Genomic DNA, 1,148,328 nt, shown 5'->3' with positions numbered 1-1,148,328 from the left:
CAATGACTATGTGGGGAAGTGTCATTGATCTTAGTAAAATAGCATTGTGAATAATGAAAACATGTGTGACAGAGTTTGATGAATCCAGAAAAATTACCGGGAAATTTTCACACACACTGGTAGACACAGTAACATGGAAACCAAACCAAAACAAAAACAAAACCCAAAACACATGTGACAACTGAAATGTTTGTTTTTTTGTAAAATCTGTGTCAAAGATGTGTTGATTCATTTAAACTCTACAAAACCTTTTGAGTCAGTCTTAGTGTTGTTGTATTAGCCTGCAGAAGGTGTTTTTTCTACAGTAAATAAAATACTTCAATACAAATTTGTGGTACTTTTCTTTAATATTTACACTTGATGCCACTTAATACTTTTACTCACAGAGAAATATTGTACATTTTATGACATTAATTTGTCTCTCATAGTTACTAACTACTTTACAAATTAAACATTTACTCAAAACTTCAAAACATATGATGGGCTTTTAAAATATGTTGCATTGTTATAAATTAAACCACCAAACAGTATATATATTAGTTAAAATTAGCTCCACTTCAACCAACTAAAATAATGTCACTTAAATTAGTGCATCTGTAATAATGATAATCAAATAATATAATATACAATACTATAACACTTTATACTAACTACTCTACTTAGAGCAATCCAGTTTAACTTTGTTTGAACTGCATCAACTGAGGCAACAAATGTAAGTTATAGGATAATAATGCAAAATGCTGAGATGTAGTTTAACAGTAACACCAAGAGAGTCAGCGAACAGACACAGTGTCAGTTGCACAACAATGTCTTTTTAAAGTTTGCCAACATTAGCCACCATAATTGGTCATAGCAGACCGAGTGAGGCAGGAGCAGAAAAACCCCTGAGTGTATTGAATTAGGCAAGAGTGCATTTTACTGTTTGCTTTTTTTTTCTTTCATAAATTAAACTTGAATTTATCAGAGGAAGAATGTGTTATTTGTTCTTTCAAAAGTCAGTCTTGCTTCAAGTAACAAGGAGAAACTTCTATATTGTTGCAGCGGTAATATCAACAGGAGGAATAAGATGTTGATAAAGACCTGCACCATCTTTATCTATGGTGGGACTCCTGTTAATGCCTTGCATAATAGCAGGCAGAATCTGTTACCTCGCCTAGCTGTTTTCCACTGTTTCCAGTTGTTATGCTAAGATAATGGACTGCTGGTGGTAGCTTTGCATTCATTGGACATGAGAGAGGTATTGATCTTCTCATATCTTTGTAAGAAAGCAAATCATTTCCCAAAAAGTTGAACTATTCCTTTATGTAAAAGTCAAGTCAAGTCAAATTTATTTGTATAGCCCAATATCACAAATCACAAACATCCTCTATGCCTAGACTATCGATTATTCGGAAAAACTCCCTCAAAAATCCCTTTAGTGGAGAAAAAATGGAAGAAATAAATCAGAATACTTCTTCCACCAGCGAATGCAAACCAAAATGGGCTGCTCTCACCCTGCACAAACAACATATCTAATGAGGTATATTTAATATCCTACAGTACCCAGCATTGACATTTATTCAAGTGTATATATACAAGTGTAAGTGGCACACTGTGAAGTTACGTACTTGAGACCCGCTGTAGCTTTGACCAAGTGCTAAATTCTGGTTTGGTCCCAACACAGGGTGTAACTGAGCACTTCACAGTTTTCTGTCTAAATGCAGTCACAAGATACAGATCTCTGATGGATAAAACCCACCCAAGCATGCAAACAGTTCCACTGGCAACTCTTAATTCACAGTCACACAGTTTGGCCCCTCGAGTCTTCAGGCCTGCTGGTTGGAGGTGTCAATGTTCTTATCTCTATCTTCGTACTTATTTTTAATAGGCTACAACTAATTTTAAGGAAGCACAGTCAGTCTCCTGGTTAGCAAGTGGTTCTGTTATAGCTTTTAACTCACAGTAACACTTCAAAACACAGAGATTTTGTAATTAAATGGCTCAGTTCTTTACTGTAGTCTGCCCTATCAACTTTTAGTATGAATCACTGAAGTCATACTAATTTCTCAACACTGGATACATTTTTTTTGTTATAATACATATTTTTTTTGCTGACATTTTCTTTCTCCCAGACATGTGGCGTCCCCCCTCGATTAAGTTTCAGAAGATTCTCAGCTCAGGGTCACAAGATCGTGCCCACACAGCTTTGCAGAGGGGAATGACACGCATGACCACTGACTGTGGAAAACAGGATACAGGGTACGTCGCAACAGGAAGTGTTGCACTCCTCCTCTGCAGAACATCAGTTTGACCAGAATGACTGCAGGTTTTTGATGTCCACACTCTGTAACTCCTGTGGCAGTATTCAAATTTCGTAATCATCTTCGCTCACCATTTCTTCTGAGATAGTTGAGTAACTCAGTTGAAAAAAAAAAAAAACGTTTTTGCCAAAAAGAAAAGAAAAGAAAAATCCCCCAGGCAGTTAATTGTGTACCGTATAAAACATTTAATCATGTGAGACATCATACTTTGTACTTACTAGGTTTGTAGGCTTTTAGGAAAAATGGAGTTACAATCCCATAAATAACTGAAACAAACACAAGTACATACACTTCTTCTTAATTTGTGCTTTTTAACTCCACATAAAACATATTTCAGTGTGTAACATGAAAAAATCCAAGTATTTATATTGAAAACTGCAGAAGATATAACATTTATGAATGCATTTTAATTAAACAGTAGTACATGTTTGTATGTTTCTTTCTATCTATGCTGAAATTCTGATGATAAGCAAGAGGCAATACAGTCCAGCCAAACTCAATTCAGTTTTATCAAGAGAATTAAAAAAATATTTGAAGAAACAAATTCGACATTATGTTCATATGATATGTGCAAAGTAGCATATTAGTAATAAACTAAACTACTTTAATCTAGTGTGAATTCTTAGCAAAAATTAAAACAGGAGCAAACTGACAAAAAACTCAATTCTGGAGATAATAAAATGTCATTAATTATTAAGGAAATACTGCAGGTTAAATACTTTTAAAGTGATTTATCAGCTCATAAAGACAACATTGAGCATGTTCAATACACAAAGTAATACTAAAACATCCTCTCATATCAGCGTGCTTGTATAAGGAAAGTCAGGAAACGCCCACAGTCTCACTCAAAGAACAAATCTGCCCCAGTCTTACCGTTGCTCCTCTGTACAACATCCAGTGATGAGGTGAAAAGGTGTCCACACGGGAGTTGTTGAACTACTGGAAGCAAATTGCCAAAGGTGGTTGAAAAATGCAGGCTTTCTATATATCTCTGAATTAGCAGGGGAACTAAAAACTTCCTTAATTCTACCAATTTAGGTTGGTACCATAAGGCTTCTTCTTCTTCTTCTCCTTCTTCTTCTTCTCCTTCTTCTTCTTCCTTATTAAAACAAGAAGGTGACCAACTCTTCCTACAAAAACAAGTTTTGTGTATGCACTTTGAAACCTTTCATGGTGATGAGTTCAATTGCTCCAGTCACATCTTGACAGCTTGATTTTAATGGTTATAAAGCCAACAGACTCTGTTAGACTTAAGTGCTGAGCTTTTTTTTTTTTGCCAAATATTAATGATCAACATAGACACAATGAGGGTGACCTCTGTGTGTCAACACTGCACGTCCACCACAAAGCTTTTTTAAAAGCACCGTTTTTCCTTTTCCTTGCATTTTCACATTTTCAGTAAAGGGGACAAGCTATTACATGTTCCTGACAGTGCTTGAAATACATTTACAGTTCAAGATGATACAGATCACATGTAAGCATACTAAAATTTTTGACTAATATACTCTTTGAATGCATTTGTTTCTCTGTGTCAGCTAAAACAAATAGATACTTCCCCTTTATCTCAATAATATAAAAAAGTACTGAGAGCTCACTATATTTTTGCAACCATATTTTAAAAATCCTGTATCCTGTGTATGTGTAACTTCCTGAAGATTGTTGTGTATAAGTACATTGAGAGTCACTAGAAAGAGTTTATGTATGTGTCAACATACTTGGCCAGTAAAGCTGATTCTCTTTCAGATTTTGAAAAAGCAGAAAATCTTTAAGCATGTAGTTAAGGAACTGTTACTGCGATAGGACTCAAGCACTTGGGTGTGACCAACATTATTTTCAATAATTTTGTGACCTGATTGCAGAAAAACTAGTCCATGCATTTGTTACTTCTAGGCTGGATTATTGCAATTCCTTATTATCAGGCTATCCTAACAAGTCTTTAAAGACTCTCAGCTGGTCCAGAATGCAGCTGCACGTGTACTGACTAAAACTAGAAAAAGAGATCACATTTCTCCCATTTTAGCTTCGCTACATTGGCTTCCTGTAAAATCTAGAATAGAATTTAAAATCCTTCTCCTAATTTACAAAGCCCTTAATGGTCAGGCACCATCATATCTTGAAGAGCTCATAGTACCGTATTATCCCACTAGAACACTGCACTCCCAGAATGCAGGCTTACTGGTGGTTCCTACAGTCTTAAAAAGTAGAATGGGAGGCAGAGCCTTCAGCTATCAGGCTCCTCTCCTGTGGAACCATCTTCCAGATTCGGTCCGGGGTGCAGACACCCTCTCTATGTTTAAGAGTAGGCTTAACACTTTCCTTTTTGATAAAGCTTATAGTTAGGGCCGAGCAGGCTCACCTTGGATCAGCCCTAAGTTATGCTGCTATAGGCCTAAACTGCTGGGGGACTTCCCATGATGCACTGAGCTCCTCTCTCCTCCTCCTCCTCTCCATCTGTATGCATTCATGTAACATCAATGCATGTCACTAACTTTGCTTCTTCCCCGGAGTTTTTTTGTGCTTTCTCATCTCGCAGGAAACCCTGGGTTCTGGGCTGAGCCTTCGCGGTCCTTCACAGTCCTGTTGGCATCCTTACCTGGCTGTTGCTGCTGCTGTTGTCATTGTTGTTATGATTGTTGTTATTCTGCCCCCCCCCCCCTACCCGTTAAAGGGGAGTTTTTCCTTACCGCTGTCGCCAAGTGCTTGCTCATGGGGGAATTGTTGGGTCTCTGTAAATTAAAGAGTACGGTCTTGACCTGCTCTATGTGAAAAGTGCCCTGAGATGACTTTTGTTGTGATTTGGCGCTATATGAATAAAAATTGATTTATTGATTGATTGATTGATGAGTGTCAGCACAGCGGAGGCACCTCTGTGGCATATAGAGCAAGAATAAATTACAAGCACTCAAATCAGCTAATTCTTCATTTGTTCTCACTGAGTGAATGAGAGGAGCTCATCTGAAAAACAGAGCAACCGCTACCATTGTGCTTTTGTGATAGATGAAGAGCATCCACACTTATGCAAAAAGAAAAAAGCATCTCTCATGTCCAGGAGGTTATGAAATTCATTTTTTGTTGAAATCACTGTTTCAGTCAAAAGTTGATGAGTCTAAACTTTTGACTGATGCTGTATGTTTCTGACAATATTGAAATATTTCCTCACATATAATAGATTACAGAAATATAAAAACTAGCTTTTTACACCACGTGTGGTACATGTTGTTTGCTAAAGTGATCATTGAATTAGGAACTGGAATTAAGAACTGAAGTGCAACAAAAGGTGATTATGTGATTAGCTGTATATATGTATCTTGGCCTGCAAACAAAATGCAAAGCACATAAATGGATGCAAATTTAATTCAGTAAAAAAACAAACAAACGAACAGAATGACATGTGTCACATGATTTATTTTAGCATATATTGATGCTGTTGCAGTGCCTATTACAGTGTGCGCCACAAATTACCAGCAGGCTGTAGAAATTGTCACTTTGACATGCAATGCAATTTTGCACTGCCTGCTCTGAGCCTTTAACAGGCGTAACATCATCACTGAGCCTGACAAGCAATGCAGCAGGCATCAACAAGATTATATTAACCTAAAAAAATGGTGCCCAGCCTAGGAGTTGGCTCCAAAATGCATTTCCGTTTCACATACAATTCTCTTAAAAACTCTCTGCAAAAACAAGAGATCATTACAGAGAACATTTCAGTTCTGTGGGTGGACAGTCCACACAGAAGGTCTATGTTTCCTGGCTGACAGTCACCAGAGGTTTCAGTGGCCGTCATCTGTTTCACAATGACATGGAACGGTCGCTTGACATGCATGCAAGGGGACATCCAGCCCTCTCACTTCTTATTCCTGATTCCTCATTTTCTCTGGACTCCACAAGATCAACCATCAGACTAGGCTGTGGGTATTATTAGACAAGGGTGAATCACAAGGCACATGGACTTGCGCACACACACATGCACACACACACGCACACACACACACACACACTGCAGAAAGATAATTTTCCTATTTTTTCTTACACGCCACATTAGAGTACAGCTACTGTATGCAGTAAGACCTAATCTGTTGTCTCAATTTGTTAAATAACATTTGATTTGAACTTTTTGTCTTTTTAATATCTTCATTCCCAAACTACACACATACAAACACGCACATTTACCCAAAAACAACCATATAAGGCCTTGGGCCCCTATCCCCACCAAACAACCAAGTTCCTCTTTCTTTATGTATTGCTCAAGTCAGACAAAGATGACTCAGTGCGGATATTAATCATGTTTTTTTGTTATCTTCACATCTCACTCTAGTCCGAGTGTCAGAGCCGCAGTTAGCCAGTCTATTTTTAAAAATCTGAGAACTTAAAGACTGATGTAAAAAACAACATCCCCAAAGTACTCGGCGTTAGTTTTACTCTGACACTTTTACTCTGAGAGTGTTTCTAACAGTTTTAAACTGTTAATCACACTTTTGTACTTTTTAGCCATTTTATGTTATCCATCATTATTATGGTGGTAAGTATATCTGAAAATGTAGACCAATTTTAACCATTCAAATACTGTTTAAACATACGGGGCTTTTTTTTTTTTTTAAAGGGCCAACTTCAACTGAGGATGAACTGATGTTATTACAAAATGTTCTTTGTTTGTGAGTTGCAGCATCAGCTTAACACATTTCAAGATAATACTGAGACAGAGGATATGTTAAATCTAATCGCTGTGATGATATGATGTTTTTTTTATTCTGGGCCGTTTGATGCAAATGTCATACACCACACATACACCACCTGGTGGTCAGGCGGTCTCTTATGAATACTTTTTGCACAGTTGGAGTGTTGGAAGCTCTGCTAGAGGTGAGATGATAGGGATGCTTATCATCTAGGGACCCAACCATGGGGGGTCCTAGTGTAGCATCAGTTATTTGTTTGCTACCTTCCTATCAATGATGTGGTTTACCTTGATATTTTCCTGCTCACATGACTACTTATTGTCCTGTGTCAAAAACAACACAACCTGGGTTTCTGGTATCAAGTAAGGCAGCACTCTTTACTGTAACATATTCTCTTTTCAATGTCATTTTTTATTGTTTTGATGCAGTTTTTGCTTTAGCTTTGATTTTAATGTAAGACATGTGAGGAATATAACATGTACCTACAATATTTTGGTTCTAATCATTTTTTAGCTGAGGTTCTGGAGCAAACAGTGCAAAATCCTCTCTCTATTTGCTGTCTCCCAAGCCTTGTTTAACAGCAGTGGTGTATGTTGTCCCTCATCCACCCCCCCAACCTTCATTCTGAATGAAGTCTGCCCAACTAAACAGAATGCAAACATCCAAAGAGTCTGCACTTGTCCCCTAAATCTTTTCTTCACACTCTTTTTCAATTATTTTATCTATTTTACTCTCAGTGCAGCCTGTGATTACGCATTTCTGAATGATTCTGTTCCAAGACATATTGGACAGCAGTGTAATCCAATTGTGCCATTGAGAAATAATTGATGGTAGACCTTTCTATTCACTGACAGATATGTATTTGTTATGAATCTGGAGGTTATTTTTTTCTATTTGTTAGTAGTTTGCTCTTGTGACTTATGTAGGTTCATGTTTTTTTCTAGTTATGGTATGTCAGCAGTGCTCTCAGTTCAAGATGATTTAACATGGACACAGTAAAGTATATCAAATTGTTACAGCCACGGCTGTAATCCTGCATTTCCCAGTGTTTTCCTGTGTTTTCCCCCTCCCCTCTTTTTACCCTGTCTGTCTCTGTGTCTGTGTGGCGTGGGCATGGCACTCCTTCCCTGGTTCTCCTGACTCCTGGCTGATTACACACAACTGTCTACCATCAGGCTCATCATCCTGCAGTATATCTACTCTGGCTTTTCACCCATTCATCGCCAGATTTTTGTTCAACCCTCTGTGGTAGTACTCAGGCCAAACTGTGTCTACTCCTAGTGACTTTTTCCCTTGTGCATTGTTCCATTTTTGTTAATCCTGTTTTCCCTGTGCTCCAGGACCACTATTCACCTGCCACTTCTTCTGCTCCACCGACCTACCTATCTGCCGTTCAGCCTGCTCACGCCAGCCACACTCTGCCATTACTCTCATCTTCTCCCCACCAGCCACTGGACATTCCTCCCCGTCATCCATCCTCATCCCCTTCCCCTTTTGCAATAAACTGTCATCTTTTCATCCACCACTGTTGTTTGTGTCCTGCTTTTGTGTTCCCACCAGTGTTCGTAACACACAAAAAAATGAATCTTACTTAAAGCAGATATTATCTTTATATTTATGTTAACAATGCACCACTTGATGACACTGGACTCTGATGCTCCCCTTGGCTTTACAGAGCTGTGCAGCAAGTTTCAGCTAAACATCTCTCTGACTTTAATGTTTTGGTTCACTCTCACTGTGTTGTTTTCAGCCTCAGCAGGCAGCTGTTTTCAGTGAGAAAGCTCAAAAAATCAACTGTATACTACCTGCTCAGCATCAAACTGCAAACAGACACAGTTAGTGACTCACTGGTGGACATAGTGGACCATTTAGCAACTAAAGAGGCAGATATTTCCCTCAGGAGTTAGTAAAGAACAAGAACAGAGCTAAAAGAGAGTGAATATTGAACGTAAATTTGCTGAATGAGTAAATAAGCAACTGTTTGCCAACAAAGTCACCATATCAGCTTAAAAGTTGATGATAAGTCAATTTTGTGATCACAACTTTTTTGGCAGCCCCATGAGTGGCCAAAAAATCAATTATTGGAGGAGGAACCCAAATGAATTTTAAGGATCATTGATAAAAGGGTTGGCACCCTGGTTTTGGCAATGCGTTACAACCACATCCACTTTTAATGGTCTGTTGAATAGACTGGCTTTGTGATCCAATGTCATGAAATTCAAACTGCTCAAAAGAAAACCTGGTGGTCTGATAAATTAGAAATTCAAGGGAAAAAAAGTGGACCTGCTTATATGATTGTTCAACTTAGTTAAAATTGTGAATTTGAAGTGTTGTGAATCTTGGAGCAGCTCAACAGTGAAAAAGGCAATTTTCAAAGCAAACATTTTGTCTTGTCATAGTAGGATAAGCATAGGTGATAATAATAACATTAACAATGGCTCACTTCTATTCAAGTGTCCCAGTAAGCCAATGATGATAGTGTGACAGTGAGCCAGCATGCACAGTACCAGGACCCTGAAACTGAAGCAGCAACTGTGCTAATGTGACATGTCAATATATCTTCCATAAAAAAGGGCCTACTCAAGATAGGATTTCATTTGTACCAAAGGAAACTGTTGTGCCAAAGGTAAAAAATAATTCAAAGCAAAAAAGTACATAAAAGTACATTGCTGTTGTCCCACAAGCAGGCTAATTGTCCCTGTACCTGTTAGTAGGTTATAAATTATAGGAAATGGGAAAAATGTGTAGTGAAAGGTGCATCTATGTTACAATCTGACAATATCATGTCATATTCATCACTGTTACTTTATTACAAATGTTTACTGTACGAGCATAGAAATGTGGAAATATGGTGAATCTGATCTGAGTTTGTGTGTTAAATCTACCTAAATGTGCACATTAACTACTTTAAATGATAGCTTTAAAATAACAGTCAGGTGCCCATGTGAACACTGAAAGAGGTTTTCCTCGCTGTAATCATTCCTTCTGTTCATATTGGCTATTAAAATGCCTCAGTGATGGGGGCCATAATCCACAGTAAGTCCACACAGTCATTTTGTGCAAAAATGCATTTAAAAGTTTATCTGAAGCTTTTATGAGGCTTCAGCAGTCTGAGTTAGTCATATCAAGTGGATATCAAGTGGACATTCTTTTTAGCATCATATTCCTTTTAAATTTCCCCGGACAGTGTTTTGCTGTTGAGCTGCGATGGAAGTGTAGTAACAAAAAGAAGGAACTTTGGCACTAAAAAGACTGCGATGTTCAAAGACATCTACTTGATTTGACTAATTTGGATGACTGAAGTTTCATATGAGCTTCAAATACACTTTTAAATACTTTTTTTGCACAGAAGGAGGCTTGTGGAAATTGTCCCCCATCACTTACATTATAAGTGCATTATGAAGGGATCTTCACTACTGCTACTACTTCACTACTACTGCTACTAACAATAATAATACATTTTATTGAAACAGTACTTTTCAAAACAAAGTTACAAAGTGCTTTACATGGTTAAAAAAAATTAATTTCTGCAATTAAGCAGTAAAATCAGACAATTGAAATAAAACAGAATAAAATACCCCTAGTATAAGACTAGAAATAATAAAATAATAATAAAACAACAGTAGTAATAAAATAGATAAGACATGTTGGAAATAAAACTATGGTAACAATTAAATAAAAGCCTTTCTAGAAAGGTCAATTTTGAGAAGTGATTTAAACAATGTCACTGTTTCTGCAAGCCTCAAATCTTCAGGCAGTGAGCTCCAGAGCTGAGGGGCCTTGACTGCAAAAGTCTGGTCACCTTTAGTCTTGAGCCGTGACTTAGGAACAGCCAGAAGGACCCTGCCTCCTCTAAAACCCAGGCTGCGCTGTGGGTTGTAGAGGAGTAATAACTCAGTAATATTACTGGGCTTGCTTTTCAAATGTGAGCTCACTGTCAAACCTTACACCCCGGTTTCTGGCTGCAGGTTTGACATTTGTAGACAGGGAGCTAAGATGTTTCTGTAACATCTGTTTAGACTTTAGAGGACCAAAAATGATTATTTTATTTTGTTTTCATTTAGCTGGAGAAAGTTTTGGGACATCCAGCACTTTATTTCTGACAGACAATATAATAAATGATGAAAATTGCCCTCTTCACTGGTCTTTAATGGGACATAAATTTGCATATTATCAACATAACAATGGCACTGAATATTGTATTCGTGAATTATATGTCCCAGAGGCTGTATATACGCACAGAACAGGAGGGGGCCAAGGATAGAGCCTTGGGGAACACCACATATCAGAGGGCCACCGAGAAAGAGGCATCACCAATCATTACTGAGAAAGTTCTGTTTGCTAAGTAGGAAGAAGGAATGAAAAAAAAAAAAACTATTTCAATATTCATTCAGGCAGCTGACTATTACTTTAAGTATTCCCTTTAAGCTTTGATGCCACGATTTCCAAAGACAGGCCTTATTGTCCACAATAATTATATTACCACCTCTTTTGTGGAGAAATGTGGTGAATCCTTTCTGTGAGTTTCTGTGTTAAATCTATCTAAATGTGCACTTCTGTTATAAGTTTGACTGTCTCCACTACACTATTTTGTTGAAATAAAACTTTTTTAAAAAAACATACTGGAGGTCTTTCATTGATGTGGAAACTATTTCTGACTCCTTAGCCCCCCCCCCCCCACCCCCCCGAAGTAACTAACTGAACTCTTTAGTGGGGCGGGATCCATGTCCTGACTCTCCTCTGCTGTTTACAGTTTTTTTTCCTCCAGGATCCTGATACGTGGCTGTTTGGGAAAGCCGTGGTGGTGACCGACAGCTAGCGGGTCTCAGCCTTCAGCCGCTGCCTGGGAGCCTGGAAACACTCAGCGGCGCAAGCCTGCCTTCATCTAGCCGGCCTGGATGGCAGGGACACACTGGTGCAAAGACTGCCGAAATCACAAGGTATTTAAACATAAAACGTCCCGTTCACGATGTAGTTTGATGTTAGCATTTTGCTGAGGTTTTCCGGCCCGCACCGGTAGCACTAACTTACTCCAGCGGGCGTTAGTTTTGGTGTTAAAGGCGTTAAGAGTTAGTGACTGCGTTTGTCTGAGCTAACCTCTTTAGCCAGCTGAGAGCGTCTACTCTGAGTACATTTGCCCGGCTAACGTTAGCTTGCTAACTTTTATTCACAGACATTAGAGTTCATTGTGTCGGCTTCAAAAATAATATTTCCTCTGTAACGTTAATTTGCCGCATTGTTAGTCAGTTTAACACTGCGGAAGCTTTGATTTTCTGTTTGTTTTACATCCCAGCGCAACTGTTGTGAGTCAACTGGGACTTTTATCTCAACGGCTCTGCCCTGCTAACTCTCAGGGAGGAAAATTATTAACTGTAGCACCCAAAACAAATAGGTCCTGTTAAAAGATGTTGCAACCTTTGTGCAGAAGATGAGTAACCAGTTGCAGTAATGTTAATGGTCTAACTTTTCACTAACCCTCCCGAAGAGGCCACATATCCACAAGCAACAGACTGCCAAATGGAAACAAACACTGCAGTCTGGTGTTTCTGGAGTTTTCTGTCTCTGGCACAAAACTTAACTTATGTCTGCAGCTGTGCTGGCTAAGTACAATATGCAGCTGGTTAGACTTCTGGTCAGACTAATTTCCATGTCCAGAAAGTGGCCTACTCTGTGATTTAGACACACTTACTGCAGCTCACAGACAGATAAATCAGCCAGGTCCAATATAAGTATTGCAGATATACAAGGATTATCATAAAAGATGGTAATCTGTAATCAGTAATCTGAAAGATATGTATGTGGTCATTTAAAAACAGAGTCTCCATCACTTGGTCAAAAAGCACTGATAAGTTTATTTTTCAGCTGTAAAGTTGGGCTGCAACAAACAATTATTATCATTAATTTGCTCAATTTTGTCTGTGTTTAACCCTCTAACACCTACATAGACAAAGAAGCACCTTCAACATAGTTTCATATTTTTGCCAATTCTGAGCTTATTCTTTCAGTGAGTATCAAGTGTTATAGATTATGTGAATCAGGGGAAACTGCTCTTTCTTGGTGGTGCAGTATAATTAAATTTAAGGTCCAGTAATTTAAACAAACATCCAAACCGTGAATGTTGTGATCCACTAACTGCTAATATATATATATATATATATATATAAAATCTGGCAGTAAAGTGTTACACTGTAGCCTGTACTTTACATTAATAAATGCTGCAGCTTCTCAAAACAAAGAAGAGTTTTGTCTATTGTTTCCTCAACTGCTGGATATGTTTGGATTTTACACTGTTAGTCAGACAAAACAAACTTGATGTCACCTTGGGCTTTAGGAAACTGTGACAGGCATTTCTCACAATTTTCTGACATTTAACAAACCAATTAACAGACATGATTTGTTGATGATGAGAATAATCTTTAATTGCGGCCCTAATTTAATGCATATTTTAATTTTGAATACATGCAAAGTTGCTGCAGAGGCACGTTTGTCTGACATTGTGCTCTTCTTACAGCTTTACTGGTTGCACGTGCTTTCTGGACCGTGGGACGGATGAAAGGTGGAAGCTGTAAGAGGCCCAGCTGGGCTGTAGTTACTCAGTTTATCACAGTTACCCTGCTGATGCTGACCTCCAGGGGAGCATCAAGCAGCCAGAAGATGACACAAACATCTATGGCTCATGCTACGGCCACAGCTGCAGGACCAGGCCCCATCCTGACAGATGACCTCCCAGGCCTCCAGGCAGTAGCAGACTTCTTAGCCAGCGAACAAGCTCATGTTTGGCTCTTATCTCTGGTGGGCTCAGTTGTTGTAGGCCTCAGTGGGATTTTCCCCCTGCTTGTCATTCCCATTGAAGCAGGAGCAGCCCTCAAAACAGAAGGTAAGAGATGGTAATGTGTGACCTAATTATGCCTGTGAATCACAATACAAGTCTTATCACAATGTTTTGCTCTGAATAAAAATATACTGACAACCATCAATGATGCATCATGATATCTGAGTAACTTTCCAAACAGGAGGAATCAGTCATATTCTGTGTCCATGTACTAAGCTTTCACAGCTGCTATGAAACCAAGGTTCACAGTCATAGTAATACTAAGACTATTTTTAATGTCAGCATTAAAAAAAGGCTTTGTATTTTTAACGCATTCACATCCACACAAATGCTAAAGGTCAAATATAAACTAACAAAAGTCTGCAGTATGAAAAGAAGACGACTTAAGAGTTCAAATATGCGTAGTGAAAGAGGGAAATATCTCTGCGTCATTAGCCCAACAGAATGTATCATGTTCCATCATGTTCTTGGTTCATATGTACTATGCATTGCAGGGACTGCAGTCAGGGTGACATCTATCATTCTCACACTTTCACAATTATATACCTGAAAACACCCTCCTGATAACCAGCCCCAGACCCAGCTGCACTGTCTACTTAAGTTTTATATGGTGTACAACCTTCAGGATCCCATGAAATGGACATTTGATCTTCCTGGAAACCTGCTGCTTCCTTTAGCGGTGACCGCATGCTGGCCACGTGCACTCCATTGCATGTTTGTGCATTAAACACACGGAGAAACACATGCAGTGGAATGCACGTGTGTTGTTCTGCTCTTTGAGGGGCTTGATCAGGTGTTGACATTTCCACTTGTGGGATGAATGAGGTCACCAGGATACAAAGCAGTGATGTGACAGAGGTTTAGTGTTGGAGGAATAAATGGAAACAAAAGCAAAACTCCTGTGCAATCTGATCCAAAGCCCACCCATGAATTCTAGCTTAATTAAGGTTATTTTTTATTTATTAGTCTTCAACTATTTTTGTCACATATTGTGTTTACAACCTAGTGCAACACAATGAATGCCTTCCAGAAGATACTGTCTGAAAATATGCACCACTATCCCCATATTTTAACAATTAGCGTGTCACACCCCTCTCTATAATGGCAGACTTAGAAAGTGGCTGTTCAGAACAGCTATAAACACTTGTGCCAGACGACACGTTGTACAAACTTATTCTCCTACAGCGTAACCTGGCCTTAGGAGTCTACAGTCACGCTAGTGGCCCTGTGAGGCTCAAAATGCTAACAGCTGATGTTTAGCTAGTATGTCCAAAAGTAAACACAAATTACAACTAATTGGAATTACATTAGTTTTATCTGGATATCGTGGATATCTGTTCCAATTTCATGGCAAACCATCCAGTAGTAGTTGTATTTTAGGTTGGAACAAAGTGGTGGACTGACAGACAGACATTGCCATCGACAAAGAGCAACACCATTAGTGTGGCTACAACAGACACTGTAGCAGACATTAATGTGCACTAATCATTATTACAAAATATTTGTACTGGGCATCTCCTGTTTTAACTGTCTATGTAATAGCAGTTGTAATTTGCAAGTTTAAGTAATCACTGCAGCATCATATATCTTACTTTAACATTTAAAATAAATCTGGTAATGTCATATTCATCTTATTACTGACACTATCATGCTTCAATAAGCAAGCCTCAGTTAGGTCAGCCTGAGGCCTCTTCAGCGGCCCCACCCATAGGAACGTGGCATTCCAGATGTATTTCAGGCCGTGGGCTTTCAAGTGTAGTCCCGACAGAAGGTTAGTCATTACCAAGGGAACTCTTAAAAGAATAAAAACATTTAGTGGAACACATCAGTAATCATGTGTATTAATAGACTGAGTCAGAGACACTTTAGTGCATTTGTGTGTGTCCTGTTTTATTGGTTAAGAAATGATAAATTAATCAGTAGAAAAGGTGTCATTTAAACAAAAAAGTGAAAGGCACTGAAGAGCTGTAAATGCTTGTTTGAGGTTGTGATCTGAAGCCAAAACGAAAGACGATCACATGAAATTACTCTACAGATCTCCATTAATCATACTATACAGTAATTGCTACTTTTCTTCACTCTTTCTTTGTGTTTCCTCAGCTGGATGCCAGAAACTGAAGAAGCTTTTGAGCTTTGCTATTGGTGGTCTCCTTGGCGATGTATTCCTTCACCTCCTTCCTGAGGCGTGGGCGCTCTCTGGCTCTTTAGGTCGGTCTCCTTTCCATCAGTGACATCACCTTTTTGAATTTGAAGTATTTATTATGTATTTTGACCCTTTCTTCCCTCTCAAACATATATGACAGTAGGATAGTTCTAGTACAAAGTGTCATGTCAAACTCATAAACCTCAGGGGCAGAATTTGTTCATATATGATATGATTTTGAAATAAATTACTTAATTAATTACTTGAAATGTCAATATTCTTTTTTCATATTATTTGTACTCATGTAACATACAGCAGGTGAGAAGGAAGTAGTAATACAGTGGTTTTTCTCAGCAATTTTTGTTTGCTAGTTATGAGAAACAGTATTGTTTTGTTTACCACTAAAATAGTGGTCTAATGCTGCAGCTCAGCTGTCACTTACTTATTTGCTCACCCACTCTTCTCTCTGTTCCCCCTCTAGCTGGTAAACACAACCACTACAAGACCCAGGGCCTGTGGGTAATAACTGGCCTGCTGGCCTTCCTTCTCCTGGAGAAGATGTTCCCAGACCAAGACAGCCACGAGGATCCGCCTTCACATTCAGACATGAATTCTAACTCTGCCGTAAGTATTTCAGCAATTGTATAAATAGTATGTTTTTTAGAGGAACATCCTCACTGGGGTCTGCTGGAGTGCACACAAACATGTTAACACAAGTCTTCACATATTTTTGTTTTCATGGTTTGTGCTTGGTCTACATATTTCTGTCAGTGGTATCAGTGTTTTGGTGACTGTAGCATTGGATGACTGACAACTGGCCTATCTGTGATCTCTTCATACAAAGAAGAGTTTAAAGGAGTAGTCTGTCATTTTGGGAAATGCGTGTTTTTGCTTTCTTGCCAAGAATTAGATGAGAAGATCGATACCACTTCTCATGTCTTGTTGTCTCCAGGAAGTTATTGTGCCCAGCCAAGAAATAGTCTGATATATATCCCCTGTAAAAGCACAATGTGTAGTTTTCGCACTTAAGTTTTTGTACAGACTGAATAAACAAGATATAACTTTTTAATTGGTGTGCTTTAGAGGTGGTTGTAGGCGGATTTTGTTACCTTTGAACACAGCCAGGCTAGCTGTTTCCCACTGCTTCAAGTCTTTATGCTAAGCTAAGCTAACATGCTGCTGGCTCTCTACATATTTATCATATACACATATGAATGGTATCGATTTTAAGTTTGTTTCTAAAAAGTCAAACTGTTCCGTTAATATCACCTCAGTATAAATGACTGTGAAATGGATGTTGATGAATGAGCAACCCAAACCTTATGACATATTGTGTCTCTACTGTGTACTGGGTTGAAACAGCTGTTCATGTTTATAATTTAATTAGCGTGCTAACTGGTATGAAAATGTGATGCTTGTCTTAATCAGCATTAAAGTTTGTTGTTTAGAAATAATAGAACATGAACTATGATTCTGCAAGATGGACAAACACAACCATTTAACACATCGCTTCTTTGTAGGCATGAATGGCTGGTCGGAGTATGTTTGGAAAGACTGTTTCATCCTCCTTCCTGTCTTTATAGTGCCAGTGAGGGAGGAGATTGGAATCCATGGCTCAGCTCCTCCACTGGTGTCTATTTATAGTGCCGGGGTGAAGCAGCTGCTTTAGCCATTTCAGTGTCCACTGGAGAACACTCGGCTTATAGACAGAGGCAACAAAAGACAGGGACAGAGTGTGACAGAGTGTGCTTGTGTGAGAGAGAAAGGTTATCCTTTAAAATACTGCGTTTAGACTTATTTTATCAAAAGATTCAAATACTGTAGACAGCTGAACATCTTTGTGTTTTTGCAATGACAACTTTGCTCCCATCTGTTTTACAGCAGGAGGAGATTGATAGCCCTGAAAATTCATCACACTTTATTACTTCCTCATACTACAATCATAGACGTGGAGCAAACATTTCCGCACCACATCCAGCGGACAGCAGGCTATTTCCCTCTAGCTTAATTTGACTATCAGTCTAAATGGCAACGTAAGTGGTTTCTGAATGAAGGAACAGGGAAGTTGGCTGTTCTCGGAAAAAGGAGGCTACTCTGAAATGAATAGATCTCTTCTTGTGTATTTAACATATTTAAAATATGAAGATGTGGAACACTAGCGCTGGAATTTATGGGTTTGTATGGTATGTCTGTAAGAAAGGCAAAAGTACACATGACTGATTATTACTGCATGTGTAAGAAATGAGAAAAATAATTAAAGTTTTTACAGTATTACCCTGAACATTTGTTCTGCTGCCATTAGATGAAAATGAGCCTTTTGCAGGCTACCATTAACTTACTGGTTTTAGTTACACTGATGTTGTCAGTGGCCAGAGTGGGCAATATGTCTCCTTAGGGGAGACAAGTTAATGGCATATTACTTTGAGATGCACTGATTGATCGACCACCCATCGAAAACAGGCAGTTTTCTGCCCATTGGCCACGACCGGTGACCGGCCCCGATCAGTCTTACATATCCGACTTTTTGCTGGTTAAATTTACACACGTGTCGCACATAGCCGCATTATGGTTTGCATTGCGCACAGAGTGGCACAGACAGTAAGGTCACAACCACACACACACACACATGCTAAAACTAAATGATATGAACAGCAGCAGAGACCTGCCATTGACTGGTAACGTTACAGCACTTCAGCTGCAGTTTTTAACTTGTTTAAAACATTAATTTACCCGTTTTATTTACTGGCAACATGTCGCACACCGTCATCACGAACACCAAGAGGCAGGGCTCAGACAGCGGCCTGAACACAGGCTACACCCGCACCATCCTGGGTCTGGTCAAGATGGGACAGATGGTGAGTCTGTCCAGCCCAAAATAGCCTATATATAACATGGAGTTTACACGCCGGGACGTGTTCAGCTGTTTACAGTTTACCTGAAACCAAGTGATTTTACCTTTTAAGGTAAGGTAAAATTAAAAGTCTTACATTAATCTTTTATTGAAAATCAACTGAGGTGTGACTCTGCTGTTAGTACTGCTGCTGTTTTTGTTATATTATTATATTATTATTATATTTAATTTAACTTCCTTCTCATTATCTGACACACTGACATGAATCTTACTATGTGTTTCAATCTGTAGGAAAAATATAAAGTAGTAAATTTGAATTATACAACTGAAATATTATTAATTTAGATATGATGACCAAATAAAAGTTCATCATGTTGTTAGAAAACCAAATACTGTGTTCATGTTTTATATTTTATATGAACAATGTTTTATTTTGAACATACAATTGAATTTTCCATTAAACAATTACAGTAAACAAGTTCTAGAAAGAAAGAAAATCACAATCGGCAGGTCAATTGGTGCATCTCTAATATTGCTGAGTGTGGACACTGATGAGTGATGGGAACATATAGATTAAATATGAAAACTTTAACAAACATTTTAACTTTAACAAAATATGTTAAAAAATTTTTTTTTAAAAAAGGGTGCTCAAGGGGACAACATGTTCATTGTCATCTTTTTTCTTCCTTTTATATCTACAGAAACAGTCTGATTCAGTTTTCAGTGGAAAAGCAGTGGTATCACTCAGAAATGGACACCATGCTGAGTCATGGAAATCCTCCAAGCAACAGAGTCTGCCGGAAAGATCAGAGAAAATTAAGGTATGCAACAAGTTTAAAAAAAAAACAATAGAGACACTGCTGGGGGTAAATTCTTGGTATGGGTTGATTACGTAAGAGAGTTATTTTTGAATTTCGGATCTTCCAAATTGAGTCATATCATTAGTTATAAATAGACAAAATAGTGTGACTGGCTCTCCCTCATCTCAGTGACACCTTATAGACATACTATAGATAATCAAAACAGAGCCAACCAGGAAACTGACAGTGGACTAAATAATATGTAACTTACCAGAAAACCTAAAGGAAGTGTTTATAGCTGCTCTGAATAGCCACACTTGAAGGCGGGGTGAAAAGTTGGCCGTCATAGAGATGGGAAAGACACGTTATCGTTAAAATATGGGGATAACAGCACACACTTTCTGATGGTCTCTCCTGGAAGGCAGTACTAAGTTGTACACACAAGTGTCAGGAATTTGATGGAGGAGGGCCTTCGGCCATCAGACAAGCACTTCTGTTAGGTCCATTTAAGTAGAACATCTGTTTTTCTTTGTAACAATGGAGAAAAGAGAGAAGGGAATGAATCACAACATGACTCAGGGATCAACAAAAATGTTCAGTTTGAAAACAACAACAACTAAAAAACAAAGATCAAACTTAATGCATCACTGAAAAGTGTCTCGAAAGTCTGAAAAATAGTTGATCAAAAATCACAAAAGAAAAAGAAAAGGTCAAGGAGATAAATAACATCTAATTAACAAAATACTCAGTCGAGATTAAAGTCTTGCAAGTTGTCATTCATGTCATTACAACTTTTGGATGAATACACGCAGGCAATTAACATTTTAGACCCCTGTTGACCTTAAGTTTCTTACTTCTGACTAATCAAAGGTAACACGAATAACAATGGCATTATGTTTCATGTGTCACAGACGAGTGGGTACCTAAACCTGCTGGCCAACTGTATCGACAACTTCACCCATGGACTGGCAGTAGCAGGGAGTTTCTTGGTCAGCAAGAAGGTAAGGAGCTGTAATAAAGTCAAGACTACAAATAATTTCCCTTTACAATGTCTATATTTGTTTGTCATTGCTGTATGTGTACATTGCATTAAGCTACAGTCAGCACTTGAATTAGAAGCCAATACATTTCACAGTGAAAATGAAACTGTAAACAAAACTACTGAGAAGAAAAAATGTTTTCAAACTGCGATAGCATAATGCTGATTTAGGGTTTCACTTTTCAACGGTGTGCAAGGTTCATGCTGAATACATGTACATTTCTAACCGCACTGGTTCAACAAATGACTCATACATGAAAATATGAATGCATTAACACGTAGGCCGTCATCATGCATATTTATACATGAACTCCAGGTTTTTATAGAATGTAATTGCAGGTTAAATGGCTCTTTTTGGCTGTGGACCAAATTGGCAAACAATCATGAACTGATGATCTTTCAAGTATAGTACATAAACTGACACTAGGCTGTCCATCAACATGTAGGATAATTATGTGAAATACGGTGCTTTAAATAGACGTTATTGTCATCAATGATGACCCCTTAATTATTACTCACTCTGACCAGCAACCAAGAATCATTTATAATCACAAAGAAATCTAATAGTTTAGTGAAATAAAGATTTAAAGCCCTTCTATATTCCAGATGTTAGTTAGGGGAAACTCGAAATCTTGCCCCAAAGAAAATGATTAACAAGGAGGCAACATCGGACTGAATATGAGAATGCTATGAATACTTATGGCTCAAATTTGGTTGCTCGCACATAAAGGTTGAATATTAAGCTGCAAAATGGCCAAAGAGGAACACTATTCCTGTTGTGAGTACAGTGTTTGGCAGCATATACACACCCACTGACAGAGCAATAGACTTGTTGTATCAGTATGGCCACAGTCTTAAAAGACCACTCAGTGGGCTTTCATACAGGATACAACAAACTTTTACAGTTTCAGTTTCTTGTCATGTTGTATTATGTTACGGGCTTGTTAAAAAAAGCTGCACTTTAAACTGCAGTAACAGGGATTTATATCGCTTCAGTAGATTACTGTATATTGTAGCTGTGGGAAGGAGAGAGTCCAGCTGGAGAGACATAAGGCTAGCAGCATGAACTATGGATCAACGTGCCAGAGAGGAAGTTAACTAGATGTCTCAAACATACACATACAAGACATCTGACCAGTGTTTTCTGTTTACTCTAATGCGCATGAATCACATTGTGAATTTGCCACAACCAAATGCTGTATGAAAATAATTCTGTATCAAGGCAGTGTTGATTACACACGAACAAGTTCACAGTTTTTAATTCAGAATGGATAATTTACATACTTTATTCTTAAATTGAGACGGTCATTGCTAGTACCAAATTAGCTTTATGTGGCTTAGAAGCTCATTCGTTTAAAATTCACCTTCAGATGTGGATTTTTGTTCCTGCCCACCTTACTGATTTGATGACACTGATATTGTGATTACATGAGCTTTTTACATGCTTGTTGGAAAAAACGGTAATTTCATTATTTATTCATCAGGCTACATTATACCCTTGTCTTTAATTCCCAAATTTTTGTGCACATTTCACATTAACTATAAATCTTCTGTGGCTAAAAAACTTTTTTTTTTTTACAATTTAAACTTTTGTTAAACAAACAATGAAATGATAATGTAATTTTAATTTACAGTCTCACCATGTCCTTCATGTGTAACAATGTCAACTTTTTAGAGGTCTACACATCTCTTTAAAGCTTTTTTGTTTTTTACTTTCTTTTACATCTTCCTCCTTTGCACTTGTACTGAAAGCTGAGCATGTTGAGCTCAGCACTTACTGTAGTGCTCCCGAGCCCCTAATAAGGATGAGTGCTCTCCTTTACCGAGTAAGACAGAACTGTATTAATGAGACTTTGCTTGCAGGTTGGGTTCCTCACCACCTTTGCCATCCTGCTCCATGAAATCCCGCATGAGGTGAGATTAAATTGTACAGTATAATGTTTAAAGTCGTGGTTTACTTTAAGATGTTATGTTTGTCTTAGCTAAAAGTTGGAGGGAATCATCAGATTGCTACAGTGCATGTAAACAGGCAACATGTTTAGCCATTCCTATGATGTGAGAACTGTCTTTCCCCTGCAGGTGGGAGACTTCGCTATTCTCCTGCGGGCTGGCTTTGACCGGTGGAGTGCTGCTCGCATGCAGCTGTACACGGCGCTGGTTGGGGTCTTAGGAGCCTGCTTTGCTCTGTGCGCTCAGTCACCAAAAGGCACAGGTAAGTTTGGACCAGTTCTCTATAGGATTTATGAATACATCATTGAGACTTTTTTAGAGCTGCCAGAATCAATTGTAAGTCTTTTCCTTCTGTTTTTAGAAAATGCTACTGCCTGGATACTGCCTTTCACCTCTGGAGGCTTTCTCTACATAGCCTTGGTGAATGTGGTGCCTGACCTGCTAGAGGAGTCCAGTTTAAGGTATGCTGAATGTTTTTTCAAAGAGTCAAACATGGTATATCTTTTGTCTGAAATGCGTAATGAGTTCAGTGGTGTGAAAAAGGGGCAGATGGCATATTTCTTGAATTTCCATTTGTTCTTTACAGGCACTCCCTACTGCAGATCCTGCTCATTTTCTGCGGCGTGGCTGTCATGGCTCTCTTGTCTGCCATCGTTGACTGAACACAGATGAAACCCCCTCTCGCCTTACCAAACGAACAACACTACAATCCAGCACGGGAGAGAAATCCTGTTCTCCACCAGCCTCTTAATATCTGGTACCTCTCATTCATAAAAACTGAGAGATTACACCTCCTTGATATTGTCATCGTCATTATGTCACACTAAAACAAAAATCTGACAAAAGAATGGCACCTTATGGATGGATGACTGAAAGGAAGACCTTTCTGACAGGACATTTGTGCGGACACTTTAAAATGTGCCAGACCTACAATAAATACTAAGGGAATTAAGAGGGTTTGTACCGATATCTGTTACCAAATTGTCTTATATTGTTGATCAGACAATCACGTTGTTTTGCACATACATGTACATAGACCTGATGCACCGGTTCAACAGAACAGGTATGATTGGATCTCTACATGACCACCTCCTTAAAAATGTATTCAACCATTAATTGTATGTATTTTTGCTGTTTTGCATCTTCTGTTTCTATTGTAGCTGCTGCATATTTATTGAAAATGAGACAAGCAACATACAGTTTTGTCAGATGTGCTTCATCACCACTCCATCATTTTGTCTCGTTAAGAACTAAGTGCCAAGAATTCAGGATAGTCTGTTTATGCTTCGTGTCTGCTCTACACCAAAGTACTCTTCTTCTGTTTGTGCCTCCCACATACCACACAGTTGCAGTAATAATTGCACCTTTTTGAGCACAAGTTGGTGCTCATTAGAAAAAGCTGTTTTGAACTGAAAAAAATACGACAATGTTAAGATATTTTAAGAAAAAGATGGTTACTGTTTGTTACTGTTATATTTTGACTTGTACTTGGTCCCAACAATTTTGTGAGTTGGACTGGTTATCAACTAGTTCCATAATATGTTCATCATCGATTGATCTGTCAGTTTTCTCAATTAATTGATTAGTTGTTTGGTCTTCAATAAGTCAGAAAATGGTGAAAAATGACAATCACTGTTTATTTTGTCCCGACCAACAATCCACAACCCAAAGATATTCAGTTTACTGTCAGAAACAGACAGAAAACATTTACGTCAGAAGTTGGAACCAGAGAATCTTTGCATTTTTGCTTTAAAAAAATGACTGAAATGATGAATTAATTATCTAAACAGTTGGCGGTTATTTTTTTTTTGTTAATCATTGCAGCTTTAATAACAATTCTTTCAACGTTAACCATGCAGGATTATCCATATCATTATGTTGTTTCCTCCACTGAAGAAATAAACACTAAATTTCAGACGTGTTGTTTTGTTTTCAACTTAATGACTCTGAAAAAAGGTCACAATACCATTAAAAACCACACATACTAGAAGACAATTAGGGACCCAGCTATTACAGTGATCTCAGTGGGATTAGGATATCCTGATATTGATTAGTAGACCTGTAGGTAAAGTGCTGATGCAGCCCGGTGTGTTGAATTGACCTCGCTGCACAAAAACCTTCCCCACCACAAGCATGGTTTTGCTGCAAAGATCCTATGCCTAAAATGTCATATGGGAGCAGAGAGAAAGAGAAGGGGAAGGGGGGGGGGGGTTTGATCGTGTGTTCATACTTGTCCAATTTCAACACAGTCTGTTTGGCAAGCTTCTGTTGCCATAACGACTCCTCCACGGGTTGCCTTCCTTAGTCATCAGCCTGTGAGCAGCCTATTGTCTGTTGGAGCCTTCCTCAGTCACAGCACAGAAGGACAACAAACAACCACGATGTACACTATAGTGCAAGAACATGAGGGACAAATCATTAAATGATAACCAACTATTGACTATCAACTAATATGAATGGGTTGAAATATGAATTCAAATATAACCTGTTACTGAGGATGAGAATGCCCCTGAAAGTGGTAAATATTATAGTTCAACTTCTGTTAACAACACAACACACAATTAAAAGTTTTAACAGTGGCCATTTTTAGAGTGTCACCACTGGATTACTGCTCACAAAATCCTGAAACTGTCAATCTGCTGTTTTGTGATTTAATATAAGTGTAACATTATAGCAACAATTCCCTTTACCAGAACTGTAAAGGTTTCCTAGATTACCCAAGTTTCATAGACATCTGATAATCTGTTATATACTATAATTTGATCCAGCATGGATTGTTTATCTTTTACAGTGTCTTGGTCTTATTTAAGTATACGGATCCATTCAACAAAAGGAATTCATGTTAGAAGTCATCGTCATTGAAAGCAGCCAGCCTTTTTCACAGAAGACATTTTGACGTGTAGAAAAGCACAGGTGTAAATAATGAACTTAATGATGGCTGAATTCCTTTGAGCTGCTTCAGTCTCAGGCTTCTGGTATTGTGCTGTGTGTTGTCAGGTAACTGTCATACAGTCATGACTTCCTGGGACACTTGAATAGAGCAGAGCCATTGTTAATGTTATTAGTAAGTAACACCTGTGCTTTTCAAAATGTGAGAAGGTCCTGTTCAAATTGGCTTTATTGACATGATCATAATTAAGTGCAGTATTGTCAAAGAAGGTTGTACAAGGGTTACAGTATAAAGATAATCATTCAGAATCCAGGAAAAAGTACACATTACAACACTATACAACATACAACAGCATTACTATAGCCTACTACATTATTATGTAGAATACTACATAATCTAATCCTCTCTACATAGTTGTGGTATACTGTACACTACAGTACTGTATAATGAAAGAAAACAAGTAATTGCAAACATAAACATTTGTTCATGCATTCATTTGACCTTTATTTATACAGGGTGGACAATAATCACTGGGGCGCAGGACAATAAAAGCAAATACTATGAATGAAAACTTACAAAACTGCAAATTAAATATAATAAGATGCTGTTCACCAAGCTCTATGTGAATTTGTATATACTGTATATATGATATAGTTTAACAACTGAATGTAATGGACCTAAAGTCCATATGTTTATATGGTGACCTATGAATTAGGAGGAAATCTGCATGAGTCATTATTCATTTAATTTCTAAAACTACATTTGATATTCAAACAAGGTTTTAAACATGTAAGGATGGACACATATGGGACACAGATACTTAACAGCCTAAACTAGCATCCAGTTAATTGTCTGAGTATTATAACACACATTAAAATAATAATAATCAGTAGCTTAATATTGAGAAACTCATAATTTATAGCAACCACTTTGTTTTGCTGTTGTTCAAGAACTAATTTGCAAACTAGGAAAATTAATGATTATTGCTTTTTTAAAGATTAATAAAATTCTCCTTGTATTGCACCTGTATTTTCACATGTTCCCCAAAGCAAAAAATGTGGCCGTTCAAGCATCACAAATGACCACTCCCCCCCCCATAACAGAGCACATTCCTGTCTGCTCCCCCATCCCGCAACAACAACCTGGAGGAGAGAGAGTGCTACTACACCCCTTCCCCTGCCTCCTCACAGCGTTGGTCGCCATCCATCCCCTCTCCTCCTCCTGTAGCTACCATAACAGATGGTGGGAACAACATTGCATCCACCGGGTACCATAACAATAGACCGCAGCATCCAGTCCAGACAACACTGGCCTTGCATCATCATGCTCCCCGTGCAGGACCGCGTGAGGCTGTGAGTGCCGTCGTGATTTATTTCACGCGGTACCACCACCGCGGCCACGGAGGAACCTTCTTGCGACTGTTTGGGCTCTCCATCAAGCGGGGAAGATGGCCGCTATGAAAATATTAACCAGCACAGGGCTCTTCTTGGCTTTCTGTGCGCTGGGGCTGCTCGCTATGGCGATTTGCACCGACTACTGGTACGAGACCGACGCGAGGAGACACAGAGAGAGGTGTAAAAACTATGCCAACAAGAGAAACGACCCGGGTTACATCTACATTTCAAACCACAACCTCCCCCTCCAGATGCCTCCAAAGAGCGCGGAGAGGAAAGGTGACGGCCCAGATGCTGGTGCTCTCATCAGGGGGAAGCGGCACTTTCTGGCCGCGGTGTCTGCTATGGAGTCCCATTGCAGTCGGCAGTTTAACTCCACCATCTCCGGGCTTTGGAGGAAGTGTCACCGGGAAGGATTCGACCTGGAAACCGAGGACCTTATTTACAAAGGTGAGCAGCCTGCTTTTTTTTTTTTTTTTTTTTTTTTTCTTGTGAGCACCAGGCCGTGATGCTCAGCGATGAGCTCACACCTAGCCTGACACAAACACAGGATGATCCCGAGGCCCAGGCTCTCCTCTCACACTCAAATGTGTCTCTTTTATAAATCTAAAGCTATAAAACTAGACAAGGATGTCTTTTTTTCAGAAGCATATGGCTCCTCTCTTTATTTGTGAATTTCGCTGTCCATGGTGCTGAGTGAGCCTCCTCTTCCTCCTTCTGAGATAATGGCCGGTCTCAGTTGCTCCTTGTGTTTTCTGAATCCCGTTTACCGTCATGTAGAAGAGTAAACAAGCTCTCCTAAAAGGTTAATTGCACAGCATGTCATTAAATGGGGATTGGATATAGTGCAGCAGGAGGTGAATTGTTGATAAATATGGTTTGAATTTATTTTTGGGCCACAACAGAGAAACACAATATACAGCCCTCTTCACTGAACAGCAGGAGAGGCCATAGTTCAGGGCCATCCAGGATACACCTGGTCCAGAGAGAGGTCCAGAAACTAAGAAGATGCATAAAAAGAGGAGCCTTGCTGTGTAGAAAACAAGGATTTCACTTATTGTTGTCGTAATTAAAGCCGTCACAGTGGAGGTAGATGAACCTCGATTCAAATTACACCTTAAAACAGCCCAAATGAAACATTATGGATAGTTTTCTTTTCCAAACATTGACTCCGGATACCATGTTGTCCCTAAAACCCATCTTCTTCCAAGCATACACAACTTAACCAACCTAGAAACAACGATCAATGCTGCTCTATGTTCAGGTTAACAATTGAATTGTCTCAGTATATCTGCAAATGACTATTTAAAAGATTTTTTTTTTAATTTAGCGGCTCTATAGTGCTCTGAGAGAATCTACATTTCACAGCGTACAGTTTTGAATTTCAAAAATCATTATAGAGTACCAGAGTACAGATATTATGCACACACACAATGTACAGGTACATGACAAAACAGCTCTGTAGTATTAATTTATAGTACTGCACTGCTCAGTCCTACAGGAGTGGATCTATAGCATGAACACATCACTCCAATGCAATACCTCTGCAATATGTATATATACTACTTTTATGAAGCTCGTTATTTTACTGTTTGTATTTCAGAAAGGTGTTGACTCAGTCCTGTTCTTGAACTGGTTTGCATACTAGTTCGTACACACAGTCTCAGCAAAAAATAGATAAATAAAAAATATATATATAAAATAGCTTTTTGAAGCGTATCTTTTGTGTGCGGTTGTATCATATATATATTGTACATCATGTTTCATGTGTTCATGTTATTGTGTCCGTAGCTGGTAGGCTATGTGGTGTTAAACTGCCAAACAATTAATCTGGTCACATGAATACAATATGTTAAAGGACGGGATTTTTTTTAAGTCTGTCCTAAAATAACAGTCAGATGCCCAAATAAACATTGACACATGGTTTTCTTGCTTTAATCATTCCTCCTGTTCATACTGGCCATTAAGAGATCCCTTTATAATGCACTTTCAATTTAGGTGATGGGGGACAAAATCCACAAGCTTTCTTCTGCACAAAAATGTATTTAAAAGTTTATTTGAAGCTAATATGCCATCTTCAGCTGTCCAAATTAGTCAAATCAATTCATTATCTTTCAAAGTTACTGTCTGTTTGGTGCCAAATGTCCCTTTTTGTTACAATCCTTTGAACACTGTCCATCGAGACACAAAGAGGGATTTTTTTTTTTTAATTAAAGACTGTAACTGTGAAAGATATCCACTATTTGACTAACTCAGACTGCTGAGGCCTCATGTTATCTTTAGATAAATGTGTAAATACATTTTTACTCAGAACGAGGACTGTGCATTTTGTCCCCCATCACTTACATTGTAAGTGCATTATGAAAGGATATTCTAATGGTCAGTATGAACAGGAGGAATGATTACAGCAAGAAAAACCTGTTTCAATGTTCATTTGGGCACCCGACTGTTGTTTTAAGACAGACTTGAAAAACTGTGAACCTATCCTATAATAGTGCTTGATACTAGTAGCTCCAGCACCTTATTCATCATGCTGAGCTCCATGCAGCAACAACGTAGGTGAAGATTTGAATTTCACTCGATTAAAGATACGATGGTAACCATTCACTATTAGTTGTAGTCGCCTTGGAAATGCACATGCAATGTAGTTGACACTTGATTTTAGTCAATTAACTCGGTCTTGTCTGATTCTTAAGCTCATATTTGTAGATTTTAGGTATAAATATACAGTATATAAATGTGTAGTGCCAATATTGACACTGACATCTGTGCAGAGATCAACCATAATGGCCACTGAAAAAATGGCATAATTTGCGCCCAATCTTTCCTCTCTCATTGCCACACTCACTACATTGAAGACTATTTTGCACAAGTAAAATGACATGAACTGATACACATGTCGAAGTGATATGACGTTCAAATCACATATAACTGCACCTAAATGAACATGAAAATAGCTCTGAAAAGGCTAATTTCAGAGCTATAATGGCACATGCACACTGATAGCTACTCAAGCAAGTTACTTGTGATTATGCTCTTCAGTTTGAAAGCAGGATGACCAAGATTTAACACATAAAGAGAGATCAGATGTCAACAGCAAGTCAGAAATGTGAGGCATTCCTTATTTAAACTCAAAGTGCACTTAAATGTGCAGCATTCAATTGATGCAATTTACAAAACTGTGTTCAGAATCAGACAGTTTGAAAGATAAAAGCTGCAAAATGTTTAATAATTGAACGCTTCTTAACACGAAACGTGATGTGTTGTAAATTATTTTCTCATGTGCTCTAATTTGTGAAGTTTGATGGTGCACAAGGTGTCTGATGTCTGTCTAATCATGATTAGAGTCTTGATGATCACAGTGTTGTGACAGCAACGCTGTAAGCAAAATAACATTTTTCTGTGTTAAACTGAATCTGCTGGTGTGGACTCATACACACTGACAGTTAAACTGACACATAGTTTTTATTACATGATAAATGATGACTCCACATACAGCAAATTGTCACTGTCAATGAGTGTTGTTTTGTTACATTATGCAGGTTTGTACTTAAACCCTGTCAATTTAACACTTAAAATTTTGCCTTCAGGTTGTCACTTGTAGTTGTTAAAACACAATTTCGTATTGATTTCGAAAGCTGATTCTCTCCTGGAATTAAATGTTCTCAACATGAGATGGAAAGTTATTTCTGGTGGGAAACTGCATTCAAGACAGATGTGATCCAGTTGGTAGTCCAAGTAAGAGCGCTGATTTTTTAAAGACATGATATAAAGTTAGCTGTAAGTGGTGCTATACTTTGTTTCCATAAGAAACAGTTTTGAGTGCACTGGTGCTGCGTTGAAACTTGGTTTTTGGCTTTGCTGTACTTTTGCTGTTCCATTTGGAAAACATTGAATATTTGAACTAAAAGAATCACCCTGACGTAAAAACATCTGTCTTCATTCAATAGTAGCCTTGGGAGTCATTAACAAAGAACCTGGAGATCAAAGTTTAGGAGATCACAAACCTGACCTCTGAAGGAACGCGCTTTAAAATCAGAGATTAACAGAAGTAAAAGCTTTGACAAACATTATGAGAGATTTATCTAACGACTGAAAGAAAGAGAGATATAACCTATTGTAACATACGCAAAGTATAGTAGAGATCACACCATTTTTCCCTTAAATGTGAAATTACAAAACAAATAAGGTGCAGGGACACTGATAAAAAGTATTAAACCTTTTTCCATAGACTAGGAGCTGGACCTCATACTTGTGCCCCAAAAACCATTTAATTCTGTGTGTGTGCAGCTAATTTGGTCTGCAGTTTACTGTGCTGACCATCCAGTAAATATGAAGACATTTTTACTTTAAATGAGAACAATTAAGGCTCTTTATGTAGCCTTTGTTGGAATAATCCATATTCCATATTGTTTCCTAATCCTCCCATAATAAGAATGAAGAGAGGGTTGGAACATGAGGTTAATAAGGCTAACTGAGAAAATTAAAACTCAGCGAGGGTATAGAACAAATATGAAGGTTTTCTACTGTGTGTGCATGTGTGTGTGTTATTTCATAATTCCACGAGTGTGTTAAAGGTTCAGAATGAGATTTTGACTTAATATTCTCTTCTTGAATTAAGGATATTTGTGCTCCAGTTATGACTGTTCGCATTTTTTTCCCAGGGATAATTCAAAGATGTACCCCAGTCAAGTATCACTACTCTTCGTCCATCCTCCCACGAAATTTACCCATCAACATCACAAAGACCATACGACAGGATGAGTGGCACGCACTCCGTAAGTCTGAATGTGTTTTTCTGTGGAGTTGTTGAACTTGTTGGTTCAGTCAGCTGATTATTTTGTTCTTTGTATCTTTTCTGTTCATCCACATTTATTTTTCTGCTTTCTGCTTCTTCTGTGTCCAATTAACTTTCTTTTTGAGTGATGAAAAAGAAAAAATAAGAAAAAGATGAAAATCCATCCTCTACCAGCTGATAATGGCTTATGCTTAATTCTAAGTCTTCTTGTCCAATAGCTATTTTAAAGCTGTACCTCTTTAGACAACAAGGAGTTTAATTTGACTCAGAGACGTGTGAAATTTGGTGTGCCTCAAGGCATGATTTTGGGTCCTTTCTTATTCTCTTTGTACATTTATTCTAAGTTACATTATTCACAGACACAGCGCTGAAGCTATTTGTCCATCTTGTTTTCACCATTTCATAAAATACCTGAATTGGTTTATTTTTTAGTAGAACTAGTGAAATAAATTCACGCCTTTCTCATCCCGTGCTGTTATTTCCTCCCATCCTCTATAAATCAGGAGTCTTTCTCTCATCCACAGCTGCAGCAGCTTTAACTTATCAAACTAGCACAATTGTGATGCTAACCTCTTTTCACTGTTTACCTGTTCATTGTTTGTAAGATTATACTTTTTATTTTTTTAGGCACAGCTGGGTTTTGCTGTGGAACAGATCAATAACCTTCTAAGCCCTTCTCTCCCACATTTAGACTCATGATCAGAGGTTATCAGGTCATCACTATTAGTGAGCCATTGCCTTTCAAATGGCTTATCAAGGGGACATTAGGCTGCAAAGATCTGCTTCTTCTTTTAAATCTCTACTTTAAACATAGGGATAGGCTTTTATGTCTCACTTGAGGGTGCAGGAGTCGTCTGACCTTGGATATCGTCAGTAGTGGTTTTCTGTATGATGTACTGTTACTTTTATCTTATCGCTTCTAGGTGTGTTGTTTTATGTTCAGTAGAGATGTGCCTGATTCGTTTCATTTTTACATTGGATATTGTTGTGAGTCTGCCGTGCTATGTTCTGTCTTGAAACAAGCTATACCAAACCATTAAGTGTTAATATGAGATACACTCCTCAAGCACTTTATTAGGAACACCTGTGAAATCTGATTCAATCCAATACAACAGCTCTGCCATAAATTCTACATTTTAGAAGCTGATACGTTATCAGTTTTTGCTGACATTGTCAGAAAGGTGATAATTATACTTTATGTTTATTATTGAGGTCGTAGTGGGTGGTGGTGGTGTACTGGTGTACATTATATTGAAAAGTGTTCCTAATATTTTGCCCCCCTCATGCATGTTAATGGAGTGGACAAAATATTAGGAACACAGTTCTAACTCTATACTTATTACTGCTGTCATTATCATCCAGTACATCCTGCTTAGCAGTAGAACGGTGGGACAATTGATGCTCGACCGTCGTTAGTTTAGTTTGAGGGATACAACTTGTCAATTCCAGCTTTACTGCACTGCTGGATTAATTCCTTTATTGTCATTATATATTATTGTAAGTAAAATGAGGACAACAGTTAAAATGTCCTCTTAGTTCCTTTTAGCAACCATTGTAACTGTTGGGACTTCTACATTTGGAAATGAGGGTTCTCCCTCTATGCGTTTTCAAAGGTTTTAAATAAATAAAATGATTTGTTCACGGTATTAACCTTTCAGACTAATTACCAGTTTAAAAGATAACTGTCAGTTTCTCTGTTCAGTACCTGAAAGTTAACTTTTCACCTGTGCTTGCAGATCTAAGAAGAATGACGGCTGGCTTTGTGGGCATGGCCGTGTCCATCATTCTTTTTGGCTGGATCATTGGAGTGCTGGGATGCTGCCAGCAGCATGACCTCATGCAATATGTAGCTGGGCTACTCTTTCTCATGGGAGGTACTGTGAGAGCACATATGCCCACATCCACACGCAAGCATGCATACAAAATCCAATTTATGCAATTTCTGTTTTTAGTTGGTGACAGCTGAGAGCATTTTGGGGTTAAGATGAGACAGTAGATCAATGCCCTGCAGTAACATGATTCTTGTCCTGCAGTAAGATGCACATTACATGTAGGAACTGAATAATCACTATTTGTCTCTTCTGCTCACACAGGAACATGCTGCATCATTTCCCTGTGCACATGTGTGGCAGGAATCAACTTCGAGTTATCCCGCTACCCCCGCTACATGTACGGCCTCCCTGAGGACATTAGCCATGGCTATGGCTGGTCCATGTTTTGTGCCTGGGGGGGCCTCGGTCTCACATTGCTGGCTGGCTTCCTCTGCACCTTGGCCCCCTCCCTGAGCACGCCTGCTCGCACAACAACCCACAAGCCGAGGCAAGAGAATGGAACCGTGTGACAGGACCGAGGCGCCGTAGCGACTGACCCACGGAGCGCACAAATCACACCCTTCCAACCTTGATGTTTGACTCTGAAACAGTTTTTTGTCTGATCACCATCTCACACCACCCTCAACATCGCCATCTCCCCCTCAGTGTTCAGTGTGCCTGAGTTGTGACAGAGGGAGCATAGTAACGACAAACTTCACACACCTATTCTCGAAACCCCCAAGGGAACTCCAGGGACACTAAGAGTAACACCTAACGTACGACTGGGGCATCGCTCTCATAGCACAAAAAGACTTTCTTTTTTTTTTTTTTGTTGTTCTGATTTTTGACATGCTGACTTTATGGCGATCTAAAGGTGACTGTTTTCTCTGAGGAGAATTTGTCTTAAAATGGTGCTCTCTTAAATGCATTTGCCACATACAGTACACTCCCGCAGGCACAAACAAGCACACATACACACACACACACACACACCAGCTTTTCCACACATGCTCACTTACTCTGGATGAATCATAAGAGAAATCCTCCAAAAGGAACAACCACACAAACATCAGGCCAGAGCATCCTGTCAGCATTCCTCTTTCAGTCGAGTGATGTGTGCTGTGTTATTGTTCGTAAAGAAAAAAAAAATCTGGCGTTGACTGCCCGTTGCTTATCTTTAGTGTAGCACACTTACTGATATCAAACATTAGCCCTGGGGTAGACGTCTGCAGTCTCTGCAGAGCACACGATGGATCTAGCAGCGTGGTCAGTACGATAAAATACACAGAACTTAATTTGCATTGAAGAGCAAATCGTTTGATGCTTCTTTAAAGATTCTATATGTACAAAATGCATCTCTATGTAGATCCAAATCATTGTTTGTGTAAAGTAGATTTTGAATAAGAATGTTTGTTTTCTGTTTGTTTAGAGGTAATGATGGTTGACTGTATGGAGACATGTGCAAAGTTAAGCTCTGCCGCTTCACACATTGAAGAAAAAAGTGTTAAAGAATGGTTCTTAGAGCATGAATCCATTATTGGATTCAGCAACATGAAGGTATTTTGTGGTACCAAGTGAAAAGAAGAACTGAGAAGTAAAAGAAAGCATTAAATCACGGTAACTGCTGAGCTGTGACTTAATGCTGCTGTGCTGTTACTGCTCTGTCAGACCCAGTTGTTTGCTGACAACTGAATCATAACCTGACAAGAGCAACACAAGAAACCAAACTGCGGTGAATTGTTTACCCTTAATACTGGTCAGCCTTTTGTGTAATACTCTGAATACAAGCAAGTGAAGCAGTTTTAGGGGGACAAATGCAATATTTTCAGTGATCCCACTTAAAATGAAAGCACAAGCTGCATTCTGAATCCTTATCTGCACTAATTACACTAACATAAGAACATCACGCAATGGTCGAGGGCCGTGTCATCCTGTCTTGACTCAAATCTGACTCAGTAACGGCTGAAACAATAAAACAAGCAGCCACGGGAAATCATTTATGTCATAACAGTTTTTTTTGTACATGGGGGATTGGACAGCACATTCAGTTAAGGCTCATGGCATGATCCATGACTTTTATTAGCAATCAGCATGTAATACAACACTTACAGGGGCTATCATGACAACTTGGAAAAATACATTTACAAATTTCAGTACACAATGATGTGCCATTACACTGAGTCATCAGATGGTACTAATGGCAGGATATTCCATTACTCCATACTTCTGCAACTCAATTGTTGGATTGAAAATACCTCCTAATTTAATGTTGAAAAAAAAGCACAAATAATCATTTAGAAAAGCCCTTGAATGCAGCATTGTACACTAAAAGCTGTGTTCCAAATACACACGATATTGCGTTTTTTAATTTTGGTGCATTAACACCGGAAAATTACAAAATTAAGTACACTTAAAATCACAAGTATGCATACTAAAATGGCTTGGTTTTTAAGTGTTAATGGACACTAATGTTTTGTTTTTTTTTAAATATGTGGACATAGTTAGATTCATTTTTGAAAACAACAAAACAAAAATAAAGTAACACATTCTTGTAAAAAAAACAAACATTTTTGATTAAAATTGAAAGTGTTTCAAATTACCAGTTCAACTTGAATCATGTGTTTTTAGCACAGATCAGTAAAATCCACCAGTTTTTGTGTACTAACTTACAAAATACACTCCATAGTTTGTAGGATGGGGGCACAGTAACAGGTTTTGAAAACAGAACAGAGCAGGTTAGTTTGTTGAGTGAAAGGGGGGAAACAGTTCTCCTGGTGCCACTCTCGGATGATGACGACTCACAGCAGTTAGTTTTCTGTTGTTTTTTTTCCCCTCCGTCATCAAACCAAATTCATTTTCAATTGTCATATTTTCAAATTCACTACAAGTTCATGATTCAAAAATATTACAGCCATGTGTAATGAGGTTTTTATAACGTCGATTGCTGGAGATGAGTCATGAGAGATGTTATCAGCTATGTCAATTAACTTTCTTAGAAAAAAAGTGTTATAATGTGTGTTGACAACACTGTGTGTGATGTTCAGTCCTTTCACCGTCACCATTGACCTCCTCATGAGGCAAACACTTAACAGAAGACGAGGAAATTAACTGAGGCATGGTTGAAAACTGCATCTTCAGTGTCTTGTTCAATCTTTGCACTTTGCTGGGTCTCTTAAAAGTCTGTGAACCTGAAGTCTATACAGGTGGAGTTATACATTGTATGTTTGCAAGGCCACATATGGGAGCAAAAATGACTTGAGCATGTAATAAGCACCCTGTTGTGTCTTTTACAAACAGTTTGGGTTTATATCATGGTGTGTGTTAAGGGTCAGTCGGTAACAAGGACATGAATGAAAATACAATTATCATAGAAATAAAACAAGTTTATATCTATGTTCATTACACTGACTGTTGAGTCAGTGTATTTTCTGATGTCCTTACAACTCACAGAATGCAATACTGTTTGGTGTTTTGGTTATATAAAGTTCACACCCAAACGGATGCTCAGTAATACAAGTGTTACTGTAAGCGTTAAAGTGTATGTATAAGTACATGGTGCAAGTATAATGTGTTGTTAGGACTGAAGCACAATTGCACACAATTAACTTTTTTGTGTATTCTTGGTGGGAAAATTGGACTTTTCCAGTACTGGTGTGCAACTACTGCACATATGCAGGACTCTGTCAAAAAGTAAAGTAGTAATTTATTTGCAGCCCTAGATCTCAAATAGTAGTTACATTACAATGTCTGGATATTAAAACAAAGATTTTGTTATGATTGGGTCGAGGTTCAATACAAAAGAGTAGCACACAGTAGCAAGATTTTAAAAAAAGAATAATACTGTATTAGTGAAAGGATGGAGTCAGCACAGTGTAACGATGTATTTAAAATTGTTGTAAAATCTCTCTCAAATGGCAACTTCCTGTGTTTCATGAGGAACTTAGCAATGTACTCTGTGCAATGAGAGATGCCCTGTGAAAATGCCACCATTTAAAGTGGCACTTGTTTCAGTAGCACAGCTATTATTTTCTACAAGTCATTTATACTGGTTCAATCCACTGCAGAAGTTGTGTGGGGACTAAAAAGACATTACAGTCTTGCATGATCTCATTACAGTTAGTTTCTTTCAATATTAAAACTTGTGTCCATTTTTAATTAATTTATTTTACTGAAATAAAATATGTAATTACTAGTTTTGACTTTCAGTGTTTGCATTTTTTTCCCCAGAATTCACAAGTTTCCTCTTGGACATTTCTCTCTCTCCACTAATGTTCCTTTTTTTAAAGCTTGAAAATTTTAATCTGTGACTCTCCTTACCTGGCTGATGAAGCAAATGTGTGTGTTTTTGTACCTGTGGGGATGAGGTAGTTTGTGGACTGCATATGTCCAGTCCAAGATGAATATTTACAAGACTTGAGAATTATGATTATAACAGCAGTGTGAGGAGCACCCTCCTCCAGAGAGGCTTGGAGGCGAGGCTTGGCCTTTTGTCACTTAGGACATGGTGCCATCTAGAGGGAAGATTTGATGTTATGTGTCTTTGCCTTTTTAGGACTGAGGTGATAAACGTGCTGCTACAAGCCTATAATGTACAAGTGAATAAGGAACAGGAAATACAAGTGGTTTTTGCATCTATCATGTATTACAGAATAAAATATAAATGACAAATTATGATGTAAACAAAATATTAGACGCTGTAATTTAAGATAGATTTGCTCTCAAACAGTTTGTTGAAACAATAAACTTTATTTTAAACAGAAATCCAAACAGATTTTATCCAGTAAAATAAAGAAACATTACTGCATACATGTAAAATCTTTAAAACAGCACTACTCAGTTTGCCACTATAAGACTTGATCATTCAAAATACAAAAGCTCAAACATGCAAATTCAAACTACTGTGATACATAAACACATAGACCTATCTTTACTAACACTACTATAAGAGGACAAATGAAATAGTATAATTTAACTCAAAAGACATGATTGTGTACTACACAAAACTGTAATCTATAGCTTCACTGACAGGTTGTTGTATGATTCGTTCAGGCAGCAGGCAGGTAATATCCAAGTCATATCTCAGCTTTTAAATAAAAAAAAATCTGATTTGCTCTTAAACTTGAGATAAAATGGATTTGAAGTACATGTTAAATCAGTGACCTTGTATAGTTTAGTTTAATTGAGTGAGTGTTCACTGCTGCTGCCCAGAGCCAGAAACAAAAGTGAGTCTACTTCTTGCCACGGTAATGGGCGCCGACCACCATGTAGCTGTCAGGTGAGATGTTCAAACTGGGCGGCTTCGCTTTGTCTCGACAGACCCTGACCTCAGACCTGCCAACTGGTCCTCTGCAGGGGTCATGTTTCTGCAGGTAACTTATGAAGGTCTCCCAGCCTCCACCTACGCGAACCATCACGTGACGCTCATTCAGCATCTGCACAAGGTGACATGAAAAAGTCGAGTAGGGAATGCTGGAAAATAAAGTGTGCATACATTTTCTGGCTGACTTATTGCCAGGATGTTTATGAATTCTCAATTATATGAAAAGCAGTGCTGAGGAGAGCAACCCCCCTCCCCTTCCACACACACACACACACACACACACACACACACACACACACACCAATCTAATATGTACAAGCTTCTCCTGCATGTGTAGCTCTGGCTATGAAAGGCAAATGATCTCTCGGATAGCTTTGTCAAAATCTCATTAAACCAAATGAAACAACACCTCGTGGCACCAGCTGAGCACACACCGAGGACTAATCCACACATGAGCATGCGTGCGCACACACACGTAGTGACGCACAAAGGCACACCCACACGCATCCACACACAAACCACCTAATAAGCACTATTTTAAATTAAATAACAACTGTATATCCAGTCTATCTGACAACAGTAAAGTAGAGGTCAGTTGTATCTGAATCAACACATCCTTCACAGACAGCCGTCCTTACAGCTGAAAACCAACTGCTGCCATGGCAACTACTGCCACAATATAAAGCCAGAAAAAAAAAAAAAAATGAAAGGAGAGATTGAGATGAGTTCAGTGCAGAACCGCAACTCCCAGTAGACATTAACATTCCCAGGAGGCCTTGCAAAGCCATTCATTGTCCTGTCAGCACTGGCCCACCCCCCTCTTGCCTTATCGCCAATAAACCCTTCATTAAGGAGCCATTAAGAATGTGATAAAACAAGCAGATCTGCTCCTCTTATGTAGGGAGATGTGTGTCACAGGTATGAGATGAAAAATCAATGGCACATGCACGCACAGACACACACAGACACACACACACACACACACACACACACACACACACACACACACAGGGCAGGCGACACAAGCAGCCATGGTAGAAAGCCCAGACGTGGTCTGTCTCAGCTGTCAGCCTGCAGATTAAAATGTTGAGGTTGACAGAGGTCAAGTCTGACATCCTAAATAAACCATTTTCCTGTCAGATGTAGAGTGAATGTAACTTTGACGGGTCTTCATTCTCAAAAATTCAGTCATTATCCTAACTGTGCTTTCCAAGGAAATTAATATGTTATGACATAATCTACATGTAATTCAACAGGATTTTTTTTTTCAATATTTACTGTCCCCTTTTTCTCTTTTTTATACAAGTTAGCACAAATGTTGTAAGTATTAACTGTAATGTTTAAATTAAATTGCTTAATTCTGTTAATCTGTCACTTGCGTGTTATCTAGATTTATATATGTGTTGGTTTGCTTGACCATTAATGTTTCTTGTTCTCAAGTCTCTGTTTTTATATTTGATATCATTTAACCATGACTGAATTCACTATCCACTATTTTAAACATAAGAGCAATTTTAAAGTAGAAACATGTAGGTCCAACTCAGATATCATACTGATCATTTAGTAAAAAAACCGACTTGCATCTTCCTGGACTGTGATATTCTACACAAGCTCCCTTTTTCAGACAGACTGCTTTATTTCTGTCTCTACAACCAGCCCCTCCCCCCCTACAGGTCTCCATACAAAGTGTGCTACGTCTGCATCCCATAAACCACCGTCTGGATTCCCCTGTGTCCTCCCTGGCAGCTCCATTGATTCCCTCTCTCCTTTCCTACTGAAAGATGCATGAGTGTACCCAGGGACGAGGAGTCATTTAAACAGCCACCAGTAGGAGTCAGGCTTTAGCCATTTCCGCTGCTTTTGATTTTTTTTTTTTTTTTTTAAGTACAGTGAGCTTTTCTAAAATATACAGTAAAGAAACAAACCCAGCAGCATTACAGGATATAGTATATGACCTGATGTAGGCACATGCGCTGTATACGCTACATCATGTTCTCTTTGATCCCTTCACATCACTTTATTAGTCTGTGGAAAAACATGCAATTTCTGAACGTTACAGTAAATATTCTGTTTTTAAAACCTTTTTCTTGCCTGTTTTTTTGTGTGGAGTTTTTTATTACTGAATTAAAGGTATAAGGATAAAGATAGATGAAGCCGTATGTTGTACAGATTCTAAAGACCTTTAAGCCAAATTCTTGATTTTGGGCTATATATATAAAATTGACTTGATTTATTTTAAAGGATGAGGATCAAGATTTTTAGTAGCTGTGTGGCAGGGATGATAATTCAGTTTGTTAGTCCACCACTTTGGTCCAGACTGAAATATCTCAACTCTTGGATGAATTTCCACTCTTTCCTTATGCACCAACGTTCAGGTTCCCCATGTGATTTACCCCGATTACTTTGGTGATCCCCTGAGTTTTCCTCCAGTGCCACCATGAGGTTATTAGCAAATGTTAGCATGCTAAAACGCTAAACTAAGATGGCGAACATAGTAGAAACACTTGCTAAACATGCTGATGTAAGCATTTAGCCCAAAGCGCCACTTTGTGTAAGTACATCCTCAAAGAGCAGCTAGCATGGCTGTACTCTTCGTGTCGTTCATTAATACTTTACAGAGGTTTCAGCCTAATGATTAAAATCACATCCGCCCTCTCGAACATCAGCTGATTAACAAATGATTGAAAGTTAGTAACAGTCACTTCTGTGTAGTATTGTTGCTACCTCCCCAGTAAGGTCAGAGGTCAGAGTCACCTACGTCAAAGACCTTTGAGCTTCTATGGAATCAATGTCTTGCTCAAGGACACTTGAGTTGGGAGGATGATGAAGAGTTTTTCTGCCAAAATGCTCAACTGAATGCGTGGAAAAAAAAGTCACCATCCTCATTTTGGTGATTTTGCTCAGCTACAAATGGAGCTCAAAAGCAAGATGTCTTCTTTTTATTTTTTAGGCTTATCTTTTATGTAGATAACATGATAAACAAAGAATAGCTGTGGCCTGATATTGTGAGGTGTCTGAATATCTTTCCTCCCAATGACACAGTCAGACAGTGTCCCTGCTACAAAGCTGAAGGAGAGCCTAATTGAGAAGAAAGAAGAAAGAGAAGAAAGAAAAGCCTTCCTCTATTTTAACACCAAAGAATGGCGGAGCACTTCAGGGCCACCGTGATTGAATAGTCTCCAGAGGGAATAGAGAGGGGGGGGTAGAAAGTTTACACGTGAGGAGAGGCAGTCATGCTCAGCCGCTCATTAACAAGCTGTCTGATTAAACCCCTCGCTAATGACTGTCTCGGTAATCAATAGTATCTGCTCTTTAAAAAGGTCTGCACGCATTGAATGGCGTACTCTCCTAGGAGCAGCACGGGGGTTATCATGGTATATGGTAATTGAGGTTTATGGCGTGTTTCCCTCCACACGTGCAGGCAGCTGTGAGCTTCAAGGTAATGGATGGAGTCAGGGTCGATGGGCTGCAGCGCTCTATTCACACAGACAAGGTGTTTGCGTTGTCAGCGGCTGGGAGAAAAGGAAAGGGAGCAGTGCAAGTAGTGTCTACAAACTAGTAATTACGGCTGAAAACTGACAGATGTACACGGTTACGGCATCATTTTTGCAAGGCTGCACAGAGAAAGTGAGCACAAAGGGTCAACAGTAGATATACTTTAGGAAAATACATCCTTGAAATATTGAAATATAAAATCTTTTCCTCTACATTTAATTTGCTTAATATTATGTATTCTGTGGACTCTGCCATTAAGCAATAACTCACTCTGGTTATCGCATCTTTATTGCTTCAGTTTTGTTTGATGTGGTGTTCAGAAATGTGCTCCCGTGTTGCTGGCAGGTCTGCTGCGGAAAAACAGGTGTTCTCTGACTTGAAGGGGGAGTGAAAACTATGTTGTCTGTCAGCCAGTCAAAATGTAGCTGTAACTCTGTTGTGAGGAAACTGACACTGACAGCATTGATTACCAGTTGAGAGAGTGTTAGGTCAATGGGGTTTTCAATAAGATTAACAAAGCATTAAATGGGTTTTAACAAGTGACCAATTAGCCACCGAAGCTGTGATACACCTCTGTGTTTAATGTAGGAAGTTGCAAACTGTGAGATCATATTCACTCAATCTGTGTCAAGATGATTTCACAGAGAGCATTTCAGCTCCAAAAGTGAGTCTTTTCCTAATACTACAGTGTTGAAAGATATATTATTTTCAGTTTTACAGCATGTTTTTATAGATTTATACAATAAATCTTACACACTGTAACTGAAATAAATGTATTCCGGCTTAATACTGAGTGAATTATACTGTATGTGGACTAAACATACATTGAAGCCATTACATTTTTTTATGGATACAGACAGACACTGCAGTAAATCCCTCCGCTTAAATGCATAACCCTCCCCACCTGGATGGACATGGACTCCCGAGTGGGCTGCCATTTGAACTGCGCACCATGGCCATATCTTTGCAAAATCAACCTGAAAGAGACGTGTTTGTTTTTCCTTCAGGTCTGAACTCTTTGCTGAAGGTCTGTGTACTGAATAAAATCATTGTCAACTCGGTCTTATCCTGACCATTGGTTGCCAAGCAACCCTGCCTCCCAGAAGGCCGTTCCTCGAGCCTTTGTACGGAGGTATACGGGTGGTGCACGACTCAGGGAAGCTGAAAGGCTCCAACGTCTCCATCCCAAATGATTGAAAATCAGTCGCTCTGACGTACTGTACTTGTTGCTGACTCAATTGTTGATTATAAACCTGAAGGCTTCATATCATGTGTTATAGCATCTTCTGTATACGATGCATCCTCATTGGGTGAACCATAAGATCTGGTTTATAATCCAGTATCCAGTTATAATTGCACACATTAGTTCTACATTAATTTTACTTTTAATTACTGTAGCTTTAATTTACTCATTTTTCTACCTTTTTGAAACTGGTGGAAGAGGTGGGAACTAACTCTGTCTTCTTAGAAATTATGTTCATATACTACCAATTTATTTTGCAAAATGTCTTTTTTATGGGAAACATAATTGCTGCCTGATTTATGTTCGCCTGTGATGATTTTTCCAGTGTAGACGGCACTATATTTTCATGGTTTCAGCTGAATGTTAATACAGTAAACTTGTCCTGTCTCATGCCTCAAGTCCACAGTGAAAGAGACTTTAATACTGAACCAAGACCACAATCATTCCTTAACCTTAACTAAGTGCTTTGAGTGCCTAAAAAGAACCATAAACAAGTTAATCATGCTTTAGTTGCTACGAGCGGAAATTGTAGGAAAATTAAATTAGATACGCTGTCAGTGAACAATTTGCAAATACATTCAGTATATTTTGCTTGGCAGATACATTAATACACAATGTTTCCTTATTATGTTGCTGTTGCATATTACATAAATGTAATTTATAGGAGACGAGTTAAGCTAGAACATACATTACTCACCCGTATATACAGAACTTTATCACCGACACGGTAACAGCCTTTAGGCTGCTTTTCGACGGGGAACCTGGTGGGACAGCTGCAAGGTGGATTTTCAATAATGTTTCTCACCTGAAACAGGTTAGACAGAGAGAGGGAGTACAAACATACAGTATACACCTTTAACACTGGAAAACTTAACTATGATTAATTTCACTGGAGATAAAGTACGTACAATATCATCCAAAATGCTGTTGGTGCCTGTGCTCTTTCGTCTTGTGGATTTGCTGGAGTGACGGGTCAGAGCTGCAGGTTGAGAGGGGGTGGGAGGTGTAGCTTTGGGAGTGTGGTTGGTTAATGTGGTGGAGGAGACTTTGGGAGTGGAAGGTGCTGACAGTGGAGTTGATGCAGATGTGTTAGTGGTGCAGGATGAAGAAAACAAAGGTGTTTGTGTTGACGTTGTGGTTGTGCAGGAGTTAGAGGCTGAGAGGGAGGGCTGGGGAGGGGATAAACATGTAGGCACTGGGTTTGTTGTGGCTGATGGAAGATCAGAGGCGAGGGAGGCAGTAAGGGGTTCAGACAGACAGGTTGTGCTTGGAGTGAGGGGTGCTGGTGGAGGAGGAGGAGGAGGAGGAGGAGGAGTTGGAGGAGGAGAGGGGGCTGGAGGCAGGAATGATTGTGATGGTGAACACAGCGATGGAAGAGCAAAAAAAGAGAGGGGTAGGGGGGATGATGGAGATATGCACCCTGCCTCCTCCCTTTCTATTTCTCTCTCCAACTTCACTAGCCCTGGAGGCTCCACTCCATACCTGAGAGAGGGACGGGTATGATAAAAATATATCAGCAATTGTAGTACGATATTGATTCTCAACCAGGGGTTCTGCAGTTACCAGGGGGTATGTTGATTGTGAAGTACCTCAAGGTGAAAACAAGGTGAAAACTAGCTAGTTAGTTAGCAAACGAGCAGGGAAATCAAAACAATTAGCATTGGCTAAAAGTACTGAATACCTTAGCTTGGTTCAAATAGTTTGCTAAAAGAAAAATGAAATAACAGTTAAATAGTTAGCTAATAATAATGGATAAACAGTTTTGAAATAGTAAGCTAAAAGTAATGAATAAATGGTTGAAATAGTTAGCTAAAAATAATGGTAATGGTAAATAATAAACAGTTTTGAAACAGTTGCTAGAAAAGTAAAATCCAAAGTTAACTAAAAATTGTGAATAAACAGTTGAAATAGTTAGAAAAGTAATTAATGGATAAACAGTTGAAATAATAAGTAATGGATAAATAGTCAAATCATCGAGCTGCCTCTTCAGGTGTTAGTGGCATGTAAATTTGGCCAAACCAACATTGGCAGTTCAATTGAATGAACATTTTTTAACAATATGAACTTTTATACAATTAACAGCATTAAACAACATCAAGTTTAAAATGTATTCAAATGAACACATTTGGAACATGGGTGGTGTCAGTGAAGGGGAACTTGAGTTCATCTGTAGGGGCCGTGGGGCTACGTAATAGAAAACAATCACTGAACCACTGGAGTAGAAAACTGCTGCTTAACTGTTCTGTATTGGGCTAAATGTTTAAGCATGTTGCATTTCTGGCCATTAAGTGGTTTGTCTTAATCAGCAGATGAAAGACACTTTCTTTAACATGATGATTGCATTGTAAAATGTCAACCCTCTGAGAAAAGTGCAGCAGTTTTCTTCTCAAGGTGAGTCAGCTTTGATTTATTTTTGAGAACCTGCCTTGGGTGGGACAGATCTTTTCTAGTTACCTGGCTGCAATCCGCCCCAGGTCCATCAGGCAAAGGCACACCTCCCGAGGCTGCTTGTGGAGGACTTCATACAGCACATGTATAAAGCACAAACAGAGAGGGGTGGAGGGATAGAAAATAAAAAGTCACTCTCTGAAAGGAAAGATATTTCCGGAGATAAAACTCCCATCTGTGTCAAAAGAAAACACGAGCTGCAGTCTGAACAGAGAGGGATTATTTCAGTAGGTACTCCGTCTCTATTGTGCATCTCTATCTTTGAAGAGGAGCTGGAATTCCTGTGGGCTTTGGATGTGAAGCTGAGGGCATGAGGGCATGAAAGCTTCTTCTCCTGCCTCCAGTCCACTATCTATACATTAAAAAGGGGGCCCTGTGCACTCTGTTTGGACCAGAAACGTCCTGGTTAGTTCATTTGTGAAGATGTGGGTTGGTTAAGCATGCATAAAAGTATGTAAAACTACAATATGTGGCACACAAACTTGAGCAAGAGAGAGCGTAGCTTAAAGACAAACAACATAAAAAGTAATAATCAGATGATGTCACTATCACTAATGGGTGTTTTATCCTCATTCACCTGTATTTGATATCCATCATTACATCATGGCTGCAGCAAGAAAAGGAAACAGGAGAAAAGAGAATAAACATATGTACCTTCATGTCACTGAGGCAGTAAAGTGAAGCCTGTCAAAGCACAGCAACTTTACTCTCCACGTCACTCAATTAGTCAAGTGAAGTAGGTTAGACTGCCTGCGGGGGGGGGGGGGGACTTATTGTTGGTGAGGATTAACCTGCACATTATCACTCTCACGCATCTGCTGCCATGCATAGACATGCCCAAGTGAGAAGATGTTCATAGAGAGGTGTATTACAGATGTTACAGAACCAAGGTAGCATGTTAACTGCAAGCTGTCTTCTCAGGCACACAGAACATCATGCGTACAACAGGTATCAATGAGAAATGATACAAGGAGTCTGACTCAGCACGATCATTAATAATCGAATCGAATAATCATTTTAGTAATTACTTAAGGAAAAATGCCAAGAATTTGCTGGTTGCAGCTTCTCAGATGTGATAATTTGATACTTTTATGTGTCATACATGATCATAAACTGAATATCTTTGGATCAGATAAAACAAGACATCATCTTGGGCTTTAAGAAATTATAATAGGCCTTTTTTTTTTACTGTTTTCTGACATTTTATTGACAAAATAATTAATTGAGAAAAAAATCCACAGATTAATCAATAATGAAAATAACTGTTTGTTGCAGCCCTAATTCTGATTGTTATTGAGTTATTAGAGTTTTGGAGGTATGACAGCATGCAAATCACCAGTTTCAGTATTTGATTTTGAAGTAAAGTGAACTATATAAACACCACATATTTGACACTAATTACCAGCCCCAAGCATTAATAATGAATGTTGTTATTTTTATATATTAGATTATTTTGTATGTATAAGAAATGATGCATAATCAATTATTTTTGAGAAATAAGCCCAACAATGTGAGATTTCATATTATGCTTTATCACGTCTACTTAGACTTTGCCAGAGGGTCAGAAGTGAAAAACAAGAGGAGATGAAGAGGATAATTTGTCACTAACAGTGCTGGAGTAGTTGAATGGGATGATTATAGAGGAAATATAAGAGAAATAATGTTCTCACACAACAAATAAACACAATACAGTTCTTGCTATTTGATTTCTATGTTTAAGATTTTAATTTAATTAATAACAAACCACATGTGTGTGTCATTATTGACTTCTGGCCTTTATTCGTAAGATAACACTCTTTAACGGTGCAGTCTCCGGTCTAAACTCACCCAAATCCTCTGACTCAAAAAGGTAAGCCTCATCAACGCCAATCTTTCGACACCAGTAGAGAAAGTTGGCAGTGTTGTCTCTGGCGAAAAATGATCCAGAAGTTGCATCAGCTCGCCACTGGATCACTCTTCTTATGAAGGGCTGTACTCATATTCAACACACACACACACATACACACAAACACATATACAAACAGACACACAGAAGGAAGAGGAAACATCTCTTATTTCGATTAATGCTGGTTCACGTGGTAAAAACAGTCAACCTGTGTGTGATAAACAGTGTTTGAATATGAATACAGTGGTGGATACACGACATTTTCTCCTTCTCGTCCCTTTTGCCAATTTCTCTGTGTGTACAGAGGACAAATCAGGTTCTTGTCAAAACATAACCTACGGTAACAGGGTGAGGCTCAGTTCTATGAAACATACAAGTTACTGCCAGTGCCGACCACAGACCTGACCTGGTTTTGTGATCTAATCCTCCTTCAGGTTCTGTGGGTTTTATTACATTTTATGTGAGCATATTTCTATCAGGCATTTATCCTGCAGTTCACAGATTCTCGAGAACCGGGCCAAACCAAAAATCTGTTGAGACGCAACTTACATTATCATCAGATCCTATGTGCAGCTTAATTTCAACTCATCTGCCTTATTATGGCTTCTACAGGTTTAAAGAGTCAGTACACAGCAGAATAAAAGTGCAGATTAATTTGGTATGTTGGTAAAATGTGTTTGAATTCATTAGTTCACTGTTCTTGTTGTTTTTTTGTTGAATGGAAATGAGTGTGTGGTTGTGTGTTACTGCAGTTGCGTGCATGTGTTTGTGTCGCAGCACCTTGCCGTTGTTGACGTGGATCATCTTCTCCTGGAGCAGCTGTGCCAGCTGGCAGAGGAGAACGCCGTTATCCAACCTCTCCATCAGACTATCAGCTGTGAGGTCCTCACCTGAGAATGACACACAGGTACTCTAAATTATATACAGCAAGTTATCTGTATAACTTAAGGTTTGCACTTTTAGCAGATCTTATCAGACAAATTCCCAAAGGAGTAGATCAGTTTGAAGATAATTTCATCCTGATGTTGCAATATTTTCCTGTAGATCAGGTTGGTTTTGTCGCTGAAGAAAAAGAAAGAAGAAGAAGAAAGGTTCTCATAAGGCAATGAAATCTCTGAATATAGTAATAGATAATAAAGAGGAAAAATATGGTGAAAATGGAAAAGAGCTTTTGATTATCAGAAGTCTCATCATCACAACACTGGAACTACAGATTGAGGTTTAAAGGTTTTTTTTAATACTCCAGTTCACCCGGACTTTTCCTGTATTAATTTTTAAACCAATTATCAGCTGCTTTTTAACTCTCTGAACTCCAGAGAGTTAAAGGTTTATTCAGGTTTATTAAATTGCTCCTAACACATCCAAATTGGTACTAACTTGATCCCTTTTCTCCAAACCTATCACACCCCCCAGCCCACAAGCTGTTTTGACTTTTTTTTTTTGGTAGTAAAAACTTGAAACAGTCAGAAACTCATCATGTTGGAGTCTTGTCACTTTCAAGACTCCCTTCAACAGGTTGTGGCATGTGCAGAGCCTTTATGTTTTCCCTCACAATGCAGTAAAGTGGGAAGAAACATCCCCTTCCTCTAGCACAGGACCCTTCATGGAGAGGTATTTCAAGGATTTGGGATAATAAGTAGGTTAATGTGTCTCTGGGTTTAATGTGAATGCAGCTGTTTCACCTATTTTTTAAAACAAAAGGCCCAGTTCATGTGTTCAAAGTGTCATGTGTTACACTTAAACTTAGAATTCACATTCTTTCTGATAATTTTGAGGCACAAATTCAAAACACAATAGTGGGTGTTTTGTGAAAGTAAAGAAGTGATTCCAGTTTTCAGTTTTAGTTTTTGAGTTATAGGACGACTGTCTCACCCAAGAGGGTGTTGAGCCAGAAAGCCAGGTCTTCTTTCATGGGCAGCAGGCTGGCGTCATGGCGGTAGGGAAGCCACTGGTTGTACTCCTGAGGACTGGTGAGGCCTGGACCAGAGTGTCTGTACTTTTGGCCAAGAACACAATTCATCCCCAACCCTGTCAGGGGACTTTCAACACTGATGTTCATCACTTCCACTTCAGTGTTCATACTTCAGCTCCGGTTGTCTTTGAAGGACCCTGTTGCAACAAAAAATAGAAATATTTCTTTAGTTCGTTTTAGATAGATCATGCTCTTGTCACGATTTGGTTTTGACATTTTTGCATTTGTCTCTAAGTCCAGGAGATTTTAAGGTAGTGGAGATGCCAGCTATAGTTATCTAGGTTTTCCATGCTTGTGTAATTTGTTTTATATTGTTTTATATATGTAATCTTAATGTAATATATTTGTTATGTATGATCTTTACTTGTTTTTAAGCACATTGAGTTTACGTTTGCCATATGAAATGTGCTATATAAATAAATTTGACATGACAACATTAAGACATAGAACATACAAAATTGAAACAACAAATGTTCTTTATATGTAAATATTGGAGTGCTCTCCACCAACAGTGTCAACATATACAGGTGGGAGCAAGGAAAAATAATAGAAATTGAAATAAACAAAAATGAAATAAAGCAACAAAAAAAATACAAATTTGTCTTTTAATTCGCAGTTACATTGGGAGGGATAGGCTTTTTGTACTGTAGAAATGCAATGTAATGAGTTACTGGTTGGAAAAAAAAGGGCTGATCACCTTAGGCAAAAAATTAGGCAATAAATAATTAAAACATAATGGTTTTGGGAGTACAGTGCAAAGGGTTCCTTGGAGTGAAACCAGAACCGTCCTGCACACATACAAAAACAACAATACATGTTGAAACCAATTTTACACACAGAGGCTTCCATGCATAGACCTCACAACCGAGAAATACACACAATCATTAATCAAAGAGATTAAACTGACTGACTGCGGGCTGAGGTTTAATAAGGTGTACAGCTACAACCCTGAGCCAGTCTCCTGGTTCTGCTGCATGGCTCATTTGTCCTGTTCTCAGAGCAGTCTCCATCATAAAGCTCAGCCCCATGCAGAGACATGCTCTGACTGCCAGTAATACTCACTGCCAATCAGCTGGAATTAAGACAACAACACATGCACTGGGTCAGTGGGTCTACTCATATACAGCAGACAGGTTTGTGCTAGATGACCGTCTTTAAAGTTTCAGTGAAGTAAAAACACAATCATCAGAGACTTTATCTTGAGCAGAATAATAAGGTGGAAGCACACCTGGAGGGCAGATGTTTGAGACCCAGACAGGCAGCATCACATCTGGCTTTTTGAGCTTCTTTATAGTGTTTACCACCTGCGTTTTTGCCTTAAAGTACCTATAGATTGGTGGTGCAGAGCATCATTACAAGTTCAAGTGCAGTTTGTCGTAAAGTTGTCTTACATCAGCAAAAAGTTGATGACAAAGTAACACAGTAAGTAGGGCAAATGGGAGCAAACAGCAGTGAATTCTGTACACACAGTACGTGCATGTAGTACAGGTATGCAAGCTCAAATGAATGACACACAGGGATAAATGTGAGGATGTTGTGGACATATGGTCAGGAGTGAACGTGGTGAAAAGGGTCTTTTGTGAACACATCATGCAGACTCGGGACAGACGAAGTATATGGGAAGGGGTCTGCCTGCCAAGTTTGAGGCCGGTTTACAGGTTGACCAGCAGGGCATGAGAGCCTCTGTCTCTAACAAAACATCCAGGTGCAATATTCACACCTCTGCTACAGGATGGCTCTGCTGGGAAGAGAAGGCAAAGGTCACCCACTGGCCTAGCTCTAAGACACTAGCAGCCTTTATACTCCTGCAGAGCTGAGGGTCCATGTCTGTAAACACGCCACACACACACACACACACACACACACACACACACTCACAGGCCCGTGCATGTATCCGTGTTTCTATTCCACCTCATTTAGTTTGCACAACCTTTAATATTTCTAAGTAAGATGTGCTTTGGTGGTATTTTACAGCCTTTAATTGTGTTCTCAATAAAAGCGATCATCTTCACAGTCTAACTATCTGTTAGGGGGAAACAGTTACAATTACACACCAGCCGAAGCTGAAAGCTGAAAAATGTGCACAAAATGAGGGATCTGAGCTGAAGCAGTGGCTTAAATTCCTGAACATGTACTGCGTGTAAGATGAAAGAGTGATTTGCATGTGATTTGTATGTGGTTTTTTGTATGGCTAATAATGATTTCTCCAGAGAATGAAAGCCTGTGTCCTATAAATAACTGGCTCCACAACTAGTTAAAAAACTACTGCTTCCTTATATGACAAACAAGTTTGTCATGTTTACTTTAGAAAATGAGTCTAACCACATTTGTCTCTGAAATAATCATGACTTTGGTCAGAAACCTGTGTTCCACAAACACATTTCAGTAAGTCTGCTGTTACTGTAACCTGTAGGCTTTTCACCCTTGTGTATTCTGTTTTTGTCTTCAAAGTATGTTCAGCATCCATTCTCTGTGTCAACTGTTTGAATAAACCATTCAGAAAATATCAAGATTAATAACTTCAAGCTTTCTACATCAGCTTTGAGTCACTGATCTGTCTCAGGTGTCTGTTGTAGGATCGTAACAGCTTAAAGGATGTAATGTAAAACTAGTGAATGAATAACAGGTAATGAATGGATATAACTGGTGTAGGTGAGATATAGGTTTCAGCTATAGCTGTGCTCTCAGCCCATGGCTTTCCTTTAGCTGCTCCCAGTCTAAATAAACCTCATATCAACACAGGATGGAAAGGTCTATCGCCTGCTGCTGTTTATGCACCCTGAAAAGTAAAGAGTCGCCGTCCAGCTTTAGTAAAACACAATAATATAAAAGTTTGGCACTGAGATTTTTTTTTTTTTAATCTTCCATTGACTGTTTTAGGGTAAAAATCAAATAAACACTGAGCACCTCAAAGCAGGCTATTCAGTGAGTGAGTTCAGACACTAAAGATATCGATATACAGAGCACCTTACTGAAAAACTCACTTTAAAAACTTACAAACACATATTTTCATCTTTTATGGTTGTGATGTAACATTTAGCAGGCAAAACACACATTATTGACTGCTAGATCCCAATATAAAATACATAAACTGACCAACTTCAAGCTGATCAGATTTTGGATATTTTAAACGTCTAAGTTTGAATTCTTAAATGACTTTTTCCCTCCTGTCATAAATACAAAGATAATAACGTTTAATATTCATAACAAAAAAAAGTGTATTTACGATTACTGACCTACTTTCAAACACTATACATAATGAAAAGACTGTTGTAGAAACACTGAAGTAATCAATATTACAATCGGAGATACAATTTCATGATAGCTTTCAGTGTTGTTGTTTTTTCCATCATCATCGTCGTCGTCCACATATAGCAACAATATCAACTTTTATTGTAAAAATGTATCATGCAGTGCTGCATAATGTAAATTACAGGTACTTACAAATAGTAACTTCAGCTAGATTCTGCAGAAGTTTCTCTTTTACTCACAGTGTCTTTACTCCCGTCTTTACTTTCCTCTCATTCATTCACACACAGTCACGGCCAGATGTTGAACGCGCCTCCGGTTCCTCACATGTAAATGCACAACAGTGTAACAGAGGGAGTTAAAACAAACTCTCCTGTACACGCCTGCAACAGTGGGGTGTCATCTTACACGAAGTACTGAAGATGACAGATTGAAAAAAAAAAAAAGAAAAGAAGAAACAATCATAATCCCAGCGGTTTGTTCACACGTTTCACGCACGTGTGCACAAAGTTTTGGTAGAAAACTTTATTAACTTTACATATTCTGAGCAAACTTGCCAATAAAACCCTCACAGTCATCCCAAGTTTAAGTTTGCTTCCCTTTGCCGTGACTGCTGATGTCATCAGCTAACCGGATGTAGCATAAATTTGGTTTCCTAGCAACTCAATTCCAATGAAAAGGACGATAGGAACCACAGTGACGTCATACTTGATGAAATGTTAGCACATATCATAAATCTGGTCATTACACTAGTCTATCTTCACTACAGTGGCGTGTGTGGGTAAAAATGAGGTTTAGAATGAGATTTCAATTCTTTGTTAGACCTTTTTTTAATTATTATTGACACTCATAGATCTAAATGGGTATGACTGGATCACAAAGGTTCTTAATGTAGGGATTAAAATGCATTAAAGTGCATATTGAGCACATTGTTTAGGAAAATTGTTAGTTAGTGGCATCTAGCAGAACAGACTTGGCAGAAATGGAATATAATATTATATATATATTATATATAATATAATATTCTGGTATGTTTTAATTAATGTATAATCACCTGAAAATAAGAATCCCTGTGTTTTCCTTTATATCTACATAAGGAGCGGGTCCTTCCATAGAGGCCACCATGTTGGACCACCATGTTTTTACAGTAGCCCAGAATGGACAAACCAAACACTGGCTCTAGAGAGGGCCTTTTGCGTGTCATGGTCACCTCAAGTTCTCCTACAAGCTTGAAAAGAGAGGAGGAGGGGGAGGTGTATTCAGTTTGTTGCAATCTGCAACCTCACCACTAGATGCCACTAAATTCTACACATGGCGCTGCAACATGGCGGCCTCCATGGAAGAGGACCTGCTCCCTATGTAGATATAAAGGGCTCATTCTAAACAAAAACACGATGATTCTTATTTTCAGGAGATTATACACTAATTAAAACATATAGTATAATATTTATACTTACTAGCTATGCTAAGTAATTAATATCTTTAATTAAATGTACCAGTACTGCACAGTTAGGCTAGTTTCCTATGTGGAGCAGCTGATATCCTGCTTCATGCATATACATACATACTACTGCCTGGAATTACTGTATGTTAGTTTTCATTCAACTGAGTAAAGAAGTTTAGCTTCACTCTGTGCTCTGTGATAGGAACTCTCTAGTGGTAAATAATGTACAAATTATCCAGACAAAGTAATGAGACTGTTTTTGCTGCTGTCCAGCTCCATTTCCTATCTGCTTACCTGTTTAACTACTAATACTAACTAATTTTTTTTCATCAAACTACAACACTTTCACAGGCAGCATTTACTCCAAACACAAAAATAAAGACGTAAACACTTTCAGAACCGCCTTGTTACATCAGATTGAGATGAAATTAGTGTTTATCTGTATTTACATCTCTCCTGCTCGTTTTTGCTCATTAATATTTTGATATGGTGTGACTGTTAATTACACTTTCTACAAATTATTTTGTAAAGCAGCTTCAGGGCCTCAATCAATCAGGTAGGCAGCCACAAGCTAACCCCAATATGCTTACCTCCTCTTTGTGTGTGTGTGTGTGTGTGTGTGTGTGTGTGTAGTCTCAGGTGTGGCTGCTGGTTCATTTGCAGCCCCTCCCCAGGGGACAAGTCCCTCATGTCACTACATCTATCAGACACTCCCCTCTTCCTCCCTAAGTACACCTCCTCACTGCCCTCCTACTCATTTGCACTGGTTAGCATTCACCTGACTGTGTGATTTGTTGCGCTGGAGAAGCTTCTGAGACAATAAGCGCCAAACTGAGTCTAAACTGAGTGTGAATCACATCCTGTTTGTGTTATAGAGGCAATGTGCCTTTGAGCAGGTATGCTATAGTGGACATGCTGATGACGTTTTAAAGACCTGTTAAACCAATTTAACGGTGACTCAGAAGCTCCCACAGAGTTAATAAAAGTTCCTCAGCCTCTGGAACACAGTCTGGATTATAAAAGGAAGCCAGACAACCCAGGTACACATGTTTATTTCTTTTCTTTTCACAGGGCCTAACTTAAAGGATAAGGTCAGTGTTATTCCAGATTTTTATTATTGTGAACAAACTGCATGAAAAGATCAAAACCAACAAGGAATTGATCCTTCTCTCATGGCCACAGAGCTCCACTGTTGTCGAAAAAGTATTAAAAACACATCAAATAAGCCACAATGGTGCCCTAGGTGCCATGTTTCTTCATCATCATGAAAATGGAGACTGTGGTTTATTTTGAGTCAATGTCCTGCAGCAGTAAATTTTTGCTAAAACACCACACCCATCACTGAAAATAATCCTCCACAAATGCCCTTTTTGCATTTCTTTTTTCCAGTTTCACTAACGTTTGATAAAAGCTGCAATGTGCAGTTGTTGTTGGAGAGTATTTAGCCTTTTTTTAAAAAAAAAAATAACCTTAATATTTCTAATTCATTTTTAAAGCTTTACATTGTCAATAGAAGCAAATAAGATGTCAAGAGCTACAGATTGGGATTATGATGTCAGGAAGTAAGGAGACTAATTGCTTGTTGGTTTTGGTCTTTTTATAAGATTTTTTGACAATAATCAAAAATATATAAAATAGCACCAGCCTCATTCTTTAAGGATCCAAATACAGACTCTGGGTGGTGTGTTTTTAAGCCCTATATGTTGCTCAACACAGTATATTAAGACCATTGTTGATATTTCTTAAAGCTCCACCCTTCTTGTTTAATACATGATGAAATGAGTTCTTCTATTTTAACAGGAAGTCTGGCAGTGAGAAAATGATTAAATTAAAACAATGTCTCAGCTACATGATGTGGATCAGCACACACATGACAGATGGCATCGCAGGTTGCCAAGACAACTGAACCCTAATCCGCCTCTTTCTTGTCCCCACTGCAGTGGTGGTGGTGGTGGGGGGATCGATAATGCAGCACGAGGCACCATGTGCTGTGTACCACTCAAATTGGTCCCCTGGGTTAAGAGGACCCGAGGCCCATCAGATGGGGACACACTTATTAGAGACTCACAAGTGTTTTATCATTCTGTCAGATTAAAGCAGATCTCATTTTGAGGTGGAATGAGCTGCGTTCAAGTAATTGAATATTTTTTTTGTGTGTGTGTGCTGCTCTTAGCCAGACATGTGCATGTATCCATTATCTGTGCAGCTTTTGAGTACTTAATAGAAAATTTCATCTTTTAAAACTGAACTCAAAGCACATGTTAATTTTTACACAGTACATTAACATTTTATTATGTTGTATTTTACATGGCAGTTGGAGAGATTACAGCTTTTATAATTTTATAAACCTGTCATGCAAACAAGGGGCGTGGAGTTTAAAAGACATGCGTAGTTACCAGGCAGGGAAGATGTTATAAAAAGATCAGTTGCGTTATGGGAAGTCTAGGATCTTTCTGGAGCTAGACTCATAACAGGGACTAAACTTCAGGATGTCTTGGAATTTGTTGCATCATGTTTCACCATTTCTTGTTTAATTTGTCTCTCATGAGTCCCCCAACTTTATGGAAATGATAACCATGTTTACATTTAGCCTGATAATCAGACAGAATTTTTTTTGGTCTCTCTTAATTTGTTCTATTTGTTTATATATCACCTCTATTTGAAACATTGAACAAATCAAAAAAATGTAAGCAGCGACGTTTGGAACCTGGTTATTTTTACATGGCACAAGGGAAATTTAAAATGCAACACCCTAAAATGTCCTGAAACCATGTTGACTTTAAAATGACATATATGAACATTAAGATTGTTGTTGTTATTCATTTGTAAATACCTCCCACAAATAAAACTCCTTCAGGAGTCCTTGTCTTCAATAAAATGCTTTTTTTTTACCTCATCATAATCCAATAAAATGTGGTTTAAAAGTTCCTTGAAATGTCTCTCTGTGCACATATGTATATAGACAATATGTGCTATCCTCATTATATTAGACCTATGTATTATGAGGACATACTTCACTCTGCCTTTTTCCATCTCAGGAAGGAATTTAACTGCATCAAGTTATGCATCATCCTAATTACCGCTGATTATTCCAGCAAAGTATTAAACCTGCTGTCAGTGGGTGTGCAGCCGTGAGGTGTTCATATAAATGACTAATAAATAACATGTCAGCCAGTCCTGCAGATGACAAATGAATGCTGGTTAGCTCGACTCAGGCTGGCAGGTCAGGGGGTCAGTAGCTGCAGGGTAGACCTTTACTTTAATTAAACTACCTGTCACGTCTAAATGTGGAGCCAGACCGGAGTCAGAGCCAGTGAAATTACTGTACTTTACCTCTCAGTCTACAGCCAGGAGAAGTGCAAAAAGAAGTGCGGATTATAATGTTTTGTACTGTACATTTCAGCACATTTCCCTACATGCAAAACAAACCATCATACATTACCCTGTTACAGCAGAATTGTTTCTAGCAATGGAGTGTTAACACATGGCCACCAGAGGGCAGCATAGCTACTCAATCACAAACCCTTGATGCTAGACTAAAAAGGAAAAGGGGGGAGCCATCTTTACTTTTAACGGAGTGGGTGCAGCCATTGTGTGATGATTTCATGAATCTGCCTTTAAGTAAAAAAACAACAACAAAAAAACACAAAGAAAGAAAGCCACCACAACACTGTGCAGATGCTACACTTCCTCCTAAAACTGATTGGCGGTGTAATGGGCAGATCTTTTAAGGGAACCAGAAGGGAATGCATGCATTTAAAGGTGCATTTCAGCACCTGTATGCCTATGCAGCTCCATGGTTACCCAACAAAAGCTTAATGCACTTCAAAGACCTTCAGTCAGACGTGGAGAGGGTTTGGGCTTCACAGGCGGCTGCCTCGCTGTCATTTGTCTCTCTGTCACTGTGATTCCAATCACTGGGATTTTAACAAGATTACTGGGAGCGAGTGGAAGCAATGGAGTACCAGTGTAATATAATTATCAAGTGATGGAGTGCCTGAAACGGCTGTATTATCACCGGCCAGTCGCTTAACCCCTGTCAACACGTGAAGGATCACACCCTCACTCCCTGTGTGATGATGAACAAAGGTTTATAAGATTTAACGAGCACAATGGTGGGTCACTGTTTTAATTTGACATAATTTGCACATGCAAGACAATAGAAGGGTGAATGTCTGCCTTTCTTGTTTCTTTATCTTTATCACATAATTATTAGTAGGCAAAAAATAAATATGAATGTGCTTCACTGTGAAAAAAGCAAAGTAAAAGCACTGTAGAAAAGCAAAGAGCTTAAACCTTGAGTCCACATGCGCACACACTCCACACGCTCACTCTTTCAGCCTCGACCTCATGGTCCCAGAGTGTCTCCTGACAACCACATTTCTCTCTTTTGCCACTTCCTTTTTACACAAGTATCCCAGTCTCCATAGCAACTCATCTCAGTTTTAGAAATATGGACAAAAGACACAGGGGGGAAAAAAAGGAAAATAGGCAAGGACATACACAAATAATACATGAAGCCTAGACGCAAATTAATCAATAAATGCACACACTCCCACACACACGCACTCAGATGTGCACAAGCAGAAATACATGGGCACAGACACACACACACACAAGAACATGTGCTTCCAAATATCACTACCACACCTTTACCTACAGTTGAGAAAGCAAACTGGGGAAACAGTAATAGTGTTCTTGATTCACAAATGTAATTCCTCTGAGATATTGCCAAATGATCGGTGTCATTTCCTTGATTTTATTTTCCCCATCCACAGAGGGATCTAATATCAACATCATACAGATGCCTGCTTGTCATAATGACATCACTCAGCCTGGGAACGCCTTGACAAAATGACTCGGCTCCTGTATTACCTTTCTAAAAAAGAAGCTGTGTGACGTCAATGGCTTGACACGTCTCATTGTTAATTCTTGTAAATGTGTCCAGGTTGAGTTCCTTATGAATGACAAAATGTCTCATACTTACTATCACCAAGCCATTTCTTTATTCTTTATTCCCCTAATGTTCTGTGGTGAGGTGTGGTGCCACAAACAGAATTTTGGGAGCCAAATCTGTGATCACATGTAAAACTATAAACCTCTTGGTTTCTTCCTTTTACATTCTTATTTTTGCTCTTTATCTGAGCAAAAGCAAGGACTTTGGGTTGAATTGCAAAGGATATTTGAGCTTGACTGACTTGTTGAAACCCCTGAAACAAAGAGTCGTGTGTGTTAGGGCAGAGAGAAGGGTGTGTTAGTGGTCTAAAATGTTAAAATGTCGGACTCTCAGTTAGAGCAGGAGGCAGAGAGACTGACAGATGGACAGCGAGAGCGAGGGAATGAACAAAAACTCTTGCCCCTCTGCGGAGCGGTGGATTGACAGATTTACTGTGTGTGTCCACATTTTTCGTGTAGCAGCGGTCAGGGCAGTGTGAAGGGAACACAACTGAAATCAGCTTGTTTGTTTAGTCAGGAGTGAAGGCGAAGAGAAGAGCCAGCCTGAAAATAAGCTTTGTTTGATTCGTTGATCATGGCAGCTCACTCTCCGTAGAGCCAAAGCCTGCCAGAGTTTGAGTGTATATAAGTGAGCATGTGTGTTTCAGAGGTTAAAAGGTGCTAATGTCAGCCCAGTTCTTGTGTGCTTGTACGTGCGTATAAAAAGTTTGGAAATATGGACAGTGTCCGATCTGTGTGTGACTCATCCGATATATCATTCAGATGCATCTCTGCAGTGTCTGAGTCACCATGCAGCAGTGACAGACTGAGGGGAGAGCATGAGGGAGGGAGAGGGAGCGAAAGGAGGGGAGCAGATAACAAAGGAAGCTGATATGATGAAAGAAAGATCATGATATTATCTTATCCTTTATTCATTTGACTCTTTTCTGCAGCCTTCACTTAACTCACTTCAGTCTGTCAGAGACATTATCTTGTCGTGAGATTGATTAAGTGTCAATGAAGTGTTTGCAGGAGGTAAAGCCTTTTCAACAATTTCAACAGATTTGACGTAAAATATAAAATATGTTACTTTAAAATTGAGTAGATATCATTCCGTATATCTGATGGTAAAAGGTGTGGTCATACAGCAGGTGTTTCAGTTTTTCTTTAACAGAGGTGTCAGAATATTTCTCATCTTTTAAAGAAAATGAGATAAGGTGATGGAGAGCATTATTGAACAGGTTTTGGAGATTTTTACAGGGGTTGTAACTCCAATAATGTGGGGGAAAAAAGAGAACTACTTTATAAGTTAAAATCAATCACTCAATAAAATACAAGTCATATTTAACCAGTCTTGATGTAAAACTAATGAAAGTTGCAGCCTGAGCTCTCTGTTTTCATGTGAAATATCAAGCTGCTATATTTTTCCAATATCTTTCCAAAGCACATGTCAGAGGCAATGTCTCTCGTGTGTGTTTTTTATCCTATTTGTTTATTGTCCATGCCTTTTTCTCCCACACACTCGTCCCAAGGTGTCTGCTCTCACAGGCTCGACCCTTAAAGGCACCGTGCATTAATATTTCATCACCACAATAACACAAAACAAAATCCATTAGCTGAATACAAATGTGTAACGTTGAGTTCTTGTTAAGAAAAATGGCTGCAGGAAGTCAGTAATGAAGAGAAAAGAATGACTGCTTGGATCCTGATTTTTTTTTTTTTCAGTCGTGAGGAGTGATTGTGTGGTTTTGGATGGGATGTAATTGCCTGCAATTGCAAAGCAATTTCTAACCCTAATGGGTAAATTGCAGGGTTTAAAACAGACTTGGTGTTGTGCCATTCATACCAGCAATTACAGCAATTGGTTTAAGATGAGCTTACAAAAGGCTTGTTTTTTAGATTAAGATTGTCTAACACATGTTTTTATCTGGGTCGTGGTTATTCAACACAAGTGACATTTGTAGAAAATGGATTCATGGTGGTCAGCCCTTGCTGTGAGGAGTGTGTGCTGAGCAAACACAGAACAAAAGGGCAGACAGTGATAGTGTCGTCCTTGTGTTATCCCTCCGCTTTGAGACCTCTCTATCGGATGTGTCACATCAGTGTAGCTGATGAAATCAGATGGACACGTATTGGTGGCAGCATGAAATCAATACAGGATTAAAGGAAGTGTGTGTCATAGTGGTGCACCTCAACATGAGTCTTTGTACATTTTTATTTTATTTTATGAATTTAAAAAACTAGTAGCAGCAGCATTATTATAAACATGATAATTGCTGCTGCCTCTTTTTAAAATACACATATAATATATATAGCGTTGCTCCTAAGTTGGGTTTATTATTTTATGTTTCCTCCAGTCCCATTAGACATGAAAGCCCTCCCCCCCATCTCTCACTTTTTAATGAGATTTGGAGTGTGTTTGTCACCCCACTGTGAAGCCATCAGTGACAGGCACGAGGACAAAAGGAGGCCTAATGCTTGGGTTTTAGGAAATACCCCCCTCCTAACCAGACACACACACGCACGCACACACACACACACACATGCACCCCTAGCTCCCATCTGGTGTTAGGGCATTAAGAGGCAAGCCTGAAAAAGGAGCACACACACATGATGTTCATACACAGACACACACACTTCAATCCAGGTGCCTTAGCTGCATTAATTGAAAGAAAATGCCTCCTTCCCTTCCTCTCCATGTTCCTGAAGTTCTTATCTTCTATTTGACGTCTACTGTACTTGAACTGCAAAACTGTGCTCTTTGGTTTTTGTCACCATCTAAATGTTTAAACTGCCAAAGCAGAACAGAGAGCAGGAAATCTTGAGGTGCAGAAGAGGAAAATAAAGCAACAAGTAAATCCAAAATAAACCCCAAAATATTCAAAAGTAACAATAATTTCAGGTTTCAGGTTATCACAGTATTTTTAGACTTTGTGTGAAAAACAGATGAAAATCGGGAAGGCCTCATTACCAGATTTGTTCCCTCCAGACATGAAATGTATGTTTTGCTCTGAATAATGGAGGAACTTGTGAAAGAAGCAGCAGTATCCTTGAAGTATATTAGAACAAACGTGTGCTCGTGATTCATCTCCTTGAATGGAAAAACTGTTTTCTCTCTTTCATATTCTCTCTCTGTTTCTTCTTGGAATAGCTTCAGTTTGAAATTGATCCAGTACTGAGGGCATAACAAAGAGAAGATGAACAAGGTGATGAAAAGAGAAAGAACATTATGTCTGTCTGCATGTGCGCACACATATCTGCAGACGCCTCAGCTGCATGCACATAATCTTGCATCATAATGTTGTCTTCTGCCTTTCGTAAAAAGATTTGGTTATATCAGATTAAGATGATATTGGTATTCTGTATTGACAACTAATATCTCTTCTGCTCTTTCTTGCTCATTAATATTTTGATTATATTTGGCTGCAAGGATGGAGTAGCTGTTAATTACACTTCCTACAACGGATAATGTTTTTTTTTTTTTTTTGGAAAGCAGCTTCAGGGCCTCAATCAATCAGGTAGGCAGCCACAAACTAACCCCAATATGCTTATCTCCTCTGTGTGTGCGTGTGCGCGTGCGTGTGCGCGTGCGTGTGCGCGTGTGTGTGTGATCTTGAAGGAGGCCTGATGAAGGAGAGTTTCTGACTTACTAATATTAGAGTGCCTCACCCCAGAGGCTCCCCCTTGACAAGCCAATGACGCACTTCCTGACAAGGTGGTAGGAAGCTGCGTATGTGGAGAGGAGAAGGAGGTGTTGAGAGGGGGGATGGAGTGGGGGTGAGGGGGGGGCGGCTAAATATATACCAGCTGTGGTGATAGTGCTGAAGGCTGGCGTGTGCATCCAATCATGCTTCCTGACTCCTGCAGGAGGAGGATCCTGCTGCTGTTTTCCGAGCCAATCGGTGTTAATCCCGAGTGTGTTGTGGGGGGATTGCTACCCAGCATTCGTGTAGAAGTGTGATGTATAGAACAGGATTGTTTAAGGTCTTGAATACCATGATGCCCTGCTGTAGTTTATCTGCATTCTGCATATCTGTGTGCAGCGTTCACCTTAATGAACACGCCCCTGGTCATGTTACGCAGTGATACTTCATTGAGCACCATGGACAGCTCACGTGTGGATGTATGTGACTATAGAAACTATTTTTCAACCCCAAAACAAAGATATTTCTCTGATTGCAGTTATATTTAATAAAGCAAGTCCTAAAAATACTAATAAGTAATTCAGAAAATGTAATAAATCATAAGGAAAAAGGGGAGAGTAATTCAGAATGTTTTGTTTGTTTGTGATACCTGAAAGATAATATTTTCATTCATTCATTCATACGTTCCGACCCTAAATGATCTTTAAGCTTGGGTTTGAGTTGATATCCTCTCTGAAGATATACTTTCTTATCACCCTGTGAATCCCTCAGAGGTGCTGGAGGCACTATGTGCAAATCAGGAGCTTATTTATGAGCCACATTGGATCTCAGGGGGCACAACACGAGCACAGCCCCCGAATCATTAAAGAGTGATTTTGGCATCCACTTCCTCTCCTCACAAACACCCCCCCCCTCTGCTCCCTTGATGCTCAGGCAGCACCTGCCCCCCACCCACATTTGAACAGCCATTTAAGATGCTGAACATATGCGCACGCATTCCCCCAATTTAGCATCCATGCTGTCAGACACACACACGCCCACATGCTATATTTGTATATGTGATGCAAATGAAAACATTAAAAGTCAAGGGAACATTTAAAGAGCTGCTGGATGACGTCTTTCTACACAAAGACTTGCATCAGTACACAGGCAGCAAGGCTGCTCTTACCTTAAATTTTTTTAAATCTTTTATTAGGAGCTCAGTGTGGGGAGGAGGTGGTAAGTTTTGTGTAATAAGCGGATTGACGGTCACAGAAGGGTTATGGGTCACCTCCCTCACTTGCACCGGGACAGGATGACAGTTCTGGCTGGTTGACTGTGAGAAAATACCATTTAGGGCAGCTGGTGACACGTTTATTGAGCCTGTCAAATTAACAAAAGCAATGAGCTGAGCCGGGACAAGAGTCACAATAACACACACACACAAAACACACATACACACAAACACATACACATACACATACACAGAGCATGTTTTTAATATCACCTGATCCAGAAGTTGTGCATCAATCAAACCCTGATCTCTGTGTCACCTTGGGCTTTTTAAAACTCCTGGGTTGTTTGATGCCAATGTCATAGGACGGAGAATGCACTAATACTGCTCCACACAGAGCAGGAGTCCAAACAAAATAAATGATGTCTGCATACATATTAACATTAAATCAAAAAGAGATGAGCAGATGCATAGGTTTAAAAGCAATAAATTAGCATATTGCTGGAGTATGACAAGTATGACATTAATCATTATCTTGTGCATTTCTACAGCTGTGTTTGAATTTAAAGTCCTCCTCTATTCAAAAAAATGTTCACTTGGATGTTTGACCCTCACTGTGCAGAGTGACGTACATCTGTGCACAGTTTCACACTAGAAGACTCAAGTTTTTAAACTCATCTGTTGAAAGGGGAAAGTTTCTTCAGAGTTTAAGATGCGTACGTATGAGGTGTTTTTTTCTGGCATCACGACTAGTCTGGAGCCAATTGCAGTTCAATATGCAACTTACACAAGTGTGACGTGGAAACTTTAAGCCTTGAAGAATGAACTTTTCACTGAAGCAGGAGACATCTTAAGCTCCATCCTAAATGAAAAGTACATGCATATTCATTGATTCTGAATTTTTCAATGAAAGAAAAGGAGTAGATGTAATATTTAGGATTTTTAACAAGATAAAACATAAAAGACATATCAGACACAAATTATTATTCCAAGAAAAGTATTTTTATAAATCTTAAAACATGTCTCGGGGTGATTTTTAATATTTCCAGTCAAAAGATCCTGGCCTACATGAAACAACACAAAATATACAGGCTTTAATTTCACAAGAATTAGAGACCAACTTCAAAATCATTTTCTGGAATAAAGGCATTTTGCTGGTTCATATTTATCAGCACTTATATCAAAAATATATAACTGAAAGGGTCTAAAAGTTCCCACAGTTTTTTGAACAAAGAACAAGATTAGACTCATTGTTGTTGGAATTTCGTTATAGTTTAAAGTTATCCATCACTGTGCCATTGCATTTCTTTCATAATAGACAGTAGATGTTTTTCTTTTAGTAGATCATTAAGCACAGTGAGTCATTGAACAACTTCAGCCTTTAGAAGGTTTTTTATCTTAATTATACTTGATGATGATGATAAGAAAGAAACGGGTGTATTGTTTTGTTTAGTTGTATCTCCCCTGATGATCATCTGTGAGAATAGTGTTGAAGCTTTGTTGATGGAGGTGGGGGTCAGCTCCTAAATCGAAATAACACCTCCAAATAGCTCAATAAGTGCTCCTCCTCCCTCTCATCTCCATTAAGAGGTTAGAACAGTCAATAGGTCCAGCCAAACACTGGGGAATGACCCTATTGATTTCACCGACAGGGAAGGAGGGCAGCCATTAACTGTGCACTTCCTGTGGCCTTGGTGGAGTGGTGAAAACTCTTAGCTTAAAACCCCACTGTAATGGTTTTATCCACTGATCTCGTGGGTTTTCTTTTTTTTCAGAAATCTTAATCTAGTTTAATTTCTTCAAGAGCAAACCATTAATGCCTGGCTCACAAAATTCATATTTTTCTGTATTGACAAGTAAGTAGAGGGAAATATTCTGCAAAAAATATATAGTGTATACGGTATGGAGTATTTGCTGAAATTACCCAGCAAGCTCTGTGACTGACCAATCTCATTAAACAAATAAGACCTAACATGGTGCATGCTTTGGCAATCATGCCTCATAATAGCATTGTTACATCCTGCACATGAGCAGCATATTAAATGTATTTTTACCACACAAAACAGAATAGCAATATCCATCTGAACTACCTCAATCATGTCATACAGAAAACCAAATGAGAAACGGTGTATTCATGTGAAAGTGAATGTTACAGTTTCAAGCAGGGTGGTTGAATTTCAACTGCAAATCAGCTGCTGCATTTAGGATGTGTGCTCATCAGCTTTTAGGTTATATTGCTGGTTCAGAGCTCCTTCATGCAATCAAGGTGAGATTTTTTTTTTTTTTTTCATAAAGACATTTACCCTGGATTGTATCATACAGCCTTCCTCAGCAGAGGGAGTTAGTTGTAATGGAACTGCAGATGTTCAAGTTTAAAGTTTCTGTACATTTTACAGACTTAAAGAATCAAATTTCATTCTCCAATTTGTAGCAAACATGAACGGAGAAAAACTAAATTCGAACATCTATAACTGATTAAATTCTATCTGCTGAGGAAGATTGTGTGTCACAATCAAAAGCTTCAGAACAGCTGCTAATGGACTTTCTGGGAAAACTATTTTATCCACATTTAAAGGGGCCAAAGCCCATAAAGAAACCATTACTCTATATACAATAGGGGTGTTTTCTTGTCAGCCTGAGAGATTCAAGACCTAATCAAATCCAATTTTGCAAGCATTTTTTTTTCAATATTTCAATACAATAAATACACAGTACAGTAAATGACTCAGTGCATATTAACTACACAGAGCAGCAGTGGTATTGTGAAATTATTCTCCTTTTTGGTCAATACAAACTCTCAGGACACAGATTTGTTTACTTTTTTTATCAAAAAAGGATAGAGAGTATTTCATTTTGACATCAACAAACCTCTCAATTTACACAGCAACAGAAGCCATAGAATCACACTGTAACTTCAGAGGCACAAAAACAGGAAACTTTTTACTACTTCAGGTTGCACATTTGTCATTTTTGAAAAATGTAGAATCGCCTGTTTAGATTTCATCCTTTATGTCAATGAATATTGTTGCAACAATGAAATCAGGATGTACAGGGGAAGGAGGAAGGAGGAGGTACATTTGGTTAGATAGGGAAAAGGGGGGTCCAGCCACTTGATGAAGAACATTTTTAAAACTAAAAACTGAGAACAGAGAGAGAGAAAGAGAGATAGATAGATAGAGAGAGAGACAGAGAGAGAGAGAGAGAGAGGAGGGGGGGGGGACAACAGCACACAGTTCATGAAGACAACATTTAAACAAAAACAGAGACATGAAGAAGAAGAGCGTCCGATTTTAACGGAGCTCAGTTTATCATTCTCATCTGGTGAGCAGCCCCGTCACAAACTCCTTGCATTTTCTTATTGTCAAAGACGTTTGTGTTGGACTCTATTACTATATTTTTATACATATATTTCTGTTTTTTTCTTTACAAGTATTAGTGTTTATTTTCTACATTTGTTATCACAAAAAAACACGACTTTTGAACAGATGCATAAAAAACAGTTACATAATGACTGTTCATGATGATTCATGATGTTTGACATTTGACCAGAACTGTTACTATGGATTTATTGCTTTGTACACTGAGTAATGTTTGGTGCTACCTGCACACTTGGGGGGTAGAGGGGGTCCAGACTGGAACCTCACTGCTGATGGGCTGTACTACCTTAAAAAAATCATCTGACTTCCAGCTAAAACCCAGCTCTGCTCTTCAGCTTTGGTTAATTGTGCAAAGAAATTGAAGCATCAGTAACAGTTTCTGAGACAAAGACAAATAAGCGTGAAAGAAATCTAAAAGGAACAATTAAAAAAAAAAAGACATACTACAAATTTCATTTTGTTCCATGCATAAATACACATCCACACACATCTATATTGTGAAGTGCTGACGTACGATCTCCACAGACAAGTGAAAAATGAAACAAACTTGGCCCCCTTCAGACCTTGTCAGTGTAAGTGCAGAATGAGGACGAAACTGATTCTAGAGGCAGACTATTTTGTACTCAGGAGCCTGAAAAACTTTTCATTGCCAGATTCTCATAGGTATATACATTATAGTTCATTTAATCATCATCTCACTTCCATTCTGAAATGAAAATGGACAAATGGCAGTTTGTCCAAATTGCACATGTCTGTGATTGCCTCTCCTACTGTATCTTCTCTAGAACTATACATAGAAATCTTCCATTTTGGTGAACTTTACGCCAAGTATTGATATCTGTAAACATTCAAATACTTCTCTTCTACCATGTCATGTGACATTTTAAATTCATCTTCATATAGTTTGAACATGTGAACTAGAAATTACTCCCTTATACCTTTGCCCATATTTTTATATACCACTATTTTATATATTCTGTATGTTTTTCTCTCATAAAACATCATTAGGTGTGCTGCTCTAATATATTAAGACTCTGATACTCTCTTGGTCTAACAACATTTAATCTGTAAACTCTTATAGATCTTTACTTTGTGCACCTGTAGTTATCTCTGTCATATATGTTTTATCTGAGACAAATCTTTCAACAAATGCTTTTAGTGGCTTGACAGTAATCATGAAAATGGCTTTACTCCTGCACTACACTGCTGAGATGTGTTGGGCTACAAATGCTAAAATCATACTCTCAGCTGCAGAGGTACCGTGTTACAAAATGACATGTAGCAAACATTTTTAAGACATTTTTTTTTAACCTTTTATACAGTCATCACTATGCCACTCGTCAAATCTCTACACCAAGTCACCTACATGTTAAGGACTTAGATTTACACACACAGAAGCCAGTGATAAGAAAAAAAAAAACAATCATATTGTGCATTTAAAGGACACACTACTCTGAGTGCATTCAGGAGAGATACAGTACAATCTATATCAACAGAGTGTCTAGTTTCTGTTCACAATGCTGTGCAGTGACATGTTTATACACTGTAATGGCTGGCTTGTCGGACGTTGTACTGTAACAAGAACCAGTTAATTTGATAAATAAGGGGTTGGTTCTGATGGGCTGCTTCTCTGTAACCATCAAGGCTTCAGTGTAGTCAGGAAGCCTCGGCTGATGGGATGAAAATGTTTACGTTTACACACGATTGCACTCCAAATAAATATATCTATCATCAATATGCATAATAATACATTTACAGACTGCCAATTTGATATGTGTTACACCTCTATTAATCAAATATCTTTTAGTGATTTTTATATATTTTAGTAATTTTTACATTAAGTTGATACTTTTTTAAATTTTTTAGAATTTGTGCAAACAATACAACGATGGATTGTAGCTCTTTTTCTTGTTTCTCATTTGTTGATATTTTTTATGACTAAACTGATGCATACTCAAGAAATGTTTGGTCTAAGAGTATCCCTCATCCTGCCTGTATCCATAGCCTCCTCCCTGTGCTTCTTCCTGGACATACTCCTCCGTCTTCTCCCAGCCGGCAGCCCAGCCGCCATTCACCTGCGTGGTGGCGCCGTACGACTTGCCATAATTTTGAGTGATGTCGCCTGTCTCTTCTGCCAGCTCGTCCTCGTCAATGAAGCCGCACTTCTCCTCGCTGGTCAGTTCGGGGTCGGCCCACGGCTGTTTTTCTCCTGATGCAAAGAGGCCGTAGAACACCACACCCCCGTAATGCACCATGGAGGCAATTAGGAACACATACTGCCACTCCTCTCGAGTCTGAGGAGGAAGGATGAGGAAAGAAAGTGTTGTTTCTAAACCCTTAACAAGCATCAGTCTGCCAGTCAGTCAGTCATTAGAAACCTCTGCTGTGCAGCCAAACATTGCTCAAATCCATAAAAACTTAATTTTAAAATTCTAGTAGAGATCCCAAAGTTTCCAAAGATGCATCAAGCTGACTTTTGGGGAAATATGTATAAAATGATGCTCAAGATGTCAAGGATATTTTCAAGGAGTCTTGAATTTGAATGAATAGGCTGATAAGGAATATATGTGATACTATCAGACAGTGTGAGATGAGGTGATTTAAAAAACATGAAAGTCACAGGAGAAACAAAAACTCTAACACAACTATACATCAGTGGCTACAGGAATTTTTGAATAGTAAATACTTCTATATACTTACTGTACAACATTTAGTATCACTTAATCTGTCACTTTAACAACCTTTTATAATCTGCCATGAGTATTAGTAATACATCATTTTCAGATATTATTAAACCTTCCGTGTCTGTTTTTTAAGCTATAAATGTATTACTGTGTCAGTTATATTCAACATAGGTGTGGCCATTACTTGAACAGACAAAAGTGCAGCTGAGACAAAAAAATGTTTTGATTGATCAATTTGCTTTATATTTCCTATATATGAAATGAAAGTGTTTTATTTACTGCCATATTTGGTGTCTGATGGGAAAAGCCCTTACCTTGTTTTTTGTCATAGCACCAACAATCAGTGGACACACCATCCCAGACAGGGTACCCACACCGTTGGAGATGCCCATGAGGATACTGGCATAGCGAGGAGCAATATCCAAGTGATTGACATTGAAGCCTGATAAAGCAAAAAAAAAAAAAAGTTTAAAAAATGAAAATATAGCTGACATATTTTCATCTTTGTGAGTTTTGGTAACCAGATTCAAATGGAGGGAAATACTGTGACAATATGTATCAAAAGAAACAGAAAAAGGACACAGTTGTAGATGAAAGCTGCACAAATGGTGACCATCTTGTTGCAGATATAGGCAGTCCGCAACTCGCCACACATCCTCCCCCACCCTGACTGGCTGAATGAGTAAGTGTCCTCGCTGGCTGCTGTGCGGTGCCTGCCTGGCAAATCCCCCCGAGACAGCTAGTACTGAATTATTAAACACTCCAGGAGAAGGCTCAAGAACAACAGGCAAGAATCTGATTTTGCACTCATGCAGTCACAGACCTCTGCATCCCCTGTAACTAAGCATTAACATGAAAGGATCTGTTGATTGAATGGCTGAAGAAGGCTTACAGGTTCATTTGCCATTTCGTGTAAAAGTTCAAAAAATAAAATCTCATATCCCTCTGATGAAGTTTGTAGCTACACAGCCATTATAATTGATTAAATGCAATACTGGTGTTATCTGGATGGATATTGGAAGTTGTTGTAAATGTAAATTCACAGAAAATAAAAGCATTAAAGTGCCAGCAGTACAAAATTTAATAGAAATCTACATCATCTGCAATATCATATTATCAGATGAAACTGGGATGTTCATCAAAATTGTGTTTAATTTCAAATACATTGCAACCATGTTTTACGATTCCCTCCCTTATAGCAGCCTGCCAAAGAGTCTGGACAGAAAATACAGACTGTTTTACTATCCAGTCTTGGATGATCAGAGGATGGCATGCAAACAAAGCAATCTATTTTTTTTAGGGTATAATGTTTTCTATTTCCTTATGCTGTATCAATCTGAACCAGAATCCAAACCAAACAACACAAAACAATCTAGGTTCTCCACAAACTTTGCAATTTTGTGACTGGAAAAAAAGGAACTGAAAAACAATTTTGATGAATACCCAAGAGGCAGAGGTTAAATATTATAGACCAATATTACCAGTGGAGGTAAAGGCTGCTATCAACTACTACATTAAAGTAAAACTTTGACATTTTGGAAAATTCGCCTGTTCACTTTCTTGCAGAGAGTTAGATGAGAAGATTGATACGCTAAATATGAAGCTACAGACTGCTAGCTAGTCTAGTTAAGTTAGCCTAGCGTAGCATAAAGACTGGAAGCAGGGAGAAACAGCTAACCTGGCTCTGTCCAAAGGTCAAAAGGTGCTGGACTATAAATTTTGCTGCTATCTGCCAAGAACTAGTCTGGCATGTAACTGCATGTTAAAATCACAACTGGATGTTTTTTGTTTTTGTTTTTTTTACCTTCAGACAGAAGGTCTTGTTTCCAGTGATTTATGCTAAGCTAAGCTAACTATCTCTTGGCTCTAGCTTCATATTTACTGGACAGATTTGAGAGTGGTATCAACCTTCTCATCTAAAGCCTGTCAAAATGTCAAACTATTTAAAGGACCAGTGTGTAGGATTTAGCAACATCTAGTGGTGAGGTTGCAGATTGCAACCCACTGAATACCCCTCCCCCTCACCCTCCCCTTCCTTGTAGGAGAAGCTACTTTGGCTGCAAAACTCATGAAAAGTGTGAAAGCCCTTCTCTAGAGACAGTGTTTGGTTTGTCCATTTTGGGCTTCTGTAGAAACATGGCAGTGCAACACGGCAGGCTCTGTGGAGGACCCGCTCCCTATGTAGATATAAGTCTAAGATAACGAAAACACAACGATTCTTATTTTCAGGTGATTATACGCTAATGAAAACATATATTATATTCCATTTCTGCCAAGTCTGTTGAATTAGATGCCACTAAATTCTACACACTGTACCTTTAACTATACTTTTGAATGTCATTGCTTGCTTTCCTTACAAATTACTAACTACTAAAAAAAACTACTGGTTTTGTGAAAGATGTTCTACACATTCACATCCTTATTCACTTCAAATGTGATTTATCCTTCTCTTAAACACCAAATCCATTAACCCTTCTGTAGTGAAAACTATAGTAAACCACACAATTAAATCCAACTAGATTTCAACTACAGAATATAATACGCTAAATTGCATATAAACTATATTTATGGTTGAGAGACTATAAAATATGTTTTACTTCTACTAACCTGATATAGCAAATCCACTGAAGCCCACTGCCAGCACCAGGAAGGATATTGCCACCCCTTTGCTGTGGGAATATCCTACCACCAGCAGCAATGTGGCCTCCATGCCAAATCCTAACAGAGACAGACAGCAGGTCACACATACACACACACACACACAGAAATACACAAAGCCCACGGGCTGTTGGCCATCACAGTGCCAATTGAATTAAGCATGATACACGGTCTGCACTCAATTACATAAGTGACAGATATGAAATCAATGCACAGTCAACATTAGTGAGGCAACTTGTGTACAAGTATTGAACAGATAGATTTTTACAAAAATACAAATGCAACTATCTCGACTTTAGCCCGTCTGGTCACCATGTGGCGAAGACCAGCTAAAAAAATAAACAATATGGATCTAACACCGTGACCGCAACACCCTGCTGCTGTGCAGAGAGAGGTGTGGAAAATTATATTTCATCCTCAGCTCAGACTTCTCACCTCCACAGTTCATGATTTTCCTGACATTGGTAGTTGACAGGATGTTCTTGCTGCGCAGGTAGTCGGCCAGTTGGCCGCCGATGGGCACAATAATGGTCATCACCAAATGGGGCAGGGCAGACACTATGCCGACCTAAAGCCACATACAGGAAACCAACCAAATCAGGTGTAATTGCAATATATTTTCTATTAGACTTCAAATATTGCTAGTTTAATGATGTCTTTTGTTTTATTTTCTCTGCTTTTAAAGGAGTTAAAACACTATCAAACAGAAAAGTTGCCATTTGATGTATTCACTGGTTTTCTTATCCTGCTGTTGGCAACACATCTGATGGTTTCTATCAATGTCAAATAATTTGTGACATCAAAACCTTTTTCATCATGCCTTGTTACGTAATGTATCAGTTCATGAGAAATACCCACAGGCCAACAGTTGAACCGCCATTGATTTTGCTAGCGATTCAGTCCAAGAGCAAAATGTCACATGCCCGAAAACCTCTAGCAACCATAGTTGTGTGTTTGAGTGGGTTTTTTTCCATTGCATTTGAACACATTGTTTATGAACCACATAACTGTTGATGTAGACCCACCTTACTTATCTCAAAGCCAAACACTTCCTCAAAGTATGCAGGCTGGCTGATGAGCAGCAGGTAAAACGTCCAGCTCCTGCAGAAGTTGGCCACGATGATTGCATAGACAGGCATTGAGGTGAAGAACTTCCTCCAGGGGGTCTTGAATTTCTAATAATAATAATAATCACAATACATTTATTTTTTATAGCGGAGTATGATAAAAGTATGAAGTGATGGAGATTTGAATGGAAGTGACCTTTTCTCAGATCACAATATCTAATTTAATGGCTTTATGTTTTGGCTTTAAATGGTTGATGAAACTGTAGCTTGGTATCCTTTATAACTCAGGGGATTTAAAAACAAAGAGTACTGGGTGAAGTAAATTATATTTGTTGGCTAGTTGTTACTTTTTCCCCTCACCTCAGTAGGACCCATTAGCATGGCACTCTCTCCAATACTCTCCTCAATGTAGCAGCGCTCCTCATCAGTGATGGTCGGATGTTCAGCAGGGCTCTCGTAAGACACTAAGATCCAGAACATGTACCATAATATGCCGAAGCACCCTGCATATCACAGACAGATAGAAGTCGCGATTTTAAATAATTGCAGATGTGCTGCATCAATTCTGACCTCAGCAGTATGCACACAGTATGTGTTTGGCAGCCTGATCTTTCCAAAATGCCTGAGAGAATAAAACCCAGACAGGAAGGCTAACTGCATCCAGTCCAGAGAAAAAGATGGGGGGTTATTTATTGACACACCAAAACATCAGGGGGAGGAAATCAATACGCAGTCTGCCGGGATAAATCCATTTGACTTTCACTGGACTCTCTGACAGTCAAACTCTTAAGCTTCAAAACACTTAACCAAAACATATTTCAAGACATTTATACTCCTTTATAATCATGTCAACACAGAATTATTCTCTTGGGTATACTAAACAATACACATACTTATCACATGCAAACCCTCATCAATCAATCTTACCGTAGACGTAGAAGACTGAGGACCAGCCTGAATACTGAACCAGGATCCCAGCCAGAGGCATCGCAATCACAGCACCAGCATAAGAGCCTGAGAAACAGAGACAAAGCAGTTGAAGGGAAACATGTTGTTGACCTCAGGCATCTTAAATAAATCTATAAAAGCCAATCGCATGAAAAATAAATATTTACCACAGAAAGAGATGGTGGCCAGACGACTCCTTTCCAGCGGAGGAGCCCACTTACTCCAGATGCCATGACAAGCTGGGTAGGTGACTCCCTAAACATCACAGAGCATCAGTCTGTATTAATTTATGTTAAAGAGATATGAGTTAAGGGATAGGTTCACAATTTTTCAAGTCTGTCCTAAAACAATAGTCAAATGCCCAAATGAACATAGTCACGTTTTTCTTGCTGTAATAATTCCTCCTGTTCATACTGAACATTAGAAGATCCCTTCATAATGTACTTTCAATGTAAGTGATGGAGGACAAAATCCACAAGCCTCTTTCTGTGCAAAAATGTATTTGAAAATTTCCATTACAATCCCTGTTTTTGTTACGACCCTTCCGCTGCAGCTGAACAGGAAAACATTGTCTGTCAAGACACAAAGAGCGATTTTTTTTACTAAAAAGACTGACTGTGGAGGATATCCACTTTATTTGACTAACTCAGATGACTGGAGCCTCATATTATCTTCAGGTAACCTTTCAAATACATTTTTGCCCAAATGAGGAGTGTGGAGTTTGTCCATTACTTACATTGTAAGCACATTTAGAGAAGATCTTCTAATGGTCAGTGTGAACAGGAGGAACGATCACAGTAAGCAAAACCTGTTCATTGTTCATTTGGTCACCTGAATGTTGTTAGACTTGAAAAATTGTGAACCTATACTTTAAACTGGGAATGTTCTTCCTGATAGACACGGTGTGTTTGGGAAGTGTATCATGAACATGGTCAATGCTCCACGTCAGCCATTTGTGGCGTCCTAGGAGCCATTACAGGGATTGATTCCCTGAAGCACAATGCTTCGAATCCAACCTTCTAATGTTTAAACATAAAAATATATATTGCAGTTTTGTACAATTAATTTATTATAGGTCCTGTACATGCATTACTTTGCACCCGATTTTGATGGATCCAACACTGTATTGTGTCAGTGAATAATAGCTCAAAAACCCAATAGCAAATATAAATATAAACATTTTACTGTATGCATTTTTGTCATGCAATATAGAGTGGAGTACAATGCTTTTAGTCACCACAAGTGAAATTTACCCAAATGCTCTACTACCTTGCAAGTTGTATTACTGGGTGACTTTGAGCTTTTGAGGATATACAAACACTCTACAAGGGAATGTCCTTTTAGTCATGAACCAACAGATATCTGAGATAATAACTAACAAATATTAACATTTTCACCTGTGTAATTAACATGAACAAATTGCACAGTGCCATGAGCAAAGAGGACCTGATGAGCTGTTCATGGAGCAAAGCAGCCCTGCAGCTATTAAATGTTCATCAGCCACTAATTTGAACAAACTGTGCAGACGCAAAACACAATCTGTATCGACTTTCTTAGGAGAGCGGTGCTTTGCCTATATGCTCTTGTGGGGGATGAAATATTGAGAGTATAATATTAGATTAATTTCATTTATTCTCCTCAAAATGTATAAAAACTATCATTAAACCTTCATTAAAGATCTGATGCTAGCCTACTGATTAACCATCATGGCCTCACCCACCTCCTAAAAAACAATCTTCTAATTAGACACACGATGCCCACCAACAACTTTACCTTCACATTTGATTATTTCTGTAATATGTGCATACAGTGTATAATGTGTTTATGCAATAAAACTACTAGCGTCAGACTTCTGTAGCCTATTCTTCACCATAACAACAGATCATCAGCATATCAACTACAATATACATTTGACAGATATTTGTGTGTCATGTTTCACTACAAAGCCAGAGGATTAATGTGCTTTTGCATATCAACATTACCCTTTTCATGTATCTGTATACCAGCACTTTGCTGTTGTGTATCCTGGAGACAAAGTGTGACAGGAAAAGCTGGACTATCCCACAAACACTCAACTGTAGTGGACTGGATCAATACAGCCCGTCTCAGATTTCCACAGGATGAATATCCAATGCATGTTATAGTCTTTCCTTTGCTTTCTCATTGTGTAAAGATTGTAGGAAGTCCCTTTGTATTTATAGTCTACAGTATAGTGTTGTTATTCATAGCTATTAAGCACTAGCTCACCTTTATGGTCTATTAATGGTAAGAATACTTCAAATACTTTACATGTATTCATGAATACATTAAATTTATCACACACTAAATTTATTAGAGAGGACAAAGACTCAAAAAAATGTTGTAATACACCTTAAAATGTTAAAATTTTCTCTTCCACAGGATGCTTTTGGGTGTTGATGTGGGGGGAATCTCTACTCTTACCTCCACCAGTCCTTGTAATATCCTGACAAAAATGACACACCCATAATGGACTCGGGCAGCCGAAGGAATGAACATGTTGAGAGTCGATGTTAGGACAATGGCTGCACCAAACACCCTGAAAATAATAGAAATGTATTTGAAATATAACATTTTATATAGAGCAACTCCCATCATAATTATTTAATGTCAACTTAACGTATGACATTTTTTTTTTGCTTTGTGCCATAGTGAGTAGAAACAGTGCCTTGAAATATTACATTAGAATATTAATTATTAAATACTAAATATACCTTTCCCTTTTTTAAAACATTATTGTAGGCCTAATAAGTGGTTTTTAAAACACTTTACAGTAAAAACATCCATGAAACATATTCGATTTGTTGTTTACTTTAAAAGGCCTTTCAAAGTCGCGTTTTTGTTTACTGTTTCCTTTAGATTGAACGCAAATCTGCCGTCACACTTGAATTATCTGTGCAGTTTAATCATCATTGCACATATGTTCGTATTTCGTGTCCTCCTCGGTTCTGATTGGCCCAGAGCCAGTGACGTCGGGGAAATTAATATTTCACGCAGCAACGCCCCGTCACCATTCACATATCTGTCGCTTAGCAACCATTTGCTCTAACTGGTTTTCATGAAATACGTTTTTCATGAATAATAAACATATTTCATTTTAATTTGACATTGAAATCGATGCAAATAGTTACGAATTGTATTGATTTTTTTTACATTACAATATTTTACAATAACTTTCATTAACACGCCTCGCCATTGTTTATTATTAGCTTCAGCCTGGTAAACTGGATAAGGTTTCGTCTTTGTTCTTGTTGTTAAAATTGGAATAAACGAAGAACGTTATATTTAGCGGTTTTTGTTTTTTTGTTGTTGTTTTTTTTCTTAATCGTGCGGGCGCAGCTGATCTAGTTGAAGAAACCATCCATAAACACGGAGCTATTTCCCATTTCTGTCACGTCCTCCCGCCCCTCTCATCTGCACGCGGGGGGCACGCCCTAATCCGGTTGAGACTACTGTTGGGCACGAGACCAATTGATTCGATTACATCCTCGTGTCAATCAACAGCACGAGGACGGACAAACATGTTTTTTTTTTTTTGTTTTTTTTTTTGCAGTAGGTTGGCCTGGACTTGATATAAACTGTCTATAGCGAGTAAATCCATGCTGCAATAGAGCCTTTTTAAAAAAAAAAAAAAAAATATAGGCCCCAATAATTATTTTGCTATTTTAAATTTAGAAAACGTTTACTGTCATTGCGAAATCAAGACTGAGGCCTGTAAACCATTTTGCCTCCATACATGTTCATTTTTGCTACTAAAATGATTAACAAAGCAATTTATGTCCACACACATCCTACAACATTTTATCCCCAAAATGTGCGCCATCATATTCATATTGAAGCAGGCTATATGTAATATAACGTAATGATAATGTGTGTCGCTTTGGCAATGCTCGTGTGAATAAAAGCCTTTTGGCGACAAGACAGGGTCTGGTCTCCATGCCCCGAGAGAGCGACAGATTAGACCCGGCTCCCCCCAGGGAGCTCATTAACAGGTGGCAGAAAGCCCTGACACCGGGAGCTGCAGGCCTGCCAGCCCGGCGCCCTGCCTGCAGCTCTGCATCACTTCAGAGCAGCTGATCAGCCATAAACCGCCTGCTGCTGCCTTTATGCACTGATATATACTCACACTATAACTGTGTATTGTTCGTTCAGTTCATAATTCAGACAATCATGACGCCATTTTTTTTCATTTCTGGCCTTGGCGTTGTTTTGGGTTTTTTTTAATATTGTTAACTAAATTTATTGGGATGTCTGTGTTCGTTTTCGATCCCTATCTATTTCATAAATGTCGAAGAAATGAAACAATAAAGGAGGAGAGAAGGGGGGAGGGAGGGGAGATCAGGCCAACTGTTCAGTTTAATGAACAAAAATCATAAAAATCACATTGCTTCCTCCGCCAAATGAATGTGTCTGCGCTGTATTTATGGTAATTCATGGGGAGTGCCGCCTACCTGTTTGCTGCCAGTCTGGAGGATATGTATCCTCCCGGGATTTGCGTCACAATGTAGCCCCAGAAAAAAGATCCGTGAATCATTCCCACCGTCTCTGGATCCCAGTTGAACTTGGCTTTCTAATGGGGAAAATAAAACCAATAAAAACGAGCAAACACAGACGCTGAATATTAATAAATGACCTCTGCTGGAGGCTAGACATTTCTTTCTCTTTCTCTTCAATATCATTGAAGAAATTAACGAAAAAATATGTACTTTTCTGAGTAGAAGGATTTAAACGTGACGGCCTGATTAGTATTATTGAAAGGCCTGAAACGTTTTAATTCGATCCAGTCCAACATTGATCTGTTCACCAACATCATGGACATGATCTGTCAGAGGTTTTTTTTCAACCAACGTGAAGCTGTGCAGGCAAGACGATTAGATGACGAATATTTGGCCTAAATGCAAAAAATCACATATACACATTCATTTTACCTAAATATATATAGGCTGTGAATTCGCATATAGATAGATCACTTTAAAATGTATGTCTCTTTTAATTTAGCACATACTGGACCTTCATGCAAATATTGCTGTCAAGGAAATGTTGATTTTAGAATAAAGTCAATTACTTACATTTCTACACGTTTAAAACTATACACGCAGGATACAGAGATGCATTTGACTTTCAGTCTTTTTTTTAAATTACATGATGTATTATCCAAAAAATACTACATAGGTTATTTGACATTATAATATATGACGAATTCTCTTGTGCATTAACAATTTGGGCATGATTTAAAATATTACAGGCCTATTAAAGGGTTTCTTACTCACAAATATCAGCTTAAACGTTGCGAAAGCTCATCAGCATGATTATTGGGGATCATCAAGATTTCTAAAATGATTATAAGGCCTAATAAGGAAGTAGGCCTTTACACATGCTTGTTCTTTTTTTTTTCTTGATAAAATAAGGATCAGGTGTCTCATGTCTCGAGCCATGCTTTACGTCGTTTTTTACGTCAGGAGGTGCTCTCGTGCTGTTGCCACACCTCTTTGATGATGATCTTCCCGTTCTGGTGGATGGTGCTGTTATTGACCATGCCCACTATGGCCACGCCCAGGTTACACCGGATACCGAAGGAGATGCAGAAGCCCAGGCCGCTCATGATGGCGATGATGTAGCGGCGCGGCAGACCGAAGCAGTTGCAGTCGCACAGCGGGGGTTTCTTCTCCGCGGCCTCCCGGGGACGCCCATCCTCCGTCAGCTCGATCACCTCCCCGGTTTTCTGTTTCCTCTCTACCACCCTGCAACAGCCAGGTGAGCACAACACTGTCTAGCAAACAGTCCCCCAACCAAGTGACATCACATGAGATAACGCCCCCCCCAAAACCGAATAATTTCTCCCAATGGAAAATATTTCTATGGAGGCCTTTTTCATTTTTATGTCATTAATATTCTATTTGAAATGGATGCTATGGAGCTCGTGTGGTTTGTAGTATCTGGGATTTCTTGCATCATTTCAGTGAAGAAAACACAAGTAACTCCTGCAGAATCACCACATGCAGCAGCACAAGTGGTGAGGCCTCTATACTGTATTTTCTTACTGATTTTCACACTGTGAGCATCACATCTATGAGATTCAAGTCAAGATGACTCAAACAGACATAAACAACGAATTAAACCCAAATATGTGCACCTGTATGTGCGCTGAAGAAAACAATTTAATAAAATAAAACAACACACTTCTCATGTAGAGCTTGAAAAAAAGGCGAATATGTCCCGGTACCGCATTGCAGCAGCCCGCTCACTTTCACACTCATTAGCATTCACGGGACCGAGCAGCAGCTCCAGCCTCCAGACACACGTCTGTGGGCATTCCTCAAAGTCTTTTTTTCCTTTTTTGTCCCCCCTCAGGAACCTCACATTTACTCACCATGCGTCGTTTGTCCCAATTCAGGACATAAAATGATAAAAATCGAAACATCTAAATCCCTGTGTCTGCAAATGATGAATACAAAACAACAGGGCTGATTGATTATGGTGGAAAAAGAATCGAATAAAATGCAAACTAGTGAATGAATTGCAGTGAAATCAAAGGCCTCTGGAGATATAAATCCACTGCGTTTTTATAGAAAGACTCATTGTAACCAAACTTCTTCTGATCATAAGGCCTTTTGAAATTTGTATTTCATCTGCAGAGTTGAAGGAATTTATTACTTTGTGAAACAGTTCTCCCACAAACGCTTGAAATACATTAACGATAATTCACAAGTGAATTATCTAAACATAGCTTCAAATTTTTAGTTATTCAGTTGCAGATACAGAAACTAGCAAGATCATGTCTACAGAAGAGAAAAATCCATGTATGGTATCATATAGGCAAACAGATGGATTGTAATTATTATGAGGCACGGCTTATCATTGGATGTGCGTCACTAGTTTTCAAGATAATATGGGAGACACTAAATTTTTTTTTGAATGAAACACAAAAAATACGCGCGTGGCCTTCACGTCCTGTAGTGTACAATCCGTCTGCTAATGAGATTCAGGCATACAGGCCCTGCATCACGCTCGCATCCAGTGGCATTTAGGTTCTTCCAAAGAAACCCCTGCCAATACCATCACACATACACACACACACACACGCACACACACACACACACACACACACACACACACACACACACACACACACACACACACACACACACGATTGCATAATTTTCCTCTCACTTCTAGAGGCGTGACTATAAAGATCCCTGTAAGTTGTAGAACAGTTTTTGGTGGCCTTGTAGACACAAACACACACACACACACACACACACACACACACACACACACACACACACACACACACACACACACACACACACAGCATCCAAATAATCACACTGTAACATCAAGAAATTACCAGACGCCAATCACGCTGGTAAAAATGTCACGTCCTTACCTGTACATATGACCCAGGGTCTTCCCCGCAAATTCCTTCACCCCCGCCGCGGCTCTCGTCTTCACTGACTCCATATCCAGTTTCTATGTATAGGCCTGTTTTCTTAATATTATTTTACTGCTTAATCGATCGTCATGTTACGGCGCAGGACAGCCGACTGCAGCGGCTACGAGGAAAACAACAAAACCAAGTTGTGGTAAATGTGAGTCCAGAGAGGCGGCGATCCGACAGACGCGTCTGGGTTTTTCACAATGAAAGCGCGATTACACCTTCATGCAAAGGGGACTCAGACGAGCTGTGCGCCTCCATCCACCACCAACTCATCTCCTGCCTGGCGTACAGTAGCCACGCACAGTGCCATCACGACGAAAAAAGGAAAAGGAGTGAAATTGATAGCCCGGCGTCGTAGAGCGATATGGATCTGTCTCCGCAACAACAACAACAAAAGAGAGAGAGGGAGAGAGAGAAAGAGAGAGAGAGAGAGCGGACGGAAAAATAAAAAAAAGACTTAAGTTTAGAGAGCAGAGGTGGGTGTTTGGAGTTGCTTCAATAAATCAAAGAGGAGTGAGGCTGTATCGTGTCTCCTGTGGTGAGCGCAGGTTCATCTGACGTCGTGTTCAGCACCGAGGTCAGCGACAGCAGCTCCGCGTCCAACATCTGGCCAGCTGCTCAGCGCGAATGAAGGCCACAGTCAAAATATAACATGCTGATGTATTTACACGAATCTGTTTCTGTTTATTTCATAAGGTGTTAAGGGGAAGAGGAGGTTTTTACTCAAGATCAATTCGCATTATTTAATTTTAAAAGGATGTGAGGGTATAATGCAATTAAAATCAAGGCGATATGTATTTTATTTGTCGTTTTTATACTTAAATAAATAATTAAAAACAAGGATAGTAACCCCATATATGAAAGCTGCAGCTCTCCCGAGGGCGGTGCTATGGAAACCAAATGAGCAGGAGTGGATTTTCCCTCCAACAAGCTCCTCCACGTAGGAATCCATCAATAATTTAAGCGTCTCCCATATTTTCATCCCTCTCGACAACCATATCTTCCCACAGAAGCGTGCACACATTTTTGGAAGTCCTTTTGAATATTTTATGAGGTTTCAAGGATATATCATCCGATAACTGTCCTTCTGCAGACCAAATTTAGACAAATAATAATAGGCTAGTAAAACACATAATAATAATGATACTACTACTACTAATAATAATAATAATAATAATAATAATACTGATGATAATAATAATAAGAATAATAAGAATAATAAGAAGAATATACTACTAAGATATAGATCTTAGATGTGCGATTTGCTGACAAAAGAGATGGGAGTAAAGATCAGTGTCTTTACTGTCATTTGTGGGTATTGGACACCACCTGGTGGTCACACAAGGCATTGCACTTCTCTCAAAATGGACAACTTCAAAATGTAAATAAAAGCCTTAAACATAGTTATTTCTTCATTTATTGTAAATATTATCAGCTTTACTGCATTTATGTACAACGGCCTACAATGCAATCAGAATGTGACTGACAACATATTTACATAACAGCAATGCATGCACAGACAAAACAGGCTATTTTGCAATAACTAGCAGCACCAGCAGCAACACATGATATGAAATTTGTTTTTGAATTCAGATAGGAAACTTCGTCATTACAAAATCATACAAAAACAAGTAAACACAGACTTTTAAGGCATTTGTTTGTTTTGGAAATATATCGTGCACTTTTGCAGCAGGGTCACGCAACTGCTGATGCTCAACAAACACCTGAAGATGTTAATCCTGAGATTGGAGTAAGTCAGGCTTACTTTTTGACTGTCAAATCAGAATGGCGGAGATCTGGAGTAACAAGTGCATCATTTCAGAACAATGTTTCAATATAAACAACTACCAAATCAATGTTAGACTTTAGAAGATTAGAAAAACATCTCACTCTATCTGATAAATGCCTAAACTGCTGTAAAAAAAAAAACATATTTAATAATAATAATTACGTAATAATTACAGCTGTCTCTCACATAAAGTGTTGCAGATGGAGTGTTTTTACTTGTCTGGTCCCCTGATAAAGTAGCAATTTATACCATAAACCATACTTTACGAACTGTCCTAACACGGTTTGATGGTTATTAATATGAGGTGATGTAGTCAGAAATCAGGTACTGAAAGGAAACTTAAAAGAAAAATGTAACAAAGTGGATAATGAAACAGCTCTAAACACAAATGCTTCAAGCCACAAACCAGCCACAGATCAAAAAAATAATTTCACTACAACCCATTTAAATATATAACGTATTCTGACTGTCTACAGTAACATGTAGTAACCAGATAGAGAGTATGAACTGGTTGCTAGAAGTGATTAGGTAGTTTTTTTCTTTTTATTTTTACTGAAATTCTCATTCACATGTATTCCAACCAGGACAAGAATTCTTCTGCTTTCTTACTGCAAACACTTCACATCAAGATTATAATTGCATCTGCCTAAAATATATGGAGACATGAATAATGTAAAATCTGAAAACAATAATCCAGGCCATTTATTATCCACGTGTATATACTACGAGGAGTAAAACTCTCACACACAACGCATAAAACAGAAGATCTGTCTTGAGATCTTCCAGCGTCTTCTTCACGTAGTCTCTTCTGATGGTAGAAGTGTTATAATTGGTCCCGCAGCTAGTTGGAAATACATTTGGAAGATGGGACGTGAGCCCGCAGCTGCCGTCTCACTATAAATTAATGTTGCAGCCCTTAAATGAGGGTGGAATGTGTCGAAATAATGCCACACTTTTGATTGTTACAGTATCGCTGCAGTATGAGGGAGGTACTTTGTTTTAAACACAGTTTTTGACAGCTTTTCCCCGAAACATCATACACTCACATAACAAAACTGACAATCTTATAGCGCAGCTTAAGATCAGTGGAACTAAACATTATGTAGCTACTTTTAAATGATAGTGAAGCTGTTTGAGGAATACGCACCACTCGTTTTGAATATCCTCTTATATAAATGTGTTTCACATTTTCTTATATTTAACAATATTTAAGTCTGAGTGTCTTCTACTCTTCATTCATAGTTAATTGACAGACAATGATATGATTCACAACTGACGTACAGTGTAGCTTCTTGTTTGAGCAATTCAGTCCTTCATCCTGTATTCTCATTAGAAGAATCACATGCAGGCAATTAAGTTAATGATATCATTATCAACTCTTCTTAAAGGGTAATTACACTAAATGTCACACGTTCAACACCACAACTTCTAAGTCTATCAGCACATACATACACAGTTTTTTTTTAGTTATGAGATATGGAGAGAGTGAGAGAAGGCAATACATGGGGAGTGTTAGTACAAGCTGCACATACAATCTTTTTCATCCCAGAACCTTCCAACAATTTGCTATGGCACAGAAGAGCTTCATCCATTTAAGAAGCTGATTTGAAAACAAATTGAAATGCTGATTTTTTTTCTCTAATGCCTCTGTACAGATCCTAATATAGGAGTACACCTTGTCAGAAGATAATGTCCATTCAAAAATAAAAAAAATAATAGCGTTTTAAATCTCAGAGACAGAGGCCCTTGCATACGGATGTTCTCAGCGGGGGTAAAACTCCCACAAATGTCCGTTCTGGGCTTGGTTAGTTGGCAGTGTGCAGCAAGGGCTACAGGCACTCAGACAACACTTCATGTTTGTCTGGCGTGGAGGAAATCTCTGATTGTGGCTCCGTGATGAAGCTGGCACTCAGCTGGAGTTTGAGCCTCTCCACTTCGTAGTTATGCAGGTACTCTTGAATCAGGTAGCGTTCCCGCTTAATGCGTGCCTTCACATCCGACGGGACGTCCGGGATCAACCACGCCACAAAGAACTTCACCACAAAGACCACATGCTGGAGAGGGGGTGGGAACATGATTGTTGTTAAAGTAATTTGGAAAAATAAATTCTAAGTATTTATACTTTGAGGGAGGATTGGAGAAAAAGGTCTTACTTCCATGATAATAATGAAGGCCATTTTGGCTGCCAGGATGTGCCAGAACTGCATAGTGTGGTTGTACGCCTTCTCGTGGCCAGGAGGGTAACGGTAGTCACGGTATCTGTACCAAACAGCAAGGAGAGAGGCATCATACAAAGAGTAATATACAAATTGTGCTTTTTACAGCAATTATTAAACAAAAAATATCCACTAAGATGATACATTGCACCCTTCTGGATAACATACTGGCATATAAAACATTTACAATAGACCTCAAAACTCTTCAAATTATAAAATATTCTACCACCAGATGCATGACAAGCTCTTTCTCTTAATACCTGCAGGTGGTGGTCGAATTATCAAGCCAGTTGTCACGTTCCTCCGGCATGCTGTCGTTATGTATCTGTGAGATGTTGTATATTGACAGGCTGTTGTTCACATAGCCCGTCATGGAGGACTTATTATTGTAGGCATACAGGTAGACCAAACGGGGAATCATGTCTGAGGTGAACGCCATGATGAACGCCTGAGGTCAAAGAGAGCACAAGAGGCTGTTGTTGAAATGTTTGCCCATGAAGTAACATTGCTAGAAAAAATGTTATGTTTCATACATGAACATACAGAAATGATTCAGTAAAAAAAAACTCCCTTAATGTCATATAAAGATTATTTTTACACAAAACTCACATTGGTGACAACAGACAAAATTGCCACTGCATTGAGGATTTCTTGCCACGCTCCGATGTTTCGGGCCTTAGACGCCACCGGTCGTCTGAACTGGGTGGTGAACTTCCAGGCGTCGACCCTGATCTCCAGGATGTTGTTGAACAAAGCCAGGAGGGGAGCCAAGGGGAAAGAGGCCACAAACAGAGTGATGAAGCCAAACTGGATCACTGAAATGACAGGGAGAGCAGCCAGAAAGAGTTATCAAAAAGAAAACCAAAGAGTGGAAAACAAATGAGATAGGGATAAATAAGATTGATTAGTCTTCATATATCTCTATAGAACTCTTCATCTTGCTCTCCTGTCTAGATATGAACTTTATTTGAAAACAAGGACAGTGAAGTATCTCACCCATCTCCAGGTACTCATAGAACAAGCCGAGCTGGCTGAAGTTCAGCAGGACGTGGTCCTGCTCACAGCGGCTGTAATGGTTATCAGGATTGTGTCGTCCCTTTCTGCTACTCCACAAGTTACGCAACAGCCTATCAAGAAGCCCATGACAAAGAACCAGATAAATAAACTGCAGACACTGGGATTTGCACAATGCCAGCAAGACATTTCCAGAGAGAGATGAAAGTGAAATGATCAGCACAGCTACTGCACAATTAGTAGCTGCAGTACTCTGTTCTGATTAGTGAAATCAGGCAAATAGACATTGAGAATGAAAATAAAACTCTATGTACTGTATGTTTATATTATCTGTGGAAACAGTTTTAGGTTCTGTGCACAAATTGTTATCTTGTGGACGAGGTATTATCCAACGAGAACAAATTACTTAAAAGTGGGCATAAAAGTTTGGGACAGCACTTCTAATTCAATAAAATAGCTCTCAATAATTTTGTTGTCACTGATTGTTTTATTCAGCAAAAGGGAATCAACAATAGACTAATTAATACACACAAACCATGAGTTTTTTACTTGTGATATAATTTGATGATTTTGACAAGTACTGTCTTCTGTATTGCTGGTGTCATATGTGAGATGAACCCTCGGGATTCCATTTGACTAAAAATATTTTCTTCTCATATACTTTGAAGTATTTTCATGGCATCTAAACCTATAAATCTTCCCGAGTCCAGGGAACGGATTGTGGATGAAGTCAATGACACTGTCTAAATCTGCAAAGAAAGTCTGTTGGCTAAACAAGTTCTTAAAACTTGTGGCAAATGTTTTCCACTAGAAACATTCCTGTTTTTTTGTGGCATTATATGACATTCTTAAGTGAAAATAAAACTCACTATTTAAAAGTGACTGTGCATGTGGGTAAGCTCAGTGTTGTTTCCACAAAGTGATAAATGGATAACAACCATTTCTTCATGCACAATGATTGAAAAAAAAATCTCTGTACATCTATGATGTAAAATTGTTGCCTTGTTGTGGCTCATAACTAATTTCACACAGAGTAAATGAGTGAGGGGAATCATTGAGAAGTGAAAGACTGGGTAGAGAACAAAGATTTGAGGGACTCACGGCAGCAGGGCTTCTTGAATGTTCCCCCATAGTTGTTTTCCTGCCATGACGATCACCAACTGAGTGGTCAGCTCAATCAGACAGCCTCCGGGATCACACTAAGAAAGCAAGACATTTTTAGTTTCTATCCAACATATTTTATTTTAATGCACTTCCAGGTGACAGTCCTGAGATGATAAAGTAAGGAACACACACCTGCCCTTTTCTATGGAGATGTTAACTTGAAGAAAAACATCTCAGTCCAGTACACAACATAACTTAAATCAATAATAAATATCAAAAGAAGAGTAAGTAAGGTCAAATAAAAAGAAAACTCACCTCCTCATTCCTCAGTTTTTTCCACTTTTTAAACATGTATGAGTATTCACCAGGATAACCCACAAATTTGCCTTTAAAGAAGGCCACATAGAAGCAAGAGGAGTAGTAGTTGACAAACTGGAACAGAAACATCTTCATGGTCAGCCTGTTCTCATACTCCAGGTGGGTCTTAGGGATTTCTGCAGGGAGCAAATGGATGGAGATGAGTAGATCAGGGTGGTGTGAAAAGACAAAAGGATGAAAAAGACTAATTTTCTACCTCTGTACTGTACTAGATAAAATCTCTTTACCCATGTCAGTGATCCAAATGGCCACCCTCTCGTAAAAGAAGTTGAGGATCATGATGATGACAAAGTTGATGCAGGAAGCAGTGACAGAAGTTGCCAGCTGTGGAGTGATGAATCTTCCCACCAACTGGATCTTCCTCATGGGGTCTTTAATGATACTCGCAAAGGCAGCGTACACGGCCAGCCTGTACGCTATGACCCCGATAATACAGGCCACTATCAGAGAGATCTGTGGGGAGCACACACACATATATTGTTGGCAGTATGTGACTAGGCATGGAAAATGACCCACTATGATTTATTGTTAACAGCACACACACACAACTGAGGTGAATATTCAGTTACCCAGAGGAGGACAGTGGCTGAGGAGAGGCAGTAGCGAGCGCACTTGCTGCTGACGGGGAGATATGGCTCCATTTCCTAAAAGATTATGCACTATTATTATCATATCAACATATCAAAATAGTTTTAAAATGATTAACCATGCTTGTATTTGCAAATCACGGAGTACATGACATTTGATATGTTCATTCCCATGTTTGAAAGAAAGTTTCTGGAGCACCTTTGTGATCTTGTTGAGCCTCCTGTTAGTGCATCTGATCTCAAACTCAGGCCGGATTTGAAGCTGCTGCTGTTCCTCTTCAAAGTCCACCAAGTCCCACTCGTACTCCAGCCGGGCTTGACGCCGCTTCCAGAACTCCAAAAACAGAGTTACTGCCAAGAAGATTTGACGAAACAAAACATAAAAATCGTAAAATCTTTGTTTTGGGAGTCGTCTCTAGCAAATAGATGATTGTTGTATGATGACAAATGTTTATGCTGTGCATGTCTTTGTGTATTTCTCTACACATTCCTTTTTCGGAGAGGCCTTTCTTACTTTTTGAGTGCCTTTGTTGGGTTTTTAGATCGGAGCTATTTGTTTGGGGAGTGATGCTTTCAATAAAAAACAGGCTCAAAGCATATTTCCAGCTAATTTATAGGAACATATTAAAGGTATTTTGGTTATGTCTTCTTGGCTGGCTGCTGTGTATGACTCCAGCCTTTAGGTGCTCTAGTCTGCAGTGTCCTGGAAAAGCTATGTGACCACTTAGTGTAACATAATTGGTGCTTGCAAGGTGATCTGGGCTTAAGCAGTATGGATGCAGGTTGATGGTTCGGTGTGAAAAGACTTTAACTGTGAGAATCTGTTTTATAAGAGGGGGGTGCATTAGATCTCCTACATGGGTTAAACACAGTAAGAGCAGCACTGATGGAGACTTACCCCAAATCCCCATAAATATGGCAAAGAATACTGTTCCTTCATTATCAAACAGATGGGATTGCTGGAAGAGAGAATATGGAACAGGTTAAGTAACATAGAGGAGCAGAAGAAGAGACACGCTGAGCATGAACAGGGTGACATACTGCTGACTCTGCAGGATACATTTTACTGCAGACATTAAATGACTCATTTCACACACTTGTGTATAATTTAAATGTGTCATATATACATGTAGGTTATCTGTGGTTTTAAATTTGAGTGTTAAGTTTTACCCAGGAGGAGAGACATGTAGAGTTGAGCTTCCAGAAAGGACACTTCTTATCACAAAGTGGACACATCACGATAGTGCCTCCAATGTCAGCATCACAAATTTCTTTGCTAAAAGGAGAATAAAAGAGAATGAAAATCAATACGAATAAATGCAATGAAAGGTAAACATTTTCTGAAGTAAATACAAAGCAGTATTACTTGAAAATGGATTGTTAGCATCCAGTCTGAGGGATAGCAGTAATTCACTCTTCAATCAGTAAATGATTTGTAGTAGGGAAAAGAAAACCAATTCCCACCAATCATACTGTATGGCCAAAAGTAAGTGGACATGTCCGCAAACTTTTGTCTAGGGCTCTTTTTCATGGTTTTGGTATAAAAAATTATTAGTTGGAAAAAACCCCAGAGATTTTAAGAATTAAGTAATAAAAAAAAGTTTAATTCTTGTGGAAAAACGTTGTAATATTTTGAGAAAAAAGTTAAAATAGGTTGAACTGAGTGTAAAATATGTTATTTTTGTAGATTGATTGGATTACATGTGCATGTTTTAGCATTTCCTGACAGTCCATATGCTAGTGTAGCCTACAGTTATTTAAAGTTGTAAAAACATGTGTTTTTACTGCAGTGTTCCTTTCCTTGCTGTGTCAGCTCAGTTCCCCTTTGCTTATAGAAGCCTCTGCTCTGTTTGGGACTGTCTCTCTACTCCAGGAAGCTCATTGAAAAGCAAAGTCAAGTGGCTGTGTGCTGCACTTTATCAGAGGTAGGGGAAGTTTGTGTGGACAATAATCCACACAGAGTTGGGATTTATGCTTCAGAAAGGTTTTCAAACTGTTTCTGTTCTGAGAAGAGGTTTGTCCATATATTTTTGGCCATATGGTTATCAGCTCCCCTAACCTTGAGATGTTGTCGTCATAACTGAGTACTCCATATGTGAAACATATAAGACCCATGACGGCTGCAAAGAACAGCATCTCTGTGTAGAATCCCAGCCAGGCAAAGTAGATCCCGATCTTCTCCCCATAATACTTCCTGCAAGCAAAGAATTGTTTTAACAGCCTGTCTAATTCAGGTTTCAAAATCAGAATCCAAAGTGAACATATTTCAGTGATCGATGGAAAATCTTACATGAAAAAACAAAGGTGTTGCTTGTTTACCTAATGAGGTTAAGAGGCTGCTCTTTGTAAAAGCAGAGAAACCTGGCCCAGTGCTCGTACAGGTTGTAGCGCTCACTCTCACATTCAGCATTTCTTGCCCGTTTCCAGTAACGACACTGAGAGGAAAAGAGACAAAGCAACATCAGCTGATGAGGAAAACATCTCTGGAAATTTAAGAAAGAATGAATAAGCACATTTCCCAAAATGTCAAACAATCCTTTAAACCTTTCTTAATATTAACAACTTTATAACAGTTTCAACACAATTCCCTTTAACTGAAAAGGAAAACACTGAGTTTTTGTAATGTAATGTTTTTATATAGCAGCAAATAGACTTGAATAGGGGATATATTCTCATATCAAGGTCATGCTAATTAAAATATTGTGGCTCTGGAACTGTAAAATACACAAATTATGCAAATGTACTTTACAAAAAAGTAATTGTGTCCTGCTCTCGAAGTTTAATCGGCCAGTTTTACTACTAACACTTTTACCACAGTCAAAATAGTAATAGTAAAAGTAGACATGATAGGAAAATGTGCCAGGTCATAAAAAGAAGCAATCATTTTACTGTAAGTAACTGCTCCGTTCAGTGTTTTAAAATTATCATGTGTTGAAATGTTAGTAACATTTTAACATTGTGTATGGTCCAGACATTACTGTAGTTCTAACTACTTAAAATGGAATTGGGTCGCTTATATCCTGTTAGATTTGCATAAAAAATTATCTGCAAAGTTCAAATAAAAGTACTGTAATACAGTAAACAGTCACTTACCTCTGTAGTGAGGCAGAATTTAAAAAGTCTCACAAAGTGTAAGTGCTTATTAATGTGCCAGTATGTTAAAGTACTTCAGTAAATGTAATTTGTATGTCAAATCTCTGTATATTCATTTAATTTTTTCTTGCATGTATCTTACATCGTGAAGTGGGAAGGCTGCTGTGTAGGTCCCGTTGCTGAGTAATCGTTTGATTCCTGTCTTGTCTTTGTCTTTCCGGCCCTCTTTGTAGTACGGACAACGAGCCAGGATGTAGTACACCTAACAAAAGAGATTTAACGAGGGATTAAGAGATTTGGATTCCATTGTTCTTTTTAGCTAAATGCATTTATATTTTACTTTCATGTTACACAAGCTGTTTCCAAAAATAATAAAAAATATAAACCCCCACAAAGAATTGTGAGAGTTAAACTGGATTTACTAGACTAGATAAACACTAAAACCAAAAACTCAACACATATTTACAGTGTAACATAATTAAAATTCTCCTTTTAGAGAGAATTACACTTTAAGAAACACTCACAATTCTGTTTCTTGTGGAAGGTGGGAAAAATGTGTCCTTGTCATTGATAAGGAAGAAGTCCGTCTTGGTCTTGTCAAAAGCGTGGGTGAAGTAGTCCGGCTGGGGGTGCATGATATGCTCTGGCAGGCGGAAAGGATGTGAGAGCCACTCCAGTGGGACGTCCTTAACATTGGGGATATCGCTCGCCTTGAAGGGAACCTTGATCTTCAAGACATCTGCATAGGTGGCCAGAACATCCCACGGAGCATGGATCTTCAAGAAGTATGTCTTTTGGTCTTTGGAGGCCTGATTCCAGTATAGATGAGAGAAAGAAAAAGAAAATATTGTAAGCTTCAACTATTGGTGAAGAATTTCTGCACATTTTCTTTTAAATACTTCAGATTAGCAGTATAATGTGTTTTGTGTTGAGCCATCCCTTTAAGATTTTTTTTCTACAGCATGTTGTGCCTCAGTGTACAATCCACTAGGTGGTGCAAGTACTCTGTGGTTGGATTCCTTACTGATTTGTCATCTGTCTCGAGCTCCAGTCCAGCTTTCTCAAGATTGGCCTCAAACTCCCTCCTCCTTTCCTGTGGACAAATACAAACCACAAGCATGAGAGCCACACAAACTCACACCAGTCTCAGCAAGTTTTCAGCTTTGCCCTTCTGTGTCCGAGAAATTTAACATGGTCTTGGTCTGAGGTTTTTCTGAAAACACTCACTGATTTTATCTGTTTGTTTGTTTGTCAGTTGGTGTCTCAAAACTCCCATGAATGTATTTTCCCAAAGAGAGATCAAGGAGCAAAGAACAGAGACTAGTTTAACAGGAAGCATGATTCAAATTCATAACACAGTCAACAATCTATCTCTAGTCTATATAACAATGTTTTTGTCATGCCCCAAAACATCCATCCCAGCACTATTACGCTTAATTGGTACTTTTGGAAGCTTTTGAGGTTATAGATAAACTGGGAGAAGAGCAAACTGATGCCCATAACAGACAAATCAGACGTTTTCTATGCACCACCTTTTAAGTCTGCAAGGGACCAATTCAAAACTTTAGGTATAATTGCTACATGAGAGCATTGGAAACTTTTGAGAAGTAACTGGAAATGCAAGATGCAACAGTTAAAACAGAACAGTGAATTTTGGAATACATCACCCATTTCTATAGTCGGTCGTATTAATGCAAAGAAGATGTTTGCTCAATGCATCCTTGTGTCTATTCTCCCTTACTATTTTAAGAAGTTGGACTCTACCATATCATCTTTTATTTGGAACAACAAAAAGGCCAGAATATCAAAAAAACATCTATGTAATATGTACAGCAAAGGGAGCCTTTGGTTTATCACAATTTAAATGATACCACTGGGCAGCCAATCTGAATGTAGTAACATTTTGGTGTGGTTTCCTGCCAGCAGACCAAAACCACAAGAACAGACCCTCATGGTTTCAGACTGAACTGGTTACAAGCGGTCACACTTACGTCCCTGCACTACTTAATAATCCAGTTAGGGCAAATATACCAACCTATATAAGTAATCCAATTATGCTCTACTCCTTAAAAGGATGGAGACAAATTCAATCTTTCCTTAACATGCCTAAGACATAGACAGTCCAGTTTGTCACAACCATGCCTTTCCTTCTGACTGAGTAGACCAAGTCTTTTCTATCTGGAAAGAGAGTCACAATAAAGGACTTGTATGTTGAAACTTTGTGTTTTTCCAACAATTACAACAGACTCAGGATCTACTATCAGCACATTTCTACAGTTAATTCTTTTTATTATTTTATTTTATTTATTTATTTTCGACTCATGTACCACATTATGAACATTGGTCCAAACATAACATACTGGATAGCATCCCTCGTCATGTACCCGGCACAAAGGGATCAGTCTCTTTCTTGTATGACACTTTACTCGTGTAGTGGTGTCCTACAACAAACTGAAAAATGATTGGGAACAAGAACTTGATGCTGAAATCTCTGAAAAAGTGTGGGAGGCAGTTCTTGGCAATATTCAGCATAGTACTTTAGATGCCAGACATACCTTAGTACAATTCATAGTTCCCAGATTCCATTATTAAAACTCCAGGCTTCATGCCATATAACCCAACACCTCTCCTATATGTGATACGTGTAAACAAGAGACCAGAACGCTTACTCATCAGTTCTGGTCCTGCCCAAAGTTAAATACCTTTTGGACTCTTATATTTGACTATACTGTATATCCAAGGCCTTTAATAAAACTATCGCACCAGATCCCCTACTTACTATCTTTGCTACAGTGGTAGTTAATCCTTCCGTTAATAAATATAAGGGCCAAGAACTTATGTACACTGTTGGCCAAACTCTTTATCTTACAACATCAGAAGTGAGAGGTTAGTTCTCTATTCCAGCAGTGGCTTAGGGATCTGAGGAATGAGCTTCACATGGAGACATTTCGCTATAAGTTTACTAACAGAGATAAATGGACGGCTACCTATGATAAGGCTCTCGATTAGAGTGGCACCCTATGCACTTGAAAGCATAAAATATAAGATTTTATTATTTAATCCAATGTATATTTAAACACATTATCCCACATGCTGGTGTCTTTATTTATTTATTTTTTTCTTTTTCCTTTCCTTTCCATCATTAGTATCATTATCATTATTATTATTATTATTATTCATTATTTATTTATTCATTTTTTTCTTATTCATTGTATTTTTTGCTCTGATTGTTATCTTCTCTGTCCTTATTTCATATTATTATTACTAATTTATTATTTAATGTTTTCCAATGTTATTTGGGATGTTATTTAATGTTACATCCATTCTTGAAAACAGTAGATAGCAGGTGGTGAAGACTTAACACAATTTATTTACAAAACCTTTTCCATTTTCTGCTCTGCTTCATTTTTTCATATGGAACCAGTGTCATCTTGTGATGAACTTTTACCTTATTGAGCTCCAAGACAATGGAGGGAAGGGATGGGTGGGAGGGATGTTTGTTGAAGAAAAGAAAAATAGAAGGAAAATATTGCTTAAATTACAAGATGACTTGCATCTGACCTTCAATAAAATAAAATTAAAAAACAAAACAGAGGGCATGAGGTGGGTGTGATTATGGGTGTAGCTTAAAAACAACTTAAAAACAAATTCTGTTACTACTTCCAAATGGATTTAAGGGACACTTCCTGTGCCTATCAACAGACACAGGGGGAGACAAAACCCTCCATTACTGACCCAGTTAAACCCACCACAGGGAGGACATTCATGTTTTAGATATAACCTTGTTAAATTTTAAGACATTTGGTACAGTGGTAGAAACATCGCCTACATCAGTCATTCAAGACTTTTACTAACACAGTCTCTGTGCTGTGACCTTTTCAGAGCTCAGATTAATGCTGGTGTGGCAATAACATGCTTAAAAGTAGGTCATATTTGAGGTAAACATATTTGCAATAAAGGTTGAAGAGAAGTAGTTAGCCTTGGAAGCAATTGTGAAATAGTAAAATCTGTGCAATTCGACAACAAATTCAATTATAGTGATTACAAAACAGAAAACTATGAGATTCCATAAACAAGAGTCAGACCAAAGATTTTTGAATTCATAGAAGTATAGACTAGATACACTGTGACTCATGCCAGGAAGAAAATATCACCAGTGAAAGAAGAAAATTAAGTCCACATAGGATATACAATGCAGTAAGTATCAAGTAAACACACACATAGAGTCCACAAGAGTAAATGTAAAAAGAGTAACGGTATGTTCACACAGAACGCAAAGTATAATTTTTCTCATGGCGGGAACACATCCAAAGGAGAGAGCCAGGGAGCACGTTGGTGCGGCAGCTGATGATTTCTGGAGAAACCACTACACCAGTCACACCGGATTCTGCTCTAATCCAGAGCCGTTTACCGGTGGGAGGAGTTTCTTTTTTAAACTTTTGGGATTAAAAAATTGATTTAACTTCACTTTCACTTCTCAATCTAACTTTTCACACTTTCACAAGATTCACACACACCCCTCAGCTGTTGTCATCAATAATATACATATATTAAATGCTGGTGAGTTTATATAATTTTAAATTTACATAGTGTGTAGCTATCTATGTGTAAAAATATGTTGCTGCTGTATTTATGCCTTTAGATGACGTTATTTTGAGTGTGGATGGAGTAGCTTATGTTTTCAAAGCATAGCTCTGATTGATCTGAACTCTCACTCAGAAAACAAGCATTTTAAAACTTGTTTGCTTGTCGTCTTGTGGACAGACCTTTCAAAGTATGAATACAGATTTTTTACAAATCTGCATCATGATGTAGTTATTTCGGCATCCTTTTGATTCGTTTATTGCAATTTAATTACAGCGAAATCTAAGTTTATTTTGGGTTCATACTGCTTTAAGGTCTGTAGTTGTCATCTGGGAAGTGCAGTAAATCAACAGATTTTTGAGGGAAATTTGTGAGACATTAATGCAGTTTATCACAGCAAAATGAACAGAGAGGAGTTGATAATGTATCTCTCAGTGTTTACAGATAAGTGTCAATATGACTGTTGTTAGCAGGAGGACTGAGCCTCAGTAACATCACCACACCGGCTCCCGTTGTCCCGGTGGGGACTAGTCGGTTCCTGCCATTGCTCACTTGCTGTTTGGGGCATATAAATATAAATGATTCCAAACTTGCGCGAGTAATGCAAGGTGAAAATTCACATTGCATTTGGTGTGAACATAAAACCCCACAGGAATTCAAACAATCACAAAAAAGATACAATAATGAATAGAGGACACAGAATAAACAGATTTATGCCCAATTTTAGGTACAATCATGAAAATGTGGGCATCTCCTGACATCCTGTGAAACAAGCTAGTGATGGTAAGAGGAAACCATTAACTCTTGCTTAAAATCCAAATGAATTCAAATATATTGACAGCTGAGAGTACAAGAAGAAGTGATACAACTGGCTCACTTTTGTGTAACGATGCCTCCTCCCTCCAACAGTTACCATCAATCCTACTGGCATGTGACTGACAATCACATGATTCATACTTCATACAGCTATGGTACATGTATATATCTGTCAAATATGGTGTGTATTCATGTATCCACCTCATGTTACCACAATTATCTGTCGGTAAACATCTTTTTCTTGAAACTATTACAATGAAACACACAACAAAATATATTAAAATCTGTTAATTTCATTAATTGTTTCAAGTCTTGTGTCAGTGGAAAATCTGTTACTGTCATCTCACTTCCTCTTTGTGGTGCCATGTATTCCTGTCATGAACATAAATTGTGTAATAAAGTCAACAGCGTCACAGTTAGTCACTGGCCGCAATGTAAAATGCTGAGTAGTCAACTAACAGCAACTTGAGACTTTTCTGTTACACTTACCTGTTTCTTTTCTCCATCCTTGTCATCCACGTAAGACAACACAAAGTCGATCCTCCTCACCCCGTCCTTGAAGAACACCGTGTCTTTGTTTGGTTGTAGCTTGTCCATCTATGTGAGAAACAACAAGTGGAAAACAACATTTTTTAGATTTCTAACGGAGTGGAAGAAACCTAAAGAAAAGAGCACACAATACTTTGACAACATACTGAGAAAATGTAATGAAACTGTCAGAATCCTAAAGACAGAAATGAAGGGCACAGACTTTAAAATTGATAAATATACAGTATTAGATTCATAGAGAGACAAATCATACATGTAATTTAAATTACTGTGGTGGCTTCTGATTCTAGGCATTAAACGATTCACTTGTCAGCATAAGCTAGTATCGAAAAGTGTTTTGAGAGAATGTTTAGTTTGGAGACAAGAATAGCAGAGAGAAGCCATGATTACTGTATAGAAAACCCACATAAAACAGGGGAGTCATGGACACAGTGCAGTTACAGCCTATCATTACACTAAACTTAGCTGTTGGTGGAGGACAAACATATAGTAGTCTACATGTTTTCTATAAACTTTTGTATATCAATCATTGTCTATTTCCTGACTTTAAATTCTTTGACATAGATTCTTTTTCATTATTGTGCAAATGTTTTTTTTTAATTGTAACTCTGAACATTTATTAGGTTTTAGAATATTAGGTTATTCTGCATGAAAAAAAAAACTCCTCCTGCTCCTCATGCTCTATATCGAAGACCTTCATATCTTAGTCTCTACTATCAGAAACAGCACTCTTGCTGGTAATAATCACATGAAAATGTATAATATGATCTACAATATGTAAGATAACCAGTGTCTATTATATAGAGTGTACAGTATGCCTGTATTTGTACATGATTGATAATCGATTAATAATTATTTTTTAAGCAAATATGCCAAAATGTATACTGGTTTCAGCTGCTCAAATGTGAGGATTTAAGGCTTTTCTTTTCAATTCCTTATAGTAAATAGATTATTTTGGGGTTTTGGACTGTTGGTAAGACATTTAAAAACTTTCATTATTTTTGAACATTTTATACGCAAAATGATTAATTGACAAAATAGTCAGCAGATTAATCGATAATGACAATAATCTTTTGTTGCAGCTTTATTTTTGAGTGATGATCTGTCATTTTTATGAAGCCCTTCTTGTTATGTTTGATAGTTTAGAGAACCACGCCCAGCTTCTTTATCAGACCCTCACATCCACTAACTGACCGTCTTGGGTGTGAACGCTGCTTGATATGTTATGTAAGCATGTTCTGACTTAATGAGAACATTAAAAATAGATTAGCACTGATATTAATGAGCTGAATCCTAGAGTCATATATCACAGAAACATAATATAATCAGCGTTATGAATTAAGATGGATAAAGCCATCTACTTCATGGCCTTTATCTGAATCACTGCAAATCCAACAGACTGTTAACAGGCTCCTGTCTGAACAGCGACAGTTTATTTCTGTCTCGCTGTTAGAGAAATGAGAGGAGCTCTTTGAGATGCAGAGGTCTTGTGACTAATCAGCGTGAGTGGTGAGTCAGCAAAAAGGTCATGATAGCCTGTAAAAACAAACAAACGTAAACACTGACACAAACAATCTGCTGGACAAAAAGAAAAACACAAAATCATATACAGGACAACTGATTTTGGTTTGTGACCAATCAATCAAAATAAAAACTGTTATGTTGTGACGATGTAAGAATTAGTTTAAATCCCCACAAATACATTTGAACTTACTTCTGTATGTCCAGGCAGTGTTGATCTGTCTGATAATGAACTGACGCCATTTCCACTGTTTTCATCTGCAAATGAAATAAGTAGAAAAAATGACAACTTATGCACTGAAAGGAAAATAGAAAATACATTGATGATATGTATTCAGGTAGAATACACAGCATGATAGAAAGTTGAACTTTGTGTAAAATAAATATGATACAATTAGCCTTAACAACAACATTCACATGTCAAAATGTTACCTTTAACTAACTTAAGAATTAGTGCAATTCTTCAGTTGAAAGATAGTTATTACACAACAATAACGACTAAAACTAAGATTATAATGTAACTATGACTGTTACTAGATCTAGTAGATGGTCTAACAACTTAAAGACTTTGGCTTTATGTTAGTGATTTTGAATCACAAGTGTTCACTGTAATGTTATATCTTTTTGCCCTGACATTTATCGTGCATTATGTCTTTAAACGTCTTTGAATGTTCATTTTTGGGGAGGATTTCCATATTTGAATGGTTTAACTCATGAATGTCTTGTTTATAGCTCTGCCTGCAGATTGAAGGCATGTCGATGGGTAATGCAGCCAAGATTTTAACTCAATCACTGGATGGCTGCGAAACCAGAATCATCTTAACTCAAACTTTGTAAACGTTTACAATGTTGCTAACTTCACGGATAGGGAAGAATGCTGATTTTCCTGTCTGATCCATTTTCCTATTTGCATGCACCCACACCCAAAGGGGGGAGAACTATACAAACTATAAGGTTCCAAACATAATATAACTGTTAGAATTTCAAATGAACTTATTAAAAACATTTTAGGAAAATGTTAATGCTAGCACGATGGGTAGAAATCACATTATTAAACCCTCAGCTATGTGAAGTAGGTGTTTTTATCTTGAGTTAAGCTGCTTTACTGCTCTCACTGATATCCAGTAATTTAGCTGAACTAGACTAATCTCACTGTTCATATGCATACAGGATATGCACCATGAAAGATAATAATATTTTAAGTACAGCCAAACCCAAACTTTCCCTTTAAGGATATTCAGCCGGCTAATAACTGTTATGGCCGCCCATCCATCCCAGACAAACTCAATTTGACAAGGGCCCAGTAGAAATTCTCCAGTCTCCTGGCAACATCAAATACTTGCCATGTTGTAAGCCCTAATATGAGCTAAAAGAGAGATGAGAAACACAAAGGCAGCACACACACAGACACTCCTCTCCGTCTCTAATGCAACGACACACAACATTCCAGCAGTGCTGCTCTCTCCCTGCGTGGCAGGCTCTGGCAGAGGGAATGTGCTCATGTAGCATTGCTCTGCTTGCTGCCTGGCACTCTTTTATTCCTGAATGGTGGGAAAACAGCACTTCCTGTGGGGGGAGGCTGGAACGTGTATGAAGACATCAGTGAGGGGGAGGGGCCACGGGGGGCTTGGGTCTCTACGGTACCAGAAGTCCTACCTCCCCTGGATGAATTCAGCACACAAAGGACAATCTCCAGCCTCCTCCAGCTTCACACAGGCAGCCATCCCTGATTAGACACAATGATCTGACTGACAGCAGTATCAGCCAATTAGAGAAGGACTGTAGTGCCTGCACGTGTAAGGTCTCTGATAGGCTGGGAGACTCACCACAGAGGAATGGAAATGTGTTATATCAGTTAGAGCGTAGGCTTCCAAAAGGTCTACAAAGAACAAATTACAGAGTGGTTTTTCCATCAGGCTACTGGGAAGTACTGTTGACTGTCCGGCTAAAGTTTTTCTTTTTTTCTTGGCAGTCTTTTTTTTTGTCTCTTTCCTTTTGGGTCTCACTTTTTTGGTCTCACTCCAAATGTGCACAGACTTATCAGAGCCAGGGTTGAGCAAATAGAGGCAAAGGGCCAGTTGTGTGTGATATCTACTTCCACAGAGAGGCAAATAACTGAAGAAAGGGGTCAAAACATAGTTTAGCCTGCCCTCTGTTCTGTAGAACTGAGCAGTTATGGCAGACTACAGCACAGATAAAAAACCTGGTGTAGAGCAACTCTCTTGTGCATATTAACTGGAACAAATGGGCATCAGTGTTCATTCACTTAAGTACTGTACATTCAAAATACATAATTATTCATTCATGCAAAATTACCTTGGCAATTATCTTGGTTTTTGAAAACCAAATATAACTCATTTGAAAGTAAAGCACATACGCTGTGATCTTTAAAGCACCTCTCAGCCAAGCAACACAGTTACACTTCAGATACTCTATTTACAGTAGATGAGATATTCTCCTGTGTACACGTCGATTGGCAGAATGCCAACTTACAGATAAAATATGTCAGGAAGCTCCCATGGGCTCTAAATTAAAGTAACACTTTTAACCACTGTCTAGGAGGAACTAGTGTCCCAAATGGTCAGCCACAACTGAGCACTGCTGCCTGACAGTGACAGAAATCTATAAGCTAGAGGCTGAAAGAGATATTCCTCTCTTACATGTCTTACTCTGGGGTATAGACATGTCTAACGCCTTGCTATGGGGGAATCCTTGTGACAGTGAGAGAGAACCAACTAGCACAAATGTCCTGAAAAATAAAACTCCCAAACTGGGCCCCAAAGTGTGGTAACAACTTGTGGAGTTTACATCCCAACTAGCAAATGGTCTGCTTTTCTAGTCTACCCACCATTCAAAGCGCTTTACAACAGATGCCAAAACTTGTCCATTCGCATATAGACGGCAGAGGCTGGCAGCATTGCTGGAGGTTGGCACCTTGCATGGCAGCCTGGCAGCATTGCTTTACAATGTTTCTAATGCTCACTCACCCATTGACACACACATACACACACCAATGGCAGAGCTATCGGGAGCAATTCAGTATCTTCAACATGTGGACTGGAGGAGCTGGGGATCAAACCACCAACCTTCTGATTAGTAGACAACATGCTCTACCTCCTGAGCCACAGCCACCCCTAGTAAGAGCCTTGAGACCAGAACTGGAGTAGACCTGTCCAATAACATCCACAAGGCCTTTGTTTGGTAAAAAAACTGTCCCTGTCAGGCTTTGCCAAGGACACCATTAACTGGTCCGCATTCCTAAATGGTCTAATTCTATCCAGACTCACACTTCCTACATCTGTTGCTCTGTGGAACAGAATAGTAAAAGTTTTAAAGAATTTAAAGATTAATGTGTAAATATGAGGCGATTACCTTAACTCAGTAATTTAGTATTACACTTCTGTAAAGTTAGGGAGTCATGAGACAAAAAAAACTGTAGCCATGACATGAGCTGCTTAGAAATCTTGATTTTTCCCTACTATGGGTCAAACTCCAAAAACACTGGATTTCATCTTCGTTAGACCCTCCCTGCCTGGTAAACATGTCTTCTAAACCACATGCCCCCAATTTGTAACACAAGCTTTTGTTAAAAATTTGTAGCCTTCAACTCAAAGCTGAAATAACTATAACTGAATAACTGAAATAACTGGTGATATCATTTGGGTTATATTTCAGATTTTGTAAAGCATTATGCAAATTTTTTCACAGGCTAAGTCAACTGATATCGATGTGTATGATCAATGGAATTTCCTTTTAAAGAAAATCAGAAACAGGATTGCAGCCACTTTCAGATTATCTGAGGTAGACAGTGAATATTATTCTTTCCAAAGTGGTCAGTGCCAAGAACAAGGCTGCACACAAAAGACAGCAACTTGAGGTTCAAGGGAATGGCTGGTAAGAACCTGGCATACCCAAGGGCCTAGGTAATAGCCATGCCTCTTTCATAATATAATCATCATCTTGTCTAAAACAGACAAGACAATTCTGGCCCAACATATTCCTTTGAAAATCCACCTGTCAGGTAGACATTTTGTAGCAGAGTACACCTTGATAGAAAAAGCCTTAATTTGTCAAACAAGTTCCTTAAAAATACAAGCAAATCCCACTTATCGAGCAGTGGAAAAGCATTTACCACACTCAAAACTGGATTAGGATGCCCAGGGATATCCCCACAGCTCTCAAGTTAAACCAGTCACAGGTCAGACCCACAGAGAAATATCTGACCAGGAGCCTGAGATGCCAGCTTCTCCTCCACTCGCCAGCATTGCATTGAAGGCCAGGGAGGAGTGATCAGAATTTGGTTCAGATGATTTTCCCTCCCTCTGAACAGCTGCAGGTATCAGCAGAGGAAACCTGCAGTACAGGACTATGGTATATCACAATAGGAGGCCGCTTGTGTATAAGTTCCCAGAGGAATGTACTTGTCATGCAGAGAGAAACAACATCAGAGACAGCTCTCTCTCTCTCTATCCCTCTCTTGATACAAACAGATCCACTATTCCCAAGCCAAATCATACTAAAGGTAAATTCACCACAACCTGATGAAGTTTCTATTGCCCATGACGTGATTGTGTAACTGGCAGGTGGCAATATCCCCCACTCGACACACACACCCACACAAACACAAAATATGATGAGTATTTTTCAATACCATGTAGTTATGATAACCTTGGCTATTTAAAACACTAAATACTGTTGTGGAAATATTGAGCGATGGTTAGCACCTCAGTGGAGAAAGTGCACATGAACTTTTGATGTCTTAATGCTGAGAATGTTTATTGAAACACTTGGCCAAGCGGAGAACTGAAACAGTACACATCAAGATGTTCTGCATAAGATGCTGTCTCTTCCCATTCTGCCCTCTGAAGGTCTGACTCTTAGTCTTTAACCCCAACAGATCAGCCTACAATATGAAAAATTAGTCTAATTGGTTCACTAGTTTCTAAACAAGGTACTGCACTTTACCTGTGTCAGTTCAGGTCACGTTGCATGGAACTTCGGGTCACTGTCAACACATTCTGGTTTGAATGTCTGATTATGCCATGGAATCTCCGCATTCACCTATCTGTGTTGTCTAGCAAGGCCCCCTCCAACCTTGGTAACCACAGCAATGCCAAATCACCCTCTGTCAGAGAGGCTTTCACTTCCCCAAACAACACAGACAGTTACTCCGAGTCTCAAGGAGAGGAGAGAATCTCTCCTTCTACTTATGAATTATAGTGTGACCTCAAGGCCCAGGCATGACCCAATGTAACCCAATTTGTAACCCCTAAAGATAAAATCTTCCATAACAAATACTACTATGCTAAAAGATCATGCACTCCAATTGTGCACATGTATGAATGACACTAGGAGTGGGCTGATATGGATAAAATATTCTGTAAGAGTATATGTAACTTTATGTTGTGGCATGACACAACAAGGGATATTAAAGAGATCACCATGTAAACAATAAAGCAAATTATCTGATGGTTGACACAGTATACATTGCCCACCTCTAACTGACATGTTACCATGTGCACATGCCTGACTACAGTATATGTGTGCATGCATCAGTGCAGATCTGACACTTCAGCCACAAAATACAGCGCACTACTACTATCAGCAGCCAGGCTCTGCAGATACAATCAGAGACTGAGATGAATGCTGAAAGACAGACAAACACACATTTGGGTCTGATTAGCACACTGACCAGAAAGCAGTGAGGAATTAGCAGCCAAAACAGAAACAGCCGTTTGGCACAATGAGAGATCACGTAGATGACATAAGAGAAAAGTAGGACACTGATGAGAAGACGGACAGACAGGCATCACATAAAGCCTCTGATCTGCCCATACCATACCTGAGTGCAGGTTTATCCTGAATGCAGTCAACACTGCAAGACCATCTTTAAAGGACAGACAGATAGACACAAGTTAGAAGGTAGTCTTAAACTGTACGCAAGGAGAAGAAAGCGTGCCTTCTTTTTAAGTGTTAATATATCAATACCAGACTCTGTGCCCAGGGTCTACTTAGCCAATCGAACAAATGCAGAGAAAAATAAATAACTGAAATGTTCAGCAAAGCATTTTATCACTTCTGGCAATCAGACCAGGACTTTCGTCTGCAGCAGAGCATCTGAACAAACAGTACTAAAAAGCTAGAATTGATAAAGTGAGTAGTTCACATTTGATTCAATAACTAACCAAATTGTTTTTTTTACTATGACTCAAGCAGGCCCTGTGGGTGTTTTTTACAGCACCTACTGTCTGAAAAAAAACACCAATAACAGCTCTTGTGTAGCTCTTTCACAAAGCCGTCAGCGCACTCAAACTGTCCCACTTATGCCACTCAAACAGATCCACCTTTATTTTTAAATTTAGATAGGAGTTCTTCGAATTATTGTTACGTCGTACGCTTTAACAAATGTAGACTGACACAACTCTGGGTTATGATAAAATAAACCTTTTCTTAAGGTAAATGATGTAGACGTGGCACAGATTGCCCTACAACTTCCCTCTAGACAGGAGGCATTCATGACAGATGGCTGACTTGTGTGTACCTGAATGATGTGATAAAAGTTAGTACTAAATGTAATGGGTCCCACTCAAAGTCAGTCATACACTGAACTAGACAAGCTGGGAGGCCGCCTCCTGCACATTAGGAAAATGTGGCAGGCACTCATATTTGAAATGTTAAAGCATTACATGGAAATATTGACTCTTATACCACACATTGGTGAGAAATAAGAGTCTTTATGGCTTTGCAGGCTTGGTGCATGTAACAATGCAACCACAACATCCTGACCTCGAATGGAGCCTAGGTCTTCTATCTCTCTGCCCACATTTCCTGTCAAACCTGCTTGCAAGCTTTCTATGAAAGTAAAATTCATACATTACAGCAGTGAAGTATGACTTTTTTAAATTAAAGCCCTCGAGGAAAAAATTAGGCACATAACATGTACAAAAGTGTACAATCTTGTATGGTAAGAGTTAAAAACATAACTTGTATTGAGTCTCGGAGTTCATTCTTGACCTCTGAAGTCTCTTGACTTCAAAGTCTGTTTGGTAGCTGTTCTGGATCTTTTGATCATATCCCATGATCTTCATCAGCAGATGGAGTTTGGCCAATTGATATTGTGGATGTTCAAATTTAATTTTTTTCCCCTAAGCACTTTAAGTCTATATTGTCTTGAGAGAACCTTAGTATATGGCTGCAGATTTCCTATATTTTTCTTCTGTGGGAACCACATTATGCATTGTAAATAATAACAAATAGAGAAAACCTTTGATAAAGTAATAAAAATGTAAAAACAAATGTAAAGTAACAAAAACATAGGAGTTGTACTTTTGTGTTTGCATTGGGGCCAAATTGTCATTGGGAATACAAATTGCTATTCTTATCATCAGGATATTGCAGGCCCGAGAGGGAAGTTTCCTTGACAATCCCCGGAAGGCTTGAACAGTGCAAAGATACCACAAACTCTTATGCAAAAGGTCATGTCCAGGGTGAAGCGGAGGGTGTATAATCATCATAAAACACAACATAACACACTTAAATACCCTGTTTGATATCTTTGATAGTCTGTTAAGGAAGGCATGTTTGAGAAAAGAGTTGTTTCCACGAAATACTGGTCTACACAAATTAGGACAGAAATAAGCTTTCTTGCATTCATTTGTTGATAGGCAACCTTTGGCCTGGTTGACTGGTTTTGATATGATTCATCTGAGATGACAGATATAAAAATATGCTTGTTTTGTCTTCTCAGTTGCCTTGTTATCAGATTGGGAAACTTGTACAAAGAGGTAATGCACCGTGACAAATATACTGTAGTCCCTCAGGCACCGTTATTCTATAAACAGCTCACATACATAAAACATAATTGAATGGCTTTTGAGAAAGTTTGTTTTCCACTCATCCAAGTGTTTCATATCCATGTACTGAAAGAGCAGACAAATAGGCTGAAGCAAAAAGGGAGCATATAGAGGCCATGCTCTAAACTTGGATCATTTTATTTCTAAAACTTGCTCTAGCAACATAAAAAGACATCCCAAACAATTCTACTGTAGTACGTTGCAAGAAAACCTCCGTTGAGATGCTTCATATGTCTTGTTTAGTATCGAGCCTCCATCAAAGGGGTAATACAATTACAAGGCCCGTTTCCATAGCAACTCTTTGGCTCTGCTTCATCTCTGACTGGAAGATGACTTCATCAGCTACGCTGCTGATAGCAGAGATCACCTTAAATGGAAGTTTATCCTTATGTGTAATTACTATCAAGGACACTTAAAGGGGGAGACATTTCATGTGTCATAATTAGTCGCGACCAAGTACCGGCTGAGTTTTTGCATACAGCAAATGTTTTTGTTTTAGAAAACGTGCCATGTGCCACACTGTATGTAATGTAACAGTGCATCTGGTGTTCATCCGATGGTAGGAAGTTGGTCATGTCAGTTAAGTCTATAAACAGTATTTGGGCAGCTGTGAACAAGGTCATACACTCCGAACACAAACATAATAAGGTGAGGACAGAGCTCTTCCTCTCCTTTCACGTGTGGCTGAAGGTCTGCCCTGATAAAAGCTGTAACAAAGCCACAGAACAAACAGTCTATTAACCTACAGCTCATCCTAGACAAAAAGGCTTGTGTCTTTCTTAACAAGAAACACTGGTTAGCACAGTAAAATGGGAAGAATTACAATGTTCAAATTGGTATTTCATTATGTTCAGTCAACACACTTTGTATCAACATGACTGCTGGGAAAGGAATTCTTTTTATTTTTAATTTCCCTTGATAATCTCTCAGTAATGCAGTGTTATCAGCACAGGTTCCATTGAAAAGTTATGTGTTATAACTGAGCTACATGTTGTTTGCTATTATAACATGCACTGTAAATACGTATTTTAATAGCAGTTTAGCTGACACATCTCTATAATCAAGGACTTTAAAAAAAAACTATATGCTGTGCTGCATTTCTAGATTGGTAAGTAAAAAGCAGCCTAAAACTAAATAAATAAGATCCTTTCAGGACATTCATGATATACAATACACTACTTGGTGGCTGTATGTACATCAAATGAAGCCATTGAAATAAGCCATAAAAATAACTAGAAGCGCAGTGACTGCTACGTCTATTGCTTACAGAGTACTAACATGCATTTCATATTACATTATAATGAAAAGAGATATTTAGACTAATTGTCTATTAAAACCAGTGTTTCTGAATAAACAAGACTAAAATGCAACATTTAGTCTGTCTTTCTTTGAGCCAGCTTCATTAAAATGCAGTACTGCTCTTATCACAAGGCACCAGACTTTTTCAAATTTCCTTTTCCAATCATCTTAAGTTCTGACAAGCAGGGGTCAAACAATATGGTAGATCAATACACACCATGCACTTACTGTATCTTAGAGTCAGTAGTTTTGAAAATGATAGAAAAGTTTGAGTCTACCTTAGTAAGGAGTTGAAAATGTAAACAGAGGGTATGTGACATGGTGAAGATGAGGCATTTTGGGCCCTCAGATAAGTGAGACATGGATTATGTAAAAGAAGATACAACTATGAGGACAACAACAGTCTGAAAGCCTATCTGTTAACCTCCTGATGGATTCTGGTGACCACCATTTGAAACCACAAACTAAAAGTCAATGAAACCTGACTATCTCTGAGGAGTCCATTCCATTAGATATGGACACACATACTAAGCTTGACAGATAGCAGAAAGGAGAAAACATACAGGCACTTATTTGTTTACCTCACTTACATGTTTCACTTATGACCATTTCTTTCTTGTGTCATTGAAAAACATGGAGATGAAGATGCTTCTCGAGCTGGGATATTATTCTACAGTATCTACTGTGGTTTCACAGTTTTGACCTCTAACAGGAATGACTTTAATTTACCTAAATCCTATAAATCCGTCCGAAACACATCTGTTTGTGGAGTACCTGCCAGTGTGACCTCACTCACCCCACCGTCACAAGATTTAAGAGGCTTTCAGGAAAGTTCCCATGACATAAAGCAAGAGACTAAATAATCTCACAAACACACACATACAGTTAGCACACCAAAACACCCAGTATGTCAGGTTTTGATGTGTTCGCCTCCTTGCTTGTCACAGGATTGCTGCTAACGTGCTGTAACGTTACACTCCTTTTACACAGCCAGAATGAACTCTTCTGGCTGCATAAAAGTCATTTCTTAAATGGTGGGTTTATCCTGCCGTTATGCCATCCACTACAATCCTGACCTATGACAGAGATGACTATAATTAATCCAAATCCTTCCCAAATTTCCCCCCATTCTTCTCGCGCGTGACGTCATAACGCGCAGCCTCATTGGTGCTGAACAGCTGTCAAATTGACACCAAACTTTTAAAAAACAGTAAATAACACCTTTTTGTGGACAGTTATTTAATTAGGCTGTGGGTAACTAGTGATATGTATAGAGCAACTCAAATTTCTTTGCTCTATAATAACATTGTGACATTTCAATATCAGGATTGGTCTGCTGAATTGAGTCTACATTGACCTTATAATATGTATTTAATCGTTTATGACTTGCTATGATAGTTATTTACAGGCTCTAATTTAAATGTGAGGATATACTGTTTTTCTTAAGGATGGTCATTTCATGCAGTGGGCTACTTTTGCTACAGAGAACTACTGTACCTCCCCACGACTCCCAGCTCCTGTTTCAGGTTAATGAGTACATATTAATTAAAATACCTCCAGTCTGTGATTCCGTCGCGTTCTGCAGCTCGATCAAAGTTTCATCCTTCGCCTTTCCCGTTATTCGTCTCATAGCGGCCGACGGTGTTATTATAATAGCTTCACCTTCTCAAAAAAAAGTGGAGACCGCAGTGAGGATGCCACTCGGGTCGATGAAGACTCCACCATGTAAACTAATCACTCACCAAAACCAATGAGTCAGAGTCTGATCAATGGATGTAAAAAGCATCATATTTTCATTATAAGCGACCTTCACTGAGGCTGTACCCTGCGGAGATCCCTGGTGCTACCCGAGAAGACCAGATCACACATCACACATAAAGGGGAGTGGCAGGGATTTTTTCCGTCGGCATAATGGTGTGTGTGTGTGTGTGTGTGTGTGTGTGTGTGTGTGTGTGTGTGTGTGTGTGTGTGTGTGTGTGTGTGGATGGATATGGGGATTTTTAAACCCATTAAACTTGGAAGGAAAGCCTCGTGAGTCATGTTGATGTAGTGAGTCAGTTGGTAAAAATGCCAGCAGGACACATTCACACACTACTCACACTGAAGTGGAGCAGGTTACCTGTATCATCTTAGAAGGAAAAAAACAAAAAAGAAAAACATGAGGAGCAGACAGTAAGACTAAAAGATGCGGACATCTTGTGGCCATTTCCCATATTGCACACAGGCCTATTGTAACACAAATGTTTTTTCGTGTTTTGTGGCCTTTGCGTGACAAGAAAGTAAAATATTTATAATTGCAAAATTTCTCATAAAGACTATTTAGCATCCATTAAGGTAATGGTCTAGTTTTAGGCTGCTTTTACAACAATTCATTGTAATACATAGTTGGTAGTGGTGGCCACAAAGACTATATGGCAATCCAACACAACCGCACCACAAACTGCAGCTTCAAAGTGGATCAATAAGCTCTAATTATGGCAAAGTTTGTGCATTGGATTGTATAACACTCATCAAACACCTGTGCAATCTAATGCAATCCAATACAACAGCTCTGCCATATGTTCTACTTTAATGAAGCTTATACATTTTCAGTTTTTGTTGACATTGTCAGACAGGTGATAGTTCTACTTTATGATTATTATTGAGGTCGTAATGGATTGTCATGGTGTACTGGAGTGCATTATATTGCCCCTCATGTATATTAATGGGGTGGACAAACTATTAGGAACACTTTTCAGTATAATGCACTCCAGTACATCACCACCCACTATGACCTAAATAATAGACATAAACTAGAATTTATGGCAGAGCTGTTGTACTGGAGTGCATTAGTTTGCACAGGTGTTCCTAATACATTAAAGTGCTTTGTGAGTGTATATTGCTAGTGTTCATCTTATCCCCTGCACACTACACTGCAGTTAAACACTTCAGATTATATTTTGTTCACAACAACTCAGAAGATCCTTTTAAAAAACACCATTATCATCAGCATTAACATAATCTCCCCCAGAACAGCTTTGGGATTGCACTGACCAGCTCAACAACTCAGAAACCACACTGTGCCAATTACCAGGGGTTAATGGGATGGCTGGCCTTTCTGGTTTCAAATACCTCATTCAGCAGATTAAACAAATACCAATGATGGCCTTAATTGGTGTACACACCGTCTTCAACCAAAATCACTGGGGCTGTTTTCAGCTGTTTTTAGAGCTGAAGCTCTCTTTATGACTTAATGGACGCCACAGATCCCAAACTCAGCAGGTGACCATTACTGCAAAAAACACGTAAAACCCCCTTATTGCTTTCTGGTCTCACTGTCAGGGATAGAAGAAGTACTCAGATCTTTTACTTAAGTAAAAACATTGTAAGGATACTCCATTACAAGTAAAAGTCCTTCAAAATCCTACTTACTTAAAAGCACATAAGTATTAATAGCAACATTTACTTTAAGTTTTAAAAGTAAAAGTACTTCGTATGCAGAAAGATGGCCACTGAGTGTTAGTATATATCATAATATGACATTAGATTAAGTTGCATAAGTTGAGATAGTTTTATCTGTTATTTAAATGTGGTGTAGCAAAAAAGTACACATTTCTCCCTGAAAGTAGTGAATTAGAAAGTAACAAAAAAAAGGAAATACTCAAGTTCAGTACAAAATGCCTCAAAATTGTACTTAAGTATTGTGACACTGTTCAGCACTGGCTGTTCTCTATCTAAGCATTTTTCTCCTCAATACCCCTTTTTACTGTACTTAGTTTAGCTCAAATATTTTGTTGCTTGCTTCTGAAACCTTGATGTGTGAATTCTGTCCTTTTGCATCACCACCATTCTGGTCCAATAGTTTGACCCAGAGTGAGATATCTTGATAATAACTGAATTATGTATGGCTAAGATTTATTTTTAACAGACATTCATTGCCTGGAGGATGAATGACTTTGGTGATCCCATCACTTTTCACCAAGCATCACACAGTTTGATCTTTTCTAACATTTCATTTCATCTGCAACTTGGATGCTGTCTCTTTCCGTTCTGCCCCCTGAGGGTCTGACCCTTAGTCTTTAACCTAAGCAGATCAGTCTACAATATGAAAAATTAGTCTAATTGGTTCACTAGTTTCTAAACAAGGAACTGCATTTTACCTGTGTCAGTTCAGGTCACATTTCATGGACCTTCAGGTCACTGTCAGCACATTCTGGTTTGAATGTCTGATTGTGTCAATAGAATCTACACATTCACCTATCTGTGTTGTCTAGGAAAGCCTCCTCCGACTTTGGTGACCATGGCAATAATGATTTACCTTTATCAGAGAGGTTTCTGCTTTCCCCAAAACATCACAGACAGCTGGAGTCTCAAGGAGAGGAGAGAATGTCTCCTTCCTGCATAAGATTTACAGTGTGACCTCAAGGCCCAGGCTTGACCCAATGTAATCCAATTTGTAACCCCTAAAGATGGAAAATTCCATAACAATTTTAAAAGTAATAAGCGTCCCGCTAGCCTTAAAGGAAAATTTTGGTTTATTTGAACCTGATGTATTTCCCATAAATGTATCCATTGTGGCTCTATGTGTCACGCTAATTTTGCTCTCTCCAACTCTGTTATAGAGATTTAGGGTAAAGCCACAAAAAGATGTGTATCCCACAAGTGGCAACCTCTGGGGCTGAAAAATGAAGCCAATGTGGAGGTGCCAAAAACTGCAGTTCCTTGAATAGCCACTTGAGGCTGGCTCCAAAATCAAGTCAATTCCCATTGACCCCATGTTAAAACCAACTTTACAGCAGAAGTAAACATGTTTACAGCCTGGTACAAAAAACGGTTTTGGTCTCTATAGCTAATTTTCCTGTGCATGACAATTGTACAGGGGGGTGAATTTTTATATAACTCACCCGTTTAAGTTTTATTAAGGCTTAAAGTTATGCATAATCAAGGGTGTGGCTGCTTTGAGTGATGGGTGGGTGCTGGCACAGGCAAGTCACCACCATGGCAACAATGTTGGTTAGGTAACGTTACCATTGCATAACCCCGGATTCATGGAGTATAGGCGTAGCTGTAGCCGTCGCTGTTTCAATGTGTTTTCAGTTCATGAAAGTTAATTGTAACATTTTGGTCGCCTAAATGTTCAGCGTTTGGTTGTACTAAAAGACTCTCTAAGGAGTCGGATGTTCAGTTTTTTAAGTACATACATTTTGTTCTAATGGTGTTAAGCCTGTTTTTGCTAGCGGAAATTTGCATTAGCATTAGCCATAGACTGTAAATGCGCCATGCTGATCAAGCTAGCAGCTAGCATTAGGGTCAGCTCCACCCTCTCGTCCAAATATGGTCACTTCTGGCTCCAAAAATCCATGATGGCCATAGTCAAAATGCAAACTGGAGCAAGAGGGTCTATCTGCAAAGTCTTAGTATATACATGACACACCCACTTTACTACATGACACACCCACATGGTTAGATTTAGGCATGAGCAGTGAAATGGTTAGGGTTAGAGGTAGGGTTAGGGGTCAGGGGAGTGTGTCGTGTAGCGTATTGTTACTGTGACAACAACAGGGGGTGTGTGTTGTATAGTAAAGTGGGTGTTTCATGTAGTAAAGTGGGTGTGTCATGTAGGTCTGCAAGACAGCACATAGACCCTTCTCTACTCAAGGCGTTAAGGAGTCCAGACCATTATTTTTTACAGTCTATGGTATCACACAAAATGATGATCATCGGAGCAAGCTGCTGAGACTGCTACATCTGTCCACATAAAGTGAATTTGGTTTTTACATGAATCGCCTCAATTTTTTTTTTCTGAGTCTCAACGAAAGTTAATACAGAAACTAGCTGCCTGTAGCAGCCATTATGGCCAACTGCAGCTGCAGCTGGAGAGAGCAAAATTAGCATGACACATAGAGCCACTAATGGCCATCTTTATGGGAAATACATCAGGTTCAAATAAACCGGAATTTTCCTTGACGCTAGCTGTCCTAGCATTAACATAACAGGCTATACGTTCGTAGTATAGACAGTCTATTGTTTGTAGCGGTTATTGTTACCGCTAGCAGTAGCGTTAACTGTATTGGGAATATAGCGTAATTAGCTTGTGTTGTACAGAATGCAAAGCCATTTGAGTCAAATTTTTGAATTTGGGTTTATAAATAAAACTTAACTCACACATGTTGAAATTTAACTACCATGCTAAACGTTAATGTACATGCTAACCGATGATGTATACCAGTATACTTCATTAGAAGAGCATATGGTCAAAGTTAGCGTTTGACAACTCCTATAATCCTTCACACATCACCCACAAAGTCCCACCACTTTCTTTTTTAACTATTGAATTGATCATGTTTATTATGACAAAAGTAGAGGGATAAAGGTGTGCTGTCAATGTAGTTTTCTATTTGTGATCTGTGCTATAAAACAGGTGCATTAAATTCCAACTGAAATTGGACAAAACTGAAAAAAAAAACACATTTAATCATCCCTCTTTGCAGTCAAAAATAATGCCAAGTGTTTTGTTAATAGTTTTGTAGTGTTTGTATGCCATTTAATCTGCTGCAGCTGAGCAGCTAATTAGCTATCTAGTTAATTAGCATTCCAGCTATAATTATTAATTGATTTGCTGTATCGAAATAAGGACTCCATCTACATAAGCGGATGATAGAAAGATATTTCATCGAAAAAATATAAATTTCTCCCTTTTGGTTTCGGATTCTTTCCTCAAAAGGAAAACACAGGACAAGTGATTTACAGAGCAGATATTTATGTTGTAGTAGACAAAAAAGGCAGTTTCATTCAAGTTGGACTTCATAGGAAATAAGAGCACATCCTATAGGATAAGGTACCTTTATATTAACACTATTTAAAGTCTAAAGTATCTCATATATCGAACTGTACAGTATATGAACAAGTATATAAGTACAGATAATAAAAGATACAAGATATAAAACAAATCAATTAAAACAGGTTAAAAACAGAAGTTAAGTGGTTTGTGATCAGAGATTTAAATTGGCCATGGGTTACTAAAGTATTAATTCTTAAGGGTGCTTTGTAAGGAGTTCCAGGTGGTTGGGGCATAAAAACAAAAAGCAGATCTTCCAAGCTCAGTACATACATTTGCAGTGGACTTGCAGTGAAAGCCAGTCATCAGATGTAGTATGATATGGTCCAGAGGACCAGTCGAGCATAGATGTGATCTAAGGTGGCAGCTTCCCAATAAGGGCCTTGTAGATAAACAAATACATATGCCTATCACGTCTCTCAATCAGAAATGACCACCCAGTTTTTTTTGTACAGGATGCAATGATGAGTGTTATAAATAAATAAATTTAAATAAATAAGAGCAGAATGATAAACAGCATCCAAGGGCTTTAGAGTAGAGGCAGAGGCATGCCTATAAATCACAACACCATAATCCATGACAAAGAGAAAAACAGTGTCAGCAATCTTTTTCCTTCAAAACATTGGGAAGTTAGTTATACTTCTATATCAAAAAACAAATGTTTGTCATAATTTGTTAACAAGATTGTTTATATGAAATTTTAATGTGAATTTGTCAATTTCTCAATAATGGTTGCTTGTACAGTGGAAATATGAAAGTTTTTGTTATTGTTAACTCAATTCAACTTAACTTCAACTTAATTTTATGTGCATTCAATACAAGTTTAAGATCATTAAGTGCAAAGGAATGTTGCAGGGTTTTTTTTTAGCTGATCAGAGTCTGCAATACAATAAAATATTATATCATCCATATATAAACGTTCATCGCTGTTAGTTAAAGATGCAAAATATTATTAATATGAATTGTAAAAAGAACTGGAGAGAGAACCTTGTGGAACACTCTTAGTTACTGGTAAAAACTTGGAATTAATAGTTCCCAAGTTCACTGACTGCTGCCGATCAGACAGACATCTAAATTGCTATTACTAGATTTTACCACTTTCCAAAATTTGCAGGGTTTGAATCACTCTCAGAACTCATGAGTTATCTGTCTGACAATGATTTAGCCTCTGGGGGCAACGGGGGTTCCGGTGTAGCCAGCGGATATCTGGGCCAAGACTTCCTCTTCCATGCACCAGTCATTGTTTACAGTCTCATTAGCAACTTGAGATGGTACAGATGACATTTTGGCTGATCTCTATAAACAGATATATGCATATGAATGCAGATGCATTTTTAAAAAGATAACCAAAGCCCAATCAAATGTGATTGGTTAATACAACTCGGACTACCAACGGAAACCAAAATGCATCCGGTGCTAAAATCTTACAGATTCTGCATTCATATTCAGATATCTGTTTATACAGATAAGGTTTGAATAAGATAAGTTCAAATAATAATCAGATTTTGCCTTTCTCACAAGGGACGTGCATTTACTTCTAATCTTTCTAAAGAGACCCAATGGGATGCCTCTTTAGTGCGTCTAGTAAGGGACCAAGCTTTGTTTCTTGCCATGAATAAGGTTGATAGTTCAAGGGAAAACCATGGACTAGATCTGTTTTTCACTCTAATCTTTTTAAAAAGTGCGTGCTTATTTACAACAGACAGGAACGTTTTCTGACAAATTCTAAAGCTAATTCAACATCAGGAATTCCAGATGTAAGATGAATGTTGCTATCCTAGAGGTCATTTAGAAAAGCTTCTTAGATATCTCTTAACTATGATTCGTGATAAAGTTCTCTTCAAGTGTGTGTTCCTAATACATGCAACAGGACACTATTCACTAATTCCTAAATCGAAAACACCACTTACAATGATTTGGCCACTCCTGTTAGAAATATTGAATCAATTAGAGCAGATCTTAGAGGGTTCTTCAGATTAGGCCTGGTGGGTTCCTTGATCAATTGAGATAAAATGAGGCTAGAAGAAACCTCCTTTAAATAGTCAGAAGCAACAGTCAACCAATCAATGTAAAAATCTCCCAGAACTCTCATTTCTCAGTTGGTATACTGAGAGAGTAACTCTGCCTGATAATCAATAGACCTAGTATCAGCTGAAGGACGTCTATAAATCCCAATTACAACAATGGAATTGTTAGACCCACTATTGTCTTTAGGGCAATGAATTCAAAATATTTGGGCACAGTAACAGCATGTAGATTACCATGCCCCTACCAATTCTGTCAATTCTAAAAACATTGTAATCAACTAAGGCTACCTCAGAATCACTAATGCTATTTTAAGCCATGTTTCCGAAAGAGCCAAAATATCTGGATCTGCTTGAGAGACTAATAGATGTAAGTAATCAAGTTTCTGATGCTGTAGTAGACTTCTGATTTTCCACTGAATCAGTCCTAAGCCTTTTCTGGTCTTAAACTTATATGGATTATTTAGACTGAATGGAGTAGACTCGGGTAGGAATGTCAGAGAAGGAGCAGAATTACAGGGAATAACAACAGAACTGGAGCTCGGCAAGGCAGCAGGCACAGTATCTGGTATATAAAGGGGATAGGGAGACAAGATAGTGATTTGATAGACTGTTTACAGATGTAGGTAGTTGTCAGGCCAGCGATGCCATAGAATTAATCAAATTAGTCTGAAGTCAGTTGCTTTACCCCCAGTCCATTTGGGTGAATACCATCCTCAAAGTCAGACTGAAGTTTGATTGATTGTCTAGACTTTACATCATTAGCTCCAACGTGCACAATAACAGTGAAGACAGAGGGATAAAGACCAAGAATAGCAGGAACCTGTTCAATGACATCAGATACTTTAAATCCAGAGAAACAGTATGCAACGCCACAAGGAAGTTTGACAGACTTGACGATGGAATCACTGATCACAAGAATCTCAGACCATTAAGACATCCCCCATTGTAGATGGCGAAGTTGCTAGGATGATTAACATGAACTGTCACTGCATTAGCAGCGGTAGCAGTCCCTCACTGCCTACAGGAGAAGGTAATAAGGCAGAAACAGGCTGGTGCAAGAGAGCGCCACTGAGGTGTTGTGTGGGGCTTAGGGACACTTTGTCCAAAGGTGGGGGGTTAAGTGCCTGTCCCACTGGACGAAGGAGTGGAGATAGGACATTTCCTCATTGATGATGTGGTCACATTACTAGCTGCAAGAGGAGGAAATGAGCTGTCTGCAAGTTCAGCCAGTGGAGCTAAATAGTTTCTCAGGGGGAGTTCATTCTTGAGGTCAAAAAAGGGGATAGAGAGCTTCTTTCCCTTTACCATTGAAGACCAGATTGTAAGGCTTTGAGAAGATCAAGGACCATCATCCTGTCTCACTAGTTGCTCAGTTGAGTCAGTTTGGATGTCAGTTAATTTGGAGCACAGCTGAGCCTGATGTTGCAGGAATTCATCAATCAGAGTTTCTATTGATTGCAACTCACTTATGATATGGAGAAGCTCAGTGGCTGACACCATTATGCTGATTGTAGTGTTTGTCTTTGGTGTTGCATAAACAAAAACTTGCACGCTGGCCAATAGGTCCAATAAGAGTCTGAGTACATCACAGATGTGAATGGCTGCAACTAACATTATTTTCATTATGATTATTTCCAGATTTGATTATTTTGCTGATTATTTTAGCAATTAGTCATTTGATCTATGAAATAGTGACAAATGTACCTCACAGTTTTCTAAGTGACACTTATAGAGACAAGCCATGACATCATTAATGTTATTAACACCTGTCCTTTTCCTACTATGACAACTCAAAATGTGTCAGTGCCAATCAGCATTTAATTAAAGTGTCAATACATATAGGCCTACTTCCATATTGTTATTGTTATGATCCTTATTAATCTCTCATCCTAAAGTCCCCCTCCTCTCAGAAATGTGTTTTTGCGCAGAGTATGACACTGAAAGTCTGTTTTCAAACTCATCTGCTGAAGTGGGAAAGTTCCTGTGCTCACTTTCAGTCTGAATATAAGATGTGTATATAGTACCAGTATGAGATTGGTCCATTATGCAACTTATGCAAATGTGATGTTGAAACGTGAAGCCTCCAGTGCACAAACACTGAGAATGGATTTTCCACCACGTATTTAGGAGACATTTTGTGTATAGCAGTTAACTTTTGAAATGAACAATATTGCATACTGATATTCATAGATTCTGATCTGACAGAAGGGGTAGATGTAATTTTATTAATATTTGACAAGGTCATTGAACCTTTTTGGGGGAGGAAACCACATCAAACCCACATTATTATTCAAAGCAGAGTATTTTTGTATGTTTGTTTTATATTCAAACATGTCTGTAGGGGTCTTTAAAACAGTTACACATTAAAACCAATAGATTCTTTATTGTTTGGAAAATGTTAGAGTAAAGGTACTCCAAAAAAGCAAAGAGGCATATATGCAGTTTCAAGTTTTTGATTTTACTTTCAAATCATCATCCGGATTAAGTAGAGTTGTCAGGAAATAACAGCTAATGAACACCAGGTGTGTCACTTGATTGCAGCAATTAGGCAGATGATGTCACAGGCCTAGACTGTATTTCTTTTTCCCAGCAGACATTTTGACTTGTCATAGTAGGGGAAGCACAGCTGTTAACACTAATGAGAGCTCTGTCTGTTCTATTCAGATGGCCCAGTACAACATGACAGTATGACAGTTAGTCAGCATGCATATTACAAAGACCCTGAAATTGAAGCAGCTAAATGGAATTCAACCATTATTATTAATATTAAAGTTTACACCTGTGTGTTTCCTACTGGGACATGAAAAGGGATTATTGACATTTTTCTGTGCTTTTCTGTGGTACTCATAAAAGAGATGATTTGATAGTTGATATGCAGTTTGCACAAACCATTTACTCCTTTGATTTTATATACAGTATGTGCAACCAATGACTTAAGATTGATCTGAGTTTACTAGAGACCACACATATTGAGGCATGATTGTAATTAGAGCTTAAAAAATTTGTCGATTATCTAACTAGTCATTTAACAAAAAACAATATGCAGATATTTTGATAATCGATAAATTGTTGCAGCCATTTTTCAAGCAAAAATAGAGAAAAATGGTGATCATTCTCTGTATTACATCATTATAAAAGGAATACTGTATCTTTAGGGTTTGGATTATTGGTTAGACAAAACAAGACCTCTGAAGATGTCACCTTGGGATGGACCTTTTCTTTTACTATTTTCTAATAAATAAAAATACATTTGAAAAAAATAAAAAAAATGGGTATATTAATCGATAAAGAGAATCATTATTAGTAGCAGCTCAAATTCTAATAGCCTAATGATTTTGTTGACTTAGTCTGATTATGAAACAAAATTTTTAGTATTATTATAGCTGTCTTGTATAGATTTTATAACATAGCACATATAGCTATATGTGAAAGTATCAAGGTGTGTTGTCAGTCAACTACCAGTTCTCTATTTTTCATGTGTGTACATCCCATAGGTGCATCCATTAGGATGTTAGATTATACAACCATTTATCTCATGAGGGACATTTTGGTACCTGCAGCCAATGAAGGTTTTAGATCCAAGTTACATGTTTGTGCCACTAGGGGGAGCTCGACGACAGCTAAAGAACCTCTGCTTTGTTGTAATTGAGTGTTAGAGGTGTTTATTTATCATATCAGGTTCACTTGTATTGAACCATTAGCTTTAAATAAAAGAATCCACTGTAGAGAATTACAAATTGTTTTCGTTATTGTTCTCAGTTTTGACGTGCTTTTAAAACATTTACACACACAGCTGCCATGTGTTCATGACAAAATGTTTCAGCTTATGGAAGCTGTGCAGTTGTTTTAAATGTTTTTTTTGTCACCATATGTTTTGTTTACATAGCTATATGCAAAAAAGGAATGTCAGATGATATTTTTCGGTTTAGACACCACATATGTTGATGAATTGGGTCGTAATCAGCTAATTAGCCGATTTACGGTGAGAAAAATCGTTATTGTTATTATTACATCATAATTCAGTTGTTATTATATAATTATTCATTATTATCATGGATGTTATTACTATCATTATTATTATTAATAGTAGTAATAGTAGGCCAGTAGTATTACTAGCCTGTATCTGTATCTTTAGTGCCAGCAGTAGGTGTTTTATTGATATGCAGAAATCCTGCGGCTTTTGCAGGTTTCTCATGCGTTGTGAGCAAAGCATTCAGCAGTCGGCTCTTTTGTTTCGAGAGCAGATTCAGCGTGTGTGTGTGTGTGTGTGTGTGTGTGTGTGAGAGAGAGAGAGAGAGAGAGAGAGAGAGAGAGAGAGAGAGAGAGAGAGAGAGAGAGAGAGAGAGAGAGAGAGAGAGAGGCTGTCTTTGGGATTCAGCAGAGTGAATGAGGAGGAGAGAGAGAGCGGGATGCTGACAGATTCCTGATAGATGGTTAAAATGGCGAAAGCTTGTTCGACCCCAGCGAGCCACCAAACTGTAGCACTGTAGGTCGGAATATGTAGTAGCTGAAGCTGGATATATCTGTGTGCTTGTTTTTTTTAAAACCCCCTCCCGTCTATTCACCTCACGTTGTTTTCTGCGAGTGCTGGAATATTTTTGAAGTGTTTAAATGGCATCCACAAGGCGCCGCCGCCTTGTTCCGTGCTTTTTGGGAATACTCCTAAATGCTTTAATCGGTAAGTGGCATTATCTTAATAACAATGCTGCAGGGTGTGATATCTTTCTAACAGTCTGCTGCTGTCTGGAACCTGCATGGTGCATGCTGCAAGCAGCGATAAGTGCGCTACTGACCAGTAACCCTGAACTTGGCCCCTCTCCGGTGTCCGTTAGTATTTCGGCAGTAAATGCCAGTTTAGAGACCAGTAGAGGAGCCTTGACCACTGCGGAATTTACACCTCTAGGTTATCGGGTTGCAGCCCATATTATAGTGTGTTAAAAGTTCTGTTTCCATCTGCGGAACCGGAGAGCAGTAACAGTATTCGTGTCCTTGCTCCAGCACCTGACATGCACGACTCGTTCAAATGGATTGGAGTCTTTTTGGATGTCCCGGCACCACCGTAATATTGCACGGCAGCCACGTGCAGCGTAGTCAACAAAGTTTCTGGGTTGTTTTCATAGGAAGACGATTAAAAGACTTCAAAGAAGGCTCTACTGAACGATGTCCAGTTTGTGCGCTGAGAAAGTCTCATTTTTTTCAGTTACAGTCGCTGCGTGTTTGTCTTGTCTGTTTTCAGAGTGGTCTGGTTTGCCTCATGACTGCCTTTTAATCAGGTGTCTCAGTAGCACTGCAGAATTAGAAACACAATTCCCATGTTATTGTTCATCACAAGATCTCGATATAACAAATTGAGCTCTTGGAGGAGTGGAAGGATTTAACACTTTTATACCCTGTAACTGAATATCTCTTTCAAACCTGCTATTTAGCTTTTATGAGGGCTGCACCTAACACTTTAGTTAATCTGCTGATTATTTTCTCAATGAATCATTTAATCTTTAGAAAATTATTTTGCTTCGCTATCATAGAAGACTAACAAAACCATCACATCCTATGACCTGACTCATCAAGCAAACTTTTTCAAATAGTGGATGGAGTGTGACTTCATATCAGAGGACTTCTATACTAGAGAGTTCTGCACCGGTCAGTCGTTACAGCACCTCGCCCTGAGGCTGGGTGAGATGACAGTGGTTATTGCTCTGAGAATAGATTAAAAGACTGTGGTTATTGCCTGCTGGGGAGAATATTTGTACAGATTAAATGTCAAGACTGTCCCTCTCCTCCTTTTCAGATTTCCTTTTTCGCCCCTTTGTCCACTGTGATAGACAGTTTCTCTCTCTATGTGAGGCCCCTTAATTCGAAGGCAGGAGAGAGTATTGAGTATTTGCAAAGCATACCACACAGGGACCCACAGAGGCCCCCACTGGAATCATAAAGGCTCGTACACAGTGGTTCATAACATTTTCAGTCGGAGGATTGGGAACAAAAACTTCACAAACATGGCTCTGTGATGGATGTAATTCCAATCTACCCGTCGCATTAAAGAAATGAAGCTCTTTCAAGTGCACGTCTACCTCCGAGATTAGATTCGGTTTAGATACTTTTTATGACATTTTAAGCAGACTTGATAAGAGTAAAAGAAGCAATAAGAAGAAGATCAGCATTATATCTGTTATGGACTGAAGAGCTTAAACCCTGAGGCAAAATGCATTAAATCATTGAGAAGATCCCATGATAATAATAAAATGTGTGTTCATCATTTACTTTGAATGGTTTGATTGAGTTGTGTCATCAACACTATTAAGTCAAAGCATACAAGTGACAAACATTGAGGGCCTTCACTTAACTTCATCAACATGTATTATCATGCTTACTGAGACACATCTAAAGATTATATGTTTTAATCCAAAACAGCAGCATGTGTTTGGTTTATCACAGTAAGACAGAAAGATACTACAGTTGAATACATGTTTGAAGGAAGATTGTACACCGACAACTAAATGGCAAAGTTGACACAGGTGAATTATGCAACAGCTGCCCTACATGTATACTATCGAGCCAACACATGGGGTATTTCTCAGCATCCTTGTGCTGCATATTACTACTGTATTACTGTGTGTAATCGTCACTGAGTTGTGAATAGCCAAATATTTGAAACTACATGCTTATGAGTATTAAGGTGGCTTGAACAGAAAAAATATTGATTAATAATTTATCAAGAAGAAGCCTATAGGAGGGAATGCAAATATCAATGTTGAATGTATAGTCTTCCCTCTGGAAATAGAGTAAAGATTGCTTTTTAGCGAGGCACTGTAGGCTATATAAAAAAGAAATTGAGCTGTTCTGTGGACACTTACCTCAATAGCTCAGTTATACTAGAAACTCCATTTGATTCAAAGTGAAATATACTGTATGACTTTTTCCGAGCGTGGTGGAAGACCCTTTTAACAGAGCTTTCTATTCACAGTTCAGTGCAGTTTATGGAGGGTAAATCCACAATCCTTGTCCAGTGTATAAAACGGGACTCTGCATTCCAATCAAACCTAACATGATGCTACAGCAAATGTGAATGGTTATCTAAAAATGTGTTGTTTTTTTGTATGGTGAGCAAGACTGTATAGTCAATGAGCTGCAACAGTCGGATGCTGAGAGAGCAAGGAGAGAACTAATTTAGCTATAAAATTAGTCTAAATCTATGACTCATATCTTTTGTAAATGCAGGACATTATTTTCTGAGGGCTATCATATGTTTTGATGCCTGGCAGTTGTGTTTGTAACCCATTATATCCTCATGCTGATGCCTGTAAGAAGCCTGTGGTGTGTCCTGAGCTCACATAGCTCTGTCAGTGGTGCTCGTGTCTGCTAACTACATCTGTCTGTCAGTAGCTGGTGTGTGATCCTCACTTAACTGTTGCAGCAGTAAACCTTTGTGCCAGCCAGCCACACGTATCTGTCAATAGTAAGCCAGCGCATGAGCCACACTTAGCCAGCACTTGTCTCTGGTCTCAGACCGCTAATCCTACATGCCAGTGTCTCTTCCCTCTGCATGGAGAGAACATTAGGATGATGTACGTACGTGTGGGTCCCCTCATCTAACCATGGAAATCCATGCATGTATAGTTTCATGTCTGTGAACATGTGTTTCTGTGGATAGGCATGTACTTGCCACCGGTTTCCACAGCTGTGCTCTCTCCTCCATCTGCACACCCTCTGGATGCTCAGCGTTCACAGATGACCTTAACCTAAGCCGCACAAAGTGCAACATCCGGCTATCCCCTGCTTCTTTTGTCCTCTTATCTCCTTTGTCTCACTGGATCTGTCTTACAATTCAGTGTTGTGTTCAAAATGATTTTCACTGACCTTTTTCCACATTGTTGTTTGTAACCTTCTCCTCACCCTGAGCTCAGGATTGCATTAGCCAGTCACTTTAGCAACATGCTTTATTCATTAGGAAAGCCAAAGCCCAATAACTTTCTCATTGTTTTAGCTAATGGATGAAATTCTGATTAATTGTCATCATGAGAAAGTATATACATCAATAAAACTGTTTAATCAACTTCAAATCAATGACATCCTAACACATTGAACACTGGACTGTTATTATCCTGTTTGCTGCAAGGCTTGATAACATTGACCTGGGTCATGTGACAGCTTTGAAAGCTGAAAATAGGAAGCCCTCAATACATTTCAGTCAATGTACACCCCCTTTTTTCAAAGAAAGATTGAATATAAAACACTTTCATATGTTTTACAGTCTTGAATTTGTCTAGAAGCATTTTGTACAGTATGTAATAACTTGCTTCGCTTTGAGAATTATCTTTGTTTTGATCAAAACATGAAGTGTGACTGACTGGCTGTGTGGCTGCAGGCTCTTAATATGCTGATATTTTTCTCTGCTGGCTGCTTCCTGTGTGAAAACATGTGATCTTTGTTGGACCAAAAAAGAGATGGAGCTCTGTGGTCAGCATCATTTTGGAGAGCAGCAGCCCAGGCAGTGGGATCACCGTCTGCCAGCTAAGGGTTAAATATTTCTCCACTAGCACCCCCTTGTTTTTCACAAGTGGTAGCACTGATGTCTCTCTGGTCCCATGGCCATTTTACTTACCGTGCTTGTTGAGTGAAAAAAGGGGAGGGGGCCACATAAAGAAAGGATACAGAGCACGAAGAGAGGAAGAGGAAATGTTTCTTTGCATTATACTCCATATGTGATCTTCACGGAGGAGTGTGTCAATGAATTCCTTGTCTGCACCTAAGGGGAAGTATTTCTCGGTTGGAATTTGAGGGATGAAGCCGGAGGTTCTCTGTTTTGACCCTTGTGCTTTGCCCCCCCATCCCCCCCTCCACTGCCCTCCCCTAGCCCCCCTCCCACCAGATTCCAGGGCCTGGGGCAGAGACTGGTAGTGCTTAGTCCATCAGCAGCTGAAACATGATACCAAGATAGCCAGCTAAGCTCCTCTTTTATAGTACCAAGTCAGGTTAGGCTGTTTACATCCTTTCTTTATTGTTCTCCCGCTCCCCCCTCTTTACCCCCAGAAACCACAAATACAGAAAAATCTGATCTCCCCAGACCATAATAAAGTGGAAAAACATCACCCCCGACAAATTAACTGATGTGGACCGTTTAGTCACAGAGTATTGTTTTGTGCTGATGGGTGAAAAAGAAAACATTGCGATCACAGTAAAAAAAAGTTGCTGCCACTGGTTAGGTGGTGCAGCACGTACAAGGTCGCTCATGTGTGTGTGTATAGTACAAGAGTGCACATGCTCTGAGTGCATTCAGTCTATAGACTATGAATTCCCTCGTGACTGTAGCCTGGAGGTAGCTCAGTCAAGGCTTTTTATTCATGAGCTGTAAGGCCCGGTGAGCTGCTATCAGTGATATGATACAAGGAGCATTCTTCCTGTTTGTATAGGTGTGAGGGTTGATATGATAATAATCATTCTGTTGCGGTCCCTCATGAGCCTTTATAAAAAACAAGTAGATATGGAAATGGAATGAATGCATGACTTAACACAGCTTCGCTAACTAATCAGAAATTATCAAGATAAATAAAACCTCTGTTTTCAGTTACAATATCTGATAATAAAAATAAGAAATAAACAGTATAAAGTTGTTTAAACATCACAGATTTGCCTACTTGGCATCTCCTCGAACTGATTATTTCTCAATTAATTGATTAGTTGTGTGGTCCCCAAAATGTCAGCAAATTGTGAAAAATGTTCCCGGAGCTAACGGTTACTCTTCAAAATGTTCCAAACCCAAAGATGATCTGTTTATTATCACAGAGGAGCATGAAAACCAGTCATGTCTCTGCTTTTATAGACTATGTAAAAGTGCAATAGTGGCTGTCACTGTTTGCTGTGTCCTCCTGTATGGACTTATTTAATGAAAAAGAAGCATAACTTTGTGTTTAAAAGAAATGCTAAACTAAAGTGCTAAAAAGATTAGATTAGATACCTTGAGATGTCTCAGGAGAGCAGGGTAACACATAGTATGTAGATGTATTGTAAGACATTATTTTCACATATATATAGCTACCATCTTAACTCAGTGTCCACTTACCAGTACTACCTTTACTTGAGCTTTAATGTATGAGATGAAAAAGCTAGTAAATGGACCTTAAGTTAAGATTTCTTTTGTCAAACTACTGTTTACAAGGTCAAGAATGAAATTTCAAACTCAACTATATAGTTATCTTTTCTTTGCATGTGTCCCTCCAGGTGTGACGTGCGAAGCGGAGCTCTCCTTCACCCTGGAGCCCAGTGACATCATCGCGGTACAGAAGCAGCCCCTCATGCTCCACTGCCAGGTGGACGGCATTCCCCCAATTACAACACAGTGGAGGCATAACGGCCTGCTTTTAACTCAGGACCAGCATCATACCACTTTCATCAATGGCTCGCTCCTGATCGCTTACTTCCTGAAGACCAAATCTGACGGCTCATCTGACGAGGGGGACTATGAGTGTGTGGCCCAGAATTCTTTTGGGCTGGTGGTGAGCCGTAAGGCCCGCGTTCAGGCAGCCAGTAAGTTCTCTCTCTTCTTTTGTCTTTGAGTTATGCATTTTGAGGGCTGTAGTAAGTTGTGTAAAGGTTTGATACATTTAGTGTGTTTACATGCAGTCACTCCACACCCAATTAAGGAAATAGTCCTGCTTGGTTTGACTTCCATTCAGGTTTTCAGTCTCCGCATGTCAGTCACCAGATACAACTAACATGGTGGCATGCACTCTGGAAGCTGGTTGGCTGATTATTTTGTTTTTAATTGTAATATTTAGGCTTTATCATCTTAAATTACTTTATCTAGAGATACCAACTAAATATTTTAGTCCCTTGTGTCAGAATAAGACATCCTGATAAAACAATGCAACTATGACACAGGCATGAACTGCAACCTCGACCTCTTAAATTAGATTAATTTGTGATCTGCTGTCCCTACAAGTGTAAACAATGTAATTAAAATATCCTCTTAATCACATTTCAGTCCAATCTCAGTCTTTTGGGTATTGCTGTGCATGTAAATGTACTTAATATCCCTGACAGTGGAGTCATTTGAATATTTTAATATCATTCTTTGAGTGTAATGAACTTTCTGATGCTCATCTACAGTGCTGCTTAGAAATTCAAGCCTTTGAGTTTAGCATTAACAAGTGCTCATGCTGAGAGTATCCAAGCTGCTTTGTAAGAGTGCAATAAGCTCGAAGCAACTCAGCTGCCCACTTACTGGTGAAGGCATCAAGATCTTTTTTTTTTCTCTGGCTTGACCACCAAATCTCTTATTTGAAGTCATTCTAGTTCAACATTAAGCTTTTAGCATTGTTGCCACGGTTAATTTACAACACGCTTATCATATCATAGCGAGGCAATCTGACTCCTTCCTCCTCCGTCTCTCTATCACTATCTCTGCTTTTCTTTCTCATCTCTCACACACATACTGTGCACGTCTCAACGTACTTTAATTAAATGCAGAGTCAAGGATGAGCACATTCTTCTGTACACACGCTGAGATGTTGAAGCAGCGGCTTTAGTGACACTGTACTGTTCCACGCTGCTGAGTTAAGACTTTTTGAATGCTCTGTTTTATATGTGCTGTAACACAGAGATGGACAAAGACCTGCAGAAGCCTGTTGATTCTCGGGCTGTGTGTAGACAGCATACTGCTGTGCTGTTGTGGCCAATACAGCTTTTCCACTCAGTGGGATAGGGAGGTTAGCATGGACGTCTCACTGGCCAAAGCGAAAAGTCACTTCAGCTCAGTGGCTGGCGCTGTCAAACACATGCAACTTTTTAAGGCCTCCCGAAAGGGCTTTTCTCTCAAAGGTCAGCTTGCAGATGCCATTTCAGCACATTTTTTAAAGCTTCTTTCTCCGGGAAAGTAATCAATACGGCTCCCTACTTTTATTAACCTGAATTATTTTGACATAGTAGTGAGAAAGCATGAAGAAAATGAAAATCTATAGATATATGAGCACAGGAGGCATCACCTGAACAAGGCGCCGAGAGCACAATAGAATTATCCTGATGATTTGTACTGCAGCAGTTTCAGGATATTATTTATAGCTGCAATATCGGGTAGGATTGTCACGTTACTCGCTTGAAGTTTTGGCGTTTGTATTCTATTGAAACCTGCAATGAAAAATTCCTAATCACAGTGAGAATCAGTTTATTTGCCAGGTAGATCAACATGTGCTCTGTGGTGTATTTGGAAGTTGGTGCAGACACAGCAATGTAATAAAGTTTTTGTAAACAATTCAACTATATACTAGCCTCAAAGTTAGCTTATTCATGTCTCTCTCCAATACTGTTAGGAAACTAACAGCTAAGTATGTTATGGTCTGAATAAAATTAACTTATTGAATATATTAAAAAAAGTAAATTTTTCAAATTTACATAAATTTTGGATGTGAAATTCATTTTTTTTTTCAATTCAGGGGTTCAATATGTGCATGGAAAATGAAGGATTATGCAATCAAAGAGCAATGTGATGTCTTTCATCTGTTTATACAGAATTCAAAGTGAATGTGGAATGTGATGTGAATCCAGATTTAATCTCTGCTGTGAGTGAACTTGACCTGGAACACGCAGCTATTTGAGCCATAGCTGGAGTTCAACATCAGTCATGGTCATGTTTCAGCCGGGCTTTGCTCTCCTGCAGACCTTTTCCACCTTTTCTTCCTAACTTGTATTGATTAGGAAAGGACCAAAAGATTACTCAAAGTCACATTCTGACCCCTGATCTCTGACCTTTTGGGCTGTGTTAAGCAGTCTTTTTGAGGGGTCTTGAATGAGCAGAGGCTCTGCTATAATGATACTCCCTCCCTCCTTAATGGAGTCTTGCTTCTATAAAGGCAGCAAGAAGCCATCGCTGTGAAAATAATCCTCCAGAGACCCTTCAAAGGAACTCGCAATATACGAATTTGTGGCGATAAAATGTCCCCGTATTACCCATCATTTGCCACTAATAGCTTCTGCAATTTTGAAGAATTGCTATAAAACAGTGTGCATTCCCCATTTTTCTTACAATGTATAAAAAATGTCTAAGGCTTTTAGAAATCAGATTAATGGGACTTTTGTTGCACCTTTAGATGCATTGGTTGACTTCCAGTCTGACCAAAGGATCTTATATTTTTTATGTTGTGTCACATAAGAAAAATCACAGATTTTTGCTCTTCAGAAGTGGGCATAGTGTCCTTTGTACTTACAGTGCTGCTATTAGGTTTTCTTGATGGATGGCACTGGAAATGCTCTGGGTTAATTTTGTACTCTTTTGAACTCTTTGCTTGCTGTCCCGTTTCTTGCACCTCTCAAGCTCCAGTTTCTTGCAGCCTCCTCCTGTCCAGTACAGAAGTGTTCCCCTGTTGATCAAGCTTCGATTTGTTAGACTTGTCTGCTAGGAGCTTAATCTTTAAGGTGAACTATAACCCAGAGAGAGGGGTTTGAACAACCACTGGTCCATTTCAGAGTTCTGGACTGGATATAAGTTATTCAGGATAAGGTATTTCGTTTATTAAGAGAATCGGCCCACATGTATGAGTAAGTGTTTTCCTTACAAAGATCAGTGACTAGTGTTTGTTTCTTTTTCTGTTCCAAGTGTTTGTTAATGTTGTTGCTCTCTTTGTGTTTTTGAGGTAATTTGCTGTGTTATGGTCCCTCTTACAACGGAGCTCTGACTTGTACCACTGTGATGCAATGGCTGGTGTGATTACTGAAGCTTCTTTATAGCCCTCCCAGTGGATAAAGCCTCCATCTTACCCTCCACACTACCACCCTCCATAAATTTCACTTTTTATTTGCTTGACAACCATTTGTGTGAGCTCACTGTCGGGGGCCAGTGTAGGACGGACTCCCTGTTGGCCCTCTAAATCGGCGGTCGGTCCAGGAAACACTTTTTTTCTCCTAAATGTTATCTCTTTGATGGTCAGTTTCTTTCTCTGCCCCTCTCGCTCTTTCCTCAATTTCTCTAGGACCTCCTCATTAGCTTAGGTTCAGGAAGCTTTTCATCATTTGGATGAATGACAAGCCTGGTACAGTGGACCCGGCCAGGGCTCCTGCCCCTCCCCCACAGCACGCCCACGTCACCAGGCAACACACCACAAAAGCCCTCTGTTACAAAATAGCTTTTAGGATCAATTGAAATGACTTGCTTTTGTCTGTTTGTCTGGAATTAATTGGAAAGAGTTGAAGCTTTGTTAGGAAATAATTTATTTTTTTCCCCCAGTCCCATTCATATAGGACGACTGCAATTGACCTCAGGGAGCACTGGAAAAGATTTGCAAACACAATATGAAGTGTGCTGCTGAGAAAAGGCAAATTCAGTGCAAACATGAGGAGAGTGAAAACACAAATAGTAGAAAATACAATAAATCCAAGTATAAATATCATGTGTATTATTTACTTAATAGACTGCGTCATGATATATAAAGAGCCCCGGCTGCTTGATGATCATTTCCACCTTGTTAAATTCTAAAATCGTCATGGTGAATTGTGCTGCCGTTATAATAGTAGGCTTCTGAATGAGACCTTAATGAAAAAGAAGAACCCAGGGGGCTGTAAAGGATGAGATAGGAGAAGACAGAGGATGCCTGTAAAAGTGTCTCAGTTTATACCCATGCTCATTTGTGTGAATTTAACTCCCATTCAGGGCTGTAAATGTAAATAAGTGTTAAGCAGGCAGAAAGAGGGTCCAGTAGAAACTACATGTGGCAGAAGATGAGAAGTTGCAACGTGCTACTTTGGAAAGCTGTGTGGATGGACTGCCACCAGCAGCTACTCAGACTCACACTGCGGTTAGTGAGAGTGATTTATGGGGAGCTCATGTTAGTTTACGTGAGAGTGTTTGTACGTGTGCGTGCGCGTGTGTTTGAAGGGTGGACGGTGGCTCTCCATCACCCTCCGACCTTCCTGTCCCCACCCCTTTCATGGCCTCCTGCCTGGGTGAATGCTGAAGCGCCATCCCTACATCTCCTTGTGGCTCCCTTTGTCTGCGAGCCAAACCCCGCCCTCGATCTGTCCCCCTCCTAGCCCTGCTCTTCTCTGCTCGCTTGCCACGAAGCAAGTCATCTCTCTGTCATATAGAGTAGCCAACATAAGCTTGTTTTGACATTTAAGCACAAAGCCTCTTAGTGTTTTCTTTTACTCCTTGCAAAATCAAGATTACCTATGTGCGAAAAATCTATTACACGTCTGACATTCAAGCGTTACTTACTTCATCATCTGTTCAGGAAAAGTCATATTATAGAGTATAGTCATTGCTGTATTCCCCCTGCTGATATTATTCCTCTCATTGATATTCCTGTCTTGAAAATATCACATAGTAGTAGTGCATACGGACATGACCTATGACTGCCCTGTCGCTTCCTTTGCGCAGGTATGTGGGCTGATGTTAAACCAGAGTGTTCCCTCCTGCTGTGTGGTCAGCGCCCCTCCATCTGTCCGCTACTGTGTTAGAAGGATTGAGGAAGAAAAGAGCTTTTTTTCCCTTTTTCTGTACTGATGAGGCGGGCTGAGGGGATGAGAGCTCTGACCTCTTCTGTGTAATTACAAAAGAGGCCGGTTTATTACAGTACACCTGCGGACTAAATAATCTGATCTCATTGCCTGACTGCGCACGCTCTGTTTGAGTTTATTCAGAATTGGCAACAGTGAAAATGAGATTTCATGACTTATTTTAGAATATCAATCAGCTTTTAAGAGCTGGTTTGTGAGAGTTAACTACTGATCTCATTGTCTCTCCCTACTGTGTTATATGAATATATATGTAAATATGCTGTTTGTCCTCTATGGGATGTATTTTTGTCATCGAATTGAATAAACAGCAAAACTGAATGCACCTGACGAAGAACATGAACGCATATTTGCATTGACAGATGCTTAAACTTCAACTCTCATTTAAGGATGAGGCACTGTGAATCTCTATTATTTCTGAAGATAACACATCATTGACCTTGAAGCAGTAGGAAATCACCAAGGGATCCCATTCTGCTCATAGCATGCCTTATTGTCTTAGTTTACTGTATGTCTTCATATGGTGGGGAACAATAAGATGCAGTATAAAATTTGGTTTCAGTGAGCTTTCCAATCCAATTAAGATTGCTTAATTATTTTCTAATCAATATATGCATTCATTATCATTCTCTGTTTATCATTTATCACAGTATTGATAATGCTGCATGCTTGGAGACAAAAAGGGCGTTCGCCCTAACTTGCTTTGCTGAATTATATCAATTGCATTGCCTTTATCTCCAAATGTCAAGAACAAACAGCGAAATACAGCAAAATCAAGAACACAATGGCTGCTAGTGTTCTTACATCTTGAGTTTTGCTGTCAGGACTTCAGCCATGCACACAGCGCAGACATGTGTGGAAAGCTTTAACAGTCTTCTGTTAGAGGGGAGCTGCTTCATAATATGAGGGACGAGCTACTGTGTGGGGCAGAACAGGCACCCTTTCACTCTAAAAATATCTGCCTGTGTAAACATCACTTGGCAAATCAAGCTACTAAACAGGGAAAGGAAGAGTGGTGAACCAGCTGGGTGATGAAAATATTGAACTGCCTGGAACAAGCATTTCGCTTATTCCTTCAGGCCCTTTGTCCTCATGTTCGACATGGTTTTAATCCTATTTATGTCTTTCTTAGAGTGATAAAAATAATGGCATCGTGTTATATGTTTGTTTATATAGAAATTTAAAAAACTAACTGATTTATTGCCAAAGTGATTTTTACACAAGGGGAAAACATAATGTAGGAACACAGATACACACATGTACATTATGTTCTAAATGCATACACATACAAAACTTTCACACAAGTTAGAGTATATAAGATAAGATAAAGGGCTACATTTACGTGTAAACAAAGTACAGATTAATTTTACATATATTAAATCAACAGAAACAACATACAGATACAGATGCAAAATAAGAAAAGAAAAAACATATATAATAACAGATTGAGCTGACATTTTTCAGGCAAACTGTTCCACAGTCTAGGTGCTGAAAACAACAACAACAACAAAAAAAACTTGTCCCCTGCCCTTTTTAGATGGGACTTGGGGATACAGCAGTTAACGTGCCATGCTTGGAGGCTCTAAGGGACCTAGTGGTGCTGAATAGTACATCAATCAGTGAAGTAAGTTGGTGCTAGACAGTTCTGGGCTTTATATTCAAATATTACAATTTGTGTCGGTAACACATAGGAGTCAATTCAGAAAAGTGAGGAATAAATTATTATGGTGGTCTTTTTACATCAAGTAGAGGCATTCGGTCTAGGGAATTCCGAAATTGATTGGAAAATTACTAGCACATGAACATCTTTCTCCAGCTCAGATGAGGCACTTAGCTATACTGTAATTCTATGTTGGAAAGAGCTAGACTTGACAACTGAAATGATCGATCCAACAATAAATGTCCTAAAGACATTTACCAGCACGGTCAGCTCAGTTTGGTTGCTGGATTTTGTTGGGACATATATTTGATCTCCATAGTGGAGAATACCTATGAGTAGAAGGAACAGTAAGGGACCCAGAATTAAACCCTGGGGGGCTTCTTATGCATAATTACAGGGATTGGTAATAAAATATCTATCCGTCTTACATGATGAAGTGGAAACCATTTAAATCAGTGCAGGAGGCATCATACTAATTTACTGAATGGTCAAGGAAAATAAAATGATAATTTGTGCTGAAGGCTGGGTGGAGGTCAGTTCTGGTTTGAAATGAAAATAACTGGTTAAAATTATGTTGTTTGAAATATTTAAAAATGATCGACAAAATGAATGCTCCATTTGTGTAACCACAAATCTTTACTTTTTACCTAATATTTAATACTATCTTGGGAAGTTCAACTTCTTATTTCAAATGAAAACAATTACTGAACAGTGTTTGTGTTTGTGCTCATGTTTGTGTTTTTCCCCAGTTTCATTCAACATTCCCTCTACTCCTGACTTGCTTCTCTGAAAGTCTGGTGCAATATAAAAGCACATATTTAACACATATTGTTATGCATCTTTTTTTCCCCGGCAATACAAACTATTTTTAAAAATGTGTAGAGAGAGGAAGGAAAATGAGACACTAACACATCAGGTGTAACTCATCACTCCTTCAGGCTTCAACATACTGCCTAGCAGCCATTTTTTAGAGTAGAGTTTTATGAACAAACATTTTATTCTTCATTTTAATTAGAGCTGCAACAAATTTATTGATTTATCAATCAACAGAAAATTAATCAGCAAATATTTTGATTATCAATTAATTGTCTTAACTGGCTTCTCAAATGTGAGAATTTCATTTCTTTGACATGTATGAGCATCAGTAAACGGAGCATCTTTATTTTTTGGACAAAACAAGACATTTTTGAATAAATCTCCTTGAGCTGTGGGAAATTTGCTGTTATAGTTACACTATTTTCTGACATTTGCAGGTTAATCGATAATAAAAATATTTGTTAGTTGCAGCTCTAATTTTAAGGATGATTTTCATGTATAGCTGACACCAAAACAACTAAAATATATGAGCAAACTCTGACCTTGTCACAGAATGGTTCCTCTGCCAACTCTTCCAGCAGCTGCTCTCATCAGCTGTGTACACCATAGCTGATCATCAAGATAACGCCCATCCAGATAATATCTTCTTATTTCAGTGTCATAGAGTGCAGTGTTTATTTTGGATTACATTCCACACGGACGACCTTTAATATTTTCCAGAAAGTGAATGTCTTACAGAAGTATTCACCGGTTCCATTCTTACAATGCTAACAACTCTGGCAAATCTGTTTTTTGACAGATCATTTTAAAGGAATGTAAACTTAGCCTTGACCATTTGGGATCAGTTTAGGTCTTAGTTGAAATTCAAGTTCAGTGTTGGGAGTGTGTGTGTGTGTGTGTGTGCCAGTGTCTGTCAAAGCATGTGTCTGTGATCTGTGCTTGTGTGTTGGGCAAAGTGGGACATTGTTAATGAAGTCTGTGTTGGTCTCCGGATGTCTCTGGACCACCCTAGGTATTCTCAAACAAACAAATGAAAAGGGGGCCTAAAATTCCTTTTGCCTGCTTTTAAGGCTCATGGGAGGAATTCTTCAGTAATAGAGGTGAAAGGTGAAAGGAGAGAGAGCAGAGGCCAGGCCATAGGTTGGATGGGGCGGACCAGTCTCCAAAAGCTGGAGTCTGGCTTTACAATCTACACACAGCACTCTTAAATTAACCTACTTGGATTCAGACAAATCCAGTATGAGTGTTTTTTTTTTTTTGCCTGTCCTAAGTGTGTGTTAGTGTGTTGTCATGCCAGCATGTGGTAGTCTTACCATCATATATAGTTCCTAGGGCCTCTTAGAAGATTTCCGTGTGTGTATTTGAGTTTTAAGCCTTAAGAATGAGGACATTTTTACACATTGACTTTTTGTTTGGTTCTCACTTCTTTGAATTCATATTTTTGTGTTTTTTTAACCTTCCTTTAGCATTAAGATGAGAATTTGGATGAGGTTTAGGTTAAGTTTAGGCAACAAGGAATCAATTCAGTCAGCAGACAGTCCTCTTAAGGATGGTAGCACAAGAATGTGTGTGTAATGTGTGTATGTTGGTGTTCCTGTGATTCCAGGCTTCACCAGCGGCTTGGCTAGCTCCCGCTACTGCCCCGTCACCGCGCTTCACTACACTTAACAGAGCCTTTATGGCCAGATTGTGCAGTTAAAAGCCTTTACAGGGTCTGCACCATCCACCAATAAAAACACCAAAACTCCCTCTTCCTGTCTTCTCCTTTGGCAGACATTTTGTTTTGCATGTGTGAAAATGTGTAATAAGGACAAAGACAGACAGGAGGTGGAGTCAGGGGTGGTTAGTAGTTAGTAGTGGTACTTGTAGTAGTGATAATAATAAACATAATAGTGCTATTTTATAACATTATCCCCCCACAGTTGTTCACACACAGGGGCCCTCAGTCCAGTTTTCCATTTTGTTTAAGCAGGGATCAGGAAATCTTTCTCTGGCGGCCAATAAGCAGAAGAGTTGGAGACAAAGGCCAGTCAGTGATGGGCAGGCAGCAGCTCTCCTTTGGGCCTCAGCCACCTCTCCCCTCTCAACCCTGTGTGTATGTGTGTGTTTGTGTGTGTTGGGTACCTCTCCGAGCGGAGCAGCACCTATTGTTAGTTGTGAAATGCAGGGCAGTGGAGTGGCTGGGAACAGGCAGAGGCTGTGGAGATGTGCAGCCTCTGGTGGCTCTGCTTTGTGCTGGTGGCCTGAGCGTTTGTTCTCCTGACCGACTCAGCTAGCTGTGGCTGAGGCCCCCTTTTGTCACTGCTGACTCTGGGTGGGTGTGTTTCCCCGTGCAACCGCCCTCCCCCTTCTTCTCTCTCTGTTTCAGCATTGACTTAGAAATAGAGGGGTCAGAGGTCACGGGGGGCTGGACGATGGAGTAGGGGGGGGTTTATCTGGGAAACGGTGACCTTTTTGTGTGCACTAGGGCAGAATACCCCTCCCCTTTTTTTATTCTCCTCCCATTACGTTACCCTCCTCCAACGCTCTGCCTCCTGCTCATTCCCCAGTGGGGACCCATCCCCCTGTCTGATGGCCCCAGGGCAGTGGCAGTGACCTTGGCTTTGGCAGTGAAATAAGGTGGCCCAAACCTGCCACGGCATCACAGCTCTAACCCTGCCCCTTCCCCAAACAGGCAACGCAGCAACCTGGACGAACATGAGCCAAATAAGCACATTTCCGCTCACTCAGAAAGGATATTTATTTATCTCTGTCATGGGTTTTCCATTCCTCCAGGCAGGCTTAACAGTTAGTCCCTGTGAATAAAAGTCAGTTGTAACAATGTAGTTCTTCACCTCTAATACTAATGTTGTTTTCAGGCATATTTCATACAATACATGACTAGGTGATTGATTGATGTTGGACTTAGCTGTAGGAAATGCATGGCAATATTTCATTTTTGTCAGACAATTATAATGACTAGGTTCTGCGTTGAAGCTTTTATTAGACAAGCAATGACTGGACCCAGTGACTGCACACTTTGCACACTATCATAGATCTAAAGAAAAAAACAAGTAATTCTTAGAAATATCTTTGGATAGCTATCAATATACAAGATTTAAATAAGGCAGATTAAGAAAGGCTTATTTTTCTCCTTTGATAAAGGCTTACTGGTATTTGTGTTCAGGGAATAATGAGGGAGGGTGAGTATGATACTGTGAGAGATTGTGAGAGGAAATTATTGAATGGTTCTAGCTTCTATATGCATCCATTGAAACAGCTTATGTCAAAACAGATACAATGCATCAGTGTGCCTTCATTTTGTCTGGGATTTGTTGTTTATTTTCACAAAGGTACTTTAAAAAAAAAAAAGCTAATAAAAATTGGTCTCAAATAAAAAAGTATGTAATAAATAAAAAGGCACAGTTTCTCAATTCAGTGCACTCATATCTCACGGTCATGGTATGATCACAAGCTTCTGGTAGCTAGTAGCAAACTTCAGATATATATTAGTGTGTAATTGACATTACAGAGTCAACTCAGAGAGTTTTTCTTGCTTCAGGACTCTTCTCTACTCTACTCTATGCTACTTCTACAATATGTTTCAGGATTAACCATTTTCCTGTAATCACCACCTAAAGTTACATCGGCTTGCTTCAAATGCACAATCCATTATTCATAAAAAAAAGTTGACCCAGTGTCCCATTGTTTGACGCATCTTTTAATACACAAATAACATCAGACAAACAAAGTCTGATGTTTTTTGATGTTGGTGAAGGTTTGATTCCTCCAGTAATGTTGTAAATATTGGGGTGAAACAGACATATTTAATCTATATCTTCTTCACAATCAAATTCTGAAATACAGGATTTTCTGTAACAGCATGAACTCACTGAGATCAATATTTAAATCAATTAAATCAGAACAATGTTTGCTCTCTTTCCTCCGTAGTTGTCACATGGGGATGGAGTACCTGAAGTGTTTGGGGTTAAAAGCCTTTCAGGCTCCAGTGTGTGTGGAGTCGGCCACCGGGGATAAAATGAATTCCACAGGAACCAATTAGAAGAGGTTGCTGTTGGCAGAGGATGAAAGATTTCTGGGTTGGCCAGTTTCCTCCCGACAACCTGTTTGCAATGTCTGTAGATTTGTTAGCATGTATCACTTTTTAGGAGTGTGATGATGAGCAAAATTCACAGCTGAAGAGGAAGAGAAAGTGGCTTAAATTTCCACTGTTATTAGAATTCATTGTAACTCTCAGTGTTATAAATGAAGAATATTTGAGACCTCAGAATAAAAAGGTGGTAATTTCGAGTGATATCTCAGCGGGAAATATAACGAACAGAAGAAGCAGTAATTTATAATATAAGAGGAGCAACCAGATGTTCAGCAAGATAGATCATGAGGAAAACCTGCATTGAGATATGTGTATTGATTTGAAAGCATTAGATTTATAACATACAGTTACACCTCTAATCACTTTGTTTACCACATATGCCAAGACTTTGTTGTGACAGTAGAGTTAATTACACTGTACAAACCATTTAATCATGATGTAGAGGTGTAGGTGACCTAGTAGCTTTCATTTGAGTGATGAGATTAGAGCGGGCAGGCCACAGCAAAATAAGCTGCCATCAGTAAACCAGACAGGGGTAGATGAAAGTGGAGAGAGGTGGGGAGTAAAATAGATGGAGCATGTGTCGATGGTCTCAAATGATCTCTGGGCCCCTCTGGCTCTGGAGGCTGGACCTTGAACCAGGAAGGAACATTCCATTCCGATGCTGTGCCGTGACCTCCCGACCTCGGCAGCTTTGTTTCAAGGGCAGCTTTCGACAGGCAGCAAGATGCAAAGCAACAGCGGCGGGCTTGCTTAGCTTGAAGAAGCACGCCTCTGCCGTTAGAACATGCCGGAAAACTGCTCCCCTGACCCCACACTCGTAATTCATCACTGTAACATACACATTACTTACGCTTATCATCAAATAAATGCACTGACGTGGACATGTGCATGCTGTGGCACAGGCTCTTGGTCAGTGACTGTACATACCTGCTTCTAGTAAAAAACATCAACTAATGTGCATTCTTTCAACACATAGACATGTTACTGAGGCCCCGTCGCTCTCTGTGAACACACCCTTGAAACATTTAATTAAATTCCCACCGCAAGTGGTGTACAAGCAATCATAAGAGACTCTTTAACTGGCCTTCTCTCTGTAGCTGCTCAGAGGATGAAATGTGTTTATTTGATAATCATATAAAGAATTTGTATCATCTGTCCAACTGCCGCCTTTAATCATATTTATGAATGTGTCTCCATTTTCTTTTATAGAAGTGGTTTCATGTCGTGTGTTAGTAAGTCGTATGGAGGATCATTTCATTGCCTCAGCTTGAAAAGATGAAACATGATGCGAGTAGTGTAATGGCCCTCTCCATTTGCCAGCATAGGCATTATTTGTGAGTGGGGAGACAGTTTTAGAGGGTTAGCTGGCTGATGGCAGGTTGGAAGAGCCAGTGATATGTGCTCATGTCTGACAGCTTATGATAGTGCTCCTCCCATCCACTGCAGTGAACAGACAAGACGAGAGCATGGCTGTCAGAGAGCCACCACTACAGGCTGTGTGTTTGTTCTTTGTGTCAACCTCTGTGTTGAGGACTTTTTTTTTTTTTTTACATCATATCTAAAAATAGAGCAAAGAACTATTGATACTGTATGTGAGTAAAGGACTGCTTCAATGGTTGGCTTTCAGTTACTGTAGGCATACACTTATGCAACATATCACAATGTTTTATAGTAAACATTATAATTTAGTGTCCAAAGGGAAAAAAAAACAACTAATACACTCTTCTTTAAATGTTAAAAAGAAGAATAGGAGATGAGTTCAAACAAGCTCACTTAATCGAAAAATAAATGCAAAAAATGCTCAGAGCCACAACAAGACAGTTTACTGTAGCTTTAATTGATAATCCTGAATAATTGACACGGCAGAGTCACTACAAAGACAAACCTTATATTTTATTCCATTGTTTATAAGCTCTAGCCTTGGGATTTTTTTCCCATAGAAAAAAAAATAACCCTTCCTCTCAATTTATGTAAATCCAGAGCTGCTCTTTGTTTACTCAAATCCTGAAAATGGTATTTCATTATCTGATGGAACAGATACAGCATCGTAACAACTGCAGTATCTGCACAGTCTTTGTGTGCACATACACTATAGGTAGGCAGAGACAAAGGGCTTTCATTTTTCACCCACTGTCTTGTAACACTAAGTGGTTATGACAGGGCCTGCACTTGCCTTTCCTCTATCCTGTTCTGCTCCTCTTCCTCTGTGGTTATTTTTCCTCACGCATCGGTGTGAACTACACTCACAGTGCAGTGGGCGTGGCGGAGAGTCGCACATGTGCGTACAAAGGAGCTGGGGGCTACTGACTGCATATTAACATGAATTCATCGGGATTAGCCAATTTTGAGAGGAGCGGGGGGCTGGGTCCCTCGGATCAGCAAGGGGCAGTAATATCCCCGGTGACCGCAGTCAGCTGGCAACCAGAATGGAGGGAAGGAGGGAGGGAAAAGACAGTGAAAAGAAGAAAATAGGAGGCAGATTGAGATATGAGTGTCCGTATCTTGACATCACAAGACGAGGCGATGGCAGTTCTCCATACATTAATGGCTGTTGCTCTCGTTGTCATTATCTTAAATCCTCCATGCTCTGAAAGGGGTGCTGTTACTGTACGGTAGCTGCTGTGGAATTATCCTGTATTCATTCCACTTCCTTTCTCTTTGCATTTAAGTTGATATTTGTCAACGCAACTAATTTTTTCCTCTGTGTGTGTAGTTCCTAAAGTCATGCATGGAGTGGTTGACAGAAGTGACTTCCACCTATCTTGTTGGTCATGATTGATGTTACAGCACGTTCTCCAGGTAATTGAGCTCATATTTACAGAATAGAGCATCTGGTGCTTTTGCTACTTCCTGTCATAATCCTCCATTTAGCCCAGTATGAGCCAAGGCCCAGTCTTCCCCTCAACAAGAGGGAGATGATTTACCAAAACAAACATTTTCATTGTGAGGCATTATTATATTTTTTTAAGGGTCTGTCTCATTCTTTCCTCAACAGTCCACTCTCTCTGTCTTAGACACAATCACCAGCTCCTCCTTTGCTATGTTGTAGTCCCGTTGCCCCCCACGAACGCATCTCTGCTTGCCACACATGTGATGGCACTGTGTTGCCCGGGATTGTGATTAATGGCCGCAATTCAGCCTGAAAAATTCCCTTGAGTGGGTGCCAGTTGGCTTACGCAGAGAAGAAACTCATTACTGCTGTCAGTTGAGCTGACGGAGCAGGGAGGGGTGTGAGTGATTGTACGTGTATCTGTGTGTGTGTGTGTGTGTGTGTGTGTGTGTTTGTGTGTGTGTGTGTGTGCGCGCGTGTGTGTGCGTGTGTGTGTGTGTGCGTGCAAGAAAGAAAAAGAGAAACTCATTTTTGTGCATGTCTGTAAGTGCATGCATGTCTGTCCACCTTTGCCATATATAAGCGATCATGCGTTAATAAGTGCACGCATGTGTTCTAAGCTGAGTGTAAAAGTGACAATGTGTCCCACGGCTCGTATCCAAGTAACATGGACAGTTTCTCAGAAATGAATGAACCTGATTCTGTCAGCACCATGTACACACAAACACTCCAACTTAAGCTTTTTAATGGATAACCTGTGTGCACCATGCCGCTTTATGACCACCATCATTCTCCTCTACAGTGTGTTAGAACGTATGGATTCTTGTTTGTCTGTTTCTACACATTCCCATCCTCCATTCACAGATAAAACCCTCTTATCTGTGGTAAGGTAAATATGGCAGGTGGTGTAGATATTATTTCCACGTATTACTCCTATGTTAGAGCCTATACTTGTTAAAGCAATGGAAAGGTTTCCATTTAAAAAAAAAAAACATAATTGCCTGTCCATTCTTATTAAAGGTTATGAGCTAGTGACAATGGGAAAGGAAGGCAAGAAAGAGGGAAAAAGAGAAAGCAGTCAAATATGAGAGCAGGCTTGCATAAAATGGATAAGCAAATAAATGTGCTATTCACTGAGAGATCGCTATCTACATTCACTGACACCACAAACGCTGCCAAAATGAAGCTTTGAGGACATACATTGCTCATATGGAAATTAGCTCCATATGTGGCTCAGGCTTTTGCTTTGCTGCTTAGTTTAAGAGAGACTGGAGCTGGGCTGGTTGATAAATCTAATTATTTTGTCTAATTCATGCTCAATGCATGTTATATCTGAATTGTGGAATCACAATTGTATGTTATAAAGTGGCAAATATATTATCTTGCTCTCCATCAACAAACAAACAAACGATATGTCCTGTTTTTTTTAGGTCACATCAGAATGAAGCATTCAGAAAATTATATACAGTATAAAAATTATATATACACACATATATGTATATTGTATAAAAATATATATGATATTTTGAAAGGTGGAGGGAGCTTTGGACTAGGGCAGCAAATAACGATTATTTTCATTTAATTGTTTGTCTATAAAATGTCATAAGTACATGAAAAATGAGCTCATGGTGAGGTCTTCAAATGTCTTGTTTTGCCTAATCAACAGTTACCATCATGTATGACAAAGAAAAGCTTCAAATCCTCACATTTGAGAAACTGCAACCAGTAAATTTTTCCTTTAAAAGACGACTATCTAAATAGTTGTAGATCAATCGACTAATCGTTAAAGCTCTACTTTGGATTGCAGCGTTGGTATTATATTTGTTAGATATAGCTAACTTTAGCTGCATAAATTAGCTATCTAATGGTTGATGATGCAGCATACAGTAGGAAACAGCTCATCAGGACCTCATTTGCTAGCATTTGTCAGACATCCAGTGGTACTCTCATTGTGCTTTTTTATGGTAGTTGTTTGTTGTTTGTTTATACAGGAATTAAGTAAATAAAACTGAATTCAATGCTTTGAGGAACTAGTTTGAGTGATGAGGCACCACCTCATCTGAGTCAGCTTGTCTTTTGTGGAGGCGTGGATACTTGTACATTGTAAAATGGCATATTGTTGGGTAGTTATAGTAACCATAGTTACAATGTTAAATATACCATGAGCGACTTAACAAGTGGTAAGAATTAAATCTGTGAGTCAAATCTCCCACGCAGAACATTAAAAAAACATACAAACAAAGGGGATTGTATTTTTCTACTGCTGCCACAAATCTTACTAAAGATACATATTTTGCTGATTTACGTTTGACTTGTGTTAAGAAAACTGAAAGAAAATCAGTTAACATTGTGTACCATCAGTAATTTTTTTTAAAAAAGAGGGGCCATATTGTCCAACCCTAGACTGGAGATGTTAATTAAATGGGCAACTGAGGATTTGAGACTCGCAGTTGTCATTCTGTTGATGGATTTGTTGATGAGAATTTTTGACAGGATTGCATTTTTGGAAACTGTGATGTGAGGATTTGGAAAGCAGCAGGGACGCTGATAAATGGCCAGTGGGAACCACGCAGCTGAGACACAGTAGACTTCCCTACCAAGGAGCTTGTCTTGTGTGTGTGTGTGTGTGTGTGTGTGTGTGTGTGTGTGGGATGGAGTGAAGAAGGGGTGAGATTTACACAGCCGTTGCAGCCATTTGGGGAGCCCAGTTTTCAGGGTGCTATGAGATGCAGTGGAGCGCATGGGCCTACCCCGCCCTGCTTCTTTCAGATGTCCCGTGGGAGTGCCAGATGTGGGGTCATCTATCTACCCGTGGTTCAGACCAGCCCCCCCCCCCCCCACCCACCCTCCCCCAAAGTCACTGTCAGATGTATACTCAACATTACATGCTACACCCTCAGAAAAGAACACACACACAAACACACACACATGTATCAACATAGGGATCTATTTTCGTTTCCAAAAAATATTCCGACTTATGTTCCTTCTATTGTGTCAAACTCAAGAAACAGAGAGATCCATCCTGGCTTCCTCAGAATGGCCTTCCAACCCAACAGTTGTCCTCTAATGAGGGGGAAGTAATGAGTGTTGGACTGAGGAGAATTGTGATGCCAAATGTCCATCCAGGTTGTTATTCAGAGTCACTGCTGTCTGCGGGCCTCACTTATTTCTGGCTTCACAAAACAAGAGGCGGAGAAGAGCCAAAGAAGAATTTCATGGCATTTCCATTTGAATATAAATGTTATTTTTACCCCAGATGTCTCTAAACGTTTAAAAATATTTCAAGTTCTCCAACAGCAAGACACGACAAGAGAGGGATAAAGCCAGTTGTAGGCTTTCGCTTTTGTGCAGAGAGCGTACAGTGAATGAGCTGAATGAAAGGTGGCACATAATTCATGTGGATATGAGCTCGTATATACTGGTAGGAGAGGCATCTCATTTGAATTCTAAAGCAGGCAGTTGCATGCTGAGGTATTGGCGATATTAATTAGATATGTGGCCTCTGGGCTAGTAGAGAATGGCATTGTGAAGGCAGAGCCTCTTTCCTAGCAACAATTAGGTGTGGAAAAGAAGAGTGTCAACATCTTTTTTAAGATATATAGTATTATTCTTCACATTAAATGCTTGGAGAATGATGGTCGTGGGGGGAAAAAACATTTCTCTCGGCCTTGTCTTCTTGTCATGGTCATACTGTTGTCCTAAGAATTGTGTGAGTGTGAGTGTAAAGAGTGCATGTGCTAATAAAGTAGGTGAATTTCTTCCTCTACCACTAAATGAATGTGAGCAAAGACCCTTAAGGAAAGCTTATTGCTCCTATAAATGCTCAAGAGGAAAGAATTTCATTAACTTAAGAGATTTTTTTTATCCACTATCTGTCAAGTTAAAGAGAAGAGAAAACGCAGGAATTCAGCAGTCTGTAGAGAGCCCAAATCCTGACCCACTTCCAGGTTAGACTTTGTTGTAGCAGCTTTCAATTCTCTTTATATACTGTGGTATTTTTCCATTGTAGGTTTCCTTTATCATTCTGTCTAAAAGGCCAAAATATGTTTTCTTTTCAAATTCTGATATCGACTACTGTGCCGGGCAATAAATTGTGAGCCTTTTAAATAAAACTACTGTTATTTTGTTACCATTTAACAGCTACAGCTCCCATGAGTCTTAACCTACTGCTATTAAAACTCATCTGAGGTTAGAAAAGGTACTCAAATTTTAGATTTAGTTTCAGCTTTTCAGACAGAAATCCTCTATGAAAAAAATACATTGTCTGGCTGAGGCTAGAACAGTAATTAGCTTTTAAAAAAAAGGGACGGGACAGCTCAGTGAAGCTGCAATGTCCTTAATAAGGTGGTAATTTGGCAGAGGGGCAAACTAAGTAGGGGGCAAGTTAAGAGGAGATCAAATTCTTTCAAGTAGAGGATTCCAGGCTTCAGTAATGGGAGAGTATGCTCATTCACTGAGCCGTCTGTGTCCTCAAATCCTCTTTTATCTCCCTCTCTCTCTCTTTTCTACTTTTTATCAGAGTAGAAGCAGAATTGCATCCCAAGTGTACAAGCAGGAACCAGAAATGGAAAACTATCAGGATACAGCTTGTTTTAACTGAGACATTGTTGTCTTAAACCTAATAAGTTACATTTAGGTGATAACTATAAAGCATCTGATGATAAAAAAAACACAACTCAAGAAACACCTCACACCTATCTTCTGTCCTCTTCTTCTACTGGCCACTGTGGTCAGGATGAAGCAAGCGCCCCAACAAGACCTGGACTCTATGTATTTGTTAGTGTAGCGATGCCTCTGGGTATGAGACGCCAACTGGTGTTGAGTTTGGACGTGTATGCGTAAAAAAAAGCTTGGGCTCACTTGCATGTTTAAGAGGAAGATGTGTGTTCTGGAGTAAACTAGATTATGTGATGGACAGTGTGGAAAATCCGCCATCAGAGGAAATCTAGATGAGGTCTATAGAGAGCAGAAAAGATGTCCTTTTGAGTCCATTTGAGCCCTTTTGAGCCATCTCTCTGATTATCATGAGAGAATGTTTGAAGTTGTTTAATGAGTATGCAGTTTTACGCCCAGTTAGTCCTTAAATGATACAAAAGGCCCGCTCTTTTTTGTTCTCACACATCAAATCCCCCCTTTGTTGCTTGTGCGTCTCTGCTTGCACAAACACTTATAAATTTTTTTTAATCCAAAAAAAAAAGGACACAATATCTACAAGGTTGACACCGACAATGAGAAACACTGGCACTTAATTCAAATCAAAAGCTACTGGTTTGTCTGTTATTTTAGCCCTCCTTTTCTCTTTCGTCCTCCCCCAGCTCTCACTCTCTCGTTGCTTGTCTCTAATCTTACCCAAGCCGTGACTGGGAATCATTTAAATAATCCCTTAATTTTCAGCATCTGTTGTGCTTTAATGGGTCTCTCTTTAATTAGGGTCTGCATGCTGAAGTGAATGTAGGAGGCTTAGTGCGGAGATTTGGGGCCACTGGGACAGGGCAGGAGTGCAGGGGCTTGGAGTGCCAGAGAGGGAGGAGCCGAGGCCGGAGGGACGATGGGGTGTGGTGTGTGATGGAGGTACAAACACAGTGCAGGGCACCAGTGGAGGCCCAGTCTGTGTCCCGGGGGTGGATAGGTTAGGCAGGGTGGGGGGAAAACAACTAGACAGTGAGCAATGTGCCTTTCCCATCACATTCTCTTTACGCATCAAAAACGCTTTTATCTTCTTACCTTAATTACTTTGCTACTAATTGCTGATGCAAGGCAAGTGATAGCCAACTTTGTATTCACATTGTGATATAATTGACACTGTCTAATTATGTTGTTAAAGTGTTTGTTCAGCTTTGGCCATCTTGGCAGGCAGTATCATATTTGTTTGGCAAAGACTATAATGAATATAGACAAACCTATAATGTTTTTGACCCACCAAAGGGTTTACAGTAGCAGTATTATGTGATATAGTAATGCTATTATGTGATAGAATACTGCTATATGTACTTTATGCTGACAAAATCAAACAAGAAATATTGCAAGAAAGACTCAAAATACTGCATGATCCAGAAATAAAGTTGCACCTAATTTTTTTTTTCATTATCAGTTATTTTCTTAATTAATCAGTTAATTAACTTGATTAACCAGTTGGTCCATAAAATGCCAGAAAATAGTAAAACAAAAAGCTCATCACAGTTTTCCAAAGTCCAAGTTGACTGTTCAAATTAATAGTTTCGTCCAGCTCAAAACTGCATTCATTGTAAATAATTAGTTTGATAATAAGCAACTTAGAAAAACAGCAAATATTCACGTTTGAGAAGCTGGTACCAGTGAATTTTTAGCATTTTTGCTTAAAAAAAATGACTTAAACAATTACTCAGTTATCATAATAGTTACTGATTCATTTTATACCGATCGACTAGTCGGCTATTCAACTAATTATTTCAGCTATAATCCAGTACAACATAATGGTAAACTACAGCCCCCAAAAATGGTATAATTCTGATTCAGCTCCTCTCTAACACAATGTCAGCAAGTTGTAACCTTTACAGAGGGAGTTGGCAAAACAATTTCAAATTAAGGTCCACTGACTTGCTAGTTCTGGAGCTTTCAACTGTATCGCACCGTCATCATAAGCAGATTGCGTTTGCTAAATTATCATAGAACTGTAGATGGTCAAAACTGCCTTGATTCTGAGGACTTCTCATCTTTACCTCCTTTATAAGGGAGTATCTATTATGGGACATGTTAATATCCAGGGTTTTGTTTTTGTTTTTTTGTTTTGTTTTGTTTTTTAGTGACTCAGTGTGTCTTTCATTAACGTCTTTGATTAAATGAAGAAGAAATGTTTGAAATATTTGAAAGCATTTTTGTGAGTGATAACTATTGTGGCATTGCTGCTCCCCTCCATCTCCTACAAAGAGCCTTAATAGCAGCCATCAATCTTACTATATTTAACTTAGTGCACACGAGCTCCACGGTATTGATCAACACAACAGACTAAGGACAGTCACACCGCTGGAAAGCCTCCTGCAAACAAGCTTGCAATACGAACAGAAAAGGCAATTAAATTCCACTCAAAACAATTTTGTAATGTGAGGGAGGAAATTCACTCAAGTAAGAGAACCTGTCATGTTCAACCGTGAGTATTTGAAATCAAACGCATGAGCATCACCAAAGACAAGTAAAGCAACGCCTGGAAAAACTAAGTTGGTAATTGAAGTGGACATAATGTTTGTGTTCTTTCGTTGATGATCCACCTGTTCTGATATGCCATTTGCTGCAACAAAGAAAGCTCATGTATTGGTGTTTGATTGCTTTGTATGACTCAGACTCTTCTCGTCCTTGGATGAATCCTACTGACTTTGGTGACTATTTTTCTCTAGCACAACCAGGAGGTTCACATTGGTGATGTTTAGTAAAAATTTCTCAACAACTATTGTTGAGAATTGCCATGACATTTGGTATACATATTCATGTCATGTGAAAGCAAAGAACAGCCTCACAGAGTAGCTAGCATGGCTGTAGACTCGTTCTCACTTTTATAGAAGCTTGCGGCGTAGCTATATTTAACTCTGAACAAGCAATCAAAGTAGACAATAAAGAGAGCAACACTCACATGAAGTCATCTGCCATTGTTGTTATTGTGGTTGTGTTTCTTCTTCTTCCTCTTCTAATGAAAACAATGAAAAACTGCACTATTGCCACCATCTGTTTTGTCACCGATATGACAGCGTTTCTACAAAGCTTCCCTGTTGCTACACACACACTACAACACCAAGCCAGTGTTTTCAGATTTCCACACACTAGAGGCTGTTTTGGAAAAGCTCCATTTTTGGGGGAGAAAAATGCTGTTTTAGTCTGGACGGAGGGCTAAAACAGAGAGAAGTTTCACTAAAATGGCCAATCCATGCTAACAACATGTGTTAGCAAAGTTTGCACTGGACCACAACATGAGCCTGTTGGTAACACTGATAAACAATGATTAAAAAGTGAAGCTAGAACTGCAATAAAAAATAAGCAAGAAAATATGCTTGTCAGGTCTTGCTGTATGAACCGTATTACAGGTGAATCGGCTAGAGAGCTTTTAAGATGAACGATCAATAGAGATGTTCCCAGAGCCCCACTGTCCTCATGTACATCTGTGCATCTGCCACCTGAGCCTAAGTGGCAGCTGTGCGGCTCAGCTGATGCTTCTGCTCATGCAGGTACTGACACAGGACGGTATTGATGTGCCAAAGCATTAAAGGAGGGGAATGAGTGTGTGTCAGAGGAAGATAGAGTACAGCCCACGCATGTGCAGCCTTTCCTTTTGTAGGTGATAAGCATCACGCACCACCAACCAGAAGACTGGTCACAGGAGTGCCCAGGCTTGGTCACAGGGTAAGGGTGGGGGGGGTGGGGGCTGGTGGGGCAGGGAGCCAATAAAATATCACATCTGCATTAAAATGCCATCTCTAGAGTCCCGGCGCAGAGCCTGCTATTTCAGGGATGCCTATTTAAAGGCTGTTGAAGTGTGGGCTCTCCACGCTGGAATAACGCTGTACACCATCTCCATTATTTATGGGCCTCATCTCTATTTTACTGGTTTACCGAGGTGGGGGTGGGGTGGGTACAGCAGTCATCACCGCTGCTTGAACAACATGTGCTTAATGATGTCACAGGCTTGAGAGGACTCCTTGGGGGGTGGGGCGAGGGGTGAGATGAAGAGCCAAGCAAACGGTTGAAATGTACGGTGGGAAGGTGGCTCGAGGCGAGAGGAAACATGAGGGAGGGTGATGACATTATAACATGGGGGTTCACTGAAGCTTTACGCCAAGCTGCAGGTTTGAATGGTGCTGTAGGTTGTCCGTCCCTCTGCTGGCATCATTACCTCTGTCATATCAATGAATCATCCCCAGCGTAGGAAGAAAACATCCACATGTGACCAGAGGTCTGTAAAAAAAACATGGAAAAGTCTCATCAGATTTGGGGTTTGCTGTAGGCATCGTGACAGAAGACAGCACAGTGTGGGCTTTTAATTATCCTGTTGATTATTCTCTAAGTATTTGTGTGTGTGTGTGTGTGTGTGTGTTTAACTGAGCAATAAAGAAATGGATCATTACTTTGGGGCCATTAGGCAAAAAAATAATCCAGCGAGAGGGTCATTCAAGTAATCACCATTTTATCTACATTTCTTCATTACATAGATTTGAGTTGCTCATATGAAAAAAAGAAAGTCCACTCGCTTAAATTTCTGTTGCTCATGAGCAATAGTGTGGAGTTGAACGACAGGCGAATTCATCAATATCGACTACCCTTTTAGCTTGTCATTGGCCCTCAAATCCAATAATCGGTAATATCTGCACTTGCATTCATATTTCATCCTTTGTGTGTCTTTGTGAAATTCCAGGACATGTGAAATTTTAACAGTTTTTACTTTTTTTTTTCTGCTGGTTCAGGCTCTTTTTGGAACCATTTGTTAAAAGAAGGGTTGTGCCACTCACTCATTGGTTTTTATTTGATGACCAGAGTTTTGACAAGACTTGATTTATAGCTTAGCTACTCATCTCAATCACCACACTTCACATTTCCTGTCCCTGACCTTCCCTCATATAACCCCTTCGCTCATTCCTCTTTTGTGGTTGTCACCGAGGAACTGTCAAACATATGTTCGAGCAGTGATCTCCTCCCTGCGCACTTGTGTACGGAGTTCTTTTTAGTATGCACCCCAACCATTCTCTCCCTTATTGCAGTAATTAGACCTGTTCCATTTAATTCAGCAGCGTCATGCTGTTAGTGGACAGTCTTTAATCATGTGTGAATGTCTGTCAACACTTAGCAAAGGAAGGGTGAATAACAATAGATGAACAGGTCTGTTGGGGCTGGGCGTTGGGATGAGCAAGAGTGCCTTGTTGCCTCTTGTGTGTAAGTCTTCTGCTACAACATCAAGGGGGATCGATATATTTGTGTGTTTCTGTTGAAGCAGTTCTTTACATGTGTATGTACAGTATATGCATGTATGTGCTTTTTCTAGGATTTATTGCTTTAGATTGACTATGCAATCTCTCTAGCAATAAAAAGCACACACACCTACAAACGTCTGTGTTCCTTTACATTCAGTGCTGACGCTTAAGAAATTTCTCTGGGTTTATCTGTGTATGTAACCCTATTGTGATTTTTCCAATTGTGTCTGTTTCTACATGTGCGTCGATAGTAGCAGGGGTGTGGGCCTCTTAGAGAAGTCATGTTTTATGCATGAGGGCCAAGGGTGGGGCCCGTTAGGGGGGTTGTGTCGGCGGACACACACACAACAGCCAGATCAGTGGACACCATAGCTACTTGGCAGAGATGCACAAGAAAGCTCCTATAGGCACTGGTCCTCCTTTTCCTTTGTTCTTCAGCATTCATGTGCAATTTTGTTGTTTTTTTTCTCCATGTCCTCAGCGTTCCTTTCACAGCTATATACATGGACCATACAAACAACAGTGTGCATGTGTGTGCATGTTTGCGTGTATCTTAATTTGAGACAGCAAGCTGCTTTGATCACATCAGTCACTCTGAGCTCCTTTCTGTGGATTGTGTTTCTGAAGGATTTCTAGCTTTTTCACTATACCCAACCTTTCTGCATCAGCAGTGGCAGTGCCTTCACAATTGCAAATTTAGGGGGTGGCATGGAGTGGCCACAGCCACCATTGAAATCTCATTGGCCACCCCTGTGGCCACCCCAGATCTGATAGGTCGTTGGTCAAGTTCATCAACATAATAGGGCAAGACAAATGCTGGTCAATCAATGATGACAGCTGATCAGCTGATATAGGACCATTTCCAGTATGACTAGTAGTGGTATGACTGAGGCCGTGAAAGCACGTCTCTAGTCAGCAGACTTCTGACCAAGAGTCAGAAAAAAGCAGGTCTTGAAATCGAAAGTACATTCTTGTCATCAGGACTCAGGACTGTGGTCACAGTGACCGCAAGCTGAGCTAATGCCATGATGATATGAATAACATTCCTGACAACTGTGTTAAATATGTTTTGCACAGGTAAGAAAAGTATAATGGGGTTGTTCTGGTGACAAAATAGAGTAAACTCCTGTGTTGTGGACATTGGTTTGGGTTGCATACAATCTGAATTTGAATGTACATGTGGGACCGGGATATGTGTATGTGCTGGAAGCATTAGTAAATTGCGCTAGCAATTATCATTAGCAATTAGCATATGTAATTCACAGCCTAATGTGTGTTAATAGATAGCATTAACAACCATTTGGACACAACAAAGCCTGTGAAATGTTTAGTTTATGTACACCCACCACAGTTCAGTTTTGTTTAGTAGCATTTTACTGTGTCATATAGATAATGTTATTTGTGTTAAGAGTGAGTAAGAGTGAGATTATTGCTAGAATACAGGCAGTTAACCAGCCAAGTTAAACCTGTGGGCCTGTACAGATGTACACAAGAAAGCTTGGTTTATTGTATTTCCCAACCATAATTGGACTGACAACAGTAGGTCAATCAGTAAACATGGTTAAAGGTGTAATGTGATGTTTTCAGTTAGTTAAACTGAGTAAGAGACATCTATGGAACATAAGACATAATGTTGTGGGTGGTCAGCATGGCAGCTTTATTTTAATGCCATATTATAAAATGTAAAAACAACAACCTAGCCTTGAGTACAAACATCGATTATGATTTATCTGCACATAGGCTGAAGCAATGCAATGCACTGAACATCTATATATACACATTTTGATCACCTACCATTCAGTAAGGTTCGCTATGCCATGGCTACCCCAGTCAAAATGTCCTGGATACGCCACTGTGCCTTCAGGGCGTTAAGTCAATGCTACTGTACTGTACACTCTGCCAGTCTCTGCCCCCAGGCTCTGCATCACAGCAGGCCGCGAGATAAAGTATTGCTGATTACTTTTGGCAACACTCGCTCCAGAAAAGAAGTGATAACCCAGAAAAATGTTCTCCTGGGCCAATATTCTGTCGACTCTTTGAAATATACAAGAATGTGATAATTCTGACAAGTTTGCAATGATATCCAGCGTTTATAAATTTAGTAAATTGAAATGAAAGAGAAGAACTTCCCCGTTATGTTTTATAAATGAATTTGGGAAAGGAAAGCAGCTATATTAAGAATATGTAATGAGCTGTACATGTGCTTTAACAGTGGTTAAGCTATAAAATATTACTAATGTTCACTGTCATGTTGAATCCGTCTATGCTCAGCAGTGAGGCTAGTCTAAAACACTTTATGGCTAGAAGTGTCGTGGGTCTCAGATGGAAAAAAATGCAGTTAGGCCCTTGAGACCAGCACTTAGGCTGAATTACCCCAGTAAGAAGTACAGCTGTTTAAGTGTGGCCTTAAATTAAGGAGGCAAACTAAAAAATATGAGCCAGAGAAATTTGTCAGGCTGAGTAACAGTCAGACTTGATGCAGTGTTTTTTTTTAAACCTTGAAAGTAATAGGAACAGTGAATGTGCTATCTCTTCTCACAGAAAACTCATAGTGTAGGAAGAGTGAACTGTCACAATACTGGAAGAATACTAAATGAACATGTTTAAATTTTCATCAGAGCTCCATACATCCATTCAGAGATCTAAGGTCAAGTCGTGTTGGAGAATGCCACACTTCTCATTAAGCTCTGAAATGGAATAATCACAGCATCAGACCACTGATGTAGCCACATTGGTCTAAAGTGCCGCTACTCTATATGAAGTATCTCTCTCTCTTTCTCCCTCTCAATCTTTTGTCCATTAGCAAGAATGTTTGCACATGGTGGTTTGATTTCATTTAAAGATGCTTTAAATTGCACCATGTCTCTATTTTGAGCCTTCACAACAGTGTAAAATGGTGATGAAAATAAGACTCACTATCTGCAGCACACAATAAAGACAAACATGCGGCCTAGGAGCAATAATATGCACAAGCACACACTTAAAGGTATACTGTGCAGAATTTGTCGGTTAGTGTTTGTAATCACAGCATTCAAAGTTGGCCCCTCCTCCCCAGCTCAACCAGCGAGAGTAAGAGAGAGAGAAGCGGTGGTCGAGCTAGTTAGAGAGTGAATGAAGAGAGCAAGCTGCGTTGACAAAGCCGCAAATCAGATAAATAAAATGTTATTTTATCATTTTTTCATGGAGGTTACTTTCTAAAGCACAAATAAATACACCCACACGACCGCACAACCTTGCGGGAAGGTGCCGCATTTTGTGTGAATGCAGAGCTTCATCCTGTCCGCTGTGGCCTCTCTGCTGTGCGTGTGTGCAGCTCAGTCCTGCCCTCGGTCAAGCAGACACACAGACCTGCAGCTCTTTATATGTGACACAGAGACAGAGAGCAGATTGGTGCAGAGGAGAGAGACAGAGACAGCAATGTAACGGGATTGCTACACTACACACCCTGCACGCTGTTATTGGCTGGGAGCTACACACCCACTGCCCAAAGGTCGACGCCCAGAAGCGTCCCAAACTCAGCAACATAATAACAAAATACAGGCAGAGGCAGAGTCTCTGTAGATAAATACACTGCAACACACTTCTAGTGGGTCAGAAGTGATGATTGAGAGGGATTATTTTTGTGATTAGGGATTAGAGATTTTTTTTTTTTTTAAAGGAAAATCCTGCATAGTATACTTTTAACATTAGAAACAAGGGGAACAAAATATATCAGCACAAGGACAAACAGACAACAGCCACGCATGTTACCGGCATAAATAAGCTTTCTAGGTAGTGCTGCTTACCACTTCCTTGTCCTGTAAGTAATGAATTAATGCAGGCTGCAGGTTTGGAAGAGCAGGAGGTTATGAAATAATAAGGGGTCCATCCCTGTTGTTATGCTAAAAGTGTTCAGATAAGTCCTCCCTCATCCAAGTTAATTATGGTTGACATTTAAATGAGTACACTTGTGTTGAAGAAGGAGGGAGAACTGTGGAAGAAGAGGGCCTCTCTCTAATTGAGTTTGTCGCTGGCTCCACCTTCGATGCCGCCTTTGTTCTGTGGGGAGTAGATATGTGAAGTGCAGCTGAATGAGGCTCTCTGTATGGATATTGATACTGGTTTTGCTGTATGATGATATGTGTTTGTGTGTGTCTGTGTTGTCTTTGTCAGTGTTAGCATGCATTTTTAAAAACGTGCCTGACCTACGTACTAAATCTTAACATATGGCAGGAAATCCATATGCCTGCCCTCTACTTTACATATGTATGTAGAGATCACCTTCAGCAACTGATGGCTGTGGTTCATATACAACTACTGCACTGTACATGTGTTCAGTCTTCACTTGAGCACAGGAATGGCATATATGCTACTATAACTTTATTTGTGGTAACATTTTTAGGAACTTTTTTTTAACAAAGTTACTGAGCTAACTCGGAAATGATTGTAGGACATGGAGCTACGCTTGCACAGTGATTAGATCAAGACTACATTAATCAGATATTCATATTCAAAGAGAAGAAGTTATAGTTATCTTTATAAGAAATATACTGAATTTATCTTTTTCAGTTGCCTTCGGTCACCATGTAAAGTTCCAAAATGAAAAAAAAGCCCTTAAAATGTTATGGCTTTAAAATCTCTGCTACTCCAGTCCTATAACCAGTGGTGTGCAAGGTAGATTACTGCACTGGGCACTAAATATGTCAATAGTGAAAACTGGCATATTGCACCACTACTCAAGTGTCTCTAACAACATGTGTGTGGACTTTGATTGAAAAGAAAATCATTGTCGTTTTCATTGTAAAAATTCTTTTCAAGGATAGCACAGCAGCTCACAACTTAACTGTTGGATGTGTAAAGGTTAGTCAAGGTATTACAGTACTTTAGTCTTTGGTACCAGTTTAATTTTAGTCTGTAGAGAGTTTGTTCAATCCAAACCTGTAGGTACACCAGCTATACAGTATATCCTACTTATATACAGGTTATTTCAAAAAATATCCAGAGAAGTATAATCAAATTTTCTTTAAAACAATAACTTTAGAGCTAGCGGTGTTGTTCCTTCTCATTTTTATCACCCTGTTTTAACTCGTTTATCTGTTGAGTGCTGTGGTGACTAAAGATAGCAGTACACGCTATAGCTTTGAGTCGTAAGACACTGATTGTGCCCTAAATACAATTCTACATTGATCTTTTGTCAGCCAGTCAGTATTCACACCCTGTAAATCATCCCTTATCTTTCTCCTTATGTGTTAATGAAGGCGTGCATGTGACATTGGCACGTCACACCGTGTTGTTGTGAAACTACTTTGCTTTAACTCTGCCAACATAATGATTAGAAGCTAAAGAACAACACAGACTTATCTAGAGTCTCCATACTTTGCTCGATCCATAAAGGCGTCGTTGACCATGTCAAGTGTTTATGAAATCAGAGAGTATATGAAGATATACAGTATATCTTACAGAAATAATTTCCTGGAAGGAAGCAGCCAGGCTTGTTCAATATGTTGCTCTGTAACGCTGTTGTGATTTTATGACCTAATATCTCGCTCTCCCTCCCTCCACAGCCATGGCAGACTTCCATGTACAACCAGAGTCAGTGCATGCTGAAGAGTCTGGTATAGCCAGATTCCAGTGCCAGATCCATGGTCTGCCGGAGCCTGTTATCAGCTGGGAAAAAGACGGCCGTCCCGTGGACACCAAGGACGAGAGGTTGGATTATACACAACATGGCCTGACACTCATTAGAGATGGCAGCTCTTTATAGGTCATTTACAAGGCCTCACATTATTTGTTTCCTTCTTGCCTTACAGTATATCTTATTTTTCTCTTGTAGGTACACTCTCCTGCCCACAGGTGTTCTGCAGATTACAGGAGTGCGTGAGGAGGACAGTGGAAAGTTCTGCTGTGTGGCCCATAACAGTGCAGGAGTGAAACACAGCACTGAGGCACTCCTCACTGTTTCAGGTTGTTATATTTCATTATGAGCAGTCATTCTTTTTTGTCATGTGGAAAGCATGTTCAAATACCCTCACTGTAGATTAACTTAGCTCTAAATCTGTGCTATGTACTGGTCTTTTGTTCTCTCCATCACTGCTCCAATACAACCAAGACATTCTCTCCTGTTTATCTACACAGCATATTCCCAAGATTTTCCCAAACCTATTGTTCCTCTACCTGATCTAAGAGATACAGTATATTGAGCCAATGCACTCTAGAGAAATCCAATTAAAGGACGCCATCCATCAAACTCATTCCCATCCTATGCTCTCTCTCCCTCTTTTTTTCCAGGCTCCCAGTCATCTGTTTACAAAGAGCCTGTGATCCTTGTCGGTCCAGAAAACCTCACGCTCACAGTTCACCAAACCGCCATCTTGGAGTGCGTTGCTACCGGATACCCTCGGCCCATCGTGTCTTGGAGCAGACTTGGTAGGTTCCTGCTGCCTATGTGTAGTTTGAATTTTTCATTTCGTGCACATGTGTGGAAGAGAAATTATATGTCACAGAGCCCGAGTACAGTCCCATTGTGCACTTGTGCATGTGAAATCTTAGTGTTTTGTGAGGGTCGAATGTGCATTTCATCCGTGTGTTTGTATGTTCTTAGCCGCACAGCTCTGATCTGTTCTGCATTGTGTAATGTACATACATGTGTGCACAGAATACATTTACAATAGTAGAAAATCTATTGTGTAAACATGAGGCAATGGGATTCAACATTAGGCCTTAGGGATAAACATTATGTTCAACTCTGTGTTGATAAATGCATGCTTCATGTCCTCATGAAGTTGAACCTCCTTCGAAGCACTGTAGAGCCTCTGAGTAATTGCTATGAGGTGCTGAGACAGATACGATTAGTTTTCCCCTCCTTCCATGTGTATTTTTTTTCTTGACTATCACTCAAAGTCTGTCGTGACCAATTTTTCAATCTGGTATCTGTTTTCTTTACCTATTATCCAGTCTGATTTGCTGTTCCAAATGTAAATTGCTGCCCCTCCCAAGCAGTCGGGCATAATCAGATTGAGAGTATTGCCTTACACAATGTCGCTAGAATGAAATGCTAACACGATGGGATTTGTATGTATTAGATTACGGCAGGGAGGCTGGGATAAGCTGCATAATGAATCTGATAGTTTCACATCAGTCACTCCTTAATGCCAGAGTTTGTTTGCTACTATTCATTGAACAGCACCGCAGCCTGCGAGCTTGTGCTCTTTCTTTTCTGACACTAAGTTAATTAGTGCCTGACAGAGAGAAAGTGATGGAGAGTGCAAGAGAGAGAGAGAAATATAGAAGAAAAAGGGCAAGAAAAGAACAAAACTGCTTTTGTTGAGACAAAAGCTCACTGAACTGTTACTTCTCAGTCCAATAGCAATAAAACACATCATAATGACAGACGCAGAGCAAAAGCACTTGGCAGGCAGAGTGATTCATTTCATCTCAATAATTTGTCATGATTAATTACAAATATTGTCCTTTTCATACTCTATCACCACCAGACTACATCGTGTCTGAAAGAAGCTGCAAGATTTCTCACAATGACTGCCGAGCTCACATCATTGTCAGTTCACTGGCTGTTGAGTTTTGAATTGATTTTAATATTCTTCTGATTACTTGTATTGGATTTAGTGGCTGGTTTGTTAATAGTTCACTGCTGCTGAAAAGCTCTGAGGAAGCTTAGGTCTTCAGATTTTGATTATTTCTGGTTCTTGCTATCTTTAAAAAGCTATGCGTTTGCTGTGATGATTGTTTTTGCCGTGTAAGATCAATGAATTTAGCTGATTAAAGGGCATCTGAAAACTCATTTTTCATCATTTTTCATCAAACATCAGTTTTACACAAATTATATTGCTTGTCCTCTTTGTAGTTCATTAGTTTGATTTGATTGCCTGTCTCATTTTTAATCCCTTTATTTCTATATGTTTTTATAGTTTCATATTGCCTGCTTTTGTATAATTTTGACACATAGTTATTCGCAGAACGATTAGCTTACAAACTGTAATTTATTTTATATCTCTGCCTCTCTGTTTGAAAGGTGCCACATTATAAATTTGCCTTGTCTTAACTTCTTTGTATTAAAGACATGAAAGTACACCTAAGAATACACTGCTGACTCCTGACCATATGGTTTGTATCTCTGGCTGGAGTTCCTGCCTCTGCATGTGTCCAGCATGGTGCCCATCTCCTGCCGCCTGGCCTTTTAACACATCAAATCTGGACCTTACAGGCTGCAGATGGAAGCCATAGATCGGATTAAAATGCCCCCTTGGCCCCACAGCTAATATCAGAGGCAGACTGGAGTCATTGTTGAGTTCGAGACTACAGATAGGGAGCACAGGAAAGTGTGAGCTTATCATGTAAGTACAGCAAGAGAAGAGAGGAGGGAGCTATGAATTGTGTTAGGAGATAGGAGATTAGAAGTTGCAGTTAGTGTTTCTGATCCCCCAGTGATGGCTGCAACATCTCCTGTGTAACTGTTTTTAAAAGCAATGTTCTGCCTGGCTTTGTTGTTACAAAGGCATGTAAGACAAGGTTCCTGCTCAAGTGTGAACGTTTTAATTATCTGAACATCCATCAGAGAAGCTGCACTTACATTACATGATGATTCTTTCGCGTGTACTCTGTAGGATGTCACTCTGACAACCATAAAAATATCTATTGCTTCTGATATACTGTAGATGAGTAATTATAACACGAACGCCACTCACAATACAAAACCACAAACTCAGTGACCTTCTCTTCCTTTTTCTTGTGACTGTTGTACTGGCAGCTTCACAAGACATTACAATTCAAAGAATCAAACACTTCACTGTGAAAGCTGCATCCTTGACCTCCAGGAGGACCAAAAATAGTGCTGCCTCTGTCAACTTGTGACTGTAAACATGCTAGACTGCACATGTGCACACCTGGTCTTTTTTGCTGCCCCTGCATATTTTCGCTCCCATTCCTCTCAACTGACCTCTCTCTTTCTCTTTTTTTTTTTTTTTCTCTGGGTAGACGGCCGTCCCATCGGTGTGGAGGGAATCCAGGTACTCGGCACGGGGAACCTCATGATCTCAGATGTTGGTGTGCAGCACTCAGGAGTCTATGTGTGTGCTGCTAATAAACCCGGGACCCGTGTTCGTAGGACCGCTCAGGGACGTCTTGTAGTCCAAGGTGAGTTCTGTATGAAAGGAATGTTCCATTTTTAAAAGTCTTAAAGTTTTCTCAGTATATGTGTCATTTATGAAATAAATATAGTCAGTTGATAAGGAAAAGCTCTGAATTCAACTGCCATGACACGATACCTGCACTGGCTTCCCAACACCTACAGTTACATTTGTTTGAGAGCATAACCGAGCTGGAGGCACCACTTCCTGATATTGAAACAGGGTTTTACCACTGCGTTACCCGTGTACCTCCTGTGGGTGGACTTTAATTTAAATCACTAACTCTCAAATAGTGAGTGCTGCAAATCTGTTAGACTTAAAGGTTTTTGCATATTTTTGAACCACATGACTTTTTTGCATTACTGCCAACCAAAGCATAACATTACATTTTAGAATAAATTTTCTACCTCCCAAGCACCAATTTGAAGGTTATTTTCTAGTGCACTTCTTGTACTAGGTTGATATTAAAAAGCTTTTCCCTCTTCCTGCTGCAAGACCATAAAAATATGTTTGTTATTTTAATAATAATTGCATTAAGCTTTGCTATGAACCACAATCAAAGTAGAAGATAAAGAGTCATTGATCTTAACAGAGGTAAAGACAAACAGATCATAAATCTAACTAACCAATCACAGAGATAGGGTGAAGAAAGAAGGGATTGGGCTCAAGTTTTGAGAGGGTTTTGAGTTGACATGAACTATATAATCGTAGATTAGATTTTTTTTTTCTTTTTTGAAACATAAATGTAGACAAGTCTTTGAATGTACTGTATGCTTCAAAGATAGATCAGTGGAGAAGATAAGCTGAAGGTTTGTATTAATTTTCTTTAAATACGGGGAGCTAATATTGTTAGAAGATTTAAAAGTGTGAGGATTGTTTTTTTTCTCAAGTTTCTTGTTAAAAAGGCTAGACCATGATTCCTTGTGTGTCTTTGTGTAAGTACTGTGAACCCAAACAGAATATCTTTGCCTCAAAAACTTTCATTCTGTCTTTCATGTCCAAAGCTATTTTAAATCAAATTCTTCCACAGCTTGATAAATTTTACTACAGGTGAACATTTTTCACACTTGTTTCCATCATCTTTATAATTGATGTTTGAGACTGAACATTTGAATTCAGTCGTTCAGTCTCATAGACAAGGAATACACAAACAAGATCAATAAAATGTAGTCTGCTGAGGATCTAATCCAAAAACAATTCTCAGATCAATAATCTGCATAATTTCGTGCAAATATAAAGCCCAAATCTATATTATTTATTTGTAAAAATGTATTTTTTCCAAAGCCAAGTAGTTGCTCTTGAGATAAAACTTGACTGACTCTGTTTAGTGGGAAATGTTGCTGGCTTTGTGGCCTGTTTATGATCAAAGAGGAAATATCCTCAACCATCTTCTCTTAGATCATAAACATGCAACAAGGCCGACTTTACTTATATGTATAGAGACTCTCACTGTCAAAACAAAACACTTGACTCAGTTATACACTATACAGCTTTTATAAAGACCAGTGACTCTTAAATATAAGAGATTGTAATAATATAGATGACATCAACTAAAATACCCGCAGTAAATTGTTCACCGTGCTTTTGAAAATGGTTGCCAGTAATGTTGAGTGAATTTGAGCCAGAACCGTGAAAGTGCTTGATGTTAAGTCAGAGAGACAGATGGTCTTGACCATTAGGATGAGGCCAGGTGTGGGTGGCCGCACGCATTAATTGTCACCAAACAGGAAACATCCAACATTTGCCTCACTCACATATTGATCAGATGGACCACACTTTGCTTTAGCCCATAGCAGTATTGATCCTGATCAATATTTCATTTTATCTGCCTGTCAACAAGTACCATACCCCAGCGGGAAGAAAGAAGCAAAGCCATGGATGTTAGTTCTGTGTCAGTGTTTTGTTATTGATATGTAGAAACAAAGGTGTTGACTCTCAAATAAATGTATGTGCGGCCTCTTTAATTATAAGGGAAAAATAATTTTACTGCATGTCCGTGAAGAATTGGTTTATAGTAAATAAGCCACTTGACACCTCTGTGAATATGAGAGGGTGTCAATGTTAATTCAGAAAAGGAGTACAGCGGTCAGGAACTCCAACATCAAATTAATGCAGACGAGTCAACTTATGAAACCATCACACATCAAACAAATGCGCTGATACAGTAAATCAATTATGTTCATTTCGGTTCCTTTGGGGCACAAAAAGAGAGACAAGAGAAACAAAGAAGGAGGGAGGAGTCGAAGTGTTAAAGCCAAAAGGGAAAACCAAGAGCAAGAAGGATGGATGGTGCTGGTGATCTAACCCACACCCATCCAGGTGCAAATCGATATCTACGCGAGCTCCTTCTGACCTTCACCTTTAAGACAGCCCGCAAAGACTACGCAGAGAGAGAAAGAAAGAGAGAATGAAGCGGGAAAAGAGGGAGAGATAAATGAAAGGACCATCACACACTGTCAGCAGTCTCCATTCAAGTGCCTAAGGGCCCCCTTAGCTTTTCCAATGAGAGAATGGAAATGCTTACATTGAAAAAGTGGCAGACAACATTTTCTCTATTAGGGTGGGAACATAAGGGAGGACAGAAGAGTGGGAAAAACAATGGGAACAGAAGGAAAATATTAAACAGGACAAAGACAAAGTATAGGAAAAACTGAGCAACAGATTGGCAATATTTTATATTTTTTTATTTCATCAAATCCTTTGAAAAGACAAAAACCAAAATAAAATTTAGGAGGTAAAATTTATTTATATTGGCATTTTTGCCTTTATTTATGGTTCAAAACTGTAGAGAGACATGAAATGACAAAGATCCATGGCTGGAAGTGAACTGCAAGTTATGTAATTTAACCAGTAGGCTACCACGGCACCCTGCTTTAGTTTGGTTGGAGTCAATCCCACATACACCATGAGGTTTTCGGATGTATAGAAGTTCGAGCGCTGTGGCCAAAGCTTGTTTTGCTATATTTTCAAAAATTACATTGTAGCACTACAATTTACCAGACATTCATTGTATCATTTGACATGTTTCAGAATTGATATTGTACAGTCTGACACAGATTTGGACGAAGATGACACGCAGTGAATTTGTTGTTATCACACAGTCTATAGGCGCCTTTACACACATTGTGTGCTTTGATCTATTCATGGTATTTGTTCCATGAATAGATCAGTAAGTGTAGAATAACCGCTTTATACTTTAAACATAGTATGACATAAAGGAATGTTTTGGCTTCCTTGTTAACAAAAGTAAAAACTGTACTGGTTTCTCTATGTGCTTTAACATACTGGAGAATTAAATGTTTATTTCCAAACAGCATTTGTGTTAAAGCAGCAGTTTTACAGCTCCAGTTGCTCAGTCTCATCATGTAACGATAAGCTAAATGATGGAGACTGATGGAAAACAGGACAGTGGAGCTTTTTTTTTCTAACAGGCAATAAGTTATGCTTAGTATTCCAGCTTTCTACCCTCCAGTGACGACTCTGAGACATTATAATTACCATAATATTTTTTCTGAGTTAACATGAGCATAAATAATTCAGGTTATCAAATCACCGATAACCGCTGGGACAATAATGAGTACAGAGGAGATGATACAATACCTCTCTGTCCGTTAGCTCAAATAAAAGCCCCAATGCAGAAATGAAACTCCAGCGGATGTAACTGTAATTACTTATTGTAATTTAAAGTATCTGTAAAATACATGCCCTGCTAAGAGAACCGTTTTAATATGATTAAGTTATTACCACTAATTGACTGTAGCCACTAGCCTGTAGCATGGAATGAGACATGATATGATGAAACTATAAACTGAAGTTTATTTTCATGTGTTTTAAAGCACATAGCTCAAGTTGTGCTGTTGTTGATGCAGTATCTTGCTCTCTTACTTCCACTTTTCTGCTCTCTCTCTCTCTCTCTCTCTCTCTCTCTATTTCCCTACAGCTGTATTGATCTGGCATCTCTTATAATCCTGCTAATAGACCCTGAATTATAGATTAGCAACAGTATTTTTCCCATAATACAGTACATTGCTTCTTTATGATAAATGAGAAGTAGGTGCCTGAATACATCGTAATCTCATATTTTTACTTGTTTTCATTCTTGCTAGTTCTCTCCGTCTCCTTATCAATCTTATATTGTCTCCTTATTCCAGCTTTGCACCTTTCCTCAAGTCTTTTTTTAGTTTTGTTTCTGGAAATAGTCCACCTTACCTGACTCTCCGTTTACCACCTCTTTCAGCTCCTGCAGAGTTTATTCAACCCCCACAGTCCATTGCTCGGCCTGTCGGCACCACCGCCATCTTCACCTGCCAAGCCCAGGGCGAACCTGAGCCCCAGCTCACCTGGCTGAAGAACGGGCAGATACTGGAACCCGGGGGACACGTCAAACTCAGGAACAACAACAAGTAAGGGAAAAAAATCTTGCCTTGTGCTCTTGTGTTTTAAATTTATTCATACAAACAGGAATACCCACAGGTTCGTTGGGCTGAGGTAAAAATAACAAAGCAAAACAAGAGCCCTTTACGTTGTTTTTTTTTTGGCTTGTGTTTTGTAGTGCTTGAATTTGATGCACCAGCAAAGTTTATTGCAGTATATACTACATATACTGCATGTATACATGTCATGTATCATTATCATGTGCACATATCACAGAGACTTGCTACTAGGAGAGATTTTGAAACCACTTTCTAATAAGTCAATCTTTATGAACGGGTTGTAAGTCTTGATTAGTGGCTCTATTAAAACTTAATAGAACAGATATTAGCCATTAACAAGAACATTTTTGGGTTGTGAAGAATCCCTGTGACTGATGTTTCTCCCTCAGCAAGTAGAACATTTAGCTTTAGCTCAAATTGACCATTTACCCTCTGAAAGAACCTGCGGAGAATCTTGATAAAAATCAATTTCTTAACAGTTTATTAACATGTATAATTGTACAGTTGATGGCTTACGAGAAAATGTGAAAACCACAAGTATTTATTAATGCATTAGCAACATTTATGACTTCAAAATAACCAAATAGAAAGGATAAACACAACCTGGCAACTCAGAAGGTGTTAATGAATTAATGCTATACGAAGCATTTGTAAACTGTTAATGAAGCCATTTGTTACAACTTTCATAAAGGGTGACTGTGATGTTCTTATTTTTAATCTGAAAATAGCTCAGGGCCATTATGTAAGTCATCACATAATGCAAATTGTCATTGGTACAGCTTAGCTCTCTCCCAACTATCAGTGCTCTCCTTTCAAAGTCGGACCCGGCTCACAGAAGTAATACGGATGTCAGTATTAATCACTATTGGCTTGATCTAATCATTGGCATCATCGTAATGTTCAATTTCCCTGCTTTTCTGTTGCTTCTAGCGCTGCAGCTGCTGGAATTAGTGCTTGCCAAGACATGAGCCTCAATTTATTTGTGCCTTTGTATGTGAGGAGTGTATTGACTGGAAGTTGGATGCTTTCCCATGGCAGTCCCCAGGAATGTCATGAGGAGGAGGACCCAGCTACCAGCTCTGTTACTTACCATTCTCAGCACCTAGCGCTGTAAAAGCTGCATGTTGCAGCGGCTGTTTTATTGAGTTACTCTATGTAGCATCTCGGAAACATCCCAAAGATAATTTAGAGGATTAATTGCACATTGGTTATGCTTCCCTGCTCTGGGTTTTATTATTACTTAAGGGAATTAACTCTGTTGTAATAATCTTGATTGAAGTTCATGGGAAAGTTGATAAATTGAGCTGAATAACATCTCATAAAGGCTGAGCATGAACAGAATAATGGCTTACAACATATCATGGCCAAGTCTCTTGTTCTATTGTTTTCCTGCCCATGGTTTCAAGGCATTACTGGAAAAGAATAAAACATAAGTGTCCAGCCTGCTGTTAATACTGCTGGGTGTATGACCGTAAACCGCTACACTCTGTCCATCCAGCAAATGGGTTCTTGAGTAAATTCTGTTATGCATTACTGCACACGTAAAGTTCAATTTTTCCAGTTGACCCTGGCAGCCAACCAGCCGTGCATGTTGTTATTATTCATAAAAGAGAAATATGAAGTGAACACATTAAATATGCACCAGAAAAATCGATACTTGCCCTCCGATGCAGTGAGTGAAGGGAGCAGACACCTCCATCGCTCACACAGACTGCTCCGCTCACACTTGCTTCCACCAGTCTATATTAGTCAGAGAGATGGAGTGAGGCACTAACAAAGGAGGAAAGAAGAGAGGGAGGAAACAAATGAGAGGCCAGACTTGGATGTTAATAAAAAAATAATAAAAAATGAGAGAAAAATGAACGGGGTGGTCAAAAGAGAAATGATGAGTCGGCAGGAAGAACAAATGAGGAGAGAGAGAAAAAGACAGAGCGGGAGTCAGAGCATCACATCGTTTCCACTTGCCACCATTAGTGTATGACCTGCTGTAATATGGATCTCATGCATCACAAACCCTGCTCTGTGATTGGTTAAGGAGGCAGGCCTCAGCTTGAGATCTACCATTAGCTAATTAGCTCATAAAGTCAGCTAGTTGACCAGGAAATGCAGTCAGCCATTTAGAGAACAGAGCAGCTTGATGTGCATCTTAAGGATTTGCACTGTGTAGCTGAACTGTGAGGAAGGTAGATGGAAGACATTAAAATCAGATTCATTATCACAGTGTCTGGTTAAGTATCTTAGAGTACTATGGATGTAAAAAGCTCTTACTTACAACTAAGGCTGCAGCTAACAATCATTTTCCATCATTAATTACCTGATGATTATTTTCTTGATTAATCAGTTCGTTTTTTGGTCTATAAAACATCAAAAATTTGTAAAAACTTTACATCATAAGTTCCCAAAGTTGATTCATTTAGATTGCCAACAATCCAAATATATAATAATAATATATTCAGTTTACTATCATAGAAGACAAAGAAAAAAAAACAGCAAATAATCATGTTTGTAAAGCTAGAACCAGTAAACTTTTTTGCTTAATTTTTTTGCTTAAAAATAACAAAAAGCACTTGTTGCCAATACTTTATATCTTGATTGACTAATTGTTTCAGTTCTATTCGCAACATTTTTTTCCAATTCAGGAAGTGTGAAGTTCAAATATGTCACAGAAGTCATAGGGAGGACATAGGTTGGTTGTTGGTTGCAAACATCATACAAGACTTTGAGACCAGAGACCAAGATTCACATCCTGCGTCCCTCGTGTTGTTAAGTTTAGACTATGAAAACAATGGGTTAAGGAAAGATCATGGTTTTGGTTAAATATTGAAAAAAGTAAACAGTGACTTGAAGCACAAAGCAGGGAACATTGATGTTTTCAATGATTTACCAAAACTCTGGTCTTTCCATAAGCTTAACCAAGTGTTCTCAGTTGCTTGAACATAAAACATCACGTCTTTTGTTAAGCTTATGCACCTGATAACATTTTGGGATGTTCATAAACTGCTTGGATTCACTCAAGATCATGTTCAATTGCCTCAATTGGATATTGTAAAAACAAATGAAATATTTCAACTTCATTTTTTGCTGCATGTTCGTATCAACATTTTGTGTGGCCAGTGGACAGTTATGTTCAATATAAAAAGGAGGGTGATATATCATTCTGTTAATAAAAAAAACATAATCCAGGTGGCATAACTGTATGTTTCCTACAAAATGGATTTTAATGTAATTTTTTGGAAACAAAGTTGGAAAATTCATAGAGAGATGAGTTTTACCGAAAGTTTAGAAGGCCTTTAACCTCAGCTATGTGGCGTATATGTTTTCATTCTGTAGTGGAGATCCTGAATAGATGGAAAATTATATGGCACAGGGTATTTTACCTTCTGAAACAAGCCAAAACAAAAGGAATATGCAAATTATATTCAACTGCTCCAGGCAGTACAATGCTTCTATTCTCATATCTCTATATATATATACAGATATACATACTCTATCTGATAGGAGAAGCTTGGATCTACAGTGAATGTAACATACCTAGCAGATAGATTTTAATTAATGTGTGCGCTGGGTATGAGTGTGTGTGTGTTTGTGTAAAAATGTACACACACAGAGGTTTCTCCCCTCAGCCATCTCTCATGACGCTGACCTTCAACAGCAAATCGGACAAGGGAAGGAAGGGGAATCGATTGTACATTTCATTCACACACACGCATGCACACACATTAATCAAAAAGCAAGTGAGCCTGTATGTGCACAAATAGCCCCATGGTGCATTCCATCATTCACTTTGTGCGCACACATAATCAAACATAAAAATTCACAAACATGTTGCCCTTTACACTTTATCCACACACGCACTTAACACACAAAGAGAAGACAAAGCTATGCGAAATGCTGTATGTGATGTGATGATGTGAGATCTGACGACCTGATTGGCTGCTTGTGTAAAAAGACGTGGCCCTCTGAGGGTGAAGCTCTCACCGTCACATCTCAACAAATCTTGATACACACACCTGCAGTGCTTGTGCACGCGCTCAGACACAAACACGCACACATTGCGAGGATTATTGTTGCCCTATTCATTATCAGTGTTTTCTGACCAGGCTCCTGTAAAACGTGTATCGGGGCTATTTGAAGCCTCTGTTAGAGCTGCTGCTAATTATGTCTAAGGACCAGCCTCACTCTTTAGTCTCTAAAGCTGGCATGTTTAACCATCCAACACATACAAGCTGTGATCTCACATCAGAAAGTGTAATAATGCTGAGGTTGAAAGCCAGAATGTCTTGTCGTAAATCTCCCTGGTGAGAACATCCCCTGAGCATTTTTCCTATTCGCTCTCTTTCTGCTTAACAAAAATTATAAAAACAGTTTGAAAAACGTATGATCCTTTTATATTTGTGTGTAAAGAGTTATAGGATAAAGAAAGGAACAGGGCTAAAGTGTGTGCTAGTGCCGTGGTGTGTTTTATAATTAATGGCCAACATCTGAAGGAACAGGCTACCACACAAACCTGGACATTTCGTTGCAGAATCCTTTCAAAGGGTCTTTTTTTCTTTTCTTCTTCCCCCCCACCCCCCCACTTTCTTTCACCAAGACCTGCCTTTCTTGTTTGCAGCCCCTCTCTGTGCCCCACATCCCCCTTCCTGCCCCCATTACAGAGAGCTGGGGCCTGGGCATTGGCCTTGAACTCTGACCCCGCCTGTAATCAGTCATATCCCTGGGCCCTTCCCTCCTCTCAGGCCAAAGACAGCTCATCGCTCCTCCCCTCCCCCTTCCCCACCTCTTCCTCCTGTTCTCTCTTTGTCCCCATGTTTTTTTCCCCCTTTCCCTCTCGTTGGATCCAGAATGGCCACGCTGGCTTTTGATGGGGTGCTGCTCAGAGACAACGGAGAGTAAACACAGCCTCCGCAGCTCAACAACAGGCCCAAGGCCCCACTGTCAGCCACTCCCCTGGCCCATAGCCTTATCCATCAATCTGTGAAATGACCTTGAACTGATGAGTAAATGATGGTGTCAACCTGTCAGGACAGGACAGCTTGGCTTTGGACCTCATGTTAGACAAGCAAACAGCTCGAATTCAGGTCATATACCTCCCGAATCCCCAAATCTCTTCTTCTTTCTCATTCACTGGTTCCATCCATCTGGTTTCCTCACATATTGTATGGCTCTTTGGTGGCCCTGCTTCACTGTTGCATGTTGATGTAGATTGATCTACTCTAAAACTAGAGACCAAGCTATTTCATCAGAATAACTCTAAGTGATTAAACAAAAATTAAATAGTGGTCCATTGAACAGGGTGTCAGTTGGTAATCTTTGTAACAGAGAATTAAAATGAAAATAAAATGAAAAAAAAGTTTCTAAAGATAAAGAACTTCATAAATACAATTCCCTACTTTGTTAAGTACTTTCTTAAATAAAACTTGCAAATTCCATGATTAAATGTATATTTTGTTCTTCTCAGTCTTTGATTGATTCAATTCAGTTGTGATTCAATTTAAACCCAATTCCTCTAAACATCCACCATCCGGTCTGTTTTTCCTGAGTATCCAGGAACAGAGAGGAATGTGGTTTACATTCACAGCCACAGCAACAGTAACACCTACTTCAAACACAGGCACACCAACACTCCTTGACTGCCAAATTATCTCTAGGAAGTGTCAAAAAACACCACAGTTAACACCAAAGATAGTGCCAAGATCAAACCAAAACTGAGAATCTTGCCGACAACAACACTTAAAATGCAGCACCCTCCTGTGATTATTTACAACAAAAAAAGAAAATCGTATTCAGTTCATGAATACAAGCCAACTGGGAAGAGATACATTTAAAATTATAAACCAAATGGCTGCAATTACACAAAGAAGTCGGTATCTTTTAGGATTCTTTGTCTCTTGCTCTTTCATATATTCTGATACTCTGAATTGCTGAAACCACTAAAGAGTTTTTGCCAGGAGGTGTGGAATTTCATAAGCTACAGGTCGACAGGATCAGTCTATGTGTATGTGGCTGAATATGTAGAAATGATGCATGCAATGATGCATGAGCATCATTTCTGAAAGTCGCCCCTCGGGGACAAATAAAGTGTTTTGAATTTGAATGAATGTACAGTAAATATGTGTGCGTTCATGCACGTGAGTGTGCATACATACAGTTGGACACCACTGTACCTACTGAAACAAGCAATGTCTTGTGAAATTTCTCCTGAATTCCCTTCACACACTCCAAGGGGCCCATCCAGGTTTGGTGGCATCGGGTAGTGTGTCCCTGGGGGCCTCTTTGCTGCGTCCGTGGCGTCTGGTCAGGCTGCTTGTCTGCAAACACTCCATCCATCGCTGATATGAAAGGCTGTCAGAAATGTGATGGTTGAGTAGCAAGCTGAGGGTTGGCGACTGCTGCCACCTCAGAGGTCAAAGGTGAGATTGGCTCAGAGCGGGTGACCTACAGAGGGCCTCTTTGACCTGATAATTATCCAGATTGAATCCACCTGGCAGACCGGAGAGAATAATGACTCTTCCACCTTTGCAGCCTATTCTGACCCAGATTAGAGACGTACAGTAATTGTATCCCACCACATCAATTTTAAAAAAGAAATGGAATAATTCACTCCTCCATCCTGCCCGCTGACCCAGAAGAGCTCTCCCCTGTCCTTACAAATCCATCCTTACAAACCACGGCAAGGTGGGTGCGAGGTCAGCGCTGTCTGTTGAGCTGAAATGCCACTTTCTGCATGTCCCATTTCACAGGTCCAGAAGGTGCAAGTGACAGACCACATATACAGCACAAGTCTGACATGCTTCTCTTTCAATACAGTGCGTGCTTTTCCTCACAGAATCATGCTGGCAAAAAAAATGATTTAATACACCAAGGGTCCAACCTGTCTGTCAAAGAAAGATGACAATCTGACAGACAGGTGCTTACAAACTCCAAGTGACAGATTATAGCAGGATGCTGCAGGATATGTTGAACTCCCGCGGCATTCAATTCCAGTGTTTCAACTTAAAGCACAGCATGAGAACCAGAGGCCAGGAGGGTTTCGTCCCTCCATTTGAAAAATGTTTCTGATCTCTTAAAATGCCATAACCAAGGGCTTCACCATTTTGAAGCAGGGAAAATGGACAGCTACAACTAAAGCCTCTCTATAATCCCAGGGTATTCATTATGTGTGTGTTCTCACTTTTCTCCTGCACATATTAACTTAAATACAGTAGAAATGGCCTTGGAATGAAGAAATGTTTTACACCACAGGGCCTCATTTCCATAGTATGTTAAATGTTTTATTTTTCCTTTTGCCTCAGGACAAACACAATGAGAAGAGAGCATGTATTCTAGTCTAATAACACCTACTCAAAATGCACACACACATACACACACAGTGCAGAAGACAGACCAGGTAGGAGGGGTGAAGAAAGAGAACCAAAGATAGACAGATGGGGACAAAGAGCAGAGAGTGGTGGAGGTACACCGGAGAGGAGCAATGGCTGGAAAAAGGAGAAGTCAAAGCATTGAGATAAAGGATTTTCTTTGTGTAGGAGGTTGCATGTGTGTGTGTGTGTGTGTGTGTGTGTGTGTGTGTGTGTGCATATATGTGTGTGAGAGATGAAAGGTTTTACTGATGTAGGCAAATTACATTTTTTGAAACACTGAAATAGATTTATCCACTGCGACGGGAGTTCCAGTAGAAGACAAATCAGTTTGAAAGTATGTGCTGTGCATGAGTGAAGATCCTCCACACACAATACTGCTGCTGTCTCTCACTCAAAACCCACACACACACACACACACATTCACTAGCAAGGACCACACCATCAATGAGATGCGTTTGGATGATTTATTGAGGAAAACAATTAATGTGCATAGTTCTTCCAGTTGCTGACTGTGTTGTGGGGAAGCTTACAGGGAATCTCCTGCAGCACCCGGGCAACAGCGGACCCCCTCAGGACCCTACGAATAAGAGGAAGAATCATGAAGAAACAGGAAGAGAGAAATAGGGTGGGAGGGAGGGGCGCAGAACACGAGAGCGGAAGAAGCGGAGAGGGTTAGGTGGTATTTATGGGAATGCCGGAAGTGGCGTAATTGAGGTGTGGTCCTGCTCCTGAAAGTTTGCTGAATAGCCTCAATACACACAGTTGAACACAGTATGCTGTGCTGTTCACACACTTAACATGTTTCTCATTCATTGTCTTTGCTATTTGCATTTATTTAAGTGCTAATATTGTATTATTAGTACATTAGTATTAAGTACTGTCTCTTGAAACATGATTTTTTTTCACAGAATTGTTTATTCAAGACAAATCTACCAGTACAAGCCATTTCTGCTTACAGATTTTCCTGTATTTTACATATTGTCACAACAAGCCTCCTAAACATTTCAACTACCAAATTAGGTGCATAATGCATTCGAAGTTCGAGTTTCTGTCCTATAATTGGTTGCCAGTTTTTTAATAGGTGTGGCCTATTTGACATAAACTACCATTAATCTTGAATGCAATTAAAGTACAAGTCAACTAAGAGCTATTCTATAAGGTGAGATGGCATTTCTGCTTCAGGTGGTCCTACAGCACCGTGCTATATTTGGATGGTGGGTGGTCATGGTGCAAAGGTGAAGGTGTAGTGTTATTAGTAAAAGCCAGTTTAAAGTGTGGAAAGATGAATATAACTATGAAACAATGATATAACACTGACACAATAAGTACTTCTCCTAAATGTTTTCATTAGTGGCACTGACACTTCTACTGTTTCTACTTGTTAGCACATTCTCTGTAAATTGCAGCGCTTTGGAAATCTCATATAAAATGCAAATTTTCAGGCTGCAATGCTATACAATCAACTGTTATGTTCCATCATGTTGGCGTCAGAGAAACTAAACTATTTGCGTATTTCCTCTCCTTTACACCCTCTTTTTCCTGTCCTTCTTCACCCCCTTCCTTGTTCCACCTCCTCTTCTCTCACAGCACACTGACGATATATAGCATCAGCCAGGACGACGAGGCTATCTACCAGTGTATCGCAGAGAACAGCGCCGGCTCCACACAGGCCAGTGCACGCCTCACGGTGCTCTGGGCTGACGGCCTGCCTGGTGTGCCTGTCCACGTGCAGGCTGAGGCGCTCTCACCCACCACCATCCAGGTGTCCTGGAGGGAGCCCGAGCAGAACACTCAGGACATCATCGGTTATGTGCTCCACATCCGCAGGACCTCAGGTTAGGACGCACTGATGATTCAGATGTTATGCATATTCATTGCTAACATGTTCTCAATGAATAGAGACTGATTCAATACGCTGCATGGATTTCATGTCACATAAAATGGGATGAGGAGAGGTGGAAGCCAGACATTGAAAATTCAAATATGCAGCAGATGTTAAATCAGAAATCTGTAACTTTCTGCATATATAAACTACAATAGATGATGGAGCACCTGCATAAATACAATATCTATACACTATTGATAACAATAACTGGCAGTGATGATCATCATTTATAGTTTCAGAATATAGAAACTACAAAAACTATGTTGTTCATTGTGTTTGCCATTGCATTTACAATGTAGGCATTTGGCAGATGCTTTTTCCAGAGTACAATAAGTGCTTTCAGATTCCACAGGAACAATAGCTGGATGTCAACACTGGAAATGCATCTTTCCCAACAAACAACTAAAAGCATGTTCAGTGCTTCAATACAAGTGTAGCACTCAACATAATAAAAATAATTTCAGATTTTTTGCTTTGAGGTCCATATGTGTAGACAATATTGGCACAATGCTCCCTCTGCATGCTTTTTTACGTTCATGCAGTATGTTAGTTCATGGCTTAAGGCAACTGTGAGTGTGTCTGAGTGTGTGCATGCGTGCACAAAAGTGTGTGTGTGTATGTGTGTGTTAGTAAGAGCTTCCTTGCGCCAGCTGCTGATCTCCTCAGTAGTTCAATTGGTTGGGTAATTAAGGGCCCCGGGGGCCAACCAATAGGGTCTGCTGTGATTACACTTCCAAGATGGCGTGGCCCAATGGGTTGAGGGCTGGCGGTGGTTATGGTTGGATGTCTCTGGATTAAGAGCAATAAAATGCTATAACACATCCTTTGTAACTCCCCTTTTTAACGCCTCCATCTCCTCACTCCACCCCTGCAATTCACCTGACCATTGTCATTGAGGCTCCTAGGGCTAAACTAGATTATCTATTACCTAACAGAATTGCCCTGATAAAACCAGTGAAATGGGCAATAACCATAAAATGATGATAGAAACAGATTTTATTTATCGTTTCCTCTCTTGTTCTTATTTTCCACCACTTCAATGCCTTTTCCACCTCTTATCCCTGATGTCTTTTTTTTTTTATTCATGTCTGTTCCATTTCTGTCTCTCATTTCTTTCCACTCTCACTTCATCTTCCTCTTACTTCCTCTTCACCTTCACCTCACTGTATTCCACTTTCTCCCTCAGACCCAGCAGAGATGGAGTATGAGGAGGCTGTCAGTAAGTTGACACTGCAGCAAAACATCAGAGATCTGGAGCCTTCCACCAGTTACACCTTCTACGTCAAGGCCTACACATCCCACGGGGCCAGCAAACCATCAGCCAGTGTTACCGAGAGCACTCATGGGGAGGGTGAGAGCTGGAAGCAGAACACACACAAAACATCTATTATAGATAGCAGTGGTTAACGTGTGGAAATTTGCGAGAGAGATGCACATTTTGGGTGGTTGCTTTTTTGAGTTTTTATATATTGCAGAGCATCCTTAAATTAATATGCTTTCATTGCTTTAATGAAATAAAGCGTATTTTGGAGCGTACATTTTGATTAGATTAAGTCTAACTTGTTTTCTCTTTTAACAAGTTAACTTTAGCACCTCATAACACCTAAACAAAATCTTGATAACAAGAGTTTTGTCAATTATGAGACAAAAATTACAAACTTTCCAAATTTTATTGGGTAACATTTAAAATTCTTGTTTCCTTTATATGTTTTTGCTCCTGAAATGTAATAATTCCCACTTTCAAGAAGCTACTTCTATTTTCATGTTGTCAAACCAGCTTTTTTTGACGGTCTGTATTGTGTTGCAGTGCCAGCGCCTCCTTCCCTCTACACCAAGGTGGTGAACAGTAGCGTTGTGCAAGCAATGTGGGAGGCTTCCTCTAAGATGGGTCAACACCAAGGCTTCAGACTGTATTACAGAAGAGCCCACACACCACAGTTCACCGGTCCCATCATCCTACCTCGCAACATCACCCAGTACAACATCACTCAGCTTGGTGAGACGAGTCGTTTTCAAAGACTGACAGACTGTTTTTTTTAATTGTTTTAATCTTCACTGTTATCTTCATTGAAGAAACCAGATTTGAGTCTGTGCTTCACTCATTATCTGAATATTTCTTTCTGTCTTTTCTTTTGTTCAGATTCCTCACTGGTCTATGAAATAAAACTACTTGCATACAACCAACACGGAGATGGCAACGCCACCATGCGATTTGTTTCACTTCGGGAGGCGGTGGAGAAATCTGGTGATTACCCGACACAGCCACACACTGCTGCACATCGCCCCAGTGCATCAAAGTTTAATGGTTCTCACTGGGTCAGAAATGTCATCTGTTGTCAAAGTCAAGCTGACCATTCATGTGACTCATACACTCTGTCACAGGCATACACACAAACTTTGTTTCTTGTTTGTGCGTACCTCAGCAGATCTGTTTGATGTGTGCTGTATCTCCACAGTGTTGGACATCCCATGTGACTGTGTGAAAGACGAACAGAGCAAAACATCCACTACAGGCATCATTATCGGCATACACATCGGAGTCACCTGCATCGTCTTCTGTGTGCTCTTCCTCGTCTTCAGTTACCGGGGCAGGTGTGTATAGACGTGATCTGAACTTACCGATAATCGTTGTTGGGGTTAGTGTCGGTCGGTCGTGTATGTAGCTGACAAGTGTTTTCTGCGTGTGTGTTCCTGTGTCCTGTAATCTTCAGGTTAATGATGTGTAAGACGGTTCAGGCCACCCCCGAGGCAGGGCACAGCGCGGTGCTAGAATCCTCTACCTCTTCCCAGGGGGTCTCCGGGCTGAACGGGGCCGCCAGGAGAGAGATGGAGGTCAACGGCAGTGCAGCGGGGAAGAAAGTGGTCGACAGCAACGAGCTCGAGAGACTTTTCACTCAACCCAACACACAAGATACATGCATGGTGAGTCCTGATAGTAAGAACGCTGGAACAGCATTTTCAATCATTTCACCATTAACTGGGGCACCTTTTCACATAAACACAATATGAATGAACATATTTTAAAAGAAACTTCAGTTCATTAAAACGTCGGGTTTATTTTCATAGATCTGGCCTTCAGTTCTATGGACATTGTATTCACCAAAGAAATTACTGAAGTCATTGAACACATCAAGCATGTGTGGGAAGATAGTTGTACAGGTTGAGAACAAACCTGCAGGTTAATTAGGTTTATGTGGAAGAGAAAACGAAGGCCAACAGTAAAACAGCTTTGACTTTTTCATAGTTTTCCTATGCAATAAGGGGTTGTTAGCCACATCACGGGTGTGCTCCCTTTCACTTCTGCCTCTTTACAACCTGCATGATCACTTGATTGTTCATGTTTCATGCCCCGGTTTACATGTTTTTAGCAATGTCACCATGTTGTGAGATTTCAGAAATTACTTTGGTGAGTGTTATTATGTGTAAGTGTTATTATAGCCAGTAGAATCAATGGCTGGAGCTACAATTATTAAGCAATTAAGCAATTCAACACTGTGAATGAGAGGCTGACAGCTGTGTTTTGCACTAGAATGCAAATATCAGGATGTAAGATGTCATATATTGAAAGAAATCCTTATCACTTTTTCAGCAAAAAGACAAAGGTAGATGTCTTACTTCTTTTTTTCCACTTCTCTTTTTTTTTTCCTTCTCAAAACAAACATTTGACAAACAGCTTTGTGTCTCTGTGGTAAACAATGAGCCCACCTTCTCTCAGTCACAACCTGCTGACACCAAATGACAAATCAAAGCAACATTGAAACTGAAATTTTTCAGTAAAGCAAAACAATAAAAAGGTAAATCTTCTCAACAAAGCAACACAGCTTAATTTTTTCTATGTTTGACCAAAAAGGTGTAGACTGATGCTACACTTTCTGCGAAATCTATTTTGATGTAAACCAATGCAAGGAATAAGCAGAAGCCACAATCGCACTGAAATTGTCATTTAAGTTGAAAAAAAGCAACTTGACTATGAATGAATTAACTGTATTTTATTCTCTTGTTTGCATATGTTTTCAGTCTGACAGATCTCTTGTCTCCTACGCGCTGAATGACACCCAGCTGTCTACAATACCGTTGGACGAGTTCACCATGGAGCGGGATATTGAGACGCAGTTCCAGGAGCCTCCGGCAGCAGGAGCGGGTCGGCAGGACCAAGGCTAATCAATGTATGAAGGCCAATTCACACGGCACTGTCTGCAGTGTCCACTTAGACTCTTCTCTCACTCAGGTTGACAAGTGTTTCCTTTCAAAGTAGTTTTTCCTTTTGTGCAAAGATTTTTTTATTGGTAAGTTAAGAGGTTCTAGAGGATCTAGGACTGTATATTGGAGTGTTTTTGGCCTGGGGCTTTGGAGAGCTCTCTTCAGTTGGACGGCTGTTTTCAGCCAGGCAGGCCAGTTAAGTGTTCTTTACTTTCACCATTTGGTCTTTTGTTAAGTTTCTGGTGTTGGGCAGCACACAGAATAGAGGCCCCAGAATGTCCTTGTTATACAATGATGATTTTATTTTTAAGTTTATAAATATATATATACATATATATCTTTATCACCTATATGTCAAAGTGGTTATAAGTTATTGGTCTTATCTCTACTTTTCTGTGGATGTCAAAGACTCCTGCTGCCTGCTCTCACCTACCAATGATTCCACCTTCTCGCTCACAGAAGACCTCAGCCTTCTTCCAGGGATTCGATATATTCTGTCTCAGGACTTTGTTTCAGTGATATCAACATTTTTTTATGAGTTCTCGGCCTTCATACAGGCACTAGACTTGGCTGTGTGAACCTTACGATTCAACAAAAACCTACCTCAGCCGGAATGAATGTGTTGCGGGAAGCTTTTAGGGACTTTTAACTTCCCATGTGTTCACAATTACTTTACATGCGGAGGAACTGATTGGTCAGAGAATTACAAGATCAGGTGCCGCACTACCTCAGATGTCAAGAATCGTCTCTCTCCTCCTGCTTGTCGAAGCAAAATGAGAAAAAAAAAAACAAAAAAAAACGAGTATCCAACATAAAGCACTTCCAAATGCTGACGTTAATGTTCTACCTCAAGATAACAATGTTAATGTTGTCGCTGTTGTTGTTGTTGTTTGTCTGTTTATTGCATAATGAAAAAACCCTCTTTTCCCCCCTCTGTGAAATCCTGGCTTCCCTCTGTTGATGAATATGATGTTTGTAGATACAATGTCAGTACCTCATGCAAGTTGACAGACTGATAACACTGTTGTATGGATTACAGTATGTTAGGGATATGTATGAATTATGCTGTTCCATTGTAAGCTCTTTTTATTTAGATTTTATGTCACTTACAAGATTATAATACTTTTTTTTCAAGCATAGTTGCTTCAGTTGAACGTAAACACCATTAGAGATACACTGCATCGCTAATGACATTGTCCAGACTATTTACCGCTAAATGACATGTGATACATAATGTTCAAATGGACATACATCATATATGTATCTACAATTACTGCTATGATTGAATTATGTGTGCGTTTGTATTTGTGAGTGTTTGTATGTGTCAAATATGTTTTATTGAGTGAGTGAGTATTTTCATTTAAGTGATGTATGTAAAAAAAAGAAGAAGAAAAAGCACAAAACTGTCCTGAAAACATCATTCCACTATTGTTGGTGTAATAACTTAAGGAAATAGTTTGACATTTTGGGAAGTTGCTTTTTCAGTCTCCTGCTGAGAGTTAGATGAGAAGGTTGATACCACTCTCATGTATAGAGCTGGATGTAGGAGGTTATTAGTTTAGCTTAGCATAAGCTCTCACCTCTAAAGCTCACTAATTAACATGTTATATCTGGTTTGTGCAATTTGTACAAAAGACAATAATTACTTAGTGTTTGTAAAGTGAGTAACATACTGTAACTACCTCTTGACTAGAAGTAGTCTGGTCTCGTCATCACCGTGAGGCTCCCAGGTAACGAGTGTAGACGTGCTTGGCATCAAATAGTTACATGTCATTTTTACATTTCTGCTTGTGTACAATCAAGGTATAATTTATTAATTAGTGAGCTTTATTTTAGAGGTCTTTTATTTTCATACAAATTTCCTGTAATTTGCAGGTATTTAACAGTTAATTTCAAGGGCATTTGCAGAAAGGGAGGTGCAATTTGGTGCAAATTATAAGAAAAGTTAAGTTGGTTTAGTTAGTAAGTATGCACTCATTATATTTGGGTTCATAGTTGTTAAATCCTTAATAAATTAGACTCTTAATTATTTAAACAACAGAAAATGCTTAGTTTGTACTGGTATTGGCATTTTAGATTCTTTCTTAAAAAAAATTAACATTTACACAGCGACTACTTTTAAGAAATTATTTTTTAAAAATTCAGGAAATTAATAGGAAAGTAAGAGATCCATAAAATAAAGTGTTACTGAAATTGTTTATAGCATTTTTAAGAATGTGCATATATATTGTTTGACACACAAACTATACACAGACAGTATTTTCTGTCTGTTAAAGAATTAATAAGATTTTTTACAAATTAACAACTACATATGAAACTACAACTGAACTGACTTAACTTGTTTTCCATTTTTCTTATAATTTGTACCAAATTGCACCACCCTTTCTGTAAGAAAAATGTACCGTTAAATACCTGCAAATTCCCAGGAAATCAGTATAAAAATACTGTGATCTTTGGAAATGCTGGTAGGCGTATTTTTGAACTTAGGACAGAGGCAGCCAAACTGCTTCTCATTGCTTCCAGTCTTTTTGCTAAGCTAAGCTAAGCTAATCACCTCATGCCTCCAGCACCGTACTCAGACACAAGTAAGGTGTTAATCGTCTTGTCTAACTCTCCGGAAAAGAAGTGAACAAGCCCAAAATTCTGAATTTTTCCTCTAATCTAAATTAGCAGCAGTGTATCTCTAATCTCATTCGGGATATTTGATCCTGCAGTGCTCTTAGTTTTCACATCTCATTTACTTGCCTCCTTTTATAACAAAGGAGTGGCCTTTTACACTTCTGGTGCCCAGGAGACATGACAGTTGCTGATCATGCTTGTCTATCATTACTCACTTCCCAAAACCACCGCTGCTGCTCAGCCTTCTCCCTCCTGTCAACACTGACCAGTAAAGGTGCTTCAGGAACACCATGTTTATAGTAACGCTGGATGCTGACAACCACAGGCGGAGAGCTGGTTGAGGAGGATAGAAGGTCGTCGGTTAAACGATCGCAGGGCTTCTCTATCCGGCTCTCTGCACTGTGGTGTCACATATTGTACAGGACTTGCTCTGATGCATTATGGTTACCTACCTCAACACTGTTTTTGGCCTTTCTCTCAGGTCTTAATGAAGGAAACATACAGAGTACAAATAAGAGAATTACACACACATATAAATGTAAATATATTATAATTGTCGACATGCTGGACAAGAGACAAAAAAAAGTAGACAGAAAGGGACACACACAAATGGAGGGAGAACTTTTTAGGACTTTTATCATGGGCACTAACGATTAAAACGGTTCAAGTTCATGCTTAGTGTCTAGTGGATGTGAATGTGTAACTTTGTTTATCATCAGATTTTTTTTGTTCTTCCATATCACAAGCTGTTAACTTTATTTTTTTTTGTCACTGGTGTTTGACTGTATATCCGCTGTGGAAAGTTTACCTGTGAATAAAGTAAACTGAGAAAAGTTAAAGTGGGTGGCACTTACAACTCCAGCACACACGAAATTCAAAACGATTGGTTTATTGATTCACCTTTTTGACTCGTATTTTAGTAAGGCCACGTTCTCAGCATTAAGTTCGGTTCAGTTCAGTTCAATAAGTTCATTCTGAGCAATGGATTGGGAAAAACGGTTCACATCAGCCTCCTAGGTCAATTTGTCAGAGATATCAGAAATTTCTGACCTCTATGATACATCCCAGTTGGTGAAAAGAGGCAAAAAAGCCACAAAAAACCCATTAGCAGCCATCGCTGGCAGTCATATCTAAATAAAATTCAATATTAAGAATAATACGATTAATTCAGCCAATTTAAAAGGAGCTATACAGTTTTTTGTATCTGGTTTCACTTAATAAACTGCTACAAATTTATAACACACAAAAAAAACAAAAATGTGAACACACCCAGTTTTTCCCATTCTACTGACTTTTGTGTGAATGCAGCATAAGTTCCAAAGAATAGTAAATATTTCTTTCAAAATGTATATTTCACTTATTGTGTCTCTATTTCAGTACCATATCTTCTGAACCTCCACAACATTCCACGTGAGAGTTGTACGTGTCCCCACAGCAGAGAATCACCTGCTGTGTTATCGTGTTATGCAAACCTGCACACACAAGTCTCCATTTTAGTGATCATCTTAGGCTTTTTGAATTCATTTCTTTATGCTTGTTGTTTGTCTGCAGATTTTCCACTTGCATCCATTTCTTGTATTTAATTGTACACAATTAGTGTTAATATCATGTTACAAGTGTTGGAAAAAAAACAATAATGGCCAAAATAGCAGAACACATGCCCAACCTTAAATGTCTCCTGCTTGTATATTTATTAACTAACTAACTATGTGATATTTTCTCTCCAAGGCTGCTCCAGCCTTAATTAGTGTTTTTACTTGTGTTGAGGGTAATTTCACTGGAGAAACAAGTGGTGTGCTTTTCTTTCTTCCTTCCCTTCCTTGCTCTGTCCCTCGATGTAACCTCGGGTTAATCTCCTGCTGCAGGATATTGCCCACATCTCACCCGTGGATGTGACAGGTTTTAGTGCCATGCTGTTTAACCTGATTCATTGGCAATGTGGTGCAGTGACGATCATGTTTACGTGATTAGACTTCGATAGGTCAGGTTGTGGTATTGCTGTATATTAGAACTTGTGTGATGTAATGGGGCCTCAAAGCTGTTCTCGCAGACTGACTGGTGCTGTAACTCCCATCAGCTGAAGGGACAACATGATTCCTTCGCTGATATAGTTAGTGGGAAAAAAGGGGGCCTTTGTCTTATATATTTTGCAGCCTTGGGAAGTGCTGTATCACCAAACCCTACTCCTGTGTGCTCAGGGACTCTCAGATCCTCATGTTATATGTGTGTATCACAGGTCACACTTGGTTTTCTGTACTTAACATGATTTTCCTCTTTAAATTCTGCTCTGTGTCCAGTCCAGATGGTTTTGCTGTAAGGAATGCCTTTGTTGTTGTTAATTTAAGTAAATAAGAGAAAGTGTTGGCAGGATAATGATCGTTTATTTGTTTCATTTGGCCAGTCTGCTAGAAACACAAAGGGAAACTTTTCTCGGAAAATAGTTCAGCTGCCTCCTTGACGTGCCAAACAAAGATGTTGGCTCACACATTAACATTAGGTCAGAACATCCGTTAAAAAATAATCTGTAGCGACTTCAGGGAAATCATCATTAGAATTTTTTTCAATTCTCAGTGAAGGAGTTACTGTTTAACTTTTTGAATCCTCCACACGTTTTCCTTTTGATTATAAACTCTGCCTGGATTACCGTAGAAGTCATCAATATGCTTTTCACAAAATTTGAAAAGCTTTTGTACCTGGGCTAGTAGCCTTATTTAGTCCTATATTTCTGGCATGTGATTTCTCAGTATGCAGTCTAGAGCTGAAATAATTGGTCAATTAATTGATTAGTCGCTTGATAGAAAATCAGTCAAAAACTATTTTGAGAAATGATTCATCTTTAAAGTAATTTTTCAAAACATTAACTAGTTGAAGCTTCTAAATTTTGAGAATTTGTTGCTTTTCTTTATTATATGTGATAATAAGCATATTATATTACTGAATATTGGTTTGGAGCCATAAAAAAGTTGATTTATATAGTTTGTTTGGGCTTTAGAATTATTTTTTTTCCACATTTTTTAAAGCAAAAGATTAACAGTTTCATCTGGAAAATGATTGGCAGATTAATCAATAATTTAAGTAATTTGTACTTCTCCCAAAACACTCAGGTTTTCATAATGAAGGCGTCCCGGACTAAACTGGACTGGACTGGGCATGTGCAGGGTTTGTTTTACATTGAATATGATACCAATATATCATTCTAACTGTGCAGTTCTTTGCCTTATTATGCATAAACTGAACATAGATCACATGATCAAGTCAGAACAACAAGATTAGGCTTAGACTGTATAATGTCTGCTATGAGTGTAATTAAAACGCTGTAACTCAATGCTTGATCTCAAAGGCGAGGGAATTTGGGGAATATTCTGACTATGTTCTCTTTGAAAGTCCAAAAAGCCTGATGCAACAAGCCTCTGTTTGATATATCCTTTAAATTATGGGGTATTGATCATTGTGGCACCAAATGACCATCCGATATGATTGTGAATTGATTACATTTCCGATGCATTTATCTCTATGGTGTTCTGCTCTGAGACCCCGATGACTGTACGTATCAAATAATGCTGAGTTTAAAGATTTTTCCAAGTAATTTATACTCTTGTCAAATGGTGATTTAATGTAACTGTACTTTAATGTTTGAGATCAGTATTATATTTTATATACCTCTGTCAAGAAAGCAGGTTGAGCCCAATGTATTTAAAAGTAGAAGGCAGAGAGAAACCTACAGTAGATCTGCATGAGAAACAAGAAGCTAATGTGTTATTTTTTGCTGAAATTAATCATTATTGGACTTGTGATGTTAACACTGTGATATTTAGCCAAATAATGGCAAAAATAATGTTGTGATCTCAATATAGTGCAAATTGATGGTCCCGTCTCACATTGTCGGTCAATGTGTATTGATGGTGTGTATTGATGAAAATAGGCTGAGGCGACCTTGTGGTTGACAAATGTGAATCTGTCTTGCCCTCGCTGATGCCTGATGATCACCTCATCCTCATCCTGTTCCCACCAGTCATCCTCGCATGAGTGACTCGGGGTGAGGTCCTGTCAGTCCCGTTACCCTTAAAGTGACAAGTTGTCTTCATTTTCCTTCATGAACCATCTTTGCTTGAGGAGAATGTCTGTTTTGTATTGATGTTGTCAACACAATCTGACACCGTTCAGTCATCCTTTATTTGGCCAATGAAATAAGAGGAACTCCTGACTGGGATCTGCTCTGCAGGTGTGATTGACTCCCACACCTGTCCTGTGAAGTTAGCATCAAACATGGAAGTCAATAACACTTTCTCTTTGCAAAAACATTGTAGTTTAAGCCTGCTTACGTGACATGCATTGTAAAATCTTTATGTGTGGAGCATCTCATAACAGACTAGTTTTACTTGTATTTGACTTATTATATTTGGTTCAGTCCTGCGGGGAAATAATGTCAATATATTGTTACCATATCAAACCATGTGGGCGTAAGAATATTTGACCTGCTCTTGCTCAATGTTGTTGGTTTGCATCTGGACTTGTGTACTCATACGCAGAAAATATAATAACTGATATAAGTTTTAATCGTTAAAGCTAAAGTTTGTTTTTATTAGCCATGCATGTTTTTATTCCACAAATCATTATCACCTCCAGCAGAAATGTCAGATTTGTAGGAAACTGGATTTAAAGCCTGTGAAAACTTATTTTAAATATTTGTGATTAAATAAGCAACAATCACATTTTAAACTTAGGGGGGAAAACCATCCTTGGTTATTTATTATTGTTTAAATATCAAAAACTAATGATCTGCTTCTGATCTCTAGTTTACAGTAACAAAACAACCCATAAACTGTCATCACATTTTGATTCAGTTTGATTTGATTGTTTCTAAATCCTGATTGGTGCATTAAATTGCGTGACATCACTTTTTTCTTACTGATCTCACTTCAAACCAATGAGGAGAGAAAAAACAGAAACACAAATACAGACATCTGTTGTGTGAAATAACCAAAATGGCTCTAACTTTTGGCATTACATTTTATGTTCATGGAGGACCCCGCCACTCACAGTAATCAATCACTGATTGAGGAACTATCTGTCTTCAGGGCCTTTAAACTGTCAAATCTGATATGTGGAAATACAAACAAGGTGTGAAATGCATCACAATGTGTTTGCTGGCTCTATTTTTGGCTGGACCGCAACGGGCCAGCCCTATAAACATGAAAGTCTGTGACTGACTGACGGACTGACTGACTTGACCTAGTCCTGTTTAACTTTTTTGGCATTGTCAGAGGACTTTACCCAGGGAAATCAGACTGCTCCATACAGATAACACACACAACAATAAATTACTTGAAAACATTAGAGATACTGGCTGTAGGTCCTGATAAGTTTGAAGACTATAAATGAGCCTGAACAATAATCCTATAATGCACACAGGACATAACCTCAAGCACAACTGGTCCTGATGAATTTGCAGAAAATAAAAAAATGAGCATTGAATTATTGGCTATAAAACACTTTCATTAACTTATTTTCTCTTCTTGGTCCGTTGGTTATCACATTGTTTAGATAACAAATTAATTTCTGTCTAAATTTGCAATTCATAGTCTGAAGTGTTGCGGAAAATCTGACCACAGCAAAGAGCAAGAGTAGAAAAAGATGGTCTGCCACTTTATTCTCACTACATCCTCATTGAAACTGCTTGTAAAGGTGCTACAGGTCATTTAAAAACTGGTAAAATATCTATTTAATCTATGCAGTTTTGTTTTTGTTTGTTTTTGTTATCGCTGCAGGGTTCAAATGTGGTGCCAACCTGAAACCAAAAACCATATACATTTCCAGTTGTTTAAAGTATTTGTTGAATGTTACAAAAGACGCCTCACTTGTAAAGTAACCTGTATTTCATATATTGATCGACCATTTGGAAGGAACAAAGGGAGCACAAATCTTTAGATTCAGCCCATGATCACACATCTGTTTGTCTGTCTGTGTGTTTTCCCGCCTTTCTGTCTTATATGTCTCACTGCCTCTGTCTGCTTTTTACTGTTTCTTCCACAGTCCAATTCAGGTCAATATGAGATGATTTAATAGACGTTCTCAGAGCATTGTCAGGGATCACTACTGTATGTCTCCCCAAATGTGTTTCTACACTCTCTGTAGACCCAAGATGTCGCAATTATAAATCTGTATACATATCCACATATACTGTATGTACTGTATGTGTGTATGTATATGTGTAAAAATCAAAATAGACCATTTTTAGTGGTTTGTATTTGTTTTAGGGTTCATTGTGCAACACTGATTGAAGAAAAAACAATAACAGTGATAATAAACTAGCTCTAGTAATAATAAATCCAGAGACTGTCTTTATTGTGTGTGTGTGTATGTGTGTGTGTGTGTGTGTGTGTGTGTGTGTGTGTGTGCACGCGCCTGTAGCTCAGCTCTGTGGAGAAAGAATCGTAATTTACAGCAAAGATATGTGTTTTCCTCCCCGCTTCCTCTGGTCCGCTGAGATGCAGCAGATCAATCTGATGCCAGCTTCTCTTCTCCCTCCCCACGTTACCGTCCTGTTCTCCTGTTCAGCACATTAGCTCATGACCTGCTGGCCAGACAAAGAGTATTGAGCACGAGGTCCAGAGCTCCAGGTCGATGAAGGTTAGTGCCGGACTTAATCACGGTGAATCCCAATGCATGATTGGACTTCAAGACAAAGGCAGAGTCCAGTATGGATCAGCCTCTTCTTTCTCTGTCTCTCTGTCTGGATTCCTCTCTCTATTTTTGGGGTGAGGTACTAAAGGATAATTCCAGTTTATTAGTTACTGTAGGTCTTTATTTGGAGTTTTGGCCATCATTCCTATCGGGAATAACATCAAACTCACCAGAGGTCATACTGTATGTTTTAAACAAACCCTCAGGTCAGCCAAACTTATTTGGAAGAGAAAATGAAGACGGACGAAACAATCGCACCAAATGGTCCATTTAGTAGCAGTTCAGGAGCTTTTGATTCCTCAGCAGATGAAGCTTGCCCAGTTGTCATGGAAATGTAGAGGTTCAAATGTCAATTTTTCTGAGCATTTCTTGCACATTTTTTTGTCTATATTCACTTCGAAATTGAGATTGAAAACTCTCGACTTTGGTTAAATTACTGTCCAAACCAGAGGCGTCGTGCCCACTTCAACAAATATTTGAGATTGGATGGCTTTAGTGTTAAATTCTATTTTCAGAATATGTGTTTTTAATTAGCCCTAATAATACAGTATATAAACAAAAAATGTTTTTCTTTTCAACAAGCTAACTGTTAGCTTGTCCTTTGCTACCATTAGCAGCTAAAATATTGTTTTTGTCAAAACAAATGTGCAACGCTGAAATGTGTCCTACAAACAGGATTGACATTTTAAAAAAGTTGTGCTTGTGAACTTCATGCTTCACTTTTTTTTCTTACAACTTAATGTTAAATAATCAAGCTAGTTAACCAGCTAATGTTTAAACCCTTTTTGCCAACATTTTCTTGTTCAATACAGTTGTAGATACTTACTGATAATATGGTGGTTTGATCATAAACACAGAAGTCAAAGCAGATTATTAGGGGAGAACCAGTTTAAAAGTAAAATTTTCTCTGAGCCCTTACAAGCACGTTCAGCATGCAACACTTACCAGAACCAAGAAAAACAAACAAAGCAGTTTGCTTAGGTTTGTCACAAAAAGACGTCAAGAGGAGCAGGTGGAAGATAATTCGGCTGAAGTTCAGCCATCATTCTCACCCAGACACCTACTCCTGCATCAGTTTCTCCTCAATGAGTGCCAAGTAGTAACAACACGTATATGGCTGCTAATTCAGCCGTTTCCCCAACACCAAGCCCCGTTTTCTCCTGATGTAATCATCAAAAGTAAGCTAATTTACAATATCGCACTGTAGTAACCTATTGCCTATTTCAATATTATTGTTTATTGGGTATAATTTGTGTTGGTGGATTTTATGCTGATGTTGCTGCGTCTGCCATCTGTGTGTGTGTGTGTGCATGCATGCATGTGTGTGGTTTATGTGGCCGCTGTGCCAGGCTATGTTCAAGTGTCATTTTTAATGTTACTGAGCATGTTGGTGCTGGTGTACCTCTATCCATACACTTGATTAATGATGCTGTTGCGTCTGTCAGATGTGTGTGTGTATAAATATGTGGCTGCTGTGCCAGGCTATGTGATGCTGATAATGTTAGTCTTGGTGCCTGTAACATTTCCTCTGATGATGTATAAGGCCTGTATGATTAAACCGTGGTGCATTCAGGCAAGTATAGGTGTAATGGCCTATTTTGGTTAATGTTAGCGTTTCAGAACCTATAAAATATGATTGGTTTTGGATGGACTAGGCCCACCTGGTTGTCTCTGTGCCCACCCACACTGTGATTTCTGCCTACATTACTGGCTTACAAGGATCTCCATTCCAGGTCCGCCAGCCGCTAGGTGGCTTGTTTCAGCCATTCGGCCCGCCTCTTTGCCCATTTTTGATTGGCTGGGAGTTAGGCAAAGTCCCATTCTGCCAAGATGGCGACGGCTGGAGCGGCTCACTTTGAGCTTGAAAACTATATTTTTATACAGTCTGTGCTTCAAACACACATTTATAACATATACTAATAACTGAAAATCCTCCTCCACCTCCCGTAGCTACCAACAATAAAACCTTCTGTAGGCAACTGGGTGTATTTACTCTTTATTTTATTTAATAAAATTAATAATAAATGTAATATCTGAATTAAATTCCGAAGATCCAAAATACATTTAACATCAATTCATTTAAATCATGTTGGCTTGTCAGAACTTTTTTCTCTTCTTTGTCGACTATTTACATAAAACATGAGCAAACAGTTGATGTTACACTTGGTTTTACCTCCTTGTTCTCCTTTTCCTTCAACTTGTTCCTCACATTGATTCATTTCACAGTTTATATTCTCTCACTCAAAACCACACGACGGCACATATTCAGTGGGCCGTACAGCGTGGATGCAAAGCTAGAAACTTTTTCTTATTGGACTGAATGGACACCATTTTTAGTCCAGTATCCAGCTCTTATAATACAGAAAATAACGTTTTATTTCTCTCATTCACTGGCTTTGTTCTCTCTACCACTGCTCCCTCCCCTCACTTGACCTGCTCTCTCTCTCTCTCCCTCCTGCTTGTGCTCTCAGTTCACTTGCATTCTCTCTCTCTTTTTCTCTTGTCTTTTTAAAAATGATTCAGGAAACCAACAGCAAAGCCCAACTTTACTTTTAACATTATCAAACAAAGAGAAATGTCCTCTCCTCATCCTAAACTGTACACCCATGACTCTGATTGCCAGTCACTGGCCAATCAACTCACCCAGCATAAACTTTTACTGGCCCCAGGCCATCGGGCCATCAGTTATGTCAGTATCTGTTAAGGTTTGCTCTCCTCTTCTTACAGCCGCTGTAGCCGCTGCGCAACATTGACCATGTGTGTATATGCACACACACTGTAGATGTGCAAATATGTGAATTTGTGTGATGAGAGGTTTGTATTATGTGCAAGGATCTAGTGGCAGACGGAGGCTGTGTTAATTACAACGAGTTTCTTTATTTGTGGATTTATTGGAGAGACAACAGCCAAGTTGTTTTCCACAAGCACAACAGCTCCTTTTTCTATGTTTCACACACACACACACACACACACACACACACACACACACACACACACACAGGCCAGACTGGCCATGTAAAGCAGTGAAACTCTATCCCCGGCTAGACCACCTCAACTGGGCCCCGGCTCCTCCTGACCCCGCAGCATTTAAAGCGAGTTGAGAAAGGGGACCTCAGTTTCCCAGAGAGAGCCCAGAGGAGGAGAAAGGGGGGTGCAGCTGTCTTCTGGCTTCTCACACCGCACGCCTTTTAGCGGCTCAAAGGGAGCAGCCAAGAGAGAGGGAGGCCAGAGGTCAAACCAGCCAACTTTCATACCCGCCTACCTCTGATGTTCGCTATTTTTTTCCCTATTTTTTCCCTCTTCTTTTTTTTACTGTTTCCAGATTTCCCAGCCGTAACACACTTCCCAGGTGACATCCCTCCTCTCACATCGCAAATAATCAAAACCGTCTTGTCAGCTCCTGTTTCTTTTTTACACTGTGTGTGTGTGTAAGTGTGTGTGTGAGTCTCAGGGTGGATTAAAGGGATCCTAAGTTGTGTGCACAATCTTAAATGGTGGAAGAAGTATTCAGACCCTGACAATGTAAAAAAATACTCCCTTACAAACAAATGCTCTGCATTCAAATGTAAGTAAAAGTATTATCAGTACTCACTGAATCTAGTGGCATCTAGTTATTTTATCTGTTGCCTGATTTTTATAACTTTATACACTGCTGTTGTGGTGAGGTTTCCATTGCAAAAGTTTCCAAACTCAATCGGACTGAACTTGGTCAAATAAAAAGTGAGTAAATTTAATGTGATTTGTTGTCTGCACTTGCTCAGCAACTGTTATTCAGTGTACTTCCACTTGTATTACTATATAATAGTTTTACTATACAATACTATTACTACATAACAATTTTCATTATTACATGCGCATACTAGACGTGATGTGGAAGGTAAAAGCCTGTTACATTTCATGTAATATGGAAACAATATTCGATCATGAGGTCAGTACCTGGTGGGATGACGTCATTGACTGTCTTCTTTAGTCTACTTTATTAAAACAAAATGAAAAGATGAATCCTGTCAGTCCACAGTTGTTTGGCTGCTCTGTAAAGTCGCTCTTCCTCTGTTGCATTTCTGACATTACATTTTCCATTTTGTTATTTGGCAGACGCTTTTATCTAAAGTGACAGGGAGGCTACTCAGGACTTGTTTGCTGCCCCCACAGGTTCCTGCATACATATTAAATAGCTGTTTTAAAGTGCTCATTATGCTCAGATGACCCCTTTCAGTATTTTAGGATGATTACTGATTCATACAGTAAGCAGCTTTTTAATCTGGTAGCTGATCAATTTGGGGCTAAATTTAACAACATTATATACTGGATAGTGTAAATTATCAGATGATTTACCTGGTGAGTCACAGCAGGGTTAGCTGTCCACAAGTTGAAGTGTCCTTGAGCCAGACACTGAACACTAATGGCTCCCGGTGGTCAGGTCAATGTTTTCCATCAGTGCTTATTTTAACGTAGTCCATGTTTTATAAGGTGATAACACATTTTGAATGTAAAATCTGCAAATAACTTGCGTAACTCTTGCTTATTGTTCATTACGCCCACACTGTGACTCTGTGTGTCAGCCTCTCCAGTTGAAAAAGACAATATGATTTCTGCCACCTCTCCCTTCCCTGTGCTGTAGCCTGTGGCTCCAGTCTAAGATGGAGTGTCATGTGGTGGAGGGTGACTGATGGAGAATGTGGGCATTAACATGCTGAGGCCACAGGAGACGTGGCACTGAAAGCATTAATGGAGTGACTGTTTCTGAGAAAAGGAGGGCTGATGTGATTGCAATGTGTGCCGGGGGAATCGTTCTGCGGGAGTCGACCATGCAGGCTGTATAGCTGCCCTTATAACACATTTATATGTATTTGAGAGATAAATCGGGTGGCCTTTTCAGTGGCACTGAGCGTAGGGCTCACATACAGAGATATGCAGTCATCATCTATAACACAACCCCCCACCCTGTCCCTCAAGTTTCTCTTCATTTATCACTCACATGCATGCACACCCTCAGTGAGTGAGCGACTACTCACCGGTTAACACATACAACGCACCCAAGCACCCTCAAGAAAGAAAAAGGGGGGAGGAGGGTAGAGTGTGGAGGAGGGGGAGTGGCAGGGATATTGCATCCCCTGTGCGCACCGCGTCAGTGATGTGTGGAGCATGACAAAGAAAGGAGGGAGGGTGGGACAAAGCAAGCAAGGGAAGGAGATGTGGGATGGCTTCAAGGCTGGCAAGAAGATCGAAGGATGCTGGAGGTGGCAACGGATGGCAGCAGGTGTAAACCAAAGAGTAAAACCAAAAATGGAGGGAAAGATGGTATAAATCATCCCAGACAAATTACAAAATTAAATGCCTTTGGTGGTATCTAACCATGCAGGTAAGTAATAGTGGTAGGTTTTATTCGTCAGGGTTTTGAGAGATTCATCTGACTTTTCTGTTGAGGTGATTGGAATTTTGTTTGCAGCGCTCACAGCATCGATCTCCCTGCCATCACTTTTAACGTTAAAACACCATAAATTGTGGGTTATTCCCTTAAGGATGTAGAATTGCAAACTTATGGAAAGTGTGAAAGAAAGGGTTCAAAAAGGCCATGCGAGAGCCCTCAAGCACACGCTGGTTTCACAGCCTTGAACACTCAGTTTTGATAGAAAGTGGGTGCAGTGAATCAGTTCACAGTGAGGTCTGTGAATCCAATATAACAGTTTCTGGAAATACACATTGCTGTTGATTGTTTTGCCATGCTAACAGCACAGCTCAAGGGACAGCAATGTCCATTGTTTTTTAGTGAAATATTTTGATATACTATTGGATGGATTGCCACAAAATTTGGTTTATGTTCCCCTCAGGATAAGCTAGTAACTTTAGTGAGCCCTTAACTTGTCATTTAGTGTCATCATCAGGTCCAATAACCAAATACCAGGAAATGAGTAACATTCCCACACTGTCAGCTTTATGTTTAGTGTAAATGCTAGCACGCTAAAGTAAGATGGTGAACATGCTAAATGTTGTACCTACTAAACATCAGTATGTTAGCATTGTCATTGTGAGCATAATAGCATGCTGAGGTTTGCATCTGGCTAAAGCATGGACTCTCTCAATGCTTTGGGCACCACAAACACAGTTAAATTCACCTCTGTATCTCAACACAATAATCCAATAGTCCAATAAGGATGCATTACATGATATTTTAATACAAAAATATGAACAGTATTCCTATATTAATAGGAGATGTGACACCTTCATTGTGCAATCTAGTCCTTAAACCTGAGCATAAAAGGGTGCAATGGCCAGGCGGAGACACCGGTATGGGTATGCTGAATGCGTTCTTCACTTCATTCATTTCTGTAAACGTCTGATTTTACATTTATTCTGCGGGAAGCTTGAGATCACAACTTAAACTGGTTCAGTTTTGTGGTTCTTACCTCTGTGTTTTTGGAATAGTGTTGTTCAAAACAGGCATGTTTGATGTCATAGTGGCATTTCATTGCAAACAAAGCACAATGGTCTTGTTCTTCCCTCAGGCAAAATGAACACAGTTTCTCAGTCCAGTAATCCTTCATTGCATATTTTTCACATCATCATTTTTTTGTATCAGCTAGTTTTGAACAAGCCATTTTACTTTTAGACCCAGAGCTCCAACAAACTTGCTAACTGTGGCGGCTAGTCAACTGAATGATGACAGCTGAGGTGAGATGATATCGATGTCACTCTAAAGTTGTCTGGGTCAGGTTACGGTTTAAATTGTTATTCATGATCCAGATTGATTATGCACTAGAGGTACTGAAAATTAAACAACATGGAATTTTTTGTTGTTTAGATGAACTAACCTGAGAAAAAAGAGAAACCAGAGTTTTACACTCACTTTCTGACAATACTGCACACATAGTTTAATTGGCCATTTCCATCACTTCTTTCTCACTCAGTCTTTCCTCTTCTCTGCTTCTTCTTCTTCTCCTGGTCCACACTTTATCATGCTGCCTGTTGCCTCAGGCCTGTCCCTCTCCATTACCCCCAGCCCTCACCTATCTCTAATCCATACTCAGGAAGAAAACCATTGGGGGATTGTGGTCTGCAAACAGGGCTTTGTTCCATCACTTGCATCTGGCCTTGAGGAAGAGTTGTTTCATAGCCAATGACATGAAAAAAAGATGGTATTCATTGTCTCTTTGACTGACTCAAACATTTTACGTATTGATTTTTCAGGGTTTAATCACGTTTCTGTGTGCCAAGGTCGGCTTACTGTTTCATTGGCCTGAACAGAGTACAGTTGTTGCAGGCAGAGGAGAAACAGCAAGTGCAGCAATATATTCTTCTCCATCAATAAAGGAAATGTGGAGGAGTAAACCCTGCCTGATGTCACCCAGCACCCCCACCCCATCCTATCCTGTCTTTCTTTCCCTTTGTCTCCCCTCCACTCTCTATCTGTTTAATCACACAGAGCCATATGGACGCACAGCGTGTTGTATTAATTAGACCCCAGGGCGTGGCCACACATGGGGGACTGGAGTGACTCTTACAGTTGCTATGCTGGTAGTAGGATAGGTGAGGTGAGGACGGGAAACTGTTTTTCTTCCACTAGAAGGGTTTAGTGCTGTTAAGAGAGAGACCTGTTTTTTTTAAAGAGCAACAGATTAACTGTGTTCGCACAAACTGTGGCTACTGAGTGAAAAACGGCTGGCAGGGCATCAGAGCAGGAAGTCCAGAGTCACACAAGGGAGGAATGAAACTAATGTTAAACCAACTGTAAAATAACTAAAGAGCAGCAGATTTAGATGAAACTCAAGTTGACAAACTGATTGTTTTGATTATGGGTTGATTATTTCGTCAAAGTTAATTAAATTGAATCCAGATCAGTTTGTTTTTATTATATTGTTGGATGTTTGCCCACTAAGATAATCATATCACCCTCAACTAATCAAATTAATCAATAATTATAATTTTATTATTGTGATGTTTAATGTATGCATGGTTCCTCACGCTACAAGACCTGTAACTTTTCATTGATTGTGAGCAAATTTTATTTTGATTTTCCTGGTTTTGGACTTCTGTCTCATCAAGATAGCCAGAGTTACAAAATCTGGTCAGATTGCCGTTCTCTGTAAAATATTAGTGGTTGAGTATACTCAGTTATTTGTAACACTTAATTTCACAGGACCATAGTTACGTGACAATTTCCCACAAAGTAACTGATATGTAAATGTAATACTGTATCTTAGAAACATTCCTGCAAAGAAATGTGTAATTTGTTAAGATTTCCTGGGAAAATCGAGATTTGTTCAATTAGTAACCTTTCAATTAATTCCACTTAACTGGTCTTGTAAACTTCTTTTATGCAGTGCACAGCAGGGCAGTTGAACATGAAAAAATGCAAAATTAGTCTTTTTGTGCAGTTGTAAAATACAATCGAACATACAATTCAACAAATGTTTTCCAGCCGACTTTCTTCATTCTTTCAAAGAAATTCAACTGAAATCAAATCAAATAATTTGTTTATAAACTCTATCATCTCTATTGTCACTTTATCATTGTCTAATTCTTTCATAAAAACTCAAATAAATGAGTTACCATGTGTACTTAAACTGTCTCTATTTCTATTTGCTGCTCTCTCCAGGAAACCCCTAGAAATTTATTAAGAAATTAGGGGACCTGAAAAACAAAGACAAAGTGTCATTTGAAATTTATCGACAGTGCCAATATGACACCCGGTTTCAGTTCAGACACCAAAACAAAATGATCAGCCTTGTTCAAGTATCTAGTTTGCTTAATGATGGAGTGCTGTTGTCAAAGTGTAACACTGAAGAGGAGGAATTCCATTTATCATTAACATCCACATTTAGCAAAGTTGGTAAAAAGGTCAGTGAAAAGCCCAGAGAGCACAGCGAGGTTTTATTCTCCACACCCGATTTACAGCTGTACCTGAACCGCCTTTATTGCTTAATGAATCGGACCGCCTTTCTTTCTTGGATAACCATGACCTAGATGACTGAGAATCTTCAGACATACTTAATGAATGTTCTTCCAAGTACATCAAGTACTCTTCTGTAAAGCTGAAACAAATAAACACCTTGGACATTTCTGCTTCTGAAGTGTTTCTTCTTCTTTTTAAAGAAAGAGAGTTCAATTTATTATGTACATAAAAGTGTACTCTGCAGATTATATAAGCCTGGCTGCCTGAGCCTTGGAAGGGTTAAGGAGTGCACTCACCGGGAAATAAATCAGACGTGGGTTGCTGTGAGTGCTTGTGTATGTGTGAAACAGAGAAAGAGATGGTTAAAGAGAAACAGAAAGAGAGTGTTTGTGTTCTTTTAAGCCTCATCCCTCATCAGACTACTGCAGAAGGAATAAAAGTTTACATATCCATGTATGCATTTATTCAAAAAAGAGAGAAAGAAAGAACGAAAGAAAGAAAGAAAGAAAGAAAAAGAAAGAGAAAGAAAGAAAGATGGCAGCAGTGTCTGGTTAGCTAGTCCGGTCTAAAGAAGCTGACCCTTCTTGTGTGGATTGACCTTCTATATTTGCCCGAGCTCTTAAGTGTTTTGAATTCCTAAGACTCACACATCCCTCCCACTGAGGGACCGCAGACCTGGGTGGGCATCAGGTCCAGTTGCTTGGTTGGCGAGGTAGGCTGCTTGAACTAAGGGGCCAACTGAGGGAGCAGGGGGGCCTAAACGGGGAGCTGGTGGGGGTGAAGGCGACTTAAGGGGTCGTGGGGAAAGGGGCAGATACGGGTCAGTGTTTGCCCAGCTGTCTCCTGGGCAGTTGAAAAGGAAGTAACTGGATGGAGATGGTTGGGTCCATGGAGATGGATGGCTCATGTGTTTTTCAAGAATTGTGTCTTTATCATGACCAAAACACTTTGCATTGATTCCTTGTGTGCTTCAAGCTGCTTTAATCCATATTTTTATATGAACAATGGCTCATAGTGACAAACCCACAGAGAATTAACGTGCAACTCAGCAGTTCCCCTCAACTCTACGAAGAATTATAGCGTCTTTCATGTCGTTGTTTTGGTTTTACTGTTTTGATTCAGTCTCACAGCTCTCATCGGTGTCGTTTCCACATGCAGCAGGCAGCAGTTTTCAGTGAAAAAGCTCTAAAAATCCACTGTAGGCTACCTGCCCAGAACCCAACAGCAGTTAGCGACCAGCTGGTGAATATAATGGAGCATTTAGATGAGCTTAAGAGCTTCCCTCAGGTGTTGATGGAGAGCAAAATAGAGCTAAAAGGAGCATGAATGTGGTCCCACTTAACAAAAAGTGGCCACGAAAAGACTGAATGAATGCTAATGTTGCTGCTGCTTGATGCGTAAATAGGCAACTGTTTGCTTACACATTCACTGTACCAGCTTAGGTTATTAATAGTCTGTTGGACTGCCCCCAAGTGGTAAAAAATCAATGAATACAGGTTTAAGTTGAACTCTATTGATTTATTTACATTTTCTGTTGAAGTTGCAGGTCATGCACTTTTGTAGCAAGAGATTCAGTGTCTGGATGTGTATCAACCACTGTGGGCTGTTTTTTTTCTGTTTGAATACACTGTAGATTGTGGTAGTGTAATTTGAGGAAGCCAGTGGTTGCTTATTGCTTGTCTAATATGTGATATTGTTCTTCCTCCAAAACATCTGCGGTCACTATAATCCTGTCAAATTCACCCTCCATTTTCTCCGGCCCTCTCTCCCCTCTCAGGAGACCTGGGAGATTTCTCTTCCACAGCTTTATCTGTTTTATCAAATCCTGTGAAATAAGCCTGCAACATGCAGAAGGCCTTTCATTAGGTTTGTTAAATTTGTTTGGTTTGTATATCACATTTAAAATTGAAATTTGGTCTGTATTTAAGAGGCAAGGGGCAAACAGTGGACATGGACTCCATTAACAACTTTGAATATTTCCACATTTATCGGATATGTATTGAAGTAAAGTGCGGCTTTAGAAACATGATTTTTTATTCCTCTTGGGTGAAGTATTTCCACATTTATCTAATAAATATTGAAGTAAAGAGCAGCTTTAGAAACATCATTTTTATTCCTCAATGCTCAGCCTTGAGAGAGACAAAAGGCAAACAAGGAATTTTTCATGTATACAAGGTTCTTAATTGAAGCTTTAGGACAGCAAACATACCGATATGAAGCTGCTGAGCTTGTTTTATTGACAACAGAAACATATAAAAATGAGGACTGGCCTGAGGGTCCACTTTAATCCCATGGTTGTACTCTAAGATTGGATCATGTGGAATGATTGCATTGCTCTCAAATTGCATCATCACCCGCAGGATGAAGGATAGTCGGCCTAATGGATAGACCCACTTCTTCGCTGAAACACAGGACCCATTTCCAAGTATCATGTGATAAAGAGAAGAGACAGGTTAGGGTTGAGGGATGGGTGGATGGGTCACAGGTGGAAGTCACCACTGATTTGTCTTATCAAATCTTGTTGACTTCAGGGGGCTGGTGTGGAGAAGAGGTGAAGGTCAGGGTGGCTGCTGCTACCACAAACTCCCTCACTGTCCACCGTCCATCCCCCAACACCACCACATGTTCCTCTGGTCAATGTCCTTCTTTGCCATCGACAGCTCACTCAATAACCATTACTCTCAACTGGACATGAAGTGGGTGTACCCCACTGGGCCGCTAATCGCACAATCAATAAGTGACCATAAAATACCAGTGAGCTCACCAGAGGGATCTATTAGTATAAAACGTGTAACACTAACTGAATCATAGCACATAATGATATTAAGGGGGCAGCGACTACAAGAATAAAGCACAATATTAGTGGCTTTTACACTGTTATCTCTTTTGTACAAAACTGATCAAATTTTTAATTCTATTTTTGCTTAAAAATCATATTTCTGTTTGATTCTGGCTGCATCTTACTATGAATTGTTGCACCTTTGTCCCATCACTGCAGCCATTACAGGGACTCTTTACAATAGCCTTTCCTTTGTTGTCTCAACCTATAGGCACAATGCTATTGGTCTGCATGCTTGGTAATGTATGGATGATGAAACACACCCTCTCTCTCTCTCTCTCTCTCTCTCTCTCTCTCTCTCTCTCTCTCTCTCTCTCTCTCTCTCTCTCCCTCTCTCTGACACACACACATACACACATACAATGTGGAAACACCAAAAATTCATTGCACAGGAAAGAAAGGCATTGCCCCCTGATGGTCAGATGTAGTCACTGCAGCAAGAGTTCACCTCAAATTTACCCCACTATAGAGAAATGAATTTGGTATAAATAATCTTTTTAAAAAAATTACACTTTAAGCATATCACTTATTTTATATTTACAACAACAGCTATAAGTCCTCATAAACTTTACGATTTCTTCCATCTTTATTTGGCAGTTTGGTGTCATCGTGCAGAATGGGATCATCCCTCTGTGCAATCTAGACATGTGATCCTTCAGGTGGGGTGTGTTTGTGTGTGCATGTGTAGATGTGTGTGTGTGTGTGTGTGTGTGTGTGTGAGTACGTTTTTATATGTGTATTGAACCCCAGAGGAAGGGAGCATCCAGGTCGTTGGGCGGTGATTGACTGTCTTGCTGAGTATTGCTGACGAGGGTGCAGTTTCTTTACTATGTCAATACAAACAGACCTGTATCTCAAAGACTAGATGGGCAGGACCAACATACACACACACACACACACACACGGTCCAATTGCAACAACCATAAACCCTCGCAGGGCAATCAGTCATCCCATGCTGCATATTGCTGTATACAGTAAACCAAGTAGCAAAAAGGCTGTCAGAGAGACACACACTTTCTCTTCTCAGTAGCTACATATGTCTTTGTCACAACATTTAATACCCTCCAGCTTCCTCTTCTGCTTGCAGTTTACAGCATCTCACCCAGGGTTTGGAGGGATCAGTTTGGACGCATGTGTCAAGAAGCTCTTGCATCCAATCAATATCTGAGGATTTGTCAACACTCCCCTGAGAAGCTGGTCGGCGTCCCCCTGCCCCCCTTCTGCATCCGCTGACTTAACCCCCCTACCTGTAACCTGTAGACGCTTCTTCAGAGCTACACGATAAACTGACCCTGTTGTTATTGATTTGGTGCTTTGGCTAGTTATGTGGTTTAGAGCAATACTGTAACATTGACCTGGTGTTTTACAGAACACCTCATGGTGTAGTGGCTAACATTTCAGCATCATTAATAGATTTGAACTGATCATTTATCATCCTTTTATGTGATCCCAAATGCATTTGATGTGAATTTAGCAGCTGATGATGTTTTAGATTTCATCCAGATGTGAAGCGAGGAGGACTAAGAAGAATATAACACAATCAAAAAAACTTGAAAAAGATGTTTTGGGGTTTTTTTTGGTTGTTTATTGAACATGTTCCATCTAACAGTGTAATATATTTAATGCTTTATAGTTTATCTGCCCTTAAGAGCAGTGTTTCATATTCCGAGACTGATGAGTTATGTAATAGAAATTGATTTTATTTATTTAGAGTTTATTTCTTTGTTAAATTCTGGTTATAAGTAATTTGATCAATCTATCTAATGACTGAAGCCCTTAATATCAACATTTGCCTTGTTGTTTCTGACCAAGTAGCTTTAAGGTTGGTAAAAATCATCTTATTCCACACTGCTGTCTGACAGGTTCATGTTCCAGCTCTCTATTGAAACTTTACAATGTTTTACACTGAAAATATTCAAACCCAAGATCCAAGATTTTTATGGCTGCTCAAATTGAAATACTCTAGATGTCTTTTCCCCAAAGTCAGCTTGAAATATTTGGTATCTTTGCAAACTTTGGTAATTTATGAGAGTGTTTGAACAATGTTTGGAACTTCCATGAAGTTGGGGGACAGATTTAAAAAATAATGTTGACTTTTAGTTCCTAATATGAGTCAAAAAACACCAGATCCTACATTTCCTGTACTGAAATTCAACAGTGCCAAGTGGCAACTACCTTGGCTGGAGGCCGAAGCCAGTGCCGAAATACCTTAAAGTGCAATGCCACCGAGGGTCTCTCTAGAAATACAAAGTCAATAATTTTTTTCAATGAGTCATTATGGTCTCAAACGTTAAATTCAAGTCCTCCTATAAGTGTGCTGGTGGTCATTTTGGAAATTATTGCTCTGTTAATAAGATTTGAAGACTTAAAGTAGCTTAAATGTCTGTCCTGTGGGTATTGATTGACAGCTGTGATTGACAGTTCACTCACCTGCTGCTTTGTCTGGCTGAGTCGGACTATTGTCACAATATTTCAGTAAGTTTAAATTTTCTTGATTATAATACCTGCCCTGTTAGCACAATTTAGCTATAGTAGCTAATGTTAGCCCAAGTGTGCACCGCTCAGTGTTCCCAGTAAGCTAATGTTTGCTTCGGTCCGAGGTAGTGGGGCATGTTTCCAGAGCGTGAAAAGCAACACCCTGCACTTCTTATCTGGAAGGCCCTGGCTTGAAACGGAAAAGATGGTGCCAACCATAAGCAGTAACCCTAATTACATCATCAGGGTTATATTTTCAGACTTTGGAAAGCTCCTTCAGAGATATGGACGACATTATATGAGTGTTTTCACAGGCTGAGTAGTCCTTATGACTAATAAGCTGAACTTGATCTGTAAAATAGGTGAAATGTCCCATTAAGGGGTTTTACACAACCTAAAAATGGAAAGCTGCTTTAATCTTATAGCTGAAAAAGTCAAGGGGAAATCATTCTTTAATGAAATGTTAAACATTACTTAGAACACACCTATAATATTCATACATTTTTAAATGAATGTTTGTGGCTGGAACTTACATACAGCCAACAAGCCAAAATCATTGTCTTAGGCAAGCTGTCTGTGATATATAATATATCTGAAAGCAGTAATTTGCAGCCACTTCACATGAATATTTGTCTGTTCACTTGTTTTTATTTAACAATACATGAGGCAGAATACCTGGCACTCTTACAGTTCAGAACAGAAGCAGGATATACACATGATATACCAGATTTTTTGTTTTACTGGTGGTTGTCATCGTCTCTACTTTGTCCACTCTGGATGATCTGCTGCCTTTTTCCGCTGTCTGTCCCTGAGAGACCGTCCCCTCCTGCATCTCCTGTGTCTCTCACTGTGGGGGATGTTAAGGTCAGTGAGTGTGACAGTAACAAGAGGCCACAAACACACACTTATCAGTTTGGCAACACAATCACACGAGACACTTTCTCATTTTGTCTGTTGAACAGAAAAAGTCAGCTACGGTGAGTAATTAATTGACGGCGTATTCAAACATTTATGCACACAGTACATGTCCAAGTGTCTGTCGTGTGTGTGTGTTTGAAGGGGTGTGATGTGCGCATTCAAAAAAGTAGAGTGAATTTCAATAATGAGCATATGAATATGTTGAGTTGTGCAAGAGAAAGCAATTGTCCCTCCCTTCACATCAGTTATTATCACATTGAAGGTCCTCCACCTTTATTCAATTATCATAACTATCTCATATAATTTACATACACACATACACACATACATATACACACACACATACGCACATATCCTGAATAATTCATTATGCATAACATTGGCAGCATTACTTGTATGGAGATGGAAAATAGAAATTCAAAGCTTCCTCTGCTGATTCTACTTGTTAATTCTCTGTGCGCATAATTGCATATGCTTCTGCAACAAAGAACAAAGAGCTGCTCACATCCACATTCAAATGCCCAAAGCAATGTCTTCTTCTACCAAAAATGTTGAATGGATAAAGTATCTTTTGAGTACAAATAATGGGATAGCAAATCTGTACAGGTAATTATTGTGTTCTCATTTAGTACTATATTCAAATAAGAATGTTTCTGGAGAACTGAACGTCCACTTGCTGAAATCTCACACTCACTTTCACTTTCTTCGACCTCATCACCTCAATGTTTGTTCTCCCTCATGATGCTCCTCCTCGTTTTCTACTGCTTCTTGTTTCGCCATCCTTTTCTCTCCTCATCATCAAATGCAATTATGGAAATATGAAGACAAATTGGGGGGGGGGGGGGCTGCAGCATACAGTTGCATGTAACAGTCACATGCACTGGAGAGATGGGTTTGTTGTCCACTGGTTTGGATCACATCGCTTTTCCTTGGGGCTGAGCACAGTTGGATACGTACAATATCACAGTCTTCCTGCCTCCCAGCTTTAATATGAGAAATATGTTGATGTTTACCACCCCTGTAGTGTTTTTCAAATTTGCATTTCAATAGCGGAGGTGCCACACGTAGTTTGGGGGGGAGGTAATGCCTGTCAAGCACATGGCAATAACAGAAAAACGGAGTCTTCCTCTCCTGGTTTTCTGAATAGAGACACTTAACTGCCAGAGTGGATTCAGCAGTTGGAGACACATCCAGGGATTGTCTGCCGCTGCTCAGCATGTATGAGCATTCATAATTACAAATTCTTCAATTAGTCATTAATGCTTCACGGTCGGGCTGAGCATTGATTTGAATATGCCTGAGGAATGTGTGTGTCTGCGGGTGTGTGTCTTGCTTCACTGTCTTCTTTCAGGTGCTGGGATCTCTGCCACAATTCCTCCATCCTCAATGCCTCCATTACTGACAGTGAGGAATATATGCAAACCTGTCTCCTAGAAATGTATATATTTTTAGATACTATATTTGTTTTTCCATATTTTAAGAGAATTTTTAAGGGATGTTGTTAGGTGTAGACAACAAAAACACTTTGAAGACCATGATTTAAAAGGGATGTAAATAAACTATGTTTATATTCTGGAGCTCAACTGGAATATGTTTGCATGATTTACAGTTTAAGAAATTCCTTATTTATCTTATACTGGCTCTTTATGCAACCCCTCATTTCAGCCTCTGTCTGAAAAAGGCTGTTGTAATTTCTGTCTCTTTAAGCCCAAACATTTACTCAAAATGTCAACCTCAGAAACAAAGGTTACAGAATATATGGCTGTTTTTGGGCATGCACAAACAATCAATCATGAGGAGGAAGTAGAAGTAACTTGCTGCTCTGGTAGCCGAGTGGTTACTGTGTATGCCACATAACCGCAACGTCCCTAACTCAACCTCGACCAGCAACCCCCGTTGCACGTCATGCCCCCTCCCCTCCCTTGCCCACCGCACATCTGTCCACCATCAGCCATCCATCAAATGCAAAAAATGCCCAAAAATATATAAAAACAAAACAAAAAAATTGCAAACTAAGTTTCAAAGAAGCCCTGGGTTTTGACTTTCAGGGAGCATTTTCACATACATTCACCTCAAGTTTTGGAGCTTTGACCATGTTTAACATCGATATCCGATATCATAACAGTATAAAAATAACAGAAAATCACAAGAGGAATAATATGCCCCCTTTAAATGTTAATAGAGTAAACTTGTCCTGTCTCATTCTTCAAGTCACTGCTGAGTTTTTAAATATTTAACCAAGAAGCAAATTGATCATGCTTCAGTTGTTTCAAACAAATACTGTATTGCAAGAGCAGATAATGAAGGAAAACAAAAGAAATATGCTGTCAACTATGCAAATACATTCAGTTTAAATATTTTGAGACTTGACAGATACATTCTTTAATACGACAGAGTCTAAAGTCACGCTAGCATCCGTGTGAGGCTGTAGTTGCGTTGAGCTAAATGCTAACATCAGCATGCTAACATGATGAGAATGTCATTAGTTTTACAAGGATTTGGTCATAAAACAAAGTATTCAACAAATTTAATGTAATAATGGTGTAGCTGAAAAGCTAAGGGATCAGCAAATTTATTACAACTAATACGATACGATTCATCCTTGATTTTCTGGGGGCCATGAATGTCTGTATCCAATAGTTGTTGAGATATTTCAGTCTGGACCAAAGTGATGAACCAACAGACCCTCACTCGAGCCATGCCACAAGCATAAATAAAAAACATCATTCGGGTGGCATGACGTTTTTCTACACGTGTATTTGCTGTAAATTTGCAGTATATTAAAGTAATTTCTAGGAAACAGTGTTACCATGCAAGGCCTCTAAATGTAGCCTTTAGTTGTGCAGTTGTTCATTCTCACACGGTCACAACTGTAATTGAAAAGGATAAGTGCTTGCATTTACTTTGAAGGAGCAGAGGGAGGCGGGGCAGTCAGGTTATTATTGTCTGTCGAAGGTCTACTGAAGGTCAAAGCACGGCTGAGCAACAGATCTGTTCTGCCTCTTCCTCACCCTCCCTCCATCTCTCCCCTCCCCCACCTCAGAGTTAATGTCATTCAGTCTTGCATCCCTGCCGACGGACTAGCTGTCCCCTCCTGACTTCCATCAAATGGCCAGGCTGCTGCCTATGAACAGGACACCGCTCGGATCAATTCACCTTCTGCCCTTCATCTGAACCACTCAGGCACTAATCAAAGAAGAGGAGGAGTCTTATCATCAAGCACTGCAAAGACTCTGGCGTATTTTACGAGATGTAAGCCCCACCAGTGCCATTTATCAAATAAAAGCATTGGAGAATTTAATTTGACTTCTCAGAATATGAAACACAAATATTGCAGCCTGTTTTAATGAGGTGTCAGGGATATTCTTCAATGTATGCTGCTTTAATGGTGCACCTGAGACCAATTACACTGTCACTGTCACAACCCATCATTCACTCATAATTTTTCAGTCGCATCAAATTCACTCTTACTCTCTGAGGATCTCCATAAAAACGGCTATCAGTGTCAATTTACAGTCTCATTCTTTTTAAAACAAGATTTTCTAAGCTATAAAAATGATGAAACTTTTATTCTGGATCCCCATATTACTGTAAATAGGTCTCAATGTGTGTGTACACTGTGAAAAAAGTCTTTATTCCTGGTGGTACTTGGTTTCTTCAAGGCCAACAGAGGTCATTTTATTAGTCTCTAAGGTAATAAAGGAGGATCTTACAAACTGTGGCCTATGACAATTGGAAATCCATCATGATTAATTGATCAGTACGGTCCAGGGAACATAACCTTGTCGTAGAATCAATTGGCCCAGACCTGAGGAGGACAGAAATTGACCAAACTCATTTTGGCGCCCCGATTGCTGAGTTGCAATACTGTCTTAAAATCAATTAGAAAAATTAAAAGTCAAGCAAACAAAGGTAAATGAGTCATACAGATTAATTATGCTCTCAATTTCCATAACTGTGTGTAATGGCAGGTCAGTCAGGATCCTCGTTAGGTAATCATGGTGCTTGGAGGCGTGACACATGCACCTGTGATGATTGACAGATTTATCTGTCTACAGCTGGAAGGAATAGTTTTCAAATGTTCTTCCTGAGAGGAGGATCCATCTGAGGTGCCCTGCTGATGGATGGACAGACAGCCTGAAAAACTGGGGCAAACAGATTGGAGGGGAGATGAAAGGAAAGGAAAAGAAAGACAAGAAAAGAGAAGGAAAGGGGATCATTTGCATTTCTCACTTGTTTCACAGTAATAGATTGGCAGAGGGTGTCTGAGGTCAGTGTGTATATGGTTTGCTGGTATATTGGTATGCATAAAAGAAGAATATATGTCCAGGATGTTACCTGACCATCAGCTGGACGTCTTCTCTGGGTCTTCCAGCAACATTGAAATAAAAGAGGAAAATAAAAAGGAAAATAAAAGAAATATGATATCAATTATGCAAATGCATTCAGTTTAAATATTTTGAGTCTTGACACACACGTTCTTTAAAGTCTACCACCATGTTAGTGGCTTTGTGAGGCTGTATTTGGGCACAGCTGTGGTTTGAGCTGAATGCTAATATCAGCATGCTAACATGATTATAATGACAACGCTAACACATTAATGTTTATCTGTCATAATGTTTGCTATGTCCATCATCTTAGTTTAGCATATTTGCATGATAACAGAAGCTGAGGCTGCTCAGAATGACATTAGTTTAAGTGCAAGTATTCAACAAATTTAATGGAAAGTTATTACAATTCATCCTGTCAAATTTCATGTCATCCAATAGTTGATGAGACATGTCACTCAAAACCACAAAGGAATCATAGGGAATCATAAAAATCAAGATAAGCCTGATAATAATGTCAATAAACATTTTTTTCTGTATTAAACCAAGACCACGATCCTTTCCTAACCTTTTCCTTCATTAAAGACCTTTTCTCCTTGGTCTTTAATGAAGTCCTGGCTGACATCTCTGATAGATCATTCATGTTATTATTTTCAGAAGACAGCAGGTTGTATGAGATTGTTTGTGTTGGATGTGTTTATTTCACAGTCACTGTCCTGTCTTTATCGTGTTTTCCGGGTTTTTAGTTTTCTGTTGGCTCTGTGTTTCCCTCCTATGTTTCTGTGCTTGCTTTTCCCTCCTCTTCTCATCCACACACCTGCTCTGTATCAGCCTCATTAGTCTTGCCCTGCTCCCAATGTTTCCTCATCAGCTCCTTGCCTTGTTCTCAGTTTGGTCACCTGTTCCCCATTCCCTCATTAGTTCAATTTGTATCTAAGTCCTGGTTTTCAGTTCAGTTTGCTCAGTTTTTTTTCTGTGTTGTTCAGTTTTGTGTTTGACCTGCCAGCTTTGTTTTTGCCTTCACAAGCTTAAAATAAACAAGTTAATCTTCAGCCTTGCTCTGCCTAATGTCTCCTGCATTTGAGTCCAGCTGCTCCGCTCCATTTAACACAATCGTATGTTCATTATCAACACTTTTGCAACTTGCCAAATACGTTTAACTGTATGAGAGAAAAAAATGTGGGAAACTGGCAAGGTTTTTAGTTTAATAATGACTGTGGACACAGTTGTTACAGATGGTTTGTTCCAGAGAGCAGGACCAATAACTAAAAGTGTCCTTATTCTAGGTATATGAGCAATGGGGCCACTTGACACCTCAAATATCATTACTACTGATAAAAAATTCTTATTTTAAGTATGAATGAACTAGCATAAAAAGATAGAAAAATCCATCTTATGGTAGATAATGTTTTGGGCAATAAAATAGATAAGATCATGTCTTTTTTAGTACATGTACTATTTTCTTCTCTGCTGCTGTTGTGCAAATTCACAATTGCTCATCTCATTCACAGATCACAGTTATCACCTTGTTAGAATTATTGTAAGATTCATTTACCATTAAAACTGTCTTGTATTTTAACATGCATGTGAAAAAGTGATTAAAAGAGAATAAAGAAGTGCTTAATGTTGTCAAATCATTTGGTGGTTTTATCCTGAAGCAGCCTAATAACTGTATTCACCTCCTGAATTATGACACTCTCTCCTCCATGAGAGTGAGGTGCAGTTTTACTGTAATGACAAAAAGTATCAGTAATGATATAGTTCTTTCTGGTACTGAACTGAAACCACATTTTATAGTATTGACCAGCTCTGATCCAGATGTTCACCTTTTATCGTCTTTTGTCTTTTAGCGCAAATGGTTTTTAGTTCCCTATTGATCTCCTTTTCCTTTCCTTTATCATATTCCTGCGGGCATCATTGTATTTTACTTTCTTTTAAAAATACATTGATTATTTATATGTGCCTTTGTTGCGTGTTTTGTGTTAAGCACTTTGTAAACAGTGTTTTTATGCCTCCACGCCGGCAATAGCCGCGACCAGAAGCATTGTATTTTCATGTTGTTCATCTGTCCTATTCTCGTGAACGCGATGTCTCAGGAAGGAATTTCTTCAAATTTGGCACAAACATCCACTTGGACTCAAGGATGAACTGCTTAGAATTTGGTGGTCAAAGGTCAAGGTCACTGTGACCTCACATCCGTCCCATTCTCATGAACGTGATATCTCAAGAACGCCTGGAGGGAATTTTATTACATCTGGCAAAAACGTCCACTTGGACTCAAGGATGAACTAGAATTAGAATTTGGTGGTCAAAGGTCAAAAGTCACTGTGACTTCACGAAACACATTTTTGGCCATAACTCAAGAATTCATATGCTTATTATGACAAAGTTTCACACAAATGTCTACTAGGATAAAATGATGAAATGATTACATTTTATATCCAAAAAGTCAAACATCAACTTCACTGTTACATTATAATGTTCTGCAAAAACACTTTTCTGGCCATTATTCAACGCCATAACTCCGTACATTTGGTTGGATACTGAATTGGTGACACTAATCTTGGGTGCCCTCCATGAAACTGTGGTGATTTTATAGATCATCTGTGCTGCCAGTTTGAAGATGTGTGTGAAGCATCTTTGTTTTAGAATTTGTAGCTTCTTTGCAGCAACATCCATATCTGAAGCTTTGTCTACTGTCATGGCTACAACTTTGTGTTTTAATCAGCTTTATTGGCCAAGCATGTGAACAAATGCCAGGAAAATACAATTAATACCTTTTATTCAATTCCTTTAAAGTCTTCATCACAAATATTATATGAGTCTGGACAGACATGGATGTAAACTGCAACTTAAGTAGTTGCTGGAGGCATACAAATGCAAGTCGGTATTTCTAGTTTAAAAAGTGCTATATAAATTAAATTAAATTATTATTATTTTATTATTTTATTTTATTTAAGTACTGTCTTTATATGTTTGTCCGTGCGTGTATGCGTGAGGCTGTTGCGTTTTGAACGAGTCTTCCTATTGTTTGTTTGGGTAATCCAGTGAAGAGAGTGTTACAGTTGTATAACCTGGTTGAGATGAATGCATGAACCAGTTTCTCAGAGATATAAATCCTCCAGCCATTTTTCAGCCAATTCAACCAGCTAGATCTAATTTAATTCCTAACTTGTTGATTTAGCAAAATTTAAATAAACTGTGAAGGCACAGTATGAGCACAGTATAAATTCAGCGTTGGCCATCAAGGCGCATAAATATAACTCTAAACAATGAATAATTAATAAGCCTACTGAAACATTCATGCAGCATTTGCTTTTGTTTTTCTTTGTACAAAAAGCTTTCTTGCCCATGTCAGACAGGGATTGGAGAGCCTTTGACATCTATTGAGCGCCATTTGGTCAAAAAGACAAATTTATCTGATGAAGTGAGAATCTGCTGCGGTGAAAAGAGAGTGCAGAAGGAAAAAAAAAAAGAGAGAGAGAGGTTAAAGGGCAGCAGCAACGTGAAGAGGTGAACACAGGGGAAAAGAAGCCTCTATGAAGGAGTTAAAAGTGGAGAGAATGGAGGTCAGAGAGGTGAGAGTAACTGAGAATTTGAGGCTGTGGTTGGCTGAGGCCGATGTCTGTGCTGCATCCAGGTCAGACTTGTGACTGCAGGGCACTCAATCAGTCCTTATAGTGGCTGGCCGATCCACAGGCACAAGGACAAAATGAAAAGCTTTGAAAGTAATCTCCAAGATAATAGACTCCTGCTCTATCCAGAGGTGGATCAATGGATCAATGTTGGACCGGGCAGGCCAGGAGAGAGACATTTTCCTTCTTCATCTCCGAGAGATGGGGCCACTTGCTCGTCCATTATCGAGACTAGCACAGGGCAGTGCAGTCCAAGGGCTTCAATCTCTGTCTCTATGATATTACTGCCAGTCTGTACTTCACCCTTTCTCTCTACTCCACGCTGCCTCTCTCTGTCGCACAGCAAGGATAGATGGAAAGTGTATAAAAGAGGGTCACCCACTCTCTTAAGAGAGTTCATTATCTTACACACTGAGGGAGGAAGAGGCACAGAGAGGTGTTCACTGGGACTCCCGGGGGATCCCATCCACGATGGGGAATTTCTCCAAGCTCTAAATAGGGGCAGAAGGGATGCTGGTCCAAAAAATGCAGGTCAAGAGTGTCAGACACAAAACACAACACTGCATTCATGGCAGGCAGACACCTTCACAATGCCAAAGAGGAAGGAGAAGTGTACTTTATTGTACCAGCAACTGTTCCAATGTTATGGAAATGTACGATTAAAAAAGGTGAATTGTCGGTTTTGTGTCGCCAGTGGTGCAGCTTTGTGGTTCAGCTCCTGACACACACTTAAACTAAGCAGGAGCAAAGTTGTGTGTGTGTGTGTATGTGTGTGTGTGTGTGTGTGTGTGTGTGTGTGTGTGTGTGTGTGTGTGTGTGTGTGTGTGTGTGTGATGAGTGTTGCAGCATGCGTATCTGCTAGGAAATGTGTGTCAGTGAATGTGTCAGTGAATGTGTACAGACGGCTGTTTGTCCCCTATCGGTATGCTGCCAATTGTCAGACTGGAAGCTGCTCTTTCAAATCAGCAACAAAAGGCTCTTTCCCAAATGTTCACTCTCTCTGCAGATACACTGCTTTGCCTCTTGAATGAAGCAAAGCCAGTAGCGCAAAGACAAAGCGTGAATAAACGGGGAAACACAAAAAGGATTTATCAACTCATGTAAGCAGAACTATCTCAAGAGGTGTGAAGAAAGAGTGAGAAACAGAGAAAGAGAGGAGGGAGGGCGGGGTGAGCGGAAAGAAAGAGCGCCACTGTAAGTAGAGAAGGGAAACGTTCCCATAGCTGCTGTGTATTTTCTCTGTCGTTATTTCTTCCCACCCGGCTTGGAGAGGAGTTCTGGCTGCATCCCGTGTGGTCGCTGCTACAGTGTGACCCAGTCCAGATGGTCTTCTCTTTCTCCTCTGTGTCTGCAACACACTGCTGGGACTGTGACAGACGCACGGCATAGCTAACGGCCCACAGGGAGGATAGAAAGACAGACAGGAGGTGTTTCAAACCAATGATACAAGCAAGCAGAAACAAACACATTTACAGATGGCTGATATGTTAAATATATATATATATAAATGAGTGGAAAAACATAACGAATGAAGATGCTTCCATACAGGGCACAAGGGTTACTTGAGTGGTTTGATGAAAATTATGTGAATCATAAACTATTCCCCTCCAGAGTCACCAGAACTCCAGTTTTATGGGAGATTATGACCAACATGTTGTACTGCACTCTGCACCACCACCATCAAAACATCAAATGAGGGAATATATTTTGGAAGAATGGTGTTTCATCCCTCCAGTTGAGTTACAGAGACGTGTAAGATCTAATATAGAAGCACTGACTTGACTTAATTCCCTTTCTAGACATGCTTTGCCGTTACATACTGGAGACTGTCTGCCTCGTCTCGTTCCCTAGGAATCCCTATAGGTAATATGTGCACACTGGACAATTCTGCACTGGGCAATTTACATCCAATGCCAGCGTTCAGTGCAGTGATCGAGGTAGGATGGGTGTGTTGTGGCATGTTTGACTTTTATGGAAGAGACTGGAGTTTGCATCATCGGCCTTTGACGTTTTCAATCAACTTTTGTGTATTTATTTATCTTATACTGTATATAAGCATAATCTTTCCCTATCTGTAATTAAATAATGTTGTCATTTAACATAATCCAGGGTTTTGCAGAATTGTCCAATATCAATGTCCTTGTCTGGCAAGAGGGTTGCATCTACTCATGATCTGTGTTTGAACAGCAGAACAGCAGAGTCTTCTTTTTTCCCCCATCTTTCCATCTCTCTGTCTTTGCTGCATATTATCTAATAAAGCAGAAAATCAACCTAAAAATAGCTTTATACTGAGCCTGGATGATAAAGTTGTTCATCAGTGAAATGCAACACAGAAAAAAGATAAAAGATAAATGTTGGGGTTGTATTATTGCTGTGGAAGATCTAAAAATATTAAATGTATCCACAACTGTGATCAGCAAAAAGCACTTTCTTTCAAAAGATCCTGGCGAAACAGTACATCACTCACTAACATTGTCTTTTGCAGGCATGTAAACTCAGATGTGCAGGCCTGTAAATTCAAATGTAATTTGTGTGAAACATGTTGACATCAAAATGTTACAGAAGTGAAGAACTAAGCAAGGTGTTTGGGGCAGTTTGGGACATGTGTTTTTACCTTGCTCGATGCAAATCTTAAGGCATGCTTTGTTTTGTAACTCCAAACTACATCACACTGTATAAATAAGGAAAAATCAATCAATAGGAGAAGATCTATGAAACCCTAAAATGAGCAATCATACAGATTAGTGACAACGTTAAGAAGAACCAGTTGTATGAATGAGTGGAGAAATGTGACGAATGCAGCTGCTTCTAGGAGGTGTTACTGAATGGTTTGATGATTAAGAAAATTATTTCCATCCTTCCAGTAGAGGTGCCTTGAAGCTGTTAGTGGCTTGTGGTGGCCCAACATTTCACTTGGACACTTAGTGTTGGTTTTTCCTTGAATTTCTCACCTATCTTACAGTATATACAGAAAAACACCAACAGTTCTGCCATCTACCATACTACTACTATGGACCTGTCTGTTGTTTGAACAATGCCACCAACAGATCTTGTCAGGTCTGAAATAATCAAACTGACACAGCGAGCTTCATCATTATAGCCTCTGACCGACTGACCGTGAATCGCTGTCTGCCAGCTGCTACTCTCCTCTCACACCTCACAGCTACACCAGTGCATCCATCCAGTCTATCTAACCTCTGAACACCTCGGCCCTCCTGCAGCCCAGCTCCTGCCCTGCAAGTCCCTGCTCATCTATTATCACTAACAGACAGGCACCACACTTCACTACGCAGCCGGTAACAAGCTCCCAACAACATATGGGATCTCCTCAGTTCCTCATTCACCTCTGGGGTCTGACGTCACCTTTACCAGCCATGTCTCACCATGGATATACCTCCCATTTCACCAAACAGATTTTTTTCCATTTCATTTCTCAGCTGTGCTTCACTCTCCATTCAGTGTGCTGTCTTGACTTTTCCATGTCTTCTCTCAGTTGAAATAACCCTGGTATATACCGAGGTTTCACAATTCACACTTAAATTTTACTTCTAATATTGTAATCTGACATTAAAATAGGAATTCCACAAGGTTCTGTCTTTGGCCCACTTCTCTTCAGTTCATATAAAACTCATGTCATGGAGCAGATTTTCAGATGTATGTGGACAATACTGTATGTATAGTAGAACTGTTCAATCCGTTTCTTTCCAGCTGTCGCATCTCTTACAGTCCATAGCTGCATAGTTTGAAAACTCCTGTCTATCACTCAACATAAAGAAATCTGTGTGAGTTGCTATTCTTCCTGGGCTTAGCTCTCATCAGAAGTTAATGAGCTAAATTTGCAGGTTAATGAACAATGGATTTGATGGATCACCATTGCCATATTCTTAATAAACTAAATATATATGGTATATATATAATAAATATGTTGGGTTTTGATCGTCTCATTACATTTGCATTAAATACACCTAAATATCAGTGATGTGGCAATATCTTTCAGGGTTTCTGGCTCAATAACTTGGGGTGCGTATATGGCAAACCATAAGGTGCCCTTTTGTAAATTCTCTCATAGAAAGACGACTTCCTCTTTTTGGTAGGATCAATGTGTGCACTCAAAATCTTAAAATGGATAATGTCAGGTACCATTTCAAACTCAAGTTGAAACACAAGGTACTGAAACTGACTTATAGGCTATGAATGGTCAGGTATGTGTGGCTATTTTACTTGTCCCTATAAAAATAAACATTAAATAGTAAGAATATGGATGTTCTATCAATATTACCAAAAATGTTACTTTAAAAATCTTTCATTGGACATAAAGTCTCACTTCTTAGCCCGAGGACTGTGTCCACACATACATTTCTAAAATCCTGTTGACTCTGACAACTGTACTGTACATACATGTTGGCATGTGGTTTGCACATTGTGCTGCTCCTCCTCCTCTGTGTTGAAACATCGCAGGGTAAGACTGCAGAAAAGACCTCATACCATCAAGGTAAAAGAGAAGACAATAAAGAAAAACAAATCTGCCGCATAAGCTTTAATTGGGTAATTAGGAAAAGCGGGGTGAGACATTTAGTGTCCCTGCTGGGAGGAGAATTGCCCATTACCCGGTGATTTTCTCGAGCATGACTATTACTTATGGTATGTAAAGGCTCTATGCTACAGTGACCAGTTAATTACCTCCATTACTCAGGACTGGGTGGCAAGTTCACACCTGGAGAAACACACACATGCATGCACATACGTGCACAAGAATATACAACCACATGTTTGCATTCACACGTATGCACACGCAAACATGCATGGGTAAACAGTCTACATGTGTTTACACTTGGAAGTGGATCGTTTCTTATTTCCCAGAGCTGCACAGACTGATTATTGTAGCCATTTTAGAAGAGAATGATTGATTCCATTAGATGACAAAGAAAACCCATTTTGTTGAATGTTTAAAGAAACAAAGACATTTCTTCCATTGAAAACATTTCCACTCATAGGTTATGCCAGTTTTGACCTTTAAAGTCTTCTGTGCTAACCTTTAAAAGCCATCATGGTTTAATGTGAATCTGGTCTCTTAACAGAACAGCTGGCTGGTTGTGTGCACTCACTCAGTGCAACCTTTTGTTTTCACCAAACCTCCATATTTGAGCTCTGCTGGGAGTGAAATGATTTTTTTCCTTGACTGATGGATCTCTTATAAACTCCCATTAGTCATACAGTAGGTGTTGTTGTGATGGTGTTGAAATCCACTGCCAAACAGTGACACCCACTGGAGAAGCACAAGAGCTCAAGAGCTGCCAGTTTGGAATTACAGTATTTTGGCTGCAATTCCACCTGAAAAAATTTACATGTTGCAGAAAAATTATTCATTTCTCATGGGAAAAAAAGACATTGCTGGAAGGACTTGGCTATTCAAGCTAGAGGAGAAGACAATAAGGAAAAACAAATCCTCTTTGCATTGACTTTCAGTTGATTTTAGAAATGGATTTTAAGATTTTACTCATTATTCTTAAAGCACTTCAGGATCTGGCTCCAGCATACATTTGGGAGCTTTTGTACACATATGTACCTGCACTCAGTCTCAGATCTTTCAACAAAACTCTGCTGGCAGTTCCCCCGATCTAGATTTATGACTAAAGGAGACTGTGCATTTGCTGTCAGTGCCCCCAAACTCGGAAACACTCTTCCTGTTGAAATTTGGCTTGCCACCTCAGTAACTTCCTTTACATCTCTACTAAAAACTAATTTTATAAACTTACTTTTCTACATTAATGTACCAATGCTGTATTATTGTTATTGTTGTTTTTTTTTTTGAAAAGGTTATTATTATGATTATTATTTTTTTTTTTATTATTATTTTTATTGTTAGTATTATTACTGCACAAAATGTCAGTTGTTGTCAACTTCACTCTTTCTAAATGAAATGCTTTTAATCAAAAAGCTTCATGTTCAGTTGAAGTACAACATTTTAGTTCAGGCCTCCATCAGGGCAAACAGAAGCATAAGTGAGGAAATGCTTCATATACATTTCTAAAAAATGATTCTATTGATGATTAGACCATTGATTATCAGGCTATCATATGAATTACTGTCCCATTATCCGTCCTTATATAATATCAGAATCATCTTGTGATCCACCTTCTATTTAAACTGTGGTGATTTCCTTTGGTGCATTTCATTAGAAATCAAAATGAAATCCTCCACAGCAAATACATCTCAAGCGTTACAACACAATCAAATGTAGATTTTTCATTTAAATTTATTTATAAGGAAAACACATTAATTAACATTTCTGTAAATGTGCCAGAGTAATTTTCAACTGCTGTCCTTTGGCCAAATGTTCTGAAACCAATGAAGTCATGGTTAAAAATTATAGACAGAAGAGAAAAAGATGCCATAAAGACAATAGCAACAAAATTAACAGCACAACAATACAGCAACAATATCCACTATAAGCAAGTAAAAGCAACAAAACACAACCAAGAAATACTGATTATAACCATATTTGTGACTCATGCAGACACACAGAGCAACAATAAGCAATCAATAAAATATCGATGCATTTCTTTACCTAGAGGGTCGCGGGGGAACTGGAGCCAATCTCAGCTGACATTAGGCGAGAGGCAGGGTGCACGCTGGACAGGTTGCCTGTCAATCTCAGGGTTAACATACAGTGTAGAGACAGACAACCATTCACACTCACATTCACACCTACAGGCAATTTAGAGTAACCAATTAACCTCACCTTTTGGTCTGTGGGAGGAAGCTGGAGTACCCTGAGAGAGCCCATGTAGGCGCGGGGAGAACGTGCACTGCAACTCCACACAGAAAGGCTGCAGCAGGCTGGTGGGTTGGAAACCAGAACCCATTGGCTATGTTGCTGTGAGCAAACATTGTGGACCACTGCACCACCATGCTACCCTTGTAAATGAAATATGATAATCAGAATGTAAATCTTAATAAAATGTTAAAAATATCCAGTTACAAGTTAGTGAAAAGGTAATATCATACATCTCACACATAAGCCACGCAGAGCTCTAAGACACAACTATAAAGGATCATACCACATTCTTAATGAAGTAGTAATTAAACAACAGCTGAAAATGAAGTGTTTGTTGAGTTCACGTGTAGATAATGTATCAATATTATGTATCTAAAATGCTGCTCTTCTTAAAAGCACCCAGATCTCCACCTTGTACACTCTCTTAACTGTAAAAGAGGTCAACACCACACAGATTCACAACCAGTGAATGTCAGTAACTGACAATGGAAACAATTAATCATGTTGGACTAAAATGTGATTAATCATTTCAGTTTTTTTTTTTTTGGAGAATGCAGATCAAAACCAGGTCACCACTAGAGAGCAGCAGTGCCACTTTGCAACCTTGATGGAGTTCCAGCTTTGACAGAACATGGAAACATGTTAGAACAGTGACATTAAAACTTTGCAGTTCACATACACAACTTTGCTGTAGATTACGGAAGACAGAGGGAGGGAGAAACACAGCAAGACCACAACAATATGGTTATGACTTTCAGTTGATCTGCAAAAGACCTGTATAAACACAAGTACACAAAGTGATTAACAGTGTCAACATAAATGAATTCAATTCCCTTTGGTAGTGAATATTTTAAGTGTTGATTCTTCTTAACAATTTTGCCAAAGTTGCTTGAGTTTGAGAAAAAAAAAAACTGGCATATGCATGTGTGTGTTTGCAGGATGATTTGGGTTTGATAGCTTTCCCAGCCTCAAGGTTTCCTGCAAGCAGAGTAGAAATGGCTGCAAAGGAAACATTCAGTGTTTGGCTTTGCTCAGACCTGGACTTTTGAATGTGTTATGGACTGTTCAAATTATAAGCCATGTGATGTGGATGAATTCATAACTGAGAATTAATCAACATATTCTTCTACAGCTGTGCACTGCACACAGATCAATCTTCATTACATGATTATCTAAACATTAGTGACTTGTTTTAATATTCTTTTAAACATTAAAAACATGTAATAAATTTGCCATATTTTGTTTATATAATGAATGAACTTCTTGGAAATTTTAGATAAAAAACGCATTCTGTAAATAAAATAAATGACTGAATGGACAAAATGACTAAAAGATGACTGCATGTTTTAGGTTCTTTGTTTGGCTCAGTGATTTGGCCGAGGAGGAGCTACTTTTTGTCAAAGAGTAAGAAAAAAGACTAAGTCCACATCCTTTCATGTAAAGTTTTAAAACTTCCTCCTACATGCCAAAATACAACCAATAGTATTAAATTTTCATCAAATCAAGTATGTGCAGACTTCAGTAAAAATATAAACCATTAAATTTGGACTTAAAACTTTATCCCACATGATGAACATCTGGGAAACTTGCTGTTTGTCTGATATAGCCTGTACTTCCATGAAATCGTAAATGATAACACTTAGTGTGTAACTCCAGACAGATCAACTATTGTCAGACAATTTCTTTTTTTTTTTTTTTGCCTGAATTTGAAAAACACACATGGTCCCCATCCAGTAGCCAAAACTGCTGCTCAGATTGCTAACAGATGTTGATCCAAAGAGGACATTACAATAGACTTTATCACTGTGGCCTGATGTTTTACATTGGAGATTAGCACTGTGCTACAGTACAGTATGTAACACTTAGATAATCTTTAATGTGTGCTCACGCACGTCAGCATGCCAAGATCATAGCCTACAATTTCCCAAAAGACTAATATAAAGCAGGTTTCACACGGGGATTACCAGCAGAAAATTGTGTGACATAATTGCTTTATCAGAGCAAAATATGTCCTGGCCTCCACAGATGAAAGTCAAGCACCATATGTAACTATTACCAAGTCTAAAACTTCTCAAGCTACTTTTGGGAACTCGAGCACCCAGTATTCAGTTCTTGTTTTTGTTATGAGAGTGAATAATCACTGTCTAATGGGGAATATCAGTTTTCCAGTTTTCCGCTGCGACTGTGGCCGCCTTGATAAGTAGTGAGTCTGATGAGGGAAGGAACTGAAGGAGCTCCTAGACAGTGATGTCATACCTTTAAGAAAACCATGCACTGGAGGTGATTGCACAATCTCTTTCCCACTGAGGTCACTGGGAGTTTTGCGTGGCACTGGCAACTTATTCGTCTTTTGGTTGGGAATAATACTTTTGTAATGCCTTCCATAATTTACAGTTATTTTTCAGTGATTGAAGTCCAATATTTATAGAAATTGAAGACAGATGCTGTATATGATTGTTTGATTTTTCTCATACAGTAGACTGCTGCCATTTGAGATCTCACTATAGAAGATGTTGCAACATGCTTCTTTTACATCACAAATGTGTTACTGGTTGTAATCTGACTTGTAAAGACTTTAAAGAAGATGTTTACATGAATAATGTACGATCTGATCTGATTGGTGCTTTAAGCAATACATATTAAGGACCTCATGGGTTGCTGCTGAAACCTCCCACCAGAATCTGCAGTCTGACATTAGCACTTCATGAGCATTTTGACATGCTGGTGATGAGCATTTTTAATTGGCATAAGTAGTCAAAGTACACTGAAGAAGCAATACTTGATTTCAGGAATGGTTCACACAGGATTTGGGTACTTGTTCTGCTCTGGCTCAGACTTCCTCTGTCCTCTGTTGTTCTTGGCTGGAAAACAAACTGTTTTACAGCCAGCAACAGTTTTCCTCATTATGCAATGTTGAAATCCTGTCCAGTATAATTATTGTTCTTTCATACCATGATGATGAACTCTGTGACTGCTGTGTTCCTTTTCTTCTCTCTCGCTAATGTTTTAAGTGATACTGCTGGACGAGTGGCTCATGCAGTATAAATACAACAGTTACTGTATGTCATGTCAGAAGACAGTTTTCCAAAATACAATGTTGGACAGTGCCAGTGGCTTCCCTGTCAGGGAAACTTGTAAAAATAGAAGCAAATCTACAAGATTTCACTTCAAAATGAGGTGCAACGTTTGAGTTATAGATGTAGCAAGGTTCAAATGGCCACAAGTGCAATTTTGAATTCACATCAGTGTTGATTGTCCGTGTCTTTATGGTGACAGGTACAATATACACAGTGTACACTTCAGTGGCTTTCAGCTTGCTTGACAAACTGCAATTTGCTGCCTTTCATATTGAAATGGTGCGGAAAACCAAAATGCGAGACTTGAAAGTTGCAAGGCATATATGATATGGCCTTGGAATAAAAAGCATCTAGTTGACAATGACTAATGTTATTACTGTCAACAAACAAGACAAAATTAAATCTCATCCACTTTGGAAGAGATTTGTTTTTCCCATCATTGATTTTCCTGCATATCACATCACATATCACAATGGGATGCGGCCAAATAAGAGTTTCTTGCAGAGAAGCACAAAAAGAAGAAAGGTATTGTATTTCACCAGCAATGATTCAGTGTTTATATCATATACATATCAAAAAAGAAATGTCAATATAGACAGCAAACAGAGAGACCCAGGGATGAAAATAAAGCTGCACACTGTGAATCAGATTTTCATTATTTTTCTCAAAGGTTTCACAGTTATTAGACATTATCCTGTCCCTCTTGTCTGGATCTCAAAAGAGCCTCCTACCCATGTGTGACTCATATGATTGGGGAATAGGTTAACTCTCTCCTCTACTGTTTAGCTATAGCTGAATCATGCCAGATTCAAACAGCCTTAAACTCATGAAAACCCGTGATTTTTTTGTGTGTTTCTTCCAGCTTCCCAGAGTTTCCTGTCTTTTATCTATCTTGGGACAGGAAGCATGTAAAAAGGATTATCTTCACATAGATGTTCTCCTCCATGATCTGGATCAAAGTCTGTAATTCTTCCTATTATTATTCCATATGAATTTAATCCATTATAAAGAAAATAAATCTAGTGTCCTTGATCTGCTAGAACATTTGTCTTTGTTCATGACAGAGATTTGAGGTGTTGCATGGAGAATTACAAAGTAATTGTGAAGAATAACGAGTGGAGGACTGAGGACATCTTCATAAACGGGTCACAAATATACATTTTAATTTTTTAAAAAGGGCTAAATAATTTCCTGAATGAGTTAGGCACTGTAGTTTTCAGCAAATGTTTCTCAAACATGAGTAAATAGTGCTTCTGTTGGGAACTATTTTCAGTTATGGATTAATACAGATCTGGTCCTAATGAGCATTTATGGCAGCAGGACAGAGTATGAGGGATTGACTCAAAAAAAGAAAAACAAAAAAAATTTAACTGTGCCCAGGTTTATTGTAACAAAGGAACATATTCAGTGCAAATTCATTGATGTGTTTTTGGAAAACAATGGAAGGCACAGTTCTAAGATATTTTCAGCTTTGGCTACACAGCCAATACTTATTAGCAGGAATAATTCAACAGCCTTTTCATTGGATTTCATGATAATAAGAAAAATATAGAATATCCCCAGCCTTATCCTTCAAGTGATAAACATTTTGAAACACTGCTAGGACACATAAATAAGTCTATTATCTAGCTACATGCTAACATCGCCATCCCATTACCAGGTAATATTTACCAGGCGCATCATCTTGGTTTAGCATGTTAGCATGCTAAAATTTGCTAATTAGCACTAAACACAAAGTACAGCAGAAGCTCAATGGGAATGTCTTGAGTTTTGCAGGTATTTATAAGCTTAAGTACTGGACAGTTTTGAGCAGATGGTAGTGCTAGATGTAAAGTCAGAGGATCACCAAAGTTTGTATAATTTATCCTGAGTGGGACATGAATTTGTGTACCAGTTTTCATGGCAATCCATCAAACAGTTGTTGAGACATTTCACTCAAAAATGTCAACCTCATGAATAGAGAGCTAGAAAGAAAGTCTTGATGACCAAAGACTATGAGATACATTGTCTGGTAATCATGAATGTTTTTACCCAAACCGTGTGATAGATGTTTAGATCATTTTGATCTGTTGGTGGAGCTAAAGCAAAAGTCAGAGAATCTCCAAAGTCAGCAAGATTCCTCCTTTGAGGGCCGTGAATGTCTGTACAGGGCAGTTGTTGTCAAGATATTTCAGTCTGGACCAAAGTGACAGACCGACTGATCATCAGGCAGACAGTGCCATCCCTAGAGCTGCTGGCATGGCTGAAAATAGACACGTCATGGCCTGTCCTGTCTTGTCAGACTCTGTCATTCCCCACCTGTCCAGCAGTAGTCCTCAGTTGGTTCTCATCATTCCCCAGCTACCTGATCCTCACCTCTCACACACCTGCTGCTCATTCCCCCTCAATCAACCGCTCAGTATAACCCTAACCCACAAACTGCAGTCCTCTGCGTCTTGTTTTCCTACTTAGTCATTCTTTGGATTTGTTTACCTCTGCCAACTGCTTGCCTGTTGCTGACCTGTGCCTTGAATCATGATCAAGTAACCCTCATTTTAATCCTACCTGCTCTGTTGCTGAGTCTTGCTTTTGAGTCCAAACATTACTTACCAAGAACATTACAATGTGAGAACAGACAAAGGAATAAAGCAAGCAGCAACAGCATCACTGAGCTACTGACTAATGTTATTTGCAGAGTGAGTGGCTGTGGGTAAAAAGTAGAATATGTGAAACCCGTTCAACAGATCAGTTTTCATCTGATAGATTTAAAAAAGGTATTAAATGTGTTGAAATCAGATTTACTGAACTAACACCGAGATTAGTTTTGCAGACATACCAAGCTAAAGACTTTTTTAAATAAAGATTACACCTGAGTAAATTCAGGGCTACAGTAATGTAAGGCCAGTGGGTTTTTAGAGAGAATATTCAATTTTATTCTAAGTAAAATGTTCTCCTCCCGCAGGCAGACCTTTAGTAGTGGGGTCTCCAGAGGTCTCCAACCCACAGTCCAGGAGGAAAATGGACGACCTCGCAGAGAACATATCATCCATCTTCCAGGTCAGCCCCACATGTTTCTAATCTAGCCCTTAATTCTGCATGTCTTCATGCTTTACTGAGCTGGAGCCGACCAGAAAACATGAAGGAGGTGCCATAACCTTTACATGTGCTCTCCATAATGTGTCAGCAGAAAAACACATGTCTTCTTCCTCTGCTTGTATCCAGGTTAACATGTCTTTACAGCCGTGTAAATGGAAATAGGTTTGCACTCTGGTCATGTGTGGTAATGAGAATGAGTCGGTGATACATCAAGCAGATGTTCAGTTGTTTTGTGCACTAAGAATGATTAAGTTGATTGTTGGAGATGTATGCAGATAAGCAGTGTTATTGTGGGTTTTGCACAAATGCCAAATCAGTTATGTGATTGTTTTCCATGTGTGAGGTAAAGTTGTTTTCCTCTAACATAAGTGTGTCATTAGTGGGGTCTCAAGCCATAAAGACTATAATTTCTTTTACTCATGTTTATGAGGATGATGCAGTGATACAGTACTGTGCAAAAGGTTTAGATGTTTAGATTCTTAAATTCAAATTTATTCTGCAGCATGACAATGACCCCAAACATTCAACCAGAGACATAAAGAACTATCTTCAGAGACAACAGGAACAAGGAGTCCTGCAACAGATTATATGGCCCCCACAGAGCCCTGATCTCAGCATCATTGAGTCAGTCTGGGATTACATGAAGAGACAGTAGAACTGAGACGACATAAATCCACAGAAGAAATGTGGCAAGTTCTCCGAAAGGCTTGGAACAACCTACCTGCCAAGTACCTTGAAAAACTGTATGCAGGTGTACCAGGGAGAGCTGGTGCTGTTTGAAAGGCAAAGCGTGCTCACACCAGATATTGGTTTCGTTTAAGTTTCTGCTGTTTACTGGACTCTGTATGAAGTTAATTGATAAATAAAAAGTATTCATGGTATTATTTTTGAAAGCATCCTCACTTTACTTTTAGTGCCTAAAACTTTTGCACAGTACTGTATGTTACACAGTTTATAATGTCCTTATTTTTGAGTTTAGATGGGAACTATGTGACTTTGCACATTATATTGCTGTGGGTAATTGTTTAGCCTTGCACAGTGATACGCTGTAAGTGAGAGGAGATTTAAATTATGTATACATTAGTTATCCAACTTAAAGTGGACAATGTTTCCCTGAAGAAATAGTCCCTGTTCTTTTGCTCATGATGTGAAATTAGTTGTAATATACATATACAGTTAAAGGTTAAAGTACCAGGTGAAAAAAAAAAAATATATATATATATATATATATATAATGTTTTTGTAGAAGGCTTGCACTGACATGCCTGACAATAAATTTTAAGTCTTACAGCTCTAAGGTGAACATGTTGATGATTTATCATAACCTTTTTTTTACCATAACTTTACTTTAAAATACAGTGTTTGAGCTGAAACGCTTTAATCATCAGATGTCAAAGAATAGTCTGTCAACGTTTAGTCTGTCTGTGCTCTGTGTTTTATCTACTCATACTTCAAATAAGCACCTATCTCCCAGACACAAAGTGCCCCATCTTTAATCTCCAATCACATTTCCTCCATCGAGAAAAACATGACGTTTTTCATTTTATTGCCTTTTGACTGTGAGTAATGCAGCCTGGTATAATAATATGTTTAAATCACAACCAAACTCATTTGGTAGGCTATATTCTGAAACTGTTAAGTGTTACTTTGATCCAGAGCACACCCTATAAGTCTGACACTAAGACTATATGAAAACACAAAAGGTGTTGTCAATTGAAAATGTAGTCAAAAGATAGGTTCACATTTTCAAGTCTTTCTTAAAATAATGTACTCATGTGGCTTCATGTACACTATACTGAACAAGTTTTTGGTCACTGTGATAATTCACCTTCTCCATTCTGGCAGCATTCATACAGTAGCATGACTCCACTGCAAGAAATGGACAACAGTATCCTCAGTCCAATGTGTTTTATTAGCTGAGGCTAATATGAGGCTTCAGTAAGTAGTAAGGCAAGAGAAGTTTATTTGTATAGCACCTTTCAGCAACAAGGCAATCCAAAGTGCTTTATATAAAACATAAGACATAAAACAAGAAACACGAGATGTTATAAAATGACACATTCAAATAGAATTTAAAAGATTTAAATAAAATTGAAAATAAAAATAAGCTAAAGTAGAATAAGACAAAACAGTAAAATAAAAATTATACAGTGCAGCAAGGGTGCAGTGTGAAATATGAAACAGAAGTCTTAAGTTTTGATTTAAAAGAACTGAGCGTCAAGTTTTCTGGGAGTTTGTTCCAGATGTTTGGCGCATCAAAACTGAATGCTGCTTCTCCAAGATGGAAAAATCAAGCCATTATCTTACAAACTTACAGTCTCTGTAGTGCTAAATTCCCTCTTAGTATTTACTTGCTGAGCTGTGGTGGAGGAACAGGTACACAAAGAGGGAATTTAATACCCAAAAGGCAATATTTGGAAGAGAACAACTTAATTTGTTGCCTCTGATTAGCTTCTGCAGAATCTGGATTTTATCACTCATCTCTTATACTTGGATCTCTCCAAGAGAACAGTCTGTATGGACAGGAGGAACAGTTAGAGCAACAAATAACTCTCATAGGGGCACGTGAGTATTGTTTTAAAACACATTTGGTGAAATGTGAATCTATCCTTTAACCTGTAAAACTATGGAAAGAGCACAAACAGTATCTCAGTGTATTTGTGACTGCTGGTTAAACAGAGAAGCCTGTTGTAGCCCAAACAGAGACTCAGAGCTTCATGAAATGTTTCTCCAGAGCAGACCAGGACAGTGAGGAGACACAGGTTAAGCAGACAGTGCTGGGGGTTGTGTTAGTGCCTTTTAATGACTCTACCAGTGAAAGTATGCAGAGCGGCTTCTGCTACTGTCATTAGGGGCCCACCATCGCACAGAGGGAAAGAGTCCACTCTACTTCCTTTAGGTCTGTTCAGAAAAAAAAAAAAGTGATTCAGATTCGAGGAAATTGCCAGGACATTTAGAAGTCAGCACATTTGACTTTTGGGCAAGGGGGCCATCTTTCAGTGTACAACAATTACATCTCTAGTGAAAACCACTATTACCAGGAGAGGTTTTCTCATCGAGAGTGAAATTGGTTTGGATCACAGGGAGCCCCCGTGAGAAAGCTCTTGAGCTTCACAGCCCAACATTGGCAGATTGTTAAGATTAGACTGAGATAGATTTTAAACCTGGTACCTCAAGTTTTGATATTGAGCAGAAATACTGTTAAAGCGACAAGATGTAACTTTTACTGAGCAGCCGCCAATGTGGCCAAAATCTATGGAAATAATGATAAATGCTAAAACACAAGCTAGTACAACAGTAGCACAAGTAGCGAGGGGTAATTGAGTCAGTGATGTCAATTACATAATAATATCTAAAGTCTGTTAACATAAGCACCACATGCTAGTGGACACACCAGACCATGTAAGGCTGTAGAAGCAGAACCTCTGAGTGTATAAAATTGAGCAAAGGTATGTTTTATTGCTTATATAATTAACTTCCCATTTGTAAGAAGAGGAATATATTTGTTCACTTTAATCTTCAGTTGAATGACTATAAATTCCTCTGCATGTTGAGACAGTTATACAACCCTTGAGTTATTTTTAAAACCTGTATCACATCTTCAACAATATCTGATTACTGAGCTAAAAAAAAATGATTAGCTGTATCTTATGTAAAGTAAAAACTAATGTTTGTTTGCTTGCACCGTGCATTTCAATTATGAGTAATTGCCTGTCGGTGTGGCTAGTGGGATTGACGAAATTAACTAAAACTCTAAAACATTTGCACTTATCTTGGCAAACTGTCCCTTTGAAGGATCTCGCTCCAGCAGACATGAGCTGGAATAATTATATCTCAAGGTGACTGTGGAGTTTGTAGTGCAGCATTGTTTGTTCAGTTCTAACTGTTTCTGGCTTTAGAGCCCCTCTTCAGGTTTGACTCCAGCCTGGTAATTAATGGTGTGTCAGGATGTTGCTGTTGTTTTTGTTTTTGGTCTGAGCTTATATAACACTGGTGTGGAGCTGCTAGTAAGAACCTGCATATTTATTATCATGAAATAACACAGCCCGCCTCCCCTGTTATTGTGATTGACAGGTAGTCTCAACATGTGATTAAACACTGGTTTGACAACTACAGATGTTTTAGGAATTTATACTTTGTCAAAGGGATTATTCTTAATGCACAGTGTTGTGTTACAGTATATTTTAAAACATTTACTATATGTATTCTGAACTCTTTGGCAACTCATTTCAGTCGTCTACTTTCTCTAAATTGGTAACTGTGTTGCAAACATGCAGAAAAAAGTTTTGAACTGTCCCATTGAGGAAGAAAAAATGCCAGTGGTGAAAAAAGTATTCATATCATTAACTTAAGTAAAACTAGCAATACTACAGGATGAAACACATCCCATTTTAAGTTTTTAAATCAAAATTAAAAGTGTTTTCAGCAAAACTGAAAGTATCAAAAGTAAGAGTACTCTTTTATGCAGCAGAATGGCCCTTGTCAGTGTTTATATAGTATATGTACATATATATATATTACCTCATTGGATTTGTGTTTCATTAACATGTAAGCAACATTTCAGATGGACAGGTAGAGTTTATATAACCTGCGAAGTAACTACAACAGTATTTCACCCTGAAATGTAGTGGTGTAGAGGCATTTAAAGTCTGTCTTAAAGCAATAGTCAGATGCCCAAATGAACATTGAAAAAGGTTTTGTTTGCTGTAATCATTTCTCCTGTTCATACTGACCATTAGATCCTCTACAAATGTGCTTATAATCTAAGTGATGGGGGACAAAATTAGTCAAATAAGTGGATATCTTCCACAATTAGTCCTTTTAGTAAAAATCTTTGTGTCTTGACAGATATTATTTTCCTGCTCAGCTGCAGCAGAAGGATCATAACAAAATGAGGGACTTTGGCACTAAAAAGACTCATTTGGACGGTTGAAGCTTCATTTTAGCTTCAAATAAACATTTTTTTCACATAAGGAGGACTGGATTTTGTTCCTCATCTTTTATACTGAATTATGCATTATGAAGGGATCATCTAGTGGCCAGTATGAACAGGAGAAATGATTGCAGCAAGAAAAACATGTGTCAATGTTCATTTGGCTATTGTTTTAGGACAGACTTGAGAAATTGTCAACTTGTCCTTGTACAATACTTGAACAAATGCGCTTAGTAACTTTCCACCTCTGCAAAACACTGCTGTAGATTAATGTGCGAAACCGAACAGACCAATTAAACTAATTAAAGTTTTTATTTTACACTGCTGATGAATCACGTTGCCAGAGGTTGATTAAATACCAGCCTGATGACAGACAACCTAACACTGACGTAAAAGTTTACCAAAAAAGAAAACTAATAAAAATCAAAATAACTTTCATAAAAAGTCTGTTTGATGTAATTCCACTGACTTTGCATGATGGTGATTTACCTGTCTGGAATCCAGTTATAGACTGGCAGAACATGGACTCTGTCTTCTGCTGTTGCCTGGAGACCAAACTTTGCGTGTTTGTGTCCATTTTCTCACTTCCTTCACTTTCCTATCCTCACATCATTACCCACCACCTCTGTCCTCCTTGTTTGTAAAGTCCTTTGAAGACCTACAAAGTGCCATAAAGTTGTCCTCACTAACCTGCTTGTAAATGTTAGAAAAATACGCCGCTGTAGAGAGCTACTGTCCTCTCTGACTGGAAGATGTGATGTGACATTAAAAGTCTGACATCTTTGCAGTGTAGGCCAGTGAATAAATGTTACATAAATATATACAATTTTACCAAAAATAAGGAATTTCAAAAGCATTTAACTTTAAGTTGAATATGGATATGTTTGGAAAATGGTAAACACACACAAACATGTTGTTTTGTTTGAATTTTGATGACAATACCAAAGCCAGCCTTACTTACTTGACTACATTAATGAAGACATTTGCCCTCTAAATACTTTCATAATGTATACCATTGCAGCATAAGCTTCAATCTGTATGTATTGTTTACATTTATATCCCTAATCCCACACCGACAGAGACTTTGTGGACCGTGACTTTGGTCCTTTGTTAGCTACCTCCTAATTTCACCACACTGACACTCATTTCCTTACACCAAACCAAACCACCTGTGCTGAGGAAAAGCAGTAATTGGTAAAAGGTGAAGTTAAGTTGTGCTTGAGGGACAGGACTGTTTTTCTTCAGACCTTGTTTATTCCAAGATGTTTTCTCTGAAGAGCAGCCTGTACTGTTGCCCTGTGCTAAGCTGTTTGTACAAATTACAAGCTCAGTTTATTTTATGTATCCAGTGATTGACCTCAATTCAAACTTTTCTGACACCAGTCATTAGTTCCTTCACCTGGCCTGGGAAGGGAAGTGAGCGCAGCCTGGAAACACTGAGATGCAGGCTGGTTTTATTCTTCCCCTGCTGTGTGTGTGTTTTTTTGCCTTGTAATTGACACGATGACATCAGCTAATTGAACGTTGTGTGGAAAAACAACAAATACTGACGACTTCATATGATCTTTAACAGACATGACTGACATAAGTGTATTTTTGAATCTGCTCGACATCCTCTTTTCCGACACTGCCTCTCTTTGTCTGGATTATAGTGGTGGGTAGACAAAATAATGTAGACACACTGGGGAAACCACTTAAGGATATGCTACTTGATTTTTGTGCCCAATAGTGTGCTCAAAGCTCAAAACATCTTCCCAACAAACTGTTTTTCAAAACATATTTGCAAACTATAATATGCAGTGACCAGGGAGGAAATCTGGGGATTTAAGGGAAGTATTGATGGTCATCAAGCAGTGTACTTTTGTACTGTGAAGAAACTAAATCACAAACATAGGACAGACATATAGTACAGTATACCTGGGTTTAACATTCTTCTAATCAAATGTAATACAGTATGATCTTTCTTTGTAGCAACTGTGATAAATAAAGTTAAAGTTTCACTCCATATTTGAAGGCTTATTAAGACCTACTTTACCTGATGGCAGATACTGTAACATTGACTTTATGCTCCTAAAATTTAAACTTTACTTGACACTATATATATTTTTAGAATCCTCCATTTTTTAAATACATTTAAGTAAACTGTTAAAGAAAAACTCATTTGGTTTGACTTTATATCAGACCATCTGTCTCAAAATTACAGCTGAAACACCACAGGGGAAATCCACTGGCTAACTGTGAACATTCACATACTGACACTGAGTGAGGTTTTTTGGATTTGTGTTCTTGGTGGTGTAAACGAGTGTCATGTATCTCCTACGGGATTTCAAATGTTAAAATCAAACTTCCAGACAAACATTAATGGTCTGTTAATGTTGCATAACAAAATGTAGATGCTTTGGGACACGTAAAATAAAAAAAACAGGAGCAGAATGTTGTTAGTTTTTTTTTTTAAACTCAGGATGCTCAAATCAACTTCAGATTTGCTCAGTTGTTATGGAGCATGTCCTCACATTTTCTTGTTTTCTGCTTTTTAATTAATTGCAAGATCTTGTCTCTTCAGATTGTCTAAACCAGAAGTTATGATTAGATGCCACAATTGTCAGAATCCCTAATAATTACAAATTATCTGACATTACAACAGAACAAATTAATCAAGGATTTAATGTACACTATCTCCTGTTTTAGAAACTTTAACATGTGCTTTAAAATGTGCATTAAAACAGAGGAGCATACCAAAGCCAGTGAAGAGTATCAAAATCACAGACTAGATCTATTTTTTTTAATCAGCATGTACACTCCACATGCAAAGTCATGCAACACAAAGTACAGGCCCTGAGACCAGAGGAGAGGATAAATGCCCAGTTTGACTCAATCAGCATTGATCTTGGGCATAGGGGTTGATTTATTAACACAAGCATTTGTTACTAAGACCCCCTGACTGTCCCTCATTCATATGTAGCACTATCTAATAACCATTGGGTGTCATGGCTGTACAATGAAGGTGATAAATTATAAGGATAATAGTGTAATCAAAAGACACTGTGGCACACTGCCGACAGAGGAGGGAGGGGTGCTTGGACTCAGAACGGTATAAAAGAGACAGTGAAGGAGTATGTTGAACCAGAGTAAAGAGCAGAGGAGGAGGAGAGAAATGTGAGACAGGAAGAAACAGAAGGAAACAAGAGAAAGAAAGAGTGACAGAGACACTGAGAGAAGGACTTTCCAATTAAGAAAATCTGCAGACCCAAGATAGTCCACTCAACAAGGAGGTAAGAAAAAAACAGATTATTTGTTTGTGGTTTAAGTTTAAAATAATTTACAGTAAATGGACAGTTGATTTAAAATTTGGAGCCTGTAATTTGAATAATATTGTCACTTGCAATTTGAAACATAATCCATATAAAATTAGTCTTTACTTCAGCTTACTGTTAACATGCATTTCTGATAATATCTTTTTTAAAATTGTAATTAAAGCCTTTTGATGCACTGAACCTGTTATTTTATCAACATCATTTCTGCCTTTCCAATTTAGCACAAATGTAATGCATTAGTCTGTTGTGCACAATTTTACTTGTATTTTTAAACTTTAAGTGTACAAATGCAAACCTTGTGTGTGGGGGTGGGGTGGGGTGGGGTGTTTGGATTGTGTAGCCCAGTGTTTCGTCAGTGGATGCAGAAATGTTTGAGAGTTCCCCTGACAAATGATGATGGCTAACACAGATGTGTAATCTGAGTGGGGGCTCAGTCCAGCCATGTTTTTTTTTTTCTCCACCCTAAAACCTCCTATCCTTAAAGAAACATTCTTGCTCTAGATGTAAACTATTGTTTTTTAATTAACTTTTACTATGATACAGGTGTTTGTTTGTTTTTTTGTTTTTGTTTTGTTTTTTACAAATAACTGTCTAACTGGATAATATGTGATGATGAAGAGTTACATCAATTTGTTGAAATTTTGGTTCAAAATAATGAGAGTTTGTGTTGTACTTAAAGATTATTTACATGTAACATTGACTGACTTTTATTAACATGGAACATTGTTTCCTGTTATTTCCCATTTCTTCATCTTTACACCAGTCCTCTTCGGAGTTCCTGGGGTCAAACGCACATTACCAGAGGTGAAAGTTCAGGGGTCAGCTATAACGGCAGAGTGTGAGAATGTCAGCAAGGCTTCTCCTTCTCATCCTGGGAATCACCGCAGCCACTGTTGTTACAGCTCAAGGTGGGTCTCTCACAAAGATGTTGAGACTTGTTTCCTCACGTGTTATTAGCACATATGCATTGAAAAGCACTGAACCCTCCCCACACTCTTTTTTAAAAAGGCACAGTAAGATACCTGAGGACACAGTTTTGCGTTGATTTGATAAAAGTGAATAGTGGAAGGCAGGCTGACAAAACAGAGCAATTTACACTCCACACTGGATTCCCAGCATTAAATCTGTAAAGTCAAAGGAAAATTGAATTTTAAAGTGTGATTGGCTTTTGCTACAAACATTGACATGTAGCTGACAGTTTGTACTTACAGTATCTAGGGATTAATACATAGAAATATTAATTCAAACCAGCCACTTTTCTAAAACACTACCCCACAAGTTTTGACCAGTACTGACCATGATCAATAGCGCTAAAACTGTTTAACCATTATGTCGCAAATACACAGAGAGACTGTGTTGAACTACTACAACTATATTGCACTTAACAGATTTTACACTCACAAATATGTAAAGATTTCATCCTAAAATGACTCGCTTGCGCTTCTAGAAAAAAAAGACTAAATGTTTTTCAAAACTATAAGAATTTGAGAAGAGACAACTAAAGTAAGGTGTCTGATATTATGGTAGTGCACCCCGAGGTACAAAAATAATACAATCATGCATTGATTTGTCTCTTACAGGATCATGGAGGAGAGACAACAAAGATTCTAGCCCTGCTGTGTTCCATATTGATGGTAAATTCTGTACAATATATTGTATTTATAGTATTAACTGTGTATCAAATATATTGTAAAGTCATAACTGTATAAGGCCTTTTTGGGTGGTTTGAGTCACATTCCACATTAACTATCAGCTGCTATTCTCTCCATCCTCTCTTGTACTCTCTCTAGACAACTATGAGTGGACCACATGGTTCAATGTTGATCACCCCGGAGGGCGTGGAGACTATGAGCAGCTGGAAGCTATTCGCTTCTACTACCGTTCTCGAGTGTGTGAGACTCCCCGGGCAGTGGAAGCCAGAACCACTGAATGGGTCCCAGCCCGTGAAACTGGAGAGAAGGTCCATGCAGATCCCACTGTGGGCTTCTGGTGCCTCAATGAAGAGCAGGGTCCTGACCGTAACTGCTCCAACTATGCAGTCCGCTTCCTTTGTCCCAAAGGTTTGGTCTCATATCATTCTTCCAGCTATTTTCTCTTAACATGCAAATAAGATCTCTAATGAATCTCTTTCCAGCTCAATAGTTTGAACGTCACTTATTCTCTATTTTCTATCAGATAACAGTGTAAACCCCCAGGATAATTGGGGTCTGTGGTCAGACTGGAGCCCATGCCCCGCCCTCTGTGGTCAAGTAGGGGTCCAAATTCGCTCCAGAAACTGCAAATCTCGTTTGATGTCTTGCAGCGGGCCTAAAATAGAAGGGAAAGCATGCAATGGACCTGAGTGCCCGATAACAGGTGAGCTGGCATTGGTTTAGTCATACAGACCCTTCCATTTTTTATTTGGCCATGCTAATGGCATGGCTATAGAGGTGGCCAGGTCCGCTGGTTGGTTGGTCTACCACTTCAGATGGATTTCTATGAAATTTTTTCCAGAAAAGATGAATCTTGGTAAATTTGGTGATCCCCTGACTTTTATCTCAACATCTATTGAACAGATTGGCACAAAATTCGGTCTATGTCCATCTTTTCCTTTAACGTCACCATGAGGTTGACATTAGAGGTTTTTAGTGAAACATTTCAACAACTCTTGGATGGATGAAATTTGGTACACAAATTCGTGTCCCCTCTGGATACATTGAAATGACTTTGGTGACCTCCTGACTTTTCATCTAGTGACATCAGTGGGTCAAAATTTCAACTTGCACTTTCACTTACATCACTCTTGTTATTTTGTCAGGCCCTGACTTAGACTGATATTGGAAATATTCCTGAAAAGGAATGGCTGAACTGTAAAGAAATAACATCACTCAATAGCATTGTGGTTGTTCTATTCTACTTTTTAGATTGCTCCCTGCAGTGTGTGATGGGGAGGGTGAACGCTGAATGTGATGCATGCAAGTGTGAAGAACACACCCTGCTGGGGTCTGTCCGTGGTGCTGGTGGTCTCACTGCTGAAGGGGCTACAATCCTTCGCTCTGGCAAACTCATAACCCTCACTGACCACAACGGACATTTTCGCATCCCCGGTGTCTGCCCTGATGGCAACACCACCCTGACAGTCAGCCTGCAGGGCCACGCCACCCTCAGTGTTGTTGTGCCCCACAGCACTGAGCGTACCTCAGTTCTCAGTGTCCAGCTGAAAAGAGCAGGTACAGACATCTGTAACATAAATTGGATTAGAGATTGATTATTTGTTTTATACCTAAACATTTAATTTTTTTCACATTTTATTTTACAATTTCCAGAGAAGCTTCATGTGTTGAGCAACCCTGAGAGCAAGGCAAGAAGGGAAGGACAAATTGCTGCCTTCTGCTGCAAGGTGGCAGGAATACCACAGCCAGACAAGTACCAATGGTAGGACTTGTTAAATTTTGAAATTATGCATGTTTTCAAAGGTTTTCAATAATATAGTGTATTTCATGCCCTTGCTTCTGCTGTCTGCCTTTTCTTCTGTGTGAACCAACAGGTTTCATAACAACAGTCTCCTGGAGAAGCAGTCTGAGAGCACTTTGGTCCTAAAAGATCTGCATCCTCAGCAGGCTGGGGAATACTACTGCAGAGCAAGTGGTCCATCTGGGGCAATTAAGACCAAACCAGCTACTCTCAAAGTTATAGGTGTGTTCTCAATAAATTGGTAATAATATAATACAATAAATACATAGAAATGTGAAAAACACATGTGTGGACATTAAATACAGTAATATGATCAAACTAAATCAACATGTTGATTTCTAAATCTTGTACACAGGTAAAGATGAACATTCATGTAACCCCAAGCCTGACTCCCACCTCATCCGCCTTCCACATGACTGCTACCAAAACAGCACAAACTCGTTCTACTATGATGTGGGCAAGTGCCCCACAGGTACATGTACTGGGCAGCAGGACAATGGCATAAGGTGCAAAGACAAAGTGGCTTATTGCTGTGGTGTGGCAAAGATGGAGGAGAGACAGTTAACATGCCAGGGCTACCAACTGCCCACCATGGTGGTGACTGAGTGTGGCTGCCAGAAATGTGTGGACACCAAGGCTATTGTGCATGGTAGGGCCATTGCTGCTGACAACGGTGAACCAATGAGGTTCGGCCATATCTTTATGAATGGAATCAGAATCAGCCGCACAGGCTACAAAGGTACCTTTTCCATACAGGTTCCTCCTGAAACAGACAGGTTAGTCCTGACTTTTGTGGACAACATGCAGAAATTTGTCAACACCACAAAGGTACTTCCATTTAACACCAAAGGAGGGGCTGTTTACCATGAGATCAAACTTCTCAGAAAAAAAGCTCCTGTGACCATTAGTTCCACAGAAACCAACACTCTGGAGCTTGGAGAAGTAGAGGGCCAAGAGCCAATGGTTCAAATCCAGATTCCTCCCCATTCCTTCTACAAGGAGAATGGAGAAGTCTTCATGGGTAATGTAAATGCTAGTGTAACTTTTCTTGACCCCAGAGATGTCTCCACAGCTGCTGCAGCCCAAAGTGATCTCAACTTTATAGGGAATGAAGGAGATACCCTGCCACTGAGAACCTACGGGATGTTCTCAGTTGACTTCAGGGGAGAGGAAACCAATGAGCCCCTGAATGCTGGTGAAGTGAAAGTGTTCCTGGACTCTGCCCAGGTGACGATGCCCGAGCACCTCAGTACTATGAAGCTGTGGTCCCTGAACCCTGATACTGGCCTGTGGGAGGAGGAGGGAAGTCTGCAGGTGGAGAAGAAAAGAAGAGGCAAAAGGGAAGAGAGAACCTTTCTGATTGGTAACATGGAGATCAGAGAGAGGCGTCTGTTCAACCTGGACGTCCCAGAAAACCGCAGGTGTTACGTAAAAGTGAGGGCCTTCCGCAGTGAACGCTTCATGCCCAGTGAGCAGGTGGAGGGAGTTGTAGTGAGTCTCATAAACATGGAGCCCACAGCTGGCTACTCCTCTAACCCACGTGCCTGGGGCCGCTTTGACAGTGTTGTCACCGGTCCCAATGGTGCCTGCCTTCCTGCCTTCTGTGATGAACAAAAAGCTGATGCCTATTCTGCATATGTCATGGCCAACCTTGGAGGAGAGGAATTGGAGGCTGTCCCTTCTGCTCCCAAATTCAATCCCAACCTCATTGGAGTGCCTCAGCCCTACCTGGATAAGCTTAACTACAGACGGACTGACCATGAAGACCCCAGAGTGAAGAAGACAGCATTCAGCATCAATGTGGCAAAACCAAGTCAAAACGCAGCCGAGGAAAGCAACGGACCAGTCTATGCATTTGAGAATTTGAAAGAATGTGAGGAGGCACCATTCAGCGCAGCACACTTCCGCTTCTCAAGAGTAGAAGGGGATCGCTACGATTACAACACAGTGCCGTTCAATGAAGATGATCCAATGAGCTGGACAGAGGACTACTTGAGTTGGTGGCCCAAGCCCATGGAATACAGAGCCTGCTACATAAAAGTCAAAATCAACAGCCCACACGAGATCAATGTGAGATCCCGCAACATGGGTGGCACCCACCCCAAGACAGTGGGCCAGCTGTATGGCCTCCGAGACACTCGAAGTATTCGTGACATGGACCAGGCAACACTGTCTGCTGTGTGTCTGGAGTTCAAGTGCAGCGGGATGCTGTATGATCAGGACCGCGTGGATCGTACTCTGGTGAAGGTGATTCCACAAGGTAGCTGTAAGAGAGATCAAGTAAACCCAATACTTCAAGAGTATCTTGTCAACCACTTGCCCCTTGCTGTTAATAACGACACCAACGAGTTCACCATGCTAGCACCTCTTGACCCTCTGGGCCATAACTACGGAATCTATACCGTGACAGACCAGGATCCCCGCACAGCCAAAGAGATTGCACTTGGACGCTGCTTTGATGGAACCTCTGATGGTACTTCTCGTGTCATGAAGAGCAACGAGGGCGTAGCACTGGTGTTCACTTGTGGAGATCGTGAGGTGACACGCCAGAATGTCTTCCAGACCCTGCAGAGTTCTCAAGGTCAGACAGTGACAAGTGTGGTGAGAGGAGAAGGCAGGCAGAACCGACGCCGGCAGAGGGCCAATGCTCTCCGGAGTAGTCGTAGACGCAGCACCAGAGATCCTACAGGAAGACGCACACAGTCCAGAAGCTAAACAAGACAATACTTAAAGGTCAGGGCCCCACATGGAGACCAAATCAATAATGAAAGAAGTGGATAACGTTAACCTTGTTTTGATGCAAACCTTTTACATTGACTTTTTACAAATTAAGTAAATCTGTAATTACACAAAACTAGGCCTATTTCTTGCAGCTTCTTCCCAAGAATTGTTTGCATTGTTTTCCCTTACATTTTAACTGTACTGTGGTGAATATTTACTTGAAACTGTAAATAGAGTATTTATTACACATACCTTAAAAATCAGTAATCGTTGAATTTGGGTGCTGTGTTATTCGACTGTTTCTTTCATTTATGTTGTAAACAAGAACAGAAACACAATTAATCCTTTTGACCAGTGATTTATTAAATTAGATGCTTATAAAACACTGCAAATGCTGTATCTTCCACATTGTATGTATCCAATTGTCCATGTAACATTGAAACTGGTCAACTGCTAGAAAAAAAAGGAGAAATACGCCCCTTTCAAATAACTGTAGCCCATATGAAGACATGGTGGGGTGAAGCCCAGAAGCCCCCGCTCCTCATCACACTTGATACAAGCCTGCAGAAGCAATGATTAGGAGACCAGTACTAGCAAGTTAACCCACTTGCCTGATCCATACTTTTTCTGCATTAGTAGAAATCAAATTAGTAAATTACATTTTTGTCATGCACAAAAAATACCTATAAGCACTCTTTGCTCCAAATTTTCAAGGATATTCCAGAGATGTATTAAGAGAATGGCTGTAATGTTTTAAAGTCACATTTATTACACTTGTCTATCCCTTTTATCTTACAGTGAATGTCATGTGCTCTCTGTAAAATTATAACTACTACTTACATGTTGTCAGTCTCAAATAACCCACAATGCAACCTTTCCAGAGATAAAGATGAATAATGTACTGAATAATTGTTCTGCATTTGGCAACCAAAGTTATAGATACTATATACTTTCCTGTAAGAGAATAATCCACAGGTAAGTGAGACCTATAATATATACATGACATTCTGGTTTAAGAATTTGCATAGAACCATGTGTTTCTATGTCACTACACTTATAACTGCAATACTATATCTGCCATTTTGACAGGAGCAACATTTAATGAAAAAATGAGCCCTGCAAAAACTCAGACAACTGCAGTTAAAGTGTATTTTCCCTTGAAGCTGGGTCACCCAACAGATATACTACATGATTATGTGTGTGTGTGAGTCGAGGCTGAATGAGACAGAGAAAAGGCAATTCCATATGTATTAACATAAGAGTTGGTGAGACTGGATGCTCCCTGGTATAGTCCCTCTGGTCATTGAAGCAAAATGAAGGGGGCAACACATAGTTCAGATTTTCCAGGATGGCACTGGACAGCATGAGAAGGTACAGCTGCATTTCTCAGGGTTGGGAGGGGGAGAGGACAGTGGTGATGGAGCCAGTGTCACATGAAGTCCTCATAGTCTTGGGCGTATCCACCATCAAACTCTGCATAGTCAAGGTCATCTCTCAGCTGTGCTTTCAAACCGCCACCAGGTACGACACCTTTCTTCTTTTTCTTTCCTTTGTTTTGCTGTTAAAGAAAATAAATTAAAATGATATATAATAAACTGGTATGTTACATATTACGCTTGAATTAAATACCTGACTGTTGATTCTAACTCACTATAGAAACCACATGACTAAGTAAGACTGGGCATATTACAGTTGGCTTCTACTATGAGCCCAATTTGGGTGACTGGGCTAGGTGAACAGCACCCCCTACTGAATATAAATGACAGATCAGAATTAATATCTGAGAAAATACAGTACACACATAAAGTCACTTACTTTTTCTTGTTTCTGTTTTTCACTAAGTAGGACTGACAGGGAATTACTGACTTTCTTCAAGTCATCTACTTCCACTGTAAGAGAGACAAGCAAAATTGTTACAGGTCTAATCTGCTTTGATTAAAATTTACAGTAATAATACAGTGAGCATGAGTGACAATCAATATTGTTCAGTTAAAATGACAGTAAGGAAAATGCTGCGCTTACATGAAATACAGAGCTCCCGAAACAATGAATCCAAGAAACTCGAATAATGCACAGATTTTTCAAACTGGGTTATCTTTTCTTTCAGCAATTTTTCAAACTCTGTGAAGTCTTCTTTGGAAGATGGACACATGCCATCAATCCCAGTGACACTGTTTGAAGTGCTGCTGACACCTGAAAACAGAACAAGAAAAGAGGTTTCATTATGTCCACGACTGGGCTCAAAAGTGTAGATCTGGGTTGAATTTTGGAGATGCTGAAATGACCATGTACATTAATTACTGTTTGCCCATTCCCCTTCAAAACAAAGTGTTCTGATGCAACAGCAGCCATCATGAGATATTAGTAATTCCTCAAAAAGTTAAAAATTGTAGCAACCCTGAGAATTTCTCTGAGTATAAAGTCATTAAAAAACCCTATAATTTATAGTGTGAAATACACTGTTAACTGTGTTTAATGATTCTGGGAAGTTTGACACACATAAGAAACAAATGATCATTTTATTAATAACTGCTTTGTTTAGGCATGTTTAAAAAAAAGGCAATACTGCACACCGTACTTTAATCTCTCTCATTGATTCTTCTGCTTTTAGTGACAACTCGTACCTCTAATGAAACCATACATTCAAGGGACAGACTAAACAGTAGGGCTGCCAACGTTGGAAAAAAAAAAAAAAAGACATTCAATTATTCCTTCTAAACACATATGTCTAAATACATAGGCATATACATAAATACATAATCTCATTTAGGATACTCCTTGACAGCCCTACTGAACAGTAGCTCTGTGCATACCTTCAGAGTCTACGTACATGACGCAGCCAATTGTGCCTATATGAGTGAGTTAAGCTTCAAATTAATTAAGCCTTGCAGTACTTTGCATCTATGAACAACAAGGTACATGTCGAAATGTAAAAGAAACCAATGGAGGAACTGGGCACACATTTTATCAGTCCAGGCACCAATTTAACACAAATATTCATCAATACACACGTACTGTTTCATTTATGCAATGCAAATGAACTAACAACATTCAGTATTACGGAAGACTACTATATTTTTTACATATAAGGACGTAGGAAGAGTTTCAAAATAGTAGGTTTTTGGAGGGGGATCTCTCTCTTACCAAAAGCATCTTTTGCTAACTCCAAGTCGGCATCTTCCTGTAGCTTCTTCACTCTTAACTTCTCTGCGAGTTGTTCTTCTTGAGTAAGCTCTGCTCGCTGAATAAACAGATTTCACAAAGTGAAAATGAGAAACCATCATTAGCGATGAAAGAAGGGACAATAGTTTTGTGCTCTATACTGTCAACTGTGAAAGCCATGTGGGTAAAAACTCACGCTATTCTCCAACTCCTGTTGTTTTTTCTTTAAACGGTTTTCCTTCTCTTTAATCTTCTCCATCAACTTTTTCTTATCAGAAACCTTTTTCTCTGAAAATTAAAATGATGGAATAATAAAAAGGTGAATTTGGGAAAAAAGCAAAGGGCTTTGCAAATGATTAACAATTAATTACATAGTTATGAAACTGCCAGTTGCTCACCTGTTTTTTTCACTTCTACTTTTTTCGTGTCCTCTTCTTCCTCATCATCCCAGTTATCCTGTGCAGATAAAAAGTGGGACAGTTAACATATTATTAATTAATGAGCAGCCGTCACTAACAAACTGGGAGCCACTAATCAAATGAAATATGTCAGTTGTTATATCAGTCAAATGAGTCAGTTGTCAAGAATTGAGTGACACTTTGTTTTATGTTAGGCTTTATAAAAAGTGCTGTATTCATTTCATCATTACTCAAACTTGTATCAATCAGATAAACGGTAAACGATACGAACGATAAAATTACAAACATTTAGAATTTTACAAGCACAGCCAAATTTACACACGAAGTGCCCTCATCATCCCACTACTTCAGTAACAAATCTGTCCTGATATAAAATGAGACATCCTAATTATGATGATCCCAAGTTAATCCGAACTAATAAACACATTGATATTAAAGTTGGGTGATTTTCACTTAAAATCATATTGTGATGATATGATCTTTTCAGGTCTATCACTTTACAAATTTCTGTTATCAAATGAATGATTCTCATAATGCATAACAGGGTAACATAGTTAATTAATTTGAAGATCAAACTGATTATTTTAGATGTATTTTTTCATACATCTTTTATATCATAATATCTATTATTATTGGAAGTTTTTTACATTGACATTGTGATAATGATTTCTACCATACTGTCCAGCACTACTTGAGATTGCCATGCAACTGAATACAATAACAAACAACACATATCCTTTCCCACACTTCTCCAATTATCTCCAAGATACAATACTTTACAACCTGTACATGAAATTACCAACTCAGCTTTAAACACAGAAACACACAATAACACTTACACAATAAGCTTTTACAAGCATGTTGTTATATTTGAGCATAGTATTATTACACCAATATTTCAATCCAAACCAGATTACAAAATGGATTTATTTCAGTCAGTAATTAATTGCAGTTAGCCACACTGTTTACCCAGTTTAGTGAATAAGGCCACTGTTTGTACTTAGGAGGACATTAAATCATCAGTTTCTTTTTAGTTTGGGCACCATATGTCACAAAAAAAATGGAACAATTGAAAAGGCCTCTAACCAGCACTTTCTCTAGGTCAATTATCTGAGGTTTCTGGACAGAAACCATGACATTCAGGTAATAACAACCTGTATTGTCGCTTCAACTGAACACCAGTTTCCTAATACACGCCTGTTGGACATTCGGAAAGTTCTAGGCCTAGTTCTTGATAGAGTTGAGTCATCAACCCAGAGGATGATTTCATCTGGTTGTGGCTAAAGTTGGTTAGCAAGCTAACGCCGCCTGCCTCATGTTTAACGCAACTCAAACTGAGGGAATTCAGACATGACACATAAAGCTAATCTCCTATAATCGTTGAACGCAACCAAGTCTGGGCAACGATGGACTAACCGTCTACATTATCCAAGCACTCCAACCCACTCAAGTTAACGACGCCACCGTCGAGGTTACCTAACATTAAAGCTCATTTTCAGCGAGCTAGCGATCTTGCTAGCTGAGTGGCCCAGCAAGAGGTTAGCTTCGAGCTACGTTATCTAATTTTAGCCCGGCTATCAACGAATTAAACCGCGAACTGCCAACTTTCAAATAATAACAGACACCAACATCGTCCAGAAATTAAGTCTAACCCACAACCCCCAACTGGCACACCGACTAACGATACGATCCGGTAGTTCTAGACCGAGTACTAGCTAAATATGAGTTACTAAAGGCTTCATGAAGGAGCCACATGAGTTAGCCGACAGCTAGCGGAGGTTAACGCCGGGATTGACAGGCGAAGCATAGCACCGCAGCCGGGGCCACAACGCTTCCACCGAACGTTAGCTAGTAACGGCTCTAACGGCTCTTCTCATAAACACACCGAAGAAGCGTTTGTCACGTTAATGTACCTTAACATCTTCTTCTTCGTCTTCGCCTTCCCATTTGTCCATCACTACCGCCTTTTTAATCGGCTCCTCCGGCTCGAAGTTGTCAGCGTCTGTAAAAAATAAAAATAAAAAAAAGACAACATAAAACTGTGTTAGTCCAATCCACTTATAACGGGCGAGTTTGACAATAACGGAGTGATAAACTTGTAGAAAAAAGACTGTGACAAGCGGATGATGTAAAGGTGGCTATCCTTCCCAAGTTAGTTTCCTCACCCCAGTCCGCCATGTTGGCTGTGTTGGTTGTGTTTGACAGGCTCGCTGTGAAGTCCGTGCTGCAGCCCGTTGGCCACGTTTTTTTAATTAGTTACTTTTTTCAAAAAAAAAAACTTTATTTACACAATGGAATTTACAACAAGTTTACTATTCCAATAACATTAACAAGGAAATGCATACTTGAGGTAGTGCACAGATCATAAGATATATAAAGATAAAGAAATAAAAAATTAAAAGCAAACAAACAAGATAAAATTAAAGAAATTACAAATCAAATTAATTACATAAGGCTCTAGTTTTCACAGTTTTAGAGGATTTTAAGTCGAACATGAAGACAGTAAAGTTGGTCTTGTTGGCCCCATTCAGTTTGACTGACTTACTTGGACTGCTTCAAAGCAACATGACACTGATCCATGCAGCCATGGGTGTCTTTATTTAATTAAATAGTAAACAGAAGGAGGTGCTTGATATGGTGTGTGTTGGGTGTAATATGACAACCCACAGGACTGAGTTTTTTTTTTTGTTGCACCTTAATCAGTGTCATTTTTCAACACTTAATGCACTATATCTCAATACAAATTGTCCCAACTACAACATATTACACTTCATCCTAACTGGCCTTTACAGTATAGTTGGTGGATAATGCAACAAATAGGGCTGCAACCAATAATTCCTTTCATAATTGATCTGATGCCTTTTATTTTGATCAATTAATCAGTCAATCATTTGGCCCATATAACATCAGAAAAGAGAATTTCCTTTAACCCAAAGTGTCATCAATTGTTTTGTTTTGTCCGACGAACAGTCCAAAACCCCAAAATATTCACTTTACTACAAAGAAGCAAATTTTCACATTTCAGAGGCTTAAACAAGAATGTTTGAATTTTTTCCTTGAAAAATGATGATTAATCAATTATTAAAATAGTTGACAATAAATTTACTATACTACTAATTGTTGCAGTTCTAGCATCATCTCACTATAGCTTTCTTTTCTTGTTGGGAGATGTATGTCCACACAGATTATCATAAATGAACATTATACACAAACTCTTACTGCACATGTGAGATATTGAGTATTGTGAAAAAATATTTTTTGAACAATTCCACTGAGTGTGTATGAGTGCAAAATTAAACAAAAACCAAAATTGAGTCAGAGGCAGAGTGGTTCAGTTTAATAACTTACGTCTATATTTATCACACCAGAATGTGTGCACAACAATACAAAACTCACAGCAACAATAGACTGAAAGTTGACCAATAGTAGTATTATCAGTTCTTGTTGACCTTTATGTACCTTAATCTTATCTAATTAAGAAAACTCGGGATAAATATATAAATGTAGCAAACATTACAGCTCTTACACTCTTGTCATTTCACAAAAAATATATATATTGGTAATATTTAAGTGTTTGGGTTGCTTTTCCGGGTATGGCGTAACATCCCTTAGAAGACTACACTGGGACAGTTGTGGTTCATACAGGTTTCTCAAGATTAAAAAAAATATACATACATATATATATATATATGCCAACAGCAATGAAAATAATTCTGTGGGAGGTTATATCGTGAAAATGTATTGCTTTTCTCTTTTTTAAGTTAAAAACTATTCCTTTGGTTCCCTCAGTGCTGAATGTTGATATGTTAAGTTGCACAAAATAAATAATAATCTCATTAAATACAGTATATAGAAATACTGAAGTGATGCTTATTACAATCAGACATGGTATTGCACAGATAAATGAGATAATCTTGGTTATGTGGATGAGGAGGGAAGAGTTCTCTCCAGATCCAGCAGGGGTGAGTGGGGTCATGTGCCAGGGCAGATCAGGTCAGGGTAGCGCGGGATGATCAGCAGTATCAGCAGTCCCACTATCAGACACAGAGGACTGTGGCTCAGCGCCAGCCCCAGTGACTTCCCTACAAGAACACAGTGAAACCAATACAAATGTAGAATCATGCAAAATATGATCCCTGATTGTTATACATTTTTATATATCATAACAAAAATCACTGTAAAACAGATTTCAGTATTTCATTACACTTTCTGGAATGGTGCGGATGACACTGAAGTGATATTCCAGGTTTTAGAGCTGTTATGACTATGGAATAACAAAACAAATGGAAGAATACTCATCTCAAGTGATCCTGTTTCTGTTTCTTTTTATATAATTTAGCATGTTGAATCCCAAGGAAGCATTTCAGCATAAATATAAGAAGTTCACAATCACTCTCAAAGTGAGCATTGTCCGTAGTTCATGGACTGCTGTGAAATAAACCTCTTACAAACTCTATGACTCCACAAACTCACTCTCTGAAAAAGATACATGTAATTTTGAAATAGGTGAATTAAAGTACATTTAAGAGCCATGCACTGTGTCCCAATTCCACACTACGTACTACTCTAACAAGGATTTAGAGCAAAACCAAAGATTATTTTCATTTTCGATTAATATATTACTTGTTTGGTCTATAAAATGAAAATGGAAATGGTCAGAAAATGGTGAAACATGTCAATTCCTGTTTTCCAAAGTCCTAGATGACATCCTCAAATGTCTTGTTTTGTCCTGACCAACAGTCCAAAACCTAAAGATATTCGGTTTACTGTCATAGAGGACTAAAGAAACCAGAAAATATTCACATTTGAGAAGCTGGAATCAGAGAATTTGGAATTTGACTCCAAATGATTAATCAATGAATTTAGTAGTTGACAACTAATCTATTAATCGATTATTCACTCTTATGTGTGCATTATCCATATGGGCCACTGTATGAAACCCCTGAAATGCACCAATTTTCACCAGGATTGTCTCACTTTTTTTTACAAGCAAAAACATTTGACATTGGAATAGTTTTATCTGAAAATTCTATACATATGGGACTGAAGTATAATCAAATCATACTAAATTATCTTATTTTCTGAAGGTGCTCCATGGACGCTATTGTCCTGTAATGCAATGCACAAAGGAAAAATTAAGACAAATTGCAGATGATGGGTGGACAGCTCCGTGGTGATTTCAGACAAGAAAAACAAAATGTAAAAGCATTACATCTTTGGAAAAACATGTTGCTTTCTCTTTGTTATGTTTAATTTGGCAGCAGTGATGTGACTTCTGTCGCTGCATGCCTTGTGTCATTTCCTTTTAGTGCAAATATAAAGTGCTTTATTTCTTGTACACTACGTATTATGAATATTAATTTATAAAATACTGTATAGTATCAGTATGGAATTGGGACACAACTTTGGTTAGAGCTTTGAGAGATGTATGTTAACATTTACCAGATACACAAAATCATAAGAATAATTTACAGTTTATGAATTTGTGTTACATGAAGTATGCTTCTGAAAATGTTTAGTGGACGATAAAGTTTCATGGTTGTTTCATTCAATGTTTTACCTCTGAAGTCTACAGGCCGGTCCTCCCAGGGCGTCAGCACCATAGCCAGAGCCGTCTTCTGGACATCTGACAGAGCTGACAGCTGCTCACCAGTTACTGCAGCAGCCTGCTCATAGGAGAACATGCTGATCTGTTGCTGGCGAAACACCGCCTTCAAGTGTCACAACAGACAGAAACAGAGGAACAGAGAGATGGGAAAAGAGAAGACCAGATAAGTCGTTGTCAATATGAGTACACTAACATGATCACAGATCAAGATATTTTGGACTCCAGAGGAAGAACTTAATAAATAGAGGTCTTAATAAATAGTTAATCTTAAATCATAACAGCTAATTCTGTGAACATTGTTTTCATGTTGTCATTCATTGTCAACTTACAGCAAATCTTTTAGGTGATATCATTGAAATAGCCACAGGTGTGATTCCTTCAATTTGCTCTTTCACCAAGGAGGACATGGCCATGTCTGAAATGCCAGCTGTAAAGGGTGCAAAATGTTTCAAAGAGTGAAGTCGCACAAAGGTCCACTGAGTCCAGCCATAATAGACTGACACAATACATGTAGAGGGTGTCAATAAAACAAACAATAAAAATAAGATGGCTTTAATTTAAGGTTGATCTGATTTTCATGTAGAAATGTAGTTTTCTACATGATCATGTAGAAAACTGTTGATAGTACAGTATCGTAATAGCAACAGAATGAAAATATAAGTTTCTTCATTGGTGATTCAGCTTTAAAAAGTATACAGATGTAGTGAATGCACCATACCTGCCAGAACTCCGATCTCAATAAAGACATCAGTTCCCCATGAGCTCATGAGTCCAAAAGCAAGGCTGTGGGTCAGTAGCCCAACAAGTGCCAGCAGCTGCTCCTCTGAGCAGGACAACCTCAGCTGACCCAGCCAGAGCACCGCCTTACTGCAGCCACCAGGGGGAGACACAGTACGTCAACAAGGGGAAGAGGAGAAAGGAGGGGAAACTAACAATACTGTGATTGAACCACTGTAAAGGTGTCTGTTATTGGTGTTATTTGCTCACCTAAACTCTACAGCATTGAAAGTGTTCATCTCTGTGGTTTTAGCTCCGCACACGATGTATCCCATTGCAACCAGTGTGCTGGAGTCAAGCTGGCTCGGACTCTGCTTGGTGGAGTTTAACACAGCAGTAAACAGTGCAGCCAGCTAGGATGAAAACAAGAGTTATGATCCAGACATAACCTTTGGACATATATTAAAACTTTGCAGTGGTGGGTGCATTAGTTTGCATTCCACAGTGTTTTGTGAAGTACATCAGTGGTACTTGTCTAATATAAAGTTAGAAATTATTTTTCTTCTACTTGGATTCACATCAGCAGTGTACTTAATGGAGAGAGTAAGTATCCTGACATTTGGTATATTCAGTGAAGGTAATAAAAACAAATAGAACTTCATTGAGTAACTGACATATTTAGCATTATCTGCTTTCAAATACAGATATGAGAATGTGGGACAAATATAATTGTGTTGTATTATACGTAAACCTATACTGTCCGACAAAGGAAAAGAGCAGCAATCACCAAAGTGGTGATGTTAAAAAAAAAAAGTTTGAAGTTTTGAGGCTAGCCAACCAAACTGTAATAGACAGATAACTTATAACAGGTAAGAGATAATACCCAACAAGTTATATGTTCCACAACTGGATTACGCTAAGGCAACGAACAACCTGACGTGACTAGTGGAACTAAAAATTTGTCAAGCTTGATCCTAATTATATCATGGCCACATACCAACAAACTGCCATATGTTGTAAAATTACAAATATCAATCCTTCATTTACTTACATAACACATTTTTGATCTCATTTCTTGTCTATATCAAAGAGGCTTGGAATGAAATTCTGTAGTTGGCACTAAGCAACTATTCATCTTTTTTTGTTAATTGGTTACACAAACAGCACAAACTCACTGTCTCTGTACTTGATTGGACTTTAATATTGACAAATACTGAGTTTTTCGGCCTAGCAAGGCCGTAAAGTAAATGTACCCAATATGTTTACTACTGTTAACAAAGCAGCTACCTGTCTGTTGCTCCAGGCACTGACAGCACCCATAGAAGCAATGCTCCTCCTGTCAGTCAAACGTAGGGTAGTCAGCTCCTCTACTGACAGCTCCACCGCTAGTCCACCCAGCTGGGAGATCACAGACTGGGAGTAGGAGGACACGGGGCCATACGTCTTCATACACACACATCATTCCAAAGGAGCCCAGTAAAGAAAGAGCAGACAAACAGTATTACCACCTGGGCTGAAGAGGGGAAGCTGCCATGAACAGTAGGGACTTAATGTTAATGCTGAATGGACTTAAATGCACAATATGTAATTTCAGCCGCTAGGGATCTCTCAATCAAAACATGGTAATAACACCTAAATTTATCATAAAAATGTGGCTTAAAACTAAATAAAAGTCAAATTATAACAGTTTCTGTGGAACAACCACAACGCCGATGTACTATCTTGTATGTGTGTAAGTTACTCTTCGGTAGATGCCATTGTAGCGGAGTGTGTGTGTTTACTCTTTGGTACAGGAGATATGACGCCATTGACAGGCGACCAAATGAAACGGTCCGTTACTTTGATTAAATTACAGATTTCTCTGGGTTTGAAAATTGTTGGAAACATTTGGGATAAATATATAACATAGGTCTAGTTGTTTTTAGACATTTTAATGTGGAATAATTACATATTATACCTTTAAATAGCCACATAATAATCTCACCTCTTTGACTTTTTTGACGACCTGGCTGCGTTGGTATGATGCAAGGAATGGGTCTTGACCTATCAACTCCAGACAGTTGGAGAAGGCCGATGAAGACATGCTTGTCAGACTTTTCGAGGTCCAGGCAGAGGGAGCTGTTGTATGCAGAATCTCACAGGTAGGAACCATAGGGGTCGCTGGCAAAAGACAGACAGACGCATTCAGTATATCTGATCAGGAGATACTGTTGACATGTATCATATAGTTATATCTAAAGCATATATGACAACAACAGGTTTCATTATTAGATACATTTTTGATCAAATTTTGTTACCTTTTGTGTTACTTGCATATACTTGACTTAACAAAAAGAGATTTAATTTTTCAGAAACAATCATTCTAACTTGATTGCCATACATTCAAGAGTACCATCAGGATTCTATCAAAGATTTAAGAACCAAAGTGATGCTCACGTGACAGAGGTTTTATTTTGAGGAAGCCGAGGAAGTACTGAAGAACAAACTGCTGCTTTTCAAAAAAACGCCTCCTCTCGTTCTTGTCTAAACAGTGGATCCCAACATCCCCATGTTCCCACTGACGCTGGCTCATGAACAGCTTTTCTATTCGCCCGACAGTCATCAATTCCTGTGGGAACACACACACACACACACACACACACACACACACACACACTGATGGTTTACGAGAAAAATAGGAATGTCACCACCTGATCCTGACACCTCCTGGAGATGTGACACCTGAGGGATTTATTTACAGTCTAACCTACCATGGTCTCAGTTAACAATCCCAACACCTCACTATGGATTTCTGGAAATGGAATAAATCTGTACAAGCATTGTGTTTTAATTCTTTACAACAATCAACAACAATCAGTCTATAAATCATTTAAGTTGATTGACAGAAAACTAATGTGCAATTATTTTGATAATTGACTGATCAAAAACGACAAATAATATGATAGTTCCAGACTTGCAAATGTGAAAACTTGCTACTTTTCTTGATTGTAAATTGAATATTTGTGATTTTGGACCATTGGTCAGACAAAACAAAACATTTGATGAGGTCACCTCGGGCTCTAGGATATTGTGATAGGCACTTTTCACCATTTTCCAATATTTTATAGACCAGACGATAATAGATTAATCAAGAAAATAGACTGTATTGTGCAGGTTACTGATAATGGAAGTAATCTTTAGTTTTAAGGTTTTTTCTTCTCAATCTGTCTTATCTCAGGGGCAATTAAGATGTGACACTGAATGAATGAAAATACAGCAGTAAACTCACCGGGGAAATCTTCTGCAGCCTTTCCTCGGGCAGGAAAAAGAGAAATCTGTCCACCTGACTGAGCGTAGTCTGGTTCCAGCTCTGCACTGGGCTGTGAGGAAACAGAACACTTCATCATCTTAACACCATAAGCCTTGTGGTGTGAACAGCTGCTATATCTGTTCGCAAAGAGCTTTGTCATATGTGTCCTCTCAATCATTCAGATCCCCAATCATTCAGATAATTTTCATGTTTTCACCTCAACTGAAAACTTACACAACAGGTTGAGGAAATCTGCCACACACACACTTTTAAAATCCAACTGGATAAACTCTTAAAATGCACACACACAATTACAATTACTGATTTCTTGCATTTTCCTCCCAATGGTTAAAACTTTGCATTTGAGGTAATCACATTACCCGAAGGCAGCAGGTTCTTGCAGGATTGAAGCCACTATGTCCATCTTGCTGCTGCTGTAGCACAGCCCCCGGAGGAAATCCAGATTGTCAGTGAAGAAGCTGCGGTCCAGTTGGACGAATACCTCGTCCACCACAAACGTGGCCATGATGCCCAGTGAACGGAACTCCTCTTCAGTGAACACCCCTGTGTACATGCCCTGCAGAACAAGAGTGCAACAATCACTGCTGACCACACATCAAATACACAAAACAACTAAAACTCTGCACTACTGAACACCTTCTACTGACCATCCTCTGCACCATTTTGTCCACCAGGAGCTCCTGTTTTGTTCTTGACAGCACGATAAATTGATGAAGGTCCTTAATAATTATCTTCCTTAGAGTGTCCATCATATCTGTAGAGAACTTTTTAATGGTGCTCACCCTGCACACACAAAATAAGGGTTAGGGTGTATGTCTTTAAGTGAGTATGTCTTTAAATCTCTACTAATAAACTGTTGTTTCAGCTTTTATGAATATAAAGTGTGGCTCTTCTAGGTTGATGGTTGATACTGTCAAGTGGACAATGAATTAATCAACCAAATCAAGCCAATTTTTGATGTTTTATCTCGATAAGGAGAGAGCAGCCACTAACCTTCAATGTTATTATTATTTATTATTATTATCTATTTTATTATTCTTCATTATCTTCTATTTATAGTGAGATCACTATTTCTCTGTCTCTCATGTTAACATATTTATTGTGCATTGATTAATTACAACTTCAGACTTACGGCATGGACAGGGCAATCTCAGCTCCAAGATCTTCAAGCAGCTGAGAGAAGAACTCAAACTGATACAGCTCATCGATCACACACTTTTTCTGCCCCGAGTAGAAACAAATACACATGAAAATGCATTTTATATCACATGAACAGGAACAACACGTCTGCCCTTGTTGCCCTACAGTACAATCAGATCAATCAAACAAACAGTATGTCTACCAGTGAGGTGTGCAGAGGACTGGGCTGCTGCCTGAGAAACGCCAGGATTCTTCTCACTGACAAAGGCAAAGGATCAGCTCTGAAACGCTCCTGTAAGGCCTTACAGCTCACACCCTGACCCACTGTTCCCAGACTCCTGATTACATAAAGAGAGAAAAGTCTTAAGATGCACATAGCCTCACATATACATTAAAGCTGCAGAGTACTAACGACTACTAAAGACAGAAAAGTTGGGTATAGACTAGGATTGTACACAAAAAAACACTGTGTTTACACAGTTATCTAACAAATAGGTACACACAAACAAATTGGACTTACAGGAAATCTTGCTTGATAAGATTTGGTTTAGTACCAAGCACCTCTTTGAATATTGCTTTAGCCTGGGGAAGAAATGGAAAAAGAAGTTGTGTTATATAGTTTACAGGTTTATGCAGCCTCCAGGCAGCTTCTGTTCCGTGATCAGAGACAATGGCAATCTGATAAGGAGACACTTTTTGTCTGCAGCATTTGTATTCACACGCAAGTCCATTCACAGTATCGGTGATGATGTCTTTGCTTTTACTTCTCATCTTAATAATTTAGTAACTAATCAAGATGCTGTCATACACACCTTTGTCATTACAAACAGAGGAAGCATATTTAATTAGAGGAAGCTTGAGGAGATGATAACATGGTGTCACCGGCTCTGTATTCAAATAGGCAGGAGTTTGTGAACTGACTAACAACTTGATCGCATATTCTATCATCAGGTGAAACATTTGTATAAATTTCATTTCATTTTTATTCCAGTTTATCTGTATATTGCACTATTTGGTGCTTTTTTTCCTTTTCTTTTGCTTTGATTAATAAACTTTAAAAATTTGACCATTACTTGGGCTTCCTGTACATGGAGGCCCAAGCCCAAATGTACAATCATGTACATTTTTCAGATTTTTCTCCAACCACTACTACTGAGCTTTCTTTTCTTCCTTGTTAAATACTTAATACTTGATATTTGATCAAACAAAGCAACTTGACAAATGAAAAACTCTCTATTGCTGACCTGTTTACCACTCTGCATATGCAGCCTGTGATGGGGACTGTGATGGGCTGGCATTGCATTTTTTTTAAAAGTAACGAGCACTCAAAGTTGACAAGCACAGCTGTTTCGATGTGTGCTGATGGAAGATGGGCTGTGTGATACCTGCTGTGTGTTCCAGGGTTTTGTGGATGCAGTGGTGATGTTGTTCACAAGCTGATGAGTCCTGGGCAGGATACTGAGCAGCGGTGTGCAATAGAGCAGAGGCTCTACATCATCCAACCAGCCAACCACTTCTGGAAAGCCCTGGTAGGGACAAAGTTCAAATATCAGGGGGGGCCATCCTGGTAGTCTACAGTTTTAAGAATCTGACGTATTTGCAACCCCTCCATTTGTCCGGCTGATGACATTTGTTGCATGTCATTCCCCCTCTTTCTCTCACAGTCTGTCTCTACTGTATCTTTTTCTATGAGACAAAAAATGTCCCCAAAAGTATTAAGATATCACAAGGAACAGATGTCACAGGTGCTGTCCACCAATTAATCATTTACATAACACTGAGTGAACTTTAATGAAAGCTTAGAGAATAATTCCAAATCCATCATGAGTAATAAGATATTGTGTCCTTAATATTATTACTCTTTTTTCAATGCTGCATTTTATTCTAAATTTATTATGACTCTAAATGCATGTGTGTCCCCACTATTATTGCGAATGTGTGTGTTGTACCCATAGTTTGGCGGAGATAGCGTTTGCTTGTGGTGGGCTGAAGCCTGGTGTGTGTTGAGCCATGGCAGGCAGGGATGACAGCAGCTTGTCAGAGGTCAGTGTCAACAAAGCCTCCGTCTTTACTCCCACAACGAGGGAGCCGAGCTCCTCCAGTCGGCCTGGAGTGCTCAGCTGGGCAGAGGGGAAGAATGTGTGGAGGTCAGGGCACACAAAAACAGTAGAGAGCAAACTCTACGCTAAATGTGGTTACAAAAACACTTACTGTGTTACTTGAAGACAGCTTGTCTACGATTATGGAGGCCTGAAAAAGATACAGAATGACAGCAAATGAGTAAAAACGCTGGTAAATAACATTTCAAATAGTAATTTAACTGGTACTTGACTGGTATGCCAATATATGCTGTATCTACTTGTTTATAATGGGTGAAATATTCAAATCCAAAATGTTTTTTTATATCTTCACCATTACATTAAATGACAAATTCTAAATGATAATTTAGGTTTTGGTTTAAATCTGCTTGTCCACACAACATTTTTGTCATTATGGACCTGCCAAAAAGGTCTGTGGGCTTAAAGAGGTTAGTCCTTAGTCTCTTTAAGACATATGTGTGCAAGACAACAGCTGTGAGACTGAGAGAAAAAGTGAGAGGCTCAAGGGTCAGTGTACTGAAGACTGGCTGCCTGTCAGCTGTTCCTCAGGCCTACAAACCCCACCAGCTGCCAAGAAACCCAACCATGTAAAACCAATAAAGACTTGTGCAGTGAAAGGGATTGACTGCACCCATGTATACCTGATACCTGACAACTATTTCATATGTAAGAATCGGTTCACTAGTAAGAAAGGTTGAGCACACTCCCCTACCTGTTCAGGACTGAAAGGCACAGAGTCAAGAGCAGGAAGGACAGCAGGTAGCTGTGATGAGGTGAGACGCTGCAGGAAAGTCACACCCAGCGAGGGCAGGAGATGGGCGAGCTCTGCCAGTCGGTCAGGGCTGAGTGAGGTTGGGACACTTAACTCTGTGCTATTGAGTAACACACTGGAAGTCTGGATATAAACATCAGAACAAGCAAAGAGACAGCATGGATAATATAAATACTTCTTAAATACAGTTGTTAAATGAAAACACATTAAAAAACAACAACAAAGAAACCACGTATTAACTTTGCTGTTCCTACCAGGTGGCTTGGCAGGCTGCGTCCCTCGCGTGTGCAGTTCATGACAAATTCCTGGATGACTCTGAAGGCCTTAGTGCCTTTGTATACCAGGAGGTCCTTTGAGTCTGCCAGGCACGAGAGATTACCCAGCCTAAAATTACAAACACTGATTCAACATCACACACCTGGGAGCAGATGAGAGATTTGCTGACGAAATGCTAAATATAGGCCTACATTTCAGAAATTCTCACTAAATTAACCCCTTAATATGAGCAAGCAGTAGCCTTAATGATGAGCCAGTCATTGCAAACTAATGCAGCCAAATGTTTCAAATTCTAGTGTAGACCCAAAAATATGAAAAAATACCAAATCTGAAAAGACAGACAGTGTGAAAGAAGATGATTTTAACAACCTTAAAGCTACTACATAGGGGCATTGTTTTAATGTTGAGTAACTGTACTGTCTCTAAGTACAAATTACTGTATATTTCATTCTAAAAAATGTGACTTCATTATCTGGGTCATAAGACTTATCTTTTTTAAATGGCCAATGAATGAAAGTCACAGACAAAGGTCACTGACAATTTAAAACAAACTTGATTTTAATGCCAACCCTTTTTTTTAACATTTTCACCACCCATTTCTTGGAGACACCTTTTGTGCATTGCACCTGGATAATTTCTAAAACTTAAAAATAAAAGATTATTGTCTGATCTCCTAAAACATACATTTCATGTAGTTTTACAAGTTTTACATAGTGCTAGTGTCTTGCAGGTGAAACAGTGGGTGGGAAAGATTAAAAGCAGGTAAGTCACTCTATTTAAATGAAGGATATTTCATTATGGAAGTGAGATACAAGCAATCTGTTTACATATCAAAATATGACTTTACTTCTACACTACCAAGAATGAGATTGATCTTAAAAATCCAGCAAAATCAAACTAAATAGCAATATGCTTTGCCACATGTAGAGTTAATACAGAAAGGTTGGGAGTTGCCTATATAAAGTGTTTCCTGACCTGGTGAAATCCTGAGCTGTCAGGTTTCTGTAGGTGCCGATGAGGCTCTGTGCTATGAATTCCTGCTTTAGGGGGCTCAGAGTGTTTCTTTGCAATACATCCAGTCCGTCTAATAGCTGGGGATTGACATGATGACAAAAATATAGTTAGAACGTTTTTTTAATCCAAATACATATGTATAATATAATCATGGCAAATATTAGGTCACAGACAAATAATTCAGCAGTCTTTTCACCTTAAAAAATCATTAACTTACTCCTAAAACCTTCTTCTATATTCATGTTTGAGCCCTGAAAGGTCAGTTCATGTGTTTCTATCTTTATTTATTCAACATTAGCTACAAGCATATGACACATATTGGTGGTGACCGAGAAAGATCTTTTGACCAGTATGTGACAGGTAGCACTGCTGGGCCCCGGGGCCAATCGAACTGACAGAGTACTGGCTTCTCTGGTTTCGCAGCCAGGTGTCAGAGCTCAGAGGGCTGTTACCTGAGCAGGTGAGAGGTGTTGGAAGTTGTGGAAGGGCAGGTAAGTGATCAGGTTTCCAGTGTCCCTGATGAGTGACTGATGACCTCTGGTGATTTTGGAGGGGGGCAAAACTTTGCTGTACCACAAGCCAAATGCTCGCCTCCGATCCAGTGACATGGACCCCAAGTATCTGTTAATAGTCTCCCTCCTAGAAAAAATACAATTACAGAATTTTTTAAACTTGTGTGTGATATACTGGCACGGTTGCTTTGTAACAGTTTTATAGAATATTTGCAAAATATTGTCTGCAGCCTGCTTTGAAAGATTGTATTAAACAGTTTAAACCTAGAGGAACGTTGAGCAAACTATTTACATATACCATTGTAAGCCAAATTAAATCTTTAAAAGGAATAGCTTATTTTTTTGAGTAAATACTTTTATTTGCTTTCATGCCTAGATTTAGATGAGAAAATTAACACAACTCTCATGTCTCTCCATAAAATATGAAGCATCAGCCAGGAGATGGTTAGCTTAACTTAGCATAAAAACTGGAAGCAGAGGGAAACAGGGTTTGTCCAAAGGTAAAATCACACACAGCACCTCTAAAGCTCACAAATTAACATGTTATATTTAGTTTGTTTAATCCAGACAGAAAACATACTGTAAAAATTATAGTACATTACAGTAATACGAGGAGCTATGCACTGTTTCCATTCTTTGTTTTAAGCTAAGCTAACAGTCCCCCAGCAGCAGCCTCATACTGAACAGACAAGTATAAGGTATGGTATCAATATTCTCATCTAACACTCACCAAGAAAGCAAATAAGCGTATTTTGCTTATACTCCTTAAAGTCGGATGTATAAAATTGTATATCAACAAGCTGATGTAGTGTAGCATTGTTTTGTAGCATAAAACTCAAGAGACAAAAACAACAGACCCATTTGTTTCCACTTTTAGGTTTGTGTACCATATCAGTAACATTATTTTGCACTTTTTGTTTCCATTTTAGATATTATTGTACAATCTTACTTGCCGGGCTTTGATACAGTTGACTTTGATACAATGAGATTTGTTTGTGCTTTTATCATTAGTTGTATGTGCATGAACCTTAAGGGACAATTAAGTTTAAATTGATTTGTGCTCAGTCATTAACAGCTGGTAAAGACCAAAACATGACTGTGGACTGAGACTGAGTCAGATTGTTTTGCTATTCTGCTCGATATTTAATGATTAATTCCCGTTGAATCAACAGCAAATACCTACACACAAATTATAATGCCCTTTCTAGACTGAAATCTGGTCACAAACTAGTATCTTTTACCTTCTATGTTTAATGCATGTTCCTGGCACATTGGGGTGCAATGACACATCACTTCTCACTGAAGCCTAACACCAGGGTTGTGATCAGAGGGAAGCATACTACTTTATATAGGAAAGTGACATTGCATAATTGTGCACCATTGAAATAAATCATGCTGTTCACTTCATACTCTTGGCAGAGGTAACACAAAGATACTCAGTTCCCACCTTGTTTGGCATATGAAAATAATACTAAAGTAGGATCCCTTTAAATAGTCCAAGTAATCGTTCAACATTTTGGGAAATGTGCTTATTGTCTTTGTTTTGTTAGATGAGAAGATTACGGAGCCTCCAAAGTCCAAAAGATAACAACAAACTTATGCGGGTAAGTTATTATCGTGTATCACAACATAATCTTGTGTGGACAAGATTTTTAAAAAAATCATCTTTCAGGACTTGAGGGGCTCTGTGGAAGCTCAATACTACTCTCATCTCTCATATCTGTCTGTTAAATACAAGGCTACAGTCAGCAGCTGGTTTGCTTAGCTTAGCATAGAGGCTGGAAAACAACAAGCCTGGCCAAAACAGAGCTAATACAATGCACTTACCAACACCTCTAAAGCTCACTAATGCTGCTGTGTGACTGTTTGTGTTATGATAAATCCTGGTGATAGAAATAAGTGACATAATACTCAGTAGTAATGACCCCACGGCTGCTTAAGATTAGTTGACACGTAACATCACCAGCACTTACACATTGGCGTTGTTTTGCAGTGAAGGCAAAGCATGGATGTCAGCTGGACTGGCTGCAGCCAGCAGGGGAGCCAGCTCAGGAAAGAGACTTCCATCCTTCACCAGGTGGGTCTGGAACAGCACTGACACCATGGTGGACAGGTAATTATCTGGCAACTGGCAAACACAAGCAAATACCAGTTGTGTGTCAGCAAGAATGGGATACTGCATACTGTATAATTAACAAAGGCTAAAAAGATGGCATCATTGTGAAACAGAGAACTGAGAATTCCAGGAATAAACAGGAAAAGAGAGCTAATTGTGGCTAGTGGAGGCTTCACATGTATGGTGATCTGCTTATTCACCTGCAGTGTATCTTTGTTTCTGCTATAATACTGAAGGATCAGTCTGACAGTGGTGATGTGAGCCGCACTGAGCACCGACCTCAGGCTGCTCAGTGGTATACTGAAGTACTCCTAGAAACACAAATAACACAAACATACATAAGGAAATAAGCCCAAAACAAGCATGAAACACACACACATAAATGATGCATGATGGATGGAAAAACTTCACATCAGCATTTAAACTGTGGAAAGCGCAGGTATCACCTTAATGATGAAGAATTCATCACTGGTCACATCTCTGGCTGTCTGCATCAAGCTGGTTAGTACTCTCTACAGAGGAGAAACACACACACACACACACACAGTCAGTGGAGGGATTAATGGCAACAACCATAATCCCGGAGTCTGTTTTGACACAATACTGTAATACTGTAATTGTCAAATCAAGTGTGAGCCAGTAGAGATTACACGCAGCTGAAGAGATTCATTATGTCGATATCAGTGACAGGAGTGTAACTATACACCACCTGTAGGCTGGCTGTATACCTGAGGTCAACCGTTACACAATGACACTAATGGTAACTGATATGGATGAATAATTAGATAAAGCAAGTGAATTGTTCAACATAGAAACTGATTAAGCCTATCTGAATAAAAGATGAGGTACATTTTCTATTCAACCTACTCTGATTAATCTACAGAATACATTTCCAAAAAAAAAGTGTCAAAACAGACTTTATTAGTTCTCATTTACCAACAGATTCCTGTTCTTTCTCGCAGTATAAGTAGTAAAAACATAATGTAGCAAGTGGAGAATACATTTACTCAACTGCTATGTTTATATGCAAATTTGAGTTACTTGTATTTACTTGAATATTTCCATTTAATGCTACTTTATACTTCTACTCCACTACAAGTTAGAAAGAAATATTGTACTTTTTACTCCGCTAGATTTATTTGACAGCTTGAGTTCCTCGACCACTGATAGCAAGATACTCTTCTTTTCAAACAGTGACTGCACAATTAAATTTCCTACCCCAAAGCACTGCAGCAACACCCTCTTTTTGTCAAGGTCGTTCTCCTGCTCAAGATAGCGAGCCACAGACGAGAGCACGCTAAGTCTTATGTTCTCAGTGACATGCAGTGAGGTGTTCTGGACCTCCTCCAAGGCCAGCAGGATCACCACAGTAGTGCTGACCCCCTGCTCCATCATAGTAACCACAGGTGGAGTCAACAGATCCCCCACCCTGGACCTCAGACTCTCCACCCAGCAGCGCACCATCATCTGCAGGACCATATTCTGACTGGCCCCAGGCTGGCACACTGAGGTAAAGTCAGCAGAGCAGGTCCAGTTGAACTGCCTCACCAGTTTTTTGGCCAGGCAAACATTATGCTCTGCAGTGGTGTTGTTAGTGCTGGTGTAGTTGGTGTAGGTGGCACACATAGTGCTCACCCACTTGCTAGACAGCTCACGGGCCAGCAAAAAGAGGAGACCGGGATTGGGGCAGATAGATGATACAAATTTGGTCTGATCATGCTCCCAGCAGAGAGTCAGGAGTGCTGCGTCTGGAAGGGATACGCTCCAGCTGGAGTACTGGCACTGCTCTGCAGGATTGAATCCCATCACGCCTCCTCCTTGTCCGCCACCTCCACCAGGAGATGTCCCCGGTTTAGAATAGTTGGCACAGTGCTGTATTAACCAGGTGTTGTCCTGATTGGCCAACAGGTTCTGGAGGACTGTTTCATTGGAGCAGACTTTTGAGGTGAAGTTAAGTGGGTCAATCTCAGCGCAGAGAGCTAGCTCAGTCATGTCCACAATGATGGGACGGGTCCAATCGGAGTACTTGCACACCTGAAATACAGATTACATGAGTACAAGATCAGAATACGATTTCTGTGTTATTGAGTTGTTGTATGATAACATTCGCTATTCTTTTTTGTTCATACAAGTTGATTGGATACATGTGATCCAGGTAAAATACTCACCTGTCGTAACACCTCTATTTCCTCAATTTCCTTCAGGTCTGCGCAAACTGATTTCACCCATTTGTTCTGAGGGTCTTGTAACAGCTTCTCAAACACAGACGCCTTGCAGCAGACATTCTTCTGAAAAGCAAGCTTATCGTACTGCCAACACAGGCCGACCACTGAATCGTCCACCTGCCGTTCTCCCCACGTGTGGTAGTCACACCAGTCTGCAATGCTGAAGGGCTTGGGCGCCTCAGTGGGTGGAGAAGTCAAAGAGGTGTTGCAGTGACTCCCAAGCCAGGAATTTTCCTTCTTGCTTAGCAGGCTATTTAGAAAAGTTTTGTTGGAGCAAACCTCTCTTGTAAAACCTCTGGGATCACGGAGGATGCACTTTGACAAAACATCAGTGGTAATCTGCATCACATCATGCCACTCAGAGTAGCGACAAGAATCTAGCATAAGTGAATCCAGGCCAGGGATTGGTGGTGGAGACACCAGATTTGAGCAGTTAGGCATGAACCGCATATTTTCAGGGTTTGACAATAAAAGCATGAAGAATCTATTATGCTCACAGATGAGTGTCGTCAGCCTGGGACCATCCAGGTTCATGCAGAACTCCAGTAAAGATGGGTCCACTGGGACTGAGGGCTTGTCAATCCACTCCTCATAGACACAGAACTGACTCACCATGTACTCGGGGTCCGCTGAAGCGTTTGCACAGTATCCATACAGCCAGGTGTTCATCTGGTCTGAAAGTAGCTTCCTCATCAACAAAGCATTGTGACACACCTGCTTCACAAACGGCTCACGTTCGTTATCACTGCACAGTGACACAAGGACAGCATCCACCACCTCGTCTTGTAACCAGTTCTTGTAGTTGCAGGCGAGCTGTTTGAGGTTGGAAGCTTCTCTGGCTATTCGGTGAGGTGCGGATCGAGGGAGGGGGAGAGTCTGTGAGGGAGAAGTGACGGCAGGGGAAGGCTTTGTGTCCCCTACGCTGCAGTCTGATGACCTGCTGACAAGTGGAGACACCAGTGCTTGAATAACATAACACATGTTGCTCCACACCTGCTCCATCTGCATAGCACTGAGGGAGCTAAGCGCCTGGCAAAGGGTGAGTACAGATGTGGAGGATCCCTCTCTTGAACCCGCAAGGATTTCAGCGCACAGCGTGTCATTGAGCCCGGCCAGATTGCGGCGATCGCACTTGAGCAGCATATAGTGGCTGTTATCAGTGTCTGCCTCTTGGACACTGCGTTGGAAGGGGGCGCTGGGAGAACTCTGGCACTCTGGCCCTGGATATGTGCACAGAGACTGTTCTGAAGCCAGGAAGGTTTCCAGAAGGATGTCAATGATTGAGTTACCGAAGGACCAGCTTACATTGTGTTTTATTCCCCTAAACAAAACAGGTATTGAATAATTATAACAGATTCAATCAATGACACCATAATATTTACAAAAATGCATGCAGGTTTAGTGAGAGCTAGTCTGGCTAATAAGTGTTTTACTGCTTGGAGACATGGAAGATGTTAATTAAAGGTGCCCTGTGGAGTTTTCTTGTAAACAAACAAAAGTTCTGTTTAAATTAATAGTTTCTCACCAAAACACATTGTGTGAATCCTTGAGGTCTTAAAACATCTTGAATGTGTTTCCTTCCTTATAAAAAACTTATATTTAAATCCTACATTCTTTACATACATATTTGCTAGCTAGCAGTCATCTTCTTTACTGCCTTTGTCTACATATTGCAACTCTTCTTTGTGCGTTACCACCAATCAGTGGAATGGTGTGAGCTGGTAGGAATATGTACTGCGTCGTGCACATGGACACTACGAACAAAATGGGGATCCACTCACAAAAACATTGCTCCATAGCGCTACTAGTGCAAAAAACTCCACAGGGTACATTTAAAGGATAAGTTCACAATTTTTTATGTCTGTCTTAAAACAGTGAGGTGCCCAAATGAACACTGAACCAGGTTTTTCTTTCGTAATCATTCCTCTCGTTCATACTGACCATTAGAAGATCCAATCCAAATGTGCTTACAGTGTGAGTTATGAAGGACAAAATCCACAGTCCTCGTTTTGAGCAAAAAATGTATTTAAAAGTTTATCTGAAGATAATATGAGGCTTCAGCTGTCTGAGTTAGTCAAATAAAGATATCTACCACAGTTACAGCTTTTTAAGTAAAAAAAAAAGTGTGTTTTCCTGTTCAGCTACAGTGGAAGGATTGTAACAAGGGTGAAGCTTCATATTAGCCTCAAGTAAACTTCTGCACAGAAGGAAGGCTATAGTCATTGTCCCCTTTTACTTACAGTATCAGTCAAAATTTTAGACACTTTCTCATTCAAGTCTAAACATTTGACTGGTACTGTACATTGTGAGTGCATTATGAAGTGATGTCTTAATGTCTGGTATGAATGGGAGGAATGATTACATCAAGAAAAACAAGTCAATATTGACACCTGACTATTGTTTGAGGACAGATGTGAAAAATTGTGAACCTATCCTTTAACATGGAAAAATGACTTACCACATTATGAGTTGCTTGAGATCTCCTGCAGAATGAGCAGGGAAAAAAATTCATTAGCACAAAGAATTTGTACAGTAATGAACTTTAGATTATATAATGTATAAAATTTCATGGCATTGCTCAAATGATTATACTGATGAAAAACAATCACCTTGCTCACAGGTCTCTTTTCCTTTTAAAGATGGGATCCTGATTCCAAACTGTAAGGCTATTTTGATGTAGTCCATCGGTACTTGGAGAACTGTTGCCATGAATGCTGAGACATATTTCACAGCATTATCCACCACGTCACTCAGAGCAGTCATCAATTTCCCAGAAAGAGGGAGACTCGACAGTATTTTTAAAAACATCTGCTGAAAACCATTTAATGTTGCTGCCGTTGATTCCCCCATCCTGAGGTAGGCCCTCAGGAAACTGTTTGACTTTCCATCTGCGCCATCATCCTGCGTCGTGCATGTCTGGGATCTCAGAGATGACATGAGCATCAGTAGTGGTTTACCCAACTCCAGAGACACTGTCTTTGTTAGCTCTGCCTCCAGTCCACAGTCCTGTCTCCCAGATAAAATACAAACTAACATTTTGGGAAGGTCATCAAAGAATCTCTCTCTCATCAGTGGTTGGAAGACACCATACAAGTTACCCAGAACACCAAAATATGCATTTAAGTCAACACTCTCTACTGTGAAAGAGCTGCTAAGGGTGCGTGTATTTTCATTTTCACTGGACAAGGAGTGAATTTGATTAATAACTGTGTGGATGTCTTCTTTCAATTTGGTGATGCCATCGGGATTCTGGTCAGTCTCTCTTTGTATTAATTTGGGCTGCGAACACACTTGCTTGACATCACAGATGATCCCTGTGCAAAAAAGAAAGGAAACATTCATTTCTGTTGATCCACATTGACATTAGTCATCTCTATCAACTCTTTGCTATTGTGAAAATTGAGACGTCAGAATTAATTACAATTAATATCAAGGCTTGTGTGCTATTTATTTTCATTTTAAACTTAATTTAAACAGTAAGTCCCATTGAGATTGGAAATCTCTTTTGTATGTAGAAATATTTTTGTCCATTTGTTCACAAGCTTAGCAAAACATGACCCAATTAAGTGACAGATATCGATTTAGATTAGTTTGTAAGTCTTAAAACTGGTACTCATTACTCATGATCAAATTAATAAAGCTTTAATAGCAACCCAGTTTAAATATTGATCACGATACTGCCATCTTGATGGAATAGTTTTGTTTTGCTAGTTTTTTGGACAAAGCATGCTAGTTGTTTATTTCATTCAGACTAAATCAGAATTTGTAGCTACGTACCAAAGAGGATGCACATCATGCAAGCAGCTGGAGTCGACCACATTGTCAGTGTCCTCATTAGACAATCCAAATATTTAAAAAAAAAAAAAAAAATCCACTTAATTTTAACCTGTTGATGTAGAGTAGATGTTCAGCTGAGGCAGTGGAATCGGATTAAGAAAACGGACGTTCATGCTTGTTAAGTGTAGAGTCAAGTCTTATACAGAAAACGCATTCAACAAGCTGATCATGAACTCATCTCTCTTACACGCCACTGTGCGCACAGAGGCTGCAGGCTCCTCACCTCCGCCTCCACCTGCAACTCTACACCTGCTCTAAAAGCAGCCTAATTAAGGACACCGGTAAAGGGGGGAAAACTAGGTGCGAAATGAGGGCTGTGAAACGCAGAAGGGATTTCGACAACAAGCACGGCCGTCGGTGCTGAATTATTAATGAGGTGTAGTTGATTAACTCCTCCAGTCTGAAACATGAGTCCTGCAAGAGGAGAGCAAGACACCAGACTGACTGCTGAAGGATTTACATGACATCTGATGAAAATACTCTGGTACAAGACTCTTTATAAACCCTGACACAGCCTGATGTTGCTGTAAATGCTTTATTAAAACGGGGAAAGGCTTCATTCACGCGTTTAGGGGGTGTAATGTAGAATATCACAAGTATTAACCATTATAACTTCTAAGAAACAATGATCTTTGATGAACAATTTAATTGGTATTGAATTTATGATTGGATTTACTCCTAAATGCACATTAATAACGTGTTTGATTAGAGCTATTTTAATGTGTTAACGTTTTTTTTAAGTGGTTTGTTTATTGTTTTATGGGAGAAAAACAATTAGATTTAGAAAATAACATGTACACCCAAACTGAAAGATGAAGGCCCCTTTAAAGAACAAATTCAGTTGTAGCTTTAGTGTTTTTCTCCATTAAAACAACAGAGAAACGCCATTAAAATACAATTCAATAATTGTACTAAAATGCAATCAAAAAGGAAACTTAAAATGATGAATAGGAAATTTAATTACAGGCTATTTTTGTTTGATAGAAAGTTGAGATAATGTGTCCACAGGGGAAGAGATTTAAATGAGTAGCACTTGGTGTTTTACTACAACTGCCTGAATGGATGAAAACCTGTTACTCCGACTCTTTTTTCCATCCCACAGTGTTACCATAAATCATATTTTCTGTGTGCTCACTTGATTAAACTCACTAATTATGCTAGATAAAAGCACAAAACTGAAGTTCTTAAAAATAGATTTCGACACAGGACCTGCTTCCAGCAAGGCCACAAAATTAGGTGATAACAGGATCAACCTTTAAGGTCCCCATCAGTGGGGAATAAACAATGCAGTGGTGTATATTCCTATACAAATGTAATTACCACAAACTGACCCAGGGACTAAGAGCTCCAGGGGCCCTGGGCAGTTTGTGGTAATTATTGTTCAAAATACAAGAAACTAAAACTACATTGAAAACCGTTCAACAAACACTCACTACTTAGGTCTATTACAAACTGTGTCTCTGTAATCCAAAAAGTCAAAGATGGGTGCTCAGATTCAGTGCCACATCTATATCATTGCTTATATTCTATCAAACCATCGCATTGGCTCTTTGAAACAAGCATCAGCCACTACTGCAGACCACTCTTATTTCCTAAAATGAATTGTCAAGTCCCACGTCTTCAGCATCATCTCAGACAGTCAGGTGAAATAAAAACAAAGGGCATGCAAGAGGTTTTTAACTTTAAAACTTTGTTTCAGAAATTCAATGTAACTGTATATACACTTTACAATATCATATAGCCAGATGGCTAACAAAAGATGTCTTAAAACATTTTTTAAATACATCTTCAGCACAAGTAACAATTCTTGCAAGTAAAATGGCTTAACGGATATTGAAAAAAAAAAAAAAAAAAAATCATTAACACAATTGCTATTTTCTGCAGAAAAAGTGCCATGATTAAAATTTAATTCTGGACTTTCCCACAAAAGCAAGCTGTATTCTCTACATGCTAAGTTTAACAGTTCAGTGACATTGCGCTAAACTAAACATACAGATATTTGTAAGAAAAAAAAAAAACAAAAAACAAAAAACACTCCATCTGATGTAAAGTTAAATCTTCATTAATACATTTAAAAAGTAGATATGACATGCCTTTTGAAATCAAAAATACAAAAGATTTTCCTTACTTTAAGGATTTTTTTTTTTTTTTTTTTTTTTTTTTTTTAAACATGAAGCTGCATGTATTGTACAACACTCAAGTGTACAATAAACTGGTAATGCACATAAAAATGAGCTGGATGAAAAGTATCAAACGCCTCTCACCGATCCTTCAGAAACAAGCCACGACTGATAACTATACAGAATCACACAGCCCGCTGAGGAGATGAGAACACCTGGGCTACATGGGGCTGGCAGTCAACACACTTCCACGTGAGGCTTGCATACTAAAAGATGGCAGTAAGGATGGCGAGAGGTCGTGGGGACAGGGAGGGGGGCTACCATGGTGGGACCTCAAGATGGGTTTCCTCTTCCATGCGCACAGTTCGTGCCTCCTCTTCAGAATTTAAACAGCAGATTGACCAGAAGAAGCTCCGATCCCTCTTTGTCTATTTTTTTCTAGTTGTTGAGGAGAGAACGCAACAACAAGGAATTCAGAAAGACACTTAAGACTTCACCCCATGTACAATTTACATTCATAGTCTGGACATGTGCACTCATAACGTTACGTCAAGAGTAAACACCATTGTGCCCTGTAACAATTTTACTTGAATACAAACTAATTCTAAATTTCTGGAGAGCTACTAACTTCTGTTGAAAAAGGCAAAGAAAGGCAGGCGTCTAAATAGAGCCTGCGTTAAGTAAGCAGCAGGGATTGTTTGGGCAGGGCAGAGCAGGATTCACCTGGCAAATTTACTCACAGGGGATGCAACTCAATGGAATTACAGTACACAACACATACTGCACACAAGAAAACGGGAGGCGCGAGGGGGTGGGGCGGTCTCCAGGTTTCAGTATCTGCAGAACTTTGAGGTCTGATTGTCTCTTTCCATCTAACCATTTAGGGGTGACAGCGCAGAAAGAACGCCATGGGGGCGGGGGTGGGGGGGGGAGAATCGTATGGCACTGTACAGGCAACCCAGACAGACCCAAATACTCACATTTGCTGAAACATAAAAAGCACTTTGATTCAAACTCAACAAGAACTAAAAAAGAAAAAAAAAAAAAAAAGTTCAACTACGCATGCCAAATTGTCAGGAGACTCAAGTGAACTCTCCCGGTTGACTCGCCTTGCTGAAGCTCTGCAGTGGAGTAGTTGAGCTTCGTCGTTAGGCTTGTAAAAACACCACATTTACATTTCTGCCTTCTGTTGGTCTCACTATTGAATAAATTAAGATGAAACAACAGAGTAAAATGTCAGTTTGGCTCGAGTGTCCAGGCTGAAATAGGGCAGAGACACATTCATATAGTTACCATTCTTACACACCACACTTTAAAGCAGTGGTTCTCAAAGTGGGGGTCCTTGAGGGTCTTCCAGGGGGGTCCCCAGCAAAAGAGGAATAATTTGTTTCCACTATAATTCCATAAAACATAATGACAGAGTGTGTGACTGTTTTGGTCATGGATTTCATACACTTTCTGTAATAAAACATCAAAAAGCAAAAATCTTTGTTAAATCTTAATTTGTGTCAGTTTAGGGGTCCTTGACATGAAAAAGTTTGAGAACCACTGCTTTAAACTGTGCTAAACATGAAAGAAAAACTAAAAAAAAAGCTTAAAAGTACAAAGCAAACAGTATGAAACAGACAGGTAGAGGGGCAGTCAGTGAGGCTGACTGTTAAAAACAGTATGTTGCTGGTGCCAGATATGGCTGGTACAGGGTCTGGCCATAGATTTCTACCATGAGTAGATTTCATGACACACTGCCAGAGATGTGCTACATTAGTCATAATGTTATTGATAAGAGACATCGAATGACACATTACAACCCAAAGAAACAGAGCTCTGATTTAGCCAGAATACTTGATTAGGAGTAAGAGACAATACTGATTATAGACAAATGACAAATCAAATACTATTATTAAAAGAAAGGTTAACATTGACACATACCACTTCAAAAATGAATGCCCTCAAACCTTTACAATATGTCAGATTTACAGATAAGATTCTTAATCCTAACATTTAATTAAGGAGCCATATTGTGTCCACAGTGAAGCCAACAAATTGATTTCAACCTCTATTTGTTAGAACAAGAACAAACTATACTTAACGTCCTGGATTAATTCCATTCGATTTGACTGAGCAGTGGACTGTTTCCATTAATATGCACCACCCTAAAAAGGCTTAGGATAAAACTTACATGACCCCTTTTAAAAATACCATATCTTACAAACAGAGGTAAAACATTTTGCTATCGCTATCTTTTAAAAAAACAAAACAAAACAATGAAACACCAGTTTTACCAGAAAAAAAAAAACTGCAACCAACAACAGAAACTTGACACAGCTACAGAGGAATGCATATGATTTTAAAGGCTACAGATTGAAAGTTTGCCAAAGACCAAATCAGTGAGTGTGTGTGTGTGTGTGTGTGTGTGTTTGTGTGTGTGGCTAAGAGTAAACATACACACATGCACAGATTGATTTACAGGCCAGTCATTCCTGCTGAAATTGGTCTGCAGCCACAGAGTGTCGTTATTCGTCAGTGTCAACAGTGTGAGCACCAGGGGTTGTTTTGGGTTCAGGGACTCAGTCGGGTTGGAGTTCCTCTTTACCAGGTGGCATTTTCATACCCACTAAGCCAGCACCAAGACTGCGTAATTTAGTGTGGAGACCATATCCGGCTCCACAGCTGGAGAGTCAGTCAAAAAGAGGAGTCTATCTGGGCTTGTTCATAGTGTGTAATTTCATCTATACATGTGGATATTTAGAAAATTTCACCCAGATCTTTAAAAATGTTTTTCTTTTGAAGTTTTTTTTTTTAAAAAGCAATGGTGGGTTTAAAAACAAAAAAAGGGGGGGGGGGAGAAGGCTAAAATTTTAACAGTAATGGCAATGTTGTAGTTTGTAATCCAAAGAGGGGCTTTTTACACGCATGTTGTGTTCAGTCTTTTCACGTTGTCCCGTTCTGAGAGACTTAGTCCAGTTCAATCAGGGGGCAACAGGTCATGAAGCCGGAACCTCTCCCGAACATGCGGCCGCACATCCTCGTTCTGAAGAGTTCAGCAGGCAGGAGAATCATGACAGAAAAAGGAGATTAAAGACCACATTAGATTAGATTTACTGAAATGATAAAACAAGAATAACTCTGATGTTATAATAACCATTACAACAGCTACATAAGTCATTATCCTACAGGACATCTTACCATCTCAACCAGCTTCTCCAGGAAGGGCACCAACTTCAGCAGCTCATTGTCATTCTTGTCCATGAACCAGCTCTCGATGGGAATCCCATTGGACAACTGTCAGGGCAAAAAAAAAAAAAGTTAGTTAAACATACAGAGATATAACTCATGAGTCCTCATGTGCCTTGTCAGTGTAACATGAAGACTGAAACAAAAAAATTCAACTTAAGATAATGAGTAAGGCCACGATCTAGTCATTCACTTGAGTACAGAGGAGCAGGTGAAAATATGGAGAAAAAGATTCATTCTGGGGGTTTTACCAGTGGAGCCAAACAGCTCAGTCAGTCACAATCAGGTTGGGATGTGTGAGGAAAAACACCAGGCTCAAGTTAGTTTGATAATCACCAGTTGGACACTGGTTTTACCCACTAGAATCTGCATTAAGCTGAAGATAGTTTAACGTTGGGAATGACCAGCTGGACTTGTAAGAGAGGCTCCATGTTGTTTGTATCAATGACTGATCAGAGAAGAGATACTTCGTAATCTAATCCTGAATACAACATCAACAAACTAATTTTCTAGAAACATGTTTTTCTTTGACTGGCTGGCTATCAACAAGCATCAGTAATTGTTATATTTTGTTGAGGTGTTCACCTGATATGCAAAGGCTTGTGGTGAATTGTCGATGATGATGGTCTTTGACAGATCTCTGCCTAAAATATTGAGATCCTTGATGTAGTTTCCCTGGACACAGACACAATGCTCACGAAACAACCTGTGTCTACAGTTACAGTGGGGAATGAAAGGAAAGAGGGGGGAGGGAAAAAAAAAAATCAATCATGACAAGGTCAGAGCAATCAATAATTCAGAAAAACCACAACACTGACACCTTGACAGCAGCGCATGCCAACAACGGTGCTGCACACAGCTTTCTGAACTCTTTTCATTCAGGCTTGTATTTATATTGTGCGTTTATAACCAACAAATACAAGATACAACGTACCTCACTAGCTGCTTCTTGGGGTCTAAGATGTTGAGCAGTTTGTCCGCATACACCTTTTTAGAGGCTGTGAAAAGGATGATCTAGGAAAGAGAGGAAACAGAGGTCAGCATCTTCATATGTAATGTAATTAGGATTTATAACAAGAGCAGACAGATGATATTTACCTCATAGATTTGAGACATACGTTCCAGAAACTCTCTAAAGAAGGGCCTCAAACGCACATACACCTGTAGATAACAGACCAACAGTAAGCAAACACAATCAACACGACAAGGTTTACTGACGAATGGTAAGCTAATATAATGACATACATCGACTATTATTTAGGTATGCTTAATGGATTGGACAATCCGACTGCATGATAAACTTTGGAAGTAATCCTTTCATATGTCAGTGACAAACTACCTGAGGGGCTCCAACCTGAGATCAACATTTTATATAAATACGACTTTAGCCCCCTCTAGTGACATCATGAAAAACAGAGCCAAAAAAAAAAAATTTGCTGTCGGGCAACATTTACCTGGTAAATGACATCCTGAAAGAGGACGGGGAAGGTAAGTGCTGCGTCCTCCAGCTCATTTAAACTGCAGTGAACCAACGTTTCATCCTAATGAACACAACAGAGAAAATATCAGCAAACCCTAAAATGAAAATCACGGGTTTCCAATCATCAAAAACATCTAGTTATATCCTGTAACTGACCAGGTCTAGGACCAGAGAGAATTCAGGCGTGCTGCGTGTCTTCAACGGCAAGGCTGGCTTACGAGTGAGCTGCTCCTCCGTCAGTGGAGGGACGTGCTTGATGAAGAAATACCTAAAAAAATCAATACATCACACATGCTTTGAGTTAATCCAATCACCAGTTTAAACCACAATACTCTAAACAAACTGAAACACTGAGATGATGGTTGGCTTAAAGCAGACTGTGCTACTCAGTCACATCATCAATCTGTACAGCACATGACACCATCAGACAAATCACTGTTTATAAAAACAATCTGGAGGATTTCTTAGCTCATACTGTATGAGAGTATACAAAACCTTTTCACTAAAATTTTTTATCTACCATATTTTTTTCTCAATAATATAGTTTTTTATAGAGCGAATGTACTGACGTAAGTGGTATAAACACAACAATGAACACACAGAAAACAACAAAGAATAGCAATAATGTTGGTTTAAATCGCCTGTACCAGGAAATAGTTATGTGGCAGGTAAATCTAAACCAACAAGCAATGATTCAGCAGAAATTTAATTTAACTGCTATGTATGAGGCACATGACTGTACAATGTATGAGTCATTGCTGATGCAAGAAACACCGTTAATCTACTCAGCATTATTGTAACTGCTGTTATTTACCAATGGTTTTGTCAAACTGAAAAACATCAGCATACAAGTTAAAATGTCTGTTCTGCTGCTAGCTTGTAGTTTGGGTTGTCAGGTTAGTTTTGACTTGTTGGTTGAATCAAATGTCTCACCTTGGTAGAAATAATGCCCTCAATTGCAGAAAGTAAACACAACTTTAACCTTTCGCTCATCACACACATTTGGTTTGGAAATTCTGTTGAATGGGGTTAGTCAGAGGTGTACAGCACTTGAGTGCTTACTCACGGGTCAAAGACTTCCCAGTCTTCCTCATAGGATGCCTCTGGTGGCACTGCGGTGGGAGGAGAGTCCACATATGCCATATCTGGACTGGAGCCTGGAGCTGGGACCATAAAAAAAAAAAAAAAAGCAATGTGTTACTAAAATCAGAATGAGAGACTGGAACACAACATAGCAAGATGTTAAACTCAAAACATTTCATAATCATGTTTCTTTAATTCCACCATCTACCTGTGAGGGGTGGAAGGTCAGGATCAGCGTCCAGCTCTCCCTCCTCTGCTGTGGGGGACACATCGGGGATGTGTGGAGGTCGCAGAGGTGGCAGCTGGGATACACTAGAGTAGAAGTTAGTGGTGGTACACAGTTCCTGTGTGGATGTGGCTGTGCTGGTGGGCGTCTCCACAGTTTGCTCCATTTCCAGCTGCTTGACTATCTCCTCAGCCTCCAACGCCTGGTCTGGGGAGTCTGAGCCAGAAGAAGCTGAGCAGGAAAACAAACACCATAAAAAGAGGCAATAGAGATTTTTAATGTCCAGACATAACTGAGACAGAAGACACCACCATGATCATAATTTCTGTCAAACTTTGGTCCACAACAATTGGTCGACCAGACTTGCAGTCAGATTTAACTAATATGAAAAGACATGTATCGAGAACAGAGAACATGAGATTTTTATTCTATGTTGTTGATGTTTAAACCGCTCTGTCAATGATCATCTGAAAGTGAGATAAAGTGGGTGAATGCATGAAAGAAAAAGACAAAACATATTTTAACCACTAGTGGTATTAAGGGATGCCAATAGTTTTTGATTAATTTGCTCACTGTTCTGTTTTCACAGACCAACTACTTGTATGCCAAACCCTTTGAACTAGAAGTAAAGTGTTCAACATGACAAAAAAAAAAAACTTGAGCTTAAATCGACTGCAGGCTTTCACCAACACAGATTACATCATTCATCTTTCGCACGATCTCTGCGTGCCATATTTTACTTGGTATATGTTTGAACTGGGTTTCTGTTTATGACACCAGCCATGATTCAAACAGGCTTCCTCAGGGTCTGCTTACCATTTTTAGCTGGTGAGAAGAAGTTGAAAACAGGGGAGAAGATGGTCCCAAGAAGGGTGGTCCTGGGAGGGCTGGTGGCCACCTCGACAGCTGTCGTCTCCTCCAGGCTGCCGTTGGGCTTCTCCTTACTCCTGTCATGATTGGTTGCCTCTGCAGGAGGAGAATTAACAAGTTGATGAGAGTTGAGAGATAGTGGAAAATAGGGACTAGGGAGTGGTCCTTTTCATTGTGTCACTTACCTCCATTGACAGAGCCTCTCCTGCCATCCCTGCTGATAGTCCTGCGGGGGGTGTTGGTATTCGGGGTTGTGGAGGTGATCAGGTTGTTGTCCACATCACAGTGGAGGCGTGTCTTCTTGGCTGGGCTCTCCTGCTGCACCTTAAGGAGAAGAGACATCATATAGCAAACAGGTATGATTAATGAATAAGAGGGTGAAACAGACCTCTAAAAACACAGATGAAAGCTGATAATCATGAGAGCATGTGGTCAATATCAATGGATGTAGATCACACTTTTTAATACGTCCACCATCAGTTAAGCTAGAACTTTGTTGTACGAAATATAGGTCCCAATTCTCCCAACGTGGCAGCTGCAACGACCCACGTTCACAAACCAATATGGATACAAACATACAATGCAACATTGTAAGCTCCATTTTTAAACAAAGTATAAAAAACACAAGAAACAACAGTGCAAGTGCTATGACCAAAGTTAGTTTTGTATTTCTGCATTTTCATAACATGAGTTGCACAGATGGATGATGTTATTTTCTCCCCATGTATGATTCAGTTCACCAGACATTCATCACACAATGTGTCATGTCTCAAAACTGATATTGTACAATATGACACAGACTGTGACAAATATTTTATTACACTCCTATCACGTGATGTAGCAGTAAACCGGCAAGATTGCTATGATCCCACTGGGCCAAAAGGCACAGCCACATCTTTTTCAGCATTTTGGGCCACCACAGATACCCTGAATCAGTATGCTGCAAATCTTAAATTAAGGATTAATGAGGAAACACCAGCAGAACCACGGAATGACATAGGTAAAAACATCAAATCATAGTAAGTAAAAACATCAAAAAAGCCTGTATGTCTTTATGAGTGGAAAAGTGTCTTATAGCCGAGTTGACTTTTCTACTCGTTACTACCTCCTGTCCCTGTACACCGACTCTGTGAGCCAGCAGCTAAAATTAGAACAGAGTACGAGTTCTCAGACAAGTTGCTGCATTCCACCAGACATTTCAAGGGAAACATGACACTCTGCACCAAGAAACACTGTATTTAACTCAAGAGACCTGGACAACACTGTGCTAAATAAAGTTTTACAACAGAGAAGTGCCAAAAAGTGCAGGTAACACTGTTAAACCATACACAATTACTTTAATGCTCCTCAAAGTGGCCCAATACTCCTCTTTTGCAGTGAACTCATGTGACCACAGAGGTAGTTACCTTAACGGCATTTCCTCTGATGAACTTCTTGATCGTTGAGAACAGGCCCCTCCCTCCGCTGGTAGGTGTGTCCTCTTCTACTTCTGAATGCCTCCGCTTGGTCCGGGATGGGCGAGTTGCCAGACTGGGGTTCGGCTGCTGAGACGCCTTACGCATTCTCAGCCTCATTGTTTTAGCAGTCACATGTAAGGCTGTTTAAAAAAAAAAGAGAAGAAAAAAAATCATACATAAGATGAAATGACAGATAGAGGAAAAGAGATGAAATTCACAGAACTGTACACAGTCAAGAGACAAATTTAAGCAGATACTCAATTGTCAAGGTAGACAAACAGGTTATTTCAACAATCCCAACTGCTTCAACATTTAAAATGTGTAAGGGCTGTGGGGTGTATCTATGTGTAGTGGGGTAGTGCATTTTCCTGCCAACATCTGGATGTATTCAAGATCCCATTTCACTTACATCACAGTGCATCACGGCAGCCACAGCTGGCTTTAGTTCTATTGGTACAGTAGAAAAAAAAACACATTACCCAAAATCTTACTCTTTATGCTTTAGTCTGAACTAGAAAAAACAGTAACTGACTAAAACAGTACATTTTAAAACATGACTTAAAACTTATCTGAAGGAAAACACATTCCTCATTCTCTAGAAGTGAGGGATTCAATTGGCCAACATTGTCCTCGACTGTGCACAAGGAAAAGTAAAAACTATTCACAGCGAACACAAATTGTCAGTCGAGCATGCCAGCCCCTTGCGCTTACGTAACAGCAGCTGGCTGAAAATGTGTCTGGACATATCCACAACCTGTCAGAAACCTTAAACACACACTAGCACTCTCTCAATGCATTCTGAACATCTCACATACTGTAAATGCTCTTCACTACATCTGCTTTACATTTACACAAGGGGTGTATCCAAGAACACAGCAGAGGTGTGCATGCTCTTGCTCGATCACGCGCACAAAAACACAAACAGGCACTTTAACAGTGCCGGAGCACAGTGCAACATGAAGTACCAGGCAGGAGCAGCAGCAGGACAAGCTTCAAACCTGTTACTGCTCGGATTATAAAATAAAAATTGTTTATCGTAAGGCTCAAACAAAAAAGGGAGTTTAAACACCACAGAACAACAAATAAATCAACATATCTAGAGCTTTAGAAGGATACAAGGATACAGATTTTTATAGTGCCAAACATTGGCCCTGAATTTAAAATGCTCCACTGAAAAACTTTTAACTAAATTAGGACATCTGTGAAGACAAATTTTATTATTTAGTTTTAATTTCATACTATTTTTTACTTGCAACACTGAGCTGAAAATGATAGATTTCAGGATTCTCATATCATTTAAAAAAATACAAACAGCACATGTGTAAAAAAACACAAGTTAAAAAGCTAAAATGTCTACCAACAACTTCTTTATACAGTATTTAGTATTTTTCAAAATGCCTTTTAAAAGCGTTTCTTCTTAAGCCAATATTGGAAATGTCGTCTGAGAGAATAGACAGAATACAAAAAACCCTGGAGTAAATACAGATTGATGAAGCTTGCAGTGTGAAGTGTTGAGCAACAACCAACCAACATCCCACAGATTGTCCTTAGATCAGTACTGCTGATGGTCAACATGTGACCACTGCAAATGTCTGTCTTTGCAAATGAATCATTAGTGTGTGTTTGCTAAATGTCTTGATGACACATTCCCCTTGTCACATTACATTATTTTTACAACTAATGCACTAACAGTTCAAGCAGCGACTATTTGGCATTTATGTGCCTATATAACTTACTGTCAGACCACTAATAAAACTGACACATGATGCTAACATTGATACTGACTCACTACTGTATGTAATTGCCACTGTACTTATGATTAAATATAGTCTCTCATATAAAGGGCATTTTAGAGATGTTGCCAAATTAGAGGCAGAATGCCAAATTAGTCTCTTTCATGAACATCTCAGGTGAAGAGTTTGTTTATATCAAGCAACAGAAACCTGAAAAGTAGCAACAACAAAACAGATTGACCTTGAAGATGTGTCAGAGTCCTATTAGACCACTCGGTTATGAACTGAGCCAGTCAATAATAAAACAAAACTAAACGGTCAATTTACAGTATATAATTTCTACTGTCATCACTTGCTAACTAGCAAATCAACAGCAGCTCAGGACAAAATGTTGCGTGCATGATTTTTTCTTGTATTATGTTATTCTAATTCATTAGTTGCAACGTTTTTTCCAAGTTGTCCATGACGATGAGGCTGCACACTATAAATTCTTAAACATGATGTTTAAAGAGTTCGGTTGTATTGTTAGGGGAAATATGACTGAAACTGCACTTATTATTTTTACTTAACTGTTATTGCTACTTTTGTAATCATCTCTCATTTCCTGAACTTATCTATGTGTTAGTATGTGAAGCACAACACGTTTTCCTGCTGTTGCTACATAAGAATCCAAACAGAAATGTCTTATTAATTTACTGTAGGATCAAAGCTTCCCAGAAGGCTTACATGAAAGTGACAATATAGCCGCAAAACATGCACCTTTCATCTCCCACAAACCGAGGCTCATACACAGCTAGGTACGAGCAAGTGAGCGGGAAATAAGAACATGCATGCCACAGACTGTCTGAGCGAACTAGTGAGGCCCTGCAGACTGCTCGTCCTCTCTGCAAAATGTAAGCTGAAGCTAAGGGTAGCTAAGTTATCTGGCGTATGAAGTGACCACAAAATGTAGCTAAATTATATTTGAAAACCCCAGATAATTTAGACACATGACACACCTGGTGCAATTACCCCAATCATACCCAAACGTTTGTAAAAAGGTGAACAAATTAATCACGGCTGCCAAGCTCTGCGGCTAATCGAGCAGCTAGCTAACCTAAACGAACTACAAGGGCTCGTATGTTACGTGCCAAGATAACTCTGGATAAATTAACTTTCTTTTAAACATTGTCAGATTTCAAAAGATATACCAATAGGTAACGTTGCGGTGTTACAGGTCGGTTTTCAAGTTGAGAGTTTTCGATTCAACAAGGCGAGTCCAAACAGGCTAACTTATAGTTAGCAAGCCAGTGCGGCACCGTAAATTGACCGAAATAGTGTTAAAATGACTGGTTAACTAAAGTAAGGGGCATTAGCGTTAGTTAGTTAGCTAGGTTAACTATCTGGCGATCTGGCGTGCTGTTTACTTTGACTGTCTCTTCGAAATATCAACACGATTAAGGTTCGTGGTTGTTGTTGGGCAGCGGAGCTCGTCAAACATCGGTAATCAAAACAGCTAATGCTAACACAGTAACGCTTATCAAAATCGTCTGTCAAGCCAGTTAACGCGATCTTCAGCTAACAATCCTTGATTGGACTTGGTTCATTAATTGTTGACACGTCTGGCTCAACGTCCACTGATACGATATTAATGCTAAATGGGAAAAACACAGTTAGCTAGTAGAAAGCCAGCTTGGACGACGAGTTAGCCGCACAGCAAGCTAAAAGCCTTAAAACTATTGTGTATTAAGATGTGAGCAGTTACACGTAGCTACTGTGGCTAGGATTTGTCCTGAATTATTGGGTAATGTTGATTAAAAGCAGCTTAAAATTAGCATACAGTCAAACTGACCAGGAATTAGCCGAGTCCCTGGAAGGCCGTGTTTAGCTGCCTTTAACGTTAGCTATGTAGCATAGCTTAGCACAGTTAGCGTTAACACAACCTAGCCGTCTTGAAAAACTGCTCCGGGCTAACAGATGTGCACAGGCAGGGAAGGAAAATATTTATCCTGTCGCTAGCCAACATTACATAAACCGCAAGCCAAAGACAAATACACGGACAAGGCTGGTTAATGTAACAAACTTACTTTACAGTGATCCGCAGTATCTGGAGATAACGACTCAAGACCGATTAACCATCACAACAGCGGCAGTGGTTGTTTTCGTGATCCGATGCGAGTTTTTCTATCTACTCAAGAGCCGTGGAAATGACACACCGTTGTGTTACAGGCGCCATTTCCCGCCTCTGCTCAGTCTCTCCGAGGCAGATACCCGTATGGGACACAGACACACCCCCTTACCTCTCAAAAACACCAGCCTGTCTGCAGCGAAGACTACCGCTTGGCTTTTTTTCCCTCCACACAGTCTTGATCAAGGTAGATCAACCAGAAAGACAGGCAGTCCTCTTTTTAAAACAAGTGGTAAATGACTGAATATACACAGGTGTCAGTATTTTGAGGAATGAATTGTCGACAATTGGTCTGACATTAGTTTCTTGCTGCATACATTCAACAGATGTTTGAATTGCATTACTGAACATAACAGGACATGATCACAATTATCAAAAGACATTTGGTATTAGACATCTACCAATCTTTACAATTAAACGACTGTATCACCTGAGGAATTCACTTATAATTCTTAAATCAAATAAAAATTCTCCATCTGCATTGACTCTAAAGCACTATCACAGTTGACAAATGACATGAAGCATCACCTTTAATAAAATTAAATTACATTCAATGTGCCTTTCCATGAGAAATAAATTTTTCCTGGCCGCACAAATAGAACGGATTCATGTTAACGGATTTCCCTAAAGGTGAGGAATTAGGTTTCCTCAGTACAAATAGCAACAGTTCAACTACATTATGTACAAGATACCTCATTAATGGAAGCATGTGTACAGTATGTCAGTTCCATATGTGCTTGGTTAGTCTTTGCACATTGTGGAGGATACTAACATTGCTCTAAGTATTGCTTAAGCATCAGTATTTTGCTCAGTTTGATTATTAATAATAACAAAAAAAGTCTCAAATGCATGCAATGGCATCATTTAGAAAACAGAACGAGGAGCACTTCTGAGTGTCTGTCACAAAGAAAAGAAATTGATTTAATGACCCATAAGCAAAAGTCCTTGGCATTTGTAATGCATTTCCACTCCTGTAAACAAAAACAAAAAAAAAAGTCATCCAGGTAAGAGTCCCATAATTATGTTAGAGAGGCAGAATGCCAAATTAGTCTTTGATATACATCTCAGGTGAAGAGTTTGTTTATATCAGGCAACAGAAATCTGAAAAGAAAAGGAGCAAAAACAAAAACAGATTGATGTTGAAGTTCAGATGAGTCAACGGGGTCCTATTAGACCACTCAGTTATGAACTGAGCCAGTCAATCATCCAATAACAAAACTAAACAGTCAATGTACAGTATATCATCTCAACTGTCATAACTTAGAACCATTAGCAAATCAACAGCAGCTCAGGACAATGCCATGATTTTTTCTTGTGTTGTTATGTTATTCTAATTCATTAGTTGCAATGTCTGTTTTTCAAAGTAGTCCATGACATTGAGGATGCACCCTATAAATTCTTAAACATGTTGATGTTCAAAGAGCTTGGTTGTAGAGGACGGTCTGAATATTTTAATGAGATGCAGCTGTACGAGTTCCCATTCAGAGAATGTCAATGGCTTGATGTCTTTTCCCATAATCCACAGCCCGATCTCCCTGCATGTCTCGATCATCATCATCTGGAAAAAAAAGAGAGCAAAAGAAATTAGAGATTAAGTATTGGATGAGACCTAATGGAGTGCTGTGACCATTCTTCATTGTCACATAGGATAACTGATAGTTTACATATTAATTATCTCAACTATGCCCTAGCCAGCAGTCCAAACACAATAGTAGCTTAGTTCCAATCTGCTACAGTGTCCATCCATTAAAAATGACCACATACAGTGTAGTCAAAAAGTATTTACTGTATGTTTTTCTTTCTTTTTTGGAGGAGGGTTATACTCCAGAACACTGGATCTGAAATGAAACAATGACTCCAGGTTTTAATACTGACTTGCATTTATCTAGCATAATATTATTATCCCTGTTGGTCATCATAATGACAAGGACACCCTTGAGTCCAATCCACTGTATACAAACTGAACAATTTAACATACTGTAGATGTTATAAATGAAAATGAGAAATCACAGCCGTGCTCTAATCATAGGGCTGACATGACTGAAATTATCTTTTTCAGATGAACTAAAACAAAAATAGTGCTTTTCAAAGGCTGTATTGTAGCACTCAAATCAATTATTAAAATGTTAATATAATAGGTAATCAGACAATCAAAAATTCATGACATCAAACAATAATAAAGAAAAAAAATGGGCATGCATTTCAATATTTCAAGGAGAACACAGACACATTCACAAACACAGTGAGCTATATTTATCTACTGGTCTAGATGTGGGTCAGATGTTTGGTAGGCACAGACAGGTGGTATAGCTAAAAAGAAGCACAGGCAGGAGAGAAAATACAAGATGGCAACTGAATAACACTCACAGAACCGTAAGTTCCTCGGTCAGGTTCTCTCTATATGTGAGAGAATAGGATGCTAAAATCGCAACTGTGCCTATACGGTGAGAAAATGCTCATCCTGAACTGCATACATAGCAGTCCTGCTTTGACCCTGGAAGTATTTTGTCATAATTATTACATATCTATAGTTTATGATGGATTCAAGGACCAAACTCATGGTACTGTGAGCTACTCTAACTGTATGAACTGCTGGGACAAATGCAGGGGAGGCGGCAGCACGACAGGGGTGGAGGGAAGGAGCAAGGGAGGAATGGTGGATACACATCTGGACAGGCAGTCCAGTCCCCCGGCCTGGCTCACCTTGAACGTCTTCCTCCCCACCATCACCATCCTCTTCCTCATTGTAGGCCAGCTCGGCCTGCTTGTCGGCCTCATACTCACCCACGTTCCCATCATCCCCATTGTAGTCCGCTAGCTTAGAGCCGTGTTGCGGATCTACTGGGGACTCGTTCTCATCAAAGAACCGGCCTGCAGGAGGCAGAGAAGGGCCTCATCAGGAAGGGAGGGAAGCGGAGGCAGTTGTAGGAAGACAGGGAGGAATGGATGAAATACTACATAATGAATGCATGAAGGAATAAGTGATCGCATGAGGAGGATGTCAAGAGAGAAGGCAGATGAAGTGAAGTGATACACGGTGGCTGATGTTAATTAGACAAGTGATCTTAAGAGCAACACAATGTCTAGAGTAAGTTTTTGTGTTGTCTCACATGGGTTTGATGGAACAGATACACTCCAACTTTTATCTATACATCTGTCAACACGCGTCAAGTTTTATGTGTGTAGCTACACTGATTGTGTGTTGGGCTCTGAGCGCTGGGCAAAACGCAGGTGACCTACAATCAATACTGTGCCTGAACGCATCATGTGTAGACACCGACGGAGGATGGAAGCTGCTGCTCTGATAGTGGGCTGCTTTCGCTACGTAGGCTGTGTATATCCTGTGTAAAGCAAATTCAATCATGGATTTGGACACATACCGTCAAGTGGAAACAAATGGGGTGCCCTTGTAATGAGGGACTGTTAAAAGTATTGAAAGCACTGAGAGCTAACTGAGTTACTGGTTTAATCATCTGTACAATCAAATCAATCGATCCAATACAATAGTCCTGCTGTAAATCCTATCTTGTGTTTATTAAACTCAATGGTTATTTAATGGTAATTTAAGACTGTAGACCGAGGTGGTGGTTTACTAAACTGCATTATTTTCAAAAATGTTCCATTTAATCCACCTTCAATTACATATGTGGGGGGGGGACAGAATATTATCTTCATCTTCCTTTGTGTTCCAGTAATGTGGCTAAATTTTTATTAAGATACAGAAGCGCTGTTTGGTGGAAATAAAACTTAGACATTGTACATCACTGATCAATTTTATTTTAGAAAAAAGTCTTAAAAAACATTGGTGTCTCCTTTTTTTATTTTTGTAGTAGCCTTTCCATCTCTCATTGTTTTAATTTAATGTAATTCTGTTTATCTTATCTTGAGTTGTTAGGAGAGGTCATTGAGAGCTTTTAGCTTCTTACCTCTCCTGCTCAAGCATTTGCTTACTTTAAATTCATGTATGGCTGAGGGTACTTAGATAAAAATGTGTTTTTATAAATATCATATGTTATATGTCTTTGTGTTTATTTGAAATCTTTTATAAAACTTGAATGTTTTTAATGTGCAAACAATAAATGAACAACACAAACTAGAGATGTTCCGATTGAAACAGTTGGGAACACAATTTGGCAATATTCAAAATTATATGATCAGTGTTTTCTTAATGTGTTTATCAGTAAAAAACTGATCAAATTATGTACATTGTATAAATAAATTTGACGTAAACAGTGTTTCTACAGTCTGATCAATCATGGCTGCCCATGGCAGCTGATCTTGCCCCGTGCAAATGTTCAATGGCACTAGTGTCTAGTGAGCACTGGACACTGCAAAACATGAGACATCTGTTAGGTGTCGGGTGTTAATTTGCCATAATTAGATGTTAGTATAAAGAGATCAGAGACAGAAGATAAAAGGAAAAACAAACTGAAGATGTGAACTGAATACAGTCAGTTTTAAGCAGCAGAGCTGCAGACGGTGAGATGGATATGTAAGCGAGACGGAGGAGCAGAACATTTGAAAACAGGAGGAGGGAGAGAAGGCAGCAGAGCAGAGCAGAAGCCAGGCAGCAGGAAAGGATCATCTGGGAACCAGGTGTGTGTCATATGTCTCCTCTCCTCTGCAACTGAGCCCTCTCTCTACTCCCTGACAGCACTCCTACCCATATTCAGACATGACTTACATTTAAACAAAGTCTAATGGAAATGTGTGATGTAGAAGTAGGGGTGTAAGAGGTTAGCAATGGGCAAAATCCATCCAGATGGTGTCACACCAAATTGTATTTAACTCTCTGCATTGACAGACATCACGGAGAGCTGAGAGGCAGCAGCTAATTACAAAGGCAGAGCTAACAAGAAAAGCTGTGATTATACTTATTTATCAGTTTTCACGTGAAACGTTATTTTTCCCTACCACCTCAAAATCAAACATCTCATAAAAAATACCCCTCACCCCACAATCTCCTTTGCAAATTGCAGAATTCCCTTTTTCAGAGTTTCATGGAGGTACTCACTTTGGCGGTGGTGCACTGGCTCTGCTGGTACTTGGTCTTTGGCGTGGTGAGGCTGGATGGGGTTGGGTACCTGGGCAGGGTTGGGTGGCAGAGGAATCCCCTTCAAGTGTTCACCACCACCCTTGACATTATCAGGAGCTGACAATGAGAAAGAGATTCAGGTGCTATTGTATGTATGGCCAAAATCAAATAAACTGGTGTTCTTTGTTTTACCCCAGTAAAGTGGCAAAATTTGCAAACTACCTTCCCACCTGCGAGGACAAAACCTCCTGAACTACAACATGGGTTACAGACAAATTAATGCATGATGTTACACAAGACTGGGAAAACTCATTCAAAATGAAGAAACTGCCAGAGAAGTCCTGTACCAAGATACCAAATCTCTCTAGTAGTCTTTACTAATTATTAAGTGATAGAAACATAATTTAAAGCATTAGATTAGTATAGATACTGTGTCAATGAAAACTGGGTGTCAATTATCACATATCTATGGCTCAAAAGATAAAACTATTGTAATTAATAGCGATTATATGGATGTGGTGCACTGCATACTGTACCTCGAAGTTGTTTTTGTTGTTCTCCCAGCTCATCTGCCTTGATACCTGCCTTGTTGTCTTCTTCAAAGACTATCGGTTTGTCTGCCTGTTTGATGACGCCCGGAGGTGCAACCAATGCTGCTCGGCCCTCCACTCTGTCCTGCTGGAGCCTGGGCTGGTCCAGAGACAGGCCCTGGCCCCCAGGACCATCAGCTGCCCCGACTCCAGGTCCAGCACCAGCGCCCACAACCACATCATTGGCATCATCGTGCTTCTGAGTGATGGCTGGTTTCTTCAAGGCTATGGATAAACAGAGTGGCGAAGTAAGAAAGCTTAGAAAGTAAGACAACTTTGGTGGATGCACACTGAAAAAAGATTTATTTTTAAACATTACATTTAGTGACATAAAAGGGAATAGCATTCCCTGATCCTGCTTTGCAGAGTAGAAGGTGACTGTGAGTCACATTAATGGTCCAGTAAATTATTTTTCTCCAGCTTTGGTTTTAACTTCACAGTTTTTAAATCATCAACTCTTGTGTTTGTAACGGCTGCATTTAATTTTCTCACCCTTGCTTGATCCTAGCCCCCTTAACAAGTCGCAGTTTCAAAATCATAAGGCTGTGATCCAGCAAATGTGTATGCATAAATATTTAAAGTCTAGCTGGTGTATACACTGGCACTGGGATCCATCTTTCTTATTGATTTCCTTGACCTTAATCGGCCCCTACTGCCTTACAAATGAGTCCAACTGTCACTGCAACTGTATTGTATAATTTACCCCCACACAGTAACTCACTGGGTTTGCCAAACAAAAAAAGCGCTCTTGAAATTGCAAGTTACTTACCAAATTGCACATCATCGATTTTTCCCACCTCACTGTCTTCAATACCAGGCATGCCAGCATCACTGCCAGGCTTACCCATCTCTTCTGTAACAGAGCAGAAGGAATGTGATTTAGGTAGGGCATAGGCTGACATTAAAAGAGTTTGATGAGTTTCCAGTTACATAAACAGGAAACAAATACACAGGAAACAAACTAATGAGATTTATATGAGCATTTTGTGCATTTTCTACTACTAGGACAGCACATAATCACATACTACATACAGGGTGCAGTTCATAGTTCATAGCAATATAAGGAAGACCAGTCAAGATAGTATATACCTCGGTCAACATGGTCACAGCCACTATACCTTTTAAATCTGGACTGTCATGCCGGCGAGTGGCCACTGTATGGCGCTCTCCAACCAAATCCACACCAGGAGCTCCGTCTGCATGTCTTCCTGTCGCTACACCCTTTTGTCCGTCCATTACACTCTGATGAATGATCAAAAGCAAATCAGAAAGAGGAGCATTTGGAGAATGGAGAAACACAGTCGGTTTAATGATCAGGGAAGCTTAAACAGGACTAAAGACGTAGCAGGGATTTAATTGAGTTTAGATGACACCACCCATTCATCTGTACTAAAATGTGCTAATTATATGCAATGTGTAGCAGAGGGGAGGGGGAAATTAGGCACAACTTTTCACCATTTACTAAGGAGTCAAGAGAATGAGCACTAAGATTTAAATTAATACTAACCCGTCTTAGCTTTGAGGCTTCTTCCTCCAGAGTCTTCTTTGTTTCTTCATACTCTTCTTTCAATTGTGCCATCTGACGTCCACACTGTAAACTGGATAATACACATTACAGTGTCAGTGTCACCCACCTTTTCTAGGATTTTTTTCATCATACTACAAAGTAGATTCCTATAAACCAAGATTTATTTTTGATCCTCAAAATATGACAAGGAAATAGGAAAATAAAAATGACCAATGACCTAATATCACCTTTTATCAGTTTATAGTGGATGATTAATTGAAAAATTAATCACTGTTGTAATAATGGATGATTAGAAAAGCATTACTTCACATTTCGAGAAGTGATTTAAACATTATGAAACAGTTCCTCGGGGTGGGGAAAACTCTAAAGGCAGTCATTAACACTGAAAGGTTAATGAGGAGTTTACATACCTTTCATACTCCAGCTTTCTCTCCAAGGTAGTGCTATTTTTCTTCACCTCTCTTAGCTGCTCTTCCTGTTTCATGAACTCCTGCTTCAGATCCTTTAACTGCTCTGTTTACAGCACCACACACACACAACACACACACACAAACAAAATATTCAAAAGTCACCTCAGGAAGTTCAATAATGTCAAATCTACTGATGAGGTTTTTGTTCATGTGTTTGATAGTCAGACATGGCTGAAGTCCTACCTTTCAGCCTCTGGATTTCTGTCATTTGGGCTGTGACATCATTCTGCAGCTTCATCTGTACAAGAGAGAAAAAGCAGGTTCAGTGATCCTATCAGCTGAGGGACAGCTACATACATTTTGTCTGTGTTCTAAAGAAAAAAAAACAGTTTACTAAGCCTTCAATAACTAAACTGTGCAACAGGTTCTGTAATTAGTAGAAAATGCCACCATTAACAACAGGGAAACCGAGGGGAGCAGGTTTGTCCTGTTTTTCAGTTTAGCAAGGCTTCACAGCACACACAGATGACATTCAATGTGAAATTGTATTATTTACTTTAGGATTTGTATTGGAGGCTGAAAACATTGAGTATATTACTAAACTTAATTGAACAAATTCCTTTGTTTAGCTTAATTGTGAGTGACCAGGAAAATATAACCCACGTACACTTTAATGCCATCTAAAAGTCCTGTATTAAACTGTACAGTTGTGAAACTTATAACTACCTGCAACACATATTGACACCTGCGGTGAAGTTATTAATTGAAACTGTTGGCTGCCCTTTATTTTAAGAATGAATAAAACTCAGTTATATGCATGAACTCTTAAAGGGAGGGAGGAAGGAAGAAGGCAAGATAAGGAGGGAGGAAGAGGGAAGGGAGATCTGGATCCTGGACTTGTGATATCCCAAATATATTGTCATCAAGGACTCTGGAAAAATGTAATGGGCATTTTTTACTATTTACTGACATTTTATAGACCAACCAATTAATCAAGAAAATGGTCTGCAGATTAATCGATACTGAAAATAATCGTTACTTGCAGCCCTAGTTTGTTTCATCCTTTACAAAAAACAGAAGCTGTGGTTATCTTCAGTAATGTCCATTAATAATGCAACAGTGAAGAAGTGAATTATGCCGCACAAGTGGTTTTGAGAGATTTCTATGTATATACTTCAATTTCTTTATAATTGCTTGTGTTCTTGAATGAGATATAACTGAGTGATGCAGAAGGCAGTGAGGAAAGTACGGGAAGGAAATACTGCATCAGTGTCAGTTGTTGTCAAGACTAAAGCTTCCTCCTGTTACACCCACATAGGTGATTAAAAGCTTCCCCCTATAGCCTGCTGAAATTGGCTGTGTAGACGACAACACAGACAGACTGTTTACAGACTGTATGCAAACCGATAAGCTTGCATGATTCACTCTTTTGCCTAATGTGTACAAGCCTACGTACAGTATGTAACAAAACTGAGTCTAACCCTGGACAGTATCACTAAAATGTTAAGTAATTACAAATCCTGTCCATTTAATAAAATTTTATTTGTTTTCAGACAAAACCCAAGAAGAATTAAGCCAATGCACTTGGAAAACAGAATGACTGACTAATTAAACTATAATGAAAAGTCCATATTTAAGAACGAACTGCAGCAAAAGTCAGCACACCATTCATTAGTGAGACTCCATCCTTGTATTTTTTAATATTTTGTATGCCTGCCTTAATTTTTGATGACAGATTCGATCCTCCTGGGCATGGATGATACCAGTCTTGCCCAAATCTGTGGAAAGATTTTCTGCCATTCTTCACAGATGATTCTTTTCAGCTGCTCTTTGCAGGGTTTTGTTACTATACCTTTCTCTTCAAAATACTATAAGGTATTCTGTTGGATTCAGGTCAGGGGACATACTTGGGCAGGTCACAGTTTTCACTTTTTTCTTCTTTGGAAACTCTTAAGTGATTATTGCAGTATGTTTGGGATCATTGTCATGTTGGAAAATTCCTCTCTTTCCAATCTTCTTGAGACTGGTAGTCATCTTTTTATTCAGTATTTGGGTATACAAACTTGCATTCATAGTGCCATCTATGAATATCTCCCCTACACCTTTTGCACTCATGCAGCCCCATATCAACACATTCCCACCTTCATGTTTCATGGTGGCCACTATGCAGTCACTGTGGTAGTCCTGGCCAGGTACACACCAAACATGCTGGACCCCATCTGATCCAAACTAATTTATTTTGGTTTCATCTGACCAATGAATGTGCTGCCAGTATTCATCAGACTTCTTTTCATGTTATTTGGCTAAGTTCAATCTTGCAGTTTCGTGCCCTTTTGTGAGCAACGGTTCTCTTCTTGGACTTTGTCTGTAGAGGTTGACTTCATGCAGTGTCCTTTGCACTGAGCAGTCACTGGAATACCAGTTTCCAAAGATAATCCTTGTGCTTAGTCAAAGCACTTGCCCGTCTGTTTTTCAATGCAAGGTTGCATGGATAGTGAATTGTGTGTGCTGTCATTTTTCAAGGATAGTCACTGCACCTTGTTATTGGTAGTACTTCATGTACCTCCGAACCACTACTGCAACTGTGTTTTGGCTTTTGTTGAGTAGCCTACTGATGATCTTGTACCCTCTCCCATCTTAATGAAGTCTCACAATCTGGTTTCTTACTTGTTCAGTCAATGTGGAGCCATGTTGCATTGGACACAACCCAGGCCAAAATTGAGAAATTTGTGGTGTTCACAGGTTCTTTTATAACCTTTTGATGCATCGAGGTTGTACTTTGAGGCCTGTATTTTCAATTTAGTCTATCTAACCTGTTTTTAATTATAAATAAGATCAAATACCCTACAATTCACCCTAAAAATACTACAATTATTTTAAGATGATAAAATTTTGAATCATTTAACATTTTAGTAATATTGCACAGGGGTGTACCCAGTTTTTGTTAAATACTTTATGTGTGCGTCAAAGCCATTTAGGTTTTAACTGTCACTGCATTACAGGCCTCTTCTCAGTGTATATAGCACACGTCTTTGTTGAAACAGGGTTGGGCTGTTGACAGAGGAAAGGAGTGGAACCACTGCTGTTCAACACCAATCTTTATCTAGATTACGGAAACAGGGAGCCGGATATACCAAGAAACCAGGAAGTTTAGGCGCCTCTTTAGTCCACACTTCACCATTTTATTTGCCTCAACAAAAAGACAAAATCTAAGCTCTGGCTAATTTTTTAAATTTCTTACACAAACACTGTTTTCTTACAGTTTACCTACCAAGAGGAATTTTAGTGTCAAAAAATGAATATACATTTGGAATATAAATCATAAAATGGTAAGTAAAATATGTCAGTTTGTAGAAGATTAGACCAGATTAGTGCCAGTATAATGGGCAACTAAGCAGAAGGCAAACTGTTGGTGGGCCTTTGCTTTATTTTGATTTTATTTGGCCAGAGAAAAATGCAACTGGGCTCACTAACACTGAGCAAAGTTTCAGAATGAGGAATAATTTAAAAAGTTGTCCTGACAGTCTGACAGGTAACGAACGGTTGTTGATTTATCCATCTTTTTAAAAAAAATAAAAAATTAAATAAAAAAATTAAATAAAAAAAATAAAAAAATAATATATATATATATATATATATATATATATATATATATATAAAACACGGGTTCCAGTTTTTACATAGCATTTGGCTTGTTTTAATTTTAAACCTTGTTTGTCAAGTGTGTATGCACTTCCCTCGTAAAAGTCTGCATTGCACTCATTCAACTGCATGTCATCATATCTGGAGGTGGCCCATTACAAGCAGTGTTATCTCACTGGTCACATAGTAGTAAACTCCAATGAAGAAGCAATGAGGAAGTGTGTTCTGTAGTGGTAAAGGCCAACTTTACTCCAAATAAACTTAAGTGTACAAATCATTAATGATCAACAAGTAGTGATATGTTTTTCTCTTAAGGGTCTAATGTTTTCTCACAAAAAGGCAGACTATGATCTTGGAAGTCAAGCAGAAAGGCATCTCCTGGCCAAAATAATAAGATATCATGTCTCATGTGTCCCAAATACCGGTAATAATACTGAGTCATTTTGTCTCATGTGTTCCAGTTTAATTTCCCAGTGGAAGAGTAGCTCACATGGTTTCATAACAACTCAGCAGTGGTTTGACTAGGACACTAAACCGCACATAGTATAACCATAGGTTAAACAAATGTATGCATGTCTATGCGAAATAAGCGACGCAGACTGGATGCAAATTACAGGAAACCTCCCCCTCATCTGTTGTCTAAACGTCTCCTGGGGCAGCTGGACACACACCAATGTTCAGAGGGTTTACGTGACACAAAAGACACCAAACTGCTGGCTGTGCCCCTGAGCAAGACAAGAAGTGGGAACAGCCTTGTGGAGCACATTTAGGGGCCACTGATGGTGAACACAATAAGCCCTGCAAACGTCTAAAAATGTGCTGATAATATGCTATATCAACAGAGTATATGCAAATTTGCTTTTTGGTTTGGAAATGTGACCATATTCCTTGTTTAGCCTATTAAATAAAGGGACATGAGTGGCAGTATTGTAGTCACATGTGGACTTAAAACCAGGAAAGCAGCAAATTGTCACATTTGAGAAGCTGGAACCAGAGAACGTTTGTTAGTTTTGTTTGATGTTGACAATAACAATGTTTTCATAATTGCTCAATAAATTACCTGAACAATGAATCAACTTACCAAAATTGTTGCAGATTAGTGTTCTGCCAATCAATTCAATCAATCGACTAATCATTTCAGCTGTACCTAGAGTCAGAATGAATGTAGACTTGCTCTGCTAATCTCAGAGTTTAGAAAAGAAGATCAACCACATCGACCTTATGGAAGGCTTGGGGTATAAATCATAGGGCAACCCATAACGTAAAAAGATAATGTCATCCTCACTTTTACCTGACCTCAGCCCTGTTGACTGGTCTAAAACACATTATTAGTGGCTTGTAGGCATCTTCAGAAGCAGCGTGGTGACAGCAGTGATAACTCAAAATACCTAACCTGTCAAGAAACACCATTACACATTTTTCTTCAAAACCTTAAGGGATATCAAAACTCTTGAGAGAGCCATGAGCTGTGATTTTCTAGAAGAATAGTACAGTGGTAGAGAAGAACTCAAGTGATGGATGAAACCCTGAACAAGGTGGAGCTGCAAGCGTTATCTGCCACTTTGACCACTTAATTGACACCATTCTCCTCTTCACAATTAGTTTTTTACCACGCTAAAGGTAAAACATCCATCTCCTTCTAACAGGAGCTACAAACATTGTTCATGTTAGACTAAACGCTCCATCTAATGTACAGTAGAACAATATTGTAGCGATATCATGATGCAGGACTATGCTGTGGGATGATTTAGGATATTGCAATACTGTAATGGGATGGAAATGTGTTTTCTCCTGGTTTAGAAGGCTGCATTAAAGTTAAGTGATCTAAAGTTATCTAAACTTACATGAGTAGCTCAAAGGAATGAAGACACACTGCCTCTTCCTGCTTGGCCATCATACCCCTCATTACTTTCTCACAGAACAGGGCACAAACCATTAGATTAAATATTGTATGATAACATTAACAGCCACCATCCAAAATATAGACACAGCTTTAATAAAAAAAAGATACTCATCCCTCTGTGAAAACTTTGCCAGTACAGTACAAAAAAATGATATGAAACTAAACTCCACTGAGCCCAGGTAGGGATCTTTTTTTTTTTTTTACAGTACCTTTTCATCTGTGCACTTTTTGATGAGCGCCTCTCGGGCCTGCAGCTTGCCCTCCAGCACGCTGTAGTCTCCATCCTTCTGGTCTATCTGCTTCCTGTGAGTGTCCACCTGCACCATCAGCTCAGAGTTCCGCTTCTCCAGCCGGCTCCGTGCAGCGTCCGTGCGCTTCACCTGCGTCTGCACCTCCGCCAGCTCATCCAGCAAGCGGCCGTGCTTGTTGGACACTGTCCAGTAGTTGAAAGACAGTATGGCGATGATCACCATCAAGAAGATGAGGATGAAGGACGGGAGGCGGCCTCCCCGTCGGTTTGCACCAAACCCAACCATTTCACACACAAAAAAAGAAAAAAAAAATACAACGTTACTTCAGGTTGTTACTGCAACCTACTGATGTCCCGGCGTAAAACACATCCGTCTACGTGACATGTCGTGTATATGCGGCAAGCGCTCAGAAATGCAAACACCAGCACAGACAGAGAGAGTCATGAATGTTCAAGACTTGTCACATTTCTTCCGATCTTTACTCTCCTTCCTCCTTCCGCACACTGGGCATCTTCTCTGCAATTCGTCCAATGTCAGTAGATGAAATACGCCCGCAGGGACGTGGCCTAGCTCAGCTGGCAACGTTAAACACAGCAGACGAGACTAGACGTGGACAGCTACACAGCACCGTGGCAGTGAGGAGAGCGAATACAAACGATATAGCTCGCTATACATTAGCCTACAGCTAGTTCTTTTTCATGGTTGTCTATGAGCTTCCGTAGGACTGAATATACCGGCGTTTGGAGCTCTTTTAATTACAAAATTACCGTCAAACCAGCACCAATGATGATTTTCGGTTCCGAGCTGACGTTAACGTTAGCTCCTATTGAGCGTTAACGCTGTCCAGCTATTAGCCACTTTCACACTAGCTAGCAACGGTAAAAGCGAGGAGACAGTCAGACGAAAAAAAAAGTATCTTCTTTTCTTTCGGAGGACGGATTTAACCCCTGTGATAAAACAAAATAAACCCTGACAAACACTGACAACACAGGCTTTGTGTCAGACTCTGTGAATCGGAGCCTTCCCAATCTGATGGCTGCGCTGTGTGAAACTAGCCGCAACAGACTACACCGGTTTCCGCTCTCTGCTTAAAATAAAAGTCCAAATTGAGCGATTAGCAGCAAAAAGGAAACGTGGGGTTGTTTCTTCTTATAGCACAGCCTCTAACTCTGTTTGACGCCTAGAAGTCACTTTGTATGCCGGTGTAAGATCTGAGGAGGTTCATTTTTGTGTCATCAGCGGGCACACAATGAATTTAATAAACCTGTATGACAACATAAAGACTCAGATAGGGGAGAGCGGGGTTGGTTGTCACCAAGCCCCCAAGAACAGCGCCAGGCTTTGAAGTCAATTTGACATAATGGTCAAACTGTGTAATTACAAAGTCACATGATGCTGTTGGGCCCAAAAAGACTTTTCCCCATAGACTTAGATCGTGAAAAAAACGTCTGTAAATCAGTTGATACATTTTTTTGAGTGTCACAACCCCTGAAAAATGACTGGTTTCAACTATCAGAATTTGATCCATTTGGCGCAATCACATTTTGAAAGTCAGGAAAAGAGCTACATGATTGAATTGTTTTATCCCAATTCAGATTAGCCGGATGGCTAAACTGAAAGTTAGCAATCTCGGTCAGCGGAAGTCTCTAGTGAGCATGCTCCATGGTCGCATTGGGCCCATAGAATGTGACCACTCACCATGAAATGAAAATTTTTATATTAATTTTAAGATTGCCTCCATTTTTTATTAATTCCCCATTAAAATAACATGGGGAAAACCAACCCCATACTGTGTGACTACCAACCCCACAATGGGGATGGTTGTCACAAGTGCACAAAACATATTTGACCGTCAACATCTTTTGAACAGAATAAGGAGAGTAAGGTCACTCCATTCCTACTTGACACTTTAGGCTTCCATCATACATTGAAAGGGAATCTATAAAAGGTATAGTTTTTGAGGGATTCAAGTGAGAGTCAAGTGTGACTACCAACCCCGTTCTCCCCTATCAGGATAGTACACAAGAACCGGAACCACATGGCTGACTGGAAGAAAACTTTACAGTTATAATGAAATAAGGGTCCAGCTTCAATAATATATTCATACTTTGCATATAAGCTGGTGTTGTGTGTCAGTCTTAATACAAACCCTGCAAATTCATTGCTAAGACATTAATATAATTAATTCAAACCTGGTTCACATACCCTCTTTTAAGTTACCCCTGACTTTTGATCAGTGCCTGGAAAAATTATGTTTGTTAAATCAAACACAAATTCCCTCATGTTATTCAATGAGAAAAGAACGCAGCTTTTAGGGCTTGTTAGCCAATTCTAAATCTGTCTCTCTTTTTTTACACTCATGTGATCTCTTGCCATTTACTTAAAGATTACTTTCAGTCTGATTTCTGAATGCTTTTTTTGTTTTTTTTCCTGAACCACATACCAAGTTATTACCATTGGCAATGGTTATTACCAACACCCCTCTCCATATTACTGTCCATGTCAGAAGCCTAGAGGTATTCTGTACATTGACTAACCGGAAAGCTAAGGTTATGAATACCTATCCTAGATATGCACCAAGACATTCAGGTAGGACTAGCTGAATTCTTTCCACGTTTGTAAGTTGCCTTAAAACTTACCTGTGAATGAAATGTTGTCAAACCTCTATTAAAGTTCACAAATTGTTACAATTGACATTTAGCTTAAGATAATCCACCTAATATGATTCACCGTGCTTTTGTAACTGTGATCCAGTTGCAGAATGAATTGCCAGTGCATCAAAATCATGATGACCTATGACAAACACAGGAAAACAGCACTGTCACTGGGAAAGTGGACACTCACCAATACTGACTAAAATACATTTTACAGTATGTTTAATTAAACAACACTACCCACTACAACATCACCATTATATTTTCATTATATTGTCTGTTATTTTGTCCACCCCTGGTTGAGGTGACCAGATGTTCACAGTGCTGTTGCCTACAGATTCATATACATGATGCAGAACATTAATTGAAATAACAACACAAACCACAAGATACAAAGTCATATTTTATTGTAACACTGATAAGAATTGTAACACAATGAGGTAAGTTAAAATGTCTGCGATGTTCTTGAACCAGCGGCACCACAAAATATTCACCACCCTATCAGTAACAGTTCCACAAAGTCTGCAAACAATGGCTGGTAATGCCCAGTCGGTTCAGTTCACAGTTTAATACAAACATATTTCTCCCTGTTTCTTATAAGGACAAGAAGAATACTGATAACACAATCTCCTTCGTCTTTGAGTCACAGATCCCAACTTACCAGCTGTGTATTTGTTTCTTTTTTAAGAGATGAAACTCAGTAGAAAAGATCCCCTGAGGGAGAAACATTCTTTTGTTTTTCTGATGAGAAAGAAGCCACTACAGACACTGGCAGGCTCAGTCTGAGTTTGCTACCATTTCTGCTGATGACTTGGCACGGTCTCACAGGGCACTAGGAGATACAGTATGAGATCATTTCAGTTTACCTGTGCTGCAGTGACACTGTGCAAATAAGTGATCTCACAATGCCGGGAAGAGTTATTACTTGCTGTACAGACATGCTGCGCAGCACAGCACAGCGTGGCTGCAACACCAGCACCCTGATATGCCCTCATAGTTTAGACCCGAGTCCTTGTTCGGAGAGCGGTCAGAGAATCGTTTCTCTGTACTCAAGGCTTTGTTCAGAGGAGGGGGAGTCCAGCGGGTTGGTAGAGCTGCTGGTTGTTTGTGGGAGGTGTTTTGGACGGCGCATGGAAGGGGACGGGGATGAACTCAAAGCACCGCAGCTCTGGAGGTGAAGATCCTCATGGCCACGCTTCCTGGGACTGCCTATGATACGCTGGGTCATCATCTGTGCAGCATAAAATAGAAACACATAAGAGAGACACTTATTGTCACCTGATTTTTTCCACATAATTATCATAAAAGCCATTAGGAAATGAGTGTGATAAAAGTGAGCTGAAATTCACTGCTTGGGTCATTATAATTCCCCAACAAGGGTCAGCAATATTGATGTGCAAAACTCAAATTTAATTTTGTTGCATTTTACAATTTTACAATAAAGGATTAAATCATCCTTTATTGTAGGATGATTTAATTCTAAATAACAGGAAATATCCGTGACAATCAATCCATATTACATAAAGATGATAGTAAACAATGTTATGTTTTTCACTGCTACCGCAGTTTTGGTGCTGTTGTCATAAAGACAAAACTACAAGACCGTCCTGTTAATTTATTTTCCATAAATGTAACTATGAATTTTCTACACATCGTCAAGCGCATCTCACCACTCCCCTAACCACTTCAATTCACCTACTACTGGAGCAGGTTTGAGGTGTTAACATCTATAGTATCTGATCAAATAACTGTGTAACATGCATTAACATGCAAACTGTATGTGTGTTAACATGCTCATGCAGGCATGTCAAAGCACAGCTGAGCCTGAGTTCAGCTTTTATAAAAGCACAGTCAAGTCTGACAATGTAGGCATACCATGTTTGTTTTGGTAACAACATGGTTTTTACTCTGTTAAGGATCTGTGTGTAATGAGAAGTTTCACAGGGCCTACCATGCTATTGATGCTCACCAATAACCATTAAAACCAGCTTTAGGCATACAAACTGCTAATTTGCATCATGCTATTAACTGTCTAATTCGGTTACCTGATCTATGACATTGGCACTAAAGATGGCCTCCTCCATGTGTTTCTCATCGGACTTGATGACACACTTGATGTTGTTGACAACCTGCTGGACTTCAGGAGGTAGACTGCAGCTTGAGTGCTCCAGGAACTTGGCCACCAATATTTTGGTGTCTTTGTACATTTTAAGGTCAGCCAGGGAATGCGGCCGCTCATGGGAAGAGTGTGTGTGCAGAGCTCGGGGTTTAAGGTGGATATCAACTTTTCTGCCCTCCTTTTGCTGCTTCCTGACACATATGTGGCTGGGTTTAGCTCCAACTCCTTCTGTTGAAACATCTGTTGACTCTGAAAATAAAACAGAATAAATTGTTTCAACACATTTAATCACATACTTCACTAAAATCAAGGCTAATGCCAGTGAAGTTAGTGCTTTAGGCAATGTGAAATTACTGTTTTCTGTCACCAGTGTAACATATTCTCAGTGTCAGCTTTGTCGCAGCTTACTTTCAATGCCACACTTGATGCAGATGTATGTACATGAGATAACATTGCAAACATTTGGTTCAGTAAATGTTGACAAATTAGGTTGTTATGCTGCAAGATTTATGGTTTGTTCTTCAGGTATATCTTTTTTTATATGTTCAGCAGCAGACATGCAAATTGTGGATGTGTAATTTGAACACCATCATATGAATTAGTAGTAGTAGTAGCAGTGGTACCTTGCTCTGGTGATGTATGAGCTGAATCTTCAGTAGCAGGGTTGTTTGCGGAGGCGCAGCCACAATTTTCTCCTGTAGAGGGAGACAAGAGACTTAGACAAGAAAGCCACCTTAAAGACTAATACCAAATGCACTATTATTAGTTAGAAATTGAAAGGTGGATCACTCTGGTAAAAGGCATATTTAAGATTTTTTTGTTGTATAAATCTTAAAGCACTTACTTCCTGACGTAGAAGAGCAGGAGATAGGGTCACTGGTGGAGCGAACAATGCGTGCCAGTTTGCGGTACCTCCTGGCTGCACGGAACACCCGAGGCCTCTCTGAGGGCAAATAGCCACTTTGAGCTGAGGTAGAGGGGGGTTGTGATGCAGATGAGGGTGACCAGACGCTGAAGCACAGCCTGGGGCCTCGTAGCCTGCTAGGAGGGGATGGAGAAGGAGAAGGAGCCATAGGGCTGATGGCTGAAGTTCCACCAGAGGAGGCCACAGAGGTGGGGGAGCAAGGCTGAGGTGGTGGGGGGATAGTGACAGGGAGAGTCAGCTTCCGGCTCATCATTCGTGCTTTAATGAGGGAGTGCGTTGGTGCTTTAGGTGGCTCCTCTGGCAACTGTTTGGCTGATGCAAGCTCATCAGATATGTGCATGGCACCCCTGAGTTCCTCACACCCGTGTGTGTTGTCTGTAGAATCCTCCTGGTCCAGATTACTATAGTTCTCTGAGGACCAGTCTGGAGAGCGTTCAAGAGACTCCTGGGTGTGTGAGGACTCACTGTATCCAGTGTCACTTGGGCGAGCGTCACTGTTAGGGAGGCCAAGATGGCGGCGTGAGGCGTCACGTGTACAAAGTTCCAGGCTGGTGCAGCTTCCATCAGTGGGCGCAGTGTGGAGTGTACCATAGGGAGAGGAGTCAGAGCCCTGGACCTCTAAGGAACACAAGTCCTCTGAGGAGCAAGTCTGGTCCTGATCAGCCACTTCTGACACCATGAGGGACGCACTGTCCACTGAGGCTGTAAATATGGAATAAATGTCATCAGCATGACTGCTAGAAGACATCTAACCATCCTCTGCAATGTTAAAAACAGATTTTACCTTGAGTACTAATTCCTGCAGTGGTGTTTCTATCACATAGACTGGACTCAGTGGCCTGCTGCTCTATGCTCATGGTGACCTGTAAAGAGTAACTTATTAGGGGACACACTGCAGATAGGGCAAGTAACAGCATAGTTTTATCAGTTCTCACATTATATTTTGTATGCGTTGCTTAAAGTAACAGTTGTGTGGCACCTAACCTTCAATACCACAGTTTGGTCAATAGGGGGCTCTATAAGACCACAACACACAAACAGAAATGGACAGGTGTACTAGTGGTGAAAGCCACTAACACATCTGGAGGTGAATTAGATCAGTGATTTTCAAGGTATATGACATTCATATTACTTGGTTTGTCAAATCACGCATTGTCTTTAGACTGAAATTGTCAGCCGGGTTTCTTCACATATCTGCCTTCAAACAGTTCTCTCACGCAATCAATCGATCACTGCCTGCTTCCATTAGTTATTTACAGCAACCAGCACAATCTATTTCAGGACTTTTTGAAGGACACTGTTCATAATGGATGTCAAGAAACCGCAGAGTTGATGTGTGTAATAGAAATGAGAGATTAAAAGGCTAAGGTGTTAAACGATGTTAAGAATATAATACAAGATAAAAGGATTTGCTCGCACACAAGACTTATTTTTAGCTGTGAACACTGAGTTGCAGTGAGGCTCGCTCTCTCTCTCTGCAGCCAGAAAAAAAGTTCAGTTCAACATGACTGTCAAGGGAGATTGCCTGAGAAAGCAGCGAGTCTGAAACAGCAGATATACTCAGATTAAATTGGTAGAGATTTTTGACCTACAGACCTGTCAGGCAACATCTCAACATGCAGACACAAGCTGAACCCAGCAGCAATACCATTTTGACACTTGAGTAAAAAAAATACCAGCCATTTAGAGGAGAAAACCTGACAAATTTCTTAGCTTGGCCAAATTCACTTTTGTATTCAGACCTGTGGTCTATAATATTGTATTATTCACAATTAAGACTTTAAAGCAACTCAGGCTTAACCTTGAAATACCCTTGTTTTTGAAGACTATCTCATTAAAATTGACAAGATATGAAATTTTAACCAAAGGAATATATTTTAATGCAATTGATTTATAGGTACCTGCCTATAAAACTATGTAAAAGAAAGTGTTTTGTGAAAAGATACAGTTTAAAGAATATTTAATCTAAAAGAAATTAGCAGGTTTATACTGCTATTGCACATATGTAAAAAAGTATGGAAGTATACTTAAGACTGAAGAAGGTAACTCACCTTCATAATGAAGAAATTAATGTGAACCCTATGCTCAATGACCACACAGAAGGCTTTTGTAGACGTTTTAAGGACAGGGATGGATTTTTTTTTCTCACCTGGCTTGCAGGGGTCTGCCCCACCACAGACTCATATGGAGGGGGCAGGTCAGTTGGGTACAGAGTCCCTGGGCTGTTAATGGGCACCCCATAGATGGCACTGAAGGGAGAATGGGGGAAGTCCAGATGCAGGCCTCTGTTATGGATATTACAGCAAGAGTTTCAACCAAACATTTAAAAAAATATACAGAAAATGACAGAGAATAGAGAATATACTGGGCCAGTGACACAATGACATAAAGACCAGTGTTTTAAGGGCTGGCATTGCAAGTCTGAGTTCAACTGACAGTATATCTTCTGTTAAAACATTAAGAGAGAAAGTATGAAAAATAGGCTTATTTCCCACATTCATCCCATCATTGTATAACATTCTATATGCACCACTGTTTCATATGGTGCCAATTAAGAAAGAGCAGCCCTGCGCACTGTCATATCTTTTAATTACAACCCCATTCTCCTCTAAAGTGGCAGAGCATGAAATACAACCTGAGAGTTTCCACTAATCATCCGAGGCATGATGATGTCATGACACATCCCTGGCCCCGGGCGGGGACACTATAAATGCTTCCTCTGCCTTGTTTATATTTATGGCATAACTGGCAAACAGATGTGGCTTCCTGCCAAATGGCTACATCAGCAGCACTCTCTCTGGCAAGACTGAGAAAATGGAGGGAGTGATGAGGGAGGGGTCAACAGATCTTTCACTACAGCTGAGAATCGTGGATGTCACATCTGCTTTATGGAGGGAAAAGCTCTGTGACCATGGATGATAATACCACATATGATGATCACAGTTAGATTGTTCTATCTAAACAGACACATGCCACTGCAGCTTAATATGATGGGTTTAGATTTAAATTTGGGTGCAAATATCTGGCAACACAATATTTATTTCATGGGAGATTCTTTAGGTTTACTGCAGTCTACCTCAAAGCAGTTTTGAACCTGACAAAGTTCCACTGTTGACAATAACTGAGCAAGAAGAAATAAGAGACCTCATCCTCTTAGCTACCACACAAACTAACAAACTAAATGGTTTGTTTCTTTTCTTTGGTGTGAGTCCTCTCAGGGGTTTTGTGCCTCCAAACATTCCTCCAGTGCTTGACCTATCAGTGTTATAATCCCCTTTTTAATGACACACATATCCTAATATCTGGTTCGTGTCAGGTGTCTATGGAGGGGCATGTAGGGGATTGCATGGAAGGACCATAGGTTACAAAAGAATCCTTAAGAATCTTAATAATCTTAAATATATTTGTGCTATTGCAAAAAATCTAGAAATAAATTACCTCCATGTCATTCCTATCAATTTCATAGATGAATACAATTCCAGGAGAGAGCCAGGTACAGTATCCTCAAATCTACCTGCACCAACCACCAAGAATTCTAGCTTTAGTTACATTTTGCAGAAATGTTAATAGGTCTCTCTAGCAATGCTCCTTTATATTTTTCAACAGGTTTACTAAAAAATCAAAACCTAGAAACAAGGCCTAATATGTTTTAAAGAAAAACACGCCTTTGTACCCAGTTTGAAATGCTGCCCTCTGCGAAATACTTTATAATGACTTTGGTGCCTGTAGTTTTTGTGTCACTTGCTGCAATAAATACAATGATTTCTCTGGATTGCACCCTGCACTTTCAATATACAGTGGCTGATCATATGGTAGTTATCTGGCCATGCACATAGATTTGATGTCAAAAATGATTTATGGGATGCCATTAATGTGTTAATTTCCACCATGGTGGACAATAAAGTTGACTTGTATTGTTTTGTATTGTGTTCTAGTGAGTGTGGACTGGGGTCTGGCTAGCCAGCAGACAAATGTGTATAATTTCAATGTCTGGTCACCATAGAATTATTAATGTCTCGTATATTCCTTGAATATCCAAATGCCCCAGCCAGGTGATACTTCTGTATTAGAGTTTGGCGAACACTGAGCACTTGGTATTAAATGCTTCTCACCTCTGTCCATCCATTGAGGGGGTGCAGGTGTATTCTGGCGGGTAGTATGGCGGTGGAGGAATAGGAGGAATGAACTCATCAAAGTCCAGTGTTTGGTGGAGGATGGTTCCATGGGGTGTCATACAGTCGGCATTTAGGGCTCGTGCTCTGTGTGGCATAAACTGAAACACATCATAAACAGAGACATCATCAGGCCCTTATTACTCAAGCTGCTGAGTCCTTATTCATTATTTTAAACCAAAAATGTACCCAGCAAAAATGACTGAGCGAATGTGATCCTCTTACAGCACCTCCCTCCTGTTATTAAAGCCCAGTTGTTGTTTCACTGAAAAAGCTCCACCGCAGCACCTAAGGGTCAAGTGTTTTGCTCAGAGGAACCTCAACAGCAGCTTTTCCTCACTCAGACATTTCTAAGTAGGACAACTTTCCTGTCACAGCCAGCCTGCTCTTCTAATCTCAAGGCTGCCACTGCTGCTATTGACTTGGCTAAATTTACGGAGCTAAATAAAAGGTTAACACCTCTTGTGGTAAATGGGAAATGAGGCCACTCTTGGAAACTTGGCGAGACCACTGGAGATAAGACAGAGCTCTTTTGTCCTTTACTTTTCTGTGAATCAATAGTTAGATTCCACCATTCTCAGCCACTTTAATTTATAGAGGTTTTCCTAGTTGTGCATGCCTGCTTTGGTGTTTGCTTTTGCAAATACAGTAATTTACAGTTATGCAGTGTCTTCATGGCATATCTAATGATATATGCATTTGTAACATAAAACAAGTGCCCCCAATTAATCAACAATAAGTCATTAAATAATCCACAAATACATTTGTACAGATTCTCACAGTAAGGATGCTCTGAGAATAAGCTTTGATCATCTGAAAGTGAAAACCTTATCTCAAGGTGAAAATGATTTTCCATTCACATTTTTAATTGGTATATAATTCAAACTGTTCAAACTGCCTGTGATAATTTAACGTCTGCCCTCTTATCTTTGTTTGTCTCTTCTTTAATTGGAATTGATATAATTCTTATTACAATCTAATTTCTACAGTCCTGTCTCAGGGATCAGAAAAGTGTTCATCTAATTTTCCCTGTTTAAAAAATAACAGAGCATAAGAAAATTAATATTGGGTTTATATATTTATTTCACAATAGTGATCAGATATCATCATGTGTTATAGTGGATGTTAATATATCCAGTTGAGTCAGACATCACAGATTTTACAAAGTCAAACACAAAATCCAAACAAGTCTGATTTGCACCTACAGCTTTTTTTTATTGAGTAATGACTTATGTTGCAAGGAGATTAAATTAATGTAGTGTTTGAGTTCTGCTAAATGTCTGTTATTAGATATAATATTCAACCTGTTATCAAATTAAGCCTTAAATTCAGCCCAGAGCACCAGTTCTAATATCCAGACTCATTGTAGCATTTTAGCACACAATTTACAGCATAGTTCATAAAACAGGTAAACAGCTCTTGCATTAAATATAACTGCAACGCTTGACATCATGTTGGTAGTGTCGCTCTATCTTTCCACGTTGATCCATTGAGAAACAAATAACTATTGTTGCTGTGAAAAACAAAGGGAACTTGGTCATGTTAATTTCCCTCATGGCTAAAAGCATTTAGCTGTTGCTAATAGTTTCATTGTTCCACATAAAATGACAAAAGAGGGTCATCCTGAGGATCAAAATCCAGTGAGATGTTGAGCTGTTTTCTTCAAATCACACGTATTTTTCAGATGCAGGAGGACAAAGAGAGAGGTCTTGTGGCAATTGACTTTGACTGTGTGTGTTTACACTAATTTGTATTTACCAAGCTGGATGATTCAACCAAAAAAACATTACTTTCCACTATCTTGGAAATGGACAATAGATGGCACATCCCTCCTGAGCCGCATGTGTTTACCTAACCTGATGATAGTGATCTTCAGACTAAAAAATATATACATTTTTAACCACAGGGTGGTCACTAAAAAAAAAAAAGTCAGCCATTGTTCTTGTCTGCTCTTCCATCACACTCACCATCTGCAGCACATCAGTTGAGACCATCTGCATACAGCACATGGCAGTGGCTAGAGCACACACAATGGTGGAGATGACGTTAAGAGCGCATACGCTGAACAGCAGCTCCTAAAGGAGAGGGGGGAGAGGGGGAGACTATTAGAGGAACGGGGACAAAAGAGGGGGAAGAAGATGGGTAAAATAAGGGAAGTAAAGCAGGAAAGAAGGTGGCAAGAGAGGATAAGAGAGGAACAAAAGGTGATAACACAAAAAGGAGTGAAGGTGACACAAACAGCGTTGACGTCATCAGTAAGGTAACCAAGTTTAGAAAAACACAGCAGGGTGGCATTGCAGAGAGTATGACACTTCTACAGATATCTGCTTTAGCACAGCAAGACAGCTACACAGCACTAATAAGAAGCTCATCTGCATTGTTAGCATATCATAAAAAATACGTACATATAAAAATAGTCAGTTATAGGGGGTAAAAAGCCCATAAACATCCAAGGTTAAGCACGAGCACATACATCATCACTCTCTGGCAATGCAGCTAACAGCAAGGGGACAAACCAGTACTGAATCTGTCAGCAAAATGAATGTGCATACTGGTGAAATACTAGCCCAGAAAAGTGAATCAGAGAAAAGACTTATGACTGCAGCCCTTTTATGTTGCTGTATCTGCTATTCTTCTAAAAGATAGAAAATCATCTCTAAGTGGCTTCATTTTTAAACCATATCGAGTTTGTATGCTCTGACAAATGAACCTATAATAACTGTACCATACAACTTAATTTCCTGGAGAACAGCACAGGAACAGTAATGCCACCTGCCTGGAAATTGGCTCTAGGAATAGCAACAGTAGCAGCTTCAAAATGAGCAAAACTACAGTATGATTAATACAAGTGCAATAAAAAGGTCTGGGTGGTCTGTCTTCTCAGATATTTGAATACCCATTACACAATATGTGCAGTTCTTTTCTATCATGTTCACAGGGTTTATCTGTCACAATTAAGCTACATGGTCACTCTGATAATACTGTTATCACAATTATTATTATCATCACAGTGTAAGACTGTGAAAGGTAGAAATGAGTAGGACAGAAGAAGATAGGAATAAGAAATTGAATGTGTGGCAGAGAGATTGACTTTGAGATGTTTTAAGTTAAATGCCTCGCAGCAAAACAAGAAGAAATAAAACAGGTGAATTCTACTGTGCATGAAAAATTAAAACAGTACTGAATAGAGCAGCTGCATTAAACACAACACTATGAATATAACAATATCATTACTCAGTGTCATGTTTTAAAGACAAGAACATGTACCCATGAACAGACTTCCAGCACTGGAATTTAAAAAAATGGATTACATGTTTTTCTGTGGACATTGGCCCATAAATGAAGCTCCCTAGTCACCACACAAACTGTTTTCCAGCCTGCTGCACAGATTTTTCACCAGATACATAACACATGATTATCTGTGACATTAAAAAAACACTTGTGTTAGGCTTTTGATAATCTGCAGAGAGAACAGTTGTCTCCTCCACTGAGTTGCTTACTGCCGAGGTGCAGGTGCCTTGACTTTTTAAGGAAGGTTCAGGTTAGATGCTTTTAGCAGATCCCATGGCTCACTTGAAGTAAGTGATGTAAAATGGATGAAGTTGGCGACTGAGATGTTCAGAGCTGCCAGCCTTGCAACATGTTTGATATCCAGTAACTAGTTGCCAAAGATCAAGTCTGTGTCAACTGGAAGTAAAGCAGAAATCATACCAGTTGGAATCAGTGAAGCGTAAGTTGTGTAGCGTATAAAATACATCCAATACGTATTTACCTTGGAAGCTAACAGTTTTGGGACATGTTTTATGTTGGAGGAAAGTCTGGAGGAATTGTGGACAGAGTCACAAGTCAAGTCAATTTGACATTTCAAATATAGATGGTCACAGCCAGTCACTAATAGAAAGGAGACTGTGACTGCAGTTCAGCAAGATGATACCGAGTTTATGTGGTTATAAAGTTTTAATGTTTGTCATTTTTGTTAGCTTGTTTAGCCCTTTGGACCTTGCAGAGTCCTTCTTAATCAGTTCTTCACATAGCTGTTGTTTCTCAAATCGTATGGTTATTCACTGAACACAAACTACACACAGAACTCCTCTCGCTGACTCCCTAAAGTACCATGAGATCAGAGCAGCAAAGGACAGCACCCTGTTTTCAACAAGCCAACATTTGTTGATAGCTGCAGCACAGGTAATTCCCTGATAGCCTCAGTACAGGTAATTCACTGACCTCTTCCCACTTTGGCATCCCCAAGCAGCTTCTTACAGCATCTGACAGAAAACCCAGGTCTTCCCTTAGGAAGCTCTATAGCAGTTTCAGGGAGGTCAGTCCAGTCTGTTGGCAAAGCCCTTCAGAGATTTTCAAACCTCCAATGACAGGAAGTAGCAGATGTTGTAGCTCTGTGTTGCCACTTCTCATAAAGCACCGAATGCACCAACTTCACAGCAAAGGTAAAGCTTCAGACCTCAGGCCTGCAGACCATAAACAGTTTTGTCGTAGCATATGCAAATGTTATCATCTGTTTTTGCTGCCCGGTGCTGGAAAGCTTCTGCTCTGCTGTCTACAGGTGAATCACACTCTGTCTACCTCAGATGGACAGGTGAAGGACACGAACTCAGCCAGTGGTGCCCAAAGTGTTTTTCTTCTGGATTTCTGCTTAAAAGCCATCAAGGAAGGCTAATACTCCCTCAAAAGTTGAGACCCATCCCTTTAAACTCAGGTAAAGCTCAATCAGGCTTAGACACACAAGCCAATCTCAGAAACTTGTGCCAACAAAGACCAACTGATGGATCTCCTCACATCAACTATGTCTTCTGTTAAAAATTACCTTTGAACTAGCTGTAAGACTACGGCTGACGACATGCTGACATGCATGTATGTTTTGTGCCTGATCGAGAAGAGATATAGTAATAAGTAAGTAGTGTGCCTTTGCAAAAAGACGAGGAAAATATACTAGCTGAACATTTAAATACCATCATTGTGAATCTGATTACATATTGTCATATGCTGTGAATACAAATTGAGAATATGTCTAAGAATATACCCGTATTGCGCAGTAATTGGCCAGAACTTCTCTCTCAAACTCTCTTTTTCCATTAGTTACATAACTATTTCTGGCACTTTTCTTGTGAGCAACCAAGTACAGCGCTATCAATGCCCTAAAGGAAAGAATGTCTGAAAATGTTCCCTGTTATTCCCATATTTAAACAATTATCATGTCTCCCCCCTCTCTATGATGGCCAGCTTTTCACTCTGCCTTCAAGTGTGGCCATTTGGAACGAACTACTTATTTTCTAGCATAACCCAGCCCTTGCTGATTCAGCTTACTCAACTGGCAGAGCAGCTGCTGATAAGGGACAACCAGAGAAAACGGTGCCAAACACACTACAAAAACTACAGGCAGCTGTCGAACACACTTGACTCAACGGTACCTAACAGTCAATTGACACGTTGGGCCCTGAGACCAGCCTCTTGCAGCCAAAACAAAGTCTATAGCAAGGCAGTTATTAAGGGGTTTGTCCAATGTGCATCCTTGCAGGGAGTGATCAAAGCCTAGATGCTAAACATCAACTCTGTACATAGTCTGTATTCACGTAATAAATCCTGAAAATATGCATGCAGACATGGAGGTAACTGTCAATCATTCATTGTGTTGAACAGCTTTGACTGAGCTCTCTCTTACCTGAGATAAAGCTGAGATTAGTCAAACTAACCTGTATGCAACAGTGTCCTTCTTACTGGCTACATTTGAGCTTACTTTTGTTAAGCTAATGCATTTCTGTGATTTCCCTTGTGACCTCAATGTACATAATGACATAATAAATCCTGCCAGGCAAAGAAATGCAACAAATTGAGAAATTGTTTAACATGCCTGCTCACCAGATATTTAACCTCTAGAAGATAACTTGCCCCCAGCCAATCAGGTTAGTGAATTACACAGCAAGGTTACACATCCACCCCTGTTGCAGGAATTACAAATTATCTTAATACTCCCTCCCACTGATGATTTACAGCCTCGGGCAGAGTAACAAAAAGAAAAACGGGATGGAAATCAAATATGTCTGCAAAGAGTGAATGACACATATCAGTGGTGATGTGGATAGTGCAGATTGCTTCTATAAAAACCAAACTTCTACATGTAGAAGAGATGCTGCTGAGAGATGAGTGCATTAAGAACTACAGGTGATCTACTACTTAATCTCCCTGCTGTTGTAATTCAGTACTCCCAATATACTGTGTATTTCAGTACCAGAGGAACTATACTGTATGTCAGCTGCATCATGAGTTCATTAGGACCAGCGACAGTCTAGCCATCTGAAATGGCCGAGGACTCTGGGGAACAGGGTTTGACAGCTTCCTCTTAGACATAACTCAACACATCTGACTAATTTGGCACTTCATAAAGGTTTATTGCACCAATTCCCATATCTCTTTTAATGAGTTATGATCACAATGACAAATGTGCTTGATCTTTCCTCTTTTCATAAGCATGCTTCATCCTACGAAGTCTTTTATTTGGTTATCAATGTTTTATAATCAACCAGGGAAATAAAAATGAATGGATATGATTGTCGTTATCCAATAAAGGCACAGTAGCACATACTGTATATCATTCCTGTAGACACCCGCAGTCAAGATAATCTACCAAGATCATGCGCTCGCAAAGTACAGCCAACCCAGGCTAGATACACACTGCATACTAAGAGGTCTGCCTCTTGGGGAAAGACAAATGCTGTTGCCATTCTCCACTTCCTGCCCAATCAATCTGAGACTGAACATTTACATTGTTTTGCATTTTACATCATTTGACTGTTCCCACATGGAATATGTTACACAACGAGGGAGGAAACTTGGAGACATTTCACTGATGATTTTAACAATTAAAATACAATTATTTATGCAAAACTATAGTGACAGTTATTCAAGTGATTGCTATCATGTTAAAGCTCTATTTTTAGATTCAAGTCTAGACCACAAAAAATTAATAAGTATGTAAGTAAATAAATAGATACACAAACCCATTTATTGATTTCTGAAGTTGTATCTCAGTCTGGCCACACAAATGTATTTCAAACGGTCACTCGCAACAGTGACATCACAGAGTGTGGTTAAAGCAAGTCATGACAGCAGTGTGAAACATGGCTGCATAAATAAACATCTACCATTCATGATGGGTGTAATAGAGAACTTTGAACATCCACAATGAGGAAACCAAGAGGATATATCTCCATTGCTTTCTTTAAACTGGAAAAAACACACCACCAGTTAATGTAAATATGGTACTCCACCACAGCTACCGGTGCAGACAGGATAGATCCCTGAATACAAATACAACGTGATCAGTTGCAAATAACAGTATTAACAGTCAATTCTGAAAACTATTTGAGGAATTTATCCAATTTACCTGCAGTCTGAACAAAATCTAACTTATTTAGAATGTTTTTCCTATGTGAAAACACAAAAACTCAGAGCAGCGACATTTTACAAATACACTCTCACTCCCACCCACCTTGAGACGGAGGCGTATGGTATTGCAGTCCCTCAGAGGATTCAGTTTCAGTGTCTCTCCCAGGTTGTTGCAACTCGAACTCTGTTTCTGTAGCTCGCAGCATACACACACTCCATCGCTGTCAAACTTGAGCTGGGGGGGAAGAGGGGAGAACACACATCCACACTCATGCATGCACGCCACATACACAATAACAAACACACACACATGCATACACACACACAAACACACACACAAGGACACATGCACAGATCAGACCCGGGCTTGGTGTTCTGATGTATTTTATCTGTAAAAGTATTGTGGTGGAGGATATATTTACTTCTGGAAGTAGAGCCAATGTGTAGTAAGAAAAACATATTAGATAAAGAATATAATATATATTGTGACATATTGTTATTGAGAAAGACGGTTGCACATGATCAAAAGTGTACAACAAAAGAGAGGCTATGAGATATGAGGAGCTACCCAGGGAGGGATGGAGGTAGAGTATACCTCTGCTATGTGTCCCAGATTGAAAGAAAGCAGGACATGAACCCAACAAGTATGGGTTAATTACATTGGGGAGAGGAGATGAGGAATGTTAATATTTCAGTCACGACTGGGGGAGGGTCTCTGAGGATCCACATAAAGCAGTGAAGTTGGTCTACTCGGCTGGTCCCACGTGCATAAGGAGGAGCATTGCCTCTTATGTGGAAGTGGTGAGGTTAGTGGGTTGGGTGCTGGTTGAATCACAAGGGGCTTCTTCAGTCATGAAAACGATAGGAACCCCTGGCACTATAAATTCGGCTTAAAAAATTAGCTTAGCATCTCATTATGAAAACATGAAGACTGAGTATTCTGTGTCCAACTATTCCTGATCACCAGCTGCAAGGAGGAAGACTTAATAAACTTATTTTGAAGTGTGCTGCATCCTGCTCTTTTTCCCATGTTGAAAACACCAGAGCATCTGTCTGGTATCAACCACTTGTATAAAAAACAAAACACTAAAGTGGAACTCTAATGATTTCATGTATAAATGAGAAGTACTACTCAAGCTGTTAAAACAGTTGTGTAATGTCGTCTGTGGCACTAAAGGAGCTTTATCGTGTTTGAAAAATAACTCTATTGATGTCATCAGGGTTATCTCCGCTTTGGCTTGGAGACTGAAAATTTGTAACAGAAAGCCTGTGTTTCAAATTGGGGGCATGAAGTACATACACATTTACAAGGGAAGGGATTGTTTAAAATCCAACTGAAACTACATTTAATCATCCCTCTTTGAAGTCAAAAACAATGTCAACATGTTTTTCAAATGTATTGTTTATAGTTTTGTATTATTAGAATGAAGAAAAATATCAGAAATGTTCCTTTTTCTCTCAGTAGCTTGTTTGATTGACATTAGCTGGTAGGCTACCAGTGTTACAACGAATCGGACTATGGATGTATAAAGAGAACTGGATACAGCATCGAAGGCGGGGCCCCATTCATTTTTATGAAAGTTACTCAGGGGCGCATGAAGCCAAAAAAGTTTGACTTCTTCTGCATAGCTTCCGCATTTATGGGGCCCATAGAGCAAGCTCACTAGTGACTTCCGCCAGCCAAACCAGCTACTTTTAGCCCTCTGGCTAACTTCAATGGGGAAAAAACAAATCAATTATGTGGCTCTTCTAGACTTTCCAAATATTATCAGACCGAATGGATCAAATTCTGACAGTGAAATGAATCGTTTTGCAGGGGTTGTGACACTCAAAAAAATGTATCTGTTGATTTAAAGACATCTTTTTCAAAATGTAAGTCTATGGGAAAAAGTATATTTGGGCCCATTTGTTTGGTTGCTTGATCAACAAGCTAAGGTGCAGGACAAGACATGTTCATGTTTGTAAGTTAGATAAGAAGGAGAATTTAGCAGGAAAGCTAGTGTGGGTTGTTGTTCTGAGATAAGACAAAGTTGAGACAAAATTCATTGTAAACTGAGCCTCAAAATACTTGCTGGTACCACCGACCACTATTCAAAGACTGAAAAGCTGCTTAGTGGTACAATGTGAGGGTTAGGGTTTGGTACAACTTTATGTAAATGTTTTGCACAGGAACAACCTAGCAATAACCAATAGCACGGAAGCACATAGTTGTTTTCTACTCCACTCAAGTACTTGGAAATACTTTAAAGTTAAGTCTGTGGTGTGATCAAACACTGAATTTAGGATCTCTTGGCCTCTGCTGCTTTAATTTTGAACTCTTAAAATCTTTTGAGTCGCACAACTTTATGGAAGTGCAACACAAAGTTGCTGGAGTAGTCTTTTAAAGTTGTTTATCTGTACTTAAGCTATCTTTAATTTTGGCTAGGCTGGATGTGATAAGGTATTAGTCACAAACAGACAAACAGTTTGTTTCATGTTTGGTGCTGACTCAATTCTACAGCATGTCCAGAACAGAAGTGTTACTTGTCAGCCTGCCACATGCTGACATTCATGTTTTTAAATATGGACGTGTTGTCACATGCAGACAACAATAAACACATGCATATTACTCATAGTAGACAGAGTAGTCAGTGTTGCAGCAATATAATAACTACATTGAGAGGACATTCTGTGTTATTCTACTGATATAAGTATAAAACTAAATAAATAGGCACATTTTCATGAATTTTTTCACTGCCATGGAGTTAGTGGCCCAATCAAATGTCCACAGTAAGCAGTCCAGAAACTTTCTAGATAATGGCCATCTGCATAATTTCTTCCACTAACAGGCAGATTTGAACTCAATACTTTGATTGCCAGATTAAATGACTTGTTAAGATGGCCGTCTTCTTGTTTTTGAGGAAGGGTTAAGGTCCATGTGGTCTCACCAGCTGACAGTCCTCCAGTGAGTTGACCAGCTGAGCATTCTGGCAGGAGAGGATGGAGCCCGCCAGGTTGAGCATCACACAAACTGCTGACAGCAGCATGAAGAATGTGATCTGTGAGAGAGAAAGAGGTAAGAGAGAGAAATGGAGAAAAAAAAGAGATAAACATAATGTCAAAGTGTTGTTTGAATCACTAACACTGATTCAACGCTTACATCTTTCTGGTACTGTGTTTCAAAGATGCTGTGTTACCAGAGACACAGCCCACTTTGCTAATCAGTTGTCACTCACAATGATTTTCAACAGATCACCAAAGAGGAATTTCGCACTGATGTCAAGAGAAATCAATAACCTGTTTCAGTCTACTGGAGTCTGAATGCAAGAGGAATCATAACCACAGAAAAGCTTTTTACCCAATGACATAAAAAAAAAAACATAAAAACATTTTTAAAAAATCGACCCACAGTGAACTTTTTCTGTATTTCTCAATATCTGAACAGTTCTGCAGCAGCTAATGTCTTTCAGTCAGTATAAAACAGACACACACAGTCTCAGCAGAGCTAATATTTCTCCATACTTCAAATTGATAGAGCTGGCAGTTTAGCTCTCTGGTGTGGTCTAATGTACTTTGACTCCAAACATTCCCTTGGCCCCTCTTTATCTCAAGGTGAAAGGCTTCTTTTTATTTCTTAGCTGACAGCCCCGTGGATATAAATCCCGTTAGCAGAAATATGGCTTTCATTTCTGATACTTAAAATTACAGGTCAGGCGTAACAGAAAGAGTTTTAAAATGGACAGCAGACAACCAGCCTTCACTGTCCAGTAAATTGGAAACCAGGCACCAGTGTTGTGTATCAGAACTGACTTGGTCCTCTACAACTCTTGCTTTTATGGAAACACGACTGCAGCACAGATATTTCAGATTTCACAAGCTCATAATTGACCGATTTAATTAAAAACTACACTAACAGATGTTTTTCAAAGTTAACCTTTACAAAAACAGGAACAGGGTTGGTGGAGGACATAAAGAGCACTACAGCAGGAGGAGTTTGAGGGATATAAAGGTTGTTGAGAGCACACATACACAGATGGAGAGGAGGAGAGAGTGGCAAGGGGGCGGAGTAGGGAAGGAACCGGAGGTGGCATGTAATAAACAGATGGAGCGATAAGTTTAAGTGCTTTTCACCGTGGCAGAAAATTGAAAGATTGAGAGGCTGATGGAGCGAGCTTGAGGAGCGTCTGTTTGGATGGCAAATAAGAAAATTTGAAAAACAGAAGATTTAAAGAAAATGCAGGAAAGAAGGACAAAAAGGAATGAGACAATCATTAATAGAAAGTGACAGAGACATGCAGAAGTGGAGACAGACTGAACAAGATTCTGTAGTCCCATGGTACATTGGTGGTGATGATGTGTAGATCTCATCAATTAGCATTTAATCTGAATGTGATATCAGCTGTCTGGTTCCCTGGTTAGAATGCAATCAAGCTTCCAGAAACAGCACTATAGGCTGTGCTGTGATCTGGTGGAGTGGCCACAGTTGAAATTGCTGGTTATGACTCACTTTGGCCCAGAAAGACCTTTTTTTTATCATATACAACCATAATAAAATGTACTGAGCCTAAGCAGTAAGGACCAATATATAGTTAAAAAGGCACTGAAAACCAGATCAACATATTCATTACTATCAGCGTTTTCTTTGCAGTCGTTCGGCACAGCTGCTGGAGAAACACTGATGTACTCCTGTAATATGGGTGCAAAAATGCGACAAAGGAAAAGAGAGTGTGCTGTCCACACACTGATATTTGCGAGCTCCCAAGCTTTTATTGAAATGTTTCAACCTGCAAGGTGTTCAGCAAGCAAACTTTCATGTGAACAAGGAACAAGCTTTATATAGAGACAAAAAATGATATATGATTTGTTTCTGGTTCACAGAATGTTTGCCAAGAAGAAGACCTTGCAAGTCAAAATGCTGCAATAAAAAATGTTCAGTCTGCGGACAGCCTCTCCTTCTCTTTTGCTGCTGCTTTTTGTCCTGCATCTGTACCCAACTAGGGTTGCATGTGCACACTATCCACCTTTTTTGCAAAAATGCAACAGCTTGAAGACCTTTTAAGAATATGCAGCCAGTGAGCAATCTTCCAATCACAATCTCAACAAAAGATGTGCCCATTTAAATTTCTAAGAAGTGTTCTTCTTCATTATGTATTGGCGTTATGTATTTCAGCTGCTGAGAACAGGTCATGGACAGGACATCATTGAGATTTGTGAAAATCAGAAGGCATGAAATGTCACTAATGCAAGGCTGAATATTCTTCAAAACATGTTTTTACTGCAGACAATGATTTATTTCTTACTGAGTGCACTTCACGATGAAAATCAGTTTGGTATTGCAGAAGAAGAATACCATTGGTTCCATACTATTCAGAGAGAGACGTTCATGGGAATGAGATGCATCTGATTACTAAGTGATAGTCAACATTTTCAGAATGCTCATCTGCAGGATGTTAACAACAAGCAGAAAGCATCTTCATTAGTTCACATGAGTGCAGGATCATTTAACTTGAATGATGCTATGACAACACCCATCATGGTAAGGATATTGTAATGCACAAACTAGTGACAGTTAAAGTTCCTTCCCCAACACAAAGACCATAGGTTGTATTTTAATGACACCTCTCCAGGTTTGCCTTGTTCCCAGTTGAGGCAGTTCGATATACGATGCTCTGTCTCAAACAATAACCAGCTGCAATTCTGACAGGGGGAGAAAACAATCGCTCTAAATGAAAGCTCTGATGACTGCTGGAGTGCGCTGCCATTATATCATGCTGCTGCAAAAGGATATTTAACTTTTTTGTTGTGTGCATTTGCATAACTCTTATAGAAATCTGTGTCAGATCTTACAATTACTGTACCCTTTACCATAACCTACAGCTACAATAAAAAGCACACAACCATGAAACCACAAAGCTGATGCTCCAACCTTATTTGTTCTGAATCACTACTCAGCTAGGACACATCGACCAAAATATGTTTTTATACAATAATGGTTAAAGTCCCATAATGAATCCTTTTGATATCCAAACAAACAGTCCTCTCCAGGCCTGTGTGTCCAGAGTGTCGCCTGTGTGTCACCTGCGCTTTCTGTCTGCTGAGCGGATTGTCATGCCTGGCCCCACACCGATGCCTTTTCATTACCATGTAGGATCACATAGCACGATTCAGCAGTGAGTCATTAATTACTGCTGCGCTGCCCTCTCCATGTCAGAGAGAAAAGCACACACACACACACACACACTCACAAAAAAGCCATGCACATGCCACTCGGTCCTTTTGGTAGATTTACGCTGCATGTCATCATCACATCGTTTAGCACTCTCTGCAGAGGACAATACACCACAATACAATCACCATTCATCTCCATGATGCACACTCATAGATTACAATTTAAGACCCGAGGTTCAGGTGTATCATTGTTACTCTCCATAACTGTCACTGAGGTGAAAATCATTTGGCTTTAGCTTTGCCATTTCCTATCCCTCATCCGACTGCAGCATTTCTTCAATCTGCACTGAACAATAATGATTTTGTGTTTTGGATTGGTCATATGTGTAAATAAATCAAAATGGTGGCACAAAACTTGTAAGAGTTATGGCCTTGTGTGCAGATATTAGGGGTGTGCCCGAATACAAATACGTTATTGTACAAAGCACAAAGAGTGAGTTTTATACGAATATTTGTTCCATATAAATATCTAAAAAATGATTTGTTGGGGGTATTCCCCAGAGATAAAGCTCAGCTACTGACACAAGTAAAGTGCTCCCAAGGGACTCTCCATAACCTGTTGTTCCCCTTCTCCTTTCCACAAAGTGAGGTTGTAAAAAATAGGCATTGATGAAAAGTGTAAAACAATAATTGCCTTTGAAGTTCCTCCCTACACATTACACGATGTGCTGTCTCTGTGTTACGGGTGTATAAATAGGTAGAGGTCTGTCTGCATTGAAGCGATGAGTAAAGTTTTAGCTCAGTAATCAGCACAGTCATCTATGATCTGGGAGACTCCAGTTCAAGACCCAATGTGGGGTCCTCCTTCGTAAGGTAGTTTATTCATGAACACTTATTGTAACACTTTAATTTTCTAAAATTAAAAGTGTCATACAAACAAAAACAGGATTTTTAAGCCTCTTTCCACTTTTATTCGAATACAAATACAGATACAAATCATTTTGCTGCCTCAACAAATACAGATACAAATACTGAGATCTCTGCACATTCCTAGCAGATATACAGTGGTTTGGAGGGCTGCATCTATCAAGAAATAATAGTGTGGAGTGTGGATTTAAAATAAAAAAAGACAATGTCAATTCAATGTCAATTTACATAAACTGTAAGCATTTACAGCTCACAGCCAATTAATGTGTCTAAACAAACAGATCACAGGTCTCAGGCAAAAATAGATGCTTTCCCGTAATTCAAACACATCTGCATCTTTATTTACAAAAGCTAACCCCATCTGTCAGCGCTGTCACCAAAAAAAACAAAAAAAACCAAGCTCATTCATCACCTCTGTTTATTTGAAGAGTCGTAGATAAGATAAGAATCTCAGAAGGGAGACTGGACTGACACAAACAGTAATATGCTACCATTGTTTCAGTATAAGCCAATTAATAAAAAATACAAAGAAATTTAATAGAAATAAGAGCAGAGGAAACTGGGAGGACATATATCATCGACTGACATCTTCAGCAGTATTTTAAGCAACGTATAAGTATTTTATTACTTGCACAGAAGTGTTGTGAAGATGTATCGTAAGTTATAACAAGACTTATATACATTTCACTTATATCTACATTTAGAATATGCAGACTAGACGATGTGCATTACTAGCTTTACAAGTTATCAAATACTTCAGCCGGAGGCATCATATCTGAAGCAAAAGTGACAATGTGCAAGATGTGAGAAATGTCTGCTTTTACTGTTACAAAGATAATATGGATGAAAGCACCTAGTGTAGTGTATGTGCAGAAACAAGTGCCCGAGACATTTATTCATGCACTGAAATGCAAATGCACAAAAAAGTATGAGCACACACATGACAGAGATGGGCAGATAACATTTGCATATATTGTTTCTTGTGGAATTATTACACAATCATTTTCAAACTCTTATTGAAATACGGATGTGCAAAAATAACCATGTGCATAATAACATTTGTTATGACACAGACTTGTGATATGGTCTATATGCTTCTTATTTTGTGTTCACTAGAAGCAAGATGCTTCCACGTCCAACGTTCCCTGCGAACCTGGTTTCAGGCAGCTAATGTTAGTATAGCTAAATAACTACAGTACCAGGTAGGAACAAAGTCTGCTCATCACTTGCCTTATAGGACCACATTTCAACAGCAGTAGAGCTTGTTAAAGTCGTTTAACAATGAGACATGGACTCATTGAGTGTGAGGTCCCAAGTAGTAAACACTGACTCCACAACATAAATGAAAAGTTCAAATAAGCATCATAAAAAAGACAAAATAACCTATAGCTGGGTTTTAACCCCTTTTGAAAGTGTCTCATTGCAAAATAACTAAAGATTGGGCAGTTTTTCATCCGCTGGGAATTTTAAAAAGGAGAAAAAACAATTTAGCATCCTCTGACTGCAGCACAAATTAGTATTTAGTCTGCAGCAGCACTGCGACAAGACTATTTATTTTCAATTATCCCTGAGCCACGAGAGACGCAAGCAATGTTGTTATGTTTTTGCTGCTGCTCAGCATATCACACACACTCTGATTTGGTCCCCCTCTGATACTATATATCAATCCTCAGGCCCCTGCAGAGCTAAAAACATCTGTATCCAAGACACTTCGAAGACAACAAAGGATCATAGTCGAAGAGGAACCAATGATATTAAGTATTACAATATGGATATACTGAAGCTTCCAAATCTGTTACATGCTCGGGATACTAAAAATGTTAAAATACATACAACTTGAGGGTTAAGCAACAATCAACAAAGAAAACAATGGGTTTCTCCTGGTGGCTGTCCTTTTGCCTTTACAAACACACAAGAGAAAGCAAATCCAGGGCTGCAACAGCTGTTTGTCATTGGTTCCCACTGATAACTGAGTTAACTTTCTACCTTTCCGCCTTGCTACCTCCCCCCGCTGAGTGCCGTGGTGTATATTTATGTACCCGTGAGTGTGTGTATGTGTGTGTGTGTGTGAGAGAGAGAGAGAGAGTGTGTTCAGACCTCATCATCAGGATCACTTGTGATAGGAGTTTGAGTGACCCTGAGTTCAGTGCTGGTCCAAATAAACAGAGAAGGTGTTGATACTAACTCTCGGCAGCAGAACCCAGGGGACATCACACTAAACCAGACGTATAACGACTTCCACAGAGCCCTTAATCCTGCTGGGGAATAGCTTCATCTCAGGAGCATACATTGCTTTAAAACCTAATTTATGTCCTGATATGTGTTCAGGGATACCTGGACACACAGGGTGCATCCCAAGTCTCTTAAATTGCATCCACGTTTCCCTCACTTGCGTCTTAGTCCCTCCCACCGTGGATACGAGGAAATTTGTTTTAAGAGACATGAGACATCCTCTCCTCTGAAGCGTCATGTGAAGCAACATCCGTTTCTGATGACGGGAGTTTGTGTCTGTACACATGTGCGCTGTGCTAATACTAATAAAGGTGCACAGTTATCACCGCTAGAGCAGCTGTTTCCTCTCTGCAGCCTGTTACCTGTTTAACAAACACCTAAATAAAAACCTGCATTCTGCATTTATACTGTGTCCTGCTCAGACGCACAGGAAACATTTCTACTTGCAGAATGCGTTTACTATTTATTGATTATTTGCATCTGTATTTTTTGATAACCCTGATAGTGAATTCGTCATTCAATAACCCAGAATATGATCAGGGTGTCTTCTGAACACTGGAAAATATGTATTTGGCTAAATGTTTCAGGACAAATTATGTAACTCATATCAAACCCGACACTCAGGAATTTTCAGCCTCACATGTGACTGAATGGAAATGACGATAAATGATGTAAAATATGAATGTGTTTAATTGTTATTATGGATAAAATTAAAGTCAGGAAGAGTCTATCTGTCAGCAAGAAACAGTTTAATGGAGGAAATAACATCATGAAAAAAAAAAAATCTTTCTTATAAATGAAGAAAGTTGTTTATGGTTCTTTTGTTGATCAGACCGACAATTAGTAGATTTTTAACTATATGATGAATCAGAAAATAAATAAAACATAAAACTTGGGAATGATACACTTAAATTTAATCTGTAATCTGTCTCCACTTCGATATGAAACTGCAGTGATGTATCAGATCAGTCTGATCAGCTGCAGCGTCCGATCAATAACTGATATCCAATAAGGGGGCGTGTTGGCCGGTAAAAGACTTACATGAAGGCCACTCTCGTGTTTCCTCGCTCCTCACTCCTCAGAGCAGAATAGGAGACTTGGGATGCCTGTCAAAATGGTGCATCAGGAACAACTTCCGGTTCAGGCGAGGAGTGAGGAGACATAAATTAAGAGACTTGAGATGTACCCACATTCTACATTTTCTACATTTGAGGGAACCACCCTAAACCTACAAAAACACTGACGGGAAGATTAAATTCACGAGGAGGTTGCATTTTGGGAGCATCTTGCTTCCTTAAGTTGATATATTTTCCCTTAAACAGGACACTGGGTTTATGGAGGGCATGATAAAGTCATGTTTTCATAATAGGTTGTAAAAAGGAACATAATGGCATCACACAGGCAGTATTAAGATGTGATGTTTTGTTGTAGACTTTTGTCAGACATAAGATACAATAAGACTTAATCATAGAGACCATAGCATTAAATTAGCACTAAAGTTGTTTTTGATTTTCCTGCTGGCTATATCTAATTGCTGTAGTCAGATAAGAACACCAGATGTGTTTTGGGAATTTTTTTTCTGTTGACCGGGAGAGAAAAAAAAAAAAAACAACACCTCTTGACTTGACTGCAGGCTTTGATGTGCAGTCATGTTGACAGCATGTCAGACTGCATCTCCACAGGATATGATGGATTAGTTCCTGTGGTTAGAGACATCATGTGGAAGTTGCAGTCCAACACCTTTTATTGGCAGATGAGACCTGAAACATGGGCATCGAGAGTACTAAACTACAACGTACATGTATTCTTAAATTTAACCTTTTGGCTTTTTAATCATGTTTATTTAGACTCCAATCTCCAAACACCCACATGAGATAAATAGGTAATCAGACAGGCAGTACAAGGGCGTGTAAGGGAAACAAGCTGTAAAGAGGCAGAGGGGTTCATTTCTGTGCCAGTGCTCACACGTATTGATTAAATCAGACCATGAAAGACAGTATTCACCCCAAGGGTCAGTAGCTGATTAACCTCCACTTCTCAACATTTTAATCAACCACTGACCTCTAAAGAGCTAAAACAAGGAGGCTCTGACTTCTCCGCTCCCCCCTGGGCTCTTGGTGGGGGGCTGCTGTATGAGACGGGCCTGTAATGAACCTGGTTCCAGCAGACAGTCACACCAGACAGGACTACAGCAGGAACTTTGTAAAAGATGCTGCTTGCTGTTGTAAACACACTGTTAGAACTTGCTTAAAAGGGAGAAAATAGGGATGACGGAAAATGCTAGGCACTAAAAATCACAGGGTTAAAATTTTACCCACTTTGGGTCAATGTAGCACCAACACAATACTGGCTTAATATTACCCAGAAAACCACTCAAGATAATGGGTTGTTTTGACCAAGTTTTAGTGCTATTTTGTATTTACTGTTGGTATATTTACCCAAACTAAAGCTTGTTATAATCTACTCTACTCTTTTTAAATTTACATGTCACAGTTTGTTATTGATTGTTAATAACTTGTGTATCTTTTTAATGTCATATGCACATCATTTTGTACAAGAAATGAAGTATTGCATTCGTTCATGCAGGACACAAAAGTCTTACGCCCTTGTTGTAATCAGCTGACATCCTGCTGATTGAATCAGTGTTTCAAATCAGTCACACACCAATTACAGCCATTCTCTCGACAAGGCGGTCCATTTAAATATGACTCCTTCCTACACTGATCCCTGAACACCAGTGCTGCCACACAACATTGCTGCTGGCAAAGCTTTGCCTCCACCACCCCAGCCTCCACCTATGTGGTTATGGTTCTTAACATGGCACAAAGTAGTCTGGAATTCAAATCTTGCTCGGGCCCGCTCTTGTATCCCCAGGGGGGGTTTCTACATTGCGCTCCCTGGTTTAGCTTAGAATGCTGCTTGTCTTATCCAGGGAGCATCTTAGAGCAGAGACATCAGTGCCAAACTAAATTGCATTTCCATTTGTTGCAATAAATGGTTTAATCTAAGACGAGAGTGTTCCTGACTGAAACAATACATTTTTGACAGTTTTTAGCTAGAGCTTGTTGTTTGTAACAGTGGGTCAAATAACAGATTGCTACTGGGTAATTTTAACCCAGTGATTTAGTGTGTAGCAAGAAGATCAATTTAGTTAAGTTTGTTAAAGATATGTGGCATTAATTACTGAATTTAAGAGGTGTTGTTAGGCCTTTTTTCAGAGCCAGGCTTGCTGTCTTTATGCTAAAATAGGCTAAAAACATCCAAGCTCCAACTCCATACTCAACACACACACACACACACACACATGCGAAGATTTATTTCAATCTTCTCATCTCACTCTCTGAAATAAAGCACTTTCTTGCCAAGAGTTAGATGAGAAGACTGATACCACTCTCAGACATGAGAGTGGTATCAGTCTTCTCATCTAACACGCAACAAGAAAGCAAATAAGCGTATTTCCCAAAATGTCAAACTGTTCTTTTTAAAAAAATTGATCACAATGATGCACTGGACTCAAGGCAAATATTTTTCCATTGATTTTCTTGTGTCTTTTCCTGTTTGTATATAGCAGAATATATATTTTCACGTTTCAAGGGGTAAAGCCAAATAAACAGAGCCAACAAAAATGATTCTGACTAGTCTTTGATCTTTTAGTTTTGTCTGGTAGCACTCAGAATGACAGGAAGAGAGCAACATGACCTGAGCTGTAACTATTTGCTGAAACACCTCTGCTGCTGCCGCTGCCTGGATCATGCTGCTCTCGCTCCTTTGAGCCATCAGATAAGGAGGTCTATCTAATTTATATTTTAATTAATATGGAGCCGCACTTCCTGCTTCTCAGGGCCTTAGGGGAGGACATCATTCATCAGGCATTATCTCGAGCTGAGAGGTTCCTGTTCACCCAGCCAACCGTGCTCTTTCACTCCCTGCCCTGGCTTCCTCTCACACTCTGTTCTTCCCTTTGTCCGATCCCTACCTGTCACTTCCTGTCATTTTACACATAATACGAGCATGTGGAAGATAGAAATAGGGAAACAAAGATGGTTACTGTCTGTGTGCACCTTTATATGCTGAAAGAAACAATGTGATAAAAATGGGAGGGGGAGGAATCAAGCGAAGGAGAGGAGACAGTGGGATTCAAAAAGCTCTCCAAATTGCCTCAAGGGAGACATCTTTTAGTCTATGTGGGAAACAGCAGACCTGGATCATTTGTTTTTTTCACTCTGTGGAGGAAACCACATCTCATATCTGATTCCTTTTATTGATATATACAATTCAGTTCCCTTTATTGTCATTACGTGAGTAGAATAAAAACCGGTTTGCAACACCCTGAGTTTGATGTACAACAAAATAAACACAAAATAAAGTTTAAAGCAGAGGTGTATTGTAGGTTTGGGGGGGTGCAGTGTCCTCACACAATGTTAAAAAAAGCACTAAATCATTTCCTCAAATTGCTTGTTTAAAATGGTTGAAAGGAGCATAAAAAAATCGAATCAGATTACAGTCTATCTCTGTGCCATTATTATAATATAATTGGATTTGTAAATTGGTTTGTCTGTTTACAATCATTGGGCTTAAATAGCCTTCTGGGTCTGTAAAACCACAAGAAATAAAGCAGGGATTTTCTCCTTCCAATTAAAATTTTAAAAATTGTGTTCTTCTCTTGTGTTTCTATAAAATTCACAGGGAGGGAAGGGAGGTACAGGGGTTGGTTTAAAGTTGTACCCTGCTGTGTCCCCCTGCAGTTAAACTTCACCTTTAGTAAGGGAATTATGAATCTTAATATTACAGATAAATAATGCTAAAAAGGTGGGGTGTAACAATATAAAATATTAAAATTTGAAAGGAAATTGGACTTTTTAAATATAAATGTGAGTTTCAAAAATGCAGAAATATAATTAGTGATGTCAAACGTGATACTTAAATGTATGTTCTGTTACGACAATAACTGTTAGTGTCTAGGCTATTGTGTGTATGTGTCACAAAAAAAAATAGCAATGGAAGAAAATGAAAGCTGGCTGACAGCAGGTTATTTAGCATTGTTATTGTATATGTTTTGGTGTTTTGATGTTGATCCGAAAAGGAAACAAATCTGAAGGTAATCGGCTTAACAGTTTTCAGCAAGAGACAAGTGGGCAAACAGGTGTAGGCTCTCTCTCAGTCCAACAGTAGCTCAACAAAGTCAATACACTGAATTCTGCTACTGTATGCAAGAGCGCTTGATACAATGTGGGCCTCTGAGTGAATTGATAAGCTCTGCCCATTAGCAGTCAGCCAAAACACGGAAAGAAATGGGTAATGTGAACCTAATAACATGAGCCTACTACTCATCCTATCAGTCCTAAGCAAGTTAAGTCAAAGTGAAATGAACTGTGCAAAATAATTATTACAAATTTGGGAAGAAAGATGAGTCGAAGGCAACACACCAAACCACTTGCTTTGTCTCTTTTGCGGTGCAGGGAATCAATTCCCCCGAAGATCCAATTCCAAAGAAAAAAGTCAATTACCGCACACACTTATCACCTCTGTATTGATTTATTAATGTTTCGGTCACAAGGACCTTTTTCAAGTCTTGACTCTCTTTAATAAATCAATGCAGAGGTGATAAGTGTGCGCAGGAATTGACTTCTTTCTTTGAAATTTGGGAAGAAATACATAAAATGGCGAAAAAAAGACCCAGTATCAGCACATACTCAGTCACTGTGTAGACTCTTCTTAATACTTAAAGGGGACATAACATGCTTCTTGTGATTTTCTGTCATTTATATACTGTTATTATGTTGGATGTTTCTGTTAAACAAGTCAAAGTCACAAAATATGAGGTGAACGTATGTAAAAAGCTCCCTGAAAGTCAACTGCCCAGGCTTCAGCCTACTCTGAACACTTTGTTTCCAAAATTACTTCTACTTCCCCATCGAACTGACATCAGATTGCCCACAAACGACAGTGGTATTCCTTAATCTTTGATGCTAAGGTTGTTCTACAGGCTGTTCAGGTTGTCCGTGTGCATATTTCAGATCGGATTCAGGCTCGAACGGATGTATTTGTGAAGTTTATATTTTGAGTAAAGAACAGTCGGCTGAAATCTGTCGAGCTGGCCAATCAGAACAAAGTGGGCTCAAGGGAGGGAGGCCTTAAAGAGACAGGAGCCTGTTTCAGACAGAGGCTGAACTGAGGGGCTGCATAAAGGGCCAGTATAAGATAAATAAGAAGTTTTTTGAACTGTAAAGCATACAAAGACATTCCAGTAAAGCACTAGCATAAAAATATAGACCTGTAAATGTCCATGTTATGTGCTCTTAGACAAAATTCTCCTTTGAGAAATAATTTTGTATGCTGTAGGAAACAATGAAGAAATAAATAGTGAGACTGAGAGACATGACATGATGCATCATCTGTGAATACTGTACATCTGCAGACAACCCTGATCCTGGTTAATATATTTTTACTTGTATGATGCCTGTCATCTAATTTTTGTAAGTGTAATAACACTGGAATACATCACGCTTCTGTGCTCACTCCAACCACTATACAGCATATATGTGTATATATATGTGTGTATATATATATATATATATATATATATATATTTCCATTAAGTTTTTCACATAGATATGTATATATATGAGGGCAAAGTCAAAGAATCAGTAGCACCGCGTCGCCTGAGGCTGAGCCAGCTAACACTAAAGTCATGCTGGGGGGGGGGGGATGTGAGCAGGTTCCCCTGGGTGGGAATCACTACTCCAAAGAAGCTTCCTTAATCACTCACTTCTTCCTTTCTTTCAGCTGTTAAGAGTTGGTTTGTGGAGTGAAGAGGAGCTGCACTCTAATTCTGATTTGAATGCGTTCTTGGCAGATAGACAGTGTGATAGGAGAGAGGAGGTGATCTGAGGAGCAGTGGGAGACAGAGAGTGGCAGTGCTAATGCAAACTGACCAGAAGTGACAGGCAAACTGTGACCAGAGGGAAAACACTCCTGAAGCACGCACACACACACATACACGTTCTTGTACTTTCAGCCTGCCTGGTATGTAAAGAATTAACACACACTCTTTATTCAGGCTGGCACTGAGGTGGCTTTAGAGAGGCCACTCTTCAACAGGAGTACTCAGGGTGAAGCTTCCATGTTGGCAGATATCCACCCTGCTTAAGTGTCCCTGAGCAAGACACTTCAGCTCTGTGCATCAGGTTAACACAGCTCACATTAACAGCTGCTCTTTATGCTTAATTATACAACATTTACTTCTGATCCTGGATTGTGATTGGATGGGAGACAAGTACTTATAATAATGAATAGTACTTGTACCTGACTACTCAAGCAAGGTCTCTTTGCTTTTTTACACTCCACTTACCAAATTCATAGTAATTGAACATGCCGTACACCTGTAATTGCAACAAAGAAACAACCAAAATTGCTCATTTTGTCCGCAGATAACATTGGTTTGCATTTAAATTTTGATTTCCCAGTCCTGATAAGACAATGCAGAACAAGATTGTCAGTCTTTTATTTAACATTTGTTTTCCAGGAAGCAAAGTGGAATCAGATTTGGAGTTAGATGAACTTGAACACATTCAGATAAACAACCACACTAAGCCAAAATGAATTTTAAGATTTAACAAAGGATGCTGGAAGGATGTTGCTTAGCAACGGGAGAATGTGTTTTCTTGGCAGAGGACCAAAGAAAATATATCAAAACAAACCCAAAGCTTCTGTCTCTGCCTTTGTCCTTGTGCGTATGGCCACATCACAGCACTGCCACTATCTCACGGTCTAAATCTCTTTCTTGTATGTTACTGCTTATTTTTCCTCAACCATTTCAAATGTGACAAGGCCAAGGATAAATGGAAACGCCTGAAACACCATTCAGGCTAGAGTGATGGCTCGACCTTACTCATTCCAAAGTTGTTCTGATTAAATCCACTGAAATATGTGGTTGTTTAGCTTTTGGCTTGGTTATGATTAAAACATCAGAGTTGTTGTAACAGTAATAAATAATGAAAACGAGGGCTGGTGGTAATTTCAGTAAACATTGCATGACTAAAACAGATCTAGCTCCAAATGATTTCAGAAACGCAAGATCTTTAAGCCTATTTTATTCCATTGTTTTGATTTATGGCCTTATTATCAACTTCTGTAAGCTGCAATTTATAAAAAAAACACTTTGATAAACCCCACTGTATGCTGCCTGCCTAGCACCAAATGGCTGTTAATATAATCTAGTATCTAGCAAGTTGGTCTGTGCCTGTGAGATGTGATAATGTGCAACTGTTTGCATGTTAAAACATGTCATAGGCCAGTTTAGCTCTTTATCAGCCTGTTTTGATGGTACTCTACTCTCTAATGCAGCTTTACATGACCAATACTGTGCATGAAACCACCACTTTGAATTTATTGGTAATATTGTGTTTCATGTGCTAGAGTCAACAGTCCAAAATGTCCACACTATTAGATCACATGCTTGGTTACTTAGAATGTGTGACTAGCCATCTACTTTAAAGCTCTGTTGTGATATACATACACAAAGCTTATCAAAGCAGGTGCCACATAAAAGCATATAAACTGTGTTCACATCATGTAGAACTTGAACTGTAAAAAAAGAGGTGATATTATTGCATTATTGAGGAGGCAGAGAGAGGGGGCTAGCTTCTATCTCTTGTTTATGTTCCATTATTGATTCAGTTGACCTGTGCACTTAAAATGAAAGAAGCAAGCTTCTGTCTACAGGTGTGCTGGGATACCAACCACTGGCTGAGCTCTCCCTTATTTCTGTGCAAAAGATTTAATTTCATAATATAGCACACCAGGCTAGCTCTCATTTCAGGGGCTTTTCCTCCTTCTGGTCCCCTGCCAGCTCAGTGAAATAACTCAAAAGAACAAAAAAGAAAATCTGACCATAAAATCATGAAATCCTACAGAGAACTTGTCAATGGGAGTAATCCCCTCCCAATGCTATTTTTGAGTGCTTTCCGTCTGTTTGAAGTAGTGCAACGTTTCCTGCAGATTTCTTCTTTGTTCCCCGCCTCTCCACCCCAAAACACTACTCAGCCTCAGCTCACACATACACACACTTACACACTTTTGTTTTCACCTCTCTCTCTCTATCTGTCTGACACACACACACACACTTCCTGTCTCTCTGTTTTCCTTTAGCAGCTCCTGACAGGTGGTCCTGCGGGGCCCATCTCAGTTGGCAGTAGGCTACATCTCCCACTAAAGCCTCTCCATCTGGGTCAAGTCAGAGAATAACAGGCCTCTGAGGATGAGGGAGACAGAGGATGCACACACGCACACGCAAAATGCAAACACAAGGGCAGATCTGAAATTGTGTGTGACTACGCCTGAATTCTTGATGTGTCTGTAAATGTGCATGCGTGTGTGCATCATGGTGTATGTGTCTGTGAGTATACTGTATGTCTGCGTGTCTTGTGCATATGTGTGTGTACACATACAGTTATAATAACAACATAGAGCCCGCAGCTACAACAGTGTCTCTCACAGCTCCCTAATTACACAGAATGGCAGGTAGCAGTGAAAGCATTTAAACCGTTTTCATACAGCAAATGATTCCCCTGAAATGTTGCACGCAATCTTCCCTTCCTTGCCATGCTCCATTTTGAAGCCAGTTAAAATTAATAGAGCTGTACTGATGTGTCATGCAGTACTAGAAACCGGTGAATAGTAACTGTCAGGAAAAAAAAAAAACATCATCTGGATCAGTGGCTGAAGCATGTGCTTTTGTGTGTGTTTGAGTGTGCAGATGTGGGTGAATGAGAATGCTTTTGAATTTATTCAACCATTTAGGCCTGACATTTATCCTGAGTGTCAATTTTGTTACCACTCTATTATTCAGTCTGACATTGCTTTCGTCTTCTTGTTTTTCTGTGGGGCGAGATTTGATTTTTGTCCTTGTGAGGCTGTATTTTTGACACGGGAAGTTGGGTACACAGTATACAGCGGTCCAAGTCATGAGTCATGGTTTTGTATTTTCTGCATTTTAAAATAACTTCCACAAATATTCAGCTGCTCTGACATTTTAATTGATGCTGAGGTTGCGCTAGCCACAAATGAGCATAAAATAATCAAGCGGCAAGCTCCGGGTCTGAAAAGTGAAACCAATGCGGAAGTGCCTTAAACCTGCTTTCCATTCTTAAGCAGGGTGTGACTCCACTGTTTGCAAAAAGACGTCCGATTGTATAGAAGTCTATGAGCAAATGACCCTACTTCTCACTTGATTTATTACCTCAGTAAACATTTTCCCAATGAGTTTATGGTCTCAATTGCTAGTTTCAAGTCTTCAATACAGCATGATGTTCATTTTGTAAATTATGGTCCCATTTAGAGTAAAATAGATGATAAAGCAGTGTATGCTTTAGGGTGTGGCTACCTTTTGATTGACAAGTTTCTACTATAGCAGCAACGTTGGTTAGTATCGTGACTCCAGATTAGAGTATAGGCATAGCTGCCACTATTTCACAGTGTGTTTTCAGTTCACGAAAGTTAATTGTAACATTTTGGCCACCTAAAAAAGTCTTGTTCCTGTTCAGCATTCAGTTGTATTAAAAGACTCTCTAAATAGTCAGCTGTTCAGTTTTTCTATTTTGTTGTTTTTCGCTAGACAAAATTATCATTAGCATTATCACAGTCAACCATAGACTATAAATGCACCCTCCTAACCAAGCTACCAGCTAGCAGCTAACATTAGGGTCACCTCCACCCTCTCGTCCAAATATGGCCAGTTCTGGCTCCAAAAAACCAATTCTTCAATTGTTCTAAAACTCTAAATATCAGCAAATATGCAAATGCTTTGTTTTCACTTAAATAAACAATAACCCATGACAAGGTGAAAATAATAGCCATAGAGGTTAAGATTTCTGAGAGCTCCCTCCACCAAAGTCATTATTTGGTTTAATTATTCCTGGCCACTAGTGGTAATATACCTCAGTTTCCATCATGCACATACAAGCCTGTCTGGATCCTGAAAAAGAAAACAAAACACAACTCTATTTACATGAACAGCTTATGTCAGAATGTTTTAAAAAAAAAAAGGTATGATATCTGTTCTGAAATACAGGACATAATTGAGAAGCTGTTGTGACTTTATCACTTTAGTTATGGCGCGTGATATTTCAGGAGATGTTTACAAGTCGCTCTGATATTAATGCTCCCAGTGGCTTCAAGAGAAAACCAGTGTTTGTACTTTATTCTTACAAGTCTTGTGGGAGTTCTTCTTTATTCATCATGACCAATAAATTCATGGAAGGTAAAAACAAACTTCAGCTCTAATAACATTTATTGACACTCAGCTTTCATTATCTTCCGTCGACGAGACAGAGTCAGTGAAAGTTGATGTTGCTCATAGTGCACTGTATCTCTAGAGTAGCAGTGGTTAGCGTGTTTCTATATTTCTGTGTCTAGCCTGAGAGATGTCCAACACCCTCAAACTAAATGTTCTTCTGAGTCTGGCCGGCTACCAGCCCAACACTGACTCAGTCACCCATACACTGAACCCTGCGTGCACACATTCATACCCGCACACTTCCATCTACACAGCAGACAAGCTACTCTCTGATCTTCACCTCCACATTTTACAATCGCAACAATAGAGGGAATCACAGAGCAGTCATCCCCTTCATAACTGTGTATTATTTAGCAATATGTCAATATATCATACCATAATATGATGTAATAATTATTTTTGAATGTATTAGTGGCATTTTATTTTTAACCATCCACTTGAGTACCCCATTATATGACACAATATGAGGTCATATTTCAAATAATAATCTTTAAAATAATCTTGATCGTGATTATTTTATTCTATCCTGGACTGGAACATATACATTATTATATATCCAAGCAGATTTCTGTACAATTGATTAAAAAGAAATTTTAAAAACATTAATCCTCTGCAAGACACTGTGAAATACAATATACATATACAAATTCTTATCCTTTGTCCCAGTGGTAATTTCTCTGCTATCTACAGTATATCAAAAAAAACATTTTTTAGTGTTCATATATTAAAATACATTTATTTTCTCTTTAAAGTCAAAGTCAACTTTATTGTCAATTCTGCTATATGTACAGGCCATATAGAGGATTGAAATGCTGTTTCTCTCAGACCCTGGTGTTGGCATATACAAGCACTAAAACACAACAACAAGGGTCTAAAAATACTAGGATAAAACAAAATACTAAAATAGCAAACCAAAAATTTAAATATTTACAATTAAGCTAAGCTGGAGGACACAGGGGAGGCAGTAATGATAACAAGTATAGTGCAAATAAGAGAAATATAATGCAAATAGAGCTGAAAGATATGCAAGTATATACCATCCACATGATGAGTAATTGGCAGCAGTTTTGTAGTGTTCTGTACATAGTGGCTAGTGCTGAGTATAGGTGTGTGTGTGTGTGTGTGTGTGTGTGTGCATATGTTTGCATCAAAAAAAGTCTTATGGCTGGTGCTGTTGGATGTGTTTGGGGTGCGATGGGTAAGTTATAGTCCAAACTTTTTTTGAGGCAGAGGGGAGAGAGTTCACCATCCTGACAGGCTGATGGATAAAGCTGTTATACAGTCTGGCGGAGCAGGCTCGGAGGCTCCGGTATCTTCTCCCAGATGGCAGGAGACTAAAGAGGGATGGGTGGGGTCGCTCGCAATGCTGGTGGCTTTGCAGGCTAGGTGGGTGCTGTAAATGTCCAGGAGGGAGGGGAGTGAGGCACCAATGATGTTCCCAGCTGCATTTACTATGCGCTGCAAGGTCTTGCGGTTGGAGGCAGTGCAGCTCCCAAACCACACAGTGATGCAGCTGGTCAGAATGCTCTCAATGATGCCTCGATAGAAGGAACACATGGTGATGGGTGCCGGGGCTCTTGCAAACTATTTTTGATGAGCCATACTGCACTTAGATGAATTAATTAATCCAGTGAAATGGGATTGTATACATTTTTTGAAAGGTGTGTTGTGATCAGCTCCCCTCCCATCATATTAAACTGAATGCAGATATCATTTGGCAAAAATGTTTACATTTCCAAAAGAGCAGTTGAGGTCTATTTTATTCATTCCTCTCTCATCCTCCACCTCCTGACCTGACAACACGAGTTAGGGAGTCTTCCACAGCTCCAAATGTTCTCCAGACACACCATGCTCTCTATGTCACAAAATGAAATCCCTAAATAATTATATATAACACAAGTGTCACACAATATGAAAAGTGTCATGTCCTTTGAAATAAAATAAGTACAGGAGCATTGTACTTCTGCTGAAATGATGTTCACCCTAAATTTCTGATCTGATGTCAATACTAGTGGCTATATATTGTTATATATATATACTGTTATATAATAACCTGTGATAAGATTAGATAACATTCATGCTTTTCAGAGAGACACACAGTTATATCATCTATTGTCTCTTCACTTCATTCATGTGCTTCCTCCTGACATGAAAGTAGCGGTCAGAGTTAGTGGGTGAGTCCTCGGCAGCTACTGTCGACTGTGGCTGCAGTCAGCTCACTCAGCTGTGAAATATGGCTGACATGATTGTGTGCAAACCACAATTACACGACTTGAGTCCCTGACAAGTGACCACAGAGCACTAGTTGTTCAGTCAACTGTGGAATATGAACTGGTGGACCCTGCCTCTAATGCCTCTATTTGCCCAAAACACAATCACTGCAATGTCACACACAGTTCTAACCGTTTGCTATAGAGAGTGATTGGCAGCAATGTGACAGGAGAGAGTGAAGCCTATTTATGCTGCTTAACAATAGCTGAAAGCAGAGCACAAGCACCATTTTGTGTTTGTGCTTGTGGTTTGAATGCCTGTATGTCAGCTATAATTTTATTACTATTGTATGTTTTCAATGCTGCTTTTGAAACTTTGGGTGGGAATTATATTTTTGACTGAAGATAACAATTAACAGAAAAGTCTTTTTTTTCTTGTTCTTCTTCTTATTCAATACAAATTGTTTGTATGTGTCATGTGTTTGTGACAAACTGAATGTTTTAAGAACCCATGAGATGTTCTGGCAGATAAGTGACACATAAGTTAAGTCAATTTACCTTGTTGCTGGTTGGAGTTGGATTCACCTACGGTAACACACTAGATTTCAGGACACAACATCCCACAATGTTCACACTCGCCTCCATGCAGTAGTGTAGGTGCTGTTTTTGCTTAAAGTTCCTCCAAATAATTACTCTAGTATTTAATTTTAATGTATGGTACCCACAGATAAAAAATGCTCATTCTTTATTTCTTAATTTAATTGTTTGAAGGGATATTTTACGTCATCACAATGATGGATAGAAATGTAGCATTTGAAACAGCATTTGACGGCTAATTTTAGCATTTTCATTTATCAAACCTGCAACTACCACAGCTTGAGGCTGAAGCCAATGTGGAAGTACCTTACAGCGCAATGCCACTGACTGCTGCTAGATGCTGGTTTCTCGCATTTGAAAAGTGTCAACTTCTTTCTAGAAATGCTGAGTCAATAATATTTTCAACGAGTCATTATGGTCTCAATTGTTAAAGTCGGGCCCTCTCCTAAGTGTGCTGGTGGTCATTTTGGAAATTATTGCTTACCCACATAGAAAGCGAGACATGAGCAGCACATAAACATGTTCAATCCGTTCAATCCATTCAATCAACACCGACCTGCGGACATCTCTGTCCACAAAACCAGCCGTCTGTCAGCTGCAGCTCCTGGGGAGCTAAGAGGACAGTGGCCAGACAAACTGCCTTCACCAGGCTGACTGACTGAAATTTACAGAACCAAGTAAGTTTTCATGTCGTCTCCACGGGAAGAAATCGATAGTGTTTGTATTTATTCGTTCATTGATTTTATTTCCCCACCCACCATAGCAAGTGAGGGAATCAACTTCGGCAAATTTGTGTGATTTAAACAGCTTTCTGTGCAGATCACGCTTCACTAAACACGGAAGAGGAGAAAAAAATAGACTCAGAGCATAAAAAAAACACGAGGGCATCTCTTGGAGCCAGTGTGGATTGACAAATTTAATAATATTGAAGTGTTTCTGTTCCATGAGACATGCAAGTCATGGACATCAAAAATTGTTCTAAAAACACTTTTTATGTGTATTGGCTGGAAGTTAAATGTTACTTGATTATGATACCTGCCCGGTTGGCACAATTTAACTAAAGTAGCTGACAAGTGTGCACCACCTGTGCTCTCAGTAAGCTAGCATTCACTTTGGTCTGAGGGAGCAGGGTGTGTTTCCAGAACATGAAGGGCAACACCCCACCCTCCTTATTTGGAAGGTCCTGGCACCAAACAAAAAAAAAATGGCGCCGACCATAAGCAGCAATTCTGGATTGGCTTTCTACATCCACGTTTATACAGTCTATGAGTGTGGTAGACATAAGCTGTGAACACACGACTGACATCTTATCTTTTAAATTGGTATGACAAACCTGTTAGCAAACAGTTGCTTATTTACACATCCAGCAGATACTGAGAAACATTACTATTCATTTAGAGTCATGTCTCATGTTTTTTTCTGAAGACAGCTGCCTGCTGCATCTGGAAACAACAACGTGAGAGCTGTGAAGGTGAGCCAGTAAAGTTGCGGGCCAGAAAAAACAAAAAAAAACAATGAGTTGAAAGACGCCCTAAAGCACCATAAAGCTGAGCATAACTGCAGAGTCAGGTGATAATTCTCTAAAGGTTCATCACTATGAGCAAACTCTTTATGACCTCTGAAAAATCACACATACTGTATCATTTGAGCCATTATTAAATAACAGTATTGATAATGGCAGCATTAAAGAGCAGACAAAGAAACTGAATAAAGTGTGCGTTACAAACCGCTTAAAAATCACAATTTACATTGCCAAATAAAGTCTGGAGTGGACATAAATGCAGGTAAACTCTGCCTGACAAACTCTGATAATTATCCTGCTGTGTGTTGAAACTCATCAGCCTGACATATGAAACATGTGCAGATGACGGGTAAACACATAATGACATTAATAAATTCAAGATTATCAACTCTGTGTGAAAACAATAACTTGTTTGTTTGCTTGTTTTTATGTGCACGGCAGAAAGCTGTTGATGTGTGCATGTGTGTGGGGTGGGGTGGGTGTGGGGCGGGGGGGGGAGGGGGGGGCAGTTAGCTGTACCAGATGGTGCTGTTTTTTGCTGCTTTCTGTAGTTTACCTTGTGGACACGAGGCTTATCATTTTAGGCGAGCAGATATTTGCTAATATTGGAAGATGGAAAGTTTCTGTTCAACCGCTTCTGCTCTTCACAGAAAAAAACAAAGCTGCAATAATGATCATCTTTCCATATATTAACACTTATACATGTGCAGAAAAAAAAAAAGAAATAAAGCTGCAAAATTTTCACACATGTGGACAGCATTACAACCATGTTACCCCCCACCACTGTATTTATATTTACAGCATACTATGAACCACACCGCTATAAATAATCCGCTGTGGGGTTATTATGATCAAAAGACAACCAAACCACTGAAGACTAAAAGCAGCAGTTTCTCATCATTGTGCTTTTGTTTCTCATTACCTATTCATGAATGAAAGCTATAACACCAGCCTCAGAAGGCCTGATAGTGGTGGGTGTATAAACCAGAGAATATCCCCTTGTTTATGTACACAAACATCCAAAATAGGGAGACTTTTAAAATCATGTACCTTGTGTCTAACTCATATCTGTTTACATCAAACAATATATTTCTCAGTTGTAATTTTGTAGCAAAGAGATTTCTAAAAGTCACAAAACATTAAATTGACCGTGTGGTTTTCAAGGAGGCAGCTGAGAGAAAAGGGGAAGGACATCAAAACAATTTAGGATTAAGGCGGAGTCCAACATTGTCTGTCTGGGGCCAACGACCAGGGCCCCAAAGCAATAAGTTAGTCCGCTTATAGCTGAGGCAGGCTCAGAGCTGCAGTGTAGGAACACAAACACGCACAATCCAATCCCTACTGGCCACAGAGCCAGGAACAGAGGCTGCTAATGGGCTAATTTCACTCCTAATTAGAGGATTAATTTGTCCATTTAGGTCTGTATGAAAAATGCTCAACTATTGGAGGGCGAAACTGGGCTGGACAGTCTCTGCCTATACTGCTCTGATGATCTTTTTAATCATTTCATTAACTGGATGATTTTAAAAAATGTACCTCGCAACTGTGTCGTTTTGATTTTTTGTTGTTGTGGTGTTTGACTATAAATCTTTATTCCACCATTGTGGAGATGTCTGTTTCCTCCATCGCAATCAGTCAGTGAGCCATCTTTCTCTCTCTCTCCCTCCCTTTTTCATCCGCTACAGTAATGTTTATGGCCTGTCAGGGTCACAGGCTGTCACAGAGAGCCCCTCGTAAACCCTTTCACCGCTGTCCTGCTGGCCTTACTGTAGTTATGTGATCATAATGGAAAGTCTATGGTTATGATGTGTGTTGGTGATTTGTGTGAATCGTTAGCCAGATATTTGGAGATGGGGTGAGCGTGAGTATGTGTGTGTGAGTGTATGTGTGTCTGAGTGAAAAAAAGGTGGAATTTTATGCCCTCATGACCTTGCAGTGGGCACCATTTTCTTGTGTGTGTGTGTCTGTGTGTGTGTGTGTGTGTGTGTGTGTGTGTGTGTGTGTGTGTGTTATGAGCAGCGTCAGTGTTGAGTGCTGAACAGATCTGGCCTTAACTCAGATTTATCCCCAGGAAGTCTTCACCATCATCATGTCACTGAAATGGTGCAGTAAATCACACACACTACTTTCTGTATCCGATTTAAGATGAACAGACACACACACACACATTTGTCAAATTAAGCTGCACTGGAAGTTTTAGGGAGGGCCAACAAGCCCTGGCACTCCTCACACACACCCAATAGTTCTCCACAGCACAATTTTTAAACTCACAAATTATTCCTGGTTTAGTCTATACATGTCTCCCTCTCGCTATACTTACTCCAACCTTTCATCCAATCTACTCATATCTGTCATTTTTTTCCAAACCAAACCTCACCTTTCTATCAAAAATATACATCCTACATGGTGTGTCCAGGGCCCTTGTTTCATAAATGCAATTTTGTTTCACAAATGTTATTCGCAAATTGCAGATACATTTGCTTTATGAGGCTCTTGTATGTGCAGCAAGTATGGTAATAATTATTTTGATTAATGAAATGTGTCAAAAATGAACAGGAAAGGAAAAGATCTCATGTGGCAAATTTGGTGAAAAAGATTTAGGCCACAACTGGTGGAGAGGTCACATCTTATTTTTCATCAGATAAACTAATCTAAACCTCCCTGGTGAGGTTTAAAACACTAAAATACAAAGTTCAAGTTCTAAGTTTGTGCCAAATTACCTTGTGAAAAAAATAATACATAAACAAAATTAACCGTTTAACCGTCTTGTTTTTCATCAAAAGTGTTTCTCTCATGTTTCTCTGACAAGCTGTGAGCTCTGAAAGATTCAGGCACTATTTTAGGATTCCTCACGCCTGAGTCATAACTGTTAGTCTGTGAGCATAACTCCTCGTAGCCTCAGGGTTGCCTTGGTGACTACGAGCTGTTACCTGATAGACGCTGCAGCAGTGTTAGTGGGGAAACATATTTCCTAGCTGCAAAAGTACTCCGCTATTTTCATCTTTTTGCTCCTTTTAAGTGATGAAATGTGCACAATTGTGCTTGTGTATGAGTATTGATGCGTGAAAGTATTGTCACACACATACACTAACGCATGAATGAGTGTTCAGGAACCATTGCAATGAAACTTAGTTGCTTGACATAAGAGCGCGTGGTTGTACATGTGTGTTGACATGTGTAGGCACATAGCCGGGGTTTTAGAAACAATGAGGCTCTGAGTCTGAGCCATCCAAGAACATTTACACTGGACAACAAAAATAAACATTTTAACTGTTCAGTTATATTACCTGTAAATGTATTTCCTATGACACTCTCAACACCGCACTGTCAGGAATAAAACTCAATTTATTTGCCTAAATATACTAGAATGTGCTGTATATACATAGAGTATAGATATACTGGAATCAGCCTATAAAACATCCACCAAGTATTATTTTTGTAATTGTAGAGTGTAAATTCCCCTCCAGGTTCCTGAAACCTCCAAATTCACAGTGGACATGACCTCTGTATCCTCCATGGTATAGCTACAGGGCTATATGTACAGCATGTGCATGTTTATGTATCCAGTAGGAGTGCAGTTGAAAAAAGCTGCAGGAACAATGATAAAAGGTGTAAGAAATATGGGGGTGATAGAATATGATGGCAGGATCTAATCAGAGGTATCTTTACAGATCAAACATGAGTGATTGTTTTTAGTGTCCCAGGCCTGTTAGGGCTTGCACCACAGGGATGAGTATATCCCTCGGATCAGGCAAGAAACATGCTCCAGGTCCAACCTGTCACTCTAAAGGTTAATGGATGCATTGGAGAGCAACACCACACTGAGGTGACTGTCATGTAGAGATGAAACATTTGCCTGATTACTGGACGCCTCTTTTTTTTTTTTTTTTTTTAGCAGCGATTGCAGTTCAAGAAGTGCTGGTCATGGCTATTGTTGGCAATCATTGAAGTATTCCTCAGGAGTGCACAGTGTTATGAGAGCTGAAAACATGCTTAGCTTGAGGCACTCTTGAGGATGTACAGCAGTGTCTCGTTTCCATTGAAAACAATGAGAAAAGCAGGCCAGCCCTGAAAAGAGATTTTCCCAGTAGAGATGCATCTTTAATATTCTCGGGGCATACAGTAGGTTGAGCACTCACAGGCATCCAGATAGACCTTCATAGCACAGTTTATTAATATATCATAGTGGATTTTCTGACAGTAATTCAATGTAAAATGAAAGACTTCTAATTCATAGAGTTTGTGGTAAAGAAAATGTTTTCTCCACTTTTTCCACAGAATATTACAGTATTACAGTAATCCAATGAAGACGATATGGTAACACTTAACAATACAATGAAATACTTTGTAAATGGCATTTTTCTGATTAGCCTAAACTAGATCAAAGTTGGAGTAAGCATAATGAAATATAGACATTTTACAAATATAGAAATTGAGACATTTTAGACATGTGTACAGCTTAATCGAACTAAGGCCCCATTTATACCTGGTATTAACATGTGATCTGTATCTGGATAATAATATCCAATCTATAGGTCTTTGCATTTATATTTGATATTAAAATGCACTCTCGTTTTCTCAGTTGCGCCCACATTGTGATGGGACGTGTGTCTTTCATTTTTTGCGAGGGAAGACTTTTAGCCACCGATACTACTCGTAGATTTTGCCCGGCTTGCTTAAGCTGGCAGGAAGAGGCGGAGTTATGTGACCTTTCAACCTGTTGGGTGATTTTTTTTTTTCTTATGAAAGTGGTCACGTTGTATGGATTGCATTTACACCTGGCTGAGATCAGATCACAATGCGAGCCTGATGACCTCCAAATGTTGTCTGGCCGATCCAATCACATTCCTATAACAATAAAGTCTGTGTGCATTTACACTTTTCATTAACTGATTCTATGTTAATACCAGGTGTAAATGGGGTTTATATGACTAACTATCTGACTTTTCACAGTATTTTGGAATGTAATAATTGATTTGCTTGTTGTTATCATGCAGTATTGTCTGTAGTTTACTACAACATAAAGCATAACAACACATTTTTAAAAGCATGAAGAGTAATCTTTAGTAGCAATGTAACAGAAAACTTTAATGTTGGAAATTGAATAAGCTCTGTAGTCCTACTGTTGAGGTCCATGCATATGTAGTCGGTGATATAGAGAAGTACTGCATGACATTCAGACCGTGGTTCAGCTACACATCCCTGCTCCAACCCTTTATTCTGTCACTGAAGGACAACTTGTACTTCCATCACTGTGGAAACATTAATGTAACTGCACATGTTAGACTCTTTAGACACAAGTGCAGTGAATGTTTCACCTCAAGACGGCTTTGCCTTTCTCCACATGCATGCTATGTTTGACACCAGAGACGTATCAGGTCAGTGTAGTATAAATAGTGCTTTCTAGTTTTATGAATGAAACAGCCAAATTGATATATACATGAACTAAAATCTGGAAGATAAATGACTGTGTTATTCTGGGAAATACAATGAATCGCTATCTTTTAAAAATTCATTTTTGGGCCAATGAATGCCTTTATTAGATAGTGGTAGAGGAGAAATAACAAGAAATGAAGGCCCCCAGTTGGCCTGGAACCTATGATGGTGCATGGTCATAAAATAGAAATAACTTCACATTAAATATACAGTATATGAGTAAGTATGTAGAGGTGTGTATTGTGTATACTGTATATTCTTAAACTTTAAAGAAACTAGTAACAAAACAAACAATGAAGCAATAGCAGTTGAGACTTCCTGAGACAGATACTGTATACTGCAAACTAGCGGTGGAGTCGAATCTGAATATGGTATTCAGCAAAGCACAAATAGTGGGTTTTTACAAATATTTATTTTCTAAAAATATTTTAATAATTATTTGTTTTTGGGAAGAAAAAAAACGTGAAATAGCTGGTTTACCTCATTTGAGCGCAGTGGGTATTTGTGTTCCACCTGCTTGTGCTAATGTGACACTGAACGGAGTATATGTGTATGTGTGTGTGTGTGTAACATTACTGAGCAGCACTGCCCACAGTAACTTTAAATGTTAGCCTATGCAATGCATATAAGATATTCACAATGTTCACATAGGTATTTATTAGTTTGGAGGTTAGTTTATTGGATTGAGTGTAGATTAGGAACTAAATGTTAGTTTTAAAATGATTTTCTTTTCAAAGATGTTTATGGTTATGCGTGTTTATTGCTGGGTTTACGAAAACCATAAACCAATATTACATGTTCATAATTATTATAATAGTTTATTGAAAACACTTATTTTAAGCAAGCGGCAACCTCCCGGGCTGAAAAGTGAAGCCAATGCGGAAGTGCCAAAAACCTGCATTCTATCTTCTGGCCATTAGGGGGCGACTCCACTGGCTGCAAAAAGAAGTCCGATTGCATGGAAGTCTATGAGAAAATTACCCTACTTCTCTCTTGATTTATTACCTCTGTAAACTGTTTCCTGATGAGCTCATGGTCTCAATCACTAGTGTCAAGTCTTCTTCAATACAGCATGTTGTTCATTTTGTAAATTATGGCCCCATTTGTTGTGATTGAGAAGTCGCTACTACAGCGACAGCGTTGCTTATGTAATGTAACCATTGCGTATAGACGTAGCTGCTGCAATTTTGTGTTTGTGTTTTCAGTTCACTAAAGTTTATTTTGGTCGGCCAAAAAAAGTCTTGTTCAGTGTTTGGTTGTAATAAAAGACCCATCAATGAGTCGGATGATCAGTTTTTTCGGTGAGTACATTCTGTTTTAAATTTTTTAGGCCTGTTTTTCGCTAGCGAAAATTAGCATTAGCATTAGCATTGTCACTGTTAACCACAGATTGTAAATGCACCGTGCTAACCTAGCAACTAGCGCTATGGTCAGCTCCACCCTCTCATCCAAATATGGTCACTTCTGGCTCCAAAAATCATACATGGCAACGGCCAAATCCAAGATGGCGACGGTCAAATCGCTACACTCAAGGCTTCAAAACGGCAGTTCACAAACCCATGGGTGACGTCACGGTGACTAAGTCCATATTTTATACAGTCTATGACTTTAATATCCTAAAATTAGTAGTGTATTAAAAACATAAACAGGATCGTTATACCTATTTCCACTTTTACTCAAATACAAATAACTTTGCCTCAACAAATACAAATACAAATACTGGGCTGCCTACTGCAGACTATCCCTGTCTTGTTTCCTGAGAGGGCAAACTTACTGCCCTCTAACTCTCTCTCCGTCTTCCTGTCTCACTCTCCACACATAATCCATCACAATCACAAACAGCAGAACAATGCAGGTAGTCTTGTCTGTCTCCTGGCTCTCAGTGGTACAGATAAATCTGCTGTGGCACTAATGCTGCAGACCAGACTGGATAGAAAACAACAATATTTATTAGCTATTTCAGGTGGAAGAGGAGGATTTCTCTTGAACAGACATGCTGTGTTTTCTCATTCCACTGAGCACAATATATCAATATATCTTTAATGCATTTGAGTTTACAAGGAAAGTTTGGAGCAGACAGAATTTCATATTCGACACGACTACTTTCTCTATAATGGTGTACCTGTTTTTCAACTGTGGCATTTAAACATCCTGTCTCCAACCATCTGAACATTGCACTCTGCGTCGTGCGCTGACTTGACTGCAATGTGTCAGAGCCAAAGATGTTGCACAAGCTTTCCTCTAAACTCTGTCTCGCCTCTTCTATTTATATCTCATATCTGCCTTCCTAACTCAGTACTCAAAGTACTGCAAACATTTCTAAATGTCTGAATATACTGAAAGATCATTCCAATCAAAATACAATTTATTTTATTTTATTTATCTTATACCAATTTTTTAGGGTTGTGTTTTTCATAATTGATCAGTCTGTCAATTATTAGTATTATTATTATTGATTAATCGATTCATCATTTAGTATAGAATGTCATCAAGTGATAAAAAAATGACCATCACAATTTCCCTGAACCTTATGATGGCAACAATAAATATTTTTATTTCAATGATGGATCCCATGATTACTTGTATTTGAAAGGGGTCACTTGTAGTGAGCTTTATTGGCTTTTTTACACACTCAGGAGCTACTGGAGGGCAGAACAGAGCAAAAAGGTGAACCAGGTGAACTCAAACACAATTCCAAATGAAAGTTAATGTTCCTCTCCGTCCACTAGATGTGTAAATAGGCAACAGTTTGCTGATAAATTTCAAATTAAATATAATAATACAGTGTTGTGTTCATACTGTAGCTTGTTTCCGCTATTCTGTTACTGCAAGTTTTACTGCAATTTTTCAAGTCTGTCTTAAGACAATAGTCAGGCACTCAAATGAACATTGATGATTTTCTTAATGTATGGGGACAAAATCCACATCCAACTTAGTCAAATCAAGATAGTCTTTTTCATGCCAAATTCCCTCTTTTTGTTACAATCCTCTACCACAGTTCAAATGAAAAGAACTGTCTGTCATGACACACACTCTTTTTTTACTAAAAAGACTAACTGTGGAAGATATCCACTTTATTTGACTAACTCAGATGAAGTCTCGTAGTCGGGGAGCAACGCACTGCGGTTTAGTTGTGAAATGTGTGCTTATTACGACCTTTGGATTACCAAGAGGAAAAACAAAAGGGGTAAGCTATGTTCTGCTATTGCTCTGGAGCTTGTTTTCTGCTCCTTTGTTGAGGAAATAATGTTGTTTTAGCTGTGTGTGCTCAGGAGTGGGCGACTTGTCATTGCAGGGTGTTTTGTTGTGAAATGTGTAGTGGCTGATGGAGGCAGCTAGCTGTTTCATTAGCTGGAGAGCTAATTTTTGCGGGGTGTTTCTGGTCAGATAGCTATGTTTTTGTTGTGTCATTACGCCAGTCGTTTGTTGACATTAGCGGGAGAGAGGCAAGGTGCTCGGGAGTGCAAAAACGTCACTTCCATTGGATTTTTGCACTTGAAAGCCAAGCATTTTATCATGGATGTATTATTGTGCCACAAATTTGACTTAACCAGTTCAATTTGAAGGAAGTAATACAGTAGCACCATTAAAATAAAAAAAAAACTTATTTGATTTCCTTGACTTTGGCGAGCCCCCACTTCTGAGTCATGAAGGTGACATTGTTTTCTCCGACAGGAGGCCGGTGTGCTATACAGCTACTATTATATGTAGCTGTAATAGTAAAAAGTATGGGCCATGGTATATATATTAACTGTCCTTTTATTCCAAAAGTTGTATAAGAAAGCAAGGGAAGTACATTTAATAAAGCCCTGGATGGCAGGAGAAGATGAATCTTGTTAAAGACTAACCGCTCTAAGAAGTAAAGCGAATGTGCCCACAAGGTGGCAGTGATCATCTCATTGGGCAACACAACACCTGGCATTCTATTGGTTGGGGAATTTTGACAGGGTTGTTGCACAAACAATCTGAGAGCAGAGCAGAAATCTGAGAGCAAATGTTTCACAAGCGCGTAGAAGCAGCCTGAGTGCAAGGAGAAAGGCTGAAGCTGGAGCAGAAACCTGTGCAAGCAACAATATAACTGAGTGCAAGCATACAGTCTGAGCAGAAGCAGAGCAAATATAAGCCCAAGCAGGGGCTATTTTAGCGCGAGGGCAGGGTTTAAGAAAAAGAATTACAAAATCTGAACGTGAAATCAATAAATCATGCTTCAAATTGAAAGAACACACTCTTGAATAAAGATAGGGAAAAAATCCCCATAATGGCCACCCACATTGGCAGATGGGTTGGCACAGCGTTGCCAGGACTGAAAGAGTCCAGCCGGTGTATTAGTCACCTGCCAGTCAGCGCTGGATCAAAGCCAGAAATGGAAACACTCGCCTGTCAAGACTGAACATTACAAGCTACAGCAACAGTCGCAAAAACCATGCCAGATATTACCTGTTAGACCCCTCTAAAGACAGGAAGCAGTGACCATGGACTGACATCTCTGTATACTAGCTGGCACGGACTATTCCAGTAAATTAGTCGTGCTTTTTAAGGAAAAGGAGCTAAGAGGATTTAACTCTTTTACTGTGCACAACGTGTGACCAATTTCTACTCACACCTCAATGATGGGATATTTCCTTTGATCCCCAGGAGCTAGTATGATTCAAATCTCTTTCTTTGGTCTAACGTTACACAAAGGGGAAGAGAAGAAGGGGGGAGGGGTATGGGGGTAGAAATGTGAAGGGGAAAAGATGCAGATATGTGTAGCAGGGAAGCAAAGTGATAAAAGTAAAGGGAGCGAGACAAATGATACGCAGTGAGAGAGGAGGGGTAGAACACGCTGTAGTTAAGCTGCAGAAATGAGATGAGATTATTTGTGGCATTAAGAGAGCATGAAATAGAATTGGGCAGGGGCTTGTAGTTGATGCTTTACCCCAACACTGATCTGTACTTTAAAGAACAGAAAGATTGAACGACATGTAGACAGAGAGAGAGATCATCTCCAATCATAAGTGGACTAATATGCATCTCTGCATGTCATTTTGTAGTGAAAGAGGGAAAAAAATATGATTTATGTGATGTAATACATTAGGAACACATGTGAGAGGAATGTGGGCTACAATATGCACTACATGACAGTCAATTAAAGTAATTTGGGCACTGTTATGGCAGACTTCTTTAACAAGAATTCTTACATTTTCCCCAGTGATATGTTATTCTGCAAAAAAAAAATTTAAGTTAATTTTATTTGTGTGAAATCATGAATATCTCCAGTAGCAAGTAACATGTGAAATCAACATCAATCTCATATATTTATGATATATAAACAGGGATAGAATAATTGGAAATTGGCTAAAATGGAAAAGAGGAAAGAATTTGATAATTTATTACCACACTGACAAGCGCAGACAATAAAGAGACACGGAAGGTCATTGCAAATGAAATCAGTGCCAGCTTTATTCTTCTTTTTTGTACCCTTATTGAATGCAAAAAAGAGAGAAATGGGCGTGTAACATCTCAAATGTTCAATACAATCCAAATATTGGACTAAAGCTACCCTATTCTGAGTTATACATATAGCTTCAGCTAACATATAACTCATCATGATCAATAACACATTGCACAATCACTCCAAACCGTGTCTCAGAAGGTGCTCACCTCTGTTTCTGCACTGCAGCTATCTAGGCTAACTTCAGAGCCCACTGGAGCTTTCTGAAATTTTGATAAATGGCTTGTATTTTTAAGCTTGTGAGTAGGAGTAAAAGTGAAGGATTTCTAGTTTTATCTCTCACTTGAGTAAAAAAAAAAAAAAGTAACTTTTAGAAGTTTGATAAAGCGCAGATTCACCATCTATGATCTTTGCTCAGCAAGTGTTGCAGACAAAAGCAGCAAAAAGGTTTCTATCCAGAGTGATATTACATCTGTTTGAACTTGAGCAACACAGTTCATCGATTTTTCATCTGTGCAAGCAGACACAAGAAAAGTGAAAACTGCTAAGACATCTAGCTGACTTTGGTCTTGTGGTTTCCAGGTCAGCGGCTGTGAAAACATACAACACTGAAGCTGTGATCCAGGGATTTTAACACAACCTGAGCATGCCCCAAAAGTTGAAACTGCGTTCACAGACAGTTACAGTGTCTACAGCTGCTAAACCACAAGTATGACCAGCAACAGAGTTTGGGCTTCCCAGCACTTTGTCATGTTGTGTTAGTATGCTGAGATAGCATCTTAAGGACTATTTGCAGGTTTAGAAATGCATGTATTAAAAAATAAGTGATTGATTTTCATAGTAAATGAGCAACGATTTGTGCGAGTTTTGTTATAGCAAAAGTACAATGCTGCAATAGTTAACTCAATGCATCATTTAAGTCCCATAATTTCTAGGGCTGTAGTCTGCTGGTCGAGTGGTCGATTAGTTGGTCGATATGCTCTCGTCCGACTAAATTCTCATTGGTCGAATAATCTCCGTGTTATTTTCATAAGGAGAAAAGTGCTGAGACTGCAGGGTCTAACTGTACTCAACGTTTACTGAACATTTACTGAATCTGTGTTCCTCCATAATGACACAACGAGAACCACCGCCAGCCCCAAAAAAATATTTTTTAATATTTGACATCCGAATGAATATCCATTCATTCGGAAATCGATAGCGTTTGAGAGAGTCTGTGCAGCGCTGTTCCGGTACGTGAGTCAACCTCTGTCGTTGCCTGGGAAACTATTGGTAGCATGGCTCCGTTAAGGAGTATGTTTGTGTAGCAAGTGGGAAAGAGCGAGGGGCATGGAAGTGACGGTAAATGCAAGCGGGGCAGAGGAAAAGGTTAGTAGTAAGTTGTCAGTCTGGCAGTAGATAGACAGTACAGACTACAGTATGTCGGTTAATAAATGCTAAAAAGTCACGTCTGTTGTTTCCCCAAATGCTGGAAAAGTGAAGGGGGTTAGCTCCAAAGTTAGCAACAATGGGTTATCATAACCTGAACACACAAAACAGAAAAATACAGAACAGAGAAATGTGTGGCTGCCGAGTTTACTGTGCACTCTGTCCCGTTACATCCCCCCCCCGCGCGCGCGCAACTAATCAATTAGTTGAAGTTTATGTAATATTTTAGTCGACCAAGATTTTCTTTGGTTGACTACAGCCCTAATAATTTCTTTAACACAGCAAATTGAAGAAAGGTGAAGACATGTTCCAACCTACTGTTATTTCCTGTTGTTAATTAAATATGTGACTGATCCATACATGTTGTGGTAATCAGGTTCAGTATTTGCCATGTCTTATGCTTTGTCATGATTGACATTCTCGTGTCATGTTGTATTCTCAACATCTGTTTCAGACAAGTATGTGTCTCATGACTCGTCACATTAACGTCATTCCCATCATCCTAATAAAAAGGCACCCTCTTGTGCGTTAGTGTTTTGTTCGTGGCTGTCAGATTAGCAGCTGAGCGTGGGCGTTCAGAGGACACTTACCACAAGAGAGAGCGGCCTCTTCCATGACACCACTCCGATCAGTCCAGAGAGCAGAACCTGGGAGCAAGAACACAGAGCAGATGCTGTAAGAGGTGATTGATATGAAAACACAGATGGGCAGACATTCATATGTACAGTATTATGTTCCTGTGTGTGCATTAATGGGGAATTTCTAGTTTCATACAACTTGGGCCTTATTTTTGTATTTCTGGCCATCGTTCCCAACCAGTAATAATGACACTGTAATCATCAAAGTGATTGATGAGATTTGGTAACATGGCAACATCACTATAAAGAAGAACCGGTTTTAAATCTTTTTTGATTATGACATTGGATCCACTATCTAAAAGATTTTAAATTGTGTTTAACCTACTATCCACTGACAAGTTTATAGATATTCTAGGTTGTCTGCACAGTTCATGTATTTGTGTTATGCATTTTGACTGATGAAGACACAGGAGTAGTAAAACGTCCGATGGCACTATTAAAGTACAACTGAAATCACATTTGATCATCCTTCCTTGTGGTCAAAAATAATGTTTACGTTTTTAAATGTATTGTTAAAAGTTTTGTATTATTAGAATGAAGAAAAAAGGTCTTTAGGGAAATATCAGAAAGTGTGACAGATAATGTCACTAACAGGGATTTTGAAGAGCAACAACCAAACCAGCATCTAATAGATCCAAAGTGACATTGCAGGTATCTTTATGTGCTGTTTAATGTGCTGCAGCTGAGCAGCTAATTAGCCATCTCGCCTGCTAACTGATGTTAGCGGTGCACTTTTCCTCGGTGAATGGTTGTTTGGTGGCTCATTCACCAACAAGCTGAGGTGCAGGACAAGAGATGTGTTCATCAGGATCAGTGAGACCATCTGCTCTGACCATGATAGAATGACAAATTATCGCTTTATACAAGATTTGATTTGCTGTTATCGAAGTAAGGACTCCATATATGTAAGCAGTTGATGGAACAGTATTTTATCAAAATAATATAAAACTAAGAGTCACAATAATTAAATCAATTAATTTAAAATATAAATTTCTCCCTTTTGGTTTCTATTTTTTTCTTCTCAAAGGAAAACACAAGACAAGTGACAGAGCAGATATGTATTAGTAGTATTTGCAGTAGATTAAATGCAGTATAATTTTAGTTGGACTTTAAAGGCTGTAAATAAACCAGTGAGCTCCAGTATTCACCCAGTTTGCTGTCCTTTATCTGAGGAGCACCTGACTCAGCTGCACATTGTGAAAAGATGTTTGGAGAACCCTGTTTAACTCAGTTACTAACCTTACTGTTTATGGAAGAGTAAATGAAAACAAAAGGTAAAATTATTACACCAACTGTCCCTTGTAAACATCCATTATAATTTACAAACTGACTTCCTGGCTCAACTTTGGCCAACTGTACTTTCCATAGTTGAGCACACACACAGTTTTCCTTTGCTATGAGAAATTATAACCAAACGTTCTCTTAGCACTTTACCTCCAAATCAAGTGGATAATCTGGTTAATATGTATCGACCGACTGCTTGTATTTCTTCCCCCTTCTGACTTCATTGTAGCAATGTTATCACATCAGAATTCAGCAATTATTTTGGTGGGTTCAATGATATCGTTGCCAATAGAAACAATGGACAAACAACAAAAATAAAACGCTAAGATGTTCCTTTACTACTCACAGATGTAACACAGAAAAGACAAGACCACAGCAATAAACATTTAATTTACGAAAACTCCTACACTTGTTAACCTTCTTATACAAAAACAGACTTTCAATATTGACTTCACTTCTTTGGTTTCTCTGGTAAATACAGTCTGATTGAAAATATCATCTTCTACATGATGGGTTGAATTATACAGATCAGGTGGGAGTCATTGCTCTTGTTTGGCAATTCTGTGCCCATCTGCCATCAGATTTCCACGTGGATGCAGATTTCTTTTTCTTTGTCAACAGCTCATCGTGTATTTACAGGCTCACTCTTCTGTGAATTTCTTCCCTTTAGCTGGAAACAAATAGACAATGTCATCCTGTAGTTTGAGGCAGTTAATGACCAAAAATTGAACACTGTGTGCTTTTCTAGGACTGTGATGTGCATGAGTGCGATGCCACATTTCTTCTACCGTTGGTTTGGATTATAAAAGTCATTTTTAATGTGTTTCCAGCTTCTTACAAGTGTGATTCACTCCTTACACAACCTTAGAGCACTTACTCTTCATTTGGCTGCTGCCAGTGATTGAAATGAGTAAAGACTGCTTCAAGTTGACAGCAGATTGGTCCCAGTTGTTATTTATTTGTTTGCGTCTTTACCAAGCAACAGAAGTTATTTGCCAGTGACCACAGCTTGACTATTTCCATTCTTACATATTCATAATCCTGTACTGCTGAATCTAACCAAGTGTCAAAGTATTGCTGTGCTGCATAGATTAGATTTCCATTGACTACATGGATCAGAGTAGGATCATCAAAGCTACTTGCTCTTGTGAAATACACACGGTAAAGGCAGTGAGAAATAATGCATAAATATGGCACTGACTGATACTATTGTGACAGCAACTGTAAATTATACTGCACATTGACCTGTTTTCTATTAACTGGGAGCAGATATTTCCACCTATCCATTCATTTCCTGGGCCGCTTCTGCTATAAAGAGTCATGAGTGTGTTACACCCTATACTATAATGATGTCTGATTTAAGGTTCATTCCCAATGAGTGGGAAATGCAGCATCTTGTGTTGCTTACTACCTCAGAGACTTCATAAGACTCATTGATGCTCCAGGTTTTTCCATTAGCACTGATTTGGGAAAGACTGTGTGTAGATTTTGTGCTCCATCTACCTGGAACCAGCTACCCTGAAGCTTGATGCTTTTGGACAAAATGAAACAATTCAAGCTCTCTGCACCTATTTTCTCATAATGTCTGTGGTTCCCTCTAGTATTTATTACTACCATCTGTTATCGATCTGCTTTTTAGATTTCAAGCCAAGTAATTCTACCATAAATATGTTTTTCTTATTTGAGGATGTCACCCCTAAACAGCAGCTGCTGTTTCTTAAATGAGATCCCTGATTAAATTAAGTTTAGATTTGGAGAAAAAGAGGCTAAAAAAAAAAAAAAAACACCTATTGGTTTTCTCTGTCTGCACGCCTCACTCGGCATGTGGTGCAGTGTTTTTTTTACAGTGCCTGCTATTGTAGGTGTGAATTTGTGTATTATCAGAATGTGTGTGAACAATGGGTACTCATAGCCTCCGGCGCTCTATTCCTCCATGGACGCTTTCTGCCTTTCACCTTTCTTCACCCTCCATTAGACACCAACATGTTCTCCCCATTTTCCCCAATCTTTCTCTCCTCCTTCTTTCTCGTCATTGACTTTCTTGAAATCTACTTTCGCTCTTCAGAGTTTAGCCATCTCTCCCTTTCCAATTTCTGCCCATATCACACTCCATCTCTGTATTTCCTGCTCCTCCTCTGCGCCCACACAGTCACAGTATATTCCTTCATTCACACTACACCCTTTCCAGCCTTCTCATTTCTGTTTCCCTCCCCGTCTTGTTCCACTCTCTAGTCAATCTTCCACTTCGTCACTCACCTTGATACCCACAGGAGTTGGCAAAAAGGATGTCAATATTTCATTTAAGCACACTCAGAAACACACACACACAAACATACACACAAAAATGCAAGTTTATGGAAACAGACTTTTTTTTTTTTTTTAAATGGATTAAAGGATAAGGCTGTTGTCATTTCAACTTTTTATAATTATCTCTAAATTCCACCAATGACCAAACCAACAATACATTTATCCAACTAACAAGTATTGTCTGTGTTGCCAGATTATCCCTCATTGCAGCACAACTCCATTATCGTCCAAAAACTATTTCTGTAACAACAAAAAAGCTGTACCAGTGTTAAATTTTCCCTTACAACACAGTTGCAACAATGCAACAGTATGACTGTTTAAATAGTTTTTGTACAACAATGGAGTTTTATGGCATGAATTCATAAGCCGCATGAGGCTATTTCGACACAAACGGCACTTAGTTTAATAGGATAAATGAACTGTTGCTCGTTTTATGGGATTTGATAACAAGGAAGATACAATTAACATCAGATTTACTATTTAATTACAAAAAAATGGTTCATGAGCGTATAAAATAAATTCCTGTGTTCCTGATTTTAGAGGCTGAGAAGTTGACCACGTTCTGCTTTCATGTTTGTTGTTGTGCGTTCTTTATCATGATGGTCACATGTTTGCAGCTGACAGCAGTCATGCTTACGCACCACAATAAAGTCTGTAACCACCACTGTTCTCTTGACGCAGCTGTGTCATGGTCCTGCTCTGATGTGACTGGCTATAATGGCTGATTGTCTCCAGCAGTGTACAAATGACCACAGGGCGTCTGAGTGTCTCTCTCTTTCACTCTCTCTCTCTCTGTTATCTTTACGAGGAGATTGTATTCTTGATGAAGCTGCTTGTGTCTCTGAAGCATAAAAAATCACTTATGAATTAATATAAATGCCAATATTTATTGACTTTAAATGAATATTTAAAATTGTATTCAATATACTTGTACAACACACAAAAAAGTTGTCTAATATGGTCTTAAATGTGTCTGCTCTGTTCACTGGCAATATAAACTGCAGTAAGAGACAGAGGCTTGTATTACTCCTGTGTTACTGCGGGTAACATGCACCCTCTCTAAAAAGACAAGAATGTACTGTCACTATTACAGGCATTTTTCTCTCTGCTTGGTCACTCAATGACAAAGCACATGTACTGCACAATGCACAATCAAGGCTGTATTGTGGTCCTGTCCAAATGTAGTTCCTGGTTCCTTGCCATAATTGTGCAACTAGAGTCCAACTGTTCTTATTCTTTTTTTTTTTAAAAAAAGGCAGAAATATCAACTCACTAAAAAGCAGGGAAAAATGTTGCTGTCCACTTAATTTACTTATTTTTGTTTCTTTTGTTTTTGGAGTGAAATTACATTGTGTCCATAAACCTCCTCGAGGGGTCATCATGGAATCAAGAAAAGTCTAAAAAAATAAATATATCACAGCTTAAATGACTTTTCAATTAACATGTGTAACAAAGTATAGTTCATACCATACTTCTTGTGTTTAGTGTTCACTAGAGTTTGTTAATATTTCCTGGTTAGCATCATGAAACCAACGGGAACGTTACATAGATCACAGGATTTCAGACAAAAGATCATAGGTTTCTCACAAAAACACTGACATTCAGTTAGATCCAGAGTCTTCTCAGTTTACATACTTAGTGCTGTAAATAAGCACGTTACTATACCTTAATAATGAGTATAAAAATCAACACAGTCTGGCATCAGGGATCTCAAGTGATACTATTTCTTTTTTATGACTCTTATTACATTGATGTGAACTAGATGACGTGCTTGAACCAACATTCTTTCACACCATTATATGAGTAAGGGTGAAGAAAGAGATTTAACGTTCAAACGCACCTTTCCTTCAGCCATGTCATGTTGTATAAATAAAGGGTGCACTCAAACACACAACACACACACATCGACGGTTGAATGATCACCACTGCAGCAATGACTGAACATAACTGAAAGGTGGAGAAGTTCTTTCTCTCTTTGTCTCATCCTGACTTTTCCTCATGGCATCCGTCCAGTTCCTCCATTTCTGGAAGTGTGCATGCAATACTGTATGCCATCTATATGTGTATGAAGGACTGTGGTGTGTGTGTGTGTGTGTGTGTGTGTCTGTGGAAATGACGTGAGAGCAGGGACCATGTGATAGCTTTGCTGGTTGTCAGTCACTGGAGGCTTTTCCCCTTGGCTGCTCCCAGAACAGGATTAACATGCAATACTTAGCAGCATTAGTCACTGAAACCTGGGTAGCACATACCCACTAACACAATGAAAACAATGCTGAAGCATCTTTTAAAGTTAGCATGTTTTGTGGTTTTCTATCTGCATTATAAATGGTGACAAAATAATGTCCAATGAAAACAAATATCAGAGAAAAAGGAGAAGAAGGGCAAAAAATTGTCTAATTGAAAGACGGTGCAAATAGGATTTTTAAAGATGCACTGGGCCTGATAATAAGGGACAGGTTTGTCCATAAATAGTTTTGAGCCTGGACAGCAGAACAGCTTTTAGTCAGTGGATCTGATGGTGCAGTGCTGTTAATGGATGATGAATTAAGAGTGATGAATCAATTAACAGTGAGTGTGTGTGTGTGTGTGAGAAGGTGAAAATTGAGGTGAAAAGCTCTCTACATTTTAGCCAGACGTCTCACTGATGCATTGCGGATGAGGTGCAAATTCATGAAACATGGAAAAACAGAACTGCAATATGCAAACCTGGAGCAGATGAAAGTTTGTATAATTTGCTCTAATATATTCTTAAAAAGAAACTTTGTCATTATTTCTGGGCTGTAGATTTCTAGCAGAATGATCTTCACAGTCAAAGGCTCAAGACAGACGTTCCCAAATTGTACTTTTAGAGCTGAATAACATTTATAGACATAGCAGAGCAGGATGTCTCGATTATTAAACTCATCAGTTTAAGTGACATACAGCTGGCAGGAGACAACTTTAAGATGACAGATGATATGATAAAGTGACCATAAAGACTGAATTAATTTTAAAAAACGGACTCTTCGGGTTTAATATGAAACTGTTATGATTCCCTGTGTGTCTCTGATGTGTGCAGCGCACGCACACACACACACACACTCACACACACATGCAGATTTACAAGGACACACACACACAGAGAGTACTGACAAGTGTAAATGGAACAGAGAGATAAAAGGAGGCTTTGGCTTCTCACAGGACTGGATCAGAGGAGCCAGTGTCACAGCCATGAAAGAATGCATTACTCTGATACTCTGACATAGACAACCAACACACACACACACACACACACACAATAACTTGTGGCCCACCACAAAGCAAACATTCAAACATCTTTTTTTTTTACAGATCAATGACTTGTTGCAAAGCCAGTGTGAAAAAGCTGAACTCAAACTGCTTTATGACACACAAAAGGTATGTGAGCCCTGCTGGATGAGAGAAGCTCAGCAAAAAATACATCTGTATAGCTGCCACAGCTAATTCCATCTATACACGCAACACAAAACACACATTCACAGCGCAGTACACACATTCAGTACAAAACACCTGAATTTTATTTTTTAAGTCAAAACTACACAAGACTGAAACGTTGAGAGTTCATATTCCATATAGAAACCTAATAGTACAATATAATAATCATGTTTGAATGGCTTGTTTGTTATGACTGGATTATTCATTATTGTAACATTTATATCTGAAGCAAACACATAAACATGTTTGTTATCACATTTAAAGTAACATGCTGTGTTGGTCGGTGTTAATGTGTTAATGCACTAACATCCTGTAAGAACCAAAAGTCCTCATAAAGAAAGGCCTTCAAAGTGAGACAGTTTATATTGGTCCTTAACACTTAAACTTAATTAATTCTGGAGTATTACTGTCCCAGATGTTTAATTTAGATAAAAGGCCAACTCATAGTTTCCATGACCGTGTGGCTGCCAGGCTCCATGTGGATACGCTTCACTTAAATTTTGTCATCTGTCCATGTCCACCGTGCACAGCCTAAAATTTGTGGACCATATGCACTACAAGTGCGCCCACTCGGGTTTTGCTAGAAAAGCAAACTGGACACTTGTCTCATGTATTATATGTTGTATTATATATGCATACTGTATTACCCATATTTGGTCCAATTCTCAATTAGTTGGCACACACACAACTTTCTTTTTTGGATTTTTTTCTTGTTGTTCTGCCAAATACATTACAATAAACAAAGGAATTCTTCCTCTTGCTATCATGAGGTAACCACCTTGTTTCTAGTGCACATGTGAGTGGGGAATGCGTCGTCCGACCCCTGACTGAAGAATGTATAAAAGCGTGTCCACAAGCAAGAAGCATTGACGCGGGTTAGAGTGCTGATGCTCCCCACCTCCACTTGCTTGCTGTATGTTAGAGCACCAAAAATTGTCCAGATATACTATGAACAATGTTGCAGCACTGAGTCTGAGTGTGTGAGATGTTTATAAATGCTGCCGAGTCCTGGCAGCTCTGGAAGTTTGAGAGCTGGGAGTAGAGCTGGAGCTTCAGGACGAATAACATCCACAAGTTGTGCCGGATTCTGCTCTGATCTGGAGCTGTTTACTGGCGGGAGGAGAGCTCTGAGTTTATTTTTTAAACTTTGAGCAGCACGTTTAGCAGAGCAGCAGCAACAGCGAGTACTCGGCCCGTCTCTGTGGCTACTGGCTCGGCGGGCTGGGGAGTTTATATCGATTTATATGTAGCAACGTCATCATGCAGAAACCTATGTCAGGTCATATGGGTAAAAGTTTTTAGAAGGGCTTGGGCAAATGACATTTTGACTAAAATATAAATACTTCAACCAAAATTAGAATTTTAGGAGTTACATAATAAAAAATATATATACATACATACATACATATATACATAAAAAAAAAATAATGGACTTGCCCTTTAACAAGTGAGATCAATCATGAGATTGGCCGTTTTGAATAGGCAGCAATGGTAAGGAGAGAGCTGAGCTATAAAGCAAAGCTCTCAATGTATTCTTCGATCTTTGTACTATAACATTGATCTACAGTCACATATTTGCAGTGAGTGAAATAATGGAATTGAAGGTACAAGCAGCTGACATGAGGTTTATGTGACAGAGAGAAGAGTTCAGTGATGTGGATGGACCTCAATATCTAGAAAATTCTTCATTTTGAGAAGAGTCAAGTAAGGTGCTTCGGATACTTGTTGGGGTTGCTACCATGAGGTTTCTTTGAATCTGCTCTGAGCACACTGACTGGAAGAAGACCCCAGGGCAGATTCAAGACACAGTGGAGGGTTCGCATCCTCCAGCTGGCCTGAGAGCTCTCAGCAATCCCCCAAGAGGAGCAAGAGTTTGCCTGGGTAAAAGATGTCTGGGCTGCTCTGTGTGCCCTGTTAAAAAACCTGATGAGATACTGATAAGAGAAATGATGATTTTCCTTATATATAATAAAGTCCTTGCAGGCATTGCATGCATCACAAGGTTGTTTGTTATTCCTCGTACTGTTTTGTCAAACAACACACAGTTAATGAATTCAGCCTGCGAGCTATACAGTATGCCGACGAGAAAGCATTCATTGGTTTACTGAAAGAAGGTGACTAAAACAGAGTTGAAGTATTTTCATCATATTAATGAGTTCACCAACTGCTATACAGACAGACCTGGTGATTAATGGAAGTAGACAAAGGAGCCACTGTAAGGAGTTATTAGCGCTCAGTATTTTATTCCTGTTTTGGTTAATGACTATACTGAAGAATTCTCAAATGTCTCTGAAATAAAATGAGCTTTTACTGACGTACAGAATATTTGAGATTTGGCTCATTTTAGAATTTATCAGTGGGAACATCAGCCAACAACAAAATCAAACTGGACTGAATTTTAATGTCCAGCAAAACTATAAGACCACAGAAACAAATGTCAAATTGACAGTTTCTGCAACGTAATGCAATCTGAAAAACTCCCCTAAAAATTACTCACTACAAGCTACTTTGTGAAAAAAATAAGCTTAAAATGTTGATGAAAGTGTGTCAGAAAAGCATTAATTTACCACTATGATCATCTTGGAGGTCACTGTTTATGTTCAATTTATTTCAAATTATATTAAAAGGTTTCCCTAATAATTTTGCTTCTACATATATGAATGACAAAACATTAGAATAACATTTTAATATAACGGATTAAAAGCACTACACCACAAAGTGCAGCCTCAAAACAACACAAACAGCAAAAGCAGTGGTCTAAAAAAGATGCAAAAGATTGCATTGCATTACATCATTAAGGTGTTTGTATTTTTCTGGTCACTCTGTGTTTATGCAGATAAGATCAAGTGGAATTATTTATTACATTGAGATCTAATTAATGTATGAAGCCAAAGTCAAATTTCCACCTCTGCTGCTTCTATTATTGCATTGTTATGGAATAATTTTATATTTAAATATTTTTTGTCTTATTTTGCTGCGTTTCTTCTGAAAAATCCATTTCCAAGGGAATGAATAAACAACCCCAGTGACAAACTAACAACCAGGCAGGGGAGGTGTTTATAACTCCAACCTGCTAATAAGAAGAAAGATATGTAAGTGCTGAAACTGCTGTGGATTCCACCTAAATCACAGTCTTGACCTATTCTTATTCATTTATGCATGGCGCCAATCAAAGAAGCCATTACTGAGAGTGAGGGCTTAGAAAGCAGGCCGTTTCTCAAACATCATTGCAGCCAAGATGGATGGAGCCAGTGTGGTTGCCGTGGTAACCACGTACTGGCCATTTGCCAGAATCCATAATGATTTCCCATCAGCTGCTGCACTGAAAGGAGCAGGGACCCTCACTGGTTCAGACGCTCGTGGGCGACTGCGCAAGAATCCCCCTCAACCTCGTCACACACACACACACACACACGGTAATATTACATATTATGTAAAAAACAATCTGTGTCACATGATAAACTCAACACTGGAGCCACATAATGGTCAAACTGTCTCTCAGTCAGCTTTTCTTCTCCTGCTGTTTTCTTTCAAGTGAAAAAGCGCCTTTTATTTCCTTTCACTTTTGCTTCATATTGGTAAAGAGAAGAAAGTCTTTCTACAGAGTCAACTGTCTCTCTCAGAGCTCTTTCTGCTCTGCAGCACAGTAATCTGACATAGAGTACATGTGTGCACAGCTTTGCATGCATGTGTGGTTCGACTATGTACGAGTGCATGTGTGTGTTTCTGCCGACAGCGGGGGGGCAGGCATGTGTAAATCTGCAGAATAAGGCTGAGCAGTATATGTCCATGGAAACTCACCATCCTGGCCTTTAATTAAATGAAGAGCTGCTGATTAAATGGACACAGAGAGCTGTCTTTTAAAAAGGAGTTTGTTCCATTTCTTGATCATCTTATATTTTACCTCCTTCTCAGTCACCCTATTTTTTTTCCCCTTTTCAAAATTTTCTTTAAAAAAAAGAAAAAAAAAGAGGCATTAGTTTTGGTATAGCCCTTACTTTGTGCACACAGTCTGCAGCAACTTCAAACATTAGTCATGTTCATGAAGGAGATTTTTATAATCTCACAAGTTCTTACTCTGTCTGCTGCTTCTGCTTCTTTGCCCCCTGCTTCACCCGATCACCCGGGTCTCCCCTCCACCGTCGACCTCTCTCCTGTTCTGCTCTGTTACCGTATGTATTACGATGCTTTGCCTTGTGTATTTTGTGTCTCCCTTATCTCTCTGATGTGTCTCCGTTGGGCTCTGCTCTACATAGCACTGGCTACTGTAGCTACTGTACTGCCTGCTAAATCCTGTGCTGCAGCCAATGGGGAGCACCCCTATATGATTATTTATGCTATAAATGCTCCTATATCTTAAGCATAAGTGTCTCTGATAGAAACTGAAAACAGAATGTCAGTCAAGTTTTGCTTTTGAACAGGAATGGATGTTTTGTTTTCCATAGATGCCCAAGTTGGCTGAATAAAGTAATACAGGCTACTTTGTTGTTTTGTCCTTATGAAAGACACAAATGATTTGAAAACCTAATAATACTCTGATAGTAGCTTAATGCACAAGAAAAAAAAAAGAAGCTCTAAATGTGGATGAAATAGGAATTTGAAAAAAATGTTTCACCTTGAAGAACATCTCTTTGTGTTTGTGTGTATGTGTGTGTGTGTGTGTGTGTGTGTGTGTGTAAATGTCCCCAAATGAAAGACAAATGAAGGTGAGCAGTAACATCAGGGGAGCTGAACTCCTAATGCTTGTGAGACTATTTCGGCTGTAACCTTCAAATAACCTTTGCTGGCCATGGCCGTGTGATACGAAATATATATGTGTGTGTGTGCGTGTGCGCGCGTGTGTGTGTGTAGACTACTGTATTTATGTATAAATGTTTTTACGTATATGTATATAACATATACGACCTGTGTCGCCCAGCAGAGCATGTAAACCATACTGGAGGAATCATGAAGCGTTTGATGCTGCTCTGTCCATTGCTCCACAGAGCCTCTGCACTGCGGCCCATCTGCATGAAACTGACAAAGCTAACAGACGTGAGCGTTTGGCCTCCTTGTGTTCCTGCTGTTTCAACAACAGCAGCCTTCCTCCAAACCCCCCCCCCCCCCCCTTTTTCTTCCTTACATCCGTTTCCTACAGTATTCTCTCCACCCACCACCTGCTTATCCTTCCTAACCCCTCCCCCATCTTGTATATCATCAGTCCGCTTTGCAGCTCAGCAGCACCTCACAGCCGTTGCCATGGAAACAGTGGAACAACAGCAGGTTGGCTGCTGCTGCTGCCGCCTGGGGGCGTGGCATCTCGGCCACCCTTTGCTCCTCTCCCTCCACTCATGGAGGTCTCCAGTACCTGTGCTGAATCCATCAATCAGGACAGAAATGTCTCTCTGAATGTGAATCAGTCAGCATCACACCTAAACAATAACATGCCAGAATAGAGGAGTAATATTATGCTTCTGAGCAGCGATTTGCTGCAGCCATAGCAACGAGACAGTAGGTCAACATGGCATGAACTGGAGTAAGATAATGCTCCCATTCAACATTTACAAGGTTCTATTAAATAAAGATGTGAGCATTAAGTTTAAATGTATCGCTGCTGTTTGGATCTTTGCCAGTAAACAATTAGTTCATTGGTTGCTAAGGGATACACATCCTTGCTGGCTGGTTTCTACTCAAGGTAGAGCCCCAATGTTATTAAGTATAATAGCACATATTGCATTCATTAGCATGCTTGTCAATGCCTGTTTAAAAGGGAAGGATGATGTGTGTGGTGCACAGTTCACCAGGCTGAAAGAAGCACTAAGAAGAGATGTAACAATAAGTACATGTCATCATAATTATTATCTCTAAACACGAGGATATTCTCTTGCAGGGGTAAAGTCTCTGATAAAACTTTTTTTTACTTACATGTCTTTTTGTGAACATGATGACTACTCTATGTAACATTATGTTCCTTTGGAGTTTTGGTTGTGATCATCATCAGCAATTAACGCTACACAAGATCCAATTAAGCACATGAATAGCGGGGCCAGTTTACAGTATCAGCATTTAAAATAAGTTTAACAGTGTGTTTTAGGGGGATGGAGGGATGGGAGGTGGTTTGCCTTTTTTAGACAGGATATAGAAGGGAACTGATGGGGAATGATGGGAAAGTCCTAAGCCTGACTCAAAGCAGGGATATTGAAATTACATGCTGAGCATCTTAAACATCTAGGCCACCAAGACACTCAGAAGTGGAAACTTTTTTTTAAGAGAAATCAGTCTATGATGCCACTTAACTGCCACAATCTCAACATTAAAAATATCGTAACCTTCTCAAATGTCACCATGTTTATACGTCTTTATGCTGTGAGAAACCTTAAAGGACACGGCTGTCGATTTTCTACATTTTTCTTATTGTCAACAAATCTCATGTGCAGAGCCAAAACAACAATTAACTCATCCTACTTACAAGTATTGTGTGTGAATCCAAAGTCTGATATATCATATTCTTCTGTGTTGCAGACCTCCAATGTTGTCCAAAAACTATTAAAGACATGTCAATGAGCCACACCGCTTCACTGGGTGACATGTTCCTTCACCACAAGGATTACGGTCATGTTAGTTTGTTTAGAAATGGCTCCAAAGACTAATAACAGCCATAATGTTTTCATTTTCCAGAGAGTAGTTCCTTGTATGGCAGACGCCACTGTGCATGTGCGTGAACGCAGTTTCGTTTAAAGAGCTTCACTAGCTTACTGTGCTACATATCACAACCTCTTGGCTTTGTTCTACATTGTACATTAGTACAACTTTATAAAACTACCGAGCCCAAAACTCTTCATGGTAAAGGAACATGTCACCCAGTGCAACGCTGTAACTTATTGGTATGTTTTTAATAGTTTCTGGACAACAATGAAGGTCTACAATACAGCGGAATAATATATATCAGGCTTTAGATACACACGCAATACTTGAGAGGATCAATTAACTGTTGGTTTGGCTCTGCACATAAGATTTGTTAACAATAAGAGAAATATAGATATGGTAGGAAATGGCAGGCCCCTAGTTCTGCTTGTCTACCCACCGGTAAAAAGCACGTACTGCATATCATAAACCTAAGTTGAATACAATGCCCTGCTTTCTGACAGGAGATCCATATACGTTTCTGCTTGGTCAGTCACACTGTTCTTCCAGCAAAAAGTTCATTTCAGACAAACTGACTGAAGCGAGAAAGGAGCGACTGGAGAGGGTGAAAAACCCTTGACCTCCTTCTGTGCATCACAAGCATCGTGAGAACAGAGCAGATCTGATTGCCGGGGAGTGAGCTGAAAGAAAGAGAGAGAAAACAGGCTGCTCGGTGACTCTCTGGCTTCTCCTCCTGGTTTAGATCGCCATCAGACTCTCTGTATTGTGCACACAGGCCTGTCACACATGCATGAGCACGTACACAGTTACACATGAACTGCCACTTCTCATTTCCCATGAGCTTCTTTGATATTACAACAAATGAATATAGAGTAAAGAGAAAAAAAAAAAAAGGGAAAAAGCACCAATGTTTTCCTTTCAATTATCTAGATACATTTGCACTGTGGGACCCTACTGGCTGCATCATTGAAATGAAATTCAACACATGAACAAATCTGTGTTACATCCGGTTGTGAAATCCTCACAGCAGAGAAAATCAACTAGAGGACAATAAATTTACACAGAGATGGCGTTTGTTTTCCATGTATGAATATGACGCTCGATTGAGTCATTCTGCTGGTTCTTTTTTGTGTTTTCTTCTTTAATGTTTTCTTGAAGTCAATCGTGACAACTGCTTGGACATGAGCCGACACACTGGGGTCACAAATATATATGTGGCTGTATGCATGAACGCATGGGTGACAAACAGACAGAAAGAAAGAAAAAAGTAGATTTATATGGATGTGAAACTTGAGTTACCAAACTTTAACCATAAAATTCTGCTGATACTTTTGATGGGCACTTTTAGGGCCTCAGCGGTCGTATTTCAGGAGAGCCACACAGCTTTCAGCAGCGCACAACAGCAAAACAGCCAAACATCCATCCTGGATACGGCTGCAGTGACACCAAGAGCTGAATCAGGCTTTCAGTCCTGTGCTGACAGGATAATCTTAGCCTGCAGCCAACCAGATTTGACAGGAAAGAGTGGCAGACAGAGAGAGAGTGTGTGTTTGTGTGTTAGGGTGAGGGAGTGATTTTGTGGTTTGATGTGTAAATTGGATCCTTTCATCTGGATCAGCTTGGCTCAGAATCTCACCAAAATACCCCCAATCTTTTATAATTCAAACTATTGTTGCAGTATATTTACATTATATGATGTATGTCCCAGTATGGCAGCTGTAGGGCTAAAAACTGATCACAGCAAAACTTTTACTGGTAACAATTTACTTTAGTCCCCTATTTTGGCATTTATAGACAATATATAACCATTTAATACATTGTTTGTAACACATTATAATGCAGTAATAAGTGTTTATTATAGGATTAGTCCACAATTTTTCAAATCAGTATCAAAACATATCCTTGCTTTACAGTAAAGTAAGGATACATAACAGAAAGTTAAACAAAAGTAACAGCCCAAAAATCCCTGAACTTAAAAAAAAAAAAAAAATCAATTGAAAACTGTTTTTCACTTTGACTTTATCTCACCCAAGAGATGTTCTGTTTCTGCTGCAAGAAGACACTGTTTCTGCAGTTTACAGTAAAGTCCTCTTATTGAAAGCACAGCTCAGAAAACGCTGCCAGTAACAGAAAATGAAGAGAAAAATGAATAAGCTGCTGATGCACAAAAGTCTTTAGACAAGATTTTAGTGTTATTGATCTGATCTCCTCCTGTTTATTTATATTCAAAATTAAACCTATATACATTGGCAGACATTTTTGGGGGTTTAAAAACTGAAAATGATGAATCCTCACTATATTCTATAAGATCTGAAAGCGTTTTCCATCTGCTGCAAACTCTTTATATCCTAACGGAAACGTCTCATCAGACACCTCTATTCTCAGTGCTGGTGGGAACGCTTGCTCGCTCTCCACAGCCATAAACTCTGCAAGTCATTAGAACAAACTAAGAAAAAAAAAACCCAAACTGTCATTCACAGGGAGGAGGCTGAGAGACACTTTTAAGTCAAGAAGCAATTAACGTTGAGAAAGGACTCTGCGAATGATTACGGTCACAAGCTTCATTTTGTGCCTTCTAATTTCTCCACCACACACACACACACACAACAACAGATCTCCCTGAAATACAAATATGAGTACTCCATGACTTGACTCAAGCTTATTGAACCAGGTTTGTTGTCTAAGCGTCACCCGCTACGATTTGAAAGAAATTAATTTGGAAGGCTCATGGGTTTCAGATGCTACTATTTTGGGTCTCAGTATTCCCACTACAGAGTAAACACATCTAAATAGTGATGACTATACTGAGCTGAGGCAGCTGGCATCCGCTGGTTTGTATAACTATGATTAAAGCTATAGGCTTTGCTGCCACTGTGACTGTGCTTTAATCAGTTAACCAGGCCTTTATGAGCACAGATGTGCAGCGTGTTGGTTACACTCCATTACAGGGAAATTGCCTATAAACTCTGAGCACAGTTGGAATCCAATCTTCAGGTGTCGCCATCCAACTCTAACCTTTTCTAAGCTTTTATGTCAACCTGAGTAGTTCTGCTTCTGTGACATCTGAGTGTTATTTCTTGCTGGAAAGAGATTGAGTAGTTAGTGGAGCAATAACAACAAGTTGTCCAAATTAAACAACAGAATAAGTCATTTGTCCGGGTGCACTCCAGAACAACACATAGGAGCGTTTCCTAATATTCACTGTTAAAAAATAATGATGTTTTATGATGTGTCAACACTACGGTTAGATTTAGGCACAAAAACCACTTGGTTAGGTTTGGGGAAAGATCATGGTTTGGGTTAAAATGATCACTTTGTTAAGGTTAGACAAACATGTGATGTGTGTTAAAATGACTATTTAAAGTTAGGCGACGTGGTTAATGTTAAGGCTTGGGGACAATCATAATTACGTTTTTTTTTTAAGCTGTCCCAACTCATGGTTGGAAATGTGACATCCAATGGTTAGAATTGGGAAATGAACAGCAGTGTCCTTTGGCAAAGTCCACTGTTGGGTTAATGCCTCCATCAATCCCACCTCCTCTGAATGAGAATTTGTTGACATATATATTGTATATATGATCTCAGCTGTGCCACTGCTCCAGGTCATAATTGCTACGGCCACTAAAAGGTATCTGTCACTCAAACATAACTATACTTAAGTCTTTTTTGGGCGACTGACATTACATTACAGTTTGTATGAGCTCATATTGTAGCAAGTCAAGGTGAGTGTGTAAGGAAAAACATAACACATGCACCTTACATTGTATTCAACAATGTTTCCACGGTTACCACAACTCCAGTGTTGTTATGCAGTTATTAAGAGTAAAGTGCAATGTGTGTAAAACTGGTGACATGCTCTCTTATGCAAGTGTATACTTGAGTGAAGTTACTCAGGTGTAATAGTTCAGTCCAAGAGTAAGCGCTGTGGCCCTCAGTCAGTAAACTGAACCACAAATTGCTCTTGATAAACAAACCAGGGATTGCAAAGCATGGTGATGGGAAAGCACAATAGTACTAGCATATGTGGTCACATTTAAAGTCCCCCTCCGCTCAAAGGATGTGTTTTTCTTCTTGTTCATACAGTTAGATGTTTGAGCTTCACTGTGCTGAATGATGTATGTGCAGAGTTTGACACTAGAAGAAGTTTTCACATTCATATGCTGAGGAAGGAAAGTTTCGCTGTGTTCACCTTAAATCTGAGTTTAAGGTGTGTACCTACAGGCAGAATTTGTGACATCACAACTAGTTTGGAGCCAATTGAGTGCCAGTATTCGACTTACACAAGTATGATATGGAAACACTGAGTAAAGTGTGCATACATTGAGAATGGACTTTCACTGAAGCAGGAGACATTTTGTGTCCCACAATTAAACTTTTGAAATGAAACATATTTTCATATTCATTGATTCTGGATTTTTCAATGAGGGAGAAGCAGTAGATGTCATTTTAAGGATTTTTAACAAGGTACCTGAACATTTTTTGAGGACAAAACATGTCAGACACAATTTATTATTCAAGCAGAGGATTTTTATATGTCCTAAAACATGTCTGGAGGGGATCTTTAAAAAAAGGAAATTATGTATTACAGATTAAATAGTTTGCTGAACTCTAAAATAGTAAAATGGTTTGCCGTGATTTAAAACATTAAGGTCCAGTGGGATAAATGGAATTATGCTGATTTCATGTGAAAATATTTAGTGTGAATCATCACCTCAATTTCTTTAAGTTGAGTCAAAAGGCTCCTTTATAAAATATTGATTATATGGTTGTTGAAGTATCTCCTATGATTTTTTCTGTCCCTGTGCAGACCCCTTGCCAGCCTGCCAATGGGTAATGTTCTCACTTACATATCAACTGGGCGCTGTGGCCCGGGGTAAGTGCAGTTCATATGATACAACCTTCCACAAGGTTTGAGGAGACTGGAAGAGACAGGCGGCAGCACCCACAAGGACATAAACTCTCCTCTCTTTTCCTCTCTTCTCCTCTCCAAAGTTCAAAGCTCTGCTACCACCTAAGATCTTGTAAGAATCAAACACTCCCCTCGTAGATGTGAAAAGTGAATATAAAAATGTTATAGCTGCCTCCTTTATGGACAACAGCAGCTGTGGTCGGCTTGAAATCATGCCGATTACAACAGAGAGTACACTCAGTACCTTTAAAATGAACCAAAACATCCATAAAAAAACCTCTCAAACTTCTCCTGCGTCATAATTTTCTTCTCCGCTGTTCATTTGTCTTATTTTTTCACTTTTTTTTCCTCAAGCCCTAAACTTAAAACATGCGCAAAACATGCACGTCAGTCTGCTGCATAAATAAACTTGATTTGTATTTCAACTGAGGAAGAAAGGCAATACTCCTTTCATCATTAAATAAAAAAGTGATGTCACTGTTGGACTTTCTTAGCAGGGGTAAGTTGATCAGCAGCCTCATTGTTTATGCACATAAGAGACAAATCGTGAAATGGTGAAATAATTCATGCAGCTAATTAATTGCAGTTCATTTCAAAAATTCTGTCCAGATGTTCTCACCACATCAACTTATAGACATGAGTGAGGACAAACTTGTAAAACTATCAGTAAAACCTCCAGCGTACTTTAAGAAATACAGTACATGTATGTGTAGAGTCTTATCTGTAATCAGTGGAGAGAGGCAGAGAAAACAACCCTGACCTCACAACATGATTTCAATCCATAAATGTTGAGTTATGCAGCACTTGGGAACATGCTGGGTTTGGTTTCCGCCTTCGTCGTGATGTGGCAATTTCCAAACCATAAATTATCATGATCTTTAGGCTCCAGACTTTAATATGGAATTACTTTCATCTAATTGAACCCAATGTAGCTTTCTCATTTTAAAAGAAGCAAAAACAGCACACTGTGTGGAGTCATGCAGCCATTCTAAACCAGTCCTACACGTGTTATTTTTGTTACACAAATAGGCACAAAATACAGGCTGATCTAAATTTTGTGAGTTTTAACAGCCAATTCTGACTGAGGAGGCTGTGAGATATTTCCCCAGCTCTCTCATTACCAGAATAATTATATGACAACACCCAAGAAAAGCATGCATCACGCTAATGAAAGCACTAAGATTCATGCAACTGCAGTTGTCCACATAGTACATTCATCATTTCATCAAGGAAAGCATAAACAAATGAGCAAATGCCGACTCCCAACTCACAAAAGATTACCAACGAGGCCGAGCGCAATTTCCACACAGGAACGCTAATTACAGTTTATATATGATTATGCAGCGCTAAACACTTCTAAAAATATATTAGAAACAAAACCAAGAGTGCAGCTGCAACCAGAGGAGCGAATTCAGAGTGTAACTCACCTCATCAGAGCTGCATTCAGTGGCTTCCTGTGAGATCACTGAATTTTCATTATTTCTGTCTTCAATCCACTGGGACGTACAAGGTGTGCATGTACTCATAAAGATGTGAGTTTGTGTATGAATGTAAGTGAGAGTTGGAACAGCATTATCTCAAATACCCTCTGAGAATAACTGAAATAACTCCTGTTGTACTCTTTTGCAAAGGTCTAAATTTTGCAAAGAAATACATCCCTTAAAATAATCAGCTACATCCTATGGCTTGGAGAAAGCCCTGAAGGCATTAATTCTTCTCTAAGCATTACTCTCTATGATTTATAGTTTCTTTTCAGGGGTAGTTCTTATTAGAGATGTAAGAAATAAAACTGCGTTTGGCAAACTCTCAGTTTGTGCTGCTAACATTTGTTTTTATTTACTGTTTGTCTATTTACTGTGTCCCCCTCGCTCTGTCCCAGACCGGCCCACCTTCCTCCGTTTTACTTAGTTAGATTAATTGTTTTGTTTGTTGTTGATGCAGTGCAGTGCTTTGTGCCAAGTCAGCATTTTAGTTCTACTGCTGGCTGGGTGCAGTTGTGCATTGTTTGGCCCCTCATTTTTAATTTCACGGATGTGTGATTAAATTTCAAGGACATTTCTGCCCCAATTAATTTCTGTCCCACCACAATGTTGTCTGTAAAAACACCTGAATAAAGCATTACTGAATTTATAAGGTAAGCGTCAGCTGACTTGCATAATTTGAGTTTATTTTAATCTCTTCATCTCTGTAAACACGTTCCTGCTAATGGAATGAAAAAGCAGTCACTTACAGCTGCATTGATGATAAAATATGATCTTAGTGTTTGGCTGAACAAGAATCCTGCAGGAGCTCCGACTGAATAACTGTAAACCTAAATATAAAGAGGACATTTTTTTAACTTCCGCTGCTTTGAATTATGAAGTGCATGCTGTGAACTGTCATTCTCTGTAACAAATGAATGCACAAATGAGCACCCACACTTTCATAAATATTAATAAGGGTTTTCTCCCACACAGTAATCATTAGCATATGAAAATAAGTGGTTAACAGTCAAGTATCTCCTCAGAGAGGCTCCATCTCCTTTAGTAGTGAGTCAAAATGTTTAAATACAAAGACAGAAAATGGTTAAAATAGAAAGTTTTTATGAATTACATTTTAACTTTGGTCTGTAGTACAACTTGGGTCCTGAAGTTGTTTGTACTGTAGACTGATCGAATCATCTCAGCCTATAGGCATTGATTCAAACACCTACATGCACACACAAACAACACAGAGGGAACCGAGCTCCGTGCAACAGATCAACACGAAACCCAAAACCCCCTCAATTTATCAAAGTGGCCCCACAAATCAATGGGGATTACTTTGGAAGAAAGCATTGCTCATGTGGCAGTGCATTTCCATTACCACACAGCAATATTGGCCTTTTGGGAGGCTGCTGTAATTTTGTCTATTGATCAAATCACAGGCAAAGATCACATCACCGTTTCTTCGTTTAGGCAATAACTCAAATACGGAGAAAAGGCAAAACCATCATCTCTGTGTGGACAACAGCATATACACAAATACGCATAAGCTCACAGCACACACACACACACACATACAATCTGCACAGACCCTGACCACACAATCACATCACTGCAGAGGTCAGACCAGACTCAGGTAACAATATTGTCAAATAATAAAGGGATTATCTCTGTAATCCAAATGGTGAACACCTCCACCACAGCAGTCGGTATGACCCCGTCTAATGTCACTGCCGCTGCTTTTCTGCAATGATGAAAAAAAACTTTGCAGCTTGAGTCAAACCATCTGAGAAGATTCGGATAAATTGAGCAATTCATATATAGATACTGCAAGTCTCCACTTCATACTTTGCAGTTTATCGTGATGAAGGTTTATAGAGCCGGAGGGAATGTTCTCCTGACATTTTTTTTTTAACTGCAACATTTCTTACTTTACAAATTCTTAAAAAGTGAAAACAGATCTTTTTTTATACATCTTTTTTTCTGACTTTCCAGTCTATCCTTGGCTTGTGATGAAAAACTGGCGTTAATCACATTAAACCCCGGAGGGATACTGAGTATGCACATCTCAGATATTCCTCACCTTGATGTTTCATTCCCTAACACAAACAACACAGAGTAAAAAAAAAAAAAAAAAATCATGTGGGAGCGCCTCCTAAGCGCTGAACTCGATAAAAACAGGGGAGCGGTTCATCTGAAACCACTGCAGAGCCTTGGATGAAACACAAGTCAATGCCACATGAAGAGAATCGATGCATCGAGCAGTCGTGTTTGAGACCTGCTGCTCCTCATTTACACTCCTCAGACTGAGGCCGAGCAGAAAGAAAAGGTTGCCTTGTTGCTCGCTGGAGCAAATTTTGAATGTTGCCGCTTAAGATAAACAGAGTGCCACAAGGAATAGAAAGAAAAGGCTGCTGTGTGGGGTGTGTGGATATGTTGCTTTTGTTGGACACCAACATCAGCTGACCTTGAAATGTGACACAGTAGGGAGTGTGAGAGTCAGACACACACTGTGAGGGAGGGATGATAATAATGGGAGTCCTGTCAACACTTCTTATAGTCTCCTGTTATTCATCTGTAACACACATTTCCTCTCTGCTTATAAAATCAGTTCAAGTTTTAAGAGCGACGGATTCTGCCACAACATGCATCAAAAGGAGCAGAGCCAGCATCCAACATCAACAGGATGTTGCCAGCGGTGAAATGTTGTTTCACTTTTTTCTTCCTTATTTCATCTGCAAATTTCAAAATCAGCACAGGAAGTGTGAGGATGTGCTCAAATGTGTTATTTCCAGAGGTGAGATTTGTCTCCCTCGTCTCTCCCAGACTGCAGTTAAGCAAAGAAAAAAAAAAAAAATCGTATAAGTGAACAGTTTGAGTCTTGTCGATTCTGCTGGGTCAGCTCAGCCCATCAGTCAGTGTCACTTGCCATCTTTTTTATTCTTTGTTGTGTTTTCAAAACTTTCTGGAAAGATGGTACCACAGATGCAAAATGCAGGAATGGAGGTTATTGTCACCCAAACATTTGCAAACACAGCAAATCAGTAACCAACTGTCATCACAATAAGCTGTGAGACACAGCATGTATAAACACACAAAGCAATGACAACAAGCTAAGATCTACAGTTTTTATTCTGCAGGGACTGAACAGAGCTCTGGGTGTTGCTCCAGAGGAGGGATGTACAATTATTCCTGACAGAAGTTTTATTGTTCCATTTGTCCAACTGCAGGGCTGCTCGGACTAATCCTATAAAACACTGATGTAGCTTGTCCCCTCTATGTTCTGTGACATAAGCAGTGTATATCTGATAATATGAGATTGCGTATTATGCAATCTTTTAATCCTGCCCCATACTCTTTTTAACAGGTATTATTTAGACGAGGGAAGGTGAGAAAAGTCCAACCTCTTATCCAACTATGTTCTAAATGATGTGAAATGTACCTTAACCGGCACACAATGAGTATATACACTTTTTCATTCATCACTTTTCATAATGTCAGTTAAAAGGAGACATATGCTTTTTGTGATTTTCTGTCATTTATATACTGTTAGAATCTCAATGTCTATGTTAAACATGGTCAAAGTTCCAAAACTTGAGGTGAACATATGCAAAAATGCCGCCTAAACTCCTCTGAACACTTTGTTTGCAATGTTACTTCTACTTCCTCCTTGTGATGAAATCAGACTGTTTGTGCCCACAAATGGTTGCCTGTTCTGTAGCCTTTGTTGATAAGGTTGTTTCAACATGTTGTCCACTCCCATATTTTTGATCAGATTCAAATGTACAGATGTATTGTATTGGAGAAGTTTATATTTTGAAGTAAAGAATGGGAAAATCTAATTACTACCATTTGGTTACGTATCCTTTGGAGTCAGTGGAAGTCTGCTAAGGTGCAGCTCCTGGAAGCTGGCCAATCAGAGCAGAGTGGGCTCATCGGGATGGGGGCCTGAAAGAGACAGGAGCTAAAAAAGCCTGTTTCAGGCAGAGGCTGAACTGAGGGGCTGCATGAGGGGTCAGTAGATAAATAAGGATTTTTTTTAAAGCTGTAAATCATGCAAAGATATTCCAGTAGAGCCCCAGAATATAAATATAGACCTGGAGATGTGCATGATACGTCCTCTTTAAGGAAGCTCATTGATTGAATGACCTGGGTGGTGCACCGCTGCAGAGAACAGGGTTTAGTCCCTGCAGTGGTGCTTCCAGCTTCATCAAACACAATTATTACTGTTCACTGGTGAGGTACCAAGTCCCTGTTGCAGCACTAGTGACTTGTTCTGGCTGGTCTGTCTACACTGTCTCATTCTGTGTACACACTCCCCAAGACAAGAGTGGGAGTTTGCAGCATCGAGGACTGCAGTGCAGAGGGAACAGACCACTCCACACCGGGAGACAAAGAGACAATGCAAAAGGAAAAAGGCAACACACCGATTTCTCATTGTTGTCCAAAGATTATATCATTTTTTTAAGTCCACTTGGAGTACATAATTGCAGTCCTGAGTAGCAGGGAACTCTACTGTAACTGTATGGGGTGATGCCCCAGCAACATGTTTTATACTCAAAAGGTTCAGCTCTGCTTTGCCTTTTCTGACAGTGTGACATTTTGATCAGATCCTCATTTTTCAAAGGACTGCTGCCCCTCCATGTTTGAAGCCCACAGGTTCTCTGTTGTTTTATGACTTTAGCTGTTCAAAGTCACAGGCTGCATCATCCCTCTTTTGACAGAGACACACATACAGACTCAAACATGCTCTGAGGTCTCCTTTCATGTGTTCTGATCAACCCACTCGCCAAGCAGAATGTTGATGTTGGACGACTCTGCAAATCCCTGGATTGCCTCCAACAACAATGTTTCTGAACTTTCAGTAGAAATGCTTTTCTAAATTTGATTAATTATTCCTAAATTATATACAAGTTTTCAAACTTATTTATTTATTTATTAGTTTATTTGTCAGGGACGATGCAAAAAAACATTATAACAGGTTAAAATAACATGAAAAAGAGGTATTGCATATAAGATTTCTAGCCAAGGGTAATTTACGACCCCTGCCCCTGGTTAGGCTTTTCTACTTAAAATAGTCATAACATATCACTACCAGAAATACATTAATTAAATAAAACTCATAATAAATAGTGACATTCTCAATAACAGTATTTACATCACATAATCAATTTACGTGTGTTGCATATGAGTGCACTTGTTATGACTTTCACCCCACAAAACCCTCCCCAAGTAATTTTTATTGACCGTTAACAAAATTTGAAACGAAATTGGAATTTACTTGAAACAATATATAGATCATGAACTTTCATGTATGTTACTCATCAGCTCCTGTTCTGCAAATAAAAAAATAAAAGTTAAAACTCTGCTCACGCAGTCAGAGAGATGATGAACCCAAGAGCAAGACAGACTTGATCATATTTTGACATTTGCTTAATGAGCATCACCTAATTTCCCTTCTTGTTCTTGTTTATCTAGTAATTAACACATCATGTTGCTGTCTTCTCTAATTTACTCCCCCTGCAATGACCCTACAGGGGGCCCACCCCCTAGTTTGAGAACCCATGAGTTAAAGGATAGGTTCACAATTTTGGATTTTGTCCCGCCTCACTTACATTGTAAGCGTATTTGGAGGGGATCTTCTAATGGTAAATATGAGCAGTAGGAATGACCCAAACCTGTTTTCAGTGTACATTTGGGCACCTGACTATTGTTTTAAGACCGATTTGAAAAATTGTGAACTTATCCTTTAAGGTCAGACCAGGGATTTTCAGCTATTTTTGGTCTTATATTATAGTAGATTTAATATTTGGGGGTTTTGAACTGTTGACTGGACAAACAAGTCATTTAATATGATGATGATGATGATGATGATGATGATGATGATGATGTATGAAAACAGTGAAAAATGCAAATCACAATATTCTAGAGTGCAATGTGACGCCATTAAATGTTTTGTTTGTATTCATATTATATATATTATATAAACACAAATTGTTGGTCTGAGACAGGACGTGAACCCTGGTCTCATGCATCAACATCTAAATAATTTCTCTTAATCTTCATCGCTACATTAACACTAACACACATTATTTCCTGCACTAGTAGTCACCATTGATCCTGGATGTTAATTGAAGTACTGCAGAATCATCTATAATTCCTAGAAGGACATTTTTGATACAATGCCTCACTAACAAAATGTCACTCGGTTTGATCAGCAGCATCGTGTTGCTGAGGATTGTTGACAAATCCCTCCCTAATGGGGAGACAGCTAGACAGTATAGGAGGAACATGGACCGGAAGAAACAGAAGACTGAGCAGCAATGTGAGTAATGGTACACAGCCTGGCCTCACACTTACTATCCTGTTCGGTCTTACTGCTGTCCAGGTTCTGCAGAAAGTACAGGAGATGGGCTGATCATATTGTTGCTGAGCTATTGCTCCATGACCACAAACACACACAGAAACTAGAGTTGTCAGAACACTGTTTCTGTCCTCCAGTGCCAGCTAATGAGAGGGACGTAGAGGCACGAGACACGGCCAAACTCATTACTCCACAGAACCGGAGCAGTAATTGACTTTAACCAAAACATTTCGCTCTCCGTCCTCGTTCCACTAATAGAAGTCACTCCTCTCTGAACTCTTTGTTGTTCCTTTGCTTTCACATCTCTTGTTCGCTCTTTCTCACTCTCTCTCTCTCTCTCTCTCAGAGCCCATCTGTCATTTCACCCGCGACAAGCCAGTCTCGATGTTCTGATCTTCATGTACTACAAGCTATTTCTCCTTCTTACACTTGTTTCCTCTTCCCCTTAAAGCAGGAGACAGAAAAGACACACCTCACCAACTCCCCTTTCCCTCACCTCCCTCAAATGATGCGGACGAGCCATAGTACTGTCTCTGGTTGCCATAGTGACCAACCTTGACGAGGTCCTAATCAAAGTCAACACTGAACAACAATACTGCTTCTATTTTACAGATCGCTTGCCATCGTATCGTAAGATGCTTCCATTTCCATCCTGCATCAAAAGCCTTTTTCTTTTTTCTTTTTTTTTTTACTACAACACAGATCAGTGAAGGTTGTAATGCAGCAAACATGGCAGGGCATCATAAAAGCTTTGTAAGGAGCTGGTGGTTCAAACAGTGCCATAATTCAACAAGTGATTTCCCCGCATTAGCCCCCCCATCTGTCTTCATTCTCGTGTGATTGTCGCTGACTCATTTCAAAAGACTTTTCTTATTTTCTTCAGGGCTAAAAAACGCTCAGTTATGTGATTGCTACCTTCAGTGACTGTAAATGTTTCAACCTCTGTGTTGAAAATGCTTATTTTATTGCCAGACATTTGCATGATGCCTACTGAAATACATCGCTATTTCCCTCTCAGGCAATCACAAAATCAAGACAGTTCTTACATTCGTTCTGCGGTCGGTTTTCTATCAGATGTGTGTTCTGTGACAACCTGCAACAACCTCTAATACTGTGTCTTAAAATTCTATATGCAAGAAAACCAATTTCATGTCCACAGTGTTCAATATGAGAACTATATAATGACAAAGCTGTACTCAAGAAGAAAATTGAAAACATTAAATCTCTTTATGGCAAATAATTTCACAGCATTGCTTCTAAAACTATATTTTTTATCAATAGAAAATTGAACAGCTTTATATCCAAACTTAACACAGCAGCAGAGCACTCTGTGATATTATGTGCTTATTATGAAATATACACTCTCTTTCTGTCTTTCTACTGTGACAAGATCACAGCACCATACATGCTTTGGTGCAAAACCATGCATTAACACAGATGCACATGCACACACACAGAGTTTTTCATGTGGAGGCCTTCTTGCCTCTGATCCGCTCTTTCTAAGCACAGTTGGGGAATATTGATCAGTGCAAAAAAATGCATGTAGACAGCATATTTTTAGGTTTACTGTAGCACTGCAGTGCTGTGGTGTGGTAGTGATGGAGACCTGTGCTGAATAAGCAGCTTTTGAGTTAATAGAGTTGAAATGATTTGATGATGTGGTTTTTATGACTTTTTCTCTCAACAAAATGAAATATAAAAGATGAAAGGTGACAAAGTACATACTGAGTAAATGATAAAATAGAAAAATCAGAAAAGCACTTGCTAGTAGATGTACATTTTAAGAGAGATGACATTACTTGCTTACAAGACCCCTTAAAAATGTTTTAGGCTGAAATGGGTTCTTCAACTTGTTTGGACAAATCAAAAAGCATGTCCTCGTTTCTATGACAGAAATGTCACAGTGCAATCCCGGAGGAGTTTGCACTCCTGGAGCCACAGTTGAAACATGTGTTCTACTGAGACGTAACCTCCAGGGACAGACACAGTGGGTTGGATCAAAAAGAGTCTATATTATGAAATGGTGGGTGGGGGATGAAGCATACTAACCGAGATGAAGCTATGTGAAAAGAAATACTCTGAGCTGGAGAGGAGGAGGGAGCTGTGATATCAACCTGAGGGAGGGACTGATGGCCCGAGGAGAGGCTGGCCTCCTTCACGCTGAGCTAACACCCACAGATTCCCCATCATCCCCTGCAGCGCAGGATCAAAATCAGCAGCAACGTCCTTCTTACCTTCTAGTCTTGTTCTTTCTCATCAGCATAAATCCTTTCCTCTCTTTCTCATAAGGCACATTTTTAAAAACCCAAACAGCAAAAAAAAAAAGGAAACCTGTGATTTACAGAAGAAAAACAGAATCTCCTACAATACAATCCAGCCCCAGGACAGTTTGATATAAATGAGCGTTTAGTACTATTCCCTTTAGCAAGAAACAGTGACGAAAAATCGATTTTCTATTTCCAAAATGTGCAATGTCATTCCAATGCACCACTGCAAAGACCACAGATACTAAACGATGCCAAATGTCTCTACAACACCACAAAGATACATTTATCTTAATAAGCAAGACAGCAGTATAATCAATTTAGATTATATAATAATTACACAACAAAACTGCAACACAGGTGTGCACAAAAATGAGAGACAGAAGCAGAGGTCATGTTAAGAAATAGAACAATGTTTCTACAAAGGAACCTCAGCTGTACAGAGAAAATAAGATCCCCACTCCTGTCTTTTCTGGAGGCTTTGGTCTTATTAAACTCTCACCAAAGCTCATCTAAAAGGCAGGTCAATCAATCCTTTCTCACACACATGGGCAGACACACATATACACACAAAGTCCTTGGAAAATGTCCAATATGTTCATACATTAACTGTTCAGCCCGTCTCCCTGTTGCCATCTGTATTGATGAAACAACAGCAACAACAGGAAACCACAAGGAAATGCATCATTCAGGCTATTACCAGTGAAAAATGACTTTAAGATTATGCCTCCAGACTCCACCGAGAGACAATCGCGACTACATTATATGTGACAAATCTGATCACTGCTAGACGTTGAATGATTTTATGTGTGTGTTCTGTACTGAATGTCCAATGCTCCCTCTGATCTGGTGACCTTTTGTACACCATTACCTGCTGTTAAAGGCCTGACCAGCGACCTGGAGAATTTATCCTCGAGGCTCATTTATCAAAACAGATCCACCTTGTTCCCCAGTTCCACCAGGATGTTGGTTTATTCTTATTTTATTGATGTATTCTCGCTGTATTTCAGATGGTAGCAAGAGTCCTGACGTCACCTTGTCAGGACTTATGAGCTAGCCGCTGTTCCTCTAGCTTCTATAACTCAATGTGATCTCTGTTACCAGTGTTTGAGGCCTCAGTATGCTTCAAACGAACCACATCTAAAAGGCAAAAGTGTTAATACCTGTTAACAAAAAAGCCTGCCATGATAAAGAGGAGGGAGACATGTTAAAACAAACAAATGGCGCATGCTTTCCGACTCCACGTAGGCATTCATGGTGTTGCACTCTGTTGTGCGCATAAAAAGTGATCAAGTGAGGAATGAAAGAAACTTGAGAGAGAGACGTTCAAGTCCTGAATACTTTCACACCCCTGCATATCTGGCCAATCATGCATACATGACGTGAGAATGATTGTGTCTTTGTCTCTTTAAGAAAGTTACAGACATCATCCAATTCCACCATCGAAAAGACGTTTTCGGATGCCGACAAGCAGACAAGCACTTCAACTGACAAAGTTAAAAGGACTAATTTGTTAGCATTCAGAAAACTCCAGTCCCCATGATGTTTTACTGTCACGGTAGCATTTTATATGTCATTGTGACTGTTTCTTGACATTTAATCCACCAATTCTCTCTTCTAATGTGACCTTTCTCACTTTTCAGCTGTGATCTCTGCCGTCTAAAAGACATATTTTCTTTCCTCCCTGTTGCTGTCTGAACTACAGCCATTCTACTGTATGTCTGGTGGTGTTTAACTTGCGATGTTCTTGCGTTTGTGGAAAATGTTGTTCATTGAAATCTGGTAAAACAGACATACTAATAAATAGCAATATTAAACCCTTAAAAATGTACTATTCCTGTCTAGACAAACTGACCCAACTGCACATTCTGTTAAGTAAGGTTATGTTATAGAGCTACAGTTCCATATTTATATCCTGTTCTTATCTAAAACCTTTAATGAAGTTGCACCTTCAGTCTTGTACTGCCGGGCAGTTATAATAAAGACATTCTAACCTCTTAACCAGCTTTCAGCACAGTGGTCGACTACTTTTCTGAGGAAGTTGGGGAAGAAAAACATTTCAGAGCAAAAAAAATGTTGTGACATGGTTCTCTCGTCTTTTTGTGTTTTCTGTTACAGAGGTGTATCTGCAGCCTGTGGCTCTCTTGATAAGAGCAGCATGACACAAGAAACGCAAACAACCACCTTGTTGCTCAGCTGTCTATTCGCCTCTGTGGTCTGCATTCAAACAGATAAAAAAAAAAAGAAGAGGTAGACAACCAACCTTTATGTCTACTATAGCTACAAATAAATACGCACAAGCACACATTTACACCCCCCTGACCTGCCCTCCCACATGCACAGACTCATAAAAGCACCAACCAACACAACACAGCAGATAATCACAGAACAAAGGGAGGCTCCAGTCAGCAGGCTTTCCCATTGATCAGCTATAGAAAGCAGCAGGGAGGGACGACAGTCAGCTTTGTTACACCAGGAAGAAATTAGAGCTCAATAGCAGGTACAGGATAGAAGTCAAACAGAAGTGGATGTCTGCCACTTCACTAGAAGGTAAAACTCTCCTTTCAGTTCAAATAAAAGATGAGCCTGGATCATTAAGCCTCTCTTTCCTGCTGGATTTGACATGAAGACAGTTACAGAATAAATGTAAACACAGGTGTTGTATAGGTGTGTATGCAGCACCTGTGAGTGTTTTTCCCCTCAATGCAACACACTCATTTCATAAACTGACAACAGAAAAATGAATTCTCGTGACAGATTCGCCTCCAGTTGTCTTCTGTTCCATTCGCTGCTCTGATCTCTCTGTTCTGGTTTGGCTCTTTCCCTGTGAGCTCAGTTCAACCCTGTTGGCCTTTTCTATTCAACAGTCTGCAGGCAGACCTGCTGGCAGCCGGGTCGAGGCTGTTTGTAAAGAAGTGCAGCATCAAGCATTCTGTCAGACACATCCCGGGCTGCGGGTCAGACTAACACACGAGGCACACTACAAACAAGAGCAGGCGTAGGAAAGAAAAGGAGGATTTATGAGAGGGGTCTGTGATGTATGCACATACAAATATATGAAGCATTCAAAACATAAAACAATTTCCCCCAAACGCATGACCTCGTCTCTGTCTTTCTCTGCTGCTCTCTCTCTCCTCCCAAATGCATTTCAAGGGTCCGCTCTGGTGCAAAGAGACGTCCAGAAAAACAGAAAAGCTACAGCTTTCATCACACAGCCAGCTTCACTCTCCAAAGATCAAAATGCTGCATAATGGAGGCTATTTGTGGGTGTGTTCAAGCATGGAAGTGCATGAAAATATGAAAGGGTGTGTACACAAGAGGTGCAACGCAATGTGTGTACACATGCGTGCAGAGACAGATATGTGTTTGATCATTCTGGTGCATTAAAGATTATTTTTAAAAAAGGTCACAAGTTACACTTTTGATTTTCTTTTATTTTCAGACGTATTCAATGTAGCTGAAAGAACATAAACATCAAAGTCCACGCCAACAGGAATTCAGCGGGAAAAGGCAAAAACAAAAGGTCACAAACTGCCCTCAATACCTAGCTTTTCATCAGTCCTTCACTTTCATAACACGTTCATTTCAACATGTAACATATTTTACATGTCTACACGTCATGGTTTGTCATGCCTGCAAAGTGTGATGGTAGCAGTCAGATTAAAAATAGCCATTAAGAAACATGTGGGCATGTTGTGAGAAGATGAAATAATTATATATCCCGGCTTATTAGATGGCAAAATCATTTTTTTGACAACATGGATCCTAAGTGGGCTGCATTTTTTTGACACATTACTATTATCAATCTCACAGTCGGACCTTGGGACTACTGACTAGAATCTAAACTGTTGAGAGGAAAGTGGGCTTATTTTTGATATGCCCTCTATTTAGTGTCCTCAAAGAACACATTAAAACACATATTACATCCACTCCTTCTCCCTTATTGGAAAATACATAATCTATGAATATGCAAATATTGTTCACTTCAAAAGTTAGTTAACTAGAGATAAGATGTCTCCTACTTGGCTGAAAATTCAATTCTCAGTGCACTGGAGGTTTCAGGTATCTACTGTACATCACACTTGTGTAAGTTGCATACTGGACCATGATTGGCTAGTTGTGGTGTCATCATGCTCAAACTCAAATTTAAGACAAGCACAGAGAAACTTTCCTCCCTCACCAGATGAGCAGGAAAACAGCCTTCTGGTGTCAAACTCTGCACATACATCATTCAGACATCCAAGCAAAGAAACAATAAGCAAAACATTTCTGTGTGGAGGGGGACTTAAATGTGTTCAGATCTTCCACAGCAATACAACCCCACTTATCTTTTTTTGTTGTATTTTACCGATGACAATATGTGGTGGACGGAGAATAAAAAGATTGGAGAGAAAGAAGGGATGACACGTAACTAAAAAAGGGACTTGAATCGTTTAACACGGCGCGTTACAGGAGAAGCTCAGATGATCCTGTTCCCAAAAATATCTAATACGGTACAAGTGGACGGAGGAACGAGATGAGGCAGAAAGTCTGGATGAGACGCCAGGATGTAACAGCAAAGCACATCTAAGAGGGGAATTAAGTGAAGTTGACAACTTGAAATATTAGAGCCTCTCTGGAACACTGGTGATCCTCTGTGTGTGTGTGTGTGTGTGTGTGTGGTCCAGGTATTCCTCACATTGTGGGGATATAAGTCTGTTTACACAGCCATGTTGTGGAGACTTGCCTCCATTATGGGGACAAAGAGCAAGTCCCCTTAACGTAAATCATGAATTTTAGGGTGAATCATTAATTTTAAGGTTAGTTCAGGGTTATATTAAGGTTAGTCATTAGTCATGTGGTGGTTATGGTTAAGGTTAGGATAAGTCTTGAGGAAATGAATGTAAGTCGATGTAAAGTCCTCTGAAGTGATGGAAACATGACTCTGTGTGTGTGTGTGTGTGTGTGTTATCACTGATTACCACGGAGGCTCTGCATCCTAACTGCCTAAGATTTCCTCTTTCCTTCCTCAAAAAAAAAAAAATCCTCTTTGAAAAATGCTCAGGGGCAGGATGCACTGGAGGGTCCTCAGAGTAATGAGTAGCAGCAGGCTGAGTGCATACTTACTTATTATGGAAAGGTGCAGCAGGAAAGTGAATTACAACTGTTCAGTGACACCTCGGTACAGGCTGAACGCTAAAACTACATGACATCATCACACCACATAGGCCTGCTTTAAACACAAGAGTAAGGTCACTGCAGAGATGTTAAAAACCTCTGACAAGTCAAGTAAAAATGAAATTAAACACAAGTCTGATGATTGATGGGAGTCCACCTAATTAGCTGATCAATATGAGATTTAAGGCAGGCCGGTCCAGCCGTGAGCGGTTTGGTCTGAGAGCAGGCGTGCTGACCACGCTCTCCATTTAATCTAAACTGACGAGAGATGAGTAAACGGGCTCAAGAGCCACGTCCTCCGCTGACAGCTGGAAATAAACGGCTGCATCAAAACAACAAACAGCAGAGTGGAGCTCAGTGTCGAGTCCCGCAATGATGCTTTTTGTTGCACTGTTTGCAGCATCAAACATAAAGATCCTGTGGCTTCTAGACAAACTCATGACTTGGTTACATAATGTGACTTAAATATGGTCACAATAACAAGCTTTTTTTCTCCACCTGGTGTCATATGAGAGGAGGATTTCTTCTGTGATTGCTTTGGATCAGTTCACTTAAAATACAGAACAAATAAATACATTTGTTGAATATACCTTTTGTGTCTAGCCGTGAAAATAGTTTTGGTTTTGTTGACCCAGGTTTTGAGATATCTGACCCTAAACAGAGTTGTTGTGTTTGTTTACGTTGATTAATGTCATTTTTACCTGCTGTGAGCACCACAAAGTTCCATCCACTTCCACTGTATTGAGTGTTGAAGCAGGAATCTCAGAGATGAATATCTGGGAATAAAACTAAAAATATCTGCCTTTGCTGGATACCACTGAAGGTAAGTGAAAATTTTGGTTGAACTGACCCTTTAATGATTCTCTGCACCCTCTTAAATGTTCTATGGAGGTCTGACTGACCTCAGTGTGGATTTTGACACAAAACTGAGCTGAATTATTAATACAATAGCTCTTTACACACATGCTGTACTGTCAAAATCATGTATTTGTTGTGATTGTGACAGCTTTTACTTAAGATTAGCAACTAACGTGTTGTATTTGTTCACATTTCAAACTGCAGCAGGTCTGCATTTTATTAGCTGCATCAAAACTAACAAGAACACAGCAGCAAGTTCCTTATTACTGCGAGGAAAACAGCCTCAAGTTCAATGAGTGACACCAAATGGTCATAAATTAATTTAAATAGAAATCAATGTGCGTCTTGATTCAATAATATGCTAATCCACGCTAATATTTGATCGCTTAGCAACATGTATTTTAGTTGTCATGGCATTTAAATTGAACACTCCTTTTAACAAATATTTGTTGGCTAATTATACACTACATTATATTACATGGTGTTTATTTTTGATCCTAAAACAATCACTATGATAAATAAAATGTAGTAAAATCATCCAAAAAGAAAGCAAATTAAAAGCTTCATGCTCATTTGACATTGGAGTGGAAGGGCTGATATTCACCGTGGAGGAAGAGAACGGCTACCAATTACATGTAACACTTCTCCTCTCTGCTCACTTTGATGTTATGAGTCATGAGCGACACCAAAGGCAAGACACTCTGATAGTCCCTCAGTATGCCAGACAAAAACCACGTCAGGATCCAGTTTATTCATATTAAAACAGATAGAAAGCCTTTTATCAAAACGATGACGATTTCCAAACCTGCACTGCAGACGGCACTTTGAAGTATGAGTGAGTGAGTGAGTGAGTGAGTGAGTGTGCGCACACGTGTGTCTTAAGACCTGTTGCCAGGATACTATGTTAGCCTAATAAGGCAGTTAATTAATGATGATTCACTCCTTTTGATGGCTTTACATATCCACATATTGTTAAAGTGTTGCTGCAGAAAACAGGACCAAGCAACTAAACAAACACATCAAACATTTAGATTACTTGTCTTCCTCTATATAAAAAAAAAAAAAAAAAAAAAAAAAAAAAAAAAAACAGCTCTGTATTCCTCATTAAGACTAAATGAGAAAAAGCATATGCAAACATTTATTATGACAAACCTTTAGTGCAGCAACAGATCAGATACGTTCAAATCCAAAACCTTCACGCTAAAAATCACCAGCGCTTTACTCAATAAAAACAAACTGCTTTCGTTAGTTTTGCAGGTATTTGATCATAAACCAAAAATAAAACTTCATTTGAGTACCATGAACATCTGTGCAGAATTTTGAGCCAATGCATCTTGTGGATGTTGAGATATTTCACTGGATAATTGAAAACACTGGATAAAAAGTCAGGTGATTTGTGGGCCACGAATGTCTGCACTAAAACTTTATTCCAACATGAAACTTTGTCCTACTTGCACACACACACAAAGACACAGAGAGCCTCCCACTATGCCACAACAGCCCACTGCAAAACACTTTGTCACCTTCTATTGAAACACACACACACACACACACACACACAAACACATGAATGCCAGGGCAGATTAGTGCAGAATTTGCTGACGCTCGGTGCTTGAATACAGCAGAGGAAGCTGCCTCACAACAAACACTAAGAATACTATCTTAAGCTGCCTTTGTTATGGAACAGTCTGTAGATATGGGATGTTGGAGTGTTACTTTTAGAGAAGCTGGTACACAATATATCATCACTCCTCTTCTTCCACAAAGCCAGGAGAGCGGGGGAGGGAAAAAAAAACAAAAACAGAAGACACAGTAAATCCTTCTCTGGATCTTTTTAAGAGAGGAGAGGAGGAGAGGAGTCTTCTGGGACAATAAAAACTGATATACAAAGACAAATAGCATCAAAATCTACTTTCAATTTGTAAATGATGCAAGCAATAACTCCTTTTGATGTATTTACATATCCACACATTTTGTCTCAAGTGTTTTTAATTCTCTGTGACAGAAAATGAGAGAGGAACGGAGAGGCAGTTTGTACGTTCGTGTATGTGTGTGTTTGGACGCTTGGAACCCTTCCGAGCTTAATTCATGGAGATGAGGTGGACCGTAATTTGTTCTGCATGTCAGCCGCTGACAGCTGCAGCGGCCCTTTGGCTGGCTCGGCCACGTCGTTTCATTTATTGGCCAAACCTAGCAGTGCGGCGTGATTCACAGCCAACGGCATGCAGGTAAACCTGCTGGCAATCAGTGCTGGACGGAGCAGAGAGAGGCGACTGTATGCCGGGCCTCGTGCAAGTCTGAAGCCTCAGAGTCTGCACCGCTCATGGTTGGAGCTCTGCGTCATCTTTTGTCACCTAAATTACTTCTACAGGAAGTGACTGTGGCTGGCTGCCTTGTCTGCTGAGCTAAAGAGTTACAGCAGGGGTGTGGGATGATTACAAGCTTCTTGTTGGGTGCGAGCAAGACGTTTGTAGGATTAGTCTCTGTTGGCCGGGCAAGTGTGTGTGTTAGTGTGAGTGATATACTGTCAAACACACGACTCAGAACATCAAAGCTGCAAGAAATATTTTTGTTCAGTGTGTGTAAAATCAGGATGAGGGAGACTGAACCGTTATGCACTGAGGTTGTTAGGTGGGATACATTTTTCAGAGTGTGTGTGTATATAGGAGGAGGAGAGACAGCTCAGCAGTGATTGCCTTCTCTCGCCGCGACCATGATGAAATCCCACAATAGCAGTCATCACGCAGAGATCCTTAATGACATCCCACAGTGACCACACACAAACTTAACATAGAATTGCAAGGCTGTGGATTTGTCTTATGTACAACACAGTTTTCTAATCAAATCGGCTGCTAGACACGTCTTTCCAATAACCACAGATGCTGCATTTCCTGCTATTATGCGTTGACAATTCAGACCCAACTCCAGGTGTCAGAGTGCTGAAAAATATATATTTTCTAACCTTATTGCCTATTGATTGTAAGTAAATTAAATTGGTGGAAGCTGCCTTTTTGTTTGACTTTGTGCTCATATTGTGAATAAAAGCCTTGTTGTAAATTTGGAAAGAAAGAAAGTAATTCAGAGAAGTGTGGGGGGATTTTAGAGCTTTCAGCTTTACAAAGAATGACTTCCACTGTCTGATTGCTTGCGGGCAAACGACTCTCAACACCAGAGTCTCCGGATGGAGAGCTGGTCTCAACCACATTATCTGGGTTTTGGCGCCACTGTGGCCGATGGTTCTTGCTGCTGCCGATCACTTTGTTTTCAGTACCTGACTCAGACTTGATTCAAGTACCAAACCTCTGCTGGATTACATCCAATACAGTCTTCCTCTCATGTGCCTTGTCAGAGGATATCATCCCAAGCTGTACATTTGAGCAAACATAGCTGCAAAGCAGTAAAACAGGCTATTAAAGATGTTTCCCCACATGTGTTGGTGTCAGGACACAAAGTTGCAGGTTTTGGTGCACAAAAGGTAACAGAAGGTAAGATGAACGCAGCACAACAGGCCTGAAACACAGAAGCTTGTCCAATCAGCCTCAGGCTAATCATGTATGACCTTTGAACTTTGACCCCTGTGGTTCCTTAATATGCCCTTGTAATTGTGCACTCCCACACATACAGGCACTAACACATGCCCTTTCTCTGTCTCTCTCTCAAACACACACACACACACACACACACACACACACACACACACACACACACACACTGTCCTCCCCTCCTCCCTCACCCCTGCACTCTGCCCCAGTGCCTCTATAATTAATGGACCAGCCCTGCTCGGGGTATCTGGCAGGAAATCAAGGAAGTGCGCATTCATAAATATTTACAGAAACAACCATGAAAGTTTCACATGTAGAAAAACACAGCGTCTCAATGTCGATTCTCCCCAAACATATCCTACTGTTCACAGAGGAAGAAGCAATGTATAGTATTTAAAAATACACCCCTCCTCTTTCTCCATCTTGTGTGTATGTGTGTGTGTTATCACCGATTACCACAGAGGCTCTGCATCCTAACTGCTTGAGATTTTCTCTTCCTTCCTCAAATAAATGCTCTTTTTTCATGGCAGCGTCAAGCCAATTAGTTGAGCTCTGCTTCCTGAGATGAAAAGGACATGACTGGACATCTTTGAATCTCAAAAATCACTGGATGAACTAACCAACAGTACAATGTGGATATAGGGTATTAAAAGTATAGGTTGATAGAGGTCATATTTTATAGCAATTTTTGTCTTTTATCTACATTGAATAGCCTATAAGACCAATATACAGACATAATATTCATATAATTTCAAAGGTTTTAGGGTTAATACTAAGAAATAATATGTTTCCATCATATTCCCATTGATACTTAAGTGTATTATGATTTCATAATTAGGTTGCTACAAGGTTTTTCTTTTAAGCTGAAAATCTCATTAATTCATGCCACCAAACACAAGCAGCACTGTGTGATTGATGTACTCACAGAGAAACCTGCCCAGAAGGGGCAGGAGTGCCGGACCCTGGGTGACGTGGTGAGAGCCAGAGCCGCGAAGCTGACGGCCAGGATGAGACTCCCCAGGACCATTTGAGAGACCCCCAGGGCCAGCATGATCCGGGTTCGGGTCCGGTACTCCCTCAGTCGAGACAGGCTGCGGGACAGCGACGCCGGGCTCAGGGACCCCGGGCCGCCCATACCGCTGCTGCCGCCGCGGGGCAGCGCGTTCACCGGCATTGTCACTCAAGGGTAGCCTACCAAATGTAGCTGTGTCCAAAGAGGGACAATAACATCCAAAAAGAAAAGAAAAAAAAAAGCAGAATCTGCGTGTTTGAGCCTGCGATGTGATGGTAAACGGTGTAACTCGAGGTCAGTGTCCGATGTGGATGATCTCCATCAATTAAGACGCTCTCCAATTAGAGATGCGCTGCAGTGGATGGGAGGAGAAAGGTGAGAAGAGAGTGGACTGGACGAGACACCAGATGTTTACCATAACAGACGCAGCAAGCGTGCAAATTTTCAAGTCCATATATACCAAATAAACCGCCTGACTTCTCTTTGACTGTTCCGGCAAACAACCCATTCCTCAAAAGTCAGCGCGTAAAAAAGGCAAAAACCCCAAAACGTATCATCCTGCTGTCAACCAGCCTTGCACCATTGTCACGCTGTCATGCTCGCCTCTGCAGGCTCCCCAACAACTCAAAGAGAGAGATGAAGCCTGGATAAGACGCGTGAATCAAAAAGGTGAGAGACGCAGCAACAACAACAACAAAAAACCGTCCAAATGGCTGAAAATCAGGCAGAATCTTGCGGGTTTTTTTGAGGGGGTGGTGGTTGTTTGAATATCCGCAGTTGTGAAGGAGCAGCAGCGCTTCTTCTGCGAAGCACCAGCCGTGGTTTTTCACAGACGACAGCAAATCTCACAGCCAGGACAGGAGATGCACACTGCGTATTGGAGATGTGCCACTCTGCGCGACTGCATGGCGGCGAGCTGCGCGCAGTAGTGTTTTACTACGATAGTGAAGGAGGGGAGGTGGGCTCTTTACTATCAGGCAACATCAGAGGAGCTGCTCGTGATTTGTTACCACTGCTGACGATGCAGAGCTGGAGGAAAACGTGGTAGAATTTCGACGGACATCATAAGGATGAAGTGTTATTTTTCAGGAAAGAGTGCGCAATTACGGTTTAAGCTCCTTATTCTTACATTTTTTACCATTACTGTATAAAATCTACTGAGCAAAAACATTAAAACGAGTAAGATTTAAGTTCACGTGAGTTTACCTTTTATAAATCAAACTTGTATATGACCTCATCTGCAGCCGCAGTCTCTTGCAAACGCCGCATCAGGACATTTTCGCCTGCATTGTCATTGAACATTGGCTCTGTATCATCTGGCCGTCACGCACTGAAATTAAGTCCATATAGGTAACAGGCGTCATAATGCGACACACCTGGTGAAGATGTTTCCTGAGAGCTGCAAATAATCACACAGGCTGCACGTTATTAAGTAATTAGTGCTCATTCAAAAATGTCCCCGAAAGCCCCTATATTGTATAGTATATAGTATAGGTTCACAGCCCTGAATCAAAGTCTGCTTGTGACGTTTAATTAATTTCAGGTTATGGTAATGAGTTATGAGCAGTTTAACCAAAGAGGAATTAATTTAAATTAAATTATTTCTGCAAGTCTGCAAGAGGTGAAAGAATCCAGTATTCCTCAAGAAAGAAGACAGAAGTCAGAAAAAAATAAACATGTTCTTTCTTTCCTTCATGTCTTTAATCAGCTTGTGACCCTTCAGATTTATCTTGACCTTCATTTGTGGGATCCTCACTGTTTTAGCTTATATAAGGTTCCTTTACCTGTTTTTTCCAGCTAAAATAGACACTGACTTTCTATAGCACTCATTTAAAAAAAGAATACATTCAGGAATACTTAGTAAATTATACTGTATTATGGTGATTCTCTTTTGGAAAAAGTGTTAGCAGAGAAAGTCAAATAGTGCTGAATGACTGAAGTATTTCTGACCTTGTGCAGCTCTCATTCAGAGCTCATCTGCGCCACCTGGCTGCGGCACCTGGTCCATGGTTTCCCCTAAAAGAAATGATGTTTGCAGCCAAACAGCACAACCAAAAGTAAAACTGAAACAAGTAACTGAATAGTTGAATGACAGAAAATTAATCAGCAAAAATGTTGATAGTGAATAATTGCCTTTCAGCAAAAATGCGAAACGGTTCCAGCTCCTCAAATGTGATGATTTGCTGCTTTTCTTTGTTGTATGTGATAGTAAACTGAGTATCTTTGAGTTTTTCACTGTTGGTCGCATAAAACATTACATTCAAGTTAACTCTGACACATTTCAATAAGCATTTTTCACTATTTCCTGACATTTCATAGAAGAAAAAAATAATTTAGAAATTGAGCAGCAGATTACCTGATAATGAAAATAATCAGTCATTGCAGCCCAAGTAAAATGATATATAAATGAACAATAGAAAGCCAAATATAGCTAACTGAAATACAAATCAACTAAGCTCCTTATTTTAGAAAAAGATAAATCAAAACAAATTTCACTCTGTATGAAAAAAAGAGACTTCTTTACAGTGACGCTCTTTACTTTAAAAATGATTTTATTTATTAATACAGTGGTATACTTAAAATTGTGTTGCAGAGGAGAAAAAAAAAAGTCAGCCACACGTGAAGAGCTAATATCCAATTAAAGCCGTGTTATATCTAAAAATAAAATGGTACTGGTGTGCCATACATAATATATTGTCTATTAGTACAAAAATACATTTAAGGGCACACAATACAGCATCCAGTATCACAAATTGGTGAGGGGGACACTTTGAGAGCACACCCTTTTAAAAGAACATGTTTTAAATGTATTTTAGCCCAAGCACTTTCCTGATCCTTAAATAACCACAAAAAGACCTTTTTTTTTTGTGACCGTAATTGAGTTTGAACATATTTGTAGAAAAGGTGTGATGAATTATTGTCAGGTTACAAGTTCCAAGGCTCGAGGGTATATCCAGAATACAAAGATAACCACGTTCACTTTCTTCCACTTTTTAAAACATGTTTTCTCTAAGTTTTATACAAAAAAGAAAGACTTACAAAAAGTTCATTTACAAACAAAAGAACCAAGGCAATATGCTAGCTTTATTTACAGCCACTTCTTTTCTGTTGTTTTTTTTTTTTTTTTAAAGTAATGCATAGCAGATAAAAGAAGAGCATACCTTTGTTATCCTTTATCAACCGTTATTGTGTGCTAAACCCAAGTTCATTTATACAGTGGGTTCACAAAAAAAATGGCAAAACAAAATGACATTATACCATAATTTATCATAACTTATTTTTTTTTCTTAATGAAAAGTGAATAATCTGCAGATAAGGCATCGCTGCTTATTTGTGTGTGAGTGCAAGAGTGCACAGAGAGAGACAGAAAGAAAAAAAGAGAGAGAGAGAGAGAGAGAGAGAAGTAGAGAAAGAAAGAGAGAAACTGAGATGTGAAAGAAGGAACTGAGGAGGCTACTGGACCTGAGTAAAGAACATGCATAGATCTCCCTCAGGCTGGAAGGAGAGATGTGGTACTCGATAAGAAATCAAGCTACGAGATATTACTGTAAGAAAAGCAAGGAAGGAAGAAGTTTAAGGAAGAACGATTCTACAAGTGCGCTGCTTGGGTTCATGTCCAGCTGATGTTTCCTTCAACAGATACTTGCAAATGTCACCGTCATCTGTCTCAAACCTTCATTAATAAGTGGAGAAAAAAAAAACGTGGAGATACATATTTATATTCAGTCACCTGAACTGAAAAATAACATGTTGACTTCATAAATTTTTAGTAAATTTTCTCTATACTACTATATATACTGTATGCATATATAGCATAAATATACCGACACAGGTTTTTTAAAAGTATGTACACTGGTTGCACAACTTCAAAAACCATCCATCCATTTATATTCATGTCAAAATCACATTAAACATCGCCTTATATAGAGTGTAAATCCTCAGTGGCATGGGGCATGCATCAATGGTTTCATTTCACATCAAAACTTCAATATTTGGGGGGAGGTGGTGGTGGTGTGGGGGGTGGTAAGTTTGCAACGATCATCAGTGTCTCTCCTTCATCCATGGGCGCAGTAAACAGCACTGACTGGATCTTCTTCATACTCCATTAGTGAGGTGTGTATGGTTTGTTTGGAGTGCATCAGTCAGTGTGTGTGTTTGTGTGTGTGTGTGTTTGTTTGTGTGTTTATGTGTGTCCATCCCTCGGCATTTTATCCCATGGATCCAACATTCAGTAACATCACACCTGCTGGCCCGTCTTTAAAAGTGGTCGATGAGCACAGAAACACAGTTGGCTCCCACCAGGTAGTTGGGGTCGCCGGGGAGAGACTTGTTCTGCCAACTTTTTGGGTCACCTGAGGACAAACAGACATGATGATTTTTATATTAAAATTTGAGTCATTTATCTTATAAGCACTGTTCACTTGACCACAAAATCTGTTGCACTACAAAGTCACATTTTAAAACAACAAATCACTACAAAACTTAGAAATCTACTGTCTTCAAGCCATGTTAAGTGATATTGCACGGCCTATATCCAAGCACTGTTATACAGGAGACTAGTAAAAATCTATTTCATATTTTTATTGAATGTCTTGTTGACTGTAAATTAAACCTCAGTCACTGTAAGGTCTGAGTGTAATTACAATTATAAATGTACAGGTCTGTGCCAAGAGGAAAGTTCCAGTAATCAATCAGAGGGAGCAGAGCCAGCCTGGCAGAGGTCCATCGATACAGCGCAGACTAACTGTACATGTGACAATGTAACTGCAGCCTCCTCGTTTAAGGCTGTAAGTCTTTAAACTGGCGATGTTGAGCTCAGGCTGGAAGAGCTAAACGTCAATATAACAAGAGGATTATCTTCTGTTTAGGTATGACAAATAAAAAGGAAGAAGGGGAAAGTTGCAGAGTGGTAACTGATAAAATTCTCCATTTCAAGTTCTAAAGGTTGATGTTTCGTCACGCCGCCGACTTCAGGGTGAAAATAGTTGATTTACCCTGAGGAAGGCTGTGTGTTGGAACAGTTTGAAATAGAGACATGCATGTAGATTCGAGTGTGTGGCGTTCCCCCTTTTTGAAGTCTGCCTGCAAACCAGCATCTCACTGGAAAAGGTGCGTTTTCTTTCAGTTCCTCACGTGTACTGAAAACATGTCAAGTTGTTGTAGCAGGAAATTAAAGCGGAGCTATAAGTTAAATTTGGCTTTTTAAAATATTTCAGGAATCATCCAAAGGGAAATCTGATTCAGTAATATAGTCAAACAACATATCACAATATTAAAAAGAATCCCAGAATGTGATAACAATGACGTTATAGTTACTCTGTGGAGTTTTAAATGAACATTAATGTTCTTTTTTGTGTGTATTCTTGGGCTGCAACTAAGGACTATCTTCATCATCATCATTCTGCCCTTTTTTTCCCCTCAATCAAGTGTTTCGTTTAGAAAATAGAGAGCAATTACAATTTCAAGGTAGCCGAGAGAAGTGGCTCTGGAAAATTTCCAGTTAATCGACCTTGTGCTGAGAATTTTATGTCAAACTACTATTTCCACTGATGAACCTTCAAGCTCAATTTTCAAAGCCGATTTTTTTTTAATCCAAAACCTGAAAGTGTCACTGAAACCTGCATTGTTTACACAGACTATCAGTCTTCTTCTTCCCTGCCTTTTATTGGTGCACTGCTGAGTGTCTTGGTACGTTATTACTACCAGATGATCGGTAAAATAGTGTGAAACCGTCAGCAAGAATGTGTATTGAGTTACCCGCATGCCTCCTAGTGTGAGTGCTAGTAGAGCAAAACAAAGACCTGCTCATCAAAACATTGCTCCATAGCTCCATTAGTGGTCAAAAACTCCACAGGGTACCTTTAAATGATAAATATCTTATGTGGCCAAACCATAAAGAACAAGACATTCAGTAATTTGACACTAATATACTTTGGCTTTGTCTTTATACACAATATAAAACACTGACACATAAACTGTATCACAGTGCTTCTGATTTCAGCCTATATGTACGTTAACAAAAATCTACACATAGTTTACTACATAGTTTAGATAGAAGAGAGGTCAGTAAGATGCAGAGAGTTGTAAAGGAGGGGGAAAAGAGAAGAAGGGAAGCAAAGTGAGAAGAAAAAACCCGCAGAAGGGACAGGAGGAGGCCGGAGAGTGGCCTTGCTTCACAATAAGAGGATTACGACACAGCCCGATAATCCTCCCACAATTCAGCGGGACAACGGAGCGAGCTGACATCTCATTCAGCTCTCCAAGTCTCATCCTTAAAATGAGGCTAATTAACAGCTAATCCTGACCACTGCCAAAATTACCACTGTTTTTGAAGACAGGGTGTGAGGAGGACAGTGTTAAGAAAAGGGAAAGGAGAAATAAATTACTTTCTTCTGTTCTGCTTTTCTCTTTCTTTGCTAGAGTTTAGCTTATATAGCTTACGAGCCTGGAGGATTGCTCAAATGTTACAGTTTGTTGGCTCAATTACATTTATGATTAAATATTAAGTAATTCTTGTGTTTCTTGATTGTAATTTTTATTAACATGATTTGTAGAGCATTCTCTCTTTATCTGATATACATCTGAATTTCATAAACTATGTTCCTCAGTGTTGTGCTTTGTGGTTTCACTTGATAATACTTGAAATATTTCTTTATGTTCCTGGTAAGTCAAGTGTCAGAAACAGCAGTTGAGAGGTTATGTTATTACAGTTGAGTTTTCTGGACTATAAGGCCAAACATGGTGAGCAAATGATTGAAGTGTGCTCAGAAAAAAAATTGAGTTATAGTTATTTGAAGAGATTTGCCTGAATCCTCATCTCCTGCAGCCACTGAGAGCTGCGCCTGGTTTTTCTATTTGCATACTTCTGCTTCCCTTTGAACAAACCAAGGCTAGTCTGAAAGACGAATGAAAGAAAACAAATCTTCTTGCCTGTCTTCTAACCTGAAAGCTACTTTCAAATAAGAAAAAAAAAGGGAAAACAAAGCTAAATTTAGCTGTAGTTTGACTTGGATACAAGACGTCTTTTTATAACTTTTCATTTTTTTTTGCAGGATAATGACGAGCATTATTGGTTATGACAGTGTCCCAATTTGTGGAGGATCTGTAAAAGCTGTTCTTCAGGTCAGGATTTGGGTGGCTATGTGAGAAAAATCAGAGCAACATGCATTATCATAAATAACCTGATGAAATTAAATCCTTGTACAGCCAAGCATCTGATGCATGCATGTTAAATGAAATCAGAGAAAGTTGTTAAGGTGATTTAAGGTGAAAAACAAGAGAAAAATACGGTGATTTCAGCATGTAAAACAATGAGAAGGGACTTTGATCTGAACACAAAATAAAGAAAAATAGTGATACAGCAGATGAGTGACAGAGTGGGTGAGTGAACTAGTGTAAATGATGATGAAAATGAATCAACCCAAAGCCATAATTATAAAATAAAGACAGATTTCCCCCCCCAGACTGATTCTCAAGACTTAAAATAACCAGTTCCAATTTTTGTCAACAGATTTTTGAATAAGTAGAGAATCAGAACTAGGGGTTAAAAACTGATTAAACAGTGACCCGCAACCCTCAAATTGTCACACAGCCAGCCCAAACGACCCCAGAAGAACAGAGAGAGCACAGCATACCCGACGAGGAGTCGGAGGATTTTAGAGCAAAAGACCAACCATCAGGGGTCATTGACGCACAGTGAGGTAAGCGTAGCTCCACAGGCTTCAAAAACTTGAGGCCATGAGGTCCACACATCACCAGCGGGCTGAGCAGGGTCTCTCCTGAAAACACAAACGCAGAACATATAAAGAGATGACGACTGAATCCAGGATGTTAAAATCATACACACAAACACACACACACACACACAAGCAGGTGTCGAATGCAATTTCTCCCTATAGTAGGTGTTGACGGGCTGTGATGGGGAATAGCATTGAACTGTAGCTGGGGATTAGATTCTTTGTGGGCCCACACATGCTAAAAATGTATACACTCATATAACAGAATGACAGTTTGGTCTAGAATTTAAGATCATCTTATTATCATTGTGTTTGATTGCCAAGACTCGTTATGATCAGACAGTGGGGGGCTCCACTGTGGTCTTAGCTGTCACTCTGTCAGAAAGATGAAACTCTATGGTGCATAGCAAGAGCAACTGAGACTGACTGTAATGCAGCAAACAGATGACAACGCAGGTGGAATAAACTGATGCAGATTTAATGAAAAATCCAACTTAAATTGTAAGAAAGAGGGGTTGTAACTAGCAAACATGGCAGCCCTGAATAGGTGCGGCTTGAGGATAAAATAACACAACAGCATTAAAAGCTACACAGATTTTTTTTTACAGTTGATGTTTCATATTTTAGAAGCAGATTTTGTGCACTCTTCACAGAGCGAGCGACAGCAGGTGCTCAGGGAGACCTCTCGTAGATATGTGAAGTACCGACACATGAAGTACGCAGAGTACTTTACACTGTTTTCTAGTTCTAAATGTAAAATACATGTTTAAGAAGTCACTAGTGGATTACCACAGCTGACTAATTAAGGATTCATATATGATTCATAACATTTTGCCCCAGAACCCGATAAATAAATCAATATTTAAATAAACTGTTTCATAAGAAGCAGAATCAGCTGCATCAGCGATCTACTATCATCCATCAGCACAACCTGGCTTTGGATCCAGCATATATATATATCCCTTGATGACAAAATACACAGACTATTGTGAAACAGAATCTAAAAGAACGAAAGTGCATTTGGCTTCAAAAAACATCTAGTGATTTAGATGTGAAGTAAGAAATCATCCCTCCGTGTTTGACATGCTACCTTTCTCCTTGTCGAGTGGCGGCAGGATGCTGTTGTCTCGGCAGACCTTGAAGTAGATCTCCTGCTCCACGCCGTCAGGGATGGCTCCCTGTGGGATAATGATGCTAACACCTGTCTCAATGGAGCTCAGGACGCCACCGTTACTGTTGAAGATACCCCGAGCGGTTGCAACCACTGTGTGGCCCTCATCTTCATCATCGTCATCGTCCAGGGCACTGGGGCTGGAAGATAGAGACCTTCAGGATCACACTCACAAATTCAACAGGAGACCTTGAGTTTAATCTCTGATCAGCTTGAGTTTGTTACCTCACAGGGATGGCCTTGGGCACAGCGTTGATGTTATTGTGCTGGTATTTGGAGCGGTGGTCCATAGTGCGTGTGAAAGTGTCCAGGCCGCTGTCGGGGTCTGTGTTCTGGGGCTGTGGGGGTATCTGAGGCTTCACCGGGCTGGTACGACCCTGATCCAAACAAAAGACGTGTGGTATTTTCAGTTATCTTAGATGGATTTGAGCTCAGTGATATGTAATTTCAAGAGGGATAAAGTTAAATAAATAAGGAAGAACAGCACATTATGAAATCAATAATTGAACCTGAACCAACTGAAATGTTTTTATTTTCACAGTATTTACATATGGCAATTCAAAATGTGACCTTTTTCAAAACTATCTTATGTTGATTTAGGTTTTTCCACTTAGCATCAGATTTGAGGGCTGCAGTAACACTAATACAGTAGCATCGACCTGACCAATTCAGATTATTATTATTATATTTATTATCTTTCTGTATTTATTCATATAATAATCTACTTAATAGTGTTTGGTGCCCACAGAATTCAATAATCAAGCTCCAACTGTACCATTATTCATCTGAGTAAAATGACCGCTGGCTGAGAGCTGCTTACCTTTGGAGCGATCTCTGGTTTGTCATTGGGCAGAAGGTTGTGGTTGAATTTAGGACTGTCGAACTTGCGCTCAAAAGGCCTGGCAGAGGTGGTGTAGGGCTTGGGCACATAGCGGTTGTAGCTGGATGCTGGTGGAGCCCCGGTGCTAGTGACAGTTTTTGGAGGCTGTTCACTAGTGCCATTAACCGGAGACTTCTCAGGGAAACTTTTGTGAGGCAGGAAATTGGTCTGAACTGTGTCCTCTCGGGCGGGAGGCTTGGCTGTGGGGCAGTCATAAAGGTTAGTTTAATAGTGTTTACATGTGTGTAGGAAAGCAGCAGACTGTGTCTCTCAGCACACACAGCATGATACAGTAAAGGGAAGCATCTTCGTGTGCATCTTGTATTAAAGATGAAATCTTGTCAGTAAGAAATTGAATTTTACCTTCAGGTGAGGGTTTGGGCAGTGTGGCTGGTGGCAGAGAAGGCATCACCTGGGAAACTGGCTCATATCTTTTCTCCACTGGACTTGGTTTCTCCACAGACTCTGACCTGTAGCACAAGAGCAAAATCATTTAACATTACATTAAGATTTGTGATAAAAACTTACTAAAATATAAATATAAAAAAGGATATTAAAAGATATATTAAAGGAAAGTTGTTGCATCTATAGAATATAAGGAGGAAGAACTGAAGACATTTCATAAAAATGTAGTACATCATATTCACAATGCTTATAAATGGGACTGAGCGTTACCTGGGGTAGCTGTGGGTTGTTTGTGCTTGTGGTTGGGGTTTGTTGGGGCCAGCCTGGAGCCTGTCGAAGTAAGAGAGCTGTTTCCTGTAGAAGTCCTCGTCCTCATCAGGGTCATAATGGTTGGAACGCACAATGTCATCAGCTACTTTGGACTGAGGCTTCTGAGGCTCTGGGGCTCTGGGTTGGGAGTTAATCAGGCATCAGGGAGGAGATGGTGAAAGCAGAGCAAGAGAAGAAATTATGTAGATGAAGTTTATAATAAACAAATGGCCACAATGAAGGTGCTTAAGCAAATTGCTCAATGGTATGAAAATGAAATTGACTGATTACATACTTTGATTCTGATATTACTCTGAAATATCACAGCGACTGAAAAAAAAAGTAGAAACAGCGTAACCTTTGGCTTACCTAAAGGTTTTCTCTTGATCCAGGTTGCTCAGAGAATTAGCTTTGGGGATTACTCCTCCTGCTTTCAAGGGTAAATCAGCAGCCTGTAGTAACAACAGCAATGGACCTTGTCAGTAGAGTAAAAATGATAAATGCTCTCGTTCTAATGTGCTCATCATGTCGTTAATGTGGCTGAGTGGATGAAAAACAAATATACAAGTTAGGTGCACTAGAAACTACTGTAACTGCATAGGCTGCTTTGACATTATTCAACATACATTATAAATATCTGCAAAGCCAAAGAGTTTACCCTGTTCCCAGATGAATCCCCTGCATCTCTGGCTCGGTCCATGGACACGGAGCGTTTGTTCTCAAACATCTTGACCCTCGTCAGGACAGACTGTGGCCGCATGGCGGGGTCGTCCTCCTGTTGCTCTTCTCTGGCAGCGACAGGCTTTAGAGCATCCGTGGGAGAAGGTGAGGGGGCCTCTGCTTTGGGAGGTGGGGTGGGGCTGGTTTCAGAGTTCACAGGAGCAGGGTCGTACTGCTGAGGTTTGAAGCCTTTTTGCTGCGGTGCTGGTCCCTGGTTATAGGCAGGCCGCTGGGCAGCGGGGTCTGGGGAGCGGGCAGCTGGGGGGTACGTGGTCAGGTGAGAATCCTGGTCGTAGTGCAGATCGTGCGCTGGAGCAGGAGGTGGGGGATCATCGTAACGGACAGGCGCTGGACCTGTTGGTTTACCGTAGCGAGGCCGTCCGTCGAATCCCTGCTGAGGTGGAGGCTCGTCGTAGCGGAGCGGAGGGGTGTACTGGGACTCAGGGCCATCACCGTATGGCAAACGGGGATCGAAGCCCTGGGAGTTGGCAGTGGAGAGTGGCTGGTTGTAGGGGTTCCACTGCTGCTGGTCGTAGTGAGGCACACTGTTCTCGTAGGGTGCATGAGAGTCAAAGTTACGGTACTTTGGTTCTGGGTAACCACCTCCGCTGCTGACTCCACTGCTGCTGACATCATACCGACTAGGTGGGTGGTCGTAATCTCTGTATGGCTGCTGGTCAGCGTGATATCCCTGCTGAGGGTTGTAAGTCACAGGCTTCATGCTGTGACCAATTCTCCCTGTGTTGTCTGTGCTGTATGGATCCTTCTGAAACATCTACCGAACAAATACACAACAAAGAATAAGGTTAATAACTGCAAAGGATCCGCTAACATACTGCACAGACAGTGTGATATGAAAAAGTAGACTATACAGAAAATCAGTTAAAGGGTGAGAAAGGGAGAATATTAAAACAAGTCCGTGAAATTAATTGCAGAGGAGGAAACGAGAAGGGAAAGACCTGAAATAGAGAAACTGAGAGGGAGGGGTTACTGGTCAGATATCAGATTAAACAGAAATCTCAGCACAACCAAACACTGAATGCAGCTGAAAAACATCACAAGGTACCACTGCAACTCCAAATTAAACACTCAAATTAAATAAAGAAAGAAAAACACTGGTTAAAAAAAATACAACAAAACAATGGGATCCATTTTTCTTGTCTTAAATGACAAAATGTAAAAACTGTACATAGAACTGTATCCTAACCTTGAAGGTTTATCAGCAATTTCACTAATAATTTGGGGTTACTTTATTCAATATGCACACACTGCTGCATGTGTATTCATAAAGAAAAATGTCACCCACTGTCTTGGTGCAATTATAAGGCAACTTAAACGTCCACATTAATATTTAACATTACAAGCACATACCCCCATTGTACAAATATATTCAAAATCCTGATATTGGAGAAGTAGCCATTAATTATCCCTCAAAGTCTGAAAAACTTTTCTGTTTAGGAGGTTTTTTTTTTGCTTAATTTCAAACGCTGGACAAAGCACAGATAAAAATCGTTGGAAAATCAATGGCTACTTTTACAAGAAAATGGTCCATTCAATCTGCACTGATAAATACAGCACAAACAGATCTACATCTAGTGATTAACAGAGAATGAGCCAAACATGTTGCAGCCATGCAAAGACGATAAGCAACAGTGAGAGCTGCAGGATTTTCACTGCTCTCCTACATGTAGGCAAATCAGCGCAGCCATCACCTCCAAGCCCACTGTTGTTTACCAGCATTTGCTCGCACTCTGGTACGTGCACACACAATTGCGTCCACACACACGCACACACACACACATCTGTCTCTTCGGGGCAGCACTGTGGTCAGCAAACATGCAGGGCAGAAGGAGAGAGAGAGAAGCGTGGCAGCAGAAGGTAGGTAGACAGGCAGCAGCAGCACAGGAGGTCAGCCAGGTCAGATCGAGCCGAGCTGAGCCGGGCCCGGTCACGGAGCGTCCAATGACGGTCAGATGGATACCTTTGGTTCTGAACTGGCCAGTCCAGACTGTAGAGGTTCTGGTGTGATGCTCTGTGGGGCTAGCTCAGGGGTGGGCCTCCTAAGTGAACCAGCCTCTGGGATGGGGCTTGGCTGGCTTTGGGGAGATGCAGGAGCCTCGTCAGGGCTCAGACCCCCTACAGTTTTTACAGTAACGTCGACAGCAGGGGGCACTGTCTCAGCCAGGGGCTCATGCTGCTGGGGGATGCTAGGGACGGCAGCGGCCTCTGCTTTCTGTGAAGTGGTTCAGAAATGTTTAATAACACGCGCTGACACACTATGGTGCAGTACTAACAAGTGCTACTACCTTCATAGCCCCTCTACAATGGTCTGCTCCTCACTTGTGCTTACAATGATTCAAACAGCCAATCACATCGCCTCCACATTTAGCAGTAACTGTGGATCAACCATCGGCACGTGAAAGTTAGGAATTAGGACAAGTTTCCATTGTTAGAGTATACTAATTTGATTTTAATTCTATGATAACAATACAGTAATTTATCTTTTTCCCTTTTTTATGTTCATTAACACATCATGAGACGACATACGTTTAGATTTGGGAATCACAACGGCCAATTGAATTCTGATAAATACATTTCACAGGAACACTGGATTAACACTGGCATTTCCAACATGCACATAATACTTTCTGGTGTCGTATTGTCACAGTCCCGATCACAGGTAAAACAAAAATAGGAAGTGCACATAGGTGAGTACTGGTACAGACACTTGGACAAACATAAGTTTCTTTTCCCAGAGAAATCAGCGACAGTCACACAGATAAGACATCTTGTGGTAGTACAGAGTACAAGAGTAACAGTAAAATTTAAGTTCTTCTCCTTTCCAAAAATAAAAAAACACACGCTCACAAACATCAATCAACAAACACATAGCCAAATAGAATAAATAAATAAAATAATAAATATAGAGATATATTATATATATATATATAATATATTATTTATATATTGCAATAGATACCTGACCACAAACGTTTTCACTTTCCCAATGATATAGTTTTGTAACAGTAGATGGACAGAATAACTGTAAAAATAAAAAAGTGCCTTCAATAGCGCCTCCAGAATACCCTTCTAACGCATACCACGTCCTCCAGACAACAGGGGAGACGTACAGCTCTCAGAAACGCTACCTGCTGCTGCGCTGGTGCCTTGAACCCAGCCGGGTCGATGCGGTTCAGCGGGTCCGGCTGCACCGTGTGCTGGTAGCCAGCGTAGCCAGGGGGGTCCTGGATGACAGGCGGGTCCTCACGGACAGGCTCTGAGGAGCGGGTGATGGCAGGCTCCGTAGGTGGACCCACATCGTCATTCAGTGTTTCGTCCAGCTCCTGGTCGGTGTAGGCTCCACCCTCCGTGTCCGTGTCCTCGTAGTCGGAGGTGTGGCGGCTGTCGGTGCTGTACATGGAATACTCACTGCCCGGTGCCGACAGGTAGGACAGACGGTCGTCATGGATGTCCAGGTCATCCTCAGCTGCCCCGTCAGCCTGAGTGAAGAGGTGGCAAGAAAGAGAGTGAAGTGAGAGAGAGATTGAGCAAAGATATGGATATTTGTGTGTTGTGTTTGTGTGTTGTGTATGTTACCTTGCCCTCTGAAACCCACACCAGCTGGTTCTGCTGCTGCTGGATTATCTCCTTCAGTGCTCCAAACCAACCATCGTTCATGCTGTTCAAGTTAATGGTTGCTGAATACACAAAGAGAGATGGCAGAAGAAAATGAAAAAAATGTTTCTGAATACTAACGACCACTTAATGAGCAATTAAGTACAACCATAGCATCGTAATTAAAAGGTTTTCAGTTTTACCCATAATTGCTCTGCCGCTTTGACAAAATATTTGAAAAGAATCTTGAAGTTGCTCTGACAATCTTCCTACTTGGGACCCAGTTAATATTTTTCTACAGTGTTCAAGTGTGAATAAATGCAGTCACATTGACAGTAAAGGCATGCACGAGATTGCACTGTTCTTGTCTGCAAAGTACTTAGATATAGTGTACAAACCAATCACAACAGAGGAAGAGATACTTTAAATGCAAAATTAGGGAACTGCTCTCCCTCCATCTCAACTAGGAGATAGCAAGACAGTTTTGTGGCACATTAAAAAATGTCAACTTCCTAGTCCCATGAGCTACATACTAAATATCCTGCAAGTATTCTGGCTTCATCAGTTTCACAGTTTTGCATTTAGTTATTATACTACACTGTAATTATGCAGCCTAATTTTGAGAATAACTTGATAAAAGGTGTATAGTTACAAGTACAGCTCTTTGTGTCATGGCTGTTTAGACAGAAAAATGTGAGCCCAGAGAAATACTTTCAAGGATTCTCACTAATATCTTTATTGCCAACAGATGTTCCTAAAGAATAGTCACACCACATCCCTCAACAGGAAGACAGCATGCTGAGAATGCTTAAATGCGAGTGATGTGGCTAGGGGTATTCCTGCGTGACGGTCGGTGCTGAACAAGCTCTTGTAAGGAGCCCGACAGAACAGGGCCGGTCACGAGTGTAGTGTGGCTAAGGCTCCAACACTGCAGCACTAAATAATCAGCTGTCTGTGAAATGTGTCTTTACTCCCTTTAAAATCTCTCTAATTGTTTTCTCTCTTTTTGGAGCACCCATCTATCCTCCCCTCCCTTCCTTCCTCCCACTGGACTCACTAGTGAAGAGGTGGTGGTTGTTCTTCCTTAATTTGAGGGCACGTTCATAAAGCTTCCTGGCGCTCTTCCGAGACTCGGCGCAGAGTCGGGTCCTCATGTTCTTGACACCCTGCTTCGTGTCTGGGTTGAGAAACACCACAATTGGATACCACTGGGCGTAGTTCAGACGGTCCACTGCATTAGGGGTGATGTCCAGCACTGCATGTTTGTCCTTCATGAATGGAAAACAAGTAAAATAATGTAAAATATAAATGAAACACCATAATTTTTTTTTCATATTGTTTTCAGCAAATACTGAACCCTTGTAAGAGGTGTCAGCTCATCTGTCTGGATTCATTTCTTAAGTGAACACACCACAGTAAAATTCACCAGAGGGCAGCAGTGAGCTGTGTATATTATTGTGACTTGCTGCCATCTTTTCATTACTATAACAAATCTGCCCAAAATATGTTGATATCTCTGTCTTTGGTGATTTTATATGAATGTGTGCATATCTAGCTCCTCTCACCCGGTCAATGATCTGTTTAATGGTATGCAGGCGAATGATGCCGGAGCTTTTCTGGTCAGTTCCCGCATCCCTTGGTTCGCTCTCTACGGAAGACAAATGGACAGAGTTACTGCATCACATCAACACAAGAGACAAACAATAAAAACAGGCCTTGCCCCATTTAGACATCCTTGTAGCGTGCAGTTGTCGACTCCCATAAATAGAACTGTTAAATACAGAATAATAATCTCCATACAGGAGAGGACAAGTGTACGTTTGTGAAAACAGCTAGATAGTAAAGACGAAATGACAGCAGCCAATTCATGCAATAGTCATTAGGTATTTTGGGTAGACTTAAGGAAATGAAACATGGTGTATAATGAATGTGTGCGTGCAACTGCATGTAACAGTATAAATTATGGTGGAGGAAATGTGTTATGTGAGAACAACTGACATGAAATATGCAGATACAAGAGCAGGAAGGTCATTTGGGATTAATGGGAATACAGTGTCATTGTAAGCCTCAGGGATTTAAGCAAGGATGTGTAGAGGGGTTTATGATTCGCATAAAGATAATGGTTTCCTGCCTAGAAACACAAGGTACAAAAGAGGGCAGTCATCTCACCAGGATGTTCAAAAATAGTGATTCATATGACTCAAAACACATGATAGGGCCAGGCTTTCTTAATTCTGACATACTAATGGGATCTATGATCTACACACACACTGCTCATTACTATCCAAACAGTTTTGAAAAGAGAGATAAACATAGCCATGCAAAAAGGTCAGAAGTACAAGCGTATGCAGCAGCGTTAAACATTAAATGCTGTGATTCAGTGCTTTTCCTGTCAATGTATAATTCGACTTTAAATTGACACTTAAATTGTGAATTATGTCACAGTCGTAGTGCAACCCCACTTTGAACTGTAGTCTGAGTTGTGAGCCGTCAAATGATAAATTATGATCAAATTCAACTGAATCATATTTAATTCCCATCTCCCAATTTTGCTCCAACCCTGCAAAGATAACATCTGTTAATGCATACAGTGTTGTCAGATTTATTTTAGTATATGAACACCCAATAAGTGGTTGGTGATTTTGAGCTGATGCTTGAGTATTTTGTCTTAGTTCATGATTTCAATGTGCCGACTCTTAAATTCACCCATCATGGTGCATTTTGATGGTTAGAAAAAATAGATGCATGGATTCAACAAAAATCAAAATTAAATGGCAATATGTTTAGTATAAAGCCTCAAAACATAGTCAGCTTTGACCTTTGATTAGAGCCTCTACATTCTGTATTTCTACATTTCTAAATTCTACATTGATGTGCTACCACATTCTTCATTAACTTTTATTATGGTGTAATTTATGGGCAAATTCTATATACTTCATCACTTCCTTATGATTTTTCTATTTAATTATACTGGAGGTTTGTAAAACTGTTGAGAAACCACTTCACTCATCTCAATTTCCGTGACATATTAAATGCACAGCTCCACATGCTGCTTTGCTGTTGTCATTCTACATGATGCAACCTGCCTTTAAGAGGGGAATACCACTTAAATTATTCCTGTGCCCAGGAAAGGTACTCTATTTAATTCATCAGCATTTACTCTGCCATAACTTGGAGCATTATATTGTCTTGTAAAGATGCAATATTATACTAACACACAGCTCATTGGAGACTTAAATTTGGCAAGAAAGTGTATAATACCAAACAAAAATGAATGAGTGCTTGTTTATCGTTGTTGACATCTCGCCAAACGACTTTGCATGTGCAAAATGTCATTTGTAGTAATGCAGGTGAGATTTCTTCAATCTTTATTCAGAAAACTGTAGTCAGTGACTATCAGACTCCTGTACAATGTTAAGGGTACACTTTCTTTCCACAATAAAGTATCCAATTTATTGTGTGTGGTGCACTAGCTATGTGTTAGCATGATATTACATTTCTTTACTCTCATGTCTTCTGTGTTCAGTTTTGCAAGACTGTGTATCATGTTAATAATTATTACAGATTGTAATGCAATCAAGTGGTATTCCCCTGTATGAATTAACCAGGCAGTAGCTATTGTTTTAACACCTATAGAAAAGGCAACTAGCCACCACACACTGGCTTACTGATTATCTGCCATTCATTGAACCAAATAAAACAAATAAAAGTTGATGCACTAAGTGACATACTTTCCCCTCCTTGTTGTTGCTGTGTTTCTGAAAAGAAAATACAGTTACACAAACATCACAAGAGTCACACAAATAAACATCATGGACTGGAATGACTTTGTATGTGGGCGTGTGCTGAATGTGTGTGTGTGACATGCGTGTTTGTGCACTTAAAGTAATTGAAATTCATTACAGAGTGTTAAAATGAACATGACACATTAAAGAAACTTGCAATTTCCCAAAGAGGAAGTGGATGAGGACTCTTAGGATGAAATGAAAAAGAACTGTGCATTTCTGCTTAGAGTGTGTAAGAGAGAAAGATAAACAGAAAAAGGAAACTATAAATAAAATTTAAAGTTAAGCAGGAGTTAAGCAGGATGCCATCTTGTTTAGAAGAACTGAATGACTGAACTATTTTTAAAGAATTTTGCTTAGCATCCAGTGGATAATAGGTATTAACCCTAACCCTACATTTATAAAACAGCAATTTCAGCTATTGGTCTATTTCTAAAGGAAAACACAAGAGAACTAAAAAAAACGAACAACCAATACATAATGTTTCAAAACTTAAATAAGTTGTATTTATACATTTACAATTTTTCAATTACTGCCTCGAATAAACCATTTTTTGTTTTGTTTTTATACACTTGACAAATAAAATCATGGACTAAATGAAGTTCAACTGTCTCTGCCGCGTTTGCAGCCTCAATAAACTGCTTGTTTGTCGATGTATTGTCGTGTCAATGCTTGTAGCAGAGCTGGGTATTTGAAAGAGGAAAAAAGCCACAGGCGGTTAAGTTTGGATTTTGAAAATGCAGGGTACATAAAAAGAGGCACTAACCAAACTGTGAGTTCAACATACTGGCTGCTACAGAGAATATTTGTCAGAATCTGAGCATCGATTAGCTTTGGTAATATATAATGTACACTATAAATCAAGAGTCTGGTCTCCTATGATTCTAAGACACACAATAGGACACAAAACAGGAACAAAGGGACAGTAATTTGCTACTTACTTGCTAGTTCAAAAACATCAGGCTCCTCCCTAGCCAGTTTCTCTCTGGCCACATCTGCTATTGGCCCAAAGATGACCACAGGCCTCAGGAACCCAGCTGTTCATGAACAGGAGTATGTCACGAGGATTACCAAAGGTCAGCATTATTTAACATTTGCAAACTCAACACTGAATTATATTATACATATATCAACACAATATTACATATTAAAAAAGTAACCATACACACACACACACACACAGACACACACACACATACAAACCAAGCAGATAGAAGATGAGTAGAGTGAGGCAAACTTCACTTGTGCAATTAGATGACTGGTAAACATCTAAATATGTATGCAGTAATCTTGTCTGTAACAATGTGAATTGTAGGTTTACATAACACCATGTCCTCTGTAAATGTACCAATCAATAATTTTGTAATGCATGGAAACATGAGTAAAAACATAGGAACACTAGTAAGCTAGAATTTACAAGTACTGTGGATGACCTTCTGTTTCTTGGAGCTATTAAGTTGAAATCTGACCACTTTTCCCTACAATAAAATATACGTGGGAGGCTTCAGTTGATCGCTGTGACTGCCTTGGCCTTACCTTCCCTCAGCACCACCCTCTCGTAGGCAGGGAACTTGGTCTGAACCGGCTGGGCTGACAGGTCCTCCCTGCTCTTCCGCAAATTCCTCTTGGAGCTTCGCAATCCACGGAATCGCCAGAAATCTGCTCTATCGCCCCCTGGGGTTTTGGGAAGGGTGTACTGCACACTGGAAAGCTGCTCAGCCCTGAGGCAGAGAAAGGTAGGAGGTCAGGTGTCAGGACATCAGCCAAAATTGCAAACAAGGCCACTTGTTAGGTTAACAGATATGTGAAACAATTTGACACCCACCAGTGTAGCTGAAGTAAGCACTATGCAGATTTCTACAGTTAAGGTGACGGTATGTGGCACAAAAAGAAATACTTCAGCATACTAGTACTGTAACTGTGACACCACTGTACGTTCTCTGAGTTGTAAATGGTTGTCAAACAATTATGGAGCACTTATTCATCACTGACTGAAGACATGCTGATGATGCCTGAGCAATTTCAAATGATTTAAACACTATAATAGTGACACCAGAGGTTGTTCTGAGAAACATATTTCAGTGATGCTCCACTGGGTCTACATTGTATAACAGAATCTAAAGGCAAAACTTTTTCTTGATACATTTCATTACATAGAAATTAACTGTAAAGTAACACAAACAGGTATAAAAGGTAAGGTGAGTAAGATAGTAAACCTATGGAGGAAAGAAATGATTCGTAGTGGCTTTGATTTATGATGGGTCTTTCTTTGATGTATGTGATTCGATCGTTTTATGTAAAATGTTTTGATAGAATATCAAGGGAGGCAGATTTAACTTGGCTGAGGAGCTGAGATTTCTTTCACAATACTAAAATGTATGTGATAAAAATGTATGCACCATGTGGAAAGCTATGTCTTTTCTGTCAGCAGGACAGTGAGGAATCTCTGTGTAAACACTGCCAGAGGCTGCTGCAGGCTGTAGAGACAGGCCTAGATAAAACGATGCTGTTGGCAAGATCATGATTTATAAAACACGTACGCTCAGACACACATGACCAACAGTATGACAAAGAGCTGCAGCTTTTCCTTTTAACAGAAGCACAGAACCAAAAATAACTAGCATTAAAATCACTAATGTGAAAAATACAGTAGACTAAACAAACAAATAAAAGGAAAACAGTCTGTTAAATCCTTCCTCGCTACCCTGAGATAAACAACAATGCTTCTTTTTCTTTACCTCCACCCTCGCTCATTCATAAAGTGCCAGAACAAGCTGTGCAGGAAATAAAGGTGTGACCTGAGACTCCTCTTACCTGTTCTTGTTGGGGATGATGCCCCTTTCCACTTCCTGATGGTTCTTGCCGATACGAATCGCGAGCCAGGAGCCTAACTTGCCATTGTACAGAGTATCTACCACACGGAACACCTCGCCTTTGTTAAAGCTCAGCCCGTACGGTGACTCTTTTTCATATTCGAAATGTGTGCGGATGTAGAAGGAGTCGCCCACATCCGATTCCACTATCCTCCGATATACTGGAGATAAAGCAGAGACGGTTGATTAGAGTAACGTTTTAAAAAGGATTTCAGTGTATGTGCTTTGTGTTTACACCGCTAACTGGCATCGCTCACCATCCTTCTTCTTCTGAGCCAGGATTGTAACTTCCTCTCCTCTTGGAAGATCCAGCAGAAACAGCACAGCCTCCTCCCTAATGATGTTAGCAAAGTCCACATTGTTCACCTACAAATGCAGAACAGAAGAAGCAGAAGAAATCAAATTACAGTGCAGTTGATGGACTGGTTTATAATCATATAAAATAGTGAATTATGCTCTCATGTCATTTTAGGCCAACTTGATCCTCATATATGTATAAATCATCAACATTTAATGCTTAAAGATATTTTTAAAGCATTTATCATCCTCTTTCTTTGCTTGTGCTATTTTTAGTGAACATTACAGTAACTAGCACTCATTAGATTTCTCACAGAATAGGAGGAACAGAGGAAAATGAAAACCTGTTCCTCAACAGAAGCAGGGCAATGTACTCCCCCCCAACAACTGAGCTGCCTCCTCCTCGTCTCCTGCTGCTGTCCCAAACACAATAACTGCTGTTTATTGACTCTGCTTGAGGGGCAGCAGGGAAACCAGAAACACATGGACTAAATCACTGAACCTCAGAAAGACACCTTTATCCTTCCCAGAAACAGGAGGGCCTGACGTCTTTATCTCTGCTAGCACACCGTGACCAAAGGGAAACAACCTAAAGATGGAAAACAATGTCCTGGAAGTCTCAAGATGTGTTTGTACAGTGGGAAGAACACACACGCAGACACATAATGAGATCTACACTATGGAGCGGAAGGAACTTAAGACATTGTATACTCATTAAGAGAAGCAGAGAATATAATGGACAACTTTGTTTATCAGATATATACAGTCCATAAAAGTTAACAAACACAGAACTGTGTGGCCAGACTCTCCTGCTCACTCTATGTTTAACTATACAGTTGCAGGTGTCATCCTTGACAGCTGTATAAACATGTCAGAATGGATCCAAGACTGACATCAAGAGGGTTTCCATCATTACATCAACAATGATACTCTGGTGTTCAGTCAAACAGAAAGACAACTGTTCCTGAGGTCAGAGTGCAAGAACGACCTCTATTGTGTCTCCTCACTGGAAACAAGGGGAGTTTTGAAACGAGGCAGAGCCCGGGAATGACTCACAGACTGACAGATACATTGTGCTGTATTCCCAAGATCTCTTTACACAGAAGTAAAACTATTGTGACCATGGAATCACATAGTCTCACCACTGATTATCTAAGTTAGTGTGGGCAGCGACAGCTTGACTATTTTGACAATAACACCAGATGTTCTTCCCACTTTAATATGATGTGGAATTTTTTTTTTAACAGTTTCTACTTACTAAAGCAAGAACTTCGATGAACTCTGACGATAAACAAACCTTACAAGCTAAAAAATAATAGGACAATTTAAATGTCTACAGCTAATTTAGCAGAGCAAATGCACAACGCTTGCAACCTGGTCACTACATTGTTGTCCCGACCTCACACCCTACGTGCCGTTATTGGCCGGGGGCTACACACCCACTGGCCAAAGGTTGACGCCTAGAAACATCCTGAACACAGCAAAATAAAAAAAAATGCAGGCAGAGGGCAGATCTCTGCAGATAAATACATGACCACACACTTCTAGTGGGTCATAAGTGATGACTGAGAGGGATTATTTTTTTGGAAACTCCTGCACAGTATGCCTTTAATCCCTCATAACAATGCAACAAGAAGAAGAAGAAAAAAAAAGGTTTCTTGTTTACATGTTTTTAAAGAAATCAAAAAGCCAACAACAGCCTGGGTGCTCAAGTACATGTAAACACATTGATGGAGTGCAAAGTACCCTGAGAATCTGGTCTCCCTCCTCCAGCCCCTCCTTGGCTGCAGGACTGTCCTCCAAAACTCCTGCCACAAAAATTCCCACGTCGTTCCCTCCGGCTAACCGCAGACCGACACTCTCTCCCTTCTTGAACTTGACCAGCTTCATACTTGGCCTATAGGAGAAAACAGGTGGTCAGATGGAATTAGGCGAAAAGGTCAGCGAAAAGATTTGAAAACAATCCTCCTAAGAGACAAAAAAACACACCCTGTTATTCAAACAAGCTGTGTGCGGTGAAAAAAATAAATAGAACAAAAGCTGGCCTGAATCCCTGGACTAATCTGAGCTACGTATGTTTCAACTGCTGTTCAAATGAACAAAGTTTATGAATCTTATCAAAGTGCATAATATATATACACTTGATATACAAGCCACAGTGGTATTTGCATTATAGTGCTTTGTATAAGAGCATTTGGACATTTACCTGAGAATGCTGTCGTCATGACCGGCGCTGGGTACAGGGGCATCAGAGGGGCTGACAGGCAGGTCCACATCAGGCTGACCAGGCTGTGCATAAACTGGCTTTGGTTCTGCCACAAATACAAACACAGTGAGTAATTAGTTAGAACGTAAGTAGATTCAAGAAAACCAGCACAGACTGTGCAGGGTTGCATCTGTTTCACTGTTTTGTGAGGTTAACTGTGGGCAAGGTGCCTGGATGACTGAGAATCCTCACTGACCACAAAGTGCTTTATAACAGTGAAACCAAAAGTAAAAGTGAAAGCTCCGGCTGTAATTGATAACAGACGTGTCAAGTATTTCTTTTGTAATATTATCCATATTCATTTTTCCTCAGTTGTTAATAGTATTTCTTTGTGACGATTGAGAGATATATGAAAATTTACTTTGCAGATAATTTTTACAGTGTTGTAATAACCTTCATGGTAACTCGCTGTACTAATGGCAATGAGATGGAAAAAATAAAAAAGGTGATATAAAGAATAAAAAATATAAAAAGGTGATGAACACCCAAACATCATATGGGAGAGACCACACTAATCCTTTGAGCTGAGGTGTAATAGGCAGGAGAATTCTGTACCAGGCAGCGGAGGTAACAGTTTGTCATCTCTGGAGCTGGCTTGGTCACTGGCCTGTGACAAGACACCATCATCAGAGCTTTTGACTGGTGTAGATATGGCCCCTGGTTTGGACAGACGATCCTCATCTCGACTTCGGTGGCTGAAATAAACATAAACAACATATGGCAGTTCAGTAAAACTGTATTATCAGTGCTATAATGACAGTTTAAAACTTTAAAGGACTGCAACACACTGCTGATTTTAGAGTGTGAATGACCACCAGCTGTGTCCACCCTACGTACAGCGCAATAATGCACGTAACTGTTTTGTTTTTCCATGTGCTGACATCACCAGGAAAACAAATTAGATAAGAACACAATTATCAATTAAAAAAGGATGTGAGGCTCTGTCAAAAAGACGCTGTAGATTCCCCATACCAGTTTAAGTCTCTGGCCTATTCAATTGTATTTTAATGGAGTTTGTTTTTAATTATGTGGTCTGTACAGTTTGTCATTGACGAACCACATTCCCAACCAGAAACTGATATCAAGTTCAATTAGAGTGGACAGGCTTTATAAATGTTTTATTTTCCAAATTGCATTTTTTCTTAAAGATCAATGTGACCCCTCATTGTTATTAACCACATAGTACCCTTTCCAATAAAAGCACATCGGCAGAGGAAGAAAAACCAGACCGAGCCTCCCAACATAAACTCTTGAGTTACGATACTTTTCAGTCCAAGTTCCTGTTTAACCTGGATAAAATAAACAAGGTAAAACTGTGTGTCTGTGTGGGCGTGTGCGTCTAGTAGGCTATGTCTAACTAAGTAGAAAGGGCTCTGCTGCTTAAAACAATGGTTGAATTCCAATCTTGTCACATGACTGCCTGCTGGCACAGTACTTGAGCTGTATTCAGAGGCTTTTGTAAAAGAATGTGAAGGTGCAGGCTGTGCCACCAGCTCAGACGAGGAAACTTCTCTCATGTCCATTCATTGTATTTGCAACTGACAATACACACAGTAAAACACAGATGCAAAAACAGTAAAAGTACATCTGACTGATACTTCAGGGTTTAACTTATTAGTTCGTGCAGCTGCTGACCTTCATTTTCTGCCACAGAACGGCCTTTTTTTTAAGTTCCTGAATTTTCCCAGACTGTGTCTAGCTCTCACTACAACTCAAGTTTTACGCATGGTGTTGATCTGTGTAATTTTGTACATCAGCAGAATCAGCATCAGGGAAACCTGTATGGGTTTGTTGTGAGGGGAAAGGGGGTAAATGAGAGCTATAGCCTGAGGATGAATAACTGAATTGTAATGAGAGAGACAGACAGAGTGTGTCTGAGTGTGTCTGAGTGTGGATGAATGAGAAAGAGTGGGGGGGGGAGAAGGAGAGGGACAAACAGAGCAAGAGTGCAAGACGGAAAGAGAGAGAGAGAGTGAGGAGAGAGAGAGAGAGGGAGAGAGTGTTGTGGCCTAAATCTGCTGTTCCTTGCTGCAGAATGGTGCTAAAAAAGGCTTCACACTGACAAACACCATTCGACAGAGCCCTTTGTTCAATTCCCTCGCTAACACATTCTTACAGTATGGGCAAAAGGCAAGAGAGAGCAAGTGAGTGAGAAGCGGAGAAGAGATAAAGTTGAAGTGAAGGAGTGGGAGAGAGAGAGAGAGAGAGAGAAGTGGCTGCACAGACATTAACATTAACAGTGCAAAATACGATACTGCCACACCAGAATCTCTACACTGCATAACAGTCCTTGTCTCCATAATTTCATATCCATCCATCAGTATTCTTCACACATGTCAATATATTTACCTACAGAACTGACCTGACTTGACCAAAACTGACAAAACATACAGATGACACAGGAAGAAATGTCAAATGACAAAATTTCACTCTTGCAGACAAATACTCATAGTTAAATATAAATAAAAACAAAACAAAAATTACTCACACATATGTCTCTGTAAGTTGCACCATGATGCTTATTAAAAAGATTTTGAGTTTAATTCCCTTAAAAGACAGCACAGAAAGCCTTTTGCCTGTGGAGAAAGTATGCTCATGCTCACTGCGAGACACTTTGGATGAAAGGCGTTTTTTGATGATCTGGTGTGCTAAAAAACACGGAGCAGCGTCGTGTCCTGGGGAAAAGAATGCATATAAGCCCTACAGCCAATCAGGTTAAGCGAACCATCTGGCTTAGGGCAAAGCACTGTGGGAAGTATGTCAAATTCCTCTTTCCCCTCCTAAACTGGGAGATAGTGAAAACATTCTCTTACATCACAGTCTAGCGACAGCCAGACTGTTATTTCCTCAGTTACCTCTTCAACCATAACTGCCATGAAAAGCAGGTGTAACTCCTCTTCTAACAATACATGTGCATGACGGATTAACCGCACAAAATACAAAATGTGCGATAAAAGAAGAGGGATAAAAGATTTAACGAGTGTTTTTATTACTTCTGGGCAGACTTTTTCTTCACTATCTTGTATTATTTTACTCAGGTTTCCCTTAATAATCGGATCTTAATCCCAATGGAACTTACCTGATAAAATAAACAAAGGTTATACATAAATTTCAATGATTAAAAAAGGGATAAAGGAAAGAGCAACTAAAATATTTTATTGATAAATGCACAAAATAAACACATTTATCAGATAGATACAGTCACTTACATGCGAAGAAATCTGTGCAAGAGTGAACCTGCCTTCATCCTGTATTGAAACAAGTATATTTAACTCCACAGCCTTACACACTGTGCCATCTAATCAAACGGCAGCACTGGAGGTGAATCTAGTCATATTATAATCATGACTGACAAGCAACTATTAAGCCAGACAACTAAACTAGGGGCAGCAGCAGAAGCAGCACTCTGTACTAACATCCTACAGCTACGAGAGTTGAAAACCTCTAGAAATCAGCTAAATTTGGATTTCCTGGTGACGGATACCTGTTCCAGTGAGAAATTTTGCCCTTTAGGAAGAGAGTTAATTATGAACGGCAGGTTTAGCTCTCCTATCTCATATAGCCTGACCTCCATCTCTTCAAGATTACAGAAGTCTGGAGAAAATTGCCTTTATTAGATTAGGTATGAGTTTGAAAATTAGTGCCTCCTGAAATAGTACCTCTGGTTAGTTTCATTCTAACTACAAACAACTTCTCAGTATCATAGCTTTTTCTTGGTTTAGACTATGACACCCTGCTGTGTCTCCAGCCTTTTCTAATCTGTTTGTGCTTTAGTTCTCCTAAGGATCCGACAAGCATGATGAAATGGAGGTCTGGTTATACAAGGCTCTAACTCAGACAGTTCCATCAGAACAAGCTGGGTCCCTGTTTCCACACCCACTGCTACGTTATGGTATCAAACACGACTATTTACTGTGATCAGAAACCAGCAACACGCCCACTGCCTTTTTCTTACTGCAGCCAGTGACAGCATTAGCATGGGTTGTTCCCGCAAATGACAACCCTGTTTCACTCCCCAGTCCTGTTTTATCAGCTGGCATCAAGCCTCCAAGAGTTTCATCCATTGTTCATGTTTTCCCACTCAACCATGCTTAATCTCTTGGCCTTCGCTAGTAAGCCTTAGCTTACATTGTCTGAGAGAAACTGTAGTCACTATCTGTCAGCCAGAGCATCTTATTTACCAGTACGTCTAAACTCAAGGTCTTTTTTTGTCATCTTTGTGTGTGTCAGCTACAGGAAGCTATGCAGCCTCTAAACTACAAGACGATAACTTACTGGAGGTTCCAACTGGCAGTGAACAGAGGTGGACAAAGACAACAGGGACATTCAAATTCATTAAAATAATCAAACATAAATCTATAGAGCATTTGCAGATAATAGCAATCAAAACGGCATGGCAACAAGAGCAATGGCAAGAGTAAAATTTGTGTTTAACATCACATACACCTAAAACTGCATGACTTAAATGAGCAACTCTATAAAGCTGATAAGACAATTATGTAGAGTCTGTAAGTGCTTCTCTGTTGGTTTAGAGATCTAGCCATGTATACTTTCAAAAAGCGATCCTGTTCAGCCAGAAGATCGATCGATCAATCCCTCCACCCTTCCCCCAGTCCTCTCCCAGAGCAAGGCATTATTGGAATGGCCCCGGAGGGAGTGTGATGGTTTATGCATGCTACGTCATTATCTATTGATTTATGCATTAGTGATGTGAGGTACTTACTCAGCACCCACTAACCCGTGGGGGTGAAGATGATGTATGAAGTTGCAGTAGTGGGAGTGTGGATGTATGACTGTGACACGTGTGACAGCTGTGTCTAATCCCCAGATTTGCGATCCGATGTGTGTGTATGTGTACTTCACGTACCTGCCATTACTGATCTGCCGAGGTGAGTGACGGAGATGGTCCGATGGCTCAGACTTGTCAGGCGAACGTGATCGACTGCCTCGCCCGTGGGATCGATTGGAATGGTCTGATGTCAGTGAATGTATTTCTGAAATGTCTGTGGAGTTTAAATTAAAGATGCATTAGCATTTCATCAATGACATAAATTAAGAAAGAGTAAAAAAACAACAAGAAAGTAACTGTATTATTATAATCATTATAACAGTGATTGAAATAATCCCTTCTCAGTGCTCAAATAAATGTATAGATCATGCAATAAGCTATAAGCTGCATCCTACAAGTCTGTTGTCTCACCATCTCTGTCGGAGTTATTGGCTGATGGGATGCTGTCATCAAGGTCAGGAATGTTGAGCAGCGTGGCTCTCTCATCTCTCTGCACCACCATCTTCAACTTGCCCTTTGACCTCTCAATCAGCTTCTTGGCATCTATCAGTGATAGGTTCTCTGTAACTGTGCCATTGATCTGGCAAAGGAAGGGGAGTGGGTCAGTACGAGAACTGAATAGACAAGTTTTTTTGTGTAGAGCCCACAGTGTGCTTTTAACAAATATGGGATCATCACAAAGCAAACAGAGATTGTAAATGGACTAGTTCTTCCATACATCAACAATAAGAAGACTAGAAACAAGTCTAAAAATGTATAATATAATTAGGCACATAGTTTGCAATGCATTTAGTGCTGTATAAAGACACATGCACAGAAATATATATATATTGTAAAACTATCATTATTCAAATATATATACATATTGGTCTTTATCCTGCAATCACATTTCAAATAGAAAAGTCTGTTTCTTTCTCTCTTTCTATCAGTAAAACTGATACAATAAATTGGATTTTCAATACATTTCTTTAAGGTGAAGGCACATTTCTCCCTCCTCAGAGATTGAGTGGATAAAATTCAAAGGAATAATGGAATGTGTGGTATTTCTGCTGGTGAGCCTGCATACTAATGAACTGTGACCTCACTCAGCAAGCCACTTTCAGCAGCTCACAGATTACAACAAGCAAACTGGTGAAAATTTTCAGTAAAAAAGATTAAAGACACTCTTCACCCAGGCTTATTCCCCCCAATAATCAAATTTTTTTTATTTACATTTATCTTTTCTCTTTAATTTTGTCTCTGTCTGATCTCACCTACAGCCTCACAAATTCAAACGCTCCTCTCTTTTCTCTCACCTTCAGTACAACATCTCCCTCCTGGATGTTTCCATCTCTGGCAGCAAGGCTCTCAGGAGAGATATCCTTCACAAAGATATGGCTGGCCAAACGCAGTCCATATTCTGCTTTCAGAGTTGAAATACAAAACATAGCAATGTTAACGAGGCACATCATTTCAATCATCACTTGGTTCTCTGCCAATAAGATGAACAGACTGGTCTCCACATTAACAATTCAGATCGAACTTTTCTTTAAGTAACAGTCAATTTGGGAAAATCCATCTTAAGATATATACATATATCCTCTTCATAATCTGTTTTTTTTTTTTTTTGTCAAATTTGAGCTGCTTGGACATTGTGTTGCCCACCTTCATTTTTGCGGGACTTGACGAGGGTGACCTTAGAAGGCCTGGGTGGAGCAGAAGAGGCTTGTGATCGGCGATCGGAGCGTGGTGAGATGCTCCTCTCCCGCGAGGCACTGTGATCCCGTCTGCTGCTGTTGCTACGTTCACGCTCGTGACGCCTGCCAGGGCCCGTGCCTCCGCTTGCTCCTCCATAGGCACTTTGGCCACCACGACCGCTGTGGTGCTCATAGCCATCATCCTCATCACTATCCTCTTCCTCGTGCTCTGACATTGTTTCTCTGTCCCCTGGCCGAGAAACAGGGATCTGCACTTTCCTTTTCCTACGGATAGTCTTGGAGTAGAGAGGAAGTTTTGGGTGTTGAGAGGCAAATATTATCATTATTATTATCATTATCATTATCATCATCATCATCATTATTATGTTGCATGGAACAGTCTGTCAAACAGCAATTAATGAGTGAACCCCAAACCTGCAATCATACTCTGTAACATCCAGGGTCACTATGAATCTAATTAACACTAATTCAGTGTTGGTAAATATTATTAGTGTTAAACTTACTATCTTTGCATTTTTTCCACTCTTGCGGAGTTGCTGCACAGCGTACGCATGCTCTACGTTGTCCATAGAGACTGCGTTGACCATCACCACTCGATCATTTTCTCTGAAACAATTAAACAACAATCCATGAACAGCTGTTGAACAGGAGAAATATTTAATAGGGGCTTCTTTTAACCAATTCTCAGGTCAGACTAACAGTGCTCCTACAAGCCTGGCGTGTGTAAATATTAACATACAGCAAAAGATCCAGCATCTTATTAAATAAAATGTTGATGGCAACATAGTCAAAGACTTACTGCAGCAGTCCCTCCGCAGGACCTCCTTTCAAAACATCAGATATCACGATGGATGTCTCTCCACTTTGGAAATGAGGGTTGTCTCGCCCACCTGAGATGGCAATACCAAACCCAAATCCTGGGGCCTACACACACAAAAACACACAAAAATACACACAACACTGACTGATATGGCATAAATGGCAGATAGATTAGACCTGTGTCAGGCTTTGCTGTAAAAACAGAGGAAAATTATCAGGGGAAACTGTTAACAGGCAGAATGAGTAAGATTTGTCGGTTGTGGTTTGTAAACATAACATTCAAAGTTGGCCCCTCCTCCCACAGCTCAACGATACCCGAAGGGCTACGCTGCAGTGCAGCGCTATGTTGTTACGTATTTATAGAGTCCCGCCCTCACACCCTGCGCACTGCTATTGGCTGGGGGCTACACAATCACTGCCCATCGGCTGACGCCCAGAAACGTCCCAAACACAGCAAAATAAGAAAACACAGGCAGAGGGTAGGGTTTCTGCAGATACACACACCACCACACACTAGTGGGTCATAAGTGATGATTGAGAGCAAGGTATCTTGCTACTATTCCAAGAGGTTTTAATAGAGGTTTTCAGGACTGTTGTGTTTTTGCCTAAACAAAAGCCAGCACCAAGAGAGCCAACCTTGTGATGTAAATGGCTAATCTTACAACCACAACAACACAGGAGAGCTGCAGCCCACACTGGGACGCTTCTTCAGCCTCGATAAAGCCGCTGCTAATTAGATTACAGCAACCAGGCCAGTCTAGACAGGTGCTCTACACAATCCCAGGGCACAAAAGTATCATCTAACTGGAGTTTACTGTCTCAAGGCAAGGTACATTGAAAGAAATCCACCATACAATAAGATAATAAGTATATTCATTTATCAGTAAGCTATACTTGGGGAATAAGGCTTTCAGAAGTTTAATAGTTAGCCTCATGATGCTAATTGTGTCAGAGGGGATGATCAGAGCTTGGCTCCAACCTTAGCTACTGGGGTTAGGAGGTTCAATTTATCATAATAAAATCAAACTACACACAGGACAAAAAGCACATGGACCAAGACTATCATCCATCCCCCTCTTTCCCTTGAGCTGTGTAAAGGAGAAGAGTATGTTGCCAACAGGAAGGAAGTGAAAAGAAGTAGTAAGGAAGTGGATGCTGATTTCTGTCTTCCTTAGCCTTGTTTCCTGCCATCTGGGTTCCCTGACTATTGTTTCAGTGCAACACATCCTGCTGCTACAGCTGGCCCTCTCAGTGCAGAGGGAGAAAGGAGAGATGGATAGGCAGAGGACATAGAGGAACATGGAGGGAAAAGTGAAGAACACACAAGACATACTTCAGGATTAGGATGCCAGAGACAGACAGGGAGGGAAAAAATACAAAAGAGAGAAGAAGGAGTGGAATTAAGAGTTGTAAACACCTACCCTGTGAAGGGTCACTGTGTGCTGTTCCCATATGACCGTTTCCTCCATCGCTGCACTCTGCAACACAAGACACAAACACTTTATTAGATACAGATATACATCCAATCTATAAAATAATCCTGTTTAATCCAAAATCCCGTCTCTCTGTGAAGCTTATATTGTTCAGTTTTGGTAGACTACGTGCCAGAGGGCTTTTGAGTCAACTCTATGGTTTATGCATTATGTTGGAAAGTATGCCTAATGTCTTGCCCCATTTAGATGCAGACATGTAAATAGGGCAGAGCAGGGACAGTATTAGAAGTACCTAGTATAATGCAGTCTAATACAACACAGCCTCTAACACAGCCTTATCTCGACGTCTCAACAGTGTAAAGAAAAACTGAATACTATCAAGTGCACATTGAAATACATCATGTGGCTCTGCAGGACATTATGCAAGGTTGCATATTTTCCAGTTACTTTACATCAGCTAGAAAGTGTTTCAAAATTTTGAACAGCTGCTTATTAGAACCAAAAAAATAATAACAATTTTAGAATATATTTAATTTAATACCTTTCCATGAGCCATCTGCTTAGTTTACCTATGGTTTCCTGATCTTATAGGGAAATGGAGTACTGACTCAAAGGAGTACATCTAATCAGCAAGCCTTAACAGGATATAGCACATACTTAAATAACACAAACAGACTGTCATGTTTATAAGTAGCTTTTCATAAGAGTGACAATCTACACGCCCTACACACTACACACATACTTAGTGTTTCCATATCTTGTTCAGTTTCAGTAGACAGCGTTGTAGTGTGGCTACCAGCAAGGTAGAATTTATTGCTTATTTGCATGACTGAGTCCTGGAGTCCCAAAAGTCTACATGTGAAAAGATTATGAATGACAGCGGCATGAGTAAACAGCCGGCAGAGACTGAGTGAGGTTCCAAAAACTGAGTGAACATTCCTGTATTATTCCTGGCTGGGTCATCTGAGAGAGCTGAAGCAAAGACGGTATTTAGATGCTCCTCTGACCTGCCACACTGGATTAAAACTGATGCTAGGCGGGCATCTTTTGCTTTCACTCATTCTCTAATTCAGTTGCGTCAAACATCGCCCAGGTTCCTCTTTATGCGTGATTCATCTTTTAGTATAGGCTTGCTTTATTCGTTTTATTTATGTGTCGTGTCATCCAGTATGTCAAGGTCTCATTTTGATTCACTGTTGCTGGTTCCTCCGCAGGAAATATGGGAAATGCTCAAGAACTCACAATATAAAAACTATCAGAATGTCATAATTACGGCTGCAACTAATTATTGAAATTAAACTGTTTCAACCTTAGCGATAAAGGTTCTATTATTAGGTCAAAAGGGAATTCCTTCATTTGTGTCTGTTAAACTCCCAGAGTGCTATGTCCTCAGCTTTAAACTACATCTTTACTCAGCTTCCCTCCAGCTGATGAAGCAACACTGCTGTCCTTTCTGTCTGCCTGCAGGGAGTGATGGTACAGCTGTCTGTGGCAGCATGCTGAGCACGGTCCAATGTGGCAGGGGAAGGACAAGACATAAACATCACCGCACGTGGCAGGGTGCTCATTTACTACACCTTCTATAATCAACCTTTGAAAACACACCATGTCATCTGTCCACCCTATCATCGTGATAATCTCGCTCCCTCACCCCTTAATCATCACCTTATCTCCAAACCATCTCACCCATCATCTTCAGCATCTCCACAGTCATTACTGTCATCACATTCCCTTATCCTAAATATACAGTTTACAGTATGTTCACACTGCAATGTTGCCGACTGCACGGGATGAGACAGACCAACACACAGCTGATAAGAGTGTCTCGTGCTTGTTGACATACACAGACAGAGAATAGATTAGTCACGGAAAGAGACTGAAGGCAAAGAAGTAAAAGAGCAAATGTGCTAAAATGACTTTCAAACAAGAAGCTAACGAGACACATTCGAAATTACTGTTACATTTGGGATCATAACAGCAAGGTGTGGAGTCACAGTCAATACAGCTATACATGCACACATATAACTTGATAAGAGGCGATTAGTTGATAATTTGATTGAGAGAAATTTATTTGACAACTGTTTTGATAATTGATTAATTCTCCTTGCAAAAATGCCAAACATTTGTTGATGTTGGCTTCTCAAATGTGAGCATTTGTGAGCATCGCACATGAGCTGAATATCTCATGGCTCTGGACTGCCAGTCTGACAAAACAAGCAATGTGAACATGTGACCTTGAGCTCTGGGAACTTATAACGGGTATTTTTCCCAATTTTCTGAAACTACAGAAAACTGTAGACACATACTATGCAATGCTGCACTTACTGTAGGCCTCCTAATCTGGGTTTGTGCGTCAATCTTTTCCTTTCACTCCTCTGCTTCATATAGCCTAACAATGAATCAGTTGGCATGAACCTCTAGAATACACAGTTAACCCCTTGACCCTAATTTCCATGGCTGCTCTGTGTGGATGTTATTTATGTCCATAATTGGCGCAGAGGGCTTGGGTGTCCCCCCCTCTCTATACCTCCTTCTCCACTCCCCCCTCCCCTGTCTGCCCCTACGACTCCCACAGTAACGCCACTATTGTGTGAAGGGACCTGACCCATTTAACCACGGCTCCCCTCAACATTCCCAAACACATCCATTCCTCTGAAGTGTTTTGTGATATATTCATCCATCCGTTCATCCATTCATTCATCCAACAGTCCAGGCAGGCAGAGGGGAGCTATACCATGAGAAACAACAGCGCGCTGGGGTCATGTGACCAGGCGGTCAGGCGGGCAGGTGGCCTTATCCTTGAACTGTAGATTGCACTGATAGGCAGGGAGGGGGAGGAGGAGGAGGAGGAGGAAGAGAGCAAGGCTGTGGGTTGGTTGTACAACTTACATATACAGTACCAAAGGACAGGGCACAGAAAGGTGTAGCAGACGACACATTAAAGGTTCGTTTTTTTACTCTTTGCTCCCTTGTTCATTTTTATCTCACACACACAAATGAATGGTAATCAATAAACTAAGTCCCTTAATCCATTCAGAAAGCAAGCTGAGACAATGGGAATGACTAACATTTTAACATTAAAACATATTTTGTTCCGTCGAATTTCCGTTCACACCCACGCACTGACCGTAAACCTTGCTAGGGAGGGCTTACAGTATGCGAGGGTGTATGAGCCACATGGGTGTAGGCCTGCTTGCACTAATAACAGGCCATGAGTCAAGTATGTACCGTGCTTGAAGTGAAAAAACAAGTGTCAGTATTCCCCTTAGTCACAGGTTGGCGTGTGTATCCGCCGCTATCAGCAAATCATTAAGAATTACATCCTGAATTTCTGCGGTGAATAAAAGATACTAAGAGGTATTGCTGATGTTTACAACATGAATTTGTTTAATCAGGGGGACAACCATTACAATTAGCCTGTTACAGTTAAACATAATTGACTATGTACACTAGTTTTACTGTGTGATGCAATGAAGTCATCAGGCCGGGATGCCCTTAGTTCCTTGTATTCCCGGCAACATGCCTGGATACTTTCTCTTCTTTCTACTTTTAGTGTGTCACACAAATGAAGTACCTCTGCATCACCATACTCTATGTCCAGTTGTCCCTCAGGCTATCTACACTAGCTTTGACGTGTGGTGCAATTTAGTCATCCGGCCTGCAATGGAGAACTCCGTTGGTGGGCAATGAAAACATTATTGTAAGGTTAATATAACGTTACTTAGACTAGCCGCCAACAGAGAAAAGCAGGCAGGTGAGAATGGGAATGAGAGAATGAGAATGGAGCGTCACGTAGTGCCCTCTGGGTAATGTAGATTATTTAGGGCCATTATCAATCGCCCAAGGAACCTGGTATGGAGAGGGCAGAAAAGAGTGCCGGCAGCTTGTGAGAAGTGCCGGTGCACAAGAAAAAGTTACGGTACACCAAAGAGTAAAATGAGAGAAAGTGATTTTCTGTCTGTATATGACCATGACAGTGGCAACTGACCAAAAAATAGTATTTTCAGTGGTGCAAAAACATATTGAAATGTGTACTTATGTTCAGCTTGTGAATGGTAAAAGCACTACTATACAGTATATCATGCCAGGGTGGGTTACAGTGAATGGCTGATGTGTAGTACACCCAAGAAATGTTAATCATAATCTTCTTTAAAGCAGATTCTGCACTGAATAACAAGTCTGCAAAAAGGCTAGCAGAAAAATGCAGGTTAAAGTGTTTATGACAGAAACAAGTTAAACTGGTACATTCAGGTATGGTGGTAACAGCCAAGATGGTTAAGGAGAGAGAACCTGCCTATTTCTCACAGCTGGTTAGGATATTTACTCCTCTGGGACTATAGCTCTATCTCTCAGATGAGATTATGTTACTAATTAATCACTGCGTTTTGAAGTGATGATTAACAGGCTGGTTTGATTGAGTGCGAGGTATAAGCAGGGTACGAAGCAAACAGCAATAGAGTCCAAGTCTGAGAAAAACTAAGGATAGGATGAACTGGATATTTTGAAAGCCTTCTGGGACTACAAGGATAATCATGACAACGCTAACATTTTAAATTTAATAAGATACTTCAGAACAATAAAAAACAATTCAATTTAACAGAATGAATTTCAACAGCTAATTAAAATGTGTTGTGGATGAAGAAGATCAATGCGGTCTCATCTTTCAAGGACAGAAATTATCAGAGAGAAACTTTCTGTGTGGAAAAGATCTTACCCGCTGTAGCTCAATGCCCAACGGTTATTCAGTTATCTCATGTATTTTGTTACAGGAACATTTTAGGTCACACAAAAGAAAAGATCATAGAATGCGCAAAGGCCAGAACAAACATGACCACAAGTGTGTCTCATTTTCTGTAGTAAAAAAATAATGAAAATACTGACGAGAACAAAGGATGAGGTTTATCTCTGAAGTCACAGAGTTGTGTGAAACAATGGTGCGCTTGATGTTGCACAAACTGACGGCAGCCTAGTGTATTTATACATCCATATTAGTCAGGCTTGAGTTCTGGCCAGCAAGGCCCAGGGCTGGGAAACAAAGAGCAGCCATCAAACCACACACATGTGTACTTATACAGACACACACACACACACAAACCATGATCTAACACTAAAGGGCCTCTTTGTTCAGGCTACAGCCAGCCTGGCTTGGCCCTGCCTGGCCCACCATAACACACAGTCCACTACAGAATCAGATGATAACAGCTCACTCAGGCTCTTCAAAGGCAGAGACTAATCCAATTCTTTGGGGCGTACTGATGAACCGACTGGAAAAATGACTGATAAAATGGACAATAATAACCTGCTGCAGAAAGCTATGATAAATAGGGTCATGTCAGGCATGCGAGTCTTCATAGCAGACCTCTCAGTCTCCTTAGTAATCAAACATCATTCACAACATCAACAACATGTTCACATTTATGTAGAATTTAAACAAAATGCGTGCCAGCAGCTTAATAATCCTGGCACAGTAAGTGTATTCATTTGGCAACAAAGTGAAAAGTCAGCTGATGAGCTTCACCAAACTTTTTAGCCAGAAACAGCCACAAATATGTTGACCTAGGTCACAAACCCAAGATAGGGGCATTGAGTACAAAATAATAATTCAGCACAGAGACGTGTGCAGTCAAACACACCCCTTCCTAACTCTAACTTGTTTTCTAATGAAAAAGAACTATGTTAACTTGAAAGGAAATTGAAAAAACAACAGGTGCCAATGAGGTCATCTTATGACTAATGTCATGTGTTGAGGGGAGGTTTAGAAGGAGGGGCACAATACAAACCCTTTATCAGTGCTTCACCAATGACATGTTGTCCACTTGTCTATTACTCACCCCCTTTCCACATCTAACTTCCCTTTATCTAAACCACAGGAATGCTTCATGCAGTGGGTGTATCAAATAGAAAGTCTAAGATGCAGTTTTTGAGAAAAACAGACAGGATTAAAATGTGGGAGAAGTGAAGAAAAAGATGAAAGGATAGGTCAGGACTGACTTTTCTGCCATTGAATGAGTACAATTCATTATTCACATCAGAGAGTACTGTGGTATAAAAAAGAAATACAGAGCAATGGGCTAGCGGCAGAGTGTCTAGAGAACGACAAGTGTGAGGTAAAATCCTGACAAAGCTTTAGGTCAGTGTGCCTGCTCTTTTCTGATAGCCTGAGGCAGGATGTAAGCAAGAGCAGCCACAGCACCCACAGGAAAACACTCCACTTCCTGTTTGCAGGAAATAGCTTCAGCTTCGACAGAAATCCCTGTGCACACTATTGAAAATTCCTCCTAGTATAACCCACCTCATCTTACGACCTGTTGCGTGTTTGAGGCCAAGTGGTCTTTGCACTCTCACTGTGTTTTTATTCAAATACACCACGGTTGTTCCTAAGTGGCCCTAGCTGTTTTTTTTTCATGGCTATCAGGCACTCCTATAAACACAAATGCATGGACTACCGCAAATACCCGTCCATGAAAGGTAGAAAAAGTCAGCCCTTTATCACACAATTTTATGTAATATTGTTCTGTTGTACTGCAGAGCGACAACAATCGCCTGGGATAGTTACAAGTTAAAGGTCTACAGAGGTATATAGAGCAGAGGAGAGGAGGAACATAAAAGAAAAAAAGTGTAGAGAGTGGAGAGGGAGAAAAAAATTGAGACTAACACTTGAGGATCAACATTCAGAATGGAAACTCCCACAGAGTCACCACCCTGTACCAGCAGCTTGACCCGTTACTGGGGCAATTGTGTCCATGGTAACCGTATCTCCCCTCTTACTGGACCCAGAGGAAAGACCGGGCCAGAGTGCAGCAGTACACTCAAACAACACATAATTAGAGACACGCACATACTCTTTCTGGAGGGCAAGCACTCAACAGCAAACACATGCAAATGCATGAAAACCACTAATGTAAGCTTAAAACATTCTGCCTCTCAGATTAGCGTGCACTGTGCTGTCCTGTGAACTATACATTTAATAACCAACCCAACATAAATATCTGCCATCAGTTCTGTTAAACAGATGAATTCAACAGAAGCCATTTTTAGGGCAAGTTGCGTCTGTGACGGAGGGGGGGGGGGAGGGCTGTGAGAAGTGTGTGCATACACATGGGTGTGCAGAAGAGGGCAAGCAGCCAATAGGCAGATGATGATGATGATGATGCAGAGCATCAGTCAGCAATGGTGCAGTGTTGTGCTGACATGCTTAAATATGCTTGAGTTAATTAGTCTCAAACAGCAGCTCTACTCTGTCGTACAGCTCCCTGAAAAGCCCCTCCATCAAGGCTCTCATCAACATAACATGCAGGAAACACATACACACACACCTCTGACTGACAACTATCTGACACAGAGTCACTGCTAGAATGGTGAGGGTAGGAATAAAATACAAAACCTATAATCCAGGCTTTTGGATTAAAACGTTAATCTGAGCCATGCTTCCCTCTGAAGTCTACTGCTGCTGTCTCATGAAAGCAAACAGGGAAATGGATAGAAGGATGGATGAATAGACGGACGGCAGGACGTAAAAATTGGAGAACACTGTCATGTCAGCAAGCATGGTTCTTACGGTTTACTGTAACATCTTTTGGAATTCAGATTAAAGTTAAAATTCAAGTGGCGGGGAAAAAAAACACATGCCTCTAGCTGTCTCACCGCTGTAGCTGCCTGCCAACCAGTGGATGATAAGTCTGTTTATGTTTTATCTAACCTTTAACCAGAAATGATTCTGTCACTTTGTGGATAAAATACATGTTTGAAGTGATTGTGTTAAAACCTGCCACTGTTAAGAATTTTTTGCTACAATCACAACACCTGTCACCTGTTGAATTGGTGCAAAAATCCCATACCCAAATATTTGCTGTTTTTATCGTTCCCACGCAAAGTTAAGCCAAAACCCTCCGGTTATCACTGGGGTATGTTACTCCTGAGATTCCCATGAGACTAGCTGATAACTGGTTCTGAATAATGCATACTTTGTCCCATTTAGATTAGTAGAGAGAACACCTGTAAGATTTTCAGAGGAAGTTAATGCCTATGCATTAATCAGTTAATTCAATCATAGCCTCCTTTGAGGAATTGCTGATCCAAATCTGTTCCACTCTGTGAAGGATACAGATATTTTATTGAAAAAGAAAAAAAAGACAAAGTAATTCTCCGCTGTTTCATGCTGTGATGGATGTTGTGGCAGACATGAGGAGCTGTGTATCGATGTTATGTTGAGGGCTGATCTATTAGCATCCTCGTTAGATATATGACAACCGCCTACTGGGCTGCAAACACTCAACGTTTTACTTGATTAAACTGTTAACTGTAGCAGCTTTTAATTTAATCTTTAATAACGATTTACAACTTATGTTTGTCTTTATCATAGGAACCGTATATAAAACGTAAAGGCTGATGTATGACCATTTGAATAAAGTGAGAGCTTTACTGGAGCCTCTGGGTCAGGTGCTGGCTCTGGACTAATCAGAGTGCAGCTCCACAGAGTTGATGTGCAGCGGGCTGTTCGCTGCTCTCCACTGACCCAGACACACAACTAGGCTCTGCTAGCATCTCATGTGCAGCTTATCCAGCAGCAAAGTCATCCCAGCTCAACCACACTAATTGTTCCCTGCCTAGAGAGACAGGCAGTGTGTTGAGGTCACAGAGGAGAGCGGTAACTTCTGGTGGGATTCTGACTTTCCACTTTCTACCATTCATTGTCCTGTTGGTTTGGTTAAAGCTAGGTCTGGGCAATTTATCAGAAAGTAATCAAAACGGATATTATGACCGACCTCATTTCAGTCCCCTTGGCATGTTTGATGAGTTCAAAAGGTTAGCAGTAAGCTGTGAATACAACGGTGAATGTTAAGTATGAGCTATAGTTTTTCAGCTACAGCTCCTCAAAAGCAGATTTCAAGATTTGTTTGCCAGCAGCTGAGTATTGTGATGGGAATTAACCTCAAGATTAGCTACAACTTCACCCTAGAGCTGCAAATGAGTCTCCTGTGTGTTCTCCAACCACAGTCTGGAGGCTGAAGCAGGTCATTTCAGAAGCAATAGTCAAGCAAACATTTGTTAAAAACCCCATAGCCTTAAATACCTAGCAGATGGATTGAGATAACAGAAGCCATATAAGTGTTATTCAAATCTATTTATGATACTTAAAATGTAATATCTTTTTTGATGGTCACAGGAGATGTGAAATAAAGTCTATTTTCTTTTCCTGTTTTAGCAAACAAACAACTACAAATCTTCTTAAGAAAATATGCATTTATAATTCATCATTTTCTGTTTATTTTCCAGTACAAAGAATTAATAAGAGGTCTACTGTGAGGACAGAGAATTTTGTATTTACAAGTGTATTTAAAAAGATGTTGTGACAGTTTAAGCTGTGGGTTTCTCACAAACTTCAAAGGGTTGGGATGTTTTTTGTCTTATACTCTTACTTATTAATCAGCATAACTTGTAGATTAGTTTTAACATATATGTTGGCTGAGAAGAAACATAGTGAATAAACACCTGTGCTTCAAGGATACATTGGCGATACGCTTTTGTTTATTTTTTTATTCTATCTGGTGAACTGTATCTGAACATGTGCATACACAAGCACTTGTATACAAACATACACACACCCACTCCACATGTGCTCTGTTTCTTTGTCTGTGGAAACAGACTGTGGGCCAAGGCATTGAGAACGATAACCAGATCCAGCACTGAAACCTTTGCATTCAGCCAATCACTGTAAACCCAACAATCAGTATTCCCACCCGACCCCTCCCATCACACACACACACACACACACACACACACACACACACACACACACACACACACACACACACACACACACACACACAAACTCTTCAGGAATGTGCAGATAAGGAGACAAGGCCCAACACTTTCACTCTGTCTGTTTCTCATTCCAAACTGTTTCCCTCACCTTTTCCTGTCCTCACCCTCGGGCTCTCTTCTTTCATTCTCCTGCTCTGTTTATCTCTTTACATGGTGTATCTAGTCTCACTTTCCCTTCTTAACAGTCACTGGAAATGAGCTCAAAATAAAAGATCAACACAACAATATCTTACATGCAACTGATACCGGGTCAATTTAATATCAGAGAACCAAGTTACAGTGATGTAAATTACACTATCAATAATCACAGGAAGTGAAGTACCTAAGGCCACACAGAGGGCTGAACAAGAAACACAATTCATCAAATTGCTGACACTACAAACCTCTTGCCAACCTAAATTTGCTTATATGAATGGTTTAGGGGCCAAAATACATGATCTGAGTTTCTGCTACTTTATGAACCATCCAGACCTCTCAGATCGTCTGGGACAGGTCTGCTTTCTGTTCCCAGAGTCAAAACTAAACATTGAGAGACAGCGTTCAGTTTTTATGCTCCACATATCTGGAACAAACTCCCAGAAAACTGTAGGTCTGCTACAACTCTCAGTTCTTTTAAATCAAGGCTGAAGACTTTTCTGTTTGTCACTGCCTTTTATTAAACCAAATTTGAAACTTTGGATTAATTTCTTACACTGCACTCTAACTTTTACTCTCCTGTTTTACAATCCCACCATAGCCACATTTACATTTAACCACCAAAGAAAATAGATATAAAGGATGTAAAACATGGTTGTTGTAGCATCCATGTTCATCTCCAAATACTTGATGTGTGTGGCATTGGGGTTTTTTTTTCCCTTACCTCTTCTGCATTTAATGAACAACAAAATAGCAGCAGTTCCAGTAAGCTACTTGTTGTCAATGGCATCATCCATTTGTTTTTCCACATAAAAGTACTCAAGCAACCACAAAAAGCCAGCAACAGATTCCCTCTCCTGTTAGTACATGAATGGTAAACTGAGAGATTAGATTTACAAGTTGCATATGGGATCGTTTTGCTAGGTTCACTTACAGTAGGTACACTTGTCTTAAAATATTGTCAATATTGTCAACACTTGGTAGAATACTATGGTATTTAATGTTGTCAATACATCCCATTCCTACTTAATACCAACTGGGAGGAATTCCCCCAGGAGATCCACACTCTTCATTGCAACATACTACAGCGAGTGAGTGTAATAAGTTTGTTAAAGCACAAAGGTCAAGCAGCACAGATTTCAAAGAATTATAGGAGTGTCCGTGTTGAATAAACTATGTTGTTGAGATTGAGAAACCAAAACATTGGTATTCTTGGTGTTTGTGGATGATGGTTTCATTTCACACTATTGCTCAATTTGACAGTGGTGAAACTCACTGCACCACACAGGCAATCAGGCACGTACACACATGGGTTAAACAAAGGGGTGATTCAGCAAGGGGTCTTTCAGTCTGCTCGTGTTTGCCTGCTTCCACAGAACACACAGGATGACCAAAATTAGCTACTACTAGCAAGGACAAATGCAGAGTGTCCCCACTGCCACAATGCAAACAACTACACATGATTATAGTGATAAGAGTGGCATTTGAATGTTCAAACATAAACAAGAAGCAGGCAGTTGGAGTATTTGCCACAAGTAAGCAACCTCATAATTTCTTTCCAATTTCAAGTTGCACAACATCGTTCAAACTTCGCAACTCTGAACCACAACTCATAGCCGGCAGAGTCACATGGTGCCATAAAACAAGAGGCCAAGCCCACTCAACAGCATTCCCAAGCTTTCTGAGGACTTTGCTACAATAGGCATCTTGTGGGGCAGAATCTATAGTGAATTAATGAGTTACTGTTGAAGCGGCCATTTTCCCAGCCCTTAACTGGCAAAATAATTACCATTTCCCCAAGAGATGAGCGATAGGGTGGGGGTGCATGCATTCTTTAATGAGATGCACATGCACAGAAAGATAATACACAAATGACTTCTAATGACATCTACAAAGAACTTCTCAGCACCCTTCCTACAGAGGAAGCCTGCTCCCCACAATGCACCAAATGAACTAATTATAATGTAGGAAAAACTGTTGGTGCAAATCTGTAATGAATCCTCATCTTGTTATTCAGTAGTGTACATAACTGATTGAACATCATTGCCATTTTCAGAAGGCTTGGCAACTGTAGGCTAGAGGAATGACAGAAACATATTCCTACTGTCCTGATCCAAGTCCATTACTTTTGAGTATCTTCAGATACCAAGTTTTACCAACTGCATAGTTATCATGAAGTAGTCCTATATAAAGCGATTGGGAACTAACAGCTGGATAGATCTGTATTAAGAAAATATGACCTGGATCAAAGCGTTCCTTTGATTGCTTCCTATTTATATAGTACATGACTAAGAAATAAACAGAAGATTACATTTACAGATACAGTAGATGATAATATAAAACAACAATACATGTTCTAACAACAAAATCTCAATGGTGTTTCCCTGTCTGATTGAAATAAGGTAAGAAAATACTCTGCCACCAATAGACAGCTGATTTATCTTTGTAAAATAATGAGACAGCCTGCATCCTGTCATCTTATCATGTGGGGGAATAAAAGATCGGATGAGTTCTGCCAAATAGGAAGGTGGTAATCCATGAACAGTTCTGTAGGTGACATTTAGTAGTTTGCAGTCTGACCTGGATGAAACAGGACGCCGGTGTTATGTGTTCAAATTTCTTGGTTCTAGTGAGAATTCTGGTGGCTGAATTTGTAATAGATTTTAAGTTTTTTAATGCTACAGAGTTGAAGACCTGACAAGAGCATTTTACAATAGTTCTGCATTTTACAATAAACTTGCTTGCATTGCTCTGTATTTCTAGGAATCAAGGGTGTGCAAAGGAGTATCTTTGACAGCTGATGCATGTGGAGCAAACATACAAAGTATCGGAAATGGACCTGGCTTTATATGACCAATATGACCCATTAAAAATGCCTATATCGGCCCCAGTCCCACTCCTGTGGATATTGTAAGTATATCTCTTATCAATATCAAAGAAAGTTGAGGAAGATTTAAAAAGGAGGAACACTTTTGAGTTCATGTTTTGCTCAGTGTCAGTTCCATGTTTGATGCTCTATATTTCCTGCATTTACTCCTAGATTGTGTGAAAACAGCAACAAATTGAAAAAAGCTTCCTCTCCATTGGTACACTAGTAGCTATACATCAAGATTACTGTGCATATCTGTTATGAAGTGTCCTCTCCAATATTATCTTTGCTCATTATACAGGTTTGTTTTAGAGTATACACATACTGGATTATATGCCATAAATGTTGTAAATGTAAATTAGTCTGAAGAGACAACATTTCAACCCTACCAGCTTAAGCAAAACAACTTGCAAAGCAGAAAATAGTAGGTTTAATATTTGTTAGGATGATGACAGATTTTGAGGAAGTGTGAACAACACAGTTCTTGTCCTACACTAGTTAATGTAATACACTAAAAGAGACGAATGGAGAAAAAGATAAAGAGATAGATATATAGAAAGAGATGCATCTGATAAGGTTTTTTTGTCTAAGGTGGGGTGGAGGGATAGAATTGCTATCACATACAGTTCAACAACACAACATGGGCAAGACACATGAGTTATAACGACAGCTGTAAAGGTGCAGCTTAGGTTGATTCAGATTGTACAGATAAGGCAGATTTTAATAGGTACATACAGACTAATCATAGCTTTTTTTGCAGTTGAGAAAAAAAAATCATAGATATAAGCCTAGATGATAGTATATGAATGAAAGGCCAATCTTGTCCCAACAGGTCTCTAAAAGAAGCAAATTCCTTCATCGGGAGGAAGTTTGATATCTTGGAAATTTGCACGCTTCAATAGTGCTGGGAATGATTATTCTTTATTTCAGCAGTCTCCCTTAGGCTGATGACTCTTTCACAGACAGAAAGAACAGTGCTATACTTCCAACACTGAGAACCAACACTGTGAAAGATAAGCAAATGAACACACAGCAGAATGTGTGTGTGTGTGTGTGTGTAGAGGCATGTAGGGCAACAAGCCTTGGGATGAATCTGTTCCGGCCTCTTTCTCTCTTCCCTAACCAGCTGAGCCACGGCTGCCACATGCACTCCCTCTTGTCTCTCTTGCCCACCCCATACCCCTGCTTCCCCTGTCTCTCTCTCTCACCATCTCCCTCTTGCTATTTCCTCTGTCTCACACACACAAAACACCCTGTGTCAAATCCCTTATGCCTGTAGTGGGAATGATAAATCCCTGCAGAGACCTGCCCTGCCAAAAAGGATGCAGGGCTGGCTTGGAGTGTCCTAGCTTTGCTGGGGTGGGTGTTTGATACGGAACAAGGGACAAACCAAGACTCAGGGTTAAATGATATTTCCATCCATCCAGCAGGTGAGTGAAAAGTGCTGGATGGAGGGGCAGACCACCACTCAGACCCTTGTGTTTTCATCCTGCCTGTAACATACTGCTCCTCAGGCCTCACACAACCTGGCTGCATCTAGCAGGTCTACTTTCCATCACTAGATTTAAGTCTGGAAACATCCACTTGAAAACTGATTCAGCCCATTCTAACCAACAAACATTTAGATGAAAGCATGACGCATTGAAGATCTAAATTGAAGTATGCCACCTTGATTCAACCAGGCATGACTGCATCACGTTCTGGCTGTGACACGGTTTTGTTTCCGTCCTCTGCACGACGTCATACCCTACCAGGAGCGTTTCAGAAGCGAAACGTTTGCTCCAGCAGGGCCAAAGAGAAGAGAGCCACCGCTCTACCTCGAGATGAAGCCGGGGACCGGGTAGTCATGGCAGCAGTGGTGTCATAAAATCTTGTGATTTTAAAACTTCCAAGATGAACCTCTTGTCATCCATGGTGACAAATACCCTCTGACCAGTTGACTTCTGGCCCGATTATAATGTAATGTTGATGTAAAGATGTGATATACGATCAGGAGTCTTCACAGGGTGTTTCATTTTGAAAATTGACCAGACGCTCTGTGCCATTCCTGTCCTGTCTGACTTCCTGCCCAGCTCAAAGTGCTCTGTGCAGCTTGCATGGCTTCCATCAAAAATAGACTGGGCACGTATTTTTAGCGGAGGAGAGCGGAGAGCTGCTTCTGAAACGCACTGTGGCATGTCTGGTGGGATCACAAGCATTGACCAGAGTGGCTGCGATCAGCTTCAGCGGCCGTGTCACAGCCGGAAGGCGACACAGACGCGCCTGGTGGAATCGAGCAGTGACTCATCGTGCTTATTTAACTACTTGTCTTTTTTTTTTTCAGAAACTACTTTAGACAGAAATTAGACAACATTTCAGAACCGCACCCATGTTATTCCAGAAAATCAGAGAGCAATGACAGCTCAGCAAGTGATTCATCTAATCAAGTATAGGAAGGGTTCATGTTGACGTCCCATAAAGCAGATGACTTTCAATCATCTTGAATACTTTTCATTTCGACCACAAAGAAATGAAATGTGTGGATTGTTTTTCAAGGCTACTGCTAGTCTTGACGACAGCAAAAAACTTTGACCCATGTCGAGCAAGGAAATTTTACTCCACCCTATCCTGCATCTGAATTTAATAGAAATAGATATTAATGTGATTTATAATATGCTTTGTAAAATGAAAAAGCCCGAGAGCTATAATGCCATGATTATAGGAGAGAGAGAGCGAGAAGAGAGACAGACTTTTTAAGATCTGCCATGTGACTCAGATTATAGCCGGTGCATCCCTCCCTCCCACTCCTTCCTTTCTCTGTTTCACCCCTCCAATAACCCCTCCCCACATCACCTCCTCCCTCAGAAGGCATTCTCTGTTTTCCCTCTTTTTTTTCCTCTCTCTGCTATCCACCTGCCTCCTGCTGTGTGTTTCCGCCCTGGATTTCACTCCAGAGATGAAATGATAAGCAGGTCAGATATCCTTGATAACTGCTCACACTTCAGTCATCTGGTACTGAAAAAACATAAACATCTGCTTTCTCTCAATGTTTTCATCTAGGCTCTGACATAAGGTGATAGTTCAGGAACAAGGAGCTCACTTTCTTTATCGCAGTACAGTGTCTTCTCTCAAACTGGTGAACAATGAAATTTGATTCCTCCCTTTAGGAATCAAGTGTATTATATCTGGTCATATGGAGACAATCATACTCAAATTAAGCTTAGCTCTGTATGCGTCTGTGTGCTGAACTCTAAAATACATTACATGTTCCATAAACCTAATCATAAAAATTTGTTTCTGACAAAATAAATAACATGAACGCATTAACTGAATCCAGATAGGTCAAAAGCGGGGGACAAACAAGCCAAAAAACTGGAGCCCAGCTGAACCAACTAGCCCCCGGTTACTGCCTTCAATATGGGAAACTGGCAGCCCTCTCATCTTATACTCAGAGACAACTTACACCTGCCCACCTTAAGGGCTTAAAGGCTATAATCAAAAACCTGCCTGTTAGTGTGAGTTTTGCTGCATGTATGGGTGTATTTTGTGTCTCAATTCCCTTTTAGACCACAGATGGATGGACTTTTTGCATCATTTTGGGCGGTAGCTGTTGTCTACAGTGACCAAAAGAGCACTGACCGCCCTTTACCACATGTCCTAAAATGTTCTCAATGATACCAGAGAGTTTTCCCTGTGTGACTTTTGGATGTGCAGCTTTCATGTTTGTTCTGTCTTCTTTGTTTGTTCTATTTGTTAACAACAATCATACTTATAGTCCACATGGTCTGAATCTACTGCACACCTGAAAATCTTGCAAGGAGAATTGCTCTCTTGACGTGCTTTAATGATGCTTTTTTTGTGTATTTAACCCTAACCCTTTGTTCAAACTGAACTGCATTAACAGAAGATGAGATAAATGCGAAACAACTCCTTGTCATACAAACAAGACATTAGCTGTTCCGTGCTCTGTTTATCACTTGCCACATCAGCACTGATTCTCTAAAAAGGACGAGGAGCCTAGGACACAGAACAAAAACACCAGTAGGACTCTTTTCCTCTCCCTTGCACGTGGTCCTCTAATTACATTTCTCTCCTTCGGTGATGTAAATGGAGATGTGTAATCATCAAAGCAAAACAGAAGCTGTTCTTGGCCCACTGTGAAACCCTAATTAATACAACCTCCTCCATCCAAATGCAGTTTCCATTTATTTCAGTCAAAACACAAGTCTAAAAGGCTAGAAGGACTACGAATGCTCTAAATTACATTTCTTCTTTTTGTTGCATCCACAAAGTAAACAGGAATGGCTGAAGGCTGCACATAAGGAATGAGGCCAGTCTTTACTGTGGTGAAGGAGAGTTTGGCCCCATTTACACCTGGTATTAACATGTAATCTGTATATGGATACATTATCTGGATAATAATATCCTAGTATTAAAATGCATTCTTGTTTTCTCAACTGTGTCCGTATTGTGACTGAATCACAATATGCGAATTAGCTAGGCAGAGCTGGCGGACTTGTCAGCAAACATGGCACCAGGTCAATGGAACTGCTGCCATGAATGGATATCATTCACTTTTTTGTGAGGGAAACCTTCCAGTTACCAACTATTACTTTACAGAACTTGCTTTAGCTGGCAGGAAGAGGTGGAGCGAGGTGACCTTTCAACTTAATGGGACAATTTATTTTCTTATGAATGTGGAAATGCGGTATGGATTGCATTTACACCTGGCTGAGATCCGATCACAATGCAAGCCTGACCACCTCCAAATGTGGTCTGGCTGATCCGATCACATTCCAACCACAATGTGTTCTGAGTGCCTTTACACGTGGCGTTAACATGTGTTTTTCTTTATACAGATAACGTATCCAGACACATATCATATGTTAATGCCAGGTGTAAATAGGGCCTCAACGTCAGCTCTTTAGTGGATTAATGTGGTTTTCAACGAGTCTGTTAAATAATTGATTCATGAAAAAAAACAATGCATAAAGTGATCAAATGATACTGTGATTTAAATGATACTATACAAAAAGATTGATAATCAAGACTTGGAGTCTACAGTTATGCTGGTGGCTTTGTGAGGCTGCTCTTAGGCACAGCTGAGCTTCGAGCTAAATGCTAGTGCCAGTGTGCTAACATGCTCACAATGCAGATGTTAAGCAGGTATAATGTTTAACATCTTTACAAGCGTGTTAGCATTTGATAATTAGTGATAAACACAGTAAAGTACAGCTGATGCTGATGGTAACGTTCACCAAAGTTACTTCAATTCATCCTGAGGGAGACAGAATTGAGTGTACCCATTTCCTCGAAATGCATCCAATGTGTTTTTAGGACAGTTCAAAACCAAAAATGGAAAAGTCCAGCAGTCACCAAAGTCAGTCAGTATGATTCATCCTCTGGGAAGCATTAATGTTTGTACAAATATTGGTGCCAATCCATCCTGTAGATGTTGAGCTGCTGGTGGCGCTAGAGGAAAAGTCAGGGAATTACCAAGGTAGTTGGTATTCATCCTCTAGGGACTCTATTAATGTCTGTAAAAAAATTCATGGCAATTCATCAAATAATTGTTGAGATATTTCTGTCTAAACCAAAGTGGTGGAACAACCAACTATCCCAATAGTCATATTCCTTTCACATTCACAATTCTGTCCTTAAATTATTATTTTTTAGAAATATAAGTAAAATACTTCTCAGATATGTACATTTTACAACTTCACTTTTTGTTACTCAGTTGCTGAGGTGTCTTTCCTTTTATCAAAGGTCAACCAACCACCATAAACAGGCCAGCTTGGTTGCTTCTCTAACAAGGAAAAAAAGCCATACATGACAGTAATACCAAACCTTCATATATGGCTTGAGAAAATTTAAGATGTGGACTGTGATTAAGAGGCCTGGAACAAGGCAAGTTTTCAACCAACTTTGGAAGCAGTTGCAACCAGCAAGGCTGTCCTTTCCTCCCCCTGTGGTGCCAGAGCAGGAACTCTGGCACCAAACGGAAAGATCTCCTCCTTTCTGTCTACACAGAAACACATCATACTCTAAACAGCAATTAACATAAATTATTATTTTGTGGTTTAGGTCTATCATGACAAACTGAAGGCAGTGACATACTATTAGTACAAAGTATTGTGCAATAATACCATTATTGACCTGAGAGACATGAAGTCAACACACCCACATGTTACTCTATTCCTGGGAGATAATACCTCGACATTTTATTATAGGTTTATGATCACCTGGAGTATTAATTGCTGAGTGACTCATGCTGGTGTTATGGCAGTTTATTACAACTCATCAGGTGGATATCGAAAGAGAGGGCTAAGACAGAGGAAAGCAAGCTGTACTTGTTTCACAGATTGTGTCTGACAACGCAGGATGGACCATAAAATTTAGTTAGGGCAAGTCTGTCTCACTAAGTTAACAAATACTCATTGTTATATCTCGTGAACAACATACTAGGCATAACATTTTACTAGAAAGTGCAGTGGTTAGAGCTCAGTGATATGGTTAAAAATCAATATCACAAAAAGAATATTTTTCATTAATCATATTAATGCAAAAAGACCACTTCTTACTGGATTAACAAGTGTCCAGTAAGAAGAACTGGGCACATTTTTCACAAACAGTGTAAGAAAGATTTTACTCTGAAGCAGCAATAGGAAGTGCTGTCTTAGTTACTAAAGTTAGCGCCCATAGTAGCTCACTGCTTGACAAAACATAGTCAATAAAAGATAAAAAATTCTGATATTTTTCCAGCCCTTTTTTGTCAGTGATCAGTTTAAGTTCTGATCATAGTTGCTCGTGATACAGCACAGCGTGTTATGTTTACAGTTACTGAAAACTATTTAACACTGTCACTCAATCTTAATAGTTTCACCTTTAATGCAAAGCAACGTTTCCTAGAAAATCAGGAATAACAAGAAGTTGAAGGGTAACACTGGTATGAATAATAAGTGCATAATAACCTCTTGGCTCATTATCAACTTCAAGCATAATAAAGTAGTAAGTTTTATGTCAAGGCGTGAACCAAGCCGTCATATACAGCATAACGTCACCAGTGGACATTATGGAGCTGGTTTCGCTTAACTGGAACAACCGACCAAACCTGAATATCACCTCTGTCAAGCCCACAGTACATTCCTCGCTTGTCAAACTGAAAAAAAATAACATTGGAATAGACTACTGAACACACTGTGTACAAATATTTAGGTCTAATAAGAGGATTGACCCACTTAAAATACCTTCTGTAGTACCCTTTGCTATTCAATGTTAGCAAAATGTTGCTTTTATAACAAAATTAATGCACTTAAAAAAGCAACACAGTCACGTGGTGCATGTTTGCAAATGTAAAGGTCACCTACTGATGAAAGCCTTACAATATATTAATAGTACAGTATAACTTTACAGTATATTCTGAAGACTGTTCTGCTGTCTGTCAACACCTGACCTGACCCAGTTTTGACCAAATTTTCACCAATGCTTCACTGATGACTTATCTAAAATATATGATATAAAACTAGAAAATATGCCAGCCTTGACAGATATTCATCCAGGTGTTTTTAAACTGATGAATGGACAGCAACTACAGACAGCTGGTACAGTGTTGCAAGTGACAACAACCCATACATTAAACCATTCATTCCCTGAAAGGGGTCTTCAGAAATTAGACTAGACATGTAATCCAAGGGGTCCACAAAAATAGATTATACTTAAATTTCAGTGTTATTCTATTTACATACTGTTTAAACAGTAAAATTGTGCATAAGGATCACACTTTGGATGACAGGTGGCTGGCTGTTTCTCCCGAGTTACTATCATCACCCTACTACACATTGTCATGAGTTACACGTTAACTTTAATAGAACAAAAAACATTCTCAAACTGGGATTTCATAGTAGTGCAGCTGATCAAATGGAATTTGTTTAATCTATTCTGGGCTCTCTGACATTGTGAAAAAGTTTGGATTCCTTGTATTAGGGCAGAATGTTTGCCTTGGAGGCAGTTAGTTTTCAGATCATGGGGATTTCCTCCCACTGTTTTAATTAACTATTATGACAGTGACTCTTGAAATCAACAGGTTGCATTTCTAAGCACAGCTGGGTGACTTTTGTGTTATCAGTGGCGCCTTATCAGTCAGTAAAAGTCAGATTACTGAGAAACTAGTATAGTACAAACAGCATGGCTAGATATAGGCTATGTTACTAGGTATAGATTTACAGAATAACGCCTGAGCAACACACACAAACACCACCACCATTAAGCACACCATCACTACAACCAAAAGTCTGAGTTACAAAGTTTTACAGCCACTCTTACGGTATAATTAACCACGTTTCCTATTTTAGAGATTCAGGTTAACACGAATACTGTTGAACAAAAAAAACCTTGAATTTTATCCGGCCAGGTACCCACCTTATTTGAAGCTTTGGAGGACATTATACACTCCTATTCCGCTTCAAAAGTGGCAGGTTAAAAGTAGTTGCTGTTTTGGTTTTGATAATCACTTGGGTGAGTGCGCTATTTCCTTCCAGTTGAATTTTCGCCCAGCTGCCGCCACGCCGGGCTACGTTGTTATTTTATTTTATCCGGGACGACGGGAAACATGTCACGAAAAGCCGTGTAGAAAGTCCAAAGTTCATTATCTTATCTTCGTTGCCTGATAGGTTAACGTTAGTCCAGTCGAGTACCGAGTCATGGAAGAAACTCGAGTTGGAAAAAAAACAGGAATTAAACCACCTTGCTTTTAAACGTTTCCTCGCTGACCTCTGGATGAAAAGTTGGGCAGAGTAGGCATCACTCGGACGGTGCACAGCAATGGCAGGCTGAGTAAACCTCTCCCTGCTCTCGGCTCTGTGTCTGTGCGGGGCGGACCATTGCACATTCGTAGGGGTGCAATACACTGGGAAAACGGGGGCATTGCCCTTATGTCCCGAGAAGTTTCCAAAGATAAGGGATTTTTGTTGGGATCTACGCGAATATATATTATTGTCTTTCTATTTTGTTCAATTTATGTTTTGTATGTTTTTCTGTCGCGTCTAAAAAAGTGTCCACCCCTGTTATCTGTTATGGAATAAACAGTCCGGGATACAATAAGGAGAAGCGACGCCGCTGTCCCTCCTGATGCTGAATGCTCACTTTCACTGTGTGGTGATGGTTAGTGCTATATGTTAGCCTGTTACACAAGGACTACAGTAGTCTTTTAATCTCAAATTTGAGGAAAAAATATCACAATATGTATTCAGTTAAAAGCTTTGGCCCTCCTCTATCAAACTGAACGCAAAATGTGCAAAATGGGCGACACAAAGCCAAACAACGTGAGCAGAATATTTATAATGTTAGGCAACCATTTGCCCTTTCAGTGTTTGTTTTGGGGTAGTGCTTCTTGTACCTTAGAAAATAACAAATTCAGCGACATCAAAAGATTTTCTTAGCACAGAGAAAATCGGGAAAGTGTTTGTGGTTGATAAGTCACCCCACAGGAAACCACAAAAGCCATTCTGTAAAGTTCCTATGACTTCCCAAACCAGACCCCACCCACAGGATGTAATCTCTGCTTGTATTGTTTCAAAGTTTACTTCTGTTTTTAGCAAAACACGATCTGCAATATAAAAGTAGGCCATAGGAGGGAATCACAAAAATGGCAAAGCTGTGTGACATTAAAGTTTTTCAATGTCTACTGTTACAGTGAATGTCAATGTTAGCCGTTACCATATGAACTTACAGACACGCCCTATCTTTTCCAAACAAACTGTACAATCGCATTCCCTCAATCTAGCTTCTTCAATGATTACTTCCTTTGTATCTTTTTTTTTGCTCAACTGAGAGGAGGGCTCGGCAGCAGTGTAGGTGGTCTAGAGGTTAATTCCCACCAGACATAATCCTACAAGGCTAAAATACCGCCAGTCATGAGTAGCAGACATGTCCTGAGGGTTGCTAACAGAGGATGACCTCCAGAAAGGCCGGGTCATGCCGAGAAGAGGATCAAGACAGATGAACGACTCAAAACCTGCAGCCATACTTCAGCCAGGGAACCACACACACATTTCCATTCTTCAATAAACTAATACACATTTTCTTCATTGAAACACAGTGTATTGTTCTACCAATCGCTCGGGGAAAAAAACAATGCATGGGAAAAATGCAATTAAGTTTAAAACAGAAACACTGATGTTAAACATGCCACATGGATGATACATACGAGTATAGACGCAAGTCGCTCGCTCCTTCTGAAGCTCCTCAAACGCCTGTCAGGATCGATCAGTGCGGACAGCAGGATGTTTAACATGATCGCTCACTTGTCAACTGAGTAATTTTTAATGAAAATAATCAAACTGGAGCTGAAAAATATCTCCAATCACCTTTAAAAATGACAATAAACAGAAGCCTTCCTCTGCTGCTCGCCTCTCGCTCTCATCCACACCTGTGATTGTGCCTCAGATGGTCTGACAGAGAGGAGCAAGACATTAGTGACACCCCAATGTGATCAAAGCTATCTTTGTCTTATGTGCTTACATCCCTGCTCCCATCTCTCTCTCTCTCTCTCTCTCTCTCTCTCTCTCTCTCTTTTCCCCTGACACACACACACACACATAACCACACACATACACAAGAACAGAGATGCTTCTCTTTCGGGCAACGGGCAGCTTCAAAGCTCAGGTGCGCTCATGGAAGAGCAGGCACATGGAAAACAAAGGCGAACATGCAGGCCCACATTTGGTTGGAGCACATCACAGGGTTCACTCAACCCAGCTTCTCCTGCAGCGATAAGGCTAATGTAGAGTGAAACAGCATAAAGTGCACAACCTACAAATTGTAAAGCTGGCTGTTTATGCGCATACAGGTGTTCACGTAAGCAAACATATAGTACAGCCACGTGGTAATGAACAGAGAAGAACATGAGGTTTGGTGTGAAGTGGCTGACTTGCGTTGGTGAAAGTTCTTTAAGCAGATGTTGTTTCCTTGTCTTCATCTGTCTTGAGTTTGGTGTCTGTGAGAGGCTGTGTGATCCCTCCGGTGCCCTGTTGACTCAAGGCTGTCCTGCAGGTCCAGCAGAGGCTCTTTGTTTCTACATACTAATAGAAACCTTCTGGAGACACGGGATGAAACTGGAGGTCTCTATCAGTCCATGCCAAATTACTGTAGGTAAACTATGGCTACAGAGAGAAGGCATTCGTCTACAGGCTTTTTTGGCATGTAAACATGCATAAAGGATTTTTGTAGGTTGTTTAAATAGTTACAGAACCTATTTAAGCATATTAATCTTCTCAGTAAAAGCTACAAAGGGACAGGTTGTTGTGTAATAATCAGTATACAAATGTCACATCTCTGCTTACGAGGCCAACTGTTTGTGACCAGATTAGTATCATATGACAGGATTACCAGGCATCTCTCAAATTCACCCCCCTTTCCTTCCAGGTCAATATTGTTCAGGCTTTTGTGTGTGACTCAAATAGTAAACACACATCTGGTTTCAGGATTTTAAGAAACACAGACTTAACATGTAATAAGCCCCAGACATGGTTCAAGTTACAATTTATTCATCCATAAAATCACAGAAATTATGATGTTACCATCTTAATCAACCAACGCTGATTACAGAACATAGGAAATAAGCATCCATAAAATAAAACCATAGATAAAAACGTATACCTATGTTCCACTATAAAAAACTGCTAAAAGGCAGAACAAAAGAACCATTCAACTTATAGCATAAAAAAACCGGCCAAAGCTTTTAACCTACACCTTACCTTCCCCGTATCAGCTTAACTATCGGCTGTGCAAACACACTCCCTGCCTGCTGCTTTACATCAGAAAGGGTTTTCTAAGAAGCAAACATGGGCAGCAGGGCGAGCAATGTACAAATACATTCTTACAATAATAACTCAGGACTCTATCCGCCGGGAGAGACTTTAAAACCTGATCTTCCACTAAACCTGTCAACTGTTTCCAGTCATGCAGTCACTCTTTTCCATATTCAGAGACGGCGCAGGCGAATTATCAAGCACATCCTCTCACATCATACAGTAAGCATGCCAGTTTCCAGGAGCACTGTGCAGGTGAGCTGTTGAGCAGCAGAGTTACAGCATAACCGACATAATTATGGATTAAATAAAGAGGTTTATGTATACAAAAACAAAATTTCCTAATTACTAAATGGACCACTGTCAGTCTAAAGCCTTGCTTTGCACAATTTTTCTTTCATTGTTTCACTGAATCTGCACACTCTTCTACATGTTTTCATAACTACAAAAGAAGAATGGCATTATATATTTTGCTATCACAAGTCAACTGCATTTGATTGCAAGCGTATCAAAGGATATATAGTCTTAAGGAGAGCTCCAGAAACAGCACTTACTATATGAAAATAATATGAGGATTTTCACAGTTAAAAGTAATTTCTTATCATCAATGTTAATAATCCTGCTATTGTCAGTTTTGTTCTTCCCTAATTCATTCACAACCACAGAAGCAAAATTAGCTTAAGAGCAATCTGAAGTGCTGTTATTTTGAGTGACTTACACTTAGTTTTTGTGATGAACAAAACTTCAAGCTTTTGCAGCACTAAATTTACCATGGTGGGTCTTCAGTCAGTGACAAAGAACCAGGCTACTTTTAATCTTCTGAAGACATTTACTCCAAGAGGTGGCCTGTGATCAACCAACCAAAAAAATCTCTCATTTTCCTTTTTCTCTTCTCTCTCTCTCTCTTTTGCTCTTTCTCTTCTCAACAGATAAGGGTTGCTGAGCCTTTTATAGTCAGAGAAGAGCGACTACGCTGCAGTGAACCTGGTTGAACTCCACTCTGCTTCTCAGCAGTACCTCAAGTAGCTTAACAAGTAAAGGCCGAAGTCGCAGAGCACCACAGCAGGTCTACTTGAAATTCCAACACTTTCTTATTTCTGTGATTATTTCTCAATAAAGAAAACAAGCAGCTGTTGTGATTTTCCTCCCTTGAACCCGCTTGAATATTGAATCTAATTTTTGTGCAGAGACCCACACACATTGACAGTCAATATACTGTATAAACCTGGTGAGGAAAAACGAGCCATTACATCATGCTTTCCATCCACGTGACGACCCTATTGTTTGCCACTGAATGAGACTGTAAATTAAAAATATTACAAATCCAAAGGAACAATCCATAAGGCATTCAACTCAATCTAATGTGTGTGTGGGTGCGTGTGTGCGTGTGCATGCACGTGTGTGTGTTTGCTGGTAAATACTTGAAGACAAACAATTTGACCTTTTCCCTTCATTGTTGGGCTGTTTGCATACAATGCTACTGAAAATTCAATCAGCAATTTCTTACTGCCCAGTTTCATTCATGATAAATTTATCAAAGTCATTACAATGTGTCTGTGCTGCACCAGTGTGTTCTCCAACACAAGGCACAGAGACGAAGAACAGACTGTTCTCAAAGGTTTCATATCACACTTTATGAATAATCATGTTCTTTTTCCAATGATAACTGTCCCCTTTCTAAGACTGGCATCAAAATCTAGCAATTCTACACAAACCAGAGAGAAAACAATTAGCCATTACAAAAAAAATGTTAGGTATTGGCCACAAAAACAGATACTGGGGGTGTTTCAGGTGTAAGGAAGAGGAACACAAGTTCTGTTATTGTCGCAGAGATGTGTTAAATAACTTGCACCCAGGCTGCACCCAGGATGGTCCAATTACACCAAGGTGCACTAAGTGACAGGTGGGTGCATGAAAAAATTTTTGCTGACACACTACAAGATTTTTCCAACCTGCTAGGTTGCCTTACTGCACATGTAAGCAGTTTGACAATGTGGGAAACTGGGGATAAGTAGATAGACATTTTAAGGATATATAATATAGTATATAATATCAAGTCTTTTACACGTTTTTACGTCTTTTATTTTGGTGCTGCCTCTGGCCCGGTTAGAATGATGGTAATGTGTAATCTAACATGATGTTTCATAGTTGGAAAGTATCTTAATAACCAATTGTTCAGTGTGTTCAGTCTTCGCAAGAAAAGATAATCTTTTATTTACAAAAGTAGTAACAAGTTCAGAAATTCTACAGTAATTCAAAACAGTGCTCATATAAAATGCTCCTACAGTCTTTTTTATTAAAAACTAGAAACTGTAAATGTCTCTTTACTGCTTCCCTATAATCAGATTAACAATACTTAGTTGGTTTTGTAAAACATGAGTGTACTCATGGGGTCAATAAAGAGACCAAATTCAAGGAAGTCAAGCGACGGGAAGTTGGTTGATGTAATACAGTGGAAATGTGAGGAAAAGTGATCTGTGTAAACTAACAGACGTCTAATCACACAAGTCTTCTCATATAATCAGATATTCATAATCACATGTCAAATAGCATGCAAAGGATACTTGAAAGCTGTTTTTCTTGGCTAAGTTTTACACTGTGATGGTTGGACTACATAAATGTACGCCCTAAATGATTGCGGTAATTTAATCGTTTATTTGTGTGGCTATACAAACACTCCTAACATCACCTGAACCTGGAAGAAAACTGAACTCAAACCAACAGTGTGGCAATGCGGCATATGATGCACATATCACTGAGAGCCTCACCACATGGACAAAAAAAAACAAGGAGACGGCAAATGGCCAAAGTGGCACTCACATGAAACATTTGCTACCCGTAACAAGCAAGTGCTACAACCACCTACAATGCCTTGTTGTAGAAATGCCTTGAAAATCTTTGAAGCCATTTGTATGGATGATACTTGTGCAACTAGAATAAATTTTTTCAAGAGAATGTATCACAATGTTTTTGTGCATTTTGCTTCATAAGTCCATGTCATTTGTCAGTGCCTTGTTTTCACTGTTTTCACTGTAATACATAATTTATCTAGCATGGTCTTTATTCAACCTGCCCTGTGCTGTCATCACTATAAAGAAGTACAAGAGAGGAAAAAACAAAAGCATCCCAAGAAGACCAATCGCCATTCATGCAGTACTATAGACGTAGCCCATGCACTTGTGCACAGAGGTACCTCAACGCAGAAAATTCACTCTTGAGGCACCAGGTCCAACTAACAAAAACAGAAACAGAACAAAACCTTCCTTCCAGTGGCAATAACACAAATTAGCAAATAGCATCTGCAGCACATGCACACACACAGACACACACCTACACAAATATGCAGCAATTACGCTGTGCTGTTACTTCTAACAGGTTTATGTGTCACCTCAGACAGAGAAAGAGAGGGTGTAATAAAAGCAGCAGTTAAACTGTCTGGCAGCACTTGTAGTAAATGTCCACCTTAGGCTATAATAACAGTGTAGAAACAGAATCTATACAAGCTCACTGATGAAACCTTGAATCTTTTAAATTGCTAGGAATCACAACCTCGCTCTGTAGTTCCCATAGTTGTGGACATAAATAGAAATATAGTACAGTCAGAAGGTACTTGGACAGGGAGAGGTTTTGGACATTTAAAATAAGACAATGATAATGAGGTTCAATACCTGAAGGCTAGCTTTGAGGGTCCACATCAGATGAAAGAAAAATGTAGCCCTTTTTATACATCGTTCAAGTCCAGCTATTTTTGGGAAAGATAGTAATTGGACAAATTAACATTAACATAACAAATAAACTGAAATAAAGTCACGAGATTTATTATTTGGCTGCAAATCATTTGCACTTAATGACAGGCATCAGAAGACAATTAGTATTATGTTCCCTGGTGTTGCTCTGCCAGGCCAGTACTGAAGCCATCTTCACTTTTTGTGTGTTTCAGAGACTTTCTGTTTTCAGTCTGGTCTTGAGCAATGAAACACATGTTCAATAGGATTGAGGGTTTTTATGGCCATAAAAATCTCATGGTTGCCTTACGTGTGCATGTGAAGGATTACTGTTTTGCTGCATTTTCTAAAACTGTGAAACTGGGCTACAGTATGAGTCCCACATTCATGAATTGGACCACCCTTAAAGCTAAAACTCACCTCAACTTCATAGTCATTATTTCATTTCAAATGCAATCAATAGTAGATCCAAAACAATTAAAAAACATTAATGTCCAAATACTTTGTGATTGCACTGTATGATAGAGAGGCCCAATTAAACGGGTGAGAAGATTATAGAACCATTTAAAGGGCATTCATTTTGTGCATGTGCAAGTGCTAATATGTATCTGGGCCAGCGCCTAAATGGCAGAGCATGGTGTGAATCTCCAGCTTAATAAATAGGCAATAGACACAAGGGCTCCTAAGCTGCCCCACTTAAACTGAGAGACAGAATTATGTCTCGGTCAGTCCAACAGCTGCAGCTCAAGTTACAGTGTCGACAGCGAGCAGCAGGCTCCGAGGTGCCATTTGACACATACTGTAAGTGGCATGTAATTGAATTTCAAGGAAGAGTAAAGATTTATAAGTTTAATACAGGGAGCAACTGCAGCTTTCAGGCCATGCCATGTTCCAGGAACACAGTTAACTTCTGTCAGAGTGAAGATTTCTTTTGCGTGTATGTGGGAGCGCATTTTTTTGTTTAGGAGGAGATTTTCAAAAACTTCTGATTATCTTGTCAACAGTACAATGTCAGACCTACATTTGAATAATATGTGTTTTCAAATTTAGCAACATTAGTGTGGACTTAGGAGGAAAGCAGCCTTTAGTTTAGAGAAGAAAAGGCTCATTCCATCTTGTACTGATTGTAATTCCTTCTGCTTGTGTGAGGGTTTATTGTAGTGAATATTTCACCTGGAGATAAATTTGCAAGGTTATTAGAGTAGTATATGTACATAATATATTTTCAAAGGTAAAGGAGTAAGGTCATGTCTAAGGAGGACGATGTGACTGTGATAAACAAGAACATTCACCGTTCACTGAATGCTACAAAACTCAGTACCCGAGGAGAATGGTGTCAGTGTGTGAGTGTGTGTTCTGGCATGTTTAAACACCCCTTTGAGACTCATGGTTAGTGTGAAGGGATCAACACGTGTTGACTCATTCACACTGACTGTTTAACATCACTAGCATTAACATTTCATGAGGTGACCGAAAGAAAGCCTATAAAGTTACACCAGTTGAACTCTACTGTCTCATGTATAAACACTGCAGTGACATCAACCTTTTTGTCTGGTATGTCTGCATGGTTCAGCAGTGATGTCGATGAAACTAAAGGTATGTAATGAAAGTTACTCATGACTAACACTTTGGTATGACTGTGAGTGGAATGTGAGTTCATTGTCCTCCATTAAATACAGGGGTTTTTGTGTGAAAGTGATATCAAACTTGGTTCAAATAAACCAAAACATTGTTTGTGGTTGGATGTTTATAACCTGGATTCAAGACAAGATATTTTTTGTATTTTCCAAAACTTCAATCTCCTCTCCTCAAAATAAAGACAGTTTTTTAGTATTCAAACCGCCCCAATTACAAAACAAAGCTATAGTATGTTTAAAAAGATACAAACTGCTTTGAGTGCATTTTGTTCTCATATTGTTACTTGTAATAATGAGAGAAGACACAGAGTTTTTCATGGAAGTGATACATGTTTTCTGTTTTTTGAACAGTGTGGAGTTCTAGTTGAGATAACTGAATAATAAGGATGCCATGTTATAGTAGAGTGTATAGTTTTGGATATAACATCATGTCAGTCCTCATTACAATAGATAAAATTAGAAACTCATGAAAACATATGAATATTTTGCAGAATGCCACAATTTGAAGCAGGTCCAAAAACTCCAAAATGCAGATGTAAAAATCAGAACAGCTACAAAATAACTGCATCTGTCAGCTGTTTATATCCACCACAGTACGATGCTGTGGGAAGCACATTAGGGAGGTCAGTCTTTGGCACCGAAGTGACAAGAGCAGTGACAAGAGCAAAGGATAAAAAAAAGGAGGAGAAGAGGATGGAAAAAAAGGATAGGACAGATGAATATAACAGTAAAGACAGAAAAGACAAGAGGGATACAAAGGAAAGAAAAAGAGAGAAGAAGAGGGGAGAGGTGGCTAAGGGGAGGAAGAGTGATGAAAACAGAAGTGGGGAAAAAGAGTGAAAGAGAAGGATTAAAGTATAAGTAACCTATTATTCAAGGCTGTCCTAAAAGTAATAGTCGGGTGCCCAAATGAACATTGACACCTCAACTGTCCAAATTAGTCAAAATCTTTCAAAGTTACTGTCTTTCTAGTGCCAAATTCCCTCTATTTGTTACCATACTTCCACCACAGCGAGACAAAGAGGGAATTTTTAACTAAAAAGACTGTGACTGTGGTAGATATTCACATTATTTGACTAACTCAGACTGCTGAAGCCTCATATTATCTTTGGATAAACTTTTAAATACATTTTTAATCAAAACACTTGACTATGGATTTTGTCCCCCATCACTTACATCATTTCCCCATCATTTTAAGAAAGACTTGAAAAACACTGAACCTATCCTTTAAGGGGGAAGAATCGAAAACGGAGAAGGAAAGAGGCGCCAGCTTGGATGAAGAAAGAGGGAGAAGAGAGTAATTTAAAAGATGAGAGTTGATAAGAGGAGAGAAAGGGAGAGTTAATAGTGAGGTGAAGAAAATGAAAGGAAAGAAAAGTTGAGTGTGACTGGAAATGGAGAAGAGGGAGGCAGCCAAAGAGAAGAGAGTAGGAGAACGTGTGGAGAGACGGATTGAGCTAAACTACACTATATTGTACCACAAAGTTGTAATGAATGAGAGAATGTTTCGAGTCCAGTGAACTCAGCATTGGCCTGAATAAAGGACGTGCATCCACCCCCCCCTGTCAGTGACTCTTTCCATGGTACTGCCTGTTACTGCTACATTCCAACAGTATGAAGCTGCTCTTACTGAGCAAAGGAGTGGAAACAGCAGGAGCTTCCAGAGAAACAGGCCCAGGCACTCTACGCAGGGGGTTGGGAGAGGAGAGGTGGAACAGTTCAGGCTGAGAAGTGTCTGTCAGACAAAAAGTGGCTGCAATTCTGTAAAAGTCAGCTGAATTAACTCCAAACTCCACTGCAGTGTTTAGTTAATAATGTGCAGTAAATGTGATCTAATGTTTCTGTGATAATGAGGGTAATCGATTTCTGGTAACTGGTTGTGCTTATTGGCGGATAACATCAGAGATAAAGTCAGAGAAGGGTCAATGAGTGAAAACATCCCTTGTGCTCTCTCTCTCCATTCAACTCAGCTTTTGCAATGCTACACATGATACAAGAGATAGAGAGACACTTTCAGCTGATAGGTTAAGTGTATGCAGCTGGACTTTGTGTTGAAAATATGTAGATATTTATATGTATTTGATAAGCCTTCTGACCTGTAACAACTGAAATAGCCTAGACTACACACTATCTTTCTCTGTGTATAAGAAAAGAAACAGCATCTGAGATTTCATGCAGTCAGTGAGTGACCTCCACTGAATCAAGGCTCTTCACAGCCACTTGACCTGTTCTGATTAAGTGTATGACATCATTACGCTCCTCCCATGAAAGGCACGACCCTACAAGCGGAGATGATGTTGTGTTTTTGGTAGAACAGAGGAAGGAGAAGTGGTGGAGGATGGTAACCAGAGCCAGCCAGCCAGCCAGAGAGGCGGATGGAGACACGGCAGCCACAGGGGCCGCTTCAAGCCTGGTGGTGATGAGATGCGATGGGACCCGACCCTGCAGAAGCCCCAGCCAGTGTGTTAGCTGACTAATCCTCTAGCCGTCCAGTGCCAGGATCCAGACTCATCAGCTTTGGTGTTCTCTTGTCAGACTCATTTTTATAACGTCCCACTGGTCAATTCTAACCACTAATGCCCAACACAACGGCCTCTAATGCCAAGTGATTACGGAGTGCTGTTTTAGCACATTTGTCGCCTGAAAAGAAAGAAAGAGCCACAAGGCAGTAGGGCTGGCTCCCTGCTCAAAGGACCAGCCTGATGAACTCAGCAGAAAGGGAGCGGGCCTAAAAGCCAGTCTAAGCCACCTCTCTCTCGTAGTGGGCACTACAGGGGCCTGAGCTGGGTCAGGACTGAACTGGGCGGTGGGCAGGGATTTACAGTGTCCTATTTTACAGCATATAGACAGTTCCTGTGAGCTCACACGTGAGGAGAGACAGAATGTGCACATCCGGACCCATCTGGCACGCTGGACAGAGAGATGTAAGGGTTAGGTTTGGTTTCAAAGTCGGTAGGGAAACAAACGTGGAGGAGGAAATGTTAAGGAGGCAGGTAAATGATTAATGGTGAGAAGGGTGTAAAAAGGAAGGGTTTATTGAACAATATGTAAAAAATATACAAATAAAAGCCTTTGTTACTTTTTTCCAACTTAAAAAAAAGGTACAACATACGATGAATTATCCCCTTCCCTGACTGAAACTTGGACAATACCGTTACCATCTAATAGCACATGGAAGTTTATAATGAAATAAGACTATGTTAATAAATAGCACCTAATAATATTGTCTTGGATTATAACCACTTTAAGATTATAGCCCAACTGATACTGGATTTTTGAAATTTTTGACATCAATATTTGAGATTTTAAAAAAATGATAATGATGTATAATCCAATATTAGCTTTTCTTCATGAACCTGAGCAAACTATTTGGATAGAGATCCCATTAATTTTTTTAAAATCATTTCAACCACAGAATATACTGAGCGGAAGATAGAGAGCGGGAAGTTGAAAAAAAACTATGTAATGGTGACACTGTTTCTAAACTACCTCAAACATATCTCTGGCATGTCTGTACTTCAATTTCTTGTTACTTATTGGCCAACATCAATGGCAACACCAATTTATCTGCAATAAGTGAATATCAATCTATATAAAGTATCGGCTCAGTCAATTCATTTGTCTGTTGCTCTAATAATTACAACTTAATGACCTGCTTTTAAAACATTTTGTCTCCATCATTGTGGTTACATTTGCTCACTATATAGAATATAAATTGAAGTTACAATGAGGATGAATGGAGAGTTGATGTTGAGCCACTGTATTCATGCACAATGAGCTCATTCCACAGCGCACGCTGACTGTGAGCTTGTCTATAGCAACAACAACAGTGGGATTGAACCCAAATGAAAATCTCTTTCAGGCTTGACTAGACTACAAGCCAAAATGCTGGTAAGGATATTTTTGTGTTCTTAAGAGATAGGGACAAATAGGGACGTATTCATTCTTACCTTAATCTACACATATGGAGAAATGTGATGGAATAAATGAAATACAAAGTGAGTTAATCTATTCTATAGCAGAAAAAATTGAGGTCCTATCCACTATAAGGGCAAAAGCAAAATGATATGTGTCCTTATGCTGCACCATTTGTTAAATTACTCCGTGTTTTACTCTTGGTATTGCTATATACTGGTGGCATCACAAATAAATACCAACAGGAAGTTGTGGTGCCTCAGCTGGCTGAGACTATGCAACTTGGACATCCTAGTTTCAAATTCAGCTCTAATGTTTGTTGCATGTAATGCATCTGGATCCTGTCTCTTTTTTTTATAGTTGACTGCTTAATACTGCTTAATAAAGGCAACCCCCACCAAAAAAAACCCCAAAATATATCAACAAAACAGAGAATAGCAAATTAAAATTCAGAGTCTTCATGTTGTATTTGCTTTTGCTGCTCCACTAAGAGATGTTATCTGCCTCTGTTTGCCTACAGCTCTTGTATCACCTGGGGCCCCCTCAGTTGAACTAGTGCCACTGGCCTAACCATGTGACATGTACAGTAAATAGCATATGGAAGCAACACTGCTGGGACAACAACACCAGGGAACGCAGAGTCAAAAAAACACTTCAGCACTGCACGACTGTTCATACTCAACTGTCAAGCCAGTTAGCTTCTGCTATCATGGATATTATGAATTGCTAAGCTGAGCCAAAGATGAAGAGGCCTGGCTTATTCAGATATTTTTACCTTTATCACAGGCTTTTAAAACCAAATAGCTTTAAAAGCCTGTGTGTACCCAACTGTTTACTGCAGTTGGGTACACACACTAGCTAAGAATGTAGAGATAAATGCATCCAACAAAAAATGCTTCTAATTTGATTATTTTCATGTTTGAACTGAGAATAATGAATAAAAACACCTGTACGTACTACTGTAAATTAAAGGCAACTGGACTGATTTTTTTGTGTTGAAGACCAAAACAGCGACCCTTAACTTGCTCTGTCTGACTGACAATCTTCACATAAAAGGATCAGCTTTTAGAGTTGAGTAATATCTTCAACCCTTGAAACAGGGAAACATTTTCAAAAACAATTAACTAAATTGTAGTACTTCTTACTTCCTGAGGGGCTGGCATTTTGGATACAGTATATTATTCTTTGACATCACATTAATGTTCTAAAAACAGTATATGTAAGAAACATGAACATATGGCAGTAATTCTCCTATAAATTTAAAATTTCCAAGACATAACAAATGTATTGTACATTACAAATATAAGAGAATAAATTGAGCACATGGACTCGTTGCTGTCCATCCCCTGTGACCAACTAATGGAACATGCATATCTTGAATTACAGAGTGTATCAGAGGGAACATTATGCAGAGCACAGCTACAAGGCTGTGATTAGTTCTGTTGTCATGCTGTTAGTCAGTGTGTAATATGCAAGAGCAGCAGTCCCGCGGGAAGGTCAGACAGTATGACATACCAGGACTCTGCAGGACGACAGCATTTTACACCAGAATCTATCTGAATCACAGCACTTAACCCTGGACGTAGAGATATAAAAATACATCTAAAAATATCGCTGGTTAATCATTTGATGTTACTCCAGTGATTTGTTTTCACCTCCATTTTATTGTTTTTGTCGTAAACTCAGTGGTATGTAATCCACTTTGACGAAAATTATTACTGCAGATAATATTCAGGTGTCTCAAAATATACTTGACATGTTATGTGGTAAGCCTGGTCTCAAACCATTTAAAACAGGAATAGTAAGGGGATGAAAATAATCCTCTTTGTATTTCCCTATTAGACACGCAATATTATGCACAGACAAGATTAAATGGTGAATTTCACACTGAAATCCCTTCAATGGAAGTTCTGAACTGCAGGCATTATATAGAACCTATAGGACTGTACAGCCTGTGAGAAACACAGACTAAGTTTTACTTCAATATCTCCTGTGAAGAGATTTGTCCTCTGCATTTGGCCCTCTCTATATCACAGAAGTGGGCAGCCTAACATGCAAAACTTGCTGAAAGTTAGCAGTGCTAACCAACCATTGAGTCAAGAGACATTTTAAAATTAGATCCATGAAATCTCCTGTAAAACTTACCTCTGAAATGTGTTCATTTGAAATAATATCAGATACAACCTGTTCAACATGGATTTTTTTCTCTTCACTGTCATTAGTTGATTCATTAGTTGTACTAAGCTATAAACATTTTCCATTCTCCTTCTCTGTATCTAATTTACTACCATTACCAAAACACAGATACAATGACTATAAGATGATTCAAATCAGTCAGCAGACAAAATACTAGCTTCCTCTTCATGCACGTGTTTGGTTAATATTAAAACACTGACTTTAACTTGGCACAGTTCAACCAGCAGACTACAGAACAGACTGTTCCCCTTTCGTAGTACATGTTCAGTGCAGAAGATGATCAACAAAAAAGAAATATCCTTTGGTGTTGCAATAAACATCTACCTTCAAAATACATCTTTCATCTTCCTCCAGAAGAACAAAACATTAAGACATGACCAATATGAATTGGAAATATGAAAACATGCTAACATCAAACACTCACAATAAAATATCAAGCCTAGAAAATAAAAAAAACAGTCTGCTAAACAATAACTTTCCAAAAAATTACATTACATTAGCTCTGTGCTCATCAAACATTATCAAAACATCTCTCACGTTCACTCACCACACATGCGTGCATATTCCTGCACACGGTCTGACTCCAGCTACGGTTAACCCAGAGGGATGCTTCTACCCGTGTATGTGTCCCTCCGCATGCACGAGCAGTATGCAAGCCAGTGCGTTTGGCTGTGTGAGTAAATGCAGGGTGATCCTCAGCAGCGCACACTGTGGACTGAGAGCAGAGCCAACCTGGTGTGACATCTGTGAAGGCCGTGAGATAATCTACATGACACTGCCACTGATAGGAGTGGAGATATTGATTTAAAAAGCGGCAGCTCTAAAATTAGATTCCTATGCGTTCTGATTGGGCCAGAGGCATGCACCTCTGTGCTAATCTGAGTTTATGGGCAGAGTTCTGTGTAGTGATCAAAGCTCTGATGATGGTAATCGCTACAAGTCCAAGAGTCCTGTCTGAAGTCAACCTAACAACGGTGGGGCCCTCTGCTCTGACCTCCTGTTCCCTTCCTCCCTCCATCCTCTCTCCCTGTGATAACAGAGACATTCCTGAGCTCGTTCCCTGCCTCGCCGCAGGCCTCTCCCTTAATTCCAGTGGAGTGTGTGGAATGTTGGACTGGAGAGCCGAGCAGCCAGGCGGCTGAAGGGGAACAGACGAGAGGAAATGAACAACATTAATAAACTGGGGTCTGTTATGGCTCCTGGTGCTTGAAGCACCTGGATGCCCACAGTAGGATGGACACACACACACACACACACACACACACACACACACACACATCCAGAGAACATCTGCCGTAAATTGTGCAAATCTGGAGCAAGCCAATCCATATGCAGCTGTGTGACTGGATTAACTATGTAAGTGAATCGGAGAGCTGGATTACAGGAAGTGATGGTATCTTTTCAACATACAGATCAATGACTTGCTTTGGATCCCAGCAAGAAAATGACATTGAAGAACTAGCAAGACAGATTTAAGAAAAAATTTGTCCTGAGAATGTTTCACTTGGTAATTTCTCCAAATAGTGCATTTTTATCTATTTAATGATGTAGAGTAATAGCGCCGCAATTTTCTAGATGCATAACTGAAAGTTGGAAGCTCTACTTTGACTGTAAGACTACTCTGATCTGAAGCCTAACTCATTCAAACAGAAAAATCAACAAAATGAGAAAATTCCAGAAAGTCAGAGGTTGGTCTATTAGAGTCTTGGACAATCAAAAGGTGTGTAGGTGTGTGTGTGTGTTTGTGTGTGTGTGAGTGAGAGAGACAGACAAACACAGAGCAGAGAGAAAAACAAAACTGGTACAGGCCAGCTGAGCAGAGCACACTGAAGAATAAAATTGGAAGATAAACTTAAGAGAAGATGAGAAAAAAAAGACAGAAATTTGGCAAATATGACAATCTAAAAAAAAAACAAAAAACAAGGGAACACTTTGTTCTGGGCAATACAGTGAGAGGCAGAGTGATGGGCTGGAAAAAAAAGATGAAGGGCAAAACATATCAGAAAGAGTGATATACTGCACTGCAGCAGAGTCAGACTCGGAACATAAATCTCTAGCGGTCCTACGTGCTCCTGGAAATCAATTCTCTTCATTGGTTGCTACTTTATTTATGGGTCACCATTAGGGATAAACCATCAGCAGTTATGATGACTGAGACTGCTGTTACGGAAAGGTGGAGCTTGGTGGGGCACGAGGAGGGCTGTCACCAATACATCCAGCTGCCTCTGCTGAGAATCAAATGAGCAGGTTTAAAGGTGCAAATGTTGCAAGCAGATGAGGTATCAATCACCAACATAGGACAATTACTGGATCAAAATTTGTGTTTCTTCAAGGTTGTGGCCATTTGATTGGTATTAAAGAAGTGAAAAACAAGCAGGTAATGTTTTCCCTCCCGACTAGTTTTGCTCCTGACAAAGTCAATAACTATCTGTGCCCACATGCATGAATGTGTGTCTGGCTGCCAGTCTCTCTGACAAGCATGCAACTCCTCACACAGGGAGGAGAGGATCAAAAGCGACAGCGTCACAAAGTTGTCACGTTCACACAGCAGGGTTTGTAGTATTGTGACCTCTTTGACAACCTTTTCCAGCACCCCTCTCGACATGTCTCCGTCTCTGTCCAGTTTGTCTGGCAGTTGTTCCCCCACGACAACATCCCTACCTGTTATTGCCGCCTACCTGCTTGGCTCCCTGTTTTCCTGCCTGCCTGTCTGTCTGTCTGCCAGCCCTCTTCAGGACTAAGAAGGCCAGCCAGCTTTATTAAAAGAAAACAAGCAGGAGAAATAACAGGGATGCAGGGATATGAGGACGGTTAATCTGCTGGCAACGTCACTGAGGCTCTGAGGGAGCTCCCACTGAACACAAGCCAGAAATATATATTGTCTGAGGGTGCCTCACTGAGCAGGGCTCCTCTGACAATGCTCTGTGGTGAAAGCTAGGTAAGGATTCTGAAAAAAAAAAGTAAAAACAGTATTCTTTGCAGCCCCACTGAACTGCCAGCTTAATACGGATGGCACCAGGCAGATGACATTCAGTTTGTTAAGGAGAAACGACAGGAAGGCAGTAAAAGGCGGCGAGAAATCTAACATACAGAGCATTGTTTTTTTTGTCTGTTTCTTAGAGAATTCTGGCAAGGTCCAAGTGAAGGCGCTGACCCATGGATGACAAAATCCCTATCACCTGACTGATCAGTCATCCCCCGCTGCCTCTCCTCTCCACCTCCTCTTGTACTTTTAATGAAATATCCCCAGCAAAGACTCGACACCACCTCATAACTATGAGCAGAAGTTCATATCTGCCTTTTTTGTTACATCATCTGAATAAGAGCAAAACATCGGAACATTTTGTACGTGTTGTCCACGCAGTCTTCCTCTTCGGCTGTTCTCCGCGCGAACATCAAACAAATCTGTGAACAATTGCCATTTCATTTTCAAGGGGTCATGCAGATTTTTGTCTTGGATAACAGCATTCAGAATTTAGTCTAGCAAAGCTATTTATTTTGATGTTGAAAAACTCCCTCTCATTAGCATGTAAACAAAATATTCAATAAACAAAAGATCTTCAAAATTGCTATATCGGAAAATATCAGTCCAGATGAATCGCTGCCCATCTCTATCTCTCTCTCCCTATCTCTCTCTTTTTCGCTCTCTGATGCTACACAGATCTGCCACTCTGCTTGGCAGTGAAATCCCCAGTGGGCCTTTCTGGAATGTCAATTTCAGTTAATTAAATTTTCTGGCATCTGCTTTGCTATGAAGTCACAGAGGGAGCCACAATAGTAAAGGCAGAAGATCTGTCAGAACTTTAAGTGTAGTGAAATATACATTTATCACACATGAAATTCCTGTGGTTGCTTATTTAAATTTAGTATAGTATAGTAATGCACAACATAGACTGCTCACATGCATGCTAAAGGATCCACCAAAAGACAGATATCCACCTCGTTTTGTGTCATGGTTTACTGATGGGCATTTAACAAAAAGTCTGCTTTAGCTGCTCTGATCATTCTTCACCTTCTCATTCTCTCCGTCTCCGTCCACATCCAAACATCACCTCACACACAAACTGCCTGGAAGGGATTTCAAACACATGCTAGGTAAATGTAAAAACGCATAAAGACAGATGTGTATAATATAAAATACATCCACTTTTTCTGAAGAGTAGAAGAGCATCCTCTCCCAATGAGGCAGTTAAAATGGAGACCAGTGTTGAGGAGGTCAGCTGTATGCCGCCACATTCGGTTGGTTAGTGGTGGAACTCTGCCCTCTGCAGGAAAAAATCTCTCATTGACCTGTTTTTCAAGCAGGTTGACTGGAGACAAGCTTCAGCGCTCTTTCTATCCTTTCACCGTAGCACGAGCACTGCTAGTGGCCACCTAGGTGTACTGCACAATAATGTTGAAGGAAAAAAAAAGAAAAAAAAAAAGAGTAAATAGATCTTGTGTTGCAGCCAACGGTATGCATGCAAGTTGTATCAAAGCAAAGGGCAAATCTAGCAGAGAGATAGTGCTTTTCAAGGCCTTCACTTTCTTTTTTTGAGTCATGAAGTCACTGTTATTATTGAACCATTATGACACTAAAATGTACAAACTGTACATTTATACTACATCCTTCCAAATAATTAATAATCAATAACAAAGGTAATCCCCACAGTCCTTTGTGATTTACTATGACCAGAACAAACATTTCAGTGTAACAGTTACTTCCTGTATGATGTATAGTATGTGTTTGTAAATTGTAAATTGAAAAGAAATCTTATAAATTCTCCATCTTAATAGTATGATTACTCTCTTGTAGTATTAGTCTGATCAAATATGCCACTTCTCCTTGCTCAATATATTAATTTACTTTACTGAATGTATTTACTTCAATATGTTCATTTAATTAAAAGAAAATCAATGTAAATGCACTTAATAAGGATAAATGCATACATCTTCTGCAAATAAAACATCTGAATGATTCAAAGCAATTATTCAAATTATTTCATGCCTGCTTAAACACGTGTATCCAAAACCTGCAGCTTATTTACAACTGTGCATGACCTTTAACCCCAAAGGCCCCAGAGGTCAGTTTGTGTCCCTGTGCTATGGAAGTCAATCGACAAAGAATGCTGACTCATTTTCCTCAAAGAAAAAAGAAACACAAACACAAGCACACACACACACACACACTTTCCTGGTCTCACATGTGCTTATTTAAATAGTGTGAGAGGCAACAGTTTCCAAATTTAGTACTGGGGAACTTTGTATTTGATCATGATGTCAGCAGTCCTCTACAAAATAATGAGTGAGATTATTTTCTATAATCTCACTCTACTAAAAGAAAAAAAGAGTAAATAGATTGAGTCTTTCTATGTTTTTATTGCTTCACCTACAGTATAGACAGTTATGTAATTGCACAAAAGGTCAAATTTAAGGTCAGACATCCCAGAGGAGGTTTTAGGGACAAAATCGTATCACGTGGGTATTAGTGTTGTAATGTAGATCTTTCGGGAAAGTTTGCATATAAAACTAAAACTGCAATCACTCATAAAATGAAAATATATGTGTACCATTCATGTCATGAATGTATAAATACGTGAGATCAAGTAAGGTCTCTAACTGGTCAGTTTGAGAAAATAGGTCCCATCCCAGTTACTCATCAGCAGCCCTCTCTGCCTCGTTTAGTGGACTTGGGCGAAGGGGCCATCAAAACTGTGAGCAGAGTACATCCCTCAGCAGGTAACATCCTGAAATAGCAACCTTGATCCTAATGGTGCACAGCACAGCCCCTGGCTTCTGACGAAATCCATCCTGAGAACCCCCTTGTCCTCGAGCAAGCATCCTCCTGAGGCACGCACACACAGAGGCAGACACACAGAGGCAGACACACAGAGGCAGACACACACGTGCAGTGACAGACAGACAGAAAGACACGCACACACACATATCTCCATGCACCCGTCGGCTCTGATTAACCCATTTCCTCTTGTTTTTTTGTTTTTTTTCCCCTCTCAGTTTTTTTTCTCCATCACTTGCTTTACTCTCCTCTGCAGACAGACGCCACGAAGCCAGGTTGCGGGTTGGCATCATGACTTCCCCCGGGGGCATCTCACTTTACAACGTTTCACATTTCTGGTGGTCAATTTAGTTGAGAGGGAAAATAAAAGTCAAACGTGAAATGAGAGCCCCTAGAGGTGCCTGCATGGAGGGAAAGGTTAGAGAGACACAGATCTTTCTGTGTACCTGCAGCACTGAGGAGACTGACATTGCTGAAAGAGGGCAACATACTCAAGTGATAAAATGAAGTACAGGAACAGAAATGACACTCTGTACGGTCTCCACTACCACCGACTTCACAAAGCATCACAAGTAAGAAGTATATTCTGTTTAAAAATGGACTGTGGTCTATAATCTGCCCAAGATATCTGACTTAGACAGATAAGATTTTCTCAACACACTTTCAGCTCAGTACTATTAAGTTCTACAGCACAGAAAAAAATGTTCTTTATATATTTATGAATGTGTTTTTCTGTATACATGTTTTTCTCTCATTTTTGATTATATAACATTTGTATTTGTTTTGTTTTGTTTTCTCTATTTTTACCCATATTTGTCCATATAAAACATTTTCATTTATCCACATTACATGTTTGTAGAATCAAATTTTCTCTCAGTTTTAAGGGTCTCTCTTTGCTCGAGTACATGCAGCCAGATTATTTGTGAGAGGCAAGAAAAGCCGAAGCTATGAGGAAACCTATGATCATGTATCAAAGCCTCAGTCATCAGGACATTTTGCATAAATATATAAAAGCTTATATGTCCTGTTATTTTATCTCTCTTGCATTAACTCTTATGTTAAATCTCTTAGATCTTACATGAAGCATTGAGGTTTAATTTGAAATGCTGCTTCATGAGCTGCTGAAGAAACGACTTGTCTGTTCACTATCATGCTTCATTAGATGGTGATGAGAAACATAAAAAATATTGGAGATAATAAAAGCACGTGACAAATGCACTTGACTCACAGGCAACACAAATTAACAAGAGAAGCTAAGACAACAAGCAGTCCAAGTCCAAACTAGAGATACATTTCATAATAAACACCTTGAAGAGGTGATTCAAAAAACCAAAAAACCCAATATTTCAAAAGTCCACTAACAAAAAGAAATACAAAAACAGATTTCTCCAGTTTTCTATTGTATTCTGTGGATCTTGTGATACATTGCTCGTCTCATTTCATTCATGTATTTTATCAGTTGTACTGTAATTGTTTCGGCTGTTGGCAGTTTGACTCCTTTATTGATTGGTTGTTGTTGCCTTTGGCTTGAGTATCAAGATGCTGTTTTTTTTCTATCGTGAATTTAATAGCTGGTGAAGGTCTGTAAGAACAATATGTTGATTTCTAAATTACCTCACAGTGTGTTTACGATGAGTTTACTGCTTTCTTTTGCAGCCCTTCTCTCTGCTAACATAAATGCTGAACTGAGTGACCTCTTATATTATATCATATTAACACTATTCTCAATGATGATCACAAGTGTGGTAAATTCAAGCAACAAAATCTAACTTAATACTTATGTGACAACATTATAGTGGCTAAATAAGAGATTGTAGGTATTCTGTGAATTCAAACAGTCCTCCTTCATGCAAAGGTAATTAGCAATTTGAGGGAAACATCAACGGAAGAAAAGAAGCTCTTTTCTAGAGCTGCAACAAAAAGCTGTGAGATATTTCACCCACATATTCACTAAAATAAAAAATAAAACAGTTGACATAAGTGCACACTACAGCCTGTTTTCCTTTTGTGCCCTCTCAACATAAAAAAAAACTGCCCATTCACATTACTTTAACCTATGTGTAATATCACCCTAACCTCCCACCCCCAGGGGCAAAGTAATTGTGTTGCCATGGAAACAGAGGAGAGGGCCTAAATTCTGAGCTGCTGAGAATCCATCCCATCTTGTTAGACGAGGCTGCTGCTGCTGCTGCCACGTGGTACAAGATGAATGTTGAAGTCATAAATTAACCCAATCTTCTCTTTCATAATACAACACATCTTATGCATGAGCCAGCTACTTTATGTTCACAGCTGACAACTGACACACCAGGGTCTCTGAGCACAGAACACAGCCCCCCGCCCCCCCAAAAAAAATTGGATTAAAAAACACAACAAGCCCAAACCATTACAGACCTTTAGGAATTACAAATGCCATTTAGTTTAATTTAACTCCAGACTATGAGGTGTTATAATATAATAATTCAAAACACCACTGCTACTTAAGGTCACAGAGGAAACACTGTCAGTCACTGAGCAGAAGAATAATAAAATTAGTACTACACGTCTAATCAGAAGAATGCATGTTAACGGTGACTAAATTAAAGCTGATCTGGCACGAGCATTTTGAAAAAGTAAGCCGAGCAGGAGCACAACAGTTGCATCCCATGGGAAAGCAACACAGGGTTACAGTATGTGTCAATAAGAGCTGGTTGTTTTTCGATCAATACAATTAGTTGCGCTACTCTCTGAGGTGCTTAATGTTATTTATGCGATATCGACAGTTACCTACCTGGTCTTAAAAAAAAATGAGTATTAATATACTGTAAACAAACACGCAAACAAAGAGCTTCAGAACAATAGGTCATCTTTAACCAGCTGTAGCGCATTAAATCAATACTATAGAACAGGGGTGGGGCTGTGGCCACATGAGCAAAACAACACCAATACCGCTACTTTTCTTCAATCAATCTTGCGATTGTTCTGCTCTCTTTTAATTTTCCACCCTTCCATCTCACCTTGTCGTCTCCCTACTTTCCTCACTCATCCTTTCTGCGTGTGCCCTCTGGTAACTCCTCCACACCTCCTCTCTGCCCTCCTCCATCCTACTTTTCTTCTGTCCCCCGTTTGAGAAATGCTGACCTGCAGACTCCCTAATGCGACCAATCAATATCACACAGAGGACAGCAGACCGCCGGACATACTAATATGAAGACACACTTCCTGCAATATATGCAGCCAGGGTATCCCCCCAGCCATTTCCTCCACACATACAGCATGTACACACACACACACACACACACTACAAACCAAGAGTGATTGATTAATTTAATTTAATTTCATGTGAATGGCTCCATATGACCCTGTGTTAAATAAGGCCTTCTCACTTACAGGCTGCTGCTGTGGATGTCATAGATCATTGCTTCATCTATCTATAGAACCAACATTGATTCTGCCTGCCCTTCCTGCTGCCTGACATTACGTATGCATAGTGCCGCGGGATGAGCTAACACGAGGGGCAGGGAGCATGTCATTATGCAGAGGGCTCCGTGTCTTTAAACAGCTAATGAATCACTCCGATCAAAATCAAAGCCATAGGGAACCAGAAAGCTACAGCCTATAGATTTGCTGCTGGTTAATGGCGAATGCAATTAACGGGAGACTTCAGTGGTCGTCCCAGATCGCAGGCATGAACTTGCAGCCCGCAGAAGTGATCAAACACTATCAGCTGAAAAGGTAACATAAACTGACAAGTGAAAAACACACATGCTTTTATCCCTCTTTTTGTGTTCATCACTTTTGTGTTATGTCATTATTATTATATCAGTCGTAGTAGTCAGTGGTGGTAGTGCTGAAGTATTCAGATCTTTATGTGTTTATATCATAAAAACATGTGTTGCACATAAAAGTGCTTTATTCAAGATTGTACTTAAGTAAAAGTATGCAAGTATTAACGGCACAAAGTACTCATTATGCAGCAGAATGGCTGCTGTCAGTTTTATGTTACTACACATTATATTACTGGATTATTCTTACTGATGCATTCATGTGTAAGCAGTATTTTAATGTTGTAGCTGGTTGAGGTAGATTAAGTCTGTATGCTGTTGAGTAGTTTATTTTATTTTATTTTTTTAAAATCTTAATCAGCATAGTAACCAGTAACTACAGCTGTCAGATAAAACTATTGAAGTATAAAGGACAATATTTCCACCAGAACAGTAGTGGAGTAGAAATATTAAAGCTGAATATAAAATAAATGGTCAAATTAAGTGAAAATAGAACTTAATTGTTCTTAGGAGTAAATGTATGTAGTTACTTTCCACCACTGGTACGAAGTAATAGTAGCAGCAGCAGATAGCATCAGTAGTTGTAGTAGAACTGAGGAAAATAACAAACTTTGATGTTGTTGGTTAATGGTTGTTGATGTAGGACCAGAAAATCAGTCAGTCACTTGTACTTGCTTTATTAACAACGTCCCGGTCCTCAGATCTTCATCAGGAAATGTTCATGCAACTAGTAATCTGAAATGTCTTTCTATTTCCTGTGTAGTTTGTTTTGCAGCAACAAATGTAACTGAAAGAAACAATTTCTCTATTTGATATAATTAAATATCAGTATATATTTAGTATATATATTTTTCTTTTTATTAGTGTTTCACATACATACAGTAGGATATACATAATCCTATGATTTATCATCCTGAGAAACCAAAAACAACATAATATTCTACATACAGATACCCCTCATCACACACATCATACTTATTGTATTATTATGACAACATTCACCTAAAAATTACTATTATTGTTCACTCTATTTTTTTCTTACTTTTTTTTATTCTTCAGCATTGAATCTGACATGAATATTAAATCTATCCTGAAAACCTACATACATGTATCATATAAAACATGCCTTCTGTGGGATTTATGTATCATTATCAATGATAAATGCATTAGTGCTGCCCCTAGAGGCAAGCAGAGACAGAGCAGAGCTGTGGTCCCCGTCAGACGTTGCCCGCTGACTTAGTGTGCAGCTTTCTCTTTATCGCATCATATATCTACAGAAGTTATATCCACAGCCTCAGTGTGTGTGTGTGTGTGTGTGTGTGTGTGTGTGTCCATACTCACACAAAGACACAAGCACATTCATACTGTCTATCTAACGAGGTGGTATGACTTAAAAGGCATCAAACAGGGAAACTTCTTCATCCGGCATCTGATCTGACCAGACATCTGAATTCCAAGATTTACTTCCAAAGTAGCTAGTGGACCAATTCAACTTACAAACTCAGCAGCTTTTGGGCTGATGGCTGGTGTATGGTGATCCCAGAGGCTTAGCGCTACTGTGGGTTTAATAATTTGTTCAAAAATAACCACAGTTGCTGCTTTAACACCGCCCGACGCACGCAAAGGTGCAGGCACAGCACAGTCGCACAAGAGCACAAACACACGCACATACTGTACACAACCAAAGAGGCTGCGGACGATTTTCAGTGGCCTGTTTCAACTCAGGTAAGATAAACGACTTGTATGTGGAATGCAATTTTGTCCCGTTGTGCCTTGAGAACAAGGGATGAAGAGAGTGAGTTATAAGGTGTCTGCGGAGCCTCCTGTCTATCCGGGGAAAATATATTCATCTAATCGGAACATCCTGCTCCCTGCCGTCAAACCATTCTCTCATCCCTCACACTGCCCATCCATGTCATAACCTCCACTCCTCCCTCACATTTATCACTCCGTTTTGTAATCTCTCTTTTACACTCCCTCTGTCAGCCAGTGTTTGAGTGTTTGCCATCTCTGGTCTGCACCCATCAGCCCGGCAGAGAGGTCTGCCTAACCACAGAGTACATGATCAAGTATGTTCAAAGTCCGCTGGCAACGTCTGTCTGTGCTGGATGATGACACAGCACTCAGAAAGTTTGGGAGCTTAGTAGGAACGGAAATGTATGTAGGTGCAGAAATTTTTATACAAAATGCTGTAACTTTGAAATAACATTAAGCTGTTTACTCTGAAAAACAGATTTTCCACATTTGGACAGAAAGTTTTGAACACAAATTGTTTAAATGGACACCTGCCATTCAGTTCTGTGTTACTATTTGCTCCAGAATGCTTCAGGTTGAGGACTTGAGCTTCAATTTTGGTGCTGAATACTTGCCATGATTCATTCAAATGAATAAGGTGCATAACCATAACTGCAAACATCCAAGAGTTCATGTTTTCAGTGGACATTTACCTTTAGAAATGTCAATGTTTACACTACCCAACATAATATAAACTGTAGAGAGGTTTATTCTTTTGGAGTAAAAAGGCTCCTTTTGCTTTGAATAAAGCATTAGCACTACAATCCACAGTGCTCATGTGAAAACATTTGTATCTGTGATTTTAGATAACTATTTTTGTGTTTTCGTCTCAGTTAAAGAACCAGAGAGGATACTAAACTTAACACAGGCGTACCAATTTGGCATCCTAGATGTACAATCTGCTTATATGACCTGAGCTGGTCCTCACAATTCTGGTACTAGCATGATTCAAAGATATTATGTATGAACATAGTAATCGCTAAAGGGTAAAAAAAGATATACTCTACTTTTGAAAATAAGCGTTATTCATCATGAATGGTCCTTAGGCCTACGGGCTGAGAAACTTCCATACATTACATTTGGCAGACGCTAAATGAGTTGACATGTGAACATGTTTTTCATTGCCCAAGCTTTCTTAGGCAATGAAAAACTGTCGTTAACTACCTCTAACACAAACAAAAATCTTCTTGTTGTCTCATTTGGACAGACTAAGTATTAAAAATTAAGGCTAGAAAGTGCAGAAAGATCTACTGGGAAACAAACCATGGCTCAATGATCAGACAGAAAGCTGTGCCACATGAATCTCACCAAAACAGTGTGTTCTTTCACCCCAAGGACTCTGCATATCAGGTCACACTTCACAATTTACAGAAACACACATGCACACTCACACACACACACTCACACACACACACACACAGACACACACACATCCATCTACCCAATGACATTGTTGCGAGGAATCAATCCGTTTGCTCCAGAGTGAAGTACACATTGGCAGCTACTTTGCATTAGAAGACAAATAGAGGAGCCACTAGTCTGTATTGAATAAATAATAGCTACAATCCCTGGTGATTTCACTCAGTTTAAACACGGACTTTTCCGAGTCTCTTCTCGCAGCCCTCACGGTTCTGTTTTTGATTACACAAAAATAGCTGCGAGTGAAAGAAAGAAAACACTGCATTATGAAGTAGATCATTTCTTCAATCTATTATTCATGCTTCAGACGATGCTTCATGGACATCTTGTGACGGGTCGAAGCAGGGTAAGAGAATGGAAGCTAATGTATCTGGGTAACATGCTCCAAGCAGACGATACTGTTGCATAGAGTGAGAGTGCAGTGAGATGAAATGGATACTGAGGCCTTTTTTTAGTCTGCATCTTCGATATTCTTGATGGAAGGAGAGGCATAATTGAAATTCAATGCCTGAGAGTCACATACAAACTTTCAACCTCAGTGGAAAATTGTGTAAAGACTGTGTAGGATAAAACATGCTGTATTTGCGCTGAGATTTATTGTTGGAATATCATGTTCTAGAGAGGAGCGAGAGAAAGGATGAACAGATTGTGAGAAGGGAGGTTTACTTCAAAAGGAATTCACAGGTTCTCTTGAGGCTGTGTTTGAAGATTATCCTTGCTGATGGATGGTCTTTAAAGATAAAACTGTGAAGCATCACTGGGACTCCAACTCTGACTTCTGTGATGCCTGAAATACTTTTTGCAGTACTCACATCAGTGTATGTGTTATGTACTGTACGTCTGTTGACAGATTAGGAAAAGTATAAGGCCTGTGACAGAGCAGATAAAAGCTACAGAGGCTGTGGGGTAGATTTCAAGTCTGAAATGGTGAAATCATATATCATTTTTACCTGGGGCTGAACAATTAACTGTTTTTATATCAAAATCAAAAACTGAAATAGTGTGATTCTTAAGTTGCAAAAGCAAAACTTTTAATCATAACTTACATTGCAAACAGTTTCTTAAGCTGTACAAAGTGAAAGTTTTTGTTGGCAGCCATCTGTTGCTGGCAAATTGAATTTCAATGTTAATTCTTGGCTCTCGTCTGGATAATACAACACATTATAGTCTGAACTACTGTCTTCGAGGAAGAAACACCACTCTGTACATGGTTTATATTTGATAAATACAATTTAAAGTGGACTTTTGCTTAATTTGTCAAAATAATCCAAGTGATCGCCTAAAATCAGTTTTCAAAGAAGTGGCTAGTGTCCAGTGTTAACAAGGAAGAGTTGTCAGAATATCCCAGTTAAACTGCTAGTCACATTATACCATTGTTTTAAATTTACATGTAAATATGTTCTGAAAAGCTCTAAACTGGGACTTTTGGGTTTCAGGGCGGTGAAGACGTTTCGCTCTGTCAGACTGTGAAGCTAACTTCAGCTAGCTCAACCTGCTACAGGGGTTGCCAGTCAGATATCAAAACATTGTTTTATTTTTCATTAATTACTACCATAATTTGCATGTAGACGTTATCAGTAATTAAAGCACCACTTTTGTTTGTCATGGTTATATTTCAACACATTAAGTAAAAACATATGTTGTTTAATACTATACGGACCACAAACACAGACCTGGAGTTCATTTTATAAGATTTTTTCACAATTAGAATTTCAATTGCAATACAGCATTCATCTAAAATATGTAAATCAAATATTTTCCTCAAATTGTTCTGTCCTATTTTTATCCCAGTAACATGGTTGCTATAGTTGGACAAAGTATCTTCCACTCGAGCCAGAAGGAGTTTTTTGTTTTTGTAGATGACATAAAAGCAAAGTCACATATAACTTTCATTCACCATCTGCCTCTAAAGCTCCGGCATGACCAACCTCTGCTCTTGCTTCAATCACGTCTGCAAAAGGTAGAAAAACCCGCCCACTGATTTAGGCCAGACGGCTCACTGCTAAGTATTATGCAGCAGAGCACTCAAGGTTGTTTTAAAAATCTATGAGATATTTTCGTCTCTGTCTCCGAATTAGAAACTGACAGGAAACTTCATGCCATCAGTCATCAGTCAATCAAACTGACAAACTGGCTCAAACAGACGTGTATGTGTTGCATCATTCAGGATGGCGAGGCTTTGCTGTGTCATCTCTCAGCACGTTCTTGACTTGTCATCCAAACCCTGCGACTTCTTCTGTCCACCTTCAGCCCACCTTCACATCAATAATGGATTAACTTGTGTGAACTGCAAACGCTGTCTACCTTAAACGTAATCATAACGAGTCCCACTCCTGCTCTGACGACACACTGGCTGCTGTGGAGGGGAAGAATAATGACTCCTTACACAGGCACACCAGGCAGCTCCCAATTAAGGCCAGCTAAAACACTGAACACTCAAGGAGCATGCACACGCACACACACACACACACACACACACACACACACACTTAAACACACATGCATACACACTGCAGACTGTCAACATGAAGAGGAAGGATGGGGGCGGATTAGGAAACATCACACTGTGAACATTTATTAAAGGAGACATCTACAGAGGGTCAAGATATAAAGAAAGTAGTAGGGGGGGGGAGAGAGAGAGATTCAGTAGTGCTGTGCAGGGGAGAGACTTATCTGTATTTGTGTGTCCACTGTGGTCCCATGCCACAAAAAAACAGCTTCACCAAGCATGCATTAGTAGCAGGTTGGCATGCTTTTTACATCATAAACCGTTGGTTGCTTTCCCAAAAGCCAAACTGCCTGGACCACTCATAAACACACACACATACACACACACACACAGGTACACACCAACACACACACACGCACGCACAAGTACACATGAGTTGACCGGTGGAGGGAGTGGGCCAAACGCAGTTCTCAGCTCAATGGACAATCCCAGAGTTAGTAAGGGTTTTTAGCTTCAAGCAGCTTACCCAATCATTTATCAGATTAATACTTTTCACGAGAATAAACCAGTCATAGAGAGAGACATATGGAATGTGTTAAACTGTGTTCATCTGAAAACCAAAGAAATATTGCATAACCAAAGGTCATCATGTGTGTGTGTGCGTGTGTGTGTGTGAGTGTGTGCGTATTAGGGCTGTAGATTGTGTAGATAAAATCTGAATGAAACCATTTGGAGAAAAAAATGCGTTTGGACTTCACAGACACTTACTTTCCCATTAAATCACAGCAACTGTAATTTCATGAATGTAATCACAGCTTACATTTTATACAGTATTGTAAAATATTATTCACTGCAGGAATACAAAAAAGCAATATTGTTTAGAGATAAGGATTTTTTTATTTTGTTTTTTTTTTCTGTACTGTACTGTAGCAGTAGTACAGCAAAGTAGCGTGATTCCAGTTGTTAAAGTTTAAGTTTAAGTTAGTCGGTGCAACAAATCAAGAATAAAAAAATATTACTCTAACATCACAGTTGTTCCATTAGGAGACACGTTTTTGTCATTATAGCATATCTTGCAATGTTAAGTTAGTGTGATGACTCAAATGAATCAATGTAATGACACGTGTATTGCAAAGTGATGAGTGAGCCTTACATTGGAGTCGAGCAGATCAATGCTGTCCAGGCTCTTGCTACGGTGAATGCGGCCTTTGATGCGACGCAGGGAAGGTTTACCCTGGCTCACGGGCAACAAGAGGGTGGAGGTGGCGGACATTGCCATAGCACCAGCGCCACCGGTAGCACCTAGAGGCTCATCTGAACACCCAGGAGCACCTGAGGGGGATGTCTCTCCATCTGGCGGGGTCACCCTGCAACAGAAGGACAAAGAAACAAAGAAGACATCAGAATGGATGCAGGGCCTAAAAAATTTCCATGTCTGGAGTCTTGATCGTTCACTCTTCTAAAATCCCTGTGAGAAACCTGTTTAACCATGTACATGTTCAAGAAGTCAGGTTTTTTTCCAGCAGAAATGTAGCTCTTAACTAGGTTTCTCTTAATCCCAGGGTTTCTTGTTAACATGATGTTCATATGTAAATATAAATATGTAAACTAGAGTTGCAACGATTAGTCGATCAAAAGACTGCCAACTATTCTGATAATTGCTTCATCATTTAAGTAATTTTTCAAGCAAAAATGCCAAACATTTGATGGTTCCGGGTTCTCATATGTGAGAATCTGCTGCTTTTCTTGGTCTTATGTTATGGTAAATTGTGTATTTTGGACTGTTGGTCGGACAAAACAAGACATTTAATGACGTCACCTTGTGCTCTAGCATATTGTGATGGGCATTTTTCACTGTTTTTTGTCGATAGCAGACGATTAGTCAATTAATCAAGAATACAAGGGCAGATTAATCGTTAATAAAAATAACCGTTAGTTGCAACCCTAATGTAAACAAAATATGTTTCACCAGTCTGATACACTTCATTTTTCACTTTATGTTGACTAAATAAAAACATAGTATTCCGTAGTGAAGTACCACAGTAGGTACTGAGATCTTTGGGAATGTATCAAACCCCTGAATGTTTGTGTTGTACAGCTTGTGGGCTCAACAACCTGACATAACCATATCCATTAAATACCACACAGTTCACAATGACCACATTTTCTTCAAAGAGCAATCCACACAGTACACAGTGCTAGCAGGCACCGCTGCATATCTGAGGGAAAAACATAAAGATGCCTGGAGGATCAAAGTGACATAACTTTCCTCTTGCCTTCTTTACTTTTTAAAGGACATCCTCTCCTGTTGGGTGTAGTGGCATTCAAGCAAGTGTGAATAATTGGGCTGAATGTCAGCGGGTAGCCTGCAGATGGAGACTAGGTATGGAGCATCCACTTGTCTTGTATTATTAAGCCACAATGAAGCGGCTTTGCTTCTTACACGAGAGGTTGCAGATGCAGGGAATTTCTAGGGTAACTTAAGGTGAATTGCCAGTCAATCTCATCATGTTTGATCATGCTTGAAATGGTGATCAAAATACAAAATGGACCAACGTTATAAAAAAAAACCTTAAAAGATAAAATATTTTAAGAAGGAAAATGTAACCTCATGTACATGTGATTTACAGAAAGTGAGGCAAAACGTTTCATATACACAGGATGTAGACAGAGTAATCTTCTCCTGTCCAGCTCGGTGATGAATTTGTATGTGATAGCATGAAGCCTTTGAAAGAGAAGATGGACTATTTGTTGTACTTCAGATGTATCATGATGACAAGTCATCAGTCTGTGCCAGGGCTTGTACAAAAGTATTAGATAGAGTGAGAGTTGATGACACATGACAGTTTTCAGGAATAAAGATAAGCCTACTGACAGCCTGTCAGCCTCTCTGGGCATGAAGAAGGCTGGAGCACACAAGAGGACGCCTGGGCTTTTGACTTTCAGGGAGCATTTTTATTTACGTTCACCTCAAGTTTTGGAACTGTAACCATGTTTAAACCAATGTAAACATCCGACATCATCAAATTATGAAAACAACAGAAAATCACAAAAAGCATGACTTTAACAATAAGAAAATATATATAGAAAAATCACCAGTCTCATACTTTCATTCAGCCACCAAAAACTGGCGGCCAGGTTCTGAAAACTATGAATCTGTCGTATTCAACATGTGAAGAAACAGAAGCAGGCAGCACCACCATGCTAATATTTAAAGTACTCTAGACTACCTGCAATGCTTGTCTATGATGTGGTTTGACATGATTCCAAACAAGACTTTTCTAAAGTAGTAATGTGATGCCGTAGAGAGCAGAGTGCCTCAGTGACATCACTACAATACAATAATGCTGACTACCTGTAGCTAATCCATTGTTCCGGTATTGTCACAGCATGTATGGTAAGCACTTTCCACGTGCATTTAGACCTGAAGCCCTGTCAATACATGTTATCTTTGCTTTTATGTCCAGTAAAGCCTAGTTCAGATCAATGGTTCACAACAAGATGAAAGAATGGTCTGGTTAGTTGCAGAGCGCCTGAAGCTGTTGCCTCGGGTCTCAAGAGATCAACCTTGTCAAATCACCATGTGGAGTTTTAGAACGTAAGGACACAGCTATTTCTCTTCACCCAATCAGGTAACAGCACAGGCCAGTATGAAAATATGGTGGATTTCTAGATAGAGGAGAGGGAGGACCAGCTCATCCAACAGCATTCACTTTATCATTGTAGCTAAAAAAAACTGCAGTAAAATAAAAAAATAAAAAAACAATGCCCTTTGCTCAATTGCAAGCATCCTGGGTGTGTTCAGTAAGTTACGTCTTGTTCTTTTCGTTTATGCTAAGCTAATGTTGTGAGCTAAGTTAGCTAACAAACAAAACACCAGTCACCAGCCAAACGGTGGTAACGTTTAATGTGTCCACAGATAGTAACAGTAGCTTATAGATAGGAGCTTGTAGGCTATCAAAAACAAACAGAAATCCAGCTAATCCACTTAATACAATGTATCAATGCAGAAGTAGTGGGGTATGCCAGTGTATCGTTGCTATGGAAACAGTCATCTGTGTCTGTTCGCGTTGCTTTGATGTGAACGGCCCAGATTAAGAACATTTACGATCAGACGTTTTAGGATTCTTTTTCAAGTTTCATCCAGTCTCACTGTGAATCATTGATCTGAACTGGCCTTAAAAGGTATGGATTTCAAAACGTGTCTATTGATAGATGGTTCAATGAAAACACATTGTAGTCATTTTGCAAGTGCTCTAATTTAAAACCAGTGCTGGCTAGAGGCAGATCCAACCTGAGGGGGTATATTTAACTAAATATATTTTTGGCTTTCACATTTTCCTGTTTCTTTTTCTGCAACTGTTTTGATGTGAAAGAGATAAACTTGGTTCAGATCAATAGCAGCACAGTCTGTCTTGTATGAGAGCTGCGCTGTGTCCCTGCAGAAGGCTTCTCACTTAAGAGCAATGGCCCGGAGACCTGTTTTGTATCTGCCTTGATTCATAACAAACAGTTTGATTCAAAATACACACATGCATGCTGATTTACTACCTTGTTGTTGCCGTGGAAAATACTAAGACTAAATTGCTAGACACCACGCTCTGCTATACGCAGGCCTGAGGAAATGAGAGCTGTCGCTCCTCTAATGTGAGAAGAAAAAGTACAGTGATAGAATATCTTCCTGTGGTAGGATTACTGTCACTTGACTTAAATATTAATACAACAGAAGCAAGACTTTCTTCTTTCAGATCAGTTAGTTATTTAACTGGCATCCCAACAGTAACCACAGTAACAGTAACCATTTCAATATGACATACGTACATCATACCAACCCAGCACTCTCCCATTCAGTGATACTCTGCAAAGTGAGGTTCAAAACCAATTAAAATAATCCCCCAGATTAGGCAGAATACCTGTAGGCAACTCTTCAATTTGTGCATTTCCAAAATTAGTTGAAAACAACAGTGAGACCCTATTATTAGTAATGATAATAACAAACATTCTGTACATATATTAGCTGGTAAATTGCAGTACAGAAAAGCCAAATTATGTTTGAGGCACAGTCATTTAGAAACATTGTCTCCATTAAATTACAAACTCTTTTCAACTGTCTCACTCAGTATGAATACATGGTGACAATTGTTTAAAGGAACAAATGTAAAGGATAAGTATCAAAATACTTCTGTATGTTAAAAATTACTTTCAGCCGATATACTATATTATAATCAGATTTTTAAAACTCCCAAATATTGATATCAGTATCAGCTTCAAAAATCCACTATCTGTTGGGCTTTAGTACTTGTTACATGTTACATATACAGTAAATGCATGTACTGTATATATTAAATTTATAATAATACATGTCAGTTATATGTATTATTGTTATATATATATATATATGTATGACATACATACAGAATCTGGAGGAGCCCAGCCTCCGTCACTGTAATCCCAGGGTTGTTTTTAAAAGGGGATTCCATTCACATATCCAACAGCAGCTTATGAAGCTCTGTGGGTTTTAACAACACAGTTTCTAAGAATGAAGAGTGCTGACACGGACTGTATCTGCGTGACTTAAGAAGGGTGGTTTACAACCTGTAGGTCAGTCCACTAATCCTGCACTAATAGATAACATCACTGAGGAGAAACAGAGAGATTACTTGGAAGGACTATTTGGTTCAAAGATTACACTAAGACACCTAGACATTGTTTTCACAAGTCATTACATCTATCAATTAGTTGGGATGTCATGATTTTCCAAATCCACGATTCAATTTGACTTTAGATTGTAAGGTCATGATTCGTAATGATCAACGGATCATTGATTTTATGCCCTGACAACTGACATTTACATTTTCAAATTCTTCTTTAAAAAGATAGACTATGTGGTATCAAGTGTGATATAACTGCCATATTTTTTTGGATTGTACCACATTAAGGCCACATGGTCAAATTTAAACAATTTATTTAAAACGTAATAACTAACTATTTCACCAGTCAATTGGGAACAAACTGTTAAACACAAAAACAAAAAGAAGAGCCACTAGATGGCAGAAAGTTACTTTACAACAACAGCTTGAGTTTCCTGCAGGAAACTAAGTTTAGTCGGTCCCTGCGCACTCGCCTCACAGCCGGCTGTTCATAGAGACCAGTGTTATTTGACCCACTCAGACAACAGCTTGTTTTGCTGAAATTAGGTTGTAGCTCGTTGTCTACCTTACTACGGTAGGAAAGAGGCATCGTTTGTGTTTTAACAACGTTTCGCTTATGAGTTATTGATCTGGGAAGTTCGAGTCTGTCAATATATTTCCAACTTTATCGAAATGTGTAGCATAGCCTATAAACTGTAGTTTTTCTGTCAATGATGTGTTTGTTGTTTACATAACTCATAGGGAAGGCAAAATGTTGCCACACTAGTGATTTCAGAGAAGCAGGAGGATTTTCCAGTTTGGTTGTTTCTCCATCATCTCTGACTGTGGCAGTGGCCACGACAAGTAATGCAGCTGTATAGCTGCATAGCTACTGATAAGCTGCACTGTGTCGTCTTTGAAATGATGTTTTTTTTTTTCCTTCGGATGCGCCTAAGTAGGCGGGGGTGGAGAGAAAAAAAAATACTGGGAGAATCGCTGATCCTACTTTTGATTTCGATGGTCGAAATCGAACGCTCATTTCGATCGATTTTCGATTTAGAATTGAAATTGTGACACCCCTATCAATTAGTCTTTAAAAACAATGTTCATAAAAAAATTAATGGATAAAAAATATCACTTGTGCAAGAGTTTTGCAGAATCAAGTGACTTTTAAAAAAAAGATGAATGTTGTTTCATTAGGATACAAGATTAAATTATTCAGTTTAGCAAGATCCTTGAAAGAAGCTTAATTGCAAAACTGTGTTTATGTTTTGGTGGGTAAAGTCATTTTAAGAAAAAATATGATTCTAGGACACAATAAATACTAAAAGACTTGTTAAGAGGGTCATTTTCTTTCCTTTTACCTTCTCTCTTTTTAAAATATACTGTATGCAAGATAGACTTATGACAAAATATGTCATAAGTCACGCATGAAAAAAGTAAGACAGAAACACTAAGTTTTGTTGATCTATAGTCTGGTCCAGACAGGCAGTATAAACATCAGAGTCCAAAAATTAAAACCGTACAGGATGCCAGAAGGAGCAGCCGTATGACTACTCACTTGCTGGTAGCGTTTGAATGATTTATCATCAGTGATGTTGCAGGATTTTAGTAAGATATATTGAGCCATACAAGCCAGTGAATTAGATACAGTCTGGCTGTCTGTGCAGACGGAGGTTAGTTTCACTTTTCATTGCCTCTGGAGAAATATGGAGAAACTCACAAACAGCTTGGAGTGCACTCACAATGTGTACCCAAAGTGACCCGTTCAGTGCAAACAACAAACAACAATTTCTGCATCTTACAGTGCAGAAATAAAGAAATAACAAGAAACGTTACGTATTGACTGCAGTAAGAGGTAAAGTTTATGAATATTACATGAGACTTCAGCCCAAAATAGAGAATCTCCCACCCTACTCTGGATTTGAGGTCAGCAGCAAAGCTTTACAGATTACCTCATCCCAGAGTCCCAGAATTGTGTGAATGCTAGTCTAACAGTACAGAAATTATACACTGATTCACTGATTAGAGAATCAACATAAAAATATGCAATTACAATATGACTGGATATAAAATATAGCCTAATAAAATTAAACAGCACAGAACTACTACAAGATCATTGTTGACGTGAGAAAAACAGCAGTGTGTTCCAGCATCTAAATTGTGAGTATTTTCTGCTTTTTTTCTGTTTTATATAATTGTAAACTTAATATATTTGGGTTTTGGACTGCTGCTCAGACAAAACAAGACATTTGAAGATGTCATTGTGGGTTTCTAGGAAATGTGATGACCATTTTTTGACATTGTATCAGATCAAATGATTAATCACTGCATAGATAAAACAGTGGCCACACTAATCAATATTGAAAATAATCATTAGTAGCAGCTCTGATAAAAAACAATTAACATTGACATTATTTTTTGACTGTAAGCAGGTATGACTAAATGTGATTTAGGTTGGACTTGAAGGTGTTTTTCAGAAATCCCCTACAGAATATCCAGTCAATACTGTACTTAAGTTTTACATTTAAACAAACATTTAAGTTCAAACCTGTGAAATGCTGCTGTAAACTTGTAGTCATCATTGTAAGATGCCTGTTCCCTGTTTGTTAAAGGGGATGGCGTGAGGGGGGTGGGGGGAGGTACCAGCATACATCTCTCTGTTACCTCAGAGGTACTTTGTTATGACAGATCTTCAGATGGAGAGCACTTTACAGAACAATTGGTTCCGCTTAGTGAGGACTACAGGGACAAAAGCAGGTGTGTCTTATCCACATCTTGACACTTCTACCTAAGCAGCAAAGCTCACAGTTTCACACACACACACACACACACGCACACCAGAGATATGATCCCATCGCAGATTTCCTGTCCACTACCCAGGTGGCTCTTACAACTACACAGGACTGCCTCACTGTGTTTTTATATTATGTCTAATAACACTGGACCATGCTCTAACCAAAATGTTAAACAGAGTTTTGATTTGCGCCTCTCCATCCTGTGATTTGCCCTTGTTTATATCTTCCAGCTTATCAAGTGACAGTGGTGCATCCAAAATAGCTCTGCTGGCTTTTCCTCTTTCCATTTACATTCACAGACCTTTTCAAAGTTGCTTTTAGCCGGCCAATACGTTATTATAGTCATTTGCTTTAATGTCCATATAAAGTCACCAAGGCCACTATGCACAGGAGGGAAAAATAAAAGTTAAAGCACAAGGACAAAAAAGTAGAAACTAAAGGAGACAGGTGAACAAAGCATGAAGGAGCACAGGGCTGAGAGGCAAAAAAAAAGAAAAAAAAGGGGGGACGGAGAGACAGAAGGAGAAAGACCATAATGCAAAGGGACAAAGGACAGAGGGACACTGTCAGCGTATGGTTCAGAGGTCGTCCTGACTGCTTCGTAATGCCTGACTGTTCAGCCAGAAGTGATAGCAGCCGATGAACATGCATCATTCTGCTCACAGGCCCCCTGTTCCACTTCAGGGGACAAGTGGTGAAAAGAGGTAAATGACACATCTTACTTGATCTGGATAACCTCACTGACCCTCCCTAACAGAAGAATGAAACTAATGACTAATATATTGTCTGGCTATAAACATCCTTGAAAATGTCTGAGGAGCAAGAAAAGAGAAAAAAAGGAGACACATTATTTACTAGTCGGAGTCTGTAAGTCTTTTCAAAGCCACCTGGGCAGAAGAGGATGGGACTGAAAATCTTTTGGCGGGATCAAGTCTCTGATTAGGCCCAGACAGGCCCGACAGATGGACAGACCAGATTAGGCATATAAACATGTATCAAACAAGGCGGGACAACAGTCATGTCCGAGTGCTGTCTGACCCCTGCGGTGAGGAGGGTAACGGGCAGGTCAACGGCTGGTTTCAAAAAGCTGTGCTGCTCCCACACATGCTTTACCAACGTCAACGCATACACAGAGTCAAAATTAGAGCATATCAAATCTCCATGTATGAGCAGAGAGCTGCTGCGAAGACAAGTTCGCTGAAGCAATTGAAAGTAGCCTGAAATGCTGCCCTTTATACCACATCCACTATTTGACTAACTGTAATCATGTTTTATACATTGTGCTCTGGGATTTTTCAGGTAATTGCCCCATTACCAGGAGGAGAAGTCCTGAAAGGTACTGTACATAAACAGCATCAGTGGTAGGGAACTTACTAAGCTGCAGAGTAGGGGTTTTTGGCACAATTTCACCTACTTCCAAGGTACATGGAGAAGGGGAAAAAAGTCTAAAGAGGTCAAAACTCTAGCAACACTTGTAGTATATAGAACAACTTTATTGTTAGAACAACATGTTCCAGCTTGTGGCCTTCATCAGGGTCATCATGAACACGTCACAAACAACATTTAAATAGGGTAGGTATGAAGGGACATGAGAGACACCGTATTTGGTCCATAAACTGGAGAAGTGCAAAAAGGGGGTGGTACTTGAGTTTGTACAGAATATTATTTTATACCTACCCAATTTAAATGTTGTTTGTAATGTGTTCATGATGACCCTGATGAAGGCCACAAGCCAAAACACATTGGTCTAACAATAAAGATGTTCTACCTTATTTCCTCTAATAGTGGCCGGTGCTTTTATTTACGTCAACTGCAGAGGTTAGCAGGCTTTTATTGGAAGCAGGCTTGTATAAGAGAGAGGCCTTTATTTCTAATTTCTAGTTGACATTGTGGGTGTATGTGATGTGCTATTCTGTGTAGCTTTGTATTTTGTACTATGTCTCCTGTGTGTTTTTTGCTTTGTACTGTTTACTATTGTGCTGTTATATGTTTTAATTGTGACCTGCCTAAGGGACTACAGATGAAAATTAGCTAAAAGTTCACTCCGGTACAGTACATCAAATGATAACATTTATGTTTAACACTGTACATGGTCCCAATAATTACATGAATAAATAATAATTCCCTCTGTTTGATACGTATATTAGCCCTTATTTTAGTAGGAAGCCTACTCCTAGTTATCTCTGTTTGTCCTTTTTCAAACTATTCCATATAATCTGAATATGCATGTACAAGAATAAAGCTAGAGGCAGAAGTCATTTTGTTGCAAAGGAAAGTGGAATGTTAAAGGTCAGCACTGGTGATTATACATGTTTTACAGTGATAACTACTGGTCATACTTAACATTACCGCAAAGAATATGACATTTACATTATGTTTCGGGTAAGAACTGGGTTGAGTTCATGTCAGTGTGAAGTGAAAATCAACTTGCACAACTGAAGAAGAGAGCTGAACCTGGCTTGAGGTACATAATCCATCACAGCGGTCAGCTTAATTGTCACACTTAGGTTTTCCTTCTGGTGCCTTCAAGTACTCTGATGCTCTAATGAGAGTCGGCTGTAACTATCTTAATTAAATGAAACAATTTATATTATCCTGTTTATAACATCCATGTCTGCTTATTGTTTGTTTTTCTGGATTTGATTTTCCGACAACATAGCAACTCTCAGCTAACTCTCAAAGCTCCAATGAAAGGTTGAAAAGAAATCTAAACACTTACTGATTTGTAGTTTATGGACTCAACGTTTCAGTCTTTTAACTTATTCCAGCGTACTAATGTTTACAGTATTGTGTACTCAGAACTGTTTGTTTGGTTGGTTATTTTCCATCTTATTGGTATGGAGGATGTAACAAAATAAGGAGAATCGATGAAGAGCTTCCGTGAGCTAAGACATAAATCAGCTGACACTATTCAATTTCCAGATATGTACTACTACACCAGGGTATCATGTTGTTACAACATATTAAGAAAAATGAAAAGCCTCAATTATGTAACATTACAAAATATTAATGTGGACAGACAGAAATAAATCTACCAAGCAGAGGAGAAGAGAGAAAAGAATAAATTGGGCTCTCTGTCAGCCAAAAGTGGATCCCCTCTGCTGTGTCCTTCTCTATTTGTGGGACGGCAGTGATGGATTCCATCTTGTCAGCCTCCTGTGAGCCATCGTGACAGTCCTGAGTCACCAGAGGCCGAGAACGTGTGACTCACAGATTCTAAAAGTCATTGCTGCTCCGCGTCTGGCTCTGACTGGAGAGGATGAGTCTCTGATAGGCCTCTGTTACCCTTACTGCCGCCAGCAGGCTGTTTAAGTAGCCATTACCAGCCTCTTAGTTAGGCTCTGCATTACATGAATCCAGACCTGTGCTGTGTTAGAGCCGCAGTCAGGGAGGACGCCGCTTCAAAGTCAAACTCGCCAGCTTTCAATGTTTGATCCTACAACACATTTTGGTTGATGCTCAACAAGACAACTGGTACCCAGCCCAAGTTATGAGTCTAATGGTGTGTAATTGCAGTCTACGTCTTGGCACTTAACAGTTCAAAAGTACAAGTTTTGGCAGTGCCCCTAAGGTTAGCCTAGCCCCTACAGCTAGCATAATCAGCACAGTGAATACAGATGATAATCCAGAGCTCAAAGATCAGATGTCTGAATGCTGACTCATTTGTTACAGCATCACCTAAGTTTATTATCTATCTGCATATAAAGTTGTAATCGACCAATATTGACATTTTGACTTTTGCTGCCTTTTAAATTACTCATTAATTACTTATTTTGAGATTATATTTTGATTCAGAGTGTATAATAATTTCTTATTTTATTGTAGGGGTAGGTGACTGGATGAAGATTTCAACTGGGTAATAGGACCATTGTATGGTACTGTAGATACTGTGCACATCTTTTTGGCAACAATATAGTTTCAACGCTATATTTTTATATCATGGATGAATAATGGCAATTAACTCTATTAGCACTAAGCATGATAAAAAAGTACTTCACAAAAATGTCAATATGGAGAGAAATACGCAACAAGATAAAACATTTTACTTGCTTTTCTTTAGTGCAAACCAACATTACCACTAACTTTCATTGACTGCTGATAGTATGAAAAGCTACATGGATATGGATATGCAGTGAGTGTATTGATAGATAATCAACTCTCATCTTTTTACTCAGTTTGGTCATTTTCAATAAAACATGCATTACCATAAAAATAATCAAGGCACGATGCAAAGCATAGTATTCAATTTTATACAACTGAAACCTTAAAGGGATAAACTATAAAACTGTAGTGAATGTAACAGATGTACTCTTAGCTTGGTGGTGTGAAAAGGATAATAATTGTTATGCAATATGTTTTAGCAATAATTAGTAGCCAATGACTATATATTGGAAAAAGTTATTTTTTGTTCCCCAGTTACAAGCATCAAAATTGAACACCGAAAAGTATCATGAAAGACCCTAACCCATAGACAAACAAACACACAGACACACTCACACTGGCACAGACACCCAAAAATCCACACTAACACACACACACACACACCCACAGGATGCTCAGAGGGCGGGTGGGGGCAAGGGGGTGAGCCACGAGTCAATAAACCCTGTGTAATCTGTTCTCTTTAGTGGCATAAACCATCTGAGAGGAGATTACAACCGTTCTGCCAAAGTAAGAACATGCGAGTTCCTAATGGACAGAAACACTGAATACAAACACAGACACACACACACACACACACACACACACACACACACACACACACACACACACACACGTGTGTGTGTGAACTCTAGCATATAATGTATAAAGAACTGAGGAGAGTAAGAGCAGTGTGTTGCAAGACTGTCAACTCATGACTTGTGTTCTTAAGATCAGACTGCATGACTTTAATGTAAAAAGGCTTTTTTTCACTTTAGGGAGAGTAAGACAGAGATATATAGAGAAAAAGGGAGGAAAAAAAGAGAGCATTTCTGCATGTTTTTCAGAAAAGTACTGATTATCATGACAGGCCCACCCTGGACTTGGGCTCCTGCTGAGGTAACTAATGTGTGGCATTGTCAGTTTGTGTGAGATTACGCATCATGGCCTCCATGAGTGGAACTGGAAGAGTGGAGGGGGTAGGACAGGAGTTGTTGAGTGTGTGTGTGTTTTTCTGAAGAGCTGGGAGGGAGGACGTGTGGACAGGCAAATCAGAGGGCAGGGGGCTGCTGAGTGTTTGTGTGTGTGTGGGTGGGAGGGTGTTGGGGGTGGGGGGGGACACTGACTTTATGCATCATTAAGCAGGTGGACTGAAAACACCAGGCGGAGCCGTCAATGTGGAGGGGAGCAGGGTAGACATCTGGCACACAATACAGGATAATACACCCCCATGTTAGGAAGAGCTGCGACCAGTTTCAACACACGTCATCAAGCTAATTATTATTTATGGATCATCTCAAACTAATTACAGTACAGAAGTTGTTACAGACCACTGCATGATTTGTAAAATAACAATCTTGTTTAATGGAGTCCTACAAAGCCTTTTAGTGTACAAAACACTGTTTAGAGATAACTTGAAACACAGATTAAATCTTGTGATTGGTTGCGCTTTTTGTAGATGTGGCTTTAGGACGCACATGTAAATTTTGATGTTATTTGAAATGATGGTGACACCAGATGAATCAATTCCAAGTGACCTGGTAAGAAAGCCTTCATCTTAATCAGTGCCCTGAATGCAAAGGGTTTCACTCACATTACCAATTTTCTGTAAACATTTAAGTTACTGCAGATAATCTATGTAAGCACCTGTATAAGAACTGATTTATTACATCCAGACGAGATAGTCAGTTAGCATCACTTTTCAGCTTTTTCAGCCTTGCTTGTGAAAGAGGTACTTGTTATCATCTTTAACATGCAGAAACCAGTAATTATCACTGAGCCTGCATCATAGCCCATATATCAAATTCAGAATACATAAGAATGTAGCATTTGACATGCAATTAAATAAATATCAAGTGAGTCAACTCTTTATTGCAGTGTCATTGCAACAAACTGCTGTTTAAACATGATGGATGGATAGGAGAAGATTTCTAACGAAGGGGGTCGGGTGTTTTGGAAGATCATTGAACCATCTGGCGCACATTCACCTCCTCATTTATACTCCTCATCTGCTGCTTGAAACAAGTCATCTCTCCATTCCGTCCCCTTGTTTAGTTCAAACAACAACCATATCATCTCCTTTTGTGTTTTGTGTTGCTACTGTTATCACAGCCAGAGCTTGTGCTGTCTTTCTCTTCGATTCCACCCTCAGCATTATTTCTGCTTCACCATGACCCACAAACTCCACCTCACGGCACGGATGGACAGACTTCCAGTTGCAGAAAGTACAGTGGCATCTGACATGTATTTAAGTGGCTACTCAACAGCCTTTGAGTAAAAGCCACATTTTGAATTCAGAATACTGGAGCACATATTCAACAATCTCTCAAATAATTCATGTATACATGTATTAACAGCTTAGTCTGGTTCCGTTTGATGGTTTGATTTTGTGCATGTAAGAAAGGAGGGGAAAGTTGAAAATTTATAATGTAACTCAGATGCAATCGTTTTTATTTCGCGATCGACATTTTGGCAGACTGCCCTCTCTGGGAATTGATTTTATGTGCCACAAAGGTCAAAGAGTAAACTGGATGCAACTCAGTGTGCTTGACAAGAAAACTGGCATGACTAGCGATGGTGGAGAGAGTAAAAATTGTTTTCTATGGGTGACAGTGAAATGGTTTCAATGTCACAATTAATATTACAAGTGATGAAGCTTAAATTACTAAACTAATAGACGGGTAAAGAAAATGGATGAATGAATGAAAAACACCTAAAATCATCAAACCCCCTCCATTTCTCTATTATATTTCTATTCCTATTAGCTCCATTATTACCTCACATCTGGATATGAACTCAACTATCAACAACTCACATAAACTTGAGTTATTAGTGAAGTCAAGCTATTTCAAAACACATAAATGTCTTACCTATTGAATATACCCAATCATTGGATTACTTGTGTGCATGCAAACCTCCTGATTCTTCACACTGAATGAAGACAGACATGGCATGCAAGTGAATGCATGGGGTGAAACATGAAATACACACTGGGCAGGCACACGCTGGCTCAGCTTCCCTTCGTTAAAGTGGCTGTCAGAGGCGATACAGTAATCCTGTTTTAATGGCCGTGCCCCTTCCCCCATCATGATGTGATGGCCCCAGACATACCGCCGCGCCTCTCTTAAGGGAGAAGTGTCAAAACCGAGTCACCACTATGTCCTTTGCAACACATTTGACAGCAGTCACACAAGTTAAGAAGAGAAAAGCTATCCTTTCCCCCGTGTGAGGAGTTCTGATTCAGTCAGGTGTGTTACTACAGGCGGCTTAGCATGAAAAGTTATGAAGCCATTTGTCCCTATATATAGTACGCGTTCCCCAGGACCCAGTTTGGACATTCATCACAATAAAAAAACTGTTTGTTTTCTGGGCATAAAGTAATGCCAATCTGGAAGGATTAGGCCTCATGCTTAATGTTATCTATGTGGATTACAGAAGAACTAGAACTGCATGCCCCATTGTACGTGTAATGAGAGCCTATAATTAGACTGAACACTACTCTGCTGTGTCATGTTTTTCTGTATTTCACATTTTTTTTCATGAGGCTCATATTATCAGTTAACAAAAAGACTTACAGTTTACCTTCATGTGACCTATAATGTTTTCAGAATATAGGACATCAGGCAAACAGCCTCTGTCATGTTGTCAAAAGCCAAATAAGGTTACAGACATGAATACCAGTTTCTTCTTCACTGTCTGCTACAAACCAACTAATTTACAAAATGCACAAATGATTAGTCGATTAATCAGTTAGTCGTTTTACATAAAATAAATACACCCTCAATCCTTAGGCATTTGATTCATATCAGGAATAACTCCCCCGCAAAAAATGGAAGACACCTCCGGAAGAGCGACAGAGGAGGGATCCTTTGTCCAGGACGGACAGACATGCAATAGCAAAATGACGATATGGAAAATCGAGATGACAAAATAGATCATTTTGAGATACGATTAATCATTTAAGTCATTTATTAAGCAATGATGTCAAACATGTCAAGCTTCTCAAATGTGAGGATTCGCTGATTTTCTATCATTTATAAACCCAAGAAGTATTTTAGAGGATGTTTTATTCTTTATTAGGGATTCAGCAGTAGACTGGTGACAGGAAATGAAGGGAAAGGAAGAGACAGGGCCAAAAGTGCCCACTAGACTAGCCATAAGCCCTTATAGACAATAAGGGTGCACCATGATGGCTATTTTTCACTGTTTTCTGACATTGTGTAGACCAAATGACTGAATTAGCTTAAAACAAATCAACAGTTTAATTGATATGAAATTAATCCTTATTATAGCCTTTCAATTTAATACAACCAATAATAAAAATACACTGAAGGTAACAGATGTTTCCAAAAGCTATAACTGAAATAACAGTTGTAGCCTATAAAGTAGAGAGCAGATGGTAAGTTTGGTGTGTGTGTGTTGACAACTGTATAGCCTATAACAATAACAGACATTTATATGAATTAAATTAGGTGGAAATAAACACGACACACACACACACACACACACACACACACACATACACACACACACACACACACTCCCATACACATAATCAGCCAATGAGAGTGAACCACTCAAAATTACTCCTACACGTTGTGATCTAAACGCAGGCGGCATGAAGCTACTGAATAAATGATGAGAGTGGAGAAGTCAGCCGACATTTTTTTTTTTTTTTACTACATCAGGTCACAGAAATAGAAATGAGAGCAGAGGCTTGATGGGAAAGCGGTTACATTACATTACATTAGATTACATTACATTACATGGCAAGGTGTCTCCTAAAAGCATCACATGCAGGGTCGCAGGAAGGAAAACACGGAGTGTGTGCAGGTGGAATTGAGCTCATTTTCAAAGCAAACAGTATCAGGCGGCGCTCAGCGTTGTTTTATACTGTTGTTGTGAATACACCTGCTCTGTATTGTCCGCTGCATGTGAAACTCATCCTCACCAGCGGATCATAACAAAACAGTGAGTCCACCAAGCGAAACACGGATAAACACAGAGGGACAGTGGAGCGCCATGCACGGCTGCACAGAAAGCCGCCGTGCACCCCGCTTCTCTCTTTCTCTCCCTCTCTCTCTCTCTCTCTCTGTAGGCTAAATGTCTACTGTTTTGTGGATATCACCGGTGCGAATAAGAAACAGCTGTTGAAAGCAAAGAGAGATGGAGGCAGCCGACTTCCGCCAACAGCTGCTCAGCTTTAACTTCACACGAGATAAAGGGAGGAATGGGGGAGCTTTCCATGACAACAACACTGAGAGGCAATTTTTAAAAGCTATTTTTTTCGCCACATGAAAAGACACCACTACCTTTGCCAATCTTTGACACGCACAAACACACGCTCCCATCCAAACACGCACTCACCCCCCACCCCCCTTCTTCCTCCTGTATATACTCACCACAGCTGTCTCTTAGTGGGGAGGCAGTCTTTGTTGGAGGCTGTCACTCCCATGGCCATCTGCATCACCGTGATATATTTCTGGTACTTCATTTTGTCCTCCTTTACTACTACCACCACCGCTACTACTACTACTACTGCTGCTACTTCTACTACTACTTCTACTTCTAGGAATCCGCGCGCCACAAAAGCGGCACAGGTGAGCGTGCATTCAAATGTCTGTTATTGTCCCCTGGTACCCGCGGCATCTTCAGCATCAAAAACGCCATTTCCACGTCTGGAGGACTGCTGACAGGGAAAATGTTCCCCGAGGAGCTCAACGAAAGGTACCACGCCGCCACGACCCATGTCTGCGCTGACTCTCTAATCTCATTAGAGCTCAGAATAGATTGGCTAATCCATTCAATTTTAGTCAGGACCGGGGCATTGTTGTGGTTCGCCCTGTAGCGGCCACTTTTCCTCTCTTTCCTCCCCTTGTTTTACCCCGTTTTGTCTCTGTGGAGTGAAAGAGTCAAGAGAAAAAGAGACAAAACAGAGTCAGAGGTAGGATGCAGCGGCGGCGGCACCCAAACGTCTGCGAGGTAGGAATGGGGAGTGCGCGCGTGTTCAACGAGAGAGAGGGAGTGACAGAGGAGGGAGGGAGGAAGAGGAGGAAGAGGAGGAGGAGGAGAGAGGAAGGGAGGAAGAGAGGGAGCGATGTAATAGATTAAGAGGGGGTAACCTACTACTGCTGAGTAAAATGTCAGTATGGCAAAATTGGAGGAAACTAGGCATTTTTATGATGTTTAGGATGTAATTTTAAAACATCAGAGGTTATTATAAGAATACACTAATGTGATAAAGGATAATCACCAACAACTTAATTTTTGAGAAGCACTTACAAACAGCAGTACCAATTCTGAGGTAAATGTGTCAACCGATGGACTAAAGAATGCAAAAGACAACCTAAATGCTTCAGTATACATTTCACAGAATAGTGTTCCTATTCGTACTGTTTTCCCCTCATTTGCTTGCAGTGTGATCATGCTTCATACAGTTGTCTTTTTTTCATTTTACACTCATAGTGCATATTTCTAGGCTTGTAATTTGTGCCAAATAGATTCTGCACATTGTTGTTCGTTCCCAAAATAATCTTTTTTCACTGTTGCTGTGCAATGTTTCAATCAGATTAGGATTGCAACATTTAGTTGATTAATCAATTAGTCCATTGACAGAAAGTTAATTATCAACTATTTTGATCATCGATGAATAGTTTTGAGTCGTTTTTGAGAAAAGATGTCCAAATTCTCAGATTCAAGCTTCTCAAATGTGAATATTTTCTGGTTTCTTCAGTCTTCACTGATGGTAAACTGTTTATCTTTGGCTTGTGGACTGTTGGACGGGACAAAAGATATTTGATGATCTCACTGTGGGCTCTGGGAAACAAAGAGTGTTTTTCACCATTTCCCGACATTTTATAGGCCAAATGACTAATCAATTAATTGAGAAAATAATCAACAGATTAACAGACGATGAAAATAATTGTTATTTGACGTCCTAGATCAGTTCTTCATTAAGGATTGTGCTCAGTAACTGTGAATAAAAAATACAGTGGGAGCAAAGATAGTGTGTGGGTTCTACTTTTTCCATGATATTGGTTCAGCACCTGTTTAAGTTTTTTCCGCCAATGATATTATTGGTTACTTGTAATTTGGAACTTTGTAATCAGTACCCTGCATCAGTAATGATTTGCATTATTATTTGTACTTTGCACCTTTATGTGAGTCTATATTATTACATACTATGTATATGAAGTATATATATAATATGTATTACACCTACATGAATAAAGAATCCAGTATCAGTCAAGCTATTTATTTTGCTATGTGTGTTGGGTGCAAAACGTCCTTTGGGATGAATACAGTTCTATCTTGTCTGATCTTAAGAACAACAGGGTTGTTTTCATTTCATACTGACCTTGTTGCTTAAATCTCAATCTCCTTAAGTAGCCATACAGTCCTGCTGTGCAGGTTTAACTCAGCGACGAGACCAGTCAACATGATCTCATTGGCGGCTCAGTGAAACTGAGCTAAACAAAGCTGATTAAGAAACACTTCTGATAGAACAAAAGTAACAGTATAAGCAACTTAAAATGTATGTCCTTTGCTTTACTAAGGTTACTAACTGTATAATACATAAGATGTTGGCTGGCTTTAAAAAACAAGATTGATCCAGATTAAGTAATTAAATTGAGAGATCAGTAAATTTGCTCCATCTCTCCATTTTTTAATTATATTATTTACAGGCCTCTATAATAACTTGTGCTTTACTCTTTTTCATGCATCTTTTACTTTTAACACGCACAGTGAGTGTGTTTACATGCACACTAGTATCCTGGTTATGTTTGCACATGTATATAGCTTATCTTGCTTTCAGAAACCTGGATCAGACCTTATCCCGGTTTTGAGAACCCTGGATGTTCTACCTGGAGTACTCAGATAGAAACCAGGATACTGTGGTATGCAAACACTTTATTCTGGCTTCTGAACCATCTCATAGTGGCTGAGATGGTGAGAAATCAAGACACACCTGCAGGCAGATGATCAGAAACCTGGATAATGTTATGATAATGTATACAGGGACATGAATAACCCAGTTTTTCATGTTCCATGTAAACACCATATCCCAAATACAATCAAAAACAGGATAAGGCTCAAAACCAGGATACTAAAGCACATGTAAACGCACTCAGTGATGCCAGGGTCAGGTTACTTTTACTCACCCTTCAGGGGCTGATAGTTCACAGAGTCTCTGTGAGGATGCTAATCAATTCAATGATTGATTCGGTGTCAAATTTAAATGCCCAGTAAACATGAGTCTTTAGTGAGTTCTCAAGGGTAAAGGGGACCTGAGATGAGTCCACGTGACAGGATCCTAGTTAAACTGACTTCTTGCACACTGGTGTGTTTATGTCTGCTTGGGGTCTGTCACAGAGGCAGAACAGTGTTTTCTTTAGGACTGTACAGTGATTAGGAGGAGTATGATGTAACCATGAAGACACACAGACTCCCACTGGATAAAGCCCTTGGGCAGGACCATTAACCTTTAAACAAGTTGGCAGTGAAGCTGCAGAGCATCTCTTTTTTTTTTTGTTGCTATGAATCTGCACCATGAGTTAAAACAGCACATCACTGTCACTGTATTTACATATTTGTTCAGACTAATAAACAGAATGAAGGAAGGGAGAAGTGCAGCATATAAACCATAGTCCTGCTGAGATGGGCCATGTACCAGAAAAAGTAAATCTAGACATAAACTCTATTGGGAAAGAATAATGCCACAATAAAATTGCCAAGGAGAAAAGTCAGACAGCCAGTACAAAGGCAGGTAACTCCTGTTGGATGGCACAAGCTGGTGAGCAGCTGGTGAGGAAGGTCAGTGGGAAACTGCTGCTATCAGCACTGCTTGATATTGGCAGCTATGAGAACAACAGAAAAATCACCAAAAAACAAAAAAAAAACAACCCAACACATCCTGAGTTGCCTTCCTCCAACTTCTCTGATGTTTATTTACAGTTACAGTTCTTGGGGTTGGAAAGAGGATTAAGTAAACACACTCTCTCTCACACACGCATGCATGCATACACACACACACAAGCACACCAATGGCCTGAAGGAGACTAATGATGGTGAGGTCACCACAGCAGTGGAGACCAGCAGCGATATGGTCTTAAGCCAAAAGGACAGTGGAGACTCTGGATGACGCACAGTCCTCAGCACACTGTCAATACTCTCTCTAATCTCTGTTAATAAAGAAAATTTACTGGTACTTGGCGACACTAACTTGCAAATGGGCTCCATTTGCAAATAACATGTTACTATACGAGTGCTCAGTATGTTGCATGTGCCCATTGCCTGTCCTGAAACATAAGAACAGCTGAGTGGTTCAGTCATTCTTCATTCATTCAGAACAGTCAAAAGCAAAATGCTCTAATGTATCTTTAAACTTCTCACTTCTTCTTAATAAAAAAAAAACTGCACCGGGTGTCTCTTTCATCATCTGTACAGTCACAGATATAAATAGCCAACTTGGCCAAAATCCAGCTGTGATATTACGGTGGGTTAGGGAGCGATGGAGAAGAATACTGGATTGGTTTAAGAGTGAGATTTCCCTCAGGAGCAGCAACCATCCAAATGTGTTGATCCCCCCTCACCATAAATTACACTATCCCCTGGTCCCTGGCCACGATTAATCACATGACCACAGCAGCCAGATTAAATCTGTAGCCTTGGACTGTTTTCCTGTCTCACTCTCTCTCTCTGCCTCTCTTTCATGCACGAGGCATACAAATAATCAAGAGGCACACAGCAAGAACAGACACATGGATAACATCAGCTAAGCATATACTAACAGGCTATTATGTGTGTGCCAGCATAGAAATTAGTCACTGTGTGGCCGGTGTGTGTCACCATCCACCTGTTATCTGTCAGTACAGTTATAGTGAATACTGTCTGTAGGCTACAACTCTCAGTGTCGGTGCAACATGGACGCTGGCTGTATGCTTCCTGTAACTCAACACCCCACTGCAGAGCTTTAATTTCTCACTGCCAGACCTCCATCGCCACGGTAACACTGGCTCTGGGCCTACGGTGGCCCTGACACATGATTTTTTTTTTTTTTTAAATATTCGGCAGCAAAATGATGTAAGTTACAGAAACAGTTAATGTAGGAAAATGTAAGAGACAATTAGTCGTTTACTTGGCAAATATTTTGATAATCAGTTAATAGTTTAAGTCAATTTCAAGCAAAAATGGCAAACATTTTGGTGGTTCAAGCTTCTCAAATGTGAAGATGTTCTGCTTCTCTTTATCTTAAATGATAGTAAACGAGTATCTCTGGATTTTGGACTGTTGGTAATACAAAAGCCATTTGGAGAAATCACCTTGGGAAACAATGATGCATATTTTCACTGTTTTCTGATTAATTGAGAAAATAATCAGGAGATAAACTGATAATGAAAATAATTGTTACGTGCAGCCCTATTTTCTATAGTCTTTGATATGAATAACATTATGTTTAAAAAAATCTATGGGCAGAAAAGTGTTTGAAATAGTGTAATGAACAGCTCTGGTCTGAAAGCAAAAACTTTAAAAAAAACACAATGTAATGAAATATATGTGCATGGTGGTGTTTACAGCATGCCAATCAGGCTAGAGGTGTTTCTGTACATCAAGCATGCCTTTAATTTAGACTAAATTGGATGCAGAAAGATGACATGTATATGAAAGTGTTGCTTAAGTGTGACACTGAATATGAGAGAGGGCAGAACATTGGAATAGAAAACATCCTTTTTTGTTTGGATTGTAAATGGTGAGCTAAAATTAGATCTAAGATGGTACTGGGTGCATTTCCAAACTGATTTAGAATGCAAGGCCATCTAATAAGGCTACTTGTAATTTTTTAATGTTGAGAGGTTATGAAAACAGTTACTTGTTTGTTTATTTAACAGAGAAAATACAAACAAATATAGAAGAAATGCAAAACATAAATAGTGTATGGGGTCTAGCTGAAGCTAACTGTCAGCCCTAGTCTAGTTTACTGTGTAGGGTAATGGAAAATCTAAAGACAAATTACTGATGCTAGAATGGCAAACGTGTAGTTCAGGTATGCATTTTAATGTACAGTGGAAAAAAGGCAATAACTAACAGTAGTATCTGCATGATGAAAACCCGCCTGTGACGTGTGTGAGACTTGCCAGGGAGCAATGATGTGATATGAAGGCACACATGGAGCGCCAGGCATGGAAGCTGCTGAGGATGCATAAAGCATATGAATCCAACCAAGGGTAATGCAATATGTAAATGAAACAGTTGTTGAAGTGAATCTGCCTGCTGTTATTTCTACCAAAATTGCATGTGAAATGCACGGGGCATGACTCACATGCGCACGCTATACTGTATACTCTACTTCTGAGTGCCTGGCCTCTTTCTCAGGTCAAAAATATGGAGAAGAGGGTAGAAACATGGATAAGAACTGTTTTCAGTGGCAGCCATGTTAGCTCCAAAACCCCTTCCTTTGGCTGTTGCTAAGTAACAGGTGATTCGGAAACAGCTGACCTTTTTATGATAGTCAGCATCACACAGTTACAGGGAAGGAGCACTACTGTAGGATAGAGGCGGTGAGGTGTTGGGGGTTGAGCGGAGGACAAACAGAGGGAGAGATTGAGAATGAACGCCAGGAGCCCTGGACACTAAATGACTGCTGTTGCTGCTTGGACAGTGATTTATGGTTCAGCTTCAGGGGTGTAAAGGGGGTGTCGGGGGAAGGAAAACAAGGACGGTGCACATGGAGAAGGATATACATGTAAACAGATACCGACAGTTGCAGAGAAAACTGAATTTTCATTGTATCTTCTTGTGCATCAGTCTATGTGTGCAGTATCACCTGACAGTAAGAGAAGTTTTGTGCTCCTGTGCCTCCGATCAGCAGGGTGTGACACCAGCAGCTTCTCCCCACCTGCCCTCCCACTGTCACCTTTATTAACAGTCTGCCAGGTGGAGACTTTCTGTCCTAAGTGTCCCACTGTAGCCTCAGATTTGCTGAGGTAAGTGATGAACGAGGTACAAAGAACCCATGGGAGGGAGCAGTTCTCTCTTGTGTTCAAAAAGTACTGTTTACAGGTAACACACAGCAGCAATATACTAATGTTTACCACACTACTATACAAAGCACTTATAGTAAGTGTCAGATGTTCTGATCTGTTGCTGACATCTGTAACTGTGATGATACGACATGACATGTCTTTATTCTGTCATCTTTTTTTCAGGACGCGAATGCACAGCGAGGTGACATAACTCTCTTTGTATAAGCTAAAGCAGACTGTTGTACAGAGACATATTTTATTATGTAAACACACTACTGTATGTTATCACATAATGTCAAAAAATCCACCAAAACAGAAATCCTCATGAGTAAAACTTTAAAAGACTTTTCTCATGACGGCTTGCATATTTAGACCTTTAAACTAAAGGTTTCAAAAAATTTTAGGACACAATGAAGGCGATATAAGTGACGATTTAACTCTTTTGAAGGTAGTCCATCTAAATTAAAACTTTTATTCATTTATTTTTATCAGTGGTCCCCTGTGATAAATTTGGACAATTGGAGTTACTACATCATTGCACACCCATACTGCTTTGAAAGTAAGGAATACACCACATTTTTAAGGTTTCAGTTGTATGCATTTCCATATTGTACATGAATTAGTTTTAAGACAGAGCATTCTTTTTTGAAGATGATCACAATAACAGAACATTACCTTTCATTGTCCTGCAGGCAAAACAGTGGGTGGTAAAAGGTTAGTCTATAGCCACACTAGCAGGTCTGTGAGGCTGTATTAAGGCACTGTGGTGCTTTTAACTAAACACTAACATGCTCACAATGATGATGCTAACATGCTGATGTTTATCAGGTTTAATGTTTACCATTTTCACCTTCTTAGTTTCACCATGTTAGTTCAGCATGTTAGCATGCTAGCATTTGCTAATTAGCATGGAAAACAAAGTGCAGATGAAGATGATGAGAATGTCATTTGTGTCATGTATTTGGCCATAAACCAAAAGTATTGGACAAATTTGACATGATGATGCCACTAGATTAAAAGTCTGAGGATCATGAAATGTATTACAATTCATCCTGGTGGTGGAGGGGGGACATGAATGACTGTACCATATTTCATGGCAATCCACCAATAAGTCGGAAATGTTTCAATCTGGTTTTCAGACTAATCATAGCACTGAGATAGCCCTAGTAAAAATAATCAATGATCCAGGAATTGAGGATACATCTACGCCAATAAAGCTCCAGTATTGGTACTACTCGATCTGAGCATTGCTTTTGATACAGTTGATCACAAAATTCTTTTATATAGACTGAGGGATCACACTGAACTGTCGGGAACTGTTTTTGACTGGTTTTCCGCTTATCTTTCTGGCAGAGAGTTCTTTGTTACAAATTATAACTTCTCCTAAATCTCCAAAATAACCTGTGGGGTTGCCCAAGGATCAATTTTAGGGCCACTTCTTTTTAATCTATATAAAGTATGTTACCCCCTGGTGATCTCATCAGGACACACAACATCTCTTTCCATAGTTATGCTGATGATACACAACTTTATGTGGCTGTGTCTCCTCATGGCACAGGACCAATTGATTCTCTTTTTAAATGTAGTTTAGATATGTCTGGACGTCACAAAACGTTTTACAGCTCAACCAGGATAAAACTTAAATTTTAGTCATAGGTTCTAAAGCTCAGAGAAATTGGTCACAAAATTAAATTCCCTTGGACTTACCCCAAGCAAACAAGTATGAAACCTTGGTGTCATCTGTGACTCAGATCTGAACTTAAAGGTTCATGTGGGGTTTATTACCAAATCTGCTTTTTATCACCTAAAAAATATTGCTTAAGTGTAACCATTTCTCTGAGTGACACAGAGATACCAATGCACAATTGTATATCGTGTAGGCTGGATTACTGTAATGCTCTCCTATCCAAAAAAGCTGATTCAGAACTCTGTGGTCCAGGTGCTGATCAGAACCAGAAGGAGAGAACACATGACACCTGTTTTACATTGGTTGCCTGTCAATTTCCTTATTTATTTTAAAATTCATTTACTTGTTTTTCAAGCCTTAGCGCAGCTGGAAGTGTTGAAATCTTTAAATGTAAACTTAAAACCAACATCTTCAACCTGGCTTTTGATTAAAAATGGATTATAGACATTATTTACTTTATCTATTATCTATTTTATCTAGTTTTTAGTCTAGCTTTTATTTAACTTTAGTTTTATTATTATTATTATTATTATTATTATTATCATTATTATCATTATTATTATTATCATTATTATTATTGTTGTTATTATTATAGTTTTTAAATCACTTTTATTGTATTTTTTGTCATTATTTTTCTTTTGGTTTTCTTTTTATCTATTTAATCTAGTTTTTATTTAACTCTTATTACTATAGCTGTTTTTATTTTCTTGCATGCATTGATCTCAAATTGTTTTTTTAGTTGTTTTTACATTCTACACTTGTTCTGGCTTGTTATCGGCTTGTCAGTCATCTGTGAAGCAGTCTGAACTGCACTAACTTCTATGAAAGGTGCTATACAAATAAAGTTTAATTGATTGATTGATTGAATAGTTGTTGAGAAGTTTCAGTCAAAATCACAAATGTGATCTCAAGGTGTCACAAGAGGAAAAGTCTGGGGCTCACCAAAGTCATTAGGAAACATTGTTTGGGGTCCAGGAATCTCTGTACAACATTTCATGGCAATCCATCCAATATTCATCAGGACATTTCAGTCTGGACCAAAGTGGTCGATCAACAGGCCAACGTTGCCATCCATGGAGCCATATCACTAGCATGGCTAAAAACTGGTATGTAAGTGTGTATTTGTTTTCTTTGTTTGGCATGGACAGTGCAATGCAACACAGTTAGAGTTCAATTGTTAGAACAGGGAACTTGCTGTGCATTGAGTTTAGCTACTGCTTATTTACAACTCCTGATAGGCTTTTAAAGACAGTATATTTAAAAGTCACAATATAAAGTCATGAGAACTCCTCATTTAGAAATCAATGTGGTGCACTGGGAGGTGCAGAAGATCTAGGCAGCATTAAGAAAAAATGAAGGACTATGGAATAAGTAATAGGAGGGTTAGAGGATAAGCTCCCAGGTCTTCAATTAAAACCCTCTTGGCGCTCTTCAAATAACACTACTGAGGTTTGACACATCTGTTGAATAACTGGCAAAAGAGACTATACAATCCTTGGATTTTTGTTACTTAGTGAAGGTTGAGAGAGCATACTTGCTTCTTTCAAGGGATGCCCTGCTTGAAATCCCCACAGTTTCACACATATACACATGGGAGCTGCTCAGTAAAACAAGTCCTCTGACAGAGTGTCCTTAGATTTTTTAAAAGATGTTTTTAAATGGTAAAAAGGATGTATCAGAATAACAGTTTCACACTGCTTTTTCCATCATCACTGCTTTATCCACTTTGTTATTGAATTGAACTTTTCCTTAGTGTACAATAATAAATTAATAGACTCAATTCAATTCAATTAAATCCTCAACATGAGACATGAGTGAGTTCTAGTAATCATGCATGTAGCTGGCTGTATGTGTTTATATAGTACAGTGCTGAAGGTGCTGCCAGGCGGCTTTACATGTGTAATGTATAGGGTGTCGCTGTGCATCTTATCACAGCGATCTCAGCGAAGTGAAAATAGAATATTACACCATCTGTGTATGTATATTTATGTAAGCATGACATATAGAATGGCAATCTGCTGCTTTAAATGAACCATACAGCCTCAACTGTAAATAAACAGATATCTTATCCATGTTATGTTGCTCTGCATCTTAATGTGTGGATTTTAAATAAGTTATATTGTCCTTGAAATTAACATGAAGGGCTTATTATTTCTGAACTATACACCCTGTATGTTTTATCAACCTTGTATCTATCTTTGTTTTAACAGTTGCAACATAAAAACTATGTGCAAAGCAAAATAACAAATAAAAACACTGCTGTAAAGGGGAGTATAAAAATCTGAGGTTAATACAGCATACACAAAGTTGTACTTGATATTCTGGAGTGGTGACTTTCTGTAGGCAAACCAAACCACAGCGAGGCCATGTCAAAAATGAAACCCGAGAAGGGAGAGATCAAACAGTCCCTTGAGAGTCCACAGGACAGGAGTGTGCAAGTCTTCTCGCATGTGTGTCTCTACTGTATGTGCGTGCATCCTTTGCCTTTCATCGCTACTGTGTGAGGCATTTCTTACATAACTACATATAAACTTTAAAACCTAATCCTCAATACACACAGATGTGCATTAGAGAGCAACACACAGCTCCAGGAAGAGTCTCGTCAGGCAATGTGGTGCAACAAGGTAACGAATGGGCATCCCAATGTGTACTAACTAGCCTGTTACATCAGCAGCCTGGTAGTTGGATGTTCGATTGTTGCTACAGCTGAAGGTGTATAATGAAGAATAAGGAATCTTTAGTGACTACATGTTGCTTTAAAAATAAGAAAGTGAAACATGTCATCCTGCACCTATGATACATGATGCATTTCCAAGTCAAGTGGGTAACAAGATCCATTACCCTGTAAAATCTGACCAGTAAAGTGCTTGTTTTGTATTAGAAACTCAAAGTTTGAAATTTTGATCTTTCAATTAGTGTCTCGAGTTTATGTATTTTTCTTTAAATTTATTTTTGTTGCAAGAGCACAGTGCCAAAACGACACACTGATCAGCACCCACCTAACACCCACTATGGAGACAACCTGTCCTAGCCTGCATCACATCTTCAAGAATTGTAAAAGTTGCAACAATGGTGTTTAAACTATTGTACACAAGATTCTTTAATCACAGCACCTTAGTTAGGCCAGTGATGGGAGGGTCGATGCGTGTATCAGTGTTCAAACAGACTTTGCGGTCCATGAGATGACACCATCCAAAGTCTAACATTTCATCCTGTAAATCCAGTATAGTGCCTCAAGAGACCAATATCTGTATTTTGAGGTCTGCAAGAAGTTGTACTTTCAGGGCAAAAAGAGTGTTTTATATGATCACACTATTAGTTCATACATTTTTATTTAGAATAAAGATTACATACAGTATTGATATTTTTGTACAGTATTTGAATCAATGAGTTACTAGTTCTGCAAACAATGTATTATTGCATCTTTTTGATAACTTTTGATTTTGGTTGCAACATGCATAAAGCGATTTTTCATTTTCCATCTTTCTGTTTGCCTATTTTACAAATATGCATCACTGTGGAGACTGTACTTTATAAAACCCCATCCTGTTTTAGTGCATTGCGATGCTAAAAAGTGCTATAATATGCTAAAATACTGAAAATATATGGGATATATGGGAGTGGGTGAGCATGTATGTGTGTAAGAGAGAGAGAGAGAGGGAGGGGGGGGAGATTCTGCTGCACTGAGCAGATCCGCAGGGCCAAGGTCAAGGTCACAGCAGGCTTACTTCCCGCCAGAGGCAGAGGTAACCTGAACCAACAACTGCAACACAAGACAGCCCTCAAAATCTCCAGCCTGGGTGTGAAATGAAAACTGCTTGCCCTTCTGCTGGTGTGAACAGATATTCATGCATGCCAGCAAGAGAAACAGATCAGATCTGTCCACAAATAAGAATTTATTGTAGGTAGGATGATGCATTTCTTTTTTCAGTTTGATATGACTATCTCAAATTACAGATTTCCAATCTCTGCACATAGTGATGTTGTTGTTAGTAGTTATTCAAAGTGAAAGTAAATTTATTTAAATTATAATTTATCAACATGTCAATTAACTCAGACATGAAATGATCTCAATAAAACCTCTACACACACAGAAGTAAGCCAGTTCAACAATTTTAAGTTCCTTGTCTGTGTGCAAGTAGTCGCATCATTTAGAGTGATGCATCATACAAAGCAGAATATTACTTATATAACCACAATATTACTACAGTTAATAAGTAGTTTATTCATAAGATAAAACCTTTGGCATCAGCGAATGAAATCATAGATCAAATGTTTCCAACAATATTTCCAACATGAGTTCAGCAAGAACTCTGATCAAGTGTCTCTTTCAAACTGTAACATGTCTAGCGAGGAGGATTTTTAATTTTAGTAATCATACTCGCTCCATGCATTCTTGATATGATGAACCCAGTAACAGAAGATGTATATACAATAGGAAGGGGAAGGGTACTGAACAAGCTTCCCAGGATTTAAACCAGGATGCTACAGTTTGTCTGCAGCCAATGAGGAACCCAAATGTCTCATGGTTTGGTAGTAAATCAAAACTCAGCTTCAGACATGTAATTTCCATCAAAACATACAGTATAACACAGATTAGTAAGTCAAGTCATTGTACGTTCCTTAAATTGGTCTGCCCATTGGTCTGCCCTCCCCTTCAACCTGGCATCCACCCAAACTCCATTTATACATCCTTTTATATGTTTTCTAGCTGCATGTCCCAGTAGCAACAGAGCAAGTAAGCAGCCAGGTGTGTATCATCCCAGAGACTTCCTCCAGCATTTCTTGGGGGATCTCATGTGCTCCCAGAAAAGCTGGAGGATGTAATCACCTCGACCAAGGCTCTACCCTCAGACTCCAAACCGACATCACATTTCTCCTCTGTGAAGTTTGAAGAGTAGCAGCTGCTCCACCACAAGGTTCAACTGAATCACCCAACCCCAGCTCTATCAGACCCAGTGAGATCAGCCATCTTGCTGAGGAGCTGCATTTCATCAGCCTCTATCCATGATCTCACTCCTTCACTCAATACTCACAGCTCACACATATCTAAAGATCCTTTTTGACAAGTGATGACAAAGAGGAGGAAGTGCATTGACAATATAGCACTTAATCCAGTAGATTTGGGCATCCATGTCTGTTTCGTTTTCAGGCACTTTTGTATTACCAAGTGTTTTCAGACAATTCAGTTTAGAGTTTCCGAGCTATAATTACAACTTGGATGTTGACGTGAAAGCTATTTACAAGTCAGAAACTAGTAAATTACATTGGGCCCAAAACAAAAGCAAGTTACCGTATATCAGTGGAGAAAGGGAGAAAGTAAGAGTGACAGCACCAGCTTATCCAGGATGTAACTCAGAGGTCTGCCAGCACAGGTGTCAGACTTCCTGACAATCTCAGCACACAGAACCAGGAAACACTAACAGGCTGTCACATCTCTTTTGCTCACTCACAACTAAGCTCCTGAGATACCTGAAATTCTCTTCTTGGGGTGTCTGTTAGATAAGCCTAGTCATCTTTTTATGAGAAAGGAACATGGTGGCACACTTCTCAACTTGACTGTGCTACACGCAGCTACAAACAGCAGCATGAGATTATAGTACTGAGCTCTGTAATGTCAGAACAACATCATCCTCAAATAGCAGAGATGCCTCCATAATGTCACTTATCTCCAGACATCAATTGTGCCCCCTTGTCAAGACTCTGCTGTCTATCTTGGATGTACTTGACTTTGTGCTAAGAAAGCAAATATGCCTGTCATTATCAGTCAACAGATATGGAAGGACCAAAAGCTGACTTGGAAAAGAGTTGTTGTAGGAGCTCTCTAAATCCAGAAAGCACTTGTAGGCAAGATTAGAAAATTCCTGAAAACATCACTGATCGATTGTTTACAACTAGCAAAGAGTCTACAGCCACAGCCGATTAGCTTAGCTTAGCATAAAGACTGGAAACAGCAGGAAACAGCTGGCCTTGTTCTGTCCAAAGGTAACAAAATCCACCTACCAGGATGTTTAAAGCTCACTAATTAATGTGTTATATCTCAAATGTTATATCTCAAAATGTGGTTTGCGTGTGGTTATGTGCAGGGCAGTTTCTTGGGTGGGCACAGTAACTTCCTGGAGTCTCCACAGGTTACCTGTTAACTTCACAAGAACGACAAGCCTGCTGTTTCCCCTGATGTCTTTATGCTGAGCTAAGCTAGCTACAATTAGCTGGCTGCTAGCTATAGCTTCATATTTGACAGACAGGCATGAAAGTGGTATCAATGTTCTCATCAGCAAGAAAGCAAGTAAGTGTACTTTGGAAAAATGTCAAAGCATTTCTGTAATAAAAAAAAATGTAAATAATTGTTATTTGTAGCCTTACCCTTAATTATTGGCAAAAGGGTAAAATGCCAACAAGGACAAGTCCTTGTTGGAGGGTGTCAGCTTCTATATCATCAGTGAGGTCATCAGCAGAAAGTTAAAAGTTTTGGAGTGACAGGTTGCTGATGAAATCATAAATGACCTAAGGTAAATTAGCGGGCCTTTTCAGTCAGACATTTTGACTGCGGAGTGACTCACGTTGTATGTTACTGCCCTGCGGAAGCACGCAGAGCAATAGTCAGAAACACTTTGACCAAATGGCGCTCCTCTGCGTAAAACTCCAGTCAGCCTGTCCCCTGCTCTTGTTGCCTCTTAGCGGAGATCTACAACAGTAACACAAACTGGCAGATTAGTCTCAACAGTTTAGAATTTGCCACAATAACGATAGCCTCAGCCTTTCTGCTAGTTGGCCTTGGCAAGCAAGCGAAAACTCCTTTATACAAACTAAAGCATATTTTTGAATTATTCACATTAGCACATGTTTAAATGTCAGCTCTGGACATTCCTTCTATGTAGCACTATCAACAGTTGTCTATTGCTATTAAATATAAACTGCAAAATAGCTGTTAATGTAAATTATTACATCTTATCCCCAACTGAATGTTGACACTGGTTTAACAATAACAGTCCATGGAAGACAGTTTCATTAAATGACACAGCGGAGAACTATCGCCGAGAGAGATACAGTATAAATTTGTTTCGTTTTTTTTCTGTGACAGCAGGTTACAGAAAACAGAGATGTAAGTTTGTATTTGTGAGTGTTATGAGAAGAGGACGGGGCTTGTGTTTGGACGGGGGCATCCTGTGCTGATAAAACAAGAAGAAACAGGTCTCGAGATCACAGCATTACAGAGGAAAAGAAAGAAGCCAGGCGTCCAATAATATCCTTAAAGTCATTCATGTCTATTTTCTGTTTATATGATTTCATAATAAACGGAAAAACCTGACACTCAGTTTCTGTTTCAGTCATGTTGTTTGTAGCCTACATCGACACAAGACAAACACTTTTCAAAAATTTAAGTGGCTATTTGTCATTAAGTATTTTACATGCCCTCGCTTGCTGTTTTCACAAGCTGAGTAGTACTCTACCCTTTAAGTTTTTAAATGTAACTTTTACTTGTAATTAAGTATTTTTACTTTTTGGTATTGCTACTTATACTTAAGTATCTAAATGCCTGTTCCACTGCTGTCCATGGGGAAAATATAAAACGTTGGATAAAATGTATTTAAATAAACCGAGAGGCAAAGTTAGAAAAAAAAAGAAATGGACGTGAGTCAAGTCATTAATCTAGATTGCTGGTGTTCAGCGGGGTGTTAACCCCAGGGAGTGGCCATTTCTTAGCGATGCCATCCTCCAAACTCCAAAAGATGACTCATCGTGGACCCAAGTAACTAAGAGGGCATATAACATTCACACTTGGTCTGGCATAGCAGCACAACAGTCCTTGGTGAGACATAATCTTGGTTAAAGTCAGTCAAAACTTTCACTCTGTTGGCACTTTCTGTCTCGCAGATGTCCTCTGTTCAAACACATCTTTCACTCTGTGTGTTGCCTAACCGATACCTCTGTGCAAGCACGTGCATGCATGTGCATGTGAACATGATGCATGTATGAGTCTATATGCTCGCCTGTCTTCAGAGTCTGCCTGTTCCCCTTAAGGTAAGCCTGTGGAGCCTGCGACGTTTCCTCTCACCCTACCCTACTGTCAGATGCTGCTCAGCTGTTGCCTTCATGGCCTCTTAACGGTCTGGGAAGCAATGTTCCTTCCTGTCCTTCCTCAGCACACCAGTACACCCCATTGACCCAATAAGGGTTAAAGGTCAACATGCATGCCTACAGCTAACACCAGCACAGTCACTCTGGAAAAGTTTCCTTGTCTCCTATAAATTTACAGTGCTCTCATTTACATATGGTTTAACTTTTAGTGGGATTTAGTCAGTTAAGATTGGATGAATGTATAGTCTTATTAATATGTAATGCTAGTATTCACTTTTACAGACTCCTCTGATAAGGATATGATACATCTGTCTCAAATATGATGGATACGATGCATTTTGTTTGATCATTGTATAATCTATTAATACTACAGTGACTGCATGTCCTCAGATTATTATCATGCAATATTTTGGGGTTCAACTATACAGTGGCTTTAAAGTTGTTGCTTGCAAAGAAGAAAGTTCAATTTATAACACTTATAACATATCTAACACACAACGTGAAGACATTTTTAAAAAAGTCTAAGGGAGTTTGAGCATGACGGCAACTTTAAATCTAAAATGGCAGGACTTCCTGGTGTTCAGCTGTGTAGAGGCAGCAACACACCACGCTGTCTCTGCAGGTCCAACTGAGAATTCACACAGCTTCCAACACCTCTCTGTAGCTAACATTGTGAGGCAGCTGCCCTCTCACATCTTACTTTATGTCCACACACAACATAAAGAGGCAACATCAACATTACATTAATTATCACTTCACAATTTGGTTGTGAAAATTTATGTCAGCTCACCCCTGACTATAAAACACAATTGTGACGAGCCAAAAAGTAAGCAAAAGGATTTACTGAAGTTGTCATACTGTCACTTAATAGTCAAATATTGAGGTTCCTTATTATGAATAAAACAGATTATGGCCACCATGATGGGTCCTAAGTAGAGGTGTGCAATATGAATTCAGTATTTTATCACAGTATATGTAATTTTATGTCATAATATCAACATACTGTGCAAAAATCTTTTGAGAAATTGTTTATGGATAAAATAACTACACAGCAATGTCCAATCCAACAATTTAAATACTTGACAAATTAAAGTACTTCATCACATTGATAGAAAAATCAAATCACTGCCATAAAACAGTCTGGATCACTTATTTACAATATTGCCCACAATTACCTAATTCACCCAGAGATGGTTTTTGTCTGACAGCATACAATATATATCATCATGATGTCAGATTGCTCTGATCCCAACTGACATTAATAACTTTGTAGGACATATTTACCAATTCCTGCCTCGTTGAATTGCACCCACTTAATGTAGCTGTGTGAGAATGAAGACACTCCACATTTTCAGCTCAGTAATGGACACTCTGGGCTACCAATCCATGTTACAGGTTAGAGACACAAGTGTGTGAATGAGACACTACATCAAAGATGTGGCTGAGAATAAAAAACCCATCCTGCGGTGGCCTTAATCCTTCAACACCTGCGAATTGAAGCACACTCCTTTGATGTTGTTGGTTCAGCTGGAGAGAAAGAGACTTGATAGGGACAGAGAGAGATAGAGAGATAATAGATTGCTCATTTAACACAGAACTGAACTAAATGCAAGTTAAGGTGACAGACTGGTGCAAATCAACTCTTCTATAACTCTTCAATGATATAACTCCACCAAGGTTTACTGCTCTGTCTCGCTGACAAAGTACTCTAAGAGAATGCTGACTGGGTATCTGGTGATGTCTTGAAGCTGTAAATATATAAATTCAAAGCCAGCAGCAATTCAAAAAGACACCAGTTGTCACTGAGCTTGTCTGGGAGGTTGGGACATTATTTCATACCCGTCCCTCCATGACCCTCCCTGTTATACATACAAACAGATGTGTGGTTGGAAAGTCATTAAAATCATGTGATATGCTTACTGTATGTCTATTGTTTCTGTGTGATGTTTAATTATACTGTTCATTATTTATGCTTTTCACTGTTTCATTAAATATTACACAGATGAGTCCCGCTCAGATTCCCCTGTGAACATAGCATGCACTTGACCATAAACCGTCCAATTAAAATAACTGTAGTACAGTTCCTCTTATTATATCGTTCCATCTGAAACAAAAGTCACAGTATGGGGTAAAGCAAGTACCTCAGGAGTCCAAAACAACCCAAATCCAGGTCAAATAAAACCTGAGTGAAGACACAAAGCACATCTCTGTATCTGGATCACAGCTGAGTCCAAATTTGAAAGTCAACTGCTCAACTAATATTTTAAGCAATACTATACTGGTTTCAGTCTCTCAAATGTGAATATTTGGTGGTTGTCTTTGTTTTCTAAGACACTACAGTGAATACCTTTGGGTTTTGGACTGTTGTTTGGATAAAACAAGTAATTTAAAGTATATCACTTCACTATTTTCCTGACTTATTTTACGGACCAAACGATTACCCAATCAAGAATTGACACATTAATTAATCATGAAAGTAATCGTTAGTTGCAGCCCTAAAACGTCTTGTATACCAACAACAGCAGTAACACAATAACAATGACAATACAATAATCTAGGTTACCACACAATAGAACAATATGATAAGGGACAAAGGGGAGATGGATAAGCCCAGGGCAGCCAGCTCTGCCCCTCTCGGCCATTTACTCTGTCCAGCAGGAGGGAAGCTGAAAGGACAAAATCAGCAGCAAACAAAGGGAAGGAAGAGGACAGATCCTGTATTTTTTACATAATTGAGATTATATGAATTATTCCTGGACATCAGAGGATCTATACACAAACACATAACAGAGTCAAAGAAAAGAGCTAGACATGCAAAATGTAATATTTGGAGAATGAATGCACACTGATAATACATACCCTGTTGCAACATTCATTAGGGCTCTAACTAATGATTATTTTCATTATCGATTAATCCTTCGGTCAATAATATGTCAGGACAAATGTAGGAAATGACGATCACAATTTCCCAAGGTCCAAGGTGATGTCCTCAAATTGCTTTCAATAGTCCAAAACCAAAAGATAATCAGCTTATCACACAAGATTAAAAAAAGCAGCAAATCTCCAGGTGTGAGAATCTAGAAATTGAAGACGCTTGATATTTTTGCTTGATAAATGACTTTAACAATTAATCAATTATCCCATTTTTGGCTGAATAATTTTCTGGTGCTGGACTAATCAATTAAGCAGTTTCAGCACTACATTTTAAATCTACAGTATTTCATTTATCTGTGGAACAGATACAGTCAAATGTTCTGAAAATAATTAGCAATTAATTAAATGAACACAAATGATTTCCATGTAAAATAAAGTCCATATTTCAGTGATATCACACTACCCACCTCTACACTAGCTCATTGATTTAGGCGACGCAAAAATAAAGGAAAAGGAAAGTCGAGTCAATTTTATTGAGGTAGCCCAAAATTACAAATTTGCCTCAAAGGGTTTTACAATCTGTACAGCATTCAACACCCTCTATACCTAGACCCTCGGTTTGGATAAGGAAAAAGTCCCCAAAAATCCCTTTAACATGATAAAAAGGGAAGGTACCTCATGAAGAGCAACAGAGGAAGGATATGCATGCAATAAATGTTATGTGTACAGAGTATACAGAAACACAAATAGTAAAATTACAATGTAGAGAAATAGAATGACAACATTAGGTAGATACATTATAACCAATACCAAATTGTATTCTGTGTGGGTCAATCAGCAGCAGATGACACTATTCATTTTCTTCGTCTGATCTTCTGCTCATGTTAAACCTCAGTGTACAGTAGTAACCACCAGCCAGCCCCTCTTTCCAGAGCTTTGTTCTTAGCAGAACATGTTGGGGGGTTGGGTAAGAAACAGGGTGTGGCTTTGCTGTTGTCATGGCAACAGAGTTATCACTGCTTTGAACCCCCCTCAACTAGTCAGGAACTATGTAATGTGGAGGAACTCGGTCACCAGTAACAGTATATGCAGGCAGGCAAGCTGACCAAAACCTACAAACAAACACACATGAAATCTACATGGAGCGTCTGCCTTTGTGCATGCATGTCACGCCTGTTTCGCCAACTGGAAGCGCACAGAGCTGAGCAGCTACATGAGCAGTATAGGTGTGCTCATGCAATTCCTAAGACCTGTAATGGTCTGGGATACAGCCTATTCCATTGTGACAGAGTGATAGGCTCGCTGGCTTCTCTGAGTTCAAACAAGCAAAACCCATCAGTTATACCAGCAGCGTGATGGCAATACTGCTGTAAAGCAATATCTTCCCTTAATAGGCTGCCGCTGTTATAAAACACAAGGTTACATGACATTATTGGGATTCATAAACAGGAGTCAATGGGTTCTGTGTGTGTGTCTGTGTGATAGCAACAAGCTCCTGACCTGCAGGCAACCCTGCCGAAGGGCTTATAGGACATAAAGAAGAGGCACTGATGTATACATGCTCGCAAAAACTGCTGCAGAATATGTGAGTGAATCTACCAGCCAGCGCACAGCCCATGATGTTATAGTGAGAAAGAGAGATTTGTCAGCATAGCAGCTGGAATTAAATGTTTCATCAACCTGACAAGAAGACACATTTACCCTCAACAAAATATGCAATATCATCAAATGAAAACTTCACATCAAGACCCAATATTTCACTAGCTCAATATCAGTCAACATAGCTTTGCTGCCATTTAGAAGACCCACAGTTATTCAATAGCAGCTGCACTGTGGCTAATGAAAGAACGTCATAACAGTTTGATCGATACAGTTTTTTTGAATATATAGTTAGACTGAGCCGTTATAAGCCATATAAAATCAACCATGACTTAGTGAACTGTGTAATATGTTAAAAAATGTTGCCATCTAGTGGTGAAATGTGCTACTGCAAACACTTCTGTTGGTCAGGAATCTGTCACACATTGGTAGACAAATTAAAGAAAAAAACTCAATAATTGAGTGGAGAAACATAACAAATGTAGATGCTTACATACATGGGTCAAAGAATGGTTTGGTGAACTTGAAAAGGATGTGAATTATCTGCTACGGCCTTCACAGTCACCAGATCTCAACCCAACTGACCACTAATGAGAGATTTTGGACCAAGGTGTTGGGCAATGATAATGGCCGACATTATCATCAAAACATCATTGGAAGGGAATATCTTTTAGAAGAATGGTGCTCAGCCCTCCACCACAGACTTAAATAGGCTATGCCAAGAAGCATTTAAGATGTTCTGGAGGCTCATAGTGGCTAAACACCTCAACACCCTTTCCTGTAAGGCTGGTGATGATACTGAATGGTGAATAATATCTATGGGCCTGAGTGAAAGTAGCAGCATGTCTTGAAATGATATTCCCATAATACAGAGCTGAAGGGCCTCCATCAACAATGTAGGCTGGTTCGGTTTCTACACAAAAAAGCCAAGATTCACTTGTGGTTAACTAACAACATTGTCTATATATTTCAATGTCAGTTTCTCTAGATTCAGATGTCAAGGCATTGCCAACTGTGGCAAATTTTGCAAGTGGTTTATTTAGAGCAGCTTTCTCAGTTGCTTCTTCAATAGAATCAGAAACACAAATACACTATATGTATATATTTTTAAATATAATTATGTTTATTTAATTTCATCCTTTCCATCATGAGGTTTTGCTTGCAATCTCTTGCTAACTAAAATATATAATAATACCTTGATATTTAAGCTAGTATATACTGTATAATATATCCTAGGATGGTGTCAGGCTAACATGAAACACTGAAACATTCACATACACAAGACATAAGACACAAGACAGGAGACACAAGACACGAACATTCAAGCTTTAAAATATTATCCAGATAAAGATTTGACAATCATTATCATTTCTGAGGAGGACAAGGCCCTGAATGGATCCTTGAGGATCACCATTATTAATATAGCCTAATCAATGTGAAAACAGAACAGGCACACTAATGTACTGTCAGAGGCTGAACAAACATTAAATTATATAAAGTGACTGTTTCGAAACAGACTGACATCTAATCATCAGTTTTCTTATCACTAGTAAAGAAAGTTTTGGATGCTCTAGAAAATCTTTAAATTTCTGGAATTTATGTGTATAACCTTTGAGAGGACACCATAACAGATAAGAAATACCTTGGCTTGTGGACATCCACTTCATTCAGAAACCTGTGTGTGACAGTTCAGGAGCAGAACTGATCACAATCTTCTGCTCTTTGTCGCTCTCCATTCATATGAGCCAAGTCTGAGAACAAGGCCATATTGAACTAACTTTAGTCACATAAATCCACATGTGGTAATAATGTCAAGAAGACAACTAAACAGTATACATACCCACAATTTGTGACCTATTTGTGAGGAGAGCTTCGATTTAAAAAATAATCTGTTTGGCTCACTAACATTGCTGTAGTTAGCTTGAACTCTAACGTTACGTTAACGATACATCCATGAACGTTACAGAGCAGTTCGGGAGTGTTTTGGGAAAATACAACAAAACGTATGACATTTTGTCTTTTAGGTGGCTGTCATTTTAAGTAGTTATGTTTGAATTAGTGAGCAGATGAAAAAAAACATTAAACACATTAGCTCCTAAGTGTGACATTTATGCTAGCTTCAAGCCTGGACGATTCGCTTGCTTTGTCTTCTGTTTCTCCAAATTGACAAATTTACGACAGTTTTCGACAGCATTTAAAGGCAACAGAGCCGTTTGAGCGCCAAAACGACAGAGCTGCAGTTGGTCAAATATAATATTGTAAAAGCCAAAAGTCGCTAACGTTAGTTTTGAGGGACAAAACGATGATGATAGTAGGCTAAATTGAGAGTTAAGTCTAATATAGTACCATATTAACTGGCTGAAACTAGCTAACATCTTTTTTTTCAAAGGAGAGGACTGTAGATATGTTTCGAAATAAGACTGCCTGGTTTTCAAGCAGTGTGCCACAGTCATGTCACAACTTCTGGAGTAAGTATCAGCTCAGGCATATACCTTTATTTGGGCTAATTTACCAGCTAACTATTTATTCAAATAATGTACCTGCTAATGAGATAAGTTATTGACACAGAGAAGCTGCCACCAAACTTATTATCTTTAAAAGAACAATATACTGCCACCAATCTAGTGTAGTGATCTGTAATCAGGTTCAAGTTGGACATGCTCTTTGAGCTGGTTTTGTAGTCTTATTATATTTTACCTCATAGTATTGGAGGATGGGACCACTGCTGGTTGGAGAACAGCAGATTATCTTTTCAGCAAGGAGGCTACATGTCCTGATACTCTGAGGTGAGAAAGATAACAAAGCTGCACAGTTTTCATCCCATAGATGGCCTCTAAATCATGTCTCAATAATCCCTTTAAAGCTATATCTTCATTTCTGTTTTTCAGGGTGTTTGAAAGCAAAGATTTCCTCTGGAACAAGGTGACAGTTTTTCACAGCTCGTTCCTGTCTGCCTGTGAGAAGCGCCAGAGTGCAAAGTCAGTGTGCATTGGTCATTATGTGCTGCCTCCAGCATCTGTGCAGGATGGTGAGGATACTGTATTGTTGTGTTGTGAATTATACTAAATCAAGGTTCCCAACCTTTGGGTCACAAGATGATTAAAAGAACAATTTAATGACCTTTCTCTTATGTTTGCTTTTAATGTAAAATACTGGATCATTTTACATCTTCAGGCCTGAAATGCACCTGTAATTCTTTGGTTGAACTGCTCGCAACTCATAGACATAAATAACCTGTGACAAGGGGTTGCAGGTGTACTAAATAATTCATTTCAAAGCAAAAGCATTCATTAATGAATCATTACTCATCTTATGTTCCTTTGATTATCTATGCAGACGTCAGAAACATACTTGGGAGGCTGATATGGGAACGTGAGGATGAGCAGTCAGTAACACAGGCAATATGATTCAGACAAAGGCAAATTATTTACATTGTTGTAACCTCCTTACTTATACCAGTTTCTGTTTTACAGGGTTCCCACGAGAGTTTTAGTTACCAGACAGAAGATGAGTACAGTGAAGGAGAAGTCAGCAGAAGCAAGTATGTTCAGTTTCTACTCCAAATATTTAGGATTGTAACATGATCAATTGTAAACTGATTAAGTTCTTGTTATTCTGTTTGGCAGGTCTGAACCATCTGACACAGACACATCAGGAAATGACGACCCTATGTGTTGTAATTATCCAGTCAGTAACATGCATACAGGTGAAGGATTTTTGTTTTGTTTTTTGAGGTCATTACATACATTGAATATGTGATTCGATCCATATTGAGATGATCAGAATATCTGTCATCTGATAGGCAATTTGAATACGTTTTTGGTGCGTGGAGTGTTGTTGTTAAGTGTGGAAATGTTATTATCATCTTTTTTCCCATCTACTTTTTCACTACAGGGTATGTCAGCATGCACAACCTGCAGAAATATTCAGGTGATCTGCGTGATTTCCATCCCAGGTGTTTCCGATGCTCCAACTGTAAAGCCCATTGCTGCTTGCTACACACATAGGCAAACACAAAACATATTTAACAAGAACAACTATCAGCTGACCTGTTCACATTTGTAAGCTGTAGGTAATGTTCTGGCAAATGAGTTATTATGTTTATTATGAAATATTCATTGCCTACCTGCATTTGTTTATGCAATGTAGATGTATATTTCATTGGCATAAAATAAATCAGTATAGCATGGATACTTCTTTTCTCATTTTGTAATTGCGTTGTATTTATTTTATTAATCATTAAAGAGTAGTCAAGTCAAATAAAAGGGTCCACTGTTGACCACTGCTGTACATGAAGAACAACTTGTTTGACAGCAGCATGCTGACATTTAAGAGCCTGTCTGTTTTTGATGAATTTGAGGAAGCTTTGTGCTCTTTCTCAACTGTCACATCAATGAGAAAAAAGAGGTAAAAATAAACACAGGAGTGTAAGTAATTGTATTTTCCTTAACATCTGTGGAATCTGATTTACAACGTGTACATTAATACTTGGTATGATTCAACAGAGTGAAGGGAAACTTTTGGCAGCAATCAGATAATAATAATTAACTATAAAAGGTGCCACAAGGAGTAAACTTGTGTGCTGAACTAACATACGTCATCAAATTCTCCAGTCAATCCTATTAACCACACTTTCTTTTGTTTAGGAAATGGAGCACAAAGCATAATGTGCAGTCATTCACCAGGAATGTGCTATGATGCTTTTTTATTAACTAGTGTTAACTTGATTAGGCTAACAAATGAGGGCTGCTCAGTTTTGACAATTAGGTGAATCCAGATTAAATAATATGGATTTCCCTTCCTTAAACTGTACCAAGATGAAGGGAGAATAGAAGCAGATGTGAGACTAATTAAATATATTTTGTGCATATGTGCATAACATATCGAAAACTGGATATATATAAGTTCAGTTTTCTTTGCAATGTACATGCCACCAACAGAGGGAAACCTTGAGAACTACATATCAGTCTTATTTTAAATCACATGACTGATTGCTGTTCTGACATTTACTTTCTTAAAAATCAGTTTTAATTTTAAATTTAGATGCATTATTTTTGAATGAAAAAGAACAACGTTACTGCCCACTTTATTGCTCCTTCAATGTGTTGCTTCTGATTTCAAAGGAACAGGGTTTTTTTGGTTAATTACATCACGGCATATCGATGATACAGTCTCAAAAAGAACATATAATTAAAAAAAAACATAATGTAACCATGTTTTCAAGTAATAAAGAGCAGTAGCAGGAGTTATGTACTATTTCGTTGCAGTTAAATGTTTGTACGTAACAGCGTCCACCCCTCCACAATGGACCGTGCCGCGACTGTGGCCAATCACGTGCTTTGTTGTGGTAGCAGCCCACAGCAGCAGGAAGGCGTAGCTTGATGCTCGCTGTACTTTGACACCGCTGACAGTCGGTAGAGTTGTGTGTTTCCTCTTCTACACGCTGTTGGCAGCTCGGTGTTGAATCATGGAGCAGGATAATCTGTCTGTGGTGCTGCACGCTCAGGGAGACCTGAGACTGGTAAAAAGCGAACTTGTACTATTCCCACACGATCCTAAACTGCAATCTGTGCAAACTAAACTAACTGCAGGCTTTTGCATTTTATTCAGGAAAAGCGCCCCGTCCCGGAGCCAGGACCTAATGGTATGACATTCATATATGTGTCTCGTAAAGACTATGGACTACTTTGTGGAGCTGCACTTCACAATTCATAGACCACTTCACCAAGCATTTCTAGACATGCAAATGTTTAGAAATGTTAAAAATGTTCTGCATATCATGTAAGGTTTTTTTATTCAGTCAATGAATGTCAAAATGCACCACAGTCGCATTGCTATTCTCTTGAACTCTATTAATTTAACAATAAAAATGTATTTTAAACTGCTGAAAACATATCCTTTGATTTTATGCCTTTGAAATGCACCTGAAAGAGCAACATGTTGGCATGGATTTGATGGCTTTTTTGAGGTTCATTCTGTACATTCTTATGCATTGCAAGTCTACTTCATTGCACTGTAGTCAAAAAATGATATTTCTAACCGATTTCCTTAGTTAGCTTGGTAATCAGACTGAATTAGCATTGTGTTTCACTTTATTCATTCAAGTTTGAATGAAAGAACAAATCAGAGTTGTGGGCAGCAATTCAGAAGTCTGGAATAAGGCTTGTCTGTAGTGTCTTTTTATGAAAAGGTAACAAAATGTCTACCTTCTTCCTTGTGTCATGTTTTGCACACAGAGGTCTTGCTCAAGATGCACTCTGTTGGAATCTGTGGATCAGATGTGCACTACTGGCAGCACGGTCGCATTGGGAACTTTGTGCTCAAAAAACCTATGGTGTTGGGACACGAGGCATCTGGGCAGGTGGTGAAGGTGGGATCAGCAGTCAAACATCTTAAAGCAGGTATATGAGTGAGTGGTGTTTGTCTCAAAGCTGTGAAATACCAAAGGCAGTGTCTGCTACTATAATTAAAATATAATGTAAATTATGCTAAAAACAAGTTCACACTGACAGAAATACATGCACAAACTTATCTAGTGCTGTAAACCTGACCTTATATTTTTCTTAGGTGACAGAGTGGCGATTGAGCCAGGTGTGCCCCGCGAGATGGACGAGTTCTTCAAAAATGGACGCTACAACCTGTCTCCTACTATCTTCTTCTGTGCAACGCCACCTGATGATGGAAACTTGTGCCGATACTATACGCACAGTGCCAATTTCTGTTACAAGTACGCAACAGTGCTGGCTTTGCTCCAGAGATTACCTAACAACTTCCTGATTTCTGTCTGCAACTTTCTTGCTTAACCTTTGCATATATCCTTTTTCTGTATCTTCTCTCAACTGTCCAGGTTGCCTGATAATGTGACATTTGAGGAGGGAGCTCTGATTGAACCTCTGTCTGTGGGGATCCACGCCTGTCGCAGGGCCGGGGTAACCCTCGGCAGCACTGTGCTCATCTGTGGTGCAGGTAAAAATGAAAACTGTTTAATTCACATAATAAACCCAGTCACCTTTTGTGGGAATATTCCATCAGTGAGATGACAAGGGCATTTCAGGGCATGCTGCAGACTTATATAAAATATGTGCTTGTATTGTATTTGAGCAACATGCCTGTGCAAGTAAGGTATCTATCAGTATCAGTGGGTGCTGTCCCAAAGACGAGAATCACACTGACTCAACAAAACTCGAGTGAACTGCTGAACCTTAACGTACCTTGTAACAGACTTAATATTTAACATTTCTTTACACTGGTGAAAACAAGCTAATGTACATTTAAAACATCTGTCTTAAGCAACAGCAAGTGAAAGAGCTGATCCTTACGAATAAGGGTGAAGTTATACAACACACGAGAATGCTGGACACGCATCGTTATGACATTGGCTGTTTACTTTATCGCTTAACTTTAGAGTTTTAAGTTAAAAATGTGCAGATATATAGCACAGTCTCTACATGAGCAATCTTTTTTATTTATTCTCTTCCCACAGGGCCTATTGGGTTGGTCTGTCTGCTTGTGGCCAAGGCAATGGGGGCCTCACAGGTCGTCATCACTGGTAACACACACAGTTTCTAAACATGTATCTCAAGTGAAATGACTAATAGGACAATATATTGTCTGTACAGCCTTTTCTTTTGTCACTAATCCACCATCATCTTATTCAGATCTGTTCCCTGAGCGTTTGACTGTGGCCAAAGAGTGTGGTGCTGACTTCCAGCTGACGGTGAAGAGAGGCGATGGACCTCAGCAGCTGGCCAAGAGTGTAGAAGACATGCTGGGAACTCAGCCGCACATCACTATTGAATGCACGGGTGTTGAAAGCTGCATCCAAACTGCCATTTATGTATGTGTCTGTCTACGGAAAATATGAAGTAGCTGTACACAACAACTACTAGCATTCAAACTATAGACAATAGTACCTTTAATCAGGTACTGTACTTACATATAATTTTGAGGTACTTTACTTGAGTATTTCCATTCCGTGCAGGAAAATCTTGTACTTTTTACTCCACTACATTTATCTGACAGCTGTAGTTACTAGTTATTTTTCAGATCAAGATTTTAAAATATGTTGCATTGTAATAGATTAAATTACTTAAACTAAACAAAATAGTTCAAATTTGGTCTTCCTCTACCAAGTACATCAGTGTTACTTACACATTAATGTATCAGTAATGAAGATTTAATGTCTAATAATATAACATTTTTCTGAAATAAGTATTTTTTTAATGCAGGACTTTTACTTGTTTTGTTTTTTACTTAAGTATATGATCTAAACACTTTCTCTACCACTGCCTTTTATTCTTTGGTATTTATGTTTCACAGTGTATCCGTATCTGCAGACTCAGTAATTCAATGGTATCTGATTTTTTTTTTAATCAGGCAACACGTTCAGGAGGTGTTGTGGTGCTGGTGGGTCTCGGCTCTGAGATGGCCACTATTCCCCTGATCAATGCTGCTGTAAGAGAAGTGGACATCAGAGGGGTCTTTCGCTACTGCAATACGTAAGAAAATACTTGTCAAGACCACTCATTACCTTGGCTGAGGCTGTACTCATAATGTGATTAGTATGTATCACAGAGAATGAACTCTTTAAAAAAATGTTTCTCTTGCTGTGTTGCAGCTGGCCGATGGCCATAGCCATGTTGGCGTCGGGGAAAGTGAACGTGAAGCCCCTGGTGACCCACCGTTTCCCTCTGGAGCAAGCAGTCCAGGCCTTTGAGACCACGCGTCAGGGTCTTGGGATAAAGGTCATGTTAAAGTGTGACCAGAATGACCAGAACCCCTGATCTGACCTGCTGCAGTGAAGCAAAACTGACCAGTTAAACGTGACTCAGCATGAAAGGCAGATAGGGACATTGACCTTAAGAAAGATAACAGAGGTCGTTCAAAGAGAAACACTAATGATAATGTGCTGAAGGACAGCCGACTGCAGTGTAGCCTAGAGGTTAGAGATGCAATAAGCATCAGATGGTACGAGTAAAGTAGTCATTTATTATAATGGTCAAAATTGTTCTGTAACTAATATTTTAATTATTTTATAATTCTAAATAATTTTGTTCAATTTTAAATTTAAGATAATTTTACATATGGCCACTGTAGTGAAAGAAAATCCTTAAATAATAAATTAAAATATCAAAAAATTCTGTATTTCTTTTTTTTTTTTTTTTTTTAAATATTTCATTTCAACAGAACCACCTGGTTGCAGGCACTAGAGGGAACCAGAGGCTCAAAGTGAAAACATAACAGAGCGTCTTTGTCACAATTTCATACTACATGCTAATAGTACAATATATTTATCTGCATAGTTTACTTTTTTGCTATTAGTATACAAGAAATCAATATACAACTTAACCATTTTACACCAACAGGAATATCAATCAAACTCTGGAGTGCCACTGCCATTTAAACTTCATTTAAACTTTAATTAACTTACTTATTTTGCAGCTGTGAGCAGTTCCTCTATTTCTTTTGTGCAAAGTGGGACAATATGTATGATCGTACTTTAACAGCAGACTCAAAAATCCAGTGGTTAGTCAGCATACTTATTTTTTTCACATTTTCAGTGTGAACGTTCTCAAAACCTGCTTAGATTTAAAGCATAATATAGAATTAGAACAAAATTGGTGTTTTTGTACTAACCCTATACAATATGTACTTTACTCATTTTCATGGTATACTGTTTTTGTATTGTAAAAATCAATATACATTACAGGAAATGATAAAACACACAGAGGATATCAAGTCTTTAAATTATCACTTACTTAAAAACTAAAGATGAAAATAAAATATTTTTGCAAAGATTTAACACTTTTTTGTTTGTTTTGAAGATCTATTTGGAGCTGTTTTACCTCCTGCAATCAAAGGTTTTCCAACTTTGAGCAGCTCCTGTATTTCCTTGTGTGAACACACTTCACCCTCAAAAAATATATAGTATAGAATAAAGATATATCTAATAACTCCTATCATGAAATAACCTGATGAATGGTTTGAATTTAGTTTCAGACATGTGGGTGTTGATTCAAATGTCTGGAAGGAGTCCAATCATGAGAGTAAATTTACACAAGAGGCCAGAGACTTTCATATAACACAAACTTCTTTAAGATGCAGCTTACAAGTTGATCCAGTCCAACAAAACCAGCCAGGTTTAGCTCAGATTTTATTATCTTGCCACAATGACATGATACTACTTTACGAGGCATGCACACAGATAATGTTCATATGGTTAAAATTTTACTACAATGCATTGTAAAACCGTTACTCAACAGTAAGGCTTTTTCTGTCACAGTGAGTGATTCACAGTTCTCTCTTTCCCTCTTGAGACTGAAAGCCAACATACAGGTGGGAAGATGTTTGCAGTGACTAAACCTGTGTGTGTGTGTGTGTGTGTGTATGTTTTTTTGTCTTTTTTTTTTTTTTTTTTTTTACATGAGCACAATACTAGACGAGTTTCTCTTTATGTACAGACATTCTAATACTGCTTATGGCAATGGAACAGCTCGCACAACACAGTTACATTCACAATCCACTCGTAGTATGCATGAGTTTCAGTCAGGAACACTAAAGATGAACATTCAGTAGAGTAGCACGCAAAAGAAACTTCATTTTTCACACGTGTGGCTTTGATATCAAAAGCATAACTGATGCATGTTAATAGTTTTATTGAGTTGCTTGTTGTTTAAAGGTGTGAGTGTTTGTACATGAGATTTTTAGAAAAGACGTCTTTGCCATTCAGAGGTTGAACTTGTGTATTGCCGTAAAATGACGTAAATCAAAAGGATATGGCGTTTCTCCCATAAACCCCTGCTGCAGGCATTGGTTTGATTCACATGTACATTATATCAACTTAGCATATTTAAAACCAACATTTTAAACACTAAACTCATTCCCCTTTTTTGCTGGCAACTTCTGTGATATCCGGCATTTAATTGTGTCTTTGCCATCATCATGGTTTGCATTCAATTCAACAGCATGATTCAATAAATATTTACAACGCAGCTGTGGCTGCTCCCTCCCCCGTCACCTTCGGTCACAATATTAGCAAAATATGTATTTACATGAGAAATAAATAAACAGAGAAGAAAATGAAACTATACAAGAGTATAGTAGAAGATTCATATTGCATTACATGGATATAAAAAAATAAATTGTGATGCATTCACTCGATAAGTCCATCCATACGATGTTACTGAAGTGACACAGAAAAGCACAAACAGGACAAATAAATAACAAACAGTATCCAAACACATTCCGTCTCCTCAGCTGGTCAGATGGGAAAAGCATCTTATGTCAATAGAATGGCCATTGCATGTTAAGCACGGACGATGAAGAGATGATGAAGAATGGAAGTCATCAGCTCAAAGAAAAAAAAAAAAAAAAACGTTAAATGAATCATCAGGGAGAAGCGCTCCCTCCCCCGGTCACTGGTGGTCAGCTTGGTTTGCCCCGAAAGATGACCAATCACCGTTGACAGCCTGTCCTGTGGAACGATCCCTGCCATCATTTATATGTACATAGGAGTCTCCTGTCCTGTTAGAAGTCTGAACATGGCTGCCGGCATGGTCTTCATGTGAATCTGGCAGTGAAAGAAAAACAAAACAGCACAATCTCAATAAAATGGACAAACATTTATTTGAATTAAAACTGAAAAATCATGCTGCAGAGGATTGTACAGTATATGTGAGTGAGTATGTCTGCTTATGTGCATGTATGTTATGTCTTTGAAGCAGAAGAGCAAAGGGCCCAATATTGAGCATTGTGGTACACTGCCAACAATGAGACCCTAGAAGTATAGATTCTGAAATCCAAAGCAGAAATTGTGGAGGTTCCTTCCACTTTAACAAAAAAATGTAACTTTAAACCTTAAAACTTAAATTACACAATACGCTGTATCTTCTGTTTTGTAGTGTTGTCTGAATCATGGGCGTAGATTTGGGTACGGACAGTACAGACATGTCCCGACAAGACAAGGTGTTGCTGAATTGTCTCCACCAATATCTTCATTGATCTCAAAACGATCCTGTCATTTCAACTTCACATCATGTTAATAGTAAGAGTGTTTTCTGTGAAAAGTGCATGATGATGATAAAAATGGGGGGATACCCGACTTAATGATCTAGCAACCCTCGACTTCAGTATATTTTAAATATTATTTTTAGTCTGAGATTCACATCAATAAGATAAAAATGTAAAATATCTAAAAAAAAATCAGAGAACAATTCTTGCCTGTTTCCGACAAGTTGCATCAGCAAATACATATTTAATAAAGTTTTTTTGCAGAGACAGGCTTTAATGTGTGTTAAGGAACTGCAGATCTCATAAATATAAAAATAAATAAGAGACTAAGAAGAGAATAAGCTTTGCACATACACAACTGTTGCCCTTGGTCTGAATAGTCAGAACTATTTTACCCTATAGCTAACTCAAAATATCCGACAATCCAACACAATCAGTGGTCACTAACCAGGATATCTACCATCATCCAAGGCACAGGCAGTAAGGAAAGGTACATTTAGATGCAACTGGAAGGCAGGATGACTTGAATAGTGTTCAAGATTAGTTTTTGATTTTGCCCTGCTTCTGATTGTACAGTCTTCTACATAGCGCTCCTTCTGTAGTGAGTAGTGAATGGATGATTTCAAACACAGCCTTGACTCTTGTGCTCCACACAAACAACTTGTCAAGTCTTTCCATTCAACCATTCAATTGGTTGTAGCCATGCTTCCATGACAACAGACTCTTGCATTTGAAATTGTTCAAATAGTAAATAGTAAAAATTAGGGAATTGGCAACCAACACATTTCTGTTCATCGATCACAGATATTTGCTTTGCTTTGTCCTCTTTCTGTGCATATATGTGTGTGTGTGTGTGTGTGTGTGTGTGTGTTTGTGCGTGCGCATCTGTTTAACCTCGCCAACAGAGTTCGACAGAGCCTGAACAATCTTCTCATGTGCTGTGGCTACCACACTCTGCCCGTTGATCTCTATGATCCTGTGGCCCACACGAACTCCTCCTCGCTCAGCGATGCCTCCCCGCATCAGACTGCATATCTGAATGGTAAAACACACACACACACACACACACACACACACACAAAAAGAACACCATCATGTTAGGAGGTAGCATCTAAAGCTGGAAGAGATAGTTTAGACTTTAAAGACAATCATAATCTGATAGCACATTAAATCCTTGCTTAAGATAATGGGATTTCTTAGGAGGGATTGTATTGGATGTATAAATATTGCCAGACTCAAAATAGCAGTTAATCAGAACATTGCAACTGACGCAGTGTTTCTTCAGTGAATCCAATACAAGTGAAAAGAAAAAAAATACCATAAATATACCAAACCACACATAACAGTGAACATGCAATATGCTCATGCTCACAGAAAGAAAAGTATTTATACTTACAATGCCGTTCTGTACACTGAAGCCCAGCTGATATTTAAGATCAGGTCTCTTGATGAGGACTGTGGTAACAGGAGGGCAGCTTACTATGTTCATTTTCACCTGGACCTGATTCTTTAAGCCCTTTAACACACAGAGAAATATATTTTAAAACAATGATTTATTAGAGTTTATTTTGTGACTGCCACAGTCTTGTGTCTTCGTACCTTGATGATTCCCTGACAGGTGGCGAGCGGCAGCCCCACTAGGCTGGTGTTGTTGATGGACATGATCTGGTCTCCGATGCTGAGCTTGCCAGAGCGTGCCGCTGGCCCGCCATTCATCATGTTGGCTAAGATAACTGTGGGCAGGATGGAGCCCCAGCCAGACTCCACAATCACCACACCCAGGATCTCCCCTTTACTCTTCTCCAGCTGCAGCTGTGGAGGCGGAGAGGGAAGAGGGGACAGTTTGTTTTATTAAGGTATTTTTAACTTTCATCCTTCACAGGAACTGACCTACCACAATTAAAACAATGTGACTGCAGCACACTGATTAACTAGCTAACGTTACAATACTGATGTGTCTTCATCAGAGTTTTATTTCTTGACTGATGAAGACACAAAATGTCAGTTTGCACTATTAAAAATCAATCAGTGTGCTCCGGTCTTTTCTTCTCTCTAATGTTTACTCTATTTGATATGAGAAGCAGCTGATTCAGCTACAAACTGCTGGAACATGCGTAACTCCTTTTCATTTAAAACAATATAATTCCTTTTTGATACCTGCTGGAAATTCGCTTTTTGCTTTTTTGGAAATTCAGAGAGAGAGGTCTTTGTTTATGTTACAGTTTTGTATACTGTGAGACAATATTAAATTGTTAACTGTCAAAGATTTTCAAGTATTTTTGGAGGCCTTTTTTGCCTTTGTTATATAGTAGAGACATGACAAGATCTCTGATCTTTTGCAGGCAAAGCAGCAAATCAACATTCAGTGCTGCTTTATAGCAACTGCGGATTTGCAGTATTTTTGCATCAACGTGAAGAACTACCTTGATCTCACAATTCGATGGATTATCCAAAAACAGACAAAACCATCTGGTTATTTAATCTACAAATGGTTTTTATATTGAATTTCTAGAAAATTTATTATGTTATGATATACATGCAGTTAACTACTGCGCTTTGCTTTTCATTACAGGAAATAAATATCAAACACATCACTGTGTACTATATGAAAAAGTAGGCTTGTCCCCACTAGCGACGACAAGAGCACTACATTCTATCATTTTTATTTAGAAATGTCTCCTGCAAAAGGTGCCTCAGTATATCACAAATTTAAAACCACTGCTCACCAGGCCCTACAGTGCTTACCAATCAGGTAAATTGCTCTAAAAAAGCAGCTGTGTGGTGATGCCTGTGCAGCCTCTCTGCTCATTCTGCAGAAGCTGTTTCATGGTTTATAATTCTCAAAAAGCCTGTAGTAATGCTTTCAGGGCATAGTGTTAGCTAAATAGGAAATGCTGCAGCAAAAAAAAAAAAGCTAGAGTTGACATGCTCTGAGTGGATTTTACTATACCATCTGCCTCTTAAGCTGTCTAATTAGTTAGCTACTGTATACTTGTGTGTTTCTCTAATGGCCCTGCAGCATGAGTGTCATTTCTGCCACACATGTAGAGTCTCACACACTGTTTCTGTCTCAGCTTTTCATGAACTGAAACAAGCATGTGCAGGAAAAAAAAGACAACTTCGAAATTGTAAGGCACTTTGCACACATTGCATCGACCGACCTCTTTGCAGTTTTCAGAGTTGGAGAAGTGAATGAGGTCATCGTTGTACATCTCCTGGGTGTTGATGATGTCACTGTACTCCTTTTGGCTCAGGTCCTCTGGGTTAATGCCATTGGCTCTCAGGAACTCCTGGTAAGCCACACTGAATGCCTGGCCAATGGACTGAGCGATAAGCTGGGCCTGCAGACAAACATGACATAATGTGTGTTTGTGATCTTGTGTTGTTAGTTTTACAGGAGCTGATCTTCACTGAGATGCATATAAATAACAATAGAGTAGAGGAGAGCAGCCGGTGGCATCAAACAATAGCCGTGCAGAGGCAGCCAAGAATATGTTAAGACATAATATAAACTGATTTTCACTGTCAAGAGCTATTTGTTCCCATTGAGAGAGTAAAGTACAATAGAGAAGAAAAACACAAGCACTGTGCAACTCCCTGCTCTAATTTCAATAAGGTTGTTAATGTGTGGAGTGGAGGTTAATGAAGAAAACAGGCAGAAAAACAAAAGCCACACTAAAGTTAATCATCTGTGTTTATGATAGATGATATTTAATTTACAGCTTATCAAATGTCAACCGGGAGTGACACAAGTACACAGCCTCAGCACTTATGACCAGATGTACTCCAGGGAGAGCTTCTGCAGTTGCCAGGGGGGACATGAACAGATTGTGGAGTAACTCAGGTTTATTTTAAAAATAAATTATGATTTGGTGAAAAAAAGGAAAACAAACAGAAATAGGATTGAAATTTGGAGTGAATCTGATCATTAGTATATACATTGTCACAATAACTCATAAATTACCAACTATGATAGGCTGAAGGGACAAGACACACCTCCACTGACCTGAATCAGCTTGAAAACAACAGTCAAAGAAGATCTCTAAAGCTCTTACAAATGTAAACTTGACCAAACCAACTGAAAAAAAAGAGACTAAATCTAAACATTCACGTTATCAGGATCACTATGTTTTGTATAATCGTGTCGACTTCTATTGATTAATAGTCTTAAAAACATCCAGGTTAAAATCAGCCCTAACGAGTTGATGAAGGGGTACTGGAGCTTGTCTGACATGGCTGTGGACACCACTGCTTTAAAGCATCCTCCACTCTGACATCGAATCACACCAATGTACCAAACAGACATTTACTGCTAAGTAAAAGTTGGAATAAATTGAAATGAGTAAAACGTGATGTGAAAAATTCAATTTGAAGACATGTCTTGGCTGTGAGATAAAGTAAATCAAGAGAATGAGAGTCCATCATTTTTCTAGCCGTGTCTTCCCAATTGTCATATTTAATTGAATGCCATTCTTTAATATAAATCTCTTGCAGAACTGCTGACATTAATGGCAAAAACTCCAAAAACCAATACACTATGAAGTAATTTTTCAGAACAATATAAAAGTCAAAAGTATACAAGCACTGACTGCAGACAGCAAGTGAAGCTACAATAACAGAAACAGTTTATAAGTTGATGGATGAGTAGCTGAATGGTTCTATTATAACTCTGGCTGGCCTTTAAAACCTGGCAGCAAAATTAGACGAACAGAGGACAGATTGGAGTCCAGCCTTTATACTGACTGGCACAGACATAGAGTTGCTGGCTGTTCTATGGAATATTGTTCATGTTGCCAAGTCTTGCTGAATCTGTTTCAACAAGACAAGCAGCAGCTCTGTGGGGAAAAAAACTTAAAAAAAAAAAAAAAAAGATCAAAAATGACTGGCTAATTTACATCATTTCACATCAGTGTGTTGCTCTAATTATTTACTAAAGTCACATAACAACATTGTTTAGAATTTCTCCTCATCTCCAACATTGAAACAAAAATCAAGTAAATAAAGAAACATATTCGATGTAAATGAAGGAAAAACAATAATATTAGTGATAACTGATGAACGAGGAAAACATCTGTCAATCAAATAACACTGTCACATTTATAATGGCTTTCTTGTCTCTTACTATCAGAGGATTCATCAGAACAATGTGATACTAATGTGGTAAACACATGAATCCCAATTTAAGCCCCACTTACATCCTCAGACTCAAAGACATGGCATATCATCTTGTACTGCTTCTTCGCCTCAGGTGCCCCGGGCGTAGTTTCGATGCAGTCCTGGGAGGCCGTGCGCGGCATCCGGCGTCTTGCCATCAGGACGACAATGTTCCCAATGTCAGCGATGTAGGATATGGTACGGAGCGCGTTGTCCATCATCGTTTCCTGTAGGGATACCAACCATCATCACATACAGTATTCATGAAAAATCTATCATTAAACAGAATTTGAATGATCATATTGCAATGAAGACAATCGTCTCCCTTAACTGTAACTCAGTGCATCAAGATCTTGCATGATGATATCATTGTTTGGCACTTTTTGGAAGTTGGTCCAGAGACACTGGATAATTAAATTATTAAATGTCTTTGTATTGATTTTTCACTACATTTCTTCATATTGCAGTAATTATGAAATATTATTAACTATCTACGTGACAGACTTATTGACATCATTGTCACAGTCTGTCCATTTCTTGGTCAGCTTCAAATTCACACATTTTACCACCCTGATAGAAATGATAGAAATGTGTTATGGTTGATTTTGCCTTTGATGTACAAATATATGAACAAGAGGAATTTAAAATTCAATACAAAACACTTTCTTTTGTTTGAAATTACAGCATCACTATTACACATTTTAACTTACACAATGACGTAATCATACATATTTAAGCACACTGAGCTTTGTATTTGTGTTTCTCTGATACTACTTGAGCTTTAAATCTTTGCAAAATATTTTGTAACTATTACTGGTCGTATCCTGCTTCTGACAACAGGGTCTTTCCATCGGTAATAATTTAGAATGGAAGTTATTGTGTGCAGAAGATTTGTTTCCTGTCTATGTCAACACTGCATGATCATTGTAGAGTGTAGTGTGAGACAAAGGTATTCTTGATAGAAAGCATGCAAGCCTACTTTTGATTGAATTCAGTCTAATGTGATTATAGTCCAATAACTCCCCAGTAAATTAGATCTTGAGTACACGTTCCTCTGAAAATAATGAATAGGTGCACATAAAACACAAAAGGGGTTTCAATATCACAGTGTTTGTGCTGATGAAACAAAGTCATTTAAATGCTGTTATCATGTTTGTTCACTCATCCTAATAATTGTCTTGTGTCATAATGTAGATTTTAAGAAGCACTGTCTCTGAACAGCAGATTGAGAGTGTATTTGTCTAAGTTTTAATATAATATATTAAGTACATTTTAATTTTATTTCAGTTAAAGGTAGTCAGTCATTCTTGAGAAAGATTATTGATATTTGAACCCAGCACCCAAACAAATACACCCCTCCCTTAATGCTCCTCCAGAAGCTCTGCCCCCCAAATTCATGGACGCATATTTCCAAGGCAATGACCAAAAGAGAAATATGGCAGAACTCAGAGCGATGCACCAGCTGTAGAGCCACATCTGTTCCTCTCACACTTTTTCACGAGCAGGAAAAAAAAAAAAATTGTTTCTTGTGAGCATAACAGTTCATCCACACACTCCGCCTCTCTGCAGCCTCCCCACTGCTCACTCTGACCAGTGTTCAGCGTCTCTGTCCACAGAAGCAGCTGTCTGTCAGCTGCCCGACAAACTGCCTTCACCAGGCTGACTGACAGCAGAAATTTATTGAACCAAAATAGTTTACATGTTGGGTCCAAGGTAAGAAATCGACACTGTTTGTATTTATTGATTCATTGGTACGGTTAATAAGTTCAAAACACATATATAAAACTTATATTATTTTTATCCATTTATAAATGGAAGCATATCTGTTCCGTGAGAAAACGCTTTCTATGTGAATTGGCCATGACTTCTCTCTCTCTCCAGTTCACCAGCCCTCCCCCACCATTCAGCAGGTGCTGGAGATGGGAGACTGTCATGTCCTTTCACATGACAGTCTTGAGCACAAATGCTCCCTGCTGATTGGCTGGAATAGTGTTGTGTGGCTTGGTCCGAGCCACTTTGTTTGTTTCCCATTTATAGAGCCAGTGCTGTGTATGAACACTGGATTATTTTTCACCACACGCACAGAACGGACAGCTAGCGGATCATGAGGCGATATTTGCTGAATTTGACAGTGTGTTGAACAATCTTTCTCCAGAATCATTGACTCTACCTACCTTAATACATCACTTAACTAATTGTTTTGTGTCTGGTGGTTTTATTACATTAGCCTAATTAGTGTTGTTGTTGTTCCAGCCCACCTTTGGAGTTGTTCTTATTATGAATCAATGTCAGAAACCCCATGCAAGCCGCGTCAAGCCTTTTAATTGCAGAATGAGGGCTTTTCACTCCGAGTCTCTCTCTCAAGAGTGCCAGGAGCAGTGGCAACCAGATGGAAAAGGGAGGAAGATAGACACTGCATTGCAGCATGTCAGTTTCTGCCAGGCGGCTGCCCACACACACACACACACACACACACTTACATTCAGACAGCCAGACAGCAGCTCTAACTGAAATACTGCAAATGAATCATCTATCACATATACATTTAAATGTTCTGTGACCATGATCCCAAAAACTGCAAAGCTCTCAGAAACGTTTCTACTTCTACCAAAGATCCCACCTGCTGTGAGGATGTGTGCTGCTGCTTCACACAGCTGCTTGCTGTAAAGCTAAAAAGTAGGAAAACTTTGGCAAAGCTTTCGCAGAAGTGGGGAGAAACTTTGAGAATAACTTGAATAAAAGGAAATCCGACAGATTAATGTTCTTTTTCATTCATGAGGATCTTAATTTTAACTTTTGACTGAGCCTGTCTGTTAAAATCATTGAGGAAAACAAAACATTACAGTATGTAGCCTATAAAGTAACTGCTAAACCCTTTTAACAAATGACTAATTGTGCACAGGTGCGACCATAATTGGGATATTCAAACTAATATTCAACTGGGAAGAAATACCCTTATACTAAAAACTATAATAGCAGATTGTGCTGCAGTCAAACAGCTGGTACATTACATGCTCTCTGAGTCACCCTCCATGCACAGATGTTCATGCAGCAATTTTTGGCTTTGCAAAGTCAACTCTTATCCTCAGTCGAAGGGAGCTCTGACAGAGTCATGAGATTAAACAAATAAATAAATAACGACCAGTGGTGGGGTTTCGTAAGAATCTGTTTGTGTCTACAGTTAAGATGCAGTTGTGAGAGCTGTGACACAACACCACTCATTTTGTGTACTCTGTATAGCTCAGTGGCAGCTTTCAAACAGCTCTTATTCTCACAGGTGAGGTAACACACTGTGGATAAAAACATGTAGCATGTGTGCTCGCCTGTACTCACCTGTGAGTCCGCGTTGAGGACTTTGATTCTCTGGGTGGAGATGAACAGATCAACCTCGGTGAGGGTTTGAGCATCTCCATCTGCGCTCTGCAGGAAGATACAAACAGAAGAATTGGTCACATCATCAAGATCTTTAAACCAAACTTGAGTGTTCTGATTCACAACTGCCTGAATGGTGCCTGTGTTCAATGCAGGCAAATCACACTGTAGATATCCAAAATGAAAACAGGCATGCATGTACCATTTAGAGTCCAGCTGGCTAGGGAAATGCTAGTTAGATGGACAGGTTGTTGAGTCTAAAAGGTGAGGTGGAAAAGGCGAAAAAAAGAAAGTGTCTGGCAGTGGTGTTAGTTTACATCAACTGTCCTGGCACGAGGATGGCGAGCTGGCATGGAAACAAGAAACAGCTTAACACTAAACCCTCACCAGCTGGCTGTTACGCCAGTGAGCGCGATGCAGTTTCAGCACAGAACAAGCCTGCACACATTTCCACAGACTAATAAAATTATATTTTATTTATCTTAATTAAAATTGGCTGATGCATTTAATTTAATGAAGAAATAGTGATAAAATATAAAGTATAGTAGTAAAATACAGTTGTAATTAAATATTGCATGCACTGATGTGAATTTATTCATAAATTCATTTATTTGAAGGCTTGTAGCATTCATTAGTACTTAAAGTTTTATTACTGCAAAGTGTCTGAAGATGCAGGGAGTTAAGGAAAGTAATCCATGCAGTTCCATTCCAGCAGTTCATTTGTGATTAGGTGTTGTAATTTATTTTTGGGTTTATCTGCTTTGTCTGTTTCTAATTCAGAAGTACAAGTTTCCCACAATGCCTTTTGCCTGCCCCCGGAGAGCAGGTGTGAACTTGTAGTTTTCAATCACAGCTTAGTATACGGGCACAGTTTGTGAACTCTAGGGAAATATAAAACCATCAACAACAAAATGCGTCCAGAAGCTGAGATTGTTTACAGATGATCCCTCTCTCCACTGCATCTCAGCTTCACCAGAGTGTAAAGCCAGAGCAGCAAGATGCGTACAGAGAACTAGAATTATGTTCTGTATTAACCGAGAAACACTGCATTAATCACACAGAGATCAAACATGCACTGAATCACAATCTACCAAATACATAATTTAACTTACTTGAGGCTAACAGCAATGTACAGCAAGTACAAAATGTGAAAACGTTGTTTTTGAAAAATTGTATTTTCACACACACAAAGTAGAGTTGCAGCTGATGACATAAACCTTAGCTGTATAAAAGGATGTATTTGCCCTTGAGCTAAAAGGCTGTTATAATCCATCTATTGTGTTGTCAGCAAAACCCAAACTGATTTTTTCTATTTCTGTAATTATTTCCAGTTATCCTGGTACATGCATGTTGTGAGGAAACTGTTTTAACTGGTTGGCATTTTTAGTGGCTCTATCCCTAAATCCTACAAAACTTGTTTACATAACTTTTATAACATAACTTGTTTCGTGCATTACCTGCATGTACTTTGTACTTGCAAGGTGTAAATATATATTTCTGATCTCAAGAACAATTACACAATGTTTGGCCTCAGTGGTTCCACAGTCTTGTGCCTTACAGCACAACTTCAGAATCAGTATAAAAAGTAATTAATTAGTTTTCCCCAAAATAATTTTAACAGTTTTGCTAATACTGAAATTATTGTAAACAATAAGACAGACCTATTAGATTAGATAGTTATTTGAAGTTTTGAAAAAAAAAATCTGTCACATTTGGGCTTTTGAAAGAATCTCACTGCCAACATGTTTGTCTTAGTTCTGGCAAACCTGACAAAGGATTTCTCCAACTAAATTAATGATCAAGACAAATGTGCAAGACACAGATGGGAGGGGATACACAGAAACAGACACACACAAATGAAATGAAAAAGAAAAGGTGAGAGTGGAAGGAAAGTGGCCAAAGGGTCTTCCTTTCGCTCTGTTTATTACACACCGCCTTTTTCTTGATTTTGGCAGCCTTCTGTACCCTCTGGCAGGCAGGCAGGCGGGCGGGCAGGCGTTGGGACGGGACAAGGTCGGCGGATACGGGAGCACAAAAAACAGGAGGAAGAGGAGGAGGAAATAAAGAAGGTAAATAAAAGAAGGTAAGACAGTAAAAGCCCCAAACCAAACGGCAGGTGTGATATCGCTGCTCTCAGAAAGGTAGAGAGAGACAGAGAAAGAAAGAGAGAGAGCAGGAGTGTGTGTGTGACTGTATATATGCATGTGTGTGTGTTTGTGGAGGTAGCGTTCGCACAGCCGTGTTGGTTATCAGATACAAATCAAAACAGCAATTACAGAGGGTAATAATTGCTTTTTCTTTCTTAAACAAATCAAAAAGCATGCAAACATAAATTGACACTGTTCCTGCATTCTTGACATCTATATAAAGCTGAATTAGGAAGGGCTGGTTTGGTTTTTTTTTTTTTTTTTTTTTTTTGTATGTTGTTTATTTCTCATTATCATTATCTTTTGAAGTGTCACTTCTGTGGTCAGAACATTCACCAGTAGGAAGACAAACAGAAAGGCCCCCATCTCTAAACACATTACAGCCAATTAAAACATTCACTGCAGACTGTCATGTTGGGCGGCTGGTACCACCTTACCACGGTCAGGTCACAGTCTATTACCAGGAAATACACGCTGGAAAACAATCAACAACACTCACAGAGGCAGGGGAGTGGATAAAGCCCAGAGCAAGGATTTATAGTGTGCACTTGGGGTTTGTTCTCTGGGCTGCATCAAACGAATAAATAAATAAAAATAAAAATACAAGGTCGAGTCACCATGTTGGGAATTAAACAGCTTAGATAAACATGGAAGCAGTTTTGCAGAGCTAATGTGTTTGATTAGTTCTTCAGTAATTCTGGCCTTAATGTTGGTGCTACAGTTGTTGAACTTTCATTGATATTCTTTTGGAGTAAACTCTTTAACACTTATGTAATCTTTAAAATCAACACTTCTGTGTAAGGTTCAAGCTGAGCTACTGACCCTCTCTGCATCTGCCATCGACCAGAGGAAATTATCTTGACCCTCATCACATCTCAGTGTGAGACTGGATGTTTGCCTGAGCCACTGCGGCCACTAAAACAGTATTAGCAAAAAAAAAAAAAAAAAAGAGTTGAGAAAATAGCCCAAAGGGAAGAGTCTTTTTCAGGTTTTCATTTTGCAAAGTTTCCTCCTCTGTGATCAGCTCTCACGCAAGACAGACATCTGAGGCTTCTACCACTCTGCTGAGGAGGAGCTGAGCAGGGAGATAGACAGCAGAAAAGAGTGAGTGGGGGGGATGAAGCTGCATAAATATTACATCAAACAGAGTGAACATCATGCCAAAAAAGATCTGCATAAATAACCTATACAAGGCTTGCTACAGTTTACCTGGCATACTTCTTTTTGCTCAGTTCAACGCGACAGGATCTAAGTGTGTTTCTAAGCGTGTGCGTACGATGTGTGCGCGTGTTCGGGTTGATCAGGAGCAAATGTACAAACATGACTTCACTGTACCGCGTGTGGGCTCGGCTTTGTGTGCAGTCGGCTGTGTCCATTTCAATGTCAAAGATTAAATGTCAGTTGCTGTACAGCTATTCATTTATGCACAAGGAACAAATCAAGGAGATAATGGACGACATCTTGCTCAATGGACCCGTTCCAAGCACGGGAGAGCACTAAAAGGTGATAGCTAACTGTTGCCATGGTTTCATCCTGACAAGACTTTTTTTTTGCAGGGAAAGCAATTGTGCATGACAGAGAGTGAGTGAGAGAATAACTGAATACAGATTGGATAGATGTGAAATGATGCCAGTAGACAGCATCTCTGTGGTGAAGAGGGCTTTGAGACTGAACCAGCAACAGGGCAGAAGGACTTTCAGACGCTTCTCTTTGTTTCAGAATACCCTGAATTGAGTTGTGACGCGTCTGAATGCTATAAGGATTTTGAGGTCAAACTGCAAAGTTAGATTCTACTTGTTTAAGTCATCAGCAACCAACTTATGGTGAGCTCGGTGTCTTTTAGGCCACATAGTTGAAACTGAAATACTTCAGAATCACTTGTACCACTTTCAGCTCTCTTCAGCAGCAATTCAAAATACATTAAGACTTGTTTTTGAGTCTCCAAGAGGAGCCGTCTGGAGGACCATTACTGTAGAAGTGAGACAACTTGCACTATGCTGGAGCATGAAAAATGGAAGACTAGGACTGAATGGCGGTATTACTGTAGTGAGGATTCGGACAGGGCCTAAGTCATCTGAGTCTGTCTGCTTCTTCTGTCTGCTTTGGCAGAGTAATTGTCTTTCTGACATACAGTAGGTCTACCTGCAAATATTCAGTTAACTACTGGACACAACATTAAAAGTTTATTTGCTTACTGTACCATTATCAAAAATAGGATCCTGCAAATTGTGGCTGAAACAGACACAGACTTGAGTTTATAGAAAACTACAGCTGCTGGCTGTTATTTACTTTTTCATCTCAATCTGATGTTTGCTGATATCATGCACGGTTTGAAAAATACAACTGAACCTAAACTCATGTTTCAAACTCAGACACAGTTCGGTAAACTTCTCTGTCTCTTATTCTCTACTCTTTAAGTCTCCATGAATCCCACTAGACAACTACACTCACATGTATCCATCTCATCTCCATCAGTGACAAGTCTCATTACAGCAAGTAACTTTCTAAAAGTGGATGACTTCACAGGGTGTCATTTAATATTTAGAAAAACAGCCGAGATTGTGTTCACATGAGAGGGAGATAAGAAAGACTTGTGTCTGGGTAGATAAAACATCCACGCTGCATACAGTCATCACATGACAACATTATGCTATTTGATCATATTATTATCATTACCTGACAGAAGGACTCTGAGTCCACTGCTGATTAATATGAGAAATATCAAATGGTTTAAAATCTGGCTTTTCAGCAGACGTGGAAAGTCTGAGTAGCTGTTTCTGTGAACATGAACACAAGCACTTTGAGCTGTTAACAGTGTTAACAGTTAACAAAGCAATCAAGCTAATCGAGCTGAGCTTCTCTATGCTGCTCTGATACCATCCACAGTATTTCTCTCAAGCTACACTGGAACGTCATCATCACAACAATATTAGTTAACAGTAGGGAGCAAGTGTCAACAAGGGAAATATAAGGTTCACGTGCCAGCAGTCCAATTATCCATCCGGCTGTGTCAAACACATGCCCTGCGGCCCAATCTGGCCAAGTTCTTTAGTTGCCCTAAAAGATCACTCATGCCTAACATATGACTCTAACTGCTCGACTGTAGACACAAACAGCACTGATGTTCATGTAAATTTTATGAGGAGCAACATGAACTGGACCTAAACTGAAAATACCCCATTATAACTGGGAAGTATAAATTGAAATGACATGCTGAAATAGCAGAGATTCACTTTGAGTCTGTGGAAATGCTTTAAAGACAGCCATGTCTATTTTTCCCTTCCAGATATGTACAGTAATGTGAGAAAAGTATTCCGATACTGTATGACTAATACCATTAATACCATTAAATATACAGTATTAGCCATGTAAAGCTGCTGGACATATTTCCTGCAGGGCCTTTTAATAGAGTTTTCACAGTGTTACCAATGGAGCCTAAACAACAACAAGATGTCTAACATTATGCTGGCACCTCTGGGGACTGAAGAGGAAACTGCCATCATATAAAACACTGTTTCAGAACAGGACTGTAGAAAAGTCAGGGGTCGGGGTATTTTATCATCTCGGCTTTATTGCAGAACCTGTTTATATTGCGACTCCTCCACTATGCATGTTTCTATATTTGCCATAAAACCCCTTGCTGTAAAGCATTAGGCTGGAGATATATTTGCTTTTTAACCACACATTCGTGTAGACAACCAGCTGCATCGTGAACGTTATTGTTCACATACTTGCTTATGTATTTTGCGTGTTACTGGAGGATTCCACTAGAGGGCACACCAGAGAAATAAAGATACAAACAAAACTTCCAGATTTGCATGATGTAAACAATAAACACGGTGACACTGGAGGAGGTTACTATTTTGTGAATTTTGAGATACAGACTTGTTTCCATTTATTTTTGCAGGTTTCAATATTAACTTCTAAAATGGTACAGATCTCACACCAGCTGTTCTGACAAGCATTTTTGTTACTGTGCAGCAGCAATGAGACATCATGTGGGTGATTGCACACTTGGTCTATTAATTTGTGCTCAAAACTTTCTGCCAGCGTTGTTGCTGCTGACCTGCCTGCTGACCCCTGACTCTTGCTGACATGTAGTGTTAATTTGTAAGGATGTGCACAACCAACACTCCAAATGGACTCAGGATACGTGAAGCAGCCATCATGTGCACGTGAACCTGTAGTTAAAAGCAAGTATATCTCTGGCTTTACTCTGGAACTGTTATAACGACCAAACATGACTCACTCATATACATATGACATCTCCCCTTTTTTTTTGGTTACTTCAGGAACAACACATTTTCCACCTAAACAGTAAACTACAACAATATACAAGATACCAACCAAAATAACACTAATTTACATTAAGCCATCCCTTTAAACTTAAACATGTGTTCTGTAAACATTTAGCTTTCTTCTTTGGTAATCACATTCTTTCTGTTAACTCAATTGCAAGTGTCAATAAAACTTAAATATTTCCTTTCAGAAAGCTCTATGCAATTACCTTAATTAAAACCATATCAAATTATGTAACATCAATGTCTCTCTTAACTGTTACTGTAACTGTTCAATACGGGCATTTAAATGTTTTACTGTACAAATGTTCCAACATAAACAAAACACTTTCCAAGAATCCACTCCATCTGACTGACTCAGACTGCTGAAGCCTCATATTAGCATTAAATAAACTAATATGTTTGCACAAAATGAGGACTGTGGATTTTGTTCCCCCTTAAAGCAACTACAAGGAGTTTTTAACTGATTATGAAACAGTCTCCATTTAATACTGACCTACATAAGGAAATGAGACCATCAGCGAGTAGATTGGCTATTTCTATATAGTTACTCTAAATGCCTGCCATCAGGTCAGATTCCCCACAAAATCAAACAAAATGATTTATGGCACACAGACTGGAAGAGCCTTTGTTCACATCACATGTAGCATTGTAGCATGAGGGAGTACAAAGATGTTACTAGGACAACATTTGATAACGTTAAAAGTAAAGTTAGACTTGTCAGCTCCCTGACTCATTTTTAAAAAGATGAGAGAAAAAGAGAGAGAGCGCAAGCAAGCTGAGAGCACGAGAGAGAGAGAGCAGCAGTGGTCGAATGAGCTGGAGAGTGAATGAAGAGAGGGAGTGGCAGTAGCGAGCGCAAAGCAGTGAATGAGAGAAATAAAATGTTATTTTCTGATTGTTTTTACATTCTAAAGCACAAATAAACATGCTCACACTTCCACACAACCCTGTGGGAAGGTTCTGTGTTGCCAGATTTGGTATGAATGCAGCATTACGTGTAACCTTGGTGTATGAACGGCACTACAACAAAGTTTACTTTGTTTCACCATCATCATATTACTATTAGTCTTACATAGCCACAAATAGATACATTACCTCATCACTATGCATCCTGCAAACAGCTGTGTTTAATAAAGAAAAATAGTATTAAAAATAAGTTGTGTCTTTCTTTTACTCGCTTCCAAAACAAATGCACGTGCTAGCCAGATCAAGGTCTTTATGACACGATGCGGTGGTGCTCATGGGAAATGCAGTCTTCACTATTGCTTTTGTACACAGGGGCCGCCAAAATCAACACAAAACAAAAGTTCCTTTTAGTAACTTCAACTTACATTGTAAACACATTTGGAAGGTATCTTCTAATGGTCAATATAAACAGGAGGAATGATAACAGGAAGAAAAAACCTGTTTAAATGTTCACATGGGCACCTGACTATTATTTTAAGACAGACTTGAAAAATAAAGAGCATATCTTTTAATTTAATTCCCACCAGTGTAAATCAGTGTTAATATTAGGACAATGAATGTTTTAATGTTTATTAATGTTAAAAAACAAGTTTTACCATTAAAACAGTTGTGTCAGCTACTGCAAATTACAAAGCACAATGGATGCTGTTGTTCTCTGAAACAACAAATAGGGACTGTTTTATCAGACTTATTAACCTAATATTTAGTTTTTGAGAGATAATGAAAACTGCAGAAAGGGACTAGTACTGTAGTTCCTGATTTAGTTCCTGAGTTTAGTTGGTCAAAAATGAGTGAGGCTTGATTTAGAGCTGTGCAAAAAAACAACAGCATAACCGAAAAATTGTGCCCTGATGATTAAGGAGAAGTATGTTTCTCTGCATGATTCTGACTGGTACATATTTTCAAGCCAAAAACACAACACAATGTGTGTGTGTGTTTGCATGTGTGAGTCAGTTTGCCTGGATGTGGGTGTGTTTTTGAGTACCTTGACCCTGCTGACAGCCTCCTGGGCCTGCATCATGCGTATGTTCTTGGAGGGGTTCCTCTCAGACAGCAGCTGAGTGGAGCCCAGGTAGTTAGCAGCAAAGATAATTCCATCAATCAGGTCTTCTGGCTCGCAGGGTCCTGGGACTGGGCCAGGGAGAGGAAGAGAGGGTGGTGATTAACGGGGAGACACTGGGAAGGACAGAGTGCGGTTAGACTGAAGAGGTCGGGTGTGCGGTGGAGAGGGTATTGTAATCACTGCAGTCAACATGCGGTGTGGAGAAACAGAGCCAAACACTGTCACTCTGGAGATTGAGAGATGGCGATAACAGGCTCGGTGAGCAGTGAGATGGCCACTGGCTGTGAACTGATGGAGGTGCGGTGCTGGGAGGAGGTTGGGCTGAGATTAATCTGCGTCTGTGATATGGAGATGTGGACTCTCAGACACCCACTCAGGGACACAATGCACTGTCATGATCTGAAGGAGCAGACAGGCAGCTAAGCCCCTCACACATTATTAGACCTAGCATCTGCCCAGAGGCAGGGAAAGAGCAGCAGAAGAATTATATCAGGCCTGAATAGGGACAGACTGAAGGCAAAGCAAATCTTGGACTCCTTCCATGCAATTACAATATTTTGATTTCATCATCAAACAGGTGTGCAGACAGATTAACTTACCATCGACAAAGCTGGGGAACGATGCAACCTTCTTTGTTGGCTGGAAGACAAAAACAGGATATGATGGATCAGTCACTGTGAATAGGTTTACAATGAACTAAGCATGTCTCTACTATCTCAAATAAACCAATCAAAATGTTGACGTTTCATTCAGTTTATGTAGGCTGTCAAGTGTTACATGAAGGCTAGGATGTGCTGCTTTTTTTAATGTACAATTAAGCAGTAAATCATATATATCTAATTTAGGGAGTGGATCTAAATCAGGCTTAGACTGATGTGTGATGTGTCCACATTTTTGACATGATGCACTGTGACACCTGCTGATTCACCTCAAGAGAAATCAGAAAACATGGATGAGAAGAGACAAAGTAAAGTAGCATCCCACCCAGTAAAACTTTCTGTCTTTATTAAAACAATGAGGAGGGAGTTTTTAGTTATAAATTAACAATTACATTTTGTGGCTTTTCAATACTTTCAAGATTACATAACAGAGATTCATCTCAGACCCTCCATTAAACTGCAAAATGACTCATATTCTGTGAGAGTCCCTTCTTCTATTTTGGTTGGTAGTTGATTTTCAGTAATTGCTTGTATAACAAATTCTGTGTGAGCAACTTGATGCTTAAAATTTGGCACAACATGATACATCTGAAAACAATATATGAATTACCCTATACAACTACTACAATGGTGTTTTGTTTTTATGACTTTTCTCCAGTGAAGCTAATGCCCTCGCGTGGCTTAAAAGATCAATCACACATAATAGCTTTGACATTCACAGAATTCGGTGACATGTGGAGACACAAACAGCTAAACAACTGGCAGACAAAGACCGAGTATAAATTTGAATGGAAGAAGAATGAGGATCAATTACAAACAACGCAGGAACTCTAACAGAAATGAATAATCTTAACTGTGACACTCTTGATCTCTGTAAAGAAATTCCCTTTGCTGATTTTACTAAACATTCAGACATTTCTGTTTTTTCTTCCTGCCCCACATTCACACAGTTACATGTATTTACACATTGATACTTTAACTGCTGCAGAAACTGGATGTATGCGCTATGCTCAAGGGCACTGCAAAAGTGGGTGTATAGAGAGCGCAAAGCCTTACTCATCCACTTCACACATTCCCATTTCTGTGGGAGGTGGAAGAGAAAGGATATAAAGAAAGGGGGAGGAAGTTATAGACAAGAGATGGTTACGTAGAGAGCTGTAATTCATGCTCAGATTAAAACACTGCACACTTCACATTCAAAAGTTTTACTCCACTCAAGGACAAGGCGGCGTGGGCGGAGCCTGTACAGGAAACATCCACCACAGACATCTCCGTGAAAAATGGCCCTCATAAAACCGCAGGCAGACACGCTGCTCAATTACCGGGACGCCATCACGCCGTAAGCAGAGGACATGAGCTGAGGTTGTAATTACACAATTACTCATTACTCAGACACACTCATGCACACACACACACACACACACATGTTCGCACAGGGACACACACATAAACAACAATATTCTCTGTCGAAAGTGACCTAGCTACAAATTTACACGATTATGAAGGAACACTGTGACATTAAAACCCAGCAACATCTTACCTCTGGTACATTGTTGTTCTCCAGGGGGACATTGAGGTCGGAGCGCTGCTGTTTTCTGGGTTGCTCTGCACCATTGCTCACCTGGCAGGTCAACACAGAAGAACAGGTGCAAGCAAAAAGAAGATCAGAATAGTATAGAACAAGAGTAAAATTATATAAACTAAGCTGTTGTTTCCTGTTGCTGGTTGGTTGGGCGGCAGGTTAAAATAAAAGTAATGTGACTCACACGTGGGAGGTTTTGAATGTGTAGGTAGGTCAGCTACAAACAACGATGGAGACTGTATGCATGAGAGTACTGCACTGACAAAACTCTCAGAACTGCTAAGAAAGAGCCTGCTTATGCTGTTTAACGCGAGGAATTATTTATTTTAATGTGTTTACCTGCAATTAAAATAAATTTACATCCATTTAGAAGACCAAAGCTGATTCGGGTTCAAACTGTTGTAAGCTGGCACACGATTAAGTTCTGTCTTTCACTCGCCCTCCAGGCAGCCTTTTCCTTTGTCTCATCTCTCATCACATACATGGGTATATAAACTACACCCAGCACATAATCACATACAGGGAGGATTATATTTATTCCCTTGCATATCCATCTTGCAGTGCACAACTGCTCATTAACATTCAATCATATTACTGGCTTAAATGAAACCCTTCTGCCGATAAAATGTCCTCCTCCTCAGTGTGGCAGTGATGAAAAGTGAAAAAGTGAAATTCAGAGGAACAGGTCGTGCTGTTGAGCAGCTAATTACCACAGACATGACATCAGTGACCTCTTTTACGAAAAGAGAGCTAAACGTAAAGTCCTGATCAGTATTCATCGTGTTTTGTAACTCCGTTGCGCAAACAACCATTAAATTAATGAGATTCGTGTTGTTGTTTGGTGGGAAGGAATGCTAAACCATGTTGCTCTACAAAACTATACATATGTACAGAATTCCAAGTGAATCCAGCCAAATCTTTGTAAATGTCTTCATTAGTAATAAGAAATCTTAAAGAGGCTACATGTAGAATTTTATCATCAATAAATCACATCAATTTTAATCCATTAGCATAATTAACATTCACAAGACGACCATACAGAGGACAGACAGCTTTTATCAACATTGTACATGTGTACACAACAGAACAGATTTAGAAGGATTTGTTTGTAGCTGAGGGCACTCCTTTAATTACCCATCACATCGGCTTTAAGTTAATACTAAAATTAAATTAAATTATAATATAAAAATATAGTAAATATAAAATATAAAACATAAAATTAACTTATATTGTTTCCCACTTTTACTTACACAGCAGTAGTTGTGTTCTGTGTTTCTCACCAAAACACATACTGAATGCATTTCCTTCCTGATAAAACATTTGCAAAGCCATTAAAAAAATGTTTTAAATCCTACATTGTTTATATCCATTTTTAGTAGCTAGCAGTTGGCATATTGCTGTGTTTCTTTATGTATTACCACCACCAACTGTCATCAGCAGAATAGCGTGAAACCAACGGCAGAATGTGAATTGCACCACTCGCCCACTTGTACTGTATGTGCATCCTTGTGCACAAAACAAACAGAATAGGGACCCACGCATAAAGACATGGCTCTATAGCACAGAATACCTATAAGCTACAAGAAGCACTGCGACTGTCAGTTCCGTCACGGCGATCAGTGTTTCTATTACTGTGTGATACTGAGGACTCCCTCAACAATAAACTATTTTCATTACTTCCTCAACAACGATAATCGTAAAAAAATACATTATTTTCATTGTTTCATTTTGTGGGTAATACTCACTGTCTAATTGAAAGACATGAGAAAATTCCAATAAATTTAAAAACATTTCTAACGAGTAACATCAGATTTTAAGTGGTAATCTTCACTCAGATTTACTGGGCCTGGAAAATCAAATCATGTAACCTACAGAAAAGTGATGAAGAATATATTTATACACTTAACAGTGTGCATATGGACATACAGTATGTCTTAATAGAGGTCCTTAACAGAAATGTTTAATACAGGCTACTCTAATACTGGATACATAATACATAGTCATTAAACGTTGATGGATAAAAGTAGACCTATTTAGGGAAAGTCATGTACTAGAGTAATTAACTGCATACTGTACATTATAAATATGAAAATGGTTGCTATTAGTGGACCAACACTTTCTGTCATTAGGGAAAGTCCTAGAAACCAGCAGGAATACTAATAATGCAGAAAGGGAAATTTTATTACAGCCAAAATCAAATGTAATGAAGTAAAGGCTGAAGAAGCAAAAATTATTAGCGTGTCATGGAAAATGCGGTTTAAATGTTGAGGCTGCAAAAAACCTTGTCTCAGTAGTGATCATACCAACATAATTAATTTAACACTTACATACTGATGCTTATAATTTGTAGCATCATTTAAAATACATTTAAATGTACTATGCTTTCATCAAACACATCACACCAACAGAGTGTGTGTGGTCCTGACCTCCCTTTGTTTTGTAACTCTTTTGGCTTCATACTCTACAGCTCTTATTAAATTCCCTGTTGTCCTGGTTCATTCAAGGGTCATCTCAAAGTGGTGTACGGAGAACATTTCATCTCATAACAGAGGACTGAATGACCAAATCATCTCTGTGAGTCTGGGAGTCATCTGAATCTGCAGTGTACTGTACATACTTCCAATTTAATCTAGTTACACTATCTGACCCAGTTCTCTGCTACAAATGAGCTGCACACAGTGAACGTACGAACACATGTGCACACTGTGGAGCAGGTGTGTATCAGCATGACGCCCACAGAAGACTCTCTCTGTTCTGCTTTTACCATCTGACTTTTAAAAGATGGGGGAGCTGTGTGTGTGTTGGGGTCTATGAAGTGTGTATGGGTGTGCATTCATCCAGAGGGACAGCTCAAGGTAACATGGGGGAGGGGATGGAAATAGATGAGCAACATCTCACCTGTAACTCATCTCCAGCAGCTCCTTGCCACAAATCTCTTTTATATCACATCCAGAGGCGAGAGGCTCTGAACATATTAGAACTGTTGTGTTGATGCTGTTGTTAATATGTTCCTCCTTATCATATGTGTGCCTCTCTCTGTATTTGAAGTACTGATTCAACATATTAGAGATTGGGAACACTTCACTGGCTTTCAGTTGATTGGGAAATTGAACTAGTCTTGAATTTTCAAAACATTTTTCACTAAATTTAACTTAATGCTTAGCTTTTCACATAAGAAATGTTGACATGTCACAGTAGGAAAAGCACATGTGTAAATAATAACATGAATGATGGTTGAACTCCATTAAACTGCTTCAGTTGCAGGCTGATATTGTGCATGCTGATTAAGTGTCACACAGCCATGGCTTACTGGGACACTTGAATAGAACGGATGATTGTTAATGTCATTAGTAACACTTGTGGTTTTCCACAAGTGTTATGACAAGTGGTTTATTACAAGTCAAAATGTCTGCTGTGAAAAAGGCCTTTTAGCTTTTTTTAGTGGAGAGCGATAATCTTTTTTTTATACAGCTGAATAATTAATTGTTTTTAAATAGGAATCCACAGAAATTTCAAATCACTACAGCTACCATTTTAACTAGGCTTTAACACACATTATCAACAATTTCTTAACAAGCTGTAAGAGGTGAAATATTAATTCAGCGACTGTCAATTTTGTTGGCTGTCATCTAACTACAAAATGGGTGTTGTCTGGTGCTCTGTTCATATCAGTGTATTCTTCATACTGTACTATTTGTTTTCCTTGAAAAAGAAGCTCCGCTCTGGATCATTTTGACATTTGGAAAGATGGAAAGTGTTCAAAAAGAGCAAAAGTGGCGAATCTTTCTAAATAAACATTGTAGCTCATTACCTCACATCATTGTCATCTAGATTTTTATCATAGTGGTTTAAGTGAAAATTTTAAGTGCATCATTGTTTTAAGATTATCGACTAAATACCCTTGAACCAGGACCATCGGGATTGAAGTCTATGAAGCAGTCTGTATTGTCAGTGATGCTAATGTTAGCTCAAGCAGCTTAAGTGCACAGCTGTCAACAGTATCATAAGGGTTCGTCAGGTAAATATTTAATTGTACATTTAATTTATAGGCAATAATCTAAACTTAAATTGCAATTACAATATTGGTCAAATATTGGACATTTTCCCTGAATCATTTAGTTCTCCTTTTGGACTGAACAGACCAAATGAACAACCAAATCTGTATTTTCTTGCATACTCTTTGTTTCCTAATTGCTCATTATGTAGGATTGATGTTCTGGAAAAAAACAAACCAACGGGGATGCTGATACTGTAATTGGGTAAATGTTAACACGGTGAAATAATGACATTGTTTCTTAACCCTTCAAAAACAGCTCACCTGCTCCTGTTGCCATCTCTGTCTGTCTTCAGGGGAGCGTGGATGTGCCTTGATGCCCCTCTGAAGGTCAGGGTTGTTGTGGTGCATGGAGGGCAGGTTGAGGGACTTGGGCCTGCTGTCGTGACGGTGGTGAGCAGGGGGGTAGGGGGCTGCGTCAGGCGTGGTGTGAGGGTAGTCGCCTGGAGGGTCCTGTGCCAGTTCCTCTGGGCTTTGGTCAGTGCCGCTGCTTAGACTCCCCATGCTCATACTCATCTTGATCTCAGCAACAATTTGGTCAATGTCCTCCTCCGCCTCCTCCCCTGTCTCCCCCTCCACCACCAGCACCTTGCGGCCGCGGAACGGAGAGACTCGCACTGAGTTCCCATTGTCCTCTGGTGCATAGTAGTCTCCGGTGTAGGCCCGTCCATGTCTCTCCTCCTCGTCACCTTCCTCATCTTCTTCCTCATTAGGGCAGTACTCCTCGCTCTCTGCCTCCTCCTCTTCCTCCCTGTCAGCCTGTCGAGTGTGCAGGGTGTCTTGTAGGGAGGGTTGGTGGTGGTGATGATGGTGGTGGTGATGGTCCAGGATGGGTTCTGGTCGTCCATTGTATATTTGTTCGTCCGGATCTTGCTCCACCACCTCACAGCGAACCTCCCCTTCTCCCTCACCCCACTCCTCCACCATGTGCCTCTCTCGCCCCGCCCACTGCTCCTGCCTGTCTTGGCCCTCCTCTGTCCACTCCTCCCTCCCCTCCTCATCTCCCTCTCTCCACTCTTCTCTCACCTCCTCCTCTTCTTCTCTCCACTCTTCCCTCACTGCGCCTTCTCCCTCCTCGTCCTCCACCCATTCTTCCTCTCTCACCTCACCCTCCCCCTCCCCCTCTCCCTCCTCGGCCCAACCTTCCACAGCCTCCTGGCATTCATCAGTGTGGGCTTCACCCGGCTGCATGATGACGGCGCAGTCCGCTTGGCTGCGGCTGTGGCTGTGGTTACAGTCTCCCTGGCTACTGCAGTCCATACCTTCCAGGTAGCTGTCGTCCTCTGGGCAGTACCGGATGTAGTAAGTCACACCCTCGTCCTCCTCTGCCAGTCCTGGAGGGGTGTATGATCACAAACAGAAATATTTGTTAATATCTGGGGTTCCTTTGTTAAAAATCAAGTAGTGAATTATCGAACAATCACAGGCGCTTATTATCTCCATCAGGTGTAAGCCTGGAGGACCTGTTTGTGTGTGTGTGTTTGTTTGTGTGTGTGTGCGTGTGTGTATCTGTCCGCAGCTAATCTTGCATACTACTGGACCCATCAGCCTAATATTTTTTGTACATATTTATGACTGTATGCTCAATGGTTGTGGTCAAATAAATATTGATATGATTCCTTATGAGCCTGTCATAAAGCTTAGATTTTCATCTTTTCCGCAGTCCTCGCCATTTTAAAATATGCGTTATGACATAGCAAAAGACATTTCCAGCAATCGACTAGGCTATAAACAAGGCTTACCTAGTCTGTTGCAGGCCACTTTTTGGCCTTTGTCATGGCTCAAAAACTGACATCCATAGAAAACTTTGGTCTGCACTCTAGGGACTGCACTCCTCTATAGTTAGTGATTAGAATTGATAATATGTTCCCATTTACAACTGGTTACAAATTTGTAAAAGATCCTGATTAATTTAGGTTGCACTTGTCACTATCAATTACTCTTACTGATGACTCAATTGCAAACAGCTCTTTAACACTGGAATACAAGGGGGGATATTTACTAACCTTTCCTAATTTATATCCCAATTTAGCGGGGTATTTAGTAAGACTATAAATGTAAATGAGCCCAGTCGCAGTTCATCTATGTGTATCTAGTGTAGCTAAGCTGTTTTGCCACATGTTACACACAAATGGAGCACAAACTGTACAACTGTACTTGTAATACTGGTTGAAGAGAAAACATTTTCTGAACTGCAAACGTGTATTCATCCCATAAAATAAATACTATATATGAGGAAATATGTATAACTAGCTGCCCCAATCATATTGCACTGGACTGGACCTTCTGGGAGTCACTAAAAGTGAGAAAAAATATGCAGGAGGGACCTGCAGGAAAGTTGTGTGAAAAATTACAGACTGTTGCATTCCTATGCTTTTGTCTTGTGTGTCTCTCTCGCACACTTTTACACTTGCTTTTCCCAGATGTCAAATTTTAGATGCAATTTCCTCTGCCGCAGCGGTCAGTCGACGGTGCGGGTTCCACCATTCTTCTATTTAACCAGTGCAAAACCTTGGTGTGCTCCCGTAAATGAGGAGAAACACAATTTGGCTGTTGAGCGCATCAAAAAGGCCTGCAAGTCCTTAGTAAATATCCCTCTAGGTTTCCGAATTTGTTTTTATATGGGACTTCAGTCATGCTGCAAAAGAAATGATGTTTGACGTTGTGGGGACATACTGCCAAATTGCACCCTTGCTTGAATTCACACAAAAAAATATGCATGATTTCGGGTAACAGTGGCAGTGCTAAGAAGAATGAATATGTGAATTAGAAATGACTACTAGAAATGAATGGAGAATTCCGAATCAATGATAGAGGAACGGATAATCGAAAGGTAGGATGTGAAAATGATCTGTTTGACATTGCACTCACCGTCATCATAGTCCTCCTCATCCTCTGAGGTGTTGTTAATGTAGTCAGAGCTGGAGTCGTCATCCAGGCTGTCGGCTCCACCGTGGAAGTCTGCCTGGTCATGGTCATCTTGGTTACAGTCATGTTCTGGCGTGGAGGGTGTTGCAGGCCGCTGGTCCTCCAGTTCTGCATCTGCTTGGTTGGTGTATCGCTTCACTTCAACCTCTGCATCTACATCCACTTCTGGATGGTTGTGACCCACATCTTGACACTTGGGGGAAGAATATTGTGCCTTACAGGAACGGGGAAGGAGCTTTGGATCATGTGACTGTTTGGGGTAGCGGACTGGGCGTTGTCGAGGGCGGAGGGCTTTCAGGTCACATGACTCCGTAGGATGAGGGGCGGGACAGGAGGCGGGGACTGGAGCAGCCATATTGTTTCCTCCACTGGTCCCTGGCCTCTTCCTATGAGCCATGATTGGCGGTTTACAGGCCATGCATCGTTATCGGTTTGTTCCTAGGAGACAAATAAATACACAGAGGCAATGATTCAGAGCTAATTCAACATCAAAAACAACTGTTAATCAATTCATGGAGGTACACTTAAGATCATACAAGAAAAAGACTGAATAAAATAAAATGCTAAAGCCTGTAAGGACAATTGTGTTTGTTTGAGCAAACCAACAAAATTGTTCCCATCCCTCCATTTATCTCTCTCACTCTTTTTCTACACTTTGCATACAGCTGCAACATATTTTCGGTGCCAGACAATCTATTCTTGTAATTGAGCGAGAAAGTCCCTCGTTTACTTCATCCACATTCAGGGCAGCACTTTTGTGCTTACTTTGCACAACTTTGGCTTCAAATACCCAACAGCAGGCTCAATACATCACCCCAGCTAAGCTTTAGAACAATAGGTACAAAGAGTAAAGAGCCTTTCTAAGTATACTGCCTTCATACAAACTTAATGGGACACTACCACGCAAGGAATCAATAGTGAAATCAAGGTCATCTCCACGTAGGTGCTGCACATGTGCACTGATACCATTGGACTTATTGATCCTTCAGTAGCTTGCTGGCTGAAAATGGTCAACCAGGGAGACAATAAAGTCTACTGCTATACAAGACGTGGTTAAGTGGTGCAGGTGGGAAGAGAGTGAAGCATTTCTTTCTGTGGGTAGAAAGTAGCCAGATGGCCTGCACAAGATGATCCATAACCCCAATGCACATGTTTGCCCTTACATGAAGGCCTCTACCAAAACATTCAAGAGGCTCAACCTGTGTGTACCTGTTTCAGTCCAATGTGATTACTGTGATGAAACTTAGGGAAACAAACTCCTAACTTTACAATCCTTTGCTCTAAAACATTAGTAACCAAATTGCCTCAGTTAAGGCCAGACTTGTGAACAGATGGATATAAAGTATAGGCTTGTTTGCTCCTAGTGAACTGTGGATGTTATTAAAAAAGGTACTAACAAACAGATAAGATTATCCTACTGCATATATGATGAATGAATCCCATTACGGACATTGGAAAGAAACACACAAACATGCAAACTAGCATTCACACACACATACACACACACACACACACACACAAACAGATGCCAGGATTAGAGCATTTATAGTACTTTTCTTTTCTGTCAGGCACACCCTTCTGTGCCCTGTCATCCATTTTGTCGCCATCCCCACTCTGTTTTGCCATCCAGTTGCTATGAACAACTGCCCTCAGAGGGGTGTTGTTGCTGCTTTCCCCCCGTTTTCTTTCACCATAATTACATTTTCCATCACCAGTGATTACAGTGCTTAATTAGCTCTGCACAAGCTGGCACAAACACTACCCTCTAAAACACAAACACACAAATGCAGAGAGGACCTCACACAGACACACATGCACACAGTTGGTTGTTCCTCAGCTAGCCAAGTCAAGGGACTGAGATTACATGTGCACACAAAGCACATGTAGTGGGACTGACTGGCTCTTGCTGCTATAGGGCTCAAAACTGTCATGAAAAACAGAGAACGGAACTAGCGTGGAGGTTACTGATCACACATTATTTGTAAGTGGACACTCACACACACATTCTGTGCACCTGATGAAATATATGCAACATGTACATATACTGCAGAAATTTTGTCCGTTATTTTAAAAAGTGCAAAAATTGTTTTCAATCCGAACTTGTAACAGCAAGTTAAAAATCAGCTCAAACCTCAGCTTGTTAACATCTAGGAAATTTTGTATTGAATTAATCTCTTACCTGAGGTCCTGAGCTGGGATGTGGTGTACAATAGCAATGGGATCTAGTGTAACAACGGCCCCATCCTCCCTCCTCCCTCTTGTCTCTCCTTGCTCCTCCCTTCCCCCACCAGCTGCTGCACAGCATGCACCTCTCTGACTCCACCCTCCCTCCTCCTCCACATTATATCCCAGCATCCTCTTGTTGAAACCCGGCCCCGCCTTGTCCAATTCCCTGGAGCTGAGGGTAAGGATCGGTAACTATGGGTAACTGCATCTCCTGGGGACAGATACCCTTTGACCTCCTCTTTGTTGGCTTCCTTCATTCATAAGCTTTCGTTTTCTGGTGTGGTTCTGCCTGACTCCAGCAGTATTTGTTTTTTTTTCCTTTTAATGTTTTTTTGATTTGTCATGTTTTCCCGAGTGCCAGTACAACTGCCATGTAAATTTGGAAATCCTATAAGTCCCTGGGCAGGTGGCTTTTCCCCAATCTGCTTTGTCTGGCAAGTATTTCAGATGTGACTGTGTTTATTGAATTTGCATGCATTTGTACATGAATGGTAATACCATCATAACAAGACACGCAGGGGGATCTGTCCCACCTGTTTACCACCATTAAGACATATTGAAAAGGAATTATGATAGTACAACTATGCTTTGACACACAGGATATTTAAATGTAACTAATGCTGGTTTGTGTCTGCCCACTTTTACAAGATGAACAAGTAATTTTCTTCTTGTCTCTTAATTTGTTTATCTGTCCATTTATCAGCCAATCAATCACTCCCACTTCAAACTGAATGAGCTCAATCCTCCTTAAGCCTATACACATAAGCCTAACACTCCACTGCACTTACCATTACATGCAGGGTTTTTCCAGTAAATTTCTGACATAAATTCTGGACAAATTCATCAATTTTAGGTGTTCTTGGCTGAAAAATGGTAATGGCTATGCTTTGGTATTTCATCCAAACCACTTTGCGATTTGCTTCTCATTCACCCATTCACACACACACACACACACACACATACACACACACACACAGACATACATACCAATGGCAGCAAGCTACAGACGGGTGACAAATTAAAGGAAAAACTGGTACAGGCCTGAATGCTTGACCCCTACAGTGAGGGGATCCGGTGGCTCTATTATGCTGTGGGGGGCATTTTGCTGGCATAGTCTAGGTTCACTTGTCCCCTTAGAGGGAAGGGTCACTGCAAATCAATACAAAGTTTTTCTGAGTGGTCACCTTTATCCTATGATGAAACATTTCTATCCTAATGGGAGCGGTCTCTTCCAGGATGACAATGCCCCAATTCACAGGGAACAAGGGGTCACTGAATGGTTTGATGAGTATGAAAATGTTGTGAATCATATGCTATGGCCTTCGCAATCACCAGATCCAACCTAATCAAACACCTATGGGAGATTTTGAACTAAGGTGTTAGATAGCGCTCTCCACCACCATTATCAAAACACCAAATGAGGCAATATCTTTTTGAAGAATGGTGTTCTTCAGCCCTGGCATTGATTCTACAAGTCTCTGGAACGCTTCTGGAGGGATGAACACCAAATTATAACAGAGCTACCAGATCTCCTCAATGTAGAGATCAAGCATTCAGACCTGTATCAGTTTTCCTTTAATTTGTCACTCGTCTGTACCATGCAAGCTGCTGGCCTGACCATCGGGAACAATTTGGGGTTCAGTGCCTTGTCCAAGGACTCTTCAACATGTGGAGAGTAGGCACTGAGGATCAAACCACCAACTGCGTGGTTAGTGGACTACCTCCTGAGCCACAGCCACCCCGGCTAATTGTAACTCACAAATTTTAATCTCTAATGAATCCAGAGAGTCTTCTGCAGGTACTCTGCCCCGTGCTATTGATGAGCTGTTCCACAACTCCTTTATTAGCCAGATGTTTTGGGCAATTTTTGAGAGCTGACAGGAAAGGTCCTGGGTAAGCTAAGGACATTTACATTTACATTTATTCATTTGGCAGATGCTTTTGTCCAAAGTGAAATACAAATGAGGTACAAGGACATTGCGATTACATAGTCGGCTTCTTAAACCCCTAGGCCACTCGGACGTCCCCTCTTCCACAACTGTATTATATCAAAATAAGTACTGTGTGAAGACGGCATGTTCTTATATTGCTGTGGCTTCCTCCTTCTCTAAATTATCCATGGCTGCGTATGTAAGTTATAAGTCTGTATATCTAAGTTGCCCCATGGGAATTTGAATAGTAATGGAGTGGCAAGACAAAATGAATCAATGATTGGTGCAAAAAGAACATCCCACCTGCACACACACACATACATAAAGTATCTGTCTCCCACATAAATGTGCTCAAATGTAAGCACTGATTCAAGCTGTTACCTTCATCACTAAAAACGGGTTGACACGCACACACACACACTCACCCACACACACACACACCGGCAGCATACCAGCCTTCCTGCCTGCAGTGTCCCAATTGTCTGCTTTGAGCTGCAGCTGGGGACCACTTGTGCAGGGCTGTCTCCATGGACAGACCTATTCATGTCTGCCACAAAACGCCTCAGCTACAGTAAGATAAAGCTTTAAATTACCCTCAGACACTCCCCTTGTTTGGCAGACACACGTCTTAAAAGCATGTGTGTGTGCGTGCATGTGTGTAGTGTGTGTGTGTGTGTGTGCCTAAATACAAGGCTGAGGTGAGGACGGAGGGCGAAAGAAGCAGTCCGAAAGCAGCAGATGGCTCGGTCAGAGTGTGGGCCTCGGGAATACTAATGTCTCTCTGCCTTGAATTCTAAGTTATGACCTCTGTTCACACCAGTGAATTAGACAGTCAGGCTTCAACAGTAGAGAGACAGGACAGAGGAGATGAGAGTGGGAAAGGAGAACCACAAGCAGAGAAGATTATCAGTCAAATTGTAATACAGCAATTCTAGTCTTCTTTAAATGCAGTGAGACAGAAATAAGCATCTCCATTGGTATGATTAGCATATGAATGAACAAATCCTCTTATGATGTAGGGAAGTAATGGTCAAAATCACTGAGGTATTCAACTGAGAGGTCTCCAACATTCAGGTACTAAGTCGTCTAGTCATTACTAGATTTCAGGCACAAACATGTACGGTATTGTGACAAATGTATCTCATATCATGTAGGCAATTTTATACCCTGAAAAAAGGAAAACGTTTCTTGCATTTTGAAGAAATTTTTGTTCCACATACAGTATTTCAATATCTTCACTATGGGCTAGGTGGTTTACGGACAAAAAGCATCATCAATTGACCACACCCAAGTTCTGTACGTGAGCTCTGTGGATTGAAAGCGGAGTGGAGTGAAAGGTGGAGCATCAAGTTCTTTCTCATTTCAAGTTTATTTTGACACTGAGGCATCCTTCGAGCAAGTCACCACATTGGCAAACACAGTTAGCATGAGCTGGATCACTGGCTTTTCAAAGTTACTGACTTACAAGTGTGTCAGTGTGTGTGATTTTGTCTGTGTTTGTGTGTTTACCCTGCAGTTGACTCTATTGATCTTCCTGCATAACTTTGAAATTCTGTGTATATTCTGCAAAAGACTTCGATTTTTGCTGCACCATGACTAAACCATGGCCTCTGCTCCAGCCAGTGAGGCTGAAACTTTTGTTTCTTCATCTTCCTTCTGCTCTCTCTCTAATATTTTTTATTATTATTATCTTTTCAAACTTATTTTCATCTTTTTTTTTTTTCATTTTTTTCATTTTTTCAAGAATTTGTTGTACATTGTGGTATTGACCTATCACATATAATGGACACATTGTTGTCCAAGATAATAGGTGTAGTTTGTGTCGTTCGAATTAGAAGTGAAAATTAAGCAAATTAAAAGGAAGACGTGCACACAGAAGCTTATTTTGTGACATTACAACTAGTTTGTAAGCCAATCGTCCAATATACAGAAACTTGAGGCCTCCAGTGCACATATACTGAGAAAGGACTTTTTAGTGAAGCTGCTTGTGACCAGCAGTTAATCTTTTGAAATGAAAAATATTTACATATTTATAGAATCTGGATTTTTCAATAAGGGAGAAAGAATAAGATGTGCTTTGTAGGTGCCTGTATTGTGGTTAAAGAGCTTATATTATACATTTTTGGTCTATGTCTTTGGAGTGAAGGTTCACTACTGTTTGTGGCTAATTTTTCACCACAGAGGGAAAAACTAGACCTGCCTGCTGAATTTAAACTTAAAAGCAGATAAACAGGGATGGAATATGGAGGGCTTCACTGGCAGTTTCCAGAGAGAAGGTGCAAATGGAGAGAAAGAATCTTCTCTATTTCATTTCTTTTAAAGATAGAGACCTGCTGCTACTCAGCACAGAGGAAATTGCTGTTTCAATTGAAGTACACTTTCTGCTTGGTGCTCTCTCTCTTCCCTCCTCTCTCTCTCTCTTTCTTTGAGAAACACAGACACACTTGCAAAGAAAAATAACTTGACAGAACTTGCAGTTTTTTGACTTAAAAATATTTTCTAAAAACTGATTACCCACACAAATATACATAAATATACATCTGTTTCAGATGTCCCTATTCTTTAAAGATCTACATGGATGTAATGGAGGATAAACTCATTGAAACTCAGTTAGGCCACATTGTGTATGTGCTGAACAAGTTTGCCCATCTTTTAAGGTTGATGTAAATTGTAGATGTCACATTAGTATCGAATTGTGGAAGTCACTTTACAATGGAGTCCTTAAAGGCCCATAGTACTTAACTAAGTATGCAGCATCAGCTGTTGTTGTAACTGAAAACACTTTTCTGCCTCTTAGCAATTGTATACTAGAACAGGCTCCAGCCTCTTTCACCTATTGTTGGAGAACCCTGATTTTTGCAAATTGATCTGATTGTGCACTGGAATAGGCTGATTGAGGATTTGACAACTGAACTGATGATGTCACCCGATGGCCATGTTGTGTACAGTTGGAAACAGCACAAATTGTATGCCAAACATGTAACATTTTTTTGTTTATTTTGACCTGCCCAGATTAGTGCTGCAACTAACGATTATTTACATTATCGATTAATTTGTCGATTATTTTCTCGATTAATCAGCTAGTCGTTTGGTCGATAATGTGTTGAAAATTGTGAAAAATGTTGATCACCGTGTCACAAAGCCTATGAACCTCAAATGTCTTTTGTCCCGACCAACAGTCCACAACCCAAAATATTCAGTTTACGATCACAGAAGCCTAAAGAAACTGGAAAATATTCATATTTAAGAAGCTGGAATGAAAGAATTTTAGCATTTTTTCTTTAAAAAAAAGGTTTAAAAACGATGAATCGATGATCAAAATAGCAGTAATAGCCTCATTACTAAATAATACATTTAGTTTTGTTTGATTTACTGTATTCATCACTGTAGGTGGATGATGGGGCACTTTATCAGCCAGGTTATGAAGCATGTAGGCATTAAGGTTTTTCATCAAGCACTGCTCCAATAGATAAGGCAATACAGGAAAAAAGAAGCCTCAGCTATTTAACTGCGGCTCCACCATTAACCATTGTGGCCATCCTGCCTTTTGTTTTACAAGTGACATTACAACTGCAATAAACCCACTGTAAAGATGGTATATCTTGAATTTTCTTTCAAAAGAAAAGCTTACAATTACTGGTTTTATATATTGACATTATTGGAAAATACAATCATTAAGATATAAATATGAATTTAAAATACATCAAACGTGTAAAACTTTAAACTCTATGGTCCATGAAATAATCACTGCTGCCCTTAATGAAGCAGCCATCCATCATCTTTATCGGGGTCAGCTCTGATCACATGATTTTGTAAACATTTAACAGTTTAACATTACAACTACCCTAACAACACGTCCATGTCATAAAAACCTATGCTGATAAATTGTGTAATAAAGTGTCTATGCTGAGTTATGCAGCTTGTAAATGAAGAATAAAAGCACTATCAGAGAGAAACAGAGTGAGAAAATGAGTTTCCTCTCAGCTGTCTCATTGAGATTCAGCGTTTGTTCTCCTTACAGCCTCCCACTCACTTCAGGACGACAACATGAGAGCAATGCGGAAGACAGGAAGAGAAGGAAAGCAGAGACTTGGTGAGCAGCAGGAATGGCACAGGACCACAGAACGCATCACTCGCTCCCCCACCATTCTGCCTGCCAATGTCCATCTCGCCACTTCAAGCACAACACCACAGACACACCCTCCTCCTTCACCCTTGACTGTTACCATGGCAACTCTTTGTTTTCCAGCGCAGTCTCTCAGAGGAGGATCGTCTAAGCCAATCATCAAATAACCCCTTCCACAGCACAAACACACATTATTCAAATCATGCCACTGTGCTAATATAGCTATTTTAGCAGTTTTGGAAACACTTGTAGTGTGTAGAGTAAATTTGCCCCCTCACAACAAATGAAGGCAGAACGAATCCAACAGATGGACCTTTTGCTTTAATAGGAGGGCCAGCATCATAGGACCTTTTTTTTTTAGCTTCAAGAACAAAAGCAACAAGCCTACATACAGATTTACAGTAGTATAAAAATGGAATCCAAGACAAGACTAACACAGGCTGCATAGCAAAAGAAGTATGTTAGAAGAGCAGCAGCAGCTTCAGTGCTTGGGCTGTGTCCACACATGACGTGTTAAGGCAAAGCACTGAGTGTAGGTCACTTGGGTTTTGGCAGCAATCAGAGTCCAATCACTGTAGCTACAGTATGTCTGTAAAAAGGAAGAAAATAGTCTTGGCATAAAAATAAAAGTACAAAAATAAAAACATATAGTATGTTTCAAGTTGTGGTTATGGTCACATTTGTGCTTTAGCAAACATTAGCAAATGTTAGCATACTAACCTGCAAACCTAACATGGTGACAATGGTAATATATGATAATCATACCTTATTAATATCAGCATGTTAGCATTGTCATTATGAGCATGTTTGCATGCTGACACTCACATATACAGTACTTCAAAGCACTGCTGGGCCTACATACAGCCTCACAGAACCACTAGCAGACTCTTAATAGACTCTTGGTCTTATTTTCTATTCTGTAGTAAAGTGTTTGAATTATTACAAAGAAAAAGTGAGTAAAATGGTGCTTTGTTTGGTGTTGCTTGGGTTGCAAATAATGGCTAGTAATTTCCTGTAGCCTTTGTGATGTGTTTAAGTTCAGGTTTTAACATAAGACGCAAGGCGATGCAATGTGTTCGTCAGTCAGCATTTGTCTGTAATACAACTTTGAGTTCAGCCAGACACCATATTCTACAAAGCACGAGCACAATCACTGAAGTTGATGTAAAGACAGCCATCAAGGTTATCAACTGAGAAAAGTTGGCCAATGCTAAATCATTAAAATAATTCTAATAATTATCGGAGCAAGGGAATATTAAACATTTTGCCATTTTAAAACTTGTTGCACGTGACCACTAGACGCTAACCAGAGCAAACTATCAACCGGATCCACTCACAGTGTGAACATACACTTTAGCTTGTGGGCTCTGAGGCTGGCCAGGTGGCACATGGGGATAGATTGGCCTACATTTTAAGAAGGAACATGAAACACTCTCTAAAGTTTACCTGGCCACAAGCCCAGCTTGCAGAGAGCTAAACACAGCTAAATGGCCCCAGAGGGAGACAGATACTGGAGTGATTTCACACGGTTTAATTGAAGCTGTCAACTGGGTTTGGTTACGGATGAGAGGGAATGAGTGAGAGAGAGAGCGTGATAGAGAACAATTATTAAGTTATTTTAATATGTAAAATTATGAACTTGGGGGGAAAACACTAAAAGCAGTCTTGACATCACACTAACACCCGTTCATTGTCGCTACTGCCACCATTACACGCACATCAGCATGTTAAGAAGCATGAGGAATCCTCCCACACCGGTCTGTCCCAACCAGGCTGCAATCTGACATCAAAATAAATGAGTATTAATCCAATGGCCAAATAAAGATTATGGGGATGCTGCTAATTAAAAACTATGGTTGTTTGTTCCGTCTGCTGATAAAATGTGGTGTGAGAACATGCAGGACAAAAAAAGATCCACTATTTATTTTTGTTTTAAAGGCGGATTAGTCTTTTTTTGTGTGAGTCAAACTCCTGACAAAGACAGTACAAATATTCCAGGGAATGAAATGATCTGAAAGCAAAAAGTTTTCATAAAATGTTCTCATTGGGAAGTGGATAATCAGCTAAATTGTTATGATCAGATTTCACTGCACCTTCAAATAAGCAAAGGTAATGTTAACCCTGCAACCTTTCAGGAATTGCAGACTTACAGCTGTGATCTTCATAGTCATAAGCTCAGAATCTTCTGTACAGCCAGTGTGAGCTACAGGTCTGATTAGTTCATGCTTTTTGCGCAATAGTTGAACAGAGTAAATAATCTTTCTTTTGCTACCCCTGTTTTTGTTTGATACCCCTCCTGACCAACAGGCTTTTTCTGTGATTTTTGGGTCCCACTTAGCCACCATCCTATCCTTTAAATGAGCAAAACCATAAAGCTTGAAAGAAATCCCACATGATGTACTGTTTCTACTGTACGGACCTAACAGCCATGGTGCAGAATGGACGATACGTAACACTGAGCCATTTTGGTCAGCCACACTGACCTGTCTTTCCACCTTAATTGTCACTTAAAGTCTGGAAAGATGAAGGTGAGAATTGCTCCTTGGCTGACACAATACTCCATCTGATCCCACAGTTGGAGAGGTCTTTCACAATCCTGCTCCTTATTGACACTTCTCCAGAAACCGATCTATCCTCAGGCCTTTAATCCTCATTCTTTGTCAACTTTTAATCAACCGCAGTTATTTCTCAGCGGCCTTCACTCTCTTAACCTTTGTCAGGCCTTTTTCAAACCAGAACTATGGCAGCGGCTTGAAACTGCTGAGCCAGGCGACTTCTAGTTAATGACTGGCGATAATGGACGTTCGACAGCTGCCTCATAATTCCATTTGGACTGGACAATACAACCGCCGTATCAATTCTATTTTCCAAAAGTCAGCTCAGATATCAGACCATGGCAAAAACAGCATGTACTTCTTCTCCCAAAAAGCTATCTTCCACATTGACAGAATCCTGAGGAAAATGCTAATAATATTCATTGAATGTGGTGATGGTCATTGTATTCAGTGACAGCACAGAACAGAGCAAGCAATATTGGGCCGGAAATATCCCCTTATCTTGTTGAGAGACAGACTGAACGGTAACAGCCGGGCCTGTTAATGGAGTTTGGTGACAGGCACATGAAATAACTTCTGGGTTCGGTCAATCACAAAACCCCTCTGGGGAAACAGGGGGAAAATATTCATCAAGCTTCACATCACACAACACACACACATACACACACACACTGGCATACAATAGTGCACACTCCATCAGCTCGAGTGTGCCTTTTTCCACATGTACACACACATGCTGCTGCTGAATGCATTTGTCACTGAAATATCTTGAAAACAACACACCAAAGTGTTGACTGTAGTTAGCTGTAAATTGAACAGAAATCATTCTTGGTGCTCAGGTTTCCCATGTGTCAATGTTTGCAAGTGAAAAACACTAGATGGTTAAATGTTTTACTCTGTTTTGCTTTGCAGCGATGCCATTTCCCCGCCCGACCTGCACACGTCTGCACATCCTGAAACGGACCATGAGAGAATGCATGCTGCTAAGCTTTGTGTGAGTTTTTGTTTGGTTTCAGTATCACCGCTGGCCAGCTGACAGGCTGAGGATTAATCACACAGACAGGACCTGCTCGACCACACAGAGGAGCAGCACCACTCCTGACAAGAACAAAAGACAGACAGACAGACAGACAGACAGACACAAAGAGGCTTGGTTTTGATTATCAGTCTAGTCCCATGTTGCACCGACATTTTGCTTATCTGCGTGTGCATGAATGTGTGTGTGTGTGTGTGTTTGTTTTTACTGTATGGCCGTGTGTGCTAACAATTGACACAGTGGCTCTAGTTTGTGTCCTCTGACTGCCTCAGTGTGTATATGAGTGTGTGTGTGTGTGTGCGTGTGTGTGTGAAATTGTCACATCAATCCTCCAGAAGCAGTGGCAGGTTCAGGAGGGGGTGTCTCACCTCCCAGCATCCTTTATGCTTTACTGAACCCAAGGGAAACACACAGAATCAGGCTAGAAGATTGAAATCTGCTCACCACTCTACACACACACACACACACACACACACACACACACACACACACACACACACACATATATTACATGCCCTCACGTCCCAAAAGCAGCTCTCTATGTTTTCAGTACTCGCCGGCAACTGTTCCCCTATACATTCAAACTTTAAGGCATGACAATATCTATTCATGTATATTGTGTAATCTAAGGTTTTTTGTAAGTGCATTTACTTTTGAGAGACAGAAAAGCCATCTGTGAGTCTGTTCATTTCAAATATAAAGCTATGCTAATGAGGTTGGGGAATCTTTTCAGATGTGGAAGCTCGGAGAAAACAAGGAGACAATAATCACAGCAGCAAGTGCAGTTTGACAGAGGAGGCAGGCCTGCTATGTAATAATGTATGATTCAAAGCTATTTTAAGATTGCGGATTGCTAAACCTAGATTTCTTTGGGGAAATCTCGCTCACATTGCTCTGTGGAAACTATGCCAAGCAGGAACATGGTCGGTGCTTGGGTTTGGTAATGAGGCTGGCTCCTGCTCAGTGTTATACCTAGGCAAGGTGAAAGAACATAGTATGTGTTTGCATTGGCGTCATCACAGCGCGTCTGTTCTGGTTTGCCCTGGTGTAAGAAGTGAATGACAAGGCAAACACACACAGACATTCCAGAGTAGGCCTGATTACATTGTCTCTTACTTAGACACATCTCTCTTTCTCTTCTATCTCAGTGTAAATCCCCACTGAGTCAAAAGACAACAAATGGGCTTAACGTCAATAAGCAGTTAAAAAGACCTTGGATTTTATGTAATTTTATGATTAATAACTGCTAAGAATAACTAATATCCCCTGAAAGGGCAGAACCACAAAACCTTTATATAAAATATTATGAGGACTGTAAGACTACACCATAAATATGAGTCAAACTCTCTAAAAACTAAAAAAAGGAACAAAGAATAAAATAAATCGGTGATGAGGTTGTGAGGTGCAGTCGGGCTATGTCATTATCAGTAACTGAGGGTCAAACTATTACTTGTCTTAGTTTTTCATTTTTCAATGTCAAGATTCAAGATTTATTGTATTGTCGTTTTCATGTGTATTTCCATACATAAAAAAAACAAAATGCTGTTCCTCCCAGCCCACAGCAGTGCAACCACAGAAGGGATACAGATATATATCTAAAAATTCCCTTAAAAAACAATAAAAACATATAAATCCCAAGAGAAAAACAAAAACAAAAAAAGAGGGAACAGTTAGCAGCACAGTACATTAAAGTGTATTTAGAGAGATTTATTTAGAGAGAAAGTGCATGTCTCAGTTCGATGTTGATAACTGGTGCATGTCAACGAGTGACCCGCACTGATAATCCATTTTGCTGTCCAGAGAACGAACATTAACCAGCCTGATTGTTGGAACTGCCGATTTGTATGGGTTAGCTTTAGTCAGTTCGTCCCTGCACCGCTTTCGATGTTTTCTGTCCGGTGCAGCTCCAGGTAAGGCTGTGGTCTCCTTCGGGCTCACTCAGCTGATTTAGCTCCCAGCCAGTATTTCTTGTAGCAAAAGTCTTTGTTATGAATGTCCAAAAGAAACTGACGATCATAGATATATTTCCCTTGCACTCCACACAATGACACACACGTATACATGGACAAAGATGCTGCATAGTCGGAACTAGGAGAGGCCGCCACAAAGGTCGGTCGTGCCGCCATCACACCAGCTCATGGAGAGAGAGAGAGAGAGAATGCCACCAACAGGGGCCCCTTAATTACCCTTCTTGTCTTCACAAACTAACTCTTCTGTTAGCTTCCTCAGTGCAGTTTCTCCTTTGGAGTGTTAGCAGAAGTTAGCGGTTGACAGCTAGCTAGTTGTTTTGATTTGAAGATGATATTTCCTCTTATGTTCTTGCTGATTCATGCTGTTATCCCTTCTTTCGAGTCTTTTCTGAAGATTATTTGAAAGTTATTTTGCAAAATGTCCCATTTTTTAGGTCCAAATTTGAGATGTCTTCAGGAGCCCATCTCCGGTGCAGACATTGTCTCACAGAACTTTTTTTTTTTTTTGATGACTGATTGTACAAAAGCCTTACAGCACTTATATCACCCTGATGACTCAGAGACTGCTGACAAAGATAAAAAGCATTTTTTTCTGGCCAATGTGCCATCAGTGAAAACAAAAAATCTCTGTTACAGCAACAGCAATTAATCAGTTGGGTTTAGAGACAGACAGAGTGAGGACACGGTTTTTGTTGCAGATGCATTGTATTTGAGATGTGAGGTAGAGAGGAAGAGCCACAGAGCTACACCCTCCTTTCTAAAGAAAAAAAAAGAGGAGCTACATAGAGAGCTGCTGGTGTGATAAAAGTTTGGTGGGACAGAGGAGGGAGAGTTTAGTGCTGGTGCTGTATGTGTAAATGAATTTACAGTAGAAAATTGTCATCCAATTAAAAGAAATATTTTACTTTTAACTGAAGTCACTGGGCTGCAGTAATAATTGCATTAATTAGCACTGCAACTAACAATATTGTTATTATCGATTAATCTGCAGATTATTTTCTTGATTGATCAATTGATCATTTTGTCCATAGCCCATGTCCAGCCCATGGCAGCAACTTTGAATTGCTTGTTGGATCCACAAACAGTTCAAAACCATTGACATGGATGGAACCATCAAATGTTTGGCATCTCTCTGTATATAAAGCAAGGAATTATTGTCTGTAGTAGTTACTCAAACAATTGATCAGTTATCAAAATATTACTATTATTCATTTTCTGTATTTGTTTCAGCTCTGTTACTCTAAATTGTATTTATGATTCTTGCTAATCAGTAAAAATACAGGGCACATAATATAAATTAACTGAAATAAAAGCTCTTGAAGGCTGCGGATTGTACAGATCCTGGAAAACAGCAGGTACACCAGAAATCTGGGTGTTGCAACATTAGGCAGAACTGTGGAGATGGCTTTAGGAGATGAGTGTTTGGTCTAACAACCAAAACACTCACACATAAAATCACACAGCTCATTTACCTACAGATTTTGACGGCTTCTTGGATGCAGTAATGAGGTGTTAATGCTTTCTTGTTTATGAAATGGATGAGACAATATGCAGCAAAAGTTCACGAGTAATTAAACAAAGTGCAAAGCTAAATTGTAGACACTTGTCACAGCAAGAGATGACATTATCTTATCTACTTTTCATCTCTCATTTGACAGAAGTAATTTGAGTTGCAATTAAAACAACAGCAATAATGTTGAACACACATTTTGCCCCAGACTGTGCCTATTACAATAAATACCATACTTGAATGTACTTCAAACTTCCCTTTTTATCTATTTAATGCCATACCTCTGTTTATCCTACCAAGGGTCTAATGATAGAGGATGTCACATGTACAGATTGTAAAGCCCTCTGAGATAAACTTGATTTTGGGTGACACACACAGAATTGACTTGAGTTGAGCTGAAAGGGTTAGGGCTGAAGTTAGCATGAAAACTGCCATGTATTGTATGCCTGCAGTAAAGATTTTCTCCAAAATGTATCTAGAGTTTCGTTCCAAATGCAGGATTATGTTTTCACAGATGATGTTTATGTTACATCAGTATGTACAAATTGCTCATTGAGAGAACTGTCATTCTTTTATTTATTTTGTTAAAGGTCAGGTCTGAGGAGAGATAAATCAATGCCAAAGATGGCAGCCTAGATATATAGCCTCAGTCATTTCATTGTGGTGTGCTGAGTACTAATTTCACTACCTCCGGGGATGGAGCCAGGGACCATAAGAGACAGCAAGGACAGAGAAGGATCTCACAGGGCTTGGAGGGTTGGCTGAACAAACTGAGCCAACAGCAGCACCGATCCCACGATGACAGAAATCTGGATTATTGCAGCTCTTATTTGAATCCCCTTACATCACATCACTCTGTGTCTCTGCTCAGCTCTAAAATTACACCGCGGACCTTTCCCCCATTTAGTGCCTTTAGTATTACGGGTCAGCATACTTGCCTTGTGGATAGAGAGGCAGAGAGCTAGGGGACTCATTTTGACCTGCTGAGGTACCTCTGAATCAACACAGATCCAGATTCAATATTCGGTGTCTGCACCCTGCCTTCTGACCTCCTTTTACTGAACTACAGGATCAATGAAGCGGTGACTTTATCATCACACCATTCTACGCACTTGTGGGTCTATCAATGCTGAGTTTAGGTAAACTGAACATACACTGATACATCTTGGTTAATGTCTGTGCTGACTGTGATAGGGAGCAGATCATTATTTCTCTGTTAGCTGATATCTGATAACTAACTGTTTTTTTAGCACTTTATATCCAATCTTACTGCCACTGTCCATGTAATTTTCCATTTTATGGTTTTGTACCAAAAATTCTGCACATTTCATTTTCCTTAAGTCAATTTTTCCCTGTATGGGTTTAATGATTCTTGTCTTGTGCAGAAATAGCAAGGCCTGTCTTGATATGTTAGGTAAGCCCTCTAATGTTTCTTCAACATGCTATTTTATGTTTTGTACTTTCTACTGTGTATTTGTATTGTCTAAATACTGTATATTTATTACTGATTGTTGATTAAATGTCTCAGTAATTCTCTATAACTTTCTTTGACGCATGCCTTGTAATAAAGACCTATATGATAAAGGGCAAAAAAAGAAGAAACTTGTCTTTTATGTTAAGTATCACTAAATCCACTCTTACAAAAGTACAACTTAAATTCAGATAGTTTATGGTATTAAAGTAAACTCGTTTTTCACAACTAATTCTTAGCTGGACATGCATGATGGCAAAGGAATGTATTTTCTAGGAAACTGGGGATCAGTTCAGCAGCAATCTCTGAAGCCAAAACATTAAGATTCATTTTTAAATTCAGTCATAACACTGTTGTTTCTGTTATGTATTATGTCAAATTTTAATTCTCGCACCACATAAAATGCATAATTTTACAGGTTTTATACAGATGATACCAGTATACCAGTGCACTTCAGTCAAACTAAATAGGCTGGCAAGGCGTGCCACCTGAACAGAGAGATCAGAAACAATTTGCACAGTTGAAAATATTAAATTTAAACTGTTTTTGTTCACAGCACCCTCAGAGGACCTCATATATTTATGGCAACCTCATATATTTTGTGCCAGTGGTTTGAAAAATTGACTAAATGGCAATAAGGAGAAGAATTTCCATGCTACATTATGATGCACACACACACAAACAGCGCAATTGCAACAATTGGCTGTGCATGCACACACACACACACACACACACACACACACACACATACACACAAAAATACATATATATATATACACACACAGATATACCAGCTTCATAGTGTGTCATCAAATTCCACCATGACTTGGAGGTTTGATATCAGTGCATTCAGAGTGAGGCATCACAGAACCAGTGTACACATTAATGGAGCCGCTCTGGCTTTTGATGATTTATAACAAGTTATGAGACAGCCAGATTCTTTGTCCTACTCTTCATCTTCAAAGGATTTAATCAGAAGAAGTGAAGCATAGCAGCTGGCAGACTGAGCACACATCACTGCACTGGCTGACTCAAATTCCAAATGCAGCCATCCCAAAACTGGTCTGCTGCTGAAACTCCCTTTATGAATCCTAACAGCCATGGATTTCCCATAAATACTATCAGTGGCATGCAGATGGATGGAGACCTATTTTGAGGCTGATTACAGAACTACTCAAGTGTGAGTGTGGTTATGAGGCTCATGTCAGTAATCTGGTTCTGGAGTCCCAGCTCCTTTAAGACCACATTGCGGGTCATAGTCTGAAGCCCAGAACAAACAAGCCCTGCCCCTTCTCTCTTTAATCTCCTCACAGAAAAGAAATGTGTTCGAAAGCAACAGTAAACATGAAATACGCAGACAAGTGGAAAATGATGCAAGACATTGGTTGATGACGGATGATATTCAAGTGACTTTAAAAAACAAAGGTCATGATACAGTGTCAGGATGATACAGGGCTTCTATTTCTAATTTCTCTCTCGCAAGGAGGATGGCGCTGTACCAGGGTAGATGAATATTCTAGCAGAAGATTAATAAATGATGAAGGGAGGGAGTGTTGAGAGGCTCACAACACTTTGGATTGCTCAACTGTTGTTTTGCATCCTCTTCCTCCACCCCTGTATGTCTTTAGTCGGGTTCCCCTCCATCAGCACATGATTTGTCCACTTCCTCACTCTCTCCTCCCTCACCGCAGTTTTATTCCTGGCTTTTCCGTGCTTGTGGACATCTATCGCAATTTATTTTGGCCAAGACAACCTGACAAACTAAAAATATCAATAATGTTACTCTTTCTTAAATTATAAATGTGCTTATGTTGAGCAAGTGGGTTCATTTTACTCAGATAGTACAGCCACTGAATTCAATAACTCAGAGAGAGGCAAATGAAGCATTGTTGTGAAGGTTTTTGTGGTAGTCTGCTGTTTGTTTATGAATCATCCATTACAAAACATTAAAGACGTGCCAGCTAGGGAAGTACGATATCAATTAATGAGGTTCGTCTCTGATGCATAAAAATACTAATATAGTGTAGCGACTGGCTCCTTCTGTCAAAAAGGACGGTGGTGTAACCTCACAAGCCAGTCAACATTATTTAATAGCAGAAAAACAAAGAGTATCTGCAAATGATACAGAAGTCTTTCTGTTTTTGCAATATTCCACCATACAGATGGATACATTTTGTAAAAACCATACAGATCTTAGCTTTAATGCAGTCTAGAAGACCAAGAAAAGTCACCTTGTCACCTTTCTAAATAAACCTCCTCTTTGTTCTCCACGGAGCAAATCTTCTTCACCCTTCCCTTTAATATTTTTTTCCATCCTTAGTCATTATTCCCTCTTCTCATTTCCTGCCTTCACTGTTTGTTTCTCCGCCAGAATGGCAAGGCTCAGCGGACATCCAGGCAGGTTAAGCAGCTCCCAAGGGCTCAGAGTTGCTATGTCTGCCCGTTCAGTGCCAAGCAACAGGTCTGAGTGTACCAGAGCACAGAGGTACACAACATTGGATAGTATCTAAACAGCGTCTAAACTGTGTATAATAATAATATAAATTAATTATACTTCCCCCCGCATTCTTCAGAATACCATACTGTAACAATGTGTCAAGGAACAGTAAATCTAACTTACTGATATCTGTAGGTAGGCAGAGCAGCTCTACTGTTTGCTCCAGGCGATGACCTAAAACACAGAAGGAGAGAGAGCATCAAACTGGAGAACCAGATGAAAGACACACTGTTCAGTATGAAGATTGAACTTTGATCTCTTCCTCCTCTTTGGACGTGCACATTAACACATATTTGATACGCTAGTGAGTATTTAGGGCAGCAGACCAGTAAATGAGAGGGCTCAGAAAATCACTGCAGCGGTCATCTGGCAAAAAAGTTGAACAGGCTCAATTTTTTCCGCAACACAGTGCAACGACATCTGGCATGGCGCTGCTGAGTTTTGGCATCTGATAAGCCTTTTAAATGCATTATTCTGTAACTCCAACTTGACTTCCTGGATTGTATTTCATTGTTTCACTAGTACCTTAAACAACACACTCCCACCAACGCAGCGCCTTGCACTGACCAAAAACGGAGGGCTGTTTTTGGTCTGAATGCTGCCATTAAGAAAAATATAAATATCTATACAATGTGTAATTAATGGGCTAAAACAAAACCAAACAAAATGCAACAAAAGCAACATTTGACATCTAATATGCTGTAATGAGCCATTTCTAGCACAGCCAAGTGAGACATGAATCAGGACTTGTAATCTGATACGATCTCAAACCAAACTCAGGGCTTTCTTTAGCTTAGCTTTATGACAGGATTTTTTTTACAACATGAATCCTTCCAGACCTTCATTGTTTGAGACAGAGTTGTGTAACAAGATTTCAGGGGTTACAGCAAACCTAGTGAAGCAGCAATATTAGCTCAGATGCATTCTCCCAATCTCTGACAGAAGGACTTCTCCATCTGCCACTAAGCCAAGGCCACATGTCACATCTCATCCCCGTGCCCTGGGTCCCCTTGTGACAGCCTCAAGGTTGCTGTCCCCACTCGGCAGTTTGATCAGACCAACCAGAACATACCAGCAGCACACACATTGTTGGTGTCAGTATGATAGCTCTTTTACAACAGCTGGAGGGGGGGGGGGTGGTTGTGTTGTGTGAAGTGATGCGCTCAGAGAGGGTGAAAAAACTGGGCAGGTGTAAGACGCTGTGAAGACGACAGTGGATTCAGTTATTGGTGCGAAATAACTGTGTCTTCCATGATTCTCAAATGACACAAAATCATATGCAAAGAGATTTCCACTTGGCTATGCAAAAATTACAGATCAAAATGTCAGATTATCTAAAATCTACTCCAAAAACAGCTGACTATGATAGATAGATAGATAGATAGATTAAGAAAAATTGGTGGAGGCGGAATGGGGGACAGAGGAGGACGGGTGCCTGCTGTCCTCCGCATACATTAAGTCCAATGTAAGGTGGGATCTCTTACATTGGACTTAATGTATTTCATTTTTTTTCATGCTAATCTGTGATTGGCCATGACATGTAAAATGACGCTCCAAGGGAGGCTGTCCTCCCTTACCAATCAACAACCAGAATGCAATATTGACATCGAGTTGGTCCAATGATAGTTTCCAGATTTCATCTTCAATTCTCTCCACTGTAAGGCAGAGTAGCAGCAGTAGATAGCTCCTTGCGTTAGCCAACGCAACAGTTAGCTTGTTGTAGCAGCCTGAAGGACTCTTTATACATCCGTGGAAGACTGTTAAGGACTGTTGTTAAGCTAACGGGAGAAATTATCTAGATTGTGCAGCACAGCAGCAGCGGCTGGAGAGAGAGGCAACCTGAGAAACAACCAGGAGAGTTAGCTTGTTTGTCAGTGTTGCTAATGATATCAGACCGGTTAAGCATCAGCCAGGAAGTTCTGTAAACTAACAAACAAGAGGACCAACAGTCACAAATGGACATTATGACATGAATACTTCATCTCCATGATAGAAAGAAGAAGACTTCAGATAACGTGAGTTGGATACAGCGTCTCTCTCTCTGTCTCTTTGGTCGCTAATTTCATCTCTGATGGTTAAATGTCTCTCTGTGTGGCTGTTGTGTGAATTTATCTCCTTAACAAGAATGCAGCAGAAATCAAATAATGTGTTGTGGGTCACATTAGTTTGCTTGTTGAAGTTACAGTGAGCTGTCTGGACTCACTCATTCATTCGTTTTTAACTGAGTGGTTGTTCAGTCACCTATTGATGTGTGATTAGTGAGTGAGTGCAGGAGGTCTGGCTGCTTGCTGTTTCTTTAGTCCGTTTTTAAGCTGAGCGGTATATGGAGTAATAAGCTTAAAGTAAATAGAATAACAAGTGTTAACTAGTGGTGTAACGGATTGTAGTTGATCCGTGAGCTCTACAGATCGCCCCCCAGGCATGCATAGGAAATGTGGATTAATTGCAAAATTTAATGTCTCATTTAAGATAAAGTAAACAAACTGCTTTAAGTACAAGTCATGGACAGACAGCATGTCGCTAACATTAACAGGGATTTTGAAGAGCAACGATCAAACCAGCATCTAACGGGTCCGATGTGACATTTGAGTTGTTTACCTGCTGTTTAATGTGCTGCAGCTTAGCAGCTTATTAGCTATCTAGCTAAATGCTATCTGCTAAATGTCTTTAAAGACGCAGCCTTTTCACCACTCAAGCAAATTATTTTATTGGCATATAAAATTGCCCCCCACTCCTTTGATTTCATCAGCTGGGACGATGATATAGTTTGATGCGGTTTGTTGTAAGATTCCATGTTGGTTTTCCTCCTGTCCTCCCCAATTTTTTGAGTCACCAGCCGCCACTGATAGTAGGTGAATGCAGTTTTTCAACTTCTGTGTTCATATATGGGATATCCAAGGTAATGCATTCTTGTGAACAAGTGTGATATACCATATTTCTAAATTTTAAATGTGACGATAAATAAAATGTTAGCTTATTTGTGATTGCTTTATAAATAAAAACAAGACAGTTTGGTTCCCTTCGATTGGTAAGTGATGTCCAGCCTACCTTCTCATAAGGGATACAATGATGGGTTCTAAAGCTGTCATCTGTAATAAATCTAAGAGAACTGTGATATACAGCATCAAGGGGTTTGAGGGCAGCAACATACATGTAAATTACATCTGCATAGTCAAGCACTGATAAAAATGGTGCCTGTACAATCTGCAATCTACTGCTAAAAGACAGGCGCTGCTTATTTTTATGAAAGAAATCTAATTTAAATTTAAGCTTCCGTTCCTCAACATGAGTTTTAAATGATAATTTTGTATCTAACCAGACACCCAGGTACTTACAACATTGGACTTTTTTAATTTAAGCCCCAGATATTGTACTAATAGTAGCCTAAAACTTTTGATTTGGGATCTGGTGAAGAACATGTAATTAGTCTTATCTGTATTTAGTAAAAGCTTAAGTTTAATCAGGGCCTTTTGATTGCCAAAAATACGCATTTAAATTAGACAACGCTTTGTCAATGGAGGGCACCAATGAGTTTAATCACTGTGTCATCAGCAAAATAATGAATAGAACTGTTACTAACCAATGAGCCCAGGTCATTTATGTACAATGTGAACAGAATAGAACCTAGTATTGAGCCCTGTGGCACCCCCTTTGTAATTTCAAAGAAACCAGATTGATGACCGTCCGTTACTATTGCTTGAGTTCTGCCAGTAAGATAACTGTGAAAGCAGTTACATGCATTTGTGTCAAAACCAATTGATCTAAGTCTATCCAAAAGAAGAGTATGATCCACTGTGTCAAATGCCTTAGACAAATTAATGAACAGGGCAATATGACACTCCTTCTTATTCAGAAGAACAGATTACATCACTCTGATGTTCTGACAGCATGCTGCTGTCAAAGTGCTATGTCCAGGTCTGAAACCAGACTGATGGGGGTCTAAAATGCAATGCTCAGATAGAAAGTGATGCAGTTGATTATTGATGAGCTTTTCTAAGATTTTAGATAACATGACAGCTTGGAGACTGGGCGGTAGTTATTTGGATCGTTGATGTCATCACCTTTATGCAGAGGTGGTACATGTACTGCTTTCCACACTCTAGGAATATTCCTTGATACAAGAGTTAGATTAAAAATATATGTTAAGGAATAAGCTATTAGGTGTAGCCAGTAACAAGAGTCTTGTATTCAAGAGGTCTGCTCCAATAGTCTTTTTTGGGTCAATTGAGGCCAAGGCATCAGAAACATCCGCAACAGAGAACTGTCTAAGGGAAAATCTTTCCCCAAAGGGGATGTTGTTATTACAATGGATCCCATCTTTGACTGACGTAAATGTAATTAGATTTGAATTTCAAACAAGTGACCAGAAGAAATAAATTGACAATTACAATATCACAGATTTGTTCTTTCTCTGAGACAATGACAGAATCTAGAGAAGTTGCTTGGTTAGGGAATAAGCATGACCATGATTTTATGACTTAATTGTTTTCCAAAATTTTGCTGGATTTCCACTGCACTTTGACAGGGTATCAACAAAATAACATGACTTAGCTTTTCTAAGTGCCCTGACACATTTGTTTCTCAACTGCAACAAAAGATCTGCCAATCCATAGAGGACTTGGAGCCTCATCCCCATGCTACATCCCTTAACCTTAACATCTCTGAGATTTCAGGTGTGAACCAAAGATTTGATCTACTTTTTACCCTGTATTTCTTAAAGGGAGCGTATTTATTTGCTAAGGAGTTAAAAACATCTGTGAAATGGCTTAGGGCTAATTCAGGGTCAGGATATCACTGAGAAATAATCACGAAGAAAAGCTTGCTCAGCAAAATGTTTAAAGTCTCTCTTTATAATAATATATGATGGAATCTTTTTTTTGTTTGGAATCTCTAATTCAGAAAATTGGACAATGATCACTTAAGTCTAGTGCAAATACGCCACTGGCTATGCATTATGTGATTTGTTTGTAAGGATTATATCTATCAGCTCAAAACAATTGATATTCTGTTTGGTCCTCAGAAAAGATTTACCCGTTTTTCTGGCCACACAAAACAGAGAGGAGCAAAATAATCTTTTTAAGAACAAGTGATCAACACTCGCTGACTCATTCTACTATAGGAGAATAACAGATGAGCAATGTCTGACAAAGCAGCTATAGGAAAAACTGTTAAGAAGGAAGGAAAACAACAACTTAGGAGCTGACTTCTGCATCAATTTGTTCTAAAACATAATAAAAAACAACAAAAAATACTATTCAAGACAGTTTTTTTTCTCATTTTCAATGGCAACACACAAATTTGTACTGCACTTGTGAGGACATTGTTTTGACTTTCAATAACTCTCTGATGGCTTACATCAACATAATATCTACAGTACATACCTGACCCTTGCATTTACCTTGCATGACCTTAGCCTGAAAACTGGGTCTCAATCCTAAAACAGATGGCGATAGATTTTTCAACCCCCAAAACATGAGAAATACACTTTACACAGATGATATTAGAAATGGTTACAATGACAATTTCTGTCCCATCTAACCACTGCTGTAGCATAGTTCCCCTCCTCCTACTTACAGCCCTGAGGCTTGTACTGGTCCCTCAGGTCCAACTCACACTGCAGCACACTGCAGCTATACAGTGTAAGAGACAAAACACTCAGCAGATCACACTCACGACCAACCCAAAGGAAGATACTCAAGTCAGCTGTAATCTAGGAATCTTTCGGTACTGTGTAGCCACACACACAGTATCATATTATCTTAAAAATTCTGAAGCAAATAGGCTATGTCAAACCACATTTGTTTTATAGCTGGCCTGAATACAGATACATTTCTATTTTAATTCATATCTGCTGGTGTTGCTGTCTTTGTGTCTGCTTTCCATCTAAAGAAACTAGACTGCCAAATCAAAGTGCACATGGGCATGTAATTAAATATAGCAAACATACAAATGAGGAATTCACAGGTCCATAGATACAAGTATCATTAAAAGATGATAATAATAGGCTTGATGGCGGTATCACATGCAATTAAAAACGGTATCCATTTCTTTATGGAAAGGCTCAAATCCGAGTAGTTAAAATTTTTATTTGTTCCAATTAAGGCTCAGCACTACAACATACTGTATACAGACAATACCATGTAGGTTACCAAACGTGTCAAATATCTGAATGCAAATACTCTTCAAGAGGCAACTTTGGCCACTATGTCACACAGAAAGGTTTTTTTTATGATCACAGGTGTGTAAAACCTGAGGGGATAAACACTCCTTGTAGAGATGACATGGCCTCTTTGTTGCTGCATCCTCTACTAGAATAATGAATTTATTAACTGATTGATTGATGTTTAAGGCTATCCCTTCAGTTTTCTAGATCAACTGTTTGGGGCTCTGTTATTGGCATGAATGACTGAGCCCTTTAACGCTGCAATAGAAAAGGTTAAATGTAATTCTTGCATGGAGCTGGGATCAGATCTGCTCTATGTCAGCTGCATTTTGGCATCATTAGTGTGTTTTACTATAAGATCAGAATGCAAACATTTGAAAAGGACAAAAAATAATACATTAGGGCTACGACATATCAATTAATTATCAAATCTATAATTTGTCAAACACCTCTGACTTGGTACAAGACAGTATTGAGGGAAAAAAAAACATGATCTGGACTACTTAAGAATGCTGTATTTGTTTTGATAAGTGCCTGATACAGAAAGGGTATGTAAATGCAGTCTGAAGACATCAATACTGTCACATCGTCAATCAACAGCTACTCAACACATACACATATGTGCACACCTGCATCTCAGCTCATCAAAGCCCATCTCCAGCAGGAAATCTATCCACATTGATCTCCATCCTCCCCCCGTCTTCTCTCATGACAGGTAAAGGCTTACAGCACACTGTTCACTCTAAAACCTTGCATAAGCTGTTCCGTGGCATTTTACACCCCATCAACATTTTACAAGGTTGCTCGCTGTTATGCTGTTGTGACCTTGTGTCCCGGAGCAATAACTTAGCTCTCTTTTTTGAATTACAGATGCAATGCACCCAAACGATGGAACAGAGGACGAAATGAGAGTACTTTAAGGCAGAATAGAGATAAACAAGCTACTGGCTGCTTACAGGCCAGTTAGGATGTCCTGACCTAACCAACTAACCTGTTATTCCACTAATCTTTCAGTTTTATTAAAGAATATGGTGCATCATACTGATTTCTGTTCAACATAGACACGACAGGGTAATAATAATGAAGTGCGGTGAACACAGGAACAATAACTCATGTTGTTATTTTTAAATCTGTTATCTATTCACTTCAAACCCATCACTATTAATTCTCTCATTAGTATTCCTCAGCTAGCCTCAACTCACCCGAGGCTGAGAGGTCAGCAAAGGCGGCTCCAATTTCAGCATGCAAAACCAAACCAGAGGACTGTTTTTGAGATTATTGCTGAGTTGTGGAACCTCTCTTCTGACCTTTGAAATGCCTCCTAAACCAAACTCAGTAATGTAGGTACGGGAAACCTTTTGATGCAGTGCTTTGGCAATTAGTTTAACGCAGTGTACATGTTCAGTGTCTGTTGACGTGTCTAGAGATATACTTCACAGTCAAACCTAAACCTTACAAAGGTAACTGTGTTTGAAATATATTTGCATTTGTTCAGTAACATAATCAGAAAATGTTTCCTAATTTATAAAAATAGTGTATTACATCTTTACCGCTTTTAAGCAACCCCTAAGTGCCTTATTTAGCATAATTGGGTGTTTGTGTGTTGTAAAAGACAACAAAACAGGCTGCAATTTGGTTTGTTCTGCTATGTAGAGTGAGGCCTAAAGGCACAACCCCTGATCAATATATACTGTAAAATCAGTAACGAGAAATTCAGTAATGTTTACCCCCACAACTAAAGCAAAAGATTGGAATCTGCTATGACTCTAAAACTGACAACTCTTCTAATACACAGACAGTTCTACTTTCTTTTACTTTCACCTTACCACTGAATGCATCATTCAGCATAGTTTGACCCCATGTGGGTGTGCACTCTCCACAATGACTTACACACCCATCGCAGTTAAGATGAGACACCACCATATTTATTGTCTGTTTTCTTTATGGTAAGCTGTTAATCTCTCAAAGAAGTCGTTTGTGAAAGCTCACAGTCCTCTTATATAGATTCTGGATGTCCTACCTGTCATTGAGCACATTACCATGCTTAAAGGATGATAGATAACAGCTTTATACTAAATTAGACATTTGTATTTTGCTTCGTGCTCCAATATTTGTATGTACATGAACGCAGGATAAACCAAATACAATAAATGTATCTCTAAACTTCACTAATGTCAGCAAAGCCCAGGTATTTAATCAGGGTTTCATAGATTAGAGACACTGTGTACATTGTATATTTACATGCACAAGCTCGATACCAACATACTAGAGTCTCCTGAATAATGGCCGGATATTGATGTGCCTGTAAAGACACTCATTAAGACAACCACCACAGCCCTCTAGTCACATACCTCTTGACTCCTGTACTCGACTTTTTGTCAGTGCCCTATAACCGGCCTCAGACTACAGCAGTTCTGGGCCGATTTATCCCCGATTCACCCCTCCCGATAATCGGAGGACAAATCTGGTCTGGGACCTTGGTCAGTACCAATGTTCGGCCCAGATTATCTGGTAATGTGAGGGGTTTACAGATCCAATCTTAAACCTCCAGAAATGCTTTGCAGACTCATTGGGGCCACCTCGATAATTTCAAACATGTTTGATCTTTAGGAGTTAACATCTGGATGATTACGTCACTATTTTCCAAGTGGGACCACAATAGCCAATGAGAGAGACAAGTCTACAAGGAGACGGAAGTGAATGAGAGGACTTTTGAAATGGCGGCCGCGAAGAAACAACAACAAGCTGTTGTACCGGTGCGATGGACAGCTGAGATGGAGGAAAGGCTTGGCGATATGTGGCAAGAATACGACTGCCTATATAACGTGTCTTCCAAGACATATCATAACCGTACAAAGAGAAGAGTTTTACTCAAACAAGTTGTTGCACCATGTCAGTCTCCATTTTGTTTGCATCTGCTTCCTCATGAGATCACATGGGATCACATAGCATTGCTCCCTCTGGCACAATAATTTTAATATCCTGTTGTGTGTGATGCGCCATTATTTTCAAATCTTGTAATGTATGCATATTTGAGATTAGAGAGAAGAACATCTTCTCCTTATTTCTTATATCTTCTCCTTGTTTCTCCTTATGTGCGAAATGCAACCCAATTTCAAAATCTGTTCGATTTTTAAAACTACTATAGTCTGAGCTCAGTTTAAGTGTACTACTATACACTTCAAGTACTTTAAATTTCACCCTCAGATACTTTAATGCTGTTATATATATTGTTGACATTTCCTAAAAAATATATCTCTGCTAAAGCTGTCCTAGAAATGATGCATGATGTAGTAATGTCTTGTGTGATGTTTATATTATAGGGTCTTTCATGCTGCAATACTGTAACCCATGAACTGAGTGAGTAATATGGCCTACATAACAACAACCAGAACAAAGAGGAAGGTTGGGCCAGCGATTTAAAGGCACCTGCTGAGTCTGGTGTTTGATGTGTTACGGAGGTTCACCAGAACACACAACAGTCTGCACATCAGTCTGTGCTTGACTGCCTGTCTCCTCAGACAACCTTACAACCCTTGCTCCAGTAAGGAGGTTAATGCTAATGTGCTGCCCAAGCTCTGAATAGGCATTTCTGGTAGAGGCATACCCAGCTGCCTGAGGTTATACTGCATGAAAAATGGATGCCATTGCTCTGTGACAACTTTAAGAAAAACATGTCAAAACAAATACAACAACTCCCTGTCAAGTTCATGTGGAGTCATTCAATGTTCTTTCTTTCAGGTTTTTTTTTTCAACCTCATAAAATACATAAAAGAAATTAATCTTGGCTGGATCTCAATCAAAAGCAAAATCTATACTAATAAAACAATATCTAACCTCCAAACAACACTGTATGTGGAGTAATAAAATATACATGTGAAACAAACTAAAACAATTAGGCTAGGTTGTCCGAAGTATTTTTAGATAATTGCTGACAATTTCTGTAGATCTTCTGTAGCTAGATGCCATCTAAAACACATTTTAAAGATCTTTGACAGAAACAGATTAATATCTTTGATCTGAGATTAAGGTTTAAGGCACTCTCAAGCATTAAAACATATTTTCTATATTAACACTGAACAAAGTCTTTCAAAGTGAAAGGGTTTCTATTTAGTAGCTAACATCCCTTACATTTATGGTGGACATCATTTTTAATACTGGCATGCCAATATATTTGCCTGATTGTTTACCATAAATTTATAGAATTTAATGTTTTTATTTTTGCTGCTTTGCTGCTCTGTCTTTCTCATCCCTTTCTTTGTGTTAGTTATATTTCTTTCTGTGTGGTCCCCTCTTTCCCTGTTCCTCTCTGAGCAAGTCTCACTCTATTGATGAAACAACCATCTGGTTGCTCTACATCAGTTTTATCACACAACTGATGAACAATCATCTCTGCTGTCAATCAACAAACATAGCTGGCAATAGACATAAAGGCCCAGATGCTGGTACGCCAAAGCAGTTCAAGATTCAGCCCAGTTCATATTTGTCATGCTTGAACAATAACAGCATGCAGCATTTTCTATGGAAATAGATTTACCTCTGCATCTATTGACAGCATTCTGCAATCTCTTGCTGTAGATAAGGAAATTTACCAGATGTGGGTTTGTCTGCATAGCTTCAACAATGACAGCAGCAGGTGAGAATCTCTGCACATCTAAATGCTAATGTCATGCTGCTCCTCAAACAAATGTGCTAGCTAATGAGCTGCTTTGGTGAATGCATCTTAAGCCTAAGTAATGACATAAGTGACAGCATACCTAGGGAGAGGAGTCACCTTATGATTCAGAACACAGCAGGAGGGTTGGTAAAATGAGTATATTAAGGTCATGCATGCACACTACATACATACAAAAATGAATGATGCCAATGTTAGTGGAGGTTAGTTTTTTTGATACTCCAAGTTATCTAATTAGAGGCCATGCATACTGAATAGCTGCATCTTCCTCATTTGTCTGCATATAATCTTAAAACATAAAAAGGAAAATTTTGCAGGAAGACTGATTGTAAAGTGACGACTGTTTACATCTATCATATGCTACCTGGGAAGAGCATGGAAAAATGTACACACACAAACTCATACTACAAGTTAACAAAGATATGCAGAGAACTCTAAGAAAGACAAACTAATAATGAACAGTTAAAGAAAAAAGATGCAGCGTTGCATCTTTGAAAACAATTGTGTCGCTTCCGTGCCTCCACTACCATACTGCAGTGTGATGAAGGATGACCACTAAGTACCTCATTGATTAAAACGTCAACAAAATGGCCACAACTGTAAATTGCAAATGAAACAGTAAAGATCAAGGGTAAAAGTGTAACCAAAAGGACTTTATTCTCTACATTGGTCGGAATGCATTCTCGGAACCCAATGGCTATTATCTGATGATGATTTAGCTTTTTATCAGCTTTTTTATCATTTATCTGCATTCATACACATATATCTGTCAATAGAGATTAGCCAAAATGTCATCTGGACCGTTTCAAGTTGCTAATCAGACTGTAAACGGTCACAGGCACATAGAGGAGGAATTCCCAGATATCCGTCATCCAGATATCTGCTTGCTACACCGGAACCTTTGAAATAATGGCTGTAGCCCCTGGAGGCTATACTGAGACTGGGAATAAGTATGTGTGTTTAAGAGTGTACACAGCGTGCCCCTTCATGACCACCTCAACAATACCTGGCACACCTCTAGCAGTTTTTACTTCACTGCATCTAATCAGTTGACGAGCTTTTTAAATGAAAATAGAATTCTAGATAAATTCCAATCAGGCTTTAATTTACAGACAGCTCTCCTCAAAGTGACTAATGACCTTCTTTTAAATTCAGATGCGGGGCTCAGATTGATTTTAGTTCTTCTTGACATCGGTGTTGCCTTTGATACAATAGATCATGAGCTTCTTTTAAACTGTTTGAGGGACTGGGTTGGTATCTCAGGTCCTGCTTTTAACTGGTTATAATCTTATCTTTCTAATAGAACATTCTCAGTACTGTTTGGTAGCTCCTTATCTTCCTTTGTTCATATTACTTGTGGGGTGCCACAAGGTTCTTCTCTGGGTCTAGTCCTTTTCTTATTATATATACTCCCATTAGGTTACATAATGCCAAGACATAATGTGTCCTACCACTGTTATGCAGACCATACCCAGATATACGTATATACCCATCAACCCAAATGACCCAAATAGCCTAATCCACCTGCAAAATTATTTTTACTGAAATCAAGGAGTGGATGCATCAAAACTACCTGCAGCTTAATAAAACAGAGGTACTAGTAATTGATCCACACTGTACAACTGAACAGCTCAAGCACCAGCTGGGCTCTCTAGCTCCCTTTGCAACACATACTGCTAGAAATGTAGGTGTTATTTTTGACTCTAACTTCATCTTTGAGGAACAGGTCAAAAAAGTTGTCAAAACATGATTTTTTTTTACAATTAAAATAAATCTTGTCAGTCCTTCAGTGATTTGGAGAAAGTCACACTTGCTTTTATCTTTTCAAGACTCGACTATTGCAACTCAGAAGCAACTGTCACACCTACAACTGGTTCAGAATTCAACTGCCAGGCTTTTAATGGGTATAAAGTGAAAAGGGACCACATTACACCTGTTTTAGCCTCATTGCACTGGCTCCCTTTACATTTTAGAGTTAATTTAAAAATTTTATTACTTCCTTTTAAAGCCTAACTTGGACTAGCCCCAGAATAAATATTAGACCTCTTAACATTCTGTGAGCTTGAACATTATCTAAGATCACCTAATCAGTTACTCCCCATTGTTAGCAGGTCCAATTTTGTGACCAGAGGGGATCAGGCTTTTGCTGCCAGGGCCTCAAACTGTGGAATGCATTTCCTATATACATCAGACTGTTGACATCTGTGTCAACATTAAACAGTTGAGAACCTACTTTTTTAGGATGGCATTCTTGTAATGTATGGATGTCAAGTGTGTGTGTGTGTGTGTGTGTGTGTACATATATGTATATTTATCTTTATATGTAGATATGAGTTCATGTGTGCTCATATTTTATTAGTTTTTACTGGATTTTATTATATTGTTTTATCTGCTTTTATCACCTTGTTTCATCTCTGTAATATTCTATTCTATTTGTTCTTGATCTACCTTAGCATTGTTCTGTCTCAATAGTTACTCTCACTGTCTCTACTTTTATTTAATCTGTTCTGTTTTTATTGCCTTGTGAAGCACTTTGTAACATTTGTTTTGAAAAGTGCTATATAAATACATTATTATTATCATTACATATTCACCATCTATTTTGCTTAATAAACTCTAGTGCCCTGGAAGGTTGCTTGCAGCTATATCTATAGTTTTATTTTTCATGTCATGTTAGCATGTTGTACACTAGCAGAAAAGCCAGGGGCTGTGTCCGAAATCAAATTTACGATACAGTGCACTCCATTTATCCTACACCATTTAATTTGAGTGTCTGAATGCTGACTGTAAATATATCTACTATATAGTGCCCTCAAAAATTCCACAAGGGCATGAAAAAAGTAGTGTCCATGGCATGTACATAACTTTTAATGATTAGTGAGTGTCCAAAATCTCGATTTACTGCTCACTACTGAGTAAACTTTTTAGTGTTTATTATATAGGGAGTAGTGAATGGGTGAATAATGGAGTGATTTCTGACACAGCCATATATTATTATTAGGGTTGGGTTCTGAAAACTGGTTTCATAGCACGTTGATAAAATATCCCTATTACAATCATTGGTTGAAATGACAATCGTTGCTTGTGGCAGAATATATCAGCTGCAGCTAATTAATGTTAATAGAGTTGTAAAGTAGGATTAGCTATTTCCCATTCATTTTTATCATAGATAATGTTACGTGACTCACAGTTTGAGCACTTCTACAGTTTGGACTGGCCTTAGAAAATAACTGGTTCTTTAGTAAAAAGTCGATACGTTTCAGGGTAGAAGTTAACTATGACTCCCAAGGTGCATTTCAGCAAGAAACAGCCAATCACCAAGGTTTGAATTCTGTCACATGTGCTGCTAACAGTGGGTGGAAGCTAAAGATCAGGGTGTTGAGAAAACTGATTTTACAATCTACAGAGTGAATCAGTTCACTTCTTATTTCTGGGTCTTTTTTAGTGAATTCAGCAACTATAGCTACTGTTTACAACGGACAAATCATGTCTCAGCAATGAAGTTCAAATAACTGAAATTCATAATATAAACTAGAGCCCGACTGATATATCAGTCAGCCGATATTATCAGCTGCCATTGGCCTATCAGATATATTGGCGTATACATTATATGTTTACTTTTTAAAGTTATATAGGCAGCATTTGATGTGTATTTGATACTTTTTTAAATTCAAGTTTAATATAATATCTATTTGTGTTCTTTTATTTATAGTTATTTATAATTATTAAAATCCCAGTGAAGTCTACTGTTTCAGTACACTGATATCATTTTGGACAATAAAATTTATTGTCAAACTACTATACAATACTATGCCTCCATTACATATTTTTGGCACAAGTGATTGATATTTGAGAGATCATTGCAAAAAACACATATGATAAGTTAAACTATGATAAGATATGATATGATAAGTAATAATGTTATGCTATAAAGCAGTAATTCTGAACTGAGACCTGAGGTATTTGAAGCAAGCAGCTCCTGAAAAATTTGGAGTGTGTGAGCAAGTAGGCTACACCTGTCACCTTTCAAAGTGTCAGACACATATTTTATCAGCATTTCATATCTGATGATCTTTAGGTTGTGAAGATTACGTTGAGCAGCCAAAACAAAACTCAAAACAGTATTCTTTCTGCTTTTTTATCCAACATAATGTGGTCACAGATCTTAGTAAAATCTTTGAGCTTTAGTTACAATGTAGTTACAAATGTTGAATGCTGAACCTAAATAAAGTAAAAAAGGGATTTGAAAGGATTTGGATTAAATGAGCAAATTTGACATTGGATTCTGATTTGATGAAATGCTATTTTAATGAAGAGTGTTTGGAAATATATGATGATACACCATGCAGAGATAAAAAAAAAAGGGGAGAGATGAAAATAGCATAATATCTAGATGTATCAGATTTTTATATTATACCGAGCGAAATCACAAAGTACACAACTGTGAGAGGAAAATAGACTGATGTCATTCAGACAGATCCAGTTAACGAATAAGGCTGTTTCAATGCTTCTGTCTCTCTGGGTGTCGCCTCAGAGCAATTCTTTAGTGCCACCCATGATTAATGCAGCTATGAAAGGGTTTCTCTTTCACCAAGCACTGTGGGAGAACGGTTTCTTTCGTTCTTTCTTTCTTAGCCATTTTGCTTTCCTCCCAATGTGACCTGATTTAGTCACAGAGTGTGAAACTGATTTGGACTCATTTACATGCTAATGCCATAAAGAGAGGTGAAATGATGTGTACGTATCACATCATTGATTCAGGGGGATATCACCACAGTTGGAAAAAATTATCTGCAGTTTAAAACACATAATTCAAACACTTATTATTCATTCAGGAAATAAAATGAAGGAAGGCGCTCTTCATGGTGCATCATGAAGTACCATACCACGTTGACACACAACAAAGAGAAATATGTTGTTTATGGTACACAGAGGTACTACATTTATCTGTTAATCTATCTGTGTTTAATATGTTTCTCTGGTTCTTAGAAGGATATGGTTCTGCTCGCTTATGCATTGGGCTTTATACCAAGAAATACAATCTTCAAATCGAGTTTTCAAACCAAACAAATAGAAATTGTATTGTTTTAAAGTGTCACAAATCTTAATATTACAAATGTTTATTGTTCTGTTTATTTGCTTATCAGGACGAGTGGTGAAATTTAAAGAAAAAACACATATTACCATCAAATTTGTAATTAGTCTGAAGCAAAGAGCTTTTTGAGAGGTCTGACTAAGATTTCTCTGTTATGAGGCTATCAGAGAAATAATTTAAACTAAATTATAATATGAAGCAACAGTTGGGAATGACTCATTTTTGTTTATTCATTTTTGATACATTAGTACATCCAGCTCGCAAAGATGTGCTTGCATCTTACTCGTTTCAAAGCAGCTGTCTTTTTATTGATTATTTTGCATTTATTTCTGTCTGATAATTTCAAAGGACCTGGGTTGATCATAGGCTTTGATCTGAATTCAAACTGGCATCTTCAGAAAGACGGTATGCATCTTCACTCAATGGGCAACCAGGTGTGCAACAGAAGATTTCTGAGATGACAATGTTTGAGATTTTTTTTCACCTCATTCCACTTACCAGCAGCAGTCAAAAAATAATTAGGCTAGAACCAATAAAGATCTGAGGAGTTCTGATTGTGTAACTCAATGTGTTGAAGCAAATGAGCATTTAAAACACCAGTAAAGATCATCAGGTTTGTTGGTCAGAAGAGATTTAGCACACTACTTTTGTTTTTTGAAGACCTTTGGCTAGTGACAGTTTGGCCTTGGCCTTCACACTGGTCTCAGCACAGTGACATTTTTAACACTCGGTAAAGTGTAAACGTCACATTCTGCTGGCAACAAGAACTTGTCAGCCTGCAACATCTCTCACAGACCTCTCCATGCTTCAACTAACAACTGCTTCGATATTGATTATCTGAAGGTACGGGTCACTGACATGTCAAGAATGCCAAGACTTTAAAGCAAGTGTTTGATGCATTCTGGAGACAGACTTCTCAAACCATGATGGGTTTTACAGCATGACCAGAGGAGCAGGACAAAGAGCTGTTATTAACAATGAGAGGAGAATATCATAACAATGAAGTTATTGTCAAGATAACTGATGCATGCTGTGAAAGCTAGCTTGCTGCTTTATCACTGGCACACAGGTGATTTCTTGTTCTTTTTCATAGTCTCTGAATGGAAAATGTTGAAAGTGTCTTTGCACACGATCTATAGCGATCTACAGCTGAACCCATCACAGAGCTCTCAAGGTTCTTGTACCCACAGAGAAAAAAACAACCAACAGTTCAAAGACTGGCTCACATTTTAAGAACTGTCAGGAACAATGAAACAGGAGATGTCAAAACAGTGCCCCTTTAGGGATGGGAATCGAGAACCAGTTCGAAATCGTCCAATCCATCGGAATCGTATGCCTCTGAGCTTATCAATTCCTTTTATCAACATGCCAACATGTTTTTCTGACAGTTGTGCATTGCAAAACAATAACGTCACACTCATGTATCTACGCTGCTGGAAACAAGAAGGAGTCATGGCGGAGAGGAAGTAACGGTCCAAAACGTGGTTTAATTTCATGACGAAAGATAACAACAGCGCTAGTTGTATCGTCGTTAAATGATCGTTTCAAGTAAGGGTGGAAATAGCAGCAATATGCTGAACCATCTTTCAACACAACATGGGCTTAAATTCCAGAAATGCCATGTATTCGATACTCTACACATGAGTGTACGTCCGGCAGGATTAGCAGAATTTTTCTTTGACTAAGAAAACCTAAATGAAAACGCACACCTGCGTCACATGCACGCCTTTTTTCAACAGTTGCGTTGATGCTGAAAACCTGTGTAGGCCTACTCTTGTCCACACAGAAAATTGATCAGGAATCAATAAGGGAATCGATAAAGAATCAGACCGATAAGCAGAATCAATAACGGCATTGGTAGCAATAAAATCTTATTGATTCCCATCCCTACAAAACCATGCCTCACTGATCCACAGTGTATCCACCTGTATTTCTGCATGTTTTCTTTACCTGTTAGTAAAAGGGCCATAAGAACATCATATACTGTATATCCCTGAGCAGAAAGTCAACACCTCACTTATTCAAGAATAATGCTTGTCCTCTCAAAGACCTATAAAGCCTCATCAGATCGATAATATTCAGTGGATGAGAGCTATAGGCGATAGCTCCTTCTCTAAATCAAAGAAGTCTCGTGAGAGTTTTTTTTTAAAAGCATGACAAAGGCAGAAACATACATCACACATTCAAGGAAAAACACAAACTGAATGAGACAGCGCTGTCAAAACAACTTGAGTAACACTGATGCGGCTGTCATATTAATGTGTGTGATACTTGAACAATGTCAAGGGCTGGACAACAAGGGCTGACCCAACTCCATCAGGATATCCACACTTCATTTTGAGAAAACGCACTCTGAATGTAATACAGCCAAACATTTCGTATGTCTTATTGCATTATGTGTTGGTGGCAGGCTGGAGGAACAGCCATAAGACTTCTTGAGTCCCTATACAAACAAACTCTAAAAACTCTGCCAATGCATTTCCATCACTGTAGGGTACTGGAGAAATACAATTTACTGAGCTTTGAGAATTTTAGATTATTCTCAAATTTGTGCCTAGTTTATAAAATTTTAAATGGTTTGGCCCCTCCTTCACCACGTGGCTTTGTGTACACTCGCTCAGTAAGTTCTATTAGATCCTCCAGAATATCCTCTATACGTGATTATACCGTACCATTTCGTCGCACTGCATTTGGGCAATCAGCTCTCTCTGTGAAAGCCACAACTCAGTGGAATGTCCTACCTGATGATATGAAGAGCTGCAGTTCCATCAGTATGTTCAAAACCAAATTAAAAAATCTGCTAAAAGCTACTCAGCTCTGTAACCACTGAATCTAAATTTCAGCTCACGGTCTTCTCATGAACGCAAGTAATCTTGCTTTTGATTTGACAAGCTTACATTATTAATTTCTAGTTGACATTGTGGGGGTATGTGAAGTGCTATTGTGTGAAGCTCTGTATTTTGTATTATGTGTCCTGTGTGTTTTTTGCTTTGTACTGTTTGTTATTGTGCTGTTCTAGCCTATGTTTTGATTGTGACCTGCCGAAGGGACTGCAGATGAAAATTAGCTATAAGCTAACTCTGGTACAGAGTTAGTAACATTTATGTTTAACACTGTACATGGTGCCAATAAATACATAAATAAATAAATGTTGTGGTATGAGAAATTATATCCCAGATGTATCAGATCGCTTAAGCTTTCAAAAATATGTATCAATCCAGTGTCCCATCCATATATTGTGCCATGATCACTGGGTACAGAGTTGAATACAGCATTTTCAGATCAAGCTTGTACATGAATGTCAAACTGAACATGTAAAGTGGATGCTTCTTAGGAGCAGAATCCTCATCTGATATGTGATAGTGAGTCAGTTATCTTTGTAGCTCTGACTGTTTTAATGTAATCAAGGCCACATGTGATCCACGAAACCATTCTCCCTTGTGATGAACAGTGAATTGTGATTAGTCTATAAACTCTGAGGACAGAATGTAAAAAGAAAAACAGCTGCTGGCAAACCGAAAACCAGAAGATTAAAGCCCTGCCTGTGCAAACAGAACAGCCAGCAAAGCTGTGCGATCCAAAGTACACACTCTGTAGATATATTAGGTTATTGTGTTATTTCAAATTACCTTACGAAACAGAACCAGTAGGGATAGAAAGGATCAGCATATTTTTCAGTCAGTACATTTAGAGGTGAAACACTTCTGTCAGCCTTAAATTCTTTTTTGCTATTGACCACTCAGCCAGACTCGTGACCACTCAGCTATAATTCATATATGTGTTTTCTATATTATTATGCAGCTCAGTGTTGGTTTGTGAAGATAAACAGCAGTGAGACAGGCTGTAGTGATGATGTCATCTTGAGACAAATCCTCTACGGTAAGTGAATAACAGAACAACTCACAGGACACTATGACAGCAGCCAAGGTGATTTCACTTGAATACATGGTTATTTTCTGATTCACAGTCATGATCCCTGCATTCACATAGAGCCAATTTGGATGCAATATCTGAAACAAGTATTACTGGCCCTGCAGTGCTGTTCAGGTAAGAACAACTGTAAAAATGTTGCCTGATGACATCATCATCAAGTCATGATGCTCTCATATCCACCGTATATAGACTATTGTCTGTGTTTTGCAGATAGTGCTGAAACGATTCAGTTAATTGATTAGTTGGTGGGAAGAACATAAATGGACAACAATTCTGATAATCAATTAATTGCTTTAGTTATTTGTCACGGCAAAACGTCTGGTTCCAGCTTTTCAACTGTGAGGGCTTTGCTGCATTTTCTGTTTTGTGTCATTGTTTGGACTGTTGTTCGAATTAAACAAATAAACTATTTGAAGAGTCTCCTTGGGCTCTGGGAAATATTTATTGATATTTTTCTTTCTTCAATTATTTGTGAAAATAACTAGTCCAAAATCATCCGAACAGTATAACATAAATTCTGCATTATCCGTGCATTTTCCCATTGAAAGGGCGCCTTGGAGGCCTAGGGGTTAAGATGCCGACCATGAACCCCAATATCCCAAGTCATGTCATTCCCCATTCCTCTCTCTCCTCTCATCTCTCCACTGTCCCTGTCCAATAAAATGCCTAAAAACTTACAAAGATGGACACGCTATCTTAGTTTTCAGAGTAGTTAGTTCCTCTGTTTTGAAAGGGATTTCCTCTGTAACTACACAGAAATAAATTATATCCAAATAAAATAAATCCCAGTGAATTTAACCTACAAGAAGCTCTAATGTGTAAATTATACCTAGCCCCCCTCATCTGTAATTCCTCATTACCTCACAGGTTCACAGCTCATCCTTTACAAGCTGAATCCTGAGTTGGGAGAAAATTTGTTTGCTGTAATTGCTTACACAAAACCTTTTTTTTTTTTTTTTTTTACAGCAACACAGTTGTCTGTAACAACACTGCAGTACCACTCATATTACAAACACCTCATCATAAATCATTGTTTCACTTGCCTTTTTTGTCTTTATAAGTTGAACATCAACGCCCACCCTGCAGCCCTTTGCATAGGTTTCATTATCTTGGAATCCTTTGTTTTTGCCAAAGGGCATAGCAGTCTGTTATTTTACCTTCGCCCACACGAATTATATGAGGAGAGTAGAGTACATAAATGTTTGGTATGTGAAATCCATAGCTTACAAAGCAAAGCTTTTAAGAAGATATTACACATGATATTATATAATGGATAACTGATTTCCCTGTGGCGGTGCCATTCATGGTGCTAGGGCAGAGTCATTACTCATAAAGGGATATTTCTGTGTAGCCAACCTAGTAACAAGTACATTTAGGTCAGTTGTCTAAGTAGGCTGATGATTTAATCACAAATTTCCAAACAGTTATCATTATCTTTCCTAATTTGTGCAGCAGGGCTGCTGGAGGCTGTTGTCCTATTCTGCCTCCTCCCCCAGAGTTCAATTTAGTATCCTCCGGCTGCAGCATGAATAAGATCCTAGCAGGCTGCAGGTAGTGTGTTTGTCCTTCAGTGCAGGAGCTATACAGAAAACTATCACAGGCTACGGAAAAGGTGAGACAAAGCAGGGGCGTGAAAGAGATACACACAATGGGACATTGTAGAGGAAGCGAGGACAGACCTACAGGAAAAGGTAGGAAGTGAAGGGAGACATAAGAATACATAAGACACAGAGGGACTGAGGCAGAAAAGACAACTTGGCATCCCAACTTTCAACATAGGAGCAAGTCAACATGCTGTGTGCATCCTCCAAGGTCTTATAGGTTTCTATCATGGCTCTCCGGGGGCCCCTCACTTTCTCTAATAGTCACGCATTACTCTCCTCTATCTGCCCTCATCCTCTATACCCCTGGTCATCACTCTCTTCCTCAGCTGCGCCACAGCTACTCTTTCTCACTCTGTCTGTTCTCCACTCCCCACTGTACAAACCCCTTCTTCCATGTTTACACTGTCCCACTGTTAACCTTGTTGTTTGTATGAGAGTTTTTTCAGAAATGTCTATTTTATCAGCTGTCCCCTTGTTGTCACACAGCATTAAATGTCTCTGTTTACTCACTACTAACACTACATACTGTATGTTCAGATTAGTAGATCAATCATAAAGGCTAAGATATGAGTGATTGTACCAATTTAATGACAGAATTTTCATAAAGAGGCTGCAATGTGTCTTAAATTTCAGCCCATTAACTAAATGTTTACTTTTGAATTCATTTTAGTTGAATATATCAATCAAATGAGTATATATTACTAAGGGACCTGCAACACATGTTGAATCATTTAACATATAGCCAAATATTGAATGGAAGCCATAAAGATTTACATCATAGCAAAAGCTATGAGGTTTACAGCACTGTTATTAACTTGATGCAGCTTTACATGTACTGAATATTCCACTGTGTACTGGCGTCGTCTCCAGGGACAACATTGCTGTTGTGAGAGAAACCAAAAGAAGCAGGCTTGCACTTTAAACACCAGACAGCCTGCAGGGATATCATACAAGTGGATGATGGCCATTCTGCATGACTGGATGAGGACATCATATGATGCAAAACAGACCCTGTGTGCCTGTCCCCCGCTCCCCCTGAACAATGAACAGCCAGACACAGCGCCCGTCAGCAATTGCCCTCCCCTGTGGCCGGGACTGGCACGGAGTGGTACACAGCAGGCACTAAAGGATACACAAATTGTCCTCTAAAATACACCTTCCTCACCATCCCTTAAAGTCACTGCACAAGGAATCAAACAACTTGGAAAAACCAGCATTTTCAGAAGCTATTCTGATGGACTTGTTTGCAGAAGTATAGTCTACCTCACACAGTTTTTAACTTCAACCTTTCTTGGCAACATGAATCAGAGCTTATGTGTCATTCAAAGGTTAGACATGTAAGGGGTAATGTAACAGGATGTACATTAAAGAAAACGAGTTGATATCAGGGTTGAATGAGCCATTTCCACAAAGAGGAACTCTGGTTTCCTGCACATGCCTGGGGTGCCGTTTAATAAAACGATGCAGGGAAAGGAATTGGACCATTAAGGACATCTAAAAATTAATGACCTTCCTCATCTTGTGAAACACTAAAGGCCTATGGCAAAATAACTACAATCGATAATTTTAGGCGGCTGCGCATAGATGAATCACCGAGAATTGTAGCAGTAGGTGTGAGCAGACTTACAGCTGCAATCTTTTCTGAGTTGCAGCAGGAATAAATACCACACACATTGTAAGCCAGAGTTGTTAAAGCGACAAACGTTTTACGGTTGAAGCTCACCGCCCCATTGTTAACACTGATGCTGAGGACAAATCCCCAGGCTGAGCAGATCAGCATCCACCGCTCCTCCTCCGGATGCCTTAGAGGAGGAATACTATAGCCTCGCTGGACGGAGCAGGGGCAAATCGATGTTTACTTACGATTAGCTGCCTTATTATGACATTTTCATAAAAGTATATCCTACCTGGAGAATTTCATGTGCTGATCAATTCACCTCCTTTCGGTAGATGTGGGAGATGGTGCTGTCTGGTCGGCGCATCGCTCAGTGTGTCTCACCCACAGAAAGCGTACTGAGGCACAGTCTGACAGCGGCGCCCCGGAACGAGTATAACATAAAACCAGCACACTGCAGTTGTCTGGTCGGTACACCGCCTGAACGAGATCCAGCTAACTACCCCACCCGAGCAGCGCGAGATCGACGCTACTGCTGGCATCAGATATCCAAATTATTCACCCAAACACTGCATATGTTGTTTTGAGTGCAGGGGTTCCCAACATTTTTGGCCTGTGACCCCTTAAAATAAAATAAGTCTTCCTGGGACCCCTCGTCACATGTCACATGTTGATTATTGTCTCTATTCATCTATTTTTGTAGACAATTAGTAGGCCTATCGATTAAATTTCCCCACAGTTTAAGGTTACATCTTCAAATGTTTGTTTTGTTTGACTGACAGTTTCTCATCATGTTCTACAAAGAAAAGCAATTAATCATAACATTTGTTTTACATTTTTGCTTAAAAAATAACGAAAACAGTTATTAAATTATTAAAATAGTTGCTGATTAATCTTCTGTCAATCGACTAATTGACTAGAACTTGCAGCTCTAGAAAGATTTATTATTGTTTTTGTTTTTTGAATAACTTTTAGAGGCTTGAAGAGGTCATTTGCAGAAATCCACAAGAAAATAAAGCAAAAAAAAAAAAAATTGTGTCCAAAATTTTTTTTTTTTTTTTTTTTTTTTCCATCTCGTGACCCCTTTGATTAATCCAGCAACCCCTTGTGGGGGTCCCGACACCCAAGTTGGGAACGAGCCCCCAAGAACAGCACTGGGCTGTGAAGCCAATTTGACATAGCAGTCAAACTGTGTAATTACATTACATGATGCTATTAGGCCAAAAAAGACCTTTTCCCGTAGACTTACATTGTGAAAGATACATTTGTAAATCAGCAGATAATTTTTTTCAGCGTCACAACCCCTGTTAAATGACTCGTCTCACTATCAGAATTTGATTTGTTTGGTCCAATCACATTTCAAAAGTCTAGAAGAGCCGCACGGTTGAATTATTCTAATCCCATTCAAGTTAGCCGGAGGACTAAAGCGGAAGTAGCCGGCTTGGCCGACAAAAATCACTAGTGCGCTTGTTCTATCTGTATATATATAATTTTCTATTATTTTGTATACAGTATATATAGCCTATATAATGACAACCAGGAATCTGAATGTTTCAGATTTATACAAGTTTTGTAAAAAGGGTTTGTTCATAAATACAGAAAAACATATATTCTCACCTTAGTGTTATCCAAGCTGCTTGTTTTGAGATATCTAGCTTGCATTTCTTTGATCACCCCAATAGAGGTGAATGGAATTTCATTTGTGATGCTCAAAGCACTGAAATATTGCATTTTAAATATTCAACAGCAATAATGTCTTACTAGAAAAAAAAAACGCATTTGTAGAGATTACTTCTTTTGTAGAAAGTAGTTCCGAAATTAACTGTTGACTCTGATATTTGTGGATTATTCAGATTAACAGTAACCCTATTAAACTCATTCTGGAGGTTGTTTTTAATTGTTATCATTGTTTCTATTGCAAACTGTAACCACAGTGGATCAGCCCTGGAATTTATTGTGTTATCCATGCTGAGGTGAAACATTTTCATTCATTAGCATAAAAATTAAACTAAAACTTTAAATTAATAGTGATAATGAGCCTCATAACAAAGAGCATTCCCTCTAATGTGCTCCAGCCTCAGTTGTCTTTTGGAGGCCAGCGCTGCCACTGAGTGGCCATGTCTTAACAGTACACCTGAATGAAGCACCAACAACACAACCACAGATGGACAGGGTAGAAATCTGTCACATTAAATCCAGTAATGCCACAGAGAACCAGACGTAATCCCTTTATGAAGCAACATTATTTTACCAACAGGGAACTGGGTGGGTGTGACCACTGTATAGGAGGCTGCCAGGCCATAAAAGCTGGCCCATGTGATCACTCTTTCTCTCCTTTCATCCTACTGACATCTACCTTGCATCACCTTCTTTTACACTTTTTATTTTTGAAGTTTGGACTAATTATTGCTATTTTTGGGTGATCTCTCAATGAATTGCCTCTGCAAAAAAAATCAATGTAATGTATTAAATGTAGGGAATTTTGTTCTGGTTTCTTGTCTTGATGTTTGGGCTTTAGCTGTGTAATCAATAAGTCCAACACTAGAAATGTCTTTCATTAGTTTATTAAAAGTCAATAGTTTTTGATAGGGAAAATCTTGTACTTGTTGAATAATTGTTGAAGAGACTTCACAGGCACCAGTGTATGCTTACTTGAATATATGGAGTTTATTGAAAACAAATATCTGAGCTCAGAGAAGCCTTTGGCACAGTGTACACATGGATATAGTCATACCAAAAACTTAGCACAAGCAGGAAAACAATCACTTCTTATAGAGTTGCTCAGGTCACGGCATCAGGGAGGGGAGGAACAACGACACTTGGTGTCAGAAAATAACGCAGGCAGCTGTTGTTACCCATCCAAAGTTACAACCTTATCTCCCAACCTGGTGCCGTGAACCTACAACATCTCTTTTATGAGACCTTAGAGGCCATAGTCAGGTCCTGCAAGCCAGAGTGAGGCCCTGTAGATAAAAAGACTTAGCCCATAAATTGAACATTGAACATCTATCCTTCACAAATGTGCATTTTTTCTCCCAGTTTTCATCCTCAATATTTCTTAGGCAGTCCTGCTGGCCTGTAAACGTTGGGATCTCCTCCATTCCGCCCATGACGGCTTGCCCTCTGATCAGCCTCAGAGTCCTCAGCTCCATGACCCATTCGTTCCTGTGCCCATTCTCTGGCATCACTGAAAGGGGAAAATAGAAAATTAATATCCACACAAGCAGATGACAAAACAAGCACTTTCTAAAAGCTAGTTACAAAGTGTTGTACAAAAGGTCCAGGATTGGAAAGATTGGAAGGACGTAATATAAAATTAATAAATAAATGCAAGGCTGTGGCATTCTGAAGTAGCGAGGTCTGTACAGGTTATATTGGCATAGACAGGCATACAGATAATTGTGATATTTCTAATCGTAAATTAGCATTATTCTGAGGTGTTTTCTGATAAAAGCATGAATTGTAGTTTTGAAGTTCTTTGCAGTTAAAAAAAGATCATCTTATATGTTATGAAGCTACAGGAAGCAGTACTGCACCACTGATTTCACACAAAACATATCGTTTGAAGATAGTTAATTACAATTTGAGGAAATTAGGCTATGGGAAAAATCTGGACCTATAATGATGACTTCAAATTTATCTGCATTTCACTGAGCAGTGTCAATTTTAAACCTCATCAAGTTAATCCTGCTAATTGCTTAATCAGGTGATATTATTATGATTATATGAGAAATCGATCTGGTTGTCATCTGCATAGAAATGAAAGCACCTGTAATATATACATGGAAATAATGAAGGGCTGAAAAATGATCCTTCCAATACTCCACAATAACTCCACTTTGATCCTATTGGAGGTTTCTTCACAAGAATTTCTGGAAATGTTTTAATTTGCAGGTCCTTTAATTTTTTACTAATTTCCTAGAAATTTTCTGAGTAATTAGGTAATTTGTAGGACCTGTAAAATAAAGTGTTATAGATTTCTTGTGAACAAACAAACTAATATGCAAAAGCCAATCACTAACCGAAGACTGTTTTCTACTCTTTGTCCCTCACCTTATAACCCTAGCAGCCCATCTGCCTCCAGCTCCTCTTTGGGCAGCATCATAGTTCCCTCTAGCATGAAAGTACTTGTCAGAGTTTTTCCAGTTGGCCTCCTTCATGTCACTGTATGCTCGCCGCATGTCACGAGCTCCTAGCCAGAGGAAAGGACAGGGTTTAATGAAATGTATGAGGTAATTCATAAAAAAGACATGCATTCTGGATCTATGACATACAGTAAAATTATATACATTGTTCATGAGGAGACTCTGAAAAGGCCATGTTTCTAACCTTGGGCAGCTTCGACAGGAAACTTGTACCACTGGGCGTAGGATTCCACTATTAGAATCAGAACTATTCCTGCTATCAGCAACTTCATGGTTTTAGATGTCTAATAGGGAAATAAAAACAATTACATACAGTACATCATAAAGATAACACAATATTATATACAATAATTTATATTATTCAAGTCCTGTTACTGAATTAAAATCCAAACTTACCTGAAGTTCCTGCAGAGATGATAATGAGTCTTAATAGATCTTACAAAATCTTTCAGTGAGGACCCTACTGATCTGACTCTTCTTATATTCTGTTCTGAAATGGGCTAGACTGTAGGACTTCCACATGATGGAAATTCCACTGCATTTGAGAGCTGACTGAGTACCCGAAATGCCAACCAAATAAACTCAGGATATTCCTTGGTTGTGCAACTGCAGTAATTAAAGACAGCTGGGACTCCTCAGATGCCCAACATGCCTTTTAGTAGACATATCCATGATATTCAGGCACAACTTTTGGGGGTTAAACACTGCATATTACTATATTTAGCAAGTTTGTTGACACAGCCAATAGTACAAATATGTCAGGATATAGATCCAAGATATGTCAGTCCTTTTGTACTTTGATGGCCAGAGCTGTGAAAAAAAAAAAAAAACTTTATTCTTTCTGCACTCTCCTTAAATGTTAATAAATTTAATTCCATTGTATTTACTGCAACAGTGAACATATACAACAACATTACACAGGTTAAAATTAGTTACAAGTTTCTTGGGTGGTTGAATGGTGTGTGGATCAAAGTAGTGAATCCTACAGCTGTCCTTTAGTCTTCTAAAATCCCTTTGTTTCTTCTTAAGAATATCTCATTTCTTGTTGTTGTTATTTATAGAAGAAAGGAAAAATACAAAAGTAATAAAGCAGAGGGAAAAACAAAAAATAAAGCAAAAAAAACAAAAAGTCAAAACAAAGCAAAAAAGCAAAAGGACAAAAAACATATAAATGCACAGGCCCTTGAGCTGCCTTTGACACTAACCTGGCATCTTTTCATACAAGCCAAACTCTGAAAACACCCCAAAAAGTCCTTTGACAAGACATGCTGCAGTGTTGAGGACATTTCTAGGTTCCCCAAAGATTCATATGAAGCAACAATGCTGAACAATAATTACTATCTTTTTGACTGAAGTCGCAACATTGCTTCTAAACCCAAACAAAGATGGCAACTGGAAGTGACTCATTTCCCAACTTATTATCTATGGCACAAGAAAAATATGAATTCTTAATATATGAGTTTGGACACACCTTCTCATCCACTTGAATGAGAAAGTGTATCCAGATCCAGTACCAGTCACACGTTTTAGGCACTAAAAGTAAAGTGAAGAAGCTTTCAATAATAATGCCAAGAATATTTTTTATTTATCAATTAACTTCATTCAAAGTTCAGTAAACAGAAGAAACCTAAATGAAATCACTATTTGGTGTGACCACGCCTTGCCTTTAAACAGCTCCACTTCTCCTCACTACACTTGCACACAGTTTTTCAAGGTACTTGCAGGTAGGTTGTTCCAAGCATCTTGGAGAAATTGCTACAGTTCTTGTGTGGATTTAGGCGTCTCAGTTGCTTCTTTTTCTTCATGTGATCCCAGACTGACTCAATGATGTTGAGATCAGGAATCTGTGGTACCATATCATCTGTTGCAGGACTACTTTTTCTTCTTGTTGCTGAAGATAGTTCCTTAAGACTCTGGCTGTATGTTTGGGGTCATTGTCATGCACCAGAATAAATTTGAGACTGATCAGACACATCCCTAATGATACTGCATGAGGGATGAGAATCTAAACATCCAAATTGCCTAACACTTTTGCACAGTACTGTATATATATGTAATTCCCTATTATTTTGTATACAATATATATAGCGTATATAATGAGAACCAAAAATAAAACTTAGAACATCTCCTAAAAGAGGTCCATCATGTAAAAGTTCAAAGGTGTGACTTTTTTGTTCTTGCCTTCAGAGCAATCTGAACATTTCTTTATCAGATTTATACACGTTTATAAAAAGGGTCTGTTCACAAAAAATAAAGAAAAACATATATTCTCACCGTAGTGTTATCCAAACAGCATGTTGTGATATATCCAGCTTGCATTTCTGTGATCACCCCAATAGAGGTGAATGGAATTTTATCTGTGATGCTCAAAGCACTGAAATATTACATTTTAAATATTCAACAGCAATAATGTCTTACCAGAAAAAAGGTTTTCTTCAAAAGTCGAAAGTAGTTCCAAAATAAACTGTTGACTCTGAAATGTATGAGATAATTCATAAAGATTAGATCCTACTACATTGTAGGATTTTTACATGATGGAAAGTCCACTGCATTTGAGAACTGACTGGGTACCCAAAATGTCAGGCAAACAAACTCAGGATATTCCTTGGTTGTGCAACTGCAGTGATCAAAAACAGCTGGGACTTCTCAGATGCCCAATATGCCTTTCAGTAGACATATCCATAATATTCAGGCACAACTTTTGGGGGTTAAACACTGCATACAATATATTTAGCAAGTTTGTTGACACAGCCAATAGTACAGATATTCATTCATTCAGATCGTAAAGATCATCCATCAAGCACAGGTCAAGAGATCTGTGACCATATCACTCCTGATGGGTAGGAATACACAAAGGTATGGATATCTCACTGACTCTCGAGTAGAGATTTAGGACATTGGTCTAATTGGTTTCATTAGATATTAGATCTTCACAACATCTTGTCCAGTCCAAATACTGCACTCTCTTCAGTATCCAATCATATATTAAATCCTGTTTCAAATCTTTAAAAAAATAATGATGAGGGTAAATGTTTATGATATGTGATCTACCTGGATTATAATATTAACATATAATACATAATTTGTTAGCTATTTCCAGAAGGGGAGGAAGAACGAAAGCAATTCTGATAATGTTTCATGATTGTGCAACTAAATGTACATGATTGAGATGAGACTGCTTGCCACTGGTTGTAAATGATAAAATTCCCATTTTCAAAAACTGAACTCTGCATTATGATTTAACAAAGTTGCTCTGTGGAAACACAAAAAGGTTCAAATTCCTCAAAAGCCTTAACTGAGCTTTTACCAGATTTTACCTTTTGTCTAATAGGATGTCAGTCATTTTGTTCTTTGATGGCCAGAGCTGTGAAAAAAAACAAAAAACTTTCTTCTTTCTGTACTTTCCTTAAACGTTAATAAATCTAATTCCATGATATTTACTGCCAAACAGTGAACATATACAACAACATTACACAGGTTAAAGTTAGTTACAAGTTTCTTGGGTGGTTGAATGGTGTGTGGATCAAAGTAGAGAATCCTACAGCTGTTCTTTAGTCTTCTAAAAATCCCTTTGTTTCTTCTTAAGAATATCTAATTTCTTCTTGTTGTTGTTGTTTATAGAAGAAAGGAAAAAATACAAAAGGAAAAAAACAAAAAAGTAATAAAACAAATGAAAAAGCAAAAAACAAAAAGGCAAAACGAACCAAAAAAGGAAAAGGACAAAAAACATACAAATACACAGGCCCTTGAGCTGCCTTTGACACTAACCTGGCATCTTTTCATACAAGTCAAACTTTGAGAAAACCCCCAAAATGTCCTTTGACAAGACATGCTGCAGTGTTGAGGACATTTCTAGGTTCCCCAAAGATTCATATGAAGCGACAATGCTGAACAATAATTACTATTTTTTGCCTAAAGAGGCAACTAATTATTATCTATGGCACAAGAAAAATATGAATTCTTAATATATATGTTTGGACACACCTTCCCATCCACTTGAATGAGAAAGTGTATCCACATCCAGTACCAGTCACACGTTTTAGGCACTAAAAGTAAAGTGAAGTGGGATTTGACCACTGTGTAGGAGGCTGCCAGGCCATAAAAGCTGGCTGTTGTGGTTGTCCTTTCTTTCCCTTCATTCTACTGACATCTATCTTGCATCACCTTCTTTTACACTTTTTTGCCTTTTAGGTTTGCTAAAGTTATTATTGCCAGTTGTCACTGAATTATTTTGTTGTGTCATTACTGTCCAGTATCAAATCATGGTGTCACTGGCACATTATATTTGTTCATTAATCCATTCACTATTGCTTTTGTCTGGGAGTTACAATAATTGTAAGGATTGATTTTGGATGCATTATATTGGATTTAATGTACTGGAATTAAAGTGATATTGGATAAATTACTGCTATTATTAGGGGATCTCTCAATGAATTGCCTCTGCAAAAAAATCAACGTTATGTATTGGAGGGAATTTTGTCCTGGTTTTTTGTCTTGAGATTTGGGCTGGACCACAAACACTTTCTGATGTGGGAAAATGAAAGTCTGAACTTTGGCTGTGTAATCAATAAGTCCAACACTAGAAATGGCTTTCATTAGTTTATTATAAGTTGATGGTTTTCATCGTCAGTATTTTTCAGGCAGTCCTGCTGGCCTGTAAATATTGGGATCTCCTCCCCCCCGCCCATGGTGGTTTGCCCTCTGATCAGCCTCAGCGTCCTCATTACCATGACCCATTCGTTCCTGCGCCCATTCTCTGGCATCACTGAAAGTGGAAAATAGAAAATTAATATCCACACAAGCAGATGACAAAACAAGCACTTTCTAAAAGCTAGTTACAAAGTGTTGTACAAAAGGTCCAGGATCGGAAAGATTGGAAGGACGTAATATAAAATTAATAAATAAATGCAAGGCTGTGGCATTCTGAAGTAGCGAGGTCTGTACAGGTTATATTGGCATAGACAGGCATACAGATAATTGTGATATTTCTAATCGTAAATTAGCATTATTCTGAGGTGTTTTCTGATAAAAGCATGAATTGTAGTTTTGAAGTTCTTTGCAGTTAAAAAAAGACCATCTTATATGTGATGAAGCTACAGGAAGCAGTACTGCACCACTGATTTCACACAAAAGATATCGTTTGAAGATAGTTAATTACAATTTGAGGCAATTAGGCTATGGGAAAAATCTGGACCTATAATGATGACTTCAAATTTATCTGCATTTCACTGAGCAGTGACAAGAGCTGTCAAGTAGTTCCGAAATTAACTGTTGACTCTGATATTTGTGGATTATTCAGAGTAACAGTAACCCTATTAAACTCATTCTGGAGGTTGTTTTTAATTGTTATCATTGTTTCTATTGCAAACTGTAACCACAGTGGATCAGCCCTGGAATTTATTGTGTTATCCATGCTGAGGTGAAACATTTTCATTCATTAGCATAAAAATTAAACTAAAACTTTAAATTAATAGTGATAATGAGCCTCATAACAAAGAGCATTCCCTCTAATGTGCTCCAGCCTCAGTTGTCTTTTGGAGGCCAGCGCTGCCACTGAGTGGCCATGTCTTAACAGTACACCTGAATGAAGCACCAACAACACAACCACAGATGGACAGGGTGGAAATCTGTCACATTAAATCCAGTAATGCCACAGAGAACCAGACGTAATCCCTTTATGAAGCAACATTATTTTACCAACAGAGAACTGGGGGGTGTGACCACTGTATAGGAGGCTGCCAGGCCATAAAAGCTGGCCCATGTGATCACTCTTTCTCTCCTTTCATCCTACTGACATCTACCTTGCATCACCTTCTTTTACACTTTTTATTTTTGAAGTTTGGACTAATTATTGCTATTTTTGGGTGATCTCTTAATGAATTGCCTCTGCAAAAAAAATCAATGTAATGTATTAAATGTAGGGAATTTTGTTCTGGTTTCTTGTCTTGATGTTTGGGCTTTAGCTGTGTAATCAATAAGTCCAACACTAGAAATGTCTTTCATTAGTTTATTAAAAGTCAATAGTTTTTGATAGGGAAAATCTTGTACTTGTTGAATAATTGTTGAAGAGACTTCACAGGCACCAGTGTATGCTTACTTGAATATATGGAGTTTATTGAAAACAAATATCTGAGCTCAGAGAAGCCTTTGGCACAGTGTACACATTGATATAGTCATACCAAAAACTTAGCACAAGCAGGAAAACAATCACTTCTTATAGAGTTGCTCACGCCATCAGGGAGGGGAGGAACAACGACACTTGGTGTCAGAATGAACTCTAACTGGAAAATAACGCAGGCAGCTGTTGTTACCCATCCAAAGTTACAACCTTATCTCCCAACCTGGCGCCGTGAACCTACAACATCTCTTTTATGAGACCTTAGAGGCCATAGTCAGGTCCTGCAAGCCAGAGTGAGGCCCTGTAGATAAAAAGACTTAGCCCATAAATTGAACATTGTACATCTATCCTTCACAAATGTGCATTTTTTCTCTCAGTTTTCATCCTCAATATTTCTTAGGCAGTCCTTTTGGCCTGTAAACATTGGGATCTCCTCCATTCCGCCCATGACGGTTTGCCCTCTGATCAGCCTCAGCGTCCTCATTACCATGACCCATTCGTTCCTGCGCCCATTCTCTGGCATCACTGAAAGGGGAAAATAGAAAATTAATATCCACACAAGCAGATGACAAAACAAGCACTTTCTAAAAGCTAGTTACAAAGTGTTATATAAAAGGTCCAGGATCGGAAAGATTGGAAGGACGTAATATAAAATTAATAAATAAATGCAAGGCTGTGGCATTCTGAAGTAGCGAGGTCTGTACAGGTTATATTGGCATAGACAGGCATACAGATAATTGTGATATTTCTAATCGTAAATTAGCATTATTCTGAGGTGTTTTCTGATAAAAGCATGAATTGTAGTTTTGAAGTTCTTTGCAGTTAAAAAAAGACCATCTTATATGTGATGAAGCTACAGGAAGCAGTACTGCACCACTGATTTCACACAAAAGATATCGTTTGAAGATAGTTAATTACAATTTGAGGCAATTAGGCTATGGGAAAAATCTGGACCTATAATGATGACTTCAAATTTATCTGTATTTCACTGAGCAGTGTCAATTTTAAACTTCATCAAGTTAATCCTGCTAATTGCTTAATCAGGTGATATTATTATGATTATATGAGAAATCGATCTGGTTGTCATCTGCATAGAAATGAAAGCACCTGTAACATATACATGGAAATAATGAAGGGCCACAAAATGATCCTTCCAATACTCCACAATAACTCCACTTTGATCCTATTGGAGGTTTCTTCACAAGAATTTCTGGAAATGTTTTAATTTGCAGGTCCTTTAATTTTTTACTAATTTCCTAGAAATTTTCTGAGTAATTAGGTAATTTGTAGGACCTGTAAAATAAAGTGTTATAGATTTCTTGTGAACAAACAAACTAATATGCAAAAGCCAATCACTAACCAAAGACTGTTTTCTACTCTTTGTCCCTCACCTTATAACCCTAGCAGCCCATCTGCCTCCAGCTCCTCTTTGGGCAGCATCATGGTTCCCTCTAGCATGAAAGTACTTGTCAGAGTTTTTCCAGTTGGCGTCCTTCATGTCACTGTATGCTCGCCACATGTCACGAGCTCCTAGCCAGAGGAAAGGACAGGGTTTAATGAAATGTATGAGGTAATTCATAAAAAAGACATGCATTCTGGATCTATGACATACAGTAAAATTATATACATTGTTCATGAGGAGACTCTGAAAAGGCCATGTTTCTAACCTTGGGCAGCTTCGACAGGAAACTTGTACCACTGGGCATAGGATTCCACTATTAGAATCAGAACTATTCCAGCTATCAGCAACTTCATGGTTTTAGATGTCTAATAGGGAAATAAAAACAATTACATACAGTACATCATAAAGATAACACAATATTATATACAATAATTTATATTATTCAAGTCCTGTTACTGAATTAAAATCCAAACTTACCTGAAGTTCCTGCAGAGATGATAATGAGTCTTAATAGATCTTACAAAATCTTTCAGTGAGGACCCTACTGATCTGACTCTTCTTATATTCTGTTCTGAAATGAGCTAGACTGTAGGACTTCCACATGATGGAAATTCCACTGCATTTGAGAGCTGACTGGGTACCCAAAATGTCAACCAAATAAACTCAGGATATTCCTTGGTTGTGCAACTGCAGTAATTAAAGACAGCTGGGACTCCTCAGATGCCCAACATGCCTTTTAGTAGACATATCCATGATATTCAGGCACAACTTTTGGGGGTTAAACACTGCATATTACTATATTTAGCAAGTTTGTTGACACAGCCAATAGTACAAATATGTCAGGATATAGATCCAAGATATGTCAGTCCTTTTGTTCTTTGATGGCCAGAGCTGTGAAAAAAAAAAAAAACTTTATTCTCTCTCTCCTTAAATGTTAATAAATTTAATTCCATTGTATTTACTGCAACAGTGAACATATACAACAACATTACACAGGTTAAAATTAGTTACAAGTTTCTTGGGTGGTTGAATGGTGTGTGGATCAAAGTAGTGAATCCTACAGCTGTCCTTTAGTCTTCTAAAATCCCTTTGTTTCTTCTTAAGAATATCTCATTTCTTGTTGTTGTTATTTATAGAAGAAAGGAAAAATACAAAAGTAATAAAGCAGAGGGAAAAACAAAAAATAAAAAAAGTCAAAACAAAGCAAAAAAGCAAAAGGACAAAAAACATATAAATGCACAGGCCCTTGAGCTGCCTTTGACACTAACCTGGCATCTTTTCATACAAGCCAAACTCTGAAAACACCCCAAAAAGTCCTTTGACAAGACATGCTGCAGTGTTGAGGACATTTCTAGGTTCCCCAAAGATTCATATGAAGCAACAATGCTGAACAATAATTACTATCTTTTTGACTGAAGTCGCAACATTGCTTCTAAACCCAAACAAAGATGGCAACTGGAAGTGACTCATTTCCCAACTTATTATCTATGGCACAAGAAAAATATGAATTCTTAATATATGAGTTTGGACACACCTTCTCATCCACTTGAATGAGAAAGTGTATCCAGATCCAGTACCAGTCACACGTTTTAGGCACTAAAAGTAAAGTGAAGAAGCTTTCAATAATAATGCCAAGAATATTTTTTATTTATCAATTAACTTCATTCAAAGTTCAGTAAACAGAAGAAACCTAAATGAAATCACTATTTGGTGTGACCACGCCTTGCCTTTAAACAGCTCCACTTCTCCTCACTACACTTGCACACAGTTTTTCAAGGTACTTGCAGGTAGGTTGTTCCAAGCATCTTGGAGAAATTGCTACAGTTCTTGTGTGGATTTAGGCGTCTCAGTTGCTTCTTTTTCTTCATGTGATCCCAGACTGACTCAATGATGTTGAGATCAGGAATCTGTGGTACCATATCATCTGTTGCAGGACTACTTTTTCTTCTTGTTGCTGAAGATAGTTCCTTAAGACTCTGGCTGTATGTTTGGGGTCATTGTCATGCACCAGAATAAATTTGAGACTGATCAGACACATCCCTAATGATACTGCATGAGGGATGAGAATCTAAACATCCAAATTGCCTAACACTTTTGCACAGTACTGTATATATATGTAATTCCCTATTATTTTGTATACAATATATATAGCGTATATAATGAGAACCAAAAATTAAACTTAGAACATCTCCTAAAAGAGGTCCATCATGTAAAAGTTCAAAGGTGTGACTTTTTTGTTCTTGCCTTCAGAGCAATCTGAACATTTCTTTATCAGATTTATACACGTTTATAAAAAGGGTCTGTTCACAAAAAATAAAGAAAAACATATATTCTCACCGTAGTGTTATCCAAACAGCATGTTGTGATATATCCAGCTTGCATTTCTGTGATCACCCCAATAGAGGTGAATGGAATTTCATCTGTGATGCTCAAAGCACTGAAATATTACATTTTAAATATTCAACAGCAATAATGTCTTACCAGAAAAAAGGTTTTCTTCAAAAGTCGAAAGTAGTTCCAAAATAAACTGTTGACTCTGAAATGTATGAGATAATTCATAAAGATTAGATCCTACTACATTGTAGGATTTTTACATGATGGAAAGTCCACTGCATTTGAGAACTGACTGGGTACCCAAAATGTCAGGCAAACAAACTCAGGATATTCCTTGGTTGTGCAACTGCGGTGATCAAAAACAGCTGGGACTTCTCAGATGCCCAATATGCCTTTCAGTAGACATATCCATAATATTCAGGCACAACTTTTGGGGGTTAAACACTGCATACAATATATTTAGCAAGTTTGTTGACACAGCCAATAGTACAGATATTCATTCATTCAGATCGTAAAGATCATCCATCAAGCACAGGTCAAGAGATCTGTGACCATATCACTCCTGATGGGTAGGAATACACAAAGGTATGGATATCTCACTGACTCTCGAGTAGAGATTTAGGACATTGGTCTAATTGGTTTCATTAGATATTAGATCTTCACAACATCTTGTCCAGTCCAAATACTGCACTCTCTTCAGTATCCAATCATATATTAAATCCTGTTTCAAATCTTTAAAAAAATAATGATGAGGGTAAATGTTTATGATATGTGATCTACCTGGATTATAATATTAACATATAATACATAATTTGTTAGCTATTTCCAGAAGGGGAGGAAGAACGAAAGCAATTCTGATAATGTTTCATGATTGTGCAACTAAATGTACATGATTGAGATGAGACTGCTTGCCACTGGTTGTAAATGATAAAATTCCCATTTTCAAAAACTGAACTCTGCATTATGATTTAACAAAGTTGCTCTGTGGAAACACAAAAAGGTTCAAATTCCTCAAAAGCCTTAACTGAGCTTTTACCAGATTTTACCTTTTGTCTAATAGGATGTCAGTCATTTTGTTCTTTGATGGCCAGAGCTGTGAAAAAAAACAAAAAACTTTCTTCTTTCTGTACTTTCCTTAAACGTTAATAAATCTAATTCCATGATATTTACTGCCAAACAGTGAACATATACAACAACATTACACAGGTTAAAGTTAGTTACAAGTTTCTTGGGTGGTTGAATGGTGTGTGGATCAAAGTAGAGAATCCTACAGCTGTTCTTTAGTCTTCTAAAAATCCCTTTATTTCTTCTTAAGAATATCTAATTTCTTCTTGTTGTTGTTGTTTATAGAAGAAAGGAAAAAATACAAAAGGAAAAAAACAAAAAAGTAATAAAACAAATGAAAAAGCAAAAAACAAAAAGGCAAAACGAACCAAAAAAGGAAAAGGACAAAAAACATACAAATACACAGGCCCTTGAGCTGCCTTTGACACTAACCTGGCATCTTTTCATACAAGTCAAACTTTGAGAAAACCCCCAAAAAGTCCTTTGACAAGACATGCTGCAGTGTTGAGGACATTTCTAGGTTCCCCAAAGATTCATATGAAGCGACAATGCTGAACAATAATTACTATTTTTTGCCTAAAGAGGCAACTAATTATTTTGTTGTGTCATTACTGTCCAGTATCAAATCATGGTGTCACTGGCACATTATATTTGTTCATTAATCCATTCACTATTGCTTTTGTCTGGGAGTTACAATAATGGTAAGGATTGATTTTGGATGCATTATATTGGATTTAATGTACTGGAATTAAAGTGATATTAGATAAATTACTGCTATTATTAGGGGATCTCTCAATGAATTGCCTCTGCAAAAAAATCAACGTTATGTATTGGAGGGAATTTTGTCCTGGTTTTTTGTCTTGAGATTTGGGCTGGACCACAAACACTTTCTGATGTGGGAAAATGAAAGTCTGAACTTTGGCTGTGTAATCAATAAGTCCAACACTAGAAATGGCTTTCATTAGTTTATTATAAGTTGATGGTTTTCATCGTCAGTATTTTTCAGGCAGTCCTGCTGGCCTGTAAATATTGGGATCTCCTCCCCCCCGCCCATGGTGGTTTGCCCTCTGATCAGCCGCAGAGTCCTCAGCACCATGACCCGTTCGTTCTTGCACCCATTCTCTGGCATCACTGAAAGTGGAAAATAGAAAATTAATATCCACACAAGCAGATGACAAAACAAGCACTTTCTAAAAGCTAGTTACAAAGTGTTGTACAAAAGGTCCAGGATCGGAAAGATTGGAAGGACGTAATATAAAATTAATAAATAAATGCAAGGCTGTGGCATTCTGAAGTAGCGAGGTCTGTACAGGTTATATTGGCATAGACAGGCATACAGATAATTGTGATATTTCTAATCGTAAATTAGCATTATTCTGAGGTGTTTTCTGATAAAAGCATGAATTGTAGTTTTGAAGTTCTTTGCAGTTAAAAAAAGACCATCTTATATGTGATGAAGCTACAGGAAGCAGTACTGCACCACTGATTTCACACAAAAGATATCGTTTGAAGATAGTTAATTACAATTTGAGGCAATTAGGCTATGGGAAAAATCTGGACCTATAATGATGACTTCAAATTTATCTGCATTTCACTGAGCAGTGACAAGAGCTGTCAAGTAGTTCCGAAATTAACTGTTGACTCTGATATTTGTGGATTATTCAGAGTAACAGTAACCCTATTAAACTCATTCTGGAGGTTGTTTTTAATTGTTATCATTGTTTCTATTGCAAACTGTAACCACAGTGGATCAGCCCTGGAATTTATTGTGTTATCCATGCTGAGGTGAAACATTTTCATTCATTAGCATAAAAATTAAACTAAAACTTTAAATTAATAGTGATAATGAGCCTCATAACAAAGAGCATTCCCTCTAATGTGCTCCAGCCTCAGTTGTCTTTTGGAGGCCAGCGCTGCCACTGAGTGGCCATGTCTTAACAGTACACCTGAATGAAGCACCAACAACACAACCACAGATGGACAGGGTGGAAATCTGTCACATTAAATCCAGTAATGCCACAGAGAACCAGACGTAATCCCTTTATGAAGCAACATTATTTTACCAACAGAGAACTGGGGGGTGTGACCACTGTATAGGAGGCTGCCAGGCCATAAAAGCTGGCCCATGTGATCACTCTTTCTCTCCTTTCATCCTACTGACATCTACCTTGCATCACCTTCTTTTACACTTTTTATTTTTTAAGTTTGGACTAATTATTGCTATTTTTGGGTGATCTCTTAATGAATTGCCTCTGCAAAAAAAATCAATGTAATGTATTAAATGTAGGGAATTTTGTTCTGGTTTCTTGTCTTGATGTTTGGGCTTTAGCTGTATAATCAATAAGTCCAACACTAGAAATGTCTTTCATTAGTTTATTAAAAGTCAATAGTTTTTGATAGGGAAAATCTTGTACTTGTTGAATAATTGTTGAAGAGACTTCACAGGCACCAGTGTATGCTTACTTGAATATATGGAGTTTATTGAAAACAAATATCTGAGCTCAGAGAAGCCTTTGGCACAGTGTACACATGGATATAGTCATACCAAAAACTTAGCACAAGCAGGAAAACAATCACTTCTTATAGAGTTGCTCACGCCATCAGGGAGGGGAGGAACAACGACACTTGGTGTCAGAATGAACTCTAACTGGAAAATAACGCAGGCAGCTGTTGTTACCCATCCAAAGTTACAACCTTATCTCCCAACCTGGCGCTGTGAACCTACAACATCTCTTTTATGAGACCTTAGAGGCCATAGTCAGGTCCTGCAAGCCAGAGTGAGGCCCTGTAGATAAAAAGACTTAGCCCATAAATTGAACATTGTACATCTATCCTTCACAAATGTGCATTTTTTCTCTCAGTTTTCATCCTCAATATTTCTTAGGCAGTCCTTTTGGCCTGTAAACATTGGGATCTCCTCCATTCCGCCCATGACGGTTTGCCCTCTGATCAGCCTCAGCGTCCTCATTACCATGACCCATTCGTTCCTGCGCCCATTCTCTGGCATCACTGAAAGGGGAAAATAGAAAATTAATATCCACACAAGCAGATGACAAAACAAGCACTTTCTAAAAGCTAGTTACAAAGTGTTATACAAAAGGTCCAGGATCGGAAAGATTGGAAGGACGTAATATAAAATTAATAAATAAATGCAAGGCTGTGGCATTCTGAAGTAGCGAGGTCTGTACAGGTTATATTGGCATAGACAGGCATACAGATAATTGTGATATTTCTAATCGTAAATTAGCATTATTCTGAGGTGTTTTCTGATAAAAGCATGAATTGTAGTTTTGAAGTTCTTTGCAGTTAAAAAAAGACCATTTTATATGTGATGAAGCTACAGGAAGCAGTACTGCACCACTGATTTCACACAAAAGATATCGTTTGAAGATAGTTAATTACAATTTGAGGCAATTAGGCTATGGGAAAAATCTGGACCTATAATGATGACTTCAAATTTATCTGTATTTCACTGAGCAGTGTCAATTTTAAACCTCATCAAGGTAATCCTGCTGATTGCTTAATCAGGTAATATTATTGTAATCATATGAGAAATAGATCTAGTTGTCATCTGCATAGAAACAAAAGAAAATATTACTGCATTCCTGTAAATTATGAGATCTAGTGGTAATATAGGTTTCTTCACAAGAATTTCTGGAAATGTTTTAATTTGCAGGTCCTTTAATTTTTTACTAATTTCGACATTTTCTGAGTAATTTGCAGGTAATTTGTAGGACCTGTAAAATAAAGTGTTATAGATTTCTTGTGAACAAACAAACTAATATGCAACAACCAATCACCAACTGAAGACTGTTTTCTACTCTTTGTCCCTCACCTTATAACTTCAGCAGCCCATCTGCCTCCAGCTCCTCTCTTGGCAGCATCATAGTTCCCTCTAGCATGAAAGTACTTGTCAGAGTTTTTCCAGTTGGCGCCCTTCATGTCTCTGTATGCTCGCCACATGTCATGAGCTCCTAGCCAGAGGAACAGACAGGGTTTAATGAAATGTATGAGGTAATTCATAAAAAAGACATGCATTCTAGATCTATGACATACAGTAAAATTATATACATTGTTCATGAGGAGACTCTGAAAAGGCCATGTTTCTAACCTTGGGCAGCTTCGACAGGAAACTTGTACCACTGGGCATAGGATTCCACTATTAGAATCAGAACTATTCCAGCTATCAGCAACTTCATGGTTTTAGATGTCTAATAGGGAAATAAAAACAATTACATACAGTACATCATAAAGATAACACAATATTATATACAATAATTTATATTATTCAAGTCCTGTTACTGAATTAAAACCCAAATTTACCTTGAAGTTCCTGCAGAGATGATAATGAGTCTTAATAGATCTTGCAAAATCTTTCAGTGAGGACCCTACTGATCTGACTCTTCTTATATTCTGTTCTGAAATGAGCTAGACTGTAGGACTTCCACATGATGGAAATTCCACTGCATTTGAGAGCTGACTGGGTACCCGAAATGTCAACCAAACAAACTCAGGATATTCCTTGGTTGTGCAACTGCAGTAATTAAAGACAGCTGGAACTCCTCAGATGCCCAACATGCCTTTTAGTAGACATATCCATGATATTCAGGCACAACTTTTGGGGGTTAAACACTGCATATTACTATATTTAGCAAGTTTGTTGACACAGCCAATAGTACAAATATTCATTCATTCAGATCCTATAGATCTGAATGATATGTCAGGATATGGATCCAAGATATGTCAGTCCTTTTGTTCTTTGATGGCCAGAGCTGTGAAAAAAAAACAAAACTTTATTCTTTCTGCACTCTCCTGAAATGTTAATAAATTTAATTCCATTGTATTTACTGCAACAGTGAACATATACAACAACATTACACAGGTTAAAGTTAGTTACAAGTTTCTTGGGTGGTTGAATGGTGTGTGGATCAAAGTAGTGAATCCTACAGCTGTCCTTTAGTCTTCTAAAATCCCTTTGTTTCTTCTTAAGAATATCTCATTTCTTGTTGTTGTTATTTATAGAAGAAAGGAAAAATACAAAAGTAATAAAGCAGAGGGAAAAACAAAAAATAAAGCAAAAAAACAAAAAGTCAAAACAAAGCAAAAAAGCAAAAGGACAAAAAACATATAAATGCACAGGCCCTTGAGCTGCCTTTGACACTAACCTGGCATCTTTTCATACAAGCCAAACTCTGAAAACACCCCAAAAAGTCCTTTGACAAGACATGCTGCAGTGTTGAGGACATTTCTAGGTTCCCCAAAGATTCATATGAAGCAACAATGCTGAACAATAATTACTATCTTTTTGACTGAAGTCGCAACATTGCTTCTAAACCCAAACAAAGATGGCAACTGGAAGTGACTCATTTCCCAACTTATTATCTATGGCACAAGAAAAATATGAATTCTTAATATATGAGTTTGGACACACCTTCTCATCCACTTGAATGAGAAAGTGTATCCAGATCCAGTACCAGTCACACGTTTTAGGCACTAAAAGTAAAGTGAAGAAGCTTTCAATAATAATGCCAAGAATATTTTTTATTTATCAATTAACTTCATTCAAAGTTCAGTAAACAGAAGAAACCTAAATGAAATCACTATTTGGTGTGACCACGCCTTGCCTTTAAACAGCTCCACTTCTCCTCACTACACTTGCACACAGTTTTTCAAGGTACTTGCAGGTAGGTTGTTCCAAGCATCTTGGAGAAATTGCTACAGTTCTTGTGTGGATTTAGGCGTCTCAGTTGCTTCTTTTTCTTCATGTGATCCCAGACTGACTCAATGATGTTGAGATCAGGGCTCTGTGGTACCATATCATCTGTTGCAGGACTCCTTTTTCTTCTTGTTGCTGAAGATAGTTCCTTAAGACTCTGGCTGTATGTTTGGGGTCATTGTCATGCACCAGAATAAATTTGAGACTGATCAGACACATCCCTAATGATACTGCATGAGGGATGAGAATCTAAACATCAAACACTTTTGCACAGTACTGTATATATATGTAATTCCCTATTATTTTGTGAACGGTATATATAGCCTATATAATGAGAACCACAAACTTAGAACACCTCCTGAAAGAGGTCCATTATGTAAGAGAAAGTTCAAATATGTGATTTTTTTGTTCTTGACCCCACAGGAATCTGAACATTTCTTTATCAGATATATCCAAGTTTTGTAAAAAGGGTTTGTTCACAAATAATTACAGAAAAAACATACATTCTCACCGTAGTGTTATCCAAACAGAATGTTGTGATATATCCAGCTTGCATTTCTGTGATCACCCCAATAGAAGTGAATGGAATTTCATTTGTGATGCTCAAACCACTGAAATATTACATTTTAAACATTCAACAGCAATAATGTCTTACCAGAAAAAAAGATTTTCAAAGGGATTATTTCTTCTCTTGAAAGTAGTTCCAAAATAAACTGTTGACTCTAATATTTGTGGATTATCCAGGGTAACAGTAACCCTGCTTTTGGAAAGACACTGTTGAACTCATTCTGGAGGTTGTTTTTAATTGTAGTCATTGTTTGTATTGCAAATCCACTCCCCTTATATTACGTTCTGAGATGACCTAGATTGTGGGATTTCTACATGATGAAAATTCCATTACATTTTAGACCTGTCTGGGTATCCAAAATGTCAGGCAAACAAACTCAGGATATTCCTTAGTTGTGCAACTGCAGTGATCAAAAACAGCTGGGACTCCTCAGATGCCTGACAGGCCTTTTAGTAGACATATCCATAATATTCAGGCACAACTTTTGGTGGTTTGATGGTCACAGCTGTGAAAAAAACCAAAAAACTTTCCTCTTTCTGTACTTTCCTTAAATGTTAATAAATCTAATTCCATGACATTTACTGCCAAATCGTGAACATATAGAGCAACATTACACAGGTTTGCCATGAGGGTGAGTGGAGCAGGTGGACCCAAATGCAAGAGATGGCAGGCAGGCTGGATATGATGCAACAAATAATGAAACAAATTCAAAAAGTCACTGGGGACACTGAGTCACAGGAAAATACCAGAAACACAGAACAAACGCGGATGACTCGACAAGGACTGAACTCGAAACTGGACTATAAATACACACTAAAATAATCAGGGAATGGGCAACTGTTGACGGTTTCAGGAATCAGGTTCATTCCTCGAAATGGGAAACTCAGAGTTTTCAGTTTCAGAACAGCTGATTAGTCAGTTCAACCAACTCTGAGTATGTTCACTCTGAGTTAGGCGCGTGCGTAATGAATAAAAAAAAGCTATCATCAATGGAGCCCCGATACTACGAGTCACCACGGCAACAGGTAAATAAAAGGCAGCGCGTCCATTTTAATCAAGTGGACGTAGAGATATTAATGCATGTGCGTGCGGACGCTGCACATTTATCTTTAACAAAAGATAAACGGGAAAAGTGTCAATAAGTTAACACAATAAAGTTTAATTCAGTGTCGTCCATTAATTCATCATTTAGTAGACTTACATTTCCTTAATGATGATAAAGTGGAATTTGTGTATCAGGCTGCAGCTACATTACATTTTAAATATATTTGTTCAGCTTTAATCTGATGGACAAAATGCAGGAAGCAGCAACTGAAGATGAAAAATATAGTTTAAGATTTAAAACATGTAGGCCTATAGATCAAAGACATAGAGACATGACTGTAGCTCACAGTCTGATCAGTAATAATGTGCTTGGTGATTTCTACTTGAAAAGGTGTCGAGGTAAAAATACAGAATATTTAAAATTTTTATACGTCTATTTGTATCTCAGCTCAACAGCATTCAGTGACTTCATTTCAGCGACTTCAACAAATGTAGTAAATTTAAACATTGTCAGTGAAATGCTGTTAAAACACGTTGAGATTATGCTCCCTATTTAAAAATCTCACTTTCAAACTAGATTCTGCAGCTGCACCACAATCCTGCTCACTCAGCATATTAACATATAATCTACAATATTATAGGAATGATGTTCCATCAGTGCAACCAATCACATCATGAGTGATAGAGATAATTATTGATTGATCCCACATGTCTAAAGCTTCATCGATTGTTTAAATTTAAACTGAGATTACACATTATGTGCAATAAAGATTTCAGCACAGGAGCTGCTCTAACAAACTAACAATTGTGCACAGAGTCACAGAGTTATAACAGAAGGACATGCAGAGGTTTTATTCTGAGCTGAGGCTGAATTCACGTTGTGTAATATCTGAATGTGAGACAAAAGACAAAGAAATGACTGATGCACGTAAAAGTGGTAACTTTAGAAAGTCCTTGAGTAACTAAACTAATATCCAACCAGGATTTACATTCTGAAGGATAGTAAACCTCTGCTAATGAATGCGCTTTGATATGGACTGAATGAAAGAGGAAATGAAACAACGTGTCTGGCTCTGTAAGACGGAGGAGACAGAGAGAAACTAAGGGTTTGTTGAAGAAAACCTGCCAGTGAGCAGGTTAGGTCCAGAGAGTCAGTTACTGTGATAACTGACCCCAAGTTTAAATGAACTCTCTCTCTGAAACTGGAAACCCAGAGTTTCCCTCAACTCAGAGTGAACAAACTCAGAGTTTTCACTAAACCTGCTTTCTGCAATAGGCCCCAGGTGACTAGACACAAGGGCAGGCTGGGACTGATTGGTTGAGGGAAACACAGGGAGCAGGGCAGGGCTGACGAGACTGATGCAGGGCAGGTGTGGGGAAGACACACAGCAGTGGAGGGCTAACGAAGGCAATGCAGGGCAGGTGAGAGGAGTGGCACATGAACACAGGAGGAGAAAACACAAGCCCCCCTTCTCATTTCTCAGTTTGTATATCCTCGATTCCTTTCTTCGCCTCCTCTCCTCGCGTCTTAGTCCCTTCTACCTGAGATGCAAGCGGAGGAGGCGAGGAAAAGACACGAGGAGAGAGGAGTCGAGGAAACAGACATTTAATAAAATGAGACATCCTTGCTTCAGAGCCGTCATGTCAATTAAATATAACGTGCTGCAGAGTTGCATCATCTGTCCATTATTTTGTTACAGCCTGCTGCTGTATTTTATGATCTCTGACAGATGAGCATAACAGTGTTCATGACAACTTATATATAATTTGAATTACAACATGGCATAATATGATAAGAATGTACAGATGTCATACATTGTTATATTTTATTTAACGTACGCATGCACACACACACACACACACACACACACACACACACACACAAACATATATCCTTTATATATTATATTATTATATATTATTATTGTGTGAAGCACTACAAATGGTTTGTATATTCCAGCTGTGTCACGCCTCTTCTATACGTCACAGGTGTCGAAAAACTTCCACAAGGATTCACCTGTGTATCCTCGCATATAGCTCCTCCAGCAGGCCTCCTCTCTCCTCTCTCCTCGAGATGCATTTTAGGAATTGAGACATCCTTAAACATGGCGCGCTGAGGGTCATGGGCAGGAGGACAGAGGAGATAGGAGACGAGGAAAAAATACAAAAGGAAAAACAAAAAAAAGTATCAAAACAAAGGAAAAAGCTAAAAATAAAGCAAAAAAAGAAAAAAATCAAAACAAAGCAAAAAAGGAAAAGGACAAAAAACAAAGGAAAAAAAACATACAAATGCACAGGCCCTTGAGCTGCCTTTGACACTAACCTGGCATCATTTCATACAAGTCAAACTTTGAAAAAAAATCCAAAATGTCAAAGATAGTTCTTTATGACTCTGGACTGATCAGATGCCTCCCTGAAGGTATTGCATGAAGGATGAGAATCTAAACATCCAAATTGCCTAACACTTCTGCACAGTACTGTATATATATAATTTTCTGTCACTATGTATACCATATATATAGCCTATATATAAAAACCACAAATTAAACTTAGAACACCTCCTAAAAGAGGTCCATCATGTAAAACAAGTTTTTTTGTTGTTGTTTTTGCCTTCAGAGGAATCTGAATATTTCATTATCAGATTTATACAAGTTTTGTAAAAAAGGGTCTGTTCACAAAAAATTGCAGAAAAACATATATTCTCACCATACTGTTATCCAGAGTAACAGTAACCCTGTTTCTGGAGAGACACTGTTAAACTCATTCTGGAGGTTGTTTTTAATTGTTATCATTGTTTCTATTGCAAACTGTAACCACAGTGGATCAGCCCTGGACTTAATTGTGTTGTCCATGCTGAGGCAAAACATTTTCATTCATTGGCATATAAATTAAACTAAATCTTTAAATTGATAGTGATAATGAGTCTCATAACAAAGAGCATTCCCTCTAATGTGCGCCAGCCTCAGATGTCATTTGGAGGCCAGTGCTGCCACTGAGTGGCTATGTCTTAACATTACAGCTGAATGAAACACCAACAACACAAACACAGATGGACAGGGTGAAAATCTGTCACATTAAATCCAGAAATGTCACAGAGAACAAGACTTAATCCCTTTATGAAGCAACATTATTTTACCAACAGAGAACTGGGGTGTGTGACCACTGTATAGGAAGCTGCCAGGCCATAAAAGCTGGCCCATGTGATCACTCTTTCTCCCCCTTCATCCTACTGACATCTACCTTGCATCATCTTCTTTGACACTTTTGTTTTTTTGTTTGTTTTTTAGGTTTGCTAAAGTTATAATTGCCAGCTGTCATTTAATTATTTTGTTGTGTCATTACTGTCCAGTATCAAATCATAGTGTCACTGCCACATGTTTGTTCATTCATCCACTCAGTAATGTTTTTGTCTGGGAGTTGGAATACTGTTATGGATTGATATTGGATGCATTGTATTGTATTTAATATACTGGAATTAAACTGATATTGGACTAATTACTGCTATTATTGGGGGATCTCTCAATGAATTGGCCATGCAAAAAAAAGAAAAAGAAAAAAATCAATGTAATGTATTAAATGTTGGGAATTTTGTCCTGGTTTCTTGTCTTGACATTTGGGCTGGACCAGAAACACTTTCTGATGGGGAAAATGAAAGTCTGAACTTTGGCTGTGTAATCAATAACTCAAACACTAGAAATGGCTTTCATTAGTTTATTATAAGTTGATGGTTTTCATCGTCAGTATTTTTTAGGCAGTCCTGCTGGCCTGTAATCATTGGGATCTCCTCCCCCCCGCCCATGGTGGTTTGCCCTCTGATCAGCTGCAGAGTCCTCAGCACCATGACCCGTTCGTTCCTGCACCCATTCTCTGGCATCACTGAAAGGGGAAAATAGAAAATGAATATCCACACAAGCAGATGACAAAACAAGCACTTTCTAAAAGCTAGTTACAAAGTGTTATACAAAAGGTCCAGGATCGGAAAGATTGGAAGGACGTAATATAAAATTAATAAATAAATGCAAGGCTGTGGCATTCTGAAGTAGCGAGGTCTGTACAGGTTATATTGGCATAGACAGGCATACAGATAATTGTGATATTTCTAATCGTAAATTAGCATTATTCTGAGGTGTTTTCTGATAAAAGCATGAATTGTAGTTTTGAAGTTCTTTGCAGTTAAAAAAGACCATCTTATATGTTATGAAACTACAGGAAACAGTACTGCACCACTGATTTCATACAAAACATATCGTTTGAAGATAGTTTATTACAATGTGAGGAAATTAGGCTATGGAAAAAATCTGGACCTATAATGATGACTTCAAATTTATCTGTATTTCACTGAGCAGTGACAATTTTAAACCTCATCAAGGTAGTCCTGCTGATTGCTTAATCAGGTGATATTATTGTAATGAATATAGAAATAGATCTGGTTGTCATCTGCATAGAAATGAAAGCATATATTACTGCATTCCTGTGAATTATGAGATCTAGTGGTGGTATATACATGGAATGAAGGGCTGAAAAATTGCGATGCTCCATAATAACTCCACTTTGACCCATCTGGAGGTTTTTTAACAAGAATTTCCGGTAATGCTTTATTTTACAGGTCCCTTAATTTTTTACCAATTTCCTGGAAATTTTCTGAGTAATTAGCAGGTAATTTGTAGGACCTGTAAAATAAAGTGTTACAGATTTCTTGTGAACAAACAAACTAATGTGCAACAACCAATCACCAACTGAAGACTGTTTTCTACGCTTTTCCCCTTACCTTATAACCTCAGAAGCCCATCTGCCTCCAGCTCCTCTTTGGGCAGCATCATAGTTCCCTCTAGCGTGAAAGTACTTGTCAGAGTCTTTCCAGTTGGCCTCCCTCATGTCACTATATGCTCGCCACATGTCATGAGCTCCTAGTCAGAAGAACAGAGGGGGTTTGGTGAAATGTATGAGGTAATTCATAAAAAAGACATGCCATTGTCATGTAAAAAACATAATCCTGGATCTATGACATACAGTAAAATTATATACATTGTTCATGAGGAGACTCTGAAAAGGCCACGTTTCTAACCTTGGGCAGCTTCGACAGGAAACTTGTACCACTGGGCGTTGGATTCCACAACTAGAATCAGAACTACTCCTGCTATCAGCAACTTCATGGTTATAGATGTCTAATAGGGAAATAAAAACAATTACATACAGTACATCATAAAGATAACACAATATTATATACACAAATTTATATTATTGAAGTCCTGTTACTGAATTAAAATCCAAACTTACCTTGAAGTTCCTGCAGAGTTGATAGTGAATCTTAATAGATCTTGCAAAATCTTTCAGTGAGGACCCTACTGATCTGACTCTTCTTATATTCTGTTCTGAAATGAGCTAGATTGTAGGATTTCTACATGATGGAAATTCCACTGCATCTGAGAGCTGACTGAGTTCCAATATGTCAACCAAACAAACTCAGGATATTACTTGGTTGTGCAACTGTAATAATCAAAAGAAGTTGGGACAACAGTAATCTTTATGTAAAAAGAACATAGGTGTAAGACATTATCTGCTGCATGTTTCCATTGTTTGCTATATTTAACAGAGCAATTATTTGCATTTTTAATTGCCTCTCCTCAGATGCCCAACATGCCTTTTAGTAGACATGTCCATGATATTCAGGCACAGCTCTGTGGGTTAAACACTGCATACAATATATTAGCAAGTTTGTTGACACAGCCAATAGAACAAATATTCATTCATTCAGATCATAAAGATCATCTATCAAGCATAGGTCAAGAGATCACAATCTGCGACCATATCACTCCTGATGGGTGGGAATACAGAAATGTAGTAATACCTCACTGACTCACAAAAATAGAGATTGAAGACACTGGTCTGATTGGTTTCATTAGATATTAGATTTTCACACAACATGCTGTCCAGTCCAAAGACTGCAGTATCTTCAGTATTCAATCATATTTTGAATCCTGTTTCAAATCTTTAAAAAAATAATGATGGGGGTAAACATTTATGATATGTGATCCATTGGTATTATAATATTAACATATAATACATCATTAGTTGGCTATTTCCATTTTCATGATTGTGCAACTAAATATACAAGATTGAGATGAGACTGCTTGCCACTGGTTGTCAATGACATAATTCCCATTTTCAAAAACTGAACTCTACATTATGATTTAATACCTTCAATAACTGCTTTCCATCCCAAACCCTGTATCATCTTATGAGACTTATTAAATTTTGCTTTTGCCTGCACTTTTTACTTTGTATTTTTTTCTTGAATTTTTAAACTATTTTTGATTTAGTTGCTGTGATTGTCTGTTTTGTATCTCATATTCAGTATTTGCATTAGAGACAGCTCTGTAGTGGCCGTGCTGAAGAAATCTAAACAAAACTTTATTACAAAATAGGAAGAAGTTCACTGACATCAAGGACAGAATATGTTCTATCAGCAACCGTTTGTTTGACTTCACCATGTTGTGAAAGTGAAATTGCTCCATAGAAACACAAAAGGTTCAAATTCCTCAAAACTAACTTACTGACCTTTTGTCTCATAGGATGTCAGTCATTTTGTTCTTTGATGGTCACAGCTGTGAAAAAAATAAAACTCTCTGTGCTTTCCTTAAATGTTAATAAATCTAATTCCATGACATTTACTGCCAAACAGTGAACATATACAACAACATTACACAGGTTAAAATTAGTTACAAGTTTCTTGGGTGGTTGAATGGTGTGTGGATCAAAATAGAGAATCTTACAGTTGTCCTTTAGTCTTCTAAAATTTCCTTGTTTGTTCTTTTATATATCTAATAAATAGCAATAGATTTCTAATAGCGTTTCAAAGCCTCGGAGGTTAGATCTGTCAGTCTTAATTTTCAATTAAAAAGATTTAGTGCCCCATGGTGTTCTCATGAAATAATTAGAAAATGCAATTTTGGAAGAAAATTGTGTGATTTTCATGGAACACAAGCCAATGGCAGCATCCATTCAGGGATGCAACACTGAAGGACTAAGTTAAGAATATTGCTGCAAATTGCTGATGTGTTCCATATAGGCCACTTTAGTACATAGTCCAATAGTACTTAGGCACGAAAGAAAACAATTTTATCAGTTACAAAATGGTACACACTACTACACAGACAACAATGGGACATATAATAAAAGTAAGTCATTTAGAGATGTTGGCATATAAAACAAAGTAACGTGAAACTAATGTAGAGCATCAGAATCACAAGTCCAGCTCCACTCTCAGAAATATTGACTTGCTACTGAAATGAGAGATTTGTTTAGCAACAATACAGATGTAGCTTTTTTTAGCAGGACTCTGATTTCAAAACTTAAGTCCAATGCTTTTTGCATTTATTCGGAATAAAATTCAATTCAAGAAAACAATATGAGCAAAAACTGCAAATCATCATGATTGGTTTATAAGTCAGAAAAAATCTGAAAGAATAGATCTCAGGCTTAATGAAAAAAATATAGTAAACTAGCTTATTTTGTTTGACGTCATGAACAGATGGCATGGTACCAAATTATTATCATGACAGAAGTAAAGGCATATAGCAATAGTAATTTAAATTATTTGGAAATGTTATGTATTTTGCCTATGCTACCAAGCAAAGCAAAAAGGAACTCAATTATTGATCTGCTGGATGAAGATGGGTGAAAAAATTATACTCCACTTCTCAGGGCAACATGTTCTCACTCCCAACTCGTCACATACCAAAGCTTGGTAAGGTAAAATAGTTAGAAATGTCACCTAAAATGTGTGTGTGTGTATCCCTCAGTGAGACACTTGGGCTTGCCTCTGAGAAATAATAAGATCAAGTCGTGGTGGGATGGGTGAGAGGCTAACATGCAGAGTGGCATTCAAAGTTACTTTCAGTTTGTTCCTTGCCTTTGATTTTGTGACAGTGACAATGGGAAACCTTGACTCACATAAATAGGTGGTGGTGAAAGACAACAAAGTCAGTATCCAGAATGAAGCAAGGTCAACTTGTGTGAGTTGAAGTTTCAGGCAGCTATCTGCTGATAGTTAATAGTTAATTTTCCAATACAGTGGACAGAGCCATGATTCCTGAAGCAGGATCCACAGAGAAAGGGTCCAAAATCCAAAGGTTTTTTATGTCATGGGTCCTCTGGGAAGTAGTCTGCAAACTTTTGTAACAATTTAGTCAAATGATGGGTTATAGCACTAAACATGTTGACATGAGGAGAAGCTTCACTTAGGAGTGAAAACACGTCAAATTGCCCCTCCTTGACTCTTCCTTTCCAAAGCGTAAGTTTTTTCTTGAATCCCTCAGTTTTGTCTGAAACCAAAAACACTGTGCTCTCTCTGTCTTGCATTGATGTAACTGGTCAAATATAACTGATAAGTAGGCCAGTTTTGCACAAAAGTCACCATTAGTGTAATGCTTCGCAAACCGATCCATTATGTGTTACTGTAACTGAGGGAACGTTAGCTAGCTAACAGCAAAACACGTTTGATGATGTGTAGTGATTGGCATGATATTCAAATGTAACTGGTCATTAAAATGATGCATTTTAATTTGATGTTTATTTATGTGAATTCTTGAGTTCTAAGTTTTTTTTGACAAAGAGACATTACAATAATTTAAAGGAATACTGCTGTGAAAACCTTTGTTTTGGTATCAGAGACCTTTTAAGCTTGAAAGGTAGCTTGGAAATATTTGTAACTTGCTCCAACATAAAGTTTTGAGTCTTCAATTTTTCTGTTTCTATGGATGCTAGTGGTTATCCGATTTCCATGCAGACTTTGAAAGGTGTGATCCACTTCTGAATTGTCCATCCATATGCTCAATATGTTTCCTACAAGCTTACAGTGTGTGAGGGATATTCAAAACAGAGATTTTTGCGGATTTTTCCATCGCTTCATCTATCTCACCTAACAATTTGCACTGTCTGTGATTGTTTATTTTAAAGAATGAGAATTTTTATGTCCTATTCTTTATTTATTTTTTCTTGTATTTGTTGTTGTTAAGGCACGTTTTATATGGTTACTTTTTTCATAAACATACAGTGCCAGTACTAAGGGCAAGTAAGTGCAAGTAGTAAGTGTTGTCATTCAGCTTTACGGGTATTGCTTTTAACTAGAATTTTTAGAAATGTCCAGGCTTCATTAATAATTGTTGCCTCTAAAATAAATCAGGCAATTACATTTTAGTTTTCATTTCTCATTTTAATGGCACTACTCATGTGAGATTAGGGCTCCAACTAACAATTGTTTTTTAGTATTTATTAATCTGCCAATTATTTTCTCCGATAAATCAATTTATTGTTTGATCTATAAAATGTCAGAAACATGGCAATCGCAATTTCTAAAGTCCAAGGTAATGTCCTCAGATTGCTTGTTTGTCAGACCAACAGTCTAAACCTCCAAATATTTAATTTGCTATCACAAAAGACAAAGATGCAGCAAATCTTACAATAGAGAAGCTGTAACTAGGGAATGTTTGAAATTATTGCCTAAAAGTAACTAAAAACAATTAATCAATTTTCAAAATAGTTGCTTAGTCATTGTCCTACAATCAATGTGTCATTTCAGCTTGATGTTTTTTTTTCCTGTTTCCTATTTCCTGTTTTCAGCCTGATGTTGGAAATGTGTGTCAGTGTGAAATACGTGGTTGCTCCTGTGGAAAAAGACATATAATGGCGTCCAGCATGTAAATTGTCAAAGATCTCTTTTCTCACATCAGATATTTGTCACCACCATCAATGTCTTGTCAACTCCTTCAAGAACCAAGTTTTTGTGGTGATTTAATTTTTGTGTAATTTGTTCCCTTAAGAGTGTTTTTCAAATTAAATGTTGCTGTTCCTACATGAAGGCAACTTCATGTAGGAACTTTTTTTTTTTTTTTTTGTAAGGATTTTTATCAGTGTTTGTTGTTGTAATACTAATTTCGTATTACACCACCACTACTCCATGTTCTACATAGGACTGAAAGCATTCATGTTTTCTTCCAGGTGAGTTTTAATTTCTCCATACACTCTATACTGAATTTTTTAATCAGCACTAATCTGCCATTAACATTAGCTATACTGACGTTAGCCGTTAGCTCGCTAGCTAGTAATGCCCTCCTATGGCTGAAATGAGTATTACAACAACAAACACTTCCTGGCAAAACTTCTTTTTTGCCTGGCAAAACTTTTTTTTCACCTGTTCTTAAGTCATAAACAAAGGAGAGAAAAGAATTTAGATCAGACTTAGAAATTGGATCTCCAGAAATATTGTTTTTCTCACTTGCCTTTCAGGGCTTCCGTAGAAAAGACATGCTTATTGTATACATTTTTTCCAATGTCTAATGGCATCGACAAAAATCCAAATGCTCCAAAAAAGCTGTTACATTTTATTTACTATTATTTTCTGTAAGGTTATCAAACTGCTACTTGAACAAGTAATCTCAATAAAAATGTAATGTAATAGTTTTTGAAATGGAGTTGGTCCATGCGTCCCCTGTGATTGGCTAAGGTTGAACCCAAGTAAGAAGTAAAAAGGTGCAAATTTTTAATAATACGAAATAATGCAAATTACCACTGTCAACACAAACAGCAATCACAGCAAAATGTTATACAATCATGACCCATTAATTAATTCATAATCCTGTAATAACTAATTGTAGTTACTTACTAATTACTTACTAATTGTAGATTTTGGTTGTTCCCATTGGATCATGTGATACTAAGGTAAGTATGCACCTGATTTAACACCACTTGCAAGTCATCAGCCACTTTTCCTTGACTCAAAAGTTCAACATTTGTCACATTCTTATTTCAAGTATGCATGACTGTTGGATTACATGTGGAAGATTTAATCATCAGGGATGAAGAATATGCTCAGAATACCCAACATATAACATTTTTACTTTAAATCCCCCTATTTAGCATTTATAAGCAGTACGCAAACATTTAATAAATGGTTTATATCCCAGTCTAATATAGTTGTAAGCAAGTATTAGTGTTTAATAATGTATTGTCAACAGCTAACACTCCTCCTGTGGGCACCCGTAAGCGGAGGCTGGTGTGTAAACAGATAATGAATGACAAGACAGTAAAACACATTCAGAAATGGCATTATATCTGCTTATAACTACATTATAATGTAACCATTAATTAGATTTTGTATACAGCTTATAAATGCTTATTTAAATGCAAATAAGGGGACTTTCACTGAAAAATGAATATACAGTAGTCATGCTGTTAATTGTATGAATCAGATCCTCTTAAAAACATCTTGGAAATTCTACAACAGTATATTAGTAGTATATATTATATACCTACAAAATAATGTTCAATATAGTATACAGTATGTATTATATAATGGTATTTTTCAGAAAGTCTATAAATACACTGATATCATTATATGTTTCTGCACATTTTTCTTTTACAGAAGCTTCAGTGGTCTGTGTCTATTTGTGTGTCCATGCATGTTTGACCTAGCAACATCAAATAGATGTGTCATGGCAGAGCGCACATTGTTATCTGTTATTCAACATTCCTACCGAAACTGCAACTTGACTGACAACACTGACCTGTCTGTACTCTCTAAGCCTCTTATCACACCTGCCTGAATCTGCTCTTTGTGTGTCTGATGTTGTACCAGGTTCCTACGCTTTTAACAGTGATTTTCTTTTCATCAGAGAACAATCTTTCTCATAGTTGTCATTTGAAACTTAATAGTTGCAATGCCTCTTGATTTGCATGGTTTTACTTTCACTCTACTTCATTGCAGGTTAGTATTCATTACAGATCCCACAGTTTCCCTTGTGACAATACATTTTGGTGAGCTGGATCACCAAGACTATTTAATGCTAGAAGGGAGATTTTAAACCTTGCTTGCAGATATACTTTTGCAAATTATTATTGTTCTGTACAGCTCTGCAGTGGAACAGTGGAGAGTAGTGTTAATTTCCTCTGTAATTGTAGACATTTTAGATAATATATCATACATGTCACACATTTTGAAAAGGTTTTGTGGAACATCACAGATTCCAAAAGGCCTTGGGGTAAATATATTTGATAGTATTTAATACATTTTTACACACTTATGGCACTCATTTACTTGCAACAAACACTTCACCGCAAGGTCACATTTCACTGAACTTATATTTTTGTGTGCTACGTTTAATTCAAAATGTTGCTTTATAAACTCTTAACACCCCAATATTCATGATATACCTAGTGTTTGTCAACTGTCACATCTTTCCTTCCTCATTGATGAGACGCTAGAGGCTGAAATAGATCATCTCCCTCTTGGAAGAGAGAACTGAATTGGATTGTGCTGTCTTGTCAGAAAAAAAATAGATTAGTTGCCAACTATTAAATTAATTGCCAATTTTTTTTTTAATATAATTGATTAAGCATTTTGAATCATTTTTTAATTCTCTGATTCCAGCCTCTCAAATGTGAATATTTTCTGGTTTCTTTAGTCTTCAATGACCGTAAACTGAATATCTTTGGGTTTTGGACTGTTGTAGACAGAACAAGACATTTAAAGACGTCACCTTGGGCTCTGGGAAACAGTGATCAACATTTTTCACCATTTTCTGACATTTTATGGACCAAATAACCAACTGATTAATCTAGAAAATAATCAACAGATTAATAGATAATAAAATTAATTGTTAATTAGTTGCAGCCCCACTTGTCAGATTTCTCTGAAAAAGCAACAAAACATCAAACAAGCAAAAACTTGTAATCCAAAGAGGAGCGCTACTGTGATGCTTTCTACATGGGTCTCTCAACATCTCAACACCTGCTAATAGACTTCCACACAATATAACGAAAGTGGTTTTCTGTGTGAGACGGATATACGTAGGTTGTCTTCCATATCATTTTTCTTGCTCTGAAAATGTGCAGTTCATCAATGGAATAAACACTGACCCTCCAAGAAGAAGGGGAGAAATGCTGCCAATTAGGATACTGAAGGAAGATGCGGTGACAGTCTTGAAGAAACACCTGTAGAAATGGACGAGAATAGTTTGGGCACTTCAGATTTCCTCCACTTGTGCATTCAGAAGATGATGGTACATAAGGCTGTGAGTGACACCATGTTCAGCTATGTCTGTAAGGGGTTTAGAGGTGTGCAAATACTGAACAAACATCACTTCCTGTATTTGTTCGACACTGAACTCTTAAATTCATGTTTATTCCACTCTGATATATATATTCTCATATTTGTTGTCCCACCCATTTGTTGTGTAACTCAAACTTGTGTCATTTGATTTATGCACATTTGAGGCCTGTAAATATGCAGTAACAATAGAGTAGAGTATCCCCCAAGGCTTCTGTGCATCGGTGTGGCTGTAATGCTCATAACAACAATGATGCTGATTGTGATATAATAGCTCTAAAATTACCTGGAACCTGTGAGTGCTTGTAAACCTTTTATAGTTCCATATAAAAACAACATCCCAAAGACTGGTACTGTGAATAAATCTTTGTGAAGAAATTACCCAATGTCACTAAGAACCCCTGGAGGATTAAAGCATGGCTCGAGTAGTGTTGATGAATGTGTTGTTTTGAGTTCAGAGAATACACTGTGACAGGCTAATAAATATTCATCAGAAAGATAGTGTGAGGGAAAAATGAGGGTGGGAGGCTGGGGGTTGAGAAAGAGAGCTGATGCAATGAGAAGTTTGAAACAGGAAAAGCTCTTTGTGTCTAATGTCTGATACACAGAGAAAGCGTAATTTCTCAAGAATGAAAACACTGCATATGCGATAGATTTAAAAGATTCCACGTCTGTCGAAGAGAAGAACCAGGATAGGCTTCACTGGAAGACTATCTGCTTTGCACGTGTGCACAATAATTGCTCAAGATGTCAGAGGCATTTTCACGAGAGAGGTGTCAGACAGAAATCTGAGTGGTAGAACAAAGGAACAAATGTGTAACTGAGATTCACTACAGCAGAGCGCTGAGCTGGTACTGAGCTATTTAAGTAAGCAAGCAAGTACAAGAATCCAAGAAAGGAATATGGCAAAATGAAAAACGTGGTCTATCCTTGAAGTCATATTTTACTATTAAATTTGTTAGTCAGTTAAAATTGTCGGTTTATGACATCAGGTAGCAAAAAACTCCAGGCGTTGGAGAGATTGAGACGTACAAAGCAGGCTATAGATTTAAAAAAATGCATAATCAAAGTTATGTGCTGTGAGCTGTGTCATATTCCAGATCTTATTTAGCAAGTTATTTACACTGCAGTTAATGGCAGACAGATAAAACAAGTCAAGTCACATCAGTTTTATTTATAAATCATTGCATCACAAATTTGCCTCAAAGTACTTTATAAATTTTTATCAGATATGACACTCTCTATCCTTAGACACTTGATTTGGACGAAGAAGTACTCTTGAAAATAACATTTTAATTGGACAAAAGGAAGAAACCACAGGAATAGCAATAGACGATGGGGAATCAGACATGCAATTGTTGGGTAGAGAGTAGACAGAGGTCACAAATAAGTGAAGATTTGGTTGCAACTTAATCATCTCAGTTATCAGCTGACCATAATAATCTTCAACTTGTTCCTTGTACCCATTAAATTACACACAAGAGTTACCTGACTTTGAATATACAAGACTTTGGAAGTGAGTATTTTTAGTACTTCATTTTCTCAAATCATTTTTGCATGAGTGTTACATTATCGTCCTGTTGCTTCACTGCTATGGAAGTGTTACATGCTCTTTTTATATTGATTTAGGAAAAATAAATGCTAAAATAAAGGTGATTAAATAAAAACACTCATATGTTAACAGCTTTTAATTGTTAAAATACCACTCACTTTGACCCTGGTTTATCTTATCTTATCTATTCTTGTCCCCCTCCATTCAAAAATATGTTTTTCTTCTTGTTCCTACAGTTGGATGTTTGAGCTTCACTGTGCAGAATGATGTATTTTCAGAGTTTGACACAAGAAGGCTGTTTTCACATTCATCTGCTGAAAGTGGAAAGTTTTTCTGTGCTCACGGAAAATCTGACTTCGAGGTGTGTACTTACGAGCAGGATTCGTGACATCACACCTAGTTTGGAGCCAATCTTGGCCCAGTACACAACTTTCACAAGTGTGATGTAGAAACTTGAAACCTCCAGTGCACATACACAGAGAATGGACTTTCCAGTGAAGTAGAAGACATCCTGCCTTTAAGAATATCTTATAATAATGGATGGGAGGAATGCTCTCAGTCAACACGACTGCCACTGATTTATGTGTAACACTAGAGACCGCCAGTGAGCCGTGTTACACATACAGCTCCGGGCGAACGTGAACAGCGAGTAAATGTGCCTTATTGACTGTATAGGCCTACTGGCTGTGATGGCATGATGATCATAATGAAAGCACACAACCTGCTCATGAGACTGACACTAATGAATAGCGAGATAGAGGCACCTGAGCGAGAGGTAGAAGATAAAACTTCACCAGGTTGTGCGTAAAAGGGATGTCCGAGCAGAGAACACAACTGACTATTGATTCCCCAGCAAAGCCACAGTCAAAAAGATGACTGATGATCAGGACTGATTGTGAAAAATAATCATTGATGTCACTGCTCGTGAAATTATCAGCAATTCTTCCATGCGTCTATTATCACCTGCGCTCCTTTCTTCTCATTGAGCAGCGACAGATACCTATCGCCTGTCATAATTACCACTATTTTTTTTTTTTTTAAAGGTGGCTGCAACAAGCCTAAAAGCAGCGTTTCATGACCATAGTCGTCCATTTGGTTGGAAATAGGCTATGAGCGTTAATGTCCTATTTACCAATACTAATTATTCACATGAATATCCTAATTTTAAAACGTTAAAATGACGTCATGAGCTGCTCATCAATGTGTAGTTTCGAAGTGAAAGTGTGCGCAAAATGTGTCGGTGTGGCTGTGATGAGGACGGGATCCTCTGATGAAATGGTCAATAGCGAGGGCGCACGGATTCCTCGCCTCAGCTATGAGTAGACGACCTCCTACCGACTTATTTCACGTCACCCCGCCCGTCTGCCTCCCGTCTCCTCCCTAAAACCTTCGCTGCGACCATCCCTTTGAGCGACTCTGGGCTGAGAAAAAGAGACGAAGAGAGGCGGAGGCAGAAAGTGAGAGAGAGAGAGCCAGAAGACACCCATACACTCCAAACATCACCTAGACTACCTGCTCCAGCACAACAAGGGGAGGAGGACGCACAAGTGCAGGCGCGTCCATGCGTGCCAGCCGAACAAGACAATAAGCGGGGAGAGGACCACAGATCTGACAGTGGAGTAAGAGTTTAGCTTAGGAACTCTTTGGAAAAGGGCACAGCTTTGCTACAAGAACAAGACAGCCTAAATGAGTACATGCTAAGAAGAGTCATGCATCTCAACAGAGAAGAAGATAACAGCAAAGGTGAGCAAAAGATTTCAGCGGCCATCGGTGGATAATTTTAATCCAGGCTCCCTTTATAGTTCAAAGCTCTCGCGTTGGTTTGCCAGATGCCCTTGAGTGTGTCTCATGTTGATGTCAAGTAATGATGCTGGGGGTCATTCCAACAAGCTGATGGTAACTGCTCTGGTGATTCTGTTATTGCCTGTCTGCCTTTCACCAAAACGCACAGAAAAGCCCTGCATGGCAGCGAGAAGGGATGTTGCATACACCCAAGGTGGCAATGTAGTGAGTGTCAGCGAGACAGCCACTTGAGCACTTGTTGTGCTCGATCTGGAGCCTCTGTGGATGTTCGCATCCACGGTCGTTTCCGCACGCGGTGGCCTGAGCAGAAACGCACAAGGTCATCCATTCTCGGTCATACTAATGAGCAGCCTGCCGTGTTTGAGGTGCGTGTGTTTGTATTGTTGTGTGTAATTGAGTCGCCACGGATGTGTGTCCTACATTGTGGTCGGAGGGGAGAATTAGAGAGCAGACGGTGTGTGTAATGACACGAACCCTTCCATCAGGATAAGTAATGATGGAGTAAATAGCTTCTGATCCCTGTGTCAGCGCCATACAGGGTATTTTTACTCCCAATCTTTGAACTGAGGTCGAGGTCACTGACTAACACCTGATGCTGAACGAGGTTTTCTTCTGACTGTCTGTCGACATGACGCAGCCTGTGTCTTATTATGCATTGTTAAATAAACACCAACAGGACTTGTCTGTGTCCACCACACCCACATGGAGTAAGTTAAGCACCATTTTAATGATTGACATGCTGTTTGTACAATGTGACCATCATCTGCACTGCTTTACCTGTCAGATTCATCAGTCTATCAAATTAAATATTAAAAAAAGATCTCCAATGTGAGTGCAAATGTAAAATAAGTGAAATACCAGTGCAAAGCTCTGCTCAGAATCTTTTGTTATAGTAAAAACACTACTTTTACCTCTGTAAATGTCTCTCTAAACTCTTTTCTTTTCTCACATTTTAGCAGCATGCTGATAATGGTGTGATATTGCTGGCAAGGGAATAAAACATTTCATTTTTTATGCACCACTGTCAAGCTTTATGGGCAGTTAATATCTTTGTTTTTACCAGCTGTAAAGCATGCTGTTTAGTGAGGAGATTCCCATGTGGTGATAGGTGCCCTGCATAGTGGCACACTGCATAGTCCCCCCACTCAAAATGTCTTACAACCTCGTTGCCAGATATGGTTTCACCAGGGACAAAAGATGAGTCACCATCTGCAACTAGAAGTGATTTCATGATTGCATGACTGATTGCATGACAGGCCTGTATGTGTGTTTGTAAGTATGTGTCAGATAGAGAGACAGACAGTGAGAGTGTGAGTGTCTGTGTTAATGTTTGTGCATCTGGAAGTGAGAGGGAATGTGTGAGAGAGAGGTGTGCAAGTCAAAAGGCATTGAAGGAAAGGTGATATAACAACTGAACCCGGCGATACTGAAGCTCGACACTTATATTTTGAATATACATACAGTATCTAAAAGTTTTTATAAATACAACTGAACCAACTTCTAATTTTTAAAAATTAAAAACAGAATAAAGAACATCAGTAAGGACAGTGCTGCTGCTAATTAATTAATTAATGGTTGAAATTCCAGGAAAAATCTCTTCACAGAGCTTCTTCAGTTCAGTTTTCAATTCAGTAACTAAATTCATGTCCAGTGAGCCATTAAAAATACAGCAGTCACATACAGCACAGCTCAATAAAATACAGAGGACAAATAGTATGAAGTGCTTAGTAATAACTGCAAGTGCTGATGCTGATATCTCTATGAATTACAACTGACCCACATTAAAACACCAAAAAACTTCACTAGAGAGTTTCCATGAAACTGACTCAATGATGGCACAAAACAAACACTAATTGCGAGGAACATAAACAAAGTGACTGTTTTCACTTGTCAGTAAAGTATAAATCAGTAACTCTGACAAACAGCTTACTGTAAGTGACATCCAGCATTAAAGATGCTTCAACTTCTTTAATGTACTGTAAGGCTATAGCCTATTCTACCACTTACACCCCCAACTGAAACAGATGGTGTTTTCTGCTCATAGGCTGTCTACTGAGTCAAGATGAATCAAATCAATAGCTTGTATTCATTACAAAGACTTTACAGCCCTCCCTCCAGCTTTAATTGCCATGTTGAATTACCACACATAGTCAGGACAACATAGAAATTCATTTAACACATTTTGTGGCAAAGACAATATGTTTCAAGATTAATTTTAGGGAAAATATAATTACCAAAACCTTAAAAAACACAAGTGATAAATCCTCTCTTCACCCCAGAGCCTATGAAAGTAAAAATCTGCAGGTTCATAAAGACACCTGTGTGAACCAACCTCAGCATTCTTATGAGAGCTGAACAGGAAGGTATCAGTAAAATCTGATGTGACCCTTTTTCCAGAATTCCTGAGATTGAGATTGTGTACATTTGAACCAGAGAGTTAAAATCATCATCTTGTGCCACCTGTTGGCTCAGAAACTACAGATAGTTTCAACTCCTACTCAAATTGTACTTAGATAGGAGGTGATAAATAAAGAGCAGAAAATAATCAATATGCCTGAGCGGAACTTATAGATATTAGATATCATGTGCATTGAAACCTTGATTTCCAAAATGCTTGCTGTTTATTCAGCAGGATCAGTTGTCTGAGGCATCTCTGTATACTGTAGATTGGGCAGTACGGCTAGCACCATCGCATTAAGGTGTTTGTGTGGAGTTTGTATGTTTTCCCCGTGCATGCCCGGCTGTTTTCTCCTCTTTCCTCCCATCGTTCAAAGGCATTCAATTTAGGCTAGCTGAAGACTGCCAGCAGCTGTGAGTGGCTGTCTCCTCATACAGTATGTGTTTGTTCTGTTTTTCTGTGTGTGGGCAATGTGTGTTGGTTTTTGTTAATTTTATAATTATTTAATTTATTTTATAATTACTAAACCCGAGTCAATAATGTCATCAGGAAACAATACTTGAAGCAGCCACATAATGAATCATTAAATTAGAGAAAGATAACAGCTGGCGGCTTCTGTAGGTGTAATTATCTATTATTTGTAGTGTATTTGTGTCAATACTTTCAATGTTAAAAATGAAACAGGTATCCTCATGCTTGTTTGTGTTGATGTCAGTGAATGATTGTAAATTTTGATGCCGTAATGCGCTCTAAGTTCTGTGGTTTCTGACTCGCGGTAACAGCAGCTCATTTTTTACAAATATTGATCAGGCTGTCTTGGACTATACAGTATGAATGAACACAAGGCTGGCAATCTACAGGATGTTATATATTTCTTTAGAAGAGGATAGTTGATCATAGTAACATTTGTGATGAGTGAGAGGAATGGCTATATTGTGGAGCAAAAGCAAAGATACATTTTGTACTGTTGTAGTATTTTGTAGTTGGTTTGTCGAGGTCTTTCTGCAAGGTTGTTGTAATCTCTCCTGAACAGTCCAGGTGTAAATGTCAGGTGTCAAGAAGGGCTCAATGCAAGGTGTAAAAGAGGATCATTATTAATCCGGCACATGAATAGTTAGAAATAATTGCTTAATATTAGTAGAATTCAGATTCATAAGGAAACCTTTAATTAATATTATGGTTCAAAACCAATAGGCTGCAATCTTATTAGAGGTTTGAGACATACTGCGAGAGAGAAGGGAGAGACAGAGCAGTAATTAATAGAAACAAAGGTATTTTTATTCCTTGTTTAACTCTGAGCCACAATGTTGGGAATCAGGCCACTTAGATTTACAGACTCCAGGGACAAGACGGTGAGGCCATGAAAGGGGAAATATTGCTGTATTCTACGTAGCTGCACACATATTTACAACCAAAAAAGAATATGACAAAGGCTCACATCAAAATGATGACTGAATAGCAAAGTCAGACAGGAGGGGAGGCAAATAAAAAGACACAATGTGTCATAGAGAGACACAGATGGGTCGGTGTAGTGTGAGCAGGTCTGGAGGAATACATTTTTCAGTAAACTGTCACATCAATTACCCTCATGGTGTACAATTTGAAATGAAGGAATCAACAAAAACAAGGCTTTTTTCCTCTCTGATGAAGGCTTCACGCTGAAACTCATCAGCACATTTGTCAGACCATTAGCTCTAAATAAAAAACAAATGATCAAGATGTGAGATGACTCTTTTGCTTTTGCTTGTTTTTTTTATATATATATATGAGAGGTGTAATGCAAAGGCACTATCTGTATCTGTTTGTCATAAAATATCTGTATTTATACCACACTAAAATTTGTGAGACGTCACCTAAATTTTTTTTAATTTTCTGTATTAAACATTTCTACTGCTATTTATACTTCTTATACAACAAGTTGTCCAAATTAAATGACCAAATACGTTGTTTGACCATGTGCACTCCAGAACAACACATAAGAGTGCTTTCCATATATCAACAGGACAATATAATTTGCTTTCCAAAACTGTTACAAATTACTGTTAAAAAATAATGATGTGACAACACTGTGGTTAAGGTCTGATTAGTTTTAGGCACAAAAAACATTTGGTTAGGTTTAGGGAAAGGTCATGGTTTGGGTTAAAATGATCACTTTGTTACGGCTAGAGAAACATGTGGTTACTACCTCCTTAAAGTTAGGTGACCTTTGTCATCATGGCTACAATAATAACAATGGAGTTAAGGTTAGGAGACGATTGTAGTTACGTTTTTTTTAAAAACTGTCCCGACTTGTGGTTGGAAACGGGTCATTATGGCCGCAAAATGTCATCTGTCACTTAAACATTACTTTAGGTCATTTTTGAGCTGACATTTTGTCCTGGTATGTTGTTCTTCTTGGGAGGACAGTCTCTTCTTAAATGTATTGGTATAAGTTTAGCTGCCAACAATATTTACAAAATAAGATATTTCAACCAAGTACCTGAGTTAATCAAACATGATTTGTGTGGAGGTTGTGTATGTAATCAGAGGATTCCAAAATTAATGTTTAGGTTTGTCCAAATTTTCTGTGATTAAAACTAAATGAGAAAGTGACTGATAAATAATAGCTCATTGGGTCATATTGCATAATTTTTTGTGCATGTGATGTGAGGATGAAAATCTGGACCTTTTGAATTGTCTCTGAAAAATGAGAAGGCTAAGGCTTTCATGGCCATTTTGCATGCACTTTTGAGATGGCCCCTATCTTCAGCTCATCAGTTTTGTCTAATGTCAAGTGGAGGAAATTACTAAAACTGCAAAAATTTGGATGCTATTTGTATCTGCTCATATTTGAATAATGTATTGGTATTGGTTTACATCCCTATACTAAACCTGTTTGGGAAGACAAATACAATGCAAGAGTTAGTGTATGTGTACATTTATGAATCATGTTTGTGAGTATATTAGATTTGGTTTGTGGTCAGACATGCCTGTGCTCTTACATAACTCTGTTACAGCAGCATGCCCATGCTAAAGACAGCATCCTAATTGTTCTCTGTGGTTGCGTTTCTTCTCTCTCCTCTCACTTGACCATGTTTGCCATCTTGTCTGGGTTTTGCTTTGTGCCTCGCAATTATTGATAAGTAGTAACGCGCAAGGAAAGCAGAGGGCCGGAGATGGCGGAGAAGATTTTGGAATCTGGATGAGGTTGCATCAAGAAGGTAGCCTACCACTGTACCAGCAGTGTGGGTTGAAAATGTTACAGGCAGATATAGGGGGCTGGTGGAGAAAGACAGAAATAGATAATTGGAGACAGAGGCAGAGAGGAAGAGAGAGAGAGAGGCAGTCTAGATTTTGAGAGAATATCTATGTTATGCCTCCCAGAAGTGAGTACCTTTGAAGAGGAAGCAAAAGAGAGAAAGAGACATACACTATGCCTTTTAATCAGTGAACTCATTGAAGCAAGGCTGGTCTCCAGACACTGTACACAGAGACAGTAAAGGGGAGACAGAGGAAAGAAAGGGAGAAACCAAGAAGCTGCATGTGCCTTTTTTGATACTGATTTATGTTTATGGATTTGGAGAAAAATGCTCTACAACCTTTTCTGTTTGGTATAATGCTGACAACAATAACACTAGATTTAGGTATCTTTTAAAATAATGTATTCATCTAAATAGAATTTCTTGCAGTCAGAACATGTAAATGCCTCAGTATGAAAAGATAAGACAAAAGATGGCTAAGTTGGTACATAGAATTAACATACATGACGAATTTGTTGATGCATTGTGTAAAATAGAGTGTTGAATCATCACATACACGCACCTTATTTCTGTCTGATCTAAGTAACAGACATCAATGTATTGTCAAAATGCCCTAAGATACTGTTCATATGATTCTTAATTTTATGGCAATTTTTATTTAGCTCAACAGCTAATTTGCACCCCTAGTTGGTTCAATTTGGAGTGGCTAGTTCCTCCTGCACTCCTTGTCTCTCCTAGCTCCCTTTTTTTGGCCTTGTGTCGTGTGTTGCCTGTCACTTCTTTTCACCTGTAAGCCATGAGCTTTACAGAGACGATGTAATGCATACAGAGGTTCATGTTATCACCTCAAGATCCCACCTCTCCTCAGCAGAGGTGCTCTAACCAACTAGTATCAGACATTTGTACTGTGACAAAGAAGAAGCCCGGTATCACAGGGTACATACTGGATGATTCAGCACCTCACGATTTACACCCAAAGCCAACGTTCAGTGTCAATGCAGGAAGTAGTGTGCCCTTTAAGAAATGAGGCAGTTAGCAAGGGTGTGCAGGTTGGGCTGGTGGATGGGCAACTTACTTTCATGAAAGAGTGTCAAATTCACATCCTGATGTTTGCCTTTTTATTAACTGTAACCACAATCTGTAGTGTTTTTGTTGCCTAACTCAAATCATACGTTCACCATAGTTTATTCGCCATACAAGATCTGCCCCTATCCTTAACCATATGGTAGTTGCACATGCCAAGATAATGTAAAAAAAGAACTTTGCATTGAATGTAAAAGAAAGTTGTTATTGAACTTAATCTGTGGTTTCTCATAATCCACCAACTTCAACATTCTTGTCTGGTGATAGGTTTGCAAAAACATGACTTGCGTACACTTGTCAAGTGTTTGCTGGCGAGCCACTGCAGCTTGGAGCTGAACCCAGTTCTTTTGAGATGATGACCCAGGTGTTTTTACCCTGTGGCACCCTGGCACCCGTCATGCTTTTCCAACAGCTGAATGAATACTGAGACTTCATGGATAATGGCATTGTTCTTACAAGCCATCTGATTAGCATTTATTGTTGATCTCTAAACTACTGAGGTAACAAAACCTGCTACTTCCCACAACAACAAACTTAAAGTGGTAGTTACTTTATTTTGCTAGGTAGGTAGGATAGACAGATATTTTTTGAGAGTCCCATCACAGCCCACAGTGGCCTTGTGTGACTCTGAAAGGCTCTCAGGATGAGTAAGGCAGAGGGCTATTTGTGGTTTGTTCTCCTGCCCAGAATGGAGGCTGGAGAGAGGGAGCAGTGTCGCATCGAGAGTAAGAGTGCAACTTGGCTCTCCCCATATTATTGAACAGGACAGAAAAATTAATTGTTTAAGTGGAGGATTGATGGCTGGCTGGATGTGTGGCTGGCTGGAGTGATGGGTGGATGGATGGATGGATGGATGACAAAGAATAGGAGAAAGTCCAGATACAAGATGTGTGCACCCAACCTAGACGGAGAGAGGCGAGCAGGATATTATAAGAACAGATATCAGCAGTCTAGCCAGGAACAGATGGTGAGACAGAGTGACAGGATCTTCCTGCCAATACAGGGATGACAGAGAATACTGTCAGCATGTACATGTACATGTACATGTACATGTACATTTACATATACATTTACATGTACATGTGCATGTACATGCACAGACACATACAAAGACAGTCTTGGACTTATAATAGTCTTGATGAGGGAGCGTCAATGATTTCAAGAGGTTGCATACTGTAGCTGTCACTGTCAGTCCCCCAACCCTTCATTTCCTCTCTCCTCTTTTATTCTGTTTCCTCTCTTTTTCAGTTCTCTGTTACTGAACCGACCCTCAGCGTCATCGTCTAACACACTCCATCCACCCTCCAGTTTGTATTTATTGTATCAGTCTGAGATTATATGATAATGCTTTTGAAATGCTAACAAACACTGTTGCCTGAGTGATATATTGCATTTTTATGTAATCCAGTTGTGGATCCCAGTCCCCAGCAAAAACAGTTATATTTGACTGGTAAATTATTCATTACAGGTAGTAGTAGAGAGACAATTAAATAAGCTAATGCAAAGAAGCTCTCAGGGACTATTAAATGTAGCACCAATGTGTATCATACTCAGGAGATGTGGACCCTGCAGAGAGAGCTGGAGTGTATAGTTGCTGCTGCCCACCTTGATGGACAGAGACTGACCACACTGCTATCAGCCACCCAATGAATGTTCATGTTGAACTTTTCCTGCTAACTTTCACTCACTGTGCTCTGTGACTCAACAGGCGTTTGCTTTAAAAATGTGTACTTTTAGGTAGGGAGTAGAATAAATGATTGATAAGCATTTAATCATTTTTAATGACTGCATGAACTCAAATAATCATTAATTTATGACAGAGACATATGAAGTAAACATCTAAATGAAACAGGTCTCTGAGACATTTACACTCCCACCAAATTACTATGATTTATGATAACCCTTATGCAAACATTTGAATAAATCTAGTAATTTCCAGAACCAAATAGTTGGTATCCGTAAAAACCTCTTAGGTCAAGACTGATACTGTAAACTCTTGACATAGGCAAGTGTTTAGAGACTAGTTCTATTAGACCACATTTTAGTTGTTTTCTATAAGTACAACTAATTTATGAATAGGACATTCACGAATGGATGGATTAATGAGTCATTGACCCTCTTTCCCTAGCTTTCTATTTTCTATTTGTATTGTGGCTTTTCGCACCAGTCCATCTTCATATTTACAAACATCGAATACTCTTCCAAGTCTCCACTCATTGTGGGGAATCTCCTCCTCTTTCAGACATTGTGCCTCCTCTTCAAGCTTCGGGGTTTTCTTGTATTGACTTTCTCTTTAATTGTTTCTTCAATGTTGCATTCTCTCACTGCAGCTCCAGCCTGGCACAGCGACTCTCCTCCAGCTGTAGCTCAAACACCTGATACTGGTTCTGCTGCTTCAGGTCCTGTTGCGGAGCCCTCATCTGTGTGTGTGCCTGTAGTTGTGCCTGCGGATCCTCTATCTGCTGCATGTATCGCTGGGTCATCTGTCTGCTCCACTCAGTGTATTGCTGGGTCAACACTGCACACTGCTTATCTAGGTCCAAGTGGTGCATTGTCTGTAGTCTTTTCCTCTCAGACAGCAGATCTTTTTTCGCCTGTTTCTCTAACATCTGCAGCTCCACGGTGTGGCTGTCTCTCCTCAGCTAAACACTGGCTTTGGGGCTCCTGCAGCAGCTCCCTCAGTTTTTTGTTTATCGCCTTGGTCTCTTGAACCTCCTTCCTCAACCTGTCAATTTTGAGGTTGCAGTGACAATCGTTCTCCACCTGCAGCTCGTCCAGTTGACTCTGTAGCTCAGTTATCGGGATCTGCAGCTCCTGCTCTTGGTTCTGCCCTCTCTGCTCGCTCTCAGCAACAGCGGCATTCATCTCCACTCTGAACTCTGCTCTAAGACGATCCTCACACTCTGCCCTGATGCAGCCTTCGGTGTGCCGCTAGAACGCTTCTCTCCTTGTTCAGTCGGCTCTGTTCCAGGACTTTCTCCTCCAGCTGATGTTTGTCAGCTCTCAGAGACGCTATCTCTCTCTGCTGTCTGCCCTGCTGCCTCTCTGCATCCTCCTGTATCTGAGCCAGTCGACTCCGAGTCTGACGCAGTTCCTCCTCCAGAAGAGAGCACAAGGGTGCAGGTTCAGGGCTGACCTTTTCTTTCTTTTCTTGTTGATGGATTAATGACTTCAACTGATAGATCTCACTGCTGGCATCTTTCAGTTTTTTCTCAAGTCCCTCCCTTTCCTTCTCCAGCCTGCTGCATAGCCCCTCTCCACCTCTGCTCTCCTCTAAGAGTCCTTTCACCTTTGTTGACTTTATGACCCATGGTGAGCTGAGGACGATGTTGAAACCCAGGTCAGTCTTGATGGCATATGGCTCATCATCACCTCCTGTGATGACTTTTCGTGGTGCCAATTCAATGGAGCAATCGTAGTTTATCAGGAGTCTGACCTCACAATTAACTAGCTCTGGTATTTCCTGTGGTATTCCGTTCAGATGTTTCCACCTTTTGGCAGTTTCAGCGGTAGGAATGTAGGAACATTCAAGTGGGATGAAATCTCTGGTAAAGGCAGGTGTTAAGTTGATAAAGCTTTGTGAGGAAAACTCTCTAAGTCAAAGCCCACTGACGCCTTCACTCTGAACAATAGAATCTTTTCCCATCATAGTGGTAAGCTTTAACTTGACTGGCTCTAAACCTGCTCCCATCTTCTGACATACCTCTTGGTCTACAAAAGTGTTGCTACTCTATGTATCCAGAAGGGCATAAACTAAGCTCTCTGTTTCAGGGGTGGTGTTTGAAGAAATCTATTCGCGTACTATCATGGCTGTGCTTCCACCATAGCTTCTGTCTATGCAGCGAGAAAGGGAAAGTGTGTTTTCTTCCGCTTGGATAGCATGAGAAGAAGATGTGTCTGCAGCAGCAGAAGGACGGTCTTCATAAAGTAGTGTTGGATGATGTTTCTTACATATACCACAAGTAGCTTTATTCTTGCATTCGTTTGAATTGTGTCCTCTCCTAAGACAGCCAAAGCACAGGTAATTCAGGTCAAACATGAATCTTCTCTCCACAGGTTTATTGGAGAACTTCTGGCAACTGTGGATGGAGTAACTTTCTCCACAGCACATGCATTTGACTGGGTGTGAGAGTGAAAATGAGGTGTTTACTTTCTTGGATCTGTTTGGAATCATTTGAGCTGTTCTCTGCGGCACTGTATATTTTCATCACTGTACTTGATTTATCTGGCGCTTTCACATTTGTGATGAATACATTAGCCTTTGGGCGCTTTATATCTCTAGATGGCTTTTCTTCAGTAGGCTTCAAGGCATGGTGGGATGCCACAGAATTGCATGCAATTTCTGCTTCTTGTGCCATAAAATCAGCAAACTCCTTGAAATTAGGGTATTTCTCAGTTTGTGGCAAATGCTTTGTGACATGAAGATTCCAGCGAGAGGTCACCCAATCAGGGAGTTTTTGGAACATCTTTTGATTCTCTTCACAGTCATTTAACACCTGAGGCCCTTTGATGTATGGCATGGTATTGCTGCAGGCTGTCAGAAAATCACTGAATTGTCTCAGTTTAACTGACTCCCTTGAGCCAATCTTTGGCCAGTTATTCAGACACAAGCTGGGAACTGATTGACTGGGGAAGACATTGGGAGCAGGGCAGGGCTAACAAGACTGATGCAGGGCAGGTGTGGAGGACAGGAACATAGAGGGGAAACACAGAGCAAACAGAAAACCAAAAACCCAGAAAACCCAATATAACCATGCACAAATCGTCCCAGAACTCACATAAACACAACTTAAATAAGTGCACAAGTCACAACGAGCATGCAGCAAAATAAACTTCAGCATATATTGCTGTTGACAAAAACATGAATAAATCAGTCTGTCAAGCAGAGTGGCTTGCATATTAAGGCTGCATGTAACAACATAAATCAAACTAAAAGACAACTGCAGCTCTGAACAACATAACTAGTGTTTCAGTTCACTTTAGCACTTAGTTCCAACGAGAGTAAATGTAGAAAGCAACAGTATCTCAAGTGGTCCTTAAATATAATCTGCAACCTCTCTTATCTGTCCTACTTCCCACTCAGTCTAGCCTTAGACAGAAAAGCCTGAGGGCATCTGGTGGACAGTGGAGGGACACTCTGGGACAGAACCATAACAGACAAGGAAGCTGTTATGGAAACAAAGTCTTACAAAATTTGTCTTACATTAACCACCAGAATCGGTGTCTGTAAAATCTGTGGCGAGTTATGGATTGTGTGCTTGCAGAAACCTGCTCGATTAGCTGTGCAGTCTGAGGTTATTGAGAGTTTGGGCAAGTCACATCATTACCTAAATCACTCCCAATAGTTTGCTAACTTTGGTGATTCCCTGACGTTTGACGTTTATGTCCAAATAACTGCAAAACTAGCCTCAGCTTGTGTTTAGTGCTAATTGGCCAATGTTAGCATCCTAAAATTACTAAATTGGTGAACATGGTAAACATTATATTGACTAAACAACAGCATGTTAGCATTGTCACTACGTGCACATAAGCATGCTAAAGTTAGCATGGCTCAAAGCACTGCTGTGCCTAAACAGCTGTCTGTAGACTGTTTGTCCTGTTACTTGATAAATGACTCAATCAGTTCAGCTTCTACTGAGGCTAATATTTTTGCCTCTTCCCTCTCTTTGTCTTCTTTGCCCCACTCTACCATGAAACAGTTGAAGTGGCACTCACACCCCTTAGTGTTTGAGAATTTGAGCCACTTCCCCATGTCAGCCTTCAGCTGCCAGTTTCACTCTGCTCTGAGGCCTGGAAATCTCGGCTTTCGGTTCTCTCCCAGTGGTAAAGGCTGCAGTCTTTGTTGCTGGATGAGGTGCTTGCCTTGGACGAAGCCCTCGAGGATGACATCTGCTGTCTTAAGCGCCTGTTCACTGTGCAAGCCGCTGTGTCCGTCTCAGGGCCGCTGAGCAGCAGCTGAAGATGTGCACCAGCTTTCTTCTCCTGAGGCACCGAGGGCATGGAGGTGACTCCTGAGGAACAGAATGGACAGGCTGTTGCGGAGGCAGTGAATTATTTTAAGAAAATTCTGAGCAAGTCACATTAAAATGCACATTTCTCAATGTTTTGACTTTTCCCATCTGTCTCCTCAGTTTCTTTGTACATTTCCTTCCCCATTGCCAGACACATTACTCTTTCCCTCTTTGATATATGATTTATTTTAGCAATATCCATGTATTCCCTGGGTTACTATTGACAACAAAAAATGTATTCTCTCCTCCTTTCACTCATCAGTAGTCTGCTCACTCTTGGAGGATGGCTCTTATTGTCTTGTTTGTGTGGCCAGTGCTGTGTGTTGTCTATCTTACAGTGGATTCAGTGGATTTGTGTTTGTGGGAGAGACAGAAGCAACAAAAAGGTTATATAAACAATTTAAGGTATAAATGTAAATATAGAACATAAAGTGTTTTTAAAAGCCTGGTAGGGCTCGACACAGCCATTCTAACCTCTCAATATAAGTCACCCATGTTTTCCATTACAACGAAACACCCACCACCTGCACACTGATGATTGTAATTGCCATATTCTTGTGATCAGCTATCTATACAGTGTCCTCTCCCCAGGGGAATGAGATGGAGAAATATGAGTGTGTGTGTATTTGTTTACAGGTTAACATAATGGAGGGTCCCATCCTTTTGTAAATGAGGGTGTTTGCTCATGCATATGTGTGCGTCTGTGTTTGCAATGATGTGTGACAACGTACGCATCAATTTTTGTATCAATGTCAAGCTGATGTTCTCCTGCTCCAGCGTCATTTCTCTGCCTTTCTCCTTCAATTTCCCTCCCTCTGCTTTTAATGGATTGTTTTTATTTTCCCTGTGTGTCCAAAACCATCATACATTTAAAATGCTTAAATTATAGTGATGGAAAGTGGCCAAGAGAGCAACGATGGCACTCCACTGAAATTTTTGGAGAGAGGGGAGGAGAGTAGTTAAAGCGGAGGTGATTTGAAGAGTAAGAAAAGAAGGGTTGAACAAACAGCTGAGTTAATATATCTGCTTGCATCTACAGTTTTAAACTATAGAAAAAAGACTAAGACTAGGCCATCTAAGCCCCTAAATATCCAATAGTTCTACAGTCATGCTATGCTAAGCCCAAGATGTTTTTGCCCCTCTCAGACAGACACACTGACACAGGATCAACCCATGTTAGAGGTTGGTCTAAATCAACATGTGAATGAACATGTGTTATCTGACTTGCTTGGCTTCGTGGTCAGGGTGATCGTGATCTTGGCTTCAGTTTGAAAGGGTGATCACTGTAGGAACTATATGATTACTCTAATACTAAATAAATAATAAATAATAAATAATTGCACAAAGTGAAGTAAAGTGCACATAACCATAGCAAATATAGCCCATATAGGCTGATATCGATATAATTTTATGATGAAATATGGGCCAGTATTTTTTTTTACATATCACAAACAAAGTATTTTGATAAGGATGCCTTTATATGTACTGACCTGAATACTATGCAGTTGAAAAACCTGTCAGTTGGACAACATTGTTTCTAACTACTGTATTACTTTGGTCAAGTTCTCATAGCAACTATACATACTGTTTACGTACTGTGTCACCTGTAATGTGTTACCAGTAAAATGAATCAAAGTAAGCTGCTTTGGGTGAAAGTGCCAATGTAATGCAAACAAATACCCTTTATACTGTATGCATTTGTATATATATGTACATATATACATATGGCAGACCAAAATCTTGTGTGAACAGTGACAACAACCAGTGATTGACCTGTGACAGCACCTTGAAACATATGTCCATCCACTCACGTGAAAAAGTTTGTGTGTGAACATGTAATGTAATGTAACATATGCATCTACAGTAGGTGTGGTAGCCGACATTGGTTAAAATGAGTGAGAGAACTGAGAGAGTAAAAAGTGTACAAGAAGTGTACAAGAGCGTTGGAAAAGGGAAGGAAGGAGAAAGACAGACAGAGTCAGGACATAAAAAGAGAAACTCTGGGCCTGGTTGGTGGCTTTGCTGGTTGTTTACTTTGTTGGATTGATTGGTTTCTGGAGATTACAGAGTTACAGGAGAGAGAACCAGACAGCTGGGTACAGGGCCGGTGTTTATTTATAAATAAATGCTTTGAATAATTTAGAGGAACCATCAAGAGACCACATGGGCTATTCCCAACTTGAATAAGCAGGGGATATAAATACCAAATCCTGATTTTTATGGTCCTGTCGGGTCAAGTTTACCTTAAGAAAAAGGTTCAACCTAGAAAGAGAAGTTGTACTGGCTCTCAGTGGAGAAAAATACTTAATCAATTTCCCTGATAGAAAGCAGATGGATATGATGAAGATTATTTTAGATAACATCATTAGACTACATCATTAGACTACAGTTTGTCCCGTATCTTCTTGAAACAACATCAGAAAATCCTCAGGCTATAATCTCTCTATTCATCCATTTTTTTCTCCTTCTCTCTCTCTCTCTCTCTTGTCTGTCTCTTTATGTCTCTCTATCTACATATGCCACCGCATTTGCAGTGTCTGCTCCTCGTGATGTTGTCCTAGATTGCTGTGGCACTGGGGCAGAGAATCATAAAACAGTGCTGTACTGCATGGATCATAGGAGTACAAATCAGACACACAGAGGCAGAGATAAATAGCAAAAAATAGCAAATGGGGGAACTGTGTCTGTGCATGCGTATGCTTGTGTGAAAGGAACAGAAGTGTGTGTGCCAGATATTGTGATGGAAAGGGAAAGAGATAAAGAGGACACTACAGAGGAGAAACACAGATAGGCGAAATGAGCTAGTGTTTGTTGTCTTTGCTTTTACTTGCACTGCAACTCATCCACACCTGGCTGATGGTTAGAATACAGTATCGAACCCTGTTGAAGAGCTACATGTTAAAAGGCATCCTACAAGCTAAAAGCACCATTATAGCTACATCTATGAATACTGTCAGAAACAACAATGAAAAAAAAAACATGAAGCCCAACCAGATTTTCTGTTTATTTTTAACAGCGGAGTTGCATCTTCTAAGTTGTGGATGATTGCATTCAGTACATGGGTTGGTGTTTCTATAAGACTCATGTAGCCTTCAGTATTTCTTTTTCCTCTGTCCTCTACACCCCAGAACAAGTTACAACCTGTTACATCATCCATCCAGACTCACTTGATAAAAGCTTTGATTCACTTGAGTTCAATGTTCATGTTCGTTTATCATATTGTGTGGTTTCAACAGTTAAAGACACTTGAGTCATTGCTGAAGTTGGTTCGCAGCATACTTCACATTTGTTAATAGGGGATAATAAGTATACTGTAGAGGTTCCTTCACGCTTGCCTCCTCTGCTGTGGGTAGAAAGGACATGTAAGTATAATATCCACTTATTCAGTGTTTGTTAGACAATGTTTATTTCAAGAAAGAGAGAAAGAAAATCATTAAATGCTATGTTTCCATTGAAAATTTGTAATGGTGATTTAGTGCGTTTATTCTCTGACTATCTTGCGAAAGAGTCTTTCATTTTTATAAAATTAAATTTACTCATGTATTGTATGTCCATGGTATTCATTGGTTTTCCATCAGAGGAAGCTTAATTTTAATTTTGTCTAATAAATTGGTGTTGTAATGACGTTGAATGTGTGAACTGATTTTAAAAACAGGTATGGTGGTGCAATGAAGCACTAATGAGAAGCTCTAATGACTAAAATACAATAGTTTCTTGTAAAAAAAAAAAAAAAAAAACCCTACAAAATCCACAGTATCCTCTCAACCTCGTCTCCTACAAATTATATTTTGTATACTACCAAAATGTTGGCCCAATCATGTTGCATTGCCAAACGTAATCACTGCCTGGATTACATTCACAGGCAATGTTTTTTTTGTTTTTTTTATTAAGTGCTTTGGTCAAGTTTAGGGAAATATTGTGATTTTCCTTAAATGTTAATAAACATGTTGAGCTTCTAGTCATTGCAGACCTTTTTCTCTGTATTAAACCAAACCCATCTTTCCCTAAGTTTAACCAAGTTCTGCCAGGGCCTAAACATCACCATAAAAAGGTTAATATTGCTGTAGTTACTACTAGCGGATATTGTACTGCAAGACAATATTTTGGTAAAAAATAAAACTACTTCATTGTCACTGAAGTTTCTAGCAAAATGTATTTGGTGTTGCCAATTAGTCGCATACAAATGTAATTTCTAGGAGAAAGGGTTGATCCTTTTCATGATGGAGCTCAGTTACATTTGTTTATTGTTGTTTTTATTACAGATTCAAATACCTGATTACATATTTTGCCAACTAAAATGTCTGACTGCAAAAATGGTAGCAAAACGCCTTCAGCAATCAAATAAAAATAAATATATATGATATGCTTTGCAAAGTGGTCAGCAGTAATGTAAAATATTTGGGATTTATAGTAATTAGCTTAAAACATGCATAAATATACATAGTTTTTTAAAAATGTGTTGCCAGTACATTACAGTACACATATCATATTGGTAGCTTTATTAGCTGCATCTTAAAATTAGCGTCATACATACTTGCATATACAGTACACACAATTTAATAGGCTTCTTAGAGTATGCAGTAACAATGTACGGCTTCACTGAACTACAGTAACATTTGTGAGACATTTAAAAATTTGCAACTGCTTTTAGGTCATCATTTATATTCCCTTCCCTTGAATCTTCACCACCCTGTGTCTCCATGCCACTATCTCTTCCTTTACTGGCCTTCTCTTTCTCTCTTTTTATCTCTCCTGGCTCTTTGGTGAGTCACCTTGCATGTCTGAGTAATTATACACACCCACAGACGCACACATGCACAACAATGCAGACATAAACAAACTTAGTATACGAGAGATATTTATTCAAAATAATCAAAGTGAAATTGTCATTATTTTAGTTGAGTAGGAATTCAAAGATATTAGCAGTAAACTGCTCTCAGGTATCAACACTAACCGAATTAATTCTCTGATCAGATAAGTATAAATAGTATTGATTCATTGCCTTCAATAACTGAAAACGGCACCTGTTGGGTTATATACTGATGAAATAATAAAATAAGATCCACAGAGGTTTGAATAATATAATTGTGACTTTTAAGGATTATCAGATGCCAAAATACAGCACAGCATAATACTATGATAACATTTTATTAATCTATAATGTTATCACAGAGAAAATTATTTTATTCTCTGTCCCAGTGATTGTGAGATGACAAACAGTAGAAATACACTGGTCATATTAAAAAAGGGGGAATGTGAAATTGCACGTTTTGACTAATATTGAGATATAAATTGCAATTACTTTCTTTAAATTTTCTGAAAATGTAACTCCACCCCGGAGGACCCAATTCCGAGCTTTTAAGGTGATGCAGTAAGAAACAAATAATTATATGATGTGCTTAAATGATTAACTGGGAGATTCTAACCAATCTTTTCACCCGCCAGATGTGTCATTTCAAATCAAATCAAATCAAATTTATTTATAAAGCACATTTAAAAACAACAACAGTTGACCAAAGTGCTGTACAATCATGATAACAAAGGCCATTTACACTTGAAAACTACTGGGCTACCACGTACATGTAGCTGATGTGGGGCGATCACCTTGATCATTTATATAAAAAAAAAATTGTCACTCTAATGGTCTCTGACAGTCCCTTCCTGATTTTTTCAATCATCAAAATGATACAGAGTGGTGCATCTTCTTCGACAATACCATCTTTGCTCAAATGTAAATAGTACAGGCACCAGCATGCAAAGAGCATTGACAATGATTAATCATTCCACTCTGTTTGCATGTATTCAAATGACGTCACATTGTGTTGTAGCAAAAGTGGAGCCATGTTAAACATTATTGGTGAACAGCTCTGCAACTTATGCTGAATCAACAATCAAAAATGTTACATCTTTTCCCACAGTACTGGTGTCTGTCTCAGCAAGGGATAAACCAAATTTCTTTCTTCTTTTATCAAATACAGTAGGTCAGTGTTCTTTAGCTGCAGAGGTTATTTTAATATTGGAATACAGAACAGTAATTAATAGAAAAATATAAACATATATATTCCCATATGTCCAATGTCAGTGCCATGAAGTGTCTGGTTGGGGCTAATCGTGTGCCTGCTTGCTCGCAGACCACCCACTGCTCTAAAGAACACAGAAAATCATTGCTAATACCCAGCAGCTTCATGCACTTAATAGCAAGGTGCATTAGGTTACCGACGTCATGCCCACTGGCTGTTGCAAAGAAGAGCTTGGTTAGAAGAGCTTGACTTCTCTTATGAATTAGATATGACATATTAGAGAGTGCATTAAATTAATCATGACAAGGAATTCCAGCTTGATTCCAATATTAAAACGCTCTACCTTTTAATAATGACTAATTATTTACAGGGTGCTACAGGGCGATGATTTTACAGAACCAGATTCAGATAAGCCAGGCAGGATGAAAAATGCTGCCTTGTACTTCCTCATTTCCAGACTATATATTATATACATATATACTGTATCTATATATAATTTTTCTACAAGGCAAGGCATCATGTTATGCGATAGATAGCTTATACGTTGGAAAAATCATCTTGTTCCACACTGTGTAATAGTATTATATATACAGTGTATTCTATATGAAGTTAGTACAGAAGAAGCAACAAACAAAAGGTAGTCTAACTAACGCAGTAAATTTATGACCTAACACCATCAAAAAAACAATTATTTTGCCTCCCTTACTAAGAAAACAGGACAGAATAAGGATAATAAATACCAACCCACCCTTAATATTCCCCAACAGCTGCCATCACTATGACACATCCAGTATCTTATAATTACACTTCTGCAACAAATGAGGTCAGTGTGGCCGGGCCAGGAGATGAGGAATGAGAGTCTTGCCCCAGCATCAGCAGGTCTGTCTGGCTCCCTATATAGCCTGATGTCCTCTGGGTAACCAATCGCTTGCAGCCAATGAACCAATCACCAACCAAGTCAGTCAGGCTGCTGTCCGCACACACTTGATGCACATCAGTAGTTCTCATCTGTGTCTGCAATCACTCCATATTTGATACATAGTGCTGTATAATTAATTTCTGCCATTATGCATGTGTGACTTAGTGTACCACAAATGAATGAAGATGTCTGAAACATTTATAAACTCAGGGAAAGCAAACTGCAGATCTAAAACACAGACTTACAACCGCAGTCTTATGTAAATGTATTATTATGAAGATGTTCAATGATACATTTATATGTTTTTGTTGTAATTTATAAGTGTTACTTTATGTGTATGACAGATACACTGTAGCATTTATAATAACACTGTAACAGAATGCAGGAAAGAGGACCTCAAAAACAAGGCTTGAGAGCAGAGCAGTTAAAAGCAGAGAGTTCTTAATAAAGCAGAGGTTGGCAAGGAGTAATCGGTCAGTGAAGGCAAACAAAGCAGGCAGGCAAACCACACAGTGCTGGAAAGAGGCTGGTATATACTGAGGTGGTGATGAGGGGATGGGGAATAGGTGTGGAAGTGGATGGGGAAGTGGTGGGAATACAGGGGTAACTGCAGGGCAGGTGGGAGTGGCAGGATCTGAAACAACATGAAAGGTTAGTATCAAAGAAAATGGCAAGAATGAATGATGAATGAATGAACTTAATCAGATTTGACTGTTTGACAAACACAAATTATTTGATAAACAGTGTGAGTGAAGGGAAACACACTGCATATGTATTTAGTTGCTAACATTAACTTTAAAGAGTACTTTACCCAAGCTAATAATCCTACTAGTGGTGGCTATGTGCTCCTTCTACACTGTCTGCAGAACTACGCTTTACATTGCACTATAGTGCAATACTACATTACAGCTAGGTTTGGTCACAAGTTCAACAGAAAAAAGTGAAGCACAGGTTGGTGTCTAACATGTGCCTGGTAGCAAAGTACAAGACAATCTGGAACAACAACATGTCTTGTGAATTATGCATTTTAGTTTAATACAAAAGAAGGCACTGGCAATTATCTTCCTTTAGAGAAAAACACATGTCAAAAAAGGTTTGGCTATATGAAACCCTTTTGATTTTTACTTTAAGTTTATGTCACGGGCAGCTGTCATCTCATTGGTTGTGCATTTAAAAGTCACCAACAAACAATTTCAAAGTTGGGACTGTTTGAACTGTGAGTGCACCAGGGAGCAGAGACGTGCCTTACCCAAGGCAGTGCTGTGGCAAGGTTGGGGGTCTTTGCTCTCTCTCTCTCTCTCTCTCTTTCTCTTGAGGAAAACAATCGATCACGCCGGCACAAAGCAATTCTGCTGCTGACCACAAGTGTGATGTTGAGTGCAGTCAGATGTTTAACCCACAGAGGTCGATGCACCAATGCAAGATCCAGTGCGGAGTTACTCTTTCCATCCATCCATCCATCCACTCACCCTTTCTTCCCTTTTCAACACCTGGTTATTATAATGTATACATTGGGCAAACGGTATTAAAAGACCTTGAACTGGCAGGCAATATATCACAGGGCTCACACTAACAAACAAACACACTCACATGCAAAGTCACAGCTACTGTATGTGCAGTTCATGTTGTTTCCATTTCACTAAGTGACATAATGACAGATCAGCGGGCAGGTCACAGATAAAAAGAGTAAAAACAAATTGCTTACTTTAAAATAGATAAAATTGTCATAATGCATGGCTGAAGTTTTACTTTCAGCTGCTTCTGTTATGCTTTAGTAAAACCTATTATAATTGTGCCAAATGTGGAGTTCATTCATATGCAGAGATAAAAAATAATAATGGTATTGCAATGTGGAGTAGCTGTCTGACTAGGAACAGATTTTATACAGACTCTGGTGGGTGAGATTTCCAAATTGAATTGAGTCAAATGTTCTTGACGATAGGCAGGTGGTTAATTGTCGAGTAGTTGATGCAGAGCTAACACGATGTCAACAGAGCAGCTAGAGGAAAGCCACACAAACACGAGAATCGTGGAAACCACTAAGCCACTGTTCAGCACATAATGCTGATTAATCACAAAGAAGAATGTCACTCATTCTGTATTGTTTGGATAAGAATATCTGATCAGCTGTATTGCAGATGATCTTCGTGGGCAGCTTAGTGAGCTGTATTCCTGCAATAGCTGGGTTAAGTGAGGTCTTTGTGTGTAGGGTGGATGGTATTTATCACAAAAAATAAAATTTATCAACGGGACAGGAAGTTAATTATTCAAATGTAGTTGCAGGCTAGAAGAATATCTTTTAATTCCACAGGAAAACCAGGAGCAGACATATTACTGATGGTTGATCGGACAAATTACATGCTGTCGACCTGATTAATTAGAGGTAACCACCCTGGTGACTGATTTCTCCTAAACTGTGGTATTCAATTAATTGGGTCCCTGTTAAAGTATCTGGAGATGAAATGAATACGTGCTTCAGCGCACAAGGTTAAAAAATAAATTACAGGTTTGGAAAATAGTGAATGCTTAATGCAGAGAGCAAAAACTCAATAGATGTTACTCTATTTTAAGTTTAAAATATAGTTCAACATAAGTATCAGACACCTATTTTACAAGTTAACATGGTACGAGCAAAGCCACCTCATAAAGAATATAAAAAAAGAAAAGTTTCATATTTATCCTTTTCTCTCAAGGGTGGTACACAGTTGTTTTTTTATTGTCTTATATGCCTTGGATTTGTCTGTCTTCCACTTTTGTTATTTATCTTTCAAATATATATAAGATGCTAACCAAATAATTCAACAACTTGCTCAAACTAAAATCCTTTCCTCAAATAGCCCCCTGTCCAATCATTGCTTAGCAACCGTAACTAGCTACGATATGTCTGTAAAGCTTTGGATTGCTGCTGAAGTGATGTGCAAGGGGCTGTAGTAAGAAATATACTCTGCATTTAAAGATTTTCGAGAGTGGTGTCTTTTTATTGTAAGGAATGTGTTAAACTGTATTTATCTACTTTAACATAAGCTATAAATATATGTCGATCTTGCTCATTACCTTCAATAAACAAGCTTTACTTCCAAGGCCAAGGAGCACATAATTAACTACTTAATTTGTTTGTGGGCTTTTGGGTTACATTCAATGAATACCACATCCACTGTGTACCTACTGCTTGGAAACTGTTCCTGGAGGGTAACATTAGCTGTTCTTCCTCAGGGAAGTTTATACACAACCTCAGACAATATTACCCGAGATGCTGTTACATTTGCTAAACACATCAGTTAATCCTCATCCTAAAATCCCTTTCTCTTTTACAGTTAAAACCTAGGCTACTGTTTGAAAGTACAACCAAGTATGTAAACTAAGCAAGCAGGGTTGTGTTAGAATGGTTTTTCTGATTATATCATTTTCCTTCAATCATACTCATAATACAGTGACTTATTAGTACTTCTTGTGACACACCCAGGAGATGAACCCAAAAGCAGACTCAAGACAGCTGGATCCAGGGAAACAGTGTTTACTCAGTGAAGTTGCAGGCTACAGTGCCTGTAAAGATGTACAAATAAGGCAAACAGCAGTAAAAGGAAGGTCAAGAAACTAAGCAGGCAAGTGGATAAAGTGGTAGGAAAACACGCTGGAACTCTCAGCACAAAGTCTAGAGAGATGATCTGGCAGAGGTCAGCAGGTATACCATACCATACCATACCAGCAAACTGATTATGGTAATGAGAGACAGGTGTGCTGGCAGATGATGATCAGGTGGTGAGGGCACTTGGTGGGCAGATGGGGGAATAGCAGAAAGGTTAGTGAACAGGAAAACAGGTTAGGCTGGGAAATACTGTTATGAATCAGATGCAACTGTGACAGTTTTACACTGCAATACAAAGATTAAGCTTATTTATTTCTATCTTCTTTATTTGGTCAAGCTGCTGACCTTTTCCTGGGCAGACGCAGCTTTAGCCTCATTCTTTTAGCATGATATCATGTATGCAGCCATCAAGTGCATAAATGAGACCCCTTTTACAAGAGTTTAAAATAAGTCAGCTGGAAAAATGACAAAGACAGCCGCAGATGGAGTTTTAAACCAATTCATTGGGCCAATGTTAGCTTAATTAGCTAGGTAGCTACAGCAATAAAAGCAACAGTCATGTATGCTTGTCAGCTAGAAATGAAAAGTCTGCTTTTGTCTACTTCTGCAATCAAGGACCCTTTTGTTTACTATACATTTTGTGTGTAAATCTGCCGGCATTATATGATGTGCAAGAATGGAAAGCTTGACAGGTGTATCAACAATCAGTCCTGCCAGGATTTCGCTGAGTTTTTTTGTGATTATTGTGGCCAAAATTGCTTGATACAATTTACAACGTTTTTGCGGTAAAATTGCGGGAATAGGGAAAAATTGCAAGCAAAGGAAAATAATGCGATTTTTTAACTACTACCAATGAACAGTCATATGTAATCACTTCCTTTGATAAAAAGCATACTGCATATCACAGAAACAACTATATATCAGTGCTGATTTTTTAAATTTATTTTCTGAAGATGAGAACCATGGGCTCAAAGTTATATAAAAAAGAAATACTGTACGTTAGTTCCATTTATAAGCCTTTATCAAATAAACTTTCACTTTAACATTAGCACTAAATATGTTGCTTATTCATTGCAGACAGTTTGGTATGTTTCGTGGTAGAAAAGTGACTGTCCAGTGAAGATTTCCACTTGTGGTCTACCACAATGTTACAAGGAGTACAAAACGGTTTCCCTCTGCTGTCATGCAAAACATTTGGGAATTGTTTTAATGGTCTATGGCAATAATTTTTATTGGCAGGTGAGATTTGTCCATCTTCTACCTGAATGCGCACCTGAATCCTTGCTGAATGTGCGCTGCTTGTTGCAATGACACAAGTTACCATGGCACGAAATGTGAGTTGGTCCAAATCACAAACAGTCTGCTGATTTAGCCATTTCATGCAGAAACGTTGCTGTAATATAGCAAAACTGCAAGCTCTCAAGAGATTTCTTGAATATGCATTAATTATTGCGATTGCAAAATTGCAATTTCCTGAAGGGATTGAACAATAACTAAAAGGGCAGAGCTTAGCTAACGGTCAATTATTAGGTAGCATGATTAAAAAGGGCCTCTCAGTGTCTTGTAGAAACAGAGATAGAAATAATGTGAAATTTCCAAAAGACGTATACTGTATGATAATGATGTATAGCGAAAAAATACACCCAAATCAAATGTCTTGTGGACAATTAATGTTTATTTTCATAGGAACAAGTATAAAACATGAACTAATGCCACATACAACAGCATGTATAGCCTAATAAGCTAGTTTGCAATGCCCGTCCCTAGATGGGCCTTTAAAATCCATAAAACTCAACAATAAAATACATAGACTATGGAACTGCACAAAACTCAACAATACATATACGTAATAGCAAAACTACAACACATTCTGGGCCATCTGACATAGTAGTGCACTGATGGATTAATCGTTAATACAGTATCACTTCCAGTCTTTAAGGGCACCTTCCAACTGAGGATCAGGCAAACAGAACGTGATAAATTTCATCCTTATTTAGAGCAAAAAAAAAAAAAAAATACATTAAGTCACAGTTATGTCACTTAAACGTTCAAGCCTCTTTAGGGATTAGACAAGATTAAATAACTCAATAAGGCTCACACATTCAGAGGGCATGTCTCAGGCAACAAGAATATAACTTATAACCAAGAGAAGTGAAGAAAGCCAGCTGGCTGCGAGGAAAGATCGAAAGTGGGCAAGAAAAGGCAAGATGGGTGGACTGAGGGCATGACAAAGGCATCTTCACGGAAATTAGATTTGCAAACATGAAGTCAGTGCACTCCATCTGATGTCTTGCGTAGTCTGTGAAGTTTCTAAGACTGCTTACAGTTGCAGTACACCATCCTGGACTGGAAACACCTACTGATTTCTAAAAATACATTAGGTTGGCAGTAGCGCTAAGGCATATCTCACCCTGAACCCTCTCAGATCTTTAAAGGGTTGTTTTTCAAAACATGGCACAGCATTCATAAGTTTCAGTGGATGTAATGAAAGTCTTTCTGTGTGTGTCGTGCCCACATAGAAACCTGGCTCAGAGTTCAGAAAAAAATGGGCTTAAGATGAGATATATCATAAGTTATATATTGAAGTAGTGAGCACCTTCCATCACTAATGACTTACTGATACAGGCCATCCAACAAGTCCTACACCTCTCTGTAGCGCTGATAAGGTGAAATTGCTTTCACTAGACTGTACCTGCACTCTTGCATTTCTGTCAAAACACCAATGCCAGCCATTTTCAAAGTCAACAACATTGAACTCCACAGCAACAGGGAAGTGGTCTGGCTCACCAGCCTGACTTAACATCCCATCTAACTGTCACAACCCACAATCATAGCTAACTGCCTTTTCAACATTTTGTTAGTTGCATTATATCTGCGAAAGGGGGAATTATTATAGCAGAAACTTTTGGTGTATGACTATATAAATAATTCTCCCTCCTTGTCTGCACTGTCAAATATAGGAGACCTGTCTAAGCCATGCAAAGATTTTTTACAGCAGGGCCTAAGGTACTTTAGGTCTCATCTGCTTTTCTTTCTGCTTAGATGTATCCAAATTCCCTCCCATTTCTGTTTTTGTAGCTCCCTCTATGGTTTTACATAAACCTTGACTGTAGACTCTCAACTTCATGAGTAAACCAGTTGGTCTACAGAGTAAACAGCCACCTGTGTGTGTACAAGGTCAGGTTTTGTTTAGTGAGTACACAATGCTTTGACTACCAGTTCTCTGCCTGCATTTTGAAGTCATTACCTGCACCTGGCGGTTTTTGGTAACGTGGTGAGAATCTTATTTTCTCTCTTTTTACATAAACATCTCTTGAGGTAAAAATCTGTACAGTGTAGGTGATTTTTGCTAGTTCAAACCTGATTTGGACACTTTAAACACTACATTCTTGGTGGATGTGTCAAAGTGTTTCTGTGACTGAACACACAGCAGATGACTTTTGGAGTTTTTATAAATTGTAGTTGTAGCTTGACTATAAGGCAACATATTATTAGTTATTCTATTCTTGATATTTCAGTCCTTTTAGGCTGTCTTCTGTCTTCAGTTTCCCACTTTCTCATCCATTTTCTTGCTTGATACACTGATTCTGAACAACCTGCCTTTGCCCTTCTTGCCACTTGTCTGTCCAACATGACACATGGCCTTTCCTCTGGTGAGACATTAACCACTGAAACAATGTACATGTCATTTTCTTTTCGTGTAAGTATAAATGTGTGTCACTTTTTTTGCTCCAAAGAGTCTTCCTCAACTGCAATGAAGTGAAAGAAATGTTTTAACGCTTAAATTAACAGTAAGATGTCATGAATGAAACTAGAAATATTGTTCTAGTGCAGTAATTAAAAATTTATAGTGTCTAGTAGTGCTTGTTTTCATTGTGGAATAAAAAATAGTCCAAAGTTTTTTTATTTTTATTTTTTTATTAGGTTTACATTGCATTAAAGTTTCACAGTTAAAATTAGGAAACCATTAAAAATTGAAACAGACAAGACACTCTCATGCCTAAATGTTTTTGCCCTCATCTGGCTTCATCTATCTCAAGTAACAACATTGTCTCTTAAATGCCCGTTGGCATGCATCCAAGTGGCTTTTAACCAAGGAAAATCTCCATGCAGGGGAATGCAATATAAATGCAAAACCAGTATGAAATGGCAATAGGTGAGTCAACCATAAAAAAGATTGTCAGTGGTGTCTGTTAAAAATAACTCGTAGACCTTTGCCACAGAAATAATCGTTTCTACTTTAGAGATTAAATATTAAAAGTTTGTTTGTGCGAGATCCAAGCTGAGTAGCGTTTTATTGAGAAACACTTTGAAGTTGGACATTAAATCTAAAAGTCTGACAATGTGGTGGTTTAGACATGTGGATCAGTATTATGTTCTTGACGGGAGGAAATGAGTGAGCTATTATGGGAAAAGACACTAATTTGTCACTTGTTCTCATTTAAAATCATTTAAAATCATATTGATGTGTCACTTCAACAGACTTGGAGAGAAAGTGTTCATCATAAAAGTTTCCTAAAACCCATGATATCACCACATTTTGTGAGAATGACAAACTGTAACTGCTGTAGGGATGTAAGGATTCATTCTCTACATCAATGTATTTATTGTAAATTATGCTGATTCACTTGCATTAGTCTGCTAAAACAAATATAATGAATGAAACTATGTAATAATGTAACATTTCTGATAAAGTAGTTCACAAAAATAGACAAAGACAGCAACCAGGATTTGTCTGTATATCATGTATCCTCATAGTGATGTCAGTGAAAATAAAGTCTACTCGACTTTTATTGTACAATTGAAGACATTTAACTGTTGATCCAAATGGCTTCTTCATCTCTAATTGCAAGCAAGCAGGTAGACAAGGATGTTTTGGTCTCAGTTGGCATTTCATGTAATTTTTTTGTATTCAATACAAAAATATATTTGTTACATCTAAAGTCATCTTTCAGGTCAGAAGCACTGTTTTATAGAAATAGCTTTAAACCTTCAGTGTTTGGCAACTAAAATCACTCTTTCACTGAATCTCCATGAATCTAATAGAATGTCTGTTAAGCAAATGATTGACACCACTGTGTAAAACTTCTAAACATGCTCTACTCCAGTAGCTTTAGTGCCCTACCATCAGCTATTGTTGAATGACAAGAGACACATCTTCTCATTGCCTCTACAAAGAGTATACCAAGCCTTGTGATTCACAAGTCATATTATCATTGTCATATTATCACATTATCATATGATTGTCATTTTCATCTTACAGTATAATAAGCATCACAATCACAACAATAATGACGCAGGGTCAGCAGAAAACAATGGTGTGGCCCAGTTCCAGACTCTGACCTTGATGCCATGCCGTCTCTGATCATGGACATCTTGAAGAGTACTTCTGATGTGATGGGTGATGAGGGCGTCCTGGGTGCTTGCTAATGGGCGCAAACTAAAGCGTAGGATGACATTTCCATGAGCAAGACTGTCTCTTGTCAAACAGACGGGACACAGTCTGACTGATGATCTGACTGGTCCTGAGGCTGTTTGGAGTCCAACCCACTCACCACTCTCATTTACAAACACACACACACACATCACCAAACACACATATGCTGCACCTGATCACCCTCTCTTCTGTACAGCTGGTGTAGCCTTGTATAGCCAGGTGTGTTTATCTCTTTGTCTTGCATCTTTTTTTTTGTCTTTCTTTGTTTGTTTCCATGCATGAGTGACACTGTAGACGTTTCTATATGCCTTTAGTGAGTAAGGAGTAGAGGTCAGTGGGGACAAAAAGTAGAGTCAGCTGTAGACTTTAAAGGGAAATATCAGTATTTTTCAGCCGGGACCCTATTTTCCCATCATTTTAGGTTGAAGTGACTAATGAGGACAAAAATTTTTGGAACTGGTCCAGTAAAAGTGCTTGTTTTTGCCACTGACAGGCTTGGATTGTTATTATAAGTGTCTGACAACAAAAGTAAACACAGGAGCTAGCTGTCTGTAGCAGCATTATGGCTAACTTTTTAGTTTCCTTACAGTCAAACCACAGTGAAAGTCAGCCTCAAACATGTAAGCAAACCAGTGTGTGTGGATAAATATGTGGGTGACTTACATGGTGTAATTCCTCACACAGTTACATGTTGAAATCATACTTTTTTTACTGTATGGAGCTGAGTGTTTGGTCTAGCCAGCCTCGCTCTTTTCATCCAGTTGATTTTGTGGAGGTGAAACAGCCTCCGGGACAACAGTGTTGATAAATGCTGTAAATCCATTTGTAGCGTTTACACAGCTGGGGTTATACTCTCATCCGTGGACACTTCTAGATTTTCCAAGTCTGGCAGCAACAGGTACCACTCTGCAGAAAAAGTTTTCTTCTGCAATCGTCGGGAGAGCAGTGACTACAAGAACATAAGCAGTTGAAAAGGACCAGAATTTCCCTTTAAGGCACACAGGTGTAGATAAGAAGAGCAGTGAAAGAGCCACCCATTCAGCCCCCCCCAGAGACACAGTCAGACAGAGGGGCTAAAGGAGGTGCATCCATATGGACTTCCCTGTCAAAGCCACTCAGCTCGGCGGTCCATCATAGTGCTGTGGGGCAGGGTTAACACTGTTCTCAGGTCTAAGTGCCAGTAATGAAGTCACAAAACACTCCACACAGGGACCCTAAAGTGACGACACTGCCAAAAACAGCGACTGCCACCACCAGTTGCTGATTACTGTATGAGTTGATTAGGCCTCTGCTGCATGTCTGCATGAGGTGTCTGGACCTGTGCGCTTTTTTTGGAAACATTATGCCGGTGTGTGCTCATTACGCTAATGCACATGGCAGATAAGTTTATGTTTTTGATACGACCGATATTACTGGCTAATTGTAGCTTGTCACAGAAAGTTCGGTATGGGTGTATATGTGTGCTAATGCAGTAACTAACAAGAAGTTGGAGCACAGAAATGCCAAAAATATGTTTTTAAAAACAGATAACTGGCAAATTTATTGATTTACTTCACTGATTGTGTTTGATCACACTCAGTCTCTACATGTCATTTCTATTATAGTGGTCTCTCTAAGCAACAACAGAAACAAATTGTACAGATTGTAAAAATAAGATGATATGTTACTTGTTTAATTACAATAAAATATCCCATTAGGACATTTTAAATCTCTAAAATGGTTAAACTTTGCAAACAGGGTTCTGAATTGATCTAAGAACTTATTAAAATTAAAAATTGCAGATGACTCACTAACATTTGCTGCTGGTTTATGAGAAAGTGAGAATATCATGACCTTTTATTAATTACTTTATTAATGATTTGACTATTAATGACTCACAAACTAGAGATATTTTTTCACAACGTGGCAATGCAAAGGTTTTTCTTATTAATGGCTTATAACTAAGTACATGATTTATCCACTATTAATAAAGCAATTTGTTGCAACTTAAACATCTTTTACAAAGTGTGTCGTATTAGAAAGTGGTACTTTAAAAATCATTAAAAAATAAAAATAAAAATATTGGACATTATATGGAATTTTTTTAAACTCTCAATTATCAGTATTGGTTTTGGTGTCAAAAATCCAGTATGGGTCAGGCTCTACTGCATGCATGCAAATATGTGTTCCCACACAATCCTGCCTATGTGTTCTGTCTGACATTTATCCTCACTCGGCTTTATATTGTCCAAATCGATGTGACAAAGCAAAGAAAATGTGTATAATACATGTCCGTGTACCATGTAGCTGCATAATAAGCTTTGGCTGGTTTTGGTTCTACAGTATGTCACTACGCTGCTAGTTAGGTTTGTGTGTGAGTCTGCCCTGTTCGACTCTTTACCTTCCTGTTGTGTTCATGTGATTAAGGTGACAGAGAGCACGGTTTAAAAATGCCAGTCACATCGCTCTGGGGCACGCGCTAGTAAGTGTGCTACTGAGCAGTTGTTGCTATGCTACCACTGAAAAAAAACAGTAGGTGGGTGACACAAGTTGACGAGTTAAACTTCAGGAGGTGCATGTTTTTTTCGTCAAGGCATTTTCTGCCCGAATGCATTCACGCTGACAGGTTCTTTTAGAAAAATAGTGAGTTTGGGAATTACTGTGTAACATTGGGAAGCAGGTAGAGCTGATGCAAGGTGTGGGTAAGTGGTTCTCAATCTGTTGTGGATATGATTAATGGGATAAGAAAAGAATGTTTCTATCATACAATTATTCATATAATGTTTATTTATTTTTATTACCAGAATCACACTTTTGTTCACGTGAAATACGGGATACTGGATAATTTCTTACACTCAAAGCACTAACTGATAGTTGATGAAACAAAATAGACTATCCTAATTACATCCATATACAGCAAAATTGCAACAGCAAATACGTTTTGCCAGAAAAGTAATGCTGGCTGAATTACGTTTTTGCTTAATATAATGACAAAATGTTGTTAATTAACATATTTGGCAAGTTACAAAAATGTTGATACTCTACATATTAGTGAAATATTCACAGACAACGTACCCAGTTCTCCTTTTTCTCCATCAAATATTCGATCTTGCAGGACAATATCCGCAAGTAGAAACTACAGCAATATTAAACTTTTTATGGTTATGTTTAGGCCACGGCAGCACTTGGTTAAGGGTAGGGAAAAATCTTGGTCTTGGTTTAATACAGAAAAAAGTCTGCAGTGACTTGAAGCATTTCATGTTTATTAACATTTAAGCCACAACACAGTCTTTCCCTAGCCTTAACTAAATTGCTTTTGTTGCCAAAGCTAACCATACGTGGGACTTGGGATGCGAATCCAAGTCTGTGGTGTCCTGCATCTTGTATTTTCCCCATTCACCCTGACATCTTCCCTGTGACTTCATATATATAGAAATGTAACACTTAGTTTATTCAAAAAACATTACCTATGAACATAATGCAGGCAGCGATTACGTTTGTCAACGCAATCTAATTGGGAAAACAATTGAATTGTATATGAATGTAATTTCTAGGAGACAGGAATGTCCCATGAAAAACATCAGCATCAGTCGTGTCATTAAACTCCCCAAAAAGGTGTACATTTACAATCAAGTGACAAAGACCTCTAGCAACTGTAAAATTAGGGCTCTTGTCTGTCAGGCACACAGAAGAAAGATGTGGGACTTTGTTATTGAGGGACTAAGTCTGTAAAGGGTGGTTGGATGGATCGACAAAATGTCTGACTTTTCCTGTTTCTTACTAACAGTCAAACTTGGTCTCTTTTAACCATAACCACAATCTTTCCATAACCTCAAAACCAGAAAGTTATTGTTTGAATCATGACAACAAAGCCACAAGAGGCTGAAGTGCACCACTGCCCCATGATCTAAATAGGACTAAAAGCATTCATGTTTTCTTCCAGGTGAGTTTTAATTTCTCCATGAACTCTAAACACAAGATACATATATTGTGTGTTAGCAAGTTATGTAACAATACTGTCATGTCTCGCTTTTGGCTAGAAATGTATTTTAATCAGTGGTAATCTGTTGTAAGCATTAGCTATACTGACATAAGCTGTTAGCCAGCTAGCTAGTGAGTGAAAAACATATTGTTCTGCCTAACCAACCGCTACAACCTAGGTTAAGTTGACTGCATAGCTAATGTTAGTTTACTGTAAAGTTAATCATGGTAACGGGGACACTTCAACCCTTATGAGTGGGAAGTTTTTTTCCAATAAAGATAAAAAAAACAACAACTTATGAGTGGGACATTTGGACACTTGCTAAGGGAATAGGATAATTTTGTACATTTAATGATAGATATACACAACAGAATAAGCTCTTGGGATACATTTTGATTTGGGCAATTTAAGATAATATGGTTATTATTCATATTTACGATATAGAATATTTATCGGGACCCCCTGGAACCCGCTCAAGGACCCCTGGGAGTCCCCACACCCCACTTTGTGAACCAATGACTTAGACCAATCTAAATCACCCTAGAGGCCTGTCAGTTTATTGTTGTTTATTTAATATTCAGAGGGAAGTCCAACACTTGACTTTTCCATCCTAGAGGTGTAAGCCACGTTGGTGAAGAAGGAGGCCATGTAAGGTTTATAAGCTTAGTTTATTTATTTAATGAATAAAATACTTAAGTAACAGCAGCTATGAATCTGAATTATGCTGTCATGTTTCACAGAGGGCAGAATGAGACCTACACACTGTTGGGGAGAAATTCAAACCTGATCAGCTGTGCGTAGGTAAGGTGATATAAAGTATGACCCAAGCTATCCAAGCATAATGGAGCAGTGAGCCAAACTTGATTTCGTTGGCAGATGAAAGTGCTCAGAGAGAAAATGGGAATGTGTTGTTAGTCTTACCTCATGAATACTTCTATGCGAAACACAGTAATGATTGTACAACGTGCAGTGCATTAAAAAGACCCAATTTTAGCTCACTCTCTCAATATGTTATAGTTATGCTTCTCACTTTAAGTAGTGGATTTTCCCCTTCTCTTTTGATTTTTACTTTTAGATCCTTCCTTTTGTTTGCAATAATATACAATATCAGATTATTGCTGATTGGAGTAGAGTCATTTCATTTAAATGAATCATTCTTTCTCTCTCCTAAATCAAGTTTTCAGCTTTTCAGTATTGTGTCAGAGTTGTATCTATAGTTTCTGAGGGCATAATCAGACACTTACACAACCTGATTAATTTCTCTGTATGCAATCTCTTGTAGACAAGATATTACATACATACATTACATATTACAAAGTCGGACAATTCAGTTCCATATTGGTAATACCAGCCAGGCAGTAAGCTTAAGGCCTAAAAGACCCCTATCATCAGTATCTAAGTACATTTTGTTACAAAGACATTTCTTTGATAGAAAATGTTTCCACTCAGTTTGGCTTTTACGCATGCACCACTCAGTAGTTTCTGCCACAAGGTCTTTGGTTGCCGTGCATCCTCATATTTGATTTAAGAGAAGATTAAGATATCTGAAATACATTATCTATTTACTGCTCCAGAATTTTTGCACCCATTGCAAGTAAAATATCAAGCAAGTATGTTTTATAATACCACTTTACCAATAATTTAAGCAAAAGTAAAAAACGAAGTGGAAGGGGAAAATCCATTACTTAAAGTGAGAAGCATAATTATAATATATTGAAAGAGTGACCTAAAATTGGGTCTTTTCAATGCACTGCACATGGTACAATCATTACTGTGTTTCGCATGAAAGTATTCATGAGGTAAGACTAACAACACATTCTATTTTCTCTCGGAGAACTTTCATCTGCCAACAAAATCAAGTTTGGCTCACTGCTCCAATATGCTTGGATAGCTTGGGTCATACTTTATATCACCTTACCTACGCACAACTGATCTGGTTTGAATTTCTCCCCAACAGTGTGTAGGTCTTATTCTGCCCTCTGTGAAACAAGACAGCATCATTCAGAATCATAGCTGCTGTTACTTAAGTATTTTATTCATTGAATAAATAAACAAAGCTTATTAATCTTACATGGCCTCCTCCTTCACAGACGTGGCTTACACCTTTAGGATGGAAAAGTCAAGTTTTGGACTTCCCTCTGAATATTAAACAAAGAAAAATGAGCTGACTGGCCTCAAGGATGATTTAGATTGATCTAAGTCATTGGTTCACAAAGTTTGGTCTGGGGACCCCCAGGGGTCCTTGAGGGGGTTCCAGGGGGTCCCCATAAAAATGAGAAGTAGTTCAATTTCACTAATATTCTATTCACTAGAAGCTGGCACAATGTATAAGAATGACTATTCTGATCAGAGGTTTCACTCTTTCCACGGTTATCTCTCCAACTACAGTACAGACACTTATGGAGTTCTCTACTAAATCATATCTAACAACTATCTCTTCAGTTAGGGGTCCCTGGGACAAAACTCTTATCAAATGGGGGACCACAGTTTTTTACATATCAATTTGGGGGACCTTGACATGAAAAGGTTTGAGAACCAGTTGTCTAAGTACCAATGGTTCAACTGTTAACTGAAGGACTGATTAAGAATAAGCATCACACTATAACTGCAATATTATATAAACATTCTATATCACATATAAATATGAATAATAACCATACTAATTTAAATTGCCAAAATCAAAATGTATTCAAAGAGCTTATTCTGTTGTGTATATATTGTGTAAAGCTATCATTAAATGTACAAAATCATCCTATTCCCTTAGCAAGTGTCCAAATGTCCCACTCATTTTTTTTTAATCTTTATTGGTAAAACATCCCACTCATAAGGAGTGAAGTGTCCACTTGTTTCACAGATTAATAAAAAATAAAGAACTTAGAAAGATTATCCTGCCAAAACCTTTTTTTCACCTGTTCTTAAGTCATGAACAGGAGAGAAAACAGTTTAGATCGGACTTATAAATTGGATCACCAGATTTTTTCCCCCCTGTTTGCCTCTCTGGGCTTCCTTAAAAAACAACTGGTTATTTGGCATGTTTGGTAATGAGAGAGGGTGTGGAAGGAAGTGCCTCTTGGTAACCCAATAAGATATCCACACACAGTTTAACATTTACAGCAGATTATGTGGTTAGTGAAGGGTGCAGATGTCTGAGGGTGTAGCCTGATTTCTACAGTCATTAACTCATAATATGTCATTATTTTTACATCTTACACAATCACTTTATGGATGCTCTCTGGAGTCATATCCTCTGGAGTCATATCCTCAACATATTGTGTAATAGGGAAAATGTGTGCACGGGCTCATGTGTGTATCCGTCTTTGTGTCTGAGAAAGAAGAGAGAGGAGGCCAGATACAGAGAAAGAGACAGATCAGATAGGAACTGGACAGACAGCGGAAGAACTGAGATGGAAGACTGATGTTATCGCTGCAGTGATGTTACACTGAGAAGATTAGAATTTGAATCCTGGCACAAGTCCACAGCTCTGAAATTAAGGGCACAGCCGCTATATTGGCAAAGGAAAATTATACAGTATATTGTGGGAAGAAGAGGAAGGAGAGATGTTTAATCTCAGACATTTTAAATAGGTCTTTCATTGGGGTTAATGATGCTCCACATCGTTCACAATAATGTATGGGAAAGTTGTTGATTATAAGTGGTTTTGTTAAAATTTAATCCCCCTTATATGAGCTGAGAAAGGAAAAAAAATGCATGCAGCCCCCCACAGGACTGCAGCAAATTGGATCTTATAATGTGAAGATCACCAGTAGTCTGGCTGCTCCATCTGCTCCCAGGGATGATTGACAGCACATGTAGGGGACCATGTGCAGTGATCCTCCAAAAAACAAGAAATCATATCCATTTTAAAGCAAAAATTATATTCAGAAGAGCAGCCAGCTGAAATGTCAACTCTCTTTCCATCTTTTTCAATTCTTTGCCTCAACTCTTTTCACATAAAACGTCTGTCACCTCAGTCAATTTTCACTCTCTGAAGTATATTATTTGGCACATTTTAGCCCACAGAGATAAAAATTTGCCACACTAGATAATCTGCATCTCTTGAACTAATTTTCAAATTATATTTCAAAGGATCAAGTTAAGACTTGGACATATATTTATACAGTTAATCATTAAATGAAACTAGTGATGTTTCACCATTTTTGAGCCCCACGTAGACTTTTAACATTCACTCTACTTAACATAAACCCTTAACATTTACATACCGTGACCCTCCACAGTATCCCTTCATAATTAGTCTCTATACCACACTTCTGAACCACAAATCTATTTTTCATCCATTACATATATTATCAATCATTACTAAATGGATGATTAATCCTTAATGAAGCTTTCAGAGAGCAGAGAAAGTGCATCCTTTAGTTTTTACATGATTTGTTTAAAACAGTCACAATCACGATCCTATGTTACCTAAAACAGGAGAACATAACTGCAATCATGATTTCAATGAATGTTATTGAATGTGAAGAATGCAATGATTTTTGAATTTCTGATTAAAAATCAGTCGAATTTAACCTGAAACACCCTCAGTGTACAAAAATGTTATGTATATTATGTAAGTCACAAAATTTCAGGCTAAAAAATGGTGTTTATGGTGTTTTTACTGCACTCAAATGGGTCAAATTTGACCTGAATAGTATGAAAGGGTTAAAGGGACATAAAGAAATTCTAAAAAACTCTAAATAATTGTGTAGCCTGCACATCATTTTGTGACATACAACAGTGAGATTTAATTTTATTTTAAATGTACCAGTGGAGAACTGGTACAGTACAGGTAGCACAAATAATTTAGCAACCTTAGTGGGTATGTGTGGTATTTCATAGGCTTGAAACTAACAATTATCTGGTTGATTAATTGGGTTTGTCTATATAAATGTCAGAAAAAAATGGAAAAATGTCCATCACAAAGCCCAGAGTGAATTTTGTCCAAACAACAGCCCAAAACCTGAAATTCTCCATTTACTTTCATATATAACAAAGAAAAGCACCAAATTCTCACAATTGAGCAGCTGGAAGAAGAGAATATTTGTTTTTTTTGCCTGAAAAATGATTCAGCTAATGATTTATCGAATAACCTTTTGAGCCCTAATTTAATCAAATAAAATAAAGTTCACCATGTCAGTGATTCACATACACACTGTATGTCTCTGTGCCTTTTCTTTAGTTCACCAGTCCTGCAGTGTAAATGTGGTTCTGAGCTGTGCCCACTTCCTGAATAGAGAGAAGATGTTTTTTGGAGGAAAATGTGGATCCTCATCACACAGAATATTTGTTCACACAACAACATTAGGTGCTTCCAGATAAAGGGTGCGGGTGGCCTGAAGGCAGAGCACAGGCATCCAGTTAGGCAAATTCTCTCCCCACGAGAGATTCCAACTTGGCTCTCTGCATGCTGTTGCAGTGAAATTTATTCAACTCTATCTGCCAGTCTCCTGGCACTCTCTCCACACCGGCTGCAAATGGATTTGTATAGTAAAAATTTCAAAATTGAATTTCCGAGGCTCAGGGTCACCTTACATATTCAGCTTTGATGTGTTTGTGCATTTATCTGCTGTTGGGAAAGTACAGGTGGTGCACATATTTGCCACTAATTGACGTGTTAGAAAATACTAGTGTTTGCATATTGCATTTGCTTGTCCATAAATGCAGTTTTGTTTGGAGTTTTTGCTCTGTTTATGTCCCCTTCAGTCACCCAGTGAGGGTCTGACTATGTTGTTGCATAACGCTGTTTTTATTCAAAAGCTTGGTAATGACTTTCCTGCTCTTAGCCACAGATCTGGCATTTTCATCACTCATCTCATCAGCCCCTTTCGCATGTAGAAGTTGTTGGATTGTCATGTCAACATTTCCTGCAGCACTAGTTCGCACTATTATTTACTAACATTCACTCAGAACATTAAAATGCTAGAAAGCTGGGTCAGCGTCAAACTTACAGCAGGTGAATATGGCATGGTCAGGGGATATTTCCTGATTTAACAAGCTGAGCGCATCATTAAACAACAACTCCTGTAAAGGGTATCAAAGGAAATACTGCTTGTCTTAAATTCTGGCAAAATATGGCAGTATTTCTTGGCTGCATTTAGAGGAGGCTTTGAAATGGGCCAGGCCACGTTGACCTGACATATTCAGTCAAGAAATGTGGATTTCAGTGGATCTGGTCCCTGAACAGGGGCACAGCAAGAGACTAATAAGAGTGTAAATTGGAGGCAGAAGAAGGAGAACAGGAGATGCTATAAAACTAATGTGTGTTATTAATTTCATTCTAGCTCTTAAGTTTTAAGGAAATGTATGAAAGAAATCCCAGTTTACTGGTCTTTAGCTCCAAATATACTACCAAGAGCGAGTCAAAGATTGAAATGTGTCACTTAGAGCTTTGAGATTTATTGGCTATGTACAGTAAAAGCATGATATACTTCCTTTTGTGTGCTTGACGTGGGAATCTGACTGAATAACGATTTCTTCACGGGGACCGGTATGCAGCAAAAATATTTTATGCTACCTGGCATGAAGCACAGGTGCCAGCTTGATGTAATTTCTTTAGAGGAAAGTGTAACTTCCATCATGACATTGACAATGACAGTTCTTCAGCTGCTCACACTAGAAGACCAGTGATAAATAATTTTGATTACATTCCAGACATCCAGAGGTCAGGAGTACATGAAGCAATAAAAAGGCTGCATGTTTGGTTTTATAATGCCACGTGAATTGCTCTTAGATCTAATAGTCTTAAAATTAAGAACTGTTTTCTTAAAGGGGACGGATCAGGCACATTTCCACGTCTATATTTATATGCTGGGGCTCTACTGGAATATCTTTGCATGATTTACAGTTCAAAAAACTCCTTATTTGTCTTATACTGACCCTTTATGCAGCCCCTCAGTTAAGTCTCTGTCTGAAACTGAACACTGGTTAGATTCCAGAACAGACTTCCAGCAGTTCTGGAAGCTACATAATCAGCAAACAGCAATAGTCGGATTTCACTTCTTTATCTGGTTCTTTACTTGAAATGGAAACTTTTCAAATACATCTATATGTTTGAGACCAAATTTGATCTAAAATATACGAGTGGGCAATGTGAAAAACCTGTGGAAAAACCTTTGCAGCAAATTCTACCAGACAGCCATTTGAGGGATGCACGAACAATCTGACATCATCATGAGGAGGAAGCAGAGGTAACTTTGCAAATGCATTCAGAAGAGGTGGAAGCCTGGGCTTTTAACTTTCAGGGAGCTTTTTTATATAAAACTCAAGTTTTGCCCCTTGACCATGTTTAACATAGACATCCAACATCATATCAGTATAAAAATGACAGAAAATCACAAAAAGAATAATATGTTCCCTTTAAATAAAAGTATAGTATATCCCCTTTAAATCAGTCAGTTACCAGCCATTCTTGAATCAGTCTCAGGCCTTTAGTGGGGAGACTGCTGGATCATCTTGTCCAGTATACAGTATGTACTGCAGTTCCTGTTCTCTCAAAACACAGAAAATTTGTGTAAGATTTCAGAGTAAAACTGCATCTTTGGAAAGGGCTCATGGGACTTCTTTTCTTCGTCACAAATGATAAGCTCATGCTCAGGCTAGTCAAGTAGGTCGCAACATTCCAGCTTACTGTCTGCATTTTCAGGGTTGGAAGAGCTGAAGGCAGCGTCTCTTTCTAGGCAATAGTGCAACAGGGAATTGTTCTCACACAGCAATTGCAGTGGAGCCGGCCAGAATGAACAAACAACACAGTCAAGAAGCACTACAGCAAAATTTATAATTGGCTGGATTCAGCCGGTGTGCCACAAGTTCAGACTTAACAAAGGGGAGCGTAAAAACATATTTGTGCAAATTATGTGTGAAAACACAGGAATTTTACATTCCATTCATTAGTTACAAAATAGCTGTGAAAATAGATTTACATGGTTTTTAAAAAAAGGTGATAAAAAATAATGTGACCAAAAAAAATAAATAAATGCAACACCAGGCTTTTAACGTATGCTATTTGTTGGTGTCACACTGCATAGAGAATTAATTTTAGAAATGAAAGAGGATGCATCCAGGATTATTTTCATGGGATCAGGGTGCATTTTATGACTAACAACTGTGGAGATACTGGAGTTATTATTCACATCTTCTGAATCCACAAAGTCAATCTTGTTTATTGTAAATGCAGCTGATTCTAGCTCTACATTTGCATGATATCACAGATTAGAGGCTTGGTTATGTAATTTTTTTTTTTGCTTTAGGGAAGAGCTGTTCATGTTCAAAATACTGACTGTGCCATAGCCAAAAGAGAAAGTTACGTGAGTTCTCAAAAGAACTATTAATTCCTTAACATTTTCTCACATAACATACTGTGATAAATATGCTGAAGGCAACTTTTGGTTAAATTTAAATGTTTACACATACAAAAAAAGAGAGGTTTAAATTGGATTTGGGGCCACTATAACAAAATTAGGGAGTGTATGTCTTAGATAACCATTTATCAAAATTAACTATAGATACACAAATTCATGCATTAAGGGATTTTAAGGGATACATTTGAATAAAAATGCAGCGATAAACTGCATAATATTATAATATTAAAGCATGTGTCAGAAATTACTATACTGGACTGGATACTGGACATTTATTATATTAATTAAATTCTTAGATAAAGGAGTATGATTCTAAAACTCACTTGGGACTAAAAACTCATTCTGATCTTGGACACAGTATGACAAAACAATCTCACCATAAGGTCCATTTATTAGATGTTCTGGTGCTTTCGGCTGTATCACGTGTTCTGTCTCAGCAGATTAAGTTGTCATTAAATTGTAGATGTTCCAACATTATTTTTTTCTGAGCATTTTAAGGACTTTTAATCTATGTTGGCTTAAAAGTTGAGATTGGATGTTCATTAAAGCTCATTTCTCTTTTAGCTCTGTGTTTTAAACAGCACACATTTCATTTTGTTTTTCATGCAGTTCTCCACCACTTCATGAGAGTTTTTAACCTCTCAATAAGAACCCATCCTTCTCTCCAACTCTTCAACATCTCTGTGTGAGTCATAATGACTCTTCAGCTGCGTTCATTCACCCATAGCCTGCCTTGTCGCACGCAGTAAACCTCTGGATCCTCCTCATTACGGACAACAGATCACAGCTCTCACAGAAACATACTTTGATGGCTCTGCCTGCAGACTGTTAAGATGTTTTGCCCAGATAAACACACCTGCCAGTCAAGTGTATTAGGTTATAAGCCTGTCATGGGTCTGTGGTATTACAGCCTTCCGAGACAAACAACAGCTTGTTTTCAGCACTTCCCATGTGCTGAAACAAAACACACGGTCTCCTGTGTTTAGTGACTCTGAGATCAACAGCAAAACTTATGTTTGTTTTGTTCAAGGTTTTCCTATTTGCTTGATCCCAGCAGCAGTCATACATCTCTCCTGATTGACTTGCATGTTTAACTGTTTGACTGGAAAGTTGCCAATGCTGTTGATGCCCATCCCCCTGTGGGTCTTGGCTTGGGTAAGAAGCAGGCAACAGAGCAAACGCTTTTGACGTTTCAGTTGAATGATTTGCAGGGTTACAGAGTCACAGTGATGGTTTGGCAGCAGTGTAATGAAGTCAGCTTGCATGCGTCAGAGAGTGATGTGAAAAGGGGCTGCATGGTTTCCTGAAAGTAAAAGGGAAACAAGTAGAAGGTGGAATGGAAAATTGGGCTTACAGTTAACAGTATGATTGTAAGCAGGATTTGTCTCATGTCTCATTCACAAACATGTGAAAAGTAGTTCAGTGTATTACGTTTTTTCAACTGGAAGCCATTTCTCACTGCACTAAAGTGAATTGTGCTTCCACTACACATTCACAGTAAGAGATTTTACTGCCTGCCTACAATTTTAAAGTCCTGCTTTGACCTTAACAGAGGGCAACATTTGAAACACTCACCATAATCAGCTTTTAGGTCACTTTCATACCTTTAATGCTGTCAACTGAAGTGTTTCTCATCTGCTGGATAGTTTTGTGATTGTCATCTTACATAGGGAATCAAATTCCTTGACTGACAACGAGTCATCCTGCACTTTATTGCACCATATTATTTTTATTCAACATCTTTGGTGTCACAAAGAGCTCACTAAGAAATAACTAATTTTTTATTATTCAAGTAATGGGACTCTCCATCTGTCATGAGCAGCAAACAGAAAAGATCAGAAAGAAAAAGTAATATAATATTACAGACACATAGCAGACCACATTTCAGTATTTTTTTAATGAGGAGCTGCTGAAAGTCCCTGCACTTGACATGCATATGTGTTTCCATGGTTACTACAGTTAATTATGTTGCATAAATACAGAGGCTACACTGCTGATACAGATCCTTTCTTGACAGTTCACGATCCCCAGATAGATTTAACCGTAGCTTAGTATTCAAAATTATTCTAAAATCATATTTCTGCTCTCACAAAATCCTGTGGTTGATCCATTTTATTCCACACCACAAACAAACTGCACTAATTTTAACTTAAAAACATTTATCGATTGTTTTGTGCTCACCAGAATTCGAATGACCACTCTCACACCAGCCTAAATGAAAATAAAAAAACAGACCAGAGTTAACAGCACCAAAACCACAGCTATGTTTAAAAGTGAATTTGTTGCACCTGTATAACCTTGACGTCCTTGATGTTTAGAATTCAGTTTCACACTGAAGCTCCTGTCCATTTAGCAGATGTCAGCCTCACCATTGTCTGAGCTGCTCAAATAAAATCCATTCAATTTTTCATCCTATTCTGTTCTTTGGTTAGAGAGCATCTCTCTCTCTCACTCTCTCTCCCTGCTAGATAAACATTAAGAGCAGAAAAGGAAACAAAACACTTTTTCATGCAGGAGTAAACAAGCCAAGTTTGCAGTGCAGTTTTGGTTCATAAGCCTAAAACATTAGAAAATAAGGAAAATAAAAATAGAGCTGAATGTGACCTGGTCTGGCAAAGAGATGCGGGCTACTTATTGCGCGTTGGGGGACCTCCAGGATGTGATAAAGGTCAGCAAGCTGCTGATGTGGTACAGAAACACGGCCAACTATGTGCCTTAACCACAGTTCCTGACCACAGTTGGCCACAGTACAGCAGGTATCATGAACAGCAGCAATCTGCCACCAGTTTGTATTTTCTCTGTGAGCTAACCAATATAGCACATGAAGGTATCAAATCCTATTAAATATGTTAATTGTACACTGAAAATGTCCATTTTCTTCAATAACTAGATTTTAAAAAAACATGTTCACAAGCCTGTAGAAATGGGCCTCAGATCAGTAGATCATAAAATGCACGATATCCACATTCTCATCCCTCAATATATAGTGCTGATATATGCATTTATTTTGAATATTCACATGGAAGTGTATTTTTTTTCTCTATCACCTGTAAAAATGTCATGCTCCAGGCTGTTCCTTGGGGGAAAGCAGTGGAAAGAATATGATCCCCAGAGGCAATAAACATTTCTTGAGTGTGAGTTCCTGGGAACAGGAAGTCCTGAGGGAGTTCAATGATGTATGTTGAAACAGAATCTATGTGATCAAGTGGATCTCAAAAAAGGAGTCGAATAAAGGAGTCAATTTGTCACCCTGGTTGGCTGTATAGTACACTTTGAAATGTCATTATAAAGCTAATAGTAGTAGTTTCTAAGATAACAATGTGTTTAATTATTAAATTATACAAATACAAACTCAAACGCTAACCTTGCGCTTTTAATAGAAAGGTTAAAGACAACTGAACTGAACAGTCAGGTGGTTACATATGAGACAAACACACACCTGCTGGGAATTCAAGATTTATCCTGCTGTCTGCCCGACCTGCCAAACAGCTTCTCCCTGTGGCTCCACTCCTGCCACTCAATCACGAGCAGTAAATAATGTAAGTCCCCAGAGTTAATTAACTATATAACCATTTATTCTTAGCATCTCAATCCATGCAACAAGCAATTCAAAAGACAGATATGTTTGAAGTAATGCTGGGCTATTATACAGCAGTAATATTTGTAACAAAAAATCCTTCTCTCTTTCATTCCTCTTTGGTTTTTTCTGTATAATTGGATGCCTATGTTCCTCCCACTGGTCGCCACTCCTCATCAGTGCGTCTGTTGTTCCAGTTAAGGGTCACCTCCCGTGGTGGCGGCCCTCTCCATGCTGTACCGACCTACGGCAAGAGATGCTCCTCCGGAGGTCTCATGTGACTAATAGCGCTTATTCTCTGTGTCGTGCCAGGCGCTAACACCAGGGGCTGAGTGAAAAGAGCACAAACAGATAAGCACAGCAGGTGGAAGAGAGGAGACGCAGAGAGACGAAGGGGCACATTTGACAGGGAGAGATACTGGTGCCCACAAGAGAGGAGAGCATGGACTGAATTATGAAGGACAGTGTGGGGGAGTGTTTGAGAGAGAAGCAGAGAAAGAGGATGAGCCTGTGAGAAACTCAGCTTTTAAAGGAATAATTTGACATTTTGGGAAATACAATTATTTGCTTTCATTCCGAGAGAAAAGCACTCTCACATCTGTCCTTTAAGTATGGAGCCGAAGTCAGAAGTCAGTTATCATAAAGATTGAAAGCAGGGGGGAACGGCTGGCCTGGTTCACACCAAAGTTCAAAAATATGCAAGTTTCAGACCAAAAGCGCCAGAGCAAATAGTAGGTAGAGGTAGTGCACAGAGGTAAGAGCTGTACATAATCCAATAAAGCAGCTAACTAGGATGCTAAGGACTAGAAATCAGTATGTAAATATTTCTGAACTGGTGTGCCTTTGCTCTCTGATATTCTCTGATATATGTGAGATTTTTTAGTCAAGTCCTGGTGGCATCAGAGAGTAGAATTAACATAACTTTGGGAATTCAGAGATGTACAAAATAACTTCTTCCGCGATTCCTCTCTACAGTAAAATTGTTGCCACCATAATTTCTGCCTCACAGATTACTTGTAAAGAGGGCCTTGCTCTGCGCAATGTCAAACTTGCGCTTTAAGTGTGAAAACCCAGTCTCTGCTGGTTGCCTGGCAACCATCAGTACAGTGAATAAAAGCTTCCACGAAGCTTCCACGGCCTCTGTTGGCCAAGAAATTATTACTGCAAATAACTTCCTGTATCATATAAGAACTTTTTGTTTTCACGTTTTTGTGTTTGTGTTCAGGTTAAACAAAGCAAGCTTTAGAGGTGTTAGTGTGTGTTTTGACTTTTGGGCAGAGCCAGGCTCTGCAGATTGTAGTACTGATTGAAGTACTAAAAAGAGACCATTCATTGATAAAAAGCGAAATGTCTTATGGTTGTGAGTCCATACTTTTTCAGTAAAAACATAGCATGATCAAAATTACATCTACTTCCAAGTAGGTCTGTGTGCGGACTTGCAGTATCTACATGACATGCCCACTTGGTTAGGTTTAGATGTGAGCAGTGAGATGGTAAGGGTTGGGGTTAGGGGTCGGGGGTTGTCGTGTAACATGCTGCTATGGTGACAACATTGTGGGGGTGTGTTATGTAGTGAAGTGGACGTTTCATGTAGTAAAGCGGGTGTGTTGTGTAGGTCTGCAAGACTGCAGATAGACTCTTCTCTCTACTTCAGAAATATTTAACCTGCATTCATTCATTTTTGGGCACTAGGGGGCAAAAAGGTTCCAAAACAAGCTGACAGACACACAGCTATTGCTTTATGCAGTTGATGTTGCTAATGTGTTAGCAAATAGTACTATACATACAGCAGACACTGAGCTACATTTTTATTCCATCAGACTTTTGTCTCTGGCTGCCTGATGAAGTCCAATAAAAACTCTCACCCTAACAAACTCTGAAAAATGTCTGGGCCGCTTGCAGGATGTTCAAGTTTCTTCACCAGCTTGTTAAGCTTCACTAACTTTGTCTGGTTTGTTTGGTGCTTGGCAAGTACAATAGAGTTAGTTTATTTGATTTATTCATTTTTAGCTTAAAACAGCTTTCTGCTGCCTGGAACTGTTGGATATCAGTTCTTTGTGCTCACTATGTGCGGCCCTTTTTACATTAGTGTCAATTATAGTTAATTTAATTTTAATGGTGCTGTTGGAGCCATTTCTATTTTTTTAAAGAAGGTAGCAACACAGATTTTTTTAGCCAGTAATTAATCCAGGTGGAGGACATTAAGAGTGATGGTTTTCAACTGTGAATAAACATAGAAAGAGTTACTTTGGAAATAGTTTCAGTTATTTTTAGTTGCATTTTACTTTTTAAATTAAACTTTGTATTAGTTTTATATGAGTACATGAGTAACAGTGAGTAAGTCAACAAACAGAACATGTTAAATATGTTTAGCTTCTACATTAGAGAAAGTGGATCAAGCAGCCACAGGTGCTTTAATGAAGGGTAACACAAGAAATTCAGAGATTTATATACATTGCAGTCAATGAATGTGGTGACTGACTGTAAGCAAACAAACTGACTTATTAAAAAAAGCACATTGTAGTACATTTGGCAGAGGACTTTGGCTTGTTTCAGGTCCCCGCTGAGTTCAGAAACAAATTCTCATATTATCATCAAACTGGAGAGCAGTAAACTATTAATGTCAAAATATAAATGTTTTCACTGTCACTGGCATTTCTGGCAAAGACAGACAACAGTCTGTTTTTGCTTATAGTAGGTTGCCCATACTGCTCAGAAGGGAAAATATCCAGTGTCTGTCTCAGTTTTATCACTTGCTCTCCATTCCTGTCACGGTACACTCTCAACGGTACTTGAGTGTTATCAATCACGTGCTGTGAATTTCTGCAAAATTTTGAACAATGGGCGTGAGACTGGAGGTGAGAGAGGGTGCTGCTTGTGGAGAGAGAGCAATAGAGACAAAGGCAGTTTTTGTGAAGAATATTTTTTCAGATGAGCAGTTCATTTGTGTTATAAATCATATAATTACCACATGAGTGAAAATAATGGTTTGTTGACAGAGAGACTGCAACTGGGAAGATGGTGGACCAGAATAACGATTAATGAGAGAACATGGAGAACGGTTAAGAGAGTCTACTACATCGCTGCCTGTAATTAAATATCAAACACTCTCTGCATTACATTTAGTGGCTATTAATTATATGATCTCAGGCTTTTTACTTACTGTAGTAACTCCAAAATACATAACATAGAGAGTGCGAGTGAGAGTTTGAGTGATAGCAGAGTGATAGCAGAGTCTCTTGTTTACACTTGGAGCCATGGGAGGTACCCTGTATGACACCAAACACAGCACAGTAGGTGCTTCATCTGAAGTTAATCAGCATTTATTAAACCATCCATGACCTGATATCACATCAGCATAGTGAATATGTGTAAGCAGTTCAAAGACAGGCTTGGTTGAAAACAACACAAGTTGCACTTTTGTGCAATTATATGTTAACTAATCAAAGATACAATTATTTGTTGAAATACTGAACACATGTTCAACTCAAGGTCCACTTACTAGCTTTTCCAGAGCTTTTAACCATATTGCATAGTCTTCATCAGCAGGTAGATTTTCCTGAATGATGCTTTCCTTTTAAGACAACACACACAAGAAGTCCTAAAAATGCTGTGGATGAAATCAAAACAGCCACTGAGCTTGTGCGTCAGCAGATGCATCTCTATAAAGACCTCATTGTACGGTTGAAAGATAGCTAGTAAATAGCTAGTAAGTGGGCTTTGAGTTGGAATTGTTGCTAACTAGCATCCCAATGGGAGATATCCATCATGTTCTGCCCTGTGGTGTCCGCTCTGTCACACTTGTGACTGCTACATCCTTTCCTGGGTGGCTGAACCACCTCAGCTGGCTCCTCTCAAAGTGGAGGAGCTGTTGCTCGACACTCAGGTCCTCTTGGTTCACTGAACTCCTCACCCTGTCATGAATTGTTAGCACTGAAAAATGTTTGTCCACTTGCCGTATCCTTTGATGTGGACATTTGCTTTCAATCTCTTATTTTTGAGCATATTTTATAATGACAAATTTGCTTCATACTTAATTTTCTTTTCAACAGCTGGTATCTACTTTGCTGTTTTAAAGTGGGGTTTCTTACCAATAAGTGAGAAATCAAAATATCATGTTGTGCAACATACATGGAAAACCAAACAATAACAATTTTAGTAATTACCTTAGAAATACCGCAGCACCTCAGAGTGTTGGTCTGTAAACCAAAAATAAAAGATATTTTAAAACTATTAGATCATTTATTGTTTTTTTCACACAGGGTTAGTTTGTTCAATGATTACACCTTAGTGTCAGAGCTGTTTTGAGGAACTGATATAATATAATAAGTCATTCTCTTATCAGGGTATCCATAGCTGCACAACATGACTATAGTTCAGAAATGGACCTTATTATCACTGATCCATTGTTCCCAGTAGAGTACTTCTCGGTGATGATTAGTACATATTAATGAGGCCGGTTTCTGCAACAGATGCTCAGTAGATCATTTTGTGAAAGAGTTTGCTGCAAGTAGTGAATTTTGGAGGGTCTGAGCTCATCTCCTTGACAAAGATCTTGTTCTCAAGTGATGGTAAAAGGGATTGTATAGATTGCTAGTGAGCTACAGCAGCTGGGGTAATGTAGGTTTTGTATCCAAACATCATGGTAAAGCAAGAGCAGAATAACAAAAAAAGGCTTTCAGCCCTCATCTGTAATCATAGGCTGAAAGAATTAGATCTTAAATGAGGTTGCTGGCCTATTCTATCAGTGACAGGAAACATGCATGCAATCATCTTTACATGGAGATTCAGTAAAGGCTTTTTTAGGGTGATACAGATTCAGGAGCCAGATGTCCTTGCAGTTGACATGATATTTATTTACATACTACATATTTACAACAAAAACTGAATGAGGAAACAGGACAACATATTCAGCCCTATGAGTGCACCAGGTGTGTAGACCTCACTTCATGCCGCAGTCACGCTGTGTAGAATGGATGGGAAGGATCGGAAATATTCCCATGTTAGGGATTTGTGAGCTTTCACCTCATCTGACAACTCTGGAAGGTTATATGATAAATGTATTGGTCATATGAGGGTTTAAAATACTGTGCATTGACAAAATTACACTATATCCATTAACTCTGGGTTTAATTACATTTATTGACGGATTTTGGCTGACGTCCATGTCTGCTTGGTTTTGAGGCACTTCTGTATTATTAAATGGCAAGTCGCATATATTGAAGCTTTCAGAAAAATCCCAGTTTCCCAGTCGTAATTACCACTTGGAGGTAGATGTGAACGCTATTTACAAGTCGGAAACTTGTAATTACGGTAACTCCATCATAACATGAACAGGGCATTATCGGAGGACCAGTGGGGATTGACGCTGTCCAAGGTGCTCAACTGTAGTCTTATTGAGACAAGCTCAGAAAAAGTTGTAACACAAGGTAATCAGAGCTCACATGCAGAGGCTCAAAGGGGAGCAGCATGTACACTTCTGAAATGTCAACTACACACAATATGTGTGGTCCTGCAATGTAATGCAAACTGGTTTAAATGAGGTAGCTGGTTGGCATTCTCTTATTAAGGTATCCATAGCTGCACAACATGACTATGGGTCAGAAATGGACCTTATTACCACTGATCTGTTGTTCCCAGTAGAGTACTTCTCTATGATGTTTAGTACATTTTAATGAGGCCAGTGCTGCAACAGATGCTCAGTAGATCATTTTGTGAAAGAGTTTGCTGCAGGTAGTGAATTTTGGAGGGTCTGAGCTCATCTCCTTGGCAAAGATCTTGTTCTCAAGTGATGGTAAAAGGGATTGCACAGATTGCTAGTGAGCTGCAGCAGCTGGGGTAATGTGGGTTTTGTATCCAAACATCATGGTAAAGAGAGAGCAGAATAACAAAAAAGGCTTTCAGCCCTTATCTGTAATCATAGGCTGAAAGAATGAGATCTTAAATGAGGTTGCTGGCCTATTCTATCTATGACAGCAAACATGCATCCAATCATCTTTACATGGAGATTCAGTAAAGGGTTTTTTTGGGGTGATACAGATTCAGGAGCCAGACATCCTTGCAGTTGACATGAGATTTATTTATATACTACGTATTTACAACAAAAACTGAATGAGGAAACAAGACAACTCACTCAGCCCTATGAGTGCACCAGGTGTGTAGACCTCACTTTATGCTGTGTTCACACTGTGTGGAATGGATGAGAGGAAGAGAAGGAGGAGAAGGATCAGAAAGATTCCTATGTTAAGGATTTGTGAGCTTTCACATCATCTGACAACTGTGGAAGGTTGTATGATAAATGTATTGGTCATATGAGGGTTTAAAATACTGTGCATTGACAAAATTACACCATATCCATTAACTTTGGGTTTAATTACATTTAACGACAGACTTTGGCTGACATCCATGTCTACTTGGTTTTGAGGCACTTCCATATTATTAAATGGCAAGTCACATATATTGAAGCTTTCAGAAAAATCCCAGTTTCCCAGTCGTAATTACCACTTGGAGGTAGATGTGAACGCTATTCACAAGTCGGAAACTTGTAATTACAGTAACTCCAATATAACATGAATGTGGCATTATCTGAGGACCTGTGGAGATTGACGCTGTCCATGGTGCTCAACTGTAGTCTTATTGAGACAAGCTCAGAAAAAAGCCTCACATGCAGAGGCTCAAAGGAAAGCAGCATGTACACCTCTGAAATGTCAACTACGCACAATGATATGTGTGGTCCTGCAATGTAATGCAAAGTGGTTTTACATGAGGTCACTGGTTGGCTGGGGTAGCATTGAGGATGGGTCAACAGCCATAATGCAACTAAAACCAGACAGATGGATGAATGGGGACTGATTATGTTTCCTGTTGATGTTGTTTATCTAGGACCCCATTTCCACCTTTATTAAGATGCAATCTGTATGTGAAGATGATATCTGGATAATGACATTAGATCTTTTCATTTAAAACTGGCATTAATAAGTGTTCTTGTTATTTCAAGGCTGCTCAAATAATGATCAGATCTCAATGAAAAAATCGGGTAGGCGGAGCTGGCACACTTGTCAACAAACATGGCAAGCAATGTTGCAGTATTTTTCTCACAAATACGCCTGGCTGAGATCTGATCACAATGTGAGCCAGACCATTTCTTGATACAGTCTGGACAATCCAATCACATTTACACATTAATGTTAATACCAGGTCTAAATGTGTCTGAAACACCTAAGGCGTAAAATTAAGTTCAAACTAGCTGTTTCCAAAAACAATTGCCTCTGCTGAACAGTTCCAAAAAACAAAGAACCTGGCCAATTGGCATGCAAGGTTGGGCAGCTGATTCTCAGTAGAAGATTTGGCAACACCTGTGGTTACTGGTGGTTTTAATAATCCTGCTCCTGTTCTTTTTGAAATGACACATGTGTTGTCCAATGGAGTTAGAAATTACGGCCTGAGCAGCTACAGTAGAGCAACTCTTGTATCTCTTTAAAGCACACCCTTCAACTATGGGCTGAGAGGATTCATTGTGTCATTTTGTTTTTGCACAGACTAAAGAAGACAGTCAACAAAGTCGTCTGACACCAGCTCTTGTCTTCCGCGTTACGTGAAATGCAGAAAGCTTGTGGAAAAATGAACTTTTCTATTCGGCTAGTGTCTGAAATCATGCAGTTCCCCTGCTGATAACAACTCACCAAATGAAAAACTGCAAGAGTTGTGTGTCCGTACTCTGAGGTCTGGCAGTTCAAAGAGGCCTGAAAGGAGTCATTCTTCTTCCCAGCTGGTTGTGTTCTCTCCAGCTGGAGAGTATTTCTGCTCCCTTAGCTGTTTCAACTAGCTCTCTGTTTTTCTCTGTATGTGTTGCTCTAAATTGGCAAGAAAACGCAGATAAGATTTAAACCACTTATCTGTTAAGCATTGACAAGCTTTAGAAAGCGATGTTACTACAACCTAGCCTCTGCTGCCAGAGTGAAAGGAGAGGAGGATGAAAAGGTTCTACCCTATGATCTTAATTGCCACCATATTCTGCAATGCAGTCCAAAATCAGATACCTTATCAAACTGGTCCATAGACTTGGTTAAACACAAGCTGACACTAATAATTGGGGGAAATCAAACAGCTAATTGTAAGGATACAATGTAAACTGGATGAGCCTCTGGGGGGGACATACAATGACAGTTGTTCAGTTAATGGTGCTGTAATGTGAGAAAGAGCCTAAAAGAGTAATTAGAAGTCACTCTCCAGGCTTCTCTCTAATGATATCTTTTGAATGTCCTGTGCCTCAAGCAGTGCATTTCAAACTTTTCTTGAAGTAGCCATGTTTTTGGCTTGTATGACTTGTTGTGAAGAAATACGCCTGTATTGGCGTTTGTGTTTTTCCCACTAGATGCTCTGTCAGAAATTGACTTTCCATTCACTTTTGGGCCACATTTTTTGCTATACACTTTTTCGATCTTAGTTGTTTTTAACCATATCTTTAAACTGGATACAGGATTTTTGTCATCGGACATTGATTTTAAGTTGTTTTCAAGAACTGTTTGTAGCGGTGTCATAGCAGGAGAAACTGACTGAAATTCAGGTGCATTACACCTTGCCTACTGTTCTAGCATGATGGCTAAGCTAACTGACTCATATATGTCAACTATGCCCTGTGAGGACTACTACTCCAGAAAGCAAACAAAAAGATGGCTGACCTTAAGGAGGATATTTGATGGCTTTCTGATGAACTGCAGAAGAAAGACTCTTTTGTCATGGCCAGGCTCCACATTATATCTTCTGCACCCCCGCACCACGAGCCGAGCTCCTAGGTCCTCTAACCAGGGTCTTCTAAGCGTCCCTCAGACACGTTTTAAGACTCGAGGAGATTGTGCATTCCAGTCGGCAGCACCTAAACTTTGGAATAGACTCTCTAAAAGTCTGAGGTCTGTGGACTCTGGAATCTTTTAAAAAGCAGTAAAAACCCATCTGTTCAGACAGCATGTGGTATTTTATGTTTTAACTTGTGTTTTATGCCTGTTTTTCCCCTGTGTTTTATCTGTTGTTTATCTTTGATTTATTTATTTATTGGTTTTTGTTTTGTTTGTGTGTGTGTGTGTGTGTGTGTGTGTGTGTGTGTGTGTGTGTGTGTGTGTGTGTGTGTGTGTGTGTGTGCCTGTGAAGTCACTGGTGTCTATGAAAGATGCTGTATAAATAAACTTTACTTACTTACGTACTTAGTTTTTTGTTCTTTTTCTTTTGTACTTCTTTTGTATTTTACAAAATCAAACAGTTCTCATTGATGCTTATCAAAGTATTTTGGGGCCTTTTATGCCTTTATTACAAAGTTGACAGTGGAGAGACAGTAGAGAGAGATAATAAGAAAAGTGAGGACAGAAAGAGATAGGGCACCCCAAGTTAGCACTGTTTTGATGTAACCCAACACAATAATACCAGATAATAATAGACATGCTAGAAATGATAAGAAACCAGCATCTAAAGTGAATAACTGCCACATTTTTGACATTTTAATAGCTCCCTGAGGTTGTATGGTGTGATTATTGTTGATTTATGTAACTGAACTGTGGCTGGAAAAGCAATATTACCAGAGAATAACAGTGTATATAACTTGTTTTAAAAGCTACATGATATGTCTGAAGGAGATGAAGAAGGGAGATTGAAAAAAATGTGACAGCAGAGAGTGGATAAGGATGATTAAGTTGGCTCAGCTAATCCACTTCCTCTATTTATTGGCCTCAACAAATTTATAAATGTTGAAGGCACACAAGCAGGGATGAGGAGAGAAATGGAGGGATAAAGGAGAGAAGTAGCAGTCTGGTGAATTTTGCAGGTAGAGAGACTCAGAAAAAGATCGACTGTACTGCAGAGAAAAGGGATGTTGCATTTATGAGCTCATTGTTTGCTGACATTGTTTTGCCAACGTGCCATTGCATTTTGAATTACTTGGCAGACAAGGTGGCAGACAACTGAATGAATGGCATAGTTGAGAGGCAGTAATTGAAAGACATAGAGAGAAGGCTCTGGCAGAAGTTTTCATCTGTCAAGACGGGGGGAAAAGTTGCTGAAGGATTTACAAGATAGAGGAGAGAAAACGGAAGCTGGTAATTGCATGGCTTCTGGCCCCATGATATTATCTCTTCCTGACATGTGCGCATATTCTATTGATACATGCAGGGAACATGAGCATGAAGCCATTTCAGAGCCTTTATGTCTTTTCCTGCTTACTCCTGTTACATTTCTCTCTGTGTCTTACTGATGACAGATGCCAGATGACAACGATGAATGGAGAAGGAAGGAAGGAACATCATAGGACATTGCTCCTGATTATACCTAGATATTCCCCTAAAATTGGGAGTTTTGTCATACTTCTTACTTCGTGTGTTACTTCCCTGATCCATCGTGAATGTGAGGGGAGTTGCAATGTTTAACCTTAAACTTCGGGACCCTCAGAAGGACAAGCATCTCATTAAATGCACTAATACCCTCCTCTCTGTGTGTCTCTCTGTCTCTCTGTCTTTGTCTCTCTCCTTCAGGCTCAGTGTCTCTCAGTGTATTCCTGGTGTCTGTTGCATTCATAGTATGTGCCGTTTGGCTGGTAGCTCTATGTGGCGTCTGCACCTGGTGTCAACGTAAACTGGTAAGTGACAGTGCCTATTTATCACATTTCAGTGAGCATTTTTCAAAATGGACATTTATTTAAGATGTTTTAGAGAAATTTGTCAAAGTAACTGCACTTATTGACCAACAGTAGTATCGGTTTATTTTAGATCTGCCGCTCAGACAGTTCATCATGTAACTTTAATGTTTCTGCTAAAAAAAAAAAAAGGTTCTTCTTTTTGTTCCTACAGTTCGATGTTTGAGCTTCATGTACAGAATGATGTGTGTGCAGAGTATTTCTATATGTCTTCATACATGTATGGAGAGGATCTTTGATTGTTTTATTACTGCATTAGCATTTGTTTAGGTTACATCCATCAAAATTTATTGTTTTTGTAAATAGATTAATACAAAAGTTTGAACCTCAGTTTCCTGTGTGTTTTTTATCCACAAATGTTTTTGTCAGTTTCTAATATATTAAAATGTTCAAGTTGGACACGATAATTCTTAATAACATCTCTATCATGTAATATTAATAATGAATGATTTAGTAATTTCAAATCTTTTTTGTCTCTTATATTTTATTTTGCTTTTGTGCTGATACTATACCTGAGTTTTAATATTAATACCAAAACCATACTTTTTCAATACCTAACCTTAAGAAGTGAATGATGTTTTCCTATGAAACTTTTTTGTTATTAAACCAAAAAAGCTTACATTGTTAAAACATAAGCAGTTGTACAAGAACTTTGGCCCAAAAAATTGACAATATTTTAGTTTAAATATCAAACTATCGGATCAAAGAATAGTAAATGAGACTACAAATCTGACTTGACATAAAATGCCAGCTTTCAAAATTTATATTCATACTCGGCAGTGCTGACACATTTCAGTCAGTACTAAAAAAGTATTGAGGTTCGATTACCAGCCCTGTAACTGAGGACAGGTGGCTCTCATGAAATCACATCTTTCTTACATTTCATAGCCTATAATATTCTTTTCTAACATGTTTCTGAACAACTCTTGAAGACTGAAGATTAACTGCAGCTGTTGGTGTGGGCAGTCATGTTTTCTTTTGATGATTCTGTGCCCTTGAACTGAATGTATACAGTGATTGCTTGCTTTGTGCTCTAGCTGTTGAGTACTGCTTTGCTTTGGGAGGCACAGGAGCCAGAGAGAGGCTGTATGTTTGGCCATGACAGCAAACATGATCAGAAACCTTAGTGCACTCTGTAAACATTGCTTTGTGCGCTCTGAGCTTTGTGCATCATGGCTGCTTGCCTCCAGCCTCTGGCGCCATGCTAATGATTCATATGCTAATGAGCATCACTCTGAGCCATTGGCTGCTGCTAGAGTAAATGTAATTCTTCCTATACATTTTGATCCGCTGGCATTTCCTTCACTCTGTCCTGCTTTCCTCCTCTCACTGTCTCATTTTTGGCCTGCTTTCTCATCTCTGTCTGTGTCTCTGTTTGTTGAGTAGTCACTCTAGCACACCAGTTGATAAAACATACACAAGCTGAGATTTAACTGGGCTATTCAGAGGACAAACAGCCAAACAAAATTACATAATTTTCTAGAATAACGTTCACAATCTCTAACTTGACTTATAAAGTATCGTAAGTGCTACTTAAAACTGTATTTAGCTTGTGCTATCATTGCTGTGGAGTAACAAAACCCACTGAACCTGACAAACAAACACATTGCTTGTCTTTGTTTACCCTCATGTTATCTATGTCTCTGTCTTTGTTTTTGTGTCACCCACCTTCTCCTTTTATACCAAAAATGGTCTGGTTTGTGTTCATCCTTTTGTCACTTTATCTCCACGTCCTTGTCAGAATGTCACTGTTTTCTTTTTCAAAGGATCATCCTTCTCTCCTTTCATCGTCCTCTGCTGCTACTGTACTTTCCCCGTCTCTTTTTTAATCTTACCTTCTTGTTTTGCGTGTCACACTTTTAAAGGTTAAACACCTGCGAGTAAAAAATAGACGCTGTTTTCCCTAATGTGAGAATATGAAAAGGTCATCAACAGGGCAGCAACTACTTCTTTTCATGATCAATTATTCTGCTGATTATTTTTCTTGATTAATCAGTTAATTGTTTTTGGCTATAAAAGGCCAGGAAAATATGAAAAGTTTCCATCACAGTCTCCCATAGCCCAAGGTTTGGGTTTGTTTTGAACAACAAACAGCCCAAAATACAAAGATTTACTATCATATAATACATTGAAAAGCAGCAAATTGTTATGCTTGAGATGCTGGAACAAGCAAATGTTTTTGAAAGCATTTTGAAAAATAACTCAAACAGTTAATCAACAATTACAGTAGCTGCCACTTTGTTTCAGTCCTAGTTAATAAGAGTGTTTCCATTCACCTGTTTTTATGCACAGAGTGGAAACATAAAAAGTTGAAATATCACATAAAGGTTTTTATGCTTGGCAGAGGTAGAAAAGTTGATGCATTGATAAAAACAAAATGCAACACAGTCCAGACTTGACAAATAAATCATGACATACATGAAGTATTAAACAGCTCTCAAGTTTCTGCTCCAGTGAAGAGATGAAAACATCAGATCTGTGTGGAGCGATGAGAAGACAAGACATGAAACAAACATAAATGTCATATTTCCATCATGTTTTCTACATTTTGCAGATTTTCTGGAAAAGAGTTTACTACATTTGGATGGAAACATGACCAGTAAAGACTAAAAGTGGAAATTACAAATTACTTGCTGACTTGAATCATTTTGCTTAGTTCAAAGATTCATAGTCAGTGAAAAATCTTTTTTTTTTCTAATCTGAGCAATGACATCATTCAAATGCACTTCATTTAAGTAGTTTGTTCAGTCTGTTGCTGGTTCAATACTGTAGGTCACAAATTCTACTGATGCATGAAAAAATGAGTGTTACATTTCTGACCATTAAAGAAAATCAGAAAGATGCGGACGGAAGAATTTGCTCCAGGAGAGATGAAGATGTCTGGAGCTGGTCTCATGTCATTGGTTGTTTTATGGGAGTGGAAGGGGAGGAGAGGAGGAGGAGACGGGAAGTGAGAGGCAGAGGCAGAAACAACCATAGAGGCATATAGACAGACAAGAGGAGAAGGTGCTGCTAGTTATTGTGATGTTGAACATCCAGATGTGTGACAAATATGATGACAGTGGGACTTAGGAGGACGCTCCAAGGGGAAGCAGGGCCAGACTGCATCGAGCAGGGAATCCCCTTTGTCCCTCCCACATCCCCAGTTCATCTCATGTGGCATCCTTAACTTTCTCTGCCTCACATTCGCACCATCATTATTCTGGATTCTGCTTCAGACCCCCTCTACCTTGTCCCTTTGTGTTTCTCCCTTGCCCCTCTACTCCGTTGTGGTACCCAGTTGCTCCTGTTTCTCGTCGTCCTCTTGGTCTTCCCTTCTGTTTCTCACATCCTCCCACACTCTCTCAACATTGTACCTTCTCCACCCTCCTCCAGCCTCCTGAAGATTTTATGATTCTGTTTAATCATAGATGAGCTGCACTTGATAGCATATTCTTGACTGCTAGAAATCTATCCTTCCCCGAATCTAATATTATTCTGTCCTGTGCATATATGCTGTGCAGTGTGTTTACAGTGTAGTGGCTGAATGTAGGCACAGACAGGTCAGGTTCCAAGTTTCAGTCTGTATTGAAAATATTTGTATCGAGCTGGACAAATGAGATGTGACATGATAAATAATAGAGTGTACTGAGGATGCATTAGAGATAGGTACAGTAGAATACATAAAGAGCCCACCTGTCTACAGGACACTGAAAACTGTATTCAGATAAACATTCAGCACCGTGCTGTCTGAAAGCCTCCAGGCTGCTTAAAATCCGCTGAGTACAAGTACACCATTCATCATCCAGTTTAGAATCAAGCAACATATCTCTCAACAACAACAAAAAAAATCTAATAAGAAAGCAGTAGAAATTAGCAATGGACTTTTTCTCTAATAGCTCTGTCACTTACAACAGGATGGTCCTGGGCAGTCCAGATCAGGTGAAGTGGAAACTCTAATTTGCCTGTAGGTGTGAACATGAAACAGATATGCTGTACCATGGATGATGTGGCTGCACACTAGCTGGTGCACTAAATGCAGCAGTTAAATCCTCTAAACTGCAAGAAAAGCATGAGTAGTAACAGGCTCCACATCACAGTGTTTTGGGACTGTTAAAATAACTCCATTATGGAATTGGAGGCCACTTGTAAACTCCATTGAAAGCTAACAGCAGAACATAAATCACATGTAACCACGTTTTTTTTTATTCTTCTGCTTGTGACATTTAATTTCACATAATGATTTTATGGCAGATTGCATTGTTTAATTTAGCGTCACCAACTTCTACTGTTTTCTTTCCACAATTTTTCAAGTCTGCCTTGAAACAATAGTCAGGGGTGCCCACATGAACACTGAAACTGGTTTTTCTCATTGTGATCATTCTTCCTGTCCATATATTCCTGTTCATATTAGAAGATTCCCTTCAAATGTGTTTAAAATGTAAGTAATGGGGGACAAAATCTACAGCCCCATGAGGCTTCAGCCATCTGAGTTGGTCAAATAAAGTGGATATCCTCCACAGTTACAGTCTTTTTAGCACAAAAAGTCTCTCTTGTGTCGCTGGACATTGTTTTTCTGTTTAGCTGCAGTGGCAGTACAGTAACAACATGAGGGAATTAGGCATCAAAAAGACAGTGGATTTGAGAGATAATGAATTGATTTGATTAATTTGAATGACTGAAGCCTCATATTAGCTTCAAGTAAACTTTTAAATAAATATTTGGACAGAAAGAGGACTGTGGATTTTGTCCCCAATCATTTAAATTGAAAGTGCATTATGAAGATATCACTTAATGGCCAGTATGAACAGGAGGAATGATTACAACAAGAAAAATGTGTCAGTGTTCATTTGGGCACCTGAATACTGTTTTAGGACAAACAGACAAAAATTGTGAACCTATCCTTTAACGTGCTATCAGTAGTTGTTGCTGAAAACTTTCAGTTTTAAGAAAGAGGAAACAAGTTAAATTATCACTTCAAAGAATAACATTTAGTTTTAGGACATCACTACATCTCAATTATAATCAGTAGAAGAGGGTTAAGGGTGAAGGGAAGAATTGGGAATCACCAAAACATTACTAATATTATGATTTTCTTATTTAAATAAATAAATAAACAATTTTCCTTCCAGTGTGTTTTTTTTCAATAACCAATTGTGCACAACTTTTCTGCAAAAATTAAACTGCCAAGATCTAATTTCAGTTTGATTCTGCTTGATAGAGAAAAAAAGATGCTGAACAAAAGAAAGTTCTTACCAGCTGTGATTTGTTGTCCGGGCACACTGTGCACTGGTAAAGCTTTAAGAGTGTGACATGATATGATATTTCTTAAAGATGTCTGAAGTGGAAAGTACTGTATATTTTGTCAAAATAAAATACACAGTGTGTAATTAAAGCTCAGGCAAGTTAACGAGGTAGGTAATTATGTACAGCAACAGATGGTTATGTACCTGCATCTCAAAATGGGCTCAAATCCAAAATGTTTGTTTTCTTGATTATGGATAAAACAATTTTGTTTAACATCAGGTTGAGAAATGAATAGAGGTTTGGTTATTTTATGGCATACGTGCTCGTCATGTCCTTGCTGTGAGGTTACAATGAAAAAAACATTATGTAAGAGTCGAGGGTCTGTGTGACTCAGCTGGAAAGAGCACAGTGTTATCACCCTCAAGAATTCAATGAATATAGAGTTCAATAAAATGTAGGGGTCAAAAAATGAAAGTACTGTAGATTGTTCTGCTGAAAGTACTGTCCATTAAGTAGTGAAATTGTGCAGAAAGTAAGTAAATTAAGCCATATAAATGATTACAGTAGACATTTATGTATTTATGTTGCCTATTTAGAAATCTCTCAACCTGCAAATGATCCAACTTCTCCCAAAAAGAGCTCTTGATAGACCTGTATTCACTTCAAGAAGAAACAGTTTGGGACTCAGATTTATAAAGATGTGCTGTCCGTGTGCAGTTTTGATGGTTTTGTCCAGGACTTGATAAACCATGCTACGGCAGCTCCTATTTGTCTTTTTTAATGGGAATGTATCTCTTTCGGTAGAGCTTGGGTTGGTAATTCCCCAGCTCCACATGTCGAAGCGTCCGTGAGTAATACTCAGTCTTCAATTGCTCCTAATCTGAAACTAATGTGGATACAATTCATTTTGCCAAATTAATCTAATGTAGTGCAATGATAAAAAGGTGTCTTAATGTTCTGTTTGATAAATATTTAGTTTCATATCTTCCCATTTAATATTCTGGTATGTATTCAGAATTCTGTGTAGATATTTATCACAGTACCTTAAAGTGCCTGATTCATTGTGTGTCTAATGTACAGGTTACTCAGTGCATTGTGCAGTAAGAATGCGCATTTCCATTGTGTGTGAATGCGAGTGTGTTTTTGCATCTCATTGAAGTTAAGTGGTCCCTCATCGTGTTTTGATGCTCAGAAGCAGGTTGTAGTCCTGGCATCAAACCAATTCCTTGCTCTTCCCTCATTTATCATATTTTACAACACGTTTGGATCCTGATACTGTTCTAAAGCCTCTATAATGAGCACTTCACTCGCAAAAATGCTTTTGTAAACAGTGATCAAGACACTGGCTCTAAGATCCGTCTCCCCCCATCACTCTCTGTCTCTGTCTCTGCCTTGTCTGTTCGCAGGGAAAGAGGAATAAGCCTGGGGTGGAGGCTGCCAGCTCTCCAGATTCTGTGCGAGGTCGAGGGGAAAATAAAGCCATCAAGTAGGTGTCAGAGAGGGTGTAGATGGAGTCATATGGAAATGATCTATGGTGTGGTGATAGTCTTGCATTTTAATAGCCATTTCTGATTGGAAAGCTAATCGCGTAGCTCCCTGCACAGTCTGAAATGTCCACCCAAGGATGATGCCCTCAAGACAACATGTGTCTGTATTTCTCATTTATCAAACACCGTTAATGTGATAAATTGAATTTTATAATCTCTCCTATAGTAAAGAAAATAGTCATTTTCTATTTGTATAAATCAATTGGAGGATTATACATTATTATTGGTAGGAAGGCTTTACCAGATTCAACTAAAAGTGAAATTTAAGAAACAAAATGACTTCAAATATTTCTTAATTGGAGTCTAATCAAATAAAAGTTTGATCAGTTTGGAATATGCAACCATGAACTGCAAAATACAAAGAGGAAAAGAGTCGCACACCATTAAAATAACACTGAAAGCACATGCAGTCTATCTACAATTGTATGTCAAAACAAGAAATTTTACTTTACTTGGGGGACCTTGTTTGTCTGTTGTGGTTTGCAAGATTGATAACACTTTAGCTTAAGTTGCCCTATTTATCATTTATAAGCACCATATAAACTCTTAATAAATGAGTTATAACACACTATAATAATGAAGTTGTTAGTAGATATAAGTATTTATTAATGTATTGTCTACAACTATAACTTCTCTTGTGTGGACACAAACAGATAATGGATGGCAACATCATAAAACACAGTTTTAATATAATAGAATATATCTTCATAGGAGACATAAACAATTTATTAAGTGTTTATATGATATGAGTGACTTGAAGTGAAGTGTTACCACAATATCAAATATTAGAGGTGCTGAGGGGGAGACCCACAAATAATCTACTTCACTTTTAATAGTTTTGAATGTTTTTTTATCTCTCATTTAGTACTATTTTACTCATTGTGTTTCAAGTTTTATTCACTCAGTTGTTATCCAGTGTATTTCTCTCATTTTTCTAATAACCAATTGTGTTTGTGTTATACTGACTTTTCTACTTCCTCTGTTTTATTTCTTCATCCCTGACAGAGTGGTAATCCGTGCAGGTCAATTCTTGTTCCTTCATTCCTGGTGTTTTATTACACACCAATATATATGATATATTGCTATCGGTTTTTGGACATGCAAATTACAAAAGGCTTATCTTAAAAAAACCATTCACCTGTGAAATTGTGTGATAAATGTAATGTTACACACACTTCATTTTTTATGAACAAATTTATTCAGTGCACAGTAGAAGAATATAGAATATAACTTATATATAGGCACTGACATTATCACATTCCTCTTGTTTATTAATAATCTCTCCCTGACCTTTAGATTTATGAGATAGTATTCTAACTTCTTATTATGTTTTGTCTTTGCCCTCTTTCTCAACACTCCTCTGTCATGTTCCTCCTTTATAACTGTCTAAAAGTTTTGCTGCTCTTACCTGTCTCACCTCTCTCTCTCTCTTTCTCTCTCTCTGGCCACAGTGATCTAGACAGAGACTTTTGGAATAACAATGACAGCAGCAATGTGCAACAGAGGTGGAGCTCCTACCCACCCAAGGAGTTCCTCTTAAACATGTCTCCTTATGCTCCGTACGGAGACCCTCGCCTCACGCCCAAGTGAGTCTCATTCATGGCTGGTAAGGGACCACTCTATCTGGGCAGGGCTGTAATGAATAGGGGCTTGAACGCACCTTGGAAAACTCCTTCAAAGCTATATGACTGGCTGAAATAGAAAAAAAAAGATTTTAGTGCTGTATTGGCTTGCAGAACACCCCAAATTGGTGATTTTAACAATTTTCAGTGGTTTGGTTATTTGTGGGCATAAAGCCTAAAGGGGGGCAGAAAGCCTGATTTTGTAATGCTGTCTGGCGCATATCTTTTAACAGAAGTCTCCTCTCATCCCTGGTAATCCTCATGTTTTTGCATTCAGGCATGTCCACAGTGAGGTGGTGTTTAGTATGCACTGCTGGCCATGCAGCACCTGATAGAGATGTGCAGCACCATCCCTCAATATTGCTATGATTCCTCGGACTGCCCTAACATTGACAGAAATTACGACTGTTTTCCAAATGATCCCACTTAGATAGAAAGACAGTGTCTCTGCCTGCCAACAGCCTTAATAATCAAATTGAAATATCCAACAGCAAAACAGAAAACAGGCTCTTAATTGTTATAAAAATCCAGACAGATTCATATATATGTTTGAGACTGAAACATCAAATCTGGAAAATTTTATTTTGCTTTGGCACAGCGCACAAGGTGTACAAGTAAAAGGTTTGATCGCCCCTTCCCTACAGCCCTGCTAGCCTCATCAGACCCTCTTTACCTCTCACCTGCAGCCCATGGAGTGTTACCATGGAGACGGACAACCCTCACAGAGCAGATCTCACTGTTTCACCTGAACCCTTTCCCTTCCCTACAACCCAGCTGCTCAACTCCTACTACTCTAATCTGCATCTCAGACTTCCAGCCTTACTTTAAATGTATTCTTACCTAAGCCATTAGTGTTTCCACAGAGGGTTGACTGTTGTTGATTTACATATATTTTAAACCTTTCAATAGGGGGGTTTAAATGGGGTGGTTTCTATTTAACCTTTTTCGCTGTTGTGTTGTTTTGTTGTTTTTTGTTTTGTTTTTTTGTCTGTGTTAAGTCGTTATGTGTTTTTACCCCTCTCACCTCTTTCTCCTGTCGCTCTGTGTTTCTGCACATTTGTTGTCACAACTCAGACTATCGCTCCTAGTACTGTAAGTGCTTTAAAGTTGCCTGATAGCCCTCCTGAGTCTGCTCCACTGAGCCCTGTTCAAAAATAGTGACACTGTATCCATCTTGTACTCTAAAGCAATTAGGCGTTTAGGTGGTAAAACGTTTGTTTCATATTCACTTTCACTGTGTCATTTAGATGCATCTCATATGCCACCGAGGCATTAAGTGAACCTGTTCATTCTTATACTCTCTAATAACAACTCACTTGACTCTTTCAGAACCACAGGGTGATCAATTACTCCTGTATCTGTGCAGCGATGTCGAAATTATTGTAAAATCAGTGAGCAGCTGTGATTCCAGCCATTGTTGCGATTGCATTGCATTATGTTATTGGCATCATTATTCAGAGCCAAGTGGCATTTTAATAGGCTGATGATGCAGGATGCACTTTGGAAAAATATGTGAGTGTAGTCAGGACATTATAACAACACATTAGCTTTATTTCACTGTTCAGTAAAAGCTCATTCATGATACCCTCAGCCTGCATTTAATGTCTAAGTGTTGTTGAAGACGTAGTCCCGGTGTGCAGCTGTGTGTTGTGTGGTCTTGTCCTCACTCAGTGGAAGGTCCCTGTGCTGAAGTCGACGTTCTGTCTGTACTCGTCTCTGTGAGGTCTAAGTCGAGGTCAACTGGGGTGGGCGAGGCGGGATGAGAAGAAATAACGGAGAATGTGTATTAAAACAGTGTCTTTGCTCTCAGTAAGTATGTGCACGTTATGGGATTTCACTGTGGAAACATTTTATACAAACTCATTAGATATCAGCGTGTTTGTTTTCATCACGAGCTGCAGGTGAGTCGCTGTGAGATTATGGAGACAGATAACTATTAGTGTTCTGTTATCATCACCTGCATCTGCGATCTGAAAATCTGAAGGTGACGCATCAGCATCATTACTTGGCCATTACGCCAGACTCACAGAGCCAGCAGATTGGTCATTGCTGCCACCCTGTGTGGAGTGAAATGGGGCAGACATCTCAAAATTACAGAAATTATGTGGCCAATTTCTCACATCAAATATTTCCAAAAACAGATTGTAGTGGTTTTTTGTAGCTGCAATAACAAAATATCCCCATAGGTGATGTATTCAAACTCCTCACTTTGCCAGTATTTTGCACTGTCTGAGTGAAATGAGCATTACAAGTCATTTCAATAAATGGTTTACAGTGAGTACAGTAATCCACTCACCATCGATTTTGTGCACTTTTGAACAAAACTATTGAATTTTCAGACAGGTTTTTACAGAATAAACCGTATTCTCCAAATTACTCAAAGTGTTACACAGTGAATCCAAGCCCAAACCTCTTCAGTGCTTATTTACTGACTGTCTGGCTGACCAGCAACTGCTCTTCCGAGTTTTTGTTGTGTACTGGACACTTGGTGGCTGAAGCGAGAGCCCACAGAGTGTCTTTAGTTTGACTAACCTCACTGATAATACTTTTTGCTCTCCGGCTCTGTACGTCTGTCCGTCTCTCGTCTGTCCGTCTCTCTCTCTTCTTTGTATCCTCTCTTGGTCCTTCCTCTGTCTGTCCGTGTTTCTTTGTCTCTGATCTACCACCCCACCGTTCCTCCCAGTGGGGCCGTGGATAAGGGTGGGCAGGGCGGTGCTGGACCCTCACCAGGGGCCAGCGACAGCGGGGTTGGTGCTTGCTCTGGGACTGGGGCGGGGCCCAGTCGCAGTGACAGCGTTCGAAGCATGGTGACGGGGGGCAGCAAGGCTGGCCGGTGGCAGACGGTCCAGAGCCACATGCATGCCGGAGGCCTGCGGTTTAGCAAGTGAGTGGCGCATGGTGACAGGGGGCACGCATGAGGGGGAACAATGGGAACAACTGCAGCATGGTGTGGATATCAAGCAAGAGTGTGAGTTTGTAAAGGCACAATGAATGATATTATTGCATGTACACTCAAACTTTGACATTACCAGAAGTTATTTTTGACGTGCAGCGTGCAGACGAAGAAAATGTAAGGAAAACCCAAAAGAGAAGCCAGCTATACCTACCTACCTACCTACCTGTGATGCATGAGTAACTGTTGTTGGTTGAAGTCTGACTGCAAAGAGCATCGTCACAAATAAACAAATATAATTTTTCTGTCAGCTGCCAACCTTCTACCAGCTGATGTCAGGACAGTCTCAGACAAAGTGAATCCACACTGCTCCTCCGCAGGCTCCAATTTACTGAGGGCTGTGACAATTTCAAGACTTTCAAATGAAACAGATGCTCACAGAAAATCTTCAAAAATAGCTTGTCTCTTCATTGGAAGTAACAGCTTTTTTTAACTCAGAGTGGGTTGTTGTATAAACAGCAGGAGAGCAGTTTTATTAGGCCAATCTTACAAATCAAAACCTTCTTGCAGCATGGCTGAGTGCAGCTTGATTTTAACCAAATTTTGCTGTGTATCAGCCTCTGCAAACAGCTGAGAAGGTGCGTTGTTTGAGATTAGGCTTGTAGAAGAACCAATCAAACTGCTAATAGCAGTCAAATATATTTCCCATGGTTACTGTTAAAGCCAGCTGATATTCAGCATGACAAGCTAAAAGTGTAAACAACAGTGACTGATAATTAACATCTTGTGACATAACCAAAGAAAAATGAATCACCAAGATTTGTAGGTAAACACAAATGTTACCATATTCCAGGTTGTTTAAAGTTTAATTAGGTGATATTTTCACTGATTAACTAAATGACTCCTTGTAATTTGAGTTGCTGTTTGTCTGTTCTGCTTCCCCAGCACACAAATCACACAAGCTTGTAGTAACACTATCTTCAGAGGATATAAACAAGTGGCTGAAGACAAACATGTAGCATACTAACGACATCCATAGGTTGGTATCATCACTCTCTGATCTCCAACTGTTGAGCATTAAATGTATGATTAGTAGGATTGACAAGGTCAGAGCCCCTGCATCATACGAGTCAGATGTGGAAATGTGACTACAACAAAGTCTTGGTTGGTGAAAGCAGCCTGTTTTTGGAGAATACCAGTAGTGCGTGGAGGAGACCAATGAATAATAAATGTAAGTTCTCTGTATGTTAATTGTAGCCCAGATACTCAAACAGCATTTTGTACTGTATCGCCTTAAGAATTCACTCAGTAGATCAAGACCAAAATATAATTTGTTAGATTTTTGATCCAACTTAGCTTGTGGATGTACAGTAGTGGCTCCACAATAAAAGTAATTAATTCAACTCACTTTGTATTTCTAATAATGCGCGTCCTTGTTATGATACAGTAGATTGATTAGTAACTAGTGAGTGAAAATTTGACTTCCAAAGTGATATCTGCTTCTTGATTGGGCCTTAGACATTTTAAATTACCTCCTCAAATGCTGCATGAATCACTGGATCTATTAGACTGATTTCATAATGTGAATCTGATAATTAAAGACAGAGAATCAGACTCACAATGTATTATTTGAGAATATAGACTTGAACTTGAATATTACTCAGTTGCATTATTTTCCACTGCTGTCACTCCTCTGTTTTGCTCCCTTTTTACTCTGCCCTCCAGACCTACCTGTATTTCCATTTCTCCTCTAGAACTAGTTTCTATTTTGGGGCATTTAGCTCTCGCCCTCTCTCCTCCCCCTTCTCTCTGCTTTCACTCCTCACTGTTCGTATTTTTTTTTTCTCGCTCTGTCTCCATCTCCTTGTTTTTCACCCTCTTCAATTTTCCTTAATTACAAAATCATTCAAGGTTTAAAGTCATCTTAATTGACTTTCAAGCAAGAAGAAATGTGAAAATAACCCTCTGAGTCAGTAATAGGATACAGCAGATAAAGAGGGCTCTCACGCAGAGCATATGAATGAGTGGTGCTGGTGCTGTACAGAAGACAATAACGATGTACAGTACCTGAAAGCACAAGTAGATGCAACAATCGAGGAACTCACTGCAAGGAAATGTTTTTGTGTTGCAGAGCCTTGGAGTTTTTCAAACGAGTAAATCCAATGACAAATTTATGACACGGAACAGACTGGAAAAATATATTAGCACACGGACTGGCTCCCAGATGCCTGAACTAATGCCACCATGAATCCAGCGAGATGTATTGATTTATCATAATGTCAGTTATGATAACATGTTTGTTGGACCCAGAAATTAGGTCCAGTGTAGACCTTTTTATTCATTCTTCATGTCCACACTTACCACAGACTATACTGTAGCATAGCTGTAGAGTTTTGTTTATATGCTCAGGTGTTCAAATCACAATTGTTTCTTTGTAATGTGTTGTCATTCTTACATGTATTCCCTTTAATTTTCTTACATTTCATTTCACCTTTGTCCACCAGTCATCATGGCACATGAGTGAGAGGAATAATGCATCATGTGGAGGAAAAAGCTCTTTTGCAAATGACTTTGTCAAAATTGAAATGTACTGTATGTACCACATATTGCACTGCAAAAAAATAATGTGTTGGTTAAACTTAAAATACATAACATGGACACCTTAAGATCTTGATTTCATTGAACATCAATGAATGAGATAATACATTCACCAGACTATATCTCTGTATGTTCAGTTCTTTTATTGAAGATTATTTGTTAAAGCAACTACAAGGAGTTTTTAACTGGTTATGAAACAGTCTCAATTTAATACTGATGCCCTACATGACCTACATAAGTGAACGAGACCATCAGCGAGAAGACTGGCTATTTCTATATAGTTACTCTAAATGCTTGCCACCCGGTCGGATTCCCCGCGAAATCAGATGAAACGATTTATGGCACGCAGACCGGAAGAGCCTTTGTTTACATTACATGTAGCATTGTAGCACGAGTGAGCGAGTGAGTACAAAAACGTTACTAGGATGAGGGGAGGACATTTCTCTTTGTTTGATAATGTTAAAAGTAAAGTTAGACTTGTTGTCTGCTTCCTGACCCATTTTAAAAAAGACGAGAGAAAAGAGAGGAAGAGCACAAGTGAGCTGAGAGAGAGCAAGAAGCGGTGGTCAAGCGAGCTAGAGAGTGAATAAAGAGAGGGAGCGGCGGTTGCGAGAACAAAGCAGTGAATCAGAGAGATAAAACGCTATTTTCTGATGGTTTCATGGTGGTTACGTTCTAAAGCACAAATAAACACACCTCCGCACAACCCTGCAGGAAGGTACCGCATTGCCGGATGTGGTGTAAATGCAGCCTTACATGTAACCTAGATGTATGAACAGTACTACAACAGTTTACTTTGTTTCACCATCATCATATTACAATTATTAATCTTACATAGCCACAAATAGATACATTACCTGATCGCTATGAATCATGCAAACAGCTATGTTTAAAAAAGAAAAATAGTATCAAAAATAAGTGGCATCTTTCTTTCACTCGCTTCCAAAACAAATGCACACACTAGCCAAGATCAAGATTTTTACTCATGGGAAATGCAGTCTTCATTCTTCAATCTTTGTAGTAACTTTAAACATATTGAAAATGATTTTGACATCTTCCTTATAGATTTGCGAGGTGGGAGGATCCACTGTTTCAGCGAGTATTTATATTCACTCTCATTTCAACATTTGAAGAACATATCATTCAACATATCTTTGAACAAACACACAGTACCAACAATACTAAGGCTCTATGTGATGGCCACATGTTTTAAATATCTAAGTTTAATTTCTGAAAGTTTTTTTCCCGTCAGTTCAGTATAGTGGATGGTGGATAAATACAAACCATTGTCACTATGGAGAAGAAGCTGGTCAGGGGTGCAAATCAGTTTTGAAAAAAACACTGTGCAATCGTTACTGAATGTTTCCAAAACTGACCAAGAACCCAAAAGTTAAATGCTTTAAACTGCTGACTGTTTTATCAAGTTTCTACAAAGTGTAATCTTTAACTTTAGCTCACCATTGTGATTTGATTTTTCTTATCAAAATGCTTACTCATGTCTTTATGTACACAGGCTTGCACCTCTCACTTTTCATCGAAGAACCAGATATTTTTAAAGCTCATCTTTTGTACTGATGATTCAATCAGGAGTGTTTCATCCAAGCCATGGAAGTAAAACTTGCCAAATGTCGCACAGAAAATAAAGGAGACTTCTACTTCTAAAGCCCTCAATAAATATCTCCCCCTACTTCAATTCACGTAAACACTTGCACTTAACAGAAATCCAGCAAACTAATTTTATACATAAATTCACATTCACTTAGTTAAAATATTATGCACAAGTAAATAAACATTCTCATCAAAGTCTATCCTTAGGAAATATAATAAAACAATATGTGAGTGTGAGTGTGTGTGTGTGTGTGTGTGTGTGTGTGTGTGTGTGTGTGGTGGGGGGGGGGGGGGTGTATGAGAGCAAGCGTGCATGTTTGAGTGCATGTATATGAACTCTGTCTTGGATTTACTTGATCCAGCACTGCACGGCTCCTCAGGGGGCTTGTCTCCTGGCTCTCCAGCAGAGTTAGAGTCGAGTTAATACTGAAGAGCGCCGCTAACACAACCCAAGTCCAGGGCAGTAAATCCCCCTGCACAGCATTAGCTCCAGACAGCGCTGTTTAGCACAAGCTTACAGTCAGGCAGGGTAGTGATTGAGGGGAGGATAAGGAGTGAAGCACTATTACATGATTGTAAGAGTAGCAGACCGGTAATTAGAGAGCAGACTTTCAGAACGGTGATTGGAGATGGCATGGAGATAGATTGATGTTAGGGCTGGACCAAAGGGTGAAGAAAAGATGAATGAACAGAGGAGATGGAGAGCAGTTGAGCTCAGAAGGTAAAGGAGAGAGTGGGAAGTGAGAGCATAGCAAGAGCAGACAGGAGAAAGAAGCAAAAGGCAAGAAGGCGAGAGAGGAAGAATTAGGTCAAGGCTAATTAGGGAGAGAGGTAACGTACAGAAACAATTTAGCGCTGCAGATGGAGAACGGAGACTCAAGTTAAGTGAAAGTGATACTTTAACCTCCGTTTGAATTTAATTCCACTTAAGCAGAGGTTTGTTTTGACACCAGATCGGAGAATATAAAGTGAATGTTTACACGTTGCATGCCAGCCTGTCTACCACTCATACACTGTTATACACATAAGCTTAAAATCCCATATGGATGTTTTAATAAAGATTTATAACAGTAATCTACAGCTTTTTTGACACCTCTGTTCTTCTATTTCTCCCTCCTCCCTTTTCACTGATTTTCTTTGTTGTTTGTTCTCTCTTGATCTTCTCTCCCCTTGGATATTCACTGTGAACACCGTGTTCTCACATTTAAATCTCTCCTGTATCTATATATATTTTTGCTATTTTTATCTTCTCCACCTTTCTTTTATATATGAACATGTGTTCCCTACCCTTTTTTCTTATATACTTCTCTATCATCTTTTTCAAAATCCTGTCAAAACTCCCTGCTCTGTCTTTTGTCTCTCATGTTATATCTAACTCTGATATCTTCCTTGTTTTATCTCTTTCCCCGATGCTCCCGTGTGTCTGCTCAGTTTCGGGGACACTTCCCTCTCATCTGCCTCCACCCTGGAGCACATCCCGTCCTCAGCCGTGGCACGCCCCCGGCCCCTGGTCCGCCAGCAGAGCCTCCAACAGCCCCTCACTCACCAGCCCCCTCCGGGTCCTAACGACCCCCCAGTTACCTCACAGAGCCTGGGCCAACTGCACACAGGTCCAGGCGGTGGGGGCCACCGTGGGGGCCCACGGGGGGTCCGGGGGAGTCCGGCTGGAGCCTCCCGGTACAGAGGGGTGGGGGCAGGCCGATCAAGGTCAAATCCAGGCAGCTGGGACCACATGGTGGAACAGATCCGCAACAGAGGGTTGGACGTCAAGTCATTCCTGTAAGTGTCGCATCAGGCTCATTTGACACTGTTGAATATTAAAATGTTGAATGACTCTCATTATACATCAATGTAGCTCAGTTGCCAGTTATTTGGTACACTTAGCAAAAACTAAAGCAAACAATCCTGCCTTTATGTAGGTCATAATGTTCAGTTTTAGTTGAAACTTTTCCGAGAGGTGTTATGTATTGTGTAGGTTGTAGTTTGCAGTGCTGTTGGATTGTATTGCTTTATGCTGAGATGTGTGTCTAATATTTTGTCTGTACATTTATATTACTTAGGTTAGACTAAATATTAGAAACATCCTGCAGTCTCGCCCAATACAATTCATCAGCGTCACAAACTACAGCTTTCAAAATGACCATAACATTGAATCAAAACCTCTCTTAAAAAGTTTAAACAAAAACTGAATATTAAAGGAAGGATCTTTGCAGTGCTGTTGCATTAGACTGGATTAGGTGTACCTAATAAATTGACAACTGAGTGTACACTCTCAGTATTTAACTAGTGGATACATATAGCAACATAAACATTTGTAGGGTATACTGCAATCAACTACAATAGCCCTGCAATAAAAACTACCTTGCAAAGATTATCTTGATTTTTTAATGACAGTGTGTTATTGATTTGTTTTGTTGTTTGGTCAGTTTTTCAGGGTATTGTTTGTTTAAACATAGCTGTCTCCTAGAAATGACATCTAGTCCAAGGAGACAAGGTTGGATATATACAGAAGAAGCTGTCTTGTAATATATAATTTAGTCATTTGACACAATTGTGTTCCCAGATGTCACTACATTATGCACATTAGTAGCCTGACATGTTAATGTATGCACCATCAGTAGGTCATATTATCTTCTCTCAAGTACTCTATAAGCTCTCTGAGTATGCTGCATAGTGATTTTTGAAAGGCTTTTCAGTCCTTACACTCATACATACTTATAAATGTAATTATACATTTGTTTATTTGTCATTGTGTGTTTTTGCGTGCGCATGTTTGTGTGCACCATTATATGAAAACAGGCTGAATGCTGAGGTGTATACACAGCATCTGAACATGGTCATGTATTTGGGCAAATATATTGCATATGTTGTGGAAACCAAGTAACTCCAGAAGGTCTTAGGAAAACCAACCTTGTTTTTAGCTTGTATTTATGAATTCATCTAACTGGATTTGACAAGGTTTCATAAAAACATGCCTCCCAGAATGTGCATGTTTATTGCTTGTGTGCATCAGGGAGCACACATGCAGTGCACAGTTGGAAAACATGTTGTAAATTGGAAGCGTAATTCCATCAGGTTAGATCTCTGGGGTCTGGAATCATCACAATAAGATAATAATAAATTATTATCATCTGTGTGGAAGAGGTATGAGAGTACACAGACAGCTGAGCTGGAAAGTTGTTTAGGTACTAACGACTAAAGATGATTCATTCGGGAATTATTGTAATTTTAAAAATGAAAATTTAGATGTAATTGTTAAATAAATCGCATTTTCACACACTTTGTATACTGTCACATTTTACAGACCATGATTTAACATGTCTTTGGTAATACAGTTTTTCTAAGTAACACATGAAAAAAACAAAACCAAGGTTGAAAGAAATATTTATTCTTTCACTCGACAGTTAGCAAAGATCATTACAGGTTAGACGACGCCAACAGTTTTCCGATTCATCCACTGCCGTGTAGGATGGCCACTGGCGTGTGAAGGCTACTGATTGTTTGAGATACCGAGCATGGAGAGCCCTCCTGCTCCTCTGCTTGACTTGAGTGATAGATTACAGATGATGTGCTCTGCAAAGCAACCTCACGTAAACACCCCCTCCCCAAATGACCATGAACATAGACACTCATCCACACACACACACAAAGCTCTACGCTCCTATACTTTTTGCATGTCTTTCTATTAACAGTGTCTCCAGGCCAGTGACCTCCCTGCCTACGTGAATCATCATTCAAATAAGGCTGGGCACATATATAGGGAGGTGGCATCTCCCATTGTCCCTGTCCTCATGAATCTCGCTGGACTAAACACGTTAAAGCATCAGTTGTTGACCCTGGGGGGAGAAACACACTGTGGAGAGTGGGAATATGTTTTCATGCGTTCGTGGTCAGTGGGGTATGAACAACCAAATGCAGCAGTTTCACCTTCACCAGGCCTGTCACACAGTGTGGCAACTGAGCCGTCCCACTTACATTTCCAATCAATAGGACTGGTGTAGGTGGTAATGATTTCAGCACCCTCTGGTTGGAGTGCGCGTGTCTTTTTTGGTCATCTATACAAATCCATTCACCTTATTGATGAGCCTCATGTAGGTACTGTTTACACATCCCCAGTGGGCCGCTGTTTTTCAAGTGCTAATGTGTTCCTCTTGTTGTCAATATTGCTTCAACAAACAGTCTCTTGTTAAGGAGGGAATGCACTAAAGAAAGTGGATGCAGGCTGGGAAAATACATCAGAAGTGTGAGAGATGGAAAGCTGAGATGAAAACTGAGGGGACAAGTTAGGTCTATTAAAAAAAAAATCCTTGTTAAAAACAAATATGACATAGCATGCACTTTATTGATTTTTTTTGTTTATACCCGTGGGCTAAATGGGCACAATTACACATATTTATTTTCAGTTCTGCAATAGTTGTCAAGCTTATCACTGCAAGATTGAAACTGTTATATTTTGAAAGAAGTTTTGTTTACTCTTTTCATATTGAGCCGAGACATCATGTCAGTGGGCATTTTTCTTTCTGCTTTCTTCTTCTCAGTCTGTTTTCTCCAAAATAAACCTGTCTAGACGTCTGTGTTTATATTAGGACTGTTCAAGCCAACATTCAAAGCAAAGTCCACTAAATGAAATGGAAAATAAAGCTAATTTTTTTATGATTATGTCTTCAATTGGGCAGCCAGGTGATGTGAAAGGATACAGAAACTGAGCAAAAACTTCAGGATGGAATTGGCCTTTAAGAAATTACTGTGGTAAGGAAAAGAGGTAAAATGGAACGGTTGTCCTTGGATCAGCGCGCTGTGTAAGAGGCCGTGTAAAGAGAAAAAGCTCATGGAAAAGAGAGAATGTATGGGAAGCCAGAATAGTGTATGCGCCTGCATGTGGGTTTTTATTTTGTGACTGAATTACCAAGGTTAGTTGTGGGCAAATGTGTATTTGTTAAGGTCATTGTTTGCATGGCCTCTTGCATTCACAGTGCAGCATACTTCAATAAGACATCATATAAATGACCCGAGGCATGCGTGGAGGCAGAATAGCGGCTGAAAATCAACCTGATGTTTCTTTGTTGCTGCTTTTTGTTTTGTAAACCTCAATTTTCATGGATTTTAATTTTGCTTTTTCTGCTCTTGCTTGTTGTTCTCTTCTTTTTCTACATATCATTTGAATGTTTTCTGTTTTTCTCTCTTGGCCAATCCAAGCCCTTCTTTTAGGTTGATCTTTTCTATTTTTTTAAACCTCCCTTTTTCTAGGAAACAAATAATTGAAGATAATAAAGCTGTCATAGATCTCAATCCTTCTGCACATTTTGTAAATAAGATTTCTCTACATCTTCTATGACTACCATTTATACAGTGGATTATGAAACCACTCATAAGAAATGTAATGCATACATATACTTGTAAGAACACGCACTGTTTACTGATGCATTACATAACCACTCATATACTGCATTATGACTATGAACTATTACTGATATTTTTTACTAGTTATTTCCATGGTTGGCTAATGATGGATACCACTTGTGTCATCCCTTGTATTGCTATGCTGCTAAACAACAAATATTAGAAGTGCATGTAATATCCAACCCAATGCGTGAGAAATAAATGGGCACTAAAATCATCTTTGTCTCTCCCATAGAAACTGTGCTAATATTTCAGCATATATACATCAAGTAAGCAAAGGCACCATGAATTATCCTACATGTAAGTGTAAGAATAAGGGACTCAAAGGCTGTGAACCTCACAAACTTATTCAGAGGACTGATAAGGCAGTCTTTAGACCCTCTTTCACTGACAGAAGATCTCTTTTCTTCTGACTTCTCATGTAGGCTAATTTGTTGATATAGTAAATGAGATAAATTAGCCAAACAGCTGAAGGGTTTTGCATTATTGTTTTATTTGAGGGATGTCATTAATGATAGCAGTTGAGTTTTCTGGTGTTACAAATCTACAGATCATTGAATTAAACAACTCTGAATCACTTAAAAGATTATTCTCATACCTGCTAGTTGCCTACAACATATTCGTACAGTGTATGTTAGAGTTAAGATATACACATTACATATATAGACGCGGCTAATTTTAGTGCAAACAACATATAATAACAAATTATAGCAAATTGTACATTGTCAGTTGCCTTTGTAGTTTATAGTTTAAGTGTTGGTTTGTTCTTTACATACAATAAACCAACAAAATTGAATGTTTTCATTGTTGTGATGATGTTAAATGATCTACATGGGCTACAAGAAAAACAAGTGAAATACATGGTACACAAAATGGCAAGAAATACATTCAGTAGAGTCTCTTAAGTCTGTATCCTCATCTCAACTCACTCCACAGCATTCAGTTGTGGAGATGTAGTGCGATGTACAGTATAGACTGAGCCTTTTTCAAAATGAAATAGTGTCCTCACAACAGTCTACCACCTCTCTCCCACTCTCTTTTTGTACATGAAATGTGTGTATGTGTGTGTGTGTGTGCTGCGTGTATCTTGCTGTGTTTCTGTCATCGTCTGGCTGTGTTGTTTGTTTTTTTGTATGTGTGTGTGTGCGTGTCCCCACTTGTCCAATTGTGTGTCCTGTGATGTCTTGTTTTGTCTGTGTGTCCAGTGAGGGGAAGATGGTTGTTCTGTCTCTAGCAATCGGGCTGGCTGAACAAGATGACTTTGCCAACCTCCCAGACCTACAAGAAGCACCAGCAAGCAAAGAAAATGAAACCACACCAGAAAAGAGGTAATTTGAAAGAGTGAGAGTGATTTGTCAGGCACAAAAAAACAGAGTTTCTGAGGTAATTGTCTGCCATAAAGGGGTGAGGAGGTATTTAATGATGTCATGGTGTGTATTTAAAGTACTGCAGTACCATTTATAGCTGTTGTTTTGTTGCTGTGCGCTACAATGTAGGGTGACGTGAAAAGCTTGAAATTGGCAAATTCATTTTCATGTTACCCTTCAAAGACTGGATAACTCATTGCTGCTTAAAATGACAGTATAAAAGTAAATACTTTCTCAGGATTGAAGTAAATGCAATGTAAAAAAAAATATAATTTTGTATTTAGTTTGCTTTAGTGATGAACCCTGATTGTCTAAGGTCAGTATTTTTTGGAAAATTTGGAAGAAGCAGCTGCTTTTTTCCATAGATATTTGAAAATCTGCAAAGATTTTAAAATATTAGTAAAAATGTTCTGTTTACATCAATATCAAAATGTCGTGATAGTGATGTATTAGTTGGTTTTTCTTCCTCTACTTGTTATTGTGACTTCAAGTATTGAACCAACAACCCAACTAAAGACTCAGGTTTGCATATTGCATACATTTTATTTTGCATATAACTGCACTCCATATCCAACTTCACAACTCTTGGCACTTCTTTCACATGTCATCCATCCAGATCTTTCTTAGTGTGCTTGTCTGCAGCTCTTTGCGGTATGTTTGATCTGTGAGTCGTGGGCACAGGAGAAGGGCACCCTCATTATGTAGAAGTAGGGTTCCTCACATGAAACGCTCGCCTAAAAATATGCTAACCTCTCATCTACTAGTGATTTCACAGCAGCTGTCAGACGCTAACATGTTTCCTTAGCCGACAGTGTGAATAAAGGACTGAGCAGGTTGCCCCTGTTATCACATCAGAGTGTTTGAGGGATAAAGTGCTTAACCCACTGTTTCGACACTAGTAGGCTAAGCATAGACCTGGGTGTAGACCTGCATAACCCTACATAGATTTTTGTTGGGGAGAAGAGGTGCTACTTCAGAATTCCATTATATTTCTTAAAAAGCACAAAGTTTTCCTGAAACCTCTCAGCAATGCATCCAAGTGTGCTGCTCGAACTAGGTCAGCTGTGAATTTTCTGACTGTTTCGGAGGAATGAAGATATCTCTGTGAAGATGTATGTGTCCTCTTTTTTGAGGCCTCTACTCTATGCTGCCCGTTTTTATGCCTCTAACTAAAAATATTTAAGGGTCAGTCAGAGGATGAAAATCAGCTTTACCTCTTGTTCCCCCATCATCCTCTCTCCCTCTCTCTGTCTGGAGGTCTGTCAAGCACCTAACTCTAATCACAGCCAGCCAGAAAGCCTCTACCCCGAGGGGTCACATGGGCCAAGTCGTCTAGTGTCCTTCCACAACTAATAACAGCTCTCCATCATCATCTCTGTCCGTCTCTCTCATCTCTCTGTCTCTGTAGTTACCCCATAAGCTCCCTGTGCCCGTCTGCTGGCTTGCTCCCGGCCGTTTTCATGGAGCCCAGTAGACTGAGCACGATGGAACAGGATGATCCCGCCAAGAATATATGTGACAAGACAAGACGCTGTCAGACAGTGAAAGAGAGACAGGAAGAGAGGGAAACCTTTGCTCTCAGCTTTCTAGAGAAATATGGCACAAGATAAAAATAGACATTCCCATAGAGATTTGAGATTCTGTTGGTTTATTAATGAAATCAAATGCAGCTCTGAGCACAAATATCTACAAAACACCAAATCTGATGATAGAAGATCATTAGATTAAAGCAAATGCTCTGTGTCAGGTCAAATCTATATTTGTTCAGACAAGCCGTCTCTTAAACATAGACAATAAATAAGCAAGTGGCACCCTGTTATGACTCACCAGCTTTTAGATATTTAGACATTTATGATTAATGTGTTTTTAAGAAATCGATTAGTAGTCAGTAATCCATGGCACGTCTGCAAGGGCAGTGGTTCCCAAGTAAGGGGTCTGGAACCCACCAAGGGTCACAAGAGGACTGATTGGACAGCAAAGAAGAAAAAAATAGTCTTTGGGACACAGAGTGAGACTTTTTGATGATCTTAGCTCTTGTGAAATACTAAATAGTTCTCTTCAGGCAATTCTGTCTACTAGAAATTATGTTTATATACAACTAATTTGCAACTACAAAAACAGTTTGAGGGAAACGTGTTGCTGACCAGATTACAGTTTCTATTAACATAATGAGGAAATGTTGTTAACTAACATACGTATCTGTCAAGTCGCAGTTGAATGTTGATGCTGAATGTATCAATAAAATGTTCACTGGCAATGGATTTCATTGATTTTCTGCCAAAATATCAGATCATGCAATACAATGTCCATGTGTAGCACCTACAGCATTATTAAACTTTTTTTATTGTTATGTATAGGCACTCACAGAACTTGGTTAAGGTTAGGGAAAGATCATGGTCTTGGTTTAATGTAGGAAAAGTGCAGTGCACGAGACACAACGCATTAATTAACATTAACCGAAACCACAATCTTTCCCTAACCTTCACTAACCAATGTGCGTCTGTTATCTAAATCTAACCACACAGGATGAGAATGTAGCGCTTCATTAACTCAAAACGTGAACATAATCCACCCAGAGATTAAATTTGGAACTTAATTGGGAAAACAATTTGATTGTATATAAACAGGGTTGCTTCAGGCCTCTAAAAATTAACTAAATGAAACAATCTGAGTAGCAAAAATCATTCTTTAGTCAAACTATTCACACCTTTTAGACACATGCAACCCGTAACAAGGAGGCACAAGTAAACTATTTTAGGAGAGTCACAAGCCAGAAAAGGTTGTGAACTGCTGTGCTAGGCAATTTGTATTCAGGAATCATAATTAGCTCATAAAATGGAGCAATTGTCTTGTTCAAAGGAAAATGTGCTTGCATAAATTGAGAGATGTATGCCTTGTTCACTCTTATTGCAGGGTTGTTAATCAGTAGTGATATTGAGGTGAGCAATCTGAGAACTGCTCATCAAAGCTTGCAACATAACACTGAGATATGATCTATTTTTACCTCCCGTCACTCATTTAAAACTTATAATACTTGTAGAACAGCCTGCTTTTGTCAGTGGTGCACAGAGGTGAGTGTGATGTGACAGTAAAATCACCCCCTGAACAAATTTACACAGTTCATTATCACCCATTCGTTGTTTTATGTGAAAAGTTTAATGTTAATCTGTGATTAGGGATGCAGCTGCAGCAATAGCTGTTGCCTACAAAAGCAGTCTAGTACTTATTACATGTTAGAGATAAGACCATGCAGCTGTGATTATAGTTAATTATATTATTGTCAAAGGACACATTTTCTCTCTAGCTGATCTGTTATCTACAGACAAAGCCAGTGTTTTTCTCGCTTTGTGTTAAGTGAAAGGTCCTCTTATCTCGTATGTGGAGCTTCTTGTTATGTAAGTCAGTTTGGGTCACTGTGGTAGACCAGCCAAAGCCCTGCGGTGGACTGGACATAATCACCCACCTACAGATAACTATGATGGAAGCTCGGATGCTGTTTGTGTTATTATCATCTCAGAAAGCTGATGTTGCATGGCAGAGCTGCATCTTAATGAGCTCAGAGATTCGCCACACACAGAGACGCAACAGGGAAATAAATATGAATAAACCCAAAAGAGCTTACTGGCCCCGGTCTACCTCCACTCTGAGCGTTGAGTTGGTAAAGCTGTAAAATGTGCAGCAGTGTCTGAAATGGAGCATATCAAAACTGTTTCCATTCAAAACAAGCCAAGAATGTGTTGTGTCTGCACAGCCTGCGAATGATGGGATGTTCAAGTAGTAGATTGTGGATCACTCTGAATGTGTGGTCTCAAATACAACCATCTATCACACTTTTTGCTCTCACAGTGGATAATCTCATACTTATAATTCAGTGACATTGAAGTATTTATTTTATTTTCAACTCTGGTGTGATGTGACTGGCCATTTATAACCTTAAAATGAGCAACATGCCCCAGTGTTACCAAAAAAAAAATGTACGCTTTAGAGGCTGAGAGCTCCAGTGGGAATGAATGAGACGAACCTCACAGTTGTCTTTGTAAAATGTGACAAGGAATAAGATAGGACTCATTTTCCAAAGTATGAACCGTCAGAATGAAAAGAAAGCTTTGTAACTGTTTACAGACAAGAGCGTAAATGGAGAATAAGTGAGAAGGATAAATATTAAAAATTGGCTCTCACATACTGTCAACACTTATGGTAAATTTGTTTAATAGCTACGTTTCAGTACAACAATCTTTTTCAGGCATTTCATTGCATTACATGTTGGTGATGCTGTTGTATTCTTACTATCTTGTACCTACTTTGTATATTTCATTAGAGATTAATACTTTTTGTTTGGTTTACTCATTTTTCTTGTTGTTTCTAGATATTTATTGATATTTTGTTCTTGTTTTGGTCTTTAAAATCTATGTTCTTTTGATTGGTTGATAATTTTTTTGTCTACATATTGCATGTGCTTGTTGCCACGTGCTAAATGAAATGCCTGATGAAGGTTGTTTTTGTGTCTTTCAGCTCATTGTTTTGGTTTTACAGCCTGCAACTTCACTATTTTAGTTCAGTCTCACCACTCTCACCTGCATCATTTAAGCTTCTTCAGATAAAAAGCTTTGATGAACCCACTGTATGCTACCTGCCCGGCAACAGACAGCAGACAGACAAAGTTAGCATCTAACTGGTGAGCAAAGTGGAGCACTTAGTAGCTTAAGAGCCAAATATTTCCCTCGGGGAAACCAAAGACCAAAACAGAGCTAAAAGATGAGTAAACATACCCAAACATTCCAGGAATTGTTAAAAATAAATTATAAATTATAAATCTTTCTTCTAATCCCATTCAAAGTACTTTCCTTGAGATGTGATACACTTGTCCAAGCACTTCTCACATTCCTGTAGTCATCTTTTGTCACTGTGTCCAGAGCCTCCGGTGATACTTGCTAGATTTCTTCCATGGTGGCGAATCTTCTCCCTTTCAGTTCAATTCACCAAGCTGTAAGCATACGCTACCCAGTGGCAACAAATGTTGTTTTTTTCCCAAAAGTCTGCAGGAAAATATCTTATTAAATTGTCATTTGGAGATGAAAATATACACTTAAAGAATATGTCCAACAGTGAATGACATTTGATGGTTGCTGTTAAAAAAACTGTAAATGTACCTTGGGTATGTATGTACACTGTTGGTATGGATGGTCTCAGTGGGAATCACAGTTCCAATCTTGGCAGGACTGTATGTCATACTGTACCAGCTGAGTTGCACAACACCAAACTGTACAGTATTAATCAAGCAGGAAGTTGTTGTCACCCTTTATCAGCTGGCATATCCGACTCTTTGAATTGTGTGTCTGAGCCAGCAATCACAGTGAGTCAAGCCTCCTAATGACTCTGCAGGCCGACCACTGGTCCCCATGGCAGCCTCTGGAGCCGGCAGTGGCCCAGGAGGAAAGATGATTGGAAAGAAAAAGCGATGTAGGTCAGCACAAACGAGGCATCTTTTTAAAAAACCTGTCAGATCTAAGTTTGGAGCTCATTCACCATTTCCCATTTCCCAAGAAAGGAAAGCGAGGGGGGACGTCACAGCAAGGCTGACAGTGAGAAGTGGAAGAAAAAAAAAACCCAGCGTTCTCATTCATCATTTTAAAAAAAAATATCGACTTGTATTTTTAATGTTAAAGACATCCTTCTTTATACTACTTTATACTTTATAATCATGAAAACAGCAACTCCAAGTGGGTATAGAAGAATCTCAAGACCAAAGCAGCAGAAGTCTATTCACAGAGCATCACGCCAGTCAAACACTGTAGATGGCTCCATTAGTTGTATTAGTTTGCGTGTTGAGGGGGGCGGTGGCCAAGTGATTTGTCCCTGTTGGTGGGGAGCGTTGAGTGGGCTGACACTGGAGCCTGGGCCTCATCCATCACGGGACATGCGACATATATTGTGTTTCACGGTCTCCCAGGGCTAGTGTATGATCAGCGAGACCCATATACAATATGTTTATGGAGACACACTTTTCATCCAGGCCATGCTGGTAACCCTCATCCCTCATATTCTCACCCATCCATCCACTTTCCCTCCCTCACCCTACACTTCCAATTCCTCTCTACCCTCTGAACTCCTCATTTTGTTTCTCAATAAGAAATTGTGTCCTCATCTCTCCCTCATTCCCTCTTTATTTAAAAGCATCTTTTGAACTATTTTTTTCTTACTTTGCCTTGTTGTTGTGCCAATCGGTCTCCTTCTCTCTCTCTCTCCTTTTCCGTTCCAGTATCTCCTTATTCACATAATCCACCCTTTCCTGAGGGTGTTGACTAGCATTGTGACAGGATGATGTCACAGCAGCGCTCCTCTGTCAGTGTAGATGACTGTCAGCTTGGCCAGACTCTGATAAATCTGCTTCATTGCTGAACATCGGAAAATGGAATGAGATTCCCCTGTGGACAGTTTTCATGCATTAATATAGAATATGTGTGCAAACATGCGTGCTTGCACAGGCTATTTGTAACATCACATTTAAACACATATATTACTGTAGGTGCAAAGGTTAATATTCGAAGTTTAGCTGCAAATCTCAGCCTTTTCACATTTTTAATTCACCTAAATGATAAGGAAGTCAAGCATTATTTCATTCTGTTTTCCCACATGAAGCCAGCTATGAAAGTAAATGTAATAAATCATTGTCATTTTATAACTTATCTCATGTCCTATGGCAAGTTAACTTAATTATTTTGGCATGACTTCTCAAGAATAACTGAAAGCGATAGAGGGTAAAATACCAACGAAAATTACCTTTTTCTAATACACTCTGTAATGTCTTTTTGATTATAGACGTAGTTCATCTTTAAGTGATCAGTGGTCTATACGAAGAATGCACCATTACAAATTCAAAAGCAACAAATCCTCTCATTGCAGTGCAAATAGCATATAATATTAGCACCTAACTTAAATACCATATTATATTTAGATGAGCTAACATGAAACATAAGTGCATGTAAGTAATTTTATGTTGTGAGGTGCATCAAATGGATAATTAAATGATAGATTCCGCTGAATTTTCCATCGTCAAGCATTTGATTTAGTCTAGTCCCGTCCGCTTTTACCTATCAGACTGGGTAGATTTAGAAAATAGACACTCTACATCTGCTTTATAAAATGTGCTTATACATACTTACAGTAAGGGACAGTTCTAAGCAAACAGATGGCAGCGATATGCTCCTGCACAACAGACATCCTATTAATTTCCTGTCTCACAGCTATAGGAGGAGGCATGCAGGAGTACAATATGGTCACAATGAGCCAAGGTTGGGCTGTGACATGCCTGTGAAATGACATGAACACAGTGATTCAGATTCTTGTTCATGAAATCTGGATTGCACATGTTGCTTTTCTGGTTTTAGTTTTTCTAATCCGTTTTCTTTTCCTGTAATTACTCACATGATATTACTTTGTCATAGCTGCATAAATGGTGCACGTTCCTTCAATTTTTCAGCCTTTCTTAATCAATGCAAAATTGACTTTCTCTAACAGACGATGCACATTTGGCATAGAAGGAGATAAAATGTCCCTGCTGTGTCCCCTGGGATGTAACAACCTGCTTTGTCCAATTACACAGAGAATGGCTTACAACTCAGTCGTAGATTGAGGCCATGAGGTCAAAAGTCAGGGTTTTGAGTTTCAACGCGTCAGATTGAAGTGGTCATTCTCCTGGGACGTTGCCCTCGACCTCCAGAAAGATTGCTCATGTGTGTGTGCGTGCTCTTTTGTGTTGCTTTATAGACTTACTGGTAGCACATTTGCATTTCCCAACTATTGAAAAAGTGAAGTACATAAGTGAGGTAAGAGCTTGTTTTAGTCTAATGATCAAGACTGTTTCTCCAGCAGCAGTGCAGTCGTGATGGGGGAAGGAGGTAACTCCATACTGGAGATGCTCATTTCTGTCTTTGCCTGTTGTTTTAAGTATCATGGCTAGAGGATATTCTGTACTGCTTTTTGGCATTTGAATTAGCCTTTTGCAGCATGAGCTCACAAATACCCAGAAGAAGGTCTGTGGTGCTCTCTCAGGGTCAGAGGGGGTTGGAGTGTAGGTATGAGGGAAGTCAAAGAGTGTGTTTCAAAGGCTTTCTAAATGTTTGGTCCCTTTGCTCTGTGGGCTCCTTGCTATATACAATATGCCCCTCTCTCTGGAACTTCCTTGGATCTTACTGCCCTCTTTTGAAGGCTGCTGTTACCATGGTTACTCCAACCCCCTGTAAAACACATGATGGTAGTGAGTACAACCTTAAGTGGGAGCGCACATTTCAGTAGTCATGGTTACAACAACCTGGAAAGGATGAATTATGTAACTGGTGTGTTTTAGACAAGATACTCACTAGCAGGCAGAAAGGGGGCAACACACAACTGCAGATATTTTCCTTCTATTTGGGCAAATTCCAAAGTTTATTCCAGTTGTGCAGCAAATTTTTACGAAATTGTTGAGTTTATGTCTAGTTTTGTAATTGACTCAAAATAACCGCAGTGAGATTAATTCAGATGTGTGTGGTGAGAATTAATTGAATGGAAAGAGAACAGTTGTCCCTCTTGTTTCCCTGATGTTACAGAAGAATATTTTTGCAAAACATCCCATCTTTTCTTTATTTCTTTATGTCTGGTTGAGATATTATGCAGCACCAGTGCCCTGCTGCAGCATGTGTGTGTGTATGTGTGCACAGGTGTGTGTATATTTAACAGTGAGTTAATATGTATATTCACACGCATGGATGAACTCACCTCACTACCACACCCAATTGCTCCATGTCCCCCAGGCTGTTACCATGAATCAGTGATACTCTGTGCAGCAGCAGGTTTTTATCTGCCTTTCATGTCACCGTACATTAATCTGTGGTGACTACGACAAGCAGACGCCACAGCTGAACTTCTATAATATGAATCCTTCAGAAATGCAGGTTGTGATAAAAAAAAACAAGCTTGTTAATATATTGAATGCATTTGTGGTTTCAAAAAAAAAGCCAAGGATCATCTCATGTCCTAATCATTTTGGTAAATTTTAATTAGGTACAGGTGTTACTAATAACATTAACTACAGCTGTGTTTCTTTTCATGTGTCCCAGTAAGCCATGACAGTCTGACAGCAAGCCAACAGGCACAATAACAGGACCCTGAAAATGAAGTAGCTAAGTGGAATATAGTCATTATTAATTGTATTTTTATATCTGTGGTTTTCCTACTGCGACATGTCAGAATGTCCTCTGTAAAAAAGGTTTATGGACTGACAAAACTGTGTCTTTGGCATCATCATAGCATGTATGATATAATCAACAGGAAAACCTTTGGACCTCTACAAGAAGCCCCACAAGTTTAATTAAATAAAAATTAAAAAAAAAAACATTTTGTGTAAACAAATGCAGTGAACTCATTTACCTCTTTTAAAATGACATGCATTTTATCACTGTTAGACACAATGAACAGGACATATTTTCACATTACAATAAATTTTTTTTGGTTTTATTCAGGTACTTGGTATTTGTGGTTACATCCTCTGTCAGTTCATACTAGTCAACTAAACTAGTCAATAAAATGTACACATGTTGTAAATAGAAAGTGACAGTGTAATCAATGCTATGTTTTAGTTGATAAATAAGGTCATCAAGATGAAGTGAGGGTACTACTTTGCTTTGCTTCCCATTAATAAAACCTCACTCTTGCTTTCATTTTTCATTTTTTGACACGTCATCCTCAGACCTAGTTAGACCTGGCATGTTTAGATGCAAATCATCCTCTCTCTGACACACTTCAGTCAGTTATCCCTGCGTTTACCTGTCCAATCAACTCCTAATTTTTTGTCTCATGTTACAGAAAATATTTGAAGTATTTGCTCTGTCAATTAATCGTCTAACCAACTTTTTTCCTCTTGTTTTTATTTTACTGGAGCAACTGACAGTCCTTGACTTAACGCAGCAACACATTCATGCAGATATTACAAATACAGTCAGTCTTTCTGGTTGGCTCAGTACTCCATTAGGCTGAAGAAGATAGAGCAGTAGATTTGTTTAGAAAAACACATGCGTAATATATGCGAGCTCACATAAACTACAACACTTCTATATGCACTGTTTAAGGTATTGCATGTGCTTTGCATGGCTAAGATGATTTATGGACAAGTGTAGCACAGTATGAAATGCAGATCCCCATTGTAAATAATGAAGAAAATGCCTGGCTGTGTTTATGTAAGGCTGATTGTTCAAGATTCATGTGGACTCTGTCTTGTGTAGTAGGTGTTGATTTAGTAGGGTTCAGTGGGCTGTCATTGAGCTTACCACTCCTACAAGTAAGCATTTATAGACTCTTTTGGTAGAGACACCGTTGACAGGCATATATTATGTGTTCAGTAGCCAAAGTGGCGAACACTTCTTAAGATTCATCCCTGCAGCTGAGCAACAACTGAACGGTTTTGAAGGGAAATAGATTATTTAAAGTTTCAGTACTTGTTGAGAATTCATTGTTAGAGGGCTACATTTGAAACAATTTATCCTCATAGCTCACAAGAAAATTAAATTTTTAGAGACTGCTTCCAGACATGTTTTAAGACATAAAAGTACTCTGCTTGGAAAAAATAAATTGCATCTGATAATGTTTTTTCCACATAAAAAAACTGCATTCCTAAAAATCCTCTAAAAAGTTTAACTGCCGGATACAAGATGTCTCCTACTTCACTGTAAAGTCCATTCTCAGTGTATGTGCACTGGAGGCTTCAAGTTTCCACATCACACTTGTGTAAGTTGTATACTGAACTGCGGCGCCAAACTAGCTGTGATGTCACAAAACATTATTGTAGGTACAAGTCTTAAACTCAGATCTTGTGAGTACAGAGAAACGTCTCACTTTCAACAGATGAATGTGAAAAGTGTCAAACATCCAACTGAAGGAACAAGAAGAAAAACACATTTTTTGACCAGAGGCAGATTTTAAACTTCACATGGTGGTATGTCACAAGCTACAGTGTGTCGCCATGAAATCTACCAGGAAAGTAAACAACCAGACATAACCATATGTAAACCATGCGTAAAGGACAAAGTGAATTTAATACATTCATGCACTAAGAGAGCCGCTGAGATTTTAGCAGGTACCAAAACCAGCAGTTTTAAAACCACTCTGTAATGAAAACAAGCAGGAATTTTCATTTTGTAGTGAATATAATGGAACATACTGGCTGGATAGGGGTGTAGGGAAAAGTCCCCTCATGTTTCGTATGCAGATGATACAAACCTTCAGACAGACAGGACCAGCCCTTTCTTCAGCGCCCTAGGAAAGCTGGCCAATAAGACACCAATGAGATTTACAACATCCTGCAAACAGCAGCAATCAAGATAAGAAGACCCCTTTTCTCCTACATGGCCACTAACAGATGACTGACCCAAACCACCTTTGACACTTCAAGATCTCCAAGATCCAGCAACATGGAAAGAACAATTCACACCCCAGTGTGAGCTGTTAGCAAAATTTGGATAAACATCCCCACCATTGGCTATCATAACTCACCTCTAAGAGCCAGTCACCCACAGAGATGAGCTGGCATCAACTTTAATCCTACTGTGAACTCTGATTTTCAGGACCAACCGAAGAAGTGATCACTAGGCAAACCAGCATAAGAGCATGAACTCTAAAATGTAGTTTAGATTTTGTCTTAAGGACAATTAATATAGTGTATTAGTATGTGTGTGTATATAAAAATAGGTGTTTGCTTTAGTTAGACTTTTATTCCACTGCCTTTAAGCTAGAAAGTGTACCACTAACATAATTCTATCATCTTTGATAACACTAACACATGTCTAGTGCCATTCTGCTTGTTTCAATCTCAAAACGATAAAGCTACTATCAAAAATGCACAATTAGAAATCATGCAATTGTTATAAAACTAACAATTTTGAATAAAAGAGTAACAGCATTCAGGAGTTGAACCCGTCTGTCCATGGACAGGAGGGGACTGTCTTTGCCCCCCCCTCCCAGAATTCTGCAGTCCCTGTGATAGGATACATCATCTTGGCGAGCAAACCGAGACTTTAAAATAATCCCTTATCTGAGAAATCATGCTTTTTGCCCTTTTTCTTGCTTTTATCTTTGTCTTCTCGCTTTTTGCCATGCCGGAGGAATGGTTGTTTTTTGCACATGTGAAGATGTGATCCAGAAAAATAGGAGGTGAAACTTCGAAATCTAGTGTCATGAGTTAAGGATCAAGACTAGGAGAGCATAAACCAGGAGCTCTCTTCTATCGGGAACTTTCCAAATCCGGACCAGCCAATTTATTCATCATTTCAAGATCTAGTCTCCAGCTCCTCACCCCAGCTCTATTCCCTGCATGAAGCCACCCCAGGGAGCAAGCAAGTATTTCTACAAAACCTTCATCAGCTTGCTTAAACCCTGGTGATTTCATAAATTGTAACTTCAATTGGTAATTCAGAACTAAGCTGTTGTACCATTGATTTGACTCACTGCCTCTCAGGTAACAGTCATCTCAGCTGTCTATCAGGTCTCTCATACCAACTACACAATAGCTAACCCTGCATCTTTCATTCGAATCATTCACCAGCCATAACCCTCTGTCTGTAAAATGTTGTAGTTGTAGTGTTTAGTACTTGTATCTGTAGTATTATAAATAAATATCCTGATTTATTGCCATGTCATTGTCTTTGTGTATTCCTTTAAAGCAGAGATTAGAGGTCCCTGTATCAAGAGTTCACAACTTCTGGTTATGAAACTGATTAATTTGATATTAAGTTCTCTTCAGTTGAAGTGGCCCATATAATTTTTACGAGTGCAAAAGATTTAATTTCTAAAAGTAGTGCACCCTACAGGGGGGAAATCAAAACTAAGCCAAAACCCTTTAGGATGCCAGTAAGATGGAACATTTTGACTTATTAAATTATAAAGTGATTATCTTGTTTGTGTTGACAGAGGAAGGGTGGAGATCAGATCATCTGGTTATGGTGGTTTATTAGACATTCTCCATATCTATCAGTCTTCAATTTCCGTCCAGAAAAGTGAATCTCTCTGACATTATTTTAGCAAAGAATATTTGGAAATACTGTAATCTGTCTATTTTTCCACTCTGGTGTACAGTATGTTGCATGTTATATTGTTGCACTCTTATTTTAGCTGGGATTAAGATGATCTTAGTCCCATAAATCTATGAGCTAAAATCATCTTAGCCTCGATGCTCTTTGTTTTTGCTCTTTTAGAAAAGTGGCTTATAACTGAGAGCACATGCACAGAGAGATAGACAAAATTGTTGCAAACTAATTAAACAAAGTATTAACGTATGTAATTCTTCCCACAAAAAAGAAACAGAATCATAACAATAATTCAATTCACAACCCCATACAATAATACAGTACAGTATGTAAGACACTTAACTCAATTATTTATCATCAAGTGATCTAAAATGTACTGCTGTGCTTTATAAAAGGATCGGTTGTAATGTAAGGTGTACACAGCTAAAATAAGAAAAACAGTGAGTATCATCCTTGAACACAGATTACCACAGTGCAGGTGGGAGTCAAGCCAGTGGCACAGTGAGACTGCCAGGTGTTATTTGTGTGACTGCCATGTGTTATGTGATTATTTCAAGATAACACATTGTTCCCTGATGTGTGAGGGGTTGATATTTGAGTCTGTAATTGAAATGTTGGAGAAACGATGTGGTTACGTTTCAGATGTGTTTTATTAGCAAATACATGCAGCAGTAAGATATATTTGGCAAGTCATTGAAACAGAAGCCATTACATTTTGAATTCACTCTGTGCCGCATTGTTGGTGCTCTGACCCGCGGATCACAGGAAATAAATGCAGAGTGACAAATCAATTCTTTCTCTTCCACACTGTATCCTTTTCTCCTCCCCTCTGTGTTGTCTCTTGTTCACTCACGCTCTCCCTTTACTTGTCTCTTTGCTATACAACCCCTGTCCCTCTCCAGCCTCCTTCTGTTTTGCTTGCCCATATAACATCACTTTACTTCCTTTCTCTGCTTTAGAGCATCTCACTCTTTATCCAAAAACATCAGGTCTGTTTCGTTTTTTTTCATCCCGTTTCCCTTCTCTCCTCAATTTTTCTCTCAGTTAATGTGTGTGTTATTGTGTGTTTGGCAATGTCTTGGTCTCACATTAATTTGAGTCAGTAACCTCACTTTGTTCATTTGATTAATCCTCAGAGTCTTAACAAACACAAATCCTCTCCTTCACTCCTTCTCATCCTCTGTGCACAGATAAGTCTTCAACTTTATCTTTCCTTCTCGGATCATCTTTCCCACAATGCCTTCTTCTAATATCATGTCTTCTGTTACTTTTGTGTTTTACAGCTCACCTGCTCACTCACTCACTCTCTTTCCATCTCTCTGACTCTCTCTGCCTTTTCTCCCTGGGCCTTCTCTCACACTGCGATAAGTGCTCATTAGTCTTATTTGTCAATATGCCTAGACTGGTATCAGATCTTTGTATCGTGCCCATTTACCAAATTGTTACATAATATGAGCCAGGGGCAATTTTTTCTCTTCACTAATTTTAGGTTGTTTTTTTTTCTCTTTTTGTTTCCAAGATAATCAGTCAGTTGTTGTTGTGAATTATTTCATGCCATCTAAATAGCAACCCCTGGTGGACAGAATGCTCACTACAATTGACCCCAATCATTCCCCTGCTTGATGGCCAATTGCAGACAGGTGTATTTCGAGCCACAATATAAGGCCCTCACTCAGAACTGCAGATCTCTTTGCTCTCCATCCAACCTCCCTACCTGTTCCTGAGAATGTAAGCATGTTTTGTTTATCTGTATTTATTTGCATTTCCTTTTAGTCTGTTTTAATATTTTGAGTTCATTATGAATTGCAATTTAGTCTAGCTGGTAATTGTTTGATTAGTATTTAGTTTGTATTATTAATTTTGGATTATGTATTGTTTGCACTGCAGAAACCATGGTTTTTGGATGGACACATGGATAAAGAGTCCTTGTCAAATATGGTGGAATCACTGAAGAAAATGAAATGGAGGAAACTAATGAAATGGATCTCATTAAAGCAGAATGGAGGAGTTTGAGAATCGTGGCAGGAAAAGACAAGAACTGCTGCTTATGAGGCAGAGCACAGATCAACCCCAAATTCGAGATGATCAACAACTTGAGGCACAAGAGGGAGCACCTTCCTGTGATCATCACTTTCCCAGCAGTCTTGAAGTGATCAATAATCCTGCAGTGCCTAAACTTCATCCTCTAATAGATGCACACAATGCTAATTCTGTTCTTCAGTCTTCTGCTTTTAATCAGAGAATACTGATTCATGAACTACTGAAACTTAATGATGAACTAAGAGAGGCTGAGGGTGTTGGATCAACTGGAGGAAGACATAAATGAGCCCATGTACCAGGAAGCACCCCTTTAATGATCCTAACAATGATTCTGATTCTAATCAGTCTATCTTTCTTCATGGAAAAAACAAAGCATAATGTGTATGGGGAAGCTCAACTTGACAGAATAAGGCCTCATACACATCTTGTGGGAACATCCACACCTCATCTGAAATCTGACCATGCATCAGAACCTTTGGTCAGACCTTAAACCAGGCTGAGAGATATTTAGCAACTTATATCTCTGAATGAGCATATCAATTCAGCAGAGGAGAACTTCATTGTTCATAAGCTCTATAACCTTCCTCTCAGTACTGTCAAGATACCTGTATCTTCTTCACTTCAATCCGCACCTTCGTATAAGCCTCCCCCAACCTTTCAAGGCTTGAACACACAACCCACTTTACAGCCTAGATTCGTTCCCAAGCGTACCACTCATGTTCCCTCTCATCAGCGTTTACCAGTACAGTATCAGGTAATAGGCTCACTAATTCATGTGGTACGTTCATGACCTATTCCATCCTCTTTATGCCCTATTTGCTCATAGCTTCTTCTGTCATCCAACCAGAAAAGTCCTCAATCTTTTATTGTTCCCCCTGCACGTGATGCCATGCCTGCCGCAAGCCATCCCATTTGTTCTTTCCATCCACTAGCTCCAGGAAATCAATGTATTGTTCCTATCCGCTCCCATCATCCACAGTTTCTTCTCTGCGCTGGTGCTCAATCACAGCCACTTACATCACAACAGGTAGCTAAGGTACAGTTACCACCACCTTTTTAGAAATGGCTCATCTTACCGCCACGGCTTCAGCTAGCACAGTTCCAAATGAGCCATCACTGTACGAAGTTCCTAAGCCTACCATACCAGACTTCACTAAGGATAGTGAGAGAGATTTTTGCCAACCTGGAGCTGGCCCTAGACAATCTTCTGAACCCTTATGTTCAGCTGAGCGAGAAATATAAATATCATGTTCTCCTTGAGCATCTTAAGTTGCCTGAAGCTCAGATGATTGCTCAGCCTTGCTGTCATCATCTATAGCCTTATACTGCTACAGTGTGGGCCCTCCATTTGCAGTACAGTCAGCCCCACCAGTTAGCTCAGAGTGAGATAGTGGCAATACTTACAGCATCTGACATCAAAATTTGTGACTCACAAGGGTTTCAGAGCTTTTCCTTGTGGGTTCACCTGCTAGTGAGTATACTGGTATTGCTAGAGGGCCAAACTGACAAGGCAAAGTCACTGTAGCTACATTGAACCCATACATTCTAAGAGACTTGGCTGGATGGTTACAATCAAAGGTTCAGCAGAGGCTTTTTCAAACCAACTTGTCCAATGGTATCAGCAGGAGCAGCCAAGCAATAAACCACCCAGAACTACCAAGAATAAGAGTCAGGCAGATGTCAGAAGGGAGAGAAGGAAATAGTTGTTCTCCACAACATCTGTTCTGTACTCACCCACATTTAAGGGAAAAGCGTTCAGTTTGAGATCTCTCCCATCTCAGCACCCACAGCCAGATACCCATTCGACAGGCTTTCACTGCAAAAGAGATTGATCTCATTGAACAGACATACCCAGTTCAGTCTCTTAAGCACCACTACCCATATATAAAGGACATTGCTGTGCACACTTAGCTGGGTTGGACCCTCCAAGGTCACAAGAGTTTCAAAGAAAGTTGTCCTCCAGCGCACCAATGTGTGTTCACTGCTTCCACTAGTCCATCTGATTCCTTGCTTAGTCATGTTGAAAACCTATGGAAACTGGATGTACTACCCCCTCCACAGTGAGAAACACATTACTTGGTCCCAATGAGACAAATAGGCCATTAAAATGTTGGAGGACTGAACAGAAAGGGTCACTATTGATGTAATTGAGCGCTATGCAATTCCCCTCCTCTGGATTCATGATGCTCCCAAACTGAAGGCTCCAGTGGATGCTACCATGTCCAAACTAAGCAGTATAGAACAGAGGCCAGTAGAATCCACCTTAGGCCTGAAGTAGAACTGGTCCCCTGTTGTCTTGAACTTTCCACACAAGCCCCTGCAACAGTCCCCAGTGACCATGAGAAGGATCTCTCAAGTGCCTTCTTAACAATATGACCCCTTAGGGTTCCTTACACCCTATATCAGGGGTTCTCAAACTTTTTGGGGTCAGGGACCCCTTACAGGCAAGAATTTTTTTCCATGGACACCTAGAGATATGCTTGATTGGTAACACCGATTTAAGCATATGTTTAAAACCATTCGTACTCTTAGATGCCATTGGCACTATTTGTATTCTAAAACTTTCACTACTGGATTCCTCATGGGAGGGAGGCAATAAAACACCATCAATCATTCTGCACCACTTGCCATCAGTGGCAAGCAAAGCCTAAAGTCTCCCTTATGGCCAACCTTCCATCTGCCTGACTTAGGCTATTAAGCCCTCCATTCCTTGCCACAGGAGTGCTTTGGACTGACTCGGCCTTCTCATAGTCGAAAAGGCGGTGCATCTTGAACTCAACAACTCTCTGGATTCTGATGCATTTCTTCCTGCTCTCAGGAGGTTCATTTCCCACCAAGGTAAATCTATGGAGCTGCATTCTGACAGGGGCACAAATTTCTGTGGTGCTGAGAGAGCTTCAAGAAGCATTTCAGGCAATGGAACCAGAACTGCAGAAGAAACTTTGTGCCTATCAACTCACTTTTAAGTTGAGTCCTTCAAGCTCCCCCCACTTTGGAGGTATATGGGAGAGAGAGATTTGATCAGTGAAAAATGCACTTCAAGTCGCAGTTGTTCACCAACCAGTGTCTGAGGACATACTTAGCACTGTGCTGATAGAGGTTGAAGGAATCCTTAATTCCAAACCTTTGGGATATACCTCCTCAGATGTGGTTAACCTGGACCCAGTTACTCCCAACATGCTACTCATGAGATGGCATGATTCCACATTACCTCATGTAACTTAACACTCTTGAGCCCATGGGGCAACACTGCTGGTGCCAGAGACAAATCCTAGCAGATCAGTTCTGGTCACATTTTATTCATGACTACCTTCCTACTTTGCAATCATGGAACAAATGGCTAACTGCTACAGATTACCTGGAAGAGGACATAATAGTTTTTGTAATGGATCGTCAACTGCCCCAAGCCTAGTGGCCCATTGGCAAGATAGTAAATATCCATCCCAGTCCAGATGGACTGGTCAGATCAGTGAATATCCTGATTCAGGACCGGATCTACACCAGACCAGTTGCACGTCTCATCATGTTACTCTCACCGCCACCTTGACAGCATTAAAGGAATTCTGTTCCCAGTCACAGCAGCTGGGCTCCTGTCGGGGCAGCTGTTGTGAATTCTTTCATGCTGTCCAAATGGGAGCCCCTGGTGGAAAGAAAACTCACCACAAATTGAACTTATTCATTCCCCTGCTTGATGGCCAATTGTAGATAAGTGTGCTTCATGCCACTATATAAGGCCTTTACTCAGAATTGTAGATCTCTCTGTTCTCCTTCCAACCTTCCTGCCATGAATGTAAGCATATTATGTTTATCTACATTTCTTTGCATTTCTTTTTAGTCTGTAATATTTTGAGTTTATAATGAATTGTATTTGAATCCAGCTTTTAATAGTTTGATTAGTTGATTAGTATGTAGTTTGTAATATTAATTTTGCACTGCAGAAACCATGGTTTTATGGTTTATAGTTTCAATAAAATTTGAAATCTGCAACCATTGTCATTGTCTCTTTATAAACACAAAACACAAGTGTGTAGGTTGATTTATTAGTCAAATAACTAATAAGTTCTACTTACATCATAGGTGCAATCTCTGGGCTTTTTGCTGTGGATGGTGTGCACCAGTGCTAGTATAAGCAGGTGTCTTTTTCAGCTCTTGCCCAGTGGAACAACAAGTGCTTGCTATCTCGTCTTTCTTTTTAAAGAAACTGCCTATTTTTGGAACCTTTGCTTTTTCTTTCAATTTTCACCACTGAAACCTGCTTTTGTGTTTGTACTTCATTGCTCATTTCTCACTTAACTTACTTGCTATGTTGATTTTGGTATGCAGTAATATACATGTCCATAATTACCCAGAGTTCCATGCAGGCACACTTTTCACATTTAAATTTCACTTGCTACGTCTATACTGTAGATTCAGTGCTCAAGATGTTTGAGATCTTTTGATACAATAGTGGTGAGATAAAGAGGGGTTGCAGGCCTCAGTGCAGCTGCATTAACTGCATATATGGTAGTTTCACCACAGCTGGGACACACACAACAGAGACAGAAACAGAAGAGAGAGAGTACCAGCAGCTTGTGAGAAATGCCGGTGCCCAAGAAGAAGCCACGGTACTCCAAAGAGTAAATACTAGCAGTGCTGATACCGGTGCCGAGTACTGGCCCACTTCGAGTACTGCATATGGACAAAAAGAAGAGCTTTACTAAAGCAAGTTGTTGCATCATCTCAGTCAAAATTTTGTTTACATCTGCTTCCCCATGAGATCATGTGAGATTACATGAGGTGGTGCATGGCTACCTCTGGCACGATAATCTTAATAATATCCTGTAGTGTGTGATGTGTCTAAGACACCCTTCAATCTTCTGAAGGCTTTTTACAAGATTTTGGAATATGGCTGCAAGCTTTTGCCCCCATTTAGCCACAAGAGCATCAGTGAGGTCTGCACAGATGTTGGACAAAAAGATCTGACTCACAGTTGCTGCTCTTACTCATTCCAAAGATGTTAGAAAGGGGTTGAGGTTAGGGCTCTATGCAGGCCAGTCAAATCCTTCTACATCGAACACTGAAAAGATCTTAATGAACCATACTTTGTGCACAATTGCATTGTCAAGTTGAAACTGAAGAGGCCCCTCCACAAACTATTGCCACAAAGTTGTCACAAACTATTGTCCAAAATATTATTGTATGTTGTAGTATCAAGAACTTTCTTCAGTAGAACTTATTGGCCTAGCCCAAACCATGGAAAACAGCCCCAAACCAAAAAAGCACAAAAATATGTTTTTCTTTGCAATCTAATGTACATTAATGTTGTAAATGAGTATGTTTGTGTGTTATGTCCATTTTAACAGGACCCCAGGTAACAAACCAGGCAGCAGCCCCAGAGGTCACACTCCAGATGAGACCGGACGCCGCCATGATGCCAACTCATCTTCTGACTTGGCCAACTCAGTCACCAGTGACATGCTCATGGTAACACACAATATCAACACCATATATCTGCAGTCCCATGAGCCACATTTATTGATACTCATTCATTGTTGTCATTTCATCTGTTTTCTACACTGCTGAACTCATCTATATTAAGAGGAAGATGACTGCTGTCAGCAAAGCCTTTTAAATCATAATAAATGACATGGCTAAGAGACGTGAATGGCGCCTCCAGGTCATCTTTCCTAATCTGAGATGAAAGTTACATGCAGGCCTTGAAACAAGCAAGTTGGAAATGAGCCAAGAGGGAGTTAGACGAAATAATGTAAAAACCTCAAAATAGGGCTCATTAGTAATTAATCACCATTATACACACTGTCATAAAGGCGAGTTATATTTGCTTACACAATAATTAGCAATACTTATCAGCCTCATATAGACTGTATATGTTCATCATGTCTGTGTTTTTTATTTTTATTATTTTTTTGTATTGGTTGACTGATATCAGCTGATTCAGTCATGGTTCACAATGAGTGGCTCATTCAGAGCTGTATGGCTACCAGCTGACTAGGAACATCCAGTCATATTCATGCAGATGTACAGTTCTGCCATTATAACCAAACCTTTCTCAATGTCACTCCGCTGAAACACACATGCTAACGCTGTTTGCTGATGCAGCTCCCTCACAACCCCAACACCTCCAGATACACCATATGTGCTACTTTTTGGTATTGTTGATTTAACTAAGTTTTATGTTCATGTATGCAGATTCTGTTCTTGTTGTTGCTCAGATGCTTGGAAAGCTCCCCTAAGAAGGAAAGCCTTTTCCATCAACTGTGTAATTATTTGCTGTATATGATCAATTCCTGTGTCTCTGACTGAACTGTAGATGTTCAAAACTTACATCATTCTGAGCAGCTTCAGGACTTCAGGTCCATGTTGGCTTAAAAGTTGAGCTTGACATTTTAAATCTCATTAAAAATTGAAACTTCGTCTGCTGATGAAGACTGTATAAATCTTTGATTAATTGGATCTTGGGGGGAGATTGTTTTGTCAAATTAATATAAAGTTTGTGCTCTGGTGATTTGGCTTCTTTGGAGTTCAGTTAGGGTTGCTTTTAAAACTAACCTGACATATCATAACTGGTACTTTAGCTGACACAACTCACCTTTATAGCAGCATTTGTTATTGAGTTAGAGTTCGGTGTTAAATGATAATTCCAGTTTCTTACAACATGAGTCTTATTTTTGTAGTATTACTCCTATCAGTAGAAATAACATTGTACATACCAAATTAATAGCTGAGATAGAGCACAGATACATTCAGTTGGGGCGGGAAACACAAGCAGTCTGACTGTCATGCAGGTTTTAAACAAACCGTCAGTTTAGCTAAACCTATTTTATTTGGAAGATAAAACATAGGCAGTAGAATTATTTATGAAACTGTCTATTATCCATCATTCAGTCATTTTGCATAAGATGCATCTTTGTCCTTCAACTTACTGTAAATAATACATACTGTCTTAGTTTTGAAAAAGACAGTGAGAAAATGAATCCTACACACTTGCTTAGTCCTATGAGAAGTGTTTCCTCCTCCCAAGTTTTTCATCACTTAAAAAGTACTCCCCTCATCCCACTCAGCTCACCCACCTGTAGAGCATCGCAGTTAGTTATGGTTATACAGTATGTCAGCTATCTGAAACATACAGTAATCATCACTCTGAAGTGAGACACTGGGAGTGTGTCTTATTCAGTGCGGTTCGGTAATTAGCTGTGAAAGAACATGCAGTGCTGTGGGTGCTGCAAGAATATGGCAGAGATGGGTAGCAGTGTGTAATTATGTGGGTTTCATGGTGTGTCTGAGGAATTCACAGTGGTGCTGCTTAATGATAATACTCATTCTGGGCAGTTTTGCCAAAGGCGTCTATATATTACACAACCCTCCTTTCATGCTGAAAATACCCATCCTACACTTTTGAGCCACTTCTGCTGCTGTAAGAGAGGCAATTGGTAATGTACAGACTTTATTTTATAGACTGTATTTAAAAAAAAGAAAGCTGTGAAATGGCATCAACTTCAGAGTACATATACATCCAACCCTCTCAAGCGGCTCAGGTGATAGAGGTTGGAGGATGGTGGGTGGAGGTCCTGTCAGCTTCACATGGTTCTTATCGGGATATACTTTGACACTGCTTTCATTTTGTGTGATGCTCACAGAGCCATGGATTGTGCGGTGTGAACGTGTCTTTGCCTCGGTGTCATCACACTTCCACACATTTGCAGAGGTTTATATGTCCTTTATCTGTTGTAAGGATAAGGCTAGTAATACACTATTTTTTGAGAAGACCAAAACCAGCAACATATTACGTCCATCTCTCATTAGTTTTTGACTTCCCCAGCCTGTGGCTTACAGCCCCAAGCCCATTAATACCGTCTGTAGATATAAATCTGAAAACAGTTCATGAATATATATTTTCATTTTTTACAAAGGATGAATGATTTCCCAAGGCAGCTGGGTACTGTAGCTTTTATTAAACTCTTACTCAAACAGGAGTAAATTGTGCATTTGTTGAGGACTATTTTCAGCTGCAGATCTGGTGTACTAGCAAGTATTTACAGCAGAAGGAGATTTCATATGGGATCCACTCAGAATAAACTACATTGCCAATGTTTCTTGTAAAGAAGCAACAACATGTCACGCAGCGCATGGTGTGGCTCACTGAAGTCTACGGCACCGGCTCAGGAAATACTTGTTAGAAAGATGAATTTAATTTTGGTTTTGGTCTTTTCATGTTATTTGTTGACCCTAAAAAAGAGTAGAATATCACAAGACTTATCCTTTTTTCCCCCTTCCTATTTACTTTTGTGCAACAATAGATTTAGCATCCACTGCACGTGGGTTTTCTGGGTTCCAGAAAAAAAGAAGAGTTTTTCTTAGAATTCTTTTTTTCTTTTTTGACAGGCAAGGCAGTACAATTTGACATACGGAGAATATAAAATGTCTGTAGTTGAGCAATTTAGATCCCACTCATTCCCACCCACTCCCACCCATCCCTCATGTTTGTTATGGCCACCAAGAAAAAGGAACAGACATGAAAACATATACACAAATGCTAAACACATACTCAAAATAGAATATTAAAACTGAAGAAGAGGAGATTTTAAGAATTGAATGAGAAGGGGTGACGCTGGGAAAAAGAGAGAAATAGCAGAAAATGGGGAAAAGCAATTTAGGCCATCTGTTGGATGGAGGACTGCATAATGAAAAGTGATCATATTCAGCATGGAGAATGAGGCTGAGCAGTATCATCAGAAATATGTGGGGGAATACAGAATTGGATGTTAAATTTCTGGAACTGCTCCTTGAGTAATGCCTCCAGCTCTTCCCCCATAAGATAGCAGTTTTAAACTGGATTTTCCTCCCTCCCTCCAGGTCACGCCACCATCAGTCAGAGGGTCTGTCTGCCAACAGATAATCTGCCTCTCATCTCCACACAGCCATGCACACTTTGTGACCTTATCGCTCAGCAGACACCGACCATGTGACATAACATTATGCTAGTTTGCCATTTAGGAGCTTTTTTTATGTTGAAGCGCAGAAGTAGTGCCCCCTGTGGATTGGAGTCCAGTATTCCTATGAAGTGTGATACCACCTGTCAGCTCCTCTGGAAGTGTTTAATCTGTGTGTGAACATGCTGTGAATATGTCTGAGTTTGACCCTGTGGTTTGATAATAGTTATGCAACATTTTCTCTACCCTTACACACGCCAGTTCATTAGGTACACCTAGCTAAAACTAATGTGGTCTAATACAATAATGTAACGATGGATCCTTCCTTCATGAAGGTTACAATGTGCAGTTTTTGTTGAAAGTGTTTTAGAGAGGTGATGCCACAACTTTTTAGTCCAACATTACAGCTCACCCTAGCTTTTGGAAACAACCATCGACAAAACAATCTCAATTCAAGGCCCTTATACTCACTTGTTCTGGAGCTCTTGACCAGATCACATGGTCCTCATCAACAGTTGCCCTGGAGCATTCTGAGCAGCTCCAGGACTTTTCATTAAAGTTGATGTGAAAGTTGGCATATTAAGTGACTATTGACGTGTGATACCATCAAAAGCTCAAGAACAAATGAGTAAGTTGACCTTGAGTTGTTTTCAAGAATGAATTGTCAAACTCGACCATAATGTTGAATCAAATTCTTTTGAGTTGAGATTGTTTTGTCAATAGGTTTGTGCTGTAGCTGCATTGTATTGCATGATACTGAGTTTTTTTCCAATATTTTGCCCACCACATTTATATCAAAGAGGTAGATTAAATATTATAAACACTTCTCGATTCAAAAGCACAACAAACATAAACTAGCAGCTGAGTGTATCTTTTCTGGCTCGCTTCATTATGAAATAATGAAGTAGTGAACCTTAATAAAAAGTAATATGATATATGTGATATATGAATATGATAATATCAAGTGAAACATGATCTGACCTTGGCTTATAATTTATCTTTGATAGGTGTTAATTGTAAGAAGATTTTTTTCCCCCTCCAAAGATGAAGGTGCTCCTGAAAACAGTCATTTATCTTGTTTCAAAATAGAATATAAAACCAATATTATACCCATAAACACTGTATATACCTTCATCGCAATGTATCAACATGTGTCGAGTATCAAGAAGGGAATGAAAAATCGACTGTGTCTCCTCTTCCCCTTTTGTCTCCCAGTTGTCTCCGGGTTCGGAGGAAGATGAACACGAGGGTCCAGTGTGCGAGAAGCTGGGTCGCATTCAGTTCAGTGTGGGCTACAGTTTCCAGGACTCCACCCTAACCGTCAAAATTCTCAAGGGCCAGGAATTGCCTGCCAAGGACTTTTCTGGCACCTCTGATCCGTTTGTCAAACTCTACCTGCTGCCTGACAAGAAGCACAAATTGGAGACCAAAGTGAAGAGGAAGAATCTCAATCCCCACTGGAATGAGACCTTCCTATTTGAAGGTTTGATGGACAAGTAACAGAAACATGAACTTTGTAATTTTCACAGCACAGGCAGATACTCTTAACCTTTGCGTTTTGTTAAAATTGGCTTTACTTCCTCATTGTTTGAAGTCTCATAGACCCCACTTTTCTACGTATAATAATAATAATTGCAAAATCAGCTTTATTAAAAGCCAGTGGGTAGAAGAGTATAGGGTTGCAACTAACAAATATTTTCATTATCGATTCATCTGTCAATTATTTTCTCAATTAATCAATTAGTTGTTTGGTCTATAAAATGTTGAAAAATGTCAATGATTGTCTTCCAAAGCCCAAGATGCCACCCAAAATGTCTTGTTTTGTCACGACCAACAGTCCACAGCCTAAAGATATTCAGTTTACTATTGTAAAAGACTAAAGAAACCAGAAAATATTCACATTTGAGAACATGGGACAAGAGAGTTTGGGCATTTTTTTGTTGATCGACTAATTCATTAATTGACTAATTGTTGCAGCTCTAGAAAAGTAATGAAGTGGTAACCCTTCTCTTTGCCATAAAACTGGGCTTTAATAAAAATAAAAAAATATATATGGTGTATGGTCTATGTATGAACAAATACATTCTTTTTGTTTGTCACTGACAAAGAAATGTTCAGTCCTCCGTAGTGGTGTTATTTATGTTTGACTGGTTGACTTCTTGCTAGACCTGAAACATGTCATCCGTTCAAAATCATATTCATAAGCAATTCTCATGAGATTTGGAAAAGTCACAAAGTATCAAGGTGATAAAACAATGTTAGGTATGTTGATGTGTCTCCAGGACAAAGCATTAGAGCATTAGGGTTTAAAAAATGATTTTTTTGCTTTTTTGTACATCACTGTGATTTATCGGGACTGTTTTCTGTTTTCTACTTTAGGGTTCCCCTATGAAAAGGTGGTCCAGAGGACTCTATACCTGCAGGTCCTCGATTACGACCGCTTCAGCAGGAATGATCCCATAGGAGAGGTCTCCATCCCCCTCAACAAACTGGACCTGGCCAACATGCAGACTTTCTGGAAGGAGCTGAAACCTTGCAGCGATGGCAGCGTGAGTAAGGAGGGAAGAAAGGGAGAGGCAGGGAGGGAAAGAGGAAAGAAGAGGGACAGAGAGGGAGGAGGGGAAAGAGAAGACGGGACAGAATGTAACGGGTGATGTCATTCCTGGCTGCCGTGACGGTCCCGAGGGAGATGTGGCAGTGTGCTGGTGGAAGAGGAGATAGAGGGGAATATGGAGAGGGTGACAGGTAGACTGAGAGAACACAGGCAGCCAGAGAAAGAAACAGAAATACACAGTAAGCAACATAAGGGAGAACAATCTGAAAAGGCGGATGAAAAAAGTAAACAATTTGCTGTTGTTGTGTATGATTTCCCCAGGGGAGCCGAGGGGATCTGCTGGTGTCTCTGTGCTACAACCCCACAGCCAACACCATCACTGTGAGCATCATCAAAGCCCGCAACCTCAAAGCCATGGACATTGGAGGCACTTCTGGTATAGATGTTCCTTCATCTCCTATATGCTTTTTTTCCTTTATACATTATTGTTGCTTGCACTTGAATGACATCAAGACTAAAGAGAAAATTGTTTTTTTCCACTGCTAGAAAATTACATCAAATCCATCATAACACGCAAACTAACACTAAATATAAAGAAGGTAAATGGGAATGAGAAATTGTGAACAGCATGCAAACAGGCACATCTCCCTCTTCTCAGACCCCTACGTAAAGGTGTGGTTGATGCACAAGGACAAGCGTGTGGAGAAGAAGAAGACGGTGGTAATGAAGCGCTGTCTGAACCCTGTTTTCAACGAGTCCTTCCCCTTTGACGTGCCTGCCCACGTGCTGAGGGAGACCACCATAATTATCACTGTCATGGACAAGGACAGGCTCAGTCGCAATGATGTCATTGGAAAGGTATCTCCTTCTCTCTTCTTCGCTTCTCCCTTCTTCTTCTCTTCCTCTGTGTTTTTCTGACTCTGTGACAGAACCGTCACCACCTGATCACTTATTCAGTCTCTACTGACCCCTGCTGGAACACGCAGATTTCATGCCAATCATCAGCTGATCATCAGGTTGATGGTTGATACAGACGCATGTCAGTTTGTCCAAATTCACCAAACTTCAACCAGAATATCCCTTTTGATTGAAATGTTACACACATTGTATTATTGCCCAATTGCTGTTTCAACATTTCGATTATGATTTGTGAATTCTTGCTTGATGTGATAAGAAAAATACACTGTTTCACTGAGGATTGACTGCTCCATATCTTTTAAAGGATTTATTGAAGATTTAATATATTTTTTCAGTTAGTTAGCTTACAGGTCTGTCATTTCATAATCATTTCCCAATTGTTTTCCAGACTTTTTCCTGGAAAGAAAAACATAATTTGGTACAAATTCTATGGAAAATAGAGACAGTTTTGAGACAGTTAATTAGAGTAAAGTCAGAGTTTAGATAGTTGTAAGCAGTTGCTTATTTTCAGAGACAATGAAAGAATGTCCCCATTTAAACCTGAGCAAAGATTAATTCCTTTTCGTAATGCTTAATTTTACAGGTCTCTGAATTTTATATTTATTTCCTGGAAATGTTCTGTGTAATTTGCCAGTTAATAACGGTTCATTTTTAGGACATTTTATAGAAAGGATGGTGCCATTTGGTACAAAAAAGTGTTAAGTTGGTTTATTTGGTAAGTGCCCCCTCATTATATTTGAGTTATTAATTTACTTTTTAATCAATTCTAATCAATTCTTTAACTGACAGAAAATGCTCAGTTTCCAGTGTGTAGTTTTGTGTGCCAGACTAAATATTAGCATATTAGATTGTTTCTTAAAAACACAATGTCACAATTTCTGTCTAAAATATATGAAGGACCCTAACCCTCCAATCATATCTGTGTTCCTTTTAAACACTGGAACAAACATCTTTGATGAACTATTGAGTGCTCTGTCAGTCATACACATCCACAGTAATTACAGGTACCATATATGTTCTGCATCCTAACCATATACATTATCTTCCTACGCACAGTAGAATTAATATGTTGCCTATTATACCACACTCATGAATAACTCAAAACTGTCTGGAAGAAAAACCTGGAACAGTATTTCCGGTGACATGTACACTTCAGGAGTTTCTTCTTATATAAAGTATTACTCAAAGACGCCTTGTTTGATCTTTGTTAGTGTCAGCATTAGCCTTTCTCTGAGCATTTCAGCAAGTGAAATCTCTTTCTCTAATGGTGCTTTTTTTGCCCTGGATTTAAATTCTGATTAGAGTGGCAGGCTTAGTGGTGAAAGCAGGGCTCAATTTAAGACTCACAGTGAGATTTTTTTTTTACTTAATACTCCACAGTTTTTTGTCTTTTTTTGGAATGCTCTTTACAAATAACATCAATCTCACTCTAGTGTGACACTAGATACTGTACATGAGTTACATCCTCTCTCTTCCTCACAGATATATCTGTCATGGAAGAGTGGCCCTGCAGAGGTAAAACACTGGAAAGACATGATGGGTCATCCTCGTGCCGCTGTGGCCCAGTGGCACGCTCTCAAGGCTTGAGGGACCCAGCGACCAACCTGCCTACAGTGTCCCCCACCCTCCCCCCCGAATTCAGCATCAGCCTCTCAACCCCTGCCCTCAGCACATATCTCCTGCTCACTAACTGCAGTCATGGGCTGCAGACAATGTGTGTCATCTCTTTGTTCTCAGGCCTCTTTGATATCCCTTGCCCTCAGTCCTTGTGACACCATCCTTAAATTTCACCCTTGTCAAGTTCTGATTCCCACTTGACACCCCCCCCCCTTCCTCATCCCTTTGTCTGAACTTGAAAAAGGTCTTTGATGTCTTCACTCACTTCCTCCTTGTACTGTCTTTCTATGAGATTTGTTTTTTTTTTCAAGATACCCCTCAGTCTTTCTTCTTCTTTGTTAACCATTCCCTGTATTAAGAGCAGTACCTCTTGCCACCCATGAATACAAACTACCAACCAAAAATGGATCAAACTGATATTCCAACCATTTGTTCCTTTATGGTGGCAAGACGGGCTGCATTCACTGACCCATGGTATCTGTTGTTGGAGTGAGGAGTCTTCCACTCTGCTCCTCGCTTTCTGTCAATGTCCTGGCACTTTGTTTAAATCCTCTTCTGTTTGTTTCACTATTCCTCCCCCTTAAAATGCCTGAAAAATCAGGAAAACCAACACAGGCAATGAAAGAACGGGACAGGCTGTATTTAAAATGGAATCGGACTCAACTCATGTTTGATCTTTTTCACTCTCTCTTTCTCTGGCACCACTGTAATAATTCTCCCTTGGCTGGAACCCTTTGTCGTCTGTGCGTGCTGTGGGTGATGTGCTGTAACCCCAAATAAAGTTCTTCAACAACAACAAAAAAAAAAAAAGGATACGATGACTGAACGTTTAACGCCAGTCCTTAGGGCAAGTGTAAAAAAAAAAACAACTTTCCTATTTTCTTGGAAAAGAAGCCCTGATGGACAGAAAAAAGAGTTAAGTGATTGATGTGTTATATTTTTGTTTTCAAAAGAACTTAGAGAATCAACCTGTTCTTCCAGACACAGAAAATAAGCAAAAAGCCAGCTTCCATAAGTGTGGAAGTGTAGGTTAATGTATGTGTGCGTGTATGTGTGTGCGTGTGTGTGTGTGTGTGTGTGTGTGTGTGTGTGTATGAGTGAGTATTTTGGAGTTGCACAGCTAATTAAAGATATTGTTGGAAACTGCATTGCCCCTGATAATAATGGTGAAAATATGTTACTGTTAGAATTCATGGTGTTGAAGATAGCTGGAGACCTGGGGAGGTCACTATGGTTAAAGGGTGAGTCCACCTAAATCACAGACACACATATAGTATTTTCCAACTCATCCCTTGTGGTATTGAGCCGTGCAGTTAGTTTTAGATGTATCTGCGGCTGAAATGTCTGCTGCCATCCCTGTAAAATGGAGGTGAATGGGATTTTGTTGTGGATGCTCACTGCATATAAAATGGCTTTTGAAAAACTCAGCAGCAGCTTGTCTTCTCAGAAACAATGTCCTGGTAAATCGGGATAATCCACAAACCTCATGGTGAATGGTTTTCTCTGGAACTAGAAAAAAATAGTCCCTTTTCAGTGCTTTGGGTACTACAGAGAAATACATACACGTAGTTGACTGGTGGCAGTGGTCTCAGTGTCAGATATACTCAGATTATAATGTTGAAACCATCTGCATTACGAGCTTTTTCTGGAGCTTTCAACAGTATCTCACAATTGTCATCAGCGGATGGAGTTTGGTCAGTTGAATCAAAGATCACACTGTGATAAACAGACTGCTGAACCCTCAACATGCACACAGTGGCAAGACACTGAAACACACCAAGCCCATGTTATCAGTAGAGGGGCCAAAAGCTACACCATCCCAAGGAAGACCAAACAAAAATTGCTGGAAGCAAGGACTGCTCAGTGCCGCCCCACAATTTAAGCACTTTAATGCAGTGCCACTGTGTGCATGTCTGGGATTAAACAGTTTTTTCCAGGAGGTTCAACTGAGCAAACTCCATCCATTTAGGAAGACCGTGAGTTGAAAATCTCTAGAAGAAGCTAATTAGTGGACTTTGAGTTAAGGTTTTTGGTCAAACAACTGTTTCTGAGGTCAAGGATAAAATTCAGTGCATGTTTTTTGTGATTCTGGTGAACTGACCCTTTATGGGGGCAGGCAGTAAATTACTTTTTTAGGGGTACAGATGGTCACGTACCAAAAAATCCATTAAGATTAAGATTAAGAAAATGTATCAATCAGAACAATTTATCCCAGTCACCCATGTTACCACGTGTCTTATGAGCTGCAACAATCTGTGCATCTAACCTGGAATAAGGATTAAAAAACACTATCAACATTTTCTTTTATCCCTTTTTACAATATTAGACTTTTTTAGATTTTGTTTTGTTTTGGGAGTCAAACTGAGTGCAGGTCAGTCTGTCAGTCTTCCAGTTGTTTGCTTCACTGCTCCAGGCAGAACCTGAATGTGACCTCCCCCAAGTCCCAAATGGACATGTGCTTAGTGAATGAAAGGAAACATATGAGAGTAATAATATCTGAGGGCGAAAGGTCTTTTTTCATTCCACTGTTTGTTCACATCTACTGTGTGTGTGTGTGTGTGTGTGTGTGTTTGTGTGTGTGTGCACTGTGCGTGAGGGTCAATATTTGAACTTTAGTTTGTGTGATTGTATTTACCATGAATCCCTCTGTGTGTATATCTGCACTGAGTTCTATTTTGCCAGTTTAATACAGAACAACATTGTTTACCGTTTTTATTCTGTATGAAATGATCCAGATGTAAAAAGAAATATGTTTTTTTTTTTTTAAAGTTGTCACTTCTAACGAATCACTGCACTTGTTGATGACAATGCTGGAACAAACCTCTCTTCATAGCAGGGTTATTTTCTCCACCTGTGGTTTAGAAGGATCTTAGTTTGGGAGGAGGCCAATCTGTTATACATAAGCTGAGAGTGAAGGTCATAGGAAAAATATCACAAATAAGCGTTACAGCAACCCTAGATAAAAACCTGTTTTCTTTCACCGCCATACAACTGATTTTGAGTTTAGACAGAAGCAGCTACCAACACTTTGTCCTATCTGTCCTTCCTATCTGGTCTGCTCTGACTCGTCAAGGCCATAAAATGATGAAGCTCCTTAACATTGCAGCTGACATTCCCCCAAAACCCCACCGTCATGCACACATGCTTTCTGGCACAAAGTGTTCTGTGTGTGCCTTATAAACCCCACCACGCCTTGCTCTTCACCATATGCGCTCCCTAATCCAAGTGTCAGGGAGGGGGGTAGGAAAAAAAAAGGTGAGACAGGAGATAATCATCACCTCATTGCATCATTAGCTACGTCTCAGGTCAGAGCAGAGCATCGGAGCATCCCAAAATAACCAGGAACACAGTCATTTGTCTGTCCTGATGGCCCTGTGTGATAAACAAGGAATTATTATGAGTGCTGCTGAGAAAGCATTACATTCCAAAGGCTTCGTGAAAGTCATCACAATCAATGCAATTCCAAATATCGGTTAAAAAACAGTCAGGGTTTGGTATGTTTTAGTTTTAAGAAATCGAGCAAGAGTCGTCTTTCTAATATAGTGACACTCTTCACTGGCCAAATACCATTATGCTGGTAAATTTTACTGGACAAGCTCGCATTTCTGATTTTGGGCATTCTCTTTGGGGACTGCTTGTATCAAAGAGAGGTTAACCAGCAACATTTAATTTATATACTGTACAAATGATTGTGAAGTGTCCTGTATGAAAAAAAAAGAAAAAAAAATCATCAGTATTTACTGGGGTTGTTGATATCTGTTTGTCCTTGGTATCACTCAGCCCCCTGTTTCACTCCCTTTTCTCTTTGTAGTTACACATCTGTGGGGTGCACAATGTTAAATATCAACCATTTATTTTTTTGAAATCTGTACAGTGTATATAAAAATATAAATGTGTATATAAAACAAAGATACTTCTGGTATTGTTATGAATTTTTTAGAAGCTTGTTCTTCTTATTTCCTCAAGTCTTAAATGTACTTCAACATGAAGGTTTATTCAGTGGTCCTGCAGGGAACAATGATGCAAACCAGCTCCCAACAATTGTTGTTGACTGTGAAATTCCTTGTGTAAACTGGGAGACATTAGGTGCAATTTTCCTCTAATTTCACAGGGACTTGCTGCTAACTCAACTGCCAATCCCAGTTTAGTTTGATTTGGGGTGTTGATATCATCAACTTCTTTTGTAGAAGTTTAATTGCAACACATGGCCCAGCTGAAAAAAGCCACACTTATTACAGACACTGCTGGAAATAAATAGCCATCTTTGCTCTCTATCTCCCTCTCTCTCCCAGCTCAGGCAGAAATAGGACCTGGATTTTAAGGGTAATTAACATGGATCTTTAGAATTGGTGCTGATCTCTAGAATTAAGGAAATTGCCTGCTCTGCGTCCTACACAATACATTTCACTGTGTCTACAACATAAGATAACATCTGAGAGAAAATCTGTGTTGAGAGGGGGTGTATGTTTAATTTACCCACTTATCTAACACTTACATCCCCAAAGTTAAAAGTGGAAGCCCTCCTTTCTTACCAGTGAGAGCAGTTTCCCTTTGCGCTCCTGTGCTCGCGACTCTCAAGCAGACATGGGAAGACAAGATGGAAGGCCAGGGATGCTGGTGGTGGTGGTGCTGGTGGTGGAGAGGAAACGAGAACATGAGATTGAAATTCCAGGGGAGCAGAGGGTGACAGCAGAGCTGAGGATAAAACAGAGAGCTGTCACGACACAGGAAGCAGCAGTGGAGGATGACAGGAGCGCTGGGCTACAGATAGGCACAGTGGGTGTGCGTGGGCAACTGATGAATATACACTCTAAACAAGCCTCAGAGCAATAAAGATGTGAATTCTGCTCCCAGTGCACGTGGCATCCACAGGTGGCATCTTTTCTTTTTCTTAAAGGTGGGGAATTGTCAAAAGTCAGCAAGGTTCTCATCTCACTACTGTTAAAGTGTGCAGGACATTTGTAAATTTGAATGGGCACTGGTTTATTTTGTGAACGAAGATATACTATGAGACAGACAGCAGTAGGGGAAAGGACACACAGAAGGGAACCTTTCTGATATCACCTCTGTTTATTTTAGGGCAAGCAGACAACATAAAAATTGAAGACTGAAATTATTCCTCAACATATTTTTCTGGTGGTGAGTGGTGAGCAAAAAAAAAAAAATGCACATCAACATATGTATTTGTCTCATATTTGTAATGTTGACTTTCCAGTGGGGATCATATGTACATTATAATTCTATGAGCATACACAAGCAGGCTTTTCATCTGTTTTGAGATTCTGTGCACATCTTCCCGGCCAGAGGGCATTTCCCTTCTGCTCTCAGTACAAGGTTCCACTGAACCGACATGACACACACCCAGGGAAGAAATTTTCCCCGTAGTCAACACACACACACACACACATACACACAGATCCAGTGTTGGAGGATAAAGAGGGAGAGAAATATAACCTTGTTTACGTGGCTCTGAGCAAAAATATCTGTGGTTTAATTGGGCACTCGGCTTGACAGAAGATTTCACTGATGCTGTGTCTCAGAAAAGCTGGAATAATAACCACACAGACTAGTCTTTGGTTTTCACCTGGCATATCCATTAAATTTGGTATTGTAGTAGCAATAGGTGAGCTTTGTTTTTTCAAGCAAATTGCACCTCAGTTTTCATAAGTCACTGCACAATGGTTCTCTGCAGGCAATTACATTTCACATCATATCCTGCATAAACAATAAGGTATGTGAGATGTTTGTAGGTTTACAGGTGCTGCACTTGCCACAGATCAGCAGGTGCATCAATATGAAACTCAATAAAAAAGGTGGTCTGCTTCCATCTGGTGGCCATGTACCCACACTACAGGTAGCACAGTCTTTGTTATGTAACAGATACTCTTCGTACTGTCAATCACAGCATCCTCCAGTCACGTGATTCAACCCTCTGAAATGTGAGAATAGTAATGAAAGAATCAACATATGCAGCAAATGGTAGAGGATCAACATTTATTAAATAACCCATAATGTCTGTAATAGGCACAGTAAAATTATAGTACAGAACCAAGCCATGGCGATTCAACAAGCTACGCTAATGAATGGCTATTTTATTGTCTACTATAGATACATCATCGATTTCCATTTACAGTCTTCCACCACAAGAAACCTATACAATTAATGTCAAATATTCAGAACACTTCCTTAATATTGTGATGCAACAATCTTCACACGTTTCTGAGGCTAAAACCCCCTCAGCTTCCATCTTCATGTCTTCCACGCAGCTCCGCATCATGACAGGCAGGATATAACAGATGAAACAGTTGCAGAACGTGGAGACAGTGTGATAATTAAGTGTTCCAGATATTTTGCGCTCCACATTATTTTTTACACTCTGTTGTATGTAACTGGAGATTACATGAGAGAAAGATTTCTCTGGTGGGTTATGACACTGCCATTTCACTCAGTGCCCCACCCAGTATGAGTCTTTGAGAGAGTCCAGGGAGCCACAGACCTCATTGGTGTTCCTTTTCCAGGTATTCCAAGCTGGGCGCATCCAACCTTTGCTCCTGGTTGCGGTTCTTTGTGAATTCCTTCAGCATATCCATGACTTCTCCCTGGTAAACCTCAGGGGTGGGCTGGGCTTCTGCAAGCAAAAAGGGAACAGGTTTCTTTTCAGAAGATGTGAGGCTTGACTTGCCAGTATTACACCTGAGAAACACATCATTTTCACATACAGAAGATTCGATCTAATTTAAGAAGAAGTGATTGTTGTTTATTCTTTGCAAGAAATTGAATCATGAAACAGATGGCAGAAGAGCAGTGAGCACACAGAGGGGAGCCCCTCTGACATCACATTGGTCTATTTTAAGACATGCTGAAACCACGAAATTGAATGGCTGACGGAGGCTTATCCAATGGGAAATTTTTCCGCTGAAAAGAAAATTCACCTGAACATTTGTATTTGTTTCATACTGCAGTAATGGGAAAACGCAGTCACGCTCTTTATGGTATTTTCAAGGTCTTGCTTGTCTCTTATGAGGCTCTTCATGAGTTCAGTGATATGCTACGCATGTGACTTTCTCTGTTTATTAAATTCAAGCTGGAAACCATCACAATGAATAATTTTAATTGTGTGTTTAAATGTATTCATGTAGTTTGGTTATCGTTTCAATGAAGTCAGCTTTCCTGCCTGGGTTTCCAGAGAAGGGCTGCCAACTGAATGTGTTGATGCTGTTCTCACACTGAATCTGTTTTGCACAACAGAACACAAACATAATTAATTCAAATTAGAAGAATAAAATGGTAGGTTATCCTGGGATAGTGAAAAAGCTCCCAGGGTGAAGTCCAAGCCAAAAGGAATTGAGCTTAATTTGTAAGCAGAGTTGTGATTTCATTATTTCAGCATCAGCGGCCATGAATGATTGCCAGTTGAAAAAAACGGATCTTTTATAATTATTATACCCACTGGAGTTTTCCATATTCTGTTGTGTTACAGGCTGAATTTAATATGTGTGTATGGTTTCTTGGTCGATATTAAGTCAAAGCCTTATTTGCATTTGCAATTCGTACATTAATATTGCAAGGCTGAAATGTTTTGTGTCATTAAACATTCAAACATGTGGCAAATGACACTCTAAAAGCATATGCAGATTCCATTCAGAGTCTGAAATGCCCCTTGAGTGAAGTTTATCTGCATGTATTATGTCTACAGTACTATATAATATTGTGCAGGCAATATCACATATCTGAGGAATAACTCATCAAAGAAATCATTCTTCTCACCTGTTGCCCAGTAGTAGATGTCCCAGTCATTGCTAGGTTCATTAATCAGTCTGTCGTACTGCAGCAGCTGAGTCTCACTCATTGTGTTCAGGTATCGCTTTGCAAAAAGGCTAAAAGAGAGAGAGGAAATTCATTTGAGTCTTTGCTTCAAATAGAGAGTCTAGTAATTATCTGAGGCGCCGGTGAATGGACTCCTCACTTGGTACCTGAAAACCTTAAAAGGTAACAAAAACAATTTCAAAACCTGGTCCAGCTAACAGTTGGCTCTTTTATACAGATATCCTGCATTATGGTCTAAAGAAGATCCATCATTAAGTTGCCTTTGCTTTTTTTACACTGAACCAAACAAAGCCAGCATAATGCTGCCCTCATGTGTGCTTTTCCATAGCATGCCGGCGTTCCTGATTCAGAGGTGTGACGTGTAACACAACAGTGTTAGCTCCCTGTCCCGCTGTGCCGGCTGTCCTTTTTACACAGACGTCGATCCAGCTCAATGACTACCTCTGTAGCCGACTTATTGGCAGAGCAACTCTGCTCCCCCCACTCCGTGTCCGTACCTTTTATACAGAGGACGCAGCATTCCTGCCTTGAACAGGCTGTGTAAAAGGAGCTAGAAACCTGAACAAACTAATCACACACCTATGCTGAATGACTGCTTGCTTGAGCACCAAAACAAGGCCAGAGCCACACACTTGCATTTTTGTCCGATCTGCTTCCACCCCTGGCTTAACATCAAGATTTTAAGTGTACAAGTGAGGGAGAAAACAACAAACACCAGACTGGCTTGATGACAGACAGATAAGACAGCAGACTGTACAGTTTAACAACCTGAGCAATATGCAGTTCTCCAGCATGCCCCTCTTACGACTCTCATAGAGCAGGCGCCGTCTCTTGATGTCAGTGGGCTCGCTGAGCTTCTCCTCCCAAGGGGGCAAAGGGATCTCAATCAGGTCACCCCTGGTGTCATCTGGTGCGTCTCCACGGTAACCCCGAGATGGTATCAGGCCTACCACTGCTGGTCTCCATGCTGCCTGGCACACCCCAGTCACCAGCTGATAGGCAACAAACACGCACGTGAACACCACCATTCAATATCTCCATTCAAAATCTGTTGAACAATACACTGACATTTCTCCTTTTGTTGTTATAAATTCTTATTGTTTCTGTCACTTTGTAAAACACAGCATCTAGGGCACTTGGAGAAGGGAGAAGCCACTGGTTACCAACCTTTTTTGTTTGCCATGTCTTTATGGCTGCAACAATTAGTCAATTGTTCGATTAGTCACTCAAAAGAAAATTGAATTGTCACGTATCTTGATAACGGATTCATTGTTTTTGAATTTTTGAAGCACAATGCCAAACATTTGATGGTTCCAGATTCTCAAATGTGATCATTTGCTGCTTTTCTTGGTCTTAACTTATTATAAATTACAATTTTGGGGAGGGGGGGTTTGACTGTCGTCATACAAAAACAAGACATTTAATGATGTCATCTTGTGCTCTAGGATATTGTGATTTGTGAACATTTTTCAGTGCTTCCTGATGTGTAGACCAACCAAGAGAAAACACTCAAAATATCAATCAATGATGAAAATAATTGATAGTTGCATCATTAATATGGGCATGAGTTGTTCAAACAAAATGGGATTTGTAGTATTTCACATGAGGAAAAAAGAAAAAAAGAAAAGTTTTACCTTGAGACCCCTTTGAAGGTTACGAATGCAATGCAAGGTTGGAAACCACTGGCTTATGTTTTTGAAATATCGGCTACATGCTGGTGAGAAACTATGACAAGTTTCCTGAGAATATTCCAGTAGTTTTACATGTTTTAGACCATGTTCTAGTAATCATACACACTTTACATCAGAGCTAACAATAGTGCAAACAATGAAGAAATTTGAATGCCTTATTTCTACCATTTCAGCAATTCATTGGTTTCCATTTACTTTCATAAAAAGTATGAAAATCAATTAGCAGACTCTTGAACTCTCTTGGGCTATGAGATCCATCACAGTGAATATCAAGTCTGGTCTACATTAATATTCCTAAAAGTTACATAATGTGTGACATAATACAGTGCAAACTTTTTTAGAGTAATCTGCACTTAAATATTACCAATCAACAATAATGTAACAATGACAAAAAATGAATACTGACCTGATGTTCATTGTGATGGATTACATCACATTAATCGAGTATCATTTAAGAGGCTACCAATTTATTTTTCATACTCCACAGAAATCAATGGAAGATAAGAGTGGTAGGGAAATCAATTCAGAAATCTAAAACTGGTCAACCTGCATCCAAAAATGGTCACCAAAAAGTATTTATTAGTTGTAATTAAGGAGTTGGACCTTGCAAATACTTTAGCTCAGCTGCTTAAAACAACTCAAATTGTTTTCAATTAACGTTAAGGACTTAATATGTAAGACAACAATTAGAAAGATGAGAAAGATCAATTTCCTAAAGAATTTAAATGATACAGTCAAGAGAGAGAGAGAAGCAGAGGTGAATTGCATAATGTCACATGCTGCCCTGTTGTACAACTGTTTACTCCTGGATTGTACAAGCGGAGCTCTGAGGCTAATGCCACCACTACAAAGGAAAAAAACAAACAAAATAAAGCTAGGAATGAACAAAAATGCAAAGTAGACATACATCAATTTACGTCTCATTAAATATTTTTAAATTAGCATTTGATTAGCATTTGAAAGTCCTCGACGATCTCTTCAGTTAGCACTCGAGCCTCAACCAAGACTAGTAACGTTACATGACAGCAAGTACTAGTCTTTGTTGCTACTACTTGTCTGGTTAGCCACAAATAACTGTAAATAACTCACTCTTTTCGCAATAATGGAAGACAGCATGTTTAGCCCTCTTTGTTTTTATGTTGAGAGGTTTCTGGGTGAGTTGATTCCCTGCCGTGAGGATGTCTCCGAGTCTCAAAGTCAGACACACTAACAGTAGAATTACACAAGCGGCTCTCACGTCACAGCACACGGGAAGACGGGAAACTATCGAGGGGGGCGCATCGCACACGATGATGACGCCATATTGCTAGGGTAACGCTCATTTTTGGCTAGCGTTACGGAAAAAAAACAGGCGTCAACACGCTATCGTTTATAGTTATTATTTGATTAGTTTATTTGCAGCCATCTTAAATAATCAACGTAAAAGCTCAATAAATTTCCCCCACGTCAGAACATGAAGGGACATGGCCATGGGAACCAAATGTCGATTGTTGTTGTCAACCGGTAACACATCCCTGACGGACTTGAGTTAGCAATATTTGCATTTATATTATTTGATCAAAGAGCGAACTAGTAGTTGTCCGAAACTGTTTGTATGTGTACTCATCTATGAAGGGTCGTGCATGTATTTTCATAGTGTCCATTAAAATATGATTTCCTGCCCGCCTGTCGTATCGGTTTATCATCATATTTCATTTTAGCCACATAATTGTTTTCTGCGGACTTGAACGGAACGTTGGTTAGCTAACGTTAGAAACGTTAACAAACATTTCTTGAATGTTGACTGTGCACCTGTTTGTCGATATGCACTGATATGTTGCCTAGTGTGCATGTGCGAACTAAAAGCTACACTGACAGCAAAAATAAAACGAGTAGCTGCAGTGCCATCAACTGGATCATTTTAGGCCCGCGGGATGGCTGCTGCACAACCTGCAGCCGGACCAAGTACCTCCAAGATGGATCTCATTGATATCTACAGTGACCAGAATCAAAACGAGGAGGTGAGTCTGACCTTCCTCTTACGTACCTTTCATTGCAAAGTGCATGACAACTGCACAGGGTTGTGGATGTACATTTGTCGGCACCTTGAGTTTTTATTGGATACCTCTGTGATCACAAGTGTACTGTGTTAAACATTTTTTTCGACATTTTGCTTCGAGTTTTGCCAGTATTTTCCAAATAAAATAAAACTACAGCAAGTGTCCTTTCAGTCAAGCATTCACAGCCTCAGGCACAATATCACTGCAGTCCATCTTGTGAGAAAAAACTCCCATCTTCATTTAAAGTTGTGCTGCCATATGTTCCATTGTGTAGACCTGTTTATTGGCTCAGTGAGAGTACTGTCATCCAATTTATAATTAACCTTTTTTGGCGAACAGTAAGAGTATGCAATAGATAGATCTTTGGCCTCTGTCAAAGCACAAAGCTGCTGAGAAGTTTCTAGGCTTTGTACTGCAGTGTTTGTTTTAAAGTGACTTTTATTGATGTTCTGCACATTAAGATACACAGGATGACACCATTAAGAGGTTTTTTTTCTGCCCCACAAAGGATTTGGACAGAATCGCTGAAGCAAATGAACTTTTTGATGCTGTTCTGACTGGCTCAGTCAATCTGGAAAAGAAAGTTACCACAAATGTGACCCCTCCTCATGGTAAGGAGATGCCAGCTAAAGAGGAGGATAAACAAGAAACAGTGAAAACCCCAAAAGGAGGAAACTCACTGAGAAGATTATCTTTATATATTGGAAATTTCCCCTGGGTGAGTCACGCATGTGTCCTGTAAATGTTTTTTTGTTTGTTTGTTTGTTTTTTAAGTGTCTAGTGTAATTTCTGCTGTCCAGTCCACATAGACTCGGAGAACAACTTACATGAAACATAACAGAGAATCACAAAAATGTGATCTGTCAAAGTAGGCGGTCCTAAGATGCAAAATCAGCAGAAAAACTTGACAAAAAGGAACAATATGTACAATTTTCCTTTTAACAAATGTGCTCAAATATCTATGAAGCCATAATGCAAAATCAAAATAAAACATTACAATACTTTTGAAGTCAGAGATGTTCTTTGTTTATACAAATATAAACACATGACATTGCTGTAGTGTGTTGTAGTTTTCAAAAGTATTTCAGTATTGTTTTTTCAATTAAAAGGCAACATGCAGTATGTCAAACTTAAGTAACCTTCATTGAACAGGGGAGAGGAACTGCAGCACCACTTGTGTGCTGCTTACATTGCTGCCACAACATCACTACTGTGGCATTTCTCTAATCGCCATATGGTCTTGTTTGGTGCACATGGAGTAGACATCACACTGTTTACTAAAGCGATTTTCCCCACGTTACTCTCAGCTATAGAGCTTCACTTCATATGAAGTATGAAGTCACACCATGAATACTGATAGACACCTTGGTCTCTTAGTTGTTCAGTTAAATTATATTCTGGTACAATGCAAAACATCCCCAAAAGAACAAGTCTGCTCTTTTATTAAATTGATGTGTGCTATACATTGTTATTAAATAAGTCAAATTGATTTAGGGACACTGCAGTTTATGCAGCTTCACTTCACATACTGTGATTTTTGTGTAAACCCACCACACAAAGACTGAGTTGTAAATAAGGAGTTTCTTGGTTTTGTAGTCCACTTCCACTCTTGTGGCATTGTGGATAGGAAAAGGGTATGTAGTGGCTGAAATGAGAGTTAGCCCCAGAAGGCAACCCTTATGAACAAGTGGTTCAAATTACATTTACTAGGGGGTGTGATGTCTCCTCAGTTGAAGTGATTAGTTATTAGTGATTTATAGTCATTTGTCATTAGAAAAAATCATTCAGACATTAGACTGACCAGTGTGGAAAACACACATATCTTTCTTGAGTCCAAAAAGCTGTAACTGTTGAAACATCATTAAATGCTTCTTCCAAAAGGTCTGTTTTATTACAGTAGAAAAAGTACACATTTTCAAGCCCAAATTTGCTCTTCTTCAACTCAAAATATTTTCCTTTTTCCAAGGCAATAAAATGGAAATAAATGGACTGTTTAACAGTATTCACTAGAATGGTAAAACACCTCTACTTCACAGCAAAACTGCAGTGGTTGTTTTGCTCTTGTTTTCCTCTTCAAAATGCATTTCAATAATTCTAAATCGAATTAAAGCTGATCTAGGGGCATGTCCCAAGTTAACCACATAATTTTATAAGCCTGTGTCTTGGCAGGGCCCTGCTTACATATTGAGCATTTCCTTTGCCTTTGAGAATCTTCATTAAGTCAACGTGCCTCAAGTGCCATGCTGCAAACTGACATCTGGCCCAAAGTTAAATTAAAAGTAACCTAAGGTTAGGCTTAGCACCTTATGTTAATGAGAGCAAATATTGTAAGCTTGGGTTTTTAATCATACTATACAGCCTCAGACAATGTATTCTCCTAAACAAAAATGTTTTACCCAGAACCCAGCACATATCAGTTTGTTACTGAATCAGCTCAAAATCTGCCATTTTTGTCATTCCCCCTCCCGTACGTGCTGCTACCTGCAGTGGACATCTGACAAGGACCTTTCATGCATGGCCCAAACATTGGGTGTGAAGGACATCACAGAGATCAAATTTGCAGAGAACAGAGTTAATGGCCAGTCAAGAGGGTGAGTAATTGTAGATCTAGGTTTATGAAATATACACAAACTTCCAAAGTACAGTTTCCTATGAGCTCATTTGATTATTGTTAAATTGCCTGCGTTTTGATTTATTAAAGATTTGGCTTTCTGTGAGTTTGTGTGGGTAATCATTCATATGTTGTTTCCTCTACTCTTTAATACAGCTACGCAGAAGTGGTGGTGACCTCGGAAGAGTCCTTAAAAATATTGTTGGAGAAAATACCCCAATGTGAACTGAACGGGGAAAGGATAGACTGTCGCTTTGCTACTCGTCAGAATCTCACTGTGTTTGAGGACATAGCAAACAAACGTAAGAGCACCAGAATCTTAAAATACTAAGGGAATTTATAACATGTAGCAAAATGTCAGTTTGACTGTTAATTTCACTAAAACAATTTGTTTCTCCATAGGTATACCCCTGCGTGTTAATTCAAAAGATCCCAAAGACTCTCCAGACTCTTCTGATAAAATTCCCTCATTATTATCACAGGAGCCCAGCCCTCCCACTATACCCCCACTTTTTCCATCACATCCACTCGCAAACAGGTTTCCCTCAATACCCAGCCCGTTCCTTAGCCAGCCACCTCCTCCCTTCCCACGTATGCCGCCAAACATCCCTCCACTCCTGCCACCCCATTTGTTCCCTCCCCATCCAGTCCATGTTCCTAGCCAGCCACCTCCCAGTCTTCATATAAATCCAGCATTTTTCACCCCAACACAAGACGGGCACAGCAGCAAAGTTTACAGCCAACAAAAGTGAGAACATCTACCGTTTACCTCTGTACAATAATATGTCTTTTTCTTAATGAAACTTGATATTGTTGTGGAAATTATGTCGACTTTGTAGGAGCAAAAGACCAGGATACAGATGGGAATACCACAGAATAGGACATATAAAGATAATGGAACACATAACTCAAGATACATGAATATAACAAACAGAACAAAATAAGAGTCAGCATTTTTGTCATGCATAGCAACTATGAAAAAAGCCAGTGTGACAACAATGTGTTCATTTTGCAGACACACACCTAAAAGTACAGATGGAGACTTTGAGGAGCTAATGAACAGAAATAGAGCTGTTGCCAGCAGTGCCATCTCCAAGGCTGTGTCCGGAGCAACAGCTGGTAAGTACAGCTGATGAGATTCTGTCAAGTAGAAGAAGGAACACAGAAACTTAATTAGCCATGTGGGGAAAGCACTGGTCCCTGGTCGAGTATTAAGGACAAACTCGAAAAAATTAAAATTAAAAAGGCACTTTCTAAGCAGTTCACCAGTCCTCTTACAGTGGCTTTGGAAAGTGCGGAGATACCTTCATTTTTTTCAGTCTATGCTGTGTTGTAATGTAAAATTCATTTAAAAAAATTCTAAACACAGTACCCTTATAATGACATAGCAGAAATATGTTTTTACATTTTTCTTCTTGAATTTATTAAAGATAAAAAGTAGGTACTGTATATAATTTACATAAGTATGCAGATCCTTTATTCTTCAATTATTTAAGCCTTCTTTGGTATGTCTCTACCACCTTTGCACATCTGCATTTGGCAGTTCATCCCATTCCTCCCTGCAGATCCTCTGTAGCTCTGTCTGTAGACTGGTATTGGAACATCTGTGAGTTCTAGTGTTTTCAATTTTGATTTTCAGTGGAGTTCAAGACCAAGCTTTGGCTGGGCCACTCAAGAACATTCAGAGACTTGTCCCAAAGCTGCTCCAGTGTTGTCTTGACTGTGTGCTTTGGGTCATTACCGTCCTGAAAGGTGAATCCTCACCCCAGTTCAGGTTTTGTGTGTCCTTGTGCAGCTTTTCTTTAAAGCACCTCTCCGTGTTTGTTTCTGTGTGTTCCCTCAATCCCAATTCCCAGTCCCTGCTACTCACAAGTATCGGTATAGCACAGTATTGAAACCACAACATTTCATCACAGGGATGATAGCAGCCAGCTGATGAGCAGTAGTGGTTTTCACTTCATGTAGCACTTGGCAATAATGCAAAGAATTTATTATTAGGCCATCAAATCTTTTGCCACAAGCCCCAATAGTCCTTTTGATGCTTTGTAAATTCTAGGCACATACCTTTTATACTGGAGAAGTTTATGTCTAGACACTGTACCACAAAAAGCTGATCAATGGAATATTGTGTTCTTGGCAACATCGGTGCTTTGAAAATTCATTTAAAAATATACTTTTCCTTGATCTGTGCTTTGACACAAATGTTGTGTAGCTTTCTTAATCTGGTTGAATCAGATGAATAAGCTACAGATACACCTCAGTTGTTCAAGTGGCATCTCAAGGATGACCAAAGGAAAAAGGATGCATCTATGCTCCATGTGGAGTATAACCACAAAGGGCTTAGATATATATGTACAAAAAGAATTTCTGGTGGAGTTTTTATAAATATTCAAAAACCGCAATATTGTGTTTAGATTATTGGCAAAATCCATTTTGATCCATTTCAGTAGTCACAACACAACAACAAAATATGGCAAATAAGGAGTCCAAACACTACTTGGTTAGTAAGTTCTTGTTGGGATGTTGGTGTTGAAGATGTTTAAAATATTTTCAATGATGTTGAGCAGCGTGATTAAACCAAATTAACAGCAAGCAAACAGTAAGTAGCAGAAGTGCCTGATGCAAACGCAATGCTTTTGTTCTAAATACTGTATGTAACTTAGGGTAAGATAATATTAACCTCAAGGTGTATTAGTATGATCTAATCAGGGTGAAACAAGCTGTTGCTGGGAACTACATTTTGATTTAAAATAGAGATTTTTACAGATGCACCATGTGAAATGTTTGTGCTGGAACATGGTGAATGACAACCTTCTGATGAGCTGATGATAGGGATTTCAAGCCTTTTTGTATCTAAGTCCAAATGGATTTCAGTGCTTGAAATTTCTGCTTAAACTTGACTTTATGTGGGGGTAAATGTAGCTATTAGGCTATTTTTTACATTTTACTTAAACATAACTGTAAAAGCCCTTAAGTGCTCAAATAATTATAAGAAACTGTCTCTAATATCTAATTTCTTTAACTACTAATGCAGGAGACCTGCGGGTGGCCATGGAGACTCTATTAACTGCCATTGCCATCATTAAGCAGTCCAGAGTGTATGGAGATGAACGCTGCCAGGCCCTGGTTACCTCACTTAAAGACTGTCTAGTCTCCATCCAGGGCAACTACGGTTACAGGTTTGTGTAATTCTGTTTCAGGACTCTCGATGTGATGCATCTTGTTGTCTTTTAATAAACTGAAGCTGCGCATGGAGATGGCATAAGCAATCTTATCAGTCAATATCACACAAATACAAATTTCTCTGCAGGAGTAGCAGTCGTTCAGGGGATAAAGAAAGAGACCGGGACAGGGGTCGTGACAGAGAGCGAGAGCGTGACAGAGAGCGTGACAGAGAGGATTCTTCCGGTTGGGAAGGTGCAGGAATGTCTCGAAGACACAGAGACCGTTCCAGAGAGAGCGGAGAGAGGGACAAGGAGCGCTCACGGGAGCGGGACAGGCACAGAGATCACAGAGACCGCTACCGCTAACTTGGTAAGCTTCCCTCCAGTAATTATCTCCCAGGATGTACACAACACAACACACTGGGACGCATCATTTCTGGCCAAACAATAGCTTCAGAAGAGTTGAGAAGAGAATGAGTCAAGTGGTATTTCAGCAGACCCAACCCCTTTTGAACAAACTGAGGTTGATGAAGGTCTGCAAAGTATCTCTTTTTTTAGTACAAAGTTCTTACTGTGCAATGAACGGTTTAAGTCTGCAAACCAGACTCTTAATACATTATTGTCATATATTTTAGTCTTTTTTTGTTTGCAGTATAAGTTCTGCTAGCTCAGTGCACTGTATATTTAGATGTTGATAACACAGCGTGAAAACACTTCAGATTGTGTTTGTAGTTTTCAGGAATTACAGTAGTTGTTTCAAGATGCCAGGACTGAATACCATAAAGGAATAGATCAAAGGACAATTAACATACATCCTCTCAGTCTCTTGAATTAAATCAACTGTATAAACATGATTTTAAAAAGTATTATTCTTTTTCCCTCTAGATTGGTGGAATGTCAACTGAGCGAAGACGGGACTATTTGTTTCTGCACAAAGTTGTATAAAAACCTGGATGACTCTAAGGTGAGAGTGACAGTGTATCCCCAAAAGTCTAAAGTGTACTTCTTTTCTCCAGTTATCTGTACATAGTGGGACTTCTACTTGTTTAAAAGAATGTGGTTGTAGATTTGTTGTTGGGACATTAAAATCTGTTTGCATGCGCAGGACACCTTAATAACTTCTGTAATACTGTGTAATGTTTTCATCACTTTCTTTTGTATTAAATCTACAGATTAAAAAACACTCCCCTAAAAATAAATTCTAGTGTGGTATTTCCTCAAGACATCTAGGACTACAAAAATGGTGAATTACATATATTTTCATATAAAGACCATTGGGACTTCGAAACAGTACTGCTGTTAATGTCCCTTTTTTTTTATAGCAGATACTTTGAGTGATTATTGCAGGAAAAGCACAGGTGGTACTGATAAGATTAATGATGGCTCAGTTCCCCTCAAGTGTCTGAGGAAGCCACACTGGGGAATCATCATGCAGTATACCAGGGTCATGTACTTGGAAAAACAAAATGGGAGTAAGACACAATTAAAGTTAAAATTGCAGCTGTTCTTTTTCTGCTTTAGGTCAAAATTTCTGCTGTGAGAAAGATCTAATAAGACAAGGACAGCAAGTTCAGAGACATGGTGAAAATAAATTAATTGCATTTGCACTACAAGGTTTTTGGTTAACCAAAAAAGATCTGTCTAATATATAAGGCAAATGCAGCAATAGAGTAAAAATAGTAGAAAATATTAATTTCTGAGAAAACTAAATGTTGCTTTATCTCAATGCACTGCAAAATGACACAGCACGTGTGAAAATTATTAACGTATATAGTTCACATAAAATTATTGCTGTAATTCGATAAACCAGCAATACAGGCGACTATGTCATTTAACAGCTTTATTTAGAAAAAATGCATTATCAAATAGGTTCACAAACTAATGTTCCAAAACTCTTCACTGTGGTCGTCATTTCACTCCTGCGATGTCAATCCAAAACGATACAGAGTCTGTCAGTGCAACAGCCTCACAAAGTCCATGCAGTTCTTGAAGTTGGTCAGGTAACATCACTTTTCCAGGGGGGCATAATTCAACAATTTCTCAATAAGATCCACGTGAGATAGCAGCATCCTTCGACAACAGTATCTCTTCAGGCCCAGGGCATCAAGAGCATCTCTTAATAGGTGAGAGATGAAATAATGTCAGTCCTCATGCATGGCATACAGCTGGTTCAATGAATAAGCAGAGTACATGCACATTACGGCAGACAATAGCAGCCTAAAAGGCCTCAGGTGCATGCTATTTCTCATTCCATCCTTTAGTTTATTTGCATCCTGAGTGTAAATGTAGACAAATGAAAACCATGGAGGAAATAAATATAACCCTGTGACTTAATGGGCTAAAAGGTTCGATGTGTATTGTACTTCTGCTTCTGGTAAAATCTATTGACTCCACTGTAAACTGCTTACACTGTTTATTCTTTTGGTTTTGACTTGAACATCATTCACAATTTAAATGAATTACTGCTAAAAAGGTAATAAGTGATTACAGTAACATCTCAAAAGACAGTGTAACGACAGAACTCATTGGGTAGTATCTCACCCCTCAGTGTACTCAGCCTGAAGCAGGCCGAGGTATGCCTCCCACTTGTTACCCACAATCTTTCCGCAGGTGAAGCACCGCACTGGGATGATCATTTTGACACACCTGGGGACAGAAGCACATAACCTTGTAAATTTTAACACTAGCAAGACAACTAGCGGCAATTAGCGTTAGGTTAGCTAACGTTAATGCAACCATTCATGTTTATCATAGGAGTACCAGGTTGAGCTTAACACAACATTTCTCCCTTCTGTTTATCGAGTAACTTAACTGACTTCAGTGTTTATTTGCTATCATTGTAGTTACAGCAATTTAACGTTATGTTTTCATTGAAATGTCAACAGAAAATAAGTATTTAGCTTAGCTATAGTAGTTTCTGTTGAAGTTTAATGCCGTTTTTCCAGAGTAAATTGAAGAATTGGCTAATGTACGGTTTAGCCACGCGATTAGCACAACAGTGGACTGTTAGCTAACGTTAGCTACTAACTAGTAACACGTTGTCAAAATGTTAAAACTATTTGACGGTCAAACACAAAGTCTGCTAAAAAAAATATAGCTTTGTTTACTCACCGATACCAGTCTAATTAGTATAAGCCTAAATGTGTTAATATTATGGGAGAACTTGAGGATGGAAAGCGATGGTGGCTTCCCTCGTTCTCTGCAACCGCATAAATAGTAAGACTTCCGGTGTTACACCGTATTTGGTCACCCATCAGAGTCTGTTACCTGCAGTGCTGGAAGAAGTACTCAGATCCCTTATCTAAGCAAAAGTATCACTACCACAGCGTAAAAATACTTTATTACAAATAACAATCTTGGCATTAAAAATCCAACGTAAAGTACTAAAGTAAGAGTACTAGTTTTGCAGAAAATCGGACGGTAAATTTAACCGGTAATACTTCTATAATTTTACTTAAGTAGGATTTTGAATGCAGGGTTTTTACATGTAATGAAGTATTTTTACGTTGTGGTATTGATACTCTTAAGTAAAGGATCTGAGTACTTCTTAGAGCACTGCAGGTCACGGAATCTGATGGGTCACCAAATACGCTGTAACACCTGCTGGCTCAAGTCCATCAGGATAAAAACGCAATGTCCACAATGGCCAGGATGAGATTTTTTTTTTTTTTTTTTTTTTTTTGTGCAGTTCTGTATTTAGATACATCTGGCTAAAACTAATGCAATCTGATAAATCAGCCCTGAAATCAACCATTCTTAAAGGCTGTGATGTATTTTTTTTTCTTGAAACGGTTTTAGAGGTCTGGATTCAACTTTATGGTAAGTTTGGAGGTGTAGTCTGTGGTGATGTTGAAATTCATTGCATTACACTGAGTGGTATTTCAAATATCTTGTCCATCCTATTCATATCAGTGAGGAGCTACAATGTGTAATTTGTGTAAAATCTGTTTTATAATCTGTAGCTGTGTAAGAGAAAACAAAAACTATAGACTCAAAACAAGGCCTACTAGATAGATAGATAGATATAGTTTTTATACAATGTAATGTGCATGTGACTCTCTACTGTTTAAGTTATCCGATGGTTCACGAACAAATCATATGTCTAAGTAACCTGTATTGTAACCTAAAACTGGCATTTAATCTGTAGCTGTTTAAGAAGAATGGCAGACCATCAATGAAAACCATACATATAATACAACCATCGTTCTCCAGCCGGAATAAGAACAATAATGTTTGAATAAGGAGAAAGTTAACAAATTTTGAAAAAGAAAGGTCACAATTAAAATTGCAACGTTTAAGAGTAACTAAGCCCCACAGTAGGAAATTAAGACTGTGCATCTGTAGCAGTATAATTGTTTTACTCTAAAATGTAATTTGAAACTAGCTTGGATTGATCCTTTGAATCCCCTGCCTACTTTTCAGAAGTAAAACTTACACACCCATAGTACACCCACACACAAGTTTTCACTTATTTTGGCTGATTAGACCTCAGGTGTGTACAGCACAGACATCACATGCTTGACTGACATATCCCTCACTCTCCTGTGGGTTTTCTTGAACCTGTTGAATTGCGACCTGTAACTTAATAATTCTCTTGTGTAAGTGGATTTTGGTGACCTCAAGAGACTCACAATACGGTTATCCCAACTTCTACCTAAACAGAGGTTTTTATTCTGGCTGATTAGCCAGAATAAAAACTACTTGTGTGTGTATGTACACTTAGTAAAGCCTGACTGATACTAGCTTTTGTGGGCTAATATACAGTATATATCAATATCTGAAAGTAAAAATTACCACATAGGGGGCAGACACATACCACATAACCGTAAAGTCTGTGGTTTCTTTCCATCCATGGACCTTGCACGTCATACCCCTCTCTCTACCCCTGTTTTCTGTCTCTCTCCACTTTTAACTGTCAAATAAAGGCAATCAACTGCCAAAAATAATCTAACACTAACAATATAGAACATTTTTATATTATGTGAAAACTGGATTAAACAAGATAGAGCAGTTGAATAGGCTACCTTTTAGAGAGTTCAGGCTTGTAAGCTCAGGACTACAGTGTGAGTTTTTTACGAAATAGATTCTAATTGTTCAGGTGCAGTATTAAAGCAACTTAATGCATATACTCTATGTAATTATGCTCCATATACAGTCTTGCATGGTTCAATTCACCACAAATGAAGGCAGACAAAGAAAACAAATAAAACCATCAGCCACACAGTGGTTCCCCATCTCCCATCTGGACCATGGTAGTCTGTGAACCAATCAGAGAGTGATGCTCTATTGTAACTCATCAACCAATAGATTCTTTAACTTAAGATAATGATTTGGTTTTAATCTCTCCTCGCCAGTAGCAACACTCCCAGCAACGCTAACAATATAGAACATTTTATATTACAGAACATAATTGAACATTTTTTTTGTCTTTGCACAAATTTTACATCAACAAAAATTATGTTTTATTAAATAGTTGTGGTAATGATATGTACTGACTGCGGATGCAGGATATTTATAAAGGATATGTATAACCATACATTTTAGTGACAAACATGACAGTAGCAGTAAATATAAAGTTAAATTCTGACCAGTCAACTGAACTGGAAATTAGATACTAAATACTAAATAAGAACATTTCAAACTTTTATACTATCTTCCTAATGGCTGATGCTAGGAGGCAATTCCATTTTGCTAGTGGGATAGACTGTTACAACTGTTTTAAAACTTACCTGCTATAAGGGCTACTGAATATATACCATGTCTTTTTCAGACCCTGATTATAACTGTACTCACACTATGCTGTGTTCAAGAACATGGCATTTTCCAGGTTATCATGTTTATGATGCTGTTGCCAAAAGCAATGCATATGCCTCCAAATTGTAAGATTTCTTTTAAGATTTTTTATGCGTTTTAGCTTTTCTGTTCATATAAGGCCAAAGCTCAGAATCTTCTAAGGACCACAATACTTCCATTATAATTAAAACATAGATGTTCACCCCTCAGTGGCAATATGACTTTTCTCTGTATTTTAAAAGTGAAAATGGAAAAAGCATTTAACATTAATATCTCACAGAATACAGAAAATAAAATATAGATTTAGTAGGGTAGAATGAAGATTAAATTGAATAAGACCTGAATTCTTAAAAAGTGTACTTTAAAAAGAGGGTGAGCCAGCATGTAACATGCAAAAATGATACCCTTATTAATGCTAATCATTCATGCAAACTCAAAATGATTGACCAGTTTAAGTGAAAGTCCACCTCTAATTAATTCATAGAGCTGAAGCCATATCTTCAAATGGATGATTCATAATTCAGAAATAAAGAGTTCAAATTGTTATCAAAGAAATACTCATTTGGGCTGGTTCACTGCCTTTAATAAAGGTCACATTACAACCTCTTTCATTTTTTACATTAAGGAGTTTGGGGGCAGAGGGGAGTGTGCATAAGGAAAATATGTTATAAATATATCAAAAATATATCATAACCATCATTATTACAATCACCATGAAAAACATTATCATGACTATCATCATCATCCGTAACATTCCCGTCATCGCCATCATTAACATTATACATCATCATCACCAGCATTATTACATCATCATTTATGTCAATTAACCTGCTACAGCACATGTGCTAAATGAGGAGTCCTATCTGAATTATTGCATTTATACGCTGTTGAAATTATGAAAATAGGATTTTTTTTGGTACACTGTATTGTACAATGTAAGGTGAAGTTTGTTTTGGTGTTGGCATAGTATCTTTTGGATGTATTGGGGGTGTTGATTGTGGTGAAATATGCTCATATAAGATTTTTTGTCAGTAATGTGTTTCCTACATACCTTTGCAACTAAAACCAAAAAATGGTGTGTGTCAGAACTGTCTTTCTGTTATTACTTATGTAACAGGGACATCCCCATGACCTTTGCATGTGAATGGACAATAGTGTGTACAGCTATACAGGTGAGTGTGTGCAGCAACAAAATTGTGACTGCTTGACATTATTTTCTTTGAGTAGACTATACAGTAATATTTCATCTAAGCTCCACTTTCGTTGTACTAGCAACCTAGGATGCTGTTATTAAACGATATATATATATTTAGTTATTAATAAGGTTTTGAAACAAGGATTAAGGGGAGCACAGTAAAGCCAGAAACAACTCCTATGTTTTGGCAGCAGGCTTTAAAACCGATACAGCAACACTAATGGCTGGTCAGCCTGCTACAGCTAAGTATCTACTGTAAGATGTAAACAGATTGAACCAGCACGACTGTTGATGTTACACATACATGAAAGGTTATTGATTTGTGACATCATTAGACAGTAACATAAAACTCTTTCTTATTCTACAGCAAAAACTTTACAATTCTTGTCTGCCACATACATGTTGTATCTCAAACATTCACCTACATGCCATTCTTAAACCACAAGATGCTTATATTTCATCTCTGAAAAAGCTGACTTTTTAAATTGCAAACTGCCAGTTTCTATTTAGCATTTTTTATATGTGGGCATGTCTTTGAAGGAAGAGGAACTGAATTGCTATGCTTAAGTATTTTGTCAGAATATGTGCAATACATCACATTGCATCAGACCAAGTCTGATAGCTAGTTTTAATATCTCCTCTTAAGTTTCAGTGTTACAAGTTCCATTTGTCATTATCTCTTAGCAAAGTGAACCAAGCTAATTTCGGGTGAAAGAATGAACAAATATTGCAAGCTTTTGTCAACATTTGTGAAAACTGGGTTAACGAAGATAAAGCAGTTGAATAGGCTACCTTTAGGGAGTTCAAGCTTGTAAGCTCAGGACTACAGTGTGAGTTTTTTACAGAATAGATTATAACTGTTCAGCTGCAGTATTGAAGCAACTTCATGCATATGCTATGTGTAATTATGCTCCATATACAGCCTTGCATGGTTCAATTCACTACGAGTGAAGGCAGACAAAGAAAACAAATAAAAACATAAGCTGCACAGTGGCTCCCCATCTCCCATCTGAACCATGGTAGTCTGTGAACCAATCAGTAAGTGACGCTCTATTGTAACTCATCAATCAATAGATTCTTTAACTTAATGTTATGATTTGGTTTTAATTTCTCCTCGCCAGTAGCAACACTCCGAGCAAGATGGCTCCTGCAGCAATAACGGCACCACCAATGAGGAAGGGTTTCAGGTGTTCCAGAGAGTCCGTGCCAGAGGCCGCAGCCTCATCACCTGCCGCTGGTGCTTCAGCCTCTGCTGCCCCATCCTGGGGAGGAGGTTGTTCAGGCTCAGGGGCCGCAGGGGCAGGGTCAGCCTTCCGTGGGGGTGCGGGCTCCTTCTTCTCTGCTTTAGATGCCACCTTGGGCGCTGGAGCCCCGGACTTGGCCTTGGCTTCCATGGACAGAGGTGTGGTCTGGTCAGGAGGAGTCTTTATAAGGTCAGCTCTGTGCTGCTTGACTGAGGAAAAACAGCAAACAGACACAGACAGATTATCCTTCTAAATTAGGCTCAGACATCATGTCATCTGCTCTGCAGAGTGTTAAGACACTGTCATATGAAAGGGCCTTCAAAATCCATGTATTCACTGTACAGCAGTTTAGCAGTCATGTGGCAGCAGGGCCTTAAATGTGACCTTGGAAAAAGATGACATTGATGGGAACACTCGGATGCTCAGAGGAACAGCGAAATGTTTATTTTGGTCACAGCAGCTGTGACACAATCTTGTGCTAAAGAAATAATGTTACAACTGCTTCCTCTGTAAAGCTTTTTCATGGGACAATCTGCTAGATTTATGATGGAGGAAGGGGGAATGATACTGCAGCTGCAGAGCTTATTCATAGTTAAGGACTGAATCTTTATTTGTTTGATCTTGACAAGAGCCTAATCCAGATGCAATAACATGTCGATTTAATCTCCCTCTCTATATTTCTCTGTCCTCTCGCACTGTAAAACTGCGTGAGTCATATGTGCTATAAATGGAGGACAAGATGGAGGCGAGAAATAAGGACCACAGTGACTGCCACAGAGGAAATCAGTGAAAATTCAAATGAGAAAAGAAGAATGAACAGCAATAAATACTGCTGACATTGAGTGCAGCTTGCACTTGACAGAATGCAGGCTGGACTAGTCGTAACAAAAATGCTCACTATAAAATCCTGCAGTGATGTGATGAGAGAAAATTTGGACATTACATACCTCTCCAATAGCCCTGTAGAGATTACAAGAATAACGGATGGAGGAACCGCAGCAGTAGCTGGAAGTCAGAATGTCCTTAGTATAAGAAAATGAGAGAAAGCGGAGAGATGGAGGACACTGAAAGCAGGAGGGAGGAGAATGGGAGAGGGAGAGGAGGAGAGACTGGGATGTACCATCTAGTGCTCAAAATAGGGGGAGTCAATTTTTTGATTACATCCTGTGTTTAGAGGCCTAAAAAATCAAATTCCAGGGATTTTTTTTTATGGCTACAGTAAGTGTTATTTCAATGATGCAATGCAATATCATGCTAATTTGTAATTAATTATTAATTCATTAACTTAATAATAAAATATTGGTCCTTTAAAAATGTTTTTTTCTGGTTTCATAAGAGGAAACAGGTGCACTTCTACTGCACCAAAACGCATCAGCAGATTTGGAAGCCTCTTAACTGGAAATTAATTAATTATCTAAAAGATCAATACATGAGGTGATTGTTTTTGCTGATTTTTAATTATAGACTGCAGCTTTTTTCTGACTTTGTTCAGGTGAATATATTTGTTTCTGGTTACTTTTAGTACATTGCAATCTGTAAGTATTTGGACAGTGATTTTTTTTTTTTTTTTTTTGCCTCTGTCCTCAAGCACATAGGACTTGAAATTAGACAATGACAGTGAGGTTAAAGGGCTAATTTTCACCTTTCTGACAATGCAGTTGGAAAATGACAAGGTTACAGTTCCCAAACTGCTCATCTGTGTATGTAAACGCCCTCAAAATTAAAGCTGAACATAAAACAAAATTAGAATGTCAAACACACTTAGTCTGCATTGTACAAGAAATAACTAATAATTGCTAATTAATATTTAAACTAATAAAATGATTGAATTGATTTATTTTTATACTTTTAATACTAAGTACTACATCTTATACATTAGTGGGTAACCACATTAGTTCTTTCTAAATAAACATCAATTATTTTCTACACCAAACTCAGGGTTGCAGAAGCTAGACCCTACCCAGCATGCACTGGGCAAGATCTCTCTTTGACAATTGTGCCTGGTAAAGTAGAAAAAGCACAGGTTTGGCAGAAAGGGGACTTTGCACCAGCCCCCTACGCTACACAGGTATTACTTAAATAATTAACTATGGCTCTGTTCTATTTAAGTGTTCCAGTAAGCCATGAAGATGAGCCAGCATACACAATACCAGGACCCTGAAACTGAAGCAGCTAAATGAAAAACAACCATCATTAATTATATTATTTACATCTGTGCTTTTCCTGCTGTGACATGTCAAAATGTCTTCTGTTGAAAAAGTCCTGTTGACAGCCGCATATCAAAATGCAGATATCAGACAATCAGAATCAGCTTTATTGGCCAAGTATGTTCACGCATACAAGAAATTTGACTCCGGTTTCCAGTGACTCACAATGTACTTGCACAAAACGATCTGCAGGAAGATACACATGGACAAACAGCTGAAACAAGGCCAAACAAAGATAATTAAACACAAACATTTCGCTATTATTTACAAGCAAGTAGGTGCAAAAATAGATACATACATATAGAAACAACAAATGGACAACAACATATACAGGCAAACCCATTTCTGTTAATTGTACAAAAAGGGATACAAGTAGTGTGCCAGAAGTGCTGAAATATATATTGAATGGAGTGCTGGAATAAATATTGTATGGGGAAAAATGTTACTTTATATACATGCAGTAGGTGGTTATGTACAGTATATAGCCTACAGCCTGCTTAAATATATATATTTGACAGTAATGGATGATATACATGTTATTTCACATTTTGTATTTTGAACTAATATAAATGAACTCAAAAATATTTATAATTTGTAGGTAAGTGTAAAAGAGGTTACAAATGCAGTACAATGACAGAACATTCTTATAACATTTTTGGAATAGAATTAAACAAGAAACAGCACTACTTTAACGTGAACACACGTTTTATACTTTTTGAAATATTTCATATCTATTTATCAAAGTGAATCCTACTGCAGTTGACACGCTAGTTTTGAATTTCAGCCAAGAGATGTCTGCCAAATAACCTCAAACCGTGAGGTCAACAGGCCGTGTGAATGAACCTAAGGAGAAAATCTGTAGACCATCTGATGAGGCGTCTCTTCTCCGTTTGAACGGTTTTGAATAGACTGTTGGCTTTTGCTTGTTCGTCTGCATTTCTGAGCAATGACAGTAACAGGGCTATATCAAGAGAGCAGTACTCATGTGTAGATTTTATGACGTGACGTTGATCCACGCCCAGTACGTCGATCCAAAGAGGAGCGAAGCGTGCCAAGATAGTAATCGGTAAAGTATGGAGTTGTCGCTCAAGAGCGTCACTCTTTGGCGCAGAAGACGCGGCCAAAAGGGATTAAGTAGGAACCCTGCATGTTCCGAAATCACTCATACAAATTCCCGTTACCCATCATCTCACCGTATAGGGATTTTACAATTATCTTAGTGTAATCAGAAGAGCAATATGTGGTCTTTTGAGTTGAGACATGATGTGACGCTTGAGACGCTGTGTTTAAAATGCCAGAACTAGAGACAATGTGTAGTATAATAGAGGACAGCTTGTTTAACAAACTAAACACACATTTTATTTTCATTTACGCGCATCGCTGTTGCGTCGCTGTGGTAACGCACGTTGCTTTGATGAGGGGATGAAACGCGCATGCGCAAATCGTGAAATATGCAAACAATGTTTTGTTTTGTCTTTCTGTTGCTGAAAGATATAATAACGGACAGCGTTAAAAGCCCTCAGCTTCCGAGAATTATGAGTTAACTAAAAAAAAAGATAGCCGCTGGGGTCTTTCTTGGTGACTAACAGGGGAGCGGCAACCTCTCGGAAAACACTGCTCTCTTTGAACCAGTTGCTGATTCCTTGATATTCCCAAACCACCAGTGGCGCCCTTTCTCCACAGGATCTCCAAAGTGTCTTCCATTTACAAAACGAGCCAGGTATGCGTAATCAAAACAGGATTTGCGCAGCTAAACACGGAAGGGGAATAGCCAATTCGTACGTATTTTTTTGTGGGAGAGATGTCCGAGGGGATGGGCCAGGTTCTCGGGAAATGCTGCCTCCGTTTAGCTTCTCGTTGGGTTTCGGGAGTTGTCCGACTGACGGCACACACAAGCTACTGACTACAGCGTGTGAGAAAGGAAGGGCTCGTCTTGTTCGTGAAACCCGAAGGACTGTCCTCTTCTGTGGAAACAAGTAATCATGCCGAGCACCGCCGGAGGGACATGAAAAGGAGCCACAGTCAGTGAACTACCACAGCAGACGACGTGTTGCAATTAAGCGGAGTACCGAGCCGCCAGCGGCTTGAAAACGACCGTGTTATTAATTACGCTGTCCGATGGCATGTATCAGGTTCGCCTGATAACCGAGGGAGCTCCGATTCTTTGATGACTCTGGGTCCATTCATCCGTCAGCTGTAATGACGTCTGTACTGTTATTATAATACTATCGGTGAAACATTTGAGGATTCACTGCCCCCCCCTCAACCCTGAACCGGTGTCGGGGAGAGCGGGGCTGAGGCGGGTCGGCAGTCGGAAGGATATGGGAGAGCGAGCGGAACCGATGCAGTGGGTCTCAGCAAGGCATCGTCAAAATACAGGTGAGCAGCAGCTATCGGATGAGAAGACTGACTGACACCCCGATCAAATGCCTTTAGCTCCGTGCACATACAGTGCAGTGTAGCTATACGACCGAGGCACGGGCACCGTGACCCGGCTTTTTACCCCATATTTTAGTGCAGGTTTGAGACACATTCTTAGGCCACATCTTTACTAGCTAGGCCCGCAGGATGCCACCTTAAGCAGCTGTCCTGATTTAAATGAGATTAGACACTACTGCCGCTGCTGCTGATCGACTTGTTGGCATTACACATTTCGATGCTGTTGCACACATATCAACAGACCGGGCTGCAGCAAATTATCCTCTCAGTGGTTTGAATCAATTGTGATTTTTTTCAGTTATTTTACAGTCAATTTACTGTACAAAATGTCAAGTAGTGACAAGTGCAAGTTACAAGAGTCGTAAGTGATGTGACAGTTTCTTAGCCTTATTTGTGCAAACAGCTGTCTGGCCCTTAAAATATTCACTTTAGGCAAGTTGAATGACAGACCCAATTATCAAAATTGGTGATGGTGTTTCTGCTTATGTAGTAGCTAATTGATCAGTCCCGAAACTTGATTAACCAGACTTAACGCATAGCTACATTATCCAGACTGTGCTTTTGGTTGGCCAGTAGGTGCCATACTTTTTTTTCTTAACGGGGAGTTGGTACAGTGACAACAAGGGGAATGTCACACCTGTTTTTTCTCACTCACCCTGAGAATATTTTAGTTATATTTTGGGCCTTCCATGTCTCACGACTTCCAGCTGTGGATACTGTTTTTCTCTGGCATCATCTACATGCTACTCAAAGTGCTAATGCCTCCACTAAGCATTGTAGCAATGTTATTGCTGAGGCCAGAGGTGTCACTTGGAGAATGTTAAGCCATCCCAACAAGGTTAGTGAACACCTCGTAAGGCCTTTAAAAATGATGATAATATGATGATTCAGACCGAGACGGCACTGAGTTCTGAGAAAGTCTATACAGATGAGTTTAGGGAAGAAGAATGAGGCAAGAGTGAGAAGTGATAGTGATTACGCAAGAAGTGGTACATAAGTCCGGACCTGATGTAGACTTCTGTTTTACTGTAAGGCATCACAGAAGTTTATTGTGAGCAGAAGTGCTGAGGCACCCTGAATGGACAAAATCCCAGATTTTGATCTTTCCTGTTTTACTCAGCACTTTGTAACTGTGACCCTCCACACCATCCACATTTCTTCTCCAGCACATGTAGTATGTCATTTGTTTGCATGCACTGATGTGGTGTTAAGGGTGAAAACGGTGATGTACATCATTAAAGAGTCAGGCCTTTAAACATAACATGTTAAACACAAAGAGAAGGGAAACAGGGCCAAACTGGGTTGTGGTTATAATTTAGGGGTGATCAAGATAAAAAAAAAATGATTCCCTGAGATTAGCTAAATGTGTAACAGTTTGAAGCAAAATGGGACAGTAAAACCAGGCCCACTCATGTAAGACTGCATCATCACCAGTGTTTACACCTGGCTATCCCCATAGGTTTCGACCCTTGTGGAAAACAAGCACCTCCAGGTAGTCTTGGCAAATAGCTTGTCTCTTTGTTTTCCAAGGCAGTGTGTTTTCTTTATGCTTACCCTCTTCTCGTGCCAAAAAAAACTGGCTCCTCTTCTCCATCTATTGACTAACAAATGCAGGTTGATTTTGCAGAATTTAGTGCTGATGGTTGGGTGTTCACAGGTATTCTAGACATTACACAGCTAAAGGATGAAACAGCAGCAAATAAGAGAGCATTATGCAGTATTTATTATTTATTCATTTGTTTGTTTTGTGGCTGCATGCAACCAACAATTTTCACATTTTTGCCCTATAATCTGGACAAAAGCCTTAAATGGACGCATGTAGTCCTGTTGTGTGTCTAAATCAGGGATCATTCAGATCAAGAATAGTAAGTACGCAGCAGTTAGGAATGACCTAAAGCAACACAGAGTAGAATATAACACGACTACATCATAGCCAAAAATTAGGAACAGCTATTGATATGCAGTCTAGGGTTGGGCCATCCATAATCAATGGGATGTTGTACACGCGAATGGTCGTGAAGATTCATCGTCTGTCCATCTTTTGCATGGATTACATTAGCACAAATCCTACACACCACTTCAGAAGTGTCTGTTGGTTCTCTGCTTTCATTAGGACAAAACCCAAAGTACTCCCAGATGGGTGAAGTGGTACCTTTTTTAGCAACCAAGTTTGTTGCCACCACAATGCATGGTGATTTGTCACCATCACTGATCAATATCCCCTCACATCTGCAGGGCTGACTGCTGTTTTTTTTATTTGTTTGTTTTTAATTGGCTGGTATATTCTGCAGCCTAAGCATAGGCTATAGGGAGGAAAAATAAGGAAAGACCGAGTGAGAATGGGCTCAAATGTGCAAAAAACAGAAATACTAATTAATATCTATATAATACACATAAAACGTATAAAAGAAAGTTACAAAAAATTATAGTACCTTTTATAGAAGTTGCGCCCCAACAACAATATCATCATTGCGATGTTTCACTGTGGACATTGCCATATCACAATTCGGAATGCAGCCACTAATGCAGTCACTCCTTTAAACAAAGGGAAGTCTTATGAAATATAACTGACCATAATGCAAGGTGATTTGCCACTGTCACTGATCAATATCTGCTCACATCCACTGGGCTGAAGGAAGTCTTATGAAATATAACTGACAAGGCTGCTGTTATGTGTCTCTGTTTTTTCCCTCTCTTGTACATTGTGAAGATCCTCTTCTGTCAAAATCTGGTGCCTTTTTGTGAAGTTTTCTTGATTAATCTTCTATTGTAAACCTTTCATCCACTGCTTCCTCTTCCTCATATGTTTTGTGTTGCTGTAAAAGGTTGAAGTTTATGCTAAAATCCATATTGCAATTTTCGGATTTGCAGCTTTTACTTTGAATAGAATGCCCACCGGTACATTTTTTATAGGCCTTTTCATATTAATTTACAACAATGATTACACTACGTCACAGTTGCACACTCCCTCTAGCCAATGTGAATAGAGTGTTTTTAGTGTTGAGAGGGTTAGGGATCAATGATGGACATAAATTTGATAGCAAAAGATGTAGGTCTATATAAGCAGAACATTTTACACAGTTGTTTTTATTGTCGTGTTTGCTGTGTCGATGTGTGTAGGTGAAAGCTTGTGAAAGAAGAGTGGACATATGGTGGTCAAACTACCTTACATCATTTAATATTTGCATGTATCTGCCCAACTGAGGACCAATACAATTGATACTTAACATTTTGAATTATCCTGCTCAGGACTGCAACCTATGATTATTTTCATTATGATTAATCTGCAGATTATTTCGTCGATTTTTGTTGATCGTTCAGTCTATAAACTGTCAGAACATAGTGAAAAATGCACATCACGTAAATGTCAAGTTTTGTTCGACCAACACTCCAAATTACAAAGATACATAGTTTATGAAATTGGACAAAGAAAAAAGCAAATCCTCACAACTGAGAAGCTGGAATATTTGGGCATTTTTCCATAACAAATTGTCTAAACGATGAATTGCATGCTGACTTTTTTTTCTGTGGATTGACAAAGCGATTTATTGACTAACTGTTTTACGTCTAAAAACTGCTCCCTGCAGTCTTCATATGCAAGTCTGCTGGCACCACCAGCCATCAACCTCAGCACAATGGGTGCCAGGGCCTTTCTCCTATGCTGCACCCAAAGTTCTGAACTCCCTTCCCCCTCACATCCGCATACTGGACTACCATTACAGAATTCAAAACTGCTCTTAAAACCCATATTTTTAAACTAGCTTACTCACTTTAACTGCATCAACTGCCTCTTATGTTATGCTATAATGTCAATTTTAAATCATTGCTGAGATATGCTCTGTTGCTTATTGCACCTTTTTATTGTTGATTGGACTGATGTTGATGCCATTTAATTTATTATTATTATTATTATTATTATTATTATTATTATTATATTCAGTTCAGGTATTAATGCCAATTCTAGGATGATAACCCCAGAGGAAAATTTTATTCCATGTGCTTTCCAAAGCACCCTTTAGTTACCTAATTAGGAATATATGTTAATTATAAAATTATATGTTTATAACAGATCATTCCTTTATAAATGGACCATAAATATAAATTGTTTTAGCACCACAATCGAAAATAAAATTTGTGAAAAGGCTTTGATTTATGTAATACCTTACTATACCCTATGTCTTGTGGAGATATGACTCTCATAGCATGCGCATTAATTTTAGACTTTATCTTTTTAATAGTGCACCATGGGACAGGTGATTAAAAAAGCCACATTTTAAAAGGGCAACCTACTGTGATGAGTGTTTCACAGTATTGATGATCTGTGCAGGTGCTTTGCAGGCAGGAGTGTATATGTGTGTGTCCCCTCTCAGAGAGCCTTGCATGTATTTTCCAAAATCTATAAGCTGCAGATCTGAAATCATGTGATTCTGCAGCAAAGCCATTAACAGACAACTGTTCAATTAAAGTGCGTGAAAGAAGCCAATTTAACATTTCCCATAATACACGCATGCAACACACTGCTGAAAACCCTTTGGCTGCAGTAGTGTGTTGCATGGGCAAAACTGCAGGAGTTATTTTCAGTATCTGATACAATGACTAATAAATCTGTGCATGGTTTTGTGGCAGTAAGCCACAGACAGGTTGGCAGAGCACATATGTTACCACCCAAACACAAAAAAAACATCCATGTATACACAAACACACACATGCAATCTGCAGTGCACATACTATCACATCAACTGAAAGAAGAGAAAATTGAGTGGGAAGAGGTGAAAGGAATTGAGTGGGTGGCAGTGGGAGAAAAAGATGGAGAAAGAGGCAGAGGGAGAGTAGGAGTGAGTGGCACATGGCTTTCAGTCTAAAAAAAGATGAGCAACGCAAAACCAAAACCAGAATCTGGATTAGCTAGATAAGGAAGAGGAAGGGGACTGCGAAGGCTACAGGAGAAAATGTAGGTTTCCTCTGCACCGAAAATGGTCCAGATGCACACGCTCGGTTTCATGCTCATAAATGTCCTCTAAAATATGAATACTGAATGAGCGTGTGGGTAGAAGGAGAAGAAGGAGAGAGCTTGAGGATGGGAAGACAGAAGAAGAGAAAGGCAGAGGGTGAAATGGAGACGGAAGAGGGTGAGGTTCTTTAGGATGGACAGAATGCTGCTGTAGTCTGACAGAATAGGGAGTGACATGATCATTAGCAACAGCAGGAGTAAGAGCCAGGGATGTGACAAACGCTGAAGAGAATCATGATCTACGCAGAGTGTAACTCTGACCCAGGCAGAAAAAGAGAGAGACTGGAGCAGATGGGTGTATGACTTAGAGCAGAGGAGACTGAGAGAATTAGGACTGTGTTGCACCATCATGCTAGTAACCTCAGCACTTTTTGCAGACGTTCTGTCTGTCCCGAATCGTGCCCAACACCTCAGTACATGCCAAGCCTTCTTTAGCTTGCCTACACTGTTCTTCAAAGCAGATATTTTTTTTTACTTTCCTGTTGATTTTTCTTGAGTCTGACACCACAACAAGCTACCTTCAAGACAGGAAAGTCACAGCACAGGACACCTGTATGACAGAATGTTTGTCTGAAGAGCCTTTCTTGAATAATAGTTCACCACCTCAAAATGCAATACTGCGTAAACGGGCGGGTGTGGCTCAGGGGGTTGTGCGGGTCATCCACTACCCGCAGGGTTGGCTGTTCAATTCCTCGGCTCTTCCTGTCCGTGTGTCGAAGTGTCCTTGAGCAGCACTGTGCATGGCAGCTCCTCCGCCGTGTGTGTGTGTGTGTGTGTGTGTGTGTGTGTGTGTGTGTGTGTGTGTGTGTGTGTGTGTGTGTTAATGGTTGAATAAGAGGCAAAAATTTTAAAATGCTTTGTCCGATAAAGTAGAAAAGCGCTATATAAGTGCAGTCCATTTACCATTAACCAATAGTTAAATAACTCTTTAACACACATGACTTCAGGAATGTTACATGGCACTAATGTAAGTTCCTCCTGTCTAGAAACCAGTTCTGGCTGAGACCTGTGTAAATGAATTTTTTCTATGTGCCCAACATGTAGACTCCCACAAGTGCATACGGGCTGTCAACAATGAATAACATTCATTTTGCATTCACCAAATAAAAGCGTCACATGTAATGGATCAGCATACGCCATATTTAATGCAGCAACTAAATGCACTTCAGTGACTGTCAGATATTGTTTTCAGATGCTTAGACAAGAGCTGGAGTATGTTCACCTGTGTTTTGTTTGACACACCCAAGTTTACATAGTTTCACTTCCAGTATCCATCCTGCTGAAAGCTGTTTTATGCAGTGCTGACATGTAAATGTGTCAAGAGTTGCATATACTCTACATAGGTTGAACATCAAACAAGTGAAGGAATCGTGGCACTACTGATTATTAAAAGTCAACATGTGTTTTTGTATTTGTAGGCTAAAGATGGATCAAATTTAAATACAGCTTTGTAGTTCAGTAGTGCGTATTTACTGTCCATTGATTGACTGGCAAAGCAACCCAAATATAGAGTTTGAGGTTGGGAATGCAATTCAGACATGGAATGCATGTTTGTGAAATATTGTGTCCAATATGATTACTCAAGAGGTTAGGTCAGTGTAGCATTTATTGAAGCACACCATAAGAAATACATGGTTTGAAAAGAAAAGTCTCCATCAGAACATGCTCCTTTCATCAGAGAATAGAAGAGTATACCAATTTTGGATGGACACCCATAATAGTACACACACTGACAGAAGGTCACCCAGCAGTAGGAGAAACAGGAACATTGTTTCTTGTTTGTTTAATCAATTTCTGCAAAATACACAAGGCATTGCTACACTACCACAGCTTCCCTACAAGACAACCAGGCATCCTGTTTTCAGCCATGCTAGCAGCACAGCCCTAGGGATGGCAATGTGGGTCTATCAGTCGGTCGGTTGGTCCACCACTTTGATCTAGACTGAAATATCTGAACAACTAATTGACAGATTGATTGATTTTGATTGAAATTCATAGCCCCCAGATAATCTTCTGAATTTTCCTCCAAAACAACCAGCAGGTTGACCTTTTTTGCTTTTACTGAAATATCTCAAGAACTGTTGTATGATTTCCCTTGAGTTTTGGTACAGATATCCATGGTGCCCAGAGGATGAACCCTAGTGACTAGTGATTCTCAAACTTTTTTTGTAGCACCACCAGCAACAGTCAAAGTTGTTACTGATACTGTGAAATATCTCAACATATACTGGATTAAATTTGTACAGACATTCATGGTTCCCAGATGATGAATCCTAGTGATGTTGGTGGTCCCCTGATTTGTCTAGCTTAAACCACTGTGTCACAGTGTCTAAGTACAGTCTCACAGTGCTGCTAGCATGGCTGTGGACTCTTGTAGCCACATTAAGACTGGCTTTAGCCCTGTGTGAAAAACGCAGCCCTCTCATTCATTTGAATGGGGGCAGGCAAGCAGCAGAGGGCTCCACCAAAACAAACACAGGGTCGTCTGTCCGGCAAAAAAGTTGAAGCAGGCATCTTGACATATTGTCACTGCTGGGACTCATTTTGGCTGACTGAAATCCAGTTGATCACAGCTTGAGCTCAAAGAAACAAAAAAAAACTTTGTACCATGACCTTTAAAGCCTACAGGGGATGATTTTTTGACACGCAGAATATACTGTAGATTGTACCTTGTGATAAGATTTAGGTTAATACTCACTGTTGAGCGAGTGTTAACTGAAAGTGTTAAAAGTAGTAGTGTTGTTTTTCGTCAGTATAAAGGCACAGTGAATAAAATAAAGACCTGCTGCATAACATTTAATTGAAAAAAAGGGTAATGGTGTACTCATTACCTTTTCTTTCTGTAATTACTTTAGCAGAAAAAATTGATTAACCAGAATGACGAAACATTATGTTGCAGTAACATATCATCAGTAAGACTTGGTTATTGCATTTACCTGTCATGATAATGGATTCATATATCTCACCTGTTTGTTTTCAAACCAGTTAGTAAGATCTGCTTTACGTGTGTGTGTGTGTGGAGATGTTTTCAAGACAAAGTTAATGTTCTTCTTGGGTTTGCTAACAGTGGTGGTAGATTGAGAGGTTACGCAGGAGGAGAACGCAATAAAAAATAAAGAAGCTGTAACCAACAGGCTGTGTGCAACAGCCCGGCTTGATGCTGCTGTTGCGGCAGCAGACTCGTTGTGAGTGAGATGGAAGAGTAGGATTGTAAAACACCTGCTGCAAGTCGTACCAAATCAACCTGCTGTCTGCCAAAAGAAATATACAACAGTGTTGATTTCAGATGTGTAAACTGCGAGTTTACTGTTTGTGCAGATTTGAGATTCCACTCCATTGACCGTGGCTGCCTCAGGAGTAATGTATTGATATATTGATGGTGCTGTAAGTCCTCTGTGTAATCTTTGAGCAGTGAGACCGGGTGTGTTTTAATTTTTACCTTGGTATTAGCATTCATGGGTAAAACATCTATTGGCCATATACTGTGTATATATAGGATTACTGTAACCTCTATTACAGTATAGCATATATAGAAGATGCATCTGGCAACTGAAAAGCAAGCATTCTCCGTGAAACATTTCAGATGGCGTGCAGCATTCCCCTGCCTGTGTCCTGTTTGTTTCAATAAGTCTGTATCAAAGACAAAGCAATAATGACGGACAGGGAGTCCTGTCATTGTTGTTACATCATTGTTGTTGCGTCACGTGGGTACGGGCCTGGGCCTGGCACACAGTAGCACGCTGTGTGGAGCACAAAAGCATTGCACACACGCAGGGATATGTCACAGTCCTTTCACAAAACACATGTCATTTGGATTCAGATGGAGTCACCAGCTACGGATGAGAGTGAGGAGGTTGCATGACTCATGCCGCATGTAAAAAGCACGATCATAGGAGAGTCAGGGAAAGCAGCGAAAATGGGTTTTCTGTGTAGTAGAGTTGCCCTAAAGGTCAGGTGTTAGACATTTAGATGCTCTTTTGATCTCAGGTTAGAAATTCAGCAGGGTGCGAGATGTGTGCTGAATATATTTATTGCTTGAGGAGGTTTAAAAGTACAAATGTGTTGAAATTCTACCTTCCAGTTTTTTATCATCAATGGAATCCAATCCAAATTGAGGCATGTTTTTTTATAGTTCAAACTACTCTGATTTTTATTTTTATTTTTATATATATATATATATATATATATATATATATATATATATATATATATATATATATATATATATATATATATATATATATATATATATATATATATATATATATATATATATATTAGTTTCTATATAGTAACATGGTCCAAACTATGATGCCTTGTAATGTGAAAATATAACACCCATTAGCTTATGTTGCTTAACTTAACTGTTTAAGCATGCTGGGTAGGACCAACTTGACAAGAGGTCCTGATAGTGTTTTTTCCCCTCTCCATCCTCTGTCCCTTTGTGGACTTTTACTTCTCATCTTGATTGGATGTGCAAGGGTTTTATCACAATAAGATCAAATGTTCAGATGTGGCTCAAACCATTGATGATTATGGCTTTTGAGTGCATGCAACATCAGTATGTTGCCATAAATTACAACAGCCCTAATGCTGTAACTCATTTTTTGGGATGAGATTTGACAATCTTCAAATGTCTTTGTCTATTTCATGGAGCCTTGATAGAACATCAGGTATATAATTACTCAAATAATTGCCATCATTGTCAAAGGAATGTGTTATTTCCGTTCCAAAACCAAATTTGCCCCTATCAAGCCACATGTCTGGTTTTCATATGTACAGCAAAAATCTCCTTTCATGTCTAGTTCATCACAAATTGTTACTTTGCAAGAATCAGTGTGATTGGAGCCATTGAAGCCCACTTGCAAGTCAGATATACCTCTTGAACTGATGAACATATTCTTCGTAAAGATGTTCATCTTCTTTCAAAATCTTCCTGCAGTTTTCTGGAAACCACGCTGGGAATCCTCAGTTAGACTCTTGGGTGGTCTTATTTTGGATGATCTTATACATCCCATTTTGTCTCTAATTAGTTGCTTTTAAAATGCATTCATCTTTTTCATTAATAAAAATATATTGGGCCCCTCCTCATGAAAAAAAAGTAAAGTGGAATGTAACATGAGTATGATCTGTTAGCATTTCACTGCGGTGTAAAAAGTCTAAGTACGTCTGCTTCTACAGTAGAAGCCAAACAACACCACTAATAGGCTAAAATCCCCAGGGTGATGGATGGGAAAGACCTTGAGGAGGCAAATGCTATTAGTGAGGATGTTTGGTTCAGACATGTACTGATGGCCAGTGTCTTCTTCCACGAAACGAGGCAAGCAGAGCCTGTCTCGCGTGAGGTCAGTGCTGATTAGTTGTACAGAGAACTGATTACAAGAGTAATAGGCTGGATTTCGTGTATGTCACTGTGCAACTTGATTGATTACCTATACTAAGATTAGTGGGCTAGTGTGCTCTTGACTGTAAGGGGTGTGACTGTAACAAAAAGTCAAGCTTCACTTTAAAATGCACATCATCGCCAGAAACGGACTTGAGGACTTGTCACAGGTGTACATACCTAAATCATTTTAAACTGGACTTGGAAAGTGCTTTTAGCTACACTGATAGAGTTAAAGGGCTATTTCTTCAGAGGTGTTCTTAGCACATTAATCTCCTCAGTATCTGGAGAGTGATTAATGGGGAACATTGATAGACCTAAGGATCTGTGGTCACTGTTGTTGCCCGATAGATGCATGAAAATTGAGAGTACAACCTGAGAAAGAAGATCGTAGAAATGGTAAACATGTTAATAAAAATGCTTGTCTAAAAGCAAGTGCAAAGTGCTTTACGGATCATAACCAGCACTAAAAAGATTAATCGATTAGTGACTGACAGCAAATTAAATAGTAGTAAAAATATTCAAGTAATTGTTTAAGTTATTTATTATTTATCTATTATTATTCTGTGGTTCCAGCTTCTCAAAAATGAGGATATACTGCTTTTCACTGTTTCATATCATTAATTGCATATCTTTGAGTTTTGCACTCTTGGTCAGACAAAACAGCTTGAAGACTTTACCCAATACTGATTGGCATTTTTCAGTTTTTTAAATATTTTATAGATTAAGCGATTTATCACATCAAAAAATTAAATAGAATCAAACATTAAAAGACCATTAATAAAAAGGATGAGTAAGGAACAAACCGTTGTGATTTAAAGTTTACATAGTATGATGTTGTCAGACATCAAATTATATTGGACAGATAACCAAATTCCCAATGAAAATGTTTGATTTAATAGTGGTATTAGTTAAAATTTGTTTAGGTAACAGTGCTTTGTTGAGAGATGATGCAGCGCCAACAAAAAAACTCAATTTGGAAACAATAAATCACCCAGTGCATGCTGGGATAGGCTCCATCCCCATGTGACCCTTATAACAAGTGGTTTTGAAAACGGATGTATACTTGGATGAATGGATCCCACTGATCTTACATAACATGACTTTTTATTTTTTTACTCCTAAAAACTTTATTGGGTACATCTACATGTTACACTACAACAAGGTCACACTGTAACTGTCTAATCTGATTTAATTCATTATTATGTCATAATGTGTTTTCCACCGTTGAGGTCTCTGCTGGGAGTTAAGCCATATTGTAACAACAGGCCTGGAGGAGAGTGCTGATAACAGTGTCCCTGGTGGTCTAGTCTGTGCCTTTCGCATCTGAGAGATCTGCTTGATTTCACTGGCCTGATTGTTTTGGCCTAAATGAGATTTGGGGCGGAGGCGGGGGTTCAGATGTTCCTTTATTTTTTTTCCCCTCTTTCCCTCTTCCCTCATTCTACTGTCCTCTTTAATGCTACTCCAACCCAGATAGTAATAGAAGTGGCTGTGAGTTGACTTCAGTCACATGAACCCATACACTTGTCTTTGTTTCCTTCACTCTCTTGCATCACCTCAAAGCAGAAGAGCCACATACCTCATATTTATTAAGTTTTCAGTCCCCTCTGAAGCTTTTGCTCTTAAGATTATTTGCTTAATTTTCTCCTTATTGCTTCCTTTTTATGAATATTGACAGCAAGAGACCAAGCTCTATATTGGGGTGTCAAATCATTTGCGGTGGAAGGCTGAGAGAAAATATTACACCACTTTCCTTACACCACTGAGGCTGATTTCACTGATTTGTCCTTTCTCTTTGGTTGAAGATTTGCCAATCAGTGAAACCACCTGCTGTAGTGTTTTGATTGGAAGGAAAACCTTCACACTGCCACTCTACTGATCATGATTTGACTCCCCTGCTTTGATGCAGTTAGCTAGTTGTAATCATTTACCAAAATAGCTCAGGCTAAGTTGTAGTGAAAACTGTGAATTTTTTTTTTGTGCCACTAAAACATTGACGTAATTACTGAGCATAAATTGCCCTGCAACAGTTAACAATACATAACAATAAAAGTGCCAAAGGTTGGGTGAGCATTCCTATGGAAGTATTAATGTAATGTAACATGATATCTTGACCATTGACCATTGATCAGGCCCTGTAGATAATTTGCTGTGCTGTTATAAATCTATCTAGCCTCCTAATAGGGGACACTGTTTCATTCTTTAACCCTGACCTACTGTACCTTAAAACTGCCTTTGAATCCTCACCCAAGCAAAGAGCTTATACTCTGTGGCTTGACCCAGCCTTATATCTGCATCGTATCTGCTTAGGCTAAACTACATTGGCTGACCCCACTGGCTTGATGAGCAGTTAAATCTGAAAGCCATGGCCCGCTCAGTTGTCCAGCCACCATACCTACTTATCTAGCTCCACTAGTATTACCAATAGCCACTAATCACCAACCCCTCTGGTGTGGTGTAATGAAGAAATCATGTCCCTTGATTTGTCTTGCCAAAGAAAAAAATGGTTTTAATCACCAAAATATTTTCTAATGTAGGAAAGAAGGAGAGTATAGCTCTTTGTAGCTTAATGTCAATTTTCAAGCAGTCAAAGCAGACATTTCACAGTCAGGCAAATAGTGGGATTAGGATGATTCAAAAAGCAAAACTAACTTCCACCAGTTATTTTGTTTCTCTTAATAGAACAGAGAGGAAGCTAATTATTGCCATGTCCTGTCACCCTATTATATGTGATTCATATTTAGCTGCAGATCATGCTTATTGTTAAATTGTGACAATATCCATCCATGTGTAAGTTCATGACTCATTTCCAACTCAATAGAGAGAAATAGTAGGGCTGGCTTATATGGATAAAAATATATTTTAAGCCTTGATGACATAACAAACCACTACAAACATTCTTTCATTCAGTATTAGTACGCATTTTTGGTAATGTTCTACATAGAATAAAATAGCAATTAGACAAAGTAACAGGGTTGTTGTTGTATAGCTGTATAGCACTGCAAAGTCTTCAAATCATCAGAGCAAATGATCAATAGTATTTGTTATTGTCATCAGACAAGTATTTTGTCTGATGAAATTAACCTGAATACATGACATGTGCTTGCCCCTGTTGAAACTGAAATACTGAATTTTGCTTTTACAGTTTAGTAAGTGTCAGGGTTACTGTAATGTCGATGGCAGTCATATCTTCACTAAATGTCTTGGTGGTCCACACTACCGAGATATACTGGCTTCATTTCATTTGCGTACAAAAATAAATAAATGACTATATAAATAAACGTCTGTTTTAACAAAATAGTGAATGGTTTGTAAAAAAACTACTTCTCCACCAGATCTGGACAGAGGAAATGCCAGTGTTTTTCTGTCATACTCTACACATCCCTACTGAGAGCTATGTAGGTGGTAGCACGAATGCCTCACTGAATGTTTTTATCTTCTGATTTATTCCTTCAGAGGTAATTATGTGTATTCTTGTTGAGGTACAATCCAGGAACAGGATTTTCTCTGCACAAGAATTGTATACTTTAGAGACTGGACGATGTCCTCTCTTGTCCTTCTTAGTCAATTCAGGATATGTGAGCTACCATATTGAATACATGTAATACATGGTTTGGTAAAGAGGATTAAAATGATTTGGTCAGAGGCAAGTCCAATGCAGATATCTGTAGGGGGAACTCCTTGTGATCTGGGCAAGATCTGATCTTTACAATTCATTGGCAGCCTACATATTTATTAGTTATGCAGAGGCTTTTTCTTCTCAATCCTTACTTGTGTTAGCAGGAACAGCAACAGGAACAAACTTGAAAAATATTAAACAAAGGAATGCTGCCACCAGGTTTTCTGCAGTCTTGGTCCAATCGGACCAGTGGCCACAAGATCTAACTTTTATGCACAATTGCACATCACTGTCTCTTTTGATCCATTTAAATTAGCAGTTTAAATTAACAAATTAGATCTTGCAGCTCCTGCTTTTTGATCCCACCAAATTGCTTCTGTAGTTAAAGTTAAACCTATTGAAATGTAGATTACTACATATTTGCTGCAGTGTTAATAAGCTCCAACCAGAAAGTCTTTGTACAATCCTACGTTTACACCTTTTAACCAGGCAGTGATGCAGCTGTCCCTTTTGCTATTTCATGCAGGCACAACTCAGAGGGAGACTTGAACAACTGTGATTGTGGGATTTAAGGTTGAAACAAGGAGGGTGCTGCCAGTTTCTCAATAACTGAAAAAACTTTTTAAAAAATGCTTTGAACCAATATTAAAAGCAGAGGAGGGCTGGACAGTCACCAATAAGAAGACTTAAAATTAAGTTGAGCTGCTAAGCTCATCTCTACATGTTTTATATACAGTGCATTCAGACCACTTCACTTTTTTCCACATTTTGTTATGTTGCAGCCTTAGGCTAAATTCATTGAAATTCATTTTCCCCCCTCATCAATCTACACTCAATATCCCATGATGACAAAGCAGAAACAGAATTTTAGAACTTCTTGCATTTTTATTAAAGGAAAAACTGAAATAACAGATTCACATAAGTCAGACCCTCTACTCAGTACTTAGTTGAAGCACCTTTGGCTTCAACTGAGTAGTGCCTGGTTTCCTTCAGATATGATGTTTAGAATTGAGGCCAAACAGTTCAATCTTGGTTTTATCAGAGCAGGGAATCTGGTTTCTCACAGTCTGAGCAGGCTTTCCTCTGTCTTTCACTGAGGAAAAGCTTCCGTCTGACCACTCTGCCATAAAGCCCAGATCGATGGAGTGTTGCAGTGATGGTTGTCCTTCTGGAAGTTTCTCCCATCTCCACACAGGATCTCTGGAGCTCAGCCAGAGTGACCATCAGGTTCTTGATCACCTCTCTTACCAAGGCTCTTCTCCCCCAAAGATTCCTGGTTGTTCCAGACTTCTTCCATTTAAGAGTTATGAAAGCCACTGTGATCTAGGGAACCTTCCCCAGATCTGTGCTTCGAAACAATCCTGTCTCTGAGCTCTGCAGGCAGTTCCTTCGACCTCATCACTTTGTTTTTACTCTGAACACATTGTCAGCTGTGAAACTTTATATAGACAGGTGTGTGCCTTTCCAAATCACATCCAATCAATTGAATTTACAACAGGTGGACTCCAATCAAGGTGTAGAAGCATCTCAAAGATGATCAAGAGAAATGGAAGGCATCTGAGCTAAATTTCAAGTGTCATAGCAAAGGGTCTGAATATTTATGTATTTATGATATTTCAGTTTTTCCTTTTTACTAAATTTACAAAAAAATCTAAAATTTGGTTTTCGCTTTGTCATTATGGGGTATTGAGTATTGATTGATGAGGGAAAAAATGAATTTAAATGATTTCAGCGTAAGGCGGCAAAATAACAAAATGTGAAAAAAGTGAAGGGGTCTGAATACTTTCTGAATGCACTGTATATAGTCAATGGTTTTGGCATGATGGATGGTATAATTTTTTGTCAGATTTGTGAAAGCTGTCCTTTAGTTTTCAGCAAATATGCAGGAGCAGCGCTCCATAAAGGCTGTATCAGCCTGTATCAGCATCATGAGGTCTGCATCAGCCTCTCTGTGGCTCCTTCTCTCCCTGCCATTTCCTTACTACCATGTCTTTTACAGTTCATTTCAGTTTAGCCCGGAGGTAACTTGAGTAAACTCACAATGCTTTCAAACAAAGAGAATAGGCCGCAGTGACATAAAAGAAGCTTCTTCACGTGGCTATAACCGGCATGGTACCATCATGTATCAAAGCTGGTTCTCATTCTTTTGTTCATTAAGTAGTGCATTTTCTCTACATCCCTTCACCCACTTAGTCTCATCTATTCCATTTCCCATTATCTTTCACTCTTCTCTTGTGGCAAGGCTGTTTCCATTATAATCCCTGCAGTTCGCTCTCAGTTTTAACATATAGAGAGTGTAAGACACAGAAAGTTAATCACTGCCCTGTTCATGCTGATGATGCTGAGCTTCTGACCAGTATAAACATGTTGTTTTCTTACCTTTTCTTGCCATCTTAAGCTGTTTTGAAGCTTGACATCATGTAAAATTATGACGTGCAGTATATAGGAAATTGGGTTAAAGCTTTTCAAAATGTATGTAGAGAAATTAGACACAATAGGCTTTGAAACAATGATGCAAGGTTGAAATGATGCCCATCATCCCTGAAGGTGTTTTTCTCACCCTTGATCTTCCCACAGGGCAGTGATGCCTGGCATGGTGATGTTTCGGCGGCGCTGGTCAGTTGGCAGTGATGACCTGGTGCTGCCCGCCCTCTTTCTTTTTCTATTGCACTGCATCTGGTGAGTCAGTGTTTCTTTCACTGTATTGATTTTTTTTTTTCCTGCAGATATATATATTTATTTTTTTATTTCTCAATGTATCCCTGTACGAAGGAGTGTTTGTTTTTGCTGTATCATTACTACATTGCCCTTGTCTTTCATGCTCAGGCTGGTGGTTCTGTCGGTGGTTCTGTTCGGCCTCCCCTACGGCTCAGACCAGTCCTGTTCTGTAACACTGGTGGACCATGGCCGAGGGTACCTGGGCATCCTGGTCAGCTGCCTTATCTGTGAGAGCGCCATCATGTGGTTGAGCATGAGAGGCAGCATTCTGTACACACAGCCCAGGGAAGCTGTGCAGTATGTCATCTATATACGGCTGGGTAAGACATGCAAGCATACACACTTTTCTTGTACATGAGGCTCTCTTTTATGTACAGATACCTCTTGATACTTGTGAGAATTGGATGAGGTGGTTGTGAGGATTAGTTGTGGTTCCGTGTTAAGATTGGAACACTGTTTTTATTGATTGGGCAGATATTGATCATTATTCCACTCACTCCTTCTCTTTCCTCCATTCTCTCTCTAGCTATTCTGTTGGTCGAGCTAGTATATGCCGTGGTGGGAATTGCCTGGCTCGTCCAGTATTACCAGCCATGCTCTGATGTCACTGCCAAAAACCTGGCTCTGGGTGAGTGAAAGAGGGCGTTAAAGAGAATAGTAATGGAAATTTTGAGTTAAAAAGAGTTTGCTATGCTTGAATGTGAATTCTGTTTCATTATTGTCTGCAGGAATCGTTGCATGCAACTGGCTGGTGATATTCAGTGTCTGCATTACTCTCATGTGCACCTTTGATCCAACTGGTCGGACCTTTGTCAAACTGAAAGCCACCCGGCGGCGTCAGCGCAACCTCACTACGTACACATTAAGGTACTACTAGGCCCTCAGATTCTCTATTTCTCTTCATCTCTTTTTATTTTGACACAGAACTCAACTAAAACACAGCATCCAGGCATGCAATATCACCTATTTCTCACATTAATTCAGTTTTGACCGTTTCTGTTGACCTTTTCTCTCCATTAGACACAGGCTGGAGGAAGGCCAAGCCAGCAGCTGGAGCAGGAGACTAAAGTTCTTCATGTGCTGCACAAGAGCCCAGGATACACAATCAGTGAGTCACACTACACACTTAGTAGTTTCCTCTCTGCGGTTATAGGAAAACAGAAAAGAATAAAACCAGAAATATGTCAGGGATAATGTCTAGTAAGCCAGTTAATAAAATGAGCCCTGACAAGATGAATCAAGAGTGACGCAAAGAAGCTTATTACACAGCTACTTACTGACAACGTTGGGCCTTTCATATAAAATATGAATGTATAATGATTTAATTTCAGGCTCAATCAATTCACAAGCCTCCCTAAATAAGTTCAGTTATATTATAACTACCATTTACTCTACTAGACTGTAACAGAACAAAATTCAAATAAACAAATCCATAAAAGCTGTGAAAAAACAAAAGTGCTGCACGGCTATTCTTGGATCTGGACATGGTGTTTATTCATACATTATTAAATCTTCACGATTATCTGGGACATAGTATTTATTTATACATATTCATTTACTACACTTGTCCTAGTACGTGATCGTGTCTGTTGATTACGTCTGTTTTGTGGAAAACCTCCTGTAGTTCAGTCAACTTTTTGTTACTGTTACTTTGCCAAGATGTACTCATATCTGCCGCTCTCTTCTCCAGGATGCATATTCAGAAGTGGCCAGCCTTTTCGCAGAGTTCTTCAGAGACCTGGACATTGTGCCTAGTGATATTATTGCTGGCCTGGTACTTCTCCGCCAGCGACAGAGGTCTAAAAGATCTTCTATCTTGGACCAGGTATCACTGTCTATAATATACTATCATGTCTCTGTTTCCATGCTTGTGATATTTACGTGCTATAATAAAAATAATGTTCCTATTCTGTTTTTTTTTTTGTCCTGTTAAGGCCAACAATGATATTTTAGCCTTCCTATCTGGAATGCCTGTCACACGTAACACTAGATACCTGGACCTTAAGAACTCGGTAAGTGTGTTTGCATATCACATGCTTAAGCACATGAACAGACGCTTGTTAACGTTAAAATGTTTAGAATTCAGGTAAACAATCAAATACTGAATCACAAAAATACAACATGCATTTGTACTCATTCTTAAATGCTGTTTTCAGTCCATGAAATAATTATAATAATTAATAATAATATTATTTGCTTTTAAGTAAAGTAAATAATTGCAAATGATATACAAGAGAGGGCTTGTAGGTAGTAAAAGGTTTCACAAGGACATCAGTATTTTTCTCCAGAAAGTTTCACAAAGTTAAAAAAGAAAAAATAATGATAAATAGATTAAAAAAATGTTTGAAGAGACCTAGAGGCCTTTTGGCGCCATAGATTGCAGTTTTGTGGATGAAGACAAAACACAAACGATAACAGATTTATTTATTATGTATCTAAGTATGTAACTCTTATAAAGTAATTTAGTCTTATAATAGTAAGACTGTCACATAATAGTGTCACATAATAGTAAAACAATGGTATTGAGCTTTTTTTTCTGCTGTTGTGTATTTATCTGAAATAATACTTGAGGATCAATTTCTGAATGTGTTGTTACGTGTATTCCTCAGTTATTCTGACATGCGTGTGTATGTGTGTCTGTCTGTCTGCCTCTTTCCCTCTCCCAGGCTGAGATGAACATGTACAAGGATGTGTGCTATTACATGCTCTTTGCCCTCGCTGCATATGGTTGGCCCATGTACCTGATGAGGAAGCCTGCCTGTGGGCTGTGCCGCCTCGTCAGCTCCTGCCCGTAAGCACTCAAGCAAACACCCGCACAGTTTTGATCTATTTGGCTTCTGTGTCTCTTGAGCCTCTCCAGTGCAGATCAAATTTCACATGCGTCAACACTTGCCAAGTGGTAATCCACTGAGACAATACCACTCTAGTTAGACCCACTCACTGACAAGCAATGTTGAATTAATCACATACTTGTATCCAGATTGCCTGCACTGGGATACTGTATTGTACATCTGTAGTACCTGTTAATTTGTTTTACGTCTGTCCCACCTGGTGTTTTACAATCAGTCTTTTGTTTGTTTATTAGTCTTTATATGTCTCCTCTTTTCTTATAACCATCCCACCTCTTTCTCTCACCCCAGCTGCACATCAGTGTCTGGCTCTCGGTTGTCTCAGTCAGTGACAGTGGAGGAGGACAACTGTTGTGGTTGTAATGTCCTGGCCATACGCAGACACTTCCTGGACAGGGACCTCAAGCAGGTTCACATTGTCTACACTTCCTGCCATGATGCTGTGAGTAATCCAACAGCTGGCTAACGAGCAGTCAGAGGTGTTTGGGCTTTACTTCCTGAATCAACCAAAGGATGGGTGTTGTGTAGCAGTGTATAAACAGCATCAGGATAATGTTTTCATTTGTTCTTCCTTTTGTGTTGATGTCTTTTCGAAAAGTGCACAGTTAAGGTGAGTTAGAGTGTGCTCTTTTCAGGCTTTTGCATACATACTATAGAGTCCCCGAGCTGTGCATGCAGTGTTATGCTTGCAAAGTAAACAGGATATTAGACAAATAAATACCACTTTACACTGGGCTGTTGCGCAGCACTGTACATCTACTGCAACATTAGTGGGTTTACTGTTTCTTGTAGTTTTGGCCATTAATTGTATCTGTTTTGATAACACTTCACTCACCAGTTCAGTTGCTGAAATATGGGTAGTGGAGTGAGAGCTGTGTCTGCATCCTCGTCAGTAAGTTGAGTTCGTTCTCACGAGGTGTTGGACTTCACCAAGGCTGTGTTTTGTCACAGATTCTATGTATAATCATCATGGACAGAATCTTGAGGTGCAGCCAAAAAGTGTCCACTTTGGTGTAGTAGGGATTGCATTTCTGCCCTTAACGTATGATGTCGTCTTGCTGGCTTTTGGCAGTGTTTAACAGCATAGCGTGAGAATTTAATACCAAACCATCTATGTGATAAGGGAACTCAGCCTGAAAGTGAGGCTCTCAATTAACTGATCGATCTACAATCCAGTTAAGATTATTACCCCTGTAGCGATGACACAAAAATTTTACACTCCAATGTGTTTCTATAATGGACGACTCAGGTATGATCTGCTTTGATTTCATTTCCCAATGAGTGGCTTGGTTTGTTGTTGACTTGATTTAAACCTGTGTGATTTTGTGTGTTGTTACCCACTTTTGTTGTAAAGATGTGCTTAGCAATGCTGCTGTATCCCCAAGTCTAGCCAATGAAGCTGATGAGTAAAAATGCCAGATTTTTACCCAAAATAAGAATTATAGAAATTTACAACAGAATGTTCATGTTACTTGTAAAGTGCAGTTGCCAAACCAATACATCAATGAAACATTTTGTGGAGTTTTTGAAAGTCAACTTTTTTTTCAGTACAGCCATGCGTAACCAACATCACTCTTCCATCCAAATGGACACTTTTCAGAAGTCATTCAAAATAATCCCTCAATATAAAACAGGCTCAGACAGTCTGTAAAGTCATTGGTTGTTAAAATAGTTTCCTAATTACATAGAATATTAAATTTGCTAATTCTATTTTTATGTTGAATAGCACTCACGGTAGCAACTGAGCCACACAATAGCTGTGATTTGTAAAGCAGAGCAAGTGAAGTTGGCCATTGCTGAGTTTCCATCTATAAATTTCTCTTATGGAGTGATTTATATGACTGTGCCAACTTGGAAAAGATTTGATGACAAAAACTATACAAGTGCCCAGTTAGTTGGGATGAAAGTGAAAACTACATGTGTTGTACGTGTATTTGTCGTCTCCCCAGTTAACCCCTGTCCTGCCCCTCTCACTTTGTCACTTTTACTGTCTGCTCTGCGTCCTCCATTCAGGTTTATGAGACTCCGTTCTTTGTGGCAGTGGATCATGCAAAAAAGAAGGTTGTCATCAGTATCAGAGGAACCCTATCGCCAAAGGTGAATTTAGCTTTCATGTCTTGTTTTAACGTTTTCTCACCTCTCCAAACATTAGTTGACCCTGCTTCCCCCACACCTCACTAACACCTCCAGAGCAAGTGAAGTTGTCATATTTAATAGTGTTCTGATACTCCTACACCATGCACGCATGGGGCATGACTGTCCACTTTCAGAAATATATGTCTTATCCATTTTTACATATCATTTGAAACTTTCTGTAGTGGTTCAAATCATGTCTTAAAAACAACCGGTAAGAGATGAATAATGGCCTTATAAAAAGGCAAAACATTGTTTGAAACGAAAATACAGCAATTTCTCTTCTCATAATCCTCTAATGCTTTGCTCTCAGCCAGTCAAAACATTTAGTTTATCAATTTAGCAAATCAGAATGAAGTGGGAACTTACAAACACAAAGCTGAAAGGTATATTTTCAGGGTGTTTGTGAATATCTAAGGTGTTTTGTTGATCACCAGTGTCCAGTTGAGCTCTTTTTGCTTTCTGGGCAAACTTTAAACTTCTGACAAGCATAATTCATAATTCAAATAAGCACCTTCTCTGGCTCCTCCATCCAGTACGTACCACTGTAGCCTCATGTTGAGCCAAGGAAAACTTTGCTTTGGGAAAAAACATTATGGAAGAAGTGTAATATTTCATCAGCAATTTAGGAATGGTGATCATGATTTCTTAAAGGTGTCGTCCAGCAATTGAGTATTGTTCGTCTGTAGGGTTGGATATCCTCAATTGTCATTGGTTAGACCGTTCCTGCATGCTAAAAAATTGCATCTTTTGAATACCTGCCCCCAATTTGTAACACAAGCTTTCTGTTTGGAGAATTTGAAGTCTCCATGTCCAGGCCAAGATAACTAAAAATACATTTGTCAGGCGTTCTCCTTCCAGAGTCACAGAAGACATTATGGAGCTCTTTGCTCAGATTTGAGTTGTACTACCCACAACAAGCAAACCGATCTTAATGTTTAAAAAAATGTGTATAATTTTAAACTGAGACTGCATTGGATATACCATTGTTTTGTATAGCTCTTGGTATATCCAAGTACAGTTAATACATCTCTTTTTTTGTATTATTTGTCTGTCTAATAACAGGATTTTATACATTTTATTAGATCGCAATATAGAGATGGAGATAGATTAGAGGAAATGATTGGGACGAGAGATTGGGGACAACATGTAACAAAGTTCCCTGGTCTGATGCGAACCAGGGATGTTGAGGTGCCATAAAGCCTACTGTAGCCACCACCACACCCCAGTTATCACATTCTAACAAATAAACAGATTTGCAGTGGAGATTATGAACGGTATCCTAAAATCCTGTGCACTTCCTTATTAAATTGTTCTCATCGTGTTCTCTGTCTAAATTTTCCCCTTTTTTTGCTTTATCCACTTGTGTTTTGTGCTTTATGCTGCCTTTTTGTAGAATTTTTAACTTGTCTCGTGTGTATCAGGATGCCTTGACTGATCTGACGGGGGATTCTGAACGTTTGCCAGTGGAGGAGCAGCATGGGACGTGGCTTGGTCACAAGGTTAGAGCTTATTGTTGTAAACCACTCATCTCCAATACTTTTACTCAACTAGACCGTATCCTTAGAGATTTTAACTCTTCAAGTGTCTCTGTTCTCCATAGTGCAGTTTCAATACTATTCCAGACCCCAAAGGTCATTTCAGCTGCTAATAGTAGAATAATTACTGAGGATATTTAATAAGAGATTAATGAGGCAGACTTCTTGCCCATATTTCACCCTTGCCATCTTACGCTCCACTGAATCTCTCTCTCTTTCCCTCCACTCTTAGGGGATGGTTTACTCAGCAGAATACATTAAGAAGAAACTGGAGCAGGAAATGATCTTGTCACAAGCCTTTGGAAGAGATTTGGTACATGACTCAATACTGTATCCAGACGTGACGAGCTGAATAATGAACGTTTTCTATATTTTGGACTGTGTTTTGGTATTGTAGTACTTTCTTCAAGACTTTACTAGCCTTGAAACTTTACAGAGATAAACAAATAATCCCTCTAGAAACAGCAGTAGAGGCAATTTTTAAAGGGATTATGTTCACTGTGGTGACAAAAGTGTGCTGTTGTGAGTGTAATGACTCTGGCTGTCTCTCACAGAGCAAGGGCACCATGCACTATGGGCTGGTGATAGTCGGGCATTCTCTTGGTGCAGGCACCGCTGCTATCCTCTCATTCCTGCTGAGACCTCAGTACCCCACACTTCACTGCTACTCTTACTCCCCTCCCGGTGGCCTTCTTAGGTGAGTAAATCTATGTGTGTTTATATGATTTACTAAAGATTATACAAGAGAGGGAAATCAGAATTATTGTATAAACCTATAATAGCTGTAGTATAGAGGACTTTAGCGTTTGCATTCTGTCTGTCCTTTCCCACAACAATTCCTTGATGAAAGAAAGCATTATCCTAATCAAAATACCCGTCCTCTAGGGGTTACACCCAAGCCATGAATGGATAAACATGGTCTTGTTTGATATTATGCTCTGATATCAAGACATCTACTGGTATAAATGGACTCAGTGAATGTTACTATAATGCCCCTAATTAGTCATTACATTCCCCCACTGGCCTGCACAGCTGTGAAAATTTTGTGTCATTATTTCTTGTTTGTACGCTACACTCTCATACTAGTGGTACAGCTGGTATAAGTAAGATGGTGATACATTGTGTGTTTAAAATTCTTTATTGTGCACCTCAGTGTCACTGTGATGTTACCTGTTGTGCTTTAAGGCTTTCAATTACTTGTTTTGATCTGAGCTACTCAACATCTCCCTTGGAACATTTATTGTACACCCTTCAACAGTTCCATATTTGGAAAACCCAGCAACTCTGCAACGTTACTCAAATCTGTTTTAATGACACCCAAGACCATATGCTTGTCTGTGAGATTGCACCTAATATTCATGCACACATGCAAAGCAGGTTGTGGAAAAGGAGTTGCTGTTGCTTACACCTATTTATGTAGTGAGTGACGCATAAGCAAATGGGAAGCGAGGCCTCACGTCTTCTGCAGGGGCAGGAATTCTATTCTTTTTTACTTTCTGATTTTAATGGTCGATGTTTTCAATAATTCTCTTGTGAATATGATCAGAGAAACCTTAGAAAATGAAGAAGAATAGTGTAAAGTTTATCATATAGGGCCTACTATTATTGGCTTCAGACATTAAAGCAAATGTTTGTTTGGAAGTGTGAGTTGGAAATGTGTGTGAAGAGCCTATTTTCCCCTCAGTATTCTCTCCACATTTCTAGTTCACATAATGTGACTAATGTTTCCATCTTTCATTTACCCAGTGAGGATGCCATGGAGTACTCCAAAGAGTTTGTCACCTCTGTGGTATTAGGAAAAGACTTGGTACCAAGGTATCTCCTTTACTAAATCCAGTATATTGACGCTAACTTGATTACTGCAGTATTACCACCATAAACATGTCTGTTGCTGGTCTTTCATAGGCTTGGCCTGTCACAACTGGAGGGTTTCCGACGCCACCTTCTGGAAGTCTTACAGAAAAGTAACAAGCCAAAGGTGACTCAACTCTCAACACTGTAGAAGTCAGACAGACCATTTGTACAATGAAAACATCAGAGACTCATACATTGTGCCATCAGCTGATTCTTCCAAGAACAAGTTGTGCCTTTTTGTGATAATTTAAAAATAAAAACCACATCTCTACTATACAAATAATAATATTAGTTTCTCTAATTTTCACGTTTTTTTTTTCCAACTGTTCTCACATTCATATTTAAAACTTTAGCGTATTCACAAATTAAAAACAATATAAACCGAGTAGCATCTTGTTCTCCGAGCTGGTGCATTTGCCAAGTTTTGCAATGGGTGATTAAAATAAACTGCATGCTTCCACATAACCTGTCACAACACTGCAGTTATCTCTGCTGTAATTAAAGCATCATTTAGTTAACTCCTGGCTATTGCAGAAAAAAAACATACAATATATCAAGGATACATTTAAATTAATATATTATGTTACGTAACTAAAATGCTTTTTCTTTTTTTTTTCTTTTGCAACAGTGGAGGATCATTGCGGGGGGCACCAAATGCATCCCAAAATCAGAGCTTCCACTAGAGGATGATGATCCTCAGTCTCAGCCAGCAGCCCCCCCCAGCAGTCGCTTGTGGCTCCACCCCAGTGACCTCAGCATTGCCCTTTCAGCCTCAACCCCCCTCTTCCCCCCTGGCAGAATCATCCACGTTGTGCACAACCATCCTCCAGAGACATGGTGAGGAAATTGATTCTAGAGCTGTGGGTAGATGATAACAATTTAAATCCCCAAATGTAGTTCTTTTACTGTTAAATAATAAAACACTTGTTCATGAAATTTACCACACAGCTCCAGCTCACAAATGTTCAAGTGTTGTATAACTGATACATGAATGCAGCTACCGCAAAGCTAATTTTATATTAGTTTCACACTGCGACAACTGGCAGCTGAGTGGAAAAAGGTATACGCTGCATACTTGACAGTGTGGGTTTAAAGTGTGTCACGCGGCACTCCCCCATTCTTCTGTCTGCACACTCAGCTGTGCTTTCTCATTTTTTAATAATCTTCCTGCCTTTGTGCTTACTTTTTTCCAATCCTGCTTATTTCTTATTTTGTACAATGTTGGAATATATTCAAACGAGGAATCCAAATCTTTATCACTATTGTTTGGAGATACTGAAATTTTGATACTGACGCTGTCAGACACTGGTATCACACATAAGCTTCCTGCATCAGCTGGCATGTAATCCAAAGCCAGAATACATTTCAGTGATCTTATGAATAGCAGGTGGATGTCGTTCTGTATGTTAAAAAGAATCAAATGAGTATTTGAGATATGAGATATGAGAGATATGAGTAACTTTATTTACTTCTCAAGTTAGATAAAACAAGTTATGTGCAGTAAATGTATACCATTGTGAAAGGCCTTCAGTGGCTGACGGTTGCATTGCAGACCATCATTGGAAGCCAGTTAACTAAAATGAGTCTACAAAGTTGCAACAATTTTACCTCATTTTTGTTTACTGCTTTGTATCTATTCAGCATTGCAGTCTGGTGGAAAACCACAAAGCAGAAGTGGTTTGGCCAGGGTATCCTAAAAACAACCACAAGACAACCCCCTGTATGTTTGCTCTGAGTATGCAATATTAGGTTTTTACTGGCACAATTCTGTTACAGTGACATAATCCCCACACATAGCTCTGATACAAACTCTTTATCTATTATTTATATATTCATGTTACACACTGCAAACATTTACTGTACTTGTTCTATAGTGCACCCCTGAGGCACTGAGGCAGGCTGCTGTTAAATCAACACGCGTGTTGACTTTGACTGTCACGGTGATTGACAGACTTTCCCTTCCTCCCCTTCTCTGTAGCTGTGGCCAGGAAGAGCCAACCTACTCAGCTCTGTGGGGGGACAACAAGGCCTTTGATGAGGTCATCATATCACCCGCCATGCTTAATGAGCACATGCCCCACATGGTGATGGAGGGCCTAAACAAGGTCTGTTTTATTTACGTGCATGCAGATAGATATGGAGAGGTGTTCAAATCTAAAGCAATGATGAAAAGTCTTTTGAATCTTGTTCCTGATTTACAACACTGGGCGATTGAACTGTTGGATGAAGAGTATATGTGAATAATTAACACATCAATATTTTCAGCAACTGATCATAAAGGGGAATACCACTGTTTAAAAATTATATGCGCCAAAAGAACAAATTTAAACTTTATTCTGACAAGAGATCATGTGCTAATATAATATTTCTAGAGATATGGCCCATGAATCCCTTTTTAACAAATCTTTAACTAAGTTATAGAGTAAACATGTGATTGCTGATGTGTTTCACTCTGTTGCGCTTTGATAAATACCTGCCTACAGTAAATGACAGGTCAATTTCAGAGGCTGGTACTAAAACAGTGTGGAAAGCTGAGAATTTACCCATATCAACATTTGTAGGCATTGATAGACTCCAAATGCACATTATCATGATTCAGTTTCTTCCAGTGGTGATTCAGCCATAAGCTCATATAAATGTTATAAATGTATTCATGTTTTTCGACAGATGGTACTAGTTTTTATTAGAAATGGAATGGAAAGCCTTCTGTCATTTAAAACTGGTAAAGACATTTGACATTAATAGAGAAAACGCCATTTGAGATTGAATACCTCAGCAATCAAATATTATATTAAATTTTTTTTTTTTTTAAAACACACTATTGCAAAGACACAAGACAAAACCTTTTGAGTTTTAAAAATCAGTGTTATGCCCCTTAAGTGTTCAGTTCAGAATGCTTTTTGAGAGATTTGGAAGATTGACTCTGACTCTATGGTCAATGTATGCATGGAGAGCCATCATTAACATATTACTTACCACTCATTTTTTCTCTCTTCACAATGCTCCAGTAGCAAAGCATGGGGAACCGTTCACTCGTGGTTGGTTTCATGGTGTCCTCTGGTCTTTTTATGATTCACAGGCACTGATCAGCTGTTCTGGTAACAGGGTGATAATGCGTATGTTTGCATGTGATGGATCCACTTTGGGAATTGTTACGCCGTTTTGCTGGTTTTTGAGGTTCAGTACGTCTGTGGATGGATGTTTAAAAGTTCTGTGATGAAGTATAGTACTGTATGTTTGTGTGTGTGTGTGTGTGTGCGTGCATGTGTGTATGACTGCTGTGCCTAGGCTGTAGAATGATGCCTCTGGTGTTTCTGCAGGTACTGGAACCATTTTGTCCCCTGTCTGAGCAGGAAAACCCGGAACCAGAGGAGCTGGAAGTCAGTCAACCTACCTGCAGTGCCACTGCGTTCATAAACTCCCAAACAGAATTCAACTCTAATCTTCTCCTCTCTGATACCCCCTCTCTCACCCACAAAGATCTACCTTGCGCTGCCCCCCTCACAGAGTCTGAACCACTCTCTTTCCCTCTGACTGTCAATGCTTCTCCTTCTTTTTCAGATGCTGAGGCTGTTCCTCCTCCTCCTCTGTCAGACTGTACTTCTGCCTCAGAGCAGTGCTTGGTGTCTGTCCCACCACTTTCTAATAATCCTTTAGACCATCACTCAGGAGCACTTTCAGTTGAAGATGATTCATGCATTCCATCACAAACCCAAACAGACCCACCCAACCCTCCCGTCTGTGTAGATGTGATTCCTGCTCCTCTTTCAGAAATCCTATCTGATGAGTCTCAGGTAGAGAATTTTCCAATCAAGATAGTAACATCATATAGCTCTTCACAAAAAGATGAGACCTGTATGTTACAAGTGCCAAACAGTTCTTGTGATTCTCCGACACAGGCTGTATGACAGTATTAAACTTGGCCTTTGTTAGCCTCTGTGCACAATATCATCATCAAGCCGTCTGAATATTCTTGCCTCTTGGAAAACCTAAATATTGTCATTGTTAGTATTAATACTGTGGCTAAATTGCCAGACTAATATAATGTAATTTAAATACATACCGAGCAGCACAAAGGAGTTTAAAAGGGCAAACATTTTTCTGATATAAACATAAGAATTTGGGGTCAGTTCAAAGATTTTAACTTTGGTGCTAACATTCAAAAGACAATGGGAGAGTTATCAGAAAAGAGGTGGAGAGAGTCTAAGATTTACAGCTTGTATTATTGCTCTTTCCACTTGCACATAAAAACAGTGGCTGGATGCAGCAAGTCCAAGCATGTTCACTGGAGGCAGTCAAAAGGCATTCCAGGAGGCGAAAGAAACAGGGAGATGAAATTAAAATAATTTGAAGAAGTTGACAAAGCAAGTTGAGGCAATGCATGTGTAAACAACAATAAGCTACTGTGGTAAATCTCATTACTGCATAGCTCCTGGAATACATCACAGACTAATAGTGTATATAACAGTACAAGAATATGTAATCCCTTTAACATCCCTCACGAGTCAAAAATAGACTTTTTACACCCTGCAAGTTGATGAGTCCAAACCCACCTGCACTCTTTCTCTAGTTAATGAGATTCATCATCCAGCTTTCCTCAAATCAACCTTTCATTCTTTTCCATTCCTCTCACAGCTAAGGTACATTTGGTCAAGTGCTGTGGCATGAACTTGCTAACCCTGTCCCTCGAGCTAACAAGTTTTCTTTGTATTCACAAAGTTTCCATGGTAACCTAATTTCTTCCACATTATCTGCTCTTTCTTCCTCCTTGGCTGGCTTCTCTCAGGGTTTTTCAGTTGCTGTAGCTCCTCTCTGGATGTTTTTTTTTTTTTGCTTTTTGAAAGCGCATATTCAGTTTTTCCTCAATCGTATTCCCTTCAAGGAATTGTCAATTACTGCAGCAGCAGATGAAGTAACAAGGGGGCACAAATTTGTAAATATGGGGCACTCTGTTCAGCTCCACTGCTCTGCTGTGAAATTGCTGCTTACCAAGTCTTTTGTTAATAAGACTGAAAAAAGGAGTTAAACCCTAATGTCTTCCGCCATGCATGTGTTTCATCATTCTATGCCATACAGTAATGTGCTTTCATAAATTATTGATGTATAGATGGCTGTAGGAAATGCAGAACTCAGAGTATACATTTTTCTCTGCATAGAGTATGCAGCCACATGCTTTGTTTGTTTTTAGTAATTTCTTGTTAGTTGTGCCTACAACTGCTGGTGCTGTGTTTTATATTGTTGGTGCCAAATATTAGCTGTAAGTTATCACTTGCGGCAGTCTTGTTATCATGTATAATTGGCCACACTCATCTGTGTAACAACGTCATGTTTTAATGTGTGATCCATAACCATCCTCATAACTCAAACATAGTAAACATCCTTGTTTAATGCCATTTTTAACTTAATTAACCCATATCCCTTTAAAGATTTTAAGTCTTTGTTTACATTAACTTTCATTTAGTTTTGACATTTTATTACATTGTGTTCCATTGTCACGTGTATTGTATGTTTTGGTTTTTTTTGTGAATTTTCATGTCTACTTATTGCTCCACATATTCTTATATCATCATGTTCTTCCATCAAGTGTTCTAACTCATTAAAGCTAACCAAATATATGTAATTGTGTGTTGATGTGATTTGCCGTTAGTGTTTGTTCCCCTCACATTTTTTACTATTTGCACAACACAGTTCAAATGTAAACAATGGGATTTCTTGAATGTTTTTGAAGTTGCATATACAGTAGTCTTATTGATTGCTATTCCTTGTCATACTGTAGGGCTTGCGTAGTTCTTCCTCAGGCATCCATGACTCCATTGTGGGTGTTTAATGTCAGTTGGAGTAGGAGTAAGCTCACCTTTAGATCGCACTTACATTTATCTGAACTACTCTGTGCCTTTTTAACACTATAATAATAGATCTAATCATATCTGCAGTTAAATAAGGATGTAGTGGTTTTGTGAATAATGTAATTTAAAACCATCATACGATCACTAAGGGTGCTCCAAATATGTAACCAGATATTTGTGATCCTGCATTTAGTGACCATGTACCTGAATGTGTGTGTGTGTGTGTGTGTGTGTGTGTGTTGATGATGCATTCCCAGACTCATAATGGCCATAATGGATTATGATTATGTGGATCATGCATATCCTGCTGACATAGAAGAAGGATTTAAGAAAAACATGTTAACTTATTTCTGTTAGTACATTGAGATGTCTCTGCAAAGTTTGGGTTTTTTTAAATCTAGTTTTTGCGAGCAGAGCGAATCTGATGAAGCAACATGCAAAACACAAAGTTCACTCCTTTTTGATTTATGTAATCCATTAATAAAATAGTGTCAATCCTAGTATCCTGGTGTGCGCTGGAATATTGCTTTTTGTTACTGTGGTTTACTCTGCGCCAGCTGGCACCCAGGAGAGAAGCACTGCTGTGCACAGGGTATCTTCAGTTTTTAGAGTAGAAAAAATATTGGGCTTAGTTATCTGTTCAGTCCACAAAATTAAGTAAGTATGCAAACATTTTTTGAATGTTTATTGGCTGAGTGTAGCAGAAATAGAATTTTAACATATACCATTTAGGTGGGGGAATGCATTTTTTGTGCATCTTTCTGTTCGCGTTGATTCTCAACCCCAATGCTCATCCTCCCTGTTCTTATGCTCCCTCATGCTCTCATCATACTTTTACCTATTAAGTCTAGCAATAATGTCTGCCATGCTACAAGTCATGTGTCTGTGTATACCTTTGTGCTTGTGACAGGTGCTGGAGAACTACAACAAAGGAAAAACAGCTTTGCTGTCAGCAGCGAAGATCATGGTGAGCCCAACTGAAGTGGACTTGAACCCAGAGAATATATTCATGGATGCATCAACAACATCCCATCAGCCGACGCCTACAACCCACCACCGCAGGAACAGTAGTGTTCGGTTAGTACATCAGGCACCTCTGTGGGTGTGTTGGATCCTAAAAGAATGTGTAAAACAGTTTGCTTTGATCCTCTGTATATTCAGTATCCCCTATAACTTAAAATACTGTATAAGGGTCAAAACTCTCCTCATGTATCTAATTTTTACTATCAAACCATACTAAACAATACTACTGCTACTAATTGCTACTTTATTGTCTTCTCAAAATTATCATTTCTGTCTGTTCCTTTTGGTTTAAAAAAACAAGACAAAAACCATTGTCACGGTAAGCAAAGCATGCAATCACTAATTTCTCATGATGTGCTCCCTTCTCTCATGCACGCATGCACGCTGTCCGACCACAGAGCAGTTGCAACGTATGGTAGTATTCAGTTCCCTCCTCGCCCTCTCTGGTTTAGTCCCTGTCCAAAGTCAGTGTGAACTACTGATAGTGATGGTTGAATTAAGATGTTACCTTTCCTGTATTAGATGCTAATACAAGAGGACACACTAGGATACACTCCAGGCCTCCCAGCCTCCCCTTTTCTTTGTTCTTTCTTCCATCTATGTAATGTCTTTTCTAGTGTTCACTTAGTCTTTAGTATCCAGATATGGTTTAAATACTAACACTTTCCCAATTGTCCGTTGTTAAGCCCTCCGTAACTTGTTTTGATTCATTTTTCGTCTGTCTTGTGTTTTGGATCCCTCTTCCCTTTCCCTGTCACTACTCTCCATTCCTTTCTTCTCATCTCCTATCCTCTAGTTCTTGTGCCCAGTCTGAAATATCTCTGGATGGTTTCTCTGAGTGCCCTCCTCCTCCAGTCCCTGTAGTGCTGCGTGGAGCACGGGAGCGCCTTGCAGTGGAGCTGAGGGACCGCAAAGCACCGCTAGCTGTCATGGAAAGTCTTTCAGACGCCGAATCCCTCTATAGTCTGGATTCCCGACGCTCCTCAGCTGCGCTAAGGGGTTCTCCAATGCTGAGTAGCCTCCCGTTCCCCTTGGATGCCCCAATTCCAGAGGAGAACCCGTCTCTCAGCTCTCGCACTGAACTACTGGCTGCCGACTGCCTCTGCCAGGCTACACCAGAGCACCTGGGTGAGGTTGGGCCTTTCTTTACCCCAATGGAATCCACATCCACCCCAGATTACCCAATGCGTCTGTCCCCTGCCACACCACGCTACAGTGGACAACATTCCCCAGCTCTGCTAAACCAGAGCGTCTCTACTCAGCCTTTCAAGCCAGAGCCCAACGCCAACCCAAATATGCTTCCTGATGGGGATCACCAACAGATGCCTGGTGTCTACAGCCCAGGTAGCACACCTAATGCTCCCCTCAGTCCACAAATTGGTTCTAGACCAATGGATGGGAAGAAGGAACAGTGGGAGATGGACACAGCAGAGAAACAGTTCAGTGCAGAGACCAGACCGGCAGCTTCTACTCCTCCACCCCAACTATCCAATGGAAACCCCAGCCAGGCAGTGTTAGAATTCGCCCAGTACTTAGACTCTCTATTCAGACTGGACGGCAGCAGCTCGCCACCTCTGGAGCTGTCTGACGGGGAGTCAGAGTCAGGCCGGGGTTCCTTTGGGCAGGAGGAGTGCTTGGGAGAAGGACAGCAGTTGGATGACAAACAACTTCTGGCCAGAGCAACACTGGAGCCTAACCTAGTCCCCAAGCCCCCACGCACTTTTGCTGGATCTGCTGACCCCTCTTCTGGCATCTCTTTGTCACCTTCCTTCCCTCTCTCATCGTCTGAGGAGCTCAACGACCTTTCCCCTGGTGAGGGCGCCCCACCTGCCATACACTCCCTACGAACATCTACCCCTTGCCACTGTCCTGAGGAGAACACACTATCCTCTATGGTGTAGTGGGCTCCCAAGACTTCCTTTGCTCTAAACTGAGAGGTGCAGTCATCCAAAATTTTAAAACATATCACAGTACATGCATGCGATGGAATGCAGTCACTCATCAGAGATCCGATGACAGAACTTGACTGACCAACTCAAACTATTTCCATTCTTCAGGTGTCCCCTTTGAACGCTGTTTATAGCATTTTCACACTATTGCAATGACTAAAAAAAAAGATACCTCTCTCTGCATGCCAGGGGGCTGTGCTGCTTTCGGGTAAATATAAATAACTGTAGCTTCACAATGCCATTCCAAAACAATGTCGTCTCACCCACGTAGGGACGCCTCAGCATTACATCCGTTCCCTGACTTTACAAAATTAAAGGGAGAATAGTTAACTGAGCAGGGATTCAAAAACTTAACACTGTAGAAGAGGTTAGCATAGGCACATCATCTGAGTTGATGTACTGTACAACTTCCTGCACCCTCAGCAGCTCTGGAAATTTTTGTCAAGCTTTGATTTAATTTTATTTTTAAATCAGGAATGTGAAGATGGACATATTCGTGAATCAATAGAAGTGAGAAGACATTGCGAAATGTTTCTCAGGTCTATTCAGAATAGACTTTGAGAAAGAGAGTAAGTGTGTTTCATTGGTGAGAATTCATGTGTCTTAAAAATTTAGTGATTGTGACAAAGTTATTACAGATGCCTATGGATGTTTTTAAGTCTTTTGGTTACTCTTTATAGTGCATGAAGAAGTTTTTTTTTTCTTTATTTTTAAAGAGAAATTGTCACTAAGCCACATTTGGATACTCTTGCACACATCATATTGCTCAATTCCCCCCTCCCCCTTTGCCAAAAAATTTAATACATTGTATTGCCAAATGTATTTATGAGATGTAATTTTGTATATGTATATGAATATTGCTTTATTTAAACACAACAGTACCAAGCTACAATCATTATCTCCTTCCCTAACCATTCTGTTGGTTCCCATGTAGACTGTTACACAGCAACACCACGGAAAATATGCCATCCTGACCTTAAAACACTGCCATGGCTTTTGTCTCCAAAACATGAACTCTGTACCCTGGGTTTGAACCAGTCCTAGTATTAACATCTAGGCCACAATAATGAGCTTGCTAATAGCTGTCATAATCTACTGTACCTTTTCTCTTTGGAGAGCTCTTAGCAATGTGCCCAGGTCAGGGTCTGCATGCTTTATGCATTTCCGAGTAGCATGGCTGATATAGAACAAGTCATCAAGTCATAATAAATAAGCTGTAAAGATGCCCAGAAATTACCATGTATGTAAACCCAAAGTTTGCGGGCATTTTTAATGCATACCCAGGTCTCCAGACAGGACCAAACTGTGTATCCTAAAACTGTCCCAGGATATAATTTCTCTTGTTCTCAAGGTGCTCTGAGTCATCTTGGATGTCAAGGTGTTTGCTTCCCTTTAATCTGGTTCATCTCAAACACCATCGAGGTTGGACTGAATGAATAAATGGGCTCGAGCATTATGTGTGCCAATTTTAAATATGTGGCATGCAATCTTCCATATCACTCGGGGTGTAACAGGTGGCTCATAATTTTCATTATTTATTACCGTTAATGTTGTTACAACTTTTATTGCTATATTTGATGGTATTATTATCCTTATTGCTCTTGCAACAGATTGGCTTGATGTCAGTGGTTTTTATCTCAGTTGTTGGGACAGTACGGGAAACTTTTTAGACTTTCCCAATGTAAGGAGTTATATATTTCAGCTTTTTTTCTGTCCAAGTGGAAAAGTATTTGACATTCTGCCATGGCATGGTGACAATATGCTCTTTTTACAAATGTTTCAAAGTGGTGAGACATGCTGCAGAGTGACAGCCTGCTCACAGTGACCTTTGGTGCGGTGCCAGTGACAAGCCTGGATCTGCACACTTTCTCTATTTGGAACAAGATTTGCTGTGGTTTCTCACAGCAGACAGGTCCAGCCAGTTAACAGTCTGACACTACTCAAACCGTGCTGCCAGTCCCAGTAGTCTCACACCAGATACACTAAGGTTGAGCCAGCAATTTCCTACATTCTGTAGCTTTGCTTGCAGCCAGTCATACACTTAAACTCCTGAAAGAAAGCACTAGATTACTTTTCACCATGATGTGTACAGCACCATCCTCTATGTGTAATTATTTATGCAGATGTCTAAAAAAAGATTAAATTCCAATAGAGTTGTGTAGAAAACAATATATAACAATAAGGAGAAAAATAACTATATTAAAAGATATCACTATTGATATATAGAAAAAATATTTCATCTGAAAGTTATTTATTCAAATATTGGCAGATTTACAAATTGGTCTATATTGAAAGAGGAATAATTCAACTATGTCTTGTCCATGTTTACCTGGTTTGCTTCCCTCCTTTCCTTCCCCACAATGAGAATGTATTTAATCCCTCCCCCTTACTGCCCTGCCTGTAATGGAATAAACAAACTATGAAAATAACTATGAATATTTGTCATATTTCTTTAAACATGTACTAGTGAGATACTGTCAATTTTTGTCCATCTAAACTAACCAAAAAGGCATTGTAAAGTAGTACATCCCAGGGTTTCTGGGTGTGTCCTCAATGTTTGGTATTATCAGGATGTAGTTTATCTTGAGGTAAGTAAAAGTAAGTAAAATTGTATGTATATAGCACTTTTAAAACCTAGGCTACAAAGTGCTTTACAAAAAGATAAAAGATTAAAAGAAAAAAAAAAGTAAAAAAAAAAAAAAGAAAAACTTTACAACAGAAGACATAGCACAATAAAAACAAATTGTTAAGGGCATCACAAATCAAAATAGTTTACATGATAACTGAATCACAAAAGATATGTCTTCAGCTATGACAAAACACCCAAGAGAGTTTGCCGACCTGACTCCCAGAGGGAGACTGTTTCACAGCCTGGGACCCAGGACAGCAAACACACAGTCCCCACGTGTTTTCAGTCTTGAACGAGGTGCAATTAGCAGGCAGAGGACAGGCAATAGGCAATAGTAGTTCACTAATATACTCTGGAGCAAGACCATTCAATACCTTATAGATGAGAAGGAGGATCTTGAATCGAATCCTAAATTTAATCAGAATCCAGTGTAGTGACATCAGAACCGGGGTGACGTGAGAACAATATGAAGTCTTAGTGAGTAATCTTGCTGCAGAGTTTTGGACTAACAGTAACTGGGTAACAGCATGTTGGCTTAGGCAGGAATAAAGAGCATTAGAGTAGTCTAAGAGGGAGGACACACGCATGGATAATCATTTCTGACTGCTAGAAAGATAACTGGGTGTATTTTTGCAATATTCCTCAGTTGAAAGTAGCAGGACTGAATAACTGGCGTGAATAACTGTGTTTATCAAATTTCAGATGGTAGTCAGAAATGATGCCTAGGTTTTTAGAAAAAGATTTTCTATTTGTAGCCAAAGGACCGAGGTGTTGAAGGATGTTAGTAGAGACCTGATCTGTTGTGAAAACTAAATTTCAATTTTACTGTGATTTAATTGAAGAAAATTTTGAGACATAGAGTTACTAATCTCGGATACTTTACTTAAATTTGAGAGGTCATCTGGCCTAACGGATACATAGAGTTGTGTATCACCAGCGTAGCAATGATAAAACACACAGCCAAATTGACAGATCAAGTGCCCGAAGGAGAGCATATATAATGCAAGCAAGCAAAGTTTATTTATATAGCACCTTTCACAAACACCAGTTACAAAGTGCTTCATAGTCAAAGATATAAAATAAAATAAAATAATGAAAATAAAATGGATCCAAGAATTGACCCCTGAGGCACCCCACAAGTCAGAAAAGCACAGGTGGCTGCCTTGGCATCAGCTGATACAAAAAACTTGGATAAATAAGAGGAAAACCAGTTTAGTGCTACACCAGATATCCCAACTCATTTTTCAAGCAGATCAATTAGAATAGCGTGATCAATAGTGTCACAGACCACAGACAAATCTAAAAAACTAAAATGTCAATTTCACCATTTTCTAACTGCTTGAGAATATCATTCATGACACTGAGGAGAGCTGTCTCAGTGCTGTGTTTCTGACAAAAGCCTGATTGGTATTTCTCAAATATGTCATTTTCTTCGGCCAGTTCCAGAAGTTGCTTGCAGACCAATTTCTCTAAAATCTTTTAGATTAAAAATAGGTCTGTAGGTTGTTGGTATGCTAGGATCTCGGTGTGGTTTCTGTAGAAGGGGTTGAACTGAGGTCACTTTAAAGGATTCAAGAACAAAGCCTGACGAGAGGGATTGGTTCATAATAGTGAGCAGAGATGGTCCTATAATGCTAATGGCTTCCTAAAGTAATCTGGGAGGCACAATGTCAAGGGGACACATGGAAGAATGAGTGTGGGAAACAGTATTAATTAAATCACTGAGGGAGATGGTATAAAATTGATCTAGTAAGACAAGACAGGTCTGTTGATTTTATCTACAAAAAAGGTTAAGAATTTTTCACAATCCTCCACCAAAGATGAGGACATGCTGGAGGCTGGAGTTATTTAAGAGATGGGCAATAGATTCAAAAAGAAACCTAGGGTTGTGTTTTTTTGTAGTGATGAGATTATTGAAATAAGCAGTTCATGCATCCTCACTTTTTTGACTCAGCAAGACCATCAAGTCTTTCATTTGAGTATAGTGGACAAGCAGTAATGTGGTTTTCCACCTACGCTCTGCTTGTCTACATTCTCTTTTCACAGAGCAGATGTCATCATTTATCCAGGGAGATGAATTGGTTTTAGAAACTGATTTGGTCTTAAGAGGGGCAGCTGCTTCTAGAGCAGACACACACATATCATTAAAATGGTTAACCATGTCATCAAATGCGAGGATGATGACCCACCTTGATTCAACACGGAAAAAGTAGAAGAAAATGTGGCTATAGACTGACTGGTTAAAATGGTTGGATGTAAAAAAGTCTAAATTATTAAATCAATACATTTATGATGAGAAATAAAATCATCCAATTTTAGAGATCTAAGTGTCACGCCCATGGTGAAAACTAGGTCATGGGTATGGCCACAGTTATGGGTGAGACACTTTACATGTTGTAAAAAAAAAATTCAAAGACTCAGTTACACTCATAAAACCACTCGCTTGGACATTTGTTGCATCATCTACATGGAAATTAAAATCACCAACCATAATCACTTTATCATACATCAGCAATAAAATCAGAGAAGTCATAAAAAATGCTGTTCGGTTTTGGTGGACGGTAAATGACAATGCAACATACAGGAATAGTGCAGCTTATAAGAAACATGAGAGCCTCAAAGCTGCTAACTTTTTTTGACAGTAACTTAACAGTAACTAGATAGCATTTAAAGTGATTTTTTAAACCACAGCTAGACCACCACCATGGCCATTTAGCCCAGGGGGGTTAAAATAGCCAAAATTTGGGGGGCTCCAAAAGTTGACAATATTTTCCTTCCTTCAGCCTGATTTCAGTTTAAGTTTCAGTTAGTTCTGGGACAAAATGAAGTCATTTATGACTAATGTCTTATTAGAGAGATACCTAACATTTAACAGCCTAAATTTGATAAAGGGAACATTAACGTCAGGAATGTTCAGGAGCAGAGTTATAAAAGGGGCGTAACCAGATTAGAACAGGTTTTGCATACTGCATTATAGCGTTTGTATCATCTATTATTGATTATAACTGGGATGATAGAGAGGCTCTCTGGATTATCATGAGAATTATTAGGGCTGTAGGAGGAGTGGGTGGTGAAGAGGTCACTGGGGACAAGGAAGAGTGACCAGTGACCGGTGTGCATGGATATATTATAAGAGTAATATATTTTTTTTACAGTCTATGAGAGTAGTCCAGAGCTGTTGTGGAGTGAATAGCAGTCAGTGATGTGAAGCTGTAGTAACTGAATGAAAAATGTTTGCTGAAAGTGCACTTGTGCCATGGAAGCTGGGGTGGATACCATTTCTGCTGAGGTGCAATGTCTTATCTTGTTCTGTTAAGAAAATTGACTGGATATAAATAGCATAAGATTGTGTCAGTAAGAGTATAATGGAAGGATGAAATGTCTAATGAGTTTCTCCTAAAAGATATTTTAAATTGTAGATGCATTTTGGCAACGGAGTACAGACTCAGCTATTTTTAAATTAATTGTTTTAAACAAATTACTTTTGATGCCAAGTACCCTGGATATGTGAGGGAAGGTACTTTGTCTAAGGAGTTTTTGCCAAATGGACCCATCCTGAGAAGGTTTGTGCTATAGATTGAAGATGTAAAGAATGTGTCATCAGTTTTAAAACTGCTGAGTGCAGATGGATTTTGAGTAAAGGTGGCATGAGTTGTCCTGAGCTATATTTAAGTCCAAGTGTAGGTGCAGTCTATGAGTGTACAGTAGGTCTGATAGGGATCAGAACCTACTGTTGAGCCTTATTGAGGTGCCATGGGTCAAATGAAACAGTATGGATGGGTGGTGTCTGTTTGATAACACCAATGACACACCTTGGACCGGTCTCACAAAGCAGTTGTCCAGTTAACTACTTTAGTAACATCTGCTTTTTATCATCATTATCATCTTATTTGAAATGTTTATTCATTTATATGGTTTGAGATCAGTTTTGCTTTTAACTACTCCATGATATTTGTGAAATCTGTGATCACTGCCCAACTGAGGACAGGGAGGATCACTAAAATCTCTGTGTTCAATTTAACAACACCTACTCAAATTATAATGCAGTTATGACTTGTTTGCAGCCCTGAATATGAATTATTATGGGGTTAAATATACTAAAATGCTGTACTGTGTAGTTATTAACCTACACCTTTATAGATTCACTGAACATTTAGTTATTTTGGGCAAACAAGTTAGAGCTATTGCTTTTAATTTCCCATCACTTTTTCATTATGTATCCAAACAGATATAGTGAGTAAGTTTATATGTGTCCTGATATTTAGTCCTATAATATGTGTTAATATGTTCTCAAGGGTAAATCCCACATATTCTTAGATGGTACTTATGTGTCCGGCAGGTAGATGAAAAGTTTTGTTTTGTTTGACAAGCTCAAAGGTCAAATCTAGTATTCAAAAGCCACTAAATCATCTGCTACTCCTACCCCTTCTCTTGATTTCTTCTATTTTTGTACATACTCATAACTAATTGTTTCAGATCTTCAAACAAAATTTAACATAAAACAAAGGCAACCTGAGTAATCAGAATCAGAACCAGGTTTACTACCAAATAGGTTTGCACATACAAGGAATTTGCCTTGGTGTTGTTGTGCATAACAGTTAAAAATAATTAAATTTATAAATTAAGTAGTCCTAAATAATATAAAAAAGAAAGAAAGAAATTTACAAACAAAAATGTTCTATGTGAGAAGAGCTAATACAGGTTTAATAATAATGATAATAATACAAGTTATGTTAATGTACTGTGCGATGTTAGATCAAAGATCACAGATGTGCAAAGATTATGAGATTTATAACATGCAATGTCCATAGGTGGGATAGAGTAAACACAATATACAGTTTTTAAATGATAATTTTATTTATTGAAGCAGAAAAGCTATCCAACACCAGCTTGGCTTGTGTGAATAGTAAAAGTCGGAAAAACAATAATTGCCCTACTGTACAACACAATAATTTTATAACTGGATGTTGAGTTAAATATTTACCCTGTACTTTCCCATTCAACTAACACCAAACTTGTCTGTGAGTTCATACCAGTGGCTGTACCATAGACTGTATATATATAAATACAGTCTATGGAGCTAGTGGAACTGATATTTCTGCTCTTTCTGCTTCTCACACGAGCATGAAGAGTTCATGAATTGATACCAACCTATAAATAAACATAAAATCACATACGTCACACACACACACAAAAAAGGCCCTGAGGTTTGGTTTTGCATTTTTTGCACCCCACACATGCACATGGATACAGCCATACCCATAAATGTAGGCCTCAAACGTCGGTACTGACATTGTCATTATTATCATCTTCAAAATGATACAAAAAAAACAAAAACAACACATCAAATATTCATCAACACATTTTTATTAAAGAGTAGAATGAGATAATATGTTATTAAAAGTTCTGGTTTTAGTGAGTCCCCAGATACCATGCAGCTTCAATGTATTAAAACTGTATATACAGTCTATGGTTCATACCTGTGCTAAAGGACTATCAGACTTGTTGGAGAGCACAACATCTGTTAAAGACAGTATATGTATATGAATATGTCATTATGATGTCCAACCACCAGAGGGAAACAAAGTCTCTACCCCCGAGTCACATGTCAGAAGCAAAGAAGAATTACTTCCGAAAGTCACTGAAAGATTTCCTGGAGTGCTAACGTTAGCTTGCTGCTAGGTTAGCATTACCACTGTATTTACAAGTGAGCCGTTAGCTTAGTTAGTTTTCTCACCGTTGCCATGAATTGACACCGAACTGTCGAAGCCCCTTCAGTTAAACATCTCGGTGGGTAAAACATTCAATGGAATAACACATAACGTTAGAAAATAATTGTCATCATTTTCCGTAATTTTCTAACGTTTATTAACGCCAGCTAACGTAAGTAGGCTAACTTAGCATGAATGTTAGCTGTTGTTTGCCAAGTTAGCTTCCTGGTTAACGTTTGTTTAAGAGGAAATAGCTACTCTCGTCGCTGTTTTGGCAGTTTATCTAGAAAATTAGCCAAAATAAGTTGTTCTGTTTTTTTTCCTCACGTTGTGGTCAGAGTTTATTGTTTCGGGTGACATTGGTTTAACAGTAGCTAAGGGTAAGTTAGCATATTAACCTTACTGTTAAATGTAGCTATCATATTAACGACAAGTTGTTGTGACAGACATCAAGAATCTCTTCGATTTAAGAGGACCAGTGACTGTATTTATCATACAGGGTAACGTTTTCAGATATTGTTTTGACTGGTACTTGAGGCTAATGTAGACTACTTTATTGTATATAAACAGTACATGAAGCTGTCACTTATCTCAGCTCTGTCTTAATAGTGGCTGGTTGGACAGAGAGGAGTCAGGCATGTATGCCTCTGGTAAATACACTTCGCGGGGGCCAGCTCTTATCCCACGGATGAAAACCAAACACCGCATATACTACATCACCCTCTTCTCCGTGGTGCTGCTTGGACTCATCGCCACTGGGATGTTTCAGTTCTGGCCTCACTCCATTGAGTCCACAGCTGACTGGACCCTGGATAAACGCAGTGTTCATGATGCACCTCTGATCCGCCTCCCTGTCTCCAGTCCCATTCCTGAGAGGGGTGACCTCAGCTGTCGTATGCACACCTGCTTTGATGTGTACAGGTGTGGCTACAATCCCAAGAACCGAATCAAGGTACTTGCCTTTCAGATCTACCTTCTCATTGGTCCCTGAGTGGTTCTTGGTTGAAATTATGACCCAGTGTTGAAATTGTTGCTTTTGTAGGTTTACATCTACCCTCTGCAGAGGTTTGTGGATGAACTGGGGGTTCCCATCAGCAGCACGGGACTGTCACGAGAATACAATGATCTTCTTAGTGCCATCTCTGACAGTGACTTTTACACGGATGACGTCACGAGGGCTTGTCTTTTTATCCCATCTATCGATGTGCTGAATCAGAACTCCCTGCGTATCAGAGAGACTGCCCAGGCACTAGCAATGCTACCCAGGTAACGTTTACTGGAATCCTAGTCATGAAATTAATTCATATCTTTAATCTGTCATAATCACAACAGGTAGTAGAGTTTTACTGCTTTGTCAATGTCAGTTGCAGTCAGGCACTCTGCAGTTATTCCCCTTTATGAAATTATTTTTCTCAAATTGCTCTCATATCTGTGCAGTTATCATTTTTGTTAAGGCTCAAGTGTAGATCCTGATTGTTTTATTACCAAGTAATCTATTGATATTTATATTAATAGAGTAATCACTCAGTTTATGTCAGAAAAAAGACCAGATAACCTCTTAAGTTACATAAGACACCAGAGCCCAAAATGATGGCTTAAATTTCTCTAGATGTGGCCAACATCCAAAACCTAAAATATATTCAATTTACAATGTTACAATGAAAAAGAGAAATGCAAATAATTCTTCACATTTTTGTCTCTATAAAAGTGAATGTTTTATGTTTAATATTATTTCACAATTGTTTACACCATTAATTGATCAGCAAAACTGCCATTATTCCCTTATCTTTAATCAGCCTATCATTCTAGCACTAATCCAGTGTATGTTTTTGTAGGTGGGACAAAGGAATGAATCATCTACTTTTCAACATGCTACCTGGAGGCCCTCCAGACTATAATACTGCTTTGGATGTGCCCAGAGACAGGTAGCTACATCTTCTAAAGCCATTTGTGTAACATAAGAATGGGTCTATTATAATCAGTATCATGGTTCAAAAAATTGGAGAAATCTGAAATTAACAGTAATGTTTCACTTCTGCAATATTCTAGCATGTTAAAATGATACAGTGGAATTAATTACATACATTGCTGTGTTGAACGTAAATGTGTAGAACAAAAACAGACAGCAGATGTCATACAGCAGGTAACCCAGATATTTATGGCTTTAAAATTATCTAATGAATAGATAAATAATGCACTGCTACAAAGTTGTAGATACAGAACGAAACGATAAATCATTTCTTGTTTATGTACATCCCTTTTTTTGTTTCCTGTTTTTTTTTGTTGTTTTTTTATAGCTCCTTTGTAGTCACATGAGACAGACATAAATTTTCATAGAACAATGGATCACACAACCTCAAGTACAATTGTCCATTATCTGTACTCACCCACATGTGTTATGATCATTTTAAGAAGATGAAAGAGATACTTACAAGTAGTTAGAATATACTATAACATATTTTCAAGAGGCCTTGAGGATATGTTTCAAAGCTGGTGGTATTTACCAGCAAAGAGCCCTGTGTGTTTCTCAAAATGTCCTGGGGGCTAGAGTGATGGTTGTAAGAGGTTGGGTTTATGAATACACAGCCTTGAGACAATGAGCACTATCTTTAGCTGTAAAGAATTTCCTGGGCTCATCCAGCTGGAGTCCATTTGGCATGGAGCCTCATCAGAACCAGGTGTGGGTGACTGTCAGTGTGTTTCCACTTTATATTCACCTTGCCTGAGAGTAGAACAGAATCCAAAATACTTTTTTATCACCTAGACATTTGAACGATATGGGTTCTGTTAACTATGCCAATCGCCAAGCCTTGTTTGATGTTACTTCATGTCTCACATCAGGATTGTTGATAAATAATTACTCATAGGAAGCAAAAAGATGAATGAGTGAACTTGTCTGTTCCTGTTCCTGTTCCTGTTGAAATCCACAGCGTGTTGAAGCATTTTCACAGTCCAGGCCTTTTCTGTTTGTTTCAGAGCACTGCTGGCTGGTGGTGGTTTCTCTACATGGACCTACAGACAAGGTTATGATGTCAGCATCCCAGTTTACAGCCCCCTCTCTGCTGATGTTGAGCTGCCCGAGAGACAGCCAGGGTGAGCTCATTTCACTCTTAAACTCTCATTATCTTGTCACTAATTTTATTAATCAGCAACTTGTCTACAAGCAGCGACCTGCTGGAACATAATAATGTGACACCTAGAATACATACCTGAATAAAATGAAAAAAGTTTTTTCTTTGTTGTTTGTTTGTTTTTTTACTTTTAGGTTAGTCTTGATTAAGGAGTTATACATCCAGCAAAAAAGTATGACTTGATAACTAGTTGCATATCTCCTGTCTTCATTCCCCTAGGCCCCGGCGCTACTTTATTCTGTCTTCTCAGACTGCCATTCACCGAGAGTACCGTGCTGAACTCGAACGCTTGAAGGAAGAAAATGGAGAGGCATTGCTCCTTCTGGACAAGTGTAGCAATCTCTCTCAAGGAGCTGCCTCTGCACGAAAACGCTGCTACAAGGGGCAGGTGTATGACTACCCACAGGTCCTGCAGGTGGGAAGCACAGCTGTGTGAAAAGATCAATTTTTGAATGTCAAGATGCAGCACTACTTTCTTAAATTTTACGACTAAAAATCTAATCTGTTATTTTCATATATTCATATTTTTTTCCATCCCAAATCCTGATGTTTGTACTACCAACAGTTTCTGTGTGGATAAGGGTTAATAGAGTTGTGCTTAATACTTGAATCTGGTGTGTGTTTGTACAATGAAAAATCACATGTCCCAATAACAGTTTCCTCATGATGCATCTCTGCAGGAATCATCATTTTGTGTGGTTTTGAGGGGGGCACGTTTGGGTCAGGCTGCCCTCAGTGATGTGCTGCAGGCTGGTTGTGTCCCTGTCATCCTTGCTGACTCCTACATTCTGCCGTTCTCTGAAGTACTTGACTGGAAAAGGTCTGTTTAAGTCAATGAATTGTTGAAAAACAAGTAAATGGCATTTACTGTCTAGCTCAATTAAGGTCACTTATCTTATGTTCATGGTTTTGCACAGGGCGTCTGTGGTTATTCCAGAGGAGAAGCTTTCTGAAATGTACACCATCCTAAAGAGCATTCCTCACAGACAAGTGGAAGAGATGCAGAGACAGGTACTGATCTCAGTGTCTAGCTGAAAAGAAAACATTTCTTGACAGAACATATTTAAATGCCTTTCATTCAGGTGTAGTTCAAGTACTCAGAGAACCCCCAGACTGACATGTTGGTCAGAGGGGTAGAGCACTTGCATGTCATGTCTGAGATGTTTCTGTGCCTTAAACAACCAACCAATCAAGCCTATGAAAGCCAAAACAAATTTTCTGTGATGCACGAAAGACAGACAGTTGGATATTACCCTAATTTTTTTCTAAGTTTGAATTCCCTCCTCCTTTGCTCAGTCTACATTTTTAAAAAGCCTCCAGAAGTCTCAACTATGTTGATTTTAGCTCAACTGAAATGATGGAAGACGGCTCACTCTTTCCTTCCATTTGATAGCTGTATTGAGCCACAATAAACAAAAGTGGAAGCAGCTAGGGGAGAAGTGTACCAGTTCAGCTGCTCCTCATTGCCTTGTATCAACTCTAGTCCATTTACCAATTATACTGGCCAAACAGACATTTTAGGCCAAAGACTCAGAGACGGCTTGAGGTTGGATTACACTAGACAAGCTCTACAACGTGGCTTGCTCATGAAGAGGGGGCATTCTGCTGTGTATAGCTCACAGTTAACTTAGTAGCGTATATCTGTACTCTTTTGCTTTTTCTGATGGTCTATATACATGTCAGTAGGCTGCATGCCTATTCTTGTCTGAAACATTCCTCTATTGAAGTCATTTTATTATCAGTTTTGTGGAACTAAACATAAACCCCTATTTAGCATTTTGTGTGCTCTTAGTCACACTAAACCCACTCTGTACTGTTCAATGCACATAGTGATGGTTATAGAGAAAATCATATGATTCTACCCTCTTCAGTTCAGTTCAGTTCATTTCAGTTCAGTAAACCGTTTTTAAAAAACAGAATGAGCAGGGTTGGTATTTCAATCCCCTGCTCCTCCTGTCCACATGCCAAAGTGTCCTTGATCAAGACACTGAACTGAATTAGTACAAAAGGTCCATCCTGTCCAGGATATGTGTAATGTTATACTCTTTTACATGCATACATCTCGAAACATTTCTCTCTTTCTGTTAGTAAGAGTACATTTTTAGTGCTGAGAAAGATCGATTCCTAGTTATTTGCAGAAAGCTCACACTGAATTTGTTGTGGTTGAGCTGGTTGAGTGTATTTCATAAGTTTTACCAGCAGAGGGCTCAGTAGTCTTTGCTTTGATAGTGTTTATATGTCTGTGTTCCCACATAGTCTAACCTTTGCGCTTACAAATGTAAAACTAAGAATCGACCATGCATACTTACCTCAAAGACATTACCATACAATTTGGACCACTCACAACTAATTTCTGTGGTACAGTTTAAGATTTTGTCAACATAATTTATAGTTAGTCCTCATAAGAGTCAGAGTCCAGAAAACAGAAATGTGTGATATATCTTCAGGTTGCAAAAAACAGAGCTTCTTCAAAGTCTGTGATTGTTGAGAGAAGGTTTTGTGGGGAGAAGACAAAATTAATTAACCAAAAGTTATTAATATGAGCTTTTCTGGGTAGAGAGAAGTAATGTCCTCAAATAAGTATTCATTTCTATTTATTAGTTGTCATGGTGGTAAGGTTTGTGTGTTTTACCTTATACAAATATATTGTTAACTTGCAAGGCAGCTGGATTCCTGAGATCATGCGAGAATCTATCTTGTCAGGCTTCAAGCTATGTGCTAGTGTCCGAACTGGTGGTTCGGACCAATCGGCGTCCTGTGAGGACTCTCTTGTGATCTTGTGATCTTTTGATCTCGCGAATCCAGCTGCCTTGCAAGGTAAGACGGTGATAGACAGATGGTTCATCAAATCATTGCTCTTTACCCAAACAGTTTCCAAGGACAACTTCTCAGATGGTTCTGTGAACAGAACATTTGGTTAACTTAAGTGACAAGTCTTATTGGAGACCAGGTCAAACTGTGGTAAACTACTGTTGAGCTTTAATTAGTAGTCAGCAGACTCATTTCAGACAACAGAGCTCATTTTCAAATTTGAGCTGATGTAATAGCCTTCATTTAGCTCACATTTTAAAAGATCACATACTACACAGCTGCAAGATGTTAACAGTGTTCAAGTGAGGCCACTGAGCCAATGTTTTGCGTACTGACTCCCATGAGCCTGGTTGGGTCATACTTTCAGAATAGGACACAAACACTGCAGACCTTTATTAGATTAGCACAGCCAAATCAACTCTGTTATTAAATTACAATATATATGCGAGATGGGAGTTCTACTTTCTCCTTCTCCCTTCCTCTATTTTTTCCTTTGTATTCAGCTTAAACCCTGCAACAAGGCTTGCCTTTTTTACAGTCTGTTGATCCTACCTGTCTTCTTAACTTTGATGTAGCCTCTCATACACTGTATGTAGCCTATGTAGCCTTCCCAGCTCTCCACCTTGCAGAACAAACACTGGCTGCAGCTGATTTATAGAGTATGTCAAGTCAGTCTACTCTCCCCTGCCTTATATACCGCCTCTTCGGTCCAGTCTTTTTTTTTTTTTATGTGCAGCCCCCTATACATAACTGAACAGTCAGACAGGATGATGACAGGAGGTCAGTGATTGCAGATTTGATCTCCTTGAACTATCAGCTGAGGTTTGCCACCAGATCCTATGCATTCTTTCAAACACTCATTCCTTCAATTTCACAGCCCAAAGTTAAACTTGAAGGCGTTGAGTTGGAACAAAAGAGAGCACAGTGCTGTCCCAAGGTGTCCCTGGTGTAACTCTGCAAAATATCGTGAGTCAAAAAGAATACAGGCGTGAGTTCAGTTGTCTGAAATCCAGGAAACTACGGGGCTCACTAGTACCAAGGCTGTGTTATCTCACATGAAGCCTGCTGGTCTGCAGTTGTTGTCTTCTGGACCAAAAAGTCCTGCTAGTTTTATTTACACCTGGGAGACCAGTTAGTCATAATAATTAGCAAGCCGTGTGTGTGAGTGGGGTCCACAATTTACTTTTTCGATTACTTGCTATGATGGCTGGTAGATGAAAAAATGTACCGGCCAGACAAATTGCTTTTTACTATTGTAATTTGCCATTATTGCTATTTAGCATGTCATCTTGGTCTCATATGCGATTCTCAATCAATATTATATTAGTGTGCAGTAATAACATTAGTAACACTAACTGTACACAGAAATATAACTGTTTCAACACTAAAGGGTCACACATTTGATTGATAAATTCAGTGGTATTCACCTTTAAGTGCAAGAAGGCTCATTTATTAAAGAATTTGATGAATTAACAATAACAAGTAAAGAGTAATAAGTTAAGAGTATTAGTAGTAATATTTTTTATTCTGTGGTTTCATGTTCAGTCCTCTTGGAGTTGTTCTTTGACTTGTTCTTGGAGCACCTGAATCATTTTATCGCCACCTCTCACAGAATTTCCTCGATGGCAGTGTCTGCGGATGAGACAAGGAGGGGGCACTTGCATTGGCCGCGGCAGCAGTGGTGTCTTCCGCCTGAAGTTCTTTTTCTTTCCTGGCGGCTCCACTCCTGCAATAAATCTCCACATAGCTAGCAGTGTTTGTTTCAACTGCCCGGATGACAGCAACAAGTACCTCATGTACTGTAACCAAAAATCACATGGTTTGACGATTGAAGCAGTTACGTATTACGCATGACACACATAGCACGGCAGATCTAGCAGATTGAAGTGACAGCAAACCAGCAGCTTTCTCCAGCGCGTGTAGGAAATTCATTTTTTCCTACCGGTGAGAGTGGCGGACAGCCTCCATAATTTACTCTCCAAAGAATAAATTCACCCGCATTTGGCGCCTGGTGGGTGTTAATTTTGGACTCTGTGTATGAGTGTGTAGAAATGTTTTGATCACAGTTAAAAGTAAAGTGCTAATAAATCTTGAGCAAAAGAATATTCCCAGTGAGCATCTTACATGATTGAAACAGAAATGGTTTTGCTGCTGTTTCTGATTACGTCAAAAACACTAATGATTGCCCGGTTCTGTCCACAGCTCACTGGCTACCAGTTCTGGTGTATAGGTAGAATAATCTGTCAGGCACTTGACAACTTTCACTGAGTTAAACAAAGTGATGCAGACTTCTGTACTCTAAACTGTTTCTAATTGTGACTTTGACTAACGATTTTAAACAACAAAAACAGAGTAGAGAGAACAAAAAAAGAGCTGAAGCTGCTGATCTGGAAGGAAATGAGAATATTAAGTTTAAACCAAACATTACATGTGATGACTGTTCTGCTTGACTTACAGAGGAATATATTATTGGACCTGACTGTCTTTGGATTGTTTGTTCTATATCTCATTTTTAGCAGCAGGTTAACAATTTGCTTACATTATGATTAGTTTTGTTTTTATGGGTGAAATAAATTGTGGTTAGCTCATGGCAGGTCTTTGTTCGTCAGTAGATCAAACACAAAGGAAGTGTAGATTATGGTTCTAGACTGGATGCAATCCAAAGGTGGAGTAGGGGTCTCTCTTTCTCTCTTGCAACACTGTCTCTTCTTCCCTGCTCATAAAAATTTCTGCAGGCGCTGGGAGAGGGTGGAGGATGGTGGGAGGGGCCCCAGGGCCAGCACAGTTTGCTTTCTGCCTCCTACCAGTCGGAAAAGAAACTTTCATCACTGGCTGATTTATGGGCCGTTGGGATTCCCCTCTGAGATTAGAAAGTCTTTTTGGATTCTCCTCACCCCTCTATGAAAATAAAAGCTGTTTTTGAGTTGTTGCACGATGCTACATACCATATCATGGTAGCCATTAACACACACACTGGTGCATTATTGGAGGTGGACAAGACACACAAATATTCACATCCTCTACCCCGGAAATGTGGGTCATTGAGGAGCTGGTGAGGTGGAGTCAGGTCAGTGTAGCACAGTGTCTCCTGGCAGGAGACAGTGTTGTTTGAAGCTTCATTAACTCTTATAGGGTTCTCTCGCCTCTGAACTGTACCTTGAAGTGTCTTAATAGAAAAGGGGCAAAGGGACAGGACCTGCAGGAGGCAAGGAGACCAGACACATTTGTCATCCTCTGTAGATTTACTCTAGACTGATGAGTTCATTGTAACCTTCACATTTTATATAAATGCATAGCCATGAAAAAGAGTTTGTTGTTGTTTCATAACATAAACAAAACACATTTAAAGCAGGTATTCTTATTCATATTTTCGATCATGGCTGAAAAAACTTTGTGAAGCAAACTTAAAATGAGTGCAGTTGGGAGTTCGGTATTCTGGCCGATGTGATAACATTAAGATATGGGTTGAGAGTTCAGTTATCATTGAAGTCTGCTTTTCACATCAGAGATCTGTTGAAGTAAAACAGACACAGTCAAAAGAGATTTCAGAGAACTTCAGAAGAAGCATTGTTGAAGGTCATGAGGCTGAAGAAGGCTGCAAAACTGTCTTTAAAGACTTGGACAGGAGGGAAAAATCTGGATTTTACAGTTATGACTTCACACTGATGTTATCTTCTATCATAATGGCCGTTATCCATAGCATAAAAATGCTCTGTTTTATAAACAATACCAACATGTCCACAATTAATATTAAGTTTTAATGAAATAATGAAATCTTGTTTGACTTAAAGGTCCAGTGTGTAGAATTTAGTGGCATCTAGATGAATGGACTTGGCAGAAATGGAATATAATATTCATAAGCATGTTTTAATATGTGTATAATACCATGAAAATAGCAACTGTTGTGTTTTTGTTACCTTAGAATGAGCCCTTTATATCTGCATAGGGAGTGGGTCATCTTCGTGTTGCACTGCCATGATTCTACAGTAGCCCAGAACAGACAAACCAAACATTGGCTCTGGAGAGGGCCTTTCGCATATTTCGCAAGTTTCGGGGCCACCGTAGGTTGCCCAACACAGGTTGGGGGGGGGGGGGGAGTTGTATTCATTTGGTTGCAATCTGAACCTGGACCTTTAATGTCAATCATTGGAGTCCACATAAACAGTTATTATTTTCAGCACAGACATAAAAATTAAAATTGCTCTGTTACACATTCATTAACATTACCTTAATGATGACTAATTCTGGGAACAACAACAGGATTTTCTTACACCTATATGCAGCATATTTTGAGTATGAAAAGAGTGTCACTTTTCATACATGTGTCTTTATTCATCAGTCAGTGCAAAAATCTAATTCTGAACCTCTATTGTCTACATCTGTAAAGTGAATATTTCAGAAAGTTGTTAAGAACACATGTGTTCTTTTGCTTTTTTGTTTTGTTTTGTTTTGTTTTTTGGGTTTGCATGGGTACATTTGAAGAACTTTGTTCCATTTGTCCATAGGCACGCTGGTTCTGGGAGGCCTACTTCAGCTCCATGAAGGCGATTGGCTTGACAACGCTGCAGATCATCAATGACCGCATCTACCCATATGCTGCACGTTCTTATGAGCAGTGGAACAATCCACCTGTAGTGGTATGTAATTGTAGACTTGAAGTATTTTTTACTTTTGAGATAATCTCTCATTATTGTGACCTAACTTTCAATATTTGTCTTTCAGAAGTGTCCAATATTTATCAATTTAAGTATCCTAAAGGCTGCTCCCTTCCAACATACAGCTATATTCTGTACAGTATGTGTAGTTGTACTCCTAGAAGTTTTCCCAGCATTCAGAATGCCATCCGTCCAGAAAGGAGCTTTGACTATACAGACCCTCACAGTGCCACATAAGCCTCCCCACTCTCCTGTGCCTTGTAAATCAAAGCCTCCATGGCAGAGTGACAGTAGATGCCTTCCTTCTTTCTGAAGCACCACACATGCAGAGCTTCACAGTTTGGTATACACCCAACTGGCTCTAAGGCAGCCAGTTTGTGTCAGCAGTTCGGCGCTAGGAGGATGCCTCCATTGTGGTGAAAAATAAGTTCCTGCATGTCTGAGTCACTGTGTTTGTAGAGAGTACTCTGGATGTGAAGAATAGTGAGTGTGTGTGTGTGTGTGTTTAGCATCTCTGCGGTTATGGGAGTTTGTGGTTGCAGACAGCTTGGCTGTGCGACCATCTCTTAGGAGTTGTTAATCAGCCCAGTCTGATCTAGAGTCTCCTCTATCTTCAGCCTGTGGGGTAGAGGCGCATGCATGTGAGAATATGTCTGTTGATGCTGCATACGAGTGTCTGCGAGTATCATTATAAGCAGACACACTCAAATGCTAATATAAGAGAGGTGGTAGTCACAATCAGGTTGTGTTGGTGTAAACAAGCATGCTCTGACAGGTGTTGTAATTATTTGGGAATCCAGTGCTGCTCAAATCCATACAGTTATGCAGGATTAATGGGTTTCCAGACAGGCAGGTGCTCAGTCTGGACCATGTTTGACCTGTTTTCCTCTGAACAGGTAGCTTGTTAATTAGCATTTACACTTGACTTTGCTCTATCATGTCAAAATGTTTGGTCCAACCCTTAGCGTAATATATTAGCATCACTCAGGTCTCAAGGTTTGTGCAGACCTGGAGGTTAATTGTGTCGGGGTGCCATTCCTGCCTGAGATGGGAGATGAAGTGTTTTTTTTTTCTTGATGGATTCAGTGAATGGATGGTGAGAAGGACTTGAACAGAGCACTAAATAAATCAGGCTGAGATCCCCCCCCCACCCCCACCCCCACCCCCACCCCACCTCCTGTAGTCTTCAGGCTGGTAATTGAAAGCACATTTCCCAGAATTGCTGGTGCCTTTTAGAAGGGGGTTTTCAGAATAAAGGACAAGCTGCTTTTTGTGAAGGAGTTGTAGGTAGTGGCAAAGTTGTAAGGTTGAGGCATCTCAGACTTTTAAATTTGCCAGCATTTTAAAACTGTGTTTTGGCCATCAATGAACCATCTGGAGTGAATGAAGTCTTATTCAGCATTGATCACTGTCTAGTTACAGTGCAGTGCAGTCCAAAAGTATTTGTACAGGTTTAATTTGAGTCCGTAGAATTCTTTCCTTTCAATCTTTTGACTGGACTGAAATCCAGTTTGCTGAAATGGAACCAAAATAATAAATAAAATGTTACTGTTCTCATACTTGTAGACGTTTATGTATCTTGTGTTGCAAGTTTGTTGTTTGCCTTAAGCAATAAATTGAGAGATTAGATCAGATGTAACACTGCTGTTTATCTGCACCTGTGCATATCAGTAATATATATAATATTTGTGATTTTAAAGTTGGATGTAAAAACTTGTTTCAGTGAGAATGTCTCTGGACAGATGAAGCCATTTTGAATACTTGGCGGTTCCTCATTTTATCTTGCTCTTAATCTAGGTACCTTTTGAGGGTTTTCAAGTGTCTCAGATAAATGAAGAACCACTCAGCAGTTCAAATAACCAAATAAAATTCTCCTTTTCAGTGCAAGTATAAAAAAAGACTAATCAACTCCTTCAGATTTGTTGGTGACATATTTAGCTGTGGCTTTCTTTTCATCTAATTCACTCAATTTGACAAATGACTTAAGTGGTCTCTGCCTCTTTTATTCTGTTTTTAATGCATCTGTGCTGCGTATATGTGTTAGTTTAATTATTTCCCTCTCTGCTTGTTTGACAATGTGAGAACGACCACGAGGAAGTTTCCACTTGCCAGTAAAGTGACTTTTTATTGGTTGAGGAGTGACAGATGTCGTGTAAAAGGCAGTGGCTGTGTCTCTGTTGACAGACTTGTGTTGATGCTGTGGAAGGAGCCACTGTGTGTTTGTGGCCACCTGGGACCAGAGGAAAAACAAACTTTATTTGTACTTCAAGAAGCCCGCAAATTTATTGTGTTAGATCTGCTCTCTTTGCCCTTCTCAGACTGAGAATTGTCACTGTAACCATGGGTGGAACATTTTAGGAGACTGATAAGTATGGGCTGTCTTTTTATTTTAAATGAGAGTTTGAAAGAATTAAAGAATTAAAAAGTAACACCAAATGTAAGTTTTAAAAAAGCGCACCAAAAATGAAGTTCTCGTTACTTTATTCCCGGCTAATGCTAGTTGTCCAATCTGAATGACTTTTAGTAATTTTCAGTATTTAGTACACACATATAGCATTAGAAACCTCTCATTTGGCTTCCTTACTTTAAAAGTGTCACTTGACCTAAGCTGGAGTCAGTGGGGCTCACAGGGGGTTTACAGGCCATTTTAATGGGGAGCAATGAAAGAAAAGTCACTATTCACTACCTGGCAGTGTTCCTCACCTTTTCTGCTTCTACTTCCCTGTCCCACTCTTTTTCTCTCCTGGGTCCCAGAAGAGTTTCACCCATCATAGTAACACCAAAAGACCTGTATACATATGAGAATAGCCAGCCAGTCCTGTTTGAAAACTCCTCTCTGTTTTTTTCTTTGTCATGAACTGCTGCTTCTGTAAAGTTTACGTGGCATTCTGGGCCAATGTCTGACTGGAAGTTTTTGGCATTCTTTGCTCTGCCTCTATTAGCCCCCGAGAGACATTATTGGATGATTCTTGCTCCATAATAAAAACCATCATGTGGAAATTATTGCAGGTGACCTCATTGTCCAGTGAAGCACTGTTATAGTGCATTAAATCATGGAAAATGTGACAGATGAGGGTGACACAGAAGACACGAAGCTAAACTTTACAGTAGTTTTCAATAGAAATGAAAAAGATGTGTGAGGCTTAATCTCCTCATATTTGTCTTTGTTTTCTGTCTTGTGTAGAAGTGGTCCAGTGTGAACAGCCCTCTGTTCTTGCCACTTATCCCACCAAGGGCACCTGGGTTCACAGCAGTGGTGCTCACCTACGACCGCGTTGAGAGTCTCTTCCGGGTCATCACAGAAATCTCCAAGGTGCCTAGCTTGGCTAAGCTGCTGGTTGTGTGGAATAACCAGAATAAGAGTCCTCCTGAGGGTGAGTATAACTATGCACAGATTCTTACCAAAATAAGAAAGTTCATGATGCTTTTTAGAAGATGAAGTTGTGTATATATAGCCAGTAGCCAGTTTATCAGGTACACATAGCTAAAACTAATGTGTCTAATAACCTGTAGTGTCACTTCTGCTACTAAAGTAAGGTGACATTGAGTGTTAATTGAGTGATTTACTAATTTGTGCTCACAAATTTTTTTTTTCCCTCTGTGACACCTGCTCGGCTCTGTAAAAATTGTTATAAAAATGTGTAACAAGTTGTGAGTAGGGGTGTTGATGCCACAGTGGTTTTTAAGTCCCAAAGTGGGGCCTCTGATGTATAACAGATGAGTGATAATAGAAAGAGCAGCCAAGCCTCATCTCTTCAGAATAAATGCTGTCAGGACATGTTGAACGCTTGAGCCACAGCTCTCTGGCTTTCTGTTTTACAGAGAGTGAAGAGAGTGTAGAGTAGCTTGGCAACCCTCAAACAGAACACAAGTAACAGAATAACAAGTGATAGCTGAACAACTGAGATGTTTTTATTATGCACATTACTCAGCACAACAACAAGCATAATGTATTTTTGTACCAAGACAACCTAAAGAAGACATCAGCAGGTCTCAGTCATGACTGACCAGCAGGTATTATTTACATCTGTTTCTTCTGTCTATCACGGTTGTTACTTTATCAGTTTAAGTCCATTGGAGATGTGTCAGAGTAAGCTCGTATTAGTCATTATTTATTGCACCTTGCGCTCTAATCGTTTGCCTTAATATGACAATTAAGTATACAACTGTTAACCCGTGCCTTTACCCCACTGACGGCTTAACTCAGATAAAGTCCGTTCTTGACCAGGAATTAAATCGGTCCTGCCGCTGTAAGAGTTGGCTAACGTAATGAAGAAGTGAGACGACTTTGAAGTGCTCCCTCGTGGCTGTGAGTTGCCGTTTCATTAGAGGCGTCAGCGGCGCCTGGCTGGAGCTTTGTGACCCATTAGAATTAACAAGGGGCCATTGACGGGTCAGACTCATGGGGCTCAGTCCAATATGAGAGAAGATTTCTTTCTCATTCACACCGAGCCTTGATCAGATGTGTTTACAGGCTGCTGTTTTTGCTTCGACCCATGTTTCTTATTTTATAAGAAGATGCTGACCAAGGATAAAAATGTTTTTGTACACAGTCCAGTATTATTGCTTTTTCTGTTTTTGAGTCAAAAGATCGTATTTTGTAACAGATTTAAATGTCATTATTCTTATCAAATTGTCTTGACTTGCTTTCAGTGCTTATTCTTATAAAGGATCTTTTTTTAGCAGGATAACAGTGCTGCAGTACCTTTACAGCAGCTATGAATAACTGCCAAACAGCCAATAAGCCAAAGCTTTTTCTTCAGAACATGGGATTTATTTTGTCACTTCTTGTTTACAATTTTAAAAAGTCACAGAGGAGTAAATAAGTTATATGTAGGTTTTACAGTGTGTGCATCTTGACTCATGCCAAGGTGAGGCTGAATTTAGATAATAACCTATAATTCCCCCACTCCTACTGTCTCTTTCCAGCTTTGGAAATGGAAGAAGGGCTGACAGGAACATGGACAGAGTGAAATAAGAAACTCTGGGCATTTAACATAGCAGTTTCCCGACAATAGCTTTTGACAGGAGTCCTCAGACGTGGTTAGGCGGACCTAGAGCTCCTCTTATGGTCTGCCAGGCCCCAGTTACACCATTAATGAGGGGACACATTCTGTGTGATCCGTCTGTGCCATAGTCCGTGCCATGGACACTGCCCAAGGTCTTTGAAATATTCCCCTGAAAAAACACTTTGTTGATTTGCCTCATGAAGAATTGTAGTGTGGTTACATTTGCACGTGCTTGAGGTTAGCGCAGCGATACGAGCCATTGAGTGAAGTTAAACTCCCAGAGCACTGTTTTCCACTGCCAGGACAGACTTCAAATATCTGTCAGTGGTGAATGACATCATAAATCTTCACCCATCTTCAGGCACTGATAGTAGCCATATTTATTAATTTTTTCAGTTTCTACAGAATGTATGAAAAAAGTGAACTATACCGTCCAATACTATATACTGTGTACAACAGTTAATTTCTTTATCAATTAATCTGCCAAGTTTTTTTCTTTAGATTAATTAGTTAAATCATGGAATGTCATAAAATTGTGAAAATTGCTCATCACAATTTTTCCAGAGCCCAAGGTGATGCCTTCACTCAGCTTGTTTTGCTAACCCACCAGGCCAAAATCTGAAGATAGTCAATAAACTATCATTTAAGGCAAATAAAAACAGGAATTCTTCACATTTGAAAAGCTTGAACCAGCAAATTGGGGGCATTTTTGCTTGAAAAATGGTTTACACAATTAATTGATTTCCAATTAATTTTGTGTACATTGACTAGTCAATTAGTTGACTCACCATTTCAGCTCTATATCTGTGTAAAAAGCTAGAAATATAATGGCTCTTCTGTTGTTGTTTTCCTCTTGGCAGAGTCTCTTTGGCCAAAGATTGGTGTTCCCCTCAAAGTTGTACGAACAAAAGAGAACAAGCTGAGTAACCGTTTTTTCCCCTACGACGAGATCGAGACAGAAGCTGTGCTGGCAATCGATGATGACATCATCATGCTGACATCTGATGAACTGCAGTTTGGCTATGAGGTGAGGGGGAAAAAAAGACCTTAACCTTGACTATACTTTCCCATCTTTCCCCTGATGGCATGTAATGCAGGGAACCATTTCAAGTTGATCCCAGAGTTTAAAGTCATTCAGGGAGATTACAGTCTCATTCTCCACTAGTGGGGATTTGACTGCCCGCTGGTTGTGTTTGATGTGTGAAGAATGATGACAGGTCTAGAGCTGATGCTTTCCATGCCATACCTGGCCAGCTCCACTTAGCCCGGCACACTCACCTGAATGCATTTAGAAGCCATTTAATAAAATTGTGCTCAGTTTAAGGATAATTACATTCAATTAGAGGCAGGATACCGTAGAGGAGCTGTCTGTCTGACTAGATGACAGTGCCTCTTGGTTTCTGTCGAGCAAAAATATTCAGCCAAGCTTCTTCTGTCTGAAAATATATTTTTATTTGACTCTCAGAAGAGATTTTTGGCTCAGACAGAGATATTTGGAAACTTAAGATTGATTTCATAATTCTTAAAGGGGTACTCCAGCAATTCAATATTTTCTTCCATAAATTTGGAGAATTGAAGAGAGAGAGATTTTTAAAAGAATGGTCAAAATGATGGGTTTAGTGGTACACAAAATTCACGGTTCAGTACGATTTCCATAGAGCAGAAAAAAGGTAAAAAAATAACATTTTGGGCTTTTATTTTGAAAAATGTAAACATCCAACAATAGCTCATTGGCCAAAACTATTTCTGAAAAAGTTTAGTTGTGCTGCAGTGGAAACTATTACTGAAACAGTTTAGTTTTGCTGCAATGGAAAAAACAACCTTTCTGTTTCTTGCAAAGGACACCTGCTGACAACTGTTTTATGCTGATTTATGGTCTAACTATATAAAAGGTGGTTGAAACTAACCCCACCTCCAGCAATTACAACAGTAACAAGGTGCTTACACACTGTTGCTTCATTATTAATTATCTAATGATGTCATATATAACAATTAATACAGTATAATAATAAATTTAAAGCCATGTTAAAAGTCAATCTTACTGAGAATTGTAATTGCCTTATTTGAGCTGGATTCAGTCTCTTCCTTGTTTGTATTCCCTATCTGTTGTGTTTTATTCCTCCTTAAACTGTAACTGACGTGCTGTCTTGGCCAAGTCTCCCTTGGAAAAGAGATTTCAATCTCAAGGGACCTCCGCGTTAAATAAAAAAATATCAGTCAGAGGGACCAAACCACTACTTTCGCTTTCATACTTTTTAACTACATTTTTCTCTCTCTGAAGTGGTTCTTATGACGTGCTGTCTGACCACGTCAGAAATCAATGTTTTTATTGTTGTTCTCAACGGCTTCACTCAAACGCTCAGTGAAAAGCCGACCGTCACAGAGACGGGAGGGGGGGGGCGTGGTATTGTTTCACTATGGAGATAACAGAGCATATTTTGATAATAGTGTTGCACACAGTCAGTGTTAGGGGTCTGTCGTTTGTCATTCTGACGGCAGCGACACTAAAGGGTAACCAGGGTAACCAGGCTACCTTGGCTAAGCTGGCTAGCATAGACCCATAAGCATGATTTTGGTGCACTGTCATAACATTCTGGGTGGAAGAATTATTGCTGCGCATGTCAGACTAAGTGGATTATTAAACTATTTTGACAGTAATTATTTGGGTTGCAGAAAGTACTTTTCGTATGACTGCATTCACTGGACCGCAACGTCCGTACTATGATGGTTCAGGACGAATATATAAACCATTAGACCCCAAGTCAAAATCTAAGCAGAAGCTGAGGTATCCTGACTTTTAGTCCCTAGGATGGATCAAACTCCAAAAACACTGAAAAAAAATCCTCCCATAATACAACATAATAGCATCTCTTTTAAAATCCTCCCTGATTGGTAAACATGATGTTTTTCAAATTCCTCACCCCCATAATACAACTGTTTTTGCAGGCTGAGTAGTATTCCGTAAGGTGTGTAAATTGGTCTTAATGTGCAAAAATGGTGGGGTGCCCCTTTAAATTCTGTTTTAGATAGCCTAGAGACTGGATCCTAATATGAATCTTTTGGTGTAAGCCTGCACTTCTCACTTTGGTTCAATTCAGCTCAATCTGTCTTCTTTCCTGCCACTTGCTCCAGGTATGGAGGGAGTTCCCAGACAGGCTGGTGGGCTACCCAGGCCGGCTGCATCTCTGGGACCATGAAATGGGGAAGTGGAAGTATGAGTCAGAGTGGACCAACGAGGTCTCTATGGTTCTGACGGGAGCTGCCTTTTACCACAAGGTGACCTGGAAATGCCTGGCTGAAATTGAGTAGTTTTGGTTGCTTGATCTCTGCCTCTCACACAAGTTTCCCTGAAAGTTACTCATAGGTGTTTGAACTTTAGCTTAGTAATGGAAAGGAAATTGTACATTTAGAACTGGAAATCAAATGAAATATGAAGTTTGCAGAAAGGATTACAGAGTTTCCTGTAGGCCCTTGATTTTGGGAATGTGAAGGATCGGATTGTAGGCAAGAAGGTTACAGTGATAGACGAGCAGTGTGTCATAGGTAGGGCAAGGTTATCTGACTTCTACTTAAAAGCTCACACACTCACTTAAGTTCAAAGCAAATTCTAGAGCAGTGATTCCTCCTACATACTCTTGGGTCATCCAGTCAAACTGTCTGCATTATTGTACATAATGAATCTGCAGTATATATCTATATTATATCAAATGATCATTTGTTATTGTCAATCTGCTTCCATTCCAGTACTTCAACTATTTGTACACGTACAAGATGCCAGGAGACATCAAGAACTGGGTGGATGCTCATATGAACTGTGAGGATATTGCCATGAACTTTCTGGTGGCTAACATCACAGGCAAAGCCCCCATAAAGGTACATTCATATCACTGACTGGTGTGGGTGCTTTAAACTTGCAGGGGGAGGATGAAGCCTGACAGAGCGGACCAGCATCTCTGGGTCTGATCAGTTCTCACCCTTCTACTTCACTGCCTCTCCCCCTCCCCGTCACACTGACTTTGCCCAGGTGCAGGGGCCCGAGCTAAAGCCCAGCCTTAACCTCCCTTATCTGGGTGTCACTCACTGGCACTCCCCCTCCGAGTATGTTTTCCTAAGCTTACCGGAGCTCACGCACACCCTGCCATCAAATCGCAAGCTGCACACTTCCCCACGCCTGCACCCGCGCTCCCACCTCCTACCATATCTTAAACAGGTTCCTTCAGAAAACACTCACCCCGACTGTCTTCTTCTCTCTTCTTTCCTCTTCTACACACACAATACATTCACAGGTCGAGCGTTGGGTGCAGGCATGTGGCAGAGTGTAGATGTGATGGAGGTTAGACAGAGGAAAGCCATACATCATCAGTCTACTGATGAGAATTCAGACAATTTCCCCCCGCTGTGAATGAGTTCTTGTAGGATGTCACAGACTTATATCACCAGACTGGACAGTTTATTAGCGTCTGTCTGGGCTGTTGAGGTTTGACAAACGGTTAAACTGAACTGACGTTACTTTTGTTTAGGTGACCCCCAGGAAAAAGTTCAAGTGTCCTGAGTGTACTGCCATAGATGGACTGTCCCTGGATCAGACACACATGGTGGAGAGGTACAATTTTTTTCTCTCTTTCTTTTTTCCCCCTTGGATGAGCACAGTAGAATCTTTTTTTTTTTTTAATTTTTTGTTTTCATGCATGTGTACAAACTGCAACTGGAAATTTCTTGTTTTTCAGTTTTTGTGACCGAAGCGTTATACAAATTGTAGACTTTGCAAGAATGCACCTGTATTACTTTTAGGTTGGTATTGTGCAAAATTTCAGTAGGTAGTCAGCTCGTTGTTTGTTTTTATTTCTAAGATATCCAGGAATTTCTTGGTTTATTTTAAATATTTTTTAAAAATCCAACATTAGGCTGAAATTGAGATTTAAAAAAAAACATTTTCAGCGCAAATACTGTTCTTTAACCATTTGTTGTTGTTTTTTTCACTTTCATCATATTCTGTTATGTGTTGCTCATAGCACAAACACTTGTGAACTGCAGTGAACAGTGTCTTCTTTCAGCAGTAAACATAACCTGTGTGTGCATGGGACATCAGATTTGTATGAAACACAGTTGATGAAACCTTAGATGGGAAACTCAGCTGATCAGAGTCAGTTCAGTTCAGAGTTAAGCTTGTGCATGGTGAATGAAAAAAGTCATCATCAATGGAGCTCTGATAGTACGATTCACTATGGCAACAGGTAAATAAAAGGCAGAGTCTTTGAGATATTAATTCATGTGTATGTGGACGGTGCACATTTATCTTTTTTAAAAAAAAAAAAAAAAACACTTTCTGGAATACACCCCAGATCTGCTTGTTTGCAACAACATTTATCAGTGAAACAAAGTCAAAAGTTTGGTACAGTTTTTTGTGCTGTTCAAAAATACTTTACAAGAAATAAAACAGAAATCAATGATTGGATATAGCCACTCTATGCCAGTAAACATGTGAAAATGTAGAAATAAAATAGAAGAAAAAATACTAAGGAAAGATTGAAAATTTTAAATTCATTCACATCCATTTATATGATTAGCAAGTATTGCTAAATGGTTGTGACCTGCTTTTGAAGTAAATGCATTTTGTTTTCCTCCCTAGATCTGAGTGCATCAACAAGTTTGCGTCAGTTTTTGGGACAATGCCTCTGAAGGTGGTGGAGCACCGTGCAGACCCAGTTCTCTATAAAGACGACTTCCCAGAGAAGCTCAAGAGCTTCCCCAACATCGGCAGCCTCTGACCAGCCTGTAACAGATGTTTGGACCTCGTCACAGCCTCAACACATCAACATTTTCCACCATCACTGTCATCTTTTCTACCAGGACATCAATATTCAGACTGAAGTGGTACATGTTCCTGTCACTTCCCAGTTTAGTTTACATTCACCTTTCCATTAATTTGTTAATTTGGTTTAAAGTTAACAAAATAAATAAATAAAAATCTCATTTCCAACACTAATCTACACACTAATGTTACATGAGCGGTTGCTGGAGTGTTCCCCTGAGTCTGAGATTTGATGGATAGACTGACCGACTGGAGGCTTGTGGTTCCTCACTGTTGCTGTTTTGGAGCTGGAAACTTTGAGCTCCAGCTGCTCTGGAATCAGTGTATACAGTGTATATATACATATATATATATTTTGCAGCAGTGCTGTATAATAGTCATAATTTATGATGCTATAACAAGGATTTTTTTTTTTCAAAGACAGACATGGACCTGAATCTTTTGGTTGTACTATATGAAAAGAAAAAGTAATAAATGTTTGATTTACATGATATATAGTTAATCATTCAGCGACATATCTATGTAGGCTTTATCAAAAGTGATATAATACAAAACATGGTGGCCAGCAGATGATGTGCAGTAAATGGTTCTCATAAATTCAGTTTTACACAATCTGATTGGACCATTAGACAAAGCTGGTGTCATAAATCTAATATTTAGAGTAGCTGGCCATTTAAACTTTAAAGAAAAATGTTGCTGAGCTACTGGACCATCCTGAATTGTAAGTTAATATTGCTGGGGCAAGTCTTTCTTTATATTTATACATAAAAAAGCAACAAAGAGATGATTTATGCATATGAACACTGCATAAGAGTAATTATTTGTTTGCCATGCATTTGAAATCATACTGTATCAATAGACAAATCTATGTTTTTCAAACAGTGTATAAAGCAACTTTGATGCCTGGTCTTTTTTTTTTTTTTTTTTTTTACCATTTTATTGTAGCTGTTACATGTGTGTATTTATATCCTTTTGTGTCCCCATCATCACTAGCTGTCAAAGCTCCAGTAAGTAGGATATAACATGGAGAGCAATGCAGTCTACGATGTTAACATTGCCTTGTGATGTTTTTATTTGCCTTTTTTATTTTCATAAGGTCAATGAAATTGTTTTAAATTTTGTTTTTGACTGATTTTATGTATCTATGACTTTTTAATACATGATAAATAAAGACCACACTAAAGTGTGTCAGTTTTAAGGGTTTTTTTTTTATCCCATATATACTGTATGTATATACTATGTGAGTGAGGTGCTGAGGTTTGCTCTGTGACCATCCAGAGTCAACCCTCCGTGACACGGCACATCCACTGTTCCCTCCAGCCTGTCACCTGTTGTTAATATACGCTGCCTAATCCACCCTGTTCAATGTCAGCAGTACAAAAGGGCGCAGTTCGTATTTTTGTCAACTTCAATTAGTGTGATACTCTTGCGGGTTGTGCGATCTCATTTCAGCACTCGTGTCCCTTCAAAGGGACTGAAATGCACAGGGATTTCTGAATGTGATGACAGGGATGACAATATTTTGGCAGGATGGTGCAAAGCAATAAGACGCTGTAAATTCATAGTTTTTTAAACAACAGCAGACAACTGCATTCACACGTTGCAGCTAATCAGTGTCTTGAGCTGATTACTTGAAAGGCTTTTCTTGAAACTGGGAGTGACTTGAAGGATTTCTTAATACTAATTGGTGAATAGTTGTCGTGTTTTTCTCTGTACTGTCGGTAACACTTATTACAGAGTTTTGGGTGACATTTGGTCTGCTGAGGAACTAGAGAGTACAAGCATCACTATTACCTTGCAAGAAATGTATCGATTATACTGTTTCTTTTGTTGCTTTCAGCTTTTCAGGAATGTTTAACAAATCCAATAATGAACACTGATTCTGAATAGAAGTGCAATAACTTATTGTACTTTAATCACACAACACAAGCATAAGTAAATTCATACACTCATTTCAGAAGACAGCTTAAAGCCACAAAAAAACTTGAAAAAACCTTTTGAAACTCTGAAGAATTACATATCTCGAGAAAAACAATGTTCAAACAACTTTGGAAATACAATTTTACTCAAATACTTGATATCATTGTCTCACAAAAAAAAAAAAAAAAAAATCAAACATCAAATTAGTATCATCTCCAAGAGTCAACACTTCAATCCATTTTGCATGCACCAAAAATGTACATGCACACAATAGCACACATATTTATTATATAATTACTCCTATACTGATTGCCTGACTTCAGTAGTATTAGAAAATGAGAATAAGTGGAAGATGACCTCAGGAGTAATGCAGCATTCAGGAGGATAAGGCTTTTTATGTGAAGCTAATCTTGCATTAACAATTCGTATGTGACTGTAGGACAATCAACTGAAGCTGTGATATGGGATAGAAAGAAGGGGGGTTAAGTAGAGGATGACATCACTGAAGATGTTTTCAGTCCAAAAGGAGAGACACATAAATACAGGAAGACAGAACAGAGTGAAAATGGTAAACAGTGAGTATACATTGCATAAACCTGAGCTACTGGATGCCTGTATGTCCATGGGCACTGTGCAGAAGAGCAGTCTACATTAAACCAAGGCAAAGACAGACAGCCCTGTCTGTCCTGACACACAATACTGCAGCCTCCACATGGCTCAGTGTTAATTAAAAAGCCTTCCTGGGTTTGGCGGTGTGGCTGTGCCTCGCCCCTGAGCCAGAGAACCTCGAACCCTGCGATGGGGGCTGCAGCTTTGGACCAGTGGACACAGTGGAAGTGAGCGAAGGGGGGAGAGGAACAGTGCAATGTGTGTACTGAGGTGGGTGATGAGGGTGGGGAGGGGGGAGAGAGAATCTTTGAAAGCAGAGCCATGACAGCTGAGGGGGAAGCATGTGTGAGGCATGTTTGTTTTGCATTTACCCCCTGAGCGCAGCTGTGTGCACTGTCCTTTTCCCAGAACACCGGAACACAGCAGACGCCCTCACGGCTCGCCCTCTGTCCAACCCCTCAGCAAGAGCAGAGGGGGCCCCATGTCCACATTTCCAAGGAGTTCCTCTTAGTTTTGAGATATGTACTATATAGTCAGGATTATGCACATGCCTTGGATTTGGACCGGAGAGTAAAACTGGATGTAATTTGGACGACCGCAGGGTGACTGCTCTGCTGACAGGTTATAGCCTGCACCCCGCTTCTCTTACCTGCCCAGAAGGACAGTGAATGTGGTTCCATTTAGGGAATTAGCGATGGTTGCTGTGCCTGAAGGTGTACTACAAGGTCAGGTTCAGTTTCTGAAACCATGCAACCTTTGGTTATGCTTAAGGCCTAAATCGGACCCTACAAACAAAAGAAGAACACCCCCTGATACTGAATTGGAAAACCTCATCTACTATTTCTGTCACTGGAGGAGGTAGTTACCAGGGGAAAAAATAAGGTGGGCAATTTCCACTTCAGCCCCTGCCTTGCCCCTTCTTTCCCCCCTCTCTTCTCTTCCCACAGAGGGACACAAACAAACACAGACATATTGTTTCGAGCCCGGATAGAGGTAAACAGGGAGCAAAGGCTGTAACCAGAGCTGAGACTGAGCTCACTCTATCATGTTAGTGGCTTTACTAAAACTGCTCCTGCTCTGATATCATGCCAAAAAAACGAATGAGGCTGGGCTCAAACAACACACATGCTGAAACTCTGGGACAGTATTGGCACAGCCATGTTTTCTTGTGCTGCTCTACACAACCTTACAATTTTTAACTATCAACGTTTGTATCTGGTAACCATGTCTGGATGAACTTTTTTGGGGGTCAAGGCAAAAAATTTGCTTCATAATATGTTGCCAAGATCCAGAAAACAATCAGTACTGTGCTGCAATATTATATAAGGTTTTTTTTTCTGTATGTCTGTTAGTTTTTGGTAATTTGATTAAACACAATTTTATGTTGGATAATGCATCATGTGAGCACAATGTAAGTTATTCATTTTTGATACATGGCCCTTCTACAAGACATCACCACAAGGTTATGTAATAATGACGGACCCGGTTGAGATTTTCATGCTCCAGTGGTGAAAATTCACAAACAAATTTGCAAGTAATCAAATCACCAAAAACCAACTGACACAGTGCCTTTTTTGCGTGCCTCACCTGAAACATCATAGAAATCACACCAACCTTGAATACCATCATCCAACATCATTCAGAGATATGTATGTGATCAAAAGGAGCATGTTTTTATTCTGGTAAAATAGGAGGACCACATCAGGGATTATGGAGGATGCAAATGACATTTTCCGAGTGCTAAGTCTCATAGTCAAAACTTTGCTGAAGATGAAGGAGGATGTTGCGCATCAATCTGGTTGATTGCTTTTTACTTAACAGAGAGAAAAATGAGAGAAAAGTGGGAGAGAAAATGACATGTATGTCAGTGCTGCTTCACGACCATTTACTGGTCAGCTTTGACAGCCAAACAGCCATCGGTGAGTTTGAGTCCAAAAAAAATCTGTTGAACACTGACATCCGTTCAGTATTTTAAAGTGTCAACACACTCTGCGTAATCTCCACCAGCCTCCTCTGTTCAAAGGTGGCTGCTGCTGGTTTCAGGTGTTATTTCTGGCAGTCTGACTGACTAGTAGGCACTTCTCCCTCTGAAACTCCAGAGACTTGGAAAAGCAAGGGGCACAGTCATGTCCACTTGGAGTTTGTTCTCCTGAAAACAGAGCTGGCTCTGTTTGGGAGGCTGGCGCTCCCAGGCTCTTCAGCCCCGAGAGCAGCAGGCCTGCTGTGCCTCTCTCTCATGCTCAAACACCACTTCCTCCTCCATCGCTTCCTCTCCCTGGTCATCAGCAGGCTGAGTCAGTGTGGCAGGTGGATCTCTCACCCTGACCACACTAAAACAAACCACATTTCATCTGTTTAACTTTTAAATGCTAGAAGGTAGAACCACTTTTTTAGTATCTGAAACGCACACTCGGGTGGTTATTTTAATGTTTGTGTTGAATCTGAGAAGCTGCATAATTTGACAGATATGCTGGATATAAACAGTTTTTTGTAGCATTGTCAGAGCACCAGCGTGACTAAGTTACACACTTCTGCTGATAAAGATTGGCAGAATAATATGTACACATATAACAACTAAATTAGAATTTCAGTTTTTAAGGATGCTTGATGAACTATTTTAATCAAATCCAGCAACAAATTAGCTGAAGAAAAAAAAAACATTAACACTCAAAATTTAAATAACAAAGTAAGAATAAAACAGCACCTGAACTACAATGACACTGAAAGCACTGTACACACAGAATTTTCTGTATTTTAGCAAATAAGTGCATGGATTTGTTTGAAATAATTAAACATTTTCTTTTGCTTATCATCAGTACTACACTGTAACTTGCTCTACAGTACAGCATTACGTCCCACCAAGCTTTCCACAAAGCTCACTCGCCCATTGTGGATGCTTTCTCGCCACAGAGCAGAGGCGTTGAGAAACACAGCACTTATCTTTCCAAATCTCTTTGTGTAATCTTCATTTGCATAATCATTTTATTGCAACATTTATGAAAGTAGTCACTGCTGCCTGTAGTTTTAGATTTTAGTGCCCCCTCACCCCATGCTGGGTTGGCTTAGACATCTCAAGGGACAAAAAGGTCCCCCCCCCTATCCAGCAGGTATCAACACATCATGTGGCCCAAGATATGGCTGCACTGTGCTCTTTGGCCTTCATGCGCAAAGCGGCGATACTGGAGGACTTGCGGTCAGGGTCCATGTTGAGATCGTACGTGTTGATGCCCGTAGCCATGCCAGGAGATCCTCCGAACAGGCTGCCCATGTGAGCCTGTCCCACATGACCTCCAGGGCTTGGCACACCCAGAAAATCAGACACCCCGCTGGCAGAGTGGGGGTGAGGGGTCATACAGGGAGTCACGGTGTCACAGGACACAACGCAGCCCGGCACAGGAGATGCTGCACTGCTGCCACCGATCCAAGAGGGGTTCTGAATCTGAAATAATGACAGGAAATCAAAATTGTTCAAGAGTGATGGAGCCGTGGTGATAATTTTCTCATTATTGAGCTAATCAGACATGTGGTCTCTTCTGAGCTCATTCATATTCTAATGCATCTTTACAAAAATTACAAGACTATACTGGTTGCTTGGCCTGTCATCTTACAACTTATTGTATTTTTACTTCTCTACTTCCCATGCAGTCATTGATTTCCAGTTAGTTTCAGTACATAATAGAGTCTTTATGTTTTTATCACAGCTGTGTTATTGTTGCATGGTTATGCAGTTATGAGTAGAAACTGTTTTGAAAATATTCCTTGTTGATGCCTTCAAGAAATCCTTGACTTGATCTGCATTTCAGAGTCCCAGAAAAGAATTGAGCAAAGTTGTTGGAAATCTAAAAGAATATATGATTTTTTTTCTGTGCAGGCAACAGCATTAATAAACAACAATCACTTTTTTCTTTCTTTGACAAAAAATTGAGGGCAATTAAATGTTCTTAGTTATGAACCGATCACAAGCAAGTTTTCAGTCTGCAAGTTGAAATGACTTAAAATATATGTGATTTGGAGTAAATAAAAAATATCAAACTTGAGTTGAGATACTCATTCTGTACCTGTGCATAATTCTCAGGGCGTGTCAGAAGAGGCAGCTCGTAAGCCGTGGAGAAGTGTGTTCGGACCTGCTGCATCTGACCAAAACGCTCCCTCTTTCTCCATTTCGCCCTTCGGTTTTGGAACCACACCTGCGGAGGGAAAACATTGGAATTTTAGTGATTTTATCAGAGAGAAAGAAAAGGGGCTCTTTAGTTTCATCCAGCTCAGTGGTCTTGGTCTTATGTCAAGGTGAGGTTTAGAATTCACTTGACTTGTACTCCGAAACCCTCTAACAGCAACCTTCCCCTCAAGTCTGAAGGAAATACTTTTCTATAGATACAAATCTGAGTTCCCCTTTTAAATGGAAAAATGGTCCCATGCAGTTTTGCCAAAAGACTGAAAGGCTGAAGATCAAAAATGATATCCCCAGCACATCAAATATGCAAAGTCTTTTCTTAGTGTGAACCAGCACACATGTACAAACAATTCAGACACAACTGAAGTAATACAGATGTACGTTTTTGTAGGTTCAAGGGAAGGAATAAAAAAATTGCACAGACAAAAATGGAAGAGAAACTAATTTTTGTAAACATTGTGCAGCCTTCACTGCATCTGAGTCCTCAAAACAAAATATAAACCACTTCACCTTTGCTTATTTGCACTCTGACAAAAGCAGGGCGCTTTTCTTGTGACTGTTTTCTGTAATCATCCGAATCTGAAACTGTTGTTTATTGAAAGCATGGTTGTGTTTAAATTACCATCAGTCTGGGTGAAAGTAATCTAAATATATTTGTCTTTGATGGGCTTTACAACTGGCATGCTTCTCTTCAAAACTGATGCCTGATACGCATCTCTTGACTATCTGACTGTAACTACCTGACTGTACTGATTATGGCATGAGTTTACCAGCACAAACATATTCCGTGTATCTGCTCTTTGCTCATACACTTCATTAAAAATCTAAGGAGGCAATATGGGAAATTGAAAAGTGAGATGGGATTATAACTGGGGTTTGTTTGCATTTTCCTTTTTAATTTCCTGAAGTCTTAAGCTTCTGGCTTTCAGATCCTGTCTCTTCCTAAATTAAAGAAGCACACAGATCATAATCCTTCTCTCCTTGATGTTTTCATGCATCTTCCCCTGTGCTGTTTGACTCAGGATCTATAACTCCATACAAGATCACTGTGTTTTTCCAATAAAAAAACATATTCTATAATAATTATGCATGAAAAGTCTTCCTAATATACAGTGTCACCGACTACCAACCGCTGCCCCACTCTCATCTGCTCAATCTTTTGTGCCGAGTCTGTTGGCTATTATACAGGGAGAACATATTTTTGTGTTGCACACACTGCGTCGTGACAGTAATTGGTAAAGACCTTGACAGCTTAAGTAGCTGGTGGACTTTCAATGAGGCTTTATTTATGTTACAGCCCCAGAGAGAAAGAGCAGAGAAATACCAACCTGGCCCCAGCAGGAGAGCTGTATGGGGCTGAAAACACTTTGAAGTGAGAGACCAGCTCAGAGGATTGATAACCCGCCTCTGCTGTCACTCATGTCAGCTTCCAAAGCAAAGTAAAAAGAAATCCGAGGCTGAGCCTGGCTTCGGTTTTCCAACACCCCCCAAAGCACCAATAATAATATCATGGAAACACCTCTGACCACTGTTGTTGTTCATTAAATGTAAGTTTGTTCTATTTTCACCAAAATCCTCTACAACATAATTTCTTATTTCCCTGGCCTGATACAAAAAGATATAGGTGCTGCAATTTGATATCAGTTTATGCTTTTCTAATTGGTGATGTGTTGTACTCAAACTCAACAACTATAATATAGTAATCTAATATTAGTTTTTAAGATTTGTTTACAGCTTAAATATTCTGCATTTCCTTTCCATCTGTCATGAAGTTGACAGTTAAATCGATTAATCATTCAGTCTAAAAAATGTTAGAATATAGTGAAATGTGGCAATCACAGGTTTGTTTTGTTCAAAATCTGAAAAAAGACTGTTTAGTATCAAAGAAGACAAATTATCACAACAGAAGCTGAAACTGGGGAATGTTCGGCATTTTTGACTAAAAATAGGGATTTTTATTCTGTCGGTCGACTAATCAATTAATCGACTAATCATTTCAGCTCTAAATCTGACAAATGGCTCTGGAAGGTAAAGTGTATTTTCTATTATTTCTTAAAATTGTCTTCATGATTTCTCACCATCAGATAATTCACCTCCACATTGTTTAGAAAATGAAAGAAATTACTATAAGACTATTTTATCATTTCTGCTAGCTTGGACTGATTCTCTATTACCACCGTATCCTGCAGTCAAATCAGGCTCTCCTGCTGTTTTATCTTTCATTAACTGTTTGGATTGATAAAGTCATATGGACACCTGTGTTTGCATGGTGAACTCCACATGGCAGATGGCATCTCAGCTCTCTGAGCTCGCTGGACTAAAACAACGGCAAAATCTGAGAGATGTGATGTTGTTGAAACCCTTGACCCTTGACCTCCGACCTTCCCGTGTATCCGTAGTGCATGTGACTCAGATCCGAACTTACTCTCTCCCTTTGAAACCCAAAGACAGAAAAAGCAAACAACTCCAGACCTTAACTTTTTCAGCTGAAAGTCCCTTGTTCTTTATGTTAGTAACATGAGTCAATGAAGAGACATAGCCTAGAAAATGTTCAAAAAAATGTTTTTAGTTTTAGTATTTAAACTATATGTGCTTTAAATTTTAAACGCAAACTTTTCTGCAGCCATAAAGGTTTTCACTCCAGACACTGAATTCATGAGCTGCGAGTCCTCTCGCATGTGAATGACCTGAATAGAATACAGAGCCCTGTTCTCTGACTGACAAGGCATCTCGTGTCTTTTATCTTTTTAACTTGAGTGTTTAAGAGGGCCGCTGGGAGAGCCGATGGCTGTAAAGCTGCATCCATCTGAAGCAGGCAGGTCCGTGATAGTATGAGCAACAGAGCAGAGCAGAGCAGCATACCTTAAGAGCCTCAGGGCTGAGTTATAACCCCGCGGCTGCACAGACTTCCTGTGTTTCACTGCAAAGCTTTTCTGGTCACTGTTCCAGCTCGTCATGTAAAAGATTTGGTTTTCATCTCATCCCACTGGCACACAACTGTTATGTAGCCAAAATGTGGCAACTATACACAGAACTTTGCATTAGTTTGAGCAAAGCCATAGTACGTCCCATGCCTTAAAAGTGCTCAGAAGTCAGATATGATTTGAAATATCAATCGCTAACTTTCTCAAAGCTCATGGGAAGGGTTTCACACCTACCCTGGAGACCACAGCAGGGACACATTCTTGTCTGAACAGGATGTTAATGAAAGAAAAACACAGAAAATCCAGGGGCTTTGGTAGTCCGTGGTGCATACACACACACATACACACACACACACACGCTGATGTAGATATACACCACACACATATAGAAATAGAGGTCTCTCTCTGTTCAACAGTGTTGGAATGCATTACAGCAGTCATGACCGGATTGTATGCTAATCGGGCCAAAAGGTCACTAGAGGGGTTTCAGTCTGAGGGGTGCTGTATGCCTCAGGCCCGACTAATACCAGCAGAACTGAACTCACAAATTCAGGAAACGAAACAGCTCAGATACAAAGAAAAAGCCCACCGATGACGATCCCATCGAAACACAACAGAGTGGAGCATGTCTCCTCACATGTTGATGAAAGTCTGCTCCCCTAAAACCGAACATATGAGGCCCAGGCAGCTCAAACCTCGGCCCCCTGGGCCCCCTGGCCTCTGTTAGCTCCCACTCCCCCACTCTCTCCTCCCTACTCCCACATTACCAGATAAATCTCTCATGTTGTTCTGCGAGTGACGTTATCTCTGCAGAGCTGCAGATGTTGAAGGACACACGAGGTTGTGTTGTTCAAACATTGTCTGTTCTGCTGTGATGAAGAGCTCATTTTTTACTTGCTGATAGGACAGGCATGTGGTTGTAAATTATTATAAGAAATTATCTATTATAAGAAATCTGATATGTTTGTTGATTTGTGTTTTCTTTTTAAATCCGCTGGCACAGTTAAGCAGCATTTGGTAAAAATGTTGTCAAGTCTCCTGCATTACCTGCACACGAGCTTCAGTCAGGTCAGTCCTCAGTGCCAGCTGCTCCCGGGCGTAAACGTCAGGATAGTGCGTCTTCTGGAAAACCTTCTCCAGCTCTTCCAGCTGGTAGCTTGTGAAGGTCGTGCGGTTGCGCCTCTTCTTGCCCTTGTTGCTTTCACCACCGTCACCTTTGTCCAGAGGGCTTGCTAAATCAGTGCCTGGCGGCCTATCAGAGGCCGCCTTGACACCCTGATCTTTCACAGCCAGATAGCTGGTGTCCATTCCAGGGTGGTCGGAGTCTGGTGCCAAGTCGGAGTCTGTCAGACCTGAACTGTCTTTACCTGCAGAGAAAGGAAGGAGATGAAACACTGTAAAAAGAGGTTTTTGTTTTCATAGTTTTTTTTTCAGGATTAAAAGGATTCAATCAAAACAGATTTTTGTGAATGTGTTGCCCCCTACCTGAAGATGAAAGTGGAAATAAAGGAAAGTATGAAAGCCAACAGATGATGTAAAGCAAAAGGCAATGTTATAACTTGGCTTTTATAGACACCACCTGTCATTTTAGTGAGCAAGATGTATTATAATAATTCGATAGATTTAATGCATTATGTCCTAGAGCTAATATTTAAAAGTTTTTCACCTGTGAAGAGTTAAGCTGCAATGCAAAGTTTTAACAGGTTTATACAACACAGAAAATGTGTAACTTTGCTCATATTTAGACCTTAAAGATTCTTAACTCCCTCTTTTTGATGTCACGTGCAAAGTTTTGAAACTAGCTGTTTGCAGTACTGTCTACCTGCAGTGCAACAATTGTGATTGAAAGGCTTTTGGAAAATTTTGTAAAAAAAAATGCAAATGATTTTAATTCAAAATGATTTTAATTCAAATAATGTTAAAACATAATTGACTACTGCTGGAACATAAATGCTGAAATATTATGTTTTATTTGAATTTACCACCATTGCCACCTGGACAAAACATTTTTACTGTGCCTCTATTCAACTCAACTCAAATATTCAGTCACTCTTGGCTCTGGCAATATATCCATAACTCAAAATTTATTTGTTGGATCAATGTAATAATTCATGGAGTTTGACAGGGTGGAACAAAGGAATTTCTCGCTCTTTGTGAGGAAATTCTGAGACAGTTGTGAAATCTGTTGGCGGCACGCAGTTCTCAGTACGTGTGTCGATTTGTTTGTCTATCTGCCTGCATGTAACGGATGGCCCGGATCACTAGCTGCTTACAGGATCCAGTTGTAGTTCGTAGATCATTCTGTGATGTGCTGGGGAACAGACACCTTGGTCATAATTTGAGCCTGACAGAAAGTTGCAGCTTTTTACTGCATACCCTCCCCAACCACCCTCTGTTATAAGACAAACACACACACATGTGCGCACACACTTCTGTCTTTCACTCAACCTCTCTGTTTATCAGTCGTGCATGTGATTGAGGTCTATCATGTGGTTGCAAAGTCACCTGGAAGTAAAACTGTCACAATTTATTTGCCAGGTAGTAATTTCTAACCACGAGAAAAGAGAAAGACCCATCTTTATACTCTTTCTCTCTCTCTCTCTCTCTCTCTCACACACACACACACACACATGCACACACACTTGCTTTTCTTCATGGCTGCAGCTTAACTGTAAAACCTCAGGCAGCTCTCTGATCATAAATTTCCACAGCCATGTCTCTGCCAGTGTTCTTGTCTAAGCTGGCAGTTCTTTTCACCCCACCGCTGCACTTCACTCAACTATCCAGTTTATACACATATCTTTGCATCAATACACTCCCCGTTGTGGGGGGTGTGATTGCTAAAAGTGTGTAGAGGACATAGTTTCAGGCTGTTAAATGAGCCGCCTGTCTTCTGGCTCAGTCTAGTGGCGGCTCACAGCGCTGCACCTTCCTGCTCTGCGATACCATGAGGTTAGGAGTTATTTTCAGGACATCTGTGCTCATCCAGAGACTTTGTCAGGTTAGAACCCGGAGGTGTGTGTGTTCATGTGAGCTCCCTGTGCAATTCTCAGCACTCAGTCAGCAGAGAAGATCTCACAAACACCCGATGACCCTCAGCTCGCAGCCATGTTGGGTAATGTGCTGCAAGGTGAGGTGATTGGATAGCTTATCATGCACTCGCTCTCATACAAACACACAAAAGTGCATCTTTCAACTGCATCTTTTTTGTTGTTGTTACAATACAAAGACATTTTCTATATAGGCACAAATGTGTTTGAAAAGATCAAGAAAGTTGTGGGCTTTCTCCATTAGATGAGGATTGATCCCACAAATTAGATTTTATTACTGGATGGGTTAATATGTGGTTTGCCTATGTAACACATGTGATGGAAGAAACAGTATATTTCATTTAAAAAAATCCCTCTTTATTTCTGCACATATTATGTTCTTATTTTTCATGTGTACATATTTATATTTATCTCTGTGTGTATTTTGAGAATAGATTTTATTTTATTTATTCTATTTTCGTGATGTGACCTTTGACACTGCTGGTATAAGCCTTGCTGAGGAGAGATGATTTTCTGTTACTGCTGTGGGTGTTAAAACTTGATAGAAAAGTTAAACAGTGGTGTAAAGATGAGTTAGTATGATTTTGCTGTATAGAATTTTTATTTTTGGTCACCAAAAGTACAGCACTTTATTGCAGCAAGGTAGGATACCAGTGTCAAGCTAGCCTTGTTGCAACATGAGTGGTTTCTCCTTCAGTCTGATGTCTTTTTCCTTTAAAGCTGTGAATATAAAAGTGCAGTGTTGATGTACTGATATTATTTTTATTCTATTCATGTATGTGAACTTCCACTTTTGTTTTTACCGATAATTTTGTGCAACTCGTATTTCACTGCACACATTTTATGTCCATTGTTGAAATTCAGTTTTAATCATCATGTCTAAAATACCAAAAAGCTTTTGGCTGATGGCAAAATGTCACTTTTTAAGAAATACAGATGTTCATATTGAATGGTAACTGTATTGATAAGGACTGGTATTTTTTATGGAACTATTGAGAACTGACTACTGTACGTGATGACTTAGGCTGAGTATCTTTTGATTTATTTTTTTTAAACTTGTGCCAATATGATATCAAAACACTATTTTTTCAATCTTACTTTGTGGAATCAAGTATATGTTTCTCTGAAACAAAAACCTTTTCCCTTTAGGAAAAGAAGCCAAACTTCTAAATGTTTTCTAAAAACAAGCAGCCATACAAGAACTTGCATAAATAAACACAGAAAAAAGCGTAAAAGTGCAAATCTTAGAAAGCAATCGATGGTCGCTTTTTGTACTTCGCAGCTTTTGTTACTCTGTGCTACAAACACATTTCGACCAGTACCAAAAAAAGTACTGAGGTTCAAAACCCCACGACAGTAATGGTAAACAGCACAGCCTATATACTTTTATTTTATTGCTGTACTGATGTTATTTTATTGTAGTCAGCTTTGCAAGGAGAGAATAAACTCCCACCAGCTGGAAGGATGGAAGTGGTCTTTGTTTCTGTCAACCACATATGACACAGGACAATATTTCAGAGCAGAACGGCTATATATGTAATTTAGCCATGCAAGATTCACTGCACACTGAGGCACTGCTTCCTGAGAGGTTTGCCTAACAGCACTGGAAATGGACGCGAGCTGTGGAGCCATGTTTTGGTGGCAGAACCCTCGCTGGGGGTCTAACGGCCGCAACATTGCCTCGCTGTCCATGACTAAGACATCCTGTTAGTCTTGAATGGAGCAAATGTGTTTTTATCCCAGCATAAATACTCTAGTTATTTCATCATATTTCCCTGGCTGACACCCGCAGTCCCCACAAGGCAAGAGCTGTCAGGCTGTTTGAAATCATGAGGCCTCTTGCTGATCAAAGGCCGTTGTTTATATCGCATGTCACTGATGTTTTTTTGGCAAGAACGGGATATTGTGACAATCTCCTCCTTGTTATCCATGCAATCTGCTGTAGCTGTAAGGCTCTCCAGCATTGCTCAAGGTGAACAGCAGTGTGCCCCCCTGCAGGGAACACCATATGTACGAGGAACATAAGAAAGTCTTATAGCAAACAATGCCTGTCAGGATAAAGTCTCTGTGGAAAGAGGCATGAAGGCCTGACTGTGAAAAACACATGTTGGATCACGAGTACAACTGGCTTTCTCTCCGAGTTAAATTACATTACACAAAGACTTTCCATTTTCAGCTTACACCTGCACTCCTGCGTGTGCTGTCTTAACACAAGAAGGTCCCAACAATAATCCACCACACTCACAAGTTTTTTAACCCAAAACTCATTTCTTTCTATTGAGATGAATATGCCATGCAAACCACAGAATGTTCTATTTTCTCTGCAGTGGATCCAACAGTCAGCATCTGTTCCAGTTACTGTGCACAGTGAGGAGAGGAGACTCTGTAGCTGTGAGCGGGCACAGAGGTTGCTCTGTAAAAATTAGATACACCGAAAGTGCTTCAGAACAAGTGGAGAGGTAATTTTCACTTTATCTCATGTGAATATTCCCACCTGACCACCGAAAAACAGGTCAACAAAAAGAGTATGTTGCTAAATATCCGATATTAGTGATAATTTTCACAACATACTATATCATTTATGTTATTAACATCAAAGTCACACGAAAGACTGATTGAATAACTTAACCTGAGAGCCTTCCAGTTCCAGGATGACGTTCTTGTGGGTCAGACATTCAGTACAGACAGCCATTAATTCACAGTTGAAAACGAGGGGGCAACATCAAAGTGTAATTTAACTGGCTGTAAAGCGACAGGGCACCTTCCTTGCCTCTTTATTGACTGGGATGACTGGGGTCAGCTCACAGTGTTAAGAGGAAACACCATAAATTACACACCACACGGCGACTGAGAGAGATTAACAACATGTTGCTTCATAATGAAAAAAAAAAAAAAAAAGAAAGAAATATCCCAAATAATGGGAGACATAAATAGCGGAGAGAAAAGAGATGAAGAGCTTGAAAAGGAAAGAAAAAAGTTGTCTAACTAAAAGCAGAGAAAGTAGGAAAGGAAATGTGTGAGCAAAGTATTTATTTGTACATCTTTAGAAGGGTGAGTTTGTTTTCCTGTCTTAAAATATGGATTGGGATGTAACATGGAGCTTTGAATTGTGGATACTTCTTGAGTCTCGCTTGGCTGCAAGATGTAGAGACAGGCTAAGACACTGATGCCTGATGCTGAGTGGGCTGAACAGCCAAGCCCAGGCAAGAATGATATGACACATATGATATATAAAACTACTGTATATTTGGTGCCCTTTGGCTTTGTCTAACAATAGTGTCACCGCACATTGAGACTAGCATTGGAAATAGCTCTCTGTCTGCTGCATGCAAAACAGAGCTTATCACAAAGCAGTAAGTTTCTCTGCTCTTGAAATCTAACCTTGTCTCTTTTTGGAAGCACAAATAACATGGCCTAAGAATAGCATGGCTGTACTTGCACAGTGTGGTGTCAGGTACATTTAATAAAACATTTTGGGACAATACGCACACATCCGCATACTCTACACACACTTCCATACATATGGACCCGTCTGCTGTGATTCGGAAACAGACAGAACCTGAGCAAATATCAGCATATTACTGTTTTGTTTTGTTTTTTTTAACAAAAAGTTGTCTTTTTGTGAAGATGTGATAGGTAGCCATTCACTTTGAAATTCAACTCTGCTGACTGAGCAGTGAGATGATCCATCACAGCAGGCTGTGCAAAATTCACAGACCATGAAAAAAAAAAAAAAAAAATCCATAAAGCCTAAGACTGATAAATCACCTCTCACGCACTCTTTGTCTTCCTCGCACTCTCCCCCCTCTGTGTGTCTCTTCCTCCCACCAGCTCTCTTCCAAATGTTTCTCTCAGACGTTGGAGCAAAACTGAATTTCCTTCATCTCATGTTTTTGTTGTCTGATCGAAGGAGAACATTCCATCCGAGTGGGAAAAAGTTGGTAGCGTACATTTTTTGTGTGCACGCACATAAAATGAAAAATACTTTGCTGAGAAACTCACTTAACAACATGCACGATCACATCTTCCTACCAAGGATTCAGCAACTGATCTAAAATTTTCAAACAGTGGTCTGAGAGCACACGATGCACCCGATTTCAACCAGCCAAAGACATTAATCCTAACGCTTAGTTTTCAAGTTGTATTCTTTTGCTCTACAAACAGTCCTGTTGGATTTGGAAACACAACTCTATATCTGATAGTTTCATAAGTAAGGATGAAATATGATGATGATGGTCAAATGGCAGAAATACAACTGTTCAATCACCAACAAAATCTAATTAAATGGTCCTTGGCCTGAGGCCTATCTATCTACCAACCTCACCTCTGGAAATTCAGAAGATTAGGTTTTGAAACATTGAGATAGAGAAACAAACGACTACCAGCAAATCTGGTGGAGTATTTTTTGTATAATTGGTGCAATGAAACTGCATAATAACACACACCTGTTGCTGTCAGTATCACACAATGAAAATTGAATCCCACGACAAAAAAAACACAACAAGAAAAAGCAAGTTCCACTGAAAACTATTTTGCTGTTGTTGAAAAAGTCTCCCTACACACAGAAATGTGTTTTACTTATTGTAACTTCAGTCAGATTTTAGCTTCACTGTACAGAACGATGTATGTGCAGAGTTTGACACTAGAACGGGAAAGTTTCTCGGTGCTCAGCTGAAATCAGAGTTTAACACGTGTATGTACGAGCAGATTTTGTGACATCACACCTAGTTTGGAAGCCACAAGGGCAACCCGCACACGGTTGATGTGGAAAATTGAAGCCTCCAGTGTTTTTCAGTAAGAGACATCTTGTATCTAGCATTTAACCTTTTTTAAATCAGTAATATTTGTACATTTATGGATTTTTGTATTTATCAAAAAGTGAGAGGTAATAGATGTAATTTTAAGAATTTCTTACAATCTGCATGAATTGTTTTTAAAAGCAGAGTGTTTTTATATGTCTGAAAACATATGTTAAGGGAATCTTAAGATCTATTTGTACTGTATTCATGTGTGCTCTTACTGTAAATTGGATGTTTAGGTCATGCGCTAAGTAGTCAAGCATGTCAAGAGTATAAATATTGAATAGCCCTCAGTACTAAAACAATATTCTCCTTCCAAGAAACTGAATTTAGTATTTTTGAGACACTGGCACACAAGGAAATATCTTGAAAAACCTTAAATAACCTTATACCCTGGTTTTGAGAATATACACACCATTATATTATAATATAGAAATTTAAATGTAATCAAATAAAATAGACTAAGTGCACTGGACAAAAAGGTCACTCTTCTATATTGACATAAACCAGTGAAAACTGATCTGCAGTCCTCCACGGTTGGTTTTGTATCAGTGTTCAGTTTACATGAAGCGGTGACAAAGAGACCAAAGGAAGTCCTGGACTGCATGAGCCTTTTTGCCCTGCTGCTCTCACTCGTCCATGCAAACTGAGCCTAATGTAAATTGCCCTGCCAAACTTTAAGCTAAATGGTAAAATGATCCTGAGTCCTTGTCACCTCCACTCATGTCATTGACTTGCTGAAGTGTGTCTCAGTTGTCTGGGCTGCATGGCTGGTTCCCATTACTCCCTGCTCCAACCAATCAGTTGAGACGGCCATTACGAGAGGTTGAAATGGTCGTGCTATATAGGTTTGAGGCGGTGAAGGAACAAAAAAAAGCAAAAAAGATGAGGTCTTCATTACAGAGTGACAAAATCACACAAGGTGAAGCAATCACACCTGAATGTTGGTCCTGCTGGAGTTTACTCTTTCTGCAGGGAATTAATTTGTCCTTGCAGGGCAGCAGAACTGGATCAAATTTTCACTTTGCCCAAAAACTAAATTATGGTTTAAGCTGGAATAAATTGCATCCTTTCATGGATTCAAATTATGCCCGCAGCTTGTTTTTAAAGTAATTGCAGTGCACATCACTGTCGCTGTAAAAGACAGAAAAGATACTAAAAGACATTATCCCTCTACAATTCCGCCTACATTTCAACACGCATGCAACAACAAGTAACATGCTTTGTCTTATTGGTGCAGTTAAATGTTTACTATGTTGAACTGGACTCCAAATGTTGCAAAGAGCTCTGCGTTGACATTACAAGGCTTCAAATGAGGGGTTTCAAATGGATTTTCTCTGCTTTGTGCACACAGGGGAAGTTCTCTCCAAACAGATGACAAGCTGAGCTAAAGGTCAAACACCCTCAGACACCGAGAGAAGACACGAACACATCAAAAGAAGAAATGTGGTGTCTATGGAGGATCACAAAGACATGTAGGTGGCTGCTTTAGGACTGTGAAGTGCCTGATTGAGTTGTCCTCAGGGACCTATTTTTCTCTATATATACTGATAAGTGGATCAATTATTGTTTGGCAGCCAGTGTGACTTTTTCTACACCTGCTGAATAAAGTGATGGAAAGTAACTTAAGTACAATTTTAAGTTACTTGTACTAATGTATTTCTATCTGATGCTACTTTCTTCCTCTACTTTAGAGGTTTTACATGCAAAATATAATCAGCTCAAAAATATGATATTGAAAATATTAAAATACCCAAGAAGATAAAAATGACCAACTAAAAAAAATTAAAAGGAGTACTTTTAATACCTTACGGACATTTTGCTTATAACATTTCTATATAATTCAAAATTTTGAATGCAGGAATTTTACTGGTAATTAAGTATTTTAATTTGCTACTTTTACTACAGAAAATAGTACTTCTTCCACCACTGTGTAGTTTTTAGTTTGTCAGTTTATCTGCCTGATATGTTTTGCTGTTTTTTGACGTTGACCACACTGCTCATACATTTCTCTTTCAATTTCAGTCACTATGATGCTCCATAGACCGGACTAAAAGCTGTCCATTCTCCAAGAGCTGCCTCGCTGATTTCATGTAACAACATGATTGGCAATGTGTTGAGTAGAAACAATAGAACTGTGTTTGCAGTGACTCTAATGTATGTGAATGTTTATTAAACAGTCATGATGTTTTCTATGTGCCAAAAATGTCTCTGGCGTAGCTGGCAGCGTGCACCCTTCAGACAGCTTTGAGACCAGTCATCACATCACCTTTGACTGAACGGATCCAGCCACAAATTACAGCAACAAAGCCGTTCTTTGACCATTTGAAACTACCCGGCGATTGTGTAAAATACAGGTTTGATAAAAGCACTGAGCCAGGAAGTAAAATACACCACCATTTTCCAATAAAAACATCAGGAATCATTTATCATTTTTTTCTCCTCAGCTGGTAAATTCAGCATATTTTACTGCTCCCTTCAATTTATGTCCAGTCAGCGGTGTAGAAGTCAGGAGAAAGATTGGTTGTCATAATCACAAGGACAACAGCCACCAGTGTCAACGAATTTCGCTCTTGTTTTTATTGACTGGCGCGTAATTTACGCATGAATGTGAATTATTCTTTTACTTTCCGTTATGAGAGTTACGTCAGAGATAAAGTGCTGAAACATAAATCTTTTGAGCAGGCTCTGCTCTCAAAGGAGTATTTTTTGTGTCTGAGGGCCTGCAAGTCACCGTGAGCAGGGAAATAAAGGCAAACAGAGAAGTTGACATCTGACTCGCATTAATGCCAGAGCTCTCCGAGATGTTTTTTCCTGTCTTCTGCAGTGTGAATCCGGTCATTATTTGAGTCTCCTTATCGTTAAACGAGAGCGCCTGGTAAACAACCTGTAGTGACACATTTGACTCCAGAAATCTTACTTTGATAGCGAATCGAAAAGAAAAAAAAAACTCTCAAAAAAAGTTGAGAATTTAAATTAAATCGTGTTTAATGTTACTGACTTACTGACTGAATACGTACAAACGTGTTTGTCCTTCACGTCGAGCGAAAGACGCGTAAAATTTGAAATATCTTTGTAAATTCGTTTTCTTATTTTCTTTCTTCGCGGTGTGGTCCAAAAAGGGGCAGTTTACCCAACATAATAACTACAGTTTATTTACGACATGAAGTAAAATTTAATTTCATCTCGGCTGTACCGGATCTATGTCAAGGTTAATAGGTAATAAAAACTTAACAGCCATTATAAAAGACCGGTATGCGCTTTCAAAGAGATTGATCTACGTTCTTGACATATTTGGAGCTATAAAGGCTTTTCCTGCAGGCCGATTTCCAGAAACTGTCATAACATCCTTAAACTACTTCCACTAAAGCGTTTCGGTGTAATACTGATGGACAAGCAGCTCATGTAATTCAAAGAAAAAAGGGATGATGGCTTCATGCGTAAAAGCGAAAACATTTCTTCAGTCGATTTTGTTTATTTTCTTCTTCTCCTTTTTCTTTTTCTTATTATTGTCACTTTGTTGGGGTTATTCATATCTTTTTAGGGTCATGTACACCGTTTATATACGCCTACATTTCCATAATATTTTAGAAAATATAATACAGATAGTTAGTTTTTTACCCTAATTTGAACACAAAAAAAAAATACTCACGAGAGGATCATCTTCATGTTCAAGGTATCGAGATGAAATTGTTTGTACTTGTATGCAAAGACAGGCAGAGAGAGAGAGAGAGAGAGAGAGAGAGAGAGAGAGAGAGAGAGAGAGAGAGAGAGAGAGAGAGAGAGAGAGAGAGAGAGAGAGAGAGAGCCCTCAGGCTTTATGATTTTATTCAGGATGATAATTTTCTCTTTTCAATTCAGAGTAAAAAAAACGATTTGACACTAGACGCTTAAAGACGTTTTGCAGAATTGTCTTAAATACAATTATTTTAAACGTGTCAACATTTGATCTTCGAGCTTAGAAATAATCCACAGACATGATAATGAGGCATCAGCATTTACGCAACAGCTTGAATCACACAATAAAGACCCTGTTTGTTTGTTCGTTTGTCTCATCATTTCTGCCTTTTTAAACCCTTCAGGATGGGCAGTTGAATTACATAAATCTGGATTGAAAAAAGAGATGACGCACGGATATCAAATATTAGTCTTCTTTGCATGTGTGTGTGTGTGTGTGTGTGTGTGTGTGTGTGTGTGTGTGTGTGTGTGTGTGTGTGTGTTCTCCTTTATGAGCAGGCAGGGATGCAGCTGAGGGCAAAACCAGCTGAACGTTTGACCATGTTTTAATTCACCAAAAACCTTTTACGCCTCCTTTTTGCAGACAAATCTTGATTATCCAGTGTTCAATGTGACATCAGAAGTGTGTAGGGAAAAGGTCTTTGCAGGTTAAAACAAAAAAACAAAAAAACAACTAATGCTGCTTCAAAGCGGCCGTCTCTCAAACGAGGGTCAAAGTTTTATTTACACCCTCATCATTCGCCCATTACAGCGACGTCCCCGCGCAATTAAATCTAATTGGAGCCAATAAGACCAAGCAATGAAATGAAAATATTATCAGTTTGGAGCTCACTATTTGTGCCATCTGAAAACCTGTTAATTCAATTGTGCGACTCAGCTCCAATATTAAGGATTGTAATGTAGATTATCGCATTAAATGCGCCCTAATTTAATTTTGATGGCCAAAGGGAAAATCTGATAGTCGGGAAGATTATGTCCCTTCTTAACTGTGTTACGCACATAACTTCAGGGCCATGTTGACGAGAGCTGGGATCTCCTGTACATTGCTGCAAGAGAGAAACGTTTGTTGATCCGTTTTTACGCACGAAGGAGGTTTCCCTCCTCTTTAAGAGAACACACGAAGAAGAAAACAAAACAGGGGAAATATAAGAAGCAACAAACCCGTTCAAATGGTTTTGGATAAGTGGTCTTATCTTACCAGACAGTAAAGAGACAATTTAAGATCAAACAAGGGCCGACACACCTCAGTTGTGTCCATGCGCTAACGCAACCCTAAAGACCAGCTGCTGCAGCTGTACGATTATTCGCGATCAAAACTTCCAAACCAGTCTGATCTATTGTGTGAGAGCAATGACAATAACTGACAGAGTTAAAACAGTTTCTGCCCATGTAGGAAATTCTCAGACACAAAACTGTAGCACGCAGCTCAGAGAAAACATCCTGATAATGATTGCAGTGATTTTTTGTTGCATAACTCATAATAATTTTGACATGTGTTCGATCGTATTGCTCCGTTATGATGAAAACAGCTTTACAACGTCAAATCTTGACATGTTTGTCTCGGGATAAAATTCAGTAACAAAATCATCTTAAAGTTTTTTTTGTGGGGAGGGGTGGGGGGTTCCTCACTCACCATAGCACGGGATGAGCGCTCCGTTGTGTCCGGTCTCCTGGTGCAGTTTGCTCTCCTCGGGGGGTGTTTTGCAAGAAGACCTCTGCATGAAGACGTGGTATTTGCCGAAAGTGCCTTGCCCAGCTGCTGCGGCATCCAATGACTGGCACTCCTGTTGGAAGGGGCTCCGGGACTTTTCTCCGTAAGCCTGACCTTTGTTGGGCAGGAAGGCAGTGGGGCTGTATTTGGTGTCAGTGGCTGGGAATGTCCTAAAGTGGTCTGTCTGGTGATCCCTACCTTGCGCTGCAGAGGGGCTATAATATGAATCCATGGATGTCATGTCGCCGTATGAAACGCAGGTCTCGGCGTTCATGCCTAAAAAAAAAGAGTCAAGGGGAGAAAAACACCAAACTTTTCTCTCACTCACTCTCTCTCTCTCTTGGAAAGGGAAGCGCAGACACCCCCCTCCTCCTCTACCTCATACAGATGAACATACACACACATGCACGCAGAGACTGCAGCGCACACCAGACCGCAGCTGGGTTTGGTTATAAAACGATTCAGATCTTTTCCAGGAACCACTGTCGTTGACCAAACACTCCAAACTCCCCCTCAGGTTTGAGAAGAGTTTCACAAACCCCGTCTTTCCTCAGAGGATGGGACCCAGATCTCCTGGATTCAAGACCTCTCCCAAGTGATTGTGCTGATGACATGAACGAGTGAGGTCGGTTATTAGCTGAAAAAGAAAAAAAAAAGTTAAAAAAAAAGAGAGAGAGAGAAAAAAAAGGTTACAAAATAGGGGCGGGGGGCTTAACACATGACATTAATGCAATTTGGATATGAATATAGCCTATGAGTGATGGCACTGACTAGAGCGGAGAGGGCACAATTTTATGCTTCATTCGCAATGGTTCATCAAGGGCAAATCATCCATACTCAGCCCATTGTGTCCTCACAGTCTCCTCTGGCAAAACTCAGTGGCTTCTGAATGAAAGTGGCTGTTAGTTTATAAGAACTTAATGATTTAATTATCACTTGAAACGGATTATCGAGACACTTGCACACTAATTATTTCCTTCATCCGCTGATGTTTTATAATTTGTCATGAAAAGCATTTTACACTCACAGAACCGGATAGTTTTTCTCCAATTTCTCGTCATTTATAGGATTAAGAAATATTATCATGTGGTGTATATATGAAGGTAAACAAATATAGGCTATTTTAAAATAGTAATATTACCGCAATATCACGTATCGTTGCGCACAGGCTCACTTGTATTCTACACTGCACTTCAATCTAAATTATTTTAGATTAGATTATTTTATCATTATAGCTTCCTTGTTTTTTTCATCTTGTCTAATAGATTTGGTCTCAAGGAAATTAAGCCTGCGCTTATTGCCGAAATTAAAGATAAAAAAATCCCAATTTATGTTTAGTTGTGTAAAAAATTACATGATCGATATGAATTTTCATGACACAGCAACATGTTTTCTGCGAGAGGCGAGTTCTTTTTGAATCCTGTTTTTCGTGTGTTTTCACACTTCTGCCTCAGAAAAGCCATCTGGTGCAGAAAAGCTGTTCAGAACATTGATATTGTAGCTACAGACTGTGGAAAAGCTGTGTTCTCAGTAACGAAAACAAATCTTGTGGAGACATTATAGTACAGGTCAAGCTAGGAAATAATGGGAACAGAGTTGAGAATATTAAAAAAAAGTCACAAAGTGCCTGTGATAGTAATGTTATAAAGGCCCTGAGTTGTTTTACCGCTTATAATGCTTTACTTTCTTTACTTGAAATTCACATAACACATGATTGTAAAGTTACTAGTTAATAACTTTAAGTCGACGACATCCCACCATTAATGTCAGTTTTATATCACACAGTTTCAGAGTCTGTTTCCCCCCATATGAGCAACCTAATCTCACTAGTGTGAATGGATCCTCAATTATTTAATAACAACAATCTATCGCTGTTAAAATAATAAGGATTTTAAAATGAGCACAAAAATCGTAATTTAATTCTATTGTAGTTTATGTTATTGTTTGTGTCATGCCACTAACGATAAAGCCACAATAGGACAGCCAAGACAAGCCTTACATGAAATATGTCATAATAATTATGCACATAATTAGGCACATGTTTTCCAATTATTCAGTTTTCTTTCAAGTCCAATAACCAGTAATATATTTTTTTTGATATTGCTCATAAACATATCTGAGTTTTCATGGCCCAGTTATTTGATACACATCAGTTTAAATTATGCCTAAACATGTATTAAAATTTATATTCGTGCAATAATCTGTCTTTTCATCAATAATGATCAAGTGCAATCATTTGTAGGATGTAATCTTCTAAGTCAGTTTAAATGTGTTTTCAGAAACATGTCAAAATGTTCTGTGGACTGTTGACATGTTCATTAACAAAATAACAGATTAACAGCACACAGTTTGGTCAGTCCTCTGCTACAGGTGTGACCTTCAACCTCTCTGTTTGGTCGTGCAGGTACTGTACTGTGATGCCACCTTGTATGTGCTGTCACCTTGTAACTCAGTCTGGGTACACATTGATGTACAGAGCTTTTTTGGAAATTGAGTAGATCAAGTGGGGGGGAGGGAGGACTCACAGCTATACCGCAGATACAGTTCATAGTGTGCAGATAATGAAACAAACACACAAACATATTCATACAGCAACGCACACATGGTGGACACATGCACACAAACACGCATGTGTGAGCGAGAAAAAAAAAAAGAAAGCAACTGGGAGACAGAGGAGAACAAATCTGCTCCATTTACATGATTGGGTTTCATATCAAGCCCTTCACCCCGAAAGGTTTCCATACTTGTACATCTGATGCAACGTTCATGCTCCCAAAAACCTGACTCACACTCAGCTGTAAACAGACTGTCCCAGAGGGGAAAGATGAAATGACTTTATAACAGTTTATGTTTCATCTAATACAGTCAAACAAAATATCTAATTACTTTGAACTCTCTCGCCATATGTCAGCAGCATGATTTATGGCAGTGAACCAGACTTAATGATTACTTACCCGATTTTTAAACCTGCTGAAACAGTATATTTCTGTCTGTGCTATTCTTAGCTGGGAGCTGATGTTAGGTAATGATCTTGTAATGGAATAATGTTACAGCCTTTACACAGATTCACCTACTCAGTGAAAGGACGCAGGTTACTCTTGTGATTTCCAGGATGCAAAACAATAACGCTCTGATGTTTAAGGACTCAATGTTCACCACCATGCACCAGAACTGAAAGGTAATTGATTAATAATTTTATAGATAAAGCAGTGTAAGAGTGCCATTAAGCAGGATTCTGAATGCTATATGTGCCTCATTATTGTCTAATCTGTTTTCATCTATAGTGTAGCTCCAGGAAGTCTGCAACTGCTGTAAATAAAGATGGAATATAGTGTGTTTTATATTTCCACTGGCATGTTTGGAGGGCGGTTCCTGCTCTGGCCACAAGCATGATTTGATCTCCCTTTATTTCACAGACAAAAGTGTCCCCAGTTTTACTTTCTGTAATTGCTTTATTATAAGAACCATGCGCGGTCTCTTTTTTTACAACCTGGGATGGTCAGAGAGAGAGAGAGCTGTATTCCTCATTATTGAAGAGTTATTTACATGTCAGTTTTCTGGCACAGCGAGGGAGAGCTTTCCCCCTGACAGTAGGCCCACCTGCAGTGAATAAGAGAGCATTAAAACACACACACACAGAAAAAAAAGCACTGGCATCATATTTTTCCTCCAGAAACACAAGTTACTTCTGTATTTACATAGTATAGTATTCAGCAAAATGACTGTAGGAAGAAGTCATTACTATTACTGACAGGAGTTAAAATATTTCAAATCAATGACAGTGGTAATTAAGAGTCAAATGAGAATTTCATTTAGCAGGTTTTCATTTCATTTCATGAAAGCTTTTATGTGTTTTATTTATTAGGAGCATAAATATATTCATTGACGGCAAAAAGACAAACTGCTTGTGATTAATCACTGTAAGTTCTTTTATATTGATAAATTATTATTTCTTTACTTTAAAAATGCTTAAAAATTAAATTAAGACTTTTAATTTAGCTGTTCACAGAGGGAAAAGTCTAAAAAAACAAGTGAGATTTAATTGAATTCAGCCTTGTTGTTAATTACACACTGACACAAACACACAATGCACATGGTTAATACATTTAAGGGAAGTTTAATTAAGACTAATACAAAGCACAGTATTCCAGTCAGGGGGAGAAAATGTCAGCAGACAGTCGGCAGCTTCTTCTTAAATATTTCTCATTGCCGGATACTTCTAAACTAAGAGTCTATTGACTCACAGCCGTGACTAATTTTTTAGGAAGCCCTGTGTAATTATGTTTTATTTTCTGAATTTTCCTGCTTTCTCAGTGAAATACATAAAGACATTGTCCTGATGGCACAATGAGTAAGACTGTTGTCACAGTCAATGACCTTGAAATGGCCCTTTAGTGTGTGCTGTTTTCGGATTGCCTTGCCTCCACCAACCGGACTTGTGAGATATTTGTGAATGTGGGGGTTAAAAGAAAACACAAGGACACGGAAGAGACATGAGCCCACATCCTCACTGCACTGACAACATTAAACTTTAGCCTCTCCAGTTCGGCTTTAGCCTGTGGCAAAGCAACTTGATTGAGGCCTTTGATGGGCATTAATACACCGTGGAGAGACGGCTTTGTTCAGGAATGGAAATGAACATAAAACGGAAAGCGGAACAGGAAGGAGAGAGGCCCACAAGCTGATCTTATTTAATTTCACATAAAAGAGACATTCCATCTTCACAGGGCTTGTTTGGGCATCTCATACTTTTTCGTATGAGATGCCCAAACAAGCCCCAGCCTCCCTAAACAAACTGGGGATCATATGTTGTGTGTGCAGCAGTGATTTGTTGAGCGTTTCTGAAACACACTGTGGGCTAGCTTTCTTTTTCTATTTTTTTCTTTTTTTTAACACAGCAGAATTTTAAAAACACAGGACTGGAAAATCATTTCAGTGGCACTGTCCAAATCAACAGTGAGGAATGTTTTGAGCCACTACCTGGCATGATGTTGGTCAACCCTGCTCCACGGGAAAAACATCTGTAATTAGTCTCGACCACACTCTTTTTCAGTGTAAAGTAATGAGCCAAGCTGTGGTGAAGTGTTTCATCTCCATAACATGCAAATATCTACACTGTATCTGACTGAATCAAAGATTACTCTCCTGTCATATCCTATTACACTGTTTTCAGTGCGGGACAACAGCGCTGCACCAGTGTTTCATCAGATTCTTTGATGACTTGACTCAACCCAGTCTATGCAAAGATTTAAAAAGTCAACAGTTTTTCTTTCATTTCACTTTTTTTGCAGTGAATCAAATGATTACTGGGCAAACTAAGAAGTAGACGTGCACTTTTATTACTATACTTTTAATATTATTTATTCTTATACACTGACCCTTCTAACGCTCATGTATTACTATATTTTCACCTGCTTTGTCATTGTATGTATCATAACATAATTATTCCTAATTATTTTTACTTTTTCAAAGCCATTAGTGACGAGAAAGTAAAGTTCAGAAGGAGTCAGTTGAGTAGAGCACTGGTTCTCAGATTTAATGATACAACCCACAGGACAAACGCAAAATGCTTCACAGATTTTCTTGTGATGAAGATTTGTACATAGGAAACAATAAGGCATACTGTATATCCTCTGTAAATTTTCACTTGCAGATGTATTAAGTGCGTTGCAGGTGCAAATAGAGTTCAAAGATTTCTGCTTGATTTATAACAATTTTCCTGTTTCCTTAAATTAGAGATTTGTTGATTAGTGTGCTTACACTAATATATTCTAAGCCTTTCTTCAAAAACATTTCACTTCACACTCTTTACACTGAATATACTAACAGTGACTCTACAGCAGATTTAAGTCAGCAAAGTTATATCTTACTTATGGCAATCCGAAGATTTTATGGCATGTGAATACATTTCTGCAATTGCGCTCATATTTGCATGGTGGTATTTCACTCAGTTTAACTCTGTACTGACTTCATGTGTGATTGTTCATCTTGGATTTTGGCACAAAGGACAGTGATAACATACTGAGAGTAAAATGTCAGAGAAATTCTACACAGATGTATGAATGTGAACCATAGATCACAATAAATGTCGTCATTGTCTGATTCAGAAAAAATAAGATTCAACGCGCTCAACTCACAATAATACTATGAAAACTGGCTGGATCCTTAACGTAGTAAATAATGAAAAAGAAAGACTAAGACAGCACTCCAAATTGACTTTTTTAAATGTCACACACACATAATGAAAAACAGATATGTTTTCTATTTTATTACTGTATTACTGACCCCTCTTATATCAATGAAACAATTCAAAAACAACACCAAAGGGGAAGAATCACAATTTAGATACTATTCTAGTTTATTCTAATTTTTACTTTTAGGAGGTTTCTAAATTAAATGTTTGTCTGCACTATTTTTATTTTATTTTTTATTTTTGTATCAGCCATTACTTTGATAAATTTGTAATTAATGTAGCCAAATCAACATTTTTTTCATAAACACACTGCTTTCAATTACAAATGTTCTTAACCTAAATTTCAATCCTTGTGTATATTCTCTCCCTTTTTTCTTCACTAATTACCGGAGCTGCTGTGAAAGCAGAAACGGGTCCACAGTAAAGAAACAGAAGAACTGAACTGTAGTTTTCTAGAAGTGCTTGTTATCGAAGGTCATGCCTTAAGTTTGGAGTCCATGAATGCTCACCACACAAAAAAAATCAACTTGTTAACAATATTGCACAAATAAATGTGTTACTGAAGTCACACTGAAGTCAAACATGCTGGCTACTTTAATTATTGGATTAGATAATGTCTTATCTGTCTCTTGTTTGTTCATTGTTTCTTCATAACTGTGTTTTATTTTATAGATCCATAGTGCTGTGCGGTAAACTGATGCTGGTGCATGTGTGGCTTATGTATATCTGGTTGTAGGTCTGGTTTGTCTCCCATTCACAGCAATACATAAAAAAATGTTTGCCACCATATCATCTTTCTGTGGATCTGACTGCGTGGCGCAGAACATACTGAATATACTGTTGCTTTGTTCATGTCCATGTCAGGTTGTTTGGTAGTGTGTTGCCAGCTCTATCACTATGTGAAGGATTTGCTCAATGTGTGAAACAGCTTCTCCTCCCTCTCTGTGTCCCTGCATAAGAACACACCTGCAGGTTCACACATCTACTGTATGGTCAATGTGAGTGAGGGTCTTCTGGGCGAGGATGAGCCGTGCCTCTGTCTGTTTGAAGCGCTGCAGAAGATTTTTATGCGCCGCTGAAATTGGTTTCACATGAGAGGGGGGGGGGACCAAACTGCGTCAGCATATTTTCTGATCAAATTAAATGAAGAAAGAAGGGAAAGAAAAGAAGAGCCAGTGGTTGCACTTATCTTGAATTTAATAAAAAGGCCTGAGGAGGTAAAGATAGAAAAATCATCTGTTCTCGCTTTCTTCATCCTTAATAAGAGTTTTGGTTGGTGTGTAATCTTGGTGTACACAGGCAGAGCAACAGTCTGCACCTCCATTATACACAGTGCCAGTGAAACATCTGCTGGACTTCCTGTGGAGGAGCTTTAAACATCTGGCGCCTTCTGACAGGCAGGTTCAAAGATAGAACAGGTAAACGCCCAGTGGGCCACAGTGTTTTGTTGGTTCAGAAGCACTAAATTTGATTTCCAAATGTGATTGCATAGTTCAATAAATGTGCTTGTGATATAAAATCAAATTTGAAGTCACTGCTTTTATATTGATAACCTTTTTTTGGTTTTAAAACGATTGTTTTTGTTGTTGTACTCTTGGAGCAGTCTCTTTTCCTTAGTCGTCTGTGTTTGGGAATGCATTTGTTTGTACAGTTTATACCATATTTACTGTATGTGGAAGCATTTATGTGTATTCCATGCCAGTGCAGTGCAGTGTGGATCCTCAGATTGAGTTCAAGGTTATTATTTTCCATCTGCGTTCTGTAAAACACCTTGACTATTTTCGAGCTCTGCGGAACTTGTAGGAGGCCTGGAGATGGTGCCCAGCCCATCCAGCCCCTCAACATACACAGATCCACACAGATGAAAGTTTATTAGGATCTGCAAAAATGCATCCCATATGTGACTACCTCAAGAGTCTGGCATTGATCTTGGGATTCCTCCTTTACTGATATGATCAGTTGAGAGAATTATCCCGCTTCATCAAATTCAGAGCACACACACAGCACACAGCAGTGAGCGAGGTTTGAGTGTATGTGACCAAGGGTTAAGGTTGGCAGATTGCAGATTCTCACAAGCAGATAACCTCTGGAAGATATTACTGATCAAACTGAGCAGTGTCATTCAGTAGTCAGGGTGCTCTCACTGGGAGAGTGTGTGTTAGTAGTGCCATAGTACTACCATGCTGCACTGTTGCTGTTTTGATGAGTATTTGGAAGTGAGAAGCTGCAGGTAAAGCGTCATTACCAACATCAATGCATTTAAACTACCAGGGTGAGAAAAACACAAGCGCCTGCGGTGAGGTGTTTGGCTGCTTACGAGCTGGTAATTGTTCAGGTTTAACCACGACCTTATTGTTCTGATTGATTTAAAAGAGTTCACGTTGAGAATCAAACTGTAAATGTGTAATCTTGTTAAAGAAACATTTGAGTGCAAAGGCCTGCTGTGATTTTGCACTTTGAGAAAATAAAAATGATATAGTGACTAGGAACATTTTATTTTGTTTTTTTCTATAATAAAAAACCATAAATTTAGATTTGACTAAAATCAAACAACAGGAAGGAAGAGACGGGGATTGAACCACCAACCATGCTGTCCAACTTTCTCTATGACCTGAGCTATAGCCAACTTCACAGTATGAAACTAATAACAAAGGGGCCAGCTCTCATGTTGCAGTACTCAACATTACAGTACAGTTGCTCATAAGCACTGTCTCTGAAAAACAAGTACGCACTTTTAGAAAGTATGAGACAGAAAAAAACTGTTGCCATTCATCAAATTCTTGATTATTTTGCAATCACAATTGGTATGCTTGGTAACCTCTCTTGCCTATCGTGTGTGCCCCTATAATTTAGCTCCCAAGAGCGACTATACTTGCTCTACTGGGCAGAAAACTTCAAGGGAGGTCTTCATTTGGCTATACAGTCTCTGGAAACCATGGCCTCAAATATGCTCCTCAGGGGATAATGACACATGAACATGGTGATTGCGCAGCTGACAACAGCAAATGTGATGGCAGTCTTTCAGACTGAGCTACTGTACATGTTCTCAAGGTCACAACCACCTTCAGACTGGTTCCTGTGAAAAACAATTAGTGCTTTCCATTTCTTAGTACGTTTATCTAAATTGGTGACCAACTTTCAGAGAGAACAATGTCAGTTGAGGAATAATTTGGAGCCATATTGATACTGAAAATTCAATTTTTAATGGTTAAATGTTTCATTTGTTTGTAGGACAATGGACTAAAAAACACGCAATCAGTCTTTCTAGGGTCAAATAAGATGTGCTGCCAATAAAACATGAGTAGTATACATTTTTACTATATGGTAAGTTAAAACAAGCAGTAGAGCCATGTGATACTAATGTGTACCAGTATGAAGAGACTTCTGAAACACGGCACTGGCACCTCACCCGACTCCAACCACTTCTGAGAGATAATGCTGTGCAAATAGGTTGCAGGCTGCAATCTAGAGGGAGACTGTATTCTGAATAAATTACACAAATGTCCAGCAATTTGTTGTCTCCCTCCCTACCACCCCGTATTTGCAAATGACCAGATGCTTGTTGGTTGATGCTGTCAGCTTTTTGGTTACAGTGGATCTCCTTCCATGCAGTTATGCAGTTTGTTGTTTTCGCATACTGTACATTTTCTTCTCTACTTTCTTTTGCATTGTTTTAAATAATAGTTTAGGCTTTCTAGACAGTCTAGACAGTTGAAAGTCTAAAAAGTTGACCATTGTGTTAAACCCAGCGCCACTTGCAGTGTATTCTGTGAAGGTCTGGTAAACCACACAAGGGTAGTTGCTGTCAAAAAACAGTTAAAGTATTCATTCTTTTAGGATAAGATTGACTTTCATTTACAGTCCAATGAAGTCAATTGTCTTCAATTCTGACCCAGTACACACTGGGCACTCTTGGGCCTATACAGCTAGATGTTTTCAAAGACACTAACTTAAGATCTCCTGCCTTATACAAGCCTCAACCTTGTACTCCACCATGAAACTCAAAAATGAAAGTTGATATAAAACCATAATGTATCTGGCTTAGTTTTATGAGGTTTTCCAACCAATTTGTTTCAATAGCAAAATTGTTATATCAGAAACCCTTATTGGTTTATAATAGTGTAGACATACGAAACAAGCCACTGTGTTTAGATGATGATCGACCACTGATTTCCATATTTTCATATTTCTGTAATCTTATTAAGCAAAGAACCCTCCATTTATCAATTTTAAAGTTGCATTAAGTGATTTTTAGTGCTCAATGACAAATTGTAACCTACAGTATATTCTTATGGATAATTGGTCAGCAAACACTTGCCAACATACACATTCAGCAGAAACAGGGCAACATGGGCCTGAGTCTTCTGTTAGATGTAAGTCCTAAATGATACTTCAACTACTGGTTTTGGGCCTGATAAAAATATCTGTATCTCTGTGGTTCGCTAGTTTCTCTACCATCTCATGATGGGTGAGTAGTGAGGAAACGACTTTTCTGAGCTGGTTTGGGGAGAGTGACTGCCTCAATCCCACAGAAGGCTGGTGAGAGTCGAACCAAAACAATGAGCCAAAAATATCTCATTGGCTGAATATGCAAAGAGCTGTGTACATTCTTAGTGGGATTGGAAGGACAAGTAGTCACTGACTGATCAAATTATAGATGTAAAATGTTGTGTAATGTGCCCTCAAGTTATGTAAACCCAATAACATAATAATCAAATAATCCAAACGGGCTGTTGCAATTAGCTTGAAAATGTGGTGCATCCATTGATGAAAACAAGAACATAGTACATCTTAGTAATGTAGCTTCTGAATAGCTATTTGAGAGACTCATGTTCTCAAGTGTTTTACCTTGATGTATGCGCAGTAGCATGTAGAGAGTGTGGAATGCAGGGAGGAGAGCAAAGTTCCTTCGTGTTCTTCCTTACTGCAACCTTTCCATTTTTCTCTTGTGTACTTTGTGACAGCCAAATAGAAGTACTCATAAAAAATTGAATGCAAAACAAAAAAAAAGTTGACAGCACTATTTATAGCCAGAACATCTGCCAAGCGGTGTTCCACACTTAGTCATTGCTCAGGTGTTCGCTAGAAGTTTTTACCTCTGTCCTTCAGTCACTGACATTATTACAGATCAAACACAGGATTTTACTGTGTTCTCTGGCATAGATGGTTCTCTAATGGACTTGATTATAAAATGCAATGAGGATTGAAGGGACAAAAGTTATAGATTTGATACAGTGCTTCAACACTTTGCAATTGAACTGTATTTTAACATTTATAGGCTGAAAATTTTTTATATTTCTTTGTGTTACATAAAAACCTTTTCAAAAAAGGGGTCACCTGACATCTAGTAGGTTTTTTTAAGACAGTGACAGATGTGGACTGTCATGAACATCACTTTTTCTCTTTTACTGATGCACGCTGGCTGATCTTGTGCAAGCAGAGTAAAGAGAAACACAAGCAGGTGGTGGTAAAAAGTTCCTCAAACAGGAGTCCAACGGAGAAAAAAAAAAAAGGCATGATTCTCCCAGAAGCCACATTCTCTGGGACAATGTCTCTGTGATAAAAGTCTGTGATCTCCCAGCTCAACCTCTGACCCTGACAGTATTTTGATTAGAGGAGGCAGGATCCTGTGCATCCTTAGTGTTTAATCTCTGAGCCTCAGTCAGAGGTGGACAGGGGGTATTGTGTGGAGTGCTGGAGCGGACCCTCCTGTGTTTATTTTGGTGGGCAGATAGGAGTCTCGCAGCAAGGTGCTCGCTGTCATCACTGTGACCTACGAACTCAGGCCGCTGGACATCACCAAGACTCCAGAGAAGAGGGCAACAGCAGCATGTGGGACGTTCAGTTAGAGGTCAAAGGGCAGGGATGCTGCTGCTGAACATGTGCACAGATGTCAAGCAATAGCCTCACTGAATTTTCTTTCACGTATAAGAAATTTTCTCACAAAAGTTTAGAGTAGCCAGCTAATTTTGAAAAGCAGGTGGCACAGAGAAATGCCAGAAAATGTCCAGATGAGGCTGAAGTGAAGTGGGAGTGATAAAATATTAAATAGGCACATACAAACACATGAGCATGCTTCGTTAATATGAGCACACAAATTTCTTTATTCAAAAGCATTTTTGTGCAAAATATACCCTTAAATCAGTTATTTTGTAATTTGGGATATCTTTAAAGACCCCTAAACTCAAAAATGTGTTTTGCTCATTGCTACTTAACTTGGATATGTGACCTTCACTGTTGATGTATGTGCAGAGTTCGACACTAGAAGGCTGTTGTAATGGCAAACATCTTAAAGTCGGGTTTTTCCTTTAACATCTATTTCAATCTCCTATTGTTTTTACCACATAGAGAGTGCGGTTGCATTATGTCAAACTTGCAGCCTTGTTTCCAAGAAGAAATCCTGAGAGAGTTCATCATTCACTGTTGCTTAGAATTTATTGCAAAATAAACATAACACAAAAATAAGATGCAGTTGTTTCAGTATCCTTCATTTTTAACTGTAGTGCTGCAGATGCCGCTCACCAGCAGATGCATTCACAGAGCTAAGGCTGACGTCAAAGACCCACTTTCTCCCCCCGCCATGCACCATGCACACCAACTTATAGGAGCACCCTCACCACCTGTGGCGGGTGCACACTTTGCTTACAAACACAAATATAGAAAAAATCAGTAAATTTCATAAATAGACATAAACTTAAATGCGGCTCCGACAGCTGTTTTCAAAGTAATCTGCTGAAAGTGAAAAGTTTCTTAGTTGACCTTAAATCTCAGTTGAAGATATGTACGTACAGGCTGAAAAGCCAATCTTCGTCCAAATTACACAAATGTGATGTGAAAATTTGGACCCTCCAGCACATGTATGCTGAGACTAGACTTTTTATATTAGCCACAAATTGTCATTCAAAGCAGAGTATTTTTATATGTGTTAAACATGTCTGGAGGGCATTTTTAAATCTTGTATTTTTTCTCTCTCTTTTCTTTCTCTTTATTTCCTTTTTCATAAACTTACATAATTTTTAAGTTTGGATGACAAATTAGATCCATTTCATGCATTTATACCTTTTCCTTTTACTGTCCAGGTTAACAATGATCATAGCCTTTCTCAGCATACACTGGGTAGAAATCAACCTCTGTTAGTTTGGTCAGGTCCATTACATGGTGTACAGACACACGAACAACCAGAACCAGTGTGCCAACCAGTTTGTTGTACATGTAGCCTCAGTTATCATATATTATATTTTTTCTATAATGCAGAAATTATGATTTTGGATGAATAAATTTTAATAGATTTTCTGTATCAGCTTGCATTGGTCTCTACATGAAACAATCTTATGGTGCCACACAGTAAACTGTTTATCAAAAGCTTTGACGTTGTGACTCTGGATCATACTAACCTTTTTAGTGTATTACTGTTCATTTTGATTTTGATTAACAAACATTAAGCTACATTAAACATGTTTATGTGGTAATTACACGAGGGTAAAATGCGTTTGATTCTAGTTACACAGACAGAGAGTATGAACAAGGAATAAATAACTCTGTCATGAAATAAGTAATGATAACAAAGGCAGTCACGGCTCTTGCATTTATTTGGATTGAAATTTGGTTTCTTCTGTTGCATCATGAGCTGCAATTACTGATTTGTTGATCGGCTGCACCACAGAGACACCACAACATTTTAAGATTCAAAGCTGCAGTATATAACATTGTTCATATTCAGAGATTGTGTTTTGTTTGCACTGTGGGGAAGAATTTGACTGATAAACAATGGAAGAACAGAACTAAAGTTTTTTTTCTGTCTCTCTCAAAGGTACAGTATATACTCTGTAGCTCTCAGGGGTTGAGGCTTATACTGTATCTCTAGTAGTTTGTCAATGAGATTATGCTGTCTCATAAAAATGTTGGTTCATTTTTGCATCAGCCTCAGGAAATCCTCATGTCAGCTACAGGACATATGTTTTATCCTCACCTTCTATCATGTTCTAGAGAGAGCAAGCTTTTGATAAGAAGCACTGCAGCAATGAATAGTTATGATTAATCAAGATTAATAAAGTTTTCAAACTCTGACTGAATATTTTGTCCAACCACTGTGCCTGTGCTGTTACTTGACTCAAACAAAGACCAGAAACACACTGGTTCTGTACCCAGAACTGTCCTAAAGGGTTAAGAAACCTTTTTTTCAAAGTTAGATACCATCATACGAACTTTTTTAGTATTTCAAAAATAGATGAGAACTCGTATATGAGTCCAAAAAGTCTGTTTATGAACAGTGTGAGTTTTTAAGTAAGATGTTTATCCTCACAAAACATTGTTTCAGTGTCCAACACAAATAAGAAGTATGCTGGAGCTGCCCTGTCACAAGAATGAACAAACAAACAATAAAAAAAAATGTATCATAACTTAATTTCTTACATTTTCATTAGTCAGATAGATTTCAAAAAATAAATCAACATTAATTAAATACTGGAGTTTATGTTTCCAGGTTTTGACGTCAATCTTGAGTCACAGCTCCTATGACGAGGATGGCTGGTGAACTACCGAGGGACTGAGCAGCGCAACAGCATCGATGACCAGCAGTGAAACTTGAGTGACCTTTTTAGCAAAGGTCAGCACCAAGAGAAAACAGAGAGAGCCCTCACTGGTCTAATATCCTGGAATGTCCTGGAAGCTGTGGGGAAAAAAAACAGTCCTTTCAAACAGGATCCTAATCAGAGTCATGTTCTTTATTCAATTTGAGAGGACATACGCACAGATGCAGATGCCCTTTCTGAAGATGCTCATTCATTCATTTTAGGAAGTTTGAGGAATCACACAAGAATGAATGGTTACTATTTCTGTCACATATAATGTCTGCGTGTTCGTAAGTCAGTCCTATGGCCCTTCCTTCAAACCAATCTTATGATGTTTAGTGTTAAGAGGAAAGATTCAGAGAACTAAGAAATGAAACAAAACAGACATCTTATTCATTCATACATTAATTTTTCACCACACGTACACCTTGTCTTCTTGGAATTTGTATTTGTGGTTGTATTTGTGTGTTGCCATTATTACATGGTACAAGACACTATGAGAAGAAAAAAATGTGAAATAAAAGAATACATCTACAGTGCCAAGTGCAAAATATGAAAAGTGTTGTTTGTTTGTTTTCTATGAGCACAATGGATCACTGACTTATCAGTTTATTAGGTACATCAAATGCAAAATACCTCTTAGAGTCCAGTACAACACTTCCACCACTTCTACACCTGTGTCAACAAAACTGGCAACAGGCAGGATTTATTCCAGGCCTGTTGTATTGGATTAGATTGTAAATGCATACCAAATAAACGGATAAATTCAGTGTAATGTTATGTATCCTCTCGACATAAAGTTTAGACCTCAATGTTCCTGGTGGAGCAACAGGTGCTGATCAGTGATGACTCTGAGCAACAACGCGCAACAACTTTTTGATAAAGGTTAGTGTATTTTTATCAATAACACATCTTCATGTGTGATCAATCATACTTTTGAACAGAAAGAGTACACGAACTGCAATTTTGATGCATTTAATAGTTCATTATCCTCCTCTCTGTCAAGTGTAAAATGGATTATAACATGTTATTGTGTTCTCTCTGTGTAAATGTCCTGCAACACTGACACAGGTTCAACAAAAATCTAATATTGACTAACCATTTAAATTGGATTTTAAAATAGTGTTGCATGTGCACTGCATGTGAGTCAGTTCAGTATAGAGAGACACATGGTAACTAGCAACAAGTGTTTGTAAATGTAAAACATGCCTGTGCGGACTTAGTCATGGAAATATGTGTAATTGTGATCTTTTTGTGGTCTTGCATTGTTTTTCTGCCTGAAACAAAATGAATACTGTCAAATTTGATGTTATTATTACTCACATCAAATTTGGCATTGTAATAATAGTAGTAGTAATAATCATTAGTAGTAGTGGCACTACAGTAACTGCTACAGCTTAGGATTTTTGAAGGTGTGGAACATTCATATGGTTTCTGTGGGTCCAGCCACCTTGGAGATATGTATGCCAGGTTCTGTGAGCTGCCTTGCTGACAACAAAGCCCTGTTCATCCTGCTTCAGGGTGACCAAGTGATTCCAATTACAGCTGCATGTGTTGTTTACTGAGGCTGGGGTCGTGCAAGTCAAACATGAAGGAGTCTAATCTTACAAGTAGAGAGCAGAACCTTGGATCACTATGACCAGAGTCTCCTCAGACAAACACTGAGATCCATTGTTTTACTTTTTTGACGAAGTTATTAGACCGGACTGTCTGCCTACTGAAAGCTTTCAGTTTTTACAGTTTTCTAATCGATGCACTGAGATTTCAACATAACTGTAGCATATAAGAGCAAAACGCAAAAGGTAGAAACAGTCATGCTTGGCAGACATGCAGCCTTTCCTCTGAAATACAGACAACAAGACTGAGTTGATGAACTGATCTCAGAAACTGTGAGAAAATTGATCAGATTGACATTTTAGTGTAATGTGACCAGTCTGAGAGGACAGAGGAAGGAGAAGATGAGGGAGTCTGAGGTGCCTTGAGACAAAAATGTATACAGCTCTGAATAATAGAGCTTACTGTCCAGATGCACTACAGAATCTCATAATGCAACAGTTTTATCATCATACCTAGCCTAACTAAACTAGACTGTGTGACACTCATGAAGTTGTATCACTTTTGTAGCAATAACAACCAATAACCAATAACTAACAACATAAAAAATGACAAAGTACAAGACGTTTGTGCTTTTACTACAGTGGCTTAAATAAGAATGAGTAGAAGTGTTTGGGGTAAAAAATAAAGCCAAACAGTGATTCAGAAAGAACAAACATCACTAGATGAGCTGCTTCTCTCTCAGACTTCCCCTACATTTAAATGATTTACTGGGTATGTAACTATATAACAGCATCAACGTTTATAGTGACAGAAATTCTTGACCTTGTAACTCACAACCTAAAATGTGAGCGGCATGGTCAGTGGTTGCCTCATAGTGAGAAGTCATAGGATCCAACTTCACACGACTGACTGTGGCCCTTTAGTACAGAGTTTGTACAATATGTTCTCCTTGTGTTAGAATGGTGTGTACCTACGAGTGGGATTTGTGAGGATCACAACTAATTTGGAACCAATCATGGTCCAATATGCAACTTGCAAAAGTATGATGTGGAAACTTGAAGTGGAATGGAGTTGGACGGTGAAGTAGGAGACATCTTGCATTCAGCAGTTTGAAACTATTTTGTTTGAACAATATTTGCATAGTCAAGGTTCTGGATTTTTAATGAGGTAGAAAGAGCAGAAGTCATTTTAAGAATTTCTAACAAGGCAATTGAACTTGTTTTGTAGAAAAACCACATCAGACACACATTATTAATCAAAGCAGAGAAAATTAATATATTTTCAAACATGTCTGGAGGGGATCTGTAAGTTAAATTATATGCCATCTTGTGTCTCATTTGATTGATGAAGGTCAAGAGAATATATCAACCCTGAATTAGAATCTGTATTTGTTTTTCTTCTGTCTCTGGATAGATCAACTAATATTTGTGATCTTAAAGTCTAGGCAGGAGACAGATCTCCTCTATATGATTTCATCAAAGGGCAAATGCAAACCTGATGGTTACACTGAGTTCAATAATTGTTTTGTAAAGTTTTAAATCATATTCCCACTCTGTGTCCTTGATCTTCCTTGTACAGATGTTGGTCCTTGTTATAGCATTGCAGTATTTTTATCAAATAACAGCATTGTCATGATTGACAGGTGAATGGGATAAATATCAACTTAAAACACCTGCCTAATGAGCAAATTCCTTTTTTTTTTTTTACATGACTCAATATCTAGAATCACAGCTATTATTCTGTATCCTCACAGCAATACACAGGTCTAAGTTTATCTGTTTTTATAAATTATATGGCATTTACATGAACAAACATATGTAAAAACAATACTGCAATAACAAGTTGAACTTACACATAGAAAGATGAGACCACTGATTTTTACAAAATAGATCATTCACAAAAGTTCAACCTAGATTTCAAATTGTTTTGTAAGCCTAAGACCTTTGGAGTATGAAATACAATTAGACATACAACAAAAGCTTTGCGTGTGATAATAAGCGACATGAAAGGGAGACAGGATAAGTTCATTATGCAGAATGAACCGATGAGTGTATAATTTGGCTGGACTTCACTCTGGGTAGAGCAGCAAAGGGCAGAGTTTTGGCCAAGTGTCTAGAGCTTGTGACTTTTTTGACGGTCCAAGTTATGGACTGTGACTGTAGAAGAACAGCTCCCTAAACAAATGTCCTTTTCATTTCATGCTTTACATCCGCATGCTCTGCTCCTCTGCTGCTGATTCAATTGCAGCTAATCACTCAATTGAAATCACATGCATGAGCAAGTAAATAACCTATTCAAAGACTTCTGCATAAAAATAACTTCTTCTCTTGGGTGCTGAGAATGAAGTGGACTCTGGTGCATCTTCCTGTGCTCATAGTATTAGAGAGATTAGAGCTAGTTTTTAGTTTGTCATGTTCAGGTTCGCTATTGCATTTTCTCAATGTTATTTTATGTACTTTTCTCCTTACACTACATTACCTACTGTACAGTCACAAACGGTATCAGTGAGGAAAGGCCTATGATACAGTTTTGCTTGAGGGTGCTTTTGCTTGCAGAGGAAGAAGTGAAGGAAGGAAATAGTGTTTGGCATGTTGACTCAAGACTAAAATTCCCAGGAGCCCTAAAAGGACAGCTATTAAGCTTTAATTGCTTTCCTTGTCTATTGGAAGAGCTGTGAGAGCACTGGTGGGATACAATTTAGAACTACTGGGGAAGAAAATCTGTTGAATCACGTTAAAGGAGCTCAGTGTTCGACTAACACTTGTCGCTAAAAGGTTAGCAAAGAGAAGCAATAACTTATGTCCACACTGTGTCTCAGTTATGAGTAGTAAAAGGAGTAAATAAAGAAGCTACTCCAGAGGAAAATAGCAGATGACAACAACCTTAAAATTTCCGAGCACCAGCCCAATTTCCCCCTCATCCCAGAAAAAAAGGACAGAAAAAACAGAGTATCTGAGCTTTGTTTCTCGATTTTTTGCATAATACACTTTGATGGGTGGATACTCGTCTCAATCCGTGGCTCTTTTGTATCTGCAGATTACAAAAGGCCTGTTTCCAGCGCCGTGCAGGCTACCAAGAAGAGACTATCAAAGGGAAGGAATGGGCTTTCAAGTCAGAACCCTTCGATTGTGTTACAGATTGGTTCCAGGTGAGGCAGCTTTGGGAAGTTCAGCCGGAGGAAAATTGCCCCTCCATGCAGTGCTTGTGAGAGGCAGGGAGGCTTCACGGTTGGCATGGTGCTCCGGAATTCCAAAACTACTCACGTTTGGTGGGATTTCTAAGGGATGAACGCTGGGCCTCAAAAATCTTGTTGTGGTTGATTGCAGTTACATTAAAAGCTAAGCCCAGACAAAAAAGGGGTATACGGAGTGTCTGGCTGTTTCTAAAAAGCACGCTGAATAGCTGGATAGCACCACAGTCCACAGCAATAATTGCCAACATAATGTTCAAAACATCCCTTTGATTCACTCATGAGATAAGTCAAGGGTTTATTTCTCAAAACAGACATTTTCCAGTTCCAGTCTGGTGTTAACGTTATTTTCAAAATGAGAGGTTCATGTTCTTCTTTTTCACACATGGTATTATGGCAGGAAACTATCTCAAGGACTCCTGGCAGCAGTGTACCATCTTCATTGCAATAAACAGGCCTCTGAAAGTCTATCATATCAGAGCGTAGCCATACTTACACATTATTCTAATTCCCTCCAACACAGTATTGATTTATTGTGTCTCTTAGACTACACTTACTAGAGAAAACGAGCTTTTGATTATGCGTAGATAATCTACACAGATTTGACATGTCCCCTCTAGTTAACTTGTTTCTTTGGAGAAGCAACAAACTTCTCAGTGTATCTTCATCCTTGGAGAGTTTTGGAGGATTTCAAGGAGGATTTTAACTTACAAAGGAAACTGACAACGTATTTGGTTCAATGAAATTAAGATACAGTGTTAAAACCTGTCATCACATTTGCCAATCAGTCTTGTTACCTTGACAACTTCAAAGACTCTCTCAGTGGCGCCATTTGTTCTGTAACTGATATCCTACCATCATCATCACTATCTTTTGATATGCTAGTACCCACCACACCCAATCTAAAAGCCAGGGCCATCTGTACAGTTAAACACATCTTAAAACAGTCCTCAGGGAAACTCTAAACAGACCCTAAAGTGTTTCACACATATGCAGAGAGTGATTCTGTATGTCTGCTTCACACACTCTGTCAGATCTGATCTGAACCAGGCTACGTGTGGGAAGGACAATTAGGCAGAGACAGAGCCGAGGCATGCACAGGCGTGCCAAGCTATGGCATTATGCATCACTCACCTGTCTGGCCAAATAAACCGAGACAGGGAAACATGTGTTCATGTTTTCAAAATGGGCAGAAAATGCCTGACCTATTATGTTCCTTGAAAATGTTGAAGCTGTGCACCAACAATATAGTGTATTTCAGTTTTGTTTTGGTTTTTTGTGGCAATATCCTCTGCACGCATTAAACACAAAATAAGGTCATAATGTCATAATTGATACTTATTAATTTTAATTTTTACAGTTTTTTCACAGTTATTGCATTTATCTATTTATTTACTTTTATACATTTTATTTGTTCATTCACATCACAGCATCATGGGCATACTAATGAGCGGCCAACCTGTAAGATCATTCAGTGGAGACGCAGAGGAAAATCAACAGGGCAATCTGTTGTTAGGGAAAACTGAATTCTGCAATGAATGAAAAGATTGTTTCCACCTTCACTGAGCACAGAGCCCAACAACAAAGAGGATCCTGTGGACCTCCACATAGACTACAATCACTCCACTTTCCACCAAGGCCACACAGAGCAAATAAGCTGTTATTCCACTGTTGTTTGGAAGGATTGTGAAGAGATTGGTCCTGTAATGAAAAGAAAATAGAAGTGATGTTCCCATGACGGATATGGTAAACTAAATTGAGAGAGGCTGCTCTGTCGGCTGGGAGTTCACACCTCTGGTCCCAGAGCACCCCTGCACACCCTCATCACATTCACCCTTCATCCTCTAACCTTGTTGACTCACCCTTTCCAAAGAACCTGATCCGGCCCAGAGGCTCATGTGCTCATGTCCTGTTGAGGATTTGTTGATTTCTCTAATCACTGCTCCAACTCTGCTTGTCTTTGTTTGTTTTGTAGAACTAGCAGCAAACACAAGTGCTTAAAATGGTCCTGTGGAACAAAGAGAAGAGAACTGCTGGAGGACACTGAGCTCTTGATTGCATCTATAAGGTCACTGTAATTACTTTGTCGTGCGTGCTTTTGTCCTGAAGTACACTGTAGCAGAATTATGACAAGTGTAATTATAGATGTGATTTTTTTTTTTTGCCAAATATGCATACACAGACTGACATTAAAAAACGTAATGCTAATTTCTGCTTGTTTAGGTCTGTCGACATGTGATTGGAGACTGTTTCTTGTCATTGTGAAGAAGTTTTCCATTAGTGGACACACTGTCTTGCCTAATTGGGAGTGTGGGTATATTTCTGTGTGTGTTTTTGTTTGGGAGGAGATGCACTGAGTGGAAGGAGAATGCTGCTGAGAATGAAAACCATGAGGAGGAGGAAGTGCTGTATTTACGCTGTTCATGGTCTCCTCTCTTCACTGACAGGGGGAAACAAACCCTGCTGGCTATCTGCACGGCTTGGCTTTATTTCACTGACAGGAGAGTCTGCATTCTCTGAGCCCCTCTCTGTTCCTCCTGTGGCAGTAACAGTGTGTCTAAAACCAGAACCACAACTCTGTTCCTATCCCGAGGAACCCAGACGTGTACCCTCTGACCTCCAGAAATGTTTGTTGATATGAACTGAACAGGCATAATAGAAGCTACATTATTTTTTTGCAACCAAAAGAGTTCTTTTAATATACAAGAAAACTCGGGTGGAGTCAGCAAGAGTGATCAGAGTCGTTTTTAGGTAAAGAGATGAAAACCTAACAGAAAAGCTGTATTACCAAATAAACAATAAAGAATTATTTTAAGGACACGGGGGCATGGGACTTCAAAGGCCTCAGCTTGAGCACAAAATCCAAGCATCACTGCAGTCTCTTCTTTCCCATGCAGATACAGAGCAACAGGAGGGATTAGCCACAGCTTGACATAAGTCAAAGCAAGACAAGCCAAACAGACGTCATGTTTGACCAAGATACATACGGTTAACACATATGGAGGCTACTGCAGCAATATGAAGTTATTAGTCTTGTTAGTGCAAGACAACAAGCCGAACAGCCAACAAATTAGCAAGTCAAAAAGTAGCAGCTTTCCCTGCAGCACATCACATTCAGTAGTACGGAACAGGTGGACTGCACAAATTAAAAGATAATTTCGCATCATGTTCCTTTGTTTTACTTTAGTAAAGAATGGAAACCACCTGTGTCCCATTATATCCATATAAAGAGTTTGTTTTGTAATTTATTTATTCACTATTGGCTTCTTTTTGCCCAATTGCCTATTATCTTTTTTGGGTTTAGTGGGCTTAGTCCATAAATATCACAGTCCAAAAATTGCACCTGAACTCCTCCCTCACCAGACTGAGAATAGTTTTTTTTATTTTTTTTTTTATCATTTGTTCAAAAAAGTTTGGAAATCTTTTCTTGCCATAAATTTCAGTATTTTTAACTCAAGAGCTAACTCAATCCAAGTTTGAGACAATTACTGCTCGCAGATGTTAGCACATGTTGGCTCATAATTAGAAGTATTTTTAGGGATGAGGTTGCCCTTTGAAAGTTCTGTTATCAGTTTTATATGTTCAGAATATTTTTGCCCAGACTTAATAAAACAACATAATTTAATGCTCGAAAATGGGAAAGGAGCCAAGCTCAATTTTCGACAGCCTGTTTTTGGCTACCTGATGCAACATAAGGCTGCTTCACAATGAATGCATAGTCACACCACCACCAATACCACTTGATCTGCAGCTTTAACTACATAATTAACTGCTGTGCCTCAGATGTCAGTCACACACTTTCTCTCTCTCTCTTTCTCTGTGTGTGTCTCTCTCCACAATCTCTCCTTAAAGTAACATAGGCACACTTTTTAAAGGTAAAAAAAAAAAAATCATGTTTTGAAAATATTTATTTCATCTACCTCCCCATCACAAAAAAGACTTAAAAGAAATGTAACTATAAGAAACCATTTTACTCTGCCCATTTTTGTTTCAAATGAATCACTAAAAACTAGATTATGTAAATTATCATATATATGTCTTCACAATTTGACAGTAAAGAAGAAGTACAATACTTAATGCAAAAGATTAACAAACGTGACGTAATACCATGTTTATTTCCTTAAAAAAAGGTTTGATATTTAGTGACACATTATCTTAGATTCAGCTTTTTTGAACCCACAGTTTATAAAAGAATCTTCCATAACTTCTTGTCAGGGATCCAAGGAATACACAGGGGTCAATATCCAAATCGGATTCTACTAATACTACAAAATTTGACATGAAATATCATTTTGTACTAACTGATAATTATTTAAACAACAAAAGATGATTAACTATGTATTTGCACAATACTGTTGTTGTCCACTTATTCCACAACATTAGATGATGCCTGAGACTCAAACCCAAACTGTGAGCACTATGAGAATTTTAGAGGCTATTGATCACAATAGGCACACATGCAAATGCACACATGCACACAAATACACTCAGGCAGCAAAACATAACATGGCATACACCAACAAAGCCAAAACATGTGACCTCCTCCTGTTCACACGCATGCATAACACAAATAGAGACCTGTTGCGGAACACTGGATGACTAAACTCGATCCTGGCCGCTGTGATGTACTCGTTGTGCTTCTGGGACTCTTCTCAACTGGGTGTCACTCTATGCGTGCCAGTGTGTGTGTGTGTGTGTCTGTGATGGAGTATAAAGGTGCTGGTTGCTCTGTATAAATCCACATACTGTTACAGAGGCCTGGTGCGTAATGTCAAAAGCCTACCTTTCCTTAAAAGCTCTTCAGGCTCAATCTAATGTCTGACCCCAGATCATCTGCAGAGCACCTGCCACGTCAGCCCTTCACCGTCACCGTCACAACGCCCACTCACTCACCAACTCCAGACACGAAAGACGTGGAGCCGGACAGAATTGTACACAGCACTTCAGTACCACTAAGACAGAGAGAGATGGGTGGGGATGACAAACACACGGCTTCATGTTATTCCCGTCATTTGAAATAACAATCAAGGCAGATCTAATTAAGCACGTCTGTATAATTGAGGTCTTCAGGGAAATGCTGACAGGGTCCAGATACTCTCTAGTTCTGTGCAAACGTCTCACCAGAAGCAGAGGGAATTCTGGGATACAGGGGAGTCATGACAGAGACTTTTGTTGAGGATGTTAACCAGACGTCAACCGCTTGTGTGTCCCGATGTTGCGTGAATGCTTATAGGAAACAATCATGCATATATCAGAGCTCTGTGCACACTCATTTAAAACAGTCCTGCATTTGTCATTGTCCAGGTCTGCACTTGTTTGTTTTAGCTCTGACTTGGTATATGATGAATGTGTATTGCATTTTAATGTGTTTCCAGGCCAGTCATACTGTGGGGTTTTCTGTACACGTCCTCCTGGTCTGCCAGACCTTTCAGTTATATAGACATTAAATATAAGCTGGAGCTATTTAACCACTGTTTATTAGAGCTTCCACTTTAGCTGACCTCAGAGATATGACTCTACTACTCCTGTAGTTCAAACCCTGACTCAAGATTTGATAGACTGAATATCTACAGTTGCAACACAAACTGTTTGATTTTGAGCTGGTGTTCGAGGAGGTCAGACATTTTTGTGGCCGTTCACAGTTGGTGGTTGATACCATCTTCACGGTCAGGATACATCCAAGTATGTTTCCAGTTTGACTAGCTTGGATGAAACATGTTGTATTATTATCTCCACATCGCTTTTTGTTTTGGTTTTTCAGCAGGGATAGATTTCACCCGAGGTAACAGTGGAAGTCCAAAACTCTTCCATAACTTTAAAGTACACAGACCAACAGCGGAGGTTATTTGGCACCGAGTTTAGGTTTAGTTTTTCATCCAAATTGATTTGAATCTAAACGCAGAGTAAACATGACACATTCCATCCGCTTTACAGCAAAATGGATTGAGTTTTAACGGCAACCGCAGAATGTTTCAAAGGGGTGCATGACTGCATATTTCAGCTCAACTCATCTCCTGTCATCTCTGGTGAAGATCTGTTTTGACTATGTGTAGCCTCTGGGTGTGTTTTTTTCCTGGCTATATACTGTATATATTATATAGAAGTAAAGAAGTATTACATCATTATATACATCAAAACCCATTTCACATCTCACGCTTATTTGCTCTGTGTCATTAAATCTTATTCCTTGCATAGTCTTGCTTGTATAGACAAACATAGACCTAGATTTTTAGCACTTTTATTTTATTTACAGCAATTTTTAGTTCCAGAAAATGGTAAAAGAAATCAGAGAGTGAGTTGATAAATAACATTAGTCTGATCTCTCTTGTGTGAACTGATATAACAGTGAAAGTTTTCTATTAATTATGTTCCTGCAACATGAGAGATGTCCCAACCATATCCATGACTGACAGATGTTATTCCAAATCTATTTTCAGAGGTGGTCAAAAGACTATGAACCTCTGTTGGTGTTTCATCCCTGATTTGGCTTTCCAAGAGTTCCCATGATGCCCTCTGGGCCAGGCTCTGTAGGACAGAAGTGCCAGGTCTGCTCTGGTTTCACGCCGTCAGATAAGATCAGTTTGTGTGTTGGATTCCTGTCACAGAGCAGTCCAGGTTAGTGCTGACCCAGTAAAGCAGCTAAAGTTTGAGCTTCAGGAGCCAACGCTAGTCACGCAATGCCAGAACAGGAAGTCAAAGGTCATAGTTTACCTTTCCTCCACCTTCTCATTTACTCCATTCCTCACAGCAATAACCGACCATCTAACAACAACAAAACAAATATGCCTGAACTTCTCTTGGTATACAGGCTGTGTCTAAATATTATAATAGAAGAATGCAACAATAGTTTATGAGAAAGAAACCATGTTACAGTGTGTTTTTGATTCAAATTTTTTGATTGAATGAGTTGAATTATTTTTTTTATCTGTAATGCTTTCTCAAGCATTTTTGATTTTGATATTTTTGTTGATGTGCTGTGGTTAACAGTGGTGTGGAGAAAATGGCAGCACACATGCAGGACAAAAGAACTGTTACAAAGAAATAACAAAGAAGTTGTGCACACCCTCCTTCTTACCACACGTGAACAATAATTTCAATGCTCTATGTAAATAAAGTGTCACTCTTAACAAAGACTGATTTGCATTGCATATGTTGAAAAGCTGTTTGCTATTTTACCCACAAAATGTTCAGTGTGGTTGAATAGACATTTGATAATGCTTCCTCAGTTACTAATTATATCTTAGTATTTGTACATGTGTGGCTTGTCTTGTTGTAATAATCAACAAACAGTGGGGATTAATATTAATCTTACCTGCTACTTTTGACTGTAAGTCAGTGACTTGTTTCTTTAGATCATCCATTAAGCCTGAAATCCTTCACTCATAATTCATCTATTTGGAATATAAATACACATCTCACTATGGTCTGGCATTTTATCTTTGTTCTGACTTTATTAACATCTAACACATACAGTGGTTAAATCATTAGCAATGAGACTTAGAGTAAACATTGCTTACTGTTCTTGAACTATGTAATATGCAAAGCAGATGTTCTGAACTGAAGGTTGATATCATCACTTTTAACCAGCTGTCACATAAATCAAGCCATCATTCCTTAAATGGGTTGATTGAGTTCAATGACTTCTGTGTGGCTTACAAGGAACTTGTGATGAAAGAAAACCTTCACATGTAAACAAGTGGAAACCAAGAACACTTGAAAATTGGAAGAGAAGCCTGTTCTCTGTCCTCCAGAGAGTGTTACCAACCTTGGTTTAGAAATAAAAACGTAGTCTCCTAATATAAAAATAGAACATAGCAAAAGAATATATACAATTTGTGTATATTTGCCATATATAAAGATTTCTTCTTGTGCTAAATCCTAAGACTGGAAATTTTCTCCTTCGGTTGTAATCTACTGCACGCACACATGTGTGTGTATGTGAACGTACATACAAAATGGATTAATGCCAAACTTTGTGTTGGTACATTTGTGCATGAAATATAGACATATTCACAGTGTAATTACATAAAAACATAATTCACATCACCTATTACATGAATCTCCCTCCACAGACATGTAAATTAATATGTTTTATATGTAACTGAATTTGGATATTGGATTGGATATAAATGGTGACATGAAGTTATCGAAGATTCCTCAGTAAAATCTTACTGTGGTCACTATAACTAGAGACGAGCATTTTTGCACACATACAGATCCGCATCTTTTTTATACAGTGATAACTACCTGCATTTTCTGGTCAATTCTACTGTCAAACGGTTCATAATGAGATGTCAAAGCTGAGAGACAGAAAGAGAGAGAACGTTGTTAGACTAAGGACTGGACTAAGTCATGTTGTGAGGGACTCAAACAATAAAAGAAAATAAATGATTAAGCGTATGTGAAGATGTATAGTAGAGAGTGAGAGGCCATCTAATAGCAGGGCCAGTGCCAGAGTGCATACGGATGTATTTGTACCTTGATGGGTGTCTGCCATCAATACCAGCAGGATTACCCTGCTCATCTTCAGCTGCTGTGTCAGTTTACCTTCACACAAAACAGGACCCCAGCCCCTACAGAGCATCAGGTCAGCGTGCACTGTGTCCATACCTTCAAAAATATAAGTGGTCATGAATACACAGCAGTTTCGCAGCCCACCTCTGTGGCATAACACATTATAAGTCATACAGATTTTTTGAAAATACCACCATCACCAAAGGCATTGCTGGTATGGTCTTGTGAATGCACTGCAGTGAGAAATGGTGCATTTGGTTTTAAAAATGGGAAGAATGGGAGGCACTAATCATCATAGTTTGTCCCAGAAGACTGCATTGTAAACAAATCCACCCTTGAACCACACTCCAAAATCAAACCTCAGTCTTTGCATGCTGGTGAATAAAATTCTCTGGCTGTAATAATGATAATGATAGTAGTTAAGTGGAGAAGCTTGTAATCTGTCTGTAACACAGAGGGCCATGAATTATTAATGCTGCCCGACTAATTTAAGAGAGTCTGTGAGTGGAAAAAGCCTCCCTCCTTAAAAAAAAAGAAGAAAAAAAAAGTCTGGAAATACCCAAGATTCTGATTTCTCCTCTGTGTTTATTGTGTCTTATTACAAGATGAAAACACTTTTGGGACCTTTTGAGATAATGGAAGTGTGAGAAAAAATCATGGATGAGAAAATATAAAGATACATAATCTGAATGGGAGAGTAGAGGTAGAGAAAGAGGTCGCAGATGAATTCTTGTGCTTGCCTCAGCTTCACTACAAATGGTCTGGGGCCAAAGTGTTTGTGGGGCTCTTGTGGTTTTTCAGCCAATAAATCCTCAGCACATATTTAATCCAGTCAGATGTGCTGCAGAAGAGGAGCACTGAAGGATGTATGGCCATTACTCAGCTGCCCACATCAGAGAGAGAGGCCAAGGATCCCATACATCCCCACCTCACCAGTTATATGCATATCCAGCATCGGACAGAGAGTCAGACACACGGATCATAAAGGAGGTGTGAAAATTGAGTGTCAAAGTTCAGTGAAAAGGTTTGAAGCTGCAAGGGTTTGATAATAGTGATGCTCTCATATGCTGTTTTTTTTCACCATATGATGGAAAGTGTGAGATATTTGAACTTTCACTCTGATCTTTCAAAATGTAAATGTGTTTCTGAATACTTACCATATTGGAATAAAACCATGAGAACAAGCAAGAACATATCAATTCAGTCTCTGCGGAGAAATGTCTAAATGCAAACGTTTATTAATTGCACAGCATTTTAAATGTATAAACAGCATTTTCCAGTACTAAGTTTTAATGACTCATATCAACACTGGCTGTGTTGATTTTAAGAAATGAGTATTAAATCAGTGATACCACTGTTTGTATACGTACATGTGTACTGCATTGTGTTTTGGCTTGGTTGTATTTACGTAGAACAACCTGGTCATGACAATTACTCTGAAGTACAACCTAAACACCTGAGGAAACCCCTGTTCTGCTCTTCTTTTTTACTCTTCTATATATTACTCTCTTTATTTTATTCAATTCCAGCACATGGTCGCTTGGTTACTACGTGATGGCAAAGAGAGAACATCAAATTTCAACAACAGCAAGATAAGTACACTAGAGGACTATTTGAGACAACAGCTAAGGTACTTGGCTATCAGATGTTTTTTAAGTAGGGGACCCTTCCAGTATATTTGCCACTTGCGCCATCTTCTGCTGGTTCTTTGCTATTACAGGGAATTACTTGTATTTCTGTCTGCTCATCTATGTCTTCAATACCTTACCTCATTTACTGTAGCTGGGATTTAACTATTTAAACTTGTCATCTATGATGGCTAAGAGTTTTCCTCACAGCATGATCATGGGGTCTGGACCAAAGAGGTCTCTTATAAACCTTACAAAAAGTCCTGCACAATACCTGCCGAACTCCTTCACAACTGAAACATATTCCTGAATGATTTTTTTGGTAAGGGAAGTTTACGTTTTGTTAAAGTCAAACAGCAGCTGTCCAGATCTTACAACTTTATGTATGATGTTGTTAATACATAATTATAGTCCCGCTCCACTCAAAAATATGTTTTTCTTCTAGTTCCTTCAGTTGGATGTTTTAGCTTCACTGTACAGAATGATGTATGTGCAAAGTTTGACACTAGAGGGCTGTTTTCATATTATTCTGCTGAAAGAGGAAAGTTTCTCTGTGCTCAGTGAAAATCTGATTTTAAGGGGCGAGACTACAAGCATTATCTGTGACATCACAAACAGTTTGGCGCCAATCAAGGGTCAGTATTAAATTTACAATGTAATGTGGAAACTTGAAGCCTCCAGTACACAAACAATGAGAATGAACTCTACAGTGAAGTAAGAAACATCTTGTGTCCAGCAGTTAAACCTTAGAAAAGAAAAATATTTGCACATTTATAGATTCTGTGATTTTTAATGAGGGAGAAGTAAATGTCATTATAAGGATTTTAACAAGACAATTCAACATTTCAGACACAAATTATTATTCAAAGTAGAGTATTTTATATAAGTCTTAAAACATGCCTGGAGGGGATCTTTAAGGAAATCTCTTCTGGGTTATTTTTGGAAATAAGTGGCACAAGAATCACTTTTTTCCAACACATTGCAAATTATGTTTGGAACCCCACCAACAATGCTTAGAGCAAAGGCTCTAATCTACATAAAGTTGGCCATACGTCATATGTGTGTCTGCAGCTGAAACCAACAATATCTCAAACAAAAACATTTTTTGTTCAACAGAATCTATAAATATGCAAACATTTTTCATTTCAAAAGTTTTACCTCTGGACACAAACTATTTCTGATGTTACAAATAATGTTTATAGGCCCACCCTTTAAAATCAGATTTTCAGTGAGCAGAGAAACACTTTACACTTTCAGCAGATGAATGTGAAAACAGCCTACAAGTGTCAAACTCTGAACATACATCATTCTGCACAGTGAAGCTCAAACATCCAACTGAAAGAACAAGAAGAAAAACTATTTTGAGTGGAGGAGGACTTTAATTATGTCTTACAACATCATACATTAGGCAAAGAAATTTCTAGTAAAGATGAAAATAATAAGAAGCAAACACCGTCATTCATAAACATTCAATTGGAATCCTATTTAATTTTACAACAGTGTACTGTAATTACACATGTTCAACTGCAGCATCATCTTACAATAGAATGACATTTTTTCTTTTGTTTTATTGTCAGGCAGTCTTGAAGTTAGCAGAGGGGTCCTTGTAGCCGCTAGCAGCAGCTACTCAGCCACTGGCCGGTGTGAGCCTGAGCATCCTTCTAGAAAAATACCACGGAAAGTGAAAGACTCAGACTGCACCTATACAGTTAACGTTAACCCCGTCTAAGGAAATCTCTTTGAAGACAAAGAGTATAAAGGTATGGGATTCATGTCATCGTCAACAAATGGCTCATTAATCTGTTAGCTATGCGCCTCATAAAATCGTCTTTTGTCATCTTTACTCGAGACGAAACGAGCACATAACGAGCTGTCGCAGCGTCCCGAGATGGTCTTTGTTTTTCACAGTTGAAGTCGTCGTGTATTATCGTTTCTTTTATAAACACCAGAAATGTCTTTTTTATTGATTATTAAGTAGCAACTGACATCCGGTTAACTCAAAGAGTATTAGCCGCATAATGTTAACGAGCACGCTAACTTAGCTTTCCAGCTAACAATGGGACAGGGAGATTAAGACCTGCGCTGGCCGCTTACTAAATATAACGTTATCTGAGTTAGCGTTTGGCAGTTTACGGTAACCTGGAAAAGTGAACACCTGGCCTACTAAGAAAGCCAGAAACGTCAACGCTACGTATTAACAGTTATAGCATCTGTCAGCGACGTTAGCCGGTGTCTTCAAAGGAGCTATAAGCTTTTTAACTTTTAAAAGCAGGGCCGACATTTTCACTTTGGATAAGTTCCTCTGTTAAATTCCTTATTCAGTTCAGAGTCTATGCATTTAGCTAACCCCAACTAACCATGTACCTAACTTTAGAACCCAAGGTAACCATACTCGGTTTTATTCGTTTCTTAGGCCAAATCAAAGACTGGTTAATTTGCTCGATAACGTCGGTATCACTTCCCCTCATAGTCACAGCCTCCCTAGTATCCTGATGTTAATCCTGCTCGACAGTAAATCCGGTCAGTTAGTAAAAACAATGCGATTCAAAACTTACTAACGTTACATAAAGTGAATAACGTCATCCTGGGTAATCTCAGTATCAGATAAATTTATATGATTGACATTTACAGGTGGCAGTCATCAAACGGTGTTCAATGACACCGTTTGCAAAAAATTAATGGAAATGTTTCTTTAAGCAGTTTAATCAGAAATAAGATTATAACACAGGCACATACACGCATATTTATATACATATATATGTAGACAAACATACATAGCTTTAATTGGCATTAGTTTACCTGAAAATGAAAATATCTTTTTCTAATCCAGTATAGGAGCAACAAACACAATATACAGCAATAATAATGTTAACATATTCATATAAATAACTTGGACATGTGTAAATAATACAAATCCAAAGCTACAGATATTTGAAATGATTCAGGAGCAAATCCATGTCTATACCTGTCTATACACTGCAAAGATTACCTATTTTTTCCACCCAACAGTTAAATAGTAAGGTGTATTGACAGACTGGGATCTAAAAGCAGAATCTATAATGGAAGTGAAACATTCTTTTTATCAACAAAGACAGCCTGAGAAGTTTCTGAGATCAACAGCGCGGTAAAGAAGATGTGCAACCTTGACTGCTTATATTCATTTGTTTATTCTCTAGTTGTGAATAGACACCTAGAAAATAAACGTTGGCCATAAGAACATATTATAGGCTAATACCCACTGTAAAGTGAAAAAGAAACACTTCTCATGCCCATTAGCAATGTTCTTAACATGTGGCTGATGCGGTTAAGTCCTGTTCTTTGGGGTAATGAGCAGGTCAAATTACAGAAGATCATCTGAACAAAAATTTCCATATTTCCTCCACCCTCTCCCCCCATATAGATGCCTTCAGCAATGGTTGGCAACAATGCTGTCCAGTCTGCCATTCCAGACCTGGGAAATGGAAGTCATTCAGAGACCATGAAGCAGGTTCTTGGTGTGGTTGACAAGAAGGTTCGCAACATGGAAAAGAAAAAGGTACCTCTAGTGTTTTAAATATTAAATATTGGTTGATTGATTAGGCAGGATATAAGATTTATATTTTCTTTGTGAATGTGTTGTACTGGATGTCCTCCGAAGTTTTTAAGAACGCAGGATATCATCAAATTTATTCTAAATATTATAGGATACAGGTTAGGGAAGATACTGTGGGTTTATCTAGTGAGTTGTTCTAGTCAATTTTTAAATTAACTTTTTAAGTGCTGACCAATAGTGACAGTCCATCAGTTAACGGATTTGGGTGTGTATGCTGATAAAACATAGCAGCAAGGTCAGAAACTGTCTTTCATTTCACCTTAACATTCAAATCTGATACTGGATTCGGAATTTCAAGACTCATTGAGTTTGCTCCCATTTTCTCCACACAGCAGTCTGTCCCAGGTCTATGTCCTAGACATGCTAGTTCTTGTAACCTAGTTTGTTCTTACTGGCATTGCTTGTGTTTACAAAACGATGGATCTGTTCTGACTAGGCTCACATTCATATATAAAACCATATTGATAAGTAAGGCTCCGAATGTGAGACGTCAATTTCTGTTAAGCAAGGATGATTTTTTAAATTCCTTTTTCATATGTCTGTTGTTTCATCCCACTTGAAATATCTCTACATAACATCTGGCATTTTTTAATACTCTTTCAGTCCAAACTGGATGACTATCAAGCAAAGAAGGATAAGGGAGAAAGACTGAATCAAGATCAGTTGGTATGTACAAGACATTTGCTGTTCATTTGTACATGGGGCCTTGTTTTATTACAGTCTTCTGTGAACAAAATATATGTCTTAGATGATACACAAATTTCAATTTCAATTTTCTTTCCATGACGTACCTGAAGGAGGCGCTGACAAAGTACCAAGAGATCACCAACAACCTTGAGTTTGCTCGAGAATTGCAGAAGAGCTTCCTGGCATTGGGCCAAGAGGTGAGTCCTAAGTTATATTTATTCTTGTGATCTATGCAAACCTTGTTATCATTCAATTGAAACATGTTTTCCGTAACATTTCATGCCCACTTTGGAAAACTACATAATCGCAAAATCTACATTGAGATCTCGCTTACAAATTTAAACGTCACCACCATCTGTAAGGTAACTGATACTGTACTCAAAGGACCTTCATAACAACCCCTCTTAAACATGACAAGAATTTACAGTACAGACTGACTCAGGAAAGTCTGAAATATCAAAAGTCATTAAGGGAACAGAGGGGTGATTGGCATTGAACAGCACAACCTCTTAGCTCCTGGCTCATTGACATTTCTATATTTTACAAGTGCGGCGATGTACAGGGTGCACTTTGGTGGTGGTGATTTGTTGGGGAAATCTTGTGATGCTCAGAAACATGTCTGACTTTGTGCGTTCAGGTTCAAAAGGCAGTGAAGAAAACTGCAAGACGGGAGCAGCTGCAGCGGGAGGAGGGGGAACAACGGCGGCTTAAGACAGTATTGGAGCTGCAGTTTTTACTGGACCAGTTGGGAGATGACAATGTCAGGCAGGACCTGAAACGGCCTGATGCCTCTGGTTCTCCCTTGTTAACTGATGCTGATCTCACATCCCTTGATGAGTTGTACAAACTTGTGGGACCTGATAGGAACTATGACGTCAGGTAGGGGGCACCTCCTGTGTTTTTTTTTTTTTAGTGCCACAAACATTTAAGATATATTGTGATCATAATGTGTAGTGGGTACATAATATTTTGTGCAAGTAATGGAAATAATCTGCAAGGAGATGCAGTTTTGTCACTGGCTCAGTGAGCAAGGGTACAGAAACGGAGCCAAGAGTATAATACTAAATTGTATGAGTATATTCCCCCGTGTGTGTGACTTGCAGGTTGACTGAGCAATATGATGAGGCCTCAGTACACTTGTGGGAACTACTTGAGGGCCGAGACAAGGCTGTGGCAGGGACCACATGTAAGTATTTTCATGGCTCATGGAACGTTGATTTAAAGCTAATAAAATGTTCTTTATTGTACCAACACAGTATGTATACTGTGTGTGTGTGTGTGTGTGTATTACACATTGCAGTAAAATCCAATAAATAGACTTCAGTTAATACTGTTATTTGATTCTCAACCACCATGCACACAATTAAATTGTTAATTTAACAATGAGTTGAGTGTTTTCCTGACTTATACTATCTTTGTTCCAGATAAGTCACTGAAGGACACTCTGGACAAGGTGCTGCTGAGTGGTTACTTTGACAGAGCACAAACTCATCAGAATGGCACGTGTGAGGAGGAGGAGGAGCAGGGGAAGCAGATCGTGGTGGCTGAGTCTAACGCTGGGGAGCAGCCATCAGAACCCGGTAACCTCTCTAACAAAACATTTAGACCTGCAACGATTAGTCAATCAACAGAAAATTAATCAGCAACTATTTTGATAATCGATTAGTTGTTTTGAGTCATTTTTTAAGAAAAAATGCCCAAATTCTCTTGATTCCAGCTTTTCAGATGTGAACATTTTCTGGTTTCTTTAGTCTTGTATGATAGTAAACTTAATACATTTGGGTTGTTGACTGTTGATTGGGTCAAAAGAAGACATTTGAGGATACCCTGGGTTCTGGGAAACAGTGATTGACTTTTTTTCACCATTTTCTGATGTTTTGTAGACCAAACAGCTGATCGATTAATTGAGAAAATAATTGTCAGATTAATCAAGAAGGAAAAATAATTTAGTTGCAGCTCTAAACACATTAACAGACGTGTGTGTCAGTAGCCCTGTCGAAAAACTGTCTTTACTTTTCTTTATTTCTTTCAGAAGGAACAGCTACTGAAAATTATACAGAGCCAATAAAAATGGAAACCACAGAGGTGAGATTTGTATGACTATTGCAAATATACTGCAATAAGAAAATCATGATTTTAAAATTGAAAGCCTTTTTGTTTTTTGTCAGATGTTACAGTATGTTTTTTGTGTTACAGTTTGTAAACAGACAGTTCATTCCAGAAACCACGTACAGCAGCACAGACAAAGACCAAGTGGAGGAGTGGACAGTGGAGGCACAGGTATGCTGCACTATTGTATCACCACAGAATTCATATTTCCCCTATTGGAGCACACTCTAATGTCCCCGTCACACGCCGTGTCTGTGTGCCTGATAGATGGTGAATTCCCTCCAGCACCAGCCCCCTGCCCAGCTGGCTCCAGAACCAGCCGTTACTGTGAACCATGTCTCTCCCCCTCCGGCCAACGACCCAGTGGTCAGAAAGCAGGCGGTGCAAGATCTAATGGCCCAGATGCAAGGAACGTACAACTTCATGCAGGTGAGAAGGTCCAGCATGTACTGTAATTCAGCTCATGACAGTTACTGCTCAGCGGTGGACGTTGTGTGCTCTATTTCTGTGTCAGTAGTCACAGATGTCACCAGTTTATAACCATACATTTACTCTTATTTGGTTCCCCAGGACTCCATGTTGGAGTTCGATGGCCAGGCTCTTGACCCAGCCATTGTGTCCGCCCAGCCGATGAAGCCTGTGCAGACTGTTGACCTGCAGCAGATGGGCTGTGCTTCATGTGAGCGCAGTTAATTTACCTTGATTCTGACCAGCTTCTCTCACTGTCCTGGTATTTGTCTGGCATCTGGTCATTTTAAAAATCTTTTGTTTTCTAAAGCCACATTTCGACCGCAGGAACTTTCCCCAGGAACTAAGAACCTTTTGAAGAACTCAGTTCCTCAACCTGCGTTTCCACCAGAGGGACCAGGGTTTAAATAAAGGTCCAGGGAGATCGTTTTACCCCCAAAAAGTCCCTGCTTAGGGGGTAGTACTTTCCAAAAGTACAGGAACTTTTGGGGCGGGGTTTGCAAGGATGACCATCGCTGATTGGTCAAACACAAACAGAAGCTCTTAGTTTTGTTTTCCTCTTCTGCATTTCTCCTTTTCATTCACTTATTACATCCAGCAGTAAATACAAAGAACAACAGGACAAAGCTGTGTTGTTTTCTTTTCCTTGTGTGAATGCTGTGTCTCATTTTTTAATTCCTCATGATCTACCTGGTTCCTCAGATTCAGTGGAAACGCAAACAGGACTGCACTACAGGGACTTAAAGTTCCAAGTTTAGTTCCTGAGATTAGTTCCTCTGGGTCCAAAGTACCTGGAACTTTTAGTCGAGATGGGCTTAAGGGTGTTTTCAAACCTGTAGTTCGTTTGCTCTGGTTGAAGGAGTCCAATCAGTGGAGAATTTGGTAAACTTGTTGCGTTTTCCTCTTGATTCAGTTTCTTTTCACACAGGAAAAAAAATTCAAGCCAACCAAAATGCGTCACTCATGTTGCGTGAGAACATTTACTCTGCTCGTTGGTCAGATGTGTCTGGGGTAGGAAGCAAGAACATAAACACAGGAAGAAGGTCGAGAGGAAGGTCCTATCTGCCCAAATATCAAAAAGGCAACGTGGTTCACTGCTAGTCAGACCTCAATTCATTCTCCAGATAGCTGCTATCGACTGTTGATTTCGCTCATCTGCATCCCACTTACCTCAAACTTGCAGAGTATGCCTTGTAGATGGGGTCAAATCGAGGCGGGATCATGTTCCCACCACAACGTAATCGCTCCAGAATTTGTTTCAATTCCTCTAAAGGGTGCAGGTCAGAATACAATTGCAATGTTTAGATCCACCCAAAGGAGTCGTGTCCGATTCAGCTGGACTAAACAATGCAGGTTTGAAAACGCCCTAACTTGGTTAAATTATCCTATTAGGGTATTAAACCAGTTAATAAGATTTTTTTTTTCTTAAGCACTTCTCTTTATATTCCTAACAGCACACTCAGAGTCCAGACTTCCTCAAACAAGTTCAGTGTCTGGACCACAGGAATCCTCACAAGTAAGTAGAGTGGAAGCACAGCCGAAAATGGTAGAAAGTAACGCACATCTACAGGGAGTCATTTGATTCATTTGAATATGAACATAAAGCTGAAGGGAGCTTTAAGATTAAAAACCAGAGCGTTGGTGTGGACAAAAATTTACTGTCTCTCCCGTTCACCTCTCCACAATCCTCCTTTTCTTCCCTCCTGAATTCCCTCCTTCAACCCCACCCACCCCCCAGGCCTCGATGTCTCTGTCTTCTGAGCAGTCCCCTGCCCCATGCTCCCTGTCCTCTGCCTTCCCACCTGTCTCCAAACCCACCCACACAGGAGGCATCAATGTCAACGCAGCACCCTTCCAGTCAGTGCAAGCGGTATGCTTTGTATCTGAGTCCAATTAAACAATACAGCACCTCCTCGGACTTACTTAATTAATTGTGTTGGAAACGGATTCCATACTTGGATTTACTAGCTGAAGCTATAAGAATAAATCAGAAATACAGGCTGGGTAACACTGCTAAGAAATAACAGCATATGAATGGTTGATTATTGGTGGACCGTCTACACAGGCAACAATTAGACATGTCCCTTCTTTTCCCAATCCTACGTCTCGCTCCTCCTCTACCTCGCTGAACACCCTTTTTTCTCTAGCCATATAGAGCTTCATAATTCTGAACATTTTATGTAATACCTTATCCTAATCTTACAATCTGACTGGTGTATTATTATTACTGTTATACTATATCATTATATTATCAAGCTGGAACTTGTATGGACATTGTGATTGGGATATTGTTTGGATGTGGACAGAAATGCAGAAAACTTTTTTTTCCCCCCTTTTTTAGGTATTTAACCTGAATGCACCTGTGCCGCCAGCCACTGATGGCCAAGCAGATCCTCTGAAGCAGCCTAGCCAGTTCCCTGGTGGCTATGGACAGGGCTTTAGCAGCCAGTCAGAGAATACTGTAGACCAGCCTGACATCCCACAGGAGACACTACAGTCAGGTGAGGGATGAGTGACAGATGGTTGTTTGTTTTTGGAAACAAATTCAAACTGTCAACATTGTTTGGCATCACATCTATATTCACCTGATAGTATACAAGGGCAGGGTTAACCAGTAAACTTAACCAGTTGGTGTGAAATACTGTCCGAACACATCAGAATAATCAAATATGGGGATAACATACTTAATGCACATTTTCAGGCAATCTCTACCAGAAGACATTTGTTGTGTTGCACTTGTTTGTACACATAAAAAAGTGACAGAATTGTTGAGTAATGAATGAATTAAAGAAATTGTTGGATGCAGCCCACCAAATAATGACATCAGAAAGATGTGGGGGATGGAGTTTCTGAAGCTTTTCAACCATGCAGCAAGCACTTCTGTTGACGCATACTGGCCCCTTTGGTATTAAGAGGAAACATTTATACAAACTTAAAGTTTGTGTGCATTTTACATGAAAGATATGTTTAGATATTATGTTAATTGCCAGTTAAAGGACAGTGTAGTTTCACCATGCTGGGGATAATAAAGCTAAAGTAGGAGTTGATCAATTTTTTTAAATTTTATTTTCAGCTTGCAGAAATATATCTTATGTTTTAAAACTACACTGCAGAACATTCACCAGTGCATCATAGACTTTTAAAGTATTTTGTCTCATTTGCTTCTGTTCAGTTGTTGCTGGGTTCCAGCCCCAAGCCCAGGTCATGCCCCCAACAGGCGGACATGAAGAGTCGTCACCAGGTGCAGGATTTGGACAGTCAGGCCAGTCCTTTTACAACAGCAGGGCCGTGCCCAGGGGTGGACCCAGGAACCCCCGTGGTATGATGAATGGCTACCGGGGGTCCTCTAATGGATTTAGAGGTACATGCATCAAGCTGTATAGATATATATGCAGTGACCTAATTATTCATTGTATTGACAAAATTATATGTTGATGTTACACATTGTTGCTTTCAAGTGAAAACCCATTAAGGCCACTATTTATCATAATGTTTTTTTTGTCATCAGGGGGATATGAAGGCTATCGCCCTCCTTTCTCAAATGCTCCCAACAGTGGTTATGGTCAAACCCAATATAACACGCCCCGGGACTATTCAAATAGCACCTACCAAAGGGTAAGTTTTCCTTTGATAATTAAACAAACATCATGTAACAAAAAGCTCATATAATATCTCATTATCATTCTCAGATTTGATAGTTAAGGGTTTAATGTACCAATGTATCAGTGGTCATTGATGTTAAATTTCTGTTTTTTCTTGTAGGAGGGCTATCAGCAAGGATACAAACGAGGAGCTGCCCAAGGACCTCGAGGTTTGTCTCGAGGAAACGCTCAAGCAATGAGATCCTAAAAGATCCTAAGGACCGTCAAGTCGCGCCACGTTGAACATTCAGGATTTTTGAATGTGTTCGCCCCAGCTCACTTTTATAACAATGTTTTGTTTCTCATTGGTAATCTTATTTTTTTAACTCCTGGCCTACTTATCAGTCAGTCTGCTTTGGTCTGTCTAGATCCTCTTAATGTTTTAACACAAAATGCTGAACTTCACATGAACATGTAGGATTATCAGCAAGTCTGTGTGGTATAAAACAACAAATAGATATTCCTGTAAACTTGAAAGATTTCATTAATTTATTTTTTGTACAAAATAAATGCAAAAAATACCCTGCCACTGTCGATCTGATTCCATGATGATTATTTTCTTCTCCCCTGTGCTGTCAGCCACGTTTTTCCTCTTGATCCTATAGTTTTCATAAAGGCATTTAATGTTTATTTTTATTTACCCCATTGTCACCTCTTGCGCCATCACCTCTTTGTACGCTGATGTTATTAGTTGAGACTGTTTCAATAAAGTTGTGTTCTATTACCTGTTGTTTGCTGGTATTTCTTTGGTTTTGACTGGGTTGCATTTCGCTCACGTATATTTAAGGTGACACAACCAGCTGTTTTATTTGCTCGTCATATAACAATCTAATCCTGTAATTAAAGCCAATATGTATAGATGTCTTAATGTGATGATAGATGGCAAACATGTTTGTTTATACAGTAATGGTGATCTATATGTTTGCAGCATGTTCATTCTGCCACATTTAATGGCTTATAGTAGATATACGCTGACACTACTATACACATTTTAATGGATCATTCAGAAAGTGATCAAATCGGTTGCACAAACTTGAAAGGTTGTAGCTTTTTATTACCGAGGTGTACAGTATCATCAAATGATTATTTTATCCAGCAGCAAGCGATCAGAAAACACAATCTGTACATTTTGTGCAAATTATGATGCAGTTTTGTCTCAAAGAAACACTTGGCACAGAAAACTAATGACACAGCAAAAAGAGAAAAACATATATTCCATGTCTAAAGTTTGTATGAACAAATCCACAATAAGGCAGACCCGTTTATTCACAGGATGCAATGGAAATACCTCAAAACCAGTTTTACATGACCACTCTGTCAGCTAAAAGAAACCACAGCATTACATGAAAACATTAGATGGAACCTGGACTGTAGTCACACCAAACGGATATTTGGGAAAAAGTATACCATGCTATGAAGTTCCTCAAATTAGGTTAAGTAATAAACTTCTGCTGCCAGATACGGTGATGTGAACTGGATGCAAAGAAACCAAATGTAGAGGTTTTCATATGATATTTTTGATTTCAACAGACAACAGAAACAAACTGCTGCATTTTTGAGACACTAGTAATAGATTCAGCTCTTGTTTTGCCCTTTTTTCTAATAAAATCTTTCAGTTGACTTAACTAATTTAACAAATCTAGCAGCTGTGTCAACAAAATACTTTGATGCAGACAATAGTGATTGAGGACACCTTAGTAAAGGTCTACAGCTTACTTGCATGAGCTTCCCAACATCAAAACTGTTTCATTTAACAAATCAAAAATCATGATCAATTTTGATCAACTCATAAATAAACATGTCACATACACAGTTGTATATGAAAAATAGACTAAAATGCCCATTATACTGTAAGAATGCAAACTTAGTATTTAAGAGGCTTGCCATCTGCCCACTATGTGTGGCAATCAGGTTGCTTTGCAAATCTGTTTTGAACAGAATCATACTACCATACTGTAAGTAAACTCAAACTCCCATATCAGCATCTCTGAGTGTAATGAAATGAGGGGAAATATTTTGTTGTTTGGAGGGTGATTTCATGTCTATCTTTATTTTAAGAACTTAAAACCTTTATTCATTTTAACATCAAAGTAAGTGGAGAAAAATTGCAATTTGGTCCAAAAATGGACAGCTTTTAAAAGCCCAGTGCTCATCTCTTGAGGCAGAGCACACCTTTTCTACATTTGAGAGAATAATCTGACTACACACATGAAATAGTGGTCTTTCAATGTAGGTAAACAGCTGACACGGTATGACAGCAACCACAATGAACATTGAGAAAGGAGCAAAAATATCTGTGAAATGATTCCTTGACACAAGTATGAGGTCTCTGGAGCAACATGGGCTACACTGATTTATTGATTGGTTAAAAGATGGAAAGCTGAGGATAATGGATATAAAATATTAAGTGGTCTGTACTTTTTAAGTAAAATGCTTCTGGTTAATGACACTGAAATGTTGTGTAATGGTATCGTGCCTCTTTTGCAATTTAGGCTATTAATGTAATTGCAGAAAACATAAAAAAAGATGCCTTTCACTAAATTTCTCAAATGTGTGGTGCCATCCAAAGAAAAACCTGACAAACATGTCACACATGTAAAATAAACACTTAACTCTTGTTTGAAATGTTCACGGGTATCTTTATAATCAAGTCAGAAAATCTAAGTCAAAAATTCTAAGTCTGAAAAAACTTTTTACACCTTATCCCGCTCAACAGCTGCACTGAACATATCCAACAGGCTCGTGGATGAAAGTCATCAGGTTGTGGAGCCAGTAGTGTTTCGTTTTAGAGGTTCAAACAGTAGGCCATGAAAGCTCAACAAAATTATATTTTTTGTATAATCATATTACCAAACATTCTTGATAATTTCTAATGTTATCAAACTCAGCTCCTTGAAAATGTAAGTAGTTTTAAAATGCATGTCCTTGGTTGGTCATTTTACTTTCCATTATGTAATTCAAGAATTACAGTAATCAAACACTGGTATCGTTTAACAGGGATTCCTTTTGTGCTGCTCTCCTTCATCCCAAGTGCCCTCCAAACCCCTAAGTCATGCTGGTTAAAGAGGCCTAATAATCTGCAGGGACTGCTCCTCTGCACGCTGGACTGGAGGGGCTGCAAAAGTCTGGGTGTAAGGTTGTACAGGCTCAAGTTCTGACAGTATTTTTATGGCACATTATGCTGGCCTTGTAGGGCTTCTTGGTGGCCCGGTGGCAGATCATGGTGTGCTTGGGGAAGACCCTGCTGGCTCAGATCTTGATTTTGTTGATTATTATGTTCCTGAGGTGTATCTTGAGGAGCGTGGGCTGCAGGTTGATGCTCTTGGGATTGAGCCTCTTGTCCAGGATGCAACTGGCTGTCAGCTGCATGTATGTCTGGGATGGCATTTCCTTCAACTGTAACAAAGAAGGCCGTTTTACATTTCTCAAGACATCAGTCTGTAAAATCAAACTTTCCAAAAATAAATGAGATGGTGCAACTCACCGTGAACCTCAGGAGGGGGTTCAACTTTCTGTGATTTCAGTCGTTCCATATGCTCCACCGCCTGGAAAGAACAATGGAGTTTCACAAGTTTTTCTTGCATATGTACACAATACAATGTAGTCACATTAATTTGATTGCTTAAATAAAACTTGATGATTCATTTTTAGTTAGTTACTGAGATTCTGCTGATAAAAAATTCGGCACATTCACTGCCAGTAAGGATCAGATTATGCTAGAAAATAACTAGTTCATTCAATGTATTGAAGGAGGGCGTTTCTGAAGATGTTCGACTATCCAACAAGCAGTTCTGATGGAGTATATTGGCACGTCAAGCCTGCAGTTTTCAGTGTTGGCCTCGTTTGCAACTAAAAGTAATTCAAATGACAGTGTGCCACTCTACCTGTTGCAACTCAATTTTCTGTGCGTTAAGCTGCTCCTGTTGTCTCTCCAGCTCATCTCTCTGTTTCTGGAGGTCAACAGCCTTCAAGTTGAGGTCCTGCTCTTGCTGAGCAAGGTGCTCCTCAAACTCCCTCATCTCCTCGTCTGTGTAAGCCTGGTTCTGCTCCAAGGTCTGAAGAACACAAAGTGGATGTGACACCATTTCCTACCATGTGCCTACACTTCGAAATAATGTCAATGAGATACAGTCTCATGTATTGTGTCTCACCTCCCAACTATCTGGCTCCAAGAATTCTTTTTTCTTTGTAGCAACCAGGAACTCATCTAAAGAGACCAGCCTGTCTTTGTTAGAATCCACCTATGAGGAAGACAGGAGCAAAGAGCTTTATACAAAGGAATAGATTATATATGCTATACAGACAACAGTTAACAGGTGGAGGGGTACTGTGTGGAGTACAGTTTCATGAAAATAGGGCCCCGAGTGTAAATTACTGTACCTCATTCATAACATGCTCTCTCATACGTAACCTCTCCTCCTCCATCTCCACCATATCATCCTCTTCATTTGTAGGGTCATAGATTTTTTCCAGCTGAAATCACAGAGACCAACAGTCAATGCAGAGACCATTCACTGAAACATTACACATTTTCAGATGCAATGTCTTTACCTCCTTGGTGAACAATGCCTCCAGTTCCTGTTCGTCAAAGAAGCCATCTCCATTGGTATCTGCATCATGAAGAAGGGAAAAAATGACAACGTGGTAAACAAATGCACCATTTTTTGCTATATTTGACAATACAGATTATGTAGCACTGGATGAATGAACACCACCCCTCCAATCTTTAACAGGTGCAAGTTGGTAAAGTTCTTACCATGCAGGTTGAAAAAGGTTTTGGGGTCAAAATCCTCAGGATCTAAGCCATCAGCTTCTTCCCACACCTCCTTCAGTTGATTCTGGCTACCCTGAAACACAAAAGCAAAGTCAAATTTGAATTACAAATAAATAAATAGATAAATGACTCCTCATTTCAACCTTTTAGCAGATAGTTTACATATAAATTATCAAAATACACTACAAAGCCCATTATGTACAAATCAAGTACAATCAATATGTTTTATTTGCAATAATGCAACAAAAAAATACAAATGCACTAAAAAAAAGAGTTTCTCTTAATTAGCTGAAACAAAACACATCACGTTGTCTATCTGAATCAGACTTACTGGGTGGTTGACTTTAGGGTGGTCAGCGTGTTTTTTCCTCATCTCCTCATAGTGCTCCTCCTCTCTCTTTCTTTCATCCTCATCCAGTGTCTTCAGGTGTTCCCGTCTGTCGTGCTCTTTCATCATTTCATACTTCTTGAACTCCTCATGTCTCTCTTTGTCATAGTTCTCCAGATCTTTAGTGGCCTTGATGTAGGGACAAAATGATTTAGAAATTAATTTAGTGCAACGTCCTACTCAACACTTTATGGGAAATTACAGTTTTTTGTCCTGTTATCTTATCTGAATATTTTAAATTGGGCTATAGCTTGGAACCTAATCTAATTTACCACGCTGGATACAAACAGCATACAGTGTTGTTTAGATCTTCTGAATGTTTTTATCCGTCTTAGGCAGTCATTCAATTTGGTATGAAAATCAACTTGCAAAAAACTTGCTAAGGAAAGGCTACATTCTGTCTGAAAGAATTTGTCAAAATGACTTTATTGTTGTGACTGATCCTGCAGGTCCTCAGCATGTTCATGTGCTGATCATGTCAAGTCTGAGATCAGGGACATCCAGGTCAACTGCTAGACAGCACTGACATAAAATCAAACCTTAAAGATAAACTATGGTACAAAAATGAACAGTTAGAAAAAAAACGTTTTAATTGACAGTAGGTGCTGATAATAAAAAAGCAGGTCACATGACACTAGCTGCAGAAGGAACTGCAGGTTTCCATACTGCCACTACTGCTCTACACCTATTGTTTGCCTTCTTTTCCTTCCCGGATGTTGACAATTTATGGCTGTCTACAATTCACAGAGCTCTGACAATTACTTGTAGCTTATAAATAAAGCAGTTTTGTGTGGTCCTGTGTTGTTGTCCTTTTCTCAAGTGAAGCACAACACACAACATTTTCGTTGTGGGTCTGTCATAGGCTACTTTTGTGGACAAATTTCAGACTTATGACTCGTTGATTGGGGACCGCTTGTCCAATTGGGGACAAAAGTTATGTCGCCAATTTGGAAAAAAGCTGATTTTTGGGTCAGTGGTTAAGTTTAGGGTTAGGGTAAGGGTTAGGTTTAGGCAAGTAGTGTGTGTGTGTGTGTTTGTGTGTGTTTGTGTGTGAGATAGCGATTAGATTTACCGATTTGATGAGCCGATCCAGGTCATCCACTTCAAATGTATGTGGGTTCATGTGGTTCAAGTATTCAAACTGTTTCAGCAGAGCCTGGTGGTCCACGGCTATGTCTATCAGGGGGGTAAATTATACCATAAATAAGAACACACATACTATATATTGATACAGTATATAACATAGCATTTTCCCCATAACTTAATTTAGTACTGAGGTTATACCTTAAACATAAGATATATATAATTTAAATAATATTTAAATTAAATATAAGTTACAACTGAACACAACATACCATTCCCTCCTTCAAGGTCTTGTTTGGCCTTAATCAGGGTTCGGAGTCTGTTCACCTCCTGCCTCTTCAACTCATCCAGTTTTGTCCTGACATGATGGCTGACAAAGTCCAGTTCTTTGGCCAGTTTACCTTGCTATATTGTACATGAATACAACAGTTAGTACTATTCAACACTAAGGTTGTAGTAGAACACATACAAATATTTTTTACTAAAATATCTTTGTTTTTCATAGTTCTGTAAACTTAAAATTAATGGTATAGTGGACCAAAATTACAAGAGAAAAAGCCTGGATTGAGTGTTATTATTTCCCAAAATATCCATGATTTTCCCAAAAAATTAATCACATTCCTGGACAAGTGAGTCCAAAATTTTCCAACAAGAGTAGTGATTTCCTAACAATTTACTCAGGGCTGGTGGAAACTTCCCACCATGCTGATAAGACTAAACAAAAGGAGCACAGGATACCTTGATGTCTTCCATGTCGGTATTGTGGAGCTTTTCTCTGAAATGCTGATCTTTTTCTAGAAAATCGATGACTTCCCTGAGGTAGCGGTCATAGTGCAGCCCAGTTTCCTATAACATCAACAAATCAAATGTCACTTAAATACACCAAGCAAGAAATTTACTTATGTTTTATTATATAATAACATATTATTATCAGCATTTATCTGTAAGTATGATATACTGAAGACAGTGTTAGTGAGGAACAGAATATTTAGCTTTTTATGGGATACAGGTCTGCTGACTTGTATGGTCCTCTGTTGTTTGATACACAGATAACAGGTTTCGTATTAATGCATATAAACTGCTTTATTCCCTTCTGCAAATTCACTTACTGTTTGTGCAGCTGTTCTGTGGTTGAAGACTAGTAACCAAGAAGTAACAAAAAGGTTATATTTAGAGGAATTTTCACCACAAAGCAGAACTTACATAGTATTTGTTTAAGCTCTGTGCAGCCTAATGTGTCAAAATTTAAAATGGACTAACTTAAGGCAGAAATCAGAGACTCCAATCTGTGCACTCACAAAGCTAAAACATCTAGAGCTGTTGTACAAATAGCAAATTGGCTTTGTGGGATCATAAGTTTTGAGTTAAAATAATTTTATCTGATTAAGGCAATTTAATTTAATTGTAGCCCTATGAGAAATCAGCCCACCTCTCATTAAACTTAGTCTTGGCACTGTTCCTGCTGCCAAACTCTCTCCTGCTGCCAAACTATTAAGCAGCGGAAGTCATTTCTACTGATGTAATCATTAACTGTATAAAATGAATAAAGGCCAGTCACAAGTTGCCATAGCCCAAAATGAACCCTTACATGTGCTCATGCTGTTTTTCATTTTACAATTAAAAAAAAAAGATGAAATTCTCCATATTTGTAATGCTGCAAAGAGCAAAGACTTTTATTTCATACAAAAATGGAGCAAATAACCGATTATCAAAACCAGATCCAAATGGTCAACCAACAGAATCAACTTCTGTCATTTATTGAGCAGTGTAATCCATTGCTGGACTGTTTCAGGGCTGCCTAGCACAGCAGTAAGAAGACAGGACAGGACTTCTGCTTTGAGATCATTTCTTCATTAAAAACAGAGGTGTGTGTGTAAACAGCTGTGACTTCTCACCACACTAGCTGGAGGCTCTTCAGGCGTCTTCTCGGGCTCTTTGACTTTTGTCTTGTCTATACTGATGGGCACTGCCTCCACACTCAGCAGCTGGACCAGCAGGATGAGTAGGGCCCGGCTCCAACACATCTGGAAATGAGGACATTTAAACGTTACAGCAGTTGTATTGCTGTAACATGTAGTTACACTATACAGCACATGAAGATAAACAATCAGCATATGTTTGCGGGAACCAGAGCATTTAAATTGCCAGCTTCCTTATTTTCTCTTCAAACAGCTCTGCTAGTCTGCATTGGCTGCTCATTATTGGCCAGCTAATAATATCCACAGGAAGCTGTTGGTGTTAGCTTTAGCACTGCCACTGACACATTTGGTTAAGTAGCTACTAGCAAGCTACTCATGATATCAGTCTCAACGACACAGCTAACGCCACACGTCCATGATGACACTACAGATCATGTTGAAAGCTTCCCTGAAGAGCCCTTTAGGTAAGTGTCATACTCACTTTATTATGGATGCTGGACCTCATCTGTTCTGCTCACGTCGCTTCCTCTTAGCTGGACTTCCTGCTCGTCAGCACTGCAGATTGTCTCAGTGGTGGCGGTAACTCATCATTGGTCAGCGCAGCTGTCTGTCAAACTGACCAGCAAGTTGCGTTGCACTGGATCGTACGTGGCGAGATGACGACAGAGCAGGTGGGCGGTCCCTTCTTGTTGCGATAACGGCAATTTAATAGGGAGAAGGCCAGGAGAAACACATGATGTTATTCTGGTGGATCGACTTACAGTATGAGGAGTTTTTACCTCAATACAACATCCCTGTAACACCAGGGGATTATGCGAAGGTTTTTGGTGCAATCTCTTCAAGTAAGGTGAATAAGAGTAATGTGGGACAATTTCTGCAGTTGGCACATCAGCCATATATTTTGATATGAAGCCAACGCACTATAAATAAAGTTTATTATACCCGCAGCCCATTCTGAAATCCCCGTGGTGTTTTCTAATCATATCAGAAAAGAGAATGCAAATATCACACTTGGCATAGAAATGGCAAATATAAAAGTGTTCCTTGTTCCAAATTGTCCCATATTATGAGCCTTTGCTAATGTGGGACAGTTCAGGCTGAAATGTGGGACACTCATTGGGAGGCTGAAAGATGTATATCACCCGAATTCATACAATAAAAACTTATCTGGTCAGTAACACTCAAGGCCAAAGTGCATGCCCACATATGGTCATTTTAGTAATTACATTGTTTTTGCTACAATAGTATAGTAATGTATTATGTATAAATATAAGTAATAATAGTCTATGATTGCCAACCTGCTTAAAAATAAGTAAAAATGAAGCATTACAAGACTAAGACCCCTGAATAACTATTGGTATTGCAAATTTAATGTACTTAAATGCATATTTCACCAGTTTAATAACATATATGACTGTTCCACATTAGTAAAATCATGCTGGACCACATTTCAAACCATATTTTCTAAAGTAGGGCAATGAAAAATTGACTGAAATATAACATATGAAACATGTTTTCACCATATAATAGCATATTTTGATGCATTAATATATCATAAACACAATCTGATAACAATCGGCAGCAACATTGCTTCATTTATGGCAAATTTATATCCTTAACATTAAATTACTCTAAATCCTTGGAAGACTGCCCGCCCCAAACCATGGCATCACACGTGTGGAGTCATATGATTTCAGTCACATGACACCTCAGGTTTAATTTGACAGCAGTACTATTCATTAGCACTTGCTAGAAAAAGAGATAGATGCATTTTAGTTTAGGTTTCCCACATTTGGCAGTGTCCCACATTACACTAATTCACAACCAAGGGTTAATAATCAGTTTTTACTGACTTTTACTCCAATGCACTCTCCTGTACGGAAAACTTGTTTATACTATATATTACAAATCATTTAATTTTATTGGCCAGATTTCATTATCATAAAAGCAAATTTACTGGAAAAAGGCTGAACTTCTTGATTTTTACAAAGGAGGTCAAAGAGTACATTGATTCAATTCGATTTTCCTCTAATCCAAAGGCTGTAAAAACTCTGAAAACGTGTTTTTTGTTTGAAATCTTTGTATGAATTGTAATTCCCCTTTGCTCATAGTTTGTTTGTTTTTGTTTAATTTTCTTCTCCAAACCACAAGCTGAATATTTCCATATTTTGTTTATTATCATTTTGTGGAAGAAGAAAATTGCATTTGTTTTATATTTCAATAAAGAAAAAGAAGAAGAAACACACATGATGCAGCACAGATAAGGCCAGTTCTAAATGATTCATTGTTGCTCTTTTTAGGGGCATGTTTTATCAGTGGATTTTCAATATGTCTTATCCAATAGACATTAACCTGTATTTAAAGGACTATAATGTGCACCACATGTCTCGTTTATTATGTCATAACTTAAATGAAATACAACACCTATCATTCATTTACTGCATTGTGATTCAGATATCTATTACTTGGGTAAAAGTAGCAATACCACAATGTAAAACAATTCTCTATCACAAGCAAAAGTCCTGTATTAAAAATGTTACTTAAGAAATACAGAAGTATTATCAGCAAAATGTACCTAAAAAACTAAAAGTACTCATATTTGCAGACATCATTGACCCCTGTCAATATTATTAGGCGGTATATGGTAATATTGGATTATTATTACTGATGCGCATGCAGTGGGCTATGTTGAAGCGGGAGCTATTTTGAATTATTTTACATACTTTAGTTTAATCAGTTATGCAACATATTTCATAAGATGGCCATATGTATGTAAAATATTAATCTGAAATGAATATTTCAATATTCATTTGAGTATTTTGTAATTATAACTGTCAGATAAATGTGATGATGTAAAAAAAAAAAAAAAAGACTTTCCCTCTAAAATAGAGTGGAGTAGAAGTGTAAAGTAGCAGGAAAATAAAATAGAGATACCCAAAGTGCAATACCCTCTTAACTGCACTTACAGTAAATACAGTACTTGAGTAAATGTGCAGTAAATTCGAGTATCGCATTGTGGTGATATACTATTCCACCACCACATGTCAGTATTATACGCACCTTAACAGCTTTTCAGATATTTAAACAAATTTCAGAACACTGCAAAGGCATGAGGGGAATTTTGCAATATATGACACCCTCTCTTTCCTTCTTTGTCATTTTTAAGGCTACTTTCTAGGTGTAGGATCCCAAATACAGCTGCTGGGTCTCTGTCTTTACTCAAGCAGCAGTCTGTCATTAATGGGTCCAAGTTCACCTCTTACCCCAGCCCTGCTCAATGGCCTCATGGGGAGATCTCACATGCAACATTGTGGCTGTTTTTTTCAGATTGTCATACTCCTCTCAGTGCACTCTGCATCTTACAGGCTGATTAAACCAGAGCTTCTGTGAGACACTCAAAGACAGTATTATCTATTTGTGAAGTTCTCCACTGTACGTCATCTGACAGAAGTCAACAGTTTTCTATGTACTGCTTTGTATACAAACATCAAGACACTGCATGATGATCCATTAGTCTCTGTAAAGTATTTATCCGAGTATTTCTGTTCTTGATTCTCAATGAAGCACTTTGTGTATAATGTGATTGTTAGGAGTCATTTATAAAATATTTAAATTCACTTGGTTATATGTAAAAACATAGCCTAGCTTTCACTACCATCAAATTGAACTTAATCAAATATTCTGCTCTCTAGGTAGCCATTAGCGTTTTGACACAACAGGGACTGAAAGTTGCTTGACTTCACTATTCGTTAAGTGCTGTCACATGACCTGTGGGTGCTACAGTACCAGGTCAAACCCACCAAGTAAAAGTGATCACTTCAACTCTGTTTTTAGGTTCGGCATCACGTGGTGAGCCCCCATCTCTCCAGCAGAGGATGCTGTTGGGATGTGTTGGCTAAATCCATCATTGCAGTCTGTTCATAATCCTTTGCTGGATGGAAGTCCATGTTTGCTTAACTGGTCACATATGCTAGAAGGCACAGGAGCTAATGAGTGCGTGATTAAAGCCAACTACATATTGTGATCTTTGTTAGCACCTGCAGCAGTTGTTCTACTTACTTAGCTGTATTATACATGCAGAAATTACAATATTAGATTAAATATAATTCAAGTGAATTTCGAAATGGTGCTAAAATCAGATGCCCTCTTGTTGATGCGACACCTCAACAGCTGCTTGTACAAGCTTGCGTAGAGGATATACAATTGTAGCACAGGGGTTGTAAAAACATTGGCTTTCTACTGGAACTATGAGCACTTAAATAATAACTCCAAAAAGACTGTTTATGAGTCCTGGCAAGTACAGCAAGACAATAAATCTAATTTTTATCTGGATCAGTTGGCTTATGACTAAATATAATATCCCTGCCCTGTAGATGTCAGTGTAATAGTTAAATGAGCTGGAAAAGCAATTAATCATTGTCTTTAGATCACGACTAACGTGGAAAGTGAAGGAAAGCTTGAACAGATGGGAAAGATCAGCACTTCTTTTTAATAGACAACTATATGATGATTAAATTTCCTGCATAACTAACAATAGACTCTTGTCTAAACATTGCTTTATACTGTGTGTTGATAATAATTAGGGCACTTTGAAATACCTCCACACACTAATTTATATACCTGATTCCACTTAGATTAAATGATCATTTGTATAAACGAATTTCAGAAAGGATATTGATTTCCTGTGGGCATCTGCTAGATAAATTAGTACCCAAACTACTGAAAGTCAGAAGAGAACAAGAGAATCTTTATTACATTTTCCGCTCAGCACCTTTAGTAAACTGTGATTCAGCAGGAGGAGGCTCTCTGAGGAGAAGACAATAACATTGAGTCACCTTGCTGCATTGTGAGCCTCTGGCAGGCGAGAGGCAGGAATCAGCGGTGCATCAGCAGCAGCAGAGACCGTACTGCAGAGCTGCACTCAACTGCGCATCCATGTGTGTATTTCTGTGTGTAAATTAGTATGTACAAGTGGGTGTGTATGTAATGGGGATGATGATAAATCATGGCAAGGTCAAATAACAGCAATTGGATGAAGAAGGGATATCAGATGATTACACTGCAGTATACATGATGTTCCAGCTACCCAAGTTAATTGCACGGTTAATGACACAGTTTTTAAATTATTGGCTGTGTTAATGATGAATCCAGGCTGTATATTTATGTCTGTTGCAGATCTCTGCCAATTTCTGCTTGACCTTACACGCAGAGCATTTCTGTCTGAACAGAACAAATTCCGTCTGTCAGTGTGCAGCTATTTTCTTCTTCAAGTCCACTGAAATGGTGTGGTGCAGTTCTCATACTGTGGAAGATAAAAGTCTGTGAAAATCTGCTTCCAAAAGACATTCCCTCACATGGTCCTTTGATTACAATGATGGAAAGCAATGCCCAACGCACTGACCAAAAATCTCCCTCAGATTTGAGACCAAAGGATGAGATCTGGTGATTGTGAAGGCCATAATATATGATTCATATTATACTAATTTTCATTGAACCATTCAATTTGTGCATGTATGGAAGTATCTGCATTTCTTATGTTGTGTTTCTCCACTAATTTTGGTTTTCAAGTTAATTTGTCACATCTCTGCAGATCTCATTAACTAAATAATTAATTTCTTGTTATTAATTCTTTGTGAACTACACAAAGGGTTAGAAACATATGTAAGCCTTAAATTCTTTGACTTTTTGCCAAGCAGATAAGACTTTATGGTTTACAATGATTTGGTTTCTGCACAGCAGCTGCATTATAACGGTTTTTAGAGGGAATGTTTTATGTCCGATAACCTTTGAAGAACAATGCCTTAAACCACTGGAGAATGTTACAACAAAGCCTCCCCAAAAGGGAATCACAGATCAAATATTTATAATGTTGACAGATGTTTGTTGCTTCCTGCTCACTGGGGTGCATGCACCCCATAGTATTTTCCCTCCACAGAGGACACATAATCTATACGCCACAAGGTACACAAGAGGCTGGTGAGGTATTTCTGCATGTCTTTTTATGTTTGTTTGACAAGTTTATTGGCAAACCATTTTCTCTTCCCTAGTTAAAGCCCCACATCCTGCACGGGAAGGGCACTTTTAGTGATGATGCATTTGTAAAAGAACATGTCATTATGTTGTGAAACCTTTGACTCCCGGTGCCCAATGCTCAGCGAAAATAACTCCTGTGCCAACACTACTGTGACTTTGAACATCGCCTGCCCTCACACAACTCAAGTGAAATTTATGGGCAGCTTTGGTAAATTGGGCAGGTCTGTTTGATGCAGTGTAAGCATTATTGTAATGTGTCATGGTCAGGAAGGCTCTCTGTCCTCAAAGCCTGACTGCAGTGAAGGTGATGTGAGACTGGTAAACTTCATCTAAAGCTTCCAGTATTATTCATTCACACATGCAGGCAAGCTGTGCTCCATGCACACATGCACACATACTGTACAAGCTATTACTCTAGCTATTACTATGCAGTTGAAATTGTTACTGTATGACAAAGGGCCCCACTTTTGGGGGATGCTTACCCCATCCCCCATAATATTTTTCTGAAAGTCTCTTTCCATCCTACCTCTGGCTCTGAACAGCGGTTGTGCATTTTTCCATTCTTATCCATTTTTGAGTAATTTTTTAAGAAAACATGCCCAAATTCTCTGATTTCAGCTTCTCAAATGTGAATATTTCTGGTTTATTTAGACCTCTATGATAGTAAACTAAATATTTTTCAGTTGTGGAATGTTGGCTGGGACAAAACAAGACATTTGAGGACATTTTGGGCTCTGGGAAACAGTGATCGACCTTTCCAACTGTTTTCTGACATTTTATAGACCAAAAAACTAATCGATTAATTGAGAAAATAATCATCAGATTAATTGACAATGAACACAATCATTGGTTGCAGCCCCAAACTAGAGTAAACATAGACAGGACTGTGGGTATTTCTGATGATACAAATTATACAACATCACAGGACAATATACTGTATGTTCCTGAATCCAATATTCAGAAAAAGATTGTTGGAAGGTTAGTGCAAAGGCAAGATATCTGAATCAATACATAACTTTAAATACTGTGTTTCAAGAAGATTACATGAATAGAAGAGAGTATATTGCAATGTTTATTACTACTGACTACTGACTTAAAGAAGACCTAAAGACTCACATTGTTTGGCATCATGACTCACACACGGACAAAGTTGATTAACTCACTTCCAGTTGAAGGTGGTGTCATCTGGGTTAAAATGTAGACAGTCCTCATCACTCAAATCTCACCAAGTTGGCCCTGAGCCTGTGAATGTTTTGTGTTCTTTGACTTTATCTTTGTGACTGATTTTCTTCTTTTCCCTCAGCAGTAGTTCCTTGTCTGTTGGTTTAGTTTTATTTAGGTGGTGCTGCACACAAACATGCTCAACTCAAGGGCTGAAAAATTACACTAGACCTACTTCTTATCTCCTCATATATGTTTTCAGGGTTTCTCATAACCCTATGATGAAACATTTCTTAAAGGATACTTGGTTCCTTATTTAATCAGTCTTTAATTTCTCTTTCTCAAATACACTCACATTTCCGCATACTGTAGTAGCTTTACAGGAGGTACTCAAGTAGGTAATCCTTTAATATTCTTTAAAGCAGTGGTTTTCAAAGTAGGATCCTTGAGGTGGTTCCAGGGGGCCCCCAGCAAAAAAGGAGAATAATTTATTTCCACTATAATTCCATCCATAAGTAACATAATGACAGAATGTATGACTACTTTGGTCATTGTTTTCATACACTTTCTGTAATAAAACATCTAAAAGCAAAAATCTTATCCGATGCGGGAGCCTGGGACAAAATCGTATCTAATCTGTGTCAGTTTAGGGGTCATTGACGTGAAAAAGTTTGAGAACTACTGCAATAAAGAACTTACAGTTCTTTGCTTTCAGCTGTGACTTATTCTAAAATTAGTTTTAGGATTGGCCCAGATGTTTTCTTAAAGCCATACTTTTATTGTGTTATGTGCCAAAATCCATTGCCCTGAAAAGTCCCAGTCATATTAAACCAGTGCAGTTCTACTACACCCTAGGGGCTACTCCCTACTTTTCTCCGCAGTGGACTTCATTTATTATTCCATTGTTTTGTTGCGGTCTGAGCTTTGCTTTACTCGTCCACCAGACTGCTACTTCTGGGAACAGGTTATCCGCTTCTCGTCAGCTCAAATTTCAACGAAAAAACACTGAGGGAGTGTGTTGACGAGTTCGGTATTCTTCCCCTTTAAAAAACTATGCAGCCCTAGCGGTGGTATTATATCTGGACTCCCTGGAAAAGTCTGCGGAGAGGAAGAGGGGGGGACAAGCCGAAGCCGGAGACGAGAGATCATGGCGGCACCTCTCGGACGGGACACCCTACCTGACCACTGGTCGTACGGAGTTTGTAGAGATGGCCGGGTCTTTTTTATTAAGTGAGCTGGTTTAACTGTTCAACGTTGGTTACTTAGTGAGATATTAACGTTTTGTGAAGGGTTTTTTAGGTTGTTTTTTTAATTATCGTTCAGTAACAGGTGTCTTTCTTACAGTGATAAAACTCAGAGCACTACTTGGCTACATCCGCGCACTGGTGAACCTGTTAACTCGGGACATATGATACGATCAGGTACGCGTCAAACTATCTGATTTTCAGGATATCAAGGGGCATTTTTGCTGCAGTGTGGTTTTCCTGTGGCGGGTCGTTCAATATGTTTTTTTTTTTTTTGTCCCGTGTTATAGATTTGCCAAGAGGATGGGAAGAGGGCTTCACGGACGAGGGAGCCAGCTACTTCATCAAGTAAGTGGCTCATGTGCATTGTTGCATCGTCTGGCTGTGTAAAATTTGATTAGCTGCTTGTTTTGCCTTGAGGTGGTTTGCGTAAAATGATTTCCTGCTCCTTTCACGTCCTTTCTGTCTCTGTGCCGTTGTGACATGTTTGGTTACATGTTAAAGCTGCCATCAAACACTCAAACTAGATTAAAAAGACAATATTTTGTCTTGAAAACAGTATGTACACGAGCTGACAGATGATACACAAACGCACCATATGGATTAACACACAGGGGTCCCACTGGATAGGTGAAACCAATTATCTCGGCCTGCATTGTAAATGGAAAGTGGCAGTGCCTAGCAGGACAGGAAGAAGGTTATTAAAATTCTCCTCACATCCTCCATGCAGGACCTCCACTCTCTCCATTAGATAGGTGTACAGCCATGTGTGTATGTGTGTGTGTGTGGTAGGGAGAGCGAGAGAGAGAGACTGTAAAGGTTGCAGGAGAGGGGTGTGACCATGTGGTGACAGAGATGTATGGCATGATTGCATTATTGAAGCCGAGAGGACAGATTTTTCCAAAGTCACAGGCTGCAGTGTGAAGTTTTTCTGTCAGATTTCCACATGTCCGTCCTAGATTTCGATCGTAGGATTCAGGTTGGAAATTGGTGAAAGGCAGGCACCACATCATCAGTACCACGCTGACACATCCGTTATGTTTATCTAGATGCTATGTTGAGGATTAGGTGTAATATATTTGCATTTGCATCTGAAATGATTTATGCCACAACATGGATTCTGGTCTGCAGATTTTAGTTTATATCGGACGAGTCCTGTTGGACAAACCAGGACACAAGAGAAACCAGCAAATCATGCTGAAGCCAATCAGATTAAGCCAGTGTAACAATGACAAACAGAAAGCTTACTGTAAAACAAACTGAAGACATCATTTCTTCATTGGAACTGCATCATTGTGAATTACAGTGACCCCTCCCACGGTAGCTTGTTTAAGGTTTTGTTGTCCCACTACCCGTTGTCCCGTAATGGCCCCTTTAGTTTGCCCCATTTGTCCCAGACAGAAGGCCTGTATGGAAGGTTTTATATCCCTGTAGCTGCAGTCTTTCGGAGGTCGATGTTTATTAATAAGAGGTCTTTGGTTTCTCTGCTTCATGCAAAAACATTTTCCGTACAAATTTTTTCATTCTGGCTCAGAGATCTGTATGACACAGTGTAATGAAAGAGATAACAAAAGAGGTACTTTATGAAAAGAAAAAGGGATTTACATGCATTCAATAGCCACTTTGAAGGAGAGACTGGGATCAGAAGATGTTGTGGGCTTTAAAATGGCACATAAACTAACAAATTTGTTGTCGCTGACACATTTATTGTGTGTTGAATAAAAGTGGTCACTGTGTTTCCTGTGCTCACTCAGTTTTTTCAGCTTGTGCTCTGGAAGAAGGCTGAACAATACAACAGTGAAGTTGCGTGATATATGGTAGCCTAAATGTCAAGGCTGTAAAATTAGTCGACTACTTGTTGCCCAGTTGGCGCGGTGGAAGGATCCTGTTTTGATCCTGCTTCGCTTTTACTTCTTTGTTTTGGAGAGCGATTTCTTGGAGTCAAACATCGGACAGGAACATATTAAGATCGTTCTCTTTAACTTAACAGTTTATCTTGAGCACAGTTGACACCTTTCTTTGTGCTCTTGGTGCGTGAAAGAAAATCAAAATCATTGTGTGCACCCCAGTATAGGTATTAACAGGTCTGAATGACTACAATGACAAAATCTGTCACTGCATGATGATGCTTGATGTACTGTATGTATTTCTTCTTAGAAAATTAAGAATTTTGGTCTCTTAAAACACAACAAAAACATGAATCTGAGTTTTCATCATGTGACTTTGACAAGGTCAACATTTGACAGAAAATTGATATATATTATTAAGATAATACTGTTTCTCCATATCAGCCAACAAGTACAAATGTATATAAAGATAGCTACAAAACTAAAAACTTCAAAAAATAAAACATAAGACTGATTTGATATAACAAATTGATTGGCCTTTGTTTAATCCGTGAAACATTCCCATATTGCTGTTAAGTGCTCTCATGGATAATTACTTTGAGAAACAGCTAATTGGTGTACAGCTTGTGATGAGTGTGACCTTTTCATTGCGACTCATTGTATTATTCTCTGGTGATGGAGTACTGTCATTTTCTCATTGTGGAGGAGTTTATCTCTGGTGGTTTATTTGATTTATTTTAGACCCAGATGATGCCAGGTTTCTGTATTTGTCCCGCGTGTCTACAGGGTAATTATAGGGAGTGTCAGTTGTTGAAGCTTACCTTGCTTTGAACTCCAGCACTCAGCTTATTAAGCTGTAAGAGTGAATTTCTGTTATATTTATTACTACTTTGTTCTTACAAATATGAGTAGATTTGACAGATTAATGATTAAAAACAGCCTACTATCCAGGAATATCTTAATAGCTTTGGTGCAAGATATGCCTCGGTTATTAATGTTTGCTGGCAATGCTCAAACACTCAAGACAGTGGAGATGGCTCCAGCTCAGGGGGATTATTCTTTAAAATCACATTAAAAAATTAAAAACAGGTATGGATGACTTGGACTGGGGCCCTATTTCAGACCGATAAAATCATCACAATTATTAGTTTATAGCTTATAATAACTAGCTACAACTCATACTAAAGGTACAACCCCTATGAGCACTGACTTTAGGTGAGTTTATTTTTCTGCTCCAGGGTGCGAATTATGTTTCTTTTTATTTAATGAAATTTCATCTCATACATACACATCATTTTCACTCAAACATCAGACTTTCTGAGAAACCTCGCTTGACATGGAATCAAATCTTCTAGCACAAAGCAAATAGGGTCTTTGATATAAACCGGTGTCCATCCCACTCCATCTTTCACCTCTCAGCCATCCAGGAAGCGCACAGCTACAAACTCAAGCAGGACTGAAATCGACATGGTGCTGCTGTGACAACGGTTGGTAGATTTGGTTGTGTGTTGTTTGTGAATTTAGCCGAGGTGGAGTACAAAGGAAGGATTGTTCAGACACTGCTGCTGTGGCATTTATTTACACCTCACTGTAGGCCAGCCTGTGGCATGCAGATCTGATCTATGGTTAATTGGGTGCAGTGCTTTATGTTGGATGCATGAACATTGTGAGTTTAATTGTGTTTCAGGGCCTCATCTCAGACTAAGACGGATTTATAATTTAAAGTATGTAGCTTTTTACGTAACACATTTTAGTTTAGTTTTACTTCAACTTAGTTACAGAACTTTTGATACATTGATAAATCAATATATTGAATTGAGTAGTTTGATGGAGAAGATTGCCAAAACTAATGGCTGAGGTCTGCTTTCATCCGTGGCAACAGATTGAAATAGAGTATCTTTGTCATACTTCTGGCAAGTCTCCAAGGATGTGACCCAGTTTGAAATTCAGCCTCCAAAATGATTCAGTTCAGTTCCTGAAGATGATACTTTATGTTACAGATGACACAAGTCTGTGTGTTGAGGTTTGTCAAATATGTGTATATCACTGCAAATACGCCAGTTGAAAGCAAAAACAAGGCCAAAATGTGTGATAGTGAGATATCTTATTATAGATACAATACATGTATGATACAACTAAGTTAAAGGGGAACTGTGTGAAATCTGATAAGTTTGGCGTCAGTTGGGGCTGAAGACTACAAGTTTTAAAATCTAAAAAATCTGGTGGTGTGGAGGGTACCAGACCTCTGTAGCCCTCTCCTCATCTCTGCTTGAGGCTAGTGGCTCAAGGCTAAATTAGCCGCTACTAGCATAACACACACACTTAGAACTCTGGCTGAACTGTCGGTGGTTGAGTTGTATTAGGTGGCACGTGGCAAGGTAGAAGGATGCGTGGAATTAAAAAAACAATGGGCGTCATTCACTAATATGTACGTAGAAATGTTATTACTTTGCGCACAAAACAAGAGCGCATGCAAAATTACCGTCAAATTCATGACGTGCACACCGACCAATTTTGTTTATACTACCGTGCATATGTTCGTGAATCAGAGTCATTCTAAATCGACAGACGCATGCCCGCTATTGGTAATTAGCATACTGCCACGCTCCCATTTCTCTATATAAGGAAAGCTCTATTTTAGCGATGCAGCAGTGGAGAGAGTTGTCACTCACTGCAAAGAGGACCGTGATGGTAAAACTGTAGAAAAACTTTACTGCTGGTGAAATGCAAATGATAGTTTCAGACATAGAAGTCACAAAAGCCAGATTTGGCTATAAGCATGTCATTGGCACAACCATTTGGAGCCCGATTGTGAATCCTGTATACAGCCTGCAGTACGTCCATAACAAAATAAAAAGTTGGTAAATGTGTACATCTGTGGAGCTGATCTAAATAAATCCCTACTGCTATGCCAGGTGTGCATCATGTTTTGTCTCTGTCCATAACAGGCTGTGTGATGTAGTGAAAGCAGAGTGCCATTGTCATCTAAAAGTGGGAACAGGACAAATTTAATACATTGCTAATTTCATTACATTTATGATGATGATTTATGGATTACAAAGTCTTAGCTATTAATATTATAATTAGTATATAAGTTGTGTATTATTAGCAATTTCACACTTTTAAATATTGTATATTTAGTTTCAATCATTTTTTAAATAATTGTGGTTCTAATATACTGTTTATATTGAATAAATATTGACTACATCATTTTTTAAGACTTTGGACACAAAGAGTATGATTTGTGCATAGGCATGGTCTAAGGCAGTGTGCACGCACTGTTTTTGAATGAGGCCCAATATCGCTAGTTCTGCTGCATTTTTTATCTTTTTTTCTTCTGTCAATTGAGTCCAACAATGTTATAGGACTGCAATAGTTGTAAACAAAACAAAAATACAATTATCTTGTATTGTTGGAGAGAAAGCATGTTATTCAGTCAGCCCTTTACCTAAACAGCTTTATACCTCTCCAGAAGCAAAGTTAAAAACAGTCAGGTCCCTCAATGGACACTTCCACAAACTGTTACACTTTTGTACAAACAAGTATGGTCATAGGATGACTTACAGAAACCTAATGGACAGTCAATAACTTCAGACAAGGATATCCTTCAAATTTAGCTCATCTTGGTACCTCATGATCCACATAGTTTCTAAGACAATAGGCTTAAGGCAAAGACATCTCTAGCTAACCCCAGGTTTCAGCAAACAACCCTCAGATAGAAACAAGTTCAAGAGTTCAACAAGCCTAATATAGTATTTCTTATACCACAGTGTCACAGTGACATTGCATTATATCACATTGAATTGAGAACAAACATTGACCCCTTAGTTTGAAAACAACATTTGTAACATATATAATATATACAAGAAATACATCAAATGATAACCACTATTTAAATCTCTATCACAAGACTTAGAATTATAATGATTATTGTGCTAATTTGAATTAAAATTATTAATTTATCTCATATTTATAGATCCTCATAAGTTGTATTAATTCCCAAGTAAAAGCTGGGAAAACTTCAGTTCAGTCAGGTGTACTCTCCACCACATCATTGGCTCTCACTGAGCATTGGAAATGTGCAATTCTATAGCTCCCTGAGGAGAAAAATGACCCCACTAAGGTACAATGGTGTCCTGTTGAGGACACAGTTCACATTGTTGAATGGGCTTACAATACTGTGAGACAGGAGGATATCCACACTAAAAGCTCGCATAGATTTCACACCAAAAACTAGAAGACTTCCTCTGCTTGTGTCTAAATCTCATTCACTTGTCAGATGTTACAACACTATCACTACTTTATTGTTCTCTGAGATTTTTCAAAAGTGTTTATCTTCCCCCTCTCTCCCGCTGCTTGTTATGTTTTTAGGTTGTGTTGGCATTTTTTAACTAGCTGACTGTTTTGATCAGGATAGTGTGAATTAATTGGCCATGAGATGTTTTGGGAGTTTTGAGGCAGGGCATTTTAATAGCGAATAAAAAAGAAGTTTAGTATCCCTACCGGCCCTTATCTTAAGGCTGTCTTAATGAAGCTTTCTTTTTCTGCAAACAGAGCAAATCTGTGTCTTAGTAACTGCTGAGTTCAAAACATCAGAGCCAAAAAGGATAGTGCCACAAACGAGCCCTAAGATCCTTCAAATGACCTTTTCCCTTCCACATTTTAGATTCTTTTAACATGAAACAGATTTATGTGCAACTGTAGGTTCTTTGTGCTGTCAAATAAATACATGTCAGAATTCCTTAAACATTATATCATAGACCAAGAAGTATTTAACTTGAGCTTGAGCTTCAATGTCGGATGTTCATATTAAACGTGGCCAAAGTGTCAAATCATGAGATAAACATATGGAGAAGTAAATCCCTATGAGCAAAAAGCCATGACTCGAGTCAAGCTGACACGCTGTGAGTTATGTGTTTTTCCATTTCACAGCACGACAAAGTAAAATAAGCTGTTTACCTGTTGGAGGTGTGATGGTCGTCTGCAGCTCTTCATCAAACATCATCATCACTGTGGCTGTTTCTGCTTGTACTATTCCTCCCTGCATTATTTCTAAGTGATCTGCTGAACAAATAGCTCCAAATATCTCCATATGTTATTGTGTCAACCGGTTTTTAGCGCTGCTAAAGAAGCTCTGCTAATGCGGTGAGGAACATGTTTAATTTCCTGTAAATTCTTCACAATAAAGGTCTCCCATTATTTAGTCATTTAAAAGTTTTATATTTAAAAGCTAATATGAAGCAGTAAAGCAGGAAATGTTGCATCATCAGCAGTAACTTAACACAACTCTGATATGACTGCCCCTTGGCAGGCCTCTGGAAAACTGGCCAATCGGAACAGAGTGGGTTCATTGGGAGGGGGGCCTTAAAGAGACAGGAGCTAAGACTGCCTGTTAGAGACAGAGGCTGAACTGAGAGGCTGCATAAAGGGCCAGTATAAGATAAATGAGGAGTTTTTTGAACTGTGAATCATGCAAAGCTAATCTAGTGGAGTCCCAGAATGAAAATATAGAGCTAGGTCCACTTTAAGAATGTGACTTCAAACTTGTGTCTTGAAGCGAATGTCTTGAAGCTAATCAACATAATTCACTGACGTAAGTCTAAAATTCCATTGGGTTTTGCAGATGAAACTGACTATTAGATTTGCTAAGTAAATTTATGTTTCCACAAAGAACCATGGATGTGAAGGGACTTTATTTAGAAATCTTTGTCAAGTGTCATGGGAAGTAACAGAGAAAGATTGAAAATGCATGACTAAATACCAGTCAGATCAGAATCAGCTCTCCCACCCCATGCAGCAGACAGGAGAAGCATCGGTGCAAATGCTTTTCTTTCAGCAAAGCTGAGGTTGGCAGAAACAGTGAGGCAGCTGTTCATCTTCACTGATAGAGAAATTGATGTCTATCAATCTTTATGCTATCCGTAAGAGTGCCCACATAGAAACTGTGGGGATGTTACAGACAAGAGGGTATGGATTAAATTCTGTATGTCATTTGGTTCATCAAATGCGAATCTCCTCACAGATGTTTCACTTAATAAGATCCCGTAACACCATCAGCTTCCCTGCAGTATGTGTGCTCTAGTGAGCAAATATTAATAACATGTTTATATACAGTGCAGGTGCACAGGTCTGCCTTCATGCGAAGGATAATACAGAAACAAACCTTTCTTCTTCAATTCACTCTTTCTTACACTTTCTCCGTGTATTTGTTTATTATGAGAAACTGCTTTACCAGACTGTGTTGCATTTGCCTCATAATTGCCTTGCTTGTTGACTGCCTCTATAGGGCTCCACAGAGTACTACAGGCAACATATTTCCTGTGTCTTCGGACTGTGATCACTTCCAGTGTAGTTTATGCACTTAATTGCAGGGTAACTCAAGATCCACTTATAGTACTCTACAGTGTCACACAGCTAAAATGTTGACATCAAGGCGCCAAAGGAACCGCGGCTATTTTTTAAAGCATTACGAGGTTAAATAATTATCTTAAACCTTACTTTTTAACAGGAACTTTCTAAGTTGATACATCCTGTCGTTACTGAATATTTTCTTTGGATGTAAAATTGGCATAATGCTATCTTTGTACACTTTGAAGAGCTGTTGCTGTTGTTGATTTCCTGTTTTTGTCTGACAGGTTTCTGTTTACAGCAGCATAAGCATGTTAACATTCAAATTAGCAACCTAAATGCATTATGATTTGACTTGATTTTGAATATTTTCTTATGTGAGCAGAGACACAAACTTGAGAGGGTTACATCACCTACCAAATTGTACGACTCATGCACTTCAGCACAGTTAACAATGAGGAATCTTATTAATTATTTATTTGTACATATTTGTCATATGTCATATGTCATAAGACATGATATGTGCACTCCCCTTGGCTTCATTTAGATTCATTTGGTTACTTAATGACATTTTCTTCCTAGTTCATAATACAATAAATGATATTATGTGACACATAAATATAAGTGATTTACATATGTAACATTTGTGGGTGTGTATTTTGAATTAAGTTAATTCCAGGACATTCCTCAATATCAGATTATTTTCCTTGTTTTTTTTCAGGATTTCATAACAGTATATTGTTTGGACATTGTATTTATCATTTGGCTCAAATATATATCAATTCTGCAGACTCTTCTTTTCTGTTTTATCTTGTGTGTAAACACAGTTCATTCACCCCTTTTCTCTCCCTTCCCTCAAGCTGTTTGTTGAGACGGTGACCTTCAGCTGAAAATAGATACTTTAAAACGGTCGTGTCATTCTTGACAAAATCCTGATGGGTCATATTACTCTCGCTTTATCTCTGCAAAATAAAGAAATTTGATTTGGGGGCATCATTACTATGTCAGGGAACTAAAAACACTGCATTCCTTCACCATGTCGCAAGAAATAAATGTTGAATATGTCTGCTGGTTGGAGAATGAATATATTCAACATTTTTATTAGTATTTGCGTTGTTCTGTGATTGATGCATCATCATCATGCATTTTATTTGTACTTGCTGATGAAATTAGCAGATGATCAGATATGGTCCATGGTTGTTCCTTTTTACAGCATCGAAGTCTCAGTTTTTAACAAAACCTTAGCTTACACTTCCTCATTGTAATGCAACTCCCAGCTTGTTGCGCTTCTATTCCCACCATTGCACCATGAGTGCTGTGCAGGGAATGAAAAATACTGAATGAATAGGCGAAAGGCATTTCAGGGTCAAGACAATCGCAATATGTTGTAGTGCTTCTAACATCTTTTTTTTTTTTCCAGATGAATGTGATGGTAGTAGTGATGCATGAGGATAGGCTTATCTCTTTCACTTTATCGCTCCTTGTCACACACACACACACACCCAAAAATTACACATTGCTCTATAACAGACACATAAACTGGCCTTGAAGCAGGAATCATTAATCCTGTGAAGATGGTAATGGTGCACACGATAACACCGTCTTTAACAACAAGACCAGGGATGCTGAAATTGATATCAGGATTCATGGCCAAGGAACTGCAAAATGTATTGTTGGTGAGGTAGTCAGTCCTCTCTCACAGTTGTAGGGTGATTTATGTTGACCATTTGTCATCATCAGTAGATCCTTATATCATGTTTAAATCGTGTCCAGCTATTATGTTGGTGCATCTGTCTTCTTTCCTTGCTCGTGAGGCGGCCTGAGTCTTCACTTGAAGCAGGAAAGTTTTATAAACAGAGCCGTCGTTGTCAATATCACATCCACAGTGACTGATTACGAGGCTTGCGATAGTTAAACAACACATGCTGTACAGCACTGACAGAGGCCTACAAATAGAGTTAGAGGTTAAAGCAGCGGACTGAATGAAGGGGATGAAAACAAAGAGTAGATTGAGAGTCTGGTACAGTGGGTGTCTGTGCTGCAGAGCAGAAAGGAAGCATTCCATCAGGCCTTGTTTTGACTTGCAATATTTAACCCAGGAACCTGCAATGAATGAATACATTAAGAGCTGTGGGATGATATACATTATCAAGAATGAGTCATTCCCTGTCCAGACAGTCGAGCAGGTTGACCAGTCAGAGCTGGAGCAGGAGTCAGAGCAGAAACAAGGCAGGGGAGATGCCAGAGCCGGGATGGGAACCTGCTGTTGTAGCTGCCTGCCCCTTGGCCGGGGGACTGACTCGGCTGATCATGAAATAGAGCTGGTTACTGAGCTGGAACCCTCCAGTTTGGAGAGCAAGGAGAGGCAGATTGAGAAAAGGTAATACTTCCTAACATGTGCAGGATTAAGTATTAACACTGTGAAATTCTGGTTGTGTATTTGTGTTATAGAAATGTCAGTTTTTATACATGAAAGTTACTATAATCTGAATATCTGTAATATGCTATGACAATGCACAGCAAATGTAAATAGAACTGGCATGCAAAAAAACAGCTGACCACAATTAAAATACAACTTTTTTCCTTTTTTGCCCAGTGTCATTTATCACTCTTGTCACTCTTGTAAAGTTAAGAATGATGCTCTGTACCTCAGTAGTTTCAGCTGCCTCTCTGGAGGAAAGAGAGAGTTTGTATACCCTCCCTCTGATTGACTTCAGATGACAGTTCTTTCTGCCGCATTCTGCCAGAGCCCGACTGTGACTTAAGCCACTGCAGAGAGAAGCAGGTCCCACACTGTTCTCATCTCACCAGACGGGTGAGGAGAGAAGTGATTAGTTAGCAGCCACAGAGGTGCGAGATGGATGTCGTATAAAACCAGAAAGTATTTTTGCAGATTGTCTGAGAGCCACGCTTTTTTTTTGTAAAGTGGTCATTGTTATTTTGTCCAACAGATTCCAGTGTTTGCTGTAAAAGTGATGAGCAACATGTAGGCAATTTAAATGTGCGAAGCTTACATCACCAGTGGATGTGATGTAAGCTCACAAATCTACAAGATACTTTATTATTATTATTATTATTATTATTAATAATAATAATAATAATAATAATAATAATAATAACTTTATTTGTATAGCACATTTCATGCAAAGATGGAGCCCGAAGTGCTTAACAAACCAAGATCAGATGATAATAAACAATAACAATAAGTTTTATTATATGTATACATATATATATATATATATATATATATATATATATATATATATATCAAGAACAGCAATAGCAATAAATGAGAGAAAAATGAACAAAAACAGTTCAATCACAATACAATAAAACATTAATGACACGAGTAAAGTTGACCCGAATTAAAAGCCAAATTAAAAAGATAGGTCTTTAATTTCCTTTTAAAAATTCCAAGGGAGTCTGCTATTCTAAGATCCAAGGGGAGGCTGTTGCACAGTTTAAGGCCATAAAAACAGGAAGCAGCCTCTCCAGATTTCTTGTTGGACACTTTAGGGACTTTTAAAAGAATGGCAGTGGAAGATCTGAGAGATCATGTTGGGACATAAAATGAAATGCAGTCACTGATATATGAAGGTGCTAGATTATGTAAGGCTTTGTAGATAAGTAAAAGGTTTTTAAAATCAATTCTAAAAGATACAGGTAGCCAGTGTAGTGATGTGAGCAGAGGGGTAATGCAATCTCTTTTTTTTTGTATTGGTCAAAATCCTGTCTGCAGTGTTCTGAATTAACTGTAATTTTCTTAAAGACTTTAGGGAGACCTTTAAAAAAAGAGTGGCAATAATCTAAGCGGCTTGTAATAAAAGCACATATCAACATTTCAGAATCGTAAAATGGTTTAATTCTGGCTATGTTCCTCAGATGAAACAATGATGTTTTTGCGATATTGTTAAAATAGCTAATAAAGTAAGAACAGATAAGAATCAGAGATTAAGAACAGATTTTAAAATCCCTCCCAGCTCTGGAACATGTTTTAATTTGCTTGATCTGGCTAGAAAACACTGACTTTAGTCTCTGCCTTTCTGCTTTTGAACCTACATGTAGAATACAAAAGTTTATTCATCCAAATGTTGCTATCAGTGAGCCAGGTAAAAAGAGCTAATGACATTGATTTTCTAGGAGCATAGCAAATTTGCATTTAAATAAAAAGGGCTTAGGTTCAGTGAAGGTATGTGCATCTGGTAAAAGTTAGTGCATGCAATGTATTTTACTCAGTACAACTGTGAAACTACTACTAAGCAATTGCTGAAATTATTGCATACATGCTACACATATAAAGCTGAAACTGAAACTTTTTCTATCTGACAAAAAAATTGTAACTCAAAGTCCACCTATTAACTTTTTCCGGAGCTTTCAATGGCATCTCATGGTCTCCAAAAGCTCGGGAAAAAGCTAGTAAGTGGACCTTGAGTTGAGATTTTTTGTGTAACTATTTCCCATGTAACTAGAATGAACCGTATGCTCAATTTATGGGGTTGTTGTAAGAAAGATATCGGTTATTTTAAGAAATCAGGTTAAACCTGCAACGTTTACATGTCCGTCACATTGAAGCCCTTGCCAAACAATTTCACACGATGCTGATTAAACCCGTCACCGCCAGCTAAATCTCTCTGTATTTCACAGTACAAGGAATTTTTAAATTGAGCACCACATTCCTACGCTGGCCATTAATCATGCAGCTCTTCTAGACTTTCCAAATGTTATCGGACCGAATGGGTCACATTCTGATCGCGAAACAAGTCATTTCATGAGGTTTGTGTAACGCTCAAAAACAAGTCATCCATCGTTTTACAGCTGCAGTAGGTTATGGCCAGTGGTGTACTGGCCATGTGGCATACTAACAAATTCTGGTGGGCCAGTGGGCCATCAAAACATACATTTTTGGGCCAGTGGACCGTCACAACATATCTGTTTTTACCTGCCCCCTCTGTGTGCCTGTCATTCAGGGTGCACATGAGACCTGCATTCCTGTGTCAGGCAATCACGGCCGAGCGCCCCCCTTTACTCTCGCTGCCAGAAGGGGGAGACAAAAGTCCCGCACTGCAGCTTTGAAGCAGGAAATCATAAAACATCCAAGAAAACTTGTTAAACACAACATGACCTTGAACCATGAACTTTGAACTGTGTCCTATTGTCTGGTGAGAGAAGGAAACGGTGCCATGTTTGAAAATGAATTATATGTTTGGGATCAATACGCGTTAAAATTCTCCTCCCTACTCCCAACTATTTCTCAATATTCCACCTTGATGACCTATAGGAATTTGTCAGCAATAATCTGGCTTTGCAGTGTTTTATTCTATATATTCTTTAATGGTGTCATCTGAAGTCTGAATAATCTAACATTTCAATAAGCTTATGTTAAGCAGCAGTTTGACTATAAGAGCTGTGAAAAAATGTTTCTCATTGTGGATTACTTGATTAAATATTGCTTTTCCCATTAATGGATTATCGAGTGTGAAAAAGATAAATGAAAAGGCGCTCCTGGCCAGTGCTAGCGAGAGCAGATCTGGTGGTTTGGGCAATTTCACTCACTGCAGCATTTATTGAACACATTGACCACGCGGCTGTGTGAGTTCCTGCAAACCAATCCAATTTAATTTGCTTAGTGCAGCAGAGATGCAAGCCTAATTCCTTTTTCATGATCCAGTGAATTCTCTCTTTATTCTTTTCTAAATATTCACGATCTGATCATTTCTGACCACTGTGATCAGTTGTCTCCTCCAGCCTCTCTCTGGAGTTCGTTATGAGAAAAGCTTGAATTTGTTTTGTGCAGCAAATGATGTTGAACTGTAAGAAGTGTGATAATGTAGATTATCGACAAATTCACCTGTCAGTAAATCATTGACTGATGAAGGAGCATGTGCATGTACAGTATGGTTTTGCTGTGTAATGCTGTTCTCTATGTAGCCACTAGATATTGCTGCTGAGTCTTTCTTTGTCCATTTGACAGTTTGATGCCATTTCATATTTCTTTGTTTTTTTCATTTTTTGTTTTTGTTTTTGCCACTGAAATCTTTCTTATTGTGTAGGATTGTGCTTACAGTGCTGAAATTGAATTATGTTTATTCAAAAAAAGGTAACTTTATAACTGAGTTTGAGTTATATGAATATTCTGTTTCTTGTATTTGACAAAAAAATCCTGTGTTCATGAGTTCTGTATTGAATAGATACTGACAGTATCTTCAGGCTGTCTGTCTGTCCGAGCAGTTTTAGTATATCAACATTACACCTGTGGTATATTTTTTGGTATCCGGTTTGCTAACACAACAGATCAGGAAGTATCATAGAAAGGATTAATTTTATTGAGACAGTGTTGTTATAGCCGGTAGCTTCATTCTGTTTTCCAACAGTCAGGATGATAAAAGTGGCAGGTCCGTTTGATGTATCGACCACCCTCATCCAGCCCTCTGCTCTTATCTATATGTCTGTCTGTGGATTATTGACCTGGCACTGCAGCACCCTGAGCCAGCTACTCAGCTGTAGTCTGTCCTCCATCCTCCATCCTCCATCCCTGTCTCCCTGGCTGACTGGGATGTGATCAGATAAAGAGGGCTCAGGGTGAGACGGAAGGCTCTGGTTGCAGTCAGAGACCAAGGTCAGCACTTTACGTTGACCGGACAACGCGTTGAAGTGATAACTGCTCACCTGTGGTAACCAAAAAGATTGGTGGCTCCAGAGTTTCTAAGCAAGTCAGACCCTTCCCCTTTCCTCCCCCTTCATTTTTTTACATAAGGACTGAACAATGGAGCGTTATCATTTTATTCTTCCCTGTGGAGGCTCACTAGAGCTATGTACTGCAAGTGCTGGCAGTGTTACTCGGAGTGATCGAGAGTAGAGAGAGAGGGCTGAAACAGCAGTTATATTCCTATCTGACACTGCTCTTTGTGCCCTCTCTAGCACACCTACCTGCATAGCACTGTGCACTGTGTTAAAACAAGAGAACAGCAAAGGACGCTACTTACTGTCTGTCTTCAAGCTTAGGACAGAATTGGATGTTTGAAGCTTTTGAATTGGATTTACTGCTTTCCACCTCTGATCATTTACTGGTGAGTAGCAATGTATCAACACGTATGACTACTCTGAGGTTATCAGATACATACAGGGAATACGCCTTTACAAGAAGAAGGCAGCCATTTAGTTTAATCTTTTAAAACGATTACAAATTAGATTTCGATTTGTTTAAATGCTGTTTCATTCATTATGTATATGGCCTTTTGTATGCATTCAAAGTAGGATATTTCAGTCCTTAACATTTTTATATATTAGTTTTTTTTACTTCTAAATACTCAAAGCAGCTATAATCAATATTTTTATAACAACAATGTATCAAATTATAGTTTATTGTGAGAAGTGTCACCCGACTCAGCAGCTCCCCTCGGCTTTACGAAGCTTTATAGCAAGTTTCAGCTTATTGTTTAGCTCTCTGGCCCAAAAATGTACTGTTTTGGTTCACTCTCACCGCTCTCATTACGTTGTGATGTAACAAGCTCCAAAAACTTGACTGTACACCACATGCTCAGCAACAAATGACAAACAGACACAGCGAGTGTCTAGCTGGTGAACATAGTGGAGCAGTTAGCAGCTATAGAGCCAGCTATTTCCCTTAGGAGTTGATAGAGACCAAAACCAGAGCTAAAAGGAGAGTAAATATTGGACTTACATTCACCAGGTGACAAGAAACTGAAATCCAAATGAATGATAATGTTGCTCCTTAACTGTTGGATGTATTTTAAAAAAAGCAAACGTTTACTAACAAGTTCGCCATAGTAACTTAAAAGGTGACGATACATCACAACTTATGCCCTGAAGAGGCCAAAAAAAAAGATCAGTTATTACAACTCTACAAATAATATAAATATGAATTTCAACATACCATATGAATGTATACCTCTATCATAGAAATGTGATAAAAAGAACATTTCTATATATCAGTCCAGTTGTAGACATAGAGTACTGTGTATTGAAGGTCATGCTGTAGGCCGTGTGTGTTTTAGTGATGCCGTTTTCATGTGTTGATCATCTTTTTAGTATTGCACAACTGTCTCTGCCAGGTTAATTCACAGTACACTGTATACTGCAGACACTCTGAAACTGTTTTACTTTGCAGCAGTTTAGTCATTCCCCAGTAAATGGTTGTTTTATGTTTGAATGGCATGCGATGTTGCAGTTTTTCCCATAAATTAATTAACGGAGGTCTAATGCACGATGCAAATGACCGTCGGTGCAGGTTAGAGCCAGAGATCTGTCAGACTGCCTTGTATCATCTCATCATGTTGAAGAGGTCTTTCCTTGCAGTGTGAGTGCCTTCTTCGACTCCTGGGGTATGCTAACGAGATGTGAGGGAGAGCATAGATCGATGAGAAAGAGCAGCAGAGGATGAAACTCAGGGGACGAGGACAACAGCAGCTGGATGCATTACCTGCAATTTGGTGCATGTGTGTGTGTGTGCAGGTACTGTCAGTTTAATGTGTGAGATGACTTTCCGAGTCCTCAGCTGGTGCAAAAAGCATTTTTCACATGTACCCCCCACTCTCTTTATTAGCTGATAGCAGGCATTTGTAGCATGGCATAGTCATCAGTCTCTGCAGCTGTTGGGTCACAGCCCAGTCTTGACTTCCATTTCTCTTCCCATGAATCACGTCTTCCCAATAGGGACTCAATGCTAACTTGCTGATGTTTAGCAGCTACAATGTTTACCATCTTAATTTAGCATGTTAGTATACCAACATAATCTAATTAGCGCTAAAAACTAAATACAGCTGAGGCTGATGGGAAACTCATAAATATGGCATGTTTTGCAGGTTTAAAAAAATTGACCCGCTGATAGCATGAGATGAAAAGTTAAGATTTAAGTTAAGATTGTTGAGATATTTTGCTCAAAAGCAGAAATGTCAACCTCATTGTGACAATAAAGGAAAAGGAAAAGTTAGGAGGTGATTAGGATAGGAGGACAGGATATTAGGAGAACCATGAACATCTGTTCAAAATGTTCTGCCAGTCCATCAATAATTAAATCAATCATTAAAAGTTCAATTACTGAACTGGGTGTCACTCAATGACAGTCAGGGGATCCCCACAGTCATTAGGACAAGAGGACAGGATATTAGGAGAACCATGAACATCTGTCCAAAATGTTCTGCCAATTCATCAATAATGAAATCAACCATCAAAAGTTTCATTATTGAACTAGGTGTCACTCAGTGACAGTCAGGGGATCACCAAAATCATTTGGATTCATCTTCTGGGGACCATCAATTTGGGGGAAGAAAATTTCATGACAATCCCTCTAATAGTTGAGATATTTCAATCTGGACTGACTGACTGACTGATATTGCCATAAAGCGTCATGCCACTGGGGCAGCTAAAAAAAACTATCGTTGGAAGACAAATTTTAGTAAATATTTAAAAAGTTTTAAAATTTGAAATTGACAGTTTATGTTCTGTAATTACGCTCGTGAGTGCTTACCTTTTATCATCTTCAGTTGGTGCAAAACGGTATGAAAATATCTTACACACTTAATGACTAAATAGTAGAATGAGAAGATTAGCACAAAGCATATACTTATCTAATATTACATAAAGTGAAGTTGCAACACTTTCTCTCACCTTCCCGTCGTCACTCCCTCATCTTTTTCTCTTTTTTTTCCTTACTCACTACAGTAATTACCTCACTCTTCCTTTCTCGCTGTGCATGCTGTGCATTGCCTGCATGACTGCAGAGAGAATGGAGCAGAGAGGGCGTCCAGTTCAGGGAAGTGCTCTGACGGCACAGCACTGCTGAGGAACGCATACATTAGAAGAAAGCAGAGGAGAGGTGAGGAGAGAAAGAGTACCACCACAGGGAGAGAAGAGAATATGATTATATGGGCTATGGCTAATGCTTTGTACCTGTGGTTTTACTTGGTGCTTTGGGGCTTCTTACATGATGTATTGGTGAGGTTGGCTGGCCTTAATAATACCCATCACAAGCCTAACGCTCTCGGAGACAGGAGACAGTCCACTGACTGCATGTATTTTTAGCTCCACCTCGGCAGCATAACACAGGAGAAGTGGGAAGGAGGATGTTTTGAATGAATCAACGCCACGGTGCTCAGCAGAGGACGTCAGCAACAGCGGTACTACCAGCTGAGAGGAGTACACACACACAGTCACCACTGAGAAGAGCACAGCGGAGCACAGCAAATCACAGACCTGCGGCTAACATGTTGGGCCAACCAGGACAGTCCTTACACTTCCCTTACAAGAGGCAGCAAGTGTATCGTGCGACTCACAGGTGTGTATCGCTGCCTCTTCCCAACACATATGTGGGATTGTATGGCTAGCTGAAGCATCTCTGCTCAAGCGTACCAGCAGCTGGAGGAGATAAAGTGCTTTGGATTGCATGCTGTTAAGTGTTTGTACAAAGTATAAGGGCAGAAGGGAGAATTTACATGCATGCTGAGAACTGTCTGTCATCTGTGTTTGTGGCAGAGAAGGCAGCTGGCTGTTTTGAAAAAGCAAAACAACCATTTGTAATGCCTTTGGGAAGTGCTCCTATCAGTGTGCGCTAATGAAGCAGCCTTTATAGGGATAGAAAGACAGAGGGACAAAGCGAGAGATGCTCACCGCAGTGCCTCATAATCACAGGTCACTGACCGCTGTGTTGATGTCAGCAGGATTGTGAGCTCTCAGGCTAATTATGATGCTCTTCTATAAACATGGTTAATACGGGGTCTCTATAGATTAGACTACAGTGGAGGTTTGATGCAGTCCCCCCCACCCCCATTGGTTGTTTCACTGAGCAAGAGATATACTCGTCATAGGAATGTACTTGTTTACATGGGCTCGCTCCTCAATCCTAAACACAGATGCTAATAGGGCTCAGCCAACATATGCACATATATGCTGTATACAGACGTACACATACAGTGTCACATTTTCTGCATATTGCACTTTTCCATGCACTGGTGGGCTATATAGTTCTCTTTTTGTTGAAATTGTATGTTTGCATAGTACAAGCTCACTATTGCCACAGTGCTATGTTAGCATAGGTGCATCAAGGTGAATTCTGGTATTCACCGGCTAAACTAAATTGTACAGTTTGCAGCTGCATGCTGCTCTGCAGTGCACTTTCCCATCTGCCTCAGGTATATGAACTTGCAAACTACTGTTTTTAAGCAGTTCCTCAGTTAATGCTAACAATTTTAACTGGGCTAGAACATGAAAACCAGGACATACAGTCGATCCGACCATTAATCCATTCGTTGATCTATGCACAAGATATCAAGCTTATTATCATTCTGTCAGAGTCTTGATGTCAGCCACAGCGATAAGGTTACTTAGCCTATTTATCATTCCTGCATGTGCTAGCTCATTGGTCAGCCCTCCTGCTGTGCTCTCAGCCACAGAGGCAGTGGGGCTGTAAACACCAGACCACAAAGTTTTACCTATGAACAGCAGATAACAGAGGTTGACAGTTTGGTCTCGCTTTAATCAATGTTATTTTCACTGCAGAATGTACAGCTACATTTATAACCACAACCTCATTTTAAACAAACATCAATTAGCCTTGTGGGTTTGTCCAGTCTTGTGTGGTGGTCTGTTTTTAATGGATTATGTAAGGCTCTGCTTTAGCTTGGTCTGGTTCTACTCAGGGTGTTGAATAACATCTGATCTGATGTTTAGTTCTGTATTCGACCCGGTCATGTTGAGTCCCGCCCAGTCACACCCAGCCCAGCTCAGCCGAGCTCATCCTTCCCATGTTATCCCTGGACCACGGAGTGAAATGTGGCCGATAGCCAAGGTGCTTCATTTGTATGCTCGGCTGATAGAGGTCATATCATCTTAACTGCAACTTTAAGTGGCTGGAAAGTTCAGGCTGAAAAATGACACACCGAAAATTGGTGCAGGGGGACAGTATCAGAGGAAGGAGGTGACCTCTGCTTAACCACAAATGCTGCACATTCCCAGGGAGAGTTAAGTTTTCTAAGAATAGACATAATGATGATACCCAACAGAAGGGTTAGGTATTTGAAAAGGGAGTAAATTCTCTCTGTATTAAACTGTGACCTTTTAAATTCCCAAGCTTGTGATTTAGATCAGCCTCTGTGAGTGGGATGGAAATTCCAGTGAAGGGACTGTTCTGGTAAATTCTGCTGGCCAGATTGAGTTTTAGAGCTGTTCACCAGATGTGGCCTACCTTCCTCCACTGATGCCTGACTTAATAAGCCTCCAAAGTCTCCACAAGCTCTCCCCACCCTCAGGATACAGATATCTAAAAATAGCCTCTAAATTCAGTTACCCTCTGCTAGCCAAGTGGAACCTCACCTCATTTATTTAATCCATCTGTTTAATTGCCTTGATAAAATGATAATGTGATGGCTCTAGCAACACAGGGACAGATGTGAGGAGCAGGTTTTGGGTGACATTGTGCGTTATGTTAAAATAACCCTTCATTATTTGATGTCCAGTGATGCAATATGGTGATCAGGTATTGCACAATGGCACATGGAAATACAAGAGTATAAGAAGACAATTTAGGGGGAACAGATTGTGAGAGAAACCTGCAGTGCTTTGATAGCTTTGTGTACAGTATGTTTACACAGAGCAGATGTGAAGCCATCCTCACTGCCATTATACTGCAATATATAACAAGACAATGACATTCTCAAAAAAATCAGTTTACATGAAAATACATGTGTATTTTTGGGCCACTGGGGCCTCTGTGTGTAGTGCCTGAGCACTGCAGTCACGGAGTAGCTGTGTGTAAAGATGTAATGTAACTATCCAGTGTGAATGTGACCAGTGGCCGCTTTCACTCTGCGGTGTGCTCATATTCTCTAATGAGAAGTGCAGGAGAGAGGTCCCTCCATGCCTGGAGCCAGTGTGGACACAGTTAACTCCTAGTAGAGAGCAGATATCCCACACACAGAAAGAGCTGACTCAGTCTGCATGTCCTGCCATGAAGGCATAGTGAGAGGAGAAGGTGTTTGCTATTCTTGATGAGATGTCAGAAATGTCTTTGCTTCCTCTTCTGATAACATAGTATAAATATACTGTACACATTCAAACAAATACTGTAATGACAGATATGCTGCAGTTAAGTGTGCTGCGCCATACTGTACAAGCTCAGAGACCCACAGGGCCAAGATTCTCTGCAGCAAAATCTACCAGACTAATCAAATTTCTCTCATACAGTAGCTTCTGTGTTTTTGCTAAAATGTGATGACTTTATCATTTATGATTTGCAACTGTAACAATTCTAAAAGAGTAATGTAATCAAGTCTGAACAAAAGATTTGTCTCTTAGTATCCTTTACTGTGCATTTTTCAGCAGTAAGTTGGATAATTTGATACATTCCTCTGTTGTCATCTTGCTGACAAAAGCTCCCCAATGTTTTCTTACATGTACCTGTGTGCCTGCTTGTGTGTGTGTGTGTGAGGCAGAGAAGGGGTATTCAGAGGTGGGATGGAATAATAATGCCTCTGACATGATTGTGTAAGGGATTTAGACATGTTTCACAGCAATGGGGGTTAGCTGAATCTGATTGTTAGAGGATCCAGTGACTGTTTATCTGCCCCTCAGCTTTTGGATAAAAGCACTGGCAAGTGACATGGCTTTCATGAAATGGTATTAGAAAACAGAGATTACTCTGGTACAGATAATGTAATCCTTAAGGATACAATGAAATTCAACTATGTCCGACCTGTTTCTTTACATTATTACAGGTATATGGTGGAGGGGCATGAGGACACTGTGTCCTAACATACCTCCAGGCCTGGGATTAATGTCTCCTATTTGTCTTCAAGATGAGATAGGTGAGAACACCTGTTTTTGAGATTATTAAAATTAACAGATTAATTACCTTGAGGTCCAGCTCTTACAGAAGTGTTCTCCCAAGAACATGTATTGATATGCTGAAATGGCAAACATTAGTCCACCCATAGCAGCAGAACAACAGGATAAACTGCTCTGTCACGTTCATTTGTGTGCTGGGCCTCATTAGATAACATACCTGCAGCTTCTCCAGGTGCCATTACACTCACAGTTGTGACATAATCAAATCTATCTACATACCTCCCCATGGCTTAGGTTTCATTTTATATCTCAAAGACTCTTTGCCTCGTTTTGTCAAGACTGTCACAATTTTGAGTTGGGCTTTATCTGTGATGTTTGATTTATTTCTGATGTTGCGGGATTATCGGGATCAGAGATCCGACAGATTATCTGGCTATGAACATATGCAATTTGTGTCTGTGCGTGTTCACCAGAGAGTGTGTGCGTAGAGTGACAGATCATCTCACTTTGGCAGAATCAGACAGAGTCGCGCTGCAGATCATTCATTTTGTACTGTGGAACCTGTGATAGCAGACAGCTCCTTAGATGGAAGACTCAGAAAAATGCTCAGAGTTAGTTTAGCACATGTTAACAGCTGCTGTATGGGAATTGCACTGAGAACCTGCAGGTAAGCCATGTTGTTGTTTTGTTATATCTGTTCATGAAAAGCTTGATAGTTTTATATTTAGAAGGTGCACGTGGCTCATTTAGGGATGGATGCTGACTGCTCAGTTTAGTGAATGGTAAGCTGTTCTCCTGCATGTTGCTTTGAAGTGAGGGCTTTGTCTTGGTCTAATCTTTCGTTAAAGGGCCTTCCGAGTATTGATTAGAAGTATTCTTGTCTTTAACCAGGAATGAAAAGCTGACTCTTATGCTTCTTTACTATAGCCTGAACAATATAGGATTGAGGTCAGTACTGATATTGATATTTGAGATTTTCAAAATCTGATAATTATATATCCGCCAATATAAATTTTCATCCACCAGTACTGATATGTATCTGCAGTGAGCTACTACAGGCCAAAATATCATCCTGGTTGATTTGTCTATTCTTTATTTTTGCTTTGCAACTCTGCATTCTTAACCTTTTTACTTTTTTATGATCACTGAGAGTGAATGATTGTTTTAGTCTAAAGACAAAAGCTGTCATCTCTGGCTGACATCTGTGCTGCAGAACTGCTGCAGGATTCAGGATAAGCTGCCTGACAATAAATTCTCTTAAAGCCCTAAACAGCAGGATAAGTAGGCACTTCACATGTGTGTACTCATGTACCGTGTCAGAAGATTGCAAAGAAGCTGTGCAGCGACTCACCATCTCCATTGTTTCACACAGACCTCTCCTCTCCGCTTCCTCACCTCTTCTCTCCTCATAGTTCAGATTTTTCAGAGAGAAATGGCCGAGAAACATATTTAATCTGATAGGATGAGTAGAAAACTCTGTGGATATGTGTGTGAATACTAAATAATCTTGCACCACTACATTTGTGTGCTACTGACACACAAATTAATCTGATGCATATTCTAATGACTACATTTCTCTGATTTACTTTGATAAAACCAGCGGCTGTGCTGATGGCAAAATCCAACCTAACAATCTGTAAGCCAAATGTGCAAATATTAGCATGTGCATAATTCACAATCACTTTTTACCTATTAAGTATAAAATATTTTAATTTAAGTGTTGTTTCTGTATTTCGGAGGCATTTACTACAATTCATGATGAATATTAATGGGAGATCTCTGCTGTTTTAAATTTTTGACAGGGATGTTGGAGCTAGATTTCTAACTTGTGCTCCTAATTGGTGATATTTTGCATCATGTATTTATCATTGCTTCTCCCACCAGAGACATAGAGATATGATGATAAAACAGTGAAATATTCCCAGTGAAAAGTTCCCACAGATGCTCTCTAGTCACAGCAGAAGCACAGGTTTCAACTAGAAGAGATATTGCAATTTAAAATGTCATCTAATCACGTGATAACTTGATATGTTGGATTTAGTGTTTATTTTATTTTAGTTTTTGCCTCTTGAACTTTTTCAATAAATTTCCCTTGGTACTGTAATGATGTAATTTGTGATACACCATTGACACTGCAAAAAGAATCTCTTTCATTTTCATATTGTGTTCAAAGCCAAAGCTAGTTGGTGTCTTGCTCAAGGATACCTCAGCAGGATGAATGCTTGTCATTAACTTGTTTTTGATTTTGACATTGTGCCTGTGACTTGGGAGGAAATTCATCTTTCTGTTTTTGGCCAGACTTGATCCCAGCTCCAGGCTGACTCACTGCCTTTATTTGGTTTCTAAGTTACTCAAATGGGAGCTTGTGGATATGGGCAATGAGGTTGAGGAGAAGAAGTAAGGGCCCCAGCCTTTCTTTATCTTGTCTAATTCTTTCTTTGTTATTGTTCAGAACCTAAAGCTCTCTAATATTCTTGGTTTTTATTCTGCTGACAGTGCAGTGATCGTTTTGCTAGTTAAGCCTCCTACACATGGGTGGAGATCCCTGAAGGGATTCAAGGGTGAGTCGGTCAAATTCAAATGAATTACTACTGAAGTATCTTTCTTGAGGATGTAATGAAAGTTTAATCAGTCATCACCATTTCACACCACAAGAATGTTCTTCATTGGTCCATTTTATTAAAACTATCTGACTGCTTTTAGGTACTGGTGATACTGTTGGAGGAGATTGTCTGACAGTATTTTTAGTGCTTTAAGAGTAAGTAGTTCTCTGTTATTAAGGCCTCTTGGTGTTTTTGTCTTGTGTAGCTTCAGATCCACAGAGCTTTCTGTGCAACATTCCCTATCACTCTTTTTCCTGCCTGCGGCACTGTGTGTCCAAGCCCTCATCTATCTCCTGCCAGAGATTTTCAGCTTTTACATTCCCCCGCACTTCACATCCCCTTCTGTCCTACATTGCACAGCTAAGCGATTAGCTGTGTTTGGCTTTGTGATGTGGTTTGGACTCTGCGTTTAGCTGCTGATATACAGTGTGTGTGACAATCAAGCAGATGCTCTGGGTCATTGTTCTTTAGCCACGGATGAAAGTGAACTGTCACAGGTTATAACATAAGCTAATTTGATCTTCTTTGCAAGTCTGTATGTAATAATTCATATTTGTTTTAATTATTTTGAGTAGATTTGAAAGAGACATTTTTTTTACAGTTGTGATAGTCTATGTCTTCAGCAGTCTCAGACAAGACCAAGGTCTCACACCTCATTAGACCAGTAAATGAGCACAGCATCATATCACAAGATGTAGAAGTCCATCAGAGTGAGAGAACTGGAGTGTAGCATGTCCTCCTGCCTGACAGCCATTCCAGTATGTCAGGAAGAGAAGGAGCTGTGCCTACTTGAGAGAGGCAAGGGGGTGAAATGGAAATACATGTATTTGATTACATTCCTTCTGGATAATTTCTGATCATCCATCCTGCACTTCTTACTGGTGGTTGGTAGCCACATTCATTCTCCCTGGGTTCCCTCGGTTTCCACTACAGACCAAGTCAGTCATGATCTTCTTCATCAGGACTGATAACCTTTTTACTTGACGTGGAATAATTTCCTGAGACTTGATCTGGTTTCCCTGGACTGCTAAGCCAACAAGCTATGCCTATATTAGCTGCTTGCCAATGCTTGATTGCTACAAACATTTGATAGTAGAGAAGGCATAGAGCCTCCTTTTCATCAGTGATTTAGTAGGGGACGTGTTAAATTGAACCTTTGGGCTCAACAAGGTAAAATGATTAAACACAGATAACTTTATAGCATTTTGTTTGACTGTCACAGTTTTACCATAGTGCATCATTATAATAACATGTCCTCCCCATGATTATGTACAAGCTCATGTTCTTTAAATCCACCTTTAAATTCAGAATAGGGCTCACTGCATTTTTTAGACATGGCTATAGCTAACCACTTGGCAACAAAAGGATGATTACGTCACAGTCTTGGCCATAAATGTCTCATGTGAATATGCTGAGAAATCACATCTTAAAACTTCCGTCAGTCACCTCTCTTTATTGTTCCTCCTCTCTAATTTTTCTATGTCATCTCCTGTCTACCATAGCATAGTCTTCGCTGTCTAATCCAATTTGCACCCTCATGTTTTCAGTGAGCAGAGCTTGTTAAGGATCACTGCTTGTAAACGTGAGTTGTGAGGTGTGATGACATTAATATCACAAATATGCTTAGTTCAGCTAAGCATATTTATGAAAAAGTGCGACCAAACTAAATAAGATTAACATCACACTTTTAAACTGATGACAAACTCACACTGTGTGGTACATCTACAGTGTGGCTGATAGGCAAGCAAGGGAAACCTTGCAATATAATAGATGTGAGACTCTGTGGGAAATTTACAATTCAGATTAATTCCTGAATCATACAGTGTTTAATTCTTGAAAACTATGGGTAAATCCATCCCGCATTGATGCACAGTGCATTGCAGTAAGAGCGCTCATACTTTGCTCCGTCAGTAAACAGCACAGTAACAGAGGACACACAGCTGTTGCTCTTGTCCTGATGAATGCTGACACACTGCTTTCACTTTGCAGCTGGTGTACACTGTGATGACCTACCTGTGCTTCATCTTTCATGGGCAAATTCCTCCTTTTAGTGTCAGTCACTTATCTACATTAACATCTAACCTACTGTGGTTGAATGCTAGTGAATCACTCATGCAGCCTCATGAGAATGGAGGCCATAGGTTCATCATGTTACTTCTTATTAACCTGTGATTTCCTGAGGCAAGTGGCTCCTGTTGTTCTTGCACTCTTCATGTGAGAGCAGCTCAGACCTATGATGATAAAGGTTGACTCAGTGCTGTGGAGGTGTCTGTATCTTTGTGTGTGTCGATGAAGGGAAACAAAGTGCCTTTGAACCTCCCTTATTAATGTGCTGATCACTGTGGGGGAGAGACTGTGGTGGGAGAGAAAAAAGGCATCAGCTCATTTTCATTTGGTCCAGAGTTTGAAAGAGGAGATTTTGATTTTTTTTCTGTCAACTTATCACTTTGATTAATTAGACATTTTAAGATATCTGTTTATTAGAAAATGTTTTGTTAGTAGATGAGCTCTACTGATAACATCCATGTGCAGGTAAGGGCTACAGTTGAGATTAAACCTGATGCTCTTTGGAGACTGTTTCATGTGTCTTTTGCACTGTCAGGTATGTGATGTTTTTGCTGATTGTGTATTTTTGTCTTGGAAAGAGATCATTTGCTTTGCAAAATCTTCTCTCCTGGAGCTTCTCAGTGCCCCACTGAGAGATTGCCAAGCCAGATCAAATGTTTGGATTTTCAAACCAACTATGCTGCTGCAATGTTTAAAATAACAAATGTTTATGTATATATACATCAATTTCCCACTCCTTCTAATGACAACTTTTAGATTAGCCCTTTTCATCCAATTTATTAGGTTTGTGGACATCTACTGAGCTATTAGAAGATGGTCACAAACAATGCTTTGGGTTTTATGAACTTCTGTTGATAATGCTACTAATAATAAAACCCAAAGAAAGCATGGTTGTGGACCTTTTTATCCATAGAACATACTTGTTTGTATAGTTATTGCCTAATGAAGGTCTGAGGACCGAAACATTGTATTAATAAAGTGAGTTCAAGTGATGGACAGTGTGCAGGATTCTTTGGTTTTCTCTTATTGATACAACATAGACAGACATGTCTAGATTTAACCTGAGATTCCTGTTTGCTGAAATCAGATTTGATTGCCACAATTTGTTTCACAATTTGTTTAATCCCCAATGAGCAGATGGTTGGTTTCTCAAAACTAAACCTATTGATAAGTTGGGTATGCACAATAATAAATAATGGGAAATTTTAGTAACGCCTGGTTTGAAAATCAATAAAGTTATCCATTAGGATTACCTTACTTTAAATTAGATTGAGTGTGTAAGAGTATCAAATCTCTTTTAGGCTTTTTTTCCCTGGCTAGCATCCCCTAAAACACACACACACACACACACACACACACACACACACACACACATACACATATATTCACACTTCATATTCTGACTATTCTTGTTAGAACATATGAAGAGATGAAACAACTCCTGGTTTCCTGGGTTAGTCATTATTCAGTGAGTAAGGTGCTGGACAGATCTGTGGTATTAAATATTGACCTAAAGTTAAGGGGACTCTTCATTGATTTATTCCCCAGAGTAATGCTCACTCCAGAAAACTTCCCAACTTTTTTTTCTTTGTCGCAGCATATCCCTGTCTCTATTGATCCCTGTGATAAGTGCTTTTGGAAGTCATTTCATTATCATGGTTGGAAGCATTATAAAACCACAATTTATGTGATAAATTACTTCAGATCATACTTTATAAATATTTATCAGTCAGCTAAATTTGTGCCAGTGGAGCAATGGAAGTGCTGATGTGCCCACAGTCATGTAGGTCTCCATCACTCCCTGAGGCCATTTTTTCTGTAATGCTTGGACTGAAGACAGCAGCTTGAACACTCTCAATTTATAACAAGTTCATAACAATGCAACCAAGAGACTGCCCTCTTGTGTACAAGCTGTTAATGTGAGTTTATGTTTGTGAAGCCTGTATTTGCACACTGGATTTAAGCATCCATTAGTCTTTTTCGGTGTCAGTTCAGTTTGAAAGACATTATTTCCAACTGAGCAGGCATGAAATGGGAATTGACTGATGGGAACCACCTACTTTTGGCGACAGATTTTATTTTAACCCTCTGACCAGCAAAAGCAATATCAGTGTTTTCACTTAGAGCAGTGTTTATGTTTCAGAAGTAGTTGTGCACATGAGGAGTGGGGTAGCGTTTCCTTGCATCCTAATTCTGTATTATTGGTCCAACACAGACCGTTGTTGCATTCACTGCAATGCAATTAGCTGTTGCCTTGCTTATGTTTTGGAACAGCATGGCCTAAAGGACCATTGTGACTGCAATGAAATGTGCTGTGTCAGAACTGTGTGTGGGTGTGTGTGTGTGTTGAATGTTAATAGGGTGACAGGTCTTTCAATTTCTGCCAAACCCTCTGTCTGACAGCAAGTCTTTGCACCTGTTTCTACTCTCCATTGGGCCTGTTTTGGCCTGTCTTTGCCACACTTGCCAGTGCTGCTTGAGTGGTTTGCTGTATGGCCACAGGCTCAATAAAAGCAGAGCTTGGACCAGACTGTTCTTGTTTCATTGATGCTATTTTAGACTATATGCATTCATAGAGGCATAAAGGCTGATTTATGGTAGGTCGCTTGACACTTTTAATAAGTGCTGCTCAAGAGAAATTAAAGAGTAATGCGACATTTTCAATTTTTTTCTTCGGTGAAAGGTTTCAGTCATCTCTATGGTAACCAGACACTATCCTCCAGCCAGCTTGTTTAGTTGGTGTGAATGCTGGAAGCTGGAAGCATTCACGACGTATGTTATTCTACATTTTTTATTATTATTATTACGCCCACTTTTTGGCACTCTACTACTTTATTCAGTGTAGGAATTCATTCAGACATCAAATTATTCAGTTCAATTAGGACATTATTGCCAGATATAAGCAGGTATGATTTAAGAATGAACATTCATTTTGTTACACACAAAGCAGGAGAAAATAACTCAATGACAGGATAGCTAAAAATGAAAACCACGATAAAATGTATGATGTGGAAAAACATATATACTTGATTATATATATTACTACAGGAAGTTCCATTACATCATGTATTATTTTTAAAACATGATTTGGGGCATCTGACATTAGTTTGCATAATTGGTCAATGGAAAAAAATACAAACGCTGTGTGGGACATTTTAAACTGTAAAATAATAGTGTGAGGCTGAGGCATAGCCCACATTTTCCTCATATGACAAAGCATGTTATAGTGAGTGTTTGCAATGCATCTTAGAGATGGCTCTGCTGTAAAAAGTTAAATGCTCAAAGCCCATCTAATGAGGATGTCCCCTGTCTGTGCAATCAGTGCATTTCTTAATGTGTTTTGTCATCAATTATTTTGCTAATATTTGTCAAATACTGAGGACAACTCTCTGCTCTCTACTTGGCAGGACACAACCTCTCAGCTGAGTGCACACACATTCATTTAGAGCATGTGGGGGCGGGACAGATACAGACAGATAAGCACGTTTCTCAATCATCATGCTTGCATTATTTTAAAGCGGAGGCTAGTGGTTGTAATTGTACATGCATAGCGAATCGCAACTTGTTAATCAAATCAAAGTTATCAAAGAATCAAAAATTAATGTAATAAAGTAGCTGGCTGGACTTAAATGAGTAGTTTGGCTGGCAGCCAGTGCTTATAGGAAGCTCTGCTTTACTCATTTATACTTTCAGCTACACACTTCATTCAAACGTTGAAATGTTCCACATCTTTCATACATTCAAGGTTTTATTCAACTTTCAAATCCCATTAAAACTTTTCAAAATATTCATCTTTGTTGGAACCTTAGTTATAACAGACGTCAATTAGAAAAACATTCAAAACCACTAATCTTCAACCTCTTCCAAATCATTCATACATTCACTTCCACATTTCACATTTAGAAACGTCATTCAAGCTTTTAACGGGTCGCGATACTTTGGACTTTCTCACATTAATGCAACATTTTTGTATCATCATTCAAGTTTCATGAAATGTTAGCCCTTCTCAGACTTTTACATTAGTAAGTGAAGTCTCAGGTTGCTCAAACTGAATTTTTTTTTGATGTGACTTTTAGTTTTTGAGTTATAAGAAGTTGTTCGGTGACTAATTTTGGCTTAGGCAATGGATATGAATGTGGGTGCTTGTCTCACCCCTGCCACGGGGGGCACTGTCACCATAGCAACCTGTTACTCAGTCTCTGAGAAGAAACTGACACACGTCTGTTTCTGTGGCTAATTCCACAGTTAAATTCTCAGTCTACACACTGCACGCACATGCACACACGCATGCACACTCACACACACATTGTTATTTCTGATTTTCAAAATAAAAGCCCAAGATTGTAACTTTATCATAAAAGGATGAGCCAGGCTTAGACCTAGTTTTCAAAATAAAAGTTCCAGAAGATAACTGTATCTTAACAGGGAACTCAGTGCGAGACTGTTTTTTTCAAAATAAAAGCCTCACAGAGTAACTGTATCTTAACAGGAAGCTCAGAATGAGGTTTGTTTTTTAAAATAAGAGCTCCTGATGGTCACTGTATGTTAAAAGGAAAGTAGAGATGGACCTAGTTTTTCAAAATAAAAGTGCTGATAGTTCAACTCTTGTCAGGTCTTAGACCTCAGCTGATGTTTCATCCTTATTCCAACAAAGACAATTAAAGGAAACCTCAACTCCTCAGTACACTTAAGCTCATTTAAGTCCTTGCTCTAAAACTCCCATTTGAACTCTTTCATTGCTTACTCTGTATTTTGCATCCTTCATCCCTTTCCAACTTTTCCAACTATTCATACTGCTTCGCCTGCTTTTTGTGCATTTTCTTCTCTACTGATTCATACTCCATTCAAACCTTAAAATGTTCCACATCTTTCATACATTAGGTTTTACATTAGGAGTTTTATTCAACTTTTAAATCCCATTCATGCTTTTTGAAAATATTCAACACCGCTGAATGAGATTTCCCTAATTTGACCCACCCATTTTTCAAACACTTTTCAAACTCATTCATACTCTTTCAGCTGCCTCTTCATCCAAATTAAAGCCAGCAATCCAGTTTAGCATCAGCCTTTCAACAGCCTGCATTCACACCGCAATTTCTTCAGAAATTGCATTTTCTAGTTGCATTACATCATCCTGACTGGGACTAACTAAACAAGGTTGTTGCAATTTATCTAAAGTTACAGACCAAAATATCAATAAGAAAGTTACAGACCAAAATATCAATAAGGAAGTTCAGTGAAAACTACAATCTCCATGACAATGTTAGTAACACTATCTAATTACATTGTGCGACAAAATATAATGGTGTCCGCAACATCACAAAATTCTCCAGGTGCGCAACATGAAAGGAAAGTGTCGAGCGACACTTTTTTCTGCCGAAAATACGTCATTTTTCTCGAGCGACACTTATCAAAAGTGTTGAGCGACCATCCGCAAATCAGCCTTAACTGTTTTCCAGTAGGGTTGTAATCACTGTGTCACATTGTCAACTCAGCTTGCTGTTGTAAACCATGATGATGCTGATGATGATGATAGTAGTGAATGAGTGCAGTGACAGTGAAAGGCCAGTCAGTGAGATGTCTTTGGTTGGATACCTTCATTTCCATACTGAATGACAGTGGAATCTCCCAATAACTCTGCGATGGGACTGCCTAGATAATTCCCACACAATGGTGGGAAATGAAGCTGAGCAAGGCTGCTGCAGTGCTCTGCTATGAAACTGATAAAGGTCAGTCAACATGTGCAAATTGTGCTGCAGAATGCTTATCTCCTTAATGGCTCTCTGTCTGGATACTGTGCACAAGCCACTGTTATTAAGGCTTAATTAATTCTGCCTGCTAGGCCTGCATGCTACAGGGTGTTTCTGGAGGTCCATGATATCTCTCTCTCTCATGATGTAATGTCCTGTCACACTCCGTCACGCATTAACACTGCCTGGGTGGGGCGACAGAAATGACTGTCAGTACAGAGTTCAGTATTCCTGGCATCTCATTTAACCTGTAATGTGTGCATATCCAAAACCTTTCTTTGTTTTTATCTTATTCTTTGGATTCTGCAGAGGTATATCATCTGTTCACTAACAGCTTGCTGATATTAATGATACATTAGTCATTACAGCTAATTGAATTGGTCTGGAAATGAAGTCAGCAGCCCAACTAAATTAAATGATGTTGTTGTGTGTTCTCTGGTGATTAGTAGAATTGCATAACATTGATTTGTGTTTTACTTCACTCAGAGCCACAATGTAAGGCAAAATGCAAGCTGCTACAGTATATGACATTTATTACAATCACATTGGTTCCTGCAATGAGTTTCTGTTGAGCTACTGTGGTTGTCACAGATTCATCTTCACCAGTCAACTCAACCCTCATCTTATTGTTTTTTTCAATAGGGATGTACAGTTTTGAAGATTTGTCATGATGTCACGACATCTGGCACAGAAGAAATTTGACATATTAGATGTTTGTGTGTCTGTGTATGTGGTCAATAAGAAGTGGCTTTTTTAATGTGAAATTAAGTTTGTTACATAATGAATAGCTTATAACTGCGTGGAGCTTATGCATTAGCTGTAAGTGTGACTGTGAATTAAAGTTTTCAGTGGTTAATTATAATCAGTTAATTTCAGCATTTAAAAGCAGCATATATTATTACATATAATAAATTTATGCCAAATAATAATTATGTTTTTAGCCACCCCCCAAGTGTGACACCACATTGATGCTGTGATGCTTATTATGATGGATACATGGAGGGAGATAAGAGAAACCCTTCTTGCCCATGCTCAGAGCATGTAAAACTAATCATTTGCTTCTGTGTAATTTGGAACTCGTTGAATTTTTGCTGTGTCACATTGTCTGAATGTAATTAAATCGAGACATGTCACTGAGTTAGACTAACCTGATGCGCCAGATGGTTTGTTACACAGAACCATCTGAGAAGTCGTCCTTGGAAACTTTTAGGAAAAGGGCAAGCACTTCGAAAAAATACTTGACAGGTGATTGGATGAACCATCTGTCTATCACCATCTATCACAGTCTTACTTTGTGAGGCAGCTGGATTCGCAAGATCACAAGATCACGCAAGAATCCTCATAGGATGCTGATTGGTCCAAACCATCAGTTGATTCGGACACAAGCGCATAACTTGAAGTCTGTCAAGATGGATTCTCGCGTGATGTTGTGATCTCACAAATCCAGCTGCCTTGCAAGGTAAGAATTAGACTAAGGTGCCTATAAATGATATAAGTGTAGGGTAAAAAGAAACCAAAAATAAAGGCAATAGATATTCATAAATGAAATCACAAAGTCATTTTTAACTATATCATATAAATGGAGATTTAATTAATCACTTTAGTGTTAATCAGCTGAGGAATTAACATAGTAGTGATTGTAATAAACCTCTAAGAAACTACAACTCTGAACTCCATAGTGTTCCTTTGGCTCCCCATTCCTTGGTTCTCAATATTTACAACAGGATTACAGTATGTTGGTACCACCTGCTCCCTCGGCCCACATTCCACAGGATTAGTTTCAATTCCCTTTTAACCTAGGTCAAAGGTCAATGTTACTGTTAAACCAGTGCCTCAAAAAGTAACCAATGACCCTGAGGTGCCCTTGAAGGGGCCCAAGAAGTTATCAGTATTATAAGTTACAGTTTATTTCTGGGTCCTGGATTAAAAACTCAACTCTCTTGTTTGTCTTGTGTTCAATGTGAACTCATTTTGTTGACATCTGAATAGTTTTAAGAATCAGTCCACTGACTACACAGCAGAACTGCTGCTGTGAATGCTGCAGGTGTGTGAGTGTGTTTCAGATCGTCTCCACTACCCACAGTTTTTTTTTTTCATGTGAACTTTTAAAGTGTATACAGAGCAACTTATTGGTATTGTAGAATGTGGATGATTAAGCCAATCAAAGAAGGTTATCTTACTGGGTGATGAAAGCACAATTGCCAACATTCTCTCTTGTTTTTAATACCTTTGTTGCAATACTGCCGCTCAGAGGATACCAGCGGTACACTCTTGTGATTTAGAAACATGATTTAGAATACATTTATGTGACATATGACAGCTACATTATAGAAGAAATATGGGCAGCACATTAGTAAGCTCTGACTCTAAGAAACTGGCAAAGATTGAGCCGAGCAAAAAATACCCTTTTGACATTTTTGTCAGAACTACTGAGGTAAAGCATTTCCTCTAGCAGCCACATAAATTACTGTTTCTTTGAATACTTAGCAAATTCAACACTGGGAAAGAGGGAGTGAGAGATGGAGACAGGGAAGTAGAAAATGGAAAGGGAGGAGGATCTGATAAGCAACTGAGGTATTCCCCTGATGGGAGGGAGTTGGATCTCTACCATCCACTCTGCAAGTGTGGTGTGAAACTCTCAGACAGGCATGATCGAGCAGGAGAAAGTGTAGATAAACAGCTCCCCCTCCCGCTCTCATCCCCCTGGCTCCACTTTACTCTGCTCTTTGCGGATGCCAGCTGCTACTAGAGACCCTCTCTGCATCCTCCACCTGCCCTGATAACGCCGAGCGGATTTCCATGACCTGCAGCAACACAGCGAGTCTAGCAGCTGATTCACGATGATTCACTCTCTCGCAGCAGGTGAGACTGTCTCCACTGTGCGCACGATACAGCAGAGCATAGTAAGTAGCTGAAGTCTTTACACAAGAACAGAGAAGTCTGTGCTAGTAGTGGATATACTTTTCTCCACTGGGATTTTTTCCAAAGGGGGAGTGGTGAAAAGAGATACAGTAGTTGAGACTGTAAGCAGATGGTGATATCCATGTGTTTTATGTGTTATGGAGCGGTGTGAAGCCTCAATGTGTGTCTATATGTGTGCATAGAGAGGGAGAGGTGTTCAAAACACAAAGCCTTGCCCCTGGTGCCCCTGCCGCAAAGACTCAGCCCTTGTGTTGGACAGGGATTACCCTGAGCCTCTTGTTTTGCTGGAAAAAAATTGGTATGGCATGCCAGGGCTGAACCCTGTACTCCAGAGTTGTGCATTTGGGCAGCAGGGAGAGAGAGAGAGAGAGAGAGCGAGCATGTTTTTATGTGTGCTGCAGTGCTGTTGTTTCTACACATTTCTCAGACGAAGATTTGACTGAAATCTGTTCTCAGTTGTTTTTTTTCATAGCCAAGGATGCCCATTTTACACCAGTTTTTGATAGAAGATCTGCTGCTGCCCTGATCTTGTTTACATTGCGATAACATTTGTACTGTAAATGTAAACCCTGCTACATTGAGAAATCCCCTCTTGAGGCTCTCTGCAAAGAGAGATGCCAGTCATTCTTTCTCTTCTTTATCTGCTACTTGAAGTGATGCTTAGTGTTCAGTGCTCAGTAACATGCTAGGAGTGTGTGGCAGAACCTGATTTTGGAATGAAAACTTCCTGAACCTTGATCTGTGTCTAACATAGAACCTCTTAGGATGAATACTGGTATGTTGAAGTGAGGACACATTTTGTCAAATCTTCCATCTTGAGGTCTCTTTGAATTAAGAATTTTCAGTGCACCTGTGCATCTGCAACTGCTTTTGTAATGAATTACGGTGACAACTCAAGTGTTTATGTTTTACATCTTAATGATAATATCCAGGAGATTTTTGAATCAAGAAACACAGGTTATTGATTAGAATAGCTGTGGAGTTGACTGCATTCAAATGAATAATAAAGTAAAGTAATAATAAAGTAATGCTGAACCTGTTTTTATTTTGAGATTTTCTTAAAACTATCTCAAATATTGTTTTATATGAAGTCCAGGGTTAATGTGAAATCACAGTATCTTTATGACATTAAATTTAAGCAGCTACATCTGACTGGTGCTGCAAACAATGTCATCTCTCCAGTACAGAACATAATCCAGAAGGCAGTTTTATAGCTCATCTGCAGCAGGAGTTCATTTTCCCTCTCGGGACTGCATTGTCACAAGCGTTGATGGGAGCTAGATTTCTGCACACAAATACATCTACTGTGCTGCAGTGTTTGTACACTAACTGGGGATGCTGCAAATTCCGTGACAAATAGTTCAGAAGTAATGCGGCTAAAACAAAAGCCTCAAAGAATTCAGATTCCCAATTAACAGGGGATGCTGGTGCAGTGCTGTGCCCAGTGCAGCTCAGCAAATTATGAGTTGCTACCGGGAACAAGCCTGGCCAAGCATCTGTGTGTGCATGTGTTTGTGGAAATACTGTACCCAAAGAGGTTTTTTTTTTTTTTTTTTTTACATGAGTGTATGTGTAACTTTTACATGTTGTTCTTATCTCACATCATATTTGTGTGTGCAGAATCGTTCAGCATCATTCCTGTTCAATAGGCCCTCTGAACTTTTCTGAAATGTCAACTCATAAATCTTTCCACCCTGCTCAGTTTGTCTCCCCTCCCTTTGCTGCATGGTGATGCAGTGAGGCACCACTTTCTGTTTGTATCATTCTGCACCTTTGTAGTGCTGAAACTTTGCAGCTGTCCTTCAGAGGATTCTGCTAGACATATAGTCATTTAATTACCCCTGGTACGCTTTAAGTGAGAATAGTGTCAACATGATTATCTCAGCTATTAATTTATCTGTACTAGTGTGCGTGTTTATGGAAAAACAGCATGTGGATTTTGCTTCTGCACAACAGTATTTACTGTTTTTATTGCATGCTTGTGCAGCGTTTTCCAGCTTCTGTTGAAGAATACTATTGTGTTTTTTCTGCTGTAATAGATGTGTATGGTGGTGATAAGGGAAGATAAGAAGAGTTTATGAGGAATAAAATCCAGCACTAACACAAGCCAGACTTAAAAGCATTATATTACAGTGCAGTACATTATTTCACCCAATCACTGTCACCAGTTTTTCAGCCAGTCTGAATGGGAGAAAAGCTTCAGCACTTATCTGTTGTCCTCTTCAGATAAATAACTGTCTCCTCACCAGTTACACTTGAGGAGAGAGCACACACAGACACACCCTTGCTACTAGATAATAGTAAATTCTTTCATAACATTAGATTGTATAATATTACTACAGAACAAATATTTCTAAAGCTTTCATAGGTACACTAAGGATCAGAAAGCTGGCAGCATCTCAAAGAATGTGACACAGTTTGAGAGGATAATGGAGGGCGATGCTGAGTACCAGTGGCAACTAACTAACCCTGGGTAGCCATACACCTTACAGGATCTCTGCAGTAGTGTGTTTTTGTGTAAATCCTTGGAGAAACTCAACTAATGGAAAGCTAGGATTGACGTTTTACCTGCTATGATGGTTAGATGATAAGGTTGGGTGTCGGGTTACTATATCAAAGATAAGCAATGGACTAAATCTCTTTTTTTTTGTATAAAGCATAAGAAACATTATCCATTTATGACACTGAATTAGGCTGGCCTGGCTATGCTTCAATGTGTCAGACAAAAGGTTTATTCAGGGCTGTTGATCTCTTTGTGTTTGACAACAGATGATTTACCCAGATACTACAAGATAGTGTGTGTGAACATAGTAGATATGGGCAGTGTGTTAATAATATATCAGTGGCATGATAAGAGACTAGATATTAACTGGGATTATGTTTTGTTTTGTTGTAAAACTGTGAATGAAGCAGCCTAAGTGTCCTTGCCCAGTCATGTATAAGTATTCAATAGATAACAACAAGGAGAATTAGTCATGGGACAATATCTCAGTCCTCTCAACACCAGCACCAGCTATTTGTCTGTTTCTTGCATTATCCTGTGACAGTAACATGCATTTATGTCCTAGTTAAAGCAATGAATGACTCCTTGTAATTGAAATCAATATAGCCTGGTGAGCTGGCTAAGGGAGAGTGCTGAGCCCTACGCTTTGTGTAAAAGAATATGAGCTGTGGTTCCTGACCAGGCTTCAGTGCTGCTGTAGATTTTTTACAGTTGACTTAAGTATTATTGCAAGATGAGAAACTTAATGTGGCTTTGTTGTAACCTCAGCCAATAATAGAAACACAGCTGTGCAGAGATGCAGGGACGTGATCAAAGGGAAATATGATTAATGACTTGATTTTGCCCCCCCCCCCCCCTCCCCCGTTGTTTTCTTTCCATCCCTTCTTTTCTCCATGTCCTGTCTGTCCTGCAGCCACAACCTGAGGGCTACATCATTTCGGCACCCTGTGACCGGACAGATTTCCCCCGAAAACACAGAATACACACTACAAGACAGGTGAGTGATGCATAGACTGAATGCTTAAATATACAAGTAGGTTAGTTCAAGGTCATGCAATGAGAGTGACTAGAGTGAGAGTGAGAAATAGCCTGTCTCCTCCCCTGATGAAGCATATCACAGGGGGTCTATTCTGCTGTAAGAAAGAGAGTAAAAATATTGGACTTGAACTGTTCACCAGGAAAATGAGCTGCAGTCATAGTCAGAACACTAATAGATGAACATTGAAATTTCTCAATAAATTTTAATTTATTCATTATCACCACGGTATTCATAACTGACTGCACATGTCAGTGACTTTGGATTACGGAGATTCTTAAGTATTATTCTTCAAATTATTGCCTTAATTGAATTTATGGTAATGACACAACTGGAAATCACATATTCTTTTGACCGTGTTCATATCACACCCGGATGAATCGGCCACATCAATCTGCCAAGTTATGCTAATGTTGGCTTTATTATAAGAATTTGTTTTTTCAGCTCTGTTCCGGTTATTTCTCTCAATTTTGTTGAAGTCATAAAAGGAGGAAGGAAAGGAAACCCAACTGTGTATGAATTAGACTAAGACTGATCCAATTTGGCGAAGACATCTCTGTGTCAAGTGTATATTTTTGACATTTGACATATGACATTTCTTTTAAATAATTAAATTGCATGATTTTTTTCTCTAGAATTAGATTTTATTAATATACAATACCATAAAAAGACAACGATTCTTTGAGAAAAATGACCACACTGTTTTCATTTACTTCGCCATATAACAGTTGGATTTAATGCTGTTTTATGTCACTGTGGGAATCTCATCCTGCAAAGCCATCAAAGCTTAGAGCACAATATAATGCAGCAGGTGTCTGATCATATTTAAGCTGGCTGGTGTAAGATGATCACATGCGTAGTGCAGATTCCACTATAGTCAGAAGAAGGTTGAGAGACAAGTATGTGACCTCCACACTCTCACTGATTAAAAGCTGTTCTGTTTAAGCAGCACAAAACTGATTGTGATTCATCTGCATCCTCCACTGTCCTCCAACTCTCTGTTATCCCTGTTTCAAGTCTGTTGAGCCATGGATTTGTATACCATCAAGAGGCTTAGAAGTTATGGTTGCCTCACTTGCATATTTTAACAGTTACAGAATGACTCTTTTGCTTTGTAATGCAACTCCTAATCTCTTTAAGCCTGTAACACCAAGAATAGTATCAAGCTAACGCCCCTCCCACAAGAACATAAACAAGAATGTCATGGAACAGGGAAGACAAGGTTAAGAAACCTTGACTCCACGTGTACAGTAAGCATATTAAAATGTTGTCTTAATTCTAATTATTGAAGCAAAACTCCAACTTATTTTTTACATACTTCAACCACTTTCCTCATTAACAGTTGATCTGCAGCAATCACCTCTTGATTGCCAGTTAAGAGAGGGATACTGCTTTCAACAAACACATTAAAAGAGTATTAGTAGTAGTATGTAGACAATCAGTATTATATTCTTAATTTACTTTTTATTGACCTTTTGATCAGATTGAACTTATCACCCGCCTATGATGACCAGTCCTACCTACAAAGGTAACCACACTAAAAACGATGTACTTGGCTATTTCGTACAGTTTTGATCCGTGCATATATCTGCCTTGACTTTGTTTCCGTGACTGCCAGTCTTTGTGCGACACCAGACCACAGTGAACACATTCCATGAATGTGTGATTAGTCTTGTGTAACATACACCTGTAACAGAACAGTAGATTTTGCACCACGTTTTAATACTCAATTACCTGCTTTGATGACCAGAGAAATTATGTAACATCAAACAACACTTCGTCTTACAGCATATGGGTAGATGTGAACATTTGAACATTTATCTGTGTAGAATTATTTTTGTTGGTTGTGCTGGTTTGCTTTGTAGATGTATGTCCTTTCAGTAACATTGTAAGTTATACGTTATGTGTTGTAATAAAATTAAACTAGCTCTTTTAACTCATTTACTAAACACATTTTATTAAGGCATTTACTCCAAATACTTTATCTTACAGTACACACAAACTGCTAACTGCTGTTTAAGGCTGTTTTTTTCAACCTCTGGACCAACTTGTAACTTGACCAACATTGCTTTATTTTATCTCCCTTTTTTGTGCCTCTCTCCTCCACCCTCCTTGTTATAATCTTGTTGTAGAGATGAATGGATCGTGTGACAGCTGGGGTGCAGTCTTGGTATCGAATGTGTGAGGCATGACCTCACGGTGACTGCAAAATGTTGCTTCTGTTCACTGTCACCGTGATATTGTTAGCTTTATTCTGTGTATAATGATATCTGAATAGGAAGTAGGTTTCTTCCATGAAACACTAACTTCCTCCAGCTAAGGAGAACGTCAGTGTGTTCCCATGAAACCCATGTGGGATTGAGGACAGAGCAAGAAAAGAAAGGCTTCAGGAGGCTCTTCCCCATGGAGTGGTCGATTATCTTATGCCTTGCTGGCCTGAAGCCTTTGACTTTGTCATTGATTATCACACTATGATCAATTTGTCAACTCTCATGGAAACCTGCTGCCTGAAAGGATTAAAAATGTCGAATGTGCCCTCATTTCCAGCAAGGGAAGCAGGAAGAAATACAGCTTAGTGTCTTTCACCCTTATACACTACACAATGTGAAATATCGCCCCTCTTCACCACATGCCACAACAAATCTCCTGGGAAACTGTTCTAGTGACAGTGGTGGTAAACAGTATGAATGCTTCACATAAACAGCAGAGTCCCCTCAATAAGACAGAAACATCTTGTAAAAATACTGGCCGCAGGCCAGGCGGTGAGATACTGTAAGTTTTGTTTCACTGTGGTCTTTTTTCCTCCTCGTTCTACAAGCATTTTTGTTTCAGTCTCTGACACACCTCCCTGGCTTATCTCCTCTTCCTTAGCTTCAGTGTAGTGCTGCCCACAACACAGGAAAAAATTAGACTTATTGCTCCTTTTAACCCCTTTGCGAAACAATGCAGCGGGCTGCTGGCAGTGTTCTCAGTGAGACAGGTCACATATTGTTTCCTATTGCAAGCTTACTCATACTGTGTAGTCATGAAGTAGATCTTCCAAGAACTGGACAACTGCATTTCAATTATACTGGGTGACTGGCTGCAGATGACTTTTGAAGACATTGTATTAGTTGCCCAACCATATATCTTCTTTAAAAAGTGATATGTGTGGTATGGAATATGTATGGATGTACATTAATGGAAATTATATGGCTACAAGTCAGTATATAAAGTAGTCAGATAATGCCACGATCCTGAATGACTAATTTCAACTAAATATCAGAACAGATTGTGAACATGATTTGACCCCAGATGCCTGACCTGGTGGTCACAGCATCACAGACATGGTATTTTCAGTTCCACTTCCTTTATTAAGAGTAGTGCAGTTTAAGACCTATAAGGTCAGGTCAGAGTTCCACTCCACTCCTCTCCACTCAAACATGTAGTAGGAGACGTCTTCTGTCCAGCAGTTAAACTTTGATACAAACAATATTTGCATATTCCTAGATTCTGGATTTTTCAGTTAGGGGGAAGGAGGAGATATAATTTTAAATATTTCTGTAATTTTTTGTGGAAAAACAATATCAGACATAAATTATTAAAATTTTATACAATTTTGTATATCTTAAAACATGGAGTCTACAAGTAGTGCAGAAGAGCATCTCTGAAAAATTGTAAAATGCTGAAGTTAGGGCTACTGCATCTTAAGATTGTGCCAGGTTCCTTTAGTATCAGCTAGGGACAGGAAGATAAGGCTATAGTGAGCACTTGATCACCAAAACCTGTTGACAGAATTGTGGAAACATGTTCTGTGGTCTAACAGGTCTCAATTTAAAATGTGACATAGAGATGTTAGGAGTCTGGTATAACTAACATGACAGACTGTCCTGGCTTGTTCTAATCTCCTCGAGGATGCTGGCATCTGCGGGTGACATTACTGTCTTTCAGAGGCTGTAGCGGGCTCAGTTTTAAAGCTACAGTGAAGATAGATGGTATCATATGAAACTAGACGACATAAGGCATCCATTGATACCAACCATATCATGCTAGTTTGTTGGGAAGGGGGATAGATAATGCTCGAAAGTTAGGCTGAATTTTGGTGAGGGAAAAACTGGCATGGCCATTTTCAAAGGCCATTTTTCTTGACCTCTCACCTCAAGATATCTGAATGAAAATGGGTTCTGTGGGTACCCATGAGTCTTCCCTTTACAGACATGCCCACTTTATCCTAATTCCATGCAGTTTTGGGCAGAAACCATGCAGTTTTTTGTATGTAGTGTAAATGTGTTATTTTTGCCTATTCTAAAAATGGTTTACTTGAATATTTCTGCATACTGGTGTCCCTAAACAGTCTTGGAACCGCATAAATTTGGTATGACTGGGAAGCTGAGACTCTTGAGGATTCAATGAGCCCAATTGTATTCATGTGTGATGATGTTAGTCCCCAATGTAGCCAGTTCACTGTAGTGAGAACATTTTTTGAAACTTGACCTCACTATATAAAATGACCTACTGTGACCTCTAGGATAATCACATTTTTATCAATTCCTAAGTGGTCAAAAATGGTTTAATTTTGCACCAAACAAATGGTATCAACCCAAATTGCTGCAACAATTTATGGGACATAATTGAGCATGGGAATGGCCATCATATACTTCCATCATAATGTTCTAAGCCCTTGCACACTCTAAACTTTCAAAATTTGAATAGGCACCTAACACAATGTTCATCACAGATTTATTACTAGAAAAACGTGACACACAGTGCTGCATCTCAAATTAATCTTCAGGGTGCCAGCTTTCAGATGATTTATGCCACTTCTATGTGGCATATACTGCTGACCTGCTATCTCTCTCTAAACATCCCCTGTCCCCCCAAAAAAAGTAGGTGGACAGGAGTGGAAGAGGTGTAAGGATGGTGGTGTTGGCAGTGTAATGGCATGAGAACGTCATATGTCCATCAATACCATTGTTGCTGACCAGTTGTGTCCATTCTGGATCACATTCTTCATGTTTTCAAATAGCTCAAAAAATGTGCCATAATCATCATTGCAAGATGATTCCAGAGGCATGAGAGTAACTTCATTTTAATCCAGTGATCAACACAGTTTTCAGATTTCAATCCAGCAGAGTAAATTTGGAATGAAATGTAACAGGAGGTTTGCAGCATTTGTGGATGAAAAATCTGTAGGAACTGCATGCTATTACTGAATCAGCATGGACTAAAATTCATAGGAAACATTGCTGGGACCTTGTTAAATCAAAGAGAATGGTCCTTGCTGTCTCAGAGTCTCTCATTATTTATGATGCATCATTTTTTGAGCACGTAATACAAAAAGCTGCAGTAGCATGGAAAAAGTATAAGAAATTGTAGTGGTAAAAGGTGGTAAGTGGAGAAAAAATACTTAAGAAAAACTGTCATTTTTACCTATTTATTAAAGGTGCAATATGTAAGAATTATGTAAGACTTTTAGTTTAAAACATTCAAAACTTAAAGCTATCAACAAAATGTGAAGAAATAATAAAATTAGACCTTCCCCGACTTTCTCGGTTGCCTATAACAACCTGTGGACTGATTTCTATGTAACAAACTTGGGATGGTTTTACTAGGAAAATCCAAAGGATGTGACATTTATGCGCACTCCAGAGTGCCTTGCCTCTCTTCCATCCTCCTACAGAGCCAACAGGGTGCAACACTAGCTAACATTAGCTTAGAAATGGAGTCCGCCAACGTCCCACACAGAGCTGGCTTTCTTCCCATTGGACAGGTAAGCTAACATTACTGCAAAGCATGTGAAATGTATTGTGATATTTTGTTTTTAGCTAGCTGATGTTAGCGCCGCTGCTCACACGCACTGACGGAGTATGAGCACGTGCGCGAGTGCAAGCAATAGGGTGTTGACTGCAGCTCACTTAATGACCACCGGTGTCATTAATGAGAAGGAATTTTTAATTCTTACATATTGCACCTTTAATCTCAATATATTCTTTGTTAGATTTTGTCTTCTATTATATTTTATTATTTTTGTCTTTAACTCAAAGCTATGCTTTAACTTTCCTATTATTGTTTGCTTGATTTTACTTTTATATACAGTATATCTATCTATCTATCTATCTATCTATCTATCTATCTATCTATATATATATATATCTATATATCTATCTATATATATATATATATATATATATATATGTTCCTAACATAATTTCATTGCACTTGTGCACTTTTTCTGCAGTGGTGTTGAAAGATGTATCGCAGTAATCACTTTAAGTCAACTGAAATAGTCCAATTTGTCTGGCCGATCACATCTTGCATCTGTGTAATTCTGTGCTGAAGGGTGAAACTACCTAACTACCATCACTACCTCATTCCATTAACCTTTAGGAGTTAGTGTGTATTAGGCAACACACAAATGACTGTGGGTACAATGTTGTTCAGCCCATGTAGAAAGTTATACTTAAACATAATTTCTTATTTCCTCTCTCCACCGCAACAGGCAAGAGTTCAAAGGTTATCATTCACAGCTAGACTGACCAGAGTAGAGTAAGCATTAAAAACTCTACCATTATTTTTTTCCTAAATTGAGTTTATGGTAATAACACAGGGAACTGAAGTGCTGAAGGTCTTAGGACAACACAGGTGATAAATCATCCTCTAAATAATATAACTAAATATTGTGTTTAATTTACAATTGGACTGTGCAGCTCACAGCTAGTTCAGAGTGAAACAACTGTAGGTGATAATTATACCATCAGTGATGCTGACATTGACAACAGAGATGCATTTAATGAGTATGCTCACTCATCTCCGGTACAGCTTGGGTGACAGCATTTTCCCTGATTGATAACACTTCTGAATACTTATTGTTACACATAGTAATGCCAAGTCAAATAAAAATGTGAATATGTTACCATTGTTGTAAAATATGTTATATTATATTTTCAGGAAAACATTATTTTGCTCTTTTTACATTTTTTAATGTAAGTATTAATTATTTTTCCCCCTTAATCATTCATTCACTTAACTGTACTACCAATACATTTGTGATAAAAACTTTCTAATGGCCTAGGCGATGTTTTGTAGGGACACTAATAATACAATATCACCAATTAATCAATATGTCCCTACAATTATGTAAATAACAAGGTATTTGACTATACAGTCTAACCCCTCATTCAGTATGTTCCCTAACACTACAGCAATACAAGGTTACCTTCTTAGTGATATGTTTTAGATGGATTAGATTGCTGCCTTTCCTGATGCAGGACACACTTTGCACTGTAATGTATGCAATATGGTAGTCAAGGCCAAAAATACCCTGTTGAAAATCTTCTTAATAATGTGGACCACAAAACAAAAACTGTTATTTGGCTCGCCCGTCATTCAAACTGAATGGGCCGTGCTGTATTTTTTCCATGACGATTATCCTGGATCCGTAGCAATATAATGATGTCATGAGGAAATGTGAGGTGGGATGTGGAGTCCTTGGAAGCTGTCCAAGGATAGTCTTTGTGTGTGTGTGTGTGTGTGTGAGAGAGAGAGAGATGAAGTCTGTGCATATGGCTTTAAGATAAGACTTGGGTTCTTGCTTTTGTTTATTTTTGAGTTGTTATCTGGGTGTGTATACAATATGTGCCTTGGGGGGTGAGTGTGAGACCAAGTGTCACTAAAGTATGTGGAACAAAAAGCTTCCACTGTTAACACATCCACTGCAAAGCCATTGGCTCTGACAGGTCGCGTGGCGGTGTCAGGAAATAGTCATATCCTTGATATCTGAAAGCTCAGCAAAGGACCCCACTCTGTTTCGCTACATGTCAGTAGTTTGTCAGAGGAATTGAGAAGGAACATCACTATCCGATGCTGCTCATCTTGCCTGTGTTACTGATCTTCTTCCACGTTGCCTTCACAACTGTAGGATAGAATCCCACATGTCCAAGTCAGCGGCCAATCAGAGATCGCCCAGCATGGTCAGAGAGTCCTCCAAGGCGGTGACCTCAACAGCAGCGGATCCCACCTCAGGGTCAAAGGTGAGCAGCAGTGTTTCTCTTCTCTGAGAGTCCAAGAATCATTATTATAAACAGAAATGAAAATGTTTTCTCAGATTTTCTTATTTGACATTAATTTTAAGTGACCAAATTTTTAATTGCTTTTGGTGTTCTCTGTATGACTATTAATGCTCATGTTGATAAATTGGTTTAATCATCTCTTGAAGACATTATCTCATTCTGATTAATGGCCACAGAGAACAATCATTTAGTAATTTTTCAAGCATAATAAAACTCACACACCCTGTTGGGCTGGAGAGGGGTGTGGTGTACGCTTTCTGATAGACTTACTGTTATTTTTCCACAGTGATCATGGAAATGTTTAGCTGAAAACATGTTTTGTCATTGAATATGAGTCACAATACAGGAACACAGGACTGTAATGGAGTCATGATGAAATATGAAATACTGTATATAGCTCATGCTGCCTCTGGATCCTTTTCAGTTGACTGGTCTCCTGCACTACACAAGTTTAGCACTACAACAAATGTCAGTGCAACGTGATGTTAGATACACATATAATTAAAAAAAAAAGTTTTACTTGCAGATATTTTCAAACATATTTGTGATTGTTTCATTAATTGTGCAATGTTTGTTTTCTGTGACTGATAGCTTGTGGTCCTCCAGGTGTTTTCTATTATGTCTGATTAAGACATCAATCATCGTGACATATTCATGACTCTGTGTAAGAAATTGGGTATGCATATTTGTCCTCTTAACACTTGTGTTTCCTTTTAGCCAGCCTATCAGTCAGACAACCCCAGATATTTGTGTAGAAAAGCACCTGAGAAAAATTGTTATACAGTGTAATTTCTGCAGAGAATATGTAGTCTGAAATGACCTTGTCTGAGAATATACCAGTTTATAAATGGATATGCACGTCCACGGGAATAGCTGGTTGGTATTTCCACCTCTCGTTATGGGTGTTGAGAAAGGAAGTGCAGCAGAGAGAAGGCAGCTTTCCAAGTAACTAAACTGTGCAGTTGTATTATTCTGCTCTGTGGAGGACAGTATCCCTCTCTATGAATTACTGTTTCTTACTTAATGTAAGCAAACTAAAATGACTTGCAGTTCTTCAACAAAACAACCATATTGTCAACTCTTATGTTTTTTTCTTCTCTTCCTGCAGGGCTCCAGGGGTGCGGGGAAAGTACACAGTTTTGGCAAAAGGGATCACGCTATTAAAAGAAACCTCAACATCCCAGTGGTGGTGAGAGGCTGGCTCTATAAACAGGTGAGCAGAGGTTGTTGTGAGACTGAAAAAAAAGAGTCCACTTGTCACATGTTTAACAGTGCATGTTAACAAGTAAACAGAGGTACAAATATGTCACACTGCGGAATGTTAATCACAGTATTCACAGTTTATCCCTCCCTGCAGAAGGTGAGATACTTCACTGTACAGCAGGTGTATCTGTGTGTGGTGTCTAAGCGACCTTGTGAACTGGAGTAGGATAAACATGACATTCAAATGAGGGTTCCCTCACTGATCCTCTGCAGTGCATTCTTCCCCTGTGACTGTCTTTTCAATTCTTCTTCTTAATGCTTTTATCAGTTATCTGTTATTTTAATATGATATGGACTGTAAAGGAATGCTCAAACTGAACTGCAAAGCCATTTTAATAAGGACTTGAATGTCTGATGAGAGCATATATTTCTTAAAAGTATAAAATAAAAAAGAGTCAAACACTTTTGTTCTGTATTCAATGTAGAGGCTGCAGCTTTGTGCAAAATGCTGAAAGAAAAAAAAAAACTTAAATGAAATTAAATTATTGTTCTAATAATATGCACAAAGTCTTTTCTTCCTCCCCGCTCTCTGCTAACGAGCACAGTATTCCCAAACTACATTTTTTAATTAAATTGTGATTTAAAAATGTTGTTCCTTTGAGGATGATCTCTAAAAACACTGTGTGTTGCGTTTTATCCTTCACCTCCAGGACAGCTCTGGAATGCGACTGTGGAAACGGAAGTGGTTTGTTTTGTCAGACTACTGCTTGTTTTACTACAAAGGTGAGTCTAAAAAAAGTGCACTCGGCCAGGGTTAGTGTTATGGTTAGACAAACAACAGACAAAAATGAAATGATTTTAAATGACTGTCAAATCAGACATACAAACCTTTAGTGAAGAGAAGAATGGAAGATAAATTTCTTGATTAACAACAGCTTGTAATTAGACTTATGACATCTCTTCCTATCTTTCACACTCACCAGCTTTCTCTTCCTCCCACTTCTCCTGATTAACTTGAGTTTTTCATTTTGGGATGTAATTTGTGGTTGTGTTGCCATAGCATCTAGCTCCTCTCCTCCATTAATCATACTGAATAATAGATAAGCCACAGGCCACCTAGTGCCACATGTTGCCACGTGGCCTCACCCAGACAAGAGTAATCCATGAATTATGCCTCGCTAATTTTCCTGCTGTTCATAAATCTGCAGTCACTTGTAAACACAATAAAAGATCTTTGCAGGATTATGTGTCAAGTTTTTTGGGTGCCAATAACAATACTCTGTGTGTGTGTGTGTGTGTGTGTGTTTGCTTCACAGACAGCCGAGAGGAGACAGTGCTCGGTAGCATCCCTCTGCCCAGTTATGTCATTGCACCAATTGAGCCTGATGACCACATAAACCGCAAATATGCTTTCAAGGTAACACTGAAGTGGTATTGAATCAGATCTATAAACTGAATTTTCATGTGCATGGGTAACCAAGCATGATGTGTTTGTTATTTATGATCGCCCTAAGAATATTAATTACAACTTTATTACTAGATAACTATCACCACATACTGGTTGTGCACTCCCTGCTATCTACATCTTACTGTATTTTCATGTGTCTCTTATTCTAGTTGTTTAAAGGCAATTTATGATTTACTACTAGGCCTGGGTTTTTAACTTCAATACTTGAGTACCAATCAAAACAGAGTATCAAAAATAGTCAAAGGTTGGCATCGTTTTTTTTAGTTTTATTTACTTATTGTTACCAAGGTTATATTCTTAAAATAGGGAAGTGAACAAAGTTTCAGTATTGGTACAGACTCTTCAAACAATACCCAACCCTATTTACAATAGATGATTACATTTTTTTAGTAAGAAATATTTTGCATGCACATTAGGGCTGCAACTAACAATTATTTTCATTAACGACTAATCTGACGATTATTTTCTCAATTAATCGATTAATTTTAAAATGTCCAAAAATGATGAAAAATGTAAATAACTGTTTCCCAAAGCCTGATGTTAAATGTCTTCTTTTTTCACGACTAACAGTCCACAACCCAAAGATATTCAGTTTACTATGATAGAAGAATAAATGAAACAAAAAATATTCACATTTCACATTACATTCAAGCTGGAATTAGAGAATGTGGGCATTTTTTCTTAAAAATGACTCAAAACGATTAATTGATTGTCAAAATAGTTGGTGATTAGTTTTCTGTCAATTGGCTGTTTGATTAATCAAGTTCTTGTTGCAGCTCATCAGTTACTGAATTCCTTAAAAAGTTTTTGATTTCTGAAGGTCATTTACCTTTTTTAACATAATAGTGGGTGTTACAGTGGATGACTGCAGTATAAACCTTTATGTATTCTGGTCATGATTTCTAATGTATATGATCTGCTCAAATTTGCATATGCATTTCAGACAAAGCAGACATGGTGGACAGGGGCAGAAGCAATTTTTTCTCAGTTTTTCAGTAGCTACACTAGTGTGCTGAAGAGGCAGCAGCAGTGTAGTCTTCACTTTGGTGTGCACAGCACAAGACTCTCGTTCTTTCAGTAAAATCTGAAGGGTACATAGCTTGCTTATTATACCTTAACTGCTTATATTACCTTACCTTATACTAAACCTAAACCCTAATTATATCATTTTACTTGAAAGTGTGCAACAGAAATTTTCCTTGCATGCAGAACAAAGTCTTTTCCTCTTTTCCTTCTGTGAATTCTGCCAGAGGATTTATGTCTTTTGGTTACAGCAAGAGTGTTAACATTATCCAGCTCCTCCTTTGTGGAAACAAAGAGCTTGTTGCAAAGAACAATAGTGCCTGAATGTTTGATGCACCATTGCAGCTTCAGGGCATGCTGTTGCAATCCTCTCAGCTCCTTTGTACTTTGGCTTTTTCTTCTTGGATTCTGTATGTATGTGAGCGTAAGTGCATGTCCGTGTGAGTATGAATGTGTGTGCTCGTGTGGTGCATATCTCCCTGCGTTTTAAGATCATGTTACATACAATGGGATTTGTATGATAATTGTGCTGCTGGGAATATTAATTATACATAAAGCCTATTTTCTACCCTTGCACCGTCTCCTCCCAGAGCTTGCCATGAAGTATATGTGAGGTTAGATGAAATGAGTCACCTTGTATTTAAGAGATCTTTATTCCCCTCAGCCCTCCCGGAGCCGCCATGCATTAAAGAGCAGGATATATCATTACATGTATCTGAGGTGCTTTGGTAAATTTCAGTTACTGCTAAGTAAGCCTGACAACAGCTCATTAGAGGTCTGATGTTGTTGAACAATGGGATGTTCCAGACTGTTAGTGACATGTACAGTTGACTTAAGACTACAGTTTGTGAAGAAATAAGGAGTTAAAATAATGGACTTGAGATGACGACACAAACTCTTCTCAGTAATAAAAGGTATTTGAACATCAGCTGAATGGAGAAGTTATGAGGAAAAGTGACAAGTTGTGTATGTCAGTACAATACTCCTCTGAAATATATACTTTAGAGATGCTCTTTTACCTTATTTGATGCCACGATAATGTGTCCGATTTTAAAGTGTCCAAACACTTACAATGCTGCCACCGTCACTCATTCTTGCCCTTGCGAAGACCTGCGAAAAGACAAACACCAGAGCAATTTCTGTTCTCTCTTACAGTATGTAGTCAGCTCTGGTCTGCTCTGACTTCCTGTTGTGCTGTGTTCTCTTATTTTTGCTCATCTCACTGTGTTTCTCTCATTCCCTGTTGGTCAATTGCCTCCCATTGTGACCCGGTGTGTGTGCGCGGGCGGAGTGAGTACTGTTCTCTGCGGGCGTCCGTCCTGAATCACACAGGCTTCCTGTCTTGCATGAATAGGTATTTGATTTCACTTCAGCCTCACCAGTGAAGCGCCATCCTCAGCTCATTTTGTTTCATATCATGCTACTAGCTGCTGAATGCACATTTCGAAATGTGCATCGATGTCTTGTCGTGTACGGCAACAGTCATTTGTGGACAATGCCAGAGCGCTGTTAGTTTTAGGAAATGATTTCGCTGTAAATCTTCGGGGGGGAAAAGGCAGAGCTTTCATTTTAAAAAATGTCCTCTACATGTACGGTGCGGTCCCTAAGTATTTGGACAGTGACACATTTGATACTGTTTCTGAATTTCAGCAAATTGGATTTGAAATGAGATACAGAAAATTTAGTTAATGAAGGTACTATAACCCTTTTTAGTTGTACAATATCGTCCCCCAGTTCTTGGACAGTATAGGACAATGAAAAAGCTATAATCCCACTGTGCACTTTTCACACAATATGGATGTACACAAATCAAACTGTGAGTCACCACTGCAACCTGTTTCATTTCAAATCCATTGTGCTGAAGCACAGAACAGGAAAAAGAGTATGTGAATATGCAAATACTTAATAAGCTAACTAATTTTATAAATGTGGCGTACAAATGTGGTCAATGGGTAGAACATTATGCCTTCAATGTCGTAGTTAGTCATTTAATCAGTGTCATAAACATCTATGCTCAATAGCTCTGGTATTTGTCTTGTCAAGCCGCATATCACTTATCGCACTCTCATCATCACAGGAGAGGTGGGACAGCATGGCTTTTCTACACTCTTCTCTGATTTCATTGCATTTGTTTTGTTGCTCGCCGCCATCAACAATCCGTCCCCCTATAATTTGTCAACAATATAACATGCAATCTAAACCGTTAATATGTTTCTCCTCATGTGGTGCCTTGTTGGTTTTACTTTGCAGTGTTTGGCTTCTCACATATTGCCTTAAAAGTAAAGGTTTTTCATTAGGTTAGATTGCACTATGGTAATAGTACGGTCAGGATTTTTTTTAGGACTCTCAGTCACCTAAGCTTGTGTTCAAAGGTCATATACAGTTTCTTCATTTAAAATATCCTGCGTACATTTGCTATAGCTATTGTGACATGCTCGGATTTCATCAACAAAAGAAATAAAAGGAGAGAGCTCCCTCTACAAGTAACTCAACTTTGCACTGATTTCACATCTTTATGCAGTATTTTATTATAGGTGGAGTTCCATTGTGAGGATATGGCTACGATAAACTGTATCTCTATAATTACTGAAGAACCTCTTTTCTGTGCTGAAGATGAGGCTTTTTTGATGGTGTACATAATGACATTCAGTGCAGTGCCATGGATGCTCCTGTGTTAGTGTCAGCAGCTGTTCGTGAATTTTGTAGTTAAATTCATTTGTGAATGTGAAGTTAGAACAAATGTGAAATAAGTAGCATTTTACACAAAAATGTATGATTATGATTATGGAGGCCTATAATCCGGTTTGATTGATTGAATGTCACTAAATAATCCTTTGCACTTCTTTTTCTGTATGTTAAGTGTGTGAATGAAACATATTTGGGATGTAAACATCAGATGATACAATAGCCAAAAGCCATGTAATTGTGCAAAAAGGTGCTAAATGATCTTTTACTGTTGTATAGCTGGATGTCTGCATATGAGTCGCCTGGGGTTCAGTGGAGTTTGGAACATTTGTACATATTGTAGTCAAGCTATTAGGACAGATGTATTCCACTACATAGAAATAACAAAAGGTACGGTAATACTTAGGATGTGTGTTTGTGTGTGTTTGTATCCTTATTAAAGTGGTGGCAGATGCCCGTAATTACCTTTTGTTTCCTTCTGTATTGGATTGCTGTAGTTGCTGTATATTTCTGTATCAATATGTGTGCAAAGGGTTTGTATATCTTTTGCTGCAAGCTTTTTGAAAAGTAATTGAAAAATATAACCTGTTATGCCCTTTTTTGCCAGAAACAGCACAGTGCTTATATTTTATTTATGATGCAGCACTTTGCTCCCTCCCTTTTTTTTCCAGAAAATGTTGCTGTAAAACTTTGTCCTCATTGAGCTGACAGCTGTCAGTCTCAGTAAGAAAGAAATCAACTTGTAAGCCTCGCTGGTGGCTTTTTCCTGTCTTTAGTGGGAAGTTTTCATATATCTCTCACCCCCCCCTCTCCTTCTCAATTTCCCTGTCTTTGATAGGCGAGCCATACAGGAATGCGCTCCTACATTTACAATAAGAACTCTGTGATTGGCTCGCAGGCAGAACACTGCGGGATGCGGACATATTTCTTCAGTGCGGACACACAGGAGGACATGAATGGCTGGATCCGGGCCATGAACCAGGCTGCGCTGATGCAGCAGAGTCACAGCATAAAGAGGTTGGTCTCGCTCTACAGAGTAGCATTCACTTCTCCTATTGGTTGGGCTTCTAGTAGTAATAACATCTCACCTCCCATAAAATACGGCAGTCTTTCTGAAGTGGATGTGTCTGGAGTTGATATAATAAAAAGAAACTGGTCGTTACAGTATTCTTATGTATGTAGTATGCTTGTCCATCATGTATTTAGGTTTTTATGCTCAAACTCTAGTGGTGCGCTGCAGTATTTACTCTTCAAGGCACCTCCTTTAATATCAGTTTCATAACTTAATATTTGCTCCCTTTTCTTGCCTTTGTGGCTTTATTTTAATAGTGTGAGCAGTCTTCCGCAGCAGGTCCTGCCCTGTCCATCTGTTCTGGGACACTAAGATGTTTTTGTGTGTGTGTGTGTGTGTGTGTGTGTGTACTGCATCTGGATGTGCTATAGATGAGGGTTATTGCAGCTCTTTGCCAGCTGAGCCCAGGCCATACTCAAGAGATGTTCTGCTACAGAAGATGTTTCTGTAGCTGTAATCATTCTGTACAAAGCAGATTTGTGGCCATACCGTGTACATATTTTGTTTTATATTCACACTCTGTTGCGGAAATAATCTGCAATACAGTCTGATACTCTATGACCATTTGTGGTAAATGCATTACAAACTGTATTTAGCCATCTCAGATCAGCTGAATGTGCTGCATAGCATGGACGCTCTGTGCAATAATGCCACCTAGAGGCTAATGTTACTCAGAATTCCCAAAAATGTTGGAAAGCACTAAACATCCCACATGACAGTCTTAGTTTGGTCTCTTGAAATTAAACATTCATTATATGAAATTATCTATATTAATGAAGTAAGAATAACGAAAACATTTTCCACTGAGTCTTGTGTGATCACTTAACTGCCATCTACCATGAGAACATGTACCTCCATCAGCTAAAATACACCTTTTTATACTGAACCTACCTTCATATTTTACCTCTTAGGAATTATTTCCACAGAACTCACCAACCTTTTAGTGTATGCAGTTTGTAAAAAAAACTGCTTGAAAATGAGACATTTTAAATCATGTCTTGCTCCCTTAAGTGGGAAATGGATTAATTAATTAAAACGTAAAACCTAATTGCAGTCTTATCATCTTAGCACATTGAGAAGAGCGGCTGGCTACCCCAAGCTATTTGATGAAGACAAAGTGAGTGTCATTTCTGTTCTCTAGGGATTTATTCTGTATGGCTTCTCCAGCAAGAGCTCTACTCTCCTTCATTCATCCCTTTTGAAAAATATAAAAAATGTACTGTGTAAAAGTTTTTGAATAGCTCCTTATGGTCTCTGATTTTTCCTCAAGAGAAACTTAGTAATGAATCTGACCATATGTACAAGTGTATCTGCAAATGGACTGGGAAATTACCTTCAGGATCATTTAAGGTTAATTTAAGTGCCCATTGTGGTTTATTATCAACTGGTTAAGGCTGTTTAATCATCATAATTACTGCTGTACTTCATCATAATGTACAATGAAGAGCGGGAAGGATGTGATGGATAAATGTTGTTGAGTGTAGCCTTGTGTAATAGTTAGATGAAGTACTTTTAACACTTCAATGCATACGCTGTAATTTAAGATGAGCTGTATGGAGCAATTCATTGCAATTGTTTAAATACTATATAGTACACACCTACAGTACAGGCAGGATTTATTGTTGTTGTTAATGTACTGTATATTCAATCATCCCATCTCACTTTTTCACAGAGAGGTGGAGAAGCCAGGGAAGGCTGTACCGCAGGCAGTTCCCCAGACAAATCATGTTCACATCAACCAGAACTCGTCTCAATCAGAAAGCCATCGGAGGACAGACAGAGAGGAAATTCAGGATAATGGTATCCGACTGGCTCATGGAGACGAAGTGAGGTATGGATTGGAGATCCAAGGAAGGCCCAGCCAGCCAGCCACAACGGAAAGGGTAGAGAGACTTTCTCCAGAGTCTGCTGATGGTATAACCCACAAGAACGGCCAGCAGACTGTAATCCAAGTGACTCTGCCACCAGAACAGAATGGAAATCTCGTCTATCAGAGGGGTTTTGTTTCCCGGGCAGACACTGAGAAACACGTACAGAGGAAGAATACACTGGCTCAGGTGGAGCAGTGGGTCAAAGTTCAAAAAGGGGACCCGCCGAAGAGGTCAGTTCGACTTCACACAGTCAATTTGAATCAGCCGACATTCACTATAAAAGCTTCATGAATGCTGATGAAAGAATTTTTGAATAAATATCTCCCTCTAGTGGTTAATATGAGGTTTTGTAGCTTGAATTACCTAATAGGTGTGGTTTATTTGATTATTTTATAAAATATCTACAGATATGAAATCCTTGATACAGTATAAAAGATTTCTGTGTGTCTTTCTGTTTCAGTTCTCCCCCTGCGGAGTACAACCTCCCTCGGCGGACTCCTCCCTTAAAGCCCAAAGCCAGCACAGCGGATGTCACCTATCAGTCATTGCCAAAGTCTCCCCGTCTCCCATCTGGCAGCAACTCTCCTTCAGCAACATGCAACCTGCCCAGTGACTACAAATATGCCCATGACCGGCTCAGCCACTTCCGCATGTCCACTGATGAACGCATGGCCACTAAGGAGGGAATGGTGTGGCAGCTGTATGAATGGCAGCAGCGGCAGCAGTTCCGCCATGGCAGCCCCACAGCTCCTATCTACACTGGCCCTAACTTTGCAGACTCTCAGTCTTTTAGAGTTACTGTGGAGATGCCTCGTTCCATCTCTGTGCCCCCGTCCCCTTGTGAAGTCCCACCGTCAGTCCCCTCCTTCAAACCCCTGTCCCCTCGCAGGCCACACACGCCTTCAGACAGACGGACAGTCAGGCCCCTGGATGAAATGGTACCTGGGGACAGCACAAGATCCAGCTCCCCCGGCCATATTTGTGCCCATCTTTCTCAGGTATGACACCTATGTGGGGAGGCATCTCTGACATCTCTAGGATTGTAGGGTCTTGGGGTACCCTGGTGGCCTTGTCGTTAAAACGCATACCGTATACTGAGATTACAACTTCACTTTACCCAGTTTGATCATACCCTCCTCTCTCTCCCTCACCATTTCCTCTCTGCATCACTACTGTGACCTGTGTAATAAAGGTAAAAGGTTAAATAAAAGTTATCCCTCAGAAATGTTTCCCAAGAGGCATTTAGACAATCTGTATATTACTGTCCATCATAATAGTTGAAGTTCTTGTACTCTAAGGAAAAGTCTATCACTCTAGTAATTTACTTTACTTCTTAGTATGAAGTACAAACAAATTTGGTTTTCTCCCAATCAAATTTTCATTATGTACTATAATCTAGGATAGCAACATACAGCCTGATCAAAAATGATCTAGACAAACAGACAAACAGGTTTTGGTTCTTACAAAGATAAGAAAATTGTAAATGCTGCTATATTATTAACTTGATCTTGAGAAAGATAAAGGTAATAATCATTTTCAACAAATACCTTGAAACCACCAAAATCATCAATGAATTTATCCTTCAAAAGTATATTTAATTTGTCCAAAGGCTGATGATATAATTTATGCCTCCATGCTATAGAACACATGCCAAAGGACATTATTTTCACACATAAAAGAGCCACATCATTTCACCGGCCAACACATTCCTTCATTATGATGACCATGGCCAGTGAAGTTTATTCTGTTTAGCAGAGTAAACACAGTCTCAGTTTCTCAGAATCATCCACCTGACACAAAACCACTCTCCAGAAATCGAAAGTACAGACACTGAATAAACTAGAACTGGACTAGGCAGAGGTGGTGGACAGAACTAAATCTGAAGGGCTACAGAGTTTGGATATTGTTGGGGTGTCATGGTTAACACATCTCTTTACTGTCTGTGGTACCTTCCAATTGACAAAGAGGAGTGGTGATTCCCACAGTTTTAAAAAAGGGTGCCAGTAGTTTTGTAACTACTGTGGAATCACATAGCGTAGCCTAGTGGTTCCTCAAGTTTCTTTTTTTGACCAAATTTTTGCAGGACTATGACCATAAGTTGTCATTAGCTAAGGTGTTACTGCATATTAAACATTTTTATACAGAAGACATAATTAATACAAATGTCACCTCAATCTAACATGATGAAATTATATTAAAATTGCACAATAAATGTAGAATGAACCTTGGCCCCACCATTGGCCTAGTGTCCTGATTATCAATTGATATGATATTGATTGAAATGCCAAGGGTGACTGTTGAACCTCAGATTTCTGTACTGGAACAGAGGACCAGCTTCTTACCCTGTCACAGAGAGGAGATGGTATCATGGTAATATTGGTGTGTGAATGGAGTGAATTACCTTATTTTTTAGTAAATGACAAGACACTTGCAAAATTATTTTACTGAAGTCCCACCCTGATAGACAGCAGATTGGCAGGCTGTCCAGAGTGTACCCCGCCTCTTTGGCTAATATGTGCTGTGATAGGTCTAGACCCCACCCCCCTACACAGGATAAACAGGTGTAGATAATGGGCGGATGGATAGATGGAAGTCCCACCCTTCATGAATTTATGCGCTGATACTCAGTCATTGGTTCTTTAACACACTGTAATACTGCCACACTGTAAATGTCTGTACCCTTTCATTGATTCACATGTAATGAGCCAAATGACAAAGGTCTCATTCTCACGGTAGGTTTGGATAATGTATGAGAGGTATCTATTGATGTAGACTTGAAGGATGTTGTGAGCTCATATGAGACAGATACCATGGGAAGATTAGCAAGAGAAGCATGAGAAGGCTCCGACTTCTCAGCGAGCACACTTTGATGCTCATGTGAATCATTCACAGATTCACACAGCCCACGCCCAGGCTCACTCCACAGGTGGTGTGACCATGTATGAGTAAAAGCTTGCTCCTCCGTCGTTCCCCAAACCATGATGGCGCTCAGACAGCACCACCACCGCCACAGGAGACGAAGCAAGAGGCCACTCAGTCATCCACACCCTGCGCTGTCTCCCTACCACACCCTCCACATGTGAAAAGATCTCCCTATAAACCCTCACCACAGTTGCCAACGCACACAAGTCTCATAACCAACCCGCTGACCTTACACAAGTAAACAAAGTGTCACACATGCTCTGTTTCCTCCATCATTCAACTGAGTGTCAAGACACTAATTATAACCATAAAATAGAGTGATACACAATTATGGAAAAGTCCTTAAAAACATACATTTTTAACAAAGGCAGCCACAGTGACTGTGCAAGGCCGTCCAAGGGAGCAATGTTTATGGGAACTAAATTTAGTCGGCAGATGAACTTAGTTTTGGTGCACCAAGCATCTTTGAGGCTGATGATGCTTTCTGGCTGGAGTGCATTTAAGTAATAGCAATATGTATACCTCTGTGGAATATCATTAAGAAGTATGTTTTATTAGCAGCTAATCCAATTTGCCCAGGGCTTCTCAGCACCCTATAAACATCTCTACTGTATCTCAAACATCAGCAGCGGTCTCTTTCTTCTGATCTCGCATTTAAATAAAAAACCTATTATACAGCAAAAAAATAGTGGCATGGGAATCTCAAAGGGAATGGCTTACAGTGCTTCTCTTGCTGGTAGCAAACAAATGTTATTTTAAGAAAGCAGGTTTAGTATAATTTATGTGTAGTTAATTAAATCTCTTGTTGTTTGTGTCCTTTTAAGGTTCTGTAGTGGGCCTGGTTTTTGCTAATTCTGTGTGTTAAGCAAAAACGTCAAATTTTCCAAGCCCTGTGGCGTCTGAAACTCAGGGCACACCTTGTTTCAAATGAGAGTAGGAGTGATGAAACGGAGAAAAGGATAGATGAAAAAATAAATGTGCTGTGTAGTCAAATTTGTTTGCAGACTTGGAGGCAATGGTTTAACTTTGATTCGGTGTGATACGGTGGTTTCTTTCAACAACTATTGAAGATAACTTCAGTGAATTATACATTCTGTTTGATTTAACTCCATAAGATCTGTAATAACATGTTGATGAATTATGTCTCTCCACAGACCGCCCAAATAGAGAGAAGGTCCATGCCAGCCATGGGCTACATCACACACACTGTCAGTGCGCCCAGCTTGCACGGCAAAACGGTATGATCCTCTATATGACATTTAGCACATAATGTGGCTGCATTTTAAAAGATATATGAAAGATAATTTTCCAGTAATCTAGGATATGCAATCAAGTGTGCAATATGCAAGTGTGAACAGGAACATCTCAGTCCAAAATTTGATCATTAAGGCTCCTCTTGCTGATATCAAAATCTAGAATGTAGAGCTGATGGAGATGGCTGATTTTGTGAAATGTAAAGCTGGTTTCATTTTTATGCCATATGATATTTATTTTAGTGTCAGTGTCAGTTCTGATAGCCCTATCTTCAGACAACAGCAATAAATCATCCTCCCATATTAGTCTCCTAAAAGCAGCTTTAGCTTTTACATTTGAAGTGTTATTAGGACATTAAAAGATACAGAAGTATACTAGCCTCTCTACCACTTGGCTCTCTCCACTGCTATAGCTCAGCCACTGTACTGCCCAGATGGTTTTTAAGTATTTTCTCTCATCCCTCTGCGCTTTCACTGGCCTCCGGCCCCTAAATCCGGGCTTGGCTACAGCCAGAGGAGCTGACTCTGCTCCTCATTCAGCTTCGGAGGCACCAGGCCAAGATGGCTGGTGTGCATAGTCCCAGTGATGCGTTCGCACACCTGCAGCACCACCAGCACAACGGCCTTCTAGGCCCCAGCATGCAGGTCAGGGGCCCTCGTACTTGCCTAACTTCCTCATCAGCACATTGCAACCCCAGCCAGTGCATTGTGGTCCCCCCTCTCCCCAGCCAATCCCATACATTTCTTCCCTGTCATTCATAAGACTGTGCGCTCTGTTGGTATTGCTTGGTTGTTTTGTTTATTCAACCATATTGGCATGGGCTGCATTGCACTATAGATTGTACAAAGTGCCTTTTCACTATACATTAGCGTCTTTATAGTTAGTCTCATTCATCCACTTTGTTCAAAACTTGGAAAAGCTTTCAGGGGTGTGTGGTATTCTATTTGTAAAAAGTAATATGCCATATTTGACGCATGTTGCTTGTCAAATGTGCCTGTATTTTATATTTTCCTCTGTTTGATAGTTATGTAACCTTCAACAGCCACAATAAGAAACACATTATGAATATAGCACATTTATGTCTATATGTCTGTGTGCTGATAAATACCTCACTCTCAGCATTATTGTCTTGAAGCAGCCAACCAGGTAACGGCCTCCGTTATGAGCCTGTGCACAAACAGTGAATTGCTGTCAGACTAACAGACCAGAATGAAGCTGCAACGGTGCTCCATAATAACAACTCCACCCAGTTTCTAACATCCGACCATTCTCTGGCCATTTTCCATGCACATAAAGAAGATTAAACACGCAGTTTGACCTCATGGCATCCACAAAACCTGTGCTGCTTAGTTGTGTATGAGGTCAAACATGAGACATAGAGTTCAAAAACGACATGATTACTTAATTACAGTTTGGTTTTACAAACTGTAGATAAAAATAAAAATAGAGGTATAAGTGAACTGTAATTGAGATCAAGTAAAATTAAGTTGTCTTAGCAAACTCCAAACAGCAGATGAAGGCCTTAGGAGTAATCTGGTCGCCCATTATCCTTTGCAGCTTCATTTCACATGATTTATCTCTTGATTGATTGATGATTTATCACTGCTCATTTAAAGGCTGATGATACTTACATACAACTGAAGAAGGACCTGGAGTATCTAGATCTGAAGGTGGGCCCCAACAAAGTAAATGCCACTTTATTCTTTTCATCCTCTCTTCCATCTCCCTTCTCTGGACTGCAATCTTGCTCTCCTGCTGCCTATTCCAACATCTGCCTCCCTGTTTTCCCTTTTCCTATCTTTTCTTTGTTCTGCGCTGTGCTTTCTAGTATCTTGTTACAATGGAATTAACACATTGTTTTCACTGTCTTCTGTTAATGTTAATTTTCCGTTTGAGGATAACGCAACACATGAGATAATTCAGCATACAGTCCAATGTGACTGACATAAACTAAGAATTGGCTTCTGTACTGTTATTTTATCCTAATATTTAGTATGTGACAATGTTCTCAGTTGGATTGTACTTTACTTTCATCTGAGTAATACAGTTACGTTAGCCTAAAACATGATGTAACAATGATGTTAAGCTTATCCTAATGGGAATTGAAGTTTTTAATAGCAGATGACTGAATTTCTACAAAGTGAGTCATGCGAACTCCAAATCCTATGTGGGTGTCACAAAGATTTGAGTAACATGTCTCATGTCTTTAGCAAGCTATTGGCATATATAGTGTATATCCCATTAACGCCTTTGCAAAGCATTTTATCCTAATTGATTTGTATGTTTAACACCATAATGCACTAATTCTGAATCTTTTTGAATGGAGGGAGGTCATCTAGTGATGTACAGGACATTCTGTAACACCTCTCCATTTCCTGTTTTAAAACAGATCCAAAGAATTGACCCGCTGATCGTTTCAATACACAATGTGTTTGAAAACACCACTCCAAGTTTTGGGTACTGTTTGAATGTAAGGATGGTGTGCATACAAAGTGAAACAGACCATTCCACTGCTTTACAAATGGAATGTGATGCATCCCTGGAAATTACGCAGGATTTTGCACATGAATACCTTGATCCAATCATTCACTGTGTGATAGTCCCGACACTGCTATGAGATTTGAGATGATGGGAAGGAAGTCGTTATGTCAAAAGGCTTCCCGTGCTTTCCTGCATGCCATTAAGCATTGCTGAATGTTCCTAATGTTTGTTTGGTATCCAATCTTTTTGCTTTTGTTTTGCTTGTGAGAGCATAAGTGATGACCCAATGGTGCTCTTTGAGAAATGTACTGGCACTGTGATTGTGGTGTGACATTACAACTTACATTTTAGGACCTCTAGTTTCATGGTGGTAAACTGGCTGAAATGGATGATAACAGTGGCGTGTGTTTTTATTCTTAAAAGTACTCCAGTAATTTAGTATTACATTTCATAAAGCTGGTGGACTTGTGAGAGACAGATTTAAGATGGCCAAAACTGATATAACAGATTTGAACTATTCATTTAACTCAATAGCTGACTTTTAATGCCCACATCTTTCAAACTTGATGTCCCTAGTTCATGATGCAGACTATTTGAAATTTGTAGTCTCCTACCCCAAGCCAAAATATCTTGGTCATTACTGAAGTACATTTCCCAGACTTGACAAAGCTCCTTCCAGAACCGCAGAATACATTATAAAACTGTTCTCACAGGCTGTGTTGTACTCCCCATGACTGGCAAACTGACTCTGACATGTGAAATTGGTGGAATGTCCCTTTTAATAGAGTCTCCCATTTGTACTGGTTCATACCACTGTGCTGGCTGTGGTGATCCTGATGTGGGTGTGTTATGAATATTCCGCCCACACTTTTCAGCTTCATGCACTACAAACTGACAGAGAGACAAATGACTTCACTATTATCTGAAGAACCTCTGGAGAGGATGCACAGACTGGCAGTCCATATAATCTTATACTGATAGCATAAGAGAAAAATATAAAGTATTAGCTCACTGCTAGCTACATCAGAACTGATTAAAGAAAAAACATTAGATAATGTAGGGATATTTTATAGTAGTCATGACACTATAAATCACTAGAACAGAAAAATAAAAAGAGAAAATTTATTGACCTTACTGTGAAATCATTAAACTCTCTAAACTGTCAGATATGTTCCAGGTCCCATAAGGGATATAACACTAATGTACACGCCCTGAAATTACAAAGAAAAGAAACAAATGCTCCAAATTTTGATTTTTTTTATGATTCAGTACATGTTGACAGCAATTCCCACCAGCATACTGCTCACATTTTTCAGTCCTGCTGAATAATATAATGCATCTTCTACTGTTTCCATGACACATAAATACAATAAGCATAAGTTGTAACAAATCAAATCAGTTAACTAAGAAGAAACAAGAGAGTTTTTCCTCAGGTTTCAGCAGTGAAATATAATTTTACAGGTCTCTTCACTTATGTTGAACTGTGATGAGTTTCATCATATCAGTGGCTGAGATGTTTGGTACATTGACAACATATACAGCTCATTATTTTTAATGACCCCCACCTATTCAGTCTCTTACTGCTGGCTTTGTTCACACTGTCGCTGCTCTTTCTGCCGGCACACACCCCGTTTTACCACACCATCATGAAGCTAGAGGCCTTGACATCATGGAGCATTTTAACATTGAGACAGTAAAATGAAGATATTTGTAAAGTTAACCTGACAATTTTCCAACACAAACAAAGATTTTTAACATTTCAGAAAGCATTTCCTTCCTCATGGTCTATATGAGGGACTTGGTTGTTCACAGTAACAAGCAGCCACAAAAGAGCAGCTCTGGGATTTTTGGGCTTTCCCCAAACTAGAAAAACCCAAAGATGCAGAAACTCTCTTTGCATAAATGTTTTTGCTCTGCTTCTGCACAAAGTTTTGTTATACCAGCTCATGCTCATGCTCTTTCTGGTTGCGTGATTTTTTTTTTTCTCATTAGTTTTTCTACTGTTCCATCTGGCTTGACTTGCCCAGCAGTCTCACTGTTTATTGTGTATTGAAAAATAATGCAATAGTTAAAGTAAAGCATTCATGTAAGATAAAATATCTCGTCTTCCTGGTATTAAACATTTGATTTTCTTTGTGGCTGTTGGGCATTTCAGGTTACTGGACGTGAAAGCCTAAAAAAAGAATCATCAAGGCCTGTGAAAATAGCAGAAAGCGATGCTGATGTAAGTGAATCATTATGCTCTCAAGACCGTTTGATAAGCACCCTGTTTATGTCTCTGTCTTTTCTTTAAGATCACCATTTCCGACTTCTTACAATCCACTACAGAGAAGCAGCTGACTTTGGTCTGACTTAACTGTGTATTTCAGTGTGGTTTGTGTGTGTGTGTGTTCTTAAGTCGTGGTAAACAGAGGCTGTGCAGGGAAGGGAACGTATGTACATTGCAACACTGTGGGGACACCCATCCACGCTGCACAGTGAGGGCCTGAGAGTATCGACCACAGCTTTTATTTTCCTCCCTGCAATTTAAAGGGAAAAATACATGTAATGGGAGTTTTAGATGTTGAGCTGTTAAATTTTTCAGTTTGATTTGCCTGATCCTGCTTTTCTCATTCTTTGTTTTCTGCTGAATAGAGGTAAATAAGATGGATGTCCTGGCTTTTCATCATTAGCATTGTTCCACTTTAACAATTTATAAGAAATTGCCAGTAAATTTGTCTGAACAATGAATATTTCATGCAATTAAAAACAACAATATACGGCAGCAAAATAAAAACAGCTTAATTATTAATTGAACAGAATGATAAATAGATCTGAGAAAAAAATGCACTGTGTGAGAAAGACTCTGAACTTGGCAGTCTTATGTTGTTTTCATAAACACATAACCCATTTCTGGGAAAACAAATCTGTCACTCTCAATAAACACGGTTTTCTCCAAAAGTGAATTTGAAAATATGGATTTTTGATTACGATTACTCATAATGGGCATTACCCGATCTTGCCCCCAAACTAGACAGTATAGAGCCTTTTGATATTTCTCACTGCACTGATGAGAGGAATTCCTCCGGGCTTTTCAAATAGATGAGCCTTATTGACATATTTATAGACAGCCTAGACTACAGTAGACGATCAATTCGTCTTATCCGTCTGTGTTGTTAGAATATAGTTCAACAAAGACAAACACAGAGCGGGCGACCTCTGTTGTAAACAGATACTGTATCTCATCAGCCCTGTGACTGTTTAATCTCTTTCCTGCATGTTCTGTCTGTGCTCTGATTTATTATTAGAGTTTAACAGAGGATATTAAAAAGGAGAAGTAGATGCAAATGTTCTTCCCGCTTTTCTTTGATACTGGATTTTCCCCTTTGTCTCTCTCTCTTTAGGTGAAATTAAGCCGACTGTGTGAACAAGACAAGATTCTGCAGGAGCTAGAGGCCACAATACGCACTTTGAAGGAAGACAAGGTTTTTGTTTTATACATTGCACATTTTTTTTCTCATATTTACAGCATTTAAATGTGTGTGTTAGGCTGTATTGGTGTGGTCCATAAATGTTTTCTTGTTATGACAGTGTCTTTCATGTCCCTATCTAGGACAAGCTGGAGTCTGTGCTGGATGTTTCCCACCAGCAGATGGAGCAGTACAGAGATCAGCCAGCCCATGCTGAGAAGATCGCCTACCAGCAAAAATTACTACAGGAGGATGTGGTGCACATCAGGGCTGAAATATCCCAAGTGTCCACAGTAAGATATGTTCATTATGGTCATAATGAGAAATACAGCTTTTTTGACTGTTTTGTTAAAGATAAAATATGCAATCCCCCCCCCCTCCAGCCCTCTCAAACAAACAACCCAGACAGTCTCCTCCACTACAAACATTCTACTACATGTGTTATGTTTTTATTGGTTGAAAACAAGATGTTCCCTTCTATTTTTAGTTGTTCTCTTTTGATGGTTTCTGCAACTGGCACCGTGTTTCAGGTTGACTGTGACTATCAAAATGAGTGTTTGGGGACAAACCTTGGGTCCAAAAGGAAACTCATAACTCATAAGTACAGTCCTCTGTCACTCTGGAAGATGTCAAAATGTTGATAAATATTCAAAATATTCAGTGTTAAAATGAGAAATGCTGAGTTTCAAAAGAACATTTATGTCAACACAACAAGAAGATGTGGGATGCCATGGCAGAGAACACAATAATAAAATGTTTTGTTTTCAGTGTCAAGACATTTCCAACCACATTCATTTTGTTCACAAATGTGTGACTTTCATATTGAGCAATCATTAAGATCTACCAGTAACTTTATCTGATTGAAAAAGAGTAAGAAGTGTTCTGGCGTGAAAACATACTACGACTCGAATCACTCATGACACCTGCTCTCTACTACTCCCTTCTGCCTCTCACTACACACTGTATGTTTAAAGTGAGATGACTACAGTATCTGAAAACTGCTTCTTGTCTTATAACATGGAGTTCTGTTCTGTAGGAGATGGAGAACGCATGGAATGAGTACAACAGGCTGGAGAGAGACGTGGACTGGCTGAAGTCAGCCCTGCAGGGACAGATGAACCGCAGTGATCTCTCTCAGGTCTGTGGCTCAGTGATCTCTGCTCACACACACAAGAACTCATTCTTTCTCATGGATGGGTGTGTGTGGGAATGAGTTACAGAGGATGGAGTGCTGAGATCATCACACACAGATAAAGTATCTGTTCAGAGGGGATTATGCATTGATTTCAAATTCAAAAGAGATGACTTATTATCAATTGTATAAAAGGAATTTAACAGAACGAGCAAATGAAAATGTATATATGTGTGTGTGTCTGTGGATATCCATTATTTGTTTCTCTGTGAGCAGCAAGAGAAAATCCAGATCAGGAAAGAGTTGTGGAGGATTGAGGATGTTATCGCAGGCCTCAGCAGCAGTAAAGCCAACTACAAAGTCACTATCTCCTCTGTGACCAACCCAGGTGAGATTAGTGCTACGCCTACCCAGAAGCCTGACACCAACAGTTCCATGTGTACAAAGCAAATTATGTTTGCTTGTCTGTGCAGTGCAGCTCAAGCCACGTGGTCATGCTACTGTAACTTAAAGCCCTTAATGTTATAGTCAGTGCTGATGCCTTCAACATTTCCCATGGGAAAAGAAAGCACCGTCCTTGGAGTGAGCTTGTATTCATTTTGCATTTTTGTGTACACTGACTTCCCCAGAGAGGAAATTTGTGCCTTCAGTGTCGGTGTCATCAGTGCCTTCTGTGCCTGGAAGTCCATCTGCTATGGAGATGAGATTGTCCCAGCAGCAGCAGAGCAGCCCCCACCTCAGCCCCAGTAGCCACCACCCCACAACCGCCACCCTTTCCCCCAGCCTCAGCCAGCAGCACCACTCTACAACCATCACCACTGGGCCTAAATGGGTGAGTGACCCATGCTGCAGAAATAAACTTCAGCTGGTTCTTATAAAATGAAGGGCGTGTATGAACACGTAGTCTTTGTACTACTAGTCATTTGTTTTGTACAGTACACCATTTCCTGTGTGTGACAACATATCACATGATTATTTGTGATGCCATACGGAAAGCATTTCTTCTAGTTCAGTATTTACATCTACATCTTTTTTCAGCTGCAACTGCATTTATATTCATTTATTAAATTGTCTGTTGATTTTTTTTTGTAAGAAAATAGTGAGAAATGCCCATCACAATTCCTCAAAGTCCAAGATGATATCTTCACATCTTCAAATTGCTTGCTTTGATCAAATTCAAGGCCCCCAAATATTCCATTTACAGTGATGTAATATAGAGAAAACCAGCAAAGCCTCACAGCAGAGAAGCTAGAAGCTGTAAATGTTTGACTTTTTTCTTGATAAATGACTTAAATCATGAAGAATTTATCAAAATATTTGTCAATAGCTCTAGTTTTCTGATTTGCTTTATTGTATTGTAAAGAACTGAAGAAAAACATGGAATACTTTACTATGAGAGTCCACAAATCTTTGCAGGATAGAGGCGAAGGGAAATGAAGGGAGAGACTTAAACCCCTAAGCCAGCAATACGCTCCAGTTCATTAGTGCTTATGTGGCTTTTATGAAAGCCCTGATGTCACAGTTTGATGTCACATTTAAAGCATTTATCAGTTAGTTGTTCTATTGCAGGGTGAGGAAGACGTGCCTCCCAGACCTCCTCTACCTCAGCTTTACAGTCCTGATGAGCATCCCCCTGCTGTTCCCCCGCTGCCCAGGGAGACAACGGTCATCAGACACACCTCTGTACGTGGCCTCAAACGACAGTCAGATGAACGCAAGAGGGACAGAGAGATAGGCCAGTACACTAATGGAGACAGTAAGGTACATATCTGTGTATGTTTTGTGTGCACTGTTTAAAGTGTCTAAATGTCCGTTCACATCTGTGTATCATTTTTGTCTGTGTATTTTAGGTGGAACTCAGGCCTTTCCTTAGCGATCCTGAGCTTATGGGTGCTGGAGACGGCTCCAGCCACATCAGTGTAGCAGCATCAGGACATGACGGAGGTTACCAGACATTACCTAGCCGAGGTAAGTGGATGCTGGCACCAGTAGAGCTGATTTAGCTTTAGCATATTTACTACTTTAAAATTTTAAACTAGCACCTCACACATAAATCCCACCCACCAAGATTTTTTTTCACTATGATGCAAAGTTGAGAATTGTGTTTTAATGTTTGTTGGCTTCCCCTCAGGAGTGGCTGGCTCCTCGCTTAGACTGAATCAGTCTTCGAGCATTTCCTCTTATGTGACCCTCCGAAGAGCAGTTTCAGCTGCCGGCATGAAGGTGAGGCTCAGAGTTAAACTAAAATAATCGGATCGTAAAGAGTGAATCAAAAGTGGGTATCCAGATCAGTGGAGAGACAGCACAGATGCAGTAATGACTGATATTCTATGTGATACCAATAAAATGTACTGTATGAATTCATTTACTGAATGTTAGTTGTTTTATATTTGGAGCATACATATGTTTGCAGGTGGTTTCACAGGTGGGAAGTCAGTGAGGGATTCTCTTTGTCTGCTGGCATTAGTGACTTGAGAGACTGTGATGAAAAAGAGTGGATGAAATGAAGAATATAACTGTAAGAATTGGTGAATGGCAGCAAATGTAGTGGAGCTAAACTTATGTGCCAGATGGTATTATAACTGTTGATACAGTCTTAACCCCCCTATTGTGTTTGAAAAGGGTTCACACCCTTAGTTTTGACAAATTTGACCCGTGTTTGAATTCATTAACTAGCACTGAAAAAAACACTAATTATCATCCAGTAAAATCTGCTAAGTGACAAGTGACTTTTTATTCATCCATTACCATTATATATATATATATATATATATATATATATATATATATATATATATATATATACATACTTACTTTGATATTTTATGTACCGCAGACCACATTTATCTTACAATGTACAAACCATTTTTAATTTAAAATAGGCACAATTCATCTTTTTTATTGTGTATGATGAACAGAATGGCAAATATAAGACCATGAGGCTAATGATAAACAAAATAATTCCCAAAATAACTTGTTTGTATTTTCTTATACATTAAAATAATGAGCAATTATTCATCTGTCATCTGTTGTGTTATGGATCAAAATTGATCCCCTATACTTTCTGATGAAAAAAGGGAAAAAATGTCTATTTAATTTTCAAAAACAACACTTAATTTTGGTCACTCACACAACAAGTGTCATCTCCAGCATGGTGTGTGTGTGTGTGCGCACATGCGTGTGTGCACGCTGTGCCGGGTGTGTGGTGAGATGTGAGAAAAAAAGCACGAGAAAGCCCCTGCTTTTATACTGCTATACAGCTGGGGGAACAGGAGATGTGTATGTATGTGTGTGTGTGCGCGCACATGCGTGTGTGCAAGCTGTGACGGGTGTGTGGTGAGATGTGAGAAATAAAGCATGAGAAAGCCCCAGATATATACTGCTATACAGCTGGGGGAAAGGAGATGTGTACGTGTGTGTGTGTGTGTGTGTATGTGTGTGTGTACGTGTGTCTGTCAAAGGCTACTTTGGGGACAAATTTCGGACTAAAGACGAGTCAACTGGGGATGGCTTGTCCAACTAGGGACAAAAGTTGTGTCCACAATTGTCCCATATTTGCTGCCTGACACTATACAATTGAATTCAAGTCAATACGCTTTCTTGGCATGAGGCATAATTTTAATATTATTACACAATATTATTATACTATTATTATTGGATTTTATTACTATTATTTTTGTTTTGTTGTCATTTTTGGTATTCATGATGGTTTGGCAACATTTACTATGTATTTCCCTGCATAAACAATCCATAAATAGTACCTGGCCAAATTTGACCCATAATACAACAGATGTAACTTTTTTTTAATTGCCAAAAAAAACAAAAATGATCAAAATATGTTTTATCATATTCAGTAGACCACTGTAGAGGATGTAATGAAGCCTGACTAAGCCTGATATGACTATCAAAGACAATGATTAATCTCAAGCCATCATATGGAAGTTAAAAGTATATTTCACACATCTAAACTTGAAAACAGGTCAAATTTGACCCAAACACAATAGGAGGGTAATGTAATGGGGGTAATATACTGAAATTTGAATCAGCAATAATTAAACAGCATTATTTTTCTATCACAATCTTGATAAGTTAGAAATCACATTGTTAAGAACTCCAGTTCAAATGTTTTTATGTTATTTCTGGGAAAAAAATCCATGATTTCAAAATAATATTATGTTTTTAGGTATTTCTGATGTGATACAGTGACAGACTTTGGTAAAATGCATCTTATTCAAGTTTGATCTTAAATTGAGAACTTTGTTATGACACAAATATATAGACATACAATAAAGATTAATACTGAATTATTGCCCTACTAATAACCAACTACATATATTAATTCTGTTATAAATAAGTATTGTTCTGGAGAAGAAAGATAAGCATCTGTGGGACTCGTCATTTTTTACACAGTTTGTGCAATACATTTTGCTTTTGGTTCTTTAAGTATGTTAAGTAATGTCTCAGTTGTGAAAACTGGATTGTGTACTTAGGTTCTTTTTCATTCCTTTAGCCTCTCTGTTCAATTTGGTTGTTTTTATTTTTTTTCCATTCGCCTTTTGGTTTTATTATCAAGTCTCTTTCCTCCCACTTCTCTCAGGAGAGACCAAAAAGTGCCTTGGAGCGTCTGTATTCTGCGGACCCGGTGCAGCAGCAGCAGAGTGGGAAGATGAGTGCTGATGAGCAGCTTGAGAGGATGAAGAGGCACCAGAAGGCTCTCGTCCGACAGCGCAAGCGTACCCTGAGCCACGGAGACCGCCATGCCTCTTCATCATCGCGCCCTTCATCCTCATCCTCACGCCCGCTTTCAGCAGACTTGGGATCAGTATGTTACTAGAGCAGCATCACACGTCACACTCTCACGCATGACGACAACCAAACAGAGAGTGGTGATCTATCTACAGTAGTAATGCATGCCTTTACTCAGTGTAGACGGTCTTTTCTCTGTTACTGACATTACAAAAGTTGATAGTAATACAGTAAATTAGTGCAGTATGGTAATTCACTATGTGGCTTTAACTGTACTTATTTCATGTATGTTGTTTTCAGACCTACAGATAAGTTTATTACAGTTTCTGCTTCACAGACAGTAGCACAAAACGTTTATCAAAAGGTTTATGATACTTATATAATTGTCAGAACACGTTTATTAAGTGAAATTAATTACATTTACATTGAAAAGGGGTTCTTCTTGTTATTCTTGTTCAAAATCTTTACAAATGATATATCTTCAAATACAGATAACACACTAATTACCTCAGACACAGGCCTTCAATGCATCTGCCCCTCACACTCATCCATTTCTGGGTTGTTTTTTTTTCCATTATTCTCTGTTATAGATCCTAACATTGCCTCACCCATCCTCTCACCTCTCCTCCATACTACTACACTGTTGGTTTCCTGTCACTGGCTTCTGCTTTCAGAATAACACCCAGTGTTGTCCCTCTTCTAGATACTAAATGTCTTCCATTCTCTTCAGACAGCCCATGTTCTGTGTGTTTACGTGTGGGTGCGTGTGAGAGAGAGAGAGAAAGCAAGTGCCTACGGGTTTTCTACAGTACTGACCAAAACATTGACACACTGAGCAATGCCTATTTAAGTTTACTCATCTCAACCTCATCATAACATCTCTGCTTGCTGGATTTTCATGACTCTAAAGAAGATAAAGATGGTCTGAGTGCTTGTAAATCGGGGCCTGTTTTAGTCCCATTTACCACCTCCCAGTCGTTGTAGGATGAAGAATTGCCTTTTATTTAGACAATACTAAAGTGTATGACATCCATTTCATATCAAAACATTGGTAAAGTGATATCAGTGTTTGCTCAGTGTTTTTTATCTGCTAATTAATCTTTAGTTATAAGATTTCAATTGTGAATGTTTGCAAATAAATAAACATTATTTTCTAATGAACTCATATTGCCATGTTTTTCATTTATTCTATTTTTTTCTCTGAATACATACATACAGTGTATGTGGTTGTGTTTGGTGAAACTCATCAGTATGAGCGACGTGATCTCTCCTGTTTGTTTCAGTGGTGTTTTGCTGTCCTACTTATCACTGTTGTAGATAATTTACAGCATGCTGTGATTTGAGAGTTTTCAATTTCATATAAGCATGCATACTCATATATGCATGTGCCCTCTATTTTTGCTTTTTCACACCTGTACACACACACACAAACACACTCTCTGCAGTCTTTAAAATCAGGTTAGGATACAAGCGATAACTAGTGTGTTGCACAGTGCTTGTTACATGGGATTACGTGCGAAGGCAAGTGAAGTACTTTCACATTTAATTGTTAAACGAAACAACTTGTCAGCATCCTGCAATTTGTTTCACAGTCTTGTTTTTTTTTCCTGTGTGCGTTGTCCAGTGGAAGAGAGAGCAGGAGTTTGACCTGCAGTTGCTCGAGAGGGCTGTCCAGGGGGAGGAGGCTCAGGGAGTTAGGAGCGTCCAGGGGGAGGAAAGGCCACCGGAGCACAAAGAGAGACCCCGCTCGCACTCTGACGAATGGCTGACCTTCCGCTCCGCAGCTACAACCCCTCCCGCCCATGAGATCGACCTGGAACCACTAGAATATGACCTGGATCTAAACAAAGAGGTAACAGTAAGTTATCTTTGTTTCAGTGAAGAAACATTGAGCTTGAACACAGAAATACAAGAAATTACCTTGAGCTGATCACCTCAGCCACATAAGACAGTAGCTATAACATTGTTAAACTAAGTCAGCCTGCTCACATGAAAAGGATTTATTTAGTAAATTCAGAGTATATGTTGACTGGTGCTTACTCTCTGAGGCAGACAAATGAGATAGAAGAAAACAGACAGACATCTGATATTATTTAAAAATTTCTTCAATAAAATACTGTAGCTGTCAGTAGCTTTCAGCCCCTATAAGCAGCTACATTCCTCCTGGTCTGTGTTGTTAGATCTGATCTTTTTTGCAGTTTTAACCAAGTAGCTTAATATCCAAGAGCAGGCGCTCCCTTTATAATGAACCAGTGAGCTAAATCTTTCTTATATCCTTGTGTGTCATTCAGCTCATCCTTACCCATCCATCTATTTATCACTACAGGATCATAAACTAGATCTGTAAAGTGTTTTGTGGATTCTCACTGCTGTTTCTTAAAAATTTTAACAAATTCTCCACTCAGAAATCATCACTTGTGTAAATTCTTGGATGGCCTGAAAGAGCTAATGATTGTAAAGCAGCTTAGATCTTGCGTGAACTTGAGAAAACCCACACCATATCTGTTTTTGTGTAGCTGTCCAAGCCTCAAAAGGTGTTGATCCCGGAGCGATACGTTGATTCAGAGCCTGAGGAGGCACTCAGTCCTCAGGAGGTGGAGGATCGTCATCGTAAGGTGGAACGCATCAAGAGCATCTTAGCGAAATCCAGGTAAATAAAATAAGTAAATTTGTATTTAAGTGCTGCTGATAAATGAAGCTGTATGTTGATAATCATTCTCCCTACAGAAGTGTGATCGAGCAAGCTGCTCAATTCCCTCAAAACTCTTGTCTGTGACCTCGTTGTAGGTGGTCATGTGGCAAGAAATGCATTATCACATTATTATCAATGCATCATGTTTCCTCAATTTGGTGTTTTATTTCTATGTGCATGGGACAGTGTGCAAAACCTAACACCGACAGTGTCTGTGGACAAGCCGGAGGCGGGGCTGGTGGCACTTGACTCGGCTCTGCAGGAGCAGGAAAGGATCATCACCATGTCCTACGCTCTGGCCTCGGAGGCCTCCCTCAAAAGCAAACTGGTGGCAGGTTGGTCATTCATATCACTGGAATAAAATCTCTCTTCATTTGACCCAGTGCTTGTTATAGGTTATACATCTTTGCTTTATAAAGGAGTGAAAAAAATCTAGTTTGATGATCATTATTCCACAGAAGTACTTACAGAAATAATTATTACTGTATTTGCCAAAAAAAAAAAAAAAGAAGAAGAAGCAGAGCTGACAGTATCAGTAAAATTTTTCCCGGCATCAAATTGACATCTTTTGGTTGAAGAAGGGATAAAGAGAGGGAAGTAGCCTTTCAAGAATGCTGGATTGATGGTATGGAGATGAGAAGGGCAGAAGGTGCAGAGTCAAGCAATAAGGCTGTTCATTTCCTAATAACTGAACATTATTCCTTATTAGAAGCTCAGATAGTCTCTAATTGCAATCCGTGTAGAATCTTTCAGACAGGGGAGGAATCGCTTGATGAGGCCATTTTGTGTGCTGATCAATGACCCAGTCAAACTCTACTCTCCTTCTGCATACCATTGATGCTTCTTTGAACCTAGCTCTGAACCTGCATAAAAGACACTGCGCTCACTTTTCATCTCTTTCATACTCTACAGCAGGCAGGCAAGTTCATTTTCACTGTAGCTACAGCAGATTGTCAGTCTGCTTCGCTCACTCACACACACACACACACATGCACACATATATCTGTCACACACAGTAACACTCAAGCTGTCAGAGTGTGTGGAAGCTTAATATGCACTGTGAGGCAAAGTCAACAATTATAACATTATTTCCAGCATTGAGAAATGTCAGAGAATATAACTGGTGGCATCTTGTCAGTGGAGAATGAATCAATGACTTTCTCTCCCTTTGGTGTTCAAGTAATCCCTGAATTAAAAGAAGAGTCTTTTTCACAGTATTATGCATGAGAGGCTTCAATAATGCCAGCATAAAAGCAGGAATATGCAGCACCGCAATTTCATGCAGTATATATTAAAAAGCAGTTTTGGATTGTTGGATTAGTTATTCTAAATAGATAAATAATTTGGTGTTTTGTAATTACTTGTCTGAAATATCGAAAAGAATCTAATTTTGTGCTGGTAAAATTAAATACAAAATATTAATGATCCACGCAAAGTAGTAGAAGTGCCTCTTCAACCTTTCATTGCTTTTTTCTCTCTGTTAAACTGATGAGATGTTCAAATGATGAAAAAGTAAGCTCACATCACACCAACACGCACACTATCGTAATTACTTTCTGGATTTCAAATACTTTCAGCTCATGGAAGAAAAAACGGAAGCAAAACAATGATACATGTTACCTGAAATCACATTGATTTAAAGGAATCTGCACATAAAACGATTTTATTTGGACACACAGCTGGAAAAAACAGCAGCTCAGAAGTTGCTAAAAACATTTAAAGACACTGTTGATGCTACAGTATGAAGAGTTATGGATCTTTTTACATCCTGAATAAGAGAGAAGCACTTTTAAGACATCTTGGTTTTCATGATCTATTTGAAAATAATACTTATTTAATTACATTTCTTGTAATCTACATGTTCACATTTTTGAAATGATGGATTTTTTAAAAAGTGTCTTATACTTGGATTTAACTAACCATTATTTTCATGATAATTAATCAATTGATTTCTTATTTGAATAATAGTTTTTTAGTGATTAAAAAACTGTGAAAAATGTCCAACAAACCAAAGACATAGACAAAGAAATTCAATTAACAAAGATATAAAACAGAGAAAATCAGCAAATCCTCACATTTGAGTGGATAGAACCAGTTCTTTTTTTGATAATTGACTGAAATGATTAATTGATGATCATTCAAATTATTTCTGATAGATTTTATGTCGATCGGCTAATTGATCTAATAGTTTCAGCTCCAGTTTATATTGTGATATAGTAGTTATTCCTTAAATATTGTATTGTCGTAGCATTCCACCATTGTGGGCAATGCTGCAGTGCAATGAGCAGGATGGCTTTATGGCAGTATTAGATTTGCAGAAACTTTGCATCAATGTGATTTGTTAGGTATTTCATTTGCTAATTTGCTGAATAAACAAAAACACACACTCCCACCTGGTTATTTTAACTAAAAAAAAGTTTCTAATCTGAATATCCAGAAGAAAAAAAACTATTGACGTTGACATATAGAGTGATTTTATCCATGTTGCACACTATGCAGAATACAGGAAGTGTAAAGATAGCTGACAGACATTAATCACTGTCGTACAGTAGTTGTGTGTTCTTTCAGAGACAGTGTGTGCTGCTGAACCAGTTCCAGCCTTCAGTATGCCCTTAAAGCTGGACATCTGACATTTGATTCAACCAATGTCATTTTTTCCCTTTTTCTCTTTTACCTCTGTCCTCTCCTCCGTAGTTCCACCACAGGCCCCTCCTCCTCCTCCACCCCCTCCTCCTCCACCTCCTCCTCTCCCTCCTGTATCTCTGGCGCCTCCCTCTCCTCTAAGCAACGGAATTCACTACACGTTTGTCTAATCCGAGAAATAAAGTAAGGCCTAACCGCATGTTTTACGGCACTAATGTTTTCATGGCCTCACTAATTCTCTCTAACAAGGGGCTCCGGTGTGCTTTGCACCTCACTGCATGCTTACTCCTCTGTTGTGATTGTAGGAAACACATCTTGTCTAGGTTAGGGAAGCCCTGCCTCTGCTCCCATTATAATCAAAACAAACATCTGCAGGCAGTCTGCTCATCCCACTGTGATAATTGTGTGTAAATTGTTTTTTTGTTTTTTTTTTTTTGTACCACTGCCAAAATATTTATGGATGGTTGAGGAAAGAAAGGGCTCAAACGAACATGACTGCTTGTAGCATTGTGTATAATTAACAAAAGAGACACCTTTTGATTTAGCACCTTGACAGTTCAGCAGTCAGCACAGCTGCATTCCACAGCACCAATTAGCTCCCCATCTGTAGCCTAGCAGTGATAAGTCAGAAAAAAAACTCAACATATCACTGTTGTTACTGTAAATGTAAAAAGAAGGCTTGTGTCATTTTACCACCTTATTTAAAACTTAAATCCATCAGCCAAACTGACAGATATTTGATTGCTAAATTTTGTTTCTGAATCTTAAGTTATTCATTTATATGATCATAAACCCCCCATGAACTAATTAAAGTGATATATATACCTGGAGGGTGATAAAATACGTGCCGTACATGGGCACACATACATAAAAAATTCATATATTGCTAAGTGAACACACACACACACACACACATAGTGACAAAACATCCATCTACAGTAGTTGTGTTTAGCCTTTGACCTTTTAGTATAACACAGGTTTCATGTCATATCAGAAGATGTTCTGTAGTGCTCACATCTGCTTACAGGTGGTGTTGATGTTTAGCTGGTTTGTAAAAGTTTTCTTTGCCACTGTGACCACTGCTTAAGATCAGACTTTAATATTTGGATTTCTTATTTCATATGACAATTACAGAACTACAGCAGAGACCACTGAACTGTAGTGTATCTGCACAACTTTTTAAGAACCAGTTATACTGCAGCATTCTTAGGTGATTTGACTGTGACAGACTGTAAAACCTTCAGTTCTTTCTTGCATTTTGAGGAAGAGTATGAGAGACTTTTTCTATATACTCAGCAAATGTATCAGCACATCATATAGAGAGTAATGTTCACTCATTCTTCTATATATGAATTATATGGCTTTTCCGTCTGTGTAGTAGATATTTATTGCCATTGCCATTTTACGTCTGATAAAATCTTAAATAATTCTCCTTTAATGTCACTTTTAGTAATGTGTGTGTACTACAGATGCTTGGAGTGTTACAAGGTCTAGGTGGAGGATACAGGTTTACTTGACTATTACATACTCAATGTCTAGGAAGAGCATATTTGGTTAATGTTGCACATGTCTTTGGTCATGGTGTGTTGACAACAACCTCTGAAAAGACAATAAGAGCCTGGACTCCCTAGTATTAATACATTTTTAACCCTTACATACTTTTCAGGTCAAATTTGACCCATTTTTACATTTGAGAGCAGTAAAAACAGCCTAAACACCTTTATTTCAGTCAGAAAATTTGTAAAAGTGACAAATATACAAAAGTGGAATTTTTGTTGTTGTTGTTGTTGTTGTTGTGCAGCTTGTGCTACCGGGATAAATTTGACCGGTATTTATTAAAAAATTCAAAAATCACCATTCAAAAATGATTTTTGCATTCCTCATTCATTCAGTGACAGTCATTGAAATCGCTTAGGTTGTTTTACGTGAGAGAGACCATAAGAAGTGCAATTTTTTCTCCATAAACAAATAGCATAAAACCTTTAGAATACACTCTCTCTGCTCTGTGAAATCTTAATTAAGGATTAATCACCCATTTATTAAAGACTGATAAGGTATTTATGACAGAATAACAGATTTTAAGTTTGGTATAGAAATGGTATGTAAGGGTTAACGGATTCATTCTCTTGTACACAAAAAAGAAAAGAAAAACCTGCTGTCATGTTTACACTGTTGTTGTTGTCTGTTGAAATGTTGTCTTCTGTTCATGTACTTACTTTGTCTTTCTCTCGTCTCACTTCTCAGCTCAAGCAATTTCTGGACACTGAGGTGCTATTTCACAATGACAACAAACAGCTGGATTCTACAAGAAGAGAGGATTTTGTTTTATTCTGGACACCTTTCTATACAGCAGTAGAGGAACTGTAGTAAACATTTAACATGCTCTCTGAGGCTCACGCAGCATTGACTCGTTAAAGCGTTTCTAGTTGCTGAAAGCGACTTTCCCGAAGAAAACAGAAGACTTTGCTTTGGGAGCTGCTGTGCTTATTAACTATGGAGGAACTGTCTAACAAATGTTAATCTCATTATAATAAAAAAAAAATATTTTCTACACATTATTGCACTTTGAATTGTACATTGTATCATGGTGAAAAATTGAAACTAATATTTTCAAGGTATGACTGAATTGCTTTTACTTGCAGTGTGATCTCAACTGGGGACATTTATGTTTGTTTTTTCAGGTACAGAATGTTAAAAACAAGAGGTACTAAATGTGTCATGATGGTAGTATTTTTGTCAAAACTCAGATAATATTCTTACACCAAACCACTTGAAATATCATGTGTACGTATGTATCTACTGTAGCACTGCCAGTCTCCTTTTAGCTTGCCAAAATGAGTTTTATTTTTGCTTACATCTGGTTGAAAATAACCTTTAACATATTTTCTGTGTGACTGGGGAAGGTTGCACAATGGAAATTTATAAAAATGTGAATATTAAATATATTAACACAATGTTTTGTTCATCACATATGTATTTCTTTATTGTACCATATACAGTAAACTCAGCTATCCCACTACTCAAAAACTAAGTAATCAATGACCTTTTGTCCTTCTATACCAGTGATAAAAAGTTGCCTGAATACAGCTTATACGTCCCTATAATTGACTTGATCGAGTCACTGGTGTTGATCAGCCACCACGTCAGCTCTTGCAGCTATATATGGTTGCTGTGTGCATATGAAGGGTAACAGTCTTACCTACTGCTCCTGTAAAGAGAAATCACTACACTGTGCAACATAAAAAGAAAAAGCTCTCCTAAATCAAGAGAAAAAGGACAATTTTATGTGATGTAATCAAGTGATACTCAGGAATTCCTACATCACTGACACCAGAGTAATAAGCTTAATGCTTATTTTGCCTGAGCTGCATTAAAAATTGTTTTAAATTATATTGAAAATGAATTCTTGACCTTGGAAACAGCACTACACTGATCATTGTCATTGACTGCCACTGTAGCGGCAGGACAGTGTTGCCCTGCTGCCTGCTTTTAGGGATTCGGTATTGTACAAAATGTAGTTCGAACTGTCCAGATCCCATCTAAATATTTTATTCTTGTTTGATTGAGAAATTAGGAAGGAAGAAAGGTAACTATTACTTAAATTATTTACTTTTAAGCTTACAAAAAAAGCCTTTGTTCTTCATTATATTTCACTGATGCATTTTTTCACCGTATCTTTATTCTAATCATGTACAAAGGAAAAGTACAAAATGTGCACTCATCATAGCTCCAAGATTCTCTTTGAACTTCCACATTGATTGCCTTGACCTATTAAACTTCATTCTATTATTTGAAAAAGGAACCAAAGTATGGCATGCTCAAAGGAGGTGAACTTTCAATACAAAAAAAGGCTTCTTGAAATGTTTCTTAAGTTCAAAGCTTTTTCCATCTCAAAAGGGCATTTTTAATTCTGTGTATTTTCAACCAAGAAGGTGGATACTAATAACTTTGGATTCTGAAGTACAGAATTCATATCTTTAAATCATGAACTATGTCTCCATTGCAATTGTAAAAGAAACCTCATAGATATACATGTATTGAACTTCTGATGATAAAAAAAAAAAAGAATTTAGAGAATATAGTATGTTTTTAAATAGAAAGTGCAACTGTGTTGTTATTATCTTGCTTAGAATCTTACAGATTTCAACACAAATATTTATCATGTTATATTTATCATGAATAACCCTTGTGCACGCACTCGATAGGATGTGATGCACACTTCTTTTAATGCAAACGGCGCCTCGCCCTCCTTCGCCTCTCTGATAGTGAGCCGTTGTGTTGCGGTTCCCTCCCAAGTGACATCTTTATCTTTAATTGGAGAGTAATTACTTTCACTCGTCTGCTGCGTGGCGTGCTTTGACAACACCTGAGAGAAAGGATGCACCTCCCTCAGCTCCACGGTGGGTGCAGCCACATCCTCTCTGCCTCCGTCTCTCCTCCAGGAACGGGGCCCCACTGCGCCTGCTGGCCCTGGTGGCTAGAAGACCCATCACATCCTCTGTTCTGCTTATTTTGCAATAAAATGGGATGTTTTTCCCTCCTCCTGCAAAAATTCACCCAAGACCCTCCACTGAGGATTGTGGCATTTCCATGTATTGACGTTTGGCTGGTGGTTCGTATACATTTGTTATTCTATGCTCTGGACTTCAAAGAGAATGAAAGAGGGCCTATTATGCTAATTGGGTCCTGTTCTGTTAAACGCAATCAAGGCCTCCCGCATTAATCCGTTACTAAATACTTACTGGCTTCAGAAATGCTTTTTCAGATGCCGAGAGACACATACTGCTCAGTTTCCTGACAGGGATGCTTGTTAGAGAGTGGTTTTTGTAGATGTACTAACTAGGTAAGCAGTAAGTAAGTAGCAGAAAATAAAATGTTACTTTTTAAATCACAAAACTGAGAGAGTCTTGTTCCAGTGTTCATAGTGTGCTTAAAGTGATGCTGGTCAGGTTAAGGTTTTGCTGCTGTTTTTTTTTTTTTTGCCAGGTTTCTTTTTTGCCAGGTGTATGGTTGAAAGGAAGAGCCTATTGAGACCATGCTGAGGATTTTGACCTTGTTCTCCGGTCTATATTGTTCACTACACTGCATTTGTAAAATATTCACAGCTTTCCCCTGACAGCAGCAGAGAAAGGAGAAATCCCACACTGATTCCCATTGATATCTATTTCCATCACATAAATATTATTGTTACTTGCTGTGAATGTCTGAGGATTAGACTACAGTGGAAACACAGCCGGCGCCTCCTTTACACACCATGGGGACCCGGATTGTAGTCCAATTGTACAAATGAAACCAAGGAAGCCGATGCAATAGGTGCTTTGATTTTAAAACAGTATTTTATGCTGTTTTATCATTTTCAAGCTCCACATATGGTACATTTTTTAATATGTAAGAAATGGAATGGTGATTTGTTGAATAATTGAAGAGTTAGGAATCACTGAATATTCCTCCTAACGTGCATGCATGCTATAAAAAGAATAGAGGGAAAGCTGAATTACAGTCACGCTGCACATTAACCTAACTATTTGCAGTAACTAAAACAATACCATTTGTGTCATCTTTTAGATAAAAAGCCATTGTGTCAAGGTTTTATAGTTCTTGAGAGATACAAAAATATAAAATATTAAGTCATACAGTTACTATCTTAATATATTAAACCAGTAAGAGGACACAATTCCTCCAACATTAATCATTAAGTGTGTGTTGAAAAGGTGTTACATAAAACAATAATCTTGTGTTCCTTAAACGGAAGGCTTTTACAATACCTACAGTGAATTGGGCTTTTTGTACATAAAAGCAATTGCTTTGTAAATGAAGCAAATGCCCCTGGGCCTCCTCTTTAATCTAGCAGCTCCATGCGCACACACACACACACACACACACACACACACACGCATACTGAGCTAAGTGAAATTTACTTCATTCAGCGTCTCTCCTGAAAAGACTACAAATGCATCCGCAGATCCACAGTACAGTATCACAGTGACGCATCAGTGTTTTTAAAATACACCAGGCAGGACTCGTCTTGCAACTGTCAGATTAAGCCATAATTAATAAGATGCTTTGCTGAAATACTGCTACTGTTGTTAGCTCTTATGAAAAACAAGAAACTCACATATCCAGACTCCTGATTAGACCTCAAATAACAAAAAAATGTGGATTATGTATTAAGAAATACATTACACATATGCTACCACATATAAGTGTATTCATGAGTTGATATTTGTAGTATTGTTGGCACAGGCTGTGTGATGATGTCCCTGAAAACTATATAATTAGAATTGGCATGTTGCACTTCTTATTTCAACATGATTAATCAGTGGTTCTCTGTTAACTTGAAAGGAAATATTAGATCCTGACTAAACTTTGATGAAATCCAGAGTCACAAGTAAGAGATTTGGGTCAACTAATGAGAACAGAGCGTCCCACTTTGCAAGTCCAATTGGGAGAGAGACGATTTGCATGTATGCAAATAGTGTTTGAGTTAATTGCATAATGGCATTCAGTAATGACTAAGTTATAGCGGTTTGGTAGATGACGGTTCTTTACATCTTGACCGTGTCAGTGGTTGACCGTGTCACGAGCAGCACCATCTCACTGATGGCAGGTATGTAGGATTATTTAATCCCTTGTCACTGAAGAAGATCTTCATACAGTAAGTCATAGATTTACACTTTTCATACAGTACACAACAATAAATATTCAGGACACTGTTGTGAACTGGAAAACTACAAAGCAAATTCACCACAGCCTGCATTTATATTCAAAAACTGCTCATTTAAAATAACGACGTATCCATCACTTCATTTTCACATCACTTATCCTGCCTGGTGTCATGGTGGTAAATGTTTTCCCCATAACTCTCTAACTCCATTTGAACTGCTACTGTTGGTGTAATCTCTGTCTGGCACAGACTGAATAAAGCAATAAACATAAAAAAATAATGTCTGTAAAATTTTTTGATGATTTAAAAGCAAGTGAAAAGCAAAGGTGTTGCTCAACCCCTTGCAGAGCGACTGATGAATACTAAAAAAAAAAAAAAAAAAAAAAAATTCTGCATTCAAGTGAAGGAGGAGTGGCTGAAGCGTTGCCATCATCTTTGCCCTTGCTGGGTTTGTTTAATTTGCAGCGGATGCAGGGTTATACAACAGTAAAACATCTCTCCATAATGACCACATTCCATGACATGCAACTTATTGTTTCACTCCACAGATCAAAATAGTTTGTGCACATCTGTAATTAACGTGTTAATCTGTCTTGCCACCAACACAACATGTCAGAATGAATTTGAAACAATTAAAAGCTCTGTTTCATATCCTGGTATGTTAACCCACATTTTCTGATTTTATTGGCTTAATGTCATGTTGAAGGTTTAAAGTTTAAAATCTTACTCAGAAAAAAAAAAAAAATGTAGATAATTGTGAATCCTCATCGAGAATACTAATCACTCTCTTCCTAAGCATGAATCAGCTGCACACCTTTGAAACCTGCTCTAGCTGCACTGTAATCAAAGCAGCCCCCACCTCCCTCCCTCCCTCCCTCCCTCCCTCCCTCCCTCCTCATCCTCACTCACTGACTGAATGGCGTTCTCTAATTAACCATGCAGAACAGGAGAAGAACACATGTTAATTTAATGTAACAAAAATGTTGATTTTCATGCACTCTCCTTTTCAAATATTTATGGGCTAGACTTGAATTTCAAGATGCATCAAAGACTCACAGGATATGCAAATGTGTCTGCCTTACCCCCCAACAAGTTGGACTGTCTTTTGCTATTCATGTGGGCTTCATTGCGCTACCATTTGAGCTATAAAGAGGAAGCCATTACAGTCACCTCTATAAAAATAGTAGACTATATTTGTGTTTTGAGAACTATCTGGCACCCGCTGGCACCTGCTCAGCTGCACCCATAAGTAATCGACTCTCGCTGCTCAGGTTAAAGCCTTGTAATAGATATCAAGTCGAGCCAAATAGAATGAGTTGTGTCCTTTTGCATCACCATTTTTCTTCTGATGCTGATCAGATTATTGTTTTTGAAAGCAGCAACAATGCAGTGCAATGCAAAAACAGCAATCTATAAGAGTTGGGAGGATTTTACTGCTAAGATGCAATCTATTACAATGACAGCCTGCATCAGAGTAAAATGCAGTTTTAACCACATTTAAACATAATTTAAAGTAGCACAAAAAAGCATAACCCTATGGCCTAAATACTGGATTTCATTTTGTCTGTCCGGTCATTTGTTCGACGTCTGAATGTGTTTCCCACAGTGTCCAAAAGGTGGCGTATGAGACACGTGAAACACACATATCAGGCCGGTTGGTGAGAGGAAAAAGTCCGCTCTAAGAAGAGGCTTCACACACAGCAGATATCACATATGAATCATCATGCATGGATCTGCATAATACTGTATTAGATTGTCACCCAGATTATTCATGATTTTACCAAACAACTGTGTTAATCTGTGCGCGAGCTTCATGTTGATATAAAGTAGGTGACAGGTGTTCAGTTTCACTTCAGGAGGATCTCAAGTTCAAAGTGTCCGCAGAACAACTGAGAAAAAAAAGTTTATTCTCGGGAAGGTAAGTCTTTTTTCTTTCTTTCTTTCTTTCTTTCTCCTTCAATAAGATTTCAAATTTACATTCACACACACACACACCAGACACTGAAGAGTGTGCGGCCCAGTGAGTGGGAAGGGAAAATAAAAATTAGAGGGACTGAAAAGTGACATACAGGAAATTTAACTGAGGCGTGTAAAGGTGTGAAGCAGACGCGCGGCTGATGGAGATGTGGTGCGATTTACTTCACCTTAGAAAGAAAGAAAGAGAGAAAAAGAAAGAAAGAAAGAAAGAAAGGCGCACAGGATCCTGATCTGATGAGATGTTGTAGATGACTTCTATAGCCAACCCCCCCCTTCCTTCTCACTCTTTCTTTCTCCCCCTCTCTCTCTTTCGCCCCCCCCCCCCCCCCCCCCCCCCCTTTCCATGTGTCTCTCCGCTTCTCCTCCTTCCTTTAGTTCTATGTGACTCTGCAGTTAACAATCAGAATTTCCTCCTGCTGTCTCTTCTCTTTGTAAGTAACTTTCTATTCACATTATATGATACGTGACAGACAACTCTGTGACACTTGCATGTTGAATAACGGAGTGATGGTGTTTTACTGTATGTTGGGCTTCAATGTTGCTGCTGATGTATAGCTACAGATTACAACTTTCCCGTCATTTGTGTTGTTCTTTTTTTGGGGGGGTGCTTTTTTCTGATGGACTGAGAATAGTTGCTGTTGTGTGTTTGGCACACTGTGGGCCTCCTCCAAGCTCGGTGATAATTTAAAACATATGCTCATTCAATACGGATAAGTGTCTCATTGTTAGAAGCTTCTGTTTTGGCGAGTGATCGCAACCTGTGGGTCTGCCAGGTCAGCCGCTGGACCTTTGCTTTCATTTCAGATGCCACATGACTTTTTTTTTTCCTCCCGGATCTTTTAAAAAACATAATATAGATTAATTCAAATCTGTCAAACACACTGTTAATTGGACATGTATTAATATGCTGATAACACGACTATTTGATTACAGCTTCTATATTAAAAGCCCATATTAAATTTTATTCAAAAGCTCAACAATAAAATGTGTCAGTCTGTCAAGGTTTGTGAATATTAAAGGCATGAAATACTGATAAATGTAATGCTGGAAAGTAATATTTGTTCTCGTGTCATTGTCCTTATTAGAGATATTTTAAACAATTGCACAATAATCAGTATTTTTGTCTCTGAAATCGGGCTATTAATTAAAAGAGTGTAACTCTCAAAATTGACCATGTCCATGAAGATAATTCTTCTACTTTTGACATGTTCTTTAAATGTAATAATTTAATTGTCTGATAATAAATAGACGGCGTGGAAATAAATGTTAAACGCTCTGCTTGATTAGGACACTATGATGAACGTATAGGATAAATAATTATCTTGAAATCCAGACAAGCTGTGGTGCACAATGTGATGTAGTATTTGCAAATATTTGAGGAGAACTTGGAAATATCTGGATGTCTGTAAATCAAAAATATCTCTTATATGACAATCTAAAAACACGTCGAGAACAAGAGAGATGAGTCTTGTGTTGATATATTTTTTGTGCTGCTTTCATTTATAAAAAAATAAAAATCAAAATCTCTTGTATCACACAAGTCTAAACTGGTGCCTGAACTCTTATGTGTTTCTCTCACCTGCTCTCATTATCCCGCATCAGCCGAATCTATTTGTCTTTTGCATTTTTTCATCACTTTCACTGAAGTTAAAGAGGTCAGTGCGTTATTTTTCTTCTCACTTAACAAATAAAAAAGCGTCAACAAAGGAAAAAGCGTGGGGGTGAAGGGGGGGGGGGGGGGGTATCATCCTTAACTTTGCAGTCGCTGTGTAGCCTGTAAGTGATGTTCATATAAGTAAACTTATTAAACTGACTAAACTGCGGGCAGTAACAACCATCCTCCCTGTCTCCACTTTTATTTCACCACAAATCTCTCTCTCTCTCTCTCTCCCCCCCTCGCTTTCTCTCTCTCTCTCTCTCTCTCTCTCTCTCTCTCTCTCTCTCTCTCTCTCTCTCTCTCTCTCTCTCTCTCTCTCGCATCTCTTGTCTGGGAGGAGGAGGGGGAGTCCTGCCTCTTTGCCTTCCTCAGATCAATGCCCTGGCCACTCACTTTCTGATGTTGCACGACGGGAAATGCTTTGAATACTTGCGACATGGCTGCGCGCATTGATTGCCAAGATTGACAGCAGCTCTACCCATCGTCTTCTCTTGTCTGAGAGAGAGAGAGTGAGAGAGAGAGAGAGTGAGATAAAGAACAGATAGGCGAACAACAAAAGGTACTTGTAGTTTTGGACAGCTGAACTTCACAGAGAGTGTGCGGGATCTCCTCATATGGCCCCGTGTGAGCAGACTTAAGTTTTCGCTCAACAGATAGCCCCAGTGATCATTTTCTACAAAGTATAGCCGAGTCTAGCTGTCTTTACGCACGGGAAAGGACGCACAATTATCTTCTCCCCGGCTGAGATCATCAAGGTAAACAACACGTCTGCTGTACTTTTCAACATGCTCTATGTTGTCTTGATATCTTCACTCAGTGTTTTATTGCTGATTTCTAAACGTCGAGCGTGCTGTCAGCTCAATGTTCCGTCACGTTACGCGCATTTCGCCTCAAAACATTTCCAAAAAGTAATTTATGTGTGAAGCTTACACGGGTTCGCACATTTTGTGACGGGTAGAAAGACTGGCGAACTTTAATTATTGTGATTATTTGGTGCGTCGCTTTCACCAAAACAAGCGAAGTGCACGCGAGACGCGAGTGGCGCGTTACGTGCTGGCTCGGAGGCGCTCGAGCTCGCCACAGAATCGGCAAATATGTGTTAAATTCATCATCTAACTTCATCTTAACTGAACTCTGTAACAACTTGAAGCACTGTCTGAAGGTTTGAAATCATTCTTTGTTTTATCTTTATCTGTTTCAGCAGCGTGAAGCCGTGCAAGCGGACACGGGCTGTACAGTTTAAATTGCAGCGTTAAGACCGATAACACTGTGGCCGAGCTTCGTAAATAAGTGGTGATTGTTAGTCTGTTAACTCGAACTATTAAATATCTAAACGTTGTCGGCGCGTTAGAGTCTGTGTTTACATGTCCCGTAACTTTCTTCTGCTGGTGGCAGTTTCACTTCTGTCCACACAGCGGTACCATTCATTGACAATGACGTGCGCCCTGGTAGGTTTCCTGTCTCTGCATGTGAGGTGGACAAGTTTATTTGAAGCTTTCGCTCATGTCTCATTATAACTAAATATTCCAGGGCTCTTTCTTCCCAAACTGCCTTCTCACTCGTAGATTTTTCTGTGATTTTTTTCTTTCTTTTTTTTTTTTTAAATTTACAGAAACCTACAGTCTAGTCTGGCCCCCGTTTAGCCTGGGAAGTTGCTCTTCTTTAACTTTCTCGGGAGGTCAGGGGAATTGACCTCTAAAGAATGCATAAGTCATAAATTAAATTCAACAATCGCAAGTCTTGTCCATTTAGAGAAGATGTACTTGCACAGACAGTTTTCCATTTAAGCCGAAAGCTCTGAAGCTCGGCGCTGTCGGGCTGAACAGACAGAAGTTGTTCTGTGAATAGTGCAAATGTACCCAATGAGTATTAATTGTTTTCTTGCTTTTTTATGCGGTTGTTGCTGCTGAAAGACGGTTCCCGACAATTTATCACCGGGCCTTATGTTAGAATAAACACTGCTTGAATATTTTTAGAACACAATATAGACTTTGATTATTTTTAAGAGCTGGGAAATTACAGAAAAAAATCTGATACATTGTCCATGAGGGAAAAAAATTATTTGTCACAAACTTTATAATTAATTTCCAGATTTATCATAAATTGAGGCGTTTTAAGTGAAATGTCATTGAATAAGCATGAAACTGACATCGTGGAGATGGCCACTCATTTTTAAGTGTTTTCCAAATTTAGACACAGTGTACAAAACGAGCCTTTAAAAAAAAAACTGCTCCAGGAGTTGTGACATTTCAGTAAGCAAAGAATCAGAAACTGGGAGCTTTTTTTTTTAATTGAATTGAACAGTTCTTCTGTTTATTAAAAGCTGAGCACGTGCGTTTTGTGACCACACAAATAACACACCTGTGGCTAATTAATGAAAACATAATTATCTTTCGCGTTTTCCTTGCTAAAAACTCCACACACACAATAACACTTCTTCGAGTTAAAAAAAAAAAAAAAAGAAAAAAGAAAACCAATCTTCTGCGCTCGGAGTAAAGTTCAGACCATTTGGTGTTTTCTTTTGAACAGTTGCTCTTAATGTAGCTGAGTGAACGCAGGTTTCCTCATAAGGTAAGGCGGTTCTGGACACCAAATGCAAGTCTAAATGGCACATTTATAATTAGACTGCCCATTCAGCACATTGTCCTGATTGCTATACAGGGACACTCGGCTCTGTCTCTATAAGAGTTTGTCTCTGACGGCTTGTGCAGCTCAGCGTGTCGCTCGCCAAAAGAGCGAGAGAGAGGAAAGAGTGAAAAGCGCCCTTTGATGCCACAGAACCGCACTTAGCTCTTATTTAACATCTCTCACATATTTTTGCACAGGGGAACTACCGGCATCTAAATTAATTACCTTATTCCTTTGTACACCTCCTTTGCAAACGTTACATGCAACTTGAATGTGCATTTTAAGCACCAGAGAAATTTGAAATGTTCATAAATTTTCTGGCAATGCGACCATCTTCAAATAATCTCTTGCTGTTTTTTTTTTTTTTTTTTTTTATCAATATTGCCCGGGACATTTTTGCTTTTCTTTCGCAGTAATTGCAGTCGAATTAACCTCTAAAGGCAGTCAATTTGCGGGTGCGTGATAGTTAACCAGAAATGCAGGGCAATGATATCATATTTGTCATATTTCATACTGACTGGCCTTGCGCATTTTCTGTATTTTCAAGGAGTAATCTGCGAGTGGATCTCGGGGTGACTTGAGGTTTTTGCAAGACTGAGAAAGACAGCATTTCCCACCTGGACTCAGCATAAGATATAGACTCGCTGAAGCTGATGTGCCAGTAAGTTCAAAGATTTTAGGACTTTCATTTTGGCATGAAAGGGAGAAGCCACCTAGCTCATTTATGTCTAAACATATCCTGCACTCTGTCCAAGTCCAATGTCTCCCGTGTTGCAAGAGCAACTTTGCTACTGGGAATCCTTTTTTTTTTGTCCCATTATGAAACATTGTGATTATTGCTATTTTTAAATATTATATGTGTTATTGAGTGGAACAGAAATGTTGTGGATGATCCCATTATGACATTTATTTACTCTTAAGTGCCACGAATTGAATTTACTTAAAGATTTACTGTTAATTGTCCTCATCATCTACAGGTAGGATTTGTTAAAACTATATTGTGCCAGCAATTAGTGAGATCAAAGAAAAAAGCAGGAGCGAAAGAGAGAGAGAGAGAGAGAGAGAGAGAGAAGGAGAGAGGGAGGGAGGGAAAGAGAGAGAGAAGGGGGGAAGGGATGCAGAAAGAAAGGTGCTTTATTGTTTGCATATCTTTCTATATCTTACCCTATATATGATGATGCTTTTGGTTAATGCAGAAGGTGAATCTGGTCATTCAGAGTTAATGGCAGAAGTTGTTTTATGTTTAGGAATTTTATTACAAGTGTGATTCAACTCAAAAGGAAAGACGACTAAAAGTACCTGCATCAGTTTCGAGCTTGCAGATCTATTTTATTCATTGTTATGTGTGATTTTAATTTCCCTGCTAAAACTCAGCTGTTATATTTCTGTGAGCCACACGGTGATGCAAATGAAAGCGCTGGTTTCTGTAGGTTTCATTTTATGGCCTTGCTCTTCTGCTGTAACACTTTTACTCGGAGTGTATTCCCCCTGCCAAACAGAATTTCTTTAATGATATTACAACCAATTCCAACTCATGATAAGCTGATTTCACAGTTGGAGAAGGAGGAAACCATTCTAATATCGACCTAATTCTGCAACAGTGTTATAAATAATAGTTATGTGTTGTCATGTGCAGATGGAGCAATGTTACAAACGGTGTTAATAATATGTGTGATATGTAAATTGTTTCATACAAAGTCAGAGATGTAAAGAGGCTGCAGCAGTCACTCCAGAGTTTGATATTTTAATATTATTCTCATAGATGTAAAAGTGCAATTGTTTCTTATTGTTATTATTGTGTGCGTTTGTGTTTGTGTGAGCCTGTGTGCACTTATGCATGTGTGATACTTTCCCTATGCTGGATATTTTGCAAAAAATGTCTTCACTCTTGACACACGGATAAACACTGCTGTTGTTTTTGATTTCAAATGTCAAAATCCAAAAAGCCACTCTGTTTCGCCTGTCCAGATGTCATTTAGACCGCATAACTGAGACCTTACACATCGCGTTATCGTTCTGTATACACAGTGGTTTGCAGAGAGACAGCTATTTTGTTCCAAGTGACAGGACGCTGCTGGGATGCGGGCAGGGAGAGAGCAGATATAGAAGGGGGGCGGGGGGGGGGTTCGGCGGCTGTGGGGATGCATAGGTACTCTCCCTCTCTTCGTGCTAGTGGAGGGAGCGGCTGAGACCTGATGATAAACAAGATGAGAGGAGGTAAACAACAGCAGGCCTGGTAAAGGTAGAGAAGCGGGGGGGTGAGGGGGGGCAGCAGAAGGGCGGAGGACTGCAGGAGATAATAAATGTGGCAGCACATGTTGTGACATCTGTCTTTCTAAGTGTTATCTAATTTGCTGTAGAATATTTCAACAATGATCAAAACTGATGGGAATATGCCGTAGCAGTTTTTAGCTGTAATTTGTCCCCTCCAACAAGAAGTTTTTGACAAGTTAGTAACATGTCACTTCTGTCATGATGCATAGTTTCCTTTCACAGGACATCGTGATTAGGTGCTGCACTGTATTCTGTATAATGAATACATGCAGTGAAAGAGAACTCTGGTGGTGGTGTCAATCGCCCTCCTCCGTGCACCAAATAAGGATTTGGTGGGATTGGGGTTTTTTTTTTGTGTTTTTTTTGTGCGTTGATGACAGTATATAAAAAAATCAGTATGGTGCAGATCTGTTTGGATGAAGTGCTCATACAGGAGGAAATTGTGGCTTTTCTCAGTGCGCACCATTGTCACTCTCGAAGACGAGAAATACTGATGAAATACTGATGGTCTGACTGAGTCTTCACAAGCAGACAGTGGGGCATCACCTCCACGAAGTTACCATCTTAAATGAAAAGCTATGAGAACATGGAGCCAGACAGATTAATGGGAGTGTAACACACCAGTTGTTTGAAAAAGAATCTCAAGCTTTAACATTTTGAATTTCATCCAGCTTTGGCTGTTAAATTGCCCACAAGCTGATTGAGAGATGTTTTTTTTTTTGTTAACATCATGTTTTTCCTTGAACTCAGGTTCTTCTGTTACAGATGAAACTTAAGCACGTTATTTTTTTTTATTCAAAAACAAATAGCACCTATGTGTGCCAGCACTTACTGAACATCGACAAGGGTCTGGGCAGTTTTATTCTGCTCTGTTAGATCTCTGTGTCCCCCTGGCTGCTGTAAGTGAACAGTATTGCTGACATTAAAGGATTACAGATGAAAAAAAAAAAAATCTAAATATGTGTATCTTCACAGGAACTGTATAATTGCACGAGTAACCTAAGTGGCCCATTTTGATCTGTATCATTCACTCTCCCACTGAATATGTTTTTCTCAAAATAATTGGACATTTTCTTTTAGTCCATTGCATAGTTGTGCATAATTAACTTTGACTTCAAAATGCAACAGTCTAGGCTATGGTAAGTAGCCTCTGTTGATTTTTTTAAATCACACATTAATATGTAGAATTAATTGGAAGGGCCTTGGTGGCCGCTTGTTCCTGACACAGGTCTGGGACGGTAATCAGGTGGAGGAATTAGTCAGGCTCATTGTTTTTTATGAATCAGATGAAGATTTGTACAGTGGCTGTGTGAAGATGGTTGCCTTTATTTCCATATCAAAGAGGCACACAGTGCAGCCGGGCAGTAATTAAAATGTGGTGGATTTTTGAGTCCCTGCACATGCACACACACACATACACACACAGACACAGGCACAGGCTCTCACACACACGTACACACACCACACACACACACTCTATTTTTCTTTCTCCCTCACACAGGCACAGGCACTCATACACACACATATGCACACACACTATTTTTTTTCCTCCCTCACACAGGCATGGGGACACAGGCATGAGTGAACGTACGCACACACAAGGACGTGCATACATACACACACACACACACACGCACGCAGCATATAGAGTAAGGCTAAGAACTGTCAGGTTGTGTGAAATGAGTGCAGGTGGTTGAAACTGAATTTTAAACAAACACTCATGTCGGTCCGTGTTCCTTTTGCAGACATTCGGCTATGAAATCCAAAGCCAGTTCAAGAAAACAAGTTAGTTTTCTCCTTCTCTGTGGCAACCATTTTGTTAGCTACAGCTTAATAGAGCCGTGAATTTGTGTAATTATTATTTTTTCCCCTGACTCAGTAACTGCTTTCACTGACTGCAGTCACACTAACCTTTATTTTTACTCACAGACAAATTATGCTTATATATCACTCCATCAGCTTTTCATATATGGATATATATATATATCTATATACTGTATATACACACTGTATATATAGATATGACCTTGTTGCAGAATGCTAGGATTATGACTAAAAGACGCTGTGATCTTCTGCCCAGCCCAGTGTGATTTCTGTCCTACTAGAATTGAAGAAGCTCTGAAGACCTGAGCTCGGGTCTTGTGAGTGAACAAGGGAAAAGAGATTAGTGTAATGTTGGCTTTTGCGCTGCTCACACACAAGAGTGTCACAACAACCCTTTTGCTTGTGATCCCCCCCATTGTGCTTGGATCAGGCCTTCCCATGGGCAAGCCACTGCCTTGGAGTAAGCATTAAAGGACTCTATGAAAATATGTTGTCAGCTGTGACACTGACAGTCTTTAATGTAAAATAATGTGAAGGAAGGCCTTAAATCCTCATCTTGTATTAGTTTTAAGGAGAGCAGCACAATTATAGCATTGAATACAAATTAATTATGAATTTATTTGTTATGAATAAACCTAATAGGGAAAAAAAATCCAACATCCGGGTTTCGCATAAATTACAAGGTGACCAGTCCTCTTGTTCCTCCCATGCATCATTTCTGATCTTTGATCATTTAGCCTTTGTAATTGAAAATAAAATTGATTGAGCTTTCCAAAGTGTACATATTTCCAAACTGTAGCTGACAGTATTATTCTGCTTATCCTTACACAGGTCTCCACTGTCTTTAAAAGCTCAACGATTAGACATTATCCAGTTGGTGGAGGTTGACAGCCGGCCTAGTATCTGCCAGCTTGATCTGACATGAGATGTAAAATATGCTCCACAGTTGTGACTAAGCCAGCCAATCTGGCTTCTTCACTCCCCAATACAGCCTTTAAGATACTGGGAGCTGTTTTGTTGGCACACGACTGTTTTCATATCAGATATGGCAATTTAGCTTGTGCATGTGCATATTTGTGTGTGTGTGTGTGTGTACATAGTGTATATTTGTGCATGTGTGCACAATCCTGAGAAATATAAGATCTGAATATTGCATGTTCTCTTCTTTAGCATGCATTGAGGTGATGTGACAATGATGAACACTTTTATGTCATATGGCACTTTGATCCATGATGCAGAAGGCTGGTCCATATTTGGCATCGCCAGTTTTATTGACAAGTGTGAGTCAAGTATGAGTACACAAGAAAGACTTGACTTCATCTAGAAGGTCTACACCTTATAATTACACAAATGCAAAAATGACCTGAGGAACCATGTCTTGCATATTTACAATAACCTCAAACATAGATGGAAATCGGAGTTCAACTGTAACTTGTTGATTTCATTACGTTTTTAAAGACAGACCTCACAGAAAAAACATACTTTGTCTTTGCTTAATTTCATGCTCTCCAGATAGTGTGTGTTTGCCCTCTTGGATGGAAACAAATACTGATCAACCACTTGCATCATGGAGCAGCTACTGAGACATCTAAAACAGGCGAGGAAGTTATGGAAACGAAAGGACGTATTGGGCCAGAAATCATATTCTTGACAGTTTTTCCTGTGGAAAATGCTAATGTACGATGCCAAAAATAAATCAATGTGACAAAGAGGGAGGGTGGGGGGATAGATGGAAAGGGTCTTGTGGCTAAAGTTCTGATGAAGTTAACCATAGCGTCTCTTCTTGCCCAGGTCTTTTGTTTCCTTTCTGAATAATTTCTTTTTACACTGACTTGGATGTGTTACAAGGCTTTACCCTTAATGTGCATTATGAGAAAATGGCTTCAGCAGACCCGACCACAAGCTTTCTCTTGGTCTCTTGTCTGTCTTTGTTATCCCCTCTCTCTCCCCCCCTCTCTCTCTCTCTCAATGAGTAAAGGGAGGGGGTGTTTAGGCACTGTTGGTGAAAGGATGGGCTAAGAGCAGATTTTCTGAGACTTTCTAAGACTAAAGACACAAATAATAAAGTTAGTGTTCATGTTGCCTCAGACCCCTCTGATGATGTGTTAGTAAATGAAGCTCAGTCTCCTTTAGTTTGAGAAATTGATTTTTTTTTCCTGACCTGGATATAGTGAATCTTTCTGGGGGAATCTTCACTATTTTTTTTTAAAGTGGTTCGAGAATATTTATTGTACTTACATTCAGTCATAGTGTAGCAGCAGCATCTGACGTCTCCTCTTTCATTTCTTTCCAAATGGTAGTTTCCTTCCCTCACCAGTACCAGTACATGTCAAATGCAGGAGCAATTTATCCATATTTCTGTCTACTTGTACAATAATATATAAAACCCCAGCAGAGACAATAATGTTGGAAAATATCAACTTCAACTAAATGAAAAAAACTTGCTCATCTGCTCGTTCTTAAAAGGGTCAAAGAATTAATATGCATGCTTTAGAAACAGCTGTCGAAGGCAGTGGAAAAAAATCTAGTGAGAGTTGAGTTGTTGCAGGAACGGTGGAAACGTGAGTGAGAGTTGGAGAGAGGAGTGCCGGGAAGAGTTTGTTGTGTTGGAGTAAAGAAAGTGTAACTTAGTGGTATCTAAAATATTTTCAGAGTCATGGCTGAATATTTAGCTGATTATTTAGCTGTCTTCCTGCAGCAACTCAACTCTCGCGAGATTTCGGGGTGAGACTTCTCCTTGAGTGAGACTTGGTTAGACAGAATAACAAACAGACCGTAACAAGCAAAAGGTAAAGAAAAAAGTTTTATTTCTCTATAGGGATCCTTTATATAATGTTGTCAGACACTTATAATAACAATCTGAGCCTGTCAGTAGCAAAAACAAGCACTTTTAGTGGACATACATTGACGGGTGTAATTGCCCCAAAGGATTACATTTTCAGCGTGTTACACGGCTGCTGGCTGAAGCGCTCTCACTCAATACTGGACCAATTTCAAAAATTGTTGTCCCCATTAGTCACGTAGACACAAAATGATGGGGAAACAGGGTCCAGGTTGAAAAATCCCTTAGTTTCCCTTTAAGAAACCTCTGATTGGCTCAGCTGCATATTTATAAGCAAAGTGCAGCTATAGTGAGGAAAGCCCAGAAAGCCCGACTCAGAGCTGGAAGAATAAAGCCAAAGAAAGTACAGTCTGTGATAATCACTTTCTTGAATGGGACTAAAAAGGAGAAATCTGCTGAAATGATAGAGAAAGCCTGTGGTTTGGCCCATGCAGTAAATTTCCCATGAGCCTTTTTGACAATCTGAGGGGATAGCCACTCTGGCACACGCCACCCGCCCACATACAATACACACACACACACACACACAGGCATACACACACACACACAGAGTGCTGTTTTCTGCCTGGCAGGACGGGTGTAGAAACCTCTGGGAGGAGGCTTGTCCGAAGGAGGATGATTGACAGGAGGTGAGTGAGGAATAGACTGAGGGGGACTACAGGACGATGGGAGGGGTTGTCCTGTCTGACTAACAGCAACACTCGTCCTTTTTTCCACTAGACAGGACAGTCTGTAAAATCTCAAACCTTTGCTGAGGAGAGTGGAATGACATTGTGGAACAAGTATAAAAGACCAAAAATGTTCAGATTTTGAACAAGATTGACTTTTTGCTTTTGCTAGACTTTTATATGACCACAATTGATGACCCTGCAGACTTTATACAAATATATACAAATGATTAAAAACCCGCCGACGCATTACATTCATATGCAATCAATTTGCAATAGCGATTTATTGTCAAAGTTTGTTCGTAGAGTGACGTTCTTATACCGCACTGAAAAGTCATAGGGTGGAGGTCTGAGTGGATGGCCAGGCAACTGACTTGTACACTGGAGACTAGGGTTTGCATCCCATCAGAGTAGACTTTTTGGATATTTACCATGCTCACAATGTTTTTCCTAACCTTAACGAAGTGTTTTAGTTTCCCAGCCTTACCCATAATGTACGTGCCATGACCACAGTGTTTCCCTAACCCTAACAAAGTGCTTTGAGTTGCCTAACCATAAAAAATGTAATCATGCTTTCGTTTTGCAAGGAGTGGATATAGTAGCAAAAACAAATGGAAACAAACTACACTTTTTGTAGCAATGCTAAATGTAGAAGTTTTGTAATGTTAATTTGAAAAAAAAAGGAAAAATCTTTCAAATGGATAAAGCAAAAAAAAATAATGAAGGATTAAAAAATATAATCTGGTGACCAACTTTTCCTCCAAAATGTACCAGTTCAAATGAGATGTGACTGTCGTCCATAGGAGACATAGTCTGACTTCACCAACACAGTCAGGATGTGTAGTAGCACTATAGTTTTTGTGTCAGCGAGGAGAAAAGCTTTATGCCTTTGGTTAGGGGTGGGGCTGAGGATAAACTGGGGAGGTACAATGTTCCTCCTCATCCTCAGCAAAGCTAAATTTATTGGTTACCATCTGCAGGGTGGAGGAGTTTGGGTTGTGGCCAGGCCAAAGAAAGGCTTCTAATTAAACAGTCATCATTATCAACTTGTGGTCAGTGATCATCATCCCCAACACTGGTTCTCCAAGATGAACATGGAATCATTGAGGCTTTCCTTGAAGCCATTGCTGGACTGAATTAGAATAGAAGAAACAGAGGAGAAAAGTGCTAGCAAGAACGTTTTTTTTTTTTCCTCTCTTGGCAGAACAGGCAGCATGAGGCCCTGTGCCATATCCACTCAGGTTTAAACAATTACCCGACATCAGAGAAACCAGTAGAGCCTCAGTGCTGGCACAACCGTCGTGCTTTTGACTGCTGTACTTCAGGCCACGGTTTCAGACATGGCCAAGTGTCACATGTAAGCAGAGCTTTCGATAATTTCAATTAGTGTAAGAGGGTGTGCCTGCAGTATCTGTATCACTGCTGCTGGAGGAGCTTTCCTTTGAGGTTGACAGCCCCTTAATATAGTATTTCATGGTTTGATGTGTGAGTGACACAGAGGCGCTCCAAGAGGATGGCAAAATGGTTTATTAGGACCTAATTAGAGCCCTGTGATTAAAGGGGAAGTGACTGTGATTAGGAGACCTGCAGATGATGTGGAAACATGGATGAATATTCAAAGGAGAAAGGCACAGTACCGTATGTATTAGCCAGTGTGTGTTTTTGTGTGTGTGTGTGTGCCTTTGTAGAATGTGTGAACACTACAGTTCGGGCTGTCTCGGAGCCGTCGCGTTATGATATCATCTCTACAGCAGATCTCGGCAGAGGAGCTCTGCAACTTAAGCTATTAGGCAGAAAATGCACAAAACGACTATGCTAGTATAACCCTGCAGCTAATGGTTTTTGGGAGTATATGTGCACTTGCTTAATGTTGGAATTCAGAAATTTGATCAGTAGCTCTTGTACCCCAAACACCATAAAAAAGATGACCTCAGTTTGTTGCTTGGTTTTTTTTATGGTTTCAGGCCAGCACGTAAGAGTAATGCCGCGGACTTTCACAGCCAATTGAACATGCAATCATGAGGAATGTTCTGCAAAGCCAGGTCTGCTTCGGGAAGCTTAAGCACATATAAAGAATCACACATTCTTGTGAACTGCAGAGTATGTGCTGTTTAATCAAAGAGATAAATGGTCTTCTTATTATTATTAGTCTCCATCAATGGGGAGATTAGCATCGGATTTTCTTTCTTTTCGCCTCACAAACTTCGAACTTTTTCAGATATGTGATAGCCACTGCCATTAGAAGTAATTTATGGGAGTGTTCTGAGGGCAGGAGATTGTCAGCAGGGCCTTGCGATTTTACAATTTCACAACTGACTTCCTCCTTAAAATGACGCTGGCTTACCTGCCTATTACTCCCTTTGATTTCTACAGTACATGCTTCTGCGCTCTGAGAGGTATTCATAATAAGCTTAAACTCCACTGGCTTCATTGCTAAAGGGTGCTTATCTCTCGGCTATTCAAAAGAAAGAAGGGTAATATTTTTTCCAATTTCAACATTTTACTGTAGGCCACTGCCTGCCCAAAACCACGTTTAGGGAGCTGTTGTGGAGAGCAGACATGCACACACATGGACATACAGACACATACATGCTCACATGCACTGACACAAGCACACACACAGTCCATGGCTGTTCAGTAAAAATAATATTTTTGCCATTTAAAAATTGAAAAGGTACAGCTGTGGAATTTTTTTAGCTGGATGGAAGTCACATATTTCAGCACATATATTTATATGTTTTATTCAGAGTACATTTTAACTCAGATTTCTTAAGGTTGTGGGAACCAGTCTGCTAGTTTTATTTAAAAGTCATACAATTGAGATCTAAGTCTTTCAGAGAAAAAGAATCCTGAAAAGTGTTTTTCTTTTATTATATAGATCATTCGTACCTTGCAGCACTTACAGCATGCTTGGACATGCAATTTAATCTATTTACATTTTCATTTTGTCCCATTGGAACGTTCAAAGCATACTCTGCTTCAAAATGTACACTCATATGTAATGTAAGATACACTTGAAAACAAGTTTGTGGTGAGCGATAGCAGCCATGGAGGGCCCTGTGTCTTTTACTTGGAGCAATGTCAGTTTTTCTAGTAGACTAATGAGAAGCATGTGTTGAGCAAGTGAAAAAAAACACAGTCATCTTTCATATGACCAACCTGTCATGTAACCACATGTTACTGTTGTCTGGACAGCTACTTACAGCTCTACGTCTATTCTTTTTTTTGGAGCTCTACAAAGATGCCTGAAGGTGCTTGGCCGTAAACTGATGTTAGCGCACAGAAACCAAATTAAAGGAGCAGTGCATAGGATTTAGTGGCATCTAGTGGTGAGATTGCAGATTGCAACCAACTGAATACCCCTCCCCTCCCCCTCTCCTTCAAAGCATGTAGGAGAACTACAGTGCCTGAGAAACTCTCGAAAAATGCAAAAGGCCCTTTCTAGAGCCAGTGTTTGGTTTGTCTGTTCTGGGCTACTGTAGAAACATGGCAGTGCAACATGGCGGCCTCCATGGAAGAGGGCCCGCTCCCTATGTAGATATAAAGGGATCATTTTAAGGTAACAAAAACACAACAATTCTTATTTTCAGGTGATTATACACCTATTTAAACATACTTAGGAATATTATATTCCATTTCTGTCAAGTCTGTTCTGCTAGATGCCATTAAATTCTACACACTGCAGAAAAATGAAACCTCTGCATGGCTACTGGAATTTAAAATACAGATAATCTGTAGGTGCAAAGTGTTTGTTTGAACTACATCTTTTTCCAGCAGTTAACAGTGTGCAGTAAGTTTGTACTGTGAGTCTAAGGGCTCCCCAGCCTTCTGCCTGTAGCCTCAGCCCGCTGAGTTTCTCAGTTTTACCATTGCTTGTGCCATGCTGTAATGGGCTCCCAGGACATGATGGGAATATAATAACTACTTGACGATGTTTTTCTTACCCCCTTCATTCTCCACTAAATGCAAAATGTGCCCTGAAACATGGGATATATGGTACAGGTTGTGATGTCAGTTGTTATTGCTGGATATGCGAACCAGTAAATTTTGGATTATTTTCCACAATCTGCTGTGCAGAGTGCATTATGTCACAGAGGCCACATTGTAGCTAGTTGGGTGTAGAGCAGTGTTGTCTCTCTCTCTCTTTCCCTTGTTCTGTGCATTGCTCGGCCACCGTCTGTGCTCCCAGTCCAGACTGCAGCCTTACTTGATGCCCATTTCCTTTCCTTGTGCTGCAATCAATGGACAATGGGCCTATAGGATACCTTACATAATGGGAAAAATCATGTATTAAGAGGTGTGCAGACTAACGGGAAAGAACGTCATCCAGACTGAAGTTTTTTTCCCCATGTAATTTAATTATGTGTGAAATCGCTGTGGATATCTGGGTAATATTATATTATTACCTAGGCTGGATTTTTAAAATATTTGGCGTACATACATTTGTACCGATTTAGTGAGTTGGATGTATGCTCTGAGAAAAGTGGCTTAATGTTATTTACTTAAAGTTCAAATGATGAGATTCGTTAAGCGATGATTGATATATTTAAATTCCTTCGCTGTACAATTGTCATGTCTCTGATTTGGACTCCAGCACTGCTTTTGTTCAATGCGGAATGGAAAAGTGTCCGATAGAGAGCCTCCTGTTTTTCCGCTAATTAAATTTGCCACTAACATATGCTGGCAGGAACCTCTTACCTTGTTTGACTTATTTATTGCCTGACTGTAGAGGTAATTTGACCTTTCATTTCAAAGGCTTTTTTTTAATCCAGAAAAGGAGTGTTAAACTCAATTATACCAGTGATCAGTGGCTCAAACACTACATTTGTTTTCTCTGAGGGGACAAGCCAACCAGAGCCCTACTCTCAGCTCCTTGTCCCTTACTCCTGGCCCTTCCACCCCTACAGGGGAACAAGGGGGGGAGAGGTAAATTAGGAGGAGAGAGAAATGGGGATAGGGGGCGGGGGAGACATGAGTGAGATGAGAAAGGGAGAATGGAGAGAGAGAGGGAGAGAGGAAAGTGCCCTACAGTTCCTGCCATGTCACTGGAGATTTGTGTCCTCCTTTTAAATCATTTCCCTCTTTAGAAGATTAAGAAGGCAGAAATATTCTCAAACTGATCATTTTCCCTCCCCCTAAATGGACTCATTTGCATTTGCAAACGCTGCTATTAATTGTGGGTTTCAAAAAAAGACAAATGACCTCTGCAACTGTAAATAAAAAGAGAAAACAGAGGTTATAATGTTAATTGTTAAAATGGCTGTACAGGGGCCAGTGGAGCTAAAGCAAAGCATATGCCCCCATCACTGTCAGATTTACACCATGGCCACATACACTTCAGTAGCACAGACTCATTTCTTTAATTTATTTGACCCTTGATTCATATTCAAGATTTCAATCATTGTCAGTTGTTCATTTGGGTTAATAAACTAAAAACTAAAGACTAAAATTTGGATCACTTTTTAGATTTCAGGTGTTAGCAGGATGCAGAGAAACATGCAGAGAAATGCTGTTAGAGTACATTCTTGAGTTATTTCTGACATGGAATCTTTTTTATTTTCTGAGACCACTGCAGCTCATTTAAGACTTTCTTTACTCTACAACAGGCTACAAAGGTTTCCCACATGTCCTCAGGTGAAGTTGTCTTCCTGTGTTGTGCTGAGCTGCTAAAATAATTATTTGTCAACTTAAGACTGCCTCTGCAAATCATAAAATGTGCAACAGTAATACAAGTCATGGAAAAACCTACCATCAAACAGTGCGTCCCCGCTTCTTTTCGAACAAGGAAAACACTGAATAATTTGCGGACACCAATGCCTCGTTGTAACCTGATCATTTATGGATCAGTTGTTTCCTTTCTGGTTTAATTCACCATGTGATTGATTTTCAGTGCAATACTGTTGGAAAAATCCACACTAAACTGCGCCTGAAATAGGGAATCATTTGAATACAGATGCTTAAGGCTTAGGCCTTGTCACTGGAAACCACTTGGAGCCAGGAGACAATTGCAGGTTGATTATGTCGCTTCTGACAGAAGTTGCAACTCCTTTGTACAAGGCAGAGATATTTGCATCTAAATGCTTATTGTAGACATCTAAACAGCATAAAGACTGATTGTAAATGCCAGCTGTTGGGCTGTACTCGGGAATAAAAAAAAAGAATTTCAATAAGGAAAATTGGGATGGAAATGAGGAAATTATTTTCAAACAGTGGAGCTGAAATCAATGAGTAGGAAATGACGGCATTTGTTGTGCTGGTTGTATTTGTTATTTCTGTTGAGCGTGTTTGTACAATCACATATGAATCTATTAACAGTTAGCTACTGTATGTTGTATTTCAACTGGTGGAAATACAGTATTTATATTCAGATCAATTGTCGTTTTATTCTTTGGTTACTGCTGCAGGCTGTTTGATTTTAGGTCTAGGTTGAACTGCAGGTGTGAGGTGGGTAAATGATGTAGAACTTTGCTGTTGGTTAATTTACCAGATTGGAAATAAAATAAGACTGTTGTGATATATTTGACATATCCGCTTCTTATGATTGTACTGTGTTTACCGGTAGTTCAGATAGTTGGAACATGCCATTCAAACATTTGTGTGTGTGTGTGTGTGTATGTGCACTCTGTATGTAGGTGCGGTTACTGTATATATGTGAGTGTACATGTGTGTGTCTGTCTGGTGCCCAAAGCAGAGTGATGCCCCTGCTGATTCTGCTCCTCTAGCTCTTTGTCCTGCAGCACTCAGTGTGTCTGCCTCCTCAGGAGACTGGCAGGCTTCTCTAGTGTGGCTCCACAAAGGCCCAGCCTCCTTTGAGGTGTTAAAAACTTCCATTTATGCATCTCCCTGGACAAAAAAGCACCAAGCCCATTTGAGTCCAGTAGCAACACAGGCAGACATTGTGGCCACGCTTCTCTAGCACTCATTTCACAGATTCTAAAACCAGTATGTGGTGAACAGGATTTGAGGGGCTAAAGTGCCCCGCGAGGGCCAGGCGATAAGAGGGGAGAAACACCACCACGCAGTAAACTAGAAGATGGGTCCAGGAAAATAAACACATTACCTGGGAGAGAGGGAGAGACTTGTTTTCATACCCCTGCCCCCAACATACACAAATACACAAACCCCACACTGAATAAGAAAGAGACAGTGAAAGAAAGAAAAAAGGAAAAGAAAATACCCGTGCATATCTTGGAAGTTAAGAAAAGAGGTCTCATCAGCGTGCAAGAAGACAAGCCTATTCTGTGTTCTCTGTCTTTACAGTCTTTGGAGTGAAGAATATGTGAGAGGGAATCAAAGAGAATTGATAGGTTGCACGCCCGCCTGTTAGGAGCACTGGGGACTGAATGCCGTCCACCATGGAGGAAAACATTCTATTTGCTGGTCGTTTCTCTCTCTTTACCCGGCCTCAACCCAGTTGCTCAGTAAATAGACTTTTATTCTTGTTATTTGACGCAGAGGAAATGACAGATAATGTATTTGCCGAGCAGCACATGAAAGCCTCGTTCAGCCACAGCGCTGTATCTGTATCAGTCTATTGCTTGTAACAAACTCTGGGCAGAATAGCTGCTGCTCAAGGGTGGATTTCTTTTGATCCTGCTTTATCTGACAGTATTGCACTTCTAGTTTTGACACAGACAAAATGCCGGTCACTGTTTTACTCTCAACAAAGATATTTTAACTGGAGTGCCATTCTGGTAGTCATTCCTGACATGTTGGTGCTAGACATTTTGTGAGCGTCTGGTCTGCTGTAGTCCAGTGTCAGGACTGGGGATCAGTCAGAGAAGGAGAAAGGCGGTTTGAGAGAGACAGAGAGCAAAGATGAAAAGAGGATAAAAGAGAGGTTAGTAAGGCTGTGACAGTTAACGGTGTGCTGGAGCATGAAACAGCTGTTTGCACGTGACTGACCTGTTTCCAACACCAAATAACTCAATGATATGGTGGATCGCTAGTAGAAATACAGCTTGTCTCTCTAACAACATAGCACTGGATTTTTTAGTTTTTGGTCATGGCTGTCTGCTGTTTATTATATGAGCAGGAAGTAGATAAATTTACGAGCTAATTATGACTCCACAAATACCACCTCTTCAAAATAATCTAGGCTAGAGTCAAAGTATCCACAGTTTACCTGGACACTAGCTGTTCCCTCTCAAGTGATATTCTCTCATTCCTGGCTATGGTGATTACTCACTGCATGGAAGCTGTCGTTTCATATTTCACAGATGATGCTACTGCGGAGAGGATTGACTTTATGGAACTGGATATTTAACAGACAATCACATGTGTTCAATTACTATATCAGACATTTCTGTGCCAGAATGTTCTGCGCTTCACCCCTTCGCAGCGTAACCCCCACCCCCCTCCGCCCCTTCCTCCCATTTCCCTATTTCCCCTGGGACCGCTGTTACAGCCCCACCTCATTGCATCCCAAACTCCCCCATGCAGTCCCCGGCCTGACTGTGCGGCTGCTGCTTCTGCAGAGATAACCACACAGCATCCAGTTAGGGAGCAGCCTGCTGATGGCATAGATTACCTCTATTGTCAAAATAACTAACTCGGCAGAATTCCTACTTTAGCATGTTTGGACGCAGGAGAGAGAGAGGATTTGGAATGGAGGATTGGGAGGATTTTTTTTTTTTTTTTTTTTAACATGTCGCAGATCTGGATGAATTCCAAACAGAAGTTGAAGTACAAGTTTTGGCTTGTCTCATGCATATCCAGGACTACATGAGGTGAAAAGTCCATATACAGTACATATATGTATGCAGTAGACACATAAACACCCACATATATTTAATTTAAAATGCCCCATATATAACTGAGAGTACATGAAACATGCAGCTATGTAGTAGTGGATCCTCTCTGTTCTGTAAACAGTTGTGGTTATGTTGTCTATTGATATTGAGCCACTGTCACATGATGGTTAAAAACACAAGTCTGTGTTATGGTCCAGGAAAATTAAATCAAGCACAGCCCACACATTACATGAACACATGTCTGGAATGTGAAGGTTCATTTGGTTCGAAAGTGAATCTTTCCGAGCTTTGCTGTGGTAGTAAAACTGCTTTCTGTCTTGTACTGTACAAGAGGCTTTTAGCTCAAACGGTAATCCCAGGAGGCATACAGTTTGTTTGATGTGTGTGTATAAAGATACATGAACAGTTTCTACGTGGGAGGTTTTAGTACAAGTGAACGGGTTAACCTTATATTTCACCCTCTCAGTGCAGATATATGGAATTAAAATCTAGCATCAGACAATTTGCATGTGTTTGTCTGAGCAGTTTCATTTAGGAACAAATTCTGGATTTTCTAACAAGTGTAGATCAAGAACGGCAAATACAAAAAAGAATTGGTTCTGTCGTCACTGGGGTAAGGTACTGTAAGTGTGTGTGTGTGTGTGTGTTCCCTGACAAATGTCAGTGCTGGAACTGATGCTATAATTTTCGACTCTGCTTCACTGCATATGAAAGCTTTTGGGGCATCTTGGGTGTGTGTGCATGTTTGCGTTTTCATGTATTTCTTTTGCGTGTGTTATGTGTGTGTGTGTGTGAGATAGCTATGACTAGCAAAAGCTAGAGAAAAGGCCACTCTTTGACAGAAATGCCACAGGTGGCTGTGAGCTCTCTGTCCCCACTCCTTTGATGTCAGAACCATTGGCCTGTTTGGATTTTTGTGTCTGACGGCTAAACCACCAGTATTTTCCACATAGTGAAATTATTTTAATATCAAACTAATCTGTGTAGCTGTGGTCTAACGGAGTCGGCATCTCCTGTTTAAGTGGAATATGCTACCTCTCATCCGCTCCCACCAACAGAAATGGAAACTATATTGGTTAAGTGTGTTGACAATTTGTTTATAAAAATGTGGTGAAACTAATAATTTGAGTTTGGGGTTGACTGGAATTGTGTTTAATAAGTCCCCGATCCTCTAATTAGGACTGGGGAGTGCCTGTTTTATGTTTCCTGCCTGTAGGTCTGATTCACAGCAGGAAAAGAGCTGCTACATGCATCTACAATAGGCCGGTTGACACTGACTCTTATTACACCACAGGGATTACTACATTTGCTTCATTATAATATCATTTGGGTCTGCTCATGATTTGCAATTATAAATTCTTTTGTTTTTTTTCCCTCAGACAAATAATTAACTGAAATAAGCAATGAATAAGGAATACATTTACCCATTTATTATTTACCTCATTGTTCTTAATTAACATCAGATTATGAATTCAAAGGTTTGTTAATGTCTGTAATTATAAGAGCTCTCATTTATTTAGGCGCAACAGGAATTAGGCATATAGTCAGATGTTTGACAAGGCTGCTGTATTGAATTACCATCCATGTAATATGTGGTTTTTCCAGCATGCAAGGATTGTTGTGTTGACTGAATAGCTCCTAATATAAGTTAATCGTGTGTGCGTGTGTGTGTGTTGTGTGTGTGTGTGTGAATACAGGAGTGGGTGGTTGCAGCTGGAGCATAGTTCAGAACAGCTAAATTGTGTGTGTTTAGCATCATTTGAGAGGCAGGAGTAGACTTTAAACTCAGAGGTGCTATTCATGTAACAGCTTTCCATTCAGCTGGGGTCACCTGGGTCCCCTCTCCCCCATTATCACCTCCAGCCTCAAGGCTACCACATTCAAACCTGTCTGCAACTCTTTGCCTTTATCTGACTCATTCTGTTAGCCCTCCAGCCTCCCACGCAGCAGACTCCGTGCTGTGCTCTGACAACAATGTAGTGGTAGTCGGTACATTTATCTGGTCTTGTTGGTGGTGGTTTATTGGCCGCGGCGAGGGGAGACTGAGGTGCTGTAGCGCAAATTAGTGACAGATCAGTTAAGCGTGACCTTAAAAAACCCTTGGCTTTGTTTAATTGGCAGTGCTGAGGCGGACTAATTGTATAAATCAGCTCGTAATGAGATCTTGGTTTATTGTGAAAAACAAGATAATGTGAGAAAATGAACATGAATGAGCTTCTGGCATTTTCATCCCTCAAGCTAGTTGCTCTGATCAGTTTTGTTCTGAATAGTTTTTTTCCTCTATTGTCATTCCTTCTTAACTGTGGGATATATTTTGAAGCTTGGCATTATTATATATCATACTGTTATTTGTGTGTTCTCTAACAAAGCTCTTAAGTTGCAGCACTTCAACAGACATGCTGAACTAACAGAGCATGGCCCCTAAATAAATCATTAGGAGGCAGTGCTTGAAGAAAGAAAGCAAAATCTAATAAAACAACCACTTTATATGAAAGCTGTTTATTAGTGGAGTTCACTGCCTGGAGGACTGATTAATGAGGTAGCAGAGAAGTAGATTTTAAACATTGTCTAGGACAGATTCCCATTGGTGACAGCTGTGAGGACTAGAGGTCAGATTCTAACAAAGCTGTTTTAGCTCAGCTGTAGAGACTCTGACCCTCAGCCAACAGTCACCCTGGCCTCAATTCTTTCTCTTGTTCTGTCTCTGTTTGTTCTGACGTAGGTAAACACAGTTATCTAAGCACCATGTTGATTTTAAACCATGTTCCAAATTCTGTGGTATTTTTTTTTTCAACAAATAAAAGAAATTTAGACTATAATAGCATTTAAAGTTGTATTTTCTGTGATATTTTAACTAACTGCAAGAATTTTAAAGATGTTAGTAGTATTAATTTGATGCTATGCACAGTATAAGGACACAAATTAAAGTAGCCTTCTTCTGTCTTCTTTCTGATTACATTTCAGGTCATTTACATGAATTCAAAATCAACCTACCAGTGATCGCTGGAAGCTGGGGATTGAGTCTTTCAGTTTTTGTAAGTATCAATTTGCCTCTTCAGCTGTTTCTGTCTTGCCACATGTCTCACACACCCCTGCTGTCTTTCACCCACACTGAACACCTGCATCAAATGAGGTGGACAATTGGATAGGCACACAATGTATGCACAATTAGACAGCTATATAGGCACAAACTTACTGACAGACCTTTTGAACATTAGATCCTCTAATTTATTTTTCCAGAAGTTTGTTGAAGTTATTTCATTTCCATATTGTGTTGTAGTTGCTCAGGGTTTTTTATTTCCTTTCTCCTTTTTCCATCTTTTATTGCTGCTGTAGGATATACAGTTCGTAATTTCTTGTGTAGGAGTTGCAGTTTTAAGATGAAATCAGGCTTTCTAGTAAGTATTAACTGTACGTACCTTCCTTAATGGCTATTTGAAGCCTCACAGAAAAGAAAATTCCCAACAAAAGAGAAAAACCAACAGCAGCCTTTGAGGAAATGTCTTTTGAAAGTTCTTTACAACTGATGCTGATAAAAAAATGTGAAACCTTGAATGTCATTAGCTAGAATAAGCATTGAAGATAATGTTAAGTATTGTTGACCAAATGCTCTGTGAAACCACAAAGAGATCTCAACTAAAAGACCGTAACTAATTTATGAACAACTGCACATCCTCTTTGAAGTTACTGTATATTTTTGATTAACACTTTAGAATCTCTTCTACCGCACTTTCACACACAGGATAATGAAGCCATTATGTCTCATGCTGTCAGGGGTTAATCAATGATCTTTAACATTCACACATAAAACCTGGGTCACTACTAAACCATAGATATATATAAACATATTATGAATATATTTATAAAGGAGGTTTGTCAACCTTTAATAAATCAAAAATGGCAGCGACTGTATTTATTTTGCAAATATGGTGGTATGATTTTATTGTTCTTTTTTCATTATTTCCTTATGAAAAGTTAATGAAACAACTTACACACTACATACAGTACATGTTTAAGTATCCCTAAGATTTAAAAGATGTTTCATGAGAAACATGAGACCTCCGTCCAACTCAGGTCAAGATCACAGTACTTGTATACTGATTGGTTGTAAACCACAATATGTCAGTTTAAAAGACGTTCAAGTGGAAAATTTCAAGTATTAGAGTAAGATAGTTATTTTGGAATGCAGAATTTCATAGAGCTTAGAAAATAAAATAGATCATACTACACTCCTCTCTGCATCCACATAATATTACTTTAACAGTCTTTGCTCATCTGCTGCTCATGCAGATTTTCTAATAAAAATGTATCTTAGATATTGAGCAAATAAAGGTGAGGAACTTAGGTGATATTATTCTTTTCTTCCAAATGTCAGTTGGAGATATCATGAGAGTCATATTAATGTAGTTGAGAAGCTCTTCAATAACAGCAGGGAAATGTCTCTCTGCATTGAAAGTTCATGACCATTTACCATTGTTTAATCATGCCATTTCACGTCAAACACAGTCTTCTGCTCAGATGAACATGCACCTGTCTACTAGCAAGCTTTCACTGCTGCTGCATGTGAGTGTTGTTGAGTTTGTTGTGAATGGCTTGGAGTCGTAAAATGGGTGTACTATGACTTAGCATGCCACAACTGTCCGTCGGTCTTCAGTCAGGTCATACTCTTTGTGGTTTTGTCATCATAAACAGAACATCTAAATAATGAAAGTTATTAAAAGCTACATGTACACAACAACAAAAGACATCATGCACACAGTATTCATAGAGATGTAATACAAGCACTGATGATATAAAGAACCTCTAAACTGATATACAGTAGGTGTGACACATTGAACATATACCAGTTTTTTTTGTTTAGAATGTGTCTGTAATGTAATCTTATGTGAAGAACAGTAGGTCCATAGGATAATATTAATTACTAAATTAAAGGCACACTTTGGAGTTTTTGGCCACTAGTTGTGCTATGGAGTAATATTTACAAGAGTGGGTCCCTGTATTGTTTGTACCACACACACACACACACACACACACACACACACACACACACACACACAAATGCACATACATAATTTTAATATAGACCTACTGTATAAAACATTATCCATTGTCTGCATTTAACATCAGCTTGTCTTTTTTGTTGTTTGCATTGACACCAGATGTTGTTTTTTTTGACTACATCTTGATTCTCTAAGCATAAGATTGAAAATTGTTTTATTTAAGTATGAACCTTGAGAAAGTTACATGTAAGTATCAAACAACTTTTGTCTCTGCACTTGACTACAGATGAATCCAGAGGAAAACCACAAAGACTTTACGTGGTTTTCTGTGTATCAGCACAAAATGGATTGTATTTGTAATATACAATCTTAAATTATTAAATTAAATCATTGTAACATCTTATTCCACTACTGGACAAGTAATAAGCCATATGCTTGTTTAGAAAATATTTAACATAAATTGAACTAATTTAACAGGACACTAATAGTCTACTTGGGGTGGTTGCTCTGGCTGCTGCCCCCTACTGGTTCATATGGTCCAAATGCTCCTTAGAAGATAGTGAATAGCGGATAAATGGACCCCTCAAGTTTTGATACTACAGACTCATTACTCCTTGAAAAAACAAACAACACATACCTTTTTTGTACGACTGATTAATTCATAATATCCCCCAGAGTGTTCACTGCCTGTCCATGGCCATGTTGTTTTAGTGTGCCATCCCACTCTCCTGTGACAGTTATATCCGCACACAATCCAAAATGTACTGTACATACTTTGCAACTTTAACCTACAGGTTCAATTAATCTCAGAACCTGACAGGAAGTAATTTAGTTTGTGTCTGGAGTGCATATAGAACAACTTTAATTACACTCATGCAATCTCATTTGGAAACACCTGAAGATATGTTAGACCATCTGAATAGGCCCTACACTCTTTGTTAGTTTGTGACATTTATCTAATAAACAACAGACACACAATCTCAGCTCACTAACGATGGCACCAGTGAAGGGGAGGATGCACGGGAGCCATTCTGTCAGAAATTAAATAAACAGCACTTCACCATAAAATGAAAATGAATAACCTTTGAATGGTTATTCTTCATCTATTATTTATGAAATGGGCTTCTTCAGTCCACTGACCCTGCAGTGATTATGGTCAATATGTTGCTGAACAGCGACTGCTTGAGAAAGACCACCTAACAAAGATTTAAATTCCATCAGCCTCAATTACTTCAGAGGATCCCAGTTTCCCAGTAGTTGGAAAACGAATTGTTGCACGTCATTACCCGGCAAGAATGTAAAAAAACCTGCCTGAACTTTATCCAGCTTCCAAAACATACCTCCAATAAATAACTTGCTCTCTGTATTACTCATTAATTACCTCATTTTGAAGTATTTTAACTAAAATATGTTTTCAGTGTTTGCAGTTTGATTAGGTGTGGTGTTGACTGGGTTCTCTACAGTTGGCAGTCTCTATTAAATCATGAATGGGATCCAACCTCTGAGTTTGTTATTATTGTTGTTTGAAATTTTGATGGACTTAAAGCCATTCTCTGAAGAATAAAAATCTAATATGGATTTGGCTGCTGTCCTGTATCTCAAGGTATGTTCCCTTATACTGTAGGACAGAGTTTCACTGATTAAGCTATATACAGCAGAAAACAGAACCAAAGAACATGCCATTAATCTTCTTGCTACCCCAGCTGTGGAAAGCAATGCATAACTAAAAGTCCGGTAAAATGAATTAATGATTTCAACCATGAACTTTTCTCCCAAAACGCCATGAATCGTCTCCAACTGATAATGCACCACGACCCTGGAGTGTGAAATCCCTGTTGCGTTGAGAGTAGCCAGTTAATTGATTCGCAAATTATTTAAAGTTTGTGGTGCCCAGGGGAGTGCTAGGCTCTAATGACGGCCCATTTTGAAAGTGTTGAAAAATTCTTCCCAGGCAAGCCTGTATTAAACTGTAATAGTAAGATAACAAATCTAAGTCCCAAGAATTGAAATGGTGCCCAGTATTGTGTAACTAGATTGGGTCAGTCTAATATACTCTTTGAATTGGGATGTATCTCATCCTAAATAGAAGTTAAATATCATATCTAGTAACTTCTAAGCTTATTGTGCTCTATTACTCTGTGGGACTTTAATTCTCCCTGAAAAGCATAGAATATGTAATATAATCTGGTCCTCTATATAGGTACAAAGCTAGTACATACTGTATATATAGTATTTTGTATAGAGGCAGCTTGAAATGTTATAGAGGCTGCACCTGCCAGTGTGTCATCTGTTGGTCAACATAACACACATATGCACAGATGCAAATTCAATCATTTTGTTGTGGTAAGACCCAGATTAAGTATTTTACTCTCTCAGCTGGTCATTCCATGCAGAATAGGCTCATCTAGCAGTATACACATTGTACGTTCCATTGCTTTTTAGAAGAAGTTGTTGAATCTCTGTTAATATCAAGGAGCCTCTAATCTCGACCCATTAGCAACTGCTGTCATTCAGACACACGGTGTCGGCCTGATTTAAATAAAATGAAATGAAGATAGTTGTTTCTGGTCCCTTGGCTTCACTCATTGCCATAAACATATGCTCTGTGCCCCGCTTCTTTCCATCTCATTTATGACTTTAATTTGTTGTGTGGGCTGCGCAAGAAATCAAATTTAATCCAATCCTCCCAGGGACCCTGTCATATAATAACATGGTAATTTCTGTGTATCCTTTTGAAAAATGAGGAAATTAATTCTTCCTGACATGTTCTAATTATTCCAGTGTGAACGGCGGATGGGCTCCCCTCCTTCCTCCCATCCCCCCCCAGCCCCCTAAGTGTCAGTTGCCGACGGGTGGCGAGGTGCTAATGCTGACCAGCAGCGCGTTTAATTTGAAACATGAGCAGACACCTTTCAACACACCTTCCTAATGTTGGAGTGGCTCACACAAATTAATTCACTACTCATCTGGCAGCTTTGACTGAGATGTGTGTATGTGTGTGTGTGCATGCAAGCATAGGTGTATGTGTGTGTTAGAGGATGGGGGGAGGGGGTCAATGGGACACTATTGCCATTAGTAAAAGGAAACATAAGACGTGTGTGTGTGTGTGTGTGTGAGAGAGAGAGCACTACATTGTAGGTGTACATTATATGCATATATGTCAGTGCGTGTGGACAAATACACATGTGCTTGACCAGGTATCACCATATTTCATGTGACTGGGTGTTGAGTTGGCGTAAAGCTGTCTGTTGGGATGTTGGGATTGCTTGGACAGCTTTTTTTTCCCCTCCCAGGATCTCCCTCTTCTCAAACCAACAGTACCTTTTCACACATCCTTCTGCTCCACTGAGAGTACTGAAAGGCTTATTTAATTAGACTGTCATCAGGCAGTCTTTAGCTTATCATTTCAATTTGCATAGGGGCACTACGGGTAGAGATGGTGTCGAACAATGATCCCAGGTTTTATATTCAGGGGTTAAAAATTGAAAAGTAATAACTGTTTTATTTACAATGGCAATCTGAATAAATCTTTTACTGATCCAACATTAACACTAATAATATTAGTAGCAATAATAATCTTGAAACTGAGAAACTCTGTTTTTTTATTTGTTAAAATGTAACAAACTAAAAGTTAAATTAAACAGATTAATGGTTAGAATTTCAGAAATACAAGTTTGTTGAACAAATATCTTTGGCCTAGTATGACAGTTGGTTAGCACAGACAGATAGACATATTGCTATCATGAAGAACAGAATTGGTTAATAACTAACAAGGTTAAATCAAAACGTAAAATCAAAATAAACGGTGTTGTCGCTAATGCCAATATTTAGTCTCTATAAATCCACAGAACTGTGTACATTCAGGCTTCTAAGAGAAGAAATGTGTTTCCACTCTAATTATGTACAGTATCTAAGCAGCTGAGACAGGAGGAGAAAAAATAAACAAGCAAAATTTACTGAACTTTGGAGTCGGGTTAAAACCACAGAACTGTAATTGATTTGGTGTGTGTGTGTGTTGTCTCTGGGTCGTAGAACAGAGGGCTCATAGCTGTGGCGTCATGGTCGAGGAGAAGAGAGCATGGCTTTGTGAGCGGTGGGTGGGTCCACCCATGACTCAGAGAGGGTAGAGGCGTCAACATGGCCGCCCGGCCCACAGGGATTTAAGTGTCCCCCCCCTCACACCCTGCAGGGTTAATCACTGCCATTTTGGATCCACGCAGAGGGAGCAAATGCACTCTCCATCACTGTGGAAGAACTGAGACATAAGCCCAGTTAGGCTGCCACTGCAGCAGCTCTGTGGGTAGATTTGCTTCATAAGCTAGTTTCCACTCTGTAGAACACAGTGTTTTGAGCCCTAGTTTACTTGTCTTAAGAAGGTTAGAGTCCCTGGATCAGCGTAGAGTCTCGCTCTCTGTATCCTCCTGTTTGGACGTCGCTTCTTTTTCTCATATGGGTTCAGGGATATACCAAGTAACCTGCGATGTAGTTACTGGTAGGATCTGTGTAGCTAACTTCTGTGTCTCGCTGTGTGCCGCGCACTACATGAGCCTGTTAATGACTGAAGGCTGAGAGTGCCGTCTCGTGCCAAGACCCACATGGCTGCTGGCGGTGCATTAAATCAGCAGTCAATTTGACTGGAAGTTTGAAATCTGGGCTAGGTTAAGGGGATGTGCTGAAGCCGTGTTAATAGCTAGCTTGTTGTCCATATGGTACTGCTTTAATAGAGCACATTTGTTGCAGATGGTGGGAGACTTGGTTAGGCAGAGGCAGCTTTTGGCAGAGGCTCATTCTTCGAAAGGGCTGCCGTGCTGCTCAGACTGGTCCAGGCCAACTTAGTGATGTCAATCCTCCCTGCCTCTCCTTCACCAAAAAGTCTGCCCTTGAATTGTGGTCGAGCCTTAATTTTAAGCCATTCTTGTTTTTTTGTGTTGGGAGAAGAGCAAATACAATGTGGCTCCGTCACTTTTTCCTGAGTTTGGTCATTTGCTCTCCAAACCACACCTTTGCTTCCATAGGCTAAGTTCAGTTGTTTCTGACCACAATGGGATCGTAGACAGCAGGCACAGCTGAGGAAACACAAGCAGAGAGAGAGAGAGAGAGAGAGTGAAAGAACAAGGGTTATGGAATGAAACCAAAGATAAAGATAGAGCATGAGCATGGCCTAATCTATTTTATTTTCTCTCCTGCTATTCAACTGTTTTTACAGACCTGTTGAAGGATTCAGGTTCCAGTTAAATACAAAAATGCACATTTACATAATACAAATAGAGTGCTCTGTTCATCCTGTTATTATGTGCAAGTTTGTTGAGTTTTTGCTTCAAACCCAGTACCATTTAAATACCTAATTTCTGGTTTGCAGTATGTAAATTTTTACACAACATGTTGCACGTATTGTAAGTTGAGAGCAAAAATCACATTTTTGTCTATAATTGTTTCGGTTTGTGTGCGCCTGACGTAGAGTATGTGTGCTTTTTGCACTCAGAGAAGTGAGGAGACACGCTTGATCTGCTCTGCACTGTTTGACGGTTGTTTTCTCACGTTGTCACTGGCTTGGTGTGCTGTGGTGTGGTGATGGTATTATGTGCGCTGGGCCCAGCTGAGTGGAGAAAAGAGCAGAGCAGCAGCGCCCCTGGCTATGCCACTCCCGCCTCCCCAGACACCTTATTGTGAGAAAAGTCTCGGCTGAGCCCTCTGGGCCTTGAGGATCCACTGCCTCGCTAAGTGCTGGCCAGACTGAAAGGCACAGTGTCCTTGGTCCCAGCTCAGTCTTTCCATTCTCTCAGAGGCTTTGTCTCATAAGCCAAGAGAGCAAGGAGAGAAAATGCCAAATTACACCCATGTCACTAAAACTTAAGGTGTTTAAGGGCTGAGATGTCATTTGCTGCTGTGTTTTGTGTTATTCACGATGATGTGCATGAGGGAGTGTTACAACAGAAGAAGTTCTGAAAAAACTCTTTTTCCTTCCATTGGTGTTAAAAAGTAGTGCTTTTCACAGCAGGAATTCTGATCTGTGGACTTGAGAGCTCTTGAATTTAAAAGTTATGAAATTGAATAGTAGGATGGTGGGGTGATGAAATGTTGAAGTGAAATAGCTGTTTAAAATGCTGGAAATATTTTTGCAAGAGAATATCCTTGCCATATTCGAGTGGCTGAGTGTCTTTATAAGACAAGTTGTGAGATCTGAGAGACATTTAAATTTCAACCACTGACAAAAGTTCCACTCACAAATCTGTTCTCTGGAATCGTTGCTCGTTTTTACCACTTAAAACAAAGCACATGGAAGTCCTAATCAATTTCCAACCAATCTTAACACAATAAAAGTGTATATTACACAGACCAATAACATAGGCTAATGGAAACCTGTTGTAAGTCATTTTTAGCCATGTGTCTCCAGTATTTTGTGGGTAAGGCTTCTGAACGACCCCTGCAAGCGGTGACATCATGACCACATCCTCCTGCCTCATTGGCGCTGTGCGTCCCAGCTTGGGTCCCTTGCGGCCGGGCTCCCAGAAGCCACAGCACCCTCGCCACACATGTGCTGCAGCTGGACCACCGTTGGCTACTCTGAACAGACTAGAGCTGCACTGGGATCTGTGGTCACAGTGCTGGATGTACATGTATATATCTGCACACAGCTGCGGAAAAAGACTGTATAGAGATCAGTAGGCAGAGTTTATTTGATGCAAACATATCATCAGGCTCTCAGTGCAAACCGATGTTGTATGCAAATCCACTCCCTCGATGGAAAGAGGTATAATTAATGATGTCAGTTCATAAAAAGAGAGGATGGGTTCGTAGCCATATTTCTGCTTTAATTAAAGACATGCCTTATTATAGGCAGAAGATGTATGCTCTATGTGTTTTTCTTTCTTTCTTTTTCTCTTCCCTTCTATCCCCATTTTCTTCCTTTTCTCCTTGTTCTTCTTCTTGATTAATACTCGTTTCATAGTGAAAATGGTTCTCTGTGATTTCTCCTGCCAGAACCCCACACGCTGACATGGAGGGCTTTCTTCGTAGCAGCTTTTTACTGAGGTTAGTTTCATTTCCGTTGTTGCCATGTAGGATCATCATAGGTTGGGCAGGGGTGGTAGTGGGCTAACAGGGGTTAAACTTTCTGACACATTGTTAGCTTTAGACTTTGTCCTGTGTGTGCGTGCACATGTTTGTGTGTGCGCATGTGTCTGTATATTTGAACAATGTCAAACATGGATTCTAACATATTTACCCAAGCTGTGTGTTATGATTGTGTTCATGTAGTGTGCGGCTGACTGGCATGCTCCCCCTGATAGCCTCCAGTCAGACTGAAAGCACACATCAACCTGAGGGACAGATGTAGATGAGATGTCCCCGTTTCTTTCCCTTCCCTCTCCCTTTCACATCTTAAAGGATCTGCAGATCAGGCTTTCTGTGTCTTTACACCGCATGCTTTTGTCTGACCACTTTCCCCATCTGCCCTCCCTTACTAACCACCCTAATCAGGGATGTTGGGTGAAGGCAGTTGCTGGCATAGCGGCCTTGTGATGTACTGATGTTTCCTGTTGTGTTCTGTGTTTGTATTCAACCTACCATAAAGATTTACATTTTTTGTCTTTACCCTTCCTGTGATTCTAATTAAAAATTTGTGCTGTCATTACACACAGAGGAAGTAAATAAGAGAGCGTATTTACCATTGGCTCCTTCCCTAGTCAACCACCTTCTCTAGGCTCCAGTGTTGCTCCCTAATTAGGGTTGGCTCATTAGAAGCCACAGCAGCAGCATCTGCCTTTCAAAGCTGCTGTCAGCCAAACTTTACTAAAGCTAATGAATCCTCTTTGATTTCTTTTTCAAAAGGTCACTTATTTGATTAAATTAACAGCATTTTTTTTCTCTCAGAACTGTTGGGGGCATTTTAAAAAGAAAGGACAATTTGATACCATTACTCTCACCAGTCAAAATGTCCTTCAGGAATTCAATAGGAAAATCTTTCATGCATTAAAATGTATTTTATTTATCTTTAGAATCCAATCATTTAAAATCACACTAAAATAAGATTTTGTTATACATTTGTAAGTAAAACAAACATTTCAAAAGCGCTGAAGTGAAACTGACCTCATGTGTAGTTAATATTGTAGAGTTGCTCTGTATAAATCATATTCGCAAGGATTTTCCACAATATTTATGACTGTTAACTGTAACAGCTTTTTATTTTAATTACAATTAACAAATAAAAAGATACAATTATCACATGATAAACATTTAATACATTTCCTTTGCAGAAAAGATAAAACGTCTCTCTTTTATGCACAAATGTACAGTATCAGTTTTATCTTTCATGGCAAGGCACCAGTTTATCTGGGGTGGTGTATCCGTTATGGTTTGACAGAAGTTATTCAGGCATACAGCATGTTAAATTTTTGAAACGTGCTGCCTATGCTCATTTCCACTTATTCTGGAGTAATGCAAGTGGATGACAGCGTTTAACGCTCACCATCTGTTGAAACCAGTTTGGCGGGTAACTAACTGTACTTAAGATACCTGTATTGGATGTTGCAGTGGGGAGATAGTGAAGGGGTCTGGGGATATTTTCACATCCTATCCCACATCTACAAAAGAAAAGAAAAAAGAAAACGTGACCTGTGACCTTGGCTGTTTCACAACAATTTTCTTTTGTTCCAATAGCTGTGAGAAAAACACTGCGATTATTCTAAGTAAACACATTATTGCACTGCTAATCCACATCCTTCTGTCAATGTCTGTTTTAATTAAAGGAGAAGCGCTAGTAGAAAGATATCACGCACACTGGCTGGAGATTGGAGGCCTCAACAATCAGGCCAAGATTAAAGGCAGGCTTTGCTTCAGGGTTAGCCCTTTTGCTTGGATAAGACTTGTGTCCTGGAGTGGGCTGTGGGGTGGGGGTAGGGGTGAAAGGGGAGAAAAGGATAGAAACAGGGGTGGATGGATGTGACAGTTAGACATTCCTCCAGTGAAGAATCCCAGTATCTTTTCTCAAGCAACTGAATTAGGTCAAAGGGGGCTTTGTGAGCATGCTCATACATATCTGCTCTGATGTGCAGATGTTTATAACTTTTTGTGCTGTATCTCAGTGGCACACCGGATATGCCTTTCATTATTCTAATGAGTCATGAGTTTGCTTTTGAGTCATATGTACAGCAAGTTTTAAAGTATCCACGTTCATTTGTGACAAATGCTGCTACTTAATGGCACCTGAGCTGTCATTCTGAACTTCTGATTATACGTATAAGTCAAAGCCTTTGTACTATCTGATGAAAATATTGTCAGTCTGCTTAAATTTCCCATTTTTTTTAAAAAACAAAAGTGAAAGAACTCTGCGAACTAAAGCATACAATATGCACAGCGCCTTTAAAAGACAACTACTGATGCTCGCATTATTGTAAGCCTAAGTTTTTCTCTTTGTTGAGGAGAAGATGTGTTTTCATTTTAGATCAATTTTTTATATGTTTATGGAAGACATTGAACAGGTTTTTGTTTTTGTAGTCAAAGAGACTGAGAAAATGAGAGTGAGCGTGAGAGAGAAAAGGGAAGGAAGAGAGTCAGAGATGTGAACACAGAGTGAGAGATAAGCAGAGAAAGAGAGGTGGAGAAAGAGAGAAAAAGGTAGAGAGAGGGAGAGAGGGAGGGAGGGAGAGAGAGAGAGAGAGTGATGTCTTCAGTCTCTGTCTACTCCCAGTGGGCAGGACCTCCCCCTACATTTCTGCCATTATTTGATGTAATGAAAGGAGAAAGTGTGTAACATTGAGATTGTTAATTAATTTAGTCTAACAAGATGAAGATAAATGAAACCCACTGAAGGTTGACTAGGCTAAGGGGCCCACTTAGCATTCCTCCTGCCCTCGAGCTCTGTCTCTCTCACTCCTTCACAATGGAGCACAACTAATAGGTGCAGCACCGTGTTTGTACAACCCCGCTGAGCTCTCACCCAGTAAGTTTAGATGTGGAACTTTTTGACAAAATATTTTATTTTCAGTCTCTATTCATCATAATCTAATCTCAGGGATATTTTAATTTCCAAATGGCTAGGCTGCATCTGTAATGCAGTTAGTTTTGGAGCATAGATATGCAATTATCTAATTGAGTCATCTTGACATGTTAAATAAAGCTCAGCTGACGTACATGACTAGTGAACTAAACTGACTTTTTAAATATATGTATAGAAGCCCTGGTCAAATGTTACAATACATTATTCTTTCAGGGACACCTTGTAGTCTTACAGATAACAAACATGCCTTTTATTATCTTCTGCTAGAGATCAGTTATAATTTTTTTTTTCTGAAATGGAGGGAGGTTATATAAATGGCCATTCTCTTCAGCAACTATGTGGCCCCTTCACATGAGCCTGTGTGACTCCCAGCCTTTCACCATATGAATGGTTCTTCTCTAATGCGGCTTGGGAGCTATTTGAGCGGCAAGACAGACAAAAAGGAGAAAGGACATTTTTCTACAAAGCCAGACAGTTGTCTTCATCCACGGCTCTTACAAGCAAATCAGTAGTCTATCAAGGTCCTTCCTCAGTGGACACTTTGTACAGGATCTTCATGGCAGCACAGACCAATCATTATGGCACCCATTCTTTGCTCCCTTAGTTCTCAAGTCATCAACAATGGGTTGTTGATTGTATGGAAAACACCAGAACAATTATGTCCTCTGTTTTGGTGGCAGGGCGTTTTTAAAGTGCAATCCTCGATAATGGCCTCATTATTGTTATTCTTGGAGCAGGCCTCAGGAGAAAGAAGTAGCTGCTCGCAGTACGTCATTATTTCGTAAATTTCGATTAGCTCATCATGCTGTCTCCTGGCAAACAGAATCATAGCTAATTAAAAGTGAGTGAGCGCTCTTGCCTGTGACTTAAAAGGTAGCACTCGATAGGCTGTTAATATGAAAAAAGTGGTAAAAAAGGAGGATTAGAGCTGTTACCCTGGTAACTCCAACTTCCATCTGCGAGGGAACAATGAACTTGTGTTCCTCCACCACCTATGCTTGAAAAAACAGAAAGCAAGGAAGTGAGTGTTCTGAAAGGACAAGACCCTTTTTAACAACAAAGTGGGATCCAGGCCTAATAGGCTCTTTGGTGTGAGCTGTTAGGCGAGATCACTGGGGGATAGAGGAGCAGAAAGGTCAGCGTGTAATCCTAGGACAGTGAAGGTCGTCCCAGGTTTTTACAATAGCTGTTTGTTTTCTGGATCTGTTTGTCTGGCTACGAAACAAAACCCCAAAAAATCGGCCATTTTAAAGTTTTTAAAAGAAAACAAGATTGACAGAGAAGGCTGCTAGCATAAAGTGATAATATATCCCACAGCCAAAATGTACACAGTCCTTAAGGTGATTAAATAAACACAAACAAGACGCCAAAGACTTGGACCAATTAGACGGAGCTGTCGGAGGGTGTTGGAATTGTCTCTTGCATCTCTTTCACTGATACAACTGATTCTGAATTGGTTTCTGGCACCTCCAATATGATGGAAACAACATGAACTCTTGCATGAATTTTATAAAACACCTAAATATTTTACCAGTGCACTCTTGGCTCAGTAAGCATTATTGTTTGGCCTCTTTTCGATTTTTTTTTGTTTCCGTTAAACATTCGATGATATTATAATCATAGTGTTTTAGTTAAAGCATTGAAAATCTTGAGTGTGAGGAAGTGTTGAGGAAAATACTGGTTGTCATGAGTAATGCATTTCAATAGTATAGTAGTAATATAGTAATATAGTAACAGTTTTTCGATCCTTACTAGAAAAAAAAAGAAAGTGTTTGATGGGCTTATAGTAAGAGCTGCTAAAGAGCTGCTACTCTGAAAAGGAATGCTCCCGCTCTAAAACACTGCTGAGTTATAATGATCCATGACTATGGAGGAACAGTATGTGTTTCTCTTTGAGTTTTATGTCCCTTATTACAGCTGCAATACGTCTGCTCACATTAAGCTAATTTATGGCTGAGGCCAGCGTAACAGCAGTACAGGTTAATGAATTTGGCATTACTAATTAAACGTTATTGAGGGATGAATATGAATCCTGTGGTCAGGAGTGACAGCGGAGAAAGGGGGAGGAGAGGAGAACAGAGGACTTTCCTGCAGTTCTTCCTTCGGGTTGCATTCACAATGAGTAAAACATGAGAAGTGAATGTGAAGACAGCGCAAGCTCTGAGGTGAAATGGAGGACAGCTTTATTTCAGTGCCTGACACAATACTTTCTCTGATTAAATGATTTTGAAAAGAAAATTGTTCATATGATTACTTATAGCTCCACAAAAAGTGTTTTGGAAAAATAAGACACTAACATTCTAGTATGAACCGAAAAAAATTTCACCACAGGAAGGTAACCTGGCCATTTTTTTTTTCCTGTATTTGCATGTCTGAGTAGTAGTGCAGGGTAAAAAGATGAATGAACAGCTAAAGTGATTAGACCCTCACAATAAGATGAGGACCATTCTGCTCTGCACCGCGAAGCCCCTTTTCACACAATTGTTGTTAAGCAGTTACTTCACTCACCTCTTGAAAACAAGAATTTAAAGGCCAAGAAGCAGAGTCTACTCAAGTAAAAAGGGATGATGGCGATAGTGTGGAATATTGAGCAATTATTGAAGTGCCCTCTAATGCACACTCTCCAGGACCAGCATGAGTGTGTTGAGGAAAACAAAATATATATTTCTCCTGGATTTAAAATACTTACCCTAACTCTTAAGTGTAAGGTGTTGCATTGAAAAAAACCCTACCTAGAGTTTTTTTTGTTTCAGAATTAAGCTGTCGCAGTTAAAAATCATATACACAGATGCATATTGAAAATAACTGCAGGTAAGAATGACTTTACATTACATTATAGTAATGACAACACAACAGGAAAAAAAACTCATAAATTTTTACCTAAGAAAACTACTTGGTTAGTTTCATTTTCTTTTCTAAATGTTCCACACAGCATCCCAGCATGCTGTTCCAAGCTCTCTTGCCTCCTGCAAGTTTCAACAGTTAACTGGATTACAGAGATTTTTTTGAGCTTGTTATAACATTGGTGTGAAGCACCTCTATTTTTTCATGTGTGTATTGTTAGTGGCTTGTGCGTCACATGCACGGTTTAAATCTTATTTTTCCTGCCACTCTTTCTCTCCTTTTCTTTCACTCTCACTAGCACCTCTACACTCAGTGTCTGCCATACTCTCCCTGAGAGCTAAGCCTTTCAATTTAGATTTCAATTATCATGTTAGTTTTGTGATTAGACTTTAGTCCTCCAGGAATCAGACCTCTCTGCTCCTCTCTATTCCACTCTATTCCACTTCCCCTGCAATCACATCCCATCTGATGAATTGCGCATATAATTGCGGAAGTTATTGAATATGCAGATCACTGCTGACTCTTGGTGTGTGGTTCATAATGCGTCAACTCTAACTGTATCAAACAAGGGTCTCTGATAAAGACCCACTCTGATAATGAGAGAGGGCCAATGTATGCTATTAGACAGAGATAACAGACACCACAAAGGCTGAGACTCAATTAAAACAGAGCCATGCTATAATCTGTATGACTGTGTGTGTGTATGTGTGTGTGTGTGGGTGTGTGTCCTTAAACAACACTCAAGCCAGTGCAGATACTTGGCACTCGGCGCAGGCAGCTCTACCATTACAACCAGCAAAGCACAGACCAGTCTGAGCAGCCAGCCAGCGCACAAGGTGTTTATGAATCAACCAACATGAGGTATTTCCCCCATGTTACAGTATGTTGCTACCATCGTCTTACACCTCGTCCCATGATGCAATCCCTTAGAGCTTTTCAAGAGAGGAGAGTGAAGCACTTTACAGGCACACCCTACAGTAGGGGAATGTGGGAAATTTTGAAACTTTTGATAGCTTTTAGAGAGCTTTCTTAAAACTTGGCTCGCAAGCGAAGACAAAAAGCTGGCCCTCATGACACACACACACATATTATATATATATATTTATATATATATATAATATGTGTGTGTGTGTAATTTTCATTTTGCTGTCAAAATACAGAGAATATGTTACTTGCTCTACAACAGGTCCAAAACCAATACTTTTTCCACATAAATCTTGTCTTACAGGGTTTCCCAGCTAAGGTTTCATACACAATTGAGAATACAGGGAAACGGAAGAAACCAGGTCCTGTATTTTTAGCTTGTGCTGTAGTGACGTAGCTGCCATTTATAGCTGATATGCCAGTCTGATGCTGGACGTCTGACCTTCTGACACCAGACAGGAGGGTTTATAAACCGCAACCAGTCTGCACATGATCCCTAATACACAGACCTAAATAAAACAGGCAAAAGGGTTGCTTTTCAAAACATCACCTCATGCAGTATCTGTAATGTATAGCATACAAACTCCATTTACAGTAAGTAGGCTAAAAGACATAAGTGAAATTAGCAAGTAAAATGTAGATTAATTTGACTGTGACCTATTTAACTGATGAAGGCACGTTCATACTTTTAAGCTTTGTGGGATATGATGACATGATTCACACAGTGGAAGTGATCTCAAGACTGAGTAACCATCTAATGTGTGGCAAGATTTCATTCTGTAAAATTAGATGTTCTATAAGTTCTCATTTTCAAGTTCACTTTTTTTTCTACGCAATGTCACTTTTGATCTATGAAATAAATTGATCCCGTTTTTGCATCTGAAGAGCCTCCACTAATTTTTGTTCATTTGAACTCATTCGAGTGTGGGCCTTTTTTTCTGTAATGATGGCACCAGTTCACCTTGGCTACACACACCTGACACCACTTCTTAGTAAGCCTGGAGTCAAGAGCACAAACCTTTTCCACCTTTAATTTTGGCATATCTTCCTTACTATGTTTATGGTGCTTTTTAGAACCTTTTTTTTCAGTTTTCCATTTAAATCTGTTCATTCAGCCATTGAACTGAAAGCCTGTAAGTTACCTATTTAGATCATTAAAACAAAGGCAGCATGAGTCTGATATCTTGTGAAATGTAATTACTCTTTTGAGCTCCCATCCTGTGCACACAGTGATAGTGTGTAGCTATACTTTGTAAGTATTACAAAGTATAGCTAGTGCTAGATCTTTTTCACTGTCATGGCTGTGTGCTGTAATCAAGACTCAGAGCAGGCTTTTAACACATTGCGCTGTGGCACTTTACCTGGCCCCATGTATATTAGAAAGTTAATAAGATTGAACATGTTTACACCAATTGTTAGCTTAACAGGAGGTCAAAAAGGTGACTTAAACTTCAGTAAGGGGCTTACACAGGAGCTCAAATAGCATTACAGTGGCTGACTAAAGGGCCTAGACACTAATAGAAAAAACACAACTTATGGACTGTACAATGTTTAATGCCTTAGTGGCCTGTAAAGTAAAAAAAAGCAAAAAAAAAAACCTTAAAGGGCATGGTTTAGTTGCAGTAAGTGGCCAGTTGGATTTGATCGCCCTTTACTGTAAAGAGTGTGTTGCAAGTGCAGTGACCTTTTTCAAGTCCAAGCTATTGTTTGTAGATTGGTTACACACTCTACAGGCTGTGAAAGACACATCTGCTACCTTCAGCTCAGTTGAGAACAAATAGACAGTCTGAGACAGGGTTGAGGGTTGGGTGTGTTTGTATGTGTGTGTGTGTAGGTGGGGTCCACATCTACCCTGTCATAGAGCTCAACAACAGTCCCTATCCTCTTATCAAATATTTGTCTGGCCTTCACTCCCTATTTGCCTTCCATTCTGTTTGCTTTGTGTATCGAAATCTATCTCAGACAGATTGATAAAGTTTCCAGAAAGTTGTACTATATGTTTATAGATATTTGGCACTGGCATGGATACCTCCCACACACACACACACACACTCACTACCACCATTTAAATTGTGTTAACATTTTTGAAAAGTCACAGGAGGAATTGTTTGATACCAGAGAGGTAACAAATCTTATATCAGTGCTACAAAAAATTCCCTCAAAGCTTTTTACATCAAATATAAAACCATATTTGTTTAATGTGTTTTTGATTGATTCCCTGATTGAGATCCAAAGGGTGGTAATAAATGTTTCAGGACAAAGAGTCTCTTTGTGTGAATGGGGCCCCAGTTGAAATGGAGGAGTAGTTTGAGATTACCAGATTATTTCCTACTAGCCCAGTGAGTGAAGCGAGGCGAGCTGCAGCCCTGCACCGTGCTGTGCTGAGGCTGTGCATAATGAGTGTGGTGGCAGGGAACCACAACAGAGCCGGGGCAGAGGCTGCCTGGGAACCAGAGGCCCATGGCCCACAGCCAAACACACACACAAATCCTGCCGCACACTTGTGGCTTTTTAAGAAAGCAATTTAGTTAATGATTTAATTTTGAAGCACTGTCATGATGCATGTTTCTTCTGAGCGAGCCAGGAGTAGAATAAAGACGAAAAGGTATTAGTAAACACAAGCCCCCCCACCACCACCCCCCTTCCCCCCTCCGACAACCACAGAAAAAATAACATGCAACTGAGCGTAATGTGGCATTTGCTGTGAACACAGCACAAAGTTTACTTGGGTAATTCAGTGGGTAGGTATATCAGTTGTGGCTGCTGCGTCTTTTTATGCAACGCTCTGGACAAATGCAGAAAAGAGTTGAAGCACAGTATAAGTGGTCAGACACATGGTTAGCAGCAGACTGCTGAGGCATTTTGTGTTTCAGTCAGCGTCTAATCCACTACAGTGCCCGCTTCCTTGGAGTGGAAATACAGCACATTTTTCTGTTCAACCATGTCTGTCAGCTCTCTGATTTTATTAGGGCTATGTTTCACATTCATTTACTCAGGTTTTCTCAGTGCCAGCCCATGAATGGAACCATCTTAGCATTGCTAAAACAGCACCTTGTACATGTCTTCTGTGAACCAAATTTTGGGGCAATTACTCAGATCAGTGGCTGGGGTTTCTGGTTTTGCTCTTCAGATCTCATTTTTCTCCAGTCGCTCTCTTTTTTTGTATCAGCTGTCAATCACTTGTGGTAACTTTTAACCACCTCCAAACAGAGCTGGGTGCCAGCCATTCATTTAGTCCTTCACTTTTGCTCTGCTTCTTCCTGTCCAACCTGTCAGAATGACACACACTGTTGACCATGCTTTCTATTCAGCACTGGCAAATTAATTGGTTTCAGTGGTTTAAATCAGCAATCAATGTCAGTTTCCCAACATAATAAGCCTTAATCATAAATCTTTGAGGTGTGGCTTGCCTGAACCCTATTCATCATGGCTCCACTGCTAGATGGCCTCATCTGGGTGGAGCAAATGAACTACCCCTGTTTTGATTTTCCAATTGACGTGTCACATGAAACGTGGCTACTCTCTCCCTTCCCCAATTCTATCCCAGCCCTTCTTCTCACAGTCCTTAAAAAACACACAAGGGTCCAAAGACAAAGAGGGCAAAGAAGTCCAGTTGTCACAAGGGGAGACACATTTGTGTGCCTCCCCTTGTGTGAGAGTGCTCAATGAATACCATTAATTTATTCAGAAAGAGAAAAAGAATATCAGAAAGGAAAAAAAAAGAAACTAAAGAATTAGAGGTGGGTCCAACTGTAGCTAATGAGCTGTTGTCCTTCCAGCCCGTAGAATAAGAATAGAGCAGCTTAATTACAACAGTGTTGAAGGTAATTTACTCATTTTTTCCCCTTGCGACAGAAATCCATTTATGAGATGAGAATGAAAGGGAACAAAACTGCTTTTCTTTTCTGTAGCCATTGCAAATTTGCCAATTTGGTGACCAGAACTTGAAGCCTTCTACATTAGAAAATAAAAGGAAAAAGGAACAAGGATAGTGACAGAGAAAGTGGGCCACTGTGTGTCGACATTCCAGATGTCCAAACCAACGGCAGTTATACCAAACCCAGTTTTGCTGGGCACTAAAGTTGCCAATGATGACCTCATGATGGCAAAACCAAAGACTGAGGCCCATAGTTCCCCTGCCATACAGTACAATAACCCCCCTCCTCTCATAAGCCATTCACGCTCACCAATGATTTTTCTTACTCCCTGCAAAATTTCTTCTTCAAAATTAGCTATTGTCCTTGATTATTTGGCCAAAACTCTACGTTTGTGGTTTGTTTTTTTTCTCAAAGGGCCTACTTTCTTTTTTTTTTTTGATTTCCTTCTCTATTGAGATTTCTATGCTCCCTATAGACTTATTGTGTATCTCTTTGGTAACTTGGGATGCGTCCCCTCACTTCTGTTTGGAACCCCCCAGCTTGCTCCTCAACTCACTTTTCTGGCAACTGTGAGAGATGTTACACTTGATTTGTTGAAGTGCAGCCATTTGCTGCAAACTCTCCAGTGCACAGAAGAAGTTATCTTTATAAATGACAGAATGGACCTGGCTTGAATAGTGCTTTGTTTACTGTTTTACAAAAAGGGGGCCCCACTCTATATTTCATCTGTCACTGTTGCTTTTCTTTCCTTCAACAATGCGCGATTGTTGCCATGAAAATTTCAGGTTCCATGAACAGGAGAATTCTGTATTATTATGTTCCTGCCAAATTCCGATCTCTGTTTTCCTTCTCCCGCTCACAAAGGGCTCATAACTTACTGTCAACTATGAGGCAAGCCACAAAGCTCCACTGTTGCTCAGCAAATAGGGTTGTGTTGGTTGATGGCTTGACTCGCTGTGAGGTTTGCTTAAGTACAGCAGCAGCAACAGAAGCCTTTTTGGGAACTCCATCCCCCAGCAGGACCAGAGAAAAAGAGAAAGGAAAAAAAAAAAGAAATTGGGGTAGAACAACAAGTAGCTTTTCTTGTCTTAGACTTTTTTTCTCTCAGGCAGGAAAACATTTTGGCTGGTTAAGGACACTGCTGTCCTGGAAGAGCTGTTACTGTCTTTTGATGTGCGTGTTAGACTCACAACATCCGCTGTGCTCCTCTTCTAGTGGATAATATCTGTTGAAGAATGATGCAGGTCCATAAAAAGGCCAGTAGTGAATTTTTTTGGACGACCATCCTTTATTTGTGAAAGCATACGCATGAGTGAACTTGTGTGTGTCCTGGGGAACTGAGAGGCTGTTATGCCATCCAGTGCTAGCTTGTGTCCTGGGATCAGGAAAGGGGCCAATTGCACAGGGGAAGAGGTAGAGGAGGAGGGGGCAACGAGGGAATCAGTGTGTGAGTGCTCATCGACCCTTCCTGAGTAGTCAGACAGGGACACTTAAGCACTCTCACACCTGCATCTGCCTTTGCCTTGCGTGGGGGGCAAGGACACCAACCATGCTGTCATGGCAGCTGCACAAGTGTTTAAAGTGAGATACAAGGCAGTTCCTCTAGCAGCATATTATTGCAAATAATTTACCCTGCAAAGTAATTATCAATGCTCTGCTCAGTATGTAAAGTGTGCACTTCAGGTGGCTTGCTTAATTTGCTCTGGGTGGATATCATATGAGTGTGGATTTTAGCTGTGGTAACTGTGGCAGTTTCTAATAGAGAAGGCATCAGGAGAGAGTGTGAAGTGAGGATGAAGTGCCGCTGTAATTGAGTTGACTTTTTGCAGGGGAAGGTCAACAATAATGGAGGAACAATTTAAACAAATTCATTTAGACAACTCTCCAGTCACTGTACAGTAGGTTATCTTGTTGGAAAATCTGTATTTTCCCAACCATTTACTATATTTTAATATCATTATCTTTAATTACGTTGTTGGCTGAGGTGTAAGAGATGGAAATCAATTTGTGTATCTCTGGCTCAAACTAATGTGTAAAAATAAAAGTTCCTGCACTCCCCTTTTTCTGAATTATCTGTTTTTAAACCTACAGGAATTATACAATATAAAAACGTGTGTGTATGTGTGCGCTTGAAAAAGAGTGTAAGTGTGTGTGGTATACAGCCCGTATTACGAGTTGATTATGTATCCAGAAACCTGGCTGCTGCACAGCATGGCGCAATCACAATGGAGGGTGATAATTTAATTGTGCTAAACGGTGGATTCCGTGTCAATGCTCCTCCAGCTGGGAGCTGTCAGGTAGTAATATCTCATTATGGCAGGTGAAGAACCCAGAGGAACCCTACCACGACACCTGTTAGAATAGGAGGAACCCCTGAAGGGAAACACAGATGATTTTCTCTCTCTCTCTGACTTTCGCTTTCTCACGCGTGCACACACACACACACACACACACACAAAGTTTAAAGACCCCAAACTATTTTGCTATTTTATTTATCTTCCTCTGCAATACTTTAAAAGATCACTACTGCTTATACAATTTATTCTCATTTATTGTCATTGTTTGGAAATGTATTTAATCAAACCAAATTACAATAAAAGTCCCTATGATATTTTTCATTATTTATAAGTGGTTGGTTTTTGTGCACATACTAACATAATAGCTCATACAGTACAATATAGTGACAGAACAGAGCAGTTATAGCACATTTGTTAATTGCTCTATTAGATGATCTCATGCAGTCATATAGACACCTCAAGTGCTGTGAATATATGCCAACTGTTGATTTTTCATGCCTAAAGATAGACTGCCTTTGTATACACTTGGACATAACTTTATTTAAATTATTTAGTATTGTATTTCATATTTCTTTACATGAATTCATTTAAATTCATTTGTACACATAGTTTGTCTGTTTGCTTGAATGTGAGCCTTCTCATGTGCCTGTATCTCTGCATGAGTACACACTGTTACACAGGGAAAGTTTAATCCTTTTATTTGTCATTGCCTGCTTTCCTATCCCATTTTTTTTAAATAAAAAGGTCTTCTTGTTTTCAATAATTAATTACATTTTTCTATCCTTTTGTCTGCTGATAACATGTGAAGCAAGGGGGTGTAATATTTTCCCGTTGGGACTTGTGATCAAAACGTGAAAGTGCAAGACGTAGTAGTGAGACAGACAAGTGGGCAAGTGGGCGGGTTGGGGTGGTGGTGGTGGTGGGGGGATCTGGTGTGGAGTTACTTATCACCATTGTCTATAAAAGGTAAACAGTGTGACAGAGCAGATACAGCGGGTGAAAGTCAGTCGAACCCTTTTACGATGAAAGAGGAAATGGGATAGCCGAGGACACATGGCCCCTGCAGTCACAAGACCCCTAAGATGAGCAGTGCACAACACTCCTCTAATGCTCACCAATTAAGCAGAGGTTGTTTTGCACCGTGATGAAACATTATCGCAGGGAACAATTCATGACTCAAAGCATTCCAGGCTATATGAGCCCACGGCTGGAGAACTTAAGTCCTAATCCTTCAAATGTGCGCAATATTGTCAGCTATATATAGAGCAGTTCTCTTTTCTAACTGACCCTCCCTCGTCTCTCTGCCCCGGTCTTCAAAGTCACTGGGGCTTTGTCTTGGAGAAAGTAGGCAGGAAGGCAAAATTTCATGCACTTATTGATTACTTTGGTTAGTTAGTTGTCCATTGTTATTGTGTAATCAAGCATGAGGGAGGGCAGCCTGTCAAAGGATTTATGAGCTACCTCTTCAGTTCACCATATTTTCACTGTTTAATATGTAAAACCTCATTTTGGGCTTATTTTCCAGAGAAACTGATTCAATTATTAATGTGAGTAAAGTAAATTCAACAGCAGCAGAATACACTGTAGTTAAGAATGTAGAGACAGGGCTGTTTTGCTGATTTTATTTTGCAAGCACGGAGGCCAAGCCTGTAAACACTGTTATTCTATCAGAAAATATGATCAAATTCTACATGCATCGCCAGTACCCATATTCAACTGAATTCTGCTCCTTATTTTGCTTCTCATCAAATGTCTTTGTTGTGTCTATGCTGATCTATTGCACACAAACCCCTTTAGATCTCAACGCTGTGTGATCCTCGCTCCGAATATGAGAAATAAAATACCATATGGTTGCCCTCAGATATTTTCAGAGAAATACTGCCGCACTTCCCCTTTTCCCTTTCAATAATATGAGGTAGTATTGTATAGTGCTTGTCAGAGGTGGGGGGTGGGGCAGAGGGGGTTCTCTGCACTCTTTAGCTGCCTGAGCGCAGCCCTCCCAGCACTGCTAATAAATTATTAACTCCTGCTGACAAATACTGTTATGGAGCCTGCCGCAGATCTGTTGCATTCTTTAACAAGATTGCTGTAGACACATGTTACAGGAGGATGGAGTCTCCATCGCTCTCTCTTTTTCTCTCTCTCTATCCCCTTCTCTTGCTCATGCCTCAGCAGTTTGACTGATGGCTGGAGACCAAAGTAAAAGTGCCTGAGAGACTGAATATTTTAGTGGTAAAATAATACCACTTGATTTACTGTGTAATACAAAAGCAGTGCTTTGTTTCACTCACACACTCCATTGAGGATGAGGTGCTTGTTGCGCTCCAGGCTCTCTTTTTGGGTGCAATGAATAAAAAATACGTCAGAATCTACGTGCTCGACCCCCTCCCACTACACGCACGCACGCCTCCCCCTTCAAACCCCCGAACCCCACCACTGCCCCCTCTACTTACCATAACATGCATGCTCTGAACTTTGCACTGACTTTTGATTTTGAAATTAACATTACTCAATTTTGAGATCACTTTCTATTTGTTATAATTACAGGAAACAATTTAATGGCTGATTAAAATTGAGGGCTGAGTCCCACTAAAGACACAGCCAGCAACACATGCAGACACACTGGCAAAAAAAAAGACAGAAGGACTGACAGACAGGCAGGCAGACACACTCTGCCATCTACCTGATTTACTGGGTTTGTTTGCACAGCTGCTGAGACACATGAGATTAACTTAGGCCACCATTGTTTAGGTCCCCCTTCACTGCTAAGGCTGATCTGTGACTATGTGCCAGTGTGTGAATGTGTGTGTGAGTGAATGAGGGAGGGAGAGAGAGAGAGAGAGAGAGAGAGAGAGAGAGAGAGAGAGAGAGAGAGAGTATAGTATTTTGCGTAGAGACTCAAGACTAGTGCACATTTCTGAATAATAATACACAGAATCATCTCTGATTGGCTTATGTGTTATGATTCCTCTCAGGTCCTCTGGGGTTGACCTGCTTACTGTTTTGAGTTAGTTTCTCTAAAATTCATATGTGGAATAAATGTCTGAGAGATGTGAGATCTGCTCCAATTCAAACCCCCTTTAAATCAAGACTAGACATCTGCTATTTCTTATGGAATTACATCTGTACTGATTCTTTTATTTTATTATTTTGTCTATCACTCTTATTCAGTTTTATGATTCTTAAAAAATAATTTAATTGTTCTTCTTGTCTTTTAAATGTTGCTTAACCTCTTAGGTGTTTTTTAAGTTGCTATACACACAAACATTCCTTCCCTTGAATATCCACAGACAATAACAGTTTAACATTGTGCGTAAATGGACAATAGACTTAATTTGACAACAGACTCTCAAATGGGACCAATAATTATTAGACACAAAAAGACATTGTTCAAAAAATCCTTTCTCAAACAGAACCTATTTTTGCCTATCTTTTGGTGCCTGACTCTCAGCAGAAAGTGCAAGGACACCATCACACCGTAGACTGCCTCAACCTTGAGAACCCCCACTCCCCCCCCCCCCCTCTTGAAACCCCCCAGGCAAGCTGAGGGTGGAACTAAAGTGCTGTCACACTGACCCCTGTGGATAGAACAGGAGAATGGGGCAGATGGAGATCAGTGATGAAATGTACTACAAGAAATACCCTAAGCATTTTATCACATAGGAACACACACACCCATACCTTCACACCCTCTTTTTCTCACACGCACACACACAGACATAAACACATCATGCTCTAGAGAAGATTTAGTCCTTAGTAAACAAATTCTAGTTTTAATGGTCAATGTCCTGTAGATGAGAAAAATAAGCAGAACAACAGCTCAGGGAAAAGCGGATTAGAAGTTAAAAATGCTCTAGCTCCTTCTCTCCACTTCACATCGGTAGGAAGGCCATATTATCCCCTTTTTAATTTAATACCAAATGCATAATTACATTTGCTGGCACAGTGTTTAATTTCATTCATTGTAGGGCACAGCATGAGTGCGGCCTCATTAATTGTGAGAAAAAGCGGAATTAGTTGTATAAATTCTGCACCATAAAAAGTTGGGTTGTAAAAAGAAGAAAAAAAATTCAATTGAAAAATTGGAATTAACATGAGTTTCCTTTGCACCTGATATGTCAAGTGCACTCTTCACTGTAATATTCATGAAAGGATGTGACAGATTTGTGAATTAAGTCCTCCACTGTTAGCTTTTGATTTGTAAGCTGTTTAAGTAGGATTTGTTGGCCTGGGGGAACATTGTCACACCAAAATGTTAATAATTTCCTAATTTGATGAGTAGAAACAAAAGCGGACGAGGCTGTTTTTTTGTTTGACTGCTTTGGAGTGAAATCAGCTAACACAAGGAAAATGATGAGATGCCTGAAGGACAAAATCAAATTAAATGAACATGAAAGATAAAGGAGATATGCCTTTTTATTGGGAATACAATTTAAAAAAAACAATGTTTTACCAGGAGTACCAGGAATTAACTTGTTAGTGAGTTTTTTTACTTTTTTCTGGTTGGTAGTCCCACTGCCTAGCTGACCTACTGCCTGAGTAACTGTCGTGGGGTTTGGGCCAGGCCCCATGCAGGCACGGTTCCAGCCCTAGATCAAGCCATCCATCTGCATTAAACAAAGGATTAGGGACCCCATGGCCTGCTCCAGAGCCCTCAGACGTGAGCAGCTACGGGTGACAGGCAGGTGGGGCGCTCAGTATGTTAAGCATTCTCTGCTCACCTCTCCACGCAGGTGCACCACTTATAATCCTGTTACATCCGTGTACAATCACTTGAACATAACTGCTATTGGTTCATGAAATGCTCAAGGAAACAAGGTTTTCATTGACGTGTATTGTTGATGGTGATCCTAGTGACATATCCTTTCTTTTTTCTGACTCTATCTCCTTTTCTTGCTCCACAGCAGAGTCATGTCTTCCAAGCAAGCCACGTCTCCTTTTGCCTCTGTGGTTGATGGAGATGACGCCATAAGCCAGGAGCACTTGTCTTGGGAGAAAGAGGAGAGTGCCGAGGCCCATTGCACACCACAGCTGCCGCTGCACAGCCTGCTCCATGGAAAAGCCCACCCCGATGAAATGCAGCCGCTAAGCAGTGTGCCAGAGAGTGACTGGGACAGCCTGGTGTCAGCCCAACAGCGTATGGTGAGACATGCACCCATACATACATTCAAAAACACTGAATAACTACCCATACCCAAATGGGGGAATATGTTGCCGGCTGTAACCTAGAGCGATACCAAATAAAGTTTTCTAAACTTTGCCAAAATTGTGCAGTTTTAATCTGTGTGTTGAATGGAATAAAAGAAAGCTGTTTGAATAGTTACAGATGAGAAGCGCAAATGACAAAGTAAAACCTCTTTTTTAAAGAAAATATGGTAAAGCAGAACAATTTCAATCAAGTGTGCCCTACAGTCTTACTGTCCTCTCCTGGGTACTGAGGATCCAGGCTCAGCAGGCACTCATTGTCCCTGGCTTGTACAAAGAAGCTCAAGCTGGTATTCTATCCCCAGCTCCAGCCCCATGGTTCCCTAATGCTGTGAAACCTCTGGGATTCTGGGGTCTTCCCATAGGCAGCTCTGCCAAACACTAAACCATCAGCTATTATTAGGTTAAATAGAGGACCTCTAACTCTTTCTTGAATAATGGTAATGGCACATAAAATCCCAACAGCATCATGACCGCTGTAAGGGAGCTTAGCCTTTTCTGCTTCCCTTTAGCTTGCATTCTTGTTCCCATTAAAGAAACATGTCTTCTCCTTGGTAGACGTGTGTTGTTTTTGTTGTTGGGTATAAGCTACATCTGCAGCCAGACCCCAGATGCTGTACATTCTAAGTGTGGCGCTGCTTTGATGTGAGCGGAGCGAAGAAGAGCACAGGCACTTGTGGGCTATAGACATGTGAGGCAGGTGGTTGTCTGTGACAGACGGGTCTATGGTAAAGAGACCCAGAGGGCCTCTGAAGTAGCTATGCAGTTGGCCACAGAGACCCTCAAACCTCAGCATTGCAGCACAATACACACAAACACACACACACTAATAGCTTCTGTAGCAGACTGCTCCTCAAGATGTTGGGGTGTGTGTGCTGACTCTTAAGGTAATTGACAGGCAAAGGTTGCTCAGGTGTCGTCTTCATCTGTGGCTGATGATGGGATGTCAGTAACAAGATTTTAGCAAGTTTTATGATGTGGAGCAAAAAATATAGAAAAGTTTATAAATACCAATAGATAATATTTAATAAACTAAATACTACTAATAATTATTTGTATAGCATGTCTGATAAATTGTGCTTACAAAGTGCCAAACAAAAATGGCAACAAAATGTCATAGTCATATCAGTTTTAGATGATAAGGTTGAGACCCTTGAGAGGGTAAATCGAAATTAAAAATAATATAAAAGCACCATATTTGTTGAATGTATTTGTAATTTTTAGTTTTTGGCAAGTTGGCATTGTAAAAATTTAATTGAATAGACAAGAGTATGTTCCGCAGAGGTTGTTTCATGTTGCAATATGGTTTTTCCTTTTTTTTTTTAATAAAAGTGTTGTGATTGATTAGTTTAATGTACCAGATTCGATGTAAGTATGAAAGTATATGTCAAAATGTGACCTATGAAGCCAGATCTTTTATTCGGGTAAACAAAGCTAGTGGTCTTCAAAGTAATCAAGAAAAATGAAAGGGTTATACAGGTCTGAAAACAGTTAAAGGAGTTTGATTTGAGCACATCACATCATGAATGGATGGATGATGGCTATTCTAGATGTCAAAGGTTGAATGTTAAAACATCTCTATGTTATAGCCTCCCCAGCCTTGATCCTGTGTCATTAGACAGAGTAAATGCGTATGCTTGGATTCATCATGTTTAGAAGTTACTTGAGAGAAATAAGTTCAAGGAAATGAATGACAGGAAGGAAGTAAAAGGCAAAATGAACAAAAGAGAAAAGAGAGGAAAGGTAAAATGGAGGACGACAGGGAGAGATACAGAGAGGAAAAAAGGAAGGCATAAGGTGAAAGGAATGAGAGTGTTGCCTTTGCTGATTACCTGACTCCACTGCTGTGCCATGCGTCTGTGTGGGCTGTGCCCTGAACCCGTGCCAGCTGATTAACCCAGCACTGCTCCACTCCCCTCAAGCACTCTCCACTGTCTCTGCCACACTGCATAATCATCCAACACAGGGTTGGGAGGTGCAGAGTAGGCCGGTCGGTCGTGCCACCCTGGCGCTTGGTACCAGACCACCCTACACACCAATGCAACTCTGCCTGTGGCTCGACATGCCACACAGGGATGAGAAATTGGCACTGTCAACATTCCTGCCCAGTTTACTGCATTCCTGACTTTTTATTTAGAATTGTGTGGCTCTCTGGAGCAAGATAGAGACACGGTTTTATCATTTAACTCCATATTACACTCTGTTATCACACTGCTGTTGATTAAAGCTCATTTTTCCACGATAGGCATGCAGTATGTGTTGGATACACATGTGTGTCATGTTTATTCTCTTCACTATGTGGGCCAATGTTTAAATCAGAGCTAACTGTTCCCCAGTTAAAGGCTGCAACTCCTGGCTGCTTAGCTACCTTCTGCTTTCTCAGACTCCACAAACCATAATTAACACCACCTTCTGTCAGACGCAACCCTCAGCCATGGCCTGTGTGCTGACTATACACTCCCATGTGCAGAGTATTCTCTCCTTGTCTCTCCCCTCAAGCTTTCTCCCATTCTTCTCCCCATTTCCTTCATGTCTCTGTTTGTGCACAGGGAGCACTCAGCCAGAGACAGGACCCTTAGTTAAATACTAAACCATACACAGGTGGGACTGAAAAACAACAACAGCTTGAGACAGGACACAGATTTACGATGGCTCAAGGCACTCAGCTGAGAATAGGTCTCCACTAGAAAATGAACAAATTACACAGCAGTCACCCTAACACAAATGCACACTCAAAAGCAATTTGAGAAATTACAGTTGGGAGGTTTCTCTGTGTAGTCTCTGCAGATGAAAAGTAAAGCCTGAGCACATTATGGATATGCCCTGTGAAAGTATACCTCATCATTTCATCTCAAATTTTCACTTGTCAAATCTCATTTACCAGTGCAGCTAGCTCTGTCAAAGATACAGAACACTGTCGTATAAAAGCCAGAGAGGAGCCATTTGATATGGCCAAATCACCCTGAGCTGCAAAAACCTAGCAATCACTGCATTTGAATGAAAAACTGTCAAAAAGCTCAATGGAGTCCTGACAGAACATAGAAATGCACTCATTATTTAATACAAATCCCATCTCTTGTTGTCACCCCCTCCCAACTTTTGTTTGTCTTACAGGAATCTGACAGCAATAAAGTATGTTCCCTCTACTCCTTCCGGAACAATTCCACTTCCCCGCACAAGCCTGAGGAGGGGGCCCGGGAGCGAAGTGACCTGCTGAGCGGATCAGCGTTTGGAACTCCTGAGCGCCGCAAAGGAAGCCTGGCAGACGTAGTGGACACGCTGAAGCAGAAGAAGCTGGAGGAGATGACAAAGACAGAGCAAGACGGTATGACTCCCCTGTCCCTGTGTGTACGTTTGGTGGGGGGGATGGGCGTACAGTATGAATACCTTTTTCCTCCTAAGTGGGCCGGATCTTCCTAAATTTTCCCTCTTTCTTTTTATAATTTCAAACTTCCTGACTGTCCACCTCTTTTCTCTTGTATCTCTCTCTCATACACACATGCGGGCGCACACACAAGATGGGAATACTGACGTTACAGTGTTTCCAGTTTGTTCTGAACCTCTTCCAATGTGACAAAGACTGTGTGGCAGCGCACCTCAGCATAAGTGTGGTCTTCTTCCGTGCCAAGGCAAACTCTTTGACTATAAAACTCATAGTGCTGACTTAATGCCAGGAACATTACCTCTTTCTTTTGCTACACAGAACACTTTTCACTCAGCGCAGTGTGTTCCTCACAAACAACCACAGCCCTACTCACAGATTTTACCTGTTTCATGTGCCTGATTAATTTTATCTTACTCAACACACCCTGGACATTTTAAGTTTTTCATTTTCCAACAGTTACATGCAGAGAAAAAAATCCTTTTCTGTGATAAGACTGTTAGGTCTATGTCATGTCTGCACCCCATTTCACCCTGCTCGGCTCTCCCTCCCACAGCCTGCAGTCTATCAAGAGTCGGAAAAACAAATATTTGAAAGAGCTGCTGAAACACATCCCCCTTCTTAATTAGGGCTGTAGTAATATAACTACATCCAATCAAATGTTAAACCCCCTTGGGAATGCATGTGTCTCATTTAGTGTCTGGGGAGCTCTTAGCTTAAGCACTTCATCAGACGAATAAATTAGACCTCTGTTAGCCTAAAAATAATTTGCCACTTCTTTTTTAAGTGTTCATTTGGTGATCTTTGTATCAGAGCATCACAGGCCTCTCACAGGATAATCATTTAGCCCCATATTATTTGTGGTGTCATTTATATAATAAAAGAAAGAACAATCAGCCTTTTTTCATCTGAACACCTACAAAGTGGAGATTATTTGGGGAACTGAAACATTTGGGTTATTGAAATACATAAAAATGACCAACTAAGATATATTTAAAATCTTAAACACATGAAACATGCTGGTTTACGTAAGTGATTTTCACTCTTTAAGCTAATTAATGGTTGTGTGTGACATTTAACTATTTATACTCTAATCAATATATTTTTTCACTATTGCATGACCACTGATATTGGTAATTTTGCAAGAAACATGACAAAACAAAATAAAATTGGAGTTGATATGTTTTGCCCGGCTTCCCTCTGAGTGCTCCAGTTTCCAGGACATGCAGTAGAGTAATTTGCAATAGTCTGGCCACATATCTTCTTGACCACAGCAGTGGCCTAAAATATGTAACTGATACCAGGATGCAGAGGAACACACATAGCGCCACATACCCTAACATACACTTATATTTCATATGTGTCTAGTTTCTTGTGAGGTTGATTTTCACAGCAAAATTGTCAGTGCTCTATGTAGTGACGGCGGGCGTTATGGTAATGAGCCCCAGCTGGTGAAGGCTGGTTGTTGCAGTAATTTAAATGGTCAAGTGCAGCTTGTAATCCAGGACCGTATGTTAGCGCAGGGAGGAAAGAGGGTGCTTTAGAGTGCCATACAGCTGTTTTAATCTCCTGTTAATAATAGAGACTTGGTCTGCCTCATGCACTGTGTATCATCGCCACCAAAATAAACTCCCTTGTTGGAGGAAATTAGTTTCTGAGCAGGGAACACAGCAGAAGACAAGAGGCTCACAAAGTTCAGAATGCTGTCCCCAAGCTGCAGGAATGGAGAGATATTCTGCTCTTGAGAGCACTTGAGGAAGCTTCAGTGATGATGATCAATGATTACTGTAAAATGGAGGGAGAGGGACTCTTAGACAGAGAGAAGAAAACCTCACGGAAACCTTTGAGAAATCGTAATCTTATATCTTTGTTTATGGAGAGAGACACAGTTGAAAATTGAAAAGGGTAGGATTAATCTATTAAAGAACACACAAGAAGGTTGGAGAAGCCATTTGTTGTCTTAATGATGCTGCTAATGTGGCACAAGCAACAGATGAGCTAAATATATCGCTTATCTAAGCATGACAACTGTTGTGTCTAATTCTGCTGCTTTGGTGTCTGCCTGATCGGGATCACCAAGGTCCTCAGAGACTCTTCACCATCTGCTACCATTCTTTTCTGGGCTTCCTTGTCTGGTCAAGATAGTTCATTGTCATCGTAGACTGAGGATACAAGCGCTGACCTCAAGAGAGGAGGGAAAACAAATGGTGTGTGGAACACTTTTTACACAGTACATTGCTCATATATGGAACGCGAAACCCCACTTACAGTGATGTTAAACGCTGCTTGAACCTGGGTTGAAAAGCTTCCCGGACAAGGTATAAGTCCAAATGTTTTGGACTGTTTTTAATATGTTCCTGTGCTTCCTACTGTAGAGTTTTATATTAATTTTAATTATACAATGCTGTGAGCAGCACAATTAAATTAAATTCACCTCCTTTGAATTGATTGGAGTTGTGACAGATATTTCACCTCTTCAGCAAATAAATTAAAACTGCAGCATGTAAATAGTCAGGAATCATTAGGTGTATGTGCAAAAATATGTTCTTTGATGTTTTAGGTGAATTGATCCTTTAAGCCAATAGCGACAAAACCTGAGCAAATGTATCAATAAATAGTAATACTGCCATTCAAAGAATGGATTCTTGGCCAGTTTCAGTCATGAACCATGATGGCTTATAAACATTATAACAATAGAGGTGGTGCTCAGTATTGTAGGTATTGCTCCTCCATCTCTCTGTCTCTATATATTTATACCCTTTCACCCTCTCTATCCTTCCACCCTTCCTCTCCATTTCTGGTCCTTAAAGTGCTTTAAGTGCTTGTGACTGTGCTAATGAATGAAAATGTCCTCCCAGCAGCGAGCACTGCATTTAGCTGAATAGTCACCTTTGCTGTAAAAGCTCTATTAGGCCCAGTTGCCAGCAGGGCTAACGATTGTGCCCCATGTTTATTTACTAGGTATTGTAAATGCATTATTTATGGATAAGTCTCCAGACAGCACTTGTCAAGAGTTAAAAATGTCAGTATAAAGTATTAGAGGAAAAAGAAAAATAGCCACCATTATAAAAACCCAAGGTGACCTTGATTTGATTCACATGCAATTAGAACAGTTTTATATAATGCACTAAAGTATGAATCAATACCATGCAAGTCAACACAGAAATACTTTGTGTGTTGAGTCTTTATGATTGTCCCCAAGACAAGGACGGGGTTTTAGCTTCTTAGCTTTTAGGGATTTTCCTTTGGGCTTGGTGTCTACTTGTTGAGTCCCTCCCAGTACAACCAGCATGGAATTGGATGCAGTTATGTTGTCTTTGTGTTATTAAGTGGTATGCTGAGACAGAGGCAGTGTCATTTATTCTTTTTTAGTGTGGTGAGTAAAGTACACTGTCTAAATGAGAGTCATGTACATACAGTGAAATGTAAAAGAAATGCATTATATGATTTTAATCCAATTATATATTTGCTAGAATTTCTGAGCTTAGAAAAATCTGTTTTCCTCTCAGTGTTAAGGTTTCTTATTGGTGAAGTCAACCTTTCTCAACCTACCATCACTGACTACATCAGCTACGGCATCCAGAATCACAATACTCTATGCACTCAGTTCCCAGGGAACTATTGAGAAAACAGGGCTGCATGTGGTCCAGGGTCATGCAGCCTGTGAACAGATGTGGTCTGAGGGTGCGAGGCTCAGCTGTTAAATTGACAGTGTAGAGTTTTCACTTATAATCTATGGCTATAATCTATAAATGCCAGTAACCACACCTGTTCCCATTTTCAATTTTAGAAAGAGAAGCAATTGGACAGACAGAGAAATATATAAAAACCAAAAACAAACAAAAAAGAGAATACTCTTTCTCAAGACTATAGCTTTTTAAGCCCAGTCAGAGTGGATACAGTAGGTGCTCAAGCAGAATACTCAACACCTGGAGCCCTTTGACGGTGTCATGGCTAATTAGCTTAGCAAAGGGGAGCCATACCACCATTCAGCCTAACAGCAACCCCCTTTTTAATCTCAGGTAGAAGAATATTTAACAGCTACTGCGAGGAAGAATTCCCCTACTGCAGCGGCAAGTAACCTAACCCATACTTGTGACATAAAACAGCACAACATGGTGTGCCACTGTGAGCTAATTGTATTCAGGCATAAAGTTGTATGTGTGTACTGTATCTGTTTCTGTGTTACCACTTAGGCCTCTCTCTTCCTCTGCCTTTATCACCTCTCCTCTATTTGTAAGTGTAATCCCCCTGGTAAGGTTGTGTATTATCACTGTATAATGACTGTGTAGTAGGTTGAGTGTGGGGGATTGATCAGCATTGTGTGCATGGCCCCAGGTCATTATCCTCTATTACAACAAGCCATGTAATGAGATTCAGGGATGGGTGAAAGCTTTGGAAGAGAATAGGATCAGCTCTAAGCCTGTGGTCTGATTAGCACTGATGAACTCTTGACTCTGTTGTAACACTGTCCCCCATCAGTGTCATAGCCCCTGCTGCCTCTACACACAGGCTCACTGGAAATTGTTTGCAGGTGCTTGATAGCACTGACAGATTTATTTTTGGAAATTCATTTATTTTAAATATAGTGAGAAAAAAGATTTTAAAGGGTTTTCTAAAGGTATATATTTGGCATGATGCGGCCTGTATTTACATTATATTTTAAAATATACCCCTTCCCTCCCCCCAAACAGACTGATGCACTTTCTCCCTCCTCTTTTAGTTCCCTCCCTTCTCCCTTCTCCTCTCATCACAGCTGCCATGTCATCTGGTTCTGCTTTATCCCACCTAATTAATAGGAATCTTTGTTATAATGATCTGAGCAAGAGCCTCTGACTCTATGCATATGCAATGAGGGCTGGAAATCCAGTTGCCTTGGTTGCAGATTTTGAGGCATCCTTCAGCCACATAGATCTATACGCTTCCTCTGAGTGCAGCGTCCTACTGGACAGGCCGGGACCCTCCTGGCAGGACACACACACACTGGCCAAACATCAGTCACACACCAGCATCTCTCCTGTGAGCTGTGTTCCTACCTCCTTTAATAATCTGTTGTTTATTCTGTCAACAAGATTTCGGCAAGCTACTTATCTTGATGCAAGTAATCTATTTGATCAAATAGTCGATATAGTTTTGTGTGTGTGTGTGTGTGTGTGCATGCTTGCATATACTGTATGTGTCAGTGGGGGCCCTTCCCGTGTGTGTGTGTGTGTGTGTATGTGTGTGTGTGTGTGTGTTCTCTCTTGGCCTGTGGCGTGGTGCACCAGCCCAGCGGAGCAGTGCTCTGGTCTGTCACTTTTGTTTGAATAGGTAATGTAGATCTGTTCAGGCTGAAGAGACATGAGCTGGAATCGCTTGTTAGGACACATGATCAAAAGCGGCTCTCTGCTCTCTGCCAATCAACCCTCTTGTCACCCTGTGAAGCAGACGTTAAATAGATTTTTCGGCTGTATGCCGCAGGCAGCCTGCCAGCCTGACATGTGAACTTTCACAAAAAAGATACCCTGCCCCTCACTCCTCCCTAATCTCACTTTCCCATCCTCTTCTCCAGTTTTGCCTTTCCTCTTTTCCTTTTTGTCACCTCTCTTTTTCTTTCCCTTTTTCCATATTTGCCCCTACCATCTTGTCACCCTTACCTGATCCAGATCAACATTTTCCCTCCCTATGATTTTTGTCTCCCTCCCCATCTCACTCTCCAGTGACAAAGTTGCTCGTCTGCCAGACTGAGATCAGAGCCCAGGGCTAAACGGAGTGTCTGTATGTGGGCAATAGAGAGCACGGAGTGCCTGATCCACTGGTGAATTATGTATTTACTATCTGTTCCAAAACACAGCCCTCACATAACACAGGCACGTCCCCATAGGACGATGGAGGCTGACACAGGTTTCAATTTACACTAGCTAAGATATAGATTTTGTTGCCCCTTTCAAAATGGGAACCCTTTCTGCTGTCTTGGTCATTCAGATGACAAAACAAGCAGCTGCTTCTTCAATGTGCCATTCTTTGCATTCAAGATCACCTTCCCCAGTTCTCATATTCCGATTAGTCAACAGTAGCAACTGCTGTGGAGCATTCCAGGGGCCATCTTCCCCGGTTTCAGCTGTTGAGCGTGTCCCCCTGCACCCATGCAGCACAAAACTCCCATTGTGATCCTGGCTTACTGACTGCACAGGAACCCCTTGATAGGAGGAAACGGGTGTCTCTTAGAGACAAATCACAGCCAGCGTTGCACAGAGGCTTGTTTGTCTTTACATACTCACACACCCACACACACACTGGTTGTAGGTATGTCTCGTCAACTGCATTTAAAATGAACAGCATAGAAATGGAGTAAATTATATCACTGGTTGTGCAGTAGCAATTTAAAGTAATTGTAAAATGATTGTTTTTTTTAGAAAAAAACAATAGATTTGCCTCTTTGCTCTATGTAGGTGACTGGGTGATTAAATCAGCAGCAGTTTGTAATGGCCTGACTGTTTTATGTGACACCGCAGCATTTGGAGGGGTACAGAGATGGTGAAACGCTGACACATAAGAAGGCAGAGGCCATTAATGCTACTATATTTATCATTGGGCCATGAAGCCTAGATTTAGGAAATAGCAGTCTGGTTTTGCAGTTGAAAGGAGCATGAACAGAGACAGAAACAGGCAAACTTCATGCAGTCAGTACGGTGGAGGAGGAAGAGGAGGAGGAGGGGCTGAGGCGGTCAGAAATGGGGAGAATGGGCTATTCCACAATGGGATGGGGGGCAGAGGGAGGGCACATGTGTCCTGCTGTGTGTGTGTGTGTGTTTGTGTGTGAATGCTTGCAGTAGGGTTACACTGGGGGACTTGTGTGCCAGCTCAGTATCACTGTCCTAGCTGTGGCATTCAGCTCCCAAGCATTCTCCACACATAACTTGACAAAAGAGCTGGTGTCATCTGACCAAGGATCAAAATAGTGTGAGTGTAACTCGCACCCTGGGCACAGACAGCCTCTGTGGCCTGCTAATGATTTCAGAGCACATTGCAGGCTTGTTCTGTAAGTCAGAGGTACGTCAGCCATCCAGCTAAGAGATCCGCCTTGACACAAACAAACATGACAACTAGTGTAGATGCAGCCTATTAACATATTTGCATTGTTTTTTCCTAACAGCAAGCATGGATGTCTTACACCAAACTTTGATGGGTTGCTTCTTGAACAAAGAGACTATTTAATCAGTAGTGATGAAACAGATGTTTCCTCCCACTCAATGCTTTTTCTTTATCCTTGTTCAATAACATTACATGTGCCAGGAGATGAGATGAGGATGTCAGAAGACACGAATAAAAATGTGTTTTATTGCTCCGCAAAGCCCGAGTGCCAATGATTATAATTATTTGACGAACGTCATCTCTCTTTGGAAGTACCCCCAGTATAATTTTTAAAGTCTGCACCGAGTTGAGTGGTTAATACGCTTTAATGTCACATTGTCAATTGCACATCATGAAGTTCAAACGATGAGCTGACATTATGACTAGGGGGATTAGGATTAATTATTATTGTTGGAGCCGCCCTTTTGTTATTCTTGTCCCACTTAGCATAATATTTGAAATAGCAAATTGGATCGTTAGACTTGACACAATCACTTTACTTTCTTCACACCTTTCACTAAACACTTCATCCTCCTCTTTCCTTCTTTGTCATTTTTTTTCTGGGTGGGTGGCACTCTGCTCGACAAAGCCGATACTGTAAGCCTGTTGTCAGCTTCCCCGTTGTGAGCTGGACCAATGAGCTCAGTCACTCATGAGAAGCAAATTTCTCCATCTTTGCCCAGCAGGTCTCAGTCCATATGGCTCTGTATCCCATAGAAATGGAATGGGCCAACTGAAAAAAATACAGCTTCTATTGTTGCTGAACCAACTTGAACAACAGCACATTGAGACACTTAGCTGTGGGGAAATGAATGGGGACTTTCTAAGAGTTGGAATGCTTAACCTTTAGAAGTGCTATGGTTACTTCATCATTTCTTTCTCCAGTGACACGAGAATAGTAGTGTTTGTGGTGACTAAAATGGTCTGGAGATTGAATACAAACATTTTCACCTTTCTATTTGCTCAGTAATATTGCTGGTCAAGTTTTAAAAATGTCAGTTCTTGGATAACACAAAGTCACAAAAGACCACAAAAGATGTATAAGGGAAACTTTTGAATATTAAGAGCTTTTTGTTGCATGCATCTCATGCATTTGTTTTCTATTCTAAAAATAGTGACCTTTGGTCTCTCAGTCCAGTAAACAGTGTGTGGGCATCCTGAACTCTGGCATCTTAGTAAACAAAGTCAGCCATGAGATTCAATAAACAAGTTTAATTACTATTTGAAAAAGAGAATGCCAAACTGCAGTAGTAAAAACTGAAGTAGAAATTAATAACGCTCTCACTGTTTCGAAAATTGTCATTACTTAAACTGAAATTAGAATATACTGTACAGTTGGAGGATATTCTCACACACACACTATAGCGAAATTCAACACATTTATAGTATATATAGCTATTACACAAAGTACGGTGTATTGCCCAGCTTATTCTTGTAATTTGTGCTTTTTTTAATATCTTATGGTTCAATCTCTGAAGCGCATCGCAGTCGTCCAGCATTTATGATGAAATAAAGTTTTGGTGTCTTTACCAGACACTTGGCTTCACTGCAAATTGTAATGCATTCATGTGAATCCTATTAGTCTCTTTTTGTCCTTGTAGAGTCAGACACCCATTAATTTACTAAATCACACTGAACAGCCATGATCACAGTACTCCACGTTTTCTTCACACATCTATTAATTTAACATAGATGAATAAATGTGAATGTTTTCGAGCATTGATTAGCAGGCAAGTTTATATCTGACAGTAAAATTGCAGGGTATCCAAAAAAATCTCTCCAATGCAAGGTACCCAGTAATTTAATTTTTGTGTTAAATTATAATAATTTATTACAGTGTGTGGACCCTAATAATTACCGGTATCAAATGAAAATTATAAATTGAAATCAAGTCCACATATTTCTCCTGTTCATCTGCACAAGTGCTGATCCCCTGATCAGCACTTGTGAAGAAGAACATTACACCGGATTCTTTCTAGTAAACCAAACACACATATGCTCACACATGCACACGCGCACACATTAACACACACTTAAAGTCTGTGTCTTTATTACTTTTTTCTCTTATTACCTTTCTGTTTTGCTTTTTGCTCCATTGTTATCGGGTTTAAAATTTAATTAACCAATGTTACACTTGAGATGTTTTTAAGGTGATGTGCTTTATTAGAGCCTTTATTAGGCTGATCATTATTAAAACACAAACAATTGTGCAGAATAAAACACAGGACTGATAAATTAAATATACTGTTTGTGTTTTATCTTTCTCTGTTTTAATAAAAACTCCACTTGTCTTTGACCTTGTCTGGTTTTTAGAAGTATTCCTTAATTTAAGGTAGTAAATTGTTTGTTTCCCTGATGAATTTTGGAGTGAATTGTATTGATAGTCATTCAATAGACTCCCTCTGCTGCCTGAATAGGGACTTTGAAGCAAAGGAAAAGAGAGGAAAGGGAACGAAAAGTTAATTTTGCTGTCCAAGCATTTAATGGTCCTAGTTCTTAAAAGTGACCTTGTGGGGTAGAGAGCGGAGCAGCACAGCAGTTCCTTCCAGCTGCACACATGGCATCCATCGGGGGCACAATCACGCACAGTCCCAACACCTCAGGCTCGGACATATGTTGAGTTTTATTTCATTCTTCTGACATTAATCCTATTCACCAGCTGTTCTGCCAGCTGCCACTCTCCGGCTTAAGGGGAGATTGCAGTTTTGGGGGCTCTGAGTACTGGTTTATCTTGGCTCCTCATCTCCTCCTCACGAAGTTTTGATTGGATTTTTTTTTCTTGCCCTCCTCCTACTTCCAGGTTCCTTGAGTTGCATACTACCCTGCAATCTTTCTCTCTCTTTCAACTTCTTTGCTTTTGTTTTACCCTCTCTAATTTGTGTAGATAAGAGGGGGTTATGTCTGCATCTTGCCTTTGAATCTGAGCTTTTTTTGGCCCATACCCTCTACGAGGCCGACATATCTTCCATCGTGTTTCTTTAAGATATGTTCACAAAATATGCACAGAATATTTCTTACAAACATCACATAAGGTGATGCACATAAGGTTGGTGATGCCCAGCACCACTCAGCATGCTGCACATCAGCCTCTTGTCAGTCCCTCAACTTCTCCCGCTCTTTCTCTTAAGAAAGCATTTGTAAGGAATCACAGCGCTGAAACCTGCTTACCCCACAGTCATCTAACAGCATTCCTGTAGGATTAGCCTGGACATGGCCTCACCCTGTATAGTTATGATTATTGACATATTGGGTCTGACATATTTCACATTTATGTGCATTGTCTGGAAGCATACTCAAGTGTTCTCAATGTCATTTCTGCTGAAGTACGGCCGGGCAGTCTGCGAGCAAGGGCTGCAATGAATTGATCATTGCTCACTGCTCACTTTAATAATTCAAGCCTGATTGCCACAGAGTGCCGCAGTAAAATGGATTGGGAGAGGTCACATGCTGCTCAGCTCAGGAGGTGAAGCCTCTTGGGGATGGTTAATTCATATATGCTTGATAGACATGTGTCCTATTTAGAGAGGTCAGGTTGCTGTGTGTGTATACGGCTTCTCAGAATGGCCAGGTCAACACTATGGGATTAACACGTTGGTCAGTGCAGATAAAGGCGAGGGATGAGGGAGAAGTTCCTGGTCACATAGGCCAGCATCTTTAGCTGCTTGAGGAAAAAGCTAAAATACTCTAAAAGTTACCAGCAAATTGCAAACATTTTTGTAAGAGTTTGACTTGTGGCTCTAGGTGTGGAGGGTCTTTCAGTCCATGTGGCATTTAACTCTGCAACCTTCAGTTACTAATGCGATAAATAGTAGTAAATAGATTTGCTTGGGGCAAATTTGAAATGAATTCATTCCAGGGTGCAAACTATAGAAACTGCTTTGTATTAGACTATTAGTACAACTACTATTTTCCAATAAGCAGCTTCTCAGACTCTATTCATGAAAAGACATTTGACTTGCAATATCAGGAAAAAAAAACTGACACATTGCCCCTTCTGGAGTCTAACAAATGATTTTGGCACTTTACGTAAAATGTCATATAGAGAAGCAGGGCATGATTTAATTTTGTTAAAGTAAAGGAGGTACAGTAAGAAGTAAGGAACATAGGATGGAAGGAAAGAAGGCAGCAAGGAAGGAAAGAAGGAAGTATTAGAGCAGAGGAGATCTGTTTTCTGTCACAACCTCAGATGAAGCCCATCTCATCCAGGTTACCTATAGTATATTTATAGAAACTGTTTACATGACCAAACAGGATAGTCTGAAAGTGACTAACAGAGATGTTCACCAAGTGGAATAATGATTAGGTGTCAGTTAAAGAAAGCCCACCATGAGGTGCAGGTGCTCCACAATACACTGACATGTCTCAAGGAGCTGGACCTTTTTATTTATGCATGCCAGCACTAGTAATTACATATTAAAAAGCTGAAATTATTTAACTGCACCAAAAAATCTTCTGGAAATGGTAGAGGTTATTAAAACTGTTGACAACGAGGAAAGGTAATTGCCTGAAAATGAGCGACAACGCACTGTTGTGCTCAGAATGTTTTTTTTTCCCCCCAGCTCCCTCTTTAGCGTTTGCATTGTGTGGCATCACCCGGGTGTGTAACCTATTGCGTACCGATTGCTCCCTTGCAATTAGTGCCCTTTTTGTCCTCACTTCAATAACGCCATGATTATGGAGACTTCAGGAGTATTTGCAGCATCCAACAGCTGTTGTCTCAGGGACTACCGGCTGAATGACAAAAACATGTTTTCTCTCTGCATTTCACTTCCCTGCCTGCCTCTTGTAATTATTATGTTTTATTTGGTGTGATGATGGGGTCTTGTTTTTAGTGTGTCTGTGATTAAGATATTCAAAGGACTCCTTGGAGTGTGTCACAGTCATTTTCTTTTTTATCAATCTCGACTTTTGATTTGTTTCCCGTGCAGTGCAGAGTGGATGGGAAATTAGATGTCAGCCTATCACTGTCTGACTGAGATTCTGAGAGTTTTATCTGTGATCGAAATTTATGCCAGAATTAAAGAAATATACTGTCTCTAACACTGAATGTAGGCGAAAGATGAGCTCAAGAGGTTTTTTAAAAGCTATTTAAGACATTCCAGATTTTTATCTTCTATGATTTGCAGACATATATTTTACATGTTGAATCAGGATCAACTATACAGTAAATATAATGAAGTCAATCAAAAGCACTAATATTATACAGAGTATCTATGAGTACATCAATTCTAACTGTATAAGTTAGCTGTATTACTGTGAACATATGCAGGAGATGATATTAGCCAAAGATCTTTGTTACTCACCATTTACAGAGCTCTCTATGCAGCCTTAAACCGTTCTTTCACCAGGCCATGATATTTTCTACAAATTGCAGATTAATGCTGGGACATTTTATACCGCTGGTTAGATTGGAGCAAGAAAATATCAGCATTTTCATAATCTTATTGAACTCATGTCTGTGGTGTAGTTTCATACAATTCTGTTATACAGTATCATGTAGTTGCATCATTGTTCCAGTAAATCAATTTTATTTTTCTAGTGTGATTACAGTTTTTAAATGACCTGCATCTCCTGTAGTTCAGCTGTAGACTGATTTCACACCAAATCAGGCATTGAGGCGAAAACGCCAGCCCTCCCATTCATGTGAATGGGGGTGGTGCAGTTAGGCTGCGGGGATGGGGGTCACAAGGGTGTTGCAGCGGCCTGCAGCGAGAAAGTTGAACCAGAATCAACTTTTGGAGAAATGTAACCCGACGTCACGCTGCGCCAACCAATCATAGCCAGCAATTAGACTGAGCTGTACAACCCTGCCATGAGGGAGGACAAACTAGGAAGAGGGGAGGACATTTTTCTTCATTTGATAACGCTTAAGTAAAGTTAGGCTTTGCTAATGAGAGAGAGAGAGACAGAGAGAGAGAGAGAGAGAGAGAGAGAGAGAGAGAGAGAGAGAGAGAGAGAAAGAGAAAAAGAGAGACGCGGTGGTAGCAAAACAGCCGGTGAATGAGAGAAATAAAATATTATTTTGTGATTGTTTCATGGTGGTTACAAATAAACACACCCACACCTCCGCTCAACCCTGCGGAGGTGTGCCGTAATGCCTGGTTTGGTCTGAATACAGCCTTAGATTTTCAGATTCTTGTCAGTTCTTATACAATGTAGTTTTAATACTGTACATTTTAATGTCTTGATCAGCTATACTATGTTTAAATTGTAACATTTTGTGTCATTGGAATGAAACTGTCATTGATCTCATAATTGTCACTTTTATCTTTGAAAAGGGTGCATTCCTCAGTTTTGATATTGTAGTTTATTAGATCTTTCTAATGGCCAGGTTAGAGTCCTTTGATCTTTTTGGTTTTAATTGACTACACTGGATAATAACAAATTATTTAAAAAAAAGTGCAGTAATTCAAACTGAAGCTTGGTTAAAGACTCCTAATCCCATTTCCTCTGTACCTCAGCCCCTCACAGCAAATAGCATTGTTTCCCCCATTTGCCTCAATGAATAGTACAGGCCTCTGCATTCTGGGGAGGATATTATTTATATGGTCAGTGTCAGTTGATCATTGATTTGGTAATTACACGTTTCCCCTTGAGGCTGGGACAACTGATATACAAGGCCAATGCTAAAGGGGAGGCCTCTTAGACTGTTATCCATGACTTATGGCTAATTTGACTCTCCTAGATAGCCCTCTTTTCTCTGCCAACGGCTTTTCAACACAACAAACACTCAAACACAAGTATCATCTTTCTCCCGGGAGAAAAGTGCACACAGAGAAGCTCAGAATGTGGTGGCAGACAGTTGAAACGATTTCATTGCTGACAACACAGGGTAATAAAACACCCACTGCTGCATGTTGTAACAAACCATTTTTGTGCTTTGAGGCAGTCATGGTCTTGTGAAACATGATGGTGTGTTTTGTTGGGTCAACAAATTTAGTAGATTAAACCTTTTAGAGATTGAACACATTGAAATGTGAAGATGGTCTTTTTGCCAGTGCTGCTATATTTGGTAACTTTAATATACACTGGACTTCACATGACCATGGCAATCTAGAAAGCCATTTGAAAATTAGTGTGTCACAAATTTTTAAGATCTGCTTTATTACTGTCCAATCTAATTCCAAAGTAAAGATTTGATTTGTTTGTGACTATGTTTGTCTATTTGATGTTCTGCTCAGTGATTTGAGCTTTTCTACAGTTTGCAATGATCGTTTGAATGAGCTACTCTGTTAAGAGCAGCAATAAAAACATAAATTTGAAAACGACTTTCCCCCACCTTCACTCCACAACCAACAGGCATTTATAGCCAACTAGCACTCAATGTGATAAACTTATCTTTTCTTACAGCGTGAACAAAAAAAATAAATTCGGATTAGTTGTTGCATCAATATGTCAGTGAGAGCCTACTGTAAGAGCAAAAATATGAGCGAGAAAGACATATCAAGAGCAGAGATAATTTCTCTATTTTCCTTAGGGCTTGTCAGGGAGTCAGTCAGTGTCGGGACAGAAAGTTACTGGTAACCTGCCTCTTAGCTCCACTACTGTGGTTTATACTGAACATGATATTCTGGCAGCACTGACTACCAGGTGCTGAAAGCTTTGTTTATGTCACACATCAACCTAGAAACATTCCTTTGTTAAGATTTATGAGGATCATTAGCTTTGTTTTTAATACAGTGAAAAAAGCTGCAGTCTAATCTGGCCAACTCATCTCAGTTTTAGGTGTCTCAATCCCTTCGCCTGTTCACCCACATCAATAAGATCACAGAATACCTGCACAGGAAGGCGGTAAACCAGAGATGACAGTGCTGATAGCAGATAAACGTATTGAATTTGGCAGTATTAAATCAGCGGTGACTATTCACTTTCTCCTGAGTGCCACTTGGAAGCTCTCAAAAAAATCACAGAAAAGGGTTCAGGGCATTTTTCCAGCTATACAGCACCAGCCCCAGAGAAGAGACAATAAGACCCAGACAGGCTTAGTAGTCCAAAAATCATTCCCCTCTCAATGGGAACACGTCTTGGACAGACACTCCAGTAGTTTTGTCTTGTATGTTGCTATCTGTGCTAGCTGCAGAGTGGAGGGTGTCTCTGCCAGGCAAGGGTCCATAGGGACCATTGGAATCGCTGGGGCTAGAGGAAGTTGGTCTTGGTCCAGTGGGGCGATCTGGGCTTGGTGACAAGCCAAGCTGTCTAGTGCAGCGACGCTGGGAAAATGTAAATAAGAGCCTGATAAGGGCTATTGTTTTCATTCCATTCTCATCCCAGCTGAATGGCCTGCTCCCCAGCCACAGAGCATTTTATCTCGAGAGGGGGAGGGAAAGAAATGGAAGGGGTGGGGGTGCAAGAGATTTAAGAGCCCCCATAGGAAAATAAAAATAAACTCACTGGACTCTTCTCTTGTTTAAGCTAATTCCCCAGTATGTTATGTCCTACTTAAAGAGGACAAGAGCAGCAAACTCTTAATTACTCTAAAAACTTCAGAAGTTCTGCAGTAACTGTTTTTGAATAATTATGTTTGCCTTTCATTTGCAGTCCAACAGTATTTCATCTGTCCGGTAAAATCTGTGAAGTGTGAATCGAATCTTTTATCAGGAATAATTTGTTATTTTATGGTGAATACACTGTGTATCAGAGTTTGACATTCTCTGTGTCATAACCTGACAGTAATTATTATGTTGATACTAACCAGTGTTTCCATTGGCATCTATAATTTCTCCAGAGAAAACAGACAGGCATTTTAGAAACTGAAATAGCATTCCTCTTATTAATCTAAATTCTTCTGAAAAATAGGCTGTAGAAGGGTGCTTTGAAAAAAGCCAGACATCTGACTCATTTAGTGTTTTCTTCGAGCACGCCTGCGCAAAAGTTGCTCTGCTTTCACCAAATCCATTTTTGGTTGCCTGTTTTGTCCACGCTGTTCGAACACTGAAAGGTGTTTGAGAGTTATTTTATAGACTAATCCGGGTCATTATTCACCTCTCCCAGGTGGAAGGCAGGGAGGACAGCGGTGCATTCCAGCTGTAGTCTCTCCTGTTGGAGGACTTGGCAGGTCGTGTCTGGCCCGGCGGAGGGGATGGAGAAGTGAGGGAGCGGCAGTTCTCCTGGGAGGGAGGTGGAAGGGAGGGGGAGGACTGGAGTAGAATGGAAGCTGGCACCACATTATCTCCAACAGTTGGTGCATTCCTTAATGATCAAGTGCTGGAGCAGCATCTGTGATGAAAGTGTGTGTGCATACGTATGTGTGTGTGTGTGTGTGTGTGTGAGAGAGAGAGAGAGAGAGAGAGAGAGAAAGAGGGAGCATATGTGTGCATATTAACATATGTTCACTGTGTTTGTTTAATTCCCCTTTACACCACTTTAAAAAATAAGCCTATTCTGTGCTTCAGGGTAGAAAATGTCATCCTCTGTTGTTGTTCTGTCTGTCTGATGATTCGAGGGGAGTTTGTTGTTCCGGGAGAGGAAGCTGTCTCACCCAGGGGTGAGGCGCAGCGAAGAAGAGCTGAGCTCAACTACTCCCCCCCCCCCCCCCCCCCCCCCGCCCTTAACCCCTGTTTTAAGATCTGTGATCTTTGTGCCACGCAGGGAGTTAACACACACAAACACACACAAACACACACAGCCTTTTCTCTCTCCCAGTCTTAGGGTCAAGGGTACAAACTGTGAGTTGGGAATTGGAAAGTCAATAAAGCAGAAGTAATGTTATAATGACCCTGAGCTGAAGATGTCCTGTCGACCCTCATCACATTGGAGGAAGTGGACAATCAAACAAAATGGTCACTCTGCTTGATCTATCTGAAAGCCATCCTTAAACAAGGCCACAAGAACTACTGACCCCCTGTTACTCCCAGTTCCTCTGAAGTCACTGTGTTTGCAACGGTATTTGGTTTGTGAGAGTAGAGAGCAAGATATGTTACAGATGGATAAAAGGAAACAACACTTGTATGCATTCTAAACTGTATAAATCTTCTCTGTGTTTGATGTCAAGGATGATAACAGTGAACGTGGAAGAGTCCAGAATATTGCATGTGACAGTGCCTTTCTCAGTCTTTCTCCTTATTTCTCTGTGCAACTTAATAAAAATAGAAAAAACACATGAGAATTACATCAAACTGTGAAAAACCCCCTCTGTGGAATCATTTGAAACATTTGTGAATTGTTTTCTTTTGTTGCCAGAACCGTGTTCATAAATGATCCACTGTTAGATATGTGGTTAGACTATTCATTATGGCGCCCCAGGGCTTTGTGGTAATAATTAGTGTGTGCTTTGGTTTTTGCATTTTGCTCTGAATCTAGAGAAACATGATTTTACAAATGATATCATCCTCAGGCGCTATATGAAACCTGAGGACAATTTCTATACAAATCAGTACAGCCATTAATAGCTACTCCATACACTAGTATTAATGGAACTGATTGGTTTGAACATGGCTTTTGCTTGTTAAATGTAGACTCAACAGGACTGGGTGCTGCACGGTTGATGTCTTGATGTGGAGGCAGTTTGTGGAGACAGTGGCTCAAGGTGGAGGGGTGGAGGCTTGCTTGTGCTGCTGCTGTTTGATGGGAACAGGCTGACCCCTAAGCAGTGCAGGGATAGTGGAGGCCTGGGTCAGCCGGCCCAGTGTGTTCTTTATCAGCTACAACAGCGACAGCATGGCAGCTTGCAGCCATTCCTCCTCTGATTCATTGTCTGCTGGACAAATGTTAATTGTTTTCATCATTGGCAGCTATGCGAATGCTTGGACGTACCCAGTCTCAGTCCTTGCCTCCCACTTAATGTGTGTCTCTGCCCTTATGCTATCCCTACAATGCCTGCTTCCCTCCTCACTCCACCTTTAGCTCATCTCTCACTTGTCAGGAAGAGTCTCTTTTAATGTTCACCGTGAAATGCCATCAAATAAAATACCTCTCTTTCATTTTGAAGTGAATAGATTTAAAGATCCATATCATGCACAAAATAAAAAAAGAAAAGCTATATTCCATACATAATATTCCATGAAAAATGTATTAATTTTAAACAGGAACTCTGAATTATTTATTAATCTTCATTTATTTTTTTTATTTTTCAGAATCCTGCATGGAGAAACTACTTTCTAAAGACTGGAAAGAGAAGATGGAGAGGCTCAACACCAGCGAACTTCTGGCAGAAGTTAAAGGTAGGAATACACATACAAACACCACATTAGACAGTGTTAACAAGTCCCTCATTCCTATCAGACATACATAATCTATGTACTGTACAGTCTCAGAAACAGCCTTGTACTCTGAAATAAAACAAAGGCCTTTGGCTGCCCTTCTCATTCATTTCTCTCCCCCCTTATCTTTTGTTGGAATGCCCAACTCTGTCCAAAGTGCTGTCTTCAAAATTCCACTCCATTTACCATTCTGAGGCTCTCTGAGCTTGTCAGCAGTTTATTGTTGTTGTCCCTTCAGACGTCCCTGAGCTTAGCTACTCTGCTCTGGCACATGCAGCGCGTTCATGCCGCTCTGGTAATTGTTGAACCCAGAGTGTGCTTGATGTACCCAGAGCATGAGCTAAGCTGAGAGGAGAGAAGCCGCTAAGAGAGGAGAGGAGATGGTGTGGAGACGCGCAGAGTCGTCTCCTCAGTGAGCCTGCGTTTGAGTGGAATGTCTCGACTCTGACAGTGAACACCCTGCGCGGCGTATCAAGTGCAGCACAGCGAAGCGCAACTCAGCACTCCCCCAAAATCTCTGTTTATGACAGGGTGAAGGTGGGCCTGGGATGGGCAGGTCCACGTCTTAGTCCTTAGCACTGACTGTTACTGAAAGCTGGAGTGTTTATACAGCGTAGGAAAGCACAATACCAGCTGGCTGATAACACCAGGCTGTCACCAGCTCTTGAGCTCTCCCTTAGTGATTCCTTTCATCAGACAACTTCTTGTGTCTTGTTTTTATTTCTGGGAAACCATCTAAACAATATGAATTCAGTGTATTCTCAATATACTGAAATAATTCTTCTTTTTTGAGCAACTGTCTTAGTTCAAGTTCACAAACCTATAAAGAAATCTAATTTCACTTGTGTGAAGGTGATTTTGACAATTTACTTAATTGTTACTTTTTCTAAACATGGGTGACACACAAATAAAATAAGTGTTTGGTTTTAATTATTGAATTACACTTTCTGCACTTTCAGGGGAACTGTTGAATGTGCTAATAAGTATATTCATTGGCAATAACCTTAATGAACTGAAGGATAAATCACTTGCTTGGTAAACTAGATTCATTGTACCTGCCCTAGTATACTGTATGCCACTGTAGATCAAAGTGCACCGGGTAAAATGTTTAAAATGATTTAGCCTTTTGAAAGCTGGTCTGTTAAATTACAGGCAGGGCATTTCTTCTGTTTGATGAATGGGAACGGGAAGGTTACTTGGTGGTCTGTAAACAGGTAGGGAGTCTGATAATAAACACTATGGCCTCTGTCTGTTGTTGAGTTATGGAGACAGTCTATACACCACAGTTACCAATATAAATGCTTCTCCTATCACAGTGGCAGCCTTAGATTTTTAATTAGCATGCCATTTCATATGACTGTAGACATTTCAAAGGGCTGCTTTGTGCTCCCCCTTACAAATGTCTCTCTCTCTGCGTTTGATGTCTGCCTGATGTAAATACGGGCAATTAAAAAGAAGCCCAGGGTTGGAGACGCACAAGGTCCGCCTAATTAAAACACAAACAAAGGTACCAAGCAGAAAACACCTTACGATTAAGATCTAAAGTGTTATGATGAATCAGAGGTTCCATTAATTGTTAGGTTAAAATCGGTACAAAAGGCATACATGCCTGTAGGTTTTAAATGAATGAAAGAAGATAGAGAATAAAGGCTGACATGCAGATAAAGACCACAGCAGAGTGGCCTTGTATATTCTATGCTGATCGCTTACCGATTCCTCAGCCAATTATACTGAGCAACTTGTAGGCTACCTTTTGACAATGTTCCATCAAAACCTTGAAAGACAAGTAATTGTGTTATTGCAGCTAGGCCAGTGGTGGAATCTTTGCTGGTGAGGAAATAGTTTTGTCTGGCTCTTAGAAAACAAGTAAAAATGAGAAACAATAGGTGCAAGAGAATTTGACCCGAGGCTTTACCCATGAAAAGAAAGAAATTCTTTCTCTGCAGTTGTGTTCAAACATGTCCCGAATACTTTATCCTGTTGAGGTGAACACGCACGTACAGTAAACAAACAAAACAAAACAAGAGTATCAACAACATCAGAGATTTGCTTTTCAAGGTCTGCTAACCCACCCAACCATTTACCTCTTACAGATGACACATCTGTAATTATAGCTCATTGCCATGTGGGTGTTTGGCTACGTAATGTGCTGTTTCCGAAGGGAAGACATTTTTTAGGTCTTAGAGTCAGTAGGAACAAGCGAAATAATCCGGCAGAGGTGGTGTACTTAAGCCAGACATGTAGAATGGTGTTATTAAGGGTTAATGATTTCTGCCTTTTCTTGTATGTTGTTAGGTCTTAGCATCAGCAGAGGCAGGCGAAAAGGAGAGTTTGAGAAGGAGCATTAGTGGGGGATTTCTTTTCACCAGTCAATTCCAGAGCTAACTGTTTGTTTTCATACCTGAGCTTAGCTGTCAATCTGCAGGAACGATGAGGAGGGAGATGAAATCTCCTGAAGAAAACCACAGAGCAAGAAAGGGAGGCCTGTTGGAAGGGCTCCAAACCACAGAAAGTAGCAGATAATAGGAGGCAAGGTGGAAGGAGGAGTGCGAGAGGGAGAGAGAGGAAGAACTAGTGAGAGATTTTAGACGTAAATACTTAGACTTCACATATGATTATACCTTAAAGACATATTTTGAAAAAAAAAAAAGCAAAGCCCCCATATATGACATGATTTAGGATGCTTCTAATCCCCACCATTATCACCCTGTGTGTGTATATATATGCAGTATATTATACTGTAAATATATATGCACATATATATCCATATATATGCATACACTGTGTCACATGTATACAAATATAGTATACTGTGTCCTATGGCAGATAAGGTTGCTCTGTGTTGCATGCTTGCTCTATGCAGGGTCTTTGAGCCTCACACTCAACAGAGCTGTTTAAGTTTCCCTGCTGAGTGCCAGTTTCCCGGCCCCCTGTTGGGGGGGGGGGGGGGGGGGGTTAGGGGTGTAGGGAATAAAAGCAAAATGCTCAAGCATTTACTCAAACTGAAGGAAAATATGTAGTTACTAAATTGGAACACAAGCTGTATTCATTCTCTTGGAATTTTCTAAAAAAAAAAAAAAAAAAGAAATAAGAAAAAAGCTTAACATTGTACATTGGCGTTGAAATGGCAGCTTGAATTCTGAAGCGCAAAAATTGGGGCTCTTGCACTGTCACAATCAATTTGAGAATGGTGTCTACATGACAGTGGTTGGGTGCACACAGACAGTCCTGCGGCAAGGAGATAAGTGGAAGCTCTTTAAGAGGAGAACACAGGGCAGGGCAGGGCAGGGCGGCAGCTGAGACTGATTTGATGCTGGCCCTACCTGTGCTGGCTTAACTTCTGCACAGACAGAAAGGAGTCCACTGTGTGAACACAGAGCCCATATTGTTCAGCCATCTGGGTTAGCTTCAAAACATGATTATTTACTTTAAACTTTATTTTATTCTTAATAGTTTCCATGAAGTGGGGGTTTGATGCCACCGGAGATACACAGCACAATATCTGCACACCCTTTCCCAAGTGACAGAGAGTTATGCTTTGGGAAAAAAAGTAGAATTGTGTATAGTCGATTTTAGTGAGTTTTTACAGCATACTGTATATAAATGTTATGCATATTATATTTACTCAAACATACAAAAACATTCACACAAACAGCACAAAACGGTATCTGTCCAGTTGCTCCAGTCAAATATGCCTCAGTTAGCATTTTCTCCACAACACTTCAGTCAACTGTTTGCCCTGTGCACTCAGGTGAAATATGAGCCACAGTAAATCATTATTCCTCAGGCCACATTTGCCAGATGAATGTACGAGAGTGTTGGACTGTGTGTTTTTCTCCTCTAATGAATTGTGGAATTTAGCTTGTGGCAATTGAGGTAAAAAAGGATGTGTTTGTGTCTGCGGGTGTGTGTGTGTGTGTGTGTGTGTTTGTGTGTGTTAGTTATTGGCGGGTCGTGTGTTGTGTTTACTGCCACAGAAAAGGAATAAATCTTTGGGTTATTAGCACGACGTTCCTTCTCTGTTGTCTCTTATCAGACTTGCTAACTCTACCAGCGGCTCTGTTAGAGGCACAAACTGAGGCAACGGTTAGCAGTGTTGTGATATTTGTACTTGGTGGCATTTCTGGTGCTGAAGGTTTGTGTGCATTATGAAATGACAATTGCGCGCCTCGATTGAAAAAATAAAGGAATTCCTTTGTCTGGGATCACTGAAGTGTATTAATTTTGTTTTCATTCGAATAGAATGTAAAACATTTACAGACAAAGACACACCTTTGTCTTTTTAAAAAAGGCACTCCCTTAAAATATGCATTAGCTTTCCCTCTGCTAAACAAATAATGTCTTCACAGCCATGTAAAGCTGACCAAAAGAGCTTCTTATATTTTTGTCATTAGCTTTTTCATTTTTTAATATTGACATTTCAATCCAACTATTTTTTTTAACCTAGACCTCCCCTTATTGCATGCACAACCTCCCTTTCTTTAAACTGTGCAACGTGGCCCATTTTTTTGTCAGCAGTTTTGTCAAGACTTCAGAACAACTTTACATTCATCTGGGCCACCTCACATTGTCAAACAACCTTCAGTTTTTAAAGAAAAATCATGCATTATGGCCCTATGCCTCTCTAACCTTGTTAAAACCTCCCATTCTATATCCACTATTCATTTCCACCCAGATCATTATCAGTCGCACAGCTTTTTATTTCAGTTCAGACTTACTTTTTTCCTTTTTTTGAAAGTGTGATTCATATACCAATAATGTTTTACTATTTGATAAATTAAGGTACACTGTTAAAATAGTAAGTTGTACTTGCAATTCTGTATATTTTGTGGGCACCTTAACAAGGTACATATATGCATGAAGAGTATAAACAATGGCAGGAAACAATTTAACACAGAAAATTAGGCTGTCTGAAAGATTTCTAACAACTCTTATCACAAACATTTATGATCTTTGGTTGAGTCTAATGACCACATACTACTTGACAGCTTGACAACTAAACAGGTGTTCATTCTGATATACTTTTTGAATACATGTACTGGTCTCAACTTGCTTCCTGTTCAGCTATGTCAGTTTATCACTTGTGATTTGGATTAAACCCAGATAAAACACTGGCATTGTTGAAACACTTATACATCAGAGACAACAGTCTGAAAATCTTTTGAAAGATTTCTTTTGCACAGTCCAAGGAAACAAGTACATTCTGCCTTAATTATCAGCCATATAGGAGAGACCAATGAATAAATGTTCAGTGAAAAGAATGAGATAACGTCTAACTCCTAATTCACTTCCAAGGTTTCGCAGACAGTAAGCTTTTGCCTTGATCACTGTTTCACAGGCTTTAAGCGCTTTGTATGTGTGAGACCTTGAACACTGTGTATGCTTTTTATGTTTTAAGGGCGCAGGGGTCAGACTCATCATCATAAAGACCATGAGAGATGAATAGAAGAACTGGAGACAATCTTTGTTTTCATGTCATCTTTGCTACATGCTGCCTTGCATACACACAACATCCTCCATGGTGCCTGGATTTCTAGTTTGTCAAACTGCATTATACAGCCAAAGAATGATGTATTAAATCAAAGAACAGAAGTAAAGTTGGAGTTTTGAAGTGTTAAAGTTTTTCTTTTTTTTTTTTTGTCTTCAGTGTGAATTTCAGGGTCACCGGCATTCCCTGTGGAGTAATATGTTCAGGTCGAGCCTCTATCTTGGCTTTGATGAAGTACCTTGTCCAGTGTCATGGATAGACAGTGAAGTGCTGGAGCTTTTACATTAGCATAATTATACTGAAGAGTGAAGCTTCCTCTATCATCAAAATGTTAGTCTCCATCAGTGTTCAGCATGAACAGCAGAGCCTCAGTAGATGAAGTGTGCTGTTATTAATAACCACTCCATGTGCTAATTGTAGTATTAAAAAAATAGTTTGCAGAGCCATTTAAATCATTTTAATTCCGTGAAAGTATCTTAAAATCACATTGACATACAAACTCTTATACATATATACATACTCTATGAAGCTTATACTATGAGACTACCATCAAAATATGCAAACAGCAAATGTTTTTTTAAAAGTGTCGAGTACATAAGTTGTGATTTTAAAAACTTGACACGATCTGACTTTTCTTTTAACAAGTTGATGGGCAGAAGAAGCCTATATGTTCATACCATATAGGAGGGCTTAGGGATTAAGTCTTTGCTGCCAGTGGATGACATGTGCTTGTGAATCATTGCTCATGCTTGTTAATGGTGTTTTATTGGCAAGATTAACAGCTTTTATATCATGGCAGAGGCAGCAAGCCAGGTAAAACAGCTGTTGCTCATATTGTCTTGGTTGTAGGACATGGAGGCGCGTTAACACATACTGGAAACACATATGGCTTTGTAGCACTGCAGAACAAGTGTACATAGTGGTTAAAAGCAAAGGGATACCATAAAACTAGCTCTTGTTATTCTAGCTTGGTTTTCTGACTGAAGAATGTAATATATCAATCATATTTAATATTACAAAAATGAATTTCGTACAAAGATTGGGTTGCGTTTCATGCGTTTGCTGAGGCGATGTTATGGTTTTGGAGTAAGGTCTGTGGGCTGAAATGTCTTTCTATTTGAACAATAAAGAAGATACCAATAGATGGTATTAGCTGTTACTCAATTGGCTCTTTTCTGTTTTCCTGAGAGAATAGACAAAAGGTCAGATGACCGCAGAGTTCACACACGTGTGCATTTACTCTTAGGCATGTACATTTTATCGATTGGAGCGGCACTCAGCACACATCTGTACACACTCGTGTCTACATTCACACACACTTTAGGAGGGAGCAGAGAGAGAAAGCTTCAGCACGCAAGGCATTCTAGCTATGTGCAGTCTGAGTGTGAATACAGCTTGGTACTATCTCAGCATTTAGACAAGTCTTAATTTACTTAGGAAGGGCTTGCAGCATATGGACGCATCCACAATAGCTGACTGATAGAGAGACAAAGAAATTCCAGTCTTCTGGCACTAAAAAACCCAATTCAGATCTGGTCATAATGGCTCAGCTGTCCTAACCAAAGGAAGGGAAGAGAATAGGGTGCCTTGTGATTTTCCCCCTTTTCACCCTCACCCTCCCTCGCTTTTCTTCTTTTTTTGTGCCTGAATCTTTTATCTGTGTTATTCACTCGGGACTCTTCAAAGTAACAAGCCTCCTTCTTTTTCCCCGGTACTGGACTTGGAACCCAAATTAGAGACTGCTTGATTAGAGCAGAGAGGAGGGAGCCAAGAGAGAGGGAGATGTGGGTATTGGACAGAACAAATCGCACCCCTACAAAGTGCCTTTTATCCAAAGACCCCAAGGCTCAAATATCCCCATCCCTCCCCAAGCAACCATGGCTCTGCTTGTTTTCCTCTTATCATTTATTTAGTCACCCGTTGATGTTTTCTGCCCTACTTTGTGACGTTTAAAAGAGGCAGGAATCTCAAAAGGTGAAGGCTGAATGGGCTGGAACTGAACAACACAGACTTACCGTCTCACCATCCTATGTGTCAATCTAACATCTCTGAAGTTAACACGGTGGCGTGAGAAAGAAAACAACTTAAGTGCCAGCGCAGCTTGACCGCTCACTCCTGGGATATTCTTCCTGTGTCAGGCTGGTATTGTCCTACTGAGCCTCAGTTGTCTAACAGGAGGATGTCACAACATGTTAGGTCTAGGCTGGCTGCTGGGGTTTATGTAGCGCCAAGGCATCTCTGGGCTGTCTGTCTGCCATCAGAAGCGCAATGTGAGGAGACACGTTAACGGGCAGACCCCAGCCCCACTGCTGTTAAAAGCCATGCAATATGCAGGAAACAGCCTCTTTTGTCAGCAGGCTGGTCAGACACAGACCACGACTCTCCTCTTCTGCACCGCCCAATAAAAGTTTTATCTGCATTTTAAAGCTGATCCATAATTTAGAGCAGGAAGAAAGAGATTTTTACACTAACCAGCCAACAAAAAACATATGCGCCTGATTTTCTACTCAGCTGTGTACAGTCTCTAGGGTGAAACTCTTCCAACATGTTTAACTGATAGTGAAAAAGTTGCATCTAAATGTTCATCTTCAGCATAACCAAAAAGTGTGAAAGAATATTGAGGAAAATTAGCAAAGAGTGAAGGCACAAATAGCAGCACAGAGGGCAGTCTGGGCTTCCCACAATTCAGCTCAGCATCAAAACAATGAGCCCTCTGTTAGTATTCTCTTAGTGTCTGGGCAGGACTGCGCTCTCCACACTCAGACTAGCCTAGCGGATCCTTTTGTTGACCCTTAGCACCACAATCATTCACACACACAAAATAGATAAATTGTACACTCTTGATCATTTTTGTAATTTTTTTTTTTTCTTACAGTGTTGATACTCCTAAACTAGTGAGTGATCATCAGAAATGTGTAATTAGGCAGGCTGAGAGGGCGTCATTGAGTCCAGATGTTTGGTTCCCTGCTCAAGGTCATCTATGCTGACCCTCAAGGCCTGATGGCCCTCATTTTCACCTGGTTGATGATTTTCTTTCTTTCTCCCTTTCTGTCTGTCTCTCTTTCTTCAGTCCCTCCTTGCTTCCCACTACAGTATTGATAGCATGGATTTATTGTGACAGCAACTGATGTATCTTGCTGGTGACCTGTAAAAGGCAGCTCCTTTATGGACACAGCCAAAGGTTAATAAAATTGGTGCTGATTGTATCAATTTTACAGATAAGCCATTCACAACAAGTGTAGTCGGGTGAATAAGAAGTCAATTCAGGCCTTGGAAACTGCACGCAGGCCCAATGAATAGCCGCTTTTAGGTGCTTTTTTTCGTTAGGAGGATAAATGGAGAATTGCAGCTCTCTTCCATTGCAGCAGGCAGCGGAGGCAGAGTGAGGCGAACTGAGGTTCAGACAAGCCTGCCAGTAAATTGCCCTGAATGGGTTCTGGAGGTTGACAGGCCCTATTAAGACAAACGGCTTTCCTCATCGGAGAGATAAAATAAATCAGGTGTTTAGTCAAATTAAAATAGTTTGAGTGGAGAGGGCCCCTGGGAGCTCTCGGAGAAACTCAAGACAGATGTGGCCAGAGACGAGAGGAAGACACCCAGGAAAGAATTCAGCTCCTGCTGGCCCCAGGCCAGACTTCACTGTACTGTTATCTGTATCTCTATGCTTTTATCCTTCTCCCTCTCTCTCTCTCCGTCTCTTCTGTCGGTTTTCCCCATCTCTTTTTTTGTATGTTCTCCCAGATCAGCTTGTCACACAGGAGTGCAGTGGGAGGAGAGTGAGTTACTGTCTAGCCTCTCACTGGCAATTATGTTGGCTGTGTAAGTCAATGGTAGGATCACTTAGCATTGATTAGGCGGAGGGAGAGAGCAGTGCAGCGGAGCCGCTCTCTCTATCACACACAGTGCGGACATGTGACTGTGGAGAGAGAAGTACTATTGGACTGTCATTGCTTTTCTTTTTGAAGTATGCATACATTAACTACACATATAATAGAATAAAAAGTGTGTTGTTCAGTCTTGATCACACAATAAAATCTCTCTTTTATGATGATCATTGCCAAAGTGCATTCAGAATATCTTTTTGGTGTATAAACATAATTTGTGCACTCTTTTCTGCTAGGTTTGCACAATCCTTTCAGCAGAAATCAGGCAGCTGCAAAGAGTTCCACAAATGTGTTGCAGAAATGACCACATAATGAAGAACTGTATAGTTTTTAGATCTGTGCAAACACAGTGACTCTCCATACTTTCTTTATATTCACCCCTGGTAGACTGGCATAATTTGCCACCTCAGTTTGACAGCTCCCCGCAGCTCTTTGTCCATGTGCCGGGAACAATTCCTTCCCTTTCTTCTCCTGAAAGCTGTGAACACCAGCTACAGTAAAATAGCCAACTCCAGGCTGTGTGACCTTAACACTACTAGTGAATTCACTGCAGTTGGTTGCTGCCCATGTGGTTTTCTTTGTACTATATATTGTGTACAATACAATAGCACAATATGATGATGTGTGCAGCATGGTCACTTTTCTATATTTAGCAGTATACCAGACCAAGGCACTCTGCAGACTTTCTTACAAAGCCAACACCTGGGTTATTTATTCACAGCCACTACAAAACCCTTTGTGTACTTTTTACTTTCAGTTGTGCATAACACATACTTGTATCTCTGAGTATGTCTCAGCTCTCCACCTTGTATTTATCCCTTCCTCTCTCTCTCTCTCTCTCCCCCCTCACTAGGTACTCCAGAGAGCCTGGCAGAAAAGGAACGCCAGCTCTCCACAATGATCACCCAGCTGATCAGCCTGCGAGAGCAGCTTCTGGCTGCCCACGACGAACAGAAGAAGCTTGCTGCCTCACAGATGGAGAAACAGAGGCAGCAAATGGAGTTAGCTCGTCAGCAGCAGGAGCAGGTAACTGCTCACTGTTTTCTTTCTCCCATTCTTAGTATCTCTCTTTGTCTCTTTTTTGTACCCCAGATAATTTCTTATCTATGCTTCTTTCTTTCACACTATTTCAAACATTCATTCCCCTTCTTCTTTAATCCTATTTACTCTGTTTCCTCCATCCTCTCTCTAATGAACCCCATTAAATACATTTGTAACAAATTGTCACTTCACTCTCTATTTCATATTAAATTTCATGCCTGAAATGTGCCAATAAAATCTCACTCCTTGGTAGGAATTTGGAATAATATTAGATTTAGGAGATGTTATATTCTATATTACCTCAGATATTTCAGTCATGCTCTCTCGCCCACATTTATGCTGTGTGGTAGAAAAAAATGTTATTATGACTTGTACTAACAAGTGCGAGGGAATGTGTGAATTAAACGTTATATTAAACATGGAAGTCCTCTATATCTTATAAATCGACTCCTATTAGAACAAGCCCGGCATTAGATTTGCAGCACAAATCAGGCCAATGAGCCATATTGTACAAATCAGCAAATTAGCGGAGGCCATGAAGTGTGTTAATGTCTGGGAAGAAATAAGGACACAAACTATCCACACGGGCGACACTTTTATTATCACCAGCCATCCTAATGGCTATGAGTCAATTATCAGCAAGGAGTTCACTCAGAGTTTTCTCAGCACACTCTCAGACCTTCGTGTGGTAAATGAAGAGATAGACGATATACCTTAGAGTGATGCATTTGGTCAAAGTACACTAATAATACATTAACAGTATTGATTTCTTTTTCAATCAATGATGTTCATTTGCAAACTACACTCAACTCTGTGGGCTTTGTGGACATTGCAGCATAAATGAACAGTGATACAAGATGTTTTATTATTTGATCTTATTTAAAAACGGAAGAATATTAATGAAATAGGGGAAGAGAGAGACAGAGAGAGAGAGAGAGGGAGAAAGAGAGGGATAGCGAGAGAGCCCGCTGAGAGCTAGAATGTCATCAAGCCATCAAGATACAACACAGTAATTAACTGTTGACACTCGTGAGGAAGCCGGCACAAATTAATCTTGACACATTTGCAGACGACCGATATCTTACAGTGAACACTTTGTAATTATATTTAAAAATGAAAATTAAATGACACTTAAAACTAGGTTGTCATGCTCAATGAAGTGGGCATGTAGAAAGGGGGACTGCAGATGAGAAGGATTGCGGTGTGGCTGATCGTCACTCAGGGGAGGTAGTCACCTCTGTCAGCCGTACCCTGCCTGCACCAGTTATCTACATCACCATGTTCATCTGTCCTGTAAATCATTTATTCTCTTTTACCACTAATTTGACAGTGCAGTTCACAGTTCATTTCATTTACATTTAAGAAATTGAAAATATGTGGATTCTTGTCAGACTTTGCAGCAGTTTGTTTAGAAGAACATATTCTATAAAAAGAGAAACGCAATATTATACTTTTGCTAATTTTGCTACTTTCTTAGAATTTCTTTTAAATTTAAATTTCTATGTTTCCTGCAGTTGCAGCACAGTTCACACATGATGTTGTCTAGGAAACACAGAGGAAGAATACTAAATGGTGTTATTCCTCCTCTTCTTCATGTTAATTCCCCATCTCTACTTCTGTTTCCAACCAGATTGCAAGACAACAGCAGCAGCTTCTACAGCAGCAGCACAAAATCAACCTCCTCCAGCAGCAGATCCAGGTCAGTGAATGTGTTTCTGTTGGCCCTCTAACACAATGTCTACACAGGCTGCGTAACAAAGCAGCGTGTTAGCAGAGCAGCAGCAGCAGCGTCAGTCCTCCGTCTGTGTCTACACAGTATATGTTCAGGAACAGTATTTAGTGTTTTGGCAGTGCTCAGAGGCCAATACACAACCACTGTAGTTATGTGCATAAAACTAGACTTGCTCTTCAGAAGGCTTAAAGCAAAAAAATACACTTCAGGTTGTGGTTTTGCGCATATAACGCAAGTGAAATGCAAGCCTTTTTAGACAGCTTTATTGATTGAAATAGGAGCATATCTGTTGTGTCAAAAGCCTGTGAGACGGACGACTGAAAAACATGGCTGAAACGCCTCCTGTGTAGACAAGCTGTAACACTCAGCAACTTACACCTCTCACTTTCTCCACACTGATTACTACAACATTTCTCCTTCTTGAGTGTAATTAGTGCACCATTGCTGTCACCCTGAGCCAAATGTCTGGATTTAATAGCATAGATCAATAAAATTAGACATTTAAGTAAATATCATTGCTAACTTCTGTTTTTTTTTTCTTTTTTTTTCTATATTTCTTGTCTTTTTATCTTTAAATTTTGTGTCACACTAACATTCATCACTCTCATCAAATGTTAATTGCCTGTTGGTAATCGGCAGGGCTTTAAAATATGGAGGAGAATAATTAGCACATCTTAATGAACAAAAAAAAGGGGAAAAGTAACAACAGCTAATGAGTCCTGTTGATGGAGAAGAGCCTGGAGGTGGGGGACATGAAAGAGGCTGGTAAATGCCTCTGAAACGAGTCGGTCCCAGAAGGGCAACGTGGCACGCTTTCACACAGCACAAGAGCTACTGAAACTTACTGCCATTATGCTGTGTGGCTGGCATTGTTTTTTTTTCCAAGGTCCTTATTCCTTGCACTCATTAGTGTGTTTTTGTGCTTGCCTTATGCGATACAGTACAGAGTGGTGCAGTGAGAGACCACCCAGCATGTTGCTGTACAGGGTTCTCCAGAGTTGGTCACTGGCAGTGGTCAAGGCTGTGAGCCTGGCTGAGTGGAGCTAACATTATTCTGATGGGTGTGCATAGTGTCAGGCACATCCCTCTCCGTTCACCTCCTTCTCCTCCTCCTCCCTTGCTTGTTCTTCTTACTGACAACTCCCTAGCCTTTCATTTTATCATTTCACTCGCAACGAATTGTTTCTACACAAGCCACGCCAAAGTGACTCATAGAAATACTATGTGGGTTCTTTGCTAAAGATCTGTTTCTCCTTATAAGCGTCATGCAGGGCATGATACCCCTGTCTATCTAACACAGTCGGCTCTTATGATACACACAAACAGCACAACAACCGTATTTACTGCCGGGACATCAAAATGCCTCTCTCAAGGGCTCTTTGCAAGAGAAAGGCCTCACGGTCAACATGTTCTTGAGAGGCCACAAGCCTGGACCTTTCACTTCAACAGTGGACAGTCTATTGGAAAAATTATTCCATATTACACTCCACTAAAGAGAAGCAAAGAGCACGACACTCTGTCTAGAAAACACTCTTAAATGAAGTACCTTATACACTACTGAGGGGATAATATTACTCATATCATGGAGGACCCTTTACTTATACTCATTGAGCATGAGGGCACAGCCCTAATGCATCTCACTTTTAGAGGCCCTTACTTTCATTACTAAGTTAAAGGCAAATGATACCTGAAAATTCCCATTGATGCATGGTTTTGAGAGAGGGTAGGGGAGTCGAGTGTGTATGGGAATGTACTTCTAAATATCCATTTCAAACACTTGAACAGAGATATAAGTAAAGTCCTCTCTTGCAAAGCCCAGTTTGCCAGCCTCTCCCTCGACTGAAATGCCACAGATCTGCTCTGATTAAAAAAAAAAAAATCTCCACATCCACAATTAAACAAAAGAGTCCCATGTTCAGACCATCTGATCCTCTGCCCATTGGCCTCTGTTGGCTTCACTTAGCAGAAATAACACCACCCAGGAACAAATTCAGATTGCTCTTAATACTTCAAATAAGTTTGATCGTGTGCAACATTGTTTATCCAACACCGAGTGCTTTAAAGCAGAAGATGTTCCCTCTCCCTAACCTAGTTCCTCCAAATATCCAGTGTGGTGATGGCCGCTCCTCTGGAGTTGGAGCAGCAAACAGAGGAGATAAAAGGGAGGCACGGGCAAGTTAGTGAAGCATTTTTTGCCACTCTGTTTTCATTACTGCTGCCTCTTAAAAATGCCCTGGCCATTTTAATATATAACAGCTTTGACTTAATTAGTTCTGTAAACAAGCTTCCAGCCTGTATGTCACAGACTTTTAGCAATGTAGTAAGTAGTGTTGGGGGATTGAGTTACTCTGCTATTAGCATGGAGGGCACTAAACTTTATTGGAGACTCTACTGGCCATCAAAGTCCTTCTGTTTTGGCTTCAGGGAGAAAACCAAAAGAAAGCCCCTCGCTCGTATTGATGATGTAACTGATCACATCAGTGGGCATTGTAAACTGTCCAAACAATAAAACCATGGGGACTGCAACCTGAGACTGTTGTTGGCACGCTATATGTGTGCTTTCAAGGTTTTTTTTTCTTTTCTTTTTGCATGTGGATCGAAGGGAATCAGTCAGAAGTGTGTAGTTTTTAGTTTTAGTTAGTGAGGTTTTGAACAAGGCTGCATGCAGTTTAATCAAGTTTCCCCTTTGAATAGCCATCTCTCTTTTTATCCTTTCTCATCACTCTTACAAGAGAGGGAGAGAGATTTAGTCTTTGTCCTTCGGGATTACAATGTCACTTGTTTTAAGATAGCAGATGTTTTGATTGCAGTGTTAGGGGGCTTATCAAAAGTTTAAGCTCAAGGCTTTGTGTGTTTTTTCCCTCAGCTTGTTTGTATTCCTTCAGTCCATCCTTGCCATTGAAATCGTCTTGGCACTAATTCAATCCCAGGATGAGATTAGCTCTGAGTTGATTTAGCTGAAAATTTGAAACACCATTCAAGATTTTCTAAGACACATGTGACAATTAAACATATATATTAGCAGAGAACTGATTTGTCCCATAAGTTACTTATCTCTCTGATTCTCAGAGATTACAAAAAGGAAAAAAAAAAAGTTCAGTTTCTCTTATTTTGTTTCGTCTCAGCAGTTCTCAGGCACATGATTTGATTCTCCTCTTCATGGCTTTCTGTTTCATAATCACACACAGTTTCACGTTTTCTTAATGGATGAGCAGTCGCAGCGGATGAGCAGTAAAACAGCATCACGTTAACCATCAGACTGTTGACTCTCTGTTGGCTAGCTGTTCTGTCATATGCATTTTCAGTACATGAGTTAAGGACATGTGTATTACAAAGAAATAAATAAAAAATAAAATAAAATAAAATAAAATAAAATAAAATGCTCTAATTAGATATAAAACTCAAGTAACAGTACTGTACTCTGTCCATAGCTATACCACAAGCATCTATCTCCTCACTTCATATGGTAATGACCCCATGCATTCCTCAAGGATGGGTCTGTTAAGATACGAGCCATGGTTTGACTCTCACACGCAGGCATGCAGATACCCGCATGCACAGAGGTGATCATGTACAGTACACAGGCACACAGGGACCCACGCATTGCATTGATACACACATCAAGAGAATAAATATTGGCTGAAAGGTCAGGGTGAACTTTATCTTCACAAACAGGCTGGAGAAAGCCAAGCTCCCCAGATGAAACAGAGGGATGCTTTTAATCCGAAACATTTCAATAAAATGTTTCTTTTCCCTTAAAAACATAATAACATCAGGACATTGTCGTTTATCATTAGCTGTGGCATTGATGTGGCGACCCTGAGTATACTCTGAGGTCCAAGATTGGAGAGATAATGGATTTCTATGGAGGGCATTGTGGAGGTTATTTTTTTTTTTGTTTGTTTGTTTTTTACTCTCTCTCTCTCTCTCACACACACACACACACGCATCTTTAATGGTGTAAATAAACAGTGGGGGGACATTCATTTAACATTCAATGTTTAAATGCTAAAGGTTTCAACATTAAAGATAAATTTAAATTACACCAACATCTCTTTTGTTTTAAGATTATTTTTTTTGGCATTTTGCCTTTATTTGAGAATCAGCGTAGCGAGACAGGAAACAAGGGAAGGGAGAGAGGGTGTGACATGCAACAGAAGTCCCCCGCCTGGGAATCAAGCCATGGACGTTGCAGTTATATGGTATATGCCTTAACCATTAGGCCACCAGAGCACCCCAGATGCCCAACATTTCTAACATGGACAATGAAGAGCATGTAAATAGATGCTTTTTTTTTCTTTAATACGATATAATCTTGCATGCTGCTGTTAACGCTCAGTTAATATATTTTTAGAAGAGGGGAAAATCTGGACAGCAGTGTGTTTTAGTCCGTTGCACATGGCTTTCCCATTTCTTTTCCCTCTGTTACAAAGAAACCAGAGAATTCACAGGGGAGGCTCTGTAAAAGTGTCTTCTGTATTCAGTAGCTCTGGAGTCTGTCCAGTTAAACACTTAAGTTTTTGTGTTACACACTTGTACTGTTTTTAATGATGGCAGCGATCGCTGTTTTTTCAGTTTACACTTATAAATCTATTTAAATATCGTGACAGCAACACATTACCTAATAATTGTTCCCTCAAAAATACAGTCATCCATCTAGATCAAACATTATAGATGCAACTTTAACTGCAACTTTCAGCCCCCTGGAAACATCTGTATTATCTGGCCAAATCTGGATTTAAGGTTTTTCTCACATGCTCACAGTGCAGAGGTGCTCAAGATTGGTTAAGTGTAATGCCTTACATCTAACTTGACCAAGAACTATCAAGTAATTCCACAGATTTTCAATAAAAAAAAAATAGATAAAAAAAACCCTGACTGTAGCTGCACCACTCAAGGACTTTCATATACTTGTTGTGACACTATTAGAGTGTGATTCAGCAGTATGCTTAGGATGCTTGGGGTCATGGCCCTTTGGGAATATAAATCATCAAGCCAATGTAAGATCTTTGACACTGTGAAGTAGTTTTTCCTAATACTTGGCCTGTATCTGGCTGCAATTACTGTCCCCTTCATACCTGCAAGCCCCACACAGCCTGATGCTTCTACCATCATGTTTGCAGAAGGGACTGTGTTACCATTGTTTCTGTTTTTCTTTCAGCTGAAGCTTTAAACTTTTGTGTAACGCAGCACCAATCATTATCTTACCAGATCTCCCGGATAGAACAAAAAAAAATTCTGTCAAACTGGTTCATTGCTGCAATGTATATATCTTTCTATGATAAAATGGCTTTTAGTAGTATTGGTTTATAATAACTACTTTTTTATTACAAAAAGGAATATGCATGTTATCCAACCCGATGCAGTAATTTAATGCACTGATTCTGTTTGGTTACCAATTTAGAGAAGCAAAGACTTCAAAACTACAACATGATGGTAAATATTTTAAATCAGTCAGATGAGTTTAAATAAACACAGGGCTGTATGGTAATTGCACAAAGATAATAGCGCTAATTTGTGTATTCTCAGATGCTTTTGTTGTCTCCCCAGCACAAATGATTTTCTCAGTGTGAGACTCTTATTAATGCACCGGCAGAAAAAAAAAAAAGCACAAAAATAGACATTGTTAAAGAGAATGTGCAAGTCCCCCAATTAGCACAGCTAGATTGGAACTGTTAGCATGATAATAAGAGAATAATAGAGCAGGGAAATGATAATGTGTGTGTGTGCGTGTTTAAGTGAGGAAGTGTGTGCTGCTGTGTGCACACGCGTGTCTGTGCCTGTGTAGACGCTGTGCTGCCAGTGCTTTCCCTTGTGTTGAAGTGCTCTGTGTTAGCCTGCTAGTAGGATTATGTGGGGGCATTAACAGCCTAGTCAGACGGGCTTGGCTCTCGCCCAGGGAGGCTCAGTCCAGCATGTTCATCCTCCATTTAAGGAGACTGTTAGCTGATGAAGATGTGCACATGCAAGACTGAAGATAAAAGAAAGCAGTGACCCGACTCATTAGCCCCTGTGATTTAATATATTGACACTTGGATACAAATAATTCCATTTAGTGGACTCTATCGGTGGGGAGGGATCAATTTAATTAGTTATGAAATGTGACTTCTTGTCAGGAAGCAGAAGAAATGCTGACGTTAAATAAAGTCATGTGCAATTTAAACAATAAAGCCATCGTGGCCCTGTTAAAACTTAATGATGCGCAAAAAGGTGCAATAGATACAACCTCAGTGATGGTAGTGATGGTTCGCAAATGAAGCTAAGTGGATGAGCAGTTGGTATGTAATGGCGTTTGTCTGTTAAAACAAATCCTTGCTTTAGGAATATAAACAGTAGATGTTTCCTGAATGATCTGGGTCTGTGGATTTTGTCTGATTAGGGCATGATACCGTCTTCAGGGCAGAACTAAAGGAGGCCTTGCTTCCCATTTCCCTGGATGAAATGTCCCTTCTGTTTACTTAACACAAGTTAAGTAAGCTTTAAGATACGGCATTCAAGCAGGGATACTGAATGTTATTGCTCAGAAGTCTTGAAAATAAAAAAGATAGACCGCTCAATAATTCCTTTGTCAAAGTCTAACAAATGATTACTGGCTTTATTGAGTCTCTTTAGACACAGTCAGTTGGAACATATGCTTGAGTTGCACTGTGTCTTTGCCAATGAGGTACGAATGTAGACAAACATAGATCCATTATTGCTGTAAATTACACAATAAAGCCATGCTTTTGTGTAATTGGCCTTTGTATTCAGACACCTAAGCAGTTTAAGCAGCGATAATTAAGAGGCTCCATCTGAGAGGTGCCACATGAACGGCTGTAATGTGTGAAATCACACCTGAGGGTCTACTTAAAATTAGTCACCTGGGGGGTTTGTAAAGCAGCCCTGGGACGGGTTAATTTATTACACAAACTTCCACTTCTATCAGTTCTCACAAGTGTCAAGAATAATCGGCACAAGACAGAATATATGAAGAAGAATGAAACTGTAGTGTATCACAGTAGGCAGACAGGAATTAATTTCCTTTTAAATTAATCATAGTGCTAAACAACCCTGATAATTTAACGTTGATACTTTACATGCAAATATAAGGAATTAAGTACTTCTGTGTTCCATCTGAATATCACAATGAAGCACCTGTTTGAAGCTCCACAAATCTTCACTGGATGAAGGCAGAGCGCCTACACTTAACAACCATTGTGCCCCAACCCCCGAAAGGAAAATATCAGTTGGGAGAGAACACATCCTCCAGTGTGATGTTGATTTAGTTTCCTCTCCCTCTCTGCGTGGACTCTGTTTTCTCTGCTAATGTTGTGCAAACTGTTTTGTCTTTGCGTTGGCTTTGCATGGCCATCGTCCTCAGCAGTGGGCACACTCACAGGGAGAAGGAGCTGCATTAATAGGATCTACTGTGTACGGGCAGCCGGCAGGGAGAAAGGGGCGCGTGTTTTCTTAGGGCTGGGGTGGCAAAGCAAAGCATTCAGCCCATGGCCAACGCAAAAAAGGAGCTTCTTGTTTTTGGGGTGAAGGAGAGTCCAAGCATTCCCCGATGGAACACAATGAATGAACCATTTTGTCCTGCACAATTTTTCATAAAAACAGAATTGTAGAAATTTTTTGTTTGTTTGTCTTTTCCACAAATCAGTTCTCAAAGACACCTCTTGCTTTTCTTCTTTTTTAACACAGGTCATTTTCTCAACTTCAGAATTGATTCTTAAATAGGATTAAATCTTAAAAGTGTTTTTTGTTTTTTTTTAACCGAGTCGTCATAGTGCCTCTCTTGTTTTATCTTTTACAAAATGCTCTGGTTTTTCTCGCCTATAATTAGATGTGCCCATGATATTTGAGCATGTTTGAAAGTCTCAGCACACGTGTGCCTCCAATAAAGTTGCCCCTCCTAACAGGCCCACTGAACAACAGAATGGGCTCTGTTGTTTTCTGTGGCCCCAGCAGCTGAGAGGTAATAGTGAAGACAGAGCCTCAGTCTGTGACTGGAGGATGGGACAGGGGAAACCCAGCCCTAATGTGAACAATACCATCACACAAATTCAAAATCAGACAAAATGCAGTTTGTAGATTCCCTATAAATGTAGAAATAAAGGTTTTTCCCTAAAATTTAATTTTTTTTTCAGTCATTTTATAAAATACAAAACTATTAACAGTGCACAGCATCTGTGTCATTCTGCTTACTCTGAAGTGTTTAAGATGTGATATTTCAAACCTTTAAAGCCATATTATTTCATAAATCCCTCTATTTTCCAACTCCCCCTACCCTGTTCACACCACATGGATGTAGCTGGCTATCTGACTAACCCGTGTCCAATGTTCTTTAGAACCTCACTCACCCCCCTACAATGAGGGTCCGAGGCATTTCACTTATTCCTGTTTCCATACAGCGAGGATGTATACACTGGATAATGATGCTGGCCTCAAACCCACTCGTGGGTTTGTTTATGTCTGTTCTCTTCTTTCCCGTCATTACATATGCTGTTTGAGGGAGTCCCGGTGGATTTGGCCAGTTTACTGCAAACCTTAATTTTATGGCCAGACCTTGAAAGAATATTCATTATTACTTCCATGTATGTGCCCCTCCCCCAGCAAAAAAAAAAAGAGTTCATATTTCTAAATCTAAAATTGAATTTAATGTTAAAAATGTAAGGGTTAAATGGTGAATGGTGGCATTGTGTGTGTTGCTGTGCACACAGTTCATTGTGTATATTGTGCCAGTATGTAGAAATGCATTTCCTACAATTATATCTGATATCTGAATATCTGCTTTTAGTGTGTTCAGAGTCAGAAACAGAGAATACAATGTAATAGAGAGCTGTAGCATGAAAACAGTTTGCTCTTTTTAATATACACCATATAATACAAATCCAAATAAAATACATTTTTATAAAGAATTCGTAAAATTTGCTTTATGTAGACAATTTCTATTAAATCTATAGATCACATTCCATGCCAACAAATAAATGTGTGCATCTTTCTTTTGTTTTATTTTCATTTTCATCAAGTGCATCATTTAAATTACAGATGCACTGACTTGTGATTTACAAATAGTTTTCCTTATTTTTTTCTGCCTATTTTATTTATTTTGACTCATACTTAAGCTTGATCTTTTATTATTCTTCCTACAATATTTAATACTGAAACTGCATTAAATTAGAGCAGTGTGGAGAAATCTTATAAATGCCATCCTGTGTACTTAAGCAAACAGTAGCCTGCAGTTTTATCCAGAAATCTGTGGAAGTCGGGAGGAGCAGTGAGATGGAGGGATTTGGGGTGGGGTGTGTTAGGCGGGTCAGAGGGTTGGACTACCACGCTTTCAAGCTCCCGCCGACTTAATATAGACATATTGGAATGGCTGTTTTCCAAGAAGGCTTGTTTTACTGTGTAAGGAATTAGTGGAACAAGAAGTCATCTATTGGTTATTCCCTCTGGATGGCCTGACCTCACTCAAGTGTCTGGATTTGCTGCACTTTATCCTGAACAGCACTCAGTATAATACGCACAGGCGTGACTGATGTGCAGCGTCACACTCAAACCTGAGCAAACAGTGCCTGCTGTCAGAGTCGGTGCTGTACCCAAACAATTCAGTGAAAATATTATGACACTTTTTTTCAAGCTACTGCTTGTACTGCTATTGATCTCTGGCTGTGGATTTCAGTCTTTGACTTTTGTAGAAAGGGGTGCTGTACAAGGATTTCAGATGCAGGAAGGAAGTGAGGAGGAAAGGTCAGAGACTTGACCAGGACAAGGGCCCTTTGTTGGTGACCTGAACCTCTCTAGTGAGCTCATTTTCCAGAGCAGACAAGCAGGAATAATGCGCTTCAGTCTAGTGGGTGGTAATACTGTATGAAGACCTTCATTTAAAAGCAGAAGTCTGGAGCATCAAAGTCTGGATCAAATCTATTGATCAATTTGTCTGATTACCATTAGCTACAGACAAATCCAAACACCATCACATCTATGTTCGATCAGTGTGTGTGTGCTTGCCATGAGATGTGTCGGTGTGTAACTGTGTTCAGCGTACAGTGGAGTATAACTGGCTGCTAAGTGACCTATAGTAAAGGACTGTGCTTAAAGAACTGTTGATTGTTTCAGTGGAGGAAAAAATCCTGAAGCAACACAGAGGATTCAGCCGCCCAGAAGTGCTTCCACTGAGTGATTTTCATCCTGGTTAGGCTCCAGTACAGTGTACACCCAGCGGGCTATGTACACAGTGGCGGGTGTTAAACATATCCTGCTGTCTAGTGTCAGTTTTACTGTGTGTGCGGCTGTTGGGATGTAGCCAGACTTGCCAGCTTCCTCAAGATCACTTTCCCTTCAAATAGATCACAAAAGGTGATTTCTACTCACTCGCAGCAGTTCAGCGTGCAGCTCAGTGAAGAGCAGGGGGGAACGAAGTGTGAACTATCAGTTCTTACAGCAACAGCTGGAGTCTATCCTCCCTGGGTGAAATTACAGAACCCCTCCTATAGAATATGTGAAAAAGAAGGTTAGCGAGAGCTACGGATCTGACAGCTACTAAAGTGTGGAAGTAAGTATTAAAATGAGATGTCAGTGAAATGTGAGTCCTCCTCTAAATGATTGTTGGTGAATGTGATATTTTCCTAATGGCAAAGGAGCTCATTATAAGGTAATCATTATAGATAATCATTCAAACACAACCCATCTACACTGAGATACACTGGGATTGAACACGTGAAAACCCCCAGAAGTGGAGGGGACATCATCAACATCATTTTGAAAAATATTTTTATGTCACCTAAGGGCTTTAATTTAGATTTTGACCTCAAACCTATTTTGTAAGTATGACTGACAGACCCTACTTTACTTTTACAGATATCTTAATGAAAATATGATTGCCTCTCCCAAAAAATTATATCTGTTGATGCAACCTCCTTTGCTAGGCTGAACTTGCCTGTACTACTAAAAAAGTTTTTTTTCGGGCAAGTAATATATGATTTTTCTACTTTTTCTATGTATTTTTCTATATAGTAGTTTTTTATGATAACTGTTTTTTTCTGGATGATTTATGATACATATTTGACTCAACTTCTGATGTGTTGTATTTAATATGTGTCTGTATAATATTGATCATGATGTTTCTAGTTGTTTTTGCCCTTTTCATAGAGGCATGCTCTGTCCCCCATGTGGGTAGTAGATTGACTCTCAATCATGTAGATCACAATCACCTGAGTGATGAATGTGTTTTTGTCTATATATTGCTTGTTCTGCTTTGTGATGGTTATTTGACAATGTCTGACGAAGATCTCTGTTAGATCAAAATGTTGCTCAATTAAAATAGCTGGGAGCTATTAGTACAGTGTGCAGATCTTTTATCTGATTCTTGCCTTTAGTTTGATTTTTGATCCAGCACCTGTAGAAGTTTTTTGGATGTGCATACCCTACACTCTGTCAGTCAAAGGAGCTCAAAATATCCTAAATGATTGTACAGAGTGAAGATCATCACCACGAGTTCCTCAGAAATCTTGGCTACATGCGTTTGTATTGTTGTCAGAATTTTCATAAAATACTTGAAGTGGTTTTACTTTTTACAAGTCTCCTCAAGGCAAATGAATGCAGATTATATCCAAGACAAGCATCTGTGTGAGAGGTGTGTTAAAAGGTGTCAAGTAGTAATTAATCAGGATATTAGACGCAGGATCTCACCGGTCCTTTCAAGCTAATAAAAATGAAACACGGTGAGAATGAGGCAGGTGTTTGTCTTTTTAGCCCCTTTTGTCTTTTCTTGTTTTAATCTTGTTAATACTGATGGATTCTGGCAGTAAAAACAACAACTCCCCCAGCTTCCTTCACATTGTGGTTCATAGTGAGTGGCAAACGTGAGTGTGGATCAGTGCATGGAAGTGTAAGGGGGTACAGAGGAGAAGCTAGCAGGGGGTCTTCAGGCCTCCTGGGTGCTTTGTAGAGGCTATAACAGACAGTGAGGAACATGGGTGTTGACAGGGGACCAAGTGAGTGCTGTAATGCCCTGTACATCTCCATTTGCACTCAGTGTTCTGGAGCTGCTTGCCTGTGTGTTGTGGGTGGATGTTTACACATTTATAAAAGACCACTCTGTAGAAATATTTCTAAAATGTGATTTTCCCTGAATCACATGAAGTCTCTTAAGTACTATCTGTATTTTAGAGCAAGTAAGTCTCAAAAACATTACAAAAAATAAAAACTAGATGTAGCGAAACTACAATACTCATTATAATCCTATAAAGCTGTATTAAAATTGAATTTGGGTGTGTATATCTGTCTGTCTGTGTGTGTGTGTACATGTTGCATGTGTTGTAAGTGCTAGGAGAAATAAAGGGAGCTCTTTCATGTCTACCCTGTCTTTTACACCTTGTGTATTTACACATCAGAGATGAGTCTGTCTGAGCCGTCTGACTGACCCTCTGCAGTCTGACCCCACGACTGGCTGCTGTTGAAAAAACAATTGCACAGTCAATCGAGCGAGTGTTAGCCCTTTCTCATATAACTCGATCAATGTATGTTAATTTATATTATCTGAACTGAATGTTGCAAAAAAAATAACAATAAATTGTCCTGTAATTTTTCTTGCTTTCATAAAAGACTAAAATAAATCTAATTATCTCCTTCATAAGGTTTCAATATGGTCCTTAGAATCCTCCCTGCAAGCTGGTTCTATTTATCAAATACTATATAGCGTCTCCCTGAGAGGGAAACAGATTGCGTGCTGGCCTGCTACAGACTTCATCAGGTCATCTGAATTGATGATACATGTTGCAAGGCGGCTGAGTTCCCCCGGAAACCTCTGTTGGAGCGCGTGCTGGCAGAGACGGGGGCCTCAGCCAAGTCTATCTGACTGATCACTACAGATGCTCCTCTTCAAGTATTCAGAGTCAGATCCTTAGTGCTGGGTCTTGAGGGACAAACAATAGCACCTGTTCCTCATAAGATAGCCCATTCATGTATCTTTAATGAAGCCTGGGGGCAGATGGTGTGAAATGACATTATCCAGTACTTAGCAGTGCTAAGACAAAGGAAGAGCAGTGCCAGCACAACAATGCTGCTGTATTTACGAGGAGAAGGGAGGACGCTGCCCAAGTGCCCCGCTCACATCTGCTCCACTTCATTCTCAGGCTCCTCAAGATCATCTTGGCAATAGAAATATCCCGGGCACTCAGCCCATACAAAGATGAACTTGAGGGTAACTCTTAAAGGGGGGGAGGTTGGGTTTATAGTAACAGAGGGAGAGTGGAAGCTCTTTCTGTCTCTGTTTTTCAAAATGTACTTCTTTATTTTTTTTCTTCTAGTATATTTAAACAGTCAAAGGAAAAAAAAACAAAACTCAGGAGGATGTTATAATCTGCTCAGACACTGTGCCAGCTGTTAATTGACAGTTCAACTAACCTCTACTATTTGTTTCCACCTTGAAGCTCCTCAAAATTTGATTTGCCTTTCTCTGACATTAGTTGCCATATATTAAACTTTTATGTGTGAAGCTCATTACTGCAAATCATGGCCATTCAAAAGAAATGCATTTATTTCCCCAACATTTATACTCCTTCTTGCCTTGGTGAATCTTGTATATTCTGCTCCATATTTTAAAGATAATAATAGTAATAAAAGCTGATATCCCAGATGAAATTATATAATTTATATTTCGTGTTGCTGGAGGAAAATACACATGATCATTTAATGCCTTTTGCTGATGTCTCTGTATATATTGCAGATATTTAGCATGCATCTCTTGTACAATTAATTAATACCAATTCATGTAATTACATTTGTCTTCTCAAATAACCAAAATGAATTAAATTATGGAATTACGTGAATGAGAGAAATATTTAAATGCTTTTTTTCCTATTGTGTAGCATCATAACTATTATTCCTCTGGTTGTGGCTCAGTGTGTTTAGCTGGTTTGATTTGAAAAAGGATTATTATAATTATCTGTATGACTCAGGAGAGCGTTAGCAGCCCAGTGAATTTCCAAGTAAGACGACACAGAGAGCAAAAGCCATGAATCACTTACTTACTTCTAAAAAGTGGCTGAACTGTTGGAAGTTGGCAAATTTCACCAACCATTTAACTCAAGCATGGGTAGAACAAATTGGGAAAGAGCGTTTTTTTATAGCAACAGATTTTTTGTTTTATTCTTCAGTTACTAAAATATTTGACAGTCAACAAGCTTATTTTTTTGACAAAGTAGATATATGTGGTAGTTTGTAATTTATCACTGATTTAAGTTAATTCAGGAAAATGTAACACTTGTAACACACTTGGAGGGATGTGGACTTACGAGAGCCCTTTCCTGCCCTGTGGCCACCGTACATTCAGCAACAGACTCCATCTGGTTTTACCGTCCAAATACACAGGCAGAGAAAAGCTGTGTTCCCCAGTGTCCCCCCCCTCACCCCCCCCGCCTGTCACTGGCCCTACCTCATGTTGTGACATTAATTATTGTGTTTTTCCATATGTTCCATACATGCAAGGCCAAGATCCATCTTTCATCCATTCCGCCTGGAAACTTGGAGCAGAAATCCCTATAAAGCAATGTTTTATTTAAGGTCATTTGTCGCAGTCTCCTTGGCCATTTATTTTTCTTCAGCAACAGCACATTTTACAGAATTACTTTTGGAAGAATTACATACTTTTCTATTCTTCTATAATGCACTTTCTGCACTTGCACTTCTGTAAAAGCTCAGTAGACATAAAATGGTTCTATTTATTTAGTTTTCAGCCTAGCTCTGCACCTCTGGACAGATCAATAAAGTAGTTTTAAGTAGGTTTTGCCTGCTAGCTGTGAGAGAAACTGGGTGCGACTACTCTGTAAAGGGTCTACAGGGGGAGCTGCACAGGCTAAAAAGTGGAGATCATAGCAGACCTCAGCCAGAACATGGGGGGGGGGGGAGATTGTTGCTCAGAGCAGGTTGATTTCATGCCCCAATGCAGCGGCAGTAATTGCACCCAGACCCGTTTTATTGCAAGTTGATTTTAAAGAGGGATGAATGGAGAAACATTCTGTAAAGTGTTTATTTTGGGGGATGACCTTTATTAACCCATTTTCCAGGCAGGTTCCCCTGAGGTGGCCTGGCTCAGTGCTAGATTAACCCTCGCAGGCCCTTGGTAGCTGGGCTGCTCCCCATCATAGAGGTTCAGGAAGCAGAGAATGACAGTAAGATTGGACCTTGTAACATGTGTGCAAAAACCCCCACACACCAATTTTGAGACATAAGCTACTCACCCACCCTTGACACACACATGCAGGGAGTTTGTGTTGATATTCCCAGTTGGCAAGTCAGCAACAGGCTGGATGGTGAAGGTTAATATGTGACTGGAACAGACAGTCAGAGAATGACATTAAAATGAAATACAACACGCAGCAAACACTTTCCAACTGCCTGCTGTTTTTCCCCTGGTGAAAGCAGTTGTAGTAAATTACCAGATTGTCTTATGGCTTTTTTTCTCTTGTATAAATGATCATCCAAGATTATGTGTGTAGTTGATCTTTTATCTGCGAGATGAGTGTGCGTTCGTGTATGTACATGCTGATCAATCCCGCTTTGCACCTGTGTAATGCATTCAACAATCCTTCGGCTGACATGTTGTATCTATTGCAGCAGCAGGGTGTTGGTGAATGCCTCTTTCAACACATACAGTACTTCTCTGCAGAAGCCGTACGCACCTACTGAGCCTCTATGCTCTCTGTCCTGCTTGTCACTTCCTCTAACTGATGCTGGAACAATGTGCGTATGCGGGCCCTTTGATGTACCGAGGTGAAATTGTGGTTTGGATTAAGAGCAGGCGTAGCTTGACCAGGTATTGTGTGAGCACACGAGGGCCATCATTGCCGCGGAGCCCCCTGTCAGCACACGTTAGGAAGAGCTGTGATCTGGCCTCCCCCTGAGTGGGCAATGTGTTTCTGTGTACCATGCCTATGCTTAGGCCTCTCTCTGATCTCTGCTCCCTATCTGTTCAGCAGGTCCAGGGTCACATGCCTCCGCTCATGATCCCCATTTTTCCACACGACCAACGCACTCTGGCAGCAGCAGCCGCCGCCCAGCAAGGCTTTCTCTTCCCTCCGGGAATGTCTTATAAGCCAGGTATGCTTTGCAACTTAATTCTTCATTTCATCCCTCCCGTGATCTCCCTGCTTGCTATGTCTTTTCTTCTTACATTTGTATCATATTATGATTTTTAAGTTGTGAATAACATGCACGGTAAGAGACTTGATACACACTTGAGGCCACTGCCGCACTCTGCTCTGTCTGAACTTGGACTTGAGGCTAAGGCCTGGGAGTTTTCTAGTCCATGTGGAACAATAGATATAGGTAGAGAAGCAGAGGAATGTAATCATGTCTTCAACATTAAAGTATCTTTCAGGAGTGTGCTGGCTGTAATCATTTTCCAAGTATCCACTGTTAGAGATCCAATAACACAGTAGAAGAACGCTGCATGAAATGTTTTCCTTTTGTTGTGTGCATAACAGTTTCACACAGTTATGCCTTTTGATAGTGAAATTAAGCAATTAAAATACAATCATGAGGACTTTGTGGATGATGTAAGAAACAGGTTTTCCTGAGAATAACTGCTGTCATTGCCTGTAACAGCAAGCCTCTTTCTCTCCTTTTGTCTTTTGAATTGAGTGAGACAGATACGCTCCACAGCCTTCAAAAAAAAAAAAAACTGAAATTGTTACAACATGTTGACTGATGCCTTGCCAAAGCAGTAACCTCCAACACACTTGCATCGTTATGAAAATTAAAAGATGTACAATCACATAATACTTGTGACTGAAGTTGCTCCCTTCTTCAGTTTTAAGCTTTTCACTTGGCATGACCTTCTTGGTCCCGGGGCCAGGCAATTTTTAGACGTGTGTATTAGTTACTTAATCAAAGTAAACTGCATTTGTACATAAAAAATGTTTTCCTATTTCACTCTGACACATGCAAATAGAAGGAGACAGTGCTGTGTTGATGAAAACCACCCTGTCAAAGAAAATGACTTGTTAGTCAGACAGAACAAGCAGAGTCCTTGTCTGTTGTAAAACAGTAACATAACAAGGAAGATGACTGAAAATGGAAAAAGAAACACTGGGAAGTCAGCAGGTTTGCAGCAGAACATTAAAAGGTGTGGTAGTGCAGTTAATGAATTAACTATAAAACCAGAGGATGAAAAAGAAAGTCAGCTATTTTGGAACTATGGAGCCATGACAGCTTAAACAAAGTGCCTGAGGGGGAGTCTTTTACCAGTGTGCTTTCTGCAATAGATTTGACACGGAAAATGTTTTAGTTCAAATAACAGGAGCTATTATGGAATCATGGTCAGGGGTCGCCATGTGTATGGTTCCTGCATAATTCATGAGCTCATGAAGAAATAGCAAAGGGGGTCTGAAAATGACTCTTGAAGTCAGGAGAGGTATTTCAAAACCTCTATTATTTCTCCCCCTCCAACACAATATATCCAGAGAGTACAATGTTATCACCACCACCTGCAGGGTATACAGGATGCTGCCGTGTCCTTTCTCCATGAAGTGAGTGGCCAAGCATTCACTTCCAAGACTAAGGCACACTAATCTGATGTTATCATTATGAGACAGCTCCCAGGGACCACTGCTTATGACCCTAGCTCTGTGGTGCTCACATGGCAACAGAGTCATTCTGGCACCATAGTGGTAAGTCATCACCCCATTCACTGGCTGTGCTCAATGGCCTGGTGTGGCATGGTGGACAAGCACAGTCATAGAAACACCAACTCATCTTTTAAACAAATAGATACAAGTAGGACTTCCCAGTCCGTTCGCACTGTTTACACAGACAGTCTGATGTGCCTCTAATGGACCTGCAGAATGACTTCATAGTCTTTAGGTTCCTCTGCCTCTCTCCCTCATAGACATCCTGCTGACAGTTGATAGTTTTCTCATGCTATACTCTTTTAAGCCCTATATTTTTTACACATTTTGTAACATTAAAACTGGTTCTCTGATTTTTTGTTTGAAATTCAAGTAATTCAAGTTGAATATCAGAGTTTTCTTTTTGTTAAAACTTCAAAAAAAACAATTTGTTAAAAAAATCAAAAACAGGAAAATTAAATACACATCAACTTGAAAATCTTATCAATGTAAGTTAATATACCTGGACATTAATGTTCTTGTAAACCTGTAAGTTAGTGAACAGTCTTGATAATTCACTGAAGTTTAAAAGCCAGTGATGAGAAAAGATCAAGTTTGAGGGTCGTGGTCATATAGTTCATTCGTCATCATTTGATCTGGTCTAAGAAAGGTCTTTGCTACATCTGTCATCCCTCAGCAGATCTATGACTTATATTTCATGCCATCACATGAGCAGGGAAATATAGCCTGTTGTGACCTAGCCATAGTGTCACCTGCACTCCCCTCTTAGCACTAACTTTACTTCACTGGGCATGGGACCAGCCATGGCCAGGAAAAAAACAAACAAAACAAAAACGTCTGTTTTAAACCTAATTCCCATTTCACCAGTGACGCTAACCTGGCACAGCGCCCATTCTGCTGGAGTCTGGTGCCTCGACACAGACTCTGTGCACCGAAGACCCAGACTTAGGAGCCCCAAACCCCCCCAGCAGTGGTGGTGTGCTCACTAAGCACATGACCCTCCCCAGGTTTCACATGACATCTAAAGACATCCAGCCATTTATTATTCCGAAATCCTACGTCACAGAGAGCACAGAGACACAGAGAAAAAGCGATACCAAAAAGAGGAGGTGTAGAAATAACCACAGCGCACCCCCACACATCCAACCCAGCACTATTTGAAACCACTTCTGCTGTGTGATTTTATTTGCTACTAAATGGGGATTGAATTTCCATGGCCTGTATCACATTGTGCTGTGCTGTACAAGATTGCAAAGTGAGGCAAGCGGGTGAGGGCAAAGTGAAAGAGAAGGTATATACATTTACCTTGTCTGTGGCTTAATGGCTCCATATGTTTGTGAGAAGAAGTGACAGGCAGAAGTGGGGTCTGAGCGAAGGCCAACTCCCTCCCCCTCCCAACTCCCACTGTTCACCCCGCCTCCCCTTCTCCAGACACATGCTTCAAACTAACCTCCCCTCTATGAACACTGTACTGCACCGTCTCACTGGGGCTGTTCTGTCCCTCTCAACACACTAGGTTGAGTGTGTGAAAGCTTCTGGTACTGTTATACACCCCCATGGATATCACTCATACAGCAGCCGTTTTATATCCCCATCTGACAAACGTGCTGAAGGCAGGCCAACAGTAGTGAATAGTAATGAATAGTGCTGCTATTTGGAGACCAATTCTTTCTTGTTGATCACAGTGATATGCGAGATAAGAATGTGTGGGGGTTTTTAACCTTGTTATTGTGCCTGCGCACTTGTTCTAACCAGTTCGCATACAAGTGCTTTCACTCTGCTGCCAAAGCTATCACAGAAACAAACAATGTTGTGTTGAACAATAGCCAGACAAGTCTACAGCTGTATGAACTGCCTGAGAGAACATGCTGGTCCTTTTACATTATCGCTAATTGAATACCAGGGAGATATTTAACATTTATTCCGAACACATACACAAACACACACACTAGACACACACAAATACAAACTTCTAACTTGTTAAACTATGTAGTAGTTATTGTTGTCATGGTATTTTCCAGAAGGAGTGCTGTGCAGGTGGAAGAAGGAGGGAATGGTGTGGAACGTTCCTTAGTAATCCTGCTCCAGTCAAACCAGCTTAGCCTTTTGTTAATGCAGATGTTTGGGCTTGAAGCCGAGGGCTCGTTGCAATGTGCCACATTGCTGTGGTAAAGTAGTGGAGGGCCCAGGATCCGTGTTGGCACTTGCCTGGTCTCTGTGGGCCGGCTCATTGTCTGAACCTGTATGCATTGTTGTCTCCCTCTCTCTCTCTGACAGGTGATAACTACCCGGTGCAGTTCATTCCATCCTCAATGGCAGCTGCAGCAGCGTCAGGACTCAGCCCCCTCCAGCTTCAGGTATGTACTGTACTATGACAAAGAATGCTAGGGACGCCCGCCAAGCCCAGGGCAGAAAGGATGGCTAAGCAGCTGTACGCTAAGTAATGAGCTGCACACTAAATAATCCTGGAGGCCCCCAGCTCACACACGCTTATCACCTTACATATGTAATTTATCCTATTTTATAGAGGATTTATCCCCACTAGCTCTGCCAGACAGAGGAGTTAGGAAGATAATAGTTATTAGAGGGAATGAGAATCACTTTGGTTGCCTTAATCGTCTGCCAGTGAATTTATCAGAAGACAATTGACTGTGTAAGCAAAGAATCTCTGTCTTATTGCTTTTATCTAGTAGAACCACAATAATATTGCCAACCTGTTTTATCTCTGTGAAGGAAACAAAAAGAAAGAATAGACAAAAATATGAGTAATTTTATTGTGTGTGAGTAAGATTGAGTAGGAGTTTTTAGCCACAGAAAATGTTGGTATAGGCTCCAAGCCCTACAGGCTCCTCCAGGACTTTTTCCTCACACAGCATTTAAAAAAGCTGAACCCAGGTCAGGGCTTAACCTGAGGCCATAAGGTTTAATATAGATAATTATCTGCGTTCTATCCTTCAAGTGCTTACGACGATAAATACGACTGTTACCAGGGCTTCTCTCAGCCTATGCATGATCTTTGTTTCCAAATTGGTGATGAGGATTCCCTTGCTAAATTTCTCTGACCTTTATTTACATAAAAAAAACAAGGAGCAATAGGAAGCTGAATAACAACCACATACTGTATATTCTAGTACCACTGCTTCTCTAATTATGAGTTTCCTTTGCAGACTCGAGTAATTGTAGATCTTAAGTCCATTTGAAACAAGAAATCAGTACTTTTCTTCTGAAACAAAAGAAAGAAAAGATTAAAAAGCCTCTCTCCCAACATATGGTTAAGTGGCCACTGCTGCTTTGCCAACAATAGTGAAAAGTTATGGAAAGCTGTTACATGTGATGCTCAACAGCAGAGAGAAGTATGACAAGATTAAACAAGAGAGCTCAAGACTGAGGGGGAAGTCTGCACACTGATATATGTGGCATTTGTCCTTCAGAGGCTACCACTGTCAGTGTTAACGAGCCTTGGCAAGTTCTAACAATGCTTGCAGCTGGCTCTGAAGCGCTGTGCGTCATTATGCACCCATGAGAAGAGCGATCAGAAGCATGCAAGGTGTTAAATGAGTCTGCTCGTGTTTGAAGACGTGTGTCCGTGCGAGTATAAGATATACTCCACGTAAGTGAATATGTTTCTGGAGCGTATATGTGTTGCTTAGTTTGTGTATCGTAGAGAAGTCCATTGGAAAAGGAGTGGTAGATCAGACAGGCATGCTGAGTCTATTTATAGTGGTGTATGAGGTCAGATGAGACAGTCATATATCTGAAGGTTGGGGTGAGGAGGGTAGACAGGTCTAGAGTCATTAATTCTGATTATGTATCTAACCCTGGGAATGGGCAAAAACAGTGCCTCCAAGACCATGACTTGGCTGACCTTTACAGAACACAGTAAACAAAAAGAGGTGCATTTTCCATTAATTGAAGTCTGTCAGCCTGTCACATATTCCGCCTGCTGGCTGCTATTTACCCTGCATAGAGACTCCCCTTAAAACAGCAAGGCAAGTCAAACATGCCCTTTTCTACATAGCTGGGATCAACAAACCATGTGACTGCCACTACTTCCTCTACAAAGCACTGAGAACCTGCTATGATTAAAAACGTCATATCAAGCCAGACATGGAATTAAGTTAGAGTTGTCTCCTCCCTTTTAGAGCAATAATAGCAGCAGCACTGTCCTTTTTTTCTTCCAAATTAAACTATTGAAAAACAGACACCATTTCAGAGCTCTGTACGTGTGTGTGAGTTGAAGAGAGAGGACTCATGAGTACAAAAGAAGCAGAAAAAAATGTTCATAAGCATAAACAAAATGACAACCAGTGTAAAGCACAATGAAAAGGGGTCATTTAATTTGTTGAGAAAGAACTTAGGAGATGTCTGTCTGGCAATGAGTGCAGTGAAGCACTGTGTCTGTGGTTGCATGTGTCTTAGTACTCCTGTAGTGACTACTTTACTTAACACATTATGTACATTGGTATAATAATGTTATTTGTGATTTAAAAGTCCAATATTAAGAGTGTTTGGAATAAAAATGCCACTGGTTTAAAAAAAAAATGTTAGCACTTATGACATGTGGGATCATATTACAGAGTTTATTTGTCATGCATCATCAAGCACAATACTCCAATAACCCTTAAAACTGTCTTAAACTTTTCTAGTTTCACCTCTAAGCTCATTCTTCATTTTCCTCACTCACACACACAGACATATAAAATCCCACACACATATGGCTGAATAGCCTGCCCCCCCAATTAAAATATCTCTTCCTGTCAGCTGCATGGCAAGGTATAATTTTCACACATTTACTCAGTTTAGATTGTGCAATATATGAACCTTAGAAATTATCTTATTGGAAGAATTAATTCCCACAATGCTGCAGAGGTAATGTGATCAGCCAACCAGTCAGAGAGGCTAGCCGCTCCGTCAGTCTTAATGTTGGCCACGTAGCCTCTTCACAATCTCCTCTGTCATAACAGTCTGGGATCCAGCACCCTTCCCCGCCCTTTCTCTCTGAGAGAAGAAAACCCAACAAGGTAACAAAGGCTTAAAGCTGATGGATGTAAATGAATCTTCCCGGATGCGTTTGAGTGTTGGAGGCTGTAATTTGCTTGTCAATACAGGGTGGTAGCATCACTCTGGTGGCTGGCAGTCTGCAAGTGGCTGTCACCAGGCATTCCTGTACCACAGGGCAATTTCACTCAATGTTTTCCTGACAGATTGGCTCTCGTCCTCAACTCACAGGAGAGGAGGAGGGTAAACTATCCCAGCGCGACATGCCCCTCTTCATTAGTGCCCACACAGTGCCGGGATGAGCCCAGGACCAGCAGGAACAATGGCTCCATCCCTGGCTGTCCATCCCTGATTACAACTGACACCTCTCACCTAACAGAGGAAATTGTGCTTAGATTGTACCCCAGTCCGTCCGGACACCTACTATATTCAATTGAGCAAAGAGACAAGAAGGGAATTTCCCTAATTCCACAAAAGAAATTTCTATTTGGGATAGCACTTAATTTGTTGTTTGTACACTATACCTTGCATCAGTTGCCAAGTGAAAAAACAATTTACTTAAAGCCAATATGAACTTAATATATACTTTTTACAGAACCAATAAACATGAGGAAGACCTTTGAGAAAGAGCGTTTTATCATTGGGAGCAGACTTTGGGGTTTAAGACATTTTAAAGAAAGCATTATTGGATAAAATACAACATCTGGTTTCACTGTATGCAGTATCACTGTTAAGACTAAATAAATAGAAATCCTCTGCTTTCACTCAAACCTCCTTTTTCTATCTCCCGCTCTCTCTGTCTCATTCTCTTGCTCTTTCCCATCCACATCTTGAACCTCTAAGTGTCTTAGTTTGTGTATTTCTCTCTAAATTACTCCCCTCCACTTTTTGTCTCATTCTGTCCGGGTCTTACTCTTTTTACCCTGAATTGTCTAGGCTCATCACATCCTTGTAATTTACAGTACTGGAAGTCGAGCTGCTTGAGCTAAGACTTAACACTGCAATTACCATCCAATGTGTTTGCTATGGCATCTCTCTAGGCCCATGATAAACCTGGGCCCAGCCTCAGCGCTGGCTCCCACTCTAAAGATGAAAAGCAGCCCACATGCTCAGCAACAACCAGACCAGATCTCAAGCAGACAAACACATCTGAAGGAGTACTCAGTGGCTTAGACGACTGAAGTGATAAGAAAGAGTGTTACACAGTCAGGGGACAAACAGGAAGAAAGTGGGAGAGCAGCAAACCGCACATTATCTTTTGTTTGGATGTAAATGCCTGTGTAGTACAGATGTGAAGAAACGGCTTCCATCATTAACAAGTGAAGCACTTTTGACTTTGAAAGAGAGGGAGAGAGGAGGAGGGGAGAAAAGAGAAACAGACATACTGTAGAGAGCAGCTGTTTCTGTGTTTATGAGCAGAGGAGCCCAGTCTTTGAAGGTAACCCAGAGCAGTGCAGCGATGCTAGCTGTGTGTGGAAGGCTGGCTAATAGGACGGCTAGGTGAGCAGCTGGATAGAGGCAGTGGTGAACAGAGGGACAGATGGACAGATAGAGTGGATAATGCAGTGAGCAGCACTGAATGGGAGGGCTGGCTCTCGAGGCCCCTGGGCCTGGAGAGCCCACACACACGTACACAAGAAGGGCTGTGTTTGTGTGTGTGCCAGACAGAAAAACTGAAAGGGAAGGGCCTAAATATATATATACTGTAGATGTAAGATACAGAAACAGAGAAAAGCAAGAGGAGGGAGGAGGGGTTAGAGCAGAGCAGGTTGGGTGCTAGCAGATGGGACAGATGTTGGGCCATACTGGAAAGCATCGGCACAGTGCACCAGGACGCCTTCCTCCACTCCTGACATCTGGGCCTAGCCTGGGTCAGCCTGCCTGGTCGCCCTGGGCAATGAGCCTGTACAAGCCTTGTGGCAAACAGGCCTGGCGCTGTGCTGCCTTTTAAATGGTGTGGTGCACTGAAGCACAGTTAATGCCCTCATATCCAGCCCAGTGCTCAGCGCCCAGGCCAGGCAGAGGTGAATGAGACATTGACAGACAGACAAACAGACACACACACACACACACACACACACACACACACACACACACACAAACACACAAGAGTCAGAGAGTGCAATTAAGAGAGTGTGGCAGTCATCAGATAATGCTCACCACACATAAAAATGCAGAGGATGTTAATTGGTTTTAGGAATTGAATTATGGTTTCAAGGCAATCTGTTTGCCTTTATTTTCATATTTTTGCAGGCCACAGTTGTAAATGTGCAATGTACCATCATTGCTGGCAGCAGGAAGTCTGACAAATATCTGCCACTGTATTTTCCAGCACATATTGCCATGCTGGGGCACTGCCTTTCTTGAAGAAAAACAAGATGCACATTTGATTTTCCACAGAAAGTTTTTTTTCTCTTTATACTACGAGGCATATGCTCCAGTATTTGCAGAAGGAAAATATAATGTAGATGGAAGTTATGAGAAAATTGTTTTTTCTCATAATTCACAAAATTGCATGACAGTATCAGCTGTGTTGTTTTACTAAATAAACAGAGGCTGCCCATCTTAATTGCTTAATATCATCTCCTGAATATGACTTCTGAGATGTCTAACATCATCAGCAGAGTGTGTAATCTCAGTTTAATGTCACAGGCAGAAAAGTGAACCTCCCCATTTAACCTCTGCTGCCTCCAGAGGGCTTGTTTTTAATTACCAGAGGCTAACAGGCTGACCTTGGGCATGCTGCACTCACTTTGAATCCATGTTTGCGGAGATCTGTTCCGCTCTATTGGGAGATAGGGAATGGTGAGGTCAAAAGAAAGACTGTAGATTTTGTTCCTGTGTTGAGAAACAGTGGTGTTTTTTTTTTTTAGCACATTTACTTTTCAAAGTACTAGAGAAACAACAAAAAAATAACATATTCTGTAATTAGTAAGTCATACATGCACGCTTTGAATTACATACAATTGCACTATGTTGCCATGCCTTCAAACAAAGAGATGCACGAGCAAATATTTCTCTTTTGCCAGCTTTCTCCCATCACACAAATTGTGCCTTGGTGTATTGCTCCCTGGCTTTTGATAGACAGTAGACCGACAGACAGATATAGACAGATAGAAGTGTTATACAGTATGTTTCCTTGAGGGTTTTCCTGAACAAATGAAGCAAGACAATTACAGTGTGAAGAGTGTAGAGACAAAGAGGAAGATATAAAGGGAGAGGAAGAGTCTAGAGTTTCACTCAGGGTTTCACCTAGTCCTCCAACACCCTAGAGTCCGAGCACTGACTTTCAGCTTGACCCTCATTACCATGAACCTTTTGCTGCCCCCACCTGGCAAGAAGATACGAAGAAGGGGCTATTAGATGTGAGGGAATCATCTGGGGGAGGCAGGCAGATGTCTTCTGCTTAGGGAAACCAGCCTTGGCAGGATGCATCATCCTTCAGCCTTTGGCACCACATTGCCCGAAACATTAGCAAGCTCTTGTAGAGGTTGTATTCCAAGTATGAATCTATGTCCCACAATAATTTTGTATTCCATTGTAAATTTACTGTCTTTAATTTCTTACCTAGACTTACCATAATGTTAAGGAAAAAGACTCCACACATTTAACACTGAGGCATTTCATATCTGTCCTTGAGCAGTGTGTAGTGGGCTAACACACCTTTCATCTGTCTTTCTCCCTGATTGTATTTATTGTTCTTTGGCTCTTGGAGGTAGATCGTTCTTGGTTAAAAGGGTAGCCGCTGCTTCTCACCCCATGGCACTGACCTGCTAATCAGTGCTGAAAAGGGACATCCTGACTGCTTCTAATTTGAGGCAAAGTCTAATTATGCTCTTTTTCCGGGACAATAAAGTTCTTCCCACTCAAGGTCAGGGGTATGCCCGTCAACAGGCCTGTTAGCAAACATCTGTCCAACAGATTCCACTTCCGCTCCTCTACTAAGACTTGTGCGTAGCCCGGAGTGACAGGCAGTGAATGGAGACTCCCTTCTCTCTCACTGTTTTTCTCTTACTCACTTAAACACACACAGACACACAGAGTGCCTTTACCACTGACATTAACTAAGTCTAGCTCAGATGAGAAGAAAATAGAGTTGGGTCCACTCCTGTGTCTATTCCTGCCGGAGACAAAAGGCCGTTTGTGAGGGAGGTGGGGGCAGTGCTATCATTGTGGGAACATAATCAGTCTGTCATTTCCGCTGCTCATGTGCTGTTGTTATCCCCAGGTCCCCTGGAAGAATGGACCGTTTGTACTGCCGCTTATGTGGCAGCGATAAAGTTTCTTACAGGGGCACATATGTGTTTATATCTGGAGATATGTGCATGGACATAAAGTGCTTTGTTTGGCTTTAGTCTGCATCTACACTGCCGAAGGTGAGGCCAGTGGGGTCGAGGTTGTTTTTTCCATCCACACAAATGCAGTCTGTATGTGGCCAGTCAAACCAGGAAATGAGACAGGGTTTGCCGATTGGCCAGAGGAAGAGAAATTAGATTCTCCCTGACAGCACCATCTGACTGAATAACACAACAAACCATAAGGCTTACCTAGTCTGAGGAGCAGGCCAGTGGGGGAGTTAAGGGGTGCTATCTGTTTGATGAAGTGGCTACATGGAGTAACACTCTCTCCCAGACAGTAGCTCTATTTGACAGACCCCTGCCATTTGCAGCAGGAGACAAAAGCCAATTTCATCACTTACCTGGTGGCCAATCAATAGAGACCTGTGGCGGAAAGAAGTCTAGGCAGGGCAGGAGTCCTGAGCTCTGTAGGCACAGTAAAACAAGTACAAAAATAATCATTTAAATAAATCAGTCTAGTATTATTTGTTTCAGGTTTTAATTATATAAAAAATAAGCACACAACTTAATGCCAAGACATTTAACCGTAACTTAATCCAGGATAAAGGATGTGAATTGCTATGTCAAAAATCCGATCCAAAAGACAATTAACAGTCTGTGGCTCACCAGATTTTTTTTAATACTTTCAAAACCTCATATCAACGTCCTTAACCACCCTTTATAGTGTATGCCACATAATCAGCCCAGCGGTGGAAACGTAAATTAAGCTTTCAGAGTTCAACCCTGTTACAGGCACAACTGTTATTGAGTGCCTTGCCAGTCATTTGAACCACCCTCTTGTGTGGTAATGTCACAAACAGTTGGACATCTTACTGATTTAACGCCAAGGAAAATAACGATGATTACATCAGTGTTCTTTGTGCAGGTTTCTAAGCCTCAATAATGCTTGTGTTTAACATATTCTATGATGGCAATCCAACTGAGGTTGGGTTTCGAACATTGTGGAATGGGCCTGTCTCACATGGCTGTGTGGAGACAAATCACAGGCCAGAAACTTCAATGGGAAGCTGTGTAGATCTTGAGAAATGAGAGATCTTTGCTAACACACTTGCATCCAGTCGGCAAACTTTTCTCTGTGATGAGTGGAAAATAGGGGCTCCAAGTATTTTGAATGAAAGCCATCTCTGTGTGGTTTTTAAGACTGCTGTCTCTCTCTGGGTTCAGCCTTTGAAATACAGTTAAGACCTTTGATGGAGGTTCTCTGCCAGCCTCATGGAAAGAGAGGAAAGACGTAAAAGAGAGAGATGAAGGCAGACACAGAAGCAGAGAGAGTTCTAGGGAGAGGAAAAGACAGAATATAAAACTTTGAATGTTTGCTGGATTTGGATGTTAATGCCTTGTGGGTTTCTCCACCTCCCTACAGCAACTGTATGCCGCCCAGCTTGCCAGCATGCAGGTCTCTCCTGGAGCCAAGATGCCTCCACTCCCCCAGCCCCTCAATGCGAGTGGGCCCATTTCTCCCTCCTCTCTGAAGAATGACAAGAGTTCCTCCAGCCCCATCACTCAAGTCAAGGTACAACCCTCAGCTACTTCAACCTGCCCACCCACCAGCCCAGGCATTGAGTGGTACTTGACCTAGCCTTGCCTAGTTGTTGTTGTCTCAATAAACTAGTAGCTATACTGTTCGCTACTCCAGTATTACAGCAGGCGGATGCTGAGTCCAGCCTCGAACAGGCCATCAATCTGCGAGGCTTTAACAAGGCCCTCTCTCTCTCTTAACCAGAACTCTGTGGACATGGTTGCTATGGCTATGGCTGCTCCAAGCCAGTAATTTGTGGAACACATGGTTTCTAATTTTTTTTTTTTTTCACAATGAAAAGTTTTTTTTTCTTTTATTGTAACTGAAATGGAATAAAACCATTACAATAATGCTATGCAAATGCTGACAAAAGTGAAGCAAAAAGTAGCGTTGATGACTTTTTTGCCTTGTAAACAAACTGAATGCAGGGTGTATTTTCTGCTGCTGTGTGGCAGGATTCCACTAGACCTCCGTGCAGAGGAAAGGCCATATACATCATCCCCACTCACTAAGGCCATAATCAGAAACATACGCCCATTTGGAGTAGTTTAGCTTAATAATATCACAATGGAGAAAGGCCATAAATCATGTCTTGAAATAGAGGGAAGGCACTTTGGCTTTCTCTTCGCTATGCTCTCTGTGTTACACACACATAGAAACACAAACATATGCACACACAATCCTTCAGGTCTCGAGCCTCCTGGGATTTCCTTTGAAAGATTGCCATCAAACTGACTCAACACTGTAATTTCATCACATGAACAAAAGTCTCTATTTATCAGATTAGATGCTAATTCGGTCAATAGTAATACAACACTAATTCTAGTAAAAATATTACGAATAGTGCCAAATATAATTGACAAAATTAAGAATTTAAATGAAATTAATTATATATAAATGGAAAGTAAATATATCCTGGCATCGTCCCATCTGTATCCACTGTCCAATAGAATCAGACTGCCTTTAGTTTTGTTTGTCTGCTTTCAGCTTCACTGCATGACAAACTGTTATTGGCACAGCAATAACAAGGCCTTGGGGCAGTCTATGCTTGAGCCATATGTTTGGACAAGGAGACACTTGGGCTTTGAAAAACACTGTTAACGACAGCATGAGCCCTAATCTGGTTTGAAAGACTGCTATATACACAGGGCGATTTACACTGCAGAAAGCGAGTTTTCTTCTGGGATGCGAATGTTTGAGTTGTTTCTATTCAGAATAATTCAGCATTCGTTGTATTAAAGCAAATCTACTGTGCTTATTGATTTTACTGTGTCAAATGTCTTATTATGAATCAGTGCTATTTTTAATTTATCTATATATGATAATATTCTTAATTTATTTGCATTGGACATGATTTTCAGTGAATGCTGCAGAAGCTGCAACCAGCTCAGCTAATACAGCACTAAATGCATGTATCCTCCTCTGACCTCACCTCCTAACTATACAATTTAGGTGTTTCCTAAATCACATCATATTGTATATTTTAGGAACAGGCATATCAAAGTGTATGATAAAACCAAGTATGCACAAATGAGGAATGAAATGAGAAAACAAGTTAATGAAGTAGATAATGTGAGTCGACATCTGATGAATGGAACAGCTGTCTTTGATCATTGGCAGCGCTGTTATCTGGTCATTATTTATTCTTCGAACCAGAGTGCAGACACAGAGAGCAGGGAGGAGGAGAGGGAGAACAGATGAAGATGTACAGTGAGACAGAATCTGCTTTAATTAGTGTGAACAAAGGCGCTGGGCAACTGTGAGGAAGATCGCAGTGGCGCAGCTCTAAAGGAAGGATGGATGAGGAGGAGAGGAGAGGAGAGGAGAGGAGAGGAGAGGAGAGGAGTGGAGAGCCAGGGAGGTGTGGATCAGGATAGGGATCCTATAATTAACCAGGAACAGAGGATAACTGTGCTGTCTGGGAATCCAGAGCTCCTACAAAAGTGGAAGGGGGGGGCACCTATTCACATCTGTCTTCTCTCCTACTCCTATCTCTGCTGCCGTAGGAGGAAGGAACACAGCCGCTCAACCTTTCTGCTCGGCCAAAGACGACGGAACTGGTCAAATCCCCGACATCACCAACACAAAACCTGTTCCCCGGCTGTAAAAGCAGCCCAAACAGTCTTGTCAGCAAGGGTGGTATCCCCAGCCCACTCGGAGGCGGCCTGGGTCGAGGCTCCTCTCTGGGTAAGGCCGCAAACATGATCCCACACATACACACAGATTTGTACTGTTCAAACACAGACTTTCAGAAGAAGAAAGAGAACACATTGTAAGGTTTTGGTACAACAAACTAACTTTATTGTGTGTGTGTGCAGACATCCTGTCCAGCCTAAACTCTACCGCATTGTTCGGGGACCAGGACACGGTGATGAAGGCCATCCAGGAGGCTCGTAAAATGAGGGAGCAGATCCAGAGGGAACAGCTGCAACACCACCAGCAGGGCATGGAGGCAAAGCTGTCCGCCCTCAGTTCAGTGGGCCTCAACAACTGCAGAGTTGACAAGGTAAGTACTACTGTCTAACAGTCTGTGTCTATTTTATTCCGGTCAAGTCCCCCAGATGCAGGTTTACTCCATTGCAAGCTTTTTCCACCAATCAAAAAACAATCAGTTGACCACAACGAGTGTTCAGCTCTCCCTGAAAGTAGTTCAGGAAAGAAACTAATAAAGTGGAACATGCTGATTTAGATATAGCATTAATTCTTAAGACTAATATTTTTCTTTAATCCGTGTCCAGGGTGGTCTTATTGATAAGTGCTGGCGTAGTTCAGCACGTACATGAGTGTTTACTCAAATTTGTACGAATATGTTTGTGTGTGCATGCTGCGAGAGGTGTCGGTGTTGTTGATGTTGGTGTGAGGGCCATGACAGGCCATGGCAGTGCCCGGTGTGGGTTAAGAAGACTCTGAAGTCTCTGCCCAATTAAAGCAGACTTGCAGCCCTCTCCGTCCCCTGACACGGGATGGGGCTGCTTTGTACCAGGAGCACACACTCCCAGGGATTCCCTTTAAAAATATCTTCAATCGATGAGTCAATCAAGGAGAGAAAAAAGCTGTCCTCCTCTCTTCAGCTTGATGCCATGTTGCCAGTTGGCTGTGAGGAGCAGGCAGGAACTGGGAGCGATTCTCATTAATATTTCAGCACCTGACACTTTCAACCAACAGCCTCAACTAGGTCAATGTATATGTAAAAAAGTCAATGAATATCTATTTTGATTTCCCTCTAATTTGGTGTTTGGAAGAGATTACTGTCTATGCAGGTGGCAATCAACTATGCTCTTACTGAAGTGAAGCAGATAAATTGGTGCAGCCCACAGAGCGGACAGAGACAGATCTCTTGCACTTACTAAGTCAAAAAAGATAGGATTTAAACAATAATGAATTATTCCATAATCAAATTTTTGTACTAAACTGTTGTTACAAGCATACCAAGTCACAATTTCTAACTAAATATAAACAATGAAACAGATACATGATCTTGCACAAAGTTCAGTTACAGTGGAAACCGCTTATAGGGATCACAGTTACAGTGATCAACTATATTATTATATCATTATATGGATCAAAAAGCTCATCATTCCAATAGACATGCTGTTTAAGTGATTTGCTTATATTAATCAAGTGTTCATTTTGGGTCTTTTCATACATGACGACATATGGAAAAAAAATTGAAAAACTACGGTAATTCACCATTACCGTACCATTATTGCCTCGCGGTAACCTGTCTGCTTCTGGCTGGTTACCTGAGGCTGGTGCTGCGTTCAAAATGTAATCATGACGAGTAAAAGAAAGTCATCTTCTCTCAATGAAAAACGTAGTCTCTTTGAAGCTTATGGCAAACTGCCAAAAACAAGCCAACAAGATGCAGCAGCGAAATTACTACGAGATGCAGCGGCGAAACAAACAAGAGTTTGAAACAGCTGTACTGTATTTTGAAACAGTCAATGATATTCAGTAAATACCGAAAGTGTCCATCTCATTACTTTATATCCATGTAATAAATATACAAATGTTAATTTAGATGGTAAAGGAAAAAAGCATTGGTTATAATACTCATCCAATTATAGTGATCAATTTGACCCAGATAGATGTGATCTCCACTGTATAAGCTTTATTTCCTATTTTTAGCTTTATTTGTTCATTTGTCACGGTATGTGAAGCTTTTAGCATGAGTATGCAAGCTCCCTTTTTTCACTCAGTCACAGGAGCTGGTGCAGCTGCCGTCCCACCTCCACCTAAGGTGAGCCTGTGGTCAACCAAGCAGCTGAATCTGCCGTGACATGAAAGCAGTAACTCAACAATGCATGTGCAGAGTCATTTTCAACAAGCAGCACACACCTACAGCTACATTGTCCTTAGCAGGTAGAGCTTAACGGCTTTTTATTCCCAGCTTAGTCTTTTGTAAGATTTAGCTTTGTTTCCTCTGAATTTTGGACTTGTCTGTTCAGTAAGTAGTCATCTCAGAGCAGGAGAATGCTTCTTTTTTTCCCCTAAAGGGATCTTCTGCTTGAAATATCTAGTCACTCCTCACCTGTAATCTGCCTTTTGTGTTTTTTGAAAAAGAGAGAAACAAAGTGTGTGTGTGTGTGTGTGTGTGTGTGTGTGTGTGTGTGTGTGTGTGTGTGTGTGTGTGGTTGATAAATGAATATACTAGTAGGATTATAGTATTGACGACACAAAATTGAAACACTTAATAATAATTTGTGTTTCTTTCAAAAACCTAACAATATAAGTAATTAAAATCCTTTCCTCAGGTAATATGTTCCTGTTTTCATTAGGCCAGTTATATGTCTTGTTGAATGACACCTTAACTGAGCTCATGCTTGACTCTCTGGCTCGCGCAAATCATGGTGAAATATTGTCGCCTCTTATTTTCAATGACACTGCCCCTATTAGGATGGTGTGAAATTAGAGGCACGCTTTATCAAGTCAGCTAAAAGAATTGCCCCATCATCTTCATCCCTCTGCTGCTATAAAGAACAGTGGGTTGTAATTCAGCAGTGAAATGAGGGAGAAGGAGAGAGAGTCTTTTGCTGATACAAGCCAACGGACTAGAAAGGTTTGAATGCCCCTGATAAAAGCTTTCACTTTGGTCAGTTTCAGAATATTAATATTTCAAGAAAGCGCCTCACCTGACATAAATATGGTGGGGTCTTTAATAGCTCCCCTCCCAGTCTCTTGTTTGGAAGTTTATCATAGTGAGAGCTTACAGAAGAAGATTCTGGAAAGGTAACATAAATGGGATTAAGGAGAGGTTAAGATCATCCAGTGTGGCTGTTAGAGGGGGATATTAAATATTGATTCATCTCACTGTAATGACCGGGCAGAGGAGTGGGTCTAAGTGCTGCTTACAGATGGATCAATTCATCTTTTCATACAAAGTGTGTCTGAACACTACAATGCATTCCTCCCTAAGCTTTATCACTATGACTCTCTCTCCTCCTCTCTCTCCCTTCCTGACCATTGACCTAGGAGAACATAGTGTAGATCAGACTCTCTGCTCTACAGTACACAAGCCTTTAACCTGAGGACATGTAAAATATTCATGCTTTGCAGAAGACAATTTTCTTGCTTGTCTTTTTCTCTGTTTTTACTATATCCCATCAGTACAATAAAACCTTTTACAAGCCTTCTGCAATTTACCTTTTTGAAATATTTATCTAAAGGTATTATTGTCTGCAGAGGGCAATTACTTTGTTCCATTATTTACTATCTCCTCTTCACCCAGTGGAAGCTTTTACCTAGAATGCGAAACTATGCCTACAGTCAAATACAGTACTGTACATCTGAATCCATTTGTAACCATTTGAATTGTTTCTCTCTATTATGCACTGTAGCTATAACTGGATATGCTGTTTTCCAGGGTCATGGATGAATAAATATCAAGCATCTGTATGTTTTCAGTCAGATGTTACCATCAGAATCAACATTTATGGCCTTTTGGAATATATGGCCAGTGGGTCAGAAATGTGGTACCTTCTCCTAATGAATTTTCACTGGTTAAGCAGACAAAAACAATCATTTTTGAGAAATTAAAGTAATGTATTTATGTGAATTGTTTATAATCAAACGCTATAGTTTTTTTGGAAAAATAATTAAGAAAAAAAAAAAAAGATAAATAATTCCAGAAAGTAACTTAGCCCATATGGTCCTCTTTGTGTTTATATTATATAACTAAATGACACAGATTTGACTTTTGTTGTAACCAGACACAACATGGAAAAAGAAAACAGCAAAAGCCTGAGTGTTAATTCAAGAGAATTGGTCCATCTATTGTCACTAAAGAGCTGGTCAGGTATAGCCAAATGGCTGCATTGCCATTGTTGTACACACTGGTAGTGTAATTGTCTGTAGACTGTAAATTGTCTGTAAATGAGTAGCTTAATTCCTCTTAGAAATTGTAGAGAAATAGTACAGCACTGATTCAATTTTCAGCCTCAACAAACTGTTGCCTCCGTGACAAAAGAAAAAAAAAACAATCTTTTTCACTCCATATTTCAAACTTTCAGTCTACATCTGTCTTTGGCAAACATGCAAGTTCTTAACATGCAAGTTCCTAACCAGTCCAATCTGACCGGTTAGAAAAGGCACACCAGGTATGAGAGTCAGCCACCAGCCAAGCAGAAAAAAAGAGATAAAAGACTTATCACGATCTGGGTCGATGACTGACCAGTCACCGGCCCAAATCTGCAATTTACTGGCCCTGGGCCATTGGGCAAGCCTTGTTGTGAACCCTGTATCAGTCCAGAAATCTGTCATACTTCACTATAATAGTCAGGTATGACAGATTTCTGGACAGATGCATCCCTTTCTCTAGCTTTAGTTCTGTAGGAGTTGCATATGTGATGCCCCGGGAGGTTGTGTGATAAAATATATTCCTCTGCTGACAGGTCTCTAACTGGAATCAAAAGGTGAAAGGCCAGTGTATTAACCTATTGAACTGCCCTTTTCTGCCCCGCAACACCTCCTCTCCTCAGTATTGATAACTACAATTGTCCATTTCCCGTATCCCAAAGCTCAGCCTGTAAATATTCAAATGGAGCTTACACTTGTGCTCCACAAAATCCGGACTCCTAACCTATTGGTTATAGTCGTTACACTGTTCCCTCCTGTGTGTGTGTGTGTGTGTGTGTGTGTGTACATGTGCATGCATGTGTGTGTATATGTGATGTCAGGGCTCTATTCAGGCAAAGCCCTCACAAAGACTTTGAATATAATCTTGTCTGGTCTGCAGCCCTGGAAGCAATTTTCTGCTCCTTTTCGACTGCTGTCTTGGAAATTGCAAACCAAGGCGTTTTGGCTGCAATGTAAATCCTTGGCATACAAGGGTTTGCCCATCCAAATTAGATTATGCTCAGCTCCCAGACACTGGCTGTAGCCAGCAAGTGCTATTGTGAAGATTGCTTACATTAATGCTTTGTCCAATTGTTCACATTTGCCAAAAGAATAAAAATAATGTATGACTCTGGATAATATGTGCCTGTGCATGTGTGTGTGAGTCTGTGTATGCCTGCGGGCTTCTGTCCCAGGTCAGGTCTTTTGCTCTGTCTCGTCTCTTCCCCAGAAAGACATCAAGACTGCATCTTGGTTGGGTCACTTGGCAGTAGTGGCTCCATTATTTTCTACAGTTGTCATTTTACATGGTGAATTTCTGGCCTGCTGCAGTTGCTCAGAAATGCCGCTGGCCCCAGTAGCGAAGACCTGTGATGCGGCGCTCACCACAAGGCACACACTACAAAAGACGAGGAAAAGAATAAGCCACAAAGGACCATTTATAGTCTATGGTATTGTTGCAGTCGGAACATAATGGCTCTAGTGTCCAACAAGTCTTGAGGTTTTGTCCATATGTGAAAAGGGTTTTGGTAATGCTGCGGTTTCTAATATCCTGCTGTTTGCAACCTGGAAGGTCTGATAAGAAAGGAGATTTTAGCCCACCTTAATGTTCCCTCGAGGATCTGGTGAACAGTTCTGATGAGATCATTGAAGACTGGACACACATTAAAGTATATGATCTCAACACAGATTATCTAAGCAGCGTGGTTGGGTTGGGTCAGTTTCCAGTTTTGCCAGTCCGGTCTGGTGTATGAGCTTAAACCAATTTGATTTTATGCAAAACGACTGAATCAGCATTTATCATTATGAGACGTCTAACCGTCTCACACGGATGGTCCGACACCGATGGGGCCGTCTCCTGCTGTCCACCCAGTTGGACTCCAAAGATGAGCTGGAGGAGGTAGGCTGACCCCGGCTAATGGCACAGATCTCACTGATAACCCGGATAAACCTGGCCGGGCTGCTTACAGCTTCCGGCAGTCTGAGAGCAGCTTGTGTTTCTAAAACAACACACAGATTCAAAGGGACGGAATGGATCGTTTAATCAGCCTGCATGGCAGCTAGCAGCTAGTTAGCATGGCTAACATTGTTAGCATAGCATAGCCGTGCCGTACTATGTGTAGCCATGTTGTTTCCAGCTATTAAACTGGAAACACTGCTGCTACACACAGCACTTTAGCACAAAAAGAAAAGTTAAGTTGAATGGTTGTTGTGAGAAATAAAAACACGATGTGTCACTTAGTTGTCCTGACTGTGGTGCTGCTACACTCTCAATCATAGGCTCTCGTTATGTTCCATTCAGAAACGTATGAGTAACATGAGACACCTAGTGGTAAAATTCAGTATTACCGGTCTGGTATTCAGCTTAATTTCAAATCGGTTTGAAAATTTTTACATTGGCCCAACACTAGTGTGGACAGGAACTGAATAACTGAACAGTGTGTCAGAAATATCCTCATCCTGGAGATGGTTATATATTATACACCTCTAAAATGATTTCAATTTCAGCTAATCTAAGTCTAATTGGGAACATAACACAATTATGATATTTTCATTCAATAAAAGATATGTTAATAATATATTTTATGTGGCAATGTTAACATAAGAAACTATCACAGAAGTGTTGTTACAAAGTTGACATAGACATTTAGAGGAAATGCATTTGTTAAGACTAAATGCACATTTCAAATTGATGCTGAAGGGTCACATTTTGTGAGTTTGACTTTTCCTTCCAACAAAATATAAGTCATCCTGAATAATGATAGCATATTCTTTTATTAAAAACAAACAATAAACATTAAATTGGCACAAAGCCCAGAATAGGGTTAGCTAACCAATCTTTTTCATAGTTTAAGCCCCTTAATTTAATTAAAGGCCTTTTTCCCTCTGTTTTAAACAAATGAGGTGATGCCCTGGCAGTAGAAACGGGACTGGAATAGCTGGCCATCTCTGCTCTGTGTGATGTCGAGGACGACTCCTATAGAACAGATGCCAGCCTTTTGTGGCTGCTACTGTTGATTCTGCTGCTTCCTGCATTAGCCTTAGCAAAGGGAGAGCAACAGTCTGCATGAAAGGAACTGTGGGTTTACCGCATGGCTGGATGTACTTAACATTTAAATGGTTCAAAACTAGCAAAAACTACTGGAAAGCTGCAGACTTATAAATAACATTGCAACTGGTTACAATAAAAATACAAAACAGATGAGGCGCAGAGCTGTGAGGAGCTGTAGCCACGGTTAAGTCCAGTCTTTGTCTCCATCAGGGCTGGGACATATTGTTGAGGGGTTTAGTCTGAGACGCTCAGAGTCTTCACTTGAGGGCCACAGACCACAGTGATGACTGACACTTGATACACAAAGACCTGTATTGTGGTCAGAAAGCCACTGCCTTTAACTTGCCACATACCAGGTGTGTGATATAACCAAAGCCAGTTCAACACATTATCAAACATAAGTGGCTGTTTAGGGTCCTGCAGCTTTTAAAGGTTCCAACCATGAAAATTTTAAACATATGCGATCATATACTTTCCACTGTGTAGGAAATATAGATGAGATTTTAGCAACAGTTTAGAGATTTTGGAAAGGAGAGCCAGTCGCTGCTGTCAGATTTCACAGAAATGGCTAAATATGTCATTTACTGTATATACTTCATACAAGGCCAAAAAATAACCAGACTATAAAATTACTTTAAGCTGGCAACTGGTCATTTTTGGAAGGGAATACAATGTGTGATGACTGCCAGGTGCCTGAATGAAATGAAGCACTTTTTTTCTTTAACCATTTCAGATGTCAAAATGTTTTGGCGAGAAAACATACAATACCAAGTTGATCTGTGTCTGTATCATCTGGTTTACCTTATTCCTATTTTGACATGGACTCGGGTCATTTTATGCTCAAAATTACACAAATAGAAAAAAAGTTAATTATTAAAAATTCAATAAGTTAATTAATATATTTAATGATCAATTAAAATATAACTAAAGCTCAAAGTCTACAGTTGACCCTGGTAATACATCATGTATCAAGGCCTGGTTTGTCTATTTTCATTATGGTATTAGCAACACATATTTTTTTTAAACCTCTCTGCTATGAATATCGCCTTGTTCAGATGAGCATGTCCTCACCTTGGCTGAGCTCTTTCATTTGAACAACAGCATAGTCAGGTTTTTCACTACTGAAAAACAGTCTGTTGTTGTATTATAAGTGGTGTATCAATGTCTTGTGATAGTAAATTAAAACTTTGAAATACTTACACTCATGTAAGTCCAAACTTTTGACTGGTACTGTAGAAGACAGTCTTCATTTCATGTCTAAACCTTACGACTCCAAAAAAACTGCATGCTGATTTGCCCTAGTCTACTTTACTCTTCTGTGTATTTTTTCTTTCATCTGTATTTGAACAATCTCAGGCCATATGGCTTTGCCTATAGCCTGGAGCTATTTACAAAGGAAAGGATGAAGGAGTGTAAGGATTGGCAGTGTGTTGCCTAAATATAGGGCAGGAGTAGGCACAATGCACAGGGCCGCCCGCCACCCGCCTTTCCCCAGAATACACCCTGTGGGCAGAGCAGCAGGCCTCCGGCACATGTTCTGTGGCCGGCCAGATTAAAGCTCTCTTTACAGCATTGACAAGGGCTCCTTTGGGTTCCCTCGCCCAAGAAGTTACACAGACTCTTCCATCTACCCTCTTTCTCCTTCTCTCTCTTCCACAGTGACTCATGACTTCACTGGACTAGCTCATGACTTCACTGGGCAGCCATGTGCATCTGAAAATGCATCTGTTACCAAACTTTAAAGACAAAAGACTGCACAGGCAGGGCAGATGAGATTATTGTGGGTGGCAGTTCTCCACTACAGCTTGGAGTGCACTGCTATAATTTTAGTTGTGGGGTGGAGAGCTGCATGCTGAAGTCATTTGAGGGAGGGACCGGTTGCTTGCCAGCGGTCGTGGTCAAAGTGGGAGGGGAAAAATGTGTACTGTTATATCTTTTGTTTCCTGTCGCTTTATCTTTACAATTCTCATCACCCTTGATTTATTCCTCTGCTACCCTTGCCGTCAGTTTATGTGTATTTTCTTTCACAGGCCTTTTAGCAATATTCATTTTGAGTATTTTTTGTGTTGAAAGTCATTCCTTTGTTCTGTACATCAGAAATACCTTTTTTTTAATATCAGCCATATACTGATGGGTTCCCTCTCTCTCACTCTCACCCTCTCCTTCCTGGTAGGATGGCCAGCTTCCCTAGATACTGCATGTCCTTTGCTACTCCTCTGTGTCAGAGTGATCAGTAAAAATTTAATGACACTATAAAATAATAAAAGTGCCATTAATTTATCACAGCACTTGATGCGTGGGCAGTAAAGAAGCATTAGTTCACTGAATATTTTCAAGCCTTAAAACAAAACCCTTATGCTGTGCAGATAATTTATGGTTGTAATTCCAACTATAATTCTAATTTCCAGATATAAATTACCAAACGTATAACCAATAAGTATATTAAGTCCAGTATATAAAATTTTATGAAAATTTGTGGTACCATATTGCACGGATAGTCTGATATTAATTAGCATAGTTAATGCAAGGAAAGATGGAATACTTACTGTAACTACACCTTTATATCAAGTATGTGAAACGCTGGCAGCTAGAAAGCACATTTACATGTTTTCTGTATACTGCCTGTAACAAAAAACACATGATCCCTTTTATGTCAAATGAAGTGAAGCTACCTTAAAGAATCCTCAAACAAGAGCCTCATTCAGTCTCGCTCCCAGCTGCCTAATGTGCTGCTGTTCACTCTAATCATATGACTTTGTTTGGTGGAGAAAGAAGTTCAACACTGAGCTAGTTATTAATGAAATTCATTGATGGATGGCCCCCGTTCTCTCTCCTTCTCAGCCCAACATGATGCTTAATGATCATGAGTTTATAAAAGGACTTGATTGATCAGGAGGGACCAACGGAGCGCAGAAGAGGGACGAGATGACTACTTTATTACAGGCATACAGTACCCATGCATGCTGTGTCTTCCTAGTGGACTGTCCAAGTAGCATCTGAAGCAGCACCATTGCCCATCCAGCTAATCGCACATCAGTCACTTTGTCATCGGGCTGCTAGCTTCTTTCATTAAGAGCAATAATGTGGCTGGGTGATGAATACGGCTCAGTGCGCGCGTGCATGCTCGCACATGTGCTGCTTTACACAGAATGTGACACCAAGAAAGGCGCCGTACTCCATCTTCTCTTTACAAAGTGTCCTCTTGCCCAGCAGGGACCACCACATATGTCATAATTAGAAAACACTTAAGTAAGCAAAGGGCCGTCAGATAGACAGGCTCTAATCACAGGCCATAAGCAGGTAGTGGTTAATTGTATATCAGAATCACTCAGCTGGCCATAAATAATGACTGCTCCTTCAAGTATGATGGTAAATTGCAGTGCTCTTTCTGTCTCTCTCACAGTCCTTTCTTTTGAGGAATAGTTCTTGAATAAATAAAAAGCATGATAAAAAAAATCAAAATACTGTGAAAGGCCTCAAATGGACTTGAACTATCTTCATCCTTCATCTTGTCATCTTTTTTTAACTCACCAGAAAAAAAAGATTACACAAAAGAAAAAACATTTCAGACAGATTTAGTAATTTAATTTTTTTCAAAAAATGTGCTGTAATTACTTTTGGGTATTGTTGCCAACATGATTTTATTTATCAGGAAAAGACAACAGCATGAATCGAATGCAGTCATAAAAATAACTATTTTCAGTTATATTAGGTCTGCTTAATTTTTAGCACTTTCTCCCATTAGGAAAAGAAAAGATAAACTTCCCTCTGGGGGAAAAGTGAAAAACAACAAAATTGTGAAATGCATTACAAAGAAGGGGCTAAAAGATTAATGTGTGTGTCGGTGTCGGTGTGTGTGGCAGGGGAGCTGTTAGTATTGTGTGGGGACTCTACCTGAGTGTCTGTTCAGACTGCGTGTGATAGGCATGTTTAGAAAAGAAAGAGGCAGAGGTCAGTGCAGACAGTACATCCTTGGCAGAGATTGAACGCTCACCCTGGGAGTAAAACAAATGCTTTTTTTCTGAATGGTGGCAACATGCCTGCTTTTAGTGTCATCCAGGCAAAACCTAGGGGGGGGAGGGATTATTTGTATCATGCAGAGTCAAAGTGTCCATCTCCTAGTTGAGTCTTTAGAGAGGGAGACAGCCCTTTGCTAATGCCCTGTGTATTCACTGAGGAAGTAGGTCATTCAACAATGGAGCCAGCAGCAGTCGGCACTCTCCCCTTGCATAATACATTAAGTGTAATGTGCAGCAACTATTCAGAGGCCCCCCGAAAGCTGTTATTTTATTCTGTAAATGCACACGGACATGACATTTAATATTGTCACGGAGCGCTGAATGACAGGGTTTCATTGTGCGTCAAGTACAACATGATGCCAAGTTTAATCTGAGCTCAAAGCGACATGACAAACGGGAAAACACGGTGTGTTCTCCAAAGCATGAACTCTGAATAAATGATGGGCGCTGAGCTCTGGGCGCTGTAGACTGGAAGGGAGGATGTAAGGAGAAGATTACAGAGGAAAATCTGAGCACTGCAAAGAGGGCCACGGCCCCATTGTGTGCTTGGGATCACAAAGTATCCTTCTGTAAATCTATTTACAGCACCCCTGGCCCTTACTGTCTCCCTGCCTCCTGTCATCCATTATAGCTGCTGCTGAATAGAGAGATGAGAGACGAAAAAGCTACATCTAGCTCATGTCAAAAGAGCAGCTCTTCAAAAGAACCTCCATTTATCAAAGACACTTTTTTTCTTTTCAAAATTTCAGATTTCTGATGGGGTTATTTTTTACAATTCTATCACTGTAAAAACGTGTCCGTGTGCTTGTTTGTGTACCTGATTGTTTGTATTTCCCTGTAGGAAAGGGCGCATTTTGAGAGCATTGGGCACCACCTCGGCAAGCTGGGTGAGGAAGGAAAGATTGGCCACAGAGTTATTGACCTCACCAGGCCAGAGGACCTTGATGGTAAGATTTGAGTTTCTCTCTTATTGTTTTTTTATTGCATTTATTGTTTGGACATGTTGCCTACACAGAAAATTTTATGTTTCCTCAGTTTTAGATGGTAGAGTGGTATTCATGGGTGTGTGCAGAAACATGTGCGTGTGTGTAAGGGAGATATGGAGGTTGAGGTGAATGCCGTTTGAAATGAGCCGAGGTTTTCACAGGTAGGTGAGCGGAGGACAAGGGTGCCTGAGGACAAAGCTGGCTTTTTTCCAAGCTCGGCTCCTGTTGCTGTTGTGCTTGTTTGAGGTCCTGGGCACAGGGGTGTAAATTCAGGTTTCACCAGTGTGACAAAGCGTCATCTCCCTTTGTGGCCCTGGCTCCTACACAGGAGCAAGGAGTACCTCAGTGCACCAGTGTTTGTCCGACATAAATATTTGTGGCAGTTTCCATGGCACTTCAGAGCCAGAGCAAAGAGGAAAATGGTTCTGACTCATCTTTGATGCCTCCAAGAGTCTCAGGGCAGAAGGATAGATATTTCTCAGGACAATGTAACCCATCAACATCTTTAAATAGGATCTGAGACACATTTCCCATCAGTTTTGGCAAGAAATGGTCCTGCATAATTTGTGTGCATAGACTTTTATTTAAAAAAAAAAAAAGCTTCCCATAAAAATGTTTGTTTACCAACTCCAAAGCAAATGTCTTTTTTAATCATGTGTGGGTTCACATCACACCCAATCCTGAAGATGAGAATTAGAGGTACATTTAGTGGATTCATTTACATGTTTCCCATGTGAGCCACAGCAGTAGATCCCATCCCACCCGTCTGACTCCTAACACAGATGTGCTTCCAGTGCTCATTCTCCCAGTGGGAACCTTCCCTCTGTGGCTACTGTGGAGTCAGAACCGAAACAGAGCGCACACCAGGGCAGTTGTGTCCTTTTAAGTCCTGCACAGGGCCGAGGGAAAGGCTTGTGCCAGACGCCTCACATCAGTGTTCCCAGTGGGCAATGGATTAGGAGCAAGCAGAGGTTAAAGGAGAGGAGAGGTCTTCTTCCCAGGGGGAAATGGCTGGGAGCCAAGGCAGTACACATAACTCAAAACACACAGTTACCATTTCTTCCCTTACACCACAAATATATCTGTCTGTCTCCTTCAGCCTCACCAACAGGAAAACACATACGGTTGAATGATGTGAAGCAGGGTTTTATGATGTGAACCACAAAGTGTTTACTCTTCTGAGAACATGTTTACTTTTGAAATCCTTGTTGTGAGGATTTTCTCCTCCCTGAACCAGTCGAGGTTTAAGGCTGATTTATGATAGGTCGCTAAACACTTTTAATAAGTGTTACTTGACAGAAATTAAAGAGTCGCGCGACTTTATCAATTTATGCTTCGGCAAAAAGTTTCAGTTGTCTCCATGGTAACCAGACGTCATCCTCCAGCCAGCTTGTTTAGTTACATTGTTATTATTTATTATATAATTTATTATATCATCCTAACCAGGACTAATTAAACAAGAACCTTACAAGTTATCTAAAGTTACAGACTAAAATATCAATAAGATAGATCAGTGAAAACTACAATCTCCATGGCAATGTTAGTAACACTACCAAATCACATTGCACGACAAATATGACGGTGTCTGCGACATGACAAAATTCGAGTAGTGTCGAGCGACCATCCATAAATCAGCCTTTATGGTTACCCAGCATACCTTGATATATAGGAACATACGTTGTCAAGCTAATTGCATTTTTTGTTTTTTCTTTAATAATCCAGTAAGTTCTGATTTGGTTATTTGCTGGCCAAAGGTCATCCACATGTGGGGGGGTTAAAACCAGGCTATATGTGTCTGACAATTTTAAGTTTTTCTGACTAGCTTACATATAAATGTTGTTTCAACATCAGTTAAAGATTATATTTTAACATGTTGTTAGGATCTGCTGCATACTGAATTATAGTCATTTAAATTGTGCTCAAATGATGGTTATGTTACCAAGACGTCTAAACAATATTTACTTTTCCACCAAATTTAGCCCAGTTTTAACCCTGACATGTCTTTTTCAAATTACCACATTAATGCTTCCAGAATATAACATTATTCATAAATGTAATCATTTTTTAGACCATTCTGGTAAAGAAGCAGGGCAATTAATTTAGAATCTTAGTATTTCAACACACTTTTCCTCAGTTGTTTGGAACACACTGTATATACTTTGGTGTTTCCTGAAAAGGAAAATTACTGGGTGTACCTCCCAGCCCTTCCATAGGGTGTGAAAGCCCCTTCGTGTGTAGCTGCTCTCCCTCCAGAACAGAGCAGCCACACTGAGCAGGCCCCTCATACAGCAGACTTCTGTCATCACGGCTGTTCACAGAAAGCTTTAGGTTGCTTAAGCTAATATTTGTAAACCATGCAGCAACCAAAGTCCTAACGGCCAAGATTGGAAAATAGAGCGGGGGAATAGAAATAGATAGGATTTCCTTCATTTCACAAAGCCACGAGCCACATGCATGATTCCACTGCAAATTCATTAGGTCTTTTTAAACTCAGATGAAAACATTACCAAATACCACAAAGGCCTCAGCCCAGCCAGGCCTTTTGTTCATTCACACACGGTGGTATGCAGTTGCAGGTTGTAGTAGCGGTATGTAGCTGGGGTTGTGTGTTTGTCTAAACCGCCCACATCACTGAGGGTCCACAGAGAACAAAGATGTTGTTGAGAGATGTGTGGAGGCAGGAAACAATATTAATCTAAACGCTCAGTGTGATAATATCAACCAGAGAGTGAAAAAAGATGAGGCTTCAGCCAAGTAGTGTCTCTAACAAAGTCCTCATGGAATAGGATGAGAAGAACAGTAGTGTTGCATTGTTGTTGCAGATCAGTCGTGATGGGTTTTTCTTTACATTGGTAGCTTGGAGCTGTTATGAAGTTTTATATGAGTTGATTGTTTGAAGAGGTTTTTGTTGTTGTTTTTCTTCCACTCTAAGGCCGTGGGAATCAAGCTCTGGCTTTTATTGCTGAGGAGTTTTCCTAGAAGAAAGCTTAGATGAGGGGGGCACAGGCTTAATGATTTATAAAGTCACAACAACAATAGCTGAATAGGTCAATACTATCAATAAGAGAGTTCTGGTTTGAAGTTGGCAAATTCAAATTTATCCCCAATAGGATAAATGTACATCTATTTTCGTGCGTGTCTGTGTGTGTGTGTGCGCGTGCATTTTCCTTTGAGTGTGCGAAGCTGGATGTTGTGAAAGATTAGACTCCACTTTTAGGTTTAATGCATACGAGAGTGGTTAGACAGACAAAAGTAAAAGCCATACCCTGCATGTTGAAACAGGTTGCCTGTTTGTTCCCAAGTTCCCACGTGTGTGCACTCAAAAACTAACACACACACACACGCAGGCTCCAGAAAACTAATAATCCTAAAAAAAACTCAAATAATCCTAACTGGAAAAGAAAAAAAAGAGGACTAGCATGTTATAATAGGGCTTATATCACTTGTAATTTGTAATGGTTTAATTAGCATGCTTTGAGCTCAGGCTGTAACAGGGGCACTGAGCGCTGTGTCCTGTCTGTCCATACACATTAATCTAGCCTGATCCTGCTCTGAGGGAGAGGCTCCATTGTCAGCAGTAAATGCCTTCAGTCAGAGGTGTTAGATTTGATCCCAACAGGGAGGGCTTGGCAGGTTTGCGTGATTGTTGCCTGCTCACTGAGCCTCATCCTCTTGAGCGGATTCCTGGGTGACATTATGTGTCTGCCCGCAGAACAAAGATGAGTAAGGAGGAGAAAAAGGGGAGGAGAGGGGACGGCTGGGGCAGTGCTACCCTCTGGCTCGGTACATGGTCGAGTCTGAGCCTGCAGTTCACAGGTGTGATAGGCTTTTTGGGCCTCTCTACATTCTCTCTCCATTTCTCTCCCTTTTTTTCTGTTTCCTCCTTATCCACTTACCATTTTTATACCCTCCCCAACACACACACACACACACACACACACACACACACACACACACACAGACAATCATTCTTTCTCACTGTAATTCATGCTGCTCATCTGCAGTGTTTCCAGGAGAGACAAATTAAAAGGGGATTCTCATATCGCTCTGTCACACTTGAGCTGCGGGCCTCATGAATCACAATAAATTCTATTAAGCAGCACTCCCTCTGTTTCACTCTCTCCCCAGCTACCACCCATGGGGCCTGCCCCTGTCACTGCTAAACATCTGTGTTTATTTACACAATCACACACCTAACTAACTGATTCCTAAATGTCTTGCCCCTCCTGGAAAAAAAAAAGTTAATGCTCATTTGCAAAATGTCATAGCATTGTCATGATTTTCAATGAAAAGACAGAAACAATGTTGTAGTAAATTGCATGTTGTCGTTTCTGGGGATTTGTCGAGACTGGCTGCTAATGTGCAGGGTGCCTCTGATTAAGTCATAGATATATATTACAAGGCAGGATGGGAGGGGGCATGTTTAACTACCCAACCGCCACCGCCTCGTATGTTCACGCAACTCCGCACTGTAATGTTCTTACTCTAATCAGAAAGATTACAGCACTTTAAGACTTTAATATTATTTCAGGTTAAAGGTCAAACTCTAAGTTAGGCTGTTGGTTTCTGAGGATGCCCCCCGAAACCCAGTTCTGTATTTTTACAGAATTTATTTTTAAGGTTGGTTCTTTTTCAGTACTTTTTTACATTTCCGTGTAACTTACGGTCGTGCTGCAGCTTCTTCTTCTCTGTCCTCTCCTCTGCTCTCTGTGTCGGTGTTTGACTGAGGGCGGGGCTGAGACAGAAGACAGGCACTTTTCTGTGTGGCATCATGTGAAGCAAAAACAACATGCATCATCTGGCTTTCCTCCAATGAACCAAGTCACGTGGCTGGTTTCCTGGCTAACTATGGATGTGGCACTAGCTGATGGCAGGCAGTTGTTTTGTCCCCCTCCCCGTAAGAAGCTCACCTCTGCCCGTATGCATGCACACCAGTATATAAATTGCTGAATCAGTGTCAGTGATAGAGTAATGGCACGGGAGGCATCGTAAATTACAGCAAGCGATCCCGGGGTGCAGACACTGGCTGTCGTGTCTGAGTGAGCGCTGCGCTCCTGAGCTAATGAATACCTTCATCTGGCCCCGGCAGTCAGCAGATTGCCCCGCGTTGATGGATACTGTCAGCCCTCCGCCACACCACATTTCATTGCACAATAAACATGGTTGTCAAAACCAAACAAAGTGAAATCAATTCATCCTGTACAGTGAGTGCATGCTAAATGAAATTAACGTACTGTGGGCTTCGGTGGCAGCAAAGGTAGTGTATTATTTCTGAATTCATGATGGCTTTAAGGCCTATCACCTTCTAGAGGCAAAAGCCAACAGACAGAACAAGAGATGGTTTTGAGAAAGTGTTTAAGAAACCGACAAAATACACAATAAAATATTCAGATTTCATATTTGTGTGTATGCTATACGTGTGTAAGTACATAGCCTATATTTAAATGCATGTGTGATATGATTTTAAGGGTAGTATAAGACTAGGTTTTGCAAAGGACAGGCTTTTGTAGATTAGACTTTCTGTTCAAGCATCTGGAGATTAATCAAAAAAAGGAGAAAAAAAGTCAAAATATATTACTTTGTGCATAAAGTCATATTTTCTTTTAATGAATGATGACACAAGGTGATTTAAGTTCATTTTAGAGATATTAACCTAAAAGGTAAGCAGCATTTTTGCCTAATTTTAAGTACATTTACATACTCTTTTTTGTATGGTATATTTTGTAATGACAGAAAGATTGTGACTGATGTTTTATTTGCCAGAACTATATGACAGTAAGAGCTGAATCCTTTGGGCAGTGGCAAGTGCAGTATGAAAATATGAAAACATCGTTTTCACTGGCCTCTCAGATAAAGTCAAGCTTCTGTGGATCATAAATGTGGCTGTTTGACTGTTAAACAACAAACAGCTGGTGAAAATCAATTTAGGGGGTCTTTGTGCTGGGAGAAACAGGTTTCCTAGTGGGCAGCAGGACCTCAAACATTCTCTGTGAGCATAAACCAAAACCAACTTCCACCACACCTCAATCTCTATTATACTGGAGCTGGTTGGGAGCTCCTTTACTACAACATCCCTGTGTGTATTTCTGTATGTGACTACATTTATTGCCTTTTCCCTTCTTGTCTCCTATAATAATTTGGAATAAAAGATACGCTTTTTCAAAGTGAAGACACTCAAACTCATCAGGCTGAAAATGGTGCAGCAGCGTCTTTAGTGATTAGAGCAGAGCGAGGGTTCTGTGGGTTTAGAATTAATGTCACTGCACAGCCCTCCATTACTCATTAAGAGTTTGATTTTGTTTATCATCTGAAATAATAATAGAAATCAAACCCCAGGTAACGTGTGCCAAGGCTGCTAGCGGAATGGTCTAATGAGAAGGCTTCACATGTGGATGATGAAATATGCATGAGTCATCCCAAGCTTTCTTTTCCAGATTTGAGATCATTAAAGATGTATCGTAGCATATGGAAGGCTTTTTTGTCTTATTTTTCAAGCCTTGTTTATCAACATGTTTTTGTTTGTTTAAATATTCATACTGCTTTTATTTAATTCTTTCACATCTTACATATAAAAGGAAGCAAATGCGCATGCAAACAGAAATCATTATCAGTTTGATGTACAGTTTAATACTGAGAGAAACTCTCTTATGCTGATTGTGAATGCCCTGATTGAGAAACAGCACTTTGCAGAATCGGCAGACTCTCTCATCGCAAATATGTGCCTGGTTGGTTTGTGTGTGTGTGTGTGTTTGTGTCCGTGTGCATGAGTGGATGTGTGCTTGAAAGAGAGAAAGAGAGTAAAGTAGAGGAATGGAGTGCTAGAATTTATTTGTGCATATACGTGTTCAAATGTACTTTGGAAGAATGGTTTATTTTCTTTTTAAAGACTGCCTCAAGTCTCATATTTGTCATTTATGTTGGCACACTTGCTCATTTTATGGACACTATGAATGTCAAATTGAAATGTAAGTGGCTGAGTAGAGAAGTGCGAACACTTGCCGACAAAACATTTTACTGCCATTGAAGTCCAAGGTCGTCCTCTTTTGGTTTTGGATAGACCAGAGTAAAAGTTAAGGAGGGCAGCTCCTCCTTAAACCAACATTGCATTCACTTTTATAGCACATAAAATAAAAGGCTGTCAAGTCAGTTTTTCCACTCAATAGAAAGTCTACGCCCTCCAGGAGGGTCTGAAGCCTTGCACTCATCTGAAACAATGTTCATGATGATGATGATGATGATAGCAGTGGTGACAGTAAACGAAGAAGAGTGAACATGGCTCATCATTTAATCAATGTTTTGCCTCGTTCTCTCTTCTTGTTCCTGCTCTGGCTATTCCAGGGTCCAGGGAACTCAATGGCTCTACAGATAAACCCCAACCATATTATTGTTGGCCAACAGGAGGTGCTGGATCTACTGAGGCACGCGTCTTCAGGGAATCCCGAGGAAGGAACAACAACGAGCCCCACATTAAAAGGCCAATGAATGCATTCATGGTGTGGGCCAAGGATGAGCGGCGCAAAATCCTCCAGGCTTTCCCCGACATGCACAATTCCAACATAAGCAAGATTTTAGGTAAGACATTTTCTATAAATCAAATGCAAGTCAATCCAGCAAATATTCCAAGATACCAGTCTCCTGCGACAATATAACTGCTTTTGTAAAGACACATGTAAGGGACATAAAAATCATCTTTTCAGTGCTTCAATACTTTATCTTTCCTGTTAAAGTATTTCTATTACTTGTATCTGCACTTATGTCGCTGGCAAATGAAATGAATAGAAATATGTGTCCATGAACCCAAACAGCATCCTATATCATCCATTTCTCATACACAATTCCTGCCTCTTTACCTCAGCTGGATTTAAAGCATTTAACTCTTTGGCTGTTAAAACAGTGATATTTGCTGCATTTACAGCTAATGGTTAAAAACTGAATTTCATGTATGACCCACTGTAGAGGTAGAGAACCATTTTTCTGTTCACAACATCACTGTAAGCCAGTGCTTAACTTTCTTTGATTTTCCTTCATCTAAATTTCCCTATTATCTTACAGACTTACCAAGTGTTTACAGTACTGTACTGTAGCTAGTATCTAAATGAGCAGAATGTGTTATCTCATAGACCGCTGTGGATAAGTTCACCTCAGCATACAGATGGATTTATAGCCCATCACTACCATAAGTGTTTGTCATGAAAAATGACAGAGGCTAAATGGGTCTTGTCCCCTCAGCATTGAAGTCCATACATCAGAGCTGTTAAAAGTGCTGTCATCCAGTACCTAGTAAGACACTTCACAGAGATGCAGTATTTACTACAGCTAGCTTGTTGTTCCTTACTGCCTGACATCGTCTCAGATACTGTAATGTGCCTGTGCAGGGCTATCAAGAGGCTGGTGTGGAACGGACAATAAATGTGGCACATGATTTTGAAACCCTCTACCCTTATTTAGTACAATTATATATTGAGTTTGTACCAATGTGATAAAATATAACTGGATTGTGAGGTTTACATGCAGTATTGGTTCTCCTAACAGAAATGTTAAGATGTCAATGTATAACTAGTTGTAATCAGTCTAAATAAGTATTAGCTATTAAAACTGCTTTATTCCTGTTTATGTTCAAATTATGAAATCTGAATCTACCACATTGTGTAGGTTCTCGGTGGAAGTCCATGTCCAACCAGGACAAGCAGCCATACTACGAGGAGCAGGCCCGTCTAAGTAAGCTTCACCTAGAGAAGTACCCAAACTACAAGTACAAGCCACGGCCCAAGAGGACCTGCATTATTGACGGAAAAAAACTTCGCATAGGAGAATACAAGCAAATGATGCGCTCACGGCGACAAGAGATGAGGCAGTTCTTCACTGTGGGGTAAGCAAGCAGTGGAAAAACCTGCAAACTAACCACACTAACACAGACAAGCTTGCAACATACTAAACTGGACTGTAGCTTTTTCCCTTAGAGCTTGTTCTCAAAGTTTTTGCAATAATGTAATGCTATTTCTCATAAGCGGGTGTCGAGTTAACCTCACTGTATTGGTTTTAAGACACGTACGTCAAAATCAAGTGTTTTTCAATTGCTGTGATTTAATCATTTTAGACAATAGCAGTCTACAAATGGAGCATGAAGTGCAGACATTATTACAGGATATAAGCTCTAAGTATAGACTTACAGAAGCCTGGAGGGCGGCAAGCTGAAGCTTAACACTTTAATTTACTGTGTGTGGTTAGCAGGAGAACCCTTCTCCAGGTGTTCCCATGTCAGTCATAAGCTTCAGTGGCTGGAGTATCAATCATCAAGCGCAACAGCAGACAAGAGCAGCACTAACCACGTATTGGTTTTATGTCACTAATAAACCGGGTAGCATTTCTGAACAGCTAAAAACAGGAGCTGTCAGGAGAACCTCTCTTTTCCCAAATCATTTTCACAGAGCTGCTGGCTTAAAGAGGACTGCTGCGGGAAACCCCTAATCCAACAGTCTCATTTAAAATGCTTCAGCAAAAAATATATATATATTGAAACTGTTCTATGCAGCACTCTCTTTCAGCATTCGTTCCATTTGTTCTGAACTTTTTTGAAGGTCAAATTGGTACTGGGTTACAAGAAAGAGAGAAATGTGATTCATCTCAATATCATTTCTTTCTCCTACATCCAGGCAGCCACCACAGATTCCCATCACCACCAGCGCCAGCATGGTCTATCCCGGGGCCATCACCATGGCGACTACTACACCCTCACCTCAGATGACATCAGAGTGCTCGAGTGCCTCAGCAAGTCCCGAGCCATCCATTCCTGTCATTCAGAGCACCTACAACATGAAGCTGGAGCCCAATACCATAGCAAACAACAGTGAGCCCGTCAATGGCGAGGATGAGATGGACATGTACGAGGATTTTGAGGATGAGCCGAAATCAGACTATAGTAGTGAAAATGAGACACAAGAGCCAGTCAGCGCCAACTGAGGCCTCTTTAATCGAAGAGGCCAACGCAGACACAACAGTCATTCAGGAGGACGCCCGGGGGCTGGTCTGATCTGAGGGAGGGAAAGAGCAAAAGAGAACAAAACTACACCACAAAGGTTTAAAAAAAAAAGAAAAAAAAAGAAAAAAAAGAAATGATGATATATCATTTATGAGCCAGCATGCAGATGTGGCTTCATCAGAATCAAAAGCTATTTGGTCTTAAGTGTTTCTTCAAGTGTGTGAAGCAGTTTGGTTGTGGTAATTATGATTTTTTTTAATCTCATTGTTTATTTTTTCATTGTGATCATGGACATTTAAACAATATGGTTATTGCCTAGAACAAAAGATGGAACTTGAAATTGAGCATTTGATATGAACCTATAATTCTTACAGTCATTTACCGTGTTTTTCTCTTCAATTAGATGATTTTGATATATTACATAACTGTTCAAGATGGGAATAATATTCTCACTCAGGTATAGTGTGCCAGCCAACAGCTTGTGAATGTTTTTAATCAAGAGTAAAATATTACCAGTACAAAATATCTCAAAATTCACATGGAGTGATTCCAACGTATTGCAGAGGCAAAGTAACACATTATCATTATTATTATTATTATTATTATTATTATTATTATTATTTGTGGGGTTTTTGTTATTGTTATTACACAAACTGCATAATTTAGTGCAGAAGTGCCAAACATTTCAAGTTGTTTCTAAATTCTGTTAAGTGTTTTGGGAGAGGCTTTGTGAGTCTTAGACAATCTCTTGATCTCTTAATGCAGCTTCATTATCCAGTCTTTCTCTAATTTACCCTAACAAAATAAACAAATAAAACTCAGGAACTTGTAGGCAGCAGGCTCTTCAGGAGGTTATGTGACATCTTTGGGTGGTAGCTTGTAATGCTAGCTGTTCTCTGGGGAGCCCAATGCAGTGATCATCGATGAAACTGGCCAGCCCTTTCATTTCCTTATCCCGGCCCACATTGGACTGCCCAGTGCTGTGGCATCCTTCACTCATTTCCAGTTCTACAACCCAGTTTGACTCACCAAGTTCTTAATCTGAGTGATTGTAATCAGGCCAGAACGCTGAAGGGCCAAAGGCCTCCAATCTGTGGGATTGGAACAGCAGCAAAAGGCAGCTTTGGGGGCATTATAATCTCAAATTGATGTTGTACAATGTGTAGCAACAGTACATTCTGTTAAACGCTTTAGCCCCATTTGGAAGGGAAGTTTAAAGTCTTAGGTCTTAGAACGTCATTTTTTCCAATCTTAATTCTTTTTAGACATTGTAAATCTTAAAGTGACACTAAGAAGTCTTAAAGTAGAGCACGGTCATTGGGTTGATGCAATGAGTTGATTACTGCAGTAGTCTTAAGAGGAGTGGCAGTTTATGAGTATATTTCTAAACAGAAAAAGGCTAAAATCATATGTTTGTTTCTTAAACTACCCTGTCATGTACATATGACAAAGGCAACTTAAAACACTGATTTTTGCAATAGTGCACTTATGCAAATTCTCATTATGTCACCTTTGAGCCTTATTTTGTTCTTTTTAACAATCTTATCAGCTTTTTGGAACACACTTATCTCTTACATTTAAAAAGACACACGCGTGCAATGACTCCGACACAAGGGGCACAAATTCTTTATCCTATTTTCAGCTAAAAAGATGACAAGCGTTGACCTTCTTGAGACTGCAGATAGATAAAGCTCCTCACATGGGCAAGGCCTTGATTTTGAGACTCAGATCCTCTTTACAGGGCAGAAGGTCTAAGTGGCTCCCCTCCCTGCCATGCCCTGCTCTGACCCCTGCCCGTAGCAACCTCAGCACCCAGGGGGCGCCATCTGGCTCAGAGAAGGAGAAAACACCAGGGAAGGGTGAGAAACAATAAAAATGGGGTGTGTGTCCCTCATTGTGCTCTCCATCAAAGTGCTGGAAGTAAGGCCTCAACAGGGCTCCCACCCAGGCCCAATCACCAGGCACTGGCGAGCAGATGGAACAAGTACATCAAGCTGTGGGGGATTATTAAAATGACTGACGACTGGGTATCATCTGAAATACAGCATTATTAATGCATGAGTCCAGCTATTCCCCTCCCTTGCCCTTGAACCTGTCCATTTCAGAAAACGCGCAGAGCTTTTTGAAGGATCTAAATGGCTGGTCACTGGCTTTAACTGGTCAAGATCCCCACTGCTGGTCACTGCATTTTCTCCTAACTAATTGGTACAGATGGCTCTTTATATCTCTTTAGTACTCTTAACTCGTGTACTCTTATTGTCAGTACCCATTTATCGCAGGCTTGCATTGTTTCTACTTTTGGAAGCATTTATATTAAGTCTTTTAGGTTTTTTTAACCGCATTAATAATTCCTTTTTTTTCTTTTCATCACATCTTTTCTACATTGTTCTCATTTTGAGGTACAAATTATTTCAAGGATGCTCTCCTACAAACAACCCAAGTGGATTTCCCTCAAAGTCAACCTGTTTTTGCTCCTGTTTGCTGGTGGTTAGATTGATTTGTATGTGATTGTAAATATTTTCATGACCATGCCACACAGATTTAGTGGGCTGGTACTTAAAAAGGACTTCACGGAACTGAAACTTGACTGTGCTTATACAGCGAAAAAAAAAAGACAAAAAAAAGACAAAAAAAGAAAGAAAAAAATGACAAACAAGAACTCACGAGGAGACAATGTTTCATAAGTGTTATAAGCACTGGATATAAATTGTATTTTTATCAATTCTGATTAATGTGAAGCTGTTTGAGGAAAAACACCATGAATTAACAAAATTCTCCAGTTGGACTCAAGTGGGTTTGCTCTCACAGTTGCCAGATTTTAGTCATTTTTTTTGTCTACTTATTTTGTTTATTTATGCAAAGACACATGTGATGAATGAACACTTTGTTTAAGCTTCAGGGCTGCCTAGGGGAGAGACTCGGCACAAGAAAGTGAGCAGAAAATTCAACAGCAGGCTTGGTTAGCCGTGAAACACCAGACTTCAGACTTCAGTGCATTGCATATTGTTTTTGAAACTGTAGAGTATCAACATATTGTATTTATTATTAGCCACTGCTGGCTCTAAAATTGTCAGTAAAAAAAAAACAACAAATGGACAATCAGAGAAATAGAAAAAAAAAAAACATGTTTGATGAATTGGAGCTAAAAAATGTTTTTCAGTGAATTCACCATCTCATTTAGATTTTATTGTAAATATAACATAGGAAATATATTTTTGTTCACAAGTATTTAGTGAAGTATAAGTTATGTATTTGGCTGTTCTATTTTATTTTCTTTTATGTTTTATTTTTGTACGTGGTTTCATGTTTTTAAAACCTGACAAGTCACTGTACCTCATGTAGATGCTGAATTTTTCTGCTTATTGGAAGAAAGCAGTATTGGACCTGAGAAAGAGAGAAGCACCTCATTTGCTTATGTTTTGATAATCCTCCCTGGACTATTCAAAGAACCAATCAAAATGAAAGCTACACTTATTAGACTTGTTAATATAAAAGGAGTCATTACAAGCAAGGTACTCATTTAAACAACAAGCACTTGATGTAAAAGAACTACTCAATAATTTGTTTCCAATCATGATACAATCTAGGTGGTATGCTGTATATCCTCACTCGTGTTTTGCGTTTAATACAGCGCTCATAGTATGTGGCAAATTTCTTATGAAGAGCTGATATCATCCTGAAAAATGTGCATGCATTTGGCTTGCATTTACATTATCATAATAAACAAATGTGTTATTAAGAATGATTGTTTTAAACACGTGATGTTTTTATACTCTTGAAAGGTGGGAACGTGCATATATTTATTTGTTTTAATGTGGCAAAATGCACAAACACTGTGCATTATTCTTAGTCTATTCTATCCTTGCCATTTTTTTTTGTATGTTGCTGATTTTTAATGAACATGTTCATGACTATCCAGCCATCTGCAAATGTAGCCCTCACAATTGTTTTCTCTTAATCCACTTGTTAGACATGCAAATGGTTTGAATGAACAACTGAAGACAAAAGCTTGTATGCTGTTTCAACATTACTTACTGTAATTTGATTTTTTTTTTTTTTCTGTCTGAATTTTGTGATGTATATGGTGGGAATGTTCTCTGTGTTAATTTAATCAGCACAATTCACTGACATGCTGGACTGACATGCTAGCTGCTGTTCAGAAGTGTAAAATTTGTTGTTCGGGGCAACATTTATAGTTGTCTTTGGTACTTTGCTTTTTAGAGTTGTCTCTCAAGCAACACTGTGTGTGGCTCTTCTATCACTGAAGCTGTTTTTTTGAAATTGCTGGCAGTCTGATACAATTTTCTGCGTAGAACTCTTTTTTTTTTTCCTGGCAGGTACCTAGGCCAATGGCAAGTATTGTTTGGGTGTTATTAGAGAAAATGAAATACATAGTGTCTGTTGCTGCTTTTAAAAAAAAGTTTATGTCTGAATATGTAAATAGTTTATCATAATATCTTGTACAGTCCAATGTAAAGTTTTTAATTCAACTTAAAAAAAATGTTGCCATCACATTTGTGTTCACATTCTTTATACAGTACAAAAGATCAATTATTTGCTAGGGGTATTATTGCTAAAAAGAAAAAAAGAAAATGTTACTAATTTTTTTTTTTTTTTATGTTTGTTTTGTTTTGCTTGGCTTCAAAGTGTACACCAGCAAGTCTTTGGTTTCCATGTGCAGTATTGACGTGAGGTAAACTTAAGGTGAATAATTTTACAGTGGTGTGTGTGGAGAGCAATCTCCTCGGCTTTGGTAGTATTAATACACTATATCAAGTAAAAACAAACCAATGAGTGACACATTTGGGTGCATCTAGGCATCATGGAGATGTGTATACTGTGTATGATTAAATTATCCCCACAGGATCAATTCAGGCATATTATAATGTAACACCATTTTCTGTATATCTCAGTCCATTGTAACAATGCAACAGGGGGCTGAATAACTGCCTGTTTAAGCTCATTTACCTCAAGAATTTCCTCCTTTTCTGTAAAAGAGACAGAAATTGTGTTACAGAAAGCTTCTCACATCACTCCATCTTTTGTACTGCTGTTGACACTTACAAATTAAAGAGACATTTTGTTTTAAGATTTGAGTAATTCTTTTTTTATATAAAAAGGTATTGCTATTATTATTGTTCTGTATTAGTTGGCTGTGTAAGACATCAGAATGGTGTGTGTATGAACGCCTTGGCAGGTGTGGAATGAAAACTCTCCACTCATTTTAGTCCCCTTTGGAATATGAATTCATCACATAATGTGCTAGTATAGAGATGGTACTGCACAATAAAGTCACAATGTGACATTCTTAAAACTATCTCAGAATATTTTATGCCTTTGTTATGCTTGCCTACACATTTGGCTTTTTCCTGGTATTAATTAATTAAAGCACATTGATTTTAAATTAACTGCCATTAACTTCACATTAAGGACAGAGAAAATAAAGCTTAGGAAACATGTTATGAACAAAAGTGTTTCATTTTTTGTAATAACTGAAGACTTTAAGAAATATTGGTGACTTTGTTTTAAAGGTTACAGTTACATTGTGATAATTTAACTGTTATATATATTTATTATATTACAAATGAAAACGTTTTCATTATATATATATTTAAAAAAAAGTCTGGAAAGCAAGTATTTATTTCTCCTCAGTCTCAACAACTGCGAGGTAAACGGTGCAAATATTGGTCTGAGCGTAGCCTAAGTGTAGCTAGTGCCTAGCCAGGCCAGCTAGGCCGAGTAACAGCTCATCTGGCTGGCAGCAGCGGTACTGCTAACTGTGACAAAGAAAACAAGCAGAGCAGGCAGGTAGCGCAGAGGGAGCCAATGTGTAGGACGAGTGTAGGAGCTTGAAACTTTCTATAAAGGTGAAAAGAAAAAGACAACCCCTGCAAACATAAGCTGCAGATGCTGATTGGGAAACTATAGATGTCATCATGCTCCAGCAGTATGCAGGTATTTGTTTGTTCTTTTGGCAGATTATTGTTACAGAGCATATGCAAAAAAATGTATGGATGTGTGTATGGATGTATGGAGGCGCCTGCTGATGATAAACTATAGGTGTTCCCACACCCTACTACTGTTTTGTATACAGTCAATTATATATCTTTTACTGATTGTTGTGTTTGGCTAGTTAACCTGCTAACATTAGCTGACATGTTGACATTGACACATAGAGTATGACATACACACAGAATTTTTAAAAATAGAACAAGCCAACCTGAGGTGGCACAGCATCAAAGTTTTTAAGCAATTTAAATTTATATCTGGAAATATAGATATTGCCATCAGAGCCAACGGCAGTTTGGCAGATTCAACCTAAAGAGCGTATTTACTCAACATCTGATCTGCACATGCGCACGCCCTAAGGATCCCTGACCTACTGAAGGCAGAAATTAAGAGGTAAGGACAGTGTGTGTGTGTGTGTGTGTGTGTGTGTGTGTGTGTGTGTGTGTGCTCAGTGAATCAGGTGTGTGGGTTTGTATGCGTGTGCCAGAGGTCATCTTGAGAGTTGTAAGCCCAGACTATGTCCATCATTCTTCTCTGGATTGCTGCCATCTCTTGCTCATTATCATCATAATTAGTATGAGTTCTACACCCTGCATGCATTTTAAATGTCTTTCTTGATGCAATGGGTAAAACATTTCAAATAAATTTTGTGTTTTTACAAGTCAATACACACATTGCTGATTTACTGTTCTAGCTCTGTGTTAGCTGTACTTATCTACAGAAAAGAAAATCAATAAAAGAAAAACATAAGAGTCTCTGGAACTTAAGTCTTTTTAACCATTTGGACGAACAATTTCATTTGTTGTCCTCGTCAATCACTTTGTCCATCACCATTGTACTGTATGCTGCTTTCCACAGGGCAAATGAAAGCTACAGTTTAACTGAAGTGACTGTAATAGATGTCTGTGTAAGCTCCCTCCAGCAGTAGATGGAAAAGTAGGCATATACCTCTGCACAATAAATCTTACAGTAATTTTCCAAGCCTGCATGACAACTAATGGCATAGAGAAAAGCTCTGTGCTTTGTGTATTTGTCTTAGCATTATTGTACGAGTGAGTGCGCAACATTAAAACACTGCTGAGCAGGTGATATTTTAATCGTGAGTGTGGGACATTTTTTCTTTAATTTCTTTGAGCTGTTTTTTGCTTTACATTGTACCCATAGATTTTTGTGTGTGCCAAGTAAGAGGTTGGGTGGAGTAATCGGGGGCCTAGTGAGCTATGGGGAGTGCTGCTGCTGTTTGTAAGTGGCCTGGTTGAATGAACTGTCACTGTTGTACAAAGATGTGTATGTTTGAACAGCGGATAATAATTAATACAGCAATGCTGTCGTGTAGCGGCAGGACTGCTATTTCACAACTCTGATGACTAAACACCGGAGGGAAGGAGAGCAGTGAGGGGCGCCTGGAACAATATTTTACTCATTTGGATCTGCTCAATGCTACAGCCGTTGCACCCAGTGAATCTGTCAGACAGCTCCATTTCCCCAAGAACAGCTGCTATTTATCTGATTTTCTCATTAGAGTTGACTCATGACTTCATTGTACTGGCTTTGGCAGAGGTACTGCAGTGCCCTGGTATGGCTTTTAAAAACAGCTGAAACTTAGTCTCCCCAATGTTACTGGATGTAGGAATGTGTAACACCTGCCTATGTAAGAGTTTGTTCTGCTTTTTAGGCTTCAGGTAAAAATTATCTTAATACAATTTTTCATCCATATGTGTTTCCATGTTCGTAGATACACCCCTTGACCTGATTTTTATACTCTTTATATCAATGTAACTTTCAGCTCAGGTTAAAGGAAAGAAGATGGGATCGATCTCAAGAGTCATCAAACATGTATACAAGAACAGTATGTAAGAACAGCCCAGACCCTTAGCAATGTTTTAATCCTTGGAGGTGAAGGACTTAGGAAATCTTGCTAATTTCACAGATGGTTTAAAATAGATTAGTGTGGAGAAGCAGCTCCCTGAGAAGGGCTGACCCACCAGGTTCCCTGTGCAGCTGCCAAAACCCTGCACCTGATGCTCAGAAGTGCCTTCCAAAAGTCCTGCAAGGTTAACCTCAAACTTAAGCATCCAGAAATGCCATCCTTGTTGTGAGCTTTACTACGTCTTCAGTGAACTTCACCTCTCTTTTGTTCTATATTTAGATGAACTAATTTTTCATTCTGTGATTTCTTTTTTTATTCCTCTTCAATCCTCTTTTTTTTTAAACTTCCTTGTTATTTTTGTTTAACCCTGGTTTTTGAAAGACATTTCAGACCCGGGGGAGCTCGGAGTAGAGCCGCTGATCCTTCGCATTGAAAGGAGCCAGCTGAGGTGGTTTGGGCACCTGGTCAGGATGCCTCCTCGACACCTCTCTCTGGAGGTGTTCCAGGTATGTCCAACTCTTTAGAGACCCTGGGCTGACCCAGAACACGCTGGGTCTGCCCCGGCCTGGGAATGCCTTGGGATCCCCTAGGAGGAGCTGGAGGGCGTTGCTGGGATGAAGGATGTCTGGGTTTCCTTACTCAGTCTGATGCCACTGCGACATGGCCCCGGATAAGCGGCAGAAAATGGATGGATGGATGGATTTCAGACCCCTTTCAATTGCTGACAAGTTATTCTATGGTTTCTTGGTTATTTAAAATTGTTGTCTTGTCCACATTTTGTTTCTTAAGTTATAATCAGAAGTCTTTGTTTTATTTATTGTCTAGTTGTTGTTGTTGTTGTTGGGAATATAGCTTTCTTTCTTTCTTTCTTCCTGTTCTTGGCTAAAACAATACCCTGGAGCACAGAGGATTTCACTTTCACTCACTTATTTCCTAATTCATGTGTCCACTTGGCCACATGGTCCATTCTCACTTGTTACTTTGTGTTCTTTCCCATTAGATGTTTTGTACAATGCATCCAAGAGCCATTTTTTGTAATGGAATAAAGGAGTGAATCAGACTCTGCATGGTATTTTGAATAGGCCAAGCCTGCTGCTTAGAGCTGGGCTGTGTCCGAATGGGCCTGACACAACCCTGGCCTGGCTGAAAAGGCCCAGCTTGGAGTTAATGTGGAAAGACAATGGCACAGGGTGAAAAACTCGACATGGTTTTGTTGAACTTGTCATTCTTTGGTGCATAGCTGTGAGGAAAGCCTAGAAACCATCTGAATGTTATTTGTGCTTTTTTGACCCATATTTGGGACAGCTTTCACAAAGCCCTTGTGAGAAGATTGAAACAATGCAGAGGCGCTTTCAGAAACGGGACAGACCTCGACTCCAGCCAAACCATCTTGGACCTGCTTCATCTGAATGGTTTGTCTCCAAAAGGCTGACATCATGGCACTGCTATTGGTTGATTTTAGCTATACTAAAAAGTAAATAATTATATTATATTGTTATTAATTATTATTATTATTATTCTAAGCATCAGAAAGTTTTCAGATAACCATGTAAAACAAAAGAGAAGTAACAGGAGAGGACTGTGTGTTTAAGAGAATTTAACAGTTTAAGAGAATTTTTACATTAAATGTAATGTCTGGGCCATGAACTATTTATTGTGACTTGAAATAAAATGTGACCTCTGTAATATTATTGAATCAGACTTATTAAAAAGAAGGCAAAAAGAAAAAAATATATATTATGGATGATAATGTGTCAGATGTGCTGCATATTTTCTTGCTCCACTGTGATGATGCTGAAAACATATGACTCTCTGTGTAAATCAATCAGATTTTCTGAGCAGTTGTTAGGAACACTGGGTTGCTAAATGAACTTTTGAAAATCCACACGGGACAATAATTCAGAAAATGTAATTTTGCATACTGTTTCACATCATTGCATCTCCTCAGTGCATTTGTCTCCCAAAGCATTTGACTGCATTTCTGTGGGGAAGAATAAATGCGTAATGTTTTTTTAAAAGCATCCCTGCTCCCCCAGTTTTTTGAAGAATTTACGAAAATAAAGGTTTGTCTCTTGGAGTATGCGTTATTCTCTCAAAGCGATCACTCAGCTCTCTCATGCATATGTGAATTACACACCTTTATGAATATGTAAATGTCGCGAGAATGCCTCATTAATTAGTAATTCATGCATTTTTTACAAGCCCAATACTTTGCCAGTGTAGTCAGATGAATTATCAGCCAGAAGTTAAAAAAAAAGGGATTCATCATCACGTTTTCAGAGGTTTTCAACTACATCTGTAATTTGTGTAATTCAATGAATATGATTTGCGTAGCTTTTTATGGCAGTATCGTTGCAGCTGTCTCACAATCTGATCTATGGATTTCTTCTTGGAATCTGCCAGTGCACTTATAACGTTAACAGGCATATTTCTCCTTGTAGATGTTTTCTTACAGTATTTTATTCTGTCTAAAATATTAAACTGCAAGTGTCTCAAATTATTTTCTCCATATGTTTCATTTGATATTATAACTCTTTTGGTAATGTTAAGATAGATGTGAATAAAAATGATGAGATGTCAGAAGAACATCTCATACAACATGTAGTGGGGCAAAGTGAAATCAACCTGCTAGAGATTCCACAAACAGAAGCAGAAGCATCCTGTCCATATGTACAGATCCAGGGTCTGCAGTTCTTTCTCCAATGAAAATGTCTCTCTACGAGTAGGTAGGGTAGATGAGGAATAGAGCAGAACCAGCAATGACCCAAAGAGTGTATGTGCATGTGTGTGCATGTGGCTAAAATGTGAGTGGAGATGAGATGGCAGGAGCCTCGGAAAACTTTGGAAGCATAAAACATCCAGATGCAGGAGGTAAGAGATTTAAGATGCTCAGTGGGAATTAATGTACAATGCAAAAATGAGTTCAGTTTAATATTAATGTAAAAAACATTTAATTCCATTAAAACGCTGAAAATTATTCAGCCAATTTTTCTTAAATTTACAAGCGTTCTTTGGATTTTAACATTTTTTTCTGTAACATTGTGGGTATTGGACAAAATTGAAAGCTCACACCAGGATTAATGTGTATTATTTAAAGTGATTGAAAGATTGAAAATTCCTGTTCAGAAAATGTAATGAGTAACAGTTCTGAACAGCTTGTGACAGTTCCTTGCTCATAATTAAAACACACTGGCACAAACTTACACCAGATTTCCTGGTGAGATCTTGTATAAATTCCTTACAAAATGACAGTCTGACTAACTGTAAATAAAATTGTTTTTTATATTTGGTCAGAGCAAACACATAACTATCCATATGCCAACCATAACACCAACACACTACATCTACAGTTTCTCTATGGGATTACTTATTGTGTTTCTGAATGTGCATGGATGTGTATGCGTCTTGTTTAATCTTGATATCCACCTGAATTAAATACCCTACCTGTCTCGAGTAGTGCTGTCTTGGGGTTTCCTGGATGTGTGGTTTTAAATGAGCCCTCCTGTTAAATCATGACCATGTTCTGGAGAGTTGCACACCCACTGAGAACGAGTGTAACTATACTATATCAGTGTGTATTGACCAGTGCACATTGCTGCACCATGAATTTAACATGAAGGCATAGATGCAGAAGCACACAGGGATGTTGCCTTTTCTGTCGGGGATTAAAGTCTGCTACCTTACGGATGCAGCCACTTTGTTCCTGCCTCCCCATTGGTGCAGGGATATATTTATGTAAATTGACAGGGGGGCCCTTCACTGTAAACATGAGTGTACTCTGAGGAAAGGGTGCCAGGGGACTTTCAAGCAGTAAATATGTGATGGCAGGGGAGGAGGGGGGGGGGTTAAAAGAAACAAACAAATGTGTCATCATAATAATGTATACCACTTTACAATTCAAAAGTGCAACATTAAATCATTCATCTGGATTATTTTAATACAACTGTATTAGTTTTGAATAATGGGTCGTGGGTGATTTAAGGTCTTTGCTCTCACTACAGGCGTCCTGAGGTATGACACCAAATCAACTTACAGTAGGTGGAACTAGAACATGTACTGAGAGAGCCAATGACTCACTCACACTGTTGTTTGTTACACATATTGTACATTTCCCAGTCAAGAAATTCAATGAATTGCTATTTCAATTATGAACAATTTTATGTAAAACTTTACTTTAAGTCCCCCTATTTGGCATTTATAGGCAGTAGGGATGGTAAGATTCAATTATCCGCAGCAGTGCACCAGCATACAAGTTCACAATGTGATTGCCCCGATTAAAAGTGTGCACCGGATACAATTTGGATGAACTCAAGTTGCCTCACTTCTAACATCTTTGCACTGGTTAAATCTGCAGAGGACCTTATTAGCAGAGGACCTATGCCTTTATTATTTAGAAATGCAGGATGTTTTCTGCGAGTGGAACGTCGAAGACAAGTCACAGTTAACACAAAAAACATGATACTGGCTGGAGTTGGTGCACAGATGGACCCACATGCGCGATGCATCGCACACGCACTAAATCTGGCCTCGCAAAAATCCCTGAAAGTGGACAGGGTGTCGGAGTTTCTGGCGAAAGTGAGGAAGGTGGTAAGTTTTTTCACAGAAGCCCAAAAGCAACTGAAGTTCTACGTGACATGCAGCTAGTCCATGATGTTTCCACAAGATGGAACAGTTCCCTTGACATGTTGGAGCGTTTTGGGGAGCAGAAGCCTGCCGTGTTGAGCACCCTGCTGTCAAGGAAGATAAAGAGGGGAGAAAGCATGGCCAGCCTGACAGACAAAGACATGACACTGAACCAAGAGGTCATCAAATTAATGTCCCCTCTGAAAGTGACAACCACACTCTTCAGTGAGGGAAAAAAAACTCACCATCTCAATGATCTCCCCAATCCAGGCCAAACTGCAGAGGCATTTCCAGCCAGATTAGAGTGATATACTGGTAATTTCCCAGATCAAGGAGCGATTCAGACAGGACTTTGATGGTAGCGACACATATCTCCAAGGCTTCCTCCACTATGCCTCGGCACTTGATCCGAGACCTGGCTTTCCTGGATGACAACAACACCAAGGACATGATATTCAAGAGGAC

General features: G+C 39.3%; 31 protein-coding genes and 4 long non-coding RNA genes across 95 annotated transcripts; 15 read left to right on the top strand and 20 right to left on the bottom strand.

The window, feature by feature from the left end:
- Positions 1 to 11,690: 11,690 nt before the first annotated feature.
- Positions 11,691 to 24,503, top strand: slc39a13 (solute carrier family 39 member 13). Its single transcript, XM_044351106.1, has 10 exons — positions 11,691 to 11,913; positions 13,485 to 13,850; positions 15,906 to 16,013; positions 16,430 to 16,572; positions 19,501 to 19,620; positions 20,511 to 20,600; positions 22,502 to 22,552; positions 22,718 to 22,850; positions 22,950 to 23,049; positions 23,175 to 24,503. Exons 2-10 carry the CDS (start codon positions 13,523 to 13,525, stop codon positions 23,248 to 23,250), a joined length of 1,149 nt encoding a protein of 382 aa, XP_044207041.1. The 5' UTR covers positions 11,691 to 11,913; positions 13,485 to 13,522; the 3' UTR covers positions 23,251 to 24,503.
- A 2,056-nt stretch (positions 24,504 to 26,559) lies between these two features.
- tmem276b (transmembrane protein 276b) lies at positions 26,560 to 37,624 on the top strand. The gene is made up of 4 exons (XM_044351092.1): positions 26,560 to 27,322; positions 31,537 to 31,650; positions 33,407 to 33,544; positions 33,764 to 37,624. The coding sequence occupies exons 1-4, from the start codon at positions 26,926 to 26,928 to the stop codon at positions 34,009 to 34,011; spliced, it is 897 nt and encodes a 298-aa protein (XP_044207027.1). The 5' UTR covers positions 26,560 to 26,925; the 3' UTR covers positions 34,012 to 37,624.
- Positions 37,625 to 38,207: 583 nt separating this feature from the next.
- On the bottom strand, positions 38,208 to 54,248 carry gas2b (growth arrest-specific 2b). Of its 3 annotated transcripts, XM_044351070.1 has the most exons (9): positions 54,148 to 54,248; positions 53,336 to 53,509; positions 49,745 to 49,981; positions 48,653 to 48,762; positions 47,815 to 47,956; positions 45,994 to 46,057; positions 44,448 to 45,021; positions 44,237 to 44,344; positions 38,208 to 38,913 (listed from the first exon to the last, which is right to left on the bottom strand). In XM_044351070.1, exons 3-9 carry the CDS (start codon positions 49,950 to 49,952, stop codon positions 38,710 to 38,712), a joined length of 1,410 nt encoding a protein of 469 aa, XP_044207005.1. In that variant the 5' UTR covers positions 49,953 to 49,981; positions 53,336 to 53,509; positions 54,148 to 54,248; the 3' UTR covers positions 38,208 to 38,709. The 3 variants fall into 3 exon arrangements, with proteins under 3 accessions (XP_044207005.1, XP_044207014.1, XP_044206995.1); XM_044351079.1 differs by lacking the exon at positions 54,148 to 54,248 and having other exon boundaries at positions 53,289 to 53,712; XM_044351060.1 differs by lacking the exon at positions 54,148 to 54,248 and having other exon boundaries at positions 53,336 to 53,712.
- A 12,545-nt stretch (positions 54,249 to 66,793) lies between these two features.
- Positions 66,794 to 83,124, bottom strand: slc17a6b (solute carrier family 17 member 6b). Its single transcript, XM_044351049.1, has 12 exons — positions 82,469 to 83,124; positions 80,567 to 80,822; positions 79,533 to 79,651; positions 77,506 to 77,620; positions 75,231 to 75,318; positions 75,043 to 75,129; positions 74,476 to 74,618; positions 74,074 to 74,223; positions 73,484 to 73,616; positions 72,998 to 73,108; positions 70,705 to 70,832; positions 66,794 to 70,000 (listed from the first exon to the last, which is right to left on the bottom strand). Exons 1-12 carry the CDS (start codon positions 82,540 to 82,542, stop codon positions 69,677 to 69,679), a joined length of 1,728 nt encoding a protein of 575 aa, XP_044206984.1. The 5' UTR covers positions 82,543 to 83,124; the 3' UTR covers positions 66,794 to 69,676.
- Positions 83,125 to 83,918: 794 nt separating this feature from the next.
- Positions 83,919 to 111,191, bottom strand: ano5b (anoctamin 5b). 2 transcript variants are annotated; one of them, XM_044351026.1, is made up of 21 exons: positions 110,877 to 111,191; positions 106,013 to 106,057; positions 100,364 to 100,428; positions 98,590 to 98,697; positions 93,725 to 93,793; positions 93,225 to 93,509; positions 92,843 to 92,962; positions 91,927 to 92,042; positions 91,667 to 91,801; positions 90,778 to 90,883; positions 90,506 to 90,566; positions 89,807 to 89,958; positions 89,590 to 89,664; positions 89,248 to 89,473; positions 88,958 to 89,136; positions 88,640 to 88,737; positions 87,521 to 87,651; positions 87,134 to 87,339; positions 86,785 to 86,972; positions 86,462 to 86,567; positions 83,919 to 86,362 (listed from the first exon to the last, which is right to left on the bottom strand). In XM_044351026.1, exons 1-21 carry the CDS (start codon positions 110,950 to 110,952, stop codon positions 86,138 to 86,140), a joined length of 2,772 nt encoding a protein of 923 aa, XP_044206961.1. In that variant the 5' UTR covers positions 110,953 to 111,191; the 3' UTR covers positions 83,919 to 86,137. The 2 variants fall into 2 exon arrangements, with proteins under 2 accessions (XP_044206961.1, XP_044206971.1); XM_044351036.1 differs by lacking the exon at positions 106,013 to 106,057 and having other exon boundaries at positions 110,877 to 111,190.
- An 11,353-nt stretch (positions 111,192 to 122,544) lies between these two features.
- Positions 122,545 to 183,857, top strand: igdcc3 (immunoglobulin superfamily, DCC subclass, member 3). Its single transcript, XM_044351015.1, has 14 exons — positions 122,545 to 122,844; positions 128,385 to 128,690; positions 158,542 to 158,686; positions 158,811 to 158,941; positions 159,266 to 159,403; positions 161,969 to 162,127; positions 166,358 to 166,523; positions 175,502 to 175,749; positions 176,986 to 177,150; positions 177,607 to 177,795; positions 177,940 to 178,044; positions 178,256 to 178,391; positions 178,511 to 178,721; positions 179,817 to 183,857. Exons 1-14 carry the CDS (start codon positions 122,778 to 122,780, stop codon positions 179,958 to 179,960), a joined length of 2,310 nt encoding a protein of 769 aa, XP_044206950.1. The 5' UTR covers positions 122,545 to 122,777; the 3' UTR covers positions 179,961 to 183,857.
- A 34,831-nt stretch (positions 183,858 to 218,688) lies between these two features.
- On the bottom strand, positions 218,689 to 219,298 carry LOC122988222. Its single transcript, XR_006404747.1, has 3 exons — positions 219,133 to 219,298; positions 218,959 to 219,035; positions 218,689 to 218,729 (listed from the first exon to the last, which is right to left on the bottom strand). It is a non-coding gene; the product is annotated as an uncharacterized LOC122988222 (long non-coding RNA).
- A 5,321-nt stretch (positions 219,299 to 224,619) lies between these two features.
- LOC122982011 (cartilage intermediate layer protein, nucleotide pyrophosphohydrolase) lies at positions 224,620 to 241,042 on the top strand. Of its 6 annotated transcripts, none has more exons than XM_044350967.1 (10): positions 224,620 to 224,849; positions 225,187 to 225,281; positions 234,331 to 234,475; positions 235,148 to 235,201; positions 235,358 to 235,627; positions 235,743 to 235,922; positions 236,471 to 236,776; positions 236,873 to 236,981; positions 237,094 to 237,242; positions 237,376 to 241,042. In XM_044350967.1, the coding sequence occupies exons 3-10, from the start codon at positions 234,412 to 234,414 to the stop codon at positions 239,733 to 239,735; spliced, it is 3,492 nt and encodes a 1,163-aa protein (XP_044206902.1). In that variant the 5' UTR covers positions 224,620 to 224,849; positions 225,187 to 225,281; positions 234,331 to 234,411; the 3' UTR covers positions 239,736 to 241,042. The 6 variants fall into 6 exon arrangements, 5 of the variants coding, with proteins under 5 accessions (XP_044206902.1, XP_044206893.1, XP_044206885.1 ...); XM_044350958.1 differs by having other exon boundaries at positions 224,620 to 224,920; XM_044350950.1 differs by having other exon boundaries at positions 224,621 to 224,767.
- Positions 240,084 to 245,590, bottom strand: eif3jb (eukaryotic translation initiation factor 3, subunit Jb). The gene is made up of 8 exons (XM_044351004.1): positions 245,488 to 245,590; positions 245,236 to 245,324; positions 243,302 to 243,359; positions 243,100 to 243,191; positions 242,886 to 242,982; positions 241,764 to 241,934; positions 241,557 to 241,630; positions 240,084 to 241,299 (listed from the first exon to the last, which is right to left on the bottom strand). Exons 1-8 carry the CDS (start codon positions 245,498 to 245,500, stop codon positions 241,171 to 241,173), a joined length of 723 nt encoding a protein of 240 aa, XP_044206939.1. The 5' UTR covers positions 245,501 to 245,590; the 3' UTR covers positions 240,084 to 241,170.
- Positions 245,591 to 246,651: 1,061 nt separating this feature from the next.
- strc1 (stereocilin 1) lies at positions 246,652 to 267,391 on the bottom strand. The gene is made up of 29 exons (XM_044350939.1): positions 266,889 to 267,391; positions 265,721 to 266,425; positions 265,570 to 265,594; positions 263,055 to 264,432; positions 262,105 to 262,920; positions 261,333 to 261,398; positions 261,087 to 261,197; positions 260,744 to 260,898; positions 258,711 to 258,897; positions 258,220 to 258,335; positions 257,223 to 257,352; positions 256,909 to 257,091; positions 256,309 to 256,347; positions 256,047 to 256,217; positions 255,483 to 255,623; positions 254,618 to 254,679; positions 254,300 to 254,435; positions 254,090 to 254,178; positions 253,605 to 253,740; positions 253,317 to 253,513; positions 252,916 to 253,006; positions 252,084 to 252,255; positions 251,632 to 251,807; positions 250,935 to 251,090; positions 249,918 to 250,060; positions 249,649 to 249,797; positions 249,260 to 249,357; positions 248,883 to 249,033; positions 246,652 to 247,404 (listed from the first exon to the last, which is right to left on the bottom strand). The coding sequence occupies exons 1-29, from the start codon at positions 266,944 to 266,946 to the stop codon at positions 247,295 to 247,297; spliced, it is 6,147 nt and encodes a 2,048-aa protein (XP_044206874.1). The 5' UTR covers positions 266,947 to 267,391; the 3' UTR covers positions 246,652 to 247,294.
- Positions 267,392 to 268,612: 1,221 nt separating this feature from the next.
- On the bottom strand, positions 268,613 to 281,532 carry ctdspl2b (CTD (carboxy-terminal domain, RNA polymerase II, polypeptide A) small phosphatase like 2b). 5 transcript variants are annotated; one of them, XM_044350901.1, is made up of 14 exons: positions 281,218 to 281,408; positions 277,828 to 277,865; positions 277,368 to 277,558; positions 276,147 to 276,285; positions 275,908 to 276,057; positions 275,074 to 275,322; positions 274,849 to 274,945; positions 273,939 to 274,050; positions 273,757 to 273,843; positions 273,401 to 273,463; positions 273,237 to 273,316; positions 272,888 to 273,014; positions 272,255 to 272,350; positions 268,613 to 272,099 (listed from the first exon to the last, which is right to left on the bottom strand). In XM_044350901.1, the coding sequence occupies exons 3-14, from the start codon at positions 277,533 to 277,535 to the stop codon at positions 272,034 to 272,036; spliced, it is 1,434 nt and encodes a 477-aa protein (XP_044206836.1). In that variant the 5' UTR covers positions 277,536 to 277,558; positions 277,828 to 277,865; positions 281,218 to 281,408; the 3' UTR covers positions 268,613 to 272,033. The 5 variants fall into 5 exon arrangements, with proteins under 5 accessions (XP_044206836.1, XP_044206842.1, XP_044206860.1 ...); XM_044350907.1 differs by lacking the exon at positions 281,218 to 281,408 and adding an exon at positions 280,983 to 281,181; XM_044350925.1 differs by lacking the exons at positions 277,828 to 277,865; positions 281,218 to 281,408 and adding an exon at positions 281,431 to 281,532.
- Positions 281,533 to 281,830: 298 nt separating this feature from the next.
- Positions 281,831 to 295,910, bottom strand: golm2 (golgi membrane protein 2). 4 transcript variants are annotated; one of them, XM_044350862.1, is made up of 10 exons: positions 294,636 to 295,910; positions 289,125 to 289,179; positions 288,882 to 288,984; positions 288,451 to 288,541; positions 288,062 to 288,185; positions 287,713 to 287,793; positions 286,890 to 287,168; positions 286,333 to 286,470; positions 284,022 to 284,189; positions 281,831 to 282,876 (listed from the first exon to the last, which is right to left on the bottom strand). In XM_044350862.1, exons 1-10 carry the CDS (start codon positions 294,960 to 294,962, stop codon positions 282,800 to 282,802), a joined length of 1,443 nt encoding a protein of 480 aa, XP_044206797.1. In that variant the 5' UTR covers positions 294,963 to 295,910; the 3' UTR covers positions 281,831 to 282,799. The 4 variants fall into 4 exon arrangements, with proteins under 4 accessions (XP_044206797.1, XP_044206788.1, XP_044206812.1 ...); XM_044350853.1 differs by having other exon boundaries at positions 287,713 to 287,796; positions 294,636 to 295,908; XM_044350877.1 differs by lacking the exon at positions 284,022 to 284,189 and having other exon boundaries at positions 294,636 to 295,906.
- Positions 295,911 to 297,723: 1,813 nt separating this feature from the next.
- On the bottom strand, positions 297,724 to 390,448 carry fam189a1 (family with sequence similarity 189 member A1). 6 transcript variants are annotated; one of them, XM_044350792.1, is made up of 13 exons: positions 390,259 to 390,448; positions 388,966 to 389,404; positions 349,768 to 349,824; positions 314,876 to 314,986; positions 312,052 to 312,216; positions 306,515 to 306,622; positions 304,488 to 304,648; positions 302,525 to 302,660; positions 301,160 to 301,238; positions 300,295 to 301,077; positions 300,074 to 300,145; positions 299,377 to 299,699; positions 297,724 to 298,562 (listed from the first exon to the last, which is right to left on the bottom strand). In XM_044350792.1, exons 2-13 carry the CDS (start codon positions 389,212 to 389,214, stop codon positions 298,359 to 298,361), a joined length of 2,448 nt encoding a protein of 815 aa, XP_044206727.1. In that variant the 5' UTR covers positions 389,215 to 389,404; positions 390,259 to 390,448; the 3' UTR covers positions 297,724 to 298,358. The 6 variants fall into 6 exon arrangements, with proteins under 6 accessions (XP_044206727.1, XP_044206755.1, XP_044206746.1 ...); XM_044350820.1 differs by having other exon boundaries at positions 302,525 to 302,624; XM_044350811.1 differs by having other exon boundaries at positions 312,052 to 312,183.
- On the top strand, positions 314,914 to 315,318 carry LOC122981957. The gene is made up of 2 exons (XR_006403364.1): positions 314,914 to 315,003; positions 315,179 to 315,318. It is a non-coding gene; the product is annotated as an uncharacterized LOC122981957 (long non-coding RNA).
- A 1,138-nt stretch (positions 390,449 to 391,586) lies between the features above and the next one.
- Positions 391,587 to 513,907, bottom strand: tjp1a (tight junction protein 1a). Of its 15 annotated transcripts, XM_044350664.1 has the most exons (33): positions 513,808 to 513,907; positions 513,610 to 513,718; positions 505,976 to 506,100; positions 474,291 to 474,504; positions 421,836 to 421,892; positions 420,395 to 420,519; positions 420,099 to 420,201; positions 419,543 to 419,870; positions 419,194 to 419,300; positions 418,310 to 418,478; positions 417,977 to 418,112; positions 413,665 to 413,804; positions 413,050 to 413,155; positions 412,590 to 412,740; positions 410,804 to 410,912; positions 410,488 to 410,707; positions 409,210 to 409,394; positions 408,615 to 408,710; positions 407,620 to 407,646; positions 405,454 to 405,536; positions 404,946 to 405,156; positions 403,871 to 403,971; positions 403,423 to 403,773; positions 402,255 to 402,506; positions 400,212 to 401,048; positions 399,923 to 400,005; positions 399,515 to 399,691; positions 399,203 to 399,309; positions 398,780 to 399,039; positions 398,185 to 398,336; positions 397,879 to 398,099; positions 396,687 to 396,830; positions 391,587 to 393,404 (listed from the first exon to the last, which is right to left on the bottom strand). In XM_044350664.1, exons 4-33 carry the CDS (start codon positions 474,414 to 474,416, stop codon positions 393,310 to 393,312), a joined length of 5,259 nt encoding a protein of 1,752 aa, XP_044206599.1. In that variant the 5' UTR covers positions 474,417 to 474,504; positions 505,976 to 506,100; positions 513,610 to 513,718; positions 513,808 to 513,907; the 3' UTR covers positions 391,587 to 393,309. The 15 variants fall into 15 exon arrangements, with proteins under 15 accessions (XP_044206599.1, XP_044206607.1, XP_044206548.1 ...); XM_044350672.1 differs by lacking the exon at positions 505,976 to 506,100; XM_044350613.1 differs by lacking the exons at positions 505,976 to 506,100; positions 513,610 to 513,718; positions 513,808 to 513,907 and adding an exon at positions 491,105 to 491,664.
- A 282-nt stretch (positions 513,908 to 514,189) lies between these two features.
- Positions 514,190 to 516,158, top strand: terb2 (telomere repeat binding bouquet formation protein 2). 2 transcript variants are annotated; one of them, XM_044350768.1, is made up of 7 exons: positions 514,190 to 514,435; positions 514,672 to 514,753; positions 514,856 to 514,995; positions 515,304 to 515,352; positions 515,441 to 515,508; positions 515,594 to 515,673; positions 515,862 to 516,158. In XM_044350768.1, exons 1-7 carry the CDS (start codon positions 514,372 to 514,374, stop codon positions 516,030 to 516,032), a joined length of 654 nt encoding a protein of 217 aa, XP_044206703.1. In that variant the 5' UTR covers positions 514,190 to 514,371; the 3' UTR covers positions 516,033 to 516,158. The 2 variants fall into 2 exon arrangements, with proteins under 2 accessions (XP_044206703.1, XP_044206712.1); XM_044350777.1 differs by having other exon boundaries at positions 514,191 to 514,435; positions 515,304 to 515,365.
- A 1,154-nt stretch (positions 516,159 to 517,312) lies between these two features.
- On the top strand, positions 517,313 to 523,323 carry sord (sorbitol dehydrogenase). The gene is made up of 9 exons (XM_044350765.1): positions 517,313 to 517,488; positions 517,578 to 517,611; positions 518,204 to 518,368; positions 518,535 to 518,694; positions 518,815 to 518,933; positions 519,451 to 519,516; positions 519,626 to 519,804; positions 520,344 to 520,465; positions 520,585 to 523,323. Exons 1-9 carry the CDS (start codon positions 517,435 to 517,437, stop codon positions 520,748 to 520,750), a joined length of 1,065 nt encoding a protein of 354 aa, XP_044206700.1. The 5' UTR covers positions 517,313 to 517,434; the 3' UTR covers positions 520,751 to 523,323.
- On the bottom strand, positions 522,103 to 593,425 carry apba2b (amyloid beta (A4) precursor protein-binding, family A, member 2b). Of its 2 annotated transcripts, XM_044350743.1 has the most exons (15): positions 592,902 to 593,425; positions 569,648 to 569,698; positions 550,146 to 550,640; positions 547,539 to 548,608; positions 543,179 to 543,259; positions 541,579 to 541,618; positions 540,902 to 541,047; positions 534,435 to 534,470; positions 532,464 to 532,550; positions 529,172 to 529,357; positions 527,138 to 527,317; positions 525,576 to 525,788; positions 525,373 to 525,492; positions 524,871 to 525,011; positions 522,103 to 523,536 (listed from the first exon to the last, which is right to left on the bottom strand). In XM_044350743.1, the coding sequence occupies exons 3-15, from the start codon at positions 550,618 to 550,620 to the stop codon at positions 523,465 to 523,467; spliced, it is 2,847 nt and encodes a 948-aa protein (XP_044206678.1). In that variant the 5' UTR covers positions 550,621 to 550,640; positions 569,648 to 569,698; positions 592,902 to 593,425; the 3' UTR covers positions 522,103 to 523,464. The 2 variants fall into 2 exon arrangements, with proteins under 2 accessions (XP_044206678.1, XP_044206686.1); XM_044350751.1 differs by lacking the exons at positions 534,435 to 534,470; positions 550,146 to 550,640; positions 569,648 to 569,698; positions 592,902 to 593,425 and having other exon boundaries at positions 547,539 to 548,223.
- Positions 593,426 to 595,437: 2,012 nt separating this feature from the next.
- Positions 595,438 to 597,328, bottom strand: LOC122981810 (amyloid protein A-like). 2 transcript variants are annotated; one of them, XR_006403310.1, is made up of 5 exons: positions 597,151 to 597,328; positions 596,939 to 597,038; positions 596,663 to 596,801; positions 595,532 to 595,796; positions 595,438 to 595,494 (listed from the first exon to the last, which is right to left on the bottom strand). XR_006403310.1 is itself a non-coding variant. In XM_044350600.1 (4 exons), exons 2-4 carry the CDS (start codon positions 597,024 to 597,026, stop codon positions 595,658 to 595,660), a joined length of 366 nt encoding a protein of 121 aa, XP_044206535.1. In that variant the 5' UTR covers positions 597,027 to 597,038; positions 597,151 to 597,328; the 3' UTR covers positions 595,505 to 595,657. The 2 variants fall into 2 exon arrangements, 1 of the variants encoding a protein (XP_044206535.1); XM_044350600.1 differs by lacking the exon at positions 595,438 to 595,494 and having other exon boundaries at positions 595,505 to 595,796.
- Positions 597,329 to 603,249: 5,921 nt separating this feature from the next.
- LOC122981817 (serum amyloid A-5 protein-like) lies at positions 603,250 to 620,470 on the bottom strand. Of its 3 annotated transcripts, none has more exons than XM_044350609.1 (4): positions 604,752 to 604,926; positions 604,540 to 604,639; positions 604,264 to 604,402; positions 603,250 to 603,397 (listed from the first exon to the last, which is right to left on the bottom strand). In XM_044350609.1, exons 2-4 carry the CDS (start codon positions 604,625 to 604,627, stop codon positions 603,259 to 603,261), a joined length of 366 nt encoding a protein of 121 aa, XP_044206544.1. In that variant the 5' UTR covers positions 604,628 to 604,639; positions 604,752 to 604,926; the 3' UTR covers positions 603,250 to 603,258. The 3 variants fall into 3 exon arrangements, with proteins under 3 accessions (XP_044206544.1, XP_044206546.1, XP_044206547.1); XM_044350612.1 differs by lacking the exons at positions 603,250 to 603,397; positions 604,264 to 604,402; positions 604,540 to 604,639; positions 604,752 to 604,926 and adding exons at positions 618,739 to 618,877; positions 619,770 to 619,908; positions 620,067 to 620,166; positions 620,279 to 620,470; XM_044350611.1 differs by lacking the exons at positions 604,540 to 604,639; positions 604,752 to 604,926 and adding an exon at positions 620,067 to 620,166.
- Positions 608,666 to 612,231, bottom strand: LOC122981798 (serum amyloid A-5 protein-like). 2 transcript variants are annotated; one of them, XM_044350580.1, is made up of 5 exons: positions 611,997 to 612,219; positions 611,785 to 611,884; positions 611,509 to 611,647; positions 610,418 to 610,682; positions 610,128 to 610,380 (listed from the first exon to the last, which is right to left on the bottom strand). In XM_044350580.1, exons 2-4 carry the CDS (start codon positions 611,870 to 611,872, stop codon positions 610,544 to 610,546), a joined length of 366 nt encoding a protein of 121 aa, XP_044206515.1. In that variant the 5' UTR covers positions 611,873 to 611,884; positions 611,997 to 612,219; the 3' UTR covers positions 610,128 to 610,380; positions 610,418 to 610,543. The 2 variants fall into 2 exon arrangements, with proteins under 2 accessions (XP_044206523.1, XP_044206515.1); XM_044350588.1 differs by lacking the exons at positions 610,128 to 610,380; positions 610,418 to 610,682 and adding an exon at positions 608,666 to 608,804 and having other exon boundaries at positions 611,997 to 612,231.
- A 10,308-nt stretch (positions 620,471 to 630,778) lies between the features above and the next one.
- Positions 630,779 to 703,888, top strand: LOC122986421 (the record flags this gene model as incomplete). Its single annotated transcript, XM_044357686.1, has 5 exons — positions 630,779 to 631,401; positions 686,568 to 686,671; positions 693,361 to 693,440; positions 694,953 to 695,087; positions 703,654 to 703,888. Coding segments are annotated over exons 1-5 (603 nt in total), but the record flags the coding sequence as incomplete, so codon positions are not given.
- On the bottom strand, positions 648,822 to 671,001 carry LOC122981794. Its single transcript, XR_006403309.1, has 3 exons — positions 670,872 to 671,001; positions 665,535 to 665,538; positions 648,822 to 648,833 (listed from the first exon to the last, which is right to left on the bottom strand). It is a non-coding gene; the product is annotated as an uncharacterized LOC122981794 (long non-coding RNA).
- Positions 703,889 to 703,909: 21 nt separating the features above from the next.
- Positions 703,910 to 741,967, top strand: LOC122981779 (synaptotagmin-7-like). Of its 3 annotated transcripts, XM_044350548.1 has the most exons (8): positions 703,910 to 704,001; positions 708,828 to 708,950; positions 729,427 to 729,547; positions 734,230 to 734,497; positions 735,394 to 735,563; positions 735,890 to 736,004; positions 736,227 to 736,426; positions 737,969 to 741,967. In XM_044350548.1, the coding sequence occupies exons 1-8, from the start codon at positions 703,955 to 703,957 to the stop codon at positions 738,071 to 738,073; spliced, it is 1,149 nt and encodes a 382-aa protein (XP_044206483.1). In that variant the 5' UTR covers positions 703,910 to 703,954; the 3' UTR covers positions 738,074 to 741,967. The 3 variants fall into 3 exon arrangements, 2 of the variants coding, with proteins under 2 accessions (XP_044206483.1, XP_044206491.1); XM_044350556.1 differs by lacking the exons at positions 703,910 to 704,001; positions 708,828 to 708,950 and adding an exon at positions 723,689 to 723,772; XR_006403306.1 differs by lacking the exons at positions 703,910 to 704,001; positions 708,828 to 708,950; positions 729,427 to 729,547; ... (3 more) ...; positions 736,227 to 736,426; positions 737,969 to 741,967 and adding exons at positions 723,708 to 723,772; positions 723,932 to 724,481.
- Positions 741,968 to 744,083: 2,116 nt separating this feature from the next.
- On the bottom strand, positions 744,084 to 748,891 carry sdhaf2 (succinate dehydrogenase complex assembly factor 2). Its single transcript, XM_044350520.1, has 4 exons — positions 748,711 to 748,891; positions 746,699 to 746,922; positions 745,871 to 745,980; positions 744,084 to 744,731 (listed from the first exon to the last, which is right to left on the bottom strand). The coding sequence occupies exons 1-4, from the start codon at positions 748,735 to 748,737 to the stop codon at positions 744,601 to 744,603; spliced, it is 492 nt and encodes a 163-aa protein (XP_044206455.1). The 5' UTR covers positions 748,738 to 748,891; the 3' UTR covers positions 744,084 to 744,600.
- A 104-nt stretch (positions 748,892 to 748,995) lies between these two features.
- Positions 748,996 to 756,556, top strand: LOC122981761 (cleavage and polyadenylation specificity factor subunit 7-like). Of its 2 annotated transcripts, none has more exons than XR_006403301.1 (9): positions 748,996 to 749,621; positions 750,169 to 750,378; positions 752,148 to 752,251; positions 752,428 to 752,573; positions 752,674 to 753,019; positions 753,287 to 753,390; positions 753,911 to 754,023; positions 755,306 to 755,450; positions 755,582 to 755,785. XR_006403301.1 is itself a non-coding variant. In XM_044350503.1 (9 exons), the coding sequence occupies exons 1-8, from the start codon at positions 749,535 to 749,537 to the stop codon at positions 755,799 to 755,801; spliced, it is 1,362 nt and encodes a 453-aa protein (XP_044206438.1). In that variant the 5' UTR covers positions 748,996 to 749,534; the 3' UTR covers positions 755,802 to 755,805; positions 756,321 to 756,556. The 2 variants fall into 2 exon arrangements, 1 of the variants encoding a protein (XP_044206438.1); XM_044350503.1 differs by lacking the exon at positions 753,911 to 754,023 and adding an exon at positions 756,321 to 756,556 and having other exon boundaries at positions 755,582 to 755,805.
- Positions 756,557 to 757,260: 704 nt separating this feature from the next.
- Positions 757,261 to 758,671, bottom strand: polr2l (RNA polymerase II, I and III subunit L). The gene is made up of 3 exons (XM_044350535.1): positions 758,547 to 758,671; positions 757,977 to 758,081; positions 757,261 to 757,550 (listed from the first exon to the last, which is right to left on the bottom strand). The coding sequence occupies exons 2-3, from the start codon at positions 758,069 to 758,071 to the stop codon at positions 757,442 to 757,444; spliced, it is 204 nt and encodes a 67-aa protein (XP_044206470.1). The 5' UTR covers positions 758,072 to 758,081; positions 758,547 to 758,671; the 3' UTR covers positions 757,261 to 757,441.
- Positions 758,672 to 761,794: 3,123 nt separating this feature from the next.
- LOC122981756 lies at positions 761,795 to 765,397 on the bottom strand. Its single transcript, XR_006403300.1, has 2 exons — positions 764,615 to 765,397; positions 761,795 to 763,876 (listed from the first exon to the last, which is right to left on the bottom strand). It is a non-coding gene; the product is annotated as an uncharacterized LOC122981756 (long non-coding RNA).
- Positions 765,398 to 767,327: 1,930 nt separating this feature from the next.
- dagla (diacylglycerol lipase, alpha) lies at positions 767,328 to 804,668 on the top strand. Of its 2 annotated transcripts, XM_044350473.1 has the most exons (21): positions 767,328 to 768,253; positions 784,907 to 785,008; positions 785,156 to 785,367; positions 785,574 to 785,675; positions 785,776 to 785,914; positions 786,068 to 786,155; positions 786,738 to 786,872; positions 786,982 to 787,059; positions 787,714 to 787,838; positions 788,188 to 788,338; positions 789,910 to 789,993; positions 791,454 to 791,531; positions 791,800 to 791,880; positions 792,122 to 792,264; positions 793,314 to 793,382; positions 793,473 to 793,545; positions 794,050 to 794,258; positions 795,400 to 795,526; positions 800,178 to 800,344; positions 800,592 to 800,609; positions 801,087 to 804,668. In XM_044350473.1, the coding sequence occupies exons 2-21, from the start codon at positions 784,914 to 784,916 to the stop codon at positions 802,189 to 802,191; spliced, it is 3,279 nt and encodes a 1,092-aa protein (XP_044206408.1). In that variant the 5' UTR covers positions 767,328 to 768,253; positions 784,907 to 784,913; the 3' UTR covers positions 802,192 to 804,668. The 2 variants fall into 2 exon arrangements, with proteins under 2 accessions (XP_044206408.1, XP_044206417.1); XM_044350482.1 differs by lacking the exon at positions 800,592 to 800,609 and having other exon boundaries at positions 767,329 to 768,253.
- A 5,796-nt stretch (positions 804,669 to 810,464) lies between these two features.
- ext2 (exostosin glycosyltransferase 2) lies at positions 810,465 to 833,183 on the top strand. Of its 2 annotated transcripts, none has more exons than XM_044350450.1 (15): positions 810,465 to 810,658; positions 811,189 to 811,531; positions 811,622 to 811,845; positions 812,415 to 812,504; positions 813,556 to 813,672; positions 813,930 to 814,125; positions 814,391 to 814,530; positions 814,628 to 814,721; positions 821,027 to 821,158; positions 824,361 to 824,550; positions 827,046 to 827,212; positions 829,318 to 829,461; positions 829,930 to 830,058; positions 830,706 to 830,788; positions 831,815 to 833,183. In XM_044350450.1, exons 2-15 carry the CDS (start codon positions 811,217 to 811,219, stop codon positions 831,951 to 831,953), a joined length of 2,160 nt encoding a protein of 719 aa, XP_044206385.1. In that variant the 5' UTR covers positions 810,465 to 810,658; positions 811,189 to 811,216; the 3' UTR covers positions 831,954 to 833,183. The 2 variants fall into 2 exon arrangements, with proteins under 2 accessions (XP_044206385.1, XP_044206394.1); XM_044350459.1 differs by lacking the exon at positions 810,465 to 810,658 and adding an exon at positions 810,770 to 810,959.
- Positions 833,184 to 836,172: 2,989 nt separating this feature from the next.
- On the bottom strand, positions 836,173 to 855,196 carry alx4a (ALX homeobox 4a). Its single transcript, XM_044360771.1, has 4 exons — positions 854,845 to 855,196; positions 842,672 to 842,991; positions 838,585 to 838,713; positions 836,173 to 837,965 (listed from the first exon to the last, which is right to left on the bottom strand). The coding sequence occupies exons 1-4, from the start codon at positions 855,194 to 855,196 to the stop codon at positions 837,645 to 837,647; spliced, it is 1,122 nt and encodes a 373-aa protein (XP_044216706.1). The 3' UTR covers positions 836,173 to 837,644.
- A 30,970-nt stretch (positions 855,197 to 886,166) lies between these two features.
- On the top strand, positions 886,167 to 895,795 carry caprin1a (cell cycle associated protein 1a). 2 transcript variants are annotated; one of them, XM_044350427.1, is made up of 17 exons: positions 886,167 to 886,334; positions 887,975 to 888,109; positions 888,770 to 888,832; positions 888,964 to 889,050; positions 889,491 to 889,732; positions 889,957 to 890,039; positions 890,278 to 890,433; positions 890,886 to 890,938; positions 891,050 to 891,133; positions 891,230 to 891,391; positions 891,533 to 891,641; positions 892,885 to 892,946; positions 893,169 to 893,300; positions 893,772 to 893,931; positions 894,603 to 894,791; positions 894,939 to 895,045; positions 895,193 to 895,795. In XM_044350427.1, the coding sequence occupies exons 2-17, from the start codon at positions 887,975 to 887,977 to the stop codon at positions 895,277 to 895,279; spliced, it is 1,911 nt and encodes a 636-aa protein (XP_044206362.1). In that variant the 5' UTR covers positions 886,167 to 886,334; the 3' UTR covers positions 895,280 to 895,795. The 2 variants fall into 2 exon arrangements, with proteins under 2 accessions (XP_044206362.1, XP_044206372.1); XM_044350437.1 differs by lacking the exon at positions 893,169 to 893,300 and having other exon boundaries at positions 886,168 to 886,334.
- Positions 895,796 to 897,171: 1,376 nt separating this feature from the next.
- On the bottom strand, positions 897,172 to 903,821 carry nucb2a (nucleobindin 2a). The gene is made up of 13 exons (XM_044350414.1): positions 903,717 to 903,821; positions 903,212 to 903,340; positions 902,055 to 902,162; positions 901,589 to 901,721; positions 901,306 to 901,409; positions 900,177 to 900,362; positions 899,828 to 899,918; positions 899,623 to 899,681; positions 899,452 to 899,544; positions 899,223 to 899,312; positions 898,956 to 899,126; positions 898,556 to 898,616; positions 897,172 to 898,467 (listed from the first exon to the last, which is right to left on the bottom strand). Exons 1-13 carry the CDS (start codon positions 903,738 to 903,740, stop codon positions 898,238 to 898,240), a joined length of 1,479 nt encoding a protein of 492 aa, XP_044206349.1. The 5' UTR covers positions 903,741 to 903,821; the 3' UTR covers positions 897,172 to 898,237.
- Positions 903,822 to 911,241: 7,420 nt separating this feature from the next.
- plekha7b (pleckstrin homology domain containing, family A member 7b) lies at positions 911,242 to 992,189 on the top strand. 8 transcript variants are annotated; one of them, XM_044350344.1, is made up of 30 exons: positions 911,242 to 911,659; positions 911,774 to 911,850; positions 911,964 to 912,021; positions 950,424 to 950,507; positions 958,444 to 958,555; positions 959,703 to 959,807; positions 960,508 to 960,580; positions 961,114 to 961,214; positions 965,812 to 965,990; positions 967,718 to 968,146; positions 968,377 to 968,914; positions 971,993 to 972,076; positions 972,602 to 972,736; positions 973,709 to 973,762; positions 974,482 to 974,562; positions 976,729 to 976,797; positions 977,957 to 978,037; positions 978,166 to 978,315; positions 979,059 to 979,160; positions 979,431 to 979,542; positions 979,784 to 979,986; positions 980,724 to 980,915; positions 981,005 to 981,122; positions 981,286 to 981,377; positions 983,752 to 983,976; positions 985,525 to 985,752; positions 986,417 to 986,550; positions 986,779 to 986,927; positions 989,287 to 989,418; positions 991,480 to 992,189. In XM_044350344.1, the coding sequence occupies exons 1-29, from the start codon at positions 911,577 to 911,579 to the stop codon at positions 989,403 to 989,405; spliced, it is 4,167 nt and encodes a 1,388-aa protein (XP_044206279.1). In that variant the 5' UTR covers positions 911,242 to 911,576; the 3' UTR covers positions 989,406 to 989,418; positions 991,480 to 992,189. The 8 variants fall into 8 exon arrangements, with proteins under 8 accessions (XP_044206279.1, XP_044206311.1, XP_044206295.1 ...); XM_044350376.1 differs by lacking the exon at positions 972,602 to 972,736; XM_044350360.1 differs by lacking the exon at positions 974,482 to 974,562.
- Positions 992,190 to 999,867: 7,678 nt separating this feature from the next.
- sox6 (SRY-box transcription factor 6) lies at positions 999,868 to 1,138,471 on the top strand. 8 transcript variants are annotated; one of them, XM_044350327.1, is made up of 18 exons: positions 999,868 to 1,000,288; positions 1,002,709 to 1,002,822; positions 1,021,487 to 1,021,557; positions 1,030,504 to 1,030,554; positions 1,048,370 to 1,048,604; positions 1,051,782 to 1,051,992; positions 1,070,235 to 1,070,321; positions 1,080,586 to 1,080,758; positions 1,082,404 to 1,082,472; positions 1,098,465 to 1,098,588; positions 1,102,395 to 1,102,474; positions 1,110,837 to 1,110,986; positions 1,112,999 to 1,113,179; positions 1,113,311 to 1,113,498; positions 1,125,238 to 1,125,343; positions 1,132,781 to 1,132,954; positions 1,134,035 to 1,134,251; positions 1,135,036 to 1,138,471. In XM_044350327.1, the coding sequence occupies exons 4-18, from the start codon at positions 1,030,520 to 1,030,522 to the stop codon at positions 1,135,340 to 1,135,342; spliced, it is 2,337 nt and encodes a 778-aa protein (XP_044206262.1). In that variant the 5' UTR covers positions 999,868 to 1,000,288; positions 1,002,709 to 1,002,822; positions 1,021,487 to 1,021,557; positions 1,030,504 to 1,030,519; the 3' UTR covers positions 1,135,343 to 1,138,471. The 8 variants fall into 8 exon arrangements, with proteins under 8 accessions (XP_044206262.1, XP_044206254.1, XP_044206259.1 ...); XM_044350319.1 differs by having other exon boundaries at positions 1,048,367 to 1,048,604; XM_044350326.1 differs by having other exon boundaries at positions 999,869 to 1,000,288; positions 1,048,367 to 1,048,604; positions 1,098,468 to 1,098,588.
- Positions 1,138,472 to 1,148,328: the final 9,857 nt, after the last annotated feature.

The sequence above is a fragment of the Thunnus albacares genome, chromosome 1 (assembly GCF_914725855.1).
Source record: "Thunnus albacares chromosome 1, fThuAlb1.1, whole genome shotgun sequence".
In the NCBI taxonomy this organism is placed as follows: domain Eukaryota; kingdom Metazoa; phylum Chordata; class Actinopteri; order Scombriformes; family Scombridae; genus Thunnus; species Thunnus albacares.
The sequence above is the reverse complement of the archived record's forward strand: the minus strand, read 5'-3'. Positions and strand labels throughout refer to the sequence as shown.

Excerpts from the sequence above, each read along its gene's own strand:
- slc39a13 (XM_044351106.1), top strand. The coding sequence starts at position 13,523 with ATGAAAGGTGGAAGCTGTAAGAGGCCCAGCTGGGCTGTAGTTACTCAG. Across the intron at positions 13,851-15,905 it reads AGCAGCCCTCAAAACAGAAG|CTGGATGCCAGAAACTGAAG; the intron begins GTAAGAGATGGT and ends GTGTTTCCTCAG. Across the intron at positions 22,553-22,717 it reads TCCATGAAATCCCGCATGAG|GTGGGAGACTTCGCTATTCT; the intron begins GTGAGATTAAAT and ends TTTCCCCTGCAG.
- tmem276b (XM_044351092.1), top strand. The coding sequence starts at position 26,926 with ATGGCCGCTATGAAAATATTAACCAGCACAGGGCTCTTCTTGGCTTTC. Across the intron at positions 27,323-31,536 it reads CGAGGACCTTATTTACAAAG|GGATAATTCAAAGATGTACC; the intron begins GTGAGCAGCCTG and ends TTTTTTTCCCAG. Across the intron at positions 31,651-33,406 it reads GGATGAGTGGCACGCACTCC|ATCTAAGAAGAATGACGGCT; the intron begins GTAAGTCTGAAT and ends CTGTGCTTGCAG.
- gas2b (XM_044351070.1), bottom strand. The coding sequence starts at position 49,952 with ATGAACACTGAAGTGGAAGTGATGAACATCAGTGTTGAAAGTCCCCTG. Across the intron at positions 45,022-45,993 it reads CTGGGGCGGATTGCAGCCAG|GTATGGAGTGGAGCCTCCAG; the intron begins GTAACTAGAAAA and ends TCCCTCTCTCAG. Across the intron at positions 38,914-44,236 it reads ATAAAGTTCTGTATATACGG|ATGCTGAATGAGCGTCACGT; the intron begins GTGAGTAATGTA and ends CACCTTGTGCAG.
- slc17a6b (XM_044351049.1), bottom strand. The coding sequence starts at position 82,542 with ATGGAGTCAGTGAAGACGAGAGCCGCGGCGGGGGTGAAGGAATTTGCG. Across the intron at positions 75,130-75,230 it reads GGCCACCATCTCTTTCTGTG|GCTCTTATGCTGGTGCTGTG; the intron begins GTAAATATTTAT and ends TCTGTTTCTCAG. Across the intron at positions 74,224-74,475 it reads TGCTAATGGGTCCTACTGAG|AAATTCAAGACCCCCTGGAG; the intron begins GTGAGGGGAAAA and ends TATTATTATTAG.
- ano5b (XM_044351026.1), bottom strand. The coding sequence starts at position 110,952 with ATGAGACGAATAACGGGAAAGGCGAAGGATGAAACTTTGATCGAGCTG. Across the intron at positions 92,963-93,224 it reads CTTCCACAAGAAACAGAATT|GTGTACTACATCCTGGCTCG; the intron begins GTGAGTGTTTCT and ends CTCTTTTGTTAG. Across the intron at positions 89,665-89,806 it reads GGCTCAACAAGATCACAAAG|GAAATGGAGCCATATCTCCC; the intron begins GTGCTCCAGAAA and ends ATAATCTTTTAG.
- igdcc3 (XM_044351015.1), top strand. The coding sequence starts at position 122,778 with ATGGCATCCACAAGGCGCCGCCGCCTTGTTCCGTGCTTTTTGGGAATA. Across the intron at positions 162,128-166,357 it reads GGGACGTCTTGTAGTCCAAG|CTCCTGCAGAGTTTATTCAA; the intron begins GTGAGTTCTGTA and ends CACCTCTTTCAG. Across the intron at positions 177,151-177,606 it reads CGAGAGCACTCATGGGGAGG|TGCCAGCGCCTCCTTCCCTC; the intron begins GTGAGAGCTGGA and ends ATTGTGTTGCAG.
- LOC122982011 (XM_044350967.1), top strand. The coding sequence starts at position 234,412 with ATGTCAGCAAGGCTTCTCCTTCTCATCCTGGGAATCACCGCAGCCACT. Across the intron at positions 234,476-235,147 it reads CACTGTTGTTACAGCTCAAG|GATCATGGAGGAGAGACAAC; the intron begins GTGGGTCTCTCA and ends TGTCTCTTACAG. Across the intron at positions 235,202-235,357 it reads TGCTGTGTTCCATATTGATG|ACAACTATGAGTGGACCACA; the intron begins GTAAATTCTGTA and ends TACTCTCTCTAG.
- eif3jb (XM_044351004.1), bottom strand. Across the intron at positions 243,192-243,301 it reads AGTAGAAGTGAAAAAAACAG|AGAAAAAGGTTTCTGATAAG; the intron begins GTGAGCAACTGG and ends TTTAATTTTCAG. Across the intron at positions 242,983-243,099 it reads AACAGGAGTTGGAGAATAGC|CGAGCAGAGCTTACTCAAGA; the intron begins GTGAGTTTTTAC and ends CTGTTTATTCAG.
- strc1 (XM_044350939.1), bottom strand. The coding sequence starts at position 266,946 with ATGAGGACACTGACAATGTGGTCGACTCCAGCTGCTTGCATGATGTGC. Across the intron at positions 256,348-256,908 it reads TGCCTTTCAGTCCTGAACAG|GCCTCCATAATCGTAGACAA; the intron begins GTAGGGGAGTGT and ends TATCTTTTTCAG. Across the intron at positions 256,218-256,308 it reads AGCTGTCTTCAAGTAACACA|CTGAGCACTCCAGGCCGACT; the intron begins GTAAGTGTTTTT and ends CCCTCTGCCCAG.
- ctdspl2b (XM_044350925.1), bottom strand. The coding sequence starts at position 277,535 with ATGAGGCTGAGAATGCGTAAGGCGTCTCAGCAGCCGAACCCCAGTCTG. Across the intron at positions 276,058-276,146 it reads GAGAGGCTCTGTCAATGGAG|AGGCAACCAATCATGACAGG; the intron begins GTAAGTGACACA and ends CTCCTCCTGCAG. Across the intron at positions 272,351-272,887 it reads CACAAGCCTTTGCATATCAG|TTGTCCAATGGGATTCCCAT; the intron begins GTGAACACCTCA and ends TTGCCCTGACAG.
- golm2 (XM_044350853.1), bottom strand. The coding sequence starts at position 294,962 with ATGGTTGGGTTTGGTGCAAACCGACGGGGAGGCCGCCTCCCGTCCTTC. Across the intron at positions 288,985-289,124 it reads AGAAATCCAGAGGCTGAAAG|AGCAGTTAAAGGATCTGAAG; the intron begins GTAGGACTTCAG and ends TGCTGTAAACAG. Across the intron at positions 287,169-287,712 it reads AATCGATGATGTGCAATTTG|CCTTGAAGAAACCAGCCATC; the intron begins GTAAGTAACTTG and ends GTTTATCCATAG.
- fam189a1 (XM_044350792.1), bottom strand. The coding sequence starts at position 389,214 with ATGCCGGTGAACGCGCTGCCCCGCGGCGGCAGCAGCGGTATGGGCGGC. Across the intron at positions 349,825-388,965 it reads CCTTCTGGGCAGGTTTCTCT|GTTCTGCTCTCTGGACTGAT; the intron begins GTGAGTACATCA and ends TCTTGCTCCCAG. Across the intron at positions 301,239-302,524 it reads GGCAGACCCCTGCAAGCCAG|GTCACCATGAGCATAGAGCA; the intron begins GTGAGAAAAAAA and ends TACTCTTTACAG.
- tjp1a (XM_044350613.1), bottom strand. The coding sequence starts at position 491,196 with ATGAAGTACCAGAAATATATCACGGTGATGCAGATGGCCATGGGAGTG. Across the intron at positions 410,913-412,589 it reads AGGGAGACCAGATTCTCAGG|GTGAACAATGTGGACTTTGC; the intron begins GTACTTTGCACT and ends CTGCATTTGTAG. Across the intron at positions 408,711-409,209 it reads GAGGGTGGTGCTGAGGGAAG|CTGGGTTCCTGAGGCCTGTG; the intron begins GTAAGGCCAAGG and ends GTTCATGAACAG.
- terb2 (XM_044350768.1), top strand. The coding sequence starts at position 514,372 with ATGTTTCGAAATAAGACTGCCTGGTTTTCAAGCAGTGTGCCACAGTCA. Across the intron at positions 514,996-515,303 it reads TCCAGCATCTGTGCAGGATG|ACGTCAGAAACATACTTGGG; the intron begins GTGAGGATACTG and ends TTATCTATGCAG. Across the intron at positions 515,353-515,440 it reads TGGGAACGTGAGGATGAGCA|GGTTCCCACGAGAGTTTTAG; the intron begins GTCAGTAACACA and ends TCTGTTTTACAG.
- sord (XM_044350765.1), top strand. The coding sequence starts at position 517,435 with ATGGAGCAGGATAATCTGTCTGTGGTGCTGCACGCTCAGGGAGACCTG. Across the intron at positions 517,612-518,203 it reads CCCGGAGCCAGGACCTAATG|AGGTCTTGCTCAAGATGCAC; the intron begins GTATGACATTCA and ends TTTTGCACACAG. Across the intron at positions 518,695-518,814 it reads AGTGCCAATTTCTGTTACAA|GTTGCCTGATAATGTGACAT; the intron begins GTACGCAACAGT and ends TCAACTGTCCAG.
- apba2b (XM_044350743.1), bottom strand. The coding sequence starts at position 550,620 with ATGGCCTGTAAACCGCCAATCATGGCTCATAGGAAGAGGCCAGGGACC. Across the intron at positions 532,551-534,434 it reads CCAAAATCAAGAAAAAGGCG|AGCGCAGATGGAGATGCTCA; the intron begins GTGTGTAATAAA and ends ATCTTCCTGCAG. Across the intron at positions 525,012-525,372 it reads TCAGTGTACAGAACGGCATT|ATATGCAGTCTGATGCGGGG; the intron begins GTAAGTATAAAT and ends TTTACCATTCAG.
- LOC122981810 (XM_044350600.1), bottom strand. The coding sequence starts at position 597,026 with ATGAAGTTGCTGATAGCAGGAATAGTTCTGATTCTAATAGTGGAATCC. Across the intron at positions 596,802-596,938 it reads TCCTGTCGAAGCTGCCCAAG|GAGCTCGTGACATGCGGCGA; the intron begins GTTAGAAACATG and ends TCCTCTGGCTAG. Across the intron at positions 595,797-596,662 it reads TGGGCTGCTAGGGTTATAAG|TGATGCCAGAGAATGGGCAC; the intron begins GTGAGGGACAAA and ends TTCCCCTTTCAG.
- LOC122981798 (XM_044350588.1), bottom strand. The coding sequence starts at position 611,872 with ATGAAGTTGCTGATAGCTGGAATAGTTCTGATTCTAATAGTGGAATCC. Across the intron at positions 611,648-611,784 it reads TCCTGTCGAAGCTGCCCAAG|GAGCTCATGACATGTGGCGA; the intron begins GTTAGAAACATG and ends TCCTCTGGCTAG. Across the intron at positions 608,805-611,508 it reads TGGGCTGCTGAAGTTATAAG|TGATGCCAGAGAATGGGTGC; the intron begins GTGAGGGACAAA and ends TTCCACTTTCAG.
- LOC122981817 (XM_044350612.1), bottom strand. The coding sequence starts at position 620,154 with ATGAAGTTGCTGATAGCAGGAGTAGTTCTGATTCTAGTTGTGGAATCC. Across the intron at positions 619,909-620,066 it reads TCCTGTCGAAGCTGCCCAAG|GAGCTCATGACATGTGGCGA; the intron begins GTTAGAAACGTG and ends TCTTCTGACTAG. Across the intron at positions 618,878-619,769 it reads TGGGCTTCTGAGGTTATAAG|TGATGCCAGAGAATGGGTGC; the intron begins GTAAGGGGAAAA and ends TTCCCCTTTCAG.
- LOC122981779 (XM_044350548.1), top strand. The coding sequence starts at position 703,955 with ATGGTGGAACAGATCCGCAACAGAGGGTTGGACGTCAAGTCATTCCT. Across the intron at positions 734,498-735,393 it reads TGAGACCTTCCTATTTGAAG|GGTTCCCCTATGAAAAGGTG; the intron begins GTTTGATGGACA and ends TTTCTACTTTAG. Across the intron at positions 736,427-737,968 it reads GCAATGATGTCATTGGAAAG|ATATATCTGTCATGGAAGAG; the intron begins GTATCTCCTTCT and ends TCTTCCTCACAG.
- sdhaf2 (XM_044350520.1), bottom strand. The coding sequence starts at position 748,737 with ATGCTGTCTTCCATTATTGCGAAAAGA. Across the intron at positions 746,923-748,710 it reads CTTCCATTATTGCGAAAAGA|CTGGTGACTGGGGTGTGCCA; the intron begins GTGAGTTATTTA and ends GTTGCCTATCAG. Across the intron at positions 745,981-746,698 it reads GAGAACTGCATATTGCTCAG|CCTTTTTGCAAAGCGATACC; the intron begins GTTGTTAAACTG and ends TCTCTCTTTTAG.
- LOC122981761 (XM_044350503.1), top strand. The coding sequence starts at position 749,535 with ATGGCTGCTGCACAACCTGCAGCCGGACCAAGTACCTCCAAGATGGAT. Across the intron at positions 753,391-755,305 it reads TGTGTCCGGAGCAACAGCTG|GAGACCTGCGGGTGGCCATG; the intron begins GTAAGTACAGCT and ends CTACTAATGCAG. Across the intron at positions 755,451-755,581 it reads CAGGGCAACTACGGTTACAG|GAGTAGCAGTCGTTCAGGGG; the intron begins GTTTGTGTAATT and ends ATTTCTCTGCAG.
- polr2l (XM_044350535.1), bottom strand. The coding sequence starts at position 758,071 with ATGATCATCCCAGTGCGGTGCTTCACCTGCGGAAAGATTGTGGGTAAC. Across the intron at positions 757,551-757,976 it reads CAGGCTGAGTACACTGAGGG|AGATGCTCTTGATGCCCTGG; the intron begins GTGAGATACTAC and ends TCACCTATTAAG.
- dagla (XM_044350473.1), top strand. The coding sequence starts at position 784,914 with ATGCCTGGCATGGTGATGTTTCGGCGGCGCTGGTCAGTTGGCAGTGAT. Across the intron at positions 787,060-787,713 it reads ACCTGGACCTTAAGAACTCG|GCTGAGATGAACATGTACAA; the intron begins GTAAGTGTGTTT and ends TCCCTCTCCCAG. Across the intron at positions 794,259-795,399 it reads AACCATCCTCCAGAGACATG|CTGTGGCCAGGAAGAGCCAA; the intron begins GTGAGGAAATTG and ends CCTTCTCTGTAG.
- ext2 (XM_044350450.1), top strand. The coding sequence starts at position 811,217 with ATGTATGCCTCTGGTAAATACACTTCGCGGGGGCCAGCTCTTATCCCA. Across the intron at positions 814,531-814,627 it reads GAAGTACTTGACTGGAAAAG|GGCGTCTGTGGTTATTCCAG; the intron begins GTCTGTTTAAGT and ends GGTTTTGCACAG. Across the intron at positions 821,159-824,360 it reads GGAACAATCCACCTGTAGTG|AAGTGGTCCAGTGTGAACAG; the intron begins GTATGTAATTGT and ends TGTCTTGTGTAG.
- alx4a (XM_044360771.1), bottom strand. The coding sequence starts at position 855,196 with ATGAACGCCGAGACCTGCGTTTCATACGGCGACATGACATCCATGGAT. Across the intron at positions 842,992-854,844 it reads AGCGCTCATCCCGTGCTATG|GTAAAGACAGTTCAGGTCTG; the intron begins GTGAGTGAGGAA and ends CTTTCTCTGCAG. Across the intron at positions 837,966-838,584 it reads GCCCTGAGAATTATGCACAG|ATTCAGAACCCCTCTTGGAT; the intron begins GTACAGAATGAG and ends TCATTATTTCAG.
- caprin1a (XM_044350427.1), top strand. The coding sequence starts at position 887,975 with ATGCCTTCAGCAATGGTTGGCAACAATGCTGTCCAGTCTGCCATTCCA. Across the intron at positions 888,110-888,769 it reads GCAACATGGAAAAGAAAAAG|TCCAAACTGGATGACTATCA; the intron begins GTACCTCTAGTG and ends ATACTCTTTCAG. Across the intron at positions 890,939-891,049 it reads TAAAAATGGAAACCACAGAG|TTTGTAAACAGACAGTTCAT; the intron begins GTGAGATTTGTA and ends TTTGTGTTACAG.
- nucb2a (XM_044350414.1), bottom strand. The coding sequence starts at position 903,740 with ATGAGGTCCAGCATCCATAATAAA. Across the intron at positions 901,722-902,054 it reads CCGACATGGAAGACATCAAG|CAAGGTAAACTGGCCAAAGA; the intron begins GTATCCTGTGCT and ends TGTACAATATAG. Across the intron at positions 900,363-901,305 it reads TGGATCGGCTCATCAAATCG|GCCACTAAAGATCTGGAGAA; the intron begins GTAAATCTAATC and ends CCCTACATCAAG.
- plekha7b (XM_044350344.1), top strand. The coding sequence starts at position 911,577 with ATGGCGGCACCTCTCGGACGGGACACCCTACCTGACCACTGGTCGTAC. Across the intron at positions 978,316-979,058 it reads AAATATCCCAAGTGTCCACA|GAGATGGAGAACGCATGGAA; the intron begins GTAAGATATGTT and ends TCTGTTCTGTAG. Across the intron at positions 979,161-979,430 it reads ACCGCAGTGATCTCTCTCAG|CAAGAGAAAATCCAGATCAG; the intron begins GTCTGTGGCTCA and ends CTCTGTGAGCAG.
- sox6 (XM_044350324.1), top strand. The coding sequence starts at position 1,030,520 with ATGGAGGGCTTTCTTCGTAGCAGCTTTTTACTGAG. Across the intron at positions 1,070,322-1,080,585 it reads ACTTCTGGCAGAAGTTAAAG|GTACTCCAGAGAGCCTGGCA; the intron begins GTAGGAATACAC and ends CCCCCTCACTAG. Across the intron at positions 1,110,987-1,112,998 it reads GCCCCATCACTCAAGTCAAG|GAGGAAGGAACACAGCCGCT; the intron begins GTACAACCCTCA and ends CTGCTGCCGTAG.